Source organism: Leucoraja erinacea, chromosome 16 (assembly GCF_028641065.1).
Source record: "Leucoraja erinacea ecotype New England chromosome 16, Leri_hhj_1, whole genome shotgun sequence".
Classification (NCBI taxonomy): domain Eukaryota; kingdom Metazoa; phylum Chordata; class Chondrichthyes; order Rajiformes; family Rajidae; genus Leucoraja; species Leucoraja erinaceus.
Genome location: NC_073392.1, coordinates 13,586,467 through 14,635,878, shown reverse-complemented (window position 1 = coordinate 14,635,878; position 1,049,412 = coordinate 13,586,467). Strand labels below are relative to the sequence as shown.

General features: G+C 41.3%; 3 protein-coding genes, 1 long non-coding RNA gene and 1 pseudogene across 12 annotated transcripts; 2 read left to right on the top strand and 3 right to left on the bottom strand.

Annotated features, from left to right (window-relative positions):
• Window positions 1-17,938: 17,938 nt before the first annotated feature.
• Window positions 17,939-50,158, bottom strand: LOC129704537 (uncharacterized). Its single transcript, XR_008724743.1, has 3 exons — window positions 50,048-50,158; window positions 39,272-39,372; window positions 17,939-19,898 (listed from the first exon to the last, which is right to left on the bottom strand). It is a non-coding gene; the product is annotated as an uncharacterized LOC129704537 (long non-coding RNA).
• On the bottom strand, window positions 27,068-27,235 carry LOC129704943 (U2 spliceosomal RNA; annotated as a pseudogene).
• On the top strand, window positions 50,087-70,513 carry crbn (cereblon). Its single transcript, XM_055647715.1, has 11 exons — window positions 50,087-50,241; window positions 56,126-56,232; window positions 57,303-57,505; window positions 59,494-59,643; window positions 60,873-61,035; window positions 61,873-61,935; window positions 63,414-63,498; window positions 63,834-63,949; window positions 64,418-64,482; window positions 65,284-65,415; window positions 69,590-70,513. Exons 1-11 carry the CDS (start codon window positions 50,178-50,180, stop codon window positions 69,771-69,773), a joined length of 1,332 nt encoding a protein of 443 aa, XP_055503690.1. The 5' UTR covers window positions 50,087-50,177; the 3' UTR covers window positions 69,774-70,513.
• Window positions 70,514-75,509: 4,996 nt separating this feature from the next.
• Window positions 75,510-285,922, bottom strand: trnt1 (tRNA nucleotidyl transferase, CCA-adding, 1). Of its 2 annotated transcripts, XM_055647717.1 has the most exons (8): window positions 285,919-285,922; window positions 81,157-81,283; window positions 80,449-80,642; window positions 79,637-79,775; window positions 79,372-79,498; window positions 77,061-77,254; window positions 76,691-76,944; window positions 75,510-76,118 (listed from the first exon to the last, which is right to left on the bottom strand). In XM_055647717.1, the coding sequence occupies exons 2-8, from the start codon at window positions 81,281-81,283 to the stop codon at window positions 75,870-75,872; spliced, it is 1,284 nt and encodes a 427-aa protein (XP_055503692.1). In that variant the 5' UTR covers window positions 285,919-285,922; the 3' UTR covers window positions 75,510-75,869. The 2 variants fall into 2 exon arrangements, with proteins under 2 accessions (XP_055503692.1, XP_055503691.1); XM_055647716.1 differs by lacking the exon at window positions 285,919-285,922 and having other exon boundaries at window positions 81,157-81,310.
• On the top strand, window positions 176,346-786,692 carry chl1b (cell adhesion molecule L1-like b). 8 transcript variants are annotated; one of them, XM_055647713.1, is made up of 31 exons: window positions 176,346-176,463; window positions 177,427-177,517; window positions 302,253-302,299; window positions 407,844-408,037; window positions 411,263-411,280; window positions 421,528-421,633; window positions 424,381-424,574; window positions 432,226-432,348; window positions 435,774-435,944; window positions 445,430-445,483; window positions 453,568-453,679; window positions 454,065-454,249; window positions 460,508-460,639; window positions 465,497-465,640; window positions 470,389-470,500; window positions 472,191-472,357; window positions 513,962-514,127; window positions 516,495-516,619; window positions 544,517-544,618; window positions 545,990-546,181; window positions 558,782-558,852; window positions 610,608-610,830; window positions 628,687-628,802; window positions 672,934-673,138; window positions 679,154-679,276; window positions 743,583-743,765; window positions 758,639-758,752; window positions 759,135-759,296; window positions 760,903-761,034; window positions 762,879-762,951; window positions 769,406-769,429. In XM_055647713.1, exons 4-31 carry the CDS (start codon window positions 407,959-407,961, stop codon window positions 769,419-769,421), a joined length of 3,600 nt encoding a protein of 1,199 aa, XP_055503688.1. In that variant the 5' UTR covers window positions 176,346-176,463; window positions 177,427-177,517; window positions 302,253-302,299; window positions 407,844-407,958; the 3' UTR covers window positions 769,422-769,429. The 8 variants fall into 8 exon arrangements, with proteins under 8 accessions (XP_055503688.1, XP_055503683.1, XP_055503681.1 ...); XM_055647706.1 differs by lacking the exon at window positions 769,406-769,429 and adding an exon at window positions 783,770-786,692 and having other exon boundaries at window positions 176,348-176,463; XM_055647708.1 differs by lacking the exons at window positions 302,253-302,299; window positions 769,406-769,429 and adding an exon at window positions 783,770-786,692 and having other exon boundaries at window positions 176,347-176,463.
• The last annotated feature ends 262,720 nt before the right edge of the window (window positions 786,693-1,049,412 follow it).

Genomic DNA, 1,049,412 nt, shown 5'->3' with positions numbered 1-1,049,412 from the left:
TTGTTGACAGAATGTGTAGGAAGGAACTGCAGATGCTGATTTAAATCGAAGATGACTTCAAATAACCCTTGCTTTCCCTCTCTCTCCATCCCTCCCCCCTTCCCAGTTTTCCGGCCAGTCTTACTATCTCTGACTACATTTTATCTCTGTTTTCTTTGTTGTTACCTTCTCCCAACTAACAATGATCTATTCTACATTTATCTTGATCCTTGATCTACATTCCCTTTGTCCTGTTTTCACACCGAACATTTCCTTATCTATATGCTTTCTTATCTATGTACCTCCCACTACCCTGACATCAGTCTGAAGAAGGGTCTCGACCCAAAATGTCACCTATTCCTTCTCTCCAGAGATGCTGCCTGTCCCGCTGAGTTACTGCATCATTTTGTGTCTACTTCACCCTGCTGACTGCACAGGCTTTGATGGTCAATAGTTTGTGTGTGCAGCTTCCACTGTTGCATCCTCTGATGCCAGCTCTACCAATAAAAATTAGGACAGTTTTGTGACACCTCGGCACAGTGGTGCAGCAGTAGAATTGCTGCCTTACAGCGCCAGAGACCCAGGTTCAAACCTGACTATGGGTACTGTTTGTATGGAGTTTGTCTGTTCTCCCTGTGACCTGTGTGGGCTTTCTCCAGGAGCTCCGGTTTCCTCCCACACTCCTAGGATGTACAGGTTTGTAGGTTAATTGGTTTGGTAAATTATAAATTGCCCCTGTTGTGTGTAGGATCGTGTGGGGATCACTGGTCGGCAAGGACTCGTTGGGCCGAAGGGCCTGTTTCCATGCTGTATTTTTAAACTGAACTAAACTACATAATGTTCTGGGTGGAGAAGAGGAATAAGGACTTCCTGTGCTTTGGCCTGAGAAGGTCTGCTTGCTGCCTGTTGAATGCTAATATTATATTCCCTTGACATGGCCAAGGGGTATGAATGATTCTCTTGCCTGCCGTCATTCCAATGCTTGTTTCATTGCTGCTGACATTTTTTGTAGGAATATGGAGCAGCAACATAATTGAATGAAAATGTAAGGTTTACATTGAACCTCCAGGTTCAAGATCAGACTGTGAAGAAAGCACACCAATGCCTCTACTTCTTTAGAAGATTGAGGAAATTCAGCATGTCTCCAATGACTGACAAACCTCTGCAGATGCAGAATAGAAAACGTACTGTCGGGTTGCTTCACAGCTTGGTTTGGAGACAGCTCTGCCCAAGACCACAAGTGCAGAATAAGTTGCAGATTTAGTCCAGTCCATCACACGGAATGGATTTCCCACCATTAACTACATTTACCTCGGAAAAGCAGCCAACATAATCCAAGATTGTCCCAACCCAGTCATTGCTTCTTCTCCCTGCTCCCGTCCAGAGGGAGATACAAAAGATTGAAAGTGCGTACCGCCAGATTCAGGAATAGCTTCTTCACCTCTGATATCTGGCTTCTGAGCGGTCTTTCCATACAGATCACTGTTCGATTCACCTCTACCCTACTTATTGTCCATGGAGCTGATGTGCTACAATGCCGAAAATTATATTCTGCACTATGTCCCCCCCACCCCCCCCCCCCCCCCCCCCCCCCCCCCCCCTGTCTATTGTACTTGCATTTGACTTAATTGTATTTATGTACAGCATTATCTAATCTGTTTGGAAGTTATACTTCACAACTAGAGCCATGAAAAGCCTTTATGGGAGAGCAAACTACAGTATACAGAATAGTAACCAAACAAAATGTTCCACGTATCTGAGGAATAACCTGTAATATTTTGTTTTGGTATTTTGCTGTATTCTGGAGGTAGATCTCTTTGTCGTTAAAGTAAATGAGCAGCATAGGTTTATAAGTTTATAGGGGAAGAATTGGGCAATTTGGCCAATCGAGTCTACTCTGTTATTCATTCATGGCTGACCTATCTCTCCCTCTTAACCCCATTCTCCTGCCTTCATCCCGTAACTTTTGACACCCGTACTAATCAAGAATCTCTCAATCTCCACTTTAAAAATACTCAATGTCTTTGCCTCCACAGTTGCCTGTGGTAATAAATTCCACAGATTCACCACCCTCTGACTGAAGAAATTCCTCCTCACCTCCTTTCTAGAGATACGCCCTTTCATTCTGAGGTTGTGCCCTCTGGTCCTTGACTGCTAGAAACATCTTCTCCACATCCACTCTATCCAGGACTTTCACGATTATGCTTCTGCAAAAACAGATGGTCAAAGCTCTTTGTATGCCAGTCCAACTCGATTCAGATCCTTTGATAAGAGTCTGAAGGGACTGTAAATAAGATATTGTGGAACTGCAAGTTTGCAGGAGTTCTTGGACGTATTGACTAAACTTCATCAATATGCCCTAGACTGTCAATCAGCACCGTTTAATCAACTTGAGGAGATGTCATTCTTTGAATGTTCTACTGCTTTGTGGTTTCTGGCACAGTGCCCTTCACAATATACCCAGTCTGCTGGGAATCTCAATGAGATACTCTGTGGCTGTATGGAGTTCCTGTTCTGTTAAAATCGACTCACAATATACAGGAGCTAAATATATTGTTATCAATTGAATGCATTTGTTCTCATCTCTAACTTGTTGGAAACAGGTCTGGACTTTTTGTTTTGGTTAGTATGAGACCAAGTACTAGGCAGCACAGAGATACAATGGTTGAGTTACTGCCTTACAGCGCTAGAAACCCAGGTTCAATCCTGACCACGGGTGCTGTCTGTCTAGAGTTTGTACGTTTTCCCTGTGACCTGTGTGGGTTTTCTCCAGGTGCTCTGTTTTCCTCCCACATTCCAAAGTGGTGCAGGTGTGTAGTTTAATTGTCTTCTGTAAATTGTCCCTGGTGTGTAGAACAGAACTAGTATATGGATGATCACTGGTTGGCGTGGACTCGGTGGGTCAAAAGCCCTATTTCCACGCTGTATCTCTAATCTAAACTAGTGGAAATACCCTGCAGCACTATCAATAACTGAATATTTACTTCTAATATTTATCAGAAGCAATGCTGATAAGTAGCCATGTTATTTTTTATCAAAGATCATACAGCGGAGCAAGATAGACCACTCATGCAAAATCCAATGGACTGAAGTGTAGTACGCTACGGCGCGTAACTTCCGCCATTTCAGTAAACCCGACCCGACTTCAGTTATGCCCTTCGCAGTGTAATCAGCATTGCGGGAGAACAGTTTGTGTGTTTTTAAATGTTTTAAATGTTTTTTTAAATGTTCTTTTTAAATGGCTCATGTCCTGTGTTTGAATTGATTTTTGTATTAAACTTGCTGTAATCAGCATTTCGGGGGGAACAGTTTGTGTGTTTTTAAATGTGTTTTATATAATATATAAACACATATATATTTGTTTTATATATATATATATTTTTAATTTATATATATTTTATGCCTCGATAACAATCAGCACGGGTGCACCTCAAGGCTGCGTGCTCAGCACCCTGATGTACTCACTATATACTCATGACTGTGAAGCCGGTCATAGTACGAACTCCATCGTCAAGTTCGCTGACGATACCACAGTTGTGGGACGTATCACTGATGGAGATGAGCCAGAGTATAGAAATGAGATCGACCGTTTGACCAATGGTGCCAACACAATAACCTGGCTCTCAACACCAGCAAAACCAACAAACTGATTGTGGACTTTGGAAGGGGTAGGATGGGGACCCATAGTCCCGTTTATATCAACGGGTCGATGGTAGAGAGTGTCAAGAGCTTCAAATTCCTGGGCGTGCTCATCTCTGAAGATCTTTCCTGGTTCGAGAACACTGATGCAATTATAAAGAAAGCACATCAGCGCCTCTACTTCCTGAGAAGATTAAGGAGAGTCGGTATGTCAAGGAGGACTCTCCCGAACTTCTATAGGTGCACAGTAGAGAGCATGCTGACCGGTTGCATCGTGGCTTGGTTCAGCAACTTGAGCGCCCAGGAGCGGAAAAAACTGCAAAAAGTTGTAAACACTGCCCAGCCCATCAGCAGCTCTGACCTCCCTACCATTGAGGGGATCTATCGCAGTCGCTGCCTCAAAAAGGCGGCCAGCATCATCAAGGACCCACACCATCCTGGTCACTCACTCATCTCCCCGCTGCCTTCAGATAGAAGGTACAGGAGACTGAAATCTGCAACATCCAGATTCAGGGATAGTTACTTTCCCACAACTCAACTCAAACAAGACTCTGAACATTAATAGGCCATTGCACTTTATCTGATTATTTATGTGTGTATATATATATATATATATATTCAATAGATATGGTCACACTGATCTGTTCTGTATTAATTTATGCCAACTATATTCTGTTGTGCTGAAGCAAAGCAAGAATTTCATTGTCTTATCTGGCACACATGACAATAAACTCTCTTGAATCTTGAATCTTGAGTCAATGGAAGGGCGGTTCGTTGGAAACAGGCCCTTCGTGATGTGGGAGAAAATTGGAGTACACGGGAAAACACGTGTGGACACAAAGAGAACATGCAAAATTCCTAGAGCACCAGCATTCAGGATTGAACCCAGGACTCTAGAGTTCAGTAGAATCTGTACTAACCTTTGCACCACTCTGCCACCCCACATCAACAATACAATTATATAAAGCAGGGTTCAAGTCACCAAGTTATCAGCACTTTTAACAAATATCATAAAAGAGTCTAACCCGCCCTTATCTAAAAAAAACATGAAGGATAAGACCATAAGTGATTCAGGTATAGAACTTAATGATCATTTTTTTTTTTTTTTCATTTTTAAGAAGTTAACGATTACAATATTTTCCATGATGTTTTGACAGTTTTATAAAGATAAACACCATTCATCCCATCTGTTCTCAAGTCTTATAACCCATTCGTTGTCAGACAAGAGTAGGTTATAAAATGTCTCAATGTGTTGAATTCTAATTAAAATAATTTTAAAAATCACGATCATGACTTTGTTGAAGGGTGGCATCTTCTGATATTTGACGAGGGTTTGAAAATGTACCCATGACCAATCGGCTGCTCCTAGCGAACATCAACACATGCTCAAATTACAGGTTAAATCAAATTCTGACAGCATTGTATCAGACATCATTAAAATGCTTTCATTTACAAAATTGGTTATTTCAACAGATGAGTTTATAGTCCTAATTAATTTCAGCTACACGGCATGTTTTTATTGGCCTAAATATAGCTTGAAATATATCAAAAATATTACATGATCTATTTAACTGCATACTTCAGCTTATGGTATGCTAATTTTCCAGCTTGTAGATGCAGCTTGCTCCTGAGGGAACGAGTCGCAACATATTTTCCCCAAAATAATATTCTCTGCTGCTAGCCCCTGATAGATACGTCTCCTCATCCTTCAGGTTTGTCCCTTCTCTCATCCTGATGTGAATGCCCCTGCCTTATCCCTCTCTTCTGAGTACTGGGTGCTTCCTTGTCTCACAAAGGACAGTTGTACGGTGCCTGGTGCTGGGCATATGATGATGAGCTGACTATGGATGTAATCAACTTCAACTCTTTAACCAAGAGCAAGATGATCTGGTTCTTTCAGGAAAACTGGGAAATGTTTAATTTTCTTGGATTTTCTTTTGAAGAAACAGATTCTGAAGCTCGTGCAGATTGACTTCTCTTTTTTTATGTTCATATATTCCTCTGATCAAAGCAACACAGTATCACATAGAAACATAGAAATATAGAAATTAGGTGCAGGAGTAGGCCATTCGGTCCTTCGAGCCTGCACCGCCATTCAATATGATCATGGCTGATCATCCAACTCAGTATCCCGTACCTGCCTTCTCTCCATACCCCCTGATCCCCTTAGCCACAAGGGCCACATCTAACTCCCTCTTAAATATAGCCAATGAGCTGGCCTCAACTACCCTCTGTGGCAGAGAGTTCCAGAGATTCACCACTCTCTGTGTGAAAAAAGTTCTTCTCATCTCGGTTTTAAAGGATTTCCCCCTGATCCTTAAGCTGTGACCCCTTGTCCTGGACTTCCCTAACATCGGGAACAATCTTCCTGCATCTAGCCTGTCCAACCCCTTAAGAATTTTGTAAGTTTCTATAAGATCCCCTCTCAATCTCCTAAATTCTAGAGAGTATAAACCAAGTCTATCCAGTCTTTCTTCATAAGACAGTCCTGACATCCCAGGAATCAGTCTGGTGAACCGTCTCTGCACTCCCTCTATGGCAATAATGTCCTTCCTCAGATTTGGAGACCAAAACTGTACGTAATACTATCACGAGTAATAGGGTCTTGTTTTGGTCCATGATGAGACTGTTTCAGATGCAGTTACCTGATTACTTTGGAGCTGAGAATTGCTGGAGAAGTATTTGAGTAAAGTTGAGACAATTTACATCATTTCTCAGGCTGGCAATGTCAACTTCACCTACTTGATGTTAATGTGAAACATTGACAGTTGATCAATGACAATTAAATTGAATCTTGAATCTTGAATCTTGAATCCTCTTTGCAAAAGGGTTCACCTGTGTTTATTTACAGTTAAACTCTTGCTTGCTGCAGTTTTATAGAACTGCAGATGCTGGTTTACACCAAAGATAGACACAAAATGCTGGAGTAACACAGCGGGCCAGGCAGCATCTCTGGAGAGAAGGAATAGGTGATGTTTCAGTTCGAGACCCTTCTTCAGAATGAGAGTCAGGGGAGAGGTAGCCTAGGGATATGGATAGGTAAGGTGTGAATACAACAGATCAAAGCAGATGATGGTAAGAATGTAGAATGGTTCATTATTAGCTATGGGGAAGGTGACAAGGCAGCATATAATCTGTAAAATTAATCAGAACAGTGAAACTAGTCAGAGAACTAGTGCGGGGGAGGGACGGAGAGAGAGGGCGAGGAAGATTTATTTTAGTTAGAGAAGTCAATATTCATACTGCTGGGTTGTAAGCTGCCCAAGCAAAATATGAGGTGCTGTTCCTCCAATTTGCATTGGGCCTGACTCTCGCAGTGGGGGAGGCCCATGACAGAAACATGGCCGTCTGAAGGTGGGGTGCGATGGGTGCAGTCACACCCCCCTTTTTTTCCAGAGTAAAAAAAATGCAGAGTAAAAAAAATTGGGGCACAATATTTTTATATTTGGTGCCCTCAACAAGTAATTACTAGTTATCCGGGATGTGTAAGCGAGGGGAGGTAAGTGTCGAGAAAATATCTCTTAACACAAGTCAACTATCTCAGAACGCCTGTTGTTGATGGGGAATGTGTATAAACTTCCAGTAAACTATCAGTGGAGATGGAATTAATCAAGGAGCAAGGTTTCCCGCTGATCTTGTGTAAAACTGGTTGGGGGGTTCATAGCTTATAGATTTGGCTATTGTTCTTGAGGGGGGGAGTTATTGTGCAGTATGTATTTTGCATTTGACTGAATAAGTTGTTGATTGTATCAGCCCATGAAATGGACGGTGATGATCACAAGTTTTGTACAGCTTGCAAGATGCTAAAGGAACCCTAATGGATTTGCGTTCTGGTTTGTTGGGCTGTTTGTTCCCCGATTCACTGCCACTCCACCTCCCCACTTAGCTGTTAATTTTCAAGTATAAGTGGTGCTGTTTACCACAATGAATGGCGGTGCTGGCTTGAAGGGGCGAATGGTGTCCTCCTGCACCTATTTTCTATACATATACCTACAAGTACACACACACATGCACGCATATATATATAGAATAGCTCCATTAATTTTTCAGTCATGAAATGTTTGGAACAGAATGAATCAATTTTTGATGCTATATTAGACGGTGCACAGTGAAAAACTACAGAAGGAAGCAAACCTTGCCGTAATGATTATTCTGAAGATTTCTGTTGCAAACAGATCAGACGTGATACTTATCTGAACAAAGTAGTTACAGCCCACTGCACACAATGTAAAATTTTAATTAATTGAAGTTCTAAAGGCAATATAAAGGAACATTATTTTTCCCTGTCGTGTACAGTGAGTCACGTTGACACTGTAAAGTAACCGCGCTGTTTCACAGTTTGAGTCACCTGGTTCGGTTTGTGTGGAGGTATGCATGTTCGTCCTGTAAATACATGTGTTTCCACCAAATACTTTGGTTTCTTGCAACATTTCAAATATGTGTTGGTAGATAAATTAATTACTGTAATTCCTAATTCCTTAGTGTAGGTGGTGGAGGGGAATTGAGGGAAGTCGATGGGGAAACAAGGGACTGCAGCTGCCGATTTACAAAAGAGGACACTAAGTGCTCAAGTAACTCAGCAGTCCAGGCATCAGCATCTCTGGAGAACAGACACATCAGAGTGCAGTGCTGCTGCATTCTTCTTCCCTGAGGAGGTCTGAGCATGGTGGAGTACATGCCCCAAACAGCATCAATAGACAATAGACAATAAGTACAGGAATAGGCCATTTGGCCCTTCGAGTCAGCACAGCCATTCACTGTGATCATGGCTGATCATCCACACTCAGTACCCCTGCCTTTTCCCCATATCCCATGACTCCGCTGTCTTTAAGAGCTCTATCTAACTCTCTCTTGAAAGCATCCAGAGAATTGAACTCCCCTACCTTCTGAGGCAGAGAATTCCACAGATTCACAACCCTCTGTGTGGAAAAGTTTTTCCTCATCTCCGTTCTAAATGGCTTACCCCTTATTTAATCATGCTGAAGTGGAAATGGTTGAAAGCTTTAGTACCAGGGCGTTAATATTACCAACGATCTGCTGTAGACTAACCACATTGATGTGAGAGCCAAGATGACCCACCAATGCCTCTATAACCTGAGGAGACTGAAGAAATTTAATATGACTCTTACAAACTTCTGCAGATGCACCATAGAAAGCACACTGTTGGGTTGTGTTGCAGCTTGGTTTTGGACCAGCTCCATCCAAGACCACAAGTAATTGCAGAGGGTTGTAGATGTAGCCCAGTCCATTACACAGATCAGACTTCCCACCTTTAACTCTATCTACGCTTCATGCTGCCTCCGAGAAGCAGCCCACATAATCAAAGATGTGTCCCACCCTGGTTATTCCTTATTCTTCCTGCTAAATTGCGGCTGAAGGTACATACGCGTGAATGTGCCACCTGACTCAGGAACAGCTTATTTCCCTCTGCCATCAAGCTGCTCAATGGTCTTTCCATAAGCTAGGGGACTGCCCGATTCACCCCTGCCCCGCTGTGGACATTGGACTTTGTCTATAGAACTGAAACGCTACAAATCTGAGAACGATATTCTGCACTCTGTATCTTCCCATTTCCGCTACCTATAGTACATGAATCTGACTTGATTGTATTTATGTACTACATTACCAGGTCTGACTGGTAGCATGCAAAACAAAGCTTTTCCACTGTACATATGACAATAATAAACCTAAACTTAAACCACTATTGAGCTCCACTATTCTTTTGTGAAAGCATTGGAAACACAATACACGAGATGAGCAATAATCTTTTACTGTAATATTTTTTGATGCATCATGGTTTCCAAAAGGATTATTTAGTTTAAGGCACACTTTCGATTTGCAATGAATCACAAGTAAAATGCTCGCAACAAACCAATCCTTCAATGGAACGAAGGCACTGAATGTAATTGGCTGGGCTAGGATATTTTTTAGGTTTGGACTCGGACCATTAATAATGCTATGAAAATTGTTTTTTTTTTCCACAGTCTGCCACAGGAAGAGCTGTTTATTTTTTACTCAATAAATTCAGCACATGAAAAGCTAGCTCCTGGAGATGCTCTTGCAAATTGCAGTAATTAATTACCTCCTCCGGGAACAAATACTCTGTACCTAAAGATACATCAATAGCGGAGAACTAGATCAGATTCAGATTCAAACTTTATTGTCATTGTACAGTGTACAAGTACAGAGAACACAAAATGCAGTTAGCATCTCACACAGAAGTGCGAACACAGAATAATGGAACAGTAATATATATATATACGCATATACAGTATTGCCATTACTCTGATGATAACATACATTGGACTTCTATTATCAGAGATGTCCCCCCCCCCCCCCACCCCCACTCAATTATAGGTTGGATTATGAGTTAATAAGTAATCATGTTTCAACATGTTGACTTGGCGGCTGCCGGCATGGGTTCTAAAGGGAATTGGGGGGGGGGGGCGACATTCCATCATTAGAATGAATGCAAGTCCAAGATTTTAATTAGGGGACATACAAAGACATGTCACCAGTACTACACATTACAATTGGAGTCCACCAATGTTGCGTGCTTGTCCAGTCAGCCAAAAGATTACACATGATTACAGTCAAGCCGACCACAGCGTACAGATACAGGATAAAGGGAATAACATTTAATGCAAGATAAATTCCAGTAAAGTCTGATTAAAGATAGTCCGAGGATCTCCAATGAGGTAGATGGTATGTCAGGACCGCTCTCTAGTTGGTAATAGGTTGGTTCAGTTGCCTGATAACAGCTGGGACAAAACTGTCCCTGAAGCTGGAGGTGTGCATTTTCACACTTCTGTATCTTATGTCTGATGGGAGAGGGGAGATGAGGAAGTGTCTAGCGTGAGACTGATCCTTGATTATGCCAATGGCCTTGCCAAGGCAGCGTGAAGTTTAGATGTAGTCAATGAAAGAGAGGTTGGTTTGTGTGGTGGTCTGGGCTGCGTCCACAATTCTCTGCAATTTCATGCGGTCTTGGATGATCTGTTCCCAAACCATGCCATGATGAATCCAAATAAAATGCTTTCTGCGGCACATCTGTAGAGGTCGGTGAGAGTTGTTGGGGACAAGCTGAAATTCCTAAGCCTTCTAAGGAAGTAGAGGTGTTGATGTGCTTTCTTGGTCATTGTTTCGATATGGCTAGTCCAGGACAACTGATTGGCTGTAGTTACTCCTAGAAGCTTTCAACCATTTCTACTTCAGCACCGGGGGTGTGTGTACTCCTTCACTTCCTGAAGTCGATCAAAATCTCCTTTGTCTTTTTGACATTGAGGGAAAGGTTGTTGAAGAAATGCAAGTACCAATAACAGTCCTGTTGAATACACATTTCCTTCTGGGGATGTGACATTGATTGAGCGGTTGAATCAAATGGATATTTTATTTTATCTACATACATAGCAGGGACACGGATATCGAATGAAAGTGGACAAGAATATGTTAATCTCTGATGTGTTCACTTAGAATTGGATAATACAGGTCACAAGTAATAATGCTTGGGGTATAATGGCACTGATGACAATAGTGATGTTCAAGTAATATCACAACTCTGGATCTGGGTGATTTCTTATCACAAGAGCAAATAACTAATTGAACAGAGGAAATTGAGTCTTGACTGATTATTGCGGGATGCAGAAGATGACCGAACTCCAACAACACTGCAATGGAGTTGTGTCCACGGTAATGGTTCAATAGCCACTAAGTGCGAGAGGGCTGTTTAAAGTCAGAAACTCCAAGGTGCAGAATTATACACAATCTGGATTTGACAAGGATGGCAGGTTTTCTCTGTATAGGATTCTGCCTCTACTTTCTGTGAGTGGTCACAACATTTGGACAGACGATTTCAGTGCAAAGAGCCCACCGTAATTAAATCACTTATTATTCTGCAGAAAGGACTTTGAAAAGAGAGTAACTGGTGGAAAACAATGGAAATGTCTTAAAAGCGTTTGACAAATAATAGGCTGGACTGCAGGAAGGAAGAAAAATGTGTGTCCTTGTATTGTGTCAAGGATTCTAGACGCAATAACACTCAGGTCTTGGAAATGTCACTATTTGATCATGCAAAAGTGAATCTGATAATATTTACTATAGATTTTCAAATCAGACATATTCAAAAGGCATGGATATGATGGGGGTGGATAACACCTTGCAATGTAGATGATAGAAGAAGAATTAAATTACAGGAGTTTTAATCCAGAGCCCAGACCAACAATCCTGAAATGCTGTTTTTTAGATATTATCATTAAATAATCTGGAATTTTAAATAAAATAAATCTTCATTAAAAGTGGCTGTTAAGAATAAGATTGTTGCAAACGTTAACATTTTCACTGATGGCTTTCAAGGAGAAAATTTGTCATCTTTACCTGGTTAGCCCTACAGCTCTTCTGAAATAACCTAGAAAGCCATTCAATTGTCTCAAGTAATTATATTAAAACAGGAAAAGGTTAAAACTAGACAGCCCGGCTGGCTTCAATCCAATTGACCTTGCAAAATTCTCCTCATGATCACCAGGGGACTTAGAAAGTTATCGTCCAGTTTAATCCAGCAAACAGCCTAATATCGTCCTGCTCATCGATTCACAAATTACGGTCAATGTGTCAGAATCCTTCTTTATAATGCCTGAGCATGTTCTGTCTCACTAAAATCCCACCAGGGGTGATGGCACAGCGATATGGAGGAGGGAGAGAGTGGTCCTGGACGTCCTCGACAGTCACTTCAAATCCTACGAGGCAGCATGGTGGCGCAGCGATAGAGTTTCTGCCTCACAGCATCAGAGACCTGGGTTTGATCCTGACTACAGGTGCTTGCTCTGCAGAGTTTGTACGTTCTCCCCGTGGGTTTTCTCTGGTTTCCTCCCACAATCCAACATGTTTATAGGTTCATTGACATGTTATAATTGTAAATTGTCCCTAGTGTGTGTTGGATAATGTAAGTGTGCGGGGATTGCTGGCCGGCGCAGACCCTTCTCATGGGCAGTGGACATCTGTGGACAATGGTGGTGAATCTGTGCAATTCATCACCACGGATGGCTGTGGAGGCCAAGTCATTTGGTACCTTTAATAGCCCTGTACCACGGTGCGAGTTCATTCCAAGAGCTCTCCCGAGTTAAAAAAAAAGATCAAACGCGTGGTAAGCACGGAGAATTGAACGTAGCGGTTACGTCGGAGCTCGGGGACGTCTCTTAGCGCTAACGGCAGGTACTCGGGAAGACTCGCTAACGGCAGGTAAGCACGGGAAGACTCGTAAAGATTTTTCAACATGATGAAAAATGTCCACGAGAGCCCCGAGCACCGACGAGTGGCCATTACCCTAAATCTCCGAGTTCGAATCAGGGCAAACTCGGGAGAACTCTTGGAATGAACTCGTACCGTGGACAGGGGTTTAAGGCAGATATTGAAAGATTCTTGATTAGTAAAGGTGTCAGGGATTATGGGGAGAAGGTCGGAGAATGGGGTTGAGAGGGAAAGACAGATCAGCCATGATTGAATGGAGGAGTAGACTTGATGGGCCGAATGGCCTAATTCTGCTTCTATAACATGAATATATGATAAAGGGCTGTAAATGCCGTGCCTGCCAATTATGTGCAAAGTATAAAATATTTAATTTGATATGCAACATTTATAATAATTCTTATATTTTATTCCCAAAAATATACATCACCCAAAATCTATGGCAAAAGTTATAAAATTCCAGCCAGGGACACAGCTCAGAAGGAATCGGAAAAAGAAAGAGACTGCAATTGAGAATCAAAAATTATTTGTAATCCATCATTCTCTTCTAAAATATTTAAAACCACAGAATCATAGAGCCATTGATCGAGGAAGAGAAATATTCGTCATACCTTCATCATTCCCTTGCAGAAACTCTCCATTTAGCCAAATTTCCAATGCTTTCTTTGTAACCTTTTACATTAGACATGAATTATTTAAGCACCTCTCTTTTGAAAGCTATTATGGATTCTGTTTCAACACTGTTACTGGCAGAGCCTTCCACATCCTAACAACCATCTGAACAAAAATAAATTCTCTTAAACTCTCCCTTTGGTTTTGATAATAATTGTATGGCCTCCAGCAATCAACATGCGTACCGGTGGAATTGGATTTTCTCATCAAAAGCCCTCATAGTTTTGAGCATCACTATAAAGACCTTATCTTAATCGTCTTCAGTGAAATGTGGCCAGATTATTCACTGGATTCCTTTCTTGGTTGGTTTGCAACTGGGACGTTCAAGGTAGGTGAACTTGATCTTTACCTATCCACCCTGACCTGTCACCCACTTACTTTCGATGAATGCAAAGAACTTAATGAGCCGCCCACCCTATAGACAATAGACAATAGACAATAGGTGCAGGAGTAGGCCATTCGGCCCTTCGAGCCAGCAGCGCCATTCAATGCGATCATGGCTGATCATCCCCAATCAGTACTCCATTCCTGCCTTCTCTCCATATCCCCTGACTCCACTATTTTTAAGAGCCCTATCCAGCTCGCTCTTGAAAGCATGCAGAGAACCTGCCTCCACCGCCCTCTGAGGCAGAGAATTCCACACTCACCACTCTCTGTGAGAAAAAGTGTTTCCTCGTCTCCGTTCTAAATGGCTTGCTCCTTATTCTTAAACTGTGGCCCCTGGTTCTGAACTCCCCCAACATTGGGAACATGTTTCCTGCCTCTAGCGTGTACAAGCCCTTAACAATCTTATATGTTTCAATGAGATCCCTCTCATCCTTCTAAACTCCAGAGTGTACAAGCCTATCTGCTCCATTCTCTCAGCATATGACAGTCCCACCATCCCGGGTATTAACCTTGTAAATCTACGCTGCACTCCATCAACAGCAAGAATGTCCTTCCTCAAATTAGGGGATCAAAACTGCACACAATACCCCAGGTGTGGTCTCACTAGGGCTCTGTACAACTGCAGAAGGATCTCTTTGCTCCTATATTCGATTCATCTTGTGATAAAGGCCAACATGCCATTCGCTTTCTTCACTGCCTGCTATACCTGCATGCTTACTTTCATCGACTGATGTACAAGGACCCCCAGATCCCGTTGTACTTCCCCTTTTCCCAACTTGACGCCATTTAGTAGCAATGTTACAAAATTTTGAGATTTAAAAAATCAAGCCTGCAATTTATCCCATCAGATAAAGCATAACAATAAGTTTAATTTGACACCTAATTCACTTTCATATCTCAAGTAATAAAAAAGTTATGGCCATTTTCATACTCGGAAATTAGCATCTTGTTCCCTATTGATTTTCTATGGAAATAACAAAAAAGCTGTGATCGTGGACAGTCAAAAGCCCATAACCTTCTTAAAAATTAAGAGAACTGAATGAAATTTTCAGTTATCATAGATTGAAGCATTCTGAAACAAATATAAAATAATCTTACTTGGATGACCTGAAATTAAAGCATATAATTAGTTAGTTACCCAATTGTAGCTAATTTCAAACTTCAATTACTAGATCTAAACATCTATCCATTTCTTAATAAATGATTAACATTTTTAAATAGCCCAAGTGTCCAAATAATATTCACAAATAATTCACAATAAAACATGATTTTTAAATCTCATTTACATCAATTTATAGGCCAAATGGAAGGAATTTAGTGTTCAATTGCTGTAAATTAAAGTCAATTTAAATCGGCTTTCTAGTGGGTTCCTGTGAACGCGCTGGTTTAGAACGTTCACATTGCAGTGGATTTGTGCCCTCAAATGCCCAGAAAAATACTGCGGGATATAAAGAGCCCAAAATGAACTACTCGCTATAGAAAACTTTATATACAGGGTTATATACAAGCCCAATTTAATGTAAAAATAAGGTACATACCTTTAATTGTTTGCTTTATAAAACCCTGGGGCTGCGAGAGGTTGCGAGTTTAGAGAGTGGTTTTTAAACTACTATAACTATTTTACAAGGCCATAAAAACTAATAATACCTTTTGCGACGGGGTCTTTCAGCGATTTTCCGTTAACGATTTACTAGGCTGAACATTTTCGATTGCAACAGCCTAGTAAAAATCGCGTTTTAAACCCGTCCCCTCTAAACAGCGCCAAAATCACACACACGGGGTAGGGCAGATGCTCAGCCACGATTCAGGTAGGTTTTGTAACATACCTACATTTAAATAGTAATCTGCCTTCCTGTTTTTGCTACCAAAGCGGATAACCTCACATTTATCCGCATTAAACTTCATCTGCCATGCATCTGCCCACTCCCCCAACCTGTCCAAGCAACCCTGAATTCTCATAGCATCCTCCTCACAGTTCACACTGCCACCCAGCTTTGTGTCATCTGCAAATTTGCTAATGTTACTTTGAATCCCTTCATCCAAATCATTGATGTATATTGGAAATAGCTGCGGTTCCAGCACTGAGCCTTGCGGTACCCCACTAGTTACTGCCTGCCATTCTGAAAGGGACCCATTAATCCATACTCTTCGTTTCCTGTCTGCCAACCACTTTTCTAACCATGTCAGCACTCTACCTCAATACCATGTGCCCTAATTTTGCCCACTAAACTATGTGGGACCTTATCTTATGTGGGACCTATCTGCCCAATAGTCTGCACCTCCCTCCCAGGTACCCAACACCCAACAGTCTGAAGAAGGGTGTCAACCTGAAACGTCACTCAGTTTGAAGAAGGGTCTCGACCCGAAACGTCACCTTGAGTCTGAAGAAGGGTCTCAACCCAAAACGTCGCCTATTCCTTTTCTCCAGAGATGCTGCCCGACCCGCTGAGTTACTCCAGCACTTTTGTGTCTATCTTCAGTGTAAACCAGCCTCTGCAGTTCTTTTTTATACCTAACAGACTAGGCAGACTGGGCTCTAAGCAGTGGCGCAGCAGTACAGTTGCTGCATTACAGCACCTGAGATCTAGATTCGAACCTGACTACAAGCGCTGTCTGTATGGAGTTTGTTTGTTCTCTCTGTTGAGTTTACTCCGACTTTCCAAAGACATGTAGGTTTGTAGGTTAATTGGCTTCTGTGAGTTGTCCTTAGCATGGAGGATAGAACTAGTGTATGAGTGATCGTGGTCAGCATGGACTCGGTGGGCCGCAATCACAGGGAGAACGTACAAACTTTATACAGACAGTCAAGTTCGAACCCGGGTCTCAGGCGCTGTAAGGCAGCAATTGTACCACAGCGCCACTGTACCGCCCTGTGTTTGTGAATGTCAGAAAGATACATCTGCATTCAGTCATGCTGACAGCCAATCGGTCCAAGTAGCTTTTCAAAGCAATTACAGAGGTAGAATCTGTCAGTGTCTCCTGCAAAGGCCCTACATTGTCCTGACCTCATTGTCTGGGTGAGACCCAGCTGCCCTACACTGTGAGTAGTTTTAGCTTAGTTTTGAGATAGGTCAGAGATACAGCATGGAAACAGACCCTTCGGCCCACTGAGTCCGCTCTGACTCCGTACACGAGCACTATCCTACAGATCCGGGACAATTTACACTTACCAAAGCCAAATTAACCTACAAACCTATTTGTCTTTGGAGCATGGGAGGAAACTGGAGCGCCCGGGGAAAACCCATGAAGTCACAGGGAGAATGTACAAACTCATCCCAGACCACAGACCCTGTTGTCAGGATCGAACCCATGGCCTCTGGCACTGTAATGTAGCAAGTCAACTGCTGCACCACCATGCTGCCCCAATGCCGCAAGTAAAGTTGGCCTTTGAGGATGAGCTCAGGTGATAGAAGATCCAGACTGTAATGCCCCTGTCCCACTTAGGAAACCTGAACGGAAACTTCTGGAGACTTTGCACTCCACCCAAGGTTTGTGTGCGGTTCCCGGAGGTTGCAGGTGGTTGCCGGAGGTTGCAGGTAGTGGAAGCAGGTAGGAAGGATGACAAAAACACCTGGGAACCTCCTGGGAACCGCACGGAAACCTTTGGTGGAGCGCAAAGTCTCCAGAGGTTTCCGTTCAGGTTTCCTAAGTGGGACAGGGGCATTACTTGCTAGAAATCCAGACCAAAATGTCTTTGTTTGACACCAACAAAAAGATGAAAGGGTGAGAATTCAAATATGTGCGTTTCTTGCTTGAAAAATGACAGAGGTAAAATGTATTCTGTTAGTAATTTTACTACAACAACGTGGTGAGATTTAGAAAACCTGAAGTTTAAAGGAAGTCCAATTATTGAACCCTTTGTTCATATTTACAAGTGTGGTACACTGTTTGTGTGCTTTTCACTTGCCAACTTTCCATCCTCAGATCTGTCTTAACCTTCTGCGAGATTCTCAAAGCATAAATAATTGTTCCCATGCTGTCAAAAGTACTTCTAAAATATCTTGCAGCTGACACAGATTGTCCCGTTGGCTCATTCCGTACAGTCAGGCTTTTAGAAGCTGCTGTGTTAAGATCAATGGGACAGTGCTGTGCCTCTGTATGGGTCTGCCTACTATTTCAGTGATAATGATCAGAGAATAATAGATTCAATCACTATCAAATCCACCGTAGGTAGCTGGGCTTTCAACGTTCCCATTCAAATCTTGAGAAGATCTTTATTTAAAGAGCCTGTCATTGATTCACTGTTGACAATCCACATTTCCTTACCAGAATAAAACAGGTTATTTTTCTTTCTGACAGGCTGTAGATTTGATTTTATTCCCTTAAGTAACACAAACAAAAATCACAGGCATTAATCAGCAGCAGTAATTGTCAAGAGCTGTGACATTTTGCTCACCTCCAGCAACCATTAAACATTTACTTTCCATTCCATTGCTCTGATTTTGACACATATTATCTGCACTTATTGAACTGAATTTTTTAGCAAAAGAGATAAAGTGTCTTCAGCAGAAGACGGTCTTAGCGAAGTAATCCCAGGTGAATTACACTTGCACGTTCAATGCTGTCAATTTTATTTAGTTTTCAGTTAAAAGTAACTTTCATTTAACAGATTATTTTTACATAATGTATGAGCAGCAAAGGCAGGATAAATCATAATATTAGCTCTATTAGAATCCACAGTTCAATCATGATCATTATTATTTTCTTGGCTGCAATAACAGTCAGGGGTTGGTGAATCTGTGGAATTGGTTTCCACAGAAGGCTGTGGAGGCCAAGTCAAATGTTATTTTTAAGGTGGAGATTGACAGATTCTTGATTAGTAAGAGTGTCAGGGGTTATGGGGAGAAGGAGGGAGAAGGGGGTTAAGAGGGGAAGATAGATCAGCCATGATTGAATTGAGGATGGGCCTAAAGGCTTTATTCTGCTCCTAGAATTTTTTAACTTAAGGGCCTGTCCCACTTGGCCGTTATTTGCACGTTATTTACGCAACATAATTTACGCATCACGACGCACACATAACACTACATTACGCGCGCATGATGTAATGCTGGAAAGTGTGCAGAGAAGATGTATGAGGATGTTGCCAGAATGAGGGCCTGAGCTACAAGGAAAGGTTGAGTAGCAGGCCACGACTTTATTCCTTGGAGAGCAGGAGATTGAGGGGTGATCTTACAGAGGTGCATAAAATCATGAGGGGGATTGATAGAGTGAATGCACAGAGCCCTCTATCCAGAGTTGGGGAATCAAGAAACAGAGGACGTACGTAGGTTCAAGGTTAAAGGGGAAAGATTTAATAGGAAGTCGAGGTGCAATCATTTCACACAGGTGGGTATATGGAATGTGCCTCTGGAGGACGTAGTTGAGGCAAGTACAATAACACATTAGAAGACATTTTGGACAGGTCCGTAGATTGGAAAGGTTTAGAGGGACATGGGCCAAACAGGGCAGTTGGGTCTAGCGTAGATGGGGGGGCATCTTGGTCAGCTTGAGCAGGTTGGACTGAAGGGCCTGTTTCCATGCTGTATGACTCAATTCATGATACCTCGGTACATGTGACGATAATAATGAACCTAAACCTAAGCCTAAAACGATTGCAGCGTAAAATTAGTAGATTTCTTTAGAGGCAGTACATAAATGGTTGCCATGTTTCCGTCATTCCCCACCGCCGTTCCTCTGCTCCGATCTTCTGCAGGCTGCATCTGATCTGGGCACTCATCTGACCTCTGTCGGGCCTTCAGCGGCGCCTGATCCATGTGATCCCCAGGTTCCAACAGGGCCTTCCAGCAGCCCACTCCACCAACACCTTGACCCATGTACATGCTGTCTTCTCGCCTCTTGCAGCCACCGCTCATCCTATCCTCCTGGCATTGACCTTGTAATCCCTAGGGCACTTCCAAGCACGCAGGAAGCAAGCTCATCCGCTAATCGGCACTGATCACCTCCGTCCACCGCTGTCGCCATCCTTTAGCTGAGGAGCCACTCTAGATTAGATGTTGAATTAAATTTATGGTTATGAGAACATTGTTTTTAGTTTTTAGTTTTGGAGATATAGCGCAGAAACAGGCCCTTCAGCCCACCGAGTCCACAGCGACCAGCAATCCCAGCACATTAACACAATTCTACACACACCATGGTCAATTTACACTTATACCAAGCCAATTTACCTACAAACCTATACGTCTTTGGAGTGTGGGAGGAAACCGAAGATCTTGGAAGCAATGGGGTCTGATTTTCCCAGTCATTGTTAACAATGTGAATATAATAACAAGGAACTGACAAAAAAACATAAAGACCAATGAGTGTAATTAAGATTTATTTTCTATAGAATCATTGTTTCAAGAACCTTAATGACTGATGATTTACCAATGTTTCTGATCACAATTCAGCTCTTTAAGACGAATCGACTGAAAAGGTATATCCTCCATCTGAACTGTTCCTCGCCTGTGCCCTTTGCCCTGTGCCCTTTGCCCTGTGCCCCTTGCTCTGTGCCCTTTGCCCTGTGCCCCTGCCCTGTGCCCCTTGCTCTGTGCCCCTTGCCCTGTGTTTCTGCCACTACTTAATCAGTATTTTCCGAACACAACGGTAGAGTCGTGCAGCTGGTAAAGCTGCTGCCTCTCAGCACCAGAGACCCAGGTACGATCCTGACCTTGAATGGTGTCTCTGTGTAGTTTGCACCTACTCCCTGTGACCTGGTGGGTATTCTCCGGGTGCTCTGGTTTCACCCCCAACCCAAATACATGCGGATTTGTGGGTTAATTGGCTTCTGTGAAATTTCCCCCTAGTGTGTAGGGAGTGAGAAGGTGGAGTAGCGTAGAACTAGTGTGAACGGGTGACCAATGGTCACAATTCAGATCTTTCAAGCTCATCAACTGTAAAGGTATATCCTCCATCTGAACCATTCCTCACCAGTGCCACTTGCCCCTGTGTCCCTCTGTGTATCAGCCATCGCTTCATCAGGAGTCTGAATCAGCCAGAAGATTGTGAATTCATGTCTCATGGCAGAGATTTGCATATGAAAACTTTGTTTGACATTTCAATCCAGTACAGGAGGATTTCCATAATTAGTTGCTCCATACGTGGATTGAAGTTTATCATCACTTATGTTTCTAGATTTTCAGACATCTGCAGATTTTGAAATGGTGCCCTTCTGTACTCTTCCATATCATACGTCAAGAAAAACAGTGATTCTGATGTTGGTCTAGTATGAGGCTAGTGTGCACCCCCCTCCATCCTGAACACAACCTATTCCCTTTGACTTCTTATTTCCTGTCCTGAAGCTAGTTTTGTATCAAATGCTTCTACTGCCGTACGTGCTTCAATAATGCTGACAATCAATTTATCAAAGAGGTTTTGAAAGCTCATATGCATAACCTTACTTTCCTCGACCCTCTCCAATTCAAGAGGTAAATGTTTAAAGCTGGGCACCATTGACCCGGGTTTGATCCTGACTAAAGGCTTGTCTGTGTGGTGTTTGAACGTTCTCCCCGTGGCCTGCGTGAGTTTTCTCCGAGATCTTCGATTTCCTCCCACACTACAAAGATGTACAGGTTTGTAGGTTAATTGGCTTGGTATTGATGTAAATTGTTCCTAGTGTGCGTAGGGTAGTGTTAATGTGCGGGGATCGCTGGGCAGTGCGGACGCAGTGGGCCGATGGGCCTGTTTCCGCACTGTATCTTTAAACTAAGAAACTAAGATAGTTTAGAGATACAGTGTGGAAACAGGCACTTCGGCTCATCGCGTTTTCACCGGGTGTTCCGGTTTCCTCCCACATGCCAAAGGTTTGTAGGTTAATTAGCTTTGGTAAAATTGTAAATTGTCCCTGGTGTGCAGGCGTGTGCTAATGTATGAGGTAATCGCTGGTCGGCGTGGACTCGGCGGGCCGAAGGACCTGTTTCCGCGCTGTATCTCTAAAATCTAAAGTCTAACAGCAAGTGAATAAAAGGACATCATTGATTTGCTTCCTGACATCAATATATATATACATATGTATATATTCAATTTGTCTCAGGGACCACATGCATTGGAAATAAGCAGAATGATCACATGATGAAAACAATGGTTTAAGCTCCACAATTATCACTCTTTTCAGCTGCATTAAGAGATGAGGGGAAGAGCGACAATATTACTGTAAATGCAAATTTATTCAGCAGGTAAAATTATGACCCAAGTGTGCAATTGCTCTTCCAACCTAAAATGGTTTAACTGCTCCCCTGAGCTCCATTAGAGGGATTTTATTACAAAAACACTTTTCTTGACAAAGCTTCACACAGACTCTTCAGAAGCTGTGCTTAGCAATAATTTAGTGGAACTGATTTTTTAAAAATAATTATGCTTAGTCATACCAGCTTGGAGCAGATACTTTCTGGTGTCCCATAGGAAACACCTCTACTTGTGTTCTGCAGATTACAGTGCAGCTATAAGCCCAGTGAAATCACACAGAGAGCAATCTATCATTTGAATTTCATTGTACAGATAAAACATATGAGAAGACTGCAAATTAAAACTATGAAACCTGGCTGTTATTGCATGCGTGAATAATGTGTGACAAAGTGAACGTAAAAAAGGTTACATATATAATTTCCAGCGCAGTTTTTTGTATATATATATATTCCGTAGGGGAAACACTGCACTTTTATACAGCTCTGCTTTTGAAATATAAACCACAGTATTGGTGGGGGCATAGCAAGGTTTACCATCTCAGATGATCCTGACTTTCCCAAAATCAGTCTTAATGTCTTCCCATCCAGCTGTTTCATACACAATTCTCCTTTGGTCTTCCACTGACCTCAAAATTTAATTATAGTGTCCTATAATCATAATCATAGTCTTATAATTATTATAGAGGGCAAATATGAATTTTGGAGGATGGAATGTGTTTGATATGCAGCTATTTATTGAGACAGTTTAAATGGTAATAAATAATAAAAATGTTTTGTGCTGTGCTTTGTAATTTACATGATATCAGCTTTATTCTGACCATTTCCAGCAATTTCTGATCTCCCTTTCATATTAAAGATATTAATTTTGAGAGGATACTTGAACAGATGGGAAAGGACAACAGGCCAACAGATATTGTTGAGGAGAATAACATGACATGAACTAATGTAGTGCTGACTCGTGGGAAGAGGTTAAGGTATATAGTGTGGGGCAGTGTGGTATATCGCACATATTTGAGTTTTTGCCGCTGAAGGCAAGGGTCATACGTGGCCTTTTTGCACTTGCATTGTTTCCGTTACTGTTCATCAAGCGAATGCTGTTCACTGAAATTGTCAGGGAGTTAAACATTGCCATCTTGTGGTGAATGGTCCACGGTTATGTTTTGTGTTGAGATACAATGTGGAAACAGGTCCTTCGGCCCACTGAGTCCACACCTACCATCTATCACTCATACACTAGTTCCATTCTATCCCACCTTTGCATCCTGCACGTTAGGGGCAATTTACAAAATTAACAATTAATCTACAAGCCTGCGTGTCTTTGGGATGTGGGAGAAAGCCAGAGCACCCGAATGTAACATGGTGAACGTACAGACTCCACCCAGACAGAATAGTAAGATTAAACGAGAACTTACCAGTTTGAAGTTTGATCTGTATTTTATGAGGAGTTACGATGAGGGATTTCGTGAAGAACCCCGCTTCCACGCATGCGTATCATTCTTCAAAGCAGCGGTGTGAGGTCACAGGAACCTATAATGATCTAACATAGTAAGATTATCAAAGAGATACCAGTTTTTGATATGATCATAAGAGGGTGGGCAGCGGAGGGCACGAAATCCCTCATCGTAACTCCTCATAAAAGACAGATCAAACTTCAAACTGGTAAGTTCTCGTTTAATCTTACTATTTTACTTCGGTGTCACGTGAGTGACTTCGTGAAGATTTCAAAGCTCTGTGACCTCATGCCGTGGGAACGGGTTTGTATGCTTCACAACTGTGAAATTGGGGTATTGGGAGAGAGCATCATTAGTATATGTAAAACACAATTATACAAAGAGTTGTGTGGTATAATGAAAAAATTATATAACATTTTTTTAAATTTGAGAATCATAGCCCTGTAACCTTACGGGCAATTATTTTGTTGGACATAAAATGTTTTCTTAATACAAATGATGGCTCCAAAATTTAACTGGTTTATTATAAAAACCTGTGGAAAAACCCTTTTGAAATGGCCATCCTGCCATTCTGAGGATTTGGTCTGTGGGTACCTGTACAAATTTTTGCTGCGGATGTTGCTGCAGCCCTGGTGGAATGAGAATTAAAAACATTAGTGTCATTTTTAGGACCTATTTGAGCCACCTAATATAGTTTGAGTCGTGACCCTTTCATGCGGTTTCTTTTAAGAGATAAAGAACTCCATTTTCTGACCTCGTATGTTCTTAGTATATTCCATATATTGTTAGATGTGTCTTGCTATACACGTCGTTTGCCATATGGTGTGTACCATAAATTCAAAAACACTTGACCTGAGGAAACCCGATCTGTTTGCTTTTATTAAATCCTGTATGACAACACCAGTTTCTCGGTGAGATGATCAGGGAGTCCAGGCTCAGTTTGCTTAATGGCTGGACTTGTTGTGCGGTAAATAACACCATGAGCATAACCATCTTCCTGGTCTGTTACTGAAGTGACAACGCTGTTATGAGCTACAAGCTCCTCAGCATGTTGAGAAACGACACCCACGTCCCAGATTTCGGAGTACCTGGTTTTCTTACCAGGGGTGCGTTCCCACCGCGTGCCGCTCCGTTCCTTGTGATAGGTAATTGGAGAGTGCACTTGTGGCACTATTGATGGCACTGTAGCTCCATCGATTATCATAATGGAGGCTTGTAAAAATTCCGATACGGCTAGAATGTTCTTGGCCTTTTGGTCGAGGTTGTTGTCCAAGCAGTATATGCCCCATTTCTTGATGTCCAAAGGTACTGCTTCCATGTTGACAGTCTTAGTGCAGATGAGATGAGATTCATCGTCCTGTCTGACAGCCCAATGCCGTGCAGTGGGTCTTTAGCCTCTATAAATCCATAATCCATAGTCTTATGGCATGGATGACAGCCCCAGTCACTGGAAAATTAATAATTTTTTGGCTATGTTCAATAGGGAACATGGTTCTAAACCATCCCCTGTATGACCGAATACCATGATTTAGAAGGTCAGTCAGAACTCTGAGAATTCCAGATGCCGAGTGTAGTTGAATTATCCCTAGTACCCCATTGATGGGGCCGAACGGGGGAAAAACATCACCCTATGGCTTTGTTACATAACAATGCCAAGCTGGTTTTAGAATTTTAGTAAATAATATTGGAGCTAATGATTGCCCCTATTGTAAGCTCTATTGCCAAAGTTCCTCTTTTGAGTCAATGCCTGCCATATAGAAAACCCGCAGCTGACACCAAGTCTTATCAAGAAAAAAGAGTATCCATCTTAAAATGAATATCTAGAACAAATGTGTTTAGGGTTAAAATCAATGATAATCCTGCAACCCTACTCTATTTATTTTTAATAAATATGTTTGATACAATTCTAATGTTCCATGAAAAGTATGCCCAATCACATCTTTTGTGTACAATTTTTGTAGACCATGTGGGTTTTAGATTGTTTGGTTTATGTAAGGACAAAATGCCCTTCTGGTGTATGTTGTACTGTGGTTATTGGAATGAGTAAATCTTATCAGATAACCCTGAATACTGCTGAGATTATATGAATCTGTAGTGATTATATACCATACATAACTGTAGTGTTGTAACCTCCCCTACCATCATAGGTCCCTATTTTGAACAGAAGAAAACCCCACCCACCTACCTCCATGGTTACCGGTGGTTGTGTTATTTCCTTGGTTATTTGACAAAGGAGGTTCTGGTTTGATATCTCTTGTTCGGGGTTGTGTGGGAGGTTGAGGTTCCCGCATCTTCCAGGGTGGCCACCCTGGGCATACCCTAAAAAAGGATCCTGCGGGTTATTGATTTCTAGCACTGCCACTGGTATGAGCCACAGTGTCTTGGCTTTGTCCACTCACGGTTCTTTGTTTGCAAATGGTAGCATTTTTTGGGGTCCCAGTGCTGGCTGAATGGCCGCCTTCCATGTGTAGTTCAGATCATATTGCATATTACTAAACAGAGCTAGTGCGTCTAGATGGTCTTTGGTTACCTACATTTAGTCCAGGGTGCGAGTGTATTCTATGATGCCTTCCGTCAATCCTTTTAAGGTTCTCTGGATCTTGAGGTCCTGGTTCCTGATGTTCGTCCCCATATGCTGCCAAATGCATTGGTTTACACTGGGCACCCGTAATGCCTCACCGTTGCCAGGTGGCAGATGTCTGGCCAGTGTCTGTAAATTTTTTCCCTGTTGGCGTTTGTGGCCAGACATATAGTAATACTATTGCCATCCTGGATCCAAGTCTACCCATGTTTGACTTGGTTAAAGTAATCAGCCACCATGTCCAGCAGAGTCCCTGCTGTGTTAGGATCATGGGATGCTGTATTACCAGGCTCTGGCCCATCAGGGTCCTGCCTACTCTTTTTTTATAGAGTTAGAGATCTCTAGGGTCCCGCACGGGGTACCCATGTGGGGCTTAACTGCTGCCCACTTGTCTTTTGTTCTGCGGACCCCTCTTGCAAGTCAACCCAGAACTGACCCACAGTGCTCCCCTCTGACGGGGTAGAAGCATTGTGCAGCCCTCAAAGAGGTACTGCTGTGGGTTATCACGTTGTAGCAAGGCTCCATACACCGCTTCTTCCCGCTCCAGCCCTGGTTGCCGGCGGTTTTATGAAAAGTCGGACCCTTCTACCTTGTTTGATTTGTGTCTAGCCTACCGCTCGGCCGCATGGAGCTGGCCGGTGCGGGGCCGACATCGGGCACCGCTGATCCCACTACGGTTGATCCAAGTGCCGCTGGCTGCTGCTGGCTGCCCCGTTCCACGGTCCTCCTTCTCCAGCTTGTCCTTCCTTCCGTGGAGTGGATATGGCCGGTGTGGAGGATAACTGGCACAGCTGATTCCATCTATTCCTTTAACCCGGCTCCAACGCTCTCAGCGCTCCTGGCTGCTCCTTTATCTTAGACCCGTGGGACCCACCCCCGTACTGACGGTACTGGTCCCTTGCGGTCGTTGCAGCCGGTCAACCCCACTCTAATGCCCTCAATTCTGGGCACTCCTACTTATATGGTCCTTAGCTAAGGAACATATAAAGACATTAAAACTGATGATATAACAGCTATTATAGATTTTATTTAATATATGGTCCCTAGATAAGGGACGTATCAGATATTAAACTGATAAGACCAGATACTACACCTGGTCACTCACATACTGGTCCCTTGTAGTAGATTGCAGCCAGTCAACTGCCAAGTCCTTTGCTGCTGAAAATGAATTTTCTCACCGTGCTGGAGCGAAGTTGGGCACAGGTGTTTTCCTCCTCCGGGAATCGATGTGCCCATGCTGCTCCTGCCGCTGCCAGCTCCTGCCGTTACAGCTCCTGCCGTTGCCAGCTCCTGCCGCAACCTGCGCTCCTGCAGCTGTCAGTGTCACTGCTGCTGCCCGTACTCCTGCAGCTGCCCGCAACTCCTGCAGCTGCCCGTGCTCCTGCAGCTGCCGGCTGCCACTGCTGCTGCTGCTGCTGCGACTGCCGCTGCTGCTGCTGCTGCTGCCGCTCCTCCGCGGTTCTCCCGCCGGCCTTCTGCAGCTTACATGGACCCGGTCCATGTCTGCACCTAGAAGGTAAGTTGAAGGAAACGCAGGGTCTCTTACCTGCTGTTCCCGACTTTCCTTCTCCCGCTGGTGACCGTCGTTCCCTCCGTTGCGGGTTGGAGCCGCTCGGACCAAACCCCGGTGTTCACGGGCCTGGTCCTTCGCGGCAGTTCCGCAGCCGGTAACCCCGGCTGTTCCTATAGATCCCCTGGCCCTTACCTTGTGAAGAAGGTTTTCAGCCCGGACGTCCCGTTCCGACTCCATAAGTGCCGCTGCACTCGCTGAGCGTTTCGAGCCCCGGTACCGCTGGTCCGAGCTGTCTGTCCCGCAGCCTCTGTGCTGGCTGCTACCGACTGGTCCCAAGTCAGTCTCGCTTGAGACTGGCATACGGGACCTCTTTACTTTGCTTCCCGCCCGGCCGAGAGGTGAATTTTGCCGGTGCGGGAGCAAAGTCGGGCTCAGGTTGTTCCCCTCCAGGGAACTCGTGCTGTTGCTGCTGCTGGCTGCTCGCCCTCCACGGGTCTCCCCGCCGGCTTTCCGCAGCCACCTAAAAGTAAGTAGTAAAAGAGGGAAAACGCAGAGTCGCTTACCTGCTGTTCCCGACTTTCAAATTCTCCCGCTTGGGGAACGCCGTTCCCCTCTGTGTGACTCGTTGCAATGCGTGTAGCGATATGATACGCATGCGTGGAAGCGGGGTTCTTCACGAAGTCACTCACGTGACTCCGAAGTAAAATCGAACTCGGGTCTCTGGCGCTGAGGCATCAGCTCTTTCACTGTGATGCTGTGCCATTATATTACGAGAAAAATATCCGAGCAGTATTTCTGTTGTATTCTTGGATCTTGTGCATTGTAGAATTCTCCTTTTGTGTTTTAATTGCAATTTATAGTTTTGATTTTGCATTCAAATGATTTTAATTGTTTAATTTTGAATTTCAAAACACAATGGCACAGCTGATAAAGCTGCCGCCTCACAGCACCAGAGACCTAGGTTTGATCCTGACCTTGAGTGCTGTCTGTGTGGAGTTTGCATATTCTCCTTGTGACCTCGGGGGCATTCTCCAGGTGCTCCGGTTTCCTCCACAACCCAAATATATGCGGGTTTGTAGGTTAATTGACATCTGTGAAATTGCCCCTAGTGTGTAGGAGTACATGAGAAAGTGGGATAATGTAGAACTGGTGTGAACGGCTGGCCGACTGTTGCCGTGGACTCAGTGGGCAGAAAAGCCTGTTTCCATGCTGTATCTCTGAACTCAACTAAAGATTGGGGATCCCTGAGACTCAGAGTGCTCCAGTGCATGTTTTGCAAAAGGGTTGTTGCAAATAGAGCAAGTAATTAGGAAAGTTAACAGAATGGTATCATTCATTGCAAGGGGAATTCAATACACAATTTGGGATTTTGTGCCTCAGTTCTGTAGCACTGGCAAAACTATTTCGGGCACATTGTGCATAGGTTTCCTTATTTAAGAAAGAGTGCTAAATTATTGAAAGCAGTTCTGAGAAATGTTAGTAGATTAATACATGGCATGGGGTGTGGAAATATTTTCTTATAAGGAAAGATTAGTCAGGTATGGTACGTTTCCACTGGAGGACACACATGCAGTCACATGGAGAATGTGCAAACTCCACTCAGACAGCGTCCGAGGTCAGGATCGGACCTGGATCCCTGGCGCCATGAGGCAGCAGTTCGACCAGCTGCGCCACTGTGCCGCCCTGAATATGTATCTGCACGTTATTCCAATGTGTTATCAGAACTCGCATGTGGGTCGAGACAGATTAAATGACTTTCAGCTGTCTGCGGAAGTTTGTTTCCCTAGATTGGCAGCACAGTTTATATAGATAGCAACAGAAGCAGCTTGTGTGATGTACCTCCGGGCTCTTCCAAAAAATGAGATGAGGTCAAAGTGAAATAATTTCCATTGATTCACAAAGCTGAATAACAATGACATACTAGTCTGTGAATTAAGTTCTATCTCTCTCTTTCTCTCTTCTAATTTTTAAATCAAAAAATGTAAGCCTCCCGTTTAATTTTAGAAGCATACAGCATCGTTGACCTTTCCAGGCATCAATAAAATATTCCCGTGATTATCAGTACTTTTCATAATCCGACAGCTATTTTCAATTGAACTAAAATTTATTGGAGTAAACATCTACTGAATAATTTTTAACTCATTCACTAATGCGTGTATTCTTGCCGATAAGGATTTACACATATATTCAGATGGAATGTTTTTTTTGAAGGATGCGCAAATATGAAGCCAAATATGAATTGCTTTTTTTAAACAGAAAGCAGAAGTGAGTTGTGTTAATGGGGAGGACATGGTGAGAATATGGAGTTGGGGTTGGGGTTCAATGCTTATGGGAAGGTGAGAGATCCATCGTTCAGAATTTGGAAATTCGATACTTTTCGACTCGAACCATGTTCTCCAAATATACTACCTGACCCACTGAGTTAAACTAGCACTTGTGTTTCTTGCTCAAGTTTCCAGAATCTGCAGTTCCTTGTGTCTATACCTCCTAAGGAGTTGGATGCCTCCATTTTATCTCTAAGTTTATAGTTAACTCCTGAGGAGTTGGATTCCTTCCCCTCAAGAATCCCAGAAATTTGAGGAAGTGGGAGATGAACAAAACAAACCAGGATTGCTTCCCCAGTGTAGTAGGCTCACCATTTATAAAGCAAGCCCTCAACAATGCTGTGCCATGCAACCACACAAACCCGGGTTCGATCCCGATTTCAGGTGCTGTCTTAATGCAGTTTGTACATTCTCACCGTGACCTGCGTGGGTTTTCTCAGAGATCTTCGGTTTTCTCCCACATTCCAAAGACGTCCAGGTTTGTAGGTTAATTGGCATGGTAAATGTAAAAATTGTCCCTAGTGTGTGCAGGAGAGTGTTAATGTGCAGGGAACGCTGGTCAGCGCGGACCCGGTGGGTCAAAGGGCCTGTTTCCCGTGCTATAGCTCTAAACTACCAAGTTTCTCCAGTTCTGACCACATATGCTTCTCCAAAATCCTTCACTGCATCATTGGCACTAAGGGTGAATGAATTTGAAGACACAATAGACATGGCATTCTGGTTCCAGACTTCCATGAGCAATGGCAAGGAAGGTGGACGACGCAGTCTTCGTTCTTGCTTAATGTCCTATTCATGTCCACTAACTGCAGCTGCAACCTTTTGCCCCAACCTCTTTGAGTGATCACTGGCAGCAGTCCATCGTGTATTTCTTCCACTGGCGGCGATCGTTTTTACGAGCTGAAAGCAATACTTTGTCTCCACATAAAGGCGGCGCTCAGTGCATCCTCTTCCCCACAACACTACTAACGCTTTGTGAGGAGCAGCGAAATAAAACGAGAGATTATTGCAGTTCAGGCCATGCAGCACAAAAGCATTTCAGTTTGAGTCACATGTCTCAATTGCTTCAGCATGCCATCCGTCATTCTGTGCCACCTCACTTGGCAGCAAAGGAAAAGCTGCTGAAAATAGAACAAAACTGGTACCCTGAGCTCCTGCCATGTATAATTCACACCAAGCAGGCTCACATGTAGATAAATCATTTCAGGTTTTGCGATATCATTTGTTCAATATATACCCTGAATCTCTTAAAATGGACGTCACAGCCCAAGATTTAAATTATAATTAAAAATAATTTATCAGCTTATTCTTCATTGCCGAGCAATTTCACACTGAAATGTTGACTGTAAACTGGTGGTCTAAATGACAAATGAAGTTGGTCTTCTGACATCTGACTGCATTAAACCAAGTAATGTAAGTGAACCGAAGATAGACACAAAAAGCTGGAGTAACTCAGCAGGTCAGGCAGCATCTCAGGAGAAAAGGAATACATTACGTTTCGGGTAGAAACCCTTCTTCACACCTCTGATATGTAATCAAATTTCTTGTCAGACGTAGAAAAAATAAGATAATTATTATAGCACAGTGGTGCAGAGGCAACATTGCTGCCTTATGCCCCTGTCCCACTTAGGAAACCTGAACGGAAACCTCTGGAGACTTTGTGCCCCACCCAAGGTTTCCGTGTGGTTCCCGGAGGTTTTTGGCAGTCTCCCTACCTGCTTCCACTACCTGCAACCTCCGGCAACCACCTGCAACCTCCGGGAACCGCACGGAAACCTTGGGTGGGGCGCAAAGTCTCCAGAGGTTTCCGTTCAGGTTTCCTAAGTGGAACAGGGGCATTACAGTGCCAGAGACCTGGGTTAGATCCTGACTACAGGTGCTTGTCTGTGTGGAGTTTGTACGCTCATCCTGTGAACCCGTGGTTTTCTCTAGGTGTTCCAGTTTCCTTCCACAACCAAAGACAAGCAGCTTTGTAGGTTAATCGGCTTCTGTAAATTGTCCTTAGTGTGGAGGATAGAACTAGTGTTCAGGGATCGCTGGTCGGCACAAACTCGGTGAGCCGAAGGGCCTTTTTCCACGCTCTGTCTCTAAAACTCAAACAAAAACAAAAATCTGATGGACACTATACGATGCTGGTGCTTGGAGCGTTAGCATTTAGTCTGCTGGCGTCCTCTGGTGGATACTTTAGAAAGTACTTCCCCTCAACAACAATGGCATAAAAAATAAATACAGTATTGTAATAACAAGCTTCTCAATAATTAGAAAACAGCTTTATCATTACAAATGTAGCAATGAGTGCTGCTTTCAAAAGTGACATTCCCAGCTAATCAAAGTTTCATCTTGGACCATTACTGTGCTGAGAAGTGTAAATCCGAAAAGTAAGGAGATATTTCATTTCTCACAGTATTCAGAGGGTGCTGTAGGAGGGGAATAAATGTTTGGGGCGGTTGTAGAATGGAACAGTGTTCGTAAGTTCATGTTCTAGTAGCAGAATTAGACCATGTGGCCCATCAATTCAATCATGGCTGATCTATCTTTCCCTCTCAACCCCATACTCCTGCCTTCATCTGATAACGCCTGACACCCTTACTCATCAAGAATCGGTAACCTCTGCCTTAAAAATATCCATGGACTTGGCTTCCACAGCCATCTGTGGCAATGAATTCCACAGATTCACCACCCTCTGCTTGCTCCTCCTTTTATTCTGAGGCTGTGGCCTCTGGTCCTAGACTCTCCCACTAGTGGAAACATCCAGGCCTTTCACTGTTCAGTAAGTTTCAATGAGGTCCCCCCTCTTCCTTCTAAACTCCATGAGTACAGGCCCGGTGCCTTCAAACGCTCATCATTTATTAACCTAATCATTCCTGGGATCATTCTAGTAAATCGCCATGGGACACTTCTCCAACAGTAGCACATCCTTCCTCAGATATGGGCTCAAAACCAGTGACGTGTGGTGTGGTCAATGGCTGGGGAGGCACTGGCTAGTATCAGTGGCCCGGCCCTCCCTGTATTGATCACCGCATCTCCCCGAGGAGAGAGAGGGGTGGAGCCGTGGCTGGGAGGGAGGGATAGAGAAGAGAAGGGAGGGAGAGAGAGAGAGGAGGGAGGAAGAGAGAGATATTCCATGGAGACAGGACGGTCAATATTCCATGGAGACAGGATGGCATTCCAGTGATCACCACTCATTTCTGCTCCTTCCCTCCTCCTCAGTTGAACTCAGGAAGGGACTCGTGTTGATGAGAATGAAACTCAGAAGTTGCAGATACTAGAAATCTTAAATAAAAATAGTGAATGCTGAAAACACCAGCTGGTGGTGTAGCTGGTTGAGCCACTGCCTCAAAGCGCTAGAGGCTCGGGTTCAATCCTGACCCTGGGTGCTGTCTGTGTGGAGTTTGCACGTTCTCTGCGTGAGTTACCTCCAGGTGTTTCAGTTTCCTCCCACATCCCCAAAAGAAATGTGGGATTGTAGGTTAATTGGCCTCTTTAAAATTTCCCCTAATAGGAAGGGAATGGATGAACTCATGGGATAACATAGAATTAGTACGAATGGGTGAGCGATGGTCGGTGTAGACTTGCAGGGTCGGAGGGCCTGTTTCCATGCAGGAGTAAGTCAGCAGGGCCGGCAGCACCTGTGTGATTCCTGCTGTCCCCTTTTGCTCCACTGCGAAATCTCCTCAAGGCATGCCACTAGTACCTTTATTTTGCACCAATTGATACATATATAGTATCGATGGTCGGTGGTAACCAGTGCCATCTTCTTCGCTGTTGTGTGCAGGGGCAGCAGGGCGAAGGCCGCGGATGCGGACAGGATTAACAAACTCATCAGGAAGGCTGGCTCCATGTCAGAGAATCTCTTCTTGAGTTCCCCCAGTGCGTCCAGTAACGTTGGCAGGACAGCAGAATCAATAATATATCATTGCTGCCTTGTAAAAGCAAGCATTCAGAAAACATGAAAGGAAGGTTTCTTTGAGGCCAAAGGTGCTTGCTACTGCTTCTACATTACAAATTCTGGAGCGGCATTACTATACTATTGATAAAAGTATAACTAATAAGCGGACATTTGTAAGTTCCCTTGAGAAGGTAGGGAGAAGCTTTGCAAATCACTGTGGTCCATGCGGTGAAATCACTTCCAAAATGCCATAGAGACGCAGTTCCAGGATTTGATCCAGTGATAATTAAGGAATTAAGATATCTAATTTGGAGGGGAAATTTAAGCTCTCTTGGTCTTTTAAGTTCTGAATGTCATCTACTTGTCCATTTGCAGATCAATCCAAATTCCCAGAAACCAGTAACAGACATATGTAAGAAGCTCAGTGGAGACAAAAGGAACTGCAGATGTTGGAATCTTGCGTAAAACGCAATGTGCTGGAGTGGCTCAACAGGACAGGCAGCATCTCTGAAGGACTAGGAGAGACACTTTGGGACAGGACGCTTCTTCCCCAAGAGACGGGCTGCTACACTCACTGCTTCAGTTGCCATTTCCTTGCAAAATGAGTTAGAATCAGTTTAGTTGTTTAGTTTAGTTTAGTTTAAGAGATACAGCGCAGAAACTGGCCCTTCGGCCCACTGAGCCCACGTCAATCAGCGATCCCCGTACACTTGCACTATCCTACACGCTAGGGACAATTTACAAGTTTTACCGTATCTAATTAACCTACAAACTTGTACGTCTTTGGAATGTGGGAAGAAATCGGGGCACCCGGATCAAACCCACACGGTCACGGGGAGAATGTACAAAACTCCATACAGACAGGAGTCATCAGTCAGCTTTAAACCGGGTCCCTGGTGCTGTAAGGTAGCAGCTCCACCAGTGCGCCACCGTGCCGCTGTTCGAGAATCAGATGAATGATTGCGAAAACCAGAAGGAAAAGCAAACTGAATTTTTTTAAATTCAGAAACACTAGGAGGCATTGCATTTACAATTAGAAACAGAAACATTGAAAAGGCATAAATGAGTGTGTCTCTGTGTAGCTTCTTTAAGGGCCTCTCCCACTTGCCGATTTTTTCAGTGACTGCCGGCATCATTGACTGGCGTGTCAGGTCACCAACAAAGTTGTGGCATGATGCGGAGTGATGCAGCGTGACTTGCCGGTGACGGGGCGTGATGACGTATTGACGCGTGATGTTTCCTCAGGTGTCGCAACATTTTTTTTGTCGCCGCTGGATTTTGAAATGTTCTAAATCTTTCAGCGACCCTGATACATCAATCAATGACGCCGGCAGTCGCCGAAAAATATCGGCAAGTGGGACAGGCTCTTTATACTTGTAAATCCATCCTTTTAAATGGAAATACACCCCTGTAGCACCATCTTCTGTGCTTATGCAGTACTGCAATTCTCAAGGTCATTCTGAAGCTGACAAAACATATCAAAGTGTCCAGCAGAGCTGACAGTTCTATGTAACAGTTCTGTCCTTCTGCTGCTTTCCTGCACATTAAAAACCATTATAAACCATCCATGCTGTATGATTCTATGAATCTATGACTATAAACATAAAAGCAATTGTGTAATTTACCAGCCAGATATAGTATTTAACATTGATATGCCCATGTAGATATTCATCTGCAGAGAATCTGTGCTGACAAACAAAGTGTACATCATCAGCTCCCTCATCTCCTAGGTTACGGCAGAACACAAAAGGACGGTTGAAGAACAGATTGATGATAAGCCGCAGAAAATGAGGAAGAAGAGAAAAGGTTGAATTTGGTGAATGCTGCATGTTTGGAAAAAGCCATTAATGTCCTAAAGTAAACTACATCAAATAAGGCCCCAAGAGAGAATATTAAAATGAACAAATGGACAATTCTGATTTTATGGCTTCTTACTCGCAATGGTTATTCTAGCAGAAAGATATGATTTGGTCGATTCAATAACCAATTTCAGACCAATCTGTTATCGTTAATTGCTCTCTTTATTGTTCAGTCTGACATAATTCCATTTTTAAATGGAGGATGTGCAGTAGAAATGTCACTGCCTGTTCCTAGTTATAGAGGAAGACAACATTGACCTTTTCACTGGCTGTGAATTTTTTTTCCCTATTACCTCATTTATGGAACATTGGATTACTAGCAAGGGCAGCATTTATTCCTCATCCATGGTTGCCCTTCAGAAGGTAGAGGGGTGAGCTACATTGCTGAACAGTGCCATCCATGTGCATGATGAACTATTGGTGTCAGAGCTCTGACAGCAAAAGAACAGTGATTATTTCTAACGAAGAAAGTGCGTGATTCAGATGGAATCTTGCATGTTAAAGTGGTTTGTATGTTATGCTGCCCCTGTACTTGAAGTGGTAAATACGACATGTTTGTCAGGTGCTGCTGAAGAAGTTGTAATGAATTGCTGCTGCACAGTGTAAATTGTACAGCCTGCTGCTGATGATGGAGAGAGTGAATAATAAGGCATTAATAAAGCATTTCCTCTGATGCTGCTGCAAGCAAGATTTTAATTTAGGATGAATCACACCGTACTTTTGCCCGTGACAAGAAACTCAACTTGACAATAGGGCGGCACGGTGGTGTAGCGGTAGAGCTACTGCCTTAGAGCCAGAGACCTGGGTTCGATCCCGACTACGGGTGCATGTCTATACAGGGTTTGTCCGTTCTCCCCATGACCTGCGTGGGTTTTCTCCGAGAGCTTTGGTTTCCTCCAACAGTCCAAAGAGGTACAGGTTTGTAGGTTAATTGGCTTGGGTATAAATGTAAAAAACAATGTCCCAAGTGTGCGTAGGGTAGTCTTAATGTGTGGGGATCGCTGGTCGGCGCGGAATTGGTGGGCCAAAGGGCCTGTTTCCATGCTGTATCTCTAAACTAGACTAAACTAAAACAACTGAATGGTGTCAAGTTTCCGTATGTTGCAGTGCTGAGCAAAAATCCAGGTGGCAGAGAGTATTTCGTCATGTTCTTGACTTGCGCAAAGGAAGAAAGGCTTTTGGGAGTCTGATAACCACTGGTCTCTGATCTGCACTTACAATTCTGATACAGTTAAGGTTCAGTACACAAGGAAGAGTAGGACAGACAGCTCCTGGCAACTATTAGTAATAATAACAATGAAGTGAGTGAAGTGATCCCAAAACCAAGCTGGTTCACAAAGCAAAAGGAACCTGCTGTCCTTATTGTGTCTAGTCTACATGTGACTGCACACAAACAACAATATGCTTGACTCTCAACTACCTTCTCACCTCAAGGGAAATTAGAGATGTTACAATAAATTATGTTATTTCTAGCATATCCCATGAATGAATAAATTAATAAAATACTTCTGTGTATTTCAGCAATGAATCATTTTTTTCTTGGGGCAATTGGGAGTGGGCAGGAGCCAATGCAAGAAGGAATAACAATTGACTGAAAGATGTGATGGGTTCTGCAAGCAATAGAATGGGAGAGAGCGTAATTGTGATGTATTAATGTTTCAACTATTGAATGAGCTTACATTCACTCAAATTAGCTGCACAGTAGTGTCTGCAAAATTGTACTGATAGTCATTCAGAATTTTGCTTTCTCCTTCAGTTGAAGGATGTTTCACTACTTCAAACATTTTATAGCTGGAAGCAGTCATCTCTTTTCGGTAAACTGTGGTACCATGCAATATCGCACCCGCTTTAACATTATATCAAGCAAAACCTCATCTTCTGATAACAAGAAGATCTTATTATTTTACAACATAATTGTATTCTTCATTGATTTAGTTCCTGCCGCTGAGCACTATACCAAAAGGATTGATTGCCTTAATTTTGATAAATTGGATGAAGCCAAGGTAAAAGAGAAGCAATTTTGCTGAGGGCATCAAATCTAAATTTGTTGGCAGATGTGAGAGAAATGCATGAGAAACAGACGGATGATGTGAGCATTTGATTACAAAAGCTGCTGCAGCCAAATACATCAATTTATCATTAATCAGATGACTGGTTGGGGTGAGGAAGAGATTTTGAAGATAATGTAAGATAAATCAGCATTTTTAAATGCATGTCAATATTTGGTTGACATTTGCACCCCTTAGAAATTGCTGCAGTACTTGTAATACTACTTCGGTAATTAGGCAGGTACATGGATGGGAAAGGTTTAGAAGGATATGGGCCAAACGCAGGCATGTGGGACTAGTATAGATAGGTTCTTGGTGTGCATGGGCAAGTTGGGCCAAAGGGCCTATTTCCATGCTGTGTGTATGACTCTTTAGGCCTCTACTTTCTTATTCGCACTGATTTTTCACCAAACTTCATGTTATGAGGCCGCAGAATCTATTACAACTGAATACCAGTGAATGCCAAGCAGTGAATTGAGATTCTATTTTTCGAACAACTCACTAAATAGAGAAAAAGTAAAACGAAAGGAAAGAAAGTGTATTATTATATTTCCAATGCAATGCCATTAGGTTTTCTGATCTGGCTAGTGTTCGGTTTCTGATGCAGTGTAATTTGCTGAAGTTTACATAGAACATAGAACAGTACAGTAAACAAAATCCCTAGTCTGACCGTAGTCTGAAGGAGGGTCCCGACCCAAAACGTCACCTGTCCATGTTCTCCAGAGATGTTGCCGGCACTTTGTGTCCTTTTGTATAAACCAACATCTGCAGTTCCTTGCCTCAACTAGAACAGTACAGAACAGAAACAGGGCCTTCTTCAGCACAAGGAAGAGGCCCTCTTCAACATGCTCATCTCCCATCCCCAAATCCCATATTTCCTTTTTATCCCCTCCCCTCTGTTCCTTTCCACCCAAATCCCATTTACATTTACATCCCTTCCTTGACACCTCACACCTCCTCTTCTTTCTTTACCTGACATCCTTTTGGCTCCTTTTCACCGTTGTCATTTACTCCATCTGCCAATCAATATCCCCTTCCCACATCCACCTTTCACTTGTCCGAGTTTCTCCCACTCTGCCAAACATTTACTTTAGAGTTACTGTAGACTTATGGTGCAAAAACAGGTCCTATGGCCACCGAGTCAGCGCTGACCACACTACCACTATTCTACACACTAGGGTCAATTTACAATTTACAGAGGGACAATTAACCGGAGCACCCGGAAAAAAACTCCTCTGGGTCACAGTGAGAGAGTACAAACTCCAAATCCCATAGTCAGGGTCAAACCTGGATTTCTGGTGCTGTAAGGCAGGAACTCCACTGCTGCACTATTGTGCCATCCCGAGCCTACTTCATATCCTTGCCAATCAGGCTCTGCCATTTACTACTGGTCACCCAGTGTGGTCTACTACAAGTAAAATTAACATAATACATAACCATTCACAGTATACCACACATTGTTCCCACTGAATAAGTCTCACCTTACTCTTTCTAAAAGTGGATGGCTAAACCGTACATCATATGTATCCTTACCCAAAGTGGAACAGTTTGCGGCTGTGTTAAGCTGCGTCTCTAAAGTGTTCCACCATTTAGGACTGTGACCTTATAGTCTCGTCTTCTCACACCACACTTGCCTGCAGTATAGATAATATACAAAATTAATTATGTGTCGTCTACTTGTGGTTATTAAATTGCAGATATTCCCTATTTGGATTTTTCATGGGAAATTCATTCTCCATGTAATGATATTGCACTTGAGACCACGCTCTTACAATACGATACAATGCAATAGAACTTTATTTATACCAGGGGGGAGTTGATTGGCAGAAGTCATTCATTTGGAAAACTATTACTTCACATTCTTTCTTCTACCTTCAGTACTATGTAGACTCATAAAAAAAAACACATTTGCATGAGGAATGATTGGTTTTGAATCCATAACAATGACCTACAGTAATGGCATGCACTCAATGCCATTTTTTGGCATGGCTGGTGAAGGAATGTACAAACTCCATACACACAAGCACCTGAAGTCAGGATCAAACCTGAGTTTCTGGCACTGTAAGGCAGCAACTCTACCACTGCGCCACCATGCCACCCAAATTATGCACATACAAACATTCAGAGGCCCAAGTTCCAAGTCACTGTCAACCCATTACCTGAAACATACTAAACATTGCAAAGCAAAGGTCCTCTGCCACAGACTGCCTTCCCACAATGTTGGTCTACAATATCAGAAATATAAAGTAAACCATACTTTAAAAGCCACATCTCAGCAAAGGTTGACATTAATGAAAAAATTCACCACGACTTCTGTGCATCAGCACAGTCTTCGTCTGTCAGAGAAAAAAATGTGTCTGAAGATTAAGACCTCAGACTCCACCCTGCCTTCCTCTATAGTTTACAAGGTGAATACAAAAACTTTTTTTTTTGAATAACGGCAAGAGCAAGTTGCATTCAAAGTCATTATCCCCTTGCTGTCATCACTGATGAACATCTTTGCACAGCTCCAGAGGGGTTCTAATTCAAAATGTTCAGTGTACGTACAACAAAACTCACATTGTGACCCTCAGTGATGGGCACTTAACTAAAATACAGTAGGTACCATTTTGTATCACACTGATTTCATTTTCTGAACACTTTTGTATATTACAGACACACAGAGCTCCATTCTCTAGGACTCATTACTATGTACGGTGTCATCTCTGATAAGGTTAGTTACTGACTGTATCCAGTAGCTTATTTTTATTTCAGTTTATTTTAATAAAAGTGTTATAAATTGTTTCAACAACACTTTATCAGTGCTACAAACATTTGAAAGTAATGGATACCCTTGAGTCCAAAAGACTTCCTTAGCTGAAGTTTTATGAGTAACAAATTATGTTCTGTTTGTTTCAAAATCATCAGAACATTTATTACACTTTACAATCTTTTCATGCAGCAAAGAAATGCCTTTAATACCACAGTGAGACCATAAAGTTAATCTCCCGACCTTCGATCTAATCTACGTGTTTGCAAATATTATTGCACATCTATCAGCAGGGACAAAGATTTAACAGAATGTCTTTTCTAAATGTAAAAAAAAAGTGTTTTCAAATCAATGTATCCTGAATTAGGCGATAAACTAGTTTGGGGGCATTGCATTGTGCAAGTTGACTATCTAGCAAATTATATTGGGCAGGAGGCCTCCTGGAAGCCAGTCTCTTATGAATAGCAAGAATGCATACATTTAAACAATAATGCTGCCTGTCCCGCTGAGTTACTCCAGCATTTTGTGATCTACCATCGATTGAAACCAACATCTGCAGTTCTTTCCTACCAATGTTTATTAGCACATATGCTGGGAAAGGTTGGTTGTTTAATGTAGAATTTCCAGCAAAACCAGGCAATTGATCTAAAACATATGATCTGATTATGTGTATACAATTATTGTTACACATCTTTCACCATGGAGCAGAGATTTAGTATACATTTCTTTTCTAAATGTTAAAAGAATAGTGTTCTGCAAATATCTAAAATCATAAGATTAAGAGTAACTAAAATGTGAGCACAGAAATGTTGAAAAGTTACTTGTTACATTCATTTTTTTCTTTTTTTCTCCAGTTATCCAGAAAACATTGTGCTCAAATTATGTGTCTGAAATGCTATTTCTAAGTACATTCTCTGCTGAGAATGAATATGATTCAATTAGTTATTTATGAACAACTGATTAAAAATTGATCAATTAAAACATGGCAGAAGTGCTTGCAAAATAATTACTGTCAAATATTTTAACAAGAACGATAGCAACCAGGGAAAGATTCTGGTGAGGCTGCAAATGGGCCCCATAATAATCTATGTAAGAAGGAACTGCAGATGCTGGTTTAAACCGAAGATAGATACAAAAGGCTGGAGTAACTCAGCGGGACAGGCAGCATCTCTGGAGAGAAGGAATGGGTGATGTTTTGGGTCGAGACCCTTCTTCAGACCGTCTACAGTATCACCCCATAATAATCTGATGGATTCCTTAACAAAATCGTGGCTTTCCTAACATTTATGCCTGCTGACTTTTGATCTGTGAGCTTTTTTAGAGTGGAACACCATTCCTTTTGCTGCATCTCCCAATTAGTTACAATTTAATTGCTGTTTACAACCTGCCGAGCCATTCTAGGGGGGTTCATTTGCCTTGAAAATGAATCCTCAAATTACCCAATTATAAACAGCAAAGCATCCAAAGTCAGTATCAGTACGGATTTATATAACAAATAGGGTATGAGAGAGGACATAAAAAGATTGTTGCAGGAAACTCAGATGATGCCAAACTTGAGGCAGTTAAAGTTATATCATTGAATTAAAAATATTGGCTGATAAAATATTCTGCAATATAATAACTGTGTGTTGAATCACAAGAGAAAATAATGTCGTAAATCAAGGATAATGAAAGTTAATCCAGGTAGTGAGTGCTGATACTAAGACTTTGCCTAAGCAGCATTTAGATTATTGCATCCAGTTCTGGTTGGTACCTTACAGGAAAGATGTGGTGGTTATCGAGAGGGTGCAGAAGAGGTTTACCAGAATGCTGCCTGGATTAAGGGGTATTAGCTACAAAGCGAGGTTGGGCTAACTTGGATTGTTTATTCTGGAATGCCATAGGATGAGTGGAGACCTGATAGAACTATATAAAATTATGAGATAAGAAAGACAGCCAGAGCCTTTTCCCCAGTGTGAAAATGAAAAGAAAAGATTGGAGTGCTTATTACATCGCGAGCTCGCGATCCCTTTGATAGGGATCGACCACGGAGCTCCAACCGCGGGTGCCTGCGGACTTTAACAACAGCGCTCGCGGTCTCTGGTTAGAGACCGACTTTGTGAGCTCCAAGCTGCAGGAGCTTCGATCGCCCCAACGTGAGAGCTTCGATCACCTGCTGCGGGAACTTCAATCGCCCCGACTGCACATGGTTCGACTCCCCTGACCGTGGGAGAAAAGGAGGAAAGAAAATAAGACATTATTGCCTTCCATAACACTGGGGAATGTGGAGAAGCCGCTGTGGTGGATTTTTATGTTCAATTTTTATGTAGTTGTGTGTCTTGTTGCCTTTTTAGTATGACTGTATGGCAAATCCAATTCCTCATAAACTCCTTAATTTTGTTAACCCTTGCTGTTTCCTCCCCTTCATTAGCCATCGAGCTGTCTCCTCCCATCCCCCAGCCTTCGGGCTCCTCCTCCCTTTTTTCCCCTTCCTTCTCCCTGCCACCCCCTATCAGTCTGAAGAAGGGTTTCGGCCCGAAACGTTAACTATTTCCTTCGCTCCAAAGATGCTGCTGCACCCGCTAAGTTTCTCCAGCATTTTTGTGTACCTTCCTCATAAACATACTTGGCTAATAAATTACGATTATGGTTATCAATTAATGTAAGCAAAAGTACAAAATTAGATGATTTAATACAAGCTGATATTATTTAGAACACGATAATCTCATTTTATGTATAATTGTTTTGATCTCAAATTGCCCAAACATATTACTAGGCCTCACACTGATCTCACTATCTCTATGTCCGTCACAGATGCAAAGTATTTGTTTCATACCTCGCCTACATCCTCTGATGCAAAGCATAAATTTCCTTCTTTATCCTTGTGTGCTTCCATCTACTAAGTAATGCCCCTGTCCCACTTAGGAAACCTGAAAAGAAACCTCTGGAGACTTTGCACCCCACCCAAGGTTTCCGTGCGGTTCCCGGAGATTCCCGGAGGTTTTTGTCAGTCTCCCTACCTGCTTCCACTACCTGCAACCTCCGGCAACCACCTGCAACCTCTGGGAACCGCAAAGAAACCTTGGGTGGGGCGCAAAGTCTCCAGAGGTTTCCGTTCAGGTTTCCTAAGTGGGACAGGGGCATTACCATTTTTTTTTGAATGAAGGTAGTGGACGATTTATATTTTGAGGCAGAATATAGGAATAACATAAATCAAGTAACTGTAAGAAATGGCAGGGAGTGGTTTGATTTTAATTTGACGCAGTATTTTGCTGTGGCCCAATGGATTCAGAGTGGGGTTTCGTTGAAAGGACTTTCTCTCCACAAATTTCACACTCAATAATTTTGATTTTGATTTAGTAGCCTGTTCTCAGATCTTCAATTACAGCAGCTGCATTCCGTGTTTCTAGTTTTCTCCATGCATGACAAATAAATCACTATCTCTTAATTGGACAATAGATTATCTTGAAATACAAATTAACTAGCCAGTTTCAGGATGGAATTACAGATAAAGGTAATAAGTACATGCCTTGAAAATTGAATTGCAGAATATTGTTTTTGTTTCAGCTTTATATAATTTAATTATTTTTTCCATGAATGGAACACAATAACAACTGATCACTGGGTCATTTTGCATCAAACTGAAAATTTGACCAGGTGCTTCCTGTTATCTGTCATCTTTACTACTGCTGCTACTCATCCTCAGAAACATGGCCCAGTGTAATCTTGGCTTGGATGTAGCAGACAGGTCGCTTTTGAGCATTGGAACATGTAACTGCCAGAAATATGCCCCGGAATTAAATGTTAATGCTCTGGGTCTGTAATTAGAACAAGCATTCACGTTGGGTTAAGAATTGAAGTGGCATGCATATTGTGCAGGTGCTCCACGAAGCCATCACCCAGTCTGTGAAAGGATCCCTGGCCTGAAACATTACTGATTTCTCATTCCACAGATACTGCTTGACTGGAATGCTAAGTTCTTCTAGCATTCCTGTTTTTGTTCGATAGCACCATAAAACTCAAAATGACGTCCATGTGCATCAGCATTAAATACTTTAGGCTTTTAAGATGACATTATAACTGCAATTAAACTATTTTTTAGCCATCAGTTTAATTTACTATTTTGCAATTTGTAAAATGAATAAAGCATGCTGCATATCCATTGCTTAGAATTGCAGTTAGTCCAAGGATATTGCCAGCAGAAACCATGGTCAGTCAAATTGTATGATACAATGGGGCTTGGTTCAAGATTGAAACCACCAACATATTGAATGTGGAGCTTATTCCATCTAGGTGAGAAATTAGCAGAATCGTACTGTGTTATTTTCATTTTGATATTTCAAATGAACATAAGTGAACACTATCTAACTAGCTTTTCCTTTAAGCAAAATTCTGTCCAACTGTGAATGATTTGCAAGCAATTAGATTAACATAAAACTTAGCATCAAGCAAAAATCTTCAATAACATTATGCCTAAACGAATCACCTCAAAAAAATTATATTCTTGCACATTCTTTTACCAACCTAATTACAATAATTACTCCATCAAGTATCTGGAGTTATATTTTCTGTGTTACAGCTTGTTCCTATTATAGTATTCTGAAATATGATTTCTAAACTTGCCATGACCTTGGACTCTCAAAGTAAGGGTTACATTATTGAAGAAATATTTTTACAGATGTTAGATTCTTATATAAGTTAAGGTTCTTCAAGTCACATAACAATAGAAATGTATAATATGTATTGATTATACAATTATAATATATACTAGACCAAGTGGGACCCGTTGGGGCCCATCCCCTCAACTCGCAGTTGCGGGGGGGGGGGCAGCCTTCGGCATCACAGACACACTAACCACCCCCCACACACACACACTAACCCCCCTCCCCTTGATATTATATTAATATTATTAATTCTCTCCTTTTACCCCATTCCCCGCCCTATCCACTCACGCATAGCCCCCAACCACGCAGGCGCGGCGCGGCTAGGGGGGGGGGGGGGGGGGAGAGGGAGGGTGAGGGGTAGAGATTGAAGGGTGGGGGGACGCGGCGACACAGGGGACGGCTAGTTCATAAACGCAATACTCCACCAGAGAGATGGGGGCAGAGAGGGAGGGAGGCACAAAGGGAGGGCGGGGGGTCAGAGAGGGAGGAGGGGGCAGAGAGGGAGGGGGCAGGGCGGGAAATCCCAGGGTGCCAGGTGGGACATGTCCCCTCCTGTATTGAGAGGTGGAGGACAGTCCCCCCCCCCCCCCATTTTTTTTAATCCGGATTTTAAAACCCGGTAAAATCTCCGCTTTCTGCGAGACAGTGGGGGTGGGACGGCTGATCGAGGGTGCTGATTGGACAAGAGAAACGTCGGTTAGCAGGCAATGGGGCGGGACATGATAATTCAGCGCTATGATTGGAGGATGGACACGTGCCAAACACTCTCGGCACAGGCCTGCCCCTTATCCGCAGCCAGGATCGATCCCGGCTCTCCCCCGTCCCGTCCCCACCCAAGTGCCCTCCCCCCACTGCACGCCCGGGGGTGGCCAGAGACGTCGGGAGTCAGATGGAAGCTGTGTCCCCAGGCCCACAGCCAGCGCAGAAAAGTAACGCTAAACCCAGCTCAACTCTGCCTGTCCCGCTAGGTTAACCTACAGCACTGCCTGGACTTGCGGGAAATATGCCCCAGGTTTACAGCTTGCACGGAGAAGCAGCGCTGGTGTCCCGTCAGTCCTGGCAGGGCTGTAGGTTAACCTGGCGAGACAGGCAGAGTTGAGCTGCATTTAGCGCTGGATTGAGCCTCCGAAGCCTCGCGCATGCATGCGTGTGTGTGTGTGCATGCGCGCGGCCGCCAAGAAATTGTGTCCCCCTTGTCCCCTGGTCCCCACCATATTTTGATAGTGATTTCTGTGCCTGGCGAGGGGTGCAGAGAGGGATGGAGGGCAGAGAGCTGAGGGAGGGCAGAGAGGGAGGGGGTAGAGAGGGAGCAGGAGATAGAGATGTAGGGGGTAGAGCGGGAAGGGGAAGAGAGGGAGTGCGAGGGGAAGGGGGTAGAGAGGGAGGGGGTAGGGGGAGTACAAGGGGGAGGGGGGTTTTAGAGCGGGATGGGGTAGAGCGGGAGGGGGTAGAGGGGGTAAGGGGTAGGGGTACAAGGGGAAGGGGTAGAGAGGGAGGGGGTAGAGAGGGAAGGGGAAAGGGGGGTAGAGAGGGAGGGCATATACAGAGGGAGGGGGAAGGGGTAGAGGGAGCGGGGGGGGGGGGAGAGAGAGGGAGAGGGAGGGGGTAGAGAGGGGGGGAGGAGGAGGGGGTAGAGGAGGGAGGGAGGGAGGGGAGGGGGAGGGGGGTAGAGAGGGGGAGGTGGAGGGGGAAAGGGTAGAGGCAGCACCTACCCAGGTCGTGGAGCAGCAGCCTCCCCACCAGGCGCCAAGCCCGAGCAAGGCTGTGGGTGGGCGTGGACTCGAGGGAGGCCGCGGGCAGGTGTCGAGCAGGGCTCGGCCCGTGGCAGCAGCCTCCCCTCCAGGCGCGCGGACGCTGAGCGCACGGGACCACTCTCCATGCAGCGGAGGGCTGGACGATCATGGCCTCAGCGAGAGGAAGCTGACCCACCCGCGTGAGACAGACGATCAGGTGGGGGACATGGAGAGGAGGTTGTCCCCCTTGACGGCCAGAGATCGCCAGATGGGATCGGGATCACCAGCGAGGAAAAGGCATCACAATTCCCGAGTCCCTGTGATCGATGGAGGAATCGCAGGTCTCCATAGACAGCCTCGCCCAGAAGGAGTAATGGCCACCAGGGCCACCTTCCCAGCGCGCTGCCCCGCTGTTATTTGAGATTTGTGAACATGTTCATAAATAACTCGAGAAATAATGCATGAAAATTTCTGATAGCGTGTCGTTTTTCACGGGATAAATCTCTACCAGAATATGTAAAAATGTTACACAAACAAATACACACACACACACACACACACACTCACAAGATCAGAGTTTTATGGTTATAAGGATAAATACATTATATATATATATACACACACAATGAAAAGCAGAAATTGGAGGACACAAATCATGTTCCATTGCACTAAAGCACTGATACCCACTCAACAATGTGGCAAATTGTGGTCCAGTTCAGAGGAAAGAAGAGAAAGAAATACAATGGAGCAAATTGCCACCCATTCAATTTACTCTTAATTGTTAACAACGCTATTTTTGAATAATGCCACAAACCAGCAACAACCAAAATTCTATAGCCTCCATTTGCTCTGGTATTTTAGTTCATTCTTCACATGTTTAAATTATAATGTTTTATTCTTAATTGTTACTTATGAGCAAAGGACCAAGGCAAATTCCTTGTATGTATCCATACTTGGCTAATACAATTTATTCAGTTCAATTCAATTTTTATTCACCAATATTCTGCTAAACAATACCTAGTTTGATTTTTGCCCAGGTCATTTAGCTCAAGACTTCATCAAAGCTTGGCCCAAACAGGGAGCAAAGATTGAAATTGAAGAGGTGAGGCAACAGTGACTTCCCTTGATATCATCAGGATTTGTATGAGCTGTGGTCGAAATGAAGTCAATGAATGTCAAGGCAAAAACATTCCAATGGCAGGAGCATTAACACAAAAAGAAAGATATTGTTGCCTGTTGGAGTTCAATTATCTCAGGCCCAGGCTATCATTGTGGGAGTTCCATAAGGCGTGTCCTAGGCAGAACCATATCCATTTGCCATATGATTATTTTTCTCCCATCATAAGATCAGAAGTGGTATGTTTGCTGTTGAATGCAAAATGTTCAATCCTTGTCACAACTCCTCAGCAAACAAACGAGCACATGCATACATATAGACTGACCGATGGGGTTCGGTTTAGTTTGGTGAAAAGCTTTGTTTGCTATCCAATTAGATCAGATAAAACTTTATATCAATACAATCAATCTCAGGTACAATAGGTTGAGGGAAGGGATGGATACAGAATATAGATTAGAGGACCTTAGTTCCAGAGACAAAGTCCAATCATCAAGGGCATGTTAACTATCAGCACCATGGATCTGTGTTTATAGTCCTAGAGTGATGCAGTGTGGAAACAGGCCCTTCGTTCCAACTTGGTCACACCAACCAAGATGCTCCATCTGAACTAGTTCCATTCACTTACATTTGGCCTACATCCCCCTAAACCTTTCCTATCCATGTAACTGTCCAAATGTCTTTCAAATTTTGTTATAGTTTTTAAACTTGGACCAATCAATTTACATAGCTTCGCCTCAATCTTCCAAAAATGTATAAACACAAGATGTTGCAGGTTAATTAATGCAGTTTGATTGCCAAGATTACTCAGCGACTCCATTAATATTGAATTATGTGACTATTGGAAAGGAAGTTACATTAGATATAACATGATCTTTGTCCAGCAACTCAAGTATTACACCATATCTGATTTTATAACCTCATTATTATTCATTTAGCAATCCTTTAGGGTTTGCCAGCCAATTTCACAAAGGCAAAAATTACCTAAAGCATAAATTAATAGGATAGTGCAGGGAACCAATGGTTTTGCTAAATCATCCTGAAAAGCTTCAACATAACCTAAGAGTTGGCCTAAATGACAGTTCCTGGGACCATCTTGTGGTTGTACTTGGCTAGAGATAGCCATACTTTCATGATTTGATCATTGTAGGGCTGAGGTAAAACTGCAAGACTACATGAGCTATCAGTCGGAATTAGGATATCAGTGATACACTTTATGTGTGTTTCATTTTCTTCTGGGAAGATTATGCTAAGAAAAAAACACAATATAATAATGACCAAGTCAAGCCACTACTTCTTATTTCTTAAAAGGCAACCAAGTTAGAGGGCAGATGAGAACATTTTGTTTTGCTTTGGAAGATCTGGAAATCACTGCCTTAAATATATAGGAAGATATGAAGGAACTGCATATGCTGGTTTAAAACGAAGATAGACACAAAAAACAAGGGTAACTCAGCGGGTCAGACAGCATCTCTGGAGAATAGGAATGGGTGAGGACTGAAGAAGGGTCTCGACCCGAAATATCACTTTTGAGACAGGTAGGTTGAGTTAAATGATTTTTTATTAACAAACAAAAGTTGGGAAAAGGGGAAGTACAACAGGATCTGGGGGTCCTTGTTCATCAGTGAAAGTAAGCATGCAGGTATAGCAGGCAGTGAATGGCATGTTGGCCTTTATAACAAGAGGAATCGAATATGAGCAAAGAGGTCATTCTGCAGTTGTACAGAGCCCTAGTGAGACCACACCTGGAGTATTGTGTGCAGTTTTGGTCCCCTAATTTGAGGAAGGACATTCTTGTCATTGAGGGAGTGCAGCATAGGTTTACAAGGTTAATTCCCGGAATGGCGGGACTTTCATATGCTGACAGAATGAAGCAGCTGGGCTTGTACACTCTGGAGTTTAGAAGGATGAGAGGATATCTCATTGAAACATATAAGATTGTTACGGGCTTGGACCCGCTAGAGGCAGGAAACATGTTCCCGATGTTGGGGGAGTCCAGAACCAGGGGCCACAGTTTAAGAATAAGGAGTAAGCCATTCATAACGGAGACGAGGAAACACTTTTTCTCACAGAGAGTGGTGAGTCTGTGGTCCCGCTTGTCTCTCCACCGTCCGCCGCTTCTCCTCCCCTCTGCGCATGTGCGGGCCGGCCGGCCGGGAGTGCGCACCCTGCCCACAATACACGGCGATAAACAACTAAGATGGCGGAGGAAGAAGAGGGAGGAGGCGAGCAGTTGGATAACCGGCTGCTGCCGCCGGAGCTAGGTAACGGGCGGCACCGGGAGAGCGGGCCGGGGCAACTCGGGGAACCGCACAAGTAACTGGTGCGATGTGCAGGTGCGGCCGAGTCGGGAAGCGACGCACAGGTTGACCGATCGCGGCGGCGGGTCGGTGACTCCTCAGCCGTCTCGCTGCCCCCGGGCCGGCGGTCGGTCGGTCGGTTTCAGCTCCCTCTCTGCACGCCGCGCTGGGCTGATTCAAGTTGGGCTCCTCTTCACGGTGGACCCGATGCAAGTTAAACCCGCCACTCGCTCGCCCAATTGAACCTGTTTATGGTCGGTTTTTAACTGCGTTTCGTTTGGAGTTTGGGTGGGGAATCCATCGTCTGCTATTCCAGAATAAATCCATGGATTGTAAAATATTCAGACTACTCATCAACGTGGTAGATACTATCATTGCTCGGGGGAGAGAGTCGTAAATAAGAGTAATATAGTTATGTTTCGGCTAGTAGTCTGAAGAAGGGTCCCGACCTGAAATGTCACCTATCCATGTTCTCCAGAGATGCTGCCTGACCCGCTGAGTTACTCCAGCGCTTTGTATTTTTGTATAAACCAGCAGCTTCGGTTCCTTGTTTCTACCCCTCCCTCAGTCAGAAGGATGTAGATTTATTCCATGGATTTGAGAACAAAGGTCTAGGTCGATATAGTCTGGGTAAATATTTATTTGTACAAGAATATAATGCCATACACACATATCTTTCTTAATCAGACATTGAAAATGTCCCCTTAGTGGCAAGTAAAAGATCCAATAATGGGTTTCCCTTGTCATGGCCAAAAAAATATTATCTGGTTATTAAGACTTTTTGTGGGATCTTCATGTGTCCAGATTATCAACAGTTCTTCCAATATACAATATTCAAATGTCTGTTAACAATGTTGGTATTATATGAATTTGCAAAGCACTCATAAATTACAGTCTATTAAAATGGAGAAAAAAACAAACTTAAGATCACTTATCTAATTGGTGTTGCATGCATATCTTTCAGCTAAGATTAGTATAACATTGATCAGATCTGCCCCTGAGCCAGTTTTGCCTCAAACAATGGTCTGCGCATCAATGGAAATTGGAGGAACAGCACCTTGTATTCCGCTTGGGGAGTCTGCAGCCTGCGGACTTGAACATTGAATTCTCCCAATTTTGTTAGCCCCTGCTGTCTCCTCCCCTTCCTTACCCCTGGGGCTGTCTCCTCCCATCCCCCAGCCCTTGAGCTCCTCCTCCTCCTTTTTCCTTCCTTCTCCCCGCCACCCCCTATCAGTCTGAAGAAGGGTTTCGGCCCGAAACATTGCCTATTTCCTTCGCTCCATAGATGCTGCTGCACCCACTGTGTTTCTCCAGCTTTTTTGTGTACCGTCTGTGCATCAATGTTAGGAGATAATTTATTTCTAAATTAACCCTGAACAGGAACATATTTTGGAATGAGTTCCTTGAATAGTTTTCATGCCTCTATTTTTTTTCTTTCTTTGAGGAATGATGAAAAAATAATGTATTATCTTTGATAAGCATTCTGTCTTCATGTTATGCTTACCAATCATGATGCTGCAACTCTATGTATTGATAGAACAGGCCTCCCAGCACATAATACCTATGCTGACCATGATGTGAAACAAAATTAACTGTATATGTCTGCACATAAGCCATATCTTTCCATCACTTCCTGAATAAATGCCACAAATGTCACCATCGTATGTGCTTCCATCACCCTTTGGCAGTGTGTTCCAAGCACCTACCACTTTCAGTATTAAAAAGAAAATAGCCTACCACTTTGTGTTTAAAATAAAAATATCATGCTTCATACGTCTCCTTTAAACTTTTCACCTTAAAGTTATATCCTCTGGTATTTGAGAATTCCAGCGAAAGTTTAAAGGAGATGTATGAAGCAAGTTATTTTTATTTTAAACACAGTGGTAGGCTATTCTACCTTCGGGAAGAAGACTAACTATCCTATCTATTCCTCTCATAATTTTATAAGCTATCAAGTTTTCTTTCTGCCTCAACACTCCATAGAAAACAATGTTAATTTGCCCAACCTCTCCTTATAGATCTGATCTGGGCAACATTCCTGGTGATGCTCTTCTGCATCCTGTTCAAATATTTCCTGGAATGGGGTGATTAGAACCACACGCAATACTCCAAATGTTTTATGAGGCTGCAATATGATTTGCTGACACTGATACTCAATACTGCTACTGATGAAGCCAAATATGCTCTACAGCTTCTTTCACACCCTATATATGTGGCCACTTTCATGGGCCCACCGAGTCCGCGCCGACCAGTGATCACCCTTTACATTTACACTATCTTACACACTAGGGACAATTTACAGAAGCCAATTAACTTGCAAACCTGTACATCTTTGGAGTGTGGGAGGAAACTGGAGCACCCGGGAAAAAATCCACACAGCCACAGGGAGAACGTACACATCCTGTACAGACAGCACCCGTATTCAGGATCAAACCCGAGTCTCGCACTGTAAGGCAGCCACTGTGCCACCCAAAGCAAAACATCCTAAAGCAAAAGGTGTTGATTTGTGCACTTCCCACGTTTAGAATCACTATCTTCTGAAGAATGAAAGGACATTATATGTTTTTTTATGGCCAATATAGCTCATCGCTAAGACTGAGAAACAAGAATAAAACTGTTAGAGGCATCAGCCAAACCTTTAGCTTACCAAAATCAACTGTTTGGAACGTCATTAAGAAGAAAGAAAGCACTGGTGAGCTTACTAATCACAAAGGGACTGGCAAGCCAAGGAAGACTTCCACAGCTGATGACAGAAGAATTACCTCTATAATAAAGAAAAATCCCCAAACACCTGTCCAACAGATCAGAAACACTCTTCGGAAGTCAGGTGTGGATTTGTCAATGACCACTGTCTGCAGAAGACTTCATAAACAGAAATACAGAGACTACACTGCAATATGCAAACCACTGGTTAGGTGCAAAAATAGGATGGCCAGGTTACAGTTTGCCAAATACTTGCCTGGGCATGTATGGCTGCTGAAGGTACTGGCTTACTTATCTTAACTGATGATGCAACCGCTGATGGTAGTAGCATAATGAATTCTGAAGTGTATAGACACATCCTATCTGCTCAAGTTCAAACAAATGTCTCAAAACTCATTGGCTGGCAGTTTATTCTACAGCAAGACAAGGATCCTAAACATATTGCCGAAGCAACAAAGGAGTTTTTCAAAGCTAAAAAATGGACAATTCTTGAGTGGCCAATTCAATCACCCATTCTGATCTCAATTGATCATGCCTTCTATATGCTGAAGATGAAATTGATGGGTACTGGTCCCAAAAACAAGCATAAGCTAAAGATGGCTGTAATACAAGCCTGGCAGAGCATCACCAGGGAAGACACCCAGCAACTGGTGATGCCCATGAATCACAGACTTCAAGCAGTCATTGCATGCAAAGGATATGCAACAAAATACTAAACATGTCTACTTTCATTTACATGACATTGCTGTGTCCCAAACAATATGGTGCCCAGAACTTTCTATTACAAAGCTCAAATTGTGGAGTATAGAGGTACAGGTGCACAACCTTTTATCCGGAATTCCAGAAACCGAAAAGCTCCGAAAACCGGCCATTTTTTCCAGATGTCGTCTGCGCACCAAAGCTCGCGTTTGGCGCCAAACTTGACCCAAAACGACCCACGGTCAACCCAGGTCTGTACTACTGTAGCGGCTGCCTCCTCCCGGGAGACGCTTAAACATCTGTAAATCATTGCTTAAATGTTAGTCAGTTAGTTTGGAGGGCTTTTATGTGAAGGGGTAAACTTTAATTCTTAGTCCCCTACCTGGTCGGAGAGGCGGGGAGCGGTCAATGCCTTACCGGGTCGCCGTGCAGTAAGCTCCGCAGCGCTGTGGCCGGTGGGGCTGCAGGCAGTGCCGGTTGTAGCTCCGACCCCGGCAACTCTACCCCTGGCTGTGAGCCGCTCCAAATCCAGTGCGGCCCGCGGCCGGACGCCCCAGCTCCGCGAATGTCGGGAGTCGGCGGCGTCGCAGTGCTGGGATACCAGCGGGGAGCGGGCAATGCCTTACCGGGTCGCCGTGCGGCAAGCTCCGGAGCGCTGTGGCCGCCGACACACAACATCACGGAGCGTCGCTGGATTTGGAGCCGCGCAGCCAGGGGTAGAGTTGCCGGGGTCAGGGCTCCAACCGGCGCCGCCCGCGGCCGGACGGAGCCCCCAGCTCCGCGGCTCCAAATCCAGCGACGCTCCGCGAATGTTGGGAGTCGGCGGCCACAGTGCTCCGGAGCTTGCTGCACGGCGACCCGGTAAGGCATTGCCCGCTCCCCGCTGGTATCCCAGCGCTACGACGCCATCGACTCCCGACATTCCCGGAGCTGGGACGTCCGGCCGCGGGCCGCGCTGGATTTGGAGCGCCTCGCAACCAGGGGTAGAATTGCCGGGGTCGGAGCTACAACCGGCGCCGCCCGCGGCCGGACGGAGCCCCCAGCTCCGCGAGGTTGGGAGTCGCCGACCAGGTAGGGGACTAAGAATTAAAGTTTCCCCCTTCACCACTACTCCACCACCACCACCACATAAAATCCCTCCAAACTAACTGACTAACATTTATGCAATGATTCTCCCGGTCTCCGGGGAGGAGGCAGCTGCTCCAGACTTTTCAAGCCGCCCGCGCTACCTACCTAATCTACGCTAAAAATCTTCCATTCTGAAATCCGAAAATGTCCGAAATCCGACAAGTGTCTGGTCCCAAGGCTTTCGGATAAAAGGTTGTGCACCTGTACATAAATAAATGAAGGGTCTTCGTCCCAAACATTATGGAGGGCAATGTGAATGGACTACTAATAGGTTGTTGTGCTGATGTGACACCACGGAAGAATTATGACCCATAATTGCACATAAATTCTACCATGAAACAGTGAGATAGCCCCAGTAATTCTGCAGGATTATTTGTGCAATGTTCATCTCTAACACTGTTATCTTAATACAAACCAAAACATATTTTGTATATTTCAATGCGTTTTTGAGATTACTGCAAACTTTTAAGTGTTCGAAAATAATTTGATGATTAATTTCCTGCAATCTACACGTGTTTTCACTGTATTTCTTGCAGTAAAATGATATAAAATAACTAACCTGGCATAATGATCATGAGATTAATTATAAAATCATAATCCTGTTCACTTTAGGTGAGATCACCTGGAATAATAGTCCTGGTTATACAATATAAACAATCTAATCAAAATGTTTCATTTGATTCTGAATATTTGTTTTAAAGAACATAAACATGGCTTCATTTTTTCCCCCTTGCTTTTATGGGAATAATGTCTGTACACAATTCACGGAAAACTGTCCTGACTTTACTTGTAGATCGATGTTGACATATTTGCAATTACTTTTGGTTATTTAGCCATTTTAGATAACATCTATAAAAAGCTTGTAGATAATGTCTATAAAAAGCTTTTACATTTTATCTGCAGAATAGAAACTGCAGGAAATGCTTTAATTCGGCAAGAATTTGGGAACAGATGTGCATTCTAAATTCAGAAGAGATTTGTAGAGAATTATCTTTATTCGATTGTTAGAATATTAGTCTCACTTTATGAGATGGTGGAAAGAACAACACTAACTAACTTGAGGGCGAGTTTAATACATTTACGAAGAAGAATGTTGTACTAGATTATGCTGATAGAATTACATAGAATCAACAACACATATATTAGCTGGACAGCCCATCTCGCTAGTATTTGTGCCCTATCCGTCCTCTACTGGTTCTCTTCATTAATCCCGTGTAAAGTGACCTAAATTGGTCAATTTAGCAACATTAATCTATTTTATGCCTAACCTTTAAAAAGTTATGTACATTCCGAAGATTGTTTTTCTTTTCTTTATAAGATGATGAAGATGAGTTTGCCGAGATGGAAGTTGAAGATCATGACAGCGAAGAGGCTGAAAAACCAATCGTCATCAATTTTGATCCAAGCCTACCAACTACACACTCTGTATGTATAAAAGTGCAAAATGTTAGAACTGCAGACTAATGGCATGATTGTTTTTAACATCAAACTCCACCAAATAACCTTTCAGGCATTAAATTGAAATGTTTTGAGCAGGGGGAAAGGCTTATCTTGAAATATCAGTATCAGTCAGTCAATGGAAGTGTGTGGCTTTATAACAGTTTATACTCTATATTAATTCATACTCATGTTTTTTGTTAAAGGAAAATAAATCCAAACCACTTCCTTTGCGTATTCTTTTCAATCTAGTTTGCTAATTTAATTCAAGTAAATGAGTTATGGATGGAAAGGCTTTCTCCCCTCAGCTCAGCACAACTAGGCTATGCCCCTGGAATCAGCAATGAATTCAGTGGCTGGGTGAAACTTTTGAGATGTCTAGCTGTTCAGTACCTTTGAGCAATCATATTAGCAAGCTGTTATTTCTAAAACACCAAATGGAGATCATGATCTGTGCCAACTTTATTTCAAATTGCATAGAGAATGAAAAAACATCGGCAACATGTTAATGATTATTTGGTAAACCAACTTCTGTGTGATAGGTTCACTATCTTCTGTGTGAAAAAATATCTTGTGTCTTTCCTGAATGGTTGACCCCTTCCTTTAAAACTATGATCCCTTATTTCAGACAACGTAGCTAGGGATAACATCAACTCTGTCAAGCCTGATCAGAATTTATTTTCTATAATCAGCAAACTTCAGTGGCTGGTTGGCTTTTCCATTTGCGTAAGATACCTGTCAATATTAATCTGATTCTCTTTATTAATAATTAATTTGAACAATTTTTCTGGCTTTGGTTTTGGCCTCGTCAACCTTTTAAAACACAGCCGTTCAAAAACTTCCAAAAATCCTCCCAACAATAAACAAAAAAATGAGCAACCTATTTTTTATCATCAAACAGCAAATTAACCTTATTTTCATAAATATTTATTAATATGGTAATGCTGGATGCCCTTTAGATTCAATTTTTTGATGCATTATTTGAAAAAATAATAGTAGTAATGTATATGAAATTAAATTTAAAATCAACATCTCATCAATTTTATTTTTTCCTTTAGTACTTGGGAGTGGACATGGAGGAGTTTCACGGTCGTACAGTGCATGATGAAGATAGCAATCCAACCATCCCTGTTCTTCCTCATGTAGCAGTTATTCTTATTCCGGGACAAACATTACCATTGCAGCTTTTTCGTCCTCAGGAAGTATCCATGATGCGAAATCTGATTCAGAAGGACAGGACATTTGGCATCTTGGCATACAGGTTAATTTCTTCCATGTGCAGTAAGCCTTAACAACTGAATAGTTCTTAATTGTTTAAAGGACCTTGTAAAAATGCACTATTTGCAGGAAAAATAGTCAATTTTTAATCTATATATTTTACATGTGTAATGTTCTTTCGGCAATTAGTCATTTTTAATAAAACAATCCATTTTTATATTTATATCATCTTTACATGGAAACTTATCAAATTAAGTTCCTCAAATTTAAATGAAAAGAAGGTATGAATGTTCTAATGGATGTATTGGTATAAAACTTATTATTTTGAGATTTTCCAAAGTGCTTTATGTCAGATTCATTAGTTAGAAATGCCGTGACAATTTTGTAGGCACTCAGCAAGATCCTGAAGCAATGCTGAGATGATCAACCAACCTTTTTTTTTTAGTGGTGTTAATTAAAAGAGAAAACAAATGGAATTGTGAAATCTGAGACCCGCCAGAATACTGTTAGAAGTTCCAGAATCCATAAAATTAGATCATAATATGTTCACCATAAACCAGTGCCTAGTTTGGCTATTGCAAGTGTTGGACCGGCAGCAGAAAAATACCAGTTTGCAATTTGCAAATATTTCTTATTTCTTGCTGTTTGTAACTGTTTTTATATGCCAGTGGATTCTGCCTAATATTTGTTAGGATTGCAAGTTTTACCTCAATTTTAATATGCAGTTTTATGTTTCATGAAATCTTTCATGAAAATTCTCCAAAGTTTATTCACATTATGGTGACATTAGTTCTGTGTCATCAAGAATATTTTAACTAATATATAGGTATTTTAAAGATGTGTAACATCAAAAAATCCTTTATTACCATACTGACTGAACCCACTACGATGCCTTTAAGGCTCCTATTAGAACTATCAACATTACTCAGCCAAACCTCAATAACCCCAATCCTCAACCTCAACATTCCTTTCCTCTGCATCCAAGGTATTTGAGACACCACCATTAGAGTCTGCTTCCACACCCATCAATATGTCTATAATTTTGCATACCTTTCAGTAATTGAAGGTAGATAAAAATGCTGGTGAAACTCAGGGGGTGAGGCAGCATCTATGGAGCGAAGGAAAAGGTGACGTTTCGGGTCAAGACCCTTCTTCAGACTGATGTGGGGGTGGTGGGGGAGGGAAGAAGAAAGGAAGAGGCGGAGACAGTGGGCTGTGGGAGAGCTGGGAAGGGGAGGGGAAAGAGGGAGAAAGCAAGGACTACCTGAAATTGGAGAAGTCAATGTTCATACCGCTAGGGTGTAAACTACCCAAGCGAAATATGAGGTGCTGCTCCTCCAATTTACGGTGGTCCTCACTCTGGCCATGGAGGAGGCCCAGGAGAGAAAGGTCGGATTCGGAATGGGAGGGGGAGTTGAAGCGCTGAGCCACCGGGATATCAGGTTGGTTATTGCGAACTGTGCAAAGGTGTTGGGCGAAGCGATCGCCAAGCCTACACTTGGTCTCACCGATGTAGAGCAGCTGACACCTAGAGCAGCGGATGCAATAGATGAGGTTGGAGGAGGTGCAGGTGAACCGCTGCCGCACCTGGAATTGATGTTACTTTCAATTTTATTTTTCATGCACTTAACCAGAAAGGTTTTAGTGAAGAGAAACTAAGACTATGTTTTAGGAACCACGTGTTGTCTCACTTTATTTAAGCCCTCAGTAACCAGAGCATTCCATTATTTTGGGTAGGCTTTAAGCATAGTTCTCAGAGATGAAAGGCCACTGTTAAACCTAATTTCTCAAAATTTAGTGAACAACTAATAGATCATTGAAATGCAGCCTACTCAAATTGCATGGAACCAAATATTCAGTAATACTGCAAACAATATGATAGCCTGAGCAATTGATGCATTTTGGGGGGGCATTTATAATTGAAATTATTTTTTATTGAGCTGAAGTAATTTTTTTTTTAAATGTAGCTGTGTTGCTATATTGTGATAATGCACCCATTTCACTCTCTTCATGCCATTTATTCTCTCCTAGTGATCGTTCTGACAGTGCTCCAGAATTTGGAACCACAGCAGAAATTTATGAATATAGGGAGGAGCAAGAATTTGGTATTGAAACTGTAAAAGTCAAAGCTGTTGGGCGTCAAAGGTTTAAAGTTCTTGAAACAAGAACTCAAACTGATGGGTAAGATAGCAACATGCACCCCTACTTGTCACTTGATCTTTTTCTTCATTATAAATGTATTTAAAAAGTGAGCATAATCAGAATTTAAGCACAATTTATTTGTTTAAAGACGCATTGGTATTAAACTTCCATTATTGACTTTATTTCACTACATTGTCGTGAATATCAACAAGCTAAAAGATTCCCATGCAAACATTAATATGTGAAAAAAATACTGTATAACATCTTAGGAGTTTTGCTCAGGATTAGATGAATGACATTGTTGTCCTGAAGCTTAATTGAGGTGAATGTAAGTAGCAGAGGTAACAGCAGTTGCATGTTGCCAACAAACCTGTTAACAAAATAAAATTAGCCTTGGACGGCATAGAAGGCATTGATCAGTGGGAACCAACAGCTGCTGCTGGGATTGTGTAATTCTGTTAGGGATTGCCTTGAATTTGTAGTTCCCTTTAATTTGCTTGACGTTAACTCACTGGCTGGTCCTCACATTAAGATGACCATTTGTTTACATTAGCAGTGTGAAACCAATGCTTGTGGAGTCTTTCCCAATAACTAATTGATGCTTTCTTGGAAGGGAATGACAGTAAAAAGGACAAAATTGGCAGCATCTGGAGAAAAATAATGTTAAGAATTGTTTTACAGTAAAATACTGCTTTGTCTTCAGTAAAAGATGTCTACCAATAACCTTTACCTTCACGGCACAACAATCCGTGGGTTGCAAATGATACTATAAACCAAGAAGAAAGATTACTTGCAAGCGGGATTTGTGACCAGGGCAAAGGGTGCAGCCTGGGCAGGGTCCGTATCATATACAGTCGGTGCCAAAGTTCGGGTCCAGGACATTAGGTGTCAATAAGATGGGTAGGTTTGTGGTCATCCATTATTCTAGCATATTTCCCGCTCTCCTTCACACTCATTGGATTAATTGGAAAACTTCTTATGTTACTGCCAAAATTATAAAAGTTCTATTGGCCCAAAAATAAAAGTGTGGGCAATCATATAAGTAACATGCAATAGTCTGGGAAAATTGTCACCAAGTCCCAAGGATTGTCAGAGATTTACTGTATTAATGATAGCCCTTTTATTTCCTTCACTTTTTTCTATATGCTGCCAGTATATGGTTAAAACACAAACTTTAAATCGCCTCTGCCACGTTTTCTATAATATGTAAAATAACAGTCTAATGGATTTATTACATGTTAACACATGTTACTTTTACTTGTTCCTAGAATTCAGGCAGCAAAAGTTCAGATCCTACCAGAGTGGATCCTTCCTTCAAGTATAGCAGGAGTTCAGCTTAATTCACTGAACAGACTTCATATGTTTGTTTCAAATAAGCCCCCTGCCTGCCGATTAAAGCAAAATCAGAAGTGGTGGCAGAAGTATCAAAAGGTTTGTTTTATTATTTTCATTAATATAAATTAGGATAAGAAGCACCCTTTCACTATGAAATGAAAGCAAATCTTGAATTGTTGTAGTGTAATATTTACCTGCCTAATCTTTATACTGATACTGACCCAGTATTGTTTCAGAGCTGTATGTCAGAAAGGACATACTTCCACAGATTTTATCACTTTGAAATAAGGACCATATTGATTAGGCTGCATTCCCTTCATTTAACCACATTCTAATTTCTATATTTTGTTCGTGCTCTCCTGCATTAACGACCCCATCAAAATTTATGTTATTTTTAAATATAATTGGAAGTCCTTATTATTAATATAAATTGTGCTTAACAGTGATTTTGTTATTAATGTGAACCCATCTGTAAAGAGCCAGCAAACAGTACGAATGCAAGTGATACTTTGTTATTGAAGGAATTAAGATGATTAATATATCAAACTTATTAGGATAGTCTTATGCTTGGCATCAAAATCATTGCTTTCATGTATTTTCATCTACTATGATAAACTAGCACAATGTAACATTCTTTCAATTGATTTTCAAACAGTGCCTGATTAATTTGCAGATACGGTGAAATATTGCCTTACTCCCATGAACGCTTTCAGAGAAAGCAGAATAAGCCAGCACCTGAACTTCAGATACCGTAGCTCTTAATATGAGGCAGGTCTTATGCATTTGCCCATATCAATGTGGTTGAGATCGGCAACTCATAGTATGAGATCCTGTACAGTCAGAATTATCTGATTGATCTGATCAGCCATAAAAAGGTTTATTCATACCCTTTTCACAATGTTATGAGTTTTATTTTTATTCTTTGCACTTCAGAGAAATTTCCACTGTGCAAATCTGACGTGGTGGCCTCCGTGGGTATATTCGTTGTATGATGCGGTGAGTATAAATCCACATTTTATTTGTGGTAATCAAAATGACAGCTATCAATATTGTAAAATAAATACTGTTTCAGCTTAGATTCATAGTTGTACGGTGTGAAAACAAGGCCTGCTCATCCACGTAGACCAAGAGCCCTAGTCCCATTTGGCCCATATCTCTCAAAATCTTTATCTATTTACCAGATATTGTAATTATACCTAACTGCACCACCTCCTCTGGCAGCTGGTTCTATACATACACCCCCCACTATGGGAAAATTGCTCTTCAGATCCCCCTTAAATCTTTATTAAGGAACTGCAGATGTTGGTTTACATCGAAGATAGACACAAAAAGCGGGAGTAGCTCATTGGGTCAGGCAGCGTCTCTGCAGAAAAGAAATGGGTGTCATTTTGGAACGAGAAGGGTCTCGACCCGAAACATCACCTGTTTCTTTTCTCCAGAGATGCTGTCTAACCCATTGAGTTACTCCAGGTTTTTGTATCTATCTTGCCTTTAAATCTTTTCCCAGGTCCCAGATTCCACCACCACTTACATAGATGAGGGCCAATTTCCAGTGGTCAATTAAACTGTCAGCACATTCTTGGGATGTGAGGGGAAGCCAGAGGAAACCCATGCATTCACAGTGACCATATGAATACTCCACAGTAGCAAAAGTCAGGCTTGAACCTGGCTTGCTGGAGTTAGGCAGCAGTTCCACTGTGCCTACAATTGCGAAAATTGATCTACTAAAACTACCTGATTCCAAATAATGTACCTTTCTCGGTTTAATCAGAAATCAGTATATTTTTCTCCATCAATTAAGTGATTCAAATAAAATTGCAAAGTTTTACTTGTGGGACAAGGAAGCAGTTTAGCTCAGTTCAGTTGGTTAGTAGGATTGTTTCATGAGTAACTAAGCTACAGACACGAAAGATCACCATTTGTTAATATTCATCTGGACCAGTGAGAGAGACATTACAATTTGTCCTAGTTGCTCTGAACTACAGGAAAGAACATTAGCCAAGAACCGTGTCCCGATTGTAAGTCTACACCTGTGAATACTTGCTTCCAGTCGGAGTACAACAAGGATGTGATGCTTTGTGATTATGTGGTTCTTTCACATTTGTTGGATTTACTTACTTGATACCTGTTGGTTTAAATGAAGTACCACAGTCATCGAGGAAACTAATCCTTAGTAAGAAGCCAAGTGTTTCTGGGCAAGGTAGGAGAAGAGAAAATTGCTGTGTGATGTTTATTTGGTGTTGCCCCCTTAATTTTGCAGTTTTAATTTCATGCTGCAAGGTGGACATGGAGTCATTGAAAATACCTGAATACAGGAAATTAATAGATCTCTTGGGGATGGCAATAATAAGTGCAGTCAAAATTTTAGAAAGGTTTTCATTAAGATGCATGTTGTTTTAAAGTAGTTTATAAAGTATAACCAATTATCCCTTCACCCAAGTAGTGACTTTATTTTTGCTTTTATCCGTACTTAGGAAATACTGATGGAAAGAATGAAAGCACAACTCCGAGAGTGGGATGAAAATCTCAAAGACGACTCCCTTCCGACAAATCCTGTAGGTAAGTTACGTGATTATGTTACTCAGCTTGTATAAAACGTTCAAAACCATTTGTCTTATTCACTTTTAAGAAATTGTTCGTCTGTACTGCAGGCTGAAATGCAGCAAATAGAATTACTGAATTGTAGGATTGCAGTATTGTTCATGTTGGGAACTTTAAGTACAATGATTAGCAATCTCACATTTAGCAAGAAAATAAATTCAATGAAAGCACCATCGGTATTCAGTTCCGGAAAAATATTTATTGATCATTTGTTAAGTATCCAGGCTAGCTAGGGAACAAAAAAAAAGTGTGATTATCTTGTAAATAAATTATTAAGTAATTATTGTCTTTAGATTTTTCTTATAGAGTTGCTGCTTATTTGCCTATTGATGACAATTTAAGAATTGAGCTGCTTAAAATTGGTAGTGCTATTCAGCGGCTTCGTTGTGAATTGGATCTGATGGACAAAGTAAGTGGTGAAAAGGTTACATTTTATTCTTCTGTGGTAATTGTGCACTTAAAATTGTAATCTGTGCCTAATGCTGTATTCCATTCTGAAAACATACAAAATAATTGGCCTTATAATTAAAACTTTAGAAATGCTTTATCCATTAAACTGATACTATTGTTGAGATAAGTGTCCAGTTGATAAATGGTATCACATTTTATGAGGGGCCAGTGTTTACAGTTGTGATTCACATGGAAGGTAGCTATGTCTATAACGTGCATGATGGCTGCTGGTGCTCTTTTTCAAAGCCCCAATTGTTTTCCAGTCGTTGGTATTTTATGTACTACAAAGCTGTAAAACCTCATGAAAATAACTATAAATGCCATTGTAACTGAGTGAATATATTTCTGAGTACTGTCATGTTGTAAAATGTTTACAGTAGAATTATACACAAATCTTTTTATTTACAACTAATTTTCTGATTTACAGTGCACATCTCTTTGTTGTAAAATATGTCGCCACACAGAAATAACCACAAAAAATGACATATTCAGGTACGTTTCCTTTTTGGAGCTAGTAGATTATGATTGAACAGGCCAGATGGCCTATTCGTTCTTCTAATTCACACATTCTTATATTGTAGGATTTTAATTTTCTAACAATGTTAGTAGTATCAGTGGTATCCACTGATTAAGAACAGGGAGAGAATAAATTTTTGCTTGCACATGTAAATTGGTCCATTTGATTATGCAAGTATTTAGTTTAAAATATTATTTCATTTATTCAGACTCGGTTAAATATGCACTTACTGAGTTAATAAATCCAGTCTATTGTCTATATCATCTGTCACTTCCCACTTCATTATTTTGACACAAATCTAATGACCTATCCATTTTTGATAGTGGTCATTTGTTTTACTTTTCACATGTCATCCAGTTGGAAGAAGGGCCTAAACGTCGCCTATTCATGGCCTCCAGAGATGCTGCCGGAACCACTGAGTTACTTCAGCACTTGTGCATCTTTTTTTTGTAAACCAGAATCAGCAGTCCCTTGTGTCTACATCTTGCTGCTAAACATGAGCAACCTTGCTTTCATTCTGCCAAATTTTGGACCAATTTGCTGCTGCAGATTGTAGTTTTTAATCAGGTGTGTTTGCTTTAATATTATAATATATAAAGTGACATGGGTAATTACAAATCAAAGTAGACACAAAATACTGGAGTAACTCAGCGGGACAGGCAGCATCTCTGGAGAGAAGGTGACGTTTCGGGTCGAGACCCTAATTACAAATGTTTGTACTAATATTTTTATTGTTCAAAGTAACGTCTAACTTGTGCTTATCTGTTTTCTTTAAGTTTATCATTATATGGACCCATGGCTGCCTATGTGAATCCTCATGGTTATGTACATGAAACCTTCACCGTATATAAAGCTAATAACCTGAACTTAATCAGTCGGCCATCAACTCAGCATAGCTGGTTCCCTGGGTAAGTGTTATATTTGTCATTAGCTGCTGCACGGAAGGTAATGAAATACAATCCACTTAGTTTATTTCTGATCAAATTTAATTAACAAAGGATCCACTTAACAGTGTTGTGTTCAGAAAGTTTTCATTCAATGCATGGGTTTCTCTTTGATTACTAAAACTGCATACATAATTCATTTTGTAAACATTTGTAGAGTTTTGAGGTGACATTAGCATTGTCCTTGATACAGTGCCCTCAGTAATGATTGGGACAAAGACCCATCATTTATTTACTTGCCTCTGTACTCCACAATTTGAGATTTGTAATAGAAAAAATCACATGTGGTTATAGTGCACATTGTCAGATTTTAATAAAAGCTATTTTATACATTTTGGTTCCACCCTGTAGAAATTACAACAGTGTTTATACATAGTCCTCCCCTTTCAGGGAACCATGATGTTTGGATGTCATGTAAATGAAAATATTTTGTTTCATAACCTTTGCATGCAATGACCGCTTGAAGTCTGTGATTCATGGCCATCACCAGTTGCTGGGTGTCTTTTCTGGTGATGCTCTGCCAGGCCTGTATTGCAGCCATCTTTAGCTTATGCTAGTTTTGGGGGCGTACCCATCAGTTTTCTCTTTTGCATAAAAAAGGCATGCTTAATTGGGTTCAGATCGGGTGATTAACTCTCACCCGAGTCACTCAAGAATTGACAATTTTTTAGCTTTGAAAAACTCCTTTGTTGATTTAGCAGTATGCTTGGGATCATTGTCGTGCTGCAGAACGAACTGCTGGCCAATGAGTTTTGAGGCATTTGTGTGAACTTCAGAATTCATGATGCTACTACCATCAGCAGCTGTATCACCAATTAAGATAAGTGAGCCAGTACCTTCACCAGCCATACATGCCCAGAACATAACACCCCCACCACCGTGTTGAACAGATGAGGTGGTCTGCTTTGGATCTTGGGCAGTTCCTTCTCTCCTCCATACTTTGCTCTGCCATCACTCTGATATGTTAATCTTCATCTCATCTGTCCACAAGACCTTTTTCCAGATTGTGGTTGCTCTTTCAAGTACTTCTTGGCAAACTGTAACCTGGCCACCCTATTTTTGCGGCTAACCAGTGGTTTGCATCTTGCAGTGTAGCCTCTGTATTCCTGTTCATGAAGTCTTCTGCGGACAGTGGTCATTGACAAATACACACCTGACTCCTGAAGAGTGTTTCTGATCTGTCGGACAGGTGTTAGGGAATTTTTCTTTATTATGGAGAGAATTCTTCTGTCATCAGCTGTGGAGGTCTTCCTTGGCCTGCCAGTCCCTTTGGAATTAGCTCCCCATGCTCTCTTTCTTCTTAATTATGTTCCAAACAATTGATTTTGGTAAGCCTGATTGGCTAATGTCTAACGGTTTTATTCTTGTTTCTCAGTCTCATCATAGCTTATTTGACTTTCATTGGCACAACTTTGGTCCTCATGTTGATAAACAGTAATAAAAGTTTCCAAAGGTGAGGGAAAGACTGGAGGAAAGACTAGGTGCTGAGAGTTCTCTTATACCTGCATTAAGGAGCCATTTAAACATACCTGAGCAATTACAAACACCTGTGAAGCCATGTGTTCCAAACATTATGGTGCCTTGAAATGGGGGGGGACTATGTATAAACATAGTTGTAATTGCTACATGGGGGAAACCAAAATATATACACATTTCTTATTCTTAGTCTGACCATGGGTGTCTCCAGGGTTGGAGGACGCCGCCAATGTGTGACTTTGTTTAACGTGGCAGACTGGTGCACAGACAGCGACCACACGGTCCTTGACAGATCTGGGTCAGGATTCAGTGGAATGGAGTCTAAGACGACCCGAGACCCTTTTCTGCTGCAGCCTTCATCCACCTTCCCAGCCGTTGTAACGCTCGACTAAGGTCAGCCATCATCCTCCGCCTGTTCCACTGTTGAGGTCTTGGTTGGATTGTTCGGTGTCAGAGTCCTCCACCTTGACCTTACCACCATGGGTGGCCCTACCAGGAGCATAGCTCTAGACAGCATCGCTTTCAGGACCACACAAGTTTCTCCACCATGACAAGGTGACAATCCACGGAGAATGCCACGAAAAATACACTTTAATAAAATCTGACAATGTGCACTTTAACCACATGTGATTTTTTTCTATTACAAATTTCAAATTGTGGAGTACAGAGGCAAATAAATAAATGATGGGTCTTTGTCTCAAATATTACGGAGGGCACTGTATGTGTATTTCCGGAGCTTGAGATCTTGTATGGTTTTAAAACTTTCTGAAAATTAACACTTACCTTCAATGATTTGTGAACATAAAGGTTTCCCTTTTCCTTCACCCCTTCATTTCCTCTCCATGTCCTTCCTAACAAAATATATAATTTCATCCTTAACTATATCAAATGTGAATTAATGCGTTGTGGCGGTCCCTGGTTTATCCCCCTCGGCACTTGATGGACTGGTCCGGGGGAGGCTCCCAGCTACGAAGAAAAAAGCAGGGATTTTTAGCGCGAGACCAGTCTTCAGTCTCTCACTGAAGCGGAGAGTAGTGTGCTGTGCTCATTAAAGCCTTTACAGAATTTGCGTGGCTCCTCGCCTTCATTCCGGGCTCTCACACACCCGCTACACAGGTGACCCCGACTTGATACTTTATTGTCATATGTGACAAGTCGCAGAGATATTCTTTAATTTACACACCCAAGGTATGCAAAGATTCACCGCATAAAGGGCACCAACAAAGTTACAAAGTATCTTGTGACAGGTCCTTTGCTCCGCCGGCGGTTCCCCCACTCCGAGTCCTCGTTTGTAATTTGTCATGTGTTTTCTGTTCCAGGGGTCTGCCTTAATATCTTCCAAGTGTTGAATACCCTTTCGATTTTTAAATTATTTTGTGAATGCACAGGGAATGGAGAGATATGGATTATGTGAAGACAGATGAGATTAATTTACCATGGCATCATATTTGGCACAGACATTGTGCCGAAGGGCCTGTTGCTGTGCTGTATTGTTCAATGTTCTCTGCATCCCCTTCCTAAGATATTTTAATACACAAAATTAAATGGTATTGATTTCTTGATAATAACATTATATCTCACAATGCAGCATAGTTGTTTTGTTAACCCAAGACAAATGTAATGTTCACAATGCCACTGCCCCTTTAATTCTATTTATCAAAACCAGACTTTATTAGCCAAGTATGTTTTGCAACATACAATGAATTTGATTTGCCATACAGTCATCATACCAATAAATAGCAACAAGACACACAAAATACATTTTAACATAAACTTCCACCACAGTGACTCCTCCACATTCCTCACTGTGATGGAAGGTGAAAAAAAAAGTTAAATCTCTTCCCTTCTTTATTTTCCTGTTGTTGGGGGCCTCGAGCCTTCCGTTGACAGGACGATCTTGGCTCCCGTAGCTGGTGGTTGGGACCCTCCGGGTCAGGGCAATCAAGCTCCTGGATTTGGGGGGGGGGGGGGGATCTCAGCTCGCCCGCGCCGGGCGATCTGACTCCTGGTCGTGGCTGGTTAAAACCTGCGTCGTTTGGAACTTCCTGACATCGGTCTCTAGCCGAGACTGCGAGCTCCTCGATAGTGAAATCTGCAGGTTTCATGATCTCACGATCTGAAATCTCAGTTGGAGCGTCAAACCCAGGCAAGGGATCGGCTCCGATGGTAAGTCCATGGCCCCGCGGTGTGGCTCAATGTCAGTCCCAAGCAACGCCGCCAGCTCCATGATGTTAGGCCACAGAGCAAACAAGATTTGATCCAGAAAACATTTGCATCTCCAGCAAGGTGAGATTGAAAAAAAGTTTCCCCCAACCCCCACAAACCAACCAGAGAACATAAACACACTAAAAATAACAAAAAAGAGACTGTTGGCGAGGATGTCGTCATTGACGGCACCACCCGGTGGAATACATTTCACAACATTGACACATTATACAGTATACAATGCCACAGTGGTAAATTTAACATTGCATTGTATAAAATGTTTTTTGAATACAAATATCCACAATATTTTTCACATCTGCCCTCACTGTTACCTTGTCAGAAAAATAGTCTCTTCAAAATGTGATTTTTAATGTTAATTGGTGTCAGATTGTTAGATGTGATTTGTGCCTGCAATTAGCTTAAATTTTCTTTTTTTTGGTTTTGAAATATTTGGCAGCTTTGCGTGGACCATAGCCCAGTGCCGTACTTGTGGAAGTCACATGGGCTGGAGGTTTACAGCAACCAAGAAAGACATGTTGCCCCAGAAATTCTGGGGGTTAACACGAGCATCTTTGCAACCCAGAATACCAGAACTGGATGATGAAGGTCAACATGAAGGATGCTGGCAACCATGTCGTTAATATGTGTGTATATGTATGTGTACATATATATATTTTATATAAATATCTAAAAGTGAATAGCACTATAGTTACTTGGGCCATCGAACCTCTAGTTCTTATCACAAAGTTATTCAAGAAAATAATAGCAAACTGAGTGGCATGCATAGCATAGCTGTTAGATCTACGTTACAACAAGCTAATTCAATATCAAATGGATTACATAGCACCACCATCGTCAAATAGCTGCAGATTGTGACCATAAATTGCAGTGTTGTAAACAACTCGCCTCAGATTAGGTGCAGTGATTTAACAAAGGTAATCTTGTAGAGGAAAAAAACATTTGTAGTTAACATGATCATAATTAAAATATATATAGAAACATGGAAAATAGGTGCAGGAAGAGGCCATTTGGCCCTTCGAGTCTGCACCGCCATTCATTGTGATCATCCACAATCAGTAACCCGTGCCTGCCTTCTCCCCATATCCCTTGATTCCGCTAGCCAATAGAGCTCTATCTAACTCTTTAATTCATCCAGTGAATTAGCCTTTACTGCCTCCTGTGGCAGAGAATTCCACAAATTCACAACTCTCTGGTGTGAAAACGTTTTTTTTCATCTCAGTTTTAAATGGCCTACCCTTTATTCTTAGACTATGGCCCTTGGTTCTTGACTTCCCCTGCATCTAACTTGTCCAGTCCTTTTATAATTGTAATCGTTTCTATAAGATTCCCTCTCATCCTTCTAAATTCCAGTGAGTACAAGCCCACTCTTTCCAATCTTTCCTCATATCTTTACATGTCTTTTCCTACTATTTCTTTTGATTGTTATTTTTGGTGTGTATTAACTTTTTTTGTCAATGATTAGTGATGTACAGCACTTTGTTGCAGCTATGTTTGTTTTTAAAGTGCTCTATAAATAAAATTATTATTATTATTATTATATCGTCTCACCATCCTGGGGATTAACCTCGTGAACCTACGCCTCAATATCAAGGATGCCCTTCCTCAAATTAGGAGACCTGCACACCATACTCTGGATGTGGTCTCACCAGGGCCCTGAACAATTGCAGATACTCTACTCAAATCCTCTTGTTATGAAGGCCAACATACCATTAGCTTTTTTCACTGCCTGCTGTACCTGCATGTTTAATATTGCGTGGAATCTACGGAAGCCATTTTTTTAAGATATGAAATTGTCAGATATTTGACTATTTAATGTACCAAGGAAGATTTACCATAACTGGACAGGTTCCTACATTGCCATTACTTCTCCCTCTATTTTGATTGATGTGTTAATTTGTAATTTCAAATATATTTCACATTTCTTTTTGATTGGGAAATCTAGATACCTTAATATGGTGTTTGTAAAAATACCTCAGTGAAAAGCCCCTCCATTGAATGAATAATTTTCTTCCAATATCTTACTGAGTATTCAACTGGATGTTTGACTGTAACAACCTACTCAATTGAATTCCCAAAGATGAATGCCGGACGAGTTATGGCATTGGCTTATTTCTGTAGCTTTTAAGCAAATGAGTACAGGCATGGAAGATTGGGAACCTAAACCAAATTCACTTTACATATAGAACTTGGGTCGAGTTTGGATACATTCACCTTATTTCTCCCATTCATATTAATAGCTTGTGGGAAATGGCTCCCTGAGTTACAGTTATATATTCTGAGTGGGTGAGCTTCAGTGTAGTACAATGCCATAAATCAGTCTCCATTACTGCAGACTCTAAAAAGCAATATTCTGTTCGCAATCTAATTAAGGAGTTATCCTATTTGAATTTTGCATGTACGCTAATGAGATATCCATTGAGCATTATCTTTTTTTAAGATGCTGGCTGACTCCAACATTTTATAAGATGGAAACTTTCAATTAAGCCTTTTTGATCATCATTTTGTGCAAGTCTGTGAGTATACTTGCAACAAGATTATGCTAACAACTTAATGCTTCAATTGTAGTTTTACGATAAATCCAGTTATTCTGCTGGAAAGGTATCTGCTGTATCCATTTCAAAGTAGCTAGTGTATTATTAATAGACCAGAATTCTTGATGTGGTCAACTTGTTAATACAGTGCTGTTCAATGTTTTCATTCTGGCAAATTACTTAGTTCCTAGTAAATGGTGTTATAATGAGATCTATTTTTCTTGAGATGGTTGTAAATAATGGAATTTACTGTGTTTGATAATTGAGAATAATTGTGTTGAAAGCAGTTTTAATTGTAGCTGTTATGGGGAAACAGTGCTCTTTTCGTGAGATTCCGTTGAGAGAAATTTATACTCTTTTTTGCAAGCATTTGGAAAGGAACTATGATACAAATGAAATGATTAAAGAGATTTTGAAGACGATACCAGGAGAATTTTGCTGGGTTTTTTTTATGTTAATTTACTTCCATAATTTTATAACTTTGAAATGTTTGCCTTCTCAACAAAATTATTGATAAACAAAAAATGTTCTTAAACTAGTGGTTTCAATTTAAATCTTGCTGTGTTCTCGGATGTAGAGTTGCATTTCATAACGATACACATTGTGGTGCAGCAGTCTTCAGTCCAACTTCCATCCCAAGCATCTAATATGGAACAGATATTAGGTTCATTTTTGAGTTGATTAGAAAAATGTGATGCACTGACTTAACCTGAGCAGTTGGAAGCATAAATGATTAAGGCTTTCATTTAGTAGTAATTATTTTGAAAGTAAGATTCAATGCCTCCACACGTCAACTTTGCAACAGAATACATTGGTCAGAAAATGAACAAGTTGCTTTTTGATAAGTCTCAGAACCTTTCTTCTGGTTTTGAAGGATCCATAATAATTCCATCAGGTTTGTGATCAAAGTATTTTGTTTGAATCCCAGCTTCCGTGATATTTTGCTTGTTCACATATTTAGCTACATGCATGAGATTTCTCCGCAGATCTTGAAATTCGGTCAAAAAAGACTAAATCCGGCCCAGACTTACCAATAAGCCAGGATCACCAGTGTTGGAGCTCCGACTGCGGGGCTTGTGGACTTTAACACCATGAAGTCCCGAGTTGTAACACCCCAAGTTGGATGATCAGCCATGATCATATTGAATGGTGGTGCAGGCTCGAAGGGCCGAATGGCCTACTCCTGCACTTATTTTCTATGTTTCTATGAAGCAGCGGCCGACGCAGGAGCTCCATGCCGTGGAGTGTTCTGATCATCCCGACGAGAGGGCTTGAACAGCGGACCCAACCACGGGTGAACAAAGGAGGAAGATGACTGAACTTTATTGCCTTCCATCAGTGAGGAATGTTGATTCCACTATGGTGAATGTTTGTTAAATACTGTGCGTATTTTTACTTTGTATGGTAACTCAAATTGCACTGTACCTCAATTGGTACATGTGACAATTAAATGGAATCTTGAATCTTTCCACGAGACAGTGCACCTCGTTGAGTGCGCGAAAGTCTGCCAAGTCGATTTTAGCAGAAAGCGTGTACGCCGACAGTCTTTGCATGCACATCTCTATGGCTAGAGCTCAGCTCCGCACAGGTATAGTGGTTTTCCTGTCCCCTACGCCTACCGCGGTTGGGGTGGACAGTAGAGTTAGACTCTTGAATGCAGTGTGAGTGTATGTCAGACGCTACAATGTTTTTTTTTTAACCCGATTCAATCAGGTAAAATGTGTTATTTTGTACGGTATGATCACAAATTGTGTAAATTAAGAAGTGACAAGCAAAATGTGTTAAGGTACCAATTTCAAGGTACAATTATCAAAAACAATCTGCATAAAAGGGACCCTACCAGAGAGCAACACCCCCATCTCATTCAGTTTTTTCCTGTCTCATGCCTGAGCTAACAGTGATATTTATCAACGAGAATAAGGGTAATTTTGAAGTTGCAGTGAATCTTCATAGAATTGGAATTCAATTGCATTTCAGTGGTGGGAACAATAATGAAATGTGAATGCTCAAAACTGGTACTGCTAAATAATTATTTTCTCTATTAAATGTAAGCATGGTTGTGGAATTTGCAGTTTGTTATTTTTTAAATATGTTTACAGTATTGCTCCTCTTTCTGGATGGAACCATCTCAAACCAAGAAATACATTTCCAAGTAATTTTGTGGTTGCATCTAGAGTTCCAATCTGACATCAGCAGGCTGATTCACCTTTCTCTGAACATCAGATAATCACAAATGGTAATTTGTCCTGTAGGTCGAGAAGCAATTTACAAATTGTAAAGGTGTTCAAGGCATCTTTATAGGAACCTTGAAATGCATACGTTATAGCCTGATAGGTATGACCAGCCTTATAGTCATTGTATAATCACACCTATCTATTTCTGACGCCACAATTTTACAAAACAGATTCGCGGCACATGCACCTCGGAAAAACAAAAGCCATCTCAGACAGCCTTCCAGTGCGTCAAGCAACTTCCCCAGTTACTAAATAACAATCAGAAACTGGAAAAGTTGAAATATAAACCCTTAAATTATAAAAGTAAAATAACACTTTTTAATGAAGGTTAATGACTGCATTCAAACAAATGGAAGCCAGTACAGCACACAAAAACAGGCCTACGCACCCTAAAGCCGTTTGTTTGTTCACAATTGGTCACCGGATTAATTAATTAAGCACAGTGTGTTTTTTGCCCTGTTTATAGAGCTATATTACAAGTAAGCCAGTTCCTACAGGGACAATTCAAACCTTCAGATCTATACTTTCTATCTACTGTGAGTGTGATTGGTCAATTATTGTACAGATATTTTTTTTTTACGGTAATTTTCATATTTCTAAAAATGGATGTGAACCAAACACTGCATTTGGTACAATTAGAAAAGTAACAGCTCTTTTATAAAAACTTCACTAGCTCACAACTTGGATATATTGAAGAATATTTTTTTTAAGCGAGGTTTGTTCTAAAGTGTTTTAAAAAGTAGCTGGATTCATGGCATTTGTTGAAAAACTGGTGAATCTGTGGAGGTCATTGCCACAGGCAACTGGAGGTCATCAATTGGGTATTTTTAAAGTGGAGATTGATTAATAAGGGTGTCAAAGGTTATGGGTAGGAGAATGGGGAAAAATAGGTCAGCCATGATTGAATAGCAGAGCAGACACAATGGGCCAAACAGCCTAATTTTGCTCTTATAATCTCATGAATTTATGGTAAAGGAATATGAAAAAATTTCCTCTTTTAACTTTCCACTCTCACCTTAAAGCTATTTTTTTCGTCCATCAAAAGTTTGACTACCCTATGCCTCTCATTTATATATTTCTATCATGTTTCCCTGCAACTTCTGGCGCACCACATCTTGCGTAAAATTCTAACATTTTTAAAGATGTTAAGGACTGAAGAATCTACCAAATTGAGTGCTTGGACTGCCCAATTAAACCTGTGGAGATGGCCTCATTGGAATAAATACGTGATCAATACTAACCTGCCATCTTTTCAAACTGCCAACTGCTTGAGAAATAGCCTCCTGCTTTTCCACATTTCCAACAAACAAAACAAACTTTGGGATTCTCTCAAAAATACTATTTTAAAGGCAGCATTCCATGGCTATATTATTTTTCTTGCATTCATACCCTTTCTATTCACTGCAATGATGCTGATCTTAAGAAGAGCTTTGGATGGCAAAATTGAGATTCATCACAAAAAAGTTAAAAGATCAAGTAGATTAATAACACAACATACAACCATAATATTAAAAGGCAAAACAGTAAAATGTTTTCATGATTCTTTAAGTGTCCTTCGATACTAAAAGTATTCAAACCAGACCATGATGTAGGTGAACATGAACTCAATTTATATAACCAAGTTACAATCCAGTCCTTAACAGCACATCATCTCGCACAATGCCAATTATTTTTAGCAACTCAAACTGTTCAAACTTTGAACGTGCAAATAGATTGGAACAAAACTATCATCTGCACTTAAATCCATCCAATTTTGAGTCAAAATGTTACTTAGAATGTACATGCGTGTAAATTAGTGGTCATTGTGAAAGCAACGCAAAACTGAATTTACAATGAAATAAGCATATAAATACACACACATATATAAATTAGACTGGTTGATGGTAACCAATGTTCGACATAAACTGAGTGAAAAAAATGTTGTCAATGCCTGAATGTCTAGGACAGCTGTTTAAGGACTTTTTACAATACTTAGTAGTTCTTCCTTATCCATCAGGTAACCACTTTTTTTCCACGTATCCCTAAGTTCCTGCAGCATTGTTCCAATTTCCTTTCCAGAAATTATTCCTATTCTTCGCAGATCATGGCCACTAACAGGAAAGCGTGGTATGGACCACTGCTCCATTTCCTTCAGTAACTTCTCCTCTCCTTGGTACTTCAGTAATTCGCACACTTTGCTTTGCATTTCCGGTTCTCTGGACTGAAAATTGAGCAGAAAACTGAAATCAAACCCACTTACATTTTAAATACACCCACAGTACAAAAAACAACAACTCTTCAGCAGCCCACTGTGTAACAGTAATTAATAATTGAACTAAGTTGTAGACTAGGGGAAAGATGGGCAGAGATTCATGATGTTCCATGATTTTAACATCTTAGCTAAAAAATAAAATAAAAGCATTTATGGCAAAACCAGACCTCTCAACACCTAGCAGATGGCTATTGGATGATTATTGATCAATTATCTGTTGATCAAATGCTCAATTATCTATTGATCAAATGGAGTATCATAATGCTCAATTCAAACCAAAATTTCACACTGCATGTTATTAATCCAGCCTGAATATTGTGTTCATGATCCCATTGTCACCTGCTTAAAGTAGTATAAACTGTAAATGGTGCATATGAGAATGAATTTGCCATTTTAAAAAAATGGCTAAATACCACATCATTTTCATCAACGTCTCATTATACGGAATTGGTTTACACATATCCAAAGTTCCAGATTGCAATTCTCCCATTTCTTTTTCATTTAACTCATGTATTACTTACATCTATAACAAAATCTCTGTAGGGTTTCAGCGGATCTGGACCATCGGCCTTTATTAAGTCTCTTCGATACTTAACTAGGAACAAGCCAAGTTGCTTTTCCTCTTTTGAAATTTTTAGCCTTAAGTCAAGTCGTAGAACATCGTCTTGTATTCGAAAAAGTGCTGCCAGAACAGTCATAGGTTTCGGAGAGTGATGTTCCACATTTTTGCACACCCTGTTTAGTTCTTCCAGATTGCCTTCAATGACTGGCAATCCTGCAAAAGATTGGAGAGGTTTGAAAACATTAATAATTCAATACAAAAATTATGCATAGTGCATAACATGAATTGATGATTGACTCAAATGAAAATATGCAGATTTATATGCCTACCTATGTACTGAGCTATATCCAGTTCATAAATTAGACCGACAAGGTGAGCAACATGGTTTCCAACTAGGGTTTTTTTCAGCTCAAACCAGATTCTTTCACCAGAAATTCCAGCCATGCCTTTTGCATGCTGTTTGATCGACTTCAACGTCTTGGGATCGTGGTCTCCCAATTCTTTGGCAATCTTGCCATAAAACCTAAAAGATATTAAGTTATCAGGCCAATTAACCAATTTTTATTTCAGAATCGTAGCTATTATCTACATCACACTATATGGTATCAGTAGTCTTGCCACTCTTGCAGAGGAATTCCAGTGGGCCTGAATGCCTCAAGTTATTTGGCTTGACTGCAGAGAGAAGGGTAAGCTTAAACTGGTTCCTAGGGTAGGGCTCTACATTCTCGGGATCCCTCAGTTTACCAGAACCTGTTCACTGTCAAGAGAATTTAAATAACTGAAACACATTGGAGAAGAGATTTGTGATCATAATGTAGAAATAAAATGCTGGAGTAACTCATAATTAGTGGATTATAAATGGTCAAGTGTCAGATTTCTCATTTGTTAGAAAATTAACATTGATATTTGGCACTCCGAAGATAACTAGTTAACAAAATTGTTCAAATAATCGCTAACTTGAATGAATATGCTAAGAAACTTTGGTCAATGGTTTTCTTATCCTTGCTCTCATAAGTTACCAATAGCAAAACAATGAAACTACTGAATTAGAATAATTACCCAAGTATCTCAAAAAATTAAATGATCCCACATAAAGGGAAAGATTTGTTAAATACGCTGGCACATGAAGGATCAGGTAAAACACTTGGACCAATATTTGTGTTCTGCATAGTTTTTTTTGAAGGGGGGTGTGACAGGGTAATAAGCATGGGGGGGAAGCAGCCATGCATAGATCGACAAGAAGCCCTGACTATTTGTAATTGAAATGTTGTCAGAACTATAACATCATTTAAAAAAAAAAATGATTTTATATATTGATTTGTTGGTGGTGGTCTCACTTACAATCATGCCAGCATCAAAAATGCAGGAAATCAGCACAAGTTCAGCATGGGAGTCAGATCTCCTGCACCAGTGGATGTGGATCTGGGTGAAAGCACATACACGTACACGAATTTAGTTCATGATATGGGTGAAAATAAAGTACAGGGATTAAAGGCAGCCGGGGTCAAAACCTGTTGCCCGCAGGCCCTAAAACACGACCAGGAGGATGATAATTATTAAAATATAATTTATTTAAATATGTTTATGGTTTCAACCTGATGGCACAGAGGGAACCCACAAATGTAGTCCTTCTCCAACAGAAATAACATATTCTGAACCTTCTCCCTGATTATATTGGACAACTGTATTCTGAAGGAGTGACTGAACAATGCAAATTATGTGGACATCAACATTTTGCTGTGGTACCATTAGCGTGCAATTATCTCAATACATCCTAAGTGCACGGAAAAATATGAACTTAAAGTGCTTTGGCGATGAGTTTAATAAATATACAATGGAAAAGCACTTTAGATCATGTGTAATGAAACAATAGTTTATTAACTTTATTCTAAACATACTGTTACATCAAAATTTTAGTTACTATTTCGAACATTATATAAAATGTACTTTCTCAACGGTACAAAATTACCCAAGGCAGCTTTCTTCAGTCTGGCTAATCCATACTTCACCCACATGCAAAACAAATCAACTGAATACAAAATTCACCTTGCATGACTAAATACAGCACACTAATACTCTATTCCAGGCAATTTTATATTTCTCAAATAATGAAACCAAATCAAGAGCTCAGAAGCATGTAAATAGCCATGCATAACGCAAATCTATTTATAGTTATCCCCAAACTTCTGCAATAGATTTCAGGATTCAAAATAACTATCTGGAGGAATTCAGTGGGACCGATATCTTAACCTGACCTGACCTCAAGCACTGACTGTCCATTTCCTTCCACACAGGCTCCATGACTCACTGCGTTTCCCAAGAGCTTTGTTTTTGCTCAAGATTCCAGCATTTGCAGTCTCTTATATCTTCACAATCTCTTTTTAATATAATTTTACCATGTAAGAATATTTGGATTGGAATGATTTTTAAACTTTACAAGTGATTATTATTTTGCTTCTATGTACTTGCAATTCTCCTGTTCCCTGCTCATTATTTGTAGTTGAAGGAAAACAAGTTCCTTTAGGTCATCCGACAACTATGATGTCCGTGAAAATCCCAAGACTTGCTCCAACCCAATGCAAGATATTTTTTAATTGATTCACTTTTAATTTGATGTTAATGAAAGAAAATTACACCAACCTAAAATATCGCATTATTCTCAAATAATCTTCTTGTATCCTCTGTGACGGATCACCTACAAATCGAACTTTCTTGTTTTTCAGATCCTCGTAGCCATTGAAATAATCATACAAAGTACCATCAAGGCCTGAGAAACAAATGAAAACTTAAAATCTGTTTCAATACATCATAAATTACATTGAGGATATTTTTTTTTAAGGCTCATTGGTAGAATGGAAACACTAATATAACAGGTCAATGGAGGATGCAGCCTAAAATTGAATACCTAAAAACATTGAGTTGATGGTAAGGTCTCTGCGTTCAGCATCTGTCTGCCAATCTGTTGTGAATTGTACTTCAGCGTGCCTTCCATCTGTTGCAACGTCAATTCGCAATGTAGTAATCTCAAAGTTCTGATTATGCACCTATGTCAGAAATTTTAAAAAGGTACATTAAAATTAATCACAAACTCCAAATGACTTAATTTTGATTTATTCATGTTACAACTAATTTAAATGGCTGAAATTTCATAGGACTACAAGAATCTGTCACATCAGGCATACTTTAATACATTTCAGTGTTAAAATAATTATGCTTTTATGTACATTTGGAGTTTTCATTATGATTCAGACATGGAACTGTACATTTCAAATCAAGTTCAGAGAGGAAAGGTATTAAGAATTCCATCATATAAAACTTCCCTATAAAATATTTGTAAAACCCTTTATATCTCGTTGACATCAAGTGTACAATGGAAATTGAATAACTATTCGTTCATTCAAATCCAGTGAGAGATCTGCAAATACATCTGAATTTCATACTTTAATGTGGGGAAAGGTCAACATATTAATCTGATCGAGTTTTAGCCAATTGTCCAACCACAGTTGGTCATCAGTATTATTAATTTACTTTGAAAGAATATATATACACTAATTGTTTAAACGGGTTTACAGTGCTTTTCCAGCAAGTATATTTCTAAAACGTATTTAATATTTTCACACCAAAGGCCAGAGCTGAGATTTGACAGCAATCCTTGCGATCTTAATACAAAAATAACACTGTGTTCCACAAGAGAACCGAGTGGTAGTTTAGACCTACCCTTGCAGTAATGGTGCCATGCTTCTCCCCTTTGTTGTTGATCCTCCGAATGCCCGCAGTCTGGAACAACTCTTTCATGTGGTCAGGGGTGGCGGTGGTGGCGAAGTCCACATCTTCTGGCTGCTTCCCGTTCAGCAAGTCCCTCACAGCACCGCCTGCTATCCTCAACTCGTGGTTGTTTTTAACGAACAATTCTGAGAAAGTGGGGAAAGTGCAATGCCGGTTACCCCGTGAAGTGCAACTGAAGGATGCAAGGGCAGGGGAAATCATAGCAAAACACATGCCACGAATAAGCAACAGTGAAGGGTGAGAGGGGCAGGGGGAATTATTGCAAAAAAAAAACAAGCTAGGAATAAGCAGCAATAAAGGGTGGGAGGACAGGTGAAACTATTGCAAAATAAATGCCAGGAAAAAGTGGCAGTGAAGAGTGAGAGGGGCAGAGGGAATCATTGCAAAAAAAATAAGCAGCAAGGAGGGATTATTACAAACAACATGCTTTATTTTAGTCCGCTTCTGCCGGGAGTGGAGCACAGAAGGGGCGGCTCGGACACTCATCGGGCATTGCTGACCCTACTGCAAATGGAGGAGGGCGGGGAGAGGGGAAGGAAACAGGGCGAAGGGAAAGAGTGGAAGGACCATGGACCCGAGGCCCGAGGTCCCTGAGATGGCGGCGCCCGTCCCTAACCTTCGCTTTCGCCCCGACCTCACCTGCAATGCACTTGAGGCCGTCGGTGAAGAGGGTGTGGAAGTGCAGCGTGTCGATCTGCTGCATGGTGAACAGGCCCCGGCTCCGAGCCCAGGCTGCAGTGGCGACACGTAATGTCCGCCTCCACATAACTCGGCGCTGCGCCTGCGCACCACCCCGGCCAGGGAGGGAACACGTGATCGGAAAGGGGGCGTGGCCACGGCCCGAGAGCGGCGCCAGCCCGGGAGGTCCGCCTGCAGGGTCACGTGACCACCGCTGGAGCGGCGCCAGGGTCACGTGGCAGGTAAAGGGGCGCGGCCTTTCCTGTAGGCCGGTCTGCCGTGGATCACGTGATCAACACAAAGGCGTGGCCACTCCTGGGGGCGGGGCAACCCAGATCATGTGATCTGTATATGGCCCTGTTGGTCAAACTGCACATGCCCCAGGGGAACCATATTTGGTAAGGGCCGGCTCCACGTAACCACGCCTGCGCCACATGTCCCGCACTATCTGGTTAGCACGTGCGTCTGCGGTCATTTAGCGAAAAGAGTCCGGACAATGATGCAAGGACCCTTGCCACAGTTTATCACAGACAGCTCCCTTACGGAGGACTCTAGATTAGTACAGTGTCAGACGTTATGGGGAGAAGGCAAAAGAATGGGGTTCGGAGTGAGAGATAGATCAGCCATGATTGAATGACGGAGTAGACTTGATGTGCCGATAGCCTAATTCTACTCCTATCGCTTATGACCGTATGTCTCTAATTTACGGACTGTTCCTGGACACACATTCAGAGAAGGACGTCAAGTGCTGGAAGGTCATCAACTTGGTGAAAGATGCTGTTTGATCTGCTCGAATCTAATCGATCTCCCAGCAGAGCAAGATGTCCGTCAGAGAATATTGCCGACTGGTCCGCTGCAGACTGTTGGAGTATGTGCTGAGGGATTCGCTGAAGCTTGTTGCAGCCAATGCCAGGGCTCTGTTGGGTTCTTCTAGCGCAAGGGTTCCCAACCTGGGGTAAATTCCCCCCTAGAGGGTAAATTTGTTGATTCTGGATTTGTACATATTTTTTCTCATTGACTGACTGTGTTTGGTTCTGGTATACTGGTATCTGTTCATCATTAATTGTTCATAGACAAGTGAAATAACATTGCTATATGCTATTAAAGTTGCCAGGGATAAACAGGAAGAAAAAGGCTGGGAACCCCTGTTCTAGCGCCTTGTCTAGGGTCCTTCTACTGCTGGACATTGTGGGGGGGGGGGGGGGGGTGGACTGGCTGAAACACCCCTCAAAAGTGAATGGATATCAACCCAGGGGGACACAAAAGTGGCATGGGTGCTTGGTATAATGGTAGTTTTGTGAATATTACCAAATATAACGCAAATAAATGTATGTGTAGCCGCTGAGAATGTCTGAAGAGTTTTTGCACTGTTCTTGTTTTGTATATATTTTTAAATATTCAGAATTCACTTTATTTTTTGGGGGAAAAAAATTGCCTGCTAGAGATTGTGATAAAGCAGCCGGTGGATGGACGAAGAGGTCAATGGCGGTAAGAAAAGGTAGAAGCAGCCGACTGTTGTTGTTCATGACTGCAGCCTCAATCTGAAAAAGGATATTGACTCTATCAATTCCCTCCACTGATGTTGCCTGAGCCGCTGGGTATTCCGGCACTTTGTATTTTGACTCAATTGGTTGCCGTCGGGTTTAAGACATTAGTACTGAGTCCCGGTTGATGCTCAGAAGGAGAGAGAGAGAGAGAAGGTGCTGCAATTTTATCTGGTGTCAAAAGGTGGATTATTATCCTAATGGAAAGAGACTGCCAGGGAGTGAGGTTCACTAAGATACAGATGTTGTGGTGCATGCAGCAAGTTGAATTTATTGTATGCACAAGTACGGCAAGGTTTTATTTTAGTTTCTTATTGTCATTGGTACTGAGATTGTCACTGTATGTCGTTGTCACTTGCGGGGGCGGAGCACCAAGGCAAATTCCTTGTATGTGAATACTTGGCCAATAAACTTATTCATTCATTCTTTCATACAATGAAAATTAATATTGGCCCAGGAATGTCAATCTCTCAACCATTTCCACTTTGATGCTGATTGAGACATGTACTTCACCATGTCTCCTGAAGTCAATAACTAAGCCCCTCAAGATTATCTGTTGAAAGTTGAAATCCAGGGTCTTCTGGCTCAAGGTTAACAATCTGAGTAGCCTGATGGTTACTATGTATGTATTTTGGAATTCATCAAGTGAATTAATATCAGTGTTAATGCATTGCTTAAATAAAGGGAACATGCTGACTTGGCAGGTAAAAGATCCATTTTTAATGCTGATAATGTTTTTAATGTATCCGATCAACCTGTGGACAACACCTTGTTTACCTTGTGTGTAGTAAGGAACTGCAGATGATGATTTAAACTGCAGATAGACACAAAATGCTGGAATAACTCAGCGAGACAGGCAGCATCACCAGATAAAAGGAATGGGTGACATTTTGGATCGAGACCCTTCTTCAGACCTGTCTACCTTGTTTACCTTATCTATATTCACCATGAATTATCTCATAATTTATTAATATTATACAACAACCAGCAATTTTCAAAAAATATTTTGAACTAAGCAGGTAGAATTGTACTAGTGTATGGGTTGATCGCTGGACGGTGTGGACTCAGTGGGCCAAAGGGCCTGTTTCCATGCTGTAAAGTCTAAATGATGGATCAAATGGCCTTGTGTAATGATGTAAGAAATGTATGGTGCCTTTGATGTAATTTCAGTCTCACAGAAATTAACTGCCTCTGAAGTGAGCTATAAGCAATTGTTTTCCAGTCACAATGACATAGAATAAAACTTGATGTACCACTTGGCTGTATCCTGAGCATTAGATTTGGACACAATATTTGGATGTTCTGAAATCGAGAGAGCTGTCCCATGGCCATTTTCGCAACAGCCTGACAAGGTCATATTGGAGAACCATTGCTAACTTTGTCCCTGATTCTGATCACGGGGCTTTGACCTGAAGCATTAACTCTGGTTCTCTTCCCACAGATGTGGCCTCATCTGATGTGTATTTCCAGCATCTGCACCTTTTTTTGATTTTTGATGCTGACTGAGTGGCCTGAAGAAGATGGCTGCCAAGTGCAATTTGTGATGAGAGAATTTGTGTTGTGAAAAACTGGGTCTTTGAGCCAGCTTTGCCATTCAGCGTAGCCAAGCTGATCACCTTTCTTATTCCGTATTGCCACTCATTTCCCATGCTCCCAATCTGTTTTGTGTTCAGAGATCTATGCACATCGAGTATGCTTCAATGATTTGGCGTTGAAATTAATGGGCATTAAGCACTCAAAGATCTGGAATAATACCTGGCATAAGGGAGGATTGTTGTTTGCCTGTCACCTTTGCCCTGGCACATTGAAGTTGTGGCCTCCGAGAGGAGTCCAACAGTGCTGGAACAGTTTGCCTAGGCCACTGAGTGATGGAGATACCAACCTTGGTCCTGGAAGTCGATTCTGGGAATGGATCTGCCGGCTCCGGCCACGGGGCAATTTTGTCCCTTAGATCGGCTGTAATTTTGACTGGATTAAAGGAGGCGCCAGACCACCAGTTGCTGGAAAATCAGTGGTGGATCTGCAATTATATTGTGATATAACTAGGTGGATTACTAATGTACGAATGTAATGTGCACGTTCTTATTTGTGATTCCATTCCTAATGAGCTTCTGCCTGAAAATGTGAAAGATAAAATGAACTTTTCTTCAGAATCTTTAGTGGCTGATATCGGGTCATTACAGAAAAATAGGTTGGACAGCAAATCAAATCTGCATCGGAGTGAAAAAGAAAATTAAGAAAAGTTAGTCAGATTATTTACTTAATGTTTTGTTAATGAAGTGCCTTATGTCCTTTATTAACCTGAGCAATAATGCAGTGGAAACTGCAAGATTAATCAACCTGAATTTTGTTTGTGTTGATGGTACTAGTGGATGCAATTTGTATAACAACCACTTGAGGGCAATGTAAAAACAGGAAAATTTAACAGGAGCGATTTTTTAAAAAAACAACGAAACAAACTGCTGATGTTATTCAGCAGGTCAAGCTGAATAGATGGAGGCAGAGATCAATGTTTCAGGTCAGGACCCTACATTAAGCTCAGCTTCCTGAGAGTGTTAGTGGAAAAGAAGAGAGGGAGGGATGAGGGAGGGGCTGGTAGGTGATAGGTGGAACCAAGTGAGGTGGAGGGTGATTAGCAAATGGATGAGAGGAGATAAACACAGTGCTGGGGTAACTCAACAGGCCGGGCAGCTTCTCTGGAGAAAAAGGATGGTTGACTTTTCGAGTCACGACCCTTCTTCCGAGGAGAGGGGAGTTTAAAAACAGGCTGATGGGTGATATGCAGGAACAAGTAATGAAAAAAGGGGGGAAAGCGTCAGATGAAGCCAAGTTGGGGGGAGGGGGAGGTGCTGAAACTAGAACCAGGTAATGGCAGGATGATGATCAGATGAGATGGGGGTGAGAGATAGAAAGGATAGGCCATTGGAGAGGAAATCCAGGTGGACAGGTGTTTGGGTGATGGGCGGACAGAAAGATAAATAAAGATGGAGAGAGAGCCTAGGTGATTTGATAGAAATGAGAAAGGACCACAGGGTGTGGATTACCTGGAATCAGAAAATTTGTTGTTCATGATTTAGAGGCGATGCAGGTGGAAAATGAGGTGTTGTTCTTCAAGTTTGTCTTTGTCCTCACTGTGGCAGCGGAGACGATCAAGGACAGTAGGGATTGGGAACGGGAATTGAAGTGACATGCGATCAGAAGCACAAAATAACCATGGCGGACAGAAATTGGGTGCTCTGCATATGCTTTCCTCGTCCACCCTTGGTCTCATTGATGTACCTTGAGAGCACCAAATGTAACAGTTGAGTCTCCGTCCCTGCTGCGTTTGTTTGCAGGATTAATTTTTCCGTTTCATGAGTTCTGAAATGTCCTACTCTTGTGGAAGGAGAGCCATATTTCCGTCTTGTGCATATTTCCCCCAAAGAATCGCAGAGTACATTATAATTGACTTGTTGCTAAGTGATGTTGTCAGAGTAATGCCCTTTGTGTCAATCCCAGTATGTTGTCATGGAAAAACGAACGTATGTCTTACTGTTTTGCAAATAAATTTAAATTTAATCCAGCACTTGACAGAATGTACGTAACAGAGATTGTAGCTTTTTGGTGATTCTGTGGCATATATCACTCCTCACGTATAGGTTAATAACGATGTTAGGGTTTTTGTTAACTTACTCACTTGAGCCCCATTTCTGCCTTGGTAAATGCCTGAAAATATTTTGACTACATGTGTGCAAAATCTCAGTTTTCCAACAAAAGTTCAAATTGTCTCTGTTTTCCATATTAAATAGTTTCTTGTAAAAACAAATAGATTCTTGAATTCATGCCCAGTGGGTACTTCAGGATGCTGGCCACACATTTCAAACAGTCTTTGCATGCTAAAGAGAGGACTTGCTTCACAAAATTCTTGATAACCGTGAAGGAGGTACATTGGACATTTCATAAATGCTGTTGATTTTTTGATGCAGAAAAATTGCTCCTGAAGAATTGATTCATATTTTCTAGAACTTTTTACACGCTTCTAGCTTTTACACACTTTTAGATTTTATAGGATGGTAATATGAATCTCTGCCATAAATATCAGAAATAATAAATAGGTAGGAATGATGAAAAACCTCAAAAATCTAGTTTGCTCTAAACATTTTAGACATAGCAAACTCGCTGTTGACAGTGAGCCATAGAAATATACAGCACGGAAACAGGCCCTTTGGCCCAGCATGTTCATGCAATCAAGTTGGCATGCTAAGCTGGTCCCATTTGGCCCATAGCCTACCAAACCCTTCCAGCCCATACATCTCTCTTATGGGCCTGTCTCACTTAGACAATTTTTTCAGCGACTGCCAGCGACTGTCATAGTCATAGCAGGTCGCCGAAAAAACGGTGATTGGATCGGTAATCGCCAATGGAATTCACCGAAGTCAGCACTGGCGACAACCTACGTCATCCTGGCGACAAACTACGACAGCACCTATGTCAGGAAAAGTCAAGCTGCGCTCATTGTTTTGAACATTTCAAAATCCAGCGGCGACCAGAAACACACTACGATTCTTTGGGCGACTGAAGAGACTACTCACGGCCATACAGGTGGCACCCCGGCGACCATTTGGGACAGCCTAGTCGCCTGGAGTCGCCTAAAAAATAGCCTAGGTGGAATAGGGGCATAAATGTCTTTTGAAAGTTGTAATTATATCTACTTCTATAGCTTCCACAGGCAGCTTCTTCCAGATGCAGGTTAACACTCTGAGTGAAAAAGTTGCCCCTGAGGTCCCTCTTAAATCTCTCCCTTCTCACCTGAAGTTATGCCCTCCAATTTAAGAATCCTCTTCCCTGGGAAAATAGTAGTGAGCATTCACTTTCTCTCAGGATCCTAGACACCCCTCAGCCTTCTATTACTACAAAGTAAAATCTCCAGCCAATCTAACGTCTCCCGAAGAAAACCCATGGGATCACAAGGGGAACATACAAACTCCGTACAGACAACTCCCGTAGTCAGGATTGAACCCAGGTCTCTGGCGCTGTAGACAGCAGTTCTACCGCTGCACCACTGTGCTGCCTCTTACAAACTTTTACAGACTTCTTCAGATGTACTGTAGAAAGCATAGAAAGCATGTCGGGTTGCATCATAGCTTGATTTTGGAACAGCTCTGCCCGAGACGACAAGAAACTGCAGAGAGTTGTACTTTTAGTCCAGTCCATCACACTCACGAGACTCTCCCCCACCCCCACCCCCACCCCATTGACTTCATCTGCGCAGCCTCAGAAAAGCAGCCAACATAATCAAAAACTTGTCCCACCATTGTCTGTCCTCCTTCTCTCTGCTCCTGCCCGGCAGAAGGTACAGAAGCATGAATGAGGGCACCACCAGATTCGGGAACAGCTATTTCCCTTCTGTTATCAAGCTTCTGAACGGTCCTTCCATAGGCTGTGGTACTGTTCGATTCATTTCTAACCCTTTGAGGACATTGGATTTTGTCTAAGGAGTTGATGTGTAACAATGCTGAGAACTATATTCTGCACTCTGCATTTTCCCCGTTGCTCTATCTATTGTTTTTGAGTTTGAATTGATTGTATTTACAGTATATATGGTATATCTGAACTGTTTGGAGAGCATGCAGAACAAAGCTGATCACTGTACGCTGGTACATGTGACAATAATTAACATAACCAGTACTGCACAGAGCACCAAGTGTGGTCTCACCAATAACCTGTGCAGCTAGGACATGCAAGGACCCTTTCTCTATCAGAAACCTTTTTGTAAGACATCACAAAAGCATACTGTTGACAACTGATGCAATGAACCAGATTTTGTGTAATTCAGGGAATCTAAAGTTACAGTTTTTTAATCTAGGCTTGAATGCACCCAGATTAATTACTTTTACAATTACTTTTTCACAGTGAAAATTAGTATTATAGTTCCATTAATACATTCATTGGTTCATGAAAAATATGTCAGAACCTCTAATTCGTTCCCTTCCATTCTGTTTATTTGCCGTGCCTGATGTTTCAACAAAAAAATGAATGGAGAAACACAAGTGGCCATAGCAATGCAATTGTTTAAATGTCAAATAGAGGGTATATCTATCAGTGTAAATTGTGCAATGAAATATAGTTCACATTTATAAAGTACCTTCATTTCCAGAACCACTATTGGCTTTTTTGATTGAGAAACTTGTTTATATAATTTCCCTATGAAGCCATTTAGTTATGCAAATTGTAATTTGAAGGATTGTTATAACAACCAAGGTGGTTTTATTTTTAACAGGGGAAAATAAATGAGTTGCTCTGAATTCACTCGTATCTGTGGAGGAGATTTGGGAGCATCAAATAACATCAAAGTAATAGATGAAGAGAGAAATTGCTGCAAATGTATTTCTTTGTTGTTGCAAAGATGTCAAGGTTCTTTCTCCTTCCCTCCCTGAGGAGATTGTAAGTTTGTGGGGGCAGGGGGAGTGGGATGGTGGAGTGCTTAATTGTGTATGTGCTGGACTAAGTAGACTGGACTTGATACAACAGAAGGTAGTTTATTACCTTGTAAACCAAAAATATCCAGTGGTAACTACAGCGAGCAATACCTCTAACTGAAATAAAACCGTATTGCTGATCGAGTTAGCAAGATCAGTTAAGCAGGAAACCTGCAATGTAAACTTTAAAGAAAATGAGTGAGAGAGGTCTCTAGAATTTACATTTTCTGTACCATCACACATGAACAAAATGTGTCTTGGATATTTTTATTTCTGTAAATCTCAGCAGCTGTCACAGTTATTTGGATGGGGGTGTTTGTTGGAAGTCTAAACGCATCCAAAATCAAAAAGCTCTGGCATCTTCTTTGGAATGAGCCTTGACATTTTGCATTAAAAATTCTGACCCACCATCTGACATTAGAATATCAACACTTGAATTCATTTTCTGAAATGGTTTTCCAAATTAAACCAAGGAAGCACTGACTTCTGTTATCTAACAGATTGTTATTCCAAAATAAAAATTCCTGTTCTTTCTTTAAATGCCAACATAGTTAATTTGATAAGGTTTACGGTGGAACATGTTTGATTTTTATCATTTCCAGCGAAAGCAGATTGGCGCAATCTAGTTATTTTTATAACACTCTATTACGCCCGACCAAAATTTATTTTGTATTCTGCATAATATGATGTTTTGTTGTTAAGTATTTGCAGCAAGTATTGCATTGTTTTGCATTGAGCAAAGAATTTAGGATCTGTATCTAATGAGTGATAATGCTGAAATTATGGAGCAGATATAATTTCATTAATGTGTCGGAAGAGCTATCAACAGCACTGTGACCTTTCAGAAACACAAATGTCACAGAAGAAATTTATTTTGCAGCCATGTTATGGTGATGCATCATTATCTTGTTTCTTTGCTTAAATGATGTACAGAGCATCACAAAAACAGACGTTTTCTGTTGAGAGCCTCTGTTAGGGGATCATTCATTGCTTTCACTGAGATTAGTCAGAAAGTCAAACAGTACAGAATCAGGCCCTTCAGCCCAACTCGTCCATGCTGACCAAGATGCCCCTTCTTAGTTGGTCCCATTTGCCCCATATCCCTTTAAACATTTCCTATCCATGTACCTGTCCAAACATATTTTAAATGCTGTTATCGCAGCTACGCCAGCTACTTCCTCTGGTAGCATGTTCCATATATCCACCACCCTCTGTGCGAAAAAGGTATTCCTCAGTTTCCAATTAAATCTTTTCCCTCTCACCTTAAATCTATTTCTTGATTTGCCTAATTTGGAGAAAATAGTATGTGCACTCACCATATCTATGCCACTCGTTAAGTACCTGCATAAGATCACCCCTCTGTCTTCAGCGCTCCAATGAATAAAGCCAGAACCTGCCCAGTCTCTCCCTTAGGCTCCAGAGTCCTGACAATATCCTTGTAAATCATTAATGTATTCTTTCCAGCTTAATGGCATATTTCCAATAACAGAATGGCTAAAGCTAAACACAATACACCAAGTGTGGCCTCACCTACATCTTCTACAACTGTATCATATCATCCCAACTTTTATACTCAATTCCCTGACTAAAGAAGGCCAGAGTGCCAAAAGCCATTTTTGCCACCCTATCTACCTGCTAAGCCATTTTCAGGGAATTATGTACTTACTCGTGTTTCCCACAGGTATACAACTGCCCCAGTTGGCTAGCACTCCCTGGATCCCTTGCAATCCAACCTTCCAGACCAACGTACTATGTTGAAACTTATCAAAGGCCCTTTTTAAATCCATACAGACTACTTCTACGACCCTGCTCTCATTAACCTAGGTTACTTATTCAAAAAACTCAATCATATTTGTGAGACACTTCTTCCCATATACAAATCTATGCTGACCATGTCAATCTTTCCAAATGCATGTCCATTTATCCTTCCGAATCTTCTCCAGTAACTTTTCTACCACAGATGTTCGGCTTACTGTTTTTTTTACCCCAGATTTATTCTTGCAGCCCTTCTTGAATAGAAGTACAACATTAGCCATTATCCAATTCAGTTTTAGTTTTAGAGATACGGCTCGGAAACAGGCCCTTCAGCCCACTGAGTCGGCACCGACCAGCGATCCCCACAGATTAACACGACCCTACACACACTAGGGCCAATTTACATTTATACCAAGCCAATCAACCTACAAACCTGTACATCTTTGGAGTGTGGGAGGAAACCGAAGATCTCAGAGAAAACCCACGAGGTCACTCACGGGGAGAACGTACAAACTCCGTATAGACGACACCCGTAGTCGGGATCGAACCCAGGTCTCTGGGGCTGTGAGTGCAGTAAGGCAGCAGCTCTTCCTCTGTGCCACCATGCCGTGGAACCTCTTCCAGCACATCACCCATATCTAATGACGATTCATAGCTCTCAGCCTGGATACCTGAAATTTCTTCTTTGGATTCCCACAGTATCCTTGAATATGTCTGATGTGTCTACCTTCATACATCTGAGGACATCCAGCACATCCCAACAGTAATATAGACTGTCCTCAAGACATCGCTGTTATCATTTTCAAGTTCCCTCATCTTTATGTCAGATTTTTGTATAAAAGAGTTTGGTATTCCGAAAAATGCAAAGAATCATGGGATTTGTCAAAGGTCATTCACCATAAAGAAAAAGTGAACAAAGCGCTGGCTGAAGAAACTATATAAATTCTTATCTTTATTCATAATTTATGTGTACAAAAATATTTTTAAACTGAGGAATGGGGGTGCCGTGTGGTCACATTATAGGAAAATTAATGTATTCCAGACTGGAACACAACAATGATAGTTTCGGAAACAAATTTCACTATCCTGCTAATTTCAAGGCAATGGAATTCTTCAGCCAACCCCAACTCAAATACCGCCAGGCGAACCAACAGGCCCTGACTGACGACTCCAGCAGCCCCAGGCCTACAACCAGCGTGGAGAAGACGCGCCAACCCCAGCTCAACTATGCCTGTCCTGCCAGGACAACCGACAACCCTGGACCGACGATACCAGCGGCCCCAGGCCCAAAGCCAGCGTGGAGAAGAAGCGCCAAACCCAGCTCAACTCCCGCCAGGCCAACCGACAGCCCTGGACCGACGACTCCAGCAGTCCCAGGCCCACAGCCTGCGCGCAGAAGAAGTGCCAAGTCCAGCCCAACCCCGCTCCCCGACGGACCAGGGACCGCCAGCGGCCAACCATCCCGGCGTCGGCAAAAGCTGAGCACCAGCCACACACACACAAAGTGCTGCAGCAACTCAGCTTCCTTCCTGCGCTGGCTGCAAGCCCGGCCCGACACCTCCGGCTGCCCCGGACATGGACAGGACACCCGGGAGGGGACAGCCCAGCAGCAACTCAACAGACCCGGGCCCAACACTGACCACGGACGAGCATGATCTTGCTCACTCAACAAAGCATAAAGCAAAGGAACAATAACTACAACTATTTTATAGTTTGAATGCGGTATTTTCTTATCTAGAAGAATCAAAGCTGGAAAAAAACAGAAGAAATGAAGGTCCACTGCTTCCCTGTGGCTGTTTATGCAAAGAGACCTTTGACCTGGGCATGCACAGTCGGAATACCAAACTCGCTTATTTATACTGAGTTACTTCAGCACTGGGTCTATCTTTCAACATTGACTTCTGGCTGCTCTCCCTTAGTGAAGTAAAACCTCCACTTTCTAATTACTAACATTTCCTTCTTTGCACACATCGACATGCTATTTCATGTTTCAAAACACATTACATTACTTTTATCTGGTTTACAATCCATCTGCTAGTCCATCTGCTCAATTGGCTCCTGTCCTTTTGAATCTTGATCACCTCCCTTGCATTTGCCATTAACCATATTGCCCATTAAAAAGGCATGTTTTACAAGAATTTACTTTTGAACAATGTACAGGAAGCAATTTCATATTTTTTATCTCCACTTATGATAACTGCCTGCCTATAACAAACAGTTTTGATGTAAAGTGGTAAGTAACATTCAGGGCATTGGCTTAGTGCCAAGCTCTAGTTAAATGATATTTTTCCATCATCTCCACCCTCATCTCCACCCTCACCTCCACCCTCACCTCCACCCTCACCTCCACCCACCACCCCACCATCACCCAAACCCATTTTCACCAGTTTTCCATCACCAAGCATACCAAATGGAATTGGTATACATCTTGGGCGTTCTCCAATATAATTAGATAGCATAGATATATCTTGCAGTCCATTGCCATTTTTTATTCCCAAAGCTGATTTGCCATTTTTATTGGACTGGAGGCTTGTGACTTGTGTTGTGCCTCGGGAATCAGTGCTAGGTCCATTTCTATTTGTGGTTTTTATCAATGATTTGTGCAATGCATGATTTGTACAATGTCTCATGGAGTTTAATGCTGATAAACATGAGGTGTTGCATTTTTTTAAAGTCAAACCAGGACTGGACCTTCACAGTGGAGAGTGTTGTACAGGCCCTGGGAGTGTTGTAGAACAGAGGGAACAGATACACATATGCAGGTTCTTAAAAGTGGCGTCACTGGTAGAAAGGGTGGTAAAAAAGGCTTTATGTGCAGCGGCCTTCATTGGTCAGGGTATTGAGTATGGAAGTTGTGACATTATGTTACAGTTGTGCAAGACTTGGTGAGGCCATACATGTTCATGTTTACACACCCTCCTTAAGGAAGAATGGAAAGTGAAATTAAGCTGGAAAGAGTGCAGAGTAAATATATTGTTGCCAGAACTCCAGGGGCTGATCCAAAAGCTGGCTAGGACTTCATTCATTACAGTGCTGAAGGCTTAAGCAGTGTTTTTTAGAAGTATATAAAATCATGAGGGGAATAGATAGGGTGAATGCATGGAGTTGTATATCCAGGGTCTTGTATCCAGCATGCTCACCCCCCTGCTCTACTCATTCTATACTTGGGATTGTGCAGCCAGTTACAGATCCAACTCCATCTTCAAACAGATGGCTTTCTTTATGATCCCATCAATGTGTTGGAAGGTAGAAGTTAGCAGTTTAAATGCTAAGAAGTTTAAATAGATTCGGCATGTCACCAAAGACACTTATAAACGTCTATAGATGCACAGTGGCAAGTACCCTGACTGGTTGCATCAAGGGGCTGGTACAGCACCTCCAACTCACAGGATTACTGGAAGCTACAGAGAAAGATGGACTCAGCCCAGTCTATCACAAGCACACCCTCCCCTCCATCGAAAGCATCGACAAGAGGTGCTGCCTCCAAAAGGTTGCATCTATCATCAAGGATCTGTACCATCCTTGCCATGCCTTTTTTTCACATCTACCATCGGGCAAGAGATACAGAAGCATGAAGTCCCACATCACTGGGTTCAGCAATAGCAACTTTCCTACAACTACCAGCACCCACATAACTCTCATCCTGCAATGAAATGGAACACCACAGACTAACTCATGCCCTGCCATCCAATTGTTTCCCAATTGTATATTTTTTGCACTCATGCCTTGTAATTTTGTCCAGTTCCTTTTCAGTCTTGTAGAATTTATGTATAATTTATGGTTTTCTAAGTCTACGTGCCTGAGATGCTCCTGCAAGATTTTCATTCTGTCTTCTGCTCACCATAATTGTGCTGAACTTGACTTAAAAGCCGGCTCACATAAGTCCAATTTCTAGGCAATTGTCTCTCCTATTCCTATATTACAAAGGTTTACATCTTTTTCTGCCATAGAACAAGCTTGAACAAAATGTGATTTTAATTCCATCACTACATGGCAATGATTATATAATTTATGCTAATGAAAATATCACACTACAATATTATTCTGCCCATCTGCTGTGAGTTTGGAAGAAGTAGACTATGAATTGATGTCTTCCTTAATTAGGACAGCAATTCCCACAGTCAAAACAAAATCCACAATTGCCAACCTTCGACTTCATACACTACAATGTGTAATTCTAACATTAGTAATAACAGATCTTCCCAATTACAAAGGAATTTGATAATCTAGACAAAGCTTTTTCTAATTTGGGGATATCCAAAACTAGACATCACGTATTACAAGCTTGTCATGAATCAATCCAACAGATCTTAAGGAGAAACGTCTTATTGCACGGGGTAATTAGACTGGTAGAGTTTGTATGATGTGGAGATGAGGTGAAAATCACTATTATTAATAAGTAATTAAACAAGGAAGAATGAAACTGAAGCATACCTAGAATTCAATGATTTATTTTATACATTGGAGGCTAATGCGTTGTCACCGATCAACTGGACACTGGACAGGGACAGCTGCGACTGTTGCTGTGTGACTCTAGCAGACTACAGCTTAAACCTGGCAGCAGCTCCCTTTCAAAAGAATGGGTACTATGAATTTTATTGTATCAAAAATGTCTGGTACCTGTTGTATGTGTTGTCGTAGCACAGGAGGTCCATGTGCCTCCTCTCCATCTCCCCTCCCTAACTACCCCCACATCCCCACTCTTGATTTCTTGATTGTCCCTCTGTTCTTGTTTGCCTGGCCTCTTACTTCATTTCTCACAGCTCCTCTTACCCGTTTATACTAACCTCAGGCTGTCCTGGAACTATGCCTTTGACAGCACAGACCCATTTCCGGACAGAGCAGCATGCAAAAGCGTTGAATGGAGTAGGTGTATAAAAAGCAGTTTATGTTATTCCAGTTTGAGACTCGAGAGAGAGCAGTTTTTATCAATATTAACTAGGGGTGATCAAAATCACTAATGCAGCTGTGTCAATAAAGATTGCTATTTTCGAAGCAGCCACTGAATAAAATTGTGTTTTACACACCTATTGATACAAGCGCCTATTGACACAAACCAATGCCTCTTGATGTATAGATCATTGACAAAATTGGCTTTTAGAAATTGACCTCTGATCTTACACCTTGAAGCTTACAAACTCCACCTCACTGACTACAAAGATGCCCTAATTGCTGCAAAATCTGCCTACCTCTCCTCCATATTCACCGATCCCTGCCTAAACCACAGAACTCTCTTCTCAACAGTGGGCAACCTCCTCAAGCCTCGAGCCAACACTCTCCCTACCTCTACTCCGGATCTCTGCAACTCATTCCTCCACTTTTTCGCTGATAAAATCAGCACCATCTATCAATCTTTATCCCCTGTACCCCACTCCCCAGCATCTACTACACCACCTACCAAGGCCCCTCCTTTCAACATCTCCACTGACCTCCTTACCCCTCCTTCACACTGCTTCCTCTCCCACTTTGACCTGGTCACCCCTATTTAAAATCTCCAAACTCAGCAGCTCTTCCAAACCCACTACCTGCTCCCTCGGCCCTCTCCCCACTCCCCTGCTGAAGTCCTGCCTCCCCGTTCTCTGCCCCTACCTCACTAATCTCTTCAACTCCTCATTGTCCCAAGGAATTGTCCCCTCCTCTTTCAAAACTGCTGCTGTTACACCAATCTTAAAGAAACCTTCTTGATCCCTCCTCTCTTATTAACTACCGCCCAATCTCAAACCTCCCCTTTCTTTCAAAAACCATGGAGCGTATCGTTGCGTCACAACTTCATTCCCACCTCCTTGCGTATAACCTACTTGAACCCCTCCAATCTGTCTTTCGCCCCCTCCATAGCACAGAAACTGCTCTCCTCAAAGTCCTCAACGACCTCCTCACCTCTGCTGACACTGGTTCCCTCAACATCCTCATCCTCCTCGACCTGAGCACAGCCTTCGATACAGTGAACCATAACATCCTGCTCACCAGACTCAAAGACCTCGGCATTGAAGGCTCTGCACTCAGCTGGCTCCGTTCCTACCACTCCAACAGATCCCACTTCATCTCTCTCCACAACCACACCTCTGCTACAGCCACAGTCACTCAAGGCGCTCCCCAAGGCTCCGTACTCGGCCCCCACCTCTTCATCATCTACACCCTCCCCCTTGGTCAGATACTCCGCCACTTCAACCTGGACTTCCACTGTTACGCTGATGACACCCAGATCTACCTTGGCACCAAATCCCCCCCCCCCTCTCCCATATCAACTCCTGTTTGTCAGCTATAAAAACCTGGATGCAACATAATGTCCTCAAACTCAACAGCGATAAGACAGAATTCCTCCTCATAGGCTCCAAAGCCACACTCAACAAAATCAATAACCCCACTCTCACCATCGACGGCACCACTGTCTCCCAATCTCCCCAGGCCCGCAACGTTGGCGTGATCTTTGATTCCACCCTCTCCCTTGAGCCTCACATCCGCCATGTCATTAAAACCTCCTTCTTTCTTCTCCGCAACATCGCCAAACTCAGACCCTCTCTCACACCTCCCGCTGCTGAAAGACTCATCCATGCCTTCATCTCCTCCCGACTGGACTACTGCAACTCACTTCTCCTTGGCATCAGCTCCACCTACATCAACCGACTCCAACTGGTCCAGAACGCAGCCGCCCGACTCATCACCCACACCAAATCCTGGCATAACATCACTCCAGTCCTCAAACAACTTCACTGGCTTCCCATCTCCCACCGGATCAACTACAAAATCCTGTTCCTCACCTACAAAGCCCTCCACCATCTGCCCCCCCCCCCATATCTCACTGACCTCCTCTCCCCCTACCAACCCTCACGGTCCCTCAGATCCACATCAGCCGGTCTCCTCTCCATCCACGTCCAATCTCAGCAGTTTTGGGGACAGAGCCTTCTCCAGGGCAGCTCCCAGGCTCTGGAACTCCCCTCCCCCAACTGATCCGCAATTCCGTGTCCCTCACCATCTTCCAGTCCCGCCTCAAGACCCATCTCTTCACCTCTGCCTATCCTTAGCCCCACGTCCCCCTCCCTTTTCATCTGTGCATTAATTGCCTCATATTGTGTTTTGTATTGAATTCTGTCTTTACTTTGTGTACTAGTCATGTCTCTACTATTTATTTCATTCCCCTTACATGTTTTTCCTCTACCTGCTAAATTTTTGTAAGGTGTCCTTGAGACTCTTGAAAGGCGCCCTTAAATAACATTTATTATTATTATTATTATTATTATTATTATTATTATTATTACTAAGTTCTAAAAATTGGCCATGTGTTATGTAGTTATAGTATTAGAGAGAATGGAAGAAAACGCACAGTTTGGATAAATACCTCTGAATTTTATGATGATCCAGGAAAAAGAGAGATCGTTACCACCAGACCTAACGGAATATTGGGTGGTTCTTGTGAAAGTGCAGATGCATTGAAGGATAGTCATGTTTGGTTTTCCCATGGAAATAAATTTAATCTTCGGCCCAAAATTGACCTGTAAATGGTCAATTACAGACTCCATCTGAGGTCCTCTGCATTATGGTGAATATTATCCAGTCAAATATTATCCATTCCAAGTGACATCATGGAACAAACTGACTGTGGTTTGTATTCTGCCAACTGGGAAGGGTATGTGCATATTCTTTCTGATGCAGATAAGTTCTATAATAATGAAATCTATGACTTGTTAACATGTGTAGGCAAGTTCCTTAGGTATCCCACCCACCTTTTCCTGCCTGACATTGTCTTTCCCTTTGAATGTAATCATTTTGTCCTTGACTCTTTCCTTACCCACCAGTCCCAAACATAAAGCTACCAGATCATCCAGCAGTGTGATCACATTATTTACGAGGTAGTAACAGCATAGACATGTATTTAAAAGCCAGGATTTTATAATTGAATGCAGAAAACAGGTTAAATGGGAAAAGAAAATCAGAAGTTATCCAGAAGTTAACAAGGTTGGAATAGAAATTACAGTAAGAGCCACGAAAGTCTTGATCCCTTTGTTTCACTGATTCTGCATCTATAAGTCACAATTGTATTCTACACTCTGTATCCTCCCCTTTACTCTACCTATTGTACTCGAGTTGGACTGGATTAATTGTATGTATAGTCCTATCTGATCAGATTTAAGATCAGGCCTGGATCGAGCGCCGCTCTAGAAGACTGAGTACAGGGATCAGACTGAACCTGGCGATTCTTGTATACTGTGTCAGTGGACTATTCCATACACTTTGTACTGAATTGGGGTTGTGCTTGGGTATAACAATACTTTACTGAACTGTGTGCAAAAATTAATTTCATTGTACCTCGGTACATGTGACAATAACGAACCATTGATTGATCCAGTTTCCTTGATATTGGCGATCATCTTTATGCATTCATCACCTGACAATTCAGGCACAAGCTTAACCCAGTTTCAACAACATGATTTTGAAGGACATCCTGGATCCCATGAGGTTGGCTAGTGCTGTAAGACATATAAGCAGCTAAAGGGGCAGGTTGCGTCTATGTATAACATGCAATGAACATGTATAACATGGACACAATGTGATCAGTATTCCCATCTGTCTATTTGATCTTTCCTCACTGGTCCTCTGCCTTGAACATTTGGCTTGTTCAAGTCCCTTGATGTCCATGCATGCAAACTGTGGAAACACTGATGTGTTACCGAAAATTGTGTCCTTTTATGGTCTGACACACAAAATCATTAACAAAATGCTAATAGCAATTATAGACTTTAGCTTTTGATTCTCCAAAGACTGCAGCAAGCGTTAAAATTTCAGCTTCATCTCATCTTTATGTCACAGTTCTGAAGGTTGATTTTATGGTGAATAATTAGTTTTCTGACTTTGAACTTGAGTTAGGACAGCCAAATTACCCCATGCTGAATACATTTGTTTCCTAATTCATGGCAGCTCTCGTCTCAGAGCATTGATTTTGATTAAAAATGATACAATTTATTCTAATTTCAGTGACAAGGTTCATTTTTGGGTGCAGAAATGTGTAAATTGGAAACGCACTTGGGCTAAATTACTTCATGTACACATCCAATGTAATCTGCAGAGTTTATATTGTTTTCTCTCTTAATTTAGTATTTCGTGATTGATCTGAAAATAAAGTTATCGAAAACCCAGAACGCAGATGATTTTTGACACGTAAAATAAATTTGATTAAATGAGAGCATTGGAAATTAAAATAATTATTTGCTAATATTAGGGCAGATAAAAAAGGAATACGGCTCTGACCTTTGACCATGACCTTTAAACAATAGATTGGGATTCTAATGTAGGTGAGACAAGCTCACAGCTGTCAAAGGTTATATGGGGGTTACACGCTGAATGAATTCATGTTAAATTGTACCTCAGGCCACCAGAAGGAGACAGAGACAAAGGAAAAGATTAGCACATTTTGCTTCAATATCATTAAGTAGCATAGGATGAAAGAGGAACAGGTGCTTTTATCGATTGTTTCTTTTGCTTTTATTCATTCGCTTTTGAGAAAGAAATTGAAACCACAAAAAACAGCAATTAGCTAAAGAAGTCATTGAAATTAAGAAAATCTCATTCTGTTTTTGGATGTTAAGACACGATTTGTTTGCTCCAATTCTGCAGATAAAATTAAATCTTTGATGGGAAGCCCTTTGTAGTAGAATGCATGGTGCTTTTGGATTATTTGGATGTAAGAAAAAATAACTCATAATAAAGTGCACTCATAGCATGATTATATCCAACTTTGATCTTTGCCTCTTATTAAAAGTGCAGAAAGTGCCGTGAGATTGTATGAGGATGCTCGGAGAATATTCTAAATTTACCATTGCCTCATAAATAACCTTGATCTAAACAGTGATTATTCACTATATTATACTCGCAGATACAATGAACAGAATGGGAAGGAATTAATGTCATTTGGATAACTTAGTTATGCAGATTTTTAAACTGTTGAGAAACTAAGAAAGACCCCTCATCCCTTGCTTTCTTTTCCAGCTTTCTCTCTCCCCACCATAATCAATCGAAAGAAGGGTCATAACCCTAAACTTCACCTATCCATGTTCTCCAGAAATGCTGCCAGACCCTCTAAGTTACTCTAACACTTTGCATCTTTTTTTGTAACCAGCATCTACAGTTCATTGTGCTTACATATTACTGCTCCATTGTGAAATCTCAACAAAGTGTGCCTATTTTGAAGAGGTTCTCCTCCTCTCTCCAAAGGGAATTCTCTGAGACCCTCTCTCGCTGCTCCCCCTCCGATTCCAGCTGATCCACCTATCACTCATCAGGCCTTGGCCTGCCCCTCCTCTCTTCCAGCTTTCTCTCCCCCGACCACTATCAGTCTGAAGAATGATCGTGACCCAAAACATCTCCTGTTTTCCAGAGATGTTGCCTGGCCCACTGTTACTCCAGCACCATGTGTCTTTTTTCCTCATCCCTTACCTTTGACAAAAAAAGGGAAAACTGAGTTAATGCTAGCATCTTGTCTCTAACCCTGCAGAAGATGAAAGAATAGGGCTTGACTGGTTTGTATCTGACAGGACAGATGATGATATTTTGAGTTTTCAATAGTGGAGGAAACAAGAAAGAAAGACATACAAGGTGAAAGACATACACATGAAAAGAAACACCTACAAGGCTAGCCAGTGGTCATTTAAAAGTGAGGTATGTAAGAACTCGCTGAAGCTGGTGAAACTTTGAAATTCTCTGCTTTGGATCATCGTGGAGGTTATTGTGGGTGATTGGAGGTATTTATAAAGAAAGTAAAGAATTTTTGTAAAGATCGTGAAATTGAGAATTATGGGAAACAGCAGAGAAGAGGAATTGAGGCCTGGAGCTGAATAATGATAATGACACTGACATTGATGTTTGAAGCTTGCGTTGCCTACTCCTGATCTTATTTTCTATGCTCTCCTGATGTTGTCTGGTCTCCTGACATGCACCGTTCAGGATTCACTGAGCACAATGGGGTCAAGGAAAGAGCATTCACGTCGCGGCCCTGTTTATATAAATCTTTCCACCGCCACGCACAAGAAGTGACAAGACAGACAACATTGTATGCAGATGCCGAGAAGTGCGTTCAGCTCTGGCTGAACAACTTCTAATCTTGTGTGTGGACTCGATAAGAAGACTGAGCACAATACTCAAAGGTGGTTAAAGCTCATGGAATTGCAAGCTAAGAAAGGAGAAGAAGGAAAAGAGAAAGAGAGAAAAAAACACACAAAATGAAAGGAAAAACTTAATAACAAAAAATACAAATATTTCAAAAGAATTGTACTTACAACTTTTGTCATGCCTCTTCAATGTTTATTAGGGAGCATTGACAAGGGTCTGGAGTTTCAGCAATCAGGGTCTTATATGGAGTTGGCGATAGTTTGTTGTAATACTATAAGTCAGTTTGCTGCACTTATAGTATTTGCTATTATTTGGTGCAGTGGAAAACTTCCCTTGCTAACGCAAGTGCGACAGATCTTTCCAGTGAAGTCCCAATCTAGTGTTGTCACATGGTTAACCTTTCCCTTGTAAAGTACATGTAGTACATTGATTCATGTCAATCTCAACCACAATTTTGTATCCCAAAGAGGCAATCAAAACAACAACTACCTCATTCCACTCTTTATGGTATCTAAACACTGGATTGTCATCAATCTTTTTTCTTCAGCTCTTTTTAGCATATTAGACCAAAGCAGAAATACATAGCAGTCCTGTTCATATACATGAAGGTTATGCCTGTATCCTCCATTGATTTAGTCATCATTGACCCCTGAGCACTTGTTTTGTGTTCAGGACCAAAGTTACATTTCTGCTTCATTGAACTGCATGTGAACTGTTTTGAACAGTTACACATTAGATGTTATGCCTGTTTAGCACCAGCAACAAGATGAAATTTTACTTCCTTTATGTAATTTTTGTGAAACCCCAAAGAGATTAGCATTTTACGGGGGAAACATGCAGGATTGTCCACTTTTACTTTAGATTTTCTGTTTTGTTTAACGTCAAGTGGACCCAAGCTATCTGTGAGGCTAAAACAGAATCTCTCTACTATCACAGAACTACAGGAAGAAAATAATATTTAACACCTAAATATTCATTTTTGTCATTCAGAACTCTTTTTATACAGTAAAGTATCAAGTCATCTGACAATTCAGTTTCTGCAACTTAGTTTTAATGATGCTTGTCCATAATTGTTCTGGTTCTTGTTATGTGTCCTGGGTCCTGTCAAAAATTTTTGACTGGACACAACCTATTACCATTATGTTTAGTTGCCCAGTTCACAGAACAACAAAATCATGAATTATATCCTTGTCCCACCTTAACACGTAATGTTTGTAAAAATGTCATTATCATTGTTACAGAGAAAAAAGGACTCACAGAAGTGATAAAACAGTTAAGTGCATGGATGAGTCACTGGACATTTCAGCAGTGATGTAATGACAGAATCCCTGCCATCATAGTTGTCTGGTGAGATTTCTTTACACATAAATTTGAGACTAATTTGTATGTTGATGCATTGGTATCCTGCTTATTGCTAACCGGACAGAGTGCTGATGTATTTTACACCTCTGGCTCCTTGAGCGCAAACACTCGCAAGTAACTGGCCCTGCAGTTCAAAATGAGATATTCACTTGAGTTGTGTTTTGTAGAGCTGTGAACCTGGCGTGAACTCTGTGCCCTCCCCATAGCAGTGGGTCGATGAGCCAGAAATCACTCATCCCTCAGCTATAAATCACCCATATGTTCTGTAGTTGTAAATAAGATGAATATTGCACCTAGAATGTGTAATGCTGTGTCAGGGTTGTAGAAAGTCAAATAGAACTGTGGGCGCCTTTCCATCCGTCCAATAATCATTGCAGTGATGTACTTGTGGGCAAGATGTAGTAAAATGTTTGTTTTCAAAATGAAAACAATATCAGAAATTTAATGTTAGAAATCAATATTGCATTCTTCATGTGATGTAAGAATTTTCCTGACAAAATTGTAATCTTTTTAATGCATTTGTAACTGATTTGTTTTGCAAGATATCAATTCTGTGTAAGAAGCTTGATAAAAATTATTATCTTGCCACTCTTAACAAGAAACATTTTGGGTTTTAATATAATCATGCACTTGGTTATAGCACAGAAAGAGGTTATTTGGCCCTTCATGACTTTGCTGACTCTTTATTATTATTATTATTATTATTATTATCAGAATCTGGAGTACACACAGGAAACCAAACTGATTACAAGAGTGTGCAATTTCCCCGCAGTGGCGATCAGGACAGAATCAGGGTTGCTTAGGCCGACACAATGGCACAACAGTAGAGTTGTTGCCTTTACAGCGTCAAAGACCTGTTGTCTGAAGAGACCCCTTGCTGTCTGTATGGAGTTTGTACATTCTCCCTGTAACCGTGTCGGTTTTCTACGGGTGCTCAGGTTTCATCCCACACTCCAAAGACGTACAGGTTTGTAGGTAACTTTGCTTTGGCAACATTGTAAATTGTCCCCAATGTGTAGGATAGTGTTAGTGTACGGGGTGATCGCTGTTCAGCGCAGACTCAGCTGGTCTATTTCCACTCTGTATCTCTAAAGTCTAAAGCATCAGGTAGCGGGTCCATTTGCTGCTCCACTTTGCTGCCAGCAAAGTTGTTGAATGTTGCGCAGTTACCTGCAGATATTCCCTCACAAAATCGGGACCAAAATCTTGCTTAATTTTGCAACGGTAAATCCTTTGTCTTTAGTCTTGGTTGGTTTGGCGACAGTATTGAACAATGAACAGTCAGGAAGATTTATCCTGAAGAACTAATCTACCCTTTTCATTGATGTTTATCGCTTTGCACATTTTCACTGCATAATTGAAACATTGACTTGTTTATTTTGCTGACTCTGTGACAGTGGACTGAGTTTACATTATATATTAATTTATTTGATTGTCTATTTTATATTGACCATTTGCCTGGTCTACAGCAAATATGATTCAAATCAGAGTCTCTATTTCACAGTGGTGTCAATAAATCTAAGCGTATCAATTTCAAGTTAAAAATGCAATTATATTCCAAAAGTTTGTTTTGTTGCATCCAATTGTTACCTGCCACCTTTTGCCAACAATTTGTGCAAATGTAGAGCCATATTTTTGTTGTCTTTTTATGGAAATTTGGGGTTAATCTAGAGTTTATCTTTTATTCTCAATTCCTCATATTTTCACAAGGCAGAAAATAATGCTTCCAGCACTGTGTATTTATTACTTCAGTAGCCTTTTTAGGCAGATGATAATTGGAAACCAATAGTTTTTGCAATCTACCTCATTAATCTGTATGCGCATGATCGTATTGTGACCAGTCCTGCTAATTCCAAAAGCATATTGCACTGCCAACTAAGGGTTTATGTGAGGCTTTTGTCAATGTCATGTTACGGACTATAAGAGTGTATTTCAGAATAAACTTTTTGAAACTGCCTGTTTATCCCATTTAATAAAATGAATTGCAAAATTATTTATTTTTTTTAAATTATTATTGAAACATCTAAACTAATGTAGCCCCATCATTCAGGTTTATATTTCATGATGCAATTGATGGTTAACACAATCTGAGCACGGAAAAAAATTGCAATCTTTGAGTGTGCATGACTTGAATGCTGAGAGAGGAACACAACAACAAAAGGATAGGAAGAAATGCATTATCCATGAAATAAATTCAGTATGACTAGTCTGATAAATCAAAGAATCTGGTATAATTAATTGTGCACATTGATACTTCATACAATTTTGAGCAGACTAGCTGCAGAAATGCAAACATGAAAAAAATTAATCTGCTTTAAATATAGCTCATTTGAGAAAGACCAATAATAGTCTTCAGTTGTTTTAATTTTTAAATGAAATTAATATTTGTTACATAATCATTTATAATTAAAATCATTGCTACATTAAAATAAAGTATTTTCCTTTCGGTTCTTTTTGAATCTCTAATGGCCATGTCCCATGATGCGAGTTCATTCAAAAGCTCTCCAGAGTTAAAAAAAAAAAAAAATCAAACTCGTGGTAAGCACGGAGAATGAAAGTAGCGGGTACGTCGGAGCTCGGGGACGTATCTTTGCGACGTAACGCTATCGGCAGGTACTCAGGAAGACTCGCTAATGGCAGGTAAGCTCGGGAAGACTCGTGAAGATTTTTCGACATGTTGAAAAATGTCCACGAGAGCCCCAAGTACCAACGAGCGGCCATTACCGTAAATCTTCGAGTTCTAATCAGGGCAAACTCGGGAGAAAGTGGGTTTACTCCGGGTGCTCCGGTTTCCTCCTACGTTCCAAAGGCGTACAGGTTTGTAGGTTAATTGGCTTAAGTAAAGTTTGTAAATTGTCCCTGGTGTGTAGGATAGTGCTAGTGTACGGGGTGATCGGCGCATACTCGGTGGGCCGAAGGGCCAGTTTCCGCACTGTATCTCTGAACTAAACTAAACTAATTATTTTGACCAATGCAAATCAGGATACAATGTATTTAGATAGTGGAGGCTGCGTTTTGTTCGGATGAAGTAGCTATTTTGCTTGACTTCAAGAGTCCTGTTTAGGAATGCACAAGTAACATAACATACAATGAGACAATTACTTAGTGTTTGGTTGAATACAATTTAGAAACTTGCTTGTAGTGGTTGCAGTTATAACACTGCTACTTAGAAACCGATTTAGTATGAATATGTTCCCTTGATGTGGTCTCATATCGTTGATTTGTTCTTTTTTGGTGCTAAATCAACATTAAGTAACATCAAAAGCACTTTGCATCTGGAGAGAAGCATCTCAAAGCACGCAATGATTCTTGAGAAGAAACTTTATTTCTGAAACCTAGTTTCAATGTATAGAGAGTCACGTTGTTTTAAAATGCGGAGGACTATGCGTTCAGAGGGGGGGGGCGGGGGAGGAGATTGAAAGTGGTAAAGGGAGTGGAGAAGTCAAGAAGACAAGCCTGTCCCACTTGGGCATCATTTGGGCATTATTCACGCAACAGGCCAGTAGTGACTAACGCATCAAAATTGTCTAGCAGTACGACAGTCGCCCACCAAGTGCTCTTCAGGACCCTGCTTCTTTTGGGAGCCATTTGAGATGTTGTTTGTACTTAGTCCGATCTCCGTGGCAAGGATTTTCCCAGTGAAAAATTTTCGAAACTACACGCGCTTTATACCCAAATGGTCACATGGTGTGGTGCTCAAATGACACGCAAATTGCGCACCAACAGCGTACGGGCGGCGCATACAGACGTTGACGCACGGTAACGCATAATAAATGAGCATAGGCAATGTTCGTGCATCGCCGTGCGTAACCATGCGTCACCACGTGCTACACGTACGCCATCAGTACGTCAGCGTGCGCAAGGGATAAGTCATGCAGGTGGCGCGCGAGGATTTTGAGCATTACAAAATCCTGGGAAGCTGCGGGTTACTACATACACGCCACCACGCCTCACCACGCACTATGCGCGTGTCATGACGTGCCAACCAATTTTTAGGATGTCGCATAAATGACGTGCAAATGATGCCCAAGTGGGACAAGCCCTCGACTCCAGCACTTTGTGTCTCTTTTTCAGTGTGATGATCCTGTTGACTCTTTATTCTCTCTTTATTTTACGTGTCTATGGGTATAACATCGAAGGTGATTGGAATTAATATAAATGCTAATTGGAAGTCAATTAGAAAATGGTAGAAAATGTGAAGGTGATGAAGGCAAACACCGAAAGCATTGTCACTCAAAGCCTGTGAACATTATCTCAGAGGTAGACTAGAAACTGCAGATTTGCCATATATTGTAGCGAGTTTGAGCAATCTCACATGGATGCCAGCTAATTCTTCAGGCTATATTTACTTTTGCAATTCGGGGCATTTTTAAAAGTGATATTTTACACTCATTTTGAAAACAAACCTTCCAATGGGATTGCATCCTGATCATATTTAGTGGGAACTTTGATCGACAGCAGCAAATTCCAGTTCTCTTTTGTAATCTCTTTATATTGGATCCTTTTACGTGCTTTGTATGTATTTGTGATTCTACGGGCAATATTTGTATTAACATCAATATTTCATATTTTGATATTGATGCTCATTTTTATCCAAGTTCGATATTTTAAAGCAACATTTTATATGCCCATTTCTTTAATACTGAATTAATTTTAATAGTTGTAGGATTGCTAAAGCTCAGTTAATTTTATTACTGGCCATAATCACTTGCCACTCCTCTTCCTCCAGGCAGCTTGTTATAACACTGGTGATAATGGGTTATGTCTGTGGTTGTGTCTATATGTCTGTGTTTGTAGCTGACTACATAAAGTGAGCTGCGCTTGGTGAATTACAACATACATGCTAACTCAGCTATATGTGGTGCAATGGGGCTCAATGTGAGCAATCAAAATATCAATAAACTTTACCATTGCAGGTTTACAGCTGTAAACCTGAATACATATTATATTAACATGACATTTGAGAGGAAGTTAATTTGGCAGTTAAAGGACAATGGGAGTCTTAAACATTTTACACTAGGATCATGCAACAAAATGCATCACCACAAAGAAATAGAAATATTTCTGTTCTTCACCATCTCTTATCTTTCAGTGCAACTCTTCTCCCATAATATTTTAGTAGTCGTTGATTTGTAAGGCCCATCCCAATACAATCATAATCTTTGAGGATGTGTTGAAAGCTTCCTTGAAGAATTGCATCAGCTTAATTAAGCTATTTCAATTAAGCTATTTTTACAAATCATTCTGTAAGGGATGTTTTAGCCGTTGAGGACTGGTCCTGGTTTTGTTTCTGAATAATATGGTGTTCTGATTTCTTTTTGCTGCAAGTACATTTTAGTTTATTCTTCTACCTATGAGAAGAATGTATAGTTCAGTGTTAAATACTGTAACTGTGGATAATTAGCCATCATTTCACCACAATTGTGCTGTTCTGATGTGCATTTTTCACAGGATCTAGGATGACTTCTGTGGCTTTGGAGGCGACTTGTGGGACCAATGCGGAAACCACAGACTCTTCCAAAGATGGAGCAGGACGTGACTGAAGAGACGGGCTGATGAGCACAAATTGGGTAGAGCCAATTGTGGTAAAATATAGTGAGGTGACAAACCAATTTAAAAATGGGAGGCAAAACAATGATGAGTGTAGCATCAAAGTCCTCTTGTAAAATTGAAGCTGGTGAGCAACGATAGAAAAGGGATTGGTATTCCTTATAGCATCAGTGTCATGAGTTCTTCAGGGAAGAGTCATTTTCCACTGTTTCATCAATGATCCTTTATAAGGTCAAATTTGGGGATGTTCGCTGATGATTGCACAATGTTCAAATTCCATTTGCAATTCCTCAGAATATGAAGCAGTTCCATGGCTGTGCGTAACATGATCTAATCAATGTACTGATCAGGAGTGATAAATGGCAAGTATCATTAAGTGAAAAATTCTCCAGTGAACATCTCCAGCAAGAGACTTACCTTGACATTCAATGAATATTACCAGTGTCTAGGCCGAGGGATCACCATTGATCAGAGAAATTCAACTGGACCAGCTACATGTAAAGCATGCCTACAAGAACAAGTGCGAGTTTAGACATACTGCGGTGAGTGACACTTTTCCATAATTTACAAAGAAAGTAGCACTGTGAAGAAATATTTGCCTCTCGCATGTGTGAATGCAACTTCAACAGATCAAGACATTCAGCCCCTTCCAGGGTAAAAGCACCCCACGTGACTGCTATTCCTTCCACCGTCAAAGCACAGTGGCTCTAGTGTGCGTCTTCTACAAAATTCACTGTACTTCTCTGCACCACTCTGATAGTCAAGTCAAGTTCATTGTCATAAAAAAAAAGTACAGTGAAACACGTATAATGAAAACCTTGCCTGTGGCAGCATTATTCAGACAACATGCAAAATATTAATTATATATAACTAAATGCATAAATGTTTCAAAAATTATGCATGAGAGCGACGAAAAAAAAAAGATTGTGTACAAAAAGAAGGCATTAGTACCAAAACGCAATTAGAAAAATGAAGTCCATGGTAGTGTAAGAGGTGTTGTGTTTCCAAAGTCAGATTAGGATTGTGCGTGATGGTTCAACTACTGTATAGTTGGAGGGAAGTAGCTCTCTGGCTTCTGCACCTCCTGGTTGGCAATACCAGCAAGAAGAGGCCTTACTGAGATGATGGGGATCCTTGATGATAGATGTTGGCTTCTTGAGGCAGTGCCTCATGGATGTTTTCAATAGTGGGGAGGGCTGTGCCAATGATGGGCAGGCCTAAATCCACACTTCTCTGCAGATCTTGCATTCCTGCTTCAAGGAAGGAACCTTGAAACTTGTGACCTTAGATGCTAAAGATGTCAAATGCTTCAGATATATGGGAACATCACCTTCATGTCTTAGAAATGAATTGCTTTTCATTCATTGTTGCTGGGACTCAATAACAACTCAAGAAAAAGAAGCAGGAGGAGGCAATTTCCTTGGTAACACTGCTCTGCCATTCAATATGCTGGTTGATTTTTTATCTCAATTGTCACTTTCCTGTATTAACTGCATTCCTTTAATATCTAAAAATATATCCATCTGTGCACACTGAGTAACTGAGTTTCCACAGTCCTCTTGGGAAGGGAATTCTAAAAACTCTCTACCCTCTGGGTAAAGGCATTTATTCGTGCCTCAGTCCGTGAATCCCCTTTGAGAATGTGACCCCTGGTTTTAGTCAACTTTGCCAGCAAAAAAACATCAACTGAGCATCTACTGTGCTAGGTATTTTTGGCATTTTAGTGAGGTAACCTCTCATTCTTCTGAACCATTCTTCAATATCATGGGATTTCCCACCCCATCTCCCAACAACATTGTGGAGTAACTTCACCAGAGTGAATACAACACTTCCAGAAGACAAAAAAAGGTCACAGGAGTACTGGAGTAACTCAGTGGGTCAGGCAGCATCATGGAGAACATGGATCGGTGATATTTCAGATTGGGTCGCCTTTGTGGCTTTTTTTTGTAAAGCAGCATCTTCTTCAGGAAGTTCCTACACTTCCTGAAGACAATTTGCCATCATCTTCACAAGGGGAATAATAGATGGGCAACAAATGCTACCCCTGCCAATTACACTAGATTCTGAATAAATGTCACTTTCACTATTTTTAAATCCTTACAATTGGCCAAAGCACTTTATGAAAATGATTCCAAGTTTTTTGTTGCCATAGTTGGTTGCAATATTTATGAAACATTATAAATTCTTAAGCACATTATAAATGGACATTCCCCATGTAAATGTCAAAACTGTATTACATTCTCCTGAAAAAAAATAGTTATGGCCTTTCAGTTTTGCATCCATTAACAATTTCTGCCTGGACTGTGTTGTCCCAAATTGACTAGTTAGAGAAAATATTTTTCCACTTCATCTAAATGTTATTGTGCTCATGAGATCCTTTTCAAAGTTAGAATGTTTTTTTTAAATCATGCAACTCGCACATTACTATTTGGAGAAGTTTTATCTACTACTACTACTATTTATTTAGTTTTCTCAGCTTTTTACTGATGTCTTTACACTTGTTCATTGATGGTTCCTTTATTTATTTCCTGTGAAGTATCAATTTACAGGGTTCCTATTTGACCACTAGGCAGCATCTTTTCAACGTGTTTGTGTGTGATTTTTTTCTCTCACTCTTACGTTGTAAGAATTGTTTTTAATGCACAGTGACATGAAGGAGTATGATCTAAATCCCCGTCGTCAGTGGAGGATTGCTGTGGGAACAAAGTTAAAAAAAGCTGCCATTTTTACAGTGAAACAAAAGTCTGAGTGGTTAGGCTGGTACATATAAATTCATTATCTGGAGGTAAACCTGCAGCAACTACTCCAAGGATGATTGTTGTGAACTTGTAAAGTTAGAGGAATATTTCATGGCCTTCCTCCCACTATCCCCCTGTTACTCCAGTGACGCCTCCTAGAATTAGGGAAATAAAAGCCCCACCTTAGTCTCAAAGTGAGAGGGGAAAGAGAGGAACATGAGAGACAACGTTTTAACTGAGAGGCTGGTGGATATATAATAATAATAATAACTTTATTTATAGAGCACTTTAAAAACAACCACAGTTGCAATAAAGTGCTGTACATGACTAATCATGGACAAGAAATTATTACATAACAATAAAAACATTAAACGAAAGAGTAAAAACAATAAAATTAAAAACATTAAAAGCACTAAAAACAGGAGCAAAGTCTCAAGCAGTGTCAAAAGCCAAGGAATATAAATGTGTTTTAATATGGAACGAGCTGCTGGAAGAGGTAGTGAGGCAAGTACTATAACAGGATTTAAAAGGCACTTGAACAGGTACATGGATAAGAAAGATATAGAGGGATTATGGGCTAAATGTGGGCAAATGGGACTAGCTTTAGATGGAGCGTCTTGGTCATTATGGATGAGTTGGACCGAAAGGCCTGTTTCCATGCTTTTGACTCTTCTCTTGAAAGTTTGTATATTCATTCTCCTGCCATCCTATTCCCATCTTTCTCAGCCACCTGCCCATAAGCACCCTCTCAGCCACACTACCACCATATTCCACACCACCACCATATTACGAAGACCTATGACCTCCTACGACATCGTGGCGATCATGCTGCGAGTACGAGTCAAGGGCATACTCGGCAGAAGTTGCCAATTAGGTTGTGAAAGTGGGACAGGGGCTTTACAGCGCCAGAGACCCGGGTTCGATCATGACTAAGGGTGCTGTCTGTATGGAATTTGCACATTCTTACCGTGACCTGCGTGGGTTTTCACTTAGATCTTCGGTTTCCTCCCACAATCCAAGGACGTACAGGTTTGTAGGTTAATTGGCTTGCTATAAATGTAAATTGTCCCTAGTGTGTGTAGGATAGTGTTGGTGTGTGGGGATCGGCAGTCGTTGTGGATTCAGTGGGCCAAAGGGCCTGTTTCCACGCTGTATCTCTAAACAAAACTAAACTAAAATATCTAGACCTATGACAATGATGTCCAGGGATTAGTGTGTTTACCTGTCCCCATGCAATGAATGTGATATTCCTTTTACAGTTGAATCATTCTTCACTCTGCTTTTCTCTGCTCATTAATCTTGTTCCCTCACAGCCTCATCATTTCTGTCTTTGGGTTTTGTACACTTATCCCACATTCTTCAACTCTCGTCATCTGATTATTCCAAGAGAGATAATCTCCAGCATGATATAAAAGTATGTCTAATATTTTCATGACGATAGACACAAAATGCTGGACAAACTCAGTGGGATAAGCAACATCTCTGTATGGAAGGAATGGGTGACCGAAGGTCAGAAGAAGGGTTAAGACCCGAAATGTCATCCATTCGTTCTATCCAGAGATGCTGCTTGTCCTGCTGAGTTCCTCCACATTTTGTGTCCATCTTCGGTGTAAACCAGCATCCGCAGTTCCTTCCTACGCATATTTTCATGAAGTGTGACTAGCTGGGTGTCCAAGAAAGAGATGTTATTGGGATAGTGAAGCTGCAAGCAGCCTATGTGGTTGGTGAGATACAAACAATAAAGGGAGGAGAAGGATGCAGGCGGGGCTACAGTTTTCCCACTGAAATGCTTAACTTTACAAACATAGGAAATCCATTCCTTTTTTTGTCACCAATTACTATCCACGTGAAATGAAGGTAAAGACTTAATAACAGATGAAGGAGTGAAAGAAGACGGGATGAAAATAAGAAGTGGGGCTAAAGAGCAGAACAAGAAAAGGACATATTTGGAGGCTGAAGCAGCAAAACCAAGACAACAGAGAAAGGCTTCTGTGTTCAGTGTCGCGGAAGATTGATTTGTGCGTGCGTGTGCACGTCTTGAATTTTTTGCTACTCTACTATGTGAGAGCTGAGTGCATGATAATTATAATGACATTTTATGTTCGACATAATATCTGAAGATCGTTTTAGAAAGATTCTTCTGTTGTTAAAGGGAAACTGGAGATGTTGAAAATTTTCACCTCATTTTTGAAATGGAAGCACACACACAAGTTAGCGTGTTTTAAACAAGAATGGAGGTTACTTTTTCCCACAGAAGACATTCTTATTTAGCACCAATTAGTTCCAAATAATTGAATGTTTGTTTTACAGCTGAATGCACATTAAGAACTGTTTTGAGACTGCACAAATTAATTACATTTGATGTGCTTTCATTCAGCAGGGAGAGGAACTTACATCACATTATTCCAGGCTGGATCCAAGCCAAGTACCAGCAATCAAAAGGCAGTACTTTGACCTGACTTGCCGTGCAGCCCATTTTCCTCTCTATGGTTCCAGGTCTTTCTGTGAACGTGGAGAATATTTCTTTTTGGGGACTAAAGCTTTCTGGGTGCATTATTGATCAAATAAACATATCTGTACAGCTGTTAAGGTTGAACACTAATTGTAATAAAAGCTGTTTTTTCCATGGGAGAAGTCATAGAGTCATAGAGTGATACAGCATGGAAACAGGCCCTTCAGCCCAATTTGCCCACACAGACCAACATGTCTTGGCTACACTAGGCCCACCAGCCCACGCTTGGTCCATATCCCTCCAAACCTGTCCTATTCATGTACCAGCCTAACTGTTTCCTGAATGTTGGGATTGTCCCTGCCTCAACTGCCTCCTCTGGCAGCTTGTCCCATTCCCCTAACGCCCTCTGTGTGAAAACGTTATCCCTCAGAGTCCTCTTAAATCTTTTCCCTTTCACAGAAGTCACAGATGAATCTAATTGTATCCTTTCCCAATATCTGCATTGAATTATGATCAAAAGCAAGATGGGCATCCTATGATTAGTTAACATTAGATGTGCTTGTATTACCACAAAGTACATTATGCAGCTGTGTACTGATCGCAAATCACATCTTCTCAAAAAAACAACACACTAACTGTAAAAGGGCAGCATTAATCTATGATTGCTGCCTGAAATGCTTACTGATACATAGATACATAGACAATAGGTGCAGGAGTAGCTAATTCGGCCCTTCGAGCCAGCACCGCCATTCAATGTGTTCATGGCTGATCATCCACTATCAGTACCCCGTACCTGCCTTCTCCCCATACCCATTGATTCTGCTAGCTCTAAGAGCTCTGTCCAACTCTCTTTTGAATGCATCCAGTGAATCAGCCTCCACTGCCTTCTCAGAGAATTCCACAAATATACAACTCTCGGTGTGAAAAAGTTTTCCTCATCTCAGTTCTAAATGGCCTACCCCTTATTCTTAAACTGTGGCCCCTGGTTCTGGACTCGCCCAACATCAGGAACTTGTCCCGGCCTGGCACGAGCCAAAATGATCCTCCTGGGCTTAAAACGGGCATTTCATGGCTAATAGGGGCCTTGTGGGCCGAAATTAATGGTTTCAGGCAGGCCAAACAAATCTTTTTTTCATTTCATTTCCATTTCTACTGCAGTTTCAAGCACAGGGCAGGCCAAACAGCTCATTGCATTTTCATTTCATTTCCATTTCCACTGCAGTTTCAAGCACAGGGCAGGCCAAACAGCTCATTGCATTTTCATTCCATTTCCATTTCCACTTCCGTTTCAAGCACGGGGCAGGCCAAACAGCTAATTGAATTTTCATTAAGGGCTAACAAATCATTTATTTCAAGTACATTGCAGACTCACAGTTCAGTTGATTCACAGCTTAAAATCACAGTTGTGGCCTCACCCTCGCGATCTTCCAGAGTGACTGACTTATGACCAGGCATCCAGGTTTTATAGCTCTGCCCCTTTCCCCCCACCCCGGAAGGGGCGTTACCTTAATCATGGTGATTGACAGGCAAGAGGACCAATCAGCTGATCTCAAGATTTTTTAAACTCTCATAACTTTTTTATTTTTCATCAATCAGAAAAATCCTCGGGGCTGCCTCAGCGGAGGATTGTGAGTAAGATGGCCAAAAATCAGAGCGATATAGGGTAGCTTTTTTTCTAAAATCAATGTAAAGCACCGACAGGAAGTTGTCAAGATGAGACTTTTAGTTATATAGATGAAGGAAACATATAATGGCCCAGCCTCTGTAGCAAAGGACTGCTACCACAAAGAAACAGTCAAAGATTTTAATTCTTCACAGCAACTTATATTTTTATTTGAAAACGTTCCCTGAAAAAGCATTAAAGAATTAAAGTAAGTAAAACAACTCCAAAATTCATGCGAACATGAGCCCGGAGCAAGAATAGACAATTCACCCTTTTAAACTGCGTAGCACTCAATAAATTTACTGCTGATGCTTGTCCTCCACCCCATCTCTGTTGAACATTTATGCGCAATTAAATGTTGCAGCTGCATTGTCAAACATGTGCCACATGCTGATATGCTCTAATTCTTTTGTAATGACGTGTAACCTAATAGTTCTCTTCCCGATCACCTGCCTTACCTGCACGTTAACTTTCAGAATTTTTTGTTTGGGAATGCCAATAACTCCGTCTCCCACCATTTAAAATGGGATCGCCCTCTTCATTTTTGTTCCCACCAGAGAGAATAACTTAACTTTTATCCACTTTATGCTCTGCCACATTCTTGTTCACTTGTTGCCTTTAGTTTATGAACCAATATGAAGTAGATGGGCTCAAAGAAAAGCCAGCAGTTCCATTCAGAATGAATGCCAATTCTCTAGGTAAGTGCATCTTTGTTGGGGATTCCTACAAATGCACTTATAAACATGACACTCCCAACATTGTTTGGTAACAGTTTCCCTTATGGTATTGTGAGCTGGAGAGTGGAGATATAGCATTTGGGTATCTGTCTTTAAAATCCTGCAATAATATCTTTATGATTTGACTTGAAAGTGACTGCCACAAGAGGAAATATATGAGGAGTTATACATACATTTCTCTAACTGGCTGTGCTCTTAAATTCTTCTAGTTTCTTTGCAGTAATTCTTCTAGTTTCTTTGCAGTTAACTGATTGCTAATAGTTTTTGGTTCTGAATATGAGACATTCAAATATATTTACAAGTTTGAACAGATTTGACATCTGACTAAGCCAGAGGAAATGGCTTAGCCAAGTGTCAGTTTTTCTTTAGCAATTCAGCTTCACAGTGCCAGAGACCCGGGTTCGATCCTGACCTCGGGTGCTGTCGGTGTGGAGCTTGTACATTCTTGCTGTTACCATGTGGTTGTCCCCTGGGTGCTCCAGTTTCTTTCCACATTCCAAAGACTCGTGGGCTTTTCATTGGTCTCTGTAAATTGCCCCAACTTTATTCGGAGTGGATGAACGTGGAAAAACATAGAACAAGTTTGAGCGGGTAATATTTAGTCGGAGAGGGATCAGTGGGCTGAAGGGCCTGTTTCCATGCTGTAACTTTCAAACAATCACTCGATCAATTAATCGATCAACCAATCAATTAATTGATTTTATGGTCAGAGCATAAACTAAACACCTCGCATAATGATCTAGTTTGTCGTGGATGACTGACAAGGATCTGTTCCTATTTGTTGCTCAGCACTTCACCACTCAAGATATGAACACCTTTGACCCAGGTTTTAAGCTGCTGGATACAGTGTTGAGTGCAGCTGGATTGCCACTCACTAAGAAATCTGGACCACTGTATTTTTTATCATGTGTTCATATACTTATTTAACCATCATTTTTTGGATTTCTAATTCTTGGTTATGGAGGCAAAATACTTCAAAAGAATAGAAAAGAAAATAATTTCTGAAAAAATTCTGATCTTGGAGAGAACCCAAACTTTTATAACCCCAGAAAACTGATCTACAAAGAACCATTACGCTCTGATTAACCTCAGAATTTGAACATTAAAATGATATCGACATTGCAGCAGAATAACACATTGCATCTTCTTTTGTATGGGGCTCCTCGTTTAATAATTTGGTCAATTTACTGGCTTACCCTAGGCAAAGCAACGGGAAGTAAGTTCATATACAGGAAAGAACTGAAGATGCTGGTTTACATCAAAGGGTCTAGGTCCCAACCCGGAACATCACCCATTTCTTCTATCCAGAGATGCCGCCTATCCCCTCTGAGTTACTCTAGCATTTTGTGTCTATCTAAGAAGTAAGTTAATTTGAGTGAAGCAAAGCATGCCAATTCCTTTAAACTATTAAAGCAAACCCGCCATAGACAAACCAGCACTTTGGCTAATGCACAAAATGTAACTTGGAGACTTGCTCACCAGTCTTGATTGTGAAACTTATAAGCAGCGCAAAAATAAACCTGAAAATGCAATAAGATTTGACTGCACTTTTACCCAAATCAGTAAGGCTTAAGGTTTATCGTGTTATTTATTTAAGCTAGTTCTCATTCCCCGTTCATCAGTAATGACATGTTCTAAAGATCAGATGTGCCCGAATTGCAACAGTTTTGGCTGATTTATGAGCACTAGAATTGTTTAACTTATGTATTACTGACAGCATGTACTGGGTGGCATGGTGACACAGCGATAGAGTTGCTGTCTTACAGCACCAGAGACTCGGGTTTGATTCTCACTGCGGGTGCTGTCTGTACGGAGTCTGTACATTCTCCCCGTGACCTGCGTGGGTTTTCTCCAAGATCTTCGGTTTCCTCCCACACTCCAAAGACATACAGGTCTGTAGGCATAATTGTAAATTGTCCATAGAGTGTGTAGGATTGTGTTAGTGTGCGGGGATCGCTGGTCGGTACGGAATCAGATCGCTGAAGGGCCTGTTTCCCTGCTGTATCTCTGAACTAAACTAAACTAAGCTACTGAAAAATAATAAAAAGAATGGATAGTTTCATAACTTGTATGGATCAACATGATCGTACATCACCTCTTGCACACATTTACTTACAAAAGCATAACATGTTTTCAGTGAAGTGCAGCACCACCCTGACATGAATCCCCCCTTACTCTGTGAAAGGTGATTTCCTTGTTAGTAGCTCAGAGAAACTCAAGCAATCAACCTTGTGGAACTGCTGCATCATATGTTAGATTCAGAAGAGTTACACAAAGATTTAATTAACCTGTAAATCCAGTCTGAGTGGAAGCCAATGTATTTTATCATTTGGGTGGAATGGTTGAGAGAGTAGCTGTTGGAAGAAGGTACAAAGTATTTGAGAGTTTCATTTTATTTTCCAATTCATTGGTGTTGTCTTTTTTTAAGAAAGTATTCTGTGTTGGGGTGGGGCAAAATCTGGAAGTTCTTGCAATGCGTTTGCCAGTAACTTTTAACCCAAATACAGCAATAAAGTTATTTCCAGCTCCACGATTAATTGCATTGAACAGCCATGATGATGAAGAGCGTGACTCAATTTTGGACTCATTAAGTAAAATCACATTTGACAGGTTTGTCTTCAGCTGCACGGTAACTGGGTTCAGAAAGGAGAATACAAATGAGCTAAGGCTGTTCTTAGATACGGTGATTGCTCAGCTGAAATCTCATGTGGATTTGTAAAGATTAACAAAGACAATATCTTTACTGCTAATAAGTCAAAAAAGCCTCACAGCAAGTCCAAGAAGCTACGGTTGGAGCTAGCTATAGAAATGGGGCAATTGTTCCATACCTCTAAATTAAATGATTCAATCAGTTTAATGACCTCATTAGGATAACAAATGTGTACGCAGTAGTGTGTTTGATAAATCCTGCTGTGTCTCAATGCTCAGAGCACCCCTCTTAAATCTTCTGCAACACCTCATTGAAATAAACTCATCTTGCAGTTACACCTGTACTTCTCTATTCAAGCATTTCATTAAATCATGATCTCTGCAGCCACACTCATGATCATCCACTGCTTTTTAAATCATCATGTCCTCCAAATTACTGTGAAAACAAGCTCTTCATTCATCTGCAAAAGGCAACATTTCATTGCTCCCAACTATTCTGACCCTCTTTTGAGAAGAGAGCACAGAACCCTAACATAAGGCAGAAGACGGCAATCTGACAGTTACAACCACGGGAAGTTGGAAGGGATGGCCTTTGACGAACGGTGGTCTGGACCACGGCACAACAATCCATCAATGATGTGGCAAATAATACTCATGAATAAAGTCACGAAAGGCAAGAATATTCATCATGATGCCAATGATAACCTTCACCATTCTCACTTTGACGGCCTCAATTCATGCTTTTAATCTCCAGGGCAATCCCCATAAGGACACAGAGCAGGGCTTTGACAATGACTTCATGAAGAAGCTTTGTACCCTGAAGATGCACTTTCACGGGACTGGTAACTACCTCTTGCACCAGTTCAGGACTGGTAACTACCTCTTGCACCAGTTCGGATGCTTGCATCCCAGTAGGCCAAGAATGAAAGATTGAATGCATTACAAATAAGAACAGATGTTAAAGCCAAGAATAGCAGTGGAAAGTTGAAGTTGTGCAGACACATTCATCATCTGTAACTTAATTGAGAAACAAGTATTTTGTGATCTATTGTTCCTAAAGGGCCTGTCCCACTGCAGCATGGGCAATTTTGGCCGAGGGCCTGTTTCCATGCTGTATGACTCTGTGCTTGTTGGTGGTCAGGTATCAGTTCAGTTTTCACAAGCACAACATATTTTGTTGCCGAAAAAAAAAGTGCTGGAGTAACTCAACAGGTCAGGAACTGCAGATACTGGTTTACAAGAAAGATTTAAAGTTCTGGAGTAACTCAATGGATCAGGCATCATCCAGAGATGCTGCCTAACCCATTGAGTTACTCCGGAAATTTGTGTCTTTTATTGTAAACCAGCAGCTGCAGATCCTGGTTTCCACTCTTATTTTCTGATCCCTTCCCAACTTGACACTGTAAAGCATTTGGAATTGGTTTGAGCTTGTTGTAGACTGGTTTTGCTTCTCATCTGATGTGAACAGGTGTGTTGCACCAGGGAGAATACCCTTGAACATGTCTTCATATCTTGCCAACAATGTATCAATGTGCAACATTGAAGAGAGTGCTGAAGACATTTTTCCAATCTAACTTATCCGAGATGGTCTTTTGTTTTCCTGATTTGCAATAATGATGGGTTGCTGCGTTTCTGTCTGTTGTGTTGCACTCTGCATTCCATTTGTCTTATTATCAATAAAACCTGACTAGAATGAGTGGGCAGTTTGATCATTCCTTTTGACAATGGGGTCGGGCTGCACACGCCAGACACTCATTACTGAAGAGTCTGCAACTGTGCTGACTCACATGTTAATGCATTGATTTATCAACAGTTCTTCCTGGAAGTCTGTTTGCTGAGATTATTGCTTGTGGCTTGTGGCTTGACAGTACAATCCCAGTTTGTCATGGTCTGAGAGTGAACTCCCAAACTATGAAACCCTCCTTTCTATTATTGTTCAGTATTGTGAATGAAACTGTGTGTTTTATTCTTCTCAGCCTTGGGTCTACAGCACGCTGCCAGAATATGACCTCTAGTTTACCCAGCTGAAACACTAGGCTGATCTAAATTGACAATAATATGATGAGTGATGGCCATTGAAATGATTACAACTGACTGTACTTGTCTCACCGGGCTGCTTTGGAATTTGTTTCATACCCTTATACTTTGTTACTGCTTTCTGACGTGAGTATAGTTACATCGGTTGCTTGTGGTGGATAAAGGTTTTAACATTCATGAAATTATACACCATGGAACCTAGTCCTTACCATGCCATGGAGTATATGCTAGTCCCATTTCCCCACGTTTGACCCATATCAATTGTAATTGTAATTGTAATTGTAAATCTTTATTATCATTTCCTGAGTATTCGCATACTCAGAGGAAACAAAAAAACGTTTCTCGACCAGTGTCCATTCAGTTTTCGTTACAAAATAAATAGCAATTAAAGTTAAAATACATGTCATGAACAATTTAACCCTCTAATAACATTCAATAACATTCAACAGCCGTTCCGACCGGCAGCGGGGTGTTTGTGCGCGATACTTGGCAGGGGGGAAAGTTCATTTAACAGTCTTATAGCCTGTGGGAAGAAGCTGAGGAGCATCCTGCTGGTTTTGCAGCTGATGCTCCTGTACCTCTTCCCAGATGGGAGGATGGTGAAAAAGTCATGCGATGGGTGGTAAGGGTCTTTGATGATGGAGATGGCTCTGTTGATGCATCTCTTCTTGTATATGTCCAGCAGGAAGGGGATATCCATGTACCTATCCAAATGTCTTTACATTTTTTTTATTGTACCTGCAAAACTACTTCCTCTGGCAACTCATTCCCTATACGTACCACCCATTGTGTGAAAATGTTGCCCCTTGAGGTCCTATTAAATCTCTCACTTTAAACCCATTTCCTCTAGTTCTTGATTGTCCAATCCTTGGGGAAAAAAGAGTGTGCATTCACCCTATCTAGGTGTCCATGATTTAATATACCTCTGTAAGATCACTCCACCATCTCCTGTGGAATAGAGTCCTGCCCTGTCCAACCTCCCCCTATAATTCAGTTCCTTGAGTCCAGGTAATATCCTAATAAATCTTTTCTACACTTACTACTTACGGGCTTTCCTTTAGCCGGGTGATCAAAACTGAACCCAATTACATAATACCCCAAGTACATGAATACATGAATACCAATTTCACTAATGCAATGTTTTAAGTGTAATACTAACTAACTACAAGGTTTTGTAAGCTGAACAGCTTTGACTTTGTCACCTATTGGTGGTTATAAAATAACTAATGTGTAAGGCACGGCCCAAAATAGCAATGCAAGTTCTTTAACAGAACAATTCATTCACTTTTGCAGCTTTATAGGACTTTGGTAAGGCTGCGTTCGGAGTATTGTGCGCATTCCTGACCACCTCATTACAGGAAGTACGTGGAGGTTTTGGGAAGAGTGCAGAGGAGTTTTGCCAGAATAAAGCCTGGATTAGCGGGTGTTACCCGTGAGGGGAAGTTGGACAAATTTGGATTGTTTTCTCTGGAGCTTCGGAGGCTGAGGGGAGATCTGAAAGAAGTATATAAACTCATGAGATGCATAGATAGGGGAGACAGTTATAGGCCTGTCCCACTTAGGCGATTTTTCAGCGGACTGCCGGCGACTGTCAAGTTGCCGGTAGTCGCCCGAAAAACCAGCAACTGGAACGGCGACTGTCAGAGTGGGACACACACAGACACAAACACATCGCTTCTTTCACCAGCCCGTGTGAATTTTTTAGACAGCGCTCCCCCGCTTGTCTAAAAACTTCACACGGTGCAAAGCCAAGGTGATACAGACACACACTGCGATGAACAGGAAGGTTGGCGCTGTAATTAAGACAGCTAAAGCACAGTGTACAGTAAGTCCTTTAAAAGAGGGGGGAGAAGGGGGGAGAAGGAGTGGAGACAACTTTTAAGAAGCCAGAGAAACACGGCTGTGAAGCTCGGCGGACATTTAACGTATCCTTGGTTCTGAAAACTACTGCTTACCTTTTGTTTCCCAATGAGCCAAAGAAATTCACCGGTCAGCACCGACTACAACCTCCGACCTTCTGGCAACCCATTAGGACCTCCTGGCGACACCACCAACAGCATGAGAATTCTCGCTACTCTCCATGGTGGCTTCATTCTAGTTGCCACTAATTTTTCAACATTTTGAAAAATTTGCGGCGACTATAATGAGGCCGCAATTAGTTCCCAGAATGCGGGAACTCCTCGCGACTCATAGTCTCCTGCAGTCGCTTAAAAAGTCGCCTAAGTGGGACAGGCCCATAAGAACCGTTTTCCCAGGGTGGAAGTATCAAAGACTAGAGAGCAGAGCTTTAAAGTGGGACGGGGAAAGTTTAAAGGAGACAAGCGGGGCAAGGAACATGTTGCCATGGGAGGTGGTGGAGGCAGATATCCTGGTGGATTTTAAGAGACTTTTAGACAGGCACATGGATTTGCAGGAAATGGAGAGAAACGCACCATGTGCAGGCAAAGAAGATTAGTGTAACTTGACATATTGTTTGATACCGACATTGTGCACTGACGAGCCTGTTCGATGCTGAACTGTTCCATGTTCTATGTAGTAATCGGCTCACGTAGCTTTAGGTTTCATTGTCCTATGCTTCTATCTCTCCGCTTTTTCCAATTGCTCTTGAATAAAGTCACCTTCTGGTTTCTACACTTTAATCAAGGTATTTCGTACCTGGCATGTAATGAGGATACATGTCAGGGTGATTTATGCTTCTAACCCAGTCTTGGTTTCATTGACACAAATGTTTTTAATCTTAATCAGCCCTAGATGTAGATTCTCTCCCAACGTGAATGTGTTCTTTATATTTGTCCAACGTTAATCGTTCAGAATCTCACACGTTTCAAACAAGTCACCTCTCACTCTTCAGCTAGATATATATATTGTATGTTCTTCCTTATGCCAACCTCTCACCTCTTTATACTGCTTAATTTCCTTCCACCTCTTCAGTCGAGAGGAACGATCTTGACTCGAAGCAATTTGTTTTTTGCTTTCTATTGGTGCAGTCATTTCTCCTAGCAATAACTAAAAACTTCCCATGAGCTTTTCCTGCTTGCTTCACTTGCATACTCTCATATTTGTGAATCATACACCCATATGGTTTTACAGTGTCTCATCACTTAGTAGATGCTTCATATTTTCCCATGTTTTGCTCTGTCATATCTCTACCTGTTCACTCTATCTTATTTCTTGCAGTCTCCTTATGCCCTCTCCTATCCCTAATCTTGTTGTCATCAACAAATTAAGTAATCATAGCTTAGTGCCTTCATTCAATTCATTTATGTAAATTGTAAAAACTAAACGGCATATACTAGTCTAAATATACAGTCTGATTGAACCAAAAGTCCCCATTTCAGATAATTGCTTACAATTCAAAAACTTTTAACGGGAAAGCACATGTAATTTTCAAAGGAGCAGATGCATCCATGTTTCATCAGGATTCGAGCATAAACAGTGTAATCTGAGAATTGAAGAGGCAGATTCTTTACTAAATATGATAACCTGAGGTTGGAGAATTGTTTTAATTGCTAGCAAAAAATAGAGTGCTGGAGGAACTAAGCTCGACTCGCCAAGTTCCTCCAGCACTTTGTATTTTTTTTGCTCATGATTCCAGCATCTGCACATTCCTGTGCCTGCTTGCATTGTAACTTGATTTAGCTCTTTGAATGTTCATTGAAGCAGGTACATTGTGTTATTAAGCTCTTAAACTGGAATTTATGTCCTTGATGCATTATGGCATCTTGTGTCTGTATTGTATTACTAAATTGTTGGAAATAGAAGGGCTCCTTTCCGCAGATGAGTTTCCATTAAATTTCTGATGAAAGATTGTTGATTGAATACATGAACTCTGTTTGTTTCTCCACCGCTGCCATCTGACGTGTTCTCCCTTTGCTTCTGGGAAGGGTTAACTAATTTTCAGCCATAATAGTTTTTTCTTTGACGTTTGGTTGACTCAAGAAAATCTAAATTTCCAGATAAATTCGATTCTGCTTGTATCCTGATAGTCAGCAGAATATGAATGCAATACACACTGTTTTGGAGTATAAATAGGTTTGTACCAACTGGTTGGCTGATGGTTGTTTGTCATCATTTTTTTCAAAGATGAACATGAAATAAACATGAGATAATATTACCTCAAAATAGCAGTGTCAAGTGAGAGTATGATTTTTCTTTTGCTTCCGAGTATTTCATACAGAAGGATCCTATTGCCCATTTATTTTCTTTCTCTTGGAGCTGCACATAAAACATATGACTTCTTGGCCAGTTTCCTGCAGCTCACTGCTTTCTTTTGATTGCAACAGACAACACAGCACACTAGGTGGCCTTAGGGTTTTAATGTTGTTATTCATGAACAACGATTACCTTTGCTTGTTTCGAGGCAAACTTTTCAAATTATGTTTTATGCCTGATTCTATATCAGAGCATTTGTGTGTGGCATTTTTTGATATGAAATATAGATTGGTAACTGTATTGGGTTAGTGAATGGAAGAGCAGTATCACTTATAACCATCAATTGTAATCTTATGCATGTCCAGCATTCCAAATATCTTAGTTTGTTCAGATGAACTTGGTCATTTTTCAAACAGATCACGTTTGTGCTTTCAATTGGAAATTTGGGGTAAAAAAGGTTACTTATTTCACTATGAATATAAATGCTCTTGGCATTTCATTCAATTACATTGCTTCATCTACAAAAGGAATTGCCATGGCAAATATCAGTTTAAATATGTTTATAGTTTAGGAAATATATCAATTCTTGTCGCACTTATCAAATCTATCGAATGGGTTGGTGAAGGAGCATTTATCAATGTATGTAATATGTTTGCCCTGAAAGGTCCATAGACGGAAAGGGAATGTTGATAACTGGTGGAAATGTAAGATGTGATGCCTGATCACTGTTCAATGAACAGGCCAGTCATATATTTGATAAAAAGTGGACTAATTGCATTGTGTAACATAAAGTTAATTATCAGAACAATTATGAGGTGCCTGTAATGCCAATAGATGCATCTGCTCTTGTTTACATTAGCACAGGTTATCAAACTAGCTTATCAAATATGAAAATCTATTGAAGGCTTATTGCCCTTTAATTTCCCTTTTCTTTAATCATAGAATGGCCCCATAACAGAAGCGTCCACATCATGGGCTGGAAACTAGACGTATCCTGAGCTAATTCTGCGACCACCATCATCTATTGCAACAAGTGATGGCTCCCACCGATTGTCGCCGGACGCTTGCGTCCTTTTCAGGACGGACGATGACAGCGACGTCAACATTTGAAACATGGAAGATGGACACGAAAGAAGATTCATAGAATGGTATTTAGAAACATTTACAGCTTGCTGGATAGAAATGGCTGAGAAATACCACTTAAAACATTTGCCGACTCATTAGTAATGATGGCAGTTCATGAATAACTCAGTTTAGTTTTCCTTCTCACTCAGCTATTGATTCTATCCAAACTAATTTATTTTCTTTTAAGGATGGGTAGTGTGCAATCTGGTGTTTTTTTTTTTTTTGTTTATTTTATTAGAAGTTAATACAGCACAAAACAGTACAGTGGCACCTAATTGGCACCTAAAATTAGGTGCCACTGTACTGTTTTTGTGCTGTATTAACTTCTAATAAAATAAACAAAACAAAACAAAAAAAAAAAAATGGGTTATAAAATTTCCTTCACATCGCACAAACTTATAAAATGTTATTTATTAGAAAAGATTCTACACTGGCATTTTGAGAATACCAACACAAACCTGCAACTTTAATTAATTTTTGAAGCCCAAAGCACAGTAATTCCATTAGCAAACCTTCAATGAGAAAAAGGCAGCATTTCAGAATAAGGAATTGGGAAGAAATAAAGAAAATAATAATCCAAAAAAGCAGACACATCTGTTTAGAACAACATGGGGAAGTAAACGCTGGAGTCACTCAGCGGGACAGGCAGCATCTCTGGAGAGAAGATGTTTCGGGTCGAGACCCTTCTTCAGACTGGTTAGGGATAAGGGAAACGAGTGATATAGACGGTGATGTGGAGAGATGAAGGACAATGAATGAAAGATATACAAAAATGTAACGATCATAAAGGAAACAGGCCATTGTAAGCTGTTTGTACGGTGAAAATGAGAAGCTAGTGGACTTGGGTGGGGGAGGGATAGAGAGAGAGGGAATGCTGGGGCTACCTGAAGTGAGAGTAATCAATATTAAGTAAATGTCTCTGTTTGGACATCTTCCATGCAAAATAGGCGCAAGCTAGGGATACTTTTTGCATTAACAAAGCATTGCATTAAAAATGGAATACAGTTTTGAGGGAAGAATTCAGTTTTCTTCATTTTTAATATTGCTTCATATTTAATATTTCTTCATATTTAATGTTTCAGGGCATATCATAGACTCGTGCCCATCTCTGCCAAATGGCCATTGAAGCCCCGCAGAATTGAGAGGTGAGATAAGAGATTTGTTATTTAATGGTAGGGAACAGTAGATAGCAAGAGATCAGCTAACTATTAATTATGTTACTATTAAATGAGAAGCAGTGTAAAAGGAAGACAACTTTTAATTTGTGATTCTATGAGACACATTGAAGAAAAAAATAAGAACAATGGATACGTATGGACAATTATATCAGCAAGTACAGAGAACACACTGAGAAACATAATGTGAAAAGTTTAAAAAAGAGACTTTCGAAAAGATAAATAGTTTGCAAAGGATGGGAAATATCAAGAGGAAGAGAAATAATGTGGGGGATGAGAAAGGAATTATGTTTATATTTAATTAAGAGGATAAATACTGGCAAAGGTGCACAGGATGAAGGAAGCACGAAAAAGGGTGACAGGATTTGGGTTGTTTAATGGGAACTTGAAAAGATTTTGTAAACCTATTTGAGAAACCAGGCAACTGAGGAAAATGCAAAGACACCAAATGATTCCAAAGAATAGAGTACAAATGCCCAGAATGTGGCAGATGGCTTGAATGATTTATTGGTGCTTGCACTAACAAATGCAGTCGAACGCTGTCTTCCTATTTCAACTTTTGAAGTTTAAGGCAAGGAAACGAAACATTGATTAATTGTCAACAAAGAAGCAAACAGCTGGCCTTTGTCCCAGCCATCTGCCTAACAAAACCCTACCTCACCTCTGTCCATCCATTACCTGCCACAGTATGTCCTGCCTCTCCTCTTTCCTAGTTTTCTTCCCCCGCCCCTCCCCCCTCCCCCCAACCCACCACAATGAGTTGGAAGAAGGGTTTCGACCCAAAACGTCATCTATCCATGTTCTCCAACGATGCTGCCTGAGTTACCCCAGCACCTTATGTCCGTCTTCTTGAAAAGGAGGTGATGCAGAGAAGGTTTACTAGATTTATTCCTGAGAAGAAGAGGCTGACATATGAAGAGAGCTAACACAGGTTGCGCTCATGTCGGCAAAGTGCTGGAAACGCATGGTGGCATAACAGGTCAGGTAGCATTTGTGGAAAGAAAAACAGTTAATATTTCCGGTCCTCAGAAGAATTTCGACCTGAAACATGAATTCTGTTTTTCTTTCCACACACGCTGAGTGACCCGCTAAGTGTTTCTAGCATTTTCCTTTTTTTAGATGCCGGTGCCTCTTCCTGCCCACGGACAATGAGGGACTGCAACCACACACAGAGGCAAAGACTGAGCCACCCAGAGACCGCAATTGATGCCTCTTCAAGCCCAAAGCTGAGCCGCAAGGCTAAACCTTAGACTCCCAGCATCTCCCCTCTCGAGGCAAGGGTGAACTGCAGGGGGTAGCCTGAGATCACCACCACGGCTCCTTCGGAGTCTAAGACTGCGCCGCTAGGACAACCCCAAATTCGGCAATGCCAATGCACATGCGCACTGATGACGAGGGACAGTGCCCCCATGTGGTCCTGGACTTTCTTACCACTGTAAATAAAATATATCAGCTGAGTTCACCCAACTGCGAGTGTCGGTGTGGTCACTGCCGAACCCGCCATGATCCACAACGCCACACTAAGTAGGAGTCAAGTGCTATGGGGGAGGAGGAAAGTGGTCTTAAAGCCAAGTTTAGAATGGTCATCACCCAATGCACGCAATCTAAGAGCTGGTGCAGTTTCCTCCACTTGATCTATAGATTAAATTGAGCTTAAGGACACTTGTTGGTTCTGTTGGAAACTACCAGTGGTCAGCTATTCATGGTTCAGGTTATGAGAATGGTCACTCTCAGAAGATTTCCACATACTAATCTATGCGATGTCCAAACTATCTAACGATGGCATAACAATGCGTGAATGCATTGCTTTGCCTCGCATCTATTCTCCCACTTTGCTGTGAAAATTAATGCTGGGTCCAGCAATGGAACACTGTCCTGTTGAAAAGAGGTAAAATATGCACTTTCCATCTATCCTCTCATCTTTATCCTAAGGGTTTTCTTCTTTAAAATTAAATATATAGTTTTGATGGAAACAATGGCTAAACAGATGTTATCAAAAAAAGCTAATGCATGAGATTTTTTTAAACTTAAACTTTAATTATTTCTTTGTGTATTAAGGTGTTTTTATTCTTTTTGTATTTTGTATTTTAAATTATTTAAATTATTTTTGTTATTTTTCTCATTGTATCCAATTATCAAAGACATTTGAACCATAACATCCTGCTCACCAGACTCAAAGACCTCGGCATTGAAGGCTCTGCACTCAGCTGGCTCCGTTCCTACCTTTCCAACAGATCCCACTTCATCTCTCTCCACAACCACACTTCTGTTACAGCCACAGTCACTCAAGGCGTTCCCCAAGGCTCCGTTCTCGGCCCCCTCCTCTGCATCATCTACATCCTCCCCTTGGTCAGATACTCCGCCACTTCAATCTGGACTTCCACTACTACGCTAATGACACCCAGATCTACCTTGGCACCAAATCCCCCCCCAACCCCCCCACCCCCCCTCTCCCCCATATCAACTCCTGTTTGTCAGCTATAAAAACCTGGATGCAACATAATTTCCTCAAACTCAACAGCGATAAGACAGAATTCCTTTTTATTCATTTTGTATTTTGTAAACTCAGCGAAAATTATTTAAATTATTTCTCACCATCGACGGCACCACTGTCTCCCCATCTCCCCAGGTCCGCAACCTTGGCGTGATCTTTGATTCCACCCTCCCTTGAGCCTCACATCCGCCATGTCATTAAAACCTCCTTCTTTCATCTCCGCAACATCGCCAAACTCAGACAGATTCTCTTCATCACCTCCCACAACCTGAAAGACTCTACAGCCACAGTCCTCTCAAGGCTGGACTATTGCAACTCACTCACCCTTGGCATCAGCTCCACCTACATCAACCGACTCCAACTGGTCCAGAACGCAGCCGCCCGACTCATCACCCACACCAAATCCTGGCATCACATCACTCCAGTTCTCAAACAACTTCACTGGCTTCCCATCTCCCACCGTATCACCTACAAAATCCTGATCCTCACCTACAAAGCCCTCCACCATCTGGCCCCCCCATATCTCACTGACCTCCTCTCCCCCTACCAACCCTCACGGTCCCTCAGATCCACATCAACCAGTCTCCTCTCCATCCACAAGAGCAACCTCCGCAGTTTTGGGGACAGAGCCTTCTCCAGGGCAGCTCCCAGGCTCTGGAACTCCCTCCCCCAACTGATCCGCAATTCCGTGTCCCTCACCATCTTCCAGTCCCGCCTCAAGACCCATCTCTTCACCTCTGCCTATCCTTAGCCCCACGTGCCGTCCCTTTTCATCTGTGCATTAATTGCCTCATACTGTGTTTTGTATTGAATTCTGTATTTACTTTGTGTACTAGTCATGTCTCTACTATTTATTTCATTCCCCTTACATGTTTTTCCTCTACCTGCTAAATTTTTGTAAGGTGTCCTTGAGACTCTTGAAAGGCGCCCATAAATAAAATTTATTATTATTATTAATTTAAAAACCATTCAGCACAAGGATGTGGAGGATCAGCTTAATTTGCCCTTCACATCCAGAAAGGGAAGTGTGAATGGGCTGATAGTACATCGAATGCATCCAGGCATTGAGCCAGATCCAGCATGATCAAGCTCTCAGCTTTAACAACAGAATTAAAATCTAATTTGTTTTACTCTTGATCCATCAGACCTCTTACACTTTTGACTTTTCATTGAGCAGAACCTTCATCTATTCAGATGGTTCTTTGTGTCAACCTATATTCATTGGAAATCCTTTCCTTTGATATTCTCTATGTTCTACAGTTAGATTTTAATTCTGTGCAATTTACTCTAGTAACATGCAGGTTTAACCTTAATTGAGAGAAACATCAGGTTGTGAGCATGTTCTCTCTTCCATGGTTCCCCAATGTGACCTAAATCTGCTATCTTGACTGACAATGGTAGAGTTTCTTATTCTTTGTAGTTACATTTTCTATTTATAATAAACCAGAACATTTCGAAAAAGCTCATTTTGAAATGTCTCGTGGCCTCTGTGCAGGGACAAGGTTGCTTTTATAAAAACGTATTGGTTATACATAGAGAACAGGAGAAATGATTTAATAATAACACAGAATGGAGACTTGAAAGTGTTATAGTATTAAAGAATTAAATAGCAATTTCCCTGACTCTTATCTGAGATTCACCACAGGTTCCTCTGTCGTCTCCAGAACTTAGTTACTTGTGACATATTAGCCAGAGACAAAGCTACACAATCTAAGAGAGAGACATGGAACATAGAACATTATAGCACAGGAACAGGCCTTTCGGCCCACAATGACTATGCTGAACATGATTCCAAGACCAACTCTTAATTTGCCTGCACAATGGATCATGTACAGACAGATAAGAGTTGGTCTTGGCACCTTCTATTCTCTTAAATGCCATCATGTCATCATGTCCTTCTATTCTCTTGAATGTCACCATCATATCTGCATCCATCACCATCCAGACACTCACCACCCTCTGTGTATTAAAAAATATCTTGCACATCTCCTTTAAACTTTGTCACTCTCACTTTAAATCTATGCCCTTCCTGCAACAATCGCGCTCTCAGCATCAGTCAGACCAAGAAGCTGATTGTTGACTTTAGAAGAGGAAGGCCAATTTTCATTGACGTGGAGAGAGTCAACAACTTCAAGTTCCTGGGCGTGAAGATCTGTGGGCCCTGCATATTGATGCAATCATGTAGAAAGCTCATCAGCACCTCCTTCTCCTTTGAAGATTGAATAGATTTGGTATGTCAATGAATACTGCCATGAACCTCTACAGGTGCACGGTAGACAGCATACTGATTGGTTGCCTCACGGCCCGGTTCGGCAACTCAAACACTCATTGGTGATCACAAAATGTGGTGAACACTGCCCAGTCCATCATGAGTACTGACCTCGCCACCATCGTAGTGGTCTCAGGAGGCGATGCCTCAAAAAGGCTGCCAGCATCATCAAGGACCCACAGCACTCTGGCCAAGGTCTCACTTCACTCCTGCCATCGGGAAGAAGGTATCGGAGCTTGGTAAATGTAACGTCAAGGTTCAGGAACAGCTCCTTAAGTTCCCAAGTGATAGGAGCAGAATTAGGCTATTCAGTCCATTAAGTCCACTCCACCTTTCAATCATAGCTGATCTAACTCTCCCTTAACCCCATTCTCCTGCCTTCTCCCTATAATCCCTGACACTCACACTAATCAAGAATCTATCAATCTCGGCCATAAAAATATCCATTGACCTGGCTTCCATAGCCATCTGTGGCAATGAATTCTACAGATTCACCACCCTTCTTTCCAACAACCAACAGGCTCTTGAACACGACAAACACCACCTAAACCATACAAACTATCTTGGTTGCACTAGGGACTTATGTTTATCAACTAATACTGTTTAATTTAATTTATTGAACTTTCTTTTATTTATGGTATTATCTCTGAGCACTGTGTTTACAGACCTGTTCTGCTTCTTGCAGGTACGGATTCCATTGTTCTGTTTTCAGTACATATGACAATTAAATACTCTTAACTCTCATATTTGATATTTCCTTGGGAAATCCTGTCGACCGTCTCTATGCCTCTATGTTGTATTAATTTATCTTGAGAATTCTGCATGTTTATTGCAACATAACATATTTATCAATGGTTAGAATTATGTATCTATAATTATGTTACTATTATGTTCTTCTTTAGTACATTTCTTTGCCATGTTAAGTTTTTGTTTATAATGTTCCTCCTTTTATTCATACAACATACCATAGACATGAGCTTGATTTTTAGGAATTTGTTTAAATACATGTGTAATTTGTGGGAAGGCTGTGGAGGCCAAGTCAATGGATATTTTTACGGCAGAGAGAGAAAGATTCTTGATTAGTACGGGTGTCAGGTGTTATGGGGAGAATGCAGGAGAATGGGGTTGAGAGGGAAAGATAGATCAGCCAAGATTGAATGGTGGAGTAGAATTGATGGGCCGAATGGTCTACTGCTGCTCCTATCACTTATGAGCACGAAATATTGGAAGAAAGATATCCTTTCATGTGACATAGAGTCATAGACCAATACAGCGTGGAAACAGACTCTCTGGCCCAACTTGCCCACACCGGCTAACATGTCCTAGCTTCACTCGTCCCACCGGCCTGTGTTTGGTTCATATCTCTCCAAACCCATCCGATTCATGTATCTGTCTAACTGTTTCTTAAATAATGGGATAGTCCCAGCCACAACTACCTCCTCTGGCAGCTTGTTCCATACACCCACCACCTTTTGTGTGAAAAAGTTACCCCTCGGAAAAAACTAAATCTTTTCCCCTTCACCTATGTCCTCTGGTCCTCGATTCCCCTACACTGGGTAAAAGACTCTGCATCTACCCGGTCTATTCCTCTCATGATTTTGTATACCTCTATAAGACCTCCCCTCATCCTCCTGCGTTCCATGGAATAGAGACCCAGCCCACTCAACCTCTCCCTATATTTCACACCCTCTAGTCCTGGCAACATCCTCGTAAATCGTCTCTGAACCCTTTCATGCTTGGCAATATCTTTCCTATAACATGGTGCCTAGAACTGAACACAATATTCTAAATGCAGTCTCACCAACGTCTTATACAACTGCAACAAGACCTCCCAACTTCCATACTCTGAAGAAGGGTCTCGATTCGAAACATCACCCATTCCTTCTCTCCAGAGATGCTGCTTGTCCCGCTGAGCTACTACAGCATTTAGTGTCTACCTTCTATACTCAATACTCAGACTGATGAAGGCCAAAGTGCGAAAAGCCTTTTAGACTACCTTATCTACCTGCGACTCGACATCCCAAAATGCAGCACCCCACATTTATTTGTATTAAATTCTATCAACCATTCTCCGCGCACCTGGCCAATCGATCCAGATCCTGCTGCAGTCTTTCACAACCATCTTCACTATCTGCAAAACCACTCACTTTTGTATCATCAACAAACTTGCTAATCTTGCGCTGTATGTTCTCATCCAAATCATTGATGTAGATGACAAACAGTAATGGGCCCAGCACTGAAACCTGAGACACACTACTAGTCACAGGCCTCATCCGAGAAGCAACCTTCCACCATCACCCTCTGCTTCCATCCATGGAGCCAATTTGCTATCCATTCAGCTATCTCTCCTTGGATCCCATGCATTCTAACCTTCCAGAGCAGCCTAACATGCGGAACCTTGTCGAATAATGTGGAGCCTTGTTGATGGATTAAAGATATTTCTCTATTGCCATTTGTGTTGACCACTTAGCTGTAAGAACAGATGTCTTGCTGCTGTGATGTGTGTTCAATTTTGAGATCACTGATTTCTATAATTCTATAATTTTGAAGTTGTGGAGTGAACCCCTGGCAAACGGCTCAAATGAAAGGCATTTCTTTTCTCAGCTGCCTTTTTAACTTTTAATAGTGGAGGTCAAATGAAGGGAACACTGAATTCAACTGTGCAGCTTGCTTCATGGCAATGAATGAAACTATTTATATCCATGAGAAAGCAAGCCATTAAATCCTTCAGCTAAAATATCTTGCCAGTGCTTTCCACAATTCAGCTGTTTTTCCATTGCTGTTGTGGTAGTAACACATTGCTGTGACATCGAGTTGGCCATCACTGTATGATTTCCATCATGAGATGCTGTGGTTCTGGATAGTTGATCAGAGGAAATGCTTTCAGGCTGCTTCCTATCAGTTCAACAAAGGATGTTTTGTGAAACTATTGTTGATGCCATTTAACCAAAGGACTTGTCTCATTGACATTTAATAAATGTCGCAAGAGCATTAAAAATGGCTGCTGTTCTGGAACAACAAAACTTGGATCACTGGCATAGGCAAAAACTGCAAATGTAATATAATTAATATCTTTATGTAAAGGATAATTGATTCGCTTCACAATACACTCATAACTATTTACAATTCCATGTGACTGCAAGAGAAATGTAGTGTTCTGACCACCGACTATGACTCTATTAGTACATCCGGGTTATTAAATACTAGCAAAATCATTCTGTGTAATAGTTCTTGAGAATGATGACTACATATTTCCCTTTTCCAAAGTGCCTTGAAGAAGGGTTCCGACCCGAAACGGCGTCTGTCCATTTCCCTCCACAGATGCTGTCTAACCCACTGAGTTCCTCCAGTGATTAGTTTTTACTGAGGGTTCCAGTATCTGGATTATAGAACCTGGAACAGTACAGCACAGGAACAGGCCCTTCAGCCCACAAAGTCCGTGCTGAACATGATGCCAAGTTAAACTAATCTGCATGGGATCCATATCCCTCAGCTTTTTCTGTTTTGATTTCAAATTTCCAGCATCGGTACTTTTATTATTTCCATTGGTGTAATGGTTAACGGATTTACTCCCATCCATTAAGTATACCACCTCCCAATGATATTCAACTCAAACCAATCTTTTTATTATAGTCAGAGAAGTGGATCATCATATTTGCATTATGATGGCAGAGATTGTCAAGAGAGCCATTTACTGTCGGTGTGCGAGGCATCATTCATGTTTAACATTTAGATTGAGTGCCTAATGATTGCTACAATGTTATTGCAAAAGTTTGAGGAGCATTATACACGCGTATGAATTTTTAACAATGTACATGCCTATATTGTGAAGATCGAGTAAGTAATTGATACCTCTGCTACCTCAGGTGGTTCACTTTTTGTGAAGTGCCAAACTTGCATTTCTGTTTTGATCCTGATGAAGACAGAACAGCAACATAAGGGGCCAGTCATTATTAAATTGAGGTTGGTAGAATTTACTTCTGCTGAGACACTTTGAACGTGACTTTTTTTCCGAGCAGCGTTTACGAGCCACAGATATCCCACTCTTGAAACTTTTTAAAGGTTTTCTCTTGTAGTATTTTATTATTCAAATTAAATGCACCTTCATTGCATGTTTTTCAGCTGGACTGGGCTGTTACGGGCAATTCATTGGCTGGCATCAATTTGTGGGTTTATGAGGGATATAGGATAAAACGTAAAGTAATTACGAGGGAAATAAAGGGCCATTAAATGACCATGGCAAGTACATGAAGGAGAATCTTAAAACCTTTAATGTCCTTAGAAGCAAGAGCATAGCGAAGGAGGAAATGGGTCCCTTCAGTGACAAGAGCGACAATTTACAGTATGTGTAGAACCAGGAGATATGAGTGAGATCCTACAAGAATACTTCTCCTTAAGGGTGAATATCGATGAGGACGGGGAAGCTGGAGAATTAAGGGAAAGATACGCCAATATCGTGGTTCACGAAAGGAGGAAATGCTAGAAATGTTGGAGCACAAGAGGGTAAATAAATCCCCTGGGCTTAAGGGATACAATCCCAGAAAGGTAAGGGAAACATGTGAGGAGGTTGCTAGGGATCTGATGTTGGTTTCTTCATTAACTACAGATGAAGTCCCGGAAGACTGATGGATAACTAATGTTGTCACCGGGTGAGCCTCGGGAAGACTGGTGGATATCTGGAATGAGCTGTCAGTGGAGGTTTAGTTTAGTTTAGTTTAGAGGTACAGAGCGGAAACAGGCCCTTTCGGCCCACCGGGTCTGCGCCAACCAGCGATCCCCACACATTACCACTATCCTATACCCACGAGGGACAATTTTTACATTTACCAAGCCAATTAAACTACAAACCTGTACATTTTTGGAGTGTGGGAGGAAACCGAAGATCTCGGAGAAAACCCACGCAGGTCACGGGGAGAACGCACAAACTCCGTACAGACAGCACCCGTAGTTGAGGTCGAACCGGGGTCTCCTGCGCTGCATTCGCTGTAAAGCAGCAACTCAACCGCTGTGCCACTGTGCCGCCCCTACGTAGGTAGTGGAGCCAAATATAATTACAAGTTTTAAAATGCATTTCGGCAGGTACAGTACTTAGTTAGGTAAAGGGTAGAGGGACACACACTTCCTACAGGCAAATAGCATAAGCGTAGACAGGATGGATAAGCTGGACTGAAAGAGCCCATGTCATGCTGTATGTTCCATGATTCTACTTTCAATTGATTTAAGATCCCTTCCACTGGCATCCATTTGTGGATGCGCAGAATTCAGACTCAGCTGTGGGAAGTTTGCGTAATGTTTGGGATCTGAAACAACCTTAAAAAAAATAAAGCTGACTTATTTTTCTTTGTGGTCAAATTGGAGGAATTGGTGCTGGCAACCATAGAGTTCAAAGTTTCACGATGCTGCAAATGGAGCATTGAAGGTATTTTAATGTGATTAATAAAAGCATAAATCGTAGATAGTTAATGGCATGTGACAGCTGTAAGGCGACTCAACCAATGAGGCAGCAAATGCAAAAGGCAATACCGATGAGGAAGGTGAGGACAAGATATCATGATGAAGGTATTTAAATGATTCATTGAGATGGAATTATGTATTATGGTTATTTGTGAAATTTGTATTTCAAACAGTGCTCGGTTTTTCGAGCCAATCTTTATTGATATCCTTACAAAATCAGATTTCGCAATGCAGCATTTTCCAAATAATAATTTCAAGCAAAATACAATCAATAATTTGTATTTCAGAAATATATGAAACAGGAGGCCAGAACTCTGACTTGGAATCATAAAGTGCTGACAACCAACATTTGAAAAATATATTGATATTTTGTCAGGGAGCAGATTACAAATGAAACCAGAAAAGTAAGTTGGTAAAGAATATTTGAATGACTACATTCTGCTGATTCTTAAATGCAGACTCATATTGTTTAATGAGAGTATATCATTATATTTAATAAATTTAGTTCAATATTGTCTTGGAAAATATTTCTATAAAGCAGTATTAGAACAAACACGTTGATTGTTCCTTTATAACATATTACCCCAACTTAGATATTAAAATTTTCAGTTATTTCACATGTTTTCATGTAATGTTCATGTATTCATAAACTGCTTATCAATTTCTTGGAGGGGTCAAGGAAAGAGCGTTCATGTTGTGGTCCTGTTACCACCAATCTTTCCACCACTACGCACAAGACACCATTGTATGTAGATGGCAAGAAGTGTGTTCAGCTCTGACTGAACAATTTCTAATCTTGTGATGTGGGCTTTCTTAGAATAAATCTCATTTTTGATCCTCATCAAAAATTTAGTGTTTTACATCTATGTATCTGAAGAAGGGTCTCTACCTGAAATGTCGTCTGTCGTGTCGTCCCCCGCCCCCCCCCCCCATGATGCTGCCTGGCCCGCTGATTCCCTCCAACAGTTTGTTTTCTGCTCAAGATTCCAGCATCTGCAGTCTCTTATGTATCTCTCTCTCGCTCTGTAAACAAATCCCATTGCCATTTGCATTATGTTATCTTTAATGCTTTGGTATCAATGTAACTATTTTAATTACAAAGTTTTTATATTTGCTAAGGGGATATATTTGACAAACAATGTAGTTCCCTTAGTAGAATGACTCTGACATTCAATAACACCTTTTATTAAAAATGTACTTAAAAATCAGGGACGCAGATGTGATATTATCTCTTACCCACATGGTTTGTCTGAACCATCAAGCAGAGGTGCTTACTGAAGCTGAATTATTTCCCCAGAGAGCAGGCGAAGGTGGATGGTTGAGTTGACCTGGCCTTTCCTCACTTCCCTATGGCATGGAGAGGAATGTGGGAAACAAGTTGTCTGCCTGCCAATTCTGCCCAGAGCTGGGAGCAAAAACTGTAGCTGGGCGATAAAGATGGAATTAAACGTAAATTACCAGCTAATTGCAGCCTCTGCATAGCTGATCATGCCTGAAATTAGCCAATTTTGTCATACCCAATAATCATTCTAATTAGTCACTTGTCATGCTAACCTGGGAGTAAAGTGCAGCGACAAAAAGCAAATCAGTTTTTATTTAATTCTTCCTGCCGTCAGTCACTCAGTTTAGCCTATAAATATTGAATGACAAAAAAAGTCTTATTGCACTGCCCAATATTGTTCTTGCAACCAAATGTATTTCAGGGAAATTTCATGTCATTTATCAGGATCCAGCAACACATCTGATTTAGTTTCGGTCATTGTGCTCATTAACTTTTGGTTCTTGCGTCTACGAGGTCAGGTTAATCCTCTTGTGGAGGTGATTAAAGATGCTTTCAAATTCATATATCTTGGCTGTGTTTCCACAGCTACATTACATACAAATGTATAACCGTGTAAAATTAGGCAACAAAATTACAGCCGAAGTGTTTCCAAATCTAAATTTGTCATCCTAATGATTTGATAAGTAGACTATACAATAAAGAAAGACACAAGGAGCTGCAGATGCTGGAATCTCGAGGAAAAAACAAAGGGCTGGAGTAACTCAGCAGTAACTCGGCCTCGTCTGTGGAAGGAATGAATGGGTGTTGTTTTGGGTCAAGACCCTTCTACAACACTTCCTCTAGTTCCCTTTGATGATGAGGAGGTCAGTACTCATGATCGTCCAGGCAGTGTCCATCACTTTATCTAGTTTCCTTCACCCCTGGGCATTGGAGTTGTCGAAACAGGCCGTGATGCAACCAGTCAACATGCTGTACACATGTAGAAGTTCAGTAAGAATTGCATTGCTCTATCTGGGACATATGACGATAAAACACTCTTGACTCTCTTGATTTGGTCAATGTGCTGGGCCCAGGACAGGTCAGCAGTGGCGTGCAGTCCAGGAACTTGGTTGCCGTCTCTCTCCACCACCGAACCCTCGATGAAAACAGGTTTGTGGATTCTCGGCTATCGTCCTCTAAAGTCAACAATCGGCTCCTTGGTCTTGCTGATGTCTAGAGCTTAGTTGTCCTTCTGTCACCTTTCAATCAGACAATTAATCTCCCTTCAATACTCTGACTTGCCATTACCTGTAATTCATCCAAAAGCAGTACATTTAAAGATGGAGTTGGAACTGTGTCTGGCTGCACAATCATTAGATGTAGAGTGAGTAGATCAGGGGGCTGAGTACACAGCCTTGAGGTGCTCCTGTGTACTGATGGTTATCAGGGATGAAGTCCTGTTGCTAATTTGTACCGATTCTGGTGTAAGCAATAATCGTATGAGGTCTCAGCAATTCTCGATGGGACAAAAGGGGATCAGGGAAAGTAGTGTATCGAGCAGAGTTCCCCATTTAGTTGCTAGGAAGTTGTGTGGACCGAGAAGAATCAAAAAGCAGTGAAGGTATCGAATCACGATTGTTTCATTTTCTGAGCAGTTTGCTGAGTATTTGCTTCTCTCAGGTTTGCCAACATATCTGCATAATGAAGGACTTGAGGTTCCTATATGGCTGCAAAAAGAGAACTTGTAAGCAAGGCCAGAATCCGGGCCACAAATATAAGAAAACTACTCGTTTACAAGAAAGGAATTCAGGAAAATCCCCATTTCCCAGAGAAATACAACGCAGAGCAGGCCAATAAGAACTGCTATTCAATTGAGCAGCATAGAGGCATTAGTAGGAACCGGGTGACTAATGGGCCTGTCCCACCAAGGCAACTTTTTAGATGACTGCAGAAGACTATGCGGTTGCCACATGGTCACCACATGTTCGCGGGTGGTTGCCAGGTAGTCGCCTTTATGGTCGTGAGGAGTTCCCGCATTCTGGGAACTAGTCACGGCCTCATTATGGTCGCCACAAATTTTTAAACGTGTTGAAGAATTAGCGGCGGCCAGAATGAAACCGCCATAGAGCGTAGCGAGAATTATCGTGCCGTAGGTGCAGTGGTAGTGGGTCGCCAGGAGGTCATAGGTTCTCGTAGGTTGTAGCCGGTGCTGACCAGTGAATTTAATTGGCTCATTGGGGAAAAAAAAGTAAACAATAGTTTTCAGAACCATGGATAGCCGGCCGGTGATGTTAATGTCCGCCGAGCTTCACAGCGGTGTGTCTCTGGCTTCTTAAAAGTTGTCTCCACTCCTTCTCCCCCCTCTCCCCCCCTCTTTTAAAGGACTTACGTGACCCTTCCCGTACACTGTGCTTTCATCGTCTTAATTACAGCGCCAACCTTCCTGTTCATCGCGGTGTGTGTCTGTATCGCATTGGCTTAGCACCGTGTGAATTTCACTCAGACAGCGCTCCCCCTGTTTGCCCTGTCCCTCGCCTGCACACCAGGCTGGTAAATGAAGCGATGTGTGTGTTCCACTCTGACAGTCGCCATTCCAGTTGCCGATTTTTCAGGCGACTACCGGCGACTTGACAGTCGCCGGCAGTCGCCTGAACAATCGCCTAAGTGGGACAGGCCCATTAGGATAGAATAAAAGGGTTTGGTGATTGGGCTAAATGGGGAGGATTGGGTGAATTCTTGTGTCGAGCACCCATTGCCTATTGAATGTGTTGGAATGTTTCTTCACTGAGCAGTATAAACATTTTGCTGACAATATATGCAGCATTTCAAAAGCACATAACCTGCATGGAAATAGACTAAAAATATTGCAATTGTGGAAGCCAAATGCTCACAAAGTAAAAAGGTTCTTTGGAAATAAATATGATGTAGAATTGGGGCAGTAACAGCAAGAAATGCTCTGCCAAATTAAAAAATATATACCCTGGTATATTTATAATTTGGACTTTTAAAGATATTGTGGATACGCAAGAGGCTGCAGATCAGCATTCTAGAGCAACAAAAGATGTGTAGGAAGGAACTGCAGATGTTGATTTAAACCGAAGATAGACACAAAAAGCTGGAGTAACTCAGCGGAACAGGCAGTATCTCTGGAGGGAAGGGATGGGTGATGTTTCGGGTCGAGTCCCTTCTTCAGACTACTCTGTCCCGCTGAGTTACTCCAGCTTTTTGTATCTATCTTCGCAAGAAAAATGTGCTGAAAGAACTCAGCTGGTCGAGCAGCATCTTTGGGGGTTGGGAACAGTTGAGATTTCGAATCATCTAGACTGAAAGAGTAGAGGGGAGATCACCAGTGTAAAGAGTTGAACAGAGAGGGTGGGTTGAGATCTGGCAAGCGAGAGGCAGATCTAGGTGAGTTTGAAGAAGGGTCCGACCTGAAACATCACCTTTCCAAGATGTTGCCTGACCATCTGATTTATTCCAGGTCTTTGTGTCCTTTGTTTGAAAACCAGCATCTGCAGTTCCTTTGTTTCTACATTTTGACTTGTCTGCTGCAAAATCTCCTCAAAATCTCTTGTGTCTACTTTGAAGAAATTCTCCTCTCACTAATGACAATTCTGTTAGACCCTCTCTCACTGCTCCCTCTCTGTGATCTCTGCTGCTCTTCAGTCTGAAGGGTCCCGATCCAAAACATCACCTATCCATGTTCTCCAGAGATACTGCTGGACCCATAAAGTTACTCCAGCGCATTGTGTCCCTTTTCGTGAATCAGCATCTGCAGTTCTTTGATTCTCCAGGTGACGAGGGGTTGGTTGGAAGATGGAGACTGCTGTGGACTCACTGATCTCTGACTGGAATTTGGTTTACTTCACTTTGTGACTGGATTGTAGGTCATTGGTGAATTGACCCTGCTTCTGATTTAGCTCCATTCCGCAAGAGACAAAACATAAGACCGTGATTTGTTTAGTAATATAAATTTCATGTTTTATTTTTACAATTACAGCATCAACAGTTCAGTTGTGGTTTTGCAGTGATGTTCAAAATTCAGTAATGAAGTGGATGTGTCATGGGTCATGCCAGTAAAGTAATCTCATTAAAATATTAATAACCTTTCAGTTTAAGTAGCAGCTGAAAATTAATAATTTAAAATTCCTGTTAGGAAGATAAAAATCAGTGTGTAAAACCCAATCCATTCTAAATTAGCTTTGTTGGTGATTATAATCTCTGATTGGAACAAGTTACAATCTGGACTGGCATTTCCGTTGATTCTGATCACAGAATCGGGTGCAAGTTGCATTAAGACAGTAAACCATGTTCCTTGTCAGGGTAAGTACAAGATGGAAACTCCTTGCAAAAGCGATCTGCTGATTTGCGTCCTATCTCAAACTTGACCGGACCTCCGAAAGATCATCATTTATTATGTTGGTAATAGTAGGAGGTATCTATAAATAATATTTTTTGTGTTAAAGTTTCACTCTCCTCCCTGAAGATAACAACACATGCTGTGTGGTTTTATAGGCACAGCTGACCTCTGTATGGATATGAATTAATGATTTAAACGTTAAATCTGCGTGTATATTAATATATTCATACAAAAAGTTTTTGCCTTCTATTTTAGTTGGCCACTGATGCAACATTTAAAATCCAACTAAATGTTTAAAATCATTTTATGCTAATGATGTCTCTCTGCTATTTTTAACTAACTCAGTGACAATCTATAATAGAAAGGGACACTATATCCATCCTGCCTTTCTCTAACATAAAAATAAAGATTGATGCTGATCCAAATTAGTGTTTGGCAGTACAGTTTTTTACGGTTGTTTTTTCTTGCACGTGAAAAATGTGGCCTGTTTCCCTAAATATAAAGCATTAAAATACCCCTGTTATATGGAACATTAGGAAGGTAAAAACAATGTATCAGCAACTTGTAAGACCAATGCACATTGTGAACGGATGGTATAAAAATGATTTGAAGCGCACATTTATTTTAGAGTAATTTAGTTCTCAAGTAAACTAACTCTAAAAATCTTAGAGTACTTGAGTGTATGACCCCATTGCCAGATAATATTACCACAGTGAAGAGTGAAATATTAGGCTGAGTAATATTATTTATCAACTGATAACTATATGTTTTGGTGAACAGGCAGCACACAATTGTTAATAAAGATCCATATTTTTCCTGTTCCAGAAATTATGCAATATTTCATCATGTCCAATTTAAAATAAGAATTCCAAATTGGTTTAAAAATAGAAAATAAATCGAAAGTAATTTTCAGATACCTTCCCAAAAATATTTTCTTTTAAAGATTAGATTTCATTCTGCTGCAGCTTTTAAAATTGAAAACTGAGGTGAATTTTCAAACCATGGCATAAATGAAGAAAATATAATCAGGTAATGGTTTTCTGATAAAATTAGAAAACAAATTTGTTACTGGTCTTATTTAAAATGCAAAAATCACAAAATCTAGGGAGTGTTGCAATAGGTCTTGTTTATAAGCCCTGTAGGATAGAATTTTATTTTGCTGGAAAGCTTGTTGTGAGCATATAGATATTAATTTGCAAGTTATCTGAGATTCTCGCAATGGCTTTTGTTAATATTCCACCAAACGAGTGAATCCTGTTCAGGAGAAGTACACTGTATGTGTTTGCAGAAAGTTCCACTTCTGTAAGGCATGTTATTTATAGTCTATAATAATGAATAAATGAATGAATGAATAAGTTTATTGGCCAAGTATTCACATACAAGGAATTTGCCTTGGTGTTCCGCCCGCAAGTGACAACATGACATACAGTGACAGTTAGGAAAGACACATAAAACATTAAACATTAATAATAAAAGATTATTGATTAAACATGTGAATTAAATAAAATACAAAATACCAGAGCAAAAGGAGGCTCCAGATTTTTGGTTTTTGAGTAGAGCCACTACTCGTAGAAAAAAAGCTGTTTTTATGTCTGGCTGTGGCAGCTTTGACCTCGGAGTCGCCTTCCAGAGGGAAGTGATTCAAAGAGTTTGTGGCCAGGGTGGGAGGGGTCAGAGATGATCTTAACCGCACGCTTCCTGGCCCTTGCAGTGTACAGTTCATCAATGGAGGGAAGGTTACAGCTAGTAACCTTTTCAGCTGATCGGACGATTCGCTGCAGCCTCCTGATGTCGTGCTTGGGGGCTGAGGCAAACTAGACCATGATGGACAAGGTGCGCGACAGACTCTACGATGGCCATGTAGAATCGGAGCATCATTGCCTGTGGCAGATTGTGCTTCCTCAGCTGCTGCAGGAAGTACATCCTCTGTTGTGCTTTTTTGATTGTGGAGCCGATGGTAGCCCCCCATTTAAGGTCCTCGGAGATGATGGTTCCGAGGACTGTTAAAAAAAACTCCACAGATGTGACTTTGGTGTTGTTGATGGTGAGTGGGGTGAGGGGAGGGGGAGCTCTCCTAAAGTCTACAATCAATTCCACTGTCTTAAGAGCATTGAGCTCCAGGTTGTTGTGATGGCACCAGGATGCCAGCTGTGACACTTCCTGTCTGTAGGCAGATTCCTCCCCATCCTGGATCAGTCCAATCTGGGTTGTGTCGTCCACAAACTTGAGAAGCTTGGCAGGGGAGTCAGTGGAGGTGCAGTCATTGGTGTGGAGAGAGTAGAGGAGAGGGGAGAGTATGCAGCCTTGTGGTACTTCTATGCTGAGGGTTTACGGGTCCGAGATGTGCTTTCCCAGCCTCACATGCTGCTTCCTGTCTGTCAGGAAGCTGGTGATCCACTGACAGAGGGGTTCAGGCACAGTCAACTCAGAAAGTTTGGAGTGTAGTAGCTCTGGCACAATGGTGTTGAATGCAGAGCTAAAATCAACAAACAAAATCCTCACATAGGTGCTCTGGTGGTCTAGGTGCTGGAGGATGAAGTGCAGGCCCAGGTTGACTGCGTCATCCACAGATCTATTGGCCCAGTATGCAAACTGCAGTGGGTCCAGCAGGGGGTTTGTGATATTTTTTTACTTGGCCAGCAAAAGCCTTTCAAGGGTCTATATGACTACAGAGGTCAGTGCAACAGGCCTGTAGTCATCAAGATGAGTAATCCTTGCCTTTTTGGGTAAAAGGACAATAGTGGAGACTTTGAAGCAGGCAGGGACAGTGCAGGTTTGCAGGGTCTGGTTGAAATTGTCTGTGTAGACCGGTGCCAGTTGTTCAGCACAGAGATTGAGAGTAGAGGAGGAAACATTGTCTGGTCCTGGAGATTTCCGGCTTTTCTGTCCCTGATAAGCATAGCAATAGCCATTTCTGAACGTGCACTTATTTTGTTGTCATCGTGTATGTGTTGCAGTGATCATTTTGTAATTGTAAAACTCTTTGCATGTTAATTCCATGTGCAGTCATGTTGATTTTCGCAGAGTTCATTCAATCTCCCATATTCTTTTTGCATCTAAATTTCCAGTTGAAATCCAACTGTTGCTTTTTTCATGTGGCTGGAGCTATCCACCACCCAAAGAAGGATGAGGGAGGGAATCGGGGGGGACTTTGATAGCTTAATTGAAACTTACCTAATGATGAAATACAAGAGTGGAAGCGGAGAGGATATTTCCACTAGTGTTGGAGTCTAGGACCAAAGTTCATAACCTCAGAATAACAGGACATACCTTTAGAAAGATGAGGAGGAATCTCTTTAGTCAGAGGGAGGTGAATCTGTGGAATTCATTGTCATAGACGGCTGTGGAGGCCAAGTCGTTTGGTATTTTTAAGGCGGACATTGACAGGTTCTTGATTAGTTTCATTTTTTTAGTTTAGTTTAGAGATACAGCACGGAAACAGGCGCTGCAACCCACCGAGTCCGAACTGACCCGTGATCCCTGCACACTAACACTATCCAACACACAACTAGGGACAATTTACACATGCGCCAAGCCAATTAACCTAAAAACCTGTTCGTCTTTCGAGTGTGGGAGGAAACCCACACTGTCATGGGGAGAATGTACAAACTCCGTCGTCGGGATTTGAATCCGGGTCTCCGACGCTGCAAGTGCTGCAAGGCAGCAACTCTACTGCTGTGCCACTGTGGCCGCAGTAAGGGTGTCAAGGGTTATGGGGAGAAGGCAAGAGAACGGGGTTGAGGGGGAAAGATAGATCAGTCGTAATTGAATGGTGGATTAGACTTGATGGGCCAAATGGCCTAATTTGTTTCCCATGACATCTGAACTTATGAACTTCTAGCTATTGATTGAATACAGCCACTCTACTGGAATCATTTTCATTTGTTTTATTTAAATATGTTTAGTAACTACTGTGTCAAAAGGATATGGTAGTAATATGGTAGTAATAAAAAGGATATGGTAGCACCCTAGCTTCTGTAATACAGGTGATACTACTTCAACTATTTTCCAGGTTCTATTGTCATTTCCAGTACTCTTGCATCAGTCAATCTCTTTTTATTCCTGTCAGGTAACGTGGTTGTTAAAACCCATTCCGATTCTCGCAGGCACTCAGATATTTCAAGTAGAGAATTCCAATATGTGGAGAAATGCTGGGTGACGTGATGTTCTGTTATATGTTGTTATTTCTGTTGCAAGGTTTCATGAAATTTGTCACAAGGGTACTGTTAGGAAAATGTGATATCCATCTACCATAAAGAGCAATCATATGATTCATACTGACAGCTATAAAGCTAGCAATGATAGCCGGTTGAAGAGTGTGGGTGTGACATTGATACTAACTGCTGCTCGATTAACCTGCCATTGGCTTGGATTACATTGCTCATTTTGTCCTTTATGCATTAGCATACACATGGGCCGTGATTCCTCGATTGAAGGTGAGCCAACTTCATGTGGAATATTTGTAATATTCTGGGGAATGCGTCACTTCAAAATTCCAAGAGTGCAAAAATTACATTTTCAATGGGTGCAAGGATAATGTTGTGTGATTAATCTGTGCCCATTGGCAGAACTGTAAGTAATGTGACCATCTTAGTGCTGCCTCATCAGATCTATGATTGCAACTTCCAACAGTAGATGGCACAGTGGCGTAGCTGGACGGGCAACTGCCTCACAGCACCAGGGACCCGGTTCCGATCCTGACCTCGAGTGCTGTCTGAGTGGAGGTTGCATGTTTTCCCTGTCACCGTGTGGGTTTCCTCCTTGTCCTCCGGTTTCAAGTTCAAGTTCAAATTCAAGTTCACATTTATTGTCACATGCACCAATTAAGGTACAGTGATATTTGAGTTACCATACAGCCAGACAAGTAAAAAGAGAATGTAATACACAATCATTTTAACATAAACATCCACCACAGTGGAAGCAACATTCCTCACTGGGATGTTGATTCCACTGTGGTGGATGTTTATGTTAAAATTATTGTGTATTGCATTCTTGTTTGTTTCCTCCCACATCCCAGAGATGTGCGGGTTTACAGGTTAAATGGCCTCTGTAAATTGCTCCCTAGTTTGTCGGGAGTGGATGAGAATGTGGGATAACATAGAACGAATGTGAATGAGTGATCGATGATTGGTGTGGACTCAGTGGGCCAAAGGGTCAGTTTCCATAGTGAATCACTGCTCACTGTGATATTTATTGCATAGGTTCACCTGGTATCACAGGCAGCCAACTCCAGCAAAGGATGAACGAAAAATGAGAAAGCTGGAGTCCATTTCTTAAATGAGAGATGCCTATCAGTGAATCAGATTATGTATCAATTCGACAAGTGAAAGTGATGTTGGAAACAACAAAGAATGGTGCATAATTGGAATGAGTTCCAGGTTTCTGAAGCTATCCAGTCACTTGCTCACAATACAAGGCAAACTGATACCGACAGAGGTCATTGCAGAGATGCTGCCTGTCCCGCTGAGTTATTCCAGCTTTTTGTGTCTATCTTTGTTGCAGAAGAGTTACATGAGAGCGATTTCATGTGAATGGTCACCAGCACCGAATACCAGCTTCACTACCAGTCTGTTGCGCAGCGGTAGAGTTGCTGCCTTTCAGCGCCAGAGACCCGGGTTTGATCCTGACTACGGGTGCTTGTCTGTACGGAGTTTGCATATTCTACCGTAACCTGTGTGGGTTTTCTCCGGGATCTCTGGTTTCCTCCCACACTCCAAGGATGTACATGTTTGTAGGCTATTTGGCTTGGTGTTATTGTAAATTGTCCCTAGTGTGCGTAGGATAGTGTGCAGGGTTCACTGGTCAACATAGACTGTATCTCTAAACTAAACTAAATTAAACATGGTACCATACCTCTATTAGTCACCTGCAAATATATTTATACCATTCTGGACTCGAAACTAATATCTCCCTGCACTACCCTGACACTACTGCACACCTCACACTCAAAATTATCAACTTCTGCATATTGCCAGCAGGTCAACCACTACAACCACACTAGCACACTACATTGCATGATATTGCACAGGGCATTCATGTCTGACGATACAGTGGTCTACAAGAAGTCCAGATACGACCTTGGTAAGGCCATCAAAAAGGCCAAAAGGGACTTTGCTCCAAGCTGGAGGATGAGACAGATGTTCGGCAGCTGTGGCGGGGCCTGAATGCAATCACCTCTTACAAGGCGAAATCAGGAGGCAGCTCGAATGTCGGCGAAACATCACTCCCTGACGAGCTCAATGCGTTTTACGCACGCTTTGATAGGGAGAACACTGATGTGCCTTCTCGAGTCCCCATTCGCTGTGATGGTATTTCAGTCTCAGTCACAGAGGCCGACGTCAGAAAATCCTTCAGAGGGGTGAACCCTCGAAAAGCACCTGGACCTGATGGTATACCCGGTCGTGGTCTAGAAACCTGTGCGGACCAACTGGCTGGAGTTTTTGCCGACATTTTCAACCTCTCACTTCTAAGGTCTGAGGTTCCCACCTGCTTTAAAAGGGGATCAATTATACCGATCCCAAGAAGAGCAAGGTGACGTGCCTCAACAACTATGACCAGTGGCACTAACGTCGGTGGTGATGAAATGCTTTGAGAGGTTGATCATGGCGCAAATGTATTTGAATACTTGGTGATTTGAAACAAATACAGAAAGCATTAATATTGGAGGCTTCCTACTATTGGACACAGGTTCAGCGATGCAAGGTTAACAGTGGATATTATCTGCTGATCCACAAACACTTCTGATGGGCGTTTGCTCACTGTATGTGGGCAATTGCGCTCGCAAATAAGGGTTATTACCCAGTGCGAACGTGTGTGTGAGCGTGTGTGCAAGCATGTGCGTGTGTGTGCGAGCATGTGTGTGTGTATATGCGGTGCGTGTGCATGTGCATGCGGTGTGTGCGTGTGCATGTGTGCGCATGTGCTGTTTGCGTGTGCATTTGCATGCGTGTGTGTATTTTTACACCACTACTGTAATTTTGAAGCTCTGAGGATGCCAAGTTGAGCCAAAATCAAACATTGCTGACCAAACCTTTGCAAGTGCAAATGTTAATTTTTGTTAATGTGAATCAAGAAAAAAAAAGTACTCTAGATAACCAATAGCTGGTGGGAATCCTGAAATAATTTATTTTTAATTGTGATTCCCATCAGATGTAACATTCCACAAGATTCTTACACAGGAAGACCATTTGCAATCAAATTTGCATGAACATGTTTTTCCACCAAATGTAAGTTTTACAATCACCTTGTTTACACGCTCTACTCTCCTAATACATTAATTTGTTGTAAAGCACATTGTTGTATTCTCATGTTTTCAACATATCCCAGTGCAACAAAAATTTGTAACAGAGAATTATTCTTCCGCGATCCCCTACATAAATGATTTTTAGCCATTGACTAAATATAGTTTTAATGATGAAGAGCTGATTATTAATTTCAAAATGTACGTAATAATTAAATTTTAAATAACCTAAATAACCTAACTGAATTAATGATTCGGGATGAAATGTGCAGAGCAAGGATTCACTCAGTTCGATCCCTTGCATATGTCCATACACACATGTACAAGATTCAAGATTCAAGATTCAATTTATTTGTCATTTGGACCCCTTGAGGTCCAAACAAAATGACGTTTCTGCAGCCATACATTACAAACAAATAGACCCAAGACACAACATAATTTACATAAACATCCATCACATTGCTGTGATGGAAGGCCAAAAAAAACGTATCTCTCCACAGCACTCCCCCCCCCCACGATGTCAGAGTCAAAGTCAAAGCCCCCAGCTGGCGATGGCGATTGTCCCGCGGCCATTAAAGCCACGCCGGGTGATGCAAGGTCGCACACCGGGTCTTGATGTTAGAGCCCCCGGCGTGCGCTCGCAGAGTCCCGCGGCCATTCCAAGCCGCGCGGGGCAGGGATGTAAGGCCCCGCTCCAGGAGCTCTTCAACCCCGCAACTCAGGCGGGAGTAGTCGCCGTTGCGGGAGCCCTGAAAAGCGGTCTCCTTCCAGGGACCCGCGGGCTCCCAGTGCCGCCGTCCGCCAGACCCGCAGTTACAGCCTCCGAATCTCCGGAGGTCGGGCCGCAGCAGCGCTCCACCACCGCTCCACCCGCTCTGGACTCGGCCAGCTCTGCGACGGTGAGGTGAGTAGTCGGCACCAGAGCCCCCGGTCTTCCTGTTGGAGGCTGCTTCACTTGCAGCCCCAACGACAACGGAGACCCGACAAAGAAAAGGTCGGGTCTCCCGTGCAGGGAGAGATTTAAAAGTTACCCCCTCCCACCCACCCCACCCCCACCCAGCACAATCATACATGCGCACGCACAGACCCACACACAGGCATTCCAGCACAGGCTAATGTCTATACATGACTTTAATAATTGTACAATGTTAAGTCTGAAGTGGGTGGCACAGGGGCACAGCGGTAGAGTTGCTGCCTTACACCGCCAGAGACCTGGGTTTGATCCTGACTACAGGTGCTGCCTGTATGAGGTTGGCACATTCTCTCTATGACCACGTGGGTTTTCTCCATATGCACCGGTTACCTCCCGCATTCCAAAGATGTGCAGGTTAATTGGCCTCTGTAAATTGCCTGTAGTGTGTAGGATAGAATTAGTGCAGGGGTGATCAGTAGTTGGCAAGGACTCAGTGGACTGTTGCCATGCTGTATCGATAAGCTAAGCTTAATGTTTGCCTTATCTTCAGTGTAAACTCTGGAGGAGCAATAACGCAGGCTTGCTGGTGTCACCCAGATACCAAATGAACACGGCAATCGGGTTATGACTCCGATGTTTCATTAACTTGTGTCTGATCAAAATACAGCAGGGCAAATGAGATTTGCAGATTTTATTTACATAATTTATTAAAGATGATTAGAAGTTTTTGCTTCAGCTGTCATAATTGTCTACTGCAATATCATTTTCCATGGTTTACCTAAATTATAAATGTGTAAATATCTCCGAAGTAGTTTATTATTCCAGCTACTGAGATGAATTGCTCTAATTATAAAATCACCCACAAAACACCAGCAATAATTACGTAGCCAGTTTGAAGAATGTTTTGTGTTTTCACCTGTAGTTTTGAGAAGATGGGGGCATCATGAGGCAAACAAGAGAGGAATGAAAGTTAATTGAAACAAAAGGAAAATGAACCTTACTGCGTCTCACTTATGAGATTACAGTATACATTATTCCAGTATGTGCAAGTTACAAGTTGTGACACCCACTCAATTACTGTACGGTTCTGCTTCACAGTGCAGTACTATCATTATAACCAGATTAGTTTCTGCTGATGTGGCAAATGTCTGGAATAAAAGTTTTCTGCTGAATTGCTGCAATCACAGCAGCAAGGAAACACAAATGCGAAATCTTTTAACTTCACCCGGTACCTACTTCTGATATATTCTCTGTGGTTCAACTTCAAAGTAGTATAGAACTGTGGTTTGAGGCACAGGGCTTGGAAATCTCAGAATGTACAGCTGTTCGCTTGCCCCTGCCCTGATTGAACAGGTTTGTTTCCTGACAAACTTGTAAAGATTTGAATGCCATCAACAAACGTCAAGAGTAAAGAAGAAACATAAGAGTCAGGAAAATAAGTAGGACATATGCTTCTGTCGAGTTTCTTCCATCATTCAGTGAGATTGTGATAGTTTCAATTTCAACTTTATCTACATTCTCCCACTGCCCATCCTTTCCAACCTCAAATATACTTGATACCCTCCACAATCTGAAATAAATTCTATAGGTTCACAATCCTATATGAGAGAAAAAAAGGTCCCTTGTCATTCTTAAGCATTCAAAGGCATCTTGCATGATTATTCATAGAAACAAGGAACTGCAGATGCTGACTTACTAACAGAGACACAAAGTGCTGAAATAACACAGCAGGTCAGGCAGCATCACTAGTGAACATGGATAGGGGATGCTTTGGGTCGGGTCCCTACACCCAGTCTGAAGAAGAGTCTCAACCCCAACCTATCCATGTTCTCTAGGGATGCTGCCAGACCTGCTGGGTTACTTCCAGCACTTTGTGTTTTTCATGTGATTATTCCCCTGAATCCTGATAAACACCCTCTCAGCATCTATCTTATTAAGTGACCTCAGAATCTTTTATGTTTCAATAAGATTGACTCCTATTCATATAAATGTCACAGAATGCAGACCTAATCCATTCAAACATTTCCTCATCAGACTACCCTTTAGCCACAGTAATCAATCCAGGGAATCTTCGCTGTGCTGTTTTTCCTGAAGTTTGAGATAAATTATTTGTAGGACTAAACAGATCTCATCACTGACCTGTGGTTAATTTAAAATGTCCCTACGTTTGCGCTCCATCCTTCTTGCAACTAAAAGGACATTGGCTGGTAAATTGCAATTTTCGAAGAGTCAAAAGTGGGTCCTTTAAGCAACATAATGGCAATCTTGATAAAGGGTGATGTAACCAGATACCAAGGTAACCATCTTGGGGAGGCAGGAAAGAAATCTGCAAGGCCAATCGTTTTGTGGGATTTGAGAGCAGAAGGTAGTTCATGGCAAATGCAGTAAGAATAGATTTATGGGATAGAAAGAAGCTGAAAATGAATTATGCATGCTCAGGGTTAGAAAGCCTGAGGGTACATTGGTTTCATAAGCATGTTGAATTCAACAAGTAATTGGAGAAGAAAATGAATGAAAGGTCCAAGTCTTAGTAGCCAAGAGGTTCATGAATTCCTGACACACTGGCAGTGAGATGAAGGAATAAGAGCAAAAGTTGATAATTGAGTGTAAAAATGTATATTAGCATTGCTGTTCAGGAGGTAGTACCTAACTTTAAAGGAAAATAATAGAACATTCTGTGGCAGCGTCAGATCTAGTGTCACATAATTAAACATAATCAAACTTGCATAACTTTGAGCCACAAAAAATGAAGTGTATTTGGCCGCCTTGAAATTTTTAATTCAATTTCAATTATATAATTCAAAGCAGAACCACTGGGGGGAGAAATTTAACGTTGGATCGGTATTGTTAAATGTAGGGTATATTATTATTATCTGTGCATTGTACACTCCTTCCATTACCTACAGTGGAATTGGATTTTGGAAGCGGAACAAAATGTAATCGCACAACTCTGTTACTAATCCAAGGACAAAATTCTTGCTGATTTTGTCCCAGGTCCATGTTTCTGCCACACGGCTGTATCTCCTTTGATCATTCTAGCCTTAATTATTGAGGCACATCTCAATTTTCATTTGGGACAAAGTGGTTTAAGCACAGCACGTGCCCCTCTGCCAGCAAGCCAAATTAATCCGCACGATCTTGCAGCTTGGTCTTCTCTAGCAAGGGAGAAGGAGATGAGTTTTACAGTGAGTGTCTTTTAACTCACTGAGTCTGTATGATGTTTCAGACTGTGAAGCACTGCAGTTGAACTCTGCTCCAGAAGCATTGAAGTCGATGGCTGTAACTGCAGTGACTCGCTACAAATGTCCCACTGGCCATCAACATTTCAGTACTTTGGCCATATCTCCATCAGCTTCATTATAGTGAAGGAGATTAAAGGCTGGGCATTTAAAACTGAGTGCTCATAATTTTCTTTTGCAGAGGGTAATGAATCTCTGGAGTTCTCTACCCTTGAGCTCAGTGGAGGGTGGAGAGGGTTCATTGGAAATATGTAATGGAGAGGTAGATTTGTCTTTGAAATATCGTGGGATTGAGGGCAATGGGAATCTGGCTCGGAAGTGAAGAAGAAGACTCTTGTCACTTCAGGTAGCCCCGGCATTCCCTCTATCTCTATCCCTCCCCCACCCAAGTTGCACTAACTTCTCATTTTCAGCCTACAAACAGCTAACAATGGCCTGTTTCCATTATCATAGTTACTTTTTTGCATATCTTTCATACAGTGTTCTTTATCTCTCCACATCACCATCTATATCTCTCATTTCCCTTATCCCTATCCAATCTGAAGAAGGGTCTCGACCCCACAAACATCACCCATTCCTTCTCTCCAGAGATGCTGCATGTTCCCGCTGAGTTACTCCAGTTTTTTGTGTCTATCTTCTGTCAGAATAGTGAGGCTTGAAGAATTGGTGGTCTACTACTGCTCTTATTTTCTTATGTTGTTGTGTAGTCTTATGTATTTTCTTATGTTGTTATTATTCCAGTCTTAGGAGATACATTTCTGAGACACATCCCCATTTCTTACCTACGTAGATCGAACTTATTGTTTTCCTGAGTTTGTTTATCTCTATCAATCATTAAATCCTATTGATAAAAGAGAAGCACTGAAGGCGTTGTCATTCCCTAAGGTTCCAGATGTCTTGTGGCCTATTTCTGCCATTATCTTGCTCTCAAACTAGTGTGTATACAAACCATTGTGCAATAATTGTGCAGGGAAAGGTTGAACTAATAATAAACATCATGTGGTGCCTCACTGCAGTGAAATCTCCAGTGCCATTGTGTGGATATCTCAATTTCTGTGTGATAAATAGAACGTATGGATTTCTGATGGATCCAGGTTATTTCAGGTTAGATTTATGGAGAGTGTTTTGTGCTGGAGTTTTATTTTACTTCAAAATCTCACAGCTTGCTGGAAATCCATCAGAAACATTATGGTCAGAATGATGCATGATAAATCTGTGCGATGCATTTTTGTATTCGTTTATTTTGTCATCAAATTGTGCAAATACCCTGTTTTATTTGTACTGTGCTCAGGAGCATGAAAATTTAAATCCCTTAGTGTATCCCGATGACATAATATGACAGCTGTGGACGGCTATTCATTTTATAGCATTTAAATCATGTGGACATGTTGAGTGGTGAATCGATTTGAAAGTTGGGTAAATGATGGGATTGGGTTAGTAATATTCAGAGCTTGAAAGCATGATTTCACATGTGAGAATGTTCCAATAATTTGATGAACAGTAGTTTTTCAATGGCATCGGAAATTTTCAGCTGCAGGGCTCTGTAGGCATGTGTAGGTATTGTGCCCTTGAGATCGGAATGAGAAATAGTTTAAATCATTTTATGTAGGTTCTCTCTAACTTCTGTAAACAGGAGAGTCATAGAGTCATACAGCGTGGAAACAGGCCCTTCGGCCCAACATGGCCATACCCACCAATGCCCATTAAGTGGTCCCATCTGCCTGCAATTGACCAATATCCCTCCAAACGTGTCCTATCCATATACGTGTCTAATTGTTTATTAAACGTTGTAATAGTCCCAGCCTCAACTACCTCCTCTGGCAGCTTGTTCCATGCACCCACCATCCTTTGTGTGAAAAAGTTACCCCTCAGATTCCTATTAAATTTGATTAAGGAGAATTAGCTACAGAGAAAGGTTGGACAGACTTGGATTGCTGTTTTTTGGAACGCTGGAGGTTGCGGGAAGACCTGATAAAAGCATGTAAAATTATAAGAGGCATAGATAGTGTAGACAGTCAGAATCTTTTTCTCAGGATGGAAAAATCAAATACAAGAGGGCATAGCTTTAAGGTAGAGGGGCAAAATTTAAAGGAGATATGTGGGGCAGGATTTTTACACAAGGGTGGCGAGTGCCTGAGACCCACACCTGGTGGGGATGGTGGTTGAGGCAGATATGTTAGTGATATTTAAAAGGCCTTTGGATAGGCATATGGATATGCAGGGAATGAAGGAATAGTGGTTACATGCAGGTACATAAGTTATAGTGTGGGCATTATGTTCGGCACAGACATTGTGGACCCAAGGGTCTGTTCCTGTGCTATCATGTTCTATGTTCTAACTTGAAGAGGAAATAACTACAAAAATGTCTCCATTGGCTATGAATTTCAAGTGTGTGGTGCTAATATTTGATTAAATTTTCACCAGGGATGCAAAAAGGCAGATACAACAACAGAGTAATATGATACAACATCCTTTGCTTTCCTAAGGGAATCAACCTCTGTCAGAGAGCTGAAAATCCCATAGGATACTACTTTTGGTGTCTTTCCACCGAATAATTCTGAAGAAGGGTCCTGAACCTCCACAGATGCTGTGTGACCCACGTTGTTACTCCAGCACCTTGTGTTTATTCTGATGCTCTACTGACTGGGCTGTTTAATTGTAAAGTAATTCTCAGCAGTTCTACAGTACTGTGGCATCAATCAAAAATGATGTGATTGTTAAAACACTTAACACCATGGTCACTTAATTGTTTTGATGGCCAACAAATTGTGGAACTGTAAAATAGCAACATTTCTGAAAATGGTTTCATCAAAATAACAGAAGCATGAATACTCCACAGAACCCCACGTATAGGAGCAGGGAGGTTCTACTGCAGTTGTACAGGGTCTTGGTGAGACCACACCTGGAGTATTGTGTACAGTTTTGGTCTCCTAACCTGAGGAAATACATTCTTGCCATGGAGGGAGTACAGAGAAGGTTCACCAAACTGATTCCTGGGATGTCAGGACTTTCATATGAAGAAAGACTGGATAGACTCAGCTTGTACTCGCTAGAATTTAGAAGATTGAGAGAGGATCTTATAGAAACTTACAAAAATTCTTAAGGGGTTGGACAGGCTAGATGCAGGAAGATTGTTCCCGATGTTGGGGAAGTCCAGAACAAGGGGTCACAGTTTAAGGTTAAGGGGGAAATCTTTTAGGACCGAGATGAGAAAAACATTTTTCATACAGAGAGTGGTGAATCTCTGGAATTCTCTGCCACAGAAGGTAGTTGAGGCCAGTTCATTGGCTATATTTAAGAGGGAGTTAGATGTGGCCCTTGTGGCTAAAGGGATCAGGGGGTATGGAGAGAAGGCAGGTACAGGATACTGAGTTGGATGATCAGCCATGATCATATTGAATGGCGGTGCAGGCTAGAAGGGCCGAATGGCCTACTCCTGTACCTATTTTCTATGTTAAATTTTATTTGACTGGGAAATGTGTGACAGATAGCTAGAAAATATCTAGTATATTTATTTTAAAGCAAGTATTTATCTATTTTAATAATTGTAATTCAACCGATTACAGAGGGTATGTAAGTTTATTAATGGACTTAGATATTAACATGTGACAAATGTTCTTAACAAGCTTATACACAGTATAACAAATTCAAAAGGAAAGATGAAATCTATCACAGAAATCAAAGGAAGGCACTTGAGTGCTTTTTTTTAACAACCGTGCACACTTATCCTGTGGTCACACAATGTATTTGAAGACCAGCAAGTTTGGTAGAAAGATTTGGATGTAGGTTTAATGTCCATCCATGGGTTCCAGTGTGTCAATTTTGAATTAGCTGTGAATTTAACTGACTTCTTGCATTAGTTTCATTGCCTCAGCAGCTATCCCAGTATTGTGAATGGCTCGTGTCAGTCAAACTTAGCCTGCACTAATTCAAAGCCATCTTGCTCCTATTAAAGGGAAAGGTACATTGTGATCTTAGACTTGAACAGATGCTGGAATACATTGTGGAAATGAAAGGTGATGCATGAAGCTTTCATGAAAGACACAACATGAGCAAGAGCAGGCTCCTATGGTTTCTAATGTTATACTGGGGGCCAGAAGGCTTCTCACAAACACGCTGCAAAGGCAATGGAAAGAGATAACCGTGATACAGTGAAAGCAATTTATCTCTAAGGACCTGTTGCACTGCCACAAGAGATTTAATAGACTCATGCATGCAGTCAAGGTCAGTGAATACATCATCAAACGGCATCTCCCACTAGCTGCGACAGCTCAATGTACCGCATCCCACTATACACCTGCCAGGAGTCTCTGACAATAGCACTGGAACTCATGTGCTCACCAACACACATCACTGCTCCAAGCCACCCACCCACATCTCATAGTTTGCCACTACTGCCTATTCATATATGACAGGTAAATCACCCAAGAAATTTGTGTGGCACTTGTGGGAGCACATGCACGCAATCATCACCTTCATCAGCAACAAACCAGCAGATTTGTTGCTGAAAAAGGTCCAGCAGAGACTGCACTTCCTGAGGGTGCTCAGGAAGAACAACATCACTCAGAGACTGCTGCTGTCCTTTTATCGGTGCTCCATTGAGAGCATACTAACATACTGTGTATGCGTGTGGTACACCAGCTGCACAGCGGCTCAGAGGAAAGCGCTCCAGAGGGCCATTGACAACGCCCAGAGGATTGTCGGCTGCCCTCTCCTTACCTTGGAGGACTTACACAGTTCCCGCTGCACCAAAAAAACCCAGAATATCATAAAGGACATTTCCCACCCCGGACACTCCCTGTTTGAACTGTTGCCGTCAGGCAGACGGTACAGATCTACAAGGACAAGGACAAACAGACTCAAAAACAGTTTTTACCCCACTGCTATAAAGGCACTAAATGTAGCCGCCAAGGAACGCAGGGGCGATACAGACTAAGGGACTGTGGTAACTGTGAAATCGACAGAAGGATGGAGGGTTGGGTGTGCATGCGTGCTGTGTTCGTGATATTTATTTATTTGTTTATCTTTATTATTTTACCGTGTATGTATCGTTAGCTTTTAGAAATGTTTGAATGCTGCACTGACTGGCTGACATTTTAAATTTCGTTGTACATGGTCCATGTTACAATGACAATAAAGAAACTATTATATTACTATTATATTATATTATATTATATTACTATTATATTATATTACTATTATACTATTATATTATATTCCAAAACCCTGCACCATCATCCACCGCCTCTCACCATGGAGGAAAATAGCACATATAACATAGAACAGTGCAGCATTGGAACAGGCCCTTCGGCCCACAATGTCTGTGCCAAACATGATGCCAAGATAAACACTTACCTGCCTGCACATATCTATTCCCTGCATGTCCATGTGCCCATCCAAAAGCCTCTTAAAAACTGCTATCATATCCACCTCCACCATCCTGAGCAGTATGTTCCAGACTCAGCACCCTCTGTGTACAAAAGAAATTGCCCTGCACATCTTTAAATGTTGACTCTCACATTAAAACTATGCCCTCTACTATTTGATATTTCCATTATTATCTCATAATTTGATATAATTCTATCAGATCTCCCCTCAACCTCTCAAACAGAGGAAACCACTCGAGTCTGTCCAACCTCTTTTGCAGTTAGTACTCTTTAATTCAGGCATTATTCTGATTAACCTCCTCTGCATTCTTTCCAAATCCTCCATATCCTTCCTGTATTGGGTAACCAGAACTTCACGCTATCACTCCAAATTTGGTCGAATCAAATTCCTATAAAGTTGCCCCATACCTTCCTGATTCCTATACACAGTTCCTCGACCAATGAAGCATACCATATGCCTTCTCAACCATTCTATCTAATTGTGTTGTCACTTTTAGGATGATGGATTATCCATTCAGGTTACGGATTTGGTCACCAACATCTCTCTGTAAACATGTGCCAGCCTGTCATTAGACAATGTATTTTGTGATCTGTGCAGAAGATTTGTATGTGGGCTTTGACAGGACAATCTGGAGCAGAAAAGAAGCAAGGGATAGAGTTACAGGTGGGTCATCCTGCTCAAGCCTATTCCATCACTTCATCATGTCAGGTCCTGTTTCTCAAGTCTGCTTTTCTATGATTTCTTTAATCACCAACATCATAAATCTAATGATATTAACCTTCAACATATTCAATGGGCAAGCATCTGTAGAGTATTTCAGTAGGTAACTGAAAAAATTAAACAAACACCTTTGTCTCCCCCCATTCCCTATCCTCACCCCGTCCATCCCCACACATACATAAACACACTCACACTCTCTATATATCTCTCTCTCACGCTCTCTCATAATCACTCGCATGCTCTCTTACACTCGCTCACATGGTCTCCCTCTTACACTCACACCCTCTCACCCACACACACACACACACACACACACACACACACACACACACACACACACACACACACACACACACACACACACACACACACACACACACACACACACACACACACACACACACACACACACACACACACACACACACACACCCAGAGGATACTGGCTTTCAGAACTCCCAGCCTCTAACCTGAAACACTCTCAGGATTTTATCCAACTTAAAGCTATTCTAATTTTTTTAACTCCAGTAAATGTCGGCCAATCTTACACAATCCTTTCTGATATGCAACCCCATCCTCTCAAGAATCAATCTCGTGAGACTTGTCAGAGAGCCTGCAGATAACGACAAGGAGCAGAGGGAACATCATTAACCATCAGCCTGAAGTCGGATATCGACCCGAAACATCACCCATTCCTTCTCTCCAGAGGTTCTGCCTGTCCCGCTGAGTTACTCCAGCATTTTATGTCTGCCATCATTAACCATGCAAGTGGCTTTATGCGGAGCTTGGAGATCCAGCAAGGATCAATCACTTCTTCTTCAGTCTGAAGAAGGGTTTCGGCCCGAAACGTTGCCTATTTTCTTCGCTCCATAGATGCTGCTGCACCCGCTGAGTTTCTCCAGCAATTTTGTGTACCTAGGATCAATCACTTGATCACATTTGAGGATCCAATCGTCATGCAGTATTCAACACCATCCAGTTTTAGAATGTTGATGTGAAGTTCAGTCTTCTGACAAGCAGTTTTAGTTCGTCCATATAGGTGGCACGGTGGCGCAGTGGTAGAGTTGTTGCCTTACAGCTCCAGGGATTCGGGTTTGTACGTTCTCCCTGTGACCTGCGTGGGTTTTCACTGGTTGCTCCGGTTTCCTCCCACACTACAAAGACGTACAAATTTGTAGGTTAATAGCCTTGGTATAATTGTAAATTGCCCCAAGTGTGTGTAGGATAGTGTTTGTGTGGTGAGAATCGCTGGTCAGAGCGGACTCTGTGGGCCAAAGAGCTTGTTTCCATGATGTTTCTCTAATTTCAAGTAGACTAAACTAAACTAAACATTATCAGTTATTGACAGGTGTGTGTGGATACTAGTATTCAAGAAGGTATAACAGGAAAATATAAGAAATACTTGAGACACTGCATTGGTGTAGTAGCAATAACTTTCTGGAGAATTAATTTCATTTCTTATGTCAACCATCTGGTCTGGACAGCTGAAATAAATCACAGTCAACACCTTTCGACTCCCAATAGAGACAAAAAGCTGGAGTAACTCAGCGGGTCAGGCAGCATCTCTGGAGAAAATAAATAGGTAAGTTTTGGGTCGAGACCTTTCTTCAGACTGAGACTGGGGATAAGGAATCTAGAGATATAGACAGTGATATAGAGAGATGTTGGCCCGCTTAACATTATTCTGCATATGTTGACCCTCTTATGCATTCAACAAGCTTTCACCAACCTTATCACAGTTACTTGGAGCAGCACTGTGTAGCAGTACTGGGGCAGGCTTAGTTTAGTTTATTTTAGAGATACAGCGCAGAAACAGGCCCTTCAGCCCACCGAGTCCGCACCGACCAGCGATCCCCACACATTAACACTATCCTACACACACACTAGGGACACATTTTTTTTACACATACACCAAGCCAATTAACCTACATACCTGTACATCTTTGGAGTGGAAAAGCAAAAGGGGACGGGTGAGAAGCATTGCGGGAATGAATGCACGAAGGTGGAATGTGAAACGTTTGTGTTCCAATCGAATCGAGAACCTTTCTTTGTAAACTGGTTCATAGATGAGAATGTGAAAAATTGACCAATGTTGAACCATTTATGTTCCAATCGACGTTATTTGTCAAACTGGTTCTTAGATGAGAACAGGAAGGGGTTCCGATCAGAACACTACACCATGCAACATTTTTTTTAGCCAATTAACCTACATACCTGTACATCTTTGGAGTGGAAAAGCAAAAGGGGACAGGTGAGAAGCATTGCGGGAATGAATGCACGAAGGTGGAATGTGAAACGTTTGTGTTCCAATCGACGTTATTTGTAAACTGGTTCATAGATGATGGAAGGGGTTGATCCCTCAGAATAACCATGCAACATCCAGCAGCCCATCACAGCTCACGAGGCCTGGTCTGATACACTGTCTCTACTGTCTGTAAGTGCTTGTGTGACATACTAAAATAAGAGACCATCAGCTACATCTCTGGTCAGTCAGTGGGCGCTATCCCACTTTGTTTACGTTGGCAGCTCACATGCAGGATGGCACAGAACAGGGATAGCAATTGCTGTCAAGACAGCGGATGTGAACCTTCATGATTGCCGACATGCGGACACACTCCAGCTTCCACTGGGATTTGGGTTTCTTTTCCATTACAGTGCATTTCAGAGTTGACACATGTGTGCAGTCAATGCTACTCTGTGCAACAGAGAAGCCTGAAACCTTCACAAACCATGTGTTCAGTCTGCTGCCTGATCTCTGGCGAGGCAGAATTAAATGCATTTGATTCTTTGTACAGCAGGTGCCAGTGACTCCCCATCTGTGATGTTGGATGCTGCAAATGTCTCTAGCTCCCGTCTGGAAGAATCCCAATACATTCAAAAAAATGAATGTCCGTAATCAACTTAATAGCCCATGGCAAAATGGTCTTTGCTATGCTCTGAAATTAGTGTGACCGGGCCAGGTAACACATGTAATTGAGGTTGAGTTTATTGAAGTACACATGCTTTGTACAGAGCTCCTTACCAAGGATCAGTGGGGAAATTTGGACTTTGAATACATTGGGCACTTATGGTCTTGTGCTGAGCACTCCTCTGCTTTTCCTCTTCGTCATCCCTTGTCTGGCGTCTTGATCTCTTCTGGCAGAGATCCTTCTTCAGGCTGCACTCCAAGATGACAGTGTACAGTTAAACCCAAAATTGACATCATCTAGATTAAGTGTCATCCTTCAAATCAAGATGGAATTTTTTCAGCAGTTGAAGACCTTAGTAACCAATGGAAAACTCCAGAGAGCATTAAGTCCTCGTAGAATTGCAACAAAAGCAAATAGAATCTAATCTGTGGGTGGCTGATGATTATTTTAAATAGTATTGATGGAAGCTCATTTCTGCTTCTTTAGTTTAATTTAGTTTTGTTTATTGTCACGCGTATTGTCGAGGTACTGTGAAATGCTATTTAGTTGTGTGCTATCCAGTGTGTGAAAAGACTATACATGATTATAATCAAGTCATCCACAGTGTACAGATCAGGATAAAGAGCACAACTTTTAGTGCAAGTCTGATTAAAGATAGTTCAAATGATGAGGTAGATGGTAGGTCAGGACCACTCTCTAGTTGATGGTAGGATGATTCAGTTGCTTGATAACAGCTGGGAAGAAACTGTCCCTGAATCTGGAGGTGTGCATTTTCAAACTTGTGTACCTGTTACCTGATCGGAGAAGGGAGAAGAGGGAGTGACCGGGATGAGACGTTCTTCATTATGCTGGTGGCCTTGCCGAGGCAGCATGAAGTGTAGATGGTCAATGGAAGGGAAATTGGTTTGTGTGATGTCTGGGCTGCGTCCACATCAATGCAATTTCTTGCGGTTTTGGATGGAGCTATTCTCAAACGATGCTTTGAAGCATCCCGATAAAATGGTTTCTACAGTGTACCTGTAGAAGTTGGTAAGAATTGTTGGTGGCATGCCGAACTTCCTAAGCCATCTAAGGAAGTAGAGGTAATGGTGTGCTTTCTTAGCCATTGCTTTGATATGGCTGATCCAGGACAAATTGCTGGTGATTTATTCATAAGAACTTGAAGCTTTAAACCATCTCAACTTCGGCACTGTCAATTTGTGCACCACTTTGTTTCCTGAAGTCAATCATAATCTCCTTTTTCTTGCTGACACTGAGGAAAAGGTTGTTGTCTTGGCATCCGGTTATGAGGTTCTCAATCTTCTTCCTGTACTCCATCTCGTCATAAGTGTTAGTTGCAACTCTAGTTTCGCAGACCTGAGAAGTCATTTAATGTCCTGAACAACCAACTTTCTCTGTGGACTGAGGTCTTCAACTGCTGAAAAATTCCATCTTGATTTGAAGGATGACACTTAATCTAGATGATGTCAATTTTGGGTTTAACTGTACACAGTCATCTTGGAGTGCAGCCTGAAGAAGGATCTCTGCCAGGAGAGATCAAGACTCCAGACAAGGGATGATGAAAGTTGGTTGTTCAGGACATTAATGTGAATGGCATTAATACACAAATTGAAGGTCATTAATTTTTTGAGGGCATACCAACAACATTTTGAAGAGATTAGAAAATGCTGTCATTGCTACTGAAGGCCTAAAATTATTTTACGTGGGGAATAAGTTAACAAAGAGAACTTCCTGGAGAATTTATGAGAGGGTGCCAAAAGGAACTGACGAGACTACCTGAGAAATGGTGCGCAAAATGACCAAATAACTTGGACTCAGAACTCAGTGTAAATTAGCTATGTTCGGAATTGTTGAACTATATTTTATAAAGTTATAGAATGTAGCTAGCAAGGTTGGAAAATTATCTGTAAATGACAGAAAAAGGGAAGATTAAGAAATTAATAAGTTAAGTATAATGTGCTCTGAATCAGAGAGTAAAATCAAACATTTTAGATTAATTTAGGCCGGTGACATTAACAGGAAGGCACAATGGCATGGCAGTAGAGTTGCTGTCTTCTAGTGCCAGAGACCTGGTTTCAAATCTGACCATGGGTGCACTTTGTATGGAGTTTGTACGTCTCCCTGTGACCACATGGATTTTCTCCGGATGCCCTACATACCAAAGACAGACAGGCGTGTTGGTTAATTGGCTTCTGTAAATTGTCTCCAGTGCGTAGGATAGAACTAGTATACTGGTATCGTGGTCAGCGCAAACTCGTTGGGCTGAAGGGCCTGTATCCATGTTGTATCTTTAAAACTAAAAACTAACAGGGAATAGTGTTATTTACTATTTCTGATTAACAATGTCTTCCTCTTCTGTGTTTAGCATGTGATATATGATTAAATACGAGCAATGTAGCCACCAAAACCCTTGATAGTACTTAGTTTCTGGTGAAGATTAGATCGTTCAAACCCCAGATGTGAGACTAGCTGATATCTTAATGGATATCTTACCTGGCCAATAAGAATTGTGAAAAAAACATTTAATTTTAATAATCATTGAAAAATGTTTGCATAAGCTCATTTTATGTCATCGAAATTTTTGTCCCAGGTCTCTACCAAAGCTTAGTAAACAACATCCATGTAACTGCCTCAGAATATTTTTTAAGTTCTTTCCCAAGCACGTCGCTTGATTTGTGAGTGTGAAACAGTTTTGCACAAAATGAAGTAGGTCACAAAAAAGTTAAAATACCATTCTAAGGATACAAGTGATGTATACAGGATCTTGGGGTCACTTAGAATCATGGAGCTATACAGCACAGAAACAATCTCGTTCACCCAACTTGCCCAAACTGACCAGAATACCCTCTCGACAATAGACCCACATGCCTGCTTTTAGCCCATTTCCCTTGAAATCTATCCTATCTATATACCTGTCTTTTAAATGTTGTTATGGTAAAATACTGTAAATCCATCTATCCACCAGCTGAGTTTCAGACTATTATAGAACATTTCAGTATCAAGTCCCATGTACAGACAGTGATTAATACCTTTCAGGAATAATTTGGAGATTATAATCTAACCTTTTTGTATTCAAAACAATTTACTTTTGCGTTTCTCATTTAAGGAAGGATGAGGCATTGCCATGTTAGGGTGAATCTATGTTGCTGGATGTTTTTAATTTTGTTTCACAGTCAATGCGAATACATTATTGCCAGTTGCGAGTAAGTTGACACATTGCACTGTAAAATATAGTCAACAAGCAGGCCATCAATCCACATCTTTTGGCAATGAATTCTCATCTGTCATTTGACCAGCTGAGTTCAAATGTCTACACATGATTGACGACAGTAAATGATGGTCACAATTTACTCAAACTTCCATTTATTCCCCCTCTCATTGGAAAGCCTTTGCTTTTATTCATCAATGTTTCATCCTATTGCACGGCAAGCCAAGAGCCATGTTGATTCAAATTAAATTAATTTATAGTTTTATAAGGCAAAATAGCCAAGCCTTGGAAGTGAGATTAGTCTTAACAGTTGTTCTTTGGTTGGCATGGACACTCGAGGCTGAATAATATTCTTCTATGCTATAAGGTTCCAAATTCTGTCTGATATTTCAATATTATTTTACTGTCAACTTTAGACTTCAGAGATACAGAGCTGAAACAGGCCCTTCGGCCCACCAGGTCTGCTCCGTCCAGCCATACATTAGGTCGATTTTACATATTAGGGACAGTTTATAATTTCCAGAAGCCAATTAACTTACAAAACTGTATGTCTTTGGAGGGTGGGAGGAAACCGGAGCACCCAGAGAAAACCAATGTGGGCATAGGGAGAATGTACAAACTCCATACAAACAGCACCTGTAGTCAGGATTGAACCTGTCTCTGGTGCTGTAAAGGGCCGGTCCCACTTAGGCGATTTTTTCAGAGACTGCCGGCGACTGTCATGGACGTAGCAGGTTGCCGAAAAAACGGTGACTGGACCCCCCTACAACAATGTCTACACCAACCTACCACCTAGTCGATGCCAAGTTATGGCAAGCTACCGACAACCGGTGACCCATTAGGACATCCACCCACGACAACCTACTTCCGTCTGCGACAAGCTACAACAAGGTATGACCCTGTCGGTGACAACTAGAGACAACTTAAGACAATTCAGTCGACAGTACCTGTCCCCGGTTGATGTAGGTAGTCACCAATGTAAGTCTCCAACGTCAGCACCGGCGACAACGTACGTCATCCTGGCGACAATCTACGACAGCACCTACATCAGAAGTCAAGCTATGCTCATTGGCACCAAGCCAACTATCGCCAAAAGGTTTTGAAATTTCACAATCCAGTGGCGATCAGAAAAACACTACGATTCTTGGGGCGACTGAGGAGAATACTCACGACCGTACAGGCGACACCTCGGTGACCATGTGGCGACAGCCTAGTCGCTGTAATCACCTAAAAAATCGCTTAGGTGGGACGGGGGCATAAGGCTGCAACTCTACCACATTGCAACCGTGCCGTCCCAAATTAGTGCATTTTAAAATGTTCACCCACAGAATAGGTCGGCTGTAAAAGGTCTTCAAAACGATGTTTCTTGTTTTAAGCCTCATGAAAGTTTTATAATTGCGGATATTTTAGTTATATAGTTATCGTTACATTAAGGATCCACCTAATGACAGGCAATAAATGGAAGGTGAAACCTCGATGTTTCTGTTCTCAAGGTAATTGAGAAGCACAAAATAGGCAAGGATATTATAGACAGAATAGCCTCCTCTCTTCTGCAAATTCCTATGATTATATGAATTGAACCTGACCCAATTGAACCTGACCCTCATTCATCTCAGCCATGGGATCTGTGGAGTAATTATATCAGAGAGGAGGTAAGTGCAATGACATTACGATGACCATAAATATGTATCACGGGGTGACATAAGCTATAATCTACTCCACCTCTGATGAAACCATTTTGTATTCTGTATAAATGAGGCAAAAAGGATCTAACCCTGTCATATGTGGTCTGTAAATGATTCTGGGATAAATTGGGCTGAGATGCAGCAATAAATCCACCTCAAATATTGAAACTACCAGTGCCTATGTAATGGGATAATCTTTCCATTATGATAATTCATAACTAATTAAAAAATAAGTTCATTCTGTTGAATATCCAACACAACTTAGTGGACAGATAAATGTGCAAAACTGCACAAATCTGGCTGAGCTTCTTCATGCTAGATTTGTAATTTTTAGAATCCAGTAGAATATGTTGCAAAAAGGCAATTCTTGTTTAATTGACGATCAGATGGGGGGAAAAAATCTGCAATTTATAACCCTATGGTTACAGGTAATAAATCATTTGTATAATTTTACTTCCTCCATGAAAACATATATACATTATTTTTAGCTCTTCCACCAAACATGAGTAAAATGATAAACAGACTCTGATACAGATCATAAGTTTGCAGGTGAAACAATTTTAATTACACAAGAATTATCTCTTCACCTTTCCCAGTAAATATGGTTATTTCCACTTTATGCATCATTAAACCTATCATGTATTTACATTCTCTTGTGCTTGAATATATATTAAGAATTAATAGGGCAAAGTAAAATCAGTGTTGCAGCTTCCAAATCCATGCTTCACTATATCTGTGGAAAACGCTACAATTAATAAATGTATCTAAAATTCTTATCAGCATTAAACCATGCATTAAAAGACAACGAGGGCCTATAGGTATGTCTGGTGCCAGTAGCATGCAATTTGTATTTGTAATTGTGTAATGCATTAAAAACTCATGGACTGAAGGAATTACATTTTCTCTATTTGTGCGTACTGATAAACTTTGTGTGCCCAGTTGCAGCTCAAATTAACTTCCATAAAATCATGTCATGCCTGGACAGCGTCAGCATCGACTGTTATCATTGGTCAAAGTCATTGTGTGGAGTTTGAGGTAAATGTTCATAAGAATAGGAGCAGAATAGAATAACCCTGGCAGTGGACAACCTGTTGAATGAATATTGAGCTCTGCGTCATGATCAAAGAGGCCCTGCATGTTTGGGGGCACAGCAAGCCGACTAGAGGCATTGAGAGGAGAGACATGATTGTGTATTGAACAGTGACTACCATGTACTCTGGTAATGTACGTGTTAAAGCCACTGGTGACAATTCACAATTGACAGTTTGCTATAATTCAGACCTGTCGTATTTAATAAATAGGCACTGCAAAATTGAATTTCCTGGCCCAGATGTCTTAGGTAATAGTAATGGGTAGACTCAGACTCAGGGAATCAACCGGGAAATAAATCCTATTAGTCTTAATTTTACTCAAAATTTGGATGAGGATGAAATGATTAGCAAGGCAATAGAGGAAGAGGTCAGGAAATATCTTTTTCATGATTTCTGGAAAATAATTTTTCATATGTGGTGACAAACTTGGCACTTTCCCAAACACACATGCACCTCCCACCCTCCCCTCTTTCCCTTCACCCTCCCTCCATCTCATGCTGCACTCTGCAACATCCGAGCACAGCTGCCTGTGCTGTCCCATTCATCGCTCCTGGCCTGACCGCACACCAAACCACATTCTACACTGAGAGAGTGATGACAGGCAGGACTTGGCAAAGCTGAAGAACATGGGATAGACACAAAAAGCTGGAGTAACTCAGTGGGATAGGCAGCATCTCTGGAGAGAAGGAATGGATGACGTTTCAGGTCGAGATCCTTCTTCAGGCATGGGGGTGGTTACACCTTCTTCTTTCATCGGGGTAGTGTGGAGAAAAGAACACCATCTTCATGGAGTGGGCTTTGCCACAGTCATCAGTGCATACAGAGTCCAAGAAACCTCACAGGAGGCAAAAGCAGACTACTACTGTGCTTGAACAAATGGAGGCAGATTTGGGCCAGTCAGGGAAGGTACATAAACTTTTGGGAAGGGTTAATTGACAAGGAAAGAAGAGGTAAAGGCAACTCCAATCGAGTCCTTCCCTTGGTGAAATGCTTGGAGCATAGCCTTGCCATAATGAACACCCTGGTTCATCAGACAAATTAGTGTAAGATCCCCCTAGTCCAAGTATTGACACCGGTTAGACTATAACCTGATCCGTGAGAGCGCAATGAAAACAACGTCAAACATGCCAGGAGAGTATTGAGGATCGCTGGACTAACTACCTGCAGATCTGCATTATCTCCATCAACCCCACGACAAGACATCAATGTCAGTGAAAGCATTGCTGCCAGAACATCAATGCAGTAGGATTCTGTCTCTCGCAAGGCATAGTGGACATGATCTTCAACACATCACTTAGAAGAATGCAGGAACTGCAACAGCCAGTATGTATGACCTTTTCGACTCCCGTAAATCCTTTGTCTCTATCAATTAGGAGAGTCCGTGGTACAACCCCCCTCAAACTGGCCAAACTTTGCTAAAATGCTATTAAGAAACTATTATATTCTGACAAGTGATTCAGAAAGACTGTAGATGGATATTTAGAGCATATTTCAATCAGGAATCCACACAGTAACTTCATAAGTTCATAAGTGACAGGAGCACAATTCGGCCCATCAAATCTACTCCGCTATTCATTCATGGCTGATCTCTCTGTCTCCCTCCCTCCTAACTCCATTCTCCTGCCTTCTATCCATAACCCCTGACACCTATTGTACCTATTGAGAGGAAATAATGGTGGGCATTAGGAGGAGAGGACCACCCTTGTCCTCTGTCTCCATTGATGGCGTGGATGTGCAGTTTACCAGGGTGTACAAATCCCTTGGAGTGTACCTGGACAGTAAACAGGACTGGTCCATGAACGCTGAGGTCCTGTAAAAGAAGGGACAGAGCCGGCTGCATTTTTTGAGAAGGCTCTGCTCCTTCACCGTCTGCAGTTCTACCAATCAGTGAAAGACAGTGCCATCTTCATCGCTGCCTTGTGCTGGGGCAACAGGACGAAGGCCACGGACGCCAATAGGATTAACAAACTCATCAGGAAGGCTGGCTCCATCCTGGGTGAGTAGATGGATTCATCAGAAGTGGTCTTGAAGGGGCGGATGCTCCTCAAACTGTGGCGCATCCTGGACAATACAGCTCACCCCCTCCATGACACACTGGTCAACCTGAGGAGTACCTTCTGCAACAGACTGGTTCCACCAAGATGCAGAACAGAACACCACAGGAGACCCTTCTTCCCTGTGGCTATCAAACTGTACAACTCCTCACCCTTCGGTCATGGGGTAGACTGACTCCCCTCACCCTCCCACCTCCCCCCAATCTTTGCTCATCCCCAATCCTTTCCACCCATCATTTTAATTTTATGTTTCATGTATTTTGTGTTTTGTGTTTTTATGACAGATTGGCAGATTAATTTCCTTCCTGGGATAAATAAAGTTGATTCTGTTGCATCGTATCATATGAATTTGAAGGGCGACCAGATATCCATTATGAATGAAATTACGAATACTCAAGTGACCAAAGAGCATTAGGACAATCATGAGCTCACTGAGGGGTGACTTAGCAGAGAGGAGAACATAGAAACATAGAAAATGGGTGCAGGTGTAGGCCGTTCGGCCCTTCAAGCCTGCACCGCCATTCAATATGATCATGGCTGATCATCCAACTCAGTATCCTGTACCTGCCTTCTCTCCATACCCCCTGATCCCTTTAGCCACAAGGGCCACATCTAACTCCTTCTTAAATATAGCCAATGAACTGGCTTCAACTACCTTCTGTGGCAGAGAATTCCACAGATTCACCACTCTCTGCGTGAAAAATGTTTTTTTCATCTCGGTCCTAAAAGACTTCCCCATTATCCTAACAAGGGGGTTGAGAAATGCATTCCGTGGCACAACAATGTATAGATCATCCTTGAAACTATGTAAAATAAATAATATTGTCAGGATTGACTGTATCTTGTGTCTGCATTTTACTGGTCCACTGTGAAGTCTCCTCAATGGATGACTACTTTCAAGAATCTCTTCTCTCTACTGTGGTCTCCCTCCACAGATGCTGCCTGGCCTACTGAGTTCCTCCATCATTTTGGCCTTTGCTTATATTCCCAGTATTTGCTGCTTCTGTTGACACCAATTTCTGTAGGAGTTAATATCAGTGTCAGGATGGATGGCATTCTCATCCAGCTTTCCATTAAGTACATTGGATTGAGATATTACAGGAATGCTTTACAGGATGAAGTATTAGTAGAGAAGGGATAATGAAATTCTTAGAAAGAGATTTATCACTGGCAATTCGAGGGTTTCATTTGTGATCGGGTGAGTGAAGAATGTTGGCAGTGACAAGGAGAAGATTAGGAGCGACTAACTAAAGACTAAAGATGAAAAATCGACACAAAATGCTGGAGTAATTCAGTTGGGTAGGCTGCATCTCTGGAGAGAAGGATTGGGTGGCGTTTCGGGTCGAGACCCTTCTTCAGACAGAGTCAGGGGAGAGGGGAACTGGAGATGTGGAAGGGTACGAAGAGAATGTAAGGTGTGAAACCGACAGATTAAAGCAGATGATGATCAAGGAAATGTAGAATGGGTTCATTGTTGGCAGAGGGGAAGGTAACAACGAAGTAAAATTATTCTTAGTAAAATTAGTCTTTAGCTAAAATTAAAGATGAAAAGTCAGATTTGTTGAACAGTCAAAACTGACTGTCTTTGATTGAAAAACACTTGTATACGGCAAAAAATAGATGTGCAATTATAACATATTCATTGGGGTGTATCCATGCGTACTGGAGGAAATAGTGTCTCATGGGATGATTAGCAAGAGGAGTGGAAGTAGCCTGATGAGTGCAGGAGCTCAGTGACCTGGAAAAGCAGGGGAGGGATGCACAGGAAGTGGAATAGAACATAGAGCAATGCAACACAGGTACAGGCCCTTCGGCACAAACCAAGTTAAACTGATCTCATCTGCCCATATATATGATCCATATCCCTCTATCCCCTGCGCTTCCAAGTGCCGATCCAAAAGTCTCTTAAATGTCACCCAGCTATCTGCCACCACCAATACCAATGTGTTCCAGGCCCCCACCGCTCTCTGTCTAAAAAACCTGCCCCATGCATCTCCATTAAACATTTCCCCTCTCACCTATAGCTACAGTATGTTCTCTGATGGGGGAGAAACACGGTATCAGCTTTGGTAATTCAAAAGGAAGTGTAATGTGATAACATCCACTTGGAGAGGTGAAACAATTTTGGAATTATAAATCTCACCAATTCGAGTTGTATATGACATAAAAATAGGAACTTAATGGCTTATTTTACTGTGGGGAAATTAGACACAGTAACTCCCAGATGTCTGAGAGGCTGCCTCTGGGTAAAATAACCTGCCATCCCTTTACAAACAGGATATGTGTGTGTTTGAGTGGTGAGGTACTGTGCAGGGGGTGTAGGTGGGGGTTGGGGGGGTGCTGTGTGTGTGTAGGTGTGTATGTGGACATACATGTTGGGTGTGTGCTAATTGATCCAGGGCTGTGTGATGGGATATCTGTTCATGTCGAGAGTCTCTGTGTGTGTTGACGTGGGGGAGGGAATTGGGGAGAGGATGTCTACTTCCGTGTATGTGGAGGCAGCGAGTTTGTAAGGATGTGCATTGTTGGGGCCTCTTTGCATGATAAGAAGGTGATATCTTTGCATGTACTTGGAGTGTCACTGTCTACAGTTTGCTGAGGATAAGGTGATGCTGGGGATGAATCTATGCATGAGGATCTATATTGGTGTATTCTGGCAGTGCAAGGATGTATGTTGGGGGGGTCTCTCTGTGGGGTATGAGTAGCTGGTGCTGGCGTCAGTGTGAGGGAGGATGTATGTTGGAGGTTTCTATCCATGTGAGGCTCCGTGTTAATGTGTCAGTGCATGACGGTTTGAGCTGGGGGTGTCTATATATGAGCGGTATGATGGCATTGTCTGTACAAGAGCATGTGTTGGAGGTTGTCTGCATAAATGTGTGTGGGATGGGTTCCTCCATGTTTTGATATAGAAACATAGAAACATAGAAAATAGGTGCAAGAGTAGGCCATTCGGCCCTTCGAGCCTGCACCGCCATTCAATATGATCATGGCTGATCATCCAACTCAGTATCCTGTACCTGCCTTCTCTCCATATCCTCTGATCCCTTTAGCCACAAGGGCCACATCTAACTCCCTCTTAAATATAGCCAATGAACTGGCCTCAACTACATTCTGTGGCAGAGAATTCCAGAGACTCACCACTCTCTGTGTGTTTTTCTCATCCCGGTCCTAAAAGATTTCCCCCTTATCCTTAAACTGTGATATGGGGTGTGATCTGTGCACATTCGCTGTCTATGCATACATGACATGAGTGCCTGGTGGAGGCGTCTGTGTGTATGTGTGACTTGTGGCATCCTTTTTACGTGATACACACTCAAGTTCTGCGAGTTGGCTGTATGGCTGACTATGCAGGGGAAGATTTGGTGGTTTCTTCATGTGTTGGTGGTTTCTGTCTATGTGATTCGGTTGGATGGGAAGGGGTGATTTCTATCCACGGAGATGTTTTAAATGGGAAAGGGTGGTGTTTATCTCCAGGGGTGGTGACTATCTGTGGGATGTGTTGGACAGGTGGGGTGGGTGCTCTCTGTGGGGGGAGGGCTGTCTGACATGGTGTGGGTTCTATTCTATGTGATGTGTTTAATGGGAATTGGTGGCAGTTATCTCTAGGCTGGTGTTGGATGAGGAGAGGTGGTGACCATCTGTGAGATGTGTTGGACAAGGAGTGGGTTCTCTCTATGGGGAATGTTAGACGCTGCGTGAATTGTATCTATGGGATGTGTTGGATGGGGAATGGTTTCCATGTGCCTCTGTGTGATGTGTTGCACAGGGAGTGAGCTCTCTCTGTACCAGAGGGGGAGGGTGTTAGACCCCTGGTGGGCTCTCTCTGTGTGGAATGTGTAGGATGGGGAGGGGTCGAGGCTCTATCTCTGGGATGCGTTGGACGGGTCCGGATGGTCAGTATCCATGGGGAGTGTTAGATGCTCTCTCTGTGGGATGTGTAGGAAGAGGAAGGGTAGTGACTATGGCGATGTGTTGGATGGGGAGTGGGTTCTATCTCTGTGAGGGGGTGGGTGTTAGACAGTGAATGGATTATCTCTGTGGGATGTGAATGTGCTCTCTTTGTTGAGCGGGGAGTTGGAGGGGGAGTGGGCTCTGTGTGTGAGAGGGATGGTGGTGTGTAGATGCTGAGTGGGTTCTATCTCTGGGATGTGTTGGACGTTGAATGGGTTCTATATATGGGGATGTGATGGACGGGGAGTGAGTTCCCTTTGTGTGGGGCGTGTTAGACACTGAGTGGGCTCTATCTGTGGGGGGTGTTGGACGCTGAGTGGGCTCTCTCTGTGGGGACTGTTACTGTTAGACGGGTCGGGGTGGTGTCTATCACCAGGGCTGCCTGCTCCCCTCTGTGGTGCCCAGGCCGGGTTAGAAGGCGAGCTGCCGAGACGCGCCCAGCCCTGACTGACACCTCGATGACGTAAGCGGCATCTGGGTGTACAGAGCGGTATTTGACGGTGAGGATGGGTGGCTGTGGCGAGGCGGCTCACAGGTTGGTGTAGAAATAACTGGCTATACTTACATTAAAAATAATAACAAATTGCTTGCTATGCACGTCCTTTGTAGACTTGTAATGCCGTAAAACAGGAACGAACTCCTGTCTTACCTGATGAATGCAAATCGGACCAAGACATGTTCCTTAAAAAATATTAAAATTCATCAGTTGTTGCAATGTCTGAATGTGCAATGCTTTCTTCGCGTTACCCCTCGGAGGGCGATTTTTATGCAGTGAACTCTACACAATAACAAAAACCTCTTATTCGGTTTGGCGAAGATTGTTAGACTGTGCAGGTTTAGTCGCTGTTAAGTCGCTGAAATAATTAAATCCGGACCCGCTGGGGGGGATTGAACAGATATGGATGAGGAGCAAGATGCTCCCTCTGTGTGTGCTTTTGTTGCACTGTTTTAAAGAGCCAGTGTAAAAGCATGCACAATTTGCAAGCTTTAAAAAAAAAAACAGACCGAAGGCAGATTTGGGGAACACTTGGCGTGCGGGGTTATTTTGTAACACATTTGGGGTTCCTTCCTTCCCCTGAAATTCCAGTTGTTCGTGGGGGTCTTTCCTTCTTTTTTTGCTGGGAAGATAGCGTTAAAGAAAAAAAAAATCTAAAGCACACGTCGACCGACCCCCCCCGCCCTCCCTCCCCTAAAGCCTTTATTCGGGATTCTTGCCCTCCTGTTTTCCCTTCTGGCACGTTGTCATGGATTCCTTTAAACCGCTGGCAGCGGCGAACCATTGCGAGTCACGGTGAGGTCGGTCGGTCGCCCCTCTTTGTCCAGCCCGAGAAACACGCCAGCCTTGAGCTGGCTGGCAGCAACGTCAAGCTATTTAGATAGTTTTCCTCCCAGCCCCTTGTGGCACTTCTCCCAGTCTATTTATTTATTTATTTATTTATTTGTGTATTCATTCATTTCTTTCTTCCACTCCCCCCCCAACCCTGAAAAAAAAAACTAGATTGTTGGAGAAGGAACCCAGCCCACGTCCCGAGTGAGCTTTGGCCGCGCTATTTCGAGGGTGTGTACTCGTGCCACGGACAGTGCCAACGGTAGGGCTTTTATTTTAAGACGAGGAGGTACATCCTTTTTTATTAATACATCGGGGAGGGGTTGGTATGACCTGTGCAGTCAGCGGGGGCTCCTCGGAGCGGAGCTGAGGTTGTCAAGTCCAGAGTGTGATGGTGACACAGGCAGTGTCAGGGGTAGCAGCCCCTCGCCTGGGAAACTTTGAAGGTTGCGTTTACTGTCCGGGGGCGCGGTAGCTGGTAGCGGCGGCAGTGGCCCGGGGCAGCCGCGGTGACAGGTGCCCGCAGAGAGAAAGAGAGAGGCGGGGGGGGGGGGGGGGGGGGGGCATGGGTGGTCCGGAGAGGGGCTTGTGTCCCGGACAGGGAGTGAAGGGAGGGTGTTACGAGAGGGAGTAACGGAGAGGGAGTAACGGATGGCCAAAGAGAGAGTGACAGGTGTCCCGGAGAGGGAGTGGTGGGTTACTCGGGGAGAGAGTGTCTGGTAAAGTGGTGGGTTACCCGAGAGAGAGGGACGGATGCCCCAGAAAGGGAGTGACCGGTGCCTCGGATATTGACGGTGCACGGAGAGGGAGTGACCTGTGTCCCGGGGAGGGAGTGACCTGTGTCCCGGGGAGGGAGTGACCGGTGCCCCGGGGAGGGAGTGACCGGTATCTCGGGGAGGGAGTGACGGGTGCCCCGGGGAGGGAGTAGCCTGTGTCCCGGGGACCGGTATCTCGGGGAGGGAGTGACGGGTGCCCCGGGGAGGGAGTGACCGGTGCCCCGGAGAGGGAGTGACCTGTGTCTCGGGGAGGGAGTGACCGGTGCCCCGGGGAGGGAGTGACCGGTATCTCGGGGAGGGAGTGACGGGTGTGCTGCCGAGAGCCACAGGTGTCTGTCCCTGGTGTCCGGGGCCGCTCCAGCATCCAAGGTGCTGGCTGGCAGGTTGGCAGCAGGATTGCTTTCACGCCGTTGACTGGCACCGCCACCGCGACCCGCACGGGATTTAAAAGGTTGCTCACTAGAATAGATTTTCACAACATGTATTCCCGCGATGTATCTGTTCACGGAGCTCGAAGCCAAGCACTTTAGGGCTGTAATACTGCGTTTTAAATCCCTGGAGTGTGAGTACGCCACCCGAGCTCTGGGGACAATGCATGGGATGCCCGCGGGCATTGTGAAGCGTCAAACGGTACCTGCAGCATGTTTGGAAGGAAAAGTTGGAGGGGAATCAAGACTCTAATCCGTGCACAATTGCAAATGGGCAGTTTGTTGCGTAGCAACCTGACATTTAACTCTTATTTGTTTGTTAACACTCGGATAGGGATTTCTCCAGCTTTATTATGCTCTCATCCGAAAGGTTGATCCCAAAAAAAAATCTTCAGTTATTTGCAGGCATCAGTGTTTGATTGATATGTTTGAATTTCCAGCACATTTCAACGGGGAATGAATCTTCAAAGGTTCAATTTGTAAATCTGACAGCAAAATTGACACTAAAGGAGGCGTGGCAGGTCATGCATGCCGAACACGTGCAAATCTTAACTAAAAGGGCAGATGGTTGCAAGCTGTATTTTGTTTCTTACCTCTTGATAAATGTTGGAACACAAATGCAAATCTCGGTTATGAAAATAACAAATCCGATTATTCCACCAATGTGAGAGATTGATTCTTAGTTCAAAGAATACTACAAATGTGAAACAGTTGTCATCAGTAGTAGAGGGGAGGGGAGGAGGGAGTGGGGATATGGATCAGGTGCAAGCAGCGCAGATTAATTTAACTTGGCATCATGTTTATCACCGACGTTGTAGGTTGAAGGGCCTGCTCCTGTGCTTTAGTGTTCTATGTTCCAACAGTTGGTATCAACATGAGTGCTCCTGGGTATACATGCTTTAGAAATGTCATAATCTCTTTTAGCTTTAGACATTCACTTTGGCCTGCTGTATTGCCACTATCTACAGTCTTTATTACATCTTTTCAATATCTGTAGACTGTGCTATATTTCACATTTTTATCAGATTATAGTGGTGATGATTGCTGGAAAATCCATTCTCCATGGACCAAGTACACCGTATGGATAATATTTCAGCTCGTCACCTGGACGTATGTCCTCTGGTCCTCGATTCCTCTGCTCTGGGCAAGAGATTCTGTGCATCGACCCAAACTATTCCTCTCATGATTTTATACACCTCTATAAAATCACTCCTCATCCTCCAGCGCTCCAAGGAGTGCTGCTCAACTTCAACTTCTCCCTATAGCTCAGACTCTCTAGTCCTGGTTACAGGTTGTTCTGAATATGGTGGTCATGATGCATCTCCTCTGCATGGTAAAAAACAAACTCAGATTGGATGATGACTATGTTTCTTTCCCAGCATCTACAGTTTTCTTGTTCCAGCATGATTCTTTAGGTCCTCACATTATATTCTAGAATTTATATTAAACTTAGTTATTTATGGATATCGTGACATTGGGGTGACTTTTTTTTCACATGGTAGAGATTTTTAGTATGAATTATAGTGCCTTCACGTTTATTGCACTTCTGGTATTAAAGAGGAGCCCATGTCTTGCAGGCCATGTCAGTTTTTGAATGCTTTAGCTTTCAAGTGCAAATATGATAGTGCACTTTCCTTGATTAATCCTACTCTCCAGAGTCAAGATGTGCCACTCAACCTGATAGCATGCTTCATGTTGATTGTTTGCTTTACACTTTCTGTGTACTGCCCTGAAAGGTTGGAATATGGTTTTTGAAAAGAGTGTTTGTTGAAGACAATAACGTATTATAATATTGCCGGACATTTGGACATCTTTTCTAATTTTCATTACTACACGATAAGTGACAGTTTAAGTCTGCATTATGTAATAGTTTTAACATTTTTTAATAAAGGCACCACTTGTTCACTCTCCCCTGAAAAACACGATGATATCATGGGCTTCTCCTTTCAAGGAGATTTGTTCCAGGATTTGTGAAGAGCTGATACCAGCACACCATGTTTATCATTATTTATTTTTTACCCTTTTATGATTATTTCTATTTTAATTATCTCCATCAACTTCTCTGTAATTTAACGAAGGGTAAAAGTCCCCGCATTTGTTTCTGCGTCATATGTCTTTGCCTTTGATTCACGCACCAATGTTAAACAGTACACTCGTTTTTTTGTTGGAAAACTGACTGGGTAGCTTCTACCATGGTGTACTTTAAGTGCTAGTTACCAGTATCACCTTTTACCCATGGAAGCCTTATGCCAGAAATAAATTTCTTTGCAACTTCTCCCAATTGGCTGCTGTAATTTCAACTGCTAACCTGTTTGCAGATTGACCTGGAGACCTAGCTAATCTTCAGCTGATTTCATGGGAGCTGTTTTGGAGAATCCCTGAGGAAATTTGCAGTATTCATATGAGGATTTGAAAGGGTACTCTTTATCAATGTTCTGCAGCTGTCAGTCTGTTACATGTTCTCTCAGCCTTTAATTCCATGCTCACTCTGTTCGCGATGATTTCATCTTCTGTGAAAGACCAGGATTTTCGTTACGGACAAGACCACAGTCGTTAGGATTAGAAGAGTTTAGTTCTCCCGCTATATCAAAATTGCCTACAAAAAAAACATAAAATCATGAAGGGCATTACTGAGACTTGGTAGCAAACTACCTGAAATTCAGTGCGGCTTATGCAAGGAAGTTAAGAAAAATTGCAGATAAGGAGGAGTTTCTTTAGAATTTCTGCATGAAAGTACATACGTGGTGAATGCATATTATGCAAGGTTTGCGCATATGAAGAATTTATGGGTAGAAAGAGACAGATAAGGATTTAAGACGAAAGTGATATTACTATAAACGCTTTGGTTGCATCAGCATTTTGGTTGTCTGGAGTTTGTATGTTCTCCCCGTGACCTGCATGGGCTTTCTCTGTGATCCCCAGTTTCTTCCCAAACCTCAAAGACGTACAGGTTTGTAGGTTAATTGGCTTAGTATAAATGTAAAATTGTCCCTAGTGTGTGTAGGATAGTGTTAGTGTGCGGTGATCATTGGCCAGTGCGGACCCGATGGGCCAAAGGGCTTGTTTCCGCGCTGTATCTCTAAACTAAAATTAAGCTGATATACCTTATGACATGTTAGAGTTGTAAACCAGCATCTGCTGTTCCTTATGTCTGCATGTTAGAGTTAGTATTGCATAATGACCCAGATTTAGTTAACAGTCCATGAATATTTGTCTGCTACTGACCCCAATGTGTAATATTAAAAAATGAGAAGCTTTAAACCACTGTGAAGAGCACAGATGGGGATGTTGGCTGTCCTCCATGTGTTGAGAAAGAAGCTATCCGTGATGAACTGGGCATACCTGCTCACAACCAACACTGCATGTGTCCTGTGGGAGGCTTTCCAAAAGTAATTTAACATGATGACAGAACAGCTTATGTCCTAAAGGGCATAAGCCTTCTTGTGAAGAGAAACAACTTTTGATGAGAGGTGCAGGACACAAGGTTAAAGGCAAAAGTGAACAAAATTCAAAAAATATTGTTGATCCTAACAGGGAGATAGAAAGAAATCACAGATAGGAAGATCCATAAAATTGCAATATGTATCAAAATCAAAGAACAATTCTGATGAACTTAATTTTTACAATTATGTTGAAGAATCATCAGGAGCAATATAGGCCCTTTAAAAATAGATAGTTGATATTGTGAATAAAAATGAGGGGGTTTGAATGGGTTACTTTGTGACTGTTTAAAGGATGACGATAGCATCCCAACGAAATAAAGGATGAATCAGAGCCAAATGCGCCTCAAAATGGATACTGTTTTAAAAAAAATTGTAATGACATTGAAAACTGACAGAACCTCACCATTGCACAAAATAAAATTTTCTTGATAAAGGGAACTCTTCCATTAAATTAAAAATTGGATAGTATACATTGTTATTTTATAAAATAGAGAGAGTGAAAAAAGAGAATGAATGATCAGTTAGATGAGCATCTGTTGTCAACAAATTAGAAGAGTCTATAATTATTAGAGTCTGTAATTGAGTATAGAGTGACCGAGCACAATGACATTTTTTGGTTAACCAGGGTGAGAACTATGTTGATTTCCATGAGTGATAAATGTTATTTGTATGGACTTTCTTAAGGGATTTGATAATGTTTATTTGAGGAGACCGTTAGCTGAAGCTGAATCCCATGGAATTATAGGGAAATTATTTAAAAACCAAGGATGATAGGCAGGTATTCCAATTGCTGGAAATCTGAAACAAAATGATAAAATGCTGGGAACAGTCATCAGGCCAGGCAGCATCTAGAAAGAGAAACAGATTTACTAACACTTGTTCTGTCCACTGTGATTTGTGTGAGTTGGATGATCAGCCATGATCATATTGAATGGCGGTGCAGGCTCGAAGGGCCGAATGGCCTACTCCTGCACCTTTTTTCTATGTTTCTATGTTTCTATGTCAGTGCTCACATTGCAGTCTCCCCTCTGTTTTCAGGCTTCTGAACTATACTGCACTTCATATCTTTACCTTTGCCCTATCTATTGTACTCAGAGTGAATTGATTGTTCTAGCATCCATGCATCGTATTTTAGGTCTGTTTGGCAAATACATCATGTAACTCGGTACATGAACCAAATGCAGATCTAGTGAGTGTTTTGTGGAGCACCAATGTTCAATCCCTGAGCTTCCTGTTGTCTGCCATATTAAATCTCCATCCCAGTCTGACCTGTCTGTTTGTGCTCTCCTAGTACTGTAATAGCAAAGCGCAATGCAAGCCTGTGGAACCTCAATGCAAGCCTGAGGAACCTCATCTTCCACCAAGGTACTTCGAGACCTTCTACGCTCAATATTGAATTCTACGATCTTTGAGAATTTACTCTCTCAGTCTGTGTCACAACAGGCCATTTCAGCTGTAAACTATCTATTCACGTTCTCTGGAGATGCTGCGTGACCCGCTGAGTTATTTCAGCACTTTGAGGGGTTTTTTGTAAACCACCTTGTCTCTCCATCTATCTGAGATACTGATTTACAGTGCACCATGACCTGTTGGGCCTGACCACCAGTCTTGAAGTTCAGAACACTTTATTATTCCCAGTGATCCATCGATCTGTGCATCGCTACAGCAGCCTGGGCCTCACCTAGCACACATTCACTTTGGCCTATCCTTCTCCCAACCTTCTCTGCAATTTAAAACTAACCAGCTTTTCTCTCTTTCCCATTTCCGGGGAAGGATCAACGATTGTTAACTTCTGTTCCTCTTTCCACAGATGCTGCCTGACCTCGTGAGTGTCTGCAGCATTGTAAGTTTAAAAATCAAATTAGCAGTACATGCTTAGTGGTGTTGGCGTCACAACTATTCTTTCATGATTATGAATGACCAGACACTGGGGGAAAATAAAGTTATGCATAGAGGTTTGCTGGTAATATAATGATAAGCAGCATTTTAACAGTATAGATTGAAGTATTAAGATATGGGGTGTTAATTGATTAAGTCTTTGTAATTTAGAAGGTTAAGAGTTGAATTGGTTGACGTTTTCAAGCTATTAAGGGAAATTGATAGTCTGTGAACTATTCCTGCTGCTGGCACCGTCTGGTAAATGAAACGATTAAAAGTAAGAAGACCTTTTTTATTCTATGTGCAGGATTTGGAACTTCTGCAAAGATAAATTAATTGTTGATAAACTCCATATAAATTGCAGGATGACTCAAAATATTGCTGCAATGTTATGGAAAAGTAACATTATTTGCTTCCCGTGAATTGAAGTAGATTGTAAAATTGAGAAGAGAGGGAGAGCAGAGACTCCAGGAACAGCCAGAGATGCCTGGAGAGACCCACGAGGAAGCCAGAGACTCAGGCAGCCAGAGATCAGCAAGGCCGCTGACCTCCACAAGCGCATCTGCTCAGGGGCAGACAGTACTGCACGATGTCCAATTTCAGCAGTAGTACATTTTGAGTATGAAAATGACGATGGATCGATTATCAGTTATAAATCTGAATTTGTAGAGTTTTGTAATAAGTTAAGCATCATGGGGATCAGACAGAGTATGTGTAATTGGGCCACGCATCAGCCGTCCTCCAAAACAAATGCCATAACAGCCTCCAGGGTTGAACTTTAAACCTTCCAAGGAAATAGAAGTGTTGCTGTGCTTTCTTGGTCATTGCTTCGGTATGGCTAGTCCAGGACAAGGTGCTGGTGATATTTACTCCAAGGTTTTTGCTGCTCACTTCCACATTTGGGAACTTATCTCAGCTCCATTGCAAAATGGGAAGAATTCAATCTGCTTTTTCCTCCAGTCCACTGGAGCAGGCTGAGTGGGGACAATCATTTGGCTCCAAAAGCAGTAATTCACAGATCTCATTGGCAACCTCTTGCCAGCAGCACTTGGCTGCAGCCCAGGATTGTCTCTTAATCTTCTTGCACAAATATCGTGGCTTCTGCAGGCTCTTCACTAGCTTATACAGTTCTTACTGACTGCTTGTCAGCACTCCCACTCTCTTCTCATCATCTCAGAATCCATTCATTGAGTGGCAACAATCCTTATGAGCTGGAAGAGTGTTACTTGCTTTGTAGCATGTTCCTTTAAGATCAACTGAGGACTTGCTGGGTTAAAAGTCATAAGTTGCAAGAAGTTTCAATGCCTCAATAACGAATGTGACTCAGAAATACCAGTTTCACAGTGTCTCTTGTTATTCTGATTTTTTTGGAAGTTGAATGAGGGGGAATATTACACTATTTATCACACTTTGTTTGTCATTTCTTAGATGTATTGCAATTCAATTCTGAGTCATCCTCCCTTTCTCGCAAATTGTATGTATAACTGTTATGTTTGCATTTGTGTGTTATCCCTGTTTTATCAAATGGATAAGTATGGTTGAAGCAAGAATGCTGAGGCTGAAAAAATAATAAGTGTCTCAGCTGTTTAGCTCTTCTGGTTGATGAGAATTTCCAGCTAATATCTGGAGCTGAATAATTTCTGAAGTGAAGAAGATGATATTTTTGATAACTAGTCAGACAATGAGGATGAGAGATCATGATCTTCATGAAGTATAATCTGACGTCCAACCATAATCTGAACTTGCGACCTCAGAGATGCACATGATAGTTATATTTTCTGACCTTATTATTTTGAGTAAGAATGGTTTAATATTGTCACATGTACACGATAACTTTGTTTTTCATGTCAACAGTCAAAACATACCACATATACATAAAATCAAGTCATATACAAGTATAAGAGTAGACACAAAATGCTGGAGTAACTCAGAGGGACAGGCTGCATCTCTGGAGAGAAGGAATGGGTGATGTTCTGGGTCGAGACCAGGGTCTCCAGAGACGCTGCCTGTCGTGCTGAGTTACTCCAGCATTTTGTGTCTACGTTTCGGTTTAAACCAGCATCTGCAGTTCCATCTTACTACAAGTATAAGAGGTTGTACAAAAGAGAGTAATACCTAAGCTAAATCTAGTGTAACAGCAATATAGTGTAATAGCTTCACCGAGAAAGTGTAGATAGAAAATGTGCAAGGACTATAATGGGGTAGATTGGGAGATCGGCCTGCACCCTTAGCTTATGACAGGTCCATTCAGTAGCCTGATAACAGTGGCAAATAATCTGTTTCTGAATCTGTGCTGTGTGCTTCTAACCTTTTGTATCTTCTTGTTGATGGAATCGGGAAGAAGAGGGAATGACTGGCGTTAAGTGGTCCTTGATAATGTTGGTGGTAGGTTTTTAATCCATCCCAATAGGATGTGTTCTGCAGTGCAACTGTAGAAATTGGTGAAAGTCGAAGAAGGCATGCTGAATTTCCTTAACCTTCAGAGGAAGCAGAGGCATTCGTATGGTTTCTTGGCAATGTCAATGTGATTGAATCAGGGCAAGTTGTTGGCGATGTTTACAGCCAGGAGCTTGAAGCTCCTGACCGTCTCCACCTCAGTATCATTGATGCCAACTGGGAAGTGTAGTGCATCCCACTTTCTGTATCAATGACAATGAGGGAGAGGTTGTTGTCTGGAAAAGCATGTTACTAAGCTCTCTATTTCATTCCTGGTTTTTGTCTCTTCATTGGTCCAGATCTGGGCAGCTCTGGTGATGTAATCTGCAAATTTGTAAATGGAGTTAGAGCAGAATTTGGCCACACAGTTGTGAATGAACCGGGAGTAAAGTAAGGGACTGAGATCGCATCCTTTCAGGGCACCAGTAAATGCTATGTTCTTGCTGGGTTACAATTAAAAAGGCGATTTCATTTAAAGATTTTTTGACGTAACAGACAGAGAAGGTTTTGTTAATTGGTTTTGGCTGCAGCACCATAATGATAACAAGTCTGGGATATTGATTTTTTTTGACAAGTTAATCTAAGGTCTTGCCCTTTATTATGATGCCCTCTTAATTATTCACACTTGGAAAAGGTTACCCAGGGAAATCTATGATTCCATGAAAAGTGTAGTGGTTTGTGTTACGGCCAGCTTTCGTTTTCTGCAAAGCACAATTTGGAAAATAAAATGTTCGGCTCTGTGCAGTGTACTTCTCAAATCAAATGTTTGTGAATGCACCATATATGTAGAGTTTTAAGCCCCCTCAGATTTAGATTAGTTTATTATCACATACAAGAGGGTGGAATGAAATTCCTTGTTTTTGTGATGTTCAAAGAGTAAACAGTATACATACAGAAATGATAAATTCAACAATAAATACAATGATGTGTGCAAAGCAGCAGAATGGTGCAAACTAGTAGTGCAAAATCTGTTGTGCAAAAAAAAGTATAAATAAAAGAATAAATAAATAAGTGAGAGTTAATATAATAACAATAACATTAATAATAATAATAATAATAATAATAATAATAATAATAATAATAATATTAATTATTGTCATTGCACATATGTGCAACAAGATTTGGTATGCAGCTTCCATCCGATGTCATAACTTAAACAACTAATAAAATTTAGATTTAGATACCCCGAGAAACCTGATTTATAAAAAGAACAGTAAAACAATCAAACAGTCAAAACAGTCTAAAGTGCCAATGTGTCTGTGCCGGGTCGATGTGCGACGTGACCATCCGAGGGAGACAGTTCATGGGGGTGGGGGGGCACTCAGCAGGGCCAGTTCAGAGCAGCTATAGCTCTGGGGATGAAGCTGTTCCTGAGTCTGGAGGTGTAGGCGTAGAAGGCCTTGTAAGGTCTGCCGGAAGGTCCATTACATTCGACCAGTCCATTACAAGGGTGTGAGGAGTCTTTGTGGATGCTGACGGCCTTCCTGAGGCACCATGTGTAGTAGATGCCCTCCATGGCTGGTAGCTGTGTCCCAATAATCTTCTGCGCTCTGTGGACGACGCGCTGAAGAGCTCTCCTCTCCGCCTCCATGCAGCTGAGATACCACACAGAAATGCCATACGTTAGTATGCTCTCTGTGGTGCAGCGGTAGAAGGTTGTCAGCAGCTGTTGGGGCAGACCAGTCTTTTTCAATGTTCTTAGGAAGAACAGCCATTGTTGTGCCTTCTTGACCAGCGCAGTGGTGTTGGTGGACCATGTGAGGTCCTCTGAGACGTGTGTGCCAAGAAACTTAAAGCTGGACACTCTCTCCACACGTAGATGGAGATTGGGGCGTATTCCCCATTATGTAACCTCCTGAAGTCGATAATCAGCTCCTTGGTCTTGGAGGTGTTTAGGGACAAGTTGTTATGTGAGCATCAGTCCGCCAGGTTCTGTACCTTCACTCTGTAGTTTGTTTCATCACCGTTGGTGATCAGCCCGATCACCGTTGTGTCGTCTGCAAACTTGACGATGGTGTTGGTGTCGAATGCAGGAACACAGTGTGTGAAGAGGGAGTAGAGCATGGAGCTTAGTACACAGCCATGTGGTGTGCCGGTGCTCAGGGTGATAGTGGAGGACAGTCTCACTGCCTGCGGACGCTCCGTCAGAAAATTCAGGAGTATGTGACAGCACCTCTGGAAGTGGTGTGAAAGAGGTGATTGGTTCCAGAGTCAGTTAGCAGTAAGAAATAAGTTGTTTTTAATTCTGGATATTTGAGCTTTTATGCTCCTGTATCTTCTCCCAGAAGGCAGAAGAGAGAAAAGGGAATGGCCAAGATGGCAGGCATGTTGACGGTACAAAACGGTTTTCCTGAACTTTGTAAAGGTGGATTGGATGGAAGGAAGCGGCAGGCCAGTGAATGACAGGGATGAGTTCACCACTCTCTGCAGGTTCAGGCGATCAAGAACAGAGCCAATGCCAGACCAGGCTGAGGTGCATCCCATCAGAATACTATTAATTCTTGAGAAATTCGAGAGAATCCTTGTGGACATGCTGAATTCTTCCAGATCCCTAAGAAAGTAAATATGCTGATGTGCCCTCTTAATCATGGTGGGACTCGATTAGTTTGCTGGTTTTATTGATGCCTGGGAACTTCAAGCTGTCAACCATCTTTACCGCAGCTCTTTTGATGAGTACTGGGTCGTTTCTTCAGGTCAACAACCAACTCTTTCATCTGATGTTAAGGGCTAGCTTATTGTCCTGGTTCCATCTCTTTCCTGTACTTCTTCTCAATGGTGTTGCAGATCCGGCCATTAACAGTTAACCATATAACCATTGAACAATTACAGCACGGAAACAGGCCATCTCGACCCTTCTAGTCCGTGCCGAATACATAATCTCCCCTAGTCCCATATACCTGCGCTCAGACCATAACCCTCCATTCCCTAATTCCCAGTTACTGTCCCTTTAAATTGAAAGTTTAATTCAAATTAAAGAATGTACATTTATAACATAGACCATGATCAAAGGATATCACAAATCATTTCTTACCAAAAAGGCCAGTATTTATTTATCTCAATCAGCATCACTTCAAAAGCAGATTACTTCTATCAGCGTATTGGTAGTTGTTTTTCCTACCGTACAAACTATTTGGATGTAAAGCGATTGGGACACTTTTAAATCATGAATCGAACTTTGCAAATTTTACCTAGAATACCAGAAAGACTATTCCATACAGAACCCATGTTGTCTTTGATGAATGCCAAATCTTCCTCAGCTCATTGCATGCAGCACTGTATTCCTTTGGTACCACAAGGAAGTACGATTCAAGGATGAAAGCCTGTATGGAACTTAAATCCACCATCCTTTGACACTGCCTCTCTAATGCCTTTGCTGTAAAGCAGCACATATACATTTTATGTGGAGACTATTTATGAAGGAGTAGTTTGGAAGCTACTTTAATGCCAGAAAAAAACAACCTATTTCCAAAGCCATTAACAAATATGAACTACTTTGAAAATATGATGAAATGTGATGAAAATACAAAAATGTATATTGGAATAAAAAACTCCCCAATGAAACAATATAGCAATTCCATTTATTTGACCATTTGACATTTTTGCTGCATCTAAATTTAGTTTTTTTTCCGAATGAAATAATTTTGTTTCCACTGTTGTGGAACATTTCCTGTACAACTGGACAGGTATTTGGAACTTGATTTTGATTATGAGAAACAAAATGCCATAGCATATTTCCTGTAATGTCATAAGTACAGATTACCCTTTCAAAAGAGCTTTGTTGAAAAGTCCTTTAATGGAAGAAAATGACTCTTGAGTGGTTCACGGCATTTCTGCTGGTTGTGTTCCATAATTTAAACATATTCGCTCTGCAGCAGCATTGGTCTACACTCACAAAATGAACATGGCAAATGTCTATCATTGATTTTTTTTTAAAGTCTTATTCTTTAATTTTTTAATCAGGAATAACAGAATAAATCCTTTATGTGTTATTCTGTATGTGTTACAGTACTGTCATTTTAGCAACATTTCTTTGTGGATCGAAAAGCCCAAGGGACTATTATGGTAAATATTCTCTTGGTTTAATGTGTGGCTGGTGGGGACAGTTTACACCTTACCAGACAAAGAATTGACACATATAGTAGGCAGTACTGCATTTAAAATAAATTATAGCTGAAGCTCTCGTTCCATTTGCGGTTAAATGGCCATACATGCATTGCATGTGTTTTTGTCATTCAAGTTAATCTATCTTTGTGCGGTGTCAGAGAAAACAAATGTTCTTCATTGCAATATTATGTATCAAGGCATGTTATTAACTGTTTAATCTTAAATTCAGTACCTGATTAAAATAGTCCTTTTGAATGCAAGTGGATTAAATTGAATTATGTTAATTAAAATTGACATTATTGAGAAGAACATTTCTGTTTGGCTCCACCTAAATTAATTTTAGCTTTAAATTAAAACTTTTGAGATCTAAATCAGCTTTGTGAACAGTAGAGAAATAGTTTGCAAGCATTATTTCCAATCTCCTGGATGCCACTTAAAGCTTTATATTAAAACTAGACCAAGTGCAGACCCGATGGGTCTGTTCCCCCAACATGCGGTTGGGGGGGGGGGGGGGGGGGCATGCAGCGTCACACACATTAACCACCCCCACACACACAACTAACCACCCCCCCCCCCCGCACACACGCTAACTACCCCCCTTGTTAATATATTAATATTATTAATTTGCTCCTTTTACACCATAATCGACCTATTTAATGACGCATAGCCCCCAACTCGCAGGCGGGTCTAGAGAGGGAGGGGGGGTATGCAGAAAGAGAAGGGGGGGAGTAGGGGAGGGAGGGAGGAGAGGAGGGAGGGGTAGAGGGAGGGAGGGGGGAGGGAGGGGGAGGGAGGGAGGGGGGGAGGGGGGGAGAGGGAGGGGGGAGGGGGAGGTAAAAGGGATAGGTGATGTTCTTCAGATTCCCTGCAGACAGTACCCAGACCGAACCCGGGTCTCTGGCGATGTAAAGCAGCAACTTTACTACTGTGCCACTGTGCTGCCCACATCGGTGTAGGGCCTGTTTCCATGCTGTATAAAGCTATCACTGTGAACAAAATTGAAAAATGATCCTGACCCGGAACATCACCTATCCTTTTTCTTCAGAGATGCTGCCTGACCAGTTGAATGACTCCTGCACTTTGTGCCTATCTTTGGTATAAACCTATATCTGCAGTTCTTTTTTCTAAGTTGGTGTTTAACTCGCTGCCTCAGACACATTGATTTGTCATTGATCTGTATTGATTACAGAAGGTGCATGTCATGGAGCTAGGTGCCTGATCTTATGTTGTCAACTGAACTTACAAGCTTTCACTTGCAGAATTGTGGTGTATGTGGGCATTAGGGGTAGCAATGTTCACAGATAATCATCGCTTCCTCCCACCCTGGCATTCCCTCACCCTACCATGGCAACCTTTTTTGTCTTGCAGCGGGTCTTGTGGCTGCCATGGAGCTTGTTCTTTAAGGTCCAATCACCTTCCTTGTGGACAGCACAGGGAGCTGTGAGCTCTGCAGACAGCTCCTGCCATAATTTTCACTGCTCTTGCATTGTACACGAATGAGTGTGCAAAACCCACAGCTCTAATTTTAATCACTCAGCCCATTTTCCCTCCTTTCTTTTGTAGAGCCACGTAAGCGATTATACAGAGCTCACATTTAGCGCAGGAACAAAGGGAAGCTCCAATTACAAAATAATTATGTTTATTGCTCTTGAATTGGACAGGCAATCCTTTAATCAATGAAAGTATCTGCAGAGGTCAGACAAAGTATTAGAAAGCCCTTTTCTACCATCTTAAGTGATGTATCACATGCATTGGTGAAACATTGAAACTTGTGCCCTGAATCCTGATGACGCTTTTGTTTCAAAAATTGAAATATAGTAGGCCCTAAGTGGAAAATTCAATTTATCTTGAAAATAAGTGCAGGCATTAACCTATCTATAGCTGCTTGCCCATGGACTTAATCTGGTATAAGTCTTCACAGTTGTAAAGCTGCCATCATGCTGTTCTTCTAGTATTAATCTAAAGGGCTCATTTGATTTTCTTTTCGAGGCAGAAGGTGAAGGTCTTTCCTTATGCTGCTATAAACATTTAATATTGAGGTTGATGGGGAGGGGAGAGGAAGAGAACGGTCTGTAATATTACGATGCAATGTTATGGTGTACATTAGTACTTGAAAGTCATAGTTGTGTTCTGTGTTCATCATTTCATTAGCAAGGCCATGGGAAGTATGTATTAACATCTATAAGCATGGCCAAAAAAAGGTATCTTACTATTATTGAGATTCCATGGTGTTTGAGAATTGATTGAGAATCTCATTGAAACTCTCCACATTCTTACACGGCTTGACAAGGGACCAATGAGCCCAGGAGCAGTGCCACGGTCTCAGATTAAGGGTAAACCTCATAGGACTGAGATGATGGAATATTTCTTCATGCAGTGGGGTGGTAAAAGTTTGGAATTCTCTTCTCTGGAGAGCTAAGGTGGATCAGTCATTGACTTCCTTTGAAACCAAGTTTGATAGCTCTCCGGATATGTCAGAATTCAGGAGGGGTTATGAGGATGGTGTAGGCTGATGAAGTCATTGTTGATGATGAGAGGTGACAGTTGGTTTTCTTTGGGGATCAAAGCAGCCATTCCTGTACCGATTTAGGCTGTAGACTTTACTTTAGAGATATAGCTTGGAGACATGCCCTTTGACTGACCAAATCCGCATCGACTAGCTATCACCCCTTACACTAGCACCATCCTACACAGGAGGAACAAGGTACCATTTTTACATAAGCCAATTAACCTATACACCTGTATGTCTTTGGAGTGTGGGGAGCATGCAGAGTAAACCCACGTGGTCACAGGGATAATGTACAAACTCCGTACAGGCAGCACCTGTAGTCAGGATCGAACATGGGTCTCTGGCACTGTAATGCCAGCAATTCTATCACTGCACCACTGTGCTGCCCATTTCTTGCATTTTTATGTTCTTATTATGCGAGCAAACATAAATCTGTTAACTTGTATTGGTGTTCATTTTATTCGCAGTCATAAATTTATACAGCAGGGAATCAGGCCCGAAACCTCAATTTGTGCATACCATGCACTTTGCCAACTTAAGCTAGATTGATTTTGTGAATCCCTGCCTCTGTGGAAGTGCATACTATGCCCTCTTTAGCTGCCGAACGTACTGTTGCCAACTGTAAGATTGCCACATTGCTTATGCTTTCCAGTTTTTCAGCTCACATGCTCAATGAAATAAGCTGTAAAATTGCAATAAAAGAGCTTTGCTATGGTAATCATAATGCACACAGTAAACACAGGCAATTATGATTATTATTCATAGCATCGGAGTGAATTAGTTTTGATTGTAAATGAGCTTCAGGCTTGCAATGAAAATCTAATTTGAGACCTGGCTGTACCCTGATACAGGAGGACAGCTGTCACACCATTATGGCGTGATTTGGAATGAGATATTGCATGAAAGCAGAGTCAGATACTCCTCTTTTTGGCCATGACAATAAAATATTCCAGGGTCCTTAATTCAAATGTTTAGAGAAGGGATTCTTGCATTTATGCTGTCCAAACATGTCGACCTGTTTGAAGCAACACTGTCCCAGCATCTTCCAGGTTTCCCCAGAGCTCTCCTTGGAGCAGCGTGATCCATGTTCCAGCCCGACAGGTTAAGCAGTAATAATATGATTTTGCCTGGATGGAACACAGACTGTGGACAATTATTCATTTTTTAGTTTGTAGATACAGCGCGGAAACAGGCCCTTCGGCCCACTGAGTCCGCGCCAACCAGAGATCCCCGCACACTGACACTATCCTATACATACTCGGGACAATTTACAAGTATACCAAGCCAATTAACCTACAAACCTGTACGTCTTTGGAGTGTGGGAGAAAACCGTGGATCCCGGAGAAAACCGATGCCGGTCATGGGGAGAACGTACAGACATATAAACTCCATACAGATAATCACCCATAGTCAGGATCAAACCCAGGTCTCTAGCGCTGGAAGGCATCAACTCTACTGCTGTGCTGCGCCACCATGCCGTCCATTTTGAACAGGCAGTTGCAGAATAAGAGTGTGTTTATTTTCAGGTGGCAGGGGAGAAATAGGTGCAAGTCCAGGTCGAGCACAGGGGTGAGGTGAGAGCGGTCGGGGGAAGAAAGGGGGTGTGGAGGAAGAAGGGAGGGGTGGTTGTTAACACCTACAATTGGAGAATGCAATGTTCATACCATGGTGTTGTAAGCCTCCTCAGTGCAATATGAGATGCTGTTCCTCCAGTTTGCATGCGGTATCACTCTGGTAATGGAGGAGGCCCAGGGCAGAAAGGTCAGTATGGGAATGGCTTTAACTCCCTTTCCCTTCTCATGCTGACCTTTCTGTCCTTGGCCACCTCCATTGAAGCAGAAGCTTCTAAAGTGTCAAATGATTTGCACGACAAATCGCATTCCATTGATGTAGATCCAAGCCCTTCTGCCCTGTTGATTTTGAACAGCCCTTTGATAATCCACATGGGGTGTTGCATCTAAAGTTTAACAGGTGATATAGAAATCAAAATAAACTTGTGAAGATTTTCAGAGGTCTGCTTTGTTACCTGCAGTTCTTTTTTATTGACCTTTTAAGACGTCAGTGTCAAGTTTTACAATATCTAAGGAGTGCCACCTAGTTCGCAAGTTCAGACGAGTTTGCCCTCGACTCATATTCGCAGCACCGTCGACACGAGGTCCTAGGAGGTCTTTGTAACTCTCCTTCATGCTCGAAAGTAGTCCCCGCGTACTCGAGGCCTCAGCAAGGTCGCGGCGTATTTTTCAACATGTTGACAAATGCACGCGAGTGAAAAAAAGATCGCCATGGTAAAAATCGATACTTTTTTATTCGTAGGTTTAGTCGAAGTAGGTCGTAGTAGATCGGCATGTTATCCATAGGTAATCGCGGGTAATCGAATGTAATCAAAGGTAGTCTTAGGTAGTTGAAGAGACAGCTAGATAGGGCTCTTAAAAATAGCGGTCAGGGGATATGGGGAGACGGCAGGAACGGGGTACTGATTGGAGATGATCAGCCATGATTACATTGAATGGCGGTGCTGGCTCGAAGGGCCGAATGGCCTACTCCTGCACCTACTGTCTATTGGCTTCAACATTGTCGAAGGGAGGTCGATGGAGGTCATCTTCACCCTCCACTATTCGGTGTCCAATTTTCCCGAAGCTAGTCGAAGCCAGTGTTCAACATAGCCCAAGGAGGTCGAAGGAAGTCTTCTACATAGTCGAAGGACTTCAACATGACATTTTTTCAAACTCTCCTAAACTCCTAAACTCGACAATTAGGACAGTGGGACAGCTCCTTAAAGCAATTACAGCAGAAACATTGCTCTGGCTTTCACAATGACAAGATTGATGTAGGTATGAGCATTGGCCATTATTAAAAGTGAACCATTTGCCAGCTTCCAGTGTCTGTTTAATTGCTCTGTGTCCATTTGAATTGTTCTGCTTCTTCATACACTATTTAATTGTGATATCTGAGAAACTCAGCATTCAGACGAGTGAAGCACATGTAGCTCCAATACCTGCCACTGAATACCCACCAAAACATTGTAACAATGACATGTGAGTGTTTTTTCAATGGTGCGATGAATTTCACATAATGCCAAACAAACTCAGTACTCTGAAATGTACTTTTAGTTTTGTGTAGTTATAAGCTATGTTGCATGCTAACCTATACATGATTACAATTGAGCCATCCACTGTGCACAGATACAAGATAAAGGGAACAATGTTTAGTGCAAGTCCAGTACAATCCGATTAAAGATAGTCTGAGGGCCTGGAATGAGGTAGATGGTAACTCAGGACCGCTCTCTAGTTGTAGATGGGATGGCTCAATTGTCTGATAATAGCTAGGAAGAAACTGTCCCTGAATCTGGAATACTTCGACATGTGTAGAGTTTTAATCCAGATTTAATTATTGATGAATATTTAGAAAATATTTCCTTGTTTTCTTTCTGTCTGTTTCCCATCTTATTTGCTCTGTGGGTAGGTTTTATCATTTAATTATTTCACTATTATAAACTACACTCCTTGGTTTCAACTTCACTCTTTACCGATTTTTCGTTCTGGTGGGTTGAGGAGATTCGCAGCCAATTACATGAAAAGCTTCTCCATCTCCCTTGTACGACTTTCCTCAATAACTTGCTATGTGAAAACACACAGAAGTTCCTCAAACATGCTTAAGCCAAATGAACAATGAACATCATGGATGGGGTGGAAGATTGCAACCTTCATGTGGTCCGCCCTGTTTCGACGAATGCAATCAACCCGGCGTGCACAATCAAATAAGGTCAAATAGAACAAGTTGTTCTACAACTTTAGGCTGTGTATGCAATACGCAAGAAGACGCAATAAGCAAGAAGAAGAACATCATGAATGTGCTGCTAACTGCAGAATCCAGGCTATTAACTTTAATGATCAGTGGGAAACTATAAAACCTATAAACGCAATGATGAAATAAAACAACCTCACATGTTGGCTTCATTATTTGCAAAGAAAGTAGATCTGACAGCTGTTCAGATTTGAATCATCTACGATAATTTGTGAGAATTGCACCTACTTCAGTGCAAACGTTTGACTAGTGCAACCTGAAAGGATGATTTCCCCCCAAGCAGCATCCCACATTCTGATCCCCAGACCCAGACATGCATAGCTGGTGTTATGTCAGTGTTTAGTTTATGTGTAGGAAGGAACAGCAGATGCCAGTTTAAATCTATGATAGATGCAAAATGTTAGAGGAACGCAGTGGGACAGGCAGCATCTCTGGAGAGAAGGAATGGGTGACGTTTCGGGTTGAGACCCTTCAAGAAAGGTCTCGACACAAACGTCACCCATTCCTTCTCTCCAGAGATGCTGCCTGTCCGACTGAGTTGCTCCAGCATTTTGTGTCTATCTTTAGTTTAGTTTAGTTTAGAGATACAGTGCAGAAGCAGGCTCTTTGGCTCGCTGAGTCTGCAGTGATCCCTGCACACTAACACTATCCTACACACACTAGGGACAATTCACCGTTATACCAAGCCAATTAACCGACGGACCTGTCTTTGGAGTGTGGGAGGAAACCGAGATCTTGGAAAAAACCCATCCAGGTTACAGAGAGAATGTACAAACTCTGTACGGACAGCACCCGCAGTCAGGATCGAACCCAGGTCCCTGGCGCGGTAGGGCAGCAACTCTACCGCTCGTCACCGTGCATGCACCCAGCTGCAGCCTGTGGGCCTCTGTGTGGGCACAATTAATGTACCAACCATCCTGGGGCACTTAACAATAGCAGGGATGTCACTGAAGGTTTGTTTGAGCCTGACATTTTTCAAGCTAGGAATGAGACATAGATTTGGGGAGAGAGTAAGAAAGGTCAAGCAGCTGAAAAATCTTTTGCCAGTGGAGTGATGAATGGAGGTGGCTGGCTGTTGGATGGAAGTTCAGTGGTATCAGAGGATCAAAAGATACGGGAAAGAAAGGAGCATTGATTGAGGTTCGCTGTAGCGATGGCCTGGAGTAATTTAAAGAAGTGCACCAGGATCTTAAATATAATGCATTGAGGAAAGAAACCTCTCACACCTGTGTATAATGTGATCAGTGTTTAATACCCACATGGATAGAATAGGCTGTACTATTTGTAACCAGTTGGAGTCTGGGGAATATGGAAAATAAAAGGCAGTCCAGGAAAGGCAGCCTTGAGAAAAATCAGGCATGCCGTTGGCAAAGAATGGATCAAAGTTTTAGTGGAGGAAGAACAAAGAGGGGTATTGTTATCTGTATAAAAACAAGCAACACTTCATATTTAATCTGTGGTCCCTCGTAGTTGATGAAAGCTGGTAGTGCTCCAAAGACTTTAGAGAGGAAATTGGATGGCACTATTGAAGATCGTGCCAGCATCTTTAGACTGTACACCAGCATGCCTACAGTTAGAGTGGCACAGTTCACAATGGTAGAGCTGCTGTCTTGCAACGCTAGAGACCCAGGTTTGATCCTGACTATAGGTGCTGTCTGTGCAGATTTTGTATATTATCTCTGTGACCTTGTGGGTTTTCTCCGGGTGCTCTGGTTTCTTCCCACACTCCAACGATGTACAGGTTAGTAGGTCAATTGGCTTTGGTAAAAATGGTAAATTGTCCCTAGTGTGTAAGATAGTGTTAGGGACCTGTTTCCGTACTGTATCTCCAAAGTCTAAAGTTAATGGTGCTGAAGAATTTGAACAGAGACAGTCTGCAAAAGGAAATAACATTGTGTTCTCCTTCCAGCTATGCTGGCATCTCCCTAAATGTTATATTTCTGACATCTCCTATCCTTGGAGTGAAAAATGCCAAAGTGACACTGATATTTGGTCCACTCGAGGGCTTAGTAAGTATATTTGAGGGTGAGATTATCGCCCTGGTGCTTTGTTTCACCGATTGGTTGTGCATTACACTGCACTTATGAAATCTTTAATCCATTGAAGTCGATAAAACTAAACAGAGCACAAAATAAAACCACCACTTTAAATGTGCAAGATCTCAGTTATTTCATTTCCAACGCAAGTGGATTTATCAAGATGAATTGCAAAGCTTGACAACTTTTGTGAGAGGTGTGAAATTATTACTTCAGGTGTAGTAAAAACAGTATTCCAACTGTGGTCGTCTGACAGGATCCGCAAGGTGTTGCTTAAAAAAAGGACAGATTCTGCAGAGGTTGTTAATTAAATGTTTAGCACAGCAGATTTACTGTGCTGTTATAATGTAGACATTAACATGAATGGATATGTATTTAAACGTAAAGCCAACATTTGTTTTGAATTCTTTTATTGGATGCAAATGCTACATGGGGGAGAGTTGACCGCAGTTTTTTAGATTTCCCTAGGTGACTCCTTGAATGGCTGACCTCCATCCATTGTCAATTCCAACAAGTGTCAAAGGTTATGTATTTCCAGGACTTAGGCAGGGGTCTGACACTCAATTTCCATATGAGTGACACAGGGAGATCCCAGTGTGGAAGGAACCAAGGCAAACAACTGAGGTGCATTTGTAAATGGTGCATGTTACTGTCACTGTGAACCCACAATACTGCAAATTGCATGAGTACAGTGGCTGGAGTATTCTGATTGATTAAAATTTGACTGTCAATTTGAACCTTATGCAACTTTAAAACGTGCTGCATAGAGAAGAATGTTTTTAACGCTTTTCTTATGGTTATGCAGTTAGTTGTTCAGAAGTTCCTAGGTTTGCTTGTGCAAATAAATATATGGAGAGGAAGTCAGGCTTGATGATAAACTTCAATGGTAATGTGAGAATCGGGATCTTGAAAGTTATGATGATGTGGTTTGTTGAATTGCGACATAGATAAAAATAATTCTGTGGACTAAGTTTCAAACATGTAATAGACAGTGGACATGGGGGAGCAGATTGTTAATCACGGAACTGGTTTGTATCATGGAGCAAATCACTTTCCAAAATAAATAGGATGGCTTTGAAGTAGAAATAAATGATAGTAATGACATCAAGCAAGAACAATTAGAATGTTACAGTAATGGCTAAGATATTACACAGAAATTGTGATCTAGCTGACTGTAATATTGAAGAAAAAAGTTCAATAAAGCCTATCTTAAGCAGATGTTATGAGCAGTTCTTAGGAAATCATGTTTGACAAAAATAACTTTGGAGTTAATAACCAGAACTGTTTACATGAATAGACTCATCAAAGGATTTGGAAGTAGGATTACCATGAGAATTTACCTGCAATGTGCAGCTTTTATCTGGGGAAAATCTGTTGTTTAACTGAGCCTGATTGTCAATTGTTCTTCAGAGAGCTCAAGTGTTAAAGAAGTCACAAAAGCTACTCGCTCTTAGGCTGAGCATTCCTCTGTTTTATCAATGAAGTTAAACCTTTGTCCTACAGTATGAAGAGTTTTGTACTTAGCCAAGCTGTGTTGTGAACCATGGAGTGAATGAAGTCGAAAGTAGTGACTGGAAAATGATTTATTTTCAATTCTTTCTCAGCAAACCGTCAATCCCTTTTCCATTTTATCTTTTGATGGTAGAATGAAAATATGGTATTGATCCACCTTAGGTCACATGTAGTCAGCTGCGATAAGTGGAGATGGAATAGTTGATATCTTTGTTCGGACTTTACTGGACTTTATCTTGCACTGAACGATATTTATGTTATTCCCTTTATTGAGTATCAGTACATTGTGGGTAGCTCGATTGTAATCATGTGTTGGCTTTCCACTGACTGATTAGCACGCAACAAAGGCTTTTCACCGTACCCGGTTCACGGTACACGTGACAACAAACTCAACTTAAACTCAAACTCAATTGCTCTACATCCTAGTGATATGGGATTGAATGTGAAGTTACATCTATTCAGGACGATAAACAGTTAAAATCCATGAAATTTGCATTACTTTCATTTGCTGAACGAAAAGGATTTTATAAAACATTTGGGGAAATTGTGTTTTTTACTATGAAATAACAAGGAGCTGCAAATGCTGGTTTACCAGAGAAAGACACATAATGTTGGACGAAGCACATCAGGCAGCATCTCTGGAGAACACGGATAGTTGATGTGTGGGGTCAGGACACTTCTTCCTCTGGAGAACATGGATAGGTGACGTTTTGGGCAGGACTCTAGGTTGCGACTTCACAACAGTTTGAAAGCTGAAATGATGACTTGAACATCCAATCGAGATTATGTTGCGCCAAAACCTTTGCTACAGAATACAATGAGATGTTCAATATCAGTGATCTCATTACGGTGAGGATTTCTATACTGACAACAAGATTGATGTTGTTATGAAAATGTCAGATCAATTTATTCTTGCTGATTAAAAACAGGAACCTTTGTCTCTTGAAGCCTTTTCGGTGTGTGGGAACAGAAAGCATTGTCTATCTTAATAATTAAGTTAGATACACATCTAAAGGGCCTGTCCCACTTAGGCAATTTTTTAGGCGACTGCCGGTGACTAGGTAGTCGCCACACGGCTGCCGGGGTGTCGCCTGTATGGTCGTGAGAAGTGTCCTCAGTCGCCCAAAGAATCGTAGCGTTTTTCTGGTCGCCGCTAGATTTTGAAATGTTCAAAACTTTGTGTGACAGTCGGTGACCATGGGCTTGTCGTAGCTTGTCTTCTCCAGACGTAGGTGCTGTCGTAGGTGTCGCCAGGATGGCGTAGGTTTTCGCCAGGATGACGTAGGTTGTCACCGGTGCTGACATCGGTGAATTCCATTGTCGTAGTCGCCGGCAGTCGCCTAAAAAATCGGCAAAGTGGGACAGGGTCATTATTCCAGTCGCTGTTTTTTGGTGACCTGCTACGACTATGACAGTCGCTGGCAATCGCCTTGAATGTTTGTCAATGTAGATTCTGTTAATGTATAAATTTTAAAGTCTCTGATACTTCTACTGTTTTTAATGTCTATGCGAGGTTCAACACTATACTGCTGAGTCCCAGCTATTATGATGGGTGTAAGTTCATTGCATGTATTAATCTCAGTAATTTAGTAACACATTGAATGTTTGTCAATGTAGATTCTGTTAATGTATAAATTTTAAAGTCTCTGATACTTCTGTTTTTCAATGTCTTTTAATTATATTTAAGAATCATATATTCTTACTGTGTCCTTAGGCGTTATAAATGTGTTCTGCTGTGGTCAGTGGTGTTTCTGACTCCATTTTATCTCCCCTGACTTCTCATAGCAATTTGAAGATTACATTTTCAACCAATGTTGTCAGTTATTCATTTTAACATCTAAAGTTATCAACTTAATGATTAATTCTTCAGTTGAGTTTTGTGCTTATTTTAATGCTAACGATTTAAAAAGGATATCTTTCTCAAGGCTGAAAAAACAATTTATTTAAAGGAAGCAATGTCGATCAGAAAATAAAATGTGCTGATTGCAGGCTTCAGAATGATGGAAGTGATCTGATGCATAACTCTTACACACTGTTGGTATATAGATTTAACAGGTTGAATATCCTTCCTTCATACTGTGTCTGAATCCACGGCATAAAAAAAGAGGCCAAACTGACCCATTATGGCGCTCAGACCTCACATAAGCTATTGCCAACTCTAGTTTTAATACATTTTAACATAAGAATGAGGAGCTGGAGTGGGTTATTTGATCTTTCGAGCTGCTCTGCAGTTCAACAAGGGTCAGGATTGACCAGATTGTAACCTCGATTTCACATTCGCCTCTACCCACGATAGCCTTTCGCTCACAGTAACCTTTCACTCCTTTGCTTACTAAGGCTTTTTCTACCTCTGTCATAAATATTCAAAGCCTCTGCTTCCACCAACCTTTGAGGAAGAGAATTTTGTCGATTCACAACCCTCTGAGAGAAATTCAATTGGTGTAGCCACAATGTACTGAAGAAATCAATGTGCATCTTGGTGAATGGAGTGTGCTGCTTTGTTCTGGATGGTGTTAAATTTCTTTGATGTTATTGGAGCTGCAATCGTTCAAATGGATGGACAACATTTGACCACAATCCTGACATGTAAAGAATAGAAACATTTGGGAGACAGCAACTCCTTGAAGGGAGCTTCTTATCTACTATATAGGAAGGAACTGCAGATGCTGGTTTACACTGAAGATAGACACAAAATGCTGGAGTAACTCAACGGGACAGGTTGTATCTCTGGATGAAAGGAATGGGTGACGTTCGACTCGAGCTCCTTCTTCAGACTGGGGAGAAGGAAATGGAAGGCTACAAGGAACGTGTGAGGTAGGAAAAGGACAGATCAAAGCAGACGATGATCAAGGAACAGTCTGACAGAACAGTACTCTGACAGTACAGACAGAGGCCAAATGCAAATTAGAGGAACAGCTCCTCATATTTTGCTTGGCAGCTTACAACCCAGCGATATGAATATTGATTTTTCTAACCTCAAGTAACCCTTGCTTTCCCTCTCTCTCCGTCCCTCTCCACTCTAGTTCTCCTACTAATTTCACTCTCCTCCTAGTTAATGTTACTGCTTGTATGCCTTGTCGTCACCTTCCCCACATCCAACAATGAACCATTATACATTTCCTTGATCACCATCTGTTTTGATCTGTTGTTTTCACACCTTACCCTTCCACATATCCCTCTCCCATGATTCTCAGCCTGAAGGAGGGTCTCGACCGAAATGTCACCCATTCCTTCTCTCCACAGATGCTGCCTGTCCCGCTGAGTTACTCCAGCATGTTGTGTCTATCTTCTAATATACTGGGCTCAGCCAGTAGATGAGGTTGTGGATATTGAACAAGGACATTCTCCTCGCAAACTGCTTTTTGTGCTGCCTGTGCTCTTCTGGCTCTCCTTACGGGTCTTCATCTGATACCAGTTGGTCATTACAGAGGCGTCCATTGAATAAACACCTGAGCAGCTAAATGCCAAAGAAAATACTCGCTAACACTCTCTTTCAGTCTGAAGAGCGGTCCTGACACAAAACGCCACCCATCCTTTTTCCCCAGCGATACTGCCAGACCCGCTGAGTTACTCCAGCATTTGTGTCCAACACCTTTGGCACAGTCCGTCTGAATGGAAGTCAGGTCTCCTGATCTCAGCAGTGTGCTAATTATCATATGTGTCAACAATGTACTGAAATGAAGTGCTTATTTGTAGTGGCTTAACAGACCCATAAGCACAATAAAGAGGTAAATGTATTTATCATGACACATTCAATAAAACAATAATTGTAATACTCGTGCAACCCCCCCCGAAAGTCCATAATGCAAAGAGGTTAGTGTTATGTAATGTTCAAGGATGTAATAGTTGTTGGGAAGAAGGTATTCTTGAACCTGGTTTTCACGGTTTTCATCCTCTTGTACCTTCTTCCCAAGGTAGGAGCAAAATGAGAGTGTGGCCAGTGTCTCTCTTTTCAGAGTGAGAAACCGTAATTAACTTGCATAGTTTTACTGGGACTGTTGCACAGTGGTTGCAGATTGCACCTTCAAACCAATCTATGTTGGGAAGGGCAGAAACGGGCGTAGCATTATTGGCAATATACTAGATGTGCATCTGATGCTGGGGGAAGTCAAATGCATGAGCATAATTCAAATCTGCATGGTCCTGTCCAAAATACTTATGGGTCCATATCACCCAGAACAGTGGCGGACTGGATCTAAAAATATTGGTTGCCAGGTGACAAAGGGGGCCCACCCACAATTACAATGCTATCATTTAACAGGGGCCCACTTGCCATCACTTGCTACCACTTCATCAGGCGCCCACTTGCCATTGGGCAAGCTGACACCCTGGCCAGTCCGCCACTGACCCAGAAGCAATTATGGTGCAATCTACTGTAGGTAAAACTAATACCTAAACACAGGGCAGCATGATGGCGCTGTTGGTAGAGCTGCTGCCTCAGAGCGACGTAGACCTGGGTTCTGTCCGTGCAGTTTGCACATTCTCCCCGAGACCACATTCTCCCTGTTTCCTCCGGGTGCTCCAGTTTCCTCCCACATCCAAAGAACGTGTGGGTTTGTAGGTTAATTGGCCTCTGTAAATTCCCCGAAGTGTGGAGGGACTGAGTGTGGAAGTGGGTTAAGATAGAACCGGTGTGAACGGGTGATCATTGTTCGGCATGGAGCCGGTGAGCCAAAGGGCCAGTTTCCATGCTGTATCTCTAAACTAAATTACAATTTGCAAATTCAAGAGCCCACTACTGTGCATCCGACAAAAATATTCTTCCAGATGGTTATATTTAGCACTATCTCCAGTTAGCAAGATTTCAAAACATATGCGTGGATTTTCTCCGAGATCTTCGGTTTCCTTCCACACTCCAAAGGCGTACAGGTATGTAGATTAATTGGCTTGGTAAATATAAAAATTGTCCCTAGTGGGTATAGGATAGTGTTAATGTGCAGGGATCACTGGTCGGCGCAGACCCGGTGGGCCAAAATAGCCTATTTCCGCACTGTATCTCTAAACTAAACTAAACTAAATTAAAATATGCTGCAATTGATTGAACGGTTTCAAATGAAGGAGTTGAAGGAGCATTTTCTCATAATGGTGTATCCATGGCGTTTGCTAAATTCTTTGTGAGAATTTGTAAAGTTTGGTCAGCGATTGAAATCTCTTGTTGTGGAGCGTTAAATAGCACAATTTGTTTGTGCAAGGAGATGTTGAACTAGCAACCTGGGAATTGACATCCAATTTAACTTGCTGTGTCTACTTTCACAGATAGGTTTTCTATCGCAAATGCATATAATACCAATTCACCTTATTTTTAATCCTGACTTTATTATCTGAAATACTCTACATTACATCTATCAGTGGAAAAAGCTTGAAGCTTATGGTTTGACAACAAGGATGAAATCTTTACATTTGACGTGTCGCTAAGGCAATGTAATCAGCAAGCATTTGGTGATACTTGAACTGAATTGATTCTAAGTCAGATCTATCTTGTTAGGTTCAACCTGATGTATATCCAGTAATGTACTTTTAGTACAAATTGTGTTTTACTTGATTAATTCATGTTCTGAATGGATTTTGACTGCTCAGAATTAAGAAAGAAGAGCAAGAATGGGCCATGTGAACCCTCGAATATTTCCCAAGGTGCAGTATTATAATTGATCTGATCTTGGCCTTAGCTCTATATTCCTGCCTGTTCTCTGTTACCGTTGAACCCAAAGTTCAAAAATCTGTCTATTTAGAGAGGAAGGGGTGGGGGTTTGTAGGTTATGTGGACCTTTGTGTGGATGTAGATCAAAATCTGACCTCCATGGCCTGCTTAGCAATTACTGCTTCGCTCTCCATTTTACCTTCTGCACACAGGTGTTCAAGTGACAGCTGTCAAGAACGTCTGACTGAAATCATACAGAACATTGTTAGGGTTTTTTCTCTCATTAGTCCTTTCCTTAATACATAAATTGTGTTGACTGGATAATCTATATTCTTGCATGTTTTGAGGGCTGTGATATGGTGGGTCCAGGTTTGTCAGCATTTATTTTGCATGGAGGCCATTGTTTGGCCTTATTTGTGTTTTGCCATTGAGCAAGGGTCTAACAGTCACCTTTGTGTGTTTAATTGCACATCTAAATTCCTTACCTGTGTTCTCTCAGCTCAGCCACATTTAAAGCTCATTGTACGGTAAGGAGCAATGAGTCTTAAATGTGGCCCATGTCGTCTTGGAAGACATCCATTAAAATGAAAGGATTGACAGACCTTTACTTGATGAAAATTTAGTTGAGCGTAATTTTCCTTGGTTAATGTATTGCAGAATTGTACGGCTGCTTATCACTGTTTCCGCTTATCAAGGTTGTGAGATGAGTTGTCTTCTTCAAGTACAGCTGTAGATGAGCAAGACAAGGTTTTACACAGAAAGTGCAGGGTGCCTGGAACCCCCGGGCAGGGGTAGTAATGGATGCAGATAAGTGGCATCTTAGAGGCTTTTAGTTAGTTGCATGAATATGCTGGGAATGGAGGGATATGGATCATGTGCAAACAGATGAGACTGGATTAGAGATCTGATGATCATTGGAGATTAGAGACCATGAGATGAGATTAGTTTATCTTGGTATCATGTTTGGCACAGAAACTTTAATACATCAAATTTCACCCTACCGTGGGAGGGGACACACCCCCCTCCCACACCATCCCCCCACTCGGCTGCTCCACTCCCTCGCCAGGTACCCCCAAGGCCAATGATCAGTGATCGCTCAGTCCCCCCACTTTCAAAAATGCTCGGTGGCCCCTGGTTCATAAAGAGAGCACTGCCAGATGTGAGCGGGGAACTGACGCCACTTGTCCGTGATGTCTGGATCCCAATGCTCAGCACTTCGTGTTTCGGAGTTGGCTAATGTTATGGATTTGTAATTAGCCTGATTTGTAATTAGTTGACAAAACCTTAATTTATTAATCCGGAATATCCAGGGGGATGGGATAAGTGTAATATTAAAATGACATGCAAGGTGTCAGGCTGTCTGTCACAACATACAGTTCTGATAACCCATTATTTCCTTCAGTTAAATATTGGGAAGGTAGCACTATTATCATTTGCCACTCAACTATTATGTTTGTTTACCTCACTGACTATTTCTGACCCCCCTCCCCCCCCCCCCCCCCACCAAAACAAATTCATTTGACAGGTTGAATATAAATGTCCCCAATCACTTGTTTTTTTTAATTGAACACGTAGATGAACATCCTCAAGGAGTGTAATCAGATGGAAACTGATTCAGATGCGATGTTTAAGAACTTGTTCGAAGAAGGGCCATATTTTAAAGGAGTGACAGAGAGACTTGCAGGGGAATGTGTGAGGATGTTATTATTTGTCTTTAATTTTAGTTTGAACCGGGACATCTGAAGATTCAAAGTTTAATATAGTAATTGTGCTGATGCTGACCCCAACCAACCATGTAATGAATATCATCCATTCCGGAGGTTTTATTTTTCTGATGCCATTTAAACTTCACTTGTTTAACTATATAGTTATTGAACTTTGCATTTCAGAAAAGTCTCAGCTGAGAGGAAGACAGCAAAATACTGAAAACATTGGGGGTGAAAATGACTTCAGGACAGTTTGTTAGGAAAATGAAGGAAATGGTAACAGAATACTTATACAGCTGAGTGAGTATTATTTTATGGATGAGAAATTGTGTTCAACCAATTGATGACTTATTTGACAAAGTAACTAGCATGTTAGATAACAAGGAAGCCAATTGATGTAGCAAATTTTGTTATATAAAATTAGGTCCATGAAGTGCCCAAAAAAAGATTAGCGCATTAGATAAGCACCTGTGGACTTGAACGTATTAGGTCAAGCCCAGGGGGTCAGATATGGGGCTTTATGTGTGGGCCAGATATATTGTCAGTGCAGAGGGGCTAGGAGCAAGGCCAAGTGTGCATCCAGAGTCACGGTCTGGAGTAGTACTAGGTGTGCAGTCAAAGCTGGGACAATGGGAGTGTTCAGCACTGGGAACCTAAGCAGGTAAACAGCTATGATCAGGGTAGAATAGGGGGCCAGGTGTAAGGCTGGACTCAAGGTCAGGAATGAGAGAAGGTCAGGGTCAGGAGCAGTACCAGGTGTGCAGTGAGACCCATGTGGGCGGAAACTGGGTTTCATTTTGTCGTTTTTGTACTGCATTGGTGGTGAACAAAATGACTGAATGAATGATCTAATGGATGTGGTTTCAATCAATTATTTGAGGTGGCATTGAGCTTCTTCAGTATTGTTGGAGCTCTATTCACTCAGATAAAAGAGTATTCTAATACACTCCTGGCGTGTGTTGTAGACGGAGATGAGAAAGGCCAGGAGATGAGTCACTCACCACAAGATGCCCAGCCTCTGACCTGTTTTAGCTGTTCTTTGCATGCGAGTCATATTTTGATCAATGGTGACCACTTGGATGTTAATTGTGGTGATGTGGCGATGGCTCTATCATTGTAGGTCAAGGAGAGATAAATAAACTCTATTCCCTGCTGGATGGTGCCATTGCTGGCTGCTCATGTGGCATCTTTCATCCAATGTCCAGGTTTTGTGGATTCAGGCGAGAACTGCCTTATCTTCTGAGTTTGAAATGGAGTTTAAGATCGTGCAATCATCAGCAAGCATTGCTGATTTTGAATTTTTGATTAAAGGAATGGTTTTAATGAAATTGTTGATGATTGCTGGATCCAGCACACAGAAGTGAAGTGATTGGTCTCCAATGACTACTAACATTTTCCATTGTGCAAAATGCTATCTTTCCCAGCTGGGAAACTCCAGTCTACCTTCATAACCACTAACTGTCGAGCTCAGCTTTCATTAGTGCCTCTGATGATTGAATGTCCGGCTGTTCTCTAGTTGGTGCTTGACCTGCAGGGCGGCACAGTGGCACAGCGTTAGAGTTACTTCCTTACAACGCCAGAGACCCGGGTCCAATCCTGACTACTGGTGCTGTCTGTACAAAGTTTGTACCTTCTCCCTGTGACCTGCCTGGGTTTTGTCTGGGAACATGTTTATAGTTTAATTGGTTTCGGTAAAAATGTAATTTGTCCCTAGTGTGTAGCATAATACTAATAATGGTGTGTACAGGGTGATCGCTGGTCGGTGCGGACTCAGTGGACCGAAGGCCCTGTTTCTGCGTTCTATCTCCGAAGTCTAAAGTGAAATCTAAAGGTGCAATTCTGCTTAAAACACGACAGCCTGGTGAAGACTTTGATTTTGCTCTACTGGTGTGGCTTTTTATTTCAATAACGATGGCTTTATTGATTGCAAGACTATGGTCATTATCTAATTTGCTTCAAGATTCAAGATATTGCAATACTTTACATGAATTACACACACTATTTATTTGTCGTTCCTTTGAGAGTATGTAACACTGAATACATTCTGCAATAAATTTCAAGTGTGGTTATCTGTTACATTTATATGTTTTGTTTAGATAATTTAAATGCTTTGTTTAGCTCATGTTGTGATTTCCGAGCTGCTGCTTCAATCTTGTGGACTCTGCGGAGGCATCATTTGGCAGTAAATCTCCAATTTACATGGTGTTTCAGATTACAAATTGAGAATGAAAAAAAATAAAATGGAGCGTATTCTATTTACTTATGATGTAGAAAGAGGCCATTTGGCCCATTGAGCATCTGCCAGCTCACAGCAATCCCAACAATTTGATTTCCTTATATTCAATGTAAATTATTCTCTACGCAACCCTAGTAATAAAAGCACTCTCCTCTCCTCTCCTCTCCTCTCCTCCCCTCCCTCTCTCCTCTCCTCTCCTCTCCTCTCCTCTCCTCCTCCTCTCCTCTCCTCTCCTCTCCTCTCCTCTCCTCTCCTCCCCTCCCCTCCCCTCTCCCCTCTCATCCCCTCCCTTCCCCTCCTCTCCCCTCCACCTTACACTAGTCCCACCTGCCCACGTTTGGACCAAACCTTTCCTATCCACCTGTCTAAATGGCCTGTAAATGTTGCATAGTATATTCCTCAACTACCTCCTTTGGCAGATCTTTCCATATATCCACCACCCTCTGTGAAAAAGTCACCCCACAGATTCCTATTAAATCTTTCCTCTCTTACCTTAGACCTATGTCCTCTGGATCTTGATTCCCATACTCTAGGTAAAAGACTCTGCATCAACCTTATCTATTCCCCTCATGATCTTATATGCCTCTGTACACACCACATCTTCCTGCTCTCCAAGGAATAAAGTTCTAGCCTGTCCAACATCTTTCCATAAATCAGGCACTCAAGTTCTGGCAAAGTGCTCGTAAATATTCCCTGCACTCTTGTTTGTCATACAGAGCAGTTCCATTCCCTTTGCTTAACCAAGTTAAACTAGATGTCAGCATTGAAATGCTTATGCTGCTGTCACTGCAAGGCACATGACGAATCCATGTTTCCGGGTATAACTTGCATCCATTTGTCATATATATGCAGCTAACAAATGAAATTTCATTTTTGTATGCTGCTTGTAAGTTCCTTGGATAATCGTGATGGGATCATTGCGAGGAGAAGGCATAAGCCTAGCTGCTTGAAGGAAGTCAAAGGTGTCATGTTGTGAGGCCAGATGGAGTTACTCGAGCTGCTCCTGCACCAATGGTGGCTTATTGGATTAATTAAACCAGAATAATTTGATGTTATCAGTAGTACAGGATTCATGCAGATGGTTCAAATGCTTATAATGTTGACTTGCTGCAGAAGCAAGTTTTTTTTTTTCAGTGTAATAGAGAGCAATGCCAAGGCGAATTTGAAAGAGTTGAGCCAACTTTGGAAATGTGAGGATAATGTCAATTTTGTGTTTGAGTTACAAGATGCCAAGCATCTGAAGGGCAGTCCCTACTTCATTTCTTGCTGTTGAAGACATTTGTGTCATTCAAAGTTCTTAGCTGTCAGACAGATGGCGATAATATACAATTGGAAACATATAGTTGGAACAACTCCATTATTATTTTTTTTGCAGAGATTTAGTGGGGAGTACCCATGTGGCTGTCACGAATCTCTGGTTTGAAGTCATACAGATTGGAATGATAAATGGATGACATATTTAGAAACACAGAACTGCAGATGCTGGTAAATACACAGATGCTGGTAAATACACTGTAACCCAGCTGCCTGACCTGCTGATACTTCAGCATTTTATGCTTTTTGTGGGAAACATATTTAGATATTTAATTTCTAATGAGACCTGATGGATGCTGAATTTATTTCGAGATCAAATGAAATGATGATGACATTGACTAGAAATGCAAACATTCAATTGAATCATCAAGAGATTGGTTAGTGACCTCACTGAATAGCCCTGTTTTGATCCTAAATATCCATTAGTGCATATGACCACAGTTGTTCTTAAGTCTGCAATTTGAGGGCACTAATAAGATTTGTAAATGGCTAGAATTATTTGTCATGATGTAATGAAGTAATTACTGATATGAATCAAGACACATCCCATCTGCTCAAGTTCAAAGAAATACCTCAAAACTCTTTGGCCGGCGGTTCATTCTACAGCAAAACAATGATCCCAAACTTACTGCTAAAGGAACAATGTTTTTCAAAGCTGAAAAATGGTCAATTCTTGAGTGGCCAAGTGACACATATAGTCGAACAACTTCGATCCTGACCTCTGTTGTTACCTGTGTGGAGTTCACACATTCATGTTGAATGTTTGAGTGTTTCCACATGTTGCTCCCACATCCAATGGCTTGCTAGTGCAGAGATTCATTGGCTGCAAAACATTAGCCCTAATGCAGATAGACTGGTGGAGATTTGGGGGAATGTGGAGTTGGAGTTGATGGGCATGTGGGAGGAGAAATAAGAATGAATGAATAGGTTTATTGGCCAATAATTTACATACAAGGAATTTGCCTTGGTGCTCCACCCAGAAGTGACAACATGATATACAGTGACAGTTAGGAATGACACAAAACATTAAACGTTAATAATAAAACATTATTGATTAAACATGTGAATTAAATACAATACCAGAGCAAAAGGAGGCTACAGATTTTTGGTTATTGAGTAGAGCAGTTACTTGTGGAAAAATAGTTGTTTTTATGTCTGGCTGTGGCAGCTTTGACAGTCCAGAGTCGCCTTCCAGAGGGAAGTGACTCAAAGAGTTTGTGGCCAGGGTCAGAGATGATCTTACCCGCTCGCTTCCCGGCCCTTGCAGTGTGCAGTTCGTCAATGGAGGGAAGGTTGCAGCCAATAACCTTCTCAGCTTTTCGGACGATTCGTTGCACCCTCTGGAGGAATTGGAGAAATAGAATTGGTGGGATTCCTCTGAGAGATGGCCTGGTCAAGGTGGGCCTAAATGCATCCTTCTATATTATAGGATAATATGAGATAACAATGAGCAAATATGTGTCCTCCGAAAGTGGTCAACTTTATATAGTGTATGTCCTTGGCTTTACTGCCATCGCAGAAGCTTCATACTGAGTCATCTTCTCTTTAATGCCCTGTAGTATCCAGTAATGGTCTCAGCGTTTCTATGCTAATCATGTCTTTCAACAAGACAAGGTTATTTTAAATTCAATATATATAACACATCTATGATCTCCTTTCAAAAAAAAATCTGTGCAACCTTAGGAGGATACCAAAATCTTTTTTTTCCATTATGTAGCAATTGGAGAGATTCTCTTTCCTTTATTATTCGATTGTTAATTTGTTAATCTATTTAGCGTGTTGATCAAATTGATTCTGAGACCTTGCAAGTCTCATTATGAAGCTATCGAACTATGTAGCCTTTTACCCATTAAGGCTTAATTTCAGTTTGCCTGATAATTCATTTTGTGTTTGTTGAAATCATGGGCTAGATTAAAGTTTTCAAATAATTGAGAGCACAGCTATTTATGCTGCAATGATAAAGCAACATCAAGTTAGCAGCATACATATAATTAAACATGAAAGTTGGTAGGAAACACTCATGAGCAATAAAAGGTGCATTTGAAGCAGTTGTAAATAGGAGATAGAGAGTTAGATGGAGCGTTAGGGACTAGTGGAATTAAGGGATATGGGGAGAAGGCAGGCACGAGTTATTGATTGGGGACAATCAGCCATGATCACAATAAATGGCGGTGCTGGCTCGAAGGGCCGAATGGCCTCCTCCTGCACCTATTTTCTATGTTTCTATGTTTCTATAACTGAACTGTGAAATGTCAAAAGTGGAGAGACAAAAATGTAAATGCGAGATGTAGGACTGGAATGACTGATTATCTGAAATTATTGAATTTGATTTTGTGTTGTGATAGCTATAAAATGCCAAGTCACAAGTTGAGCTTCTCTGAAGTTCAAGGGAAATGGTGCAAGAGACTGAGCATAAAATGTGAAGTGGGATGTGGGATGGAGAGTTAAAGTGACAGGAAAATGTAAGCTCATGCCGAATCTTTCAGACCTGGAAGGAGTGGTTGTGTCCATGTGTGATGAACAGAGCCAGATGTTACATTTCCAGTGGTTGTATGAGAAGGTGTTGTGATATGGACATTGGGTAAGTTTAGTTCAGTAGTTCATGGGGTCTAGGAGCAGATAAGGCCATTCAGCTCATCAAGTCTACTCCGCCATTCAATCATAACTGATCTATCTTTCACTCTTTAGTTTCATTTAGTTTAGAAATACAGAGTGGAAACAGGCCCCTCAGTCCACCGAGTCCATGCCGAACATCAATCACCCATATACTAGTTCTATGTTATCGTACTTTCGCATCCTACATACTAGGGACATTTTACAGAAACCAATTAACCTACAAACCTGCATGTCTTTGGATTGTGGTGACAAACCAGAGTGCCCGGAGGAAACCCATGTGGTCGCAGGGAGAACGTACAAACTCTGCACAGACAGCACCGTTAGTGAGGTTCGAACCCTAGTCCCTGGCATTGTGAGGCAGCATCTCCATCGTTGCTCCACTGTGCCGCCCACAGGTAAGTGTGGAGACGGAAGACCAACCAGCTCATCCTGGAGGGACAATCTTTTCAGGAGACTGGAGAAGATGTGTCCAATAGCACCATGCCTAGATGGTTGCCTCCCACTATATACAAGGCTATATCCATTTGGAAGAATGGTATTTGATATATCAAAGTTACCTCTTGATTAAAAGAGATGGATTGATAGAGTACAACCTCTATAGTTTCAACCGTCCTTGGAACAAAACAACAGTCCACATTGCTGTAAACCTTTATTGATGCTAACATATTTTGTGTATCTTGCTTAAGATGGAACTGCAGATGCTGGAAAATGGAAGGGTCTGAAGAAGGGTCTCGACCTGAAACGTTGCCTATTTCCTTCACTCCATAGATGCTGCCTCACCCGCTGTTTCTCCAGCATTTTTGTCTACCTTGTATATCTTGCTACCAGCCACATAGTATACTGTATGTTTTATAATTGGTAATCACATCATTGATCTTACTTAACCTTATCTTTCAACAAGGAATGGTTTGCATAAATTAATGTCACTGTGCTTTGACCTTTGAGAATTTTAAGTTATTTTATTGTCTTTCTTCAAAGCATTTGGTTTAAACACTCTGGAGGAGCCATATCGTATTTTGTGTGTGCAAGCTTTCACTATTTCTACATGACACTGCTCTGGATGAGTGGTTCTGCTGTCAATGTGAGATTATTATAAGTATTCTCATATAATGGATACAGAAACTACTCTGTTGTCAAATAAGCATAGATGTTATTATGAAGAACACTTAATGGATATCATCTAATATTCATTTGCATTTGTGCCACAATACATCTCAGTTGGTTAAAATGAAAGCATTTTCTTGCAGGTCATACAGTGAAAGGGAATATTGAGCCCTGCTAATTAATATAACTCCTTATAAATCTGTCATTGTCACATCTCATTACAAAAGCAATCAGTCTAAATACAGCTTTCATGAGTTACTTTGGCTTCCCTCCACCCCTCCATTATATACTGCCTTTTGTAACCTTCAGGACTTTACAAAGTGTTTAACAATCGATGGGTTTGGCAGAACTGGAGTCACTGGTGTAATGTAGGAAACACATGAGCCAGTTTTCACACAGGTTTCCACAAACAACAATGCAATAATTCTGTGGTTTTACCTATGTAGAGTGTGGGATAAGTATTGACAAGGTGTAACATATTCCCATAGTCATAGCTTGCCTCCATGCTTTCCAAAATACTTTAATTTTCAATAGCGTTGTCACCTCTTCCTGAATTTTAATTTTTTTAAACATCGTGGTGGCAAGGTGGCGCAACGGTAGAGTTGCTGTGTTGGAACCCAGGAAACCCGGGTTTGATCCTGACTACGAGTGCTGTCTGTACGGAGTTTGTGCGTTCTCCCTGTGACTGCAAGGGTTTTCCCTGGGTGCTCCAGTTTGCTCCCGCACTCCAAAGACATCGAGGTTTGTAGGTTAATTGTCTTTAGGAAAAATTGTAAAATTGTCCCCAGTGTTTCAGTTCAGTTTCAGTTTAGTTTATTGTCACGTGTACTGAGGTGCAGTGTACTGAGGTACAGTGAAAAGCTTTTTGTTGCACGCTACCCAGTCAGCAGAAAGACAATACATGATTACAATCAATCCATTTACAGGGATAAGGGAGTAACTTTTAGTTCAAGGTAAAGCCAGCAAAGTCCGGTCAAGGATAGTCCGAGGGACATCAAAGAGGTAGATAGTAGTTCAGCACTGCTCTCTGGTTGATTCCACCATCGAAGGGATCTCTCGAAGTCGCTGCCTCAATAAGGCAGCCAACATCGTCAAAGACCCACACCATCCTGGCCACACACTCATTTCACCATTGCTATCGGGAAGAAGGTACAGGAGCCTGAAAACTAACGTCCAGGTTCAGGAACAGCTTCTTCCCGACAGCCATCAGGCTATTAAACATTACATCAAATAAGCTCAGAACTACATAGACTATTATTATTATTGCACTATATTTGTTTATTTGTCGAGTATGTGTGCATGTGCATATATACACAATTAACTTTTTGTTTTCTCCCGTTATGTTCTATGTTTACATATTCTGTTGTGCTGCAGCAAGCAAGAATTTAATTGTCCTATCTGGGACATATGACACTCTTGACTCTTGACTCTTGGTAGGATGATTCAGTTGCCTAATAACAGCTGGGAAGAAACTGTCCCTGAATCTGGTGGTGCATGTTTTCACACTTCTATACCTTTTGTTTGTAATGTGTAGAACAGTGCTGGTATACGTGGGTCACTGGTTGGCACACTTGGTGGGTCGAAGGGCCTGTTTTCTGTAGGTCGAAACTAAACTAAAAATCACCTTCTCTGCTGGAACCCATCAGTGACCAGTAGAGAAATATACTGTACTTTGTTGTTATTGCATTTTTAGTCTGCTCTATTCGAGCTCTCATATTGATATTTGGCAGTCCTGAACATTGAAACAGGAGTTTCTAAAAACAAAAAATGAAACAAAGTAACTCAACTAGCATCTTCACCCAGCATCTCTGGAGAACATGAATTGATGACGTTTCAAGTCGAGACCTTTCTTCAGACTGATGTCTGTAGACCATCATCTGCAGTTCCTTGTATCCGCGTTTTAGAAAAAACACAGTTCATATGACCTGGTCACACCTACTTAGACAATTAGTTTCTCTATGTATTGAGCAGCAAAGATCCTTTGAAGCCAGTTGCACATGCAGAGCTATTGCAAGCACAAGTTTAATCACAGTTAGTACATGAAGCCATGCTCCCTTGAACTGTGAAGGACACCAAGCAATGCAATTGTATCTTGAGTCTTTCAAAATTGGATTGGATCTGGAAATTGCATTTAAGTCATGTTTTAGTGGCATACTGGGGGATTTGTCTGATGACATTTCTGAAGAACATCAAAAAGTGACATAAAGGCACCATTTCTCTCTGTTGTATTCTTCATAAGCTTGGTGACAAAACTGATGTGCTTTCCTCAGTTTTATGCTTAGGTCATGACAATGGCAAAACATTGCCCATGATAGGTCTGGTTATGCTTGATTGACTTGCACTTAATTCTAGCGTATTAAAACGTTGCTTAAAGCTTTATTGCATTAACATTGGACTTTAATTATTGTTTCTGTCAGAAGATTGATATAATAAACTGGAAGATAATTGTTCCCAGGCCCCGGGGGGGAAGTTGGGAGAAATACCTACATCGTAATTGCCTGAGATTTGATCTGTACACCAGGCTGCCGAATTCTTGAATGAGAATATTTGGGCCTAAGCTCATTACTGGAGTGGAGCAATTATTTTCCGATTGATCAACTTTCTGCTCTATGTCAACTGGAAGTATTCAAAGTTTGGAACAAGAAATTAAACTTTTACTTCAAAACATCTTGCAAAGATAACTTCAAATTTAGTTGGATGTCAGAAATCAAGGACCAATTCAGCACAAAGTGAGACAACTCTTTGAAAACACAGCAACTATCTATCTTCACCTTCTTTCCCGAGTCCCTTATGATTTTTTTTTACTCGGGCAGTATGCATTCAATTAGTTTTTAAATATTGCCACTTTTAGAATCTCTGATTATAGCAATTTGCAACGCTAGAAATATATTCCAGATCTCGCCACTGGCTTTTTTTTACAAATCATCTTAAATCTGTATCATAGTCATAAAGTTACACAGAATGGGATCAGGCCCTTTGACTTAGCTTGTCCATGTTGACCAAGTTGCTCATCCCATTATTTGTATTTTAGCCCAAATCCCTCTAAAGCTTTTCTGTCCATGTACCCGTACAAATGTTGGAATTGTACTCTTCACTTCCACAGGCGTTTTGTTCCCCATTTCCTCCACCACCTGTGTGATAAAGCTGGCCCTCCTTTAATTCCTTCTTCTCTCACCTTAAACCTACGGTTTCCAGTTCTGCCTTGTGTAAAAAAAAAAGATTGTTACAATACACTGTATCTCTGCCATTCATAAATTTATATACTTCTACAAGGTAAGAAAAAGCCCCAACCAGTCCAATATTGCCACTTTCATTGCCACTTTCATTTCATGCCCTCCAATCCCAATAACATCCAGCTGATTTTTTTTTTGTATCCTCTCGAGCATAACAACGTTCTTCCCATAGCTGGGCAACTAGAACTGCACACAATACTACAACTGTGGTCTTTCTGTGTCCTACAACATATTCCCGATCCCTACCATTTATTGTGTAAGTCCAACCCTGGTTTAACTTAACCATAATACAACACAGACTGGGTATTTGTCCAAGTTAAACTCCATCTGCCAATCCTTGGCCCACTTTTTCAGTTGATCTATTTTTCCATTTGGTTCAGTTTAGTGAAACAGCATGGAAAAAGGCCCTTCGGCCCACCAATCCCACACTGACCATCAATCCCCCATTAGCAGTCGTTTTGTGTTATCTCACTTTCTCAACCACTCCCTACACACTAGGGACAATTTATAGAGGCTAATTAACCTACAGGCCTGCACATCTTTGGGACATGGGAGTAACAAGCACCCAGGGAAACCCAAGTGGTCACAGGACGAACATGCAAACTCCACACAAACAACAACCAAAGTTAAGATCAAACCCAGTCTCTGGTGCTGTGAGGCAGCAGCTCTGCCAGCTGCGATACTATGGTGCTCAGATCTTGTTGTAATTTTAGATAAATTCTGGAATGTTCACTACATCACCAATTTTGGTGTAATCTACGAAACATGCCAACTATATTCTAATCCAAATCATTAATATAGATGACAAACTGCTGTGGAGCCAGTACTGATGCCTGTGACACTCTGCTGATCACAGGCCCCCTATCTGAGAAACCACCTTCTGACTCCTTCCATCGGGCCAAATTTGTATCCAATTGGCTAGCTCATTCTGGATCCCATATTATCTAACCTACCGGATTATAGCCCAGTGAAAGACTGTACAAACAGTATCTACCACCCTGCCTTCAGCAATCTTCTTGGTCACCTCTTCAAAAAAGTTCAAATCTGTGAGGCATGATTTCCCATGTACAATGCCATGCTGACTGTCCGGATCAGTCCTTGCCTTTCCAAATGCAGGTAGGTCTGTCTCTCAGTATTTCCTCCACTTACTTTCCTACCATTGATAAGTAGGTTTACTGGCCTGCAATTCCCTGGCTTGTCCTTGCAGCTCTTCTTAAATAAAGGCATAATATTAGCCATTCTCCAGTCTTCCAGTACTCCGCCTATTGCTAGCAATGATACGGATGCCAGTGCCCCAGTGATTTTATCCCTGGCTACCCTCGGTCAAAGTATACACTTGGCCCCAGAAATTCGTCCATCTTTATGCACTTTAAGACTGCCAGCTCTTTCTATATTGTGGATGTGCTTCAAGACATCACTACTCTCCCCTGAATTTCCCAACATCTATGATCTTTTAAAGCTAAATGCAGATGAGAAATATTAATTTAAGATCCCTCCTAGCTCCTGTGGTGCCATACATAGACAACCATGTTGACCCTAAGTGACCCATTATCTCTCTTGTTATCCTTTTGCTCTTAACATGCTTATATCATCATCTCTTCTCCTTTACCTTATATGCCAAAGCTGTTTATTTTTGCCCTCTTGATTTCCCCCTTCAGTATACTATTTCCCTCTTAAAAATTCTCTGCAACACATATTCTGTGTAACCCAAACCCAATTGCTTCATCAGTGATTTTAAATGCAAAGTGAAGAAAGATTTATTTGCTTTGTTTTAAGCAATCTTTTTAATGTCTTTAATGAAATTTTTTAAAAATCTGCAATAGCTCAAGATCTCAAATATAAACAAAAAAAACCTGACTCTACGCAGCAGGTTGTGCAGTATCAGTTTAGATGAAATGTTTTTAACTTGAAATATTAATGGTTTCTCTTTCCACAAAGTCTGATTTGCCGAGTTATTCTGCAATTTCCTTTTTCAATGACATCTTCATTTTAAGACCATCTGTAATGGAAAGCCAGGAATCTATAGCTTTCATAAAACTGTTAGTTAGTTTACTCTCTCCTCATGCATCTTCACAAATGAACTACTTCACCTGTCTCTGCCTCTAGTTGTCATTGTGTTAAATAACTATGGTTTCCAACTTGAATATTAGGTGTGCTATTCTTTTCTTTCAAGATGTGAAATCTCCTGCTTTTAAATGAAATGTCCTAGTAGGAGAAAAGAAATCACAGTCAACAAAGGTTTTCAATGTATCTCCATACATGTGACGATAATATATGAACACCAATTCACAAATTCAGTAAAGGTATTAACAACACTTTCTACACTGAGGCTCCCATACCTTCTGGCTGTTTTGTCAACATCTAAATTGCCAAAGACTTGTGAAAAATGTTTTGTGCGGTATACGCCAGATGTTCTGGAACAATTGAATTTGTTAAATTGTCATGGGTGTGCATGTGTCGTATGTTATGATCTTACTTTGTTTTCATATGGAAAACGATTCTTTAGGATCACGCAATTTATTGGTTCAATTGAGATGAATTGCAATGAATTATAAATCTAGTTGTTGCATTGGGATTGAGCCGAAATAGAGCAGTAATGCTGTTGAAGAGATAATTAAGAAGAAAATCTTAGATGTAAGTTTGTAATAAAAGCTCGAATGTGGTTCAGTCAGCATCTACATGAGTAGATAATGCGAGACGCTAATAAAGGGTCATATCAAGAAGGTTAACTTTCCTTTCTCAATTAAATGCTGAATAACCTGCTTTGTACTTGGGGTATTTTCTGTTCCGGATGTTTTAATATCTGTGCAAGTCTTTTGCTTCAAATGTGAATGTAATTATCTCCCTGGGGAACTGAGGTAGAGAAGTTACTGAGTTCAATTGTGTGAAAGATCTAAATTAACATCAATGCAATGCAGTTATTAATCTTCAGAATGTGCTTCAATAATCATATCACTTCATATCTGAGAGTTAATTCAGCACTGCAATACCACTAAGCAGCAGTTCTTGCAAACCGCTTTTTTTTTGGTGATGTGATTAGAATTGACTGCTTAGTTAAGAAAAACCTTGACTTTCAGTAAAAAAAAAAGAATGGGGAATAGATTTGGGGTTGTGGGTAATTGGTGGTGAAGATGAAACCGAATGCCATCAAATATAAAATCAAATGACTTATGTCTCCCGTTCCAAAACTCCATCTCAAAGGTAATGTTTTATAATTAAATCTTGTTCCAATGTGATTTTATTTTGCCATTACAACCATAGTTATCTCCTTTTGTTACATTAGTTGTAATTCAACAATTGACATTTATTCGGTGTAATACATTTTTTTTAGGTTGTGTTCATCAGCATCATAAACGTACGAGACAATAGTTGGAATTATTATTCCGGTAAATATTCCCTCTCTTCTGCCTGACCTGCACTCCCAAAGGTGCTCATTAAGATGCACGCAGTTCGCTCAGTTGCTGTTTCATCTGTCTTGCAGTCTTGCAATAGTTAGTGCGTTTCTCTGGTTTCGCACCTGAATTACGCCATTTTACACTTTTAAATGTTTTGTTACATAAATATTGTCTGTAATTTGCTCTCAACATAACTGATAATGGTACTTTTCAGTTTTGGCGTTTTCATTATTTCAGTAAAGCATCAATTGAACCACATACAAAATCCTCTGCCGCAAGCTAGTCTATAATGTCGTTCTATAATGAAGCATTGTCTATTTTATTTGGTCACCATTAACCCTGTTCAAAGGGGTGAATAAATAGTATATTTTCTACAAATGTTATCCTTGACTGTATCGTCATTAGCAAGCAACAACCAAACTGCTGGAGAGAGCTCAGCAGGTCAAGCAGCATCTATTGAGGGGGAAGGAATTGGAAGGAAAGTTGTTCCTCTTGTTTGGTTTGGCCTCATCATGGCAATGGAGATGGCAAGGATGGACGGGTTGGTGTGGGAATCGGAAGGGGAGGTGAAATGGCAGACAGCTGGGGGCTCGGGATTGTTATTGTGGACAGGGAGGAGGTGCACAATATGTGTTGCCTAATATGTGTTTGGTCTGATTGATGTTGAGGAGGCCACATTGGGAGAACCAAATGCAGTAGATAAGGTTGGAGGAGGGACAAGTAAATCTTTGCCTCACCTGGATGGGCTGTTTTGGTCCTTGGATGGTGGTGAGGGAGGAGGTGTAAGAACAAGTGTTCTTTCTTTCTGTCATTGCAGAGGATGGTGAGGGGTGGGTGGGGGAAGGGGATTGGACCAGCAAGTGAGGAGAGATTGGTCCCCGTGCAAGGCAGAAAGAAGAGGTGGGAGAAGATGTTCTGGTGGGATCACATTGCAGATGGTGGAAGCGGCAAAGGATGAAGTATTGAAAATGGAGTCGAGTGGGATGAAAGGTAAAGACATTACCTTAGTTCCAACCCTCCTTCAGTGTGACCTAATCACTTGGTCTTTTACAAATTCTTTGGTGCTCTCCATTTGTCCCCATTCTTCCCTGTCTCGTTCCGTTATGTTCTCATTCACTTTCTTATCCTGTCCTTCGATTAATCTTTGTCTTTTACCAAAGATAGACACAAAATAGGAGTTAGATGTGGCCCTTGTGGCTAAAGGGATCAGGGGGTATGGAGAGAAGGCAGGTACGGGATACTGAGTTGGATGATCAGCCATAATCATATTGAATGGCGGTGCAGACTCGAAGGGCTGAATGGCCTACTCCTGCACCTAATTTCTATGTTTCTATGTTTCTAAAATGCTGGAGTAACTCAGCGGGACTGGCAGCATCACTGGAGAGAAGGAATAGGTAACATTTCAGGTTGAGACACTTCTTCAGACTCTTTTACCACTTTTCCCACATTATTTCCCTCCTTAATCCCATGTCATCCACGCTGACCTATCATGTTTCTCCCTCCTCTCCATCCCACATTTTCTTTGTCTCCTGCTTTTTCTGGTTTGGGGCCACGTATGTTCCCATTTTTGACTCACGTGCTCAATCCCACTCAGCTACCAGCAGCCACTCTTTGCCTCATCGGTATTTGCCAGCCCTTGCTTGTGGCAGAGACCAGTCATGCTGACAGATTGTGTCCATGGCACAAGCACTGTATTAATTTTAGTTTCCCTGCTGAGCTTCAGAATGATGCAGCATCCCATATCTTTTGGATCTGCTCATGCATTCATTCGGAGAAAAGTTACATTAATCATAAAGGATTCCAGAACCAAAGCAGCATGCAAATCTTTGGAAATAAAAATTGCCATCCTTTGGAAACCCCTTGCTGCTATTTCTAATTTCTGCAAAGAATCCTGTCATAGAGTCATAGCATGGACACAGGCCCTTCAGCCCAACTTGCCCATGCCAACCAAGATGCTCCACCAACCCCTCAGTTCCATCTGCCCGCATTTGGTCCATACCCCACTAAACCTTTCCTAAACATGTACTTGTCCAAATGTGTTTTAAATGTTGCTATTGTACATGCCTCAAGTACCTCCACTGGTATCTCATTCCATATACCCACCTCCCTCTATGTGAAAAAAGTTGTCCCTCAGGTTTCTATTAAGTCCTTCCCCTCTCACCTTAAACCTATGTCCCTTTGTTCTTGATTCCCCTATTCTGGGTAAAAGACTCTCTGCATTGATGTATAATTTATATTTCCGAGATTCAGTTTCCTCACCTTCTTCCTACCTAGAATGATGCTGGTGTAGGCTTTGATCTGGACAGTAGTTGCACATGGAACTGTCCTAATCTGCAGTGTTCGTCAGTGAACGCTGGGCTTCCAGAGTATCCGAGCTTCTGTTCCACCCAGGGCTCACCACCGTCTCCATGCACGTTCAACAACATACTGGAATAAGGGGCTGAAACACTTCACATTCTGCCCTCTACCTTGCATCACTAAAGTGGACACATCTGCATAGTTTAAAGTCAAAGTTAGAAAAATCCATATTCTCTTCAGGTTCATTCCTCCTTTCTGTCCATTTCTATGGTTAATTTCCTCATGCTGTCTAGTTTAGTTTAGTTTAGTTTAGATATACAGCGGGGAAACAACCACGCCGGCCCACTAAGTCGGCACTGGCCAGCAATCCCCGCACATTAACACTACTCTACACACACTAAGGACAATTTACTTTCACACAAAGTCAATTAACCTACAAACCTGTGCGTCTTTGGAGCGTGGGAAGAAACCGGAGATCTCAGATAAAACCCACGCAGATCACGGGGAGAACATACAAACTCTGTACAGACAACATCTGTAGTCAGGATCGAACCCAGGTCCCGGGGCTCTGGCGGTGTAAGGCAGCAACTCTACCGCTGTGTCACCGAGCCAGCTGTCTTTTGAATAAGATTGCTGACCTTCACGAAAATGGCAAATACAGCTTCAGTTTAGTTTAGAGATTCAGCACTTAAACAGGCTCGATCCCCGCACACTTACACTATCCTACACACACCAGGGACAATTTACAATTTTATTGCAGTGCTATTAAACCTGAATTAATATTAATGTTTACAATTGGTTTCCATTGGAGAATTGATATTTTCTCAATTTTATTCTATTATGAATGATATTTTTATTTAACTGTTCAACTGCCTCTCAATTTTTCCGGTGACCAGAGTCACCTAGGGTTATCAAAGCTTTTTGACATGTGCACGTGTCAGAGGTCAGGCAGGTCTGTGTATCGGTACTTTAGCTTCTGCCATCTTAGCCTAGGTGCCATCTGAATATTGTCCTGTCTTCTGGAACAGGGCAGCAGAGAGGCTGGTCGGATGCTGGGAGCTGCAATGTCACAAAAGATCAGGTCAATGATGGTGAGCCCACAGGAACACAGGCTAGTTATGGGTTGAACACATTACGATCCATCTCACCAACCCCATTGTTCATTCCTGCAAGTTATCCAATCTGAAGTAAGACGGATTTCAGGTCTGAATTGAAATATTAAACCCTTTGGAGGAAGGATTCATCTCATGCATTGCAGTCAATTTGTGAAATTTGGTTTCGTTAAAGTAAATCGAACTAAAATTGAGAATTGGAGTTCATAAGTTCATAAGTTTTTGGAGCAGAATTAAGCCATTCGGGACCTTCAAGTCTACTCCGCCATTCAATCATGGCTGATCTATCTTTCCTCATTCTCATTCTCCTGCCTTCTCTACATAAGCCTTGACACCCATACTGCTGCACTCAAACATCCCACCTTTCTTTCTACTTCTAGATCTAGATCTATCAGCATAACTCTCCATTTGCTATAACTTTTTGTTCATGCCCAGCCTGCTCTTAAACTAATCGACACCACTCACTGTAACCATTTGTTTTACATGGATAGGACAGGTTCAGAGGGATATGGGCCAAACACAGGCAGGTGGAACTAGTGTAGATGGGATATGTTGGTTGGTGTGGGCAAGTTGGGCCGAAGAGACTATTTCTATGCTATATGACTCTATGAACCGCCTGCTGTCGTACGAGAGCTCCATGATCATAGCACTCCTTGGGTAAAGAAGTTACGTCCAAATTCTTCATTAAGTTCTTACAATGATGGACTCTGTTTATGCTCTTCCCCACAATTGGAATACATTTCTTTGTATCAGTTTTATCAAAACCATAAATGGTACTTCTGGTGATCACAGTGAACTTGGGAGCTTTCCCCAGTTGATGACCAGGATAACTTCTATGTAAGCGGGGATGTGACTGAATCCATTCGCCCAGAGGACACAAGCTTTTTAAATTATTATTGGTGTTGTTAATTTTCCTTATTTCCTATCTCCCTCCATGCATTGGACCGGTTCTGGGCAGTGTCATAGATTCATAGATACATAGAGGCACAGGCCCTTTGGCCCAACTTGCCCACACTGACCAACCTCAACCTCTCCTATCCATGTACCTGTCCAAATGTTTCTTAAATGTTGCATTAGTACCTGCAATAGTGGGACTACACATTTTCGTTTTCCAGCAGGTATATTTTTGCAGCTCCAGGGCAAAGCCAAATTCCTATCCAGGAACAAATCAATGTAAAATGTTATCCAGATTTGACATTGGGTAGTGAGGAAGCATATAAATTTAGCTTTTCGAAATATGGGTGGACAGAATAAAGCAACCAGCCTTATTTCTCATGAAGGCGGCACCTCGTTTAGATATATCCCGACCTTCGTAGAGTTTTGTTATCAAGCTCATGAAGCTGCACATCCAGCTGTGCTTTTCAGTGAAGGGGTAATAATGCGGAAGGATTTTGCTTTTAAATTGCAGGTCAAAGCTTTTTGATAGTTGGATTCTCTGTGGGATTCTGTAAATGTGCAATCTATTTCCCCATTGTCAGAGGTCTGTTGCACTGGCGCAAACAGTTTCCACATCGCATTTGACCTTTTCCAGAAGAATTTTGGGACTTTCAGAAACACAGGCCAGTGTACTGAGCTATGACATCTGTTGGCATTGTAATGTGCTGGACAAATTGATGGTCTTCGTTTTAAATAAGAAAATCACTCCACATTTTATCCTGGTCTAATAATTATTGGGGCTTATTTTTCTTCAAAGCTTCAATTTCAAGATATTTATTTGTCCATTTTGTTAACTCGCAACCGACTAGATTCTTGCTTGTCTTACATTTATTTGATGTTCAGTATGAATAGAGCAAGCTAGGCACTGACATTTTTAACTTGGGTAGTCATGGTAACAAAGTCCCTCACAGTCAATAACGCCGACTTTTTCCGAGCACGGATCATTTTTCGATAAAATTGTGAACCCTGATATCAAAAATTTCACTGAACACGGGCAACAAAGCAGATAACTCCATTGGAGGACTTAGAAATAATAAACATAAGAAAAATGTATCAGATAAAATGTACTCTGGGATCATTCTCTTTGGTTCAATTGTTTTCCATGCTGTCTGACGTACCAATGCTGCAATTCAGCTGCATTTTGGTCTTAGCTGTTTCATTTCCCGCTGCCTGGTTACAATTATTCTCATTAAAGGTATTTCTTGATGAGCTACTGCATGAAAATTCACCCGGTTTGCAATCTGTATCTGCAATTAGCAGATCTCCCATTGCAGAAAGAGAATAATTTTGTGCATTCATTTGGTGGAACAACTGCTTTATGGTTGCACTGCACAGTGTTGTATCTTCCAGCAAATTTTCTGAACACTTTGCCAGCCATCAGCAACAATGTACACTGCCAATCTGCATTTGATTTTCATGATGTTGTGCAAATGGTATTTGAGAAGATAAGTTTATGTTATTAAATCGCTTTACATACCCAGAGTAATAGTGAAACCTTAGCGCCATAGACTGGAAGAATCATCTGCGAGAATGAGGAGCACATGGTCGCTGTCTGCATTGGTTTTTCTCATCTTAAAACTTTGGTAACATGGACCAAGAACCTAGGATTTAATATGCTCATACTTTACAAAACGTAAAACTTTTCTTTTACTTTAGATTTTAGTGATGCAGCGTGGAAACAGACCCATCGGCCCCCAGAGTCCAAGCCGGCCAGTGATCATCCCCGTTCACCAGCACTATCCTACACACTAGGGACCGACGGAGACGGACACGGGGGATACGACAAGAGAAGTCGCATCCCCCCGAAGGAAGAGACCAAAAACACGTTTCTCCTCCCACACCCATACACAACATAATAAAATTAAAATAAAACCAAAAATTAACTAAAACAGGACAAAAGAACAAAAAAACAACAAAAAAACAAACGGACTGCAGGCGAGCCGCAGCTGCTAAGGCAGCGCCGCCATCTTGAAGAGATGGCGCCGAGGCCTAATCGCGGAGCTGGCGGCCTCGGAGCTGGGTAAGCGTTCCAGTGGCAACATCAGAGCTGTGGCGTTCCGGCGCCAGCGGCAGCGGCAACCTGGCATCGGAGTTGTGGCGTTCCGGCAGCTGCAGCGGGGACCCGACAACGGAGCTGTGGCGTTACGGCGGCAGTGGCGACCTGACCTCAGAGGATGGACTACAGCGTCGGGAGCTCACAGGTCGCCTCGGAGCAGAGGGAGAACAAGGAGGGAAGAGACAAGGACTTTAAGATTTTTGTCTTCCATCACAGTGAGGAGGTGCCTGGTGGATGTTAAATTTGTATTTATTGTGTGTTTTTGTCATTTTTATTATATGTATGACTGCAAGGCAACAAAATTTCATTCGGACCAAGAGGTCTGAATGACAATAAAGGCTACTTTACTTTACTTTACTTTAGGGACAATTGATCTTAGTTAATAATCTAATCTGGTATGCGTTTAAGCTTCTTTTCAATTAATCATGCACTATAGTCTTATTGTATTGCATAACTGAAACCACCAATGAGTGTTGAATTCAAAGGATTCAGCCTTTCAACACATTTTCTCGAAGAATACTTAATCTTTAACAGATTATTTGTCCACTTTTGGCTGATGAACTGAAAATGCCAGTGCCAGGAATGTCTTTCTGTGCAGCACTGTTCCTTTCCAAGAAACATTCAAAACAAATAATTGGCATAAAATAATAAACCAATCATGAACAATTTAGCCCGTAAATAAGTTTTTTACTCAGTATGTAATTGTTTTTATTTCTGGATTTCATCCAGTTCACATGGAAATTGCAATATTTTTCTGAATTGTTTCCCATTGGAGTGAATTCTTCAAATACTCTGTGCATTATGATGGAGTGCCAGTTCCTAATAAAAATAGTCACCTTTCCCAATGACTCCTGCCCAGTAGCTTGGGCATCAACCATAATAATGTGCTTTGAATGGCTGGTAATGTCAAATCTGTGGCAGTCTTCCAGTCAACCTATATCCTTTGCAATTTGCATATAAAGATGATAAATTCATGGTGGGTGTCATCACCATGGCACTACATTAAGCCTTAGGTCATCTTGACATTAAGGACACCTATGGCAGAATGCTATTCATTGACTGCAGCTTGGTCTTCAACACTATAGTACAGAATAAGCTCATCTCTAAATTCCTGGTCCTTAGCTTTGGGGTCTCCATCTGCAACTCTGGACTGCCTGCTAGATAGAATTGGTCATAACATTTCTTCCACCTTGACCCTCAACACTATGCTCCTCTGGGTTTGGTACTCACTCCTCTTCTCTGCTCCCTGTACATCCATTACTATGTGGCCAAGTACAACACAAACTCGATCTTTAAGTTCACCAATGATATTATTGCTGACGGCCGAATCAACAGCAATGTTGAGACTGAATATTAGAAAGCGATCGTGAACCTTGCATAACGGCCTCAGATCAGCATCCTAGCTCTTCATGTCAGCAAGGTGAAAGTTGGTTCTTGACCTAAGGAAGTAGACTGGGGTACAGGGTAAACACAGCCCTGCCTTCATCAATGGAGCTGCTGTTGAGATGGTTAACAGCTTCAAGTTCCTAGGCATCCATATCATTGGCATCGCAATCTGGACCTTTTGCACTGATGCAATGATTGTAAACGTACGAGAGTATTTATTTTCTTACGCATCTGTGTTTTGATATGTTTACAATGATTCATTTGAACTTCATCATAGAAAGTGTGAGGTGTTCACAGGTTCTAGTAGCATTCGGCCCATCAAGTCTACTCTGCCATACAATTATGGCTGATCTATCTTTCCCTCTCAACTGCATTCTCCTGCCTTCTCCCCATTCAAGATGGCGGACAGCGGGGGTGATGCGCCGTTGTGTATGGCCGCTCCTCCTGCTGTCCGTCCTTTCACCCTTATTTATTTTTATTTTTAGTCCTGTTCATATCAGGTGTTTATTGGAGGTCTTATTTTATGTGGTGGGTGGGGGAGGGGAAGGGGGAAATTATTTTTAACCCCAGTCCTACCTGGTCGGAGATGCGGTTTTTCTCCGAACCGCATCTTCGTCCTCTCTGTGCGGCCTAGTCGAACTGGAGCAGCGCTGAGCGGCGTTTCCTGCGGGGACTGCAGCTTCGACGGCGGTCAGATGCTGGGACATCTACAAGGAGCGGGCGATGCCTTACCGGGTCGCCTTGCGGTAATCTCCGGGGCACTGTGACCAGTTGACGGCAACACCGCGGAGCCTGGGATCCGAGATCGCCAGTGTCGGGGGTTCGGCCGAATTAACCTGTGAATGTTGAAGACTTTGGTCGTTGCAGCTTCGGGGGGGAAGCGGCCGCTTCAGTCCAAGCCGCTGATGGATGTTCACCGACGCCGATGGTCAGCTTCACGAAAAGAGGGCCTGAAGACACCGGGCTGGCTGAGGAGGCCAGATATAAGCCCCCTGACCTCGGAGCTGCTATGAGGGGGGAACAGCTTCAATTTTTAGGTGCCTTCCCTCACAGTGAATTCTGCTGTGGGGGGACGTTTCATGTTGATTTCTATAGTGTACTGTTTCTGTGTCTTTTTTCTTTTTCTCTTTTTTCTCTTTTTTTGATTTGTATGGATTTATTGCATTGATCTGTTCAATTAATTTAATCAATCTCTGTAAAGCACTTTGGTTCAAATACTAGTTTTGTTGAAAAGTGCTATATAAATAAACATTATTATTATTATTATTATTATGACCCCTGACTCCCTTACCAATCAAGAATCTGTCAATCTCCGCCTTAAAAATATTAATTGACTTGGCCCCCAAAGCCATCTGTGGCAATCAATTCAACAGATTCACCACCCTCTGACTAAAGATGCATCTCAATATGATACGGCAACTATTGCCTGAACCTACAGAGACTTGTGAACGTAGCCCAGACCATCACAGGCTCGTCACTTCCTTCAATCCAGTCCATCGTCACCTGCATTGCACCAGGAAGGCTGGAAATATCGTCAAGGATCCCTGTCACCTGGCCATTTCATTTTCTCCCTTCCATATTGTGACAGTGGATACAGGAGTTTGACAACACCGATGTCCAGACTTAAGAACAGCTTTTTTCCCCACTGCCCTCAGCCTCCTGAACCACAAGGCTGCACGGTGACACAGCAGTGGAGTTGCTGCCTTACAGTTCGCAGAAATCCCATGTGGTCACAGAAGGAATGTACAAATCCCGTAGTCAGGATTGAACCCAGGTCTGTGCCATTGTAAGACAGCAACTCTACCCCTGCGCCGCCGTACCACCCCAAATTTACTTTTGATCCCATCTACGAGAAGGAATTGAATGTTCCTTAATCATGATTGGTCTGTGCGGAAGAATAAACTGGGGGGGGGGGGGGGGGGGGTGAATGATGGCAGTGAGGAAAGCCTGCTGGAACTGTGAGAGACAGAACACTACCTCTGTGCCCACTCTGTTTTTGGGTTCCTACTCTGCTGTAACCTGGAACAGAGTCTCCGCTTCTTTCTAAACGTGCCACAGCCCTCGGGACAATAATAAACTCGATAATTTTCGATAAACAGCCTGAGCCGAGTCCCAGTTCTGTTACAGTGGAACCTCCCCACTTTTACATTCCCTGCCGTGTGCAATATCCAATGTGTCTTCTTAACTTATTTATGTATTTCCTGCTGACTTCAATGATCCATGCAAATATAGTCAGAAGTCCTTCTGTTCCTCTTCATATCTCATCTTTCTGTCATTTATTGAACCTTGTTAACCCTCCCGAAGGACGTTACCTCACATACAGTGGTTTAAATTCACTTTGTTATTTGTTTGTCCATCTGCCACACATTGATATCTTCCTGCATTATACAACATTTTTTCCCCCTCACTATCAACCAGTGCTGAATTTGCTGTCATCTGTAGATTTTTTAATTATGCATAAATTATTGATGAATGAAAAGCCCACTGATTCAGTTTTTGTGTTCTGTGGGACCCAACTGGATGGAAGCAGCCTTCCAGTCATTATATCAGCTGTCAGCCGTTATCCTTTGCCTCCTGCCGCAGTGCAAGATTTGGATTGAACTTTGTGCTTTCTCTTGTCACTTTTTGCTAACCAGCTTGTCTTGTGGGACCTTGTCAACAGCCTTGCTCAAATCCATGCTGGGCTGCATCAAATGTGCCCCCCGCGTCGATTCTCCTTGTCTCTGCTCAAAGAATTAGTCAGACGTGACCTTCCCAGAACAAAACCGTGCAATCTGACCTTATGATTTCATGGGCTCCCTTTGAAATGAAGATTAATATCGTCCTTCAGAATTTTTTCCAATGGGTTGCTCACCACAGTGATTCAGCTGTAAATATTATTTTTCATTCCATCACTTTCTCTGTATTCCAATAGTGTACTTCACTTTCTCTGTATTTTGTTTAGTTCAGTTTAGTGATACAGCGAAGAAATAAGCTCTTTGGTCCACCGAGTCCGTGCCGTCTGGTGATCCCCGCACACTAACACGATCCCGCACACTAGGTACAATTTATAATTTTACCATAGCCAATTAACCTACAAACCTATACGTCTTTGTAGTGTGGTGTGGGAGGAAACCGGAAATTCCAGGGAAAATGCACGCAAGTCATGGGGAGAACGTACAAACTCCGTACAGACAGCACCTGTAGTCAGGATTGACAAAATGTGCATCACTTCCTCTGTATCTAAATAATGTGCATCAGTTTCTCCGCATCTAAATAATGAGCATCACTTTCTTAGCTGAGCTTAGCTTAGAGATACAGTGTGGAAACATGCCCTTCGGCCCACCAAGTCCATGCTTACCATCGATCAGCCGTATACTAGTTCCATTTCCTACATAATAGGGGAAATTTGCAGAAGGCAATTAAACTGCAAACCTGCATGCGTGAGGAAAGCATAGCGTTTAGCAAACCATAGCGCGGAAATCCACGCGGCCACAGGGAAAACATACAAACTCTGCGTAGACAACACCCATGGACAGGATCGAACCCGGGTCTCTGATGCTGTAAAGCAGCAGCTCTTCCGATGTGCCACAGTCCCGCCCCACTTCCTCTGTATCTAAATCACATGCAATGTTCTAAATAACATGCAATGTTAGAAATGTGCTGACAATATGAAAAATAACGATTAGACACTCCATCATTGTATAACTTGGCAGCATTTTATCTTAGCTGCCAATCACTGTAATCTCAAAGATGTTGGATCTAATGTTGTCTTAATGCTTTTATTGTACTGTTTTTTCTTGTCTCTAATATTCAAATACACCTATTGCTTACCTGCGTTCTCAGTACTGATGGCTATATCGACACAGGGTGTTGGAAAAAGCAGCAATTTTCGAGTAGCAGAATTGCAACTCATTGGGAGATTTATAGAAGGTGGGAAATTAGAACAGGCGTTTCCATTCTTCTTGCACCTGACATGTTGGATGTGCATGTCGTGACACTAATCCTTGTATGACAGGTCACGGTTTTCATAGAAACATAGAAAATAGGTGCAGGAGTAGGCCATTCGGCCCTTCGAGCCTGCACCGCCATTCAATATGATCATGGCTGATCATCCAACTCAGTATCCCATCCCTGCCTTCTCTCCATACCCCCTGATCCCTTTGGGCCACATCTAACTCCCTCTTAAATATAGCCATTGAACTGGCCTCAACTACCTTCTGTGGCAGATTCCACAGATTCTGTGGAATTCCACAGATTCACCACTCTCTGTGTAAAAAATGATTTTCTCATCTCGGTCTTAAAAGACTTCCCTCTTATCCTTAAACTGTAACCCCTAGTTCTGGACTTCCCCAACATCGGGAATAATCTTCCTGCTTCTAGCCTGTCCAACCCCTTAAGACTTTTGTAAGTTTCTATAAGATCCCCCCTCAATCTTCTAAATTCTGGCGTGTACAAGCCGAGTCTATCCAGTCTTTCTTCATATGAGTCCTGACATCCCAGGAATCAGTCTGGTGAACTTTCTCTGTACTCCCTCTATGGCAAGAATGTCTTTCCTCAGATTAGGAGACCAAAACTGTACGCAATACTCCAGGTGTGGTCTCACCAAGACCCTGTACAACTGCAGTAGAACCTCCCAGCTCTTATACTCAAATCCTTTTTCTATGAATGCTAACATACCATTTGCTTTCTTCACTACCTGCTGCACCTGCATTCCTACTTTCAATGACTGGTGTACCATGACACCCAGGTCTCGTTGCATCTCCCCTTTTCCTAATCGGCCACCATTCAGATATAAGTCTACCTTCCTGTTTTTGCCACCAAAGTGGATAACCTCACATTTATCCACATTATACTGCATCTGCCATGCATTTGCCCGCTCACCCAACCTATCCAAGTCACCTTGCAGCCTCCTAGCATCCTCCTCACAGCTAACACTGCCCCCCAGCTTCGTGTCATCCGCAAACTTGGAGATGTTGCATTCAATTCCCTCATCCAGATCATTAATATATATTGTAAATAGCTGGGGTACTGAGCCTTGCGGCACCCCACTAGTCACTGCCTGCCATTCTGAAAGGACCCGTTTACTCCTACTCTTTGCTCAACTTCAGTTAAGCTATTGTCCAAAGACCACAGAAGCATTCTTAACAGTGCTCTTTCCAGATAAATCGGATTCAGAGGCATATAACATTGAAGGAAATATTTAAAAAAAAATGCAGCATCAACAAAAAAAAAACTGGGGAGTGACCCTGCTATGGCTGAATGAAGTTGGGGAAAGGGATTGTAAAAACAATTAGACTTTATTCAACATGGAAACAAGGACCAGGTGTATGTTATTTTTAGTTTAGTGATACAACGATGAAACAGGCCCACCAGCCCACCGAGTCCGCGCAGCTCAGCGATCCCCGCACACTAACACTATCCTATACATACTAGTTTAGACAAGCACCCGTAGTCTGGATTGAACCCAGATCTCTGGGGCTGTATGGCAGCAATTGGACTGCTGCACCACCATGGTTTACAAAAGAAGACTACGAAATGCTGTAGAAATCCAGCGGGACAGGCAGCATCTCCGGCACGCTGCCTGACTCTTGGTAGCTTCTTGTGACTTTTTCCATGTTTGGTGTTGGAATGAGGTAAGTTGGGAACGGTAACAAATACATTTCTCTGAATTTCTGAATCTTCTTTTTTTCTGGACCCTTTATTACTTTATTTCTTTATTTGCACTGTCAAATAATACAACGATTCAAGATGTTTAAAAAGATAAGTGGTGCAGAGTTGCTGCCTTACATCACCAGAGACCCGTGTTTGATCCTGACTTTGGCGCTCTCTGTACAGAGTTTTTACATTCTCCCTGTGACCACGTGGGTTTTCTCCAGCTGTTCTGGTTTCCTCCCACATTCCCAAGGGGTGGCGGGTGTTTGGAACGAGCTGCCAGAGGAGGTAGTTGAGGCAGGTACAATCGCTTTGTTTAAGAAACATTCAGACAGGTACATGGACAGGATAGGGTTAGAGGGACATGGGCCAAATGCAGGCAGGTGGGACTAGCGCAGTTGGTTGGTGTGGGCTAATTGGACCGCTGGTCCGGTTTCCATTCTCTATGACTCTATTCCAAAGACGTACAGGTTTGCAGGTTAATTGGTTTCTGTACATTAGATTGGATAGATCTAGTGTACAGGTGATCGTTGGTCGGCATGGACTCAGTGGGCCAAAGGGTCTGTTTCCGTGCTGTAACCTCTAAACTAAATTTTGAAAGATGATCTATAAGAAGAAGTCACCAAAGATCTAATTCCCCTTCAGAAAGCTGTGATTTTATCTTGATTTAAATTTTGCACGGAAATTATATTCGAATTAAAAGTCTAAGAAAATTACTGAGACCGACCGAGAAGGAAAATCCCTAGATTAAACGTTATAATGTATAAAAGATGAAGTTAGATTCTATCAGTACCTAAGTGTTCTCAGTTGTAGAATTCATTTAACTATTCTTTATTTTTAAATTACATTTACTCTAATTGGAAAGGCTGACCACATCCTTTGTCATGTGAACAATGAAAAAGATCAAATGATTGTTTTCGTGCCTCAATAGAATAGAATCATTTACTTGATGAACATTTTGTTTAGAAATCCTTGGGTTTGAAATCAGGAAAGTACCTCTCTGGTGTTTTATGGGGATATTATACAATAAGAATATTGTAAAAGGCGAATACTCACGGCGGTAATTGTAAAATTCAGGCTTAACATCAAAACATTACATTGCTGGTAAGATGCACTGAATCGTTGAATATTAAAAAAATCTTTTTTTTTCATGAAGACTCAATCGAAAAATGTAGGAAGCGGCAGGTTGTGTAAATCTGAAATAAAAACAAAACATGTTAAGAAAAGAACTCGGCTGGCCTGCTGCATTTTACCGGTATTTTCTATTCTTATTTCTGATAAAATGGTTTTCAGCCCCTTCAATCTAAAACCCCGACAACAGTTATAACGGTGTGTAATACTTGGTACTGTCCAATTCACCTCTACTCGATTGTCAACATTGGACTTTGTCGCTGGTATTGGTGTGCAGCAATATATTCTGCACTCCGTATCTTCCCCTTTGCTCTTTCTATTGTACTTGACTTTGACGATTGCCTTCATGTATGGTATTATCAGGTTTGTTTAGATAGCATGAAAAAACAACATTTTTCACTGTGCACGTGACAATAATAAACCTAAACAAACCTGAAAATGAGGTAAAACTTGTGAATCTCACCAGCACTTTCATATTTTGCACGTATGCAATTAGAGTTGTGTGCTCCATTTCACTCCCTCTCTAGTTACTGACTCCTTACCACTTCATCACATGGATCTTAACCTGACATGGAATGAGATCACTAAATGCTGGCGTACCGAAGATAGACACAAAATGCTGGATTTGTATCTGCTTTTTTCCTCTCTTTGCTGACTACATGAAAAAAATTCTGGAAGACAAAAAGAAACCAACAATCTGTGAAAGTTGGTTGATTTCTTGATGTCCATGCATGCAATTGAAATGTTCCTAAAGCAATAAGGCTCATTATAAATTTCACACCGCTTACTCTGACTAAAATGTACCCTATTGCTCAGAACTATTTGAATAAAAGCCCCCAGAAGAAATGGTTTGTTTAGACATCAAGGAAAAGTATCTAAAATGATCTAAACTGCTCAAGTGCCGACTGCAAAACCAACCGTGACCTACGATGGCCTATATATTAGATAGTAAAACACTGCTGATTTCAGTTGTTATGTGACTGGAAATATGTTTCACATCCTGTGAAATATAACCATTTTCACTCTCCTCCATCAAAGTGACCAGCCAATGGTTCCAACCACTGGGGAAAGTGTAGAAGTCATCGGTAAAGAAAGGTTCATTGAATTCAGTTAGTGAGGCTTCACTATACACAAACTTAATTAATCTATGCCTGTATGATTTTACTCATAACATGATTGATGAAATTGCATGGCACATTGATTTGCTGGGTTGTGACTTTCACGATGTATGCAGCAAGGGGTCATTGAAGTAACGGTGACAGCACAGTAAATGTACCATTCCGTAGACTTGGATTTTGCTTTATTAGTTACCGGGTGACCGGTAGATGTCAGGGGGAGGTTACACAGAAAAGCTGGAGAAACTCAGCGGGCTGCAGCAGCATCTGTGGAAGAGCTTCAGCAGTGAATCAAGCAGGAAAAAAGAGCATTTTGATGTGAGGAGGTTGATTGATGTTCTCCATGCTGCAGGTTTTATGCTGCACAAGTGACAGCTCCCCTCATTTTTTGCGATGGGAAACCCGTGATTTGGTGCTTACAATGGGGAGGGAGCTTCGACACATTTCTAACACTCGCTGTAAACAATGTGCACAGAAGTCACTGCATCAGGATTTTACTGCAAGCCTGGCTGTTTGTGATGACTGGGGTAAAGATTCTTCCTTGTAGTTGGTCCACTCTTAAACACTACAACCTTCACGTAAGCTCCGAATTGTATTCTCGAGGGACGTTATTTAAGCAGACGACTATTAAATCGAAGGACAAACATAAATAGCCAGAAATAGAATGTGAGTTTGAGGCGTAGGAAAGAGCTGCAGGTGCGGATTTAAATTGAAGGTAGACACAAAATGCTGGCGTAACTCAGCGGGACAGGCAACATCTCTGGAGAGATGAAATGGGTGATGTTTCGGGTTGAGACCCTTCTTCAGAGCTTGAAGTTGTCAGCTTGAAGATCGGGTACATATTGGAGTTCAGCAAAGGATAATCAAGGTTAAAAAGGAAGGAGAGCATATGAGAGTAAATTGGCAAGAAACATCTAAATGAATTTTACAACTTTTATAGGAAATATAGATGAAATATTAGGAGCGGAAGTGTAATTTAGTTGAGTTTAGAGATACAGTGTGGAAACAGGCCCTTCATCCCACCGAGCCCACACTGACCATGGATCACCCGTACACTATTCCTATCTTTTCTCACATTTTGTTCCTTTACACTCGGGGGAAATTACAGAAGCCAATTAACCTACGTAGTCACAGGGAGAACGTAAATCTCTGCACAGACAGGCCCTGTAATCAGGATCGTACCTGGGTCTCTGGCATTGGGAGACAGCAAGTCTACTTCTGCGCCACTGTGCCGCTCTTTATTTTAAAGCTTCCGTGCTGTATATATTTATGGCTCTAGGATCACATGTTGGTGCAATGTAGATAGACAATAGAATTTAAAGTGTGGGAAATTGGAGAAGGACACAGTAAAGTTCCCAGGAGTGCTGAGGCACCATGAATCCAGTGAATGTGAAGAAATAAAAGAAATACGTACAGGTAAAAATGTATTACCAGAGAAATTGATGAGCCTGTAAAGCACAATGATGTACATCTCAGTTTTGAAAGAAGTGGCCATGAATGGTTTAGGGACCATCTTCCAAAATTCTATGGAGTTGTTATTAGTTCCTGCAGATTGCCAGGTAGCTAAGATGATCTCACTGTTTAAGTGGGAAGGAAAAAAAACTCAATTGGCTTGTTATCCTGACGTCAGTCAGAGCGAATATGCAGGAATCTGTCAAAAAGGATATGATTTTAAGACATTTAGAAAATACAGTAAGGAGAACAAGATAGAAAAATGTGAATCAGCAGAGTTAACATAAATTTATTAATGTTTGAATTAATCTATTTGAAAATTATTTGAGTGTATATCTCATTGAGTAGATGAGAAGGAAACCAGTGAATGTGATGTATTTGGACTTTCAGAAAGCCCATTCAAACAAGCGCAGGAAGTTGCTGAACAAGGGCTGAACTCATGAAATTGGACATAAATTACTTGCATGCATTGAGAATTTGTATGCAGATGAGCAGGCTGTGACCTGGGGATTGTTGCTTGGTTGTCAACTGTCTGCAATTATGAGCAATTATTTGACTCGGGAGACAATTGCTGGGGAATTCATTCAATTGCTGGGGAAACTTTGGAAAACTGTACACCGGAAGGCAATGGAGTCTCTAGTTTTTGGATTGCATGTAAACAGAGATCGATAGAGATTGCATGGGACATGATGGGGACTTGGGGCAAGGAAATACTGTTTGAGATTGACTAGCCAAGGGTTGATAGGATGTGGATAAACTTGAGGGCCTGCTTCCATGTCATATCTCATATGTGTGCGGTATGCCACAAGCAGGTAATCATGATAGATGATAGTCTGAAGAAGGGTTTCGGCCCGAAACGTTGCCTATTTCCTTCGCTCCATAGATGCTGCTGCACCTGCTGAGTTTCTCCAGCATTTTTGTGTACCTTCGATCTTCCAGCATCTGCAGTTCCTTCTTGAACACAATCATGATAGGTGATTGTTTTTGCAATTCAGGATGTAAGACTTAAAAAACATGCACAACTTGATTGAATTTCTACATCCAGGCTTTTGTCGTGGTACCTCATATCCCACTGCCATTTTGCAGGGCAGGGTTATTATGTGGGGACTGTTTATTGAATACATAATAACTTGCAAGTGCCTAAATTCAATTCAATTTAAATTATTAAATATTTAACATTTTTTGAAACAGCTTTTCAATCAATAAATTGAGAGAACGAGACATAATAATATTGCATAGTTAAGCAAAGGGATGAAATAGATTCAAATACAAGGGCCCCCTGGGTTCCAAATGACCTGGCCGAGGAAGGCACTTAATAGCCTAACTTAGAAATTCAACATACATTTTTAAAGTATTTTTGAGCCAGTAATAGTAATAATAAAATGGGCCATGGCAATCATTAACGACAGCATAAAGTATATATTGCATTAGCTTAACAATGAGTAGCAGTAGGGTGAATATTCAATGAAATAAAAGAATTACAGGCAGTGCATGGAAACTCCACACATTTGAGGGGAGACGTGAAGGAAGGGTAATATATAAAAGTATAAGAGGCATATATTAGGTAGACAGTCAGAACCCTTTACCCACATGCCTTGATGCAACCAGTCAGTATGCTCTCTGTCGTACAACCATGGGAGATAGACACAAAAAGCTGGAGTAACTCAGCAGGACAGGGAGCATCTCTGGAGCGAAGGAATGGGTGACATTTCTGGGTGAGACCTTTCTTCAGACACCCATGGAAGTTTGATTGACTATTCGGCAGCAATACTAATTTCAAACTTTGGAGGAAGTGGAAGCAGATGAGCATTTTTGTGATGTATCAGAGATATACATGCTCAGGAACTTGAATCTGTTGACTCACTCCAATGCTGCAAGGATTCCTTCTGGAGACCTCGATATCATTAACTCAGACCCATCCATTGTTTCCCCATTAGATCGACCATGCTTCAGCGAGTAAATAATGCAGCAGATGCCTCTCGAGAGTTAAAGCCTGACCTTGAAAGACTTATGTTGGGTTTAAATGCTCTTTAGGGTATTTGTTTTCTTAAAGCAAGGATGCTCTAGTTTTGCAATTTAACACTGGTGCTCTATACAGCATCCATTTAGCACATTCTAGCCACTTATATCTCATTATCCAAACATTCGATGAGGTGAGATATTAAATGGTTCCCTTTATTCTTTAGTATTTGCATTATATCAGGCATAGTTTTGAAAGTATAATTGCATTACCAATGAATATTGCACCGTGAGGTTTAATTCTCATGCTTAAACGTTCTGACTTAAAATAACTAATTTCATTAGTTTGAGCAAAACAATATACTTTTGAGTTAGACTGTAATGAGTTAGACATTTTAAAGATGTGCTTTGTCAATGATCCTACCTTCCATACCTTTAATCAGATGATGATTTTCTTTGAGTGTTTGGGCGTTTATAAATACATGGTACATATTGACAGTTTCAACAATTTAGTTAAGTCATAAGGTCGAAGCAATGAGTGTTTTATAAATTCTTCTTTGGTAACATTTGCAAATTCATGCACAAGATTGTACTTTATAGTTGGAGTTGGATTTGCGTTGTCTCAATGTTCTTAAAACACAGTTACAAATAACAATTTGATATATTATGTCACAGTTTAAGGATAATGGGGAAGTCTTTTAGGACTGAGATGAGAAAACCATTTTTTACACAGAGAGTGGTGAATCTGTGGAATTCCCTGCCACCGAAGGTTGTTGAGGCCAGTTCATTGGTTATATTTAAGAGGGAGTTAGTTGTGGCCCTTGTGGCTAAAGGGATCGGGGGGTATGGAGAGAAGGCAGGTGCAGGATACTGAGTTGGATGATCAGCCATGATCATATTGAATGGCGGTGCAGGCTCGAAGGGCCGAATGGCCTTCTCCTGCACCTATTTTCTATGTTTCTATGTAATGTGCTTATCACACATATTGATTTTCAAATTGTATTTTGTTTTGTATTACCGGAACCTTTTAAAAATATAAAGTACTTTTTAAAGCTGTGAGAAGGAATATCTGTGTGTGATATATGATTTGTATAATGTTGCTACCAGCACCAATTTCTGAAATTAATATATTTTATGCTCATAATTTTCATCTATAATCATTCAGCCCCCATGAGTATTGATGATTATGTTGTGTTGCTCAACTTCTCAATTTTTTTGAAGGCTCTTGCAATACAAGTTTACTCTTTATCTTTTCTCCTTGAATCTTGTCAATTTCATGTGTATTCAGTTTCTATGTGCTTTAAAAATTCTCACACTTTGCCTGTATCATCAAAGTCTAATTTCACCACAGATCTCCTACACTCCAAGCTTATAAATAAATAAATATAATCATTGTATTTTGACAGGCTACAATTACACAAAAGTTTGACATTTGAAAGCTGTACCCTCAGAATTCAGAGGTATCCTTTGCTTTGATGTCGTCTACATAACTCAGTGCCACATTTCTAGCACAGTTATGTATTTGCATTTGAATACAGTTATGAGCTTTGCTGAATTTTGTGCAGTCATTTCAAATCATATCTTTGAAGAAACTTCACTCAATTATACCAGATTTTGTGTTTTTATGTGGTAAAATACCTGGGACTTTCATATGAAGAAAGACTGGGTAGACTTGGCTTGTACTCGCTAGAATTTAGAAGATTGAGGGGGGGATCTTATAGAAACTTACAAACTTGCTGCCTGTCCCGCTGAGTTACTCCAGCATTTTGTATCTAACTTCGATTTAAACCAGCATTTCCAGTTCCTTCCTGCAACCCTGATGTTTAACTGAATTTATGCTGACTTTCACTGCAACATTTCCACATGAACAAGAGTAAGAAAGATTGAAATATAATGGTAATTTAAAATTAATATTGCAAGGAATTTTATACAAATTTGTAAATGTTCATAATTCATAAAGTTATGAATAAAATGTTTCGGAACAGGAAGGGTTAATATGCTATTAGATTTTTCAGGCAGGCTTGACTCTTGACCCAGAAAGCTGAACAAGGTTGAACTCTTAACTAGGTAATCTAAATTCAAGTCCCAAAGTACTGACTGATTAACATTCTCAATCTGTCCTTTCATACAGAAATTGGTTGTATATTACCAGATTTGCTCATTTCTATTTGTGTTTTGGGCTCCGTTTAATAAAGACACTCGGGATATAAATGCAAGATATTAGCGCTCTACGTTCACACTGATGGAACTGGCTGTCTGTAAGTCAGTCGATCTAACAATGAACTTTAATAGGTTTGTTGTTTGTTTGTGTTTAACAGGACAACAAATGGAAGGAACAATACCTTTTATAAATTGGATAGTTTTGTTCAATTATAGTTGAGCGAAGGGCATGATGAGATGAAACATAAGAAAGAGAGCAGCAAAGCAGCACGATAAATTGCTAGATTTTGTTGCCAGTTGTAATATCAATGAGCTCAGTTATTTCTTTTCAATTGGTGTGCACAGATGCAGCCAGTGGCAGATAAAACCAATGATCTTTGGTGAATAAAAACACGATTGTGTTGTTTTATTTTACGGCATCTGAACTAATACAGTAGAATGGTGTTTCAACCAAATAACCCATCCACAATCCCACGGTTCATGGAGTCAAAGACTTTTGGAAGGTTGATAAAGACCACATATAATGGTTGGTGCTACTCCCTGCATGGCCTCTTGGAGTGATATGTGGTGAGGATCAAGTTGAGTGAGGCAGTTGAGAGAAGGAGGGGTATGAGAGATTTAAAAAGTACCCGTTAGCTTGGGGCCAGATTATTTTCACTATCAAATGAGCAGCTGAGAGGATGAGCAGCGTGGGAGACTTAACAATCAGGTGTCAGTCTCCCACATTGACTGCTCCTTGTGGTGTACAAAAAGACACAGTCATGAGGGGAACGGCCATTTTGGGAGCAGCCCACTTTGGGAGAGGCTGTGTGTTAATGTGGAGTCAAATCAAGAGTGTTTTCCCATTGGGTCCCATGTTCACACGGGAGAGCTAGTCCCCCAATGCAATATTCCACCTCTTCACCAACTCCAATATTGGTGGCCAGTGGGGGGGTCCTGGAGCGCTAGTATGAGTGTTGTGGGCCAGTTGTCATTGTAGTTTGAAGCACAGGGAAGGCCAAACAGCTCATTGCATTTTCATTTCACTTCCATTGCCATTGCAGTTTGAAGCACAAGGCAGGTTGAACAGCTCATTGCATTTTCATTTTGCTTCCCATTGCCATTGCAGATTGAAGCACAGGGCAGGCCAGACAGCACATTGCATTTTCATTTATTTTCTATTGCCATTGCAGTTTCAAGCACAGGACAGGCCAAACAACTCATTTCATTTTCATTAAGGGCTAACAAACCATTTATTCCAAGCACATTGCAAACTCACATTTCAGTTGATTCACAGTGTAGAATGGAAGTCATGGCCTCTCCCTCGCGATCTTGCAGAGTGACTGAGTCATGTCCAGGCATCCCGGATTTTATAGTCCTGTTTCCCCCCCCCCCCTCCCCCCCCCTCACGATTGGAAGGGGCGTAACCTTAATCACGGTGATTGACAGGCGGGTGGATCTCAAGGTTTTTTAAACACTCATAATTTTTTTATTTTTCATTGATGGGAAAAATCCTCGGGTCCTGCTCAGCAGAGGCGGACTGTGAGTAAGATGGCCAAACATCATATGGCAGCATTTTTTCTAAAATCAATATACAGCGCAGACAGGAAGTGGCCAAGATGACACTTTTAATTATTAAGATGTCCCAAACAATTGTGCATCCCAGGTATTCACCTCTCCATGGGTGAAAAAGAGCACCATCAGATTGTCTCCAAATCTCTTGAACTTCCTCGAAATCTATGGCCTCTAGTTTTAGATACCCCTTCACAGAAAATATTCCTGCAAACTACCCTCTCAATACTCCACATCTTATGTGCCTCAATCAAGTTTCCTCTTAATCTCCTCTGCTCCAGGTCTTTTTACCTAATAATGAAATGCCTGGATAAAGTGGATGTGCATAGGATGTTTGCGCAAGTGGGAGAGTCTAGGACCAGAGGACGTAGCCTCCGAATAAAAGGATGTACCTTTATAAAGAGATAAGGAGGAATTTCTTTAGCCAGACGGGGGTGAATCTATGGAATTCATTGCCACAGACGGTTGTGGAGGCCAAGTCTTTAGGTATTCTTAATGTGGAAATTGCCAGGTTCTTAATTAATAAGGGGGTCTAAGATTATGGGGAGAGGTGGGAGAATGGGGTTGAGAGAGATTGATCAGTGATGTTTTCAATGGACTCTCTTTTCTGGATATTCTTTTGTCCTTCATATGTTAATAAAATGCCTTTCAGATTTAACTTAATCATCTTCCGGTGCTACACCTTGACTATTTTCCTTCCAAATTTCCCATTTTTAAATCTCTCTGCACTTCTTATACTCTACATACCCCCCCCCCAAATTGTCCGCATTAGCCCGATATTCATTTCTCTTTATCCAAATCTCAACATGCCTCGACATCCAGGGTTCTCTGTACTTGTTATCATTGGCTTTCATTCTCAGGGGAGCAAGATAGCCTTGAACTCTTGTTGTTTCTCCTTTGAATCTTTCCCGCTGTGCTGACATAGATTTAGCTACACATCGATGCTGTTTCTGTCTACTGTTATTTTGCCATTAGCTGCTTTGTCAGTTTGCCTGCAAAAAAAACATGAAATACCAGGACTGACTCTTGCAAGACCTCCAGCTGAATTATACTGTACATTTGGAATTTGGAATTTCAATGAGTAACTCCTTTGTATTACTGTCATCTTTTTCAGTTTCTCACCTAAATAAATTGAAGGAAATGCTCCTGTGGCAAATCTCAAATGTATAAAACTTTCAAGCTACCATCAATTCCCCCTTATCAATCCATTTAATCGCCTTGATCTTTTCACACCTTGCCATGAGAATTGATTCGTCTAATTGCAAGTTTTCTCATTGTCACAATAACATTTTCCTTCCATATCATAGCTATCCTTCTCTGTTATAAATAGAAATCTGACTGTACAATATTACCAGACAACATCTGTAACGCAAATGAGCACATTTTTACACACTTCACTGTTCTTCATTTTCTCTTTCTACTGATTATTTTCCTAGATTGAGGAATATTTTTCAGTTGATTTTAATGATTGTCACCAGATTATTGTCAGATTTGGCCTGCTCTTCATTCCCTTTTTTGTATCTGTACAAGTCTATGGAATTCTCTGCCTCAGAGGGCAGTGGAGGCTGGCTCTCTGGATGCTTTCAAGGGACAGCTAGACAGAGCTCTTAAAGATAGCGGAGTTAAGGGATATGGGGAGAAGGCAGGAACGGGGTACTGATTATGGATGATCAGCCATGATCACATAGAATGGCCGTGCTGGCTCGAAGGGCCAAATGGCCTACTCCTGCACCTATTGTCTATTGTCTATACACTGTGAATGCTAGATTGTAATCATGGATTGTCTTTCCTCTGACTGGTTAACACGCAAGAAAAGATTTCCACTGTACCTTGGTACCCGTGACAATAAACTAAACTAGACTAAACAAGGAATAGGATTGTGAGTGAGGTCCACTCACAAAAGGTCAAAACCTGTCGGGTGTACAGACTGAGAAACAAGTGAGATAAAGAAAGAGAATTGTCTGCGGTCAGTCCCTTTGAACGAATGGGAATTATTTACTTCCCAAGTGTCAGCAATTTAAAGGATCATAAGAAAGGGAACCACAATACTGACCTCAATATACTGAACTTGGAAGATGCCTGAAGGTAGTTGGTGGAGAAGATGGTTCATGGCTGCGATAGGACAGGGGTTTGATCAAATATGACAAATAGAATCCTTTGTTGTCAGGAATGAAGCTTACATTTTAGATTACATTTGACGTACCTATGCCAGGGTTGATTTGGTGGGATATGAGAAAGGGAGGGAGAAGATCCAGTCATTATACTCCATGTCAGAACTAACAAAGGTGCAAAATGTGGGCAATGGCTGTTGTTTAGGACTTTCTACCATGTGGTAGGGACAAAATTAAGGACCGGGATCTCAAACTCCAAATTATTATTTCCTGGCAACATGTAAATTGTTGAAGAGAATCATTGGCATGGTGGCACAGCGGTAGAGTTGCTGCCATACAGCGCCAGAGATCCAGGTTCCATCTTGACCACGGGTGCTTGCCTGCTCAGAGTTTGCACTTTCTCCCCGTGACCTGCCTGGATTTTCTCCCAGATATTCGGTTTCCTTCCACACTCCAAAGACATATGGGTTTGTAGGTTAATTGGCTTGGTATAAATGTAAATTGTCCCTAGTGTATGTAGGATAGTGTTAATAAGCGGGGATTGATGGTTGGCATGGACTTGGTGGGGCCGAAGGGTCTTTTTTCGGGCTGTATATCTAAACTCAACGAAAAAGTGAAAAGGTCATACAGTAGTGGCATCAGACTGGGGAAAGAAACCACGGGTTAATTTAATATTACCTACTGGCAGTGTATTTGTATTTGTCCATAAGAAACGGGCCAGCTTTAGGATGATAGAAAGTGGTACTGTATGTTCGGTGACAAAGTAGTATTGAAATGTTTAAAAATAAAGAGGGATGGAAGGTGAACTGTCAGAAAGAGAGAGTGTCACCACAGGTAAAAGATATGGACATTTAGAAAAAAAGAAAAGAATGAAATCTGTGAGTGAAAGTTAGAATTGAAAGACAGGTTAGGAAAGACAGGGAGGAACAGCAGATGCTGGAATCTTGAGCAAAATGCAAATTGCTCGATTTACTCAGCAGGTTTGGCAGCATCTGTGGAGGGAATGGATGGGTGAGGTTTCGGGTTAGGTCTATTCCTCAGATTGTTAAATCACTGAAGAAGGGTTCCAACAAAGATCTTATAGCGGAGCTATAAGGTCTTTGGGTTCCAAACCAAAGCATTGCCTCTCCTTTTCCTCCTCAGTACCTGAGTTACTCCAGCATTTTGTGTTAATATAGATTAAGGTGTTTGGTCCAGATGACTATCTTTTAAACAAAATCATTGCATATTCAGTTCAGAGAATAAACCATATTTGAGTTAAAGTTACAAGGTAGTCAGAAACTGCAAACATTAGCAACTGAAAAGAACTCCAGGAAAGGCAGGGGAAAAGTTGGAATGGAAGCAATGACCTTGGTGATAAAGAATACAATTATTTCAATAATGAGTGTCTGTATCGGTAAGGGATTAGCAGACGGCAGAGTTCATGGATAGATTTAAATAAGAAAGGCTTTAAGACTCAGAAGGGAATGTGTAGAATTCCTTTGATAGCAGCCAAGATGTGCTGGAGTGCACAAATGTAGAAATTATACAGGCTTGTCGCAAAGGCAAATTTTTTTTTGAGTTATATTTTTAACTCTCATTAAGTTGGCAGGGGCAATCTGCAACTAGCATCTGCAAGGTAGTGAGTTACTCAAGTGTGATCATGATGATTTTTTCAATAAAATGTGAGGACATTTTACATTTGCTAAGTTTCAATGAGCCAGATTTAGTTAACTGCTTAACAAGGCATGAATATTTATCTAATACCAATCGTGAGATGATTGAGTTTAATGCGGTGTTGAAAGGAGAAAGTAGCTTGCAAGATCATATATTTAAATGAGAGTATTCATGGTAAAGTGGGACATTCTGTTCCTGGATAAAAGGCTTCCCACCGGGCCACACGTCCAGAAGGCTTCCCGTTGGGCGGGGGCTGGGACTATTGAAGTGCCTCAGTCTCGATGCCTCCCGGATGGTCGCGGAGAAGCCCGGGTCGAAGCCCGGCCGGGGCCTCGCGGGTCGGACGGAGGAGTCTCACCTCGTGGGTCAGCAGAGCGGACAACGGAGCCCGCAGCTGGGACCCGGGTCAGCACCATGGATGCCCCAGGAGAGGATCCGGCAGTGTTAATGGAGAGGCCGGTGCGGTGGCCAACCGACGGACAAGATGGACACGTGAAGTGAGGGTGTCACTGCCGAGGGAAGGAGCGAAGGAGGACCTGGCGTTGGGGGACCGCTGTGAGGGAGGGGGAAGAGCAATGGATAATGAGGACCTGGCTTGGGGGGACTGCTGTGAAGGAGGGGGGAAGAACAAAGTGGGAACTGGCACAGTGTGTGGGGGGGGAGGGAGTAAATTTGTAACTTTGTAAGCGCTCTTCAAAGTGTAAAAGGCAAAGCAAGCAGATGTATCTTCCTTTGAAAATTGAGTCGAAAACTGTATGCTGTACTGTACTGTAATTGTGTTTCACTACCATCCTGTAAAGTTGAATCAAAATTTGGACTTTTTGTCACCACACCCCTTGCAATTAACCACAACATATTGTCAGCAGCATCACATGTTGCACCTGTCTGCTGACCTTTCTTATGACGACCCGATTATCTTTATTCCGCCACTAATCTCAATGACGGACAAAAAAGTGGTGGAATAACTCAGCAGGTCAGGCAGCATCTCTGGAGAAAAAGGATGGGTGACGGTTCAGATCGGAACGCTTCTTCAACCCTCACCCTGTTTAAATAATAATTTGTATTTTCATTATTGCTTCCAAAGTAGATAACTTGATCTTTTTCTCAGGCCTGCTGTCTCACATCTCCAGCGACTTAGTTTCAATCCTGAAATGCACTCTGTGTGGAGTTTTCAAGTTCTTCCTGCGATCGTGTGGATTACCCACTGGTGCCCCAGTGTCCTCCCACGTCCCTAGGAATGTGCAGATTGCCAGATTCATTGGCCACTGAAAATTGTCCCTAGTCTGGTGGTGGTTGGTGGCAGTCAGGGAGGAGTTGATGGTGATGTGGGGAGAGTTAAAGGGAATTAGGGTAAAATAGCTGTAGCTCGATGTTTTATGTTCAGCGTGGACATGGTAGGCTGAAGGGTATGTCTTAGTACTGCACGATCCTTTTCTGTCATTGGCACCAAAGCTTGAGGATAAAATAGCCTAAAAATGGCTTGGTTGGTGGGGAACAGAAGAAGAATTTATTATTTCAGAACTTCCTTGATATCTCTTTTGTTCTATTTTGGGGGTGGCTCAGTGGCTCAGGAGTAGAGTTGCTGCCTTACAGCTCCAGAGATCCAGGGTGCCATCAGTACAAAGTTTGTACATTCTCTCTCTGACGCATGGGTTTTCTCCAGGTTCTCCGGTTTCCTCCCACTCTCCAAAGACGTACAGGTTTCTAAGTTAATTGGCTTCGGTAAAATTGTCTCCAGTGTGTAGGATAGTGTTAGTGTACACGGTGATCGTTGGTCGGCGAGGGCCTGTTTCCGTGCTGTATCTCTAAAGTCAAAAATGTTTATTTACCCCTGTGTTTGGTTCAGCTGTTCAACCTCAAGATCACATTGTGGCAATAACCTTTTCTTATTCCTGACAATGGCACACTATTGAGAAAGGGTCTTGAAGAATTAATTGTTTTTACACAAGGCTGGAAACGTTTAGCAAATCAAGTAGCAAATGTGAGAGTGAAGCAAATTTAACGCTTAGATTAATAACTTCCAACAGAGCGGGAAACATTTGGAAATAAACAAATATATGAGATATGAGGGAAGCTGGGTCAGGGCAGAAGTTGGGGCAGTTAGAAGGATAGAGGGAATATTTGTGTCACAGACGTCCTAGGCACCGACCATCTCCAGTTGGAGAGAGATTACACTGACATCCAATGTCATTACCATCACCTGAGTTCTCCCTCCATCAACATTCATGGGAAAGTGAGGTTTATGAGGTTGCGTTAGTGAGCGGTTCACCAACAGAACGGTTGATATGAGTATGGAAACAAGGAAGTGCAGATGCTGGTTTACAAAAAAAAAGTACTGGAGTAACTCAGTACAGGGTTAGGCAGCATCTCTGGAGAGCATGGATGGTTTGTGTCACGGTTCGGAACCCTACTTCAGACTTCTTCAGAATGGATGACAGTGCTGGTAACAAGGGCAGAGAAAATGAAAGTTTGAAACTATCAAAATAATTTTCTTGGACAATTTTCTGTTTTTATTTCAATTTTCCCAACATCCGAAAACCCCCCATTGTGTTTGTACGTTAAAGTATCTTATTTTCTTGTTAAAATTCTATATAAAGCTAGCAAGTGTAAAATCCACCTGACAGTTTTGTCTTTCCATATGACTGAGTAACTTGCATTTAAATAGTGCCTCAGAATATTGCAAAGCATTCAGTGAAGTAACTTTGAGAGTGGAGAATGGCTGTAATATATAAATGTCATTTTGCACACATTGAGCTCATAATGGCAACACTGTCAATGATCACTGCTATTACTGTGAAATACCCTGTTAATATTTTGTACATGTTGTTTGGAGTAAGAGGTTCGAATGGGTTCTTAATGGCAGAATAAATTATACTTAAGAATCTGGCTTTTATGTGCAGTCTCTTCACATATTTCAAATATATCCCATTTTGAGTTTTTAATTTAACATTTATTCATTGTATTTCCGCTTCTCCGTTAAACTTGTAAAAATAGAACTTAGAACATAGAACAGTACAGCACAGGAACAGGCCCTTCAGCCCTCAATGTCCATGTTGAACATGATGGAGAGTTAAACTAATCTCTTCTGCCTGAATGTGATCTATATCCTTCCATTTCCTGCATATCCATGGGCCTGTCTAAAAGTCTCTTAAAGATACCCATCATTGCTGCCACCACTATCATCACGGGCAGTACATTTCAGGCACCCACCGCTCTCTATGCAAAAAGCTTGTCCCGCACATCTTTTTTAAACTTTATCATTCTCACCTTAACAAGTTCTCTGGTCTCTGACATTTCCACCCTGGGGAAATAGGTTCTGTCTGTCTATCATATCTATGCCTCTCATAACTTTATATATTCCTATCAGTTCTCCCCCCAACATCAGATATTCCAGAGAAAACAATATAACTTTGCCCAATTATAGTTTATACCTACTAACCAGACAGCTTTGTGGTAAACCTCTTGTGCACCCTCTCCTCCCTTTGTGCAAACTGTACTCCAAATGTAGCCTTTAAGGCAGAGATACTGTCGATAGATTTTTGATTAATACGGGTGTCAGAGGTTATGGGGAGAAGGCAGGAGAATGGGGTTAGGAGGGAGAGATAGATCAGCAATGATTGAATGGCGGGGTAGCCTTGATGGGACGAATGGCCTAATTCTACTCCTATCACTTATGACCTTATAACCAAAGTTCCATAAAGCTGCAACATGACTTCCTGACTGTTCGTTTCAATGCCTTGACCGATGAAGGCAAGCACACCATATGACTTCTTTACTTTTCCATCTGCTGAAAGGTCCTTTGCAGGGAGCTATGGACTTGAACCACAAAATGCCTCTGTTTGTCAATGCTGTTACGGTCTTCGCATTAACTGTGTGTTTTCCTCTTACATTCATCCTCCCAAAATCCAATACCTCACATTTGCTCAGATTAAACCTCATCAGCCATTTCTCTGCTCATTTAGATTTTAGACTTTACTTTTGACTTTAGAGATATCCTCTTTACTGTTAAGTGTTCTTCTGAAACATAATATTTGCTACTTTGCTCCATGCCTTTGCCTGTGTCTCAGGAAGATACAAAGATCTTCATCAAGATCCCTGCAATCTTCTCTCTTGCCTCTCTCCATTAGGCCTGAGGGAGCTATCCATCTTCGAGAACCTAAACACCACCTCCATCTTGATCAGAAACTGCCCTTGCCCTTGCCTGGCCTTCTTGATCTCAAACTGCTTCGTCTTCCCCACACTGATCTCACTGTCCTTGGTGAATACAGATGAAAAGTGTTTGATTAATTTCTCATCTGTATCTGACTCCAAGCATAAACTCTGTCCTTGACTGGTCCAACTTTCTCCCTGGCGACCCTCCTAGTTTTTAATATTCTAATCTTTTTTTTATGCTCTATGAAATATTTATGGTATTAATTGAAAATTGCTTTTCTGGTTTACAGCATGTGTTTGACGTTTCAGTAATTATTAGGTCATTACTGTTGCTAAGTGTTCAGAACCCTCTTGAAGTGATGTCGAAACCAAGAAGCTTTAGAAGGGAAAAGTGTGTGACAGAGAAGTGATTCCTCTGGTTTAGCAGCAAGCATTAATACTTTGCTGGTGATCAGTTAGTGCAAGCCAGTGACCAGATAACTAGTTTGAATAATATTGATTGTCCATTCCACATTTAGCAATCATATTCAAGATCGTTGATATTGTGTTTAAAGCAAGACCAGAAAACTTCTCAAATGTGTGAGAGCCATTATGTTAATTCTGGAGCAATAATTAGCTTTGAAACACATTGGTCGGCACATGGTGAGAGGCATTAATGAAGCGATCCCCATACGATAAAGAACATGTCGTTGGAGGTCGTTTTAACTGGTATACTTTGTTTTTCAGGAAAAATTCATTGGGTGTTAGTTGAATCAAAAAAGGACCATTGCAATTTGCAAACCAGAGCGATGGCAAGCTATTTCTTATCGTGCACTCAGAGAAGGAGATTACGGGCTGGGTTCCCAATTTGTAAGGTCTGCATCATAGAAATGAGGAACTCGTTAGTTAAGTGGGAACCAGTTCATTTGTAGGTGGTCTGCAAAGGACAGAGCAGAGCTGAATATTTTAATTATCTTTTCTTTCTGTGCAGTTCAATTGGGAATTGATGAATTATAGTGTGAAAACTATTCATTTGGATCCCTGTTCCCATGTAGGATAATCGCATTTGCTTCACTGTCATGTCTTTCCTGCATGAATCATTTCTCAGCCCTCCTATTGAAGCCGGGAGGAAGTGTATGGGGTTACCCAGAATACATCAAGGCCCTGTCATTTAGCTGGATATGAATAGTGTATTTGCATAGGAGACATGCAGTTTATTTCTTGAAGAGAATGGAGACAGCAGGAGGATGCCACATATCCACATCATTCAAATTACCTTTCCAACCTAGTTTCCTCATTTGCAGCATTTATGTTGAGAAGCATGATCATTTATTTCTAAGGTGTTTAGTTTAGTTTAGAGATAAAGCGCAGAAACAGGCCATTCGGCCCACTGAGTCGGCACCGACCAGAGATCCCCACACACTAACATTATCCTAGTGACACACTTGGGACAATTTATATTGTATACCTAGCCAATTAACCTACAAACCTGTACATATTTGGAGTAAGGGAGGAAACTGAAGATCTCGGAGAAATCCCACGCAGGCCACTGTACAAACTCCGTACAGACAATCACCCATAGTCAGGATCAAACTCGGGTCCCTGGCACTGTAAGGCAGTAGCTCTACCGCTACAACACCGTGACGCCCTGTTCTGACATCCGATTACATTTTAAAATAATAATCTGGGTATTTGTTCACAAGATCATAATTTTCATGTGCATCCGTTTTCTCATGGTCGCTTTTCTACCCTTCCACCGTCAGACCCCACTGACCTGAACCAATGAGTCTAAAACCCCTGTCCCACTGTACAAGTTCATTCAAGTGCTCTCCCGAGTTTAAAAAAAAAATCAAACTTGTGGTAAGCACGTAGAATGAACATAGCGGGTACGTCGGAGCTCGGGGACGTCTCTTAGCGGCTCGTAACGCTAATGGCAGGTACTCGGGAAGACTCGTGAAGATTTTTCAACATGTTTTTGGGAATTTGGGAACATGTTGAAAAATGTCCGCGAGAGCACTGAGTACTTACGAGCGGCCATTATCGTAAATCTCCAAGTTCGAATCAGGGCAAACTTGAATGAACTCTTACAGTGGGCCAGGGCCTTAACTCTGCTTTAATATACAAAATAGACACTATTCACTCTGCAATCTTGACTAGGGCCAGGGAGCAACTCATGCAATCCAATATGTTAACAACTTGTTTGGAATTTGGGAACCTGTTTGAGGACATGACCTAGCAATGTTACAAAATTTTGAGATTTTAAAAATCAAGTCTGCAATTTATCCCATCAGATAAAGCATAACAATAAGTTTAATTTGACACCAAATTCACTTTCATATCTCAAGTATTAAAAATGTTATGGCCATTTTCATACTCGGAAATTAGCATCTTGTTCCCTATTGATTTTCAATGGACATTACAAAAAAGCTGTGATCTTGGATAGTCAAAAGCCCATTTCTTAAGGAAAGATTAACATTTTTAAATAGCCTAAGTGTCCAAAGATTATTCACAAATAATTCACAATATAACATGATTTTTATATCTAATTTACATTAATTTATAGGCCAAATGGAAGGAATTTAGTGTTCAATTGCTGTAAATAAATGCCCATTTAAATCGGCTTTCTAGTGGGTTCATGTGAACGCGCTGGTTTAGAACGTTGACATCGCGCTGGATTAGTGCCCTCAAATGCCGAGAAAAATACTGCGGGATATAAAAAGCCCAAAATGAACTACTCGCTATACATAACTTTAATTACAGGGTTATATATATGCCCCATTTAATGTAAAAATAAGGTACATACCTTTAATTGTTTGCTTTATAAAACCCTGGGGCTGCGAGAGGTTGCGGAATGAGACAGTAATTTTAAAACTATTATAACTATATTATCGAGGCCTATAAAACTAATAATACCTTTTGCGACCGGGTCTTGCAGCGATTTTTCGTTAATGATTTACTAGGCTGAACATCTGCGATTAGTACAGCCTAGTAAAAATCGCGTTTTAAACCCGCCCCCTCCAAACAGCGCCAAAATCGCGGACATGGCTGAGGGCAGATTCCCAATGACGATTCAGGTAGGTTTTGTAACATACCTACATGACCCCCTAAACTTAAAAGAATAGGAGAGAATCAACATCTTTCCTGACCAAACCGTTAAATTTACTTCTTCCTAAAAAATGCTGTCCTTTTGCTTCAAATATAATCAAATTACCAACCTTCGTGTACCTTACCTTTAACGAGTTTAGAGATACAGCATGGAAACTGACCCTTCGGCCCACCGAATCCACACCAACCATTGATCACCTATTCACACTAACTCGATGTTATAGCGGTTTCTCATACACCTTACATAGAGGGGCAATTCTCCCACAGCCAAGTAGTGTACAGACCTGCACATCTTTGGGAAGTGCAAGGAAACCGGAGCACCTGGAGGTGTAGTCACCAGAAGAATGTGCAAATCCACCACAGACAGCATCCAAGTTCAAGATCAAACCTGGGTCTCAGGCACTGTGAGGCAGCAACTACCTGCTGCTCCATTGTTCTATTATTTAATTGTACTGAACTCAGACATCAGATGACATTAATAGACAATACAGTGTTCTGTTGACATGCTGACTGTTGTTCCATTGTTTCAATTTACGAATTGGAGGTGTTCTGACTGATGGTATTCCAATCACAGGTGTCTGCTTCCTGCTGTCTGTATCATCCCGCCTGAATCAAGTCTATTCTCTAACCAGTGCTCTTCTCATGATGAAGATGAGTGAGTGTCTGAATTGGTGGTACAGGATGAATGTCACTGCTCTTAGTAATGATAAAGTAAGGTTGGCACAGTGGCACAGCGTTTGAGCTGCTGCCTTGTGATGCCAGAGAACCAGGTTCGATCCTGACTATGGGTGCTGTCTGTATGGAGTCTGTATGTTATCCCTGTGACCGTGTGGGTGTTCCCAGGTGCTGCAGTTTCTCCCCACACTCCAAAGACACATAGGTTTGTTGGTTAATTGGCTTTGGTTGTAAATTGTAAATTGTAAATTGAAAATTGTAAATTGTCCCTACTGTGTACGGTGATCACTGGTCAGCGCAAACTCGGTGGGCCGAAGAACCGGTTTTCATGCTGTATCTCCAAAGACTAAAGTAGTTTCTGTTTATTCACTCTTGGAATCATGAACAGCTCCTGCTTCTATGGCCCAGATTGAATTGCCCTTGTGATGTTAGTGGTGAGTTGCCTCCATGAACTACTGCAGTCCTTCTGATGAAGGTACTTCCACAGCTCTGCAGGGGAAGGATTTCCCATTCACCCTCCATTCTTCCCTCCTACTTTCTGGGGAGAGGAAATGCGAGCCTGTGTTGACACTTTGAAAAGACTTAGAAAAAGGTAATCGAACGATTAAAGACACAGTTTATAGTGATGCTAACTATGCAGATAAAATGTTGGTGCTCTGTGTAGAAGAAATCAAAATAAATAATGTCATCACAGAGAAACAATTAGTAAACTTGTTTTGGCTGATTCCTTGTACCCTCTGCCTGACGGGCAGTATAGACCTCATTGAATTCCTGTCCATCAGGAACCCGATGGTCTTCCTCAAACTGGTAGACCTTCCAGTCATTCCTGACAACTCAACAATGGAGTTGTATGTTAAAGAGTCAAAGCTTTAGAGTCGTTAATGAGTGATACAGGTTTGAAATCAGCCCTTCGGTCCAAACTGAGCATGTTGACCAATGTGCCCCATCTAAAGCTAGTCCTGTTTGCCCGCGTTTGGCACGTACCCCTTTAAAAACTGAAAATGTTGATAAGTAAGTGAGGTTCATTTATAATATTTCCTGCCTGTTAAAATCAGGCAGTTTGGTTATTTCTGGGCATGACTGAAGTGACTCTTCACTTAGGCCTAAAAAAAATCAGAGAGCAACATGAGAAAGAACATCTAAAACATGATCGAGCGTTGAAATTGCCAGGGGATTGTGTTGTTAAGCCCATAGGTTACACTGTGTTATTAGGTATTGTGCAATGCACGCGCACTGGAGCAGAAAATACTCTCACAGCTCATCCGCTTGACTGACTTTGATACATCTATGGATGAAGAACTTCTAAAAAGATGATTACCTATTTGACTGTCTGCTTTTGCAATTAGAGATTGTGCTGTTTGGTTTTGCACACTGTAATTTTCCTTGCCTATTCTTTTCTTCCACCTGTCTGGGTTATTTTTGGTTGACGCTGACATTATACGAGCACCAAGGTCATAGATGAGAGATTGAGAATCGCTTTGGTTGTTTCCCGTTCCTCCGCGGGTGAAACAGCATGAAATTGATTTGATAAGTGAATGGTAAGCAGAATTTCTGCGGTTCCTCTGATATTCACTCTGTATCCATCGCGGCACTATTTACAGATGTCTCCGCACATACCTGGCATGCCATTTGTCCTGAATGCCTCCGCTCCATTTGATGTTCAGCCTGCTGCCTGGTGACCTGCAGACAGCATCTGGCGAAGAGACTATACTCCTGCATAATTGGAAATATCCTAAACGTGAAGCCTCACCAGATCTGTCTGATAGGAACAGTCTATCTTCATGATTTTTTTTTTGTTCCCGACTCCATTTTCTTACTTGACCGGCTGCTTTTACAGAATCCATTCAGACAGGTAATATTTGTAGTGTGCCAACAAGTCAGTTCAAATCTATAAAACTGTATTGAGCTTGGTCATAAAATCCAATAGCACTTGCGCCTCTCTGTTTGCTGACCATCATTTCTGCCTTCTCAGTACAAGTCAGGGCAGCTGCTGTTATGAAACCAATTCTCTGGAGCTAAGGCTGATGTAATTTAGCGTAAACTAGATTGAAGATGATGGAGGAGGTATGACGTAAGGGCTTTTTAGCTCAAGGTAAAATAAAAGATTCATATCATATCTGTTGAAGATGTATGGGGCTAATCAATCAGCAACTGGACTCAGTGACTATAAGGTGAGGTTCTCAGATTTGACACCAATGTTTGGCAACTAATAAACTTTCTTGAGACTGACCTTGTCTGAAACACTAAAAAATAAATGTTATTGCCCTGCTTTTCTACTTGGGGAGATAACCTTATTACCTGTATGTAATCATGTTGGATTTGTCATTTTACACTCTTTTCTCTGCCTACAAACTTTGAAGAAAAGTCATTGTTTTTTTTTTCAGACTCATCTTTGTAACAATTCTGAAGCATTCTAGTGTGGCCAGAGTTAGCTTCCTGTGTGGTTGATTGGCCTGTATTTATTGGGCCTGTTCCACTTCGGTGATTTCTAGGCGACTGTCATAGTCGTAGCAGGTCGCCGAAAAAACGGTGACTGGACTAATGGGCATATCCCACTTAGGCGATTTTTTAGGCGACTGCCTAAATTCACCGGTCAGCACCGGCGACAACCTATGTTAACCTGGCGACAACCTACGACAGCATCTATGTCAAAACCCACGGTTGCCACTGTTGGTGAAAAATTTTCAACGTTGAAAATCCAGTGGTGACCAGAAAGGTGTTACGACTCTTTGGGCGACTGAGGAGACTACTCACAACCATACATGCGACTCCCCGGCGACCATGTGGCGACAGCCTATGTGGTCGCCTAAATAATTGCCTAAATGGGACAGCCCATTAGGTTTACGTGGTCATAATGACGAGGAGCAGAATTGGGCCATTCGGCCCATCAAGTCTTCTCTGCCATTCAATCATGGTTGATCTATCTCTCCCTCCTAACCCCATTCTCCAGCCTTCTCCCCATAACCCCTGGCACCCGTCCTAATCAAGAATCTATCTACCTCTGCCTTAAGAATACCCATTGACTTGGCCACCACAGCCTTCAGTGGCAATGATTTCCACAGATTCACCAAATTACCACTGTCACGTACACCAAGTTAAAGTGAAAAGCTTTGTTTTGCATGCTATCCATTATCGTCAGATAATACCATATGTGAACACAATCAACCCGAACTCAAACACAATGCGTAGTGTGAAGAGAAAGGTACAGAGTGCAGAATATAGTTCTCAGCATTGTAGCATCACAGTTCCAGAGATAAAGTGCAATGTCTGCAATGAGGTAGGTTGGAGAATCGAGACTGTACCCTAGCTTATGGACGGACCGTTCAGAAGTCTGATAACAGATGGGAAGAAGCTGTTCCTGAGTCTGGAAGTGCACACTGTCAAGCTTAGCACCTATTCCCAACTAATTTGGAGACCAGTGTTTCATGGAGGGGGTAGGTGAGCTGTACACATGGATAGGACAGGTTTCGAGGGATATGGCCTAAATGCGGGTAAGTGGGACTAGTGTAGCTGAGATATGTGGGAAAGTTGGGCCTGTTTAAGCACTGTATCACTCCATGACTCTGACTAAGTGGCAAGGGCAACACTTTTATTGTCATAAACACGAACGAGGAGGAAGCAGCTTGGTGGGGTTTAGAAATTTAAGTAAGTTCAAGACTTCTTCATGAGTGACATCCAAAATGCCAATGAGTTTCCTTACGCTTTCCATTGAATGCATGAATGAAAATAAATCATACTCGTTGTTTGTGGTATTTAGGCGCAGGAGTGTTATTACTCTAAAAGACATCATCCAAGGGTGTGGCCAATATTCAATTTCTAACCAGCAGTCCACTGTGACATAACATTTGAAAGAGACAAAGCAATTGAGGTAGACTATGGTTTAATTGTAGGTTTAGGTCATTATCGTCACATCTATAGTGAAAAGCTTATTTGTTGTGTGTTATCCAGTCAGTGAAAAGACTATATATGATTACAATCAAGCCATCCACAGTGTGCAGAAATAGGATAAAGGCATACAGAGGAGATGGGGCTAACTCTTATATCCACGCTTTTTCACCTGACTGAATGATTCTTCCAAATCAATGAACTGGTTAGTTCAAGAAAGATGAACATTTATTTGCCGTTGCCCTACCAAACTCCTCTCCAACAACAACCTGCATTTATGTAAAGACTTCTACAAAATAAAGAAGCCCAAAATGTGTCACAAGAGCAATATCAAATAGCATTTTAGCAGCTATCCACGTTAAAAAGTTACTAAAAGATTGCTCGAAGAGAGACTTTCAGGAAGCAAAATGGGTGAAGATGCAGGGTGGGAGGATTGCAGTGTTCCGAGGTTGTTTGTTTAGTTGAGAGGAATGAGTGTAGATCATTTACAGCTTGCAGAATGGAATTAGCGACTTTGAAAAGAGCCAACTTACTGTAATGCAGACAACTTGTATTGAATTTGAACAGAGTTGGTTCACATTCATGTTTGGTGCCCAATACATTGCCTCTTTGTTCCCATGAAATTCACCTCGAGGTTAGCTTATGAAATATTTTTTGTCTCAAATGTACTTTCCAACAGGTCAAGAGGATTGATATATCATGTGTTATTATCTCTTACATGCTGAGATGAAAATCTCTTAATCTATTTCTTGAAGAGAATACAAAGACTGCAAGTACATTCAAAGGGATCTACTGTGTAAATGCAAGGCCTTGAGTGTATTTTCTATTTCAATTCTTTTGAGCAGAGATGGTCTGAACTCTGTCGACAAGAGATTGATATTTGGGCACCAGAGGTTGCATGTCTTTCTAATATTTCATAGAGAATGGATTAAAACTACTCATGTTTATATATTTTAGTTTAGAGATACAGCGCAAAAGCAGGCCCTTCGGCCCACCGGGTCCATGCTGACCTTCGATCCCTGCACACTACCTATCCTACACACACTAGGGGCAATTTACAATTATACAAAGCCAATTAGCCTACAAACCTGCAAGTCTTTGGAGTGTCGGAGTGTCACCCATACAGTCACAGGGAGAATGTACAAACTCCGTACAGACGGCACGCGTAGTCAGGATTAAACCTGGGTTTCTGGCGCTGTAAGGCAGCAACTTTACCTCTGCGCCACCGTGTCTTTACAAAACTGTGATCCAATTTGGATTCTTCACAACATAGGCAATTTTAGAATCACAACACATTTTCTGATCAAGAATGAAGACTTCTGCTGTTGGCTTTAAGATCCCTGATGCTGTGCAAAAATTAAATACAACTTTTGATAAAATATGCAATTGTTTTTACTTGCAGTGGAAAGTAACTTGCTGATGTGCACACTTCAATCACTTGAGAGTGCAAATGCTAACAGTTATTGTATGTAACATGTGCACATTAGACACAATAACTCTCATCAGACATCCATTGATATTAATAATATGATGAAACAAAAGTTATGACTATTTGTTCTGTTTGTGAACAGCAGAATATCTATCATTTCATTATGTTGATGTAGTAGTGATATTTATATAATATGATCACGTTTGTTGATGCATGTAATATCTGATAGCTTTGTAATGTATGCCAAGTTCACTAGAGATTTGCCTAACTGTTTTTCATAAAGACAGTAATTGCCCGGAAATTCATTCCCAGTTGGTAGAGCTAAATGTCCCAACGTCATAGCATTGGCGAATGGTAGAGACTCCAAAATTCAAGGCAATGAATTAATGCTGGAGGTTAATTCTAGTCCTTGATGTTAGTATTTAGTGTTTCTGACCAATTTTGAGGCAACAGACACATTTTGGATGGTTACTTTTCAGCTTTTATCCTGTTTTGGGTCAAGCTGTTTACTGTGGCCATTTTCCCGTTGCTTCTGGCAGCATGACAGGGCTTTTCCAAATTGCTTTGTGACCATTATTGTCTGGACTTGCTAATTATTTTCAAACTCCCTGGAAGTGTCCTGTTGCTATGTATATAGATTCATTTGTTTCCTCGATGATTGCTTTGATTTTTGTGCAGCTTTCTCCACAGCATCAGAATGGACATATGTGTCCCTTGAAGATTACGGTCTATTTTTAGCATCCCACTTCCCTTTCCAATTGACAACCTGTTAAATATGAAAAGTGTGCGGTTACTGTATATTCAATTAAGTGTGTCAAATAATTGACAAATAAAAACAAGCACATTATTAGCAAATGCACAACAATTGATATCATTCAAATATAATGCTGTTGATTTATACATGGGTTGATTCATATCAATTTACTCTATTTTAATCCTGTGCCGTTTTGTGAGGGAGCTTGCATTTTTTCTTTTGCATCTTAGCAAGTCGATTGAAAAACACTCCCAAACAAACTCATATAAAATTAGTTGCACAGCAGTGACCATAGAAGCACATGCAGTTGTCACTTTACAGATAGAAATCCCGTTACTTTTAGAGAATAGATCAACGTGATCCATATGAATTCCCAATCACAGATAAAGAACTGGAGACTATTTAATCCATTGTGCCTCTGAACGAGCTATCCAATTTTTCTCACTTCTCTGCCCTTTTGCCGTGGTCAGGCAGCTTTTCCATCAAAGCCTTTACCCAATTCCCCCTGGTAAATTGTTATTGCATCTGCTTCATTAGAGTTCAGTGCCTTAAGCTGAAAAAAAAAAGCTTGGGGCATTTTATATAACAGAACAGCAACTATTGATGCCAAGAAGCAATTACTATGTGCGTGCAGAGTGCCGTTTTCTCAAGGCTGCACCACATCCACGCAAGCTCCCTACAACACAGTTGGCCATGTTTAAAGGGAGACCTTTAAGGTGTGCTGCTTTTGCCTTCACTGTGCAAAAGGCCCACAATATCATTGTCTTTTGTTCTTTAGAAAGTTGATTGATCACATTACATGTGTAGGATAAGTGCACAGAGTCTGGAATAGATAGAGTGAATGCACAGACTCTTTAACCCAAAATAGGGGAATCAAGAAGCAGAGGACATAGGATTAAGGTGAGAGGGGAAAGACTTAATAGGAACCCTAGGGGCAACTTTTTTATTCAATGGGTGGTAGGTGGATGGAATGAGCTGCCGGAAGAGGTTGGTGAGGTAGGTACTATCACAACGTTTAAAAAGCATTTGGTCAGGTACATGGATAGGTTTAGAGGGGACAAGCCAAATGCAGGCAGGTGGGACATTATGGGCAAGTTGGTCTGAAGGGCCGTTCCATGCTGTATGACACCATTATTTTCCCAATTTAGAGGTGAGGATAAAATCAACACAGTGAACGATTTTCAAAATTAACATGCTATGATGTTTCCGTGACATTTTGCAATTCTCAAAATAGCAATCCTATGAATGTCTGATTAATTAGTGCAAAATTACTCATTTGATGTCTGAGGCCCCAATCTACAGGAATGGAGTTTGGAAGTAATTTCAAAGAAGACATTTGAAGCCATCAAAAGGATGATCCCAATTCTCTGGACTAGATGCAAATGCCTGTAGTGAAAGCTAATTTGTGTTTATAACAGTAGTTCTATGAGCGACTTTAACTTGGATGCATTTGAGTTGATATCATTGATATTTCTTTCCTCGGAATAATTCATGCACTATGAGCTTCATTCTACATACTGGAAGCCAGCATTTTACGACTGGAAACTTCATTAAGAACCTCTTAACATTAACAATCCATACAATGGGCCAATACTCGTGTAATTTAATAACATGCATTATTGATAGTTATACAAATACCTTTTGAAGAATGTTAGATGGTGGTGGTTCAAAGAGTTGATTAAAAAATATTGAGCCATGATGAGTTATTTCATAATATAATTAAGAAATATAATTAGCTTAGCACAAAATGCTGGAGTAACTCAACAGGTCAGTCAGCGTTTGTGGAGGAATTGGGTAGAACTGAAGGGTCAGAACTTTTGGGTCAGAACTGAAGAAGAAGACAGCCAGATGAAGGGACCAGATCCAAAACATTGTCCATCCATTCCCTCCATTGATGCTGCTTGACCTGCTGAGTTATGCCCCTGTCCCACTTAGGAAACCTGAACGGAAACCTCTGGAGACTTTGAGCCCCACCCAAGGTTTCTGTGCCAGAATTATATAACCATCAGTATTTTGCTTTGGATACAAGGAACTGCAGATGCTGGTTTAACAAATAATAAACATAGTGCTGGAGTAACTCAGCGGGTTAGGCAGCAAGGATCCCAACGCATAACGCTTCACCTAACCATGTTCTTCAGAGATGCTGCTTGACTCGCTGAGTTACTCCAGAACTTTGTGTCTTTTCTGGTATTTTGCTTTGGACAGGCTTACGAAGAGGTCCAGCTGTTGTCAAAAAGCATTTCTTTTGCATCATGATCCGAAACTGTTTCTGAGTCTTGAGCTAAGAGCAGCAAAGTTATTACTAAAAAATCAAATCTGCAACATATTTGTTCCCTTTTACTTACTTTCTAGAGTGTTATTAAATTCTCGAAATCAAATGTATGGTGTAGAGAAAAGATTCAGTGAATTAATTTAGCTTAGTTTAGCTTAGAGACACAGCATAGAAACAGGCCCTTCGGCCACCGACTCCATATCGATCATTGATTACCCATTCACACCAATTTTATGTTAGCCCACTTTCTCATCCACACCCTGCACACTCAGAACAATTTACATAGGGCCATTTAACCTGCAAACCTGCACGACTTTTGGATGTGGGAAGAAGTTAAAGCACCTGGAGAAAACCCACACGGTCACAGGGAGAACATGCAAACTCCACATATTGAATTGAATTGAATTGAATTGAATCCTTTATTGGTCATTCAGATCTTTCAGTCTGAACGAAATGTCGTTGCCTGCAGCCATACAATGTAATAATAAACAACACACAATAAACACAAATTAACATCCACCACAGTGAGTTCACCAAGCACCTCCTCACTGTGATGGAGGCAAAAGTCTTAGGGTTGCTGTCTCTTCCCTCCTCTTCTCCCTCTGCGCTGAGACGATACCCCACCGGGCAATGGTAAGTCAGTCCCGCGGTTCAAGCTCCGCGGCCCGGGGGTGGTCGAAGCTGCCGCCCTCCAGTCCAGCGGACGCAGTTGTTGCCACGGGAGCTCCGGAAAACAGGCAGCAACCTGTGACTCACGAGCTCCCGACGATGTCGTCCACTGGCCTGCGGCCGAGCCCCGGATTCAGGTCGCCGCCGCCAGAACGCCGCCTCAGCCGCCGGAGCACCGTCTCCGCCCCGCACCGGGCCGCCCACACGGGAGCGTCTCAGCCCCGCACCGGGCCGCCCACACGGGAGCGTCTCAGCCCCGCACCGGGCTGCCCCCACGGGAAGCACCTTCCAGCCCCGCACCGGGCCGCCCTCACGGGAGCATCTCAGCGGCCGCCCTCACAGGAGTGTCTCAGCCCCGCGCCGTCCGCCCTCACTGGAGCGCCGAGTCGAGCCGCTGCCCGAACGCCGCCGCAGCTCGAAGACGGCCAGCCTCGCGTTGGTAAGTCCTGGCTGGCTCTACCTCCGGATCCTCGAGGTCGGTCGCAGGTTAGAGGCCGCCAGCTCCGCCATTAGGTCTCAGCTCAGACGGGGGAAGAGAAGGGGGATACGACAAGAAAGTCGCACTCCCCCGAAGGGAGAGACAGAAAGCCCTGTTTCAGCCCCCTACATGACACAACCTAATAACCAAAAGTTTAACTGAACAAGACAAAAAAAACAACACAAAAAAGTAAAAACAGACAGACTGCAGGCGAGCCGCAGCCGTTTCACAGCGCCGCCACTTCCGGAGTAGACAGCACCGGAGGTCAGGATTGAACCAGGAGTTTCTGGCGCTGTGAGGCAGTAGCTCTGCCAGCGTCACCACCGTTCTACCCAACATTAATATGTAAAGAGAAATCATAATTTGTAATGGTGAGAATCATTTTTATCTTTTTACACGGATCAGTCAGGAGAAGAGTGATCTGGGTACCAACAAGCCAAGGCATTAAAGAATTAGATTAATAGAGAGTGAAAGGGATGAGCCCTTGAGAAAATTTGAGGCATTGTACAGGAGGCTTTCCACCTGTTGTAAAGAGACCCCAATTTCCAAAATTATAAAGAACAAAAGATATTAGAAATACAAGAAAACTAGCAGTGGACATACAGTATTACCACTATTGATGCAACACAAATGTCTATCTCAAAACGAGCTTGAGAAGCATTTGTGAAGCCCTTCACGCATCATTTCTCTGACTAGTTAATGGTATATTAATTGTTCATTAAAAGTAAATAAAACCAGCTTACCCTATTTGTGTGATTTATGGGCAAATGTGTAAGAGCACGGCAGTCAATTCAGCAGACACGATGTGGGTATAATAACAGAATCTGATTCTCTCTATTTACATCATTGGATGCATTCTCTGCAGGAATTTGATCCTAGTGCTTTTTTTGGAATTGATTTTTCCAAAGGAGAGCAGGGCTAATTGTGGCATCCATTGTGCCATCTTAACTGTGATCTTAACAGGATAAAATATTATCTGGGAATTTGTATCTGTGCAGCTTGGCTATATTCTGCCCTCACCACAGTCCTTGGGGATAGGTATGTGACATAATGCTGGTAATGATTGGTCTAGCCTATATACAAAAAAAAATGATGGTTAAATTGGGGAGGCACGGTGGCGCGGAGATAGAATTGCTGTCTTACAGCGCCAGAAACCTGGGATCGATCCTGACTATGGGGGCTGGTTCTACGGAGTTTGTACGTTCACCACATGACTGCGTGAGTTTTTTGAGAGAGCTCCAATGTCCTCCTATACTCCAAAGACGTACAGGTTTGAGGGTTCAAGAAGGAACTGCAGATGCTGGAAGATCGAAGGTACACAAAATTGCTGGAGAAACTCAGCGGGTGCAGCAACATCTATGGAGCGAAGGAAATAGGCGACGTTTCGGGCCGAAACCCTTCTTCAGGTTTGAGGGTTATTTGGCTTCAATAAGAATTGTGATTGTCCCTAGTGTGTAACATGGTGCTAGTGTGCGGGGGTTGCTGGTCAGCAGCGACTCGGTGGCCCAAAGTGTCTGTTCCCGCGCTGTATCTTCAAACTACACTAAATTAAATTCAAGTCAGCTGAATGTTTTGAAACATAAATTGATATTTACTAATTTTGCACATTAGTCTTGTAAAATTACATCCATGATTATATTTGTAATTATTGAATATTTTCATAGACTTTGCAATTTTCTTACTGAGAAATCCCCGTGAAGCTGTATTTACTTTGGTGCTGGTTAATGAGTTGCTTACTGGATGAGCGTCACTCGAAGAAGATGAAAAAAAGCTTAGTGCTATTCAGAGCACTTGATTGTCAACCATGGAGCTTTGCTCCTTCCACCAATATATGCACAGCAGCTGCAGTGTGATACTCTGTAGTAGTTCCCCCAGATTTATTTAAAACTCCAACAATACAGTATTAAAGTAATGTAGTGTAGAAACAGGCCCTTCGACCCAACTTTCCCATGCCGACTAACACCCATCTACACTAGTCCCACCTGCCAGTTTTTGGCCCATATCCCCCTAAACCTGTCCTATCCATGTACCTATCTAATTGTTTCTTAAACCATCCATGCACTCACTACCCTTTGTGTGAAAAGGTTACCCATCAGATTCCAATTAAATCTTTCTCCCTTCACTTTAAGCCAATGTCCTCTGGTTCTCAATTCCTCTACTCTAGGCAAGAAACTGCATCTCCCTCATCTATTCCTCCCATGATTTTATACACCTCTATAAAATCACACTTCTCACAGTATGGGTGACATCACCAACACCAAGCCTCTCTCCAAGTCACAAACAACACTAAGTTGGAAATATTTATTTTCCTCGGATCATTATGGCTCAAAATCTCCCTATCTAATATTGATACACCAGGAATCTTGAGTAAAGCATAAAGTGCTGATGTAACAGAGTGTGTCACGCACATCTGAGAAGGGAATGGATACGGGACGTTTCAAGTTGGACCCTTCTTCAGAATGATGTTTCTGGTCGACACCCTTCTTCTAAATTGAAGACATTAAGGTCTGAAGAAAGGTCATGACCGAAAGGGTTACCGATCCATGCCCTCCATAGATGCTACCTGACCTCTCGCACTTTGTGCTTTACTCCCTTTCTAATATGGGAGTTGTATCTTGTGATTTAAAGCAATCACTTCTTACCTTCTCACAGCCAATACAAATTACCTTTGCTGGTGATATACGTCATGTTTATTGAATTAAAAAAAGTAGCTGAGATGTCTTACTGTATGAGATTACTGCACTGCATTACAACAGTTATGTTGCTGGGATTGCTTCACAGTTAGATTGAATTAGAAATAAAGACTTTCAATATTCAAAAGAATAGATTATGTAAGTGTGCTGGATCTTTCTCTTGAACTGGGGGGTGCAGTTAGTTCCAATTCCAGCATCTGTGGAGGGAATGGACAGACGAAGTTTCAGGTCAGGATCCTTTTTCAGACACCCACCACAGATGTTGCCTGAGATGCAGTGAGGTCCTCCAGCACTTTGTATTTTCACAATATTCTTGCATTGGCTGAGAGAAGTGAGGGTGAGAGCTGAAGTGTTAAATAAAGATGAGACATAGTCAACTGTGGCAGATGGGTAGCCATGGATAAAGAAACAGGGAGACACCTTAGTCATTGGAGTGAAAAGTTTCACCATTACATCAGGTACACTAGATATGGAGGGACTCGGAGAAGCTGTTGAGCTTTGCACTGGATACTACCAATCATCTTGAGTGTGCCAAGGCACCACCTTTCTCAGAGAACTAGGGAATAGCAGAACAGAAGTTGAGAGAGAATAAACAAGGAACTGCAGATGCTGTTTTACGCTAAAGGACACAAAATGCTGGAGTAACTCAGTGGGTCAGGCAGCATCTCTGGAGAACATAAATAGGTGACATTTAGGGTTGGGACCCATCTTTGGTCTGAAGAAGGGTCCCAACCCAAAACGTCACCTATTCACGTTCTTCAGAGATGCTGCCTGACCCGCTGAGTTAGTCAATTCAATTCAATTCAATTCAACTTTAATGTCATCGCACAAATACAAGTATCAGTGCAACGAAATGCAGTTTTGCGTCAGTCCGTAGTAGTTGTACATAAAGAGAAAAAAAAACAAGAAAAAAATAGAAAGAGAGAAGATACAGAATAATCAGGAAATACAGAATGATTAAACAAAGGGGGACGGAGGGACCAGAGAGATCTATCGTCGGGACTCCGAGTTCAGCAGTGTGATTGTGTTGTTATAGAAGCTTTTCCTCATCCTGCTGGTACGTGACCTGAGGCTCCTGTACCGCCTCCCTGATGGGAGGAGGGCAAACAGTCCATGGCTGGGGTGTGAGGGGTCTTTGATGATCTTCCCAGCCCGTCTCAGACACCGTTTTCGGTGGAGGGCATCCATGGCAGGGAGCGGGGCACCGATGATGTGCTGCGCGGTTTTCACCACCCGTTGTAGTGCTTTCCTGTCCGCAGCAGTGCAGCTGCTGTACCATACCGTGAAGCAGGTGGTCAGGATACTCTCTATGGTACAGCGGTAAAAGTTGGTCAGGATCTGGGGGGACAGGTGGGCTTTCTTGAGCCTCCTAAGGAAGTAAAGGCGCTGCTGTGCCTTTTTGATCAGCTTGGAGGTGTTGAGGGACCAGGACAAGTCCTCCGAGATATGCACTCCGAGGAATTTATAGCTGGAGACGCGCTCCACCTCAGTCCCGTTGATATGGATGGCGGTATGACTGCCTCCTCTGGTCTGCCTGAAGTCAACAATAATCTCCTTCGTCTTTTTGGAGTTGAGGATGAGGTTATTGTCGGCACACCAGGTGGTCAGGTGCTGGATCTCATCCCTGTAGGCTGACTCATCGTTGTCGCTGATCAGTCCTACTACCGTGGTATCGTCAGCAAACTTAATAATGGCGTTGGATCCGTACTTTGGGATGCAGTCGTGGGTGAAGAGGGAGTAGAGGAGAGGGCTGAGCACACAGCCCTGTGGCACTCCGGTGTTCAGTGTTATAGTGGAGGAGGTGAGGTTATTGACCCTAACAGACTGTGGTCTGTTAGTGAGGAAGTCCAATGTCCAGTTGCAGAGGGAGGTGGAGATGCCAAGTCCACTGAGTTTGGTGATCAAGCTGGCTGGGATGACGGTGTTAAAGGCAGAGCTGAAATCAATGAACAGCAGCCTGATGTAGGAGTTGTTGTAGTCCAGGTGGGTCAGGGCAGAGTGTAGGGCCGCCGATATGGCGTCCTCTGTAGACCTGTTGGTCCGGTAGGCAAACTGATGGGGGTCCAGTGTGGGGGGGAGGCAGGCTTTGAGGTGAGCCAAGTCCAGCACTTTGTGTCCTAAGAAGTTGAGAGATACACGTTGGTTGTGAAAAGAGATTTGGAGTGTAAGGTGGTCGTCAACAAGAGTCTCAAAGCCCAAATCCTGTCGGGCTCTAATGGTGCAGAATTAGCAGGAGATCCGTCAGGTTGTAGGACATGGTCTTGAATGTGTGCCTTTGTAGCTCCTTGGAGCCGTTCATTAATTGAACCCTGGGGCCTGAGAGGGAAACAGTCTTGTGTACCGTCTGTGACCAATTTTGGTCTTGTCATTTATATACATTACCTGACATAGGGACAGTTGCATGTTTGTTACAGTTGAACCATTTGATCAGTGATTGTCCCCTGGATGATGACCAGGGGAACAAGTGAAGATAATGTCATTGAATGATTAAATGAGCATGCAGGAATCTCCAGCAGCACTCGCTTTCCCCTGGGATTTGCATTTTATCAGTCCAGATCTTGTTGCTTGCAGGCATGGAATGCATCATTATCTTCGGAATTGCAATTGGATGATAACACTCTGCCAACGTCACCAAACAGCCCCTCTGCTGACCCTTTGATTGAAGGAATGTTGCTGCTCAACTGAAGATAGCTAATGGCAACCTTGCGTAGGAAGCCTGTTTTTTCCCCCTTGAAGTCTAATACATAAAAAAAAAAAGCTGGTCAATATTTAGAAGCAATTAGGAATGGATGCGTTTTATCCATTTTATCCCGAATTTTGATGTAAGATCTATCAGGATTTTTTTTTTTTTGGCTATCATTTCTCCTGCGATATTTTATCTGCCAAACAGTGAAATCCAAATGATTTGCACTGAAAGTTTCTTTCAACAAATCCTTTTGTAATTATTTTGCCTCTTGTGTGGAGAAAGATTTGTTGCCACAACGTTTTGTGCAGCGTATGACATGTCAGACGTGGGATATAATGACAGTTTCAGACACCTAGTGCCAAAACTGTGGGTTTTCACTGGAAGATTGTTATTGTTTTATGATCTAATTTGAATAATTTATTCATTTATGGGGACTGAGTCTATTTTGTTATTACCATGCCAATTCCCATAATTACCTAATTCACTGGCAGGTAACATAAAATACTATGGTCGATGCTGATGAAATCCAAGAACTTGCCTAGTATACATTTGTTAGAAAATAGCTATAAATAGCCACAGACTGGGAGATTGCCTCAATTTTATGTGGCCTCAAAAGTTTCAATTTTCAGCTGCAAGGTTCTCTAAGCTGCTCACTTTTATTTCTTGATCAGATAATTGTAGCATAGTTAAAAATGTAAGGGGAGAAATCAACCCTCTGTGTTGTGACGTGTAAAATGCTGACGGTAAAGTTGTCAAATTCATAGTGATTTAATCACTGGTTTCCATACGCTGGAAGGTGCTGTGTGCTTGGTGAATGCGAGACAATCAACACGCAGTAACATGCTAGTCATTACGGAGACATGGATGGAAGGTTGGACAGAGGATTAAACAATGCAAGTTCTAAGATCTACGTGAAAGCAAACAACAATGATGGAAGAGGAAGAACAAACTTTAATGATAAGAGCAGATAAATAAAAATGAAAAAAAAGCAGGCAAGGTAAGAATGCGGACAGATTTTAAGGTCATAGTGGGATTTGTCTAAAGGTGTCTTGGTAACAGTCCTAATGTGTAGTTGCCAAGACTGGAATGATATGTCGAAAAACTCGTGTGGTTTTAATGGAGGATTTTGATTTTGTATATAGATCGCCACAGCCAAACTAACATAGTCAGATAAACAAGGAATGTCTTGAATGTATCCAGGATAGTTGTTTTCTGTCTACTTGACAAAGGACCGAAATGTAGGCAGGCTATATTCAATATTGTAATGACGTTGATTGAATTAGAGTCACAAATGGGGTGTAATGACACAGTATTTAGTGCGGTTGCCTCAAGGCTGCAGGGTCCTAGGTTCAATCCCGTTGTCGTGTGTTGTCTATTTGAAGTTGGCACCCTCTCCCAGTGACCAGGTAGTTCCCATTTGCTGCTGCTGTTTCCTCTCTCATCCTATACTTGTGCTGATTGGTGGAATAATTAGTAATGGCAAGCTGCTCCTAGTGTAGCTGGGTGGCAAGAGAATTGGCATGGAGTTGATGGGCATGTGAAAGGCATGGGTTAGGGGGCGGCACAGTGGCACAGCAGTAGAGTTGTTGCCTTACAGTGCCAGAGACCAGGGATCGATCCTGACTTAACCTGCCTCTACGCAGTTTGTACATTCTCGCTGTAACCATGTGGGTTTACTCCGGGTGCCACCCACACACCAAAGACAGACAGGTTTGTAGGTTGGTTGGCTTCGGTAAAATTTGTAAATTGTCCCTAGTGTGTAGGATAGTGTTAGTGTACGGGGATCGCTGGTCGGCGCAGACCCATGGGCCAAATGGCCTATTTCCGCACTGTATCTCTCAACTAAACTAAACTAAATTACTGGAAAATAGGGGAATGGGTTGATGAGATTGGCTAGGGGCAATTTACAGAAGCCAATCAACCTACAAACCTGCACTTGTTTGAAATGTAGAAGGAAACCAGGGCACCCGGCGAAAACCCACGTGGTCATAAGGAGAACGTACAATCCCCATACAGCAGCACCCGTAAACAGGATCGAACCCGGGTCTCTGGTGCTGTAAGGCAACAACTCCCTTTCTACCCCCTTTTATCCGAAGAACCTAAAACGTTTGCGAAATGAAACATTACCTTGTTATGGAAATGTTTGCTATTTACGTATGATAGATAAACTTTTGTATATTTAAACTCAGTGAAAAGACTTCACAAAAGTGAAAGCTTTTTGATAAGCAGAATGAACACTGTTACGCCAAGTTAGTGGCAATCTCAATGAAGTTTATATCTACCTCTGCTGAAACATCAGAACAATGTTTTGTGGTAGACCTTGGCTCTGTGGTTGGACTAATGCTTTTGAGTATAAAGGTTATATGTTTAAGTCGCATTTCAATGACAGGATCGTTTAATATTAAGTGACATTTTACGTACTATTCAGGGAGTGCTGCCTGTGTACCTTAGAGAAATATGAAAGGTCATACATCAAAACACGGGAGATTTCTCAATGTCCTTGTCCTCAGTTATCATCACCAAAACAGCACCAATGACCATATATCCATCGTCTAAGATCCTTGTGCACAGAACAACTACTGTGCACTACTGGTTAATGCAGATAAGTTGAATGCAGATAAATGTGACGTGTTTCATTTTGAGAAATCAAACCAAGTGACCTTTGCACTGAATGGCAGTGACCTGGGAAGTGTTTTAGAGCTAATGGATCTGGAACTGCAGGTACATAGTTCCTTGAAAGTGGTGTCACAGGCAAATAGGGTGATCAAGAAGGCTTTCGGCACAAGGGGCACAGTGGTAGAGTTGCTGCCTTACGGCGCCAGAGACCCAGGTTCGATCCTGACTACAGGTGCTTGTCTGTATGGAGCTTGTACGTTCTCCCCGTGACCTGCATGTGTTTTGTCCGGTATTTCCGGTTTCCTCCCACACTCCAATGACATACAAATTTGTAGGACAATTGGCTTGGTATCATTATAAATTATCTCTAGTGTGTAGGATAGTGTTAGTGTACGGGGATCGCCGGTCGGCGTGGACTCGGTGGGCCGAAGGGACTATTTCTGTGCTGTATCTCTAAACTAAACTAAACATTCTCCTTCATCGGCCACAGTATTGAGTATCGAAGTTGAGATGTTATGTTACATTTGTACAAGGCGTTGGAGTATTGTGTTCAGTTTCGATCCCCCTGTATGACGTCAACTCCATTAGTGTGCCACTCCGATCTCCGTCAGTGGCAAGCAGGCCAGGAGGAACTGGACCAGCACCATGGACAGTGCCTTCTTGCTGGAAAACAAGCAGCACCCTGGACAATGCTCTGGACTGAGCTCAGGTCACAGCCCAAGTGGCAACAGCTGTTCCCATTTAGTGGGGATTAGATTGGCTCACCTGCATCTCGTCAACCCTGCTCTTGGGAGAGAAAGGGGGAGAGCGAAAGGGAGAAAGAAAGGGAGAGAGAGTAAGGGGGAGAGAGAAAGAGAGAGAGAAAGAGATGGACGGAGATGGAACAATATAAACAAATATAAACAGAACATACAGAATTCTAGGTAAATTTACCTCAAAATATTTCACGTAAAAATGTATACATCATGAATCTTTTGTTAGAAAAATATTTTGCACCATTTTCATTTTGACCATCATATTGCGTCATTTAGACTCCTGAGGTATATTCAATGATAATTGATCATAATGGTTTTTTTCTGGAGTTCAGAAGATTAAGAAGTATACTCATTGAAATATACAAGACTGAAGAAGATGACAATGTGGAGTTGTCGAGGGGCGAGGCTGTGAGTAGTTTTGGAGCTAGAGACCTTTGCCTCTGGAAAAGGTTTGGCCACTGAAGACTAAATATCTGTGGAATTCTGCATCCCAGGAACTGTGGTGGCTGTATCATTGAATATCTCTGAGACTGGGATAGATTTTGGAAGTAAGGAAGAATAAAGATTTACATAGAACAGCCAACAAAGTGGTTGAGATCAAACATCAGATAAACCATGATTTTACTTAATAGCAAGGTGGCGCAGCGGTAGAGTTTCTGCCTTGCAGTGCGTGCAGCGCCAGAAACCCGCGTTTGACCCCGATTGTGGGTGCTGTTTGTCCAGAGTTTGTACGTTCTCTCCCTGATCTCGTGGGTCTTCTCAGAGATCTTCGGTTTCCTCCCACACTCCGAAGACGTACACAATTGTAGGTTAATTAACTTGGTATAAGTGTCAATTGTTCTTAGTGTGTGTAGGATAGTGTTAATGCGCGGGGATCATTGTTTGGTGCGGTCTCAGTGGGCCGAAGGGTCTGTTTCTGTGCTGTATCTCTAAACAAAACTTAATTAAGCTAAAGCAGGCTTGAGGCGTCGACTGGTTGTTCCAATTTCTCATAGAATTATAAACTTTTGGAATCATCGGCCCTTGAGCCCACTGAGACAACAGCAACTATCTGGCACATATTTACATCAATCCTACATGAATCTCATTTATTCCTACACATTCTGCAGATTATGCATTTATAATACAGGAGTATCGCTAAAGAATTCACAACTCCCAATACCGATTAAAGTATTCTTTAAAGTGCTAGCTGTCGCAGGTTTGAGGAAGACTAGGCTGCTGGGACAATCCCTCTAGCATCATTGCCACTGTGGAGGCAAGATCGGGCTGCCGGGAAGAAGTCCGAGACTTAACGGCCAGTGCCTTAACAGAGACTAAGACTGAATGACCAAAACAAGCCTGAGATGCCAGTGGCTCTTCCTGCCCACAGACAACGCGAGACTGTGCCCACGCACAGAGACCGCTGGCAACACCTCTTCAAGCCCAAACTGAGTCGCCAGGATAATCTTGAGACTGCCAACACTTCCTCTTGAGGCAAGAGTCGAGGCAAGAGTGAACTGCACAATCGCTCTGACAACAAGGGGCATCACCCCCATGCAGTCCTGGACTTTCTGGATACTGCAAACAAAACATATCACATGAATGCACCCTACTGCGAGTGTCGGTGCGGTCACTGCCGAACCCGGAATCATCCCCGACGCCACAATAGCCAATGATAATAAGAAGGGAGAGGTTGAAGCAGGAGAACAATTTCTAAACAAAAATAAAAATACCAAGCTGGAAGAAGATGCACTTTCCATCAACAATGCTGGTATGATTCAAGTGTAATGTCAAAACAGGCTGCCTCTTGTTAAGACCCATAATGTTTGCAGAACTTGTATACTTTGAAGGTACACCAAAATGCTGGAGAAACTCAGCGGGTGCAGCAGCATCTATGGAGTGAAGGAAATAGGCAACGTTTCAGGCCGAAACCAAGTAGGGTTTTGGCCCGAAACGTTGCCTATTTCCTTCGCTCCATAGATGCTGCTGCACCCGCTGAGTTTCTCCAGCTTTTTTGTGCACCTTCGATTTTCCAGCATCTGCAGTTCCTTCCTAAACACATTGTATACATTGATGTTGTTTGGCATCACTGTACCTGTCCAACTTCCTCCTGTGCTAATGGGGCATGTGCACAGTATTGCATGCAACAATTTTGCTGTGCATTCCCCCCCTGCCCTGAACGTAAGTCTCCAAGCCTCGAAGTTCTGGCAACTCTTATGTCAAGCATTTGGTCAATTTATGGTTGATATACTCAGCTCTGACGCATGAAAAATTCTGTAATTAAGCCGTACAGCCACTGTAAATACCAAAAATGCAATAGTGCAAAGCCATAAATGATGAAAACTATATTTCTACTATTAGATAATTTGAAAGTGCCCTTCTTCATCTTTCCACTGGTGCTAATGATAATTTTCAGAATAGCAGCAGCAACAAAACAACCTATTTTACAGACTGAGAAAAGAAGGGTTTCGCTAAAGAATTCACAACTCCCAATACCGATTAAAGTATTCTTTAAAGTGCTAGCTGTCACAGGTTTGAGGAAGACTAGGCCGCTGGGACAATCCCTCTAGCATCATTGCCACTCAAAGTGTGTCGTCTACATGTGGATTTTCAAGTGTTATTTTGGACACTGAATAATGGTGAGAAAGCGTGATTAAAGGGTGATTTGAAAGCATGTATCATCCATTCCACTGTATGGATTTATACTACAAATCAAATTGGGTTAGCCAGCATGGTTAACCATACAGGGACCAAATTCTGAGAGATCATATCATTGATACAAATGGACAGATCAGAAATCATCCCCAGTGTTAGCCAAATAGAAAAGAAATATGCAGACAATCACAGTTTAATTGTGCAATATTGTGGTTTAACATTGGCATTGGCAATGCAAAAAAAAAACAGTGGAACTAATTCATTTATAGAGGTGCTCTTGAAAGCCTTTAATTTTGCCTTTTTTATTTTGTTTTGTTGCTGTTGCTAATCTCTTTGCCAACTGCCTTTCCTGTCATTGAGTAGAGATGCTGCCGCTCTTTATCAGTCAAGACACACTGGATGTCCCACAGGAGATTCTCCCCTATCTTCGGTCTCCTCTTCCTCCTGGAGTCAGTGATGGGATCAAGTTTCAGAGGCTTATGGAATTAAATTGTTATTAGTCCCAAACGGATTTCATACCATTAAGCCTCGAGAGCAAGGCTGTGTTAATACATGTGCCAAAATGGCATTCGCCTAATAAAGAGGAATATACTGGGAGGCAGACATTTTAGACTGCATTGTTCTCAAATGACAAAATCTGGAATATCACAGGTTTGTTTTAATCCTCTCATTTCTGAATCCATATAAAGTGTACTGCACTGGATTTGAACTGACAATATGTTTTTGATTAGTTGGGTAATATGAATGGGCTGGTTGCATATCTGGCAAGTCAAGTGCTAACAAATTGATGACCCTAATTTTCAGAGTGTGTGTACCTAATTTATAAAGATTACAAATTAATGTTAAAAATCTGTAATGCAACCCATGAAGCTTAATCTCCAGCTATTTGGTGAAAAAATACTGTCAGACAAGGGAATGTAATGAATGCAGGAAATATTTGTATGTTAATTACATCATTTAGTTGCTAGTGACATTTTCTAATATTGTTTGTGTTTGACATTTGAAAATTTATGTACCACCAATAACAAATTATCGTTCAAGATTACTTATTTTCCCTTTTTATTAATGAAGACAAATTATTTATAGGATGAACTTGTAAGAAGAACTTGGGTTAACGTACATCCCATATTTGTCTTCAAATTTTGGAAAATATCAGATGGAACAGTTAGATGCAATATACAATGGTTGCTAAAGAATGGAAGGTTTTCTAAGATCGCTAAATTTAATGTAGAGTTTTGAAAGCCTTAACCTGCAGATTTGGAAGATGAAATGCTGTTCCAAAAATAGAGACAGAAAAAGCTGGAATCTAGAGCTAAAAAGAAAGTGCAGGAGGAACTCAGCAAGCCTAGCAGCATCTGTGGAGGAAATTGACTTTTTGGGTTGGGACCTTTCTTCAGTCTGAAAAAGCCTGCAGACCCAAAACGTCTCCTTTCTATTTTGCTGTTCGACAAACCTGTGTTGGGCTTTGTGTGAACAAAGTAAATTGACAGGCAGTGCAGGAAGGAACTGTAGATACCAGTTTAAACCGAAGATAGACACAAAAAGCTGGAGTAATTCCAACGGGACAGGCAACATCTCTGGAAAGAAGGAATAGGTGATGTTTTAGGTTGAGACCCTTCTTAGTCTGAAGAAGGGTCTCGATCCGAAACGTCACCCATTCCTTCTATCCAGAATGGAAGTGTTCTGTGGAGTAATCACCTCACCTACATTTGGTTGTGAAGGTGATCACTCCGCAGTGTGAAGGAAACAACATCGTAAGTACCAATGCAGGAGTCGAAATGGGAAGAATTACAAGTGAGTTGCTGCTTCACTTGGGAGGAGCTATTAGCCTTCTAGATGGTGGACACTGCGGAGTGAAAAGCTACTGGGAAGGGGCCACGGGAAGCTGTGTGTTTGTTGGTGGAGAGGCGAGTGTTGATCCAGGAGTTCCAGGGGAATGGTTCCTTTGTAATGGTGGAAAGGAAAGGGATTAGAAATTATGCCTGGTGCTGGCATCATACTAAATGTGGTGGAAAATGCAGATGATCATTGAGAAGTAGATTCATACAGCGTGGAAGCAGGCCCTTTGGCCCAACTTGCCCACTCTGACCAATGTGCTCCATCTATACTAGTCGCATTTGCCTGCATTTGGCCCATATCCATCTAAACCTATCCTATCCATGTACCTGTCTGAATGTTTCTTCAATGTTGTGATAGTACCTCAGATTCAGATTCAACTTTATTGTCATTGTGTAGTGTACAGTACAGAGACAATGAAATGCAGTCAATGCAGGTGATGAACCTGCATCAACTATCTGTTCGTTATCTGTTACGTTAACTCAGTTTTCTTCATCTGCATCTCTGCTGCTTGACCTGAGTATTTCCGCTTGCTCTCTTTCTTCAAATTTGAAGGAACTACTAAAATTATGTTCCATTATACGATTGAGTTGGTTAGTCTGGAAAGTTTGATCCAGGGAGAGCTTACTAATTGGATGTAGAAATGGTTTCCCAGTAGGAAGCAGAGAGTGATGGTGGATTGGTATTTTTGGACTAGAGGCAGATACAGTGACGACATCTGAAAGATATTTGGACTGAGACAGGGAAAGGTATGGGTTAAAGAGATATAGGACAAACACAGGCAAGTGGGTAGCTCAATTTGGCATAGACAAGTTGGGCCGAAGGACCTCTTCCATGCTGCCTGACTCTATGACTCTAACACCTCTCAAAGATACTCTGAAGGTAAGAAACCATGATTACATCTCATGTAAGCAGTTGTGGTTAATCAACGTGGACTTTCAACTTTGCAACGGGGAAGTTATCAATGGCAGCTTTGTTTTTATGGTGATTCTGTGTGTTCATTAAATGAAAGGCCAATATAATCTCTTCAACATCTTTAGAACTTATTTGATATATAGTACTGGTGTTGTGTAAGTGTGTAGAAAGCAATGTTTGGCTATGTGATGAGCAAATTGCATTTCATGTTCTCTGCAGAGTGACATTTTCAGCTTTTTATTTGAAGGACGGAACAATACCATGTTGCTTCATCTCAGTTGAGAGCAGAACATAACTTCTGAATGACAGCCTGAACCCAGGCAATTCCTGTCTGGATTTGCAAGATGAGAGGTTAATTGCAATTTTCTAGGCCACACAGCTTCAGGCTCCTGATCACTGATGTACATTTGGACCAACAAAAGTATTTCCACTTGATTCCAGTCAGGCTTGTCAACCGTCATTAAGCAAATAATATGCACAGCTCTGATTAAAATAGTGGTTGTGGGTCAGCCAGGGTTTCCTGATCTTATTGTGAAGACGGCTGCATCTGTCCTGTTGTGTGAGTGTAGGATCTTGGAGAGATTTACTAGCCACGGGGGTTGTATGAGAGACATGTTGCTGAGTATTCTTACTGTAGCATTGATTTTTACGTCAGTGGGTTATGCATCTGAACTTTCACACAGATCAGAACACGCTATTACACTGCCTACCAGACCGACACTTGCGTCAGTGCCCAGAAAGTGTGAGCATTGCCAGGAGAAAAAACGTCACAAATCTCACCAAGTGCTGGTATTACTCGGAGGGTCAGGTAGCATCTCTAGTGAGCATGCATCGGTGATGTTTCGGATCGGGCCGGCACCCTTTCTTCAGACTGATTGTAGTGGGGTGGGAGAAAGCTGGAAAGTGGCAGCATAAAGCCTGGTGAGTGACAGGTGGGTACAAGTGATGGTGCTCCCAGAGCTGTGGAATGTGGAGCTTGTGGTCTTGGTGTCAGGCTTAAGGTTTTGAGCGGCTGTTCTTCAATTCACACTCCAACAGAGGTAGATCATCTTTGGATAGAGCCCTGTCATTTTGCAGTGGGCAATAACTGGATACTTGAAATTGTGTTATCGGGTCTGGTCTCAGAAATGTCACTGGCATAAAGATTAATAGGGATTAATGCCAGGTCAGAACTCTGTGGCAATCTGTCATTCACATGGCTGGTTTCATCTGCCAGGTAGAATGTTAGATTTCTGGTTAACACATTGTAATTGGATTTATGAGAGCTTGAGAGTCATGGGCCAAGATAGCTTCAGGTTCATCTTCAACCTTGCAGAGGAATGATTGATCTATCTCCAACAAGCTTTTCTCTTGCATTGATTTTGAGCTTCTGTATAATCTGCCGGTGCCAGCAACTATTCAAGGTAGTTACTGCCATCTATGAAGCTGGCTTGCTTTTCTGAGATTCTAGGATCAAGTATTGGTCTGCCCCTTTCCAGGAGGATCTGCACCATGAGTTTGCAACAAGAACTAATCAATATTTTTATCTAGTACCATTTGAGCCACCTCACTCCTTCTGGATTTGGGCAGGGCCCTGGACTCCTGTCACTCCTCCAGAACTCCGTCAGTAAGATGCTGGTGAAAATTGTTGCAATTGATGTGCTATGTGTCACAGTCCTGGGTTCTGTGGCAACTCTGGAAATATCTACCCAGGCGTTCCACCTACACCGTTTTGATATCCAGCAGGGCTTCATTTGTATCTTCAACTGAATATAACCGAGAGGATGAGACTTAACACAAGGTTGTGGCTCGGCTTAGTTCTTCATGCATCACCTTGTTTTAAAGTGGAGATTGATAAGTTCTTGATTAGTAATGGCATCAGAGCTTATGAGGAGAAGGTAGGAAAATGGAGTTGAGAGAGAAAAATGGATCAGCCATGATCGAATGGCAGAGTAGACTCGGTATCAAATGGCCTAATTCTACTCCGGTGTCGTATGGTTTCCTTCTTAGATAGGACATTTGACCAACTAACCAAGCATATGGAGTCAATACCTGATTAGGCTGTTGTGAAGGATGCCAGTGGTAAATGCAAGCAGCTAGAAAGTCCATCAGCTTGAAGAAAAATTGGGATTCTTTATAAATACAGTTATTGCCAGATCAATAGTTAATGATTTAAAATCTGATATTGATAGAGTTTAATTTGGTAAGTGGAGATGGCATGCATATTGCTATTGCTCATAGAAGAAGCATAATCTCTCGTGTCATGAATGGTAGAGCAGGCTCAAGGAACTGTTCCCTTGGTTCCAAGTGTTATTATATTAAATACTTAATTTGTGCATGTTTTTAAAATTGTGATGGAATTTTCTTGATCAGAAAAGTGATCCTTGATCAAGAATTTCAGGTGATTCACATACATGATGAACAATGTACCATACTAAAAAAACAACCAAATAAATGATGTATTTAACACCTCACCTTGCCGGGAAAGATATCGGTGTAAATTATCATAGATGTAGATTTTGAAGAGACAATTAATTGTGTTTCATGACAGTCACGTATAATCATTAAATTAAAGAGAAACTACATTTCATAGCAGTTATGTATAAATCATTAATATACCAACAGACTGTTTCGTAACTATGTAACTGTCATGTGTGAATCATCAATATAATATCTAATGAGTTATAGTTCATTTCATCATTATTTACTAACTGCAATTCAAAAGATATCACTTGAAATTTCATGACCTAAACTTTGAAAAATTAAAAAAATATATAGATGTGAACTAATTGGGACCAGCCTCATGAATTAGCAACAAGAAAATTATGCTACTGCAAAATGTTCCCCTTCGGTAGGTTTTAAAATGGCTTTGCTGCTCAAATCAAGACTAATTATTGTTAATTGGCCCATGAATCCTCTTTGTGTTTAAAACAGTCCTCTAAAGAAAGGTTGAACAAAAATAACATAGAAATAGTAATTTATCAGCTGATTTGTGCAAGTGTGGCCATGATATAACACTCGCCAACATTCAGATAGAAGTAGAAGGGTCTCCCATTCCTTTTCTCCAGAGATGCTGTCTGACCTGCTGAGTTACTCCACCTTCTGTGTCTATCTTCAGATACTGGGGTTTGGAATCAGTTATTTCTGACTGCTTAAACATGTTGCAACAAATTTGCATCACTGTGTAAAGGCTCAGAAGGATGAAGTCGGTTCAAGGAGTAAATTTAACAGCAGAGGTCAACACCGTTTTTATTTAATTGAACATGCTGCAAGGCGTACAGTATATTATCAAGGCACCTCACAGTGATTACAAAAATCACGCTGCATTAACCATTGAAATGATGGATACATCCACCTTCGCTTCTGTAATTAAGTTGATGCTTGGATCAAAATCATAAATCAGTGTGTTAGATTGCTATGCTATTAAGAGTTTGCTGAATCTATTTTATTAAGCTCCAAGAGGGGAAAGGAAATGGTGGTGATTGTGCTATAGGTAGGCGATAAGAACAGCTTGAAATGGGAAGAGTTGGGTGAAAGGTTGATTCTAAGGTTTGCTAGCTGGGTTTTCACTTTAGTTTTTAGTTTTGGAGCAACAGCATAGAAACAGGCCCTTCGACCCACCGAGTCCATAGCGCCCAGCAATCACCCATACACTAGCTCTATTCGACAGGCTCGGGACAACTTACCCAATACAATACAATACAATACAATACGGTTTATTTGTCACATTACACATAAAGTGCAAGTGAAATGAATATAACCATATAACCATATAACCATATAACAATTACAGCACGGAAACAGGCCATCGCGACCCTTCTAGTCCGTGCCGAACACATAATCTCCCCTAGTCCCATATACCTGCGCTCAGACCATAACCCTCCATTCCCTTCCCATCCATATAACTATCCAATTTATTTTTAAATGATAAAAACGAACCTGCCTCCACCACCTTCACTGGAAGCTCATTCCACATAGCTACCACTCTCTGAGTAAAGAAGTTCCCCCTCATGTTACCCCTAAACTTCAGTCCCTTATTTCTCAAGTCATGCCCCCTTGTTTGAATCTTCCCTACTCTCAGTGGGAAAAGCTTTTCCACGTCAACTCTGTCTATCCCTCTCATCATTTTAAAAACCTCTATCAAGTCCCCCCTTAACCTTCTGCGCTCCAAAGAATAAAGCCCTAACTTGTTCAACCTATGTCAGCAGCAGTACAATTATAAAGAACACACACAAAAACACAATAAAAATTTAACATAAACATCCACCACAGCATTCATCACTGTGGTGGAAGACACACAATTTGGCCAGTCCTCCTCCATTTTCCCCCGTGGTCGGGACCTCAACCCTCCGCAGCCGTTGCTGCGGGCATCCAGATGGTAAAAGGACAAGGTACGTCCAGAGTCGGTTCTTCCCCACTGGCGACCGCGGCTTTAAGTTGGTGTAGGCCGCAGGCCGGCGCGAAGATTTAAAGTTTAAAGTTCCCGCCGTGCCGCAGCCAGAAGCACCGCAGACCTCAGGGCCGGCGGTCGAAGCTCCCCTCCACGGGTGATGGTAAGTCGCTACCGCGCCTGCGGTAGAAGTTGGCCGCGGGCCGGCAGTTATGGCTTCTTCTTCCCTCGGGTTTCCCATGAGGGATCCCAGGCTGTAGACACCGCGCCAGCTGGAGCTGTGCAGACCGCGGCTTCAGGCTGCTGGCTGCCCCGGGCCAGCGAAACGGAGCACTACCCTCCGGCGAGCCCCAGCGAAGGCTCGCCCGCTCCATGCCGAGAGTCCACGCTGCGCCCGCCGCTGAAGCCCCGGGCGCGTCTCTGGGAAAGGCCGCGCCGATCCTTGCTGTTAGGCCACAGTGGAGGCAACCTGGAAAAAGTCGCCTCTCCATGGAGGAGGCGGCCAAAACGGTTTCCCCCCCACACCACCCCCCACACAAAACACACAAAGAAACATTAAAAACATACTTTAAAACATACTAAAAAAATTTAAAAAGTTGAAAAAAACAACGCGCTGCTGACAGGGCTGGGGCCATTGCAGCGCCCCCACCGCCCCCAGAGCAGTACCCAAGCCAATTAACCTACAAACCTGCACGTCTTTGGAATGTGGGAGGAAACCAGAGTACCCGGAGGGAACCCATGCGGTCACAGGGAGAAGGTATAAACTCCATACAGACAGCACCCATACTCAGGATCGAACCTGGGTCTCTGGCACTCTTAGGCAGGAATTCATTCTACCACTGCGCCACTGTGCCGCCCTTGACTAAGTCTGGCAGAACCAGAAGAAACATTTTGAGATTTGTTTGGTGTGATGTAAAAGTGAGAAAGATATTAAGAACTGTCTAAAGCAAAGGGAGGAATCGTGTATTGTGTTGGTGTTTGGAGATGTTTCTAGGTGTACTAATGATTGAGTAACAGAGTTTGGAAAATGTGAGCATTGGAAGGGGCTAGACCTGTAACAGTGTTGGGGAGAGTGATTGCTGAGCTTGGGAGGACTGGAAAAGGCACTGTGGAATAACCATTTCAGTGAGTAGGGTATATAGAACTAAATGATGCAATTCCTAACAATTTAAGTACTTAATAAATTCAGAGCAGTTGTTACAAATGAAATGTTGCACGAAGCTCAATTTAAGATTTTATGTTTGGTTGGTCTACTTGCAGTCACGCTTAATTTAATGTTAGTGTTTCTATATGCCTTGTCCCTCTCTTTCCTTTTGATTTTCTCAATACGCACCACATGCCCTCATGAAAGATCAATGTAAAGGCCTGGAGCACTTTAAGACAATACAATGACTGAATTGAATGGGCATTTTCCTGATAGCAATACACAGGAAAAACTAATCCTTGGTAAATTATAGGGAATGATGTTAATAGGTATTCATAGAATTCATAGAAATGAGTAATTTGTAAGATAAATGGATGCTGCTGGATTTTTACTTCCAGCACTCGGACTCCTAATTTATTGTTGTAACCTGTGAGATCTGGCACCTGATTTTCGCACAGCTTGAGTCACATAATAGGAGCTTCAAGGGCCTGGTCCACTTGCCGATTTTTTCAGCGACTGCCGGCATAATTGACTAATGTATCAGGTCACCAAAAAATTTGTGGCGTGATGCGGCCGTGACGCGGCGTGATGACGTATGGCGCGCGGTGTTTTTGCAAGTGTCGCAACATTTTTTTTGTCGCCGCTGGATTTTGAAATGTTCAAAATCTTTTGGCAACACTGATATGACGCAGCGAAAGATTCGCCACGTGTGACAGGCCCTTTATTGTGCTTGAAAGCCACTGGTGTGGCCACATAACAAGGTTGGCACTGCTGGTAGAGCTGCCTCCTCACAGCATCGGAGAACTGGCTTCAATTCTGACTTTGAGTGATGTCTGTGGAATTTGCACGTTCTCCCTGACTGTGTGGGTTTCCCTCAGGTGTGCCAGTTTCTCCCCATGTACCAAAGACATGTGGGTTTGTAGGTTAATTGGCCTCTGTAAATTGTCCCTGATGTCCATAGAGTGGATGAGAAATTGGGATAACATAGAATTAGTCTGAATGGGTAAACAATGGTTGGCATGGACTCAGTGGGCCACAGGGCCCGTTTCCATTTTGTCCACCTCAAAACTAAACTTTTGGCCTTGGCAACTGCATGTGAGAACATTGGCAGGTTTAAGAGCAGCAGGGCGAATTTTATGCAGTGTGTTTTTCTCGTTCACACTCTCTCTTGTAAGATTTATTGAAAAGCAATAAACTTGGATTGCAGCAACATGACTTTTCACTGCTGGAACTAAAGCCTCCGTCCGTCCTAGTCATAATTCCTTTGGAAATTGGAATTTAATTCTATTACTGAATTTTCCTGCAGTTTGGATCTAAATGACGGCTTCTTCCATAGTATTTTTTTTTTACAGACTCTTTCTCAGTACAAGCAGTGTTCCGTGAAACCAGCTTCAACTATCACATTAACTTCCATGCTGATAACAGAAATTAGAGTTTATGGGCTGCTTAGGCTTGATTTAAATGTAGTACACCTTATTTGTCCTTTATTCTGACCTGGGGATAATGAGATGAAAGATGAGGAAATGATCCATGGTGATGTTTAAAATTGCAATGAGTAAGCAATACTTTGCTGACCAGGACTAGTGGTTTGCCATAATTGAAAAGGGAATGTAAAATCTTCTTGACATTCTGATTTAAATTCTCTTTATGTTTGAATTTCTTTGATTTCAGTGAATCCATTGCCATCACTGTTCGGGATACGAACACTTGAGTTGTTCGCACATGCTCCCTGTAATCAATAACCATAATCCCACCTTCCTATGGAATTTTCATGTGTTGTTTTCAGTTTAGAGATACAATGCAGAAATTCAATTCATAACTTCACCACAAACAAAGTAGTCCCATGCAGCAAGACCAAGAGAGATGCAAGAAACTGTAGATGCTTGAATCTTGAGCAAAACACAACCGCTCAGCGGGTAGAGACACGGGTTTGATCCTGATCTCAAGTACCATCTTTACGCAGTTTGTATGGTCTTCCTGTGCCTGTTTAGCTTTCCTCCAGTGCACCGGGTTTCTCCCACTTGTCAAAAAAGTGTAAGTTGGTAGCTAAACTGTCCACAATGAATTGCCATCAATGGTGGATGGCCTATTTCCACGCACTACTAGAGTCTAAAGTTATGAAACATGGTATTGATTAATATAGGACCTGGTGTTAAACAAGTGGCTTATGGACAGTATGGACGATGGGCTGAAGAGCCTGTTTTCATGTGGCATTTCTCTAAGCTCCACATCATCCAAGTAGAAGAAACCCTCTTGATTGCCCCTCATCCTTCATCTTAAGTGTTAATCCCCTTCCCCTCTGGAATAGTGTGACATGCAACAGCTACGGAATGTATAAGAAGGATCTGCAGATGCTGGTTTAAACCGAAGATAGACACAAAAAGCTGGAGTAACCATCTGGGTCTCACGAAACGTCACCCAGGCCTTCTCTCCCAAGATGCAGCCTGAGTTACTCCAGCTTGTTGTGGCCATCTTCAGCTACAGAATGTACATCAGTCAACCCTGCAGGTTTTCTGACCATGCTTCCCGAATCACAATATTTACCACCAAGCAGCACTATGTTTATTGACATATCTCATAATCCTGGAACATTATCATCAACAGTATCGCTGGGCTGCTTTCATCTGAAGAACAACAATGCAAGGAAGTGATTCACCAGCACCTTCACAAGGGCAGTTAATGGTGGACAATAAACAATGGCCTTGGTAGCAATGCACATGTCCAGAAAAATGAATTAAAAAATTAATCTGAATAAACAGACTTTAAATTGGTAGAATCTTAATCTCTCCTCTGCTAGAGCGAAACGTCAACAAAGGAAAAGCCTGCAATAGCCCACAGGATGAAATATACATAAGCCATTAATTAGTTTGTTCTGGTAAAGCTTTGTTAATCAGATCTCTCAGCACTCAAATCTAACATAGCCTGGCTCCACTCTCACTACATTTAACACCTCACATCATCTCCGTCCTCTTGAGGAAGGAGTTTGTAGCTCTCATTTTTAAACAATCTGCTTGTAATTATAATATTTTCCACTGGAACACTGTTCATTCAAGCTTTTCTGTGAAATCTGGACTTTTGGCAATGACCCACTTGTACCAACAATTGTGCAGCTATTAATGGGGCGGTGTTGCTGATTGGGGTACTGCCGAGAGTTTTATTGCGAGTGGTGCTTGTGTTATCTTTAGTAGATAACATAAAAATAATTGGGTTTATAAGAGATAATTAGTTCATGCTCATCAAACAATGCATGATGTACTACAAGAGCATGCTGAAATACAGTTCAGAGCCGAGCAAGACTTGTGTGTGACTACTCTCCGTTTTCTGTCTGGAAATAACGAACTGCAGGTGCTGGTTTCCAAAAAAAGACACACAGTCTTTGGAGTGACTCAGCGGATCAGGCAGCATTTCTGGAGAACATGGATCGGTGACATTTCGGGTCGAGACCCTTTGCCAGACTAATTGGGGGGGGGGGGGAAGAAACCTGGAAGAGTGCTCTCCCCTTCTCTTCCAGCTTCTCTTCCAGCTTTCCCTACTCCCTTACCCCTCTCCAGAGATGCCACCTAATCTGCTGAGCTATTGCACCTCTTTGTCTTTCTTTCTGATTTGTGCCCTTTCATTTGCACAACTCATCTGCTGGCTGTGCCATAACTTCTGCCGCATCCTTTTCCATCTGAGTACCTGCTTGATCTAAATCAACTTCAGTTAAGCAACAGTACAGTGATGTTATTTTAGTTGCTTTCAGATCCCTCCGTGGCCTTTCTCCTCCCTGTAGCCACAGACAGTTGCGCAAATCGGCTTATACTCGCTAGAATTTCGGAGATTGAGGGGGAATCTTATAGAAACGTACAAAATTCTTAAGGGGTTGGACAGGCTAGATGCAGGAAGATTGTTCCCGACGTTGGGGAAGTCCAGGACAAGGGGTCACAGCAGATTAAGGATAGAGGGGAAATCCTTTAGGACCGAGATGAGAAAAACATTTTTCACACAGAGAGTGGTGAATCTCTGGAACTCTCTGCCACAGAAGGTAGTTGAGGCCAGTTCATTGACTATATTTAAGAGGGAGTTAGATGTGGCCCTTGTGGCTAAAGGGATCCTGATAACACTTCTCAAAAAACTGTACCACTTTAACCAAAAACCACTGACGTGCTGGACTAACTCAGCATCCCTGGAGACACATGATATTTTGTGTCGAGACACTTTTGCGTATTAAACAGCTTCTGCGGTTGGTTGTTTCTATACTACCGCCACAATATCTCTTATGATCAATATTTTTATAACATCCGGTGGAGTATCTTGGGGTATTTTACTATGTTAATGTTGCTGCAGAAATGCGTGCCATTGTCTTGTTATTCTCAGAGGTGTCGTACTGTTTAGATACAGTGATCAGTGTTGCCAGAAATCTCTTTTACTCTTCTATGATGTGCAAAGTGCAATGAGGTGTCCTGCAAAAACATTGGGCAGAACTTTACCTGTGTGGTTGCTGTTGGGACCTGCACATACAACATTCATACAAACACCCTGATGACAATTGGGACTGTGCTTGGACCTAGAAGACCCCCTGTGTTTGCCATGGTAGAGTCGGGGGGAGGGGGGGGGTGGGGAAGAGGGGGGTGATGGGTGAATTTTGTGTCTATGTAGACTGGTTGACGCAGCTGGTAGAGCAGCTGCCCCACAGTGCCGGAGACCCAGCTTCCATCCTGACCTCTGGTGCTGTCTGTGTGGAATTTGTGCATTCTCCCTGAAACCGCGTGAGTTTTCCCCCAGGTGCTCCAGTTTCCTCCCACATCTCAAAAACATGCGGGTTTGTAGGTTAATTGGCATCTGTAAAATTGCCCCTTATGTGTAGAGAGTGGATGAGAAAGTGGGATAATATTGAACTAGTGAACGTGTGATCGATGATTGGCGTGGACTCAGTGGGACGAAGAGCCTGCAGACTTAATGGTGGTCCAGTGGCTCAATGGTTGAGTAGCTGTCTCACAGCACCAGAGACTCTGGTTCGACCCTGACCAGAGCCGCTGTCTGTGCGGAGTTTGTATATTCTCTCTGTGACCATGTGGGTTTTCTCCGTGTGTTCCAGATTCCTCCCACATTCCAAAGATGTGTAGGTTAATTGGCCTCTATAAATTGCCATCATTTTGGCTTCTATAAATTTGGCTTCTGTCGGATGCAAAAGTGGGATAACATATGGGTGATGGATGGTCGCCGTGAACAGTGAGCCGAACGACCTGTTTCCACACTGTATCTTTAAACACCACTCGTGTGATCCTGTTTTGGAAGGATCTCACGTCATGAGTGGCTCATTGCCACTGTGTGGTTCAGGCTGTTCAATCTGGCAAATACTGCAGCATTTAGCAGTGAATTGCAAAACATGGAAATGTTGCAATCATTGAGCGACAATGTCGCAACACTTCTGCATTTATACTGAACCTAGAAAAATGAATCTGGCTGATACTATGAGTTAAGGGCCTGTCCCACTTGGGCGACCTAATCTGCGAGTTTAGAAGAGTGTCTTCGATCTTCCAACTCGCAGCATGGTCGACACGAGGTCCTAGGAGGTCCTATGAGGTCGCTGGAACTCTCCTTCATGCTGATGAAAGTTCCCGAATACTCGTGGCCTCGGCTAGGTAGCAGCGAATTTTTCAGCATATTGGAACATTTTCCGTGAGTAACATTTGGTCGGCATGGGTCTTTTTAACTCATAGTGCAGTGGAGTGGGGACACTATTTAGTTACAGGCAGTCGAGGGCAGCCATAGGCAATCTCCTTCGCTGACCGGGCATTTTGATTGGCTCATTGGAGTTTCAGGACTTAGGAAGACCGACCGGTCGATAAAATGCCCGCCAAACTTTATTATACTTCTTAAAAGTGTCTCCACTCCTTCTCCCCCCCATCTCTCTGCTTCTCTCCACCCCCCCCGCGCTCACTAAAGGACTTACTGTTACTGTGCAGCCGTCTTTTACCTTCCTCTTCATCGCAGGTGTGAATTTCAGACAGCCCTTCTCCGCTTTCCCTAGCCCCCGCCTTTGCAATGTGTTTGTGTGTGTGTGTGTGTGTGTGTGTGTACGTGTGTGCGCGGTCAGTCGATCCAGCTCGTGGTTTCAACGCGGACGGTCGATCCAGCTCGAGGTTTTCCAGGCGAGTGCCCTCGAGCTGGAAGGTCGAAAACACTCTTTTTAACTGTCCGATTAGGTCGCCCAAGTGGGACAGGACTTTTAAGCATGGATGTCGCATTGGTTGACATCTTTGCTTGCTGATAAACAAGGAATGCAGAGTGCACTTTGAGGCACCAATTTACATTGATGATCATTGGCCAGGAGTGATGATGTCCTTGGATACATTCAGATGGATTTTGCTTGTAAGTAACAGGACTGCTTCTCTGGGTGTTGTCTAACCTGGAATGATATCTGAAGACAAGTCCCAACATGGACATCATCTGTCCATGTTCTCCTGAGATGCTGCCTGACCTGCTAAGTAACCCCAGCACTTTGTGTCTATTTTCGTAAATCAGCATCTGCAGTTCCTTGCTTTTACATGATTCCTGACATAATCTATCCCAGGGTAAATGTTTTTTCTATGGTCATGTGCGAATAAACAGCACATTTATTTTGGTACAATTTCTAGGCAAATAGATTAATGACATTGAACATGCTATGGGGCAAAGTTCAAGATAAGAGACCAATTGGCATTTACTTCTGCTGCAGGAACCAATTCAAATGAAATGATTTGTAGTCTTCATCTTTAATTGTGTTTTGATGTTATTTTCATTCTACACTTTTGATACTATATTATGTATGCACTTATATGAGAAAAATGATTGACTCAAACCTGATTTTGCAAAAATGTCCATTAAGCATTTCCTAGCTTCAGTATATACAGGAATATTTTTCCTCACTACTCTTAATCAAAGTCTTTCACATTTTTCTCGAGTTGCATACTTGCTGGCATTCAAATTTCTGTTGTCACAATATTTTGATCATTGCTTAGTTTTTTTTTTTTTTGCTTTTGTGTTAACATTTATCACAGTGTGTTGTTGACGTAAAACTATCGTTCAGGCTTTGATATAACAATGTTCACAAATACTTGATCTTCTGATTGCCAGGTTACTCTGAGGAGTGATTTTTCCCCCCAGCTAAAAATCTCCCACGATTCTATTGCCAACTGGCATATAAAAGAAAGAGTTATATCTGTCAAAGGACTGTGGCCAGTGCCGAAGGCAATGTATTATGTTGTGCATCAAAGATATAGTAGACAAAGAAAGGATTATGGTGTACTGAGATATTTACATGATACATAGGAGTGTACTCTTCTCTTCATTCAGTGAGATTGTAGCCAATATACAACCTTCATCCTTTGCCTTGTTTCCCCTGAAAGTTTTGGTTCACCAAAATGTATCGATCTTTATTTATCAATTTATTAATCCTTCAATTGATTGATTTGATTCTTTTCTGTCAATTTTTCAGTTCAACATCACATAAACATGCTGCTTGCCAGAGCAGTAAAAATAGCTGCATGATTCACATCATCACAATGTAATGTTTTGGTGCTTAAATGGAGTGCCTTACATTTGCAGAAGAGAGATCTACATTTCAATTGGATTTTGGCTGTTTGTAATTTCATTCCCAAAGGTCATAGTGTGGAGTCCATGTTTCCTAATTGTAAGCTCCTCTAACAAGATAAATAGTTCAGTGGTTCAATTGCCAAGTGCACCCAAGTACAGTGAAATTATTTTTGCATACAGTTCACTGACAATCCTACTATACAATCGGCATAGTCATACTAATAGTGTAAGATAGTAGTCTCATGCTCTATTGTATTATTTCTCCAAGTTGTCAGACAAACTTTGATCCAATTATCACTACCTTTATTCCAGAGGATTCAAGCTCAATTTTTGTGTACCATCAGCATGGTTTGCAAGAGGTTTATTTAATTGGAAGATTTTTTTGTGGCTAGCACCATTCGTGTACATCTGTGTAAAACATGGTTTGGGTGTACTTTGTTTAAAGAAAAATGCAGCCAGTCAGTTATGACTGGGGGACTGCCTCCAGATTAGATATTGGTCAGTTAAAATATGGGGTCCTAATTAGGGGAAATATCTTTGTGGTAGAAGCAGCAATTATAGTCTGGGGGTTAGGAATCAGTTATTGAGAATCAAGGGCTATGGTCTAAGGGTAAGGTTTTAGTTTGAATTGGTTTTCCCAGTATTAGATTAGGGTTTTGTCAATTTGGAGAGTAGTTCAGATAGAAATTGGATTTTTAGAGTCATTTAGTATAGCAACACGGCATTAGGCCCAACTTGCCTACACTGGGACCAACATATCCCATCTACACAAGACCCACCTGCCTGTGTTTGGCCCATATCCCTTTAAACCTGTCCCATCCATGTACCTGTCCAATGTTGCTTAAAATGGTGCTACTCCCTGCCTGAGATACCTCCTCTGGCAGCTCGTTCCATGCACCCATCACCCTCTGTGAAAAATTATCCTTCAGGTTCCTATTAAATCTTTCCCCCCCACCTTAAACATATCTCCTCTATATACGCGATCTATTCCTCTCATGATTTTGGACACCACTATGAGATCACCCCTCCTTCTCCTGCGCCCCAAGGAATAGTGTCCGAGCCTGCTTAATATCTCTGTATAGCTCAGAATTGTGAGACACAGTGTGGTGATAAAAGGTTTGTTGGGAAGAACTCAGTGTCACAGTCAAGACGGAAAGACAATACAGGATTACATTCGAGCCATTACATGGTATGCTGGCATAAGAAGAGTCTCAATGATTATTCATATCTACAGATTCAGAATGACTTTCATTAAGTTCATATATTTGCCTTTCACACTGCATGATTAGTGATTAGTTTTTGTATGAGACGGTGGAGTGACTTAGTGTTTTGTTACGCATGGACCAGCAAGGTTTTTCCTGCAATATTACTTGTCAATAAATACTCATGAATAGTTCTGATGCCATAAGACCATGGTGGTTTATCACGTAGCTGCATTCAGACAGAATAACTTGATCTCAGTAGGAGTATGCCTGAAAGCAAATCCATTCAATTGATTCCTCTCAGTCAGGGTATCAGTTCTATACCATACACATTGTGGAAATTGCATCATGTGAGGCAAGATATACAATTCACTATCTTGCAGTGTAATTTTCAGATGCATAGATGGAATCCCTTTATAATCTTCTATTGCAGATGGATTCAGAGAGCCACTATTTACTTCCATTCTATACTTAAAGAGAGAGGGTGAACCAGTAAGCCTCCTTAACTTACTGTGATTTGTAAATTGGAAGACATGGTTTGGTATCTTCTGCACTGACCTAGAATCAATATTGTGCAAGGATTACATCAAGTACTTAGTTCTGTTTTTCCTTCATGTACACTCCTCAGAGCCCGCGATGCTGCCTTCAGGTCAGGTGACAGAGCTCTGTACAGGGCTGCTCGAGCCGACCTGAAAAGTGGTATTAAAAAGGCTAAGGCGGATCACAAGAGGAGCATAGAGTCCCACTTGTCCAGCAATAATACACGGGAGGTATGGCGGGGCATACAAGACATTACCAACTACAGAGGCTGTGCCACAAAGTCAGAAGACCTGAGTGCGCCGCTGGCAGAAAAGCTAAATTGCTTCTTCTCCCGCTTTGAAACATCACAACAGCAGCACTCACCTGCTACAGCCCTGTTCCCACCCTCACCTGGCTCCTGTACTACTCCACTCACTGTCAGGGAGCACGATGTCAGACGGGTGCTCCTGGCAGTGAACCCCAAGAAGGCTACCGGCCCAGATGGAGTCCCTGGTAAGGTGCTCAAAGCGTGCGCCCACCAGCTCACTGCCATCTTCACCAGAATTTTCAATCTCTCCCTGGCCCAGGCAGTCATTCCGTCCTGCCTAAAATCAGCCACAATCGTCCCTGTGCCGAAGAAGTCTCCCATCACCAGCCTTAATGACTACCGTCCCGTTGCCCTCACTCCGGTAATCACGAAGTGCTTCGAGAGATTGGTCCTCCAGCACATCAAGGACTATCTACCACCAGACTTCGACCCCCACCAATTCGCTTATCGCCAAAACAGATCCACAGAAGACGCCATCACCGTAGCTCTCCACTCTGTGCTGAGCCATCTGGAGCAGGGGCAGAGCTACGTCCGGATGCTCTTTGTGGATTTTAGTTCAGCCTTTAACACAATCATCCCGGACATCCTCATTGGCAAACTGGTCACTCTCGGCCTCCCCACTGTCACATGTGCCTGGATTAAGGATTTCCTCACAAACCGGCCCCAGACTGTGAGACTTGGCCCCCACCTCTCCTCCACTCGCAGGTTGAGTACCGGTTCCCCACAGGGCTGTGTGCTAAGCCCCCTCTTATACTGTCTCTACACCTACGACTGTAGTCCGGCCCACAACAACAACCGCATCGTCAAATTTGCTGACGACACTACTGTGGTCGGACTTATTTCAAAGGGAGACGAGGCAGCCTACAGAGAGGAAGTCCTGAAGTTGACAACCTGGTGCTCAGAAAACAATCTGGCTCTGAACACCAGGAAAACAAAAGAGCTCATTGTCGACTTCAGGAGGCACAGCACCGACTTAGTCCCCCTACACATTAACGGCGAGTGTGTGGAGAGGGTCAACACCTTCCGGTTTCTCGGTGTCCATATCGCGGCTGACATCTCCTGGACGGACAACACGACAGCGGTCATCAAGAAGGCTCAGCAGCGGCTGCACTTCCTGAGGGTCCTCAGGAAGCACAACCTAGACTCTAACCTGCTGCTGACCTTCTACCGCTCGTCCATCGAGAGCCTGCTGACATACTGCATTACAGCATGGTATGGCAGCTGCACCATGGCAGACAGGGAGAGGCTTCAGAGGGTAACCAGGACAGCGCAGAGGATCATTGGTTGCCCTCTCCCCTCCCTGATGGACATCTACACCTCCCGCTGCCTTAGCAGGTCAAAGAAGATCACCAAAGACAGCTCCCATCCTGCGTTTGGACTGTTCGACCTGCTGCCCTCTGGAAGGCGCTATAGGTGCATCAAATCCAGGACAAACAGACTTAGGAATAGCTGCTTCCCGAGAATTATATCTACCATAAATTCAAATCCACACATGCACTGACTACACCGCCCAACACGGACTTCCATCTGTATATATGTATATATGTATGTAGCGCCGTAGAATTTGTGCACCTATTTCCCCCCCCCCCCCCATCTCCCTTCTGTTTTGTTTTCTGTTTCTTGTTTTTTGTGTAAAATTGTATGTATGCACTGAGTACGAGCAGCTTTCAGTTTCACTGTACATGTATAGTGACAATAAATGGCATATCTATATCTATGTGTTTGTGATGCCCATGCTACTGTGCTACTCCTATTTATGGATTAGTGTAAATCCTGTTTAAAAATGTGCTCTTCTCTTTTGTTCACCTGCAGCACCAAAAAAAGTTCCACTGCTTCATAATACAATTTCATTGACAGTAGAATATCTTACCAGTGGCTATGAACCATTCATTATACACATTTGAACCATGCAGCAAAACTTTGACCTTTTTGCATGGATTTACTCGGCTTAAATGATGTTCAATGATAGGTGAAGCACAATTGTTATCAGAGATGTTTTGGATATCACGTTTTGATCAGTAAAACGAAATTAGATATAATGAGGCAAGTGGACATTTTTAAGGTGGAGATTGGCCAATTCTTAACTAGTTAGGGTGTCAGGGTTTATGGGGAGAAGGCAGGAGAATGGGGTTGAGAGGGAAAGATAGATCAGCTGTGATTGAATGATGGAGGAGACTTAATAGGTCGAATGGCTTAATTCCGCTCCTGGAACTTATCTGTATGTTCCTTTAATTCTATTATTTTATCTATACAACTTGATGTAAGAGCAATTAAGAGGAGACCATATTTAAGTTTTACTTTGTAGATAACATTGTTTTCATATGAAATTGTTGCTGTATATTTTGTTTAAGGCCATTAGCAGTGTTGGATCTTGAATAGAGCAATTACTCTACCATTGTGAAAATATATAACAATTGAAAAGTGTGATCATTACACTAAGTGAACTGTTGAAATAAATCTATCCAATACTATGTTGGAAATATGAAGTGAAAGAAGCTTGTGTGCATCATTTCTTAGGTGTATTAGTGCATGTTATCATAAAATAACCCATTCACCAATTAGGAATTGTCACAGTAAAATATAATTTGACATGCTTAAAATGTGCACCAGGAATGGAACAACAGAATACATTTTTTATCAATAACAGCATTGTACTTGTGAATTAATGACGCATGAGAAATAAACAATCTTAACCATTCCATGTTGGTGGTGTGTTACAGGGAAAATAGGTCAGTATGTCTGGATAAATATCACATCACAACGATCAGGGGAAGCATCACAATTTGGAGCTGAATTGAATGAAGAACTGTGAATGGTTTGAAGTAACAAAAGGTTGAATTGAAATTTGTCATTGTGGTTAATGGTCTTCCTTGTAGCTATCTAATATAGTTGTCCTGATAAATTTCTTATTCATAGAGTGCATAATATTTAATAAATATGCATGAGGAGATACAAGAGAATCCAGCTACAGTTACTCAATTAAGGGATTAATTAGTAGATAATAAATTAACTGTTCTTCCAAGAGCATTAATTGGATTCCCTTCCCCATGCTGCAATAACCTACTTGAAGTAAAGCAGACTTGGAACATTTTAAACACTGGTGTATTATTCAGATACACTGTATATAATGTTTACATTTGTTGGAAACTAAAGATAAGGGCCAAGGAGACATTAATACAATGCACATATATTTTCTTTGACTCAGTAGAGTTAATGACAGCCCTGTGATGTGTTCATTTTATTCATTGTTCCCATTGTGTAGATGTTGCAGAAAATCTTGTTCAGTCAGTTGATCAATTTGATTTACGCTCTGTGGCGAGGTGACATGGTTTGACCAGAGTTCTAAAGAGTGTTGTGACTTGGCATTGACTTGGCCATGTGAGTGTAGGTAGAGGGAGCCAAATATCACTGTTAACCTTTGGGGAGGTGAACATAAGAGATATCTGCACTGAATGTCTGTTGTGATTTTTAAATTGAACCTTGCAGACTTACATCAATGGAGGTATTACTTCACAAAATGACACAAAGTGCTGGAGTGACTCAGCAGGTCAGGCAGCTTCTCTGGTGAAAATGGATTGATGGATGTTTCCGGTCGAGACATACCTATTACCTGCCCCTCTCCTGTTCCAGCTCTCTTATCCCCCACTACAATTATCTGAGGAAGGGTCTGGACCTGAATTGTCACCTAACCATGTTCTTCAGAGATGCTGCCTGACCTATTGAATTACTCCCAGCACTTTGTGTCCTTCAAGATTCAAGATTCAAGATTCAATTTAATTGTCATTTGGACCCCTTGAGGTCCAAACGAAATGCCGTTTAGCCAACATCTACAGTTCCTTGCTTTATACGAGATGTTACTTCAACTTCTCTTGGGATCTTGGTATGTTCCTGCTTGTTTACAAGATCTTTCATTTAATGGTAGAAGCGTTACGATTCCAAAAATATTTAGTAAGCATCAGCTAGTGAGCTTTGCAGCAATTCTTTGTGGTGGCTGCATTTAATTATATTGATCCTTGCGGTGCAAATAGTCACCTCACATTTTTTACGCATGTTCATTAATCTTGCCTGTTGCAGTACTTTTAGACTCAAAACTCTGCTTGTTATGTTTTGACTTATTCACTTTGTTATTTTTCAATTATGGAGTCATATTTGCTCTTATCTTCTTATCATTTGCTTTTCTATTTCTCGACAACAGATGTTTACCCGTGTGGTGAGTAAAAGTGAACCAAAGCGGAAAAACAAAGACACTTACCATTTGCTCACCAATTAAAAACTAGCTAGGCACCTCCATGTACAAGATTAAGTTTTGTTTAGTCTCATTATATTCATGAAGAAGAAGTACATTAGAATTTGTTGATTAAAGTTTTCAAATTGTATTGTATAATTTGTTCCCAGTGATCAGCCTATTAAAAATAGAAACTTGACTTCTTTCCAAATAACTTGCTTTCCTTATGGTCCACTTACTTTGAATTGTGTAACAACTCCGGATCGCATGCCTCAAGACTCCCAGTAATGAATCAAACAATGCGGTTCTTGTTGTCCCTCAATCTCTTCAGCTTCCTCCCTCTTGTCTTGAAGGTGCCAACTTACGCTGGCAGTAATGCTCAAGTAGCAAATGCCCGTCAGTACTCTGCAATGAATAACACTTCTTCATGTTTGTGTCTAGAGAGCAATTATTGGCAAGGCCTTTGATGCGAATGAAGGCATGATCTTTTAAACCTTCCTTTGGACTCCTTCCATCCAATGTTTTACCTGCAGGCATTGGTGAAAAAAACTCTTGTTGGGAGCATTTTGCTGTTATTCACTCAACATTATTGTGACACGTGTCATTACTAAAGAACAGTCCACATAATGCAGATTTCTGCAAACCTAATTTATTTGCAATCTATCGAGCTGCAATTTTACTATTTGAAAGCTGAGCTTTAGGTCAAAAAAGTCTCAAAGTACTGGAGTAACTCAGTGGGTCAGGCACCTTCTTTGGAGAACATGGAAAGGTGGTGTTTTGGGTCAGGACCCTCCTTCAGACCCTTCTTTCCTTGTATCTTAAATTTAAACTCTGCCCACTTGACCTGAGCTCAACAGCATTCATTATATCAATTGGGTCCAGGTCAGGTATCAGAAATATGATAGGTCCTCAGACTCTGATGGGTTGAATTGAGTGCAGCCACCATGTGTAAATGAATGCAGTAAAGCCCGGTACTTGGGCAATGTAATAAAGCCGACCACCTCTCATCAGCCACGGGAGCACAGATACTGGATACTCTCTCCACTGGATCCCAGTACGGTGTAGAATCAACTTCAAGCTCCTCTTATTCGTTTACAAAGCTCTTAACGTGCTATACACAAAAATGTATTATTAATTCATTATCCTTGCAATTTTTTTTCTGAGAACTCCCCTGATACTGGAGAATGTGACGATGTTGGTATCGGAATCTGTGAATCTCAGCTCTAAAAACACTGGCTGAAATGAACAGGGGCCATAGTATCACTCAATGTCTGCAGTCATGCACCAGCTAAGGAGATTTATAATTTCAGCCTGAAAATTGAAGAATTTAATTTTGTTAAATAATTTACTGCTAATCCTAAATATTTAATTTGACACTCTTTCAAATGCTTAAATAATCTGCAAGGACCTCAGTAAAGAATAAGAACTAATGCAACCAAATGTTTGTTTGGTTATTTTGCCTATTTCAACGAATGCATTTGGAGGGCATCTTGTATTGTATTGTATTGTATATCTTTATTGTCATTTCCTGAGTATTCACATACCCAGAGGAAACAAAAAAAAAACGTTGCTCAACCAGTGTCCATTCAGTGTGCATTAAAAACAAATAGAAATAAAAAATACATATATCATGAACAAATTTAACACCACTAAACATTCAACAGGCGTTCCGATCGGCAGCGGCACCCGTAATTCTTGCTTTGCTTCTTGGCTGATAACAGAAAACACGGCTAAGTTATACTGTATGGAAACACACCCTTTGTCTATGGTACCTACCTGTGCTAATTCCATTTGCCTGTATTTGATGCATATCTGTCTAAACCTTTCCTATTCAAGTCTAAAAGTGTCACAGAGTCATGGAAACAGGCCCTTCGACCCAACTCTTCCACACCGGCCAACAGTGTCTCAGCTACACGAGTCCCACTTGCCTGCCCTTGGTCCATATCCCTCCAAACCTGTCCTATCCATGTACCTGTCTAACTGTTTCTTAAATGACGGGATAGTCCCAGCTTCAACTCCCTTCTCTGGCAGCTTGTTCCAGACACCCACCTCCCTTTGTGTGAAAAAGTTACACCTCTGATTCCTATTAAATCTTTTCCCCTTCACTTTCAACCTATGTCCTCTGGTCGTCGATTCCCCTACTCTGCGCAAAATACTCTGCATCTACCCGATCTATTCCTCTCATGATTTTGTATACCTCTGTAAGATCTCCCCTCATCCTCCAGCACTCCATGGAATAGAGACCCAGCCTACTCAACCACTCCCTATAGCTCACACACTCTAGTCCTGGCAACATCCTCGTAAATCTTCTCTGAACCATTTCAAGCTTGACAATATCTTTCCTATAACATGGTGCCCAGAACTGAACACAATATTCTAAATGCGATCTCACCAACGTCTTATACAACTGCAACATGACCTCCCAACTGTTATACAATACTCTGACAGATGAAGGCCAAAGTGCTAAAAGCATTTTTGACCACCTTATCTACCTGCAACCAGTCCTTTAAAGAATCATGCACCTGAACTCCTAGATATCTCTACTCTACAACAACACCCAGAGGCCTACCATTTACTGTGTAGGTCCTGCCCTTGTTCAACGTCCCAAAATGTAACACCTCACACTTCTCTGCATTAAATTACATCAACCATTCCTCTGCCCTTTTCTTCCCAAGATTCAAGATTCAAGAGAGTTTATTGTCATGTGTCCCAGATAGGACAATGAAATTCTTGCTTTGCTTCAGCACAATAGAACATAGTAGGCATTGACTACAGAACAGATCATTGTGTCCATATACCATTATGTAAATATATACACACATGAATAAATAAACTAAACTGATAAAGTGCAAATAACAGATTATGGGCTATTAATGTTCAGAGCCAAGTTTAATAGCCAGATGGCTGTGGGGAAGCAGCTATTCCTGAACCTGGTCTTTGCAGTCTTCAGGTTCATGTACCTTCTACCTGAAGGTGGCAGGGAGATGAGTGTGTGGCCAGGATGGTGTGGGTCCTTGATGATACTGCCAGCCTTTTTGAGGCAGCGACTGCAATAGATCCCCTCGATGGAAGGGAGGTCAGAGCCGATGATGGACTGGGCAATGTTTATTACTTTTTCTAGTCTTTTCCTCTCCTGGGCACTCAAGTTGCCGAACCAAGCCATGATGCAACCGGTCAGCATGCTCTCTACTGTGCACCTGTAGAAGTTAGAGAGAGTCCTCCTTGACAAACCAACTCTCCGTAATCTGCTCAGGAAAGTAGAGGCGCTGATGAGCTTTCTTAATAATTGCATCAGTGTTCTCGGACCAGGAAAGATCTTCCGAGATGTTCTGATTTTTTGTTTCCTCTTAGATATTACTCCTATTAAATGTTTTACTTGTATTTATATCTTACAGTATTGGAATGACTGAAGCCTGAGTTAGTTTGGTCAGAAGCTGTTAGGGTAAGTTTCTTTATCTCTATTTTAAATACAGATGAACAAAGCTTTGGACATGCAGTTTTGGCAAACTTCTCATTGAATGTCTCGTGCTTTTCATAAAAGAATTTGCTGTAAATGTTGAATTGATTATACTCTGTCTTAACTGCAAAGAATAAATTACCTATTTCTCTCCGGGGATGAATAAAGTTTTATCGTATTGTATTGTACATTATATACCCGCAATGCATGTTACATTAGAACATCTCGGAAGATCTTTCCTGGTCCGAGAACACTGATGCAATTATTAAGAAAGCTCATCAGCGGCTCAGCTTCGACCACCCTGGGCCGCGGAGTTGAACTGGCCCGTTCGCGGAGCTCGGATTCAGCCGCGGGACTGACATTACTTACCATCGCCCGGTGGGGTCATGACATCTGAAGCCTGGATCGCCTCTGCGCAGAGGGAGAATAAGAACGGATGAGACAAAGACTTAAGATTTTTGCCTTCCATCACAATGAGGAGGTGCCTGGTGAACTCACTGTGGTGGATGTTAATTTGTGTTTATTGTGTGTTTTTGTCATTTTTACTATATGTAGGACTGCAAGGCAACAAAATTTTGTTCAGACCGCAAGGTCTGAATGACAATAAAGGCTACTTGACTTGACTTGTATATTATTGTAAATACCATAGTTTGATGTTCAGATAACAAAGATTTTAATTTGTCCTTAAACAGATTTGAAATGTAGAATTATTAGGTATATGTATGTTAACCTATTAATGCAACACTAATAATATTCATCATTCCAACCGTTCACCATTTTTGTTGAATGGTTTGAGCCTGGTAGAGTCAGTGAATGAAGAGGTGAGATTGTTGCAAGATAAATAAACATGCATTACGGGTATATAATATACTGTGAGTTTTGACTGACCTAATGTGACATTATGTTGTGAGAAAAATAAACACAACTTAGCAAATAATGAGTCAGTGGGAACTCAAGAGTACAAAATACAAAAAAGTAATCTTAATGTACAAATCCGTAGTCATAATACATGAAAACACGGTTTCATGAAACAACCCAACTATAGATTTTTCTACAAGGAAATAAAACAGAAATACATACTTGAGGAACTCAGCGGACTGTCGAAAGAAGGGTCCCGTCCCTAAATGTTTATGGCCGACTGAGTTCCTCCAGAACTTTTCCCCATGATTCCTGTATCTGGTGTTTGCTCTGTCTCTGAGAAATGTTGATTCTGTTCATGTTATTGAACAGAATGGGCCAGAATTCTGCAGGTTTACCAATTTGGAAAGGATGAATGAGTAAATAGATGTATGTCATCACCAACATACAGGCAAAATGATATCTGACAATTATTTATGTGGGAAAACTGAGTTGTCGTCATCAATAAGTTAATTCCATTTCTCTTGTTTCTTGTCTAATCCACTGGCTTGTAATACCACCATTATTTATGTTTCAGGTGAAAAGCAGTGGCATGCTTATTTTCAGCTAATCACACTTTGCGATCGGTCACATATTTGTCAGTTGACACTTGTACAACCATTAATCATGTTAACATTTTGACAGTCAAAACATACTTTATAAACTCCAGATCATTGATAATTTAGCTGTTCCCACTTCAATTTTTTCAAGGACAATGCTTTTTATCTGGAACTAACGGAGTTGATTAGAAAATGAAGATAATTAGTCATGTGTCGACCAATGTATTTGGTTATCGTGTTACTATTTTAGGTAACCTTAATGCGTGCACATTAAGAATACATAATTGAAAATAATAATACTTCTATGTTATAAGGCATTTTACCAATTGGTGTTGAGTATTTGTGTTATATAATGCAATTTCTCTGCCCATCGGTGCTATGCTCCAATGTTATAGAGTGACAGACCTGCGCCCAGCAGGTATTGTACCTATTTTGCTATATCCACCATTTCAATAAACCTGACTGTAGAGCTGGAGAGGGTCCTGGTAATGGGCTAAAAGACTGGATTGGCTCAAACAACATCCCTGGATCTCTCAGCCCTTGCCCCTGACTCAGTCGGGTATCTGGTATTGGGTGGACCCGAGGCAAAGCCAGCAATCCAAAGTCTGGATCGGGCTTTGCTTTATGAGACTCAAAGGCTGTCATGATTCTGAGTGTAGACTGGACAGATCCAAACCATCTATTGGTGGTTATGACCCATGGAACTTTAAATTGTTACTTTGGCTGGAAATAGACTCTCCATTGTTCATAGTTTTATTGACAAAGGTGGTAACACAGGGTCTTCACATTTTGATTTTTGCCACCTTTATATTCCTGAACCTATTATAGCTGTAGTGGGCATATGCTATTAAGGTGCTCTATATTGATATTTGTACGTTCAAGCTCTGGACCAGCCTTCAAATGTGGACATCTTGGTTTGCTATTGCAAAATGTTTCGGGAGAAAGTTTCTTCTGTCTTCAAAGTTCATAATAGTCAGAGCTTATTGATTGTTTTCTAAATTTAATTTCCCTTAAAACTTAATCATGTTGCAATTATAATCCATGCAATCGACTTAAAGTCATTTGAAGGAACTATGTTGCAATCTTTCTGACGGTATTGTGTGTCAGCATTGTACCAGCACTTGTTCTGTAAAGTGCCAACTGTTTTGCAGCAGTTATTTATGTGTCAAGAGCAATTTTGATTTAGTTGGCATGAATTATTTTTGTGATCATACCTTGTGAATCTGAAAGTGTATTCGGAGGATTGTATAAATTAAAATGGGGAAAAAAAAAACAAATTGAAACAGCTAATCTAAAATAATAGAGGGTCGCAATCACACTACCATTCAATGTAAATTCATTCAACTTCTTCTTTCTGCACAATGTTCACAAGATATTGTGCAGTTCCAAATATATATATTTCATTTGTTGCTCTGCCTGCATTGATTTCAAACAAAAACACATACTGAAATACAAAGCCTCATCTGTAAATCTGTGCTGCTCACTTTCCTTTCAGCCTCTTTGACGTTTCCACTTTGCCTTATCACATGTCTTATTTTTACAATACCTTTGGCAGTCCCTTGGAAATGATTACTTGCATCCTTTGCAGTTTAGTGGTTTCAGAGGTGGATAATGAAATGTGGAGTTGGGATTCTTGATGTAACTTGCTCATGCCGCCTACTCAGGGCTTTGGCATGCACCTAATGAATGGCCTCAAGGTTCTCGATAACATTTGCTTTCTCAATTTATGTAAAGCAGCTACTTGGAATATTTTTCACCCTCATGAACAGTTTTGCTATTGAAATTTGGCAGCAAGCCTGGTATACTTCTGGCAGCAAGGCTGCAATGATTCCAGTGAGGGTAGTAGTATTACTTTGGCATGGCCCTAACAATGTTTGAATGATCAAGAATGTTAGATTATCTAATTGGAAGCCAGTTCATTATTTTTCTGAAGATTAGCTACCCACAAGTGCTCCAGTTCTCCCCATAAACATGCCATCAAGCTTTGCTTGCAACATTAATCTTGCTTTATAGTTCAGGACTAATTAACAAATTATGCTTTGGGTTAGTGTAGGTGGAAAAATAGATGATCTGTCATGAATATTTCTGGAGACGGGTTATGTGGGAGGTGAGTTTGATGAAATATTGAGATAAAATATGATTGCACTGAACGAGATGAAACTATGTGGGAGGAATACCTCAAGGTAATGATCATACTCACCTTGGGTTTTGTGGCTTTTTTCCTTTTCCAAACACAGTCAACCTGGTTCCGATCTTTGCGAGGATGATAGAGTCATGGAAATACAGCACAGAAGGTGGCCTTTTGGCCCCTTGTGTTCTGACTGGCCACAAAGGATCACTATCTAATTCCACTCCTTCTCCATAGGTATTTAGAAAAGTGATTGGAATTTGCGGGGTCTGGTCACGGTGGACATAGGAAGTGAAATTATATTTTAAAATAACTCTCGACGCTGGAAATCTCAAACAAAAGCAGCAAATGCTGGAAATACTCAAGGTCAGGCTGCATCTATGAGAAGAGAAACAGAGTCGACGTTTCAGGTTGGCCATCCTTTGTCAGATGACCCTGGCCTGCTGTGTATTTCCAGTACATTCTGTGTGGATGTGGACATGAAGTGAGAGAATTTAGAACAAGAGTCACCATTTAAAAATAAGGGGTCATCCATTTAGGACAAAGATCATGCAAATGTTTGTCCTCTTGGAAGGTCATGAGTCTTTGGCAGTCTCTCCTTCCAAAGCAGCAGTTTGAGCAGAGACTGAATATTTTTAAGGCAGATAGGGCCTTTGAAAATCTACTGCTTGTAGATCGGAATATGGGAGTGAGATTACAATTGGATTAGCCATAATCCATTTGATTTGTTTCTTAGATAGAAAGAAGCACCTACTTTCCATAAAACATTAAAATCATGCCATGAAATAATATTTGTGGAGTGCTGTACTCTGGTACATATCATTTTTCTTTGTCTATCATTTATCATTGCAGTTCAGTGCTTCAGTGATTGGATTAGTTTGCAGCATCTGCGACAGAAGTGGATGTACACTGTGTCTTGACCAAGCCTTAGAAGCAGTTCAGAGGAAGGTCAGAAACCCCAGGAATAGCCAAGAGGGAGGCCAGGGACCCAGAGGTCGGGTGTGGGTTGAATAATCTGCCCATCGTGACAGAAAATAGATTTTTCAGGAATCACAATTTTAATAACATCACAATTTGCACTTCATTATAACACTCCAGCAATGCAACCAGTGAGCAATTTTAGGTATGGAATCAGCATTACCAGGCTACTTCAGGCTGAACAACCTTTGGAAACAAGCCATAGTCTAAATCCTCAAATGGAGTCCTAATTCACATGAATCTGTATGCACAGGTCAGTTGCTAACAGCAGCAGTATGAGGATTTGTGTTTAGTACAGTGGAAGTATAGGCGATCTTGATTAGATATAGGCTGAACACTGATTTTCCGGCAACTGATGGTTGGCCCTGTCCTCTAATCGGGACAAAATCATGAGCGCACTTTAATCGGGACAAAATCATGAGCGCACTTTAAAGCCCCCACCCCCCGAGAAGACCCCCCAAAATCATTGGCGTCTCGGCCGTGTGAGGGGGTGATCTCGACCTCATCGGCACTTCCATGACGATCAGTGGGTCAAATCTGCCTCCTGCGGCCGGGACTCTGGTATTCCGTTCCGCCCAGTGCTGGCAGATCCGTTCCATTAGCCGACCTGTGAGACTGACTTTACCAGTTGGTATCCCGGCTCCCCAGTACCATTTGGACTCCTCTCGGAGGCCCACGTGGGGGTGGGCACGCCTTCCTTACCGGATTTTCAACAGATTTGAAAAATCTCAGGTCAGCGATGGGTCGACCCCCATATTACACTTTATTTTCAGCATTTTTGTGTGGTTATATATCTGTGCAGCCATCATTAACATTTCATATTTTAAACCTGCATGTAATTACCTTTAAAATTTCCAGACCCTGTACGAGCATGAATATTTGTAAATATTCAATGTGAATCATTTGTTGAGCAAATTACAAATGTTGTTATGATCTTTGTTGGAACTGGAAACCTAGGCCTGTTTTAGACTCAATGTTTAATACCAAATACATCTTTATTTTCTGTCATTTATATTTTACTGCAGGAAGCCTTTTGTGCTTTACGTTTTATTTTTAGAAAAACAAATTTTTCTTGAAGTAAATTAAGATTCACAGTGAGAAGAGATTAACGCTCTTAGATTGCTGATCTGTGTTCATAGTTGTCAATTATTTACTATTCTGTAAAGATTTTGTTCGGAAAACATCCAACTAGAATTCATCAATAGGGAAAGGAATTTATTATGAGAATGTAGATCTTGAGTAGGTATGGGATTATGTGTACAATCCAGCAGTAATTTGTGTTCCCTTTCAGTCCTGATCTTTCTTCAGTTATCAGTAATTCTCATTCTAATGTTAAGAAAATCCCAGCATACAAATGTTTAATGAAGTCAGGTCTGAGAATTTGGGTGTTAACTATGATTCCAAAGTAGTTTATTTTTCTCACACAAAGTACAATTACAGCTCACGACTTCTTTAGCTGTGCTCATTTTACACATTCACATCAGATCATTGTTTGTATGTCCCTGGGAGCCCTAACCATTTGGACAAAAAATCATGTTATCTTTCAGTGTGTGAACTGAAAAACAGAAATTAAACACAATGGGCTTTCTAAATTTACCTCATGTTGCCAATTAAGATTTTAAAGATGTGCATTCAATTTCTAATTAAAAGGATGGATGAATGTGGATTTGATGATAACACCCAAGTTTTACAGGATTAGATAATATCATTTGAGAATTAGTTACTCTATGTTTAGAAACATAGAAACATAGAAAATAGGTGCAGGAGTAGGCCATTCGGTCCAAACCAGCACCACATTCATGACAATACAATATGACGTAATATACGCCATTCATGGCTGATCATCCAAAATCTGTATCCTGATCTGGCTTTTTCCCCATATCGTGTGAACCCCTTAGTCCCAAGAGGTAAAACTATCATTTTTTCCTGCATCTACCCTATCCAAAGCTCTAAGAATTTTATATTTTTCTATAGATCCTCTCTCATCCTTCTAAATTCCAGTGAATACAAGCCCAGTCGACCATTCTTTCATCATATGTCAGTCATGCCATCCCGGGAATTAACCTGGTGAACCTACACTGCACTCCCTCAATAGCAATAATGTCCTTCCTCAAATTATGAGACCTAAATTCCACACAATACTCCAGGTGCAGTCTCACCAGGGCCCTATACAACTGCAGTATTACCTCTTTGCTCCTAAATTCAAATCCTCTCACAATGAAGGCCAACATACCATTGGCTTTCTTCACTGCCTGCTGTACCTGCATGCTTACTTTCAGTGATTGATGTACAAGCACAACCAGGTCTCCCCAATCTGACACCATTCAGATTCAGATAATAATCTGCCCTCCTGTTCTTGCCACCAAAGTGGACAACCTCACATTATCCACATTATACTGCATCTGCCCACTTCTGCCCACTCACCCAATATAGTGTATATATTCCAGGAAATCCTCTTCCACAGCACTGTTACCAATTTGGTTGGCCCAATCTACATGTAGATTAAAGTCACTCATGATAACTGCTATACCTTTGCTCCATATATCCCTAATTTCCTGCTTCATGCTATCCCCAACCTTCCTACTGCTGTTTGGTGGTCTGCATACAACTCCAACATGCGTTTTCTGCCCTTTGCTATTTTGCAGTTCTACTCATACTGATTCTACAGCATCCAAGCTAATGTCTCTCCTTGCTATTGCATTAATGCCCTATTTAACCAACAATGCCACCCCACCTCCTCTTCCTTTCTGTCTATCCTTCCTGATTATTGAATACCCCTGCATGTTTAGCTCCCAGCCTTGGTCACCCTGGAGCCATGTCTCCGTAATTCCATCTATATCATATTCCTTAACTATTAACTGCACATTTAATTCATCCACCTTATTTCAAATGTTCCTGGCATTAAGGCACAAAGTTTTCAGGTTCGTTTTTATTATCTCCCTTCTACCTTTTGCTTCTGTCCTCCTTTTATGGCCTCCTGTTTCCTTGCATTGGGTCTCATCCCCCTGTCTTGTTAGTTTAAACATGACCTTTCCTACACTCTCTTTCCCGTTAGCTGCATGTATACGTGTCCACGTTGTTGACTCCACCGCCCACTTTTTAGTTTAAACCCACCCGTGTAGCACTAGTTAACCTGACTGCCAGAATGTCATCCCCTTCCAATTAAGGTGCAACCCATTCCTTTTGTACAGGTCACCCCTGCCCCAGAGGGATTCCAGTGCTCTAGAAATCTAAATCCCTGCCCCCTGCACCAAGTCCTCAGCCACACATTCAGATCCCCTATCTCCCTGTTCCTACCCTCACTAGCATGAGGTACTGGAAGCAACCCAGAGATAATCACCCTAGAAGTCCTGCTTTTCAGCCTCCTATCTAGTTCTCAAAACTCATGTTGCAGACCCTCCTTCCTTTTCTTACCCACGTCATTTGTGAGTACATGCACAACTACTTCCGGCTGTTCACTTTCCCTCTTGAGGATGTTCTTAAGTCGGTCTGAGACATCTTGGACCCTGGCACCAGGGAGGCAACACACCTTCCTCGAGTCTTGCCTGTTTCTGTTTAGTTTAGTATAGTTTAGTTTCTTGTCACGGGTGCCGAGGTACAGTGTAAAGCTTTCGTTGCGTGCTAACCAGTCAGCGGAAAGTTAATACATGATTACAATCGAGCCATCCACTATGTGCAAGTGCATGATAAAGGGAATAACGTGAACTTTAATCATGCCGTGAAGTTTGCATCCCTGGCAAGGCTGTTCATCCTTACTAACACCAGAAAATGTGGTGCTGGCCTTACTTTGTGAACTCCTGCAGATGGTACAAATGTTCCCATGGTGTTATGTAGGATATACTAGGATTGTGATACAGCAGCAATGAGGATATCACCATATGTTTCCAGTCAGCATGGTGAATGACTTGGAAGACCTGCCACCTGCAGTCCTCTTCCCTCTGTTGGATGAGATCTTAAGTTAAGACTGTGTTGTCAGAGAAACCTTGGCAACTCGCTACAGTGCAGCTTGTAGATGGTGTATATTGTAGCCACTGTATACTGAAATCACAGTTGAGCCATTTGCTGCACAGTATCCAGCATCTGATCATCTTTTGAGGTCATGCAATGCCTGTTTTGGTTTCCTTTGTGATATGGGCGTCTTGGGTGTCCCCCAAGATATTAATAGTGGGAGATTTGCCAATGGCTCAGTCCATTGCATGCCACTTTCAACCTTTCTGTTTCTGTGCCAGTTTGGAATATCACTTTCAGGTGTTTAGTGTTATTGATTCTGAGGGGACCTGAGGTTGCAAATTGTTTGATTACAGTTCTCCTGCTGACATTAAACAATCTTGACATTTGCCATACTTTCAGCTCCTGGATCTATTTGACAAAAGCCAACATTAAGTGTCCTCAATGTTAATAGCATGAGTGGTCATAACAAAATTATTCCTACTCTTCCTGTCGGGAACAGTTGCATCCACGACAGGCAAAGGAGGTGGCCAAATAACTTATTCCTTCATGTTTAAGAAGGAACTGCAGATGCTGGAAAATCAAGTAGACAAAAATGCTGGAAAAACTCAGCAGGTGAGGCAGCATCTATGGAGCGAAGGAAATAGGCGACGTTTCGGGTTGAGACCCTTCTTCAGACTGATATGAGGGTGGGGGGGTGGGAAGAAGAAAGGAAGAGGCAGAGACAGCGGGTTGAGGGAGAGCTGGGAAGGGGAGGAGAAAACAGGGACTACCTGAAATTGGAGAAGCCAATATTTATACCGCTGGGGTGCAAACTGCTCAAGCAAAATATGAGGTGCTGCTCCTCCAATTTATGGTGGGGCTCACTCTGGCCATGGAGAAGGCCCAGGACAGAAAGGTTGGATTCAGAATGGGAGGGGGTTGAAGTGCTGAGCCACCGGGAGATCAGGTTGGTTATTCCAAACCAAGCGGAGGTGTTGGGCGAAGCAATCGCCAAGCCTACGCTTGATCTCACCAATGCAGAGCAGCTGTCACCAAGAGCAGGGGATGCAATAGATGAGGTTGGAGGAGGTACAGATGAACCTCTGCCGCACCTGGAAAGACTGCTTGGGTCCTTGAATGGAGTCAAGGGGGGAGGTAAAGCGACAAGTGTAGCATTTCCTGCGTTTGCAAGGGAAAGGGGTGGTTTGGGTGGGAAGGGATGAATTGAACAGGGATTACACCCCAGCGGTATGAACATTTACTTCTCCAATTTCAGGTAGCCCGTGCTTTCTCCTCCCCTTCCCAGCTCTCCCTCAGCCTACTGTTACCCCCTCTTCCTTTCTTCTTCCCGCCCCCCACCCTCAGATCAGTCTGAACAAGGGTCTCGACCCAAAACGTCACCTATTTCCTTCGCTCCATTAATGCTGCCTCACCCGTTGAGTTTCTCCAGCATTTTTGTCTGCCTTGTATTCCTTCATGTTGATTCTTCCACCATCTGCTTCAAACATCATTTGACCTATTTTCGTATTTGGCAGACTTGGTCCTTGATTGGACTATTGAGTTGAATTCTGGACCAACACTTGGTGATATAGACACAAAAGCATTTGAGATGTTTCCTGACCCGCTGAGTTACTCCAGCATTTTGTGTCGATCTTCGGTGTAAACCAGCATCTGCTGTACCTTCCTACACACTTGGGGATATATATTGAATTTCCCTAACTACATTTTTGCAACTTATATTAGATGCAATACTCCCACCATGACCTAACCTGTGTTTTATAACAAAAAAAAGTTTTAAAAAAAACAAAAAACTTATTGTTTTCCTACTTTGTGCCTCCCTGATGAAATCAGGATCCCATAGGATTGTTATTTTCTCAAACTTCTCTGCAACTTTTATAATATTTGTGCCCATAAACTGAGGTCACTTTGTTCCTTTAACCATCGGAATTTTACCATTCAGTCCGCACCGTCTCTTTTTGTTTCAGCAGTATGTATCACTTTTCACTAACTTAGACTAAATGTAAGCTGCCTTAGATCTTCCCATTACATCAAGTTACCTAGATTATCTTTGGCATTAAATACTATGCACAACACTGCTTACCATACTTCCAAACATTTAGCCGTGCAAGCTTTCTTTACCCACCACATCGGTGGTGAGGTATGGGAAGATGCCCAGTATTGTCAGAAGTACATTCTGATCAAAGGGAAGAAATACAATGGGGGAAAACAGTAAAAGCAATTGTGTCATGTGCTGTGTGAAAGAGAACTAGCTGACATTTTTTCAAATGTGCCAAAATGTCACCGATAGAATCATAAATTCAAAGTACCCTGAATATTCGACATTTGTGATGAAGTTAGATTTCAAACATTATCATGAACCTTTAAATTGCCACCGTTGATAATGCACCTAACTATAAATCATAACAATTATAATATGATGTGGAAGTGGAATAAAGTCAACTCACCAGAATTGCTTTGCAACTGTACATTTATAGAATGTTTGAGAATATCTGTGTTATTTTTGCATTCCTTGATTTTCACCCCTTCCATGCTATTGAATCAGTGTGATTATTACTTTGAAATAGCTAATTGGTTTTCAACTGGTTCATCAGCTATGCTGTTGCTTGGTTCAAATAATTATCTTAAATGTCATTAAGCTGGAAAGGGTGCAGAGGAGATTTAAGAGGATGTCGCCAGGACTGGAGGAACTGAGCTATGGGGAGAGGTTGGGCAAGCTACGACTTTGTTCCTTGGAGTGCAGGAGTGTGAGGAGTGATTTTATGGAGGTGGATACAACCATGAGAGGAACAAATAGTTTAAATGCACAGTCTTCTACCCATAGTAGGGGAATCAAGAACCAAATTACATAGGTTGAACGTGAGAGGGGAAACATTTAATAGTAACCTGAGGGGCAACGTTTTCACGCAGAGGTTGGTGGGTTGATGAAACAAGCTGGTAGTTGAGGCGGGTTGTAACAACATTTAAAAGTCATTTGAATAGGTACACGGATAGGAAAGATTTGGAGGGATATGGGCCAAACATGGACAAACGGGATTAGCTTAGATGGGACATCTTGGTCAGTATGGATGTGTTGGGCTGAAGGGTCTGTTTCACTGCTGACTTTATGACCCAATGATTTTAATGATGTGAGAATTGTTTGGTGAGGATTAAAGAAGCCACTTCAAATTATGAGGAGAATACTAATTGAGCAAAGCCTTGACTCTGCCTTATCTGAATATAAATGTTAAATGCCGACAGTGAAACAAACATAATCCGTTAAAAATCTTTAGATGCTTTGAATGTTAGTGCCTTGGGGATCATGTTAAAATGCAAATCTTTGCTGTATCTAATCATCGATTTTCAACACAGCGTTCACATTTTCCCAGCTCCTATCCAAAATGCCAAAAAATCTGCTCCTTTTTAATTCTAATTGTCTGCATAAATTTGATGTGAATTAAACACGATAGTCGGTGATAACGAACACACTGCGGTTGGTAGATGGGCATAGTCAGATATCTGAAATATGTTTAAATATCTAACCAATATACTCACTCAAATAAAAACATATGCTATTTTAAGGGTGGTACAGTGGTGCAGTCATAGAGCTTCTGCCTCACACCACTGGAGACTCCGGTTTGATCCTGACCATGGATGGTGATTCTATGGAGTTTGTTCGTTCTCCCTATGAAGGCGTGGGATTTCTCCGATTTCCTCCCCAATGCCAAAGATAATAATAATAATAATAATAATAATAATAATAATAATAATAATAATAATAATAATAATAATAACTTTATTTATAAAGCACTTTAAACAACTGCAGTTGCCACAAAGTGCTGTACATGAGAACTCATGGACAAGAAGTTATTACAAACCAATAAAAACCGTAAAACAAAGGACTATAAAACAGTAAAAATTAAAAGACATTAAAAACACTAAAAACAGGAGCAATGTCTCAGCCAGTGTCGAAAGCCAGAGAATAAAAATGAGTTTTTAGGGTGGATTTGAAGATGGACAGTGAGGGGGTCGGTCTGATGTGCAACGGCAAGGTGTTCCAGAGTGCAGATTTGTAGGTTAATTGGCTTCTGTAAATTTGCCCCAAGCGTTTAGGACATAGAACAGTAAAACGATGGTCGGCATGGACTCGGTGGGCTGAAATGTCTGTTTTCACATTGTATCGCTAAAATCTTGAAACAAAACTATTTGAAAATTATTTGAAACTAGCAGCTGTTGGAATGACAGCTTCTTAATTGAATAATTAAGATTCCTGACGAATAAGATGGAATGTTTACATGCGTATGAAGATGATATAAACAATTATAATTACACGTTTTGTTATTTTGTCAAATATTATTGCATATTACCACATGAAAAACTTGGAAAACAACTTCCCTGTGTCGAAACTAAAAGATGTTTCAAACGGATGGCCCATTCCTAGAGTCATTTTTAAATTAGTTGTGCTGTTTCATAATGAAACGTTTTGATCCATATTTATTTTTTTCGAATTGGTTGCTCTCATTGGGCCTCTGAATGACTTCTTCAGTCTCATTTTAGTTTATTGTCACGTGTACCGAGGTACCGTGAAAAGTCTGTTGCAAGCTAACCATTCAGCGGAAAGACAATGCATGATTACAATCGAGCCATTTACAGTTGTCTTCAGCAAGAAGATTGCAAAATTATAGGATGGACTTTATGATTAGAGATTTAAATTACTGGGTTGCAAAACAAGATCAAAGGAGATAAATAATTTTGAAGATGCGGAACTTGTTTTACAGCAATAGGAAATATTTTATAATTGATATTGACAAATGTTTAAAAAAAATTAAAAGCAAGTAAATCTGACAATCTACCGAAGAGACTACCATCTATAAGAACAAAAGCATAGCCACACTTATGCCATGTAGCTTTAAAGTGGTTGTTCTTTATCAACAGAATAATACATTGTAAATTACATTATGTTGTACTGCTTCCATTATAAAATATCTCTTTCGGTTGGAGGTGCTTTTATCTCACAACAACTTCATTTTAGATGTTATCTGATAGATGTTGCAGGCATGAATCTTGTCATGTGTCGCACCATTTCTGTTCTTTGTGTCTTTGACATAAACACATATCTTAAAAAAGTGTCTTTAGTTATATACATGGTAATTATTTCAGACAGCAGGTAAAACCAAACACAGGTCTTTAGTGGGGTAACTGATATTTTTTGGAATCACAGTCATAGAGCATGGAAACAAGCCCCTAAGCCCACGGAGTCCACATCAACCATTGATCACCCTTTTACACTAATTCAATGTTACATTTTCTCATCCATTCCCTACATGCGACACAATTTACAAAGATCAATTAACCTACAAACCCACGTGTTTTTGTGATGAGGGAGGAAACCAGAGCACCGAAGGTATCCCACGCAGTCATGGGGAGTACTTGCAAACTCTGCACAGATAGCGCCTGAGGTCAGGATTGAACCTGGGTCTCTGATGCTGCGAGGCAGCAGCTCTATGAGTTGTGCCACCCCAATGTACGGTATGGAAACTGGATCTTCAGCCCAACCTATCCATGTTGACCAAATTGACATTCTGGCCAGTCGCATTTACTTGCATTTGGCCCTTATCCCACAAACCATTTCTACACATATCTATGCAAATGTCTTTTGAAAGTCGTAATTGTATTGTTCAACTTGGTGGGCCATAGGGCATGTTTCTACGCTATATCTCTAAACTAAAACAAAACTCAATCCTTTCCTCGCCATCTCTGTAACTTAAAACAAACTGCTTTTCTGTCTTTTTCAATTCTAACCCCTGGTCTCCAAGCTGAATCTTTGACTGTTTTACTTTCCATGGATGTTGCCTGACTTGCTTGGTCTTTCCAACCATTTCTGATTCTATTTAATTTTTTTGTTGTTGGTATTTTTATTTCTTTTTCTCATAATAAACATTATTTTGTTATTGATATAATAAAATAATTTGAATTTGTGTTTGCATATAGCACAGAAAATAAACATCACTCCATGGCCTTGATTAAGTTTACTATTAGTGTTATACTATGGACATTGATTAAGCATATGTATAAAACCAGAAATAAATATTCACAAGGTATGTTTTTTCTTTAGTTTATCTTATTATTCTTCAAGTACTTTGCATACAGGGGGATGAGGATTTCTAAAAAAAAGCCCGATGCACCTATTGTTAAACCTAGTATCTCATATTTTCCTTTGGCAATCTTCCCATATTCATACGCAGGTAATCCTGATGTGATGTAACATGAGAAATGGGTAGGAAGCTCATTGCCAGAGTATCATCTTAGCTTCCCAACTATATGTCACCAAATTGGTATCTTTTCTAGCAACAGAAACTCTGCAGATGCTGGAATTTGGAACAACAAACAGAACCCTAAAAGTGATCAGGAGCAAATTGGGAGGAAAAGGGTCTAAGTTGACCAACGGGTCGAGAGCCTGCAGCAGGACTGGGACGGAAGTGGAAAGGTGGCCAATAAATTGCAGTACTGTGGACAGCAGGGACAGAGGTGGTTAGGTGATGAGTGGAAGCAGATAAGGCTTTAATGTTGATATTGTTGAGCAGATGGAACCAGTCGACACTGAAGGAGTTAGTGGTAATAAAATATAGAGTAAAAATGCAGGTTTTACTTTTTTTCTGCCATGTGTTAAGTATGAACCTCAGTGTTGTGAAGCCCCCATTATTGTTAGACTGTCAATAGAATGGCGTGAGATGTTAGACTGATTGATTGGTTCTCTTCTTCTCCCCTGGCTCAAAGGATTTCAGTGAGCTTTCTTGAAACCAATTTAAATGAAAATGATTGGCAACATTGAATGAGGTCTCTGGCCCAGCTAGTTCCTGTCAGCATTTACCATAGGAAAGCAAATAGAAAATAGCTGTAATTTATTTATCAATCCTGTTTCCATATCTCCTCAAACCTGTTTTCCTCGCTAAATTCATCCAAGCGAAACATGAATGTTATAGTATTTCCTGCTCGAAACTCTTAATTCTGGACACCAATTCTAAAGCCACTCAACTCTCCAGCCAACAAAAGCTTTTCAAGACTAAATTTTAAATTGCATCTCACCTTGAAAGGAATCAGAATTCATCTTCCCTATCCCCATTAGCTGATATTAAACACAAACAGCAAATTGTCTGTTAATCTGTTTGCTTCAGCATGTTAAAAAAAAGTGTTTTGTAGGTCCCCCTGGCCGCTACTCACTTACCGAATAGTACAAAGATGTGGAGATGATGTTTCCACTAGTGGGAGAGTCTAGGTTCAGAGTCCGCAGCCTCAGAATAAAAGGACTTACCTTTAGAAAGTAGACAAGGAGGAATTTATTTAGTCAGACGGTGGTGAATCTGTGGAATTCATTGCCACAGAAGGCTGTGGAGGCCGTCAATTCATTCAGTCATCATCGTTGACGCCATTAGCAAAGCAGTGGTGCTGGTTTCCGATGGGAACAGTGACGGACGCACCACAAATCTCTGTCCTCCAGTTTCTGTGGACTTCCGCCACTGGAAGTATAGTATTTTGGTGTTTGCGCACTTTATCATCATTCCTTACAATGCCATGTACGACAGTGATTGCAACTTCTGCTGAAGTGTAGATGGCCGTTGGCTCGCTAGAAGCTCACCTGCCCTTTGACAGGTCTTGTTTTTGGTCCTGCCGGGGGTCCACAGCCCCCTCCTCACCTGGCAAACCAGGTTTAGTCGCCAACTATGATGGGCCGAATGATTAATTCTGCTCCTTTAACTTATGGAATATTGCGAGTGCTTGTGACAACTGTTTTAAAATATGCAATGTAATCATAAACACCATGTTGGATATCATTCCAATTGTTAATTATGTGCTTGAAAACAAGTTGGAATTTAATTTCTTACTCTTGAGGATGTCAGTTAGAGATATAGCATGGAAACAGACCCTTCAGCCCATCATGTCCACGCCAACCATCGATCTCCTGATCACATTAATTCCATGTTATAATATTAGTTCCATGTTATCCCACTTTTTCATCCACTTTCTGCAGATGAGAGACATTTTCAATGTGTTTAATACAATTTTATGCATTTTATTAATTCAATGTATGTTTTAATATCCACGTGATGATCTTCTAATGCTATTTCCAGTTTTGTTGGAGCATGTAATCACATTAAGCCTTGTTATAGGAATATCAAATACTTGATGGGCATGTTAATTGGAAATGCTCTTGTTCGCTTTATTTTATATTAACTTATGGTATAGTTAACATTCTAACATCTCGTAAAATAGCTAAAGCAAGATTCAACTCGTCTATGCCTTAATCATTTTATGCAATAGGTTTTTGTGTTCCCACCCCATTATTAAAATGATTAATGCAATTTCAGAATTCTATGTGAAAATATACTTAACATATATTCAGGGTTGCCAACTCTCACTTCTCTTGCCCTCGCGCAAACTCTCACACCCTCACGCTGATCAGAAATTTCTCACGCTCTGTGGTGAGAAATTCTGTGATCAACGAAAATGTCAAAACTCAGATAAACTGCATGGTCCGCGGGTGTTGGAGAGCCGGTGTTGAGGGAGTTGCAGTTCCGGCCTTGGAGCACTCCGGACAGTGCAAGAGTCCCGGGCCGTCGGAGTCTCTGTGCCGAAGGGACAGACTCTCAAAGGGACGTGGAGAGAGAGAGAGGGGAAGGAGACAGTGGGGAGAGAGAGAGAGTGTGAGAGGAGAGAGAGGGGAGAGACAGAGGGGGCGTGAATGGAGTGAGAGAAGAGGGAGGGGGGGAGAGAGAGGGGGGAGAGAGTGAGGTGGGAGAGGGGGAAGAGAGAAAGGGGTGAGAGGGAAGAAAGAGGGAAGAGAAAGGGGGTGGAGAGGAAGGAGAGGGTAGGAGAGAATGGGAGAGAGGGGGAAGAGAGGGGTGGTAAAAGAGAGAGGGAGAGAGGGAAAGAGAGAGAGAGATGGGGGGCAAAGAGAAAGAGGAGAGAGAAAGGAGAAAGAGAGGGGAGAGAGAGCAAGGGGGAGAGTGAGGTGGGAGAGAGAAATGGAGAGAGAGCGGGAGAGAGAGAGAGAGAGAGAGAGAGGTGAGAGAGAGAGAGGGAGAGGGGAGAGAATGTGTGGAGAGGGAGAGAGGGGAGGGAGAAGAGAGAGAGGGGGAAGTGAGGGGAGAGAGTTAGGGGAGAGAGAGAGGGAGAGGGGGGAGAGAGAGAGGAGAGAGGGGGAGAGAGAGAGGGGGAGAGTGAGGGTGGGAGGGAGAGAGGGGAGAGAGAGAGGGAGAGAGGGGGATAGAGAGTCAGGGCTGCCAACTCCCATGCATTGAGCGTGAGAATCATGCATTTCGCCAAATTCGCACGCTGATCACAAATTTATCTCGCTCTGTTGTGAGAAATTCTGTGATCAACGAAAATTTCAAAACTCATGTCAACTGCATTGGTTGCGGGTGTTGGAAGCAGGAGCAGCGGCGGGACAGATGCGGATGGGGAGTGGGGATAGCGAGTGTTTGCCGGGCTGGCGAGTCGTTCACTGCAGCTCCGGCCATGGAGCAGCCTCAGTGCAAGGCGTTGGAAGCGTTGCGCCGCTGCCGTGAGAGTCTATGTGCCAAATTTGCCCAAGTGACCGGCATGGATCAGGCTGAGGCTCGGTGCATTCAGGAGGACAACCAGTGGCTGCTGGAAGGAAGTACCAAGCACTGGGTAGAAACGATGGAAGATAGTGGACTTCAAATGGGGGTGGTTGGTGAAAGCATCCTGCTTGCCTGCTAGATTTTCACTTACTGTAACTGCAGGAAAAATGTTCCCGATGTTGGGGAGTTCAGAACCAGGGGTCACAGTTTAAGAATAAAGGGGTGGGGGGGGGGGGGCAGTTAGGACTGAGATGAGGACAAACTTTCTTCACACAGAGAGTTGTGAATCTGTCACAGAAGGCAGTGCAAGCCAATTCACTGGATGTTTTCAAGAGAGAGTTACATTTAGTTCTTGGGGCTAACGACATCAAGGGATATGGGGAAAAAACAGAAAAGAGGTACTGATTTGAGATGAATAGCCATGATCATATTGAATGGCAGTGCTGGCTCGAAGGGCCGATGGCCTATTCCTGCACCTATTTTCTATGTTTCTATGCTTGAGTATATGGCAATAAAACTCGATCACTTGATTTTGAAGCATTCATGCATGGTGGAGGGATAATGTAGTCATAGAGTGATACAGTGTGAAAACAGGCCCTTCGGCGCAACTTTCCCACACCTGCCAACATGTCCCAGCTACACTACCTGCTTTTGGTCCATACCTCCAAACCTGTCCTATCCATGTATCAGTCTAACGTTTTCTTAAATGTTGGGATGGTCCCTGCCTCAACTACCTCCTCTGGCACTTTGTTCCATACATCCATCACCCTTTGTGTGGATAAAGTTACCCTTTAAAAAGTTACCTCTTAAAAATAATTCATACAAAAAACATTGAAATCATACTTCTACAGTGCACTAAAACATGATTTTAATACATCAAATTTCAAAATGTTCCTACCCTGGGAGGGGGGACAGCCTTCTTCCACACCATCTCCCCACTCGGTTGCTCCACTCCCTCACCAGGTACCCCCAAGGCCAATGATCAGTGATCGCTCAGCCTCCCCCTTTCAAAAACGCTCCAGTCCAATTTAAAGCATATATATTGCATTCAAGTGTAAGTTAAAAGACTCGCTACAGTATGTACCATATTGCCCAATTTCAAGCTGAAAAATGCAAAAGTTCCATACCAATGGGAGAGGGACACCCTCCTCCCACCCTCGGGCTTGGTCTCTCACAATTTCTCACTCCCAACTCTCACCCAATGTTGGCAGCCCTGTATATTTATCATAAATAGTTTATCTTTTCTTAATCTGCACCAATGATTCTATTCCGGTTTAGTTTGCAGATTAATTGAAGAAAATTTATCCAATATTTGAAGAAACCAATCCATATATTTTCAAAGCTGAAAATCGGGCCCTTACTCCTCGCATCCTGCAGTGTCAAAGCATTCACACCAAATCTTAGAATTCACTTCATTGCTTGGCCATTGTAATACACGGTAGGTTACTGGCTGTGTTAGGCAAAGTAAATATGTAATAGAGGAAGCATAGCACAATGGCACAGCTGCAGATATTCAGCACAAACGACCCAGACTCAATCCTGATTTCTGGTGCCCTCTTAGTGGAGTTAGTACATTGTCCCTCGAAGAGTATGGTGCTCTGGTTTTCTTCCATTAGTTTAGTTTAGTTAAATTAGATGAGTTTAGTTTATTGTCACGTATACCGAGATTCAGTGAAAAGCATTTTTGGCGTGTGCGTTGCAGTCAGTGGAAAGATTACACATGGTTACAGATAGAGATACAGGATAAAGGGAATAACGTTTAGTGCAAGGTAAAAGCTGATTAAAGCTAGTCCCAGGGTATTCAATGGGGAGGATGGTAGCTCAGGGCTGCCCTCCAGTTGGTGCTAGGGTGGTTCAGTTGCCTGATAACAGCTGTGAAGAATCTGTCCCTGAATCTGGAGGTGTGCGTTTTCACACTTCTGTATCTCTTGCCTGATGGGAAAGGAGGGAATGTCTGGGGCAAAACTTGTCCTTGATTTTGCTGCTGGCCTTGCCGGGGACCCAAGGGCAGGCAAACTGGTAGGTTATGTAGATAAGTGGTACCTTCTAAAAGAGGGGCAGGCGGAGCTGATGGGACTATGGGTGAATATAATTTGTTTCGGACTAGTGTTCATGATGTTTGATGGTTAGTGGGCTGAAGGGGATGTTATATACTTTATTAACTCAATTTAAGGTGAGTATCCAATTATTGTCATTGTAATCATTATTAAAATCAGCAGTAAATTTGATTTCACAGTATTGATGTAGTTTGTATACATCAAAAAGTGTCAAGTAATTAGATAGTGTGTATGTGGTTTAATCATTGAAAATGTTACTCGTACTTATTTACAATGACACAGACTGTTTAACCCATTGCATTTGTGCAGTTCTTAAGGAAGTAATCCCATTTGTCCCATTCTCCTCATCTCCAAAACTATCCCTAGTCCATACATACCCATCAACTAACCTGCCGATTCTTACTGCCATTAACCTGCACGATAGAACATTTTGCTATAGCCAATTATCCAATCTATGTATCTTTGTGAAATGGGAGGTAAATGGAGCACCTCATTACAAAGAGACCAAGCAAACCACACAGACAGCACCAGAGGATAGTTGCAATCTGGAATGCACTGACTGAGAAACAGATGGAGGCAGATGGTCTAACAACATTTAGTAAATACCTGGATCAGTTTTCGAATTGTAAAAGCATGGAATATTATGGACCAGATGATAGTAAATGGTATTTGTATCGATGGGCACTTGAAGATTAGAGCACAATGGGCATGTTTATGTGCTGTAAAACATGATGATCCTGTAAATAAAAAATAATAATTGCAGATGCTGAAACTCTGAAATAAAAACAGAAACTGCTGGATACATTCCCTGGCTCTCTCTGCAACTTAAAACTAATTACTTTCCTTCTTTCCCAGTTCTGTAGAAGGGTATTTGACCTGAAATGTTGACTCTTTCTCATTCAACAGGTTCTCCCTGACCTGCTGAGTGCTTCCAGTACTTTCTATTTTTATTTCACAGAATACTAAAATCCTATTTCAATATTCTTTGGAATAAAAGCTGATTTATCTGCTTATTTTTTTTAAACACTTTTTAGAGATACGGTGTGGAAACAGATCTTTTGGCCCACTGAGTCCGCGCCGACCAGTGTTCACCCTGTACACCAACACTATCCTCCTACGCACTAGGAACAATTTTACCATTTTTATCATGGCCAATTAACCTACAAGCTACGTCTTGGGAGTGTGGGAGCAAAGCGGAGCACCCGGAGAAATCCCACACAGAGAGAATGTCCAAACTCTGTTCAGACAGCACCCATAGTCAGGATCGAACCTTTATATCTGGCGCTGTCAGGCAATAAATCCACCGCTGCACCACTGTGCCGCCCTAATATACATCTTCATGCAAAAGATAAAATCGCCTTCTATTTGCTCTCTCTGTTGATATCCAATTTTATATTGATATTTTTTCTTTGCCTTCTTTTCAAGCTGGTACAGTATGCATTGTTTTTACTTCTGCTGATTATTTTCTACTGATAGAATCTGATAGAATCTGCTTTTCATTCTACTGCAGCTGATCATTCTCATCTTCACGCATCTGTCACCATTGGGCTACCGTTTCATATGCCACTTTTTTGACTAATTAATCTGGCTTCTGCCCATGACCATGCCACTTAAATTAGCTAATTGGTAGTCCAAAGACTGTTAACTTCATTTATTTTCAGTGCAAACCTAATTAGCTCATGGCCATTATTACTGAGATGTTCTTGCTTCCAATAATTTACATGTGCTGCTTCATTATTCAGAACAAGATCAGACAAAGCTGCCTTTGCCATTGTACATGCAATATATTGATTGAGGAACTTGAAGCTTCCATACTCTGTCTTCATCACCACAGTTATGTATAAAGTGCTAATCCTTGCATGATAATTTTTTCCCTTCTGGTTATTATTCATATCTACTCTTTGAATTAACACTGCACAATGCTTTGTTCTCTCCCATATACTCTACAATGCTCTTAAAAATTTACAGCCTGGATTTTCTTTTCTCTCACAAAGACAATAGCAATTTGTTTTGTGCTGTTGGAATCATTAAAAAAAATATCCTCTGTGCTTCACATGAGTGATGTAAAACAAAAGTTGGCATCAAGTCACTTGAGGGATATTTGGGACGGGAATCATGAAGGTTTGTGGATTATTATATAGAGAGAGCCTGAGACCCAAATAGCATAAGCAAAAATCAGCAATGGTGGCATATGGAAAAGTAACCCTGGAGTCATATTTGACCCCCAGATGAGATGCAGTTAACAAATCTGTGCTATCACTAGAATGGCTTCTCTTTAGTGTTTTTAAAACTGCCCATCTCTATCTTTACGTTGCATGAATCGTTTTCAATACTTTTGTGTCTGTGAGGCCTCAAAATGATGTACTGGTCACTCTCCTTTTTACCTTCCACTACGTTTTTACATTCCACAAGTACCATTCCCCTCTTACTTGTGTGTTCATTTACATTGTGTGCATTAATAATACCATAGTTTCAAATGTTTCAATCTTCATTCAAATCCTTTCACGATCCCATCCATTGAATTGTAGTGGTAAACCTGTAAAGCTGTGAGCTGCTTATAAGACTGCATGGAAAAATAAGGACATTAACTTCAGGGGTAAAATAAGGCAACAGAATGATGTAGACTTCGGGCATGTTTAATTAAAAAAATTATTATTCCATTAACTTCCCACTAGTTGTACATTTGGTTTTAAGCCCTAAAGTGCTCTGATGTCCAATTGTCTCATCTTGTATTCTTTGTGATCAAATGATAGATTTTCACATGAAATAGAAAACGTGAGATTCAACACAATATTCTTCTTAACAATCTATGAATACGGAATAAACTGACAAACATCGATAAAAGATCAATTTTAAACCTTGCTTTCATATTAAGGGGGAATAAAACATGATTAATCAAGAAGGTTGCTTTGATATTTTTAGAAAGCTTTCCCCTGTGGGTATCAATGCAACAAAATAACTTACATTTGTAGAGCATGCTGAGTACAATAATGCTGTAATACTTAGGAAAAAGGGCTCGGTATACTCAGAATGTTTGGATGATAATCAAAATAAGAGCAGAAGGAAAGGCTTTTAATGAGGGAGGTGCATGTAATTACTCGTAGGTGTAGACGGGTTTAGATATATTATTATAACCATATAACCATATAACGTGCATTATCACGTGCATTATCCAAGGAACAGTGAAAGGGCTTTGATTTTAGTTTAGAGATACAGCACTGAATCAGGCCTTTCGGCCCACCTAGTCCGTGCCGACCAGCAATCGGCATTATCCTACACACTAGCATTATCCTAACTGGAGCACACGGCCACGGTGGCAGAGTTGCTGCCTTTACAGCGCTTGTAGCGCCGGATACCCAGGTTCGACCCGACTACGGGTGCTGTCTTTACGGAGTTTGTACTTTTTTCCCTGTGATGTGCATGGATTTTCTCCGAGATCTTTGGTTTCCTCCCACACACGAAAGATGTCCAGGTTTGCAGGTTTATTGGCTGGGCGTAACTGTAAAAATCTTCCCTAATGTGTATTGGATAGTGTTAATGTGTGGGGTTTGCTGGTCGGCGCAGACTCAGTGGGCCGAAGGGCCTGTTTCCATGCTGTATCTGTATCTCTAAACTAAAAACCCACGCAGGTCATGGGGAGAACGTACAGACTGCATACAGACAGCACTGGTGGTCAAGGTCGAACCCGGGTGTCTGGCGCTTTGAGGCAGCAACGCTACCACTGCACCACCATGCTGCCCCAGCAGATTTGTAAGTTATCCAATCAGTTCAGACAATACTGCACATAAATACACTCAAGTCAAACTCAAATACAATTGAAAAGCAAAGGGGAAGATATGGAGTGCAGAATATTGTGCTCAGCATTGTGGTGCTTCAGTTTCAGAGACCAGGTACCCACAGTACCATAAGAGCAATTTATTATTCAAATATTCATGAATGGCTAGAAGCTCATTCCCAGTTGGTGGATACTACATTTGCCTTTGAAATAAATGCAGCCGAATTTCTGAAGCAAAGTACACTAATTCATAGAACATTTAACACAACCACCTGAGGATAGATTATTAGGTAGTAAAACTGCCCGCTCAATGAGCACTTAGTATAAACCTGAGGAATCAACCAACAATATTAGTTAATAAAAGACTGCTACGTATACTGCTTTCGTTCTAATTGTCTCTTGCTTTCCTCTTGCTTTCTTGGTGCACTGTATTCAGTCATGTTGTTTGGTCCTTTCCTGCTTTGGCATTTTTTTCTTCTAGTGGAGGCTCATGGAGCAATATTTTTGAAGTTGTAAAGATCCCACTTGCCATTCTTTGGCTCACCTTCCCAACTGATCTAGGTTTACTTTACTTTAGTTTAGAGATACAGCATGGAAACAGCAAGCCTGCACCGACCAGCAATCCCCACACATGAACACTATCCTACACACACTAGGGACAATGTACATTTATACCAAGCCAATTAACCTACTAACCTGTACGTCTTTGAAGTGTGGGAAGAAACTGAAGGTCTCCTAGAAAATCCATGCAGGTCACAGGAAAAACGTACAAACTCCATACAGACAGCACCCGCAGTCAGGATTGAACCCGGCGCCCTGGCGCTGTAAGGCAGCAACTCTATTGCTGCGCCACTGTGCCACCCATAAACATTATAGATCCTGCTATAAACTATGATATCCTTCCTTATTGTCCATTATACCACCAATTTTGGTGTCATTTACAAATTTGCCAACAATATTAACTGCATTGTCATCCAAATTGTTAATATGGATAACAAACAAGAGTGGACCAACACCAACCATTATGGGTCTCCACTGGCCAGAGGTAGCTAATCAGAGAGAAATGGCCCTTCACTACTTATAGAAACATAGAAACATAGAAAAATAGGTACTTATAAGTTACTCCAACATTTTGTGTCTACCATCACAACTAATCTTTGATTCATGCTTCCAAACCAATTCTGAATTATGATGGTGAGCTTGCCTTGGATTCCATGGTCTCTATCCTTCCAGATCAGCCAACCATGCGGGACCTGGCTGAAGAACTTGCTACATCCACACAGACAATGTCCACTGGCCTGCCCTCATCAATCTTCTTAGTGACCTCTTCAGATGCATTTCCCAGGACAATGCCAAGCTGACTATCAGTAGTTGGTCAACGTCTATCCAAATGCTGGTAAATCCTATCCCTAAGAATCCCCTCCAACATCTTTCCCACCACTGAGGTCTGGCTCACCAGCCAGTAGTTCTCAGGTTGCCTTTGCTGCTCTTCTTAAAAAAACACATAAGTCACTCTCCAGGTTTGGGAACTTCATTTGTGATGAAAGACGATTGAAAAAATCTCGACAAGGGCCTCCGTAAATTCCTCCCTAACTTCTCACAAGGTCTGATGATTCACTTGCTCAGGCCCTGGGGCCTGTAGTTCTCAATTCATTGTGTGCCCCTGGTGCTGTTTTGTGGTGTGTTGATTTAATCACTTAATCTTAGAATGATACAGCACAGAAACAGGCCCTTTGGCCCACAACATCTGTGCCGAACAAGATGGCAAGACAAACTCTTATCCTCTGCACCTAGTCCATATCCCTTCATTCGCTGAATATCCATTTGCCCATCCAAAAGCCTCTATCATATTTGCCTCCACCACCACCCCTGGCAGCACATTCCAGGCACTCACCATCTTATGTGTAAAACACGTGCCTATCTAACTCCTTTTAAATTTTGCACCTCTCACCTTAAAGCTACATGCTCTAGTATTTGATATTTCACATGAGAAAATGTTTAAGAGATCCCTCTCATGATTTTACATACTTCTATCAAGTTTGCCATCAACCTCCGACGTTCCAGAGAAAACAATCCAAGTTTGTTCAACCTCTCCTTGTTGTTAATATCCTCTAATCGACGCATCATTCTGGGTAAACCTCCCCTGCACTCTTTCCAAAGCCTCCCTGTCCTCCCTGTTTTGGGGTCACCAGAACTGCATGTAATTCTCCATATGCGGCCGAACCAGTCCTATAAAGCTGAATTATGACTTCCTGACACAATGCCTTAACCAATGAAGAAAGCACGCCATATGTCTTTTTTTACCACTCCATCTACTTTCAGGGAGTTATGGTGGATCCCAAGATCACTGTACATTAATGCTTCTAAGGGTCATGTCATTAATTGTATATTTCTCCCTTGCATTCGTCCTCCCAAACATCTCACACTTGCTCAGATTAAACTCTTATCTGCCATTTTTTCACCCATATCAGCAAGCGATCTATATCGAACTAAACTCTGACAGCCTTCCTTACAATCCATGCCAGCAGCAATCTTGATGTCATCTGCAAACTTACTAACAAACCCATCTACATTTATATCCAAGTTATAAGTATCCTAAACAACAGAGGTGCCAGCAGAGATCCCTGTGAACATCACAGGTCACAGACCACTTGCCTGAATATTGTCTTCCCACACAAAGCTCTGACTTCTCACAGTAAGCCAGTCATGAATCCATACATCAGCATACCACAGGTGATTTTAACTTCATGATTTTGAAATAGCAGTGCTCTTCCCAATACTCTCAAACACCAATAACTCTTGCAACACAATCCCAGTGCTGCAGGCTGCACCACTGTCTATGATTTCAAGACTTCTACTGTTTGAAAAATGTAAATGCCTCCTCACAATGCCATTAGAAAATAAATTAGCCCACAAGTGCACACATAAGACAAGATTATAAAACAACCATTTTAATGACTTGATCCCAATGAATGTGCGTGCATACACTGCATGGTTGTATGGAGGTCCATTATCACCAGTGCTTTTGATTCCAGCTTTCATCTAAATTTTCAAAAGGGCTCCAGTCTAAGTCAGAAGTTAATCAAGCTCCTTTGAATGCAGTTTGGAAGTCTTATGTATATTATGAATTCTTTGAAGATTATTTGGCTGGCACATAAAGTCAGCTAGTTTCACTTTTCACCATTTCTGTGGCTGGCTCCACAATTGTGCTAATAACCAATCGGATTAACTTGAAAAGCGGTCTTTTTACTGATGATGTAGGTGGTGTATAGGCACTGACTTTTTTTCAACATCAAAAAGATCATTTCATCATAATAGTTTTTGCACTTGCTTAAAGGAAAAAAATGGTCACAAATCATTTTCAGCCATGAAATAGCATAAATACTGTTAATTGCCATGATGCGTTTCAAATGATCACCATTTTAAAGGGTAATGTCTATTCCTAACTGGCTTGGAGAAAGAAGGTGCTGGAGAGCCATCTCCTCAACTCCTGCAATTTGCCTGGTCTGAGAGTTTAGGTGGTGATGAAGAGTTGGCTTTTGTGTTGCCAGGTCACAAGTTCACAAGCCATAGGAGTAGAATTAGGCCATTTGGCCCATCGTGTCTACTCCACCATTCAATCATTGATAATCTCTGCCTTCTCCCCATAACCCTTGACACCCGTTCTAATCAAGAATTTGTCTAGCTCTGCCTTAAAAATATCCACTCACTTGGCCTCCACAACCCTGTGTGGCGATGAGTTCCACAGATTAACTACCCTCTGACGAAAGAAGTTCCTCATCACCTCCTTTCTAAAAGAGCGCCCTTTAATTCTGAGGCTACGACCTCTGGTCCTCGACTCTCCCACCAATGGAAACATCCTTTCCACATCCACTCTATGCCTTTCATTATTCTGTAAGTTTCAATGAAGGTCCCCCCTAATACTTCTAAACTCCAGCGAATAGCGGCCCAGTGCTCCTACTGCTTATCATGTGCCCATCATAAGTCAGGATCATTTTGTGCCTTAGGGGGCAATCTGGAGCTGGTAGTGATGTCCCGAAACCCTCGCCTCCCTCTGGGGATAAGGGTTGGGGGTTTCACAAAGCCACGTACAGTATATGAATATCGGCAGTGATTTTTTGCAGCGGGAACAGATTGCGATTGTGATGCCACAGAGGTGGAAGCAGTGGGTGTTTGAGGTGGTTGCTCTGTCCTGGATTGTATTGAATATAGTTGGCAATGTACTCACGTGGGAAAGTGGAGAATGGTTCATCGCCTTTGTGAGCTGCACATTGCAGAGGGTGGAATGTCTTTGAGGAATCAGGAGGTGTGTCAATTCTCACAGTCTGCACAGCTCTGGACCTGCTAACATCAATTTACGTGGCTGGTTTAGTTGAGATTCTGCTTAATAGTGATTTCAATTATGCTAATGTTGGTGGTTAGATTTTCTTGGTACTTATGCAGCAGAAATGTTTTATAAAAACAACTTGTATTTGCCCTTAATGTTGGAAAATACTCTCACTGTTTCCAAGAACCGGGAGGGGAGGGAAACGTTTGAAAATCTTTTAATCTTTTGTGCTTTGGTTCATGATACCACTTTGATTTTTTTAGAAATGAAAAGCCACAAATCCATGCACGCCTGTCTTATTTACACAAACTCCCCTCATGACTTAAGTTGCCTTAGCTTTTGAAAAATAATTAACAAAAGAAATACTTCACAAAAGAAGGCACAATAAATGTTAGGATTAATTTTGATACGAATTACTGTACAAGAGGAACAGGACCTTGTTTATCACTCGATTTCTTTTTGTGAGCTTACAATCTTTATATTGAGGTAAAGAATAAATCAAAGTGGCTGCACGATATTTATACCAATGAACAAATATTTACAAGTAGGGATTTAAATAAATCAAACGGATTCCATTGCGATACAGCTTTGTCCAATGCAGTGAACATTGTGAGTTAATACAAACACTGATGAATACAGTGTGCAAATGCTCCTGATGAATAAGGATATTCTACTCCCTAATGTGGGTTCACAAAGCCTTGACAGCAACCGTCCCGCCTCTTCCAAGGAAAACCTGCTCTCATTATTTCCACAGCAATATGGCTGCTCTTTCCACTCCTGTATCCAAACCACTTGAGGTTTGTGTTTTCTTCAAACTATCAAACAGAATATTGAAGCTATTCCACGTTTGCTCACTGAGTGCACCCAACCCCCCCACCGTTCTCCTACCATCCTTTATTTCTCCCACTCCTGTGCAGCTAATATAACTAGTGGCAAGACTGAGTGAAGGAATGGATCTCTGTTTTAACAGCATTTATATAGAACATTACACCATGGGGATGTTTCTGAAAGGGCAGCGTGTAGAGGGGAAAGAGTAGAGGCTGAGGACATGTATTGGGGAGGTTGAAGACAAAGGAAAGTAACATTGTGAGATTGGATGGCCATGATAAGGTATGTAAGAGTGTAACCATGAATGAGCAATGACAGGTACTGTAGGGAGGTCAGTAAAGACCCAGAGAAAAGTGTACACAGTGGTCCCAGTTACAGTGGGTGTGAATTAAGAGTTCTGGCAGAGGTACAGAGAAATTGTTTTTTTTTCAATATTCTTTTGAACGCTCTATTGGCCACTCCTTTGTCAAATAAAAAATGCATTGAATTTTGATGCATTGAATTTTGTCACCGCAAGAGAAGCTTTTGGCTGGTAGCTCAAAGGTTAATCATCCACGCTGCACCCATCCACAACATTGCCCAATTGCAGATTCTTAGTCTGTATTGCCAACACCCATTTTCTAACATAATTCATTCATTCATGTGGAAATAATTATTTCTAACGCAGAAGGATGAATCACAGTTGCAAAGTGCATTGCAAGCTTCAGATAGATTTTCCATTTGTGGGGATTTAAATTGCAACATATCAAGAGGAAAAGAATTCCAGGAGGGAAAGCGTCTTGCCCTGATTATTTTCCAGTCTTTTTATCTTGTACGTTGTGAGAGGAGAAAATCGATTCTACTCTTCTGTTGAAGGTATATGTTTTCTTCAATATACATTGAACTGCTTAAGTATATGAGTTGCCGCCTCATCTATTCAAAATGAGTTGTTTTGAGTGAAACAAGTGTAATATTCATGGGTATTAGAGATGGCTTTCATTATAAAGTTTGCAGTGATAATTAGGGACTCCTTGTGGAACCTTAACAGGCCAGCTGCACGTTGCTCCATTTCTTATCTCAAATTTTCATTAATCTTTCAGTCTGGCACCATCTACAATGTTATTAATATATGTTGGCATTATAATTTTCCCTCTTAAAAATCATTTTTTACCATCCTAACCTGTTTTCTTTGAGGGAAAACTGATCAAGGTTAACCCATACTGGTGTGACTAAGAATTGAAACTCGCGGAAAAGATGATCAACAAACCACCAAACGGTCGTTTTATGATGGCAGATATTTATTTCCTATCTATTATCGGCCGAGGGAATTTTATTCCAGTGAGATTGCATGTGTTGTCTGTTGAAGTGTAAATGTTCTGCAGATTTTAGCAATAGTTTGACTTTGAAAAATATTAGATTAAAAAACTATTTACATATTTCACAAATTAATTTAAATATATTTGATTTATTAAAGCAATTTAACTGCATGGGAGGGAAATCTATCTTATTTAATGTTCTTAAAAAATCTTATTTTGCAACGTGTCTCTAAATTGTTATGAATATTTGATTTTGTTTTAAAGGGGTAAATGTTTCATAAAAGATGCCAGAGATTTCATGAATTAGCAAATGAGAGAAAGAGATGGCAGAATACAGTTGCGGGAAGGGCCAATATTCTTTACAATTGTGTAGTTGCTGTGAACACCTCTGATGTTTCACTGGGACTGAATGGAAATTTATGCTTTGGGATGTTCTGCAGCTGGATGCATTGTATGCTTGGCAACATAGGCAAATGCATACTGTGTCTCCCACTTGCGGTAAGGCTCTCTTTATCTGTCCCCCTTCATTCCCACGAAAGCATTTCCATTACAGTGCTGTAACTTCCATAGAAACATAGAAATGTAGAAAATAGATGCAGGAGGAAATCATTCAGCCCTTCGAGCCAGCACCACCATTCATTGTGATCATGGCTGATCATACCTTATCAAAAACTCGTGCCTGCCTTCTCCCCATATCCCTTGACTCCACTAGCCCCAAGAGCTCTATCTAACTCTCTCTTAAATCCATCCAGTGACTTGGCCTCCACCGCCCTCTGTGGCAGGGAATTCCATAAATTCAAAACTCTCTGGGTGAAAAAGTTTTTTCTCACCTCAGTCTTAAATGGCCTCCCCTTCATTCTAAGACTGTGGCCCCTGGTTCTGGACTCACCAGAATCAGGGGCCACTGTTAAAACTGCTTCCACAACAGCTTGATGTGAATGAGATTAAATTCAAGTTTATTTTCCTCCTGTTCAGCTGACATAGCACATGGTTTTTATACAGTAGAAGTTTGCAAGAACAAGAAATCTTTGTGATAACATAGATTAAACTTTTTTTTAGTGACTCATTTTTGTTGTTGCACCTAAATGTGTTAAAATGCAAGTCTACAAAACTTTCCCCAAGCTATAATTAACATTATAGCTAAAGGCTATGTAGTGATTTCTTCATGCATTTCTTTGAAACCCAGCCGGAGACGAGTATACTGTAATTTAGTTAAAGGTCATGAATTAAAATTGCCTTTATTAACATTTCTCAAAACACTTGGTGACTGATGCCAGGGGAGCTGGTTCATGTTTGTTACTACAAAGGTTTAAAAAGATTTTGACTAATCTTACTCACACATGCATTCCACTCACTGTAAGAACACAAAAGCTCGGATGACAAACTGTCCACAAGATGGAAGGAAGCATTCGATCCAGTTTTAACCAGCACTCAAAAAATGTACTCCTCCATTTATACTGCCTAAATACCACCTGAGTATTGAGGTTGAATGCTACCTGTGTTTTCTGATTTTTATTTTATATTTCCAGTATCCACAGCTCATAGCTTTTATATTTTATGTTCAAAGCACAGGCTGCATGATCTAGTCACCCTCTCTCAGTTGCAACCTCTGCTGACTGTTTTTCACAAGTATTAGGTTGTAAAAGCTGAAGCAGTTTAATACACCTATCAAGTGGCAGATTAAAAACAATGAGGTGGATTAGGTCATAATGTTAAAAGGTAAACTTTGCAGAGGGACATGCTGTGATTTCACAGAGTTGCCAAACCAGTAAATCATGTGCATGCTCTCTTGCAGCTGATGTCCAGGGCATGCAATTTACCTGAGAGTTGAGAAACTGGCCAGCAAGCTTGTGCATCCTCATTTAACGCCCCTTTGCAATCTACATCCAGAACCTGAACCTGCCCTGTAATGTGGGATCTGCAAGAGTTATAGAAGCATGTTTTTCAAACACAACATCAGAAAATCATATGTTTGATTTTCCTTGTTTACTTCTATTTGATGCATGTTGATTTTTGTATCTTCTAGCTTGGTTATTCTTGATTGCTAATGATTTTGTTGAAATTAGCAAACTAATTGCATTATTGTTCAATGAAGACAGGTGCAACAATTTTTTGATGAGCTGGCCGTACAGAGCTTGGGACTTTTTACACTAAAATAAAATATCTGCACCTAAAGTGTATGGCGGACAGCAGGAAGGGGGGCGCCCTTGTGTATGGCTGCATATGTATTCATACATATTCATGTATATGTTAATGAGTCGGTGTTCAATATAAGCAGGGAATGTTGGGTAATAAATAGCTCTCTCATGATCCAGGCAACCAGTGTGTAAGTTGTTATTCATTCTGCCGTCCGGAATATAACAACGACCATACAGGCGATACACTGATGACCATGTGGTGACCGCCTAGTTGCCTGTAGTCGCCTAAACAATAGCCTGAGTGGGACAGGCCCATTAGTTACAATAGCAGAAAGATTTCAAGGTATTGGGTTCCTCCAAATTATTCAGCAAACAATTAACGTTCCTCTTTAGCAACCTTAATGGAAGCAGTCCATTAATTAAAATAACCAATGCTTTCCATTACTTCATTAGGAATAGAACAGTCCCCTTTGATTATATGTACTGCCCATGTTGTTATTAATACGACTGCTCACTATTTATCATTCAATTCATAATTTTCATGTGATCTCATTTAAAAAAAAGATGAGTGTACTTTGTTATTCCAAAGCCGCAATTGTTTTATGAAGTGACATTCCATGGTGTACAGATTGTTTGAAAAAGCAGAAGAAAAATGATCCATAAGTGCACTCCAGAGGTAAATTTTCATGAAAGAAATATGGTAAGGAAATGGATTTAAAACATTTGTAAATGAGATTAAATCAAACATGCCTCCTAATTAAAACAGCTGGTGTGACACTGCTATCATTAGGATGATTGAAGATCATAACATTTCTTCTCATTAACTAAGCATAAGCAAACAGTCCACAAGAAATACATAATTTTAATCCTCGGGTAATTTGCTGGGTCTGTATTTAAAATAGTTAAAACATGTAATGGTTTAATGCAGATGGGGCTCTCATTTAAATATTTATGGGTTACATGTCTCGGATTTTGTTTTGAAGCTATTTCCTTCCTCAAGTACTGATCCTTTTTTGTATTTTACCACACACTGTATAAGTTCCCCACCTCGCCTCACGCTCACTAGCACTGCACTGCTAGTGCTTTCCTTTCTGACTATGAACCCGAGTCTTCCTTTACAACTATATCAATCTCTTCCTCTTTTTTTTTGGTGGCTGGGACACCCTTACTGCATGACAACTAGGTAGACAGTCAATCTGACTGACTTTTGGGCTGAAAGTCATCTTGGGTAGGTGTAGTGATTGGGGAAGAAAGCTTAGGATTTAAACACAGAATCTTTTCAGTTCCAGATGTCAAGAAATGCAATTTTCTGGGTTTCTTTATCGTAGCTTCATTCCCCGTGCAAGTAAATAGAAGCAGATGAATTATATCCTGGAACACTGATATCGTATCTGATTTTAACTCTAATATTATGCTGAAGGAAAATTGCTGTGAAAACATTCTGGGCACAATTGCAAGATCTAATATTTATTTAGGTAAAATTAATTATTATGATCTGAATATAGTGCGTCACAGAGTTGAAGGATACAAAGATGTGCCTGCTGATCCACTGAAGGTTTAAATCATCATCTGTCTTTTTCAATACTTGGGAGATATTTTCTGAACTTAACTGATACTGCTCAGGTAAAATTATTGACAGTGGGGCAACTGTTTATGCAGGATAGACACAAAATGCTGGAGTAACTCAGCGGTTCAGGCAGCATCTCTGGAGAGACAGAATAGGTGATGTTTTGGGTCGAGACTCTTCTTCAGACTAGAGTCGGAGGAAATGGAACCAAGAGATATCGATGGTATAGACAGCAATGTTGTTGCAACTAGGGAACCGCAGGAGATGTAATTAAAGCTCAATGTGGGTTTAAACTAAATAGTGGGGGGGAAGGGGTTGGCAAATTGGGATTATAAGGATGGATTTAAAGGGGAAGTGAGTACAGGAAAGTTGCAAAAGGCTCCCAAATTAATGGGAAGGAAAGTTCGAGAAGGGATAAGAGAGTAAGATCAGGGCCAATTGCGAGCGGTGTGAGAGGGGAGGTGAATACCAAAGTTAAAGTGTTGTATATGAATGCGCAAAGTATAAGAAATAAAGTGGATGAGCTTGAGGCTCAGTTATAGATTGGCAAGTTTGATGTCATGGGAATTACAGAGACATGACTGCAAGAGGACCGGGGCTGGGAATTAAATATTCAGAGGTACACTTCTATCGAAAAGACAGCCAGGTGGGCAGAGGGGGTGGGGTAGCTCTGTTGGTAAGGAATGTAATTCAGGCCCTTGCGAGGGGTGACATAGAATCAGGAGATGTAGAGTCAGTATGGGTAGAACTGAGGAATTGTAAGGGTAAAAAGACCCTAATAGAAGTTATCTACTGGGCCCTAAACAGTAGCCTCGAAATTGGGTGCAAGTTGAATCAGGGGTTAAAATTGGCATGTGGCAAAGGTAATGCTACGGTGGTTATGGGAGATTTCAACTTGCAGGTAGACTGGAAAAATCAGGTTGGTACTGGACCTCAAGAAAGAGAGTTTGTGGAGTGCCTCCGAGATGGATTCTTAGAGCAGCTTGTACTGGAGCCTACCAGGGAGAAGGCAATTCTGGATTTAGTGTTGTATAATGAACCAAATTTGATAAGGGAACTCCAGGTAAAGGAGCCAGTAGGCGGTAGTGACCATATTATGATAAGTTTTAATCTACAATTTGAGAGGAAGGGAAAATCGGAAGTGTCATTATTACAGTCAAGCAAAGGGGGCTTTGGAGGCATGAGGGAGGATCTGGCCAAAGTTGGCTGGAAAGAGATCCCAGTAGGGATGACAGAGGAACAACAGGTGCTGTTGCCTTTTATTTCTGGGAATAATGCAGAAGGTGCAGGATCAATTCATTCCAAAGAGGAAGAAAGATTCTAAGGTGAGTAAGAGGCGATCGTGGTTGACAAGAAAAGTCAAGGACAGTATAAAAATCAAAGAGAATTATAACATAGCAAAGATGAGCAGGAAGCCAGAGGATTGGGAAACTTTTAAAGATAACTAAAAAGACAATACGGGGAGAAAAGATGAGGTACGAAGGTAAGCTAGCCAAGATTATAAAGGAGGATAGTAAAAGCTTCAGGAGTTTTGTCCACAACTGGAGGAAGTTCTTTCTGAGCCAGAAATATTAATCGTACAAGATTTCAATCTATAAATGGACATTCCTGGGTGATTAGCAATGGCAATATGGCAAGTCAATAATCCTATGATATGAGGGTAACCAGACAGAGCGGAAGAAACAAAAGCCCATTCATTCTGACCAGCCTCATTAACTGAAAGCTGTTGATATCAACGTCAGCTCCTGGAAACAAAATATCAGCTGCAGCCCGAAACATTTATGAATAGTTGTCTGCGAGATCCTCTCACACAACTCCGATAGAACTCTGGAAGCACGACGAGTACTGAAGGCTGATAAATCCCCTGGGCCTGATGGTCTGCATCCCAGAGTACACAAGGAGGTGGCTCTAGAAATCGTGGACGCTTTGGTGATCATTTTCCAAAGTTCTATAGATTCAGGATCAGTTCCTGTGGAATAGAGGGTGGCTAATGTATCCCACTTTTTAAGAAAGGAGGGAGAGAGGAAACAGGGAATTATAGATCAGGTAGCCTGACATCAGTAGTGGGGAAGATGCTGGAGTCAATTATAAAAGATGAAATAGTGGCACATTTGGATAGCAGTAGGATTTGTCTGAGTCAGCATGGATTTACGAAGGGGAAATCATGCTTGACTAATCTTCTGGAATTTTTTGGGATGTAACTAGGAATAAGGACAAGGGAGAGTCAGTGGATGTAGTGTACCTGGACTTTCAGAAAACCTTTGATAAGGTTCTACATAGGAGATTATTGAGTGGGCAGATACATGGCAGATGCAGTTTAATGTGGATAAATATGAGGTTATCCACTGGTGGCAAGAACAGGTAGGCAGATTATTATCTGAATCGTGTCAAGTTGGGAAAAGGGGATGTACAACGAGATCTGGGTGTCCTTAAATATCAGTCATTGAAAGTAAGCGTGCAGGTACAGCAGGCAGTGAAGATAGCTAATGGCATGTGACCTTCAGAACAAGAGGAGTTGAGTATAGGAACGAAGAGGTACTTCTGCAGTTGTACAAGGCCCTGGTGAGACCACCACCTGGAGTATTGTGTGCAGTTTTGCTCTCCAAATTTGAGGAAGGATATTCTCGCTATTGAGAGAGCGCAACGTAGGTTCACGAGGTTAATTCCCGGGATGGGTGGACTGTCATATATTGAAAGAATGGAGTGACTGGGCATGTATACACTGGAATTTAAAAGGATGAGAGGGAATCTTATAGAAACATGTCAGATTATTAAGGAATTGGGCACTAGAGACAAACATGTTCCTGATGTTGGGGGAGTGCAGAACCAGGGGCCGCAGTTTAAGAATAAGGGATAGGCCATTTAGAACCGAGATGATGAAAAATAATTCACCCAGAGAGTTATGAATCTGTGGAATTCTCTGCTCAGGAGGCCAATTCACTGGAAGCTTTCAAGATAGAGTTAGATAGAGCTCTTAAAGATAGTGCAGTCAAGGGATATGGGAGAAGGCAGGAACGGGGTACTGATTGAACGGGGTACGGATGTTCAGCCATGATCGCATTGAATGGCTCGATGGGCTGAATGGCCTACTCCTGCACCTAATGTCTAATGTCAATCAAAGAAGTGGAGGGAGAGAGAGAGCGAAGGGGTCGAAGGGAAGCTGCACAGTTGTATGTGATCTTTCAAAATCCCATTTGTTCTCAAAAGATCCCAGCCGATTGGAAAATGACAACTGTGTACTTCTATTCAAAATCAGATGTGTGCAGTTGTGTGTGTTCGATAACTTTCAATTCAACTTGTAATTCCTCTGCAAGTAATTAAGTCAAAGCTTTCAAAATCTACACAACCTTCGGGCATGAGCTGATAAACATCAACATTAATGCCACAACATGACAGACAATGAACATATCGAACAAGGCAAAACATGTAACCTTGATAATCCAAGACTTGCCATCACTGAATCTCCCATCATTAACATCGTTGGATGAGCGAAGGCTGATAAAACTGTCCAGAAACTTAGTTGGACTAGCCATGTAAATACAGTAGCTGTCAGAGCAGATCAGGGTCAGATAAACTGCAGCGTGACTCAGTTCTTGATGCCCCAAATCTTCCCACCTTCAGGAAGGTGCAGTACAGATGGATTCCTCTCCACTTACCTGGATGAGTACATCCCGAGCAACGCTTCAGATGTTTGACCACTTCCAGGGTCAAACAACCAGCTTGACAGGCACCCCATCTATCTCCCTAAACATTAATTTCCTCCATTATTGGTGCTGTGGGTACCATCAACAAAATGCTTCTTTTTAATTGCCTCAGCTACTCTGAAGTTACCTTTCAAATTCATGATCTCTTCCACCAACTCCATCTGTACTATAGTTGGCTCCCTCCAACACATGGGAACACCACTATTTACTTATTCTCCGTTGTACAACTTCCTGATCTGAAATATATTACTATTACTGAATTATATCACTTTTATGTCATTATTACTTATTCGGCCTTGGGTACAAATCCTGTAAGTCCTTGTCTTCAGCTTTGTGGCTTTGGGTCATACAGAAGCAGGCCCTTCAGCCCAACTCGCCTTTGACAACCAAGATGCACCGTCTAATCTAATCCCATTTGCCTGTGTTTCACGCATATCCTTAACAATCTTTTCTATTCTCTTGTACCTGTCCCAAGTGTCTTTTAATTGCTGTTATAGTACTTGTGTCAACAAACTCCTCTGGCAGCTCATTCCATACCAGGAAGGCTGTAGCAGTACGGAAAAGTGGGATCAGCACCACCTACTCAAGAACAATTAGGGATGGGCAAAAAGTTTTGGTTGTGCCAGCAATGCCCACATCCCAAAAATAATAATAGATAAAGAAATACTGCTTTTGTGCATCTGTCATCATGTTGATTAACCATTCAATGATGTGAGGCATTTGAGCAAAACCCATTAGCAAAGAAAATTAGGTTTATCATTTTTTAGATCAACTTAAAGTGATCCATATCTGGGCAATTTTGAAATTCATGAATAAATTCAAAAGGGTCAAGTTCAAACCACTTTGGATTCCCATTTCCAATTTATGCTTCTTCAGCTGCTGCCTATATTATCATAACTACTTTTAAGGAATTAATTTTCATGGTATTTTGGCTGGAGCAAACCTGTCTTATGACGTTAGGCTTTCTGGCCACAATATAATGGAAACATGCTTGACAATTGTGAAGGGGAAAGCATTTAATTTAAGTAGCAGTATTATTATGTTTTTTAGTCACATATCATGATGTGAACTTGGTAGTTTTACTACATGCTTTAAAAAGTATTTTAGTGAAAACAATTATTCATGAAGTCAATGTTGCTTCAAGTTTGCAATGCTGAAAATGATCATAGGTAAAATAATAATCTCATTAATGTTTCTTCATACTTATGTCTCTGGAAATAGGTGACAAATATGAACAATGTAGATTTTTGAGATTTTGTGCAAAGGGACAGGCATGTTCTTTTCTCAGTGACCATTTTGGCCGCCTTTATGTCTTTTGTTTTGCCTTCCTTCTGACTAGGATTTGCTGTGTTTACTTTGGAGCTGTGTAAACCTCCTCTCCAGCACTCTCTCCAACATTGTGAACTGTAGTAACCTGGCGTGTTACACTTTCCCTCAAAATTCTTGGTACCTCATGGTCCATTTCAGTACAGCTTGGCTTACACCTTGTCAGAAAGTAGATGGCTTTGTTTCATTGGAAAATTCCAATTATTACCTGCCGGGTAATGCAACTGGGCCCTCTTTGTCAAGAATCACCCGACAACCATAACATGATTTCCACGCCAGTTCTGAATTGTAAATGGATGTTCCTCGTGAGGTGATCTTGCTGGTGAACCTACTCATGTTGTTCCAGAAATGTCTATTGCAGGGCGTTCCCATGACAACAGGGTGCACTTGGTACTGCTTGCCTAATCTTAGACCACTGCCACCGCCTATCATTACCCCTTCTGCCCCTCTCTTGGTTGCTCCTGTCACCATTCATTATTTCCCCCAAAATGTCAGCAATTCACAATAGTCAGAACAGAAACCACCAAAGTGGAATGGAAACCGGTCAAGCTTATTCTTGAAAGACTGCCTATGACGAGGAAAGGAATTTGTTGACATTGTAGATACAAGGAACTGTAGATGCTGTTTTGTGGGAAAAGTCACACAAGTGCTGGAGTAACTCAATGGGTCAGGCATCCTTGGAAGGTATGGGTAGGTGACTTTTCAGGTGGGGACTCTTCTTCAGACTCAGTCTGACATGATCCATTCCTTCCTGACCTGAAACATCACCTATCATGTCTTCCAGAGATGCTACCTGCCCTGCTAAGTTACTCCAGCATTCAGTGTCTTTTATTTAGACAATAGACAATAGGCAGTAGGTGCGGGAGTATGCTATTCGGCCCTTCGAGCCAGCACCGCCATTCAATGTGATCATGGCTGATCATCCCCAATCAGTACCCCGTTCCTGCCTTCTCTCCATATCCCCTGACTCTGCAATTTTTAAGAGCCCTATCTAGCTCTCTCTTGAAAGCATCCAGAGAACCCGCCTCCACCGCCCTTTGAGGCAGAGAATTCCACAGACTCACCAGTCTCTGTGAGAAAAAGTGTTTCCTCATCTCCGTTCTAAATGGCTTACTCCTTATTCTTAAACATCGGGAACATTTTTCCTGCCTCTAGCGTGTCCAAATGCGTAACAATCTTATATGTCTCAATGAGATGCCCTCTCATCCTTTTAAACTCCAGAGTGTACAAGCCCAGCTGCTCCATTCTCCCAGCATATGACAGTCCCGCCATCCTGGGAATTAACCTCGTAAACCTACGCTGCACTCCCTCAATAGCAAGAATGTCCTTCCTCAAATTAGGGGACCAAAACTGCACACTATACACCAGGTGTGATCTCACTCGGGCTCTGTACAGCACTGTACAACATTTGTAGACACTTGTTCCTTTTACGGTGGAGCAGTCATATGACCGGAAATTGATGTGGGCTTGAAGTGTGCAATCATACAGTATCTTGTAAATATGACATACATTGGAAGAGGCGAATTTCAACAAGCATTGTAATTCAGTTGATCTATAAGTGGCCCTTATCTGAAGTGCGGTATTTATTCTGAAAAGTAAATACAGGAGAACCTGTCATGGAAGTGTTTCCCTGATGTGTAGACAGGTCACCACTGTAACAAAAGTAATCACTGTAAGGTTACTTCACAATGATAAATATTTTGATCTGTGATTCTATTAACCAATCCATTCAGAGCCACCTAATAAAATCGTGAAAAAGTGCAAATTAAATGGTGTACGAACACCCAAGCATAAAATGAAAGCCTGTCAATTATTGAATCAGCCATAAAATGTAATTAAGTATTAAAATGTTATATGAGCAATAACGCAAATTAAAATGGTTTCTGAATATCATGTTAGTTTTATTAAAAATTCTAATTTGTAGGAAATTCACTGAATTACTGAGGGGTCATTCATTGCTGAGGAGTTAATATAATGAGAAACTGTGCCTGAGAATGACTGCTACTCATTGCTAGCGTTTTAAGATTTAAACCTCAAATAAAACAACAAAGAAAATAAGGACTGCCAGTGTTGCAGTTTTTTTTTGGATATTTGCTGGGTCTTTTAACCTTTCTGTGTCTCTGAGTTTTGGGACTGGTGCGAGGGTTTAGAGATTGATGGTGCATTGAAAACCTGGTGCATACCTTCTGACTTCCAGATTAAAACCCAGCTGAATAAAGTTGCAATCAGAAGGCCCGGGGGAGAGATGGGTTGTCAATTTAAATATGTTAACACCACTCTTGACGATTAATTAAGAGCACTTCTGAATCTAACTCTGAGCGCATGGATTTTGCTGAGCTCCTTGGAACTCACCATGGAGAGAGCACAGCACCACTGAATAGATCTGATGCAGTTGGCAACTCAATCTGGCCATAAACACTGCAGTGTCTCTCTGTGAAAGGCTTTTATTTCTACAGGAGTTTTAATGCTTTTTGAATGTCTCTATGGGTCACTGCACTTAGAAGCTCTCTTCAGCCAGATGACCATGGCTGCGGTTCACATAGTTAAGCCCCTGTCCCACTTACATGTCTTTGGCATGCTAATTACACGACCTTGTGGTCGCTTTGAGGCGCGACGGTCCCACGAAGGTCGCCAGCGACTTCATGCGCCGCACAGCCGTCTGGAGCGAATGTGTCATCATTTGAAGATGGACACAAAATGCAGGAGTAACTCAGCGGGACCGGCAGCATCTCTGGAGAGAAGAAATGGATGATGTATCAGGTCGAGACCCTTCTTCAGTCTGAAAGTAGGGTCTTGACCCGAAACGTCATCCATTCCTTCTCTCCAGAGATGCTGCCGGTCCCGCTGAGTTACTCCTGCATTTTGTGTCTATCTTCAATTATCATGACCCCGCTCTGGGAGTAGAAGTGGGGGCGGATCCGGACCGCAACGGCCGTGAGCCCCAGGCCGAGCTCGGCGATCGTTTGCCTGCTTCTGCTGCTGTTGGAGGTGAGACGTTGCGTCGCTCCAGGGTCTTGGGCCTGTCCCACTTTAGCCGTCAGTTACGCGACAGGCCATGGCGTGCGAAGATTTTGTTTGCTACAAAATATCGGAGCCCCGCGTCACGCCATACCCCTCTGCGCTTCTCTCTGTACCTCAGTACACGAGACAATAAACTAAATTAGACTAAACAAGGAAAAGGTTTGTGAGTGAGGTGCCCACACAGGAGGTCTAAACCCACAGGTGTACAGACTGAGATGGAGCTATCGTGAAATGTGTAAGTATCAGTGCCTGTGGAGCCGCAGGACATCAGAGTAGGTGGGAGCAGATCTTTGCAGCATCCCTAAAGATTCAAACTACTGCCTGTTAACCCAAATGGACATCATCTACCACTGATAGACACAAAAATCTGGAGTAACTCAGCAAGCATCTATGGAGAAAAGGAATAGATGATGTTTCTGGTCGAGAAACATCTTCAGTCATCTGTTAGGAGTTGTGAAGGTGACCATTGCCCTCAACTTACATGCCTCGGAGTGCTTCCAGAGTTCTGTCGGAGTTGTGTGAGAGGATCTCGCAAGCAACTATTCATAAATGATTCGGGCTGCAGCTAATATTTTGTTTCCAGGAGCTGACGTTGATATCGACAGCTTTCAGTTAATGAGGCCGGTCAGAATGAATGGGCTTTTGTGTCTTGCACTCTGACTGGTTACCCTCATATACATGGGATTATTGACATCCAAGCATTGCCACTCCAACCATTGCTAATCACACAGGAATGTTCATTTATTTATAGAGTGAAATATTGTGCGATGAATGTTCCTTGCTGAGAAAGAATTTCCTCCAGTATGCGGACAAAACTCCTGAGCAGCTTCCATTATCTGTCCTCCTTGGTTTACGCAAACATTTAGTTTATCTCAGATTTCAAGATCCCCCACTAAAATTGTGGCTGATGGCCTTACTGGAAACCAAGCAAAGAGCCCCAGGACTGCTCTGCCCATCCCACTTTCTCCATCAGAAATGCCAATGCTCAAGTCATTGCTGACAATGTCGACCAAATGGTGTGAATTCTCCACAACCACCCTCTGCATCTTCTCAAGAATGGTAGTCTGCTACAGCCCCCACATCAGGGAAAAGTAGACATAACACTAGTGGTCGTGCAATTTCTCCAAGTGAAGTTGTGTCAGAGTTGTGTTGGCTCCTATGACATAAACTTATAAACAATGGGCTGGTTATTATGTTGTTGCACATTACCTGGGTTGCTGAATGCTCTGCAAATGGAATAGCTTCCTGATATATATAGGTATTTTGTCATTCGCTCTTTGGTTTATATATTCATTAGTGAGGTACGTCATGAATCAATATGCACTTCACACAATTATAAAGAGGCTGCTCTTGTAGAATCTTGTAACTGGTATTCAGAATCTTTCTAATAGTCCCACTGATTTGGTGTTGAACTAGGTTTTGAATTGTTTGTTCAAATTTGAACTCGGGGAAGGTTATTTTTCTTTATCAATCTTGTTCTTGGTGTTTTGCTTCCTGAGATCTGCAGTAATTCAAATTTACACAGACCTTATCACCTGGTTCACCATCCAGATATGATTGATGTTCGACAGAGACTATTTTATATGCATTAATACTCTGGATTTTGGTACTGAAAATATCTTTGTTATCAATCTCATTGCAGTTTCTACGTTGCTCTTGTGTGAACATGTCTTACCAAGTCAGCTAAAAACCCAAACATACCTGTTTTGCTTAAAGCTACATTCCTTTTCATTCGTGTCATAATTCTTGAACAAGGCTGGTGATTTGTCAATCCTTGCTTCATTGAGAATACTGCATGCATGTATATCCCACAGCAGTGTTTAGATTTGCTCAGTACTTAATCAAGCAATAGACCTAGCAATGTTTCTTGTGCAACTTTGAAATTGTCTACTGTTGAAAATGGTCTAGCATCAGAAATTGAAAGGATTGTCACAACTTGACTCGTGTTCCAATAAGGAACTGAATTAATTCCACAGCTGCTATGTGAGCAAGTAGGATAATCAATCAGTGGAGTCTATACTTTGGGAGGGAGGATTTTGACTGAATTCCATACCGAACAGGAATTGCTTGCTGTTCTGTGACGTTTTGTTTGTTTCGTTTGGAGCCCAATGATTATTTGAAGTCTGTAAGAAAGAACTGCAGATGCTGGAAAAATCGAAGGTAGACAAAAATGCTGGAGAAACTCAGCGGGTGAGGCAGCATCTATGAAGTGAAGGAATAGGTGATGTTTTGGGTCGAGACCTTTCTTCAGACTGGTGTGGGGTTGGGGGGGCGGGGGGGGGAGAAGAAAGGAAGACAGTAGGCTGGGAAGGGGAGGGGAAGGAGAGAGAAAGCAAGAGCTACCTGAAATTGGCTGTCAATGTTCATACCGCTGGGTTGTAAACTACCCAAGCGAAAGTCGTTCCATTTGCAAAAGAGAGCAATTAAGGATAATTATTCTAAACTAGCTCCATAGGTCTACCATGACATGAACAAGGAGACCTCAACTCGTATATTTTATGGTAAACCATAAAGTTAGGTTTATTTGGGAGACTGTCAATTAATACCATGACATTGCCATACTCTTCCTCACTAATGTTCACAGGCATAGCCTGAAAATATATTATCTGTAGGTTTATTAATACCCCATGGTACCTTGGTACAGTGATAAGCTTTGTTTTGCATGCTATCCAAAGAGATCAGAAATTACCATGCATAGATAATCACTTCAAACTCAAGAACAACAGACAGAGAAAAGGGTAGTGTAAAATGTAGTTCCCAGCATTGTAGCACACCAGTTCCATTGACAGTCCAATATCCTGTATAGGGTAGAGGTGGCTGGGACAACACCAAAGATTATGAAAGGAATCCAACTCAGAAGCTTGATAACAGAGGGGAGAAAACTATTCCTGAGTCCTGTGGTATGTGCTTTCAAGCTTCTGTATCTTCTGCTAAATGGGAGCTGGGAGAAGAAGGAATGACAGAGGTGGGACAAGTCTATGATTATGTTGGCTGCTTTTCTGAGGTGGTGTGATGAAGTCAATAGTGGGAAGTGTGCGAGCGTGCATGCGAGCGTGCATGCGAGCATGTGTGCGTGCATGTGTGTGTGTGCGTGACCGGGCAACTGGGCTAAATCCATACTTGTGCAATTTCTTGCGATCTTGGGCAGACCTATTACCAAACCAACTTGTGTGCCAAAGGGGAGGTAAAGAAGCAAATTGTGGAGCATAAGAAAAGTCTGGTTGAAAGCAAAAAAAGAACAACAAATATTCTGTTACTGTGTACAGCAAAAAGGTTGGGGGGAGAAAAGAGATGGGATTGATCAGACACAAATTCATTCAAGGAGTCCGAGGATATGGTTCGGGTACCAAATTAGTATTTCACCTTGAAAATAAATGCTGCTAGTGCTTCAATATAGAAAGATGTATTTGAGATTCTGTGCGCTAAACAGTTAATGAGAAGGAAGTGGATAAATCACCTGGTCCATATGGAATACATCCTTGGTTACTAAGGGAGATAAAGTAGGAATTTGCAGAGATCCTGGCTATAATCTTCCAAGCCATAATCTTTCAAACAGCTATCAATGTAGTGCTGATGCCTGAGGACCAGAAAATTGCAAATGCCACATGATCTTTGAAAAAGTGTGCAAGGAGAAACCCATTAACAACAGACCTGTCAGTTTATTCTCTGTAGTGTGCTATGTTCTTGAAACAGTAATTAACAGTCACTTGGATGCTTGTGGATTATTTACAGAAAGCAAGCATGGATTTGATGAAGGTAAACTGTGTTTCATGAAATTAATGTATTTTTTTCCAAGATGTAATGGCGAGAGATGGTGGGGAAATGTGGTTAATGTGGTGTATATGGACTTTTTGACCTTTGGTATTCACGGCACAATATACAAATTGAAGATTTAATACAATTTGGAGGCGTAATAAACACTGAACGGATAGTAAGAAACTAGGTGGAAGAGGTAGAAGTGTTAAATTCAGATTAAATTTAATGTTGAGAAATGTGAAGTACTAGGAAGGAAGGATGAGAAGAAAATATATGGATGGTGGAGAGATCTTGTGGTACATGTGTGCAGTTTCAATGGCTGGGCTGGTCGAGAAAGATGCAAAGGCTTTATTGAGAATACAAGGAAGATTTTCCAAAAAAAGAAGAGGAACTACAGTTATGTAGATGGACCGCTGGAGTTTTTCTCCTTGTGCAACTAACTCTTGGAACAGCAATGGCTGCACCTCCTAAATGTTCATCAATGTGTGAGTGCAGGCATTGTACATTGTAGGAGTGTACCTGTTTTCAAACAATGCCTTCATATTGCACAAGCTTTAATCTGATTAGTATTGCGGCAGGTTGACCTTTTCCAAATGAGATACTCTGTCATTCTCTCATGACTCATGACTAGATCCCAGGCACAACCATTGAGTGCTCGTATTGAGAGTCACATGCAAACGGGCGGCATGGTGACGCAGCAGTGGAGATACTGCCTTACGGCGCCAAAGACCTGGGTTCGATCCTGACTATGAATTATGTTTTCCTGTATGGAGTTTGTACGTTCTCCCCATGACCTGCGTGGGTTTTCTGCGAGATCTTCGGTTACCTCCCACACTACAAAATCATACAGGTTTGTTGGCTAATTGGCATGGTATTAAAAAAAAGTTAAATTGCCTCTAGTGTTAATGTGCGGGGGGATCGGTAGGCTGAAGGGCCTGTTTCCATGCTGTATCTCTAAGCTAAACTAAACCAGAGTACTCATGAGCTAAATGATAAGTGTTCTCAAGCCAGGATAAGATGTCTGGACTAATCTGCACAGTAGCGCAGTTTGGCTGGAATGATTCTCTAGATATGTAATTGTTTGCCCTTCTTTATGCAAAATTGTGCTTGATACGGAGTTTAATCTTCCACGTACTGAACGTTTTTTTTACACGCCTCGTGATTATCCGAGAACGACCTCTCCTGTACTCTATGGTCATGTACATAAATCTCAGCTGGCAGCCCAGTCCGAAACATGTTTAAATGTAAACTGTGTGCTTGGTTTTCTAACATGCTCACTATAACAGGAATTTCATATTTGATCCTTTTCCATTTCATATGCTTCAGTGCATGTGTTTGCTGGATCCTCCGGGAAGACCCCAGACTTTCCCCTAAACTATGTGCAAAGCTAATTGTACATTGCCGTTTGCTGCCTTGAGGCTTAGATGTACCGTGAAATCATGAATGCTCTCTTCCAGCTTCTTACCCATTTGGCTCTGATCTCCTATTCTCCAGGACTCAGAACGTCTCTCCCTTTTGTTCTGTTTACCTTGGTGTCTCAACCCCACTGCCACCCCCACTCTCCCCCCCAACTGATCTTCATTTCCTTTTCACTAATTCATCTCCCTTCATTTTCAGCATGTTCTGCATTTTTATCCATGTCCTGAGTTCCTCTCACCTTTGTCCTACACCCTTCTCCAGTTCCATTCTGTTTCTGAGCTCCCTGTCTTTTACATATCAATCTTCTCTCCTCTGATCACACTCTGCCTTCTTGCCATCTCACTTACCATTCTGATTTGTTAGATGCCTCTCTTTTGTCTTCACTAAATAGTGTCGTATCTTTTCTCAGATGATGTCTTATTAATCACAATCACAGGGAAACATACAGAGCGCAGAATACACTTCTCAACATTGTAACACACAGACAATGTCCAATGTCCTCAATGGGGTACATGTGAATCAGACGGTGGGACCTTTCAGATAATTGATAACAAAAGGGAAGAAGCTGTTCCTGAATCTGGTGCACCTTCAAGCTTCTGTTCCTTCTGCTGGCCAGGGGCGGGAAGACGAAGGAATGACCAGGGTGGGACAAGTCCGGTTCATTATGTTCGCTGTTTTTCCAAGGCAGTGTATAGTGTGGGTGTAAATGCCTACCCTATGTTTGGTCTTGCCGATGTAAAGGAGGCCACGCCAGGTGCAATGAATACTGTGGAGGAGTTGTATGTCTCACCGGGAAGGGCTGCTGAGGTCCCTGGATGGAGGTGAGGGAGGAGATGTAGAGATTGGTTACATCTCCTGTGGTTGGATGGGAAAATACGGAGAGGGTTGTCTGATGGGAAGCGATGAGTGAACCAAGGCATTGCAGAGGAAGTTGTCACTAGAGATAGCAAAAAGCCGTGGAGACGGGAACATATGATTGATGGCAGGATCATATTGTAGGTGGCAGAAATGTTGGGGGATGATGTGTTGGATATGGAGGCTGCTGGGGTGAAAGGTCAGGACCAGGGCAATTCTATCCTTGTTCCCTCTGGCGAATGGAGGAGCTAGGGGAGGACTGCCGGGCATAGAGAAGATGTGGGTGGGGGATTCATCCACAGAGGCAGGGGGAACAAAGAGGGCATCTCATATGTCAGCATTACAGCTACAGTGGAATTGCAAATAAAGTACTAGGTTTGAAACTGGGTTGATTGAAAAATCAAACTTCATCCGAGAGGTCTGTTCAAGAATCTGATAAGAGCAAGAAAGAAGCTGGCTTGAACCTGTTGGTACAATCTACCAAGCATTTGTATCTTCTGCTCAGTGGGGTAGGGGAGAAAAAATAATGACTGGATTGTTAGTGGTTGTTGATTACATTGGCTGCTTTCCTAAAGCTCTTTACTGAAGCTCTTTACACCAGCTCACATTCTAAGGATGTTTTTTACATCTCTATTTACAATCTTTGTGCCTTCTATCTCGCTGTTTGACAATAATTCCTTGCATGACACGCGATACAGATAGGTTGAATGATACGGCTTGATTGGTATCTCATTTGTGTTGTTCAAACAATCGTGCTTATACATCAGAATCCCTGGTGTGAGTGGCTGGTGTGCGTGATGGACTGGGCTGCGTTCACAGCCTTCTGCAATCTCTCGTGGATGTATTGCCAAAACAAGCAATGATGCATTCACATAGGATGCCTTCTGTGATTGATCTGTAGGAACTTGCAAGAATCAGTTGCAACATGCCAAACATTCTTACTTCTGTGGAAATCGAGCCATTGGTGTGATTTCTTGGCCATTGCATCAATGTGATTCGATGAGGTCAAATTGTTGGCGATCTAATAGCCTAAAGCTCTTGACCACCTTACCTCAGCACTATTGATTAGGTCTGGGGTGTGTACACCACCCCGCTTCCTGAAGTCAATGATCAGCACTTTCATTTTGCTGACATTGAGGGAGTGGTTGTTGTCACCATGTTACTAAGCTCTCTATCTCCTCAATGACACTCCATTTCATCATTATGTGAGATCTGACCCTCTGCAGTCGTGTAATCTGTAAATGTGTAAATTGAGTCGGAGCAGAAATTGGCTACACAGTTGAGTGTTGGGGAGTAAGAAGCTGATAATGCAGCCTGCGGGGCATCAGTGTTGAGAATTGTCATGCTGGGTGTTTTGTCACCTATCCTAATTGATCGTGTCAATTGATCAGCAAGTTAAGGATCTAGTTGCAGACGGGATGTTGAGTACTGGGTCCTGTAGCTTGAAGATGAGTCTGGTTGGAAATACGGTTTTGATTATGGTGCTATAGTCAATAGTCCAGGGTCAATTGATAGGTGACTTTGTTATCCAAATGTGTCGGGCCAGGGAGAAGGTGTCTGCAGTAAATCTGTTGCAGAAATCGGTGACATGAAGTAGATCAAGGCTGGAGTAGATGTAAGCCATGACCAGCCTCTCCAAACACTTCTTGATGGTGCATATCTAAGCCATTGGACAGTCGTCTTTAAAGCGCTCTGCCTTGTTTTTCAGTGTAACAGGGAGGATTGTCTGCAGGTTGGCCCGACTGAACTTTCTGGCTGTGATGAACAAGGCTTCAGGCTACTTTGTTTCGAGGCTGTTGTTGGTGTGCAGTACATGCAGCACAAACTTAATGTCCACATGTGATGGGATGTCATCTGCAGTCAAAATAGATGAAGTGGACTCCTGGGGCATGTAGTACGGATAACACTTTGTTGTTAGATATTGGTGGTCAAGAGAGCAGGAACTCAACAGGACGGCTACATCTGAGCGCTACAAGGTTTTGATGAGGAAGCAGATTGCCTCTTTCCTTGCTGAGGATGCTGTAGGATCCATCTGGTAGGTCTTGTGAAACAGTCAGGTGAAGCAGGTGTGAGCCATGTCGCTGTAAAACAGAACACGCCACAGCTTCTCATGGGCATCGTCATTTACATATCTCTGCTGCTAAGTATGTATTTTTAACCAATTCACAACCCTAATTTGTATTAAACGCTTTGTGGCAGAACTGATTTGTTGCTGAAGGCTATTTTTGTTCCAAATTTGCTATAGGCTATTTATTTGGGTTCTCTTCAATATTTAACAGAATCATAATAAACATGGTCTTACTTAGAGATGCTTTTCTACTGAGGAAAAAAATCCTCGTACCTACATTCTCCACTCCATCACCTCCCTATTCCTGGTACTCACTATGTCCCTTGACTATGTGATAACTGGGATTATTTACAAGAACTTCTGCTAGCTGTCGACAGCTGTGCGTGGGTAATGAATTCATTCTATTTCTCAATTTTATGAAGACTGAGGAAATTATATAGGGGGTTGCTAGTGCCAATTCACAATTCATTGTCATATTCAATGAATCAATTTAATCAAAAGACTTCCCTAGTTTATTATTTTAATAATCCTGGAAATTCTTTCCAATGGATTCCCCAGCCTGTAACAGTGGTGGACTTATTGCAATGCAGACTGGTGTCACTTTTGCTTTCTGCTTTTCTCTTCCAGTTGAGAACAGAGCTTCCCAGTGGAAATAGGTTTGTCAGCAGCATTATTTGCAGTTGCTGTTTCATCCTCAGATAATCCATTTAGGTAAAGCAAATTAAATTTAAACAAAACCAGAAGGCATCTTGATTCAGTCTGCCATTTCCATTTATTGATTTGAGCTCAAGGTTGAACACTGTGACACTACCAAGACGAGGCCTCAGCAAATGGAAATGGAACTGGTCAAATCCCCACCAGTTGTAGGTCCAAGACCTGATGCCATTTTAAGGCAGGACTTTTGTTCAAAGACTGCAAGTTATAGAAACCCCGCAATATTGGGTGAGTAATGCATGTGTAAACTTATGCTGTGTGTCTATTCTTGCCTGAAAATACTTCTTAGCGATGTTTACAGCCAGCAAATTTCTGAGGAATCTTTTCTTCATTTCAATGCTGGTAGTTTTTTGTGGCTTGAAAGATCACAAACATTGCTGTGACACATTTGTAATTCCAGTGGGTTAAATAGGGAATATAAGCAGGCCTCAAATATGTGAAGTTATAATTGGCAATTGGAGTTTTACGATGTAACCAAACCCACTTGTATAGGGTGATTTCACGAAAGGTCACTGGAGCGTAGATCCGCACTACTTATTTATTTATTTCTTTATCATCTAATAACAGACAATAACAGACAAGCCTGCAGCATGGAATGTATTTGATGATAAAGAAATAAATAAATAAGTAGTTTGGGTGAATGTGCATGTGCAGGCTTTAAACAAGAAACATTGAGAAATATATTTTGGAAAATAATAAAATGTCCTAATTTTGTCCAACTGACAGCTGACAAGTATCCCATTCCTTAGCTTGCATCTGAGTAAAATTTATTTCAAAATGCATTGATAGTTTACCATTATTTAAATGGTAAATGTAGCTTCAGGAGCGTTTTCATTTTGCATGTTAAAACCCACCTGAGAACCATGGGCGATTTTGCAATTTTACTGAGGGATTTTTCACTTTTAAAACTTCTCATATAACAAATGAATAAAGATAAAAAAGTCAATAATGTCAATAATGCCTTACTTTTGATGAAATTCAGCGAGCAAACGCGATAATTCCCAATATTTTGGACCTTTAAATCTCCACAGCAAATGTCCGCTGTTCAGTTCCGCTGGATTGGCACCTTCAGCTCCCTCTTGAATTTACCTTAGTTTCTATCTTTTTTTTGGGCTGTAAATTTAGGTAGCTGTGCCTCACGGTCACCCCGACTGGCACAATAAATTGCAGCTCAAAAACTGGCCGTTTTCGATGTTTTTAACGGTTGTGAAAGTGCGTGTTTTCCCATTCACTAACATGTACCGGAAGTGTAGCATGTCCTCCACTTCAAATTTTCGGTCACGTGGGTGCGGATCTACGCTCCAGTGACCTTTCGTGAAATCACCCTATATATTTTAAAATCTGAATAGTGTTCATGACAAGGGCACGCCAACCTAGTTCTTTTGCTTTGACTTTCTAGGTTTTTGAACTCTCAGTACATTGCAAAATTATTTTTTAAACAAAAGGACACAAAATGCTGGAGTAATTTAGGAGTTAAGGCAGCATCTCTGTACCACATGGATAGGTGATGTCTCAGGATCATCAGAGTGTCAGGACCCATCAGAGTGTTCTCCAGGGAGGCTGCCTGACCTGCCGCATTTTCTGTCCTTTTGTGTATCACTAGCATCTGCCGTTCCATGTTTCTACAGAAATTAATTTTTACTTGATTTCATAAATTTGCATCATAAAATGGAAGTTGCATATTTCTGAACTACTTTTAAAACTGGAGCTAAACACTAATCATGCGTGTATACGGAAACACACCTATTCGCAATGTGCTTAACAATTATTAGGAAGCTACCTTGTTCCCAGAGTCAACTCATTCCCATCCCTCCCCTCCATATGTTTTGAAACAGAAAATTCTTCAAAAGTCGACACTGCATTCAGCCTCAAATCTGGTTTTCTGCAAACTTAAAGGCTGAACTCTGAATGGTTCTGGTAACTGAAGCACTTTGCATGACAGTTCGCAAACTCTCCAAAGGAAAATTAAAACATTTGCAGAGATTATAAATTCAGCCCAAATTCAGGACAAGTGGATTGAGGTTGCATTTTTTGACAAGAAGATTGAGACTGCAAAGCGTTCAGCTCATTTGTAATATTTCCAAAATCTCAGAGGAGTATTATAAAAGACCCATGGAATATATTTGAGTATTTGGTGATACATGCATGTGAATGATGAATGCCCTAAAAATAACAATGAAAATAGAACAGTACAGTACATGAACGGGCCCTTCGACCCACGGTGATTGTGCCGAGCATGACAACGAGTTAAACTAATCTCATCTGCCTGGATATGATCCATGTCCCTCTATTCCTTGCAGTTCCATGTGCCTATCTAAAAGCCTCTTAAATGCCACTATTGTTTCTGGCACCACCACCACCCCTGGCAATGTGTGCCAGGCCCCCACCACTCTTTGTGTAAAACAAACTTGCCCCGCACATCTCTATTAAACTTTCCCCCTCTCACCTTATAGCTAAAGAGTAGCATATTGGACACCAATAGTGTCCCACCACATATTTCCTAACCTGCTACTTACTCTGAGGGAGTATAATCATTTAGATTAATGTCATTTTGCCTCCGAGTGTGCAACCAGTTTCTTTTTTACTATTCTTTAAACTGTTCCATGCCTCAAATCAACAAAAAAAGAAAATGCTGTATATTCATGAATCCAAAAATTAGTCCACCTGTCATTCTGCACATCACTGCCTTTGATCAAAAATAAACCATTTAAGATGATATTGGAAATAATCAAAATTTGAGAGTATCCTCTTTTTTTCCTTTGTACTTATCAAAGGCCTATTTGTTTTCTCAACTATCACAAAAGGGAATAAATTCCTCAGAATGATATCCTATTATTTTATTGTCAGGCATGCAGTAATTTATAAATCATCAGTTAGTAAAGGCTGAATTTAAATATATTGCCTTTTTGACTGTTTACCTTATGTTGTCAATTTGTCTAACAAGATTGTTTATACATAATTGCACTTGTTAGTGACAAAATATCACTAAAATATGGCAAGTATTATACAGTGCAGAAAAACAGGATATACATAATCACTAATGAGGAGCTTTAGAAAAGCAACAATGTTACTGCAAATTATTATACTGAAGTGCCCCTGGGATAATTCATCAATTCAGCACAGATTGATGGATGTCATGAAATGTGGACCATAAATGTCATGGGTTCAGTTATTGCTACTAAATTAGCTCATCTCAACAGCTGCAGTAAATTATAAGATGTTTGTTTTTAGTTTAGTTTAGAGATACAGCGGGGAAACAGGGCTTTCGGCCTACTGAGTCCACGCCAACCATTCACACTGATTCCATATTATCTCACTTTCGCATCCAACTCAACACTCAGAGCAATTTGTAGAAGCCAATTAACCTACAAACCGGCACATCTTTGAGATGTGAATGGAAACACTGGGGAGAAACTTGGGAAAACCCACGCAGTCACAGGAAGAGCGTACAAAGTCCACACGGACAGTACTTGTTTAGTTTAGTTTAGTTTTGAGATCCAGCGTGGAAACAGGCCCAACTGCCAACCAAGTCCGAACCAACCAGCGATCCCCACACATTAACACTATCCTACACACACTAGGGACAACTTACACTTATATCAAGCCAATTAACCGACAAGCCTGTACCTCTTTGGAGTGTGGGAGGAAACCGAAGATCGGGATCGAACCTGGGTCTCAAGCGCTGTAAGGCAGTAACTCTACCACTGCACCACCATATTGTGGTCGGGATCACACCTGGGTCTCTGACGCTGTGAGGTGGCAGCTCTACCACTGTGTCACTGGGCAGTAGGAAAGTTGAGGCTGGGGAAGTCACCCAACAGATTCAGTCAATGATTGATATGATAAATAGTACATTGTTTTATTTATCAAGTAGCCATGTGAATACAGGGGGACTAGCCGAAGCTGGAGCAAGAGTGACAGTCTGGACCAGACCTGCAACTGGCTACCTGCAGCAGAAAAGCAAAGTCATCATCCTTTGATTTTGCTTGCCCAAATTATTCAGTGAGATTGGTTTAATTTGGTACAGGTATGACAGGCTGAAGGCTTGTTCCTGTACTGCACAGTACTTTTCTATGTTCCGCTTTCTAAAGTTATTACACTCTTTTAAGATGGCATGAAGGAATTCTGAAATATCCAGGGGAACTTTGTCCATTCTATTGAGAGGCAGAGGGATGGTACAGTAGAAATAATTCTATACCACATCATGTCAAAGAGATATGAAAGGATGGTTGGATTATAGTTTTCATTTACAGGCCATTAATAGCCTAGGTATCTTGCTCAATTCTCCACCACAAATAAGATGTGCATCTATCTTAGATTTATATTTAGATTTAGAAGGCAGATAAAGTGAAATGCATATTTTACCTTCAGAGCTTAAATTTGGCCTAATCACATTTATTCAATAGTTTCAATCCTTGGTGCAGAGGAATTCAATTGAATCATGCTTGGTGACAAGGGAGGTAGGGACTGAAGGACATGGGAGTGAGGGTGTTGGTGTGATTTCCACCACAATGCAGTTGAAAATCATTCAAGATGCAAGTTAAATTTGCAGCTAGAGACACATAGCTGAGATGGCTATTAGCTCCTGACTGCAACATCAGCTTGTTTGAGTACCCGACAGTCTCCTGTCTGTGAAACTATTTCCTCATCTGCAGATTCCTAAGGGGAAGTTTTCATCAGTTGTGTCAGCGCTCTGACTGAGCTTTTCTATTAGTCTGTCTCCAGCATGCCATTTCATAGCTACAACAGTTTACCTTAATTACACATTCTGACTGCAGCAATGGGCTGAGGTTGTCCAGGGTTTTTCTGCGATGAATGTTGCTGAAAAATGTGAATTGCTATGTGAGAACTGGGTGAAGCTCAGTGTTGCAAGTATGGACTTGGACCAAAATCATTTAGGATATATATATATTAAACATGTTGAGCTGCATCAGGACAGGTAAAACTTTAATGAGATTAAATTCCATTGACATGTTTAATTGAACATCTGTTGGTTAATTTTATAAGGGTTCCCTTTGATGTTTGTTAGCAGCCTGTGTGCATGTAATCTACTTCTATTTTCTGGTCTGCAAGGAATTTGCTTAATTCATGAGACAATTTGTGGAGACTGGCAAAGGGTCAGAGCCATTGGCGTAATGGCTAACTAATCGACTATCCTACTGGGAAGTCAACATTTGAAGATTAGCATCCGAGTCTTGTTATGTTCAAATTTGCTAAAGAATTCATGAAACAACCATTTACATCTCAGCTGTCCAGTTGATTTTAAATAATTGCAATTGCTTGTCGGTCCGTGAATCCCTGGGCTGAAATGTATAAGACTAGAGGGCAAAGCTTTGAGGCGAAAGAGGCAAATTTTAAAGCAAATGTGTGGGACAGAGAGTGGTGGGTGCCTGGAACACTCTGCCAGGTGAGGGCAGATACGATAGTGGTGTGTAAGAGGTTTTTAGATAGGCACAGCAATCAATGGCTCCTTTACCATCGCACGTACCAAGCGACAGTGAGATCGTTTTATTTGGCAAACAGATAAGTAAGATTATTGCCATACGTAAGTGCAATCCCCGATTACGCACACAATGCATAGAAAAAAAACTCACCCAGTCTATGTGCAATAGTCACCAGGTTTTGGCACCATTTCACAGTTCCAACTGCAGCTGGTCATAAAAGCCTGTTGCAGCCGTATGGTCCATATGGTCATCCCGTGAACTGGAATGGATAGAATGGAATACTTTATTGTCACATGTGACTAGGCACTGTGAAATTCTTTGCTGCATACCCAATGTCTTCTCCTTACCCAGCCATCTTCAACCTTTGTGCACCAAAGGAATCGATGGGTATAAATCAAGTGCAGGCAGAGGAGATTAGTTTATCTTAACATCATGTTTGGGATAGCTGATGTGGCCTGAATGGCCTACTCATGTGCTGTACTTTTCCATGTTCAGAAAGGTTATGAATTTCTTTTTTAGTTTTCTTAGGTTTTGTTGTTGAATTAAAGTGCCAAAAGTTGCCTGAGCAAAATGGGTAACATGGATCACTTTACAAATGTTTGGGGAGACAGCCCCCATTGAGGACATTCATTGATGACAAAATCTCCTGTGCACCAGTAGAGCTTCGTCCAATGACAAAAAAATACCATTCATAGACAAAGCCTTGCACTCAATACCAAGCTCCTGGTCTATCAAGTGGCAGTAATTTCTGGCATCCTGCGTGGAATGGAGATGCGGACTGCCAGCAATTGGGATCTCAAAATACCAGAGAAGTGACTGCAATGAAACTATCACAAAATCCTCCAAATCAAATAGGATGTCAAAATAATGATTTTATTCTCTCCCGTGTGAGGTTGTGATCACACTCAACACAGCAGCTGCAAAAGGCATCCCACATTATCCACATACCTGACACCAGATTACTACAACGAGTGCTCAAAATAGAGTTCCATTATGCCAAAAGCACTATTATGTAAAAACAATAGAGGATGTATTTGAAGCGGCCTTGACAACAAAGAATATCCGCGCCTACTCATGGAACCTCTCGGCTAGCACCGAGAGCTCCTCTTTCGTTGGGGCACATGCATTCCAAGTGGAAGCAACGTGCAACGATCCAAACATCACACCCATCTGCCCCCTCGAACTGTCCCTGCAGCAACTGAGGCAAAGCAGGTAGGATCTTGTATAAACTTTGTTCACTCTTTAGAACCCATAGCACTGTCCTGAATGCAAGTTGTCCTTGACCTTAGGGAATTCATTGAGAGGTTTCCCAAAGTAGGGATTCTTGGCCTTGTCGGAAAGAATAAATGATTAAAAATGACGCAAACTGCTGGAGTAACTCAGCATGTTTTAGTTTAGTTTGGAGATACAGCACGGAAACAGGCCCGTTGGCTCACCAAGTCCACGCCGACCAGCGATCCCCGCACATTTACTATCCTACACACACACGGGATAAGTTACACATACACCAAGCCGATGAACCTACACATCTGTATGTCTTTGGAGTGTGGGAGGAAATCAAAGATCTCGGAGAATGCCCATGCAGTCACAGGGAGAACGTACAAATTCAGGACAAACAGTACCCATAGTCGGGATCGAACCCGGGTATCCGGCATTATAAGTGTTGTAAGGCAGCAACTCTACCATTGTGCCACCGTGCGGTCAGGCAGCATCTCCGGAGAACATGGACAGGTGACGTTTCTGGCCGAGACCCTTCTTCAGATTTCAGGGTCTCAACCTGAAATGTCACCTATCCATGTTGCATGCATCCAGAGAGGCTGCCTGACTGGTTGAGTTACTCCAGCATGTTGTGTCCTTTTGTGTATTAGCCAGCATCTGCTGTTCTTTCTTTCACATAAATAATGCAAGTTCATGTCCATTATTTTACAATATTTTAATAGGGCTTTAATTATTTTGATATTTTCAATTAAATTGTATGAACTTGACTTTGATTTTTTGAAGCAATTTTTTAAATGGCTTTGGCTATCAGAGATATTTTAATGACTGTCAAGGGACATTCTGCAGTCAATCTTCTGGCAGAGGCTGTGGTGCTTTCAAGGCCCAGAGCACAATGGCCTTGCAGCACTTTTGGCTCTGGAAATGTGGGTGGATGGAGATTGACTAAATTGAGTGGATTGATTAATTGTCCATAAAAATGAATGTGACTGGTTGAAATACTTTGTGCATCCATCTGTTGCCATCCAATTCGAGTAAAACATTTTCTTTGTCCCTCCCTGTGGCTCAATAGCTATTGCAAGCTGTTTTTCTTCGTTTTGATGCCTGTTCTTTTTGTATTTGCCTTTCTGTTTCTATCTGCTCTTTTTCCAAGATTGATCGAGGACCAATCTCTTTTATTTTCTGCGATATTTTTATTGTTGTTCAGGTGTGCATTTCCCACAATCAATCTGAGCACTACACGTTGATTTTGATCTGGACCTGTCGCTGCTCGTCTTTCAGCTTTGATTTGATGGTGGTTCAGGTTTGGTTTTAGATGCCTGAGAAAGGTGTTCTAGTTTAGTAGTTGATCTCTGACAATGATACTAAGCTGGAGAAACAGAGCACCATTTTAATATCTGCCTTTAAAAATGTCAGCATCTTTATGGGGTGATGAATGTCAAGCGATAGACTGGTAATCAGCGATAAGTATTGCAATTAATGAGAGATGTTTGGTTTAGCACTGACTTGTCTTTTCAGTTTTTAATGGAGCAGTTTATAACCTGTTGTATTGTTATTCATTACTGTCCGTTTAGGCAATGAATATTGAGGACAGCAAATCATTTTTGCTATCATTATCTGACACCAACCACAATTATTACTGTCAGCCATGAAGACCTGACCATCTTTTCCAATGCTATAACATAGGTGTAATTAAATTGTGATTCATTGATTTTTATTACTATTTGTGTTTTACTTAAATAACCATATTAACAATGTGTTTAATGATCAATGGACCATTTAAAAGGAGTCCATATTCTGTGAATTATAATTACATTTTTATTATTTTAACGTGGTTTGTTTGGTGCAGAACGGGAAATTGAGTTAATATTTGACTATCCTACGTGCTATTTTAATGATATTTATTTTAGTTTATCTTTTTTTAAATATTTTACCTTGTATGTATCGTTAGCTTTTAGAAATGAATGAATGGTGCACTGACTGGCTGACATTTTTACATTTTGTTGTACATGGTTCATGTTCCAATGACAATAAAGAAACTATTCTATTCTATTCTATTCTATTCTACCTGGATCAATTTAACACAATGATTAACATTTAAAATATTAATTGGGACAAGTAAAGTGCAAATTACTTGGGGGAATCTCCCAGCCTTAAATTATAGTTATAAGAGTTGGACATTTGTTGGAGTGTGAGGTGTTGCATTTTGGGAAGTCACAAAATGGGCAGGGCTTTCACAGTGAATAGCAGGGCCCTGGGTAATGTTGTAGAGCAGAGTGATGCAGGAACTTTAGTCCTTGAAAGTAATATCACTGGTAGATAAGTTGGTCAAGAAGACGTTCGGCACATTAGGCTTCATCAGTTAGGGTATTGAGTTGGGATGATATATTGCAGTTGTACAAGATGTTAATGAGGCAACAGTTTGGTCTGAAGATAATGTACCTTCAGAATAAATGTGAACTGATAAATTTATCATATTGGTATTGATCATCCAGGGTGAAGTCTTCCCTATAAATGAGCTATTCCAGTCCTTCATCACGCAGAGTTGAATATTTTGAAATAGAACGTAGACACAAAATGCTGGAGTAACTCGGGGACAGGCAGCATCTCTGAAGAGAAGGAATGGGTGACGTCTGAAGAAGGGTCTCAACTGAAACATCACCCATTACTTCTCTCTAGAGATGCAGCCTGTCCCACTGAGTTACTCCAGCAATTTGTGTCTACCTTTGGAGTGTTGTGTTCAGATTTGGTCACCCTGCTGTAGGAAGGATGTCATTAAGCTGGAAAGAGTGCCGAGAAGATTTGAGGATGTTGCCAGGACGAGGCTTGAGTTATAGGGAGAGGTTAGGCAGGCTAGGACTTTATTCCTTGGAACACAGGAGGATGAGGGGTGGTCTTATGGAGTTGTAGATGATCATGAGGAAAATAGATATTGTACAGTTTTTTACCCAGAGAAGGGGAATCAAGAACCAGATGACATAGGTTTAAGATGAGAAGGGCAATCTTTTCACACAGAGGCTGGTAGAAAAATGGAGCGAGCCAAAGAGGGTTGTTGTGACAGGTACTACAACAACATTTAAAAGATATTTGGCCAGGTACACATTAAAAAGGTTCGGAGAGATATGAATCAAACATGGGCAGGTGGGACTAATGTAGATGGGGCATCTTAGTTGGCATGGGCATGTTGGGCCGAAGGGCCTGTTTCTATGCTGTAAAACTTGATAACTCTGATCTATGTTCAAAGAGGTGCCAAAAGAACTCTTAGTATATACGATAAAGTGAACAGCAAATGCTTGTTGCTGTTGGATGACCTCCAAAGGTACTTTTAATCTGTTAAAATCAGCTTTCAAAAATTCATTACATGCAGATGTGAACAATTGCCAGGCAAAAGGAAACTTCAGTGGTAACCAATAATATTAAATACCTATTCCAGCAGTTTATTCTCTGTTAGGGCTTATCTCACATCTGTTATTTGTCATATTTTGACACCTGCCTGAACAAAATTTCCAAAACCAAAGAACAGTGATTGAGGACTCGGTCTATAATATTCCATGGGAATCTGGACTGCCAAAAGACCTAAATTCACGTATCGAAAAACACAAATAATTGCTTCAGATGGAAAATTGGTGATTAGCGTCTAGTTCCATTTTCAAAAATGTATCCAAATTAGTCCAAAGGTCAAAGGAGATTCAGAGACATTGGTTACACCACACTTTGCGGTACTGCATTTGCATTAAGACATCTTGCTACGCAAAGAATTTTGAAAGAATAGAAGAGCAGCACAGATTAATTCTTTGCAATGGTACTGTAGAAGATGAGATACAGTGAAGGCAGATGGAGAAAGCACAAAACTCAGTAGACACTTCGTAACAGTTTACTGCCAAATAAAAGTGGTGATTTTCAGCAAGAATGGTAACCTTCACATAACCTTTCACCAACTTCCTCTAAAAATATTAACTTCAGATTAAAGGCAGAAGCATACTGGTCATTTATCAATTACAATTGATAATTATGGTCATTGTTGTATTATTTTACACATTATTAGCATAAAATACTCATGTGAGGGATATGACTCGGCATGGTGGAGATGATCAAGTTTTGGGGGGAGGGGGCGGGAATAGAACTGTATTCATTTATAGTTTAATCTTTATTTATGAGGATCCTGTTTATGTGGCCCTTGTGGCTAAGGGAATCAGAGGGTATGGAGAGAAGGCAGGTACGGGATACTGAGTTGGATGATCAGCCATGATCATATTGAATGGCGGTGCAGGCTCGAAGGGCCGAATGCCCTACTCCTGAACCTAATTTCTATGTTAAACAATATAGAAAAAGAAGAAATGGAATAGAATTACGGGTTTTCCTTATATGCAGCACCAAAGTGGCCGGACACCAAAATAGACACTAAAGGGCCTGTCCCACTTGCATGTGATTGCATGCGTCTGGCGCGACCAAACGTGGTCGCTTGAGGCGTACGGGCCGCGCGGGGCCTGTCCCACTTCCAAGTGCGGCGGCGTATGGAGTTGTGCGGGGCTAGTCCCAACATTGCGCAGGGCTCCGAAAATCCCGCACTGTCCGAAAATTCCACGCGCCAACGGCCTGTCGGCCCGCAGGTGCATTGAGGGCGTACGCAGCGTCTTGACGTCGTACGCAGCATCTTCACAGCGTACGCCTAGCACGTGGCATTGCGCGATGACGTCACCGCCCGGCATGCCGTTGCGTGATGACATCACCGCCCGACGCCGTGCAACGCTCAAATTCAGTCAGCCCGCCTCCTGCCCAGCTAATTGGTAAGTATGACGCAAATTACGTCACGTGCGAACTTAGTGCGTACGTACCGCGTACTTTGCACGTACTTGCCGCCAACTTAGCGCGGACTCCGCTTCCGTTTTGGATGCGCCAAACGCATGCATCCGAATGCAAGTGGGGCAGGCCCTTTACTGAAGAATCACTCACCTTCATCATCAATCCGAAAAGTAAAAGAAAAATCAGACAGTGAAACTATATTTAATAGAGCTGTAAAATCAACGGGGAATCAAAAATGTTCAAGCATCCAAAAATATTGGAAAAGGAAATGTTGAAACGTTTTTTTCATTATTTTTGGATACTGAATATTCATTACAGTTCATAATTTTGGAGGTTAGGAGAATTTTTTTCTGGATGAACTAGATTGTTGTTCAAGGTGAAGTATTGTTTGAAATAAAAGTGCCAAAAAGTAAAAATAAATGTGAGGAAAGAATGATTTGGATTTGAAATGGATAGTTTAATTATTGAGTACTGAAATGAGTAGAATGTCCTTGTGCTGGAAATAATGTTGATATTGGCATACACAAAGTGTCCTTGGTGCAAGATAATGTTGGAAATCCTGAAGATAAATGTAATATATTAAGAAGAAAGAGATATTCATTATATTTTTGCAGTCACTTGTTTAGACACATGTTTGCTGAATTATTGCTGAAATTGTATCACGTTAGTTATTGCCTAAACATTTGAGGTTGGTACATATTTGAGAAGCTGTCAACACAGTTCTGTTCTTAGGCCTTTTCAAGGTTACGAGGCCTAAACAAAGGCACTTAACTGAGAAAGCAGAGCGATGAAGTCGATTCAGCGAAAGGGACTCATGTTTCTTGAGATTGCCTACTGTATTAAGCATTAATTGTGAAAACACCAATTTTGGTTTGTTAAGATACCACAAAGCAATGTCTGTGGTTTTTTCTAATGGAGTATGGGTTTCATTGGGCATTTAACATGCTTCTTTGGAATTATTTGTGAAACATTTCAGAATATTTTACAAGCTTTAATTGGTGTAACAGTACAAGAAATATAGAAAAGAAAATTATCAATCATATTTCCAAAAATAAAATGGTTTACCATGAATGCAGAGACAAACATCTATATATTACTAAAACTCTGTATATATGCATGCGTACGCGTGTGTCCCCGAAATACCGCCAAAATGATAGCGCTACAATTTTCGGCGCACCTTACCATTGTCCTGGGATCTAAATGAAACAAGTTTCGTTCAGATTGATGATATATTTTACGTTATTGACATTATAATCACTTTTACAAAATTCACTTTTTCACTTGCCCTGCCCTGCCCTGCCCTGCCCTGCCCATCTATCGCATTCAACATCACAATGATGTCACAATGGGATGCCAAATTAGATTTTCTTTTTATTGTGATTTTCATTGACATTGATTTTATTCTAAAAAAAACAGTCTTAATCTAATTCTTACATTTTCATTAACAGCTAACGTTGTGTTTAGATTATTTTAAAGTAAAAAACATGATTTTCATTGAGGATTTCATTAAAAAAAATCGCAAACAATTTTCATTGTGGGGGGTAGGAGGGAGGAGGGAGTTGGAGGGAGGTGAGGAGTGTAGAGCAGGGGGATAGAGGGAGGAGGGGTAGGGAGGGGAAAGTGGGGATGTGAGGTGGGAGAGTGGGGGTGAATGGGGGATTGAGGGAGAGGAGGGGTGTGGAGGGAGGGGAAAGTGGGGGAGGTGAGTAGGGATAGTGGGGGAGGAGGGGGATAGAGGGAGAGGAGGGCAATGGGGAGGAGGGGGGATAGAGGGTGGGGAGGTAAGGAGTGGGGGATAGAGGGAGAGTAGGGCTTTGGGGAGGTGAGGAGGGAGAGTGGGGGGGGTGTGATAAGGTGGAGGTGAGGAGTGGGGAGCCGCGTTTGACGTCACAATGACGTCACAATGGGATCGAAATTTCATTTTTTGTAAATCGCCATGTTTTTTTTATTTTGCGTGTACTTGCCTGGCTTCATAACGGGGAACCAACAGCTCCACGTGTAATTTTCCTTCTACTTTACAAACGCCTCCAAGGGTCCTCTGTTCACTTTATTTACTTTAATTTAATTTCAGCGGTCTACGGCACAACTTTGAACACAGCAGCCATTTGGTAGAATATTGCGTTGGGGGAGCGGGCCCAAGGGTTCGCACTTGGTCTAGTTTACTATAAAATTGATATGTTTTTTTTTTAAACTAGAGGCCTTTGTTTTCTTCACAGAGAAAAAAGTCTTAATTTTTCTCCGAATTCTCAATTTTTAAATGTAAATTAAAAATTAGTTTCACGCAAATATATTCATTTTGTTACATGTTAAGATACCTTCATTTTTTAAAAATAAGGGGCACTAGTTTAGTTTAGAGATACAGTGTGGAAACAGGTCCTTTGGCCCACCAAGTCCGCACCGACCAGCGATCACCCCATACACTGACACTATCCTACACACATTTTTTTATCAAAACCAATTAACCTACAAACCTATAAGTCTTTGGAGTGTGGTAGGAAACCGGAGCACCCGGGGAACACCCACATAGGTCACGAGTAGAACGTACAAACTCAGTACATATAGCACCCGTAGTCAGGAGCGAACCCATGGCTGGTGCTGCAAGGCATCAGCTCTATCGCTGCGCCACCATGCTGCTTGAGGAAGTTAAAATCATCAGTATAGAAGATAAACCCCTGTGCCGTTTGTGGCAGGGTATATTTTACTATAATGCTATTAGCAAGTCATGTAAGTATATCTGCCAGTATATGATGAGATCTGATATAGAGAGTGAGCTATCTTGACAGAACTGTGTGAGGCAGACTTAAAACATTAAAAAGGATCCTGATCATAATCAAATGAGCTGAAGAACGGGAGATAACAGTGGTGACATGGGAAAGGAAATGTAAAATACATTGATAATGGGATTTGTTTTCAGTAATCCTCCCACATTTGTGTGCTGGATGCTGTCAGAAATACATGTATTACCCTAATCCAAACTGGCAAATTCGGATTATCAGTTTAGACACAGCCCACCTCGGGCATAGAAAGCTATAAAGACTTGCAATGGTGGTAACATTTGACAACTGTGCAGCTTTTGACAAGTGTTTAAAATAATACTAAGACCTCCAGACCCAATGGCACTCTTGATTATTCTCATTGAAGGTGGCATCACCCTTCGGCTTTGCTGCCTACCTTTCTCAAATGTTCTGACCAAAGCGAGACCTCATTCTTACGTCCTTTCCTATCAATAGCCTATCCTGATAGGAGTGAGATGGTGAAACAAATCTTATCATTATTTCCTTCAACTTTTCTTCCTTCATTTGCATTATATAGAGATAAACCGACATGCACTTCAACCAGAGGCATCCCTTACCTCACCTCTAAGGGAACATAAGGGCACCTGAAAGTAGCTGGCAGCAAGCAGCGCATATCTCTGCTTGTTTCCGTGTTTAGTATTCAAGAAATATCTGTCCCACAGTGTGAAGTGGAATAAAATCCAGTAAACAGCCCTCCAAGAGCTAGGCTCAAAAAAAGATTTGAATGCGATGATTGATGGTAACTCAAATATGCAGTCAAAAGGTGGCTGAAGTACTTCAATTTATTTGTACATATCAGTGTATTGTGATAAATAAGCTATTTGCTTGATCATACTTAGAATATTAAGTCCAGTTTTAATTTTCAATGTCTGCTAAAAATTATGACAGTACTGGGAGAAGTTGGTAAAGTACTAGTAACTCAGGAGGAAGCTTTTCCCCTCTCTCGCAGGGACAGCTTCTTCCCCGCTGTGATCAGACTTCTTAATGGTCCTCCCAAACGCTAGGCGACTGTTCGATTCACCTCTACCCCATTGCAGGCATTAGACTTTGTCCGTGGAACTGGTGCACTACAATGTTGAGAACTATATTCTGTACCCTTTGCTCTACCTATTATATTTGAGTTTGGCTTGTTTATTTTATTGTATGGTATAATCTGGTCTGATTGGATGGCATGTGAAACAAAGCTTTTCAATAATAAACCTAAATCTTAAATTGAAGGTATAAACAATTATTTTGATCATTGGAGAAAATGTACATCTGTTAAATCTGTGACATGAATAGTTCAGCTGTATGCCTGTGCAGTTTTGTTACATGCCTACATGTGAGGTGTGGCTTCAACATTTTGATTGTTGGGTTCATTTCGATTATTAGCTAATCCTTTACTGTTTAGCTCCAATGGCATAGCGGTAGATCTGCCGCCTTATAGTGCCAGAGACCCAGGTTCGATCCTGTCTCTGGGTGCTGTCTGTACAGAGTTTGCACGTGCTCACTGTGATGTTGTTGGTTTTCCTCCGGGTGCTCCGATTTTCTCGGCTTGTGGTAAGTAATAAAATTGTCCCTAGTGTGCAGGATAGTGTTAGTGTACAGGGGTGATCGCTGGTTGGCATGGGCTGAAGGGCCTGTTTCTGTACTGTATCTCCAAAGCCTATAGTCTAAGTCATTTTTAGGCTATCACACATCTTTCTGACATAACAAAGATACAGTTATAATCTCTAAAAGATTGAGGGTTATACGTTTCAATATAACTGTATATGTCAATGTGATTGACAGCTGGAAAATGAAATAGCTATTCCCTGAACTACTACCAGAATCCAGAAACAATTTAAAAAGAATTAATTCATTTTCTCTATAATCTTTATATTCCATAAATATGCTGGAAACGTACGTGGAACGAATTGCAGTGCCAACATTCCCATTTGATGACCTTTTATTTGTTGGAGATGAAGTGATGTTACACATAACCAGAAGGAATTGTTGGGGAAATGTGAGCAAATATAAAAGCGGTGGCAGGTAGAAGAATGTGAAAAGAAAATAGTTGATGTGAAATTAGGTCACGATAATGAAATAGAAAAAGAAATAAAAAAATGCCCAATGTGATTGTTTCTGCAGAATAGGAGAAGATGGGAAAACATGAAAAGTCTGGAAAAGTAAAAGTGATTACTTTGGCCTGTGGATATGAGCTCAGAATTGTGATATATCAATGGCATACTGCACTAGAATATAGAAACTTCACAGATTATACAAAACTTGGCCTTGGATCTTCAAAGTGGAGAAGAGTTGTGAATTGATTGTGCAGTATTGTGAATTGACGCTGGGTTCAGCAATGATTACTCTGCCACTCATAACAGGGTGCACTTGTGTGATATGTTTTATTCACAGTAACATAAGTCAAGGATCGCATGGGGGCATTGTCCCTCATCGTCAGGATGCATGTGAGGTGGTGCTGGCAATCTCAGGCTTGTCAGTACTGGGACCCCAGCTATTTACAATATATATTAATGATCTGGATGAGGGAATTGAAGGCAATATCTCCAAGTTTGCGGATGACACTAAGCTGGGGGGCAGTGTTAGCTGTGAGGAGGATGCTAGGAGACTGCAGGGTGACTTGGATAGGCTGGGTGAGTGGGCAAATGTTTGGCAGATGCAGTATAATGTGGATAAATGTGAGGTTATCCATTTTGGTGGCAAAAACAGGAAAGCAGACTATTATCTAAATGGTGGCCGATTGGGAAAGGGGGAGATGCAGCGAGACCTGGGTGTCATGGTACACCAGTCATTGAAGGTAGGCATGCAGGTGCAGCAGGCAGTAAAGAAAGCGAATGGTATGTTAGCTTTCATTGCAAAAGGATTTGAGTATAGGAGCAGAGAGGTTCTACTGCAGTTGTACAGGGTCTTGGTGAGACCACACCTGGAGTATTGCGTACAGTTTTGGTCTCCAAATCTGAGGAAGGACATTATTGCCATAGAGGGAGTGCAGAGACGGTTCACCAGACTGATTCCTGGGATGTCAGGACTGTCTTATGAAGAAAGACTGGATAGACTTGGTTTATACTCTCTAGAATTTAGAAGATTGAGAGGGGATCTTATAGAAACTTACAAAATTCTTAAGGGGTTGGACAGGCTAGATGCAGGAAGATTGTTCCCGATGTTAGGGAAGTCCAGGACAAGGGGTCACAGCTTAAGGATAAAGGGGAAATCCTTTAAAACCGAGATGAGAAGAACATTTTTCACACAGAGAGTGGTGAATCTCTGGAACTCTCTGCCACAGAGGGTAGTTGAGGCCAGTTCATTGGCTATATTTAAGAGGGAGTTAGATGTGGCCCTTGTGGCTAAGAGGATCAGGGGGTATGGAGAGAAGGCAGGTACGGGATACTGAGTTGGATGATCAGCCATGATCATATTGAATGGCGGTGCAGGCTCGAAGGGCCGAATGGCCTACTCCTGCACCTAATTTCTATGTTTCTATGTCCCGGCAGCTCAGTCCTCGTCTTGAAGGGCGAGGAGGAGGCGTGATGATTTCTGGCTTCTCCCTCAGTTCACCCTTGCCTTGAAAGGAAATGCTGGTGATCTCTGCATTATCCTGGCAGCTCACTCTTTGCCCCTGTGTGTGGAACAGTCCCTCGTTGTCCATGGGCAGGAACAGGTACTGCGTCTCATGCCCCGGTAACTCAGCCTTAGCCTCAGTAAAGATGCTGTCTGCCTAGGGCTTCTTCCCGGTAGCTCAGTCTTGACCATATGGTGACAATGGTGGTCTCAGGTTTGTCCCTGTGGCTGCCTTTGTCAAACCTGTGACAAGGGAACACAGCTAATAGGGAGGCTCCTCACTTTCCCTTCCCTCTCCCTTCTCTCTCCCTTCCCTCTCCCTTCTCTCTGCCTTCTCTCTCTCTCTCCACTCTCTCCATTCTCTCTATCTTCTCTCTCTCCCCTCTCTCCCTTCTCTCTCTCCCCTCTCTCCCCTCCCTCTCCTCTCTCCCTCTTCTCTCTCTCCTTCATCCTTTTTCTCTCATGCTTCATTTCTCAACCTCTCGCTGTATTTATACTGGGGAATGGCCTCTCCTGTTCTGTCTGCTAGTGATAGGGATCAGAGTGGCATCTGAGGGAGTGAGTGATGTCACAATAGTTTATGTTAGTGAGCAGAAACAAAGGAAATGGAATGCATGTAAAGGCTGCTTTCACCATACAACATGGGGACGGCCTCTTTGACCCACACAGTCCATGCTAAATAATGAGCACCCATTCTTGGGGTGGGAGATTGCAACCTTCACGTGGTCCGCCCTGTTTCGACTAATGCAAACAACCTGGTGTCCACAATCAAATAAGATCAAATAGAACAAGTTGTCCAACAACTTTAGGCTGTGCATGCCATACGCACGAAGAAGAAAAAACACCCATTCCACTGACCTTATACAAATCCTATTTGATTCTCCCCTCATTGCTATCAATCCCATCAGATTCTGCCGCTCACCTACACACATGGGTAATTTGCCGTGGGCAATTGACCTACAGAACAACACATCTTTGGCATATGCAAGGCAGATAGAGCACCTGGAGGGAACCCACATGGTCCGAGGAAGAATGTGCACGCTCCACACCAACAGCAAGTTGTGAGGCAGCAGCTCTCAGCCGCGTCATGATGCCACGCCTATTACTGATACTGGATGAAAAAATGACATCTTTGTATGGACCATGCATGTTAGGTTTTTTTGATTAAATGGTGTGGGCGGCACAGTGGCGCAGCGGTGGAGTTGCTGCCTTGCAGTGCTTGCAGCGCCAGAGACCCGGGTTCGATCCCGACTGCGGATGCTGTCTGTAAGGAGTTTGGATGTGTTTTTCTATGCACTGCTTCCAAGTCGGAAGAATTCTAATCATGAATAATTCCCTCTGCTGGCAGATTATCTGATCATTATAAATCATTTAAACCCAAATTTTAATTTGATAATGCTTACTATCGTAGCTATCTTGTGACAAAATTAATCATACCAAGCAGTTTAAATATTAATTAAAAGAATCTTAACTCGACTATGATTTCATTCTAATGATACTTTTGATCAATGAAATCTACAGACTTGCATTTATATAGTGCCTTTCACATTCCCTTCAGAATGGCCCAAAGTGCTGGGGAGCTTATTGAACTCTTGAACCATGCAAAAAGTGTAAGAAACATGGCAATCAATTTGAAAGCTCCTTCTAAATGCTAGCTACCATCTGATCTGTTTTAGCAAATTAAACTCCCCTGGTCTTTACAATACAGTAGTAGAATGTGTTTTTTTATGACTTCTGAGAATGTAAAGGACTATAGGTGATCATCTCATTCAATAATAAGATGAGGGCAAACTTTAATATCTTGCTTGATAAAAGATATGAGATTAGATCATTTGGTAGCAATAATATGTTACAAATGGTGGTGTTTTTGAACAATCTTTGCTATGTACAATACTTCCCACTTTATTGTCATCTGAAACGTACTAATCACGGCTTCTACATTCTGGCCCAAATTGTTGATGTAAACCACAAACATCAAGGGGCCCCGACAAGGCACACCAATAGTGTTATTTTATAATACTACTGTTTGTAGAGAGGGAAGTATTCCAGATATCACCATGGAGGAAAATTGGTGAAATCATGCCTACAGCAGATTGTTAATAACGCAGTCTCCTTGTGCAAGCATCTCAGCAAGATCCCCAAGCCTGATGCAAATGAACCAGTTATCCTTTTAAATTAATATTCATCTGTCAGCAAATATGTCAGGACCAGCAAGGTATTTGTGAAAAAAAACCCAAATATGCGTTGACGCTAGCAGATGTGAGTTAATATGCACTGGTTATTTCTTGTCTATCCCTTAGCAATGGAGCATCTGCAGAAGAATGCAAGTTAAGTGTATGCATATCTTGGGAATTGGAAGGCTTTTTTTTCATTTTATTTGATGTCAGACTAAAAATAGCAATAAGCATGGTCTTTTTCTATATGAATTATACAATGTAGAAAGGCCTCTGGTGTGTATATAGTGGTGTTACAATTCCCTGCCCAAGGCATTCTTGATATTTCGCAGATAATTTGCAATATTCTACTTTGGGAAAAAAAGTGGTTTTAAAATGAAAGCAGTGTGAGATGTGAATGCACACTATATTCTGAACAAAAATAGAGCTGGGATCGTGATTAAATGTCATCCACATCCCAAGATAGAAAACAAAATTGAAAACAAGTAAGAAATGTGTGCAATATATGGCAAAAAAATGGAATATTACAGTGGCAGGACTGTAAATTTTTTAATTTTTTTAATTATATATTGATGCTATATAGCTTTTCATAGTAAAAGGTTTGTTGCACATTTCATTCATCAATAGACATGCAAAACTACAATAGTATACACAATTATGTCAATTATTTAGCAATTGTGAACTGCAACATTCAAGCAGTGACATTGCCATGTACGTAGTTTTCCTCAATTGTTACTGAGGAACAATTGTGACAATCAATGAAATTGTCACAATTGTTCCTCAGTCATCTCTAAACATTGTTCATTTGTTCACATTTGCTGGCACAGTGTACAGTTTTGACATTTACCACCAGCTATAAATTCCGCAAGCTTCCCACTTTCCAGTCTACGTATTTTTGCGAACGATGTTGATGCGAACAAAACCACAGATCATTTAGCAGTTAAAGCCATAAAGCTAAAAAGCTATTTATTAGACATTGAATATATAGTTTGTGTGAACATGCTCAATACTGCTTGTGTTCAAATATTTTGCCATTTACTTGCCATTGAGAAGTAAATAAAGCACAGCTCCAAAGATGCATTTAATATAATTCTGTTCATGGTCAATCTTTAAATTAGTTTGTCATAAGTCTTGCAAGCAATCACAAATGGAAATGAAATTTGAATAGGTTGATGATTTATCAGTGCAACTGGCATTTTCAGATGTTTTTTTTCTAATATAAGGCCTGCAACACAGTGCAACCAAACGGATGGTTACTGCAGGAATGGGCGAATAGCCATTTTATTTTGGGTTGGCAAATTTCAGAAGGTGGCTGGACGGGTAGAAGGACAGTGGTTCGCGAGATGGGTTGGATGGAGGCAACAGCTGCAACAAGCCTTTGTGACCACTGCAACTGGGACTTTGTAAATGCTGCTAAAACCTGACGTTGTTGCATATGGACCCGGTGGTTGTTTCTATGCATTGAGTACTTAACCGGGGATTGTACTTGTGTCTGGTAATAATCTTGCTGATCTGTAAGCAAAAAAAAAATTAATTACACCTGATAATAAAGAACCATTGAAGACATTGCATATTTTCAGTCTTAGAGACCGAATCTGGGATCTGGGATTTGATGAAACAAAAAGGCTGCTGCTTTGACCAAGGACTGGGTCCTGGAGTCACATTGATGACCATGGCAGGCAGCAGGAGACGGCTGGGGAGGGTGGTAGCGGATGTTTGACGATAATGGTTAATTCTGGAGCTGAGAGGGTCAGATTGCTGCATGGAGATTGAAAAAGTGGCTGCAAACCGGGATTGGGACGGGCATCGGAGATTTGAGGCCTTCAGGAGGCTGAGGAAAAGGGCATTCTGAAACATTAATAAGATAGACATGTCAGGGGATTGGGACTAATAAGAGCTAGAGGGCTGGGTCTTGAACATTGGAATGGGTGTGCAATTGGAATTACTTGGAGGGGGGGGGGGGGGTAGTTTACCTAAACTGTGAACTGTGGTTTACCTAAACTGGAGAATTCAATGTTCATATCATCATGCTACTCAAGTGGAATATGGGGTGCTGTTCCTCCAGTTTGCCTCACTCTGGCAATGGAGGAGGTTCAGGCCCAGATAAGTCGGTAAGGGAATGGAAAGGGCAGTTAAAATAGTTGACAACCTGGAGATTCAGCAGACCTTGGTGGACTGAATGCAAGTGTCTGTCTGGGGTTCCTGGTTGTTAACCATTTTAACTCCCTTTCCCATTCCCATTCCCATTCCTATAGTGACCTTTCTGACCTGGGCCTCCTCCATTGCCAGCGTGAGGCCACAAGCAAACGGGAGGAACATCACCTCATATCCACTTAGGTAATTTAAAACCATAGGGTACGTATATTGAATTATCCAATTTTAGGTAATTAATCAGATTCTGCATTTCATTGTTTCTCCAGTTTTAAATGAAATTGTCCAGTGCAACCAGTGATAGCTACTTTCTGGACAACTTGGTCTGAGTCCTCCAGTAATGTTACAAAAAGAGGATTTATTTGTGAATGTTATCATCCTGCGTGTGAGTGTGAAAAGTACATTATTAATTCAAGGGTGAATCACTCTTGGTTGAACTTCTACTGTGATTTACATCATAATATTCCTCACTGGGTAAGCCTGATATTAATTTTCATAATCTTTAAAAGAAAAGCACTATGTGTTTGTTCTGAGAGACCTAGGCCTGGAAATTTAGTGTAAACTAGGAGGTGCCACTTCTCCCTCAAGAGGCCTGTTGTTCAGAAGCCATTCTTTATCATGTTGCCATTTTTTATCTATTTATGTAACTGCTTTTTTTGTTTGAGATGCACCATTGAAACAGGCCCCTTGGCCCACTGAGTCCATGCCGACCATCTATCACCCATTCTATGTTCTATGTTCACTGGTTCTATGTTATCCCACTTTCTCATCCGCTTCCGACACACTGGGTGATTTTTTACAGAGGTGAACTAATGTACAAACCTCTGTGCGGCCTTCAATGTGTGTTAGGAACTGTGAGTGGAGAGGAAAGGGATAAGGACATTTATACAGAAAAATTCTCCCTATCCACCACATAACTATGATGGCCATATAAATGAGATGTGTGTATAAAGGAACTGCAGATGCTGTATTAAACCAACGAAAGGCACAAAATGCTGGAGTTACTCAGCAGGCAAGCAGCATCTCTGGAGAGAAGGAATAGGTGATGTTTCGGGATGAGACTTTTCTTCAGACTAAGACGGTGGTGCAGCACTAGAGTTGCTGCCTTACAACGAATGCAGCGCCGGAGACCTGGGTTCGATCCTGACTACGGGTGCTGTCTGTACGGAATTTGTACCTGTGTGGGTTTTCTCCAAGATCTTCGGTTTCCTCCCACACTACAAAGACGTACAGGTATGTAGGTTAATTGGCTTGGTAATTGTAAAAATTGTCCCTAGTGGGTATAGGATAGTGTTAATTTGCGGGGATCACTGGTCGGTGTGGAACTGGTGGGCCAAAAGGGCCTGATTCCACAGTGTATCTCTAAGCTAAATTAAACTAAACTAAACTAGGTCTCGACCCAAAACATCACCCATTCCTTCTCTCCAGGGATGCTGCCTATCCCGCTGAGTTACTCCAGCATTTTGTGTCCATAAATGAAATGTGTGGCAAGGTGCCATTGATGTGGCAGATCTGTGCCTTGTATGTCATTATTTTGCTGGTGGACACTCGAGGAGTACCCAATGCTCAAAGTGTTGGTGCTACGGATGTGGCATTGTACATGATGGGGGATATAAAATGTCCCCCAACTTGCCCACGCGGACCAACGTGGTAAGACTCTTACAGTATGTGGATTACAGAGTTCTAATCCCCACACAAAGGGGCAGTGATTAAGTACATGTATTTATACTACAATAATCAGCGATTCAGCAATACCTTATCTACAGAGCATAGTACAGCCTCTTGCTTCTTACGATTGACAGGTTCTTTCAAGAGAGGAAGGGTTAGCCAGAGATGGTAATATGAGAAAGTTATTTTTCTGCAGAACAAGCATTTTTTTTTACTAATGATACACATTATAATCTTATAGGGTAAGAGCCGAGAGTCTGAACATCCTCTAAATGTTTATATTATAGAGGAGACACTCAATAAGTTGTGCTCGTTATCTCTCTCGTTATGGGGAAAAAGGCACATAAACATCTTGTTAGTGTAAAAAGAGCAAGGGTTAGAGCTTCCTGCTGGTTTTGCAATTAATAGGACAAGGTAACAGCCTGTATTAGTTTCAGCTGAATCCATTTTTGTAAAGTTTAAATCTTTAAAACGTCATCAAGATCACACCTCATCTTCCTGTGCTCCAAGGAATAAATTGTGGGTCCTAGTATGGGTGATCACCAAAAAAAGAGGAGTAGAGGTCACGCAGTTGAGCTATTTGATTGGGATTTGTGGGAATACGTTAGAATATCGTGGGCTGGATTGGATTGAAACCCTGGAGAGGAGTCATGTCATCAGACAAGGTGTGGTGTTGGCTGTTGCATGAGAACAGATATTGAAGGATAATTATCTTGAGAGGAAGGGAAGGCATAGATCACATAGATCAGCTGGAAGGTACTATTGAGAATTGTGGGACAACAGCTAAGTAAATAAACCAAAGGAGACCTACTCGAGTTATGCTTGAGTTCTGTTAGGTTTGTCTGTGGTCATGGAACCCATTTAAAATTGCTTTGTTGCACAGCCAAGTGGGAAACTGTAGATGGACTGTGTGTACTGAGCAATAGGTTCACAAGGACTGATGACCTCATTGATGCTGGAAAGGAGCCTTGGAGTTGAAACAGCATCTTCGGGAGTGCATCCAATGTTTTAAAACTAATTATCAGTGCAGGTGTATCTTTTGACTAAAAGTGCTCTGTTCAATTTTGAGAATAATGCTTTGTAAATATAGAAAAACAGTGGCAGGAGTAAGTTATTTGGCCCTTCACGTCTGGCTTGCCATTCAGGACAATAACCCTCTTTCTCATTATCTGCTCTCTTCCTGTACGTCTTGATGCCTTTTTGTATCTTGGAATGTCTCTGTCTCCTTCAAATTCTTTTTTTTTACTGAGCTACAAGTTTGAAGGTGAGAAAAATTGATCTCCCTTACCGTGGGAACCTTTCTAATATTTCTGATATTTGATTTGTGCTTCAGGCATTACATGCTGGTTTGAGTGAGGAAGCATCAAAATATGCTGTCCTTCAGTCCTGCCATCTCCCACTATGTCAGCACCAAAGAGGGAAAGGCTCTCTTGCAATGGAATAATGCAGCGTCTGTTTTAAATGTCTTGAGGCAATAAGATCTGGAGATGGAAATTATTCAGTGCTTGTCGCTGCTAAAGTTGAATAGTGACCAAGAAATCACAGTACTCATGTTCCACATTATTTTACATATAGTGCCTTGAAAAATAGCACCGCATGTTTCAATTTCCACGGTATGAATACAGTTTTAAAATCATAGGTCGCTTGCAGAGATTTTTTATTGTCTATCTAATTTGTGTCGATGTGTCTTAATGATGGTAAACTGAAGATTAAAAAGCCAACACTTCTTGAATTTAATCTGAGATAAATAATACGTGTGTGTGTGTGTTTGCCTGTTAATGATGTTGGGAGAGGGTCAGACAGGTACTCTGACATCCATTTATCTCAAATAACACTTATGCTTTCAAAGTTGTTTGCGGTAAAATCTTGTCTTTTACTTCATCTACATTCTGGTAACAATAAAAATCTTGAAATTAATGGAGTCAAAATGTTCTCTACTGTGATCTTTCTTTTAACCATTATTGATTTTCAATAATAAAATTCAGAAGTGCTTCCTGGTTTGAATCTTAATGACTTGAGTAAGCTGCTTTGTTTTTAAAATGCATCCTAGTAACATTCAATGCTAAGTAATTAGTCATACCAATTTATAACAGTCCATTGTCCAAAATATGTCACCAATGGTATGTTCCATAGAATCATTTGTTATAAAACTAGATTGACTTTTTAAGAACAAAAGAACCTCTAAAATATGTCTATCGCTGCTGGAAAACTTCTTTTGAGCTGTTCTGTGAACTATGAGTAGATTTTTAAATGTTCATGTTGGTCCTTTGGGCTGGTTGATCTCAATCAAGGGAAAGGTTAGCAATGGCAAATTAAAATTTTTCATCCAACATCTAATGAAAAGCTACAATGTGCAAACTGTTCCAAATGGGTCAATTGTCCTTGGCGAACTGTAGGTTAAAGTTGAGAAGAGTTGAAATGCCATACAGTGCACCTTCGATGCCTTTGTTATATTTGATGTGTGGTTGATAAAGGTACAGGCATTACACACTGGCAGGAGTGAGAGAGAGTGCACAAATATCCTGTTCTTCAGTCGTGTCTTTTCCCACTACGTCGGCACCAAAACAGCACAAGTCGACACCAGTGGAGTTATGCAGCATCTGTTTAAAATGTCTTTAGGCAAAAAGATCTGGAGATGAAAATTATTCAATGTCTGTCACGACAGAAGTTGAATATTGTATGATATTGACGATACTATATGACAAAATAGTGAACAAAGCTGACACAAAAAATTAATCTTAGTTTTTATATTAACCATTCTTTCTACCCAGCACACATTCAATTGTTTGGTAAATAAGGTGGCATGACAGACACATAGATAATGTAAAGCGGAAACTATTGGTAAAATTGAATTGAGACATCGGATGTGTTTGCTTGCAGCCTATCTCAATCCATTTATTTTGAATGTCCTCCTCTTGTGATTTGTCAAGATAATTACTGCCATTCCAATTTGCCATTATTATAATAAAGTGAGATCTTCTAAGTCAGGGACAGCTGAAGAGCTACTATCAAACAGTGTTTTCATCAAGCTGCTATGAAATGTGCTAGAAATTTGCAAGGGAGCATCATCACATAGCTAGGAGTATTAATTTCTCCTGAGCAATCCATCTGGGACTGTCAAAACCCAGCCTTCAATAAAAGCTTGAGCGATCCTCTTCATTTAAATTCCAGTCTTTTGTTGTAATATCGGTTCAACCGTTGCTTATATTTTAACCAGGCTGCAATGAATGTGAAATCCTGTGTAAAATAATTATGGGTAATTTGCTATAAAGAATGACTGAAACAACGAAAAAGCTAATTTATATAATGCTGCAAATATTGAAGGTTATTCATACAAGACAAATGGTTGCCAGATGGTAGGAGAAATGTTTGGTGTTATAATCACAAACTCTGTTTAAAAAGATAAATTTGTGAAGGCAAGAGTGCAGTAACGTGTTGATGAGGTTCACGAGGGGAGCTTCAAACACCATCAGTGGGATGAACAAATGTTATTGCCACCAATGATAGAGTGAAAGGAGGTATGCATGGGAAATATGGGGCAGCACGGTGAAGCATTGGTTGAGTTGCTGCGTTACAGTACCAGAGACCTGGGTTTGACTGACTACGGGTGCTGTCTGTACTGAGTTTGTACGTTTCTAGGTGCTCCAGGTGCTCGGGTTTCCTCACACACTCCATCGCCGTACACGTTTGTAGGTTAATTTGCTTTGGTAAATTTGTGAATTGTCCCAAGTGTGTAGGATAGTGATAGTGTATGGGTGATCGCTGTCTGGCATGGACTTGGTGGGCCAAAGGGCCTGTTTCCACAATGTATCTGTAAAGTCTAAAGTTAAGTGTAAAGCCTAAATAGAAATAGATCAATTAAAAGCCTTAAACTTAGATTTAGACTCAAGGTTGCAAAGACAACAGAAGCAGAACCACACATTTGTATTGTACCTATCATAACGTCAAGATATTGCAAAGTACATACAAAGTTACTGTTTTTACAGTAAAATCGTACAGACAGCATAACAGTTTGAGGCTGGCCACTCAATGCTTAAACGCAAATTTGAACCTTGAATTAAAACAATTACCTTGATTAACCATCATATTCTTCTGATTGTGGTATGAAAGTGTGGCGAAAGACCCTTGGCCAATACATTGTGCAATGAGATCATGCCATCTATACCTTGCAAGCCAAAAAGAAGATTTAGAAGTTGCCTCAGAGCAGAAGCCAGTAACGTGCATGAATACAGGTCAGCATTGGAATTTTGAATAGTGAAGATTGGAGGTGAGAGGGTTGGCCAGAACAATGAGAAAATGCAGCATGGAGGCAAAGAAATGGCAAGCAGGACTGCTCCCTGACATTCAGCATGCGATAAGCTATGAAGACTATAAAAATATGGGCCAAACATAGGCAGGTGGGTCGAGTGTAGATGGGTAATCATGCTTGCCATGGATAAGATGGGCTGAAGGGCCTGTTTCGTTGCTATTTGACTCTATGACTAAATACACTTAAAGCAATCTCAGCTAAAGATCAAATGGGGCAGAGTTTAGCTGGAAAGAGAAGGAGCTACATTCTGAGGTAGAATGGTTTTATTATTCCTTTTAAGCAATCATCATTTGAACTTCAAGATTTTTCTATGTACAATAAAACTACATTTTGATTTGATTTATTCTTCTTATTGAGTCCACACACAGTATTAGTTGTTCAGCCAGAGCTGAACACACCTCTCAGCATCTGCACTTGCACTTCTTGTGCGCGGTGGTGGAAAGATTAGTGGAAACAGGGCTGCGACGTGAACGCTCTTTCCTTGATCCCATTTGATTTATTGAAAATGTATTTATGTGTGGGGGTAAATGGCTTTTATGAATTCATGAATCCTGGAACATGGTGACTGCATATTTACAAGGGACCAGTTTAGAAATGCATATAATAATAAGGTGTTACTAATATTTCCACTCCGTATTTAATCACTAAGGGGGGAAAAATATGACGGAATCAAAGCTTCCATGGAATATGTTCAGGACGGGTATGAAGTGAAACAGAATCTATTTGGATTAATAATAAAAAAAGACTATTCGAGTGATTGCACACTGCATGGTGCCTTTAGAGAGCAAATAGGTCATTTTGTTTAATGCATGGGTTCATCCCTGTTGCACAAAAATCCGGTCATGCTCATTACCAAGGAGTCATAGATTCAATGTTTTTCTCTCTTTTAATTAAAGAGACAAGAGTCTGGATCTCTTTGTAAGGCAATGAAATGTAATTAATGACGAAAAGCTGCCAAATCTTATTTAGTGTGCAAGGATGCAATTGTTTCTAAGGCAACGATATTTAATTGCCAGTGGGTCTTCTGAACATCTGACATGTGTCAATGTTACATTATGCATGTGTTCTTATGGCATCAACCTAATTGTTGATGCCTGGTCATCTTGGTGGATATGGCTAAAATGCATCATTAGATTTTTTTCATCATCATCCATGGCTCATTTTAGGTTGATATTATAGGAATCAGTGACATATGAATGACTACAACAGTAAATTATTTTCAAATAAATGAACAAATGTATCCTACAGTAGATTTAGACTAGAATTTGTCTTAAGGCTAGAGGAAGCTTCTGCATCTCCACATGATTTTAGAGTGCAGAATGTTGATACTGATCTAATCACCAAGGCCACGAGAAAAAAAACGCTCTCCATAGTGAAAACAAAAATGAATCACGGAAATTAAACTGAAGAATTTACATATTAAATAAGTAACACACTCCGGTAGGTGATTCTCAGCAACCATCAAGGGTATGATGGTTGATCAGATTAGTTTTGCAGAGTACAGTAATGTTTCTCATGCAAGGTAAATGCTATGTCAATAATGTATTAATAAAGGTAAAGGAGGCATATTGGAATGTAAGGTCATGAGGATTAGTGTTCAGGATTTGGTTGTGACTGTGGGAGATTGTCATCTTTCAGACATAGACGGGGCATTACAGTCGAGTCAATCTATAAGCTCCAAGGTGTTTTTGTGAAGTACTTATGCCAATTTCTTGTTAACTGGATGGTGTGGACACTCCTTAAAGGGAAAAACATTTATTTTAAGTAACGAGGTGAGCTAATCAGAAATAAGATAGTGTTTGGGAAGGCAAGGTCATTGTTTTAATTTTAAGGTCAACACAGGACATAATATATAATAAGGGAGGGGTAATAAGGAAAAGATAAGTTATAAGGGATAGATAAAGTAAATACTAGGGAGTTAAAACATTGTACAAAATAAATTGCATATAACGATTGTTTAAACAATGTTGTAAAAATGGTTGCAGCTGGAGATACATACTGTAGTTTACAATACACAGGCACGTTAGCTCTGAATGTTTTATCAGGCAAGAAAAGATTGGAGATTGGGGGTGGAAGAGAACGTCAGCATGTGGAAAACGTCTGGCAAACAAATCAGGATGTTAGGGTTTCTTTGATTCCACAGAAATTAGCTTCAGGAATATTCAGTTTATTTATTTATTTATTATTAATGGATTCATTATTTATAAATCCATTAATTCATTATTTTTTTTCAAGTTCTGTGTATTGGTGACAAAGGCAGAGTTTTTGCCTGTCCCTAATTGCCCTTGAGAAGGTGATGGCGAGCTGCTGACTTGCTCCAGCTCAAGTTCAAGTGGCTGAACTTAAACCACTGCAGCCCTTCTGGTAAAGGTATTTTCCCAGTGCTTTAGGGATGGAGTTTCTGTACTTAGTAGTAGTTGGGTCGACGGGCTGAATCACTGATGAGTGAGCAGTCAGAAAGTAAGTTCGCCATTGTTGAATGGTTTGTTGGATTGGGCATGACCAGTCATTTTCCTATTGAGTGTAAGGGCGTGAGTGAGACAAGGTCATGTTGCACTTAGAATTTTCTTGGTCATTCATAAAGATCTTAGCCGTTTTTTCAGTACAACCTTTCAATTTCTAGAAATGTTTTAATCAAATTTTCATTGAAGAGTACTGAGGCTCCACAACCACTCTTGGATACTGTATTGGATCAGAGCAAATGCCACAGAGTAGGGGTTGTTGGTCAGTGTGGTGCTCTGCATGTTGAAAGGCTTCTGCTGAAAGGGGGAGACAAAAATAAATGTTCCCGCTTCACTTGGCCCACAGACTGGTGTGTGTCTCATGAGGAGGTTCAGGCTGCGAGCTTAAGGACAAGGATTCAAGCCTTTGCATGCTAAAAAATAAAAAGTCTATTATACTGAGGGGTCTCAGCTTCCTGCTTTAATCTGCCTGCTTTAAAAATAAAATTAAATGTGTTTGGTTGAAAACATCGTCACATCTGTAACGTTGTGTTTTGCACTCATGTCATTTTTATTACTGTCTTTTCGAAATGTTATATGCAATTTAACGTCTTTGTGTGTTTGTCTGCGTGTGTGTGCCTGTGATGCTGCTGCAAGCGAGATTTTCATTTTTCCTGTAACTCACTGTACCTGTGCATGTGACATTATAAAGTCGACAACGAGCATGCTTGCCATTGAAAATTGAATGTTTTACCTTCCGACAAACTGAACAATGAAGAAAATTGAAGCAACTGAAAGAGAAGTAAAATAAACATTTAAGAAGAATGAAATTGTTCATAAAATTTAAAAAAAAGTGTAAAATATTACAGGTATTGGGACAATGTTTTTCAGTTAGTTTAGAGATACAGCGCAGAAACAGGCCCTTTGACCCACTGAGTCCACGGCGACCAGTGACCCCCGCACACTTCCACTATCCGACACACACAAAGGGACAATTTCAGCTGTGTCATGACTCCGAGGGACATTGGACTTCCAACCAGTTGAAAGAGCAAAATAGTTTATACGGAAAAGAAGACGCGAAATGAATCTTTATTTTGTAACTATTGAAAGGGGAAGGGGTGATGCCTGGGTTAATAAGACACAGAGGAGATAGGATATCTTTTATACCACAGGAAACACAGTTAGAAGGTTGAAATTTGATCACGCCTCAGGCGATTTGGATCTCTGAGTTCACAGCATGGAATTGATTAGTGGAGCACAGAATTTAATGAGTTGTGGGTTAAGGGTACCCAAAGATAACAGATAAAGTATAGACAATGGTATCTTTCATGGATAAGATTTTGTTGTGGATCATTGAGGCTGGTGCAACAAATAACTTTAGCCGATTCCAGATACATTTAGTTGTATCCCTGTTTAAAAAAAAAGAGATACAAGCCTAATGTTTAGCACTGCTGTGCATGGTATCATTTACAAAACATCAGAATTTTGCTATATTGATTATCCTTGATAATATTACACTAGAAAGGAACCAAAGACTCAGATTCTCAAATGTCTGTGTTGAATCATCGTGCTTTAATTTAATTTAAAATATATATATTTTTGCTGCTTCTGGATGGAATTGGCTGAGCTGAGGATAAAGACCAGAGTAATTCTTCTTTTGACTGTACAGCTTATCCACCAGGTTACAAACGCCTGTCTTATGAACAGCCAAAATATATGAATAAATGTTTAAACACCGGCAGGATGGATGGAATGGGGTGCACTTGTTGGCTACTGCGGGATTCCAAGCTATTTGCGTCAGGTGGGACCAGGGCATTTGCACGGCCTTCATCTCCATCTCCATCTCCACTTTGACCCTCCCCCACCCCAAATCCTAAGCCACAACCATCGGTGGCTGGGTTGAGCTGAGCAGTACTGGAGGCACTGAGCAGTCTCTCTTCCTCAACCACCAAGTTAATGGAGATGGTTGACGGCCACTCTTTCCACACTTGCTCGGTGTCTGGTCGCAGCTATTTCTGTGAACGCAAGGGGCTGCTGATGCTGAAATCTTGTGTGGAACACAAAGTGCTGATTTGTGGGTCAGCGGGTCAGGTAGCATCTCTGGAAGATATACATTGGTGACAATTCGGGTTGGGACCTGTTGCTGTGATCCTCTTCCACACACTGCATTACTGTTTCTGTTCATTTCTGACTTGGATACTGTTCAGGTTATTAACATTTCTCAGAAATGGAACCCTGGAGAGGAACTGCAACTGTCAACATAATTGGGGCATTTTGTATTCTGATTATAATTGTAAAAAATATGCTAATTTATTCAAATTTTACTTGGATGTGATATTTAGTAAAAGGAATTATCTTTTACTTCTTTATCTATCCCTCCCCAACCCAAGTCACACCAGCCTCTTTTTTCACCAAAAAAACAGCTAACAATTTCCTGTTTCCTATGTCATTGTTACTTTTTTGTATCTTTCATTAAATGTTCTTTATCTCGCTACATCATCGTCTATATCTTTCGTTTCCCTTTTCCCTAACTAGCCTGAAGAAGAGTCTCTTCCTAAAACATCACCCATTCCTTCTATCCAGAGATGCTGTCTGTCCCGCTGAGTTACTCTAGCTTTTTGTGACTATCTTTGGTTTAAACCAGCATCAGCAGTTCCTTCTTATACATTGTGACCTGACCTAATGCCACCTGTGATTGGAGAACCTTCGGGCATTCATAGCAAGGCTTGCTCATGAACAACAGACACATGAAGAGTTACATCATCTGTGGTAGGGAGTAAAAATCAGGTGCCTTTTGGGATTGAACAAATCATCAAAGAATGGTGGCAAGAAAAATTAAGCATTGATACAATTATTACTTCTGCATGCGAGCTAGATAAAGAAATGCAGAAGAAAATAACTTCAGCAGAAATGATGTCAGATAAAAGGCGATAGTCACAATTGAGTATCCACTGTGTTGTGACAAAGGCAAATCTGTTTTCTATTATGGGTAGTTTATTTAAAATCCTTGCCATGCACACAGTTTGCACTGTTTCCTAATAACCTTTTCAGTGGAGGGCTGGTGAAAGACTGAACAAAGTTCATGTGTGCTAAAATCCTAGCTTCTCTATGAAGTACTTCTGCGTGACGTCCTGTGAAAGAACATAAGTGGTCTCCATGGCAGATCTTGCAGTGCGTTAAATATTTAACATTGGTATCCATGGGAGACTTGCAGATTGTTTAGGTAAATTGAAGGAAAAATTTCTAGTAATTATTCAGTTCCCTTTCGCCCAGAGCTTGTTGCCGTCTTTGTTTTTTTTTTTTGTTATGGCATTGAGGATTTTATTTCTGAACTCTATTTGATTGACCTCTGCATTGTGATGTAGAAATAATATTTTGATTACTTTGGGTGAAGTAGACTTGGGTGTAATCGTGAGTAATGAAGCCAGTACTCTTGTCAGCATTGGACAGGTGAATTTACTAGTGATGTCTTGCACCTTCTGACGAACAAATGCATCCAGTTTTGCTGGCTGGGGTTATTTAGATCCCCGGTCCATATCCACAGATTCACTGGGTGTCTGTGCTGTTAAAGATGAAATAATATAAAACATTACTCTGCATACTGCTAATTATAGAATCCCAAATTAGCTTTCAATGTTCAATATATCATAAGAGTGGGAATTAAATCTCACCAATACTGTTTGGCCTCACTGAATGATTATACCAATATCGTTGGGTGCCTATTAGACATTTTTCCTAATTTACAAATTGTTGCTTTGAATTGGAATGGAATGCAATACTTTATTGTCACATGTGACAAGGCACAGTGAAATTCTTTGCTTCGAAGATAGACACAAAAAGCTGGAGTCTTTTAAAAATCGATAATTTTTTAGTCGCAGGTCTAGTCGAAGCCGGATTTCTTCATAGTCGAGGAAGGTTTTCAACATATGCGTGGGAGGTGGTAGGAGGTTGCAGGTCACCTCGACCTTGATTTTGTTTTTTGGGTGGCGGGCAAGGTCACCAGAGGTTGCTGTTTAGGTCTCCTAAGTGGGAGGGGCTTAACTCAGCGGGACAAGCAGCATCTCTGGAGAGAAGGAATGGATGACGTTTCGGGTCAAGCAAATAATGATCACATAAACTGCTCTGACTAAGTCACAAAGTATCCCGCACCAGCTCCTCCTTTGTTCTCCCCCCCCCCCTCCCCCCCACCTTCAAGGCGGTCCCCCCACTCCAGGTCCTTTGTTCTTTCCCCTTTCCACCCCTCACGGGAGGGGAATTGAAAGACAAATCATGTGTATATGGCCAATTACGTGGCTGATTTGATGTTGCCCACTTTACACCCTGCCCAAAATCCTAGTCTCCCTCACTGAACCATAATGGCAAAACCTATTTCCCTTCTTGCTGCTCCTTATAGACAGAGGAATTCTCAGTCTCAGTAGTTGTTAACAAGCTATACCAACTCTGGTTTTGCAATTGCCGCAGGAAAGTCCCAAAACAATCTCAAGAGAAATTAGATTTTATCGAAAAAAAATGAAACCGCGAATACATAATGCTGATGTCTGGATGTCAATGAGATCATTTGCATCGTACTGTTAATCGGTGTGAGTTTCATAACATGTAGCGTGTATGGCAGTAACCATTCCCCCGTCATCACTTCCTCCTTGTTTACATTTGTGCTGCAGAACTGTACTTTTGGTGATGCCTGTGCAACAATGTGATTCTACAGCCAGCACTGTTTTAGAAACACACAATGCATTCAAATGAAATCCGCTCAATAAAATGTGTCAATGTTGATGGTAGATTTCTTGCAAAAGTGAATCACTTGAATGCCTGATGTTTCCTCTTTGCTCTGATTATCAGGGGTATAACTTGCTTTCATTAGGTTAGCAGCTTGTGAAGAACATCTGTTACCTGATTGAATTCCATCCCCATTGACTTGTCATGTGTTGTTGTTCACTGGAAACCTGGAGTCTTTGACCAGGTTTGGCTGATGTGGCTGAATATTTAATGACAATAGAATTACAATTGAAAATCAAAGGGAATTTTACATCAATATTTAGTGAGTTATTGAAAGTTGGCTATAGGTGTTGAAATAGAAAATATTGGTGAGTTTACTTATTTCGCATTTGACTGTAAGCTAAATGTTATTTAAGTATTACAAACATGATATTCCACCCAAGGACCATGCAGATTAACAATCAAACTGAATACCTGTGTCTTAGCCACTTGTTAGATGAATACTGATACAATATCAAAAAAGACAAAGTGCTGGAGTAACGCAGCAGCCAGGCACCATTTCAGAGAAGGTGGATAGGTGATGTTTCAGGTGGGACCCATCTGACCTGCTTAGTTACTCCAGCATTTTATATCTTTTTTTTGGTCAATCAGCATTTGCATTTCCTTTTGTCTCCAGCCTAAATTAAAACATTCATTTCCAAGCCATATGGTTACAGGCACGAAATATTACAGAAACTGACACTTTATGAAGAATATATGTTGAATGGAACATAATACTGTGATTAAGCTACTGCTAATTATGAGCATATGGTTGTGAGTTTATTGTCTGTTTTTTGATTCTAATGAACTGTGCGATCTGTTTGGAAAGTGTAAACAAATTCTCATATTAGAACGATTAGGAACAGGCCCTTCGACCTGCAATGTCTGTGTTGAAAATGATGGCAAGACCAATGCTTATCTGCCTGTACATAATCCATAAACCTCCATTCCCTGCATATCCTTGTGCTTATCCAAAAATCTCTTAAATGGCACTATTGTGTCTGGCTCCACAACTGTAACATTTAGGTTCAGTGGCAGTTTCTTCCCCACAACCATCAGGTTTTATAGAGTGCTATGTTTGCTTCCCTGTTGTGCTGCTGCAAGTAAGAATTTCATTGTTCCATCTCAATGACAATAACCACTCTTGACTCTTGACCCCTGTTCCAGGCAATCGCCAACCTTTGTGTAAACAAATCCTGCCCCGCACATCTCCTTTAGGTATTCCGCCTCTCACCTTAAAGCTCTTCCCTCTAGTATTTGATTTTCCATCCTTGGAGAAAAGTTCTGGCACTCAACTCTATCTATGCCTCATAATGGTACATACTTCCATCAGGTCACCCCTCAACCTAAAGTTTAGAAAAGTGTACAAAGCAAACAAGGATGTTCAGAACGAGTCAACAAAATCATGTATGTGTTGTGGTGTGGGAAGAGATAATGCAATATGAAGAATAAATGGAAACTGGTGAAGAGAAGGACATGTGTTATATTTTGCTGAGTGACATTCATGAAACAAGTAATCAAATTGTAGCCTAAGAACCTAAAGGATCAGCAAGCTTTCACGGCAGATATGATAATCCTTATGGAAGTGTGTTTCTTTTGACTATAGCTCATTTTGATTCTGGTAAATACATAACGTTCTCAGAATAACATTATTTAAGGCACCATACAAGGTTTCTGCTGATGCCCCAGGTTATTCAAAATGCAAGCTTTGGAATCACAGCCTGCATTGGGGAAGCAAATGTTTAATCTGCCTGCCTGAAATATCTCTACTAAGTGACTCGAGCTTTCGCGTCTAACAATGGTATGGAGAACAAAGGAAAAAAATGTGTGCAACCCAAATCATCCCTGATAATGATAGAATTAAAACATTTAAAAAATACTTTTAAATAAGAATAGATCAAAACTTGTCAGAATGCTGATTTTTTTTTTTTTTAATTACTTTTTAGGAACATTTAATTCACTAGTTGGGTGCAAATTAAAATGATCACACAGCGTTCAATATTAAGTTTTGTTGTCAACAGTCAAGGATACATTTTCTCCTTTTTTTTACAGTATTACATTGAAATTTCAATCATTCTGGAATATTCAAACAGTAGATTTACGAGAATGTGTAAGCCTTTATTTTGATAACTCCTGTCCCCTTTTTCATTCATGGTTCGGTAATTAAGCAAGTTTTTAATTTGATGGGGAAAAAAAATCCTATTCAAGTTAAATAAACTTTCCTGTGATGTTAATGATGAGTGTTGTAGCTCTTCACTACTATTTCCCCAGAATACACAGTCTTATGCCGATCAGAATTACATGCAACAGTCAACATGTTATTATACTAGTACATCATTATGCTTAAACATTACATTCACAACCTATTTCGCTGAATGGTCTAATTGATTAGAAATCTTCAAATTTACTGAAGTGTGTTTTGCCATATTTAGTATGTAGACACTATCCATCTTCTCTTTATGGTATGTGTTAATTGTTCTCCCTATTTATTTGATTTATTTCCTTTCAGGGTTAAAAAGCCCACATATCTATTGACATTTAAACAGATTTAGTATTCTGGTTTGTAGCTTCCCACCCTGATGTCTTCTTGTTTTGAATGTCTTTATGCCTTAGTGAACAGAATTGGATGGAAAGCCCAAGATGCTTTCTGGTAAAAGTGATTGCACTTGAGGGATGACTTTCTGGTTCAGTCTTTTCCCTCGTTCGTTTTGAAGTCTGTTGTATATTGATTTCTGTGGACTAATGAGTAGACATAGTTTTGTATTACTTCACATTATTTTCCATATTTACTTGTGATAGAATCGGACCATTTGGCCCACTAAGTGTATGTCAGCTCTCTTAGCAGCCTATCACTTATATTTTAGTTTAGTTTAGCTTCGAGATACAGGGTGGAAGCAGACTCTTCGGCACACCAAGCACCACTGGTCAGCAATCCATGCACATTAACACTACCCAACAAACACTAGGGGCAATTTTACATTTATACAATTATATCAAACCAATTAACCTACAAACCTGCACCACTTTGGAGTGTGGGAGGAAACCGAAGATCTCTGAGAAAACCCACACAGGTCACAGGGGGAACATACAAACTCCCTATAGACAGCACCTGTAGTCAGGATCGAATCTGGGTCTCTGGCGCTGTAAGGCGGCAACTCTACCGCTAGGACACTGTGCTGCGATTATAGGCAAACAATACTGATACCTTTAAATCTACTTGCTGCATAATATGGGAACATTTGTCCCATAAAAGATCTGTGATTCTTCAACAAGGAATGCTCAACTCTAGCTTAGCAAGAATACATAGCGTGCTCTCGAAACTCTACAGTGACTTCCAGCAGTGGAAATAGGCAGTAAGTTCCAATCTGCTAGGAAGTGGCGACCTGCCCTTAATCAAGCTCTTCTGCTAGCAGCCTGACTAATGTGAACAACATTCAAATTATCAAATGATGTTCATGTGTGAGTTGCAACATAATGAACTGACAAACTGGCCCTGTGCTCGGTCATTTTAGCGCACATTTTTTTCAGCATAATTTTCTTGGCAATTTAATGTTGTGGGAATTGCTGATAAATTATTAGATTAAGTTATCATTATCATCTGAAAAAATATGGTTTTGTTTTAATTGATATGTGCATTTTTCTAATTAGTAAAGAGAAAGATGTCTATGTTGGAAAATGCTGTGGTGTACACATTAAATTTGTGCTTATTGTGCATATGAAATTTAATGGGGCCCTTGGTTGGGCAATATCTTCCATGTTCAGTGCAATGCCACCTACACTTAAAACGATAAACTCCCATAAAAGATGGGAGCTTTTAAAGAGACAGTTTTCACTGAAAGCTTCTGCATCAACTGCTGGGGTTGATTTGTGGCAGATTTGACCATGAGGTGCAAGCAGTGGTGAAAATGGGCCAGTTTGATGGATATTCTGTTGGGAAAGTATCTGAAGCTACGTTTGTGATATGACCAAACCAGTGAGAAACGTGTGTGACACATGCCAGCAAGAAATCTAAAATATTGTTATTCTCGTTGCAGGTCAGAGATGGGTGTAGGTATCATTGTTTCAGGCAGACAAATAGGACGGAGCTATTGGAAATAGGTGTCCAGGGCAAGCAGCAAATGGCCGGGTTCTCTCTCTCCAAAATGGAAATTACTGCAATATTGGGGTAACCAGCTCCCTTCTGAAATCCAATGGTTATCTTTGCTGATATCCTCCTGCTAGTGACTCAGATAAGGACGGGTCATTTACCCTATGGTCACGCAGGATTCCTTGCTGGCATTAAGACCCGTTAAGTGTTAAATCATATTAAAACATTAAATCGCAGCAGTATAGTTGCTGCCTTACGGTGCCAGGGAACCGGGTTCAATCTTGACTAAGGGCGCTATCTCTACGCAGTTTGCACGCTTCCCCTCGTGACTGCATGGGTTTTCTCCCGATGCTCCGGTTTCCTCTCACATTCCAAAGACGTGCAAGTTTGTATTTAATTGGGCCCCGTACATAGAACTAGCATGCGGGTGATCGCTGGCCAGCGTGGAGTCAGTGGGCCGAAAGGTCTGTTTACTATGCTGTATCTCTTAACTAAACTAATGCATTTAAGGCCTGTAGAAAGCATGTAGACACAAACAACTGTTGCAGCGCAATATGAAAAAATGCATGTTGCCTGCCAATTGCCTCAAATTCCAGACACAATGGGCTGATGTACAAACACCCCAACAGTTTATCGGTCGTGTTTGGAAATGCAGATTACATTTAGTAATTGACTTTGAACTTCACCATTATTATGTGATGTATGGAAACCATTCCCAGTTCAACAGTGCATTTAGCCATTCACAGATTATGACTAAAATGTGCCATGGGCCAAGGTGCTACATGAAAAGACACATTGTGATCCATACAATTGTTTTAAAGCGAACAAGAGTTCCTTACTAAATCAATTGGGATCATATTTTGCGGAGAATTTTAAATGAGAATTTTATCAATCAGTTACTGACTGACAGAAGTTGTTGGTCTTTTAAATCATTGTCGCATGCTGAGCCATTAACAGTGTATTCCAAAGATTCTCATGAAATATTAATATTGGTGTGATTGATTTGCTTTAGCATTTTAACATGGGGAGCTGTGCAAGTGAATACTGAACAGCTGTGACGATGCATCCAGTAAAGAAAGGTTAAAACGTACCATTATCAATTTGATGCTTGAAATTTGTTGCAATGTACACACATTGTATGGACAAATTATACGGTTACATTATTATCAGTGCATTTTTTATTTGAATGAAAATCACCTGCTGGTGACAATGTATCCTATTCTTCATTTTCAACTCCTGCAAATCTGCTCTTTCTCCTAAATATTTCCTTTTGGAAACACTTTTTCTCGCAGAGAGTGGTGAGTCTGTAGAATTCTCTGCCTCAGAGGGCGGTGGAGGCAGGTTCTCTGGATGCTTTCAAGAGAGCTAGATAGGGCTCTTAAAAATAGCAGTCAGGGGATATAGGGAGAGGGCAGGAACGGGGTACTGATTGGGGATGATCAGCCATGATCACATTGAATGGTGGTGCTGGCTCGAAGGGCCAAATGGCCTACTCCTGCACCCATTGTCTATTGTCTATTTGTCTATTTCAAATCCTCCAAACATTCAGGAAAGTAGCAGCCTTTCTTTCAGTCTGCTGAATTACATGGGTTATAATTTTCCCATATCTTTCACTTGAATAATCTCTAATTATGTGATCAAGCGATATATAACTAACCCAGGAGCGTAATAGATATGCATCCAGTTCAAGATGTTTCTCCAGGGTTTTCCAGCCTTTTCCCAAGGGTAGGGGGTTCTGTAACTGGGGGGAATAGTTCATGGTGAGAGAGGCGACATTTAAGAGGGACCTCGGGAGCAACTTTTTCACTAAAAGGATAATCGGTATCCGGAATGAGCTGACAAAGGAAGCTATAGATGCATTTAGAATTATAACTTTTCAAAAATATTTGGGCAGATATGTGGATATAAGAAACGGTTTAGGGGCTATAGACTAAAATGTAAACAAATGGGACTATCTCAGTATGTATGCCAACTCAGTTGGTCAAGGACAAAGTGGGCCAAATGGCCCGTTTCAGTGGCTTTATAACCCTATGTTGATTTAGATATGCATTTTGAATCCCACCATGGTAGTTGTGGAATTTAAATAAACAAATAAATCTAGAATTAAAACTAGTCTCAGAAAAGGTAACTGCAGAATTCTGGATTATTATAAAATAAAGAGGTGTACCATCATGACCTGCTTATGTAGTTTACTGTTAATTGTCTCCTGGGTTCAGGAATGGACTTTGCACGATGACGGAATAACTAAATAAAACAAATCTCTACTAGTTGGTCCGTTAATAAAGATGGGACTACATTTTAAAATCGATAGCCTTTATCTGTTTTTATAATGAATAATCCTTCCCATTGTTCATTATTTTAACAAAAACAATGCTTTTAAATTACTGAATGGCCTTTTCCATTTGTCCACCGATAATTCTTGTATGAGATTTTGATTGTTGGATTACCCGACGTTCTTTGAGAATCTGTGTTGTTCGCCTCGTCCATTCCCACAACAGCTCCTCGGGCTTTTTGATTGCTAGATTCATTAACAGGACTTGCCTGCTCAAACTAATCCTGTGAAGATTTGTGTCTCTGCTATTGACAACCTTGTGCACATTAACATAAGGTTTTTAGGTAACTCGACCAATTACTTCAGGGCTTAGTTGATAACTAAACCCAAACAAATTCTCCAAACTAGCACTTTGAATGGAATAGATAAAGTTGTAAAAAGTAGTCCAATCCAATTTTTCTTATAGACTAGAAGTCATCTTTGCTCTTCCTCGCCCATCGTCACAATGTCCTGGATTTTCCAGTCAGCAGCAAAGGAACTTGACCAAGACTATCCTGAAAAAATTAGGGGATTGCAGACTATAAATTTCACCTGTCAAGTGATCACTTTGAGTTCCATTTATTGTGGAACTGAAGTGTCCAGTGAAAAGGTTTACTGATGCATTCGTCAGATTGAAGTATATGACAAGTCTGGAAATAAAGACATGACATATACTTCACATTGATATGATTTTGCAGAAACCACTTTAGACATTTTTGACGTTTGAATGCATTTTAAGGAGAATGTGGTGATTTTTATTATTTTACGAATCATTTAATATTTAAGTGTTCTGAGACTGCACACTCATAAAAATAGACTTTAGTAGTTGAGAGGTTGGTCAACCATATTTATGACTCAGAATGTTTAGTTACCGTGACTAATGAGGCATAGAAGTTTGAAACTTCTAACAAACAATGAATCTGATGTAGCGGAGGCAGTTTGGGCACTTTGGATGTTGATTTTCTGACAGATTCTCATGTGATATAAATTCACGTATTTGTAGTTTGATGCAGTGCCCCGACACGAAATGTGGCCTATCCATGTCCTCCAGAGATGCTGCCTGACCCGCTGATATATTGAACCTCTCGGTGTTTTGCTGAAAATTCCAGCATCTGCAGTTCCTTGTGTTTCAATTTTACTGCTCCATTGTGAAATCTCCTCAGTATGCCCACCTCGAGTTCCTATCCTGTCTCTGATGGGAGATTTGTGAGACTTGTTCTAACTGCTCCTCCTCTGTAATTCCTGCTTTTCAACCATATTCTGACCCAGAAACGCAACCACGATCATGTCTGTTTCTGCAGCACTTACCTGCATCACAATCTTGTGACTTGCGGCTTCCAACTCCAAATCCAGGCTTCCCAGTTCAGACCTGACCTGGATCTAAGGTATCCACCACTTCCAGCAACAGTTCTTCCTCCATGCATTCTCTACCATGCACCGGTCTGGCTGGCTCTCCCTCAGTCTCTGCAAAAACTACGGGCCTCACTCACTCAGACATGCCATGGACACCAACTCCTCTTCATCATCCACTGGTTCCACACCTTCAGTCGATACTTCATCACCTGCCTGACTTCCACGAAGGACCGTAACAGTCTGAAGAAGGGTCACAACCCCAAATATCGTCTATTCATGTCCTCGGAGATGCTGCCGAAGCTGCTGAGTTATTCTAGCACTTTGTTTTTTTACTCATATTTGTAGTGCAAGTCACAGCAGCTGCCATATTGAACAGAGTGCCAATGAATGCATTATTTTCAAACACAGTTTTGAAATTAGCAGACCTTAATATGACAGAGCTTAATGGCCTTGACTTGAAATTGTACGTGGGGCCCCACTTGTGACCTCTCTGCCTGTACTTAGAGTATTGTGCAGACAAGAACTGCAGATGATGGTATATTCTGAAACTGGTCACATTGTGCTGGAGTAACTCAACATGCCAGGCAGCATCTCTTCCCCAGCCAACTATGGGCCATTATGGGCTCTACCCTGCCTTGGTCATCTGTTGCTGGCCCTGCTTTGTTCTGGCCTTTTCCAGTTCTCTCACCTCTACTTTCAGTCTGAAGCAGGGTCCTGCCCCAAAATGTCACCTGTCCTTTTCCTCCAGAGATGCTGCCTGACCCGCTGAGTTGCTCCAGCACTTTGTGTCTATCTTAAGAGTATTGGTTCAGTTTTGGTCATCCTGCTATATGAAAGATTCCAATACGCTGGAAAGAGTACAGTTAAAATTTATAAGGATGTTGGCAGTCCTCGAGGGCCTGAGCTGTAGGGAGAGATTGGGCAGGCCAGGACACTATTCCCTGGGGTACAGGAGGCTGAGGGGTAATCTTCTCGATGCACAAAAGCACAAGGGGCCTAGATAAGTGCAATGTACCATATTTTTCCTAGGGTTGAGGGACCTGAAGGGAGTTTTTTTTTGCTCAGATAGTAGATTTATGGAACGAGCTGAAGTGGTTGAGGCAGTTGCAATAACTACACTTGAAAGGCATTTGAACAGGTACATGGATAGGAAAGGCTTAGAGGGATATGGGACCAGACTGGATGGGCATCTTGGTTGGCAAGATAAATTGGGCCAAGAGGCTTGTTTTTGTGTTGTGTAACTATATGTGTACATAAAGCACGAAAGGAAAGAGCATCCATTGTACCCTATGAATATGGCTAGTCATGGAAAATTGTTGACGTTTGTCTGTAAAACAATGAAAGGAGTGCTTTCCAGATACATAGCTTTCTCCCATCAAAAGATTTTGAAGCTCCTCTCAGATAGCTGAGCAGCAGACTTTTGACAGCCATTTTCACTTCATTCTTGCCCTGTAAGCTGCTGTGCAAAGCTTGTTTTAGCAAAGATATTTGTGTGTAAGCCACTCAAATGACATTTCAAACCACTTTCTGATAATTTTTGGGGACCTTATTGTGATATGTAGTTTGTTGAATGAATCCACGTTACTCTAGTAATGTAATTGGCAGCAAATAAAGTTTATGTGAAATAACTAAGTATATTGTTTTTAGTTGAATTTTAATTTACTCTTATAATGTTAACATAATTTAATTTTAGCCACGGGAATTTTACTCTTAAGATGGGTCAGGATTTCCATACACTGTCTAAAAATTAATTAGAGACTTTTTTATTGATTAAAGATGAAAAATAGGTTATTATTTTATGCTATTTCCAGTACTTTGGATTTTGTCTCAACAATATAACTCCTTCAATCTTATTGCTGGAGTTCACTGCTGAAACAGCTGATGCTATTGAATCTGAATCACAAGCTTTGGCTGAAAGACTTGGGAGATGAAGTGGAGTGGGCGGCCACCTTGCCAAGTCGCCACGATTGACATATTTTTGTTCACCCTCTACAGATGTATTACTCCCTGGGTAGCGCAGAACTTGTAACAAGCAAATGGGCATAATGGATTTGGTCATGAGCCCAGTGACAATGTGCACAGGCAAGAAAAGAGCATAATCTGGTTTGCTAACCATTTGACCTTCTTTATTTCCTGCCCTAATTACTCCAATGGTTTTTTGCACTTCCTGTTCATTCTCCTTGTGCTGCATGCCATATTAAACCACCCACATCCTGATTCTAGAGCTTAATTTTATTGGCCTCGACATTTCTTCTATTCTTTGCGGCTTTAAACATTTTTTTTCCCAGTGTACAGGTTTCATTTTGTTCGTGGTAATAGGCATTATTCTTATGCTGTCTTTTAGCAATTAGATCCAAGCAGAAAGCCAAGTCTTGGCTCTCCGTAGATGATATGTTCTGCATCTAATGCATTACCCACCAACAGAAAACAGTCTTCCATCAACCATGTCATTTCACCTGTTTTCAATTTTCTTGCATTTAATTTATTTGTTTTATTGTTCATTTCATCTACTCCAAATTATGACCAATTATGAGATGAAGATATTCTATTGTGATTAAAATTGGCGTAACAATTTAATGGACTCTGCTAAAAATAACTAGCTGCTCAGTAAGGCAGGAAAATTGAGCTTGGAGTCTGTTGCAGTTGTTACAGTAGGGAGGTGCACATCCTTCTCCTCCAAGGCTACAAGTTCAATGACCTCTACGTGTGAATGGGTCGTTGCCACATGAATGAAAGAATGAGGCTTTGAGGTAATTAGCCAGTTTATGGACTGTTCTAGAGTTTTGGCATGGAAACTTAACAAAATCTTCTTTACACTTGATCGTGGAATTCACTCTTGAAAGGTGTTAATTGTGTTTTGTACAGTTCACGTGTATGGGTATGGCTTTAATCCACACTTGTTGAACTGCATTATTGGCTATTTGTGACAATATTTGGCACCATCTTGGATAGCTGCCTTTAGTGATTGGGTCAAGTGTAATTTAGGAAGTTTTCATGACCTTTAAGGGCACAATCATAATATAACTGCAGTTACAGTTCAGGCAGGCAGAGCAACATTTTAGTGAAGTTGAGTCTGGTTCAACTTGAACATCTACTTATGTTTTATGAATAAACAATGTCCCAGAGGTTCCATTATAACAGTTAAGAATTTAAATATTTAGAACGTGGAACATGCTTAGTTTAAAAAAGTGAGATGAAATAAGCTTTAAACAGATCTCTGACGCAGAGTTTTTTTGATTAGATTTGACACCACACATCTCTTCTCCCACGTAATCTCACCGAGCTCCAGAAATAAATTGGTTGCCAAAAAGTAAATGTTCTCCGAAGGTCCTTTCTTGACCCAAGAAATTGCGTATGTGCCATAAAATCAGAGAGGGATACAACACAAAATCAGGCTCTCCAACCCACTGAGTCTGTGTTGACTCTGAAACACCTTATTTCCACTCAACCTACATTAATCCCACTTTTTATCTCCCCACATTCTTCTCTTCTTTCAGATTCTTCCACTTACCTCAACACTAAGGACAATTGAAAGAGGACAATTAACCTGCTAACCAACATGTATTTAGGGTTTAGGAAGTAAAAACAGAGCTCCTGGATAAAAGTCATGCTCTAATGCTGAATAGTTACTTTAAAAGTGAATATATTCAGGCAGAATGTAACAGAAAACTCATTTTAATCCAAAATCTGCTCTATTTGTTATTCAAAGAAAATAGGAGCATTAGAGAAGAATTTAAAATAATTCACTCAGTTGACCGAGATGTGTTTATCAAGAAAGATTGAAAAGTTTGAACATCTTTCTTGGAAGGCAATGGTTAAAAACAGAAAAGGTATTGAGATCTTTCAAATTACATATAACCCATAAAGTATGAACAGTGAGAAAAATAGGATTGTCCCAATAAATCCAAAGAGGAGTTCGGAAATATAAATACTATCAGAGGTAATGGAGGCCGGTAATTCACATGCAGTTATAAGGAAGGTCGGAACATGGTCACAAGAAGCAGAAAGAAGATATTAATGGCACAATTGAAAGAGGAAAGGTGAGAGGAGAGCTGCGTGAGGAATTAACGCCTTGGAGACCAATAGACCACAAAATCCGCATAACAGCGCAAACCTTCGTGTATTTTTCTTTGCCCAGTTTTCAAATTTGTGGTTGTACATTTAATCTGGATTAATTATCCCCATTTTTCCTCCTCCCTTCCCATCATCTAATGACCGAATGATCCTTTGAGAGGGGTTGGGGGGCAGAACTGACTCACCAATGCCCATCACTGCAATTCTGCATTCCTCTCCCATTGCAACCTAACTTGCTGTGTCTTCCAGGATTTTTCCAACAATACGCCTACATAATCTTGAGGAACACTACCCCATCTTCCATCTGGATGTGTTTGCTACCTCAATTTCGAATTCTATTTCCGTGAAAACTGGCCCACTTCTGAGTTCATCAGATTTGAACGCTTCAACCAGTGACTCTTGGCTGGAGAGTTCAGAACCGGGGGTCACAACCTTGAAATAAGGGAAAGACCTTTTTTGGACTGAGATAAAGAAAAAGTTTATTTTCACAGAGGCTGGTGAATCATTGGGATTCTCCACATGAAGGATTGTGGATGCTTAGTGGTAGCAAAGATTGTTAGAAATCTGGATATTAAGGAAAGCAAGAGTAAAGGGGAATGAAACTGGAGTGGATGACCAGCCTGATTATGATGAATGGTGGAGGAACTCAAAGGACCAGGTGGCCTTCCGGCTTCTTGGAAATCATGTCAAGCAACGTCCATACACAGGCATTGGTCCAAATGGTAAACCAAAATAAATTGTATGACTATGCTATTGAACAGGAGGCATCGTTGTTCAATACTAACAGAGCATCCATTGTTATGACCAATAAGTGGATTTTTTTCTGTTCTATGAGCTTTGAATTTTGCCCCAATGGTACTCGAGAGTCATCAAATATAAATCGCTCAAATGGATCATCCTCATTTTAAGCAATGACTTCATTAAGGAGCTTTCAACCAAATTTAAACTTTCACAGAGGCAGGTTTGCTGCAAGCTTCTGCAAGTAAGATTTTTATTGTTCCATTTTGTGACATATGACAATAAAACACTCTTGACTCATTTCCACAATGCTCTGTAGGATGGCGCAGGAAAGTGGGTAATGCCTTCTTGGATGAAGGAGTGCAAACCAGAAATATCTGAAGAAAGTAAATAAACGGCTCCTGCCCTGAAGATTTCTGATTAATACCATCATGAAATTGTATTGTGCCCTGGTGTCACTGCATAGAATTGTTGATGACTTACAAGGAATTACAGATGCCGGTTTATGCAAAACAAAAGTGTGGATTAACTTGGCAGGTCAGGCAGCATCTCTGGAGAACATAGATGGGTGATAGAAACATAGAAACATAGAAATTAGGTACAGGAGTAGTTTTCGGTCTTTAGAGACCAAAATTGTTATTCATGGGAAAATAGAAGTAGACTGTCAAGAGATTTTTTTCTTAGTCAGTAGCAATAAATGTTGAGTTCAGAATTTGCAGAATTCCGTCACCACTATATTGACCAGTGAGGTCAATCAAGGAATCTGTGATGTTCTCATTTATGAGCAATAATCACGTAAGCATTGCTGCCAGTAATACAGCTCATCATGGGAGGAACAAAACCCTCAGTATATATCAGATTCCCAGAAATACTCTGAATACATTGTTTTTGTCTGGGAGCTTTTGGAATTCTGCGATGTTATCTTTTTTTTTAATCTGATTTTGTGTATTCTCTTTATTTCAGCAAGATTATCATCAAATTGCTGCAAATTTCAAATAGTCCTGAATTTCTGGGTATTTTTATATCTGGTTCAAAGTATTTCCACAAGAAAAACTGGTAACAGGATTCAGAAAGACAGCAGATTATGCTAACTGACACCAGCTGCTTAGACCCTGCACGTCAGATAGGGAAAGCATTCTCATAAAGAGATGAAAAAATAAGCAGGGTGGAATAATAAGATACAGATTGGTGTGAAAATTAGTTTTTATGAAGGTCTTTCTCATGAGATTTGAATTACCTTGTGGATTTGATGTCTGTACTCCTGAATACGTTGACTTCTGAAACACCACACAGCTTGCAATATTAAAGCAACAGACCATGTTTATTAAATTTATTATTCAACACCAAGATAAAGAGCAGAGGGATATCCTGCGGCTCAGTAGGCGATGTATTTATTTTTTTGTTCCTCTGCTGTTCAGATTCTCTGCTGCCTTGAAAAAAATACAAGAAATGTTTATATCCAGTGAGAGTGGAGATAAAAATGATCAAAATGGCTAGAGCAAAAGTTAGAACATTCTGGAACCCACATCAGGTCAGGCAGCATCTGAAAGTGGATAAGATCCCCATCCTCCTCCTCCACCTCCACCTACATTCCTTCCTTGAGCTTCACAATTCGCAACTCTTCAGCTGTTTTGTTTTACACATTATTTTCATCTCTGGCCTTTGTCCAGCCATCTGCCAATCAAAAAAAACCCTCAAGTGTCAAATGTTTTAATGTCGTAAGTCTCAAAACAGAACAATGAAATTCTTACAGCATTGCAGCAGCACAACAGATGTGTAAACATAGTACTCTCCTGTGCTCACCTATTGCTTGTTATGTTTTGTCCTCCCCCTCCTCTCTTCCGAGTTCATTCCTCACATCCCCCCATACAATCAGTCTGAAGAAGGGTTCTGACACGAAAAGTCACCTATCTGCTGCCTGACCCGCTGAATTATTCCAGCACTTTGTGTCTTTTCCTTTGTATGTCTCAGGAATTGGTTATTTGGCAAAACTGAATGAAACTACTGCAGATGTTAAATGTTAGGTGCAGATCAATAATGTACCTTCAGATACATTTATCGTATTGGTCATCCAGGGTCAAGTCTTTCCTATAAATTAGCTATTCCAGTCCTTCATCACGCAGAGTTGAATATGTTGAAATAGAAGGTAGACACAAAATGCTGGAGTAACTCAGCGGGACAGGCAGCATCTCTGGAGAGAAGGAATGGTCTGAAGAAGGGTCTCGACCTGTAACGTCACCCATTCCTTCTCTCCAGAGATGTTGCCTGGCCCGCTGAGTTACTCCAGCGTTTTGTGTCTACCTTCGATTTAAACCAGCATCTGAAGTTCTTTCTTACACATGTTGAAATAAATATTAGTTTGTTTGGGAATTAATAAGTGTTGTAGATAGGGTTAGTTATGGAGAAAGCTTCCATCTGAATGGCAATGTTTGTCTTATAGGGAACTGATTAAGATGTGAAAATGTAATTGCTAATTGGAATGCAAGTTTGATTGAAATCCTTTATGTTGGAAACATTTGCGCGCTGAAAAGCCAATTATGTTTCAAGCATAATACACATTACTTTGCTCGCAAATAACCAGTCTAGCCACAAATTGATTATTTCACTGTTTATTTTGTTTATACATTTTCAAATGATAATTGTTGTTTTTTTGAGTTTTGTAAATCCAAAGAATATTATTTCCATCCTTTCACCTCTTTGCATTGATGGTTTTCAACAGCAAACAGAATTGCTTGCAAAGTTCTAAGAATTTGTTGAAAGTGAAAGATTGCTGAGGCATTCATCTTTCCAAAGCAGTCTTGTTAATATGTCAAGGAAGTGTTATAACAGCTTAATAATATGTTTCAAGAGGGAGATCATATCATTCACGTGGATTTTATGTTTTAAGATAATTAGCCAATGTAGAACAATGAATAGAATCAGTCCTTTGAAGAACAAACATGATGATTCAGACAGTAGGTAGCAGGATCTTCATTCAATCAGCTTAGAAACATAGAAACATAAAAATAGGTGCAGGAGTAGAGGCCATTCGGCCCTTCGAGCCTGCACCGCCATTCAATATGATCATGGCTGGTCATCCAACTCAATATCCTGTACCTGCCTTCTCTCCATACCCCTGATCCCATTAGCCACAAGGGCCACATCTAACTCCCTCTTAAATATAGCCAATTAACTGGCCTCAACTACCTTCTGTGGCAGAGAATTCCAGAGATTCACCACTCTCTGTGTGAAAAATGTTTTTCTCATCTCGGTCCTAAAAGATTTCCCCCTTATCCTTAAACTGTGACCCCTTGTTCTGGACTTCCCAACATCGGGAACAATCTTCCTGCATCTAGCCTGTCCAACCCCTTAAGAATTTTGTAAGTTTCTATAAGATCCCCCCCCCTCCCTCAATCTTCTAAATTCTAGTGAGTACAATCTGAGTCTATCCAGTCTTCCTTCATATGAAAGTCCTGACATCCAAGGAATCAGTCTGGTGAACCTTCTCTGTACTCCCTCTATGGCAAGAATGTCTTTCCTCAGATTTGGAGACCAAAACTGAACGCAATACTCCGGGTGTGGTCTCACCAAGACAACTGCAGTAGAACCTCCCTGCTCCTATACTCAAATCCTTTTGCTATGAATGCTAACATACCATTCGCTTTCTTCACTGCCTGCTGCACCTGTGTGCCTACTTTCAATGACTGGTGTACCATGACACCCAGGTCTCGTTGCATCTCCCCTTTTCCTAAAGGGCCAAACATTCAGCTTAATCAAAAGAGCAATTTAAGTCTAAAAACATTGAACTGATACGAATGAGGATAGCATGTTGGAACACAACAAAAGTTGGTTCTGTTAGCTAGAGTCTCCAGTTGCAGTCTAGACGTATATATTAGATATTTAGCTCTCAACATATGCACTGCATTCTCTCTTCTGCCTTTTTGAATAATTATATCAGTTGTACAACAAACATCTCTTGTTAGCATGGTAGCCCGGATGTTTCTACATCAGCTGCTTTAGGTTCTTGAAGGAGAAACTAAGAGAGGAGCCTGCCAAAGGGATTACATCTATCTTCCAAGGAATGTTTGTTTGCTGAAGGCTGCAATTCCCTTTCCTGGAAATATTTTTGGGTTTAAAATGCACCTTCCACTTTGATGCTAGAAACATAATTCAAAGAAAGGGATGAACTCCATTGCATGCCTGGTTGTTCAGAACATTTGGTTTACCCCCTCATATCCGAAAAAGCCTAAGTTGAAGTATGACCTGATTGAAGGACAAAAACGAGATGGAAAGCATGAGGCGATTCAGCAGAAAGCAATATGAAGGACGGCTCACACATAAAGGGACATAGTTTGTCTTGTCCTGCTAGTGGCTAAGATGGAACCATAAATAAAATATTTACTCCAATAGGGAATTTGAGTAAACATTTTGCCCTGAGAGTTTGTGGAATGTGGAATTAACTCCTCCAGGGAATAACTCGACTCAAGTGAATAATTTAAATACACTTCAGAGGAACCTGAGCAAAAAGATATGAACGGTTCTGGTTAAATGAGGATCATGACTGGCATGCAGCAAAAGGGCAGAATGGCCTGTTTCTGTGGTGGACCTTCTATGAAGGGCCTCAGTTTAAAATAAGCTGTTCTCGGTGAATAGCAGGCTCTTCTAAAATAATGAAGGGACTTCAAGAAAAGGACAACATACACAATTGGGATGCTTCCTCCAAATAACAGCAGTCAATGGACTCATTGTATGTGGATCAGGATTAGAGAGAACAGTGCTATTATTCTTCCTTGGACTCCTTAAAAAACAAAAAAAAAAACAAAGCAAAGTCAGTAAAGCATGGAATGTTGCAGTCACCGAAGTGGAGAGGAAGGGATAAAAAATATGCAGGTTTGGTACGAGTGAGAATGCAGCAGTAAGCTATCCCGCATTTCATTCATTGGCTGCAGTCAAGCAATCCAATTTTATCTTTTTGTCTTTGGCAAAATGTTATCTGTAAACCAGACATTGTGGTGGCACCTGCTGGTGTCCGCAGGTAATCGAACCCTGCGGTTAGGTGCTTCGGTCACTTGACTATGGGGAGGTGTTTTGTGTTTGCACACTTTCTGGGCGATGCCCCATCAGTCGTTCTCGACCACCGTTGTGGTTGGACTTTTGTATTGCTGTGTTGTGTTGCTCCGTTGATTTCGTCATTTTGTCAATAAAACTGATTTTGGAAATCGACTCTCGTCTCAACCCGCCAAAACATAATAATAGACATGACCTGTGGTTTCACAGAAAAGCTGGAGAAACTCAGCGGGTGCAGCAGCATCTATGGAGCGAAGGAAATAGGCAACGTTTCGGGCCGAAACCCTTCTTCAGACTGATCGGGGGTGGGGGTAGGTGGGGACAAGAAAGGGAAAAGGAGGAGTAGCCAGAAGGCTGGAGGGTGGGAGGAGACAGCAGGGGAGCTGAGGAAGGGGAGGAGACAGCAAGGTTTTCCGGGTAGTCTGCATTGATATTTTTTCTGCCAACCTTTTTGCTCCTCTGGTCACAAGCCATGAAGAGTCCAATCAAGCTTTGCAACCTCTATGCAAATAACCACATGCCTTTGCCTGACAGGTCTGACATCAACTCATTACGGCGGTCCCTCCAGGGCCCAAGAAAGCCCTCATGGACTTGTCCAGGAGCACCAGACTTGTCAGTCATTGGTATGAGGCCCAAGGCACTATTTTGACCATGACTGATGGCAAATTATACCCAAATGAAAATTGATTTAGAATCCTTTTTCTGTAATTGCCCAGTGTTGTGTATGGACCCACTGATCCTGCTTATCTCCCTAATGAGCTTCTTAGGTTTGCCAATATGTTGCATCATAATCTACCTTAGCCACAGCTTTTGATTAGTGCAAAGTGGTTTCAAGTACCATTTAAACATCCTTTAGCCTTGTAACTCGTTGTGACTTGTGGACTGAATACTTATAGTAAAAGTGTATTTCATACCTCTCCGCCCTTCCCGCTGGGTAAAACAAAAATATACATAAACCATTTGCTTCACAATTATTATTTTTTAAGAGTTCCCATCAAAATTAGTTTTCATTTTCTTGAAATTTAGATGCAATATTTATGTTTCTGGAACATAAATGGGAAAAAGTTAATTGATTTTGGAGGGAAAAAAGAAGCAGAAATATTGACTGCTTCCGAAACCATGAGTAAATTCTTCGAAAGAATAGAAAATGCACATATGTCAAATTTGGATTCTCTTGGTGATATTTTGCTTACGTTAACAGAGGGTATTAAGGGTCTGATGTACAATTTGTTGAATGAACTATTCTTAAATACCTTATTTTTTCGATTCATGTCTAAAATTTATTTAGCGTCTTTTGTTCAGAATGTCTGAATAGTGGGGTCCCCTCCAGCAGTAACAACAAATCCCAGAAGGAGAAGTGCAAATTACTTCTTTACCATATCACTGCTGTCACAGTAATCTGATTGCATGAAGTCAATGTTCTGTTTGTCTGTCTGAAAGCAGAACAAACTGCGAAAACCAGACCTACATTTACAAATCTCTTGCGGGAGAAAGTAGAAATAAGAGACAGTCATCTTATTTTAACACTAAAAGTCTTTCATCCATAGAGAAATAAATTAAATTGCATTGCTGGTAAGATTATGTTATACCTTGCAAACCTTATTTGGGTTTACTTCAGTTTGAATCTTGCAGAACATGTGGATTAACGTTGATTAATTTTCACCCTTTGTACCTCTCCAGATTCTGGTCAGTGTGACTCATGGCTGTGCGGTAAACTGAACTGAGACTCAGTGGAATCACAGAGGGAATCTTCACGTTTTCTTTTGGCTCTTGTTTGATCTCCCAACTGCTGAAGATGCTACTAACAAGAACTCTCCTGTTATGTTTTCTGTGTTGGTCCAAGTGGAGTTCATCCATGGAGATTCCAGAAGATGGTAAGAATCAATTAATTAAATACCTGCTTTTTATATCATGTTAAGGCTATCTGGTTTCATGTGTGAATTCACATGTGATAATGGTACTAGCTCTTTTCCCATCTTGTCCATATAAATTAATGAATTTTGGAAAGACTTGATTAATTAGAATGCTGCTGGTGTAATTTTGTTATTCTGATCTCGAATAGCATAGCTAGGAATTATTTGTCTAAATTTGCTCTCAATTTTGCATTGACAATTATCTTTTATTGTGATGAAAATCGCAGCATCCAGAATATTGGTAAAAATCCTTGTTTCCAAAACTGAGAAAATGAATTTAATATTCAGGAGTTAAAATGGTAAAAAAATAAAATCCCTTATACTGCCAAGAAATCTGCAGCAGAATCCTATCAAGCTTTAGTAATTTTGTGATCCAGTTGCAACCAGCTACTGACGTGCGATAAATTATTGATGAGACTTGATCCATTATTCAGGCTTTTAATGTGGCTGCTGGGTATGGCAGCATAAATGTTCATTAACAGGACGTCTTATATATGCAGTATAAAAAAAGATAGCTACATATAACGAGAAGAATAACTGATCAATTAATGAAGTGGCTGTCATTGTGCTTTAATAAATGCAACATTACTGATAAGCTCGTCAATGTTTTACACGCTAATTGATGGATTTGCTGCTAATGCTGTTTATGATTTTCTTTTCAATTATTAAGCGTGTATATATGTGCAAGATAAATAAGATTTACAGGTGTGTGTATATAAGTAAAGGTCGAGAAAATTAGATATGATCAAGATTGTCAAAGATGTCCACCAGTTTACTTATTAAAATGTTCCTAATAAATAAATGTGTATAATAACTAACAAATCTTGTAAGAATGTTAAGTTGATTAATGGTTCAACTGATTGCAATGTTGCATCTGATAAATCGAATTATTTGTGTGGTTCTATTACAGTGTAATTGGAGGAAATTAAATTAACTGTTGGCTATTACATTGTCAGTTTAGATTGAACTAGTAACCTATATTTGACTGGATTTTCTTTCTGTGGTACAAAACAAGGACTCTATTGCAATGTTTTATCCAAGTAAGTTTTAAATGTGGGGTTTAGAAAAGGCCAGACTGTTGGCACCAGAACTACCAATTCTGCCAGCAGCAACATATTTTTATATTGACGCCTGTTTAGGCTCAGCCAAGAAGTTCCAGCTTCCTGAACTTACCCTGTTAAAACCAATCCTATCAGCGTAGCAGTGAAATTGGGCACAACCAAACATATGAACACCTAGAAACAAAACATCATTTTGCTAGACTGCTTTCACACAACAAAGGAAGTAATGGCATTTTACAATAAGTAAAATAAAATTTATAAATCAAGGCATTTAGACATATTATTGACTGACATCTATTACAAACCCACTGACTCCCATAGCTATCTATACTACACTTCTTCCCACCCTGCTTCCTGTTAAGACTCTATCCCCCTACTCCCAATTCCTCCGTCTACGCTGCATCTACGCCCAGAATTAGGCTTTCCATCGGAGATGTCCTCATTCTTGGCGAAACGGGGTTTTCCCCTTTCCATTAAAGATAAAGCTCTCACTAGGGTCTCCCCGATATCCCGTAGCTCCACTCTTGCTCCCCCTCCCCCCATTCGTAAAAAGGACAGAGTCCCCCTTGTCCTCACCTTTCACCCCATCAGCCATCGCATACAGCATATAATCCTCCAACATTTTTGCCACCTCCAACGGGATCCCACTATTGGCCACATCTTCCCATCTCCTCTTCTTTCTGCTTTCAGCAGAAACCATTCCCTCCGCAATACCCTGGTCAATAGACAATAGGTGCAGTAGGCTATTCAGCTCTTCGAGCCAGCACCGCCATTGAATGTGACCATGGCTGATCATCCACAATCAGTACCCCGTTTCTGCCCTTTCCACATATCCCCTGACTCCGCCATCTTTAAGAGCTCTATCTAACTCTCTCTTGAAACAATACAGAGAACAGGCCTCCACTGCCTTCTGAGGCAGAGAATTCCACAGGCTCACAAGTCTCTGTGTGAAAAAGTTTTTCCTCATCTCCGTTCTAAATGGCTTATCCCTTATTCTTAAATTGTGGCCCCTGGTTCTGGACTCCCCCAATGATGGGAACATGTTTTCTGCCTCTATCATGTCCAAACCCTTAATAATCTTATATAGATCCCCTCATTGATCCCCTCATTGAAGGTCAACTCATCACTTCCCACCAACACCACCCCTCCCCAGGTACTTTCCCCTGCAATTACAGGGGATGCAACACCTGTCCCTTTACCTCCCACCTCGACTCCATCCAAGGACCCCAACAGTCTTTTCAGGTGAGGCAGAGGTTCACTTGCACCCCATCCAACCTCATCTACTGTATAATTTGTTCCAGGTGTCAACTCCTGTATATCGATGAGACCAAGTGCAAGCTTCGCGATCGTTTCTCTGAACACCACCGCCTTAACCTACCTGATCTGCCGGTTGCTCAGCACTATAACTCCCCTTCCCTTTCCCAATCTGACCTTTCGGTCCTCTGCCTCCTCCATTGTCAGAGTGAGGCCGAGCGCAAATTAGAGGAACAGCACCTCATTTTTCACTTGGGTAGCATTCACCCCAGCAGTGTGAACATTGACTTCTCTAACTTCAAGTAGCCCTTGCTTTACCTCTCTCTCCATCCCCTCCCCCTTCCCAGTTCTCCCACCAGTCTTACTGTCTCCGACTACATTCTATCTCTGTCCCGCCCACTCTCCTGATAACAGTCTGAAGAAGGGTCTCGACACGAAACGTCACCCATGCCTCTCCAGAGATGCTGCCTGCCCTGCTGATTACTCCAGCATTTTGTGTCTACCTTTGATTTAAACCGCCATCTGCTGTTCTTTCCTACGCATTTTTGAAATAATTTGTTCTTGAAAATGATACACTTAAATGCGACAATCCAAACATTGTACAACACCTTATGTCATCAAATTGAAATGGTATTGTTTCTGCATGGCTAAACAAACACATTTTGAGACAATAAATACGTCTTTTACGATCTACAAGTATAAGTTAGCATTATTTTTACATTTGCATATAACCTGCAAGTAATCAGTTGTCTTTTTGCATCGACTAGTTTTCATACTCAAAGCTTAAGACATAATAAAGAACTGACTGGAGAATATGGAGCATGTAATAATTGTTGTTTTCATTTTCCCTTTGCTTTCCTTGGATATAAAGCTTTCATTCATGAACTAAGTAAGTTAACCTGTTGGAATTAAAGCATTTTGACTGTTTCTTTCAGTCCATTACATGGAGTACTTTGCAATCAGTTATCTGTTCATGGGTTGAAGCTCGACGTATAATCCATTTTCATTATGAACTTTTATTCAGAATAATTTTGTCATAACATTTCTGCACAATATGATCACCTTTTATTTATAGGCAGCAGAAAAATAATGAATCACTGTTTCAGATTAATCAAGTCAAGAGTGTTTGTTATGCAGTATATAGCAACAACTGAACAATTAAATTCTTTCTTGCAGTAATCATGTGTAGTCTTTTCGCTGACTGGATAGCTCGCACCGAAAAGCTCTTCACTGTACCTCGGTACACGTGATAATAGTAAACTAAACTTTGTCTAATATATTAGACCAAAAATCCAAAAAGTATAAAGTCCTTCGATGACCTAAATAGTAAGAATTCAGCTGAACCGGTTATTCACATCCAAATATGAACACACTGCATCTAAATCGGCTAGATGCAGGAAAATTGTTTCCGATGTCAAGGGGTCACAGCTTAAGGATAAGGGGGAAATCCTTTAAAACCGAGATGCGAATAACTTATTTCACACAGAGTGTGGTGAATCTCTGGAACTACAGAGGGTAGTTGAGGCAGTTCATGGCTAATTTAAGAGGGAGTTCGGTTTGTTCAGAGGGTATGGAGAAAAGGCAGGTACGGGATACTGAGTTGGATGATCAGCCATGATCATATTAAATGGCGGTGCAGGCTCGAAGGCCCGAATGGCCTACTCCTGCACCTAATTTCTATGTTTCTATGTTTCTAAAGTAATGCGCAGCTTATTGATTTTTAATTCAAAGGGACTGAATATTGAGGTTGTACATTGCAATAAAATGTTTATCTGATGATGGATTGCCCTCTCACCTCGAATCTCTTGCACTTCGATCTCCCAATAACTCTTTCTGTTCTGAGCATCAGTAGTTTGAATTTACAATCCATTGCAATGTCGCCACTTCTAACTTGTTTCCTTCCGAAGAGATCAATGGCATGGTATTTCAATTCATCTTTATTCCCTCTTACCTTTTTAAACTCTTGCAACTGCAATGTGACATTATATAACCACAACTCTGAGTAAATGTATCTTCGATCTTTTTGACAACATCGGTGGCACAATGAGTTTTGGCACTTTTTAAAGTCCTTAATTTTAGAAGGTGAGAGCTGTGGATTACTAGAAGACAATTCCAGCACTCATTGTGCCCGGCATAGATAAGCAACTATCTTTAGCTATGACTGACAATATTTTTCAAAATAAATATTAAATAACTTAAACCAATAAGTCTACTGTTTTAAACAGCTGATGAGACAATTTGCTTCATAAAAAAAATGCTCAGCGAAGATTTTGAGTCAGATAGAATTCTTCTGTCAACATTGACTCCTGTCAACATTGACTGATGTAATCCTTGGAATAGGTCAGCAAGGTTATTTATGATGCAGTGTAGAAGCTTGGAAGAAACCAAGCTGACGTATAGGAATACCTGTCAGATAAATTAGATGCCAAAGGCAGTCGTGTTTTTGCATTTCTTTGTGATGTAAAATCTCTGAGGGTCCTGTACTCTCACTAATCAACATTGGAGAGTTGTGTTTACTTCTGTGAATGCCAAACATCAGAAATATATCACATTAACGGATGTAAATGTATGACCTTCACGCCAGATGATTGACATTCGGAATTTTTGTAATGCTGATTGCAAAACACACAACGAAAATTCATCCAGGATTGAAATATGTTGCTCTGTTTGATGAAATAATCTACTTAAGCTTAGAAATATAGTGACACTATTACATCATTCAAAGCTGGAATTTCAAATAAAATCATCCAGAATTTGCTGTCATACAATAATTGAGAATAAAACATCCAAGTGGCAATTTCAAATGCAATTTTGTGAGAATAAAAAAGTGGAAACATCAAGATGATGGACCTGAAATAATGGCAGCTAAAATTCAAAGTAACTGTGTGTGAGGTGAATGTAAAATGGTTTTGTACGAATAATGAGGCAAGACAGCACTAAATAGAATTGAGGTTGATAGAGATGTAAAAAATGATGCAAGAAGGCAGTAGTGCATCTGGTGGAGCGGCTGCTTCACAGCACCAGAGATCTTGTTTTGGCTCCAGACTACAGGTGCTGTCTGTACGGAGTTTGTACGTTCTCCCCGAGACCGCATGGGTTTTCTCTGGGTGCTCTGGTTTCCCACACTCAAAAGACATACGGATTGTATGTTAATTGGATTTTGTTAATTGTAAAGTGTCCCTAGTGTGTAGGATAGTTCTTGTGTACGGACAGGGTTATCTCTGGTCGGCACAAACTTGGTGGACTGAAGGGTCTGTTGCCATTCTGTATCTCTAAAATCTAAAGTCTAAATGCTCAACAAGACCTTAATAAAGCACAAAAGCTCCAAGGCTTTGCATTTTTAACTATGGAGTTCAAGATCTCTTTTGCTTTATTATCAACTTAGTTAACCTTACATTAAGTTGCTATATCTTTATGAATAATAAATTTGACCCTGGCTTGATTGTGTTCAGTTCTGGGCTCCACACTTTTGGAAAGCATGTGAAAACTTTAGTGATTTGGAAGAGGCAATTGACTAGAATAACATTATTGCCATAGAGGGAGTGCAGAGACGGTTCACCAGACTGATTCCTGGGATGTCAGGACTGTCTTATGAAGAAAGACTGGATAGACTTGGTTTATACTCTCTAGAATTTAGAAGATTGAGAGGGGATCTTATAGAAACTTACAAAATTCTTAAGGGGTTGGACAGGCTAGATGCAGGAAGATTGTTCCCGATGTTAGGGAAGTCCAGGATAAGGGGTCATAGCTTAAGGATAAGGGGGAAATCCTTTAAAACTGAGATGAGAAGAACTTTTTTCACACAGAGAGTGGTGAATCTCTGGAGCTCTCTGCCACAGATGGTAGTTGAGGCCAGTTCATTGGCTATATTTAAGAGGGAGTTAGATGTGGCCCTTGTGGCTAAGGGGATCAGGGGGTATGGAGAGAAGGCAGGTACGGGATACTGAGTTGGATGATCAGCCATGATCATATTGAATGGCGGTGCAGGCTCGAAGGGCCGAATAGCCTACTCCTGCACCTAATTTCTATGTTTCTATGTTTCTATGTTCAAAGCTGCAAGATTATTTTTGTGGTTAAAATCGTGAACGGGGCTATTCTCCTCAATGTCAGGTGCATAAATTATTTGATGTTCAGAATCATAATGGATGTGGTGGACTAAATAAATTGTATCTTCAGTATTTTGCATGACAAGGGGGATAAAATATAGATTTAAGTGATTGCCAAATAAATCAGAGGTGCCTTCATGAAATAGTTTATTAATGTAATCAGCAGCTAGAACGCTGTCCCCATGCTGGTGGGTACACCAGCCAGTAGGCACACCAGCAAATAGCAAGTAGGACATTGGAAAACATTTGGAAAATAATATTGGGAAATATACTTGTGATTTGTTCTCACTGTCCAATGATCCTATGATTCTTTTTCTGAAAAAATATAAAAACAAAACTCCAGTGAAATTAACAAATATTTTGTTGGGTCTGGGATTTTGACTCAGTTGTGCTGTAGTTACTCACAATCTGCTGGATGAGCTAACAACGATAGAGTGGGCCCCTTAATTGTTGCATGTTTCAATGTTTGTCACAATGCATTGTTATCAAGCTTTCCCATTCTATTTTGCAATCCCAATTGATGAATTACAATTACACTGATCTTTTCATAAGTATTTCATGAAGTTTCTTCTGATTCAGCTGCAAAAAAGTTCAGGAAATAACTGTAGACAGTTGGATGGCAAGGGGTAGAAAGTTTGCTGAGATATTGGATAACTTAGCAATGTTTTTAAGTGCAACGTGATTGAATAAAATTGATTTGTTATGGGGGGGAAAGGAAATCATTTTACTGTTCAGGAAATTTAAGCTGGTATTCCTGGCCATGATACATGCCAAATACAAGAGACTGCAGATGCTGGAATTGAGTAAAGAGGAAATTGCTGAAGGAACTCAGTGGGTTAGGCAGCATCTGTGGAGGGGAATGGACATGACGTTTAGGATTGGCACCCTTCTTAAGATGCTCATCTGAAGAAGGGTCCCAACTCGAAACATTCAGCTCTTTAGCATAGAAACTTTGGATCCTTCCTGAATATTCCTTTGATTTATTCTCACAATATGTCATAGACTCATACAGCCAAGGAATAGGCCCTTCGGCTCGCCAGTTCTATGGCAACCATCTGTGCCAATTCCATTTGCCAACACTTGTTCCACCGACTTCTATGTCTTTGCGATTTACGTTTTTATCGAGATATAGTTTAAATTGTGAGTTTATCTGCCTCCACCACCAACTCCGGTCGTGTATTCCAGATTGCAGCTACTCTCTGGATGATTTTATTTTCCTTCGTTCCCTTAGCCTAAGGAATCTATTTATGAGGTGGCCTCACTATGGGCACTGTATGAGCTGAGAGTGAAGACAGAATGGCTGGATATCCAGATAGAGAGAGGGAAGTAGTGTTTAAGTTCTGGGAGCATACCCTCACATAAATTCTGGGAGCCATCCTCCAATTTCCAGCTTTCTGAAGGCTAAGATTTTCCAAACCAATGGTAACAGTCCTTAACCTGTTTGCAGAGCTGCTGTCATGGCTACGGTATAAATTACATTGGATTTTATAGGACACATAGCATATGCAGCACATGGACAGACCTTTCACTGCTTTCACATGGTCATGGGTGTGGATGAGGTGCCAGTCAACAATGGACTACTGTGGGCTCCATCTATCCTTGGTCATCAGTACATTTCGTACCTCCAATTTCCCTCTCTCCTGATTCTCAGTCTGAAAAAGGGCTTCAACCCGAAACACCACCTATTCCTTTTCTCCAGACCTGCTGCCTGACCCGCTGAGTTACTCCAGCATTTTGTGTCTATTTTCAGTGTAAATCAGCATCTGCAGTTCCTTCTTGCACATGTGTCTAAACATATTGCAGGCTAATCAAATTGCTCAAGATTCTCACAAAGCCCCCACTCCACAAACCCTGTTCTCAGACGGCAAATAATATGTGGAAACAGTCTGTCACCCTCACACCATCTATCTATGGTAGATTAACACTAAACTACACACACTAGGGACAATTTACACTCATACCACGCCAAATAACCTATAGACTTGTACGTCTTTGGAGTGTGGGATGAAACCAAAGATCTCAGAGTAAACTCACAGGGAGAACGTACCATCTCTGTACAGACAGCACCCGTAGTCGGGATTGAACCTGAGACTAAGGCACTGCAAGGCAGCAACTCTACCGCTGATATCTACCTCCATGCCGCCATCAGTGCTCCAGGGGTTTCTCCAGGTGCTCCGTGGAATTTCCTCCCACACTCCCAAGACGTACAGGTTAATTTGGATTCTGTAATTTGTAAATTGTCCCGAGTGTGTAGGATAGTGCTGGTGTACGAGGGAGATCACTGGTCAGCATGGACTCGGTGGGCCGAGGGGTCTGTTTCCACACTTATCTCTAAAGTCTAAAACTCTTGTTTTGAAGTTGCATCCCTAAAACAATACATTAGACCTTGTGGGAACATTGAAAATGAGGTGGTCTCCTGACTAGGTTGCAGTCTCCTGGATAATCTGAAACAAGAGCCTTCTGTGATATTTTCCGGTGTCCACCAATAGTAAAATGATGGCTTCTTCCCTGTAGGAAGTTTGTCAAGTGGTCTGCTCAGAGTCCGGGTGTATGAGAGCATTTTTGGAGCATCGTCATCTACTCAGCAACATTCAAAGCAATTATGAACTGAGAGATAACAAAATAACTACATTTCACTTTAAAATTTACAGCAGCACATTTATCTAACAAAATGTGCTGACTTCATTTTTATGGCAAGAAGCTGCAATTACAAGTTATCTTCCCATCGAACCGAGCAAAATGACAGCCTTTTTCCAGTTAAACAGCTGCCCAATTGTGCAAATCTGGTGGTTCCTCTTCGACTATTTCTGCACGATAGAATCCATGAAGGCTAGAATCCCTCAATTTGATGAATCTCCTATCTGTCTCCCAATCACTTATGTCTGTGCAGGCATGAAATTTCATCACAGTATTCTTCAATGTGCATGACTGGAGATGATTTTAGGGTTATAGCTTGCTTTATTTCATGCAATCAGCCTGACCAGCACGTAAATGCAGCAATATAGCATTTTATTTGGAAGAGCTGCAATGAATCAGTGTTGAAAATTTGAGAATTTAAGTTGAGCTGACATTTTGCTAATATGTAATTTGAATCTGTGGTTTTCCCGAGTTTTATACCCACCTCACAATAGGCAAGTGGCATTGTGAAACCTGCATAGTGTGAAATTATTGCCCGCCATCTTTCCAGTTCAAACCTTTTTCGTGGCATAGTTACCCGTGGTCTGCTTGTGCCTGACCACATTTGGAAGGGCCATCTTGCTGAGAGTTCTACGTGTCCTGTGGGCAGTGATAGGATATCAGGCGGCACAGTGGCACCACGGTAGAGTTACCGCCCTACAGCGCCAGAGACCCGAGTATGATTAGAGAGAGAAAGTGGGGAACACCAAGGGTGAAACTTACAACTAGCAAACATACGGTGTCAAGATGGTTGAGGGCACGAGTGATAGCTCAGATGAATGTGGTAAGAAACGACACAAGGGGTGATATAATAGGGTCAAGGTATGAAGAGATAAGTTTGGTGGAGCAAGTTTAGGCAAAAATAATCAGTTTACTAGGTCAAAACTGTTTGTGGACCTTGGTTAAGAAATAGCAGTATGGGGTTGGGGCACTTTTTTTCAGCTGGAGGCTGTGGATGGCTGATCTCCTGATGCGATGAGATCTATAATGGTCCAATTGACATTTATAAGTCAACTGCAGGGTGCTGGAATCCAAGCTGGGTGTTTCCCACAGTCAGCAAATGGAGCCTGTGAAGCTGGAATTCTTGACTCGATTCGATGTTAAAATGAGATAACATAGAACTGTGTAAGTGGAATATCGATGGTCGGCATGGACTCAGTGGGCCGAAGGGCCTGTTTCCACGCTGAAGCTAAAGATCGAGAAAGTTTGAGTGTAGGGTCATGGTGAAGAGAGGAGGCAAGGATGAGGTGATGGGTAAAGCTATTCGCACATTGATATTGTGGGACAGTGAGGTATAGATATGAATGTACAGCCATATTCACCGACACCTAACTCGCTTCTGACCACACACTCTGGCAGCTAGGTCTGAAATGATCAGTGCTCTCTCCTTCTGACTACTGAGCCAAATGGGCAGAGCTTTGTCCTTTCCTAAGTCTGTTGTTCCTGCTAATACTTGTATTTTTTTGACCAGCCTCCTTGCAGCATTTTTACTCGAGCTGACAAAATATTATCACAAAGGCAGCTTAAATTTGCCTAATGATATACTGTGTTGAAGCACAGTATCGTCTTATAATTATATTATTGAAACTGTTAATGGAGGTTGCTGTCTAATTTATAATGTGGGTATAAATTGCAAGAGCAGAACATAATGTTTGAAATTATTTGTTTGTTATCTGGAATAAACAGTGTCAAGACAAGTGACAGTAATGGAAAACAAATTACTTCCAAATCACTCAGTTCTTTTTTAGTCAATGAAATTAAATTTGGAGACACAATGAATGCAGATGCGAGAATTTTGCATAGAAAATAAAGTGCTGGAATAATTTAGCAGGTGCTGGAGTAATTTAGTGGAGTAATTTCGCTGGAATGATAAAGTGCTGGAGTAATTTAGCAGGTCAAGCAGCATCTATGGAGGAATTTGCGGGCGAGGGATCTGAAGAAGGGTCCCAACTTGAAATGTCGCCTGTCCATGTCCTCCGGAGATATTGCCTGACCCGCTGAGTTGTCTAGCACTTTGTTCTCTGCAAATGAATTATGAATGTAGGCACGATCGCAGAGCACATTTAGTTTTGCCATCTGCGGCAAATTTGCAGGTAAATCCAAAGTAGTAAAAAAAAATCTTCATAGTGTGCAAGTTAGACAGTAGCTAGAATAATGTATCCAGGCATGAGACAATTGTTATGCTGGAGTAACTAAGTGGGACAGGCAACATCTCTGGAGAGAAGAATGGGTGACGTTTCGAGCCCAAAGAAGGGTCTCGACACGAAAAGTCAACCTTCTCTCCAGAGATGCTTCCAGTCCCGCTGAGTTACTTCAGCACTTTGTGTTTATCTTCGATTTAAAAACAGAATATGAGTTCTACACATAAGGCAATCATTTGTTGACTGAGGTACAGAGAAGTGCGATTAGGAACTCCACATCTGGAGTCCAAATTATGAGCAGAAATTGGCGGAACTAGGGCATATTAACCTGAAAGTCAACAAACGGAAGCAATCTTATATATTATAAAAAAATTATTGAGGGAATGGATTAAAGTAAACTAAATGTTGGTGTTACCTCTAATGCCTCATGCCTGGTATGTACAACAAGATGATCTCAGCCAGAAATGTCACCTAATCCTTCGCTCCATAGATGCTGCCTCACCCGCTGAGTTTCTCCAGCATTTTAGTCCACCAACGAGATGGTAAATGTTATCCAAAAGTTGAGGGCAGGAGTTGTAAATTATTTTTTCCGATAACGACATAAGTGTGGAGCCAAAAATCGGCAAAATAGGTCTCGACCCGAAACATCATGTATTCTTTTTCTGCAGGGATGCTGTCTGACCCGTTGAGTTACTCCAGCATTTTGTGCCTATCTTCAAAGAAAAATAATATATTTTAAAAATAGAACATAGAACAGTGCAGCACTGGAACGGGCCCTTTGGCCCACAATGTTTGTGTTGATCATGATGCCAAGACAAACTGATATCATCTGCTTGCACATGATCCATATCACTCTCTTCCTTGCACATCCATGTGCCCATATAAAGCTTCTTCAATGCCAATCTCGTATCTGCCGCCACCATTGCGCCTGGCAATGCCATCCAGACCCCCACTACTCTCAGTGTGAAAAAAACCTGCTTCGCACAACTCCATTCAACTTTCCCCCTCTCACCTAATAGTTGTGCACTGTAGCGTTTGCCATGTCCACTCTAGGGAAAAGGTTCTGATTGTGTACCCTGTCTATTCTTTGCATAATTTTATATACTTCTATTAACTCTCACCTCAACCTCTGACGTTCCAGAGAAAGATGGTCTCTAAATATCTACTGAAACCTAATGATTTCTAAATATCTAAAATATATAATGATCACTCTGGAATGCCAAATTGGTGGCTTACAATCTATCAAATGGCTTTCTTCATATAATTGTCTGGTGGTTAAACCTTGACAGTGCAGGTTACAAAATCATATATTGATTCACCAGAGTTTTGAAGGTGGGGGGGGGGTTCTAGAAATCTACAACATGATGGTGTGGAGTCCAAGATGTAGCATCACATTGTAATGATAAGAATTAAGCCATTTAAGATTGAAAAGAAGAATTAGTTTCTCCACGGAGCAGTGAATCTATATAATTCCCTACCACAGATAATTGTTGAAGCTAAATCATAAAATATATCCAAGAAGATGTTAAGTATTGTTCTTGAGGTGAGAAGGATTAAGGAATATGGGGAGAAAGCAGAAACATGCAACTGAATTTGAATGATCAGCTGTGATCGTTTACAGTAGTAGAACAGCTCGAAGGGTCAAATGGCCTTGTCCTCATTTTTGCATTTCCTTTGAAACAAGTGTCATGTTCTTTATGCTCTTGTCAACTTCTATCAAGTGCTTATATTTATCTCAGTGTGCTGCGAATATTTTCTGGATGAGCAGACACCAAAATGACATGTTTCCGTGAAACTTCTCTGTGGGAATCCTCGATATTAAAAATGAACCCAAATGAAAAGGAGGAATTTAAATTCTGCATGCATGGCAGTGAATAGTTCTGAGAAATATAGTAATCATAATATCACCAGCAGATCTTTCAAATTATTTTCATACAACTGGAAGTGGTAACTCTCAGAAATGGATTATTAAAAGTATTCATTACACAGACCTCATTACAGTGTTTCATCTTTGTGAACAGCTTCTACATCTTGACCTCAAATGCTTCAATTTTTCTCATAATTTTTTCTCATAATTAATCAGAATTTAGCTCTCATAAGCCTTTAAGAGAAGAATTACGGCTGTTAGTGTGAATGATTAATTGATTTTGAATTGTACTTCACCTCTTCACTTCATCTAATTCATGTTTTACTTTAAAATATTTTTTTTCCAGTTCAGCAGCCTCCTACTATAACGGAGCAGTCGCCCAAGAGGCATGTTGTGTATCCGACTGATGATTTCATTATCAAGTGTGAAGCCAGAGGAAATCCAGCACCCCAGTAAGTATTGCCGTTTGTGCCATGTAATACAGTTGCTGGAGGAAGCATTGACCACCTACCGAACAAAATGGTGCTTAAAATATCTATTCACCTGGTTCATCTCCTTTGAATTGACTGCTATGGATGACGCTGAAGGTTTGTTGCAGAAGGTATTGCATTTGAAAGATTCAGGCCTCCCCACCACAACAAGGCTACAATTTACTGAGATACCTTGGCTAAGATTGCAGCCTTGAGATGGAATGGAAGCTCGTGCTGTGCCGATGAATGTGAGAGTATTACACTCTTGAGTCCAGCAACCCTATTTGAGTTATCCATGATGATAAGGTAGGGTGAGGGGTCAGGGTGAGGGGGTAGGAGGGTAGATTATCAGACAAAGGGTGATCAACTCCAAACTCAAATTATTGTGGTTTATACTTGCCTTTTGGATTCATATTTATCTTGTGCAAAGGATCATGTTGATGTCAATGAATACTCAAATAAATCATAGGCCGGCATCTAATAAAGATTAAAAGCACCTCAGAGCAGTACAATTCAGCAAGTCCTCGCAGTCAAATGGAAGACCAATGTGCAAGGACCAGAGTCCTGCCTGAAGCTAGTACTGACACCTTGCTTCACCAGTGCCATCCTTTAAGCTCACAGGTTGATGAATTAATATTGATATCCAAACCTAAGCATCAGTTGCCATAGGATGTTATAAGCAGTGACGGGTATTTAGAGTATTTGCATTGTTCTCAATATATATTGCATTAAGGTACACAGATTTTAGGAGAAGCAAGATTTATCCAATGTGTTACTAAGGAAATCAAACACGGTATCAAATTCAGAAAAAAAACATACAATATTGTCAATTAGAAAAGTTTTGAAACCAGTAAAGGATTATTGAAGAAAAAAGTGAAAATGGATTGACAGTAATCTAGCCAGTAAAAATAAATCAGATATGTAATAAGTAATAGGAGCAGAATTAGGCCATTCGGCCCATTAAATCCACCCTGCTATTCAATCATGGCTGATCCATCTCTCCCTCTTAACCCCATTTTCCTGTCTTCAAGTGGATTCAACAAATACTTAGTAAGAAAGGTAAACACTGATTCCTTTAAAGGATGAGATGGAAGTGAATGAAATAGCAAAGTCTTTGAACAAATATTTTGTTTCTGGCTTGACTGTGAAAACACCACAATAATAGTTGAACATCTGGGGACAAAAGAAGAGGGAAGAACCTGAAACTGGAGCATAGATGATAGACAATGAATGAATGAATGAATGAATGAATGAATGAATGGGGCAAAAGGCAGAACAATCGCCTGGATCTGAATGGCTAAATGTTAATTAAAAGTAGCTAAAGTGGATGGGTGTCTTGTGAACTTCCATAATCCTGTATGTTCTGGAAAGATCAAATCAGATTGTAAAACCATAAATGTATCTAATCCGTGCAGGAGAGTTGCGGGGAAGAAACTGGGGAACGGTTACTTTATTCTCACATGTACCTTGATGCAGTGAAATGCTTTGGTTTGCAGACAACCTAGTAAAATAATACTATACATAAGCACAAATCATACATAGGTTTGCTGTGTGTCAGACGATGTATAGCCCGCTGTTGGCTTCTGTCGTCGTCCAACATGTTGACAGAATTGGTTGTCCGACGCCTCATAGAGTGCATCGTGTCGTCGTTTCCGGGGATCGCTAGGAGGAGGCTTCTGTCATGATCCCCATACATAAGTAAAGGTGTGCAATGACTATAATGTAAAACAGTAGATATTTTCTGAGGCAGTACACAAAGTATCGTCACGTTTCCAGCGGCACCTTGGAGCTTTCTTCAAATGCTTCAAATTTTGAGTCTTATTTTGGCATCAAAGACCTGGTCAGTTGGGAAATCCAGGAAAATATTGAGATTATTACAATTGTAATTGTAGACCAGTCAGAAATTAATAATTGATGCAAAGAGTTGGCATGATTTTATTAAAGGGAAATTGTGTTTAATAAATATTTGCAAGTTTCTCAGAATGTAATAAAGGATGGACAAATGGGAGGCATAAATGGAGTCTATTTGGATATCCAGCAGTCTTTTGAAAAATATCATTAAAATGGCGCATTTTATGACAGTCACCAAAAATGGGAAATTATTGTTGATAAGGATCAGTAGATAAAGTTCAATTATTGTTGACCCATCCAGCCAAAGAAAATTGCACCTGGTCAAATCTCCCTTCAGATCAGCTACTAACCATGTATTTATGCGGGCGTTTTTAATTTCAGTTGGAAATGATGCACACGGTGTAGATTAGGTAAAAATAACATATTTTGAACTTTTATGTTTATTAGCAACCAACATTAGCATTTCAAGCTTTTTTTAAAAAATGTTATTGTGACAGGCATAACACTTCGTCATTGGCAAATATATGTGATCTATGTAATATATTGATTGCAATTAGCAGTCCCTGTTGTGTGCAGGGATTGTATAACATTGTACATATTTTGTATCTTTATTCTTTGCTGTATTTGTTTTATGTGATTTGATCTCACATTATTTTTCAGTGGAAATAAACTGAGTAGTGGTTTTCGGGAGTGACATTATTTACAGTTACCGTTGTCCTTTTCAGCTTGGTGAAGTCGGATCAGCTTGAGGCATTTTAACATCGCTCTGTATATTTGCTGTGAGATCATTCTGGTCTGATATTGGAATGGATTTGTAATTCAAGAAGACATGGTATATATAAGATATTATAATAAAAATTCCCTCCTTTGTATTCTAGTTTTCGGTGGACCAAGGATGGCAAAGAATATGATCCATCACAGGACCCCAGAATGAATACAACTATAAACTCGGGGTCATTTGTGATGAAAAACAACAATGGCAATTTGAACACTTTTCAGGGAAAATATCATTGTTATGCTAGCAATGAACTGGGGACAGCAGTATCTGAGGAAATTGTTTTCAGCACTGCAAGTAAGTACTTCTAGATTTCAATGTTTGGCTTCGATTAATGGACTTGAAGCTCTGACTTGTGAATTAGCATCAAGGATGCATATATGCTTTCTGCAACATTTTTTCCAAGACTAGCAGGAAATCTATGAGGAGTTTTGAGGAGCAAAGCAGCTCCAAAATAGCACATCAAGCATCAGAACCTGTGAAGTAAGGTCATAGTTTGTTGTAGAATCAGTCAGAGTTGAACAGCACAGACTTCCACCCTTGGGATCTTCATGTCCATTTCAGCCCTTTTTGCCCATCTGCACAAAGTAGAAAGTGCTGGTTGCTAAACACTTTAACTCCTTCCCCCATTCCCACACTGATCTTTCTGGCCTGGGCCTCCTCCATTGTCAGCGAGGCCCAGCGCAAATTGGAAGAACAGCACCTTATATTTCGCTTGGGTAGCTTACACCCCAGCAGTATGAACATTGACTTCTCTAACTTTGTGGCCCTTGCTTTCCCTCTCTCTCCATCCCCTTTTCCTTCACAGTTCTTCGATCAGTCTTAGCGTGTCCGACTGCATTTTATCTCTGTACCACCCACTCTCCTGACATCAGTCTGAAGAAGGGTCTCGACCCAAAACGTCACCCATTCCTTCTCTCCAGAGATTCCACCTGTTCCGTTGAGTTACTTCAGCATTTTGTGTCTATGCACAAAGTACTCAGCAGTTTACCTGACAGGTAGCTGTGCTTCCCAGCCACTGTTAATGACAGACAAACCAATGTGCCACATCAATGTATTTTGACTTCAAAGAAATGACACTATGATATTCCCAGCTGGAGAAGCACAAGAATACCTACATGCTTTAAATGCTTAAAATACATGGGTATAATTGCACCCTGGAGTAATTTCCAAGCTTTGGGTTTGCTGATCCCAGACTAGAATTTCTGGACTCGGGAAGCAGAGTTATCCCCATGATATATCATGGCATATGAAAGCTCCCCATATCTTCAGCACAGACATAGGGAGATATCACAGCATCTCCCCATGTTATGAGATGCTATGACCTTGCAGCATCTCAGGACTAGCTCTGAGATGTTACAAGTTCTTTGTTTATTCCAAATGGAATAAGCAAAGAACTTGGAACAACTTAGAGCTAATGTGCGAAATACTGGTTGAATAAAAATTAACAATGATGACCTGTGTATTAATCATAAGGATAGTATGTACAGCTTGCTAGTATGTGCTTACTATTGCTGTTTCACGCAAAAACAGGTCCCACATCCCAAAGTCATGTAGACCGGGTGGTTAATTGGCTACTGGAAGTTGCTCCAAGTGTCTATCTGGGGAAGGTGGGAGGGGAGATGATGGGAATGTAGGGAAAGAGTTCACTGGTAACATTTGTGGAAAAATGCTCAAAGAGTTGTTTTATTCTTAAAGGGTCAAATGACAACATCCTATGTGATAGGAAAATATGACCATGGCCAAAATGCCCTTCAAATATAGGTGGTAAGCCATTTTATTGAACTGTTGTAGCCCTGGTAAAAGTGGTGCTGCAGTGTTGTTGAGAGGCATTATGTTCAACACAGACATTGTGGGCTGAAGGGCCTATTCCAGTGCTCTACTATGTTGTATCAATGTTTAATGTGTTTGTGGAAGTAGAAAGATACTTGCATTAAATGTATACAGGATGACTTTCATGTCCATGCTGATATGGATAACAAAACTGTCTGCCAATATTCTTTCGAAGCCGCTTGGCCTATAAAGAGTTAACACTGTTGTAAAATAATGGTGGAAAGAGCAAGGGAGATGCAATGGTTCCATCATTCTTGGAATCTTTCATCCGTCCTTACATCTTCATTGTCATGTTAAACAAAGATGTTGCCCATTGAAAGGCGATGGAAGCAACATATTATTTCTAAACATGTAGGAGGACAATGGATAGGATTTTCTCAAAAGAATTTAGATGCACCGACGTTTGATAACAGGTTGGTTGAATCTGGGAGATTGATGTGAGCTTATCTTTTACATGTTGGAGCAGTGTATATGAGTGGCAGAGAGTCTTGGTGAGTTATCTATTAATCTTGAAGAAACTAGTTCAACACCACTGTTGCATTTAATTACATTGAAACCAGGAAATTTAGATTCAAGTTATCAGTTTTAATACAGACATTTGGGAGGCACTGTGGCAAAGCGGTAGAGCTACTAACTGCCTTACATCGTTAGAGACCCAGGTTCGATCCTGGCTCCGGGTGCTTGTCCGTACGGAGTTTTTACGTTCTCCCCGTGACCTGCGTGAGTTTTCTCTGAGATCTCTGGTTTCCACCCACACGCCGAAGACGTAACTTTGTAGTGGTATAAATTGGCATGGTATAAATGTTTAGATGTAAAATTGTCCCTAGTGTTCAGTGCGGACTGGGTGGGTCGAAGGGCCTGTTTCCACGTTATATCTCTGAAACTAAAATACTAAAAATGCTAAAGTGTAAGTATGCATAACAAGAAAATGCATGTAATTTTCTTGTAATTTCCATGTTTATCTTTTCATTTTTGCAATTCCCAAGTACGATGTGATCTGAGTTCCGCTTGAAATGTCACGCTGAGCATCTGACAGGCCTGAGTAAAGTACTGTTGTATATCAATAGAAGTTCCAGCAAACCATCTGGGAATGTTCAGGGCCAAATATTGAATTGTTTTTCTGTTGATGGCACTACAATTTGTGCCAGCAGACAACCAGCAGCCTGTTAAAGTTACAACCGAACCTATAATGAGGGAGGTTTGTGTGTTAATGTAAGCGTGTCAAAGCAAACTCCTTCTTGGCCTGTGTGTAGTGTTCTAGTTGGCATCATTGCTCTGGTCTACCACAGGCATTTACTTGTGTGACCTGCTGTTCTTTATTGTGAATGAATCTGAGCAGTGTATGAAGTAACATATTGACTTGCACTTATCGATACATGTATTTTTGTACGAAAAGGTAAACAATATCATAAATCATTGATCAGTATAATAAAATTAATCCTATTCATTTAAACTACTAAATTCATTTAAAGGTCATTTGGTGCAAGGCAACGGTATTTAATTATAACTGAAATCATCACCACAGCACTAAAAATGTATCAAAATTTGTATTTTTATGGTTCACCATTTCTGCCAATGTAAAGGACTAGTCAGTGATGGAGACGTGAGCCAAAAAGCAAATGCAAGCACGATGGACTGAATCACCTTCTATGCAGTATCTTCCTAGGATTCCATGAATTGTAAATGATATTTGTAAGGGTAGATCCACTGATGTTTTAATTTGTGAGAATTCAGAAAAAAATGATCACATTATATTCTTCATTAATCAAATTATAGCAAATATTCTGCTTTGTCTAAAATTCTGTCTTGGCTTCCTGCGATCACTCCATTCCTGTCCAAGGAAGCAGATGGTGATTGTGTTTCCCCAGCCCTCTGCTGATGGTACGATTATCTGCTCGATATACACGCTCCAAAGTGACGTCCTATCAATTCAACTTCTCCCTGCAGTGCTTGAAGTAGTTGATCCCCGCTTGCTGGTAAAGGTGATTGGCAACTCACCAAAATGGAATTGCGAGTCAGAGATTAAACAAAGCCCTAAACATTTTTGGAATAAAATGTTTTTATGACTGCCAGAACTCAAAAAGAAATTCCGTAGGGCAACATGGGTAACAATGTTTTTTCTAGAACTGATCACAAATAGAAAATCTTGATTTGGATTTCACCCAAACCAGCATTTAATATTTGAGATTTTCTTTGACGAATAAGAGTGTGGAAATATAATGCTGTGAAGTAAATGCTGGGCAATATTTTCTGCTCTGCATGAAATTGAAGCACATTTCAATTTATTCCTGAATATGTTTATCAGCACGAAGTGTTCAGTGTTGGATAACACCATTCAGGGCACAACATTATGTATTTAATTTGAGGGTGACTGAGCGCGTTGATTTGGCAATTAAATGTTCATGGATAAATATTATTATACTGAGCTGTTGATGTCAAAGGCAAACTTTTGAGCTTTTGTTCCATTCTGAATGTTTTTATCCTCTTTAATCAGTAGATTGGAGGGAGTTGTAATAATAACTAATTGCACTTATAACATAGAATCATAAAGTGTTTACATCACAGAAGGTGGCCATTTGGTTCATCCTGTCTGTGTTAGCTCTCCACCAGAGGCAAATTGTGCATTTAACACAGAGATATTCCAAGTTAAATCCTATTGCACCAGTTTTCCAGATGAATCTGATTGTACTTTTCGAGATAAATTTAACTTGCCTTTATTTTTAAGTTAGAGTATTTTTGGTTTATGCAAAGGGCAGAGAGCACATACCCAAGTACAATTTAAAATTTTAAATCGCCTTTCTCCCTTGTGTCTTCTTCCCAATGTCACACCTTGAAAGCAAAATGCGTGCTATCCCATAATTCCATGACAATAACTATGACCAAAACATAGAAACCCAGTCTCTCTTGAGAGAGCCAGCCATAAGTGTGTGTTATCGCAGTCTTTTCCATGGCATACACGGATGAAAGAACTATAATGATTACCTCGACCAACAAGGAAAAACTATCAATGTGGATTTCTAATTATGGGAAAATATCCTCTGATGAGATACTTCAGCTTCAACTGCCCACTTCTAGAGATTCAGAAAGATCTAAACAGAAAATTCCGGAAGGTCTCAGCAGGTCAGGCATGCATCTGTCGAGGGAATGGATAGGTAACATTTTGGGTTGGGACTCTTCTTCAGACTAATTGGGCTGAAGAAGTGTCTTGGCCCAAAGCCGTGCCTGTCCATTCCCTCTACAGATGCTGCCCGATCTGCTGAGTTCCTCCAGAGTTTTGGCTTGTTCAAACTTCCAGCATCTGTAATTCCTTGTGTCTCCAAAAACCGTTATGTCGGATGGAAAACTTACCATGTCAGCATTGAAAGGGTACGTGTAAATAGAAAATCAGAAGGAAAGTTAGTAGTTAATTAGAAGATACAATGAAGAAGTCCATAGGTGCAAGAACTTGGATCTGATCAATTTTACGAAGCTTTTATTTTCAACGCCAGGTCACACTAGTGACCTGTGTGGTGCAGACCTCTCTCACAGCCACCTGCCAATGTTGACTGCTTGGTGCCACAAGGGTCTCCCCTCCCCTCACCCCTCACCCCAACCCCTCATATAAACAGGGAAACATTCTTACTGCAGGTGATGTGATCCTTCTGCGTCTCCAGGATCTGGGACGTGCTCCCTTCCCTCCTTGCACTGCCTCGTGTAGCCCTGTGGTAGTGATCAGAATTTAGCATTTGCTGGGAATGTTACATGTTGGTGGCTTTAGTGATTAAGTAGTGGGTTTGCCCATTTGCCTCTAAATGTCAGCAGCTGGATGAAATTTGAGTTTTCAGATATATTGCTGTTTTTGGTGTGGCAATTTTATATATCCCAATTAGCAATGTACTAATTTCAGAACAAGAAGTATAATTGAGATGAACTGCGGTGCGAAATATATTTGTTTCTGCTAAATTTTGCTCTAAACAGAGCATCTACTTGCCCACGCTAGGTAATGTTGCTACCTCCGTGTAGGTTATCCTCCCACACTCCAAATACGTACAGGTTTGTAGGTTAATTTGCTTGGTAAAATCGTAAATTATCCCTAGTGTGCATAGGATAATGTTAGTGTGCGGGGATCACACATTGGCATTGACTCAGTGGACAGAACGGCCTGTTTCTGCGCTGCACCTCTAAACTAAACTAAACTAATTCCGATATACTGAATATTTTTGTAATCTTCATCAGTGTATTTTTAATTGATTTTTCCTGCCAAATTTTGATCTTTGTAATTAGTTAATTTCTATTTGTTTGTTAAAATAATAATGGAAAATTAAATGCATTTCCATTTCCGGTCAATAGTAACAATAACAAGTACTTCATGTTTGCAGGAGTAAATACCTTTCTCCTCTACTTAATGACAAGCTTAATTCTAACCTTAGCAGGATAACTTTCTTCCATTCCCACATTAGTGTTGTGTATTTAAGTGTGAATTAGTTTGAATGGTGAAAGATTTAGAGGGAATCATATCCTATTGTCTCTCACCCACTGGGACATGGATTGGAATCCCTGTGAACCATTATTTTTCAGAAAACTCTTGAAAAGAAAGAAACATGTGCCTGGGCAGGATTTAACAAGCAACAAAGAAGTAAAAGTGTTGAGAATGAACCTGCTGTTACGGCATTCTCAGCTCTTTTAAGAGTTTCAATACTATTTGCTGCTTTATGCTTGTGCAGTGAAAAATTACTTCAGCGATTTGGAACTGATAAATTTGTTTCCCCTCTTAACTTCAGCAATACCAATAAAAACAATAATGCAGAAGGAAGACTTAGTTTTGAAGTTTCTTTTACTCTCAAACTAATTGCCCAGAATGTCTTGGATGGCCCCTTTCTATGCTGCCATGAAGCTATGATTCTGTGACATTTCCACCGTACACTTTACATACAATGAGAAGGATTGCTTTTTTGTGACTTGGGACTTTACACCCTGCAAAATCTCACTTTGAGCATGGACAAACTTATATTTTTGCACTGTATTTTTCTTTCACTGTCTTGTAGAATTTAGGACTCTTTTATTTGTCTTTGTATTTTGCATTTGCGCAATCTTAGAAAAAATATTCCTTAAGGACCATGCGGTTTCATTATAGGTAGCTATATGTCACTCCATTCCACATCCATGCCATTTTTAACAGTCTGAAGAAGTGTCTCAAACTAAAACATCACCCATTACTCTATCCCGAGATGATGCCTGTCTCACTGAGTTACTCCAGCATTTTGTAATTATCTTTTCCATTATCTGTATACCTCTCCTTCCTCTAGTAAGAATCTTTTTTCAATCAAACACCTTGTTATGCAGCTTACTTTCAGATTTGGTTTGATGTTCTCCATTGTGAAAAGCATTTTAACATTAAAAGCACTGTATAATTGCAAGTTGTGGTGCTGCATTGTAACAGTTTGTTTAAGTATCAACCTCTTTGTATTTCCCTGGCATCGCACTTCTCCTTCTGCCTATGTGAAGTGCCGTAGGACCTCAAGAATGTGATTACTTTATAAGTACACGTTGTGGATGTATTCAAAGGTTACAAAGGAAACATACAAGTTTTTTTAATGACTTCCATCAACATTAAACCTGAATTATTCATTTACAAATGTTTAACATGCAGCGACGAGAAGAAAAGGGTGTGCACACAGAAATAGAACATTTGCAAATCAAATCAAATTATCCAGAACAGCTTTCTAAAATATGCTGCTGCTTTTCAGATGGCAATATACAAAAAAATTGAAAAAGGATAATTTGAACAAAATCTTTGTAGCTTTTCAACTTAAAGAACATTACAAATAGATCCTCTTAATTACAACGAACAAGAAATTATTGGCTACCCAACAATTTCTATTGCGGCATCAAACTGTGCCTTAACTATGTATCTGGATGCAGCGAGCTATAACATTAATGTGTAGAAGAATGTAAGTTGAACAGTTCGCCATTGATTTCTATTCAGGTGCATATTGTTTTTCATTACCTTTGCCTTGTGCCTCATGCTGAGTTCTGTGTCTGTTTCCTCTCGTATTCTATATTTGGTATACGAAATGTGCATTTTCAAAATTATATTTCATGACAAATAACATCGAATAATAATTTGTTTTCACAGCTATCCCGAGATTCCCTAAGGAGAGCATGAAACCCATTAAGGTGGAGGAAGGGGAGTCTGTGGTGTTACCATGTAACCCTCCCAATGGGCCACCACCATTAAATATTTATTGGATGACCAGCAGTAAGTACAGTCTCTTATTTAATGATAACAGATTCTATAACCGGTTGCTCAACTAAATTGTTAAATTCTATCTGCTTACCATCTGGCAATTATATTAAAACATTTTTTTGGGCAATTGGGCATTCTTGCCCATGTGAAATTTTTGCGGATGTCATGAATAAAATAAAAGTCACGTAAAAGGAAAAGGCTGAAGTCTAATTGGTTTCCATTTTGCAATCGTTCTCACGTCATTATAAAATCATATTACTCTTCTGAAGCAAGTAAAATATTACAATGTAGATATAGGGTAAAGTCAGGTTAATAATTTGAAGTGAATTATGAGGGCATAAGTGGAAATTAACATGATTTAAAGGTAAAATGAAAGAGTCATGAATATATGGAAATATCTATCAGACAGCCCCCCCCTGCTACACACTCTGTGCTTTGTGTGGACAGCTGCCTCACTCAGCAAATTGTGAAGTTGCTGGGAATTGAGAGCAGTTCCTATACTGAACTGCTGTTATTTCCTTGTGGAAGTGCCACCAAATTCAGGATGAGTGCAAAGAGAGGTACTGAAATTGTATGGTGCTCCCTAACTGTTTTCCTAACTGCTCTCCAATTTTGATGAGGATTGACTTGTTATGTTTGATTTGTTCTAATTAACTCAGTGGAGCACAGTAGCGCAGCTGGTAGACCTGCAGCCTCACAGTACCAGAGACCAAGCCAAACTTTGGATGCTGTCTGTGTGCAGTTTGCATGTTCTCCCTGTGACCTTGTGGGTTTCCCTCGGATGCTTTGGTTTCCTCCCATTATCCCAAAGATGTGTGGGTTTGTAGGTTAATTGATCTCTGTAAAACTGCCCCAAGTGTGTGGGGAGTGCATGACATAAATCTAATGTGAATGGGTTGGTGGTTGGCGTAGACTGAAGGTCCTGTTTTCATGCTGCATCTTTAAACTAAATAAACATTTTTATCCTTTAAAAAGTAATTCTATAATCTTCATTTTCTTTAATTATGTGCTTTTTTTTAAAGTAGTTTTATTGCTTTTTATAGTTTTGAATGTTCCTGGATGATTTTAAATCGTTTCTAATGTCAAGGCCGTTCATAGTTTGATAGCCTGACATTCTGCTATTCAAGCAGCATGACATGAAACTGTATAAAACCTTTCTGCAGCAATAGCCCTTGCCATTTAGTATGGGGTCTGAAATTCTCAATCTTCTACTACACTCCCTACACACTCTTGACTATGCAGCCCAAATTAGCTCACACTCCATCTACTAGTTTGCAGATAACACCACTGTGGTGGGGGGCCCACTCATGAAAAAAGATTAGATAGAATACACGAAGGAGATGGAGGAAACATAGAAACATTGAAAATGGGTGCAGGAGTAGGCCATTCTGCCCTTCGAGCCAGCACCGTCAATATGATTACGCCTGATCATCCAAAATCAGTACCTCGTTTCTGCTTTCTCACCATTTCCCTCGATTCCATTAGCCCGATGAGCCATATCTAACTTCCTCTTGAATACATCCAGTGAATTGGCCTCCACTGCCTACTTAGTAACATGATGTCAGGACAATAACCTCTCTCTCAATGTCAGCAAGTCAAAGGAGCTAGTTATCGACTTCAAGAAACATGGTGGACTACATGCCCCAATCAGCATTAAAGTTGCCAATGTGGCAATGGTTGACAACTTCAAGTTAGTTTGCGTTAATACGGTAAACCCTCTTTTTTACCAACCCCTTTCTAATGGCCGCTTCCAGCCCCGGCCGGACCCTCCTTCACCCACCACACAGTCCACTCCATTTGAGGAGGCCTCTTCCCCCCGCTAATCTGGCATGGCCCAACTTGCCCACTCCGACCAACATCTCCCATCTACACTAGTCCCACCAGCCTGCTTTTGGCCCATATCCCTCCAAACCTATCCATGTACCTTGTGAGTTACTCCAGCACTTTGTGTCCTTTTGTGTATTAAAGTTCATCTTGTCCGTTATAATGAGGTTTACTGAATTATCAATGATCTCTCGTCTACCAACCATATTAATACAACAGCTATGAAGGCACACCGATCCCTCTACTTCCTGAGAAGACTGAGGAAATTTAGGATATGACTCTTACAAAGTTCAACAGATGCATCATAGAAAGCTTATTGTCAGGTTCCATTACAGCTTGGCTTGGGAACTGCTCTGTTGTTGTAGCACATGCCATCACAGAGACCAGACTCCACCTACACTTCAGACTGCCTTGGAAAAGAGGCCAACATAATCAAAGATTGTCCCACCCCAATCATTCCTCCTTCTCCCTGTTCCCTTGAAAGTGTGCAGCACCAGACTTGGGAACAGCTTCCTCCCCTCAGTTATCAGGCTCCTGAACGGTCCCAATAAGCTATGATACATCCAATTCACTTTCCCCACATTGTAGACATTAGACTTTGTTCATGGAGCTGATGCGCTACGATGCTGAGAACTATATTCTGCATTCTGTATCTTCCGCTTTGCTATACCTATTGTACTTTAGTTAAACTTGCGTGTATTAATGTATGGGATCTGTTTGGATATCATGCAACAACGTTTTTCTGTGTACGTGTGACAATAGTAAACCTACAAGCATGGTAACTTGAGAGAGGTCATCGGCAGGTGTCAGCATCATGTTATGTCTCAAGATGCAATTATCATTTTGAAGGTTTAATAAATTATTATGTCGATCAATTTCAAAGTTTCTGCTGAGCAAAGTTTGCTATTCAAACAGCATGTGTTTGCACTTTGTAATACAATATTGAAATTACCTCCATGATGAAATTCTCTGAAGAATCAACAGCAATTAGGAGAGGTAGTTGCTTAGTGCAATTTCCTCCTTCATTAAAAATATACATTGATTATTTACCTTTTTTGGTGTTCCTGTCTACTGCAAATATCAAACAAATGATGTGAATCTCATTTTTTTCCATTTGTAAAACCCCTGTGATTGTTCATTGTGGTTTATGTGCATTGCCGAAAGAGTTGGCACACCAAAGGGAAATTGACTATTTAGCCTTGTGCTCCTTTTCATAAATTCCTTTCACTAAATAAATAACGTATTAAAATGTGCCTTGCTACACCTATGAGAATAATTGCATGAAAAAAAGGTAAAGGGGAAGAGTTATGAGTTTTTAATTAATTTCTGTTGACATTCACGGCCTACATTATTTATGGAATCAGTCATTTGAATGAATCTTAAATGAGATGGAATTATTAATTATCAATCCAAAGGCAAAATATGACAGATGCTTAAAAATCTTTAATAAAAGCAGGAAGTTCTGGAAGCATGTAGCTGGTTAGACAACAATTGTGGAGAGTGAAACAGGATTAATGTTTCAAGTCATTAACTGATTGTTAGTAAGGTTTAGTTGTGAAATCAATCGGTTTAGTAAAGATTAGACTATAATGATAGTCTGTTTTATTTTTCAGAGATACAACGCATCCAACAGAACAGCAGAGCATCCCAAGGACTTAACGGAGACCTTTACTTTTCAAATGTGCAGTTAACTGACAGTCGGGATGACTACATTTGTTTTGCCCATTTTTCCAGAACGAGAACAATTGCCCAGAAAGAGCCGATCAGCCTGATTGTTACAGCCTGTAAGTTTCACTTCTTCTGGTAACTCTAAAAAAACAAGTAGCAATATATAGTGGTAACATCTCAATGGATATGGCTGTGGAGAAATACATTGGGAACAAAAGCAATGTAAGTGAATGGCAGTAGTTGGGTCAATTTAGTGGAATAAAGATGAGGAATGTTAATTTACATAATTTTAATTTGCATTTTGGGCAGTTGTTGCTGATATCTTGTGAAACTGTTGAAGGATCCATCATGAGTGCTTTACTTTTCTCTCAGCTGCTCCTTTCTTCAGATGCACTGGTCATTATATTCAACCCATCCTTCCTTCTGACCAGCACTGTGTAAAATACCTACTCCTGGTGGAGTAACCTTGGTGTTTCTGGGTTGCATTTCACTTGACGAGAGTCTATGTCAACATTTGCCTGAAGTAGGAAGAAGCAATTCTAAAAATCACCTGGACTAGGACCTCGGGTCCCTATATCAGCAATTCCAGGTTTTTCTCTCCAGGCCTGAGAGAAAGAAACACAAGCCCATAACTTGTGTAAATATAACTTCTCTGCTAAAAGTACCAATATTAATCCATGTGTACAGTTTGAACTTTTTGTGCAACCCACAGTCCAGAATGTATCGCGCAGTATCTTAGACTTGACAATTTAGTTATTTGCCATTCGGGCAACCTTCACAAACTGAAGATCTTGTCCTATCTTGGATAGTTTCAGGGAATTAAATGATTATTTATTGCCATCATATCATGATGTTTATTACTGTACAATACTTAAGTAGAATCCCTTGAATTGAAGAATGATGTAGTTTTGCTTCTCTCATACAGTTTTCCAAGATCCCGTCATTTTAATCTCAATCGAGCTCTTTGGTTTTAGGAGAGATATTTGCAGAACTGTTTTAAATGTCATTGGTTCCCTTGTGGATGGCTTCATGTGTGCAAAATCAATTGGGTGGGCGTGGCTGTAATTCTAGTACACGTCTAAATGAATCTCAGAAGATTTTATATTTTGAAGTTAATATGAAAACATTGGTGCCTCATGCCTTTTATGAAACATCATGTTATTCATCCAAAAATTCCATTGTGACCTATATTGCTAGAAAACTGCATTCAATAGATCCTCCCAGCTCCAAAAAAATTACCTTCTCATTGCAATACAACTTTCTGTATGAGCCTGCTGTAGTTTGGCCAACAATCTTTGCATCCTACCAAGAATACTAAATAGTCTTGTTATTTATAAAACAAGGCACCTAACTTTGTCCAAGAATGATTCATGCTTGCATTTGAGCATGTAACGTCATCCATAATACTTTCCCACAAATCACAATTGTACCATGTCCAATCTTGCATTTGGAATATTGTGACATGTATCAATAGAATTATGAGTAATAAAACCCTCGTTGTTCCTTCAAACTTTATTACTGTTCCAGGGACGCCGGGATAGTATTAACTGGTCTGATTCTTGCCTAGATTTTCCCTCCAATTTCTTATTCATTTGATATCTGAACCAGATACATGAGTTCAATGCTCACGATTGCAATGTGGAGTTTAAAATCAAATGATCACATAGATCTGGAATTAAAATAAGAAGCTGTCTCAGCAGCAGTATCCATAAAATTATTGGATTGTAGCTGAAATTTCATTGGGTTCATTCATGTTTTTAGGGGTAGGGGATCTGCTATCTGTTGCTCAGTCTGGTCTTCATGGACTCCACAGCCAACAGTATAGCTCACTTTTAACAACCCCCTCAGTGCAGTGGACAGTGAACTGGCATTGCTACCGACATCATCCACCTGTCCACAAAGAAATAAAAATAACGCCTAATTGTAACCCTGCCTTAAATCTTGTGCAGGGAATTATTGGAGAAGAACAGCTTTGCTCTAAGTAAATCGAAGTTCACTCATTGTTTGATCTGATCCAACTACTTGTTTGGGCCTCCTTTTAGTTCACCACATCATGTCCCACTTTGGAAGATTTGATTGGAGGGTTTCTGTAACTTCAATATTTCTCAGCCGTAAGGGTCGGTGGCACGGTGGTAGAGTTGTTGCCTTACCGCACCAGAGACCCAGGTTCGATCCTAACTACAGGTGCTGTCTGTAGGGAGTTGATTTTCTCCGGGTGCTCCAGTTTCCTCGCACACTCCAAAGACGTTCTGATTTGTAGGTTAATTGGCTTCGGTAAAATTGTAAATTGCCCTAGTGTGTGGGATAATGTTAGCGAATGGGTTGATCGCTGGTCGGCATGGAGTCAGTGGGCCGAAGGGCCTGTTTCCATGCTGTATCTCTAAAGTCTAAACTCCAAAGTGAACATGGTGGAGCAGTAAATCAAGTTCTGTCACTTCCACCTGATTGAGAAGTTTTGGATCGGTTCGTTCAAAGGGTGTGGCAATGATTGAATAACATTTAGTTCTCTGCCATTTCAGGCCCTTTGCATGAGAGCATGTGGTCGCCTCTGGGCTTTTATGTTCATAATTGTTGTTAGTGTTGAAAAGGCAAGTTGAGAGAGGTTAGCTGCTGCAGGAATTTGCGGAAAACCTGCATTTGAATTCTAAGTTGCTGACTGGAGAAGTGAATAAGGGTGGGGTGGGGTGGGTGGAGAGAATAAATCTGGGTGCTCAGCCAAAACATTAGGGCAGTTGGAAGACTTGAGTGTTTGTTACCTTTAATCCAGCTAATGAAATATAATATCAGATCCAGCATCCACAAAAACGGGGAGTGGAGTCTTACAATACATGAACTCTATTCTGCTTATTTCACCTTGCTTTCCATCAATAAAAATGCTCCAATTCTCTTTCCAAACTTTGGGGTGTTAGTAACTCATGCAACAACTCAATGTGTTGCAAGTCTTGTCCTTTGAGCTGCTGGTAGCTGTCAGGGGCTCTAAGGGATATTCCTTCCTATTAACAAAAAGGAGCACCCTGGAAAACAAAGAGAGCGTGTGACCAGCAGAAAGAAGGATTTGGCAAGCAAGGGGGTTTAATGGCAAAAGAGATTAATGACCCAATAGGATGGGATGACAAGTGTACACTAGTGTATTGATTGCCATGTTGACCTACATCATGATAAGTGTATTACTCCGACTGCTTCATGCCTTCTCATGCTTAATCCATCATGTTATTCATCACTTCATCTTAATTTGATGCAATATCCCCTTCTCTGGGTTTCAATATTCTTGCAGGAGAAGAAAGCACAAAATATGAGATAAAGAACCACACACATAATCGGTTCTGGCTTTCTCGCCATCGGTTACCTAATGACCGCAGAGAGGAAGACAGTTTTCCTCATTGGAGCCTCATCTCAGTTGACCATTGGAGATTCCTTATGCTAACTTGATGTCATGTTTTCGATCTGCTTGATTTGCCTCGCCTGACTTTAATTGAAGAGTTCCCAGAATCTTGGCAAATTAATAGAATCATAAATTGGGAAATCCTTACCATTTTTGCCATAATTTTCTGATTACCAATTACAATGCAGTCCACATCTCAAATTGCACCTTAAAGATGAAGTCAGTGGATTAGAGCCATTTTCCTGATGACTGCCAATATCCTTGGCTTTAATCCCTCTTACTTCTGATGAAGATGAACTTGCAGTTATGAGTAAACATGAGCACACTGATTACAACAGAGCTGCTGGCCAGCTGGATAAGTGCCTTCCAGACATTCACAACTTTGCAGCATTCAAATACGGTGTGCACTTACATATAAATTTAGAGATACAGCATAGAAACAGTCCCTTCAGCCCAACCAGTCCAAGCTATTCATTGATCACCCATTCATGCTAATTATATGTTGTCCTACTTTCTCATCCACACCCAATACACTTGGGGCAAATTAATGTGGCCAATTAATCTCCAATCTCACACATTTATAAAATGGGAGGGGGGGAGGGGGCGCGAACTGGAGCACACGAGAGAAAGCCACGCGGTCACAGGGAGAATGTGGAAACTCCACACAGACACCATTAAGGGTCAGGATCCAACCTGGGCCTGGGTTTAGTTTTTAGTTTAGTTTATTTCACTTGTACTGAGGCACAATGAAAAGCTCGTTGTTGCGTGTTGTCCAGTTTGCGGAAAGACTATACATGATTACAATCGAGCAATCTATAGTGAACAGATACAGGATAAAGGAAATAACATATTGTGCAGTTAAGTCCGATTAAGGGTAGTCTGATGGTCTACAATGAGGTAGATGGTAGTTCAGGACTGCCCTCCAGATGATCGAACGACAGCTGGGAAGAAACTGTCCCTGAATCTGGTGGTGTGCATTTTCACTTCCGTACATCTTCCCTGATGGGAGCGGGGAGAAGAGGGAGTGACCGGGGTGATTATGTAGATGGAGTTAATGAAAGGGAAGTTGGTTCGTGTGATGGTCTGGGTCGCGACCACTGCAATTTTGTTGCATTCTTCGATGAAGCTGGTCCCAAACCTTGCTGTGATACATCCCGATAAAATGCCGCATCTGTAGAAGTTGGTGAGAGTTGTGAACAGGAGCTCCACTGGCTGATCCACCATGTGGAGTTGAACTAGGTCCCAGATGTACTTCATTGCTTGTCCCTCAGTTCAACGCCAACAATGGCTGGCATACCTGCTGGGGCTATTACATCTATTAATTTAAACAGGCGGCACAGTTGTATTCTAAAAAGTAGATTTAGCTAAGATTACTTTTGTTGTTAATTGTATATGTATACTTAAAAAAGTAAGTTATTTAAAAAAAACGTTGTTTTATTATTATCTATCTTAATTTTAGCAGTGTTAAGCATCCTTGATTGCGAGATATTTTAAAACCGAGGAACAGGCCTTGTTTCTCAAAGTTTAGTGCTGGGGGCAAGGTTGTTGGTATGCGAGCACTGATAAAGAGTAGGCATGACTGGAGGGCAAGTCTGAAGTGCAAGCCCGAGTTGTGTGTTTGGAGCATATCCCTGCCCAATGTTTTTCTGATATCCAATGGTATATCCATCTTTCTTTCTGCTGTGGACTGTTCAGACGAGGGTCAGCATGCATTGGGAGTTCTTGCTTTTTTTTTGTTGTGAAGAAAACTAAACAGGAAACACTGCACATTGGGACATATGAAAGCCAGATGCCAGTCACATCACACCGATATATCCAAGTAACTTCACACAACCTTGCATTTGTCCAAAGTGCGATGCTTCCAGAAACCTTGTTTTATAAATGAAAGCATCGTCATGTTATATTGGCCTAACTAAAACGCAGAAGTTGATAAAATACACAGTATCCTTTTCTTAAAAAGAACTGTTTAAACAACAGATGAAAATATTTTTAGATGAACGACAGAATTTGTCAGTGTGAAAAGCCAGTTATTATGGTATTAATCAATTTGGCCAAAAGTGTAATGGGATCGAGCATTTATTTGCAGCAGAGACGATCCCATCATCTATGATGGATCCATTTCATGCTTGGAAATGTCATCCACAGAAAATTACTGAGCTGTGCTGAGCAAATGGAGCTCAGACCTATAGTTACACAGGTTAGAGGAACCCCCAGTATAGATTAAATACTACCTTTTTACATTCTATAGAGCATCCTTGCATATATCTATTCATGGGTTGACATTTATGATTTCTGAATCTATCTGGGCATTCACACCATCCTGAAGAAAAGATTGCATGTAAAAATATCTAATACTTGAAGATTTCCAGGAGTATTTAGTCAAATACTCATACCCATGCCTCTGTTGTTTGACATTAGCCAGTTTATTTCTCCAGATGACATTTCCAAGCATTAAATGGATCTGTCATGGTTATTGAATCATCTTTGCTGTCACTATAACTTTAATTATGTTACAGTTTCTTTAAATGAATGTATTAATATCAAAGTTACTGGTTTTGCACCCCCATTGCTTCTTATTCAGGTCTGTTCAAAAAGTTATTTTTATGTTTAAAGTTTTTGATGGTTTCTTTGTCTTTCATCTAGTTCAGCATTTATAGCTCAATTTAAGTTTGTTGAACATGCCACCTTCCTTTAATATTTTTTTGGCTAATAAACCTTTGAGAATCTGTTATCCAAACATGCTTTACGAGGATGTTGCCAGGACCCGGGGGGCTGAACTATAGGGAGAGGTTCGGCAGGCTCAGACTTTATTCCTTGGAGCACAGGAGGCTAAGTGGATGATCTTACAGAGGTGTATAAAATGATGAGGTAAATAGATAGGGTGAACAGTGATGTAGGCAAATCAAAAATCAGAGGACATAGGTTTATGGTGAGAGGGGAAAGATTTGATAGGAACTCAAGAGGCAAATTTTTCATGCAGAGGGTTGTGGAATATATGGAACGAGGTGCCAGAGGAGATTGTTGAAGCGGGTACTACAACAACCTAGAAAAGTAATTTGGACAGGTACATGGTTAGAAAGGTTTAGAGAGATATGGGTCAAATGCAGGCCGATGGGACTAACATAGATGGGGTAACGTGGTCGGCATGGACAAGTTGGGCTGAAGGGCCTGTTTCTGTGCTGCATGTCTAAAAATATAGAGGGGGGTTTAAATATTTTGTTCTGTATTACAGCTATGTGCTCTAGAGTATCTACCTCCAGCTGTAAGTATATAGGAAAGGTTTTGAGGGATATGGGCCAAACGTGGACCAATGGGACTAATGTAGACTGGGCACCTTGGTCAACATGGATAGGTTGAACTGATGGGCCTGTTTCCATGCTGTATGACTCTAAAAAAATATAGATGAGTTTTATATACTTTGTCCTGTATTCCAGCTACATGTTGCAGTGTATCTGCCTCCAATGGTACAATTCATGTGCTTCTGAACTGAATTGGGTGACAGTGCTGTGACGTTTAGCATTTTCTGCCCAGCCAGTTGTGATGAGACTCCACTGTCGGGAATAATTCCTAATATTTCCCTTGGATGATTGTAATGAAACAGCATATCTGTAAATTAATTATCTTCATCCTATCAGCTTCCTGTGCTGCTGAGTTCATTTTCAGCTTGACAACACATTAACTTGGACCCTCAAGGCATTCTCTTGTGAGCAAGACCATGGGACAGAGAGAGAGCTTGTGACTTGGAATGTTAATCTCCTCCTACCATGTGAGCAGAATTGCCTCATTAATATATGAAACACATTGGTCCAAAATACATGGGCTTTTCCATTGTGTTGGTGAGCTTACAAATGTTTCCCTTGGCATCGTGAATGGAGAAACTTTGATCAATTACAGAATTGGTCTCGTTCGTACAGAAACCATTCTGATTCAAAGCATAAACAATCAGGCCAACCATGTTAAATAATTGAAGATTTAATTAAAGCAGTTGAGTATAAATCTCTCCTGGAAGTCCAAGTTCCTTTACAGTGGCATCCTATTCCAGCTGTGTCGGTGCCCGCAAGTAACTTCAGCATATCCTTCCTTCTTAGTCCTTTCCTTTGTTCCTGGAAGTATTATACTGCCTGTGGTTCCCGTGCTGCACAAAAGATGCAGTTACCACACACTTTAGTTTAGTTTTGAGATACAGTGTGGAAGCAGGCCTGTCAGCCCACCGAGTCAGCGCCGACCAGTGATCAACCCGCTCATTAACGCTATCCTACACACACTAGGGACAATTTTACACATACCCCAAGCCAATTAACCTAAATACCTGTACGTTTTTGGAGTGTGGAAGGAAACCGAAGATCTCGGGGAAAACCCCTCGCGGTCACGGGGAGAACGTACAAACTCCGTACAGACAGCACCTGTAGTCGGCATCAAACCCAGGTCGCCAGTGCTGCGAGAGCTGCAAGGCATCAACTCTACCGCTGTGCCACCGTAGCCGCCACTACTTGAAAATCAGAGTGAAAATGGGCATTTTGAGAGATCCAAAGTGCAAAGTATATTCAGAGGGGTGAGACTTGTTTTCAAACATGGAAGAGGACATTTTAGAAACTAACTAACAAAGATGTGCAGACGACAGACACAAAATGCTAGTTGCTTTTCCTTGACCTAGGGGAACTGAAACTGCCTGGAATTACGTGTATTCCCTAATCCTATATCTGAACATTCTGCAAACTCTCCGGCTGATGCTTTGGAAAGCTTCCACTTTATCTGAGCCCTGAATGGGTGGAAATAAACACACTGAAGTTGCTGACATCTAACTAAGTTTATTGAGGAGGCACCTTCTCTAGGTCACTGTTAAAAGGCTGACATTGGACCCAATAAACCCCAACCACATACAGCCATTTTGAAGAGGCTTAGAAAGGTCACAAGTGAGCTCAACACTCCACCAGCACCCATTTCATGGTGGATTCCCTGCTGTTATTGTCCAAATGCTGATCAGCCTTACTTTGCTTTCATTTCCAGAGCTTCTCCTTTTTACCCTCAGTCTCTTCCTTTCTCTTTCATGCAACATCTGCTTCTGATATTCCCCCCCCCCCCCCATCCACTCTGCTAAATGTAAGGACAGTTGAGAGTGTGGGTAGGTTCCTACTGGCTAATCTTTCTTGTGTGGATCTCTGGTGTTATATTATTTCATTAGTCTATTGGTTCCTGCTTCCACCTGTTAGGCACTATTTACCATTGAATGTGAAGAATTGAACATTGTATATTCAGTAAATATAGCATTGATAATTGTTTTCATGTCAAAGTATGGTTATAAACAATCTTATGCTGTCACATTTTCAAACAGTCTATTTGTAAACCAGTCATGATCTGATGATGAGCACGAGGTATGGGAGCAGGTCATTATTCAGTGCTGTTTTAATCAATGTTGGCTGTGATGGAGATGGAAGTAAATTCACCATTCAGGTTCCGAGACCCACACCTGATCACTATTGATTGATCAATAATCAATTGATAATTAATTGCCACGAAGCATAAATCTGAGGTTAATTTGCAATGATGTTATATTACCCTCCCTTCACAATGCTGATACCTGTTCCCTGTCCATGCGCAAGGGTGAAGGAAGGCTGCCTGAGCAATATGCCAAGCACTGCCATTATTGGAAATGTACTCCAGACTGATTCCTTAGGTAACACAAATTTGAAAATCATAAGTTTGCAAGACATAGGAGCTGAATTAGATCATTCGGCTAATTGAGTCCACCCCGTCATTCAATCGCAACTGATCTATTTTTCTCTCTCAACCCCATTCTCCTACCTTCTCCCCATAACCTTTGACGCCCTTACTAATCTAGAATCTATCAATCTCAGCCTTAAAATTATCCAATGACCTGGCCTCCACTGCAGTCTGTGGCAGTGAATTCCACAAATTCACTCCTCCCCCCCCCCCGTCTAAATTCCTCATAATCTCCATTTTGAAGGCATGTCTTTTTATTCTGAGGGTGTGTCCTCTGGTCCTAATTGGACATCCTAAAAATATATTATCTATATACAACTCTGTATTTATGAAGTTTACATTATTTTACAGTGAACTCATGAGAAACTTTGTCTTTGGTTATGCATTGCTACATGTTAAAATTATTATTTTGTTCATGTTTTGTGCATTATAATTTTGTGTTTTCCTCATACTGCCTTATTTTATTTTATTTTTGTTGACTATTTTTGTTTGTTCCAGTTGCACATCCCAATGACACAGAATCACCTGTTATTGACAATGGCCTGTCTGCTGGTGAGTCCTATAAAGCGTCAAGTAAAGCCACTTATTTAGAATTACAGCACACTAACAGCTGCTTATGCTTCAAGCATAATAATACAAATCTTAACACTTGGCATTAATCCAATAGCTAAGAATTTGCAGCACAAAAATCATTAATGTTTTCAGTGACATCACTTGTATTTGGCTGAGAAACGTTGATTTACGATGTCAAATTTTAACAAGTGAATGTAAAATACAGACATGATGTAAGGCAGTGTCAGCTGAATTATAAATTGGAAGCAGACAAGGGCAGTGGCACTTAAGGAGATTTTATTGATCCAATTTAACTTTAAAACAAGAACAGGAAATGTTGGAAATACTCAGCAGGTTGGTCAGCATCTGTGGGAACAGAAACAGACTCAACATTTCAGGTCGGAGACCCGTCATCAGAACTGAAAAGGAGATTGAAGTAGCTGCATGAAGAATGGGGGAAGAGACTGTCTCTGATAGTGTGGGACTAGGGTGACCATGAGGATAAGATTTAACCTGGACATTGAGTGAACTGGAGCAGTGGGAGGGTGAGAACCTGGACAGAAGAATGTGGGAATCATGAAATGCAGAGCTTGGAGACACACCTGACACGTCAAGCTGGGCATCTCCTCCGCTTCCTGAGAGAATAGATAGGTTGAAAAGGGGGTAAAAGTAGTCTTAGCTAATGTAACAGATGACTGCTACAGAAATAGAGTTACCTGAAGTTGGCATTTTCAACTCTGAGTCAAGATGGCTGCAATGTGCCCGGATGGAAGTTTCACGGTTTGTGAGAGTGAAGGAGGTGGTAGGTGGATTGGACACAATGGGAGTGGGACGCAGAATTAAAGTGGCAGGCAAGAGGAAGATTACGGCCAATATCTGGACATATTACAGACACCTGGTCCTAATATTGAGTTCTACAATGTCAGGTAACTTGATTCTTCATCTGCAGCAGTCATTCATCAGGGATATAAGCTTAGCTTGTTTGCCTCTTTTTTTTCTTTCTTTTCTCTGGAAGAAAAGCTGGTAGAGCTGCTTACCTTACAGCGCCAGAGACCTTGGCTCGATCTTGACCTTGGGTACTGTCTGTGTGCAGTTTGCATGTTTTCCCAGTGACCATGTGGGTTTCCTCAGGGTGCCTGGTTTCCTTCTGCATCCCAAAGACTGTGGGCTTGTAGGTTAATTGGCCTTTTACATTGCCCTCAGTGGATGAAAAAGTTGGATATCATTGAAATAGTTTGAACGGGTGATCGATGGTCGGCTTGAACTTGGTGGGCCGAAGGGCCTGTTCTCATGCTGTATCTTTAAGCTAAGAGAGGCACAGTGGGGCAGCATTAGAGTTGCTGCCTTACAGCACCAGAATTCAATCATCCAGACTATGGGTGCTGTCTGCATGGAGTTTGCATGTTCTTCCCGTGACTCTGTGAGTTTTCTCCGAGGTGCTGATTTCCTCCCATATGCCATAGACATGCAGGTTTGAAAACTAATTGGCTTTCATAAAATTGTACATTCTTCCTTGTGTGGAGGATAGTGCTAGTGTGATCGCTGGTCGGCACGTACTCAGTGGGCCGAAGGGCCTGTTTCCACGCCGTATCTCTAAAGTAAAGTACTAAAGGTGGGTAAGAGTGGAAGGCATACCAAGCTTGACCTGCTAGGAATGTCCTCCTACACTGCATTTCATAACTTTCACGTTCCTTTGTTTTTATTCTCCCTCTCATTCTGCTCCCATTCACTAGTCAGTTTACAGCTTGTCCTTGTGGTCAATATGGGTTTGTCCCATAAGACAACCCCCTCCCCAGCTTCATTTGTCTCCTTTTTTGGTTCTGAAGTTCTTTGACCTGAAACATGTGCTGTTTTCCTTCCCACATTGGCGGCCTGACCTGCTGAGCATTTCTGGCCTGAGCCATCTTTGTTGTAATTGGAGTGTATTTCCAGCATTCCCTATTGTGTATTGTTCTTCCAGTTCATAATAAGGATTCAGAGTTGCAAATGGTCCTCTTTCTAAGTATCCGTGGTCCCAATGGATTTTCACACGGGTACAGGAAAATATTAGAACAAAATATCTTTATCACTGAACCTATGTCTGGAATTTCAACCATGGTTGGTGACATATCTGTGCACAGCGTGAGAGAATTTTTTTGAACAATAACCTGATAGGAGTGGCGCACCGGTTATGGTTCTCTTGAGAATTTCAGAGTCATTTTCTAACCGTTCAGACTCCTGGGTTTGCAGTGGTGGAATGTAAATTTATTGATCAATCTGGAAATATATAAAACAAAACCATCATTATTAATTATGCCCACAAAACCATTAGATTATTAGTCGTCAAGTCATACAGCATGGAAATAGGCCAACTTACTGATACCGGCCAACATGTCCCATCCATACTAGTCCCACCTGCCTGCATTTGTCTCGTATCCTTCCCCAAACCTATCCTATCCATGTACCTGTCTCAGATTCAGATTCAATTTTAATTGTCATTGTCAGTGTACTACAGAGACAACGAAATGCATTGAATGTTTCTTCATGTCTGAATGTTTCTTAAACGTTGCGATAGTACCTGCCTCAATTACCGCCTCTGGCAGCTCGTTCCATACACCCACCATCCTTTATGTAAAAAATATTACCCCTCAGGTTCGTATAAAATCTTTCCCCCCTCACTTTAAACCTCTGTCCTCTGGTTCTTAATTCCCCTACTCTGGGCAAGAGACTGTGCGTTTACCAGATCTATTCCTCTCATGATTTTGTGCACCTCTATAAGATCACACCTCATCCTCCTGTGCTCCAAGGAATAGAGACCCAGCCTGCTCAGCCTCTCCACATGCCTCAGGGCCTCCTGGCAATATCCTTGTAAATTTTCTCTACTATTGTAAAAAAAATCCAGTTCATTTCTCCAGAGAAGGAAATCACCATCATTGCCCAATGCAGCCTGCATATGACCCGCCAATAATGGTATTTTTTCAATGCCCTCTAAACTGGTTGAAGAAGATGCTCGGGTCAGGGGCAATTGGGATAGGCGATACATGCTGAATTAGCCAGTGGCTCTTTGATCCCAAAACATGTAAAGTGTATGCAATCCAACATTAGATGCATATCCTTTATACATCGGAGTTGCAAATGCAACATGGCAGTAAAGCTGTTCCAAACACTCAAGATTTAGACAGATTTAAACGGATGATAACGGCACTCATCGTTGTAGACGAGCACTTTCATATCTGGATGTGGTACATCATTTTAGTGATGTCATGCTGTCAAGTGTTTTTTTTAATTAATGAAATACACTTCAAAAATGGTTTGCACTTAGACTGCTTGCAAGTAAAGCCTGCTACATCTTGAACAGTTTGGAGATCAGTGCTGCAAGTAAATCTACATAAAACAATCAGCTTGCCTGTTCCCGCTACCTGCTGAGGAATACTAGTTAATGCATCTGAATTTAACATTTCTTTGGGAAGTAACGCTGAGCTTTTACACTTTTGCATGGCCTAGGGGATGTTTGTGGGGAAAGTGTTTAAAAACTTTGAGGACTAATGTGTTAAGCTTTCTTTTTGCATCGCTCTTAACCATTGAATCATGCTTGCATTTGCCAATTAGAAAGCTTTGTGAATAGAACACTCAGAAAAAGCTCCCAGTTGCATTAAAATGTTCTTTATTACATTATTGGAAACAGGTGTATACGCTTTGTTTATTGCGTGGCTCTAAGTGCTTTTCCTTTGTACTTAAGTTGAAGAACAATAGAGATTAGTAAATGCTGTGGTTTGTTTCTGCTGTAAACAATGTGAAGAAAAAGGGGATTAGAATGTTCACCAGCACATCTGGTAGTTTGAATAACAATTAAGTTTATGTCTCAAATTGAAATGACTTCAGATATTATCTGAGAAAAAAATCATACAAGTACCATAATTTTGTAAAACATTTGTGACAAACTGTGCAATTGTATTGCTGCTCACCAGATCTGCTAATCACATTTGCTTTCTCTTCATGATTGCAGTCTCTAAAATATTCAAATAAAAGGCAAAGTCAATTTACTGACACATTCTAGCTTCTGGTAAATTGACTTTCGCATTAATGATGGTCTGTCTGGTCCAAAAATTAGAAATAACATCATCTTAAAAAAAACCTCTTCTGCACAGCAGGGAGAAACAACAACAGAATTTCACAGAAACCTCCTGACATCCTTGTGCGATTGTGACACAGTTGCACTGCTTGTGAATATTAATGATGAAGTACAGATTCTATATTAAACCAAATGTTATTTATGCCTTGCTTTGTGGAAAAACTCAAAGTATGGCAACACAGTGGTGCAGCAGTAGAGTTGCTGCCTTACAGTGTCAGAGAACTGGGTTCGATCCTGACTATGGGTGCTGTCTATATGGAATTTGTACATTCTCTCCGTGGGTTTTCCCCGAGTGCTCTGGTTTCCTCCCACACTCCAAAAATGTACACTTTGTAGGTTAATTGGCTTCATTTAAGATTGTAAATTGGCCCTAGTGTGTAGGTTAGTGTTAGTGTATAGGGATCAAACAGCATAGACCCCCAAATAGAAAAACTAAAGTAACCCCAAAACAAACAGTTTAGACATTGCTTAGTTACTGGAAAGTAAAGACCAGGCGCTTCAATATCTGATATGCTTTACTTGCAATAGAGACATACAGTGTGAAAATGTGCCCATGCCGAACAACGTGTCCCACCTACACTAGTCCCATTTGCCTGCGTTTGGCCCATATCCCTCTGAACCTGTCCTATCCTTGTAATTGGATTTCAGTGTAAATCAATTTTTCCCAAATACATTTCAGACTTGAAACTTGCACAAGGTTTATTTGCCTTAAAAAATGCTTATTTCTTTGTAATGTCAGTTATTGATTAAATTGTTTAAAAACTATAACATTGAAAAAGGCTCTTCGGCCCATCGAGTCACGCCGGACATCGATCATCCGTTCACGCTAGTTCTATGCTGCCCTGAAGTTAACTGTATTTGAAATAGTACCACATCTTAAATCATAGCTTGCTCAGCTTCCTGCCTCCATAACTACTATAGATTGAACAATTAATTTTCCCAAAAAATACATTTAGGATATATCCAACAAATTGAATTGAAGGGCCAGTTTCCATGCTACATGACTCCATGACTGTATGACCCTAAGTGAATCCATTCCAGACTGGAGATGTAAATACATCTTGTGTCTCAAAGATACTTTATATTGTGTTTGTCATAAAGAAATCAATAACAAGAATTAACTGGAAGCATTGTTTTCCTTTCTGGTTCTTTGCTTGAATTCTGGTACTTTGGAGAATTGAATGGTGTGGATTTCCAGGTCTCTTTTTATGACCAGCCAAGAGGAATTGTAATTTTGGGGAATTGGCCTTGTATTGGCAATTTTCACATTCATTCTTCCAGAAAAGAACCTGCAAACATTGGTCAGGAATACACTTGGGAATTAAACGCAGTCCAAGGTGACACTTAAATTTTTTTTTAAGCTTTAGTGCCAAATATGTCTTTCTGCAAGCATTCCAGTAACCTGCCATCATACATTTTTGTTTTCTGGGAATCCATGTGTACCTTTTATTCTGTACCATTTATATTATTTTAAATGTTTTATTTAAAGCCCATGGTCTGTGTAACATTTAGTTCATTCAAGATGTCTAATGCGATGTTAAAAAATCCTAATCCAATTGACACGTGAGAGATTATTTTCCCATTTAAAGATCAGCAGTTTTTCTTTCTTACATTGAGTTACTGGAATGTGAACTGCTATTTATTGGCAGCTGAAGCAAAGGTTGTGGGACGTGATGTATTTGGAAAGGACATGAATTAGAGCTGCTACTTTCAAGTGAAGAGCGAGGATCAACACGTAGGGCTGAGATGACCTCCCATAATGACATTTTCATGATTCGACAATCATCCAGTAAGAAACATCTTACTTTAAGCTGATCCAGTTTTCCTTTTTAGCCAAGTGTTGGTTCTGAATTCTGCAAGAATCAGCAATAAATGGAGAAACTATGTACTTAATCTGTATTAATGCTCAGCAGGAATGAAACATCCTAGATCAAAATGCGGGTACCATATATGTCTTCAAGAAAAAAGTAACAAAAAGGCACAAAGATAGAGTGAAGGGAGCCTGAGGTGGAACATTAACACTGACATCAACCAATTAGGCCGAACACCCTGCCTTAATGTTCTGAATCCTGTCTATTCTAGGGGCTGTATGATTTAAGATGTATCTCTGTCTGCAGAGGTGCATCACTCCTGCCCCCTCCCATCTCAACAATAATAATTAAGCACATCGTATGCATGGGAACAAACCCTACATGTTTAATTTGATCTCTTAAAGTGCTTCTCCAAATGTGGTTGTTTTAAAATAACTGTCTTCAAACATTTTTAACCTACACCGAAGAAGGTTGTCGACCCAAAATGTTGCCTGTCAGTTTCCCCCTACAGACGCTGCCTGACCCACTGAGTTCCTCTAACAGTTAGCCTTTTGCTCGAGATTCCAGCAAGCACAATCTCTTGAGTCTCCAGTCATTTATTTGTCATTTGTTCAAGTTGTTTTCATTTTATTACATGGCTATTGTTAGCTTGTTTCTTCATAAATCATTATGTTCGTAATCAGGTGACTGGTGACATGACAGCAGTTGTGCTGGGATGCCACTTTTTTGCATAACTTTCAGAATCACAGAAATTAATGGATAATAAACCAGAGCCATATAGTTTTATTTGAAGGCTTACAGCGTTCTTCCACTGGGGGAAGAATAGCCCAGTGATTTTCGGCAGTCAGACAGTCTGTTTGAAAGCACTGCCCTCTATTGTGGATCTGTGGCCAAGCACCCTTCAACTCTTCAGTTTCAAGTGCTTGCCTTGAGATACAAACTATCATTGTGATGCAACAAGGGAAAGTAAAGTATCTTTTTTCACTGAATAGAAGGCAATGAGGGCATCCTAATTAAGGGAGAGAACTAAAAGAAAGCGAAGAGGAATCAAGAAATAATATGCTACGTACAATAGAGGAAATCAGAAATAAAAGTGAGAAAATGCTAGGAAGATCAGAAAGGCAGCATCTTTGGAGAAATAATATTTCCTGCATTACCACCTTATCCTCTTGATTATTGAAAATTGAAGGGTGATCTGAGATTTTCAAAATATTCAAAGTGTGTTCATCACAGAAATCATATCCTCTATTGGAGGATTGCAGAAAAGTTATCTCGAACTTCTGCAGATGCGCTTTGGAAAGTATTCTGATGGGAGGAATTTCAGCGGAGTGTGGCAACAGCTACGCTTTTAACCGCCTGAAACTGCAGAGAGTAGTGAAGGCAGCACAGTCCTTGACAGGCTCGTTTCTTCCATCCATCCAGTCCATCTTCATGGTGCATTTTCAAGGAAGGCTGGAAATATCGTCCGGGATGCCTGTCACCCTGGCCATCCTTCAATCACCCTGGCCATTCCCTTTTCTCCCCTCTACCTTCTGTGAGAAGCTGCAGCAGTTGAAAGCTCAGACATCCGTACTTCAGAACAGTTTCTTCCCCGCTGCTCTCCGACCTGAACTGATCATCTCTCCCACTTACTCTAAATCATAACTCCAACTCATTCAGTTATTCTGTACTTTCTTCTGGACTTTATTATTTATTATTTTGCACTACTTGGATTTGGAACTACAATTTTGCACCATTCTGCTGTTTTGCACATGTTGTATACTGTTTACTCTGAAAATTCCACTTGTGAACACAACCTTCGGACATTTTAAACTGGTGAACAACATTTTATTTTACAAGAAGATGCCTGCCAGTGCATTCATTAAGTCTTGACTCACTGACTTCTGGGAGCCATATCTACTGTATAAAAATAACTATTTACTTTGGTTAAGAGCAAATGTGTTTTTGACTTTAACAGTCTCTGATGGATTTTTTTAAATTTCTGGTCATCTGAAATATATAGATGAACACTAACCAATTGTACATAAATAACCTTAATTTTCATTTTACTTTCTTTAACTTTTGTGCCATTATCTGAGCTCCTTATTAATTCAGCTGTCATGATGAAAATTGTCACCTCTTTATCTGAGGTCAAGTTAAAATTCAATTTCTTTACCTTGCAGCAAATTCAATAAAAGATCGCCTTCCAAGTTTTCTGGCACCTTCCAGTAGCAGCACAAAGATAACTACACTACGAGGCGAAACTCTTCAACTGGAATGTATTGCTGAAGGGCTGTGAGTAAAATCAAAGTAACCCTTGAAGCAATTAATGACCCACTTTGACAATATGGAACAAGCTATGACAGTTTGGCCTTTAAACAATGCTAGATTTACAACAGGGAGGACAGTGTATGCACAAATGTCCATTACTTTCATTAATTTTGCACTATTAACTCATGATTTTGGCCTATTACATAACACTGTTGATTTCCAGAATGTCTTTACTATGCTACATGTTTGCAGGGATTATTAGCTCTGGGTGTTTTTTTACCTTTCACATATATTAGTGTAAGTATCATTAGCTATGTAATGATTTTCTAGATGGTTTGGCAACTTTATTTGTGCTGTGAATGATGGTTGACAGGATCAGGTTCCCAACCACCTCTTTTTTTCCTTACAGTCCAACACCACAGATCTCTTGGTCTAAAATGGATGGTGAAATGCCCAAACATAGAGCAACAGAAGAGAATTTTGGTAAAACTTTGAAGATAATTAATGTGACATTACTTGATGACGGGAGATATCAGTGCAAGGCTGAAAATGCATTTGGAGCCGTGAAGCATTCTTTCTCTGTTACAGTGGAAGGTAATCACCGTGGTATTCTCTTTCTCACATCTGTTATAACACCTTCATCTAATCAGCTTTTATTATGATGCTTTTTACACAGATGTATATAAACAGAGCACAAATCATATTATAATCATACTCTAAATTACCAAACACAAATCATATTGCAATCATAACCAAAATAACAATTTCATTCATTGAAACCTGCATTATTTAAGCTTGAATTCAATTAATCTGTGCAATGTAAAATGCATTATTTAAGGTTTTCTGTTTTCAAAAAAACCTGGCGAATCTTTGATAAATGAAGAGCATATCCGGAATGTTCTCGATCTTTGACTAATTACCTGAAAAACTGGTTATAATGTCTCCTAAGCTAAATCTGGTCATTTGGATTCAGCGTCAGTGAATTGAGATTCTGTCAAGTAAAACCAAAATGAAATATTTGATTGTTAAATTGCATTTGATTCTAATACAGATGCATGGTTTATTCAGCTAAATGCTTTTATTTAATATAATCTATATTAGAATTAAAATCAAAATGAAGGTATTGAATACTAAGATTTAGCACTTAAAAATATCTCTAGTCAGAGGATAGTGAATCTATGGAATTCATTGTCACAGAAGGCTGTGGAGGCCAAGTCAATAGATATTTTTAAACCCGAGGTTGATAAATTTTTGATTAGTATGTGTGTCAGGGGTTATGGAGAAGACGGGAGAATGGTAGATCAGCCATGTTTCAGTGGCAGAGTAGACGTAATGTGCCATATGGCCTAATACTGCTCCTACAACCTATGATGTTTTGAAACTTTGTGTAACTGTACAATTGTTTTGTATGTAGGCTCAAGTTAGTCCATAATTTCCATGTGAATTGCCTATTTGCTATGGGCACAGTTTCTCATTAATCAAATCATGGGTAGATGGTTTGGTGGTAGTTTTGCCTTTTGATGAGCAGCCACTGCTTCAGAAGTTTGAGATTATTTAATTGTCAAATCTATGAGAGTTTGAACTTAAAAGGTGAAGGAAACTTTCTATACTTTATTGAGAAGCAATAACACAGAATTTGTACCAACGACAGAGGCAATAAGAAGGGATACGGCGGTTCAGCAAAGTGAAAATAGAGATTTATGCCCCTGTCCCACTTAGGCAATTTTTTAGGTGACTACAGGCGACTCGGCTGTTGCCACATGGTCACTGGGGTGTCACACAGTCGCCAAAGAGTCGTACCTTTATTCTGGTCGCTGCTGGATTTTGAAATGTTCAAAACTTTTAGGCGACAATCGGCGCCCCTGGGCTTGATGCCAACAATCGTAGCCTGATGTAGTTTGTCGCAAGGTTGATGCAGGTTGTTGCCAGGATGACATAGGTTGTCGCCGGTGCTGATTTCGGTGAATTCCATCGGCGACTACCTACGTCAACCGGCGACATATATATTTACCTTGTCGTGGATGGACGTAGGTGGACGTCCTATGGGTTGTTGGTAGCTTGATGTCGATTAGGAGGTAGGTTGTTGTAGACATTGTCGTAGGGGGGTCCAGTCGCCGGTTTTCGGCAACCTGCTATGACTATGACAGTCGCCGGCAGTTGCTGAAAAGAATCACCATATGGGACAGGTCCATTTGGAAGAAGGTTACAATGAAGAATCTCAGGGGGGTGCAACCTCTGGATTACTCCCAGTGCCAAGTGCTACTAAAGATAGGGATAGAAGGACAGGGCAGATACATAATTTGCTCAGGAGCTGTAGCAGTGGGGAGTAATTCATGCTCTTGGACCTTTGGGACCTCGTCTGGGCAGAGACCTGTACAAGAGGGACATTCCACACCTGAAGTGGGGAGAGAAGGGGGAGCAATGTTCTGGTTGGGGGAATTACTTGCGAAGGTTTAACCTTGTCTGGCATGGGGAGGATCCAATGTTGTAGTGTGGTAGATGAAAAGGTTGAGGGAAATATATAAATTACAGCAAGCAAAACCAGTTGTTAGGACAGGCATGGGCATGTCAGGGAGTGAGGAAAATCAGATGGCTAAACTGCATTGTGTGCAAGAATCTGACAGGAAAGGCAGGTGAGTTTAGGGCATGGATCTGCACGTGAGATTGTGAAAGTATAGCCATTGTAGAAACATGGTTAAGAAATAAACAGAACAGGTAACTAAATGTTCTTGGCAGTGGATGCTGCAGACATGTAGGGAAGAGGGGGAGTACCTGTCTAAATGCATTTTGAAAGGTTATTGTAGAGTTTTATTTGTAGGTTATTTTAACTTCCTGATTTTTGACTGAGGCAGGCATCGTGAGAAGTGGTTACGTGTGACAGAATTTGGCAGCTGTGACCAGAAAAGTATTCTCAAGCAACTTATACGATACAATACGATAGTCATAAAACACAAGATACATGAAGCATGAAATCTAAAATGACGGGTGGAAAGGATTGGGGATATGCAAAGATCGGGGTGAGGGGTGGGTAGAGGAGTCAGTCTACCCCACGACTGACACAGTTTGATAGCCAGAGGGGAAAAAGGATCTTCTGTGGTGTTCTGCTCTGCATCATGGTGGAACCAGTCTATTGCTGAAGGTACTCCTCAGGTTGACCAGTGTGTCATGGAGGGGGTGAGCTATATTGTGCAAGATGCTCTGCAATTTGAGGAGCATCCTCCCCTCCAAGACCACCTCCCATGAATCCAACTACATAAGTTAACATAAACATCCACCACAGCGGATTCCCCACATTCCTCACTGTGATGGAAGGCAATAAAGTCTAATCTTCTTCCTGCGGTTGTGGCAGTCGAACCGTCCATCGGGGTAAGAGATTAAAAAAAGTTTCCCCCAACTCGCCAGCCCCCCCCCCCCCCATATAAAACAAGCTAAAGAACACTAAAAACATACATTTAACACATACTTTCACACAACAAAGACGGAAGGGACAGACAGACTGTTGGCGAGGTAGCCATTGCTGGGGCCACCCGGTTTAGAGGGATATGGGCCAAATGGCACTAGTCTAGATGGGATATCTTGATCAGGAATGTTTCCATAATGCATGGCTATGACTCAAAAGCCTGATGTATTTTGAGTTGTGGTGGGGGGGGTGAAGTAGTGGGATCCCACTGAGAGAGTCTCCTGGAGATTTACCTGCTTGTCATGATGAATAAAAAACTGTAGGGAACTGATTTAGTGGAGATTGAGAAAATGGAAAAGTACAGAAGCTTGTATATAAAAAAAGACTAAAGAGAGAAGAAAACCTGCTCTAAATGAATAACTGGCCTCATGGGTTTTCTGTACTGCCTTTTCCTCACACTTGATATACAAAATGTCCTGTCATTTTTGAAAGATGAATTTATGATGCTACAAATATAGACTGTTGTGATTTGGGTTAGAATGAAGTGCGAGGAATAAAACTGAGTACATTGAGAGTGTTTTCCATCTGAGCCAATGGCTAGAAAAACACAGCCAAGATGGGACAGTCATAAAATACTTACCAGAAGGATTCTCTTGTTACCATTTTGATTGCTGGCGACCAGCTTTCAAGTTCGTGGTTTTGATTCTTTTCCAGCTAATGTACTCCACCTAGTGGAAATATTGTATAATCGCATAATCATCCCCTAAAGTCGTTAAAATGAGCGGAGAACAAAATTATTATAATTTTAACTATTTAAAAAAAAATCAATCCACAGCCTTATTTTTGCATATCTACTTTAATTTCGGGGGGAAGAAAAAACTGGCATTGAAAACTGAATGTTAATTGACGATAGTTCAAAAGGAAGATTGCAGTATTTTGGGAATACCTTAACAACTTCAGTGCGGTGTTTCATGAGGAAAGAATCTACTCGGGGGATTCGTGGAACAGGCAATTAGCGCTAGCTTTGTTGGCAATGCTCAAATCCCTGGAAAGATTTTATTGACAACAAAGAAACAATTACTAATTTAAATTGCTTGAAGTTTAATCTGAATCTTCATAATTTCCTGAAGTCAAATTCTATTACATAAACCTCCGTTTTTTTTTGTGTAAAATAGCTTCTCTCTGAGAGAAAAAAGCATGTGAATATGTTATAATTTATTTGCCTGAAGCAATTTTTCTACATTGTATTCATTTTTTATAATAAGTCCAGATCCCTCTGTTTGGCAGCCTTCGATTTGGATTCTGTCCTTGAGTTGACATTGTCGTTGGGGAATCTCCATCTGCAGGATTTTCTCATTGTCTGCCTGATATTAGATCTCCATTTTCTCGCTACATGTTTCCGAACCCTTTGTTGGAATTGGTGGTGTAGCGAGGATGCCCTAGGGGATACAGTGATATTGAAATTGATATTATCCAGCATGTTTCACGTTTCAGAAGGTTCAAACTCCTAAGCATTGTGGCTTTTATCCCTTTATTTAGGGGAAAAAAGTAACAGAATTACACAATTTATTATTATTTATTTGTTTTCTGTGTACGTATGTGTGAATATATGAAAATGTATGCGTGTGTGTATTTTTAATCATATATTATATTGTTTACGGACTACTATGTTTACATATTCTGTTGTGCTGTTGCAAGTAAGAATTTCATTGTCCTAACTGGGACATATGGCAATAAAACGCTCTTGGCTCACATTCCTTTTCAAATTGATAGACTTACCCTCTATATTTCTCGGTGCCATGTATAGTTTGCATTATTACGGTATGGTTACCTCATATAACTGTGTTTAAGAAGGAACTGCAGATGCTGGAAAATCGAAGGTACACAAAAATGCTGGAGAAACTCAGCGAGTGCAGCAGCATTTATGGAGTGAAGGAAATAGGCAACGTTTCGGTGTCTCCGGAGACACGCCCGAAACGTTGCCTATTTCCTTCACTCCATAGATGCTGCTGCACCCGCTGAGCTTCTCCAGCATGTTTGTGTACCTCATATAACTGACTAGACTAAGTGGGACCCGTTGGGTCCCAGCATCACACACGAGGGCTGGTCATCCAACGCAATATTCCACCTCTCCACCAATTCTAATATTGGTGGCCAGTTTGGGGGGGGGGGCTTTCTGGAGTGCTAGTATGGGTGTTATGGGCTGAAGGGACTGGTTTCCAGAGGGCTAGTATGCAAATTGTGCGCCAAATGGATTCTTGGGCTGGCGTCTCAGTCAATCAAGCCTGCTGTGCTGGCAACTCACTCACTCACGGCTGGTGGGCTGGTAGTTGACTCACGGCTAATCCTTGAAATTCTATTTCAAGCAGGGTGCAAGGCCAAAAATTACGGCCATAGGTGGCGGCGTTCTCTTGGAAATCGCAGCACATATGGCCAAAACCGGTCAAGAACAGACTTAGTAATATATAGATATAGATAGATAAGTTCAGGATTTCAAGGTCAGTTTATTGTCACACATACCAATTAAGGTAAAGTGAAATTTGAGTTGCCATACTAAGTGAAAAGCAACAATACACACAGCCACGGAAAATAAAATTTAACATAAACATCCGCCACAATGTCTCCCCGCATTCCTCACAGTGATAGAAGGTAATAAAGTCCAATCTTCTCCCTCTTTATTCTCCCGTGGTCGGGGCTGTCGAACCATTCGTAGTCGTGGCCTTCAAAGCTCCCTGCAGTGTTGTTGGCAAGGGAATTCCAGTATCTGGATCCAAATCCAGCAATAATGAAGAAAAGGTGATACATTCTCAGGGTGGTGTGTGACTGGGAGGTGACTCTGGACATTGTGACATTTCCATGTGTCTGCTCCCCTTGTCATTCCCTGTGATAGATGCTGCAGATTTGGGTTTTTGGAGTCATCTAGACAAGTATGTATTGCACATTTGCCAAATCAAAAATCTCAGTCTGACTGTGGTGGAGGGAATGAATGTTTGCCCAGGATGGTGCAGAGTTTACTGAGTATTAAAGGATACAGAATACAAAAGACGCTCTTTTTGGGAGGAGATGAGGAGAAACTTCTTTAGTCCGAAGGCGGTGAATATGTGGAATTATTTGCCACAGTATGCTGAGGAGACCAAGTCAGTGGATATTGAATGGCGGAGTAGATTTGATAGGCCGAATGGCCTAATTCTACTCCTATCCCTTCTGACGTTATGACCTTATGAGTAGCTCTGGAGTTACTTGAGTGGTACTGGAGTTTCTAGAGGAATTGAGAAGATGATTAATCATTGACTGACTAAAGAGATTACTTTACTGATGTAAAAATATGAGAGTCTAATACCGTACTTTGAGATAGTCTTATATATGCTCATGATGCGGGTTACCGTTTTCTACATCAATAAAGTCAATAACAAATATTTCCTTCATTTTTTCCAATGTTATCTTTTTTACAGCTGCTCCTTACTGGATCAAAAAACCCACCAGTAAAGTATACTTTTCAGGAGAAAATGCTGAATTGGAATGTGAGGTGGATGGTAATCCACGACCTGAAGTCCAATGGAAAGTGAATGGGAAGCGTCTCGATGGTAAGGAATATTTGTTGGTACGAGTTGCATTGGGAGAAAAAAAAAACAAGGCATGGACAAGGATCTGTGTTGAAGTTGAAAAGTAATCCAACAAAATGGTTGAAGGGATGTTAAAGGAGCTGTTTTCTTCAGTCTGCATAAGATTATTGGAAAGATATTTGGATTGGCATCGGGTCTTCAAAGTCAAACAAACAACTTTTTATCACAAAATTGGAATAGTCCATCTTGTTTCTGATACTGATTGTTTGGTATCTGCCTCCATGTTTCAAATGTCTGTTAAAGAATCGTTTTCTGAATTTTTACTTGGTACTATTGAATCTTTCGAACTTCTAACATTCCTCCAATGTTAAATATTTTTAAACTAAACTTTCAAACCTCAAGTGTCCAGTTTGCATTAACTATCTTTTATGCCTTTATTATGAATGTTGCTCAGAAGGCCAAACGGACGTGTGTGTGATCCTTCTGCCCAAGATTCAGCGCTTGCTTCCTGGGTTGATTGGTAGTTTGGTTAAAGCAAACTCAGCGGTGATGTCTGCTTTTCCCTGAGAGCATCTCTGTCATCCGTGCCCGCTTCTGCCTGTTTACTTCTTTATTCTCAGATCTGTGTGATTACAGTGTAAAGACACTGTTAAGCAGAGTTGGGCTTCCTGGCTTGAGAAGTTTGAGAAGCTTGATACACTCTACCTTCGGAATGTGGAATTACGAAAAGATCAGATGAAGTAGAAAGGATATTGGCATTGACATTAGGGGGTGACATCAATGAAACGAAAAAACAAAAAACAGAAGAAACAATGAAACGGGAATGGTTCACCAATATGAACTAGCAGCAACCTCTGCAGTTCTGCACATGCGCATATGAACCGGGGAGAACAAGAGTTGCTGTCGGCATTTGAGTAGCGAGCTGCATCCTGCTGTTGGAACTCAGCCTGGGGGTAGGGGTAGGACAAGGTTGACATTCCCTGACACTTGCAGTGGAGAAACCCATTTGGAGCTGCTTTTCCCAGCTGGATTTAGAATTTAGAGGTACAGTGTGGAAACGGGCCCTTTGGTCCACTGAGACTGTGCCGATCAGCGATCAATCCACAATCACTATCCCACAATCTAGGGACAATTTACAATTTGCAGAAGCCAATTAACCTACAAACCTGTACGTCTTTAGAGCGTGGAAGGAAACCGGAGCACCCGGAAAACACTGGGTCACAGGGAGAATGTACAAACTCTGTACAGACAGCATCCGGATCAAACACGGTTCTCTGGCACTGTAAGGCTGCAACTCTATTTCTACGCCATGGTGCCACTCTATTTGAATGGTTATATATTTATTTGCTTAAATTTCCTCTGGTGTTTTGATAGGTTTGGAAATGTTTGTGAGTATGGAAGTGTTTTAGTTTTTAAGTTTTTTGGTTTGCTGTTTTGACAGGCAAGGTGCGGCTAAGCTGGCTGCTGAGATTTGTATCGCCTTTTTCACAGACGAGTCTTACTTTGCTTGATCCACAATATGTTCCTTCTGCACCCCGAGGCCCTGTTAAATGTTAAGGATCAGACCCCCCCCCCCACTTCCAGAACACCACCACCTATCCCCTTCCCCCCACCCCCCACCCACCCACCCACAGTCTCCCCCCCCTAACCATCACTCGTTTCAGTTGGAGAATAATGTCAGATGTCATTCTCACTGAGGTTAGAGGCAACGATCGATTTTCCCAGTTGTTTTTAATTACACCTGGCTGGATCTGATACTTGAGGGCCTGAAGGCATAAGCAAGGTTTGAGTATTTTTATACAATATGAAAGCTGCACAATTATAATGGGGAAGTGATTGATTTTTGCCCCCTCCATGGACTTCTCTTCCCACATTGCCTTGTCCTCACCCCCCCCCCCCCCCCCCCCCCCGCAGTCCCTTTGTCCCTCTCCTTCCTCATGCCCACTCAAGTTTTTTAAAAATCATGTGATTTAGTGTTTTGTCCTTCAGAAAGGCTAGTGACTAGTTGCATTTATTTTGTACCATATCAACAGGTGCATTGACTGCATTTCTCTCTGCGTCGTCGCATGGAGCAGGGCAGCAGGGTTGTCTCTAAATTGTCGCTGTTCTTTCAGCGTGTTATTAATGGCCCTCACTGTGATTGAGATTGATGCTGTTTCTCCATAATCGAGTACAGCGGGGAGACTGCACAGGCTAACATTGTTTGCTCTGCAGACTCGAAAAGCCTTATCTTTAAAGAAAGATGTCAGTGGAAATGAGGCCAAACAAAGGTTAACATTATTTGTGTTATTTTCTGTGTTCTTGTTCTATTATAATTAGCTGGGCCACTGTGCAGGATTCCTGATTTAAACAGATGACAGGATTTCTTTCTGTAATGAAAACAGAACATGTTGGACACATTCAGTAGGTTATACTGAGGTAACATTTTAAATCTGAGACTTTATGAGAACTGGGAAGAAGTGATTTTAAAAAAAAAGTCATTTTAAGCATCAGGGTGGAACCTGGAAGCAATGGACAGGATTTAAGGGAATATATTTTTTTATTTTTTATTTTTTAGAGATACAGCATGCAAACAGGCCTTTCAGCCCACCGAGTCCACGTCAACCACTAACCACTCATTCACACTAGTTCTATGTTATTCCATCTTCCCACACGCTAGGGGCAATTTGCAGAGGCCAATTAACCTACAAACCTGCACGCCTTTGGGATGCGGGAGGAAACGGGGCACTCGGAGGAAACCCACACGGTCGCTGGGAGAATGTGCAAATTCCCCACAGACTGCACACGAGGTCTCTGGCGCTGTGAGGCAGCAGCTCTACCAGCTGCATCACTGTGCCCCCCTCTGACCTGGTGAGGTTGGATCAAATGTGCAAGCGGAAAATTTAGAGGGTGAAACACAAAGTGCTGGAGTAACTCAGCGAGTCGGGCAGCATCTGTGGAGGGAATGGACAGGTGATGTTTTGAGGTAGGATTCTTCAGGCTGAATGTAGTAGCGATGGAGAAAGCTGGAAGAGGTGGGGGCAGGAGAAACCTTGCGAAGGACAGGTAGATGGAGGTGCAGAGGGTTTGGTTGGCAGATTGGTGGACAATGGCTCTCGGTGAAAAGTAGACACAAGGGTGTCAAATGAGGAGAGAATGGGAATGAAATGTCAAGCCAGAGGGAGAGATGTCTATGGAAGGGGGGGGGGTGGAAAAGAAGGGCAGGACAGTGGGAGAAATATGTAGGCACTGGATTGGGGTGGGTGAGATACACAGGAAAGAGAGAGGGACTACAAGGTGTTACTCGCACTTGAAGAATTTAATATACACACTAATGGGTTGTAAGTTACCCAAGTGGGATGTGAGTTGCTGTTCCTCCAGTTTGTAGGAGGCCTCACTGGCAATGAAAGAGGCCCAGGACAGGAAGGCTGGCATGATAAATGGGAGTTATAATTTCTAGCAACCCAGAGATCCATCAGGCCTTGGCGAACCAAACGCAAGTACTCAGTGAAATGGTCGTCCAGTGTACACTGGTCTTGCCAATGTAAAATAGGCTACCTCAGGCACACCAAATGTAGTCAACGAGATTTGAAGAGGTACATGTGTCTATCTGTCTCACCTGGAAGGGCTGCTGGAGCACTTGGATGGAGGTGAGGGAGGAGTTGTAGGGAGTTGCATCTGGTGTGATTGTTGAGGAAAGTATCTGGGGATGGGGTGGTTTGGGTGGGAGCTGTCTCTGCAGTGGGTGGAAAGGAGTGGAGATGAGAAGATATGACCATGTTCCAGATGATTGATTGATTGATTATGGCATGTATTGTTGGACATGTCCAGCAAGTCAGGCTGCACTGGTCGAGTGGAAAAATCTGAACTGCAGATGGATGACTTTGAGCAAAAATGATCAACTCTGATAGAGACCCTGTATCAGAACTATTCATTTCACTGCACTGTCTCTGCAACTTAGAGTTACCTTTTTATCCTGTCCTTTTCCTAGTTCTGACAAAGGTTCTGTGACCTGAAAGGTTAATATTGATTCTCTTTCCACAGATGATACTTTGATCAGCTGAGTATTTACATTTTACTGTTTTGTTTTATTTCAAATTTCCACAGACTGCAGGAGTTTTTCTTATTTTCCATACCATTGAATATTGGCCTCTACGCTTGGGGTGAAGGTTAGGTGAAGAAGACAGTGGACTGGGTTGAGGTTCGATGGAGATAATACAAATGCAACAATGCCAAAGGCATACCTGTTGATTCATGCAGATTTTGTTTTGTTAGACACAAAGTGCTGGAGTAACTCAGTGGGTCAGGCACCATCCCTGGACCCAAACGATAAGTGCCGTTTGGATCGGGGCCCTTCTTCAAACTGGGTCTCGACCAAGATCTCTGGGACCTAAGGGTTGGGGCCCATTCTGAAGAAGGGTCACAACTCGAAACGTTGCTTATCCTTTTTCTCCAGAGATGCTATCTAATCTGCTGTGTTACTCCAGCACTTTGGGTCGGTCTTTGATATAAACTACCATCTGCATTTCTTTGTTTCAACATCTTGTCCCTGAGTTGCTTAATTTCAATAATGATCAGTTTTCAACAAATTGGCACTGAATGATTTGTATCACAAAGCAAAGCAAAAATGCTTTGAAAGTTTGAAGAAAATTTGTTGAACAAGTAAATGACTATAATAATGAGAAAGATGCTGGGTTAGCTTTTGTGGTTTAAAACTGATGAACCAAGAAGGAGCTATCACAGTTCATTTGTAACACCTCCTTGAGTTAATTGAAGTAGGTGCATTCAGTATTTCCTCACCATTATTTGTCACTGGAAATCAATAGTTGCATGAAATGAAAATTGTTCTGCACCAAAATTGATGGGCCTTAATAAGAAATAAATTTTTATGTATTACAGAGACACCACCAGCAATAAATCGCAAGATTTCTCAGGGCGTTATCACTCTCACAAATCTGCAGCTGAATGACAGTGTAGTCTATCAGTGTGAAGCCTCTAATAAACATGGATCCATTCTTGTCAACGCAATTGTCAATGTCCTGAGTAAGTACTAATGTGAATGATTGTTTATCGTGCATATTACGCCACTGAAATAGGATTTCTCAAGTTACTTATTCAATTAGTTCCTGAAAGTGCAGTTCATAAATGTAAAAGCATGCCATTGGGATGGTACTGCATTTAAAGTTTGTACATTGCGTCAATATGTTGGCTGTTTATTTTGAAAAGTAATTCTCAAGTCTAGTACAATAATACCCTGATTTCGGAACCCTTGTATATCATGAATTGAAAGGCGACTCAAAACTAAAACATTCCCAAAATGTGTATGTAAAATTTCACATTGCACCTCTGAAGTGGAAGAAGTGGAATGCTATTGTTAATGGATTGATAACAATGCTAATGTTGCAGTGGATGTAGAGTGCAATGATTAAACACAAATCGGAATATGTTTTTTTTTCCATTCCTCATAGCTTCATGGAATGATACAATATGGAAGCAGGACCTTCGGCCCAACTTGCCCACACCGGCCAACATATCCCAGCTACACTAATCCCACCTGCCCGCATTTGGTTCATATCCCTCCAAACCATTCGTAAATGGTGGGATAGTCCCTGCCTCCACTACCTCCTCTGTCAATTTGTTCCCATACACCCACCACCCTTTGGTGAAAAAGTTACACTTCAGAGTCCTATTAAATCTCTTCTCCCTTCACTGCAGATCAATGTCCTCTGGTCCTTGATTTGCTTACTCTGGGTAAGAGACTCTCTGCGTCTCCCTGATCTATTCCTCTCATGTTTTTATACACCTCAATAAGATCCTCCTGTGAGGAGGATAAAAGGTTCCTGTTTCAGAAACTCTTCCATGATCTAGAAACATTTCTCTGATGTGCTTGCTATCACATTTAATATGCAACATTCTTCTGTATCCAATTGATTTTTCGAAGTATTGTGTAAAATAAGACACAGCGCTGGAGCAACTCAATGGTTCAAACAGCATCCCTGGAGAACATGGATAGATGTTGTTTTGGTTTGTCCTTCTTCAGACTGATTCTAAGTGGGGGAGGAGGAAAGAAAGTTGAACAAGAGGAGGGTTAGGACAAAGGCTGGCAGGAAATAGGTTGATACAAGTGAGGAGCTGTTTTATTTTCAGGCAGGTGGTTGGACAAAGGATGAAAGGGTAGTATGTGTGAAACAAAGGGATTGAATTATGAATTGTGAAGCTAGAGGAAGGACTGTAGGTGGAGGGGAGAAATAGGTGTGAGTCCAGGTGGGGCTGAGGGGAGGGGGGTTGAGAGAGCATGGGAAAGGGTCCAGATATAATTACCTAAAATTGGAGAATTCATTGTTTATACTGTTTGGTTGTAAGCTGTCCAAGTAGAATATGAGATGTTGTTCATCAACTCACTCCTTAATATTTTTCAAACTGTTAAACAAAAAATGTAAAACATCCAATGGATTGGACTTCATTTGGAACAAAAAGTGATATTTTCCAAATTGTGAAATGGGCCAGGTTTTGCTGGATTCTGACTCACACTGCCACCTCACACCCTTGATGTGAGTCTAATCAGTTGATTGTAACAATCTCTCACAACTGCAAGGAGCACCACAGCCTCAATGGTTCGACAGTCTGGTCCATTCTGTAGCTTGGCTGTGAGCAGTGGTAGCTGTGCGTAGGATCACTGAATTCTCAATGATTTGTCGAGTCCAGAAGTAGCATTTAAAACTTTTTATTCGGGCACAACGGTTTACGGCATCAGATCAAAGCATTAAAATGTCTGCAAATCCTAACTAAAAACTGAAAATTTTCATGACTAACCAAACAAAGATATTGGAATTACAAGTCAAGGACTGAAGACTGAACATGACTAGCAGACAAGACACCGGACATTCACGGAGAACACACTTCTAAAAAGCAGGCTTCCTTATCTACGTAGAGTGAATAGGATGTATCAAGCACTATTTGTAACCTTGAGTTCAGAAGCTGTTCTTTGCCACCATGTTTAGCAAACCTGTTCCCAAGCAGTTAATGGTCTATTTTTAATATACTAACCCCATCCGTTCTCTAGAGGAAGGAACTGCAGATGCTGGTTTACATTTTCCTTGATCTCCACTCTCTATGATGTCTCATTCTCACACCGTACACTTCCTTATCTCTACAGAAGAAGGGTCTCGACATGAAACGTCACCCATTCCTTCTCTCCAGAGATGCTGTCAATCCCGCTGAGTTACTCCAGCATTTTGTGTCAATTTTCCCATCAGTTCTCTGCGACCCCTTACATTGATGTGCCTCCCACAGCCAGCCCCGATGACCTTTTGATAGCTCCTGCCTTCATTAGACCTTTTCAAACACCTCTGATGACAGACATTTATCAATGGTTGCTAAAAGTTAAAATTATTAAAACAATAACAAATAAAAATTAAAAAGAATAAATTCACTTGGAGCACCATTAACGAACATAAATGATTGAAACGTCAATTCAATCTCATTTAAACATGAAAAAAAGCCTTGTTACAATTTTATTAATAGTCATTAGTCTTGTTTTCGTGCACAGGTCTGTGTTGGTTATACACATTTGCTTGGAGTAAAACTGAAGGGATGAATTGTGTCTTGCTCCTTGGCTCAGTAGGATACGACCTGACTTCCAGAATGTTCTTTTGCTTTCTCATATATTCATATTCTTCATATGTTCATGATATAGGAGCCACCTCTCTGGTCTCCCAACCATCCCAATTCCAACTCATTTCCCTCTAACCTGCTCTCTCTCATTAACCGATTCACCTCCTCCCCAATTGTCCAACTACCCTTCTGCACATGGGGTCAGGGTTACTGACTTTAGTAACTGGAGCCTCCTTGAGGGAAACCTTCGTGGTTCACAGAGAGAAGGTGCAAATTCCGCACAGCAGCTCGAGCCTGGGCCGCTGAAGCTGCGAGTTTGCTGTACTACCCGCTGCACCACCGTGTCATGTTCATGTCATGACATGCTGCTGTGTACACTGCAATAATAAACTAAACTCTAAATTGACAGGCAGTTCTCTATTGACCCACCAGCCAGCTATCAGTGCAATCATGCATTTTGTATGAAGGGTATCGACCTATTTTTTCAAGACACTCTCATCCCAATGAACTTTGCTCCTTCTTCATCCACAAGGCTGCCTTCAATTGTCTAAAGGTTTATCAAAATTATGAAACATTTAGAATTGGCAGGAAGATTACCCAGGGAGCTTGTTTTACTTGCGATACAACTTAAAACATCAATTTGGAAGGTTGTGAAATATTTGCTATTTTATTCTGAAGGTACATATTTAGAAAATCTAATCTTTTAAATAAAGTTATTGCCTCCTTTGTGTAATGAAAAGTAAAAGGGCGTTTAAGAAGTCTAAATCAGATTATGTTTCATGCCGTTAACTTAAATAAAAGCATCAGTTTATTTTGGGCTGTAATTCTTTGAAATTTGTTGATGTGATGAATAATTTGAGTGAATTGGTCTATCTAAAGGTTATCGAGCATCGGAGTGGTGTTTCATTCATTTGATTACCCACTACAAATCGTGACTTTGATGTGATAAACAAATTAAATGGGTCTTGCTGACATTTGATTAAGAATTACATGTTTTGGAAGATTTTTACAACCAGATGTGTCAAATAATCTGGAACTCAGCTTGAATGCAGTGAGTCTAATAGAAACATAGAAAATAGGTGCAGGGGTAGGCCATTTGGCCCTTCGAGCCTGCACCGCGATTCAATATGATCATGGCTGATCATCCAACTCAGTATCCTGTACCTGCCTTCTCTCCATACCCCCTGATCCCTTTAGCCGCAAGGGCCACATCTAACTCCCTCTTAAATATAGCCAATGAACTGGCCTCAACTACCCTCTGTGGCAGAGAGTTCCAGAGATTCACCACTCTGTGTGTGAAAAATGTTTTTCTCATCTCGGTCCCAAAGGATTTCCCCTTTATCCTTAAACTATGGCCTCTTGTCCTGGACTTCCCCAACATCGGGAACAATCTTCCTGCATCTAGCCTGTCCAACCCCTTAAGAATTTTGTAAGTTTCTATAAGATCTTCCCTCAATCTTCTAAATTCTAGCGAGTACAAGCCGAGTCTATTCAGTCTTTCTTCATATGAAAGTCTTGACATCCCAGGAATCAGTCTGGTGAACAATCTCTGTACTCCCTCTATGGCAAGATGCCCCTGTCCCACTTAGGAAACCTCTGGAGACTTTGCGCCCCACCCAAGGTTTCCGTGCGGTTCTCGGGAGGTTGCAGGTAGTGGAAGCGGGTAGGGAGACTGACAAAAACCTCCGGGAACCGCACGGAAACTTTGGGTGGGACGCAAAGTCTCCAGAGGTTTCCGTTCAGGTTTCCTAAGTGGGACAGGGGCATAAGCAAGCCAAATAGAAGCAAGAAAAGGCACCAGTGTACTTCCTCCTGGAGAGGTAAACTGGAAGAGGGACATTGTTTTCATGGAGTGAACATAGGCATCAAGAATGAACTAGTTAACCTCATGGTCATATATTAGAAGCACACACAATTCCTACTGAAGTTGCAGATGGAGTGCAGCACCTCAGTTCCCAATGCTTATACAAAATAGACGCATCAGATGGCTGTTTATACTATTCTGTAGTTTCTAGCTCAGCATTATTGTTCCAGTCATTTCAATCTCAGGAATGGTAAATGGCAACAAAAGAACATACTTAAAATAACATTAAGCTTCAAACATTCAGATGTCCTCTAAGTGAAGGAAATTATCCTTTTGTGTTTAATTTTACTTTTCTTTCACTATTCACTGACAGATCTTGCCCCGATGATGCTGACTCCTGATAATCAGCAATACATTGCAATAGAAGGGGGAGTGACTCGTCTTCACTGTAAAGTGTTCGGCTCTCCTATACCCACTGTATTCTGGTAAGAACTGGTTTCATCCAGAAGAAAATATATGTTGTACAATTTTACCATCTATGAAAACAATGGATCTGGCGGAGTCTAACCCCGACCAGACTATCCAAGTCACTGGGCAGAAAGCATCATCACCAAGGCTTTCAAACAACCACCAAGACTTTGCTTGGTTGATGGTGAGAAAGGCTCTTTGCGCCCAATCATTCCTGTATGTCAGCGTATTGGCAGCACCACATACCCTTCTCATGATGGCTGCATTGGAAATGGAAACCATTAATCATCTCCTTGGTGAATTTCGCCGGGAAAGTCATGGATGAGATGCAGGTGGGTATTTGTTGAGGTCTGTCCCCTCCAGCTGCTGCATTATGGAGGGTTCAGTACAATACAGGCAGTTGCCAGGGATAAACATCAGACAAATATCACCTGCTGCTGGCAAACCGTCAACACCCTCCAACCTGTCTGAAGATCACAGACCTTCCAGAACATGGTATTGCTCACATGCAAGTGCTGCAGACTGACTTGTTGAAGATCCAGCGTTATGTGCTGGATGCACTAAAGGGCCTGTCCCACTTAGGCAATTTTTTTGGCGACTGCAGGTGACTAGGCTGTCGCCACATGGTCGTGAGGTGACACCTGTATGGTCGTGAGTTGTCCCCTCAAGTCGTCTAAAGAGTCGTAACTTTGTTCTTGTCGCCGCTGGATTTTGAAATGTTCAAAACCTTTCGGCGACTGTGGGCTTGACATAGCTCGTCTTCTCCTGTCATAGGTGCTGTCGTAGGATGGCGCAGGTTGTCGCCAGGATGATGCAGGTTGTCGCCAGGATGATGCAGGTTGTTGCCAGGTGATGTAGGTTGTCGCCGGATGATGACTTTGGTGAATTCCTTTGGCGACTACCTACGTCAACCGGCGACAGGTACCGGCGACTGAATTGTCTTCAGTTGTCGCCGACAGGCTCGTAGCTTGTCGTGGATGGATGTAGGGTGACTTCAGTTGTCGTAAGTTGTCGCTTGTGTGGTCGTAGGCTGTCGTAGGTGTGGTTGTAGGTTGTCGTAGGTGGACGTCCTAACTCGCAAAGAATTTCGTTGCCAGTTGATGTAGCTTGACGTTGACTAGGTGGTAGGTTGTCGTAGGGCGACTCCAGTCGCCGGTTTTACGCCGACCTGCTACGACTGTGACTGTTGCCGGAAATCGCCGAAAAAATCGCCTAAGTTGGACAGGTCTTTAAAGCTTTGGATGACCATTGCAAGACCTTTGCTGGAGTAAGGAACACCCCAATCACACAGATTACCAAATGTCTGTGTTAGCACCCGAAAGACTTTGTTTGCTGAAAGGATGTTACTGAATGAGAACTGAATGTTCCATAATGTAACATGTTAACGGAATCAAGGGAAATGGGGAGAAAGCAGGAACAGGGTACTGATTCTGGATGATCAGCCATGATCATGTTGATTGGCGGTGCTGGCTCGAAGGGCCGAATGGCCTACTCCTGTACCTATGTTCTGTGTTTTTATGCTTTGAAAATATAAATTCCAATTATCAGTATTGCATACATGAGACTTTTTAATGAATTGAATAAAAAAATAATCAGTTCTGCTCTAAAACGTAATGTAAATGTTAAACCCTAGTACTTTATGCATCACCATTGTTACACTGTTTATAAATTAAAAATAAACATGATCTTTACCCATGTTTTTGGTAGGCTAAAGGAAGACATGGAAACACCACTTGAGGGCCCTAATTATTTTGTGCACAAAAATAATACTTTGGAAATAAAGAATGTTCAGAGGGAAGATGCTGGATTCTACACGTGTTGGGCAATTAATGAAATGGGAAATGATACAACTACCTGCATGTTAAAAGTCAGGGGTAAGTTTATTTAGCAGTTTTTTTTTAATGTAATCGATCACAGTGTTAATCTATACCTGCACTATTTTAAACAATAATGTAGCAATTTTAATTAATCTTCTTTGATTTTAATTGATTCTTTAAAAGAAATAAGGGCTGTATAGGAAATAATTGTCATTTAGTATCAAGAATCAATATTTTTTCTCTTCTTCTCTCTCATTTTAAAATGTCCGCCTTGCGAATCTTAATGCAATGTAACCGTCTTTTTGGTGAATCCGTTCTCAAGTTTTAAGCCTTTTTACACTGACGACCAATGCTTAGTGTTGGAATTGCAGTCTTTAAGTGGGAAGTGATTTTTTTTAATATAACACGACTGCTCAATTGTGCAAACAAACAAGCATCACGATCAACACTGCATTGGGCTATCACTGGGAGGTTAACCATCAGGCATACAATGAATCTCCATTTTGAGGTTGTTTAACTATTTACAATCCGGGAATTTTTGTAACCTTATAAAATGCCTATGTTATGTGAAAGAGATTGTAAAAATTGCACAGCCAAAGGCCCAATGCCGAACTTGACCGCCTGATATGAAAGGATGCCTTGGTTACAGATTTTGTCCACTATAACCAAAATCCATTATAAACAGGTCTGTAGTAACGAGGGTAAACTGTATCTTAATGTTTAGCATCAAAATCCTATGAAAACATTGAGTCTTCATTTTGTTCTTTGAAAAGTTTGTAAAATAGTTATACTACTTTTTTACCGGGCACGGTGGCGCAGCAGTAGAGTTGCTGCCTTATAGCGCCAGAGACCCGGATTCGATCCCGACCATGGGTGCTGACTGCATGGAGTTTGTACGTTCTCCCTGTAACCAGCGTGTATTTTCCCCAGGATCTCCGGTTTCCTCCCACACTCCAAAGATGTACATGTTTGCAGGTTAATTGGCTTGGTATAATTGTAATGGTAAATGATGAAGGTAATGTTAAAACTGTAAATTGTCCCTTGTGTGTGTAGGATAGTTGGTGTTTGGGGATTGCTGGTCAGCGTGGACTCAGTGGACCGAAGGGCCTGTTTCCCTGCTGTATCTCTAAACTAAACTAAAACCCTCTTGTTTGGCAGTTGCGAGAATTGTTCAGACAGACTGGTTGCAGAACCTACAGTGCGCTCCATAATGTTTGGGACAAAGACCCATCATTTATTTATTTGCCTCTGTACCCCACAATTTGAGATTTGTAATAGAAAAAAAATCACATGCATTTAAGTGCACATTGTCAGATTTTATTAAAGGCCATTTTTATACATTGTGGTTTCACCATGTAGAAATTACAGCTGTGTTTATACATAGCTCCCCCATTTCTGCTGTTGATGTTCAACACAAGTTATCTCCATTGCTCATTCCTCACCTTAGCCTCTGTGTATTTCGATTTTTTTTCCATGTTTTCCTGATCTCATCAATTTGCCTCAGCCACCATTTAGAATAGATTTTCTCTTATTTCCTCTTACTTCTTCAGTGGATTTGTAAATTGTGTTTATCCTGTATTTCTGGTCCCTGGTTATATTCTAAGTTACCTTTTAAAACTCATTCATGTTTTTAAAGGGCCTTAGGTTAGTTACCTGCTAGTATTTTCTTTTCTAAAGAATAGTCCAAACCTATTCAGTATTTTCCTGTTAGCTCTAATCTCTCTGGCCTTGGAAATGATTGTACATTCTCAATTTCTTTCCTATGTACAATGGAGACCAGCACAGTACCCAGTACATCAAATGTGGCTTCACCAAGACTGCATACATTCAGCTTTTTATTCTATACAATGCTTTATTAAAGAGCTACCAACTTGCTACTTATATCCTTTGCTCTGCTTCCTCATTTTTTTTCTTAAAGGACAGTTGACGTTTCTTTCTTAACAAGGTGTTGGGGCCGCACAGTTGCACAGCATAGAGTTGCTGTCTTACAGTGCCAGAGACCTGGGTTTGATCCTGGCTGCAGGTGCTGGCTGTACAGAGTTTTTATGTTCTCCCTTTGTGTGGGGTTTTTCCGGATGCTCCGGTTTCTCCCTACACTCCAAAGATGTGTAAGATAATTGGCTTCTAGTAAATTGGCATCAGTGTATAGGGTCGAGCAAGGGTATGGGTGAGCACTGGTCTGCGTGGGCTGGGTGAGCCTGTTTCTGCACTGAATCTCTAAACTAAACTAAACTAATGACCCCTGTGTCAGGGGTTATGAGGAGAAGACAGGAGAATGGGGTTAGGAGGGAGAGATAGATCAGCCATGATTCAATGGCGTAGACTTGATGGGCCGAATGGCCTAATTCTGCTCCTGTCATTTTTAACTGTCTGTGTAAAAATCAGTTTGCAACTTGCTTATCCAGTCTGAGTTTTCTAATATCTCCTGAGGTTGTAAATTGCTCGTTCTCGACTTCCCCCCCCAGTCTAGTTTCAGTCAAAAATCACTGAATCAAGAGCAACTAATCTTTATTTTAACAAAACACAATTACAGTTCAACTACTGTACCTTTCCCACCGCGGGTTCGATCCTTGTATCTGCCTGATCAAGCCCTCTCGGCCTCGCTCAAACAGAGACACTCCAGAAAGTCACGCAGTCCCAAGCGCGCTCCCAGAAGATCGACGCGGGACCTCGTGGAAGTGGACTTTTATAGGTCCCGGGACCTCTAGGGGCCGAACCACATGGGTGGTCTCTGAACAATCCAATTACAGATATCGATTAACCCCGTACATAACAGACATTTCCCTAACCCAATAATATAGCAGCTCAATGCATTGTATTCAAACAGGACTTCTCAAGGAAGCCAACTTAGAAACATTTACCCTGATCTGCAAAAAACCCAGACAAGACTCAATACCTCATCCAATGAACACTCGGCAAAGTAGTACTCTGCAACATTATTTACAATTATTTACAAGGTGTATGTCTGGTTTGCAGTCATCCAATCCATTCTATGCATTTTGCATCTAATTGACGGGGTCTGCAGATGTTCTTATTCTTTTCTTGCAACTTGTATCTAGGCTCCAGACAAACTGGCACCACTTAGTAAACTGCAGAACTGGGCTGCTTAACCCAGTTCTGCAGAGAGCACTTTCAAATTGACCAAATCTCCCAGCAGCCCTGAAGCTTTTACTCCATTTTAGAGTCCTAGCCTCTCCAATCTGGCCAGGATTAACAAGCTAATGTCCCATTGTTCCCAGTGTTAACTTCACTCCACAGAACAGGGAATCTGCACCTTGTTATATTCAATTACTTACTCCTTTATCCAAATCATTCCAATCTGCATTATGAATAAAAGTGATTCTGGCTCTAATCCTCATGGACTACCTCTCTCCTATTTATATAACCACTTTACCATTACTCACAGCTTTCGATTCTTGGCCAATTTCCTTTCTGTTACTCTGTTTGTTCCCTGACTGACAATGCGCCTACCTTTGGACTTGATAAAGTGGGACGGATCAAGCTGATTGACATGCAAGCACCTTAGGCAAAGCACTGATCCTGCTGTCCTTCCAAACCCTCTGGGTCCAGATGGCGAAATGGCATTGGATGGTGCAATGATCTCTGGCGTTTGACAGGAGGCAAGGCTGTGGGTGGAGATTTGCCGACTGCAAAGCTGTCGAGGATTTATGGGGCGGAAGAAGCGTCCCGACCCGAAATGTCACCCATCCTTTCCCCCCCATAGATTCTGCCTGACTCGCTGAGTTACTCGAGCACTTGTGTTTCGTCATGGATTTAAACATTTCCAAAATGTCACAATTTGATAAGCTCTAGGGGCAGAATTAGACCATTTGGCCCATCAGGTCTACTCCACCATTCAATCATGGCTGATCTATCTTTCCCTCTCAATCCCATAGTCCTGCCTTTGCCCCATTACCCCGGATACACTTACTAATCAGTACCAGGGACATTCATGTAGATGGTATTCTTCACTTAACAAGCAGAGGTTTTGACTTTGGCTGTGCTGTGAGATTGGGGGGCTTGTGGTTCTGAGTTATGACCAGGTTAATTGGAAGCTCGGCTGCCTGTTGGGTTATGGGAGGCTTGAGCACAAGTCTGTAGCTGTGACTCGGGTAAGTTTGGTAAAGACAGGAGTGTGGCCACAGCCAATGGGAGATTGAAGTGCACTGCGGATGGCAAAAGGTAACAAGCATTTGGTTGGGACTTTGTGATCCTGTGGCGATGGGTTCTTGTGTGGCTGATGGGAGAGGTGCAGATGGTGGTGTGGGAAGTGAGGGTGTTTGCAGGTAGTTGGATGAGCGTGTGAGCATTTGCATGTTTGTCTTGGGTCTCTTCCAGCAGCACCTGGTTATTTCCGATTGAAGATGATTGGCAAAAGAACAAGAAATGGGTTTATATATTTATTTTGGCACGATATGTAATTATGTCGCTGTTTGCAAAATGAAGCAGCTTCAATAACGCTTTTAAAAATTGTATTAAATCATTTCTTCAATGAGTAACTTTGCTAGGTTGTGGTGTAAGAGCATGTGAATAGACTATTCAATTAGTTCTTTCAATGAGCAACCACAGCCAAAATCAACTGATTGGCATGTTTGCGCTCTTTAATATTATCATTGCAGCGAATTGAATACCAAGTGATTCACTGAATTTTGCCCAATATTTGAATTACTACAAGCAATGTTAAAGATCCAGAAAGGTTTACCAAGCTAGAAGGGAAAGATTCAGTTAGAAAATTAATGGTTTGGACATGCAAATAGTATAAGTTGTATCTGATGTTTCTGCATGAAGAAATGTTAAAGTCGAATCTGCATTTCAGGACACTGATTACCATAATTAGATATCAGTAGCATGGGGCTGGATCTCACATTATAACCACATGCAATTGCATTGATGTACCTCTTCTTGGATGTAATTTTAGATTAAGGAAGTAGCATTTCTAATCACAGATTTTTTTCAGAAGAAAGCAGTTTTTTCAAGCTTCTAACATTTTAATATTTTAAGGCAGATGACTGTACACCCTCTTAAACCTTTTAAAATTATATATTAAAGTGCTGGAGTAATTATATATGGGCAGTAAGAGGGCAGTAATCAATGTTGTCTGCCTGCTTAGAATACAGAATGCTAAATTTTACTTAATTCTGAAATTACGCACTTAACAAAATTCTGCTTTCATTTTTTGTATTTCTGCTTGTACCTTCCTTTCAAATAGTAAAACAATTACCCTAGAATTGTGTAATCTTATTTATAAAATTAAGTTGCAAAATAGGAAAATCTTTGAACGATTTTAAGCAACGTCACATCACTTGTTGTGGGCGGCCACTATGGCGCAGCGGTAGAGTTGTTACCTTACAGCGCTTGCAGTGCTAGGGACCCGGGTTTGATTGCGACCACAGGTGCTGTCTGTACGGAGTTTGTACATTCTCCCCGTGACCGTGTGGATTTTTTCCGAGATCTTTGGTTTCTTCCCACACTCTAAAGGCGTACAGGTATGTAGGTTAATTGGCTTGGTGTATTGTGTAAATTATCCCCAGTGTGTGTAGGATAGTGTTAAGGGGGTTGGTGTGGACTCGGTGGGCCGAAGGGCCTGTTTCCATGCTGTACCTCTAAACTAAACTAATCATTGCATTCAACCTCGGTATAGACACAGTTAGATACAGTTACTAACAATGCAAATTATTGCATCCAAGAGGAGATCCTGTGAATTCCTACCGCTATTTGACATGATGTTTCCCTGCCACAGGACAAAATATTTTTTTGAAGGCAACAGGAGAGGGAGAATAGTTAGTTTAGTTTATTGTCATGTGTACCGAGGTACAGTGAAAAAGCTTTCTGTTCAGTCAGCGGATAGACTATACATTTTTTGTTTAGTTTAGAGATACAGCATGGAAACAGGCCCTTCGGTTCACCGAGTCTGCATTGGCCAGTGATCGCCATACACTAGCACTATCCTACATGTGAGGGACATTTTTTTTCCAAAACGGGGAGAATGTACCAAAACGGTCACGGGGAGAATGTACAATTACTGTGCAGACGGCATCCATAGACAGGATCGAAACCCGGGTCTCTGGCACTGTAAGGCAGCAACTCTACCGCTGTACTACCATGTTGCCCAAATGATTACAATCGAGCCATCCACAAAGCTTGAAACTTTGAGGACATTTAAATGTTCCAAAGGTGCATCAAAATCTCACAGAATACTTATTGTCATTGGGTTGGCAAAGGAAATTATTTCTGTGGTTCTCAAGCTTCAGGAGTAGTCTGAAGGTGGCAGTGTTGTATTAAATAGTGGCAATAAGCTCAACAGCACCATCAGCAGGGGTTTAGTGGTACTACAGGCCATGCAACAGGAGTTAGAGCAAGTGGTCCAAAAGTGGGCAACACTCTTGCAGAGACGCACACTAACTGACCGGATGGTGGACTGCATAAGGAGACCAGACCACTGTTTAGGTAGTGGGATGGGGATGGTCCTAATGTAGCGGCGCATACGCAAGCCAATGTCAGTGACCTCTCCTAAGCCAACATCACCAGCACCAAAGCTCTGAACATCCTCAACCAGTAGCAATGTTATAAAATTTTGAGATTTTAGATAAAAACCAGAAAAAGCATAAAACAAAGTTTAATTTTACACCTAATTCACTTTCATATCTTCAGTATTAAAAAAGTTATGGCCATTTTCACACTCGGAAATTAGCATCTTGTTCCCTATTGCTTTTCCATTGCTTAACACATAAGCTGTGATCGAGGACAGTCAAAAGCCCCATAACTTTCTTAAAAATTAAGAGAACTGAAATAAATTTTCAGTTATTATAGATTGAAGCATTCTGAAACAAATATTAAACGATTTTACTTGGATGACCTGAAATTAAAGCATATAATTAGTTAGTTACCTAATTGTAGCTAATTACAAAATTCAATTACTAGATCTAAACATCTATCCATTTCTTAAGAAAAGGTTAACATTTTTAAATAGCTTAAGCGTCCAAATAACATTCACACAATAATTCACAATATAACATGATTTTTAAATTTCATTGTCATGACTTTATAGGCCATATGGAAGGAACTTAATGTTTAATTCCTGCAAATTAATGGCCATTTTAATCATCATGCGAATGTGTTTTTGTGGAACGCGATCGATTGGAACGTTGCGGTTGCAACGTTTTCCCATATCAGCAGGAAAAACATTGCGGGTTCTTATGGGGCCAAAATCACATTTTCTTCAAGGAAATCTTGATTAAAGTCATCCTAAGAAACAAGTTTATATATAAAATACACGACTTACACGGCCAACAATTTAGTCCAGTATTTTTTTTACAATTGACTGAAAATGCATTTAAGATTCTAATCCAAAAGCCACAACTCTCACTATGCCGAACATTGCAAAGAAACACCTGTTTTACACAGAAAGTTAAACCTTTGAGTAAATTATTGACTTGATGGACAATTGTATTCAAGTACCAGTAATTTAAGTTTATTTTCCTTGTTCCTGAAGTTGTTTGGCTTGGCAACAGTGGTAGAATTTTTATCATTTGTAGCTCAGCCCTCTGAAAGGCAGAAACTGAAACTCGGGGTTAAACCTTGGTTTTGATTTCACAGTTTATTTATTTACTTAACTTTCCTGTGTACTGTGTACTACCATAATGATTAATTTGTGAGACAATTTAATTAAATGCACAGTGGGCTGTGGGGACCAAGTCGATGGATATTTTGAAGGTGGAGATTGACAGGTTCTTGACTCGTACGAGTGTCGGGGGTTAAAGGGAGAAGGCAGGAGAATGTGGTTGAGAGGGAAAGATAGATCAGCTATGATTGGATGATGGAGTAGCCTCGATGTGCCGAATGGACGAATTCTGCTCCTATAACTTATGAACTGGAATTACAAAAACAATTTCCAGCTGCAAATTGTTGTCATGCTGCTTAATTAATGAAAACAAAAGAATCTCTATACTTATTGCACATTATCTGACAGACATTTTCTCACAGTTGGCTCTGGGGAATATAATTATTCCTGAACACTTGGGCTCATTAAAAATAGACGATACATTAAAGCAGGATTCTGCTTATCGTGAAAGGGATTTTTTTGTGTTGAATAAAATGGGAAGATCGATTGCAGTTATATTCATATCATTTTTGTTCAATTATATGGTTTTCTTCCATGTGGGACACCTCAAGCATCTATTATAAAGTGAATTGCGAAACTGGAATGGATTGTGACAGGTGGAATCTATTTTACTATCATTGCTGACGTTTGTACAGACTGTTCTTGTGTTTTTTTTTTTTTCCCTTCCACCACCCAGGCTGTTTATTTCACTGCATGAAGCATTTAAGCACCACACTAATTAGACTTTTGGTCATCACCATATTTTACTGTGAATGAATCAGAACTATCGTTTAGCATTGCAGCGTGCTGGCACCAATGCCATAAATTAAAACCAATTTAATTTAAAAAAAATTATGACTGTGATAATTTTGCTGAATTGAGTAAGGGTTTGTATCAAGGGTAGGAGAAATAAAGAAGCAAATCAGACATTTTAAAAGAACCAGAGGACTCAGCAATCATGTTATTACCTCACCTTGCTTGTGCATTACTCAGACTTATTGACTGCATTGGAGAGGAATGAATCATCATCAATCCTCTGTGTGAATGATGCAGCGTGAGTGACTTCTCTTGCCAATTATTCAGCAGCAAGTGACAATTTCTCTTCCACCAGCTCCTTGCATATTGCTGCAAGCATTGGCTATGGACAACACAGCCCGTCTGGATTTGTGGGACGCAGCATGTGAAGCTGTATCTGTTGACTGTGGCAAGCTTGTTTGCCCAGGCTGGTTCACTGCTGTCCTGGAAGCCGGTTTCACCTTTTCTTTCCCACTGATTGGCGATATCTGATGGGATCCTTTTTGTCACTTGGCTGGCCATGTGCAACTAGTGGCACCGTGACGCAGTTGTAGAGTTCCTGCCTCGCAGTGCCAGGGACCCGGGTTTGATCCTGACCTTGGGGGCTGTCTGTACAGAGTTTGTACGTTCTCCCTGCTGATGGCGTGGGTTTTCCCAAGTTGCTCCAGTTTTCTCCCACAGTCCAAAAACAGAAAGGTTTGCAGATTCATTGGTTTCAGTAAAATTGCTGTTTGGCACAGACTTGGTGGGCTGAAGAGCCTATTTCTGTGTTGTATCTGTAAAGTCTAATCCCACTTGGGAACAAAAGGCATAGAACTACAGCTGCTGGAATCATGAGCAAAACGCAAAGTGATGGAGTAACTCAGCAACTCAGGCAGCATTTTGGAGGGAATGGACAGGGGTCGTTTCTGGTCTGGACCGCTCTTCAGAATGATGAAGAAAGGTCCCGACCCGAAACGTTGCTTTTCCATCCCTTCCACTTATGTTGCCTGACTCGCTGGGTTAATCCTGATCTTGCCTCGACTTGTCTGATGAGTCAGTTGACCCTTGACATCTCAGCTTTCCTACTACATTGTAGTGTGGTTGTATCTTGGAAATAATGCAGGCCTCTTAATGCTGGTGGTAGGTAGACATCTTGATCATTCTCCCTTCCTTAGGCCCAGTTTGTACGGAGGGATGTGGGAGGGGGATGTGGGGGAGGGTGGGGGCATGGGTGTGTGGGGAGGGGTGTTGTTATGGGGGAGGGTTGTTTTTGGGGAGGCAGTGTTTGGAGGGAGGGGTGTATGGGTTGTGGGGGGGGGGGGGTTGTGTGAGGGGGGGAAGGGCAATGTGTGAACGGGGGTGGGGGGGGGGGGAAGGAATTGTGTTTGATGGGGACTCACAGAGGGGTGGTCGCTGGTGTTCTCCTCTGGGGATTAGAGTCCCCGCTTTCCTTTTTGGAGAAAAGATGACGGAGCTGCCCTGGGCAATGGGTCAAGAAAGGGGGTATCCATGGGGGAGGGGGGGCTGGGCTGTCAGCGGGTGCTTCAGGACCTCTGAAAATTGTGTCATGTTGGAAACCTCCGCCGGTCATCCTCAGCTCTAGTAACGATGCGATGGCGCAGGAAGGGGTGGACCGTCCCGTGAGTGACGGGGGAAGAGACTAATCCGCGCGGAGCTGAACGGCAGGAGATGTGATCAATCTGCGCACGCGCGGTTTTCAAGATTTTTTAACCCTCGCTAACTTTTACTTTTTGGTCAGACAAACTCCATCTCAACATAGGAGAATGGGCAACTGGCGTCTCCGACGTTTTCGCGCTGAGACTGCCCTGGGCAGGGATCTCCGTTTCATGCTTTTGGGTTTGGACTTGCTAGGGCTGGGCATGTTCCCGATGTTGGGGCCAGAACTGGGCTGCTTCAGGAATAAGGGGTCTTTAGACTGAAAAAACTTTTTCACACAGAGAGTGTGAGTGTTGGAAACCTCAGAGGGTCCGGTTATCAGGATACTCAAGAGAGAGCTCTCTTAGTAACGAGTCAGATGGGGAGAAGCAGGAAGGGGGGACCGATTGGGGATGTGCCTTGACAGGGGAAGAGATTAACCTACTCCTGCGCTTATTGTTAGCTATTGAACGGACAGAAGGGGTGAAAGCTATGTGATCAATATAGAAACAAATTTAGAGTCTGCAAATCGGTTTTTACACAGATTTTTGGACCTATCGCAGGTAACAGGATTTAGTATAGATGGATTAAGCAGCATCGCCATGATTACGAAACAGCGCAACACGCAATGAACAAATGGGGAGAATTTGCGAGTTGAAAGGGCGAAAAAGAGACTAGCGCTATAAGCGGAACCGTAAATTTCGCGCAAGATAGGGAGGACTGCACAAAGAAGGAGGATGTTGAAGATATTAATAGAGTGTTGGCAGAAGTGACAGTGAGATGAGTGATATCTCAGCAGTGTGAGTGGGGGGTGGTGATGGATTAGATGGATGATCATAAGTTCACGTTTGGGTGGGACAGAATGCCATAGCTCTGAATGATCCCGTTTAGTTTGAAGAAATGGATGGTCAAGGAAAGTGATGAGTTCTTTGACAAGTGAGAAGAATCCACGAGGAGAATTAAAAACAAATAGTGTTGGTCGCCCTGACATTTAAACTGGAAACCTTAATTCCTTGTAACTGTGAGTCACGTAACGCAAAGCTGCTTGGAGGAAAACGATTGGAAGATTTTGCTAGGATTTGAAAGGATGCCAAACCAATGTTTACATTTATTCACAGAGGGCCGAAAGTAGGAGAATGAAAGGTTCAACAAGACCTGGTTGGTTAAAAATAAAAGCAGGAGTTAACGAGATGGAATTGTGAAAGGGAATTATCAGCAACAATAATTTGATTTATCGCTGCTTGATCTTTTCAATATAAGGTTTGAGACAATAAACTGCGCCATCGCAATATCATGTAAACATCATTAAACTGCTCGGTGGGACATCCTCCACTTCTGTGTCTGTTACTTGTCTTAATCAGCCTCGGTGATATCATGCTTGCATACAAGATAGCAATTAAGGGAGATGCAATTGTATTTAAGGAACATGATAACAATTTACATCACTCATGGATATCTTGAATTGTACAAAAATAACAGAGGCAAATGAAGACTCGGTCTATAAATGCAAGTGTAAACTTTGAAAAGTTGTTACAAAACATCATATGTTTGCACAGGCGACATCCCATTGGTAAGGAGTGTTAAGCCCATGTCCCACTTTCCCGAGTTACTCACGAAGTCTCCCGAGTTTTTCCCTTGATTCAAAGCCGGGGAATGTCCGCAGCGAGTCCGTAGGAGTCCGTAGATATTTTGACGCGGCTCCTAATGCCAGCCGTAGGTACTCAGGGCATCAGGTAAGTCGTAACTTTTATTCAGCATGTTGAAAAATCTCTACGAGTAAAAAAAAAAATAGCCCCGAGTACCTACAGCTCCGAGTTGGAATCAAGGGGAAAACGCAGGAGAATTCGTGAGTAACTCTGGGAAGTGGAACAGGGGCTTTAGAGTGTTAACCAGAAACTAGGTTGATAAGTTGAAACAAGGAATGGCAGATGCTGGATTACACAAAAGGACAGAAAGTGCTGGAGTAACTCTGCAGGTCAAGCAGCATCTCTGGAGAGAACATGGATAGGGACATTTTGGCTTTGGACCCTTATGCAGGTTGGGATACTTTTTCTGAAGAAGGGTCCTGACCCAAAACATCACCTAGCCGTGTTCTCCAGAGATGCTGCTCGACCCGCTGAGTTACTCCAGCACTTGGTGTGCTATTGGGTGATAAGATTGGTTTTGCAAAGTTCTTAATTAACAAGATAAATGATTAGACAAAAAAGTAATCAGAGCCTGAAGCCTCAAAAGGTCCTTTTGGTGGGAGTGAAGTTGAGGGACATTTACGGAAGTGGAGCAAAGCAAAATCCTGGAGAGAGTGGGAGATTACACTATGTATGGCAACAACCAGGACCAGAGATTAAGGTTCCGGGTTATGGATGAACAGAATTGAATGCAAGGTAGTGATCAGGTAGCGATCAGATAGAGCTGCCTAAATTTATGGAAAGTGAAAAATGAACATAGAGGGCAATTGGAGAGAGCAATAACCATGAGCTAGCAAAGGGCAAGCCATTGTTTGCCTTTGATTAGGCTCCCGACGAGGGAGGTTTGATCACCCCGAAGCAAGGGCTTTGGAGCGTTGGTTGCGGGAGCTTTGATGGCCCTGACTGCGTGCGGATGGTTCATCAGCCCCGACCGCGGGAGACTAAAGAGTAAGAAGATTGGGCTTTATTACCTTCCATCACAGTGAGGAATGTGGGCAGCCACTGTGGTGGATGTTCATGTTAAATCTTATTTTATGTGGCTGTGTGTCTTGTTGGTTTTCACTTAGTATGGCTGTATGGTAACTCAAATGTCATGGTACCTTAATTGGTACATGTGACAATAAATTGACCTTGAAACCTGATATTGGAAACAGGAAAAGCTTACATTTGATTTCACTGAGTTTTTTGGGGTTTTTTTAATGAAAATAAGCTGACTACTGAATGGTGGTCATGATTACACAGGTCTTTCTACTGTATGAGATGGTCTGGCTGCCTTCTGAGCAATAACGGAGAATCAATATTAACCTATTTTATTGTCCATTTAATTTAATACACAAAAATAGACACAAAACACTGGAGTAATTCAATGGGTCAGACAGCATCGCTGGAGAAAATTGTGATGTTTCGAGTTGGGACCCTTCTTCAGACTTGTTCATTCTAATGAATGATCCTGCCCTGAAACGTCATCTATACATTTTCTCCAGAGATACAACCTGACCCACTGAGCTACTCCAGCATTTTATGTCTCTCTTTGTTATAAACTAGCATCTGCAGTTCTTTTTTTACTAGATTAATTTAATACGCTCGTCTTTATCCAATCATCTAAGGTATTGGACAGTGTCTAATTCCTTGATTATATTAAGAAACTCAAATTAATTCTCCTTTCTCAGTCTCTTTTTCTCTACTAAAAATAGCTTAAAACGTGAACCCATCCAAAGAATCAGGTACACTTTATTATTGCGTTCTTAGTTTTAAATCGCATTGCTTCACTGTTCTCCATGGACTCGCTAATTTGCTTCTGTACCTGCAGTAATTCATCACCAGACCCCCATGTCTCTCTCTACTTCATAAATAACCACAGGTATTCCTGCCTGGCACACAGATGCCTGGCGTCTCCCAAAACCACAGGCTGCGGTTATCCCTGCTGAAAGCTATTTCCCCACACAGGCTCACGCCACTGACTATAATCTGTTCATTCATTAGCCGGCTGCGTGCTTGATGATCGTTCCATAAATGGTCTTGTATAAATTAGTAGTGTAGGTGAGGAACACTGATGGTACCACCATGAAGCCGTACTTCTCATGCCTCCTTTCATATCAGTTCTCCCTGAAAGAGGCCCTCTGCCTGTGAGAATCCAATCAACCTGAATCATTTGAACGCTAATTTCATGTTGTCTGATACTAATAGATGTCAAAGTGATATTTCATTGAAGACGCAAGAAACTGCAGATGATGGAATCTTGAGGAGAACACAAAATACTGGAGTAACTCACTTGATCAGGCAGCAGGTCTGCAGGACAGAGATAGGCGTCCTTTCGGGTCAGGGCCCTTCTTACAAATTCTGTCTGAAGTAGGATACTGACCCGAAATATAGCCTATTGATATCCTCCAGAGATGCTGCCTGACCCACTGATTTACTCCAGCACTTTTTGTTTTACTTCATTGAAGGTTGTGTCTAAATCAGTCTGAGTAGTTCATGCTGGACTGCAGCCATTTACTAATTTGACTACCTCTTCAAATGACTCATTCAGTGAACCTCAGTTCTCTAAAACCCATTGTGATATGGATGGTCTGATTTCTACCCTTGCTTCATTTGTAGACCCAATGAGATTGCTACCCACCAAATTTCAAAGAGCAATTAGATACAGAAAGTAATGACACAGAAAGTAATTCCTCTGGTTCGTTCATTTCTGTGGGCCACGTGCACCCAAGCGCAACCGCCCAATCAGTCTAAGTTTCAGATTCCTGACTCCGATCAATTTGTTTATGTAGACATTGGAAATCAATAATAATAAGACCTCAATGAGTTGCTGAAGTTCCTGTATGGATCAGCATCAAAAGTGAAAACAAATGAAAAATATGCCCTTGCCAAATCAGTAAATCCCATGTCCAAACCACCCAATCTATCAAATTTCCATCTGCCATGCAATCGGGTTTAAACTTCAGATTTGTTTTGGAGGGATTATTTGCTACTACTGTTGCATTTATCAATTTAAATATCTTAACTACTGTCTACCTCTTTGGTGAACCTTGGACTATCCTTGATCGGACTTTACTGGCTTTATTTCCACTAAAAATAAACGGGTCTCAGAGGTATCTAGGTTGAGAAGGATTTTGGAGAGAAGAAAACATTTTTTTTTAATTTTATGCTGCAAAGCATTTTGGAAGAATGCTTCAAAGAGTTAACATTAATGGAGAAAGCGTGCTGTCTCAGCACACCTTGCTGCACTCGGTAACTAAGAGGAACTGTGTTGCTGGTCTTTATTTCCCATAGCTAGAAATCAAACTGGCGAATGCAACTGAGAAATCACCTTGATGCACATTTCTAAACTCGGTGGAGATGCCAGCAGCTGGCTTGCACGTGAATCATGTGTGCCGCACATTCACCTGGCTGGGAATGTGACTTATGTTCAGCATTTTAACAAACACTCAATTCCTCAGCCTGCAATTCTCTGTTCACCCCAGACTGGAGACTGACAGTTAGGAATGGTCCCTGTTCAATAATTTAAAGTTTTGTTTGAATGTAACAATTGGAAAGTCAGGGAAGGAAGAAGACATGGACCAGAAATTCAATCAAATGCTGGAAACACTCAGCGGGTCAGTCAGATTTTGCAACAAGAAATGCAGAATTAATGTTTTGGGTCTGACACCCTTCATCAAAAGCAGCAGCTGATATTTTATTTGCGAGTCATACAGTAAAGATGCAGGCCCTTCAGCCCACTGGGTTCAAAGTTATACCAACCACCTATTTACTCTAATTTGTATTCATTTTATTTACTTCCCCAAAAGAATCTACTTTGCACTGCATGAATGTGATTATGATACTTAAGTGGCAGATAAAACATTGTTAATGCTATACAACAATAAAAGAGAGGCCTCAGCATAAGATACCAGTAATAGCAAGGATCCCTGGGACCAAACCGTCTCTAGGTGTGAGCAATGTTTGAGATATGTAAAAGAAGAGTCAAGTCAAGTCAAGTCAAGTTTATTTGTCACATACACATACGAGATGTGCAGTGAAATGAAAGTGGCAATGCTCGCTGACTTTTGTGCAAAAGACAAACAACAAAACAACCAAACAAATTATAAACACAATCATAACACACATATTCTTTTACATAATAAATAATGGAAGGAAAAACGTTCTGTAGAGTTAGTCCCTGGTGAGATAGGCGTTTACAGTCCGAATTGCCTCTGGGAAGAAACTCCTTCTCAACCTCTCCGTTCTCACCGCATGGCAACGGAGGCGTTTGCCTGACCATAGCAGCTGGAACAGTCCGTTGCAGGGGTGGAAGGGGTCTCTCATGATTTTGTTTGCTCTGGAGTTGCACCTCCTGTTGTATAGTTCCTGCAGGGGGGTGAGTGAAGTTCCCATAGTGCGTTCGGCCGAACGCACTACTCTCTGACAACAGAGAATAGTTTTCTCTCGCAGAAAATAGAACAAGGACTGTCAGCTTCCTTTTCTGAAGCCACTGCTGCAAAATAGTCAGGAAAAAAGACCACATTTTTTAATATAAGCAAATTGTTCACAGATCAGCCTCTGGGAGCAAATATTGTGCGCACCCCAAATCATGAAAACATTGTACCCCATCAAAAATCAAAGTCTGATATTGTGTGGCACCCAGGCTTGACATCAATAGGGCCCATGGCTGGACAGGCAATGGGTAAGAGGGCAGCATGACGTCAAATGTTCCCCTGAGCCTTCGGCCTCAGCTCCATGACATTCCCTCACATCATCAGGGCAAACTGGGTGATGTTAGCACCTATTTGGCCTGTACTCACTGGAGTTTAGAAGAATGAGGGGGGGACCTCATTGAAACATACAGAATAGTGAAAGGCTTGGATAGAGTGGATGTGGAGAGGATGTTTCCACTAGTGGGAGAGTCTTGGACTAGAGGTCACAGCCTCAGAATTAAAGGACGTTCTTTAGGAAGGAGATGAAGAGACATTTTTTTTTGTCACACGGTGGTGAATCTGTGGAATTATTTGCCACAGAAGGCTGTGGAGGCTAAGCCGATGGATGTTTTTGAGAGATAGATAGATTCTTGATTAGTACAGGTGTCAGAGGTTATGGGCAGAAGGCTGGAGAATGGGGTTAGGAGGGAGGGGTAGATCAGTCATGATTGAATGATGTAGATTTGATGGGCCGAATGGCCTAATTTTACTATCGCTTATGTCTCTAAATTCCTTCAAGGGTGTGATAGGCCATAAGAAGGACCTTTAGATGAACCTGGGATTCCCAATCCAATGGCCTGCCATGGATTTAAAGGACAATTGTCATTTATAGGGTACCTCCTTGGATATAAGGAATCCAGTGCAGGTTTGTTGGCTATCCTCCTGAGTTTCAAGCCGGTCCTAGGCATTAAGCATTGATGACACAGTGAGCTCAACAATCCATATCTGATATCTATCCTGGCAAATTGTTTCATATATCTACAAGGTTGTGCACCAAAGTAAGGTGCCACTTTGGTTAAACCCGTGGGACTTGGCCATTAAGTGATTGCTTCAATGCTGAAGCAGCTCGTCCTTGTTACAAGAGCAAAGCATATTAATTTGTACTTACCCCTGAGCAACATGTAAGCAGGCTAGAGTGATTCAAGACTGGGATTGAAACTGAGATAAGGCCACCTGGCGTAAACTCCTCAATGGATGATAACGTCAGGGATGCACCCAGATGTATGTGTGGCAACGTGCTTTAATTGTTTTTGACTGTTTCCTTGCGAAGCTGAAATGTGCATCAATAACAATACTGATTAAATAAAAACACATTGGTGGCTCTATAAACGGTGAATGTCAATTGCAAATGGAATTCAAACCTTATTGACCTTATGAGTATAGAAGTTGGGATCCAATGTTAAAATTGTACAAGGCATTGGTGAGGCCAATTCTGGAGTATGGTGTACAATTTTGGTCGCCTAATTATAGGAAGGATGTCAACAAAATAGAGAGAGTACAGAGGAGATTTACTAGAATGTTGCCTGGGTTTCAGCAACTAAGTTACAGAGAAAGGTTGAACAAGTTAGGGCTTTATTCTTTGAAGCGCAGAAGGTTAAGGGGGGACTTGATAGAGGTCTTTTAAAATGATGAGAGGGATAGACAAAGTTGACGTGGATAAGCTTTTCCCACTGAGAGTACGGAAGATTCAAACAAGGGGACATGACTTGAGAATTAAGGGACAGAAGTTTAGGGGTAACATGAGGGGGAACTTCTTTACTCAGAGAGTGGTGGCTGTGTGGAATGAGCTTCCAGTGAAGGTGGTGGAGGCAGGTTCGAAAAATAAATTGGATAGTTATATGGACGGGAAAGGAATGGAGGGTTATGGTCTGAGCGCAGGTATATGGGACTAGGGGAGAATACGTGTTCGGCACAGACTAGAAGGGTCGAGATGGCCTGTTTCCGTGCTGTAATTGTTATATGGTTATATGGTTATTGTGATGTGCGGAATTCATGCTTATTTAAAACAAATTGAGAAACACATGTTTCTTAAGAGAATTAAGAAAATCTGCCTTTATAGATTTACATGGATGCAAATGTTATCCTGTAAAAGGTGGAACTAATCAGCCATGCATGTCTTGTAACCTTGTGCAACGGTTTAGGAAAATGTTATTGGAGCTCTCTTTGCACCTCAAGGATTCTCAATAACAAGTCAGAAAATCCCATGATAGCCATTCCTGCATAATTTCTTTTCTCTCTCAGATGTGTCTTCATAGACCCTCCTGAATCTCTGAAGATCATTTATTTGTAGTTTATACCCCGAGGTAAAAATCCGTGTGTTGTGTAGTTTATGTTTAAAAGAATAATTTGCAGTATGATGAATCTGTTGGAAGCGGCTTGAGGATACGTCCCTCGAATATGAATGGTGCTGAAGTGTATTCATTTATCACTGTGAGGTGGGTCAATTAATTTAACATTGAAGGGACTGCAGCTAGAGAATTCAGAAGTGTAAAAAAGGCCCAAGGCATAGTGTATTATGTAGAGCAGACTTTACACTAGGGTACCTTCATTCTATAGGTCAGGGTCATGCAGGAAGAGACGTTTTGCAGGAAAGATTGGGAATTGGAAACGACAACCGAATCAACTTCTTTGTAGAGAGAGAGAAAGAAAGGACACAAAGTGCTCAGTGAGACAAGGAACATCTCTGTAGTACATGGATGGGTGACTTTTCGGATGGCGACACTTCTTCAGACTCGCCAACACCTCAGCCATGATGTAGAGACCTACCTTTGTCACCTCTGCGTCCGGGCCTTTTTCTATGGGATGGAAACCTTGCAAGTGATGACCTCTTTGCCTGTCTCTGACACTCCCTGTCCTCTTGGACCCACCCCCCTCCTCCTGCTGGCCTTCTTCTCCCTCTGGACCTTTTTACTTCCAAAAGCCAGCAAGATATCAACCATCTTGACTTCTGTCCTCCCCTTACCCTCTCCCTCTCCAGTCTCAAACTCTCTGAACATCAGAGTCCGAAACAGGGTCCCGACCTGAAAACCGATGATTGAGGATTAAGTACAATTAGTTCAGTGCTGGGGAGAAGAATGGTTGCTGAAGATCAGAGGGTAGGGTGGGTGGAGATTAGTTGTTGGATCGTGATGGAAGTCAGTTGTGCGAGGATTTGTGTTGGTTTAGGTTTGTGAACCGTGGTCTGGCCTAGCGATTGAGAGTCATTGCCTGGGATCGGAGGGGAAGTTACTTCATGGTTTTCAGATGGCCTCCCAGCATCAGACATCATTGTTTGAAACTCAGTTACAACCCTTGATGTAACCCTGAAGCAGTTCTGATCAAACAATGTGTAGACATGAAAATCAAAAGAGATGCAGATGTTGTAAATCTTAAATTTAAAGAGAAAATATTGCAAATACTCAGCAGGTCTGGCAGCATTTGTTGAAAGGGAAACAGTCAACATCTGCAACCCTTCGTTAGACCTGAAACACCGACTCACTCTCTCTCCCTTTCCACAGACCTTGTCTGAGTTTTTAGAAAGTCCGTGCCAGCAGCAGGCTGCTCCAATCATTTACCAATCCAGATTAATGGAGGGCTGGAAGTAAAATCACGGTGCCATAACCTGCTCTTGGTCGCCAATTGCCCCAATATTTTGACATTTATTTAAATGGAGTGCTCAAAGAATTTGGTACCACGTGATCCAATATCTGAGTTAGTCTTCTAGTAAAGGGGCACCAATTTATTACATGTAAACCACTTGTGTGAATACCTGAATTTGTTTGTCATTGATATGCTATCTTTTCCCTTTTCAGGACTAAGAAATTCCTGTAATCTAGTCATAACTTGCCTCCGGGCATTGTGTGAAACCCATGGCACATGGTTGCCGAGTGAACTTCCATGATTTGATCCCCACTTGCTTCCATCACCTATGAACTGATGCAATGGTTATTGAGTAAGCTGGCTGGTGGTGGGGCTGTGGTGAAAGTCAGGGCAATGACTGGCCAATGTGAAAGATGTTGCAGCAATGTACCTTTAGTTTAATCTGTTGTGTAGAACTGCCTCAGACAAATGTAATACTCATTATTTAGGTTTAATTTCAAGATACAGCATGTAAATAACCCACCAAGTCCACGGCGACCAACAATCACCAGGTCACATTAGTTCTATGTTAATCCGCATTCACGCCCACTCCAGCCACACTAGGGGCAATTTATAGAGGCTAGTTAACCTACAAACCTGTGTGTCTCTCGGGTGTGGGAGGAAACCAGAAACAGGAAGAATGTACAAACTCCACACAGACAGCACCTGAGGTCAGGATCCAACCCGAGGTCAGGTGCTTAAAAGCAATTGGCAGTAAAACCATGCAAGAGTAGAAATGCAAGAGCTTAAAAATAGTAGGAATATGCTCTTTTGATCTTGTTTTGCCGTTCACAAGGATTCTGTCAGACAAAGTGCATTGACGGCACTTTCTCTATATCTCTTGGTTGTCAGTTCTGGCACCTCTGTTGATTATATTGATTGATTCAGATACTCGGCCATTCCAGTGTATGGAGTTACAAAATATCACAGATCTTCTGATTGAAGAAATGGTTCCACACATACGGCAACCCCTTCGTTGAAACTTTGACCCTTGCCTTTAAGTGATACTGACTGAGAAATGGCCTCTCGGCATTCAGCCTCGTAAGCCTATTGAAGAATGTGTTTCAATGTGATCACCTCGTGTTCATCTAAATTCCAAGATATATTTCCTATCCTCTCCCTCTGCAGTATGTTTATCATACATGCCATTCAAGATTAATGATTTTTCCGCTTTCTCAATATTCAAAGACCTAAAATTAAATGCTTACTTTAACCCAAACGCAGTCAGAACATCAGATGGGATGGCAGGAAGTCTGGGAGCGCTGTGTTAAATACTTGATTTTTATTCTTGTTGACACTAATATGAAACCTTAACCAAGAGAGCAAGACTGCATATAGATGGAATTGGGTGCTTATTTTAAACTATTGACCCTCATTTTGCTGTGCATCATTTATTGTGAAAGATCATTTATACTTGCTCTCTAACATTGGCCAAATTTGCACTCCCACACATTGGGTGTAGTGGATCCTAGAGTTTGAGTTAATAATCCATTTTTCCATTGACAAACTATTGTTTGGTTGGAATATTGTGACCTTTGTGGTGAGCATTAAAATATAACCGAACACCCAGCAGTGCACTTTATTCCAATTAATTACCGAGGTAACAGTTCTAAATGACCAAGAAGTCACCAAGAAGATTATATGACAAGGCTGTTGATGTTGTAAGACCCACATTCTTACATGTGTGGTTTAAACACCAGTATGATACAGCAGGCAGTGAAGAAAACGAATGGCATGTTGGTCTTTATAACAAGTGTAGTTGAGTATAGGAACAAAGAAGTCCTTCTGCAGTTGTATAGGGCCTGAGTGAGACCACACCTGGAGTATTGTGTGCAGTTTTGGTTCCCTAATTTGAGGAAGAACATTCTTGCTATTGAGGGAGTGCAGCGTAGGTATTACAAGGTTAATTCCTGGGATGGCTGGACTGTCATATGCTGAGAGAATGGAGTGGCTGGGCTTGTATACTCTGGTGTTTAGAAGGATGAGAGGTGATCTTATTGAAACATATAAGATTATTAAGGGATTGGACCGGCTAGAGGCAGGAAGCATGTTCCCGATGTTGGGGGAGTCCAGAACCAGGGGCCATAGATTAAGAATAAGGGGTAAGCCATTTAGAATGGAAACGAGGAATTCTCACAGAGTGTTGTGAGTCTGTGGAATTCTCTGCCTCAGAGGGCGGTGGAGGCCAGTTCTCTGGATACTTTCAAGTGAGAGCAAGATAGGGTACTTAAATATAGTGGAGCCAGGGGATATGGGTAGAAGGCAGGACAGAGTACTGATTGGAGATGATCAGCCATGATCACATTGAACGGCGGTGCTGGCTCGAAGGGCTGAATGGCCTACTCCTGTGCCTATTGTCTATTGTTGTCTATATGGACTTCAACAGGTCTGTTAATAAAGTTCTGCATGGTAGGTTAGATTGCATGGGATCCATGCAGAGCTAGCTAACTGCACATTGATGGAAGGTTTTTTTTGGGCAGGAAGCCAATGGCTTGCGGGGTGTCTCAGGGATTGGTGCTGGGCCCTTTGTTGTTTGTGGTTTCCATCAACAATTTGGATGAGAATGTACAAGGCATGTTATTAAGTTTGAAGATGAACTGAAGTGTGTGGTATCGTAGACAACCATAAACATAATCATACTTAGCCAAGTTTTTTTTTTGCAACATACAAATAATTTGATTTGCCATACAGTCATACCGATAAAAGCAGCAAGACACTCAAAATATATTTTAACCTAACAGTGACTCCTCCACATTCCTCATTGTGATGGAAGGTGAAAGAAAGGAAGAGAGGAAGGGAGGAAGGGAGGAAGAAGAAAGAAAAGTTCAATCTTTTCCCTTCTTTGTCCTCGCGTGTTCGGGGGCCTTGAGCCTTCCGTTGACGGGATGATCTTGACTCCCATAGCCGGCAGTCAGGCCCTCCGCTTCGGGGTGATCGGACCCTGGGTTGGGGCTTGTCGAACCTCTTGCGACTTTGGAGCTTCCCAACATCCTCGGGATTGCGAACTCCTCGATGGTGAAATCCGCAGGCCGCAGTTGGAGCATCAATCCCAGGCAAGGGATCGCTGGCTCCAATATTAAGTCCACATCCCTGCGGTGGGGTTCAAAGTTAGTCTCGAGCAAGGCCTCCAGCTCCATGATATTAGGCCTCAGAGTGAGCGGAGATACGATCTGGAAAACAATCGCACGTCCGGCAAGGTAATAGATTGAAAAAAAGTTTCTCCTGACCCCCTCCCCCACCCCCACATAAAACAAACCAGAGAACATTAATACATACTTTTTAAAACACACTAAAAATAACAAAAAAGACAAAAAGACAGACAGACTGTTGGCGAGGCTGCCATCGCTGACAGCGCCACCCTGTGGAGGATGAAGATGTTAATCAAAAATTATATCAGTATCTTGATCAGCTGAGCAACTTGGCTACAGAACGGTTATTGGAGTTTAATGCAAATGAGCGCGAGTTGTGGCATTTAGTGAAGTTAACCCAAGGCAGATATTTACAGTAAATAGTAGGGCTCTGGGCAGTGTAGTAGAGTAGAGGGATCTAGGAGTAACTGGTACATAGTTTCCTGAAAGTAGCATCAGAGGGAGATAGGGTAAAAAATAAGGCTTTTGGTAATCTGATCGTCAATAGTCAGGGTATTGAGGATAGAAGATTGCATTGTTACAAATGTACAAAATGTTGATGAGCACATTTGGAATTGTGTGTTCAGCTTTGGTCACCCTGTTACAGGAAGGATTTTGTTAACAGTTTACGAGAATGTTGTCAGGACTTAAAGGCTATAGGGAAAGATTGTACAGGTCAAGAGTGCAGGAGGCTGATAGGTGATCTAAAAAGGTGTATAAAATCATGATGGGAATAGACAGGGTGAATACACAAAGTATTTTACCCAGAACAGAGAATCATGAACCAGAGGACATAGGTTTACGGTGAGAGGGCAAAAGCCTTAATAGGAACCCGAGGGGAAACTTTTTCTCTAAGAGGACGGTGGGTATATGGAATGAGCTGCCAGCAGAGGTAGATGAGGCATGTACTACTACAGCATTGAAGAAAACACTAGGATAGGTGCAAAGATATGAAAGTTAAGAGGGATATGAGCAAATCATGGGTAGTTGGAACTAGCATAGATATGGCATCTTGTCTGGAACTAGCATAGATAAGCCCTCCACCATCTGCCCCCCCCCCCCCCCCCCCCCCCCATATCTCACTGACCTCTTCTCCCCCTACCAACCCTCATGGTCCCTCAGATCCACATCAGCTGGTCTCCTCTCCATCCACAAGACCAGCCGCAGTTTTGGGGACAGAGCCTTCTCCAGGGCAGCTCCCAGGCTCTGGAACTCCCTCCCCCAACTGATCCGCAATTCTGTGTCCCTCACCATCTTCCAGTCCCGCCTCAAGACCCATCTCTTCACCTCTGCCTATCCTTAGCCCCACGTGCCGTCCCTTTTCATCTGTGCATTAATTGCCTCATACTGTGTTTTGTATTGAATTCTGTATTTACTTTGTGTACTAGTCATGTCTCTACTATTTATTTCATTCCCCTTACATGTTTTTCCTCTACCTGCTAACTTTTTGTAAGGTGTCCTTGAGACTCTTGAAAGGCGCCCATAAATAAAATTTATTATTATTATTATTATGGATGAGTTGGGCCAAAGGTAGACACAAAATGCTGTAGTAACTCAGCAGGACAAGCAGCATCTCTGGGGAGAAGGAATGGGTGATATTCGTATCGAGACCCTTCTTCATAAACCAGCATCTGCAGTTATTTTCTTAACAGTTGGGCCAAAGGGCCTGTTTACATGTTGTGTGACTGACTCTAAATGGCCTGTCCTATTTAGGCAATTTTTTCAGCGACTACTGGTGACTAGGCTGTTTCACATGGTCGTGGGGTGACGCCTGTATGGGATGGGTAGTCTCCTCTAGTCGCCTAAAGAGTCGTAATATTTTTCTGATCGCCGCTGGAATTTGAAATGTTCAAAACTTTTCAGCAACTGTGGGCTTGACGTAGCTTGTGTTCTCCTGTCATAGGTGCTGACGCAGGTTGTCGCCAGGTGTCGTTGGTTGTCGCCGGATACTGACTTTGGTGAATTCCATTGGCGACTACCTACGTCAACCTATGTCAACCTACGACAGGTACCGGCAACTGAATTGTCTTCAGTTGTCGCCAACAGGGTCGTTGCTTGTCGTAGTTTGTCGCGGGTGGACATAGGTTGAATTTAGTTGTCGTAGGTTGTCGCCTGAGTGGTCGTAGGTTGTCGTGGGTGTGATCCTATGTGGACGCCCTAAGTGGTGACGATTGGGTCGCCGGTTGTCGGTAGCTTGCCGTAACTTGACGTCGACTAGGTGGTAGGCTGTCATATACATTGTTGAAGGGGGGAGTCCAATCACCACTTTTTCAACGACCCGTTACGACTGTGACACTCGCCGGCAGTCGATGAAAAAATCGTTTAAGTGGGACAGGCCCTTAAGAATAAAAATTGGAAGAAGCATGATTCATGAAGATACTCTAATCTACTCAGCCATTCCTTCACAAAAGTTGGGGAAAGCACAGTATTGCAGTGGTAGAGTAGAGACCAGGATTTGATCCTGTCTATATATGTTGAATGTATGGAGCATGCATGTTTTTCCTGTGACCACGTGGGTTTTCTCCGGGTGTGTCTGGTTTCCTCCCACACTCCACAGACATACAGTTTGTAGCTTAATTGGCTGCTGTAAATTGTAAATTGTCCCTAGCATGTAGGATGGTGCTAGTGTACGGGGTGATTGCTGGTCAGCGTGGACTCGGTGGGCTAAAGGACCTGTTTCCATACTCTATCTCTAAAATCCAAAGCTATCAATAAAAAATGATAAAATTATTAGTTTAGTTGACTAATTTTGGTCTAGGTATATGCAGTAATCACCACATGATGGTTTCTCATTATGCCTGTAAATTCTTCTTCAATATAGTAAATAGCTAATCATGCCCCTCAATTCAATCATCAACTATTTGGTCCCCACCAGCACTGTTCCAAGCTCTTTTAATCAAAGCTTGGCTTGCTTTCATGTCCAGCCAACAGGAAGCTTAGTCTCATGACATGTTGTTTGCTCTAGCTTGATAGTATCTGTAAATCAGTTTGACCTCGCCTGTCCTCCTCCTGTTGAATTTAAACCACATATAGAAGTTATCTCATTGTTTTCAGGAGCCGGCTAAATCTGGCACTATTTAGTTATGGCCTGTCACTCCTGTACCAGCTCTTTACATTGAGAAAATAACTTCTAATTCACTTTGTGGATCTTGTACAACTAGCCAGTTGCTAAGATCTTCGATTTTCTTATCAGTCTCGCTCTCCTCTCATGCTTGTCTAATGCTGGAAGAATCCCAGAGGAAGCACTTTCCCCTGTTTTCCACTGTACTATCTGATGCCACATTGCGGGGTAGGGGCTTCTGCTGGGCAAGGTTTAGCCCACCAGTTTAAAATTAGCCGCCCATCATTAATAGTCTGAGAATTTCAGACAGGCCTGCATTGAATGCAATTTGAGTTTTATGTCCTATTATAGTGCCTGAAAAAAAGTGCTGAAGGCTAACCTCAGCCATGAGATTGGTCATGCTCTGAGACTGGATCAATCAGGATTTAATAGCCTATTTAGAGATCTTTATGGAGGTTTTTAAATTTGGATTTTATTTTTTGCAAGTGCGCTATTAGGTACTTCTAAAAGCTTTCAGATATCAAAAAATGTTATTTTGCTCACTTTTGTAGACCATCAAAAATAAATAAGTGTTAGTATATATTTTTGTTTATTGCACGATATTCATTGGTAATAGACCAGCCAGTTACTCAATGTAGTTTTAAGAAAGTCTAGAGAGGAAAGAAACAGTTGTAATGTAAAATATGATCCAATATTGCTGCTTCATGACTGTTCTTCCTTTGCAGATTAGTTTTGAGGAGAATGTGGTTGATAAAATGATTTCTGAAGATTATACCATCTTAAGTGCAATTATTTTGAAGTGCTGCAGTTTAGTTGTGCTGTAAAGCACCATCTCTCCCACTGACTATTTAAATCTCCTTGTCCCATTAGCAGACTGAACTGGTGATCATAGACCTAGAAATTTACAGCATAGGAAGAAGCCTATCATTTCCATGTCAATTAATCCCGTGTTTATAATTTGCGTCTTAAAAGAGGAGAATCCTTAGAATTTCAGGGAATCAAAGAGCCATAATTTTATATCATTTTGTTGGCCACTTTTTCAAGGTAGGCGAGATTTTCCACAATGAATCTGCTTTTGGAACTCAAGGTGACAGGCTCCTGTTAGATAGATAGACAGATAGACAGATAGACAGACAGACAGACAGACAGATAGATAGATAGATAGATAGATAGATAGATAGATAGATAGATAGATAGATAGATAGATAGATAGATAGATATAGATAGATAGATAGATAGATAGATAGATAGATAGATAGATCCTTTATTGTCAAGTATGTTGCCTGCAGTCATACACAGAATCAATAATAACAAAACATACAATAAACACAAATTAAACATCCACCACAGTGAGTTCACCAAGCACATCCTCACTGTGATGGAGGCAAAGTCTTAGTCTCCGTCTCTTCCCTCCTTGTTCTCCCTCTGCGCTGAGGCGATCGATCCAGGCCGAAGATGCCGCTCTCCAGTCCAGCGGACCTCCGTGGTGATGTCGCAGCCGCCGAAAGCCGGAACGCCGTCTGCGCTCCGAGACGGCCCGCCACAGCATCAGCTCTGGGCAGCCGCCCCAGCTCCAGGTCCCGCAGTCTCCGCTCCGGGCCGCAGCCCCAGTTCCGGGTCCCGCAGTCTCTGCTCCGGGCTGCTGCCCCAGCTCGTGGTCCCGCAATCTCTGCTCCGGGCCGCCGCTCTAGCTTCGGGTCCCGCAGTCTCCGCTCAAGGCCGCTGCCCCAGCTCCGGGTCCCGCAATCTCCATTCCGGGCCACCGCCCCAGCTCCGGGTCCCGCAGTCTCCACTCCGGGCCGCCGCCCCAGCTCCGGGTCCCGCAGTCACCGTTCCAGGTCCCTCCTCTACTCCCTCTTCACCTATGACTGCACACCTGTACATGGTACTAACACCATCATCAAGTATCAGCAACAATCAGCAACAATGATGAGTCGGCCTACAGGGAGAAGGTCCAGCACTTAGCAGCATGGTGCGCTGACAACAACCTGGCCCTTAACTCCAAGAAGACCAAGGAGCTCATTGTAGACTTCAGGAAGTCCAGTGGCGGCACGCACATCCCCATCCACATTAACGGGACGGAGGTGGAACGTGTTTCTAGCTTCAGGTTCCTGGGTGTTAACATCTCCGATGACCTCTCTTGGACCCACAATACCTCAACTCTGATCAAGAAGGCTCACCGGCGTCTCTTCTTCCTGAGGAGACTGAAGAAGGTCCATCCGTCTCTTCAGATCCTGGTGAACTTCTACCGCTGCACCATCGAGAGCATCCTTACCAACTGTATCACAGTATGGTATGGCAACTGCTCTGTCTCCAACCGGAAGGCATTGCAGAGGGTGGTGAAAATTGCCCAACGCATCACCGGTTCCTCGCTCCCCTCCATTGAGTCTGTCCAAAGCAAGCGTTGTCTGCGGAGGGCGCTCAACATCGCCAAGGACTGCTCTCACCCCAACCATGGATTGTTTACCCTCCTACCATCCAGGAGACGCTACAGGTCTCTCCGTTGCCGGACCAGCAGGTCCAGGTACAGCTTCTTCCCGGCGGCTGTCACTCTACTCAAGAAAGTACCTCGGTAACTGCCAATCACCCCCCCCCCCCGCAGACACTCCTCCCACAGGAAAAAACACTATGTCTGTATATATGCTAATGTAAATAATTATTCAAATCATATGCTATGTCGCTCTTCCAGGGAGATGCTAAATGCATTTTGTTGTCTCTGTACTGTACACTGACAATGACAATTAAAGTTGAATCTGAATCTGAATCTGAGGTCCCGCAGTCTCCGCTCCGTTCTGTTCTGTTCAGGATCTGTTCTATCCTGTTTCTGTTTATCACTAAATTAGTGTGTAGTTGTAACACAGCTTTTGATCCCATTACTGTTGATGATAATGCAGTGGTTAATAGTTGACCAAATCTCCATTTAAGTGTGCTACAAGAATGCGATGAATTAAACATTAATCCCACCAGAGCAGGTGAGCAGCACGGTGGCGCAGTGGTAGAGTTGCTGCCTTACAACGCTTTCAGCACCAGAGACGCGGGTTCGATCACGACCACAGGTGCTGTCTGGGAGTTTGTTTGTTATCCCTGTGACGGCGTGCGTTTTCTCAGAGATTTTCAGTTTCCTCCCACACTCCAAAGACGAACAGGTTTGCACGTTAATTGGCTCGGTATAAATGTAACTTGTCTCTAGTATGTGTTGGACAGTGTTAAACTGCAGGGATTGCTGGCCGGTGTGGACTTGGTGGGCCGAACACCCTGTTTCTGCGCTGTATCTCTAAACTAAACAGAACACTGGTAAATTAACGACTTTTTTATGCAAGAGAAAGGCAACCATTTCAGTCATTTGTTTTAAGAATTGTCTCCATTGTTCAGGAATTATTCAACCATCCAGTCAAATCTGGAGCATCCAGACCTAATCACTGATGTATGTTCAGTTCGGTGGAAAGAAAGCATGCACAACTATAAATGATATCTCACACTAAAACAAGGTTGATTTGAAAACACCTGCCGTCCTGGCACAAATTAACAGAGTGATTACCATCAGTCAACTGTGAATTCAAAACATTACTGCTGTCAGCAAATTTCAGGATTGCAATGGAAACACTTCCATAATGAGAGGTGAATGCGTTTTTCAGGATATTATGAGCAATTAGCTAGAAAATTGTCATAAGTATTATCTAACCTTCGCACCTCCAATGAATTAGCTTATCCTTAAAACCATCAGACCATTCAAAGATCCTGAATTTCTTTTCTTATTATCGATTAGCATCTGCCCTATGATTTAAAAACTCACATTGGGAGAACATGATATTTTAATACACTGTTAAAGTCAGTTCAATTTGTTAACAGTGATATTTAAGTATTACTCATGCATTCTTTTTCTTAAAATTAATCTGTTTTCTGTGCTAACAAACAGGCTTCTTTGACATCATTCCAGGACATCCAAGGTATCCTCTTCCTTTAGTGAATGTGGTTTACCCTTAGCTGTCAGAAATGGATCCCTCACCTGCATCACCTCTGTGTTCCATAGTTTTGTTCTCTCTCCCGTTCCCCCCTCCTCCACCACTCCAAGGAACAAGGATAGAGTCCCCCTGGTCCTTGCCTTTCACCCCAACAGTTTCCGCATCCGACACATCATTCTCCAACATTTATCCACCTTTAAAGTGATCCCATCAGGTCACATCTTCCCATCACCATCTTTTTTCCACCTTCCACTGTCCACATTACCCACCCACCCCCCACACCTTTTCCCCCAATTCATAGGTTCACTGATTGCTTCTCATCCAAATCAGTATCACCCTGGGTACTTTCCCCTGCAACCCCAGGAGATGCAACACATGTCCATTTTCCTCCTCCCTCACATCCATTTGGGGATCCCATGTCCTTTCAGGTGAGACAGAGGCTCATGTGTACCTCTTCTAACCTCATCTACTGCATTCGGTCTTACCAATGCTGCTACCTTTACATAGGTGAGGCCAAGCCACTGTTTCATTTCTTCCTCTCTATTATAAGTCTTCTGAATGGTCCTTTCATACACTAGGGTACTGTCCAATTAACCTCCACCTTGTTGAGGACATTGGACTTTGTCGATGCGACTGTTGTGCTACAATGCTGAGAACTGCACCTTGCATCTTCCCCTGGGTTTTACCTATTCCACTTAAATATATAGTATTATTTGATCTCATTGGACAGCAAGCAAAACAACGTTTTTCACTGTACCTCAGTACATATGACAATAATAAAAATAAATCTAATATTCTCTAGTATGTTTTTGCCTTTTTAACTGTGGGCCTTCAACACTTAGTAAGCTTTCTCAGTAAAAATAAATCCCACTATGATAGTTGTATTCTGAACCCTTTGGTACCTTTTTGTAATGCCCATGTTTATGAGAAGGTGACACTCAACAAGTGAATACTTTAACCTCCATTGCCCTACATGAATGATAGAGATGGAAGAATGGATGGTGTGCAGGACAGGGCAGTGGGGAAGTGACCATAGAGCTGGTGACCACAATCTGGTATTGATGGGTGTCCCATTAATGTCTGGACTTCCATGTAGTTTTAGCAAATAATTTTATCATTCTTAAGGCCCAGGAGTCCCAGTTTACTTCAGAGAGGTGTACTCGACTATCTCCCCACCTCGCCAGTGCCCCACCTGGACCTACACCTTTCTCACTTCCCCCTCCCGTCCCACCTGCAGTCCTTCCTCTAGCTTCACAATTCTTCCATCCTGTTGTCTCATCCCTGTCTTTTCATCTCGGCCTTTGTCCAACCATCAACCTATCAATCCCCTCTGCAGTTCCTTGTTTCTAACTGGCTGCATGACTCTTCTCATTTCATTCGATTCCTGAAGTTTCATTCGAGTTTCATTCTATTCCTGAAGTTCAATTAGGCGCAAATGTTGATGACTTTGAATGCAGCCCATGTGATAAAATAACCCTTGGTCCACACTGGCATCTTCATCCCTTTTCTGTACTGGCTCTTTGTTGGATTTCCTGCATAAAATTGTGTTTGTTTCATTACCCCGGTGACATAAATTGTCTGAAATTTGAAAGTAACTGCGATTCAAGTGTGTGACCACCAGTGAGTGCTGTTGTCCAAATTATCTTGAATGTCTTGCTCAAATCTACGTTTGATTTTAGAAAATGGTTTAGTTTAGTTTAGAGATATAACGCGGAAACAGGTACTTCAGCACACGCCATAGTCCACGCCAACCAGTGATCCCCGCACACTAATGCTTTTATACATACACTCGGGACAATTTACAATTTTACCAAGCCAATAAACCTACAAAGCTGTACGTCTTTGGAGTGTGGGAGGAGGAAACGGGAGATCCTGGAGAAAACCCACGCAGGCCAGAAGGAGAATGTACAAACTCTGTGTGGACAGCACCTGTAGAGAGGATCGACATCGGGTCTTTGACTCTGTAAGGCAGCAACTCTACCGCTGCTCCACCATGTTTCCATTATATTAATAAAATTTGTATTTTATGTATTCAGCAAATAAAGTTGATAAAACTTAACATAACATTCACATGGCCATCATGCTTCAGTCTTGGGGCACTGCATTTGACTTCTTGCTCAGTAAAATTTAATAAATATTCACCTAATGGAAATGTATTTGCAGCACAGTTTGAAATTGAAAATTCCTTAGAGCTGATGAAAAAAAAACATACTCTCGTCCTAGAAGTATTTAAAAGTCAAGTTTAAAATCATAATCCTCAGAATGTTCAACAAATCAATAAGATTTATATTTGGAACGGAGATGAGGAAAAACTTTTTCACACAGAGTTGTGAGTCTGTGGAATTCTCTGCCTCAGAGGACGGTGGAGACTGGTTCTCTGGATGCTTTCAAGAGAGAGCTAGACAGAGCTCTTAAATATAGCAGAGTCAAAGGATATGGGGAGAAGGCTGGATTAGGATACTGTTTGTAGATGATCAGCCATGATCACAGTGAATGACGGTGCTGGCTCGAGGGGCCGAATGGCCTACTCCTGCACCTATTGTCTATTGTTTATATTCAAGTGTGCCAGAATTCCACTGATTGTGAAAATTTATGTAACATGAGTGTCATTGATGTGGCATGTTTGATAGGGCATGATTGGTCAGTGCCTCTTATGTGAAATACCATTCAAGAAATATGCTGTGTTTGATTGGGGTTCCTTGGACTTGGTCCTTCTGGTTTAATTCCCTCTCCTGTTTCACAGACTGTTGAGCCTGACTTGAATAGGTGGGGTTATTTGCATGGAGTGATTTCCATCATTGCAAAAGTCAAGAGTGTTTTATTGTCATATGTCCCAAAATGGAACAATGAAATTCTTACCTGCAGCAGCACAACAGATATGTAAACATAGTACCCTGTAAACATGATAGTAAACAACAAAACCGTTCAGAAAAAAAAATATAAGCTTATTTGGAGGTTGTAGTGTTTAATAGCTTGATGGTTGAAGTGAAGAACCTGCTCCTGAACTGGATGTTACAGTTTTCAGTCTCGTATCCCTCTTCCCGTTGGCAGGAGTGAAAGGAGAGTGTGGCCAATGTTGTGTGTGTCTCAGTCGAAGCTGGCTGTCTTTTTGAGACAGCAAATCCCTTAACTGGTGGGGAGGGCAGTACACATGATGAACTGGGCAGTGCTTGCACTTTTTGCAATCGTCCTCGTTCCTGGGCATTCGAGTTGCCCTGATCATGGCCATGATCCAATCAGTCAATATGCTCTCTAGTGTACTTATGTAGACGTTTAAGAGAGTATTAATTGACATACTGAATTTTCTCATTCTTCTAAGGAAATAGAGGCACTGGGTTTTGTTTCTGATTGCACCAATGTGCTGAGTCCAGGATCGGTCTTCAGAGATATGCACGCCCAGGAATTTGCGCCATAGACCAGTTCAACCATACATAGCAATCCATGTACCAGGAAACAAGTCTTTAAACCTGTAATAAGATGATACTAACCAGAAGCCTTCCAACTATCAAATATCAATAGGTTCATAAGTCATAGGAGCAGAAGTAGGCCATTTGGCCCATCGAGTCTGCTCCGCCATTCCATCATAGCTGATCTATCTTTCTCTCTCAACCCCATTCTTCTGCCTTCTTCCCATAACCCTTGACACCCACACTAATCAATATCCACGTGCCTATCTAAAAGAAGATCGACACAAAATGTTGGAGTTACCCAGTGGGACAGGCAGCATCTCTGGAGAGAAGGAATGGGTGACGTTTCGGGTCGAGACCCTTCATCAGTTTGAAGAAGGGTCTTGAACCGAGATGCCATCCATTCCTTCTCTCCAGATATGCTGCCTGTCCCGCTGAGTTATTCCTGCATTTTGTGTTGATCTTTGTTTTAAACCAGCATCTGCAATTCCTTCCTGCTCATTTAATCTGCCTATTTAAAAGTGTAGGAAGAGCTGCAGATGCTGGTTTACACCTATCTAAAAACGTCTTAAATGCCACAATCGTATCTACTCTTTCTAGTGCTGTTGCCATGCATCCCCCTGCTCCCTGCCAGTGTGTCAAAGCCCTGCCCCACTGTACGACTTCATTCTCCTGAGATTGCACTGATACGATCTCGGAGATTTACGGTAATGGCCACTCGTCGGTACTCTGGGCTCTCATGGACATTTTTCAACATGTTGAAAAATCTTCACGAGTCTTCCCGAGCTTACCGCATTTCCCGAGTACCTGCCGTTAGCGTTACGAGCCGCTAAGAGACGTCCCCGAGCTCTGACGTACCCGTACGTTCATTCTACGTGCTTACCACGAGTTTGTTTTGTTTTTTTTATTTGGGAGAGCAGTTGAATAAACTCATACAGTGGGACAGGGCCTTTACCAGTAAAGGACCTGGGGAATTGGGCTGAGCATCAGCTCCTTTGGGTGCCTATGAAAACAAGATAAAAGTGATGTTATGGAGCCCCCGAGAATCTGCTCTTTTGTTCCGTAAACTTAGAGCCAGGCTCCCATGGAAAGAACACACACCCGCAGCAATTAGAAGTTTGCAATATCTTGTTTTGGGATTTCAGAAACTGCCTTTTGGTCCCAGTTTTGGTCCCCTAATTTGAGGAAGGACATTCTGGCTATTGAGGGAGTGCACTGTAGGTTTACAAGGTTAATTCCCGGGATGGCGGGACTCATATTCTGAGAGAGTAGAGTGGCTAGGCTTGTATACTCTGGAATTTAGAAGGCTGAGAGGGGATCTTATTGAAACATATAAGATTATTAAGGGTTTGGACACGCTAGCGGCAGTAAACATGTTCCCGATGTTGGGGGAGTCCAGAACTAGGAGCCACAGTTTACGAATAAGGGGTAAGCCATTTAGAAAGGAGATGAGGAATCTCTTTTTCACACAGAGAGTTGTGAGTCTGTGGAATTCTCTGCCTCAGAGGGCAGTGGAGGCTGGTACTCTGGATACTTTCAAGAGAGAGCTAGATAGGGCTTTTAAAGATAGCGGAGTCAGGGGATATGGGGAGAAGGCAGGAACGAGGTACTGATTGGGGATGATCAGCCATGATCACATTGAATGGTAGTGCTGGCTCGAAGGGCCGAATGGCCTACTCCTGCACCTATCATCTATTGTCTATTGTCTATTGCCTTAGCATCCTCCTGCAACCATATTTTGAATGTTAAAAGAATATTCTGACACAGCGCTAATTTCTGATATTGTATTTCATTACAATAGTTCCTAGCTTTGAATGCTAATTAAAGATGATTTTCCAATTATTTATAGTTTTATTACATTATTTTTTTTTTAAAGTAAAAGTGAAAGGCAGTTCTAAAAATATAGCATTATTTGGGAAGAGAAACAAAAACCAATTATTTGGCATTTTTAACAATATCGATTAGTTTTACTCAATAATCGTGCTCTGTTCAGCAGAAGAATTTAGTTCAGAGAGAGAATATCCCAAGAAGCGTATTAATTGTATTGACATTCCTAAGCTAATACTAAACAGAAAGCATTTCTTTCCGAATTCAAATCAAATGCACTACATGCTGTTTGTAAAGCAGGATATAATCCTACCTACTTAAAGAGAAACCCTCTCATCAAATCTCATTGTAGTGCCGAGCCTAACAAGGTAGATAAGAAGTTGATGTCCACAGTGGCTTGGGAAACTGGAACCGTCATAGGTCCCAAAAAAAACATCGGGAATCGGGCTCTTCGGCCCATCCTGTCCACACTGACCAACATGTCCTGACCACACTAGTCCCACCTGCCTGCATTTGGACCTTATCCCTCGAAACGTGTCCTATCCATGTACCTGTCTAATTGTTTCTTAAATGTTACAATAGTCCCTGCCTCAACTACCTTCTCTGGTAGCTCATTCCATACATCCACCAGTAAAAAAGCCACTTCTTGGATTCCTATTAAATCTTTTTCCCTTCACCTTAAACATATGTCCTCTGGTTCTCGATTCCCCTACTCTGAGCAAGAGACTACATGTAGCTGAAGAGAATTGTAGCAAAATCCTATGGCATTTTATAATGTCAAATAATCTCAAAGTATATTCAACAGTTAAAATGGAAATTAAGTATGTTTCTTGAATATGCACAATGGCACACCTGGTTGAGCTGCTGCCTGGCAGTGCCAAAGATCCAGGTTTGATCCTGACTTTGGGTGCTGTCTGTGGAGTTTATGCATTTATGCAATTATTTTGTGACCACGTCGATTTCCTCTCGATGCTTCAGTTTTCTCCCACATCCCAAGATTGTAGGTTAATTGGCCTTTGCAAAATGCTCCTGGTGTGGGATCATGGAGAGCCTGTAGGAATGGATCAGCATGGACTCGATAGTCCGAGCTTACACAGGATCCACATCCCTCTATTCCCTGCGTATCCACGTGCCTACCTAAAGGCCTCCTAACCTCCACTGTCATATCTGCTTCCACCACCATCCCTGGAAGCACATCCCAGGCACACACCACTCGCTGTGTAAAAACAAAAAAATGCTCACACATCTCCAATGAACTTCGCCCTCTCACCTTAAAGCTATGTTCACTAGTGTTTGACATTTCCACTCTGGGGAAAAGGGTTCTAACTGGCAACCAATGCCTCAAATATTGGCACTCAAATTCACTCGGAAGGAACCAAAGGGATAAAATATTACAGAGACATGTTGGGGTTGATCTCTCTATAATTTAAACTAATTTTGTTAAATGGCCTTATCCTGTTGGTAAACAATAAATTATATGATATCATAAGATCAGAAGTGATGGGAGCAGAATTAGGCCAATTGGCCCATCAAGTCTACTCCGCCATTCAGTCATGGCTGATCTATCTCTCACTCCTAACCCCATCTCCTGCCTTCTGTCCATTATGTCCAACACCCGCACAAATCAAGAATCTATCTATGTCTGCCTTAAATATATCCACTGACATTGCCTCCACAGCCTTCTGTGGCAAAGAATTCCCAGGTTCACCACCCTCTGACTAGAGAAATTCCTCCTCATCTCTTTCCTAAAAGAACGTCCTTTAATTCGGAGGCTATGACCTCTAGTTCTAGACTCTCGCATGAATGGAAACACCCTCTCCACATCCATTCTATCCAAGCATTTCACCATTCTGTGCCTTTCAATGAGGTCTCCCCTCATTCTTCTAAACTCCAGTGAGTATAGCCCCAGTGCTGTCAAACGCTTATCATATGTAAACCTATAATTCCTGGGATGATTCTTGTAAACCTCGTCTGGACCCTCTCCAGAGCCAGCACATTCTTCCTCAGATATGGTGCCGAAAATTTGTCACAATCTCCATTTTGCCATTTGCTTTCTTCTTGCCAGATTTCTTATCTCACTAGGTGCCTCTGAATTGCCGATTCCTTGCAGTGGTACAGTGTTGCAGGAGCGGTCTGATAATGAGACAAATGGCATGCTTGCATGCATCCTTTGTACGAGTTCTCACAACAAACAGATGTTATATTATATTAAAACAATTACATTGAAAAAGGTCGTAAACATATTTTGACCCACAAGCACAGCTTGCTGCTGCACCACTTTTTAAGTTTAATGCTTATTTTTCTGTATTAATGAGTGATTTGACCTTGTTTACTTTTGACAGACCAAAATACAGATGGGATACAGAGGCAACTTGTATCGTTGAGATAGCTTCAGCTTGGTATCATTGTTTTGAAAGTGTGAGCTTCCCTCAAGAGTCAGTTTGGAAAGAACCTGATTTTGATTTTTTTTTGTCTTGGATTCCATTAACTTGAGTGGCAGGAACCTCGGGCAAAAAAAAAAACAGAATCCAGCAGCCCTGAAAAGAACGACCATTCATAATGAATGGCACTGGGGATGCATTTTTCAACAACTGGGTTTATACAGTATTACTAACTTGAAGAAATGTTTTTGTCAGAACTGTTAAGACACTAGAGATTTTACTAACTGAAGCATGTGGTCTGTGACTGAATCAGCTGTATTTCTAAGTTTGGTATTCCATGCATTTAATCAAATGGATCCATATTTTTGGCAGGATATTTTTCCTGGAGAATTTAAGTCAAATATGGGGGTGTATGGTGTAGGCAGGAAGGTGCCTAAAGGCAACCATCATTGATTTGGTGAACGACACACCCCAATATTCCCCCATTTCCCCTAAAACGATAAATTAATCTGGATCGCTGTGTGGAAGGATGTATTTCATGAAAATAAACAAACATTTGAGTGTGTGTGTATCTCAACATGACATGTGAGTTAACTGATTCATTGGTCTGTTACTTTTCCATTTCAATGCATTCCATTTGGTCAAATCGGCACTGAACGAATCAATATTTAGTGTTGTTGACATTTTATATAAAGGCAGCAAACTTCTCCCTGAAACATATTTAAAAAAAATTAAAACACTTCTGTCGAGGTGATGTATCTGTCATCACTAGATAGGACACAGAAAGAACAGGTTTCCTTTGGGGGTGAGTTCATCTTGCAACTCAGCCAGAAAAATTGATTAGCCGGGGTTATGTTTTTAAATGTCCTCTGGGGCATTGCAGCAAATTCTGTTCATAAATTAAGGGCAAAAGGCCAGCACTTGAATTTTGTGCTTTAGGGTTTCAGTGGGCCTGGCTTGCATTGTGCATTTTTCATTTCACTTTATGTGCTTTATCTGAGCTGCTAGATCAACCAAAACTACCTTGTGGACAAATTTGTTGTGAGATTCTATTTTTTTGGTAAGTTAGGCGTTTTACCCATCAAGTAGTCATCTTGGGTAGTATGACACTTCCCTCCAATCCCCAAACAAACTTCTTTAAAAAAATCATTTGGATCACTGTGCAATAGCATATATTTAATGAAAATAAATGTTGGGGTATATGTATTAATTCACTCTATGTTTTAGATACAATTTATTGTTATGCTTGTTTATCATTTAATTACATTCCATTTGGTCAAACTAATCGATACAGTGTTGTTGACAGCTGACAGTTTTGAATTCATCATTATTCTTCATTGTTCATTATCTATACTATTACTAAAACTCTCATCTTGTCCTCTTCCGGTTTGCGTTGTTTTTAAATTTGCGCAGAAATGGTACCCTATATCGCTAGGATGTTTTTGCCACCTTATTCACCGTTCGCCTCTGTTCTAAGTGCACCAAGTTTTGTTCCGATCGGTGAAATATTAGAAAAGTTATTGGTCTGTTATTCGCCGGGACGGCGACACCTCTTCTGGCACCCACTGTCAATCACCGGAGCAAAGAGAATACAGCTCCGGAGGCCGGGCTGAGTTCGTGAGCAGGTCCAGAAGCTGCCCGTCCAACGGCACTGAGAATAAAGCTAAAGCAGCGGAGTGTGGCCTGTGTTCCACGGGCGGGGCCAGCTGTGTTCACGGGCGGGGCTAGCTGTGTTCCACGGGCGGGGCCAGCTGTGTTTGCGGGCGGGGCCAGCTGTGTTCACGGGCGGGGCCAGCTGTGTTCACGGGCGGGGCCAGCTGTGTTCACGGGCGGGGCCAGCTGTGTTCACGGGCGGGGCCAGCTGTGTTTGCGGGCGGGACGCGGGTGGAGGCGGGGCACAGCAGGGGCTGTTCACGTCAGGGCGCTGGGGACGGGAGCCGCTGTGAGTCCGGAGCAGCGGGCGGCTCCTCGGGGGCAGCTGTCGGTGGCTCCACGGCGCGGGCGCAGACCTCCTTGCGTCCTTGCGTCACCGCACCTGGGCGCCGCGGCCTCGGGCCCGGAGATGATGGAAATCTGCGGGTGGGATAATTACGGGAAAAAAAATAAGCCTGCGGGCCGGAGGATTTTGGGTTACGGGCCGCATTTGGCCCGGGGGCCATAGGTTGCCAACCCCTGTCAGCTGTGTTTGTGGGCGGGATGTATGAATCGCGGGTGGAGGCGGGCTTTTGGCGCTGTTTGGAGGGGGCGGGTTTAAAACGCTGTGAGGGCGTCAATCGCACATGGCCTAGAAATCGAAAAATCGGCAGCCCGCTTGCAAAAGTGAGTCCGGAGCCTCGTCCTATAGTTCTAATCCGTTTTAAAATACGGCTCCTTCGGCAACTCACGCAGCCCCAGGGTTTTATAGAGCAAACAATGGTGGCTATGCCTTATTTTTACGGGGCCGCCATAACCCTGCAAGCCTCCTCTATAGCGAGTCCTTTGTGTCACCGCACCTCGGCATTTGAGGTGCACTAATCCAGCGCCTATGTCAACGTTCTAAACCACGCGTTCCACATGATAGAAATCCGATTTAAATGGGCATTTATTTACAGCAATTGAACACTAAATTCCTTCCATTTGGCCTATAAATTAATGTAAATTAGATATAAAAATCATGTGATATTGTGAATTATTTGTGAATAATCTTTTGACACTTAGGCTATTTAAAAATGTTAATCTTTCCTTAAGAAATGGCCTGTTGACTATCCAAGATCACAGCTTTTTTGTAATGTCCATTGAAAATCATGGACACTACAATATGAAAATGGTCTTTTTTAATACCTGAGATATGAAAGTCAATCAGGTAAAATTAAACTATTGTTATGCTTTATCTGAGGGATAAATTGCAGACTTGATAAAAAAATTTTGTAACATTGCACAGTTTCTTTTTTTAACCTGATTCAATCAGGTAAAATGTGTTATTATAAGATACAAGTTTTAAAAAATCACAGTTTAAATTAAGGGTATACAAGCAAGGAAATGGTATCATTTCAAGGTATAATTATCACAAAAAAATCAATAATTTCCATTGTCAAGGATACTTATCTCCAATGATAGTAAAACAAGCAAGGAACAGGTATCATGTTACAAGTAGGTGTAGGTGTAATATAAAATATTTTCTATGTGACAAGTGTAAACAAGCAAGGAGTTTGTCATTTTAAGGTATGATTATCACAAATTTTCTGTGTAAATTAAGAAGACAAGCAAATAAAATGTGTTATTTTAAAGTACAATCAAAAAAATTACAGTATAAATTATGCCTAAACAGGCAAGAAAACGGTGTAATTTCAAGGAAAATGTCTGCCCCTTGGAACCCTATACGGGGGCAAGGCCCCCTGGACATCCATCTCTCCGTCTTTTTTCAGTCTCACGCCTGCCTTTTCCTGCCTCCAGCTCTCTGACTCTCTTTCCATGGAAAAGCTGCCTTAAAGTCTGCCCTGAATAGTCATTTGGTCATTAATATATCACTCCTTCAGAGCGTAGAGGGACAGTTTTACTGAGTGAAAGATTATCATGCTTCAAAACCTTAACACAAATCATGAAGTAATGCTGACCAGATTTGACGAAATGTACTGCTGTGAAACGACTGCACCAGTCAAATCATATTTCTGCCTTAAAAAGCACTGGACTCTACTTTTAAAAAAACCCACCTCAGTGAGGCATCGGTTGCCAGCTTGTTAAATGATGGGTAAAATATTTGACCACACAGAAAGGTCACGTTCCGTTCTGTTCATATACATATTGAGATGTATTTCCTGCATTTTCTTCACATTCTTCTATGAATACAATTATTTTTTACTGCATTGTAACTTCAAATAATGGTGGTTTAACAATCAGAAACAAAGCAAATGAACAAGTAAGGGTGATTTAAGAAGCTCCTACCTCAGACACACATTTCACGGATCAAACCTTGACATTAATTATAGCCGTGTATTGATCTCAATGCCCAATTGCTGTCATGTACAATGTTAATACATTTAAAATGAATTCTGCTCAGTTTTATACATATATTAACATTGTGAAAATTGTGCTTACTGCATTTTTTGATCTTCTGTCTTCCTTTCAGTTGCAACAGAAATAGTGACTCCTCCCAAGGATCTAATGATACAGAAAGCCGCGACGGCCCAGTTTAAATGTCTTGCTGAATATGATTCTGCTTTTGAAAATGACTTTGAGTTATCATGGAGAAAGGATGGGTTTGAAATTTACAGTGACCAGACAGAGAATGACAGGTAATATTTTATAAAATGGGGATGAATGTTTCCATTTTAGTCACTATCCACCCAAAGGTTCTTTATTGTCACATGTACAGACATACAATGAAATGTTTTTTTTTGCGTACAGTTTGGTAAAGCATTGCCAATATCAATCTGCCATAGACAACATCAAATGAAAAGTTGCCAGAGCAGTAGGTAACTCTTCTATAGATCAGTTGCCTTTTAGATTTCTATAGACTGACTGCATTTCATGATCTAATCTGAGGGCTGGCTGTTAAGATTTTATTCCTAACTTGCTTGCATGTTTTCTGTGTTTTAAATAAACACACAATTCAACTGTTGAATATCGTTTTCACAGATTCCAGGAAATCCCTTTTTTTCTTTCTCTAGTTTAGGTAAAAAAAAAAAAAAAAGTGAATAGAAAGTGTATTAATTCATTATACTAAAAAAAACAAGTTTTTGGTGAGCTACATTACCAAACATTGACACATTGCCAATTTATTCCTGACTTTGTACTATTTCCTTGAAGGAGCATCTGCCCATTTTTTAACAGGTGTTCTTGTTGCCTCATATCCCTACTTGTTCTTATCCAGCAGTTCAGCTCACAAGCTAACAGTTGGGAATAAAGTCAAACGGAAGTGCTCGAAAGACACAGGATGCCAGGCAGCTTCGATGGCAAGAAAAATAGTGTAACAGTTTTGGGTTTGGGGCCTTTCATCAGAACTGAAAAAGTGATAACAAGATCAGAGAGGGGAAGGTGGAGCGAATAAAGAGAATGTCTGCAAGAAGGAGGGAGTCGACTCAAATTGTCCAGGCAACATTTACCACGAACTATATTTTGAGTTAAATTACATGGTGGTAAATTGAAACGCAACAACTAAAAATAAATATACACCATAACTGTGAGGATTTGGGGCTGGTAGGGAAGGGTCGAATTGTTACCCACAGTTGGTAAACTCAATATTAAGGGCCAAATATTGTAACTGGGAAGCTGAGGCGCTGTTCTTGAGTTTACACTGAGTATTATACTAAAGCAGTATAGAAGGCTAAACATTATAGAGAGATCGGCATGGGAATGTTGCCCAAAACTAACTTTTGGGAGACAAAAAAGACTACAGATGCTAGATTCTGGAGCAACAAACAATTTGCTGAAGGAACTCAGTGGGTCAGGCAGCATCTGTAGAGAGAGTGGACAAACAGTGTTTCAGGTCAGTATCTTCACCTGGACTGAAAGAATAGAGGGTAGCTAACCAGTATAAAGAATTGAGGAGGAGTGGGAGCAAGAGCTGGCAAGCAATAGGTGGGTGCAGGTGAGGAGGGCAAGGTTGGCAGATGGAATCAGGTGAGGAACGGAAAGGTAGAAATAGTGGTAGAGACTGTGAGGTGATAGGTAGAGGCATCAAATTGCTACAGGTGGCATCTGAGAGTAAAGGAAGATGAAACATGGATCCAAATAAGTGAGATAAGGTAAACAGATAGGAACAGTGGTGGGAGAGGACCCTAAGGAAGGAATGTGTAGATGATGGCAGTGGGAGGGGGATGGAAAGAACCTGGGTGATAAGGGCTGGGGGGACTGGGCTGAAACGGAAGAATGTATCTGAGAGAGGACCTGGAGAGATCAGAAAGAAAGAGAAAGGGATAGAGGGGAACAGGTTCCCTCAAATCTGAGAATCCAGTGTTCATGCTGTTGGGTTGAGGACTGCATAGAAGGAATATGAAAAAAATACTAGTCTTCCAGTTTGCCAGCTGGCAGTGGAGGATGCCATGCCAGTGTGGGAATAGCACGAGGAATTAAAATGGCTTGGAAACAGAGGCTCCAGGTGGCCATAGCAGTCAGGGTGCAGGTGCTCGGCAAACCAATCACAAGTCACAACGGCGAGGAAATGTTGTGCTTGAGAACCTTAACAGATCAGGCAGCATCTGTGGAGGGAATGGGTAGGCAACATTTCAGACTGAGACCTTGCTTCAGACTCGGCCTGAGAAAGGGTCCCGATCTGGAACATCACCTATCCATTCCCTCCACAGAAGCTGCCTTGCCTACTGAGTTACACAAGCACTTTGTGTTTTGATCAAGATTCCAGCATCTGCAGTTCCTTATGTCTGGGATTTGCTTCACTGTAATTAAATGAGAACTCTTGTTATTTTAGTCTGCATCTTGCCAGCATGCCCTTACTTCTATCTGGAAATCAGTGGAGAAGAAAATAAAACTCGAGAGTTTTATTGTTGGGACCAGTGAACTGAGAATTTTTATGTTATTAATTATATCATTCAACATGCACCCAAGGGGTTGGATATATCTATTGGTAGACTACATTCTAATAAAAGCAAGCATGAAAATCAGCACCACAGCTAACAAAATGCCATTTGTAATTTGTTACCTAGAATTATCATGGATGATGATGTGCTTCAAATTATTGATGTAAGTGAAGATGATGAAGGGACTTACACTTGTGTCGCTAGAACTTCCATGGACAGTGATACGGCAGATGCAAAGCTTCTTATCCTTGGTAAGTATTACTGAAGAAAGAAAATTGGCTGCGCTCTGTGCATTTGTTAGCCACACTGATGATGAGTTATCTATTAGTTAGGTCAGACTGACCTAGATATTGAACACTGCAATCTTCCACGCATGGTGAATTGTCAATTCTGATTATTCTCAGATAATTTGAATTGCTGCATATCGATAGCAATTTCACATCAGCAAACCCAGTGATGTTTTACAAGAGACTAAAACAAGAAGAGCTTTTACATATAAATGAATAATCTTCATTTCTCAGCGTTGTAAAAGCGGTTTCATTGACCTGCAATCACTCAATATGCTGCTCATGCTAACACCACCCTGCTGCTTTTCAATAAATGCCAGTCAGTTGGTCACCTGTAAAGGCGGCTAACATTTGCTTCATTTTCTGACCATAATTAGAATCAATTTGTGTATCATAGCAAAACAATGTTTCATCAGCACAGTTGTCATGAGGTGCTTGGTGTTAGCTCAGTTCAACGTGAATTTTAACAAATCCTAGATTTATTGCTTCAGTAGTAGTGACATAAAAATCTTGCTGGAGCAGGGAGTACACTGTTCCACCAACCAGCACGAGGATATCTACCAACGAGATGTCTGGTAATGGAACCTGATTAATTAGCCATTTTCCAGGTTTGGCCAGAAGGAAAACATGGTCTATGCGATGAAATTCTTAACAGATTACTGCAGGATCAATTGCATTCCACACAAATGAACCTCTATTTTTGTTTGGTTTAGTTTATTGTCACTTGTACCAAGGTACAGTGAAAAGCTTTTTTGTTGCGGGCTGTCCAGTCAGCAGAAAGGATATACGTGATTATGATCAAGCCACCCATATTGTACAGATACCGGATAAAGGGAATAATGTTCAGTGCAAGATAAAGTCCCAGTTAAGTCCAATTAAAGATAGTTCAAGAGTCTCCAATGAGATAAATGGTAGCGTAGGACTGCATTCTAGTTGGTAATAGGATGGTTCAGCTGTGAACAAACTGCCCCTAAATCTGGAGGTCTGCTTTTTCACACTTCTGTACTCCTGCCCGATGGGTGAGGGGAGGAGAAGGAGTGTCCAGGGTGACTATCATCCTTAATTATGCTGGTGGCAACAGTCACCAGGTTGTGGCGCCATATTTGAAGTCCAGGCCAGTTTGCGGGCTTGGTTATCTCTAGTGGCGCATTGATCCAAGCTACTGTATGGCCTCCAACCATCGGGATTCTCCAGCGAACCGTCCAACCTCGCTTTGCCCAGCCACCTCCAGCCCTGGAAGCACCTCCTGCAGCCGACTTCGAGGGTGTGGAAGGTAAGACCCCAGTTTGCACTCTTGTGTCCACTGGCTCCCTCTGTCATCCTCTCCAGTTATCTGGATCTCCAGTTCTTGCTGTCTCACTTGATGGACCACCATTTTTCAGGCTAAAGTACCTTCTGCGACATCTAATACTGCAGCCATAATGTGCCTTCTTTTCAGGGGGTACAACCAGACTCCCTTTGGTGCTTACCATTCATAATATCGCTGACCAGCTGAATTGTGCACCCACCCAACTGTAAAATTATTGTAGACTGCATGTAGCAGCGTTTTAACTTAGCTGGCAGCACAGTGCAGGCTTGTGTCATAAGTTGTGATCATGGGTTAATTACCCATAAAGATCCCCATGCATGCTTCAGAGTCAATATGGTGTGCACTCGAATAAGTTGAATAAATCTGCTGGCTCAAACGTGTTTCTGGCAATATCCTGATAGTTTCAGTGAGGCAGATGTCCCAATCCTCTCACTCTACAACGCGACTCCAGACTGTCAAAGCCGCCACAGCCAGACATAAAAACAGCTTTTTTTCCATGAGCAGTAGCTCTACTCAACAACCAAAAGTCTGTAGCCTCCTTTTGCTCTGGTATTTTATTTCATTCTTCGCATGTTTAAATTATAATGTTTTATTCTTAATTGTTTCCTGTATATCGTGTTGTTACTTGCGAGCAAAGCACCAAGGCAAATTCCTTGTATGTATACATACTTGGCTGATAAAATGTATTCAATTCAATTCAAATATATACACTAACAGTGCTAACATATACCCTTAATTATCTCTTAATTAAGAGATACTTAATTCTATGAGAGTTAATTCTTGAGGATGAATCACAGCTTTTCATAATACTTGTACAACAGATCTTTATTGTCACCAGGATCTTAAACCTAACCTTGTCTACAAATACATTTATAATGTGAGTCAGACAACCTTTCATAAGAACTACCTGGTCAAAGCAGCAACTGAAAACATTTGAGGTTGTAAATACATAGGGCATATGTTAACTTCTATCAACATCCACAGGCCTGAAACAGAAAGGTTTTTTTTGCTTAAGTTTTAATTTTCAGTTTCCTTCACAGAAGGCGTGCACAATGTCCATTTTATATCAATAAATTGGTTGTTTCAATAATATTGGAATGCCATATATTGCAACCAAAGTATATAGCTTACATAACTGAGATAATTGTGTCATATATGCAGATGTCATGCTCTTAATATCCTAACGTAGTTGTTTTGAGGTGGCAGGGGATTGGAGGCAAATTGGATGGAAGAGCTCAGGAGGTTAAACAGATGGAGACGGGAAGAACGAGCATAAAGCAGAGGGGATAGAGAATGAGGGCAGAGTGGAAACTGAAAAACTGTGGGTTGCTGGTGGTAGTTGCTGAAACAGTGGTCGGAGAGGAATCAAGTCACAGGCCACAGGCAGATCAGTAGGGGTGGAGGGGTATATGTGTAGATAAAGTAGAGATTGTGCATTAAATGCAACAACCAATATTACATTCAATTGCCTAATATATGCAGCACAACATCTGCAAGATGTCTCAAAGCACTTTACATGCAATTAATTATTTCATGAGGTGCTGTCACTGTTGTTCTGTCCACAGATATTTACAGCAGGGAGAAATGCATATCCTAATTCAGAGGCAAAAATGCTTCAGGTTGAGATAAATTGACACACTGAAGCGCAGACTGGGGAATCAGCCCTGGAACCTGCCTGGCCTACATGATTAACTTATTCACTGAATAAATACACAAAGCCTTCAGGGAACTGTTAACACTCGTGTAATTTTTTTCTTATGTTTTACACTGGCTCTCAATGTGGTGAAGATTTCTTCAGCAGTTAAGAGCATATCTTGGATCCACTAGTGCTAGTTGTTCTGTCTTTCTCACGATTTAAAGGGCTCCAGTACAGACTGCAGGTTAATGTACCTACATGTATGGAGGATTTACCTGAGCCACATGGAGCCCAAAACAATCTGCTGGAGGATGTCAGTGGGAAGAGCAGAATCTGTGGAGGCAAAGGGATAGTTGATATTTTGGATCAAAACCCTACATCTAGACCAGTGTCGATGTAGGGTTAGAGTTGTTGCCTAACAGCATGAAAGATTGACTATGGATGCTGTCTGTGCGGAGTTTGTACATTCTCTCTGAGACCACGTGGGTTTCCTCCCACATTTCAAAGACGTGCAGATTTGTAGGTTAATTGGCTTCTGTAATTTGTCCTCTGTGTGTAGGATAGAACTAGTCTATGGGTAATCACTGGTTGGTGCAGTCTTGGTGGGCCGAAGGGACATTTTCCATGCTGTATCTTCCTGAACTCTAAACTAAGCATTGGTTATCACTTGGGCTCCACCGATGCTACTCAACCCACCGAGTTCCTCCAACAGTTTGTTTTCTGCTCCAGCGGGAGTGAGTTGAATCACACAATAGCTTTAACGCTGGTATGTTTCCCAAATCAACTACTTTGGCGAAGGAGGTGGGAGGGGCTGAAAGTCAGAGGCTGGTTATGCAGCAGTGACAGTCAGTGAGATACTAAAGCTTTTCTCGTGACTGCCACCCAACCCATTGTCCTGAACAGTAATCCACCCCACTGGCTGAGGTGTGCAGCATCTGGAGAATGCCTGGCAGCTACATTTCTATCTTATGTGCTGAGCCAGCCTCTCCCAGCAACACAGGATGAACAGACAATGCTGGTGCGTGGGCAGCCACCATCTTCAGGTTCCCTTCCAAGCTGCAAAACACGTGGGTAATGCCTTGTCTCCAGGAGAAATGCTCTTTCAACCTGAGCCATTGTAGCTGAGGAACAAGCTGCATCCTTGATTTCCTCATCTTATCATATCGCATGCTCTCCAGTCACCACAACTGAGCACAGGCTCAATGAGACCAAAGCGAGTGCAAGGATCGTGGTGGAAAACACCGTTACTATCACTGGGATGAGGTCTTGTTACCCATATAAATCTGGGGTCACCAAGCAGGGCACTCCAGGCAGATGCATACACATGATCCTTGTCTGGTGTATATTGACAACCATAGACAATGGCATGTTGGCTGTGCCAGTGATGAAGCAGCACGGTGAAACTAGATCCAGAGACTATGATTTAGTAGACTCCTCAGGAGAAGTTTTTTTTTCCATCTGATAGTCTCCAACAACCCATGAAACGCATTCTTCATAAATCCACGGTGGACAGGGATGTCAGCTTATGTTAAGTAGGGGTGTCGCCCTAGATCTGTAGGAGCATGAAGAAGAACATGGGCAAGAGAAAGCAAAAGGCTACCATGGCAACATCCTTGCTCTGCATCAACTGACCCATCCCTCAGCTTGGTTTAAGGGTAGCTGTGAACAGTGCTTAATGTTAAACCATTACATGTATTGACGCCAAGAATGTCTGAAGAGTTCTTACACATTTCTTGTTTTCTATCCATTGTTTTATTCTGACTAAAAATTATTTTTGGGGGAAAAAAATCCCTCAGCTCGGTGGAATTGTGAAACGTTGACCTCATTGGTTGTTGGGGACTCTCGGATGGAGAGAACATTCTCAGAAGGAGTCTCTGACATCATGATCTCTAGTGTGGAGCATGTGACCTCTTTCACACTCCCAGTTATCACCAGTGTTGTTCAGCAATAATCAGGTGGAGGAGCCCAGGTGACGCATGGGAATTCTGCATGGACTGCATTATATGGTTGTCTGCACTGATTGTATTACATGAACACATCCTCCTTCTGATTATGCAACAGGCAACCACCACCCTTGTCTTTCCTCATGAATGACACCTAATTAAACCTGTTCACTGCCAAGTGTTTTCTTCCACTATTGGCCATGACCCGTTTATTCTCCGGGGGTGGTTCTGAACAGGATAAATAAGTGACTCTTCAACATAAAACATATTCCTCTGTGAGGATCTGCTTTTTGCAGGTGTCAGTAGCGATGTGCAGATCATCCTAACTGTTGCATCGCAGTGCAGGGATTGTCACTGCTGCGGGAGTGAGGACCCAATGACACCTCCTGCCAGCCTCTTCTCCCACTGGGCTAGGCAGATCTCCCAGCCAATATAACAAATCACCCCCTCATTGAACCGGCCACAACCCTCTGTGTATATGTGAGCCCTGTCCATTTCTTCATGCAGCTTCTGTCCCCTCCATGACTTCTATAATTGGTATGTTGCTGCTTTGAGGCTCTCATGGGGAGTGTGTCTTTAAGGGCTACTGCCTCTGTGTTTGGGGCAGAAGATGAGCCAAATTAAATGAAGTCCCATTGGAAATCACATGGGCTTCTTTTGACAGCTTGTTTCTGGATGTAAACCACTCGACTGCTGTTTCAAACGTCCTTGTGACCATTTCCTTGGTTCCTTGCAAGAGATGAGATTTAGTATTAGCATCAAATACCACTGTGTTTGCCACAGAAACAATTAACAAAATCAATTTCTGATGCAGGAATATGAGGTGGTACTCAACTAGTTCATAAACCTTCACAATCACAAACTGAATTAGTTTGGTAGTTCCTTAGATATGCTGTATCCTGTGGATGAACACCCTTCCCATCAGCCTGGAGGAGGGTCCCGACACAAAATGGTATCTGTCCATTCCCTCCACAGATACTGCCTGACCCGCTGAGTTCCTCCAGCACTTTGTCTCTTGCTCCAGCATCTGCAATTCCTTGTGCCTTCCCAAATCCATACCTTGGTTCAGGAGCTCCAGTCGTAATCCCAAACACATTTCAGCATTACATAATGTTATATAACCAAGAGCCATTCTGCTGAAAAATGGTTGGAGAATGCAGATGGATAAGGGAAAGGGGATGTTTTCTTTTGTTAAACACCATTAACTTTATTTATTATCAGATAGAAGAGAACTGATAGTTTGCAAATAATAAAAACAATACTTCAAAACATGTTTCCATCAAATGCTGAAATACGATGTGAAAGTGTCTCAGTATGTTTTTGGAGATGTCTAAATGGTAGAGGAAGTGTTTTAGTGCTACTTCACATGTTTGAAAGACCGATGTGAGCACTGTCAATGCAAATGACAGATTGTTCTTTTGAGAAGGAGATCCTCACACAACTGTAACAGGTGAGGTTTTATCCAGTTGATGCCTTTCGCAAATGGACTTCAAACTAATTTGAAAGTGCATGCAATCTGTCAACTACACTTTATGATTGTTTCTAGCTCTCCTTAGATGGAACTCACACTCAACTGAACAGTAAAATGATAAATCGTACCTCAGCCCTCAGAGAAAACGCTGAACAATAATGGAGACTGCAGGTGCTGGAATCTTGAGGAAAAACACAAAGTGCTGGAGGACCTCAGCAGGCAAGGGAATGGACAGGTCATCTTTCAGCTCGGGAACCTTCAGGCTGAGTCTGAAGAAGGGTCTGACCTGAAACATCACCGGTTCATTCCGTCCACAGGTGTTATCTGATTTCCTGAGTTCCTTCAACGCTTTGTGTTTTGCTGAATAATAATAGGCTGGCTATAAAACAAGCCTTTCGAGCATTTAGCGCAATGTACTTGTCTCTTGAACCCACCGTTGTGCTGTACTTTAGAACTCTCGCTAGACTCATTCACACTGCATAAACTGGAGCAAATTGAGCAAAGCCGCAGATTCAGATTAAAGAAAAAAATGGAATCATCAGTGATTAATCAATGTCATCCGAACCCCTGATGAATTCTGTCTCGATGATCCCGTCTGATCTCTGATATGCTATGGTTCAAAATTCTACTTTGCTTTTGTTGAAATACTGTGTGGTTGACATCTGTGGCGATGAACAGTGATAGCAAAGCCACATTCACCGATGAGTAGCCTAAACCATCGTCCACCTGTACTATGTGTATTTAACATTTAGTTCCTTTTAACCGTGTGACTGAAAACTAGATGACACTGCTAATTTTGGGGAGTTATTGTGACCCAAGCTTTGTGTTGATTGAGAGTTGTTGAAAGCTGTTGAAACTGCTGCTCTCTCTTGTGCACAAGATAATTGCAGTTGATTTAAAGACAACTTGACACTTTAATTCATATAGTCAAAAAGATCTGAACATCCAACCATTCGAACAATCCAATTGTTATTTCAAAGATTCCAGGATATTTGTTCTCCCTGGTCATTCAGGGCAATGATTGCATTCTTTCAGTGTTTCTTGTCTTATTTTTAGAGGGGCTGTTTGTGGCAATTGTGACTATTGTGCCCTCAATCTGCCAATCAAAGTCAAGAGTCAAAGTATCCTGTATAGCCTTTTATCAGGAGGGGAGAACAGTTACCACATGGTTGTGAGTGTAGAGATTCATCTAGTGTTCCCGATGTGGCCTTGTGTATATGGGTGAGACCAAGAGTTTCAGTTTAGTTTATTGTCGCGTGTACCGAGGTCCAGTGAAAAACATTTGTTGCGTGTTAATCAGCCAACGGAAAGATAATTAATTATTACAATCGAGCCATTTGCAGTGTACCACTGTTTCGCTGAACACTTGTGCTTGTCCGCCAAGGACTACTGGTTCTTTCAATCGCTAACCATTTTAACTCCTCTTTCCATTCACATACTGACCCCTCTGTCCTAGGCCTCCTCCATTGTCAGAATGAGGCCACACGCAAACAGCACTTCATAGCTTACAACCCAACGGTATGAGCATTGAATTCCCCAACTTTGGGTAACCTCTAGTAACTCCCCACCCTCCTCCTCCGCTGGTGTAACTCAACAGGTCAGGCTGCATCTCTGGGGGAAAAAGGATGGGTAACTTTTTGGGTCGGAACCCTTCTTCACACTGGGATTTGCACCTTGTGCCTCGGGGCTTCCAACTCCGGTTCGAGATCTCCCAGTTCGGACCCAACCCGATTACAGTTGCTGCCTGTCCATCCACTGCTTCTTGCAACTGTTCTACTTCCGTGCTTTGCGTTCCAAACTGGCCACCATGTGCCGGCATCAGTAGGCTCTCGTTCTTGACTCTCCCACAGCTCCAGGCCTCACTCACCCAGAACTGCAATCGACCCCAATTTACTTCATTCTATGGCAGACCCACGCATTCAATAAATGGTTCCTCACTTACCTCGACTCTACTAACGATCCAGACTGAAGAAAGGATCCGACCTGAAATGTAACCCATCCGTTTTCCTCTGACCCGCTGAGTTACTCCAGCACTTTGTGTCCATCTTCAGTATGAACCAGCATCTGCAGTTCCTTCCTACAAACTTTGTAAAGCTCTTCCTTAAAGGTGAAGTTTAAAAAAAATTGATGCATAATTTGAGACTTGGGTAGATCAAAAAAAGGGAGGTTGAAATTTTCCTGTGAGTAGCAGGAATGTGTTGAGGTTAAAATCAGATCAGCCATGAATTTTTATGAATGGTGGAGCAGGTACAAGGGATCGAGTGGCCAATTCCTGTTCCTAATTTATATGTGTGTTAGAAGCCACCTGCTGAGAGGTATTAGCAAGATGCTGAATGTCCTTAGTGTCCTGAGGAAGTAGAGATGATGATGTAACAGGGTAGATGGTCAGAGTGCTTTTCCCAGGGTAGAAATGTCAAATACAAAAGGGCACATGCTAAAGATGAGGAGAAAGTTTAGATGGCAAATTTATAAGGCTTTTTTTTTAATACTTGGAGCCCGGTGGGTACCTACAATGTGCTGCCATGAACAAAGTAGAAGCAGATATGATGGCAATGTTTAAGAACCATTTAGACAGACAAATTAATAGGCAGGGAATAAAGGGATATGGATTTTATGCAGGCAGATGGAATGAGTTTAAATTGACATCATGGTCAGCGGAGACGTTGTGGGTCAAAGAACATTTTCCCTAGCTGTCCTGTTCAATGTTCACAATCTCAAGACATGCTCTGAAGAGAACATTATGAAGTCTGATCATTATCAGCTGCTCTGGGAACGCGGCACAACATCTTTGGCTTGGCTGTCTGCTTTGCATTGGCTGACACATTAAAGTGCTCTTTAGCTCTGCTCATTGCATTCTCAGAACTTGCATGTCATGCTTTTTTGCTTTCAGCTTGTAACACATGACCTTTTCATGCAGAAGTGTTCAGCCATTGTTGTTAAAAGTTTCAGAACTCACCGAACCCACTAAGTATTTTCTCAGCCGACTCCATTCAATTCTGGTTTGCCATCAACCTAGAATGTGATCACTTGGCCGTTTGGATAAATTCATAGTAGGTGCTCTTACCTGGCAGTCTCCAGAAGCTTGTCCTCTGAACAATTTTACTGTAAGGCAACAACTACACCGCTAACATTGTATATCTGAGCAGGTCCAATTTATGATAAAATAAACAAATAATATGAGCAATTCCACTTGTTGAATCCACTGTGCACTCAAACAATTCCATTGTGTTCGCACTCCCGCAAAAATATACCCGAGTAAAATTGTGAACAGCACACGTGATCATGAAAGTCAATATTAGATTGCTAAATTATTGCTGATGACCCACAACAATTTCAGTTTTCACCGCAGTAAAAACTGCCATTAAAATTGCCACGACAATGCAGTTAATGTTGTTGGTAAATTTGTGGACAATTCCAAAATTGATGGTACTGTAGACAGTGAGGAAGGTCATCTCAGTTTACAAACCGGTCTGAATCAAGTAGGGAAGTGGGCCAACAAATGAGATGGAATTTTACTCTGATAAATGTGAGATGATTTTGCTTAATCAGACCAGGGAAGGAATTAACCAGTTAATGTTAGGGCTCTGGAGAGTGTTTTAGAGCAGAGGGTCCATGGGGTATAAGGATACAATACCATGAAAGCAGTGACACATGTAGACAGGATGGTGAAGAAGGCATTATGTGATTCTAGTGTGGAAACGGGCCCAACATGCCCCATCTACACTACTCCCACCTGCCTGCGTGTGGCCCAAATTTGATTTTACCTGAAGTAAAATGTAATAACAATAATTGAATTACTTGAGAAGTTATCAGAGCAATTTGTCCTTGTGCACCTGATTTGATTTCATCACCACTCGTGCACGGAATGATATCATTTCCCATCCATAGTACAGTATTCTGCGAGTAATCTTGAGACAACCAGGTCTTTATATTTCAGTATGAATGGGATCATGTAAGCTTAGTCCCATTGTTTGATCCTTTGCTGCCTGTCTCCCACCCACAAAAAAATTGCCAATTCTACGACCATCTTCCAATCCAACATAACTCAATGTCCCAGTGCTCAATGCTCAAACTCCAAATGCTCAAAGAGTTGTGGGTCCTGACTCCCTGACCATCTTACTGCCTGAGACCCTGATCAGCTTCTCCACCTATTCATTGCACTGTCTGAGACTGCAATGTTCCCTCTGGAGTCAATAATATCCTTGCATGTATAAGTGAACATGCACTGGCAAACTGTATTTCCTATTGAAAACAAGAGACTGATGCTTTTGAATAAAAATCAAGGCTCAGTCTGAAGAAGTGTCTCGACCCAAAACATCACCCATTCCTTCAAGCCAGAGATGCTGCCTGTCTCGCTGAGTTACTCAAACATTTTGTCTATCTTCAGGGTTCATGTTGCATTTATGACTGCATTTTAATGCAAATGTGTAGAAGGAATATTATTTGCACTCTGAGTGAGGATAGATGTGATTTTATAAAATGCAAACATTTCTGCTACTTCAATTCTCATTCTATTCTACCATCATTCTATTAATCCTACAGGGTGGCCCTAGTGATGCTCCTTCCCCATCCCAGCGATCTGCCTGACTGCTGCCTGGCACCAGCTCTGTGTTGTTCTTGTAGATTCCTCTCATCACTCTTCTCTGAAAGGGCCTTGTACTCTTGCTCCTTGCACATACCGCTCGATTCAAAACCACACTGTTTCCAGACTCTTGAATGTTATGCTAATTATGAATTATTGATCTCCCAGTCCACCTTGTGGCAGCCCTTACACTTTTATCTGCACTTTTTCTGTAGCTGTAACACTATATACTGCAGTCTGTGTTTTCTTTCTCTTTTGCATTTTCTTGGTATGATTCACCCTGAATGGCATACAATGTTTTTTTCACTGTATCTGACATGGCAATAATAATAATAATCTAACTCCATTCCCAATTCCCTTCACTTGCACTACAGTTTCTATCTTAGCATTATATTGATCCAATACTGTGCCTGAATTCTCAATATTCAATGGATTCGATGTTGGCGATGGAATGACAGTGGCAAACATGTTTTACAACATGCACTTTAACAAAGTCTAAAGTCACGATATTGCAGCAAATGTTTGATTCAATGGAACTATTGTCGACCACAAAGTACATGTGCCATTGCTTTCTTCAGAATTACCTGTTATTATCCTTGGTTCTTCCTCCCTCAAAGAATCTGAGTTATTTATGGTGTTTGTGAGGTTTACAGAATGTGTGAAAAAGGATAATGTTAAAAAAAAGAGGATAATTTGGTTAAGAACAAATGTAGTTTACTTTAAGTAGACTGACCTGTTGGCAGTCATAAATATCTACTAGAATGTAAAAAAAAGATTTGAGTTAGCCTGCAGCAAAACACAACCTTTTAGCGTCACAGTAAATGTTTCTGCTTTTCTAACGATGCTAAAAAAAATCTGTGGAAGAATATTTTCAGGAAAATGAATGCTGCAGAATGATGGCTGATAAAATGTAGACCTTATTATGTCAGTTTCTTCTTCTGGGTTATCCATAGAGCTTATCTTTGGAGACAGCCTGTAGTTACAGGAAAATTAATTGAAAAGGCGGGTTCTATTCACAATAATGAACCACTTTCCAGCAGCTTTGTGTTATTATTGTTAACACAGAATCATCTCTTCGTAAGTAGCTCATCAGGAACAATAGCAGTTAAACATGGTTGGTCTCTTCTCAGTTTGTTTTGTTGCTATTTGTAAGCCAGAATCAATATCCAGTGGTGATTATAAGCTGGAAGATAACTGGCATGCAAACATTGGTGAATGGAACTCAAAAGATTTAACTGAGGAAAGAGGAATGTGGGAGTACAGACTATGATGACTGTGAAGAGGATGCTAGGAGACTGCAAGGTGACTTGGATAGGCTGGGTGAGTGGGCAAATGCATGGCAGATGCAGTATAATGTGGATAAATGTGAGGTTATCCACTTTGGTGGCAAAAAAAAGGAAAATAGACTATTATCTGAATGGTGGCTGATTAAGAAAAGGGGAGATGCAACGAGACCTGGGTGTCATGGTACACCAGTCATTGAAAGTAGGCATGCAGGTGCAGCAGGCAGTGAAGAAAGCGAATGGTATGTTAGCATTCATAGCAAAAGGAGCAGGGAGGTTCTACTGCAGTTGTAAAGGGTCTTGGTGAGACCACACCTGGAGTATTGCGTACAGTTTTGGTCTCCTAATCTGAGGAAAGACATTCTTGCCATAGAGGGAGTACAGAGAAGGTTCACCAGACTGATTCCTGGGATGTCACGACTTTCATATGAAGAAAGACTGGATAGACTCGGCTTGTACTCGCTAGAATTTAGAAGATTGAGGGGGGATCTTATAGAAACTTACAAAATTCTTAAGGGGTTGGACAGGCTAGATGCAGGAAGATTGTTCCCGATGTTGGGGAAGTCCAGAACAAGGGGTCACAGTTTAAGGATGGGGGGAATCTTTTAGAACCAAGATGAGAAAAACATTTTTCATACAGAGAGTGGTGAATCTCTGGAATTCTCTGCCGCAGAAGGTAGTTGAGGCCAGTTCATTGGCTATATTTAAGAGGGAGTTAGATGTGGCCCTTGTGGCTAAGGGGATCAGGGGGTATGGAGAGAAGGCAGGTACGGGATACTGAGTTGGATGATCAGCCATGATCATATTGAATGACGGTGCAGGCTCGAAGGGCCGAATGGCCTACTCCTGCACCTATTTTCTATGTTTCTATGACTTTTGTTCAGTTTACTGTCACGTGTGCCGAGGTACAGTGCAAAGCTTTTGTTGCGTGCTTACCAGTCATCGTAAAGACAATACATGATTAGTACGAGCATACTAGCATACTATCTTCACACTGTGGAAATAGTAGAATGAGAATATGACAGAAAATTAAAGTTGCAGAATTGGAGCTTTGTAAATGTACCCCTATCCTCACTCAGACTGCCGATAACTTTCCTTCTCCGTAGTTGAATTGAAATGAAATTGAAGCCCCTCGTGCTACAATTCCTGCTCTCTATGCAGGCTGCAGCTTTCCATGACAATATTGTATGCACACGTTCAGACAGCCAACTTAATCCTGCTAATACAGTTAGCATCCAATTCCTTTTTCTTCTTCTTCTTAGTTAATCCCTTAGGATTAAGGATGATTTACATCCCACTCATAATTTTTCATACCTTTATCAGGCAATCCCTCAGTTTGCTCCATTTAAAAACAAATTTAGCCTGTCCAATCCCTCTTTGTAATTGAAACAAGTTATTCCAGCATTTTGTGTCTAGCTTTGGTGTAAACCAGCATTCTTTCCTACACAATGGATCTTAGAGTGTTGGACAGGTCACTTGGAAGGTCAGAGAGATCTCCAAAGGTAGTGTACACGTTAGCCTTTAAGGTGATTGCAAAGGACACTTCCTTTTCCTGGCAGACAGTCAGTGCAGTAAGACTGCAGCTGTGAGGTATCTAGCACTTCTTGCACCACTCTACTGCCAGTTTCCCTAGCAGATGGAAGAAATGTATTCAGCATCCTCCCAGAGTATCGGAGCATTCCATTGATCTGCACCAATTGCTTTTGCAAACAAGCTACTCAGAGAAGTTTAAACGTTTCCCATTGAACTGCTCCCCCCCCTCCACCAAATATCCACCTATCTCTTCCCAGGCTTTGTGCTGCTCCAGCACCTCTTTTTATTGTAAGACAATATCTGCTCCTTTCTCCACCCCCCACACCCCCCTACAAAATTCTAAAAATGGATTGAAACAGACTGGAGTCACATTGAACTTAATTACTGTGATTTAACCCTGTGTTCTGGACTGTTTCCCAACATCGGGAACAGATCTTAGCAGCAAAAAGACAGTAAATTCTTTTGTGTTTTTTACATTAATGTCAAAGTCTTGTTCTAATGCAACCGCTGCATTAAGATGCTCTTACTTACGTAACTTATTTATTCTGCCATCTCTCTTCCAAGAGAATATGCCCCCTTGAGGGACATATCCACTCTCTATGAAAAAACATAGAAACATAGAAAATATGTGCGGAGTAGGCCATTCGGCCCAGTGCCATTCATATGATCGGTCCAACTCAGTATCCTGTACCAGCCTTCTCTCCGATCCCTTTAGCCACAAGGGCCACACCTAACTCCCTCTTAAATATAGCCAATGAACTGGCCTCAACTACCTTCTGTGGCTGAGAATTCCAGAGATTCACCACTCTCTGTGTGAAAAATTAGTTCCTCATCTCGGTACCAAAAGATTTCCCCCCTACCCTTAAACTGTGACCCCTTGTTCTGGACTTCCTCAACATCGGGAACAATCTTCCTGCATCTAGGCCTGTCCAACCCCTTAAGAATTTTGTAAGTTTCTATAAGATCCCCCTCAATCTTCTAAATTCTAGCGAGTACAAGCCGAGTCTATTCAGTCTTTCTTCATATGAAAGTCCTGGTTGCTGCTGGTTGGCTGGAGGCGAGTTGCCACTATAAGAGCAATAGCAGGCTTCCGAGGCCAAGATAAAATAGAGAGAGAAACCCTTTTCCAGACTTCCTTCCCCAAAGCTGATTTATTGCATGCAGAGAGCGGTTAATGAAATATGCATGTAGGCCAATGTTAGTGCAGGACAATGGGTGGAGAGGACAGTGCCATTGGTGTCACCATTGCTGTATTTGATTGATGATTCCATTTATGGAGAAAGTGCATCCTCGAAGTAATTTATCAGTCGTTAATATAAGATATTATATCCCCCACTCTCACAATTTGTCTATGCATGACAATTTACTGTAACTGATAAAATCACAAACATCTTCATTTTTTGTTGTTTTGCTCCTTCGCTGTTTGGTTTTATTTTCGTTTGTGGTTAATCTGAGCAATTTGATTTTCTTTGTACGTAGGCATTTTCTCCCTGATCTTTTTTTTCTGTACAGTTCCTCCACAGGTCTTGATTTAAGTCCAGTAAATTTCCTTTGGTCTACGGTGCATAGCAGCACATGCAGTGGGTTTAATGTTTGCTTTGCTAACATACATTGTGGGGAAATTCCTACCGTCCTACCAGCAGAATCAATTACATACAAGGAGTGGAGGGACATATGCAGGCAGGTGAGATCAGTTTGGACACTAAATAGTAAAGTAACTCAGCGGGTCAAACAGCATCTCAGGAGGAAAGGAAAATATGATGTTTCTGGTCGAGACCGTCCTTCAGACTGAGTCATGGGAGAGGGAAACTAGAGGTATGAATAGTCTACCTCTCCCTTGTCTCTCAGTCTGAAGAAGGGTCTCAACCCGAAACGTCACCTTTTCCTTTTCTCCAGTCTAACCTGCTGAGTTACTCCAGCATTTTATGTCCATCTTTGGTGCAAACCAGCATCTGCAGTTCCTTCCTACACATGAGATCAGTTTTGGCAGCACGTTCTGCACAAACACTGTGGGCCGAAGGGTCTTTCCTGCACTGTACTATTCTATGTTTAATTTTCGACATGAGGGAGCCTTGGAAGCTTGATTGTGGCAGTTGTAGGTTTGGAGTGCAAGTGGTGATAAGTGGCAGACATAAATAGGTCGGCAGAATTCATGAATTAATGTGGCTTTGATATGTAGGCCACCAGGTCCCCAAAACAGCTACAATCTTCTTGGATCTGTAACAGTAAGAAAACCACCTTGAATAAATGAAATTCTTCTCCAGCTCAAGGGAATTCTTTGCCTAGGACTGACATGCGTCAATTGGTTTGAATTGGTCACATTTCCCTCACCAGGGTTGTGTGTTCAGTTCCTTGCTCTATTCTCTGGCCACGTTCAACACCAACTACATCTTAACGTTCTTCAAACTACAGCCAAGGAAGCACATCAATGCCTTTACTTCCTCGGACATCTAAGAAGTTTTATTTGAATCTTACCAACTTCTGCATATGCTCTGTGGAAAGCATCCATTCAGGCCATATCACAGCTTGATTTGGCAATAGCTTTGCTGAGGACCACAAGAAATTGCAGATAATTTTGGATGTGGCCCAGTCCATCACATAGATCAGCCTCCCCACTATCGACTCCATCTACACTTCATGCTGCCCTGGGAAAGCAGCCAACATAATTAAGAACCACTTTCACCATGGTCATTCTCCCTCCTCCTCTTTCCCTTCGGGCAGAAGATATATAAGCTTCAAACCACATCCCGCCAGATTCAGGAACAAGTTAGTTCTTGTTGTTAACAAACTACTGAATAGTCCTCACATAAGGTGGGACGTAGACCCGAACTTCCAACTTACTTCACCCAGACCTAGTACGTATTCTCTGCAAGGGTAACACTATAAAGTCGTTGCACTATATTCTGTACGCTGGTACTTTTGGAGAAGGTACAGAAGCTGGAAAGCTTGGACATCCAGACTTAATAAGCTTCTTACACATTTTAACAGACTCCTGAACCAATCACTTCTTTCTCACCCCTTTCCAGCAAGTGTGACCAAACACTCTTACTCTTAACTCGACCCAATTAGGTTATTCCATTGTTGAACATTGGTATTTATTTCTGCATTATTTCAGAGTGCACAGTATTTTTTGCACCGTTCTGCTGCTTTGCATTGACTGTTGTATTTATTGTTGCATCTAACAATAGACAATAGGTGCAGGAGGAGGCCATTTGGCCCATCGAGCCAGCACCGCCATTCAATGTGATCATGGCTGATCATCCCCAATCAGTATCCCGTTCCTGCCTTCTCCCCATATCCCCTGACTCTGCTATCATTAAGAACCCTATCTAGCTCTCTCTTGAAAGTTTCCAGAGAACCGGCCTCCACCGCCCTCTGAGGCAGAGAATCCCACAGACTCACAACTCCCTTTGTGAAAAAGTGATTCCTCATCTCCGTTCTAAATGTCTTACCCCTTATTCTTAAACTGTGGCCCCTAGTTCTGGACTCCCCCAACATCGGGAACATGTTTCCTGCCTCTAGCGTGTCCAAACCCTTAATAAACATATATGTTTCAATAACATTGCCTCTAATCCTTCTAAATTCCAGAGCATTCAAGTCCAGCCGCTCCATTCTCTCAGCCAATGACAGTCCCGCAAACCTGGGAATTAACCTTGTAAACATATGCTGCGCCCCCTCAATAGCAAGAATGTCCTTCCTCAAACTATGGGACCAAAACTGCACACAATACTCCAGGTGTGGTCTCACTAGGGCCCTGTACAACTGCAGAAGGACCTATTTGCTCCTATACTCAACTCCTCTTGTTATGAAGGCCAACATGTCATTCGCTTTCTTCACTGCCTGCTGTACCTACATGCTTACTTCATTGACTGATGAACAAGGACCCCCAGATCCCATTGTACTTTCCCTTTTCCCAACTTGACATGTATCCTATTTATTCTGTGAGCTTTAAGTGAGCAAGTAATTTTATTGCACTCTGGTAATATGACAACAAACCCAACTGGATTTGAATCTCAGAATGGAGGAAGAGCTTCTGGGAAGGCACTGAGAACCTTGAGTTTATGGGAGACCAGATATCTGTATTTCCCATTTTGGACTTTTCCTTCAATCGTGTCCACCTATCATTTGAGTGATGAACCATATGGAGCAGGTGGTTTCACACTTCATAGGTTTAAGAGCCAGTCCATTGCAGTGCCAGCTTTCTTGAACCGATGCTTAGCTTCTGCTGGTAGACACAAAATGCTGGAGCAACTCAGCGGGTCAGGCAGCATCTCTGGAGAGAAGGAATGGGTGACATTTTGAGTCGAGACCCTTCTTCCGACTCAGCTTCTGCTAATTTTCTCCATTGGCATATGTGATCAGACTAGATGATTTTCCAACAATGTTAAGATAAGATGCCAATTAACATGTAAATGCAGCCACAGGAAATTGTACTCAGCCAAGAGTCCAACTGTTAGAATGCAAAACAACACTTTGGGATGGGGAACCAATATAAAAACTTTGTCATGTTCCTTTCTACTGATTATAATCTTGCTCTCGTGACAAGCTAACAATTCAACCTCCTGAATCTTAAAGTCGATAAGAAATAGCTAACATGGAATGTTTGCTGATTTTACAGGTTTTATTTTATGAAAGATAGTTCCTGTTGGTTCTTGGTTTCCAATTATGATTGTCACCTTTACTGCAGTTTTAGCTACAGACAGAGCCGGAGATAATAGAAGTGTCACGTTGATGATGAGGGAGCTGTACTGACAGGGGATTGAGTTTTGTCAAGAAGACTAACTTTGACATGGACCTTGTTTACAATTTTCACTGCACGCCTCTCGGGAAATGTTTCATTCTCTGGCAGTCATTTCTCAATTTAACAAGAAAAATTGAAACAAAACAAACATTCCACAATGGTTTTTGGTAAACTTGAGAGTTGCATACAATGAATGAATGCATATCTACTTCTTTAGAATGAAACTACGCATGACCTTAATTCTTAAAGCCCGTGGTCTCATTTATTGTTTATTACTAACATGGTCGCTGTCAAGTGTATTCTTGGATCGCAAACCTGATTTTTTTTAATCCAGCAGTTGAAATAATCTAAACAGATGTTACAAATCTACATTAATTTAGTACATGGTTTTATTACCAGCAAGTATTACAGAACCCTTTGGCCTAATCTTATTTCCCAGATGTGCTCCCCACCTTGTTAGTTTCAGGAGTACTTCCATGAACATCTGTTATGTTATTCCGCCAGTTCTTTGAGAACAACTTTCCCTGAATTGTCGTCAAATGTGACTAAAATTGAGCATTTAGTGGTTATTGTAATTGACAAAACATACCATTGTTCTGCAATATGAGCAAGTATCGGAATGTTTATTTCCAGTATTCTGCAAATTATTCTGACAATTATTGCTCTGTATTAACTTGGCCAATCTGGCTTCCCCACTGAGTTGTCAAAGGAAACAGCTGGGCTTCATCTGAATGTGTCACAGGCTGCATCCAATTGTAATTTTATTCAAACCTGCTGTGTTGTGCATCTTAACATTTACGCAGGTTAAAATGAATTAGTCGCGCTAATTGCTCATTGTTAATGCTGTGGCACATTGCAAAGTATTTTTCTTCAATTTGATGTTAGGAGATTGTGAGCAGTCATATGCTTGGCTGGCACACAGGTGAGGTTCGCAACACTCCTGACTTCAAGACCAGAGTTCAGAGGAGAGAGATAAAAGCCTTCTGCTACAATGCGAGGACATAAAGGGTTATTTATAGATTTGTGCTGAGCTGACTTTGCGAGTGTTTAGACAGCGTTGAAACTCAGGAGCAAATTAATTGTTATTAGTGTAGTTTTTAATTCCTTGGAGCCTTGAGACTGTTGGAGAAGAAAATAATGGTCCATCCAGAAAGGGGAAAAGTAATCAGATGTAGGCTTGAAAACTTGAAAGTTTGAAATTAAATTAACATGATATTAAACATCTACTTTGCAGGGAGCCTCTGATTAAACAAATGATCATGTTGTCTGTGTGTGTGGTGCAAATGTTAGATTTTGTGCGGGACTCATAAATGAACAGTACATGATGATCACATGGGCATTTACTGTCTGCAATGTAGATGTACAGGAAGGAATTGTAGATGTTGGTCTACACCAAAGATAGACACAGAATGCTGGAGTAACTCAGTGAGGCAGCATCTCTGGATAGAAGGAAAGGGTGATGATGCAGGTCAAGACACTTCTTCAGACCTTACTCCAGCATTCTGTATGCAATGTAGGTGATGTTTGAAGGTCTCAACCCAAAACATCACATATTCTTGTTCTCTAGAGATGCACCCTGACCTGCTGAGTTACTCCAGCATTTTGCATTCCTTTTTGTATTAACTAGCATCTGCATTTTGAATACTGTTAAAACACTGTTAAGTACTTATGCTAAAACACCAGGATAAGCGCTCAATCAAGAAAACCAAGTCCAATGCCAAAGTAGATATGGAAACTACCTCTACACACTTATGTTAAAGGACAGTTCTTTGCATATTGATCATATATACCAACTCTGCCCTATCTCCTCATTGTCATGATCGTGATTATGTTATTAAACCCATATCTTCATTGGTTGAACATTTAAACGAGTGCCCAATTTAACAGATGTGCAGCACCAATTAATTCTTATCTCCACTGCTTGAAGCAAACTTGCACCTCAAGGGATTGGCACATTCTGACTGGAGCATGCTCTACCAGGGATTGTATCATTAAAGCTGACTTGCTAATTAATGTTGACTCAGAAAAACATGTAAGCGGTTGACCTGCAAGATGTTGCCTTGCAGGCTTTTGTGCAATTGATGAAAAGGGCCAGGGATGTCCCAAAAGCACAAAAGCTCAAGAGGGCCCTTGAGACATCCTGATCATTCTGTTGGAGCAGATAACCCTCAAGATAAACAGCAGTGATCAAGTCTTGTTGATCTGGGTGTGATGTCCAATGACCTAGTAGGAATGGTCCCAACAGCTCCACCTCACCCTTGTAGAAAAACATTTGCCCATCAACTATGTAATTGTCTACTAATATTTGAGCCTGCATGTAGCAGGCCTGTAGAAATTTGACCAGTTAGGTTAGAGGTGGAATCACTGAGCTCTGAGTGTACTGTAATGCTGCTACTCCTCCCTAACCATCTTAGATTGCAGTTTCACCACGTTTGCATTCATGATCTTGTATATAGACCATGGTAGCAGGGTTGGTTCCCAAACTTGACAGTAATGAGGGAATGAGCCAATGAGGGATTCATTGAGCCATGATGTCATCAATTTAATTGAAGCATGTTTCTTCTGCAATTTTGTTGAAAAACCTATTTACACTAGTTTATCATTTGTTTTCATTCATGCTTCCCTCTTTCTGCTTATTCCCATCTTTATTTATTCGTTGCTTTCAACTCTTACTACTTGTTCTTCCTCAAAGCACTCCGCTCTCTCCCTTCAGTGGAAGATATTCAACTGAAAGTGAATGGCTATTAACACTTTCTCCTCGTGTTTTCGCCTCCGAATACTAGAGCAGGAATTGATGCAGATCACAGTCCCTGAGGAGTGTTTTTTTTCCCTGCAATAACCAGATCATTCTGTTTAATTGCAATTTGTCTGTAGTTGAAATAAGGACAGAAAATAATGTAAAAACTGAGCAGGTCAGGCAGTGATTGGGTGGTACAATGGTGCAGCAGTAGATTTGCTGCCATACAGCGCCTGAGACCCAGGTTCGATCTTGACTACGGATGCTGTCTGTACAGAGTTTGTACGTTCTCCCTGTGACCGAGTGGGTTTTTTCCGAGTGCTCCGAATTCCTTCCATATGCCAATGACTTGTAGGTTGGTTTCTGTAAATTGTTCCTAGTGTGTAGGATAGAACAAGTTTAGTTTTGTTTATTGTCACGTATGTACCGAGGTACCGTGGAAAGCTTTTAGTTTCATGCTATCCAGTTATTGGAAAGGCTATACATGATTACAATCGAGCCGCCCACAGTGGATACAGGAATAATGTATAGTGCAAAATAAAGTCCAGTAAAGGATGATTTAAGTTAGTCTGAGAGTCTCCAATGAGGTAGATGGTAGCTGACGACTACTCCCTAATTGTTGATAGGACGGTCCAGTTGCCTGATGACAGCTAGTGTAACGGTGATCATTGCTCGACGCGGTCTACGTATCTCTAAACTAAACTGATCTAATCATTCGATATTATAGATATTTGTAATAACATAGATATTTGTAGCTACATTCTCCCACAGCTATCTTGACTCCACCTTTTTCCTCCATGCCTCCTGCAATGACTCCATTCTATTCTTTCGACTGTCACATTCACTTCACAGATGAGACTTCCCTCGCAAAAATATAACAGATAACAGACAAATAAATGTCATCACCCTGCAACTGTCCCAGTCATCCATATGACTTGGCCTCACAATACCACAGGTATTCCCATTGTCCTTTTTATCCCATCTGCCACTAACTTTGCAACGGAAATCAATGTTTTTTTTAGCATTGTTTACAGTTTAAAGGAAGAGCCTCTGATCTTAAACACTATCCCTGTTTCTCCTTCAACAGATGCTGCCTGACCCATTCAGTATTTCAAACACTTTTTATTTCTAGTTCACATTTTCAGCATCTGCTATTGGAGTTGGCACCTTCTCCCTGTGGGTTTCCCCTTGCCGCTCTAGTTTCTTCCCACTTCCCAAAGATGTGCGAGTTTGTAGGTTAACTGGTCTCTGTAAATGAGTGCATGAGCAGTGGGATAACAATGGGTGATCAATGGTCGGAGTGGACATATGGAGTGAAAGGGCCTGTTTGCATGCTGCATTTGTCAATAATTCATTGATTCAAATAACATGCTGCTTATGATGTGTGTGGTGTTGAGGCATGGAATGCAGTAAACCAGCCAAGGATTCCCCACTCAGTCCAGTTTCTCACTGTGGCAGAGAATAATAGGCTGCGAAAACTATGCCAGTAGCATTGACACCATTCTAATCTGTCGAGTCAAACTGCAGGTGGGATTAAGTACTAATGAAAGAGCAGCACTCCCAGAATGATGGGTTGTAAATGATACAAAATACACAGTAAGTTCACTGTCAAATTTTCCAAAACCAACCTTCACATAGACTACATGATCTCCCGGTTGCGAAACACTTTAATACCCCTTCCCATTCCCACACTGACCTTTCTTGTTTTGGGTCTCCTCCATTGTCAGAGTGAGGCTAAATGCAAATTGGAGGAACAGCATCTCATATTTTGCTTGGGCAGTTTACAATCCAGTAGGATGATTATTGATTTCTCTAGCTTCAAGTAACCCCTGCATTCCCTCTCTCTCTCCATCCCTCCCCTACCCAAGTCACATCAGCTTTTCGTTCTTACCTAGCAAACTGCTAACAATGGCCTGTTTCCATTATCATTGTTACTTTTTATGCATATCTTTCATTCATCTGTTCTATATCTCTCTACATCACCGTCCATATCTCTCGTTTCTCTTTCCTGTGACTTTCAGTCCGAAGAAGGGTCTCGACCCGAAACATCAGCCAGTCCTTATCGACAGAGATGCTGCCTATCCTGCCGAGTTACTCCAGCATTTTGTGTCTATCTTCACATCGCCTAGGCTCCTCTGTAAAAAAAAATATAGAAGACAGTATAACCTCAAGAAACTTGCTGATGTTGTTGCTCACATCAGTTACTCTCAACTGCTTAATTGCTGCTGGCAATTGTTTGTAAGGAATCGACAGCAGAGAAGTGAGGATGACATTTAGTGTTGTTCTTATCCAGAAAGTAGCACATTTTAAAAAGGCAGGTCTGACTGAGTCAGCTGGACTGTTTGATGCCACCACTGGTGCAGTACTGGGAACATCCAATAAATCACGGGAGTAAGAAGCAGATAAATATATAAACATCCATGAACTAATTTAGCAGCATCAGTATTATGACTGATGTTAAATACAGTACCGCTTTCTCGAGCTTTCAGTTAAATAATTAATTCTGATGTATTTTTAAAATAACTGGTAATGAGAACAATGGTATTTGTCAGCATTTCTGTTTCATTATGTACATCATCAGAGCTGCCTTATTTATGACAAAATCCTGTGAAACAGGCATATTTTTGGCTGAATGCTGAACACAAAGCAAATCTAATTAACTTTGTCACTGATACTGATTAAATAAAGTGGAAGGGGGAAAATGACATTTGAGGCCATAGTAGAGCGTTTAGTCCTGAGAATTGTTTTGTTTTATGTAACTGATGAATTTAACCACAGGAGAAGGAATTGCACGATATTGGCTTGGAGGTTGGCACCATTTGGATGGGCTGCATACTCTACCTGTCAGTCTTAGAGTAATAAAGCACGCCCTTTGCCCCAACCCAACCAAGATGCCCCATCTAAGCTAGTCCCATTTGGCCCATATCCAACTAAACCTTGTTGGGGATATTGGTAGTAAGCCATTTTAGCAGTAGGTGGTTTCAATCATAAAACAATGATGGGATCAGAGTTGAACACTTTCCAAAAATGGATAACATGTCAGCTCTTTATAGTTTAGAGAATGGGAGTAGAAGTACTTCATACCTTTCCGACAAATTCAGAGGAGAGTATTTTAAAAAGCAGTTCAGGGTTCACATATATATTTTTAAATGCATTTCAGCTAGTCTGCAGATTTCTGAGTTGACAGAGGGAATTGTTTTTGGAACTGAGTTAATTCAGATGGTATTTGGCACAAGAGGACAAACTTGGCCAGAACTCTCAATTCACCTCGTACATACCCACAGTTTGAAGTAACGTTTAAGTAGCTCCTTTTTATACAGGATCCTTCAGTCATCATCACTATCAACAGATATTCCTGCCATCAACACTTAAACTTGGAAGAGAAATGTGGAAGGGAATGTAAAGCGGGAGAACATGCATTGATCAAAACACAAAGTGCTGGAGTAACTTGGCAGAACAATAGAGGGAATGAATAGGCGCGTTTTGTGTCAGGGCTCATTCTTCAGACTTCTAAACGCAAAGTGTTGGACTACTTCAGCAGATCAGTCAGCATCTGTGGAGGAATTGAGCAGGCACATTTCCGGTCGGGACCATTCTTCAGACTGCATTCAAGATACCAGGAACTAAAGGCCCTTGAATCTCAAATTTTCATTGATGCCATTTGCAGTTGCCCTTAATAAAGTCAGAAATACCCCTTGCCCATCCTCGATGAAGTCAGTAATTTGGAATTTTCCAATGTGTGTAGAGTCATTTTCCAAATTAAATCCATGCAGCCAATCCATATTCAATCCAAACACTCATATGATAAAACTTGCCTAACCTTTCAGATATGTTTTACATGATATCTTTGAAAATGAGAAAGTTAAATGTTGCACTGCAATTATGCATTCCCATCATGGTGTTGGTGTGACATTTGTTTTACCTTGTGACTCTGCAGCGATGTAGCTAATCTTCTGAACCCTGTGTGGGTTTGCCAGCCGAGCTCCTCTTCCCATGAGACCAGGATTTGCCCATCTTGCTTCACACATTGCCCTATTAAAAAAAAAAACATTTGACTCTGCTTCACTAACTGAGTTTACCAACTCCCAAGTTGCTTGATATGATGCCAAATGTTAATTATTTGTTTTTTTTCCTCAATGAATGATGCTGAATTGACCAACTTTCTCCGTGATTGTGTTGGCTATAATGAGCAGATTCTCCTCAATCTTCTTATGTGGCCCAAACTAGCACAAGAAGTGAGATTAATCCTCTCAGCAATCCCATTATCACTAGAATCACATTATCATTCAAATGGGATTAATTACAGCAGGTGAGCCTCCATTTATAGTCTGGAAAAGGCTCTCGGCCCAAAACGTCTTCTACCCTTGTCCTTCCAATGATGCAACCTGATGCACTGAATTCCTCCCATTGTTTGTTTTGATTCCAGCATCTGCAGTCCTTCATGCCTCCATTTGAAGTCTGTAATGTGGCAGCCCTCGATACTGAATGGAAAAACTAAAATGATAAAAATCTACAGCATAACTAATACATTACCAATTCTGTGCTCTAAGGTGTGGCCTGAGATGAGACTGCTCGCATGTAAATATCAACTAAATCAACAAAGTTTACATATTGTTACACTCCAAAGAAATATGCCCAAATCTTACTTAAATGATGGAACATTTTATGGATTCCAAGTCGAGAGGGTTTTAATGTTGTCATATGTCCCGAAACGGAGCAATGAAATTCTTACTTGCCAAACCAAAGTTGGAGCTAAATTTAATTTAAAGTTTTTAAGTAGTTGAATTTCCAATGGAGTTTTAAAGCATTAAAGCTGGCTGACCTAGAATTTCAATCACATTGAGCAGTATTTTTTGAAGAACTTTGCATTTGAAATTGGATCTCTCTTTGAATGGAGTTTGATGCAGTTTTTTTGATTAGAACCTTGGACATTTCTTTTTTATAAATCACAGTTGAGAAGATCAGCCATTTACTGTATTGGAGTAACCATAATGATTCCACAGCTGAGAGATATTAGTTCACATTGTTTTGCAGAATGCTGGGCTCTCATGTCCCAACCAGCTGTTCACAGTTGGAAACAAGTTATGAAGTGTTGGTTGGGATGTGGGCTGCTCTAATTTATTCACTTACTGGGACTCATCAGGCATTCCTCCAAACTACCGATTCCACCCCAATGCTTAAAACCTTTGTGACAAGTCCGGTACTCACAATCTCCTCATCCCATCCCCTCCTTTCATCTAAAGACACCATTTCCAAATCACAGGTCATGTTCTTTTGGAAATATATCATCAGTCCTTCATCACTGCTGGCCATTGTTGGAGTATCTTTACCAGAAGGATTATAGTGGTTGACCTTTGTAATCTTTAACCATGCCATGCATCTCTACTCTCTCCATGTAACTTATGGTTCCTGTCTTTGCATGACTTGACACTGACTTGTTCCAAAGTAATCAACAGATTTATTGCAAGATGCTAAATGATCATATCACGTACTCCAATTTCTTGGAAATTTCTAATCTTGTTGAAGATACCAGTTCTCGAAGTACCCAGCTAAATCTTCCCTACCACCATTTACCACAATGTTGGTTAAAGATTGCCTGTGGTCAAGCCAACATGGAGTGTAAAAGTCTCCAACTGATCACTGGCAAAATCTAAACTAGTACATTGCTCAGCAGAAATCGCAAACCTAAACCCTCCATTCACCTACCCCTCCGGATGGCCTTCATGTCAGCCACCAAATGCAATACCCAAGAGTGCTCTTACCCTGTACTGTGTTCCAGTGCTGTAGTACCAGAGGAGTTAGTGCTGTTGTCCACCAGCATCAGTAAACCTCGGTTCGATACTTGTCTTGGATATGGACTGTACGGAGCTTGCATGTTCTCCACGTGACCAAGTGTGTTGGCCTCGGGTGCTCTGGTTTCTTCCCAATCTTACAGACATGGTGGTTGTTCATTTGGCTACTGTAAACTACCTGTAGCTGGGTATCAAGGACATTGAAAATGGTGTATGTATGTTTGTGTGAGAAAGAAATCTAGCAATGTAAATAGGCAAATATTGATGGAGGTTATAGTGAAATATTTTATGAGCAGGTAAAAATATTTTTAGCTGTCAAATAATTATTGGTTATTTAGTAGCTGTATTGAATGAACCAACTTTAGTATTTAATCATTGTAAACCATTTATACATACTTCTTGTTCTGGAACGTTACAAATTGTTCTTTTGTTATTTACAAGCACACCAATTAGACTCATTTCTTTTCCTCAGAATTTTTTCATTACTTGCTGGTAGTTTGTGAAGTAGAAATAAATCTACTTCAACACGAGGCAATGTATTGATTCTTGTTAATCTCAGGAAGTTGGTAATAGCAGAACATAGTCAGAGCCAGAGGTACAAACTACATGAAGCAACCAAAAAATGTACGAGCATTGATTTTGTTTTATTTTACATTTTTGTTCAGTTCTTTAAAGACTGTCTGGAAGGTTTCATCATTATCTCAAAGTAGGATCTGCCAGAGTAAATTTATCCTCGGGCAAAACATATAGAATATTTAACACAGTTTGTTTTCAATAGTAAGTATGAACTGTATTTGCGATAATTATTTGCAATTAAATGGTTATTCTTTTTAGATGTTCCAGAGCGATCAAAAAATGTGGAATTGTCTGTTCTGCAAAACAGGACTGTAAGATTAACATGGGAGCCTGGTTATAGCCACAATACTCCCATAACAGGTAGGCGAAGCTTCACATTTTACATTCATGTTCTTCTTGTTTTTAAGTGCTACACAAAGTTGGATAATGGTATATATTTGAAAGCTTTGGATTTGAACCTGATACACAGTAAATGGATATGAATTATTTCACTTTGGATGTCGTTGGGATCACAGACAAGGGTAGTATAAACAGGGTTAAATGCATCACATAGGACTCTTTTGGTTGAACACTGAATTGTCAACTTCATTTAAAGTAGCAAAAGCAAACACCAGAATGGTTAGTAAAAACAAGAGGAAAGAATCCTCCTTAGGGTCAGATTATTTGGTACAGGATTTTGCCTCGAGTATATTAGTAACAATAAAGTGTTTATTAATGCTGTTGTGGGGAAAAAAGACACTTTCATGATTTGCAAGGAGTGTATGCAAAAAAAAACGTGTTTAATTTTATTTACCCCAAACTCAGTGACCAGGATTTGCAAACATATTTTCAGCCACAAATATCAATTAAGCCAAGTATCGCATCACAGTCAGAGCTATTTAATTTTTATATGGAAAAATATTGTTCTGGTGTTTTAACATAATCCTTGACTTTTGCAAAACATATGCAAATAGATTAAAATAGAATGTGCATAACTTTGCAACTTTAGATTTTATTCAGTGCAAAGCAAACCCAGTAGCTTCAAATATGGTCACAAATCTCAGTAATGTGTGAAATAGCAGTCCAGCAAATGTCAGCATGTGCTGCTTGTATCATTAATTGCTGTCTCGTTGCAAAATCTTTACCTCTGGCCAAAAGCCTGACTGATAAAGGGCGACACAATGGCACAGCGGTTGAACTGCTGCCTCACAGCACCAGAGACCCGGGTTTGATCCTGACTATGGGTGCTGTCTGTGAAGCGTTTGTATGTTTTCCCTGTGGCTTTTCTCTGGGTGCTCCAATTTCCAACCACATTCCAAAGATGTGCAGGCTTGTTCATTAATTGGCTTCTATAAATTGCCCCATGTGCACTGAAGCATAGAACTAGTGTACAGGTGATTGATGGTCGGCATGGACTCGGTGAACCGAAGGACCTGTTTCCACACTGTATCCCTGAACTAAACATATAACAATCATCATGCTATTTAAATTCAATTAAGCTAACATTAATTTATATCTTATAATAATATGAAATAAATACCTAGTTAAACATATTGCAATGAAAGCTCATGAAACTGGAAGTTCAATCTTGCTGCCATATCCAGGGTGAGCACTTCCAACTTGCTGAGTATTTATAGAAGTATCTTTTTATTTTGGGTTTTCAGCATCTGCAGCATTTTATTTTTTCTGTTGTTGAATTGTGCATGATACTTTATCAGTTTGTAATATATTAAGCTTATTTAATTTTTATAGAGTTTATTGTGGAAGAAAGTACATTTGAACCTGGAAGGTGGCATGAAAAGTCTCGAGTTAATGGGAATCAAACGTCAGTCGTCTTGCAACTCTCCCCTTATGTGACCTATCAGTTCCACGTGTCCGCTGTCAATAGGGTGGGCAAAAGTCGCCCTAGTGTGCCGACAGAAAAACACACAACACAATCTGCAGGTATGTGAATATATACAAGTTTATTTTACTACCTTTTAAATAAAACTTTAATCACGCAATGTATAACGGAAGTAAAAATTAATAGCGACCATATAAATATGAAAACATGGTTTCTCTAAACTAACATGTTGGAACATTTTCAGTTTAGGATTATATCTTTGAGAAAAATATTGTATTTCCCATGAATCATAGTATACGAGGATGTTTCCTATGTTTCCTAATACATACACCTTGCATGAAAAGACCCGATGTGTTAATTAGCTTTCTTTGATTTATATTCTTTAAGATAGGGTACATATTCTTGTGAGATACCAACAATAAAATAAAAGTGATACAAGATAGAAACAAGGAACTGCAGATGTTAGTTTACACAAAAAGACACAAAGTGCTGGAGTAACTCAGCGGATCAGGCAGCATCTCTAGAGAACATGGATGGGTGACGTTTCGGGTTGGGATGGCCGACCTGAAAGGTCGCCCATACATGTTCTCCAGAGATGCTGCCTGACCTGCTGAGTTACTCCAGCACTTTGTGTGTATTTTTGTAAACCAACATCTGCAGCACTCTCATTCTGTCTCTAGTTATTGTCTTCCTCTTGACATCTTTGTTGATCCATGCGTCTCTTTATTTATTTATCTTTCTCCACCCCCAAATGCTGTTTAGGCTTTGATAAATAACTATTTATAATGGTTGATAATTATTTTATTTCAATGATGATTTCAAAAAATGGAATAGTTCACAATATGTAAACTAGTTAAACATTTGCAACATTTAATTATTTAACCGACTAACATGAAACAAAATATTGTTTCATGTTGGAAAAGCTATTTAAAAATAATATTTAACAATAATACCTAACTTGGGAAAATTTTAAATATAGGTTTCCAACGGTGAAATTCATTATGTTGGATAGACTGAATCCGTGACATTGTCTGAAAATGACAACTGTTTCAGCTAACAGTTCCTTTTCTCAGAATAAATGGAAATATTTTCATTTTTACAATAATTTTATAATAACAATAAATTAAATTCAATTCCACTCTCAGATGGTTGAGATGATTGTAAACGAGAGAACGTTTTACAGAGCAGTCTATTCATTTGTCAGCGGGTGTCAGTATCCATTTCTTTTGCTTCAAAAAATTGTAGACTTCATCCAAATTTAAGTGAGAATCATTGGTCGTTGTCAGAATATTGAAAAATGTTTATTTGAATAATGTGTGAGACATCCCATGGAAGTTTTCATTATGTTGACGATTTGAACATTATGTGGCCAGAAAATAGATTAGTGATAATTGACAAGCAAGTAAGTCCAAGATTAATTCTCAGTTGAAAAATGGTTATTATAGTATCTCTGGCAACAATTGATCATTAACATGACCAATTAACTCACGACTGCTTTGCTAATCTTGTTGTAGTTGATGTAAGAAGGTTTGATCCACACACTGTGTGGCTAGACTTCAAAATAACTCATATTATCTTGAAGAATACAGAATCAATTAAAGTTCAGATATATATAAAACTGCAAATACTGAGGTTCCCTGCTTAACATAAGGCATTGGGAAGATCACCTTGCTCTACATGCAGAAGGAAGGTATTATTTATATCACCATATTAAGTTCTGTCCAGGATGAGACCAGTTCTGTTGTAGGATCCTGACTCGAAACATTGACCTCCCTTTGCCTTCACAGATGCTGCTTGACCCACTGAGTTCCTCCAGCAGCTTGATTTTTGCAACAAATTCTAGCATCTGTAGGTTTTTGCTTCTCTGATTATATCACTTGTTGGTCAGCTTTGCAGCATCTAGGGTGGCTTTGAAAGTTAAACTGTTCCAGTCATACTATACTTTTATTTATTTTTCCATCCAACTTGGATTTTTCAACAACTTTTAATTGCTTTGCCAGTTGATTTAACGCTAGTGTTAATTTGCAAATCTCAGTACCTGTAAAGTGGTTTGCTAATAGTCATAGTCCCGACAAATGTCTTGAGAAAGTTACACTTTACTTTGAAAGCTTTAAAAATGCCTTGCTTATTGCTAATGCCTGGCCATCGATTTGCATTGTTTGGTCAAACGTAGCAGAATAAATCAGATGATGATCCTGGTCTGAACACATATCATTTATTATAATAATTTATTATTATAAACCTGCAGCCTATCATTCCATATTGAAGAAATGTAAAAAATATTAATTAGTCTAAAACCAGATGCATTATTTCTTAGAAACGCAGAAACATGAATGAGGTATTCATCCCAATGGACACAGACGTCCTATTTCTGATCGATGTGGCATCTTCTACGGCAAAGTCCCTCAATCCATTATTTAAATTGCAAAGTTATTTATCTTCCCACCTTTAATAATGTCTTATTTGGTTTCTTTTCACAATTGTCTGTGTGCATGCATGTTAGACACAAAATGCTGGAGTAACTCAGCGGGACAGGCAGCATCTCTGGATAGAAGACCCTTCGTCAGAGACCCTTCTTCAGAGCTGAAACGTCACCCATTCCTTCAATCCAGAGATGCTACCTGTCCCGCTGAGTCACTCCAGCATTCTGTGCCTAACTTCGATGCAAACCAGCATCTGCAGTTCAATCCTACACATTATGTACATATTCGTGGGAGAGAAGCTTATCGTTTGATAACAGAATTTCCACTTACCCAACAAGTTAATTAGCTAACTTCCTAAATAAGTCATGGTCTAAAATGTAAAGTGTTATTAGCTACTCCACTCTGATTTACAGAGGACATTCATGAAAGTAATCTTCATGTCAGCCAACAAAGATTAATAGCCCTGTCACACGGTACGAGTTCATTCCAAGAATTCTCCCGAGTTTAAAAAAAAATCAAACTCGTGGTAAGCATGAAGAATGAATGTAGCAACTCGGAGCTTGGGGACGTCTCTTAGCGGATTGTTACGCTAACGGCAGGTACTCGGGAAGACTAGTTAACGGCAGGTAAGCACGGGAAGACTCGTGAAGATTTTTCAGCATGTTGAAAAATGTCCATGAGAGCTCTGAGTACCGACGAGTGGCCATTACAGTAAATCTCCGAGTTCGAATCAGGGCAAACTCGGGAGAGCTCTTGGAATGAACTCGTACCGTGGGACAGGGCTTTAAGTATTTTCCCCTGAAAATGTCAATCTGAATGACAGGACCAAGAAGAATCAGAGAATTCTTGCAATTATATACGATATATTGGAATATATTCTCATGCAAACATATCTCATTTTTGACACGTAGATTGCATAAATACATTTAAGCCAAAATGTTTTGTTTGTATTGGATAGGTAAGTGAATAGTGCTTTAAAAATAGTGTAGAGTTGTTTTTAAATTTAGCTCACTTTCACAATCTGTCGGGCCAGTGTGTTATCCCAGCTACATTTCAAGACAACTGACTCCCAGAAAATGATTGTTCATTGCATGCAAGGTACGGCATTGTCAGTAGTCAAACTATTCCCAGCCTTTATGCTGGCTATGAATTCTAGATTCACCAACTCTGCCTGGATAATTGCATATAATCCTTGACTGGAGATGTCTGACCACCAAGCAGACTATGAGAGATCTGTGATCAGTCAATAACTCTGCACTTTTTCATGGATTTCAGCCACAGTAATCAATCAAAACCACTGCCCAGATATTTGATGCTTTTCAGACATTTTATTCCACATTGTATTAAGATGCTGCATTGAGCTGTTAAAAGAAACTATATGAACTAACTGAAATACTTCCAATTAGATAAATTGGTTACTATTTCGTGGTATTCCAACTCGGAGAACCGTCCTGGAACACACAGTTTGGTGGTTTTAAAATAAGAGGCATAGCCAATTAGAGAATTAACATAATATCCATTCTACTACACAGGGGGAATCATAATTCAGATGAAATTAATTGTCTTCCAACTTCCCCATTCAAAACATGTCCCTGCGCCTTGCAAGGTGCATGAATAAGAACCACCTTTCACCCCTTGTGTTCTGTACGTACAAACGCAGAAATCGGGCAGAAATGAAAACAAGCTGAAAAACATAATCAAATTCCTTCACTTCTCCCCAGCTAAATTCTTTTCATGCTGGTCGAAGTTGTTTCATGTCTTGTTTATCACCCCTGAGATAAGCTTCTGTTTCACTGATTCATATTTAAAGTTGGCTTTATGATTTTCTTTTTGCACTTACGACAAAGTTTTGAATGGCTGATGTCTGGGTTCCAAAATCTCTCATTAATTTGCACCTATGACTTTGGTCACACTTGATAATTCATAACAGATTACCTTACAATTAAATTTAATTGCCTTTTTCTCCCAATTAATTAAGTATAACTTGCCATTGTGCTGCATATCTAAATATACTCCTCTGTTTCAACCTCCGAACATATTGTTACCAATTAATTTAATTTGGCATGATTTTCAATCAACTCCACCCAAATGCAGAACATTATCAAATTTGATAATCTATCGGAATTACAAAAAAGGGGTAACCATAAAATGGAATTTGATTATTTTTTTCTGTCACAGTGCAACTGAATGCTGCTGTGCACTGCATTCACTTGTCACATCTCAGCAGTCAAAGAATGCACTGTGACCTCAACTCTCTTTTTCCCCACCTCACTGTCAATTACCGACAAGGATTTTGTGTGCTTTCCTTATGGAATGCCTTTTAGAAGATCATACAAGGAAGACGTACAGACTCCCTCATTCAGGCTTGAGAACACTTTGGAAAATCGGTCAGATATGACATACTCTTCAATTACTGGCTTAAATTAATTTGCTCGCATTTGTCACGTTCCCAGTCTCTATTTCTAATGATGGATCTCAGTAACTTTCAATAAATGACAGTGATCTGTATGATCTAGTATTTCTGGATTTTCCCTCTTTCCCCTCCCCCTCCCACCTTCTGCATCTCCTCCCCCCTCTCCCTTCTCTCACCCCCTCTCTTTGCCTCTCTCCCCTCTCCTACCCTCCCTCCATCCCTCTCACCACCTCTCTCCCACTTTCTCTCCCCAATCTCTCCTCCCTCTTTCTCCCCCCTCTCTCTCTCTTCCCCCCTATCTCCCCCCTTCTCCCTCTGCCCCCCCCTCCTCCCTACCACAGTTTAAAACAGGGCTCTATAATGGAACAGGGCTCCATTTGGTTTAAATTTAATGTAGAAAGCACTCTCATATTATTAGCTAGGGTGGCTATCTGTTACATCAGTCGGGGAATTATGCATGCTTTGTTGCTGCACACTGAACATCTGCATATTTAGAGTCATAGAGTGATACAGTGTGGAAACAGGCCCTTTGGCCCAACTTGCCCACACCGTCCAATATGTCCCCGCTACACTAGTCCCACCTGCATGCGTTTGGTCCACATCCCACCAAGACTGTTCTAGCCATGTGTCTGTCTAACTGCTTCTTAAACGTTGGGATAGTCCCAGCCTCAACTACCTCCTCTGGTAGCTTGTTCCATACACCCACCACCCTTTGTGTGGAAAAAGTTACCCCTCCGATTCCTATTAAATCTTTTCACCTTCATCTTAAACCTAAGTCCTCTGGTCCTCGATTCAAGTTCAAGTTCAAGTGAGTTTATTGTCATGTGTCCCTGTATAGGACAATGAAATTCTTGCTTTGCTTAAGCACACAGAAAATAGTAGGCATTTACTATAAAACAGATAAATGTGTCCATATACCATGATATAAATATATACACACATGAATAAATAAACTGGTAAAGTGCAAATAACAGAAAGTGGTTATTAATAATCAGAGTTTTGACCGAGCCAGGTTTAATAGCCTGATGGCTGTGGGGCAAGAAATTCTGTGCATCTACCCAATCTATTCCTCTCATGATTTTATACACCTCTATAAGATCACCACTCATCCTCCTGCGCTCCAGGGAACAGAGTCCCAACCTATTCAACCTCTCCCTTTGGCTCAAACACTCTGGGCCTGGCAACATCCTTGTAGACCTTTTCTGTACCCTTTCTAGCCTGACAACATCTTTCCTATAACATATTGCCCAGAACTGAACACAATATTCTTAATGCGGTCTCACCAAGTCTTATACAACTGCAACATGACCTTCTAACTTCTATACTCAGTACTCTGACTGATGAAGGCCAATGTACCAAAAGCCTTTTTGACCACCTTATCTACCCGCTACTCGACCTTCAAGGAACTTCAAGGAATTTGAACTTTGTTTTGTTGTTTATTAAGGGTTCTACTTCTTCAAGGGAGGGAGAGAGAAAACGGGGAATTGCAGGCCAGTTAGTCTAACGTCGGTAGTGGGGAAACTGCTAGAATCAGTTATTAAAGATGGGATAGGAGCACATTTGGAAAGTGGTGAAATCATTGGACAAAGTCAGCATGGATTTATGAAAAGTAAATCATGTCTGACGAATCTTATAGAATTTTTCGAGGATGTAACTAGTAGAGTGGATAGGGGAGAACCAGTGGATGTGTTGTATCTGGACTTTCAGAAGGCTTTCGACAAGGTCCCACATAAGAGATTAGTATACAAACTTAAAGCACACGGTATTGGGGGTTCAGTATTGATGTGGATAGAGAACTGGCTGGCAGACAGGAAGCAAAGAGTAGGAGTAAACAGGTCCTTTTCACAATGGCAGGCAGTGACTAGTGGGGTACCGCAAGGCTCAGTGCTGGGACCTCAGCTATTTACGATATATATTAATGATTTGGACGAGGGAATTGAATGCAACATCTCTAAGTTTGCGGATGACACGAAGCTGAGGGGCAGTGTTAGCTGTGAGGAGGATGCTCGGAGGCTGCAAGGTGACTTGGATAGGCTGGGTGAGTGGGCAAATGCATGGCAGATGCAGTAAAAAGTGGATAAATGTGAGGTTATCCACTTTGGTGGCAAAAACAGGAAAGTAGACTATTATCTGAATGGTGGCCGATTAGGAAAAGATTAGGGAGATGCAACGAGACCTGGGTGTCATGGTACACCAGTCATTAAAAATAGGCATGCAGGTGCATCAGGCAGTGAAGAAGGCGAATGGTATGTTAGCATTCATAGCAAAAGGATTTGAGTATAGGACAGGGGGTTCTACTGCAGTTGTACAGGGTCTTGGTGAGACCACACCTGGAGTATTGCGTACAGTTTTGGTCTCCTAATCTGAGGAAAGACATTCTTGCCATAGAGGGAGTACAGAGAAGGTTCACCAGACTGATTCCTGGGATGTCAGGACTTTCATATGAAGAAAGACTGGATAGACTCAGTTTGTACTCGCTAGAATTTAGAAGATTGTGGGGGGATCTTATAGAAACTTACACAATTCTTAAGGGGTTGGACATGCTAGATGCAGGAAGATTGTTCCTGATGTTGGGGAAAGTCCAGAACAAGGGGTCACAGTTTAAGGATAAGGGGGAAATCTTTAAGGACCGAGATGAGGAAAACATTTTTCACACAGAGAGTGGTGAATCTCTGGAATTCTCTGCCACAGAAGGTAGTTGAGGCCAGTTCATTGGCTATATTTAAGAGGGAGTTAGATGTGGCCCTTGTGGCTAAAGGGATCAGGGGTATGGAGAGAAGGCAGGTATAGGATACTGAGTTGGATGATCAGCCATGATCATATTGAATGGCGGTGCAGGCTCGAAGGGCCGAATGGCCTACTCCGGCACCTATTTTCTATGTTTCTATGTTTCAACAGCAGCTGCCAAACCCATATCCTTCTCCACACAGAAAAAGGAGATTAACTGCATATTCGCCTCTGAATTGTGCAATGTTCTGACTTGGGAATCTCAATGTTCCTCCATTGATATTGGGTCACACATACAACATTTAAAGTCATAGCATCATACAGAATGGAAGGAAGCCCTTCCACCTAACTTGTCGATGCCAACCAGACACCAACCATTTATTTCCACTATTTACAATCTTCACACTCAAATGATCATGGTTCTTGAATATGAGACAAACCAAATCAACATTCTCAACTATGCACATAGCCAAGCAAGACAGAACTATTTATGTGTAGGATGATAATGCAGATGCTGGTTTATACGGAAGATAGACACAAAGTTCTGGAGTAACTCAGCGGGTCAGGCAGCATCTCTGGAAAAAAGAAACAGGTGACATTTTGTGTCGAGACCCTTCTTCGGACTTAGTCAGAGAAGAGGGAAATTAGAGGTATGAACAAATGAATGAAAGGTATGAAAATAACAAATCAAAGCCAGCAATGATGATCAAGGAAATGTGGAGCCCACAATGGTCCATTGTTGGCTGTGGAAAAGCTGCTAACGAGTGGATACAAGTGTGAAACTAAGCAGGACAACAGTGAAACTAGTAGGACAACGAGGATGCAGGAGGGACAGAGAGAGAGAGAGAGAGAGAGAATACAAAGGTTACTTGAAATTAGAGAAATCAATATTCATACCGCTGGGTTGTAAGCTGCCCAATCAAAATATTGTCTCTATCTTCGGTGTAAACCAGCATCTGCAGTTCCTTCCCACACCTACCTTTTTTCTTACCCAGAGTATCTGACTTTCAAAAGCCTTTTTCTGTCTTGCTGCTCCTAATTAGTACTGTGTGGAGGCTCCACTGTGACTGACGAGTGGCTGCTGGCTTGGTGGTGGAGGCTACAGTTAACCTTGGAGGGCAACTCTCTGGCCTGGCCTGGTCTGGCTACAGGCTGCATTATTATGCCCTGTGCTTTCTGCAGCAGTCTGGGTTGACTAACTGTCTGACAGGCAACTGCAAAGCTAGACTGACAGTGGTGGATTTACAAAATACTGTTTTCATGAGAGACCCTGGCAGATACGTGCCACGGAAACCAATTGGCATTCTCTTGAGGTAATATCAATAGTCCTAATGGAATTAAAACATGAAATGCTGGAAACACATTTTGATTTCAGATTTCTGACATCTGTAGTTTCTTTGTATTTCAATCATATTGGATTGGTGAATTGCAATGTACCTTGGTGAAATCTCTCATATGGTTGAATAGCTACCACTGTGAGGAAACTGTGGATGTAAATCTTGGAGTAAGGGTAAGCATATGAAGATGTGGTAGGGAATTGAGTAACGGTGATGAGATGTGTGGAATTAATTAGTTGCATTTGGAGACTTCACTCCCTTCCATTAACCACTTGTTGGTTTATCCCACTCTCATGACTACTTAACTGGATGGTGTTCTGGTCCGACATGAAAAGAAGTCCTCCCTCTTTCTCTGCCATTGAATGGACGACTTGAGAACTGTTGCAGAAAATTGGGCATCCTGCTAACATCTGTGACTTAAGCAAATTCTTCCAGCTCATGGAACAACTCCCAACCATAGTCCCATGTCTTTTTTAATTACCTTGAAACAGCTGGACACAGAATGAATCACTCAGCCACCTTGAAAAGGTAGGAATGTCAACATTTAACTCCAGAAAAAGTGGGATAAGGAAAGATAGTATTCAAAATTACCACATATTTCTCATACTACAGCAGAACTAGTGCTATGTTGCTCCAGCAATGGGAGCACATAATGCAGGTTGGTGCAGTCAGTTGAGAAATTAAACTTGCATCCCATCTAACAGGCAGAGAGAGAAAACCCCAGGGTATTATGTCTTCCCTTTAAGGGCAATCCCTAACAATTGAGGATGAGGCCAATGTGAGAACTGCAGACACTTCTAAATATGGGGCTGGGATGAGCTAATGGATAGTTTGTGATATGGCGCTCTTTTTCTCATGCAGTAGTTCTGTACACTCCCGATGCAAGGAATTGGTGTTCCCAATGACATCCCAGATGCTCATTCTCCACTCAGAGCATTCGCAGACTAGAGATTCCCAGGAGTCCGTGTGAATGTTACTTTTTTTGAAATTTTTCCTCTGTTCCATAATATATCTCAGAACACAATGTTGCTTTCAGGAGTCAGGTGCAAGGCAGGCAAATGATGTGGCCTTTCTGCAGACTGAGAGTGGGAATCTCAGGGGAGATGGAAACGAGAGAAATAATCCTTGCTTTGATTTGAACCTTTTCATACCCTGATTTGCTCAGAACATTTTCATACCTCTAGTTTGCCTTTCCCCTGACACGCACTTTGAAGAAGGGTCTCGACCTAAAACGTCACCTATTCTTTTTCTCCAGAGACGCTGCATGATCCGCTGAGTTACTCCAGCATTTTGTGTCTATCTTTAGTGTAAACCAGCTTTTGCAGTTCCTTCCTACACAAACTATGTGGCCTACCTGAAGTATTGACCAACTGTAACTGGGGCCTCCATACTCTTCAAGTTCAAGTGAATTTATTGTCGTGTGTCCCTGTATAGGACAATGCTTCTTGCTTTGCTTCAGCACACAGAACATAGTAGGCATTTACTACAAAACAGATAAGTGTGTCCATATACCATAATATAAATATATCCACACATGAATAAATAAACTGATAAAGTGCAAATAACAGAAAACGGATTATTGATAATCAGAGTTTTGTCTACTGTTGTCCACTTTTGTCTACTGTGAATGTAGTCCTGGTAGAAGACAATTGCATTGGCTTGCTTCTTTCTCCCCTGGGTTTGAAGGGTTTATCAGAGCCTGTGTTATCTCAGTACTTTAAAAGCTAGCACAGGTAGCCCAGGTCTCAGAAGCATATAGACCATGTTTGTGCCTGCTCGGAGAACCTGATCTTCATTTTCCCAATTGAGCAAAGACTTTGTTGCGGCAGTGAATTTCATCATTGGTGTCTGCCTTCTGCGTGGATGTGGCTCCCAGCATATGGAAAGTGATCAGAAGTTGCTTTCTATTGTCTTAAGGTGGTGAGGTACAGCAGGGACGGATTTGAAGTGGGCCTCTGACTTGTGGATGTCAAGTCTATGGACCATCTACGTGCTGCAGAACAAAGTCCTTGGGTTGAACAGTGTGCATTTATATAGATTGATCTTACACTTACAGCAGTGGGCGGGGCCTGCTCCTCTAGCCCTGTATGGACCACAAACTCTACAAAGCCTGGCCTTTTTTATACTGGTACAGCATCTTATAACATGTTGAACCAATGGACAAACTTTCTTTTATTGACTCTAAGTTCACGGTGATAAATCTGTGGGGTTCATTGCTACAGAAGGCTGTGGATGCCGCCAATGGATATTTTAAAGGCAGGGATACATTCTTGATTAGTACGGGTGTCAGCGGTTATGGGGAGTAGACATGATGGGCCGAATGGCCTAATTCTGCTCCCATCACTTATGAACATGAACATTATCAGATAAAGCTGAGCTTGTGATCACCCAACAAGATGTGATCACCTTGTGCCTTATTGCCCTTGACTCCATCAAGGTCGAGGGGCCCTGCACTGGGAGGATGGAATCCCTATTTGGCCATATCTAAACCATGTACCAAGAGCAGACAGGCTATCTCTACCCTTGTGTTCCATCCAGGAGCTCTGGCAATCTTTACTACTCTCCCTTATACCATTCACTGTCAGGGGACTAAGTCTGACCATTCTCATATCTCTGGTTTGTACTGATAAGAGTCAGGTTATCCCTGGATCTATCACCCTCAAGGCTCAGAAGAAGGTCGCAATGTTCTCCCTATCTGCAATCTATCATTCTTTTCCTCTGTCGGTTAGATCGTCAACATTTAACTTCATAAGCTGCAGACTAAGCATGCATCTTTGCTGTTGTAGACATGTAGAAAGAGGGAAAGAAAGATTCAGTTAAAAAGCGAAAAAAACGAGTTCAAAGACAAAATAAGAAACCGTAATTATTTAATTTGCGAAAAAGAATTTACTGCATGTAATGATGACACTGACCGTTGATAGTTCAATTGGCTCGACATTTATAGTCAACACATTGTTGAAAGGATTCTTACACTCTTAATCACTAATTTTGAGTAGTTATGGGGCTGTCCCACTGTATGAGCTAATTCAAGAGTTCTCCCGAGTTTCCTCTGATTCGAACTTGGAGAATTATGGTAATAGCCGCTCGTAGGTACTCGGGGCTCTCGTGGACATTTTTCAACATGTTGAAAAGTCTTCACGAATCTTCACGAGCTTACCGCGTTTCCCGGGTACCTGCCGTTAGCGTTATGAGCAGCTAAGAGACGTCCTGAGCTCCGACGTAGCCGCTAGATACACATTTTATGTGCTTACCACGAGTTTGATTTTTTTTTTTTAAACTCGGGAGAGCTCTTGAATTACCTCGTACAGTGGGACAGGCCCTTAAGTCTAATCAGCAATTGATGTAGAACTCTTGCAAGTTCTGGATATTAACACAGAAGCTGTGGATGGGCAACCTTTTTTGCCAATCTAATGGTAGAGCAACGTAACCTGGTAATTTACATTTGGAAGATTGATAACTCATGATGTATTTGTTATTCCCTGTATGTGTTTTTGAGTCAGTAACGACTTACATCGTTAATTCACCATTATTTTTCCACCAGTATTCATTATTGCAATTATCAATCTATCTTATAAGAATAGATATATAAATGTGATATCAATACTACCTGTATTTATTGAATTCAATGTTTTTGAGATAAAATCAACAAAGTATGTTTAAAAATGTAGATATATTTATGACAATCATATTGTTAAATGTTTTGAATGTATCCAAAGTTTAAATAAATCTGCAAGTAATACAGTTACTTTTCCATTTTTTAACAATTGAATGTCTTCATTTCATTGATTGTATTTTATTCAGCTCCTGAGAAGAATCCAAAAAATGTCAAAGGAGAAGGAACAAATATCAACAATATGAAAATTTCATGGGAGGTAAGAAAATGTATTTGTTTGAATGTCAGCATGGAATTTATTACTGGTGCTGAAAACCTTCAATACCATCTTCAAATATAATTATCAGAATATCAAAATTATTGGAGTTTCTTTATCATCTGTTCAATGTTGTGAAAAATGTCACATCTTCCAATTGAATCACTGCAAAAACACTAAAGGAAATCAGCAGACATTTATTTAAGTATTGGCAAGATGCATTACAGCAGAATGATAACATTTGGATTTGCATTTGGAATGTTCATCTTTATCCAAGAATACAAATGTGTTTCTTTAAGCTAGATTGTGGACCAACTGTTTCCCATTACAATTTATATTCATGGAATAAGTAACAGGAGAAAATGAAGTGTATTGTGAATTAAATGTGATGATCTGTGTACCCATTTCTCAGTTCAACACTTAGTTTGAATTCAGCTCTGCAGTGAAACTGGAGTTTTGTGGTATATACTTGCGTGGTTATTTGTATAACAGAGGCCCAAAATCAAGTGTTTAATTGTCATATGTACTAACAGAACAATGCAATCTTTACTTGCAGCAGCTTAATAGGCTTGTAAATGCAGCAGCTTAATAGGCTTGTAAACGTAATACACACAGATATTAGAGAAGATATTTGTTAAAAATTCAATAAAGTAATAACCTTGATACGAGTACAAAAAACCAGTCCTTTGTGCAAGTAACGATAGTTCATAGTTCATCGGTTGGTCTGCTATTTAAACTTTACTTTAGAATTTAGAGATATAGCGTTGAGACCGTCCCTTCGGCCCACAAGTGCACGCCAACCAGTGATCACCCCGTACACTATATCAAACACACACTTGGGACAATTTATAATTTTATCAAAGCCAATTAACCTAGAAACCTGTATGCCTTTGCATTGTGGGAGGATACCGGCGTATCCGCAAGAAAACTCTTGCGTCACTGGGAGAACATATAAACTCCATACAGATGGCACCCGTAGTCAGATTTCGCACTCTACCATTGTGCAGCTGTGTTGTGTTCAAAAGCCCGATGGTTGTTGGGAAGAAGCAATACTCACAAAAGCAGTTTTTGGGATCCTGTACCTTCTTCTTGATGTAAGGAGTAAAATGAGAATGTGCTCATGGTAGTGAGGGACTTTAATGACACCGGCTGCCTTTATGGAGTAGCACTTTCTGTTGTTCCCTTCGATGATGAGTGAGTACACAGCATCTCTTGTTGTTCCATTCGATGATGTACACAGCATCCCCCACGATAGTGAAAAGCCAGGTCCTGGTGTATAAAAGAATCGCTGACAGAAAATTAAAGGGATTAAAAAGGTACAATATAAATTAAATGACTACAATCAAATCATTACATACATTTTAAATGTTGTAATTTCTCTGCTTTTCTCATGAATCCTGCACTATGTGTTAAAATTGGATATTTGTAAGATCTTAATAAATAATTTGTTTGAAGGGATATTATTTTAATTTATTTATAATTTTCTAGAGATCATTGACAAAGCAATTATTTATCGCTCATTCTTACATGACCTTGACAAGGTGCTGGTGGGTCTTTTTTAAGCAGTCTATGGTAATGGTGGGAAGTGAACCTCTGGATTTAGATACGCTAGCAATGAAGAAACATTTTTTAATGTATTTCCATGTTGGGTTAGTGCGGGATTGAAGAGTGACATTCTGCTGATCTTCCCCTGTGCCATCTTCCCTTGTCATTCTTGGCAGCTGGTTTGGGAACTGCTGGCAGAGCAGACGAGGTGAAAAAAGGTGCACGTTTTTTCCATTGTATTTACTGTAGCTACTGTGAGTTGGTGATGGTAGAGGAATAAATGATTCAGGTCATGGGATGGGAGCCAATTAAGTTATTTTTCTTACTCTAAATGATCAGTCCTGCCCAGGTCAAAACTTATACAGTGCAGACGGAAGGAAATACAGTGTCACCGTTTGTTAACATTTTTGCAGAATGCCTTGGGACTTCTCGTCACAATATTAAAAGTTGTTGTTGTTACAAAATGTATTGTTAAGTATAATTCCTGAATATTGGTTTACTTTGACTAGGTTTTGCCAATTTAGCAACTTCACATGATTTAATCTATGTCAATTAGACTTTAGAGATGCAGCGCGTAAACAGGCCCATCGGCCCATGGAATCCGCACCGACCAGCAATCACCCAGTACACTAACCCTATCCGATACACCAGGGACAATTTAACAATTTTACGAAAGCCAATTATCCTACATACCTATCAATCTTTGGAATGTGGGTGGAAATCAGAGCACCTGGAGAAAACCCACGTGGTCACAGGGAGAATGTACAAACTCCGTACCGACAGCACCCGTAGTCATGATCAAACCCGGATCCCTGTCACTGTAAGGCAGCAATTTTACTACTGTGCCACCCAAAATGGCAAGACGGAAAAAAAAGGTGACTATTACAAATAGTGGGACGCCATAACTTGGAAATAAACTTCCACAGAGCATTGAAGCACACATCTACTTTGTCTCAGCATTATTAATAGTCCAAAGCTTTCTGGGGCAGAACATCTCATCTGTGTTGCATTTGTATGACATTTGCTCCAAAATCTATATGCCCTAGTGTGAGAAGCTGGAGAGGATTTTGCATGTCTGTAACTTTCATGCCAACAGTTTCAATCAATAAGGTATAAAACCTGACAATAAATTGAGAAATGACTGAGAATCAGGATGAATTGGAATGGGTAAATCAATGTCAAGTCGGATACAGAAAAGCAACACCGAGACTACAGACTAACTTGTAAACTCTCCATCCAGAGAGGTTGATTGGCAGATACTACCAATTATCACATTGCTAACAGGTTTAATAACTGAGCTAATTTTCCTGTGACTGGTTTTAATAGCAATTAATTTGCAAGTCGAGCAAGTTCTTAAAAATAGGAACACTGGTGGGTTGCCACTTCAGGCATGTCACTCAGTCAAGGAGTATTGCATTGACATTAACTTGTCTTCAGTGGAACTTGACTGTGAAACCAGGATAAGAATAGAGCACCAATTGAAGGAACTGCAGTGATATGGAATCACTTGAACCACCGTGCCCCGGAAAAATACTTCTATTTAAACAGTTCCAAAGTTCGGGAGCCGTATATCTCAAATTTCTCATGATGTAGAAAAAGGCCATTCAGCTCATCATCCATATCAGTCCCTTTCCTGCTACACCTTCCTGTCATATGCACATCACCTCTTTCCCCAAACCTTCCCTCACCCTTCCACACAAAGACAATTTGCAGTTGCTAATTGATTTACCACAGTGTCTCTGAGATGTGGGAGGAAAGCACAGTACCCGAGGGAAATCCACACAGGAACTTGGAAGACATGCACACTCAGTTTCAGTTTAGTTTATTGTCATGTACCAAGGAACAGTGAAAAGCTTTTATTTGCAATTACTCCAATGGCTCAAATGGTTCTTTAATAGTTCTTTATTGTCTTGCATGCAGTCCACAGTGAAATTCAGTCCACAGTGAAATTCTTTTTGCATAGTTTACACGTGCATAAATTGCCATATTATGGCACCATTTACACCAAGAAAAAGTTCAAAGTTGAAAATCTGGTCCACATGCTGGGTGCACTGGAACGCCCCCCTATCCTGGTCAGCCCAGAAAAGGCCCAGGGTGCTGCAGGGCCTCCTCCGTTGCCCTCGACCGGCTCGGCCCACAAACTCACATCCCTCTCCTCGCCCGACCACCTTTGATTCCGCGTGTCCAACTTCACCAGCGGCTCCTTCTCCTCAACTCTCCAGTCTTTGGGGACAGAGAGAGAGAGAGAGAGAGAGAGAGGGAGGGGGGGAGGGTAAATAGTATTGCATTATCACCTAAGCTGAAGCTCGGCAGTAGCACTAACCATGTTGCTCCATTATGGTTCAGGCACTTTTGTTCTTTAACAGTACATTTTAAACATGCTGATGTTTCTCCCTGTGTCACCCTTTCAGCCTGTGAGTTCCAGATCAGCACAAGGTTTAGGTTAGAGATTCAGTGCAAAAAAAGGGCCTTCGACTCACCCAGTCCGCACCGACCAGCGATCTCCTCACATTAACACTACCCTACACACACTAGGGAAAATTTTACATTTATATCCAGCCAATTAACCTACAAACCTGTATTTGAAGTGTGGGTGGAAACCAAAGATCTCAGAGAAAACCCACATAGGTCACGGGGAGAACATACAAACTCTGTATAGACAAGCACCCGTAGTCGGGATCAAACCCAGGTGTCTGGTGCTGTAAGAGAGTAGCTCTACCTCACCATGCTGCCCCTTCAAAACACATTCTCAGTTCTTCTCTAATCATAGGTTAGATTCATACCACCTAGGTAGCTCCGTAAAAGAAAATGGTCCTTTTAGTGCTCATACTGTAATTTTAAAGACTTGCATTAAATCTCACCTCACCCATTTTAAATATGAATAACACAACCCCTGCTAGCTGGCCTTTCATTGTAACTAACATTCTCCAAGCCTTGGCAACATACAAGTGAATCCTCCCTGGACTCTGGGATATATACTAATAAATAACTTTCACTCATAGCTGTTCTTTTGCCTGCTCCCAGGATTGAACATGTACACAGTTCCTGTGTCATGAGGTTACTTAGACATTTCTGAGATTTCTTTAACACTTTAGAAGTTTTCGCCTTGAAATTCATTTGTGCACTGCATATTTTTTTCTACTCCCAGTTGACAATGGTGGACAATTTTGGGCATGATTCACAGTCATGGCATTGATGTGTTACCTGTGACATAATTATGCTACTTTGTGGAAAATAATACCACAGGGGTGAAGTCAATCTCCTTGCAATGGTCATTTGTCACAAATGTTACCAACACGATGGCACAGAGGTGGAGTTGCTGCCCTACAGCACCAGAGACCCAGGTTTGATCCTGACTTCAGGTGCTCTCTGTATGGAGTTTGTACGTTCTCTCTGTGAACTGCATGGGGTTTCTCTGGGTGCTTTGGTTTCCTCTCACACTCTAAACGTACAGGTTTGTAGGCAAATTTGATTGTTAAAACTGTAAATCGTCCCAAGTGTGTGTAGGATAGTGTTAATGTGCGGGGATAGCTGGTCAGCTCCGACTCGCTGGGCTAAAGGGTCTGTTTCCACGCTGTCTCTTAACTAAACTCAACTACAGGAAAACACAGGCACTTAATACACAGCAGGTATCCAAAGGAAGCCAGACTCTAGCAGCAGGTGGCTATCATGTATGTAGTCAATTGAACGGGATCCTTAATTGTTTATAGATTTGTTTAGGTAGCAAAGTGGGGATAGGGAGCTCGTTGTACTCGATGGATGTAGTTTGGATCTGCCAGAATCAATGGTGTCATGCCACGGTGAGAATACGGATGCTTCCACAGAAGACCAGCTTCCAGTACAACTTGGGGCAGTCAGAGAGAGATCTCTTGCATCGAGGAGGTGTAACAAGATAATGATGTACTATCATGATGTAGTATCATGAAAAAATCTTTCTCTGAGCAATGTTCCCGTCTCTCCACTTCAAAAGAATAATGTATCTGTAAGCTATATTTTCCAGCGGTCATTAAGATCTGTCACATATTGGGAATGAACACGTTTGATTCCTGGTCACATGCCATCCAAGTTTAGAAATATCTATCCCTTTCCCCGTGTTTCCGCTCCACCAGCGTTTTGGAGCTTTTCACTCAAAACCACTTCAGAACATGCATGATAGGGAATGACTTCATGCTACTAATAATGATGAGTGATATCAAAGTCACATGGATGTGCCTACGTTATAACCTTGATTGGGAATAAAGGGAACTATGAATTAATAAAGTTACCATTTCTCTTTTGTTGGAACAAGACCTGATCCTTACTGGATGCAATATCAATGACTGTTAAAGTCACTGTGGAGAAACGGTTTTGGGCCTCTGGATGATTTGAGAACTCCAAAGTAATTTGTAGTTGGTTGCATACAAATATACAAAGTTACCAGTTGAAAACATATTTGCAAAGGTCACCCATTTTGCCTGCCTGCAATGACAACATTGAGAATGAACAAACGTTCAGCTTTCCTGCTCTGCCTGGCTTCCCTCGCTGCAGAGTTCTTAGATCATGAACAGTTACTACATCTCAAGGTTAAATGACATTATCAATGCCCAAGCATTGGTAGGGAATGGGCAACACAATCCACAAGCCAGAGGACTTTCTGTGGGCAAGATACTTTCAGGACTTATTCCAAGGCTTGGTCACTATGGAGGAATAATAATTCATCAAACTGGAAGAGATTGATTGGTGGTCATCAGTAGCTTTCCTTGACCATGCTTGACCTGAGATATAAGACTCAAGACAGCCCCATCTTACGGATTGAAAGAGGAGAGGGAAGAATGCAGTATACAAAGATGAGATGACAGAGGTGATGCAGAAGCTGGCAAGCAATTGGTGGATCAAGGTGAGGAGGGTTAAATTAGTCTTTCATTGTTTCCACTAGTGAGAGAGTCTAAGACCAAAGGTCATAGCCTCAGAGTTAAAGGACTTTCCTCTTGGAAGGAGATGAGACATTTATTTAGTCAGAGAGTGGTGAATCTGTACAATTCATTGCCACAGAAGGCTGTGGAGGCCAAGTCAATGGATATTTTTTAAGGCAGAGATGGATAGATTCTTGATTGGTATATCAGGGGTTATGGGGATAAGGCAGAAGAAAGGGAAGAGAGGTGAAAATAGAGCAGCCATGATTGAATGATGGAGTAGACTTGATGGGCAGATTGGCCTAATTCTGCTCCTATCACATACAAACTTATGAAGGTCCCCAACCCAAAATGTCGACCACTATATTTCTCTCGACTCGTTGAGTTCCTCCATCAGATTGTTGGTTGCTCTGTATACCATACGGCTTCCTGCTCATTGCTTGTGAGATTCATCACTCCATTTCCAGTGGTCAGGTTGAATAATAAATCTGCCTGAGCCCCAGATTTACTAATTCTACAGGAATTAATGACGTTGGCTAGAATACCATTCTTCTTCTCCCTCCAATGTTCTCCCTCAATGAACTAAAGTATTTGAGTGAGAGTAATGGTGTGCATTCAAAGAATATACGATGCACATAAGTAGCAGATGGAGTAGGATTCATGCCTCCAGGTACTGCTCGATATCATGACTGAATCTGTGCTTCATCCACTTTGCCACCCAATCTCCATATCCTTCAACTCCTCCAATGCTAAAAGTCTTTGGATCTAAAAAGCATACACCTAACCAAGCATCCACAGCTCTCTGAAATAGGACATTTCAAAGATTTCCAACACAAAGCCTAAAGAAACATCTGAGACTTTCTCCCATGTTCTGGACTCTCCAACTGGACAAAACATCCCCTTGACAAATATCCTTAATCCCTGTTAAAAACCTGTACATCTCAATGAGATCACCTTATATTGTTTGAAAATTCACTGATTCTCCCAAAGACAACCTCCAACAAATGCTTTGAGTGATGGACAGCATTTATTGGGAAGTACTTTTTGGCTGATGTTGTATAGAAGAATTATCAATGCTACTGGATCATACCGACGCAAGTAACAAAGAGAATTAAGAGCTTGCAAGATATATAATGGTGTGGAGTGGAATGAGCACTGGTCAGTTCAAAAAGGCAGATTGAGGATTCTAGTTTGTTACTATATGGAGGATAAATTAATGCTGTAAGATGTAGCGGGCGCTGCAAGCTGGTCGCCCTGACAGCAGCGTGTCAGTTCTTTCTACTTTTTTTGTTTTTTTATTATGTCTTAATGTGGGTTTTTAATGTTTCTCTGTCTGTCTTGTATGGGGGGGGGGGGGGGGGGGGGTGGGGGGGTAAGGGGAAAACCGCTTTGGTCGCCTCCTCCATGGAGAGGTGACTTTTTCCATGTCGCCTCCCCGTGGCCTAACAGCAAGGATCAGTGCGGCCTTTCCCGGAGACGTGTCCGGGGCTTCAGCAGCGGGCGCAGCGCGGATTCTTGGCGTGGAGCGTGCGAGCACTTGCCGGAGGGGAGCACTCCGTTCGCTGGCCCGCGGCAGCCTGAAGCCGCTGTCTGCAGAGCTCCAGCTGGCACGGCGTCTGCGGCCTGGGATCCTTCGTTGGGGACCCGGGAGGAGAAGAAGCTCCGACTACCGGCCCGCGGCCAACTTCTACCGCAGGCGCGGCGTGGACTTACCATCAGGAGCGGGGTCCCTCACCAGGGATCCCTGGAGGGAGCTTCGATCGCCGACCCTGCGGTCTGCGGTGCTTCTGGCTGCTGCGCGACGGGAACTTTAAATCTCCGACCTCCGGCCTGCGGCCTACACCAACCTGAAGCCGTGGTCTCCGGTGGGGAGGCACCGATTCAGGACTTACCTGGACTTTTTACCTTGTCTGCACATCTGGACGCCTGCAGCGACGGCTATGAAGGGTTGAGGTCCCGGCCATGGGGGGAAATGGAGGAGGACTGGCCAAATTTTGTGCCTTCCACCATAGTGATGAATGCTGTGGTGGATGTTTGTGTTACATTTTTAGTGTGTTTTGTGTGTTCTTTTTCATTGTACCGCTGCTGGCAAATTCATTTCACTTGCACTTTATGTGCAAGTGACGAATAAAACTGATTGCTTTGTATTGTTCTTTGTTCCTTCCCAGCTGAGCCATTTGAGGAGCCGCCCACATCACAATGATGCCATTGCTTTATTGTTTACTTTGCAAACCACTGAAGCCTTTGTTTTCAGATCCCCTCAAGCAACTGGAATTATTGAAGTAAGCACTCAGTCAGTTCCTGTGGTACTCTTCCATCAGTTCCCAAGGTACCTTTTAGTCAAGTTTTTGGGCTCAATTTATAAATTAAAATCATCAACGCACTCAATGTAGAGTGATTTCACACACCAGAACCACTTAGCTATCTTACACTTCCAGAGTACTACCCTGGGACTTCCATAAACACACTCAGTATGAGAATAAGTACCTTTGAATATATTTTGAAAATAAAATGAAAATTGTTGATCTGTTGCTCCATATGAATAAAGCCTTCCTTTAGTATCTTGCTTGGATGCACAGCACCGCATGGAACGTCATAATTGTATTATTATTAATTGCATCTGGACTCTCACCTTCTCTAGATACACTTGCCTTAGCGATGGTACCATGTAGTTTTGTTGTCTGTTGGCGCAGTTGTGAAATGCTTTTGCCTTGTCCAGACCTTGATATCCACATTGCTTTCTTTGTCATCCATGCTCAGAAATGTTAATCTTTGCTGGCACGTCCAGTTATTGATAGTTTGGGGCATGGGGCATTCATAATTGTTAACATTTTCCAGATAATAAAGAACAGTTATGTTATTTGTTGTGGGACAAAGAATGAAGGCAATGTTTCATCTTTATATTGTATCATTAATTTTGGCCTGGATGTCACATTGGATTGACAGTAAAATCATCCATGTTTGCCATCATTACACCATTAAACTGACAGCAATTTTGAGATTCTCGTGCATGCACAAACGTCATGAGAATAGAATACCTGATGTGTCTGTTAGTGAACCAGTTCTTTTCACTGTTAATGTTTTCTTCTGCAGACTTGAGGGAGATGCTTAAACGGATGCATTTAAAATTCCAGTGTAAAACACCTTTAGATATACAAAACAATAATTACTACTGATCAAAATCTCTGGTGTTTACATTTATTTGAATGAATGTGGATTGTAATTCCTCAACAGAATTAATAATGTTTTAAAAAAAATATATTTCTACTTTTTGCCGAAGATAGAAACAGAAAGCTGGGTCAGGCAGCATCTCTACAGAAAAGGAATCGGTGACAAGTCCCTTCTTTTTGCCTAGTTTGGTCATATTTCAGGTTCCACTAATGCATCTGGACCCTCACGTACTGAATGTTCAGGGAAATACTTTAAAAGGTGAATGAAGAATTGTACTTTTTCCCCTCCTGATTTGTTGGCAGCTCTATGGCAGCAGGGCCGTGGGACTATGTTAATACGATGGAACATTTATCCGACATGTTGGATAATATCCGACATGTTGGAACATTTATCCGACATGATGGTATCACAACTGCTGAACAGGCAGTTCTTGAAATCTGCGGAGAAGATTCATAAAAATGCTGGAGTCAGAATATCGTAAATATGCATGGAGATCTCAAAAGCTAGGAGTGCTTGGGTAGGTGACAGAGATAGAGAAGGCCGTACCATGAATGGAGATTTAATCATGTATTTTAAATATGTAGTGTTGTCACTAACTGTGAGCCAGTGTAGTTTGGAAACAACAGCGGTATTAGCAGTGATTTATTAGTGTCACGTGTTCAGTGAAAAGCTTTTGATTGTGTGCTTTCCAATTAAATTCCAAGATGGCGCCCAAAATAGGCAATGCTCTGCCTGTTGGTCCCAGAAGTGGATCTGCAATCACTCATTACTGTTGCTCCACTCTTTTAAACAATGGGATTGTTATGTGTGCCAATCTGGACACAATCGGCCAACTGGCCTCTTACGTCATGAGAAAATTTCGACAACACAGGAGGCTTGAGATGAGAAATATCCTTAACACTAGTTTGGTAGGAATAAGATTGGCAGAGCAGGGATCTGGGCTCATGGGCAAAATGCTGCCAGAGAGAGCACAGCAGGAGACGAGGCAGCTACTGGAGAAAAATGTGATTTGAGGGATAGGATTTAACACAATGAATCAAATTCATTGTTAAATTCTGCCCATTGTGGGTCATCGGGCCCCAGAATTCAATTGACATTTTTATCTGAGGTGCAGGTAACTTAAATAATGAAAATTATGATGTGATGGTAAGCTGAGTAAACATGATACTGATATTTTGGAACCAGACAGAGTTCTGTTTGTAGTGTAAATGCCACCAAAAAAAGTCTGCGTGTGCGTATATATATACATAGCAAAAGGATTTGAGTATAGGAGCAGGGAGGTTCTACTGCAGTTGTACAGGGTCTTGGTGAGACCACACCTGGAGTATTGCGTACAGTTTTGGTCTCCTAATCTGAGGAAAGACATTCTTGCCATAGAGGGAGTACAGAGAAGGTTCACCAGACTGATTCCTTGGATGTCAGGACTTTCATATGAAGAAAGACTGGATAGACTTGGCTTATACTCGCTAGAAATTAGAAGATTGAGGGGGGATCTTATAGAAACGTACAAAATTCTTAAGGGGTTGGACAGGCTAGATTCAGGAAGATTGTTCCCGATGTTGGAGAAGTCCAGAACAAGGGGTCACAGTTTAAGGATAAGGGGGAAGCCTTTTAGGACCGAGATGAGAAGAACATTTTTCACACAGAGAGTGGTGAATCTCTGGAATTCTCTGCCACAGAAGGTAGTTGACGCCAGTTCATTGGCTATATTTAAGAGGGAGTTAGATGTGGCCCTTGTGGCTAAGGGGATCAAGGGGTATGGAATACTGATTTGGATGATCAGCCATGATCATATTGAATGGCGGTGCAGGCTCGAAGGGCTGAATTGCCTACTCCTGCACCTATTTTCTATCTTTCCGTGTTTCTATTCTTCTACTTACAGTTAATCAGTACTCTGTATAGTTTTGAGCAGAGATGATTGTGGATAATGGTAAATTAATGCGCTAATTTCAATTTAATTTGTTGAAATGATTTTGATTCAGTTTGGTGACTTTGTCGACAATTGCAAGGTTGTTTCTACAGTTGAAGGTATCCATTCCTAATTGGAACTGGAACTGGAACTGTGAAAATACACTTTTTTGAAAGTGTGTTCAATGATGCCATCCTCTATCTATTGTGCAGAAATGCTGGAGGTAACTTAAGTCACATGGATGTGAGTCAATGTATTCCTATAAGCCAAACGGAAATAAGAAGGGAAGGTTTGGGGGGTGGCAGTAAATGTACATTGATGCCCTATACATTAAAAAATCTATTAAATAAATAGAAACGGATGCAATAGTAGTTTGATTAGATGGCAGATTTAATGACTAATAAGTTATTTTGCATCCAGAATAGACCCATTGTAAACATACCGTAGCTATTTATTGATGGAGCCCAATCTTGAGAACTTGATGCAGCAACAAATACGAGTTCTTGAATTATTTATTTGCAACTAGCTTCACAATGTGAACATTGTAATCGAACTAAGCCTAGTCCTTGTGTGGTACTAAAATAAACAATGACTTATTTTAAAAACTAAAGATAGATTAAGTAGGGAGTGATGGCTGTTATCAGTTGGCCAAGACAAAACACTAAGCAAAGGAATGCAGATTGTTTCTGGTTTATTCACTTGGCATAGGTTTCTTTTCACAAAGGTTGCTTCTCAAATACCTAAGGAGTTACTGTGTATAATTTAGTGATCCATTGGTTTGAAGTCCCATCCATCATGTGCGTACAGGTAACATCAGCTGGTGCAGGGGAAGGCTTGCAATGTCTTGAGCAATTATTTATACTTTCAAGCATGGTTCATTTAGAAGCAGTACTAATGAATTCCGGATCTCTTGTCTCAGTAGGAAAGATGGATGCTGCTGCATTTCCTCATTCCTCCTCCCTCCTCCTGACCATCTGTTCTCTCTGTGTCACCTGGTGCATCGTTCTGCACTTCATTAAATAAACACCCTTGCGGATATACCTGAGTTGGTGATCGCATTGTTCAGCCGGTGTGAATGGGTGTTGTCAGAGTAATCTCTCTTCATACACAAAACAAAGCGAAAGATGAATAAATACCTTTAAAAATCACATTGTATTACTGGTTTTAAATCAAAATGTTATATAATTTTTTTGGTTTCTTTTTCCAGCATTTAATAGATAATAGATAATAATCCAAAATGTAATTGAAGCACAACAATTATGTGAAGAAGCCCACAGAACCTAAAACCTTTTGTTGAACAGTGTTAGACAATAGACCATAGACAATGGGTGCCGGAGTAGGCCATTCGGCCCTTCGAGCCAGCACCACAATTCAATATGATCATGGCTGATCATCCCCAATCAGTACCCCAATCCTTCCTTCTCCCCATATCCCCTGACTCTGCTATCTTTAAGAGCCCTATCTAGCTCTCTCTTGTAAGTATACAAAACAAAAAACAGCCACCAATAAAAGTAGATGAAACTTGGGAGGGAAAATGTTAAGAATGTCAGAGGAAATCAGATACTAAAACCTGCAGTAAAGCACTGGGACAGGTTCTTTGTCAAATTTAAGTCTAAACCAACTATAATCTACATGCATATAATCCATGTCCCATAATCCATAATCCATATCTTTGTCTTATACAAAAGTAGCTTAAATGCCACTATTGTATCTGCCTCCACTACTCCTCCTTACTCCTTTCTAAAAGAGCTCCTTTAATTCTGAGGCTATGACGTCCGGTCCTCGACTCTCCCACCAATGGAAACATCCACTCTAACTATGTCTTTCATTATCCTCTAAGTTTCAATGAGGTCCACCCTCAACCTCAATGAGGTCCACCCTAAACTCCAGTGCGTTGTGTCCCAGTGCTGTCAAAAGCTCATCATAAGCTGACCCGCTCATTCCTGGCATCATTCTTGTAAACCTCCTCTGGACCCTCTCCAGTGCCAGCACATCCTTCCGCAGATATGTGGCCCAAATTTGCTGACAGTACTCCAAACGTGGCCTGACCAGCACCTCATAGACCATCAGGTAGCAAGATGAGCTTAGTGAAGTGTTTACCAGCATCATTAACAGTGAAGTAAAGTACAAAAACAAGCTGGGCTGACCCAAAACCTGTACATTAACAGTATCCTACAAACTAGAGACAATGTAAAGTTTTACCAAAGCCAATTACCCTACAACCTGTATGTCTTTGGCGTGTGGGATAAAACCGGAGCACCCGGGGAAAACCCACGTGGTCACGGGGAGAACGTACAAACTCCGTACGGACAGATCAGGATCGAATCCGGGTCATGGCTGCTGTAAGGCAGCAACTCTACTACTGTGCCACTTTGCCACCCGGCAAGAACTGTCTTGGTTTTAGTATTTCAGCAGTCTAAGGTTACAGTCTAAGGTTACAGATGGTGAGGTTCTGTCTAACGATGGTGTTGGAGCCACTTCGGAACGTTCTGTTGGCTAGTTTGGTCATGAATATTCTGTGCTATTGGGCATACTTTTGCCTAACAACCAGGAACACTTGAGACAAGCAGCTAGAAACGATCTTTTCAGATTTCCTGAGGTACGTATCTCTACATGATAGCCCTTCACTGCCTGACAGATTGAACGAACCAATTCAAGTTACACCTTCCACTCCACCTTCCACTCCACTCTGAATGCCGTCTGGTAATTTATCTCACTGACATCCTGACAGCCGCTGGATGCGTTTCATCTTCCATCACACAGCAAACTGCCCCTTGGCCATCATTTTGGCCTTTTGGGCAATCGTGCCAGTACCATGTGAACAAAGATAGGATTCAAGAGTCAAGAGTGTTTTATTGTCATATGTCCCAGATAGGACAATGAAATTCTTACTTGCTGCAGCACAACAGAACATGTAAACATAGTATACAACGGGAGAGAGAAAAAAAAGTTCAGTGTGTGTGTACATATACACATTCACACATACTCATTAAATAAACAAATATAGTGCAATAATAATAATAGTCTGTTACAGTTCAAAGCTTATTTGCTATCCGGTTTAATAGCCTGTTGGCTCTAGGGATGAAGCTGTTTCTGAACCTGGTCATTACAGTTTTCAGGCTCCTGTACATTCTTCCCGATGGCAACGGTGAAATGAGTGTGTGGCCAGGATGTTGTGGGTCCACGATGATGTTGGCTGCCTTTTTGAGGCAGCGACAATGATAGATCCCTTCGATGGTGGGGAGGTCAGAGCTGGTGATGGACTGGACTGTGGTCACAACTTTTTGCAGTCTTTTCCATTGCTGGACGTTCAAGTTACCGAACCAAGCCACGGTGCAGCCGGTCGTTATGCTCTCTACTGTGCACCTGTAGAAGTTCAAGAAAATCCTCCTTGACATACCGACTCTCCGTAATCTTCTCAGGAAGTAGACACTGGTGTGCCTTTTTTTATGATTGCATCAGTGTGCTGGGTCCAGGAAAGATCTTCGGAAATATGCACACCCAGGAATGCAAGTTTCAATGGCCAAACCCGCCTCTTGTCACTCCCAGGGGAGAACTTGCATACTGCTACTGGCTTTGCAATTAGTGGTTCAAATTATACTTGATAACTCAGTTCTTAGAGGGGATTGATGATAAGAGAAAGTTACAGCTTTTGTGGGGAATACATGGTAAAAAGTTGAATAATGTATACTTTTGTTTGATTGGAATAAACACCAACCTGTGCCTACTATGTTCTGTGTGCTAAAGCAAAGCAAGAATTTCATTGTCCTATCAGGGACACGTGACAATAAACTCACTTGAACTTGAACCTTTCTTTCTTTTTGACGTTTCTGAAGCTCCATTTTGTTTTTACACTATTTTCATTGCATGTTTTGTTTTGTTCGTGTTTCTGTGTATTGGAATCTGTTTTCTTGTTCCCTGAAACTTGATACAGTCCATTCATTATATTGATTACATTTTCCTTGCTGGAATGCTAAACAAATCAACTAATAGACAGTCACAGCTCCAACGCTTACAATGTTCATGCAATGTTGGCAGTCGGTGAAGCTTTGAATAAAGAAAGAGCAAAATCAAATGTATTATTCCCAATTTTCCGAAGTGCACTTAGTTTGTATTCTTCCAATCTGCAGGTAGTAAATCTCTAATTAGACTTGGATGCCTTCATAATAACCAATTTCACTGCTAGAAATGATTAACTCTTGTATATTACCCAAACACGGGTTCCTATTACTCTGAGCATGAGAAATATCTTAAATCACAATGGGGCATTAAAACAAGAAAAGGATACAGATACATTTTATTGTTTGTAATCAGAAAATATTTTTTGGAACTTTTTGTGAGTACTTCACGCAGTATATTGTGAATTATATTTCTTAATACATTTTTTTTCTTTCAATCCTTCGGATAAATGCTTTCTCACCTGACCTGTTCCTGCTGAACATGATTATACCTCATGATCTTCAGCTCCTGTTCACCTTTTTTTTTAATCTTGGTTTTGCTTCCATTTTTACAGATGCCTTCTTATTTATTATAGCATTTCATTCTCTTTGGCCAGATGGTGCTGACTGTCCTTTTTCATGCAGAGACAGTCCCGAAAGGCTAAAGCTGCATGGTTGTTCTTGTGGAAGGAACAGAGTGACCTTAAAATAATTGCTTCTTTGGAAATTCAGCTGGGCTTGCTTTGTAGGCACTGAAGAATAAAAATAGAATTTATTATACAGCAATGCATTTATATCTCCCATCCCTCCCAGCACGATCATGTTTTGTGGAAAAACAGCAAACTTTTAAAATAAAAATCAAGTTAACACTTCAGCCGACTGAATGATATATGTGACTTTAGGAACGTGCATGCTTTTTGGCCAATGAGATAATTAGTTCTGCCTTGTCGATCTACTCCAAATTTCAAAGTCATATGTAAAATGATTTGCGTCAATTGCAAGGCAGTAACAGACTGGAGTGACTCGAATAACATTGTTGGAATTTGAAAAAAACATATTTCATCAATTTGCCCTCTGAGGTTTGATATTGCAAATATAACTCACTCTTCTTCTCCCCCACATAATTAAAAATAAAATTTCATTTTTACAATAATCTCCAATCCCCTTCCAGGTATCTCAAATTTGTTCCACGTCCAGTGAAGTACTTTAGGATGTTGAAAATTCAGGAGCTACTTTTCGCACAGCAAGCTCCCACAAACATTTATGTTTAGATATCCAGGGTCTTGAAATTTATTCAAATATAGAAACATAAAACCATAGAAAATAGATGCAGGAGTAGGCTATTCATCCCATCGAGCCAGCACCGCCATTTAATGTGATCATGGCTGATCAGCCAACATCAGTACCCCGTTCTTGATTTCTTCCCATATCCCTTTACTCCATTAGCCCTAAGAGCTATATCTAACTCTCTCTTGAATACATCCAGTGAATTGGCCTCAACTGCCTTCCATGGCTGAGAATTCCACAGATTCACAACTACTCTGGGTGAATTTTTTTCCCTCATCTCAGTACTAAATGGCCCACCCCTTATTCTTAAACTTTGACCCCGGGTTCTGGATTCCCCCAACATCGGGAACATTTTCCCTGCATCTTGCCTGTCCAATCCCTGGAAAATGGATATGATTCTATACGAACCCCTCTCATCCTTCTAAATTCCAGGGAGTAAAAGCCCAGTCGATCCATTCTTTCATCATATGTCAGTACCGCCATCGCGGGAATTAACCTGGTGAACCTACGCTGCACTCCCTGCAACTCCCAAAAATATAGTCAAACATACAGTGCTGGATTAACTCAGCAGGTCAGGCAACGTGAAATAGGAAATAGGTCTGAAGAAGGGTTCCGACCTGAAACTTCACCCATCCTTTTTCTCGAGAGATGCTGCCTGACCTGCTGAGTTACTCCAACATTTTGTGTCTATCTTTGAAAGATGACTGGCGGGTGAAAGAGAATGAAATATTCCAATAGGATGGCATCAGTAAAAATGGATGTAAAACTTAAATTTCCTCCACAGATGCTGCCTGACATGTTGTGATACACCTGCACTTTGTGTTTTACTCAAGATTCCAGCTTTAGTCTACCGAAAACAGTGCTGTACCATTGAAATGTTGCTTACGTTCTCCTGCAGTTATTCTGTGAATTCCACTTGAACCATTGTGGTAGGGAATATCGGATAAGGCTCACTGGGCAGAACAACCAAGAACCTGGTGAACCTAAAGGACAAAAAAGAACCTCAGTCAGGTTCCCCCCCTGAACAGTACAGCACAGGAACAGGTCCTTCACCCCACTATGTCTGCGCTGACTGTTATATTCAACCTCACCTTTTCTTTCAGCACATCGGGGAAAGCGGGCTCAGGCATTTACCTGCATTGTGGGCAGCACAATTGCTGCCTTACATCTCCAGAGATCCGGGTTCGATCCTGACTACAGGTGCTGTCTGTACGTAGTCTGCTCGTTCTTCCCGCTACCACATGGGTTTTCTCCGGGTGCTCTGGTTTCCTCCTACATTCCAAACACGCTTCTGTAAATTGTAAGTTGTCCCTAGAGTGCCAGGTAGAACTAGTGTACGGGTGATTGCAGGTCAGTGTGGACTCGTTGGGCCAAAGGGCCTGTTTCCACATTGTATCTCTGAACTAAACAACGTTTCCCCAAAACATTTAATGATCAGAGACTGCAGACATGTGCTTATGGAAACCTTCCTGGCACCCGCCTGTAGTCTGGATTATCTCTTGCCCCCCCCCCCCCCCCCCCCCCCCCCCCCCCCGTACAAGGAACATGCCTTGTTTAGATCCCACTGACTCTCTAGGTGCATTCTCCTAAACCTTCCCCATCAATGTGGTATCCATAAATCCAGTAGAAATACCACCTTGCAGCGGGAAGACATGCTTATCCCATCAAGTGCTGGTTCGGAGATCACACCTGCTGAGCTAAATGCTGTAGGCTGTGAGAACCTGCAAAACATCAATAGTGCGTATGTCGCTGAGTCCATTACAGTGCAGCCTTGCTCAGTGTGACAATAGATCCCGTGAACCTTGTAATTGAAGTTCTCATTGAACTTCGACAAACAGCATTAGGCTGATGCATGACTGTCTTTTAAGGGCGTTATTAGATAACAATGCATTTTCCACCCCAAGATCTGAGGGAATGCCATATATAGAAACGTATCGGCTCCAATGGTGGAGCACTTCACTTGAGTGTCCAACCGGACCATTTATGTGCTTATATCTCTGGATCCCAACACCACCTCCACTGACTGAACCACAGCTGGCGCTTTGATAATACAGGCAGTAATGTCAGTGTAAAGTCAGATTATTGTTGCATTTACAACAACAAAAAACAGGGAAGAGAGACTGATAAATGGGGATTCCTGAAAGCTGTGTTTCGTTATAGAGAATTGTACATTAGTTCAATCCTAAATAGTTATTTAAAATTGTATAACTTGTAAAAATGGCACACATTTATATAAAATAACAGAATAAGCAATACAGAGATGGTATACATTTAACAAATCTTTGAAGTCAACCCGAAATGACTTGCACATTGGAAAGATAAATGCTTCTTTCAGAGCGAGGTGAGAGAGGAACAAGCCAAGAGTTAGAATTGCCATGCTGTAATTTAAACTCCATTACAATCTTTGTTATTGTTCATCTGTGCTTAAAGACACCACTGCCTTGGGTGAGTAAGCCTCACTTGCTTTGAACATTAAGTTCGAGTCTGCATGTCTAATTGACCACTGCTTTAGCTTGTTACACCACTACATTAGTGTTCTGAAGCACGAACGGCTGTTGCATTATGTAAATGACTGCCTGAGGTTTAAATTTGAAACTTTTGAAGTCTTGACAAATGATACATTATGATGCAGGAGCAACTTATATTTAAAAAAAAAAACAGAACAAAGAAAAGATCATGAACAGTGAGTCAAAAATTGCTGTCAAAATAATAGCAGAGCTAATGGTGCTCACCTTGATGTGCAAATGTCAGTGTAATTTCACTCCAAGGCAGATGTGTGGGAGAGAATGGGTGGGTATATACACAAAAACATACGTGCAAGAGAAGGTTACATGGCACATCAAGCTTGACCTGCCATTCAATATGACCACAACTGATCTACCCCAGACCTCAACTCCTCTTCTGTGCCAATTCCCATTACCTTCAGTCCCTCATTCTTTCAAAAATGTATCTGCCTCCATTTTAAATACCTAATGATCCAGCCACCACATCTCTTGGACTGAAAATTCCAGAGATTCGCCATGCTCTGCAAGAAGATATTTCTACATACTTTGATTTTTAACTCTCTCGTCCCTTATCTTTCGACAATGTCCTCCCCAATTCAAGTTTCTTCGACTAGTGAAAACATCTCTGCATCTAACCTGTTGTGCCTCCTCAGGATCGTATATGTTTGTCTAAGATTGCCACTCAATATTCAAATATAGTATATGTGGCACTTGGGGAGAACTGAATAGCGAAATTACAAAATTGTAGTCTCAGCGTTACTTGGATTCTGTGGATCTAGGGCACAAAGTGCTGGAGTAGTTCAGCAGGTCAGACAACATCCCTGGAATAAAAATGGAGCCTTCTTCAGACTGAAGCGTCCCAACTCAAAATGTCACCTATCCATATTCTCCAGCAATGCTGTCTGGCCTGAATTACACTAACACCTTTGGGCCTGTCCCAATTAGGCGATTTTTCAGCAGACTGTCAAGTTGCCGGCAGTCGCCTTAAAAACCGGCAACTGGAACGGCAACTGTCAGAATAGAACACACAAACACATCGCTTCCTTCACCAGGCCATTATGCAGGCGGGTGTCAGGGCAAGCGGGGGGAGCACTGTCTAAAAAATTCATACATTGCAAAGCCAAGGTGAAACAGACACACACCGCGATGAACAGGAAGGTAGGCGCTGTAAAAAGATGGCTAAAGCACAGTGTATGGTAAGTCCTTTAAAAGAGGGGGGGGGGGGAGGGGAGTAGGAGTGGAGACAATTTTTAAGAAGCCAGAGATACACGGCTGTGAAGCTCGGCAGACATTTAACATTACCGGTCGGTTATCCTTGGTTCTGAAAATGACTGCTTACCTTTATTTTCCCAATGAGCCAATGAAATTCGCCAGTCAGCACCGGCTACAACCAATGAGAACCTCCGAGAACCTTAGACCTCCTGGCAACCCATTAGGACCTCCTGGCGACCTACCTACGGCTCGAGAAATTCTCGCTACTCTCCATGACGGTTTCATTCTAGATGCCTTAATGAGGCCGCGATTAGTTCCCAGAATACAGGAGCTCCTTACGACCATGAAGGCGACTCCCCGGCAACCACCCGCGAACATGTGGCGACTGCATAGTTTCCTGTAGTCGCCTAAAAAGTCGCCTAAATGGGGCAGGCCCATATTTGTCCTTATTTGTAAACCAGCATCTGTAGTTCCTTGCTTCTGCACTTCTATGGATCCAAATTTGATCTTGACCTCTGGTGTATCCAGTGTGCAGGCTACACCTCTGCATAAGTGTATGAGCATCCTTGTATCCTCAAGTTTCCTCCCACATCTACGACAAATGTCAATTGACCAATTAGCTTATGTAAATGACCCCTTAGTGCAGGTTAATGTCAAAAAACATGAGTTCCAGGTATATGTTAGAAAGAAATGGGCAGGAAAATAAGAAGAGGGGAACTAATGGGATTGCAAGAAAAATGTTCCCCATGTTGGGGGAGTCCAGGACCAGGGGGTCACAGTTTAAGAATAAGGGGTAGGTCATTTAGGACTGAGATGAGGAAAAACTTTTTCATACAGAGAGTTGTAAATCTGTGGAATTCTCCGCCACAGAAGGCAGTGGAGGCCAATTCACTGGATGTTTTCAAGAGAGAGTTAAATTTAGCTCTTAGCGGGAACGGAATCAAGGGATATGGGGAAAAAGCAGGAACAGTGTACTGATTTTTGATGATCAGCCATGATCATATTGAATGGCAGTGGTGGCTCGGAGGGCCGAATAGCCTACTCCTGCACCTAGTTTTCTATGTTTCTAAACTCGACTGAGAGCTGTGATGAACCTGCTGATCTGGGTTGTTTCTTTCTGTGTAAGATATGTATAAGATAATTTGAATACATTGATCAGATGAAGTTCCTGGACTTTCATGATATATACAAACTCACCACAGAGAGTTGGATCATTGCAGCCCATGTACCAACTTTAGCATTGATTAAAGTTGGGCCAACTAATTTTGAAAATGCTTGCATGTACTGAGTCACATTCCTCAGATTCCAATTGTTGGAAAGGTTATTTTATCCTTTTCATTCTCTGAATTTTACCTCAATTTCTCTTTTGTCTTTCTTGATTTGACTGAATTTGCCAATAAAAGTGTTGTTTCTTTCAGACATTTGTGCTGTTAATTTCACAATCTTTCTGTCACAATGGTAAATAAATGGTATCTTGAGATACCCTGCAGATGTTGCATAAGAAATAGAACCTAAGAAATATAAGCATAGATTCATGCAGCATGGAAACAGACCCTTCAGTCCAACTTGCCCATGCCGATCAAGATGGCCCATCTATACTAGTCACCTGCCTGCAGATGTAATTCACTCAGCCACTTGGACTTTCTTTGCCATTCAATGAAATTGTGGCTGATCTTTCACTTTAGTGCTTCTTGCCTTGAATCTCTCAATATCCCAAACACAATCACATGGCAACTTGAATATTCACAGCAGCTGAAGCTCCACTGTGCCGCAAAAACATCAAAATAATTCTGCTGGGTGAAGAATTCTCTTGAAATCTCCATCCTGAATGGCCATCTTTTATATCTTTTTATTTTAATTTAATTTTATTAAAAGCAATTGTACAGAGATAAAACATTCGGCATCTAAAATTATACAATTATTGTACAGCTTCATTTTTAACCTTATAACCTAAATTAAGAAAATGAAAAAAGAAAAGAAAGAGAAAACAAGAAAGAAAAGAAGTAGAAAGTGAAGATATAGATTGAAGAACAAAAGAGAATCCCTTAAATTACCAAAGCAGTGTAACAGAAAGAAAAAATAATTTTTTAAAAAAAAAGGAAAAAGAAAAGTGGAGATATACCTTGCCCCTCGTCCCCCCCGTGCGCGCCTCACCAAGTATTGGATTTAAATTTAAATTTGTGTTGCACCATACTATTGTTGTAAGAATTCGGTAAAGGGTGTCCATGTCCTAAGAAATTGATCTGTTTTTTCTGCCAAGACAAGCCTAATGTTTTCCAAATGTAGTGTCTCGGACATATCTGTGATCCACATCTTCACTGTAGGGACTGTTGTCTGTTTCCAAAATGTTAGTATTATTTTTTTTACCGTTATTAGGCCATAGTTAAGGAAACGTCTTTGAAATATCGTTCTTAGAACAGGCCTCTGACATACCTAGTGTGATCATTTTTATATTGGGATCCAATTTAGTTTTAAGTATTTTAGAATAGATATCAAAAATTCCCCTCCAGAAGTTTTGTAATTTTGTACAGGAAACAACATAATTGGTTATAGTCGTTTCTTGGAGGAGACATTTATCGCAGATAGGAGGGACATTTGGGAAGATCTTGTTCAATTTAGACTTTGAATAATAGAGTCTATGCTATTGCATTAGGGAGTGCTTAACATTAAGAGAAAAGTAATGTATCTGTAAAAGACTTTCCTCCCAACTATCCTTTGAAATTGTTAAACCCAATTCGTCTTCCCATGCTCGCCTAATTATCTCCGACGATGGGATATGTACATTTAAAAAGGTATTGTAGAAATAGGATATTAACTTATTTGTATCTGCCTTTCTGTTCATGCATTCGTCTAATATATCTGGGCCCATAGAGTGACATATCTTTTTTATCTTGAGACAATGATTCCTGTTTCCAGATACCCCACCTTGGGAAACATTATACCTACCTTATTAAGCACTGCGTGAAATCTGTATGTTTCAATGAGATAACCAACCATTCTTCTAGACACACAGGGTATTGTGCCAATCTACTGAACCATCGAGACGGACTCTGCCTCCATCCTACCAATCAACCCATTGAATCTTTATTGCATTCCTTGCGGATCTTTTCTTGGATAGGGAGAACATTACACTGCACTACAGGTGAAATCTCACCAGAGTCTTATGCCCTTCCAATTTTCTAATAGTGTTTTCAATACATTTGCAATAAAAGCCAAATTATCCTGACTTCTTGTTCTATGTACAATTTAACATTCATTGTTTCATGCTGAAGGATGACCAGTTCCCAGTTCCCATGAACACCAACACCATTCAACCTCTTACTGCTATTTAAAAAAACCACACCAAATGTGCCATTGACAAATTTGGATATATCACACATTTTGTCAATGGTTGTGATCCTAGCACGGATCCTGAAGCAAGACATTTGTCGTAGCTTCCCAATCTGAGATAGCCCCATTTTTCCAAATCTATGTTTTCTGTCTTTTCATCAATACTCAATCCAGTCGAACATATTGCTCCAATCTCTTGTGCTACAAAGTTACTTGGTGTTCTGCTATGTGGCATCCTATTAAAGACCCTCTGAAAGTTTACAGAATCAGTACCTGAATCAGTACAGCTTCTTACCATCCATACCAAAGTACCCCACATGATTGTGACCATCTCCACCACCCTAAATATTTATGTTCTGCATGATAAATCTACAAATGCACTGTCTTTTCTTGCTTAAGTCATCCTGACAACAATTCCTAAACCCATGAGTAGGAAGGAACTACAGATGCTGGTTTAAACCAAAGATAGACACAACGATAACTGGGGAGAGAAGGAATGGGTGACGTTTCGGGTTGAAACAGTTCTTCAGACTCTGAAGAAGGGTCTTGACCCAAAATGTCAACCATTCCTTCTCTCCAGATATGCTGTCTGTCCTGCTGAGTTACTCCAGCATTTTGTGTCTATCTTCCTAAACCAGTGAATTCTACCGAAGGGAATTAGCTCAGTGCCACCTTCACAAGGGCATTTGGAAATGCCAATAAATACCCTTGTCAGCAATGCCACAATCCACCCAAAAATGAATGAATTTACGAAAGGTTCCTCATCTCCTTTGGCACCTGCCAGCTAAAAAATCTTTAACAGATTTGTCAACTCATTGTTTCATAATGTATGCTGAATTTGCTCAATTGTATTATTCTTTTCCATGTGTCTGGTAATAATCTCTTAATAAGTGATTATCCCTATCAGCAGCCTAACAGGTATGTATTTCCATGCATTCCCTCTCTAAATAGTGGGGTTATGCTTGCAGCCTTCCAATTTAAAGGGACGATTGAAGTCGTAGAATTTTAGAAAATAACAACTGGCTTATGCACTATTTCTATGGTAACCATTGTAAAAACTTACCGTCTCTTCATATGCTACAGGAAATTGGGAGCATTATAATTATTTGAGTAATTTGGAAACATATCTTGCTGGTTCTTAAGGAGAACAAAAATAGAAGTGTCATTATTTGTAATGATCACAACAGTAAATGTACTCACTGTTTACTCTGCTGCTTTCATCGCTTAAAATCAATCAGAAGTCAGAAACATCATGTTTTTTGTTGCTTCTAGTGTTATTGAATGTTGGCTTTCCTTGATCAAATATTTGTTGAACGGTTTACCTCCTTGACCTGATAATACTAGATATAAGAATATAGTCATGCTCTTTATCACTGGATTGTTACTACATTGTAGAGTGGACTTGGAGCTTTGTTTAAAATCTCTCCTCGCACCCACCCAGTCTAAAGGTTGTTTGTCTCAGAACTGTGATCCTAAAATCAATCCACCAGTCAGGGTCTTCTAAGCCATAATTTTCATCACTGCTGCTCTGAACTTGCACTAATATAGTTGGTTCTGTAATACATTGAGATGGGACATGATCATTCATGAGTGAAGTGAAAGTCTTTTGTGGTATTTCTGATGTGCATTTGACAATATTCTGCAGTTACAATCAGTAAATTGCAATGCAATCACTTCTTCTGGTGCAATCAGGTGCAATAAAATCATCAATGTGTTTCCCTGCTTTTTGCCGCACCCTCCCTTCCCCTTCCTGATGTGTGCATTGGCTTCTTCTATATATCGATTTATACTTCAATAATTTGTCCAGTAGCACTCTGTTAGATATAGGACATCAAAACAGAATCTGGCCCTGATACAGCATTTACATTTAAGTAATTGAGCAGAGACCATGAGGAGGAACCACACCGACATTTCCCTTTGCTCCATCATCATCTGTTGAATATAATTGTTACATTACTATACATGGCCCATTGAAGTTCAAAAAATTCATGTTCCTAATCGCTCCTAATCATTCCAAATTGCTCAAACATTGCAGGTAATGGTCAACTTCACCCATGGAGCATTAATTTGGCAGAGTAGAAATGCTTAATTTTGATGGAATGTTTTTTCAAAAGGAATTTCAACATGTACGGCAGAATTGAACTACCGGAAAACAGGAAGCTGCAGACACAAACAGGTGTCGGCACTGAGTCAAAGCGGCAAAGAAGATTTTAGAATTAACGAGGTATTCCCTGGCATCAGAATGGGACCAGAATGGGACTTTAGACTTCCTTGTAATATCCCAGCAATCAAGTTTATTGTCATAGGCAACGTTTCGGGCCCAAACCCTTCGTCAGTCTGAAGAAGGGTTTCGGCCCGAAACATTGCCTATTTCCTTCGCTCCAGAGATGCTGCTGCACCCGCTGAGTTTCTCCAGCACTTTTGTGTACCTTCGATTTTCCGGCATCTGCAGTTCCTTCTTAAACAAGTTTATTGTCATGTCCTGTAAGGCTTGAAAATCATGTCACCATAAGTTAGGATATGGCAACATGGACAGAATTATGCCTGGCTGATTTAATTTCCTAAAATTAGGTAGCTTCATATAAAAATAGAGGAACAGTTTTATTTAACCGAGGTGATAACTTACAACTAAATTCTTGAATTTGCTATCCAATAATTGTGTGATGTTTGAAAGTGATGCTCGGAGTGCAGGGCAGTAAATGTTACAACTCTGTATTCATTACAGATCGACACAAATAACAGGTCTTTATTCAACTCAGGCACATAAAATCACACAAAATCAAGACACATTAATGAGGTAGAAAGATAATAACAAATGATTAAATGTCATTGTAATGGCAATTTCAAACCTTTCCATTGTCATAACTATGCAGGCAGGGAGGAGTGAAACAAACTTACCCAGTCGATAACAAAAACAAATCCTCCAGTCATTCTTTCCAGTTTTGTTAATTTTTTATCTAAATAAGTTGTCCAGATAAGGAAGTAAACATACCAGATCCTCTTTATTCTTACACAAATTGTAGCTTTCCATCCTTATGCCCCTGTCCCACTAAGGAAACCTGAACGGAAACCTCTGGAGACGTTGCGCCCCACCCAAGGTTTCCATGTGGTTCCCGGAGGTTTTTGTCAGTCTCCCTAATGGTTGAAAGTGGTTTCCGCGTCTTCTATGTTCCGGCGGTTATTTTGAAAAATTAAAAACCGGCTGCGACTAAAAATAAGTTGCCGTTTTAAAAATCGTTAGTTTTTTAGTCGAAGCCGGTTGCGATGCTAGTTGAAGGTGGTTGCCGGAGGTTGCAGGTAGTGGGAGGTAAGACTTTCCACTACCTGCAATCTCTGGCAACCACCTTCAAAAACAAAAGATATGCACAGTGTGTTGGCATTCAAACATCTTTAGTGATTCTTCAATCTTCTTCCTTGGCTTCTTGGAGCAGACAAATCTTAGTTATCAGTCTTACCAAGATGTTGTTCTAAAGGGGCTGTCCCACTGTGCGAGCTAACTCAAGAGTTCTCCCGAGTTTCCCTTGATTCGAACTCAGAGAATTACGGTAATAGCCACTCGTAGGCACTCGGGGCTCTCGTGGACAGTTTTCAACATGTTGAAAAATCTTCACGAGTCTTCACGAGCTTACCGCATTTCCCGAGATCCTGCCGTTAGCGTTACAAGCCGCTAAGAGACGTCTTGAGCTCCAGCGTACCCACTATGTACATTCTACGTGCTTACCATGAGTTCGATTTTTTTTTAAACTCGGGAGAGCTCTTAAATTACCTCGTACAGTGGGACAGGCCCTTTAGTCTGAATTCGTACCATACGCACAAGACCTTGTGCATCTGGTATGATCTCCAACATTCTGCTCATCAGCCAGGAACTTCGTGGCGCAGTTGAATCAACCACCAAAATGATGTCACCTAGAATAAAGTTTCTCCTTGACCATCGTTGTCGTTATTGGATTAGAGGTAAGTATTCTTGTGTCCACCGTTTCCAAAAAAGGTCTGCCATAAATTGTACCTGTCTCCATCTGCGTTTAATGTACAAATCTTCCTTCACAAAGAGTCAAGGTTGTAGTATTGGATTGATCCTCAACAGAAGAAGATGGTTTGGCGTTAGTGCTTCCAGGTTATTTGGATAATCTGAACTCCTGGTAATGGGTTGATCATTTAAAATTGCTTCACTGGTGCCACTCTGGCTTTTCCCATTATGAATGCAACATTCACTTCTTTGTTATCATCTTCCAGTCTTAGATATGAAACAGTACCGTAGCCACTGTCACTTCATCTGAAAAGTGGTGCAACTGTGCCAATCTGATTTGACCAAAGTTTGCGGGCTTCATGCACCGGTCCACTTTAAATTACGACATCTTGTTGAGACCTGCTAACCATCCTGTCCATCGCTGAGAGAAGGTTTGCGATATGTTCTCATCCCATCTGAGGCTTTCCTTACAGAGCTCCTGCAGAATCAGCTTGGCTGGCAGAGTAAATGGTGCAAGAAATCCTAAAGGATCGTTTATAGAGCCAACAACGGATAAGATGCCCCGTCGGGTGTATGGTCATTCCTGTACCGCAATTCTGAACTTGAACACATCTGCTTCAACGCACCAGTGCAATCCCAGTTCCCATTCCATAGGCAGATTGTCTTTGTCCAACTCCATGGTCTCCTTGGCTCTGTTTTCTTGTGGAATGGATGCCAACACAGCACGGCTGTTGCTAATCCACTTTGACAGCATGAATCCTCCCATTTGGCAGAGAGAAATCAGGTGTGTTGCCATTTGAATTGCCTCCTGTTCCGAAGATATGGACTTTAAACAATCATCCATATAGAAGTTGTTCTTTACTGTGTTTGTCACCTCTGCTGGGAAATAAACTTTGTTGTCCTCAGCAGTCTTCCTTAATGCAAAGTTTGCACAACTTGGTGATGACACTGCTCCAAAAAGATGTATCTTCATCTGGTATTCAACAAGATTTTGCTGTGGATCACCCACAGGCCATCACAGGAATCGCAAATAGTCATTATGCTTTTCTGATACCTTCTTCTTCTTGCATATGGCATGCACAGCCTAATGCTGAAGGACAACTTGTTCTATTTGGTTGATTGCATTCGTCGAAACAGGGTGGACCACGTGAAGGTTGCAATCTCCCACCCCTCTGATACCTTGACCTGATGAAACATTGCTTTAATATTGGCCATCAAAGCAACCGGTTCTTGTCTGAATCTGATGAGAATGAGTGAGTTGCTAAGGTCTGGACCCTGCAGCAGTCGGCAATTAAGTGATGTTCAATTGAAGACTGCCCGACAGTCAAAGACCACACTCAAGGTTCCTTTCCTTGAGTGATACACCCTATGGTGTGGGATATTCCAGAGCATTCCATTCAGCTGGTCCACTGGTACCATTTCAGCATAACCATTATCAAAAATATCCGTGAGGAAAGATATATATTCACAACATTTCTTATTCTTGCAATGCAAAGGTTATTCGGCAAACTGACGCTTTCTTGTTTTCTCGACAATAGTGTTCATCTATCATCTTTACTGAATGATTCATAATATCCAATAACTTAACCTCTTCTTTGGAAATTTATTCTGCTTTATTGCTGTGTTTTTCATTGAAGCCGTGATTATATTGCTTCACCAGTAGCTCCTCTAATTTTACAGTAGATATTCTATTGACAGCAGCAGCAGGGAAGCCATTCTCATCCCTGCTTTTGTTTCTCTTCACAGGGGACCATAGATGACCCATCCGAGTAGGGTCCTCATGACGAATGGTCCTTCCACTTAGCTGTTGACCAGCTTCCTAGGTCCCAACACCTTTGAAGCATTTGTTCCGATGAGTAGGTCGATGCCAGATTCTATTTTAGGAATCTTGATACCCTTCAAGTAAGGCCATTGTTTCAGGTCTTCCTGCCTGGGAATGTTTAGATGAGAAACAGGCAAGGTCTTATGTGTGAACACATCAGATAGCTGTATAAAATTGTCTTTGTCCAGACTAGATATTTTCAAACCTGAGATATGATGACTGAACCCAGACTTCTCTTCATTTATGGTATGCAAGAGAATCTCAGTCTTTTGTCCTGTAATGTTCAGCCTTCTCATCAACCTTTCTGTGCAAAACGTAGTTCAACTTCCATGATCCAAAAAAGTGTATGTTTGCAACACGCCCCCCTTGCGGCTCTTTACCTGTGCTGGTCAGATGGAGAAGGTACAGGTTTCTTCACCGGCCCTGTATGCTCCGGCTTCTTCTCTGTTCAGTGTGAAGTATTTCAGGATGATCTAGTTTGCACACATCACCAGTAATACGACTCTTGCAGTCCTTGGCCATGTGTCTTTTCTTCAAACTTCTAAAACAGGCTTCTTTCTCCTTTAAGAAGTCGGTCCTTTCTCTGTGCTCCTTCTTGGCCTTGATCTGTGGACACTGCTCCAATGGGTGAGCACTTCTTCGTGATCTCTTGGCCTTAAGTACATCGCTCTTTGCATTGATTGCCAGGTCAGTCTCTAGTTCCAACTTTTCTGGCTCTCTTTTTAAATATTTATCTAGTGCCTCAAGCTCAAACTCAAGCTTGACATCGATTGCTGCTAGGGCTATCTCTAGTTCCAATTGTGCTTCTTATGCCTCAAACTTGTGCTTTTTTTCAAGGCGGCAACCCGTTCCAAGAGAACAGCCTCTTCTGCCTGAGCTTTTATACGAGCAGAGACCTTTCAAGATGCACATGATGCAGAACTAGATTTGTGGCTTGATCTTCGTCTTGAGACATTTAAAATACTCTGTAGTATTCTGTTTTCAGCAAAGGAGCATGCAGTTTGCTGTCCAACATTTCCACCCTGTGGCTGAGCTTTAGATATACTGGATCACTATCGTTTTAAGACGTGTTGACGTAATGGTGTTTTGACGTAGGCTTCCAGACTGGAATTCAAAGCAATCTGAGCGGGAATTCAAAACATAGGTATCATCGAGATTTTCACGGTCACCGTACTTGTTTCCATAGTACTAGTCGTTCTTCAATACAGCTTATCTTGAAGACGTTCCAAATACAGCATCTCCAACGGAAGCTGTTCCATTAAAGCCTTTCAGCTTTTCAATGCAGCATAATGCAGCTTTCCAATAGAAACATAGAAACATAGAAACATAGATGCAGTAGCAGTTTGTTTACTCACGATTCCCTGCGCTGGCTTTCGAAGTTTCCAATCTTCTTATTCAGCTAAGCGCAGGTGGCGACCTTGTCGAGTTGATGACGTCAGGCAGATTCTTTGTTCCAGTTGTGGTTTCGATTACGCTCATAGAGAACAGTTTTTACTTAAATGTAATGACAATTTCAAACCTTTCCATTGTCATTACAATGCAGGCAGGGAGGAGTGAAACAAACTTGCGCAGTCGATAACAAAAGCAAATCCTCCAGTCGTTCTTTCCAATTTTGTTGATTTTTTATTGAAATAGTTGTACAAATTGTAGCTTTCCGTTCTTACTCTCTGAACTGGCTGAGAACTGTATTCTTCTCTCCAGCGCCAGCGCCTGTCGATCTGACCACTCACTGTGGTTTTGCTTGCCTGATCTGATGTATCTCATGCCCATTGACGTATCCAAAGTCCACCTCCAAGCATTCAAAATAATTCTGCAAAAAATATCTAGATAAAATAATAAAATATGCTGCCAGTAACTAACCCAAACAAGAATGGCTCTTACAATTCAGTTTACCTCAATATTTGTGGCCATGAATGAATGGTTCCACAGTTATACATTTATAATGGAGTGTATCTTATGTGACAATATTTTGAATATTCAAATATCTTTGTAGATAACAAGGTAACTGTCGGGAATAAAAGATGTTCCATTGCTCCAAATATGCTGGTTGCGCCGTCTATGCCAGGCTATCAAGATAACCAACCCACAAGAAAGTGCCCAACTTCTGCACAACCCCCCATTGCCCAAAATCCCTGGTGCAATGTTACAATGGGGGGTTTGTGTCATGGTTTAGTATAGCACAGCATCACATGCAGTGTAAGCAGGGAATTGGACATACAATGGCTCTGCCGGTCCAGTATAGCTGTCACCATGTCAACAGCAATGACTGTTCACAAAGCTCTTTAGCATCCACAAACATCAAGAAACAATTGCACCATGTAATTAAAAATAATAAATGTTTTGAGCTTGAAATCGAAAAACTTCAGAAGCGCAATCTTACACACACGTGCTTGCAAGCACGTTCACACACTCCTACACGTATGCAGTAATTAAAAGTCATTAAAAGAATAATGAAAATGCAATGTTTGCATTTCATCCAGGAGCCGATGTTTCTCGTAGAGTTGAAAGGAGAATGGGTATTGTTATGCCTGGTTTGTTTGATCTGTAAGATGTTAAAAGACAGACCGAGAATAGGGAAATAAAGCTCAAGCTTCGAGCCTTTGTTCTGTAATCCTCCACAGCTGACAGTGTTTGAATTCTCGAAGATATTAAATGATTATAGTTCTATTTACGAGTAAGTTCTGAGGTAGAAAAATTGTGTCTTATGGACCTGTTGGAGTGTACACAGCCTCTCCATAGCTGCCTGATGATACTACCAGCTTGTCCAAGATTGTGATGATCACTGCACATCGTACACATTGACTCACGGATTCACAGAGACATACGGCGCAGAAACACGCCCTTCAGCCCAATCTGTCCATGCCATCCAAAATGCCCCATCTAATCTATTCCCATTAGCTTGCATTTGGCACATATGCCTCTAACCTTTCCAACCCATGTACCTGTCCTATACCTTTGAAACTTAATTATTGCACCTGCCTCATCTACTTCTTGTGACAGCTTGCTCCATATATCTACCACTCAGTGTGAAAAATTTGTCTCTCGGGTTCCTGTTAAAGCCTTACCCGCACACCTTAACCATATGACCTTTAATTTTTGATTCCCCTATCCTGGGAAAAAAAACATGTTTGCAGAAGTCTTGGATATATTTGAAATTGGATCGCCTTTTCTTTTTTTTCTTTTCTCTTTACTTTTTTAAAAAAGCAATGGTCCTGTCAAAATACAGCTGAATCGTTCCTACAAAGGCAATGTGGTCAGACACAAGGAGTCACAACTAGCTGACCCAGACATTTTTTGTTCAGAGAAATAGATGATCAAAGCTGCCCAACAAGGAGTCATCACCCAAAGTGTCCTAAAAGCTATTGACACCAAAGTGACCACCTTCCTCCACACCCAGCTCTGCTGCTGTAAAAGCAGGAAGGGATTTTGAAAGGTTTATAAATATCTTTGACAGTGACATTCAAAATCTATTACAGTTTAGTTTAGGGTAGAGATGCAGTGCAGAAACAGGCCCTTCAGCCCACAGTATCTGCTGAGCACCGATACCCGTACACTAGCACTGCCGTACACACTAGGGGCAATTTACAATTTTCACCGAAGCCAATCAACCTACAAACCTGTATCTTTTTGGAGTGTCGGAGGAAACCGAAGAACCTGGGGAAATCCCATGCGGTCACGGGTAGAATGTACACTCCGTACAGACAGTGCCCATAGTTAGGATCAAACCTGGGTCTCTGGCGCTGTCAGGCAGCAACTCTACCACTGCGCCACTGTGTTGTTCCATGGGTGGAATAAATTAGTGAACAAGGTTCAAAATGTTAAGAAGTAGTTATCTGAAACCACTAAACAATTGGAAACATTAGACAAAAGGAACAAATATGCCTTCCCTTTGCTTTCTAATCAAAATTTCTCTGAAATTTCTTGGTCTAATCTGGTGTGACACTGAGAGACCTCTGTAAGACCAGGCTCTCCCACTGGAATCCAGTTGGACTTCAGGAATGGAGGGAGCTGACATAGTCATGAGCAACGCTGGAGCTTCTGCATTTCATAACTCATGCAAAATTGTTTCACAACCACTGACATGAAGCAGCAAAACTGTGTTTTTGGCCAAAGTATTCAGAATGATCCTGGGTTGTGGTTTTGCAGGCCGTCAACACCCAGCAGAAACTACAGCTAACATAAAAGCCAGGGTCGAGAGTCGCAGAGTCATAGGTCAGCACCTGGCCTTTGTTTCATTCAGAGTGATCAGCTCGCTGTACCTACAGTTATAACGGCTCAGTAAACTTTCAGGAGGCTCAGTTGTGTCTGTCCCTGTCCTTGGAAATAAATAATAGACTTCCCAACTTGTAACTGCTGCGATGCCTCCACATACCCTCCAGTTCTCACCAAAATCCTTGTTCCTAATTCATACTCAGCTGAAGACCACTTGATCGTGATCTACCTTCATCTGCCAGGTCAATGACTCCAACAATCTAGTCCATTCCTACCTCATTATTCTCATATTTTATATTCTCATGTATTTTTACAACAGAGAAACATTTCATTTTGGCAGAGTAAATTCTATGTTGATTGACAAAATAATCCCAACACCCCTGATTCCCCACATATTTTCCATAGTAACATACCTATTAACTCCATGCTGAATCTCTTGGTACCTTCTGCCCTGGAGGGCATTTATAAGAGCCAGTAAACCTTCCCACATTAATTATTCCAAGGAAACTGGAGCAGCTGAAAGCGAGTAAACTCCGCACAGACAGCATCCCAAGTTAGGATCAAAACTGGATCACTCCGTCTGTTAGAGGAGGAAAGCTAGTGATCAGCCCACTGTTTTACCTCCCTGCTTCTTCTTCTTGCGTATGGCCTGCACACTAAAGTTGTAGATCAAGGGTAGATATCCAGGCCAGGACAGCATCAGTTACTGGGTGGATGGCTTTGATGCCCCCAGGGAAAAGCATCAGTGTGCAGTCATTCACGATGTGTGGGATGGTCTGGTCTGGATGTCCACAGTCGCAAGCAGGGCTGTCTGTCATCTCCCACTTATGCAGGTGATGGGCTGCTCTTGCACGGAGGGTGCAGATTCTGTTCAGGGTTAGCCATTGCTTGCGATGGAGGTCAAAACCCGGTGGTTTCACTGTGAGGTCCGTGGTGACCTCTCCGTTGTCGGTGTTGGCATCTTCTCAGGCTCTGCGCCACTCAGTCTTGGAGTCAAAGTCTTCCAGGGATTTAACAGAAGACCAGAAGGGTTTGTGAGATTTCAGGCACATGTTGGGCAGATTGTCCAAGTCTGCATGGATGGGAAGGTCAGGGTTAGCCTCGATGGTGCACCTCGATGATGCACCAATCTTACAACATCCCCTCCCTTCTGCATATGCTTTGAGGGGCGATATGGGAGAGGACAGGGAGCCACTGCAAAGGTGTTGACTTAAGCGTCCCTGTGATGCCCCGTATTGCAGAGGTAAGGACAGAGTCAACTCGTTTGGTGTGTCAGCTACTGGCTCAAGCTGTTGAGTAAAACTCAACTGTGGAGTGGACTAGGGCTAAGCTTGCGGTACAGAGGGTGTCACACCTCGTACCTCCCTGCCAACTGAATCTGACCTCCCTCCCTGCCAACTCTATTCATTCCCTATTTGGCTTAAAGTTTCCCCCCCGCTTTTATCAGGTAACTGAACCATCCCATCACCAACTAGAGAGTGGTCCTGACCTACTATCTATCTCATTGGGGACACTCAGACTATCTTTAATTGGGCTTTACCGGACTCTATCTTGCATTAAACGTTATTTCCTGTATCCTGCATCTGTACGCTTGGACAGCTTGATTGTTATCATGTATAGTCTTTCCGCTTAGTAGATAGCACGCAATAAAAAGCCTTTCACTGTACCTCGGTACATGTCACTATAACCTAAACAGAAACTAAAGTAAACCTCTCTCTGGTCCCCCTGTCATCTTGTCGTTGCACACCACAGGAAATTTAAACAAAAATCTTCTTTGAAGAGTTCAGCCACTGAACAATGTTCATTTCTGCAGCTAACATGCAATGTAGTTTATCTTTCATGCTCTTCCCATATTAGATATCTTGAATGGACACACTTCATCAGTGCATCCAATTTTATCTCCACTTAAGCAGACAGGAATTTCATTAAACTATCCTGATGCCACAGCATCCTCCCCATATTAGTTTTGTCTCTTTGATGCATCTAGTCAGACAGCAGGGCAAGCTGCTGCCAAGGCAAAGCTGTGCTTGAAGTCCATTGAGTGCATTAGAGCCAAATCTGTCTCGGCTTGCCTTTTGATTTACTGTGCAGATTGAGGAGGCTAATTCCCTTTCGTTAAGAAAACGTAATTTCCAGTGAAAAACCCATCTCTTTGCCTTGGAAAGTGATTGGATTCTAAAAGTCTGAAGAAATAATTTTGGAATGTCTGTTTTATTTTTATGGTAATGCATCTACTATTGTATCTATTATTATCCTGTATACTCTGTAGTCTATGAGTTTCAGCAAAGAAGGAATATCATTGCATCTTGTTATATATGACAATAATCTAATCTGAACCTGTGAAATCGAGTCTTGTTAGACCCTATACCTGCCCGACCCAGCACGAATGGTGTCAAACCAAGCCAGGGACCCCACCCGACCCTTTGTGTGTATTCAGTCAGCCCAAAGCTTTTCAACCATTTATTGATTCAGGTGCACACCACACTTTGGAGGACCCTAGATTTGTACTACTGGATATTTAGGACTGGTGATCCAGTATCAAACAATAAGTCATGGAACGACCTTCTCAAGACCAGCAAGAGCTCACAGAGATAATTTTGGTCTAAGCTGGAGTCACAGATGGACACTCGACAACTGTGACAGGGCTTGCACGCTCTCACCTCCTACAAAGTGAAACCGGGTAGCAGAAGTGGACAGGACACATCACTTCCGGATGAGCTCAAAGTCCTTTATGCACGCCTTGAAAGGGAGAACAATGACAATCCATGGGAACCCCCAGCCCGTGATGGTCCTGTCACCTCAGAGACCGACATCAGAGCATCTTTCAAGAGGGTGAATCCAGCAAAGCATTTGGTCCGCACGGCATACTACAGACCTGTGAGAACCATCTGACTGGAGTATTCAAGGACATCTTCAACCTCTCACATCTGCAGTCTGAGGTTCCCACCTACTCTAGCCCCCCTATTATACCAATGTGAAAGCAGAACAGAGTGACCTACGTTGATAAACTACCATCCAGTAGTACTTACTGCAATTAAGTGCTTTGAGCGGTTGGTTATGCTGCCACGGAAATAACCTAAATCTGCTTCAGTTCGCCTTTCGCCAAAACAGGACAACGTCAAATGCTGGCTCAAGAGCCCATCATGCCACTCTGGACCAGCTGGATAACAGGATCACAGACTTCAGGCCGTTGTTCATCGACAACAGGTCGACATTCAACACTGTCGTCCTGTCCACACTGATCACCAAGCTCGCACAGCACCTCCCTCTGCTTCTGGCTCCTTGGCTTCTTCATCGTCAGACTTCAATCATTGGGGATCGATAACAACGTCTCCTTACTGACCTTCAACGCAGGTGCACCGTAAAGCTGTGTGGCTTAGTCCCTTGCTCTATTCTATCTGTATCCATGACTGTGCAATTAACCCAGCTCCAATGCTTCTATAAATTTGCTGACCATACCATTTTTGTTGGCCGAATCATAGGTGGTGATGAGCCAGAGTTAGCTAGGACAAATAAGTGAATGGTACCATGTTTAAGAAGGAACCGCAGATGCTGGGAAATGGAAGGTAGACAAAAATGCTGGAGAAACTCAGCGGGTGAGGCAGCATCTATGGAGCGAAGGAAATAGGCAATGTTTCGGGTCGAGACCCTTCTTCAATGGTACCACAACAGTAACCTCTTGCTCAATGTCAACAAAACCGAGGAACTAATTTTTGACTTCAGAAATGGGAAGGCTGGTGACCACATACCAGTTTTCATTAGTGGGCTGGCAATGGAGAGAAATAGCAGCTTCAAATTCCTGGGCATTAACACCTCGGCTGACCTGCCCTGGGACATAGATATAATCATGAAGTTGATGCGCCTGCACCTCTACTTCATTAGAAATTTATAAAGATTTACCAAATACTCCACGGACTTTTGTAGATCTGCTGCATTATATGCATCCTGACTGGTTGCATCATGGCCTAATATGGCAATTCCACTGCAGTGGAACATAAAAAGCTGCAGATGTTGGTGAACTTGCTCAGCGTACACAGCCCTCATCACCATTGAATGCATCTGCATGAGGCTCTACCTCAAGAAGTTGGCATCTATCAAGATACAAAAGCATATGTAGGAAGGAACTGCAGATGCTGGTTTAAACCAAAGATAGACACAAAATGCTGCAGTAACTCAGTGGGACAGGCAGCATATCTGGAAAGAAGGAATGGGTGACGTTTCCAGTCGACACTCTTCTTCAGAATAGAAGGACGTTTTGAATCGAAACCCTTCTTCAGACCAGAGTCTGTCTAAAAAAGGGTCTTGACCCGAAACATCACCCATTCCTTCTCTCCAGAGATGCTGCCTGTCCCACTGAGTTACTCCAGCATTTTGTGTCTATCTAAGATTCAAAAGCATGTCATCATCCAATGTACCAGGACCAGAACAATTAAATTCTTATTTTCTGCAGCTTAACAGGCACATTAAATGCATCAGCACAGCAAATAAACGTACAGTATGCAATAATATAAAGAATTATGTTACATTTGGCAACCCGACCATTACAGTACAAGGTACATAGTTCAATGCTTATACAGAGTCTGTAGTAGTTCAGAGCTGAGGTAGGGTTGTGGCAATGGTTGTGTAGAGTGTGGTTCAAGATCCTGATCCATCAATGATTCTGAACATTTGGGCCATGCCCTCTTCTTGGTGTTACCATTGGGCAGGAGGTACAGTTGGTGCACACCACCAAGTTTAGGATCTTGCCTATAACTATTGGGTTCTTGAATCAATCTGCACAACCCCAACCCTACCTCAGCAATTGAACACTGTTTGCAAAAACGTGGACTTATTTTTCAGGTTGTGCATTTTTGCACCAGTTTTTTTTGCAATCTTTATTCTTTTCTTGTAAAATGTGTGTATAATTGATATATAATTGAAGTATACTTTATATATAATTTGCTTCTGTATATGGCCTACGTCTATGGCCCTGTGATGTTGGTACAAACAAGATTTTTCATTGCACCTGTTCTCACCCTGTTTGTGCATAAGATAATAAATTTGACTTGGCTTTACGGACTCCTGTCATTTAGCATTAGCAATCGACTTTCAGCTGCACCTTCGGAAGGAATTGGCACAGCAACTATGTAAATACTTCAAATATTTATTTAATTAAGAGAGGTGACAGCATCAGAGTGACAAATAATGCAATAATTTGGAAAAATGGTGAGAAACATTTTTGTAAATTATTCGTCAATAATTGAAATCGTCGCAGGCTGCCAAATGCTGTGATTTAGCAGAAGATACTTGCTAAACGATAATTTGCTAATAGTGAGTGAGCATAATATCAGCAAATTTATTTACACAATTTGTAATTAACTTGTTGTAAAGATCTGTTCCATGTTTAGGAAGAGGCAGAGGCAGCAATGCTTCTCCATTGATTTCAATGAACGGAAAATCATCAAGCACTTCAGTTAATATTAGTTAATTTAGTTTTTCACTGGTTGAGGAGTTTGAGCATCTTAAGTATTGTAGATGCTTCATTATTTCATTTTTTTATTTTTTTAATATTGCATGTGTTTTGTTCTTTCGGTATGATTTTGAATGTCAGAACCATTTATAGCTTAGTTGGAAGTAAGGAACTGCAGATGCTTGTTTACAAAAAAAGACAGAAGTGCTGGGGTAACTCAGCAGGTTAGGTAGCATCCCTGGTGAACATGGTTAGGGGTCAGGACTGATGGTTACTAAGATGGTTATTAAGAGGATGAAGGTTACTAAGCCAGGAGCCTGGCATACTGGTTGTCAATGGCAATTGGAGCTCTATAATGAGTGAGGTTTGCTCTGTCTCCCTGTCCCTTCCCAGCCACTGTGATCCCATTAACACGGTAGAAAGCTATGTCACTCTGCAAAGGATTCACAACACAGTAGCGGACATCCAGTTTTCACAAGTTACTTGACACTGCCCAAAACCTCTGGAGCAACGAGGCAAGGAAGATATTTGAGAGCCTTATGTTGAAAAGAATTAAAAGCAGAAAAAGATGGCCTTAAATAGATTCAGAGGAATGTACAGAAAGATACCTCAACAGTCCCTCCAGATTCTAGCACTCACCTACACATTAGAGGCAAGTGACACCGCCCAGTTAACCTGCCAACCATCACATCTTTACGATGTGGGGGAAACCAGATCACGAGGAGGAAAATCACTGGGTCACAGGGAGAAGGTGCAAATTCTACACAGACAGGATTCGGTCTGCAGATATACCAAGGTTGTCAGCTTTGCAGATATCAAAATATAAGACAGAAAAAATGGAAATCCATTCAACCAAATTGAGCACAGAACAAGCTGGCAGTGCTCAAAACGTTAAGCAGAATCTGTGAGGGGAGAAACAGTGTAAACAGTTGAGGTCAAGAATCTGCCATTGGAAATGAGTGTGTCTTGCCCGATATAAATGACTACATTAACTCAAATGTTAATCAAATAGAGCATAGTTTTGAGTCGAGGGAATGGGATCCAGGAAGAGCTAGCTAACCGGATACAAAACTGGCTTCATGGTGGGAAGCAGAAGGTGGTGGTGGGATGCTGTTTATCCAACAACATTTTAAAAAGCAAAATAACAAGGGTCCTTCCTTTTTACGTATGGCAGGTGACTGAATTGCAGGGAAAGTCATTGAAGCAAAACACAAAAGGCATTGGAATTGTGGGTTTGTTAAGAGGGCTGACTGAGAGATGTAAAATGATGATTTGAGCCAATTTATGCAGTGGCATCCCTATATATAAAGGAACCAAAGATGCTCACAGTTTCTCAGTTCAAAGTGGTTTCAAAGGCAGATAACAGGTGGCATGGCGCCAATGACTTTTTTGTTTATAATAACTCTTGAAAAATCTTGTTAAAAAGAACTTTAGAGGACATAATAAGGACGATTCATGTTTCAGAAGCTTTCTAAGATTTAAAGGTTTGTGATACATTTGTGAGAGTGTGCCACATGAATACTTTCAGATCGCAAAAGAACCATCAGAGCTCTCTGTATTTTTGATGATTGTTTTGAATAATACAGTGTTTGAATATATATTTTACCAATGGGTTTTTCGTGTGATGAAATGCCATACTGAGGTGTGCATTAAACTACCATTTAATTGGAAATGCTGACATTAAAAAAAATGCTTGCTTTTAATATAAAATTCCCTTTGTTACAGTCGAGGCACACGCAGACTGGACTGGATCTGTCTCACTCTCCAAACATTTCACCCACTCTGCCTCACACTAGCCCTGAAACTTATGCTGTCTCATGTGCCCATCTACTCCCCTCAACTCTACACCCACCTAGACTGGAGGCCATATATATTGCATAATTAACACAAGAGACAAAACGACTTTGGGATGTTGGAGGAAACTGAAATGCCTGGGGTAAACATGCATATTCACAGGAAGAATGTGCACACTACACTATTGATCAGGATCAAACCTAGTTCACTGGAACTATGAGGCAGAGGAAACACTGTAAACCAATGTGCCATCCACTGTCTTCTGCCCAGCTATTGCTCCAGATACTTTTTCTGAACTGCCTGAACCTCTGCAGCCTCTTGTAAAATCTGTGGTCCCCTCCTTCCTCCCTCTCCCTCTCCCTAACCCCCTCTCTCCCCCTCTCTCCCCCTCTCCCTCTCCCTCTCTCTCTCTTCCTCTCTCTCTCTCTCTCTCTCTCTCCACAGTAAAACAACTATTTATTGCTTTGTAAGGCCAGTGGTAACTAAATAATGTCCATTTATGCGGTGACTGTACAACATATTTTATCATTCATTTGCTTGCCATGCTGGATCTTCTGAATGTACACACGTCATCAGGATTTGATCTCCATGTAAGAAATTGTAATTAAACTATTTTGATGCCACAGGATGCTCCCCATATGATTTTCCTCTCTTTGATGCATCTGGTCTGATGCAATGCAAACTGCTGCCAAAATAAAGCCGTGCTTGAAGTGCTCAGTTTATTAAGTGCCATCAGAGTCGAATCTATCCCTGCGTGCCTTTTGAATTGGTGTGTAGACTGAGGAGGCTAATTTCCTTAATGTTAGAAAATGTAATGTCCTCGGTAGAGCCAGCATGAAAAAAAACCTTGTCTCTGCCTTGGGAAACGACTGGGTTATAAAAGTAGGAAGAAATAATTGGATATGTCGAGCCAACCAACCTGACTGTATCTAAGTGTCCTTTGTGAGGTGGCAATTGGGTCCCACTTCAGAAACATCCTGATGCCAAATGAAGATTGTGCAGCTGTCAAACGCTTTTAAATTGTTTTAAATGGCTCTGACAATCAGGGATATTTTTAAACTACAGAAAGCCTCAAATAATATTTATATTATATATCTAACACCTAGGGGGCGCCGCATGATGGCAGCCTCGCCAACAGTCTGTCTGTATTTTTATTTTTATTTTTAGTGTGTTTTAAAAGTATGTGTCAATGTTCTCTGGTTTGTTTTATGTGGGAGTTGGGGGGGGGTGTCGGTGAAACTTTTTTTTCAATCTCTTACCTTGCCCGAGATCGATTGTTTTCCGGATCGTTTCTCCAGTAACTCTGCAGCCTAACCCCATCATGGAGCTTGCGGCCTTGCTCGGGACTGACTGAGCCACACCGCGGGGACGTGGGCTTACCATCGAAGCCGATCGCTTGCCTGGGAGCAATGCTCCAACCGCGGCCTGCGGCTTTCACCATCAAGTAACTCGCAGTCTCGAGCAGAGACCGATGTCTGGATGCTCCAAATGACGTGGAAGGTTTTGACCAGCCCCGATTCGGCGCGGTGGAGCTGAGATTCCCTCTCCATGCAGGAGCTTGATCGCCTCGATGCAAAGGGCCCGACCGCCGGCTACGAGAGCCAAGATCGCCCCGTCAACGACCGCGGGAGAACAAAGAAGGGAAGAGATTGAACTTTTTTTCGCCTTCCATCACAGTGCGGAATGTGGAGGAGTCACTGTAGTGGATGTTTATGTTAAAATGTATTTTGTGTGTTCTGTTGCTTTTTATTGATATGACAGAAAGGCAAATGAAATTCCTCCAATGTTGCAAAACACACATGGCTAATAAAGTATGATTATGATACACATAAAGTTTACTATGAAATAATTGAAAATGTTGAGATAAAGTGAAATGGAGATAAATATATAAACCATTCACCTGCATTTACTTTTAAACCTGTTGTTAGTTAAAGTGATTGGGGACACAAGGAACAGGGATCTGGAGTAAAACTCAATAAATCAGGCAGCATCTCTGAATAGGCGACATTTCAGGATGGGATCTTTCTGCTTGAAGGTGGGTCCCCACCTGAAACGTTGCCTATACATGATTCAGAGAAGCGGCCTGACCCTGTTGAGTTCCTCCAGCACTTTGTGTTCGAATGAATGGAGTTGTGTTTGCAGTTGCTGAAAAGCTGAAGGGCTTGATGGCCTGTACATCCAGTCCCAAAGCTTGCATGATCGGAGCTGTCTCACTGGACTCATGGGTGGGTTCAGCGATGTGATTTGAGGTCAGATAAGCCAGTCTCTTACGTCCAGCTCATCCATGTCCCCAGCTTGCAATGTGCACCTGCAGAGGCTACATAAGAACTTGTGCATTGGAAGGATCATGCCACCAGTAGTTTCTTGAAGGTTCCCTGGCAAGATGTGGGTATGATTAGGCCAACTTGAACTCATCAAAAGCTCATGTTACCTCTGCCGCTTTTAGTTCCCCCTGAAGACTCAATCTGCCAAATTCAACTTAAATGGTAGAAACTGTGCATTGAAACTATTTATCTCAAACGAGTAAATTGCCAAAAATAAATAAAACTTCTGTTTGAACAGCAGCATGTTACAAAATAAGGTGCAGAAATGTTGCTTGTCCTGCATAAGATCTATGGAGATGTGCTCACTGCCCTGCCTGATCACAGATGCACTGACAGATGGAGTGGGAAAAGATTGGCTGTGATAAATAGGGTAGAAAATGTACCAGGTATTAATTTAGCATAGAAGATAGATCTCTTGAGGGCAATATTGCCTAGCATTTCATAAAAGCATATATTAGATCCATTACGTTGTACTTTATCATATTAGTCTGTGGAATCAAAACTAAAATTCAGTTTGCAAAAATGTGGTTGATTCTACTGATGTGGGATAATAGCAAAGAAAATGCGGGGTTGCTGTAATAAGCCAGTTTTCCATTGCATTGCTCAATGGTTGACAATTCTTGTTGAAATGGTTTGGATAATATTGCATTTATATCACTGAAAATGCTGCTAAATTCACAATGCACATGTTTATGTTGATAATCAGCTGATTATCAATGTAAAAGGGGTACTACAGTGAATTGCAAGTTATAGAATTTGAAGCATAAAAAGGTGTGAATAAATCTAAGAAAAAAGATTCTTTGCATAACATTCCGTGAGGAGTTTCTTTGTTTCATGCCCTAGTAGTCCATTCAATTGTACAAGATTATTCTAAGCACCAGAACTGCAGAATAGTATCAAAATGTGTCTTAAGAAATAACTAACCTGGGAATACAATCCATTTGATCACAATATAAGTTCGGATTTTTTTCACAAGAAAAAAAAGCAGTTCTGCCAATTTAAATGAATTTTAAAATGATCTCATTCTAAAGCTAGTTTTTTTTTCAAAAGGCTTCAGAGTATATTAACTGTAGATTAACCTTGGTTTCTCCTTTCTGTATTAAATATGTAATGAGTTAGGTCTTGACATTCTGCAAATTGTGCTATACAACAACAGCTTGCTATTATATAGTGCAGGCCATACCGTGTGGTCCCAAGATGCTTAACAGGAGAATTATCAAACAGAAATTACACATTGAACCGTAAAATAAAGAATCTGAACAGATTACCAAAAGCCTGGTCAATGAGGCAGATTTTAAAGAGCTTCTTAAAGGATGAGAGGGAAAGGCAGAGAGCTTTGAGGAGGTGCTCCCAGAGCTTTGGATCAAAGCAGCTCAAAACACAGCGATGGAATGATTCACCAGCCTTGATCAGCACATGGAAAAAAGGACTTGAAGATCCAGACCTCTAACCCAGGTACCAAACTTACTATTGACCAGCAGTAATTCTGATTCAGCTATACAGGTAGAAATTGTGCTCAGCCTACAAGAGACACCTCAACGCACAAAAAAACACCACTTCTACAAGATCCTCCACATCTGCTGGCTGGATCGATGTACCATTGTTTCCTGGACTAGCTTCAATGCTCAGATGCAGCTTAACCAGCCCAACCAGCCTGGTGCTCAGCCACATTGTCCACTGGACTCCTGCAGTGAGCGCTCTATTATGAACTCTGCCGCAGCAAGGGCATGGAGTGGATCAAGTGACGAGGAAGTGAAAATGCTTCAAAAATGTCCACAAAGACACCAAGACCGAATGTTAAATGTCCGCTGAACTTCACAGCTGTGTATCTCTGGCTTATTAAGAGTTGTCTATCTTCTTAAAAGTTGTCACCACTCCTGCTCCCCCCTTCTCCCTTCTCCTTCCCCCACCCCCTCTCTTTTAAAGGATTTACCGTACACTGTGTTAGCCATCTTAATTACAGCGCCAACCTACCTGTTCATCGCGGCGTGTGCCTGTATCACCTTGGCTTCGCACCGTGTGAATTTCAGACAGCACTCCCCCCGCTTGCCCTGGCCCCTGCCTTTGCAATGTGTTTGTGTGTGGGTTCCACTCTGGCAGTCGCCGTTCCAGTTCCCGTTTTTCAGGCAGTCCACTGAAAAATCACCTAAGTGGGACAGGCCCATCAGGAGCACATAGGTCTAGAAAGCTTGCATACCTGGAATGCATTGTATTGCAAGGGTTGGTGGTTGCAATTGAGGCCAACGAGGACCTTTAGCAAGAAAATAACTTTAAAAGTGATGTTTTGAAGACAGGGAGTCACAGAACAGGTATGATGGGTGAAAAGTCTCCAGAGGTGACAGATTTTTGGATAAGCACTTTAGGCAGTGGGGATGATTGGAGGTTGGCCAGGACAGCCTTGGAGTAGACAGATCTCAAAGGCATAATTGAAGGTTTCAGCAAGTGATCAGCTGAGACAGGGCTGCAGACAAGCAGCTCAAAGCACAGCGATGCAATGGTATAAATTCCAGTGCACCAGCCTTCAGAAAAAGAGTGTTTGAAGACAAGACCTCTAATGCTGGTACCAAACCCACAGTCTGGAGACCAACTGTAACTCTCACCCTGCTGTACATGTCAAAAATGCAATGAGTCTACAAAGGGCAGTACATAGCGAATCTTCTCAGATGCCAAAGAAAATAAATATGCAGATGCGCTTCCTTGATCACCACATCATTGTGATGCGATTATGTTTGGTTGCTGGTGATATGGATGCCTGGGAACGTGAAGCTGTCGACTATGGATAAGGACAGCTCCATGGATAAGGACAGTGTCGTGTTCCCCGCACTCCGCTTCCTCAGGTCAACAAGCAGCTTTCATAATGGTGAAATTAAGAACTAGATTGTTCTGACAACAAAACACAAAGCTCATGATCTCTTTCCCATACTCCTTCCTGGTTTAGTTCTGAGATACAATGTGGAAACAGGCTCTTCGGCCCACCAAGTCCGTGCTGACCAGTGATCAATCAGTACACTAGTTCTATCCAACACAATCAGGTCAATTTACAGAAGCCAATTGACCTCCAAACCTGCACGGCTTTGGAATGTGGGAGGAAACCAGAGCACCCAGAGAAAACCCACGTGGTCACAGGGAGAATGTACAAACTTTGTACAAACAGCACCCGTAGTCAGAATTGAACCTGGGTCTCTGGTGGTGTAAGGTAGCAACTCAACCGCTGCATCACTGTGCTGCCCACATAATTTTTCCTTGATCTAGCTGATAACCGTGGTATCATCGGCAAACTTAACGATCGAGTTGGTACGGTACTTGCATGTTACACAATCATGGGTGTACAGGGAATAGAGTGTGCGATTGAGCACACAACCTTGAGGGGCAACAGTGCTAAGGGTCATTGTTGGAATTTTATTTGCCTGTTCAAAGTGAATGTAAAAGGCATTAACTTCTTCTATTGGAGATGCGTAATTGCCAGAGATGGCACGTGATTTTGGCTTATAGCCCATCATGGTAATCAGGACTTGCCACTCGTATCTGGCATCCACTTGTGAGAATTGAGTCTTTAGCTTATTCTAGAATATTTTCTTGCTATTCTGATAACCTTACAGAGATCATACTCAGCCTTCTTGTACAGTCCGAAGTCTTCCTTTTTGAAAGCCTCGGATCCAGACTTCAGCAGAGAGCGAATTTCCCTTTTGATCCAACGTGTCTGGTTAGATCTCAGAGTAATGGCAATGGAGACCAGGGAATCTATTGTCGTTTTACCATTTCTGTTCCCCAGCAAAGGTGTTCAGTTGGGATGCAGAAATGCAGTGGATATCACGGAGAACAATCATGCCGAAATAAAGAGCAAATTGCATTTTTAGGAGACCTAATGGCAGATTTATTTAAAAAAAATGAAATCTAGTGAGATCTATTGGGAAATATTTAGCTTGGAAAAAACATTATGTCATTCCACCACTCACATGGTTTATTTTCCTGTTTCGATGACCAACTTTATACTTTAGAGATATAGCATAGAAACAGGCCCTTCGACCCACCGAGTCCATGCCGACCAGTGATTACCTGTCCACCAGCACCATCCTTCTCCCCATAATCCTTGACACCCTTATCTACCAAGTATATGTCAATCTCTGCCTTAAAAATATTTTTAAAACACCCAATGACTTGTTACGGGGCTGTTTGTTTGAAACTGAAATGGTTTACTCACAGAATCTCTGGAATACTTCAAAGGATGGTGAAGGTTAAACCATTGAGGGTATTTAATGAGATTTTTTGGAAGATTAGGGAATTAAAGGCGATTGGGAACTGGCCCAGAAAAGGAGATGGGGCCAGATGTAGATTAACTATAACCACATTGAATAGGAGACAAGGCTTAAGTGGTCAGCTCTTGCTCCTACTTTCTTATATTTCAGAGGAATTCACAATTCATTCTATTCCAGGAGATTGAGGGAAATAAATAATAAGAATAAATGAAAGAGTTGGTTGGTTGACTCCCTCTAATTGAAGGAAATAACCAGTGGACCACCATGTCCCTCATCATTCCCAATGAACATCCCCTTGTGTAAAAATGGTGACATTCCGTCAAATTTATAGCTGGTGTGCTGTGCTGATCATCTGATCTAGCTTGTCACTTGTGGACACTCACACATTGCTCTGTCTCTTTTATCGTTGGCAAGTGCAGACTGCACAGCTGAAGGCTAAATATCAGGAAGGTTAATTGGTGACCAGAACCATCCATTCACTGATGATTCCATTGCAACCACCCAAGACGGATAATGACCGTGCATTTAACGAGGTCTATCCAACTGCAAGCAATGCTGTCAAACTGATAATAAGAGCCCTGAAGTTCCACACTTGCTGCCTCATGATATCCACTCCCACCTGTTAGTAGGGAGTGATTCTGATTCAATCCGGGTTCGAACCTGACAACGGGTACTGTCTGTACTGAGTTTGTACGTTCTTCCCGTGACCTGCGTGGGTTTTCTTCGAGATCTTCGGTTCCCACCCACATGCCAAAGACGTACAGATTTGTACAGGTTAATTGGCTTGGTATAAATGTGAAGTTGTCCCTATTATGTGTAGGGAAGCGTTAATGTCCGGGGTCACTGGTCGGTGCGCCTCGATGGGCCGAATGGCCTATTTCCACGCTGTATTGCTAAACTAAACTAAAACTCTACCTGCATCTCCTGGATGATTTATTTATGTTGTGTCCCTGATACCAGCAGTGGTTTCTGGATGTGAAGATGGTAATGGGAACCGGCTGGAAATTATCAGGAAATTATGAGTTTTGGAGGAAGCGGAAATGGAACAATCCTCGCTGCATGAAGAGAATGAAACAAATGAGCGCAGAAAATAAAGCTTTACCGTTCCTCCAAAATTTCTCAAGACTTCCATTGTTTCTTTATGAACCATAGTTTTTAAGTTCCCCCTATCATAACTTCCACACCCAAAAGTTAATGGATATTCAAAACATCTTAAGGAAACTTACCTCAAGCAATTTTTATTATGAGAATGAGAGTCAAAAAGCCATGGAGAAATTCAGCACAAAAACATGCTCTTCAACTCATGGAATCTGCACCAAACATTAACCACCCATATACACAAATCCTATATTAATCTTTAATCACATTGATTTTAATTCGTCCCACATTTCCATCAACTATCCACCAGATTCTATCACTCAGCTACACACCATTGGTCAGATAACACAACAACTCCCAAGTCTTTGGGCTGTGGGAGGAAACCAGAACATCCAGAGGAAATCCACAAGATCAGAGAGCAAACAGATCACATCGGATGTCAGATAGACACAAAAAGCTGGAGTAACTCAGCGGGTCAGGCAGCATCTCAGGAGAAAAGCAATAGGTGATGTTTCGGATCGAGACCCTTCTTCAGACTGAGAGTCAGGGGGAAAGGGAAGTGTGAGATATAGAAGGTACATAGGACAAGGATCTGCAAAAAGCAATGATGATCAAGGAAAGGTGGAGCCAACAATGGTCCATTGTTGTATGTGGAGTAGGCAATAACAGGTTATACAGACAGTTAAATTCAGCAAGAGGTCAGAATTGAACTTGGGTCTCTGGAACTGTGAGGCAGCAGCACCGCAATCTACATCATTTTGTCTCCACTGCCGTCCACGTTTCCACCTGTAGGACCTTTCATCCTATTGCATTCTATATAATCTTCAGTCACACCAGGGGTAAGACCCAACACGTACAAAGAATGGATTCATGCGATTTTCTGGGCCAAAGACCTTTTGATCCAGTTGGGTTTCTTTACCTTATTGGAAGCATCTTGTGGGTGTGGGTGGGGGGGGGGGGGGGGGGGCAGAGCAGAGCAGTTTGTGGGGGGAGTGATGTGAGGGCGAGGGAGGGGGGGGGTAGTGGGCGGGTAGGAGGGATGTGTGGGCATGGCGGTTGGGGGGGGGGGAAGGGTGTGTGGACAGGGGGAGCACAGGAGAACGGTGAGTGAACTGGCGAAAAATGGTAGCGCTATCACGTACCATTTCTGCGCAGATAGAAAAACCACGCAAACCGGAAGAGCACAAGATCAGAGTTTTAGTTATGTATAGAAGATAGATTTCCCGCTTCTGCGGTATTTTGTCCTTTACAGAAAACCAATGCAAGTTATACCGATAGTTACTGAGCCAAATAAACCATCATAGTACACTCGTGTACAACATAGAGTGAAGTGTGATACAAAATGCTGGAGTAACTCGGCGGGACAGGCAACATCTCTGAAGAGAAGGAATGGGTGACGTTTTCGGGTCGAGATCCTTCTTCAGACTGACGATCAGTTACTCCAGCATTTTGTGTCTACCTTTGATTCAAACCAGCATCTGCAGTTCTTGCCTGCACATGGAGTGAAGTGTAATTAACTCCCATTTGCCAGAATCATCAAAGATGAAGTGAGACCCGAGATGCATGATCAGTAACTGCTTGCTGTTAACAACATCTATGTTGTTAGCACCATTAAACATTGAGCAATGGTTTACATCAAGTAATGGGATATGTAAAATTAATCTGGCAGGATCGAGATCAGCACAAACATTACCGTAGTTTCCAAATATTGCAATTTCTCTGCACCAGCTGGATCCTGTTCAAATACAACATCACAGTTATTTCAACATCTAGAATTAGTCTGACTTAATTTCCAATTTTTATTTTGATTCACTGATACGTTTCCAGAAACAAGGCAGTTTTCTTGCATCATAAAAATATTGTGCTGTAACATTCAACATTAAGTAATTAATCTGTCCTTTAAAGTCTCAGCTGTTGAAAAGTCTGTGTTTATCTTTTGTGTCACTCATCATCACAAAACTCCACTCTTATGGACAAAAGACATGAAGCTAATCACTGGAGTAACTCAACAGGTCAGGCCGCATCTCCAGAGAAAAATAATAGTTGACGTTTCCCGTCAAGACCTTTCTTCAGACTGAAGGGTTACATCCCGAAACATCATCTATTCCTTTTCTCCAGAGAAGCTGCCTGACCCGCTGAGTTACTCCAGCATTTTGTTTCTATCTTCATCATAAACAAGCATCTGCAGTTCCTTCCTACACATTAAGCTAACCCTTAGATAAACTTTGTTCATCATTATATTTCTGTACCACCTAAATTCTCAGGAAACTACTTGAATATTGCTGGAAAATGTGTGTAGACATCTTGCAATCATTTAAAATATCAAGAAAGTAAATTAAAAAGACAAAATTTAAGACATTAAACTAAAGCAAATTATTTTTAGAGAAATATCTTACTTATGTCATCACCTCCCTGAATTGAGCTTGACAAACGAGAGCAATCTAGAGTGAGCACAGTGTTACATGGTGGCCTAGTGGTAGAATTGCTGCTTTACAGCGCCAGAGATCTGCGTTCAATCCTGACTAAGGGTGCTTGTTTGTACGGAGCTCTCCCCCTGACCTGCATGGGTTTTCTCCGAGATCTTGGGTTTCCTCCCCCACTCCAAAGACCTACAGGTTCGTAGGTTAATTGGCTTGGTATAAATGTAATGTGTGAGGATCGCTGGTTGTGCAGACTCGGTTGGGTAATGGGCCTGTTTCCGCTCGGTATCGCTAAACGACAAACTACAAATTAAACTAAAAGTTTATGGTTGTGTTAGCTGAATTTATTCCAGTCCTTGTATATTTGAACCATTCATTTATTCCTGTTAGCTATCTAATTTGTTTGCTGCGTTTTCAAAATGCCAATAGTCCTGATCTCTCCAGGATATTATCTTTATTTTTCAAGATTTGCAAATGGCTAATAAAATCCATTCGTTCCTTGCATTGTTTTAAATGTGAAGCTTTGATGTTGAGGCTTGGTTTGCTCTGAAATGAGCTTTTTACAGGTGAGACCATGCCATAGTTTGTTCATAAACCGCTAACCTTTTCTCTGTGTATATTTTTGCAGCCACTGAAACGCGTTGACTGGAATGGGCCTGGACTGAAGTACAACGTTAGTTGGAGACTACAAGGCGTTGACACCAAATGGCATGCACATACAGGCAACAAGCATCATCACTTTGTTGAGAATACCCCAACATTTGTACCTTATGACATCAAAGTACAAGCCATAAATGATATTGGAGAGGGTCCTGAACCAAAGATTGTAACAGGATATTCAGGAGAGGACTGTAAGTAATTTTGTTCTCAATTGTGCTTTGAAACATCTCTCTATTTGAAAAGTTCAGCAAAATTCCAATTGGTTCCATAATATGTATTTCCCTTTGGTACCCATATATGTCATTTCCAATTTTTTTTCATTAAAAATGCATCCAAACTATGTGATGCAGGAACAATTTTAGAAGCAATTATACATTAACATAGAATTACTTATTCCTGCAATTTTGTAGTAGGAATCTAAAGTTTGTGACGTCATATCCCACCTGAAGAAAGTGATACAAATACATTTAGTTCAGTTTGGTCATTTCTTGAGAGACATGATCAGCAAAACAGCCAAGGTATCACTTAAATTTTAACCAGAATGTTATGGAAGGAAACAGCTGCCCATACACATATATTGACATTTAACTCCAACCCCGTACTCTATAATTGACTTTGGGAATGGGTCACACACTCAGTTGCATCGAGCTTTATCCACATCCCAAATATAAACAAATGGAACTGTGTTCAATGCTACGTTGCCCATCAAGGATCAAATGTGCATTATCATAGAAATATGAACACACAAGAAAAATGGGCCTGATAGTAACTACAAGGCGGAGAAAAAATATGGGTCGAGTCCTGGGGGAATGGATAACAAATAAGGAAGGGTCACTGACCCAAAACATTGACTGGTTTCTCCTTCTGCAGATGATGCTTGACTGGCTGAGTTGCTTTTGCACTTTATGGGTTTTTTTGGGAGAATATATTTCCCTCTGGTGCTGTTAAACTAACAGTTATGATTGCTTCAATATTTTTTCCCAATATGTTTCCCATCCACAGCCAGAAACTGGCTGGGCTACGGTCGTAAAGATATCCAGGTTTCAGAGATGAGTTTAGGTTTAGATTAATTATTATTGTCGCTAGTACCGAAGTAGAGTGAAAAGCTTGAATCATGAAAGAGGTTGAGTGTGGGAAGTGTTGGGAGAAGGGAGAAGAGTCCTGTCATATATCACATACAGTAAGTGGATCATCAAAACTGCTTTTCACTCTTCTCCACTTATCTCCCAAAAACTCCTAATTCCAGAACAGGGGATGGAAACAGATAGCAAAGGTTAGCATTGGGAGGGGTAGTGATGGCTGATCCCACTGTTGTGACTGGCAGTGCATGAGTGACTGCTTGTGGAGTTTGGCTTGCCAAACCAAGAATGTTGTGGTAGTGGGATTGCTGGTGAATAAGGAAAAAAGTCCGTCTGCCACAAAGTTACAAACATTGGTGTAATTAGCTAATGGATCCATCCTTCAAGCCATAACAATAGTTCAGGCAACCTGGTGATCAGATATGAACATTAAAAAATAAATAAACTTAGCTTAAAAATATTTTAGGAACTAACCCCATCAGCCGAGAGGCATATTTATCATTTACCTCCAAACGACCTTCATTGTAAACCAAAAGTGACCAGATTAGTTTATTTTATGTTTGCCACCATCATCCTGTGCAGATTGGAACATTAACACGACATGAAAAGTGGTATGGTCAATGATAAATTGTTGAAAATGTTACACCTTTAGACTTTGGAAATTACTTTGTGTGTGGAATGTATCTGTGACTTGTGATAGGTTGGAGCAATTTCTTAGGAACTGTTCACTCCACACTCCCAGATTAAAACTTACACTGTGACATATCCTTACTGTTTAGCTCCAGCAGCAAGCAAACATAAAACAAAAATGACTTAATCTAAGAAAAGTTACATATAATCTATCATCTAGGTTACCATATTTATGATACACATCTAACGAGAAATCACAGCACCATTACACTGAGATGTTGCTCCTATAATCATTCAGATTCAAAGTAAAATTTGATGTTCCTACACAACAGCATAATATATTTACAACAACTTTGGTAAATCCACAGGGAAATTCCATTGCAAGATGTGCTGAATTCATTTGTAGTGAACGGCATCACATAAATTCTCTCTGGAAAATTCAGAAATGACGGCAATTTGTACTTTATATTTTAAGACCGAACTGCGAAGTGATGTATTTTGAGAAGTCAAATAGGGGTAGGACATGAGGAATAAATGGTAGGGCACCCAGGAATGTTGATGAACAGAGAGATCCAGTGGTGCAAGTGTATTGTTCCCTGAAAGAAGCAACTTGGGTGGATGGAGTGGTGAAGAAAGCATATGGTATAATGTAATAAAAAGGAACTGCAGATGCTGGTTTATACCAAAGATAGACACAAAGTGCTGTACTAACTCAATGGTTCAGGCAGCATCTCTGGAGAAAATGGATAGGTGATAGTTTGAGGAACTTTCAGACTGTAGAGTGGAGAGGGGGACTACAGGCAAGTTGCTTCCAATCCTCCCCCCACTCCCTCCCAAAATGAACTAGGGTCACGACCTGAAGTGTCACCTATCTATTTTCTCCAGAGATGCTGCCTGACCTGCTGAATTACTCCAGCACTTTATCCATCCAAAGCATATGGCATGCTTGCCTCCATAGGATGGGGCAATGTTAAAACATTACAAAACATTGGTTAGGCTGCAGTTCAGAGATGGTCAGCATGCTATGGGTTGGATTTGGTTGCACTGGATTGAGTGTATAAGAGATTCACCACAACATTACTTGGCTCAGAAGACTTTAGTTATAGTGTCATTGGTTAGGCTGAACTTATTTTCCCTGGAATGAAGAAGACTGTGGAATGACCTGATTGAAGTATGCAGCATTGTGAGAGCATTGTAAGTAAGATAGCACTACATGGGGAAAAAATGGGCTATCAGAGTACAGGTTTATGGTGTTAGGAAGGAGTTTTGAAGAGGAACAGAGGGAAGGTTTTTTTTTTACACAGAGAGTAGTTGATATCTGGAATGGGCTAACAGGGATGGTGGTGGAACCAGATCATGATATTTAGGAGGCATTCGGACAGATGCTTAAAAGGATACAGTCCTAATGTAGGCGTGAGATTAGTGTAAATGGACCATACAATTTGCAAGGACTTGGTGGGTAAAGGGTCTGTTTCTGTGATGGACAACTCCATGAGTCAATTTATCTTATTTTAGAGAAGCATTAAAGGTGATAATTCAGTGAGAGTGAAACATTGCTCTGAACAAGTGAACAGCCGACTCAGCAAGCTTCCTAGTTAGAAACAGAAACATTTTGTATTGATTCATTAAAATGTAAATCTGTTTTCTTTTTGAAGTAACATTTCAGGATGCAGGATTGGAGTGATTTGAAGCCTAATAGTTTAATTTAGTTTATTGTCACGTGTTGCATGCGGTCCAGTCAGCGGAAAGACTATTCGTGATCACAGCATGTTTTGGGAACAGCTTCATCTAACACCACAAGAAATTGCAGAGAATTGTGGATGCAGCCTAGGCCATCACACAAACCAACCTCACATTCATTGACTCGATCTACACTTCACGCTGCCTCGGCAAGGCAACCAGCATAATCAAGGATGAGTCTCACCCCCTCTTCAGACTATCTTTACAATATGGCAAAAAGAGTAACTTCAGAAGAACAAGATGACTTTGGCTTTATTGCACATCAATAATATTTTGTCATGCTTTACCTGAGTTTATTGAGGAAATATTTATAGGACTTGATTGCTAAGATTGGTAATCAGCTATTATTTCATCAATACAATAATTAAGATGGTAGAAAATAACTTAAATGCACAATAGATGTTTTGAGCGATTTTGATGGGATGGGTTATATCACTCAAAATCCTGATACAATCGCTGTATAATCGCGCACTATGGGTTGTAGTGCAAGGTATGTGGCATATACAAGACAGTGGCTGAAGGCCAACCCCTTAAGAATTTTGTAAGTTTCTATAAGGGGGGATCTTATAGAAACTTACAAAATTCTTAAGGGGTTGGACAGGCTAGATACAGGAAGATTGTTCCCGATGTTGGGGAAGTCCAGAACAAGGGGTCACAGTTTAAGGATAAGGGAACTGGATCGAGGTAGCAGATGTTTTCCAGAATTTTTAATCTGAATGAGAACTGTCTTGAAGTATACCTTGCATAGAAATGTTTAGAGAAGCCCATGACATTTGACATTAGGACCGAGATGAAAAAAACATTTTTCACACAGAGAGTGGTGAATCTCTGGAATTCTCTGCCACAGTTGAGGCCAGTTCATTGGCTATATTTAAGAGGGAGTTAGATGTGGCCCTTGTGGCTAAAGGTATCAGGGGGTATGGAGAGAAGGGAGGTACAGGATACTGAGTTGGATGATCAGCCATGGTCATATTGAATGGTGGTGCAGGCTCGAAGGGCCGAATGGCCTACTCCTGCACCTATTTTCTATGTTTCAATGTTTCTATGTGGCCTGAAAGATCTCTGTTGCTCCAGTCTATACCAATTGGGTTCCTTTAGGCAGCTTGAAGCCTCAAGATAGCTGCAAGTGAAATGTCATCTCCACAATGCTCTGACAGTGTTGCTCATTCTTCCAAAACTGCCATTGACAATCTCATTCAGCCCATTTCATTTATATTCCTAAAATAAATATTCGTTTGATAGTTTCATTAAATTACTTCAATCTAACTCACCGATTTTATTCATTAAAAAAAAGTAAAGATTAGTGAAGACAAATGTCTTCTCCTTACAGTCAGAAGCAGGAAAATTTATAGTGGGGAATAAGGAAATGGCAGAGAAATTAATCATATAGTTTTGTTCTGTCTTCATGGAAGGCGACATAAATAACACCCGAGAGATGCTTGGGGACCAAGAGGAGGAATAAAAGTAAATTGGTGTTAGTTGAATAATAGTGCTTGAGAAACTAATGGCACTAAAAGTTGATCAATCATCAGGCTTTATAATCTGCGTCCCAGAGTATTAGACAATGTGGCTGTTGAAATAGTGGATGCAGTGGCAATCATCAGCTGAACTTGGCTAGATTTACGGACAGTTTCTGCAGTTGGCAGGTGGCAAATGTATCCCCAAAAAAGTTTGGGAAGAGAAGGCATGGATCTATATACTGGTTAACCTGACATGAGTAATGGGGGAAATTGCTAGAGTCTATAATAAAGCTTGTGATAAAAGACTATTAAAAAATATCAAGGGGCCAGAAAAAAATCAATATAGATTTATGAAAGGAAAATGTTTTTTGACAAAACTCCTGAAGTGTTTTGAGGATGTAGCTGGTAGAATAGATAAGGGAGAACCAGAGGATATTCTGTGTTTATACTTTCAGAAGGTCTTTAGGTCATGAAACACGGTACCCATTTAGTCCAAAAATGCATAAAGTATATTTTCTAGACAATACTAATATTGATATCCATGTGTAATTCTATACACAAATCTAACAAAAATAAATTCACCACCTTTCTTGAAAATTTCAATTTTTTAACTTCACTTAAGAACATTTCTTAACTTCACTCGTAAATAGACAAGCTACAATTTTACAGTTAGTCCAATCTCTCCTATCAGAGTTTATCATGCCAGTATCTCATCAGTTGAATTTCTTTAGCCTGTTCACTGCTCCCAACTCAAGGAATTAAACAACGTTTATTTAGTGTCCAAATATATGGAAATATATGTATGTTTAATATGTACAATATGTGTACATATATGTACATAAATAAAATGCATGTCATTATTTGGCCAGGGAACAATGTGGAACCATTATAGGAAGAATGTTCTTGGTGGAAATATAGAAAGACTTTATTAGATTAAATTTGAGGATTAGTGAGTTGCTCCGTGAAAACTGAATGAGTATGGTCACGATTCATTGGAGTTCTGAAAAATGAGAGATGAAAACATTGTGATTATGAGAGGGACAGACTAGGCAGATACTGAGAGGCTCAAAATGCTAGAGTAACTCAGCGGGTCAGGCAGCATCTCTGGAGAAAAGGAATAGGTGATGTTTTGAGTCAGAACCTTTCTTCAGACCCAAAGTAGAACTTCAGTAGAAGACTCAGTAGACTTCTAGTGAGAGGCTGTTCACTGCAGCTGGATGCGGAAGCTTGGGATAAAGTCTCAAGAGTAAGGGGGTGGCTGTTTAGAAACAATATGGGAATAATCCTTTTCATGGCATAGGCTGCATTCCTTGAGGGAGCTGTATACATTTGGTTATATTGAACATTGTGGGAGAGATGTTTGAACTCAAAGAGAATCAGACCATGTGTGGCAAGTGAGTTTGAGGTACAGGATCAGCCATGGTTTAGTTGGAAGTGGGAAGATGCCTACTGCTCCTATTTCTTCCCAAGTCTCAGTTTTTTGGGGGGGGGCAGAGTTTTTGGTAGATGTTTAGTGTAAGGAACTTTCTTCAGGCAATTTTTCCAAAGGGAAAAGAGGTATAATCATGACATTACTTTAATTGTAATTACAAATACAATTGCTCTATCAAAATAAAACGCTTCTGATTCTATGGGAACTGCCTGCATTTCCACATTCCTCATTTAATTGTACTTGTTTACACACATAACTATCAGCAACTTTAGATTTCTATGCAGAATCCATAGTTGCTGTTAGTCATTCACCACTTTTCTTGATCAGTGTTCTGCGGGAAGAGGAGGTTTCAACAATTCCCCAATCCCTACGGTTTGGAATATACATAAATATCCAACACCAGGTATCAGGACTGCTACTAACTGCACACTAAACAAATTCCACCGTATCTAAATTGTTAGCACTATGGCAGTCCCAGATTATATTTGGGAATTCAAAATCACATTTTATGATAGCGTTATTATTCATGCAACTGGCTGCAATCTCTCTGCATATTAATTACTCTCATTCCCGTTGACAATTTGGGGACTTATAGTACAATCAGAGCAAGATGAATATCTCCTTGTTATTGCTCAGCTCCACCCATAAAGATTCACTGGATATTCCTTCAATAATGCCATCTCGGACTACTGCCATTATCTCCTGAATCAATATGTAAATAAACTCTTCTAAGCTCCCCCCCCCAAATCCAGAAGATCGACAAAGGTCCTCGTGGGGGCTGCTTTTTATAGTGCCCCAACCCTTGGCTGAACTACAGAGGGGTGGTCTCTTTGCAAGAGAATGTGAAAGCTCAGAGCTAATTTCACCACAACGATGACAAGAAATAGTTGATATCTTTGTACTTGTGCTGTTATTGCACCTGAAATAGATCTGGAGATAGAGTCTAGTTCCAATTGATTGTAACAATTAGAGAGGCTTTATTTGTGTATTTTGAATTGCAGGTGAGGATATCATTAATCCATGATCTAGAGTGGAATTGTTCAAGTGAACATAGAATCAAAACCTACCTAGTCAAAGCAAAATATTGATATTGATGTCCACAACAGATTTTCTGAAATGTGTTGTTTATTAAACTTAGCTGTGCATCAAATATTTAATACTTATTTCAATAGGGGCCTATTTAATAATCTGCTTTTTTCTGAGAATAATTCATGGCTCTCTCTTGATCTCTTGAAACCATTGTTGATTAATAACTTTATCATTGTACAGATGCCTTTTTGCATTCTCTTTTGTTTCAATTCAAAATTCATAACAAGAGGGAGAGCTCAATTTGATTGAAGAAACATTCTGTTTTCTTCTTCACTTCATCACCATACATGTTGTAAGATGCCCAAGGGTGTATTGATTGGTGGACTCCACGTAAAATGTGATTTCTCTGTGATATTGCAGGCTTCCATAGCATCAGTAGTATCCTAATGCATCCAACAATCACAAATAACATTTTCTCTGGAAGACTCTGTACAGTTTTACTCTTGATTGAAGCACAAGAAAAGGTGCACACTTTATGGAAGGCTCATTAAGGAACTGAGAACAAATCAACCTCTCTATATGTTGTTTCTCTTGGCAAATAAATCTATTATACTGCTTCCCTAATCTGGTCCTTGTGTGACAGTAGACCTGTGATTGATATTTAACCGCCTAGCAAGCTGGGTTTAAACAAAATTAGAATGAAACCATGAGGCCCCTATTCATTGACTCAGGATATGGGTATAGTGAAGTTTTTTTTCCAACTATGCCATCCTTTCAAAGTTCTCATTGCCAATTCCTGTGAGCCGATGAGTGAATTGAGAGAGTTGTTCCACAGACCAGTCAAGCAACACTCTGACAGTCTCACTCACAGTATTGCATCTTCAATTAATATTCCAGCATCCTTCGTAACAAGACTAAGCTGCTTTACAGCCCTGGGTGGGGCCCTATCTAGAGATTGTGTGCAGTTTGGGTCAATGTATCTGATAAAGGGTGGTCTCACATTGGAGGAAGAGCAACAATGGTTCATTGAATCTACTATGGCCTAAAACATAGTCCCCCCCCCCCCATTTCAGGACACCATAATGTTTGGGACACATGGCTTCACAGGCATTTGTAATTGCTCAGGTGTGCTTAAATGCCTCCTTAACGCAGGTATAATAGAGCTCTCGGCACATGATGAGCACATAAGCCATTATGAGACTGAGAAACAAGAATAAAACTGTTAGAGACATCAGCCAAATCTTAGGCTCACCAAAATCAACTGTTTGGAACATAATTAAGAAGAAAGAGAGCACTGGTGAGCTTACTAATCGCAAAGGGACTGGCAGGCCAAGGAAGACCTCCACAGCTGATGACAGAATAATTCTCTCTATAATAACGAAAAATCCCCAAACACCTGTCCTACTGATCAGAAACACTCTTCAGGAGCCACGTGTGGATTTGTCAATGACCACTGTCTGCAGAAGACTTCATGAGCAGAAATAAAGAGGCTGCACTGCAACATGCATACCACTGGTTAGCCGCAAAAATAGGATGGCCAGGTTACAGTTTGCCCAGAAGTACTGAAAAGAGCAACCACAGTTCAGGAAAATGGTCCTGTGGACAGATGAGACGAAGATTAACTTATATCAGAGTAATGGCAAGAGCAAAGTATGGAGGAGAGAAGGAACTGCCCAAGATCCAAAGCATACCACCTCATCTGTGAAACACTGGTGGGGGTGTTATGGCCTGGCATGTATGGCTACTGAAGGTACTGGCTCACTTATCTTCATTGACGATACAACTGCTGATGGTAGTAGCATAATGAATTCTGAAGTGTATAGACACATCCTATCTGCTCAAGTTCAAACAAATGCCTCAAAACTCATTGGCTGGTGGTTCATTCTACAGCAAGACAAATGATCCCAAACATACTGCTGAAGAAACAAAGGAGTTTTTCAAAGCTAAAAAATGGTCAATTCTTGAGTGGCCAAGTCAATCACCCAATCTGAACCCAATTGGGCATGCCACCTATATGCTGAAGAGAAAACTGAAGGGGACTAACCCCCAAAACAAGCATAAGCTAAAGATGGCTGCAATACAGGCCCAGCAGAACATCACCAGAGAAGACACCCAGCAATTGGTGATGTCCATGAATTGTAGACTTCAAGCAGTCATTGCAAGCAAAGGATATGCAACAAAATACTAAACATAACTACTTTGATTTACATGGCATTGCTGTGTCCCAAACATTATGGTGCCCTGAAATGGAGGAACTATGTATAAACACAGCTGTAATTTCTACATGGTGAAACCAAAATGTATAAAAAATGGCCTTTATTAAAATTTGACAATGTGCACTTTAACCATTTGAGATTGTTTTCTATTACAAATCTCAAATAGTGGAGTACAGAGGCAAATAATTATATGACTGGTCTTTGTCCCAAACATTATGGAGGTCACTGTATAAAATGATACTGGATAAAATGTAGAGGGGAGATGCTCCCAATGGTTGTGAGAGACCAGAACTGGAGTAATAGCTTCAGAAATGTTTTCACAAGGAACTGCAGGTGCTGGAATCGTGTATAAAACAAAAAGTGCTGGAGTAACACAGCGGGTCACTCCAGCACTTTATGATATTCATTGTGTTGTGCGACATGAAAGAGGTCAGATTCAGAACAGGTCTGGAAAAGAAAAGCTAGGCAAACATGCAATGTTGTAGGCCGTCATCAATATTAGAATCAATCTCCACTACAATATGTAATTTGACCTGAGAACATGATGTGCTGAAATGCTCAGCAGGTGAGGCAGCATCTGTCCAAGAGAAACCGTTAATATTTAGGATCCAAAACTCTAGCGATACCTTCATTGTATTAATGATTAATAAAATAATCATTTACTGAGTACCCTAATTGTGGTTCTCTGAAAGCAAAGTCCAGAATCTAAGAATGAATGTTCAAAATAGAACCATAATTTCTTCAACCATTTCTTCAAAAAAAGAATATCTTGTATAAAGAATTCATAAAATTCAGAACTATAGAAGCAGAAAGTAAATATAAAAGGTACAAAAACAAATTGACTAGTATTATGAGGATATGTAAGAAAGATTATTATAATAAAATATTAAACGATAATAAAAATAATATCAAGGGCATATGGAATGTGTTAAATAATATTATCAGGAATGGATCAATGAATATAAACTACCCTCAGTATTTTGAAGACAATGATACAACTGTAAGCAATATGAATGATGTGGTTAATGGGTTTAACAAATTTTTTGTAAGTGTGGGACCAAAACTGGCAGAAGAAATCGATAATCCACAGTCAGAAAAAGGAGAGGGGAAGGTTGTGGATTTGTTAGACAGCAACCCAAACTCAATGTTTTTGAAAGCAGCTGATGAAAAGGAGATTATTGACATTGCTAGTAATTGTAAGAATAAAAGGTCTACAGACTGGAATGACATTGATATGGCTTTAATCAAGGTAGTCATTGGTGTAATTGTAAAACCCTTAACTTATATTTGCAATTTATCTTTCAAAACTGGTGTATTTCCATGTAAAATGAAAACTGCCAAAGTCATCCCACTATACAAAGCTGGAGACAGAAATCAATTTACAAATTACAGGCCGGTGTCGTTACTCTCTCAGTTCTCAAAAATATTAGGAAAACTGTATGTAAGTAGATTAGATAACTTTATCGAGAAGGACGAATTGCTAGTTGTTGGTCAATATGGATTCAGGTCAAACATCCATGGCATTAATGGAGTTAATTGAAGACATTACCAGTTCTATAGATAACAAGAAATATGCAGTGGGTATATTTATAGATTTGAAAAAAGCATTTGATACAATTGATCATCATTTGCTAATCAAAAAACTGGAAAAGTATGGAATCAGAGGGGTTGTACTAGAGTGGATGAGAAGCTACATAAGTAAAATACATCAGTTTGTGCAAATAGGGGACTGCAAATCAACATGCTTAGAAATAACTTGTGGAGTCCCACAGGGGTCGGTTTTGGGCCCCAAATTATTTATTTTGTATATTAATGATATATGTAGGGTGTCAAACCTCTTGAAATTTGTGTTATTTGCAGATGACACTAATATTTTCTGTGATGGGGACAATTTGCAGCAGCTTTTGGAGGTAAATTGAGATAAATTAAAATTACTTGGATCAGTGTGATCTAAGCAATCTATAATGGGTTTAGTAATGCATTAAATTGATTTTTCACCATAAAAGCAAACATTTTCTCCCCTTTATCAGCTACTAATTTTAACAGTTTAATTTCACGTATGTCACAAAATATAACTGCTGTTCTTTAGGTTGTAATGGTTTTAATGGATACTGTCTGACTTTCTTGTTTCAGTTCAGACAATTTGATTTTCCAGTATTGTTGAGTTTCCAGTATTACCACAGCAACTATAAAAGTACTTATTTGGCTATAATGTGCTCCAAAATGTCCTCAGGTCCTGAAATGTACTAAATAGAGTATTTCTTGTGTTCTAATGATAGGCACTGTGTTAGTGACTAGAGCTCTGATCAGCTGTTCTGTTTATCCACGGAACAAGATGAGCAAACAATAATCTGGCACGTGTACTCCTGTTCCTCCATTTTGTAGGGTGTTGAAAACCAATGAAAAAAACGTTTGCTGACACTTTAATGATGCCAATTAGCTCAACCAGTAGATTCTCCGACTTCACCTTGAAATTATCTCAAAAGTCTATTGACACTGATTTATGTCAGAGTTGTGTTTCCCTATTTATACTGCAGTACTTCTTCTCTGTCTCGAAAACTGCCTTTTGGAAGCAGGATTGCTGGTACAGAGATATATTTGCAGCAATTGTTTTTTCTAGCACATCGTAAGAAGGTGTCAGTACCTACTGGAAGCTTTAAAACTGATTTAAGTATGTTGTAAGAATGTCTCCATTTTGTAGGAAGGAGAGTTTATAAGAAATAAAATTATCTCTCAGCATTTTCTGTTGTCCAACTAAAATATATTGTTGCACATATCATAGAACTAGCTTGAACGAGTTATTATTGAATGGATAGCATGGACAAAGTTGTCCACAGGGCCTGTTTCCAAATCTCAAATAGTGGAGTACAGAGGCAAATAATTATATGACTGGTCTTTGTCCCAAACATTATGGAGGTCACTGTATAAAATGATGCTGGATAAAATGTAGGGGGGGGGGGGGGGGGGTGCTCCCAATGGTTGTGAGAGACCAGAACTGGAGTAATAGCTCCAGAAATTATTTCACAAGGAACTGCAGGTGCTGGAATCGTGTATAGAACAAAAAGTGCTGGAGTAACACAGCGGGTCACTCCAGCACTTTATGATATTCATTGTGTTGTGCGACATGAAAGAGGTCAGATTCAGAACAGGTCTGGAAAAGAAAAGCTAGGCAAACATGCAATGTTGTAGGCCGTCATCAATATTAGAATCAATCTCCACTACAATATGTAATTTGAACTGAGAACATGATGTGCTGAAATGCTCAGCAGGTGAGGCAGCATCTGTCCAAGAGAAACCGTTAATATTTAGGATCCAAAACTCTAGCGATACCTTCATTGTATTAATGATTAATAAAATAATCATTTACTGAGTACCCTAATTGTGGTTCTCTGAAAGCAAAGTCCAGAATCTAAGAATGAATGTTCAAAATAGAACCATAATTTCTTCAACCATTTCTTCAAAAAAAGAATATCTTGTATAAAGAATTCATAAAATTCAGAACTATAGAAGCAGAAAGTAAATATAAAAGGTACAAAAACAAATTGACTAGTATTATGAGGATATGTAAGAAAGATTATTATAATAAAATATTAAACGATAATAAAAATAATATCAAGGGCATATGGAATGTGTTAAATAATATTATCAGGAATGGATCAATGAATATAAACTACCCTCAGTATTTTGAAGACAATGATACAACTGTAAGCAATATGAATGATGTGGTTAATGGGTTTAACAAATTTTTTGTAAGTGTGGGACCAAAACTGGCAGAAGAAATCGATAATCCACAGTCAGAAAAAGGAGAGGGGAAGGTTGTGGATTTGTTAGACAGCAACCCAAACTCAATGTTTTTGAAAGCAGCTGATGAAAAGGAGATTATTGACATTGCTAGTAATTGTAAGAATAAAAGGTCTACAGACTGGAATGACATTGATATGGCTTTAATCAAGGTAGTCATTGGTGTAATTGTAAAACCCTTAACTTATATTTGCAATTTATCTTTCAAAACTGGTGTATTTCCATGTAAAATGAAAACTGCCAAAGTCATCCCACTATACAAAGCTGGAGACAGAAATCAATTTACAAATTACAGGCCGGTGTCGTTACTCTCTCAGTTCTCAAAAATATTAGGAAAACTGTATGTAAGTAGATTAGATAACTTTATCGAGAAGGACGAATTGCTAGTTGTTGGTCAATATGGATTCAGGTCAAACATCCATGGCATTAATGGAGTTAATTGAAGACATTACCAGTTCTATAGATAACAAGAAATATGCAGTGGGTATATTTATAGATTTGAAAAAAGCATTTGATACAATTGATCATCATTTGCTAATCAAAAAACTGGAAAAGTATGGAATCAGAGGGGTTGTACTAGAGTGGATGAGAAGCTACATAAGTAAAATACATCAGTTTGTGCAAATAGGGGACTGCAAATCAACATGCTTAGAAATAACTTGTGGAGTCCCACAGGGGTCGGTTTTGGGCCCCAAATTATTTATTTTGTATATTAATGATATATGTAGGGTGTCAAACCTCTTGAAATTTGTGTTATTTGCAGATGACACTAATATTTTCTGTGATGGGGACAATTTGCAGCAGCTTTTGGAGGTAAATTGAGATAAATTAAAATTACTTGGATCAGTGTGATCTAAGCAATCTATAATGGGTTTAGTAATGCATTAAATTGATTTTTCACCATAAAAGCAAACATTTTCTCCCCTTTATCAGCTACTAATTTTAACAGTTTAATTTCACGTATGTCACAAAATATAACTGCTGTTCTTTAGGTTGTAATGGTTTTAATGGATACTGTCTGACTTTCTTGTTTCAGTTCAGACAATTTGATTTTCCAGTATTGTTGAGTTTCCAGTATTACCACAGCAACTATAAAAGTACTTATTTGGCTATAATGTGCTCCAAAATGTCCTCAGGTCCTGAAATGTACTAAATAGAGTCTTTCTTGTGTTCTAATGATAGGCACTGTGTTAGTGACTAGAGCTCTGATCATGTTCTGTTTATCCACGGAACAAGATGAGCAAACAATAATCTGGCACGTGTACTCCTGTTCCTCCATTTTGTAGGGTGTTGAAAACCAATGAAAAAAACGTTTGCTGACACTTTAATGATGCCAATTAGCTCAACCAGTAGATTCTCCGACTTCACCTTGAAATTATCTCAAAAGTCTTTTGACACTGATTTATGTCAGAGTTGTTTTTCCCTATTTATACTGCAGTACTTATTCTCTGTCTCGAAAACTGCCTTTTGGAAACAGGATTGCTGGTACAGAGATATATTTGCAGCAATTGTTTTTTCTAGCACATCGTAAGAAGGTGTCAGTACCTACTGGAAGCTTTAAAACTGATTTAAGTATGTTGTAAGAATGTCTCCATTGTGTAAGAAGGAGAGTTTATAAGAAATAAAATTATCTCTCAGCATTTTCTGTTGTCCAACTAAAATATATTGTTGCACATATCATAGAACTAGCTTGAACGAGTTATTATTGAATGGATAGCATGGACAAAGTTGTCCACAGGGCCTGTTTCCATGCTGTATCTCCAAACATAAACGTATATGCTGTGGGAATATCTCTTTTGGACCCTGGCAGAAATGATTTGTGATGTAGAGGTATTTTGTTCCTTGGTTAAAGCAAACTCCAGAATGGGGAAATAAACGCTTTTATTTGCAATAACATTTTCAAATCAGTTAATCAGTGTAATTCAAAATCAATCTGGGGTTCTCTAATTGTTCACATTAATTATTGACAAGAGTTGACTAATCTTCAGTATAGTTATGTCCATGCTTCATTAAAGCTGCAGGATTAGAAATTTGTCAATGTACATTTCTTTCTGGAAGGAGAAGGCACATATTTATAACCCACGGGCAAGGTTGATTGCACTACAAACGTAATTGTACAATGAAATGCATCTCACACTGTGCAGACTCCAGTGGAGAAGATGACTTGCCTCTTCTGTTCGTGAATGCTGATAGATGATCAAACTGGTAACTGGGGTAGGAAGAAAGGGCTCCAAGAACAGATCTGTCCGGAACAATTGGTGCAAAGCATTTGGGTCCTTAAATCAAAGCTTTCACAAAGATCTTTATCCTTTTGATTTGAAATAATCATGGAACTAGTCCACTGTCCATTTAATTGCCACAAGTTATATCATGGAATGTTTAAGAGCATTGGATGCTGCAAAGACTTCAGGACAGGATAACAGCCCTCCTGAGGATGTGCTCCAGAAGGACAGCACACTGGCGGCAGCGGAGGAGTTGCTGCCTTAAAACGCCAGGGACCGGGGTTCGAACCTGACTATGGGTGCTGTCTGCACGGAGTTTGTATGTTCCTCCTGTGACCGCGTGGGTTTTCTCCAGGTGCTCTGATTTCATCCCCCATTCCAAAGATGTGCAGGATTGTAGGTTAATTGGCATCTGTAAATTGTCTCTTGTGTACAGGCTAGGACTAGTGTACGGGTGATCGCTGGTCAGTGTGGACTCAGTGGGCTGAAGAGCCTAGTTCCACGGTATCTCTAAACTAAACTAAACTAAAGGAGCTGCATTTCTAGTTAAGCTGGTCCAATGCAACCATAACCATACCCGGTGAAAGAAAAAAAGCGTTAGAGGTATGTGTGACAGAGAGAGAGAATAATTTGAAGGGATACAGAAAAGAAAATTAGTCTGGCGTGTGCTGGCTTGAACTTGGTGGACTGAATGGTCTCCTATATTGTAAGGGTAAGAACAAAGAACTAGAACAGTGCAGTATAAGAACAGGCCCTTAGGCCTGCAATATATGTGCAGAACATGACTACAAGGCCTAGTCATAAACCATTTCCCTCTATTCCTCCATATCCATGTACCCATCCAGAGGCCTCTTAAATGCCACTATCATATCTGCCTCAACCACCAACCCTGGCAATACATTCCAAGCACTCACCACGCTCTGTGTAAAGACGCAACCTCGCAACCTGTGTAAAGTTTGCCCCACTAAACATAGAAACATAGAAACATAGAAAATAGGTGCAGGAGTAGGCCATTCGGCCCTTCGAGCCTACACCGCCATTCAATATGATCATGGCTGATCATCCAACTCAGTATCCTGTACCTGTCTTCTCTCCATACCCCCTGATCCCTTTAGCCACAAGAGCCACATCTAACTCCCACTTAAATATAGCCCAATGAACTGTCCTCAACTACCTTCTGCGGGAGAGAATTCCAGAGATTCACCACTCTCTGTGTGAAAAAGGTTTTCCTCATCTCGGTCCTAAAAGATTTCCCCCTTATCCTTAAGCTGTGACCCCTTGTTCTGGACATAGAGCTGTGTCCACTAGTATATGATTTTCCCATCCTGGGAGAAAGGTTCTGAGTGTCTACTATGCCCTGAACCGTTTACATTTTATAAGTAAACCTTTCCCAGATTTGAAAACATTCCCGCCAGAAGAAAACTAAATATTTTCCATGGCACACAATAAGGATGATTTTCTGACACTGTGACCAGTCCAAGCAAGATTGTCGTGTTTATAATTGATACGAGCAGAATTAGGCCGTTTGGCCCATCATCTATTCCGCCACTCCATCATGGCTAATCTATCTCTTCCTCCTAACCCCATTTTCCTGCCTTCTCCCCATAGCCCCTGACACCCGTACTTTGTCATGCTTTGAATGCAACTCTCAGCAGACAATCTGCACTTACAAACAACTTTTCCCTTCAATGTACCTTATTTCAATGAACTGCAATTCTCTCCACTTTCTTTCAGGGTCTAAAAGAAAACTCATTAAAATAATCATAATGGCACATTGCACAGTTGATGACTTGAGCTTCTTATTTTAATTCCTACTTCTAAGATCAGAACTCGAGGATGGGGTTGAGATATTCTGATTTAAAACTGTATTAAACCTCTTCAGTATCCTTTCAACTGCTAGTTACTGTACTAATTTCTCCCTGGAGGCAAGTCATTTTAGCTAAAAGAAAATTAATAAACTTAATTTTGAAGTGGTCAGATACATTTTAGAACATCATGGTCTGCTAACATGGCATACTGTGGCTGGCATAGAATATACGTTTTATTTTAGTTTCTTCTAAGCTTCTGATTGGCCAACATTCACTATCCATCCCTAATTGTCAGTGAAGGGAGATTCAAGCATTTTTTGGCAGTAATTAAAATCAGTCACGTTACTTAACTAAATGCAGATCATATTTACCTTTTGCATATGCACAACTGTATTTTCAAGAACTCTCAACTACACAAATAAAGTGGATTTTTGTGTGATATTGTCATGATATGAAAAAATGTTACTTGTGAATTCAATTTTCATGTAACGTAGCACAAGACCTGATAAATTGGTGTTATTTGTATGTGAAAGAGCAAACAAAAGTGCATGGACAATAAGAGTGAACAAAATATTGACTTGTTTTGCAATGTTCTAAAATAATCTTGAGATTCTCCATTTGTTTCAACAGTTCCTGAAGCTGAACCTTTGAACGTTGCTGTTGAAATCATGAGCAGTACTTTAGTTAAAGTCAGATGGTATGAAGTACCAAAAGAAAAAATTCACGGACACCTGGGAGGTTATAAGGTAAATTTTCCTCTGCATCATTGTCTAATTGTTCATGTATAAGTCTGCATTGTTCCAGAGGTATTACGTATCCAAATGGTTGTTAGTTATCTTTAAAAATTGCTTTTTGAATTTAGGTTGCAAGGTACACGTATAATCATCTTGAATTTTACAGTAAGATATCTCTAGTTATGAATGCTAAATAAGTTGCGAGTGAAATCATGGTAATATATCATTTTCAGCATCATGGGGCATTATGTGCGACCAAGACCCATTTAATTACAAATGAAAAATATGGTAGTCATGGAAAAATAGCAAGACTAATCTCATTAAAAAGGCTCCCTCCCGAATCCTTCAATGAAGTAGGAGAAAAACTTTATTATGACCAGATTGAAATTTACTTTTGCTGATTCTGCTCTTGCTGACCTACAAACAAATTGCCATTGGTACCTCTGAAAAATTGCCTTGGTTTGCCTGCCCAGGAAGGAACTATATGTGTACATGGATATATTTGGAGAGTGTTTCTCAAGGTGATAAACGAAACAGGATACTAAACAAAGATGACTTTTTAAAAATAAACATTGAACTAATCTACTAAATATCAGCACCAATGCCAACCTGTTTCAGCTTTATTGGAGGCTGGTCACCACCAGTCTGCAAATGACAGCCCATCACTCTGGAAGTGTCCAATGGAAGGTAGATCATCATATAAGAGGTCTCAAGCTTGGCCATTGGGGATAAATTATATGAATCAATTGAGATCTTTCTTTGATCACCAATCACCAATTTGAAACAAAGTAATGGGGCATAGAATGGGGTAATGAATGGGGTAATGAATGCATACAGTCGCCGACCCACACCTTCTCCCCACACCTTTGGCACCAAATCCAACATGTTTATTTATGGGATTCTACTGCACAGAGGAGAAATATACATGTATTTGCAGTTGTGAGAAATAATTTGTCTGGTTGCATATGTGGTGTGGTGGCGCCTAACGGCAGCGGCTCGACTACAGTCCGTATCTTTTTTTGAACTTTTTGTCTCGTTAAATGTATTTCTTGACCCTAGTTATATTTAAATAACACAATACACAATAGGGGGCGGGGGAGAACCGTTAGTCTCTTCTCTGTTCAGGGACCCGACTTTTTCCCTGTCGGGTCTCCAGTGTCATTGGGCCTAACATTGTGGAGCCGGCGGCGGCCTCCGGCTGGGATCATCTTGATGGCTCCAGTTGTGGAGCCTGCGGACCTGACATCGGGGAGCTGGCTGATTTTGAAACAGGAAGAGCTGTGGTGGCGCGCCGATGCGACCCGGCTTCGGAGCTTCGGAGGCTCCGGCCAGAGACCCGGTGGACGGTGACATCGGGAGCTCGCAGGTCCCTGGTGGGAGACCGCTTTTCGGAGCTCCCGCAACGGCAACTTCTCCCGCTGGAATCGCGGGGTTTAAAGGACACGGAGCGGGGCCCAACATCGCCCCGCGTGGCTTAAACGGCCACAGGTCTTACCATCGCCTGCCGGAGACTTTAACATCGGGAGCTCCAGTTCGCGTCGACGTGCAGTTAGACTGCTGGACCGCGGGAGAAGAACAAAGGGAAGAGACTTTGCTTTCCATCACAGTGAGGATGTGTGGGAGATTCACTGTGATGGATGTTTATGTAAACTGTGTTAAGTGTGGGTCTTGGGTTTTTTTTGTAATGTAAGACTGTAGAAAATGCAATTTTGTTCAAACCAAGCTGTTTGAATGACAATAAAAGGCATTCTATACTATCTTTTTCATTCTAAGAATATTGGACTGAATATTCTTCTGAATATTCGTCTATTCTGAATGTTCTGGCTGAGGCAGACACTCTCCAAAGGGAACTGCCCACATTCAGCCCCTAGCAGGAAGGTATATCCTGCAATCAGGTGGACTTACTGATCCTCTGGGGTGAGCAGAGTGCCTCATGTCACTCTGTCTATCGCAGTACTCTGTTGCTGGACTCTCTGTGGTGTTCAGATTAATACAATCAAAGTGAATTTCTCATAATTCTCCTCAAGTTAATATTGCCACAGGTTTACAGTATGATAAGTTAGAACTTTATTTATCCCAGGAGGGATAATCCCTAATCAATTGAATTGAGATTTATCAATCTAGAGTTTCAGAGGAGAACATCATTACTTTATTACTTAATTACTTTATTATTTGAACCAGTGTTTTAATGTTTTTAATACATTTTACAAAATTTCAAGGTATATTAATTTATTTTCTTGGGGTCATAAGATCATAAGGGATAGCAGTAGAATTAGGCCATTCGTTCCATCAAGTCTACTCTACCATTCAATCATGGCTGATCTACAGTTAACTTATAAATAACTTTGTGGTCAAAATTGTTTACACACTCATGTCAAGTCACACAGGCTTTGACTGGAGTTGACCTTCTTCCCAATCCTTGCCTCCTGTGACATTCTAAGGTCGAGCCTGCAGCACCTCATCAGCCGAGGCCCAGTCGCAGCTGAAGCCTCACCATGTCTTGCTGCCCGACTCCAGGATCAGGAAAGCCAGGATAATTAAACCAGTTGTACAGCACAAGTGTACAAGTGTCAACCACTGGCTGTGTGCTCACACGATCGAATCCACTGAAAGGAGAGCAGTTGCCACACAATGCTGGTGACCATGGTTCACTCCAGACCTCCGATGTTGGCAGGGTGGAGTTTGATTGTTTTCCTTGTGGCCACGTGCCCCGGTTTCCTCCCACATCCCAAATACCTGCCGATCGGTAAATTTATTAGCAACTGCAAATTGCCTCATCTGTGGATGGGTGTTAGGAGAATCGGGGAGAGTTGAAGAGAAGGGAGAGTGAATGGGATACAGGAAAGGGAGAGGAAGAATGGGACTGTGTTAGAAGGAACTGCAGATGCTGGTTTAAACCGAAGATAGACACAAAAAGCTGGAGTATCTCAGCGGGTCAGACAGTGTCTCTGGAGAAAAGGAATAGGTGACGTTTCGTAGGGTCTCGACCCGAACATCACTTATTTATTTTCTCCAGAGATGCTATGCTGTCTGACCCATTGAGTTACTCCAGCTTTTTGTACGATACGATATGATACGATAGAACTTTCTTTATCCCGGGAGGGAAATTGATCTGCCAACAGTCATAGAAACACAAAAATGCATGAAACATGAAATTGTGTCTATCTTCAGAAGAATGGGAAAATAATCTTCTGAGCTGACATTGATGAGCTAAATGGCCTCCTTTAATGTTGTAAGAAAGTAAACATGGAATAAATGAGAAATTAATCTGCAGGAAATTGGTATTGGTTTGGGTAAGTGAGCAGGTTTGTGTCGCAAGCACGTTCAGACGATCAATTGACAAATTTCACAGTCTGAGTGTATTACACACAAAGAAACAAATATTGATTTCCGTAAATGTGAATTATTCTTCACTTTTTACACCATTTTTTATTTTGTCTTTATTTCTGCACAAATTTATATTCACTGTAGAAATGGATGCATTTGTTTTTAAGAGATGCATAGCAATGGACAGGTCAAGGCAAGCACACTGAAATGTTTCTTCTTCCCAAGGCAATTTTGTGCAAATGTTACTATTTGGTTTTAATAACTAAAGCAATAAGTTTATTAATATTTTGCTTTAACATGAGTTTTATAATGGGCTCAATGGGCAGTACAAATATATCACAATAAATTAGTTTATCTTCTCTCCAGAATTAACCAGGCTCTCCGTGAGCAGTCCATTCATCACATGATAGCATATATATCATCATTAATGGTCATATGGGAGAGAAAATTGTCTTTGGTCACTAGTCCTTAATGAATGTGCATGTAGCAGTCTCCAGCTGCAACTCTCTTCTGCACTTTACTTCCTTGTCTTCAGTGAATTTAAATATGGGCTAAGCAAAGCTGCCGATGTTAGTGGCCCAAGACAAATTTCTAAACATTTGTGTTAATCTGTAATAATGAAAAATCTGATATGACGTTGATAAACATTCAATGCTTTATTTCTAATGCATGGCACAAGGTTTGTTTTTTTATTCTAGGTAACATGGATTTAATTGTTTGGCTCATTTGCAGGGTATAGCCCCGCTTTCTTTGGTCCACGAACTGATGGTCAGACCTCAACCGGATTTTAGGAGGTGAACCCACCAGACTGGAAAGTGTAGGGAGGAACTGCAGATGCTGGTTTAAACCGAAGATAGACACAAAAAGCTGGAGTAACTCAAAGGGACAGGCAGCATCTCTGGAGAGAAGGAACGGGTGACCCGTCTGAAGAAAGGTCTCAACCCGAAACTTCACCCATTCCTTCTCTCCAGAGATGCTGCTGTCCCACTAGACTGGAATCTTGATGGGTTTTTGTGGTATCTCTTTGTATATTATTTATTTTATTCCAGTGAAACTTTGAAATGTGATCATGTTGTAATTGCTTAGTCAACTTGATGATGTCATCAGAAAGATTTTGCAGATGATCTGCAATACCCAGATTTGTGAATTTACACTGTAAATCCATTTTCAAAATCATGTCATGGATAACTGTACAGTTAAACATGCATTCAGCAGTGCTATCCTTTGAGAGATCTTCAACTGCCTGGAGGATATTTGGTTATCATTTCCCATTGAATTTTGTAGGGCATTCAAGTTCAAGTTACATTTATTGTCACATGCACCAATTGGTACAGTGAGATTTCAGTTACCATACAGCCATACAAATAAAATAACACAATACACAATAGGATTTAACATAAAGATCGCCCCCCACGGAATCAACGGTTTCCACTGTGAAGGAAGGCAATAAATTTCAGTCATCTTCCTCTTTGTTCACCCGTGGTCGGGGCCTTTGAGCCCTCTGCAGTCGCCGCTACGGCGGCCTGATGTTCAGGCCCTCTCGCCGGGATGATCCGAACTCCTATGTCGGAACGGAAGAACATTCTCAGCGGCTTGGAGTTTCTGAATCGCCCACTTCTTACCGGAGACTGCGGCTCCCACAGGCCGAGATGGGCGGAGATTCAACACTGGCGACCCTCAGCAAAAGATCCTAGGACTCCGCGAAGTTGTTAGTGCCACCCACGGCTGGAAGCTCTGCAAACCACAGCTCCACGGTGTTAAACACAGCGATCCCCAGTAAGGCATCGCCCGCTCCGCGATGGAATTCAGTGTATTCCCAAGCAGTCAATACAATACAATACAATACAATACCGTTTATTTGTCATTTGAACCTCACATGAAGTTCAAACGAAATTTGGTTTCTGCAATCATACAAGAAAGGAACCAAGACTCACACCAACACAATTTACACAAACATCCATCACAGTGAATCTCCTCCTCACTGTGATGGAAGGCAAAGTCTTGTCTCTCCCCTGCTCTCCATTCCTCTCCCGAAGTCAAAGTCAAAGCCCCTGGCGGACACTAGCAAGTCCCACGGCCACTTAAAGCCGCGCCGGGCGATGTAAGGCCCTGATCCGGGTCCCGATGTCAGAGCCCCCGGCGGGCGCTAGCAAGTCCGCGGCCATTTAAAGCCGCGCCGGGCGATGTAAGGCCCCGCTCCAGGTCACTTTCAACCCCGCAATTTGGGTGGGAGAAGTCGCCGTTGCCGGTGCCCCGCAAAGCAGTCTCCCACCGGGGACCCGCGAGCTCCCGGTGTCACCATCCACCGGAGTCGGGTCGCAGCAGCGCGCCACCACAGCTCTCCACGCTCCGAAGCCGGCCAGCTCCACGATGGTAGGTCTGCAGCTCCGCCGGCTCCATGACTTGAGCTGTCGTTCCGGTTGGAGGCCGCTGCACGGTGCTAGGCCCCAACGGCAACGGAGACCCGACAGGGAAAAGGTCAGGTTCCCGTACAGGGAAGAGATCTAAAGTTTCCCCCACCCACCCCCCCTGCCCCCCACACATACACAGTCAAAAACCCACCACAAACTGTACACTCAACAGGACAATAAAATAAAAAGAGACAGACGAACTGCATAGGCCGCTGCGACATCGGGAGAACGTCGGGAGAAGTCACAGGGAGAACGTACAACCACCATACAGACAGCACACGTTTTCGGGATCAAACTTGGGTCTCTGGCACTGTAAGGCAGCAGCTACACCGCTGCACCTCTGTGCCACCCTCATTTAGTCTTAGTGATTCATTCTGTGATGGTGGTCTTCTCTGACCTCTGAGGGTAAGGGACTATCAGCTAAGAAAAAAAGTTATTGACATCTTGACACGGTGCTACATTGTGCAAAAACTGTACACAGTAGCACTGTGTGAATAATGCACACATTCCACCTCACTTAATCTCCTGGCCTAACCACCGCCGTGTTCAGACCAAGATTCTGCTGGCCGAGCTGAACTGTAAAAGCCATGCTCTGCATGAATATTCATGGATGCTTAATTCTGAAGAAGGGTCTCGGCCGGAAACGTCAGCCATTCCTTCTCTCCAGAGATGCTGCCTGTCCTGCTGAGTTACTCGAGAATTTTGTCTATCTTCAGTTTAAACCAGCATCTACAGTTCCTTCTGATCTTTGTGGATGCTAGGAGGCTGCAAGGTGACTTGGATAAGTTGGGTGAGTGGGCAAATGCATGGCAGATGCAGTATAATGTGGATAAATGTGAGGTTATCCACTTTGGTGGCAAGAACAGGAAAGTAGACTATTATCTGAAAGGTGGCCGATTAGGAAAAGGGGAGATGCAACGAGACCTGGGTGTCATGGTACACCAGTCATTTAAAGTAGGCATGCAGGTGCAGCAGGCGGTGAAGAAAGCGAATGGTATGTTAGCATTCATAGCAAAAGGATTTGAGTATAGGAGCAGGGAGGTTCTACTGCAGTTGTACAGGGTCTTGGTGAGACCACACCTGGAGTATTGCGTACAATTTTGGTCTCCTAATCTGAGGAAAGACATTCTTGCAATAGAGGGAGTACAGAGAAGGTTCACCAGACTGATTCTTGGGATGGCAGGACTTTCATATGAAGAAAGACTGGATAGACTAGGCTTGTACTCGCTAGAATTTAGAAGATTGAGGAGGGATCTTATAGAAATTTACAAAATTCTTAAGGGGTTGGACAGGCTAGATGCAGGAAGATTGTTCCCGATGTTGGGGAAGTCCAGAACAAGGGGTCAGAGTTTAAGGATAAAGGGGAAGTCTTTTAGGACCGAGATGAGAATTTTTTTTTCACACAGAGTGGTGAATCTGCAGAATTCTCTGCCACAGAAAGTAGTTGAGGCCAGTTCATTGGCTATATTTAAGTGGGAGTTAGATGTGGCCCTTGTGGCTAAAGGGATCAGAGGGTAAGGAGAGAAGGCAGGTACAGGATACTGAGTTGGATGATCAGCCATGATCATATTGAATGGCGGTGCAGCTCGAAGGGCTGAATGGCCTACTCCTGCACCTATTTTCTATGTTTCTATTATCTTGTAACCTAGCACATTTGGATTTAAATGTGTCACTATTTGTTGCAGTTGATTTAACATTAAATACATACATGTTTAATTTAAATTTATCCTTGCAATTTCCTGTTTAAAAGCAATAGAGAAATTTTGCAATGATGCATTTGATAGTGGAACAAAATTGGTATGTCATAAGCTTTGAAATTCACAAAGCTTTGTTTGCTGACCAAGCATTGCTCAAGATTATATATCCAGAAATATTCTTAAACCCTGCTGTGCGTTTTTCATTTTGCATGTTTATACGATAAGTAATGAAAAATATTACACACAAAGGCTGCAGTTTTTCACCAACACCTTCTGAAAGGCAATGGTGGGTAATAAATAACAGTTGGGACAGTGCTGTCTATAACTAATTAGATCATAAGGTCATAAGGAATAGAATTAGGCCATTCAGCCTATCAAGTCAACCGCCATTCAAACATGGCTGATCTATCTCTCCCTCCTAACCCCATTCTCCTGCCTTCTCCCGATAACCTCTGACACCTGTACTAATCAAGAATCTATCTATCTCTGCCTTAAAAATATCTATTGATGGTCTCCACAGCCTATGGCAAAGAATTCCACAGATTCATCACCCTCTGACTAAAGTAATTCATCCTCATCTTCCTAATAACTGATTAAAAATATTTTGTAACCTTTAATGAAATACTGAATTTAAGACATTATACCAAAATGAACAATTGTAATGAAAGAACATGTTAATTTTACCGATTCACCAAGAAAATTATTTGGTTATACTAATCAAAGAGGAGTTTAGGCAAAGCCAAAAGTTATATTCGATACATCATAATTTGAGTCTTAATAGCAGATCAATAAAGTGGATCGATTGATGAATTGATTGAAAGGCAGCATGGAAATTGTCCCTGTGCCCCACCAAGATCATTGATTGCCTACACACATACACTCCCCACACGCATACACTCCTTGCACACATCCACTTCCTACATACTAGCGGCAATTGACAGAGGCCAATTAACCCACAGACCCTCATATCTTTGGGGTGGGGGAGGGTATAGGATCACACTAAAGAAACCTGTGTGGCCACAGGGAGCATATGAAAACTCCACACAGACAGCACCTGAGGTCAGGATCGAAGCCGGATGTTTGGCGCTGTGAGGCAGCAGCTCCACCAGCTGCACCATTGTGCCATATTATGGAAATATAACAAAATTTGTCTATTTTATTTACCATTGGATCAGGAATCACAGGACTCACCCAGATGAAGAAAGAGATTATCGTTCCACAAAATCATTGTTGTCCCTTCGCTTTCCTCTAAAGCTCGGCTTGGATTATTATCATGTATTATCATTAAAAAGAGCATTTATAACTATTTTCTATTAATGCAAATTACCTTCCTGCCCTGGTTCTCATTTTTACAATAATAATAATAGATTCAATAGCTTGCAAATGTAATTCCAAGCATATACGTAAAATCCATATCAGTTGCTTGCAGATTTCATACCGGTTGCGCATAAATTTTATGAGTTTCTATTCTTCACAGTCTCAGTTCTTAAGTCGAGCATTTGCCTTTGCCTCAGAAAAGCCCCAACAGACTAAATTAAAATTCCAAATGAACCATTCTCTGCAGAACAAAAGTAACAAAATCAAAATCAAAATCTTAATCATTACAGAAACTGGAAATCTGAAAAGCAAAACTACAGTAAATGCTGGAAATGCTCAGTTGGTTAGGTGGTATCTTAAAGGGAAAATACCCGTTTAGTTTATTGGCATGTGTACCGAGGTACAATGAAAAGCTTTTGTTGCGTGCTAACCAGTCAGCAGAAAGACAAAAAATGATTGCAATTGATTCATTTATAGTGTATGGATATGTTATAAGGGAATAACGTTTAATGCGAGGTAAAGCCAGCAAAGGCCGATCGTCAGCAATGAAGTAGATAGTAGTTCAGCATTACACTCTGGTTGTGGTAGGATGATTCAGCTGGGGAGAAACTGTCCCTGAATGTGAAGATGTGCATTATTACACTTCTATACATTTTGCCTTATGGGAGAGGGGAGAAGAGGGACAAGTCCTTGATTATACTGCTGGCCTTGCCGAGCAGGGTGCGAAAAGTCCTTGATTATTACTGCTGGCCTTGCCGAGGCAGCTTGAGGTGTCAATTGATTCAATAGAAGGGAGGTTGGTTTGTTTGATGGTCTAGACTGCGTCCACAATTTGCTGCAATTTCTTGCGATCTGTTACCAAACTAAGCTGTGATACATCCTGATGAAATGCTTTCTATGGTGCATCTTTAAATGTTAGTGAGAGTTGTAGTGGACAGGCCAAACTTCCTAAGCCTTTGAAGAAAGTAGAGGCATTGCTGTGCTTTCTTAGTCATTGCTTCAATATGGGTGGTCCAGGAGAGGTTGATATTGACTCCAAGGAATTCAATCATCTCTATTTCGTCGCCATCAATGCAAACTGGGGTATGTGCACTGCTTCGCTTCCTGAAGTCGATCACTATCTCCTTTGTCTTGCTGACACTGAGAGAAAGGTTGTTGTCTCGACACCAGGACACAAGCTCCTGGTTTCCTTCCTATACTCCGTTTTCATCATTATTTGATATCCGCCCCACAATGGTGGTGTCGTCTGCGTATTTGAAAATTGAATTAGATTTATACATGGCTGCACAGTCATGGGTGTGCAAGGAGTGAAGAAGGTGGCTGCGAACACATCCTTGCAAAGCACTAGTGTTGAGGATTATCATAGAAGATGATTTGTCACCTATCCTCACTGATTGGGGTCTGTTGGTCAGGAAGTCAGAGGATCAAGTTGCAGAGATGAATGCTGACACCAAGTCCCATGAGTTTTGTGATAAGCTTGGATGGTATAATGGTATTAAAGTCAGAGCTGTATTCTATGGATAGTTGCAATCCATTAGTGTCCAGATTAAAGGCACAGCATGCTTCTGCCACTAATTTCCCTTTGGAACAAAAAGTTACAAATATTTTTTGGCAAAGGATAGTAGTCATTTTTATTACATTTAGTGAATTTCTCCAAACAGGAACTAATTTTAAATGAAGACATTTAAATCTTGCTAGAATCTTGAGCAAAACACAAAGTGGTGGAAGAACTCAGCAGTTCAGGCAATAAAGGACCATTGAACTCAGCAGTTCAGGCAGCACCTGTGGCGAGAATGGACACATATCCTTCTTCTTTCCAAAGCGAAGAGTGGCCTGTTCATTCCCTCCCCAGATGCTGCCTGACCCATTGAGTTCCTTCAGCATTTTATCCTTCATTCATTTTAGATAATACAGCAACAGTTTGTTTTGCATTGAAGCTGTGTAAATTGGTAATGTGCAAATAACAAGCGTCGTGCATCAAACTCAAAGGAAATAGACTTGAAAATGTATTTGTTGCATCATGCATTCACCTTAACCTGTATTTAGACCATAAAAGGAGGTCAGGTGTATACAAACAATGTATGTTGCTGGCCTTGGGAGTACTTGATGCAGATGCACAACTACAAATGTTAATTCTTTTTCTGCTCTTCATTTCAAAAGTACATTCTTTTCCATACAAATTATTTCTGTTTTCTACCTTGTCAGTGTGAAGGGAGGAAAAAACAGAATCAAATTTAGGAATAACTGTTATCTTTCAGTACCCTTTGTAATAATGGTCTGACCTACAGAGGGTATTGTTTGCAGTTACATAATATATCAGACACAGTTTCTACCAGTAGTAGTGGAATCTGCAGCTCATGAACAATAAATAAACTTCATGTTTTGTTGAGAAGTTTTCAAAAAACTTGCCTTATTAGTTCCTGGCTATCATTTGTTTTCTTGAGAGCAAATATGAAAGTTATCTGTTAGGTATTTCTAGAGTGGCATTTCCAAATGTCATCATAGGAAGCTTTGAATCATATTTTCCCCTGTCAGGGGAACTGTGAGATATTGGACCTTATTAATTGATGATTCCCATCTTGTGAGACAAAGGTTGCCATGTGGTTTTGTCATGGTGTGTATATTAGGTGCTTGACTTTCCAGAATCTGGCAGATCCATTTCTGTGGATTAGAATTTTCAGCTGTAGTTTCCACCAAGGAATAGAAACTACAGTTTGAAGGCATTTCAAGCTATTTTTGGGTGCTGGGCTCCTTGGATTTGTTTATTTCCTTCCACCAAAAGTATTGTGAGCATGGGGTTCTTTGTTGATATGGTTTGTTAACCGATCACAAATCATGCTCTCCCTGTTTCATGTCCCATCACATATATCCAGTGGAGTGGGAAACCGGTTAATTTTTCTATCATTTTGCACTGATCAGTCCCAATTAAAAGATTCTGGCATGTGATCGATGACAGCTTGTTTAACTTCGGAGCTTGTTAAAAGTAGAAGCTTTGACATTTCAGTCAGAATGGTGTTGATGCAAAGAAGGGAGTTGTCAGCTTGGGGAACACCGGTTGCAGAAATTATTATTCTTTGCGAAGACAAATACTGAAATGTGTCTGGGGAAGAAAAACTGAGCAAACTTTCATCAAAATAGATTAGAAAATGAGAGGACAATTGATGGTTCATTGGCAGATGATCGGCATTCCTATCAAGGCTATTAGGGTGGTTAATCAAATTTGAAAATATATATTAAAAAAGTGTTATTTTTGAATCTTTATTGGCAATTTTAAAGAGAAAGATTACAATTGTCCAAAGACTGGTGACAGGCTAGAAGATTGGACAGAACATAAAAACAATAAAGACTGACCAGAAAACTAGAGCGAGAAAAGAAAAGGAAGAACAAATTGGCAGAGGTTCGAGAAACATTTGAAAAAAATAAAATAATTAATAAAGTGAATGATTGGTCATGCAGAGTGAGAATCTTGGTAATTAATAATGAGAGAAAAGGAAATAGCGATAAAATGTAAACAAATATTTTGCATCGCGTTTCCCAGAAATATCTGCACACCAGAAATTGGAAGGGAGGTAAAAAAGCTGAAGAAAATAAATGTCACCAGGAAGATGGTAAATTAAATTGATTGATTGAAAGATACAGCGTGGAAATAGATCCTTTGGCCTATTGAGTCCACGCCCACCATCAGAGAAGATTTACAAGGATGTTGCCGGGACCCGAGGCCCTGAACTAAGGTGAATAGTTGGGCAGCCAAGGTCTTTATTCTTGGAACACAGGAGGCAAAAGTGTGATCTTATGGAGGGATTAAAAAAATCATGAGGTGAATAGTTAGGGTGAATGAACAGAATCAAGGGTGAGAGAGCATTGGGTTGAGGTTGTGAGGAAAGGTGTAAAATAAATCTGAGGGGCAGGTGATGGTGGACGATCTGCTAGAGGAAGTACTTGAGGCAGCTACAGTAATAACATTTAAATTACATTTAGAAAGGTACATTGTGCAGAAACATTCAGAGGGCTATGGGCCAAATGAGGGCAAATGAAACTAGCTTAGAAGGGAAATGTTGGTCATCATGAACGAGTTAGATCAAATGGCTTATTTACATGCTGCATGACTATCAATCTAAATTACATGAATGAAGGCATAGTTACAATGAATAGTTACAAATTTTGTTGGTGACACAAAGATAGATTGGAAATAAATAATGAAGAAGCATAAGGAGGCTACAGAGATATAGTGTAGATAAAGGAAGTGGCCAAAGAGCTTGAAAATGAAGCATTATGTAGGGAGCTATATAAATTATCCATATTAAAAGGAAAAAAACATGATATCTAAGTGGGGAGAGATACAGAGCTCTGAGGTAGTCATGGGGTGATACAATTTGGAAAGTGGCCCTTTGGCCCAAATTACCCACTCCGGCCAACATGTCCCGGCTACACAAGTCCCACCTGCCTGCATTTGGTCTATTTCCCTCCAAACTTGTCCTAGTCATGTACCTGTCTAACTACCCCCTCTGGCAGCCTGTTCCAGACACCCACCACCGTTTGTGTGAAAAAGTTACCCTTCAGATTCCTATTAAATCTTTGTCCCTTCACCTTCCTTTGGTTCTCGATTCCCCCACTCTGAGCAAGAGATTCTGTGCATCTACCCGATTTATTCCTCTCAAGGTTTTATACACCTCTATAAGTTCACCCCTCATCCTCCTGCACTCCAAGGAATAGAGACTCAGCCTACTCAACCTCTCCCTATAGCTCAGATACACAAATCCTGGCAACATCCTAGTAAATCTTCTCTGAACCCTTTCAATCTGACAATATCTTTCATATAACATGGTGCCCAGAACTGAACACAATACTCTAAATGTGGTCTCACCAACATCTTAGATAACTGCAACATGTCCTCCCAACTGTAGAGGGATCTCACCATCTTGATTCACAAGAGGCCAGTATGTAAGTACAACAAACAATTAGAAAAGCTGACTGACTGGTAGTTTTTATTATGAGAAGCATTCAGGACAAAGGTAAAACATTACGCTTCACGTGAATTATCCTGGTCTCTTTATCTAAGCCAGTCTGAGACGGCTCTCTTAACTTATAGTTGTAATGGGTCAGTTGCCTGCCAAAGGAAAATTAGATTGGTGAGGTTGATTGAAGTTCAGAAGAATGCAAAGGGACATTAATTAGAATGTGGTATCCTGAAGGATCTTGAGAGAATACATGTGGAGAGAAAAAGTGAGGGGAGGTTCTACAACTCGTAGTGTGGGAGGGGTGTCACTGTTTAAATAAAGGACTACTTGTTTAAGACTGAAATTAAATGATTTTCTTCTCTCAGAAAGTATTTGCTCCTAAAAAGGTGAGGCCTGAAGGTTTTTTTTAAGGTAGACAGAATCCTGATAAGAAAGAGAACAGAAGGTTAACAAAGTGGTTGCAAAGTTCAACTTAAAATTAAATCCTCCATGATGTAATTGAATATTTACAGTGTCAAGTGACCAATTCCTACTCTAAATTCATATGTTTGCACATAATCCATGACTTAGAAACATAGAAAATAGATGCAGGAGTAGGCCATTCTGCCCTTCGAGCCAGCACCGCCATTCAATATGAAGGTAGACAAAAATGCTGCAAAAAACTCAGCGGGTGAGGCAGCATCTATGGAGCGAAGGAATAGGTGACGTTTCGGGTCGAGACCCTTCTTCAGTGATTATGTCTGATCATCCAAAATCAGTACCCCGTTCCTGCTTTCTCCCTGCAAGAGAGACTTTCTCTCTGCAAGAGATACTTTAGGGCCTCTCTTGCTGATGGCACTGTTGGTATTTGCAGTGTGAGTATACTTGGGTTGAGCAAGAAGGCAGATTTTGAAGAGAACTGATACCTCAGATGAGTATAGAGGTGGAGAAAATATTGAGGTAACGAGGGAATTGAAAATATGGTTGTGAATTTTAAAAAATGTGATATTGACTACTGAAGGTCAGTGAGCACATGGGATGTTGGTGACAGATCTTACTCTAAAATAGGATATAAACAACGGTATTTTGAATGAGCTCATGATTAAAGATTGAAGAACAAGGGAAAATGTCTATGTTCAAATTGGAATATTGAAAGAAATGGAAATAGAGATTTGTCTGAGAGTTTCAGAAACAGGCAGTTAATATTATGGAGGTGATAATAAGTGGTGTCCAAAATTGGAAGTGCAAACATTTCTTGAAGCATAGACTGAATTTTCCAACATATTGAAGGTTCGTTTTGTCATTATGTCTGCATTTAAACCTTGGTAAATACTTATTGTAACGAATAGACAGTTTTTAAATTCAAATATAAATTCAATCTTCTGCAAAGACAGGTTATTCCTTTGCTGTGTGGTAAGTAATTAGTGGATGAATACAATTCTTCACAAGCAAATCTTTATCATAATTCATAGCAGCAGACGTACACAGTGGTATTTGAAAATCCCGTTAATTCTTATATATTTGCAACACTGGTTAATTAGATCACTCGAAGAGGCAGTGAAACTGTGCAACTGACTTCTCTCCCTGACTGAAGCAGAATATTCATTATATCTGAGGATGGTGATCGCCTTATTCAGCAACTAGTTAGAAGACACATTGCCAGTTTGTCTTGTATGCTGGTGTCATTTTCAATTACTGCAATATAGAAGTAATAATTTGTGTCTGGGTTAGAAAATACTTTTCGGGAGCACTGGCAGAAGCAACATTACATATTGTTTGGATTTATGCCTGCAGTCTGTGGTTAGGCTGACCTGCTGACCTGTGTTGATAACAAGAACAAAGTGCCAGTCTATGGCAGCGTGCTTCATGAGAAGGAATTCAGTAATTCTTGGCTATTTTACAACCATGAATTACAGCTCGTCACTGTGGAGAAAAAAAAATTGATGCTCAATTTTATTTTACTGCTTGGTAACATGAAAGAAAAATAACATTACTTCAGAAAATAAAAACTCAATTGCAATTGTGCACAGAAATGAATTAGCATCTGATGCGATGATTGGCATCTCAAATTAAATTAATTGACATCCTCACCTAAACCTACAGTATATCCGTGTTTAAATAATTGGCTGCACCAGAGCACAGTATTACTCCTCTATTTTTCTTCCATTCATAGAGTCAAACTAATTAGTGAGCAGAAATAAAAATGCTGTTTCCCGAAATAGGACTGTAGATTTAATAGAATAAGAACAAAGCCATGTTGTTTTCTTTAGATCATGTGGAAAAAGACCATGTGCTATCAGGGTAGATTTTGCCTCCATTGTCTGTGTCTATTATTGCTGTGATGTATTTGCTTTGTGAAAAACATTATAAAAATTCTTAGTCGTAAGAACTGCAAACCTGCAGATTTTCTAAGGGCTTCCTGTTGTACTAATATGGAAATTTGGTTTGCATATGCTTACAAGCATCTCCGATGTCTTCAGTTGGCTCTGAGCAACTGTGATTTTAATCCTTTTTTGGGGTGGGGGAATGATGGTGTAGTTAATGACAGACTTTGACAAGTTAAAGAGAGAACCATATTTTTCACAAAAGTAGATTCATTAGATGAATGATATCTTGTGGAGAACTGATTGGTAGCTGATGCTGACAAGTCACAGCTACACAATTAGAGCATAGATCGTGGAACCAGTACAGCACAGAAACAGGCCCTTTGGTCCACAGTGTCCATGCTGAACATGATGCAAAGCTAAACTAATTTCATCTGCTCACTCATGATCCATATCATGATCCATATCCCTCCATTTGCTGCCTTTCCATGTGCCGATTCTAAAAATCTCTTAAATGGCACTACCGTATCTGCCACCACCCCAGGCAGTGTGTTCCAGGCACCAACTACCCAGTGTGTAACAAAAGCTTGTCCCCCACATCTCCTTTAAACCTTGTCTTTGTCACTTTGAAACAATGTTCTCCGGTCTTTGACATTTCCACCCTGGGAAAAGGGTTCCGATTGGCTACCTTATCCATGGCTCTCATCATTTTATATACTTCTACCTGTCCCCCCCATCAACCGCTGGCATTCCAGAAAAGCAATCCAAGTTTGTCCAACCTCTCCTTGAAGCTAATGCCACAGAACCAGGCCCCATTCTGGTAAACCTCTTTTGCGCCCTCTACAAAGCCTTCACAACCTTCGATAATGAGGTGACCAGAACTGCATGTGATTCTCCAAATAGAGCCTCATAGAAATGCATCATGACTTCCTAATTCTACAAGTCGATGCCCCGATCAATGAAGGCAAGCACACCATTGCCTTCTTTGACGAATCTGGCTGAATCATGCCCTGTCAGTCAGCATCTCAGACTCAAAATCTGCCTTTCTCCAAAGCCCATGCTAACAATATGGACACATGGAGCAATAGTATGATGCATTCACCCAAGGACTTCCTTGCCTGAAGTCAGGCAATAAGTTGCAGCCAAGGTTTTAGCGGCAACTGGGCACCAGACAGTGTACCACCAAAGTCCCTATTCTACAATATCCTGGCAGCCACTGCCAGGGTGAAAGCCTGGAGGAGGAGTTTTACCTTCTGTCAAGGTCTTTAACAGTAGTTTTTTTTAATGTCTTTGATAATCAGAGGCATTTATTCAAAATAATTAAAAATTGATTGAAATTGCTTCGAATAATTATCGGGGGGGGGGGGGGGGGGGGGGGGGGGGGAAGGTGGAACAAAAAAATGAAGTGCATTGAAGCATTAAATTATTGCCTTCATCTCAAGGGCATTTAGCAATAGGCAATAAATATTGGCTTGCCAGTGATGCCAGTATCCTGAAAAATGGACTAAACTATAATTACAGCATGCCTCTCCATTCAATTTCACTCTTCCAAAACTGGAAATAGTCCACTTTCCTTTTGCAATCTGAAAATTAAATAGTATGTAGAATCAACATTGTAGTAGGCAGAACCAAAAACATTTTCTTTAATTAATTATTTCGTCATTCCATCATATTGGCTGCATTTTAAGCTGTATTCCTAATGTAGGAAAAGAGATTTACTCATTAATTTTCTATTGAACTGCCAATGATTTTTCAACAATAGAAACTAAATGAATATCATTCACTGTGATTAACTCATTCCTCTCCCTGCAGCAAAATCCAGTTAATATCCATTGCTCTCTCTAGTAAAAAAAAAGACCTTTAACATTGGTGATGCACAATGTTTCAAAGATTATTTTCATTTAGTTTTTCAAGCTGCAGCACATCCAATTCATGTGACCACTCTGTCAACAGAGAGAGTAACTTTTAAGAGAGAGTTAGATCTAACTCTTAGGGCAAAAGGAATCAAGGGATATGGGGGAAAAGCAGGAACAGGGTACTGATTTTAGATGTGTAGTAAAGAACTGCAGATGCTGGTTTAAATCGAAGGTGCTGGAGTAACTCAGCAGAACAGGCAGCATCTCTGAAGAGAAGGAATGGGTGACGATTTGGGTCGAGATCCTACTTCAGACTGATTTTAAATGATCAACCGTGATCATATTGAATGGCTCGAAGGGCCGAATGGCCTACTCCTGCACCTATTTTTTATTTTTCTAGCTCCATGAAAATAAAAGGTAATGCAGACACTGGAAATCTAAAATAAATCATCCTAGGACAATGTAAACTCTAGGTTTGACAGTATTCCACAGTCCCTTGCCAACATAATCTCATTTCCAGCAGTGAACACAGTTGTGAGACTCTTCAGCCAGAGATCCATAATTAAATTTAATTTTTCAGTGAATTTTCAATGATTATATCATAAATGTGACCTTTAAAAATAAGAGGATGTATCTCTATTTGTTGGAAACGTCAGAGCTATAGTTTGCAGCATTCCAACATGTGTTTCTAGTGAGAATACTTACAAGAATTGGAGTGCTGTTCTAAGAGGTGGGGAGAAATTTGAATCAGCCAATCTCCAAATTGTTCTCAATGAGCTGTTCGACTAAACAGAATAATAGTAGTGTTTCCAACCTATGTGAGAGGTCAATATAGCTGCACATTCTTCTCGATGAGCAGGACAGGTAAGAAAGGAGGCAAAAGTGCAAGTAAATAATCCATGTCATGTATCCTCACTAATTCTGGGCATTTAGACAAAGACCATAGAACAGTATAGCAACTGCAGTCTGAAGAAGCGTTTTGATCCGAAACGTCACCCATTCCTTCTATCCAGAGACGCTGCCCCCACCTGCTGAGTTACCCCAGCATTTTGTGTCTATCTTTGGTGTAAACCGGCATCTGCAGTTCGTCCTTACACTGTACAGCACAGGAACGGGCCTTTAAAGCCACAATGCTTGTTCTGAACATGAAGCAATTTGAACTGATTTCATCGTCCCGCACATGATCCCTATCCTTCTATTACCAGCACTTCCTGTCAAAAAGGCTCTCAAATGCCACTATTGTATATTTCCCCACCACCACCCTGGCAATGCGTTCCATGCCTCCATCACTCTCCGTGCAAAAAAACTTGTCCCACATCTCCATAAAACCTTCCCCCTCTCACCTCATCACTATGCCCTACAGTATAGATCATTTCCACCCTTGGAGAAAGGTTCTGACTGTCTAATTGTATATGCGTCTATCAAGTCTCCCCTCAACCTCTGACGTTCAGTGAAAACAATCCAAGTCTATCCAATCTCTCCCTGTAGCAGAAAACCTCGAATACAGGCAGCATTCTGGTAAACCTCCTCTTCACCATCTCCAAAGCCATCACATCTTTCCTATAATGGGCTGACCAGAACTACAAATAATACTTCAAATGCGGCCTAACCAAAGTCCTGTAAAGCTGCTTAAGAAGGAATTGCAGATGCTGGAAAATCGAAGGTACACAAAAATGTTGGAGAAACTCAGCAGGAGCAGCAGCATCTATGGAACGAAGGAAATATGCAACGTTTCGGGCCGAAGAAGGGTTTCGGCCCGAAACGTTACCTATTTCCTTTGCTCCATAGATGCTGCTGCACCCGCTGAGTTTCTCCAACATTTTTGTGTACCTTCCTGGAAAGCTGCAGCCATATATGGTTTGTGTTGCAATGCTCTGTATGGATTCCCTGAGAGAGATGTTGTTGAATATTTACATTTGATTGAGCAACCCACTTCTGCGACAAGACATTAGGGAGAATTTCAACTGTGAACACCTCCAGTTTAAATTCCATTTGGAATATTTTGGAGGACCAAGAAACCAAGAACCAAGAATAAATATTATATGAGAATTTCTGATTCCAAGGTGAAATGGTCGAGAAGAAATAGAGGCAAATGTTGGCATTGATGAGGCGCAGAAGAGGTTCATCACAATATTGCCTTGATTAGGAGGTACTAGCTATAAGGAGAGGTTAGATAAAGTTGATTACTTTCTCTGGAGCATTGGATGCTGAGGGGAGATCTAATGGAAGTTTATAAAAGTAGGCTAGGTATTGATGGAGTAGACGGTTAGCACCTTTTTCCTAGGGTGGAAATATCAAACAACAGAAATCATACCATTAAAGTGGGAGGTGCAATGGGAGGTGCAAAGTATAAAGGAGATACGCAGGACATGTCTTGTGTGCAGAGGTGCCTTGAACAAGATTCCAGGGGTGATTTCAGAGGTTTTTAAGATAGGCACAAGATGGACAGTGATCAGAGACGCAGACATACTATTGAGGAGGGACTATGGAGGAGCGTCCTGGGCTCTGTCTGCCTTGCACTGTAACCTGGGCACTGTGTTTCCTGGACTGTGCCCCTCAGTCACTCTCTGTCTCTCCTGAGTCATATGTCTGCCTTTTTTCACTGTCTCTCCTGAGCCATGTCCCTCACCCACTAACGATCTCAACCAGGCCATCCCCCTCAGTCATTTACGTCTCCCCTTGTCTCTCCCAGGCTGTTTTCCCTCAGTCATGCACAATCTCTCCTCAATAGTATGTCTGCGTCTCTGATCACTGTCCATCTTGTGATGTGTTCCTCATTCACTCATGGTCTCTCCAAGGCTGTTGTTCCTCACTCACTCAGCCTCTCCTGGGTCATTTGCCCGAGTCATTGCACTCAGCCTCTTCTGGATTACGAGATGAACACTTCAGGAGATGCGCATCAGGCAGCATCTCTGGACAATGTGCGTAGGTGACTTTCCCGGTCAAGATACTTAAGACTGATTGTAGTAGGGGGAGAAGCTGGAAGAGAGATGGGGATGGAACAAAATTTTGCAAATGATAGGTGGATACAGGTGAGCAGTGATGTGGGGGAGGTGGCTGATAGGAGGAAGATTGGACAAAGGCCAGAGACAAACAGACAAAACACATGAGATCAGGATAGAGGAGCTATCAAATGTGAAACTAGGGAAAGGTTGTTATTTGTCGGTTAGTTACCTAAAATTGGAAAATTCAGTGTTCAAGGTTCAAGATTAATTAAATGTTCTACAGGTCCACAATGAAAAGACTGGAATCAGATGAATCAAAAAGTGTTTTACCCTGAAGAAGTGTAGCTTCAAGGAATATAAATATTTTCTATGTTTGCATAGATACACAGTTGCTGGCTGCAGTGTCTTCTGTGATCTGGTTACATCATGCTTGCCATGTTTTGCACCTCTCTATCAAAATAGTGGAATCAATTGATTCTAAAGTTCATGATCATCATGTTGGTGTACACTGTAAATCACTTTACAATGTAACAGTGACCATAAGCTGGTTCATTGAGATCCTCCACTCAGTGCCATATAATAGTACTTGAGTTTGCCTTGTTCTCCAGCCAGCTGGCACCAGCGCTATCCTTCCTGCCTACCCTGGTAAGTTGCTATCCTTCAAGCCACCTGGTAAGTTGCTAGCTGCCCACCCCACCACTGGCTAGCATTTTTTCATGTGCAGTGTCAGTACTCAAGCAGGTAGCTGGGGGTGTTTAATTAAGTAACAGCATGTCTTCATCTGTATTCTTTTATTGCTGCACTAATCAATGGCCAGACACAAAATGCTGGAGTAACTCAGCGGGACAGGCAGCATCTCTGGAGAGAAGGAATGGGTGACATTTCGGGTCGAGACCCTTCTTCAGACTGATGTCAGGGCAGTGGGCAGGACAAAGATAGAATATAGTCGGAGACAGTAAGAACTGGGAAGGGGGAGGGGATAGAGAGAGAAAGCAAGGGCTATTTGAAGTAGAGGTCAATGTTCATACCGCTGGGGTATTAGCGTATTAGGGTATTAACTAAATGAAATATGAGGTGCTGTTCCTCCAATTTGTGCTGGGCCTCACTCTGACAATGCAGGAGGCCCTGGACAGACAGGTCAGATTGGGAATGGGAGGGGGAATTAAAGTGTTGAGCAACCAGAGATCAGGTAGGTTAAGGTGGACTGAGCAGAGGTGTTCAGAGAAACGATCGCCGAGCCTGCGCTTGGTCTCACGGATGTATAGAAGTTGACACCTGGAACAGAGGATGAGGTTGGAGGAGGTGCAAATGAACCTCTGCCTCACCTGGAAAGACTGTTTGGGTCCTTGGATGTAGCCGAGGGGAGAGGTAAAGGGACAGATGCTGCATCCCCTGCAGTTGCGGAGGGAACAGTCTCTGCGGAAATCAGAAAGGAGTGGAGATGGGAAGATGTGGCCAGTAGAGGGATCCCATTAGAAGTGGCGAAAATGTTGAAGGATTATACGCTGTAGGCGACGGCTGATGGGGTGGAAGGTGAGGACAAGGGGACTCTGTCCTTGTTACGAACAGGGGAGGGGGAGCAAGAGCGGCCTGCAGGATATTGAGGAAACCCTCATGAGAGCCTCATCTATAATGGAAGAGGGGAACCACCGTTTCCTAAAGAATGAGGACATCTCCGATGCCCTGGTATGGAAAGCCTCAACCCTGGCACAGATGCGGCATAGACAGAGGAATTTGGAGTAGTAGAAGTGTAGTCTAGATAGCTGTGGGAATCAATAGGTTTGTAGTTTATGGCCAGCCAGGTTTCTATACTTGGGTACCTAGATATAGAAAAATCCAATGCTGGATGCTAATGAGAGGAAGAAGGAAATCAAGAGGAGCATTCCTACAATGCCTGCCAAGTGTAAATCAGAAATGATTGTGGAATGGGAACATGTGATCTGGAAATTCCAAAGAAACTCTCACCTTCTGTGGTTTCTGTATCACCTCTGGATTACAGACTTGGTGAGAACACCCAGTGGGAGTGAGAAGTCTCTTTTTGTCAGGTTAAGTTGATGCTGTAAGTAAGTAAGTAAGTAAGTCAATTTTATTTATATAGCACGTATAAGGTGAAAGGACGGATTGCAGGCAGAGCAGCCATGCACCACGGCGCCCCACTCCGGCTATCACACCCATCTCCTAAATGTTTGCTGCTCCTGGCTCTGTTTGTACAACAGTCATCCTGATTTCAATTGCAAAGAACTGTCGATGTTGGGAATCTGAAATAAGGATGTATATTGCTGGAGATATTCAGCAGGTCAGGCAGTATCTGAAGAGAGAGGAACAGAGTTATTGTTTAGGTCAGTGACTCACTTGCATGAATGGTTAACCTGAAACATGAACCTGTTTTTCTCCCCTTAGATTCTGCCTGATCTGCAGAGTTTTTTGGGCACTTTCTGCTTTTATTCCAAATTCTAAGTTATCTGAGATGATTAGTTTAGAGATACAGCGTGGAAATAGGCCCTTCAGCCCAGCAAGACCACACCAATCAGTGATCACTCTTACATTAGTTCTATCCTACACACTATGGACAATTTACAGAAGCCAATTAACATACAAACCTGCTCGTCTTTGGAAAGTGGTAGGAAAGCAGAGCACCAGGAGAAAGCCCAGGGGTCACAGAGAGAACGTACAAACTCTGTACAGAGACCCAAGCTCAGGATCGAACTCGGGTCTCTGCTTCTGTAAGGCAGCAACTCATCCGCTGCGCCACTGTTTCGCCCTTTTATTTTGATTTGATTTCTATTAATACAGTATTCATTTTAACATAAAATCACTTCTGATGCCAACAGTTTGCTCTTTTATGCATGACTACTCAACATAGGTATTCCGTGGCTCCTGCTATTAGCTGACCTGAATTTGCCATGGAAACATTCTCCGCAGTGAGCCATGCTGAAATGACAGGGACCTGACAGGCACTAATGACATTTTATAAATTGACCCAGGTACAATTACTTTGCTAAGGGACTTTCCTTTGCTATCTGTACTTCAGCTGTGAGAGACGAGTCGCATCTAACTAAGCAGAAACTTCTGGTGACATTCAGCAGAGAGACAACCTTGTCTGTTGAGGTTAAAGTCACCACTTCATTGAATTTTTATGCTGCTGGCTTATTGCAAGCCATTGGTGGTAGCATATGTCAGATAAGTTAGCCATCTCTCCACTGATGTTGTTGTCAACTGCCTGGAGTTTTGTTTGACAGGAACAGCTGTAATGTTTTGCTTTCTGTAGAATAAGCCTGTGACTTATGCCAGGTGGTGCAGTTCCCTAAAGTGCAAGACCTCACTTTTGACACCTAACTTGCCATCAAGTTAGTGGATTTGATTCGAAAATTGGACGTGGCATGGATAGAAAATTGGTTGGCAGACAGGAAATAAATAGTAGGGATTAACGGGTCACTTTCATAATGGCAGGTAGTGACTAGTGGGGTGCCGCAAGATTTGGTGCTGGGATCGCAGCTATTTACAATATACATTTATGATTTAGATGAAGGAATTTAAATTAACATTAGCAAATTTACAGATGACGCAAAGCTGGGTGGCAGTGTGAACTATGAAAAGGATGCTATGAGGATGCAGGGGGACTTGGACAGGTTGAGTGAGTGGGCAGATGCATGGCAGATGCAGTATAATGTGGATAAATGTGAGGTTATCCACTTTTGTGGCAAGAACATGAAGTCAGATTATTATCTGAATGGTGTCAGGTTAGGAAAAGGGGAAGTACAACGAGACAAATCAAGGGATATGGGGAGAAGACAGGAATGGGGTACTGATTGTAGATGATCAGCCATGATCACATTGAATGGCGGGGCTGGCTCGAAGGGCCGAAAGACCTACTCCTGCACCTATTGTCTATGTATGAAAAGTAATTTACTTGGTCTACTGACAGATTGTGTCAGAACACTCTAACCAAGTGTCCCAGATGTCCATAAGACGTCCTGGTGTTAACTATAATGCTACCACTTTTAGTCTGCCATTGATGCCACTTGAACCAACAAGCTAAATGGACAAACAGTTGCTTTAGATTCAAGAACAACTCATCCTTGGAATTTCCACCCTGATATTAACTGAAAATAGAATTAGTCTCTTGTCTCCACCTTAAACTATTGAAATTGTTTCAATTCACAAAACTGTTCCGATTCTCAAATACCTCCTGAATACTGACAGTTGTTGAAATCGAGTTTATAGACAAACACACTGGATATGCACAGCAGGTGAGGCAGCAGCTATAGAGAGAGAGTCCGAGTTTTTGTCCTTTCTCAGAGCTGCAAGCTGTTATTCTCTATCCACAAGTGACGAGTATTTCCAGACTTTTCTGTCGTTTCAAATTATCGCAACTCCATTAATTACTGTTGAAACAATGGCACTATTTTAGATGTTTTATTTCAAGAGGTCCAAAAGGTGCAGTCTGTATGGAATTTGTACATTCTCCCCGTGACCTGCGTGGATTTTCTTGGGGTTTTTGCCCACACTCCAAAGACGTACAAGTTTGTAGGCCAATTGGAGAAACTTATAAAAGGAAATGTAAATTGTCCCCCTTCTTCAGACTGATCAGGGGCGGGGACAAGAAAGGAAAAAGGAGGAGGAGCCCGAAAGCTGGGGGATGGGAGGAGACAGCAGGGGGGCTGTAGGAGTTCGTGGGGTGTGGGGATCGCTGGTCGGACTAATATGGAATCAGTGGGGTGCGTACCGAAGGGCAGCCTGATTCCACGCTGTATCTCTAAACTAAATTCAAAAACTAAACTCAGCGGATCAGTCTGCTTCTCTGGAAGAAATGGTTAGGCAACGTTTCGGTTCTGTACTCTTTGTCAAACTGCTTGTAGCAGGGGGGAGAAAATTGAAAAAGAAAAGGAGGGGGCAGGACAAAGTCTGGCAAGTGATGGGTGGATGCGGATAAGGAGTTTAATTGGCAGATAGGTTCAGTAGATCTTGAAAACCTTTGATTGTATTGTCAGTAAACTCATTCTAACAACCGTATGTCCAGTGGGGTTTAAATGAGAATAATCTTTGCACTTTTGAAAGCACCTTCAAAAACCATCAATGCACCTGAAGTTTATCCATTAAAGTTTATTTAATAATCTAAAATGAAATTGGAGCACAAAAATTATGTAAAGAAGCGCGCAGAACCTAAAACGTCTTGTTGAAGAACAGTGTTGATAGGAAATAAATAATTGTTTGATCCAGAGCAGTGAAAACGAGGATCTGAGTTAAAAATTAAATAGACCCAAAAATTTAGAATGATTCCCAATTGAAAACTGTCAGAAAAGCAGTTCATATTGTATCCAACAGAGCGTGATAAATATCTGAGGAACTGTATAAACTGAAATGATGGGCTCAATGGAGTTGAAGGGAGGGGAAGAGCATCTGCAGAGCCAACGAGCCAAGGCTGAATGTGAAGCCGCTGAGTTTACTTTGATTGCATCTATTTTTTTTGATGGATTTTAGTTGGAAGGTAGTTCAAATTTAACAGGAGATATGAAGTCTCGAAATATAGCAAGCAGTGAGGAAGACAGATATAGGGTTCAATAAGGCTGGTGGAATAGATAAAGCAGGTTACAGTTGAATTTCAATGCTGAAAGTATATTTTGGAACAAATTCAGAGGAGAGATAATACAGTGCGCAGGTGGTAGAGCTGCTGCCTCACATCACCAGAGACGTGATCCTGGGTGATGTCTGTATGGAGTTTGCGTTCTCCCTCTGACTGTGTAGGTTTCCTCCAAGGTGCTCCGGTTTCCTCCCAAATCCTAAAGACGTGCAGGTTTGTAGGTTAATTGTCCTCTGTAAATTGCCACTTGTGTATGGGGAGTGGATATGAACGTGGGATAGCATAGAACTAGTTTGAGCTGGTAATCGATGGTCACGGTGGGCCAATGGGCCTGTCTTCATGCTGTATCTTTCAATCACTTCAATCAAAGATATGTTCGAGAGATTTAAAGGACAGGTAGCGGGGATGCTTGTGTACTAATATTTGAAGACAGGATAGTATGTTTAAGCACTTCATAAAACATGCAAGATATTGTGTTTCATGAAATGGAAGCAGTAAGAAATAACATGAAGGCTATAAAACACAAGTTTGACTCCGGTCAGAACATCACGTTCAATTCTCAGCATCGCATGCTGGGAAGGATGTGAAAGTTTTACAAATGGCACAGAGGGATTTATTTGAATGGTTCCAGTTGATTATGTAGTCAAACTGGAAGGGCTGGGGTAATCTCCTTCGATCAAAAAGTCTAACTCGTATGGAGGCCTTTACTTCAGGAAATAAATTAGGCAGCAGAGAGTCTATAAAAGTTTAGTTTAATCATGAACTGGGTGGATGATGGGCTGATTTATTTACGTACATAGAACTTACGTACAGTTAATTTGTTGTCACATAAGAGGCACATCTCCAAGAGTTTTTGATGGACTTGGAATGAGAATGACAATTTGATAATGGTATTTTAGAAAGTTTAACAGCATTAAAAAATATGTAAAACCGAAGAAGGGTCTCAACCCGAAACTTCACCCATTTTTTCTCTCCAGAGATGCTGCCTGTCCCGCTGAGTTACACCAGCATTTTGTGACTATCTTAAATAAACATTGTCATCCGCGGATATTAAGAATCTCTGAAAATGACTAATCACATTGTTATTATGCACAGAAACGAATAATGTTTCATTTTCTAGCTCATCACAATTTTGTCAACAGTACACAATAAATACTTCGTGCATTTTTGTGTTTAACTTGGAAGCTATGTTGGCAATTGAAATGACTGCCAATTCAGCTCCATTTGAACGTATAATGCTGGCTTGGAACAATTCACACCAAAATTTCTATTGCAAATCTGTCCACAGATTAACAAGTTAAGAAAGCTAAGGATTAACATTCTGTGCAGACGATTCTGTCAAAGCATGTTGTATTATACAGATATAAAAACAAAGAAATAATAATAATAATAATAATAATAATAATAATAATAATAATAATAATAATAATAATATATTATTGTCATTGCACATAGGTGCAACGAGATTTGGTATGCAGCTTCCATCCGATCGTCATAACTTAAACTAATAAAATTTAGATACCCCGAGAAATATGATTTATAAAAAAAAAGAGAACAGAAAAACAGTCTAAAGTGCAAATATGTCTGTGCCGGGTCGATGTGCGTGAATACAGTTCATGGGGGTGGGGGCACTCAGCAGAGCCAGTTCGGAGCAGTGATAGCTCTGGGGATGAAGCTGTTCCTGAGTCTGGGGGTGCGGGCATAAAAGGCCTTGTTACAAGCTTCAGGCACACAAAAATATTTGAATGGTTTTAAATAATAGACAATAGACAATAGGTCCATCCAACCATCCAGCGCCGCCATTCAATGTGATCATGGCTGATCATCCACAATCAGTACCCCGTTCCTGCCTTCTCCCCATATCCCCGGACTCCGCTATCTTTAAGAGCCCTATCTAGCTCTCTCTTGAAAGCATCCAGAGAACCCGCCTCCACCGCCCCCTGTTGGTTCCAGTAACAACCTTAAATAATCACTTATTAAAATGTTTTTATTTTTACTGTAAAGAATCAAGTGAAAAGTTGAGCAAGTTTTGAACTATGAGTTTGCAATTATCAAGTGAAATAGTCCTTGGGTGGCACTTGTTAATCATTGATATCCACAGATAACACACTTAGGTGGACAGACAGGTCTGATGAAGAGTCTCAACCCAAAACATCACCTATTCCTTTTCTCCAGAGATGGTGCCTAACCCGTTGTGTTACTCCAGCATTTTATGTCTGTGATGTAAACCAGCATCTGTTCCTTCTTAAACATTCTTAGGACGTTGCCGTCAGCGAAAAATAATGGAATGTTTCCTTAAAATGGAATCACAAAATAGGCCTGCAGTGCCCACTCTTTGCCAACCCATCCAAAATATTTAGTAATTGCCCGTTTTTTAATCAACATTAACAGATTTTTTTTAATATATTTCCGCTACCCGGCTCGGGTGCTGTCTGGGTAGTAATACTGGTTTAGCTCTGTGGGATGACTTGGAATGAGCTGGTGTTCATGAGAAACATATAAGTGGAAGATATGTGTAGGAAAGAACAGCAGATGCTGGTTTACACCGAAGGTAGACACAAAATGCTGGAGTGACTCAGCGGGACAGGCAGCATCTCTGGATAGAAGAAAAGGGTGACGTTTTGTGTCGAGACCTTTCTTAAGTGGAAGCTATTTTTACTGTTGTCAAGTAGTAGGCTAACCTCACCTGGGTTGACCGTATCCTTTTGACGTTAATTTGGCATTCCTACAGTTGGAATAAAATATTTAATCAGAAGCCCATTAAGGTTTGCAGGAAACTGATTATAAATTAATGTGCAGCTTATCCAGAGTAAACAGGGAAAAACAACTTATTTGTTACTGGCACGGAATGTCTGTTAGTATTAGCTGCTTGTCCGCCAGATCTTCACACATCCAGTTTCATTGTCCTAAATGGAACCAAATTTAGCAAGAGGTGAGTCCAGCAACTGACTAATCCTTGTGACCAGTTAGCTCCATTGAGCAAAGAAGACTTTGAACAAAAAAAACACACAAACTGCTGGAGTAACTCAGCAGGTCAGGCAGCATTCCTGGAGAACATGGAATTTGAACCAAATTAGTAACTTCCAAAATCAACAAAGTTTAAGCTTTATTAAACAACATCATTGGTTTATGAAAGCCTGCAGCTGTTTAATTTCATAAATATGCAACTTATGGACAATTTCTGAATTTGTGTCAATTTTAATTCTGTTAATTTCTGAAATATATTTCATCTTCATATGTGAGGGGACCATGGTCACAGTTTCCCACACCAAGGTGCAATCAAATGCGCCCATTTGCTTTCACCACAGATGTTGGTGATGCATCACTATTCGCCTTGCGGTAACATTTATTTTTTTGAACTTTCCTAAATTGATTATCTTTCAAAAGCTTGAACTGGTGTCCAAAAATATATTAAAATAACATAGACACTAAAAGCTGGAGTAACTCAGTGGGACAGGCAGTATCCGAAACGTCACCCATTCCTCTCTCCAGAGATGCTGCCTGTCCCGCTAAGTTACTCCAACTTTTTGTGTGTATCTTCAGTTTATACCAGCATCTGCAGTTCCTTCTTACACCACATATTAAAATAGCTTGTTAAAAGTAATATTAAATAAATCTTTTGCAAGGGTAAACCAAAATATATCACTGTGTTAGGATAATGACTTTTATATCAATTGCCTGAAGTGGGATTTTAAATTGCATGATACATTTGCAATGTTGCATTAATCTCAACATGAAGCCAACCAAAATAAAACCAGGCTCATTGCCGTCTAATTTTAAATGATAATTAGCAAACAAATAAACATAGTAGGCTATTCATACTCATCATTACTGCTTACATACAGTACATGTTTCCCATGTATATGAGGATAAAAAAGCACTCAGCCGCCGAGTGTTTCTCACTTTTCATTTAATATTGATAGTCATTTTGCGTAATGTCTCTGGGATGTGGAAGGAAACCCACACAATCATAGTGAGAACATGCAAACGCCATGCTGTCAGCATGTCAAACATTTGTGCTACCAATCTAGTGACACTCCACCTTCACTGTGTATGTTAATAGCTTCATTTACTTCCAATGGTGTTTGCAAGTCTCTTTATGTCACTTCAGAGAGCAGGCCAGGCAGGGGCCATGCCACTCAGAGCTGTTGAAGGCTTATTTTCACCACAGTTGTGAGCGGGGGCATTTATTTCTGGAAAACATTACCTCACAACTAGGTTAGAGATTGTTCACGTCGAATAATCAGTTGAACGTGTAAGTGAAGTCAGTTGAGTAAATTGGCTACTTCCAAATTGTGCTGTATTCCTTGAAAAACAATATTCGATGTACAAAATTTTGCTATAATGCCATTGCCTATTTGAAGTCACCGGCGATTTCAATCATAAAACTATATCTTGGAACAAGTAGCAAACACTTCTTCGCCTATTGGAATGCACTGCACCTTGGATCGCAAGTATGTTGGACACCGCACATCTTGAGGAAATGCGATTCCTCCTAATGGATAAATCAGACCAATTCATAACGAGTTGGTCTCCATTTGTCGTCTTTTTGGAAACATATGGTGTAACACAATTGTAAAAGCTAACTGTTTCAGGACTGGACGAGGGATGGTCAAGATTATAAACAATGATCTCCTTACTTCTTTTCTTTATGTCTTATTCTCTTTTTCCTATTTTCTTTTCTTCAACTTTCTTCATTCATTCTTCTTTTTTCTTCTTCACACACTATATATCTCATGTCTTTCTATCCTTTACCATCTAATTTATTTTTCTTATTCTTATTCTTCTTTATTATAACAAAAAAAAAAAGAAGCTGTACATAAAATGTATTATGAAAATATATATTAGGCACTTTGGTGCCATATGATTGTACTTATTTCTAATAAAATAAAATATTTTAAAAAAAGAATGCACTGCACCAAAACATACAACCTTTTGGAATTACAAAACTTTGTTTAATACATCTTCTAGGAGTACATCTGATTCAGAGATCAGGGCCCAAACGTTATAATTTAATGCTTTGCCTACAATTGGTATAGAGTTGCTTATTTTTCAAGATTTACTGGTAGAAAATTACTTTTGCTGACTGGTCTGTATGGTCTCTAGAAATTAAAAATTGCTTAAAAGCCGACATGGAAATGTGATAGTCAAGAGTGTTTTATTGTCATATGTCCCAATAGAACAATGAAATTCTTACTTGCTGCAGCACAACAGAATATGTAAACATAGTACATAACATGCGAAAAAAAAAGTTCACACACACATACTCAATAAACAAACAATTATAGTGCAATAATAATAATAGTCTGTTGTAGTTCAGAGCTTATTTGTTGTTGTATTGTGTAGCCTGATGGCTGAAGGGAAGAAGCTGTTCCTGAACCTGGATGTTGCCGTTTTCAGGCTCCTGTACCTTCTTCCTGATGGCAATGGTGAAATGAGTGTGTGGCCAGGATGGTGTGGGTATCTGATGATGTTGCCTGCCTTTTTGAGGCAGCAACTTCGATAAATCACCTGCAGCAGCTACTGTGCCACTGGTGAATGAATTTTGGTGCATTAATCATACATGATTTTGAGAATTGTGCATGAGGATGTTGTCAAGCTGGAAAGGGTGCAGAGAAGCTTTACGAGGATGTTGCCAGGACACAAGGACCTGAGCTATAGGGAGAAGCTGAGCAGGTTAGGAGCACAGGAGGATGAGGGGTGATGAGAGGTGTACAAAATCATGGGAGGAATAGATCGGGTACACGCACAGTCCCTTGCCCAGAGTAGGGGAATCAAAATACTAAGATGAAAGGGGAAAGTTTTAATAGGAACCATGAAGGGTAATGTTTTTTGCACAAAGGGTGATCGGTGTATAAAAATAAGCTTCCAGAGGAGGTAATTGAGGCAAGTAATATTGCAACGTTTATAGAAACATTGTATTCAGGCACATGGATAGCGATATGGGCCAAATGCAGGTAGGTAGGACTAGTGTAGATGGGAAATGTTGGCTAGTGTGGGCAAGTTGAGCCGAAGGGCCTGTTTCCATGCTGCATGACTATGACTAACTGCACATTATCCTGTAGAACCCCATCATGGCTGGATCTCCGTTAAGATCAATCTCCATTTAAGGCTGAACATAAAGTGTTTGACTTCCGTTAGAATTGTCACTGGTAGATTGCAGAATGTTTTGGGTGTTCTGCTAAATTGGCCAATTTACTTAAAGACCTGCTTGTCATTGATCTGTGAGAGGAAGCTGGTGCACCGAGGAACTCAGTGCAGCAACTGCCAAAAGGAACTAAAGGGGTGGAAATGGGTGATTGCACACTAGGAGGAGCAAAGTTGGAGGTTATTTCCCAAGTTAAAGTCCTGTTCTCCTGAGACCAATTAAAAAATGTGTTTGCAAAATGCCGGGACATCTGATCCACCATTGAATACATTATAATTAATTTGAAGGCTGCGTTTCATGGTAAGGAACATTCGTTTAACAAAAAGGACTTTAGCCAAGCATTAACGTCTATATTCCTGGTTGAAAATATGCATAAAAGTTTCATCAATTACATGAACTTAAATATGGCAGCAGGGACATAAAACATGGTTTGCATGTACTTCTTCCAAGTTTACTTATTACGTAGAGGAAGGCCATTCAACCCATTGAGTCCAGGACATCTCACACCGCAACCCATTTCCTCAATACTTTTCCCCATAACCTACTTTCCCTTCGATTCCATCAAGTTTCCCCAGATTCTACTATTTACCTGTACAAGTAAAATGATCCCTTATTTGCATGTCTTTGATTTGTGTGAGGAAACCCTGAATGAAGCAGGGGGATATGTGCAAATGCCGATTCAGAATTCAGGATTCAGAACTGGATAGAAGACAGAGGGTTGTAGTGGAAGGCCAATATTTAGACTGGAGATCTGTGTCTAGTGGAGTTCTGCAGTATCTGTGCTAGGACCTCTGCTGTTTGTGATACATATTAATGACTTGGAGGTAAATGTACATGTGTTAGTTAGTAAGTTTGAAGATGACACCAAGACTGCTGGGGTTGGGGACGGTGAGGAAGGCTATCAAAGTATATGTGTATACAGATCAGCTCCAGAAATGGGCAGAGAAATGGCAAATGGAGTTTGATCTGAGAAAGTGTGAAGTGTTGCACTTTGGGAGGTCAAGTGTAAGGGGAAATATATTTAATTAATGGCATAATCCTCAACGGCATTGAAGTGTAGAGCAATCTTGGGGTCCAAGTCCATAACTCACTGAAAGTCACAACACAAGTAGATAGAGTGATCAAGAAGGCATATGGTATTCTTACATTCAGAGCTTGGCATTAAGTATAAAAGTCAGCAAGTCACGTTGAAGTTTTATAGGAATTTGGTTAGGCCGCATTTGGAGCCTTGCATGTAGTTTCGGTCACCCCATTACAGGAAGGTGTAAGCTATAGGGAAAGGTTGGACATATTTGGATTGTTTTCTCTGGAATGCCGGTGGTTGTGGCCAGAGCCTTTTCCCAGGGTGGCAAATCAATTACTAGAGGCCATAGGTTTAAGCCGAGGGGGGTTAAAGTTTAATGAAAATGTGTTGAGTAAGCTCTTTAGAGAGGGTGGTATGTGTCTGGAATGTGGGGTGGTAGATGAGGTAGATATGTTAGTAGCCGTTTAGAAATAGGCAAGTAAGAATAAGAATTGAGAATCATGTTCATCTCAGACACAGTGGGCTAAAGTTGTATTGTTCTTGTGTTGTACTGTTCTATGTTCAACATAGACAGCGCCCGAGGTCAGGCTTGAGTCCAGGTAGCTGAAACTATGAAGTAGTGGCTCTGCGTTGCTGTTACTGGCAGCAGCTGTTTGTTAGTTTGATGTGTGCAAGGTATCAAAAGATCGGAGTCACATTGTGAACATCGTGAACAAGCGCCAGGATTGAGAACAAATAAATTTGTCCATTCCTCTAAGTTCTCAAACTAAAAAAACCCAAATCTCTGTGTGGTCTTCCCGAGAGCCCAGGGCAGTTTGTTTCACTTCATAGCCTACAGGTTGCCTCCCAGTATTGCCATTATAACCTTTTGCATGCCAATCTCACAGGTCCCGCATTAATACTTGAAATCATCCCACCATTCTATGCCTCTCATTGATCATTCATCGTCCTCAGTTTGCTCACGTTCTATTTAAAGCAATAGATGAAATTGTTTTCCAACTTATCGGCGGTAAAGTGCAGAGAAGGTTCACCAGACTGATTCCTGGGATGTCAGGACTGTCTTATGAAGAAAGACTGGATAGACTTGGTTTATACTCTCTAGAATTTAGGAGATTGAGAGGGGATCTTATAGAAACTTACAAAATTCTTAAGGGGTTGGACAGGCTAGATGCAGGAAGATTGCTCCCGATGTTGGGGAAGTCCAGGACAAGGGGTCACAGCTTAAGGATAAGGGGGAAATCCTTTAAAACCAAGATGAGAAGAACTTTTTTCACACAGAGAGTGGTGAATCTCTGGAACTCTCTGCCGCAGAGTGTAGTCGAGGCCAGTTCATTGGCTATATTTAAGAGGGAGTTAGATGTGGCCCTTGTGGCTAAGGGGATCAGAGGGTATGGAGAGAAGGCAAGTATGGGATACTGAGTTGGATGATCAGCCATGATCATATTGAATGGCGGTGCAGGCTCGAAGGGCCGAATGGCCTACTCCTGCACCTAATTTCTATGTTTCTATGTCTATGTAAAACCAAATCATTTATTATTCTAGTTGGTCTGTGCCTGTGCAGTGGTTAATGAAATGCTTCTCCAGGAGAGAAGACTTTGATAACAATGGTTGTAGCGAAGGAATCAATAAATAGGGCAAAGTTCATGTTTCTGCCTGATTTGTCCCCTGACCTTGAATGGACATAAGAACAATTGCATTTGGATTCTTGCACAAGGGTATAACTAATTCTGCAAGGATTGATTAATTTGCAAATTGTGATGGTGGCTGTGTTAGCATTACAATCAAATTCCACTTTGAAGAGACAGCCATGACATAAAAGTCACTTTTCTTTGCAGATCATTGATGTTTTCAACACTTTGTAGATTATGCACTCCACGATTTCTTTCATGAATAACCAGTGAATATGAGTAAATAATAAGTTTTCATGTAAACAACTTACAAACATTATCTAAATGACTTGAGCAATATAATTGTAGTGTTTTCACGCATCAGTTGGTCTTTTAAGAGAATTGTTGGAAGACTTTATTTTGTTTTCTGTTTCCTGGAGTGGATTTAAATTACAAATGCAGTGCTTGTGGGAGAATGGATGTCAGAGATTCTGCAGTTGCAATCTAAAGGTGGATCAATCCAGAAGTAGGATCAGACCCAACAGCAAATACACTTTTAAGATAAGATTGTATCTCATTGTTTTGCTTCCGAATTATACCGAGACTTGTGTTACTTATTGAATTTCACATGGATATGACGAGTCACGTTCCGAGCAGGGGGAGCTATCCCATGAGATGTCCAGATCTACACTGGGTTTGCTGAATAAAGTGGGCTGCTCAGCTAAATGGTGTTCTCATTTGGGACTGCAATGAGAAATTCCTTAATTTAAGGCGATTCCCTTCCCTGGAGAACTGTGGTGGCTCAATCCATTCAAAGGAGAGATTAATACCACGACATTTGAGGGAATGAGCATGGTGTGAGGTATGAGTATGGTGCAGAAAAATAAAGCTGAGGTAGTACATCAGCCGTGATTTTGCGTGAATGTTAGAACAGGTCCAAAGAGCTGATATCAGGCCTACACTTGCTCAGAATTCTTACATTTTTAATAATGATCCAGTAGAAGTACGAGATGTCAAATGTATTGGCCTGAGTCCTCCAGCTCATCGCGGACTTCCACAAATAGTTGCAGATGTGATCATCCGAGATGGGTTATCCCGCAGGATAGCAGGTGTGCTTTGCAAACTGCTGGTTAAAGATGACCTTGATCCAGCCTGTTGCATCAAAGGTGACATTTTGCACTGAGCCACAATTTATCACTTGAGCTCAATGTAGTTTGGGTGGCTGAAATTGATTTGGAAAGGCTCTGATTACATTGTATACCATTATTATTATACACCAGACACCATTATTAGCTAGGTTGAAAGTTTAAGACTGGATATACAGTATTATACCTGATATACCTGCATACATCCCTGATACTCAGCTTTCCATTTTACTTGTGGGAAGAAAGCTTGTATTTCATTGAACAGAACAGTAGAGCACAAAAACAGGCCCTTCAACCCTCAATATCTGCTGAATATGATGCCAAGACCATCACATATCTATCTGCACATAATCCATATCCCTCCATTCCCTGCATATTCATATGCCCGTCCAAAGGTCTTCTAAATGCCACTAACATATCTGCTTCAACCACCACCACAGGCAGTGTGTACAATGCACTCGCCACCCTCTGTGTAAAAATAAACTATCCCCACACATTTATTTGAATCATTGCCCCTCTCGCCTTAAACCTATGCCATCTAGTATTTGATATTTGCATCCTGGGAAAAAGATTCTGACTGTCTCCCCAGTCTATGCCTCTCATAATTTTATATACTTATATACTATGCCACTCATAATTGTATGTACTTATATACTTGCCTGCACATATCAAAGCAAAGTGGTTGGAAAACTTTTCTAAAATTTTTGAAAATATAAAAGTGAATTGATCTCTGTTCTAGTCTGTTGTGTAGTGGAACCAAATAATAAATCACAGGAGTCTGTGCTCATCCTCAACAGTGAAATATTTAGTTGCCTTCTGCAAGGGAGAGGGAGGACCATTGACCTGAGGGGTAGACCACTAACTACTTATTCCATTGTACAACAACTCTTTTATGGCCAGATAGGGTGCAGCATCTCCACTAATGTACAGACATTCAGTTATCACTTCTTGGACAACTCAAAATGAGAAGGCACAGGAGTGAACACTTCTCACATCACCATCCCTGCACGAAGACCGGAATCCAGTGATCACGTCTTAAACGTCAGTTTTCCCAATAAAGCCCGTGGTTACCATGGTGATATTACCTGGAGTAAGCCCAATACTTCCATTCATCACTTTCCTCCAGGGGTTATCTGGTATCTCTAACCTCATGTCCTATTTGTGACTATTCCCATTGCCTGCATTTACTGTGGACAACAAGAAGCCTTGATCCCGACCTGAAATGTCACCTGTCCATTTTCTCTGTCAACATAGAGACAACCCTTCTATCTCTAAATACATTGACACAAGGACCCCTGTGGTCTTGTAAGTTCCTATGAGATGAGGATTATCTGCAAGAAATCCCCTGCTACAGAGCCTGCTAAGTTGCACAAACCACATCCGATATATAATGGGGGGAAAATGCACTTTCCCTTGTTGCAAGCACACTTCCTTGTGCTGCTAAAGAAGCTACCTGATACGCTTGCCTCCTCTTTATTTTGCTGGCAACATCACATTGACCCATGACAAGAAATCTTGGCATTATCCCTTTTTGCACCCATTTCAAGACATAACCTCAGTGAAATTCTGCAGTGGAACATTGATCAAGTCTAGTCTGTTCTGGGCGCTGACTTGAAATGAGATATTCAACCAAGGCTTCATCTCAGTTCACCTTAGTATGTATTGAGAACGTGAAGTGGTATTTTTCCAGCATAGCTTCCAAAAAATACGTTTTGTTAAATTGTTGAGTATTGCTGCATAAATTATGAACTGCACATTTTTAATAAAATTATTCCCCTTTAACTTTCCCTTTCAATGATGCTTCTACCTCCAGATATCCTTTCAACCGCAATGCAATTATCTGAAAATGGAGGCTTTGTATTAAGTCAATTGGGAATATTGTGAACAGTCAAGAATACTTTGAATAGTAGATCAATCGTTATATGAAATGTATTCATTTGGTTGAGCCCGAGGACTTATCAGTTTTTCTCTTGCTATTTAATAATGCATTGCAAAATTCTGCACCTGTTCTGATGGAGTCAATAGTTTTACTATGTAAATTATACCTCCAACTCCATCCTGTTTTAAATTTTAAGCTGAAATAGCTACCGTAAGAGAGACAGAGAAATTGATTTTTCTCTTTCTTGGAGAACCAGCACTCTTCTTTTGTCCAAATAGCCAAAATAAACTATTGGAAAGAGGTAGCAGGAAACACATTGAGGCAGTGAATGTGAATTACTGAGCCCCAGTCAGTGAAAAACCTTGAAGAGAATGTATACTGCAAAAGGTGAAGCCATCAGCGAAAACTGAAGATCGCAAATCAATGATCAAGCAACGGCTATTATGTACTACGTTCATAGAAATATTTGGTGAGGCAGAGACTATCTCTGTATTAGTCTCAGAATACTATCTCTGAGACTATTTGAGTATTGTGCCATTTATTCACAAATACATTACCCACACATGCTGCAATTTGCTGCAACATTGTATCATATACGCCAATGTCCTCCATGAAACATTTGGATGATATTAACCCAATTGGTCCCATTATATTCTATCTGACCTATTAGGGCACACTTTAACTATCTCTGCAGACCTATGTTATCATATACGCCAATGTCCTCTCTGAGACATTCTTTGAGATTGTGATTAACCCAAATGGTCCCCACAAGTATATTCCATCAATTTGCTACATTTGCAGATTGTATCATCACACTCTGAGTCTAGTTCAATGCATCCAAATTTGTCTGCAATGTTGTATCAAGACATGATGGATCTAACATTTGGATGATATTAACCCAATTGGTCCCATTATATTCTATCTAGTCATAGTCAGAGACAGAGCACCACTTCAATGCAACCTCTATCTGTTCCTGCATTGTTATCAATTGTGTTCTGTAAGGATTCGTCTCTAGCTTCCCACGAATTTCTCATCTACGTTCTGATCTGATATTTGTAAAGATGTGCAAACTTCACAAGTATAGGAAGGACACCCATTTCTACATTTACCCCAACTCCGTCAGTCTCTCAGCACTCTTCAATTTGTCACATTGCTTGCCTGACATCGTGCTGAGTGATCTACATTTCTTCCAAGTTGGTCCTCAGATGTTGAACCCACATACATCAAACTCTGTCCTGTAGCCTCCAACTCCAACCAGCTCCATGTCAATTTTTTTTTCTTCTAAACATTAAGGTTGTTCTCCCTGGCAATTATCAGAGACTGAACCAGACTACATGCAAATTTGAATCTGCATTTGGCATCTCTATAACTGCATAATGTGCTAACGAACCATAGAGCTAGAGTATGAGAACACTGAGTTCCTCCAACACTAAGTGTTTGCTTTCTCTATTGGTCATTTTTCCATTTCTCCAGCTATGGACTCTTATCCATTCTACTTTTAATCATTCCAATAGGTGTGGCTGCCACCAATATACTCTTTACCATATTGCCAGGAAAACAATGCTGTGGATTTGAAAGGAGGCTTTTTACACAGAGTAAAAATGTCTCTACCTGGAATAGACACAAAGTGCTGGAGTAACTCAGCGGGACGGGCAGCGTCTCTGGAGAAAACAAATAGGTGACATTTTGGGTCGGGTTCATCGGTCTGGACCTAGGCTTCTAAACGGCCAGCTTAAAGTTCAACTCCTGACACTCTCACTGAATGAGATAGTCATTCACAGCTAATATGGTTTTCTGGTGCAGATATCTCCCAAGTTACATCAGTGCACATGTGACACCCAATATTAACTGAACACAATGATTTTTAACCTGGACCTATGTTACAGGTAACTGGATTTAAATAAACATGTTTCCTCTGAAATTGTGCTATCCATTCAACTCATCGACGGTGCAGCTTTATTGCAGAAACAAATAACTGCAGATGCTGTGGTATACCAAAGATAGGCACAAAGTGCTGGAGTAACTAAGCGGGTTAGACAGCATCTCTGGAGAAAAAGGATGGTTGACATTTCGGGTTGGGATCCTACTTCAGACTGGACCTGCTGAGTTACTCCAACACTTTGTACAAATTTACTGCCTACTTTACTTTACATGTCGTTTATGCTCAGCACCTAGCCTTCTGGAATCTTCAATGATTTTTCTGTGCCCCAGACTGAATTCTGAAGGGGGTTTATCTACACTGAACACTTCCTTTGTAATATGACCTGCTGACATCACAGGGAGTCAGAGGAACTTTCGCACAAGGAACTCTATATGATCGCCACATTGAACTCAACTGATTTCTGAACCCACCAAATTTACAAAGGAAAAAAAAATCCTGAATATTAAATACTTATATGCATAAATAAATAAGGTTTTTAAACATTTATGTACCCCAGACGTACTCAGCAGCTCAAGCAACATCTGTGAAGGTAAAGAAACGACCAACATTAAGGGCCCTGAAGCAGGGTCTCGACCGGAAACATCGACCATCTCTTTACGTCCACAGATGTTGCTTGATCCAACGTATTCTTCCAGCAGTTTGTATTTTGCTCCAGATTACAGCACTTGGAGTCACTGGTGTCTCCACAGCTTTATCAATAATCTATAATGCTCTCGTTAAATATTAAAAGGCTCACATATGAGTACACTTATTATTCTGTAACGCGTGTTGCAACTGCCTCAGTTTGTTGGAACAATGAAAGTAAATAAAGAGATAAAGAAAACACAAATTGAATGCAAGGATTATTGCTTCAGACTATCTATGAATAGTGAGACAGATCTATTAATCAACTAAAGATTTGGTATTCAACAAAAGGTTCAGTATTCCCAGAAAATTATTTTGCTTTATTTTCTGATTACATTTATTTCCACTGATCGTGGCTCAGGTTCTGCACCTGCAGTGAAGGGCCGGTGATCACCATCACATCTCGCTGACAGCAACTTCATGTTGGGCTTCAGGGTGTGTTTCCACAGAAGCTGCCTGGGCTGCTGAATGCTTCCAGCATTGTCTGTTTCTACTTCAGATCTCCAGCATGTGCATTTTTCTAATTTTCGTTCATGTTCATGTAAGCTGCTCGAAAGGGCACAAAGACTAAAATAAATATTGATTAAGATGCAGTAAGGAATACTGACCCGGATTTTGCTTTCAGTGAATTAAGAACAACTGCCACCATTCATCATGGTTATAGCAGTCATGGATGGTGTCTGGTATTTAAGGGGCTGCTACTCGAATTTGGTGATTCTATTTAGTACAGTACTGTCTGCCAGGACAAGCAATAATACATTGCTTCAGACAGATGGCAGAATCCATGTTGTTTTACCTTGAGTATGGATTAGAATATTGGATTCATCGTAAGGTCAATGCACAACAAACAAAGAAAACAAGATTAAAATGGAGCGACAGATTTGAAAAATACAGCTTTGTACTTATGAACTATGAAAGGCTAATTTCACTTTAAAAAAATCATGTACTGAATGCATCATGTGTTTCTCATACGTTTAGTGGATAACTAATAGAAGCATTCAGAATTTTATACCCTTTATTTTATTGTTGAATCCATCATTGAGACCCCAGTATAGGCACTGGAAACCTCTCAATTTTGTGAATCGTAAAGACTTCATCATTCTTACTACAACATCCAGGCCTATGTACGTTTAGTGGTGGAGTTAATACCCTGAGGGTTATACGCACAGGAGGAGGAAGCATTCAATTTCAGAAGTTTATGTGAATCTAATTTCATCCCATGGAATTGAGTGCAACAAATCACTGGCACAGGAAAAGAAATATAAGAATCCATTGGCAACAGAGCAAGGAAAGAAATCACTCTTTCATTTCAGATGGCAGTATGGATGTTTGTTTCTCCAAAATATAGGAAGAAAAATTTGAAAAATTTCCAGATATTCTGCTCTTTGTGTCTTTTACTTTGCTCTCCAGATATTTTACTTGAGTTTGGCTTGTTTGTATTACGTATAGAATTAAGAGATCTGCTTGCATAGTATGTACTTTCATAGCTTTCAACTGTACCTAGGTACACGTGACAATAATAAAATCTAAACCTAACCCTTCACTCTTAAGAAGGGTCCTGTCCCAAAACATCGCCTGTCCATCTTCTCCAGGGATGCTACATGACCCGCTGAGTAACTCCAGCAAAAACAGGAAAGCAGTCTATTATCTAAATGGTGGCCGACTAGGAAAAGGGGAGATGCAGCGAGACCTGGGTGTCATGGTACACCAGTCATTGAAAGTAGGCATGCAGGTGCAGCAGGCAGTGAAGAAAGCGAATGGTATGTTAGCTTCCATAGCAAAAGGATTTGAGTATAGGAGCAGGGAGGTTCTACTGCAGTTGTACAGGGTCTTGGTGAGACCACACCTGGAGTATTGCTTACAGTTTTGGTCTCCAAATCTGAGGAAGGACATTATTGCCATAGAGGGAGTGCAGAGACGGTTCACCAGACTGATTCCTGGGATGTCAGGACTGTCTTATGAAGAAAGACTGAATAGACTTGGTTTATACTCTCTAGAATTTAGGAGATTGAGAGGGGATCTTATAGAAACTTACAAAATTCTTAAGGGGTTGGACAGGCTAGATGCAGGAAGATTGCTTCCGATGTTGGGGAAGTCCAGGACAAGGGGTCACAACTTAAGGATAAGGGGGAAATCCTTTAAAACCTAGATGAGAAGAACTTTTCTCACACAGAGAGTGGTGACTCTCTGGAACTCTCTGCCACAGAGGGTGGTCGAGGCCAATTCATTGGCTATATTTAAGAGGGAGTTAGATGTGGCCCTTGTGGCTAAGGGGATCAGAGGGTATGGAGAGAAGGCAGGTACGGGATACTGAGTTGGATGATCAGCCATGATCATATTGAATGGCGGTGCAGGCTCGAAGGGCCGAATGGCCTACTCCTGCACCTAATTTCTATGTTTCTATGTTTCTATGTTTCTATGATATTTATCGGATTATCGCCACAACTGAAATCAGCCAGCTTATAATTGGGGAAAAAATTGGAGTTTAAATCACTAAATCTAAATTCTGAATAAATCAGAGGATGCTGAAAATACTCAGCAGGTCAGGCAGCATTTGTGAAGAGAAAAACAGTCACCATGATAGCTTCTGCAAAGATGCAACCAGGTTTGCTGAGTGTTTTCAAAATGCTCTATTTAATTTCAGAATCATAGCACGATGCAGAATTTATCTGTTAATTTTAAGGGTTATGGTTTGAAGTTTCCTCTCACGTCAATTTTGCTGATCTTCCGCTGTCATTTAAAAAGCATACGCTGGAAGCTAGACAAACGAACAAAACTGGCTGTGCTTTAATATGATATAATTACCATTATACTAATCTGCATCAATTGTGAGCATTTTTTGGGGGACAAAGCGTACAAATCTGAAATTATTTTGCTTTAAATCAATGAAATTAAATAAATCAATGCAACCATGAAATACTTTAATTTGTTAAGGTTGTTTAGTTATTTAAAAGTGGGTATTCTCAAGAGGAAGAGTAAAATTAGAATTGTTTCTTTGTGTAAGAAGTAATTTCAGCTTGTTAAGAGAATAATGCCAATTACTATTCTTAAATACATGAAAATGAATTTGATTGAAAATTTGCAATCACGTTAATCATGTGACATGTATGATAGTCATTCCTTTCTTGTGATCGGAATTGTTGTTATTTATTAATATATTAACATGAACAGCCAGAAAAAAAATAACGTATATAATGCACAAAAAAAAAAATTGTCAATGTGAAGAACAAATGTGTCCAAACAATGTAGTGTGGTGAAATGTATTATAGGCACATAAATCTTGTTTGCATAATATGTTTGGAACTCATCATTTGCTATGTCGTATTTGTTTGACACTGAGAATTTACAGGTAAATAGTTTTTTTTTTTATCTTTAACAGATTGTGTATTGGAAAATAAAAAGTTTGTTGGAGAGGAGAAAAAGACATGCTGAAAAACACGTCCTCACTTTCAGTGGACAACGCAGCCAAGGGATGGTCCCTGGCTTGGACCCTTACAGTGAATACGGCCTGATCGTAATGGTCTTTAACAGAAAGGGTGACGGGCCACAAAGTGAATTAATCACTTTCAAAACTCCAGAAGGAGGTAAACAAATATATTCCACCATTAGCAATTGCAGTTAACTGAACATAAAGATGTAGCAAATTCTTATGAATCAATGCATTTCAAAGAATTACATGTGTATGCACTTGAATCTCTACCATCATAGTTAAATAGAAGTTAACTACATAACCAAATTCATCTCCCTTACATATATTTTTTTCTTGCTGAACAATTTACTGCAAATTGCTTGTTTCACATGCAAAGGCAAAAATTATCAGATAAAATTTAGGACATTTGTGAATAAATGATGTCCCTCAAGGGTGCTTGTTAAACATTCTACTTTCATTTGTAATGTAAAGTAGGAGATTAAATAAAGGTTTTGGAATCTACTCCAGAAGTTAGTTAAAAAAAAAGAGAATGATAGTGCCCTCACTAATACTGCATACTGAAACTAAGGATTTATTCCAATTGATTTCTGTACATGAGTAGACTTACTAAGTATATTCATCGCGCAAGCAAATAAAGCTGGCAGTGTTAAAGAGTTCAGTTCCCCTTAATTTTAAATTGTTATCAAACTGGAATTCATGGAGTTATAGGAATGGCAGCATGGAAACTAGTCCATGTTGACCATCAAACACCCATTTTTGCATTGACAGTGGCCTATTTTATTCGCCCCAGATTTCTATCATCTCCCAGTCAGATTCTGCCACTCATCGAAACATTTCGAGGAAATCTGCAGAGGCCAGTTTACCTGCCAACCAGCACGTTTCTGAGATGTGGGAGGGAATCCATATGGTCATATGGAGAATGTTCAAACTCCACATAGACAACGCTGGCGATTTGGTTCGGTTTGGTGTGGTTTATTGTTATTGTCACCTGTACTAAGATACAGTGAAAAGCTTTTATTGCGTGCTATCCAGTCAAATCATGCTCTCCATGAATATGATCAAACTAAACACAAGGGCAACAGGTAGTGCAGGTCAGGACTAAACCCTGGCAGCTGAAGGTTAATGCAGCAGCTCTATTAGCTGCACCATTATTCTGTCATTTCTTTTCAAGATGGATTCAACCTGCTGCCCGACATGCCATCCGTAGTCTCTCTTCACCCACAATTACCTAAGACGGATGTGGAATGACTTACCCCAACTTTCTGGCTGAAGCATCTGGTGCAGTAGGTAATTGGTCTCAGGCAGTGCAAAGTAGAGGCCTGGTCCTTGGAAATCCCCAGTTAACCTTTGATGTGAGGCAACCTGGACTCCCCACCTGTCAATATTGTCACAGCTTTATAATCATTTCAAATGATCCTGATGTTGAGAAAGATTTAATGACTATTGAGATTGCTTTAAATAATTAAAACTCAAAGAAGTTTAAAAATAAAACTTTTAAAGATTAAGGAATCCTATGATATGAAGTAAAATAACTTTATTACCTTCATGCATTTAGACCCATTTTCTGATTTAATGCACAAAACCAGTCATTCTGTTGGTCTGCTCCACTTGGACCAGTGATGGAGGAAACTGATTGATGTGTCAGCTCATCAACTCACCACAAGTCTGCGCAGGTCCAGCACTCACCTGGGAATGGCTGAATGCAAGGCTTTCCCTTTAGAATTGCCAGCCACAGCCAGCTTGAATCGACCTGATGTTACGACTGAATCAAGTAAAGATAAGGAGACTATTGTTGCAAATATCAATGGTGTTCACAATCAATTTGGCTTTGGTTCCAAGCATTATATCAGCAGTTGTGATGAAGGGTACATAAAGTCAAAATTCGATCACTTTGCATCAGCAAACAGGAAACCTCTAAAATTAACTTTCAGATTTAGCTCGTTGCAAATAGAACCTGGTAGTTAAAATCAAGTATCTTAGAAGTAGCAAGAAGCATCCCAGTTCTTCGGTGAGCAGCAGGATTGCCAAAAGTGTGACCCCCATTCATTCTGAAGACCATGTCCTTCCTTGGATACAGCAGCATTATCTTGGAGAATGCATTGAAGACTATTTAAGAACAGTTTACAAGCAAAATTCTTGGAGCTTCGTACAGAATTTATCTTGCACTAAATGTTGTAACTTTTATCCTTAGCAAAACACTGAGGATGGACTGATTATGTAGTCTTTTTGACTGGATAGCAGGCAACAAAAAGCTTTTCACTTGATGATAATAAACTAAACTAAGAATCAGATTTATTCTGAAATCAAAACAGAAAACATTGGAAAAACTCAGTGCATTGGTCATGATGCTACTTAACCTGTTGAATGTATATTTCTCGATCAGATTTCCAGCATGCGTAGCTTTTTTTTCAATACATTTTCATTAACAATATAATATGGCTTTGTTATATGACTTTGTGTATATCCATAAGCTTTATTTTGTTTTTAACTGACAAGACAGCTATTCCTCATTTACAAAAGAGATGTACTCTGGAAAACAATCCCATAAGTTGAACAGGCTGGGGAAATTGTATTGGAGACATTTTGTACAGTGAATGCCAATGGTCAGGAAATGATCAACTTAATTGAAATAGTCAAAGGTGTTATGGAGAGAATTTTTAAATGGAACATTTATCAATCGAGTACCATCTATAACCAAAAAAAGCTTCCGAAGACCTACTTAAAAACTTATATACCTATAAAAACGTTAACAATTTTTTATAATGTCAACCAATCTTTTCCTTTTGAGTATGCATTTTTCAAACAATAACCTAAACTCAACTACACAAAGTTGTGATATCTTGCCGAGACTGCTGATCATTTGTCTTTCTTTGTGGGCACATTATTGTCTTCCTTTGGAAACTCAAGCACGGTGTCATGAGAACCTCGTATACTAAAAGGCTTGTGTTAGTGATGAATTTTGTGAATGTGCTTATTGTCATTGTCAATGCAGTTGCAACTCCTTACTAAAACCTTATTTTGATGCATTTGCCTGAAGGAAAATACTTCAAAATAATGATGGCAATAAATACACCTAAAATATTTATTTACATCAAAAGTAAAAATTGAAAAATACAAGCCTTATTTATATTGTTCAATTTGTTTTCTTTTTCTTTTGCAAATATAAACATACTTGATTTAGACCACAAGACAAAGGAGCAGAATTAGGCTATTCGGCCCATCAAGTCTGCTCTGCCAGATTTAATTTAATATACAACCGAAAAACTAATTGGCCCCAATATTTTATTTATTCATTCATTCAATCATTCATTCATATATGAAACGTTCGTTCCTACTGTAATTAAAAAAATGGCAGATTTGAGGGCTATCCACATAGAGAAGTTTTCCCAGTCTATACTTTGATGTCCAAAGGTGAAATGTGTTCCTTTTCCAGGTTGATTTTGTTTTAATAGGGTGAAAATCCCTTCATATGGTTCCCATGTTGCATTAGAGCATGGTATTAAATCTAGCATTTGTATCTTGTTCTTGTAGCTTTTGTTATAATTGGAACTGGCTGCCTCTTCTTTGAGATATCGGGAAAAGAAACTAAACAACTTTCCTTAGCGATGGTATTTATGACTTGTTTACAAAAAAAAATTCCCAATGGAAAATTGGCATCAATGTGAAAAGGCTGTGTGGTTTTGCAGAGCATTGGGTTGCCTACAGGTGTAGGAGTTAATGGGGTGAACTGATGAGCTTCCTTGCATAATGACTTTGCTGCATAAATCTGAAGAATCCACGCTATTAGGAAGTCAGTGTGTGGATCTAAGGCATGAGTATTTTTTTTTTATAAAGCAATCAACGTTATTTTCCCTCTACAATATCAAGGAAACGTAACTCTGGGGAATTGAAAACCAACTGCTGTAGCCCTCAAATCCAATATTGAAAAAAACAATGAAGGAAATCAACTGTAAAGAAAATATATATATGCAAAGAGGTTCTGCAGCGTTTGGTACTTGGTCCCTTTTATGGAATAAATAAATATCTTGGACTGCACTGTAAGCCACAAATTAGAAGTTTACTGACGTCACCAAAATTGGCAGCTTTCGCTCACCCTTGACAAAATGGACCAAATAGTTTCCTTCTGCAATGTTATAAGTGCATATGACTTTTTAATAACACTCTATGTTCATCCTCTGTGTTCACATCCCCTGTGTTCAATAGTCAATGATGCATTACTGTTATCCAGCTGCTTCCTTAGTTGTAGCATCATGAGGAAAGCAGCAACATTTACGTGGGAAGATCTTGAGTCGGGCATAGCCGGTGCTTTTAAATTTTGGAGTGCATTGTGGGACATCTAACTTTCCAAAAGTCATATGCACCCAGGGGGGCAGAACTGTTTGGCAGTCCTGGCGGAAAGCAACTTCAACCTTGCCCAGGCCAGCCATTGATCGCACAAACTGCATCACCATGATTAATGATTGAAGTTACAGCAGCACAAATGGCACCAAGGAGGATTAGAAAGACCCTTGCCATGCATGTATGTTGACAATCCATAACCCATTTGATACCTAACGTGGAGCTCTGTCCACCAGGAGGCCCCAGGTTTAACAGATTAGGTATTTATTTAAAAAGGAGCAGATTATCTTTGAGCGCCCGGAGCAGTGGACAGGGGGAGGGAAGTTGCTTCAGTCTTTAGTCCAGTGTTACAAACTGTTGAAGGAGTTCCATAATTCCTACTACTGATTGTGGGTATTTGCAGTTAGGATCACAAAGGAGTCAATTTTCCACAATTGCCAGCATTGCAGAGAGCCTGTCGGGACATTTGGGTCTTCCGAAAGTGGAAGTTACAAACCACTGCTCAGCTTAGTGTCGCCATCAAGTCCATTGCTCTCAGACATTAGACTTGTGGAATCCAGTGATGGAGCAGGAACTCCTGCTGATTTCCAGCAATTTTGCCTGGAAATCTGCACACTGAATGTGCCCCTGATTAAGAACAGCTGCAAGGAAGAAAGGTAAGTTTCAGGTAATTTGCATTTTTTGGACAATTGAATTAATTTTTAGTGTTTGCTATTATTTTGAGCATTTCGTTTTTGAGTGAAAAAATATATTTTTTTTGTCGACTTTGCACTTGACTGTCTTGGATATATTCAAGCATTCAAATTGTTTGATGGCAGGTCTGTCTGAATGTTTGGCTTCACCAATTTTCTATCCAATATGTGCAGCCTATATTATGTTGCCCACAATTAAAAGAATAAAACTATATTTCCCAGTGATTGCAAAAAGTAATATGTGAGGATCCTTTTTGTATTTCAGAATGAGAGATTTCATGTGTTTGCCACTAAATATTTCATAATTTAGCACAAGTCGCTCGATATAGTTTCTATCTTCTGAACAGTTCAAAACACATACTGTAAATAAAGCAATCCAGTGGTCACGGTTATTCCTCTCAGGCCATGAAGACTGCACTTTCCAGATGACCTCTCCCTTTCAAAGCAGTCCCAAACTCTGGTATGAACTTCATGTGGTGTGAGCATCTGTTGTTCTAAATAATTAATATCTAATCATTTTGGTTAGTGCAAAAAAGACATCCGTTTATTAAAAATATATTAGTCCAGGAGGAACTGCAACAGGTATGGAAAATTAATGAGGCATATCTTTATTGGTACACTGATTCATTTATTGGCACAAAACTCCCAATAATTTGCGTCTCAATTGAGTTCCAATTCTTCCCCATTCGTCGGTGACTTGCACTACACTGTCAGTGACCTCAACCAACATTAAATCAAAATTGCTATCTCATTATGAGTGTACCTATTATGTCCCATAAAATTTCCAGATTCACTGCATTAACACAAAATAATCTTGCGGAAGTAACAGTGCAGATAATTCATGTAAAATGGCCATATTCATGGCATGATTTATGAAGCAGCGAAGGTGTGCCTGTTTTTCCGACATAAATTATCTCCTCCTATTTGATTTATAGGTAATGCATAGAACTTAATGTCTTGGGACAAGATAACACAGAAAATTGCAAATAATATGAGGAAAAAGGTTAAAAATTACTTAATATAGTGACGGTCAATTCTGAAAATATTAGGGTCTTTATTATATGAAATACGTTTTAATTCTTCATGTAGCGTTTGAACCAAACATCAAAATTGTAAATTATTCTGCTTTGTTTTGACAGTTCCAGAACAGCCTGCTTTTCTGAGAATTGGGAATTTTGCCAAAAGCTCCGTGACTCTGTTGTGGGGGCCTCCAGCAAAACCGAATGGCATTCTGATTGGTTATTTGCTGATGTACCAACTCAGTAAGTAGAAAATGTGGCATAATGGCTTGATTACAAATCAACTGCATTTTTCATGTTGTATTGCACGGAATCGGTATTGAGGATCAAAAAAAATGTTTCCTCAGGAATTTGCATTTATAAATCACCTTTTCACACCATCAAGACATCGGAAAAGCATTGGACAACCAATGTTTTTTTGTATCTTGTGTTGCAGGAAGCAAAGCAGCCAGTTTGTTTCGTCCAAACTTCAATTCTTCTTTGAAATAGTGTCATGGTAGTAACTGACGGGTTTAATATCAACATCCCAAAAATACCTAAATAATGTATCACCATTGATTCTCTGGTGAATTATTAAAGTTAAGAGGCAAAAATATTTCTGACATTACCATAGCTAACAGAGTGAGTTATTGTTACTGAGGTAGTCCATTAAAATATACACTTTGCGCTATCTGCTCAGAATTATGACACCCTTTCCTATTATGTTCAATGTATCAGAATATAGAAAATGTATCTGTGGTGGCCATGAATAGCTTTCCGTGCGCTAATACTCAAGCTATCATATATTAAGGGCCTGTTCCACTTGGCTGTCTTCCGCACGCCATTTACGCGACCTGTTAGCGTGTGGGTAGCGCGTGAGTAGCGGGGACGGGGACGGGCGCATGGAGTGGTGTGGAGGAGTGTGGACTTGACGGCCAAAGTGGGACAGGCCCAAGACCCTGGAGCGACGCAACGTCTCACCTCCAACAAGTCAAGTCAAGTCAAGTCAAGTTTATTTGTCACATACACATACGAGATGTGCAGTGAAATGAAAGTGGCAATGCTCGCGGAACAACAAAACAACCAAACAAATTATAAACACAACCATAACACACATATTATTTTACATAATAAATAATAGAAGGAAAAACGTTCTGTAGAGTTAGTCCCTGGTGAGAAAGGCGTTTACAGTCCGAATTGCCTCTGGGAAGAAACTCCTTCTCAACCGCTCCGTTCTCACTGCATGGCAACGGAGGCGTTTGCCTGACCGTAGTGGCTGGAACAGTCCGTTGCAGGGGTGGAAGAGGTCTCTCATGATTTTGTTTGCTCTGGAGTTGCACCTCCTGTTGTATAGTTCCTGCAGGGGGGTGAGTGAAGTTCCCATAGTGCGTTCGGCCGAACGCACTACTCTCTGCAGAGCCTTCTTGTCCTTGGCAGAGCAATTCCCGAACCAGATGGTAATGTTCCCGGACAAGATGCTTTCCACCGCCGCTGCGTAGAAGCACTGGAGGATCCTCGGAGACACTCTGAATTTCCTCAATTGCCTGAGGTGGTAAAGGCGCTGCCTTGCCTTACTCACCAGTGCTGAGGCGTGTGATGACCATGTCATATCCTCAGAGATGTGGACTCCCAGATATTTAAAACAGTTCACCCTATCCACAGGATCCCCATTTATACTCAATGGAGTGTACGTCCTCGGATGATGTGCCCTCCTAAAGTCCATGATCAGCTCCTTCGTTTTTTTGATGTTCAAGAGGAGGCTGTTCTCCTGGCACCAGAGTGCTAGATCAGCCGCAGAAGCAGGCAAACGATTATCGAACTCAGCCTGGGGCTCACGGCCGTTGCGGATCCGGATCCGCCCGCACTCCTACTCCCAGAGCGGGGCCAAGATGATTGGAGATAAACACAAAATGCAGAGTAACTCAGCGGGACCGACAACATCTCTGGAGAGAAAGAATAGGTGACGTTTTGGGTCAAGACCCTTCTTTCAGATTGAAGAAGGGTCTCGACCTGAAACATCATCCATTGCTTCTCTCCAGAGATGCTGCCGGTCCTGCTGAGTTACTCCTGCATTTTGTGTCCATCTTCAAATGACGTCACGCGCTCCAGACAGCTCTGCGGGCGCATGATGACACATGCGACTCTCGTGGGACCGTTGCGTGACCATCACTACCCGCCTGTCCCGTATGTGACGGCCCATGGGACAGGCCCTTTACTGTTGAGAATGTGCAGCCTGATAACTTGCCCATTGTTTGATTTACCATTTCAAATAGTGCAAAGGGATGGCAAGGTCAGACTGGGAGTGGTGCTATAGAGAGTAGCCTTGGGATGTGGAAATGGAATTGGAAGGTTAGATGTGGGTCTGTGAGTGAGGAGAATTTGTGTAATGAACTTGGCAGAGGTCATGCCGAGGTCATGCCAACAGGTTGGGAAAGTGTATAAAGGAAATGCAGCTATTGGTTTAAATCAAAGATCGTCACAAAATGCTGAAGTAGATCATTGTTAGCTGGAAGAAGGTAACAACAAAGCAAACAGGGATAGAATGCAGTCGGAGACAATAAGACTGGTTGGAGAACTGGGAAAGGGGAGGGATGGAGAGAGAGGGAAAGCAAATGTTACTTGAAGTTAGAGAAGTCAATATTCATACAGCTGGGGTGTAAGATCTCCAAGTGAAATATGAGGTGCTGTTCCTCCAATTTGCGCTGGGCCTCACTTTGACAATGGAAGAGGCCCAGGACAGAAAGGTCAGTGTGGAAATGGGAGGGGGAGCTAACGTGTCCAGCAACCGGGAGATCAGGTAGGTTGGGAAAGTAATCTGGCAATGTATTTACAGTAATCATATTAAGGATTGGGCCAACTGATTAGTGCAGAAGACAGAGACGTAAGGAACTGAGGATACTTGTTTGCAAAAAGACAAAAAGTGCTGGGGTGATTTAGCGAGAAGGTTTGGGCAAATCACGCTCTTTAATGTTGGGCGGTGGCAAATGTTTGTTGTCAAAGATGAATAAATGAATGAAAGAGGCCATTGGACAAGGTTACCTGATATTGCGGATTACAATCTGGGTTGAAGTGGGGTCAAAGGTTGGAGAATTAGTTCGTAAATGCACTAGTTAAAGGGAAAAATCATCTAAGGCAGTTATCCAGCAGTTGAGCTGAGTTTGAAGATCTGTCTGTGCAGGACACTAATTGTGTGCACAGAATCATGGAACTACATCCATCAGTTACATGCTGCAACACCCACCCAGGCTCCTTTGTGCATTTAGTTTAGTTTAGTTTAAAGATACAGCATGGAAACAGGCCCTTCGGCCCACTGAGTCCACCCCAACTAGCGACCGACCAGCACTTTTCTACACACTTGGGACAATTTACATTTTTTTTTACCAAAGCCAATTAAGCTGCAAACCCACGATTCTTTAGAGTGTAGGAAGAACCTGGAACACTCAGAGAAAGTACACGTGGTCACAGGACGACCATACAGTCAGCACCTGTAGTCAGGATCGAAGCCGGGTCTCTAGCGCTGTAAGGCAGCAACTCTACCGCTGGCCGCCCCTTGTGTGTCGGGTGCGTGGAGCAGCCAAAGGAAAATCTGCAGACTTTCCTGCAGACTTTGTGCAACCCATGGGGAGACTTCTATTCTCATTTGTTTCATTTTTCAACGAAACTGATTGCTTCCCCATACAAAGACACAGTGCCACACGATCCAATTTCCAGATAAAGGTCACTTCATAGTTGGGAGGCAGGAGAGATTAAATCACAACATTGTGGATGGTGAAAGGCAGAAAGTGATTGAAATGGGATGGGTACAGTGATGGAGGATGGGTCTCGAGGAAGTGTAAATGAAAGTAGCAGAATTGTTACCAAAAGCTCTTGTCCACATGGTTAGTTACGACGGTGCACAATTGCTGAACGCATTGTTGAGTTCCAGAAGGTAATAAAGTGTTGCAATGAAAAATGACATATTGTGCCTTCAGTTTTGATTACGCTCCATTGGAACGGTGTAGGGCAGAGGTCAGGATGGGAGTGCAATGGAGAATTAAAACAGCAAGCTCCCTAATTCTCTGGGTCATGTTTGCAACCTGACAGAGGCAGGCTGGCATGTGGTTAAGCAATTTCCATGTCTTCTACGTAAATGACACAGTTTACAAAGCAGTGATAGTAGTATATTTGAAAGATGCAAAAGCAAATTGTTATTTCATCTGAAAGATCTGTTTGGAAATCGAAAGGAGAGAGATTCAAAAGAACAGATTTTATATCTACTGCAGAAGGGAAGCTGCTTTGGGAGGGAACAGATTATTATAAATGATTGAGGAATACAAGTATACTTCAGAGGCAAATCGGGAGGGGAAAACAGAGGATATATGATAGTTCTCGCAATAAATATAAAGGAGAATCCTTAGAGATTCTATGAGTATATTAAGAGCAAAAGGCTAATTAGGGAGATAATAGGTCCCTTCAAGGATCAATGCAGTCATTGAGACAGACAAGGAACTGCAGATCCTGGTTTACAAAAAAAAGACACCACAAATTGCTGGAGTAACTGAGTGGGGTCAGGTAGCATCTCTGGAGAACATGGATAGGTAATGTTTCAGGTTTGGACACTTCTTCAGACTGATTGTATTGGGAGGGGGGGCTGGGGGGAGGAAAGAGAGGTGCAAGAGAGGTAGGGGTAGAACAAAGTCTGGCAAGTGATAGGTGGGTGCGGGAGAGGGGTGTTTTGATAGGTATTTGCTTGGACAAAGGCCAGAGGAAAAGACAAAAGGGAGTGAGATTAGGAGAGAAGAGGTGTGAAATGTGAAGCCAGAGGAAGGAATATAGGTGGAAGTGGATGGGAGGTAGGGGAAAGGGGGAAAATGGGTGTTCATCCAGTGGGGAACAGGGAAGGGAGGGGGGAAGAAAGGAACTGGGGGTGCTTGTCAGTTAGTTTTCTAAATTCAGAGAATTCAATGTTCATACCATTGGTTTGTAGGCTACCCAAGTAGGATAAGAGGTACTGTTCCTCCAGTCTGTGTGTGGCCTCACTGGCATTGGAGGAGGCCCAGGATAGAAAGGTGAGTATGGGAATGGGAAGGGGAGTGAAAATAGTTCGCAGTCACGAGCTCCACTAAACCTTTGTGGGCTAACCAAAATTGTATGGCGAAATGATGGCCTAGTCCATGCATGGTCTCGTCGAAGTAAACAAGCACGTAATGCAACAGATGAGCTAAGAGGAGTGTGAAGCTCTGTCTCACCGGAAGGGTTGCTGTAAGAACGGGGGTAAAGAGACAGGTGTTACATCTCCTGTGTTTGCAGGAGAAAATACCTGGGAGGCAGTAGCTTGATAAGGAAGGGATGAGAGAGCCAAGGAATTGAGGTGTTAAAAAGTTTATGAGATGCCTCTGATCGGAAGGGCCAAACAAGGGGAGACAAAATGGAATCGAGGTATTCGGAGATGAGCTCTGTGGGACTGGAGCAAGCAGAAACAATGGGTATGTCAGATAGAAATGGGTCGTACAGGCTGGGGAACTATAGGTTTGGAAGATGTCTGTGGGGTCCTGCATGTATAATATTTGGATTGTTATGGGCCTGTCCCACAGGTGATTATTTTAGGCAACTACAGGCGACTAGTTTGTCGCCACATGTTCGCCGGTAGTCGCTGGGAGTTGTCTCCTCAGTCGCGCAAATAGTCGTAGCGTCTTTCTGGTCGCCGCTCAATTTTCAATAAGCGTAGCTTGACTTCTGACGTAGGTGCTGTCATAGGTTGTCGCCAGGATGACATAGGTTGTTGTCGGTTTTTCGGCGACCTGCGACAACTATGACAGTTGCCAGCAATTGCCTAAAAAATCGCCAACTGGGACAGGCTCATTACTGACTGGTCAGAGGGCCATGCATTCAGACGGAGTGAGAGTGGAGTAGGTAAATGGAGTAGAGGATTCAAGATGTTTGATGTCAAGCCCACAGTTGGAAATAAAAAGGTCCACATAGGGCAGATGGCTGGCAAAAGGAGTCCATGAGGTGAAGGAATGCGTCTTTGTGTGGAACTATAGGAGATAGCGAGGGTCTCAAATTAATATTTCTCCATCGTATTTACTGGAGACTAGGTTATGGAAGCCAAGGAATCAGGCGATGTGCATAGTGATCACTTGGAATATATCCACATTGCAAAAGAGGAATAGCTGTCAGGCTTAGAATATATTAAGGTGGATAAATCCCTGGGTCCCAATCAAGTCTCTCCAAGGATGTTGTATGAAATATTGCAGAATCTCTCGCAGAGATATTTATATCATCTTTAGCCACAGGTGTGGAACTGAAAGATTGGAGGATGGCTAATGTTGTGCCCTTATTTAAAAAGAGCTGCAGACAACTCATGGAATGACAGGCCGGTAAGCAGAACTTCAGTGCTGAAAACTTTACTGGAGTGAATGTAGAGGGACATGATTCACCAGTATTGAGACGGTCAGCATGGCTTTGTGCATGGAAAATCGTGTCTCACACAGTTAATCAAATTTCTGGAGAGGTGACAAAAAGGATTGATGGGGTCAAGGCATTGATTATATGGATTTTAGCAAGGTTTTTAACAAGATACAGCATGTAGCTTAATCCTGAAGGTTAGATCACATGGGATTCAAAATGGGACAGCCAATTAGATACAAAATTTAAAAGCAGAAACAAGGAACAGCAGATGCTGGTTTACAAAAAACGACATAACGTGCTGGATTAGAGGGTCAAGCAGCATCCCTGGAGAACATGGATAGGTGACTTTTAGATCTAAAGTTGAAGGTCTAATCATTTCTCCCAGCTACCACTTTTAAACTGAATAGCTTCAGATTTATAATTTTGAACACAATAAACATTTCTGAATTAATCAGTATATTCCACATGTATTGCCTTGATTCCAACATGACGTGGAATTTTTATAACTGAGGACACTATTTCCCACAAAATAAAGAATCATTTCAAATATGATGACTGAAATGTCATCATTTTCCAAATTGGCAATTATTCTTCTGTAACTTCATTTTTAAACTTGTAAACGTTATACCTTGAGAAATGAAGCTGTCTGCTTTAACATTTTGAGAAAGATCTGAATTAAAGGACAATGCAGAAAAGCAATGATGTACCTTGTTATTTAAATAGGTCTATTGTAAGAAGCTGGTACAAATCAATGAAATGAAATAAATTACAGTATAATCAATCCCATTCATTTGGAAGTCTTCTACCACTGCTCCCCAAGGCTTTAAATGTCAAATAGTGTAGCGCAGCTACATCTACTTTTGCTGTTGTCTGTCATTTGGAGTCAGTCAGGGTTAGATTTCTCATGAATAGCTGAGAATGTACGTAGCATCATTTTTGAAATCACTTATCAGAAAAATTCAAATGATTTAATGAGCAACCAATTGTCAAGGATTGCATGATAATGGCTTTCACGGTGGTGGACAGAGTACACTTAAAGCAGGAACATGCACCAAAGACAGTGGAAGCACTAGGCTCAAAACTCTCTGGACCTATGATTGTGGAATAATATTGCAACAGAGCAAATCACTACTGCGAAGATAGGCACAAATTGCTGGAGTAACTCAGCAGGACAGGCAGCATCAGTCTGAAGAAGGGTCTTGACCTGAAACGTCACCCATTCCCTCTCTCCAGAGATGCTGCCTGTGCCACTGAGTTACTCCAGCATTTTGTTTCTATCTCTGGAGAGAAGGAATGGGTGACGTTTCGGAGACCCTTCTACATATTGAGAGTCAGGGGAGAGGAAAACGAAATATGGAAGGGTACAAAGAACATGTAAGGTGTGAAAAGAACAGATCAAAGCAGACGATGATCGAGGAAATGTACAATGGTTCATTGTTTGAATGAGGGGAACGTAATCCCTTCTGCATCTGTTTTTACATTGCTATTGAACAAGGCTGTTGAATTCTTAAACCATCTATATTAGCTGTCACTTGCTCCTTTTGCGGCACGCCTGAGCACCGCTGGAAATGCCATCCAACTCACTCCATATGGACCAGACGATGAACTCCCTCTGTTCTACAATGTTTCTCAAGATGCCAAAGGTGGAGGCAACCGATTGTGAAAGTTTCCTCACTTGAGATGGCACTCTGTTACCCTTTGCTACATGCTGTAGTGTCAGATGTGTCATTGTATTGTGTGGTAACATCACCCATTCCTTCCAGCCAGAGATCCTGCCTGTCCCACTAAGTTACTCCAGCATTTTGTGTCATTGTATTGTCGGGGATGCTCCAAATATTAAAATGGCTCAATTGTCAGGAGTCGAACCGTGGCTTTCGGCAGATAAAACTACCACCCCACTTTCCTTCCGCCCGCTTGACTCGGTCTTTGGAAGTTTACTGCTGTTCATACCAAAAGTTTATCTGACCCTATCCTTTTCCTTGCCAAGGTGCAGTTGCAGTGCTGCTGTTGAGGTAGTAATCCAGAGACCTGAATCAACAGATCACAAAATGGAATTAATATCCATTGTAGCAGATGTAGAATTTCAATTCAATATATAATCTGGAATTGTAAAAACAAAAAGATTGATGACTAGCAAACGTATTAAAATTGAGTAAGCGCACCTGTGATACACCTTAAAACATAGTATTTGGTCCATGCATCTGGCCATTGTCTTAATTCTTATATGTGGCGGAGTTAACATTTTGTTTAATAATTTGCCTATGAAGCACTTTGGAACTCAAAAAATGCAAATAAATACCAGTTGTTCTGCTGAAAAGCAATTCATACATTCAGTAAATAAATGTAGCACAGAGACACATGGAACTGCAGATGCTGGTTTACAACAAAAAAAAACAATGTGTTGGTGTAATTCAATGGACCAGGCAGCACCTCCAGGGAACATGAATGGGCAACATCTCGCGTCGGGATCCTTCTTCAGACTAATTGTAGTGGGGAGGGAGAAAAAGTTAGAAAAGAGATGGGGTAGGATAAAGCCTGGCAAGTGATATGTGGATACAGGTGGGGGGGGGGGGGGGGGGGGGGGAGCATTGGATGGAGCATTGAATGGTAGAATGGTAGTTGAGATGAAAATCCATTAAAAGGGTTGCAAATTAGGAGAAAAGAGGAGTGAAATGTAGCACACGGCGCTCTGATTGTGATCCCCACCATCTTTTGTTGTCATGAATGCCTTTTTGAATTGCAACACTGAACTAGTGGAAATATATGACCAGATTAACTGTTACTCATCATGGATCTTGTGTTTGGAATGTATAAACTCCACAGGTAAGTTTAAGTTTATCGCTTCAGCTGTAGGGAATGCTGTTTACGCTACCATGTTTAATAATGTCAAAGCTTTGCGTCGGCCAATGTGCGAACAAAGCCAGTTAGTTAGCAATCAAACATAATCAATTTGCTCGGTTGACAATCTATGTGAACAATGGAGAAAATGGAAGTTATGAAGGGAAGCATTGCATCCTCTCCCAATAAACACTGAGCAATTTTTGCCGGAACAAGGCAGTGAGTGGAGAGAGCACACTGTCATAAAAATGATGTGCTTCAGTTCAATCTTGATCTCTTGCTGTATACCTATACATGGTATACTTTAAACTTTAAAATCTTTCCCCTGCACGGGAGACCCGACCTTTTCTTGTCGGGTCTCCGTTGTCGTTGGGGCTGCAACGTGGAGCGGCCTCCAACAGGAACGACCTGGGGCTCCAGTTGCGGAGCTGCGGACTACTCACCGTTACGGGGCTGGCCGAGTCCGGAGCGGGTGGAGCTGTGGTGGAGCGCTGCTGCGACCCGACCCCCGGAGATTCGGAGGCTGCAACTGCGGGTCTGGCGGACGGCAACACCGGGAGCCCGTGGGTCCCTGGTGGGAGACCGCTTTTCGGGGCTTCCGCAACAGCGACTTCTCCCGCCCGAATTGCGGGGTTGAAGAGCACCTGGAGCGGGGACACTTACCATCGCCCCGCGCGGCTTGGAATGGCCGTGGGACTTTGCGAGCGTCCGTCGGGGCTCCAACAACAAGACCCGGTGTGCGACCTTGCATCACCCGGCGCGGCTTTAATGGCCACGGGACAATCGCCATCGCCAGCCGGGGGCTTTGACTTTGACTCTGACATCGGGGGGGAGTGCAGTGGAGAGATAAGTTTTTTTGCCTTCCATCACAGCAATGTGATGGATGTTTGTGTAAATTGTGTTGTGTCTCGGGTCTTTTTCGTTTTGTAATGTATGGCTGCAGAAACAACATTTCGTTTGGACCTCAACGGGGTCCAAATGACAAATAAATTATATTGTGTGTATTGTGCATTGTGTATGGTGTGAATGACAGTAACATCCACCAATCTTGATCGCTCTACTTTGGAATACAGGGCCAATAATTTAATAGTGCTCCAGTAACTTGAAATTGAACATGTTCTAATTGACTTATTACCTATTTTTTCAAATTATTTTCAAATATTAAATGATGTGCTGTCAGAGTAATATCAATTATTCATTTCCAAAGTCTTGTGATGGGTTGTTGTGGAGATTGGCACATGTTGAGCTGTTCACAAAAAAACCATAATGCTTATAATAATTGGATTTGATTTTAGATTGCATAAGGATGTTTGCTAAATTAAAGCAGAATGGCTACAGGGCTAAAACAAATTGCAAGCAAATAGTCTAATTCTCCAGCTGTCACTTGAATACCAAACATTATCTTCAAATAATGTTATTAAACCAGACAGAAACTTGGTTGAATTTATAGCATACACGTGAAGGGCTATCAGTCTGTACTTCTCAGTTAATTTTAGTTTACAGAGCTTAGGAAATCAGGTCAGGCTTTGTCACATATTACTAACAGATGCTTGTCAGCAAAACATTACAGCAGTTGCAATGAAGACTATGAACAGCTGAAATGAAATGGAGGGAGCCAAGTCATGTGAAAGCATGAGCCTGTACATGATTTTTGCCTGCTGATAATATTCAAGATTGTCTTTTTCAGTTGTACAGCTCCAAAGCACTAACAATTTAGTTCAGCAACATTTGATATTGAAGGCCGCTGTGTATGTAAAAGGCAGTTCTGTTCGTCTTTCAATTCGCACAGTCTCAATGAAGTGTGAGTCATGTTTCTGGAGATATGTGATTTACTGTATATTATTCTTTTTTTACAGTGTCCAATAGTTAAAAAAATAAAATCGCTGGCTGATTTTTAGATCATTGAGATTTTTTTTCATTATAGTTCGCCATCGGTGTTTTCTTTTGCAATCTGGTCAGTGTTTAACTTTATGGATTGTTGTTTAGAGGTTGGAACGACAGCACCAACTATCTTTAATAACTGTCTTTGCATGTTTATGGAGTCCTCTCTACTATTCTGTAAGAAGTTTCATTTGCTTTGCTCATGGAGGTGGCAGGTAATTTGACTTGCAGGTCTTATGTCTATAAAAACCTCTTTTCTTTGATATAGTATTTTGATGTACATTGAAGTAAGGGTAGCTAAGGAAAGATGGAATTATCCAAATTAACAGGAACATTTTCAAAATGCCACAGATATAAAGTCCTGCCATGTGCCATCTATATTTGTAACTATACCGTGGTTTTTCTTTTTGAGTATTTATAAATCTTTTAATCCGTAATGATATTGGCATTTCATTGTCCTTCTGTAAGGGTTTTATAAAAAAATATTTACTGTCGAAAGGCAATATAAATTGTTTGTAAAACATCATTACCAAAAGTAGAACATAAAAGCTATTTCGACTTCAGAGTATTCAATGGCTGAATTTATTGCATTTCCAAAGTAGCTGAATGTGTGCAAAGTGCTTTTCAGTTTTCATTTATTTCAGATAAATCCACACGACACTTGGTGACACAGACCTTTGAGAGCAAAGTCTTGTATTTCTTTCAGTTAAGTTCTGATACAAGTTTTCCACCAAAACCATTGGTGTGTCATCTGAGTACATTAGTGTATTTCTACATAATTCAACGAGAATTAGCTCTTATGAATCAGGATGGCAGAAAGTTTGGGAATGAACTGCAGACACTGGTTTAAACCAAAGATAGATACACAATTGGACAAGTGTGAAGAAGGTACACATAAATGCTGGAGAAACTCAGCGGGTGCAGCAGCATCTATGGAGCGAAGGAAATAGGCGACGTTTCGGGCCGAAACCCTTCTTCAGACAGTGTGAAGAAGGGTCTTGATCCGAAAGTTCACCTATTCCTTTTCTCCAGAGGTGATGTCTGACCTGCTGAGTTACTCCAGCTTTTTGTGCCAATCTTTGGCAGAATGTTGTCTTTGGTGAACAATACTTTGGCCACTGAGTGTGTTGGAAAATGATTAAATAAATTTGCATTTTGGGATTTTTTGGGGGTTATTATTTCCAGAATGTCCATTAAATTAATCTAGGATCATTAAGTTTACAAGTCAGTCTGTGTAGAAAGGAACTGCAGATGCTGGTTTAAACCAAAGACAGACAGACAGAAAATGTTGGAGTAACTCAGCAGGACAGGCAGCATCTCTGGATAGGAATGGGTGACGTATCGGGATTCTGTTGAGTCTGAAGAAGCGTCCCGACCCGAAATGTCACCCATTCCTACTATCCAGAGATGGTGCCTGACCCGCTGAGTTACTCCAGCATTTTGTGCCTATCATAAGTTTTAAAGTCATCCAGTTTTTAACTGTGCAGTTCTTTTTTTTGTAGCTGTTCTTGCAGTGAAGCAGAAAAGACAGATTTCAGCATTGAATATATCAACATCTGCTTGGGAAAGTGTACTCTGCACATGCATTATGCATAAATAAGCCTTCTATATAAATATATAGTGAGGAGTGAGTTTGTGCATATGGAGGGAAGTGGACAGGGGGCAGCCAGTGATTCTCTTCCCCATTTCTGTCATTGCAGCTAATGTTTTGATATACCTACAGCCAGGCCTCCCCCATGAAATCACATTCAGATTGCGACTGCTCTAATTTATTTTGATGCGCCAGAACTTAAATCTATTGCCTGCCCCCATTCTGCAGTATGATGTGCACGGCTCTTCCGTACTTCTTGGATTGCAATGTCAAACCATGTTTGTGTATAGCTGTCAGATGGATAAAAGGTCCCATGGTACCATTCTGATGGAGAATAGAATAATTTTCAGTATCTTGGTCAATATTTATTCCTCAGGCAATGACACTGAAAAAGATTTACTGATCATTGTCATTACACAGTTTGTGATATATTGCTCCATACAAATTAGCTGTTGCATTTTCTGCATTGTAATAGTGACTGCACTGACGTACTTAATTGAGTGTCAATCTAATTGAGTTGTCCTAAGGGCATTAAGGGTCTTGCATGTATCAAATTCTTTCTCTCTTTATCTTTCCATTCTTCTTTCAGATGTAGGGTGACTTCTTGTGCAAGTTTACATAAATTGTTGTAATTGGTATCGAAGGGTTGAAAGGCAGAAAGTCATGGAGCTATAGAACATGGGAACCTTCCTTACCATGCCGACCAAATTGTCTGGTCTCATTTGCCTGCATTTGGCACATTGCCCTCTCATATTACTGTGCAATGCACTAAATCATAACCATGACTGCTTATTCATTCCTAAATTCTAAATATACCAGTCCAATATATTTGCTTCATGAAGTAAATGCTGATGTCTTTCTCATGCATATAAGGCCCATGCGTTGGTCTTGCAGGGAATAGCCAGGCCCAACAAGATCTTAATCAGATCCTTGTTTATATCAATGATATGGATGGGAATGTACGAGCCATGATTAGTAAATTTGCAGGTGACACTAAAGTGCGTGGTATCGTAGATAACGAAGATGATTATCAGCAGAAAATTTATCAAATGGGCTAAGGAATGGTTAATGGGGTTTAATGCAGATAAATGCAAGGTGTTTCATCTTGGAAGTCAAAACAGGGCAGGACATTCACAGTGAATGGCAAGTTGTAGAGCAGAGTGATCTAGGAGCACTGGTACGTAATTCCTTGATAGAGTGATCAAGAAAACGTCCGGCAAATTGTTCTGTTTTCGTTACCCTGGATGTTGTCAAACTGGAAAGAGGGAAAAGAAGATTTATGTGGATGCTGCCAGGATTTGAGGGCCTGAGCTATAGGGAGAGGTTTGGCAGGCTAGGATTTTATTCCTTGGAGTACAGGAAGATGAGGGGTGATCTTATAGATGTTCCAAGTTTCTGTTTAAATTCTCCATCCCATTCCCATACCTGCCTGCCCATCCTAGATCCGCTCCACTCCCAGAGTCCATCTAGGTAGAATGGAACATAATAACATTAATATTGAATTTTCCAAGGGACACCAGGAACTAAAGATTCCAGGCAGTTACCCAGTGAGGCTGCCTGATCCGCTGAGTTACTCTAGCATTTTGTGTCTTTATTTAAATGCATTTTCCATTTCCATTGGCTCCATCATCCTTAAAAAAAAAAGACATCAAGTTTTGGAGTAATTCAGCGGGTCCAGCAGCATATCTGTAGAACATGGATAAGTTGTGTTTCAGGTCAGGACACTTCTTCAGAAAGGCCCCTCTGAAGAATGGTCCCGACCCAAACTATCACCTGTCATATTATCCAAGGAATGCTGTCTGACTCGTTGAGTTACTCCAGCACTTGGTGTCTTTCTTTGAAAACCAGCATTGCAGTTCCTTGCTTCATCATCATCCTTCAGCTGGTGCTGGTCCACTATTCATCTCTCTTTAGTGTTTCACTGCTTTGCCTTTTGTTTTTAAACTAGCTGCGTTCCTTCTCCATTCTTAATCTCGATGCAGCGGTTTGACCCAGAATGTCGACCATTCCATTCCATCCAGAGATGCTGTTCAACCCGCTGAGTTCCTCCGGCACATTGTTTGCTGTTGCAGCATCAAGCATTTGCAGTCTGACTTGTCTCTATCATTAGGCTCAACAGGAAGTTTTGACTTGAACCATGTACCACCATGTCCGGTAAATTTTCAGATAAAATCCCCCTTTTATAAATTGTAATATTTGCTCTCAGATCTTTATTATCAGTCATTTAATTCCCAAACACTCTTGGTGTTCTCAGGTACAGGCTACCCTAATCAGATCTAATTCCTGCCATACGCAGGAAATATTGGCCAGACTGGATTGTTTTCTTTGGAACAAGAAAGACCGAGCTGAAATTTAATTAAGTGTATTCAAATATGTGATGCCAAGGTAGCAGATGCCAGGGATCCCATTTCCTTCGCCAAAAAAGGAGAGCTGCTGGAGGAACTCAGCGGATCAGAGGGTATGTGTGAAGGGAAACGGATGGTTGACATTTTTGGGTCAGCAGAAGGAGGGTAAGGAGCTCATATGTTACATCTCCCCATGGAATGTGGAATTCTTTGCTACAGGAGGCAGATTATTATCTGAATGGTGGCAGATTAGGAGATGGGAGGTGCAATGAGACCTGGGTGTACTTGTACATCAGTCACTGAAAGTAAGCAGATAGAGTAGGTATGTTACAAAACCTACCTGAATCGCCATTGGGAATCTGCCCTCAGCCATGTCGGCGATTTTGGCGCTGTTTGGAGGGGGCGGGTTTAAAACGCGATTTTTACTAGGCTGTACTAATCGCAGATGTTCAGCCTAGTAAATCATTAACGAAAAATCGCTGCAAGACCCGGTCGCAAAAGGTATTATTAGTTTTATAGGCCTCGATAATATAGTTATGATAATTTTTAAATTACTGTTTTATTCCGCGACCTCTCGCAGCCCCAGGGTTTTATAGAGTTAAAGGTATGTACCTTATTTTTACATTAAATGGGGCATATATATAACCCTGTAATTAAAGTTATCTATAGCGAGTGGTTCATTTTGGGCTTTTTATATCCCGCAGTATTTTTCTCGGCACTTGAGGGCACTAATCTAGCGCGCTGTCAACATTCTAAACCAGCGCGTTCACAGAAACCCACTGGAAAGCCGATTTAAATGTGCATTTATTTACAGCAATTGAACACTAAATTCCTTCCATTTGGCCTATAAATTAATGTAAATTAGATATAAAAAAATCATGTTATATTGTGAATTATTTGTGAATAATCTTTGGACACTTAGGCTATTTAAAAATGTTAATCTTTCCTTAAGAAATGGCCTGTTGACTATCCAAGATCACAGCTTTTTTGTAATGTCCATTGAAAATCAATAGGGAACAAGATGCTAATTTCCGAGTATGAAAATGGCCATAACTTTTTTAATACTTGAGATATGAAAGTGAATTTGGTGTCAAATTAAACTTATTGTTATGCTTTATCTGATGGGATAAATTGCAGACTTGATTTTTAAAATCTCAAAATTTTGTAACATTGCTAGATAGAGCAGGCAGTGAAGGAAGCAAATGGCATGTTGGCCTTCATTGCGAGAGGATTTGAGTTCAGGAGCAAGGAGGTCCTACTGCAGTTGCACGGAGCCCTGGTGAGACCAGAGTTTTGTGTGCAATTTTTGTCTCCTAATTTGAGGAAGGACTTTATTGCTATTGGGGGAGTGCAGCGCAAGTTCACCAGGTTAATTCCCAGGATGGCGGGACTGACATATGATGAACGAATGGTTCGACCGGGCTTGTATTCGCAGGAATTTAGAAGGATGAGAAAGGATCTTATAGAAACATGGACAATTCTTAGAGGATTGGACAGGGTAGATGCAGCAAAAATGTTCCCGATGTTGGGGGAGCCCAGAACCAGGGGTCACAGTTTAAGAATAAGGGGTAGGCCATTTAAGACTGAGATGAGAAAAAGCTTTTTCACCCAGTGTTATGAATCTGTGGAATTCTCTGCCACAGAACGCTGTGGTGGCCAATTCACTGGATGTTTTCAAGAGAGAGTTAGATTTAGCTCTAGGGTCAAGGGAATCAAGGGACATGGGGGAGAAAGCCGGAACTAGGTACTGATTTTGGATGATCAGCCATAATCATATTGAATGGCAGTGCTGGCTTGAAGGGCCTACTCCTGCACCTATTTTCTATGTTTCTAAATCAGTGGATATTTTTGAGGCAGAGATAGATAGATTCTTGATTAGTATGGATGTCAGAAGTTATGGGGAGAAGGCAGGAAAATGGGGTTAGGAGAGATAGATCAGCCTTAATTGAATGGCGGAGTAGACGATGAGCCAAATGGCCTAATTCTACTCCTGTCCCTTATGACGTGGCCCTCTTTTACTGCTCACCCACATTCCCCTTCCTCTGTCATTCCTGTCTCAATTCCACTTTTTACCAAACTTTCCTGTCAGATTCCAGAATCCATAGTCTCTTGTTTTCTACTTATCACCTCCCAGCCCCTATCGCTATCTCCACCTAACCCACCCTCAGTCAGTTAACCCCTCCTCGCCTACCACTTGCTTGCTTTTCCCCCACCTCTTATATTTATATAACCATTCATATGGTTTCTGGCTCACCACTTCTTAAATCTAAATGAAGAATCTCGACCCAAAACATAGTTTGTCCATTTCCCTCCACAGAGGCTGCTTGACCTCCTTAATTCCTCTAGAAGCTCTGCTATTTTTTTTCGCAGATTCCAGCAGCTGCAGTCTTTTGTGCTGCCATCCCTTTTCTCTAAGCACATTGAAGGCAATTTGAAGGATTAAGAATTATTTTAGGCCCAAAATGTGGTGAGAGACAGGAAGGCTGGTGGAGCTGGAAACCCCTCCTGTGATTTAAATATGTTGATGAGCATCTGCAAGAGCTCAATTTATGAATCTGTTCAGGAAAGTTTCACTGACAGGAAAGTGGGATCAGCCTTAGTAGTTTTCTCAACTGAGGGGAAAATGGTCCAAATGGCCCTGAACAGTGTTGTCGCTTCCTGGCTCTGAGAATCCTCTGCCTCTCCTGGTCATTTTGAATTGCAACGAGTGGAGGCATAGTGGACACAAGGGACTGGTTTATATAAAAAGACACAAAAAAAATGAAAATAAATCAGCAAGTCAGGCAGCATACCTGGAAGACATAAATAGGGTTTCAGGTCAGGACCTGTCTTCAGATTAATTCATTCATTGTGGAACTTGTTCAATTAAAATAAAAATAATGGAGCCATATCATTGAAGCCAAAGCAACACTGATTTTCTTCAGTAAAATATTGCTAAGTACAGTGAAGTGTGATTTCTATTTGATGCACTGGGAAATCCATACTATTGACCACATGATAACTAACGATATAGATCAAAGATCTCTTTGCCCTCCAGGACGAAGGATCTGGATTAAATGTACATGGCCTGCATTTGGAAACTGTCACTCTGCTAATCCAAAGTGTTTGAATGCTCCTTCTGACGCTTCAGGCAGACTACCAAAGTTGCATTGCGCACACGAGCGGCCGAGAGGGTCCACCAATATTTCGAATTGTTCCCATGTAAATCGTCTTCAATAAATAAGGCTCATATGATTAAAAATGTTGGACATCCATGAGAATTAAATGTCACCTCTCTGCTTAAACACAAGAGCAGTCAGTAGAAGAAAGATTTACAGCAGGTTTATTTCATTCATTCCTGGATTGTTGGCATTGCTGCCCTGCTCTAATTGCCTTGAAGAGCTTGCATTTTGAACTGCAGAAGCACCTATGATGAGTACCTCTACAATGTTACTTCAACAAGGGATCTCTAGAATTGTGATCCAACACTAATGAATAAACAGCAATACCTTTGTAAGTCAGGTCAATACGTGACTTGGGTGGGAACTTGTAGGTGGTGGTCGTGCCCACACACCTGCTCTCATTGTCTTGCTCATTGCAGTCTGTAGTTTACTAAAGGTTATATAAAAAGGCCAGTGAAACAGATTCAAATTCTAGAAACCTTTCGTAAGTCTCAGATGAGTAAACAAAAGGTTCACTTTAGATTGCACTGTTGCTACTCAATTTCCCACTTGTGTACCTTAGTTTCCAGCTGAAAGCCAAATGTAAAATGGCCCAGACAAAGCTGAAACAAAAGGGAATTGAGCTTGACAAACAGTAATGTTACACTTGCCATAAAAGCATTGTTTGTAAAACCATGCATATTTCCCGAACCATATAAATATCCAAAAGTCAAGGAAGGCTTGTGTTTATCCCTCACCTTTCCCCATCCTAAAATGCTTTGGAGCAAATAAAGTCTATTTGAAGTATAGTCACCTTGGTAATGTAGGACAAAGAGCAGTTGAATTGCATTAAGTGTGCAACGGTGCAACAATTATCTGAATGGCTTTCTCAGTTAAAAGTACAGCACTGAAATGTCATCTGAGATTTTGTGATCATTTCCACTGCGATGGGACTTTAACCCACAGTTTACTAATTGGAAAAAAGTGCTATGACTGAGCCATCAGCAACTTCTTGAAAAATCTCACCTTGAAAGAATCTCCGGATGATTTGTATCAACATGTCACTGTTGTTAAGTCTGACTCGCAAAGGATGGAATTTGTGTATGAAAGACAAAGGAATCGAGTTTGTGGAAAAAATACGTCTCTGATACCACGTCAATCTGAAACACTGGAAGTTCATTCCGACAGCACAGTGAATTTCCAGAAGTGGGGAAACAACTGAATTAATTGGAATCTCTTCAGGCCGAAGGCAAAGTGCAGGGAACTGGGAGAGTATCACAGGTCAAACTCCTGGCTCCAAGCTAAACTACAAAGCAGAGAACACACACAAACATGGGCGCTGTGCAGACAGGCAAAGAGGGAAGAGGTCTCCCACAGACAGTCTGTCGGAATCATAACATCCCATTAAAAAATTGCCATGTTACGTAAATCTTTGGGAAGGTATATCATCTTATTTCCCTCGTTGTTTGAAGAATTGCAAATTTTAGAGAGCCACAGAAACTTACAACACAAGGCTCCATTTAGCCTATTTTCCACATCTGTTGAAAAAGCAGAATATAGGTTAATCTAACTTCCCTGATCTTTGTCCCTCAACACATAGGCACCTTTTAAAAAAAGCATTGAGTATCCCTGCCACTCCAACCTTCCGGCAATGAGCTGAAGATCTCTATCACCAACTGCGAAAGAGAAAAAGTTCTCAATTCCCCTCTATCTTTTTGACCAATTATTTTTTAATCTTTGCCACCTGTTTTGACGGCTCTGCTGCAGAGGTTGTCCCATTTCCTTCTCCTGTTTAGTTTACTTTAGTTTAGTTTAGTTTCAGGCATCCTCGTGTGTAATGCTTGTTGTCAGTGCATTGCTCCTGTTTCTTGTTTGAGTTTCTTGTTTGAGTAAAGCGAAGACACAAGCAACTACAGATGCTGGCTTCCAAAAAGAGACACAAAGCTCTGGAGTAACTCAGCAGTTCAGGCGGCAACTCTGGAGAACATGGAAAGGGTTCCAACCTGAAACATCACCTTCCCATGTTCTCCAGAGATGCTGCCTGACCCAGTGAAGTACCCCAGAACTTTGACTCTTTGTAAAGTAAAGTGAGATGGACTAACATTGGTCGACTCATTCACATCTAGTTTGTAACATCAGCCAATTATTTGATCCTCACCTGATTGGAGTATGGTCTGTGGAACCAATTAGGACATTGTTCCAAGTAGTTAGAAATACCAAGTGTTACAAACCTCACTGCGTCCTATGATGAGATACTGAGCTGTTAAGGTAAACTGATCATAATCATGCAATTAAACTAAACCTTAGAGAATATCTGGTGAATGCTTGTAATTTGCAATAACTGATTTGGTATGAAAGTGCAAAGCTACAGTACTTAAGCAAGAAACTAAATTGCTCATGTTCAGTTGAATTAAGGAATTGTCTACAATACCCGGCAAGATGTGTATCAGGAAATGGAACGGTATGTTCATTTTGTTTTGATTTTTGCCTGAGGTACCTGGCTGGAACCTCATGTTCAAAAAACATGATGTGCTGGAGTAACTCAGCGGCTCTCTGAAGAGCATGGATAGGCGACGGTTCGGGTCGGGACCCTTCTTCAGACTCTTGTTTATCCTTTGATTTTAAGGTTCTTACTTTAAGGCTAACTAACCTTTTCAAGTTGCAGAATTTTCATTTCTTTTTCAATTAAACCTATCTACTAGTTATTCACTTTTTTTTAAAATTAAATCAAATGACACGGCTGTTCTTAGCATTGGCCCACTTGTCACTGAAACTTAAAAGCATATCGCAATGAATCTTTGAGGCACATTTCAAAGATTTTTTTAAATTACAAAACAAATGGATTTTAAATCCAGTTTGATGTTTCATGTCGAAAAATATTGAATGTTGACGTATGTAGTTTGTTTATTTGCTTTTAAATGTAGGTCAAAGCATTTTCCTGCCATTCTAAGAATGCAGAGTGTGCAGAATTCAGTCCAATTTTTTTCATATTCTACTGCACATTAAATACTAAATCTGGTCTGAAACATGAAAAGGATATATTGAATGTAACTTAGTACTGTGGGTGATTGATGTATTCAGCAGCTCTCGGTGAAAGTGTTGAAGCGAGAGATGCATGTTCTTTTAAAACTGAGATTAAGCTTTTTAATGCCAATGGAATGTCAAGTTAATGTCTATATAATTTACTGAAGAAAGACCACCCGTGATGTGATGTGGCCTCTTTTGGTGTGTTGGCTTTAGGGGGAGGTTGTGTATTGTGCTGGAAACGATGTAAATAAAAGATGACAGAACATTGCAGTGTGCAGCCAGCTTGGTGACTCTGAACTATCTTCACAAAGCATTCTTTTTTAGCTCCACTTTTACCCCCCTTCTCTCCTAAAAGTCCATTTGCAATCACTGTTGTTGAGAATTGCGTAAACTCTATAAAAAGGTATTGGATAAATATTTAGTCCTTCTGATTCAATTCTGCACCAGAGAACTAAATGCAAATTTATCTTTAACATTTTGTCTTTAGACTCTATCATGTTGCAGCATCTAGAATGTATTACAATTGTACAAACAAAACTAAACCCGACTTCTCCTAAACAGGAGTGATAGTTGCTATTGAATAAACAAGATAACTTTATCTTATCAAAGAGAACTTTCTCTTATCAAGATAACTTTCTCTTATCAAAGCCTGATACCTAGACCTCGATACAGAATTTTTAATACCAAAATTAGATGGACCATTACGGGGACATCTATTGATGAGTCCATTTGGGCAGCGGGGCTTATAAACATTTGAAACTGACAGTATCTTGTGAATGAATCCTCCACCTACTCCACGATATCTTCTGACCATATTATACATTTACTGAAAATTGAAATTGCTGCAGGATTGCACAGGCATTTGTATTACACTTCCTGGATATCTGAAAGGAGAAGGGCATTGTAAGAATTTTGTGGCGACAAAACAAGAACAGCAGATACATGTCAACAGCATCAGAGGTTACAACTCTGAAGAAACATGGCTTGAAGAGAACATGTGATTGGAGATGGATTCATGATGGAGATAACACCATCTTCAACTGTCGCCGGGAGGAAATGGGCACCCAGAGGAAACCCTCATGGTCACAGGGAGTACGTGCCAACTCCATACAGGCAACACCCGGGTTCAGGATCAAACCCGGGTCTCTGTCGCTATGAAGCAGCTCTACCAGCTGTGCCAATCTGCAACCCTTTGTGCTATAAACAGTTTGTGAGACTAAAGATGTAACGAGTGGGATAAGGTACTCGAGGAGCAGCCACTGACATAATGCAAGCTTGTAATATCACTGATGTTTTTGCAGTGATGCCTCAAGGTCCTTGATCTACATGGTTATCTGGCCTCACTCCATATGGGCATTTATCGCAGGACTTAAAATTTCTTAGTCTATTTTTCCACATGTTGTTGCATTTTACTTTAGTTGTATTGATCATGGTTGGCATCTACAAGAGCATCATTCATGATCCATTTATTAGCTGTTATTCTTGGCTGAAGCAATTCAGACAAGTTTTAACTAAAACTATCAAGCTGAGTGCTGTTTGGATGTTGGAATTATAGTTTGAGATTTTGCATACAGTCAGTAGGAGCGGATTAAGCACATATTGCAAACTCCATGTCTATTTTTAGAAGCTGTTTCATTCTGTTCATATCACCTTTCCATATATGTGATGCACTACAGAAAATTTCCAAGCCTTTTCAAGTAACTTTTACTGAAGGTATTAAAAACTGTCCCAGCAATTTATTAATATCACCAATTAAAATGATCCATTTTAACAGAAGGATTCACATTTAGGTGGCACTTTCTCTGATAAAGAGACAAGATGCTATCATGGGCAGATTTCATGCTGGTGTTGAAGGTCAAACTATTTTGTCATTACTCACCACGCACTTCTTTTCTCAGCCTTACATCGCACTGCAAGAAAAATATTAAATAGAAATATCCTTGAAAAAATGCCAGATAACAGCTACTTACCCAGTGGCCTTTAATAGTATTTATCACCAATATGAATCTGTGCTAACTTGCATTGACCTTTTGTTTATCTCACAGCGAAGAGGGCTATCTGGATTTTGCCACGATTGTGATATTTGCAGAATTCAATAGGGTGATTTAAAATGCCATTTTGTCTGTCATTTATCGGCCCATTCACACTTATGAAGAGCTTTTCACAGTTACGCTGGCTATCATTTTGCTACTTTTCTCAGTGGAGTCATTCTTAGATGATCTTTTGACAGTGATAGTCAGTATTGTTGAGCACATTGCAACTGTGTTCAATATGTACATTTACTTCTCTCACAGTGTCAGCAGTGTGCACTCTGCCAATGTTTTGCCTTTTTAATCCAGGCTGTATTGACCAAAGAAACTCCTGTGAAATAATTTACTGCCGCTTGTGCTTTTATTAATTAAGTTATTCAGAATCAGGAAGATGAGTATGCTGACTTAGTTCCTAGTGTTTGCTCAACTAAATCTGGCTCACTTGTCCAAATCCTTTATGATTTGGTCATATAAACACTAGGAGCCAATTCACAAATGTTAGTGATTGAGAATCCAAATTATGGCAGCTAATATGAAAACAGTTTGCTGTTCCTGTTTATTTATAGAATCATAGAATGCTGAATACAAAAAGCGGTCGTTTGTCAAATGTGTCCGCAGTGGCTCTTTTAAAGAGCTATCCAATTATTCCCACTCCTTTGCTCTTTCCTTATAGCATTTTCCCATTTTCAAGTATGTATTCAATTCCCTTTGGAAATTTTTGAATCAGCGTCACAAGATCATAATTCACTTCACACAAGATCATAATTACTCATATAATCTCAATCAACTTTTAATTCCCAATCTCCTCCTTCCCCACACGAAGAATGCATTAATCTGAACAGTAAGATAACACATAATAACACCATTATGAACAGACTAGAATAACCTGCATGTATTTTCATGGAATAAGAGAGAACTTTTTCCAACACAGACACACAGGCCATTTGTCCTATCGTATCAGTGCTGATTGAATAAGGGCCAGCCAACCAAAAAGCCACATTCCAGCACAGGATCATTAGCCCAAACTCATGCACTTCCAGTATGCTTCCAAGGACAGTTTAACGGAGATCAAGGCTTTTGTCTGTACAACCCCATCTGGCAGCTAGTTTTTTGATCCACACTTCATCTTAGTGAAGGAATTTCTACTCTTTATTTTTCTACCAATTACTTTAAATCCTACCGTCAGTTCACTGACCTCGTTACGCGACTAAATAGGTCCTTTCCATTTACTCGTTGTTGACCCCTCCTGATAAGAAATAGAAGGAAGACTGAGGCAATTGGTCCCTCGTGCCTGTTTTGCCATTCATTAAGTTCTTGATGTTTTACCAATACATTTTACCTCGGGTCTACTTTCTTACAATGATCCCATATGACTTGTTTCTTTTAGCATCCAAAATTAGATCTCTGTTCATGGCTCGAAATTAACGGTTGCCTGGGTGCCAATGGTGACCTAAAGTCCTGCCGGGCAACCTAAAAGCCGTGCCATTTTGCCCGGCTTGACGAACACAAGGGGCATGTATCATTAAACTCTGAGCAGGCCCCCCTCTCTATCTCTCTCTGTCACTCTCCGTCTCCGCCCGCCATCCGGTTCTCCGTTCTTCGGCCGCTCCTCATCCGCTGACACGGCCGGCCGCCTTGCACATGCGCACTGCCATGGCCTGCACATCCTCCCCCTGCACATGTGCAATACCACGGCCAGCACATCATCGGCCGTGGTTGTGTGCATGTGCCGCCCTGATCACACACAGTCACGGCAACCAGTCAGCGCCGGGCACTTTCTCCCCCCCTTTGCATTGTGGGAGATCTGGCCACCATTGCTGTCCGGTCGACGCCTTGCCCCGACCGCTGAAAACCAATGCAGAATCGCTCGCTGGAGCTGGAGTAACTCCCTGGAGTAACTCTTGCTTCCTGGTTTCCTGGTCCAGAACTATTCCAAATGGAATTTAATTTGGAGTGGACCCTCCACCACCAAACTCCAAACTCTGAAAAATAACAGCCTATTGCACTTTTTCTGTTTATTTATTGTGTATATAAATGGTCTATGGTATATAGACACACTGAACTTTTATCTCCTGTTCAGTATTATGTTTACATATTCTGTTGTGCTGCAGCAAGCAAGAATTTCATTGTCCTATCTGGGACACATGACAATAAAACTCTCTTGACTCCTGACTTGTGGACGTAAGCAAAAAAGGGTTCTTGGGGAAAAAAGAGGTGCCTTAAATTTAGTTGCGTCTGGTTGGGTAACTATGGTAGGGTGAAGACTATTCCATGCATTAATTGTGCGGGGGAACTCCATGGAGCAGCCAGCATCTCTGGATAGAAGAAATTGGGTGACGTTTCAGGTAGAGACCCTTCTTTAGATTTCCTCTGGTTTTAGTGTTTTTAGTTAAAATTAAAGATACAGCATGGAAACAGGCCCTTCGGCCCACTGAGTCCACGCCAACCATAGATCACCTGTACTCTAGTTCTATCCCACACATTAACGACGTAAGTCAAGAGTCATGAGTGTTTTATACTCTCATGTCCCAGTTAGAACAATGAAATCCTTACTTGCAGCAGCACAACAAAATATGTACAAGATACAAGATACATTTAATTGTCATTTGGACCCCTTGAGGTCCAAACGAAATGCCGTTTCTGCAGCCATACATTACAAACACATAGACCCAAGACACAACATAATTTACATAAACATCCATCACATCGCTGTGATGGAAGGCCAAATAAAAATCTCTCCACTGCACTCTCCCCCCCCCCGATGTCAAAGTCAAAGCCAAAGCCCCCCGCCGGCGATGGCGATTGTCCCGCGCCCATTAAAGCCACGCCGGGTGGTGCGAGGTCGCACACCGGGTCTTGGTGTTAGAGCCCCCGGCGTGCGCTCGCAGAGTCCCGCGGCCATTCCAAGCCGCGCGGGGCAGTGATGTAGGCCCCGCTCCAGGAGCTCTTCGACCCCGCAACTCGGGCGGGGGAAGTCGCCGTTGCGAGAGCCCTGAAAAGCGGTCTCCCTCCAGGGAAGCTCCCGTGCCGCACCCCATAGACCTGCCATTGGAGCCTCCGACTCTCCGGTCGGGCCGCAGCAGCAGCAGCAGCAGCGCTCCTCCACCGCTCCGGACTCGGCCAGCCCCGCGACGGTGACGGTGAGTCGTAATACCAGAGTCCCCGGTCTCTTCCTGTTGGAGGCCGCTCCTCGTTGCGGCCCCAACGACAACGGAAACCCGACGAGAAAAGGTCGGGTCTCCCGTGCAGGGAGAGATTTAAAAAGTTTCCCCCCCCCCCCCCCACCCCACCCCCCGCCCCCCCACACACACACACCCCAACAAAAAATAACAAAAACTACATAAAAAACACAGACAGAAAATAATAAAACGCGGACAGACTGCAGAGGCCGCTGCTGTCCAGAGTCGCGCCGCCCACAATGTAAAGATAGTACTCTGTAAACAATCTCTGGACAAAAGGAAAATATTACGTTTTGGGTTGGGTCTGAAAAAGGTTTCTGCACACCTTTGGAATGTGGAAGGAACCAAGAGCACCCAGAGAAAACCCATGTGATTAAAGGGAAAATAAGCCCATACAGACAGCACCCATATTCAGGATCAATTCCAGGTCTCTGGCACTTTTAGGCAGCAACTTTATGGCCAATGTACTGCCCCATTGTCTTGAACTGAATTAAAACATACAGTAGCTGTAAAGGGGGGCATAGTGTCACTTAGAGATTTAAGACTCACTATGGATAGTATAATTTTTTGTGTGTTGGAAAACAAAATATAGTGGCACAGCTGGTGGACTTGCTGCCTCACTGCCAGAGATCTGTGTTTGATCCGTTCCTCGGGCACTGTCTGTGTTGAATTTGCACATTCTCCCTGCAAGTGTGTGCGTTTCCTCCCACATCCCAAAGATGGCTTTGTAGGTTAACTTGTCTCTATAAAATTGCCCCTAATGTGTAGGGAGTGGATGAGGAAAGTCGGATAATAGAACTTGTGTGAATGGGTAGACCAAAATCCTGGAGAAACTCAGCGGGTGTGGCAACATCTATGGAGCGAAGGATATAGGCGACGTTTCGAGACCTTTCTTCAGACTGATGTGAGGGTGGGGGGGAGGGCGCGGGAAGAAGAAGGAAGAGGCGGAGACAGTGGGTTGAGGGAGAGCTGGGAAGGGGAGGAGAAAGCAGGGACTACCTGAAATTGGAGAAGTTAATGTTCATACATTGTGTAAACTGCCCAAGCGAAATATGAGGTGCTGCTGCTCCAATTTGCAGTGGGCCTCACTCTGGCCATGGAGGAGGCCCAGGACAGAAAGGTCGGATTCGGAATGGGAGGCGGAGTAGAAGTGCTGAGCCACCAGGAGATCAGGTTGGTTATTGCGAACTGGGTGGAGGTGTTGTGCGAAGCGATCGCCAAGCCTACGCTTGGTCTCACCGAGGTAGATCATAGGCTGAATAATCCAACCACATTTTTGTTTGGAAGTAAAAAGAAATAATAGAAATTGCATTCATTGCAACGTTTGAAAAGAGTTGAGATACTGTATATACTGTATTATAATTTTGCTGCATGTCATTGTGGTATATATCATGTCTGGATTGGTGAATATGTTTAGTTTGGGACTTCATTTGAAGCAGAAATAATATGTGAATGCTTTATTGAGCATAATTCCGACTGGTAACCAAGCACATCGTCCGAGCACATTATCACACACGTCATGCAGGCCGTCTTAAATTACCATCTAAACTCTCACTTGGCAACTTAAAAAGCTGCCTAGTTTGCCCGGCTGACAACAGGGAAAAAAAGTTAAGTGAGAGCCCTGCAGTTTTAAATATGCTCAGCGATAGGGCTTCCACACCCTCTGGGATAGGAAATTCAGAAGAACCACTGACATCTGGATGAAACATTTATTCTCATCACACTCCCTTACTTTTTGACGGTGACTCTTCTTGCAGTCACCCAGCTGGAGAAAATATCAGCTCTGAATTGACCCTCCCCAGCAAAATGTCGTAAGTTTCAATGAGACTACTCACCTTTCTTCTAAATCTTGGAGAGTCTAGGTTTAGTATTTAGCAAGCGTACAATCCTCCCCATTTTAGGAATCAACCTCATGAACTTTGGTGCTTCCCCCTTTATCACAAGTGTACTCTGGATCTTTCCTCATGGGACTTCCCTGGGGTCCAAGAATCAATCTAGTGACCTTGGTTGTATTGACTTCATGGTAAGTTTACCTTTCCTGCAATCAGGAGACCCAAGTAGACACAAAGAACTGTAGATGCTGGAATCTTGTGTAGAAGCATCTCTGGAGGATGTGGCTAGGCCAGGTTTTGGGCCCTTCTTCCGCTCAGGAGACCAAAACTGTATGCAGCACTAGAAAGATCAGCAATATATCATCACCAATATTTTGAGCTTGACCTGACACCTTATCAAATGGCTGCTAAGTTACTGATTCATCTTTACCTAAACTGCTTAAGCAAACTCTTAATAGTTTGTCAAACAAGTTGACTTTTGCTTATGACCACATGAGATCATAGAGTGTTACCCTTTTTCATGTTTTATTTAAATGTTACTTGATGTAAATGAATTAATTCCTTCTCAAGTTGGAGAAATTCAACCATGCACTTCTGCTTGTCGAAATGCAGTTTTACACATCAATTATTTGCCTTGTCACACATGCTGCTTGATGTCATGAGATGTTCTTGTTTGAACGCTAGCTGCTGAAGTTGGGTCACAGTTGCCATCTTTCGAACCATCAGTATGCATTCACTGAAGGCCACGGTCCACACCTTCTGACTCAAACCCAACAGCTCTGCATGGAATTGGTCACAACATGAACCTTCATGGGACTTCTGGTGCTCATAGATAAGAGCAGCTTCACCTCCGGTTCCAACTACGGTCATTCCTGCTTTATGAATCTCTGGCTCCTCCCAACAACCTGGCACAAAGAATATTGCTCTGTGTCTTAGGCTTTGTATGCTAGTTTCTTGTCAATGAAGAGGGTGTAGATTGCTTGGGAGATTCACTCCCTATCTTAAACTTTAAATATATCAAGCAGAAATAGGCTCTTCAGCCCATCGAGTCCACACCAACTAGTTTACATAGGATTACACCAGGGCTATATTTTTTACAACTTACCAAAGCCAGTTATCTTACAAACCTGTATGTCGTTGGAGTGTGGGAGAAAACCTGAGCATCCGGAGAAAAACCCACGTGGGCACAGGGAGAACGTACAAACGCCGTACAGTCAGCACCTGTAGTCAGGATTGAACTAGGGTCTCTGGCGCTGTAAAGGGCCTGTCCCACTTAGGCGACTCTTTAGGCAACTGCCAGGGACTAGTTTTAATGGAATTAACCTACGACACCTGGCGACAACCTATGACAGCACCTACGACAACCTACAACAACACCTATGACAACATCCAATAGCAAAAATTGTCGCCACTGTCACCGGAAATTTTTCAACATGTTGAAGATTTTGCGGCCGTTGCCTGTAATCACCCAAAAAATCGCCTAAGTGGGACAGGCCCTTAAGGCAGCAACTCTACTGTTGTGCTATGGTGTCGCACCCTCCTCGCTGCCTAATTTCTGGCATTTCATCAGAGACCAACAGAAACATCGAGTTGTGGCTAAGTGAACAGGTGTCCTTTCCACAAAGTAATACAAGTAAACGTGCATTAGTAGGAAATGAACCATATGCACTTTCAAAAGTGGTGGAAGTTACAAAACTGTGTTCCATTTCCGCACACAGAAATACAGAGATTGAATGTACAGTCTGGGTTCAGTGCTCCGATTTAGGATCGATTGAATTGGATTTCTTGGCAGTTATCCTTTTATAAATTTCCCCTATTATTTCCTATTACAATATCTTCCACATTTTGCTGACAACTGAAGTCAGGCAAACTGATCAACTGTTCCCTATTTTATCTCCTCCTCCTTTCTTAAATAGTGGTGTTGCATTGCTATCATCCGGTGAAACTGGGGCCGATCAAATGTCGCTAATGCATTCCAAGTCTCTGCAACCACCTCTTGTCAAACTCTTCGTTGCAGGATATCTGGTTGAGGAGATTTGGTGGCTTTTAGTCCCGTGAAGTACTCCGGTATTCTTTTTACTAATGTTATTTAATCATGGATCTGCGGTATTTATGATGCATTTATTGCCTCTTCTTTGATATCACAGCCCATTTTACATTTCCATGTAGAATTTCTCCCATCCTTGTCTCTCAGGGAAGCAATTTTTTTTTTCTTTTATTCCTTCATGCATCGTTGTAGAAGCAATTACATTCTTCTATATTTCATGCGAGTGTAGTTTCATGCTCCCACTTTTTCTCACATTTTTTTATACTTTTTTTCTAATATATGCTAAATCCACAGATTTACTTAGATTAGTGTTTGATGACATTTTTTCATATGATAAGCTTTCACTATCAGTTTTATAACTTCCTTAACCAATTTAGGGGAGTAACGTTTTACTTTTCAATTGGCTGCTCATTCTTGAAAGCCATGAAATATATCTCTAAATATTGCTAATCTACCAACCAACTCTTCAATCTAATTTTCCACTCTACCTAATCCAATTTGGCTCTCATATGCATGTAATTAGTTTTCCGTAATTTAAAGGCAAATCTTTGACTGAATTGTATCCATCTGGAAATGAATATACAATTCTAATAGATTGTGATCACTATTATTCTCCATAATGCCGACTGACCTTGGACAGCCTGAGATTAATGCAGGTTTCATGTTCGGCTTTGAGAGAAAGTCCAGCAGGAAGTCTCAAAAACCTGCAACCATTGCAAAGTGAACTTTTAAAACTTCAAAATAAAACCGAATGGCTCCTGCACAGCCGACTGATATACTATCAATATTTTATGTTTGGAAATGTCAGTCCCATCTGTTCTTCACTAACATGAAAAATGTAACCAGTCGGCAGAGACTGGTTAGCAGTGTTTTTAATGTGTATTTAAGGACACATTCATATTCCAATTGAGGAAAGCTCATGTATAGGGTCATATTAATGGCCTCTGAGCGATAGCTGCAATAAAACAGTACTATCAATCACATTTTAATGGATAAATGAATGTCCACAACCTTGATGGATTAGTACATTATAAATCAAGCCTATCTCTATTTCCTTTAACCAATTTAATTTGAAATTTTTCAAATATGAACACCATACCACCGTTCTCTTTTCCTCTTTTGGCCAAAGCTCGATACATTATCACTCCAATCATATTCGTGTTTGATTGGTGCCAGACTTTGTGCTGGGCCCATTTTAATATATATGCAAGTTTCTATAAATCAAACTCTTGGCGAGTTTGTTAACAATTATAGTAAGAGGAGGTTTTGCCCAGTCAATTTTTTCACTTACTGTATAACTCAGATTGACGTTTTGATTTTATGCTAAACTAGATTTAAAATAAACAGCTGATTAAAGTTGAGTATGGATGCTGTCTGTGCAGAGTTTGCACATTGTGTGGGTTTCTTCCCACATCCCAAAGATAAGAGCAGCACGGTGGCACTGCGGTGGAGTTGCTGCCTTACAGCTTACACCATAGACCCTGGTTCGATACCGCTATGGATACGGAACAGAGTTTATACGTTTTTCCCATAACCTGCCTTGGTTTTCACCAAGATCTTCGGTTTCCTCCCACACTTCAAAGATGTACAGGTTTGTAGGTTAATTGACTTGGTATAATTGAAAATTGTCCCCAGTGTGTACAGGATAGTGTTAATGTGCGGGGATTGCTGGTCGGTGTGGACACGATGGGCCAGACGGGCTGTTTCTGTGCTGTATCTAAGCTGAACTAAACTAAATATGCCCCTAGGATGCATGAGCAGATGCGGTTAGGGTATTGGTAAAATCTAAGCTGATGAGAACGGGAGGGAAAATAACCTGGGTTAGGATTGAAATAAAGTGAAAATTCAAAAATAAACTTTATTCAGAAGGTGCGGCACAGTGTTGTAGCAGTAAAATTGTTGCCTTACAATGCCAGAGACCCAAATTCGATCCTGACTACAGGTGCTGTCTGTACGGAGTTTGTATGTTCTCCCTGTGATCGCGTGGGTTTTCTCTGCGTGCTCCGGTTTCCTCACACACTCTGAAGACGGACAGGTTTATAGGTTAATTGGCTACAGTAAGTAGTAATAATAATTGATCCTAGTGTATGTAGGTTAATGTACGGAGTGATCGCTGGTCGATGCCTGAAGGGCTTGTTTCCTCGCTGTATCGCTATCTAAAGAAAATGCACAAACTATACAAAAATTGTGCAAAAACTCTTCATGCAATCTCAGCGTCGATACATTCTATGGTGTAATACTCCGTAGTGTTTGCACCTATCTTTGTAGAAAATAACCTTGCCACTTATCTGGCCCCCCCGAGGTGATTTTGCTTTCCTTGTTTGTGGGGAGTCCCCATCACACTCTGCCCCTCAATGTCCAGCAGCGGAAGGACTGTAAACAGTGGGCATCTGCCACAGAACCTTCTTCACATTGGCTGGACCAAGCTACAGTCCATTGCATGACTTGTGTTACTATTCAAGGTGCATAACAACAATGAGTGAGGAAAATGGATACTAACAGAAATTGGCAAAGAAATCAGAACAATCACTTTTAGTCTGGGCAAAGAATAGAAATCTCGTCTGTCAATGTATTCTGACAGGACTAAAATTATTCATTACACAGTAATAAGGGGACTTTCCTTCCAACTCTCAAATTATGTCTTCTTGCAATTTTCATTCAGTGTGCTAAACCATCATACGTGCTTGTGGAAAAAAAATCAGTTGGTCAGTACTGTTTTACTTCAGATGAATTAGAGACAGTTGCTCCTTCAAGCTTTGACAAAATAAACAATGTATTGCAGAGCTGAAGTACTAAATAATGCCACTATGACTGGAATTAAATATTTTTAAACATCTTGGTTGCGCACATTTACAAGTAAACAATTAAAGAAGCTTCCTAAATCCACTCTCGTTGCCATCCACATCTCATAGCCCAATATTGCACGTCATGTTGCAAAAGTATCAAATCCCTCTGCCAATTGACATCCATTTGTTTTTTATTTCATATTTCAGAGATTGTATATTTAATTTGTGATCATTTTATGAATTTTGGCAACTATATCTTTCTGTTCTGACTCAAATGAAAAATGAGATACCTAAACATGATTTATTTGTAATGTTAAGGTTTTCTTCTGATAAAGTCTGTTCTGAAATTCCAGGAGATTTTTCAATTCATACTGTCTTGAAATATTGATGAAGTTCTGCTCCGACATCATCGTTTAAATGTGTGCACTACTCTGACCTCCTTGGAGACTGACTGCTATTCTTCTTAGTCGATTTTGCTGCAGGCTGCTGGCTGGACCTGTTTCTATTTGCTCATTCATTCCGTCACTTTGCTTTTGCCCAGAGTTATGAGAATTCTGAACTTCCGACATAAGTTCAGACTTGTACGCTTGTTTTCTTCATTTGCTTCCATTGAGGAGAAACTCATTTATGCATTATCCTATCCTATATAATCTTCTCATAGCGGATGGTGAATCTGTGAGATTCTCCACCCTGAAGGCCAGGATATTGGAGGTATTTAAAAAGGAGGTAGGGAAATATTTGAAATATCACAAAATTAAGTGTTTCGTGGAGCTCACAAGGAGCTGAAGTCTGGGGTAGTTGCTCCTGGGTGATTATATTGAATGGCAGGAGGTTGAATGGTTGAAAGCCCTGAAGAATGGCTTGAGGGCCTACTCCTGTTCCCACTTCCTCCCATATGATGACCCATCCTTAAGCTAATCATTAAACTTTGCATACACAATGGATACCATGGACACCAATTCGTGAGATCTTCCTTTCCATCATTCTGTACTTGATCTTCCACTGCGATGTGACTCACAGCACTCCGGTCTAACTGTGCAATACAGGGACCTTTGCAGCACTGCCAACCTGGTGGACATGTAGAATTGGCCTGAGAGTTGGTAGGAGTTTGAAGACCAGTAGATTCATGGACTGTTTAAGCTGGCAGTGTGAGTGTGGCAACAGAATAGCTATGAAGAAACAAGGAACTGCAGATGCTGGATTACACAAAAGGGCACAAAGTGCTGGAGAAACTCAGTGGATCAGGCAGCAAGTCTGGAGGAAATGGGTAAGTGAAATTTCGGGTCGGGATCCTTCTTCAGCTTGAAGTTGACAATCTCAATTACCAGTGGGCGAGATAGATGGCATAAACATTGTACCTGATGAGGAATACTGTGGCTTGAGCAAGAAACTAATCTCAGGCAGCCTCCAGCACAGGTTCTAGCCCCTGGACTGCACAAGCGGTGAGAGGCAGGAGGCAAAATGGGGGCAGAGGCTCAACTTGGTTGAAACTGGAGGTGGGGGTTCCCGGGGGTTACATTTGGGAAATATCCTCATCTCCTATCACACCTGGTGGCAGAAGGTCACCTCCTGTCACAGATGGGAGTGGAGCATCACTGCTTGTCATTAGAGGGGCGGAGACTCATTGAAGGAGTGGAGTCTCAGTGGTTGTCAAAGATGGGGTCAGAGCTTTATGGCATGTCAATACGATACGATAGAACTTTATTCATCCCAGGAGGAAAATTAGGCTTGTCAACCGCCATAAAACACAACAAGATGCATGAAACATGGAATTAAAGTGACGAGTGGGAAGTCCAGGATTGGGGATGTGCAAAGATTGGGGAGAGGCGGGGGTGCGAGAGGGGGGGGGAGTCAGTCTAGCCCACGACAGAAGAGGGAAGACTAGGCCAGGATTTCCTGTGGCATTCTGTGTCAGCATCTTGGTGGAACCAGTCTGTTTCTGAAGGTGCTCCTCATGGTGACCAGTGTGTCATGGAGTGGACGAGCTGTGTTGTCCAAGATGCCTAATGATGGGGGTGGGGCCACAATGCATGTCATAGATGGGGCAGGGCCTCAGTGTATGTCAAAGGTGGGGGCGGAGCCTCAAAGCATGTCAAAGATAGTGGTGGAGCCTCAATGTATATCAGTGATGCGGGTGGGGCCTCAATGCATGTCAGTGATGGGGGTAGGGCCTCGATGCATGTCAATGGCGGTCGGCGCCTCAATGCATGTTAAAAGTGGGGGTGGAGTCAACAATGCATGTCAGGGATGGGGGTGGTGCCCCATTGCTGGTCAGTGATGCGGGTTGGGCCTCGGTGCTTGTCACAGATGGGGGAGGGTCCTCGCCAGTTGTCATAGGTGGGGCGGAGCCTCACCACTTGACAATGGGTGGGGGGCGAAGCCTTGTCTTGTAAAATGTTTAAATATCTTAATGTACATTTGAAATTTGTTACAATTAATTTTTGAAAATCCAATTTACAAACGATGAAGACTGTCAAAAAATATAGTAACATACTACCCAAATAAAAATTATCCCAAGGACAAAAAGTAAAAGTTGATTAACTTCACTTGCTATTCTGTCCTAATCTCCAAGTCTGACTGGTGTAATATCTGAGAATGAAATCTCAGCAGGACAGGGCTCCACGGTTGGATTTCACACGTGCCAGTCAGCAACAAAGCAGTGTTGGAGACACTGGCATCTGTCACCCAGCATGTCTCCATTTTGCAGCAGCTCCACATCACTCCATTTAGCTACTCTTCTTGTAACTAAATGCCAATACTTCCCTTCAGAACCACTGACTGCGGCCGGCAAGATTCTGCCCAAGGTTTAAATAATTCTGCAGCCTCTTGTGTCTACATTAAGTAAGTTTAATTCCGCTTTGTTCTTGTTTTACTTCTGAAGTGGCAGTGATTAAAGATAAATCCCACTTCCTAACCACGAGTTTATACCCTCATAACCAGTGGAACAACCTGCACTTTATAATAAACATTTCTGCCTGCATAACTCTGCCCGCATAATCTAGCCTTCAAAAAGGAAAAGATTAAAAAAAGGCAATGAAAGTTCATACTAAAAATAAAAGAAAGAATATTTCTGATGAAACAATTGAGGCTATTAGTAAAAGAAGGCTAAAGGATGTAGCTCTCAGACAATAATCTTCTCCAGGGTTTGCAAGAGAAATGGAAATAGATGTAGGACCAGTATTATTGACAGTTTTGAACTTTAGAGCTGAGATGAACGGGAAAAAAATTCACAAAGAACTGGGTAATGGGATTCATCAAATATTCTGAAGAACTGGCCGACAGAGTGTATCAAATGTGCCAAGTTGTATAAGAAAGCAAGATTGTATTATAGCTTAAAATTAACTAACTTTGAGCCATTAATTCATGATTGTTCAGGCTACTGACACTGCCGAAAGCACCAGCTATGCTAATTGTGACTAAACTCTGGGAGAAAATTCGAAGCACAGCCTGGTAATCATGACTAAACACAACAAGAAAATTAGAGGCAAAGCCAAAAGCAGGAGAAATCCATTTAACCATTTTAATACGCTTGCCGAAAATTCAAATCAGAAGGATTTTTTTTTGAATGAGTGCGTGTGTATTTTAGTGCCAGGGGGATGTCAATGCCAGTGCAAGGAACACACTTTCATTATGCAGTACCAGCCACACGCATGCCCTTATCAGATATAACTCTGGCCAGGTGGAAAGAACATTTTTCTTTCATTGTACTTGAACTCAAGCCTCAGAAGAATAGTCCTGCTGCAGTATGAATTTTCTCCACCACACTTCAATCAGCTCAGTGGCCTCCCTGAGTGAAAGTTCCAATTAGTACTGAATTATGGATGGTTAGTGCTGTGAGTGTAAGTTCACTTGGAAATGGATTGAAATAGCACAAACTCATTTCTTCTGCCATCACCAGAGGGAGATTTTCAATCCATCAGTCTGCGTGCATTTTGGACTTGGACTGCTGAAGTGAAAGAAATATGTGATATTTTATTTCATTCAGCCTCAAGTTATCAATGCAATTACCAGTGTGGTTTCAGAAAGTGGTCTTCACTTCCAACAACACACAATTAAAAGCCCGTTTTACGTGAATGGTGGAATAAAAAGATTTCTGGAGAGGTTTCATGAACATAATATTTGCAAAGTTTGGCTCCAGAGCGCTCATTATTGTTGGTTATGTTTAGGAAGGAACTGTAGATGCTGGTTCACACTGAAGATAGACACAAATGCTGAAGTAACTCGGCAGGATAAGCAGCATCTTTGGATTGAAGGAATGGGTGATGTTTCGGGTCTGAAGAAGGGTCTCGACCCAAAACATCACCCATTCCTTCTATCCAGAGATGCTGCCTGTCCCGCTGAGTCACTGCAGCATTCTGTGTCTATCTTGTTAGTTATGTGCTCCCTTGGTTCCTATATAGTTTCTAGTGCGTTTGTGCACATATGTGGCAAGAGCTGATCCAGATGTCTCCGTGGTAAGGAGGTGGCTTGGGGTTAACAGCTGTCAGCTTGTTCACAGAGACTGTGATGCCAGCCAGCAGGCACCGTCTATTTATCACCAGCTCATTGATTCATTGAGCACCCTGCCTTAAGCTTGCAGACGGGAACACCACCTTCAACTGCCTCAGCTCCCACCCACACTGATTAAAGGGATTAGCAACAACTTTGAGTTTGCAATGTTAATTTTTCTTTGCTAGTTGGTGGCGTCTGGATTTTTTTCAGTTTACTAAAGACTTTAAAGATTTGTGAGGCAGATGCAGAAAGACAAGCCCAGTGTCTCCAAGCATGAATACATTGTTAGGTATTCCCCGAGGAGCACGGCATGACTGGAAAAGTGAATAAAGTGTTTGCAGAGCAGGACAAGTGGCTGGAAGGGAGAGGGGTTACACCAGTAATCGAGCTTCAGTGTGCAGAGACTGGCAGCATTCATTCACTGAATCATTATGGCAAATGTGTCTTATATTCAACATCCACAGGACTGCAGGTTCTGTTCCAGCCTGCCCACACTATGCCACACTGCCCATTGACCTAAATGGTGAAGCACCTTGTTTGGAAAAGACATTGTGTGCTGGAGGGCCTGTTTCTGTGCTGTTCAATGTTCTATGTTCACTGATGTAAGGTGAGACCCGGGATCATTTCCCATTTTTCAGGAGTCTCCTCCTCGTGACAGGCTTCATCACACATTGATGTGCCAATCAATAGCAGCAGAGTCTTTGGTCCATTGAGTGGAAGGGTATTGGAGATGAAGATCTAACACTTCAGACTACAAATGGCAGAGATACAGCCCACCGAGTCCCTGCAGACCAGCGATCCCCGGACACTAGCAAAATCCTACACACTAGGGAGAATTTACAATTCTTAAGAAAGCCAATTAACGTACAAACCTGCACGTCTTTGGAGTGTGGGAGGAAACCGGAGCACCCGCAGAAAACCCATCTGATCACAGGGAGAACATGCAGACTCTGTACAGACAGCAGCCGTTGTCAGGATTGAACCCGGCTCGCTAGCAATGTAAGGCAGCAACTCTACCGCTGCGCCACTGTGTCATCAACAGTATGCCTGGAGCATTTTATTATTGCTGATCATTTGAGAAAAGGTCAAAAGGTTTCGACGGAAAATCTGGGCTAACCATTATATTGAGGTCACATCATGTCCAATGTCCGCGAAAGCATCTGTTGCACAATCTAACATATCTAACTGTTAAGCTACTGACTCAATGGAATTAGAATTTACTCTTAAAAAGACACAAAGTGCCGGAGTAACCCAGCAGGTCAGGCAGCATCTCTGGAGAACATGGATTGGTGATCTTTCGTGTTGGAATCCTTCTTCAGAAAAGAAGGTCCCGACCTGAAACATCTCCTGTCCGTGTTCTTCAGAGATGCTGCCTGTCCCGCTGAGTTTCTCCAGCATTTTGTGTCTTTTTTTGTGAACTGGCATCTGCGGTTCCTCATTTCTAAAATTAAATCTTTCATTTATTTGTACCTTCCATTATCCTCATGATGCTCCAAAGTGCTAGTGTAGCTGAGAGAGATAGCGTGGAAACAGGCCCTTCGGCCTACCGACTCAACGCCGACTAATGATCACTTGTATACCAGTTCTTCCCGACACCAGGGACAACTTTACAGAAGCCAAACTTGCACTTCTTTGGAATGTGGGAGAAAACCAGAGCACCGGGAGAAAACTCACACGGTCACCGGATGAATGTACAGACTCAACAGATAGCACTCATAGTTAGGATCAAACCCGGCTGTCTGGTGCTGTAAGGCAGCAACTCCTACACTGCACCACTGTGCCGTTCCTTACCATATGCTCTACATTCATTGAGGCACACCTGAAGTGCCAACACTTATTCATAAATGATTAATCATAATCTAATTCTTTGTTGGTACCAACTACTTCTGGCTCCAACATGATAACCATGTATGCTTTATATTATAAGGTGTAAATAGGAATAGAAACCATTTAACAATATAATAAAGATTATTTTCCATGAGAAGTATGATTGTTAGCAGCAATCCTCTTCTATTGTTAGCTTTGCTATTAGGGAGAAACACAAATTAAATTTCAGCTCAGTAAAAGTGCTTATTTTTTAACCCCGCGAGGCATTGCACAATGAAACTCTCCCATTCTAATTAATTACCCAGCGTTCTTTCAGTGCTGGAAGCAAACCAGCCAGATAGCAGCAAAACATATTTAAATGCTTTTAAACCATTTTTTTCCCTTTCTTGATTCAAAGAAAACATTTAATTTCATCGCTGAAGTTGCACTGTTGTGATAATGGGATTAAATTAACAAATGATTTTCCGCTGGAGTGATTTCCTGAAGTATTTGGCCAGCAAGTCAAAATCTTTCCATTCTTTTCAAAGTGATCCATCATCTAATTAGATTAATGCAAAGAAGGGGATAAATAGAGTTTGTGATTGTTAAAATCATCCTGGTAAAACAGTAATTAAATTCATATTCAGTTGCCATATCAGTGTCTTGTGAATTCATGAATGGATATTTTATTTCACTGTTACAGAAAGAATGGATTAAAAATCGCACACAGATCGTATATTTTCCAACCTCCAACAGAATAAGAATTCTGTAATCACTTCATCATTTTGTAAGTTACATGTATAATTTGGAATATATATATATATTCAAAATTATACATGTAACTTACATTTGTTTTACATATATATATGTATAATGTATATATAATGTACACGTTTGCACTACCATTTTTGGACCACCTTACTCACAATTGTCCTGTGGTGTGGTGTATGAAGTTTTGTTGAGACTGATGGTATATTTTACGAGTTATCGCCAATGTGGTGGACAAAACGGGGCCGGCAGTGGCTTACATCGAGATCCTGGGGAGGTGAGGATGAAGAGGAGGGGGTAGGAAGGGAGAGGGAGGGGAAAGTGGGGGAGGTGAGAGGGAGAGTGGGGGAGGAGGGAGGATAGAAGGAGAGGAGGGCAGTGGGGGAGGTGGGGAGGAAAAGTGGGGGGTGGGATAGGGGGGAGGTGAGTGGGGGAGGGGGGTAGAGGGAGAGGAGGGGGATTGGGAGAGGGGTTATGGAGGGAGGGAGTGTGACTGAGGGTATGGGAAAGGAGAGGGAGGGAGAGATGATGGAGGGAGTGGGGGAAGGGAGGAAGAGAGGGGAAAGAATGGAGGTAGGGGGAAGAGAGAGGAGAGGAGGGGAGGGAGGGGTGAGCAGGGGAAGCAGAGGAGGGTTGCTGGAGGGTGGGGAGAGGGAGGATAATGGAGGAGGGGAATAGGGGACTGAAGAGGGAGAGTGAGATGCATCTTATATTTTACGTATTGCCATTTTAAACTTTAAAAAACATTGCAGTTGCGCTCCCACTTGCCGGTCACGCCTGCGCAGTTGGCAGAGGGTTGCCGTGACGCGCGTCACAACGTGGATCTCTGGTGTCACAACGGAAACCCGTCAGTCAGACCTGCGCAGTTGGGGGCTACGGGTGAGTGGTGGAATATTGCGTTGGGGGAATGGGCCCAATGGGTCTGCACTTAGTCCAGTAGATAGTTAAATTCTAAGAGACATAAAATGCTGGAGAGAAGGAATGGGTGACGTTTCGGGTCAAGACCCCTCTTCTGATTCTATATTAAAATCTTTATTCGGAAACTATTATATAAGCATGACATTTGTATGTTGGCAGTTGCTACATTTGAAATATCACTGGCATGAAAAAGACTGCAAGAATCAAATGACACAAACAACTTCACCACTTGGCATCTTGTCAGTCGTGGGATGAAATTACTGCTCTGTCCTGTGGCCCTGGTTTATTCTTATGCAATTATGTTATGTACAGAATTTGTCTAATTGCACATTTCGTGTTTGCAAGAATGGCAAGATTGCTCAGACTAAGGAAATGGTGCTTTTGGAAGACAATAATTCAGAACTGATCAGACTGAAACTCATGTTGCCTTGGGGTGGACTTGTCCTTGTAATTAACATTGTTGTGCCCTTTTACCATTGCCACACATTTGCCTGCAAGCCATCCGAACTAATCGTTTAACATCTGAAGTAAATTGTGCGACAAATATCCCATTATGAGAAATTAGTCATCTTGGCTGCATGTGGCTCGTGTAACATATTAAATTTATTTCAGATAGAACTGGATGTGCTATGCTGCTAATAACAGTATGTGACAAAGCCGCGAACATATTGGAAACACAGAGCAGGTCAAGTAGTATCAGTGGAAAATAAAAACAGATGTTTCAACAGAGCAGGAGATAATTAGAAAATGTAACAGATAGAGAATCGCCTGCTTGGTTGACATCCATTGTTTCACCCCAAGCTTTTACTCAATCCATCACACTGGTGCACCATCATTGCTCTGTGTGCCAGTGACAATTCACTGAGGATTCTCCAACAGCATTGCCCTAAACCACATCATCGTAAGGGTTAAAGCAGCAGGCACAGCATTGGGAACAATATCCCTGCAAATTCAACGGCAAGTTACACGTTTTCCTTCGTTGGAAATATATTGCCATGCCTTCGTAATCACTGAGTCTAAATATGGGCACTGCCTATCAATTGTGGCAGTAGCTGTGATGTAACCACGGTAACAGTTAAAAAAAGACTCATAACCATCTAATAATGAACATTAAATATTTGACATATGTATAAAAGTCAGATTTTGGAAAGTTCAATTAAAAAAAGCAGTAGGTGAATATTTTGGCATTCCAATTATCTGCTCAAATCCTTGTGCCTTTGTGACAGATGTACCCAGTGATGTGCACTCTTGTACACTGACATTCTTGCGTTAATTCAGTGTGATCTTAAAACTGGGTGTATGTATAAATATTTGCCCCCTGCCAAAGTATCGCGCACCAACCACCAACCTGGACACACTGCAGCAGAGCCACTGTCATGCCGCTGCCGATCGGAACGCCTGTTGAAGTTTAGTAGAGAGTAGAGTGTTTAATTTGTTCATGATATATGTATTTTTATTTCTATTTATTTTTTACTGCACACTGAATGGACACTGGTTGAGCAACGTTTTTTTGTTTCCTCTGGGTATGTGAGTACTCAGGAAAATGACAATAAAGATATACTATACTATAATGAATTAGTTATGAGTAAATAAGTTACATAATGTTATCGTTTCTATTAATTGTGCACATGACATAAAATAAAAAAAAAAAAAAAAGATTTAGTGATACAGAGCAGAAACAGGCCCTTTGGCCCATTGGGTTCACTGGTGATCCCCACACATCAACACTACCTACACACGCATAGGACAATTTTACATTTTGACCAAACCAAATAACCTACAAACCGTAAGTCTCTGGAGTGTGGGAGGAAACCGAAGATCTTGGAAAAAAAACCCATGCAACTCACGGGGAGAATGCACAAAAACTGTACAGACAAGCACTCGTAGTCAGGATCGAACCTGGGCCTCTGGCACTGTAAGGCACTAGCTCTACAAATATCAAATGTTTTTCAACAGTTCATAGCTACTCAATTCTGAGTCAGTTTTGCTGCAGTCTGGTGTGATGTTGAGAGGGCACAGCCCATTAATATTGTATTTTCTGCTACCTGTAAAATGTATTCATGAGTTTTTATTCATTATGTCAGGAAACTGATGAAAATATAGCTCCTGTCAGGGACTATCTCTGCGTCAAAAATACTGTTAGTTCTGGCTGAAGCTTTAAGAGTGACATTTGCCTGAAGACAGCCAGCTTCTGGCTATTTCAGAATCAGCTTACTCATCACTTGTGTAACCACTCTTTCCCCAGCAAAGGAATCAGGGGCATATTGTTTCAGTTACTCGATCAGAATTCCAAAAGGTCTGTACCAAATACCGAAAACTATTCTCAATGTGAAGATTGAATTCATCTAAAACTTTGGAATTAGAAATTAATCAATGGTCTTGACCCTGGTTTGAAGCATGTTAGCAATATCCCATCTGTTGTTTTAAATACCTCATGCATTTTCCTTAATGAAACATCATCCTGTTTCAGGGACAGCACACTGGCGCAGCAGGTAGAGCTGTTACAGCACAGTGCCAGAGACCAGGTTCGATCCTGACCTCGGGAGCTGACTGTGTGGAGCATGGGTTTCCTTTGAGTGCTCCGGTGTCCTCCCACATCCCAAAGACATGTGGCTTTGTAGGTTAATTTGCCTGCATTTGTGGCCCTAGAGTAGGGATCGGCAACCTATGGCCCATGGGCCGGATCCGGCCCTTAACCTGAAATCATTCGGCCCGCGGGCGTATTTTTTCCCCCGTCATCGTCACTTCTTTAGACTGTTTAATATTGTTGGCCAGCGACATAAAGACTTGCTCTAATGCTCCTAGCAATCCTGTTTGCTGAGCAAAAAATCAGAACTGATATAATCCCACGAACAGGACAAAAGGTTAGTTGGATTGGTGGGCGCGGTTCCACTAATGTAAAAGTGCAGTTGCAGCGGCTGCGGTGCCTGGTGTTCATCGCACCCCGGAATCATCCGTCCCCGTGCTTCACCCGGGGGAGGGTCAGGGCCGCCCTCCTCAAACATGGCGGCACTACTGGCCCGTGGTTCGTGTGGACGCGGCGAAGAGGAATCCAGCAGTAAATGGACAGGATTAGACCTTGGAGAGGGAGGTGGGGAGGGAGGGGATGGGGAAAGGGAGAGAGGTGAGGAGAGGGAATGGGTGAAACAGAAGGGGAGAGGGGGGAAGGAAAGGTGAGGGAGAGAGAGATGAGGAGAGAGAGAGAGGGGGGAGAGTGAGGGGAGGAGGAGAGAGAGGGGGGAGAGAGGGGGAGGGCAAGCAGAGGTGGGAGGAGGGTGATAGGAGGTCGAGGGGGAGAGCGGGGGGGAGAGAGAGGGGAGTGGGGGGGGGGAGAGGTGGAGAGTGGGGGGGGAGAGTGGAGAGTGGGGGGAAAAGTGGAGAGAGGGGGGAGGGGAAGGAGCAAGGGGAAGGGGAGGAGGAGGGTGGAGGAGAGGAGGTAGGAGAGGATTGGGATGGGAGGAGAGGGGGAAGAGAGAAGAGAGATGGACTACTTTGTTTTAGTTATTATTACAGTCTTGGAGGAAACATGGACAAAATAACTGAAAGCAGGCTGTGAAATGGTACTAACTGCCCTTGAAAGGAAGGCAAGGAGTGCTGGAGTAGCTTAGTGGGTCAGGCAGTATCTAAGGAGACCATGGATAGGCAACCTCTCATGTCGAGACCCCTCTTCAGACCCAAATCATTGCCAATCCATGTTCAATCCAGAGAAGACAGCTTACAATCCAGCTGTATGAATATTGATTTCTCTAACAACAAGTAACCCTTGCATTCTCTTTCTCTCTGTCCCTCCTTTCACTGTCCTCCTAATTAATTTTACTTATTATAAGCCTCATTGTCACCTTCCCCTCGGTTACCAATGAAACATTCCACATTTCCTTGATCAAGATCTGCTTTGATCGGTCATTTTCACACTCTATACTTCCACATCTGTGATCTCCGTCTCCCCTGACTCTCAGTCTGAAGAATGGTCTTGACTGGAAATGTCACCCATTCCTTCCCTCCAGAGATGCTGCCTGTCTCACTGAGTTACTCTAGCATTTTGTGTCTATCTTCGGTGTAAACCAGCATCTGCAGTTCCTTTCTACACAGTATTTGACCGTATGGCAACAGGGAGTCCTAATTAATGGAATCATAATGAACATGAGCTTTGTTAGAACCCGATCACCCCAGCACCAAGTGCTCCACGGACCACTGTCTGAAATCCAATCATCTTTGGTTCATCAATTATCTCTATCCTGAAGTTGTAGAAACAAAGAACTGCAGATGTTGGTTTACAAAAAAAGGAACGGAGTGCTGGAGTAGCTCAGCGCGTCAGGCAGAATCTCTGGATAACATGGATAGGCAATATTTTGGGTCTTCTCTTAAGAGTCCCAACATGAAAGGCTGCCTAAGTGTATTCTCCTGAGATACTGCCAGACCCACTAAGCTACTCCAGCACTCCGTGTCTTCAGTCATAAGGATATTTGCTGATCACTTTACTTTGTTCAGTTCCGTTTGCAACACCTCACATAATGAAGCAGTCCATTTCTATATTCAATATTATGTGGACAGCATTCAAGCATGGGCTGATATGTGGTAGGTAACATTCATTCCACACAAGTACTAGATAGTGCAAATCTCCCATAAGAGTTTAACCACTTGAACAAGGAGGTGATTTATGTTCATGCCTTTTCTCTTGTCATTCAGAGATTAATGTTTTTGTCTGTGCAACGGTGTGCACAGGGAGAGCTCTCTAAATGACAGTGCCAACCTGAAAACAAGAACTTTATGATCCTAAGCTATTGTTCTCCCAGTCACTATAACACTAAATAGCAATTGTAACTGCTTGTATTTCCATTCTCAAAACAATGATTGAGAAATGATTATATTGCAGCAATTTATTTTATTTATTCACTCGCAAGATGTGTGCATTTCTGGCTTGGCCAGCATTTACTGCTCATTGTCAGCAAAGTGAATGGTTATTCACCCATTACCGAGAGCTATTAGGAGTCAACCAAGGTTCCTGTGGGTCGGCATCAGATTAAACCTGTGCATGTTTGTGTCTATCTAGTAGCTTCAAAGCCACCACTACTGCTGCTGGGATTTTATGCCACCTTTTCTTGATTGCTTGTCGTTGCCTTTGCCACTGTGGTGTGAATATATTAGATGAGAAAGAAGATCTATCCATACTTGGATCATTGGAGTACAGTGGATAGGACAAAGATAGGTCCATCATGCCGGGATCAAGGAGATTGCTTCAACTAAAACAATCACTTCAGCTATGTCATTCACAAATGAAATTGCAGATGAATATGTTGAAAGAGCAAATAATAGAAGGCAAATAGCAACTGGATGAGAGAAGAGCATCTGAAATCCCCCCCCCCCCCCCCCCCCCCCCCCCCCCCCCCCCCCCCCCACCCCCCCCCCCCCCCCCCCCCCCCCCCCCCCCCCCCCCCCCCCCCCTTCCCCCTTGAGAGAACGTTCCACTGCCTCTCCAGGAGCTGGCCCAAAAGGTTAAGGCACAAAGTATCTGAGGTGTATTGGCAAGCTGGATCCAAAATTGCCTGAGTGAAAAGAGGCAGAGATGTGGTGGATCAGTGTTTTTCTGATTAGAATTCTGTAACAAATGCTGTACCAGAACAATTAGTGTTGGGTCTTTTGCTGTTTGTAATATGTATAATTGAATTAGTTGAGAATATTTGTAGATGACACAAGAATTGGTGGAGTCGTAGATGGACATTGATCATCCGGAAAATGGGATGGACCAGTGGCAGATGGAGTTTAATCCAGGCAAATGTGAAGGGAAACACGTTGGAAAGTCAAATTCCTGCAGGACATACAGAGTAAATGGCAAGAATCTTAAGAGTGTTGATGAGAGAGAGTTTAAGGTGCAAGTAAATGGCTCTCTGCAAGTTGCAACATGAGTGGATAGTGTGGTGAAAAAATGCATTTGGTATGCTTGCATCATAGGCTGAGGTATTGAGTCAATTAGTTGGGATGGTTTGTTGTGTTTGTATAAAATGTTTAAATCGCACTTCAAGTATTTTGTTCCGTTCTGCTCGCTTCCAGGAAGATGTGGTAACAATCGAGAGAGGGCAAAAATAAATTTCCTAGCTTGAAAGGCTGAACTTCTAAGGAGATGTTGGACAGGCTAGATTTATTCACACTGGGAAGTAGAAGGTTGGTGGGTGATGTCAAGGGGTTTACAACATTATGAGAGGCATAAATAAGATGGGCAGTCAGAATCATTTTCCCAGCACAGAACAGTCTGGGACTCAATGGCTCAAGTTTAAGGTAAATGGGGAGACATTTAAAGGGGATATGTGAGGCAATTTTTCATACAAAGGATGGTAAATATCTGAAACGAGCAGCCAGAGTAAGTATTGGAAGCAGATACATTACAATGTTTAACATGTATTTGGGCAAATACTTGGTTATAAAAGATGTTGAGGAATATGGACCTAATGTGGGTAAACGGGATTAGTGTAGCTAGACATCATGGTCGGCATGGATGAGATGGACTGAAAGAGCTCATTTCTAGGATGGGCCTGTCCATATCTCTATAACTCCAAGGAGCAACTTATAGGTGAGTTGGAGAGGCAGGCCATGTCAATAATTGTAGCCCAGTGGATTTATCTACCCAGTTTAATGAGAAACCAGGTTCAAGGATGGCTTCTACCCAATCAGCCTTTAGCTTCCTGAACACAACACGGTACTAACCTCAGCAACTATGAATTTCTATAGACTGATAAACTCTCAAGGTTCAGTCAATGACGACAGTCAAGACAGAAATCACAGGATTCTTCGATACTAAGCACATCAAGGAACCTGAGATTAATGCAAGAAAGTGGCAGTGAAGTCAAAGATAAGCCATGATCTTATTGAACGATAGAACAGGCTCAAGAGGCTCAGTGGGTCTTATTGAAACTCCTGTCTCCAGGTCAATACCGAGTACGTGCTACCAATGAAATACCAGACCAATGACTTAGCCGGAGTGAATGGTATTCATAGTATCAGGCATGGGGAATATTTAGAACTGAGAACATAGAACATAGAAAAAGTACAGCAAAGCAATATTTCCTTTGACCCACAATGTCTATGCCAAACATAATGCCAACATGAACTAACCTCATCTGCCTATGCGTACCTAAAAGCCTCTCAAATGCCTTCACCACCATCCCGAGCAGAGTATACCAGGCATCCACCACACTCTGTGTAAACAAAAAATGCCCCGCTCATCTCCTTTAAACTTTGCCCACTTTAACATTATGCCCTCTTGTCTTTGAAGATCTATGTTCTCTTGCTTTTCTTGTTGCCAGTGAAGGTAATCAGGGAAACGCTGAAGAAGTCCCTTGGTGGAGAATGGAAGAAGTTATTGTTTGGTTATGTTGTTCTTCAGAATAAATATAGAATAATGGACAAAGCTCATACGAGAACACAAGGTCCAGTGGAACTTAATGTTTTTTTGACAATTAAGAGTTAAGCTTGTTTTTTCACCAAACACACACTATAGCATGGAATACCAAGGCACTGTAGGTGCTCATTTATACCAACGATAGTCACGAAATGCTGGAGTAACTCAGCAGGTCAGGCAGCATCTCTGGAGAAAATGGATAGATGACTTTTTGGTTCTAAAGAAGGGCCCTGACTGGAAACATCAGCATTTCTCTGGAGATGCTGCCTGACCCACTGAACTACTCCAGCATTTAGTGTCTGCACACCAGTACATACTTTGGACTTTAGGAAGTGAAGATATCAGGAAACATTGAAGATTTTCTTTCCCTAAAATTAATTAATTAACTTTTGTGATCCTTGAAGTACTCAATTTGATACAGTAGCCTGCTTTGAACTATTTTTATTATTAGAGTTGTTTCCTTTTGTGAATTGGTTCATTGTTATATTTGAGGCAGCTCCTTTTATACCTAGTGCATTCATATAAATTATCTCTTGTGAAAGACGATCAAATTGTGTCTGAAAAGAGAGATAACTGATTACAACTGTATTAGAATCCTTTACAAATGTTATTGTATCCTCAAACAACAAGTTAGGCTAATCATTTCAATAAAGGTAGTATATAGTTATAGTATTTTCTCTTATGCATTTATATTATTGCTGGATCCTATAAACTTAATAAATTAAAAAATTGCATAACTTTGTTTTTATTTCATTTTTCTATTTATTCCTTTGCTTATTTTCTCTTATTTCTCCAACTGCTGGAAACGAAAGTAATTGTTACCTCAACAACATTGGGCTGCACCCTGTGACTGACACTATTCCCCCCTCCACCTCTCTCCCATTTCTGTATCCTTTCCAAATTGAACACTCGGACCCAGACTGTACCTGGAGAAATATCTTCAGGAATAACCATTGACTGGAGTAGTGAACCCTACAGGGTAGCAGAATACGTTGACTCCTTTCTCAATTCACTGACACAACATCATGCCACCTCTGTTGAAGATAGTTAACTTGCACATGAAGTGTTCTCCTCGACTGCCTCTGATACCATACCTTATTCCAGGGACATTGAGATCCTATGCATTTGGGTTAGGGTTTAGGGTTAGGCTTAAAAATGACTTGTTTTTTTTGCACTCTTTTAATTCTGATGAAAGGTCCCCGACCTGAAACATTAACTCAGTTTCTCTCCATAGATGTTGCCTGACTTGATCAGTTCTTCCACCCTTGTCTGTTTCAGAGTTACAGCCTTAAAAGTTATTTTTCTCCAACTATTTTTGTTAGGCTTTTTCATGGCATGTTTTCCGATGCTTTAGCCTGTACTTTATTGGCACAGAGTTATAGCTGTCAATAATCTTGCACTGTAAGGGTACAGGAGCGTAATGGTTACATTACTGGATTTGCATTCAAAAAACTTGAATCATTGACTTAGACATTGACTTTGAATTCCACTCGAACAGTTGGGGAATTTAGATTTATGTAATTGAATAAATCTGGAATTAAACAGAAAGCTAGTATCAGTAATGGTCGCCATGAAACTACCAGATTGTCATAAAAATCCATCTGATTTTCTCGTATCCTTTACGTCTGAAATCTGTTATTCTTAGTGGTCTCAGCTGCATGTGACTTCAGGCCAACCAATGTGGTCAAATCTGAACAAGTCACCTCATTCAAAACAATATAGGGATGACATTCTGCTGACATTCTCAGCAAACTGCACACCCCATCCAATCTTCCATTACTTTTACTTTAATTTTCTTGAGTCCTATTTGAGGTACCTTTATCTTCATCTTAAAAAAATAATTCTTAAAGGCCAGCATCTGCAAGCCTTTTTCTTGCATTCTCACAACTTGTAACTCCCAGATTAATTTATAGACCATGGGATTTGAAGACTAACATAGAATATGGATTTTGGAAGCCTGCATAACAAAAAGGGTCTTTATTTGAAGACTGATGTGAATATGGAACTCAACGCCATGAGTGTGATGGCATAATTAGCATTGATACACTTAAAGAGGTGTTTTGGTTAAACATATATTAGACAAGAGAATAGATGACCTCCACTGATTAATTTAAATGTGGAAAGATAGGAGGAGACTTTAGTAGTACATAAAAGATGGAATAAATTGGTTGGGCTGGATGGCCTATTTCTGTGCTGTTTCAATGCAAACCTACAGCTTTTTAATGCATCCCATGTTGTTCTGAAACATTCAAAGATTTATAATAATAATTTAATAGAGTTGAGGCAAGATCAGCCACTATCAAATTAAATGGTAATGCTCATTGAACTGAAGCACCTGCTCCTCTCCAATTATTGGGCCAAACCTTTTCATGAAATTCAAGCATTTTTTTCTGTAATGAAGACAATTGTACTATAATGATCTAGCAATATGTTTATAATCATTCAGGGTCTTAGCCATTTGATCATTAAGTGGCCCCAGAAGTACTTAATACTTGTTTCGTTGTTTCAAGGCAATATATTACTCCACTTCTGATTTTCACTTACAGATCTGTTACAAATGCTTTCATTTATATGTTGCTTAACTAACTCCACATTTTCATATCATGTTTCATAGTCATGTCTTTCATTTTTCCTTCTGCTGCTTCTTAACCATTACTCTTTAACCATTTGGATCCATGATTTGATGTGAAGATTCTACTTTTCAAAGCATTTAATTTCTGTTTGGTTGCTTTTTCTCCCTTCAATGCTGGTTATCGATTTATCTTTCAACTGTTTTTTTTAAAGTAATTGCATCATAATTGGATTTCTGATTCAAGGGACCTTGAGGTCTCAAATAAATTTCTTGCATGGATTTAACATCATGCTTTCAGATTAATTGCGGTTAATGTGATGAATCGGGCATCGAAAATCCTTCTGATATTTGTGGATTTGTTAAAACTGCACAATAGCATTTTCTGCCTGGTATTATCTGTGACTCACGGACAGAAATTGATCTTTATCAAACCAGATTAGAAGTCATGAGAGTGCAAGATATGGCATGTGTTTGATGTATTTTAAATTGACTCTTAATTTATTTTAAAGCATGCACATAGAATGTAATATTTTGAAGAACATCTTCAGTTTCCTTTCATAACAGATCTTGTCTATCAATTCTATGTCTATGAAGTGATTTCTACTGGACCGAATTGGTGCTGTTTACCGGATTATTATTACTGTTGGAATCTGCCAATTGGAACTGTTAAAAGTACACCACCAATATTTTAATAGCTCACATTGAAAATAATGTGTCGCTGCATTTAAATTATGTTTCCTAATTTACGCTTAGGGAATTGATATGGTAATAGTGCTGATCACTTACACATAATATCATTTGTAAATATGATAATTACATATCACATAAATATGAAGAGCTAGGCAGGCCCTGATTTAAGTAGAGACATGAAACTGGAGATGCTGGTTTACATAAAACGACACAAAGTGCTGGAATAACTTAACAGGTCAGGCAGCATCTCTGGAGAACATCGATAGGTGACTTTTCGGTCCGCGATCCTTCTTCAGTCTGAAGAAGGGTCCTAACCTGAAACATTACCTATCCATTTTTTCCAGAGATGGTGCCTGACCCGCTGAGTTCTACAGCTATTTGTGCCTGCTTTAAGTAAGTTGGCATCCAATGTCTAATAGAATGTTTACACACATGTTAATTCGATCAATTTACTGCTTATTTGGAGTTTTTGTATCCACAAATGTAGAGCTCTGAGAGGAAGAATAATGTGTTAATAGTCAGTTACACTACAAACATGTATATTAATTTGGAAAGAGCTAAAAATAAGGACAATTACGAGTTTAAGTTTATGGATAACAGCCATGGCACTGTAGTATGATGTTATTGTGATTGATTCAATAACCTCGCTATAAGTTTAAATACAAATTCAAAGCTGTAGTCTGGTGCTGAAGGAGAGATGCAATCTTGCAGATCACTTTATGTTAAATTGTTCGTTCAAGGCTCCATCTGCTCTCTCACCCAAATGTAAAAGTCTTGATGACAGCACAGTGAAGAAGAAAAGGGGAGTCCCCCTGGCCAACATTTATCCTCTAGTCAACATCAGTAAAACAGAAGATCTGGCCAATTACTTCATTACTGTGTTTAAGAAGGAACTGCAGATGCTGGAAAATTGAAGGTACACAAAAAAAACTGCAGAAACTCAGCGGGTGCAGCAGCATCTATGGAGCGAAGGAAATAGGCAACGTTTCGGGCCGAAACCCTTCTTCAGACAGTGTGAAGAAGGGTCTTGATCCGAAAGTTCACCTATTCCTTTTCTCCAGAGGTGATGTTTGACCTGCTGAGGGGTGGGGGCGGGGACAAGAAAGGAAAAAGGAGGAGGAGCCCAAAGGCTGGGGAATGGGAGGAGATGGCAGAGGGACTGAGGAAGGGGAGGAGATAGCAAGGACTAACAAAATTGGGAGAATTCGATGTTCATGCCCCCAGGATGCAGACTCCCCAAGCGGAATATGAGGTGCTGTTCCTCCAATTTCCGGTGCTGCTCACTATGGCCATGGAGGAGACCCAGGACAGAGAGGTCGGAGACGGAGTGGGAGGGGGTGTTGAAGTGCTGAGCCACCGGGAGGTCAGCTTGGTTATTGCGGACCGAGCGGAGGTGTTCGGCGAAACGATCGCCCAACCTCCGCTTGGTCTCACCGATATAGATCTGCTGACATCTAGAGCAGCAGATGCAATAGATGAGGTTGGAGGAGATGCAGGTAAACCTCTGTCGCACCTGGAACGACTGCTTGGGTCCTTGAATGGAGTCGAGGGGGGAGGTAAAGGGACAAGTGTTGGAAGTGTTTTCCCACACTAGGACATCTGAAATGTCCTCATTATTCAGGGAACAGGGGTTCCCCTCCTCCACCATAGATGTGGCTCGCACCAGGGTCTCTTCCATACCCCGCAACACTGCTCTCTCTCTCCATCCCCCCACTCGCAACAAGGGCAGAGTCCCCCTAGTCCTCACCTTTCACCCCACCAGCCGTCACATACAAAATGTAATCCTCCGTCAGTTCCGCCACCTCCAAGGTGACCCCACCACTCGCCACATCTTCCCATCTCCCCCCATGTCTGCCTTCCGCAAAGACCGCTCCCTCCATAACTCCCTTGTCAATTCTTCCCTTCCCTCTCGTACCACCCCCTCCCCGGGCACTTTCCCTTGCAACCGCAAGAGATGCAACACTTGTCCCTTTACCTCCCCCTCGACTCCGTTCAAGGACCCAAGCAGTGGTTCCAGGTGCGACAGAGGTTTACCTGCATCTCCTCCAATTGCACCGGAAATTGGAGGAACAGCACCTCATATTCCGCTTGGGGAGTCTGCATCCTGGGGACATGAACATCGAATTCTCCCAATTTTGTTAGTCCTTGCTATCTCTTCCCCTTCCTCAGTCCCCCTGCTGTCTCCTCCCATCCCCCAGCCTTCGGGCTCCTCCTCCTTTTTCCTTTCTTGTCCCCACCCCCCCCCTCCCCATCCCCGATCAGTCTGAAGAAGTGTTTCGGCCCGAAACGTTGCCTATTTCCTTCGCTCCATAGATGCTGCTGCACCCGCTGAGTTTCTCCAGCTTTTTTGTGTACCTACTTCATTACTGTTGTTGACTTTTCACTGTACAAATTGATTGCTGCTTTTCGTACATCAGAACAGTGACTGCTCTTCAAATTGTGGCCATAGATCAATTGGAACACTCTCAGATTGCAAGAAGCATGATATGTTCTCCTTTTTGTAATTTGTGTGGAGAAATCAGATAATATGGGTGTATTCAGACAAAACAAATGCCATGGGACACTTAACATTCACATAGCAAATAATTGCTTCATGGTATGCAGTTGGATTCCTAAACTCAGTTTGTGATAGAAAGACCAATTGCGGAAAAAATGGAATTGTTCGTGAAAAAATTAATTCTGCTTAAAATGCTGAGTTTCATTTTTGTATCCTGAACTTTTTTCACTTATTCATTTTCCAAGACATAGTGATTTTGACAAAGTCACAGTTTATTACCCAACCAATTACAGAGAAGGTAGTGATGAGCTGCCTTCTTGAATTGCTTCATTCATTCTGGTTAACGTACTCTCAAAGTGATTTTAGGTAGGAAAAGCCACACAGTTGTGCACCTGCTAGTGCCACTGCCTCGTAGCACTAGAGACACTAGTTCCTGAGATCCTGACCTCCGGTGCTATCTGTGAGGAGTTTGCACATTCTTCCTGTGACCACATAGTTCCAGTTTATCCCCACATCCCAAAGATGCAGAGATTTGTAGGCTAATTGACTGCTGTAAATTGCCCTTTGTGTGTAGTAGAGCGGTAGGATCTGAGGAGAATTGATAACAACATGAAGAGAATAACGTTGGATTAAATGAGTGTGCGATTAGTGTAAATTAGTTGATGGTTGGCGTTGACTTTTGGTGGTCCAAAGGGCCTGGTTCCATGCAGTGTCTCTCTATCTATTTAGACTGATAAGCATTGTGGGTTTGTGCGGTGCTGTTGGAATCACCTAGGCAAGTATCAGCAGTGTATTTTGTAGATAGTCCACACTGCAGCTACTGTGAGTGTGTGGTGGAGAGAATTGCAGGAATTTCTTGAGGCTTCCTGCATCATTTTGACATTTTGTTGATTCAGAATCCCAGTTTTGTTATTGATACAGCAGAGTGTCTAAACGCTGCTTGAGATGTCTAAAAAATGGCCCCATTAAATTAGCAGCTCAGAAAAAGGTTGTGGGTCTACTAAATTGATATTTTATTGCACCTGACAAATGGTGCAACACATACAAATTTCTATTTCTCATGTTATTGAACCACGCAAATCAATTCTTACCCAGTATTTGATAGGATATTGAAAACTATCAGTCAATGCCGGAAAGCCTAATTTCATAGGACTGCAGAAACAAGCAACAAAGTTGTTCCACACTGCTGCTAATTTCATGTAGTAGAGCAGAGGGAGCATTAAAGTGTCGAAGAAATACATTACAAATTGTTTTTGCTTTGAAAGCATATGCAAATTTTTATGCACATAACCAATAACTCGGATGACAGTTTATATATTTTGATAAGTGTGCAGTGTGAATGCTCGAAGGGCTGAACATTTTCACCGTAATTCCAGAATGATTCCAGTGATCATGAAGAGCAACATCTCATGTCAGTCCTTTGAGGCAAGGCAACTTACATAAACCACAAAACATAAAGCATAGAAAAGTACAGAATAGGACAGGCTCTTCAGCCCACAATGTCTGTGCGGAATGTAATACCAAGATTAATTATTCACGACTGCCTTCACATGATCCATAGCCCTTCATTCCCAGCATTTCCATGTAGAAAACAAATATAAGCTTTTGAAACCACTCTATGAATTTCTGCAGAACATGTGGGTGTATTTATGATTGTTGGAATTTTATTTTATATTCCTGTGGCTTTCACAAACAAGCATGTATTGGCATTTCTATTAGAGTCTTACCACATGGAAACAGGCTCTTCAGCCCAACTTGCCCACACCGGCAAACATGTCTCATTTACACTAGTCCCATTGCCTACATTTGACCTATATCCTTCTAAACCTGTCCTATCCATGTGCCTGTCTAAGTATTTCTTAAACATTGCGATAATGAAAGAAAGAAAATATCTGTTCGTCAGGATATGGGAGAAAATTGGTTTAGAAAGGTGTAGCCCTATGCCTGGCACTCATGCCTAAGTAAGTTAGTATCGTGTAATTCAGTGTTTTCAAATTAGGGGACACAATCCACAGGTGGGTCTTCTAAAGTTAACAAATTGGTCGCTGTCACTGCTTCATCAATTAACCATTGTCCATAGACAAGAGAACTTGTTATCACAACTGGATGAACCATTTGGTTAAAGTGGGCCACCTAAACAAAATGTTTGAAAGCCACCATTGTATCACATAGAAGTTGCTCATCACTGCCACAGGCAGCTGGATGAGGTTACAATCGAGAAAGGCTGTTTTGCTCAGGATAGAGCTCAGTCATTTGGTGTTGTTGTTGTCACACTCATTCAGGGTGATGGAGTTATAGAGCCATAGATTCACACAGTACAGTAACTGGCTCTTGCTCTACTCATCCATGCCAACCAATGTGCTCCACCTAAGCTAGTCCAATTTGTCCGCATTTGGCCAACATCTTTCTAAACCTTTCCATTTACCTGTCCAAATTTATTTTAAATGATGTCTTTGTACCTTCCTTATCTACTTTCTCTGCCAGCTCTATCCATGTTCCCACCTCCCTCTGTGTGTAAAGGTTGCTCTTCAGGTTCCTGTAAAATCTTTCCACTCTCACCTTAAACCTATGTCCTCTTGTTCCCGATTCTCCTATCCTGGGGAAAAGTATCTGCATTTACCTTATCTATTCCCCTTGTGATTTTATGTACCTCTATAAGATCATCTCTCATCCTACTATGCTCCAAGGAATAAACTCCTAGCCTGCCCAACCCCACTGTATAACATAACTCAAGTCCTGGCCACATACTCGTAACTCTTCTATGTAATCTTTCCAGCTGAATGGCATTTTTCTTCCAGCAGGGTATCCAAAGCTGAATATAATACTTCAAGTGTGGCCTCATCACGTCCTGTAAACTGTCACATAACTGTCACATCTTCACTATCTACAGTACACTTTAGTGTCACTTACTAATCATGCCTTGTATATTCTCATTCAAAATGTTGATGTAAACCTCAAACAGTAATGGGCCCAACCCTTATCCCTGAGGCTCACCACTAGTCGCAGGCCTTCAATCATAAAAGTCGCCTTCCTCCAGCACCCTTTTTTCCCCATCATGAAGCTAATTCTCTATCCAGTTAGTTAGCTCATCCTGGGTTCTATGCAATCTAACCTCCAAAGCAACTTGCCATGTGGAACCTTATCAAAGGCCTTACTAAAATCCTTATAGATTGCATCACTGGCCCTATCCTCATCAACCTTTTTGGTTACTTCTTCAGAAATTGTAATCAAATTTGTGATACATGATCTCCCACACACAAAATCATTGGACTATCCATAAGTAACTCCGGTCTTATCAAATGCATGTATATCGTATCACTCAGAATCCTTTATAGTAACTACCACCACAGATGTTAGGCCTATAGTTCCCAGATTTTTCTTTGCCGTTTTTCTTATATAGAGGCACACCATTAGCCTCCCTCCAGTCTTCCAGCACCCCACCCGTGTCTAACGATGATTCACAGATCTCAGCCAGCGCTTCTGCAATTTCTTCTCTAGCTTCTCATGGTGTCCTTGGATATATCAGATGAGGCCAGGAAGATTTATCTACCCTCAAACATCTTTGGACATCCGGCACCTCCTCAACCATAACAGGATGGTTTGCGATACATTCCTATTAACCTTTGCGAGTTCTCTCCTCTTAATGTGTTTCTTCGCAGTAAACGCAGAAAATAAATATTCATTGAGGACCTTGCCCATCTTCTGTAGCTCCACAAATAGATGACTACCTTCATTTCTCTTTGGATTCTCTTTAATTTGACCTTTTGCCCTCCTGATTTCCTTCTTAAATATGCTCCTCAGTTCCATATATCCTCCATGTATACACAAGACCCTAGCTGCCTTGACCGGAACCATGTCTTGTTCTTCTTCTTAACCAGTCGTGCCTTTTTCTTTTTTCTGATGATCTGTGCATTCCAAGCCATCTTTTAGGAGTTGGCTAGTGATCTGTTCCCCGTTGAAAACCTGACTTGCAACTGCTCTTGAAGCCTCATTGTTCATATGGTTCATCTTGTTATATTTCTGGTGAGCTTTGATATTGATTGTGGGAAATTTGATGACCTTAATGCTACTTAATGCCACAGAGACAAGGTTAGCCTTTCTCTTATTGGAGTTTGTTATTGTCTGGAACAGATGTGGCCTGAATGTTTCTGATCACCACAAAACAGTGTTGCTTGTGTCACATATAAGGTGTCACAAATAGAACTGAAAATGAATAAACATCCCCACTTCTGTCAGAGTGGAGAGAAGGTCACTGATGAAGCAGTAAAGGTAGTCAGTTGTGAGTCATGACAAACTTCTGCAGCACTTTCCTGCGGTGGATATAATTCACCTTCAACCTGCATTGCTACGTTCGATTGTTCCAATGATGAATTGAACAAATAGAGAGTTTTCTCCAGACTGTCATTCACTCCAATTTTATACACACGCCTTGATATCAAACTTTCTCAAATTCTGTCTCAACATGAAAAGCTGATATACTAATCCATCCTCTACAGCTCAGTCCTTTTGTCGATGCTTGAACCAATGCTATAATGATGTCTAGGAATGTGTAGGAAGGAACTGCAGATGTTGATTTAAAATGAAGATAGACAGAAAATGCTGGAGTAACTCAGCGGGACATAGCATCTCTGGAGAGAAGGAATGGGTGATGTTTTGGTTCGAGACCCTTCTTTAATGTGCTGAAGAGGGGTCTTGATCCAAAATATCACCCAATCCTTCTCCCCAGACATGATGCCCGTCCCACTAAGTTACACTTAGCATTTTGTGTCTATTTATAATGATGTCTGCTGAGTATATCTCACAAAGCCGGACAGAGTATCAGTGCACAGTTTATTGGTGACTTTGTGATGCTAGCAAGGACTGCTGACAATGCCAGACATCATTGTTCAGATTAGAATGAAGGGGATCATATTTGGCTGGATTATAATTCGCCTTTCTGTTCCAACGTCATCTGATGGGTGCCATAACCGTACTGGAACAATGTTGACACAAGAGAAGCTAATTCTGGAAAATTAGCCTTCAGAGGCAGAGAGGAGATATTTACAGGATTCATAGATTTGGCTGAATTCATTGTTGCATCTCTTTCTTAATATCGTCAAAGTGAATGATGAGTCTACTGCAGTGGAAGGCGCTTCTCATAAGGCCAGAATGGGTCATTCATTAGCAAGACCTTGTTCCTTGCACTGGCTTCAGTCAATGTCAAGCAAAGTGGATGTTATGGAGGCTCTTGCTCCAGTGGGTTGTTTAATAGTTCACCTCTGTTCATTGCTGCAGTGTTGTAGAGCCTTGTTCCGATCTATAGGCTGCACATTGCTGATTGCTGTAGTTGTGTGTGTGTCAAAAGATTTTCATTAATCACTCTCTGCTGCCAGCAAGCGAGGCAGTCTGCTGGATGTTTAAAATCAGATGTTGAGCGTTTTAATGTTGCCTTGTCTTTAGGGAAAGCCCTACGATTTGAGAGGACATTCTATCGGACTGAAGTCCACCCAACAACCTTAATTTGTGGGTGAGGTCTGGCACGTCAGTGATTTATGTAGTTATAGAACACAAGATTAAGGAAGTAATATTACATTTGCACTAATCAATAGTTAATCCACATTCTGAGTACTTTGTGCATTTTTGCATGTTCCATTAGAGAAATTATTTTAAATCTCCAAAGAGCATGGAAGGTAGATACTCCAAGATATCAGATTTGTGTAGTTGTGAAGAGACATTTGAGATACTGGCAATATTTCAGGAGCAGATGAGAAATATAATAAAGATTTGAAAATTAATGTTAGATTTGATAATCAACGGTGGAACTTACGTCCATTGTGAAGTGCTTTGTGAGTTTGGTTGTGATGCACATCAATTCCTGCCTTGATAAGGACCTAGACCCACTGCAGTTAGCCTTTTGCCACAATAGATCAACAGCAGGCACAATCTCACTGGCTCTCCACTCACTTGAATAACAAGATCCTGTACGTCAGGCTATCCTTCATCGTCTATACTTTGGTGTTCAACGCCATAATCCCCTCTAAACTTATCACCGGACACAGGGAACTGGATCTCTGCTCATCTTTACGCAATTGGATTCTCAACTTCTTCATTGGCAGATCTCGATCAGTGTCAATAGGCATCTACACTCCTTGCTCACTAGCTATCAGCACAAGGGCACTTCAAGGTTGTGTGCTCACCCACTGCTCTACTCTGTAGCCGAGCACAGCTCCAACACCATCTTTAAATTTGCTGATGATGCCAGTGGTGATGGAGGAATAATGGGTACTGATGTCAGTGTACTGGTAGAAGATTGATAATCTGATTTAATGAATTGCAGATCAATATTAATATTTGAACAATACTAACAAGTCCAAGGAGCTGATCATTGACTTTCGCAAGGAAGAAGAGAGGGTTCTTGAATCCGTCTTCATTGGTGGAGGGTGTCAACAGAATCAAGTCCCTGGGCATGCACATCTCGTACACATCACCGAATACTCCATCGATCTGCGACAGCTGTATGTTAGGGAGCAAACCTGCCTAGTTGCATCATGGCCAAGTTTGGTAACTCGAGAACACTAGAATGAAAGAGGCTACAGAGAGTGGTGGACTTTGCCCAATCTATCATGGGTATTGACCTCCCACCATCACAGGGCTCGATAGGAAATGCTGCCTCAAGAACGTAACTGATACCACACTCCCCTGGCCATGTTCTCATCTCACTGCTACCATCGGGAAGAAGGTGCAGGAGCAGCTGTTTCCCAAGAGCAGCTGCATCTCATGATCCATTGGGCTCTTGAACCTACCTGTGGAACACTAACCTTAATCCCACCTCAGCAACAAATTACTATTGATTTTTTATTGGATAAACCAGATATTTCAGTAAAGAAAAATGGGGGAAAATGTGGGATAGTGAAGGGCAGATGAAGGAGGTGGAGAAACCAAAATAAAGATGTTGACCAAGGCAATGGGTGTGGAAAGAAAAGTGTGTGAGAGTTGGGGGTGGCTGAAACTGGGGAGATGAGTAGGCCATGTGGAGGAAGGGTTAAACTGAAATTGGCGTATTCAATGTTGATGCCTTTGAGTTGTAGGTAATCCAAGCAGATTGGAAAGCGCTGTTCTTCCAGTTTGCATGTGGCCTCACTGTGCAGTGGATTTGGATGTGGCTGAGGCCAGACAACTCAGTAGGGGAAAAGGAAGGAGAATTAAAATTGTAAGCAACTGGAACCTCGAGCGAGCAGAGACCAAGTGTTCGGTGAAGTGGTGTCCTAGTCTACGCTTGGTCTCACCATATTTTGAGACGTCACTATTTAGGCATGCTGTATTGCTTTTCTGTCCGCAAACTACTCTGGTTTCAAACCATTCTTCAATATGTAAGCGGTGAATGTTTTTCACTTTTATCCACATTAAAATCAAAAAACTTCTGATACTGAAAATCTAAATCAAAAACAGAAAATGCTGGAATTACTCAGCCAATCAGGATGCATCCGTGAGAAGAGTTGACATTTTAGGTTTGAAATCCTTCGTCAGAACTGAAAGGTTATAATTAGACAGGTACTAACTAAACATGTCTCTAAACTGAAACGTTGACTCAATTTTTTCTTCCCTGCCTGATCAGCTAAAATTTTCAAGCAATTCTTTATCTATCTGATTGCATTTGATTAGAATTTCTTTCTTGCAAATATAAGAATTGCTTACAGCCTTGTGCGAAACTTTGCTATAAAGATCAAGCCTTATGGGCCTGTCCCACTTACAAGACTTTCTCGCCGACTGCCGGTAACCCGTCATAGGTCATTGCAGGTCGCCGAAAATTTTCAACATGTTGAAAATTCAGCAGCGACCAGAAAGATGCTACGACTCTTTGGGTGACTGAGGAGACTACTCACGACCATACAGGTGACACCCTGGCGACATGTCGCGGGGTGAAGCCTGTTCTGGTTCTGGTCGCCGCTGGGTTTTCAACATGTTGAAAATTTTCGTTGGCCTGCTGCGACTATGACAGGCACGGGCAAGTCGACGAAAAAAATTGCGTAAGTGGGACAGGCCCATTAGTCTTCATCTCATTTTAAGTTGCTTTAAGGGCCTGTCCCATTTACGTGTCCTTGGCACGCAAATTACGCAACCTCGCCATCACGTTGAGGCACACGGGCATCGTAAGGCCGCGCGGGGCCGTTCCCACTGAGAAGCGCGGAAGGGTATGTAGTTGTGCACGACATTACACGGGACTCTGAAATTTTTGTAGCGAATGAAATTTTTGCGCGCCAACGGCCTGTTGCGTAACTGACGGCCAAAGTGGGACAGGCCCAAGACCCTGGCGCGACGCAACGTCTCACCTCCAACAGCAGCTGAAACATGCAAACGATCGCCGAGCTCGGCCTGGAGCTCACGGCCGTTGCGGTCCGGATCCGCCCCCACTCCTGCTCCCAGAGCGGGGCCATGAAAATTGAAGATAGACACAAAATGCAGGAGTAAATCAGCGGGATCGGCAGCATCTCTGGAGAGAAGGAATGAATGATGTTTCAGGGTCAAGACCCTTCTTTCAGACTGAAGAGTCTCGACATGAAACATCACCCATTCCTTCTCTCCAGAAACGCTGCCGGTCCCGCTGAGTTACTCCAGCATTTTGTGTTCAACTTCAAATTACGTCACGTGCTCTAGACGGCTGTGCGTACGCATGAAATCGCACACGACCTTCGCGGGACTGCTGTGTCTCAACGCAACCGCGAGGTCGCATAATTAGCGTGCCAAGGACAGAAGTGAGACAGGGGCTTTAGTCTCCAACATGAGCTGAGTTGAATGATCTGAGCCACTGGCCGAATGTGTTTCCATTGGACTCGGGATCTTGGACTAGTCAGGCTAATCAGCTATTGCATATTTGTGGGCATCAGGATTCAGCCTCAGGTTTTGTTACAATATGTTGCTCTCCCTGTTGCTATGTTGGCACTTGACACTAGCTTTCCAAGCATATTTGGAAGAGTGATCATGAGAAACTGGTACTTAGAACAGTTGGCATCTGGGGAACATAACCTAAGGGATTATATGGAATAATTGGGAATAACCCAATATCCATTTTATCAGGTGAACTCTGAGCCGTCTGGCCCAATTTTGCACTAAAAACCACTCCTATTTGAATGAAACTAACAGCAGTAACTTCAAATGAGTCAGAATTCCTGCGATATATCTTTCTCGAAACAAGTAGTGGGAGAATTTACATATTAAACATTGAGTGAACCATTATTATCTGGAGCAAAGATAGACACAAAATGCTGGAGTAACTCAGTGGGACAGTCAGCATTTCTGGAGAGTTCAGACTGCAGTCTGAAGAAGGGTCTCGACCCGAAACGTCACCCGTTCCTTCTCTCCAGAGATGCTGCCTGGCCCGCTGAGTAACTCCAGCATTTTGGTGTAAACCAGCATCTGCAGTTCGTTCCTATAAATTATCTGGAGCAAAGTGTCTTTGAAATTAGTGGATTGCATTTGCTGTCACTTCATACCATTGTTGTTGTATCTTGTGATATTTAATAATCCTGTTCTTCTGACTTACAACCACGTATGACAGAAGAACACAATGATTAAATATCACAAGATGCAACATCAATGGTGTGCAGTGACAGCAAATGCAATGTCTGAAAGCAAATCGACTATCAACATTGAGAAGAAACGAACATGTTGACGTGCCATAAATACCAACTTCATTAAAAACTGAAGTAAAGCTGATTTTTTATTTCCCAAAATGAGCTTACTTCAGCAGCAATCACTTTTGCCACCATCATGCATTTTGAGCATTATGGACAGTGATCATTATCTCTTCTCATATTAGATCTTCATTATACACTAATTAATGGAGCGTCAGAGAGCTGAAAATACCAGCTTTCTGTTCAGTATTTGCTTCAGCAGCTTTTCACCTGATTGTATCAGAAATGTGAGAAAACATTTGCTGAATCATAACCATGGATGAGTCAAGGTGTCATTTTATTTATCAGAATTTGCATACCCGGAAAATTATTTGGTTACTTTGGATAATGGATTTAAATTGTAATTCACCCCAATTTGAGATACTGTAGGACTGCATTATAGTCAGTACTGACTATTGCTGAGAAAGGAACAGAGAAGATGCTGTATGGTAACTAGATTAATGCATTCTTTACTACCTTAGTGAAAGGTGTGTATTAAAGGAGAGAAGATGCACAGTAATATAACTATTATGCAAGATGAAACAGAACATCAAACAAAGGCACTGTATCCATAGCCATTTATTTACGCCAATTACATTCAAAAGCACCACAGGAAATTCTTACCGTTACATTTTCTAGATAAAAACTGAACTGCTGAACGATGTGATAGTTAAGGCTGTGAATTGTTTTCTTTTTCAGTTAATGACACAGAAGGAGAATTTGGTGATTTGAATACCATTAATATCACGGACCATGACACAAGCAAGGTAGTGGTGTCTGACCTTGACACAAACAGCAAGTATATGTTCTACCTGAGAGCTTACACCAAAGCTGGTCTTGGGAGTCTTATTATGGAAGAAGGAACAACGATTACAGAAGGAGGTAGGAAAACTTTGTTTATATATTGGGATCTTACTGCAAAATATGCTTGCTTTGTAATCATATTATTGAAATCTTAAAGATATTTCATCGGACTGTGTTAAACATTACATATAATTTCTTACGTAGATAAAAATGCTGGTGATACTCAGCGGGTAAGGCAGCATCTATAGAGCGAAGGAAATAGGCACCGTTTTGGGTCGAGACCCTTCTTCAGACTGATGTGAGGGTGGGGGGGGAGAAGAAAGGAAGGGGCGGAGACAGTTGGCTGAGGGAGAGCTGAGAAGGGGAGGAGAAAGCAGGGACTCGCTGAAATTAGAGAAGTAAATGTTCTTACCACTGGGGTGCAAATTACCCAAACGAAATATGAGGTGGTCCTCATTCTGGCCATGGAGGAGACCCAGGACAGAAAGGTTGGATTCGGAATGGGAGGTTGAGTTGAAGTACTGAGCCTCCGGGAGATCAGGTATGTTAATGCAACCGAGCGGAGGTGTCGGGCGAAGCGATCGCCAAGCCTACGCTTGGTCTCACCAATGTAGAGCAGCTGACATCTAGAGCAGCGGATGCAATAGATGAGATTGGAGGAGGTGCAGGTGAACCTCTGCCGCACCTGGAAAGACTGCTTGGGTCCTTGAATGGAGTCAAGGGGGGGGGAGGTAAAGCAACAAGTGTAGCATTTCCTGCAGTTGCAAGGGAATGTGCCAGGAAGGGGGGTGGTTTGGGTGGGAAGGGACAAATCGACCAGGGAGTTACGGAGGGAGCGGTCTCTGTAGAAAGCCGACAGGGGAGGAGATGGGAAGATGTGGCCAGTGGTGGGATCCCGTTGGAGGTGGCGTAAATGTAGGAGGATTATTTGTTGTATGTGACGGCTGGTAGGGTGGAAGGTGAGGACAAGGGGGACTCTGCCCTTGTTACGAGTGGGGGGATTGGCAGTAAGAGCAGAGTTACGGGGTATAGAAGAGACCCTGGTGAGAGCCTCATCTATAGTAGAAGAGGGGAACCCCCGTTCCCTGAAGAATGAGCATGTTCCCTGAAGAATAATTTCTAACAGCTGGTTAGAACAATGTCTTCTCTGTGGCCTGATCAAAAAGGCTTTTTGTTTCATTCATTTTACTTGGCCTACGTTTCATTAAAATGGCAAATGAAAATGGATAAATGAGAGACATAGCAATTAATTAAAAATATATAAAACATGACCAGATTATAACTGGCATAATTCAAAATTCTACATTCAAAACTGCAGTTATGAAAACATATAACCATATAACCATATAACAATTACAGCACGGAAACAGGCCATCTCGACCCTTCTAGTCCGTGCCGAACACGTATTCTCCCCTAGTCCCATATACCTGCGCTCAGACCATAACCCTCCATTCCTTTCTCGTCCATATAACTATCCAATTTATTTTTAAATGATAAAAACGAACCTGCCTCCACCACCTTCACTGGAAGCTCATTCCACACAGCCACCACTCTAATTCCACTCATTCCACACAGCCACCACTATGTAATTCCTTCATCTATCCTATTCGATAGAACAGTTTGTCAACCTCTATTGCCTCTTAAACTTGATGGCAAAATACATTTAGATTGTGGAGTACTAAGTACTTTGTATTCTTTTACTTAATAAAGGTAGAGTACAAAGTACCAACAGTCCAACCCAACATCAAGTAAATAATGGAGCGGATGTTAACGCATTTAATATTTAAAGGAATGGTAATGATGAAAATAATAGAATTCAACATAGACAAATCGACAGGATAAGGTTTCGACCCTAGGGGCTCAAAAGAAATATGTGAAGAAATTTCACATGTATTAGTCAGAATTTCTCAGAGCTCTCAGAAATTATGTCTTTGGATTAAAAAATTGTAAAAGTCAATTCATTATTTACGAAGGGAAGCAGAAACCTGGTAACCGCAGACCTGAGACCATTTAATACCGACTATGGGAAAGCTACTCCAATCTATCATCAGAGATGGAGTGACTGAGCACTTGACCAGAGAGTCTGCATTGATCTGTGCAGAATAGATCATGTCTGAATCACTTTTTTTTAGACAACAATAAACAGAGTGAATGTCTGAGGATGGAGAAGTGAATGTGGATGTTTTCCGTTTGGAAGCCACTTAATAAGATATAGCTCAAGATGTTATCAAGTATTTGAGCAGAGAGGATTTTGTGTACCGATTTTATGTGGCTCGACCATTGTTTGGTAGGCAGGAGACGCAGAGTAGGGAAAAGGATTTATTCTTTGGGTGTTCAGGTTGTGATTTTCCCTGGCATTCGGCAAGCAGCTTTCACACTATTGTAATAATAATGACTTGCATGAAGGTAACGAGAGCTGAATATTCAGGGTGGATACAGCAATTTACAACAATTTACATGTTGGGGAAATCAAGATCATGATAGCTAAATCTGAAAGTTAGAGCCAGGTTACATAAGAATGAAATCACAAGGACATTTACAAACAATTGTCTGTTTCTCACATCTCCAGTGGGCAATGAATACAGGATGTCAGGTGAAGTATCAAAGCATAAATAAAGAGTGTTAATTTGCTGTAAAAATAAGTAATTGATTGAACTTGGGGAGCTGAATTGCCTCCCCAACTTATTAGGGATGAAGTGGCTTACAGAGGAAACTAGATATTATTGACCAATTAGTTTAGTTTGGAGATATAGCGTGGAAACAGGCCCTTGGACCCACTGAGTCCACGCTGACCATCGATCACCTGTTCACACCAGTTCTATGTTATCCCACTTTTGCATCTACTCTCTACCCGCCAGGAGCAATTTCCAGAGGCCAATTAACTTACAAAACTCGCACATCTTTGTGATGTTGAGGGTAACCAGAGCATCTGTCGGATGCGGTCACAGGGAGAACTTGCAAACTCCATACAAACAACACTTAAAGATAGGATTGAACCCAGGTCTGAGAGGCAGCAGTTTTACCAGATGTGCCACTATGCCATCCCAAACTTACTGGAACAAGATGGTAATAACAATATATCTGAAATAGGGAAGAAAAATATCAAGGGATGAAAAATGCATCATTTTGAAAGTCACAGCCTTGATTATAAAATGTGCTAAGTAATATCTTGAAAACTTTAAAAGTTAGATTTCTATGAAACCATCATTAACTTACAGCAGGTTAATCAGAGTGTGGGCTGGACCGTGCTGGGAAATACCAGCAGCTCTGCAGAGAACATAGTGGTTTTCTGTTGTTCCACATTAGTTTGATGACTCTGTATGCTGCTGGAATTGCTACCAAAAGCATGTTCTTTAATGATGATCTGAATGAAACATTCCAGCTTACTATCCACATTTTCACAACTTTGTTCAATATGGTTAAGCAGCTTAAGTGATTCAAGCAGATTCCAGGTACAACACTTGATGTGCTGGGTTATTGCAAATGGCTTGTTCAGCAAAAGCAAGCAAAGTGGGAAAGTTGCATTCGTGGCTGTTACAATATTAACTGAAGTGATTTCATTATATATAAAATACTCGTATATCTAATTCTATGAGGTGATCTATGATATTGTTTCCATGCTGCTGCTTCCGTTTATTTTAATGGGAGTTGAGTGCAGTGTTTCATGTTGAACACTTACAATGAACAGGCCATGATTTCTTGGTTCATTTAAGACTGAACATAAAACATTTAATCCACTTTTATCATCTTTATTATAGTTTCGTAAATTCTAATGGCTGTTTCATTCGCCTTTGGCACCTAGAGTTACTGCTGCACCCTGGAATAAATGGCACAGAACATTCCAGATGAGATCTTGGAGTTTAAACCTTTGTTCCAGTTAAATAAGTGTGAAACCAAAAGCAATAGCCATTATTAGAAACAGCAGATCATTCTAAAAGTAATAAATAGCAGTTATGCAAACGCCTTCACTTCCCGCGTCCAGCTGCAGGAAACAGGACCAGGATAATCCCACCACTGCAAGCAACCTTGGTTCGTCAATTTTTTCAGACATGAAATTCGCAAAAAATACATCAAATCTGTCAAACTAGACTAGGATTTTTTTTTTCAATTTGTCAAATGGTCTGTAAACTATGGATCAAATCCTTATCTTGGTAATGTATCTTATGAACTAACAGTCAAACAAAAGAACTATATCAACTTTGGGAGAAGACTTCCTCAGTTACTAATTGTCAGCAATATTATGGAATCTCAGAAGATAGACACAAAATTCCGGAGTAACTCAGCAGGAGAGGCAGCATCTCTGGATAGGAGGAATGGGTGACGTTTTGGGTCGAAACCCTTCTTCAGACATTTATTTACAGCAGAGAAAGTTCATAAGTTCTAGGAGCAGGTTTAGGCCATTCGTCATATCACGTCTACTCCGTCATTCAATCATGACTGATCTGTCTTTCCCTCTGTCTGAACCCATTCTCCTGCCTTTGCCCCATAACCCCTGACACCCTTACTAATCAAGAAATCAAGAAAATGGCTTTTAAACATGACAGGATAGTTTTGTGATTTGCACTCAAAGGAGAGTTTCAGATGAAATGACATGGTTGCATCATTAGGATTATCTTTTAAAAGCAATGTGCATTGGAATGTCTTCTTTCAGAGGGTGATGAACCTCTGCAAGCATCTATTCCAGGGAATTGCGGAGACTGGATCTTTGGAAATAGATATCGTTTTTAAAGATCGGGGAACTGAGGGTTATTTGGCTGGTATACCCAGAGCTCATGTCTTCTGAAGAAGAGTTGAGGCATGGGGTAGATCATGGGACTGGTTTGAAGGGCTTGGCTACGTTCTGCTTATGTTTTCATATGTTCTAGTGCCCTGAATGGACCTACCTCTAATTTAGAGACAGTGATTTCTGTCATTTCTCCATCTCTATTGTTAGTTTCTCATCATCAACATCTTTGGTCATCTTATGTCTGCTAATTTAAATTGATTTCACATATTTTGAATGTTACACTGTGATAAAAACGTCATCCTTTGAGACTAGAAGCCTCCTCTCACCCCAGTTCTCAATATCCCTCTCAGCAGAAACACCATCTCTGCATCTGCCCTGAAAAGTCCCTCTATACTTCTGTACTTTTCACCTCTCATTCTTTTAAATTCTAGGGAGTTTGGTCACATTCTGTTTAATCATCCATGTGACGGAATCTACAGGTGAAGAATGGCTTCCTTTGGAATGATTGGGTATTCTTCAATAGTGAACAACTTTGCTGAACATTAGCTACCATGAAACGGTGCTTCATCAAAGTTGGTCTGCTTACATCTGACTCCTTGCCAACCAATAATTAAGACAAACAAAAAAAACAAGGCACAGTGGAAATAATGAGCTCTGAAATGCAGAGCCCAAAGGCAATTAGATCTGTAATGTTCAGCTTCACTGCTTGGGGTCTAAGATGTAGATCAGCGATCCTGGCTATTTATCAAGGGGGGGCCCCTTTGCAAAAAGAGCAAGTGAGAGTTATATGAACGTAACACATTGCTTGCTCTTTGTTAATAATGTGATTTTACATAGATACTGTATATAGATACATAGACAATAGGTGCAGGAGTAGGTCATTCAGTCCTTCGAGCCAGCACCGCCATTCAATGTGATCATGGCTGATCATCCCCAATCAGTACCTCGTTCCTGCCTTCTCCCCATACCTCTTGATTCAGCTAGCCCTAAGAGCTCTATCTGTGCAACCAGTGGATCAGGCTCCACTGCCTTCTGAGGCAGAGAATTCCACAAATTCACAACTCTCTGTGTGAAAAAGTTTTTCCTCATCTCAGTTCTAAATGACCTACCCCTTATTTGTAAACCGTGGCTCCTGGTTCTCGACTCCGCCAATATCGGGAACATGTTTCCTGCATCTAGCGTGTCCAATCCTTTAATAATTTTATATGTTTCAATAAGATCCCCTCTCTCCCTTCGAAATTCCAGTGAATACAAGCCCAGTCATTCCATTCTTTCATCATATGACAGTCCTGCCATTCCGGGAATTAACCTTGTGAACCTATGCTGCACTCCCTCAATATCAAGATTGTTTTTCCTCAAATTAGGAGACCAAAAGTGCACACAATACTCCAGGTGTGATCTCACCTACAGCTACAGTACAACTACAGAAGGACCTCTTTGCTCCTATACTCAAATCCTCTCGTTATGAAGGCCAACATGCCATTAGCTTTCTTCACTGCCTGATGTACCTGCATGCTTACTTTCAGTGACTGATGTACTAGGACACCCAGGTCTTGTTGTACTTCCCCTTTTCCTAACCTGACACCATTTAGATGATAACCTGCCTTCCCGTTCTTACCACCAAAGTGGATAACCTCACATTTTTCCCCATTATACTGGATCTATGCATCTGCCCACTAACCCAACCTGTCCAGGTCACCCTACATCCTCATAGCATCCTCTTCACAGTTCACACTGCCACCCAGTTTTGTGTCATCTGCAAATTTGCTAATGTTACTTTTAATTCCTTCATCTAAATCATTTATGTATATTGTAAATAGCTGCGGTCCCAGCACCGAGCCTTGCGGTAGCTTTGTGCAACTCCTTTTTCAAACAGGCAGAAACATTGTGCCAACCCATTCCACCTGTATAACCAGCTCACTATATTTACAGCCCTATTCTCAACCCCACTCCATCCTTACAACCATCCCCCTTCCCTCCATTTCAATGACAATCTCCATTGCTGTCTGTGTGGAGTTTGCATGTACTGCTGTGAAGACACAGTTTTCCCTCCGTGCATTCCAGTTACATCCACACACGAAAAGCTGACCATTTCCAATTATGATGTACAGTTAAATATAACGTAGCCAAATAATTTGGAAGTTCCAACTTTGATATTGATGTCAAATTATCAGATTAACCTAAGAATTTAAGAAGCAGGCTGCTGTGCTTGTTCAAAATATCCTCTCCTTGCAGCAAGCGCCACAAGGAGCTTTCAACCCTTCGGCTGTTCCTATCGAGGCATCAGTTCTAGTGACATTCTCACTGGAATTTTAGACAATAGAAGGAAATTTACATGTGAGCTGGGAGCAAATTGTTGAACCCAGGCTAATTAGTGCACATTCAAAAGCAGGGTTTGCCTTCTCCAGAAGGGTACACTGTAATGAGCTGCTCTTCAACAGTGTGCTGCTCGCACTCTGGCCTGTGGATGCAATACTTACAAGACACGTGAAATGCGTTTATTTAAAACACATATTCCAAGTACTTCAACCTTTTACGGGCATCCTTTAAATATTCATTGTCAGTGCAAAGATCAAGCCACAAAATCACCAGCTGCTTTATTTCATTCACTTAAAACCAATAAACACAAAGGAACGCTCACAACCTACCTATATAATTGAAGCACTGGCTCCGCTGTGAATCTGCCATATCTTCACAGCATGGTTAAGTGTCTGAAATAATCATTGTATATGAAATGTACTTATTAAGCTCAAACATTTATTTGCTAAAAAGCAGCTAGTCAAATTAAATATCCACATGCAAACATATGCGTGATTCATGCAACATTTTCCTCATGTATATTTATTCCCTGAAAATGGATCAACAACATCAAAGGTAATTGAGAATTTTCTTTTGCACTATTATCTCTTCTCTTTCAATCTTGCCTTCTCTCCTGCAATGGAAAATATGATTTCTTATCCTATCGCATCCTATCCTATCCATATTATAACATTTATATTTTAAATGTAGTTTTTTCCTCGATCTATTTGGCTTGCATTTGATTTATTCACAATTTCAATTCTTGAATTTTCCATTCAGATGCTTTGACGTTTCTGTATACATTCGAGCATTCCATACTGTATGTAAAAGAAAATGACTGAGACCATTGCATGTTCCACAGGGTACTCCAGTGTTAACTTTTATTCCTCTTTAACATAATTATAATTTGCACGTCTGTGTTTGTGCTTAAACTACTGGAAATTAGAAAGTCAAATAAGATATTGTGCATTGATGGGAAAATGTAGCCTGCATGGAATAGTTAAAGTGTCTGAAATTCAAATGTTAAGGTGAAAGGATCAAGATAATACTGGAAATAAACCAGCCAAGAGCACAGGGCCAAATACTTGTAAAAGAAGTATGTACGGTGGCGCCCTACAGTGGCAGCCTCGCCAACAGTCTGTCTCGTCCTTTTCCTTCTTTGTTTTTTTCAATATGTTGTACAATGTATGCTTTAGTATATCTTTAGCTTTGTATTATGTGGGATGTAGGAAAGGGGGTGGGTGTTGGGGGAAACTTTTTAAAATCTCTTTCCTCGAAGGAGATGCAATTTTTTTCCTTATCATATCTCCGTCCGCGCTGTGGGCTGACATCGAGGAACTGGCATCGTCTTGTTGGGGATCAACTTTGGGAGCTCCAACCGCGGAGCCTGCGAACTTAACATCGTGGAGCCGGCGGTCCCTTGGTTAGGGCAGGAGCTTCGACCGTCGGCTGTGATTGTGGGAGCTTCGATCGCCCTGACGCGGGAGCTTCGGCCGCCGGCTGCGAATGGTTCAACTGCCCCGTCCACGGAAGAATAAGGAGGAAAGAAGATAAGACTTTATTGCCTTCCATCACAGTGATGAATGTGGGGGAGCCGCTGTGGTGGATGTTTATGTTAACTTTTCTTCTGGTTTGACTGTATGGTAAATCAAATTTCACTGTACCTTAAATGGTAACCGTGATGATAAAGGACCATCGAGCCATTAATGAAGAAGCAGAGATTGTGTCTATAAGGACAGCATCTGTAAACTGACAGGACCGTTGACTTTTTGGGCAAGGACCCTTTTTCAGAAGCTGCCAGAGGAAGCTATCATAGCCGACATAATTACAAATTTTAAAAGACATTTGAACAGATATATGTATAGGAGAGGTTTAAAGGGATATGGGAGCAAATGGAGCTAGCCCAGAATGCTAATGATCAACATGGCCAAGATGGGCCAAAGGGTCTATTTCTATGCTGTATAACTATGTCTCTAATAGAAACATCTGAAAAAATGCTGCAATGAGCAACAAGAACCGTTGAAAGTCTGTTACTTCCAAAATACATTTAATTTTATCTTGTACGATCCAGGAAACAATGGAAGGAATTTCTCGTGGCAAAGCAAAACATGCCCCACCCACATCAAGCTCCACCCACATCAAGCTCCACCCACATCAAGCTCCACCCACATCAAGCTCCACCCACATCAAGCTCCACCCACATCAAGCTCCACCCACATCAAGCTCCACCCAGAGTGCATCCTACTCAAAAACAGCCCCTTCTTTATGAAATGCAATGTTTGCAGCTCTAGCTGTGTGAAGACGAAGACACTAATAACCTGCAGGGCTGCATCAGATGAAGGGCTTCTGCTATGAGGCTGCCACCACAAAGCTGTAAATTTACCCACTGCCCTCAAGGGCTCAAAGCGAGACAGAAACCGGGATGCTTTCACAGCTGCTGCATGACTGAGATGCTGAGTAGGTTGCTGAGTAGACTGGCCAAATGCAGGAGATGAGAAGGATCATGAAGCAATCCATCTCCATGTTCTGCCAGAGCTTGTGTAGACCCTGCCACAGTCAGACAGCATGGAAGCAGACCCTTCAGCCCAACTGACCAAGATACCCCATTTTGCCCATATCCTAAACCTTTCCTATCCGGGTCCCTTTTAAATGTCTTCCAAATGTTGTTATAATACCTTCCTCCATTACCTCCTCTGGCAGCCTGTCCCATGTACCACCCACACTGTGTGAAAAAGGTTGCTCCATCTTGAGACAAAAACAAAGTGCTGGAGGAATTCTGTGCAGACAGCCAGCATCTGTGGACGGAATTGACCACATGATATTTCAGGTTGGGTCACTTCTTCAGTTTGATGGAGTACAATGGAAAAAGCTGAAAAAGAAAATTAAAACATAATTTGAGTCCGGCCAAAATAAATTGGGTAATTTTTCAGTTGGTGTCCATCTTGAGGCCACATATATGTCCAATTTCAGCAATTAAATAGAAGTTGCATTTTATTTGGAACATCCAATTAAAAAAAGATCTGATAAAATTAGTCAAGATTTGGGGGGGAGGGTTTTGGGTGTTGGGCCAATGTTTATTGAGTAAGACCTTTCATTCCTTTGGATCTGATTGGAAAAATAACCATCAGAGAATATCTCCAATTCTACAGAATTTAACAGTGTGATTTAAAGTTTACTAATTATGAATCTATTGTCTATTCACAAAAAAACCTATGCAGGTCTTTAACCTGGATCTTTTTATTTATAGCAAAAGGTAATTTTCTCATGCCCACAAAAAAGGCAGGTGAGATGATGCAAATGCTGTTTTATAAGCCTAATCCCCAATTACCAGCATTTAATAGAACTCGAATTATTTGCTTCAGGGTGCAATAAATGAACAAAAATGACAATTGTTTTTAATACAAGAAAATATGGGGTCATTTCTGCATAGTCACATCATCACAATAAAACATTAATATCTCTTTAATACAAAAAAGAAATGTATGTCTCAAAAAAAAGATAACGTTAATGATGTGTCAGAGTTCAATTAAAATTGTTTACAACAAAGGCCTTTATTGCAGCAATTTCAGGCTGCACTCACATAATTAAATATGTGAACCTTCTTTGGAAGCTGGTTGAAGGGACAGTTTGTACTGTACTGGCAACTTTTAATCTTTATCAAAACTAGTAGCCACAGGGTACACTCCATGCAGATTTTTTTTAACTAATACTTGGATTCAGTGTTAAATCAAGTACGGCTTTAACAGTTCAGATGGGAATTTCCAATGGAATTTGCAGAGGCCCCAGCCATAATCTTCCAAACATTTACAAATTCAGGGGTGGTGCTTATGGACTGAACCATCATCCCTATGTTCAAAATAGGTGTACAGGAGAGACCCTGTAGCTACAGGGCAGTAAGTTTAACCTCCTCGGCAAGCAATCTAGGACAAAATTAGCAGTGGCCTGCTTAACAGTGGATTAATCATTGAAAGGCTGCAAATTGTATCCAATGAACGCCAGTTTTATGATGAAAGAATTGAAATGATGGATGAAGGAAATTAAGTTGATGTTATGTATATTCACTTCCAAAATCTATTTGATAAAATACCTCACAATAGGCGTGCCATCAATATTAAAGTCCATAGAATAAAAACAGCTGCAGCAGCGTCAATAGAACAATAGAATTTAAGTACTAGGAGCTTGGGTAGGCCACCTCATCATTCAAGCATTCTCTAACATTTACTAAAAGCAAGACTGATCATCTACCTCAGTGCCATCTTTTGTGCTATCTCTTTACCCCTTGGCTCCTCTGATGTCGAGACGTATATCTAATTTTTGAATGAACTCAACAAGTGAACCTCCTGTCCCTACCTAATTTCAATAAGACTTTAATATTCCTGTCTGCAAATCTTCTCAATATAAAGGCCAACAAGTCGTTTGTACTTTGATCACTTGTTTCACCAGCATGTTGGTCTTCAGCTACTCGTGTACAACAACACTGCTCAATCTCTCCCCATTTCACAAATACTCTGCTTTTCTGTTACGTTTGTCAAAGTGGATGAAGTCACAAACTTGATCATGATATTCCATCTGCTGTGCTTTTGATCAATCACTCAATCTGAATACCTATATCTGAAAATATTTCTGATTATTTCTCAATATCTGAAAATATTTCTTTGAAGCCTCTTGCATCCTCCACAGTACTCACAATCCCACCCAGTTTAGCATCATCAACAAACTCAGAAATGTAACATTTGGCCTTTTCAACAAAATCCTTGTGTTTAGCTGTGTGCAAGCCCTGCAATACCAATCTAACCACCAGAGAATAACGATATAACATTATGATGTAATTATGATGACTGTAAAAAAATAAAGGAGATTTTTTATCAATGCTGCAAAACAATATGCTCCAAATACAATACACCTGATCTTCATTCCATTAATTTCAGATTTCTATGCATTCAATGAAGAGGAAAGTCTATCCTCATAATGTATACTGAATTGTGATGTGGACTCTTTTCAGATTGACAATAGAAGATTCTTGATGCAAGTGGCATTTGCCGAAAGGTTGATTTGGGCTTCAACTTGAACTCAAAAAGCTAAAAAATGGTGTCCAACAGGATTAGGAGCAAACAAATTTAAATTATAGTCTGATCAAGTCCAAAAAAACATTTATTTGAAAATTTATTTCAAATTGATCCTGCAAAATACATGTGTTTATACTGTATCTCCAACAAATGCCAAGCACAACGATGGCAGCCAATCCTGCTGCCTTATATCATAAGGACACGACTTTCAGTACATGATACTGCTTCAAACACCTATCAGTAGCTAAAGTAGACTTACGGAAAATATATTGCAGCAAAAGGTACTTCATTTAGTTCCTGTTGGCTATGAAATCTTCCAGGTTATTTTCAATTCTGATTGAATGAACTGTATATTTTGTTAGCTGCTGCGATCCTGACATTCCAATGAAGAAAACTTTCATATGGTGACTTTATAAGGCTTTATATGTGTTTCACCTAAATATGTCAGTTTGTAGGAAGGGAAAGTTTAGAGAAAGATAGACACAAAAAGCTGGAGTAACTCAGTTGGTTAGACAGCGTTTCTGGAGAAAAGGAATAGGTGACGTTTCGGGTCGAGACCTTCCTTTAGAGTACTGGTATGAAATAGTTCATTACTACTGAGTAGCCATAATCTGTGCAAAAAAAATTGCTCTCAATGTCATAATGGATGCGTCACAATATGGAACCCAGAAAGCGTATGAATATTCAGCTCAATATTTGTACAAAATGTAGAAACCAAGGAATTCCACAAAAAAGGACACAATGCGCTGGAGTCATTCATGGGTCAGGCAGCATCCCTGGAGAACGTACACAGGCAACGTTTTGGGTCAGGATCCTTTTTCAGTCTGAAGAAGGATCCCGACCTGAAATGCCACCTATTCATGTTCTCCAGGGATGCTACCTGACCCACTGAGTTACTCTAGCACTTTGTGTCAATATTGGTATATGTGGACAGTGGACAGCCCCAGGATATGCTATTAATTATTTGGTTCTCAATTGTTTAACTGTATTGGAAAAATATGACATTTTTAGTTTCACGTTGTAAATGAATACTGGCATTTATGTTATTCAAGTGGTGTCATGTTCCCTTTACATTTTATTTTCAATTTCTGTTGACAGTTCTGTGTCTCTGCTTTATTTTTCAGGATTCTCCTCTACTTTCTCCCTTTCAACTACTCCCCTTATCCCAGTTGCCAATGACTCACTGTCTTCTCTAGGTATTTCATATTAAGTTTGCATAATATCCTGAATTTCAGCAACACAAAATTGAAAGACCCAGATCACAGGGAAATTATCTCAAGTATTGAGACTTTTTTTTTGGTTTCAGTTGAATAACATATTGAGCTTTGTGAATTCATACCTGCTGTATCTATCTGATTTCCACAGCAGAGGTACATTCCAGGAAATACGCTAAAAAATCCCCCATCCAAGAAACGATCTATTTCAAGCTAGGCCCTAGAAAAGCACGTACAAATGAACATTTTTGGACACATATATTGCATTCAGAACAGCGCATTTGCCATTTTCAACACTTTTCAACTGTTTCCGCTTTGTGCCATTTATCTGCAAATCACATGTAGATTGTATCCATATGATATGGCCTTGCATTCAATGAGCCATGATGGCACTTCCACTATCTCTAACAGTATTTGTTTTCAGCACTGAAAATAAACTATTATATTACCAATAACGTGTAAAATAACTATCCTATCTTCCTCAAACACAGGCAAAAATTGCTCGTTAATGAGTACATTTTGCTCTCGTTGGTGATGAATTCCTTACGGATTCTTTACATGTGTGCAAAAGCAATGTGATTCATTCAAACCTATCAAACTTATGAGGATCTTTTATGCTGAGGAAGGATCAAATACTTTGAAATATTATGGTAGTTTCTTTTCTTAAATATATGCATATAATGAATATGCTGTTGAAACAGCCAATGCTTCATTAATCAACATTCAGCTCATGTTTAATATCATTATTTTTTTAATGACCTTGAATTATATTGCAGGCTGAGATACCAGAGAACAATACATTTTTTTTTTTGTTATTGAGGAGACGTGGCTTAGACTACGCTATGCTTCATTTGTACTTCTATCAGCAATCATTTCCTTGTGCTCATAGTATTCTTGCTCTGTGCAGCTGCTAATGGGTGTTCTCCAAGCTGCCAGTGAGAAGCTTGGTAATGTCAAACATTGTTCTGGTAAAAATGTTGAAATAGTGACAGATAAAGCATTGCATTGTTCTACGATTTTGGATATGCAGAGCCTGACTCTTAGTCAGTTACTATCTCATCAGTTTCACCAATTTGTTTGATTCTCCACCCTTGGGCTTAGCAAAACCTTTTCAATTGACCAACTAATAAGATGGAAGTGACATTTTTTTTCTTTCTGCAGAGCTTGCTGTATGCTGTCACCTTACTGCAGAATGGAACATTGTAGAGTTAGCTGTTCTGGAGTGTCTACATTTCAAATGAAAATATTTGAATTGAATTTTGCGTCAATTAGCTCAATTGCAATCTGGATTCTCATTCTTTTCACCAGTCGATTTGTCAGACAGCAATAAAAACTAATTTGCAGAAATTAAATGTTTATTGTTTTTGATTCATTGTTATTGCTTTGTTTCATCCTGCAGTATGTCAGGGTTTGAAATTAATTTAAATGCCACGACAGAACAGGCACTTTCTGTTGATTTCCAGAGCAGAATCTAATCAGTTACCAGCAGCTCCCCCAGCTCTGGTTTAACTGATCTCTAATTACAAACCCTGAAGTGTGTGCGCTATTGACAAAGTTGTAATCTAACTCTCCTCTTTACTTTCCTGTATCTGCAAATAACAATGCTGCATTAATGGAATATTGCTTGTCTTGTTACTTATTCAATAGTTCCAGTCTTGCTGAACATCAGTTCTTCTGTAAGTGCAACATATGCAAACATCAGCTGGATTCCAGGAATGGGACATGTAGCTTCTGAATTTTATGTTGCATACATGAATAACCGTAAGCTGTTCTCACTTTCTTATTCTGCAGAAATTGTAGTGAAATCCCAGTGGGCCTATTAATGTAGCTTTCCTACTAGTCCGCGCTAACTATGATTAATGAAGCAGATCAATGAAGTTAACTTCTTAATAACTTGCTCTCAAATTAGCAGCAGCTACAGGCAATTTTTTTTTTATAACTAAAAGAATGTTTTATTGCTATTAATATGTATTGTTATATAATTACCAATAACATGCCCACGGTGCATTTTGAGAAATAATTTAAAAAAGTAATAAATGTGGCATCAATTTTATATTTTAACTTGAATATACTTGAGTTGTTTTGGGATTTAAAAATCCCGACCGTTGTGCTGGAGTTAATTTTCTTAATGCAATTTCCATAGGTAAAGGTAAATGGAAGATTTCAGACGCAGTAAATGTTTCCCACAATTTCCACATCTTAGAAGGGCTAGAACCTGGAACTGAATATACAATCCGTCTAATGGCTAAGAACTGGTTTGATAACACTAGCATTTTTGAAGATGTTATAGAAACGAGGGGAAAAGGTGAGGCACTGGTCCCATTTAAAATCTAGTCAGCATACTTTTCAGACGCTACATATTACGCAAAATGAAGAAACCAGTGGCGGAGCTAATGGTGGGGTTGGAATAAGTAGAGGTGTGAGATGGGTGTCTTGGGTCCCTCTCAACACCTCTCTCTCTTATTCCTCCCATTTCTTTTGTGGATGACCGATATGTTTTTGAAGAATATCCTCTCAACAAAGCTGATTTTGGCTGGTCAGCAAATCTTAGCATTTGCTGGCTCAACCTTTAGTTAACCTACATGACCGATTGCTACTCAGCCTGTTCCCTGCAAAAATATTTTGTTTGGGATTTTCTCTAGATTTTCTTCACCAGATCATTACCCACCGCGTGCCCTCCTCTCCCCAACGTCCACCCTTCCTTCCCCCCCCCCCCCCAAAAAAACCCCATTTGATCCCTTGGCCATGTTTCGCTCCGCCACTGAGAGAAACCTAAACTTGTATTGAAAAGTATTGTTGTTGCTTTGGAAAATAAATATATACATTCTTAAGGTTACAAAAATAACTGTCTCAGCACAGGGTACAAATCAAAAGATATTTGCATTAATTTTATTGGGACAAAGGTTCAGCTGCACGTGATGTTCATTTCTTATTGCTTTGCTGCTATCCTGTTGATTCAACTTGCCTTTTGTTAATTTGTAAGCATTGTAGTGCATGGGCTGCTGAGAGAATCCATTCCTTTGTTGGTTCTTATTGCCATGCTTTATAATTCATTCATGACTGGTATTTTGAGCCAAATTCGTACACGATGAGATAACAGTGAACAAATCAACCTCATCAATATCCAGGCACACTGTGGTAATCCAGAATTCTTTTTGAATTTCAAACCTATTCTCAATTCCCTGAGTAATCTTCTGAATTTGTACAGCAGATGTCAAGAACAATTTGTTTAAATTTTTATCTAATAGGGAAGAAATTGTTATTACACACAATGTTACCCATAATTGCATTTCCTGGATGTAACTGACAGCTTGGTTTTCTCAGTTCATCTGCAGCTTCATGGATTCTTGAAGTGCAGTTGGAAGGTACAACTGTAGTCTGTAACGGTTGTCCATTGACAAAGATCATTGCATTAATGTTGTCAATGGTCAAGATTAAAGTAAGAATAATTCTCAGTTGTTAGGTTTTTTTTCATAATATACATGATGCTTGATTTGAGAAATTTTAAATAGTTTCTGTTTTGTTTTGTCTCAATCAATTCTATAACGTGGGCATTGTGCCAAATGATATCAATGAAAGCATTCTTTACAATCAACTCATTTTCGAGGGAATAATTGCACTACTGAAGCATATGCAATTTTATTCTTGCAACTCATTGGCAGTTTAGATATACTTTGCATGTATTATAAAATAAACAATCAGTTTCTAATAAGCAAGTTTAAATCCCCAACAATGTAACAATTCTTGACATTTAGATTAGGCGGATGAATAAAAATGATGGATGATATAACATTGCATAAAGTTGTAACAATTTGTCTTGCATTTTATCTTTTTTCTCTGATGGTTAAAGCGATCATTTAACTCTCCTAATTGCTTCTTCTCTTAATGATTAATTATATGGCCTACAACAGCTTACGCAGGAATACACGAAGGAATATCTACACGAGGATGGTTTATTGGCCTAATGTGTGCCGTGGCATTCCTTACTTTGATTTTATTAATTGCTTGTTTCATAAAGAGAAACAAAGGAGGAAAATATTCAGGTAAGCACCAACTTTTATTATTCAGCATGTGTGAATGTATTTCACTACTGAATACAAATACCCAATATGTATATTGTTTCTGACTGAGGGAAAACAAAGCCTGAGAGAAAATAAATGGTCATCAGAACAGGTTTAAAAATTATTCTAGAATTATTCTAGGCTGAAGGAAATATTTAAATTTTGAGTTAACCCTTTCATTGTAAAATAAGCCCACGATTAAAAATTCTCCCAGTACAAATCACAAAGTGTTGGAGTAACTCAGCAGGTCAGGCAGCATCTGTAGAGGGAATGGACAAACGTGTCACCTGCCCATCCCCTCCACAGACACTGCCTGGCCCGTTGAATTAATCCAGCACCTAGAATTTTGTTCAAGGTTCCAGCACCTGCAGTTCCTTGCATCTCCATTTTCTCATTACAATCTATTAATAGTTATTTCATTATATTATCTGTGCATGAATAATTAAATTATAGTATGTACAGCTGTCCTTAAACATCATTTCTAAATAAATTACTATGTCCACATTTGAAATGGAAACTCCAAGTTCGTCAGAAAGAACAATAAATCCCTCTTTCGCTGCCCTGTCTTAGGTTCCAAAATGTTCATTTTTTTCCTTAGTAATGCACACAAGTAAGGAAATAATATACACTGACAAAATGGTCCCATTAACCTCATCTTCTCCAGTAGAACACAGAGTTCTGGATTAACAGTTCGAGTGTCAGCATCTTTGGAGGACATGGATGGGTGACTTTTTGGGATGGTACACTTCTTCGAAATCTGCAGTTCCTTGTGTCTCAACCTCATCTTCTTATCCATCCAGAGGTTACCCTTCATTCAGATCTTGATACATAAAAATTGTTGGAGACAAATTTGGGAAAAATCTTGTGTCTGTTATTTCTCTTCAACTTGTGCAGGCATTTATATAGATATTGAATGCTGGAGATGACTTTGTAAATATTTAAAATGAAAATCCCACATGCCAACAGTTGCCTGTAGTGAACAGACTCTGACCAGTGCGTGATGCTGTGGAACTGAAATCTGCTCAAATTTAGACACCACTTCATAACAAAATTCTAAGGCCATCATTTGTTTGTGCACAGTTGATGTAATGAAAGCCACTTTATCAATAGCTTATGAAAATATAATATATAAAAGGTCATTTTTTAGCAAGAAATTAATTAAATTACAACTAACCACTGTCGAGGCAAAGCAAATTACAAATTAATTATGTAAACAAGAATCGCAATGATCCTTTTAAACTCCATTTTGTGTACTCGGTATAGTAGTTATACAATGATATCATCTATTTGAGTAATATATTGAACAAAACAATATTAACTATGTCTATTTGCAGAGAATAATGAATTCATATTTTAGATATATATGGTTTCTAGCTTTCGTTTAGTTTCATTTAAAATCATTCAACAAAATCTTAATATTAAAATTATTTCAGGCCAAAAGTATGCTTGACTTAAGAAAATGTGAATTCAGTGTCACCCAGTAAAGGAATAAATTATTTTATTTTCCATAGAAGCAACTGGCTTACAAATCTTCATAGAAAATTAAGCTGCTATAAAGCAGGACCTGGACCCAAACCAAATTATTATTTCTGACATTTAACTCTTGTTCCTAAGCCAAGACAAACCTGAACCCAATATCTTAATTTTGAAATATTTTTGTTGCTTCAGACACTCAAGCTTCTGAAACCAGCCAAACTTCCATCTCTTCCAGTTTCTTAATTAGAGTTCAACCATTATCGAAACCAAGGACACACCTAACGTATATTATAACATAGATGCAAACTTAGATTTGTGGAATATTTATGTATTTTCATTTGCTTCTCCAGTTAAAGATAAGGAAGATGCTCGGGCAGATCCAGAAGCACAGCCAATGAAAGAAGAAACTTTTGGAGAATACGGGTAAGCGTTTTTAGAGAATTAACTAGAAAAATCTTTACCACTTATGTCCCCAATCTCTCTTTTGCTCCATTTAAACTCTGCTTTGTTCCACAAAATCTAGCCATGCTTCACCACTGTGTATGCATTGTTACAAGTTGCTCTCATATTGAACTTCAACTGAATTCACACATTTTGACTTTATTTATTTTCTAGTACATGTCAAGATAAATTAATCCATAATCTAGTCAAATGTCAATATTGGTCATTTTTATCGTGTCACATGATACCAATAATTTATGATCCATAAATGAATTGTACAATATTTTTGATTCCTTTAGCTTTAAGAAATGAGGTTACTTCATGAGCTTTGCAAATCTGCACAGCGACAAGCTACTTCTACAAACAGGAAATGAGGGTGAGAAAAGGAAGCAAATGGCTGTTATTTTTCCACATTTTGGTGAATAACACATACCAAACATGGATCTTGCTGACATTCCATTTCTTTTTTTTATCTACAACACTGATTACCTCATGCGAACTTGAGACCTCGTGCCCTTAAAATTAAGTTCCTAGTTAATTTGTTTGGCAGTTTAAAATAATCCATCTGCTCTTGTATCAGCTGGAATCATTTCTGCCATCTTCAGAGGAATAAGTGGATAAGTACCTCTGCTCCTCATTGTCACATTAACTTCAATGCCAGTTCTGATATTGAAAAGTATAAGAGTACATCTGTGACAGACGAGGGTAACGTTCGCACCTGGGCTTTTCTGTCTATCTGAACAAGTGATGACAATGAGCATTGTTATCCTCATTGTCAAAGTTAATGTGAACTGAGCACACTGAGCTGCACTTTATTACTGAGTCCCTTTATTCGTTTAAAACTCTAAAACTGTTAGTCAGTGACAATTAATAATTGCCAGTAAACAGACATATGACAAGGAATGAAGAGTTGTGACAAAGTATCCACCAAACTGATTGAATTATATTAAGACTCATTGTAAAATGGATATTTGCTAAATGCACAGACTGGAAGAAACAATTATGTTTCACTGAGTAACAATGGGAATGTGGTGACAGAGTTGGATCCACTAAATTCAAAGGCCAGCAGTAAATGGAGGAACAACTGAATCAAATTGCCCTAGTGCTGAACAGGAACTCAAGATAACGTGTGTGTGCACATATAAAGATAATCAAACTTGCAGACAATGGCAACACAGTGGCGCAGTAGTCGAGTTGCTGTCTTCCAGTGCTGGAGGCCCGGGTGTGATCTTGAGTATGGCTGCTATCTATACGGAGTTTGCACATTCTCCCTGCGACCACGTGGGTTTGCTCCGGGTGTTACGGTTTCTTCCCTGGTGTGTTGGTGTACAGGGTGAACACTGATCGGTGTAGACTCGGTGGGCCGAAGGGCTTGTTTCCATACTGTATGTCTAAAGTCGAAAGGCAACTCAACTCAGGGACTTTGAGCTTGAGGAGCATCTTAAATCCATGTGGGACATACATAAAACTGAGAAGTTCCTGGCAGATGCATTCCAGGAGAGCTTCACCCTACCATTTCACAGGAGAATAGCAAGTGGACAGACATTTAACAAATATGGAGGAGTCACTATATATAACTCTCACATCCTGGTCAACGGTGCCTTATTGTCACAGGTTTCTAGACCCACGACAATCATCTTGTGCCATGTCCTGTTTTGAGCATATCTTTGTCTCTATACAAACATTATTTAGTGGGTAGGAGCATTTATGGTGTTGTGGATCTATTTCCACACCAGTCCTACATGGAGACTTTAATTATCCTAAAGTTGACGGGTTTCATAAAGTGTCAATGACGCAAGCGGGAGTGATTCCTGAATTCCCAGCCCAACAAGGAAGGAAATCATGTTCAGTCTAATTTTTGGCATAGAATTGGAACATGTTCCAGTGGGAAAGCATTTTGTGATGACAATATTTTTTAATAACTACTATTTGAAATTATCTTTTGAGCCCATCAACCTATCTCCACCATTGAAAGTCAGCAGTCATCTACCAACATGAAATGGAGCATTATTGATTGATTGAATAGTACAGCATGGAAAAGGCCTCTTCAAGATACTGAATCAACTCTTGCCAATGATCACCCATTCGCAGAGGTTCAATGTTATCTCACATTCGTATCCACTCCCTACACATTAAGGAAATTTACTAAGACCAATTAACCTACAGACCTGCACGTCTTTTGGATGTGGGACATCAAGGGCGCCGGTCGTCGAGGTCAGCAGTCATTGGCAGCGTCAATCGAGGTCGACGTTCGTTGAGGGCTCCAGCGGTCGAGGACTGGCCACGTGGGAGCCAGTGGACGTGCCGCCAGGAACAAAGGAGGACACGGGGTGGGGGAACCGCCGTGGGGGGTGGGGGTGGGGGAGAACAAAGGAGGACCCGACGTGGGGTGGACTGCCATGAGGGGGTGGGGTGGGTGGGAGAACAAAGAACCCGACGTGGGGCTGCCGCAATGAGGGGGGAGTTGGGGAAGATGACCCGGCCTGGGGGAACCACCATGCTTGTGTGAAGGGGAGGGGAAAGGTGGTGGGGGATGGGGGAACAAACGAGGACCTGGTGTGGGATACTTTTTAACTTTGTCAGTGCCCTTCATGTGGCGACTCTTTGCACACCGTGCCTATGCAAAATTAAGAATTTCACTGTGACGTCACATGTGGCAATAAAGCATTCATTCATTCATCATTAATTAATTCATACTGTAGAGTATTTATTCATTCATGCATTCATACATTCTTTCAAACTGGAGCACCTGGAGGAAACCCACGCTGCCACACAGAGAACATGCAAACTCCACGCAAAAGGTATCCAAGGTCACGATCGAACCCGGGTCTCTGGTGCCGTGAGTCAGCAGCTCTAGCAGCTGTGCCACTATGCAGCATTATATTGGAGAACTAGTCAAAGACATGCAGAACGCAGCAAGAGTATAAATGTTTGATTATTTGACATATGTCTATTGCGGCACACGATAACATTTATCTTTACATTTTATCTTGTGTGCATGGTCATTGAAAGTGGGGACTCTTGATGATGAAGGAATAGGGGATTTGGGTTTTCTGTCATTCTTCATGGACAAGTTCTTCCTGAGCAGATACTAACTGTCCAACCTTCCCTCTCGCTTACTTCCTCCTTCTCCTCAACCAGTCGTTCATGCTCCTGCTCCTGGGCTACTTGCTTAAGAGCTGGCAGCAAAGGTTGCCCACTCGTAGTGATGATGTAATTGGACATGCACCAGACCACCTCGAACCCAACATGGACTGAGTGACTTATCTAAAATCAACTAAGTAGCGAGCAATGTTTAAACATGCCAGTGGGCTTCTCTATCCAATTCTGTATGACATGATGGCTTCCATGTTACTCCCATTTTCACATTTTTTGGGAACTACATTTTGGGATGAGGAATGGTGGTAAGTCATGAAGGCCTTCAGAGTTGCAACTGATCATGTTGATCCCTGTTAACACCTGTGTTCTGCCATCTCCGTCAGCAATCTACAAAGACTTCTGGAATGATTTCTGAAGGCTGTTTTAGAAAGTACAGATTGGCTTGTACTGATGCCGGACATTTAGAAATGCTGGTGCACCGAGACCATTAACAGTGTGTGATGCCAACATTAAAAAAAAAGGACAAGCAGATCAAATGTTGTGCATTTCCTTCACCAATTTGAACAGGCAAGATTTTTACCCATTCCAGGACAATCCAGTTTAAGCCCCCAATTTTATATGCACTTAATTTTCCTTGGAGCATTTAACAAAATATGTCTGCACACCACGGAGTATTCAATCAAATAAAGCTGACGTTTAATATCTCTTTGATCAATGATAATCATGATCATCTTTCCTGTTTATCAATAATCTATCTGCTGCTTCCATGACAGCCTTGATCTGTGACTGCAGAAATAAATTATATTGCTCACTAAATGCTACATCTTTAATGATCTTGTACTTGATGTTATCTTCATGACTGCCTCTCAGTTACTGTGCGCGAGAAAAAGGAAAATCAATTCAACACATATAGTTTTATTGATTCAAAGCATTAGACTACTTTTGCAGTTGTGACTTGATTAATTAGATACGAATGGAAGTGTTATTACTCAGTCAAAGTTACCCGGCATAAGAAGTTTCACAAAATATAAATTGTATTTGTGTCCTGGTTGATTTCTGCAGCCAAGATCGGGATGGAGGGACTGCTCTAGTATGTATTTATACACCTGGAGCAAGTTAAAAGGATTATTGAGGATGTTTGAAGGGGAATTAGTGTTTCATCTTTTTACTTTAATATCTGATTCATCAGATACATAATAATGTAGTCTGAGATTTGATTTCATATTCAGTAAAAAATGTCCATTGTTCTTTGTTGGGTTACTTTAAGGAAGCGAAACAGTGTCTTTGAACAGCTAAAATATATTGCCAGTCGAACCAGCACTGCAGTAAATATTTTACAGATGCATTCCAAGCAAGCATTTGATTAACCGTTAATTAAACTGTTCGGCCAAAAAATACCCTGGTTGTAAAACTTATTTTTCTCACTGGTGTTGAATCTATTTTTCTTTTACTGTTTATCTCAATCAACAATAAAAAATAGTGGTCACCTTGAGCAACAACTTTCAGCTGCAAGGTTATCATTCCGATTTCCTGAGTTGTGTATTAATCAGCCAGGGCTTTTCTCGTTAAATTGTTAAAGGGCCCTGGTGAGACTGCACCTGGTGTATTGTGTGCAATTTTGGTCTCCTAATTTGAGGGATAACATTATTGAGGGAGTGCAGCATATGTTCACCAGGTTAATTTCCGAGATGGCGGGACTGACGTATGATGAAAGAATGGGTCAACTGGGCTTGTATTTGCTGGAATTTAGAAGGGTGAGAAGGAATCTTATAGAAACATATACAATTCTTAGAGGATTGGACAGGGTAGATGCAGGAAAAATGTTCCCGATATTGGTGGTGTCCAGAACCAGGGGTCACAGTTTAAGAATAAGGGGAGGCCATTTAGGACTGAGATGAGGAAAAACCTTTGCACGCAGAGAGTTGTCATTCACTCATTCATTCATCACCATTGAAAACATTAGCATCGCAGTGGCGCTGGTTTCCAACGGGAACGGTGACGGACGAACCACACATCTGTGTCCTCCAGTTCCTGCGGATTTCCGCCGCTGGAAGTGTAGGATTTTGGTGTGTGTGCTTTATCATCATTCCTTACAATGTTATGTACGACAGTGATCGCAACTTCTACTGAAGTGTGGATGGCCGTTGGCTCGCTAGAAGCTCATCCGCCCCATGACAGGTCTTGTTTTTGGTCCTGCTGGGGGTCCACAGCCCCCTCCTCACCTGGCAAACCAGGTGGGGATGCCGGTTTAGTTGCCGACTATCCGACCATGGAGCAGGTAGCACGGGATTACATGGTACACTTCCTCCGACCTGACCTGACAGAGAGTTGTGAATCTGTGGAATTCTCTGCCACAGAAGGCAGTGGAGGCCAATTCACTGGATGTTTTCAAGAGAGTTAGATTTAGCTCTTGGGGTTAAGGGAATAAAAGGATATGGGGAAAAAGCTGGAACGGGGTACTGATTTTGGATGATCAGCCATTTTCATATTGAATGGCGGTGCTGACTCGAAGGGCCGAATGGCCTACTCCTGCACCTATTTTCTATGTGTTTAAGTCCGATAGTGACAAGTTCTGATCTGCAGCAATTGCAAATAATGCATTGAATCTTATGAGGAAAATAGAGGAGGAAGATTGACAGAAGTTATTTGGTTTGAAATGTCATGCAAAGGCGTTGATCTGCAGATTTCTACCTATTCAAATATTCGGGTAGAGATTCGAGGTGTTGAATTGCAAGTTAAGGTGAAGCAAACTATTCTCTTGGTTTCCCAACTAATGTTGATTGCTTGGCCGAAATTACCCAAACTGATTAATTTGCCAATCCACATTTTCTGCAGAAGGTAACTTTTGTGCACTAATAATTTATTCTCATGTAAAGTTTTCTGAGGCCTTTGTGAAAATATCAATAAGGATTTGTATTGCATCAACATTTGTCTGAACTGAATTTTTGGCAAATTTACATTTAAATAACACTTTAAAGATAGAAAATAAAGGTCCATCAAATTGCACAAAGAATTCCTACTTATGAAATTCATGTTATACTAGTATGAGTAAAAATATATTTGGCAATAAAAAGTCAATTATTTTCAAATACAATGATAAATCACAATGGTGAATGGATGATGGACAATGCTTCCTTCATTATTCGGATTAGGAACGAGGAGAATATTTAAAATAAATCCCCGAGGGTAAGTTATGATATTTTGCAGCATTGTTTATCGTGTTATTTTAGTGGATGGAATTTGTCATAATTCGTTCCAGAAGTATTATTTTGCAAAACAAAGATTTAAGTTTAATGCATTGTCTGCTTTGATTTTATGCTAATGACAATGGATACAGATCTTTGGAAAGGTAAGATAACAGGATTTATGTCTAGCTACCTGTGGTGTACATATGACTTTTTTGTTGTTGTTGATATTAGGTTTTTCCTGCATTAATTAGTTATTGAAACAGTTATTGAAATTAGTTATTGAAACAGTTTTCCCATTATTTCCCTCCGTGCAAACTCTACAATTGCAATATAAAAATTCAATTTTATTCATTTTCTGCGGATTCATTTTCGACATTATCAATCATGTTCCAATGGTTCATTAGGAATGTATGCAAAATCTTTTTTTTTTCAGATAAAAGGACAGTGATCGTTATTTTTTGTTTCAAGCTGCTTCAGAAAGATTCTTCCATGCTTAACATTTGTAACAGTTATTTGTTATTTTTATATCTATTGTATATATATTGTTATATAATACATTTATATGATAAATGTAAAAATGTAAAAAAAGATACAGACGAAGATATAGATACACTTAAAAGAGCAACCACAGTTCTGGAAAAAGGTATTGTGGACAGATTGTGGACAGATGAGACGAAGATTAACATATCAGAGTGATGGCAAGAGCAGAGTATGGGGGAGAGAAGAAACTGCCCAAGATCCAAAGCATACCACCTCATCTGTGAAACACGGTGGTGGGACTGTTATGGCCTGGGCATATATGGCTGCTGAAGGAACTGGCTCACTTATCTTCATTGATGATAGAATTGCTGATGGTCATAGCATAATGAATTCTGAAGCATATAAAAATGTCCTATCTGCTCAAGTTAAAAAAATGCCTCAAAACTCATTGGCCGGCAGTTCATTCCACAACAAGACAATGATCCCAAACATACTGCAAAAGCAACAAAGTTAAAAAATGGTCAATTATTGAGTAGCCAAGTCAATCAACTGATCTGAACCCATTTAAGCATGTTTTCTATAAGCTGAAGAGAAAACTGAAGGGGACAAGCACCCAAAGCTAAAGATGGCTGCAATACAGGCCTGGCAGAGCATCACCAGAGAAGACACCCAGCGACTGGTGGTGTCCATGAATCGCGGACTTCAAGAAGTCATTGCATGCAAAGGATATGCAACAAATACTAAACATGCAGGCTCGAGGGGCCAAATGCCCTCCTCCTGCACCTATTTTCAATGTTTCTCATAGCAAACATATCTCCATTTAGGTAAGGAGACTAAAATTGAACATGACACTTCATTTACATTCTCAACAAAGCCCAATATAATTGTAACAAGACATCTAAAACCTGTAACCCAGTCTACACAGAGTAAAGGTCAACATACCTATCTTCCAACCACCTGCATTTGCATGTTAGTTTATGGAAACATGCACAAGAAGTTATGTCCCCTTGAACATCAATATTTTCCAGATCTGTTATCATTTAAAAATACTCAGTATTCCTGTTTTTCCTATGATGCATTATGACAGCACGGTGGCGCAGCGGTAGAGTGCTGCCTTACAGCGCCAGAGACCTGGGTTCGATCCTGACTATTGGTGCTTGTCTGTACGGGCTTTGTACTTTTTCCCCATAACCTGCATGGCTCCGGAATTTCCGGATTCCTCCCACACTCCAAAGACGTGCAGGCTTGTAGGTTAATTGGCTTGGTATAATTGTAAATTGTCCCTAGTACATGTAGGATAATGTAAGTGTGCGGGGATCGCTGGTCGACATGGATGCAGTGGACCTGGTAATTCCGGTATTTATATCCCTCAGTGAAAACACTGACTAGAATACTTTACATCATCCTATATTTCACCATGGTGACCAGGTTTCTCTGTTCCACCCTGTGAAGCTCTCCCAGTGGATCACGGAGAAACACATGTGCTCAAACAAAGGAGTTAGCATATATGTATAGTTGATACAGTGGGAGGTAACTTACAAAGGGTGGTGATTCTAGACCAATAACTACAGCATCACATGGTTATATACGCAGGGACAATCTTTCTACCCAATTACAATCATACACAGCAGAATACATCTTAGCCAATTACAATAACATTAAACATCACATGTTTTCCAGGAAAAATTATGTCACAACAAGGATAATGAAACTTAACTAAATGATGTAAAAATAAAGAAATTAAAACTTAACTCAGAATACTTAAACCTTAGTCCTAAAGTATCCCCAATTCTACATTTTCTCATTCCTCCCTTTATCATTGATAACTCCCCATGTTCCGACCTATTTCTGTCCTTCTCAGTCATTCAAACTCTTCCTGCACCCTATCAACATACTCATCACACACTTCACCCCGTCTCACCAATAACATTCTTGGAGCACCTATGCCTTCCAGTGCTGTCTGCATCCTCCCCAATACACATTTTACAACTGCTAATCCTACAAAAATACAAATAATCACAATAGCTAGGTACATAGCCATGCTGATTAGCCACTCTGACCAGCTTCCAAAGCCTCAATTATCCCAGTCACTTGCTTCCTTCATGTTATCCAACTGTTCTCTTATTAGCACCGCCATTCAATGTTATCATGGCTGATCATTCACAATCAGTACCCCGTTCCTGCTCTAACATGTCCAAACCCTTAACAATCCTATATATTTCAATAAGATACCCTCTCATCCTTCCAAACTCCATGGTATACGTCCAGCTCTCCAAAACTGTACACAATACACCAGGTGTGGTCTCACTAGGGCCCTGACAACTGCAGAAGGACCTAATTGCTCCTAAACTCAAATCCTCTCACAATTAAGGCCAACATGCCACTAGCTTTCTTTACTACCTGCTGTACCTGCATGCTTACTTTCAGTGATTGATGTACAAGCACACCCAGGTCTCATTGCACCTCCCCTTTTCCAAATTTGACATAATTCAGATAATAATCTGCCTTCCTGTTCTTGCCACCAAAGTGAATAACCTCACATTTATCTACATTATACTGTATATGCCCATTCATCCAACCTCCAAGTCCCCTGTATTCTCATAGCATCCTCCTCACAGTTCACACTGCCACCCAGCTTTGTGTCATCTGCAAATTTGCTAGTTACTTGTAATCCCTTCATCTAAATTGGCACAGGGATTTGTACTCCCTCCTTTTGAGATGCATGTTTCCAACTCAATGTAGTCCATCTGGAGGGTCTCAAAGGGACCCATGGGTAAAGGGGTTCTCCCTTGTTCGCAGGTTATACCCTTCCGGCGGTTATATTGCTGACAGGTCAGACAACGACTACAAATCCCCTGAGCCATGGTCTGCAACTTTGGATGCCACCATGTATCTAAAAGCGTATCACCAGTTGCTCGGGCACCACAGTGAGTTGCAAAGACAATACCCTCAATAACCCACATCGCGAGTTCATTTGACATGCATGTTTGCTCTGCCAGGGTAACCAATAATCCCGACATGCAATCAACTTTACAACCAAGCTGTTTCCACATTTCTATATCTTGGCCAGGAGCATTCTCCTATAATCTAACAACATCTTGAATGGTTGGCATTGGTTTTTCCGAGGGAGACTTGTCTTTGTCTATGCTTTTAGTCTGCCTCATTATTTTAGGTACCACCACCCCGCGCCCTTGGGACACTTCCTTAGCTTCTTGGTAATTTGTTTTGGCAACATAAGGGCTTGTAACAGGTCTGATATCAATTTCTGGTGGGGTGTCTGTGTTCCTGTTGGTCAAGAATCCCCTATTTTTTCACAACTGACCAGTCACAGATCACTCCGAAAGCATACCTGAAGTCAGTATAAACGCTGATTCCCAAGTCTTTCCCTAAGATACAGGCTCTTATCAGGGCAAACAGTTCCACTAGTTTGGTAGAAAATGGTGTTTCAAAGGCCGTCGCCTCCACATCATTGCCATCCTGATCTATAATTACGTATCCTGAAAGTTTTTCACCTAGAGATCCAATTGATGCACTCCTATCTACATACACAGCTGAGTCAGGTTTTGTCATGGGAATATCCGTCAAATCTTCCTGAACAGAGGTATCTTCTGAAATCAGAAACACGCAGTCATGCCCTGACTCAGCTTGTTCCTCCGGTGGTTTGGCGAGAAAGAATGTCGAATTGATGGTGTTACAAAACTTAAATTGCAAGCTTGCCTGCTGCTTCTTGCCTCCTGCTTCAGCGGGTACTGTCATATAGAGGGCAGTTACATTTTCTGGGGATCTACTTGGATGGGGTTAATCTGGACGCATCCTACCTGAGTAGAGTCTTCTGCCCACACCTGTGGGTCCACATACTCTGTTACCTCACTCCCCAGATGATGGTGTAGCTGCGTAGTAACCGTCCTTGGTGACTGATAAAATTGAACAGTACAATTATTAGACAGTTCTTGTTCCTGGCTCGTGTTTGTATTCGCCAGATCAATCGCTTGCTTAACCATAGTTCCTAAATCCTTTGCATGAGATGGGAAGTTCACTTTCTTTACACTGGTTTTCAGTCTGTTGATTTCAAAATATTACTTTTGGTTGAAAAGCACTGAATGGTCTAGGGCAAAAATTCATTTCTGATCTTCTAATACATTATGAACCATCCAGACCTCTGAGGTCACCTGGGACAGGTGCTTTCTGTCACCAGTCATAACTAAACATGGAGAAACAGCGTTTATTTTTTCACCACATATATGAAACAACTTCCATAAAAATGTAGGTCCATTCAAATTAACAACGCAGAATACCAATGGCATTAGGTAATGTCCCAAGAAGCATCAGCCAAGGACTAGTGGCTTATCATTTCTAGCTCTTTAATGGGGCCCCTCTTATCTGCTCCGCTAGAGAAAGCCTGTCTGAGAGAAGTACAAAGCTACAAGATCTAATCAAGTATCTCAGTAAGCAAAGCAATAGCAATTAGCTCTTTCATGCCTTGTGATTCATTTTGGCCAAAAATTTCACACAAAACAATTAGATCCCCACAACACAAAATTTACACATCAAAATAAATTCCACAATAAAATAAATTTCACAATACCCCTCCACAAAACTCAGAGTATTTTAGAACGACAAAAGTTAACAATGCAAGAACAAAATCAACAAACTGTCGTTAAAGTATTTGATTCACAATAGAATCTGAGTGTACTGCTTTAAGTGAAAGCACTGGCAGCAGAATTCTTATCAGCTTAGGAATGTCGATATCAGAAAAATGCTGTATCCTCCTCACTTTTTTTGATCGTATTCCTGAAATACCACAGACACCCCTTCCCACTTCTACCTCGGCGCTGGTTTTGAAGTAATATGTCATTTACATCAGTCTGAAACCATACACAGCATAATACCTCTTAGCCAATTACAATAGCATTAAACATCACATAAACAGCACAAATTAAAAGTTAACTCAGAATACTTAAACCTGTGTCCTAAAGTATCCTCAATTCTATACATTCTCAGACCGAAGGGCCTGTTTTGCGCTGTATCTCTAAACTAAACAAAACTGAATAACTAACTTCATATTTTTCTCATTGCTATGAGCTAAAATATCTGCTCTGATATTACTTACTTGTCAGTACCCTCTTACTGTTTCCTTGCATTCTCATCATGTTGCTCATTCCCATTTAGATCTGAATCATCAGAAACTTAGAAAAACATATATTTCAGCCCCTCAGCCAGTGATTGATACAGAATGTGAATAATTGGGGCCCAAGCTCAAATCCCTGTGGTAACTTACAAATCACAGCTTATCATCCCTGGAAATATTTATTTATTTATACTCTGTGGCAAGGGACTGCAGATGCTTGTTTAAACCTGGAGTAACTCAAGGGGACAGCTGGAGCAACTCAAGGGGCCAGGCAGCATCTCTGGAGAGAAGAAATGGGTGAAGTTTCGGGTCGAGACCCTTCTTCAGACTGGTTAGGGATAAGGGAAACAAAAGATAATAGATGATGATGTGGAGAGATAAAGAACAATGATTAAAAGATATACAAAAAAGTAAAGATGATAAAGGAAACAGGCCATTGTTAGCTGTTTGTGGGGTGAAAACTTTGTATTCTATTAACCAACTATTGATTCATGCTGGTATTTCACTCGGTTGTTTAGCAGCCTCGTGCATGGGACAATGGGTGGCTACTGAATATCCTAATACACCCCACCCTCTAGTTTCCCCTCATCTACTGTACCAGGTGCATTCTTAAAGAGCTTCAATAGTCAAAGATCATTTAAAATTTGTTCCATATACATGTTGACTTCGTTCAATCGTGTTATGTTGTACGGCCAAATTGTTGATATTGGTAGTGATTTACTGAATCCACGTACCTGTCCCTGTTAGAGCATGACAACCTGAACATGGTCCAGGTTGCCATATTATAGGAAGGATTTGAAGGCATCAGTGAAGTTTTTTTTAGATTGGTTCCCCAGAAGAGAGACAACTGTTACAGGGATTAATTAGAGAACTATTTTCTGTGGAGAAGGGAATGTTGAGTGGAGATTTAACTATATGTATATAAAATAACGAGGGGTTTGGACAGAACAAGTTGTGGGTGACTATTCCAGTAATGAGGGGGCGAGGATGAATGCTGATATCTTAAACAAAAGGCAAGTTGTGGGGGGAAAGATTTAATAGGAGCTTGAAGGGTGACTTTTTCACACAAAGGGTGATGGGCGTATGGAACGAGCTTCCGGAGGAGGTAGTTGTGGCAGGTACTATTGCAACATTTAAGAAACATTTAGACAGGTACATGGATAGGACAGGTTTAGAGGGATATTGGCCAAAAGCAGGCAGGTGGGACATTTTGGCCGGTGTGGGCAAGTTGCGCCGAAGGGCCTGTTTCCACGCTGTAAGACTCTGTGACTCTGATTCTATAGCAAGAGAATTTGGAGTTGCATGAGGAAAGTACTGCCTGCATAAGGTAGAGGCAGGTTTTATTGAGGAATTCAGAAGGATGTCAAAATACGTGGTAAAGAAAATATTCCAAGACTTTCTAGAAAGAATGTGAGTTACTGTGTTTGACAGATAATTATCTGTATAAATTGAAATATACAAAGAAACTAATGATATGAATGAAAAACAACAATTCATCATAAATTGGACAAAATGATCACGGGATAGAAATGCACGAATCATGAAAACATTGCATTGCTTGTTTATTAAGGCCTAATTAAAGTAAGACATAATTTCTAGATGCTTAAAATTGAATAGTAGAAAATAATATCTCTTAAGAATCTATCTTAAGAATATATTCAATCCTGGTTAAGCCACACTTGGCATGCTGAGCACAATTCAAATTGTCATTTTGTAGAAGCCTCTAGAGGCAATCGAGAGGATGGAAAACAAAAGATTTTCCAGAAATACAAGGTTAAGCACACCAGAAAATGATGAGCAGTCTGGGTTTCACTTCTCTTCAAAAGAGAGAGCTGAGGAGTGATTTAAAACTGGATTTCAAAATTATGGAGAATTTTGTTTCCCACCAGTGTGGAATGTTTCCAGTGGTGTATAAAAAAGATGGAATCAATTATAGGAAATGGTCACCAATAAATTAAGCAGGAAACTTATTTATCGAGAGAGTGGCATGAATGTCGTTAATTACCACAAGGTGAGAAAATGAGATAGATACATTGAAAAAGCAATGAGATAAATACAAGGCTAGAGTTAGTTGAGGAAAGACAGGAGGAGGAGATTCAAGTCAAGCATAAGTGCAAGGCTAGATTGGATGGGTCGAATGGCCTATGTCCCTTCTGTATATTTTATGTAATTTTGTGTGATTTTGGTCCAGGCTTAGCTCCCTGTCTTCAAAACCAGCTGGAAACAACGAGATAATGAAAGAGCAACAGAAAAGCTCAGTGGATGACTTCTACGATTTATGAGACAATGTTTACAGAACAAGAATTGTTTTCATTGGGGAAAAAGGTGATGGAAGAGGTTAATTTCTTTACTTTTGGGATTATTGTGAGGAACATTGATAACAACGAATTGGCATCACAGGCATGAGCCAAGAACTGCTCCATGTATTGTTATTACTCCCAATTCCTCTGCTTCTCTTTAAACTGATAACATCCTTTTCTAAGTTTTATACTGATGCAGTAAATAGAAGATTAAATGACAGAATATATCGATTATGATATATCCTCGCACGAGTAAATTGACCAATCTGCAGAGCTGCAAGGCACTAATTAAGCCTTAGGTTTTCACAATTTTTAAAAGGTGTAAATATGTCCAGTGCCATAACGGTGAAGAATGAGGATAGCAGCTGCCACTATTCACTGAAGAACATACCTGATAGATGAGCAAACAGTTTGCAGAATTTTTCCCTGGAGGAATCTTCCTCGTCCATTGCTTCTGTTCGAAATTAAGCTCTGCTCTGCACAACTTCTATTCATAAAGGTCTGTGGATGTCTACTTGTCATGGAAAAATTAAAGTGGTGAGGCTATATTATTGTCCATATCTTGTATCTTCTATTTTCTGCATCAATGTAATACTTATATTGTATCAGGATGTTATCAATGATGGTGGTAAATAAGCTCCACTTCTGCATCCTCATTAGTTTATCTTGAGTTAGGGAGAAAAAATAACTGATGCCAATGTGTGGCGATCAGTTCTGACAGTGAGAGCAGTAATGCTGCAATCTTTTAATGACTTGTTACGATTGCAAGCAACAAGAGAGCCCTGCCACCAATTATCTTTCATGGGCTGGAGCCATTTTAAGCAATAGAAATATTTGCAATGAAGCTCGGTCATCTTGGCCATCAGTTTAACAAAAAAATAAGCGCAGAAGAAACATGATACAGATGTGCAACATGATAAAGGGGAGTAGAGGTACATGTGAAAACAAGAATATTTAACTTGGATTTTAACACCAATGGTAAGATCATGAGATCCAAGTGAAACATAGTCAACAACTGGTAAAACAATTTGGTGCTACCAAATTCTATCTCAAGATAGAACTTGATAAGTTTCGGGTTGGGAGTGATAATTGCTCGTTTCTAAGCTTCCCCCCAGTCTAGTTTCAGTAAAAACACTGAATCAAGCACTTCAAACAACTACATTTTATTTTACCAAATGCATGTCGCAGTTCAACTACTGCACATATACCACCGCGGGTTCGATCCTCGTGTCTGCCTGTTCAAGCCCTCCAGGCCTCGCTCAGACAGAGACACTCCAGAAGTTCACCTAGTCCAAAGCGCTCTCCCAGAAGATCGACGCTGTGCCTTGTGATCGCGGACTTTTATATGTCCCGGGACCTTGAGGGGCCGAACCACACGGGGTTGGTCTCTTAACAATCCAATGACGATATCGATTAACCCCATACATAACAGGCATTCCCCTAACCCAATGATACAACAGTTCAATACATTGTATTCAAAGCGGACATTCGAGAGGAAACCAACTAAGAAACATTTACCCTGATTTACAGAAAACCCAGACAAGGCTCAACACCTCATCCAATCAACAGTTGGCAGTCAAACTCTGCAACATTATTTACAACTATTTACAATACAATATTCCCACTCGTTTTCTCCTATTCCCAATTTACAAGCCGCCATTCTTAGGGTGGACAGCAAAACAATTTATTTATTTATTTTCCTTTTAGTGAAGAATATCTTCCACATCCCTATTAAATCGTTTCCTTCCTCACTATTTGCATAATTGTTAACGAGCGTCTCTATATAGTTTATCCCGATTAAAGACTTTATTCTCCTCAATGGCCAAAGTTGGTCTTTCAAAATTGCATTTAATCTCCCCAATAATCCTCTCAGTCTATCCGCTTCATTTGGAAGCTCCCCGGAAATTATCCTTATCGGGCTTTCCAATCTGTTTGACCGATCCTTCTCAGAGACATACCCATTCTCGGAACAATGGTCAAAATACAAATTAGAAAATAAAGGTTCCAGTCATTAACAACTGTTTCAATCACTACTCCTCTCAGGCTCCAGGGTCAATGGAATCGGTCCCACATAATGGTCAACAGTCTTTCCGATTCACACTTACTCCAGCAATCGCTTCCTTTCAACTGACTCCCAGTCACTCCTATTCAATCACTCCTGTTTAATTATTCAAACCACTCACTCCGATTCAGTCTCTCTCCCAACTCTCTTATCAGTTAATTCACAATCACTGCATTCAATTCCAAACATTCAAACAAAGAATCTAACTCCCACTCGCTGTCTCTCAAGCAGCAGTCTCTCTCTCACTTAATTAACTTTAAGTTTTCACAAACAGATGAACCCAAACCACCCTAACAAATCTATAATCAAGAATGAAAATATTCCCCTGATTATTAATAACCCAAAACACACCCCAATATAAACTATAAGCATCCAATAAACCCCATTCTATTATTCTTCCTCGTGGCGCAATCAATCAGCCAGATGACTCCTCCCCCGATGCAGTGATCGGAGGAGAACACCCACTGATCGAACTACTCCGATTCAGATTCTTACAAAACAATCTCAAACAAATACGAATATCTAACTTAAACGCACTCTCACTTCAAGTTTTTAAGTCTGTAAACACTCGCGCAAGCAGCAACGCAAATGACGGTCCGCACACTATTCACTATAGAAGCACTCGAACTTGATCTCCTGATTTTTAGTGCGTATCTTTTCTACTACACGTGGTCTCGAATTAACTAAAATTGCCCAGTTAAATTCTTGAACAGACTGGAGTATTCCGGCCAATCTATACTCTGTCCATCGAAGCCTGGTACTTTCTCGAGGCTCCTGATGAAGCGTGTTTGTCTCTCGTTAAAGCAGCTGCAGTCTGCCAACTATGACTAAGTTTTGGGCCTCTAACCCAGGAAAGGGCCTCTAACCCAACCCCACCAGGGCCTCTAATCCCAGCCTGGTTTATTGGCCTCCAACCCAAACCCAAAGGCGTGCTAACCACCCCTCCATGCTTGCTAGACTCTGTTCTAATGATCTCGATTAGACCCTTTCCCAAGCCCACGAATGATCGATCCTCTCCGACGCACGATGTGCCGAAAATCAATGCAAAAACCGCACAATGGGCCCGATTTCTTCACTCGCGATTGAAACAGCTTAACACCATTGATCGCAAACTTGTGTTTGGGGGTCTTTTGAGATGCTGGAAGAGGCCCCAATGATGAATGCTCGTTTCTGAGCTTCCCCCCAGTCTAGTTTCAGTAAAAACACTGAATCAAGAACTTGAAGCAACTACATTTTATTTTACCAAAAGCGTGTCACAGTTCAACCACTGTACCTATCCCACCACGGGTTTGATCCTCGTGTCTGCCTGTTGAAGCCCTCTAGGCCTCGCTCAGACAGAGACACTTACAAAGTTCACACTGTCCAAAGCGCTCTCCCAGAAGATCGACGCTGTGCCTCATGAAGATTGACGCTGTGCCTTGTGATCGCGGACTTTTATATGTCCCGGGCCTCGAGTGGCCGAACCACATGGTGGTGGTCTCCTCTTAATAATCCAATTACAGATATTGATTAACCCCATACATAACAGCCATTCCCCAAACCCAATGATACAACAGTTCAATACATTGTATTCACAACGGACTTTGAGATGAAGCCAACTAAGAAACATTTATCCTGATTTACAGAAAACCCAGACGAGGCTCAACACCTCATCCAATCAACACTTGACGAAATTAAACTCTGCAACATTATTTACAAGGTGTATGTCTGGTTTGCAGCCATCCAATCCATTCTATGCATTTTGCACCTAATTGATAGGGTTTGCAGATATCCCATCCTTTGCTTGCAAATTGTATCTCAGCTCCAGACACTCTGGCACCTCTTCGCAGCTTGTCACAGCTCTGCAGAGAGCAACACCAAACCGACCAAATCTCCCAGCAACCCTGAAGCTTTAGCCCATTTTGAAGTCCTAGCTGCTCCAATTTAGCCAGGATTACCAGGAGTGTTTTGACAGGTTATCTGAATAAATGGTGTAACCATTTTAATTTTTGCCTTTTGAGGGACACCGAGTAATTATGTATTATTTTTACGTTAGAGGTTAGATTTTGAGAATACTGTGTTCGGTCTTGATGGTGCTCTTGATCTATTGCCTTGTTTTCTTACGTTGGCGTTATAGAGAAGAGAGAAAAGTGCTGGAGAATTCTCTCCTCTCAATTCATATTGGCACTCTCCGTACTTTTAGTCCCCACTGCACTACCTCAGCAGTTATGGCACTTTCCTCCTGCTGCTGTTCCAGGAGATTAAATGTCAGTGCAAGCTATGCACAGGAATTCTTGATCTGCAGAAATTGCTTGGTCGCAGTGTGCTGCAGAGTTCAATTCCCTTTAAGTGACAACGGGTAGGAGCCAGAAGCATTGCGGATTATTGGCAGACAAGCAGATTCTGTCCTGAAAATGCTGATCGTGTGAAATATATTCTCTTGGCACATATAATGCTATTTTCCACAGTGTATTACTAGTCGTACCTACAGAGCTAATGGAGAGGCACAAATGATCATTAGAGAAGATGATTTATGACACCAGATGATTTGTTATTACACGGATCTGAACAAAAACAGCATTTGCACTGCCTCTGGGACTTTTTGTGTAAGATTATATTGCTCAGGACAAAATTGTGCAAAGCGCATGGTACAGAAATTTGTGACGTTTAATATATTAAATCATGTCCCTGATCAGTAACCTAAAATGTTCCTTAAAAATAGAATCAGACGAGTGACTAAACTGAAAATGTTTCGAAAAATTCACAATTGTCACAGTATCACCAGCAATTGCGGATCATGCAAATATAAACGTTAAGCACAATTTGAGGGTCAAGGAGACAGCTGATGGTGGTGATGAAAAGCAAGGCATTTCTTGATAGAAAATAGTCACAAAAGTGGATAGGAGATCTCCAGACACTTATTCAGTCCCAGCATTGATTCCTTTTACAAGGTGACTGCAAACACAAATGGAAAGGGTAATCAGCTACAGAAATAAACTCATCTAGCTGCCAATAGCTGCCTCGGACAGTTAATATCAACATCTGCTCAGTATTAGTGCAATGGATGCAGAGAAAAAAGTGTGCAATTAAATATATAAAACAAATTAAGTACACAGAAATGGACATTTTTAGCTACCGTGCCTCTGGACAAGAGAGTAATTAGAAGTGGAGAAGCAGATGGTATTTTTACCATGTGTACAGGATCCTTTCTGACACCATGCACAAGTTCAAAGTAAAGAAGCACATTTTAAATCCAGTAATGAGAACTGAACAAAAAGCAGAATGGACAAGTAATTACTGAAGAGTTATAGAAACATAAATGTTCAGGTCATGATTGATGGACACTTATTGCAAGCACCAAAGCAACAGATTGTGATGAGAGCCAAAAATCAGGATGGTGACAGTGGATATAAACTAGAGAAAAATATTGACTACATTTTTTAATTAAATATGAGGCATTGTCCTGATCTCCCCTGGACTCAGAGTTGCAGAGTATCAGATAACATTACAAACGTGTTGCTAATGAGTAAATTTGAGCAAGCGAGTTTTCAAATCTAGAAAACATAAAATATCATAATGCACAAACATGTATGGAGACACAAGGAACTGCAGAGACTGGAATCTGCTGTGGAATGCAAGGTACATTCAGTGGGTCAGGCAGCATCTCAGGAGGACAGAGCTAGGCAACGTTCCGGGTCAGGACTTTTCTTCAGACTGAAGAAGGATCCCGACCCGAAAATTTGCTTATCCCTGTCCTGCAAAGATGCTGCCTGTCCTGCTGAGATACTGTATTCCAGCACTTTGTGGTCAAATATAGGATACGAGAAGGTTTTTCCTGAAAAGGGAGTGGTGAACATGTGTAATCATTGAGGCTGAGAGGAGAAGGTCTGATGCATAAATGAGGAAAAAGTAAATAGGGGGGTTTGGGGAGGGAGGGGGAGGGGCATACATAGTTCAGAACAGAATGAATTAGGAAGATTTTGTGCACTAGCAGAAGAAGTGGACCAGTTGGGAGTGAAGGTGTTTAATGTAATTCCAAGTAAGAAACCTCTTGGCTCATCTCGAATTTCCCACTGCTGTGCCAACATTCTAATGTTAGTAAACTATTCTTGCAGAAGAGGTTGAAATGATGTGAGGCTTGATGTAATATAAACCGACAGTGACATTTGTTTACATAACTAATTCTAATTTTTAATAAAGTTATCACCAGTGAAAATTACAAAATGTTGAGTATCTGTGGACTGGTGTAGTTTATCGATCAATGTGAATCAATATTGTTGTTGCACATTTAACCTTTGAAAGAATTGGGCATGGATTTGAAATGCTTGAGGTGAAAGGAAAAGAGCAAATGCTTATGATGTTAGATGATCAGCCTTCTCTGATATTCAATTGAAGGATTAAGATTATAAGATTATTAATTCCTAGGAGAATGGCGGATGATAGGTTTGTTAAGACCTTCATCTCAAAGACGGCGTGCGCCTCGAGAGACTTTACAGCGCGCCGTCACAATTACACTCTGCACCGTTTCCCTGACAGCAAGTTGTTGTTTTTTCTCTCTCCCCAGTGACAATGAAGACAAACCTTTGAAAGAAAGTCAGCAATCACTGAATGAGGGAGTGAAACCAACGGGAAGTGATGATAGTTTGGCAGAGTATGGAGATGGCGGATCAGAAGGGGAATTTAATGAAGATGGCTCATTCATTGGACAGTACAGTGGAAATAAAGAGAAAGATGTCGATGGAAATGGAAGCTCTATCGCCACTTCTCCAGTTAAAGCATGAGTAACATGTTCATGAACTTCACTTGCCTTCTTAATATATTTGTGATACAACTGAAAAATTTGGTGCGTTTGAATTAACTCAGATTGCCAACGTGTTTAAGATAAGAGAATAAAATGTTTATGGCCCACAAAGAAGTGATGTACAAATATTTGGTAAAATTTAAGATACAGAACACATTTGGTTGCAGACGATATATTGTGCAAAATTCTTTATTCTGAGGGATATATTGTGCAAAGTCCATGTAAAATATAAGTGTCTGTAGATTCATAACAGAAATGGTTTCAGTTGCTGGCACAGTGACATACAACCATTTAAATCCTTGCTGCCATTAGCAGATTTAAGTCTTTATTGTTGTGGTTAGTTTGTGGCTTGTGACCGACCCTAAATGCTCAGAAGTTAGGAACCTGCAGAAATATAATTGCCATAAGGAGACCAACACCTGGTACACTGATATCTCTTATTGCAAGGGTATGAAAGCTCAAAGGACAGTGAATTGTACTCCTGTTTTTTTTTAATGAATAGTACATCTTTCAATATAACATTTTCAATATTGAAAACAATTTCAATATAACTTTTCAAATGTCTGAAATTCTCATGTCAATTTGAATGAGATTATTTAAATGAAATTATTTGTCAGAATCTGATTTTAAAATATGAATAATTGTTGTTGCAGGCAAGTGGAGACAATAAAATTGTACTGTTTAGGTGAACTTATACTCGAACAGTTGACAACCATGTGCAGTTGAGGTGCCAGGACTATAAATCTTGGTACATGCTAAACCATCATTGACTATGCACAAGACCATCCAAACTCCTGCGTGATTCTTCCAGTGTGCCCAATATTCTGCATTTAATCATTGTATTCACTATCAGGTGTGGTTATTAAGCCAAAAGACCACAGCGTACATTTTGTAACTAGGCACACTTTTAGAATTTGAGGAGGATAATTTTCAACAAATGGTCAGTGTTTTTTAAACATTACTTCTTCTGCAGATTCTTCAATGAGCACCTTGAGGCATTACTTCTTGTTAACACACAGACTAGATGTACTTAAGAAGTATCTATATGTGTGAATTTATATTGTGTATAAAACATGTAAAAGATAGCTTTGTGATGTTGAACTAAATAAACTACATGTTGCCACCCAGAAAATTGGTATACTTTGAAATGCTGTAGGTTCATTTTTTTTAAATCGGTGAACAATTGTGAAGTAATTGTACTTGTGTTCAAGTTTTTATTACTATAGCTTCTATATGTCTCATTATTGATTTTTGCTTAACAGTGCTGGCAAAGTTTTAATTTGTAAGTTATATCAATTTGAAACATTTTTGTAAAAAGGTTGGATGATATTTATATTAATGAATTGGAAAGATTTTGTCAAACTTCTGCAACTTGTGAAGTAACTATTTCAGTACTTATACCAGCAAAAAAACAAAATCATAACAGAATACATCAAATGTTTTAACTTCATGTTCTACAATAGTGTGGTTTATAGGAAGAATGGAATTCAATCTTGTTGAATACAAACCTCTTTTCATTAGTCTTTTGCAATTTGTGCAGATTGCAAATTTGCAACCTTTTCCAACATGACAGCATTTTTGAGCTTTGGTTTACACATGGCTGTGCATAATCCTATCTCAACATTTATTTTTCAGGATGAACTATTCTATGAAAATTATTCTTCAATTTGTATAACCACTATATTTACTACAAATGAACCATTTAGTATTTGTAAAAGGCAAACCTTAATCATGCTTAGCTTTGTAAAAAAAAAAAAATCCCTGCTCGAATGATTATCTGATTCAATAAAACAACTCCCAGTGCAATGTCACTTCTTGTATTTTCTGCAGTCAGGGAGTATCTTATTAATTTGGCCTTTCCTTATTGAAATGTTGATAAACCAAAGTATAATTTCTGATGGCTAGCCTTATGTTTGTACGACATATTTAATAATTTTATATCTTTGGACTCAGACGCTGCATGATTAGCAGAAGGGTCAGTACATATATATACGAACAAATTATACTGCCAACTGACAGCCTGAAGCACAAAACATGAGAACAGGTTTGTTGCTTTTGAAATAAACTTGAGGCCAAGGGTATAAAAACCAAATACTGACGGTCGTTGTCAGGTTAAATGTAAGCTGTTGCCCCTCAAGTTACAGAGTAGTTGGTGTCCCTTGTTGAAACTTTTCATTTCTCTGTAGCTTCGGTTCAATTGCAGACTTCAATCGCAGTCAGTATCTGTGTCGTTTTATGTCTTCTCAAAAGAAAATTTGAAAACTTGTATCAAGTTTAACAGAGCAATTTTCATAATTTGTATGCTTCCTTCGATAGTGCAAATCCCCTCAGAACAGCTGTTAAATTATTTAACATTGTAGTGGTGTGATGTTATCATAAAATATGTGTGCATATATGGTGCTTGCAGTCACTAGGCTTAGTTAGAAACAGTTTGTCAGACTATTTGATAACTAATTAATTGTCACCATTAAAAATAACACAGAAATAATCCTTCAGGTGATGCAAAATTGTGTTTTCATTGAAAGATTCATGTGAGGTTTGCAAACTCATGTTTTCTACCTGTGTAGCACTTGTATTATATAAAGTCCTTTTGGAATGTTTCCGCTACTAATGTGTGTTGTGTAAATGACCTTGTGATCTTTCAGAACATGGATGCTTGTCTTATTAAACACAGAATAACAATGTTTTATGTGTCTCCTGGTATTTGCAAAGACAATCGTATTTACATACATTATTGTAGGACAATATAATTCAAACATGACTGTGTGGCGGGAGGGCCTCATAAAAGGACTGACACTTTCCCAGATGCTTTCTGCAAATACCACAGCTCTTCTGGGACTCATTATAACCTTTGAAAGACAATGTAGCTATCTAAATGTAAATAAGCCTCCGATATAGAGAACGATGCCTGATTCTGAATGTTTCCCGTGCTGTATCATTCAGATACAAACTAACAAAGCACATGTTTACCCTCTACAACACCTCTCAAGCCCACTGCACAGACAATACAATACAATACAATAGTGCATTAATGTCATGTGTGCAAGACACAGTGAAATTCTTTATGAGTCGCCAGATTTGGTGCCATTTCCAAAATCTGGTCCACCCGGCGCTCCACCAACCAGGCGAGTATCAACAATCCTCTTCTCTTCCCTTCTCTCCTGGCCAACTTTGTGCCCCTGGAGCACTCCCCACAGCCAACCTTGAAGGTACGGAAGGTAAGACCCATTTTCCAACCTGCCTCTTGACCAGGTGGGCATTCTATCTTGAATGAGTTACTAATTCTTCCAGATGGGTGTTGAGAGGACCAAAGGGGCCAGGGTTTAAATTAAGCTCTTTAGCATGCAGAATCCAACTTTTTAGTGTTATGAGGTCTCCATAATCCATAAGGAGAATGTGTACTTCCATGGATGCGCATTGGAAGCTATCTCACAAAAGTAGTACCACTACCAATGTACAGGGAAGGCAGGTCTTGAGTTAGGTTTAGATTTATTATTGCCACATGTACACAGGTACAATGAATCTGGGTTTGCTGATAATACAAAGCTGAGTGGTAATGTGGGCTGTGAGGAGGATGCAGGGAACATTCAAGGGGATACAGCAAGGATAAATGAACAGACAATTACATAGCTAATGGAATATAATGTGGAACGACATAAGTCAATCATCCTGGGAGGTAATATAAAAAAGAAGAGTATTTTTTTAAATGGTGTGTCTTTAAAAATTAAAGTGTTTGAGCGTCCTTGCACACAAATGACTAAAAGTTGGCATGAAAGTTACCAGCATTCAATTATGTTGGTAAACAAGATAGACACAAAATGCTGCAGTAGCTCGGCGGGACAGGCAGCATCTCTGGAGAGAAGAAATGGGTGAGATCCTTCTTCAGACTAATCAGTCTGGATCAATCTGATCAGTCAGATTGGATCAGTCTGAAGAAGGGTCTCGCCCTGAAATGTCACCCATTCCTTCTCTCCAGAGATGCTGCCTGTCCCACTGAGTTACTCCAGCATTTTGTGTCTACGATTTAAACCAGCATCTGCAGTTCTTTCCTACACATGTTGGTAAACAACATGTTGGCCTTTATTGTAATAGGATTTAAATACAAGAGTAAGGATGGTTACTGTGATTATATAAGAATGAGAGGTTCTTGATAATTAAGGATGTCAAAGGTTATGAGGAGAAGGCAGGTGAACGGGGCTGAAAGGTTAAAATAGTTCAGCCACGATCGAATGGCGGAGCAGACCCGATGGGCCGAATTCTGCTACTGTCATGGTCTTATGCTGAGAATTTTCCAGTGTTTTAGAGTTTAGAGATGCAGCATGGAAACAGGCCCTTTACCTGACTGTTCACATTGACCCGTTCACACTAGTTCTATTTTATCCTATATTCTGTTCTTATTCACACTATTTAGTTCTTGACTCAGTTTAAATTCTTGACTCATAAACTGCAGGGATTTGGATTTTGTTCAGAAAATGCAACTCATAAAGGTTGAGAAATCCCAGGAATTTATTTCGAAGATACATGGGAGTGATTTCGCATTCGAATCATGTGAAAGCTGCCTCCAGTACTGGGTCGTCAGTGCAGAAAATGCTACCATGAAAGTGCCATCTTCTGCCATGGTAAGAGTTGTTTGTGCAGCCTGTTGGGTCTTACAAGTAATAATGTGAAGATTATAGTTTGGCATTGAGTTAGGCTCTTAGAAGGGCAGTGTAATGGTTTGTATTTGAATGAGATCGAGTCATAGTCATACAGCGTGGAAATAGGCCCTTTGGCCCAACTTGCCCATATCACATTGCTACACTAGTCCCACCTGCCTGTTTGGCCCATATCCTTACAAACCCGTCCTATCCATGTACCTGGTTAACTGTTTCTTAAATGTTGCGATAGTCCCTGCCTCAACCACCTCCTTTGGCAGCTTGTTCCATACATCCACCACCCTTTGTGTGACAAAAGATACCCCTCCGATCCCTATTGAATGTTGCTTGGATTGGTAGGTTAGTTATGGTAGAACTCAAAATGCTAGAGTAAATGAGTGGGTTGGGCGGCATCTCTGGAGGACTGGGAGAGGCCACCTTATGGGGCGGAACGTTGATCAGAAACGTTGCCTATTCATGTCTTCTGGAGATTCTTCTTGACATGCTGAGTTACTCCAGCTATTTGTGTTCTTTGCAAGATTCCAGCATCTGCAGTTCTTTGTGTCTAGGTTACAAATGGGATCGGGTTTCATGCAGCCCTGGCAGATAATTGGACAGTGGGACATCAGAAGCTGGCATCAGTTTTCAATGTTTATGGCCCCAGTGACCCAAAGAAAGTAGAAGACTTTCCTCCAAAATCAGAGATATCAAATTCATCACAAAAAAATTAAATGAGCCTCTTCAGAGAATGCCCAGTGTCACAATTAAGAACAGACTCTCTAACTTAGCAGACCTTTACCCTATTATTCGGTCATGTTCTTCCAGTCAAGGCCCATGCAACCTCTGAGGCATTTCCCGATGCTTAGATGTTGCAGTAGCAATATCAAGCTTGTACTGCATGTCAGATGATATCACTGCCTTGTGCCTTGTGGCGTCTGTGCACAGTTCTGTCACATGCATGGAGAACCACAGTAAAAATTCTCATTACACGCACAAATGTCCTGATTGCTTTCAGAAATCATATTTTGGCTTCCAATCTATCAAATAGTGCTTAGTGATGGAATTTCTAACCCTTTGTTTTCATGATGTGCACATTATTTGAGAATACGTTTTTAATTGATTAAGCTGACAGCCCGCCATTATTTGAAAATAAAGAGGTATTCGGTATTCAAAAGAGACACAAAGTGCTGGTGCAACTGAACGAGTTAGGCAGCATCTCTAAAGAACATGGAATAGACAATGTTTTGAGTCAGGACTCTTCTTCAGACTGATTGTATTAGGAGTAGTAACCTATCAGACTTTATCTTGCACGAAACGTTATTCACATCAGTCCCTTTATACTGTATCTGTACGCTCAGGATATCTCAATTGTCACCAATGTATTGTCTTGCCGCTGACTGGTTAGCACACAACAAAAGTTTGTCACTGTCATGTCAGGAATAGGAGTAGAATTAGGCCATTCGGCGCATCAAGTCTATGGCATTCAATCATGGCTGATCTATCTCTCCCTCCTAACCCCATTTTCCTGCCTTTCCATAACCTGTACTCAAGAATCTTTCTACTCTACCTTAAAATTATCCACTGGCGGTCTCTGCAGCCTTCTGTAGCAAAGAATTGCACAGATTCACCACCCTCTACACGTGACAATGAACTAAACTCAAACTCAAACTCTCCAGAGATGCTGTTTAATCTGCTGAGTTACTCCAGCACTTTGTTTCTTTTTTTTTTTGTTAACCAGTATTTGCAGTTCCTTGTGCCTACATTATTCATTATCCATATGTTTTCCAGTTCAAGGCCTCTACTAAATTCGTAAATGTTCAAAACATGCAGCGTGAAGCTGAAGTACAGACTAAATTGAATAGCCGATAAGTTACTTTCTCATCACAGATGACATTTAAGTGAAAATTATTGTTGTGTTCTAATAGGAATTGCAGGGATGATATCGATCTGAGTGTCGGGCCTGAGAAGCAATAAAGGGTAATCATTTTGCTGATTGTTTTGCAGTTGGCACTCGGCCAGCCTCTTAGACCAGCCATAAAATTAAATGAACTAATACCAAGGTGAATACATAGATTATTTTTATATCATTTGCATGAAGCTGCTGTCCCTGTCAAAAAGCCGACAAATATTGCCTATTCCAAAATGACCTTGGGCAATTAATGCTGACTCGTCTTCCTGAGCTGTAGCAGTTGTGGGCTGAAGGGACTCCCATGGTGCTGATAGATAGTTTAGTTTTACAGCATGGAAACAGGCCCTTTGGCCCATCGGGTCCATGCAGACCATCCATCACTCATGATCATAAGTGATCAGAGCTCAATTAGGCCATTCAGCCCATCAAGTCTACTCCGCCATTCAATCATGGCTGATCTCTCTCTCCCTCTTAACCCCATTCTCCTGCCTTCTCCTCATAACCCCTGACACCCGTACTAATCAAGAATCTATCTATCTCTGCCTTAAAAATATCCATTGACTTGATCTCCACAGCTTTCTGTGGCAAATGAATTCCACAGAATCACCACCCTCTGACTTACACTCATTGACATTAGTTCTATGTTAACACACTTTCTCATTCACTCCGGACACATTAGGTGTAAAAATAAGAACTGCAGTTGGTGGTTTATACCAAAGATAGACACAAGTAGCTGGAGTAACTCAGCGGATCAGGCAGCATCTCTGGAGAAAAAGGATGGGTGACCCTTCTTCAGACACCCTTCTATAGGTCTGAAGGAGGGTTCAGACCAGAAACATCACCCATCCTTTTTCTCTGGAGATGCTGCTTGACCTGCTGAGTTACTCCAGCACTTTATATCTATCCCTACACACTAGGGGCAATTTACAGAGGCTAATTAAACTAGACACCCACATGTCTTTGGGATAGGGTGCTCTGTTATACAAGTCCTCTAACTGAAGAAAAACATTATGTCAAATTTGAAGGCACATGCCAGCCTGTCCTTGCAGGTTATTAAGTCATTGGTTCCAGATATTTTATTGAAGAAGCCATGATTAAGCAATTTTAATGATTGTACAGCAGTCTTACTCCATACAAACATAGTAGCCCTTGAGCATATTCCCCAACTAAATAACTGGTTGCCACACACTTGACTTTACTTCCTATCCCTAAAAACTCGGCCCTAAGTGTAGACGCTGTTTGCAAAGCTTAACTAAATGGAACTAGTTTTTATTCACACTATCAGCTCTCCTTTAGCTCAGAAACTTTGAGAATATTATGCTTATTGCAAAATCTCTCTTTACAACGTAACCCTTGGAGACAATGTTTCCTCGTGGTGGATCTAAAAAGCATTTAATCGAAGGTCACTATAATTTAACTATATCTCTTCAATCATGCTCCCACTATCAGACGCTGCTTTTTCTCGCCTCCCCTTCCTGATTTTCGCAGGGATCCTATCTATCATGGGAGTCCCCACACCAAACAACTACACCTATTCAAGAAGGTGATTCAACATCAGTTTCTCATCCTGCCCATTGCTCTTCATTACCACATCCCAAGACCGAAACATCCCTTCCAGCTAAGACAGAAGGTCACCTGCACCTCGGTCAACCAGGTCCACTGCATTCAGTACTTGAAACCAAACATAAAATATCCATTTTTTTTTTTTTGAAGAGCCCCCTGGGCTCCGTCCTCAATGAGCTTTCAGATGTAGAGTATGTCAATTTTGGCCGACAGAGATGCCAAATACGAATTGGAAGAATACCATCCTCTGTTTGATTTGGGTAATTTCAGGTAACCCTAGTTTTCATCTACACTAACACATTCACTTAGGCTTCTTCTTCCTTTGCTCTCTATTCCCTCCCCCAACTTTGTTCCATCATCTTCTTCCCATTTGGTTCCACCGATCATCTTTCTATGGCTGTCCCACTCCTTTAGGCAGCCTGACCGGTTGACTAACCCCAGCACTTTGTATCAAAGTCTCCTTCTTTGACCATCCTGCCTTGGATTGCTACATTGCAGAGCAAAGATCAGCATTAGGCATTGCATCACCAATGATGTTTGTTCTGCTTTTGCTTGATAGATTAAGTCGGCATTGTGAATAATTGAAAGCTAAATTAATTTCCATTCCTAAATTTTACTAAACTTGCCCATCTCTGGTTAGTCACTGCCTATATACCAAACAATTCATTTTGTGTTTGAGCTTCCTTGGCACTCAGTCTGCATAGTTAACACTCTGATGAGGTCAGGAGGGCGCCTTGCCAGGTAGTATTGAATTTCATTTATGTCACCAACGTCATGTACCAGCTTCTCAAGATCATAATCCTTTCTCAGAGTGGCTTTCAACTTGAAGAATAGGAATGGCTTCTTCTGTTTTCAGTGTTTGAAGCACACAGTCAGGACGTGAGGGCAGTATTGTCAAAAAGGATCTAGATTTATTTCTGCAACTGACTTGAACTGTACAGTTCCCCTCAATTCATTAAATAACAGGGGGGGAAAACGCACGCAGTCAGATGTTTCCTGATGGTGACACAAACGCAGAAAAGCCAGATTACAATCCAATGTGTTTAGTATTCTCCATGGTTACCAACAATTTGAAAAAACTCAACTGCGAATCCTGCATCATTTGCTTTATTTATGGATCTGTGTTGCTTCGTTTTAATGAAATCCCAATGGATTTTGTTAGGTATTCAAGGCAGTGCACCATTTACTTAATAGGCTTGTTTATACAAGCTTGAGTCACACAAATGTTGCTCCTGGTTAGAAGCACATTAATTGGCATAAACAAACAAACGGAGTGATTTCCATATATGTTTAGGAGAAAATTTGCAATATTGAGGAGGATTGTTAGACTTGGCTTTTATTGCAAATTATTGTGTTAAAACATATAAAATTCAATCAAAATATTGCCATAGACATGATGTGACTCAGACATTTCTCGAATGCACATTTTAAACTGTTTTTAAAGTTATTACAAGAACATGGTAACTGATGCAGCTGCCACGTTCTTTATGTTAACCATAACTTCAAAATCCCGCAGCATAATCGAGATATGGAAATTAAATTACTGCACCAATATTGACCGACTTCACAATGAGGTTTCAATGGTACTAGATTACCTTGGATAATGACTACTCTTGTTTAAAAGCTTTTTATCAGCACGCCATATAAATGAAAACTTTAGGACTTCAAAGCTGGGAAAGATAGCTGTTGGATCTCCAATAACAAGTTCCTGTTCTTTCAATGCTGTCTTCAGCATTGCTTTGATCATATCGCACACTGTCATTTCTCTCTTTGAATAGACTCAAAATCATCCACGTCGTTTGAGATAGACATGGAGAATAACGCATGGTGTGGATCTTTAGGACTAGTGCCAACTCTTCCCTTATGAAACTCCGCACACTGAAACTGAAATAAGTATCAATATATTTTGCCTTAACTTTAGCATCTCATTGTTATCAAGTCCATCATACATACCAGAGAAATACATGGATATTCAAATCGTGTTCTCTATATTTATGAAGCACATAATTGAATTCAACAGTTCCAGATAACTAGCCATTCCATTTCTGACATGAGATTATGCACTTGTAATATCCACTCAGCTTTTCTCTCCCCATGCATGCACGTATTTCCAGCATTCTCTTTTGCTCCAGACTTACAGCAACTGTTATGCACTGCATCTCATAGTCCCCAATATTGCTGCGGGCTTTTTTCATCTTGCCCTCATTCATCTTCCACTGCATTCTTCTGGAGAAATCAGCTGTGATTAACAACCATTCATTTGCCTCTCTTAGATGGCTCTTAAAAGTAACTGTCACAAACAATTCCTGCCTCTTTCCTATCACAGATCTTCTCTTTGCCCTCTTGATCCTTTCCCTTTTCACAACCAAACACAAACTGCTTTCTCACTTTTCTAATTCTGATGGAGGGCCGTCTAACTAAAGTGTTACCTTTGTTTCTCACTCTACAGATGCTGCCCGATGTGATGAGTAACTCCGGGAGTTGTTATTTTTCATTTTTCGTTTAGTGTCAATTAATGTTCAGTGATAATATAATCAAGGCACATGAAAGTTTCCTTGACTAGATTGAACAGATTTGCTAATTTTTTTCTTGATTTTCCTGAGAAATAATCAATGGCAGAATGGGCTTCGATCTGGAGACCTCTTAGCCCCACCAACACATTTTATTACACACTATGTGTTGCAGTTGTTTTGATCATAGTTCTGCATCTCGCACTGCAGGTTTCCATCCTGTTTGTACTGTTATCACAATCACAGACATTTTGCCTACTCCACTGATCTATACGATTGACTATAGATTTTGTTAGTTCAATGTATCCCAGTTAGCTAGCTGACACAAGGTTCTCAACCTCTTTCCCATTCTTTATCTCATCATTGTTATAGATCTGACCCTTAACTGTGGTATTTTTAGTGAATTAAAAAATCGAGTTGGCGTTGTAGTTGGCCATGGGTGCACTTACTGGGAGTAGCAGGGGACCGAGCCCACAACCACAAGGAGCACCAGTGGCGAAGTTCTGTGCGGGTGACATTTTATGACCAATTTTTAATTATTGATAGTTACAAAATGCTGGAGTAACACAGCGGTTCGTGCAGCATCTCTGGAGAAAATAAATAGTTGACGTTTCAACTCGGAACCATTCTTCAGACTGAACAAGGCCAGAACAAAACAGGGCCGGCAACAGGTGACCACATGAAGGGTGGAGACCATAATGGCCCATTGTTGGCTGGGGAAGATGTGTTAACCATAGGGATACAAGAATGCGAACAGTGGAACTAGTCGAATGACTAGGATGGGGGAAGTGGATGGGGCGAGAGGGGGAAAGGAAGGCAGGAGTTACATGAAATTAGAGAAGTCAATATTTATACCGCTGTGTTGTCAGAAGCCCTACTGAAATATGAGGTGCTTTAGATGACTTAACGACTGTCTAAATGAATGATGTCTGCTGGTCATAAAGCCAAGAAGCCAGCTGCAAATGGAAATCCCAACACCAATGTCCAGAGGTTCAGGGATGATATACTATTATGCGATAATGGTGTTAACGGTTGAGCTGTAATCAATGCATATCATCCGGACATTGGTGTTCCTTATGCTAAGGTGATCCAGAGCATCAAGGAAGGCAGTCCCTGTGGAGAGAGAAGCAGAGTTAACATTTCAGGTCAACGATAGAAACATGGAAACATAGAAAAACTAGACTAAGTGGGACCCGTTGGGTCCCATGTTCACACGGGAGGGCTGGACCCCCGATGCAATATGCCACCTCTCCACCAATTCCAATATTGGTGGCCAGTGGGGGGGGGGGGGGGGCTTTCTGGAGTGCTGGTATGGGTTCTTGGGGTGGCAGCTCAGTCCCTCAAGCCTGATCTGCTGGCAGCTCACTCACAGCTGGTGGGCTGGCAGTTGACTCATGACTATTCCTTGAAATTCCATTTCAAGCAGGGTGCAAGTCCACCAAATTCAAATCCATGTTCCTCCATGTTCCTACCATTTCAAGCAGGGTTCAAGACCACCAAATTCAAGTGCAGTTTCTTACCACTATGAGCAGGGTGCAAGGCCACCGAATAACAAGTGCAGTTTCCAACCACTTCAAGCAGGGTGCAAGGCCACCGAATTCAAGTGCAGTTTCATACCACTTCAAGCTGGATCCAAAGCCACCAAATATAAGTGCAGTTTCATACCACTTTCAGCAGGGTGCAAGGCCACCAAATTCAGTGCAGTTTTATTCCACTTCAAGCAGGGTCCAAGGCCACCAAATTCAAATGCAGCTTCATACCATTTCATGCAGGGTGAAACCACCATAAAACCACACAAAACACCAAACTCACAGTTCAGTAGACATTCAGTGTGTTCAGTTGATTCACAGCTCAGACAGAGTCATGACCTCCCCCATCATGCAGAGACTGAGCCACACCCACACTTCCGGGTTTTATAACCCCTCCCCCTCCCACCGGAAAAGGTGTGGCTTTCAGGGCGTGATTGACAGGAGAGAGATTCTCAACATTTTTTAAACACTAATAACACTTATTTTTCATTGATGGGAAGAATTCTCTGCACCTGCTCAGCAGAGGGGGGACTGAGTAAGATGGCCAAAAATCACAGCCGTAAGTGTAGTGTTTTATCTAAAATCAATATACAGTGCAAACAGGAAGTAAGTGCATTTGCAGTAGTGCCTTTTAGCTTCAAGCCAAAGCACCCAAGCCACCATTTGCAGTAAGTAGTGCCTTTCAACTTCATGCCACCATTTGCAGTAAGTATTGCCTTTCAACTTCAAGCCAAAGCATCCAAACAACCATTTGCAGGTAGTGCCTTTTTACTTTAAACAAACCATATTTTCATTTTCAAACCACATTAAGGGTACTCAGAGTTGTGTAGACATTTGTTCAGTGTTATTCAGAGCTCAGAGAGCCGTAACCCTTGGCTTCATCCATATTGCAGAGAGCGAGTGAGGCACACCACTTCCTGGTTTTATAGTCTCTCCCCCCTCCCTCCAGCAGGTGCAGCAGAGAGAATGGTGATTTTTTTTAAACTTCAAGCTAAAACTCCCAAGCCACCATTTGCAGTAAGTAGTGTCTATTGAACCTTAAACCAAAGCTCCCAAGCCACCATTTGCAGTAAATAGTGCATTTCAACTTCAAGCCAAAGCACCCAAGCCACCATTTGCAGTAAGTAGTGCCTTTCAACTTCATGCCACCATTTGCAGTAAATAGTGCATTTCAACTTCAAGCCAAAGCATCCAAACAACCATTTGCAGGCAGTGCCTTTTTACTTCAAACAAACCATATTTTCATTTTCAAACCACATTAAGGGTACTAACAGTTGTGTAGACATTTGTTCAGTGTTATTCAGAGCTCAGAGAGACGTGACCCTTGGCTTCATCCATTTTGCAGAGAGTGAGTGGGGCACATCACTTTCTGGTTTTATAGTCCCTCTCCCTCCCTCCAGCAGGGGCAGCAGAGAGAATGGTGAATTTTTTAAAAAACATTAATATCTCTCTGATTTGTCACCGATGGGAAAAATTCTCCGCACCCGTAAGGCGGAGGGGGGCTCTGGGCGAGGTGGCCAAAAATTACGGCCGTAGGTGGCGGCGTTCTGTCGGAAATCGCAGCACAGTAGGCCAAAAACGGTCAAGATCAGAGATTTAGTAAGATAGATAAGATAGATAGGTGCAGGAGTAGGCCATTCGGCACCGAGCCAGCACCGCTATTCAATATGATCATGGCCGATCATCTAAAATCAGTACCCAATTCCTGCTTTTACTCCATATCCCTTGACTTGCTTAGCCCTAAGAGCTAAACTCTCTCTTGAAAATGTTTAGTGAATTGGTCTCTATTGCCTTCTGTGGCAGAGAATTCCACAGATTCCTAACTCTCTGGGTGAAGAAGTTTTTCCTCATCTCAGTCCTAAATGGCCTACCCCTTATTCTTAAACTGTGACCCCTTGTTCTGGACTCCCCCAACATCTGGAACATTTTTCCTGCATCTAGCCTGTCCACCCCTTTGAGAATTTGATATGTTTCTATAGGAATCCCTCTCATCCTTCTAAATTCCAGAGAATACAAGATTAGATTAGATTAGATTTGTTTATTGTCATTCAGACCTTTCGGTCTGAACAAACTTTCGGTCTGAACAAAATGTTGTTTCCCTGCAGTCATACATATAATAAAAAATGACAAAAACACACAATCAGCACAAATTTAACAACCACCACAGTGAGTTCACCAAACACCTCCTCACTGTGGTGGAAGGCAAAATCTTAAAGTCTCTGTCTCTTCCCTCTTTGTTCTCCCTCTGCGCCGAGGCGATCCAGGTTCCAGATGTTGTGACCCCACCGGGTGATGGTAAATCCCGCGGCTCAGCCGTGCTCCGCGAACGGGCCGGTTCAAATTCCGTGGGTGGTCACTGCCGAGTCGGGTCTCCGCTGCCACCGCCACGGTTCCAGGGCGGAGTCGAGCCTCCGTTGCCGCCGCCGCCGCCACAGTTCTGAGGCCGAGTCGGGTCTCCGTTGCCGAGTCTTCGTCACAGCTTCGGGGCCGAGTCGGGTCTCCGCTGCTGCTGCTGCCGCTGCCACAGCTCCCAGGCTGAGTCGGGTCTCCGCTGCCGCCTTGACCCATTCAACCCCACTTGACCCATTCTTTCACCATATATCAGTCCCGCCATCCCAGGAATTAACCTTGTGAACCTACGCTGCACTCCCTCAATAGCAATAATGCCCTTCCTCAAATTAGAACAAAATTGCACACAATACTCCAGGTGTGGTCTCACCAGGGCCATGTACAATTGCAGTAGGACCTCCTTGCTCTTGAACTCAAATCCTCTTGCAATGAAGGCCAACATGCCATTAGCTGTATTCATTGCCTGCTTTACCTGCATGCTTACTTTCAGTGACTGATGTACAAGCACACCCAGGTCTCGTTGCACATACCCTTTTCCTAATCGTTTAATGATCTTTCATTAACTTGAAATATTAACTCTGTTTCTCTCCCCATAAACGTTTCCTGACCTGACTATTTCCAACATTTTGATTGGAATTAGTTTTTTCGCCAATCCAGGATTTTGTCAATAATCCACTTTGGCATGATGATGTAGTTTGTGTAAAAACAAATGAAGAATTAATTCTTCAACGGGCTTTGTTGAACGTATTGTTCAACAGAATCGCACTCATTACATTTACCACAAATACAGATATTTGAAGTAAAAAAAAGAATTGAAACCAAGAAGAATTCATCGAAATAACTGACCCAAAAAGGATAGTCCTACATTGTGACATTGAATGTAGCCTTTTGATGGATCCATTGACGTGAGGATGCTTTCCGCTGATCCTTTAATAATGTCCCGACCTCATGACACTACGAGTAAATGAATGTGTCATGCAACTCACTCAGGCCCTGACACGTGAAAGATCAGTGATATGATATACAGTTCCTTCATGGGTGCCTGATTATTGCACTGGGATTTATAGATGCAGGGGGATATGTAAGCACAGCATACAAAGCTGCTGCAGCCAAAGCATTTGCAGTATCAATGGATGATTCCAACTACACTTTGAGGTAGTTTCCATGGTATATTTGATGGAGGTGTGGGAAAAGGAAGTTCCAGTTACTGGTGCGGCCAGTACAATTAAAATTGCTGAAATCCAAAATCCGATATCAAATCAATAATGCTCTGGTTCACGACAATTTAATTCTCCAAAACAGGGCCAGCACGCTGGTGCAGCAGTCGAGTTGCTGCTTCACAGTGCCAGAGACCCGGGATCGAAACTGACTACGGGTGCTGTCTCTACGGAGTTTGTACTTTCTCCTTCCCTGTCACCTGCATGGGTTTTCTCCGGGAGCTCCATTTTCCTCCCGCACTCCAAAGACATCCAGGCTTGGAGGTTAATTGGCTTTGGTCAAATTGCAAATTGTCCCTTGTGCATCTGGGATGGTATCGAAGGATGGGGATCGATGGTCGGCGTGGACTTGGTCAGCCAACTGGCCTGTTTCCGCACTATATCTCTAAACTAAGCTAAACCTCATATGATTGTGCTGACATCCTCCAAGCATGTAGAGATTCTGATTCATCAATGTCATCAGTAGAGAGACTGTGCACTCGGACAGTGGCTTGAGGACCACTGGTCTTTTCTTACCCTAAGAAGACGCCCAATTGATACAAAAACATCGATAGATGCTCCTGAACACATCATCAGTGATGTAACCTGGGGTCATTGGGTGTTTCGGGTCTTTCAACATCAGACACCCTCACCCAGGCGACCCTGCTGTGGTTGATCAGACCACGACTTGTTCAGGTGGCATTCGCTCCTCCCCATGGACCTCCTCTCCTGATCCAGAGCCATCTTGAGGCCTTCTCCGCTGCCTCTGTGGTGTTCTTGATGGCCTTTCTCCTCGCCACTCCGTTTATGCCCAGTGCACTCAAGGCTTTGTAGAGCGATTGCCCTGCAAAACCTCTGCAGCCAACCTCAATGGGCATGCACCTCGCCTTCCAGCCCTGCTTGCGGCAGTCTATGACCAGCTCTTCATACTTGGCCATCTTCCTCTCATGGGCCTCCTCCAGACGGTCCTCCCACGGCACAGTCAGTTCCAACGAGGCAATGTTCTTGGTCGCCTCTGAGACCAGGAGGATGTCTGGCCTCAGGGTGGTCGTGGCTATGAGTGACTATGAGTGAATAACTATGAGTGATGCTCTGAAGTAACATTGATGACTTTAGAAGCAGATGTTTCCTAGATATGTTGTGGAGGGTTTAAACTAGATGGGCAGGAGGAGAGAAATGTGAAAGAAGAATCAGAGGGAGAAAAGATAAGCTAGAAATTAAAGATTGGGTTCAGGTGAAGGAATATTTAGGCGGTAATAATGCTGGGCAATGACTGCGGTAATGAATTTATGAAAAAAGGGCAGAGCATGCGAGCAAGCAAAATCAGAATAAGAATTGGTAAGGTAAAATTAAACGTTAGTTTTCTATGTGAGCTTTGCATTTATAAAAAAGATAGCTGAGTGAACAGCACAAATAGCAATATATAAAAATAAACTGATTGCCCTGAGAGAGATGTGCTTGTAAGGTGTCCAAGTCTGGGAAGAGGAAATTCAGGTGTATTTGAGATTTCAGAACGAGAGTCAGAAAAGAGAAGCAGGTAACTCCTTGGGTTGCTCTATAAATAAAGGATGATATCACTGCAGAGGTGAGGAATAATATTGGCTCAGAAGCTCAAGTTGTTTGTTCAGTTGTGGTGGAGATAGAAATATCAAAGATAAGAAGAAACCATTCTGAGTTGCATATAGGGTCCTAAACAATAGCTATAGTATTGTGCTGACAAAAGGTAAGGAAATAATGGCAGAATGCAACAAACCTACTGCAACAATCATGGACAATTTTAATTATCAAATCAAATGACAATAGGTAGTTTTGAGGATGAATTTACAGAATGTGGTCAGGATAGTTTATTGGGGAGATGCATTGAGGAACCCAATGGAGCAGGCTATTTTAAGTCTAATATTTTGTGCAATGGGACAGGTTTATTTCATGATCTCACAATAAAGGAACATTTTGGAAAGACTGTGAACCACATGGAAGACTTTCTAATCCTGTTTGAGACTGAAACTAAGGAGAACTGAAATACAGGCAAATATAACTGTATGAGGGCAGAGTTGACTGCAATTGACAGGGGAAATAGATTAAAAGAAAAGATGGTACATCATCAGCATCAGAAATTTGAATAAATATTTCTTAATTCTCAGCAAAGGTGTATTTGAGTGCAAAGAAAAGCTGCATGAAAAATATGAGCGGGAGGGGGAGAAGAGGGGGGAGAGAGAGAGAATGTTGATCTGATGGCTACTTTTTTTTACAAAATGTAGTTGATATGTGGAATGCCAGAGAGGATGTTGGAATCGGAGACAATTAGGGGACATTTAAACATAGGACAATCATGGAAAGAAATAAGGACAAATTGAATTAGTGTAGATGGGTGTTAGTGTTGGCATGGTTGTGGTGGGCAGAAGGGGCTGTTTCTGTGATGTATCACAGTATGACTATAAACAATAAATTATTTTATTGAAACTAAGCAAATTTTGAGGGGGGGATTGACAGGAGTGAGTTTTGGAGGGGTGGGGGATTATTTCACCTTGTATGTGTTGCTCCAATTATGGGAATAGTTCATGATGAACAATTATACATTTAAGGCAACATATATTTTTCTCTCTCTCAGAATCTTTGGAATTGTCTCTCCCAGAAAGCTGCATTGGATATATACAAGACTGAGATTTGCAAACATTTGAACTGAGGGAATCAAAGAGCTTGGGGAGAGAGCATGGAATGCTGTTGAGGTAATTGTCGAGTTGCTCATGGCCTTGTTGAACAATACCACAAACTACGAGATGTTTCAGGTGCCTGTGCTCTTGTTGCAGATTAATGGCTTGGACAGAGATCACAGTATTACACAGGCTTCCATTTTATTGGTTAGAAAGATGTAATTATTGCTGAGTGAGTTTTAAACAAGATCAATTGGTAACCATTATTGTTTTCAGCTGGCATTAACTCAAGCAATTACTACAGGAAAAAAATCTCCTGATCTACCTCATTATAAATATTCTGTGACTGCTTTTTTTTTTTTTTTTTTTTTTTGCAGTGACAGGCAGCCTCTGATGAAGGTTCCTGCAGAGTTAATTAGGAAGTTAAATTGATTGAAAAGGTAAAGATTTCTTCATGGCAGCCGTTTATTCCTACAAGGTAAAGCTCCTTTTTGGAGGAGCACAACCAATAATCACAGCTGCTGTGCCATGTCAAAAGTCCTTTCAATGGAACCTGTTCAACCAAAACATTTCCATCATGGAGTCTATCACTTATGACCTCTCTTTGAAGGGTAAGACTAATGTGGTTGTTTTTCATTTACTGAGAATTGTTTTGGCTTTGAGGACAAAGTACATGATGGAGGTCTTCATGCCAGTTATGTGCTGTCAAGTTGGATATCTTGAACCTTTGCCCTACTGGTAATAAGGCAACTTTTCAATCCCCTCATTATGTGAGGTGTCATGTAATTGAAGGGAGCATTGGCCGTATTGTTGCATCATTTTGTTTTCTATTCTCTTCATTTGTGAAAGAAATCTCTTGCTACAACTTGTAGGGGGCACACTGGTGTCTGCACTATATTAGGCTGTGGGAAAATAGCTGGGTGATATTAAGAATATCTGGGCTTTTAAATGGTCTCTCTCTACATGTCCAGAGAGGGTCTCCCTTTAAAGGGGCATCTTGTAATCTTTCAAGTTTGGGACTTATTGAACTTGATGGTTATCCAACTCATTCTTCTCCTTAGACTTCGCCTCATTCTCTTCAAACTTTTTGAGTGAGTTCTCTGATGAGGAGAAGATCGGGCATTATCCCTTTGAGCTCGGACTATAGGTCCCTGTTAACTGTTTGGGGATTACATTTTTCTAACTTTAATGCGTGTCTGCTTCTTCCATCTTCACCTCCTCATGTTTGTGGCATTTCTGTTGTCAGAATTGAGAATTAAGATCACTGCAGACAAGACATCGGATGCTTATACAGTGGTCACAAGTGCCCAGGCATATTTCCAGGTTGGTGTAATGTATGAGCTAATTTCTTGATAATGTTATGAGCAGTTGGTGAAATTGAATTGGTGGATGGCATCACCCCACTCCTGGAGAGTGCATCAGTCAGCTGTTAACCAAGGCAACATGATCCTGAACACCAGTGAGTGGATGTCAGGTTGAGCCTAAAAGACCAAGGCTATGAATGGCCTCTGCCTTTGTGGAAACTGAACGGTAACCTGTGAAGCTGCTGTAGGTGAAGAAGGCTTGGTCATGGAACCTGGCACAAAGTACTTTTCTCTCAGAGTACAAGTAATTCTCCTGGATTCACCTGGTCTCACCTGGCTGCTCTGTTTAGTTAACCTTCTTCTCTGGCAAAGGGCAGGAGTGTAATTTGTTGCAGCAACTAAAACGGAATCAACTATGAGCTTGTAGTACATTCGGTTAGATAGTTATGACACCTGCCAACTATCTCGGCGTGTATTTGTGGCAGCTTTCTCACGTATACCTATTTTAGTCTTCCTCTGAATCACAGGGGGAGCACTGAGAATGTAAATTGATTCTGGGCAATAAGAATAAAATTGGTGATTTCATACAAGCATGAAAAGAACTGCAATGTGACCATGTTTAAGAATATTGCAACAAATTGCTGGAAATTGCATTTTCCAAAAGCTCAGTGATGTTCCTCTTTGATAAACTGTTGGAACTACTTGAATGTGCATCTTCAAAGCAATTTATATTGGTTTAAAAAGTGGCCCAGAGGTTTAATGTAAGCTAGTTTAATGAATAAGATGCTCTAATGAATACAAAACAGACTTTTCTTGACAGGTTGCATATCGTATTAGAATTTATAAAATTTGGAAGCAAGTGGCATCATGACATAACTATCATGTAAAACAAAATGGCTTTCTGTCTTGTCAATATTTTCAGTCACTTCTCCTCCAACCTCCTTCTCCAACCTTATCTGCTGTTCCAGGTGTCAACTGTATATCGGCGAGGCCAAGCGCAGGCTCAGCGATCATTTCGCTGAACACCTCGGTTCAGTCCGCCTTAACCTATCTGATCTTCAGTTGCTCAGCACTTTAACTTCCCAATCTGACCTTTCTGTCCTGGGCCAACTCCATTGTCAGAGTAAGGCCCAGTGCAAATTGGAGGAACAGCACCTCATATTTTGCTTGGGTAGCTTGCATCTCAGCAGTATGAACATTGACTTCTCTAGCTTCAAATAGCCTTTGCTTTCCCTCTCTCTCCATCCCCTCTCCTTCCCAGTTCTCCCACCAGTCTTGCAGTTCTGACTACATTCTATCTTAGTCCCACCCACTGCCCTGACATCAGTATGAAGAAGTATCTCGACCTGAAACATCACTCATTCCTTCTCTCCAGAGATGCTGCCTGTCCTATTGAGTTACTCCAGCATTTTGTGTCTACATTTGATTTAAACCAGCATCTGCAGTTCTATCCTACACATTTTCAGTTGATTTGTTGCTAGATGTTCCTAGATGTATATGTGCTTGCGTGTAATCTTCATTGGGTTATGGAATTAGCCTGATGTCATTAAAGTAAGTCTTTTCTCGATATTGCTACACTGACAACAGTGCCCCCTGTAGAAGGTTCTAATTATATCCTGCACACATCATTAACCTTTCTCTCTTTGTAAAATATTTGCCTGCTTTAATCACTAGCTGCAGATACAGACCAAACATAAAATATTTGATTTCTGGACCTGATTTTGAGAGGCGAATAATCACACTACTGTGTACATCGGTTGCATAATTTCCCAAAATGAGTGTCTTAACTGTGCAAATTTCAATTCCTGTACTAATAATCTTGAGAAGCTTTGCTTAAAAACAAAAGACAACTGATACTTTTTCTTTTCAGAAAAATTGTATCTGTATTTCAATTCAAGGAAATAGGACTTTCATTCTTATTCAACCTTGGGACATCCTGTTTTTGATAGTTTATGAACTATCTAGTTTTTCTTTAATGTAAAAATTAATCATCAAATGGTCATAGATCACAGAAACAAAGCCTTCAGCCGACCATGTCCACACTGATTATTAATTAACTGATGACATGAATCCCATTTTCCAGCACTTGGCCTTCAATGCTTTGGCAATTTAAAATGCTCATCTGCGGGTTTGTTGTGGGGATAAGTGCCTCTGATGCGAAGGCTCGTGTTTATCAGTTTGCACGACCCATTTTACCATCTGACCAATATTGTGCTGAATCCTCAGACTATCCTACTCACTATCTGCAGCACAACCACCAATTTTTGTGTCACCTGCAAGTTTGCTTATCGTCCCTTTGTATCCAAATCAATTATGTATGTAACATTGTGGGGAACGTTATTTGTCCTGTGCACCCAGCACAATAAGACGGATTTTCCTTTTAATTGCATTCATTTATTTCTAATTTCAATAGACAATAGGTGCAGGAGTAGGCCATTCAGCCCTTCGAGCCAGTACCGCCATTCACTGTGATCATGGCTGATCATCCACAATCAGTACCCTGTTCCTGCCTTCTCACCATATCCCCTGACTGCTATCTTTAAGAGCTCTATCTAGCTCTCTCCTGAAAGCATCCAGAGAATTGGCCTCCACTGCCTTCTGAGGCAGAGAATTCCACAGATTCACAACTCCCTGGGGGAAAAAGATTTCCACATCGCTTGTTCTTAATCTGCGGCCCCTGGGTTCTGGACTTCCCCCAACATTGGGAACATGTTTCCTGCCTCTAGCGTGTCCAATCCCTTAATAATCTTGTGTTTCAATAAGATTTTGAAGTTTATTTTTGATATTCAATACTTCTAATGGCAGTTTGTCTGTTAATAAATGATGATTACCCAATTAGTTTTATTAACATTTAATTTACATTTAATGGCGCATTAAGGGATTTATTGAGCAAAAAGGAGACCTGCTGGAGGAACCTTGCAGCTCAGCATCTGTGGAGGGAAGTGGATGTTTTGGATGGGGACCCTTCTTCAGATTAACTGGAGTGGATAGGGGTAGAGCAAGAGCTGGTATATGATGGGTGGAATCAGGTGAGGAAGGGTTGATTGGGAGATGAGTTGTGGGGGGGAGGGGGCGGGAGTGAAGTGGTTGATTGTGGCAGGCTGAGAGATGAGTGGTAGTTTCCAACCAAGAACATTGAATTCACCTCTTTCATAAGTTTCAAGATTGAGTTCCTGTAATCTTCACTTGCATCAAAGAGAGCATGTTGACTGAGGGAGTTGCTTTATCATTTCTGAACAAGGTGTTCAGAAATACAACCATGTACACTGAAGGGCAGAGTGTTGGAGTAATGGCGGGTCAGGCAGCATCTCTGCAGAACATGAATAGGTGATTTATCGGGTCAGGATCCTTCTTCAGACCTGAAACATCACTAATCCATGTTCTCCAGAGATGCTGCTGATTTACTACTGCATTGCTCCAGCATTGGCCTTGAGTGTAAACCAGCATCTCCAATTCTTTGTCTCTACACCACAGACACTGAAGTGTGTGAGCTGCTTTCTTGCCCTTTTTGAGGAAAGGATTTATTCACAGTTGTGTTTGGAGGTTTAGTTACTTAATTACATCCGAAGTGGCATTTGGGTTGCTATGAACTAGCATATAGAGATCAAAAGGAACCCATGGCTGCTTAGCATTGGGAACTGAAGAGAAGGTACCCAAAAATGCTGCAGTACTCTCAACTGAGTGCTTAGAGTAGATATCGGCAAGGTGAAGTTGAACTTCAAAGACCTTGGGGCTTTAGATGTTCTCCACTGCCCATTAGTCGGACTGGAGGTATAGAGTGCAGCACTCTGCAGCAGTGATATTTGTAATCTTAAGGGCCTGTCCCACTGTACGAGGTAATTCAAGATTTTCCTCTGATTCGAACTCGGAGAATGTCTGTAGCGGGTCCGTAGGAGTTCGTGGATGTCTCGTAGCAGCTCGTATGAGTAACGGTAGGTGCTCCGGAAATGCTCAGCAATGTGTTCCTGGATCATTTTGGCGATGGAATTGAACTCTACCCACCAATATCTCTGCTGTCAGAAAGTTAAAGATTAGTGGTGACAAATTGGGTATGTTGAGGTGGCAGGAACAAGCAACAGAAGTGTCTATTTGACCAAAACCTTGCCAGTCATAATGCAGATTTGTAGGACTTTGGTTAGGTTGTATTGCTTGAGGTTCTGGTTGTCCCATTACAGGAAGGATGTGAAGGCTTTGGGAAGGATGCTGAGGAGGCTTACCAAAATAATGAATGGATTAGTGTGTATTAGCTACAAAGAGGTCTGAACAGCTCTGGAGCATCATAGGTTGAGGAGATGCCTGCTGTGTACACTATCTATTGCCAAGTCGATGGACCCGAAATGTCGCCCATTCTTTCTCTCCAGTGATGCTGCCTGCCCAGCTGAGTTACTCCAGCGTTTTGTGCCTATCTTCGGTGTAAACCAACATCTGCATTTCCTTCCTACATATTTCATCTGCTCCACTGCAAATTATCCTCTAGGTATGCCTACTTTGAAGATTTTTTCCTCCTCTCTTATTCTGCAACACCCTCTCTCACTGCTCCCCCTCTGTGATGCCCCTCGATTTCCAGATCGGCATCTGCATGGATCTGTCTTTTTCACACTGTGCCCTTCCATATCTCAAGTCTCCCCCTCCCCCCTACCTCATCTGAAGAAGAGCCTCGACCTGGAACGTCACCCATTCCTTCACTCCAGAGATGCTTCCTGCCCCACTGGCATACTCCAGCATTTTGTGTCTCTTTTTAACCCTTGGACCATCTTTGCTTCACTGCTGAAGTTTTATACTCTGTAAATCTCTGTAACACAGTAACAGGTCTTTTGGCCCACAATGTCTTTGCTGAACATGATGCCAAATTAAACAAAACACCTCTGCCTACACATGATCTATATCCCTTCATTCCCTGCATATTCATGTGCCTATCTAAAGGTCACTTAAACGTCACTGCCGTTTCTGCTTCTAGTACCGTGGCATAAGCTCCAGATGCCCACTACTCTGTAAAAAGAGAAAAAAAACGTTCCTTTAAACTTTGTTCAACTCGCCTTTGGATCTGTCGCACCTTTATTTTCACGCTTTCCTTTGTTTGACATTCCCATCCAGAGAGAAAGGTTCGGACCGTCTATCCTATCTATGGGTCTCATAATTTTAGAAACTTCTATTGTCACCCTCCGCTCCTGTGAAAACAATCCAAGATCGTTCAACCTCGCCATGTAGATCATACTCTAATCCAGCCGTCCTCCTGGGATATGCATGATTGCATGTGTAAGCCTGGTGAGTGCTCAAGCAGAGTAACAGTAGGTGCTTTTGAATGTTTGCTTAGATCGAGTGTGATACTGCCTCCCTTGAGGTGGCACAAATTGCTTGAGTAACTCAGCGAGTCGGGCAACATTTCTGGAGAAAAGGAATAGGTGAGCTTTTGTCATAAGCTGTCTACAGACCCAATTGCTCACTGCAAAATCTCTATCTCTCGAGTTGGTAAAGATAGTAATATACTCCTTAAATAAAACGTCCTCACATTACTTGAATAGTATAGCGAGACGCATGTTGTTAAACAAAGTGATCTTTATTGAGTTGAACAAAGAACAGTTCACACGTTCTCCCAACTTTCTATATGTGAAACCCTAAGCCACATGACAACTTCTTCCCGCCAAACCTAGTCACATGACCCTGCCAGGCCGCGGGTTCGCCCAATAAGTTGCCTAACCACCGGGTGGTTCCACAATAGTATCTCTTTAACTGTCTGTTTTCTTCTCTTAACTCCACCCCTAACAGCAGATCAAGAGAGGCTGTGTTAATGTGGTCCACCCTTTGAGCAGACTGTTTCCAGACTGTCTCTTTTACTACCACTTTCTCCAGATTCAATGCTGGGGTGGGCCATATGATTCCAGGAGCAGGAGCATCTCCTGCCCACTGGTATGGATTTGTCAAAAAGCCACTGGGGAGAAACCTTGGATAAGGAATTGCCAGAAGCTTTAAGCCCTTTGGATATCCTGCATTAATATCAGATACCACACCTCTGCACCAAATGCATTCAAGTAGATTTGAGAACATTATATGGAAGAATAAACCTCTCATTCAACTGGATTTGTCCAGCCAAGTGTACACTGCATATATTGTGCATTAAAATGCACAGCCAAACAAAATATCTGAACCATTCAATGACAATATTCATTGTGATTTATTCAACTGGATATGAATAGTGAAAGTTAGAAAATTTGAATATTATTAAGCACATTTCTGAAAAGCTATTGCAGTTTAGAGTGGCCAGCATTGAAATGCAAACTAATAGGAATGTTTAACCGGCAGTAGCATATAGAACTCATCATTTAACTATAACACAAAATCATGAGCTGAAGGTTTAATAACTTCAGTATCTTTGATACTGCCATAATACACATGTCTACAGACTTTGAATTATAAATGATCAGTAATATTACTAAAATTGCTTTCGGAATTGGCAGTCTGAATGAATCACCTGTGAATATTTTAGAATTTGAAATGATCTTCATATATTGCTGCTGATGTGGAATAGATGGAGGGTGCTACATGACTTGACGGACAAAACCTTGAAACCACTCCACAAAGGATGGTGGGGCTGGAAATTTCTTATTGAAATTCTAAATTTCGAGTTGCTGAAGTTGCGCACAACTTGTGAAGAAGAGGGTGGTACGGTAGCGTAGTGGTAAATTTGCTGCCTTAAAGCGCCAGAGACCTGGTCGACCCTGACTACAGCTGCTTGTCTGTACAGAATTTGTACATTCACCCCGTGACCTGCAATGGTTTTCTTCAAGATCTTTGGTTTCCTCCCACACTGCTTTGGAGGTTAATTGGCTTGGTATATTAAAATAAATTGTCCCAAGTGTGCAAGGTAATGTGAATGTTCACGGGTCGGTGCAGACATGTTGGAGAAGGGTCTGTTTCCGCGCTGTATCTCTGAACTAAACCAAGGTGGCCTTGACTCTTGAAAGGCGCCCATAAATAAAATGTATTATTATTATTAAACTAAGAATTTAAAGGTAGAAACATTTTTGCAAGCAATATCTGAAAGCCCATTACAAAGTTATGAGTTGTGCATGTTCTGCCAATATTACATAGCTGGAATGAAGCCGCCAAGGAGAGTAGCGAGAATTCTCGTGCTGTAGGTGGGTCATCAGGAGGTGCTAATGGGTTGCCAGGAGGTCAAAGGTTCTCATAGGTTGTAGCTCGTGCTGACCGGTGAATTTCATTGGCTCATTGGTGGGGGGGGGGGGGGGGGGGGGGTAATGTTAATTGTCCACTGAGCTTTGGAGCCGTGAATCTCTGGCTTCTTAAAAGTTGTCTGCACTCTTTCTCTCTCTCTCTCTCTCTCTTTCTTCCCCCCCCCCCCCCCTTTTAAAGTCCTCTTTTAAATGACTTGCCGTACACTGTGTTTTAGCCATCTTAATTTCAGCGCCAACCTTCCTGTTCATCGTGGTGTGTGTCTGTTTCACCTTGGCTTTGTACCTTGTGAATTTTTTAGACAGTGCTCCCCCAGCTTGCCCTGTCCCCGGCTGCATAACGGGCTAGTGAGTGTGTGTGTGTGGTCCTTGAGCAATTCTCTATCATTGTTGAAGGAAGTTGTGATATTGTCGCACACAAGTAATCATTTGTTCACATTGACATCAGTTATCATAACTTTCAAGGTTTTTAAAAACATTTGTTAACGTGACTTCTGATATTGAGAATATCAAAGGAATATTTATTCTACACACAGCAGGTGGAATGTTTTGCAAATAAAGACATTCATAAAATGTTAAAGGGTTTGCATTGCACCCGTTTAATGGTGGTCTGTTACCCAACCTGACACAATCTTGGACTTGAAAGAGAAACAGTTTTCCACAGCTCGCTCAGGGCTTATGACTCCAGGCAAAAATTGCCATTGTCTATTCTGTGTTTGTACATCTTTCTTACAAAAATGATAGTGTTTGCTCATTCTCAACAAGAATTGCTATCTGGCAGCATAGTGTGCAAAAAGGTTGCATTTAATAAATTATTTAATGTAACTTTCTCAATTATTTATGTGTAATTAAACAAAAGACGTAAGAATTTTGACCTTTGAAAGTACTAGATGCACAATATAGCTGTGGGTGCATAGAGTAAACTGTGTCTGAACTTGCATTTAATTATCAAAGTACTGCTGTGCTTTTGCAACTAGAATTGAATTTCTAGAGATGGTCTTTGGGGAAAGGTAAAAGCAAAACTAAACAGATCTGGGGGTTCAACTTGGTCTGCAAGTAGAAAACTGGTGCAATGAGTTTCACTCTTAAAGCTTAAATTCAGGAAGATGGAGAATGCACAATTTTCTCTCATTTAAAAAATATTGTGATTAAAATTATAAATTTTAGTGATGAACAGTCTATAGGTTCTGGAGGGATACAGTGGAAGCGTGAAGAGTACCAGGCAAGCCATCCAGAGGCTGGCCTAATGTCAGATTAGAATTCAAATCCCATCATGGGAACTTGGAAAATTGAATTTGCCACTAGTTTAAAATCGGAGATCCTAGAAGGCAAGAGGCAGCATGAAAGGGGTTGTAAATGAATGGTCTGTAGTTGTTGTAACCGGGGAAGATGATGCTGCCCAGTGTCACAGCCAAAGAGTTTGTACTTTGGTTGCAAAATGCAAGTTGGAAGAGGCTACCTGCCCTTTGAGTGAACTGATATAACTTCACTTAGGACACCAATTTCTCCCTCAATATCAGCAAGATTAAGGAGCAAGTTATTAACTTCAGGAAGCATGGTAGAGTATATGCCCCGATAGTGCAGGAGTGGAAATGGCTTCAAGTTTTTTTGGCGTTAATATCGCCAATAATCTGTCGTGAACCAACCATTTTGTTGCGAGATCTAAGAAGGCACACTAATGCCTCTGCTTCCTAAGGGAAAAATTGGCCCATCTCCAATGACTTATCTACAGATGCACCATAGAAAGCATACTATAGGATTGTCACATCTTGGTTTTAGACAGCTCTGCCCATGATTAAAATAAATTGCAGAGAGTCTTAAGGGCCTGTCCCACTTGGGCGTCATTTATGCGACATCATTTACGCGTCACGACACACGACTTGTGCGTCGTGATGCGCATGTGATGTGAGGTAGGCAGTGACGTGCGGTCGCGGGTGGCGCCCCAGCTTTTTGTGGTGTACAAAATCTTTGCGCGCCATCTGCGTGATGCGCAAATGACGCCCGAGTGGGACAGGCCCTTTAGATGTTACCCAGTGCATGAAACAGATAAGACTTCCAACGATTGACTCCATCTATACAGTTTCAGTTTAGTTTATTGCCACGTGTACCCAGCTACAATGAAAAGCTTTTGTTGCGTGCTAACTCGTAAGCAGAAAGACAATACATGATTACAATCAATCCATTTACAGTGCATAGATACACAATAAGGGAATAACATTTGGTACAAGGTAAAGCCAGCAAAGTCCGATCCTTCACACTGCTTTGAATAAGCAGCCAACATAATTGGACTTGTCCCACTCGAGTCATTCTTTTTCTCTGCACCTGTGTTTAAAGGTACCAAAGCTGGAAAGCACGCTATACCAGACACAAAAATGACTTCTTCCCCTCTGTCAAGCCTTTGAACATTAATTGCGGTGCTGTCCAATTCGGCTCATTGCAGACATTGAACTTCTAAAGAACTGGTGTGCTATAATGTTGAGAACTATATTCTGCGCTCTAATCTTCCCCCATTGCTCTACCTATTGTACTTGAGTTTAGCTTCATTGTATTTGTGTCTGGTACTATCAGATCTGATTAGATAGCATGGCCAAACCAAGCTGTTCACTCTGAACGTGAGAATAATTAAAAAAATAACTAAACCTAATTTGATGCAAAAGTCAAGGGAAGGACACAATTCTAAAGGGGAATATTGTGAGAATTCTTAAAGATGGCTGAGCATGTTGAGAATTAAGTTTTTTTTTTTTTTAACCATTTTGTGCTTTATGCATTTATTAGTGTTTAGCTTGGAGATAGTGCAAAAACAGTCCCATTGAGTCCGTGCTAACCAGCGATCCCTGCGCACGAACAATATTCACCACACACACTAGGGACAATTTACAATTTTACAAAGCCAATTGGCCTACAAAGATGTATGTCTTTGGAGTGTGGGAGAAAACTGGAGATCCCGGAGAAAAGCCACACATGTCACGGGGAGATCTCATAAGGCAGCATCTACCGTTGTTCCACTGTGCCATTGTAAAATTTGGAAGCAAGGGAATAATGTTGAAACAAAAGTTCCAAACAAAAACTGCCACAGATGTTTTTGCACCCATTGCAACAGAACAAGATTTGAAAACAGAGGAGCAAATGGTATCCAGTGAAGGTGCTGAACATTACAGGTGGACTGATGAAGCTAAACTAGTTCTTGAAGCAGAGGAGAAGAAGAGGTAAATTGATAGTCAACGAAAACATAGGTCATGATAAGATGAATAAAGCAAAACTATTCCACTTTGTGACGAGTTTGAGGATCACAGGGTAAAGAGTTAACACGACTAGTAAAAGAACTAAAAGGCATGAGGTAATCTGTTTCCAAGCATTGTGTCTTTACAATCTGGATTTCATTGCCTGGACGGGTAGTGGAATCATACAAATATCTGTTTTTAAAAGGTTCAGTATTGAAGAAAATTGTTTAATGCAAGGAAAGGACTAGGAATAGGTCAGTTGGATTTGCCATGCATAAAACAATGGATCCATGCCATGCTCAATGGATCCATTTTGATGTAACAGTACTCCCATTATAAAAATAATGATATTTAACCATGGATACATTTCAAATCATTGATGGGGATTTCATTCCCCATCTCATTTCCATCATAATCATCTCTCTTGCACTGAACAAGTGTGGCTAAATATGAATCTGCCACAAAATGTCTGGAACTGTCAGAGACTTGCTTGAGTTTGATCTCCAGGGTGTTGTTGAAGTGGATGATCATATACTTTGGGCATGTATCTCCATGACGAGTGACCAATATTGTAGTGGACCATAAGTGAGCTACCACTGGAGATATGAGAGACTGCTGATGCATGAATCTTGATTATAAAATAAACTGCTAGTGGAACTCGACAGGCCAGGGAGCATCTGTGGAGGGACATGGACAGATGACATTTTGTGTGGGGACCCATAAGACAGATGAAGTTAAAACTGTCTGGCCTGCTGAGTTCATTCATATTCTTTTTCTTGAACTATCACTAGTTATACAAGGGAGTAAGGAAGGGACTTAATAAACTGGTCAAGCCTTATTCTGGAATAATCTACCTTTTTGAGTTTTTAGTGCATCAGAGTTTTTAACAAGATGACTGGCACTAAAACCTGTGCCTCCTCTCATCAAGTTATAGACTTTATCTCACCTACTGACAACCAATCATGTTTGTTACTCGTGCAGTAAACCTTGCTGACATTCTCACCACGGATATCAGAGACAAAAGTAGATGATGGCTAAACTCCATCTGCTATCTTGTTGGTCTGAAAGCTTTTTCATCGCCAGAAAAGCTAACCACGTTTCTTGATGAAACTTGGCAGCATTGCTGAAACGGATTTATTTGAGAACCAATATCAGATTTTGGCTTGGACATTGAACTTCCACGGTAAACTGATTCCCTTTGCACGTTGGTGATTATGCACAAAATAGAAGATGGTTCCAATGCTTTACAGGCACTTGCTGCGAATAATTCAAAGGTCACACTGAAGGTATCTAACAATGCATTTCGTTGTTTAAACAATGTTTTTCATTTCATCATTTTTTTTTTTTCATTTTTTCATTTCAAATGGTTAGGCTTCAACGGTGAAGGTTTCTATCAACTTGTTTAAATGTTTTTCACATTTTAATTTTTTTTTTAAATGGTTAGGCTTCAATGGTGGTCTATCAGCACTGGCAGAAGAACCTTGGTTGACATTGTTTCTTGTTTTGTGCCATCTCTGAAATGAATCTTGTACCTGCCTATCATCTCTTGGGATGGCTTGTTTCTCTCTGATCTCATTGTGAGGACAACCTTTTGCGGTTCTCCGTTTGTGACCCAGTAACCCGGCACTGATACCTTGCCAACTATGTGTGTGCTTGTGGGGCTGAGGGCTTTCACCCTTCATGTGTATAGAAAATTAAATTATAGATGTAATTACTCTTGACATTAACCTCTAACATTCGGAACGAAAGGTAATATTATCTCTCTAAAGTGTACAGAGTTGGTCTATTTTTACAGTCCCTGAGTGGGATCCTGAAGAGGATGCTGTTCTATTTACTGAGGCGTAATGAATCATTGTCTTCCCAGTAATGATTCGCACTCTCCACCATATCCTCCTGATTGACACTGGGAACAAAAGTCACAACATGTCGGGTCATACTGGCACTCTCCAGGTTCCAGATAAACAATTCAATGGAACAGCTCAATAGCGTAAAACATTACCTTGTCTGTAGAACAGTGACTAGATGGAGGCAATATGACTTGGTACTAATTTTATCTGCACAAATAATGTTAAATTAAGAAATTAATTCGGATCGGCTCTTTAAGAAAGCATCAACATAAATTCTGGCCTTTTTATTTTTCTTCCAAGCATTTAAACAAGTAAAATACGTGCAATTAGGTTAGATTTACTGAGAATAAAAAAATATTTGTTGAATGTAATTTCCAAATTTATGGCATTTTGACATTTTTGGCATAATAATGGTTAACTAATTGAGAAGTTATTATTTTGTATTATAGTGGATAAACTTAATTAAATTTTCTTCAACAATTCGACGCCGTAAGCAGCCTTGACGGCGTCCACTTAGCGCATGGCATTGTGCAATGACGGCACTGCCCGGCGTGCCGTTGCGTGATGACGTAACCGCCCGACACCATGCGACGTCCAAATTCAGTCGGCCTGCCTCCTGCCCAGCTGATTGGTGAGTGTGATGTCGGGACCAGCTCCATACGACTCCGCGGTTGGAAGTGGGACCGGCCCCGTGAGGCCGTACGCCTCAAGCCACCATGTTTGGTCGCGCTGATGTAGGTCGCACTATGTTTGGCTACGCAGTTATGAGTATAGAGTGAGTACAGCAGGGGGCTGAGCACGCACCCTTGAGGTGCTCCTGTGCTGATTGTTATCGAGGATGACATATTTCCACCAATACGGACAGACTGTGGTCTGTGGATGAGGAAGTCGAGGATCCAATTGCAGAGGGATGCGCAGAGACCCAGATCTGAGAGCTTGGTAACCAGCTTGGAGGGGATGATGGTGTTAAACGGCAAGCTGTAGTCAATGAATAACTGCCTGACATGAGTTTTTGTTATCCAAGTAGTCCAGAGTGGAGAGCCAGTGAGGTCGCATCCACCGTTGACCTGTTGTGGCGGTAAACGAACTGTAGTGGGTCAAGGTTCTTGTTGAGGTAGGAGTTGATATGCGCCATAATCAACCTCTCAAAGCACTTCATCGTTACTTTACTTTATTAAGCTGAGCCTTCTCTTACACTCTCCTACTAGTGGAAACATCCTCCCCACATCCATTCTACCCAGTCCTTTCATTGTTCTGTAAGTATCAATAAGATTCTCCTCTTCACACCCCCCCCCTTTCCAAACATCCGTGAGTATAGGCCCAGAGCCATCAACACTCATCAAATATTAACACAATCATCACCAGGATCATTCACTTAAATATCCTCTGGCGCCTCTCCAATGCCAGCACATCCCTTCTTGGATAAGGGCCCCAAAAGTGCTCTCAATACTCCAAATGCATTATGTCCAGTGACTGATAAAGCCTCCACATCATTATTGTATTCTCGTCCTCTTGAAATGAATGCTAACATTGCATTTGCATTCCTTACTGCCAATTGAACCTACAATCTGATCTGTTTGGAAACCTGCACTAGCATGCCCAGGTCCTTTTGCATCTTATCTTTGTTTAATTGTTGATTAGTTGTTACAGATCTTCTATGGCTTGTTTTCTTTTGCATGTCTTCTGTTTGGTCCAAAATGTCTAGATTGGATAAAACTGGTCCATGGTCATGGAGCAACACCAAGCAGAGATTTACTTTATATTTTATTTTCATTGCAGAAAATGTTACAAGGAAAATATCATTTGTTGTATTTTAGGATCTTAAATAAAATTACTGAAAACTCAATGGCACTAGTTTGAATATCAAAATATTACCATCCATATTATGGGATTTTTTTTATTTTAATCAATCTCATTAAAGAAAACAAATATCTGGTCATGGTACATTGTAATATTTTTTTGAGATGGCTTGCTTCATTAATTATTAGCTATTGAAGCATTTCAAAGTCCTTCAATATTTTCAAAACTCAGGGGTATTGAAAGATGACATATTAATGCATGTCTGGCTAATCACTAATATTCTTTGCACTTCACCAAACTTTCAAAAGCGCTCATCTTTGCCATTGTTTAATACAGTTTCCATTATAAATAAGAAAACTGTGATTGCTGCTTTCAATTTAAATACTCTCATACTGAAACTATGGGCTGTCTTTTACACTTGCTCTCGTGCTCTCATCCAGTTCAGCCACTCGGTGGTGAAATCAGTTAAGAGAGACAACCCTGAATACTAATTTCATGTTGTAGCAGGATTAATAGGCCTTGGAGATTTTTTTAAAAATGTTGTTCTGAAGTTGCAATTAATTGTTTTCAGTTGAGCTGCTTTACGAGTTATCGGACAATGCCTGTAATTGAAGTCTTGACCAGCAGGGAAGGAGATGTTTTTCGGGTTTCTTTAGATTCATGCAATTTTAAGAGATCCCAGTGAGAAAGTAATTTTCTCCAGAAAATGGGAGTAGTTTGTAAAAATTACTCCCCTTCACTTTCCTTTCACTTAAGCAGATTAACGATCAATTTCAGGGACTCTGACCAATCAATCACTCCTTATTCAGGTTAAATTTCAATTCAAAGTGAAGTAGTGCTATCTTAAAAGCATTATTATGCAGGCATAGGTCTCGAGTATAGGGTTTTGAATTGGAATCATTGCTCAATTGTGATTTTGCTGAGTAAATAATTAAAGGGAAATTACAATTAGAAATGCAGAAGTCAATTTAAGTTGTCTGCCTTTTTTATCTACTTTATGGCAAAGTTCATTTTCCACCATTTGTTATGTTTGCATTGATGAACTCTTTCTTGCAGCTTGGTTTTTACAAAATTGTCCGTTTTAAATATGAAGAATGAATATGCATGTACATTCAATCGCCTTCCAATAGTATAAAAATGTTAAGACTTTGTTTCAAGGATTTGTGCCCATTTTGAGTTGAAGTCTTCTCCGTAAGGTCTGAATGACAAATAAAGGATCTAAAAACAAAGTCTTGTGCTTTTGGAAATTGGACCAAGTATTTGTTGCCATGAATTACCCTAATGCAGAGATAATTTCTCCAACATATCTTGTATGTTTCTGAAGCTAGATCTCAAGGTCATAACCTACAACCCATGTTGTTAAATGAGGACTGCACCGCACAGTCGGGAACAACATGCAAATTAAAGAGTTTGTGCTGGATGACAACTTGCTGCCTCACTGGCTTTTTTTAATGGCCGGCACATTGGAGACGGTGCGATCTTAAAGATTGCTGTGTCTGAATTGGAGAATGTGATCTGTGCAGTGATGACTAGGAAGTGGTTTGATTCTAGCACAGAACCCAATCCGCCTGCTCCATTGTGGAGGTTGTATGAACTGCACTATTCTTTCACAACCATTACTTCCCCCCCCCCCCCCCCCCCCCCCCCCCCCACACCCCACCACCCCACCCACCAGTTCTCCATCCTTCTCAATCACAACTTTGTTTTCTCTCCATAGTTATTTGTACAGTTTACCAACAGTTTTTATTCCTCTGTCGGTATGCATTTGTCAATCTCTAATGCTTTACCTCTTTCTCTCCCCCCCCCCCCCATAGTTAATTTTCAATCATAGGATGTGCCAAGTTAGCTGCTTCAGTGATAAAGGATTTAGCACAAAATGCACAAAAAATGCAACAAACTACGCCAAAAATGGGTGATATCCAATTTCCAGGCAATCCTTGGCATCCCAAAGATGGGGATGGTCTGGCATGTCATAAAAGTTCTCAGAATGCCAGAGCCAAGTCTATAATGGGATCTAAGACTGGCTTCCAGATCCCCATGTTTGGTTGTAGTTAGCATCTGTCTCTCAAGTGCTGTACCTCAGCAAGTCACCAGAGCAATTTTTCATTTTCAATTTTGTCCTGAGGGTAATTTGAGAGAAAATGCTATTACCATTGTACAGGTGGAACTATTGAATGGTATAACATGGATTGTGTATGGATAGGAAATGGAGGCTAAGGATTAATGATGAGGTAAACCATTGGCAGTGGGTTTTTTTTATGGCAATAATGTAATGAATGAGGAACCAAGCGGATCTTGTAGACAGCTGAGTGGGTCTTGGAGGAAAATGAAATGGTTAAATGTGTACAAGTCTTCAAAATGAAAGCATGTGGACAGAGTTTATCAGTGAAATTTTCCTAAAAAGTGTTGTTTGACTGAAGGTGGATTTGTTGCCTTAACGGGGCCATAAATGGCTGCAAGGGGGTCAAATATTGAGAATATTGTGGCCATCTTGAGAAGATGGCTTTAAAGAATAGTGGGAATCAGTCATGTGTGTGTGTGGAAAGTCTGGAGAGTCAAGTGTAGTTTAGGAAAAGGGTTATGATTTCAGAATAGAAAGCTGGTTGATCAAACTTTTAACTATATCACCCAACATCAAACCTAGGAAAGGAAGTTAGATAGCCTGTATTTGCAGCAAGAGAACGGACAACGTCCCATGGACACAATCTTGAAGCAAACAAGATTTCTGCACAAATATCAGGCTTGTGCTGAGTAAATCTGTCTGACCATCTTTAATTTGACTTTATCTTACACTAAACTATTTCCTGTATCTGTACAGGGTGGACAGCTTGATTGTAATCATGTTTAGTGTTCCCGCTGACTAGATAGTATGCAACAAACCTTTCACTATACTTCGGTATATGTGACGATAAACTAAATATGAAGTGATGTTCTGGGGAGTGTACTTTGGGTGAGGGGTAAGGAGAAGATTGAGATTTGATCGTGACATGAGGAATTGCAAATGCTGGAATCTTGAGCAAAAAATAAAGTGCTTGAGGAGCACAGCAGGTTATGCAGCATCTGTGGAGGGAATGGACAGATGCCTTTTCAGGTTGTGACCTTCATCCTGTTTGAAGCAGGATCCTGACCTTAAACATTGTCTGTGCATTCCCTCCACAGGTACTTTCTCACCTGCCGAGTTCCTCCAGCACTTTTTTTGATTTTGATTTGGACTTGACAGCTCTGTAAATCCAGTGCAGTAATAAATCTTGGCAAGTTTAGGAAAGTAAAAGTTTGACAAAGGGCAAAGATGTCGGGCACCATCGGATTTGACTGTCTTGTTTTTGTGATCAAATGTCTTAAATGTGGATCTTCATTCATTCTGGATCAAAAGTGGGTGGTGGGCAGTAATATACAGTCAAATTACAGAATCCAAAGTGTTAGAAACTGAGTTTAGTTTAGAGGTAGAGCATAGAAACACTAAATTAAGGGAAGGTATCCCACGCCAGGGGGCCACATGAGTGGCACGGGTGGGGGACATTATTTGTGGAAGTGAAAATGTCAAATGGAATTTTCGCACTGTAAACACTGTATATATTTATTACTTGAACAGGGGCCACAGAGTGGCACGGGTGGGGGACTGTTTGGTGAAATTTGAAAAATGTAAAAAAAATTGTACTGAAAAAACATGTATAGTCTCCGAAAATGTCGGATGAATTTTGTTTGTTTGAATGGTTCAGGAATTGTATATATTTATCAATGAATAAAGTCTATTTTGAAATTAAAAAAAAAAAAAAAAAAAAAATAGAAACACCCTTTGGCCCACTTGAGTCTGCGATGACCAGCAATCCCAGTATACTAGCACTATCCAACACACTAGGGTGTGTCGGATAGTACCGTTTGCAGAAGCCAATTAACCTACAAACCTGGACATCTTTGGAATGTGGGAGAAAACTCGCGGGGAGAATGTACAAACTCCATACAGACAGCACCTGTAGTCTGAATCTAACCCGGGTTTCTGGTGATGTCTGGCAGCAGCTCTCCTGCTGTGCCACCAATGTGTAGTTTAAGCAAGTTGTACACATTTTCCTGTGGTCGGTCATTGCTGGAGCCTGCCCACAAATACCATGGATCCTTCGGCTGAACATAGCTCCAGCTAGTCCTCGTTAAATATCAAGTTGATATGTAGAAAGAAGACCCTCTAGTGGCTGATGTGATGTGCGTTACAAAGAAGGATAATCAAGGTTGTCAGACGTCGGCCAAGACTCCCAGACCTCCTTGTAGAAAAAGGCTCCCAATGTAACGGCCTTGGCTCATTCATTAATGTATAACCCTCTATTAATAAAGCCAGTGCTTTATAATGTTCTGCCAAAAATGTTGCATTGAAGGAGTGAACATTTTACTTGGTAGATTCATGATGACAAATTCATCTCCATCAATTTGTTTTAAAGGCAGATGAGTCTACCATGTTTTTAAATGAAATACCAATGGGCCCCATATCTGTTTTGCATGGGTACATTTACCTATGCTCTTGGTATCAAGTGATATGCAAAGTCAAAGTGAAGTTGGTGTGTGTAGATCAGTGTCACTCGTGCTATGAGTCGTACTGTGGCTCTGCCAACTGGTTTAATAGAAAGCCCCTTTCCCTTTCCCTCCCAGTATTGAGCTGTATGTTAAGATGAAGTTACCTATGCTGTATTGCTAATAAAAGTCTTTGGATCCTAATCACTGTGTGAGTTAAGGCAATCCAACATGGTGTCAGACAACTCTGACTCACTCCTTGCTTAATTCTATTGCATTTATTTCATTTATTTTTTTGTCCAGAATATGTTTTACTATGACTTCTGTTCTCAGAAAACCAGAAACTTTGGTGATTGATGAAGACCTTGCTGAACTTTGGTGCATATTTGAAGAAGATTTCACCATTTATATTGACGAGGCTCACCCCGCTGCTGCTCCAGGTGTTCGTGCATCTATTCTCCTCAACCTAGCGGGCACGGAAGTTGCTCGATGTGCCAAAAGATTTCATTATGAACCAGCTGGATTTGATCTGGCTGGTGTCCAGATTGCTCCCGCTGAATGCATCTGGGACCCTGACTGCCTACTACGCAAATTCCGACAGTTATGCGAGTTACGTACTAACCTCGTAATGGAGAGACCTATTTTTGTGAGGCCAGAGACATGGCGAACCTGTTGAAACGTACGTTAGTGCTTTGAAACAAATTGCCAGTAAATGTGCCTTCGGCGATTTATGTGAAGGCCTAGTTCGTGACCGTCTGGTCTGTGGTATTTGCAATGATAAATTATATGATGACCTACTGTGCGATACTACTGTGCGATACTGACCTATCTTTGGAGACTGCTGAAAAACGCTGCCATTTGGGCCCTTCTTTGCCGTCAGTGATGAGCTAGTACTACAAGATGTAATTATAGTAAAAGGACACAAGGCTGTAGTTCCTGCTTCATTATACAGCAAGTATTTAATGCTGTCCATGCAGGGCACCCAGGCGCTGAAGCAACTGTCCTATGAGTAGCAATGTTACAAAATTTTGAGATTTTAAAAATCAAGCCTGCAGTTTATCCCATCAGATAAAGCATAACAACAAGTTTAATTTGACACCAAATTCACTTTCATATGTCAAGTATTAAAAAAGTTATGGCCATTTTCATACTCGGAAATTAGCATCTTGTTCCCTATTGATTTTCAATGGACATTACAAAAAAGCTGTGATCTTGGATAGTCAAAAGCCTGTAACTTTCTTAAGAATTAAGAGAACTGAATGAAATTTTCACCTATCATAGATTGAAGCATTCTGAAAAAATATAAAACAATCTTACTTGGATGACATGAAATTAAAGCATATAATTAGCTAATTACCTAATTGTAGCTAATTACAAAATTGACCGATGTGACAGAAATGGTAATAAACAACCAGACTGCCTTGAAAATTCAAAAATGTGATATTCTCAAGATCAGGACTTTAATATTATTGTATAATATGCTGTAAGTCAGTTATGGATAGGTAAATAAATTTCAATTTCTAGCAAAAGACCAAGTCTTTATGGAGAAGATCAGCTGCTAGCTGGTACATTGGCATATCATAATCAGTAGCATCATCATACTCCTCAGACTGCAACCAATAAGCAACTCTGTACACGTTGTTTTTCCTCAATTTTTCAATTTTAGAAAAAAAGGTAGAGATTATAAAGTCAAACGCTAAAACAAATAGTAAATACTAAAAAAGAAAATCGTGTTTAATCAAAATTCAATTACTAGATATAAACATCTATCCATTTCTTACATAGCCTAAGTGTCCAAAGATTATTCACAAATAATTCACAATATAACATGATTTTTATATCTAATTTACATTAATTTACAGGCCAAATGGAAGGAATTTAGTGTTCAATTGCTGTAAATAAATGCCCATTTAAATCGGCTTTCTGGATTAGTGCAGACCACGGAGCTCCTTGTCAACTGCTATCTGATAATGGCAATTTACCAGCCAGCTCTTCAAAGAGTTTGCTGCATGCTGGGGTTTTTGCCACATCACCATCAGCCCTGAATATCCTCAGTTGAATGGACTGGCTGAAAGGCTGTGAAGAGTGCCAAACAATTAATGGAATGATCCCACAGAGCTAATTCTGATGTGTACCTGGACCTGTTCAACCTGTGCAACATCTCCCACGACCCCATCTTGGGTTCACCTGCTCAACGTTTATTGTCAAGGCAGACCCAAGCCACAGTGCCCGTAGCAGATTGGGCATTAATCCTGCAGGTGGTCTCACCATCGGAAGTCCAGTCCAAGCTGCAACAAAAGCGTGACAATCAAGTGGTGACAAAACGAGCAGCCCACTGCCACCATTAACCGAGGGGCAGGTGGTCCGTTTGCAAACCGACAAAGGTCATGACCGTATCGGTGCGATTTCTGGAACTGCCTCTGAGCCACGCTTATATTTGGTCGATGCTGATGGCGACACCTACAGACGTAACGGGCAACATATCCTGCCTGTGAATGAGCCAGCTCCACCTCCGTATTATCCTGACCGTATTATTCTGTCCAAGTCCAGCGGCATCTGCCCGCCTGTACCAGCACAACAACCTGCTTCTGAAACGGTTACTTTGCCAATGTCGACGCTTCCTCCGCCTGTACCAAAGTCTCTGTTTCGTCACCGGGAATGCCGTTTCAACCTCCGCCACCAATTATACAACCGACTGGCGAATAATGGAAATGGTTTATATCGCACACGTGCTGCTTGTGTTTGCAAGCCCACCGTAAAGTACCCGGGTTACGTTTGACGTTCCTCCAGCTTATTGTCCTTTCCTATGCATGCCTTCTTTAGTCAGTAGTTTTGTATTTACAATTAATTCTTTAAGAGGGAGAATGTAGATTGATGTTACTCATGCTATGAGTCACACAGTGGCTCCGCCCACTGGTTTAATAGAAAGCCCCTTTCCCTTGCCCTCCCAGACATGAGCTGGATGTTAAGATGAGGTTACATATGCTGTATTGCTAATAAAAGTATTTGGATCCTAATCACTGTGTGAGTTAAGACAATCCAACAGTATGGAAGTGGTTATATTGAGTAAGGTCATAAGTAGTAGGAGTAGAATTAGGCCAATCAGCCCATCAATGCTCCACCATTCAATCATGGCTGATCTACTTCTTCCACCGAACCCCATTATCCTGCCTTCTCCCCATAACCTCTGACCATCACACATGTGTAGATAACTCTATAATAAATGTGTCCTCTGTCATCACTCATTCTTCCAGATTCAAACAAAATAAAATCTTCCCCAAATCTCCTTTCAATCTTCTATGCTTGTTTTGGATACCAGTGATAAAGGAAATATATATCTTGCCATATAACCCTAGTTACCCTTGTAAATGTGACGCCTTGATTAGATTTTCATCCCGCTATTAATTAAATTTTTTAAAACTGTAAACGGGCTATAATGATCACAGAAACAATGGATTGTTTAAAAACAAAGCTGGTAAGGAGAGCTGGCCTTTCAACACAAGCGTCGTACAACACATAAATGGGCATTTCACAACCCCCACTTCCCCAAACATGCAATAATGTAAGCTAATTCCATTTGCCCACATTGGGACAATATCCTTCAATGCCTTTTCTATTTAATTAAATGGTCTTTATTTAGTAATTTTATATATGATTAGTAATTTATTATATATAATTACACCACCTCCTTTGGCGGCGCCTTTGCAATGTCAACTACTGATGTTTCTTTCAAAACATACTTTCAGTTATATTAAACATGCCGTCTTGATTTTTGGTGATGGGCAATAAAAGGTTTGACTTGCCATCAACGGTTTGAGCCTCTGAATGAATTTTCAAAGTTGATTTGAAAGCCAGTGTTCAGAAAAGAATGTGCTTCAAACAACCACAAAAATAAAATAATTGGTGCCCGTTGAAGAGATGCCTGGACAATCTTGTAGAAATGCGGATCTGCAGATGGTGACTTGCACAAAAGGGGACGCAGTGCTGGATTAGCTCAGTGGGTCAGGCAACATCTCTGGAGAACATGGCTAGGTGGTGTTTTGGAACGGGACCTTTCTTCAGACCATTCAGGTGAGATGGTCTCCAGGTGAGTGCACCTTCTTCCGAGTCTAGAGGTTAGAGAAGGGTACCAACCTGAAAGTTACCTATCCATCTTATCCAGAGATGCTGCCTGACCCATGAGTTACTCCAGCTGTTTTTTTTAAGTACTGGACGATCTTGGTCTTCAATCTATCACAGACAATCTATTTTGTTCTCCTCCTGCTACTTGAAGTACCTTATTTTCTCACCTTACCCAATTCTGATGGAAGGTCATTGATCCAAACATTAATTCTGCTTCTCTCTCTACTTGTTTTGCCTGACCTGCTGAGTATCACCGGCATGTTCTAATTTTATTACTAATTTCCTGCATCTTTAATTTTTTGCTTTTCATTGCAATTAATTACCCCTGGGCGGTAGGAGCAACTAATTGAAATCTGTATCTTTTTTTTAGCGTTTGGAAAATTTATTGTAATACACTGACATTTTGGTGTCAGATAGTTGGTCTGCAGTCGAAATGTGGTTTAAACAGTTCAAGGCTATGTTGGATACCGCAAAATACCTTGGGATCAGAACAGTATCAACATTCTAGCTAGTAGCACAGTTATTTGTCCTGACTTCCTTCACTGCAATAGTATGCCGTTTTATATTTTTTTTTAAACTATTTAAGAGAAAATGTAGCAAAAGCATTAGCTCAGGGGGAACATTGCATGCAAAAAATCCATTCTAAGGAGTGAAAGAATGTTTTAAACATGACACTCATTTCTAACGGAGTAAACAGAAATTTAGACAGCATTTGATTTAATTTAAGTTCTCAAAAAGCCTGCTTTTTTAAAATTCCTCTTGTTGATACTGATAACATCCAGCGGCTTAAAGTGCAAACTTTTTATCACTGCAGGGGTTAGTGGAAGGGCAGGAGATAGCTGCAATAATAAAAAAGCCAATGCGCTGCTATAAAGCATGCATCAAAGGTTGTTAACAGCAAAGCTGTGGCTCGGGGGAAAAAGCAATGATGGGATGTAGCTGTCCAGTATCAACGTGAGTGGAGCCTCATTTCTATTAGGCAATTGGTTTAATAAAGTAGGTGGTCGTAAAACATTGGTTGCATTTCCATCCAACCAGAAGAAAACCATGAAAGATAATTGTTTAATGGATGTGACCTTAATTAGTTTGAAAGTAAAAAACATTCCTCCCTTTTTGAAATGCAGCTGTATGAAGAGGGTGGGACAGTCCATTTGGAAAGGTAGAAACAAAGAATTAGAGATGCTAGTTAATACACAAAGTGCTGGAGCACTTTCACAACCTCTGCCGAGTTTGCCCTTGACTCGTACTCGCAGCATGGCCGTCCCGAGGTTGTATGCAGGTCGTGATGCTAGTCGTAGGTACTCAAGCCATCAAGTAGGTCAGGGCGTTTTTCCAGCCAGATGAAAAATGTCCACGAGTAAAAAATGTTGTGAATTAGGTCGTGAAAGTGGGACGGGCCCTTCTCGGCAGGTCAGGCAATATCTCTGGAGAACATAGAAATATGATGTTTCAGGTTGAGATCCTTCCTAAGATATTTTAAAAGGTCCTCATTAACTGGATATTTTGGAATTGGGGAAATGCTTTTTATACATATGCAGTTCAGGATTAATATTTTGCCAACGAATGAAATGATTGCGTGACATTCACCACTAACTTCCATCCAGCACTCAAATTCACCTGGACCATTTCCAACATCTCCCTATCGTTTCTAGACCTCACCATCTCCATCGCAGGTAACAGACTACTGACGAGCACCTACTACAAACCCAATTCCTCCCATGGCTATCTGGACTACACTTCTTCCCACTCTGCTTCCTGTAAGGACTCTATCTCTCCCCCCCCCCCCCCCCCCCCCCCATTTCAAGTTTCGAGTTTAAAGGAAGTACAGGTATTGGAGCCCTGAGGAGTGTATGGGGAATGTGGTCAATATCACCTCTGGAGTGAAATGCTCACTAACCATACAGGCAGCACCAGTAGTCAGGATTGAACCCGGGCCTCTGGCAGCAAATCTACCGCTGTGCATCCTACTGTTTTCACATACTGTTAATATGGTTGCGACTTGAGCATTCCAAACTATATTTACTCCGTTCTTTTCTATATTAGAATATTGTGAAATTGCCTTTTAATAGTTTGCCTTTTATTTTTCCAATTGACTATCTCACTTGGTGTAAACCTTCCTTCTCCATTTATAATTGTGTTTAAATGACTAGACTGGGCATAAAGCATTGATGGAATTAGCCAGTGAACAGTGACATATCTGTTAAACAAAGAATTTTACATGCAATTAAATGCTTTCGCTAACATCTCTCCCTTTTGTGCATTCCCGCTACTGCTCAGTAGAATAGCCAAGGAGACTTTAGGCATTTACTACCCTATTAAAGAAAAGGAAAATAAATTAAGGTGAAATGCCAAATGCTTTGAAATGAGACAAAAATAGATGATGAATGAAACCCTTGTCATGCCTATAGGGCAGCAGCTGAGTTAGCAGCTGTATTCTTCCTCATTTGTATCTCTTAAATACAGCAGGACCAAGTTGTGAAGATAGAGGTAATACCTGCAAAATGTTTGGGTTAATTTGTGGCCAGGACATTGTATTTGCCTTTTGAGTTTGAAGAAATGTTATTAAAAACCTTCTTTTGGACCGGTTTTCTATTTCACAATGGAAAAAGAACATTTAACTGATGGAAAAGATACTGTGGACATTTTCATTCTCTGCAATGTGAGGATTTTACAATATCTGATGATCCTTGATCCATGCCGACCAGCTTCTGAGATTTCCAACAGTCAGCCAATCTGATTTGCTCCATATGAAGACAAGAGTGCACTGCATACAGCAAATGCTCTGGTCTTCGGCACCCTTTCTCGCTGCAGTTTTTAATGTGTGCTCCAGGCTTATCGTTTTGGCTACTAAAACAACATTTAAAAAGCAATTGGACAGGTGCATGGATAGGAAAGGTTTAGAGAGAGATATGAATTATATTTTATTGTCACATGTGACGAGTCTCCGTGGTATTCTTTGTTTTGCATACCTAGGGTATGTAAAGAGTTCCTAAATAAAGGGTGCTGACAAGGTTACAAAGTAATCCATTTTTAACACAATCCATTTGTGGTCCTCCATAGTTCTCTGGAATCTAACTTGATAAAGTGAGAAAGTTTCTTCTGAAAACCCTGCATGCAAAATCGGAACTCATTCAATCCAACCAACTTGTGTAGTCCTAGTCGGCAGCAAAGCAAACGAGGAGGGGTAACTTTTTCCACACAAAGGGTGGTAGGTGTATGGAACAAGCTGCCAGAGGAGGTAGTTGAGGAAGGGTCTATCCCAGCATTTAAAAAAAGAGTTAGACATATGGATAGGACAGGTTTGGAAGGATATGGGCCAAATGTGGGCAGGTTGGACTAGTGTAGCTGGGACATGTTGGCCCTTGTGGGCAAGTTGGGCCAAAGGGCCTGTTTCCACATTGTATCACTTTTACTAGACTAAGTGGGACCCGTTGGATCCCATGTTCACACGGGAGGGCTGGTCCCCCATTGCAATATTCCACCTCTCCACCAATTCCAATATTGGGGGGGGGGGGGGGTGGGAAGAAAGTATTTTCTGAAGCGCTAGTATGTGTGTTGTGGGCTGAAGGGACTGGTTTCCAGAGTTCCGGCATTTTGCGTCTATCGCGAGAACTTTATTTGAAGAGAGAGCTGCTATGATGGAACAATATAATAGTTTTATGGAGTACTCTTCACTTCCATCATAGAATACCCTTGTGTTACTGTGAGTGCAGCGTAGGTTTACAAGGTTAATTCCTGGGGTAGTGGGACTGTCATATGCTGAGAGAGTGGAGCGGCTGGGCTTGTATACTCTGGAGTTTAGAAGGATGAGAGGGGATCTTATTGAAACATATAAGATTATTAAAGGTTTGGACACGCTAGAGGCAGGAAACATGTTCCCAACATTGGGGGGAGTCCAGAACCAGGGGCCAGAGTTTAAGAATAATGGGTAAGCCATTTTGAACGGAGACGAGAAAACACTTTTTCTCACAGAGTTGTGAGTCTGTGGAATTCTCTGCCTCCAAGGGAGATGGAGACCGGTTCTCTGGATACTTTCAAGACAGAACTAGATAGGGCTCTTAAAGATAGCGGAGTCAGGGAATATGGGCAGAAGGCAGGAATGGGGTACTGATTGGAGATGATCAGCCATGATCACATTGAATGATAGTGCTGGCTCGAAGGACTGAATGGCCTACTCCTGCACCTATTGTTAGGAAATTAGTCGTTCAACATGTGCGTCGCGCAATCCAACAGCGAGCAATGTGATAATACACTTCCTCCAGTTAATTGGAGTATAAAAATTGCCTTGCATTATAGATAACACCTCTGTTTCTTTTGGTATAATTTCATGGACAATTTGATAACCTCTCCTGCAAGCAGACAGGGTCTTAAATTATGCCTCGTAGTAAAGGCAGCACTGCCAACTTGACTGGACTCTGTCAGTACTTTGAGTGAGCTGAGCTACTTGTGCTCGAGTTACTGGAATGCATAGACCCAAAATCTCTACAGTAACAGCAGTGCTACCACCTCGTCTGTGAACCCTAGCTTGAGGAGGATCAAACCTCCCACTGTAACCAAGACCAGCCCGGCCTGATTGAAATACACTTGCGGTGTCTTCTGAGCAAATGTAAATTGAAACGTGAATGCTCTAATCAGATGGAGATTTTCATTAAACAAGAACTTCATAAATCAGTACTCCCTTGCTCAGTCACTGAAATCAACAAAAATGCATCTAGTTGAAGTCCATGAATCAGAAATTCCTTCTGCCCAATTACTTATCAATCAAACGTTTATTCTTGGATGAAATATAGTTATAATTTCACCGCCTATTCTTGGATGGAATATATTTATAATTCAGCTGTACCTGCATAATGTTTGGTTTATTTGATCAACCTCTTGAGCGATTCTCTCCATAACTGTTATTATTTTTCCTAGTATTTGTTTGGTTCTGATATTGTGCCAACCTGAACATCAATGCTGATTAAAGTTTCTATTCCCATGGTGATTCTCAGTGCTGACAATTGTAACTTGCATCCTGAACATAAGTGCTACTAAAAAAAAATATATATATAGTAGGTGGTTCTGCTGCAATTTTGATAGAAGTCATGCTGAGCTTTTAATATGGATGTCACAGAGAGAAATTGAAGATATAAAATGTAGGCTACTTAGGATTATACTATATTACTTATTATCCAGAGTACATGAGAGGAAATAGGCAGAGGAGTCCATAAGGTGCAATGTTTTAAGCTCCTAATATTTCTACAACCTCGCAGCATGTGCTTGAGGAGATCAAAACATAAATCATGTTTATGAGGAAACTAATGAACTTTATTTTCTTTTAAATTGGGTTGAGCTCCAGTGAAGGGAGCCAGCTGTGTCCAATTGTTCCATATGGCTTGGGGATGAGGTAATAAAACCTAGAATGGATTAATTTTTTTTTAGGTGGGGAAAAGTGCACTGGAAATCTCCCCATCCACTCGGTGGCTGGATTTGTGTTCAATACCGAATGAATGCTCTTAAAGATTTGGAGTAAAATTGACTTCAATACTTTTCATTGCTATTCCTGAATTTCAGGGAAACTGCAGCACAGAGCTGCCAAAATCGAGAGGGAAGGGTGGTGAGTGCCTGGAACGTGTGGCCTGAGGTGATGGTGGGGGCAGATATGACAGTGGCTGCAGGAGCCATTCATGCTTATTAAGCAAGTTACTGTTAGCATATAATTATTTTTGTCTAGATATTTCTAGCAATATTATTTTGTTTGCTTGGGAGTGGGCTTTTGATACTTAGATGAACGTTACATATATAATACCAGGAAAGGGAACGGCTAGATCAGGCATGGGAGAGAGAGAATATAGTTCTTGCCAGGAGAGCGAGAGAGAGAGAGAACAGAAAGTTACAGCTTGAATGAGAATAAGGAATACCTGGCATGAATTATGTCTTTGTTTGTACAACTGCAATAAAGAATCAATTAAACTGGAAATAAAGACCGGACGATCCGTTTTCTTTATCGTTTGGGTAATTTGACTCATTCATGCCTGTGCGGTCGGTAATGGCAATGGGGAAGTTGGACATTGGAAAAATTTGAAATTGCAATTACAGTGGCATTTAAGAGACTTTTGGATAAACACAAATGTGTGGAGGGATATGGAGTATGCGCAGGCAGATAAAAATTAGTCTAGGCATTGTATTAGGCACAGACATTGTGGGCCAAAGGGTCTGTTGCTGTGCTGCATTGTTCTGTGTGAACGTGTCCTGGAAGAGATTATAGAATGTACATTTTCAGTGAGGTAAATGTCATTGTAAGCCATGTTGAAAACTCCAAGATTGGACAGTGGGGATGAGGAGGAATTTTGTTAGTCAGCGAATCTGTGGGATCCATTGCCACACAGCTGTGGAGGCCAAATCATTGGGTATTTTTAAAAGCGGTTCTTGATTAGTAAGGAAATCAAAGATTACAGGTTGAAGGCAGGAGAATGGGGTTGAGAAGGAAAAATAGATTTTATTTATTTAATTCTTTATTTCGAACAGAATCAAAGAATAAAAAGCAAGTGTGAAACAGCATACATAAAACAAAACAAGAATATTTATCAAGTGTCATAAACAATATCTATAAATAAATGAAATCGTATGTGTCCGAAAAGGAGCAGGAAGAAGCCAAAGCTTATAATTCCCACCGCTTAGATCAACCATGATTTTGTGGCATAGCAGATTCGATGGGCCGAATGGCCTAATGCAGTTCCTATGTTTGTGGCCATCCTTTTTCAACGGTCTGATGAAGGATTGAAGTACACATACAAACAACAAATCATGGATGAAATCCCAGTAATTTGTATTTCCTGAACAGCAAGTAATTCTAGCACTGAGAGGAAGAGAGAGAGACAGTAATGTATTTGTAATAATAGTTAGGTACATTATTCTCTCCCCAAGTTGGAGTGATTGACACAACTGGGGGATAAAAAGCAGCACATTAAAATACAACAAGCCAGGTTATCAATCAATACAACTAACAATCTTTCTGTAGTTGTCTCGACCATACAATGTTTTAGCAGGTTATACTTGGCAGACATCTGAACAAGGCAATGAATGTTTATGTACAGAGTAAGCAAGAAACAGAACTGTAAAGGGAGTTGTCAGACAAAACATCTTGCATTAAATCTTGCCTTCAGTATTAACGTAGTACGTACATGGTAAATAGAACTGGCAGAAAGTGTTGGGAGAAAGCAATTGCAACATGTTGATAGTTGCAAATACTACAAGCATTTCTTTTGCATTTATGAATATTCATGGGAGATCCACATTGATAAGAGTCTGGTGTCATAAACGATAAAATGGCCATAACAGTTATTTTTTTATTAAATTATTTTTCTTAAATTCTGAACTCTAATGAAAGGATGAAATCGGTAACGATCCAACTTTAAACAACCTTTTGAATCAACCACAAAGGAGGAGCCTTTGCAACTTTGTCAGCACTTTATGTGGTGACCATTTGTATACCCTGGATATGCAAGCAAAGAATTTCACTGTGCCTTGTCACATGCGACAAAGTTTTCCATTCCATTTTGTCCAGAACAAATATTCTGCTGAACTCGCATGCCTGTTGTAACATCAAATGTCCATGTTTTTTAGCACCAGCCACTGAAGTAAAAACTATGCACAGGTCAATGTTTGCTTGATATATGAACCTGATATAAATGCGAATAACAATATTCTAGGAGTGATTTTAATATTCATGCAAAAAGTCTGCACGCATTGGCAATACAGTCATTATTTGTTCATTTTTGTCAGCACATCATCGGTGCATCTGGAAAAGGATTTCATCACGTAGACGAACACATTTCTCTAACAGTGATCATAATATCTGAACAGTGATCATAATCTTGTGCCATGTGGTGCCTGAACAAAACAACAAGTACTAATTAAGCTTGTTTGGTGAAAGATTCTTTACTTGGGAGAGAGTGAAACTCTATGGTGAATTGGACAATTTTACTATTGGGAAACACCAAAGTAGAGACTGAAGGAGTTTAAAAATAACTTTTAATGATTCAGAAACTAATGTATTCCCAAGGATGAAGTCCTCAACGCCAGTAAAAAATAAATAGCCACTCGTGGTTAAAGAAGTACAGACAACATGACCAAGAACAAAAGGCATATTAAAAGGTGGAAACTCACCAAATTCTGGTGACGGGGAAAGGTACAAAGGACAGCAAAAGGAAGGAAGCAGAAAGAGCTGCAGGAAGGGAGTATGACAGAACTTTGAAAGGGACATGAAACTCAAGTCAAATAATTTTTCCAACTTTAGAGGAAAGGTGATCAGAAGCAATGTAGGCCCATTAAGAACAGTTAAAGAACAGGAAAAGGTTCATGGGGCTGAAACTTTTCTTAGATTTATCTCCTGGGGTTAAAGGAATCAAGGGATATGGGGGGAAAAGCAAGAATGGGGTACTGATTTCAGATGATTAGCCATGACTTGGAATTATTGGGGATAGTCAACATGGCTTTGTGTGGAGAAGGACCATGTCTTGCAAAACCAGTCTGAAGAAAAGTCCCAACCTGGCACATCACCTATCCATGTTCTCCAAAGATGCTGCCTGACCCGCTGAGTAATTCCAGCATTTTTGTTTTTGTAAACCAGTATCTGCAGTTCCTTGTTTCTCCATTTAAAAAAAAAAAAAAAAAAATGTTTTTTTGGTCCTGTCTAACAAACCGGATTAGTTTTTAGAGGAGGCGATTGATGAGGATAGGACGGAGTATGTTGTCTTCACGGACTTCAGTATAGCAATCAACAAGGTCCCTCATGGTACACTGATCATGATTAAGGCACACGAGATCCATGTGACTTTGCAGTTTGGAATCAAAATCGGCTTGGTTGTACAAGTGTGATAGCTGTTTGGAAAGTCAAGTGTACTTTAAATGGCAGGAACATTGGTGTACCGAGGCATATTGAGCTGTCAGTAACCCCATGAAATTGGCAACACAAGTAGATAAGGTAGTAAAGAAAATATATGGCATACTTGCCTTTATCAGTTAAGGCATTGATCATAAAAAAACTGGGAAGTCGTGATGCAGTTGCATAAAACTTTGGTTTGGCAAAGTGTGAATTATTTTGTAGAACTCTGGATGCTGTGTCACAGGAAGGATATGGAGTTTTTGAAGGTGCTGGAGAAGTGATTTTATGTGGGTCAGAGAATATTAGCTATAAGGTGTGGTTGGACTACATGGACTGTTACTCTGGCGCATCAGAGTTTGATGTAAAAGTTCACTTAAAAAGATAGACAAAGTACAAATTCTTAAGACCATACGAAGCTTTAATTTAACATCTGACGTGTGTGGACCTAGAGACCCAGAGGCAACAGTTTTACATCTGAATCTCCAGCAGCACACACAAAGAAATACCAGAAAACCCAAGTGTATATATACGTACAGAAATAAAACCAATTGCACGATGTAATGTACAAAAACTATTAGCCACCTCCACATATGGAGTTGTTTTTCACTCTTTGCCAAAAGCCAGTCACCCCAATGGCATCCTTTGGGTCCCTTCTTATCTGATTAACCTCTTCAACTTGCATTAAAAAAATCCCTTGTAAGAGAGCTGTGAACTATTCAATTTAAGATTTAAAAAAACCCTTGTCATGATGGGAGTTGTCGAAATCCCATCATGCATTACAATTGGCTTTCTACAACAGGAAAGCTTAAATGTGACAACAATCCATCAATAACTAACTCTTTCACTGAGGGGCAACCCGGAAGAAGTATTTAAAATTAAGAGCGTTGCAGATGGGTAGATAATCTTTTTCTGAGGGTGGAAAAGTCAAATGCTGGAAAGCATAACTTTAAAGTGAGGCTTGAAGATTAAAGGAGATTTACAAGGCAATTTTTTAAATGCAGTGTGTGGTTGATGCGATACAATATGATAGAACTTTATTTATCCAAGGAGGGAAATTGATCTGCCAACAGCCATAAAAACACAAAATACATGAAACATGGAATTAAAGTGGAAAGGCTTGGGGGATGTGCAAAGATTACGAGGGGAGTGGGAGAGGGGGGGATGAGGAGGGGGGGGGAAATGTGAAAAAGAGTCATTCTCAGTCTATCCAATGACAGTAGGGGGAGGAGTTGTAAATGCTGCTAGCCACAGGAAAGAATGACTTCCTGTGGCATTCTGTCCTGTCACTGAATGCCACGGGATTCTTAGAGAAACCAGTCTGTTGCTAAAGGAACTCGGGTTGACCAGTGCATCATAAAGGGGGTGAGCTGTATTGTCCAGGATGCTCTCCAGTTTGATGAGCATCCTCCCCTTCAAAACCACCTCCAATTAATCCAACTCCACCCCAGGACGGAGCCAGCCTTCCTGATGAGTTTGTTGATCCTATTGGTGTCTGCAGCCTTCACTCTGCTTGCCCCAGCACAAGGCAATGAAGAAGATGGCACTGGCCACCACTGATAGGTAGAACATCTGCAGCATCTTATTGCAGATGTTGAATGAGCGGAGCCCTTCCTATAAATTACAGCCAGCTCTGTCCCTTCTTGTACAGGGCTTCAGCGTTCCTGGACCAGTCCAGTTTACTATCCAGGCACACTCCAAGGTATCTGTACTCCCTGGTAAAGTACAAATCCACACCAATGATGGGGACAGGGGTGTTCCGCTCCTCCTGAAGTCCACTACCAACTTAGTCTTGTCGGTGTTGAGCTGCGGGTGATTCAGCCCACACCACTCAAAAGTCGTTGACTACACCTCTGTATTCAGCTTCACTCCCCTCACTGATGCAGCCCACAATTGCAGAGTCATCTGAAAACCTCTGCAGGTGGAATGCACTGCTATGGGAGTGGTGGTAGCAGATGCGGCAGCAATGGTTCAGAAGCATTTACATAGGCACATTCTCAGGCAGGGAAATGGAGAGAGAAAGACCATGTACAAGCAATCGTGTAGTTTCAACTGGCATCATGGTCTGTGCAATCACCCTGGACCGAAGGGCCTGTATTCAAACAACAAGGACAGAGATCCCCCAGGCATCACCGTTCACCCCACCAGTACATCATCCTCTGATATTTCTATCACCTCCAATGTGATCCTGCCAACAGTCACATTTTCTCATCTCAATCCCTATCTGCCTGCGGCAGAGACCACTTCTGCCACAACATCCCTTCTCACCCAAACTGCCCCCTCCCCAGGTAATTTCACCTGCAACTACAGGAGATGTAACACCTGTTCCTACACCTCCTCCATCAATCCATCCAGGCGAGTCAGAGGTTCACGTGCACTTCCTCAAAACTCATCCACTGCATCCGGTGTTCCCGATGCAGCCTTCTCTACAATAACATGTCCGAATTGGCTTCAAAAACTTTCTGGAACATGAGGCATGAACAGAGGAAGTTATTGAATGCCTTTTAAGCCTTTCACTTTTAACTGCTAAGTTAAATTCTGCCTTAAATTGACATAAACAAAGATTGGCAGCTGTTAACATTAACAATTAACCAACATCAAAGTAATACAGACGTGTTAACAAAATGAACTTGAAAATGATGCAAGAAAATATAAATTAGTTAAAATAGTGCTTTAGCAATTGAATAATTATATGACTTTGGGGAGAAAAAGCAGGTGAAGGTAAAATCTTTTTCTATTTTTATTATTTATTTCGAACAGAATAAAAGAATAAAAAGCAAGTGTGAAACAGCATACAAAAAACAAAACAAAAATATTTATAAAGTGTCATAAACAATATCTATAAATAAATGAAATCGTATGTGTCCGAAAAGGAGCAGGAAGAAGCCAAAGCTTATTAATTCCCACCCCTTATTCAACTGCTTGTAATTTCTTTCTATAATGTAGATTTTCAGCATCCCATAATCAAGCAGGACAGCAGAAAATGTTGTAAATGTCAGATCTAAAATGGTTAATATGGAAAAAGGTTACGTTTTCAATATAAAAATGGACGATGTTATAAGTTATTGATTTTCCCTTCTGAAACAGAACGAAATAGCATTGCAGGACATAAATGTAATTTTCAGACAGACAAGCAATGATACACACCATATACATCTTGTTGAACAGCATGACAATCATTGACACAGTTGATTTCCCAGAAGAGCCATGATCCACAATCGGAATAGCTGCAGCTTACAAAGGCTCGGCTCTTTGTTGTTAAAATTTTTTACTGTTAATAAAAACCAAGCATGCCTTGAGGGCCTGAAATGCAGGGTTTCAAAAATGCTGTTCATTGGGAGAGTTAGTTTGTTTGAACAAATCAGCAATTAGGGTGGTGCAGCGGTAGAGTTGCTGCCTTACAGCAGCAAAGAACCAGGTGCTGTTTGCACGTTCTCCCTGTGACCGCGTGGATTTTCCCCAGATGCTCCAGTAAATTGTCCCTCGTCCATAGAATAGTGCTGGTGTTCGGGGTGATCACTGGCTGTCGTGCACTCAGTGGGTCGAGGGGCTGCTTTCCACACTCTTTCGTTAAAGTCTAAAGCAAGCAAAATATAGTCACAGTTCCAGAACGACTCAAAACAGAGGGTATCATAATAACTTTGTGGTGGTACCTCCTTTATCTATCTTCTTTGAGGGGTAATCTTGTTGAGTAATAGAAATGGCAGATGGTCAAGACTCGAGCCTTCATCCTCTACATGTGATGCAGTAACACCTTAGACGGGGAGCGATGGCAAAGATGCTGTGCTGAAAATCCAACACTGTTACAAAAGAAGCAATTTTATTCAGTTAACAATGTCCCTGATTTGGTGGTGTCATTGTTAATTTGCGAGGGGTTTGGTTTACAGGTTTATGTTAGAGTGGTACATGGTTCCCTCAAAGTGGCAATACAGGTGGTGAAGTGTACGGCGTGCTTGCCTTTAATGGCTGTGGTATTGAGCGTAAGGGTTGTGACGTTGTTTTAGAGATGTATAAAACATTGGTTAGACCACACAGAGTGTGTGGAAGGGTCCCAAACCAAAACATTGCCTATTCATTTCATCCAGAGATGCTTCCTCATCCACTGAGTTACTCCAACACCTTTTTTGCTAACCAGCATCTGCAGTTCCTTATGCCAGAATATTGTGTGGTGTTCTAGTCGCCGTGCTATCGGAAGGATGTGATTACATTAGATTCACAAAGACGTGATTCACAAAGATGTTGCTTGGTCTGGAGAGCTAAAGTTATAAGGAGAGTCATTAGTTTCTTGTCAAATGTCCCAGCTAGAGCAATGAAATTCGTACTTGCAGGCTGGGTAGATTGGGACTGTTTTCCCTGGAGCAAAGGAAGATGAGGAGTTGACTGTACAGAAGTTTATAAAATTGAAGGGCATAGAAATGGTTGTTAGTCGCAGATTATTTTTCCTGGGCGCTAAATGTTATTCCCTTTGTCATGTATCTGTACACTGAATGGCTTGATTGTAAACATGTATTGCCTTTCCCCCGACTTCGACCTCCGCAATTCACTGTTGCGCCGAACACCACCGCCCCACCCGGCTTGGACCTGCTCCACAAAGAATGGGTCGCCCTGAACTGGCTCCATACAGGGGTCGGCGGATTCAACGCCAACATGCATCGCTGGGGGCTGCGTTCATCAACAGCTTGCATGTGTGGAGCAGACCAGCAAACAGCGCAGCACGTCATTTTCAACTGCACTGTCCTCTGCCCCCCCCCCGGTGGAGGGATAGACCTGACTGCCCTCGACAACAGCACGTTGAACTGGCTACAGTGCCTGGAGGTCATTACACAACCTCTGCTGCCTCAAATGCAAGAAGAACAAAAGCTTTTCACTGTACCTCAGCATAACAATAAATTATTCACATGACAATAAACTCAACTTCAACTCCAACTTCAGGGTAGGGGAATTAAATACTGGGGGTTATGTTCAAAGTGATATAGATAGATCTGAGGGGCACGTTTTTCCACACAGTGGGTGGTGCATATGTGGAATGAGCTGCTGGCGCAGTTGGTGGATGCAGGTTCAATGTTCAACATTTAAAATATATTTGGACAGATACTGGAATTGAAAAGGTTTGGAAGTATACAGGCGAAAGGCGGGCAAATGGTATGAGTTTACATGGGCACCTTGTGCTGAATGGACAAGTTGGGCTGAAGTGGCTGCTTCTGTGCTGTATAACTTCAGGAATCTACCCAATGCTCTTGCACCTCAGAAGCTTGCAGAATCAACAGATTGTGAATCCGTTCAGTTTAGTTTTATTTTTGCATGTACGGAGGTACAGTGAATAGCTAACCAGTCAGCATTAAGACAATGCATGATTACAATCGAGCCATTTACTGTGTATAGATACATGATAAGGGAATAACGTTAAGTGCAAGGTAAAGCTGTAATGTCTGCACAAAGATAGTCCGCCAATGAGGTAGATGGTTGCGCGGCGTTGCTCTCAAGTTATGGTAGGATGATTCAGTTGCCTGATAACAGCTGAGAAGTAGCTGTCCCTGAATCTTTTGTACCTTTTGGCCGATGGGAGAAGAGAATCTTCACTGTTGCAGGGAGACCTGCACTGCCAAACATCAACAGTGCAGCCAACGTCATGCACTTCAACACAGACGGAGGATGCAGTATTCAACAGCAGAAACTAGCCTCTTTCTCCAAGTGCTTCTGCCCTCCCTCCTCCTGTGCCATCTGTGCTGTTTAGCAAGATCAACTACTTGCAGCTTTATCCTTAATTAATTGGTGCAGGGTGTTGGATGGATTAACCTGCCGTTTGGTGTTTCCAGACTTCATCACAGATTTGCAAAGCCTGAAGGCAAGACAAGTACTCCAGCATGGACATTGTTTTCACAGCTTGTCTGCATTCATTATGATCCCAAGGACATCATATGTTCTGGCTTTGCCTGGGTGTAACAATGAGACTGATTGGAATGAGCAGTCTGTCACAAGAATCTGAAGATTTAACACGTGTATAGATTAAATGGTCTGCGTTTGAAATGTAGCCTACCCCTTTTGATGAATACGTTCTGTGATTTACTAAAGCTGTGAAGACTGTGGTTACCAGGTGTGTAGGAATGAACTGCAGATGCTGGTTTAAATTGAAGATAGACACAAGAAGCTGGAGTAACTCAGCGGGACAGGCAACATCTCTAGAGAGAAGGAATGGGTGACATTTCAGGTCGAGACCCTATTTCAGACTCCAGGTCTTTATTTCATGTGTACTCTGTTGTAGCTCCATTATAACACTTTAGTCATGGTCACACAAGGGGCACAGCATGATCAGGGGAACAAATCTGCTGAATAGAGCTAAGTATTGATGAGGGAATAGCTTCTGAAGGACTTGCACAAGATGGGAACATTCTTCATAACTGCTCCTGTGTGAGGTAATTGGTGAAGCAACTCTTGTTGAACAAGGAGCTTCTCAAACCCATAGATAAAGCCGCAAAGCAGGGCCAGAGCATTAGGGTTGAAAGTGTAAATGTTACCATGACCATCGATTTTTATGTTTCTATATCTTCCCAGTGGGAGCAAGAAATATTTAAGTTCTCGGAGTATGCAGCATATTTTTGCACTGGGAAGATTACAGATGCAACCTACTTTGGGAGAACAGAATTTGACTTTAGACTTCACTTAAGGTGAAAGAGACACAGTATATAAATGAGTCCTTCGATCACCGAGTCTGCATCGACCAGCAATCACTTCGTACAGTAGCACTATACTACACAATTAGGATAATTGAGGACAATTTACAGAAGACAATTAACCTGTATGTCTTTGGGATGTGGGAGGAAACCGGACCGCCCTGAGAAAACCCACAGGGAGAGAATACAAAGCCATACAACCAGTACCTGTGGCCAAGATCAAACCCGGATCTCTGTCTCTGCAAGCCAGTAGATTCTACCGCTGCACCATTATGCCACCCTTGTCATCTCCTAGAAGAGGGCAACAGACAATGCAACTGTGAGGATTCACAAGGACTGCTTTCTTCCCAATTGACTACACTCGTGTCAGGTTCCTAGTGCTTCAATTTTATGCTGCCCTGCAGTATTGCATTTCCCAAGCTCCAAAAATGGGGAGAGAGAGGACAATTTAAAGAGGTGACTGGGCTGTGAGGCTTATTGTCAAAGGAAAGATCTTGCCTTGCCACTGTTGTTAATTATTACAGCAAATGTTTGACTGTAACGACAAAATAAAACTTTAAATGAAAACAAAATTTACAAAGGATTATCACTTTTCAAAGCATCCCAAACACCAGCCTAACATCAACCAACCAACCAGAAGTGTGAAAACGCACACCTCCAGATTCAGGGGCAGTTTCCTCTCAGCTATTGTTAGGCAACCGAACCATCCTACCAACAACAAAAGAGCAGACCCAGACTACTATCTACGTCATTGGAGACCCTCAGCCAATCTCTATCTTTGATCAGGATTTCCTCACTTTTTCTTGCACGAAACATTATTCACGTTATTCCCTTTGTCATCAAAGAAATAACGTGAATAACATTTAGTGCAAGATAAAGCCAGTAAAGTCTGATCAAAGATAGTCCGAGGGTCTCCAATGTGGTAGTTCAAGGGTGCACTGTGGATGGCTCTATTGTAATCATGCATTGTCTTTTTGCTGACCAGTTAGTATGCAATGAAAAGCTTTTCACTGTACCTCGGTGCACGTGTCAATTCAACTCAACACAGCTATGCATATGCTTTCTGTGTATTCAATGCACCTTTGCCTGTTTTACTGCCCATTGCAAAATGTTCCCCTGGTGTCAGTACTATGAATGGTGAAATCTGGCCTGGGTAGATTGCCAGTTACATGAGCAAGGTGTGGGATGTGACTTTGTGGTGGCAAGTCTGCGAAGGAGCAAATGTATCTTGAATCCCAACACTGCTAGAATTACTGGTAGCTGAAAGATGGAAAATGAATGCATTGCTCTGTGGTTGTTTGTGAATTGTGCAACTGGAAATGCATTATATATTTTTGCAAATTATATTTGTATATATTGGCCAGATGCATGATGAACCTGTTTTATAGAGTCGCATTCCATTCCTTGCATCTATACTTTATATGTCCTCCATAGATGGTTCATCAAGAGCTTGCTGGTCCTTCACAGATAAAGAACATTGCTTCTGCTCCCCTTCACTGTGATCAAGGCCAATGATGCTGCTTTGGAAAGAACTCTTGCTTCTTCCAGAATCCCTTGCTACTTGCATCATAAGCGACATGAATTATACTTTATTATTACACCTGGCAGGTCACAGTGAGATTCTTTGTTTTGCAGCCACAAGGTATGCAAAGAGCCGCCACATATAGAGGGCCAACAAAGTTGCAAATATTCCATTGAGTCCTCAATGGTCCCCCTTTGTTCTTCCACCATCTGTTGCAAGTACAGGACATCACCTCGTAAAGAGGTGCAGGTAGTAAAATGATGAGCCAAATATGCCTAGACTGGAGTTAACCAGTCACAAAAATGGTGTAGGCAAAAACAATTATTTTTCGATTATCATAATTAGCAGATTGCACAAATTCTATGTGTGGTCAGCCCTGGTTTGAATGGGAGCTGGTTTATCAGGGTTTTGAATCTTTTGAATTTGCTTCCAAAATGAGCTGTGGAGGTTGAATCAATAATTATATTCAAGGTTGGAATGGATAGATCTTTGGGCATCAGGGAAATCAAGGGTTAGTAGGAACAGGCAGGTAACTGGAGACCAAAATCAGATCGGTCACAAGCCTATTAAATGGTGGCACAGGCTCAAGGTGTTGTTTGGGCTACTCACTCCTTTTCTGAATAATATCCCAATCCCCAGTTTTCCAAATTACCTAATTTAACTTGCAATTTCTGCTGAACCAGGTGGAGGTTTAAAGAAACCTCTTATGACATTATTCAAATTCATCCTATTGTCCTGGCTGATTTATTCTTGCATCCCCTGGGACTACCAATACATAATAATTGATTGTTGAACTCTTTGAATGTGGGACTTAAGTGGATTTTAGCAATTGCTCTTTTGCTGACAACTGCATTGCCAAAGTTGTTTGCAAACCATTTCAGATTGCCTTGAGGTCATCATAAGGCTTTGTGTAGATAAAAGTTCATAATATCCTTCATATGACAATTCATTGAGACTATCTGGCAATATGTTGTGGAATGCAATTGTAATTACTGCCTTCTCCACGTTTATTATCTATCGAAGCTAATCCTAACCTGTTACTGGAGAATGGAAATAAATTGAACGCCACACAGTATGTGTGATTTGTTTCTTAAATGAAAAGCTTCATTTTCTGGCATAACCACACCAACAATTGCTGAAAGGACATTGCCAGCGATGACAACAAATTCATTATCCTAAATCATTATTACAGCCAAATAAAGCATGTTTTGGGGAATGTAATTTAACGGTTTGCTGCTGACAATTACTAAATGCACTTTCAACATGTTTTATAAAACAATGGTTTGCCTGGAGCATAGAACTTGCATGCTTGGAACTACATTACATTTTTGCATTTCAATAAAGTTGAACAACATGCTGCTAATTTAAATTTAAAACCAAATGTTCTTTGCGGTCCTTTAGATTTGGATGTTTCTGCAAATCTGTTCATTATTAAATCTTTCAAATTATAGTAATGCCTTGGAGTGTTACAGGTACTTGGAAAATGAATTTTCACTAACACTTTTCAAATCAGCAGTGCTTTCATGCCATTGAGGAAATGAATTTGTGTTGAGGAAGAAAGGACTAGAACTGCTAGATTTGGTGGTAACGTGATATGGACTGACAAATGTTAGAGACAGAGTAGGGATTAAGGGTTCGCATCTGGTTTTCAAGATGCAACAAGTGGTATTTCCCACAATGTGTGGGACCTCAGCTTTCCATGTGTACCAATAGTTGCATCAAAGAATTTGAGTGTTATCCATTTATGTCATGCAAAGTTATGTCATGAGAGCAGGCAGCTGAAAAGAGATGTCGATAAAGTAAGTGTTCAAAACCATGGCAGATGGAGTCATCCACTCAAAGTACAGATCATTGATAATGTAGCTGAACTAAACAGGCTGGAGTTATGGAGTAAGGCCCTGCTTCAATCCATTTCAGCAAAACATCATAATGATCAGAGGTGTTTCAGAGGCAATGAAATGCTTCCCAAGTACTTGCAATGTATGGCAACTTGGAGCCCAAATTGAATGCAGTCAAGTGCCAGGACTCAACTGAATCTGTTGAATGATGTTAATTGAATAGGGTCAAGGTCTTAAAGAGAAATCTACAGGTCTTGGAGGAACACTATGGAATTTTGCATTTCTCCGTGTCAGGAAGTCGAAGCATTCATTGCCAAAGTCAAACCATTTCACCAATGACCACGTCCTTTGCGTTCAAGCCTCTGGAGTAGAGTTTGTGAGTTGGATCAAGGGTGCTACCATTAAGCAAAGTCTGGCATGTGGCTGGAACCTTTAGGGAAATTATGCCAGAGATGTTGAAGGAATTGTACATGCCCTTTTCTGTGTACGATTTGCCTATTGCTCGAGTTTCTATATTACAAGTTGAAATATTAAATAATATTGTTAACGTATCTCCAAATAACAGAATTGAAAGGTAGCAAATGTTGAACTATGTGGAGCAATGGTGGTCTTAATAATTCTGTTCTTTTCTGGCAACATTTGCAGATATGGTTAATGTTAGATGAACTTCCAAATATATTTTCCTTTGAAAGAAAGATGGCGGCACGGTGATGCGGAGGCAGAGTTGCTGCCTTGTCGTGTCGGAGACCCGGGTTTGATCTTGACTATGGCAGCTTTCTTTGAGGAGTTTGTATATTCTCCCTGTAACCTGTGTGTATTTTCTCTCCCACTCTCCAAAGACATGCAGGTTTGTAGGTTAAAAGAGGAAAAAGATTGGACTTTATTGCCTTCCATCGCAGTGAGGAATGTGGGGAATTCGCTGTGGTGAATGTTTATTGTAACTTTTATATAGTTGTACGTCTTGTTGCCCTTTTTTTTAAGTATGGCTGTGTGGTAATTTTAAATGTCACTGTACCCTAATTGGTACATGTAACAAACTAACCTTGAACCCTAATTGGCTTTGGTAAAATTGGAAATTGTCACTAGTGGGTGTAGGATGACTTTAGTATACGGAGATTGCTGGTTGGCGTAGACTCAGTGGGTGAAGGGCCTGTTTCCGTGTTGTATCTCTAAACTAAACTAAAGACCTTGTTAGTGAAAGTGGAAACAAGAAGTTAAAATTATTACAACACAGATGATTAGGATATTGATTGATTCTAATGCTCAGAGCTTTTCATATGTTGCCTGGTTGTAATATTAACTGCAAGGAAAGTGCATCTAGGTTTGGTGCAACTCTGCTTGGTGACCTGAAGTGTGTTGGTAATTTGAACATGTGTTAAAAAAAATTGACAGTGCCTGAAAATTAAATTAATGCTCTCTGATGAAAACAAGAACAGATTAAGGTTCCAAATTCAATTTATTCCAGAATCCGAACTGTATTTTTGTTTCAAAAATTGGAAATTTAAACAGTTTAAAATTGATTTGTTGGTCAAATGTCAAAAACAGACCACAACTTAAAACTGTTCATTGATTTGAATGAATCATTTTTGGTTTATTTTAGCCTGCCCTTTCGCAACAGGGTAAAACGATGTGTGGAGCGTGAAAATCAGCATCGGCTAATTTGTAATCGGTTCTCAATTAAAAGGTCGAAACTGCCCTTGAAAGCTCGATTTTAACCCAAAGCATAATTTTCTCTCAGTACTACATGTACCAAAATAAAATTCTGTGGAGCTAATGTTAACAGGAAGGATTAAAAAAGGGAAATCGCCCGTGGCTGCATCTCACCAGATCTGTGGATCTTTTGAAGTCCAGTTTGCTTAAGGACTTTCTTGTTTCTCTACTGTTACCAGCCTGTTGCAAGGCTCGGTGCTGGGACCGCAGCTATTAACAATACACATTGATGATTTAGATGAAGGGATTAAAAGTAACATTACCAAATTTGCTAATGACACGAAGCTGGGTGGCAGTGTGAACTGTGAGGAGGATGCTATGAGGAGGATGCTACGAGGATGCAGGGTGACTTGGACAGGTTGGGTGAGTGGGCAGATGCAAGGCAGATACAGTATAATGTGGATCAATTAATGTGAGGTTATCCACTTTGGTGGCAAAAACAGGAAGGCAGATTATTATCTGAATGGTGTCGAGGTAGGAAAAGGGGAAGTACAACGAAATCCGGGGGATCCTTGTTCATCAATCACTGAAAGTAAGCATGCAGATACAGCAAGACAGTGAAGAAAGCTAGCGGCATGTTGACCTTCATAAGTGGAGTTGAGTATTGGAGCATATAGGTCCTTCTGCAGTTGTACAGGGCCCCAGTGAGGACACACCTGGAGTATTGTGAGCTGTTTTAGTCTCCAAATTTGAGGAAGGACATTCTTGCTATTGAGGGAGTGCAGCGTAGGTTTGCAAGCTTAATTTCTGGGATGACGGGGCTGTCATATGTTGATAGAATGGAGCGGCTGGGCTTGTATACTCTGGAATTTAGAAGGATGAGAGGATATCTTATTGAAACATATAAGATTATTAAGGGGTTGGGACATGCTAAATGCAGGAAATATGTTCTCAATGTTGGGGGAATCCAGGACCAGGGGCCACAGTTTAAGAATTAGGGGTCGGCCATTTAGAACGGAGATAAGGAATAACATTTTCACCCAGATAATTGTGAATAGAAACATAAACATAGAAACATAGAAATTAGGTGCAGGAGTAGGCCATTCGGCCCTTCGAGCCTGCACCGCCATCCAATATGATCATGGCTGATCATCCAACTCAGTATCCCGTACCTGCCTTCTCTCCATACCCCCTGATCCCCTTAGCCACAAGGGCCACATCTAACTCCCTCTTAAATATAGCCAATGAACTGGCCTCAACTACCCTCTGTGGCAGAGAGTTCCAGAGATTCACCACTCTCTGTGTGAAAAAAGGTTCTTCTCATCTCGGTTTTAAAGGATTTCCCCCTTATCCTTAAGCTGTGACCCCTTGTCCTGGACTTCCCTAACATCGGGAACAATCTTCCTGCATCTAGCCTGTCCAACCCCTTAAGAATTTTGTAAGTTTCTATAAGATCCCCTTCTCAATCTCCTAAATTCTAGAGAGTATAACCCAAGTCTATCCAGTCTTTCTTCATAAGACAGTCCTGACATCCCATGAATCAGTCTGGTGAACCGTCTCTGCACTCCCTCTATGGCAATAATGTCCATCCTCAGATTTGGAGACCAAAACTGTACGCAATACTCCAGGTGTGGTCTCACCAAGACCCTGTACAACTGCAGTAGAACCGCCCTGCTCCTATACTCAAATCCTTTTGCAATGAAAGCTAACATACCATTCGCTTTCTTTACTGCCTGCTGCACCTGCATGCCTACCTTCAATGACTGGTGTACCATGACACCCAGGTCTCGCTGCATCTCCCCCTTTCCCAATCGGCCACCATTTAGATAATAGTCTGCTTTCCCGTTTTTGCCACCAAAATGGATAACCTCACATTTATCCACATTATACTGCATCTGCCAAACATTTGCCCACTCACCCAGCCTATCCAAGTCACCTTGCAGTCTCCTAGCAGCCTCCTCACAGCTAACACTGCCCCCCAGCTTAGTGTCATCCGCAAACTTGGAGATATTGCCTTCAATTCCCTCATCCAGATCATTAATATATATTGTAAATAGCTGGGGTCCCACCACTGAGCCTTGCGGTACCCCACTAGTCACTGCCTGCCATTGTGAAAAGGACCCGTTTACTCCTACTCTTTGCTTCCTGTTTGCCAGCCAGTTCTCTATCCACATCAATACTGAACCCCCAATGCCTTGTGCTTTACGTTTGTATACTAATCTCTTCTGTGGGACCTTGTCGAAAGCCTTCTGGAAGTCCAGATACACCACATCCACTGGTTCTCCCCTATCCACGCTACTAGTTACATCCTCGAAAAATTCTATAAGATTCGTCAGACATGATTTACCTTTTGTAAATCCATGCTGACTTTGTCCAATGATTTCACCACTTTCCAAATGTGCTGCTATCCCATCTTTAATAACTGACTCTAGCAGTTTCCCCACTACCGATGTTAGACTAACTGGTCTGTAGTTCCCCATTTTCTCTCTCCCTTCCTTCTTAAAAAGTGGGGTTACGTTTGCTACCCGCCAATCTCCAGGAACTACTCCAGAATCTAAAGAGTTTTGAAAGATTATTACTAATGCATCCACTATTTCTGGAGCTACTTAAGTACTCTGGGATGCAGCCTATCTGGCCCTGGGGATTTATCGGCCTTTAATCCATTCAATTTACCCAACACCACTTCCCGGCTAACCTGGATTTCACTCAATTCCTCCAACTCCTTTGACCCGCGGTCCCCTGCTATTTCCGGCAAATTATATATGTCTTCCTTAGTGAAGATGGAACCAAAGTAGTTATTCAATTGGTCTGCCATATCCTTGTTCCCCATGATCAACTCACCTGTTTCTGACTGCAAGGGACCTACATTTGTTTTAACTAATCTCTTTCTTGTCACATATCTATAAAAACTTTTGCAGTCAGTTTTTATGTTCCCTGCCAGTTTTCTTTCATAATCTATTTTCCTTTCCTAATTAAGCCCTTTGTCCTCCTCTGCTGGTCTTTGAATTTCTCCCAGTCCTCCGGTATGCTGCTTTTTCTGGCTAATTTGTACACATCATCCTTCGCTTTGATACTATCCCTGATTTCCCTTGTTATCCACGGATGTACTACCTTCCCTGATTTATTCTTTTGCCAAACTGGTATGAACAATTTTTGTAGTTCATCCATGCAGCCTTTAAATGTCTTCCATTGCATATCCACCGTCAATCCTTTTAGAATTAATTGCCAGTCAATCTTGGCCAATTCACGTCTCATACCCTCAAAGTTACCTTTCTTTAAGTTCAGAACCATTGTTTCTGAATTAACAATGTCACTCTCCATCCTAATGAAGAACTCAACCATATTATGGTCACTCTTGCCCAAGGGGGCACGTACAACAAGATTGCTAACTAACCCTTCCTCATTACTCAATACCCAGTCTAAAATAGCCTGCTCTCTCGTTGGTCCCACTACATGTTGATTTAGATAACTATCCCGCATACATTCCAAGAAATCCTCTTCCTCAGCACCCCTGCCAATTTGATTCACCCAATCTATATGTAGATTTGAAGTCACCCATTATAACTGTTTTGCCTTTGTTGCACGCATTTCTAATTTCCTGTTTGATACCATCTCCAACTTCACTACTACTGTTAGATGGCCTGTACACAACACCCACCAGCGTTTTCTGCCCCTTAGTGTTTCGCAGCTCTACCCATACCGATTCCACATCCTCCAAACTAATGTCCTTCCTTTCCATTGCATTAATCCCCTCTCTAATTAGTAACGCTACCCCACCTCCTTTTCCTTTCTCTCTATCCCTCCTGAATATTGAATATCCCTGGATGTTCAGCTCCCAGCCTTGGTCACCCTGGAGCCATGTCTCCGTGATCCCAACTATATCATAGTCATTAATAGCTATCTGCACATTCAACTCATCCACCTTATTACGAATGCTCCTTGCATTGAGACACAAAGCCTTTAGGCTTGTTTTTACAACACTCTTACCCCTTATACAATTATGTTGAAAAGTGGCCCTTTTTGATTTTTGCCCTGGTTTTGTCTGCCTGCCACTTTTGCTTTTCACCTTGCTACCTATTTCTTCTACCCTCATTTTACACCCCTCGGTCTCTACGCTCACACATTTAAGAAACCCTTTCCCTTTAACTCCATCCTCCACTATCCCATTCAACACCCCACCCCCCTTATTCAGTTTAAAGCCACCCGTGTAGCAGTGGCAAACCTGCCTGCCAGAATGCTGGTCCCACACCTGTTAAGATGCAATCCGTCGCTTTTGTACAGTTCCCCCTTACCCCAAAACAGATTCCAGTGATCTAAGAATCTAAATCCCTGCCCCGTGCACCAGTTTCTCAGCCACACGTTCAGGTCCCGTATCTCCCTGTTCCTGCTCTCGCTAGCACGGGGAACTGGAATCTGTGGAAGTCTCTGCCTCAAAAGGCAGTGGTGGCCAATTCTCACGTTGCTTTCAAGAGAGAGTTAGGTAGAACTCTTAGATAAAGCAGAGTCAAGGGATATGGTGAGAAGGCAGGAACAGGGTACTGATTGTGGATGATAGCCATTGAATGTCGGTGTGGACTCGAAGGGCCGAATGGCCTTCTCCTGCGTCTATGGTCTATTCCATTTCATTTGGAGTTCTCCAATGACTTTCGGAGCTATTCCTCCTCCTTTGGACCAAATGCTGCAAGACCTGGTGGGTACGGGGGTGTGGTGGTCAATCTGTAATCTGTCGAGAGCATTTAATTGTCATATCAACCGAAAACCAAGCAATTAATTTCTCACTTGCAGCTGCTTCACAGGCCTGCAAAAATGCAATATTCCTACATAACGTAATAAACACAAAAATCAAGAAATTAAAACCCACAGTATTGGCACAAAAAAAAAGCATGAAGTCCTTGTAGCAACTTGGTCAATTCGTCATTCATAGTTTAGTTGGCGTTTGTGAGCTTGATGTTGTTTTGACCACCATCACTACCAGTTTTTGTTCTCAAAAGATTCTAGGTCATACCAACAGCATGTGGTTCAGACATACAGTATCTATCTATAATTTTAACATGAGTGCATAAAGAGGCTGTCCCACTCAAGCTGATCTATTGCCTATTTCTGCTGCATTCTGCAAAAGGATCTACTGATATGGAATCATCCTCCAGAATACAAATGGTTAAACAGGGAAGTAAGTGCTCAAGGTGAAAAATAGCAGTTCAAGAAGACTGCGTTTCGGTTTGAAGGGCAGCTTACTACACACAGGGGAATAGTTTACAATGATAAAGCTGGGCCCTTGGATTTATGGTGGACGAAAGTTTTTACAGAAGCGAGCAGCCTGGGCCTGCATGACAAGGTATCAACACAGAAACACGGTATAGCTGGTAATCGAGAAAAACAATGCCTTGGTGGCCCGTCGGGAGCTGACCGAGTAACTGATCACACACCTGCAGAATAGGAACACCAGGATAAAGAATGGGATGTACAGACATTAGGTGTCCTGCAATCCATCTTGTCGGTCTCATGGAGAAAGTCTAGTCGGTCCAGACTGGGGAGCATTGCACACAACTCTCAGCTCAGATGGAGATTGGAAAGTAGAATAACAACTGATTTGAAATCGAAATACTGAATTTGTAGTTGTGGTAAAAGTACTAAACGTATTTTTAGCAGGTGCAATACAAAATCTCAGTAAAATTCATTGGTTTAGATATATTAATGCAAAGTGTACAGAAGTACACTGAAATGATTTATTTTGCCTATTATTCAATCAGATATACCACACATAACTACAATCAAGTCAAACTCAAGTACAATAGTTAGCGCAAAGGGAAAGATACAGAGTGCCGAGTATAGTTTTCAGCATTGTAAGAGCATAGTTTATAGCATCAGTTCCATAGATTGAGTCCAATTCCCACAATTGAGTAGAGGTGAATCTGCTTGCGGTTTAGAAATTAAGAGTAGTTTTATCAAGTTGTACACCACAATGTCGGACTCCTGTACCAGTTGAAGGATCTGGATCCCACCAGCTTATTAAGCTATCACATGCCAATGAGAAAACGTTTTGATTATAACATTGACAAATTTCCCGATTTTCAATAACCTCTCATTGACTGCAGTGAATAGGTGACTGTTTTTCCACGGCTCATCATTGCTGATTTACTTCAGGAGTCCAGCGGGAGGAGACTGTGGCTTCCTCTGCATGTGATATGTTGGCATTCGCTGTCCCCAGATCTGGCCAGTTGATCAGTGCATGCCTCGTTCCAACAACAATGGATCCTGCCCATACCCCCTTTTCCCAGAGAGACATTCTGGCTGTCTGCCCCATCCCTCATAATTTTATATACTTCTGTCACGTCTGCTCGCAACCTCTGATGTTCCACACAAAACAATCCAAGTCTGTCCAATCTTTTCTTGTAGCAAATACCTCCTAATTCAAGCATCATTCTGGTAAACCATCTCTCCATCCTTTCCAAAGTCTCCACATCCTTCCTATAATGGAGTGACTGGAACAACACGCAATACTCCAAATGCAGCCTTGCTACAGTCCGATGTAGCTGCATCATGAGTCCTTGACTGTTCTACTCAGTTACTCGACCAGTGAAAGTAAGCATGCCAGATGCTGCCTTTACCACTACTTGTGTTTGCCACTTTCAGGAAGATATGGACTTGGACCCTTTTTGTATATGAATGCTGTTAAGGGTCTTGCCATGAACTCTTTTTTTAATCCCACTATATTCGACCTCGCAACTTAAAATAGAAGTGAATGCTGAGCCAAAGAGATGTTCGGGAGGAGTGTTCAAAGGTTCACAGAAGCTGAGTATACAGAAGATCTTGATGGATGAGATCTCCATGGAAGAGAGTCAGCAAACATTGTGTAAGAACAGTTTAGGAAGAGAAATCCAGGAAATAACGCTCTTGTGTTGCAGAAACCAGAACACAAATAATTATATTTGAGAAAATTAAGGACAACAGCTTCCTCTTGAGATTTCTGGCATTCATATAAATATTCTTCCACCTAACCTCTTTGTCTCCATGAATCGTGTAAATCTGACAGAAAATAAAATATCCCCCAGAAGACTGTCATGTGGGAGATACTTAAAAATAGCTCCTGCATTCTATGGTTGTAGGCACATACATCAATTACACATTCAACATCTGCTTTTAAATGTGAAAGCATACAGTGGCATTCAAAAAAAGCAGTACCTTGGGAAAGTGGCATTCACCTTAGATCTGCATGATGCAAAACTCAGCATGTGTAAGAGACTTAAATAAGTCTTGTCTGAATTACTTTTTAGCAGGTGCTGAGACATAATTTACCAGGAACCAGTTATTCCCAGTAACTCAATCAAATGTATGTTTAATGCATGAACTAACACAGTGCGTATTATTCAGCGGTGGTATGTATCACACATGAGCTTAAACGTGACCTTGTGTAATATAAAAATAATTATTTCCTAGCGGTACATGGGCTTCAATTTGAAAAGGAACAGACAGGTTTTCATAAGGCCAGGGATCTGACTGGCCATAATCAATTGCTTTTCAGATGCTCAGGTTAGTTATGCTATTGAGGAAGGTATTTTATTCCCTTTGCAAATGGTCTCGTTCTACCTCATTCTAAATAATATACAAAATGATCTGGAATGATGTGAGACTGAATTCAATGGAACTAAAATATGAATGTTAACTGTAATATTTTGGCACGCAATAACATGCAAGTAATATTTCATCATATAATATTTGTTTTTGCAAAGTTTATCCAAGATTTTAAAATTGTGGGATAATTAACTCATGGAATTGACTTTTAAAAATAAGGTTGGGAGTTAACATTCATCACCAAAAAAAAAAGACACTCTTGTGATCAATTGGGATATTAAATGTTTAATCCAAAACTCAATTCTAATTTACCATCAGTCCACTGATAGTGATTATGGTGGTGGTGTGAAAATAGGTGGTTATTTATCTCTTCCACAAGTAAGCTGTATATTTAAGTATTCTGTTTGAGGTTGTGTGCTTCATGTGTGACCCAGTTTCTGTGTATAATACTGGTGGGTTTCCCAAGCCCTGGGGTAAATCATCAACAATACAGAAGCTACAACAGTTCCAAAGAAATGGTCTTTCCCTTGGCAGCATCATTTGTGGGCCAGATTGCAGTGCCTCTCCAGAGTCCTCTAAGCTAACTCGCTTCCTTGGCATCTGCACCAATATTGGAGCTATACTCACACGTTTTAGGAGCAGGATAAGGCCATTCGGTTCATCAACTCTACTCAGCCATTCAATCATGGCTGATCTATCTTTCCTTCTCAAGTCCATTCTCCTGCCTTCTCCCCAGAACCCATGACCCCCTTACTAAACATGAATCTGTTAATCTACGCCTTAAAAAAAAATCCATTGACTTGATTGATTTGGCCTCCACAGCAGTCTGTGGCAATGAATTCCACAGATTCACCACCTTCTGACGAAAGACATTTCTCCTCATTTATTTTCTAAATTATTTGGACTCTTCCCATCTCCATCCTCCATGAGTGCTGCTGTGCCCCGATCAGGACTAGTACAGTCAATGAGTCCACTCCTCGATAAAGTTCAACTTTTGTCTCAACAGGCCCTATCCGATGAGGAATTGAGACGGCCTAAAACATGTATTCCATAATGCCAAGCCCCATGCTTCAGTCTCAGGACATCTTGGATTCATTCCATGTGTGCATCTGAAATTGATGGGTTCGTTCAGAATTCAGTCCATGTCCCATGGCCGTGAGTAATGAGCAGGGACCTTCCCCACCCATCCCCATATTGCTTACACCTTCCCTATTGCCACCTCCCCGGACCTTGCTGCTTGATTTGGAAGCCAACTCTAGGATTAGGATGGATGCCTGGGTTCCTGGCAAAATTATTTTGCTCTGTGAAATTGAATCTGCAGCTTCCCTGACAAAATCTTGGCAAGTCACCCACAAAATCCTGCTCTGTCAGCATTGCACCAGTATTTGTGTAGGACCATTTAACTGAAGGATTGAGACCAGCTTAAAGCATTTATTATGTCTTGCTGAGACCTCTGCTGAATCCCATGACACATGGACACATTCTTTATCCAGGCTATCTAAATTATTGGGCTACATAATCAGTTGTTTGAGTCGCATCATTTGTTTGCTGTATAGCCTCCCCTTTCAGCCTCCAGCATGAGCCCAGGAATTACATTTATCACAAAAACTCAACGCGTACCACATTCACACAGTGCGCAGACTGATCTCTCAATGCTGTAATTATGTTTCTGTGGCATAATTTGTTATTGAGGATTGCAGGTCACTCAATATATTGAAAGTACCGGAGAACGAGAAATTACAATCTGCAGGGAAAACATTTTTTTTTTTTTTTTAATGCATTTGCCCATTCGGAGACAAAAATATATTTTGAAGTCCTTCAATAAGGCATTGATTTCATAGCAAATTAAAGCTTCAAGTGGTGGTTTCAGATTGCCTGAGATAAAAAAAAATTGTAATATAAAATGAGAAATGGTCATTTTGCTGTCAAACCTGTTTTCTCCTAACAGGCCATTCATGATTTGTGCTGTCAAGAACACTTCCCCAACTGATTAATCTCCTGAAGGAGGTGAATCAACATGGGTAAAACGTCCCAGCCATGAAACCCTGAAATTTCACTCCGTGTGGTTTATATTACAGATTTTCATTACTTTGAAACAGCTATATCATCATTGACTGAGAGGCATTTTGGTATGTCCTGAGGATAGTGAAAGCACTAAATAAGTGTATATAAACGTAAGTTCTTCCTTTCTATCACAGCAGACAAACTGAGCTGTATATTGCATTTCAATTGAGCTGAAAGGACATCTGTGAAAACTGGTGCAAATTCCCATTTAATAAGCACTCAGGCAGCCTACTAGACTGTCAATGCCTTTGGAAATACTGCCATGAATAAAAGCAGATGTGCAAACAATTAACATATTTGTATGCAGTCCTTTCCTGTGGTACATTGACAGTGGAATTAAGCCATCTCCGCGCTCATTGAGTTAAATGTCTGATTAAATAGCACAGGAAGATATTAAAGACAATAACATGTTAAATGCACAATGCTGTTCTATTGAGCAATTGTGAGAGCAATTTCATTCAAATTCTGAAAAAAAAATGTTGATGACAAAGGCAGACATTTCTACGTAAAGTCCAAATGTTTCAGAGCAACATTTGTGATCGATATAATTGGGTGCTGAATGAACAGTTACTGCACATCTTTGTAGCACATCTGTAGAATAACTAGGTACATGTTCTCAGAAATCACTTGGGTTAAAAAAAAAGTGAAATGTGTATTCAAATGGAAAGAATTGAGGGCAAATTCAGAAAATAACTTAAATTATCATGAAACTCTAAACTCTATCCAGTTGTGTGGCTTCATCGTTACTATAATCACATTGTGATTGGGTTCGATGTTGCGTTTAAAATTATAACAGGTTTTATAAGAGACACTCATCCAGATCCAATTCTCTTTAAAAGCGGCTAATTTACATATTGCTTGCTCTGAGAGAGGATAATCTTTTTGTGTATACTCTGGGGACTTGGGAACATGGGGAGCACTGGATAAGAATAGATTAATGTCTTTTGAGTTCCACTTCAACCATCCTGGTCGTCACATGATACGATGATAATGGAGTTGTTGACTAATCATAGCATCATTTCGCAGACCCAATGATACATGAGAAAGCCAGTCTGGCCGATAGCTTTAATAACCATACGTCCAAAATCACCTTTCTCCTCCATATCATCTACATTTACCACGGCTTGTCTCAAATACCCATATGCAGTATCTTAAATGTACTTCAGAAATAAATCTAATTTGTATTTGAACAAATCAATATCAATTGCTTGCACTATAAGGAGCCTGTTTTATAGATTTGTCACTTGCTCAATGACATTTTGGCTCCAACATTCTTGTACTGCTAACCTTCCCTCTGCTGTTGACCACGATGTGACTGTCTCAGATATAACTAACGAACAAAGCCAGTAAACAAAATAAGTACAATAAGTTTAGTCACCTGACATATGCAGGTAAGCTCAGAGAATTAATCTTCAAACGCCATAACACTGTTACAATTCCTCTATTCTTCGCCACTGTCCCATTCACTAAATTTCTATCAGTTGCCTACAAATAATCTCTATCAATCAAGAAATCAGATCCAACACAAATATGCTTCAGAGCAGAATCTTCTGAATTCTGATAACGATGTCACTATTTCTTCTTTGGGGATTAGAACGTGTAGTAGAGACCATCTCTCCCTCTTGATGGCTTCTGCCTCAAGAGCAAAGACACGCACTTCCTTCAGGAGCAAGGAAAGTGTGTCAGTGAGTTTTGAACAAATCATCTGGATGATGTGGTTGTCATGGTCAAATAGCAAGCAATGTTTGGAAGCTGCATTGTGAGGATGTGAATCTTGTGGAAGATTCTGCTCTGAAGCATATTCGTGTTGGATCTGATTTCTTGATTGATAGAGATTATTTGTAGGCAACTGAAAGGAATTTAGTGAATGGGACAGTGGTGAAGAGTAGAGGAATTGTAACAGTGTTATGGTGTTTGAAGGTTAATTCTCTGAGCTTACCTGCATATGTCAGGTAATTAAACTGCATTCTGATTTTCAGGGTTAATCACCTGCCATTGATCCCCACTGCCTCTTCATCACTTGTTCATAGAGTTTTCCTTAATCGTATGGGAATTCGGAACGGCTCTCCACATTTTCCCACTACTTCGGCAAGATCTTCGGCATCAGTAAGCGAAGGTTCACACACTTGTGATCTGTCATTATCTGTCAGGCAGCTACATTTGGAATCATATCCTTGCATCCAGTGGCCACAATGGGATGCATGTTAGCATAAGGCAGAACAGGTTAGCCTTAAGTAACACTAGCAAGAATTGATCCGAGACCCCTTGCTGCTATGTGCCACTGATCAATAGTGCAGTTAGAAGTAGCTGCATGGCAAAATCATGTAAATGAGCAGGCAGGATGAAGATGTCAGCTGTAATGCAAGCAGCATGACTGGCATGGGTTAATCACACCTTGTGATCTCTGCTGCTGTTTTCTGGGCCTGTCCAATTTAGTTCCTGCAGGGTATTAACTTGAATAATTGCAAAACAACCTGTTCATCCATTGACTGATGAACACCTTGTAATCCACAAATAATCAAGTAATCAGTAAGTTATTAAATCCACCCCATTTGTTGTACATTGCAAATTTCTGATGATGTGCTCAGTTTATGTGACACATCGGGAAAGGTCTGTAACTACTTCATAAAATGGTTTCCCAAAGGAAATTTTGTGAGTCAGAGATACCACCAATTGTTTTCCTAGTGATGCTTCCTGTATTGTTACCCCCAATCAAACAGCTCCTGGAGGAGTTCTGCCTGATTTAAACTAACATGTGTGAAACCTACTGCCATTAAACTTTCCATCAGGCTGGTTCTCTGAAGAACAAGATTAAAACGAAAGGGAAATGTCTTCATTTGCTTGTCAATGAACACTTTGTTGTAGAAATTGCAATTGCAAGAAATTGTTGCGAATTGTAGACGCAGCCCAGAGCATCACACAAACAAACCTCCTTTCCATTGACTCCATTTATACCTACCGCTGCCTCGGCAAGGCCAACAGAATAATCAAGGATGGCTCGCACCTTGGCCACTCCCTCTTCTCACCTCTCCCATCGGGTAGAAGGTATAGGAGTGTGAAATCGCACATCTCCAGATTCGGGGACAGTTTCTTCCCAACTGTTATTTGGCAGCCGAACCATCCAGCCAATAACTAGAGTCCCGAGCTACTTTCTACCTTGGACATTACTGGACTTTATCGTATACTAAATGTTATTCCCGTTATCATATCTGTACACTGTGGGTGGCTTGGTTGTAATCATACTGTATATCGTCTCTCTGCTGACTGTGCCTCGATACACATGACAATAAACTAAACTCAAACTCGGTATTATTGCAAAAATAGCGGACCCAAAAGAAAAAAAAAGTATCTGTCCAATATGATGTTGTACTGGTTAACAGTTGGAAAATAATCTAATAAAATGGTCAGGGAAAAAAGGAACTCGTACTCATTCTGGAGTGCTCCATACACCCTGACATTGAGAATAGCTTTGTTACGGGTTTTCATGTACTCTTATGCATAATGGTGTTATCTTCTGCAGCCACAGGCATCACCCTGCAGTCTATCCTATTGAAGTCCTCGCTTTGCAGTTTTCTGCAGCGGAATGTGTGTGCAACCTTGGCCTCTGAAGAGCTGGCAGTGACACCAATCTCTCCTCTCCCCAGTTTGTTTCTGCACAGTTATGCACAGTGTCCCTCGGTGTGAAGATGCCCTCTATGCCTTGCTCTCTAAAATGTCAGTGGTGTAGGTGGATGAGCTGGGATCTGTGGCCATTGATGTCTCTTCACAATCACAGTCTGTCATCATCCTGCTTTATCTGTTTTCAGTTCCTTTTATATGAAACAGTGGGGAACGCCAATGACACGGTGGCACAGCACTCCAGTTGCTGCCTTACAATGCCAGAGACCCGGGTTTGATCCTGACCACGGCTGCTGTCTGTACGGAGTTTGTACGTTCTCCCATGACCTTCGTGGGTTTTCACTAGGAAGCTCTGGTTTCCTCCCACACTCCAAAGATGTACAGGTTTGTAGGTTAATTGACTTACAATAATTGTAAATTGTGTTTTGGGTAGTGTTAGTGTGTGGGGATCGCTGGTCGGCGTGGACTCAGTGGGCCGAAGAGCCTGTTTCCATGCTGTATCCTTAAACTAAAAAAAGTCCGCTTTATCGTGAGACGTGAAAAGGAATTTTTTTTTTTTGCTTCTAAGTGGCTGTGGCTGAACGAAATAATCACCAGTGTTGCCTACAACACCGGCACTGAGCAATTGTTAATTGTCTTCTGCAATCCTTGTTCTCTTTTCATGGTCATTTCTGAGTCCTTCCTTTGTGCCTCTCCTTCCAAATTGCTGAATCCTTTATTATTTAACAGCAACCATAATACAAGCCCTATTATCTTAAAATAATGGCAGATAGACAGATAGACAAAAATCATTATAGGCAGCATGAAGTAAATGAGGTGCTTGAGGGGTATAAGGAATGTAAAAAGAATCTTAAGAAAGAAATTAGAAAAGCTAAAAGAAGATATGAGGTTGCTTTGGCAAGTAAAGTGAAAGTAAATCCAAAGGGTTTCTACAGCTATATTAATAGCAAAAGGATAACGAGGGATAAAGTTGGTCCATTGGAGAGACAGAGTGGACAGCTATCTGCAGAGCCAAAAGAGATGGGGGAGATATTGAACAATTTTTTTTCTTTGGTATTCACCAAGGAGAAGGATATTGAATTACGTGAGGTAAGGGAAACTAGTAGAGTAGCTATGGATACTATGAGGTTCAAAGTAAAAGAAGTACTGACACTTTTGAAAAATATAAAAGTGGATAAGTCTCCAGGTCCTAACAGGATATTCTCTAGGACATTGAGGGAAGTTAGTGTAGAAATAGCCGGGGCTATGACAGAAATATTTCAAATGTCATTAGAAATGGGAATAGTCCCCGAGGATTGGCGTACTGTGCATGTTGTTCAATTGTTTAAAAAGGGTTCTAAGAGTAAACCTAGCAATTATAGACCTGTTAGTTTGACTTCAGTGGTGGGCAAATTAATGGAAAAGATACTTAGAGATAATATATATATAAGCATCTGGATAAACAGGGTCTGATTAGGAACAGTCAACATGGATTTGTGCCTGGAAGGGCATGTTTGACTAATCTTCTTGAATTTTTTGAAGAGGTTACTAGGGAAATTGACGAGGGTAAAGCAGTGGATGTTGTCTATATGGACTTTAGTAAGGCCTTTGACAAGGTTCCTCATGGAAGGTTGGTTAAGAAGGTTCAACTGTTGGGTATAAATGCAGGAATAGCAAGATGGATTCAACAGTGGCTGAATGGGAGAAGCCAGAGGGTAATGGTGGATGGCTGTTTATCGGGTTGGAGGCAGGTGACTAGTGGGGTGCCTCAGGATTCTGTGTTGGGTCCTTTGTTGTTTGTCATGTACATCAATGATCTGGATGAAGGTGTGGTAAATTGGATTAGTAAGTATGCAGATGATACCAAGATAGGGGGTGTTGTGGATAATGAAGAGGATTTCAAAAGTCTACAGAGTGATTTAGGCCATTTGGAAAAATGGGCTGAAAGATGGCAGATGGAGTTTAATGCTGATAAATGTGAGGTGCTACACCTTGGCAGGACAAATCAAAATAGGACGTACATGGTAAATGGTAGGGAATTGAAGAATACAGTTGAACAGAGGGATCTGGGAATAACCGTGCATAGTTCCTTGAAGGTGGAATCTCATATAGATAGGGTGGTAAAGAAAGCTTTTGGTATGCTAGCCTTTATAAATCAGAGCATTGAGTATAGAAGCTGGGATGTAATGTTAAAATTGTACAAGGCATTGGTGAGACCAAATCTGGAGTATGGTGTACAATTTTGGTCGCCCAATTATAGGAAGGATGTCAACAAAATAGAGAGAGTACAGAGGAGATTTACTAGAATGTTGCCTGGGTTTCAACAACTAAGTTACAGAGATAGGTTGAATAAGTTAGGTCTTTATTCTCTGGAGCGCAGAAGGTTAAGGGGGGACTTGATAGAGGTCTTTAAAGTGATGAGAGGGATAGACAGAGTTGATGTGGACAAGCTTTTCCCTTTGAGATTAGGGAAGATTCAAACAAGAGGACATGACTTCAGAATTAAGGGACAGAAGTTTAGGGGTAACATGAGGGGGAACTTCTTTACTCAGAGAGTGGTAGCAGTGTGGAATGAGGTTCCAGTGGAAGTGGTGGAGGCAGGTTCGTTGGTATCATTTAAAAAAAAATTGGATAGGCATATGGATGAGAAGGGAATGGATGGTTATGGTATGAGTGCAGGCAGGTGGGACTAAGGGAAAAAAAGTTGTTAAGCACGGACTTGTAGGGCCGAGATGGCCTGTTTCCATGCTGTAATTGTTATATGGTTATAAAATGTGGAGTTGGCATGTTCTTCTGGTGACCATGTAGATTTTCTCCGAGTGCTCTGATCACCACCAATACCCAAAGTGTGGGTTTGTTGGTGAAATGGCCTTTGAAATATCTGCCCCTAGTGTGCAGGGAGTGGATGAGAGGTGGGATAGCATCGAACTAGTGTGAATGGATGGTCATTGGTCAATGGACTCCTTGGGCTGAAGGGCGTGCTTCCATGCTGCATCTTTCAATCAATCAACTCTGCTAGCCAAATGCAGACCCAGCTCTCTGAGGCGGGTCAGCAGAATGGCACCTTATGCAATCCATAGAGACAAGTTTACATGTTGTGAGTCGTAATGAAGTTTGCAATGCCTGATTTAACTTTCTTTCCCAGTGTAACCATGGGCAGTCGGCTTCCATCATAGATCTGAGAGGTGGGACAATGTTGCAGCAGGTAGAACTGCTGCCACACAGCAGCATAGAGACCTGGCTTTGAACATGACCTCAAGTGTTGTCTGTACGGAGTTTGCGCATTCTCCCTGTTACAGCGTGGGTCTCGTCTAGGTTCTCTGATTTCTTCCCTTTCCGGACTTTATCCCTTGGAGCGCAGTAGGCTAAGGGGTGATCTTATAGAGATGTATAAAATCATTAGTGGAATTGATAGGGTAAATGCCCAGTCTTCCACCCAGGGTAGGGGAATTAAGAACCAGGCTTAAATTGAGAGGGAATATATTTACTAGGAACCTGAGGGATAACGTTTTCCCTCAGAGGACTTTGAGCATACAGAACAAGCTGCCAGAGGTGGTAGTTGCGGAAGGCTGTATAACAACATTTAAAAAGCTATTGAAAAGGTACATGGATATGAAAGGTTTTGTGGGATATGCGGGCAAATGGGATTAACTTAGTTGGGGCATCTTGGTCAGCATAGACTGGTTGGGCCGAAAGGCCTGTTTCCTTGCTCTGACTCAATGATACAGACATGGTGTTTTGGAGATTAATTCTCCTCTGTAAAGTTTTTAAAAGGGAAAAACTGCCCCCAATGCATAGTGATTGGATGAGAAAGTGAGATAACATAGAACTAGTATGAATGAGTGATCGATGATTGACATGCACTTGGTGGGCTGAAGGGCCAGTTTCCATGGTGTATCTCTGAACTAAACTAAACCTGGTCAGCTCTAGTAAGGTTAAGTCAACTTTGGAGAGAGAGTCACTGCCTTTGAAACGAGCTTTGTCGTTCAGGTAGAATAGGTGTTCTACATAAGTTCATATGTGTTAGGAGCCGAATTAGGTGAATCTGCCCATCAAGTCTCCCCCACCATTAAATCATGACTGATCTATCTTTCCCTATTTAAACGCTATTCTCCTGCCTTCTCCCCATAACCCCCTGACACCCGCACTCATAAAGAACCTATCTATCTCTGTCTTCAAAAAATATTCATTGACCTGGCCTCCACAGTGATCTGTGGCAATGAAGTACACAAATTCACCACCCTCTGACAAAATAAATTCTTCCATCTCTTTCCTAAAGGAGCGTCCTTTAATTCTAAGGCAATGACCTCGGGTCTTAGATGCTCCCACTAGTGGAAACATCCTCTCCACATCCAATCAATCCAGGCTTTTTACTGTTCAGTAAGTTTCAATGAGGTCCTCTCCCCTCATCCTTCCAAGCTCCAGCGAGTAGAGGCACAGTGCCGTTAAACGCTCATCACATATTAACCCACAAATTCCTGGGATAATTCCCATAAATTCTTTCCCTGGGTTTCGTATCCACCAGCCTCATCCACAATTCTATTTGTCACGTTGCTTTCAAGCTTTTACAAAAGTTCTCCAGAGTTTAGGATCAAATGCCTCTCTCTGGGCTCGGAGATTGGGCACCCGCCACCAACAACTTTACACCTCACTCCACGGATCAAAGTCCCACTACCCTTCTAGGTTGTATACCAGGCGGCCTTATGCAATTGAAGATTAATTATGTTTACGTTAAAATAATGTGACATTTCATTCAGAGTGAAAAGAAATTCCCTTTAAAATAATTTTGCGTATCATTTAGCAGGTCATAATGGCATCAATTTTGTGAAGTACCTGTTGAAAAAGAAATATAGATAAATTGTCGTTTTACTGAGTAAAAAGTGACCTGTGACATTGTGATACTAATAGTAAGTGATGTGTGACCCAAGTGAGCACTGACACGTGACTGAAAGATACTGAACTGAAGCAATTATATAATGTGTGATTCTGTGAAACTAATGTTAAGTGATGTATGATCAAGTAAAGGTTGACATCCATCCATCCGAGAGAGAGAAAGAGAGAGGGGCTCAAATGATGCATGCCTATATGCTGTAATAGCTTAAGCTGCCAATTTTGGAGCAAACTATGAGTTAGAACATAACAAATGTCAGAGAGTGGGAGTAACCATGAGAGGGATTATTCTGGTTGGTTTTGCAAGCACACCAGACATTCTTACCTATCTCGATAGCAGTTGTGAATTTAACTGCGAGGATCAGTTTATTACGCATTTGCCTCAGTCATCTCAATGCTCACTCAGGACTTGTATTTCATCAATTAACATTTAAATAACGCAGAGCTAAATAGTGAAGTCATGACAATGAAATACATTTTGTCCCCAATATGAAGCTAAGCATGACTGAAAATACACTGATAACATTGCAGGTACATTAGCATTTAAAATATATTTGAACAGGTACATAGACAGGAAAGGTTTAGAGGGAGATGGATCAATGCAGACAAACAAGAACTAAGTAGATGGCATGTTGGTGGGCTGGATGAGTTGGAGATATGGTACGTTTCCATGCTGTATGACTCTATAACATTTTCACAGTTCGTTAGTGATCCCATATTTGGAAGCTGAGTTAATTTTGTATTCAATTAAAAAGCTCCTATATATTGAAAAAGAGTGGAATCAAATACTGACTGTGGAGGGAGTGCGGCAGACTGTGGTACCGCACCTATCGTCCAGCTGCAGGCCCAGCTTGCCCATGGCAGAGCCAATAACCTGTCCTTATAAGAAGCTGCCGAGCCGCTGAGAACTGGGGAGAAGGATGGAGAGAGTCAAGGTGGCAGTGGCAGTGGACGCAAAGAACAAAGGGCCGGTAAGATGAACCAGGTCTTACCTTTTGCACCCTCAACGTCGGCTGCGGGAGGTGCCCGCAGAGCACGAAGGCTGAGCGGTGGCCTGGTGAAGTGGAAGGACTACTGTTCACTGGAATATCTGAGGATCCAGAAGGAAGTGATGGCTAGAGGCCATGCAGCAGCCTGGGACTCGACTGGATCTGTTGCCGCTCCAAGAGACCAAATGCGTGGACCAGAATGCGAGGGCACAGCGCGGTGGATCAGCAGTGGAGGACTCCTACATCTTAGCTTGGCCAGTCCGATTCTACAACACCAACAGGTCACGCGGCCTTTATGGCCAGCTGCACTCAGAGCAACTTGGACATTGAAAATGGCACAAACTGATGACTTGTGTATATTGTCTCAGTGGACTATTTCTATAACTTTGTACTTAATCTAACATTGTGCTTATGTATAATAATACTTTATTAATCAGTATGCAAAAAAAAAGAATCTCACTATCTCGGTAAATGTGACAATAAATAACCATCAATGAGACTGCATTGTCCGTTTCTTTCAAATGGGTGTAGAAATACAAATTCACTTCGGAATTCAAAACACAATGAATAGTGGTAGTTGAAAATAAACCAATATTAATATTGTCCTCTCACATCATTGGAAGACAGAGTTAAACTTAAATACACTTGAAGTTGTTCATGATGAACACAATGGTTTTCTTCCATGATGTGACGTAAAGGCGCTGAGTGCAGCAGTCCTATGTTACACTTGTATATCTAAATCGCACCAGCCACCAGCCTGTGTCTGTTAACCTCCTGGTCTGATCATTCCTCAGCTTTAAAATCCTCTTGCTTCCTTTCATGGTCTCTCCGTATCTCGACAATGCCCTCGAGCCCTAGAAATCTTCACGCCTGAAATTCTGGTTTCTTGTCCAACTCCAGTTTTAATCTTCAATGTAGTTTACCAATTACTTTCACCAATGGTTGATATCTACTTTGGGGATAATTTCTCAAATTCACTTTCGGAACCACTTGTCCCTCGACCTCTGTTTTCTCAATTTCATTTGCACTGTGTCTCACAACAGTGAAAAATGCAATCGAATGCATTTATACAGAATGTACAAGATATCCAAATATCCCATGCTTCTGTTGATATTAGACCAAAAATGGAAATAACATGAAGCATGACCTACTGGCTATATTTTAAGGAAATGCTCAAAGGAAGATTACAGAGTGGTAGAGAGAAGCTGAGAAATCTTGTCTTATGCAAAAAGCTTCAGTTTTGATAAACAACGCAATTCAGTGTGGTCTCAAGCATAAGAAGCAAAAATACTTGGCACATAACAGCAATTTGCCTGCAAGATTTGCTGCTGCACCAGTGTTGTCTGCAATATTTTACTTTGTGAGTTCCTGGAAATGAGAGGTGGAAGCATTATTGTGTCCTCTACTGGGCATCTGAGACCAGATTGAACGGGGCAGATAATTGTGTGTCTTCTCACCCAAAGCTCGTAAAACAAACACTGCAGGGTCTGAATGAGGTAATGTGAATTAGAATGGCAAATTAAAGTCAGATTGCGTTTGGCGAGAGGAAAAAATGTAGGAAAGAAAGACTGAATTGAAGATAGAGAGAAATAAACATTGAAAAATAAAACATAAATTGGGACCAGATTTAGCAATAGTAATTGCACGGAGAATGCAGAAGAAATTTGGTATCTGTGCATTCCCAGTTTAATGTTGTTGTCTAGAATTTGCTGTTGGCGATAGCCTGCTCCATTGGCAACACAGAAAATCAGAAGAACTGAAAGGACTTAAGCTATTAATGGACCAGGCTTCCGACAAAATACTCTCAAGATCTATGCTTTGTTGCATGCGATCGAAGTGATTTTTAAATAACAGACTTAGTGTAATCACTGCCTTCCAAATGTCTGAGCTGAGAAACAAATCTCATGTATATGTATTGCTCTCACATAAATATGTCAAAATACAGCAGGGTAGAAACTGTCCTTGGTTGCTTGTGCACTTAATGTATGTATCTGTTCGCGACTCTTCATTAAATTTCCCTTCTGAAATTCTGTCCAAATGAAATCAATGCAGTCAAATTTCAGAAGCAGCTAGCTACAATTCATAGCTGCTAGAGCTGGTGCAGGAAAACATGACTATTTCCACACAATCAATTTTTTTTAATTAACTCAAAAAATGTGTTTATGGAATTTTCAATATTTATCTTAATCACATATATTCATCCCATAATCTATATTTAGTACTCTGCAAATTGTTCAAAGATTTAATTAAAATTTGTGATTTTTTTTTTTTCTCTCTCCCTGTTTATCAGCAACAATTCTTCAGTGCTTTTCTTTGTCTGTTTGGCTGCCTTGATGAGATCGCAGTTGTTGGATCCTAATGATCCCTGTTGAATTGATGCTTGATGGCAAACACTATTAAAAAAGGGCCACTTTTTTTTTTTTGTGAAGAGCTTTGCTTCAGGTTAGCAGTCAGCACTGTTTTGGAACTGACGGAAAATAGGGGGGCTTTTTATTTACTGAATAGAATCTCCAGCAAAGTTGGAGATCTCCATCGAAGAAAGGAACGTATTTGTGAGACTGAATCGACACTCCCATGGAGGGGTAATGATTTAAAAAGCTCACATAGTTTAAAGGATACTTGGACATGAAATAGACATGCCCAAATTTTCTTTAGCTGACTTGGTTCAGAGCCACCATGACAACTGAGAGTATGGTGTCAATCAGTGCATTTAAATTGGAAACCAGGCAATGAGCTGTCATTTCCAAGAATTTAATAGCAGAGTGGCAGAGCTCCAATCTTTTGGATTTCAATGCTTAATTGCCCATCTATTCTTGCCTAAAGTTAATGCAACATTTCCACATCAATAATAGTGAGTGTTGTGATTTCTGACAATAATTTTTTCAACTAATGTCTTCCGAGCTAGCTTTACATCCTGAAATGTGTATCAAACTGGTCGTATGGAATTGGTGGCCGGAGAGTTTATGGAGGGAGCTGAATCAATAGTTTCCAAACATCTCCACAATATTTAATTGCATGAATATTCCGCCTGATCAGCACTAGATACTGGGTAAATACAGCAGCTTGTCAGCGGTAGTGGAAGAGTTGAAGGAAGTGGTATTGAAATGGAGCTAGATGCATTTAGATGCTGCCACTGAGGTGCAGTGGATGGATGAAAACTAGGAACAGTCGATGACGAGGGCTGAACAAAAATGGAAGGGAAGAGGAACCATTACAGTGTACAGTATCTCCTGGGTATTCAAAATATCTCTCTTCATGATACAAAACCTAGCACACCGGATAAAAATAAAACCTTTAAGCTTACAAAAGATATGAAACCAATACTGTTTGTCAACAAAGGACCATGTTTTTGTTATTATTGTTTGATATATACTGTATCTCTCTTGCAAACCAGCACTACCACATTCAGTTTTTAGTTTGTTTAATCTGCTGAAGTGTGGTGATGCATGAAATCACAAGCTGATAACAGATCGGGGAGGCTAGCAAAATTAATTTGCTTGCTTTTGATCAGCCTTTTAATGTATCTTTGTACATCCCTAAATTCATCACTGGCATTATAAATAGTGCTTAAGAGGTTTTTTTTCTGAATACTGATACAGGTATGTTGTTATCTTGCTCAGAGAATGAAAAGCTCGATACTGCTGACAGAAAGTTGCAAAGCAACAATTTTATGTGTTTGCCAATAAAGAACTACTGCTGAAAATTTAATTTATATGTTTATCGCAGCATAAATAACTGGAGCACAATTCATCTTGTTCAATGTGGATGTTAAATAATACTAATAAAAATTGAATTCTGAAGGGTACCCAAAAATAACTCTGAAGAAAGTCTGCTGAGGTATTGTGGGTATGCAACATACCCTCATACTCTTGTAATCAACCCATTCTCTACAACCCGTGTCCAATATTGGCATTCTTTGCAGCAGTAGTATATAGAACTTTCAAGACTTAACGTCTTATTAAAAATAAATATGTTGCTTTATGCTTGGATAAGCTTACAGTTTCTGAGTGTAAAACTCATTTCTATTTTGAGGCTTCACTGATGCAGTTTTGAGTGATGTCCTCAAGTTGGAGTTTTGTGTCTTTTCTGACTGTGAGTAGTTATTGTTTACTATAGGCCAAATATGGAAATGATATGGATCATTGACATAAGTGGGAAAGGTAAACCATGATGGATAATATTGCATTTTTATGGCGCTCAACAGTGAAGTACAATCTTCCTGAAATTAACCATCAAATCAGATAATCCGCTGGCTGAACATAGTCCATGGTATTGTGTAAGATGTACAAGAATTCCTTGTGTCTTGTCCAACAGTTTGCAGAGATTTAATCATTGAAAATGAATCCTCCGATAATGGTTCCTGAAAAAAAATTTGTTTCACTTAATTTGTATGCAGTTCTGGTCACCCAATTACAGGAAGGACGTGGAGGCTTTAGAGAGGGTGCAGAAGAGGTTAACTAGAACACAGCCTAGATTAGGAGGTAATAGCTATAAAAAGAGGTTGGACAAACTTGAAATGTTTACTCTGGCAATGCTGCAGTTTGAGGGGAGACCCGATATAAAATTATTAAATAGTTGGACATGCTAGATGCTAGGAAACATGTTCCTGATGTTGGGGGAGGCCAGTACCAAGAACAACCAGTTTAAGAATAAGTCAAGTCAAGTCAAGCGCATTTATTTATATAGCACATTTAAAAAACAACTCTCGTTGGCTAAAGTGCTTTACATTTGTTATAAGAATAGCACAATAAAACAGACTACATACATATATATGTAGCCCCCACTCAGAGGACGTCAGGAAAGGTTTGGGAGTATAGATAAGTATTTAGTCTTGACTTAAAAGAGTCGATGGAGGGGGCAGTTCTGATGGGAAAGGGGGATGCTGTTCCACAGCCTAGGGGCTGCAACCGCAAAGGCGCGGTCGTCCCTGAGCTTATGCCTAGACCGTGGGATATTCAGCAACCCCAAGTCGGCTGATCTGAGGGGCCTGGAGGTGGAGTGGTGAGTGAGAAGACTTCTTATGTAGGTGGGGGCAAGCCCATTGAGGGCTTTGTAGACATGGAGGAGTATCTTGAAGTTTATACAGAACCGCACAGGGAGTCAGTGGAGAGAGGCCAGGATCGGGGTGATGTGGTCTCTTTTTTGGGTGCCCGTCAGGAGTCTCACTGCGGTGTTTTGGACCAGTTGCAGGCGGGACAGGGAAGATTGGCTGATGCCAGTGTAAAGGGAGTTGCAGTAATCTAGGCGGGACGAGATAAATGTGTGGATGATCTTTTACAGGTCATCAAACTGGAGGAATTGTTTTATTTTAACTATCATCCGAAGCTGAAAGAAGCAGCTTTTACCACGGCATTGATTTGTTTGTCAAATTTCAGTGCTGAGTAAGTGCAGAATAAGGGGTAGGCCATTTAGAATGGAGATGAGGAAAAACTTTTTCACCCAGAGAGTTGCAAATCTGGAATTCTCTGCCTCAGATAGCGCTCTTAGGGATAGCGGAATCAAGGGATATGGGGAAAAGGCAGGAACGGGGTTCTGATTGTGGATAATTGGCCATGATCACATTGAATGGTGGTGTTGGTTCAAAGGGCGAATGGCCTACTCCTGTACCTATTGCCTATGTAACTCTGTATCAACTCTGTATCTATAATAGAAGTATATAAAATTATGAGAGACGTAAATAGGGTAGACGGTCAGAACCTTTTTCCCAAGCTGGAAATGTCAATGACTAGAGGGCTTTGCATTAAGGTAAGTTGTTTTTTTACAGAGAGTGGTCGGTGCCTGGAACATTCTGTCAGAGGTGGTCATGTGGAGGTAGATACAATGGTGGTTTTTAAAGAGGCTTTTGGATAGGCACATAGAAATGCAGGGAGTAGAGGGGTTTGGATCACGTGAAGGCAGGCATTATGGGGTAATGGGCCTGTTCAACGTTCTATGTCAAAACTCAGCAGGTGACTGTCAAACTTCACAAGATTTCATTAGCTTTATTTTGCATACAGTAATCCCCAATTACCAAATACGATTATGCATTCCATTACTGAAAAGATCTGACAGCACTGATATACCGATGATAATCCCAGATTGTTACAAAGCATGCAGAGGTCTATATTTTACAAGCACCAGTATAGTGTTGAAAGATAGGATGTGACACTTCTGTGGGGAAACTGACCAGATTGCCCTCTGACAGTAGCTCTGAATGTTATTTTCACAGCAACTTTCTATCTTAAATGATAGGATCTCAATGTAGTAATTTTCTATTTAGGAGGAGTAATGGTCATTTTTTTCCCTCTTCGTCATGTCAATCAGCATCAGCTAATCATAACTATTAGACCTTCAAGGCCAAAACAACTCAATATTTCATTGTCTGGAGTTCTAGTTTTCCATCTCACCGAATTGTGCATTCCATCAAAATATACCATGTTCTTCCCAATAAGAGTTAACTAAAAGTCATAGACTCACACGGCACGGAAACTGACTCTTCAGCCCAACTTGTCCATGCTGTCCAAGATGCCCCTTCTAAGCTGGTCCTACTTTCCCACATTTAGCCCATATCCCTCCAAATCTTTCCTAAGCATGCCCCTGTCCAATGTTGTTGTAGTATTTGTATGAGCTACCTCCTGTAGCAGCTTGTTCCATATACCAACCAACATCCGAGTGGAAAAAGTTTCCCCTCGGGTTCATATTAAATATTGTCCCCTCATCTTAAACACGTCCTCTTGTTTTTGATCCCCCTAACCTGGGTAAAAAACTGCATTCACCCCATCTATTTCTCTCAGGATTTTGTACACCTCTATATGATCACTGCTCAGCCTCCTGCACTCCAACACTCTTGCAATATTCTTTCCAATCTTCCCAAGCATACTGGTTTGATTTTAAATTTGGTCTACTTTGGAAATTCATAGAGTGTAATTAACATAAAAAGATTTTCCAGTAAGATCTAAGATAGACAAAAAATACTGGAGTAACTCAGCGAATCAGGCAGCATCTCTGGAGAAAAGGAATAGGTAACGTTTCAGGTGAAGACCCTTCTACAGTTCTGAAACAGCACACGAGTCTGAAGAAGGGTCTCGATTCAAAACATCACCTATTACTTTTGTCCAGAGATGCTGCCTGACCCGGGTGACTAGGGTGAATGGTCTGCCGAGAAGAAACTGATGAAATTTCAGGTGATTGAATTTCAAGTGCTATAATAACTGCCAGAAGAAAGGCCATATCGCCTCGACATGTTTAAAACGGGAAATCAACAATCTGCGGGAAACAAGCGACAACACCAGAAAGGAGTTCACAACTTGGAGATGAACTCAGATGGAAATTAACTTAGGTTGTACACCATTTATGCAACCAACATCGATAAACCTACAACCAGCCAAGGCAAGGACTTTCAAATTAAACTATTGATTAATGAACAGTTAATCGATATGTGTATTGACATGGCAAGAGATTGTTCGGTCATGAGCAGAGACCTGTACAAAACAAAGTTCCCACAGACACCATTGTTTGAGAGTAAGTTCAAGATGAGAACCTACTTGGGCGAAGTTTTGGAGACGTGGACAAATTAACTGTAGGGTTCAGCATAATGGTCAGTCAGTAACACTGCCCATCATAGTGGCCAGCTACAGAAATAAACCAACCCTCCTTGGAAAGGATTGGCTGCGTAGAATAGAATTAGACTGGAAGAACATTTTCAGCATCGATTTGTCCAAATCACGTCTTGAAAACGTCATAAGCAAACATGCAAACGTTTTTGCTGACAGTTACACGGAAATAACAGGGTACTCTGCACGCAATTAAGCAAGATGTGAGACCTGTGTATTGTTGACCAAGACCTGTACCATATGCACGCAACAAATGGAGGAAGAACTCGACAGGTTAGAGCGGAATGGAGTACTCGTGAAGATAAACCAGAGCAACTGGGCAGCGCCAATTGTGGCCGTACCCAAGCCCGACAAAACTGTTCAACTATGTGGTGACTAAAAAGTCACAATTGAAGACGAACAATATCCGTTACCAACCTCGCAAGATCTATACGCAGAACTTAGCAAGAGTCTTCACTAAACTGGAACTGCAACCAGGATGACCTACTGATATTCACAGAACGCATGGTAGAACCTCTGGAAATCCTCGAACAAGTTCTTACACAACTGAACTGCCACAATGTCAAACTGCGACAAAGTAAATATGCAGTTGCGCAGTCAGATGTGGTCGACCTTGGACTCAATGTAGACGCCAACAGACTTTGCCCTGTGAAGGCGAAAGTTGAATCAATAGTGAATGCTCCAAAAACCAACAATGTGTCAGAGCTACGATCATTCCTTGGGATGGTGCAGTTCTATGTACTTTACTGAACGTTTTTCCTTCCAATATTTAATATGTAAAAGAATATGTGTGTGTTCATGATTGTGTTTATAGTTTGTTTGGTTGTTAGTTTGTTTATCTTTTTGCACAAAGTCCGCGAGCATTGCCACTTTTCATTTCACTGCACATCTCGTATGTGTATGTGACGAATAAACTTGACTTGACTTGACTTGATTCCTTCCAGATTTAGTAACTATGCTAAAGCCACTACATTATCTGCTACAAAAAGATGTGAAATGGAAGTGGGGAAAGGAATAGCAACGTGAATATGACATCTGCAAGGAAAACTTGACGTGACAAACTCCTTGTTCTCTCCGATATGACACACTAGATGAAACTTACTTGTGATGCTTCAAGTTATGGTGTAGGTGCAGTGATCTCCCATGTAATGAATGACAGACAGGAAAAGCCTATGGCTTTTGCACCTGCACCCTATCACCGAGTGAGCGTAATTATCCACAGATAGAAAAGGAAGCACTCGGCATCGTGTTCGGAATCAAGAAATTCCATCAGTTTCTTCTCGGCAGACCATTCACCCTAGTGACTGATCACAAGCCACTACTAGTGATACTTGGTCCCAAGTCAGCTATACCTTCCATGGACGCATAAAGGATGTAGCGCTGGCAATTTTGCTGTCCCAGTGTGACTACAAGGTTGAGTACAGAAGCTCCAAGTACAAATGTAGTTGCAGATGCGTTGGCCCGGTTGCCCCATGAGAACTCTGATGTGAGAAATGAGAACTCAATCTACACACTGCAAATTGTAGATGACGACTTTCCAGTGACTGAAACAGAAATTGCAGCAGAAACAGAAAAAGACACAGTGCTGAAGTGAGTCTATGAACAGACATTGAATGGTTGGACTGAAATCGATAGTGGATTGAACTCAGTTCTGAACTCAGCACTGAAGCCTTTCCATAATCGACGCCATGAATTATCATGTGAGCAGGGATGCATTAAGTGGGGTTACAGAGTGGTTGTACCAGAGTCTTTGAGAAACAAAATTATGAATGAACTTCATCAAGTCAAGTCAAGTTTATTTGTCACATACACATACGAGATGTGCAGTGAAATGAAAGTGGCAATGCTCGCGGACTTTTGTGCAAAAGACAAACAACAAAACAACCAAACAAATTATAAACACAATCATAACACACATATTCTTTTACATAATAAATAATGGAAGGAAAAACGTTCTGTAGAGTTAGTCCCTGGTGAGATAGGCGTTTACAGTCCGAATTGCCTCTGGGAAGAAACTTCTTCTCAACCTCTCCGTTCTCATCACATGGCAACGGAGGCGTTTGCCTGACGGTAGCAGCTGGAACAGTCCGTTGCAGGGTTGGAAGGGGTCTTCCATGATTTTATTTGCTCTGGAGTTGCACCTCCTGTTGTATAGTTCCTGCAGGGGGGTGAGTGAAGTTCCCATAGTGCGTTCGGCCGAACGCACTACTCTCTGCAAAGCCTTCTTGTCCTTGGCAGAGCAATTCCCAAACCAGATGGTAATGTTCCCGGACAAGATGCTTTCCACCGCCGCTGCGTAGAAGCACTGGAGGATCCTCTGAGACACTCTGAATTTCCTCAATTGCCTGAGGTGGTAAAGGCGCTGCCTTGCCTTACTCACGAGTGCTGAGGCGTGTGATGCCCATGCCATATCCTCGGAGATGTGGACTCCCAGATATTTAAAACAGTTCATCCTATCCACAGGATCCCCATTTATCCTCAATGGATTGTATGTCCTCAGATGATGTGCCCTGCTAAAGTCCATGATCAGCTCCTTTGTTTTTTTGATGTTCAAGAGGAGGCTGTTATCCTGGCACCAGAGTGCTAGATCAGCCACCTCCTCCCGGTAGGCCTTCTCGTCGTTGTCTGAGATCAGGCCCACCACCACAGTGTCATCAGCAAACTTAATTATTGAGTTGGAGCTGAACCTAGCCACACAGTCAATGCCAAACATCCTGGCATAGTAAGCATGAAGTCAATTACCAGAAGTTGTGTGTATTGGCCTGGTATTGACGGTGACATAGAGTCACTGGTGAGCAAATGTAGTGTCTGCCAAAATTGCCGGATTAACCACCAAAATCACCACTGCAACCCTGGTCATGGCCAATTAGACCTTTTCCGAGAGTTCATGTAGATTTTTGTGAAAAGGGTAATGATCACTTTCTGGTACTAGTAGATAGTCATTCCAAATGGATTGAAGTTAAGCATATGGGGTCAAGCACTACTACTTGGCGTACCATAGATGAGTTGAGATCCATTTTCGCTTGCCATGGTTTACCGGATGAACTTGTTTCGGATAACGGGCCTCAGTTTAATTCAGAAAGGTTCAAAGAGCTTATGCAAGGGAATGTTGTAAAACACACACTTGTTCCCCCATACCATCCAGCCTCCAACGGGCTGCGGAAAGGTCTGTTAGAGTTGTCAAAGATGCTCTCAAGAAACAGGTTTTGCAGGGTAGTTCAAAGTTCAGCATGAAATATCGTTTGGCTAGTTTCTTGCTGAAGTACAGAACCACACAACACACAACAATGGGTTACTCACCTGCAGAACTTTTGATGAAGTGAAGGCTAAGAATATGCCTAAGTCCAGTTCAATGCAATTTGGCCTTGATAGTTGAGCAAAAACATTTGTCAAAAACGCCATTTTGACTGCCACAAAAAGGAGAGGTACTTCAAGCTAGATGAGCAGGTTTGTGCCAACAAGTCCAGTCGAAACAAATGGGATGTTGGGAAATTAATGGAAGTGTGTGGAACGAAAAGATACTTAGTTGAAGTTGGAGATAGGATCAAAAGTGTTCATGTTGATCAAATGATTCCAGCCAAAGATGAACCAAAAACTGAGCATGAAGTCCTAATCCCTGAGTTTTTATCTGAAAGTGATTTGGAAGAGACCCCTGTGATTGAAACACAACGTTCAGTTGGTACAGACAAAAAAAGCAGATTCCTCTGGTCAAAGTCAGGGTACTAAAACAGAGCCAAGCAAACCGACAGTTGAGTCAACACCTACACCAGTTACTGTAAGACGATCAGGCAGGATCCGTAAACCAGTAGTCAGGTTAGGTTTGTAAATTAAGTAACTAATTCTCTAAGTAAAATGAAAATGTATTGATATGTAAAATAAATGTTATGTTTATCATTTATGATTTCATAAATACTGGTTTAAATCATGCATCACAACAACAAAATTGTAACTGAGTACTTAGATTTAATACTTAAAAAAGGAGAGCAGTGTAATGTATTCATACATATTTATGTATATGTAAATGAGTTGGTGCTCAATGTCAGCAGGGAATGTTCGGTAATAAACCTCTCTCCCATGATCCAGGCAAACTGCATGTAAGTTGTTATTCATTCTGCCATCCGGAACATAACAAAAAGCATTTAAGGGTCCTCATGGATTTGACAACTACATGGCTATGTGGCTGGCAATGTATTTTACAGCATTTGCTTGGATGAAACCTGTTCTGACCCCATTGTGTGATGGGATTTCACTTTAGAAACCCTTGGAGTATTGAGACATTTTGGGCTGTTTGGTTCACACAGGGGGATCAGCAAAAGGTAAATGTGGACGCAGCTTCAGGACAATAGTAGTAGCTCAGTCCATTTCCTGCAGCCAGGAAATTCTCAGCTAACATGAGGTCTGAGAAGGAGCCATTGCTTGAAGCACAGCCTGCTAATTCAGTAACTTTTTTTGGCACTAATTTGCCTTTTATATTACATTTGTTGTGAAATGACACAAACATCTCCAGGTCCATATAATCTTGTACCAAGCACATCCCCACTGGGCCAAATTGTCCACAGGGCACAGGAAAATGTGTGGAAGGCTGATAAGCCATTCACTTGCAACTGTGCAATCAACAACTTTACTGTGAGCAGCCTCAAATGCTCCATTCAGTAAAAATTAAAAGCCAAATAACAAAACCACATCTGTTAAAAATAATTTATTATATTTCATTTCATCAAATTTGATTTTTTTAAAAAAGCAAATTAAACACACCCCAAAATGCAATCCACTAAATCCCTGAAAGTAGTTCAATTGAGAGGGGCCGCGTTGATCTCACTGCTCTTAAAGAAACACAAAAAACATCAACAAACATTTTTTGGGGGAGAATAAAGAAACTCTCTAACAATGTTTCTGCCGTAAGCATTTTCTTTTAATCCAAGTCCTTTGTGTTTCACTCTGTCTTGGCATTCTTTTTTTCCCCATAAGATGTGTAGAAATAATGAACTGCAGAAGCTGCATAATTCTCAAAAGGGCACAAAGTGCAGCTTGTCTGGAGAACATGGACAGGAACTGTTTCCGGTCGAGTCTCTTCTTCAGTCATCTTCTGACTGTTTGTGTGGACCTTCTGTGTGAACTATCTGCTTGAACTATCATGTTCCTTCCATTCTTTGCAAATTGTTCTTTCTCCTCTGTTGCTTTCCTCTAAATGAAAGGCAATTTCCCCATCCAACTGCATCCAAAATGGTATGGTATTTTGGAGATTGGCCACGCTTTGTCTACACCCTTTTCATGCTGGTCACCCAATCACCCGGTGCCTGCATCTTAGATGTAACCACCTCAATTACACTCTTGTTCATGATGCTCCCAGCATAATGGATGCTCTTGAGTCCATCTGCAGCTCTAACCACTCGCTGCAGTCTGTCAGGAACTGCAGCAGGATGCACTTCCCACAACTGCACTCACTAAAGACATGGACGTTTCCCTCATCTCCCACATCCTCCAGGAAGAGCATTCTACTGCCCTTACTGCCATCCTGAATATGATTTGGCGAAAGAGTTAAGATAGAAAGACTTTACCCTTTCCCATTTCACTGCTCAGCCCCCTCGCTGAAGCCTCTTGAGACAAAGCCTCAACCCTTGTTATTCAAACACAACACTTAGAGTCATAGTCATACAGCGCAACAGGCCCTAAAATGCCCATCTACATTAGCCCCACCTGTCTGCGTTTGGCCCACATCTCTCTTAACCTTTATTATGCATGTACCTGTCCAGATATCTTTTAATTGTTGTAATAGTACCTGCCTCAACTACTTATTGGGGTAGCTTGTTCCATGTACCCCACCACCCACTGTGGGGAAAAAGCTGCCCCTCAGATTCCTGTTAAACCTCAAATACAGCCACTTACACAAGTGCTTCAAAGGCTCTATTATCCCAGGAGCAACCCGACATCCATGATGTGGAGTTAGCTTATTTATCCAAGGTAGAATAAATGGGAGAACATAATTTCAGCACCCTTCTCCACCCAACTTCATTAATCTCAGGGTTGATACAAAATACTGGACTAACTCAGGCAGCATTTCAGGGGAGAAGGAATGGGCGACGTTTTGGGTCAAGATCCCTCTTCAGACCGATGTCAGGGGAGGGAGGCGGGACAAAAATAGAATGTAGGCGGAGACAGTAGCACGTGGGAGAACTGGGAAGGTGAAGAGGATGGAGATAGAAAGCAAGGGCTATCTGAAGTTAGACATGTCAATGTTCATACCGCTGAGTTGTAAACTACACAAGCAAAATATGAGGTGCTGTTTCTCCAATTTGCGTTGGGCCTCACTGACAATGGAGGAGGCCCAGGACAGAAAGGTCAGATTGGGAATGGGAGGGCACGTTGAAGTGCGGAGCAACTGGGAGATCAAGTAGGTTAAGGCAGACTGAGCGAAGGTGTTCAGCGAAATGATCGCTGAGGCCTGCGCTTGGTCTCGCCGATGTAGAGAAGACAACAAGACAAAGACAAAGGACATTTATTGTCACATACATCAATTGGTGTAGTGAAATTTGAGTTGCCATTTGCAGCACACCATTAAAAAAAAAAGCACAACATTAAAGAATTTAACATTGATCATAAAAAACATCCCCCCCCCCCCCCACAATGATTCCCGCTGTGAGGGAAGGCAGCAAAGTCCAGTCCTCTTCCTCTTATTTACCCATGGTCATGCTTATTAAGGCCTCCGCTGTCGCCACGACGGCGGCCTGATGTTTCAGGCCCTCTCGCCGGATGATGGAGCTCCAGCGTCAGAAGAACACTCTCAGCGGCTCGGAGTGTCTGGAACGGACGCTTGCTTCAGGGGACCGCGGCTCCCGAAGTCCACAGGCCACGCTGGTCAGAGCTCCAATACTGACGATCTCGGTGATAGATCTCAGGCTCCGTGGTGTTTAAACCTAGCGTCGCCCGCAGCTGGACGCTCCGCAACCACAGCTCCGCAATGTTGGAGTCGGCGGTCTCAGCACCCTGGAGCTTACCACACGGCCACCCGGGTAAGGCATCGCCTAATCTGTGATGGTGCTTCAGTGCCACCGCCGAAGCTGAGGTCTGGCCGGTCCCGGCAGGAAACGCCGCTCCAGTCCCGTTGGTAGGACGCAAGGAAGGGGCGAAGATGCAGCTCAGAGAAAAGTCGCCTCTCTGATCAGGTAGGAATCAGGTAGAGAAATACAGTTCCCCCCAACCCCTGGGTCTGTTCCCCCAATGTGCGGTTGTGGGGGGGGAGGCGGCATGCAGCGTCACACACACTAACTAAAAAAAAACTAGACCTCCAAAACAAAAACTAAAAACAGGGTGAAAGAGGGCACAAACAGGGGCAAGGGGGGTGGGGGAGGGGAGAAGAGGGAGGGTGGGTGAGGGGAGAGAGGGGGGGGGAGGAGAGGGGGGAGGGAGAGGGGGTAGAGAGGGGGGGAGGAGGGAGAGAGGGAGGGGTAGAGGGGGGAGAGAGAGAGAGAGGAGAAGAGAGACAGGGAGAGAGGAGAGGGGAGAGAGGGAGAGAGCTGGGGGGGGAGAGAGGAGGAGGGGGGGGGGGGGAGAGAGAGAGAGAGAGAGTGCCTTTTTACTTCAACCCAAACCCAAACAACCATTTGCAGGCAGTGCTTTTTTACTTCCAACTAACCATATATTCATTTTCAAACCACATTATGGGTACTCACAGCTGTGGAGACATTTGTTCAGTGTCATTCAGAGCTCTGATTGAGGCACACCTCTTGCAGACACTGATTTAGGCACACCACTTCCTGGTTTTATAGTCCCTCCCCCTCCCTCCCTCCTGCAGGGCAGCAGAGAGAATGGGGAATTTTGTAAAAACATTAATATCTCTGTCATATTTCATCGATGGGAATAATCCTCAGCACACATGCAGCGGAGAGGGGCTCTGAGCAAGGTGGCCAAAAATGACGGCCGTAGATGGCGGCGTTCTCTCCGAAATCGCAGTACAGATCGCCAAAACCGGTCAAGAACAGAGTTTTAGTAATATAGATAGAAGATAGAAGTGACGGCTGATGATGTGGAAGGTGAGGACAAGGGGGACTCTGTCCTTGTTACGAATGGGGAGAGGGGGAGTTGGAGCAGAGCTGTGGGATATCGAGGAGACCCGAATGAGAGCCTCATCTGCAATAGAAGAGGGGAACCCTTGTTCCCTAAAGAATGAGGACATCTCCGATGCCCTGGTATGTAACACCTCAACCTGGGCACAGATGCGGCGTAGACGGAGGCATTGGGAGTAGGGGATAGAGTCTTTACTGGAAGCAGTATTGGAAGAAGTGTAGTCAAGATAGCTATGGGAGTCAATAGGTTTGTAGTAGATGTCGGTATGGGAGTCGGTAGGTTTGTAGTAGATGTATGGGAGTAATTTTGGACAGTCTTTTCTTTTTTTTGACAGTATTTTGCCCACTCCAATTTTCCCAATCCCGCATTTCCTGAACAATAAACCACAGGTGCTGGGAATCCAAAATAAAAATGGAAAATGCTGAAAATATTTAGCTGGTCAGGCTGCGTCTGTGGACGGAGATGAATAACTTTTTGCACCTGTCGAAAGTAATTTTGGTGAGCTTTCAACCTGCGATATTAACTTTCCCTTTCTGTTCCCTTTCTGCCCATATTGCCTGGGTCTGCTCAGTGTTTAAGGTTCCAGTATTTAAGGGTTAATTTCCCCCACCAGAAAAAAAAGATGATCTGTGATTATTCTCCCCAAACTTCACTTCCTTTATGAACTTTGGACGTTACAGACTGGTGCGAGACAACCACCATATGCCTGAATCTGTCTATTCTCAGATAGACGCACATTGTGTCGCGTGTCTTGGGATGTGCTTAATGTTGAGGCAAATGCCAACAACTTGGCAACACGAACACTTACACACAGACGAGAAAGAAAGTGGCGGGGGACAAAAATGGGAGGTCACACGCAGCAACAAGAGGCATTTGGATGAACTCAAGAAATCAACTGCATGGTTTTCAAACTCGGATTAAGGAATATTCGCGTGCAAAATGAAACCTCACGATGGCAGCGCAGCAGTACGGAAGGAATGAATTCCAGGCTCTACCTGGCCAGCAGGGATGTTGATTTAAAGAGATATTTCTCCGAAGAGATAACACTGCAGATGGCGAGGGATCAAAATGTTAGCATCGTTGGCAATTGTGTACAAATAGACAACCAGACGAGTAGACTGCCTCTTGCTCGTAATTGAGGTCTGTTTCCCAATAGATTGACAAGAAATGCCGTGACTTGCGGAGGTTGAATGCAATATTCCATTAGTCTTATATTTGTGTCGTTGCCATTGTAAAGATTCGCGTGCTCATTAACATGATCACTCGGCTGATCCGCAAATGTTTAAGGATGTGTCGTTTCTGCTCAAGCAATGCGAGCTTGTTTAACGTTCGCTCTCCAGTCATTGTCCAGCACTGGATAGTTTAATCTCAAACTTTTCCCCAATAATATACTCGTGCTTAGTTGATTCCTCGCGCTATTCAAAACGACATGTATAAAGGTTTTATGGTGATAATAGAATGCAAATATGAATGCTAATAATAATGACAACCAGTGTTGCGCTTAATTGCTACAGCGGTCTCTGGTGATTAAAAAAAGCTGCACGGTATGTGTGCCACTGAATTGGAGATACCATTTCCAATGCGACTGGCGCCTTCAGGTCACGACAACCGCTTTGACTCAGCACAAGCTGGAGAGAGTGCGGCTTGGAGGGAGGAGAGGGGTTGGGGTGAAGCAATTACTTGTATTTAAGGGTCAATAGGAGGAGAATTATGCCTTATGTTTAATCACTCCTTAATTGGAAATTGTGTCCTCAGCTGCCAATGCCCAAAGGACCTTTTGAGTTCTTCCTTTCTGACCTTCATGTCCAAAGTGCGAGGAGGAGAATTAGGCCATTCGGCCCATTAACTATTCCGCCATTCAATCATGGCTAATCTATCTCTCCCTCCTAACCCCATTCTCCTGCCTTTCTCCCCAGAACCTCTAACACCTGTACAAATCAAGAATCTATCTATCCCTGCCTTGAAGAATATCCACTGACCTCTACAGCCTTCTGTGGCAAATAAACATCACAGATTCACCACCTTCTGACTGAAGAAATTTCTCCTCATCCCCATTCTCAGGGGTAAAAATATGACGAGATGTGGGATCAGATGGCGCATCACAGTCCATTACTGAGCTCATCTTCCTTTGACTTAATCTCCTGGCATTGACTTTTAATGGATCAGTGCATTGCTTGCATGCTTAGATTAGTATAGAGACAGCACGGAAACAGGCCCTTCGGCCCACCGACTCCATGCCAACCGGCGATGCCCGCACATTAATATTGTCCTGCACACATTAGGGACAGTTTACAGTTATACCAAGCTAATTAACCTACAAACCTGGACGTCTTTGGAGTATGGGAGGAAACCGAAGATCCCGGAGAAAACCCATGCAGGTCACGGGGAGAACGGACAAACTCCGTACAGACAGCACCCGTGATCAGATCGAACCCGGGTCTCTGGTGTCGTAAGGCAGCAACTCTACCACTGTGCCACCATGCATGATGAGACCCTAAATGATGATGAGCCACTAAACATTGGCCAGGCCATCAGCCCTAACTCTACCATAAAATATAAGACATAGGAGCAGGCCATTCGGCCCACCTGGTCTACTCTGCCATTCGGACCTGACCATTCTATTATTCCCTCTCATCCCCATTTTCCCGCCCTTTCCCCATAACCTTTGACGCCCTTTAATAATCGAGACCCTATCAATGTGTAGGAAGGAACTGCAGATGCTGGTTAACACCGAAGATAGACACAAAATGCTGGAGTAACACAGCAGGACAGGCAGCATCTCTGGACAGATGGAGTGGGAGATGTTTCATGCATTAGAGTTAGGGTTAACAACCTATGAATCTCCACCTAAAAATACCCAATGATTCGGTCTCCACTGCTCTTGGTTGCAATGAATTCCGCGGATTCATTTCTGGTTAAAAAATTCCTCCTCATCTCCATTCTGAAGGTACCATCCTTTATTCTGACGCTGTGCTGGAAGCATCATCTTCACATCTACCCCATCCACCTGGGAACTGTCACATCCACTGGGATATACAAATTGTTGAAGGGTTGGCAGGGTGCGGATAGGAAAGGATCTGTGGTATTGTGTGCCGTTTTGGTCCCCTAATTTGAGGAAGGGCATTCTTGCTATTGAGGGAGTGCAGCATAGGTTTACAAGGTTAATTCCCGGGATGGCATTGAAACATATAAGATTGCTAAGGGCTTGGACATGCTAGAAGCAGGAAACATGTTCCCGATTTAGAACGGAGACGAGGAAACATTTTTTCTCACAGAGAGTGGTGAGTCTGTGGAATTACCTGCCTCAGAGGGTGGTGGAGGCAGGTTATCTGGATGCTTTCAAGAGAGAGCTAGATAGGGCTCTTAAAAAATAGCGGAGTCAGGGGATATGGGGAGAAGGCAGGAACAGGGTACTGATTGGGGATGATCGGCCATGATCACATTGAATGGCGGTGCTGGCTCGAAGTGCCAAATGGCCTACTGCACCTATTGTCTATTGTCTATTGTGGTGAATGTCATGCCTAAACCATGGCACCGGTGATGATGAAGCACTCCCCCAATGCTGAACTGGAGGGCCAGCCTACATTTGTATCTTCAAAACTCTCTAATATCCCAAGATGTCCCACAGGTGAATACAGATTTTGACACGGGAAACATTGAAATGGTACATTGCAAGGAAGTGTACGTTGTAAGGAATAGTGCAAGGTGCAATAGTGGATAGAGTGGATGTGGAGATGATGTTTCCACTCGTGGGAGAGTCTGGGACGAAAGGCCATAGCCTCAGAATTAAAGGACGTTCCTTTAGGAAGAGGAGGAATATATTTAGTCAGAGGATGGTAAATTTGTGGAATTCGTTGCCACAGAGCACTGTGGAGGCCAAGTCAATGGAGGCAGATAGATTATTGATTAGTACAGGTGTTAGGGGTTATGTGGAGAAGGCAGGAGAATGGGGTTATGATGGACATATAGATCAGCCACGATTGAATGGTGGAATAGACTTGATGAGCCGAATGGCCCAATTCTCCTCCTCGCACTTACGACATGGAGGATAGAAAGGAAGAACTCAAAAGGTCCTTTGGGCATTGGCAGCTGAAGACACAATTTCCAATTAAGGGGTGATGAAACGTTGGATACTCATTGGATCAGGATTGGCGGGCTGATGAAGATTACAGCCAGGGAGAGGTATTGGGTTGGAGAGAGGTGAGAGGAAAACAATTCGCACTTGTTTAACCAGCAGGCGGGCACAAGGGTGATAGGTGACACAGTGGCACACAGGACACGGGGGGTAGCTGCTACATCCAATGCCATTTACATCTCTCCTGGAAAGGTGAACCAAAGGTGAACAAAGATTCAGTTCTCTTACAAACGGCAGCAGTGGTGACATTCCGGAAGAATAACGGTCTCCGCTCTCTCGAATCATGTCGCAATGAAAGGAAAATACTTCAAAGTTTGTTCTCACCGATGGGAAACTGGGAACGAAGCGAGCAATGCGTGTATAAAGCTGTAGCGCCGAATCCAACTGCATAGAAATGTGCACACCTCCGCTCCCCTAGAGAGGTAACGGAGGTTGACTGTGGATGGGTTCAACTGAAAACCCTTGGGCGACGGCCAGTGTTTGTGCAGGGCTCGGTGAGAATTAGAGGGACGTTTTTTGGGGATTCTTGCCGAAAAGATAAATAAACTTCAAAGCGTGGAGAAAGGTTCAGGAGTGTTTGAGAGAAGTGATCCGTATATCGCAAGTTGCAGCCCCCGAGCCTTTCTTGCTCACAAGGTGAGTTAGTCTGTGTCCGACGCTGTTGGACAAACCACCCTCTGGTTGAAAACTGGTCGGAGTGAGAATTGATGTTCGCACTTGTTAATAAGGAGCGCTCATTGATGTCAATGCTGTAGGGGGCTGGCTGCCTGAGCGAAGGTGGGAGCGAGCATTGAACCCGAGTCTCACTGCACTCGCTCACTCACACTTCCCTCCGCAAAAGCCATCGCTCGTTCTGTTAAAGAGCTGGGTCTCCGACCCTGGTTCCCCGCGGGCGTTGCGCCGCGCCGCACCGTCACACCGCCTTCTCAGTTAAGGACACGTTGTGGAGATGGAGGAAGGGGGGAGAGAAGAGAGAGACCCCGTCTCTGATGTAAAATAAGAGGGAGGGAGGGAAGGAGGGGGGATGCGAGCGACGTACCCACTGACGCACGGCGTAACCACACAGCTGCTCCATTTGACAAGATTTTTTTTCTCTCTCTCTCTCAAAGCCATAAAGTGGAGGTGGGCTCTCAGCGTTGAGAGGGAGCATCCGTGCGCAACCTGCGATGCTGTCTGGACGCGGCGCCGTGAGCCCGTGAGACATCCCGGCGCATTGAGCTGGAGCCCAGCAAAGCGGGTAAGACCCTCAACACAGCGCACTCGGTCCACCCGCTCTCTGGCAAACCCACTGCCTCCATCCATCCTTCGCAGCCCTTTTATTTATTGGGATTCGTGTACTTGTTCAGATGCGCGACCGTGATTTGGCGAGGCAAAGTAACCTTGGGTGGGTGGGTGGCGGGGCTAGGAATTGACCCCAGTGTGTGTTGTCGAGGGGATCCCGCTTGTCTCTGATCGAGGGGGAGGTCGCGGAATGCCGCTCTGCAACTCGACCCACAGTGTGGTGTGCGGGGCTGCTTGGATCCTGACTTGAGAGACGTCGGGAGGGGGTGTTTGTGTTCCCAGGTCCCTGGTCTTATAAAGTTTCATAACCAGGACCTTTTGAAATGGGCTGACTGACGCGAGTGGAAGGATTCTGTGCTTATGCTCTGGTACCAGAAGACCAGTCTCTGCTCGTGTGGCCAAGATATGCTTTATCTTCTTGAAATACCGTGGTCATAGGTTTCCAATGTTATTTTGGTGTGAGAGGAAGGGGACTGTGAGTGTATTTCTATTTGGTTGACAATATCACCTGTTCGCAAGAACAATTGCAAAGCCCATTCCAACGGTGTATGTGAGTCGGAGAGTCACAGACTCGTGTGGTGAGCCTGCTTTCATTGTGCATGACTCTGTATTCAGTAACTGTTCAGAAGTGACACGAGATTCAGTGCTGACATAATGTTCCCATTTAATGGTGCCACGAACGTCGCCTCCTCCGTTCGGTCATTTTCTGCTCTGCTCTCTCTGCAAGTCGCACTCGCACAAGTCTGGAAGTTTGACTTGGCGGGGCCGCGGTTGCATTTGTGGACACGCCAAGATGATTTGCAACATGATCATGCTCATTCTTTCGGAGCACACGTAAATCAGACGTGCGCACATTCTAAATGTGTTCTGTTGTGCTTAATTTAATGCCCCGACAGACCTTCGAAATATCCCAAGGTGTAGCGGCGAGCGCTTCTACACCGAGAAAAGCGTGCAGATATAAGATTAAAAAAAACTTGGAACTTTTCAATGGGCTGGGTGGGTTCGGGGTTCCACTTTCTGTAGTAGAGACTGGCGTGGTCACTATTTCTTCATGCTCGGCCTCGCAGCTAGTTGGGCTTAGAGAGTAAACTAGCCTGATCGCTATCATCGGCTCCAACAGAATGGTCTATTTATTTATTGCTCTCTCCATCTCTGCTTATTAATTTCCGAAACCCACAATGGTCAAGGATGCAGTGTCAGTGTGTACCTCGACACTTAATGCTCACTGACCGCTGCTGATTGTCAGCTGCCTTCCAATTCCACGCGAAAGAAATGTCCAACGTCCACCCGTTGCCCGCCACCGTTATTGTAGATCCTCCCCTTTCTCACGTCGAATGATGTAACTGTGAATACACACCAATACAAGACTGAGGTCGTGTCCCACGGAAGGCCTGATTCGGAGTCTTGTAGACTGTTTTCTGGAGCAGCATAACATTTCAATTCAGTCGTGTCAGTTTTCAACGTGGCCACTAGATGAGGTACTCCACAGCAATCATTGCGTTTTTTTGGGGGAGAAATCAAAGAACAAGTGGTATTGGGCACATTGCACCTTGTATATCTATGCGCTTCAAACCTTATTGAATAACAATCAAGCAAAAAAAAAATGAGATTAAGGCAGAATATGGAAGAACAAACAAAAATGTTACTGGGATGTTGGAAGAGAATAATAGCCAAAGGCACAGAGCATTGAACTGGTGTGGTGTGAAAGGCAAGGTGAGGGGTCCAAACTAGGAATGAAATATTCTCTGATGATAGGAGGCAGTTGGAGGAAGCTACATAAAAGGACAGGGCATGAAGAAAACATCAAAACATACATTGCCAATTGGAGGCTGTTGGGGGGTAAGAGCTAGTATATGTTACCAAGAACTGGTTGGCAGCTAACTAGGTGCAGTTTAGGTGCTTGGCTGAGCATGAAGAATGGAAATGTTGAAACAATCGACAATAGGTGCAGGAATAGGCCAATCGGCCCTTTGGGCCAGCACCACCATGCAAAGTAATCATTGCTGTTTTTAATGCTCCTGAGGCAGATAATTCCACAAATTCACAACTCTCTGTGTGAAAAGGTTTTTCCTCATCTCAGTTCTAAATGGCCTACCCCTATCCTTAAACTGTGGCGCCTGGTTCTGATCTGCCCCAACATCGGGAACGTGTTTCCTGTATCTAGCAAGATGTTTCCTGCATCTAGCACATGTTACCTGCCCCACAGCAGTGGAGAAGGTAGAAGTGGATGCAAATGATATTAATATTTGGTATAGAGAGCATGTGAAATGACTAGGAGTGGAAACGTATGCAGTTTAGTTCAATCTGAAATGGTGGCCATGGAGAGAGTTGCAATCTGTGGCAAGGGTTTGGAGGTTAGGTGATGAAAATGATGGCTTTTGTCCTTCCCAATGGTTGAATGGAGAAGTCAGGATATTAGGTAAGAGTTCTGAGTAATTGGATAGGTAGGAATAATGATGGAATTCATCAGTTGAAAACATCCTTGAGCATAATTTTACACATGTGCATGGGTTGTTCAAAATACTACTAATTTGGATGTAGATTGCAGAGTGTATTAAAAAAAAAATGCCTGGTTTCATCAGCCTTTATTGAACTAAATATAGCCTTGGAAATACATATGCATTGGAAAAAAACGAAACGGACTTGCAGGTCATGCAGCATTTCTGGAGGGGAAGGAATTGTCAAGGTTTTGGGTTGAGACCTTGCACAGATGCAGGGTCTTCAGGGCCTGTCCCAATTGGGCGTCATTTGCACGTCATTTACGCGACATTATTTACGCATCGTGCGCGCGCATGGCGTGCATTACACACGCATGGCACGCAGTGGCGTAGGCAGTGAAGCGCGGTCGCGAGTGGTGCCTCAGGTTTTTGGCATTCACAAAATCTTCGCGTGCCACCTGCGTGATGCGCAAATGATGTTCAAGTGGGACAGGCACTTTAACCTGAACTATTGGCAATTCACTTCTCACCAAAGATGCTGTTTGACCTGATGAATTCCTCCAGTATTTTGTGTTGTGCTCCAGATTTCAACATCTGCAATCTCCATGTTCAATGAAAATAAAATGCTTTGGTCAAATGTTTTGTAGTAACATTATACACAATGACATTGAATAACAATGCAAGGTGATAGTGAATTTAATTAGGCCTTAGTTTATACTTCCAGAAACCATGTTATAACAGGCATTAAGGATGAAAAGGGAACTTTGAAACTTCAATTGAATGATAAGGTTAATATGAAGATTAGAAGGAAGTCAAGAGACGTTTTCAAATTGGGACTAATTGGCCCCTGCTTGAGAAATCAATAATAAATCAGGACATTAAGATTATCACAAGCAAACAATGAAGAACAGATTCCTGGAGGCTTTTTGTTATTACGGATAGTGTTCACAACTATTGGCCATTGCTCATTTACCATTGAACTGAGGTGACTGTCAAGATTAAACCAGTTTTATGGAGTTGGATACAAGATAGGCGCAGTGGGGTGGCAGATTTCATCCTGAGAGATATTTGTGAATTGGATGAGTTTTTGTAAAGATTAATTTCACTGTTCCTTGATTCAACAATTGTTTTTTATTTTTTATTACAAATGTAACTTCCAACATTCTCTCATGGTGCAATTTCAAGTCATGAAAGTGGAGGAGAGGGCCAGTTACAGGTAGTAACTGGGTAATGTAATCACAATGCCACCACATGATGATTTCATTGATCACCATAACACCTGATGTGAAGGGAACTGGTTAAGCATTTGGACATATATGGATGGATGAGATAAAGCAAATATAAATGGGGTTTAGTGCTCTGGTTGAATATGTTCAAGTGATTCATTTTATTTGCTAATCATTTTTTGCACAACTGTCTTTTTTTCTTTTTACTGTACTTGCAGAATGTTCTGTATCATTTATGTTTTTGTGTGTTCTATGTGACTGAATACTGCTGCAGGCAAGATTCTCATTGCACCTGTTACTCACCTTACTTAAACATATGACAATAAACTTGACTTAATTTGACTAACTGGGTTCTTTTATGACTGTTATTGCTCTTTAAATCCATCTGAAAAATATTGGGTATAGAGGATTTTAAAGTTGATTTCAAACAATTTTAATACCTATGCAAAATGTTTTCTTGGCAATTTCACAAGTGTTTACAAGAGCATTGTGCATGTTAAGATAAGGGAGGGGGGGGGTGCAGGGGTGGAGAGTTAAATTTAACTCCATCCAGGTAAAGGGTCTTGACTAGAAACCGTTTAGTTTATTTAGAGATACAGCTCAGGAACAGGCCCTTTGGCTCACTAAGTCATTGTTGACCAGCAATTCCTGCACACTAACACTATCCCACACTAGGGACAATTTTCAGAAGCCAATTAACCTACAAACTTGCATGCCTTTGGAGTGTGGGAAGAAACCGGAGCTCCCGGAGAAAACCCACGCAGGTCACGGGAGAATGCATAAACTCCATAGAGATGGCGCTGTAAGGCAGCAACTCTACCGCTGCACCACCATGCAGTGGATACAATAACTCCTCCGCACTTGTGTTGCCCAATCTGCTCAGTTTCTCCAGCAGTTTGCTTGTCTGCAAACAGTTGAATAAGCCAATTAGTTAACCTCTCACCCGCTGGACACTCATTCCTATTTAAATGATGAAGTAGTAACATACTGCTGACCCCAGAATAAACTACCACCCACAATATCTATGCTCAGTCAAACATCAGAGATTCCATTGCTAGTTTCATTATACGACTATAAATTACATGCGGTTATAATGCTAAGTTTAAGATGGAAGTTAAATTATTGGAGTTTCTTTAAAAAATGAATTTGAATTACTCATGCAAAATAGTCACTTCAACAATGGGAATTGTCTTTTTTATTTCTGTCACGGTTGATTGCTGTCCATTTCGTGATGTGAATTAAGTGATTTGGGTAAGAAATGCAGGGGGAGTTATGCTTCTTTAACGCTGCACTGGTGTTGCAGTAATTCCTGAATCCATCAAAACTGTAAGAGATCATTTCTGCTTGTTATTCCCCTGTATCCAGAACAAATTGAGTTTTTCTATGTATTTATATGGTGGCTGATAGGCGGAGGTTCTGAAGGGAGCTGCTAGTCCTTGGTGATTGCAGTGACTCACTGATGAGAAGGTCTAACTGCACTACTCTGAACCTATCTATGGTCCAGGGATTGGACCTATCTATGGTCCAATGACCCTAGCCATCATAGGAGGTATTTAATTAAAAAAAAAAAAAGGCTAAATGCCTTTTACAACTGGGAAGGCTGTCAAGATGTTTTTGTGACTGAACATGTTGATACACTGCCCAAAGCCAATTCACTGCACAGAACCTGCATGTGGGATGGCTATCAGCATTTCAACCCTTGAATTTCATACCTACGGCATAGAAACATGGAAAATAGGTGCAGGAGCAGTCCATTCGACCCTTCGAGCCATCACTGCCATTCAATATGATCATGGCTGATCATCCAAAATCAGTACACTGTCCCTGCTTTTCCCCCCATAGCCCTTGATTCCGTTAGTCCTACGTGCTATATCTAACTCTTGAAAACATACAGTGAATTGGCCTCCACTGCCTTCTGTGGCAGAGAATTCCACAGATTCACAACTCTCTGGATGAAAACGTTTTTCCTCAACTCAGTCCTAAACGGCCTACCCCTTATTCTTAAACTGTGACCCCTGGTTCTGGACTCTTCCCGCATTGGAACAATTTTTCCTGCTCCTAGCCTGTCCAATCTCTTAAGAATTGTATATGTTTCGATAACATTCCCTCTCATCCTTCTGAATACCAGTGAATACAAGCCCAGTCAACCCATTCTTTCATCATAAGTCAGTCTGGCCATCCCAGGAATTAAACTGATGAACTTACGATGCACTCCCTCAATAGCAAGAATGTCCTTCCTCAAATTAGGAGACCAATACTGCACATATTACTCACCATGGCCCTCCTGGTGCAGTAGGACCTCCTTGCTCCTATACTCAAATCCTCTCGCTATGAAGGGTAACATGCCATTTGCTTTCTTCACTGACTGCTGTTCCTGCGTGCTTACTTTCAGTGACTGATATACAAGGGCATCCAGGTGTTGTTGCACCTCCCCTTTTCCGAATCTGACCCCATTCATATACTAATTTGCCTTCTTGCTCTTGCCGCCAAAGTGGATAACCTCACATTTATTCACATTATACTGCATCAGCCATGCATCTGCCCACTCACCCAACCTATCCAAGTCACCCTGCAAACTGGCCCATCAGCCCACCGTGTTCACGCTGACCATTAAGTGTAAGAATAGTGTAAATGGGTGCATGATGGCATGGACCCCGTACGGCAAAGGCTCTGTTTCCATGTTGTCTGATTCCAATCAATAAGTTCTCCTATTCTCTGACAAGAGTTCTGCAACATCCTTTCTCGCTGCTCTCCCTCTGTGATTCCTCTTTATCTCTCTATATCATCAACTATAACTCTAGTTTCCTTATCCCTAGCCACTCTGAAGAAGGTTCTCAACCTGACCCTTGTCTCCAGAGATGCTGTCTGTCATGCTGAGTTACTCCACCTTTTTGTGTCTTACATCGATGTTAATCCCATTTGCCAGTATTTGATCGATAGATGTCTGTTGTAGGAATTCATGTGCTTGTCAAGGTGCTGCTTAATTGTTATGAGACTCTTCTCCCCCACCCCCCCATGGGCAAAGATGGTGCAGATGTACAAGCAGAGAGAGGGACAAGTTTGGTAAATGGATCTGGTGTAGGTGATCTATCTCAATGTTCATGTTGCTTGCTCTTCTGACAAGTTGGTCAATCTGCAATACAGGTTGGATAAATATGGTGCTTGGGTAATTGCAGCTAATGAAATAGAATTTTTTTTTCTGGATACCTAAAGCTACTTAAAACAATTGCGTGCAGTATTTTAACTTAAACTGACTATAACAAAGTGACTATAATAAAAATTACCATACAATATGTCATCATTTAAAATATTATTTAAAACCATTTTTCAACATAATTGATGGATTGTTGTTGATTAAAATGTATTCATGTGGCCTATATATCAGTTGCATGATAATACTACACCAGATTATCACAGTTACTTGTTCTTGAAAGGAAAAACATAGAATATAATTGTTGTAAAATGTACCTGACTATAGAGGTTAATGTAAGACGTTGCATTTGCTATGGAAATGAGTTGAGTAGAACCTTGACTAAATATTCAGTTTGGAAAACTAGCACACATTTGAGCACAATTTGCATTTGGAATCCTGATTGCATAACTAAATACGATGTTTAACAGGCTTACGGAGACACTGTTGGCATTACATATTATGTAGATGTTTCGGAGAGTCTGATTATATTACAATGCATTTGCACTAACTGGAGATATGTCTGTTTGAAATATGAGGCCATGTTACATTTTACGATCTTTCTACAAATGCATTTCTTGGCCAAAGGAACTACAGGGTAAGATGCTCAAATGAAATGATATCTGCCAACTCGCAGGCTGTCGGTTTATTGAGCAGTTACGACATAAAGTTAAAATCATCCAGAGTTTGGTCTGGCGTTGAAGAGTCATCAAGTTATACAGCATGGCAATAGGCCCTTCGGCCCAACATGTCCACAATGATGAAAGTGTCTTCCCAAGGTATCAAATTTACCTGTGTTTAGTCCATATTCCTCTAAACCCGTTTGTGCCCATGAACTTGTCCAGATGTCCTTTAAATGTTGTAATTGCACCTGCCTCTACCACTCCCTCTGGCAGCTGATTCCACATACCCACCACTCTTTGTGTGGGGGGAAAAACCTGCTCTACAAGTCCCCTTTAAATCTTTTCTCTTTTGCCTTAAACCTGTGCCCTCTTGTTTGCGACTCCTCTAACTTGGAATAAGATGGCCCATCCATCTTTATCTATGACACTCATAAGTTTAAAAATCTTTGTAAAGTTAAACCTTGGCCTCTAATACCTCAAAAAAATTGTCTTAATTTATCCAGTCTCTCCTCATAATGCAAACTCTTTGATCTGGTAACATTCTTATGAAAATTTTCTGCAACCTCTCTAGTGTGATCACATCTTTTCTATAGTATTGATGAATAGACTTGCACACAATATTACAGTCTTGCCACCATTACAGTTACAACGTGGTGCCGTGTATGATGAAGGGAAGCACTTCACCACTTGTGGACTGTTATAATTTTCAGGGAGCTATGTTCTTGCACAACTGGCCACTCTGTTCTATGATGCCCCCCTGTATGTCCTGTCTGGTTCAAATACCCAGAATGTATTGCTTCGCACTTGTATGAGATAAATTGTGTTTTAACTGATCCTGAACTGAAGGCAGGATAGAGGCTTTGTAAGTAGGTTCAGAGCCTTGTCGTCTAAATAGGAGCATCCTCTCGAATCCTTCTTTATAATTACTCCACCTGGAAGTGTGGATGTTGGATGAAGACAGGATTTGGGTTATTTGTGAAGAAATCTGCAATCAAACAGTGGACAGATGTTTATTTGTTAAGGTTATGTAGCTGATGACAGTTGAAGCGTTGGGGGATGACCAATACCCGTGGAACTACAGTGCTGTGGGAAGTCTGTGCATTTAAGAGTACAAGCATGAGAATAGAGGCAGCAAGGTATTTAAGGAAGTGCAAGTTTTCATTTGAACTGCTGGCTTGTATTCTGGCCGGGCAGATCACTTGAGATGCACATTTTCCCCTAATTCTGCGTAGGTGTTACCTCGTTATGCTTGGCAAATATATTTGCCCATACAATGAGAATAGAATCAAAAACTAGGGTTATTGTATCTTGTTCCAACATGAGGTATGATGAGTTCAAGGTGTAACCCAAGTAACTAATTGAAAGTAGAAATATGGAGCTTTTATTTTGGATTCGGTATATCATATTTTCCTGCCAACTAATTTTACTTGCATTGTTTTTGTTTTCAATGCCCTTGCATCCAACTCAATAATCACCAGATGTTTTCAGAATGTATCAAGGTAATACTACTTAATTTGATTTGTTGATGGTTTTAATCTCTTTAATAGAGTAGATGTTTACTGGATTGAAACTGTACAGTGAAGGACATTAACTGGCATTTGTTTTCAATGCCATTTTTTGCTTAGTCAATAAAATGTTCCATCTGTACTGCATTTACTTGATAGAATTTCATTATTGCAAATTTTTGCTGCATCCATTTTGGCAGCTTTGACCATTTAAGGGCAATGGAGGGATAAGAAAGAACCACTTGTAATTTTCCAAAACTGATTACAAAAATTGGTTAGCTTTCAAGGCATTAGGGTTCAACTAATTAATGCCTATAGTTAAACAGTGAACAACACTCATAGATTATTAAAAATGTTTTGAAATGGCTTGGTAACTCTCCTGTGACATTGGTTGTTAAGACTTTTTTTTTTAAAGGATGCCCTACTTTAAGGATTGCTTCATATCACTCCCTGCTCTCAATGAAGTTCACTTTGTATAGTGTAAAGTTCCAGAGTCTCTATCTGTTTGCGTGGGGACAGCGCGAGAAGAAATGATATAATGAGCATTTGGCAGCACAGGGCCTTTACTCGCTGGAGTTTAGAAGGTTGAGGGGGGGGACCTCATTGAAACTTACAGAATAATGAAAGGCACAGATATAGTTGATGTGTAAAGGATATTTCCACTGCTGTGAGAGTTTAGAACCAGAGGTTGTAGCCTGAGAATTAAAGGGTGCTCATTTAGAAAGGAGGTGAGGCGGAACTTCTTTAATCAGCGGGTAGTTAATCTGTGGAACTCATTGCCGCAGAGGGCTGTGGAGGCCACGTCAGAGATAGACAAATTCTTGATTAGAATGGGTGTCAAGGGTTAAGGGGAGAATGCAAGAGAATTGGATTAGGAGGCATAGATCAGCCATGATTGAATGGCGGAGTAGACCCGATGGGCCTGAATTACCTATTTCTACTCCTGTAACTTGTTGAGAGTGGCGAATCTGTGGAATTCTCTGCCACAGAAGGTAGTTGAGGCCAGTGAATTGGCTATATTTAAGAGGGAGTTTGATGTGGCCCTTGTGGCTAAAGGGATCAGGGGGTATGGAGAGAAGGCAGGGATGGGATACTGAGTTGGGTGATCAGCCATGATCATATCGAATGGTGGTGCAGGCTTGAAGGGCTGAATGGCCTACTCCTGCACCTGTTTTCTATGTTTCTATGTTAACTTGTGAAATACGATCCTGCCTCTTGCATTTTACTTAATAAAATGTCATCATTGTTAATTTGAATACTAACTATTATCTTTAATGCAGTAACGAGAAATGTAATGGGAATACTTTACTAATCTCATGACCTCAGCCAAGATTGTGAGCCAGTTAATGTTAAGTGTATAGGACAGATGCATGTACATGTCCCAGAGGAATTGTTCTTGCTCAGTGCATTTCTTTGCGATTCTGGATTTAAGCATACCGTCAAATTGTTATAGGCAGCAAAAGTGTTAATATTTCAATAACCACAGTGCTGGATGTGGTTCAAGAAATGCTGTTCAATTTTTTGAAAGATTTTTTTTGTGCAGCAGTGCTGAGTTATTTGTCATATTGTATCATGGCAGCAGTAATATCAATTTCCTACCATGTCTCCTGCCTTTACTGGAGATGAGTAATATTGTGAGTCTGGAAATGCCATTGAGAATCCACAAGAATCCAAATCAACCTAATCCAAATGGAACTGCTCAGAACTAGTGTGCAGAGGGACTTTCAGGTGCAAAGTTTGTATTGACGCAATAAATAGAAGGATTCCGTTGAATCATGGTTTTTAGGTTGGCTTGTTGCCTTAGGGCAAGAATCAAAATGAACATGTTCATTAATTGAACCATTTAACTCACACAAATAGAACATTTCCAGACTAAAACATGAATTTTGTGAGGTATTAGTTCTACATTCAATTTGCTTTGAAGAACCTATTTGATGTGAATGTCAAATAAAAGCCATGGCTATTTATCATTAATGTCCTTGAAAAGGTCAAGTAATATCTTGGAGTGCAGGTCTTTTTAACTGCGTGCAATCTCGATACTTTACACCACCTCATTTTATCAAAACTTTTAGAACGCTAGCCATTTAATAATCTCTCAAGAATTCCGAAGCAAGGGTATTAGTAGATTTTAAAAAAAATAATGCTCAGTCTCTTGCGGGACAATGGCTAACCAGTTATATACAGCTCGTGCCTGATAAATAGTAATTGGTTTCTGCCATGGTCAACTTACCCATTTGAAGAAATAAACATTGAGTGTTGTCATGGGCAAATACTACAAGTGTGGATAGCAGACCAATGAATAGGGGAAGCTGCGAGCAAAGCAATGAAAAAATTCAAATTGACCTATTTTATAAATTTGCACTAAAACATTAAAATATTCTTCTGCAAGTAGTTGACGTTAATTTATAACCTTTTGAAAATTGTAATTAAATTTAAAAGGATCAAATTGGCTTAATTGTGATGATACTGCTGGAAGGTCAGAAAGCTAATGGGGTCTAGAATGATAACTAAAATTAATGAGACTTTAGTCTGTATGGTATGAAGCTGCATATTGGGCTGCAGTAAAAAACATTTTAGTAAGCAGAGTTCAAAGATGACGGTATGAAAGGTACGGCTTTGAGAAATAAACAGTAATACGTTGCTTTCAGTGATTAGAGCATTTTGAGAAGACAGTGTGGGAAGAAACAGTTTAAACAAATCATCAATCACAAACAAAGATTCACTTGTTTTGGAAGTTTATTCTGTCATAGAATCTTTGAAGATAGATTAATTTAATGGGCAAACTGCACTAAAGCTTAAAGGTTTTGTTGCTCTCCCATTCTAACGAAACAAATGAACAAGTAATATTGAAATAAAAAGGAAAATGTTGGAGCAAGGCAGGTATCATCATTGGAAAGGAGAACAGTCATGCCCCTGTCCCACTTAGGAAACCTGAACAGGAAACCTCTGGAGACTTTGCGCCCCACCCAAGGTTTCTGTGCAGTTCCCGGAGGTTGCAGGTGGATGCCGGAGGTTGCAGGTAGTGGAAGCAGGTAGGGAGACTGACAAAAACCTCCGGGAACTGCACAGAAATCTCGGGTGGGGCGCAAAGTCTCCAGAGGTTCCTGTTCAGGTTTCTTAAGTGGGACAGGGGCATAAATGTTTTGACCCTGGGTCTTTCGTGAGCTGCTACTAAGGGTTGCCAGCATTTTATGCTTTTATTTCAAATTTCTAGCATCCTCTGATTTTGATCAAATAAGATTGAGTTACTTCATGGTTTTATGAACAAATAATGTCTGTTGGATTCTGGATTGGTGAATAATGAATTGTGAATGTATCAAGAAGTAAAATAATATTTTTCATTGATGGAGTAAGTCAGTATGCATTGAATTGACTCATGATGAAGTTTGCTGTGGAAATGTTACAAGAATATAAAAGAGTAAATTAAAATGCATTGGTGATTTGATGGATTATGGTATGCAAATGTATATACAATATTTTAATGGAAACAATATCGTTGCTGGGGAAAATAAAATAAACCAGCTGATACTTATATATGAAAGGTGGTGCCTGGATTGGGGAGAGAACTAGCTGCTAGGAAAGATTTGACAAATTTGGATTGTTCTCTCCGAACTGTCAAGAGACCAAGGGGAAACCTGATAGAAGTTTACATGTTTACGAGAGGGGGGGGGGAGGGACCAATGTTCCCCAGGATAGAACTGCATTGGTTATTATTGTCAGATGTACTAAGACGCTGTAGGAGCCATTTACGCTTAAGTTTGTTATTGTTAGTATATTATAGCCATGTCTAGATATTTCGAGCTGTATCTTTTTTGTTTGCTTGTGGGTGGGATTTGATACGTACAGGGGGCTGAGGAGGCTAGCGTAGCCACAGAGAGTGGGCTGGTCAGTTTAGCCTGGGGGGGGGATGGAGGAGACAGTTTTTAACCACACGACACGGATGAACAGTTAGTAAAAACGAAAAGTTACAATTTGTATTGGAATAAGAAATACTTGATATGAATCACTTCTTTGTTTGTACTACTTCAATAAAGGACCAATTAATCGAGAAATCTTGAGCAATCCTTTCCACTCATCACTTTAATTTCATGTTTCATGTATTTTGTGTTTTATGACTGATGGCAGATCAATTTCCCTCCTGGGATAAATAAAGTTCTATCGTGTAGTAAAACACAACAGTGCTGGAGAAATTCATCTTGTCAGGTGGCATCTAGAAGGGTTCCCACCCGAAATGTCGCCTGTCCCAGACCTCCCCAGATGTTGCCTGATCCACGGAGTTCCTCCAGCACTTTGTGTTTTGCTCTGGTGCAAGAGGTAGTGTCAAGAGGAAAATAACAGTATTATAGCATTACAGTTAAGAGTCAAGAGTGTTTTATTGTCATATGTCCCAGATCGGACAATGAAATTCTTGCTTGCTGCAGCACAATGGAATATGTAAACATGGTACATAATGGGAGAAAAGAAAGTTCAGTGTGTGTATATATATATACACATATACACACATACTCAATAAATAAACAAATATAATACAATAATAATAATAATAGTCTGTTGTAGTTCAGAGCTTATTTGTTGTTGTTGTGTTTAATCTGATGGCTATGGGGAAGAAGTTGTTACTGAACCTGGACGTTACAGTTTTCAGGCTCCTGTACCTTCTTCCCAATGGCAATGGTGAAATGAGTGTGTGACCAGAATGGTGTGGGTCTTTGATGATGTTGGCTGCCTTTTTGAGGCAGCGACTTCGATAGATCCCTTTGATGGTGGGGAGGTCAGAGCCGGTGATGGATTGGGCAGTGGTCACAACCTTTTGTAGTCTTTTCTGCTCCTGGACGTTCAAGTTGCCAAACAGTCGGTATGCTCTCTACTGTGCACCTGTAGGAGTTCAAGAGAATCCTCTTTGGCATACCGAATCTCCTTAATCTTCTCAGGAAGTAGAGGCGCTGATGTGCCAAGTTACAGAGCAAGTGCAGGTAAAGCGCAAGACTCACAACAAGGTAGGTTAGGAGATCTGGGCTAGCTTAGCTGTTGAGAGGACCATGCAGTAGTTTGATGACAGCAGGAAAGGATCTGTATACTAGAGGCCACTGCTTTATGATGAGAGCGGGGAACGTTTTCAAAGGATATTTTCTTGACAAGTTGCTTTGCACTCAAATGGTAAATGCTTGGAATGCATTACAATGGTGGAAGCAGATAAAATAAATATATTTATGAGGTATTTAGACAGGTACATGAGCAGACAGGGGATGATGGGTGACAGATCATTTGCGAACAGATGGGATTTGTCCTCCTTGGTCTATGAGCGGCTGATTTAAGTCACGCAGGTGGCAGACCAGTGGGATGGATTTCCTCGTTGCGTCTCCTGCGTGAAACCTGGACGATTGAGTGAAATGCTCTGGTTTAACTATTCTTGCCCTTGGCCGGCTCGTGTCTTTACTCAAATATATTGCCGGCAGCAACATTTCCAGCTTGGGAACTTTTCGGGTTAAAGACTGTTCTCGGGAACATAGCCTTTGTAACGTTGATGGGAAAACAGTACATCATCATATTAAGAATGATAGCAAACAAGGTTCAATATTTTTTTTCTTTTTTTTTCTTTTTTAGCAGTAAAAAAATTATTAAATTGTGAAGTGGTCTTGTCCACAATTTCCTGAGAGGGAACTAATCTTTCAATCTATCCCATTTCAGATTTGTTGAGATCTAACCAGAGTATTTGTGTGCCTATTTCAATGTAGCGACCTGAGACGTAATTAGAAAATCATCATTGTCAACATGCGAATAAAAATGCCATACGCCAGTCATGTCGGCATGTGCGTCGGTGATGAGATATTTGACAGCACTAAAAGCCTCTGCAGATCATTGGATTTTATTCCAATCCAGTAAAAATGTAATCCACCTCCAGCAGTGTCAGCCATCTTGTGAATGACTACTATCTTTGGCAAATGTCTTTCTCTTTTACTAGACCATGCAGACCAATTTTCCCAAGAACTTGCCCTTTCTACACTCAAAGAATGGCACTGCAGATTTCAGAAACAAATGTACAACTCAACTGTCTCGAAGTGTCACAATGCATTAAGGATTGATTGTCACCTGTACTTGGCAAGCATGCATCATGATTACAACCTTGTAATGACTGACATGCTATCAACTTGCATCCGTGGTGACAAAGATCCTATTGATTTGCACAGCTACTCAATGGACATGCAGTTCCCCAACTCATGGACTGACCAGACCTGGCCATCTCCGACGACACGGTGGGGCAGCGGTAGAATTGCTTCCTTACAGTGCTTCCAGTGCCAGAGACCCGGGTTAGATCCTGACTAAGGGTGGTGTCTTTACGGAGTTTGTACGTTTCCCCCCTTGACCGTGTGGGGTTTCTCCAAGATCTTATTGTTTTCTCCCACCTCCAAAGACGTACAGGTTTGTTGGCTAATTGGCTTGGTATAAATGTAGATTGTCCCTCGTGTGTGTAGGATAGTGTAAATGTGCGGGGATCGCTGGCTGATGCGGATCTGGTGGGTCAAAAGGCCTGTTTCTGTTTATCTAAAACAAAAACTAAAGCCTCCCATAATGCTGGTTAGGAGATTGACACTTGTCAGGAGATGGTGACCCACAGATTTTCTGACACTTTCCATAACCACATGAATTGACAGCATGGACAAAAAAATGGGCAGTCCAATTAAAGTATTTGCTTAATTGGTGCATGCATCCCAAGTGAAATTGCACCTTACTGGGCTTTGAGGGGGCTCCATCTATGAGCTAAGCAACCCAATAAAATGTGTGGGGAATTGCCTATCATCAATGGTGTTGATATTTAGATGTTGTGAAATTGTAAGGTACAATACTTTCATTGTACTGCAATATCTGTGGGAATTGCTGGAAATACTCAGCCAGGAGGCCTTGATGAGGAGATAATTTACACGGTGTTCTGATCAAGGTACTGCTTTTAACCGATACTGCCAATAAAAATTAGCTAAATTTTGCCTGATTTATTGAAAATTTTGCAATTCACAAAACGGTTGTGACATTTGCCTGTGTAACAACAGCTGCAGAACTGAAGGTTTTCATTAGCTTGGTTGAAGAATTTTCAAAAAGGGGAAAAGTCAGAAAAGGCAAAATTGCTTTAACAATGATTAGTGAGTGGAGCTGAGTTGAACATTGTGTTTTAGTTAAAGTCAAATCACAAATAAAATGGATTTTCTGTCAACAAAATGCAACATCTTCTGTTGGTGCATAAATGATGCGTAAGCAGTTAAGAAAGAAAAGGAACAGCTATGAGCAAGAAAGGTAAACTTTGATAGGAGGCAGAAGTCGCACCTGAATCACTTTGGAAAACGTTTATGTTGCCATACCCTTAAAAAAAAAAAGAAGAAAAAAAATAGAGAAATGCACAGAATGCTGAAGTAGCTCAGCAGGTCAGGCAGCATCTCTGGAGAAAAATAGGTGATGTTTTGTGTTGGAACCTTTCTTCAGTCTGAAGCATTCTGACCTGAAATGCCACATATTCATTTTCTCCAGAGTTGCTACCTGACCCGTTGAATTAATCCAGCATTTTATGTCTATCTTCGGTATAAACCAGCATCTGCAATCTTTTCCTGCACTCTTTTAAAAATAGTTAATGGATTAGGTCAAAATTGATAAAAGGGGACGAAGTACCAAGGCAAGAAGTACAATAATTTTTTTTAAAGTACCATGCAGCTGGTAAGGATGGGTGCATATTGGCTGTTCAGAGTAGTACGGTGGCAATTGCAATAATGTTGGGTATAATCTCACTTAATACAGAAGCAATGCTAGCAGACTGAAGAATGGCAAAAAGGGTGTTCGGAAAGGGTGCTTGTACAAACTCGAGAAATACAGTCCTTGGAGACACAAGATTGCAGATGCTGTACACTTGAGCAATAAATAAACTGTTGGTGGAATTTCTCGGGGCAGGGAGCATCTACAGAGGGAGATGAACAAATACCGTTTCAGTCTGAAGAAGGGATCTGACCTGAAACATCATATGTCTATTTCCACAGATCCAATCTGATCTGCTGAGTTCCTCTAGCAGTTTGTTAACAACAGTTTAAGCTGAGTGGTGAAAGAAAGTTTGTAAGCAAAGAGAATACAAGACCAGAAGTAGATTCGGGTATCATTATTATTTTGCCCTTTGTGCTTGTCAGTAATTCAGTAAGATCAAGGCTTACCTTTTACTTCAGTACTGCTTTCATGCAGTATTTCATCATCATCATCATATTTGAAAACATCAATGGGCACGTGCCCTACAATGCTATGTATGACAGTGATCACAACTTCTACTAAAGTGTGAATGGCAGTTGGCTCGCTAGGAGCTCATCCATCCTTTGACAGGTCTTGTTTTTGGTCCTGCTGGGGGTCCACAGTCCCCTCCTCACCTGACAAACCAGGTGGGGGAGGGTTTAGTCTCCGACTATTCCCATATACCTTTATAGTTGATTAGTTAGTTAAAGATATCTGAATTAACAACGGTGAATAGGCCAGAGTGAATGGGGGGCAAAAAACCGAAGGGAAGGGCTGAACAGGTCAGGCAGCAGTTGTGGAGAGACAAAGAGTTTACGTTCCAGGTCGTAGATCTTTACGCAGAAATGATGGGCTTGAGATTGGGCAGGATGAGGTTGGGGGTTGCGCTGTTGGTGAGGAATTCCAGCTAAGTATTTCATTTTCTGTTTTTAAATTCCAGATTTCCAATATGTGTTCTATTTTCTTTCATTTCAAGGAAAATTATCTTTGAGAAAGATTTTATTTTAATGAGGGAACACGATGATGAGGGTAGTGCTGTGGATGTGATACGTTTGTGGATTTTCTGAAAGTTGTTCGAATAACAGATGGGCCAAAGTCCAGACAAATGATTGCCAAAGATCCATGGGTAACATCGAGGAAAACATTTTTTTGCCTCCCAGAAAGTGTTAGATCTACGATCCAATGCTTTCATGTCTGGACAATGGAGAATATATGTTGTTTTTCATTACAAAATGGTTAATTATTTGAATGTAGGCAAGAGTCGAGGGCTACGGGAAAAGAGTGGGGAAATGCTTCCAACAACCTGAACTTTCTTACTTTTAATTTCAAATTTTCATGTACATCGTGTGTTGTGAGTGTTGGCAGACCAAATTCCCCCCGGGGATGAATAAAGCTTTATCATATCGTTTGCTGGTCTAAGAGGTCCGTCCGCTCCTGGTTTGCAATGATCCTATAAAGGTATCTCGTTTGAGAAAGTATCCTTCAATTCTCGTGCACATCAGGTCAAGTTCAGTTTGATGCTGCTGTTTGCAACTTGGTGCGTTGACCTTAATTTGACTGAAGTATGGCATGAAGTTTGGGACAAGTCTCAAGTGGAGATAATAATAGGAAGTTGTAACCACCAGTGAATATTTAAATAAATAACAGGGTTGTTTAAAAAAATTTTTTTAAAAAAGTAAATTTTGAAGAAAGGCAAGTTATTTTATTTCTGAACCCATCCTTGCCAGCTATAGATAGTCTATGTAGTTAATGCATGAAGAACTTTACAGATCAGCTTCCAGTTAGTTAACCTTATGAGAATTGATTTTTTTTGTTTTGAATGTTAAAACAGTATTACTGATAAGGTGGTATAGATATTAAGTTAGTAACCTGCTTCTGCTGTGATTTGTGTCTCTCCCTTTGGTTTGACAGTGGAGACCAGTGTATAAGTATTTGAACAGTGATATACTTTGGTGGAAAGAATACAAATCATCTGCTACACTTCAACTTGGGGAACTGAGGGGACAGGAGACCAGTGAAGTAAATAGATGCAACCGTGCTGCCATAAAACACACACTGTGCCTTCTCTCTAGCTTTGTGGATGAATGCTCTGTGTGGCTTGGTAGCGAGCCAATGCACATTCTGAAAATCTCTGTGTGAATATGTGCCCTGCGCTTACTTGACTAATTTGATATGGGGCAGCAGCAGGGCACCAGTTGCCCTTGGAAACCTGTGGGAGGACTAATATCGGCCAGAGTGCTCAGTCTTGATGTCCACCAGGGACCACTGCTGTAAACTGCATGTGTCTGAACAGATTTGCACTTGGCTGTGATGCTCACCAAGGTTAAACCGATGCTCACTTCATTGGCTTTGATGTGGAAAATATCTGCTTGAATGATCCACTGCAGAGTTGCAAGTGTTGGGGAAAATGACAATCTTCAGAAAGGGAGAGTTGCATTAAATTTTCCTTGAATCACATTAGATTTGTTGCTGCACATATGCAGAATGGAATTCTGTACCACAGAGGGCCAGTCATTATGGGGAGCTCCCAGTGATCGGGTAAATGAGTTTTCAATTCTCGGAGCAATGAGCTGCTAATTTCTTCTATTTAAATCTATCATAAATATGTCAGAACATCACTATCTATGTATAGGCTCACTCATTTGCCCCTGCACCACATTGGAAGATGGTTAATAGTTAAAAAAATAACGAAAAGATAATTTTGTCACAATGTCTGTAACAAAGGATATTTAATATGTTTTGTGCAATAGCTTTTTTGAGGAAAAATTATGTCACTGAAGATTCTTGCAGAACTATCTGTCACATGCCCTCGGGGCGGTCACGGTGGCACAGCGGTAAAGTTGCTGCTTAAAACAGCGAAGGCAGTGTTGGAGACCCGGGTTCGATCGTGTTTGTACGTTCCCCCCGTGATCTGCGTGGATTTTCACTGAGACCTTCGGTTTCCTCCCACACTCCGAAAACGTACAGGTCTGTAGGTTAATTGGCTTGTTAAATGTAAACAAATGTCCCCAGTGGATGCAAGAGAGTGTTAATGTTCAGGGGTTGCTGGTCGACACGGACCCGGTGGGCCGAAGGGCCTGTTTCTGCAGTGTATCACTACACTAAACTAAAAAAACTAATTGCAGAAGGATCCACTGGATGCTATCACAGTAAGGTTCAATGTGGATGACTAAGCATTTCAAGTGAATGGATTCTCTTATAAAGGAGCTATAAATAATATTTGAATGATTAATTGCAGCTATGCTGCACTGTCTCCGTTGCATTAAGATTTCAAGAACAGAAATCCTTTTCCTGGAAATTGGGTCATGTGCCACTGTCTTTTTGCAGCTTTACACATATTACAGTCGGTAAATCTCAAAGTGAACTGTGCTGGTTTCCAGATGAAGTTGTGGTGTTTGAAGCTTGTCTAGCTACTTCCTGCACAACCTGTGCTTGTACTGATGGGTGCATACAGTGAGATCTTGACCAACGCAAGGTTATGTTGGATCATGTTGAGTCTGAGCAAGTTTTTCGATGGGTACTCTCAACAGAATTACATTTAATTTGCCTGCTTTCTCTGCAGTCGCATGCCTTCAAGCAGCCTGCTACGGGGAACTTGACTTGGGGAAGTTTCCCTTCCTCTCCTGAGAAGACGGGTCCCGAATGTACAATCCCCAATGATCATCTGAAAGTAAGCTCTAAATTTGCCACCTGCTTGCATCTAACCTTTCCTCTGGCAACACTACCTCCAACTCCTTCCCATCCAACCTCCCGTATTTTTATTTGGACCTGGTACTGTTCATTGTAGTTCATTACCCTGCTGGATTTTGATGTAGAGTGCTCAAGTGTAAAACAAGGTCAGGAGAGAGAAAACACCCTTTCACCTGCCTTCTGCCACTGTCCCCAACACATTATATCTTCTGCTCTTTAGTGTTGAAACTCACAAAATTGGTTGGGCAATGAGCAGAACATCCATTCTCCAAGAGGATAACTATCGACCAACATCCGTGTCTTTTACCACAATGTATCAAAAAGCATACCACATGCAACAGTAATTTCTTGAAGATACACGAGAATGTGTTTGATGAAATAATGAGTCGACGAGGCTTGTAGTCACTGGAATTTAGAAGCATGAGAGGGGAACTTAAGGAAACATATAAACATTTTGGAGGATTCTTGGACAGGCTAGATGCAGGAAAAATGTTTCTGATGTTGGGGGAGTCCAGAACCTGGGGTAGGCCATTTAGGACTGAGATGAGGAAACACTTTTTTCACCCAGAAAGTTATGAATCTGTGGAATTCTCTGCCACAGAAGGCAGTGGAGGCCAATTCACTGGATGTTTTTAATAGAGAGCTAGATTTAGCTCTTGGGGCTAAAGGAATCTGGGGATGTGGAGGGGAAAAAGCAGGACTATGGTACTGATTTTAAATGATTGGCCACTATCATATTGAATGGTAGTGCTGTCTTGAAGGGCCGAGTGGCCTATTCCTGCACTGATGTTTGTATGTGTAACTTCCAACTTCTCTACCTGCCTCTCTTCCCTGGCGACATACACTTTTCCCTAACACGTGCTCTATCCCTCCCTCACGGAGCAAGTATTATCCTGGAGGACTATTCATATTATAGGGATACTGCTTCTATTTTGCAATAATATTGTTCACCTCATTTTTTTTGGCTACATGATTAACGTTTTCATAATCACTGAATGCTCAATGTTATAATTATGTAATGTTTAAAATAAATAAATAAATACAATTTGCTAATTTTGTAATGCTATTAATGACGTGGCAATAGATAAGTGTGCTCTATACAGATTTCATTCAGCAAGCTGGTTGATGTTCATTATTTTCTCCATTTCTTGTGATATTTTAAAATTGGCTTTTTGATTAAGAGCTGAATTTCTTCAGGGTTAGAAAACTCTTGCACACAAGGAGTGCTCAAAGAGGGAATGCAAGAACTAATTCGTCACCAATTTAAAAACTATTATGTGTTGTTTTTCCCATTATAAATACAAAGCCCCCAGCTACAAATACTTGAAGCTATTTTTGTCTGAAAGGACCCATAGGTCATTTGAATGAATTTCTCTCAGAATTGATTCTCATGAACTTGAGAATCAATGTTTTATCCTCCTCGGAAAAGGATGATGATCTGTCACTGTGGGAGTGTGGGCGCGCGATTTGTTTTAAGTTTGTTGAAAGTACAAGTTAAAAGCAACAAGATTGACAAAGCCTCGTGATGGAGATGGGTGTTATTAAGGCCACTGGCAGAAGTGCCAATCAACGTAACTGCTTTCTCCTTGACTGTGCTGAGTTGTTTGAGTATTCTTGCAGCTGCACCAAGTTAGGGACTTGATTCATGATATTAAGGTCTTTGGTCGAAGGCTTTATGTAGTAAATCACTGGAATGCTTGGATTCTGTCTGGCCTTACAACTGCAGTGTTGAAATAAACTCGAATAAGAGTGTTTAATTGTCATTTCATCAGGTCTGAAATAATACAATTCTTACTTGCTGCAACTCTATAAGCTGTATCACAGCAACAAATAAATATACAATAAACAATAGTACAATAAATTATCAGTTCGACTATGTAACAAGACCAAAATAGTGCAAGCTCAAGCAAGTAATGTGACCTCATACAAAGTCCTATGCGTTTTTGTGGGCGTTTTGATGTTAGCTACCTTCTTGAGAGAGTGCTTCCTGTATATCCCCTTGGTGGGGAGGTCAATACACAGGATGGAACGGGCAATGTCCTCCACTTTCTTGGACTTTTGAGTTACTCAACCAGGCTGTGATGCAACCAGTCAGTGTGCTCTCCACCGTACACTTGTCGAAGTTCAATGGAGTATTTAGTGATTGCTGAATCTCCTCAAAATGACTGATGTAATCAAGCTTCTAGCTATGAGTGGTATTGGAGAAGAAAAGTGATTATTCAAGTGGCTGAAGTTGATTATATTGAAGGCTCATTGCTGATAGACCTCAGCATTCCTTCTATGAATTGTGGTGGTTAGTCTATGGTGATCTTGACCTAATCTCTGGAGTGCTGGAGCAGGACAATAACCAAGATGACTTTTCCTTTGACTCCATTGAGATCAGCTGTCAGATGTTTTCATGGTCCACTTTGCATTACAATACTTGATATCAAGACATCATGACGTTACCTTGCTTTTGTATGACATGCACTTATTTCAGTTTATTCCTATCTGTTTCTCTTACTTATTTGAGCCCTAAAATGTAATAATATTGAATTTTTTTGCACAACAATCTGACACCATTCTATTTTGCACTTATTGCATTTATTATTTCATTTGTCATTACTGTATGCATACTGTTTACTGTCTGTGCTCAATCTGAACAAGGAATTTCATGGCACCCCATTGTATGTAACAAAAATAAAACTAATCAATGTGGTAGCATCAAAGGGCTTTGAAGGCATCGCTGAATTGTTTTTTAATTGTACAATTGTTAGCCCAGAACCAATGTTTAGCTTATGATCACAATAGCTGAGCTGGTAAGGTGTCATGAAAAAATGATAATTGAAACAGTGATTTATTTGAATGAGTTCAGGTTTACTGAGGATGGAATATCAGAAGGTGGACAGAAGACTATTGGACAACTCAAGACATTTCGGATGCTGGAATATTGAGCAAAACACACACACACACACACACACACACACACACACACACACACACACACACACACACACACACACACACACACACACACACACACACACACACACACACACACATCACACACACACACACACACACACACACACACACACACACACACACACACACACACACACACACACACATGGTCAGCTGCGAGTGTTAAGTTTAATAAAGACTGATCCTTTGCCACTGAGCACAAAATTTAGTCCTTCCACATCTTGTAATGCATTATTTGCAATATTGAAAGCAAACTGATGACACTGGAATAGAGGTTACAAATAATCATCAATATGGTTGTAAAAAATAACCTGCAGTTGCACTTTTTCTTGGGGCTTCCAGACAAGTTGATATACTGCAACTTGGTGAAGGCTTGTCATAATATATCACTTGCCATTGCTTGCTTTCTGTGACTTTGGAAGCTCCTGTGTTGGGCTGGTGTTCAAGCTATAAACTACAAGACCAATAGATATATTGGACAGTGAAAAGATAAATGAAAGAGTAGATTTGAGGTAATACAGACTTCATTATTCATCCTTTGGACAGAGAAGACATCAGCACTTATCCCTTTGTTGGTGAAGCTGAGTGCTGAAATATAGACCTTGACTAATCTTGTGTCTTTGTTGGGACCTATTAAAGTGTCTCACCTTTGTTTATCTCAGTTGACTATGGAATGATTGTATGCTTGAATCAAGCCAGCCGAGGTAACTTCCAGTGTCCTTTGAGGATAGTCCAAACATTTGTGTTAAATCTCTCAAGTAATGTTCCGATCAAGCCTCCACTTCAATTTGTTTGATTTTTTTTTTTAATTGAATGGCTTGCCCTCTTCTTAAAAATCAATGGACCCGTCTCCAGCATGTTGTACATTATGTGTGATGTGCTCCCACCTAAAAATAACTGGTACAAGGTATATTTGCGTATAAAGGCATTTTACTGAACTGCACTTCATATGTCTTGTTAAATTTCTGTAATCTGGTGATTTTTAAACTTAAAGAACCTCCTTCCCCCAACTGTTGATCAGAAACCTTTTTGGTGTTCCATTCTTTTTTGGAATATGGGTTTAATTGTTGAGATGGTTATTTATTCTTCATCTCTAATATAGCAACCAAAAGTGCTGGATAACATTGGATGATATTTACGTGTGGCACGGTGTTGCCACTTGTTAAGTTGCTGCCTCCATGCCAGTGACCCAGATTCAAACTTAACTTCTGCTGCTCTCTGTGGACATTTTGTTGGCATTTCCTCTTTGTGACTGTGTAGGTTTCCTTTCATCGCAAGGTGTACAGCTCAGCCACTGTAAATCATCCATAGGTGACTGGTAGGTAATGGAGAGTTGTTGGGGATATGAGGAGTATAGTATACAGAGAAAATAAGTAGGAAAACAGGGGTTGCTCTGTAAGCCAGTGTAGACAATGGGCTGAATGGTCTCCTATGTCGGAATGAAATATGGAAAAATCGCATTATCAGTAATTCGCATGCATTTACATTAACCTCCATCAATTTTTTTTTATAGTGCAGCAAAATGGTAACTTCATTTCATTCTTAGTGTTTGAATTGAGGATAATTTGAACCTTCAATTAATCTCGCATACCGCAGCAATCCGTATTTTTGCAATTCATGACGTGTGGCTATTAATTAGTGGCAAATGTGAATCTTGAAATACTGTGCGTGCTTCCTTCAATGTTTCTCTCTTTGCTTGTTTCTCGTTCCCCTCTGATAAAGGTAACCACTTTTTATTTGCTGGAGTATTGTGCCATGAAAAAATAATTTGTCACAAATTTGCCAAATCGAAGGTTGGAATGTCATATTTTCTGAAGTTGGCTATGTAGCTAAACTTGAGTCCTATTTTTACTCAATCTTCATATACGCACATTTGAAGGGGAAATTATTGGCTGGTAGTCAGGAAGGGAAAGTTGAGCAAAAGTTGGTTGTCCCACACCAATCTTGCTGTGTCCCTCTGTCCCCTTAAAACCATGTTGCAGGTTAATGTATGACTGCGACTGATCCCATGTTTAACATCCATAAACAGTTGTGGATTAAACCTCAAAGCTTTCTGATGAACTCAATTACTCATTGATTTAACCATCCGTGCAATAGGTAAATTCCCAATATTAATCACTATCAGCCTGACACATGTCCAAACCCGTGGCCCATATTTTGTTGGACGATTCTGATTTTGTATTTCTTCTTTGCATCTGCAGAGCAAGCTGCTTACTTTATACTAAAATTGTTTGAATTTGGAGCTGCCTCGGCAGAAAATAAACCACATTGCTGACGGAAAAATAAATTTCAAGTTTTTCTTTGCCATGCAAATTATTATTAAATGTCTCTGCACTGTTGTTGATTCATTGTGCGAAGACGAGCAATATTTATATAAAATCTATTGTGTGTAATTACTTTCACCTCTAATCACTTTGCAGTTCAGGCCATTTTAATGCCCCTGAGGAATTTTGGGGATTAATTTAAAATCTATTGATGTGTGCATATTAGGCAGCAATGATGATAGATTTACTTCGATGCAAATTTTTGTTTTGGTATGCAGAGATTAATGTTGAAAGTTGGGTTGCAACCAAGTTGTGATGCCTTTTGCTAAAGCCTGCGCCAGACTTTGTTTTCCATTTAAACTGGTTGCTGGAACATTGAAATGAAGAAGATGTCAGTGGAGGGGGGTAAATGCCTATCCAAAACAAATCTTGTTCTCAGGCTGCTAGGGAAGGCAATGGAAGATATTGCCGTTGTAGATCTGGCTGAGATTTTTAGATTTTCACGAGGCGCAAGTGAGGTCTTGGTTGACTGGAGGTTTGTTAAATGTAGTCTGCCTTTTCAAGAAGGACATCAAGAAAAATCCTAGCATCTCCAGACCTGTAAGCCTAAAATCAGTAGTAAGGATGTTATTGACAAAACATCTGAAGGGCAGGATGAGTGATCAATTGTAAAGGCAGTGACTCATCAGTGATAGACGGCATGGCTTTGTCAAGGACAGATCTTGTCTGACTAATCTAATTGATTTTTTTTCTGAGGAGGTACCAAAGTGTACTGACAAAGGGGACTGCAGTAGATGTGTTTAATGTGAATTTTAAGTCAGATCTTTGACAATGTCCCACTTCAGAAAAACTTGGAGGGACATCAGCTGGACGACTGCATACAGTTCTGGTCCGCACACAATGGGAAAGATGTAATGGTGCACAGAAGATTCACCAGGATAATGTTTGGAATAGAACATTTCAGGTATGAGGAGAGACTAGAGAGGCTAGTTTTCCTTGGGAGTTTAAGACGGGGCATGATATGGGCAAATGGACAGGGTAGACTTTTGAATAGTTTTCTCCTCATTGGAAGTGAGTAAAATGTGAGTCCATAGATTTAGGGTGAGGGATAAGAGATTTAAAAGGGATCAATAGATATTTTTAAGGCAGAGTTAGATAGATTCTGGATTAGTACGGGTGTCGGGGGTTATGGGAAGAAGGCAGGACAATGGAGAGATACAAGAGAGAGATAGATCAGCCATGATTGAATAGGTGAGTAGACTTGATGGGCCAAATGCCCTAATTCTGCTCCTATTACTTATGACCTCATCTGAGGGAACTTTTTTCCCTCTGAGGGCTAAGTATCTGGAATGCACTGCTCGAGGGATTGGTGGAAGCTGAATTGTTGATAGCATTTAAATGTCAAGGCTGTTTCCGTGCTGTAAGACTCTGACTCTTGGGACATCGTGAACTATTTTCAGGTTTGGTTCTCATTTGAACACCAGCAACAAAATGTTCTAAAAGAACATGAATCTATGTTGGTTGGGTTTGAAAGCAGAAGAGTGGGACGAGACACGAGATACCACAGATGCAGGGACCTGGAGCAGCAATTCAATGGGTTGCTCTCAGTGGGTTGAGCAGTATCTGTGGGAGGTGGGAAGACCTAGTGGGGAGGGAGTTATAAGGTCATATGATAGGAGCAGATTTAGGCCATTCAGCCTATCATGTCTACTCTGCCATCCAATCATGGCTGATCTATCTCTCCCTCCTAATCCCATTCTCCTGCCTTCTCCCCAAAACCTGTGACAGCTATACTAATCAAGAATCTATGTATCTCTGCCTTAAACATATCCATTGACTTGGCCTCCACAGCCTTCTGTGGCAAAGACTTGGAATCATTGACATTGCATCAGGAAGAAAGAAGTTTTGGTTTAGTTTAGAGGTACAGTGTGGAAACAGGCCCTTCAGCCCACCGAGTCCACACCGACTAGCGATCCCTGCACATTGATATTATACTACTTGCACTAGGGACAATTTGCACTTGTATCAAGCCAATTCATCTGCACACCTGTACATCTTTGGAGTGTGGGAGGAAACCGAAGATCTCAGAGAAAATCCACGTGGTCACTGGGAGAACGAACATACTCCGTACAGACAGCACCCGTGGTCGGGATCAAACCCGGGTATCTGGCATTGCAAGCGCTGTAAGGCAGCAACTCTACCGCTGTGCCACCTTGGCTGCCCTAATGGGGATATTGGTGTAGGTAGGTGTCATAGGTTGTAAAATGTTTGCAACTGAAATCGCTGCTGTTTCTAGCTTCACACAGTTCTCGCTCCCAAGAAAGTGACGTGTATTCCTGGAGTGACCAGAAATGCACACGGTACTCCTGTTCGGGTCTGACACCTTGATTGGACTGTTAAATAGCCCAGGCAAATGGCATATGTATAGGCAAAACTTGTTGGTATCTGGAAATGACATTCAAGATCCTACAACTACTGAGGAACCTTGAATTGCATTTATAAGCAGCTTGCAGGATGAAATGGATCGCATGCAGGTCGACCAAGCAATTGCAGTTACTGATTCTTTGGTATTCATGGCTTGGCTAAAATGTCTCCATATTTTCAATTGTTGGTCACACATTTTGCAGATGAGAAACATGCAGCTGACAATTAAAAATAACAGTAGGTCAGTTTGCAGTTTACCTAGTTACTATAAACGACCTGCATCGTTATAGTTTATGTTGCAATACAATAAGTGATGCATGCCAGCAATTACTGTAAGCCCTATTTGACTAAAAATAAGGCATCACCTGTTGAGAGGGAAAGTTATACCATTGAAGTTGCAGACATTAGGATGAGCTTCATTTGCCCAACAAGTGTGTAAAAGAAGACCAAATGGCATGATTCAAAGAATAGGAGAGTTGTGTTATGGTGTCCTGACTACTAATTGCTATTTCCATCTCATCGCAAAGGTGGTCTGATTACAATCAGTATTAGGATGCAGTTCTGTTTGTGGAGCTGAGGCCAATTAAAACATGGAGCATTCCACATGAGAATCTCCAGATTAATGATGAATAAAAATCTCAAACGGAGGGAATATGGGTCTGATCTATTGCCACTGTAGGTACTTGGTTAACATTTGGGTATTCCATTGTAGTACGTTGAGAAAGAACAAATAAAATAAACAGCTGGTCATTTGGTAGATGTGATAAACAGTTTGTAATGTGGAATCATCTTGGCTAAGAATATACCTTCTGTGTGGACATAACTGAGATAAGGGATGACGAACAGTGGTGGGAGTACTCTGAAGTTTTCTCAACTTTTAATTCTACCACTGCAAGAAGCATTAATCCAGAAATAAAGGGAGAAGGGGAAGAAATCAACATAATTCTAGTGGTGGTAGTGGGGATTGGAGGGAGAGGCGGAGTGGGGAGGGGGGAGGGGGGATGAGAGAGCTTCATTCTTGTAGTTTGGACAAATCTAATTGGCAACATTTTGGAGATGAAGTTCATCGAAAGCATTGGGGACATTTCTTTCCTGGAGCAATACCAAATGGATCCAACAAGGGGATGTTTAGTTTAGAGCTTGTCTTGCATAATGAGATGAGGTTAATTAGTAATTTCATTGTCATTCCCTCGAGTAGCCCTTGCAATATGATAACATTTTATATTAAGTGAAAGATAAAATTCAGACAGGAGATATATTTGTGATCAAAAAGTCAATTCTCTTGGTAAAAGGAACAGTTTGGCTGATAAATTGGAAAATGAGAGTATAAGCCTGGCAATAAATAAACAATAGCTGACATGAAGTAATATTTCAGAATTTTCAACAAGTATACTTTCCATTGAGAAATGAAGTCCACAAGAATAACCATTTCTTGACAAACTATGGACATGTAGTTCTTTTTTTTAAACTATTAGATACATGGTGAAAACACCAGAGATCATCATCATGGCAAAATGGCTTCCTATCAGTCAGGGATATAAAATAGATAATATTATTAAAAATAAATTATAATGAAACCATAAATAAAGAATAGAAATGCATATGATAACTCCTGGATATGATACTGTTACAAAGGAAGTGAATATTTCTGATGGTCTTTCGAAATTGAAAGGCAGCAAATGCATTTTTGATATTCAAGAAAGGGAAAGGAAAAATAAGGGCAAAGCAGCCGAGTCAGCCAGACATCAGTTGACAGAAATGACAAGGATGAGAAGACATAGAGTAATGTTGAGATTTATGGATGACGCAAAGCTAGTTCGGGAATCGAAATGTGACAAGGATTAAAGACTCAACAAAAGAAATAGATTGGTTTTGTGTTTGGGTGTGAAGATGACCGATGAATTATAAACTGGGGATATGTGAGGTTATTCCCTTTTGATGGTGGGGGGGGGGGGAGAATGATACATCGCTGGTACAAAGTAATGCAGGTCAGGTAAACTGTTGGAAAGCGAATGGAACATTGACTTTGATTGCATGGGAGTTGGGACGACAAGATTGAGGTTTTGCTCCATTTATGCTGTACTTTCATGAAATCACAATGGCGAATTGTACACTGTCTTGGACTCGTATCCACAAGAATATTTGTTTCTTGGAAGCTACAATTGATCATACCTTAGTTTGAATCCTATGTTAAAGGATTTGCTTAAGAGTAAGTATTATAAGCAAATTGAAATTTAGAAAAATGAAATATGCATGATTCTTTGTAAGATTGGCAAAACCATGAGTTCTAATTGTGGACAATATTTAATTCCGATCTCAATTCAAATATATATAGTGCATGTGCATGCATTTTAGTAAAGTTGGCAGATTATAACCAATGTGAATGCAGTCCCAGAGTGACGTAAAGGTTCGGTCATTGAGAACTTTCCATAAGTCAGATTTTATTAGCCACTCTTATTGTATTGGTATAAATATGCTTTAACTATTTCACATCATTGAGTAATCACCCAAGCTCCACCTATTATTGAAATCAAATGCCCAGGAATGAAGAAGATTTTAAAGTGGTAAACATTGGCCCGTCCATCGCGGGTACTGACCTCCCCAACATTGAAGGGATCTAGAGAAGTTTCTGTCTCAAAGGCAACCAGCATCATTAGAGACCTACACCACTCTGTTCACTCTCATTTCAATCATTCTACCAGCGGGAAGAATGAATCGGTTTGAAAACTGTAACATCCAAGTTCAGGAGCAGCTCCATCCCAACAACCATCAGGCTATTACACACTTCAACCTCCAAATAAGCTCCGATCTACATAGACCTGGAGGTGCTATGTATATGTATGTCCATATTTATATAAAGAGAGAGATAATTCTTTATTATAGTGTTGACAGAGTATGATGGTTAAATATATGTTGTGCTGCTGCAAGTAAGAATTGCATTTCATGACATCGGACGATAAAACACTTTTGACTCTTGATTTAAATACATATGTTATCGTCTTTTAATGAATATCATGATTTTTTTTAAATTATCATCTTGAAAAATACTTTAAGCATGTATAAAGCAATTTGCATAAAGTCAGATGTTTAAATCAGTTAATTCATAATCTGAATATAAATATGTTCATTTTCCTGGTACTATATTTTTTCTGGGTGCATTGTCATTCTTTTTGGGAGCATACTTCATTCATTTAAATGCCTTTTCCATAATCTCATTTGTAAGATTATTGGTATAGTTCTATTTTTCAGGTACTTAATTATATGTTGTACTGACAGACTTTCTTTTTATCCCTCTTTCACAGCAATAATTTCAAACCATTAAAATGTTTATGGTTTGGCAATATTGTCAGTGTAAGTACCAGTTGGAACAGCTTTAAAATTCCCAGGTATAAACTCATTGTTTGCAGCAGAGAGGTCAATGGTATCACTCTAATTGCACTTGCAATTTAACTCTTTAGACAGGAAAGGAAATGGAAAATATTCCATTTGGAAAATACACAGATAAGTGATCTGCTCCAATTGGCTTTTAAACCTTTTTTCCTAATAAACCCAGTTTTCTGTCGTGCAAAGAAGACATTGTTTATTGAACAATTTCTAATCTGACGTCCCAGCAAATTATATTCTTTCTGCTTCATTGCTCACCCAAGACCCATCAGGAAATATCCAAGAACAGGCCCCTCAACTCATAATATCTGTGCTGAACACCATGTTAAGTTAAACTAATCTCCTCTGCCTGCATGTGATCCATTCCCTGCACATCCATGTGCATCTTAAAAGCCTCGTAAATGCCCCAATGGTATCTCCATCCATCACCACCATAGCAGCATGTTTCGCACGGTACCTGGATGGGACATCGAAGGACGAGAAGCCGGAGCGAAGAAGTGGAAGCCAAGATACCGAATGGACCTGATGCCTAAAATCCAAATAACTGAACTGAACGGGCACGACGCCGAAAGTATACGAACCCGAACGGACTCCACGCCGAAAGGACAATACACATAATGGACATGACATCGAAAAGCCGCCGAATGGACATGACATCTCCGGGGACGGGATTTGTCTGAGACCGTGTCAGGGATGGGTCCAGACCCCCGCGTCCATCACATCACTGGGCGGGGGAGACGGGAGGGGGTGGGGGGGGGGGAGACGGGAGGGTGGGGGGGGGGGGGGGGGGGGGGGTGGGGGTGAGGGGGCGGAGACGGGTGGGTGGGGGGGGGCGGAGAGGGGGGGGGGGCAGGAGACGGTGAGGGGGGGGGGTGGGGGGGGGGGAGACGGGAGAGTAGGGGGATTTTTAATTTCCTTCACTGTTTTTGGACTCTCTTGAATATAAAATAAAACCCCGTGTGATTGGAACTTTCGGTTGATTTAACAAAATGATAATCCAAATTGGTTCCATAAATATTTACACCAACTGTAACATTGTACACGGCAGAGAGCGCAGGCAAGATTTACTAGAACAGTGTAGGAAGGAACTGCAGATGCTGGTTTACACCGAAGGTAGACGCAAATTGCTGGAGCAACTCAGCGGGACAGGCAGTGACTATGGAGAGAAGGAATGGGTGATGTTTTTGATGGAGACCTTCAGACTGAACTGAACTCTCGTCAGTAAGAGTACTTGTGATTTTTGGAAGGGTCTCTTCCCGAAACGCCACCCATTCCTTTTATCCAGAGATGCTGCCTGTCCCGCTGAGTTACTCCAGCTTTTTGTGTCTATCTTCAATTTCAGAGTTAAATAAAAAACAGAATGCTTGAGGAACTCAGCGACCCAGGCGGCATCTGTGGAGGGAATGGATTAGGAGTTGTTTTGGGCCAGGGTTCTTCTATAGGAAGGAACTGCAAATGCTGTGTCTTTGCAAAATGCAGAGAGGGGGAAAGAGAGTGGTGATGGACGCGAGGGTCCAATCGCTGGCAAGTTGTCTGTCAAATCCTGTCCCCGGAGACGTCATGTCCGTTCGGCGGCTTTTCGCCATAGTGTACGGTCGGCTATTTGGCTTTTGGATGTCGTTCCCTTTCGGTTATTTGGCTTTTAGGCGTCATGTCGATTCGGTTATTTGGCTTTTCAGCATCGTGTGCGTTTGGTTATTTGGCCTTTCGGCTCCGTTTCCGTTCGGTGTCTTGGCTTCCACTTCTTCACTTCCGCTTCTCGTCCTTCTCCGTTTCATCCGCACACGGTTCCACGCACCCACCGCTCTCTGTGTTTAAAAAATAAACTTGCCCTGCGCATCTCCTTTAAACCTTGCCCTTCTCACCTGACTGTCTACCATATCTATGCTTCTCATAATTTTACATACATTTATCAGGTCTCCCTGCAGTCTCTGACACACTGGAGAAAACCATCCAAATTTATCCAAACTCTCCTAATAGCTAATTCCTTAATAATCCATGCATCCTTGTGGTAAATCTGTATTGCACCCTCTCCAAAGCCTGCACATCCTTCCTGCAATGGGAACTGTACACAATCCTACTTTCTAAATATTAGCAACTTGAATATTTGCAAGCAGGAATCGAGGGATTTGAACATTAGTGGTGAATAGTGTAATAATGTAATCTTTTAACATTTAACTATCTGTTTATAATATTTTAATTATTTTAATGCTGGCCTGCAGAGTTATTCAGACATGAATGGAGAAAAAATTTGTTCCCTGTGACATGCATGGCTTAGATTTCCAGCAGTAATGGGTTTATCAAATAAAAAGAGCAACCTTGTCAGAGTCCATTCCCAGAGGAACTTATTTTTTGGTTTCAATGACCCTCCCTGACCAGAATGTTACGGGACCGGGATAGTACTATTCTGCTTCCCTTCTGCCCTCTTGCTAAACATTCTGTTTATTTTGCCTCCATCCTTCTCCTCCATCGCTCTGCCCCTTGGCATCAAGCAGTACAATGTGACCGTGTGGGACTTCTGTCACAATACTGAGATTGGTTTGGACAAGTTTTGATCTGATAATTGTTTTTAAAAACAGCAATTTTGGGGGAAATACTAAAGATGAATGCTTATATAGCTGACTAAATGTTTTTGACTGAGATGCATTACCTTTAACAAAGTTACTCCAGCATTTTGTGTCTATTTCCTCTAACAATAATTGCATTCCTGCAATATTAATCAGTTGTGCTCTGTGTAGTTTGAGGCTGTCATTTCAGTTTCTGTCTAAAGCCTGAAATTCTAAACTGCTGCATTCCTAAGTGATATTTCTCGTCCCAATTCCTACTGTTTCAGAAATGTTCCCAGGATTGTTGTCTTCTTCACAGCCATTTATTGCCTAGTATGCTATTTTTCTGTTGCTAAGTATTTGAAACTTGTATGGAATAGTTTAATTTAAAAATACAGCATGGAAGTAGGCCCTTCAGCCCAGCGAATCGCGTTAACAAGCGATCCCTGTCCACAAACACTATCCAACACGCTAGGAACAATTTACAATTTATTTTACCTAAAAGCTGTACTTCGTTGGAGTGTGGGAGGAAACCGGAGCACCTGGGGAGAAACCATGGGGAGAACGTATAAACTACATACAGACAGCACCCGTAGTCGGGATCAAACCTAGGTCTCTGGCGCTGTAAGGCAACAATGCTACTGCTGCGCTGTATATAGGACTAAAATTTGGTTTTAATGCATTTGGTTATGATCAAGACTGCCATCAAATCCACTACTTGTGCAAAACAATGATAAGGTTGTATTATTTCCAGGTTGAGACAATTGTTCAGATGGTCGGGGAATGTTCTCTGACTTTTCCTCTGTCATCATCTTGGGAGTTTGGGAGATTTGCTCAAACATGGACTGTGTGTCAGTCCAGTCAATCACCTGTGATGGTCTTACCTACAGGATTACACATGGATGTGAGAATTGGTTTGAACAGCCTGTGCCAGGTCTTGCTGCCTTGCTACTTTATCCCATTTAGTGTAATGGATGCTTCCATCGAGCATTTTAATTGTTTGAATTTATTTAATGATTTCTGAGATCTGTCAAAGTTTCCTTAATAAATAAGTAAATTTAAATAAAAAAGATGGAAACACTTCAAATTTGTCAAGAGCTACGCGAGGATGTTGCTTTGGGAAATGGAAGTAGGTCAGAACTATTTCAGATAGCCAGCAATGTTCAGTGGAAGGCTTGTTTTGCCCTCATGCTGCCTTTTGCCAGATCGCAACATGGAAGGCTGCCACCGAGCATGCCAAGTGCAAACTTCTGTTGAGAATGGCAATGGTAGTAAATTCTCGACCAGCATCTTGATCCAAAATATTAACTTACTTACGATGGACACAAAAAGCTGGAGTTACTCAGTGGGGTCAGGCAGCATCTCTGGAGAAAAGGAATAGGTGACGTTTCTTATTCCTATTCTCCATAGATGCTGCCAGATCCGCTGAGTGACTCCAGGTTTGTGTCTGCTTTATGTGTAAGCCAGCATCTGCTGTTCCTTCCTTTCACTGTGAATCTACTTCTACAGATTCAAAGAGATATACAGCGTGAAGACATGCCCCTTCGGCCTGGCTTGTCCATGCCGACCAAATGTCTCATCTCCACTTTCCCACCTGCTTGAGTTTGGCCCATATCCCCCTAAACCTTTCCTATCCACGTACTGGTCCAAATATCAAGGGAGCCTTAATGATTGCACTTATATATATTTTTTGCTGTGTATTTGTGATTTTTTTTGTTGTTTTTGTTTTCCCTTTGTTAATATTTTACTGACTACTACTTTCTTTCTAACCATAAGAACTTACCAAGTGTCAACCCAGTTGTAGAATTTGCTTTTGATGTAAACGTATAATTTGATTCATCCAAGAGCTCTTATATCTTTGAATTAGGATTTGCAGAGGAGGGTATCAAAATTTGATTCCCCCCAACCTGCCTTGATTTGGTTCTAATCGTTGCTAGAAGTGATAGGTGACATTTCTGTTCAAGTTGCATAGAGCAAATTTGATTTGTGCCAATGACCAGCTATGAATTTTCCTGGAGATTGAGAAGAGCAACCGATTTATCTTCTGAGTGCTTGAAAGGGAGCAAGCCCATTGGGCTCAAATATGGCGTTAAGAATATTGGACTTTTGCAATATCATGTACATTTTGAAAAGCACGGTTCAGTGGAGGTTTTTTGTCTGAGAGTGCCGTTTGAATTTAGCCATTTAATCCTGTGTTTTATCACATTATCATTCCGTGTCGATGATTAGAATGGCTTTGGGTAATATCACAAAGCCCTTTTTCTCACATTTTTGCTCACACTGTGCCTGGTTTATAAAGTTAATTTCTTGCCCTGAGCATCAGTTACAGATTGATTGGATTTCTGAATGATCTTCAGACTGAAGATGCAAAATTACTGCAGAGTAGGAGGATTTGCTTTGATGTGATGTGCTTTTTTTCTGGTTGTGGCGGTGATGAGATTAAAGGTCATTTGATTGTATCAATATTTTAACAATTTAAACTCAGACATCTGAACACTCTGCCATTTTGGCATTGGGTTCACAAAACTGGATATATAAATTTGATCATTATCTAGACTCCGTTTTGCTAAAGTAAATGGAGATGCAACATGCATACTAGCCTCAAAAAGACATGTTTTAAAAGTTCATGGCTGTCTTTTTCTGATCTAATTTGGAATTTTATGCTCGGTAGAAAATAGATTGCACTCACTTGCACATTTGGATCAACTTCTGTGTTTAAAAAGGTGGCCCTTCTAGGCATGGGTGAGTGTTCTTGCTGTCAGCTCAGTGTTCATTAACTCCTGGTGATTCCAGTTTGAGTAAGAGACACAAGTGGTTTTAGTGTGCTGCTGGGGAAGTCTGTTTCAAACTGTCTCCACAGATATATACAGTATATAAAGTTTAGTGTTATGATCATGGGGTTTTAATTCAAATAATATTTTTTCCTGTTGCTGCACCAGTTTACCTGGATTAGCATCCGAGCACCGGAGAGAAACAATACACTATCTTTCTTAGATGTTCAAAATCACAGTGGCACAATAGAGCAGCAGGCAGAGCTGTAGCCTTGCAGTGCCAGAGAGACCCCGGTTTGATCCTGACCTCAGGGACTGTCTGAGCGGAGCTTGCACGTTTTCTCTGTGACCTTGTGGGTTTCCTCTGGGTGCTCCGGGTTTCCTCCCACATCAAGATGTGCGGGTTTGCAGGTTAATTGGCCTCTGTATATTACTCCCAGTCTGTAGGAAAGTGGTCAAGAACATATAATAAATGAGGTTACACAGAAAAGCTGGAGAAACTCAGCGGGTGCAGCAGCATCTATGGAGCGAAGGAAATAGGCAACGTTTCGGGCCGAAACCCTTCTTCAGACTGATCAGGGGTGGGGGTGGGTGGGGACAAGAAAGGGAAAAGGAGGAGTAGCCGGAAGGCTGGAGGGTGGGAGGAGACAGCAGGGGAGCTGAGGAAGGGGAGGAGACAGCAAGGACTAACAGAATTGGGAGAAGTCGATGTTCATGCCCCCGGGGTGCAGACTCCCCAAATGGAATATGAGGTGCTGTTCCTCCAATTTCCGGTGCTGCTCGCTGTGGCCATGGAGGAGACCCAGGACAGAGAGGTCAGAGGCGGAGTGGGAGGGGGAGTTGAAGTGCTGAGCCACCGGGAGGTCAGCTAGGTTATTGCGGACCGAGCGGAGGTGTTCGGCGAAACGATCGCCCAACCTCCGCTTGGTCTCACCGATATAGATCTGCTGACATCTAGAGCAGCGGACGCAATAGAATAAATATAAATATAATAAATGAGAATGTGTGACTTTGCCCACTGTAGACTCGGTGGGCCAAAGTGCCCGTTTCAAAGGTCTATCCCTAAACTAAACTGAACACTACACATCTAATGAATTACTGTGGAGCAGGCACGTGCCGTGAGTAAGTACTCGGGGTAGGCAGTCAGCCGACTTTAAAAAAAATCTTAAAACCGCGCATGCGCAGATTGTTTTTCTCTCCGTAAAAATAAAGAATAAAAATAAAGAAAGTAACAATTCAATTTGCCCAAGGCTTCCAAATCTCCTTCATTCTGAATTACTGAATGGGTGGGGGGTGGAGGTTGACAGCAGGTGGAGAGATGGGGAAAACGGGAGCATACCGGGACAAGTTGAATCAGTTGTGATCTTATTGAATGACAATACAAGTTCAAGGGACCAATGGCGGGAGAGTTCCTTTCACAGTGCGTGGTGAGTCTGGCCAGGGGTAAAGTTGTGGGGAGGGCAGGAAAGTTGAGAAGGAGCGGGTCGGGGATCATGCCAGCAACTCATTCGCTTACTGCTGCCGCGCGCTCCGGGCGCGGAGCCACCGCATTGTGGCCGGGGAGGGAAGTGGCTCGAGTGGCTGCTGAGACCTCAGCGACTTCTGACGGCCCGCTCGAGCCCGCAGTGCTCTCCGTCTGAACAGTGAGGGGACCAGCTCAAGAGCAAAGATCATAGAGCGGAGTGGGTCAGCGGACGATGGATAACAGGACAGCGGGTAGTGGACACTCCGGTGTCAGCGCGAACAAGGGACCAATTGAGGTTACTGGCACTGGCACATGGAGTAAGCACCACCGCCCACTGTCCTGTTATCCAGCGCCCGCTGACCCACTCTTGAGCTGGTTGCTCTGGCATGATCCCCGACCCCCTCCTTCTCAACGCTCCTGCCCTCCCGCAACTTTACCACTGGCCAGACTCCCCACACACTGAAAGGAACTCTTAACCTCCCGCCAGCGGCGCTGTCCTTTTACAGCCGTTTCCCACTTTACAGCCGCTTGCGTTGCACATGCGCAGTGCACAGTCCACATTGCAAAGGCAGATTTTCAGCTGCCTTCAGCTCTGCTTAAAATTGACAGCTTGAAGCAGCGTCCACGGCACGTGGGCTGTACACACTTTCCCATATTACATGTTCTATGCATGAAAGGCATGGGGAATTATGCCTACCTAAGAGATCGATCTCTTTGGAGAGACTCTTAATGCTGAATTAATGAGTAATTCTGTCCCAGCAGCTATGAGAGAAGTGGTGTATATTTACTTTGATTGCATTTACTTAGTTTTTAGACTTCAGAGACTGTGTGGAAACAGACCCATCTGCCCACCGAATCTGCACCGACCAGTGATCACCCTGTACACAAGCATTATCCTACACTAGGGAGATATTACAATTTACAGAAGCCAATTAACCTACAAACCTATACATCTTTTGAGTGTGGATGAAAGCCAGAACACCCAGGGAAAACCCACGAGGTCACTGGGAGAATGTACGAACACCCGCAGTAAGGATTGAACCTGGGTCTCTGGTGCTGTTAGCACAGCAACTTCACTGTTGCGCCACTGTGCCACCACTGCATTGGAGACTGCAGATGAGATGGTGTATGTGAGGAAGTGTCACAAGGACTTGCATGTGCCCAAGAATCTGATAGAAACAAAAAGAAAAGCTAGAACTTGAATAAAATTGATTCCAAAGCAGGAAGAATCAAGACTTTATTAATAAAAATGTTTCCAAGAGCTTGAATCGGTGCACTGCAGTAGAACTGTTTTGATGTATAATTTCTTTTGGAATTCAATCAAAAAGCATAAACCCTCAAACTGACTACCATGCTAGGTTCCGTACAGGAAACATGATTGCAATTGTTTGCCTTGCTATGTGAAATATGCTAATAAGTACTTAATTTGCATTTATTTGTAATATTCACAGAGCTCATCTTAAATCGCATTTTTGTAATTTGTGTATTATTGTCTGCAGACATTGCTTCCACAGAGGATGGAATGCAATTAAATGTTTCTGAGGTTCTTGATATCTCATAGAAAAGCTAGGAGCTGTAAAATGTGACTGTCGTCACTGCACTCCATATGCATTTAAGTAAGCTTTGCTTTATGCAAGGTAACTTCAGAGCTAAATTAAGTATTATGGTCTCCTGCGGTAAGGAACCTAATCCTTCAAGGTGAAATATGCACTCGGTGAACCTAAAGATCCAGTTTTGCAGATTCGCAGTGTATCTACTTGAAAAGACATAGAAATGTTGGAAATAAGTGGTTTGGGTAGAGAGGAAAAATGGGATAAATGTTTTGGGCTGATGTTTCATTTTCATTTCTTAATTGTTACCTGCAGAGCACATAATATAAAATGTAATGATGTAGATTAGAGGATGAACTCCTGTGTGCAATTTATAATCCTCATCAGAATCTTGGTACTGGGTCATATCTTGCATTATATTAACTTACACTGTTGGGACGAATGTAATTCAAAAGGATAGAAATTGGTTTTGCTGTGAACATAATTAGCGCTTAATATAAATGTATCTTCTCAGATTCATGCAAGTTTTTAATGGTGTTTTGTAATAATGATCTTTTTAGTAATAGGCAAAACTTGGGTTGGAGGTCAGGGACCAGGTACCCTGTTTTCATACTATCACAGAAGTGCACCAATGTAGGCCAGCAAGTCCATCTTCATTCAAAAATAACTCTGTTTGTCCTACCCTCCTGCTTCTCTCTCCCTACCTCTGCCTCCCTGATCTATCCATGTATTTATAATTTGCCTTTTTAGTACCTTGTTTTTTTAATCTGTCTCCATCACTTCATCTGGTGTTGCCTTCTAGATCCTAACCTTTCACTGTATGTGACACAAAAATTACCTCGCACCATTTCTAGTTCATCCACAATTCAATCTTAATCTACACTTTTTCATAATAGCTCTACAATTTTCAATTTTTATTTAACTTTGAACTATTCATGATTTTTTTAACGCCACTATTATATCTCTTGGCCATCTTCGGTTCTACTAAAAGCAATGCCAACTTGTAGTTTTTCTGATGTATTCCCATTCTTCTAATGTACCTCATTGTGGCCATTGCATTTTTTTGCCAGCTCTTTCTTTGTAACTTTAACACTATATCCTGCACTTTTTCGTTTCTCTTTTTGCACAACTTGTTGTACTCATTGTATGATTGTTCACGTGCATGGCATAATTTGTAGACCATACCATAAATGAGTGGAATAATATCATATATGTGTACAGCACACAAAGCATTTTCACTATCTAGGTATATGTGACAAGAGTCAATCTATAGCATTCCCAATATCAGTAATCTTTCAGTCCTGGCACCAGTTAAATAGATCTATTTTACCTCGTCTAAAGCCTTCATCTTTCACAATTAGAGGCATTTAGGATTGTACTGCTGGATGTTAGAATAGTGACTCTATAGCTTGATAGGGCATCAAACAGCAGAGGAACAGGCCCTTCAGTCCATGCTGGTTGCTGACTATAATGTCCTTGATCAATCAAAACTAAACCCTACTGCCTGTAGTGTTCTGTATGCCACCATTCCCAGACAGTTCATGTTTCTATCTCCATGCTTCTTAAACTTTCTTGCTATTGGTTCTGCTTTCGTCACTTCCCTTGACAGTATATTGTGGGGATCTATTACTCTTTGTGGAACAAAAAACTTTCCTTGTAAATCTCTTGCAAACTTACCTGCTCTCATATTTTATAGCTAATATTTTAGCTTCAAGGCATGCTCTTTAGCTTAATTGGTCCCCAGTAAATTGCCCCTAGTGGGTGACAAAATGGGATAACTTGGAACTGGTGTGAATGGGTTACCAATGGTCGCCGTGTACTCATTGGGCTGAGGCCTGTTTCCGTGTAAACCAGCATCTGCGGTTCCTTCTTACACGTACTGAGTTTAATTTAGATACTCTGTCCTGAGCCTCCTCCACTGTTACAGTGAAGCCCAGCGCAAATGGAGGAACAGCACCTGATATTTTGCTTGGGCAGCTTACACCCATGTATGAATATTGACTTCTCTAACTTCCAATAACCCTTGCTTTCCCCTCTCTCTCCATCCCTCCCCCTTCCTAGTTCTCCATCCGGTGTGACTGGCTCCCTGATTAAATTTTATCTCTATGCTTTGTTGTCAACTTCTCCTTGATAAATTCTACATTTTCCTTAATTCTCATCCTCTTTGTTTCGTTTTCAAACCTTCCTTATCTGTGCCTCCCTCTCCCCTGACTTTTAGTCTGAAGAAGGGTCTCGACCCAAAAGGTCACCCATTCCTTCTGTCCAGAGATGCTGCCTGTCCTGCTGAGTTAATCTAGCATTTTGTGTCTATCTTCGAATTAAACTCCGGAGGTTGACTCTCTGTTCAGTTTTAGTTCCCTGAAATCTCTGAGTTAATATCAGTGACTGTACTTGGAGCAAGTAACACTCCACATGTCATATTTGGGATAAACGAAACAGAAAATGCTGAGAATACTCAACAAGCCAGGCGAAAATTGAGAAAAACAGAACTGATATCTGATCTGATGACACGTCACTAATCTGAAGAGTTAACGGTTTTCATTTTTACATAGATTGCTGCTTGATCTGCTCAAGATTCCTAACATTTTCTGTTTTAATTTCAGATTTTCAGCATCTTCAATTTTTTGATGTTTTCAATGAGCTCGATTCTGACCTTAGAAAACCAAAACAGAGGCACTGATTTTATCAGTAGTTTTTCTGGGAAGCGGTTCTCATCTGAACACTTGTACATAACCATTTAGCAGTGAGTCATGGTGTCATTCATGGCTGTCTGTGAGATGCTACAGAAATAGTCTGCTTTCTGGCAATTTTAGATGAATAACTTGAGTAATTATTGGGTTGGATGATCAGATGCTTTGACTTGGGGTGGGTGCACGATGAGGACAAAACCTCCCAAACTCTCTAACTCTACAGATTGTGTCCCAAACACAGACGATTTATTAACTATTAAAACCAAAGTGGAAGTAGTGGCCAATAAAAGCTGCTCATGCTCATATCTTTGTGTTAAAGACATTGGTTACCAATCAGTTATAATCTGGTTTGCACCTACAGCTATACTCCAGAGTGCGTGCATGTTTTGCAGATTTAGATTGACTCCATCACACACTGCACTATTCAACATAATCATCTTTTTTTGGCTTTGGGAATTCTACATTGAAGAGCACATTAGCAGTACTCGGAGTACTTGTCTGTCAAAACGTTTCGAGACACTTCATAAACATCCAGTTTGCTGATAAAATATAGAAACCAAGAACTGCAGATGCTGGTTAAGATAGACACAGAGTGCTGGAGTAACTCAATGGGTCAGGCAGCATCTCTGGAGAAAAAGGATGGGGGGCATTTTGGGTCTGGGCCTGAAAAAGCATCTTGGTGTGTCTATCTCTAGTTTGCTGAAGTGGACTATAAGATATTATTGTCATTTGATGATTGGAGAATGAAATTCAATATTTGATGAAAAGGAATGAATTGGAATGTGGTATTGCACTGAAGCAGAAAACCTTGTTGTAATACGTCAAAGTAGATGGATAGAAATCATATCTACCTCAAGCATATATTTATCCATTGAGATTTTCAAGTACCATTGATCATTTATTGGCTGTGTTGGAGAGCATTGTGTGTTTGATCAAAACCTTGATTCTTGCGTTCCTGTGGGGCCCGGTCACCCTCTAAATTACAGCTCAATTTGGGACAGCATACAAAGAAAATCCTGGAGACAATTGTGAGTTTCTCAAACAAGTTGTTTATTCAAGGCTTTATTTTGTGGGAAACACTGAGACAACCCAAAGTGCATCGATGACTCACAAAGGCTTCAGTTTTTTTATATTCTGTGTCACAATGGTTACTTGCGAATTTTACTTTTTTGATATAATTCATAAATGATCAACGTTTCCTTGTAGTCTTACATCCTTGTTTCTTTTCCTCTGGGTTATCTTTAACTTTATGTTTCCTGTAATTAGGAAACCATTCTCTTATTTGTCTGAAAAATGGGTGCATTAAAGGACACCTATTTTTTTCATGATCAGTTTTATTGCCCTCAGCCTGGTTTAAAACTTCTTCACTCCAGTTAGCAATGCGTTGCTATATACACTTACAAAATCTATTTATTGCCTCTCCAAACATGACCTTTACTTTTATCCCCATCGTGTGTCCTCAGAATGCAAGTTCCCTGGGTTAAATATACTTGGAACTTGTCCAATTTTCTTATAATTTCCAGGATTTATTGTATCCGACTGGTATTGTTCGAAACTAGGGATTTGTTAGAGAATATATTGGTAGGTCAAGGGTACTTCTTTATGACATGAAATCTTTCCTCTTGTGGATCACCAATGTTGCAGTTTAGGGCACTTCTGTGCAATGGAAATATAGGAAAATTGTCCATATCTCAATTTTCTACAACACATCTTTGCCAAAAAATTGTCAACATTGGGTTGCTTATTTGTGCATTTTGTGTTATTATCCAACTTGCATAAATCCTGTAAGTGATTTTTTTTTTAAATTCCATATCTCTTTCTGTTTCCATGCTGTATTCCCAAAATACTATTCTGAAAAGAACAAACATGGGGAAATAATGGGATGGGATGTGCTGGCAGGTCACCAACTTTTGTTACAGACCAACTTTTGTTTGGTTCCAATTTTCAGGGAAGAAATGAACAAGAGGTTTCATTCAGGAAAAGGAGAAACCTGCTAGTGATTTGCAAAATGTTAGGTGAAGGGAGAGAATACTTGTAAAGGGAGAGACTACTTTGCAGAATGACAAAGAAAGAGACACCATATTTACATTGAGCTAAATGATTTACTGTGCTGTAACGATTCTAGGATTCCATTCTGCAGGTCTGTAGAGCACTGTTTTTCAGGTGAATTCAATAATAAAAATAGATCGGGTAAAATTTAGGTGGAATTAGTGTATGCGAGTTGGATTATGGGGATTGTCACGGACTGATTGAAGGTTGATTCAACACTAATGTATTGATGTAAAAGTTTCATGCATGCATCAGGGAGAAGGAGCAGTGGGATAAGAAAAGAGGAACTACAAATGTTTAAAGTGCATCTGCAAATGCAGATTTGTTTCAGTTTGCACACTCTCCAGCACAAACGTTTAATTGCAGAGAATTGGGATTTGAGTCGTATGATATGGTGCTGAAAACATGGCATTGTGTACTGTCTCAATGTTATCTACTATTCCTACACTCTTGCACTGGTGTGTGATTGTGCCTATGTTTCATTTCTGAACTGTACGCAAAAAGCAAATTTTGATGTGCCTAGGTACATCTCTTGACAATAAAGTATAATTGATTTGAACACAAAGAATGCAATGGATATGTTTAGTAGCTAAGTCAAACTAAGAGCAGAGAAATAGGCTATAGACAAACTAGATGTAACACCTCCAGAAATTTAGTTTTCACTTTGAATAGGGAGCTACTTCTTTTCCTGTTTGTCTTGCAAAATTATTTTCACTCCTACTGGGAAGAAATTCCAATTTAATAAAAATCCCCTTTTCTTCCCCCCCTCACTCTATATGCTAATTATTCTTCATTGCAATCTTAAGCTAGCATAAGTAAATATCTTGCCTGCAGTTAAAAAATGAAATGGATCTACTGACGTTGTTGTTCTAATATAAAAGCCGCATAAGGCCAATGATACAGTAATTGAGATGGGACGCTCCTACTGAAGATGTCGCTTCAAGGGTGATCCCTTTATCAAGAAAGGCTGAGGTACTAAAAGCTTTACATCTGTGCAACGTTAATCTATTCTGAGTTGCCGTGACTATCTGTTGGAAAATTTAGGTGTGAGGAAGATGTTCTTAAAATTCGTCTTCAGAATATGAAACTCCTTTTATTGGAAAATTTATGGAAATTAGTTTCAGACCCCCGGTTCTGTGACTAGAAAAATGTACAGATTTGAATTGGAGTGAATTTTAATTAACTTCCTGTAATTCCATGTTGCCTTGCGAATTAATGCTCTCTATTATGAAGATGGATTTTAAAAGAAAAACATCAGTTGTAATGGTTTTTAAGTTGTTATGCAAGATATAATGCTCTGGGTTTGTATTTCAAGGATTAGTGTGAGCTATTTCATCATTTATATCTACAGAGACCTTTTCACATTTGACAGTAATTATATTGGGGCTCTCACCACTACGATATTAAATGACTGCTGACGAATTGAATATTTAAAAGCTGCAGGTTATGATGACGTGCTGACATGTGCATCATTTCTAATTTGACAATGCATACAATCGCTTGTCAAAGCCTGCTCATGTAAAGTGTTTTGGGGATAATCATTGATGTAACGTCACTTTTGCTGGCAAGATTAAGGTCCGATTGTAATTACTAAGGTCTCCTAAAACTCCCATTCCTCATTATCTCAAACAAGTAACTTCTAAATATGTGACAAGGTGAAAATTTGCCATAATTTTCAACATAGACCTGACACTTGGCTATCATTATTGAATATTGCTGCCTGGGAGAATCAGTGTTATTAATCTGTAAATAAAAACCTGAGATCATATTTTTGCTTTATAATTGTTTTATATGAAGCTGTGCAAGTGAAAATGGTGTTGAATGATTAATTTGTTATCATGTATTTGCTTTCAGTTGTGCTCTGCTGGAAAGTCCAATTGAAACAATTAAGCCACGTTTTTTGTATTTCTGTAAGCTATATGAAGAAATATGTACTTGATGGAACAAGAAGCAATAAAAAGGTTGTAGTTAATTGTGTTCTATCATCCGCAAATTTGCTTTATTCATTTCATAAAAATGAGCGTTGACATGTAGAGATTGAAAATTTAATTGAACTACCCTATATGCTGTTTACAGGATATGGAGATTAAGTTTCTTGAGTTTGGTGCGTAATTTTACAAAGTGGCAACTGCACTGGGAAATGGAGCGATAGCAATTGGAATGTTCTCTGCAATGAATTACAACAGTACTCTAAATACATACCATGATTTTTCAAATATTAATCCATAATGCCTTGGCAGAAGATTAAAAAAAAAACAACCACTAATATCTAAGATGTACTTACTGCTTGTTTTGGGGCATTTGGTAATTTTGTATGTAGAGATTGATGGATTTGTCTGGCATTGCAAAGAAGGAATATAATTATTGGAAATGACAATAATAACAAGTGATCATTGTTTGGATTTGTGCTGCTTAAAATAAAGGATCCACCAATACTCCTTTCTAGCTTCGTAGAGGAAATAGTGGGAAACTGCTGGAGCGAATTGCTGCAGAGGCATTTTTGTTTTGAAAAGGCCTGCTGCTACCTGCACTTAAAGAGGAAATGTTTGAGTTGTATGGCTCATCACGCCCATGCCGACCTTGGTGCCCACATCCACTAAGTACATTTGCCCATATCAGGTCCGTATCCCTCTTTGCCTTGCCTATTCAAGGACCACTCTAAATATCTCTTAAGCATATTAATTGTGTCAGACTTCACCAGTTTCTTTGGCAGAGAGTTCCAGATATCAGCCACTCCCTGTTGACAAAAATAAATGTTATTTCAAACCCCTTTAATGAATACTTCATACTCCATCTTGCTTTTAATCATCCTACCCTGGGAAAAAGGTTACTGATTATAATGCATAACTATCTATCTATTTAACATACCTGCCTATCTTATTTAATACACCTCTATCAGGTTGATATTATCCTCCTCTGCTCGAGGGAAAAGAAATGCAGCCTGTCCAAGCTCTTCCCATAATTAAAGTACAACAATCCAGACAACATCTTGTGAATCTCCACTGCAATCCCTTCAGCACAACCACATCCTTCCTTTACTGTGGCGATCAGAACTGCCTACAATGCTGAAAGTGCAGTCCAAGTTTTATGAGATAGAATATACAACATACTAAATAGCAGCCCAGGAACTGGCCCTTTGGTCTATAATGTATGCGATGAACATAATGCCAAGATAAACTAATCTCGCTTGCCTTTACATGATCCATACCCCTCCATTCCCAGCATATCCATGGGTGTCCATCTCAAAGCCTCTTAAACACCACACATTTCCACCCTGGGGAAAAAGGCTGTGATTGTCTACCCTATCTATGTCTTTCATAATTGTATATACTTCTATCAGGTCTCCCTGCAAACTTTGATGTACTAGAAAAAAGCAATCTAGGTCTATCCAACCTATCCCTGTGGTTAATACTCCTTAATCCAGACATAATTCTGGTAGACATCTACATCTTCTCGAAAGCCTCCATGCCCTTACTTTAATGGGGTGGCCAGAACTGCATGCAATACTCCAAATGCAGCCTTACTGAAGTCTCGTAGAGCTGCATCATGATTTCCTGACTCTTATAGTCAAAGGCTTGAACAATGAAGCTGAACATACCATATGCCTCCTTTACCACTCTATCTACTTGTGTTGCCACTTTCTGGGAACGATTGACCTGGATCCCAATATCTCTCTGCACATCAATGGTGTTGAGTCTTGCCATCAACTTTCCCCTTACTTTTGATCTCCCAGTTGCAATATAATGTCACAACTTTTATATTCCATACCATGAACAATGAAGGCAAATATGCAATATCTCTTGAACATCAAAAAAGAATTGCAGATGGTGGAAATCACAAACAAAAGCAGAAAATGCTGCAAATACTCAACGTGTCAATCTGCATCTGTGGGAAGAGGAACTAAATCAATGGTTTAAGGTAGATAAAAATGTTACAGAAACTCAGTGAGTGAGGCAGCATCTATGGAGCTAAGGAATAGGCAACATTTTTGGTCGACACCCTTCTTCAGACTGATGTCGGGGGGGGGGGGGGGGGGGGTGAAGGAAGAAAGAAAGGAAGAGGCAGAGATAGTGGGCTGTGGGAGAGCTGGGAAGCGGTGCTCAAGGAGGGAGAAAGCAAGGACTACCTGAAATTGGAGAAGTCAATGTTCATACCGTTTGTGTTGTGGTTTTCACTGCTCCAATTAATTCAGATCACGTGGAGAATTCTTCAGGAAGTTTAAACTTTTATTTGCAAACAAAAGCTGGAGCTCCCCACACATCAAATCACATGGAGCTCTCTCCCCGCAAACAAAGGATCTTCTTGTACCATTTTCAAATCAGCATGCCCCATCCTGGTTACATTTCCATATCCAATCATTTGCTAACGTTCCCTTTTACCAGCCAATCACTTTCTCCCAATTATCCCCTCATTCCCAGTATATTTCCACATTTGCAACTAATGTAGGTGTCACATGACTCCTTGTGGCTCCTTCCCTTGCCATGTGCGTTTAACTCCTTTGTTCAGATTTCATTGCAACAAAGTGAAATTCACGAAAAATAAACAATTCCCAAAACCCACTTCACAAAATACAAAAGATACAGTGATCTCCCAATTTACATATACAAGACATTGTTCCCATTAAACCTATACATCTTGGGAAACTTCTTAAACTACAGATCCAAACACAGATCTACTATACTTACTCCTACTTAAATACAATATATATTTCCCAGATAATTCTTCTTTATAAATCATATTTAAACTAGCATTATCTTACATTACACAATTTAAAATAGAAATGTACTCTGTCTTTACAAACTCACATTTCCTATCTTCCCAGAACAGCAAGAGTCATATAAATGTCTAACTTGACAAACGATAATTGTCTCTTGGCCATCTTACACACCCTCCCCCTTTCTTGTTATCTCTAGGGGTGGCATTCCAGCTTCATCCTTGGGCCTCTTTACGACGTTGCCATCACACTGACAACATTATTCAAAGGATTGTTACATTTCCAGACCCACTACTCTTTCTCAAAGCCTCAGTCACAGTTTTTATAAACATAAGAAATCCAACATACAAAGGTCACATACTCCTCACCCAACCAAACTTTTCCCTTCTCATCTTTCTTTCTTCTTATCCCAACATGAGTATAATTAAACGTAGCTAGACTAGCTCACAGATCCTGAGATGCCTTGCTATCTTAGACTAATATAAACAGTTGTCAGTCGTAAACGCTGAGCCCTTTGTGTTATAGAAGAGTTAAGGAATGTGTCCTAATGAAAAAGCATGTGGTCTGTGACCAAATGGTCTGTAACCTGAGAACGGCCACACTAACAAACAACATTTAAATACAAATCAGATTATAAGATACATTTAATACAGAAGATAATATTTACTATAGTGTGTAAACTACCCAAGTGAAATATGAGGTGCTGCTCCTCCAATTTGTGGTGGGACTCACCCTGGCCATGGAGGAGGCCCAGGACAGAAGATTCGGAATGGGAGGGGGAGTTGAAGTGCTGAGGCACCAGGTGATCAGGTTGGTTTATGCAAACTGAGCGGAGGTGTTGGGCGGAGCGATCACCAAGCCTGCGCTTGGTCTCACCAATGTAAAGCAGTTGACACCAAGAACAGCGGATGCTATAGATGAGATTGGAGCAGGTCCAGGTGAATCTCTGCCTCGCCTGGAAAGACTGCTTGGATCCTTGGATGGAGTTGAGGGGGGAGGTAAAGCAACAAGTGTAGCATTTCCTGCGGTTGCAAGGGAAAGTACCAGGGGAAGGGGTGGTTTGGATGGGAAAGATGAATTTACCAAGGAGTTACGGTTGGGAGCGATCTCTGTGGGAAGTCGAAAGGGGAGGAGATGGGAAGATGTGGCCAGTGGTGGGATCTCGTTGGAGGTGGCAAAAGTGTTGGAGGATTATCTGTTGGAATTATTATTATTTGTTCTGAAACAAATCAATGGTTGAAGTTGAAGATGCTTTGTTTGAACTAGACAGAAGACGGGAAGCTTTTTATAATGCACGGAGGTATCAAGGCAGAAGGCATATGTTCGGGAAATGATTCTTAAAAAGACTGCTCGCCTTCAGTTATCTTATCTAAGGCATTGCTAAAGGGAGCTTAAGGAACATTGACAGACTGAGTGGTGATAATAATTTTGTTTATGTATGGATTTTTTTCCTTTTCAAAAGCATGTACAACAAGCTCTGAATGTATTTACTCCTCTTTCATCTCAATGTCCATATTTAATTGAGCAGTCTTATCATGATTGAGTTTCACTATAAACCTTTACTACTTTAGACCGTCTAGTGGTCATGAAATGCTTAATAGAAATGCAGACAATTTTCTTCAAAGAAGGTGGAGCATGAGGATTGTGTGTGCTAAAGGATGTTTTAAATGACATTGTTATTGTTCTGGTTATTCCTGCAGTCTACTGCATACGATCCAGAATGTGGGAAAATGCTGTTACTTCTGAATTAAGTAACATCAACTTGTACCCATGATGACTAGTGTACCGCATTTTTTGTAGCCATTCCAATGGTACACACATATATTGAATACAGGTGTTCTGATATCTGGACTCTCATACATCGACAAGACCAAACGTAGACTGGGCGATCGTTTCGCCGAACACCTTCACTTAGAAGGGCCTACGTGATCTCCCGGTTGCCAAACACTAATTCCCCTTCCCATTCCCACACTGATCTTTCTGTCCCGGGCATCCATTATCACAGTGAGGTTGAACGCAAATTGGAGGACCAGCACCTAACATTTCGCCTGAGCAGCTTACAACCCCTGCGGTATGAATATTGATTTATCTAACTTCAAGTAACCCTTGCCCCTCCTCTCTCTCTCTGCCCCCCCCCCCCCCCCCCCCCCCCCCCCCCCCGCCCTAGTTGTTGTGCTAGTTTCACTATTGTCCTGGTGACTTTCATTGTATAACTCATTTTCACCGAGCCCACAGTTATCAATGAACCGTTTCCTTGATCATTGTTACTTTTTTGCATATCTTTCATTCATTTGTTCTTCATCTCTCTATGTAACTCTATCTCTCATTTCCCTTTCCCGTGACTCTAAATCTAAAGAAGGGTCTCAACCGAAACACCGCCTATTCCTTTTCTCCAGAGTGCTGCCTAACTCGCTGAGTTACTACATCCTTTTATGTCCATCTTCTGATATCCAAAACTGGACTTCTACTGTGCATCTTGTATGTTGTTCAAGTTCTGTAGTTCAGGCCAGATTTTCATCGGTCAAGAAAATAGAGGGAGAAAGAAAATTAAAAAAACGCCTACACACTTTTAATGTCTTCCATCCAAGTATTAACCAGGCACGAGTCTGCTTAGCTTCAGTGATCAGACGGGATCAGACTAATGTTTATTGGCACTAAGCATATATAATTAAAGCAAAATTGTATTTCCTGTATGTTTCAGTCTTGGTTCTAAGAGTTTGCATGTCTAAAATCGTTACTTACGATTCAGCTAACATGGTGTTGAATCTATTCTTTTGCATTTGTTATTACATGGTTAGATTTCAAGTGGCAGTCTGTTGACATCCAATTTTGTAGGTTATCAGCCCAAAATCATTGTATCGCTTATTACGCTTATTTGCTGCTTTTTATTAAACTGGTCAAAAATTGTGTCTCATGTTTATTTTTACTGGGTCCACTAAAACCACCTAGCAGAACAAAGTAATTTCATCACTGTCCATTCCACCACCATTAATTCAGTTTGGGTTGGTCAATCACCTGAATATCAATGGTAGTAATTTTTAGTCCAACAAAATAAGGCGTAAAGTCAGGAAAAAAATACTTCTTGTAATATTCTGACCCTTTATGGCTTGGAAGCCTTTTAAAGTTATGTGCTTTTTATTTTCACATAGTGGCATGGCTACAACAGCTTCCTCCTACAAGATGTAGTTATCAGAGGATTGTGTTGAATTACAAGATATCTTTTCAATACCATGGCTGCCAGATTAACTAAGTGTTTTTACTGCGAGCTCGAACTAAACATACATTAGAAGGTGGCGGGATCTGTGTTGAAATGAGGAGGTAATTGACCCAGCGGACTGCAACTGTCTATCAGCCTAGTTACTGTCAGGGATTTTGGCTCGCCCTTCTGTAACAATGTCTACTTCCAATTAAATTAATGGAAGATGCGGCAGGGAAATAATGATTGGAAACTGCTTTAGAATCTCAATTGATGCAGTTGTACATTTTTATGTTATAAAGTGCATCGAGTATTTATTAGCTTTCACATCCCACAAATGCAAACTGAAGGAAGAATAAAGAAAGGATTTTTTTCTATGCATCTCCTGAAATTCAAAGTCCCTTGTATCACCAAAATTGTATAACGGTGAAATTAATTGATATTCAACTGTCTTATTTCCTTTCTTTGTTTCCTTATCATCTGATATAACTGAAGGAACTTTGGATCATGAATAATTTATTCTAAGTTAATATTAGTAAAAAATAATTTGCCACATTGTTCTGAAGTTGGTTTCATTGTAAATTGTGGGAAGACTGAGAAGGAATCAATTATTTGAAACAGTGTCATCGGTAAGTGCAAAATCACCACCAAATGCCAACATCGTTTGATTTGGAAAGATAGCGACTGTAATCAATTGCAATGTGTCTGTTTCTTTTCATTTTAATCTTTTAAATTTACAAAGAATTTATTATCTTGGATTTAGAAAAAAATAATTTTGTATTTGGTGAATATTGATTTTTGTGTTTGGTGAATTTTGATTTATAGATGGCAAATCAAATTCAATTACATTTACTTGATTTGAAAGAAGTAACTTGATTTCCTCAATGTTTACATTGTTCGGCTGTGATGTGAAACGTGAGAAAATAAGCACTTGAGGTAATTTATTTGAAGAAATAAAAGACTGTGTACGACCACTCGTATCTATGCTAACACAATGTTAATAAAAGTAATATTGCTAAAAGCAATACCCTAGTATTGGTTCCTTGGGAGAACATGGACCTGGGGCAACATGATAATACAAGAAGCTCTGTAATATAAAATATTAAGTCATTAACTTGAGGGTTTTTTGAACCTGTGGTAATTGATTGACCTGAACATTGGGGCTAGAGGGCACATAATGAAGGTCATATTTGATTTGTTCACAAATGTGCATATGCCAATTTGAACAATGTTCTGGCAATTAGTATGTGTCATTTCCCTACCCCTAAAGTCCCTAAAGTCATAAGCCATGCTGCTGCTGAAAATAGGATGGAATCCAGTGGCCCATGAGAGCATGTGCAACTTTATCTGACCCAAAGAAGTAATATACAGGAGAAGGGCACTGCAAAAGTAATGGTTTAGTAACCTCCTGTCAACTTCATTTACAATTGGTATATCAGAGTGAAATGATAGCTACTTTGAGGGGGATATGCTAAAGCTGGAAACATCCAATTTCCGAGTTGCTGCTTCAACTAAGATGTTATTTTTCAGATTATAAATGTCAACATTCTCAATGATATTTTCAGTTTTGTAAATTGTAAAAGGGAATAAAAGCTGATTTGAAACAGAATCCACTCAGAGGTTATAACTTGTTTAAAAAGAGACATTGTTACTCATTTTGAGTACAAGCTCAATTTCAAATTCCTCTTACGCTGGAAGTCACTGCAATTGGGGGAAGAGTACAAACCTAAACTTCCACTGAGCACTTATCAGTAGCACTAGAGTACAATTGTAACATTAACTTATTTGCAGGTTTCACATCCTATTTAGGCTGAACAGGCATGGTGTTCATATGCACATGGCTTCATTTCAAATTCACGACTTAAATACATTCCATAAACATGAAATTTGATGGACCTTGGAGTTGATGACACCAACCAACAAGCTCAGAATATGGTCAATGGTTGGGTTATGGCTGTCCTAAGATTCAGTGATTCTCCATTTTCTGACTTGTTGGTGATCAAAAGGGCTGCGATTGGAAGTCAATATGTTTAATTGTCATTTGTACCAAAACGGAACAATTAAATCTTGACTTGCAGCAAAGGCCTATAAAAACAATATTAAATAGGTAACATAATAAAACAAAGAATTTCAATAGATTAGGAAAGTGCAATATTAGTGCAAAACAAAATAAAAGCCTAAAGTCCCTTGCGCAACCAAGACTGTTTGAAGTTTAGTTGGATGTTGTAGCGTTGTGTAGTCTGATGGTTGGGAAGAAGCTGTTCCTGAACCTGGAGGCTGCAGTGTTCAGATTCCTATACCACCTTCCTGATGGCAGGAGTGAAATGAGAGATGGTGTGGGTTGTTGATGATGCTGGCTGACTTTTTCAGGTAGCGCATCCTGTAGGTCCCTTCGATCATGGGGAGGTCAGTGTCAATGATAGACCAGATGGTGGAATAACGGAAACAGCATTTTGGTAATCCCGTAAAGATACTGTCTTGAATTTGCGACAGATATGTGCAGCTAGCCCTGATTTTGAATATAATTCCACAAATGCTGTGGTAGGAAAGCTGGATATGATGGTGTTAATCTACCATACATGCCTCGTAATCACCATTTAGTAAGTATTACTCAACATCTGCTCTGTAACATGCCTTTTGTTTGTTTGGTTTAATTTGGAGATACAACATGGAAACAGGATCTTTGGCCTGCCGCTGTGCCTCCCCATGCACCACTGTGCTGCCTTTTCTCATTTTCATCCTTGCAGAAAGCACAGAACACATGGGAAAAGTAAGGGTGGAAGTGGATGTGTGACCCTCCAGCTGTTGTACAACATTTATTCAGCAGAGGCCGAGCCACATGCCTGGGACCCGAGGATTCCCCTCTGTCTAAGTTGTAAGGAGAGCAAGAGCCCTGATTTTGAATTGACATACTTCATACATATTGCAAGATGAGTTGTTCTGTTCATGTCAAAGCAGAAATCTAACAATTTGTCCTGTAAGATGGGAAGTACATGGGTTTCCATCAATTACTAGCCTGCATGTAATTATGAAAAGAAGATCATGAAATACAAATGGATTGGATGTAACACAACAGGTTCGTCCTGTCCCCCCCCCTCCCTCCCCCTCTCTTTCAGCTTTCTTGCTCCCACTCTCACTATTGAGAATAAAGGTCCCGACCCAGAACATCGTCAATCCATTTTTTTCCAGAGCTGTTTGTCTGTCCTACCAAGTTAGTCCAGCACTTTGTGTATTTCTTTGTAAACTAGGATCTGCAGTTCTTTGATTCTACAGGTGGATGTTGCATCTGAACGTGCAAAGCATTACTGATCAAGTAATTATCAAGAGCTTTGTGGTTGAAGAGAAAGCTCATGGGACAAAAATCTCTGAAGTAATGAACAGGATAATTGGTTAGAAAAGTAGACACAAATGGGAGAGATCAATGATAATTTGATCTCCTGGCCTTCATTTTATCAGGTTGTATTCTCGACCAAAATCATCAATTGGCGTATGTGCTTTTTGGAATGAGGGATCAGCAGAAAGAGATCTAATTCTCTTCTGGCATTCAATTTTTAAACCTTGAAGATCAAGGCCCGTGTCATTTGTCACCACTAATTCAACAAAGAAAGTGAAATAAACACGCCACAACAAAATTGGTTCATTTCTGCGGTGTAAGATTGCTGTGTCTTTAGATGTGTCAGTTTAGATTCTGTCTGAATTTATTCCTTATCCCTCCTTGTACTGAAAGTCCTTTGTGTTTCGTGCTCTCGGCACCCTTAGATATATCTCCAAGTGATGTTTAACATGTAGAAGCTCTACTTAATCTGTTGAGGGACGTTTTAGTTTTCAGAGATACAACGCAGAAGCAGGCCCTTCAGCCCACCGAGTCCGTACCAACCAGCGACTGCCTTACACTAGCACTATCCTACACACCAAGGACAATTTACACTTTTTACCAAAGCCAATTAACCTACAAACCTGTACGTCTTTAGATTGTGGGATGAAACTGGAGCACCCAGAGAAAACCCATGTAGTGATGGGAAGAACGTACAAACTCTGTACGGAAAGCATCCGTAGTCATGATTAAACCCAGGTCTCTGGTGTTATATGGCAGCAACTCTACCACTGTGCCACCATGCCGCCCCCAAGTGGATAGACAAAAAGTTTCCTTGATATGGTTTGGCCTGAAATATCGTGAAATGCAGCGGTGTGGGATCCCGTGCAGGACGGAGGCAAGTTGGTATGGAGGGTCGTGTGGGAAAGGTTAGTGGACAGAACAGGCAGGTGAAAGGCGGAGAGTGAGGAAGGAGGGTTGGTTTAAACTACACGTAATTTAATGCAAGGGTCCTGAGGGGTAAGGCAGATGAGCTTAGGGTACGGATTGGTACGAGGGACTGGGGCATTGTAGCCATGACTGAAACCTGGTTAAGGGACCAGCAGGACTGGCAGCTCAATGATCTGGGGCACGAGCTTAATGGGAGACGGGGGTGAAGAAAAAAGAGGAGAGGGGTTGCATTGTTGGTTAAGGAGGATGTCGCGGCTGTGTTCAGAGGTAACATTATGAACGGTTCGTCTAGTGAGGCTATGTGGGTAGAGCTGAGGAACAAGAAAGGGATGGTCACCTTGTTGGGGGTGTACTACGGACCCCGAATAGTCAACAGGAATTTGAAGAACAAATGTCCCGGGATATTGCAGACAGGTGCAGGTTAAATAAGGTTATTGTAGTTGTGGTTTAACTTTCCCAATATAGACTGGGAAAATCATAGCATGAAAGGTTTAGATAGGGTGCAATTCCTCAAAAGTGTTCAGGAGAGTTTACTTAAGCAGTAAATGGAGCCCCCCACATGTGAGAGGGCAATGCTGCATCTAGTATTGGGAAATTGGGAAGGACAGGTTAATGAAGTGTGTGTGGAGGAGTCTTTGGGGACCAGTGAAAGTTCGATTACGGGTCCACGTGTTAAAATGCTCAACTGGTTTAAGGCCAACTTAGAGGGTATGAGAGAAGGTCTCGCTCAAGTTGACCGGAGGAGGTTTTTTTTGAGGGGAAAGGAACATTGGCGAAATGTTTTTAAAAATGTACTGAAGAAAGCCCGGGATGTGTACATCCCCATTAGAGTGAAGGGCAAAGCAGACAAACGTAAGGAAGCTTGGCTGATAAGGGAAATTGAGACGTTAGTCAAAAACAAGAGGGATGCATGGGAAATGTATAGGCAACTGGGATAAAGTGCATCGCTGGAGGAGTTTAGGGAACTAAGGAGTAAACTAAAAAGGAAATTCGAAGGGCAAAAATGGGCCAGGAGATTGCTCTGGCAGATAGTATTAAGGACAATCACAAAAGATTTTATAAATACATGAGGGGGAACTAGAGAGAGAGTGGGACCTCTCAGGAATCAGTGGTCACCTCTGTGTGGAGCCACAGGAGATGGGCAAGGTACCAAATGAGTATTTCTCCTCTGTGTTTGCTGAGGAGAAGGACAGTAGGACGGAGGAAATTGGAGCATTGGAAGTGTCTTGAGAGCAGTCATGGTTACCGTTGAAGAAGTACTGAAGCTACTGTCGTGTTTGAAGGTGGACAAATCTCCAGGGCCCGATCAGATATATCCAAGAACATTGTGGGGAAACTAGGGAGGAAATTACGAGAGCCCTGGGTGAAATTTACAAGTAGTCCTTCAATACAGGAGAGATGCCGGAAGATTGGAGGGTGGAAAATGTTGTGCCTCTTTTCAAGAAGGGCTGCAGGGAAAATGCTGGGAACTAAAGACCGGTGAGCTTAACGTCTGTAGTTAGTAAATTACTGGAGAGTATTCTGAGGAATAGGTTATACAGGCAAGGGCTGATTAGGGATCGTCTGCATTGTTTTGTATGTGGGGGATCATGTCTCACAAATCTGATTGATTTTTTTGAAAAAGGTTGAGGGCAGAGCTGTAGATGTTGTATACATGAACTTCAGCAAGGCATTACATAGGTATCTGGAAAGATAGATTGCATGGAATCCAAGGGAAGATTGCTGAATGGTTGGCAAATTGGCTCCATGCCACTTTTCATTTCACTGCACATCTCGTATTTGTATGTGACAAATAAACTTGACTTGACTTGACTTGGAAGGAAGCGGAGGGTGATGGTGTAAGGTTGTTTCTCGGGCTGGAGGCCTGTGACTAGTGGTGTGCCGCAGGGTTCGTTGCTGAGCCCGTTACTGTTTGTCAATCGATGATTTGGATGAGAACATACGGGGCAGGATTTGCAAGTTTGCTAATGATACAAAATTTAGTGGTTTCGCAGGTAGTGAAGATGGTTGTGAAAAATTCCAGCAGGATCTGGATCGATTGGCCAGGTGGGCGGAGAAATGGTTGATGGAATTTAATACAGTAAAGTGTGAGCTGTTGCATTTTGGGATGTCGAACAAGGGCAGTAACATGGTAGGCCTCTGGGTAGTGTTGTAGAGCAGAGCGATGTAAGAGTACAGGCGCATGGTTCCTTGAAGGTCGAGTCGCAGGTAGATAAGGTGGTCAAAAAGGCTTTTGGCACTTTGGCCTTCATCAGTCAGAGTATGGAGTATCGAAGTTGGGAGGTCATGTTGCAGTTGTATAAGACGTTGGTGAGACCACATTTTGAATATTGTGTTCGGTTCTGGGCACCGTTTTATAGGAAAGATATTGTCAAGCTTGAGAGGGTTCAGAAAATATTTACCAGGACTAGAGCATGTGAGCAGCAGGGTGAGGTTGAGTAGGCTGGGTCTCTATTCCATGGAGCGCAGGAGGATGAGGGGAGATCTTATAGAGATATGCAAAATCATGAGAGGAATAGATCGGGTAGATGCGCAGAGTCTTTTGCCCAGAGTAGGGGAATCGAGGACCAGAGGACATAGGTTTAAGGTGAAGGGGAAAAGTTTTAATAGGAATCAGAGGGGTAGCTTTTTCACACAAAGGGGGGTGGGTATATGGAACAATCTGCCAGATGAAGTAGTTGAGGCTGGGACTATCCCATCATTTAAGAAATGGGTAAACAGATACATGGATAGGATAGGTTTGGAGAGATATGGACCAAGCGCAGGTAAGTGGTACTAGTGTAGCTGGAACATTGTTGGCTGCTGTGGGCAAGTTGGGCCTCTTTCCACATTGTATCACTCTATGGCTCTATGACATGTGTCCAGCTTTGAATGTGCATCTTATTGTGATTGTACTCAACTGCAAAATTCTGCTCAAATTGATCTCTAAACTTTGGAAGGACGTTTTTTTACCTCTTGAATCTATTCTGTGGAACAAAGACAAGGGGCTGGAAGGCTGAGCTCATTGAGCATTCCACTCAATCGTGTTCCACCCATGGATCCACCTCTGATGGTCAAACCCTTTTGGCAACGCAAATTATTCTCAAAGGAGATATCTGTTGGATACTAATCTATAAGGCATATCAGCGGGATACTAATTTGTTAACCTTGGTATAATATGCCAAAAAGATATATTTTGCAGGCTAATTGGTTATCTAGGAAAATCATTTACTGGTTACAAGCTGATACTTTCATTCCATGTGGGATGGCAGATTTATTTCCTTACTTCTGGCAGGCAGGTTTGCCACTGCTACACGGGTGGCTTTAAACTGAATAAGGGGGGTGGGGTGTTGAATGGGACAGTGGAGGATGGAGTTAAAGGGAAAGGGTTTCTTAAATGTGTAAGCGTAGAGACCGAAGGGTGTAAAATAACGGTAGAAGAAATAGGTAGCAAGGTGAAAAGTAAAAGTGGCAGGCAGACAAAACCAGGGCAAAAATCAAAAAGGGCCACTTTTCAACATAATTGTATAAGGGGTAAGAGTGTTGTAAAAACAAGCCTGAAGGCTTTGTGTCTCAATGCAAGGAGCATTTGTAATAAGGTGGATGAGTTGAATGTGCAGATAGCTATTAATGACTATGATATAGTTGGGATCACGGAGACATGGCTCCAGGGTGACCAAGGCTGGGAGCTGAACATCCAGGGATATTCAATATTCAGGAGGGATAGACAGAAAGGAAAAGGAGGTGGGGTAGCGTTACTGATTAGAGAGGGGATTAATGCAATGGAAAGGAAGGACATTAGTTTGGAGGATGTGGAATCGGTATGGGTAGAGCTGCAAAACACTAAGGGGCAGAAAACGCTGGTGGGTGTTGTGTACAGGCCACCTAACAGTAGTAGTGAAGTTGGAGATGGTATCAAACAGGAAATTAGAAATGCGTGCGACAAAGGCAAAACGGTTATAATGGGTGACTTCAATCTACATATAGATTGGTGAATCAAATTGGCAGGGGTGCTGAGGAAGAGGATTTCTTGGAATGTATGCGGGATAGTTATCTAAATCAACATGTAGAGGAACCAACGAGAGAGCAGGCTATTTTAGACTGGGTATTGAGTAATGAGGAAGGGTTAGTTAGCAATCTTGTTGTACGTGCCCCCTTGGGCAAGAGTGACCATAATATGGTTGAGTTCTTCATTAGGATGGAGAGTGACATTGTTAATTCAGAAACAATGGTTCTGAACTTAAAGAAAGGTAACTTTGAGGGTATGAGACGTGAATTGGCCAAGATTGACTGGCAATTAATTCTAAAAGGGTTGACGGTGGATATGCAATGGAAGACATTTAAAGACTGCATGGATGAACTACAAAAATTGTTCATCCCAGTTTGGCAAAAGAATAAATCGGGGAAGGTAGTACATCCATGGATTACAAGGGAAATCAGGGATAGTATCAAAGCGAAGGATGATGCGTACAAATTAGCCAGAAAAAGCAGCATACCGGAGGACTGGGAGAAATTCAAAGACCAGCAGAGGAGGACAAAGGGCTTAATTAGGAAAGGAAAAATAGATTATGAAAGAAAACTGGCAGGGAACATAAAAACTGACTGCAAAAGTTTTTATAGATATGTGAAAAGAAAGAGATTAGTTAAAACAAATGTAGGTCCTTTGCAGTCAGAAACAGGTGAGTTGATCATGGGGAACAAGGATATGGCGGACCAATTGAATAACTACTTTGGTTCCGTCTTCACTAAGGGAGACATAAATAATTTGCCGGAAATAGCAGGGGACCGCGGGTCAAAGGAGTCGGAGGAAATGAGTGAAATCCAGGTTAGCCGGGAAGCGGTGCTGGGTAAATTGAATGGATCAAAGGCCGTTAAATCCCCAGGGCCAGATAGGCTGCATCCCAGAGTACTTAAGGAAGTAGCTCCAGAAATAGTGGATGCATTAGTAATAATCTTTCAAAACTCTTTAGATTCTGGAGTAGTTCCTGAAGATTGTCGGGTAGCAAACGTAACCCCACTTTTTAAGAAGGGAGGGAGAGAGAAAATGGGGAATTACAGACCAGTTAGTCTAACATCGGTAGTGGGGAAACTGCTAGAGTCCGTTATTAAAGATGGGATAGCAGCACATTTGGAAAGTGGTGAAATCATTGGACAAAGTCAGCATGGATTTACGAAAGGTAAATCATGTCTGACGAATCTTATAGAATTTTTCGAGGATGTAACTAGTAGCATGGATAGGGGAGAACCAGTGGATGTGGTGTATCTTGACTTCCAGAAGGCTTTCGACAAGGTCCCACATAAGAGATTAGTATACAAACTTAAAGCACAAGGCATTGGGGGTTCAGTATTGATGTGGATAGAGAACTGGCTGGCAAACAGGAAGCAAAGAGTAGGAGTAAACGGGTCCTTTTCACAATGGCAGGCAGTGACTAGTGGGGTACCGCAAGGCTCAGTACTGGGACCCCAGCTATTTACAATATATATTAATGATCTGGATGAGGGAATTGAAGGCAATATCTCCAAGTTTGCGGATGACACTAAGCTGGGGGGCAGTGTTAGCTGTGAGGAGGATGCTAGGAGACTGCAGGGTGACTTGGATAGGCTGGGTGAGTGGGCAAATGTTTGGCAGATGCAGTATAATGTGGATAAATGTGAGGTTATCCATTTTGGTGGCAAAAACAGGAAAGCAGACTATTATCTAAATGGTGGCCGATTGGGAAAGGGGGAGATGCAGCAAGACCTGGGTGTCATGGTACACCAGTCATTGAAGGTAGGCATGCAGGTGCAGCAGGCAGTAAAGAAAGCGAATGGTATTTTAGCTTTCATTGCAAAAGGATTTGAGTATAGGAGCAGAGAGGTTCTACTGCAGTTGTACAGGGTCTTGGTGAGACCACACCTGGAGTATTGCGTACAGTTTTGGTCTCCAAATCTGAGGAAGGACATTCTTGCCATAGAGGGAGTGCAGAGACAGTTCACCAGACTGATTCCTGGGATGTCAGGACTGTCTTATGAAGAAAGACTGGATAGACTTGGTTTATACTCTCTAGAATTTAGAAGATTGAGAGGGGATCTTATAGAAACTTACAAATTCTTAAGGGGTTGGACAGGCTAGATGCAGGAAGATTGTTCCCGATGTTAGGGAAGTCCAGGACAAGGGGTCACAGCTTAAGGATAAAGGGGAAATCCTTTAAAACCGAGATGAGAAGAACTTTTTTTTCACACAGAGAGTGGTGAATCTCTGGAACTCTCTGCCACAGAGGGTAGTTGAGGCCAGTTCATTGGCTATATTTAAGAGGGAGTTAGATGTGGCCCTTGTGGCTAAGGGGATCAGGGGTATGGAGAGAAGGCAGGTACGGGATACTGAGTTGGATGATCAGCCATAATTTCTATGTTTCTATGTTTCTAAAGTTGATGAACCAATTTGCTTTTTTTTTTTATTCGAATGCTTCATCAGATAAGGTTATCAAATTTTATTTCATAATGCAGACTGGATTTGAAAGTGATGTTTGGTTTCTAGTACAGCCCATCAGAAAACTAATTGGGAAGGAAGAGGTGAATACATAGAGAGAAAGATACATGAGGACATAAATGGTAAGAATGTGATCGGGCAAAGAAGTGTTGTGTTGTCCAGTTAAGATGACCAAGTAGCAGCAATCGCAAAAGAGCACTGTATTGTAAATTGTGAATGGACTTCAGCCTTGTCACCCATGGGTTCCTTAAGGTATACAGTGTTGCAAGACCAAGTCCAAGTGATTTTCTTTGAATGAAAGATGAATTACTAAACAACAACACCTTGCCTTTTTATAATGTGGTCAACATAATATTTCTGGGCGGCACAGTGGTGTAGTCGTAGAGCTGCTTCCTTACAATGCCAGAGACCAAGGTTTCATCCTGGCTATGGTTGCTGTCTGTACGGAGTTTGTATGTTTTCCCCGCGACTGAGTGGATTTTCTCTGGGTACCGGTTTCCTCCTACGCTCCAAAGACGTATAGGTTTGTACGTTACTTTGCTTCTGTAAAATTTTAAATTATCCCTAGTGTGTAGGATAGTGTTGATGGATAGGTATGGATATGGTAGGCATGGACTCAATGGGCCAAATGGTTTGTTTCTGCATTGTATCTCCGAGGTCTAAAGTCTAATAAAATGCTCTGGCAGTACACAGGGCTGCGACCAACCATAATTTGATACCGAGCCACAAGAGAAATGATTTGGGCATGTAAATTTGAAGAAAGATCCTGAAAGATAAATGGGAGGTTAAGAGGCATGACAGCAGTGTTAGAACAATTAGAATGAAATGACAGAAAATCTACTACTTTAAGCTATCGCTAGACATTGATATGCAGAGGTGAGGTGGAGGATTATACAGGTCATAGGAACAGAGCATGGTACCTGCCTTGGAATGGACAGACCAAAGAACCACTCCAAGTTAGGGTAGTAGATGAAGAGTAATTGCTCCCTATCCCCTAGATAGACACAAAGCTGGAGTAACTTCGTGGGACAGGCAGCATCTCTGGGGAGATGGAATGGGTAACATTTCGGGTCGAGACCCTTCATCAGACCTTTGCCAGTTAATGATTGTTCATGGATCATAGATGGTTGAGCTTCAATCTTTACAAATTATGATTTGTTATCATAATTCCGTTATCAGGCAACTGCACCATTCTATCAACGTGGAGAGCAGTCTTGAACCACTGTCCACCTCAATGGTGATTATTCAGCCTTTACTGGACTTTATCTTGCATTAAGCATTATTCTCTTTATCATGTAACTGAATTGTAATCATATATATTCTTTTCACAGACTAGTTTGCACTTAACACAAGCTTTTTATTGTACCTCAGAATATGTGACAATAAACTAAACATATGATACATTCAAATTGTACCTCAGAAAGGAGTATTATTTTGTCCATGTTATCATGGGATAAACTAAACTAAACATATGATACATTCAAATTGGAACATGCGCACACCACCCTTCAAATTGGAGAACTTCATCATTCCGACCGCATTGTAAATACTTGGCAGTGGGGAAAGTTCTCGATTAATTTGAAAAGCTGGAGTGGTTTTGCAGCTGATTTCGTCCAGATGGGTTGGTGAAAAGTCATGGGAAGGGTCTTTGATGATGGAGATGGCTCTGTTGATGCATCTCTTCATGTATTGTAGCAGAATCGTGGAGCACCAATATGCAAGAACGATTTGATTTTGGTGCTGACGCCTTAAGGTAAATGTAACATTAAAAAGTTTTTGTTGGGGAGGCCTGCTTTCCGTAGTCTTTCTTGGGCTCTCTTGAAATAGCAACGTCCATCTTCAAGAACTTTCCTCTATGTCCATTACAGTAGAGGTGGTAGATAGTCCCACGTTAATGAGTGTGTTTTGCACCAAGATGGGGTTTTTTGTCAAGGCACTGTGTGGGCTGAGATTTTGGCATTCCTATCAAAAGGACACATTATTATATGTATGTTTTCCCTGAAACCTGAAGAAAAATCATGAAAGTTGCTTGAAAACTGATTTGATTGGTGTTCATCCTCCTGACCTTTTTCCATTGCAAAACCTGAGAGTATAAAGTAGCGATCAACAAAAGTATTGTTAAATGGCTCTGGATGTCAAATGCTTCAGCACTGAGTGTATGTTGAATTTCACTGAGACTTGTAGTGACTGTAATGAATAACAATGCCCACTGCTAAATTTGACAGCATTAATGAGTTGGCAAAACAATTTATGAAAAGAAAGAAAGATATGGCCTCTGACCTAATGTAAAATAAATTGAGGAAGGAGGAGAATAATGATTTTTATTATTAACAAGATGACTGATCAATGTTTTACATGTTGGAATATGGCAGAGCAACTTCATGATGAATCCTCAAATCTATTCATGAAAACAAAAGTAGATCAAGGAAATAAAGTTGGTAATAAATTCTGATTTTTGGCAAGATTTGTTTTGGCACTTCAATTTGATCAGTGGTACTTTCACTTCAGTAAATCCATAATGATAAGTATAGTGGCTTTTTATCTTATACACTCCAACTGGTCTTGGGTTAGTTGATTAATATACCAAATATATTAAGCAGAGTGGATAACAAGAAATCAATTATTGCAATGTAAACGGCATAGATCAGAAACAAGCACTCTGAAGGTTAAGGCAGTAGTGGTCGTGGGGAATTTCTGACTTGATTGGTTGAATTGCAAGGCATTTCCAAATGAAAATCCAACTTGAGCATTTGGTTGTTGCTGCCACATATATGTTCTTTATATATAAGTAAGTTTTTTTTACTGCTGATATTAATGCAGTAAAAGATGTTTATTAGTTTATTTTACTTGCACATCTGTTCAAAAAATGGATATTTGTAAAATGTGGTAAGTAAATATAGCAAATGGGCTAGAACTTGAGTGGGACTTACCTTGGGTGGCAGTGCACACTGGGCAACAGTAAGTTAGCAAATTATTTTACCTGACATTGAAGAAAATTGCCCAGTGATGCCTAGTGAAAAAAATGGGATAAATCCAATCCAGGTAATTTCTGAACAATTAATCCCACAGCAATTGGCAAATTGACAGTTGCTGAGAGTAGTTGTATCGAGTAGTACCTATTCACCAATAATCTGCTTACCCATGTCCTGCTTGGATTTCGCCAGGACCATTGGGCTCCGGAACTCATTATGTTTGTGTGACCCATTAATGTTTCATGGACAAATAGGTGGGAGGGGTGGCACAAGCACCTGTTCTCAACGGTTCAAGATAACAAATGAGTTCCATTGGAGAGGACTTCAATTGTGCAGCCTCCAAGTGGGGAGATGGCCCTAGACAATGGCAAAAGGAAACTTGTATGCAAGATTGAGGATCTGGTGAAATCCATTGGCAAAATGCACAAGACTTTGCAGGGTACGTGCAGCTGTTAATTTCAACAAATATGGTTGACAATGGATCAAAGAACCGAACTCCATGTATGAAGTGTGTATGACTGTCTTTGACCAAATGGGAATCAGGGAGTCTTGCAAAACTGATGTTGATGGGAATCAAGACAAAAATAGTCCAATGGTTGGAATCATTGCTCGTGTAACGCAAGATGGTTGTGGTTAATTGAGGTCAATAATCCCAGTCCCAGAATATCACAACATAAGCTCCCCGGGGCAGCAACTAGAATCAGTTACTGGATGACCTTTCTTCCTTCGTAAAATCAGAAATGGGAACTTCTGCTGGTGGATGCTCAATATTCAATTCCATTCAGAGCTACACAGCAAATGAACTAACCTGTACCTCCATGCATGAAAACCAAGAAAATGTTCAGGCATAGGATGTGAGAATTAACATTTGAGTGTCAAGCAATTACTACCTCCAATCAGAACATGTCCAACCACTCAACACCATGAGGATAGGAACAGGTTAGAAACAAAGTATCCCATTACATGGTGACTCCTCAAAGCCTGGCCTTATTGACAAAAGAAGCAGCCCCTGCAGCCTTTATAATATCTGCAAGGAACACTCTCCACTTTGTAGCTTCAACTACTGCCGAGGTGTTCCACACTATTAAGGATAAAGCAGCCTGCTTGATTGCCATCCACTGCCCACACCATTCATTCCCTTCATCACCGGTGTGGCAGTCTGCATCACTGCAAAATAAGCTATCTACTCTGACAGCACCTTCCAAACACAGATCTCTAACACAAAGGAGAACAAGGGAAACAGAGCCCCAACAACTTTCCTCAAAGTCTATATCTGTTGTTAGACCTGTTTTGTTGCTGGGTGTAAATCCTGAAATTCCTTGCCCAACAATACTGAGAGAATCTCTACAGTGGGACTGCAGAAGTTCAACAAGGTTGTTTGCCACCTGTTTCTGGAGGGTTATTGGAGATGAGCGGTAAATCAATGACAGCCAGATCCTCGAGAAGAGGTTGAGCAATTATTTTAACTGTTTGTATTTTGTATGGTCTTTTTTTTAACCAAGAATAAGCTTATTTTAAATAAGTGAAAGAACTGCATATTAAAGTGCCCTTCCCGATTTGGCAATTAGTGTGATGTCTCTGGGCAAATCTGGCTGGAATTCGGGGCCAAGTTATTTTGAGCACAACCAATGAAGACATATTTCACATTAAACTCTAATTCCGTAAATTAAAGTTTGTTGCTATCATCTTGCATTTTATTAATAGCGAGTCAAGTACACAGAAGGATTACATTTTCTTGTCCTTTCGAACCGTTGTCAATGTTATATAGACAGCCAACTTACTGCCAGTCTTGCATCATAAAATTGAAAATGAAGTGGTAGGTAAAATGAATGCTTACTTATTAACAACCTCTTTTTTCTGTTGTTCTTGAGTTTAGTGCACTGACTGTACATAGCCTCCCTTCCAAGGCCCACATTGATGAAGACAGTTTTGAAGTTAATTTACACCATGTGTTTGTATTGTGCATGTTGTATAAAATGATTACTTATCAAGGACTACTCCCAAATATCATCTTTTGTAACAATTTTTATGGATGCTAAGTAGACTTCTATTAGTATAAAATAGTCTGCAGTCAACAATTGGTCCCTCACTGAATGTTGTGTGGGAATTTTCCAGGCCTTAGCGTGTCCTTCAAGGAAATGCTAAATGGTGAGAAATAATGTAAGTTATCGAGAAAAAGTTGAATGTAATGTTGAATTTAACAGGTTAATGCCATTATCGAACTGGATTGCATGTGGGGAGGCATGGTGGCACAGCGGTAGAGTTGCTGCCAGCTCACAGCACCAGAGACCCGGGTTCAATCCCGGCTGTGGGTGCTTGTCTGTACGTTCTCCCCATGACCCTCGTGGGTTTTCTCTGGGAACTCCGGTTTCCTCCCATGCTCCAAAGACGTACAGGTTTGTAGGCTTGGTATAAATGTAAAAATAGTCCCTAGTGTAGGATAGTGTAAATGTGCGGAGATCGCTGGTCGGTGCGGACTCGGTGGGCAGAAGGGCCTGTTTTTGCGTTGTATCTCTAAACTAAACGGCAAGAAAGTTGAACAAATTTTATTCACACAATCAACTGAAGCTCTTTAATGATAGTAGGAGACAAATTAAATGTAAATTGTTTCAGAGTATTAACATTTTCTCCAAGTGGAAAATGAAAACAAATGTGCACTTGTGTAGCCAGCCAACCACTTGAACTATCAGTCACTATCTTTCTCAGTCATTCAAACAATGAAAGGCCATTTCTACTTGATGCAATTGACAGCATTGGTACGTTGGAGCATGACGACATTAATGCAGAGCAGAATAATAGCAAGAATTGTTGCAGTTATACATCCATAAGTCTATTAATGAATAATGTATGTTTTTAACCAGTTTGAAATGATCTGGAATAGCAAGGACAGGTTGGGTTGAAGGGCCTGTTTCCGTGCTCTGATCCTATAAATGTTTTACCATATAAATTTACCGCCGGTCCATATTTCTAGCTATTGGTCTGTTGTTTGGATGCCTGGTTGCTATGTGACAACCCCCCACTCCCATCGAGCAATGGCAGGTGATACTCATTCGCTACACAGGAACAACTGCTTATGGTGCATTGAGATTCTTTCACATTCCTGCTGTCCTGGGATTCCTTCCCAACAGGAATTGTTGATACTTGTTGGTCACAGAAGAGTGAGTTGTGAGTTAATCAGAGGAGGAATAAGAATTTAATTAAGTTGGTAGCTCAGGAGAGTCATTTAGCCAGTAATGAGGCCAGGTCAAGATGCAGAACAGCAGACTTTCTGTTATAACTATTTTTATCTAGGGTCAGAAAATCAAACAGTACGGAAACACCGTACACTTGGCCTATCTTATCCACGCCGACCAAGATGCAAAATCTACACTCGTTCCACTGCCCGTGTTCGTCCCACATCCCTTAACCTTTCATATCCACGTACCTGTCCAAATGTCTTTTAAATGGTTTTATAGTATCTGCCTCACTACCTCCTCTTGTGGCTCACTCAAACAGCCTCTGTGTGGGGAAAACGTTGCCACTCCGGTTCCTATCAAATCTTTCCCCTCTCACCTTAAACCATGTCCTTTGGTTCTTGTTTCCCATACTCAGGGTAAAAGACCATCCAGGGTAAAAGACCTACACGTGGGAATAAAGTCCTAGCCTGCCCAACATCTCCATGTAGCTCAGGCCTAGAGTCCTAATCCAGAGGCATTATCGTCATTAGTAGTGATCGTACTTCCACCCAGTCTATTGTCACTGAGGTCTGGCAGACTTTCTTACCCCACCCTGCAAAGCGAGTTGGTGCCCCCATGGGTGGATCCAATGATCTTTTTTTTTCCCCCTTAGATCTGTTCAGCACACTACACATTGTGCCTAGTGTGAAATGTGAGCTATTAATTCTACAGCAAGCAGCTTGAAACTCCCTGAAGCAGCCCCTGAGAGAAGGAGATTGCTTTCTTTGACTGAATTGGCAGACTGATGTGTTGTGTGATGAATTAAATCAACAAGCTAAAAAAAACAACTGGGAGGTCTTTGAGAGTTGGCACACATTTTTGGATTCTGGAGTATCTTGTGCACAAGCATTGTCTCTTTTCATTTACATGAAACTTGCTTCGAAGCAGGAGATTTCTGCAGACTGAACATGTTGCGTCAACAAATTCCATTTATCATACCTTGCTACATGTTAAAAAATGGAAGAACTGTTCTTGCACATAAAAGACATGGACCTACCATACATTTACCTACATGGGAGTAATTAAGATTCTTGAAGAAATATCAGTGTCAAATTACACAACTATCTGCACATCTCTCTGAATGCACAAAGATCAAAATGCATAAATACAGAGACATAATAAAATAAATGATTCCATTTCCACTTTATTTTGATAATGAACAGAACTAATGTTAAAACAAGTATTGCGTGGTATTTTAGCACATAGTAATGTCACCTGTAGTAATGTAATGTCTATAGTAAACAGAATTTGAATACATTTTGGTTGATCAACTCAACCAGGATCTATGAAATGTAGACCCAAAGATATAGTCTTTACTGTAGATGCAGGCTTACAAAATAAAAACACAAACCATTGGAGGAATTCAGAAGGTCAGGCAGCATCTCTGGAGCATGTGGACCTGAAATGCTGCCTATTCATGTTCTCCAGTGCTGCAGTCTGACCCGCTGAGTTCCTCCAGCACTTTGTGTCTTTTGCTATGAGCTATAATTAGACAGACCAAACCTGTTCAAATACTATTCGGAACACAACCTCAGATTGCATGAAAGTGACAGATTTTGGCTCGGATGATGAACAGCCAGGGACTCCGTCATGTGTAATTGTCTGACGCAGCTGACACCTCCTGTAAAGCACAGCAATGTTAAGAGTTTGAGTTGAACAGGAAACTGATGTGTACTCTTGATAAGTTCAAATCCCATTAGAGAGATGCTATATTTATTGTCAATGTTTTCAACAAATATGTTGAGATGTGGAAGTCAAAGCCTTGAGGTGGCAAAGTTACGCAGCGGTAGAGTTACTGTCTCACAATGCCTGAAATACAGGTTTAATCCACACTGTGGGTCTTTGTCAGTTCTGGAGTTTGTGTCTTCTCCCTGTGACCCGCGTGTGTTTTGTCTGGTTTTCTCCTACACTCCAAAGATGTGCGGGTTCATAGGTTAATTGGCTTTGGTAGAATTGTCCCTAGTGTATAGGATAGTGCTAGTGTACAGGGATCGCTGGTTGGTGCGGACATGGTGGGCCGACAGGCCTGTTACTGCGCTGTATCTCTAAAGTCTAAAGAACACGGTGGCGCAGTGGTAGAGTTTCTGCCTTACAGCGCTTGCAGCGCTGGAGACCCAGGTTCGATCCCGACTTCAGGGTGCTGTCTGTGTGGACTTTGAACATTCTCTGCGAGACTGCGTGGGTTTTCTCTGAGACCTTCAGTTTCCTCCCACACTCCAAAGATTAATTGGCTAGGTGTATGTATGTGTAAAGGAATCAAGGGATATGGGGAAAAAACAGGAATGGGGTTCTGATTTTTATGATCGGCCATGATCAGGCAGTGCTGGCAAAAGGGCTGAATGGCCTACTCTTGCACCTATCTATATTCCTATGACTCGTTGGGCTGAAGGGCTTGTTTCCGCACTGTATCACTAAACTAAAAGTTAACTGCTGGCAAGGTGAATTTGGATTGGAAGCCCAACTTAAATCCTGGTGGATTTCATTCATGATGGAATCTGACCCAGACTCTGATTCAGATTCAATTCAGATTCAATTTTAATTGTCATTGTCAGTGTACAGTACAGAGACACCGAAATGCAGTTAGCATCTCCCTGGAAGAGCGACATAGAATATGATTTCAATAAATAAATCTATTTACATGTATACAGTCATAGACACTCTCTAGGAGGAGTGTCGGGGGGGGGGGGGGGGGGGGGGGGGGGGTGATTGGCAGTCACCGAGGTACAATGTTGAGTAGTATGACAGCCGCAGGGAAGTAGCTGTTCCTGGACCTGCTGGTCTAGCAACGGAGAGACCTGTAGCGCCTCCCGGATGGTAGGAGGGTAAACAGTCCATGGTTGGGGTGAGAGCAGTCCTTGGCGATGCTGAGTGCACTCTGCAGACAACGCTTGCTTTGGACAGACTCAATGGAGGGGAGCGAGGAACCGGTGATGCGTTGGGCAATTTTCACCACCCTCTGCAGTGCTTTCCGGTCGGAGACAGAGCAGTTGCCACACCATACTGTGATACCGTTGGTAAGGATGCTCTCGATGGTGCAGCGGTAGATGTTCACTAGGATCTGTGGAGACAGATGGACCTTCTTCAGTCTCCTCAGGAAGAAGAGACGCTGGTGAGCCTGCTTGACCAGAGTTGAGGTATTGTGGGTCCAAGAGAGGTCATCGGAGATGTTGACCCCCAGGAACCTGAAGCTGGAAACACGTTCCACCTCCGTCCCCTTGATGTGGATGGGGGTGTGCGTGCCGCCCCTAGACTTCCTGAAGTCTACAATGAGCTCCTTGGTCTTCTCTGCATTCCCCTCTCATGACTTATTACAATCTGAGCTCCATTTTCACCAACAATTACTACCAATCACATCTTTCTCTTTCTGATTTTGTTTTAGTTCAACGATTTACAGATTAGTTTTAATATTTTGTGTAAATTCGTAAAAATTCAGGAAATGGAGTCCTGTTTTGGATGTCTGCACCCTGGATGCCAAATTGTATAATCATAATTCCTATTGTACAAAATATCTCGAGGTGAAAGGATGAGTTTAAAAAATAAGCTATTTAAGAAAGTCTGATGGGATGATGAGATCAGTTTCGCAAGACTGGCTCTGCATGTTGTTACAGATTCCATTCATTGTGCCCACTTATTGATAATCTATCTTCCTTCGCCGCTTCGATGGTTCATCTACAACTTTTAGCTGCCACCCATTCAATTATCAGAGTTGCAACTAAGCTAATGGGAGATGGATCTTTTTATATTTCAAATTGGTTCCTGTTAATGAGGTTCAAAATCAGGCAGCTCCTGTCACATTCACTGCAGAGATTCATATAAACCGATGATAGATACAAAAAGCTGGAGTAGCTCAGCGGGACAGGCAGCATTTCTAGAGAGAAGGAATGGGTGACGTTTCGGGTCGAGACCCTTCTTCAGACCCGAAACATCACCTATTCCTTCTCGCCAGAGATGCTGCCTGTTCCGTTGAGTTACTCCAACTTTTTTGTGTCTATCTTCGGTTTAAACCAGCATCTGCAGTTCCTTCCTACACGAGATTGGTATAAATGCACAAAACATTAATTTGTAACCTGATAATATGATTTAATCTTCTTTTAGTACCATCACAGTGTGTGGCTTGTAATGATTGACTTTGATTGCCAGAGACGCTCCTGTTGCTGGAAATAATCGATACAACTGGAGCTAAATTATTACATTGTAGTTAAATCTATGGAAAAGTAAGGACTAATGTGACCCAGAGCAGCACAAGTATGTTGCTGTAAACAACTCGGTTGGTATTAATTGGCTGCTCACTGATCCTCTGTCTCTCCTCACAATATATACATGTAAAAAAAATGGAATGGGATAAAGAACTACATCCACAGATTGGGGTTGGATGGGTTAGGGAACAGGAAAGGCATGAATCCAGAAAAAACTATAGTAATAGTAAGTCTGAATGAGGAAATACTTGTGGCAAGTATAAATATACAATTTGCTGCCCTTTGAGAATTGCAGATGTTATTGAATTTCAATGGAGGAAATCATCTCTTGGCTTGCCTGATGATGCCCAATGACCGAGCTCGGCATACCATCAACATTGACAACGTTAAATAACCCAAGTCGTCATTATTCATTTTCCCTTGTGAAGAAAATTCTATCATAAAGTGCACGGAGCTCTGCTGTTTAGTTTGCACATGTTTTGACGCTATATATTTGCCAAGCAATTAATCTCTGGATTGGCCTTGAATCATTTGTAGAAGTTACAAAATGTCAGAATCCAAGCTGGTACAGGATATGCCATTGCTTATTTTGTGTGAATAATTGAGTTGAAATACATGGTATTCTGAAATATCTTGAATATTTTGTACAATTTAGAATGTACTGTGCATAGAGCTGTTGATTTTCCAACCACAAAAATGATTTGAGTATTCATCAACTATATCCTTGGAATCATTTTAGTGGAGAACAGGAAAAGCAAAGCAATGGCTATTTTCAGGTTTTCCACATTATTCTTTTTTTCCTCGTTATTTATTATCCAAACTTCAGAGTTGAATACTCTTCTCCATTGTCCCAGATCCAGTTGAAGATTCATTATGAATTGGCATCTTGCAGAGCTTCATGTTGAGTTATTGGAGAACGTTGTTTAATTTGGAACACCATTTGGCAACCAACTCTTCCATTTATTTGTCACTGAACTTGAATAAAGAACTCATAGTTTTTCTTGGAGAAGTTACCAAACTTCTAGAATTTGTTTGTTGATAAACTTGTATGTTGTGACTTTGTCGAACTTTGCTTTGTAAACTTTTATAGCATGCAATCCTTGCCACAATTGTTGGGTGACTGTATGGTTAGTGTCAGACTCTAGCTTAATCCAGAATTGTTTCTGGGCATCCCTGATAGCTTTGAAAAGGTCATACCTACATTTCTATTTAGGTTGGGATAACCTGACGAGCACCTCAGACTTGGTCTTCACCAGGGAATGGATCTCAAATTCATCCTTGGCTTTCGGTTGGAGAACAGTACACTCAGTCTGAAGAAGGGTCTCGAACTGAAAAGTAACCTATTCTTTCTCTCCAGAGATGCTGCCTGTCCCACTGAGTTACTCCAGCATTTTATGTCTTAATATCAGTAGGATTGTCTCCTATGCAACGCATTCCTCTACTCACTCACTGTTGATGTTTGTGACGGCAGTGGTGTATTTGTTTAGGTTGGCTGCTGAGTCCTTGAATATGGACCAGTACATTGACTCAAAGCAGTCACATAGGAATCACCATCTAACCCGTCTTGCCTCTTTAAAATTTTCCAAGTTTGAATAAGATCATCCCTCATTCTTCTCTGAAAATTAATAACAATTAAATATAATTATAAAAATAAAGGCTAAGTCTGTCTCCCTGTACTTCTGAGCCATCAGATCATTCCAGCTGACAGCATTGATCTGTGTTGCATAGGCTTGCAGTTTACCACATGGGGTGGCAGAAGGGCAGTCAGCTGTAATATCTGCTCAATGACTCTGAGTTTTGGTCTCTGGATTGGTGGGGGGGAGACGTGTGGTGAAATAATGACAAAGATTTGATAGGATTGCAGACTTCTCAAGGGCAATTACACAGCATGGGGCATTTTGAAATCTGCTTGAGAGTGAGTAGCTATACATAAATAATGGGACTGGCTCTCTGAGTGTACCTTGTGTAGTCAAGCATAAGTGGTTTTGGGTGGTTGGCAGAGACGCCCTCTTTGTTTCATCTGCTGCATCATATTGAGTTTTAAGTTGCAAAGGCCCCTGGAAATCCGAATCCATTCTCGCTAGGGCAGGAGATTGCCTTTACTGTGATGAACATAGGGTCACAATACGTTTGGCAGACCATCATCGAATTCCACAGAATTAAATCTTTCTGTCAGCACTGCTGTGGGACTACAGTCATCTTCAGTCAGCACTGATTATTTCGTCATTGCTCCGTTTGCCATCATCATGATATAAGAGCTCCCTGCCTTTATCCTGTGTCCTCTGACACGAAAAGAGGCGGAAGCAGGCGAGTCGGAAGAGGCAGTGATTGAGGGAAAGGTGGGGGAGGAGAGCTGTCAGTAGTGAAAAAGGGGTAGGAGGAGGCAGTGGAAGTGGGGGAGGTGGACAGTTGGCGTTGGAAGTCTGCCCTCTGTTGATGTTGGGGCGTACCTCACTGTCCACAGTTTCCCTTGAGAATTTCACTCCAGGCAGGAAGGCAACGACACTTACACAGCATCTAGCTTTGGTCTAGTTTGACTAAAGTCACATGGTAGGATGTAACTCTGTGACTTGTATTTGCATCACCAGAAGCCTCTTTAGACAGCTCTGGTACAGTTGTCACCTCCATGTTGGTAATGATTTTGTTTTTTGCGTTCAGAAGCCAAATAGCCATGACGTGTTCTAACATTAGAAATTGGGCACTTGCGTTGATTTTTCAGCAGTGCCAGAGTGATGGATGTGTTTTCTCTGTGCTCATCCGACATCCGACTATGTTCATTTGTAAATTGTCCTGACAAAACAGTGAGACCCACTGTTCAAAGACTCCGAACAAGCTGTCTGCCTGGAACTATCGAGAAGCAGCAGTTGTCTGATGAACACTTGATACAAGATGATAAACTAAAGAAATACATTAGAAATATAAAATCAATTCGGTAAGCAGTGATCGCAGACTGCTTACTGAAATGGACCTGTTGAACTCTTGTTGTGACGATCGTCTCGGCAAATTTACTCAGCAAGATGAGAGTAAGTACCTTCATTCCTCATCAACCTGCCACAACAGTCTCTCTCTCTGATGTCTTTCAAACAACAGGGCAGCCTCCGTCTTTAGTACTTCGTGCCTTTACTGTGGACATCTGACTTCGTACTGATGTCTCAGGACCAAGGAGGTTGCAAGGTGATGACGTTCCTGAGAAGGAAGCTAAGCCATCTTCTCTTGCAGCACAGGTTTAGGGAATCTAATTAGGTGAGAATAATTTTTTAGGACTTGCTGTTTAAATAACTAATTGCTCTGCTTGGAACCTTTGGACTCTCCGGGGGATGTGAGAGAGATTACATAGATACAAGTTAATTAGGATAGTCAATTAATTGCCATTAGCGTAAATAATTTGTTAATTTTTAAAATTCTAAATGTTGAGGTCTAGCGGGAAAAATAATTGCACTGGAGTTTTTGTATTGCCTCCTGATATCTTCCACGGTCAGTATGATTGAACTTCGTAACTCCCCCGACCCCCAGATAACCCCACTATCAGTCAGCCCCCAAATGATACTCGTATTAAGGCACCAGTGGCCGGTGATGCTAAAATCTGGAGGAACTCAATGGGCCGGGCAGCATTTGTCGTGGGAAATGGGTCGAGCCTTTATCCATACTTAAAAGGCAAAGGGGAAATTAATAGGACACTGTTAGATACCTACCAGTGTCTTACCTTTAATAGTGAACATGGAATGCTTAGTCCAGGACGTGGCCGACTCTGCTGTGACCAGGTAAGTGGTGTTGATGGAGCATAGAAAAGGCCCTTTGGGACAACGCCTCCATGCCGACCAAAAGCCCCTTCTAAGCTGGTCCCATTGCCGGATTTAGCCAATATCCTTCTGAAAAGTTCCAACCAATGTACGTCCAAATATTTTTAAATGTTATTATTCTATCTGCCTCAGCTACTTTCTCTGGCAGCTTGTTCCATTTATCGACCACCTACTGTGTGAAAAAGTTGCTTCTCCAGTTCCTATTGAATTTTTCTCCCTTGCTTTGAACCCATGTCCTCGAGTTCTTGATTTCTTTACTCTGGGTAAAAGATTGTGTGCATTCACCTTATCTATTCCCCTCATGAAACGAGACACCCCTATAAGATCAATTTTAGCTTCATGTTTTCCAAGGAATAAAGTCCTTACCTGCTCAATCTCTCCCTATAGTTATGGACCCCCCAGTACTGGCAACATCCTGGTCTACCATCTCTCCTCTCCATTCCAGCTTAATGGCATCTTTCCTATCGCAAGGTAACCAAAACCTGAATACAATACTCAAAGTGCAGCCTCACTAATGTCTGACAGGCCTGATCCACCAATTATGTTTTAGGCCAGTATTTTCACTTTTTTGGTTGTATTTCTTCACTGTACTGCTTGCAAATGCAAACCAGAGGAAGTGCATGTGACAGTGGATTGGTGTCCAATATGATATCTGTATCTGAACCAAAGAGAGAAGCACACGGACTGCTGCATTGTAGTTCTTAAGTTTGCAGAGAGATAAATGTTTTGTTGGTTGAGGAGGTTTTGCTCAAAGCTGGACAAGAGCCCAACTGGCTTGGATAGTGAAGGATGTTGGCGAGGGAACAAAAATGAAGGAATATCTAGGTTTCAAAATTAGATAATTTACTTATCCATCAGATGATTTAGCTGCAGGTTCCCAACTATCCCAACTCTGTCCTCCTGCTCTCAGAGTTATTCCCTTTGTACTGTTCATTCGTCTCCTCATCTTCCTCCACCCTTTCTCCAACATAAAACTAAGCTGATTTCTCTTTTCCAGTTCTTCCAACAAATACTGCCTGACCTGAGTGTTTTCAGCATCTTTCTATTTTTCTATCAATAAACGGAAACACTAATTTTCATAAAAGATACAAGTAGATCTATATGGAACAAGAACCATGATTCTGTTCTCCAAGTGTTTAAGAAGGAACTGCAGATGCTGGAAAATCGAAGGTACACAAAAATGCTGGAGAAAATCAGTGGGTGCAGCAGCATCTATGGAGCGAAGGAGATAGGCAACGTTTCGGGCCCGAAACGTTGCCTATCTCCTTCGCTCCATAGATGCTGCTGCACCCGCTAAGTTTCTCCAGCATTTTTGTGTACATTCTATTCTCCAATATGGTTGAAAAACACTGGGTTTCAGCAAGAGTATTCATCAGATATATTTGCAATGTCTTTTAAAAATGAGTAATATTTTCCCTGATATACAGGAAATTGGTTGTATTGTTTGTGCAATCGCCTTTGTGACCTTTATTCATTTTGCCAAATAAGTGCAGTACAAAAATGTGTTCACCTTACACCTCTGCACACAAACCAATAACTTTTGTCCCCTTTCCACTCATTTGAGTGATATTTCGATATTAAAAAAAACCTGGAAACCTCCGAGAAAAGAACGATGTACTTTTTTCAGTCTCTTGCAAGTGCAGAGTTTCTTTTGTTTTCTATTAATTAAGGAGAAATTTATTTTCCAATAATATACACTTGATTACACGAAATTACACCTATGTTTTGGCAGTCTCGATTAAATTGTTGTTGTGGAGGAATTAAACCTACCTATGTTTCATCCCCTATACATCTGTTTTTATAATTGACCGGAACAGATTTATGGTGAGGGTACTGAGATTATTTGGGTAGCTGGAAAGATTCAACTGAATAGGTTTATATTTTTAAACTTTGAGCTGTCTTTACTCATCATAAATGCTTCACTGAATCCTGGTCAAATCCTTTTTTCTGCTCTAAACAGCTTCACTCTGTGCATAGGAAAGAACTGCAGATGCTGGTTCAAATCGAAGGATGAAACAAAATGTTGGAGTAAGTCAGCGGGGCAGGCAGCATCTCTGGAGAGAAGGAATGGGTGATGTTTCGGGTTGAGACCCTTCTTCAGTGAGTTACTCTTGTCCCGCTGAGTTACTCCAGTATTTTGTGTTCACTCTATGTATGTTGTGTTAATTTGCTTTTTTTTTTTAATTGGGGAAGATGATTTACATTTGAACTAATCTCCTCGCTGTATTTTTAAAATGCCATCTGTATAACCTGATATCATTCTTGATTTTTCTTAATATATCAAATGCAGTTGGAAAAAATGAAGAAACATTGACCTGCCAATTGCTTATATCTAAAAATAATTCTGTATGCTCCAAAGAGGATCCACAAAAATGCAGATGTACTTTTATTTAAAAAATAATCAGCAAATGAAACTTAATTATTGGTGCAATATTAATAGTAAAATTAACAATTTAGGCTTCTTTCCAAGAGTTTATCTTATGCAGAACTTAGCTAGTTGCATTATAGCTCGAAGATGTCAGGTGCCAGTAAGAAATGCATGTTTATTGATTTACAAAAAAAATTATTTCTTCGGAATGTTTTTGCACAATTCAATGGCATTTTTGGGTAAATATTTTGTAGATTTCTGGAGTTATCTTATTTTTCACATATTTGACATGATCATTTTGACTACAGCACAGCCACTGCCTTGTATCTCCACGGACCTTGGTTTAAATCTGGTCTTGGGTGCTGTCTGTGTGGAGTGTTAATGCTCTCTCCATGGGACTCCTTGTGATGTGGTTTCTGCTCACATGCCAAGAGTGATTTGGGCAAAATACAGGCAGTTGGGAAAAGTGTCGATGGGACATGTTGGCCATTGTGGGAAGTTGGGCAGAAGGATCTGTTTCCATGCTGTAAGATTATATGATCAAGGTGTTCAGGCAGGTTGATTGTCTACCGTGAAGTACTATTTTGTGAAGGTTCATGATAGAAATAATTAAAGGGGTGTTGATAACATTTGAAGTATGGATACTGGATATCTGGAATAAAAATAAAATGTTCAGCAGGTTTTGCAATATCTGTGGACAGAGAAAACAGAGTATATGATGTATTTAAAACAAACCTAGCTACCTTAGGTGGCTTTTTTGTAATTTATCGCTTTTTTGATAAATTACATTCACTTTTTTGTTTATTCACAATTATGTGTTGCATGATTTAAGCATTTTTATGTACACTTTATTTTATGTTTTTCTCTTCCCCTCAATTATGTTTAATAATGTCAGGAGATGTAGAACTACTGTAGAAATTATGAAGGACAACTCTGGATTCGGGATTCTGAGGTACTTGGCTGCATCACATGAAGCATACAGTCTGGTAATAATAGCCAATGCAAGATAATAGTCGAACAAATACCGGAGGTCTCACCTTCTGTAGTTGGAACATCAGAGGTGCGAATGAGCCAATCAAAAGAGGTAAAATTCTGGCACAATTAAAATCATTAAATATGGATATTGCGTTCCTACAAGAGACACATTTGAAACAACAAACTCAGATCAGATTAAGGGCAAATTGGATAGGTCAAACCTATTACTCCTCATTCACCTCTAAAGCAAGAGGCACGGCCATTATAATTCGGAAGGGCATACATTTTAAATTAAAGAATTCCATATCTGATAAAGAGGGAAGATATGTTATAGTCACAGGAGAAATTTACAATACACCATTAACTATGATAAATATTTGATATATTTACAAAGACTTTCAAGTCAAGAATAGAACCCAAAACGGAATGGATTATATTTGGAATAATAGGAGAAGATACCAATTTAAATAAAGATCAAAATGTTTTTTTTAATTATGGGTTAATAATTGGAAAGAAATTGATACTTAAATTTTGGAAAAGTACAACCACACCAACTGTTAAAATGTGGATTAGGAATATGATGGACATAGCACGCCTTGAAGAAATGAGACTCCGACTAATAGATAAATATGACCAATTCTTAAAGAGTTGGTCTCCTTTCATCGACTTTTTGGAATCATGTGATGCAGCAGTGCCGTAAGGATTGCCGATTTCAGTTCATGACGCGAATAGAGCTACATCTCCGAATACAGATTTGAAAAATTCTCTTTTAAGGGGCCTTCCCTTCTATTTCTACTCTCCTCTTTCTCTCTTCCTTTTTTTATTTTTTATATACACACTTCACGTTTTTCTACTCTCTGCCATCTATTTTTCCTCTTTTTCCCCTTTCTATTGCTTTCTTTTTCTTGATCTGCTTACTTTTTTTCTTATAACATAAAACTAGAGGTTGTACATAGAATGGATTACGGTATTACATAGTTGGCACCTAAAATTAGGCGCCACTGTACTGTTTTGTGCTGTATTAACTTCTAATAAAATAAACAAAAAAAAAAAAAAAAAAAAAAAAAAATGTAATGGCATGCATGGGTGATAGGTCAATGAACAGACAATAAAATAGCAATAAAATGTTCATTTTTAGACTTTAACAAGTGGGACACTGCATGGATTGATATTGGAGCCTCAGCTGTTAGCAATCTATATGAATGATTTGTACGGGAAGATTAACTATAATATCTCCAGATTAGTTGTTAATATTCTGCTAAATATCTGCATGGATTGGCTTTAGAGAGATATTGAGTGGCAAGGAAGGACATAGACAATTATACGTAATGTGGAAAAGCTGAGATCATTCACTGAGGTTAAAAGAATAGAAAAGCAGAGGATTTTTCAAATGGTTGCTGATTACAAGGTGCAAGATTGCAGAGAGGCCAAGATGTCATCATGCATGGGTCACCAAATTGTAACTGCAAACCATTGGGGAAAAAAAATAATATGTTATTTTTTATTGCAAGAGGAATTGAGTGCAAGGATAATTACACCATGATAAACACAAAACTCTGGAATAACTCAACGGGACAGGCAGTATCTCTGGAGAGAAGAAATGGGTGACGTTTTGGGTTGAGACCCTTCTGCAGATTCCTCATTTCGCCTTGTTCCACTTATGTAGAGCCCTGGTGAGACTACAGATGGAATATTGTGTATGGGTCTGGTCTTTGTACTTGAGTAGGGTGAGATGGGGAGTGTAACGAAGGTTCACCAATAAATTTCATGAAATTATAGTATCGTAAAATTAGGTAGATAAGGCTAGCACTTTCATGACTTTAGAAGATTGAGTCCTGATTTCATTAAATTATATACAATCCTTACTGCATTTAAGAGCATAGATGCAGGAATGAAGTTTCCTGTCAAGGAAAGGACTTTCAAGAAACACGTGCCACACTCTAAATAAGCACTAAATAAAGAAGACAATTCTTCATCTAGACGGTTGCATCTTTGGAATGAATTCCCAAGAGCACTGTGGAGTCAAGAAGTCGAGAGATAAATAGTTATAGCAGGAAGTTATATGGTTCTGGGAGAAAAGATCAACCATGATTATATTAAATGGCAGGGTGTAAGGGCTAAAGGTTACATGTAACTATCAGACTAGCAAAATAGACAAGCCAATCTAGTAGAAAGCAATAATTATACATTTAATACATACATCAAGAAATTGCACAATGTCTGTCTTCCCAAAGAATTGACTGCGGCACAGTGGCACTACAAAAGAGTTGCTGCCTTACAACGCAACAGACATGCGTTCGATTCTGACTACAGGTGCTGTATGTATGGAGTTTGTATGTTCTCTTTGTGACTGCATGGGTCTCTGGTTTACCTCCCACATTCCAAAGATGTGCAGGTTTGTCAGTTTAGTGACTTCTGCAAATTGCCCCCCAGTGTTCAGTACATTACCAACTTTGGTCGGTGGACTCAGTGGGCCGAAGGGACCGTTTCCACACTGTATGTCTAAATTATGCTAAACTAAACAATTTAAATTTAAGTAAAGGACAAATTTTGAATTCACAGTAATGCAGATGGCAAAAGCCTTTGATGTTAGATTGAGGGACCTTTTTGAATGGATTTGTATTGTAATTTCCGTTTTGATATTTGTTGTGAAAATCTGCATGTTCCCATGAAAATTATCATTTGCACATGGATAATGATGGTACCAAGAATGAGAGATGTATATCAATGATATATGAATGACTGAATAAATTATGCAACTGAGCAAATAAATTGCAATAAAATAAAGTTGAAACATGGAGCTATGATTTATTGCAAATTGCTTGGAAGTATATGGTATTCGTATTGAATTAATAGAAATAGCACTGTGAAACTCATAAAATCAACGTGATTTTTTTTTGTTTCCTCTTCCTTCCTGGCCTGCCACACACACGCCATGCCCAGGACAATGATACCTCTGTGGTCTGAAGTGTATGTTGAGGCTAACTGTGGGCGAGGAGGTGCTGATGAGGGTGAATTGGTAGTCGAGAGGGCGCGCTCCATTTACATTGGACTTGTCTGTCTTCCCAAAGAATTGACGCAAAGACAACAATACCATTCTAAATTCTCATTTGTCATCTCCATTTGGAGTGAGTATGGCCTAGCTGTTGCCTTAAATCAGTGGAAATGTTACACTTTTCCAGGGAAATTTTGAAAACACTTTTATCCTTTGACTACGTGATAATCCCTTGTCTTTGGAAGTCTGGTGCTGAACTTGCAAATGATATCAGCTGACTATCGGATTCAGCTGTGGTAATTTGGTCATCATCGCTGGCGATCTGTTTATTGTCATGTGTACTGAGGTACAGTGAAAAACTTTTGTTGCATGCTAACAAGTTTGCAGAAAGACAATACAATACTATCGATCCATTCACAGTGGACCGAGACATGATATGGGAATAACGTTTAGTGCAAGGTGAAGCCAGTAAATTTTGATCAAAGATAGTCCGAGGGTCACCAATCAGATAGATAGTAGTTGAAGACTGCTCTCTAGTTGGGGTAGGATGGTTCAATTGCTTGATAATAGCTGGGAAGAAACTGTCCCTGAATCTGGAAGTGTGCGTTTCCACACTTCTATACGTTTTGCCCGATGGAAGACGAAGAATAAGGAGCGGGGAAATGAAATTATGAATTTGTGACTGCCAGTAACTCATTTACCTTTATGATCTTTAATTCTCCTTTTTATTCTCCTTTTCTAATTCATCTGACCATTATTTCTCTCGCAGTCATTTTTTATTGAGGAGCACACTAGTAGTCAAAATAGTTGGGCGTGGTTTCTTTATGACAAATTACATTGTGCATAGATTGAAACTTAATCATTTTTGGCAAGCACTTAATTTATTTTTTTTGCAAGATGTAGCTGTAGCTTGGTTAGTATCCAAGGTAATGCAAAATAATCACATAAAAAAATGTTTTTGGAATACTAGGTACTCTCGATTCTTATCAGTTTTATATTTATCTATTTTATGATGCTGCTATAATACATCTTGCAGACAAGAGTGCAATCAAAATTGAACAGCAAACCTGACTGATATCGAAACAAGTGATAATCTGCTGTAGGTACATTGGATCTTGTATTGAAATATGATGGAGGTTGCCCGAAACAAGTTCTCTTCAAAATGAATGTCTGAGAGAGCATATAAATTTGTGAGGACAAGTGTTATTTTAGGTCTCACAGTTTCACAGTTCATTGTGCCAAAAATATCCTTTATATAATCAAATTTGTGGAGAAATTTACAGAGCTTGTAAGAATTTATTTATCTTTTTGAGTTGACAGTCAAAAATGTTTGGTGAATTGCTGCTTTGCTTTGTCGATGGATTTGTAAGCTGGAAAATAAAAATACTGAAAATGTTCCAAAATTCAAATTGATCAAATTACATGTACAGTTCATGTTTACAATTGATTTATTTTCATCATGAAAGTATATTCTGAGCCATACTTTTGAAAAAAAAATCTTGCTCTATTCGTCATATGGTCACTGCATAATCAATTTAAAAGGACTATAAAATGTTGGAGTGAGGGAACATAACTCGGATGAAAAAAAGTCAATAAAGGTTCACTTTTATTCAGTGAAAGGACCTTTGATGAGTTGTCTCGCTGCTGCTCCAGCTCCTGGAACGCATATTGATGATTTGTAGTCAATCCAAATTTTGCCTTCTAATTCCATTTTAATTATTCTTTAAACCATATAAATTCAAAGGGAAAAAAATGGAATTGTTGTCAGTTGGGAACAATCTCCATTGGAAAAAGTCATTTGTTTATGTTTCATATGAGCACATTAAGTTTAGTTCAGAGTTACAGTGCAGAAACAGGGCCTTCTGCCCACCTAGTCCATGCCGACCAGCAATCTCTGCACACCAACACTATCCTACTCGCACAACAATTTTTTACCAAAGCCAATTTATCTGCAAACCTGTACATCTTTGAAGTGTAGGAGGAAACCAGAGCACTAGGAATAAACCCACGCAGGTAACAAAGAAAACATACAAACTCCACACAGACAGCACCCGTGATTAGGATCGAACCTGGGTCTCTGGCACTGTACGGCAACAACTCCACTGCCCCAAGTTCTTTGAATAAAATCAAGGTATCTTCCAAATTAAAAAAAAAATATGGACTTGGCTAGGAAGGTAGTATGCAGAAGGACTTGGACAGGTGAGAGAGTGGGCAAAGAATTGATAAATGGAATGCTGCATAGCAAAGTATGTGGTCATGCACTTTGGTAGGTATAAAGGCATAGGCAACTTTCTAAAAGAGGATTCAGAAATTGGAGGTGTAAAGGGACAGGAGTGCTGGTACATTATTCCCAAAAGGTTAATTTGCAGGTTGAGTCTTGGGTAAGAAGGTTGGCATTCATGTTGAGGGGACTGGAATATCTTAGCAAGGATGTAATGCTGAGGAATTATCAGGTGGTGGTGAGGCCACATTTGGAATATTGTGTGTCATTTAGGGCCTCATATCTGAGGAACGATGTGCTGACTTTGGAGAGGATCCAGAAAAGGTTTATGCGAATGATCCCGGCGATGATTAGGTTGACATATGATGCATTTCTAAAGGGTCTGGGCTACTGGAGTTTAGATGGATGATGAGGAGATCTTAATGAAACCTATTGGATAATGAAAAGCCTAGATAGAGATGTTTCCAGTAATATGAAAGTCTAGGACTAGAGACACAAACTTGGAATAAAAGCACATACCTTTAAAATGGAAATGAGGAATTTCTTTAACCAGAGGGTGGTGAATCCGTGGAATTCATTGCCACCGATGGTTGTGGAATCCAAGACATTGGGTATTTTTAAGGCAGACGTTGATAGTTTCTTGATTAGGTAGTAAGGGTAGAAGGCAGGACAATGGGGTAGAGAGGGAAAATAGATCAGCCAGGATCGAATGGCAGACTAGGTTTGATGGGCTGAATGGCCTAATTCTGCTCCTATCATTTATGGTCATTACAAAATCATATAATAAAAAATGACCACAGTTAAAAACAACAGTACTTTGTTCGCTGTTTCACTAATTATCTGTAACGTCAAACATATTTGTCTTTTAGACGAGACACAAGGACGTTTCACTCTGTAGGTTTTATGGCGTTTCCTCATTGACAGAGCTTTGCACAGCCACTATGTAAACAGTAGACACATCCACTATCAATAATTTAAATTGGTTATTTCTCCCCTAATACAAGATAAGCTGTACAACTCTTATTAGCCTTCTATTTCTTTTTATGAAATTATCTGAGAATGGCAGCTGACATCTGTTGAAACATGAAAGAAGGGGTATCTTGGAAAAATAATCAAAAAATGTAATATATGCAGCGAAATTATCCTCGTCTTTATGTAGTAAGGGGAAAGAGCATCGCAAGCTAACCTGTGCTCTCTCTCACCCCCCCCCCCCCCCCTGCCCCCATAGGCACATTACTCCCTTTTGCTATGGCAATATTTCATTCACCTATGAAAACATTCTGGTAATTGTAGAATGAGGTTAGCATTGCTCACCGATTCATTGCATTTCAATCATGAAGACCTTACTGTCAGAGTCATGGTTGACATTTGGAACCCAAATTATGAGAATAGTCTGTGTCAACTGATAAACTGCTCTCTGTTCTCTGGACATATATTTTATTCGATAGGCATTCCAGGTTTACACGTCTCTGACAGCTATTTGGGTGGATTAATTTTAAGAAGAGTGGACAACTCGACCCCTCAACCATGTTCTGTTCAATTAGACCGTGCCTGATACATCTTTTAAATCATTGCATATCATCACAAAGGGAAATGGCACGAAAGGAGGTTATTTGGTGAATCCATCCATGTTGGTTCACCCTCGTGCTATGCTTAAGCCTTGTCCTTTCTTTCCTCATTTAAATCTTAAAAGAGCAACACTCGATTTTCTTTTGCATTACAAAGTTTGTCCAGCTGCTCCTCAATTATGTCAGTCACTCCATGTGACAGTGAATTATATCTTCTTGCCATTCTTTTGATGAAGAGGTTTCTTCTCAATCACCTGTTTGATTTCTGGGTGACTTTCTTCCTTTTATGGCTTCAAGTTGCATTCTACTCCAAGTAGAAATATTCCCTCTATCCATTTTATCAACATGTTTCATAACTTTAAAAGAACTCTCTTAGGTTTTCCCTTGGATATCTTCTCTTGATAAAGCCCCAATCTGTTAATTCTTTGGCAATATTCATGCCACATCATTTCGGGTATAATTTTGATAAATATTCTTTGCATTCTCCCCAATGCCTTTGCATGCTTGTTGAAATACAGTGGCCATAAATCTACTTAAAATTCCAAATGTGATTTTTAGCACGGTTCAATTAGGATCAACATAATTATCCTAATTTATAATTCTGCCACTCTGGAACACAGATCCTAATGTTTGGTTTGCTTTCTGTGTTGTCTTTGTAATCTGTGGTGTATTTTTAATCCATAGATTTATAAATTATACTTTTGAGAGTCCAAGTCCTGAATGTAAATAGTGACTGGTGGTGACCTCAGCATTATTTCTCGTGGAAACATCAATTCCCCTGTAATTGGCTCCCCTTAAGTTAATCTCTCTTCGTTCTGTACAAGTCAACTTGCAGTCTTTTACATGGCTCGTCTTTTGACTGAAGGCTCTCCGATCTTTATCATTACCTTGAACTCTATTAGCTTTTTGTTTTAAAGCAAAGATTATTTGAAAACCTAGATAAATTACATCTACCAGGTTGCCATTGTCAACATGTTGCTACCTTGGAAAGATTCCAAGGGGACTAAACGGCGACCATGGCTGACAAGGGAAGCCAAAGGACAAAGGACATTTATTGTCACATACAACAATTGGTGCAGTGAAATTTTGAGTTACCATGCAGCACACAAATGATAAACACAACACTTTAGAATTTAACATAAAACATAAAAACATCCCCCCACAGCGGAATCAATGTTTCCCACTGTGGAGGAAGGCACCAAAGTTCAGTTCTCTTCCTCTGTTCACCCATATTGAGGCCTCCACAGTCGCTGCTACGGGCCCGATGTTTCAAGCCCTCGATCACTCTCAGCTGCCAAGAGCCTCCGAATCGGCTGCTTCCTACCGGAGACCGCGGCTTCCAAAGTCCACAGGCCGAGCTGGGCAGAGATTCAATGCTGGCGACCTCGGCGAGGGATCCCAGGGCTCGGCGATGTTAAAGTCAGCGCCGCCAGCGGCTGGAAAGCCAGTGCGGTCAGCAGACGATAGCTCCACGGTGTTCAAAGTCGGCAGTCCCAGCACTCCGGAGCTCCAACACGGTGACCCCCGGTAAGGCATCGCTCGTTCCACGATGGAATCAAGTGCTGCGGCCACTGCTGAAGCTGAGGCTCTGGCCGGTCTCCGGCGGGGAGGGCCGCGCCAATCCAGGTAGTAGGCTGCGAGGAGGGGGGGGGGGGGGGGGGGCAAGATGCGGCTTGGAGAATAGTCGCATCCTCAACCAGGAAGTGACCAAGAAAAACTGATTCCCCCTTCACCCCTCCCCCTCCCCCCACATAAAAAAAGATTAAAAGAACTCCAAAAACACACTTTAAAATGGACACAAATAACAAATAGAATGAAAGGACAGACGGCTGCAGGCTAGACAGCCACACTCAATGGCGCCACCACTCTCGTCAGGGACAGATTAAAAAAAAGAGAAGAAGTATAACATAGCAAAAATGAGCGGGAAGCCAGAGGATTGGGAAACATTTAAAGAGCAACAGGAGATAACTAAAAAGGCAATACGGGGAGTAAAGATGATGCACGAAGGTAAGCTAGCCAAGAATATAAAGGAGCATCGTAAAAGCTTCTTTAGGTATGTGAAGAGGAAAATATTAGTTAAGACCAAAGTTGGACCTTTGAAGACTGAAGCAGGTGAATTTATTATGGGGAACAAGGAAATGGCGGATGAGTTGAACAGGTACTTTGGATCCGTCTTCACGAAGGAAGACACAAACAATCTCCCTGATCTCCCATAGTGGCCAGAGGATCTGTCATGATGGAGGAACTGAAGGAAATTCACATTTGGCAGGAAATGGTGTTGGGTAGACTGATGGGACTGAAGGCTGATGAAAACCCAGGGTCAGATGGTCTGCATCCCAGGGTACTTAAGGACGTGGCTCTAGAAATCGTGGACGCATTGGTGATCGTTTTCCAATGTTCTATAGATTCAGGATTAGTTCCTGTGGATTGGTGGGTAGCTAATGTTATCCCACTTTTTAAGAAAGGCGGGAGAGAGAAAACAGGGAATTATAGACCAGTTAGCCTGACATCGGTGGTGGGGATGATGCTGGAGTCAATTATAAAAGATGAAATAGCAGCACATTTGTAGAGCAGCAGCAGGATTGGTCTGTCAACATGGATTTACGACGGGGAAATCATTCTTAACTAATCATCTGGAATTTTTTGAGGATGTAACTAGGAAAATCAACACGGAGAGCCAGTGGATGTAGTGTACCTGGATTTTCAGCAAGCAGATAAAGTTCCACAAAGGAGATTAGTGGGCAAAATTAGTGCACATGGTATTGGGGGTAGGGTACTGACATGGATAGAAAATTGTTTGGCAGACATGAAACAAAGAGTAGGGATTAATGGATCCCTTTCAGAATGGCAGGCGGTGACTAGTGGGATGCTGCACGGCTTGGTGCTGGGACTGCAGCTATTTACAATGTGCATTAATTATTTAGATGAAGGGATTAAAAGTAACATTAGCAAATTTGCAGATGACGCAAAGCTGGGTGTCAGTTTGAACTGTGTGGACGATGGAATGAGGATGCAGGTTGATTTGGAAAGGTTGAGTGAGTGGGTAGATGCATGGCAGATGCAGTTTAATGTGGATAAATGTAAGGTTATCCACTTTGGTGGCAAAAACAGGAAGGCAGATTATTATCTGAATGGTGTCATTTTGGGAAAAGGGGAAGTACAACGAGATCTGGGTATCTTTGTTCATCAGTCACTGAAAGTAAGCATGCCAGTACAGTAGGCAGTGAAAAAAGCGAATGGCATGTTGGCCTTCATAACAAGATGAGTTGAGTATCGGAGCAAAGAGGTCTTTCTGCAGTTGTACCGGGCCCTAGCGAGACCACACCTGGAGTTTGTATGCCGTTTTGGTCCCCTAATTTGAGGAAAGACATTCTTGCTATTGAGGGAGTGCAGCGTAGATTTACAAGGTTACTTCCCGGGATAGCGGGACTGTCATATGTTGATATATTGGAGCAGCTGGGCTTGCATACTCTGGAATTTAGAAGGATGAGAGGGTATCTTATTGAAACATATAAGGTTATTAAGGGTTTAGACACGCTAGACGCAGGAAACATGTTCCCGATGTTGGGGGAGTCCAGAACCAGGGGCCTCAGTTTAAGAATAAGGGGCAAGCGATTTAGAACGGAGATGAGGAAAACCTTTTTCATACAGAGAGTTGTGAATCTGTGGAATTCTCTGCCTCATCAGGCAGTGGAGGCCAATTTGCTTTATGCTTTCAATAGAGAGCTGGATAGAGTTCTTAATGATAGTGGAGTCGGGGTTATGGGGAAAAGGCAGGAATTGGATACTGAGTGTGGATGATCAGCCATGATCACAGTGAATGGTGGTTGTGGCTCAAAGGGCCGAATGGCCTACTCCTGCACCTATTATCTATAGTCTCAAGAAATGAATCAGATTGGTCAAATTAGATTTCTCTTTTGAAGTGTAAACCGACTTAATTATTTTACTTTCCCATCCAGCCACCTAGGATCTATCATAGTATAGAATCATTGTCATACAAAAATCTATCAATCTTGTTTCTTTTAAATTTTCATTTAGCCTGGTCTCAATTGCTTTTTGGACATTATTTTCCATAATTGCCACTTGTTATATCTCTATTGATTCATTCTACCTCCAATTCCTCTAAGTCAGAATAACTCTCCATGTCTCATTTAAATTATTTTTCTAGATCGTTATAGGTTTCAAATGATTGAGACATTTTTGTCAAGTCCATTACTTGCTTCAATGGTTTCTAATGACTATCTCACTATTTGGTTTGTTCATAAGTTCTTACATATTGCCTCCTGATCAATTCAAATTGCACACTCTTTTTTTTAATCACATTTTCAATGTATAGAAGAAAGGAAACAGGTTTGTGTCTGCAGATTGCTGTTGGTTGGTAACAGTATAAAGTTTAGATAAACTCAAAATGCTGGAGTAACTCAACAGGACAGGCAGCATCGCTGGAGAGAAAGAAAGGGGTGACGTTTCGGGTTGAGACACTTCTTCATTCTATGCTTTTCTCAGTTTGGTGAAGCCAGAAATGATTCCATAATTAAAAATACTTTTTTGTTTAAAATGGATAAATATTGCTTTCATATGAATTAAAATGCACCTGATGCACAGTTACTGAGAAGCTGTGCTCACATACTATTTGGTCAAAGGCATTTGCAAATTAATGGTAAAGGAAGTTCAACTTGTGTAAATGTGAGGAAGTACCGTTTGGTTGGAAAAGTAGAACAATCACCTGTGATTCGATTCCAGAGTCTAAGTCATGAATATGAACAGTGACCAGTCAGAGTGTAAAAATAAATAATTTTATGATACAATTTATGTGTTGTCATTTGAACGAAATTTGGTTTCTCCAGTCATACAAACAAGTAGAAGAACCAAGACACAACACAATTTACACAAACATCCATCACAGCTAATCTCCTCACTATGATGGAAGGCAAAGTCTTATCTCTCCCCTGCACTCCCCATTCTTCTCCTGATGTCAAAGACAAAGCCCCCGGTGGGCGATGGTAAATAAGTCCCGCGGCCATTAAAGCCGCGCCGGGCGATGCAAGGCCCTGTTCCGGGTCTTGATGTTGGAGCCCCGGAGGGCGATGGCAAGTCCCGCGGCCGTTAAAGCAGCGCTGGACGATGGAAGGCCCCACTCCAGGTCGTCCTCAACCCCGCAACTCGGGCGGGAGAAGTCGCCGTTGCGGAAGCCCCGAAAAGTGGTCTCCCACCAGGGACCCGCGAGCTCCCGATGTCACCGTCCACGGCTGGAGCCTCCGAATCTCGGGGGTCGGGCCGCAGCAGCACGCCACCACAGCTCCTCCTGCTCCGAACCCGGCCAGCTCCGCGATGGTAAGTAGTCCACAGGCTCCACGACTGGAGCCCCTGGTCATTCCAGTTTGAGGCCACTCCACGGTGCGAGGCCCCAACGGCAACGGAGACCCGACAGAAAAGGTCGGGTCCTCCATACAGGGAAAAGATTTTAAAAGTTCCCCCCCCCCCCCCACACATACATACCCAGTTAAAAAAACACACTTTAAACTACACTCAAATGAGACAAAAAATAGAAAAAGACAGACGGACTGCAGAGGCTGGTGCGACATGAGTCGCACCGCCCACCCAATTTATGCCAAATACCATACACTGTGTTGCAGGTTAGTAAGGTGATATAGAAAGCAAACCAAACAATAATATTGAAGATTGAATAAGGGTTGCGATCCAAAACGTCGCCTCTTCCTTCGTTCCATAGATGCTGCGTCACCCACTGAGTGTCTCCAGCTTTTTTGTCTACCTTCGATTTTTCCAGCATCTGCAGTTCTTTCTTAAACAATAATATTTATTTCTGGAGGGAGAAAACTAAATGGAAGATATACCAAACCTGTTTCACACCTTGAATACTATTAGAATACTTCATTCAGTTCTAGTTGGTACATTAGAAAAAAATGATCAAAGCATTGGTGAGGATGTAGTGAGTATTGATGATACCACAGTGAGAGGTTATATGTAAAGAGAAAGCATAAACAGACTGAATGTTAAGATACAACAATAAACACGCACATCTTGGGGATGTGGGAATGAATTGGAGCTCCCGAAGGAAACATATGCAGTCACAGGGAGAGCTTGCAAACTCCACACAGACTGCACCCTGGGTCAGGATTGAATTTGGTTCTCTTACACTCTGAGGCATGGACTCCACCACGATGCTGCACTAAATACTACAATATTGTAGAACTCAATGTCAGCAAAGTGAAGGAACTAGTTATTGACATCAGGATATGAGCTGGTGTACACACCCAATTTGGCATCAGCAGTGCCCAAGTGGAGATGGTCAAGAGCTTCAAACACCTAGGCATAAATGTTACCAACAATTTGTCATAGATTAACCACATTGAAGCTATGGCCAAGAAAATACGAATACCTCTACACCCTCAGAAGACTAAGGAAATACGGGACCCTTTTTCAGACTAGTCCCGACCAAACTTCACCTTTGTAAAATTGCCCCTAATGTGCAGTGAATGAATAGTGGGCCTGTCCCACTTAGGTGACTGCCAGGGACTAGTTTTAATGGAATTCACCTACGACACCTGGCAACAACCTACGACAGCATCTACGACAATCTACGACAGCAAAAATTGTCGTCAATGTCACCGAAAATGTTTCAACATGTTGAAAATTTTTTGGCAGTCGCCTGTAGTCGCCCAAAAAATCACCTAAGTGGGACAGGCCCATAAGAATTTGGGATAATATGGAACTAGGGTGAATAGGTGATCGATGTTTGGCGTGGACCCATTAGGCTAAAGGGCCTGTATTCCATTCTGTATCTTTAAACTAAGCTAAAAGTATTTGAATTCTCTGGTTTGTTGTTACGGACCCAATAATTAGAAGAATTATTTATTTACTCACCAAAAAAAATCTTTATCCGTTGGATTCATTATTTTGAAGAGATAAATAATAATTTTTTGACAACATGACAGACCACCAGTAGGTAATTTGCAACCTTAAATTCTCATTTTATACATGTAAACAAAGCTGTTTTCACAAAATGGTTAAGAATATAATTGACTGTCAATGTGCGAGTATATTTTCTTTTAAAAAGTGAATCCGGGTGCGGCACTTTAAGGAATGCTGTGGCATGATGGCATAAAACTGTTGTCTGACATCTCCACTGACCTGGGTTGAAACCTGATCTTTGGTACGGTTTGTTTGTAGTTGGAGTTAATCTCCCTAAGAATTTTGTGGTTTCCTCCCACATCCTTCGTTCATGATTAATTTACAGACATAAATATCCCCCACTGTATCGGGAAGTGATACAATCTGGAGGGAGGTGATGAATGTGTGGGGAGAATAATTAGGAATGTAATCGATGTAGATGGACATTTGATGATTGGTCAAAGAGCTCACGTCCGTGTTGTATGGCCTATAAATTACAAGATCAAGGTTGTTAAGGTGAAATTAAGACAGAAAGAAGTGGAAATGGTGGAATGAAGGAGAAAGCTATATCCCTAGTGAGGGGGCATGCAATTACTCCATTGGGATTTCACAGAACTCTTATTGGAATAATCTGTAGGATAGATTTACATCAAATGTAGCCTTGTGTTGGTGGAGAAATGGGTCTGTGACATAATGAAATAGCAGCAGAGGGCAATAGATTCAAGGCAGGAAGAAATCTAACGATGATATATGAGTTGTCAAGATTAATGTGTTCATTTTTAAGCAGCAATTCCAATTGACTGCGCCATGGCCTTCGCCACTGCTCTCTCCTCTACACTTCCACTACACGTTCACCAATAATATGTCAATCAGCACTTAATATGCATTTGCCTTGAACTATCCTCGCACGTACAACAGGGTTGCAAGCCCAAGCCGACATTTCACAAATCTTACTCAGTCAATTATTAACTCTGCAAACCACTGCAGGCTTTCCGATCATTTGCCCCTCTACTGGGTCTCTGAAAAGACTATCCAATTCGTCCCTGTCCCCTGCCCTTTTCTTGGTGTGGCAGAGTTGTCATTGACATACTGAACACCTTGATAGAGAAGGTGTAAAGGAGGAGATAACAGGATACTATATATTCTGCCCCCAGTGCAATGAATCCCATAAATCTTTGTTATTTTCGACATGCCAGAAATGGAATCTTCCTAGTTGCAGGAAGGTGATGAAAAGACAATGAAACTTGATCTCATGAGTACTAGTTTAAAGGCAGATGCAGTTCTTGAAACTGGTGGTATGTGCTTTCTAGCTTTTGTATCTTTGCCTGACAGGAGAGGGGAGGAGAGAATGCCTGGGCTGTGAACAGTCCTCAATGATATTGTCGTGAAGTGTAGATGGAGACCGTGAAGTGTAGATGGACTTGGTCGTTTTCCCAACTGTGCAGTTTCTGGATCTGTTTCCTTAATTGACTGAGGAAGTGGAAATGTGTGCATGCTTGGTTGTATCATCAATGTAGTTTGGACCAGGTCACATTATAGGACCTTGAAGCTCTTGACCATCGCCACTTCAGCATTGTTGTTGCAGACTGGAGCATGTACTCTACCCCACTTCCTTAAGTCCATGACCAGTTCCTACATTTTGCTGGCACCCATTGTCTATGCTTATGGACATAGCCAGGTTTGCCAAGGACATATACAGGGCAATGTGCGTGATGACTCTGACAGCATTGACCACAGGTAAGCCTGTATTTCAGTGTCGGATAAGTCTGCTTGTCAGTGACTTCAAGGAATGAGATTAAATTGTCTCGCGATGAGCAGAGCTCCTCAATGATATTGCTCATTCTGCAATATATTGCAAGCTGTCAGATGTTTTTAAGTTCTCCAGTTGTGGCGTGGAAGATGCTATTGTCACCCTGACATCCACATTGAGGTTTGGCCTGCACCTTGTTTCAATCACATTCTGCTTGTAAAACAAAGACATTACAAACATTGGTTCAAACTAAATTTAAAGAGGGACATGTCAAAGATTCCTCAACTGCCATGTCTTCTGCTGAGGAACCATTAAGTCTCTATTCTGCCTCGTCTTCCTTCTTCCAAATGGGTGGCATGGTGGCACAGCGGTAGAGATGCTGCCTTACGGCACTTGCAGCTCCGGAGACGGGTTTGATCCCGACTAGGGTGCTGTCTGTATGGAGTTTGTATGTTCTCCCCGTGACCTGCGTGGCTTTTCTACGAGATCTTTGTTTTCCTCCCACTCCAAAGATGTACTGGTTTGTACTGTAGGTTAATGGCTTTGGTGTATGTGTAAATTTTCCCTAGTGTGTGTAGGATAATGTTAATGTGTGGGGATAGCTGGTCAGCACGGACTCGGTGGCCCGAAGGACCTGTTTCCGCGCAGTATCTCTAAACTAAACTAAACAAACAAGCTCAATTCTCAGAAACATTACTAGGTTGTCTGTGTTCAAGAAGGAACTGCAGATGCTGGAAGATCGAAGGTACACAAAAATGCTGGAGAAACTCAGCGGGTGCAGCAGCATCTATGGAGCGAAGGAAATAGGAGACGTTTCGGGCCAAACCCCTTCTTCAGACCCTTCAGCACTAGGTTGTCTGTGCCTTCTCTTTGTGTTAGCTTTATAATTGCACTCTGCCAATCACATACTTTTCCAACAAAATTGTAAGGCTACTAAAAGCACTTTACCACAAATCTACAAGTGCTGTAAGAGTGAATGGGGAACTAACAGATTGGTTTACCACTGCAGTTGGAGTGTGACAAGGGTGTATGATCTCACAACGTCTATTTAACATCCTGCTTGAAACTGGCCGTGTTGTATGCATTGCACGCCACCAATATAGGCGTAAATATCCAAGGTTAGCTCCTAAATAACCTGTGCTTCGCAGTTGACATCGCATTCATTATTGCGAGTGAAACCGACCTTCAGACTCTGGTAAACCATGTACATGAAAGCAGTAAAGCGCTGGGACTGAAAATCAACGTAGGAAAAACACAAGTGCAGGCAATCGCCATTGAGAACATAAAAATTGATATCAAAATCCATGGTACATCATTAGCCCAGGTTGAGGAGTTCACATATCAAGGAGGAGAGATATGTCAAACTGGATCCTGCTACGAAGTCGTAAAATTATACATTGGGAAAGCTGTTGGGACTCTTCAAAAATTCCAAAAGATATGGTGGGCCAAACACATCTGAAGCAGCACTAAGATCAAGCTCTGTAAAGTACTTGGGCTCTCAATACTGCTGTATGGAGCGGAAACATGGACAATAATGGGCCTGTCCAACTTAGGCGACCTTTTAGGCAACTATGCGGCCACCACATATTTGCGGGTGGTTGCCGGGGAGTCGTCTTCATGGTCGTGAGGAGTTCCCGCATTCTGGGAACCAGTCGTGGCCTCATTATGGTCACCGCGAATTTTTCAACATGTTGAAAAATTAGCTGCTACTAGAATGAAGCCGCAATGGAGAGTAGCGAGAATTCACGTGCCGTAGGTGGGTCGCGAGGAGGTCGAAGGTTCTCTTAGGTTATCGTAGGTTGTAGCCGGTGCTGACCATTGAATTTCATTGGCTCATTGGGGAAAAAAACGTAAACAGTAGTTTTCAGAACCAAGGATAGCCGGCCAGTAATGTTAATGTCCGCCGAGCTTCACAACCGTGTATCTCTGGCTTCTTAAAAGTTGTCTCCACTCCTTCTCCCCCCTCTCTCCCCCTCTTTTAAAGGACTCGCCATACGCTGTGCTTTTTAGCTTGTTAATGATAGCACCATCCTTCCTGTCCAATGTCTGTATCATTGATTGACTTTGCACCGTATGAATTTCACTCAGACAGTGCTCCCCCACTTGCCCTGTCCCCCGTCTGCATAACGGGCTGGTGAAGGAATGTGTGTGTGCGTGCGTGTGTGTTCCACTCTGACAGTCACCATTCCAGTTGCCTGTTTTCTAAGTGGGACAGGCCCATTAAGATGGAAGATGAAAGACTTTCCACATATGAAATGATGTGCCTTGGCAAAATAAAGGGAGTGCCAAGTCTCGACAGGATCTGGAACACCACCATACGTGCAACCCTTGGTATGGAATTAATCATTCTGGACAGAATTACAACAGAAATACTACATTACCAGCCATATCCAGCGAATGCCACCTTCACACTTTCCCAAACTAGGATTTGAAGCACGTGTCCATGGAAACCGCCCAAGAGGAAGCCTCCAAAAAGATGGATTAACTGCCTGAAAGCAGACTGCAGCAAAAACAACATCAACTCTCTGGTCAGAGCTAGCAGGCTAGCTGAGGAGAGAAGAAAGTGGCAGGACATCATGAAGCAGATGGCACCACTCAACCCCAAGTTGGAGTGAACGAGATAAATAGATAAATAGATAGATAGATAGATAGATAGATAGACGCACAACTGGATAAGGTAAGATTACAGATATTGCTGATTTGATTGATAAGATAATGGAGTAGTTACGAGTCTACATCACCCTTATTAGGACCCTGTTTTGCATCATACACTCTGTTGCTGTTTGGAGCTTTGTATCTCCTTTTTAGGTACAACTGGTGTTGCTTCTGTACTTTCATTGAACTAGAGTAGGCCACTACCTTTGGAAGTTACGGTAGATTGGGGAATGGATGGGTTATGAGAACACACCTTGGGTAGAATCCAAGTCTGCTGCTCCTGATGGGCGAGAGTAACCTGAGATGTTTTAACCTGTCATATCATCCTGACTCTGTCTTGTAGAGTAATAAACCTACACAGCATCTAAACAGTAGTTCAGTTTAGAGGTACAGTGTGGAAACAGGCTCTTTGGCCCACCGAGTCTGTGCCGTCCTGTACACTAGCTCTATCCAACACACTAAGGACAATTTAATAATTTTACTGATGCCAATTAATGCACACACCTATATGTTTTTGAAGTGTGGGTGGAAACCGGAGCACCTGGAGAAAACCCATGTGGTCACAGGGAGAATGCACAAACTCAGACAGCACACTGTGATGTCCTGTTTAGCAAAAAAAACAACACAGCAACTAAACAATAGTTTTGTTCAGTTTAGATAGACAATAGGTGCAGGAGTAGGCCATTTGGCCCTTCGAGCCAGCACCATCGTTCAATGTGATCATGGCTGATCATCCCCAATCCCCCGTTCCTGCCTTCTCCCCATATCCCATGACGCTGTTATCTATAAAGCTCTATCTAGCTCTCTCATGAAAGTTGAGAGATGTAGTGTGGAAACAGGTCCTTTGGCCCACTGTCCATGTCGACCAGCAAGCACCCCATACACCAGCATGATCGTACACACTAGCGACAATTATCAAATTACCTCAGCCAATTAACCTACAAACCTGTACGACTTTGGAGTGTGGGAGGAAACCAGACCACCTGGAGAAAACCCAGATGGTCACAAGGTAAATTTACAAACTCTGTACAGACAACACCCGCAGTCAGGATGGAACCCAGGTCCCTGGCGCTGTCGGACAGTAACTCTATCACTGTGCCACCTAAATGAAGCTATCAAATGATCTTTCTTCACTTTCGTTGGTAGTGCTTCATTCAATTGAATATTGTATACGGTTGCGAAAGTCTAAGATATCCTGTTGGCTGGAATATGTAGCTTGAAAATAACAACACTGGGCTCAGATCAACATTGATGAATGTCACAATCATTCTGCTCTGAGTGCTGCTGAAGGTGGTTAGTTTATCCAGCTGAAGTTTTCTCCGCATCCCATTTGTGTGTTTTTCAGAACTAATTCTCGACCTGTGTGGAGCCTGAAAAATTGTGCCATTCAGCTCAATTTGCCCCAATGTGGTGCTTTTACCTTCTGATTTTTGTTATGTCAAACTAATCAGCATTTTATGTCTTCAATTACTTTGCATTTGTCATCTTCAGACTATTTGCAGGTGGTCTTAAGTGGGTGACGTAAGAAAGGCCCTTCAACTGGACTGTTCTCGGTTGTGGTGAAATAAAGTGAACTCCAGTGTTTCACTCCAGTGGCATGTCTAAGGCTTTTTGGACAGGAGTTTTGCAGGGAATGGAGGGATGTGCGGCACATACAGGCAGGGAGAGATTAGTTTAACTTAGCATCACATTAGGCACGGACATTGTGGGTCAAAGGGTTTATTCCCGTGCTGTGCAGTTCTGTGTTCTGTGTTCACAGTGTGGTATTATGCAATAATAGTGTAAGGCTGAGCAGAGGGGCACTAGGACCCTGCCAGAAGCCAGGCTCCAGTAACCGGTTGTGTCTGGAAAACCCAGGGTGTCGGCAGTTGGAGAGAGAGGCCTGGGCTTACACGAGGCTGTTGCAGTTGCTGTTGTTATTGTACAGATTAAAGGTATACTCTGTTTACGTCGTGGTACGAGCCTTATTACAAGCATAACTCGACATGGTGCCAGAACTGGGAGACTTGTAAGCAAGAAAATAATTAAAGAAGAAGAGGACGGTGTATCGTTTTGGCGGGAAATAGGAGACGAGCTGGCAGATATGGCGCAACCTACACCAACTGCTACGTTCACAATACAACCTCCAGAGCCATTCGATTTTACCAAGCCTCAAGAATGGGAGCGTTGGATCAGGAGATTCGACCGCTTCAGGCTTGCAAGCAATTTAAACGCGACGTCGGCAGAAAACCAGGTGAACACGTTAGTGTATTGCATGGGCGATGAAGCAGATGATGTGCTAAAGGGGCTAACGCTAACTGCAGATGAGAGGAGGGTGTACACGGATGTCAAGGCAGGCTTTGATGCATTTTTTGTACCTAAAAAGAATGTAATCTATGAAAGAGCCAAGTTCAATCAGCATGTGCAACTGCCAGGAGAAACGGTGGATTCCTTCATCACTGCTCTATACGGATTAGCCGAACACTGCAACTATGGACAGTTACAGAACGAGCTGATCCGCGACAGGTTAGTGGTTGGGCTGAGAAACGTCTCATTGTCCGAAAAGCTACAGCTAGACAGAGACCTAACCCTTGAAACTGCTATAACAAAGACAAGGCAGTCTGAAGAAGTTAGACGACAGCGGTCTGACTTAAGAGGAGACAATAGCGGTGCTAGCAAGTGCTCAAATGTTGATGCTGTGCATGCTAAAAGCTACAGAAAACCCAAATTTCCCTCAAAGCCTCAGCCACAAGCACAAACACCAGGCAAAAATAAATTTAATACACAGCCACAGCCAGGTTCAAAGGCCTGCTATAGATGTGGAAAAATGCCCTCGCATGGAAAATTGGAATGCCCTGCTAAAGATGCTGTGTGTCACAACTGTGGCAAAAAGGGACATTATGGCAAAGTGTGCAGAAACAGTGCAAAATCTCTCAATGCTGTCACTACAGAGGAAGAAGAGAGCTTTTTCCTGGGATCCGTGGATGCTGGAAAAGACCCATGGACGGTGCAGCTACAAGTGAGACAACAAAAAGTGTGCTTTAAAATAGATACTGGTGCTGATGTGACCGCCATGCCAGCGGAGGTGTACCATGACATTACAGGGGGGCATGATGTGAAGTGCCTGGCAGTGTCGACACGCCCATTGTTTGGGCCAGGGGGCAATGCACTCTCTGTCCTGGGCGTAGCCAGAGAAACACTGCGCAGAGGCAACAAGACAGCCATAGAGGACATTTATGTAGTAAAAGACCTCCACACTGCACTGTTGGGAAGGCCTGCCATAGAGCGGCTTCAGCTTGTGTGCAGGGTTGACGGCATCACCTTGGAATCTGTGAGACAACAATATCCGAAGCTGTGTAGCGGCTTGGGTCTTGTTCGGAGGCCATACTCAATTAAATTGAAGCCAGAGGCTGTGCCCTTCTCTCTCCACACGCCACGCAGAGTCCCTCTGCCGCTTATGGGAAAAGTGAAGGAGGAGATAGACCGTATGGAGAAGATGGGCGTAATCACCAAGATTGAGGAGGAGCCGACTGATTGGTGTGCCCGGGATGGTGGTGGTGCCGAAAAAAAACAGGTGATGTTCGCATTTGTGTGGACTTCACAATGATGAATGGATCAGTATGCAGAGAAAAGTTTATCCTACCTTCTGTCGAGCACACTCTGGGCATGCTAGCTGGGGCAACAGTATTCAGCAAATTAGATGCCAACATGGGCTTTTGGCAAGTACCATTGACAAAAGAGTCTGCCAAATACACCACCTTCATCACGCCTTTTGGGCGCTACTATTTTAACCGTCTACCCTTTGGCATAGCATCAGCCCCCGAGCACTTTCAAAGGATGATGATGACAGAAGTGACCGGTGGCCTGGAGGGGGTACTGTGTCATATGGATGACATCCTGGTCTGGGGACAGACGCAGGAGGAGCATGATGTGCGGCTACATGCGGTGCTAGAGAAGGCACAAAAGGCCGGCATTACGCTCAACATGGACAAATGTGAGCTCACACGCCACACAGTCAGATTCCTGGGTCATGTGATTTCAGCAGATGGAGTGAAGCCAGATCCAGAGAAGACGAGAGCAGTACAAGAGTTGGATGCACCCAAAAATGTCAGCGAACTCAGGAGTTTTCTGGGCATGGTCAATCAGCTGGGCCGCTTCTTGCCAAACCTGGCTGAAAAAGACAAAGTGCTACGAGACCTGCTGTCCAAGAAGAACCACTGGTACTGGGGGACAGAGCAGCAGGCCGCCTTTGATCAGTTAAAAACAGAGCTGTCATCCACACCAGTGCTCACATTATATAACCCAAACAGTGCTCTAAAGATCTCTGCTGATGCCTCTTCCTTTGGCCTGGGGGCAGTCCTGCTGCAGAAGAGCGATGCCATGTGGTCACCTGTGGCATATGCGTCCAGGGCAATGACACCAACAGAGCAGCGCTATGCTCAAGTAGAAAAGGAGGCATTGGCTGCGACGTGGGCATGTGAAAGGTTCAGCTGTTTCATCCTGGGAAGACCATTCGAGCTGGAAACTGACCACAAGCCGTTGGTGAGTCTGCTGGGAGGGAAAGCTTTGGATGACCTCCCACCAAGAATCCAAAGATTTAGGATGAGACTCATGAGGTACAGCTATACAGTAGATCATGTCCCTGGCAAAAGCCTGTGGACAGCCGACACCTTATCTCGTGCTCCTCTGAGAGCCGCAAGAACACACACAGACACAAGCCTACTAGAGGACACCAACATCTATGTAGACTCTGTCATCAGCAACATTCCTGTCAGTGGAGATTATCTGAGCAGCCTACGTGAGCACCTGCAGGCAGACAGCACATGCTCTGCACTGATGGAGTACTGCACAGACGGCTGGCCCGACAAAAGCCAACTGCAGGGAGTGCTGAGACATTACTGGGCTGATAGAGCAGTGCTGACTGTGCACGATGGGCTGCTGCTGCGGGGCACGAGGCTCGTCATCCCATCAGCCTTACAAGGTGATGTGCTGCAGAGACTACACGAAGGACACCTGGGGGTGACAAAGTGCAGGGGCCGGGCCAAGCAGACGGTATGGTGGCCAGGACTCAGCAGCCAGCTGAATGACATGGTGCTGAAATGTAGAACCTGCATCCAAGAGCGAAGGAACGTCAAAGAGCCGCTGATGCCAACGGAGATGCCAGACAGGCCTTGGCAAACCTTGGGAGCTGACCTATTCACGCTGAAAAACAAGACTTATCTGCTAGTCGTAGATTATTTCTCAAGATATGTGGAAGTTGCGCTACTATCACCCACAAGGTCCACAGATGTGGTGGTGCACCTGAAATCCATATTTGCTCGTCATGGAATTTGTGAATTTCTTAAAAGTGACAATGGGCCCCAATTCTCAGGTAGCCACTTTAAATCCTTTGCAGCAGAGTATGGCTTTATGCACATCACGAGCAGCCCCAGGTTTCCTCAGAGCAATGGGGAGGCGGAACGCGCTGTACAAACCGTGAAAAACTTGCTAACAAAGGCGTCAGACCCATATCTTGCATTGCTGGCCTACAGAGCAACCCCTCTACGGAACGGCTATAGCCCGGCCGAGCTGTTGATGGGGCGCCGCCTCCGCACTACAGTTCCTGCCCTTCCAACCCTGCTGAATCCAGTTTTGCCTGACTACAACGCGCTGGGGGCCCAAGAAAGGGAGAAGAGGTGGAACGATGCAAGATCCTTTGACAAGAGGCACGGAGCGAGAAATCTGGAGCCACTAATTCCTGGGGAGGATGTGTGGATCACCGATGCACGAGTCCAGGGCAAAGTGCTATCTACACACAATGCACCTCGCTCTTATATCGTCCAGGTGCCTCAGGGCACACTGAGGAGGAACCGGCAGCACTTGGTGCCGCTGCAGACCAACAGTGAGGTAGTCGACGCGGATGAGCCACCGGTGGGAGAAGAGCCAGCTCCACCAGAGCCAGCTCCACCAGTGACAGCATCACCCAGCGGAGAGGGCCCCACCACAGAGACTGTGCGGACTAGGTGTGGGAGAGAGGTTAGAAAGCCGCAGAGACTTGATTTGTGATTTATTGATCTGTTTTCTACAATAAAGAAAAAGAGAGAGTGAAATGTGATGTGAAAATGTTCTGTAAACCTGTTACATTTACCTGAAACCTGAAAGAATAGTTCACAGTATGGTAACGTGTAAGTTATTTTATTTCTATTTTGCATGCTTAGATCAGGGACAGGTCTTCCAGCAAAAGGGCAGAATAAACCCCTTAAGACCTGCAGAGACAAAGGTAGTCCACCCTTTGTTCTCAAAGAAAGGGAGATGTGGTATTATGCAATAATAGTGTAAGGCTGAGCAGAGGGGCACTAGGACCCTGCCAGAAGCCAGGCTCCAGTAACCGGTTGTGTCTGGAAAACCCAGGGTGTCGGCAGTTGGAGAGAGAGGCCTGGGCTTACACGAGGCTGTTGCAGTTGCTGTTGTTATTGTACAGATTAAAGGTATACTCTGTTTACGTCGTGGTACGAGCCTTATTACAAGCATAACTCGACACACAGTACGCTGCCTATTTAATAACACATGTTGAGAATATATACCCACGAATGAAGACAAATGCAGAATCAGACCGAGTTTTCTCGTGTTTCCACACCAGCTATTTTGGATGATTTTACATGCCCAAGTTAGCACGTGGAAGAAAATGTCATGGAATGCCTCATCTGCACCATCCCGCCACAACCCTTCATGGCTATCAATATTTGTAATGAGAATAAGGCAAGGAAAAAATAAAATATACTAATGCAGCAAAGGAGGATGACAAATATGCTTGAACTAATATTTCCATTTATTTATTAATTGTTGAAGTATTATATGTGTTCCAAAGCCAGGCAGATTAGCTCGATTCTGAAATTGTGTGCAGTGTTCCAATATGATTTTACAAAAAGTATAAATGACATTCTGCAGAAATGAAAAAGCCATGGTTTATATACTTGAAGTTTTATAATTGCTTCACCATTTAATGAGTACTGGGATTTCTGGCAATCCTCACTGGATCTTCCTCTGATTGAAGTCTAAAAATCCTATTATTACATAAAGTATACTTATCTGATAGTTAAATTCAGATTAAAATTACCAGAACAATTGTGCAGTGGCAGAGTTGCTGATTCACAGCTCCAGAGACCCGGGTTCGATCCTGACTGCAGGTCCTGACTGTACACAGTTTGCACGTTCACCTTGTGACCGTGTGGGTTTCCTCCAGGTGTTCAGGTTCCCTCCCACATTCCAAAGATGTACGGGTTTGTAGTTTAATTGGCTTCTATAAATTGCCCCTAATGTGTCGAATGCAAAATTGGGATAACATGGAACTAGTGTACAGATGATCGGTGCTGATTTCAATGGAATGAGAAGTAAATGGACCAGAAAAATAATTGCTGGATAAATTAGAATTCAAAACAGAAGGCAAAAATGCAAACAAAAAATGAAAGGTTATGCATTGCTTTGCCACTTTTTTTAAGTGGGGAAAGATGTTGGATAATTAAAGCTGGTGTTCCGAGGATGACCAAACAGGAAAAAGCTGAGTTGCTCAGCTTGGAATAGTGAAGTTAGAGAAGGGATCTGATGGTGATAATGAAAATGGTGAAGATTGCGAATCAGAGCATGTGGAAAAACATTGATTAAAGTTAAAACCATAACTGATGAAAATGGATAAACCCTGGAATATATGCCAGGAGCATAGTGGAGGTAGATTTTGTTATCCTTTGAAAGGTTAGGGGAACAGGATATAGCTGAAGAATGTGAATTATAGATCCAGTGACAAGATCAACCATCAACTCCTAGGACTAGTTTTAATATGAGGAGAGGAGCAGAGGAGATTAGTTTAACTTGGCACATTGTTTGGCCTGGACATTTTGGGTCACAGGGTCTGTTCCTGTGCTGTACAGTTCTATGTTTTAATATGATTGGGTTTTGAATAGCATTGGAGCACTCCAGAAAGAAGGATATAGGGTCTATTTGTGAGAGTGATCTGAAAACATGAGTCAGTTTAATATTTGTTGCATCCCTGAAAATGATAAGACCTTTTGATGTTGTACTTTTAATTTGTTGCCAATTTAGATAGGTTTGCCGACAGCCTACAGCAAGAATTCATAAATAATAAGATAATCGAGTAGTTACCAGATTACTTGATTTGCATAATAAATATTGACGGAATAACTAAGGACCATCCGCAATGTTTTCACACGAATGTCTAAGCTGATATTTTAAATTAAAATTTCAGGCCAAAAGCAGCATCTCCCAAAAATATCACATTTCCTAGTTGTGAAAAAAAAAAGAGTCAGACAAGACTATTTAAATCCCAGAATGTGATGAATCTCAGGCAGAGGAAAGAGAGTTGTCACTTTATATCACATGATAAGCCACATGCTAAAAATCTTTTATGCAATCCCTTCCATTCAGTCACCATGGTTTAACAACATTATACATCTTATTGCAAGGATATATGTGCTAATAAAATTCAAGTGAACAACATGAGGAGTGAGAACGTGATCTGTTCTAACAACTGACAATTCATACCTTTTATATTCCTGTTATTTCTATGAATGTAATATGAAAATTATTATTATGTACTGACAATGAACTAGTTGCAAAAAAACGGAATGAAATTTAACTAATGCCTTTTCAACATTTTAAATTATCTGTGAGAACCAAATTGATTATCATATTCCTGTTTAAAATTATTTTGCTGTTCATAACTGCACAATCTTAAAAAAAAAGTAATTGCTTTGAAGAGTTTATAATATATGAATTTGACAGATGTTCATAATGAATTTAAAAGAAATTGGAATTCAAAAGGTAAAACCCAAAGTTTTTAATGCATTTTAAAAAGATTGAAAAAACGTTGGCAATATTTTGACAGTTCTTAATTTTTGCCTCGTTCCAAATGTTGGAAATGTACTTTAAAATGTATCTAAACAGAGAAAATAAGTACAAAGGGACGCATTCCTTTGCATGAATATGTTTATGGAATTCATATTTTGAGCCAATGAATGAAGGTTAGGAGGTTAATCAAAACACAAAATGCTGGAGGATCTACGTGGATCAGGAAGCATCTGTGGAGGGAATAGACAGGCGACTTTTCAGGTGTGATCCTAATCCAAAACATCACCTGTCCATTGAGTTCCTCCAAAGCTGAGTTTTGATCCATATTCCAGCATCTGAAATTTCTGTGTCTCCAAAGTTAGAATGCTGTTCAAATTCATCATTGTGAATTGATAATATACTCCCGATCCAAGTTCACCTGATCCTCAGCAGTTGGGCTACAATTGGCAGACATTGTTTGTATTTGTACCTTCTCTTAAGTGGAGGCCGGGGGAGTTTGAGTTGGGTCTACCTAACGTTTTTGTGAGTTGTCTGTTTATTAAGTAGTGAACCTTATCACCTGTCCCATCTGAGGAAGAGCATGCACCTCCAAGATTGGCCTAATTGGTCATCTCTGAACCCACAAAACCAGAGTGGAAACACGTCACTCTCTATGCTGAAGATACAGCCAGAGAAAATTAGGGGACCTCCAAGGTCACCCTCAGACGAGCACAGTTTCTGCAGCTCATATTGTGGAATAAAACCAATAATGTTGGTTGTATTCATCATGCTGGTGAGCTGGACACTTCAATTATCTTTTGCAAATACATAATGTCAGCTTCAAACATCTGCAGGTCAGGTATTGTTTTAGCCACAGACCAAAATTTCACATGTTGCACCTTTGTAATGTGCCTTATCCTCACAAAGGAGCCTGCTAACGGTTTGTTGTTTCATTTCAGTTTGCCCAGTTCCTTCATCCTTTGAAAAAGATTCCCAATTTATTTTGAATTTGCTGCAGATTGTGCTGCATGCCCCTGTCTCCACTATTTTGGGCCTTGTGTCAAATGAAACATGGATCAGAGAAATTTGTCACGACAAATCACCTGTCACTACAAATTCTGCTGTGACAAATGTGCCTTTTTCCTCGGTGTTTGGCCCAAAAAAATCTCTGAAATTCGTAGAATGTATCCAGAGGCCAATACAACCAAAAATACAAAATTAAATTGTAATTGGCATTTTTAAAAATATTTCAGTCACTCAAATCATATTTCAGTCAGTGTGCTGAAGTTTGTTTCTTGTCCCATGAGCCAAGGTTCCTTTAATTGATTGCAGTAATTGTTCCTAATGCTGCAGGTATGACTCTACTTGCATTCTAATAAAGATTTAGTGGCTGCTTTCTTCATTACCACTGAACATAACAAATTCTTGGTAACTCGATCATTAATCATCGTCTGGCCTCGCATCAGACCCTTGTGGCTTTGTACTGCTGGAGAATATCAATACCAGAATACTGTATAGTCATTCAGAAGCCAAGTTACACAGGTGAATTCAAATGTGTACTTGTTTTTCTTCTGGGCAAATTCAAACTTGATACATGGAGTACCTGATGGGAATCTAATTGATACAGAAATATCAAGAAGTAAACCAGGTTATTGTGGGATGAAGTCAGGAAATGCTGGAAAAACTCAACAGGTCAGGCAGCATCTGTGAAAAGAGAAATGGTTAATGTTTCAGGTCTTTGTCAGAACTGTGGAAGAGAGATCTTAAAAAGTGATTGGTTTTGAAATGCAGAGAAGGTGGATGCAAAGATAAGTAGAATCAAGATAATATCATTGTAGGGCATCATGGTAGCGGTAGAGCTACTGCCTTACAGCGCCAGAGGCCCAGGTTCGATCCTGACTGCAGGTGCATGTACACTAGGGACAATTTTACATTTATACCAAGCCAATTAACCTACAAACCTGTACGTCTTTGGAGTGCGGGAGGAAACCGAAGATCTCAGAGAAAACCCACGCAGAGCACGGGGAGAAAGTACGAACTCCGTACAGACAGCACCCGTAGTTGGGATTGAACCCGGGTCTCCGGCACTGAAAGGCAGCAGTTCTATTGTTGTGCCTCCGTGCCTCTCTTTTACATCAAAGCATTTTGTTGGAACCATGGTGCACAAATTGTTTCTCTTTCCACAGATGCTGCCTGACTTGCTGAATGTTTCTTGTATTTTCTCTTTGTCAGATTTTCAGCACTGATACAATACAATGATACAATTTATTTGTTATCATTTGAACCTCATTGAGGTTCAAACAAAATTTGGTTTCTGCAGAAGAAAAAGAACCAAGGCACAACACAATTTATACAAACATCTATCACAGTGAATCTCCTCCTCACTGTGATGGAAGGCAAAGTCTTATCTCTCCCCTGCACTCCTCCCGATGTCAGAGTCAAAACCCCCGGCGGGCGATGGTAAGTGTCCCGCGGCCATTAAAGCCGTGCCGGGCGATGCAAGGCCACGCTCCGGGCCTTGATGTTGGAGGCCCCTGGCGGGCGCTAGCAAGTCCCGCGGCCATTTAAGCCACGCCGGGTGATGTAAGGCCCTGCTCCAGGTACTTTTCAACCCCTCAATTCGGACGGGAGAAGTTAAACTGTCAGATTTAAAATAAAAAGTTCATACCAGCATTAATTTAAAACTCATAAACTGATGAATCATGAATGTATCTATGACCAATACACCTGATTCTTGTACATTCAATATTAAACATGTACTTGAGGGAAACAACTAAGAGACTTTCCGATTTCTCAGATAATTACAGTCATTCGATGGTATTGGTAAGAAGATAGACACAAAAAACTGAAGTAACACCGCGGGTCAGGCAGAATTTCAAGAGAAATGGAATAGGTGATGTTTCGGGTCGAGACCCTACTTCAGACTGAGAATCGGGGGAGAGGGATGGAAAGAAGGGTTCAGCCCTTTGAAGCATATTGATGTTGTGAATTTATGAGAGTCATGTTGTGAAATAATAAACTGGGGAGAATTGTGTTGGGAAAGTGGTTGTGATCAAGGAAAACGTGGTGATTGATGTCATTACACCAAAAGTTGGCATCAGCAAAAAAAAAAATGCTGCAACAAGCATCATCAGGCTTGCATCTAAGACATGCCTCTGTACAAAAAATGGCCCTTGTGTTTTTCCTGTTGCAAGCTGCTATGTCAGATAGTGGATTGATTTGCCAAGTTTTGACCTGATTTTTCTCTTGCCTGGTCATGTCAGCACCCATTGTCTGTTAGACTTCCCCTTGCTTCTCCACCAAGAAAAAATAATTACAGCACAGCCATTTACCTTGAAACATTGTCAGTGTTCTGATGGAAAATGTGTTTCTGACAACCACAATGCTTTGCTTTTTACAAGCTAAGCATTAGAAACTTTGTTGCTTGGTGGATATAATCCTTCATTTATATGTTGAAGCATTAGCCATTGTAATTCTCTTCACTTGCAGGTTGAATATAAATTAATATAAATGATATCTGTATCTGCTCATTGATCTCCAACGATTGTTGTCCAGGGCTAGGTGTGCATTTTACCTAGTCTACTGATAAAGTACAGAAAATTACAGGTATGTTTAAATTATGATTGGAAGTTTAAACTAAAAAATCATATTGTTTGTTTTTTTACTGCATTTATATATAAAGTGTAACCTTTTTAAACGAAAGTAACCATTGAACCATTGTGCAGCTGTCTACATTAATAATAATTAATAATAATACACTTTATTGTCATTGTAAATACATACGACAAAATTTCAGGCGCACTGCCCGAGCGGTGGAGCTCCAATATAACAGATAAATAATAACGGCAATGCAAACAACAAAAACGGCAAGAAAAACGTGGTCAGATGTGCAATATTTCACAGTATAGTGTTGTGGCAGTACAAAATATTGGCTCTGGGGGCTGTGTGTTCAATGCAGAGTTCAGAATGGTGATGGCCTTGGGGTAGAAACTGTTTGTTAACCTTGTGGTGTGTGATTTGATGGACCCGTAATGCTTTCCTGATGGCAGAAGGGAAAACAAGATGATATGCGGGAGGATGAGATGAGTGCAGACATTGTGGGCTGAAGGGCCTGTTCGTTGTGCTGTACTGTTCAATGTTCTACTCATAATTGGCAAAATGTAGAGCATGAATTCTGTTCATATGTTGGGCTTGATATTATAGGGCTAGACCCTTCACCTATACGCCGCATGTGTTTTCACTTGCCATAGATAGGCACAGAATGTTATAGTAACTCAGCGGGTCAGGCAGCATCTCTGGAGAAAAGGAATGGGTGATGTTTCTCCAGAGATGCTGCCTTTCTCGTTGAGTTACTCCAGCATTTTGTGTCTACCTTTGGTGTAAACCAGCATCTGCAGTTCCTTCCTACACATTTTCACTAGCCATGTTCTGTCGCCTAACCTGGATCAGATGTGATTAACTGATCCCAGTGGCTCTCCTAACCCTTTAGTCCAACCATGAAGTCTCAGTTGGCGTGAGGCAGAGTCTCCACTCCTGGAATGCCCAAATGGAGAGTCAAGAGTGTGTTTAGTTGTCATATGTCCTGGTAACAGAACAATGGGATTCTTGCTTGCAATAGTGTAACAGGAATGACAATACACATTGATAATAGATAATAAACAAAAAATCATTTTATTACTAACCCCAATACAAGTGCAAAAAAAAACGCCCAAGTTTTTAGTGCAACCAAAATAGTTCATAGGTTGTGCTGTGTATAGTGGTTGTTGGGGAAAAGCTATTTTTGAACCTGGTGGTCACTGTCTTCAGACTCCTATACCATAATCACCAGGGGAGGAGATACATTTGTGCGTGGCCAGGGTGGTGTGGGTCTTTGATGATGCTGGATGCCTTCTGCGACAGGGAGGTCAGTACCCACATGGATCGGGCGGTGTTCACAAATGGTGAGGATAGGGACAGAGCTTTATCCTTGTTAATGCTGTCATTTATTGACTATCAACTAGTCTACAGAAAGGTCTTGTCCCTGAAACATCATCTATCCATATTCTCCAGAGATGCTGCCAGATCTGCTGAGTTATTCCAATGCTCTGGTTCCTTTAGTGTGTCAACCAGCACCTGTACTAATTTGTTTCTACGCTCTGTAAATTATTTTACCAGTTTTTAAATCTTTGAGACATTTTTAAAAATGAACAAAAAAAATAAATTTAATAAGCAAATTAAAATTTAAAGATTTTTAAAGCGCATGAAAATAATGAAAATAATTAAAGACGTTGAAATAAAACTTTTGCACCCCTTTGCCTCATTACCCCATTGATCTCGGTGGGGTATCAGATCCTGTGATGAATGGCGTGGCATGGGAGCTGAGCAGTGATCCTCCCAGTGTAATGATAGGGAGTCCCAGCAAGGCTGTTCCATCAGGCATTGCATGGAGTGCAGGGAATAACGCATGGTAGCAGATGCAGTGCCATCTGTCGCTCAGTCAGCCTGGGACCATTGCGATTGTCGGCACAGGTGTGGAAGTCGAAATCTTCCTGGAGTTTCAGCAGTTAAATGCCAATGTATCCACTTGACCAGCAGTATTTTTCTTTTCCCGTTACGTTTTCTAAGGATGGACACAAAGACAAGCCTTTAAAGTCATGCTGAGGTTTCAAATGATCAATTCAATTACCAAAATTAATATAGAATGGAACAGAAAAAAAACCCGAATTCTATGGTGCATTTTCAGAATTCTTAAATGCATTTCACTGCTTAGAGTTTTGGGATTTCTGACAATCTGCCATGGTAGGATCTTGGCACGATTCATGTTAAAGATGTTGCTATTAAGTTAACTATAGTTCTCTGGAGATTAAATTCACAGATTGAGAAGCAGTGTCTAAACTACAGTACTTTGGATAAGGGAAATTAGTTTAGACATTTCAACGAACATTCACATCTTTTACCATTGAGATGATTAATTCATTTAAACAGAGTGTGTCACACCTGCCAATACTTTGCTCCATTTTTAGCGGGTTGCAGGAAGTAAGTATTAACTCGTTTTATTAGCAGATTGTTGGTGAATCACTGAGTGGAATGTGTTTTGAGGGGCTGTCTTCCTCTCTGGTGTATGTTAGAGTAACAAAAGAATGGTTTAAGAAAAATAAGAAGATAATTAGTCAGAGTGATTGCCCAATCTAATTAGTCTATTGAAATACAGCAGAACATTCTTGTAAGCTCAAAACTGGATAGTACCAAAATGTGACTAGGATGGAAAACTTCTGCTGCTTTTCTCAGGAATTGAAAATATGATTGTCCAGGGGAAGGTCAAAAAGTCAATGAGAGATTCAGCACAGGAATTTGCTCTTTGGCCCACTGACTCCACACCAACCATTAAGTACGCTTTTTCTTACACTAATCTAATTCTAACCCATTTTATTCTCTCCACATCACCAACAATGGGCGCCAACCCTCCCCCAGCACGTCAACATTCCAGTACTCACTTTCACACCATGCGCAGTATACGGTGGCCAATTAACCTGCCCTTCATGTATTTGCAATGTGAGAGGGAACCAGAGCACCCAGAAGAAATCACCGTGGTCACCGGGAGACACAGTACTGGACGTCAGGATTGAACCTGAGGGGAAAGATGTGTGAGGCACCAGCTCTGCTAGCCAAAACAATGCGTCTCCGCACATCATTCAGAAATAATCATTTTTAGATTAAATATTCCCCATTTACTTTTTATTTCTTCAGGTTTTAGGACTGTTGTTCACATCTTTGACAGGTACATGGATAGGCAAGGTTTAGAGGGTTATGGATCAGACACAGGCAGATGAGATTAGTGTAGATGGGGCATCTTGGTCGGCATGGGCAGGTTGGCAAAAGGGGGCGAGGACACGACTCAGAGAATAGTCACATCCTCACCAGGAAGTGACTGGGAAACGGTTTCCCCCTTACCCTACCCCCCCTCCCCGACATAGAAAAGCTAAAGAAACCTCCAAAACACACTTTTAAAACAGACTAAAAATTAAAAATAGATAGAAATAACAGACAGACTGTAGGCAGAGGCTGCCATCAATGCGGCGCCCCTAGTGGTTATCTGAGATCCAAACAATCAAAATAATGATTTTTTTTTGTCTTGTTCTTGAAATTTGGATTTTTTCAATATTATTTGAGAAGATTAAATTCAAAAATTGTTCACACAGGGATCTAAGTATTATAGTTAGAATCATACAGTCATAGTCATAGTATGCAAATAGGCCCTTCGGCCCAACATGCCCACATCGACCAACATGTCCCATCGACTCATGTTCCAACCTGCCTGCGTTTGGCCCATATCCCTCTAAATCTATTCTATTCATGTATCTGTCTAAATGTTTCATAAACATTGCGATAGTACCTGCAAAAATGTTGTGGTAGTACCTGCAAATTTATGCCACAACACACGTAAATAATGCCCCAGTGCCAATTGCAAATATTAAATAAATACCAGACTGTTAACTGTAGCTAAATCCCATTTTTTTTCCTCCCTCTTTAGGCCCACCAAATACCATCATTCTTCCTCTAACTGCGGCATTTGAACACATCGGTATCTTTGCATGCATTTACTGTCGACATGTCTTGTACCCTCATTTAATCTATTTATTCCAGCCCACAGTACACCTACTGCTTCTGGTGGGGTGATGTGCAGTTCAAGATATTTGCATAAACATTGTCAGTTTTAAATGTGGATAGAGAATTATGAGCTAGAACCTTATTAAAAGAAAGGTAGAGTGCATGACTCTAAAGTGTGCCTTCAATCACAGTGCTGCATCCTGCTCCCATTATTTCCTGCCTTTGAATCCATCTGTACTTGTCCTCAGTTGATTGTGACACCCTGACTTGGAATTGTTTATTTCAGTGCTTCTTGGTTGAAATTGCACTTACTGCAGAGGGAAAGGCCATTGCAACTACTTTGTCATTCCAGGAATTCGAACTGATCATGCGTCATGATCTCCTTGTCATACGTTCATCAAATTCTCATATAAAAATCCGTGTGGATATTGAACAGGCAACTTGGGCCACTTTTCCCAGCGAGTCATGATCATTGACCACTCTGAGTTAATTCGATTTTCAGGATGCAGCTAGGGATCAGGACCTCACTGAGATACGACTCATAGCTGCACATGAATTATTAACCCCTCAAAAATTGACTGGGGTCTGATGACATCCCCGTGGCCACTCCTCTACCCTGCCCTCAACACCCAAACCAACTTGATGAAACCCGTTCCTATTCCCAGGTGATTACCACATCCACTTTCAGAATCCAACCATGATCATTATTGCCACCGCCTTATACTGGCTGCAAACCTGCCAACTCAACTTGATACCAAACCCTGTGTGAAGAAGGGTCTCATTCCAAAACTTCACCTATCCATGTTCTCCACGGATGCTGCCTGACATAGAAACATAGAAACATAAAATAGGTGCAGGAGTAGGCCATTCAGCTCTTCGAGCCTGCACCACCATTTGATATGATCATGGCTGATCATCCAACTTGGTATCCCATCCATGCCTTCTCTCCATACCCCCTGATCCCTTTAGCCACAAGGGCTGTATCCAAGGGTGTGCCACAGGGATCGGTTTTAGGACCTTTTTTATTTACTATTTATATTAATAGTCTAGATCATAAAGCTCCGAACGCAAATTTTCACTTTTATGCTGACGACACAGTGATATATTGCTCTGCGTCTACCCCAAATCAGGCTCTCTGTCAGCTCCAAACTGCTTTTAACACTGTGCAACCAGTGCCGGATTTAGATGAAGAGAGGCCCTAAGCTGTTCCACTTGTGAGGCCCCCAACGACCGGACAGCCATGGCGGCCAAATCTCCCACAATTCAAAGCGAGGGAGAAAGTGCCCAGCGCCGACCAGTTGCCGTTGCAGTGCGCATGCGCAGGGCGGCCAATGATGTGCTGGCCGTGGTTGTGCGCATGTGCAAGGCGGCCTGCCGTGCCGGCGGATGAGGAGCAAGCGGAGCCCGGCGGCCCGGACACGGATAGCGGGGGGAGATGGAGAGAGAGAGAGAGATAGAGAGGGGGCCGCCCAGAGTTGAACGGTAGGTGTTCTGCCTTGGCCGGAGGCCCCCCTAGACCTCGAGGCCCATCAATTTTTTTGGGGGGCCCCCTAAAAAGTGGGGGCCCTAAGCTATAGCTTGTTTAGCTTACACGTAAATCCGGCACTGTGTGCAACGTAACCTGTGTGATTTAAAACTTGTTTTAAATGCTGACAAGACAAAGCTCATGCTGTTCACTAAAGCTAAATCAAAGCCTTCGGACCTCCCTCCTATCACCACTTTGCAGGGCTCTGTGATTGAATCTGTGTCTCAATATAAATATCTGGGAATTATAATTGACGATTCTCTCTCTTTTAAACCTCATATTCAGCAACTTGTGAAAAAACTAAAGATACAATTAGGTTTTTACTTTAGAAACAAATCTTGTTTTTCTTTTGAAGCCAAAAAAAGACTTGTTGCTGCAACGTTTATATCTGTGTTGGACTATGGTGATGTTTTATATATGAATGCATCTTCAAAATGCCTACAGTCTTTGGACACGGTCTACCACGGAGCACTGAGATTTGTTACTAATTTTAAAACCCTCACGCACCACTGCTCTTTGTATGCTCAAGTTGGATGGTTTGCCCTGTCCACCCGCAGACTCCATCATTGGCATATCCTTATTTATAAAACTATCCTTGGTGTTCTTCCTTCATACCTGCAGAAGTATGTAATTAGAAAAAGCACAGGAACTTATCAGCAACTCTCTGAGGACTAGTTCTTACTAACTGTGCCTAAAGTCCGTACTGAACTGGGGAAGAGGGCATTTAGTTATGCTGCTCCCTTCACATGGAACCAGCTGCAGAATGAATTGAAACTTAAGGAGCTGGTTTCTATAAACAGATTTAAATCCCTTCTTAATGATGTTGAAGCGGGCTCTTCTGTCTGTACATGCTTTGTTTGATGATGTTCTGACTGTGACTCTATATGTTCTCTGTTGTTTTTAAATTATTGTCTGTAACTGTGGAACTGTGCTGCTGCCTGTCTTGGCCAGGACTCTTTTGTAAAAGAGATTTTTCATCTCAATGAGACTTCTCCTGGTTAAATAAAGGTTAAATTAAAAAAATAAATAAATAACTCCCTCGCTCTGACCCGCTGAGTTTATCCAGTACTTTGTGTCTTTTTTTGTAAACAAGCATTTGCTGTTCCTTGTTTCTACACTGATGCCAAACCCTATTTGTACATCACTGCATGGTCCACATTGCATCCCATTAGGATGCATGGAATTTCCTAAGACCCACATGTAATGCCAAAGAGATCAACTTATTTTTGGTGATACTAAGCCAAAATCCTACATTCAGTGCTGGCTTATGATGTGATATCTTGTTCTGCTTTTATCCTGTTCCAGTTAAATACACAATAATGTTGAGCAAGATTTCATTTTGTATTTTTGACTTGTGGTTTTTCTTCAAGCGAAAAGATTCAAATTTAAATGAAAATCCAGTGACATGCTCAAGTAATAAAATCTTATGATAAAACTGTGCCACTTTACACTTAATCTCGACCTCCAGGCTATCCAAATGTTATGTTTTACATACTAACAACTCCACCAGATGAAAGGCAGATGGAATATTTGCATCATTCCGCTGCTCAGAGTCGAGGACAAAATTAATTGAACCTGAAAGTGAAATAAATTCTATTCCTCAGCAAAACAGGATTTCACTTATTTTTCTTGACATCATTTTTCCCACAATTGTCGATGAATATACCTCCAATTTTTTTTTTGTACTGTCTCTGCCTATGCTTATGACTAATACAGATAGATATCTTGGTCACCAGATGACTTGGGCTTAATGACCTGATTAGAGTTTAGAGATACATTGTGGAAACAGGTCCTTCGGCCAACTGTGTCCACGCCAAACATCGATCACCCATACACTAATTCTATGTTATCCCTCTTTTTCATCTTACGCATGAGCAGCAATTTACAAAAGCCAATAAACCTACAAACATGCATGTTTTTGCAATATGGGAGGAAACCGGAGCACTCAGAAAAAACTCATGTGATCACAGGGAGAACATACAAACTCTGCACCATCAGCACCCGTAGTCACGATCGAACCTGGATTCGATGATGAGGTGAGGAAGCCATTTCTGTGCTGCTTCATTCTGTGACTCGGATTCTATGTCTCAATAACTCCAAAGGCTGAAATGACCAAGGAGCCACAATCATCTCCTATTAAAAATAGAGAAGTTTGTAAGATAATGTTATGCGATTTGAAGAATGAATTGACTTCCAGTTTATTGTTGCCAAAATAGTAGTATTAGTTGATCACATTTTTAAGATTTGTGCCGTGTAGCCACCTGCATTATTTCTGATTGTAATCTTTATTCCAGGCTGGTATGTAATGATATTCAGCAATTCTGGATAGTGAAACCCTTAATGATTGCGGGATGCGCTTAACACTTTTCATCAAAATTACTTGTTTATCTTTAGATTATCAGTGAAGCTAATAAAGAGAGTATATTTTTAATGTAATGTCTGATATTCTCAATAACAGCAATTAAACGTGAAGTCGTAAGTCACAGCAGATAGTCAAAGAAAGAATCGTCTGCAGAGCTTTCTTCACAGGACAACAGGTTCTTCTTTGTTGCTACATTGTGGACTTTGTGGGAGAGATAGATCAGCCATGATTGAATGGCGGAGTAGACGATGGGCTGAATGGCCTAATTCTGCTCCTATTACTTATGATCTTATAACTAAAAACCATCAGTTACTGGCAGCTCTTTTTGAAGCATTCGCCCTTCACTACCTTATTCATTCCTTATGCTTCTACTGTACAAATAACTTTGTGCATCAACCCCAATTTTCTTTTTGGTGCCATTTTGAAACTACTGTCAAAATTGAAGTCATCGTTCAGTTTTATTGTTTAGAAACTTGTTTACTTTTAGTGCCAAGACTGTTCAATTGGCAAATGTACCGGGATCAGAATAAATAAATTATTTCTTGCTACAGCTTTGCAGGCACGTAAAGGCGACAACAGAGCAAATAAATATACAATATTTAATGGTATAATAAATTATTAGCAATGCCAGGAAACAAGACCATAGTCGTGCAAGCCGCAGTGCATTGTGCAACCTAAACAAAATCCATCGAAGTTCGATGCTGAGGTAGGGTCATGGTTGGGGATGTGCATTGTGATTCAAGAGCCTGATTCTTGTTGGGAAGAAGCTGCTTCCAAAACTGGAGTTGATGGTTCTCAGGCACCTCCTTCTTGATGGTAGCATTGAGATGAGAGTGCGGCCAGGGTGCTGCGTGTGTGTCTTTGATGATATTAGCTGCCTTTTTAAGGCCGCATTTTCCAGTGGATCCCTTGGATGGTGGAAGGTCAGTACCCATGATGGACTGCTCAATGTCCTTCATTTTCTGCAGCCTCCCATGATCTTGGGTGTTTGAGTTCCAAACCAGGCAATGGTTTTACCAGTCAATATGCTCTTTACTGCACACATGTAGAATTTGATATGGTATCCTGCAGAATATTGAATCTCGTCAAACGTGCTTAATTTAATTCACAATTTAATTTAGTTTTCTGCTGGAAAGCAGATGGCTATTTCTCACTACAGTCCTTTCAGGGTTTGGTCATCTTTATGTCAATAAGTAGGTTTGGGCACAATATTCTTGATGTGAACTGACAAGAGCACTAAACAAGTGAGAATGGCAATTTGCTGACATGTGCACTACTACTTTAGATATATGGTCAGCATTCTGATAGCTTTGATTAATGTTTTCCAGTGCAGGAACACACTAAGTGCTGAATCTATTTATACCCCATTTGTCCCTTTGAAATTCAGGTCTTTATTTGATACTATTCATCATATACTCAGGTTGTTGAACTTATTCTGTCCAATATTATACAATCTTTCAAATTAAACTTAAAGGTAATATATTACATTATATTGCAGTCACTTTTTTGACATTTCATCAGTACATAATATTCTGATTTGAGAATTATTTTCTTAAAGTGTTTAAACGTCAATATTATTGCTTTATACTGTGTGTTGAATATGATCACTTCTCCGAATATTCCTTTGATCAGTTTACAAATGTTCATCGTGATAGTTATGTCAGGATTGCATTGATTTGTGTATTTATTGTACACAATCTATTACTCTATTACTCTAAACATTTAGTCATCAAATCTACAGAATTGTGAATGAATGATCATGTACCATGTACTTCAAAAATGATCCTGATTTAATGTCTCGCCCATAATGTCAACGATTTCTAACCCCCTTCCCCACACGGATGGTGCTCAACCTGCCAAGTTCCTATAACACTTTGTTTTTTTGCACCAGTTTCCAGTATCTGCAGTTACTTGTATCTCTATAAATTATTGATTAATATTTTGCAATTTAAAAGGCCAAGATCAAGTGGCATTGCAAATGGAGAGCACGATTTCACTTGAGGAGTTTTGTCCTAGCTTTTTTTAAATGAAGCTTCTTCTGTTATCACCATGTCCAGACATAAATCTCTTTTAAAGTCAGTGAGTTATCGGGCAGACTGAATATGTAGATTCCACATTGATGTTCCTTTAGAAATGTGAAATGTTTTCATTCATTTTCAAAATATTAATTACAATAAGTTTGTGAAATAGTTTGTTGCAAAAGAGGTTCTGAATAGAAGTATTAGGAGGAAAGATTTAGAGGGACCAAAAGAGGGCAAATGGGACTTGCTGAGATGGGGCATCTTGGTTGGCCTGGATAAATTGGGTCGAAGAGCCTATTTCCATGCTGTATGAATAAGCTGAGTTGAGATGTATATTTCAGCAAAACCTTGTGGTAACAGGAGAGCTACACTAATATTATGAATAAGTGGGAAGGCAGAGTTAGGTATAATCTTTGCTGAAGTTTTATGTAATGCCTGCTGGGTTTTTTTGAAGAAGAGAAAAAGGTATTTTCCCATGCTGTATCTTTCAATCTGTAGGGAGTAGATGCGAAAGTGGGATAACATGGAAATGCTGTTTACATGGAGTTTGCACGATCTTCCGGCTGGTTCTGTTTCCTCCCACATCCCAAAGATGTGAAGGTTTGTGGGTTCATTGGCCTTTATAAATTGCCCCTCAGTGTGTCGGGAGTGAATAAGGTTCATAACATAGAACTAGTGTCGACGGGTGAACGATGGTTGACACGAACTCAGTGGGCCGAAGGGCCTGTTTATGTGCTGTATCAATCAATTCAATCAAACTGAAACAAATTGAAGGATCAAATTGAAGAAGAGCTGTGTTTAAATTTTGTCTGCAGAAATAATTATATATATTTGAGCGTGTTTGTGCTTCGTCTGTTTCTTCAGGCAGTGCCTGACAAAACAGTGTGCGGGAGAGGATCACATAAATAGATGTGATGGGAGAGCAAACGGCTGGGGAAAAAGCAGCGGCCAGTGGCCGTACTAACTGCGCGTAAGTCAAGCATTCATAACCCAGGGAGGGACTGCATCTAAATGACAGTGGCATACACCTACATGGAACAGTGACAGAAGTGGAGAAATGCAGCCTGTAATGGATTATGAATATGGAGAATGAAATGTAACAGGAACTGATAAAAGAAACTCCACAGTTTATATCAGATCATCTTCACCAGCTCCTTTCAGTCTTTTCCATAGACAACTCACTACTTCACCATTGCATGGCCTAGTAGCATTAGAGTATAATGTGGATACAAGGAGCTGCAGATGATGGTTTACAATAAAAGGACACAGTGTTGGAATAACTCAATGGGTCAAGCAGTTTCTCTGGAGAACATGGATAAGGTGACATTTCAGGTTTGGAACCTTTTTCAGATTGATTGGGGGGGTGGAGTGGGTTGGGGAAAAGAAAGCTGGAAGGAAGGAAGGGCAGGCCAAAGACTGGCAGGTAATAGGTTGCAGAACGTGGCCAAAGAGCAGGAAAGGAACAGGAATCACAGAGGGGTAGTGTCTCACAGAATTCTCATTGGAGAGAAGATAACTTTTTCAAAGTAGGCATACCTTGAGGAGATTTTGCAGTGGGACAGTAAAATGCGGACACAAGGAACTGCAGATGCTGGTTTACGTAAAAAGAACAAAGTGCTGGAGTTAGACAATAGGTGTAGGACTAGGCCAATCGGCCCTTTGAGCCAGCATCGCTATTCAATATGATCATGGCTGATCATCCCCAATCAGTACTCCTGTCTTCTCCCCATATCCTCTGACTCTGCTATCTTTAAGATCCCTATCCAGCTTTCTCTTGAAAGTATCCAGAGAACCAGCCTCCACCATCCTATGAGGCAGAGAATTCCACAGACTCACACTCTGTGTGAAAAAGTGTTTCCTCATCGTCATTCTAAATAGCTTACCCCTTGATCTTAAACTGTGGTCCCTGGTTCTGGACTCCCCCAACATCGGAATCATGTTCCTGCCTCTAGCGTGTCCAAACCCTTAATAATCTTATATGTTTCAATAAGATACCCTCTCATCCTTCTAAATTCCAGAGTATACAAACCCATCCGCTCCATTCTCTTAGCATATGACAGTCGAGCCATCCCGGGAATTAACCTTGTAAACCTACGCTGCACTCCCTCAATGGCGAGAATTAGGGTGGCATATAATAACCATATAACCATATAACAATTACAGCACGGAAACAGGCCATCTCAACCCTTCTAGTCCGTGCCGAACACATAATCTCCCCTAGTCCCATATACCTGCGCTCAGACTATAACCCTCCATTCCCTTCCCATCCATATAACTATCCATTTATAGTTGGCATGGTGGCGCAACAGTAGAGTTGCTGCTTTACAACGACAGAGACACAGGTCCAATCCTGATTTCGGGTGTTGACTGTACGGAGTTTGTAAATTCTCACTGTAATCTGCATTTTCCCCGAGAGCTCTGGTTTTCTCCCACACTCCAAAGATGTAGAGGTTTATAGGTTAATTGATTTAGTAAAATTGTAGATTGTTCCTTGTGTGTACAGGATAGTGTTAATATGCAGGGATCGCTGGTCGGCACGGACACGGTGGGCCAAAAGGTCCGTGTCCACAATGTATCTCTAAACTAATCTAAACTCAGCACGTCAACAGCATCTACAGAAAAAGACACAAAGTGCTGGAATAACACTGCGAGCCAGAAATTTGCTATGGATATGGTTTAAATGTGCTGTTTAATAAAAAAAAATTCTACCTCTTTTTGATTGATTGTTCAAATATCTCAAGAACCATTTAAAACACTTTGCCCCAATCCCAATAATATATTGTCTCTCTTCATTAACATTCACCTGTTGTTCAAACGCAATGTGATCAATTCTAGAGAAGATCTCTGTTTTAGTAGCAAATTTAATTGAAACACATCGTGTGTAGTCCTTCAAATATGTTCTGTACCTTTTAATGAGATTTTCCATGCGCCGCTGTTTCTCTTTTGACAGCTTAAATAAAACCTGACTCGTAACTATCTCCAGTTCTAAATGCTTTTTGCACAGGACCTTTCCGACTGCGGGTCAAATTGCTCATTTTCCATTGATACGCTGCATAACTTGAATAGTTCCATTGGGTGGTTTAATTTGCTACTGGCCTTTAAATTAAAGTGTGAAAGAGATTGCAAATGGGTTGATTAGTGTCTGACAGTTCAATGCTATTAATTCTATGGCCATAGTATTAAACTGAGTGGAGTGAGATTTTTGGGGCCAACAGGTATCAATTTAGTCCTTTTCCAGAAAGTGTTCAAAGTGTGTGTGGCACTTGTTGCCTGGATATGATATCAGCAATGCTTTGGTCAGTGTCCTGATAATCCACAGTGCAGAAGAAGCAGATTGTGGCGCTAATCAACATGCACTGTTGATTTGCCAGCAGCGCTGCCGTTTAGAAACTCGGCTAATAACCCTCTTAAACGTGCACAGTTGAACATTTGTTCAGCAGAGGCAGGAGCCCTGACCAACTCCAACCAGCGCTGTTAAAGGTATGCAGTGTTTAATGGATCGATCTCTGAGCTTGACCATGTGCACATGATCATTAACTCCAGTTTCCTGTGGCTTGGCTCCTGGCATGAACCACCAAGGCTACATGATGCCACTGTTTAAAAACAGTTGGTGTGGTAGCTTATTCCTCTGTTGTGGAGAGCTATTGAACAAAGAACAACCATGATTTTTTTTTTAACAAGCTCCTTAAATGCATGAAACTAACTTCCATTTCATGACTTGGTGATATTCTGAAGCATATTTAAGCAAAATAAGTGTTTCAGAACTTGTGTCTGTTTGTATCACAGGAAACATTGTAGGCAATTTGTATCGGGTAACCTTGGAGTGGCACAATGACCAGATCATCTCTTTTCATGGTTAGTAAAGGGATCTTAGAATAAAGGGGAGGCCATTTAAGACTGAGGTGAGAAAAAACTTTTTCACGCAGGGAGTTGTGAATTTGTGGTATTCCCTGCCACAGTGGACAGTGGAGCCAAAATCACTGGACAGATTTAAGAGAGAGTTAGGTAGAGCTCTAGGGGCTAGTGGAATCAAGGGATATGGGGAGAAGGCAGGCATGGGTTATTGATTGGGGACGATCAGCCATGATCACAATGAATGGTGGTGCTGGCTCGAAGGGCCGAATGGCCTCCTCCTGCACCTATTTTCTATGTTTCTATAAATATTGGCCTGGACTATGTCTTCCTTGCTTCCCTGAGGGAGTATTTGGCAATCTTCTGTGTCTTCCCGAGCTGATGGGTGGCACCTTTTGACAATAGTGTCACAGTACTATGCTGGATTGTCGGCCTAGACTACCAGCCACAAAGACTACCACCCACCAAGTTCCAGCTTCTCCAGCAGCATTCTCTCTCTCCCCCCGCCCCCCCCCCCCCCCCATGAGAAAGCCCACATGGTCAAAGGTAGTATGTACAAACTCCATACACCAGGTGGCGCCAAAGATGGCTGCCTCGCTAATGGTCTCTCGTCTTTTTCCTTCTTTGTTGCTTTTAGTTTGTAGTAAATGTTTGCTTTAGTGTACTTTTAGTTTTGTATTATGTGGGGTGGGGTGGGGAAAACTTTTTCTATCTCCCTCGATGGAGATGCAACTTTTTCCGTATCGTATCTCCATCCGCACTGCGGCCTAACATCGTGGAGCTTGCGGCCTCTTGCTGGGGACCGACTTTGGGATCTCCAACTGCGGGAGCCTGCGGCTTACCATCATGGAGCTTGCGATCCCTTTGTCAGGGTGTTCGACTTCGGGAGCTCCAACCGCGGCAGTCTGCAGACCTAACACGCGGTCCCTTGGTTAAGGACTGACTTCTGGATCTCCAAGCCACAGGAACTTCGATCGCCCCGACGGCGGAAGAAAAAGGAGGAAAAATGATAAGACTTTATTGCCTTCCATCACAGCGAGGAATGTGGAGGAGCTGCTGTGGTGGATGTTTATGTCAAATTTTATGTTGTGTGTTTTGTGGCTTTTTTGTATGACTGTATGGCAAATCAAATTCCAAGTATGTTGCAAAACATACTTGGCTACTAAATTACAATTAGGAGTATGTTTAGGCAGCACCCGTAGTCGGGATCAAACCCGGGCCTCTGGCGTTCTAAAGCAGCAACTTTACTGCTGCGCCACCTTCATTGTCAGCTTACGAAAGCGAAAATGCATTTAAGAATTAAGAGGGGGGGGGGGAGGAGGAGAGAGAAAAATGCACTTGGCAAACAGAGGGAAACATACGGGCCAACTGGTTATGTGCAGAGTCTCAAATAGCTAAATAAATGCTCAGTTAAGCAGTTTTGCTGTTGCAGGTTGAACGATAATCGTTGGCTGAGGTGGTCAGTGAAATCCTCTGCTCTTCTGAAGGTGATGTCGCAGAGGTTTTGCAACCATCTTGAAAAAAAAACAGGACCTTGGGTTAAGATAAGCACTGTGTGATTTCCCAATGGTGCAGCACTCCATTCCAGTGTCAGCCCAGATTGTGTTAGTCTCCACAAAAGTGATATCAGCATGGTGCTGATGCGAATCTGTGCTTTCTCATCTTATTCTGGGTATAGAGTGCCGTTGATTTGTAAGGGTAGGAAGAAAAAAATAATCTGTGTGAAGGATAAAGTGCCTCGTGGCAGATTGCATTATACTTTGACCTTCTATTGCAACGTATCACCCCTTTCAAGTTGATCATCCTTTTTTGTACATTTCTCCAATTAGTCTTCGAGTCTTACCCTGTCTTGTGTTTTAAATTCATGCATGGGATACGGCTCACACTAACAAGGTTGGCACCTCATTGTTCCTTGGTTGGCAGCTAAGAATCCTGGCTTTGCATAGTGGCCCCACTTGGCAAGGAGAACAACTTTCCTTCCGTGAGAACATATGTAAACTAAATTGGATTATACAGCACCATCAACACCAATATTGACGTTAATTATATATTCCCAATTTATTTAATTAAATGATTGATTTTTAGCTTGTCTCTGGATCCTTGGACTGTGTTTCTTGACACGAATTCAGTAACTTAACCATTATGTTCCTGTTCCCTTTTACCCCATTATCTACATCTACTGCTAAAAACATCTCGAATTTAAAGTGCCTTCCATTTGAACCATCTCTGCAGACATGCTTATTCCATTTATTAAAATACTTCTAAGGTGACTAGTACGTCACGTAAACCATTGTATTGAGACAAATTCCCTCCCGACCTTGCTGTATTTTTTCCTCTCTTGGTAATGCTGTAGACAGTGGAGCTGCTGATATAAAAGCCGTTATTGAGCACAAGAAGGCGTGCTGGAAGAATCTCTGAGACAAATCTCAACAGAATCTGATTGAACCCAAATGTGAAAAGTCCATTAAAGTTTTATACTCTTAAAGCACAAAGAAAATAACAAATAATTAAACAGGTTTTCAGTGGTCACAATTGCAGATTACTTTATCATTCTGAGTGTAGACAGCTGGTTCTACAGAGCTGCATATTTACAATACAAGCACGTTTGAACTGAGAAGAACACCTCTGCATGTTCATTCCCATTATTGGGAACCCAGGCACCCAAAACAGTCGTCTGAAGAAGGGTTTCGGCCCGCAACGTCACATCAGACACATCAGTCTGAAGAAGGGATTCGGCCCTAAACGTTGCCTATTTCCTTCGCTCCATAGATGCTGCCATACCCGCTGAGTTTCTCCAGCACTTATGTCTACCTTCGATTTTCCAGCATCTGCAGTTCCTTCTTGAACACCCAAAACAGTTGCCTGTTAGCATTGCGTTTGGAGATGGCTCTCTGCAGGCAATGGTGTTTCTTCTAGCAAATCTGCCTGTCTGAAGATGGGTCTCAATCCAAAACACCATCAATTTGTGTTCCCCAGAATTGCTGCCTGACCTGCTGAGTTACTCCAGCACTTTGTCTCCCTGTTGTAGTTTGAAGATGAGCACTCTTTGATGACAATATGGAACTAGTGTGAACTGGTGATCAATGGTCGAGTGGTATCGGTGGGCTAAAGGGCCTCTTTCCATGCTGTATCTAAGTCAATTCAAATAGTCTGGCTGCTACCTAGCATGATTCTGGAAGGATGCCACTCACCTAACAATCCCTGCGATCCCAATATTGTGGAACTTACTTAATTGAACCTTACAATCATATAATGCTAGATTGTTGCTCTCAACATAAGTTACTGCTAGTACCTACACACCCTTTCTCATTCCGAAAGTTTTATGAAGTACCCCACTAAATCACTTATACTGCCACTTGGGCAACAACACGACATTTAACGACAAGACTAGTTCTCCAGTTTTGTTTAATTTTGTTTAGTTTATTGTCACATGTACCGAGGTACAATGAAAAGCTTTTGTTGCGTGCTAACCATTCGGCGGAAAGACAATACATGATTATAATCGAGCCACCCACAGTGTACAGATACACGTGTACAGGTATATTTGTTGACTGTAAAATCCCCGTTCTACCAATGTGCTTCTGCACTAGCTGGAGTAATTTAAAAACTTCAAACTGGGGTATAAAACAGATTGCAGCTTTCTTGTCCATGGTAGAACTTTCAAAATATTGATGTCACAATAATCAAATATTATGGGGAGGCAGATTAATTGGCAGTTTTCCAGCTGGGCAGCTAATTGTCAACCTATCCTGTGCCTTTTCCTGCCCAGATTTATTTTCTTGAATGTATTTTACCGTTCTGCCCTTGTTGCAGGAATTCAGTACCGTAATGCTGTTTACTAACCTAACACGTTTTCCATCATCTGCCGCTGCTTCTCTTCCTGGTAAATGGGCTCCACTTTCCTTGCTCACTTAACTTGATGAAAAGTGATCAGCTTCGGCAACATATATTTCAGGGCTCGTTCAGTATTTGAAATGGCACATCATGACCGCAAGCTATTCCTCAAACACAGAGAGGTTGAACACAAGCTGCTGAGGGCACTCATCACACTGTTGACATCTCAGGCAATGTATACAGTAGCTGCTGCATTACATGATCATTAAATAGCATGGGTCCCTGCTATCTTGCCAGCATTTAAATATTAAATCAAATTTAATCGGTGGCTTATTGCAAAATGTTGTTCATCTCGAATAATTAAATTGATAACCTTGAAGAGTCAAGAATGTTTATTCAATTCAATGATACTTTATTGTTACATGTACGCACCTCGACACAGTGAATTGCTTTGTCTTGCATACGACCTGGTAAAATCATACAGCAGACCTCACCTAGACAGTACAGATGAGTTGCCACATTTCTGGTGCCAATAAGGTCACAAAAAGTTAATCAAGCAGTTTGATCTTCTGTTCATTTGTTGCCCAGGTGTCAGTATAAGTGATTTGGTGGGGCACTTCATAATGCTTTAGAAATGAGAAAGGGTGCAGGTGCTTGCAGTAACTTATGCTGAAAGCAACAAGCGAGAATGATATAAAGTTAATCAACCAGTTTTATCTTCTTATATCCCGGCCATGTATCATATGCACCGAGAACAGAACAATGAAATCCTTACTTGTTGCTGCTTTACAAGCCCATTAACAAAATAACGGGGCCAATAACTGCAATAATTAATAATATTGAAAAATAATAACCATTAATACTAGTTAACCAGACCATAAATGTAAAATTGACGTACATGGTACAACCAGAATAAAGTCCATAGTAGATTGTTGCTGAGGAAGGTTCTGCAGTATGGTTCAAGCGCTTGATGATTGCTGGCAAGAAACTGTTATTGAACCAGTAGATCAGTTTGTTCATGTTCCTGTACAGTACATTCTTCTGGTACCAGTGAGACGAGAGCATGGCTGAGGTAGTGTGGATCTTTTGATATTAGCTGCCTTATGTAGGCAGTGCCTCCTGTAGACCCCTTCGATGCTAGGGAAGTGTGTACATGTAATAGAATGAGCAATGTCTACCACTTTCTGCAACCATTTTAACTCTGAGTCATTTGATTTAATTCTGAGTCATTCGATTACTAAACCAGGCTGTGGTACAACGACTTAGTCTTCTCCCTACCATGCACCTATGGTGGTTCGACAGAATATTCGGCTACATACCAAATCTCCTCCATCTCCGTAGGAAGTAGAGGCTTTGATGACTTATCTTTGTGATTGTACCAAAGTTCCAGCTCAGATCATCAGAGATATGCACTTCCTGGAATTTGAAACTATTGACTCCCTCCAGTACTGTCCCTCTGGTGAAGTCCAATTTATGGATCTTCAGCTTTCACTTCCTGAAAGCCAACTGGTCCATGCAAGTTTTAGGAATGTGGCAAGGTACACCATCAGAGCTGGTCGCTTTCCGAGGGTTCACCCTCATGAGCATCCTCCGACTTTGGCCTCAGTGACTGAGATCACAACATCATCGAGGGCTGAAGAAACACAAGAGCTACATAATGTTCCCCCTTTTGAAGCAAGCATAGGAAGCATTGAGCTCCTCTGGGAGTGATGCATCGTTGTCACTTGAGCTACCACTTTGTTTATCCTTGTGAAAGTAATGACTTGCAAGCAAACCCCACCATAACTACTTAACATCTGCTAGATCCTTCAGCTTAGCAGCTTAGATTGAAGGTGTCTCTCCTCTTTCTTGATAGCTCCATAACTGGACAACTTGACCTTGTATCGCCAGACCTGAATGTCCACGATCTGGTTCGCAGTGCATTGTAGTCCTGGTTCATCCAATGCTTCTGGTTAGGAAACATTTGTGTGGTCTTCGTGAGACTGTATTCCACATATTTCCTCATGAAATCAGTAACAACCACAGCATATATATTCAGTCCATTGTCAGGTTCACAAACATCGCAAGCAGTTCTGAATAGTTTGGAAGTGACTTCTTCGAACTACCCTCATTCAGTCCACTGCTAATGATGGGGAAGGCAACAAGGTTAGGAGTTTGGTGTTTGTTAGCCATGGATGCTGCTCCTCCAGTGCTAGCTGAGAATGTGCCTGGTGTGGGATGTAGACCACAGTCATAATGCTGGAGGTGAATTCCTTTGGGAGATAGAGCAGATGACACTTCACTGCTTGATGTTTCATGTGTGGGAAGTATGAGTTGGACAGGACCACGACACCTGAGCACCAAGGTGAATTTGGTGCAGAATGGAAGTCACATCCAACTTGTATCCACATCACACCATAACCATGTCACCATCATTGGGAAACAATTTATTTCAAGAGGGCCTGTACACAAAAACAGGGATGTAATGTTGAGGCTCTATAAGGCGCTGGTCAGGCTGCATTTGGAATATTGTGAGCAATTTTGGGCATCATATATGAGGAAGGAAGTGCCAGCTCTGGAGAGGGTCCAGAGGGGATTTACAAGAATGATCCCAGGAATTAGTAGGTTAACATATAATGAGTGTTTGACGGCACTGCGCCTATACTCGCTGGACGTTAGAAAAAATGAGGGGGGACCTCATTGAAACATATACAATAGTGAAAGTCTTGGATAGAGTGGATGTGGAGAGGATGTTTCCACTCGTGGGAGAGTCTAGGACTGGAGGTCATAGCCTCAGAATTAAAAGGACATTCTTTTAGGAAGATGAGGAGGAATTTCTTTAGTCAGAGGGAGGTGAAACTGTGGAATTTGCTACAGAAGTGTGTGGAGGCAATGTCAATAGATATATTTAAGGCAGAGATAGATAGATTATTGATTAGTACGGGTGTCAGAGGTTATGGGGAGAAGGCAGGAGAATGTGGTTACGATGGAGAGATAGATCAGCCATGATTGAATGGCAGAGTAGAGGTGATGGGCCTAATTCTGCTCCTATCTCTTACGATCTTATGACCATCTGCAAATCAATCCATCCAGACTGATTAGAATGTGGATAAGCCTAAAATGCTCAAATATCATTGTGTAGAATCATGAACCATGAAAACAACATGTGCACATTAGTACGTTTCTTAAAATTATGAGTATTTATTTGTTTCACGACCATTTACGCAAACCGAGCATAACACCTGCCTGCAGTCACAGGGTTGGTACATTGTAATATGAATTTTGCTATGCCAGAGGATTGAATTTGGTGAATTTTAAAATGAGCATTTCTGAGGATATATTTTTTTAAATATCCAATACTCAGTAGAAATATCAGAAAAATAAGTAAACTTTTTGTTTTTGACTTATTTATTGTATTAATGAGATCTGGGCATTGCTGGCCAAGTTTGTGAGCTCAAATGTAGCCAGAACTAACTGATTTCATTCATATCACAGTTAGTGATGTACAAACCATCTTCATCCCTCCCTTCCTCCCTCCCTCCCTCCCTCCCTCCCTCTATTCCTCTCTTTCTAAATATCTGCAAATGTTTAAGCTACATAATCACAGGTAAATCGGGACATAACTCCAGGCTATAATACACAATTATTTATGATATGATGGCTCGGACTGGGACTGGTGTAAAATAGTTTTTTTTTAAAGAAACCAGTCTCTGTTCCAACCTCATGTTTTTACACATGTTACTGCCACTGTCGCACTGCAATCTAAATATAATTGAAGTGCAATTGAGTATTTGCTCCACCTACTGCAATTGACTCGTGACGTCAGATGATTCAAGATATTTCACTGAACTATTTGAAGTAATGAAGCAAAAAGATTATTGAAGCTTTCGCACTAGCGCTGAACAGAGAGGAGCTGAAGTAAACACAAGCATCTTGGAAGCAGAGGCACTTTAACAATGTGGAGTACAAGTAGAAACCGAATGAGGCTCCGCATAGTTGCCTTGCACAGTTTGTCAATGGGCAGTGCATTTAACCATTTTATTTCCTCTTCTGAGAACAACTATGTTTATGGTAACAATCAGTGACTAGCACTTATTTTTTAATGAGGTGTCAGTTAATGCCCAAATGTGTCAAAAATGTTCACCTAGATAACAAATACCTCCAACTACAAAATTGTAGGGTGACATTTTTTTGAACATGGAGCTAGTCCTGTATAATTTGTGGTTGACTTCTCTACAGTAAATTAGTCAGCCTCAAGTACCTTCGGGATCAAATTAAATTGTTATTGCTGCTTATGAGCTCCCGGAAAGTAGTCACCTCTTTGACCATTGCAGTTGCTGCTCAAATAATGCAATTAGTTTTGGCAGCCGTGCCAGTGTTCTAAGATGTGCCAATGATGTAATGGGAGAATGTAGCTGCCACTTTCCTCCCAGGGTCCATGCAGTGCACAAATAGAGCAACACTAAATATCGGAATTTGTCTGACTTGTTTCACTAACAGACCTAATTACCTGGATAAACCCTCAGCAAGCTTACACATTTGCACTTGAGGAGACGGAATGAGCCTCGGCACGCTTTTATTACAAAACTCAGTTTGCAATTCACAATGTGCAGGAATAAATGTTACACCTGCACGTCACAGGCAATGGATCATGTCAATGGTGAGTTGTAAATCACGAGCTCCAGTTATGTAGTTCACCTCCGTCATCTGACTGCACAGTGATTAAAGCTGTGTTGCAGGTGAGGCCTCAGCATGTCCTTGGTTGAATAAAGGTTGCATCAGTGGTTAAAACACCAGGGATCTCCTAAATATCTAGCAACATTTTTTTATCTCTAAGTCAATCAGCCTGCCGTTGTAAGTTTGGGCAGGTTCATATTTTCTTGCAGCAGGTTATTAAAATGAATAGCACAATTAAGTAATTTGATCCAGAGTATGCATAGTGGTTTTCTTTGCAGTGTATTTATCTTAAGAGTTTATCTTGGACACATTAAGCTAATATTAGAATATAAAACTTAGAACAGAACAATGCACTTTGGCCCACAATGTCCGTCCTGAACATGATGCCAAATTAAACTAATCAAATTAACCTTCCGTCTGTACGTGATCCATATCTCTCCAAATTCACTTGCCTATCCAAAAGCTTCTAAAACGCCAGGATTATATCGATTTCCACTGCTACCTCCAGTATTGGTTTATTATTGTCAGATATACCGAGAGACAGTGGAAAACATTATTTTGCATGATATCCAAGTAGTTATTCCGCACATGTGCATCGAGGAGTTAAAAGAGAAAAATAAACAGAATGGAAAATATTGCTTTACAGCTGCAGAAACGGTGCAGGTAGGAGATGAGTGCAAGAGCTGCAACGAGGTAGATTGATCTCTGGCAGCACGTTCCAGGCATCTATTCTTCTTGTTTTAATAAATCATCTTCTCTGCACATCTCCTTTAAACTCTCCCCCACCCCCGGTCACCTTCAAGCTATGACCTCTCGTATTTGAGATTTCCATGAGAGAGGAAAAAGTTCCGATAACTGCCCTATAATATTGTAATTTTAAAACATAATTTTATATACTGCTATCAAGCCTCCCCCAGCTTCCAATGCTCCAGAGAAAACAATCCAAAATTTGTCCAACTTCTCAAGATAGCTAATAAACCACCTCTACATCCCCTCCGAAGCCTTCACGTCCTCTCTGTAATGGAGTGACCAGAACTGCATGCAAAATATTTCAAATACGGCCTCATCAAAGTTTTAACAAGCTGCAAGCAAGTCGATAATGAATAGGAAATCTTTTTTGGTTGCCTTGTCAGCAAACATTCTTCCCAAAATGTGGGTTTATTTGGTAAGTCTGACTGGATTTTCCGTCATGCAAACCAAAATAATGCTCTCATCCTTGTCACAAAACTATAATTTTTGGTCCTAATTTTGTTCTTAATAAATTATTTTTATCTTTCAATTATTCCTCACCCCACACCTCAGTTCAGTGACACTAATCTCATGTAGTCCTGGTTTCTGACCATTAATTAATTGAATGGGGTTGATGGATGATCAAGTAAATACTGCCAGAACCACTTGCGATCCATCCTCAATGTTCAGCAGCCTTTCACTGGTACGTAGCCCTTCAAGCTGTGAAGAATATTAAGTTGAATCTAAAAACTGATCAAATAAAATGAAAGGTTGCACTGTGATGTTATGCTGCATATGCTTACACCACACAGGAGTTTCATTGTCAGAGATTTTGGAAGAAGCAGTCTGCTTTGCTGTCTGGATTTATCTTCATTTTCAGATGATGGTTTAATCGCTGATGAAATATTTTACAGCACTTCAGTGAATTGTTTTTATTTCAGCCTTTATTACGCTTTTATGTTTCTGATTATACCACAAATGACACATTAATATATCAAAAATAACAATATAGCATTAGTCAGAACCACTTGTGATCCATCCTTAATGTTCAGCAGCCCTTCACTGGTATGTAGCCCTTCAAGCTGTGAAGAATATTAAGTTGAATCTAAAAACTGATCAAATAAAATGAAAGGTTGCACTGTGATGTTATGCTGCATATGCACATGTTACATTTGAAAGGAGGGTTATTTAATACTCTTAAGCTTCTAAATGACTGCCCTGGCTCCTCACACAGAGAAACGGTCTCAAATCTCATTCTCTCTGAGCCAAAGGCTTACTGGGCAAACAAAGGTTTACCTCAGATTTGTTTCCTTCACTCTAATTGGCCTGGAGCCCTAAGTAATGTGTTTAGTATTAAAATTCATTTAGGTTGTGCCCCCGTCTTTATCAGCATTTAATTTATATAAAAAATGAGACCTTCCCTCATCTCTCAAACAGCTCAAAGGATAGCAGTAACTACTTATCTCCCTTCATGAAACAGCCTCAAAGGTCGTTTAACATAATAATTTTGAGCACCTGATTCAGATACAATTGATTATCTTTCCAGTGTGACAGCTGCAATTAAGAATTGCTTGTTAGTTTTGACTCCAGCCAGTTTCTTTTTTGCAAAACTTGCAGATGATGTGAAGGGAAAAAAAAAAATCCATGACCAGGAGCATTGGACTGTAGGATGGAAATGAGAATAGATTATTTCCAGGACTAGACCTTCAAAGTTTTACCTTTTGATCAATCTGCATTGTCATAATTTCCTGAAGTACAGCGATGTGGTGAAACAGTAGAAGTTCTTTGTTCTCCTTTGGATCCACAATGAGGGAGGTTTGCTGACTCAAGGTACCACGAAAACCTGAAAATGTTTTAACGTTTTGCTGAGAATTTATTTTCTCTCTTTTAAGGCAAATGAGTGATGAGAGCATACATTTTATGCGATTCTACAATTTATAGCACATTATGTTCTGATTTTGTTAGGGTTTTAAAGTTTTACACTTAATTTTGGTTAATTATTATGGATATTCTTTTGCTATGTCTCTAATTCGGACATGTAGGTCAATCATGGCAACCATCGTATTAGGAAATGCATATTGAGAGAATATCCATTGTGAGACTGACACTAATGTCAACCAGTTTCTGAGAAAGCCCAGCATTTAATAGCAGGCTAAACATATCATGTCTGCATTTTAATAACAATTATCAGCTAAATGCAGGTTGTTGGTGATTTATTTAGCAGTGGTTAGTTGCAAGAAGTTGGTATTTTTCCAAGTCATCCTGCATTTTGAAATGGGAGGAGAATTGCATTGCCTGCGGCAGGGAAGTCACAGTGGAGATCATTGTTATAGCCAGGAACCTTTTGGCCTGGTGGAGTGGACATCATTAACGTTTGACTCTTTGCAAAATATTGTTGCATGAAACAAGGCACAGATAAACATTGTCTGCACCTGGAGAGAAGAATGCAGCTCATGCTCCACCCACCCTGCCAGAAACATAAGAGTTAGCAAGAAGATGTCAAGATGTCAGGATTTAATATTTACAAATCTACAAATTTACAAATATTTACTGCAATCATATTACATTGTGGATGATAAGTTGATTAGCAAGGAAATCAAGAAAAAAACTAATTATCAACCAGAAACTGCCATAATTTTCTCTCTGTTAGACTGGTTTGTGACTCTTCCCAAGCCATCGTGATGATCATTGTCTTGTATAGCATCAGAACGGATGCCATACTTTTGGTTCAATCTCCAAGATCACCATATAAGGCACTGCTATAGTCCTTACAGCTGCCATTAAATCACTGGCATTCATTCTTTGGTGACTTAGTGCACCCAAAAATGAAAAAAACGGTAAACATTTTCCATTTGATGATGATGATGACTTGGATGAAGACTTGGTTGTCCAGTTATCTTTGAGACAAGGTGAGATGGTGCTGCTGCTCAGAGCAATGGTGACACTTACAGCCTTCTTGCACAATCAGCATACCAAAATAATGAGAGTCCCTCACTTCTCGTAAGAGTGTAGATTCATTCTGTTTAATCTTTCTGCATGGGATAATTGACTTATCCCAAATATCAGTGAATAATTACTAACCTGCTTCTTCTTTTGTTAACTTTGGCTGGATGTTTGGTGATGTGCCTCTCACCAATACTCTATACAGATGTAGCAGTACTTTTGTTTGATGTTATTGTATTCCTCACCTGCATCCACCTATTACTCACCAAGCTTTGTCCTGTCCCTCCTCTCTGCCAGCTTTCTCCCCCTTAAATCAGTCTGAAGTTGGTCCCGACCTGATAGTGTGGAGGGGTCCTGGAACGCATCGCCAACAGTGTTAGTGGAGACAGATACGATTATGGTGTAAGAGGCTTCTTAGATAGGCACATGGAAGTACAAGGAATAGAGGGATATCAATCATGCCCAGGCAGATGAGATCAATTTAACCAAGTTCGGCACAAACATTGTGGCATGAAGGACCTGTTCCTGTCTTGTCCTGTTTTCTGTTCTGTGACTTGAAACATCACCTATGCATGTTCTCCAGATATGCTGCCTGGCCCACTGAGATACTCCAGCGCATTGTGATCTTTTTTTACATTATGTTACACTTGGTTGCTTTAAACAAGTCATCAATATCAACTGTAAATTGCTTCTGTATGCTTTTTGTCATTGAAAACTGGATACCAATGATTTCCTGATAGCTAAAGTTAGGCTAACCAGTCTAAACTTCCCTGCTTTCTCCCGCTTTTTTCTTTCCCTCCTTCCTGAATTTGCATGAAGCCCACAGAGGGAACACTGTACATGCAGTAACAATAAATATAATGTTCAATAGGATGTGCAAAGGAGCAGAATGTATGCTCAGTTCAGTTTTAAATGCAAGAGAATTCCTAGTCCACTCAATCGTTCATACAGCAAACCATAATCTCTCTCTACCTTCTATATATTTTCAATTTAATTACATTTTTCTGATCATCCTCAATATTAAGTACATTCTTTATAAGAAGACCAAAACTGAACACGATATTCCCTTCAGGTGCAGTTTCATCAAGGCCTGTCCAGTCTGCTCAATCCTATTATACTTCCCAAGGTGTTCTGGTGTAACATCCTTTAGCATAAATTCCAGCTTGTTACCAAACACTAACATTGGACCTCTCTCTACCTCTCCTTGATTTCTGCAGCTCTTAAGTCTGATATTTATTTCTCTTTTTTTACTCTGTTATTCTGTTTTTTCTCTTAATTTTTGGTTATCACGTTAAAATAATCAGACTTAATGCATATCTTCATAATATATTAAGACTTTTCTTTCAGTCAATAATTATCACTAACATCATTAATTAGTCATGGATGGATTATTTTTGCAGTAGCAATTTCATTCCTATATTTCTCTAAAGGGGAAGGTGGGGGTTACCTCATGGCAGTCTCTCCTGCTGGGATGTTGTGAACCGCTGAGCAGGTTGTGATTTGTGTGACGGAAATCCCACTTCCTCATTGCACTTCAAATCCCTCCTTCCCTTTGTTCTACAGTGTGACATCTCAGGGCATACTTAATCAAAAATCCCCAATGAATGCCAAATAAACTGTTATTTTCATTCAACCAGTCATTCAGTAAAAACAAAACATTAACTGGTCAATTTTGTGTTTGCTCTTTGAGCCTCTGCCTGTCTTAGTGATTTTAACCATTGTTCCCCAGTAAAGTTATTGACCTTCTTTGGAACAGATAGCCTTGATAATAACCATAAGGAGCTCTGACCACTTTGATGCGATGGGCACTGTCATGCCTGCAGAGATAAGGAACTGCAGATGCTGCAAGCATAAACAAAACACAAAGTGCTGGAATATCTCTTGAAGAGTCTGAGGAAGGGTCCCGGCCCAAAATGCTGCCGATCCATTCCTTCCACAGATGCTGCAAGACCTGCTGAGTTACACCAGCACTTTATGTTTTGACTTCAGATTGTACTGTTTTGCCGAATAGCACCAGGGGCCTGGTGGATGGCTGGCAACAAAGGTACAGGAGCATTTGTAACAGTGACCATGCAAAAGCAGTGACTTTTTCCTCCATGGAGCTATTGCCACACCCAATGGTCACATCTCAGCCATGAAGGCAATGGTTTGAGCTTGCTTGGCAACAATGCTCAAATGTTCTATATCTATATGCTAGATCTATATCGGTGAGACCAAGCGATCGTTTCGCCGAACACCTCCGCTCGGTCCGCAATAACCAAGCTGACCTCCCGGGTGGCTCAGCACTTCAACTCCCCCTCTCCCACTCCGTCTCCGACCTCTCTGTCCTGGGTCTCCTCCATGGCCACAGCGAGCAGCACCGGCAATTGGAGGACCAGCACCTCATATTCCGTTTGGGGAGTCTGCACCCCGCGGGCATGCACCTCGAATTCTCCCAATTTTGTTAGTCCTTGCTGTCTCATCCCCTTCCTCAGTCCCCCTGCTGTCTCCTCCCATCCCCCAACCTTCGGGCTCCTCCTCCTTTTTCCTTTCTTGTCCCCGCCCACCCCCGCCCCCGATCAGCCTGAAGAAGGGTTTCGGCCCGAAACGTTGCCTATTTCCTTCGCTCCATAGATGCTGCTGCACCCGCTGAGTTTCTCCAGCTTTTTTGTGTAACCATGCTCAAATGTTGACTTGACTTGTGTGACTTCAACCTTTAAACACGTGTGAAAATCAGTCTCTCCACCAATTCTGAACTTGAAGGCTATTTTGAGTATTACATTTGGGCTTCTTGATGTTGCATCGAGGCTTTCTGGCTGGCTTGCCAATTCAGCAATTGTGCCCAAACATCAGCTGCCCTGTGTGGAACGGCAGTCAAGACGCATTCATTGCAACCTCTGCAGTACAGTCTATGTGACCTACACCTCTGTACAAACTTGTACTTGGAACGCATTTGTCTGCTGTCCCGACCAGGAAATTCCAGAGTTAAAACATGTTTCCTGACTTCCTCTATCTGAATTAATCTTGCAATAATTTTCTTTCACTTATGCACAAATGCAAATATATTTATATATTACCTATATTTTGCACTGGACGTCAATTCAACAAATGTTGACATATTCATTAACCCCTTAGGAAATTCATAAGGTTCAGTAAGAAATAATAACAAATAAATTGGATCATGAAATGCCATGGTTCAAAAACCATGGGCATTGTGAATTCTTGAAGTCCCTGGTTCTCCCCACTGGGGCCGCGGCATCCAATGAATCAACATGTGGGGAAGCCTGGATGTGCCGGTACTATACAATGTGAATACATTGATGGTACCATACAAAATGCAAATGTAACATACATTTTGAGATTTCTGTTGATACATAGTTGTCTCGAGGGCAATACAATCCCTTCACAGTTGCTCTTCACAGGGCCTTGACTTTATCTAATGTGAACCAACCTGACCATCTTGCAAACTATGTAGTCTGAAATAGGCGATTATCCCATGGGCGTGTCTTCAGACAATTTCAGCCATCGCAATTGCATGGTCTTGGATATTTGAAGCCCCATTCTCCACCCACCTCCATTTTGGTTACAACATCTGACTCTGCTACCTCATTTGCTGACTTGCTCCAAATCTCCTGATCAATCCTCCCTCCTTGACATAACTTCCCCCATAGGCCCATAACAATAGACAATAGGTGAAGGAGTAGGCCATTTGGCCCTTCGAGCCAGCACCGCCATTCAATGTGATCATGGCTGACCATCCACAATTGGACAACATTTCTTGCTGATCCTCTGCCACCAATTCTTCTCTGTCCCTCAGTACCTTCCCACTCCACACCCTCGCCCCTATTCTTGTGCAATCTGAGCCTAGCTTTACCTAATTTCTCTTGTCTGCTCTCAGCACACACAAAATTGCTTTTGAGAGAATAAGAGCTAGCCTAACTCTTGGGCCTTGCACACTAATGATTTTTGAAGTGGCAGCTCTCAAACTATAGCTTATATTGGCTCACCGCACACTGTCCCATTAAAGTGTCGAGAGAGGCTCCATTCATTTCCTGGCCATGTATTGCTTCATCTTCCCCAGGTGTAAAGCACAAACAGCCCTGGCTATTTTCATCTTTCTTTATTACTCAAGGCTTTTTAGGTTGACATTGTGTGCTATTGCTGAAGTGTGAGGACGCTGGGTAAGATTTCACCTGTCAGTACTTTCATCAGAACGTGTTGACTGGTGGGCAGGAGCTCGTGATTTGTGTGAGCACCTTCTGTGGAATGTAATTTTTTTTTTAAATGCAACTTGATGTGCGATTATGCCGTTCATGGATTATAAAAAAACAAAACTGTCCTTTTTCCACAATTGTTTAGGATTTTCACTGCGGGGAGGAAGGTGCAGAAGGGGTTTACAGGAATGCTGCCTGGATTAGACGGTATTAATTTTAAGGAGACGTTGGGCAAACTTGGATAGATGCATACAAAATTATAAGAGGCAGAGATAGAATAGACAATGAGATCCCATCTTTCACCCAGGGTGGACATATCAAAGACAAGAGGGCAGAGTAAGGTGAGAGGGGCAAGGTTGAAAGGAGTTGTGTGGGTCAAGTTTTTTTTTTACACAGAGAGCGTGTGGAACGGACTCCCAGAAGTGATGATGGAAGCAGATGCAATAGTGGGATTTAAGAGGCTTTTGGTTAGGCAGAAGTATTTTCAGAGTATGGATGGATATGGATCAAGTGTGGGCAGAGAAGATGAGTTTAACTAGGCATCATGTGTGGCATTGTTATTGAAGGCTGAAGGGCCTGTTCCTGTGCTGCATTGTTTAAACCAACATCTGCAGTTCCTTCCGACTGCATTGTTGCAGGTTCTGTATTCTATAACTGGTAAACATTTTGACGTGTCTTTTATACTTGTCTTTAATTCCCTTCTCGTTAGGTAAAGCTCTCCTTTTTCCTGTAACTCCTTCTACATATGGATTGTCTTTGCATGTTTCTCAAAGAAGAAAAAAGTCTTTAAATATTTTTTGTATTGTTGGACCAAATGAAGATGATGTCTAATTCAGAATAAGACAACTTCCTTTTCATATTGAGCTGCTTATACAGCTGTGGCCTTGCTCATTACAATTCATTCTGTGTGTTCTTGCAACATTGAGAAATCTTGAGAAATTGGACTGAAAGAAGGCCATTGAACCAACAAGCAAAGCAGTACGTAAGCGATACCGTGGCAGGCAGAAGATAGGACTGTTCGGTGAACGTTTGTAACTTGGTCAGCGCCAGAAACATGGTGACTCTTGGTGTACTGCCGAGGTGAGGTCTGCTGTCTGATTTTACCAGGTTGTATGCAGAACAAAGCATTTCACTGTACCAAGGTGCACATGACATTGAAGATTGAAAGCACAAAGGTCCATATTGGTGGTGGACCTTCAACATAGAACAAACAGTACAGAACAGGTACAGCACAGGTGCAGGCCCTTTGGCCCACAATGTGTGTGCCGAAAATGATGCCAAGATAAATTAATCTGATCTGCCATCCATTCCCTGCATGCCCTTGTGCTATCTAAAAAGCCTCTTAAATGCCGCTATTGTATCTGCCTCCAACACCTCCCTTACATGTGTTCCAGACATCCACCACTAAAAAAAAAAATTGCCCCACACTTTTTTTAAACTTTGTCCCTCTTACCTTTAAGCTACTGCACCTTCAGATTTTTACATTTCCACCTTGGGGGAACATCTTCTGATTTGTATACCTTATCTATGCCTCTTATAATTTTATAAACTTCTATCAGGTGTCCCCCTCAGCCTCTGGAAGAGGACCACTACTTTCTCAGCAACAGAGGATATGGTCACTGGCAGAGTTTTTATCTTCCCAATTGGTGCCTTCTGCTTATAGCAATGTTTAAAAGAAATCCCAAGGCATTCTGTCGTGCAATGCTCACCAAAAAATGATTGACTCTGAGCAGAATTAGTCCAAGCAGGATAAAGCAAACTTGGTTGTAACTTTGTGACACAGAAAAACGAAACGTCATTTAAAAAAAAAATCTTGAAGGTATTGTGCATTGAAACTTGCGTCAGAACAGTTTACAGTGAAATGATTTTACCTTAGTTTGACAAATAAATCCCAAAATAGAAAGAATCTCCACAAAATGAGCAATGGATGTTTACAATCTTATTAGTGTTGGATCTTTGGTTCCTTCGGTCTGCAGCTATTTATGAAAAAGAAGCACATTTGTGTCTCCCCTCAATGTATGCTTGTTTGAAGTTTAAGGGAGAATGAATAAGGTTATAAGTGATAGGAGCAGTTCAGTCCATTAAGTCTACTCCGCCATTCGATCATGGCTGATCTATCTCTCTCTCCTAACCCCATTCACCTGCCTTTTCCCCATAACCCCTGACACCTGTGCTAATCAATAATCTATCTTTCGCTGCTTGAATAATATCCATTGACCTGGCCTCCACAGCCTTCTGTGGCAAAGAATTCCACAGATTCACCAAAAGGTCGATTCACTTGTGCTCCTCGTTTCACTTAGCTTTCACATCATTAACTTTGAAGTACTGTTTCCAGTGTTCACCAGTTGTGTTCATTCATGAGTTAGAGGAACATTGAAGAGTATGCAACACCATGCTTTGCTGGAAAGTAGTCCACGACCGTGGCCTCACAGCACCAGATTCCTGGGTTGAATTACAAGCTCGGGGGCTGTTTGTGTGGAGTGTGCATGTTCTCAATGTGACCGTGTTGGTTTCCTCCAGGTGCTCTGGCATCCTCCCAAATAGGCATGTGTTTGTAAGATAATTTTTCTCTGTAAAGAATTACCCTCAATGTGTAGGGAGTGAATGAGACAATAGGATAAGATAGAAGTATTGTGAATGGATGATCACTGGGGAATCAGTTGGCTGAAGGGTCCGTTTCCATGCTGTATCTTTAAATCTAAAAACTAAAACTAACGTGGAGTCATGTTCCTATGTTAATTGATGCACTTGAATCTGAAATTAGTTTTTGGGGGAAAAAAATTGTGTGATGCTCCTGGCAAACAGAGTTTCTCCAAAGTTTGATATCGGATCATTGACTGCTCATGGTTTTTGGAAGAATTTGCTTCATTTCAATATTGTAAAGATAAGCATTGCCTGGGTGTTCAAATCCAAGACCATTTTGGAGCACTCGGATCTTCAAATTATGTGACAGATGGAGTTTCTGCCTCTCTGGCTGTGGAAGAGGGAAGGGAGGAGGGGATTCTAAAAGTATCCGTCAATGCTTAAAGTTGTATCTTGCTGCACGAGCTTTGGAACTTTGGCTTCAAAGCACGTTAACACATTTTAATGCTCAAAGTGTGTAAGATTACACAGCTTTGCAACGAGCAAACCAAAATACTAACATTTCTTTTGAAAATGGTGAATTTGTGTGACAATGAGGCATAAACCACAATTAAAATACAGCAGTCTGAAGAAGGGTTTCAGCCTGAAAAGTCACCTATTTCCTTCGCTCCATAGATGCTGCTGCACCCGCTGAGTTTCTCCAGCATTTTGTGTACCTTCGATCTTCCAGCATCTGCAGTTCCTTCTTGAACATTAAAATACAGCATTTCATTTGATACACGGCTCTCATCCAGTGTGTGAGTATAAATCATTTATTTTTAATTTGTGAACAGCACCATGAGGATTTTTCTTGCTTTTTCATCAAAATTTACCTGACAACTGGAGTGAAACAGACTTACTGTGCAACTGTGCTCATTCAGTGGCCAAACAACGGCTGAAACTGGCTTTTCTGTGCAGCTATCACTTAAGTAGTACATTGTAGTGCGTGGGTCTCAGAATGAGGCAAGTAGTCCGCAGTTTGAGAAGCACTATACTTTGATCGCACAGGATTGTCATACCCCCAGGACCGAGAGGGACATCCTCAAGACGGAGTCCGGAGATGGCAGTCCGGTAGGTGGGCACCTCGTCGTCCGTGAGCTGTGCCGCCGCCAGAGCAGAATAGTCCAATCCGGGCGCCACCTCGAACACGGCATTTATAGCAGGGCGGGACAATGCGTCGGCCACCCGGTTCTCTTTCCCCTTGACGTAGCGGATGGCTGTGGTGTACTCAGAGATGTAAGCCAACTGCCGCTGCTGACGTGCGGACCAGGGGTCGGAAACCTTCTGCAGGGCGAAAGTGAGCGGCTTATGGTCGGTGTAGGCGGTGAACGGGCGGCCCTCCAGGAAGTAACGAAAATGGCGCACAGCCAGGTACAGAGCCAGGAGCTCACGATCGAACGCACTGTACTTGGTCTGCGCGCGGTTGAGGTGCCGACTGAAGAAGGCCAGAGGCCGCCAAACTCCGCCCGTCAGCTGCTCCAGCACAGCACCAACTGCCGACTCCGAGGCATCCACAGTGAGAGCAGTCGGGGCATCTTCCCGCGGGTGCACCAGCAGCACGGCCCGAGCAAGGGCCTCCTTCGCGCCGTCGAAAGCTGCCTCCGCCTCGTGGGTCCACTCAACGCTCTTCTGCTGCCCACCCGCCAGAAGTTGATACAGGGGCTGCATGATGTGGGCCGCGGATGGCACGAAACGATGGTAGAATGCCACCATGCCGACAAATTCCTGCAGGTCGCGCACCGTGCGTGGGCGGGGAAACCGACGGACTGCGTCAACCCTGTCAGGTAGGGGAACTGCGCCTAGCGCAGTCACGCGGTGGCCGAGAAAGTCAATTTCGTTGACCCCAAAACGGCACTTGTCCAGGTTGATGGCCAAACCATGCTCGCTGAGCCGCTGACAGAGCTGTTGAAGGTGAGCGCAGTGTTCCTGCTGCGAGCGGCTGGCCACCAGGATGTCGTCCAGGTACACGAACACGAATTCGAGGTCCCGACAAACCCCGTCCATGAGGCGCTGAAAGGCCTGTGCAGCGTTCTTGAGGCCGAACGGCATCCGAGTAAACTCGTAAAGCCCGAATGGCGTGATGATAGCCGTCTTGGGTACGTCATCCGGGTGAACCGGGATCTGGTTATAACCCCGCACCAGATCCACTTTAGAAAAAAATGTGGCCCCAGCCAAATGGGCCGTGAAGTCCTGGATGTGGGGTACGGGGTATCGATCCGCTGTTGTTGCAGCGTTCAGCCGTCGGTAATCCCCACAAGGTCGCCAGCCCCCGCTTGACTTAGGGACCATGTGGAGTGGGGACGCCCAAGGGCTGCTCGAAGGGCGGACGATCCCCAAGGCCTCCATCGTGCGGAATTCCCGCCGTGCCAGACGCAGTTTATCTGGTGGCAGTCGTCGTGCTCGTGCATGGAGGGGTGGGCCGGTAGTCGGGATATAATGTACAACTCCGTGGCTGGGGGTTGCTGAATGAAACTGCGGAGTGAGAATGTCCGGGAACGCAGCCAAGATTCGTGCGTATCGGGAGTCCATGGACGCCAGTGGCCGCCCCACTGATTGACCCAAGCGCAATGTGATCGGCTCCATTGTAGTGGCGTTGACCAAACGCTGACGCCCGACGTCCACCATGAGGGAATGCGTCCGGAGAAAATCGGCCCCGAGCAATGGTTGGGAGACGTCGGCAACGGTAAAGTTCCATGAAAAATGGCAGGAGCCGAGCACGATGGGAACCATGCGCAGTCCATATGTGCGGATGGGGCTGCCGTTCGCCGTGGTGAGGACGGGCCCCCGCTTACCGGAACGAATGTCGGCCAGCGAAGGGGGCAGGACGCTGAGCTCCGCACCTGTATCCACGAGGAAGCGAGTCCCGGAGCGCCGATCCCAAGCGAAAAGGCAGTGAATTTGGCCGGCCACCGCGGGGACTATTGGCAGCCGGCCCAGGCGTTTCCCGGGAATGTGCATGGCTGGCGGCATTGTCGTGCTGCAGCACCCCAGCGCTGATGGAAATAGCACCAGCTCCTTGTGTTCGTGCTATTTTGAGCTTGCCTGCCCCTGCTGGTGGTGCTTGCAGCTTGCTGGCGCTGGACTGCAGGTGCAGTACCCCTCACTGCCGCTGGGGGTAATCGAACGGGCCGTCGGGCTGGAGCTGTCACTCCTTCCACAGCTCCCCCGCCCCACCGGATGAAATTGGGAGCTGCTGGGCTGACGTCATCGGTGTGCCTGCCGACGGCCAGCGCGTTGACGTCACCGGCGTGCCTGCCGACGGCCAGCGCGTTGACGTCATCCCGGCGCGTCGACCTCAGCGCGACCTCGTCTCTGCTGACGCCCAGCGCGCTGACGTCATCAGGGCGCGCCATCCACATGGCGTCGGCGCGCCTCCCGAGGGCCCGAAGATCAGCAAACGAGGCGTCGGTGAGTTGCAATCGAATGTAGGCCGGCAGCAGATGCAGGTAAGTATATTCAAACAACAGGCATGGCGTGTGCCCGTCTAATAACGCCACCATTTCCTTTTAGAGGGTAGATGGCCGCCGGTCGCCCAGGCCCCCCATATGCAGGATCCTACCTGCCCGCTCCATCCTACTTAGTCCATAAATTTGGAGCAGGAGCTGTTTCAGGCCGAGGTATTTGTCATTGTCCGGGGGGGCTGCGAGGAAGTCCGATACTTCTTCCACCGCATCCTGGTCGAGGGCTCCCACCAGGTAATAGAAGCGGGTGGCATCGACCGTGATGCCCCGCAGGTTGAACTGGGCCTCCGCCTGCTGGAACCAGATGAGCGGCCGTGTGGTCCAGAAGCTGGGCAGTTTTACGGAGACCGCGTCCAGAGACAGGGTCGGGCTGGCGTGTGAGGAGGTAGGGCTTTGTTCTGTCTCCATCATGATGCCAATGGAGCGTCGGGGGTCACCAATGTAGTGCGTGGGTCTCAGAATGAGGCAAGTAGTCCGCAGTTTGAGAAGCACTATACTTTATTTCCTCCCGGTTCAGGGGAAGACGAAACCAGGGGAAGATGGCACCCAAACCCTGCCTTTTATACCCTCCGGCTAAGGACCGCCTCCGGACTGCACCACTCCTGTGCCGAGGGGTTCGGCAGTATAATGGGACGACCCTTAGGAGCCGCCACAACATGCACATTTTAAATGGTTCATGAGTTCTCTGGATTCTACCATTTATGCGGCTAATATAATCTGGACATATCTTATCCTTTCTTTCCTCTATGAGATTACAACCTGCCAAGAGTGCTGCTTCTCCTGACTCTGCAAATACTCCATATTTTTGCAGAAAAGCCTGCTGGGTTTTTTTTAATCTGAAGTTAGGAAGTTGACAAACAGCACTGTATTGGGATAACTAGTTTTGAGATGCAGCGTGGAAACCGGCCCTTCAGCCAACCAAGTCTGTGTTATCCCACTTTCACATCCACTCCTTACACACTTGTGCCAATTAAGCCAAAGGCCCACATGTCTTTGGGATGTGGGAGAAAACTGGAGAACCTTGAAGAAACCCACACACAGTCACGGGGAGTATGTGCAAACTCCGCACAAAGAGCAACCAAGGTCGTGATCGAATCCAGGTCTCTGGCCCTAAGATCAGAGGAGTCTTCTAATGTAACCAAGATACCGAGAGGCAAATTTTTGAATCCAGCATCAGATTAATGGATAATTTATAGGTATGTTGCAAAGCGTACCTGAAGCGTCGCTGAAAATCTGTCCAAACCCGTGTGCGCGCGCGATTTTGCCGCCGTTTGGGGGGGGGGGGGGGGGGGGGGGGGGTGGGGGGCGGGTTTTAAAACGCGAATTTCCCTAGGCTGTTCAAATCGAGGATGTTCAGCCTAGGTAATTATTAACGAAAAATCGCTGGAAGATTCCGTCGCTTTAGCTATTATTACTTTTAAGGGGTTTATCTAATTGTTATACAGGTGCACAACCTTTTATCCGGAGTTCCAGAAACCGAAAAGCTCCGAAAACCGGCCATTTTTTCCAGATGTCGTCTGCGCACCAAAGATCGCGTTTGGCGCCAAACTTGACCCAAAACATCTGTAAATCATTGCTTAAATGTTAGTCAGTTAGTTTGGAGGGCTTTTATGTGAAGGGGGGGGGGGGGGGTGAAGGGGTAAACTTTAATTCTTAGTCCCCTACCTGGTCGGAGAGGGGGGGAGCGGTCAATGCCTTACCGAGTCGCTGTGCAGTAAGCTCCGCAGCGCTGTGGCCGGTGGGGCTGCGGGCGGTGCGGTTGTAGCTCCGACCCGGCAACTCTACCCCTGGCTGCGAGGCGCTCCAAATCCAGCGCGGCCCGCGGCCGGACGCCCCAGCTCCGCGAATGTCGGGAGTCGGCGGCATCGCAGCGCTGGGATACCAGCGGGAAGCGGGCAATGCCTTACCGGGTCGCCGTGTGGCAAGCTCCGGAGCGCTGTGGCCGCCGACACACAACATCGTGGAGCGTCGCTGGATTTGGAGCCGCGCAGCCAGGGGTAGAGTTGCCGGGGTCGGAGGTCCAACCGGCGCCGCCCGCGGCCGGACGGAGCCCCCAGCTCCGCGGCTCCAAATCCAGCGACGCTCCGCGATGTTGTGTGTCGGCGCCACAGCGCTCCGGAGCTTGCCGCACGGCGACTCGGTAAGGCATTGCCCGCTCCCCGCTGGTATCCCAGCGCTGCGACGCCGCCGACTCCTGACATTCCCGGAGCTGGGACGTCCGGCCACGGGCCGCGCTGGATTTGGAGCGCCTCGCAGCCAGGGGTAGAGTTGCCGGGGTCGGAGCTACAACCGGCGCCGCCCGCGGCCGGACGGAGCCCCCAGCTCCGCGAGGTTGGGAGTCGCCGACCAGGTAGGGGACTAAGAATTAAAGTTTCCCCCTTCACCCCTACTCCACCACCACCACATAAAATCCCTCCAAACTAACTGACTAACATTTATGCAATGATTCTCCCGGTCTCCGGGGAGGAGGCAGCTGCTCCAGATTTTTCAAGCCGCCCGCGCTACCTACCTAATCTACGCTAAAAATCTTCCATTCTGAAATCCGAAAATGTCCGAAATCCGACAAGTGTCTGGTCCCAAGGCTTTCGGATAAAAGGTTGTGCACCTGTAGTAGTTTAAAAATCAACCTCTAAACCCGTGACCGCCGTCAACGGGCCGGATCTCATACAGGGGACAACAGAAGGTAGGCTGGTTATCTTTACATTAAAAAGGGCTTCTTAAGATCCCTTTATACAAAGTTTAATGTTGCGAGTAGCTCATTTGGGCCCCATTATATCCCGCAGTATTTTTCTGGGCATTTGGGGCACAAATCCACCGCAATGTGAACGTTCTAAACCAGCGCATTCACAGGATCCCACTAGAAAGCTGATTTAAATGGACTTTAATTTACAGCAACTGAACACTAAATTCCTTCCATTTGGCCTATAAATTAATGTAAATGAGATTTAAAAATCATGTTTTATTGTGAATTCTTTGTGAATATTATTTGGACACTTAGGCTATTTAAAAATGTTAATCATTTATTGAGAAATGGATAGATGTTTAGATCTAGTAATTGAAGTTTGAAATTAGCAACAATTGGGTAACTAACTAATTATATGCTTTAATTTCAGGTCATCCAAGTAAGATTGTTTTATATTTGTTTTAGAATGCTTCAATCTATGATAACTGAAAATTTCATTCAGTTCTCTTAATTTTTAAGAAAGTTATGTGCTTTTGACTGTCCACAATCACAGCTTTTTTGTTATGTCCATAGAAAATCAATAGGGAACAAGATGCTAATTTCCGAGTATGAAAATGGCCATAACTTTATAAATACTTGAGATATGAAAGTGAATTAGGTATCAAATTAAACTTCTTTTTATGCTTTATCTGATCGGATAAATTGCAGACTTGATTTTTAAAATCTCAAAATTTTGTAACATTGCTATAATTTACCTCAGCACCATGTTGTAGGGATCAATGATGTGAGTCGGGATTTTGCAGTCTAAAATCTAACAATTTTTTGTCATTACTCTGTCATACTAGCAGCAAATTAAGTCCATTTACTGTGCAGCTTAATGAGAACAATCCCTAATTTGCTGTAAGTGCTTCACATTTACAACCCAATCTAGTGGGAATTACATGAAAGTGAGTGAATATCAGAGACTTGGAAGTGGTCACACTATAAAATATCAGATACATGGAAGTGTTCCCACCATAAAATATTAGAGTGATATTCCCACTATTAAAGATTGGATACTTAGAGATAGTCCTACTATAAAATATTCTGAAACCCTTCTGTTTAGTTAAATTACGTCTGTGAGATTTCAGTGATCGACTGTGCCGTAATTATTGCATCTTAAAAATCTGGCTCAAATAAAACTAATTTCTAGTTTATGTATTTTAATTTCTTTCATGAGAATTTCAAATCGTAAGGGATTCCAAATTTATTTAAAAAAAGTAATGCCTTTTGTAATTGTACTTCAGCTTTTACATTCACCATCAGCGTGTGTTCCAATCTTTATTCATTTCCCTGCATGATTAACAAAGTCAATTAGACATTTCTGCCTTGATTCCTACATGTGATAATTCTTCAAAAACGATTAATGGCCTCGATCTTCTGTTGACTGATGAGTACGCAAGATCATTTTGCTTCTTGACCTCAAAACCCACTCGCGGAGGTCTGGGCATGGTCTTGCCCGGAGAAGCTGTCTCCCAGATGATTGACGAGGGACAAGACAGCATAATGATATTCCAAAGGGAGACACAAAATGGGAGGAACTCAGCGGGACATGCAGCGTCTCTGGAGAGAAGGAATGGGCGACGTTTCGTGGTCGAGACCCTTCTACGGTCTGATCTTTGTGAATAACTGAGTTAATTATTTTAATTATAAACTCTGATAGAAGATTTGATGCAGTAAACGTGCAGATGAATCAAGAAAATGAAAAACGGTGAAATCTACGGGAAAGGCTACACATTCAGTGCACAGACCCCGATTTATTTTAATTATTATATATTAATGAATTTGATTTGAATATGACAGCATTGATGAAGACATTTGCTGATGATGCTGCAGTTGCCAATATGATTGAGAATGAAGAAAGGCGTTTTAGTTCATGTCATTGGAGCAGAATTAGGCCATTTGGCCTATTGAGTCTACTCCACCATTCAATCATAGCTGATCTATCTTTCGCTCCCAACCCCATTCTCCTGCCTTCTCCCCATAACCATAAAATTCCCAGTGAAATACAGTTGGGACTGATGTGAGGTATTGCAATTGGATAGATCCATGGAACCCTGAAGGTGATGAATTGTGATTGGATGGCTGAGACGGCACATGGGATACCTATTTTATCTGCTAATGTGTGGAATGCAATGGTCAGGAGGTCATGATACAGTGAGATACAAGGTCACAGCTAGAATAATGAACAATGGCCTCATTGCTGGAAGGAGATGAAAACATAGAAGGAATTGTCAGAGTTGGAGAATGAAAGTAACAAAGGAAACTAGAGGGGGGATTAAATACCTAAGTACTAAATAATAAGACTCTGACAAAATGAACAGGAAGGACCTATTTTCATTGACAACCAAGACTAATCAGGACACAGATTGAAGTCAATCTGCAAAAGTCGAGGCAAAATTTCATTTTGACCAAAGATCAGTGGGATTTCCAGGACTCCCTGACAAGAAGGATGATAGTACCAGAAAACCACACCATGCTTAAAAGGAACCTGAAAGAGGACTTGAAGAGCATAACCTGCAAGGCTGCACACCACGAGCTGGGAAGTTATTCAAAGAGCTCCATTTTTGTCAGCCATGTGCACATTGGACAAAGGGGCAGTTCTTCTGCTGTACATTTGGTATTGGTTTATTATTGTCATATGTACCAAGAAAAGCTTTGTTTTGTGTGCTATCATGGCAAATCATACCATACACAAATACATTTCTAACATACACAAGTACAATTAAACAAACATATTTAACAGATAGAAAGAGATGCAAAGAGAGAAAAGAAATGGGCAGAACATAGTGTTACAGCTAGAGAAAGTGCAGATAAAACAAAACCACAGTTCTCTGATTCTATAATATTTCCTCTCTCTTTCCCTCTCATTTTAAGCTGATCCTTAAGACCTACCAATTGTTATCCAGCCTGTTATGTCTTGAAGATAAACTGGAAATGACATGCTCCTTTGATGCTCTTTTTGTACATTCTACTGTGTTGCAGAAGTCATACAAAATACAATCTTTAGTTGAATTCATGCTGCATTTTGTATCGCTAAGCAGTTAAATTCAGCATAAAAATCAGCCCGAGATAACAAAAAGTCAGAGAAGCCTTTGGGCCAAACTGAAGCCTAAAATCCTGCCACTATCCGGCTGACAAATGAGCGAGGACTCATTTTCCATTTCAATCAGAGTCACAATTCAGTTCACATCACTGCATGTATTGACAATATCCATCCTTATTGTTGTTTTGACTTTCCTATCACACTGCACTGCTCTAGATGCGCGGCATCATGGCGTAATTCGCTTACTAAATTTCCACTTGATTTGCCGACAAGCAGACTGTGAAATATTACAAAAACTGTTGCATCTTGTTGTGAATGTTACTAAAATGATAGATGTTTCCAGTCGATAATCCGTTACAGCTGGGCTCACCCAAGAAGTTTTTTTTAAAAACAGAGCTGCATTCAATTTTCAACTCCATTTAAAAGTTTTAAAAGTAGTTTTTTTTTGGAGGATTGTTGCAGTTTACTTTTTTGTCACTTGCAAAGTGTATGCGAAGAGAGATGTTGCAAGAAATGGCTGGTATGTACTGATATCTCTATAAATGATCCAAGCAAAGCTGTCAATAAACTGGAGTGTGCACATTGACATTTAACCCCACCTTGGTCGTCGTTCTAGTTTTACTGTGCCCTGTTGAGTTTCACTGTCTGTTTAACTCGTTATCACCTATCCCACAGCCAACAATGGACCATTGTGGGCTCCACATTTCCTTGATTATCATTGCATATCTTCCATTCATTTGTCCTAAGTATATCTCTCCTTCCCCTTTCCCCTGACTCTCAGTCTGAAGAAGGATCTCGACTCGAAACATCAACTATTCCTTTCCTCCAGAGATGCTGCCTGACTCACTGAGTTATTCCAGCTTCTTGTGTCTGTCTTTGGTTTAAACCAGCATTTGCAGTTCCTCCATATACATTAACATTTAATCTTCTCTGGCCTTGGATTGGCCACTGAGTTCATGGGCATCCTGATTAACCTGAGCAGAAGGGTCAGATGCACTTCTTATCTGGCTCCTCAATTTAGATCCAGCCCCTTTGATTGGAATGGAGTTAATGATGTCCTTTGAAAGGGTGCATGATTAATGTTTGCTTTTTATTTGAATTAATATTCAGTGTCAATATTTACATCAGTTGGTTGTGTTTTCTGTTAATTTTTTATTTTTGTCACGTTTTACTTATTGTAATGTTTGTATTTCTCCACTTTATCTTGCAAGATGCTGCACGTAAAAATGTCTTTGCTCCATTTTGGCACATCTGACCATAAAACACTCTTGCCCTCTTGAAGTTTACTATCCTCACTGTTTATTATGTTTCTGAATTTTGTTTTATCTCACAAATTCGAAAGTAGTCTTTTTATACTCGATTATATTTGTCAAATGCCTTGCAAAACTGCTGCATATAAAATGAATAGCACTACCTTCATCAATCCTCTCCCTTATTTCATCAGGGGACTGAATGAAGTTAATCAAATATACTGTTGACAAATCTATATTGGCCTTGCTTATTACGTTTGACGATATGACAATTGAATTTATCTTGAGATAATACCTGTAAACGTTTGCTCATTCCCTAAGTTAGACTAACCAGCCAGTAGTTGTTGCATTTGCCTTCCCCCCTCTTTAAAGAGGGAATATAGCAAGTGTATGAATGAAGTCCCTTGGAAACTTTCGCAATGGAAGTTTATTTGCTTAATCAGCAAATGTTGGAAGGACTCAATATTTTGTGCCCTGTCTACTTGTTAAATACATTTTATCTGATGATATTCCAACCAATTGCTCCTTTTAATGTGCAGGTAGGCACGAAATGCTGGAGTAACTCAGCGGGTGAGACAGCATCTCTGGAGGGAAGGAATGGGTGATGGGTGAGACTGAAGAAGGGTCTTGACCCAAAACATCGCCCATTCCTTCTCTCCAGAGATACTGCCTCACCCGCTGAGTTACTCCAGCATTTTGTGTCTACCTTCGATTTAAACCAGCATCTGCAGTTCTTTCTTACACAAAGATACTGCAGAGTGTGCTATTAAGCGGGTCATTTTTTAACCATTGATATTTCTTTTTGGTTGAAGAATTCAACTTAAATTTCATTGAACTGAAAACATTAACTCATTTATTTTTTCTCCTGTGCAGACGTTGCTGGTTTCCCGTGTTTCCAGCCAAACCTATTTTCCTATTTCACATTCTACCCAGCATTTTGTGTCTACCTGCAGTATCTTTGCTGTACCATATCTAATGAAAAGGTCACCTCAAAGTGTGGATTAATCTTTCTCTTTCAAATGCTGTTTGATATGACGCGTTTCCTTTTCTGATTTTTGTCTTCGAAGGCTTGATCTGACTGTTAAACATCAGTTTCAGGAGAGGTTATACGATATTGTGATATTTAGTTTAGTTCAGAAATATAGTGTGGAAACAGGCCCTTCGGCCCACCGAGTATGCACCAACCAGCGATTAACACTATCCGACACACATCAGGGACAATTTACATGTACACCAAGCCAATTAACCTACATACCTATAGGTCTTTGGAGTATGGGTGCAAACCGAAGATCTCGGAGAAAACCCATGTGGTCACGGGGAGAACATACAAACTCCGTACAGACAGCACCCATAGTCGGGATCGAACCCGGGTCTCCAGCACTGCAAATGCTGTAAGGCAGCAACTCTACCGCTGCGCCACCGTGCCAATATTTGAAGCTTTATATATAATAATCAATAAACACTGCCATTGGGACAGGCCAGTGTTTGGGTAAGGAGACACGATCAGGAGGAAGAGCCATCAAAGAAATGTTTGCAATCTTCAGACATGGTTCAATTTTTTAAATTAAACTTTGATATTAATTTTATTGCTTTAATTATTGCTCGTAATGAAATTTATGAACTGAATGCACTATGAACAACCTTGGTATCTAATTTGCAACCACCAAGCTTATATTGTTTGATCCTCATGGGAAGGTTAAAGTCTACTGCAGTCAACTTTCTTTTTTTATCTGTGGTGTTTATGATTAAGTTCATAGACTGTGTGCTATTGTTCCTTCCATATAGACATCACCTTCACCTTTTGTTCACTGACATTTTTCAGTGGAACATCACTGCTGAAGGGCACAGGTCAACTCTTATAATGACTGGAAGCTCCTGCTGTTCACTTCAGTTTTTGCTGACATAAGAAGCTGACATATTTGATTTTACAGTAGGTGAATCAAAAAATACCTGACTGGAATCGCTAAGCCTTTTGATTTTAGCTCTAACATAGACCAGAGAAGCCGACATAATTCCTCGTGTATTTTTTTTTTTCCCAAGGTATAAAAACATGAAACACTTGGGTTTCTACAAACGGAAAACATTTTCCATCACTGTACAAAAAGCATTAAGTCAGCTTTGAATAATGATTTGCCAAAACAAAATTTAACCCATAAGAAACAATTTATGTGAAGTTTGCTGTTCGAGTTTATGAAATCATTTGCCTAGACTCCTGAACTGTGTCCCAATAGTGCAGTGCTCAGCAAAACCCAAAGAAAAGACCATGGCCAATTGAGGAAGCTGCCCCTTGTGCCTTGAGATCTGCTGATCAAGTTTCGGCTTCATTTGCAGCCATTGAACCAGTTTTGTGGTCTTGACAATTGGTGGCATTTATGTCAGTCAGACTTCATTCATGTGGCTGGGTCTGGAAGTGGAGAGGAGAGGTGTGAGGAGGCAAGGGGTTGAGCAGTGGTTTGTGTTCATCTGCAGACTTGAAATAGATGTAACTATGCCCTCTCCCAGTACTTGAATGTCTGCTGGCTTTAACACATGTCAAATGCTTCTGAGACTTGACTGATATTGTCTAACTGTGCTACCTCCACAAGTTCTTCCAATTTGACTGGTACGGTCAGCAGACGAACATCAGTCGGTCGGTCAATAAAGCCTTTATTATTTGCTGGCTCTGCAGGCAGGTCATCTGAGCATATATATATATATAACACTGATAGAGTAGACAATGAGAACTTGTTTTTCCCACCGGAGGGAAATATCAAATACGAGTACGTAGCTTGAAGATGAGAGGAGAAGAGGAGTTCAAAGAAGATGTGCGGGGCAAGTGTATTTTACAGAGGGTGGTGGATGCTTGGAATGCACTGCCAGGGATGGTATTGGAGGCAGTTACAATAGTGGTATTTTAAGAGACTTTTACATAGACACGTGGATATCCAGGGAATGGAGGTGTATGAATTATGTGCAGGCAGATTTGTTTTGATCTCGGCATTATGTTTAGTGTTTAGTTTGGAGATACGGCATGGAAACAGGCCCTTCGGCCCACCAAGTCCGCGCCGACCAGCGATTCCCGCACACTAGCACTATCCTACACACACTAGGGACAATTTACAATTATACCAAGCAAATCAGCCTACAAACCTGTACGTCTTTGGAGTGTGGGAGAAACCCAAAGATCTCGTAGAAAACCCACGCAGGTCACAGGGAGAACGTACAATCTCCGTTCAGACAGCACCTGTAGTCAGGATTGAACCCTGGTCTCTGGCAGTGTAAGCACTGTAAGGCAGCAACTCTACTGCTGCGCCACCATGCTGCCGGTTTGGTACAGACATTGTGGGCTGAAGGATCTATTCCTGAGCTGTACTGTTCTAAGTTCTCTGTTGTTGTACCTGACATTAAATTCCTGAAATGCACACTTTATTCTTAACTCTGTCTTAGGACATAATAGCGTGCCGGAGAGCAGTTCAAGGAGACACAAGGTGCAGATGCTGGAATCTTAAGCAGGGCACAAAGTGCTGGAGAAACTTGGGGAACAGGCAGCATTTGGGGAGGGCATGGACTGGTGACTTTTGGGTTGGGACCCTTCATCAGACTCGGGACCCTTATTCAACCCAAGAAGGATTCCACCACAAAATGCCTTATCCCCCCCAGATGCTGCCTGACCTGCAGAATTTCTCCATGACTGTATTTTGGATAGTAATTCAAGGATGTGCTTAAAGTCTCCTTGAAATTAGTAACATTTGTAGGAATGCTCAAAATGGAAGAACAGCATTCAGGATGGTATAGTCAACATTGAGACTATAAATTAGGAACATATGCAAATCCAGGGAGACAGTGTTTCAGCACTTCATAAATTAATCGCTTCTCCACCCTCCAGCCCCATCTGTGGAAAAGATTTGGGTTTGCACATTGGATTTTCAATCACGCACAAAACCAAACTGGAAGCAAGTCAGCTTGATCTGGTTGTAAAATGATCATGGTAGTGTGTGGAAAATAATTTTTTACTTAATAAGTTGCCTGATGTGGAATGTCAGTGATTGAAAACTTGGCGGAAACAAATGGAAAAGAAGAAATTGATGAAACACTTGGAGGGAAAGCATTTCCTGGGCTGTGACGATGGTGTGGGGATTGGAAAGCTCAGCAAATGCATGCACAATAGGCCAAAGAGCCCCCAGCTGAACATAATGAATGCATGATCCATAATGAATAGAAATCGCACATGAATTTGCAAGGGTTTTGACTTTGGGCAGTGTAAAGCTTGAAATATGTTGTCATTCAAGTAGATCATATGCTTTGAATTGTGCATCTATAACTTTCTAACCTTGATCGGAGACACGGGGCAGCACAGTGGCACAGTGGAAGAGTTGCTGCTTTACAGCGCCAGGGACCCGGGTTTGATCCTGACTATGGGTGCTTTCGATACGGAAATTGTACGTCCTCCCTGTGACCTTGTGCATTTTCACAGGGAGCTCTGGTTTCCTCCAACACTCCAAAGACGTACAGGTTTGTAGGTTAATTGGCATTGCTAAAATAATGAATTGTCCCTCGTGTGTCGGATGGTGATAGTATACAAGGGTCGCTGGTTGGTGTGGACTCGGTGGGCCAGAGGGTCTGTTTCTGCACCACATCTCTAAACTAAACTAAACATCACCAACTAATTGGTATTAGAAATGAAGCACATAATTTAATTGCAACTGAAAATAAGCATCTAGTTCAAGACAACATAACTGAAACAGAGATTGGATTCAAGCAGTTGATTTGAGAGAGCTGGACTCTCTCCTGATCTCTTCTTGATCACTGCATTGAATGGCATTTCACCTGAGTAACCTGCACCCACTGTCGATAGTATCCAGAATTCCCCTTTTCTTATGGGTGAACTGGTTCAATTCCTTGCTGCTTTCCTCTGACTTTATTACTACTTCAGATTTTTAATCTTTGAGTTCTGCTGGTATTGATAAGTTTCCAACCACTGACACTTTTGTTCTGCTTTGGTGTTTTAATGCAGTTATCTTTTAGCTGCAAAGCCCAAATGCTGGTATATTCGGTCGTTGTGGTTCAGTTATTGACCCAATAATAAACCGCAGGATTAGCTTTAGCAGTAAACCAGCCCTGCAGTCTTTGGAAGAATTCTCAATCTTACAGGCGACTGATCTGAAAACTCTGCCTTTACTTTGTGGCTAAAGTTGAAAGCTCCTGTTGATTTTTCTGTCCTGATCTTTCCGCGGATTATTTTCCCCCACGCACACCGTGCAAGTGGAAGAAAATCGATTGCAATTTTACAGTTGTGTACAATTGCAACTTGCAAAAGTTAAGATAACTGGAATACAATTTATTGGTGTTCAATTTTGTTGCTGTCAAATCGGCTATTTATTTATTGATTGATGCCATTTCGTTAAATAATTGTTTTCACCACCGTGACACAGATTCATCCAAGACTGCGAGAGCGAAGGTGCTTAGAATCGCCTGTAATAAAGTGCGTCAGCTTATAATTTGCTGCTGAGAATACATTAAGGCAGATCTCCCATCACCCTGAGTTTTCCAAGCATCTCAACTCTGGCCATGATGACAAGAATGGTGTTGATAGCAGGGAACTCCCCCACCATCTAAGTCAAAGCTGCTATTTAAATTCAATGTAGTAACAGTCAGAAGTATTCACAATCACTTTGTAATTGGCAAGGAAATATTTCCTCTTCATAAAAGATTAAAAACGCCCAGACTTTCAGCATTTAAATTTTGTATAAAGTCACAAGTAATGAAATGCAAGATTTTCATACTGGAATAGTCATAGATAGTTTTAGAGATACAGTATGGAACCAGGCCCCTCTCCTCACTGAGTCTACACTGACCATTGATTACCCATTCACAACAGTTCTATGATATCCCACTTTTGAATCCACTCCTTGCACACTACAGTCAATTTTCAAAAAGGGCCAATTTAGAGAGGTTAAAACTCCAAACCTGCATGTTTTTGGAATGTGAAAGGGAACTAAAGCACCCGGAGGAAACACACGTGGTCACGGGGGGACATGCAAACTCCACACAATCAGCACGCAAAGTCAGAATTGAACCCGGGTCTTTGGTGCTGTGAGGCAGTGGCTCCACCAGCTGTACCACTGCGCCGCCCTGTTATGGTTTGGATTTTTTGCTTGGTTGTAGCAAATTTTGTCCTCGGTGTAAGTGAGTCAAAATTGGGCACACGGTGATAAAATTTGGATTTTAAAATGTAAATTACATTGAACAATGCAATTGTTTCCATGATTCCTTGGCCTAATTTTTTTTAAAAGGTGACAGAAATAGGCCTTGCCTCAAACAATCTGTACTAGAAAGTGTAATTAATTGCACTCCATTGGATGGTCCAAAAATATGCTGTGTTTTTTCAACACATTAATACTTACTGGTTTTGAACACATCAGAAAGGCCTGGATAGAGTGGATGTGGAGAGGATGTTTCCACTGGTGGGAGAGTCTAGGACCAGAGGTCATAGCTGCAGAATAAAAGGACGTTCCTTTAGGAAGGAGATGAGGAGGAATTTCTTTAGTCAGAGGTTGGTAAATCTATGGAAATGTGGAGGCAGTCATTGGATATTTTTAAGGCAGAGATAGATAGATAAATAGATGGATAGATAGATAGATAGATAGATTCTTGATTAATACAGACGTCAGGGGTTATGGGGAGAAAGCAGGAGAATGGGGTTAGGAGGAGATGATAGATCAGTCATGATTGAATGGCAGAACAGACGATGAGCTGAATGGCCAATTTCTGCTCATCACTTATGAACTTATAAACTTATGAAGAAAGGGCTCATTACCTCTGGCAGAGATAATAAAGGTAAGTTAATTGGTTGAAATAGTAGAATGGAGTTTGTAAAGGCTTATTTCACTTGACGACTGGTGGGGCTGTTGGAACTGACTGCCTAAATGTATTCAAAGAGAAACTGGATGAGTAGTTGCAGAAACATTATTACAGGGCTGTGGACTCAGAGGTAGATAAGGCAATAACCACAAGTTGTTTTTTAACTGGCCTTCCTCATACAGTCTATGTCTTCCATATCTTTTAAGGTCAGTTTTGAGTGTAACATTTCACCTCTGAAGACTATTGAATCCAAAATGAAAACACACATTTTGTCTATGAATTTGTGCTATTTTCATTCTTAACTACAAGTAATCCATCAGATATTACACAGAGAGACTCTTGCGCAAATACCAGATACAGGAAGAAAAAAAAAAGATTTTATACAATTGAATTAACCAATGTATATTTCCAATGCTCACTATTTCTAGGTGGGATGCTGGCACGATCTACAAGATCATCCCATCTTTCATCAGAAACCCTTTGAAGAAAAGGTGCCAATCTTCTGTTGTTGTGCTACAAGTCACTAGCTGAGAGTCAAGAAATTTGCTTTGATATATTCACCAATGGTGAAGATGGTCTACTTGTAGTCTGTTAACTGACCAAAGGGGCAAAGATGTGATGAAGATGATTAGAACAATGGGTACAGCTGATCGACACAATAGGGGGATGTAAATAGCATTGAGCAACAGAGAGATGAAGGAATGATTTAACTTGATATAACTGAGTGGCTTAGCAGATCACTTAAATTGATGAGTTGAAGCAAGTAATTTGAAGAAGGCTATCCACGGACAACAGGTTTACTTCCCTTGGCACGGAGGAAAATGGCTTTTGTACCACAACATAATTTTGTGTGATTCCGTTTTCCCAAACAACTGAAACCCTTTATCGTGAACTCGTTTTGTTATGACAGATGTTCAAATGATAAAAAGCTATCAGCCAGCAATGTAAGTGCAGAAAGACAGCCGTAGCATTTTAGTATAAAGATTTCAATTCAGCTGAATCTCTTTATGGCAAAGTATTTTACTCAAATGCTGACTTTTATAAGTAAACCTTTAGAATCACTGTAATATTTAATAATTTGTTGGAAAAAAAACAATGTCAATGCACCATTTTGCATCAGGTATGGAT

Excerpts from the sequence above, each read along its gene's own strand:
- trnt1 (XM_055647717.1), bottom strand. The coding sequence starts at position 81,283 with ATGTGGAGGCGGACATTACGTGTCGCCACTGCAGCCTGGGCTCGGAGC. Across the intron at positions 79,499-79,636 it reads CATCAACTCAATGTTTTTAG|GCCTTGATGGTACTTTGTAT; the intron begins GTATTCAATTTT and ends TTTGTTTCTCAG. Across the intron at positions 76,945-77,060 it reads GGATATAGCTCAGTACATAG|GATTGCCAGTCATTGAAGGC; the intron begins GTAGGCATATAA and ends AATCTTTTGCAG.
- chl1b (XM_055647708.1), top strand. The coding sequence starts at position 407,959 with ATGCTACTAACAAGAACTCTCCTGTTATGTTTTCTGTGTTGGTCCAAG. Across the intron at positions 465,641-470,388 it reads CGCAATTGTCAATGTCCTGA|ATCTTGCCCCGATGATGCTG; the intron begins GTAAGTACTAAT and ends ATTCACTGACAG. Across the intron at positions 759,297-760,902 it reads TATAGAAACGAGGGGAAAAG|CTTACGCAGGAATACACGAA; the intron begins GTGAGGCACTGG and ends GGCCTACAACAG.
- crbn (XM_055647715.1), top strand. The coding sequence starts at position 50,178 with ATGGCGGAGGAAGAAGAGGGAGGAGGCGAGCAGTTGGATAACCGGCTG. Across the intron at positions 59,644-60,872 it reads ACAAGAACTCAAACTGATGG|AATTCAGGCAGCAAAAGTTC; the intron begins GTAAGATAGCAA and ends ACTTGTTCCTAG. Across the intron at positions 63,950-64,417 it reads AATTGGATCTGATGGACAAA|TGCACATCTCTTTGTTGTAA; the intron begins GTAAGTGGTGAA and ends TCTGATTTACAG.